Source organism: Podarcis melisellensis, assembly GCF_964234715.1.
Source record: "Podarcis melisellensis genome assembly, chromosome: 5".
Lineage (NCBI taxonomy): Eukaryota > Metazoa > Chordata > Lepidosauria > Squamata > Lacertidae > Podarcis > Podarcis melisellensis.
This window is the reverse complement of record NC_138537.1, coordinates 50,225,892-51,379,324: the sequence shown is the minus strand read 5'-3', so window position 1 is coordinate 51,379,324 and position 1,153,433 is coordinate 50,225,892. Positions and strand designations below refer to the sequence as shown.

The window sequence follows — 1,153,433 nt, the reverse complement described above, 5'->3', positions numbered from 1 at the left end:
TTGACTGATAAACCACACTGGAAATTGTAGCTCTGTGAGGGGAATAGAGGTCTCTTAACAACTTTTCCCAAGGTTCTTTTTGAGAAAGCCAGGACTGTAAAAGTGGTATAATAAATAGTGCTTTAAAAATCAATGGTGTGTGTTTCTCTAACTTCCATTGAACTCAATGGGGACTATTTCTGGGCAGACATACTCTGTACATTTTCCTCAGCAAATGTCTACTCAGAACTTGGTTAGCATTTTGAAAAGTCAAAGCAAGCACCCACCACCTTTCCCTCTGGTCCCATGTCTTTGTTTTTCCATCTATGATGAATCTGATAAGCTTTGACAGCAAAGCACCTTGGTGAGGCAGAAACTGACAGAGAAATTCTACTTTTGCCAGCTCAATCCTTTTGGCTCCATTGGATATGAAAGGATACAAACCTAGCCTGGAATCTGAAACCTTGCCTGCAGTGACCTTGTTTTAGCAAATTCTATTCTTATCTTCTAGTACTCCTTCTTGTCTGTGCTGCCATTCTTCGCTGTTTCTCAGCATGTATGAGTTCTACTTTTAGAAAGGCCTTTTCTACTTCTCTTCACTAGATGTTTGCATTTGATTTCTAAGGAATGGGATATGGCCATTGTTCACTCGTCTTCCCCATTAGCATGTATCATTACTACTCTTTTTATCCTACCTTCCTCAAAGGAATTCTGGGTATTCCTGTCTTTTATCCTGATAGCAATTACAGTGGTACCTCAGGTTACATACGCTTCAGGTTACAGACTCTGCTAACCCAGAAATATGGTAGTACCTTGGGTGAAGAACTTTGCTTCAGGATGAGAACAGAAATCGTGCAGCAGCGGCGGGGCAGCGGCAGGAGGCCCCATTAGCTAAAGTGGTGCTTCAGGTTAAGAACAGTTTCAGGTTAAGAACAGACCTCCAGAACGAATTAAGTACGTAACCAGAGGTACCACTGTATAGGATGTAGGAAAGACTGAGAGAGACAGCGTACCTAGAGTGCAAGGTCACCCCAATGCCAGATTTATGTATAGGCTAAGTAGGCTGAAGCCTTGGGCCTCTAAATCTAGGGGGCCTCACCAGCCTGCCCACTCCCCAGGGCTGCAGTCTCCCCTCTCCCAAAATTGTAAACCCAAGACTTCATGCAAGGTCAGGGCAACTCAGGCACAGCAACTATTAGACTCAGGGCTAGCCAGTGGGGCCCAATTTAAAGCAGTGGGGCACAATTTGATTTTTTTTTTTTTGTAGGGCTGCAGTTCACAGCCAAAGTCTGCAAAATCTTATAGATATAAATAAAATCCATCTAGATTGTCCTGGTGCAGGGGCCCCCTTAGGAGCAGCACGCGGAGCCCAATTTGGCCCAGTTGCCTTAAGGTCAGCCCTGATGAGACTGTGCAGGGGTTGGACTGACAAGCCCTGCAGCTTCTAGGTCCCTGGTGTCACCATTCAGAGTACAGACTCAAGGACTTGTTATGGAAATAAAGGGGATGGCACTTATTGGAAATCAGTTTTGCCATCTCTTCCCCCCAAACCCCGAGACAATGAGCCCAGCCAGCTTTTATTCACAATCGCATAAGCACTACACTACAGCATGACCATAAACTTGTATGTTCAACCTCTGAAATGTACACCCAATATATAGCAATAGAGATTTATGTTACTGCTTTATGAATGAACACTGTGTTTTATGAATGGACTCTGTATTTTGTGAATTACATAACAGTCACCAATAGGGAGCTCTAGAATCTGACAGCTAACCAATTGGGTACTACCAAACAGTGACCCCTGTTGTTGAAAGCAGGTAACCAGCAGGGAATGCTTCAGCTCAGCCTTTGCATTATTGACTGAACGCCCCCTGCTGTGCAGATAATGGAGAAAGCTCATAAATTGTATCCCTTCTGGCATCCTGGCCGACTCTATTATGCTGGTGTAAACCCTGGTGCACCAGAAGCCCAGAATAGCAGCAAATAAAATCTGCAAAATCCACAAAAATAAAATCCACTCACGTCTAGGAACAGTGAGGCATACAATGGGCACCACCAGTGAAAAGGCCCTGCTCCATGTAACTCCTGCCCTGCCATTTGATAGTGCCCACTTGCCCTCCTTCTTGACATGGGATGCTCTCTATTAGAGTCTCCAGGTCCAGTACAAAGACCATAAGAAGGGAGAGCAGGGATCTTGAAGTTCCCAACAACTGTTAAGCAAGCAAGCAAGCAAGCAAGCAAGCAAGCACACAGGTCACCTTTGTCACAGTCAGGACGCCTATGTCCTGGCCAGATGTGCACCCAAACTTGTTTTTGTACAATCTTGTTTGTCCTCTGTAACAAAAATTATATTAGCAACATATACAAGCAGAAAAGTTGTTTTCCTTCATTTGCAAGGAATCATATAAAACCAAGTGGCACTAATAAATAAATGTTCCAGGGTGGCAACAGAAAGCAAACTAAAAATGCTTTTGCAGTTCATCAAAACTATTCAGCAATATCAAGTTACAGTATAGGAAAACTTGTGCTATTAACAGTAATCCTTCTAGTTGGTTAATTGGTTCGGCAACTTCCATGCACATGACGTGTGATGCTAATTATTTCCCCCGAGAGTTAAATGATAACTATCAGAGGCAGGTACAGGAGAGCTATGAGATTCAGGTGACGGTCAGATGCCTTGTCAATCCCACCAGGTATATCAGAGGTCTGCGGCCTGCCCAGGGACTTCTCTGTGGCAGCCCCCAAGTTGTTGGATTCCCTCCCCACAGAAGTGTGCCCGGGTTATTCATTATGCAGCAAATGCTGAAGGTGCACCTCTTTCCCCAGACCTTTGACACATGGGATGTAAGTTTCCAGGACCCACCCTGTTCCTATGATCTTGAATTTTAAATTGTTGCATGCTTGGGATCACTTGGAAACATCCTCCAGAACATCTGGGGGCTGCCCCCTCACTCCGTATGTTCAAATCTCTCTTTGAAAATGTTCTTCTGAGGCCTTTGGGTCTGTTTAGCTACTCTTATTATACCCAATGCAATGGTTTGTGAATTTTAATTCTTTTAAAATAGCATTTTAAACTATTGGTTTTTATTGCATTGTTTATATTTGTTGTTTTAGACCGCATGGCTCTTTGGGGTAGAATTTCTTATTTTAAGTGTGCACAGAACCATGTACATTGATGATACTATACAAACAAACAACTAACATAATAACTGTAACCCACTCTGGGACCTGTTGGTGATGGGCAGGTCATACATTTAACTACAACACTGACAGCAGACTCCAAGCTTCGCAAAGAAAGCAGGCAGACAGCGCATTGTGGCAGTCACCGATGTAGATATCGCTGGGGGGGGGGGTGTAAAGGCAGCTGTGCCATGTGTGTGTGTGTGTGTGTGTGTGTGTGTGAGAGAGAGAGAGAGAGAGAGAGAGAGAGAGAGAGAATCCCCTGCCCACAACAGCAGAGGTGACATCAACCACTGGAAAAAGCAAAATGTGTGCAGACTTCCTACTTCCAGCTGGCTTAGTAGTTCCTGAGGCTTAAACTCGCAGCTTCCAGAGGCTGCTTTTAGGTTTAGCATTGGAGAAAAGTTACAAGAGGCTGTGGGCAACTTTGAATTGGTCTCCCAGTGTTCCAAACCAACTGCAATGGGTCTAAATGGTGGGCCATTAACCTTAATAAATATAGCAGTAATATTAAATTGGCTCTTCCTTCTTTTTAAAAATGTTTCTCACCCGCTGCTCTCCCCTCACTTTAAAACTGTGAAATATTATTACCAGTAGCAATCTATATGGTAGCCAGAAAAAAGTGACGTCCCTACTGAGATAAGGAGCAAACTGAAATAATGTCTTATAATCAGTATGGTCAAGGGTAATGCATGGTATATACCGTATTTTTTGCTCTATAAGACTCACTTTTCCCCTCCTAAAAAATAAGGGGAAATGTGTGTGCGTCTTATGGAGCGAATGCAGGCTGTGCAGCTATCCCAGAAGCCAGAACAGCAAGAGGGATTGCTGCTTTCACTGCACAGCGATCCCTCTTGCTGTTTTGGCTTCTGAAATTCAGAATATTTTTTTTCTTGTTTTCCTCCTCCAAAAACTAGGTGCGTCTTGTGGTCTGGTGCGTCTTATAGAGCGAAAAATATGGTAAATACTGGTTGCTAATAACTCTTTATTTCAGTTTACTTATGCTGTAGAAACAGGGATTTTTCTTGCCGGGAAGTAATCTGTTTTCTGTACATTCACCCTATCCAAATATTGATTCTCTCCCTCTCCTCTTGCATTCTGCAGACAATTTCAGGAAGCAAAGATTTATGCTCAAATCAGAAAACATCTATTTTGAAAACTATGGGAACCTTGGATCAGCAACAGTAGTCTGAGAAGCTCTGAGATGAGGCGCTGTGCTTTCAGGTTGTTTGGGTTTCCAAGTGTCCTTGCTGAGATCAGCAGCCACTGCAGGGTTATGAAGTCAATCTTGTCTTCTTTTTCAGCTCACTTCCTCCCTTAAAAACAAAACTAAACTCCCTGAATGGAGTCCCATTTCACATCAAAGCTAAAGGAAAGCATGTGAGTTGGTGAGCATGCTTCCAATGACTGAAAGCAATCTCATTGTCTACACTGAATGAAATGCCGTAACTTAATTCATGGTGATAAAAGTTGTGGTAAAGTAACATCTAGGGTAAAACAAGTGAAAGTAAATAGATAACAGATGAACTAGTTTGTAACTGTTACAACTAAATAATAATAATTTTATTATTTATACCCTGCCCATCTGGCTGAGTTCCCCCAAAGACGTTGAGATCAACAAGAGTCTCAATGGCTAATCCCAACTTCATCTGTAATAAGCGTATAGTGGAAAGTTGAGGGAAATCCACTCTTCTGCTCTTGCTTAAGCAATGCACTTAATCCACATTAAATGAACCTGAGAATGCATGCAGAAAGTACAGTACTTGTTACCTCTTATGATACCGTTTGCCTACCCCTATAGCTGAAATCCACCTCATTACATTTATACCCTTTCTCTGCTCCATGAGCTTCTTGTCTGAGTGGTGATTTGAGCCTTATTGGCTGTGAGTCCTGGAAGACCTGCTACCTGCCTTGAAGACCTTTTCCACCTTGACTGAGTCTGGGGCTGCTGAGCAGAATTTTGGGCATGAGTTTGACCAAACTGTGGGAGGCAGTGGAAGACAGGAGTGCCTGGCGTGCTCTGGTCCATGGGGTCATGAAGGGTCGGACACGACTAAACGACTAAACAACAACAACATTATTCAGGGGCTTTTATTTAGGGAGGTGTTGCTGCTGCTGTTGTTGCTGTTAACTTTTTGTATCTTTATTTTTTATCTTATGATTTATGTGGAAATTGTTCAATTTGGTTGTGTACTTTTGATGCTTTGTTTCTTGTTTATGACTATTTTTGTTATGTTTGTAGTTATGTAATTTTTTCATATGTTGTAAGCCATCTTGAGCATGGTTTTAACTTTGGAAAGGCAGCATACAAATAAAACGATTGATTGAAAATGAGTTTCCCCAGTTCAACAACCTTGTACTGACCTACTCCTGGATCATTAGGCAGAGGGAATATTTTTCAGCAATGCAAATTACAGGTCCATATCTTCTTCTACTTTGGCAATCACTCGTAGCTGAGTAAGATTGTCTTCCATAAACACTATGAGTCCGTAAGTGACTGTGGAGGCCAATTCTGGATCCACATGTCCTTCCACAATGGGGACATTAGTTTCCGGGCGGGAGTTAATCATGGTGTGGATTTGCCAAGCGTGCCTTCCTCTTAGCACGTTTCTCCCTTGCATCCTGAGTTTGAGTGTCTTCAAAGCCCATGAGACCTTTGGTTAAGGTTGTTCTCCAACTGAAGCACTCACAGGCCAGTGTTTCCCAGTTGTCAGTGTTTATACTACATTTTTAAAGATTTGCCTTGAGACAGTATTTAAACTCTTTTGTTGACCACCAGCATTACACTTTCCATTTTTAAGTTTGGAATAGAGTAATTGCTTTGGAAGATGATCATCAGGCATCTGCACAATATGACCAGTCCAACGAAGCTGATGTTGAAGAATCATTGCTTCAACACTGGAGATCTTTGCTTCTTCCAGTACACTGATATTAGTTCACCTGTCCTTCCAAGTGATGTGTAAAATTTTTCGGAGACACTGTTGCTGGAATCTTTCGAGGAGCTGGAGATGGCATTTATAAGTCGTCCATGTTTCACAAGCATACAGTAAAGTTGGTAGCACAATAGCTTTGTAAACAAACATTTTATACCCCAATCTGGATCAGGACCAGAGTGAGAGCAAAGCTTAAAGCCCCGCTGCCACCCACACTATGGTCCCAGTGCAGATCAGGCCTCCAGAAACTGCCATTTGCATTGCCAAATAAAGCTCCATTAAAGGAAGAAAACTTTTTTCTTTTATTTTTGTCAGCACATATTATATGATGTCAAAAGCTCATCTAGATATGAGGAGGGTGTGTGTTTGTGTGTTAAGTGTATGATTTTGTGCATGTCCAGCTCTGTCCACTTTGGGGTCTAGCCCCACCCACTGCTGAAATATGCAGCAGAAAACTTCCCACTGAGGTAATGCAGCCAAAAAGGCTTTCAGAGCAGCTTACAAGAATCATTACTAAGGCTCATAATCTTTTTAATTCACCTCTCCTTAAGCCCTGCTGAGTCCCACTGATAGCTCCTCCTTGTGCATGTCTGGTGCCATGTAGTCTACAGAAGAAGCCAAACTTGGAAAATTAGTATGCTGCTCATATGGTCTGGCGTGACCTGCAACAAAATGTTGCAGTCTACATTGTTCCAATTCACGGTTCCAGCCAGTCATGCTCTTTTCCAGACTGTTCCATTCAGTTTCATTCCCCCTTTCCAGTTTTCTGTACCACCTTCCCAATAATCAGCCAGCACTTTGTAGACATTAAGTCTGCTTGATTCTTCTTAAAACATTGGGGGGGGAGTTCCCCCCAGGTTCTCCCCCCCCCTAAAGTTTTTATGCACTTTTACCAGCCTTGGGATTTCCTCAAGACTGTAGAGATCTCCCTTTCATGTGTTGTTGGTGCCATTTTGACTACATAAGGATGCACACTCTGAAAATGAGTTCACTTTTGTCATACAAGATGATGTTGACATCCACACAAATCAGAAGACTTGAAATATGAGCTCTAACATTTAAATAAATCAGAAAATGATAATAAGAAACTCTTTGATATGAAGTACCCCTTGTTGAAACAGAAACAAATTGAGTAGATGTCTACTATCGATAATTTCTGCTACATGCAGGCACACATGCCCATATAAAGCCCTTTAAAAAAAAATCCATTCATATTTTATTTTATTTTTAAAAAATAAAACTTGTTTGTCAGGCCTCCCTGGTGTGATACACCTTGCTTGTTCCTTTCTGCCCTTGCACACACAATAATTTTAACAAGGGCTTTTGATGCTTCACTTCTATTTAGAAGCGCCTATATATTTAGAGAAGGAATACCTCTCTACTTCATTTTAAATTGGACCCTGATGGCCAGTGTACATTAGCCCACACTCCACCATGTGGAGGCTGCTTTAAACGGCTGTGTGTGGCAGCTGTCTTCCCCTAATGTATTGTTTCTGTGCCTGTCTTGACAAGCAGTTTGGTTGATTTTCCCCATTGAGCTGCATGATGAGCCAATGCACACCAGCAGTCAGCACATGGGGGGAAATGCCACGGGGAGCAATTTAATGCAGCCTGCATGCAGTGGTCACATCAGCATCCCTTGCATTCTTTTAATTTGCACACTGCCCTGAGTACTGCTGTGGGAGGGTGGCATTAAATGCTAGAAATCAGTGTAGTTTAAGAATGCTGAACTGAGGTGGTTTAGTTGCTATATGCCCTGTTCTGACCACAAGCTATGGGGCCTGATGGATACCTGAGGGAGGCTTATCAGCCAGATAGCATCAGGCTAGAATTGCAGGACCTTGGATAGCTCCAGGCAGAGCACCTGTTCAGATAATGTTTAGAGCTCAACTAAGCTCTAAATAGGGACGCGGGTGGCACTGTGGGTAAAACCTCAGCGCCTAGGACTTGCCGATCGCATGGTCGGCGGTTTGAATCCCCACGGCGGGGTGAGCTCCCGTCGTTCGGTCCCAGCTCCTGCCCACCTAGCAGTTCGAAAGCACCTTCGGGTGCAAGTAGATAAATAGGTACCGCTTTATAGCGGGAAGGTAAACGGTGTTTCCGTGTGCTGCTCTGGTGCCGGTTCGCCAGAGCAGCTTCGTCACGCTGGCCACGTGACCCGGAAGTGTCTGCGGACAGCGCTGGCTCCCGGCCTCTAGAGTGAGATGAGCGCACAACCCTAGAGTCTGTCAAGACTGGCCCGTACGGGCAGGGGTACCTTTACCTTAAGCTCTAAATGCAGGTGGGGCTGTGGTCTAAACCACAGAGCCTAGGGCTTGCTGATCAGAAGGTTGGTGGTTCGAATCCCTGCGATGGGGTGAGCTCCTGTTTGGTCCCAGCTCCTGCCAACCTAGCAGTTCGAAAGCACGTCAAAGTGCAAGTAGATAAATAGGTACCGCTCCAGCGGGAAGGTAAACGGTGTTTCCATGAGCTGCTATGGTTCACCAGAAGCAGCTTAGTCATGCTGGCCACATGACCCAGAAGCTGTACGCCAGCTCCCTTGGCCAGTAAAGCGAGATGAGTGCCGCAACCCCAGAGTTGTTTGCGACTGGACTTAATGGTCTGGGGTCCCTTTACCTTTACCTAAGCTCTTCTGGGCTTCTCATGGAACTGACTATCTCTCCTAGGCTCAGCTCCATCCCCAAGGAGTGGAGGACCTTAAAGCGGTAGGCCTCTGGCTTGGAGTCTATAATTCACACACTACTCCATTCATTCCCACATAGAGCTCTGGCTCTCAGATACTGCGACCAGCGATCCCAGGTCAGGGGTCTATGACTTGGGAGGCTCATCACTGGCAGACCTGGTCACAGTGTCCTGGCCTATGATTGGTGTCTCTGTACCTTCCAGAGCAGCAAAGCTCCTCTTCCTCTCTGTCCCCTGAGTCCTGGCTGTCTCTTAAAGTGAGGGTCACGCCTCTACAAATATCATAACTACCTGACAGGTTAAAACATGATGGGACAGGTGAAGCTGATAGATTTCCGGGGCTCAGATATCTATCTTCTTGTTTCTGGACACACCAGGACAAAACTGGTAGTACTCCAAGAAGGATTGCTTACAGGGACTGTGCTCAAAACACAGAGGTAGGTACAATATTGCTATACTACTATATATCTACAAAGTCAGCATAATGTGTTGTCTGAGAGCTTCTCTCAGTCCCTGAAAGGCTATGTCATTAAGCACTGGTGCCAGAGGAGAAAATTTCTGGAGCCAACGACTTGTCTGTATTTTCTCCAAAAAATTCAACTTAACTTCCTGAGTTTTATTTGATTGCCCTTTCCCCATATTTGCTAACTCAAACAAATCCAATCACTGTTAGTTTCATAAATACCTTCTTTAAAAAAGTAAGTTGCTAAGCTTCCAAGAAAAATGTTTTATTTCTGTACCCACTTGCGACACACATGCAACCATACTCTTGCCTTATTCACAACACCTACAATCAGGCTTGTAACTTAGGAAACCTGACTTGAAACAGATTAATGCTGTTGTGTGCTTGACATTCAGAAAGATGGCTCTATCCAACAAATTCCATTTTAATGTGGCTATTTGGGTTGTTTCAAGTGGGAGGAGGAGAGGGGGGGAAGGATGCCTGTCTCTGTGTTGTACTTCCTATTACATTTATTGTTGGTGTTCTCAAATATCTAATTTTAAAGCCAACAACGTAATATGTATCCAGGGGTCTGTTAATTTTTTATTTTTGCTGTTAGGAAACTCTAACATGAAATGAAAGTTGTCTGGTTTCCTGTTTCCTATGAGTTTGCCATCAGATTCTAAATATATAACTGTGGCAGGCTAAAGGCCAGATGTTATTCCCTGCTGTGTGGTATCGAAGGGGAGGAGAAGGGAACCCAGAGCTCCACAGCCTGCTGTCCTTATCTCCCTGGGAATTTCTTTCATAATGATGAATTGCAGGGTCTCCATTGCCAGAGCAGCTGATGCCTAATTTAAATGCTGAGGCTGAAATCCTTTATGACCACTGATGTTCAACACATAAATATTTCCAAAGCTTTATACACACACACACACACACACACACACACACACACACACACACAATCTATGCAGACATTTCACAATTCTGCCTCCTGTCCTATAAATTTGTCTCTTCAGCCTTTTGTGCTATGGTTGTTCCCAGGGCTTAAGTTGACCCAAGGCCATGTTTTCAGCGGCAGGGTTCACTGAAGGAGAGGGGGAGCTAGATGTTTTCTGGACTCAAACTCCCATCAGCCTCTGCCAGCATAACCAATTGTGAGGGGCGATGGGAGCTGTAATCTGGAGGACACAACACTGGCCTCAATGGATTAGACTCCCCAAGGTGCTATGCAACTTTCAGTTTAAACCTAGGGATGCTGTGATAATCTTCCGTTTTTGGAAATATAAAACCTAGCAGTTATATCTGAGGTTAACTCAGAGAGAATCTCTTTCTGAGCATTTGCAGATACCCCTCGTCAACAGCCGGCCCCCTTTTAAAATGCTGTTTTTTGTGGAGTTTGTGTGTGTTTTAAGGACAGAGCTTTCAGTTTTCCAACAATTTGGTGTGCTCCAAGCAAGCACTGTGAGCTTCTGTCCCACTGGTTGTCCCCTGATGCCGATTATGAAAAGGACAAGCAGATAAAACAAATGTATATTTCTTTTGTTATGTAAAGATCATATGCTAAGTTTCTACTAAAGCATTTTACGACCCTCTGAAAGATTTTTCATTGTCTAAAATAAAAATGCCAGTTTGGCACAGTTGGGACTCATTTTCCCGAATGCTGTTTTCAGCAAACATACAGATTCCCCCCCCCCCCCCGATGTAACCTCCTATCCATGAAACCATCTTTTCTGAATGCAAACATTTATGACAAATAAACAGCTTTGCTCACCAAGCATGTACTGGATCCTAATATCTTTCCCCCTCAGTGATTCCTTGTCTACTGTATTTGATCCTACAGTATACCTCTGTGAAAAGCAGTATTTTTTTATATAAAAACAACAACATGATCACAAGACATTGTAAGATGCAAGAACCCTGTCATTTGCCCCTTAACTGTGGGAAGCTCTCCTTCTAAGAGTTGTATTAAGCTGTTAGCAAGACACCTTTGCACAATAAAGATGCATTTTTCCATTGCAAGGATGTGCTGTATTGGCTTTTAACGCAATGTATTTTTTTAGCCTAGGAAATGATTCATTAGAGCACATCCATCGCTGTTCCACTATGTGGAATGCAAAGTCTTCAGGACATAACTCATAACCAGCAACGCTACACCCGAAACCAAGAGGGTCACCACTCTGTATCCATTTATGTTTTATTTGTTCTTAATTCTCTCAACCCTGCACACCCCTTCAGTGCGTATAACTGCATAGGAGTGCACATCCAGCCAGCTTCCATTTAATGAACGGCAGCAAGCAGATTTTTTGCTGCTTCTCCATCCACATGACAAGCCTGTATCTCATCCCTAGTGGGCCGATGGGACATCTCGCCATGGACACTGCGTCCCCTCTTATGTTAGTTTTCCGCAGTGGCTCCAAGACACTTTCTGATGCACCTTCCATGATCATGTGAGGAAGCCTGCAGACTGGAACCGGTTCACGTCTGGCAGATGCATGGAGATACCAATGTGTCTGAAAGATGCCCTAAGTGGTCAGATGCATTAGGTACAGGGATCCTAATTGTAGCTGCGATTTAAATAAATAAAAGCCCAAGGGACAACCTTTGGAATTAAGAAGTGTTACTTAGTTTTTATTCTTTTAAGGCATCGGCAGCATTCTGGTTTGGGCTCGTCCAAGCCTATTCCTTGGAGATCTCCTTTGTCACTTGCTGCCACGATTCCCTCCCGCGCCGGTGCGTGAGGTGGGGTGGCAAAGGGGAGGGGGGACAGGCCGCTCACTTCCAAGGGGAGGGGCTCTGCAGAAATCCGAGCAGCCAGAGCCTTGCAGCAGGGAAGAAAAGGCTGGTGAACACACACGCAGAGAAAGAGACATAGACACAGGGGTCAAACGCTAAGCCCGTCCCTTTGGCTGTCTACACAGCCAGCCGTGGGTGGGGAAGGAGGAGGAGGAGGAAGGAGAAGACGCGAGCAGAAAGAAGCCTTGGCGTCGCCGCTCGCCTGCAGAACCGAGAAGGAAGCGACTGCAGCACAGCCGCCTCGCCCGCGCTCCCAATGGCTCCGGCTGCCGAGTGAAGCCAGCGACGAGCTCGGTCCCTGGCGGCTCAACGCGCCTGGCGAGGCTGAAGGACGGAGCCGAGGGCGCAGTGAACGCCTCCAGCCATGGCGGGGACGGAAGGCGTCACGGCAGGTAATGGGGACTTGCGGGGAGGGTGGGCAGGCGGGGGCAGCGCGCCTCGCGTGGAGGGGGCTTGCCTTCGGGAAAAGCGCACCTCTCCAAAATGCGCGTCGTAGGCGATGCGGGGGAGGGGAGCCCCAGCTGGGAAGGCGCTGCGGGTCTGGGCTCGTGGGGTACGAGGGAGCGGGGCCGGAGGCAGGAGGGGGGCTGAGGGCCGCGATCGACCCCCGGCTACTTCGTGGGAGCCGGATGCCGGCGTCGCGGTTTCTCTCCGCCCCATCAAGGAAACTATCAATAGCGCTGGATCTTGGGTGGTTCTTGCAGGAGACCGTCTAGATTCAGAAATGAAGCCGAGTCTCTGGGTAATGGATGCGCAGTCCCTCCCAGAGGCAGGTATGGCTTGGACGCCGCTGTGTCAGCAGCCTGAGCTGCATATCTGGAGGGTATGTGCAGAAAACGCAATGCACCCACATGCATGCATGCATGAGTTTATGCACACGTGGGATGTGGCAACGTTTGGTATACGAGTCATATGGCGGCAGGAAGGAGCATACTACAGGGGTCGGCGTGTAAATGTTGCTTTAGGATTTGCTTTTGCGCAAAAGGCATCCTTAAGGCAGGACTTCCCCTCATTCGTGAACTGACCTTGCACAGTAATCAACACCTACCTATGAATTTGCAGCGCGGCGCACGTAGGGCAGAGGATGGTCGCAAGCAGCCTTTTATATTTGCGCGGCTGCTGCGCGTACGTCTGGAGACGCCTCGGTGTGCAAGTCCAGTTAACAGCCCATGACTTGACTCCACTATCCTAAGCCTCCGGGACCGTCTAGCCAGTAGGAAGTGGGTGGGGGCAAGATCCTTGAGGAGGTGATCTTGGGCGGGGGGGGGGATGCCCTGAGGCTAATAATGATTTTTTGGAGAGGTGCTTTTTCTCCCTACTCCCACGCTTAGTTCCCCCACCCAGCCCCACTTCTCTTCCTTGCAAGTTGCGCTCCCAGAAGAGAGCAGGAGTTACTATACTTGCAAAGTGCCTCCGCCCCGTTTCTGCAAAAGCCGGCCTGCCGTCACGTGGGGCTTCGGGGGGGAACCGACTGCGCCAGATGGGGAGGCGAAGCGGCCGGCTATAGGATCCAGGTGAAAAAACAATGCGGAGGAATCCGAGGCGGGCACGTCCCCCGCCTCCGCGACGTTTCTCTCTCTCTCTCTCCGGCCAGGCTGCAGGGAGGGGGTGCGCCCCATCTCTCCGCATGTGCTCTGCGGCTGGGCGGGGCACTGAGCCAGAGATCATCCAGGCTGGCAGTGCAGCGAAAATTTCCCAGAAGCTGCGATGGCCAGCTCCCTTCCTTGCTCCTCTGCCTCTTGCGGATCTTTTCCAGGGAAAAAAAAGCGGGAGGGGCTTCTAATTCTCAGGATTCAGGAAGGATATGTGAGGGAGCAGACAGAAGCGACTGAGATCATGGCGAACAGGGATTGGAAGCGGATGGGTGGGAAACCTCATTCTTCCAGCGGTTCCTTTTGCAGGCTTTTTTCCCTCTTTGGGAGTCGGACACTAGAGTCGCACCACCCAAATCGCCGACAGCCTCGCTTAGCTGCAGTGGCGGTTCTTTCTCCTTCACTGCCGGGCCCTGCTTTCCCCCTGTTCCTCACTTATTCCTTACTTATAAGAGGGCATGCCATTCAGCACAGTGACACTGCACTTTGCGCAGCCTCTGTGAGGTTACAAAGAGCTGGTCCGCAAGGGGACTCTTAGGATGGCTTCATTGGGTGCTCTGCCTTGCATTTCCACAGTCTGGGTGGCAGGAAGCTGTGACCCACCTGATGTTGTAGATAGCTCAGTGGGTAGAGCGTGAGACTCTTAATCTCAGGGTCATGTTGGGCAGTAGTTTCCTGCATTGCAGGGGGTTGAACTAGATGGCCACTGGGGTCCCTTCCAACTGTACAATTCCAAGATTGCAGCTCCCTTCAGCCCCAGCCTGCATGGCCAACGGCCTGCATCCCGAGGGCCACAGGTTTTCCCGATGTGAACCTAAACCAAGTAGAAAGTAGAGCATACACCCCCACTTAGTATTATTTCAGCTCCATTTTTTTTCAACACTGGTCCAAACGGCAATTCGGCTAGTATAATTTCTGGGTGAAAATGTCACTGCCCCCACTTTGCAACTTGCATATGGCTGGTGGTGTGCATTCCTTTCTAAGGGGTTATCCGTATTGCGCCCCCTTTCCCTTGCTCTATCTGCCAACCTGGCCCCTCATGTCCCTGCCCCATCACTGAAGGAGGCTCTGTTAATGGTCCCCCATGGCCCAGATGTGCAGCTTGTAACTGCTTGGAAGCAGGGCATTCAGTGTAGTGGTCCCCAGTTTGTGGAGCTCCCTTCAAACTGAGATTAGACAGACCTCTTCGTTGTCAAATTTCAGGTGCATGACTAAGACTTTCTTGTTCCAGCAGGCATTTTACAATAAAGGTTTATTGTTTTAATTGTCCCATTTCCCATGGGCTGTACACCACTGAGAAGTGCAAATAATTAAGTAGTATATGCATGTATATTATTTAATAGATCAAGGAGAAGAGACTAAAATGGGGGTGGTCATAATGGGCAATTGGACAACCCTAGGCCTGGCCCTGTTTTCTCAAGATTCTGTGGTGTAGGTGTGGCTGGTGAAGAATTGTGGGCTGCTTGAGGGTTTCTCAGAAGAAACCAGTGCTTCTTGATTTCTGATGTATCTGATGGGCTGGCTGGACTGATAAAACACAAGCAGGTAATAGTGACGCTTTAACCTGTGTAATTTGCTTCGTGGTTGTGAGTTTCATAGAAAATGGGAAATCCTTTGTCTTTGAGTCCTTACATTTGTGGTGACAGTGTAAAGAGAGACTTAAATCTCAAAGCCGCTTCATCAGTATGCAGCCTGCAAGGAAGTGGTGCATAATCAAGTTATTTAAATGCAGGGCACCTGAAGCAGGGAGGAAAGGACATCCTTTACGGAAAGTGGAATTGTGAAAAGTGGGGGGGGGGGCAATCTTTAAGATAGTTGGTTTTTATTTGCTGATAGTGAAGAGTGCTGGAAGCTAATAATATCTATTTACTTCCCGCAAATTTAAAAGAGTGTTGCTCTTTTAAATCTGTTTCCCAAATATCAATTTGGAAATTGCTCTTTTTTGGCTGAAAATGTTCATTAGAGAGAAATGGCACTGGAGAAATGAGAAAAGTGGAAAAGCTGGTTTACTCAGCTGTCATATGATGGATGTCACATATTTCCCCCCACATGATTGTTGAATCTGGTATAAACTGATGCTAAAAGAAAGCCAAGTAGGAAGGCTTCTATGGTATTCAAGAACTTGATTCAGTAGAGTACCTATTTGTCATATACGCAATGCTGACATCTGGTTTATTCACTGATATACGTAGCGAACAACAGTGTTGTTGTTTAAAAAAAATGTAAATAATGATGTTGCATTCTGAAACTGTTACATGGCAGAACTAATGGTGATGAAATTTGATTGTAGTAAAAACTTTGCTACAAAGACAAAACTGCCTAAATCAAACTCAAGCAGTAAAAGATTGCAGCAGGCATCTGCTATTAATTATTTTTATGGTTCCAGGTCCTACAGCACTGCGGTCTTGTGAGCATAAGCCTCAGACAGACAGCAGAGTTGATCCCCTGAAGCTTTAGATACCACCAACCCAAAGAAGTGCAATGCATTTGGTTTGAATGGTGTCTGTTTAGCAGATCTTTTAGCTGAAACATAGCACTTACAAATACAGAGGTCCAGACTGGAAAAAAAGACAAACAAGCAAAAGAAACCTAGGGAAAACCTGTTTGGTCTGCCCTCTCCAGAAACACTGGAAAGTGTTGTGCGATGCTTATTGGGTGGTCTTCTGTGGGAGTGAGATTCAAGGACATCAGCTGCAGTGGATCTCTGAAGTCGCAGCACAGAAAAGGAGTTTGCCTTGTACAAGTGAAAAAAGCAATTAGTAGCTTGCAGAAACTTTGAATTGTTTTTTTGTAAAGGCAGAGTGGGGGAACTTGTTGCCCAGCAGCTGTTGTTAGATTAAGGTGCTGCCCATCTTCCCTGATCGTTGTGTCTACTGGCAGGGGCTGATGGGAGTTGGAGCCTAACAACATTTGGAGGGCCACAGTTTCCCCTTTCCTGCTTCCAAGCACAGGAGCCCTGCTGGGTGATGGGAGAAGAAGCTCTCCTGCTGGAACAAAGTGGCAGAACTTCCTGTGAGAAGTAGCACCTCTGTTCCAATATACTGTCAGTTCCATTGATATTAACTGTGGTGTCAAAGACTGACGGGCAGGATCTCATCCACAGATAACGCTCCCTTCCCATTATTTCTCCAGAGTCTAAATAGAAGCTTGAATTACTGCTTGTGGGCCACTCTGGGGGCACCCCTTTCCACTGGGAACTAGGATAGAAGGCCCTGGTGAGATCCTATCAGAACTCACAGCAGGCCAGCAGGACTAAGAGCAATCTTTGGCCCTCCCGATGTTGCTGAACTACAACTCCCATCAGCCCCAGCAAGTATGGCCAATGGGCAGGGGTAATGGGAGCTGGAGTTCAGCAACAGATTAAGAGGTGGAAGTGGCATGATGAATTGGTATTATGAAACAGTAGTGGGTGGGTTGGTATTGACACCTGGTGGCATTGCTGTTGCTTACTGGCTGGGAGAGGGGAAAGGTTGGTGTCCAAACGCACCTGTGGATCCAATCTGGAGCTCCTGCCAGTGAATTTGCACTGTGTTCACCTTGCCCCCCCCCATGGTAAACAGCAGCTGTGACGGACCAGATGACGGTGATGGCCCAGTACAATGTCCACCACTGGAAGCAAGTGAGGCACCGCTGGAAGAGATGCTGTTCTAGCATTTGCCCTGGATATGTCAACAAAACATCCCTGAGCTAGAAAGTAGCATAGAGTTCCTCTATCCTAAGGCTGCAACAGAAGTATTCCAGTATTCAAGCACAGACCTTGTATTTGCGCATCAAGTCTCATAATGCATATCTGTATGTTCCAAATATGAAATTGACACTGTAGGAAGTGAATAATTGTTTATTACATTTAATTAAATGCTTTTACAAAGAAAGCTTTTAAAGGAACCGAAACCTTTTCATTTAAGACCCAGTAGAACTACAGTGCTTTATTAACAAAGCTTTATTTCTTATTTGGTCTGTGTACATCTAATCAATCCTATTCAAATCTCCAGGAGTTAAGTACTACATAATTTGGTGGGGCTTACTTTCAAGAGCAGGGACGCGGGTGGCGCTGTAGGTAAAACCTCAGTGCCTAGGGCTTGCCGATCGCATGGTTGGCGGTTCGAATCCCCGCGGCGGGGTGAGCTCCCGTCTTTCGGTCCCAGCTCCTGCCCACCTAGCAGTTCGAAAGCACCCTTAAGTGCAAGTAAATAAATAGGTACCGCATTATAGCGGGAAGGTAAACGGCGTTCCCGTGTGCTGCGCTGGTGCTGGCTTGCCAGAGCAGCTTCGTCACGCTGGCCACGTGACCTGGAAGTGTCTCCGGACAGCGCTGGCCCCCAGCCTCTTAAGTGAGATGGGCGCACAACCCTAGAGTCGGACACGACTGGCCCGTACGGGCAGGGGCACCTTTACCTTTACCTTTACTTTCAAGTGCATGCTAGATAATTATCCATAACTGGTAATAACAATTGATAATAACTGGTGCAATGGGCAGAAAGGAAATATGGGGCCACCACTGCTTAGGAGCATCTAAAGGGAGAAATGCCCATGTTCTTGCTGTGAGAGTGTTGCAAGGGAGGCAGAGGCAGCTGTGGCAGCATAGGTTGATGGCATCAATGCACCCCGTGCCTGCGATGGGTGCTTCTAGTGCAGGGGTGAGGAACTGGATCTGACTGGTGGGTTGGATCCAGACCCCTCCCAAGCCCAGCAGACCACTTTGACAGGTGGTTGAGTTCGCCCACTTCTCAATTACTGAATGGGAAAGACTCCCCGGACTAGGAACCTGATCCACCCACAGTACCTCCATCTTTTCAGGACATTATATGGCACTTGTAAAAGTGCAGGTCCTGCAGATTGAAGCGGTCAGGTTCTGAACTGGGGTAATCCAATTAAGAGAGTAGAGATGCCCATTCTTTAGGCAAGGAATCTCCCGAATCACTATGAAGACAGTCCAAAAAAGGCTGATTCAAGTTGCATTGGTATGGAAAGCACATTTCACCCCAGGGGCACCTAAATCTAGGGCGGCGGTTACAGCAATTACCATTAGGAAGCATTGTAACACTTTTGCAGGCTGAGCCTTTGCATGCTTACTCAGAAGGAACTCTCAATGTGTTCCGTGGGGCTTATTCCCAGGGAAGTATGCACAGAATTGCATCTTTAAAGCCGCCATCTCTTCTCTGAAGTTGTAATCCTGTATTGTATACACTTACTGGGAGAAAGCCTGATTGAACTCAGTGGGTCGTATTTCTCAGTAGACATATGTATACAGTGGTACCTCAGGTTACAAACACCTCAGGTTACAAACAGTTCGGATTACAGACTCCACTAACCCGGAAATACTACCTCGGGTTAAGAACTTTACCTCAGGATGAGAACAGAAATTGTGGCGGCGGCAGCAGGAGGCCCCATTAGCTAAAGTGGTACCTCAGGTTAAGAACGGTTTCAGGTTAAGAACGGACCTCCAGAACGAATTAAGTTCATAACCAGAGGTACCACTGTATAGGATTGTGCTGTAAAGTGTCTTTATTGACCTCTGTTTTCAAGTGTGACTATTTTTCTGAAGCTTTCATCAAATTGGAGTTTGTGGTTTTGAGCTATTTCTCTGGGTAAGATCTGTTCATGCAGTTTTCCTGACAAAGATGGTCTGCTCATAACATTTACTATTCCCAATAGTATGTAGAAGCATTTCCTCCTCTCATTTTGGAATGACACAAGCAAATGGTTCTGCCATTGTTCATGATGCAGCAGTTCTGATGATACAGGTAGTGCTATAAAAATTAAGAGGAAAGAGGGATTAAAGACCGAGAACAAACCCAATGCAAGTTGCCTTAGCAGCAATTTGTGACTTTTAAATCCCTAAAATGAAAGAGCACTGCCGGTGCCAGCAGCTGCAGAGGATCTCCAGCTTCTGAGCTTGCATCTGTAAGAAAGTAGGATGGATCATTCATGTCCTGGAGGGCAACATTGGTCTTCACTTCTTACAGGATGATGGAATAGCCACAAAGAGTGGGTAGTTCTTATAGCAGGGATGGGGTGCCAGTGGTCTTTCAGATTTTTCTGGATTATAGCTCCCATCATCCCAGAGCAGTGGCCCATGGTGGCTGGGGCTAATGTGAATTGGAGTTCAACAACACCAACATTCCCTGTTTTTGTCTTAGAAGATGGTGGAATATCTGAGGAGGCTTTCTACATGACATTCAGCCATGGGCTGAAGTGGTCCTTTCTGCTTTGTGTTCACATTGCTGTGCGCCATCATCTTTGCACAGAAGGAGCAGGAGATTTAACCATGTGAACCTATACAGGTTGATTCTAACCCCCACATTTATTCAGTGAGACTTGCTTTTTTCCAGCTGTGCATTGGATCTCCACCCTGGATGACAACGATCTTGAGACTGCTTCTAGGAAGCAAGTTTCAAAGCTCTGCAAATGAAGAATGCCATAAAAATAAGATGAAGAAATACGGTTTTGTTAAGATCAGCCTGATTGCATTGATGCACTGGAAGAAACTAAATGTTTTTTGACCATATATGAAAACTCCCAAATAAATAATGACCTTTAGATTTCACTGTCCAGGCTACTGAGGACTTGATGAGGCAAAAGCAGGGAAAGAGGAAATGCTGTCCTGGCAGCTTGTTTCTCGGATGCAAAAGCCTCTTATGGCAGTGCAAGCTTTAAGCAGTACCCCCCACTGTTTTGATTACAGGATGTGTGCTCCACTGTGGTGTCCATGGAAACCCCAGAGAAAAAAGGTGCAATATTAGCTAAATTAAGCTACACTGGAATACAAATCAACCTCTTCCTTCTTGAGAGGTGTTAAAAATAAAGTAGTAACAGGCACATGGCAAACATCATGTTTTTCACACAGGTTTCAATATCTGTGAAATTGTCATAGTCGGAGCATGAGTGCATCATAGTCCATGAATTGAGTCATGTGCAATCGCGTGTGGCTTTGCAATGTGTGATATGTGCCAAAAGAAATGCAGGATTGCCACATTGGGCAGTTTTTTTCTTTTAGAAATAGCAGCTGTGTCACTTCTCACAATCCATGTCATGCAGGGAGAGGGGACTGATGCTTTCCTCTCAAGCCATTCCCCCCTGCCCCATTCCCTCCCAGAATTACTGTTTCCCTGGAGATGCCATTGCAGGAAATAACATCTTTTCAGGGCAATTAGCAGCATGGCCAGCAGGTAAATGGACGCTCCCTATGCACTGCTATCAGCTGCCCCAGCTTGTATTTCTGAAAGTAAAAGAAACCTGGGATCTATAACCATGTGGCAAACATATCCATCTAATCCAATCATACGTTCCATGTTTAGATCCAAATATTAGGAGAGAAGTCTTGTAAGAAACCAATGCAATTCTTTTCAAAGAGGTAATAATGCATTAGACCCATGTTTCTACATGTCAAAGCAGAGTTAATTCCCGTCATCGTGTCCAGATCAAGTTTTCTGCCTTTAAGGTTCTTTGGTACCATGTTAAGCATGGATGTGTGAGTTTCCCTGTTACCTGTCAAGATGGGATTCCAAGCTTCAAAATGGTTCCTTAGATCTCTTCCTTGCAAGTTGGGATCCCTGAGTCATATCCAATATACTTCATTTAAAGTCAGGACTTTTTTTCAAGGTGAAACAATGTTGATTTTTGCCATTTGTTTGTCAGGGTTTGGGGAGAGAAAAAATTGAACTGCCATCTTGGTTACATGACATCATCACTCTCCAACCAGCGCAGTTCTTAAATTACCTACAAAAATATTATTATACAGTGGTACCTAGGGTTAAGAACTTAATTCGTTCTGGAGATCTGTTCTTAACCTGAAACTGTTCTTAACTTGAAGCACCACTTTAGTTAATGGGGCCTCCTGCTGCTGCCACGCTGCCAGAGCACGATTTCTGTTCTCATCCTGAAGCAAAGTTCTTCACCTGAGGTACTATTTCTGGGTTAGCGGAGTCTGTAACCTGAAGCGTCTGTAACCTGAAGCGTATGTAACCCGAGGTACCACTGTATCCTGAAGATGGTTCTTCACAGTTATAAAAGATCAGTCAGATAACCTGTGATCCAACTCCAATTTCTGTTCGGAGATATCGATCTTGCCTTAATCGATGGGGCCGCGACCGGGGACAGCTTTACGATCCGCATCAATCACCTACAGCGGTCTATAACGGGTCCGGCACACTTCCTCTCTAGCTGCGCAATAACTCCTGCTGTCTCTCGTTTCAGTCACGGTTTAGCAGAGTTGAACAGCGTGTAAAGCAGTCGTGCTTCTTGTAAGCACACATAGACAGCTCCGTCTATTTACAGCTCTTTATTAAAACATTACAGCAAACAAAGTCCAGGGCTTCTTTCAGCCATGTCTCCCTCACAGATACACAGAGGAACAAGTGAAAGTACAGGGAAAAACTCCTCCTTCTTAGCTTCTAAAAGCTTCTGTCTCCGCCCAGCTGTAAGCTGACGTTAGCAGGTGACACACACCAGGGGAATTTAACCAGATAAATTCTGAACCATCACACCCCCCCTTGTGTCCCTGCGTGATACCTGTGCAACATCTTCAGTAACACCTTGTGAGATCGATCCCTTCCCCAATGCCTTGTGCCTTCCCTTGGCAAACCTGTTTGGCATTTGTGGAACCACCTCACAGCTCTCAGAATCGCACTGTGCGAAACTTACCCACGCACCTGTGGCCTGATACCTCTCTGGTGGGATACCTTTCGTTGTGCGACTGGACCTCCTAGGCACAAACTCAGGTGTTCCCCCTGACTCACTTTGATCAGCAGGTGTATCCTCTGCATCATGGAACTCACCCTCTGACTTAAAGCGTCTTCGAATCCTCTCCATCACACTCACAGGAGAACTAGGCTGACTCTTGGGCAGTCTCATAACAGCTTGTGGAGATGCCACATCCTGCTCTTGACCCTGGTCAGTGACCTGGTCGTCATCAGCAGCCTCAGCCCCTTCTTCCTCTGCCTCATCAGAACTGTCTTCTGGGTCAGAGAGACAATCTGAGAGAACATCACGCCTGACAGGAGTCTTTGACTTTACCCCCTCCTCTAAGAACTCAGCGTGTTTACTGATCAGCACCTTACTCTGATCACCTGATGGGTAAGCAAACCGCCATGCACGGGCATCTGGCTCATACCCACAGAAGATCATTTTCTGGACTTTGGCTCCATCTGGCCCTTGCAAAGCCTTAGGCAAAGCGACAAGCGCAGGAGTCCCAAAAGTCCGCAGAAAGTGAACCTGGGGTTTGCGGCCATTTAACAAAGAAAACGGTGTGTCACCTACCAGTGAGTTGTAGACACGATTCCAGGTGAATGACACAGCCCTAGTAGCCTCCACCCAAAACTCAGGAGGCAACCTGGCTTCTTTTAGCATCACCTGTGCAGCCTTAACCAGAGCCTCACTCCTCAGCTCTGCCCCCCCCCCTTGCTGGGGTGAATTAACTGTGTGGCGTATCCCTCTCTTCTGCAAGAACTTCTGCAACGCAGAACCAGTGTACTCAGCATTTCTGTCACTGATGATCTCTTGAACCCTGGTGGAGAACCTCTGTTCCACCCCCTCAATCCAGCTCTTGATCAGCTGTGCTGCATCCTCCCTGGATTTGAGACCATGAGCCCAGGAACTCTGCGAGAAATTATCCAAAAAAGTTAGGAGAAATCTGGCCCCCCCTAGACTTGGTTCCTTGACAGGACCGGCCAAATCTATGTGTACCAACTCAAAAGGTTTAGTGGCCACACGTTCCACCTTTGGGTAACTGCACCCTCTCACCTTTGCCTGCTTGCAAGTGTCACAATCAATGGCACTTCCACAATTTTGAATCCTACACCCCGTGGCAACCTCGGGCAGAGTCTGCAAGTCCTCTACCGACCCATGAATTGTTCTCTGATGCCATACGCATGCACATGTAACATTATGAGCGGGAATTGTAGCACGTTGGTTGGGAACTGTAGCACGCAACGTTTGTGCTTTCTCAACCTTCCCCTCACCTCCAAGAGACGTTTTAAGAATGAAAAGATCATTCTGTCCCTTCCGCACTTTGGCCAGTAACCTCCCTTCTCTGGAGATTGTGCAAACATCATTTTCAAAACAAACTTTGAACCCCTTACTTAACAAATAAGGCACAGATAACAAACAGTGATGAATCTCTGGAACAATACAAAAATCCACCGTCTCCTGTAAAACAGAAAGAAAGACATTAGCACATTTGTGAACTCTAGTTTTCTGTCCATTCGCGAACTTAATAGTTTGTCCTTTCGGAACTGCTGTGCAATTCCACCTCTCGACTGCAGGGGTCTCTGGAACCATGTTGCGGTTAGCTGCAGAGTCGATTACAAGGCTGAGCTGGAAATTTTCCACTCGGCCGTCGTCAAACACTGCCATATTCGCAGAAACTTGATAAGACTCTTCTCCCTGCTGTTTACCACGACCACCTGGCTCAGCTCCACGCCTGCCTGTCTTCCCAGGCCTGTTGCCATGGAAACCTGCCTGATTCCCATGGGAAAAATCTGTGCAAACATCCTGCATCGGCTCTCTGCTCCGGTGGGGGCAACTGCCACGCCGACGTTGAACTCCAGTGGAAAAACACTGCCCGGGGCTCCTCCCAGCTGGCCTGGCCTTCCTCCTTCTGGAACGGCTCCTCCCACCAGCGTGGCCCCCCCTGAAGCTCCTCTCTGCTTCAGCACAAAGGGAAAATTGTTTAAACTTGCCTTTGGAACTCTTCGCCCCCCCGATCTGCTCACTAGCGCTCCTAGAGGCTAAGACATCGGGAACAGGGCCTGCCAGTCCAGCGTCTCCAGGACTCAGTCCATCACACAGACGTGTAGAAGCATTACAACAGCTCCCCAACACTGTCCCAGCCCCCATTGGGCTTTCTGGGCACCCTTCAGCCTCTCCTGGGCTCCGGCCTCTCGCTGATGCCTCACACAAGCCCTTCAGCAAATTCCAGGCAGCCCACGCTGTCGTTACGCCCTCCAAATGAGGCCTCAGTGATGCATCAACGCATGCTCTGAGCATCTCTAGCTCTTGCAGCCTCTGGCTATCTTCAGCCAACACAGCCCCACAGCTTGCATCTCCTGCTCCAGCTGCTGGCCGGCCAAGGGGTGATGATTTTGGCTCCCATTGACTTGCTTCCCAGAGCCCTTCGACCAAGAACCATCCCCTTATTTGTCTGGACCACGTTGCCCAACTCTTTAGAGTGAGCTTTTCCAGCGGTATATTCTGGCTTTCAGCCATCTTCTCCCGTTCTCCCAAGGTGCCCCAAGCTGTACTTACTCCATACCAGCTTCCTCCGGCCTTCCCTTCCGTGGAGAAACGATATTTCAGCTGCGTCTCAGCTCCCAGCTTTTAGCTGCTTTTTTAGCTCTTTGTGTATCAGATGCTCTCACTGTCTCTCAGAAGCAGGCAATTAATCATCTGCTCTCCGGCACCCAGTCAGCTCCCGTTGCGCTCCTCAGCCGCAGACCGCTGACTTCAAAGCATTCCTGAGGCTCACACCGACTGCTTTACGAGCGTTATCTGACACTCCATAACCTGTTCGGAGATATCGATCTTGCCTTAATCGATGGGGCCGCGACCGGGGACAGCTTTACGATCCGCATCAATCACCTACAGCGGTCTATAACGGGTCCGGCACACTTCCTCTCTAGCTGCGCAATAACTCCTGCTGTCTCTCGTTTCAGTCACGGTTTAGCAGAGTTGAACAGCGTGTAAAGCAGTCTTGCTTCTTGTAAGCACACATAGACAGCTCCGTCTATTTACAGCTCTTTATTAAAACATTACAGCAAACAAAGTCCAGGGCTTCTTTCAGCCATGTCTCCCTCACAGATACACAGAGGAACAAGTGAAAGTACAGGGAAAAACTCCTCCTTCTTAGCTTCTAAAAGCTTCTGTCTCCGCCCAGCTGTAAGCTGACGTTAGCAGGTGACACACACCAGGGGAATTTAACCAGATAAATTCTGAACCATCACAATTTCTCCACTTAACTCCCTCTGACCTGGAAAAGAGGGATGAGGCATGCAAGTCCTTTCCAAAATAGACAAGTGTCAGGTCAAGGTAAAGTCTGAGTCCAGGACTCTAACCACTACACCGCACTGGTGCAACATGCAACATTTGCACTAAGAAGGTTCCAGAAAGAGCTTCCATCTCTGCTGCCATTTGCATTACACTCTGTGAATCATTGGGCTTAGCTGCCTTTGAAGACCAGTCAAAATGAATTAGTTTCAGTTCATTTGTTATTAGAAGAATGTAATTTAACTGTCAAATTTAAATAATTATGTCATTAATAACAGAGGCAAGTAACATAGCACTGATGTCTTTATTTCTGTGACTGTTTTTGTCACATTTGACAAAGTTGGTGTCATGAACTAACATGCGTCTTTTTCACTTGTTTATCTGCTCTGAAGAACATTCAGCTGACTAAAAGGCTCCTTATATTTTTTTTCAGATGTCACTTCAACAAATGCCTATGCATCTCCAGCTAGAAGTCTGGGAGACCCAGGGATAACACCTCTGTCCCCATCCCACATTGCGGTGAGAAATGTAGCCTGTATATTACTGGTATTATTTTCTCCCCATCCATGGCTAAGAGTTTATTTTATTTCTTTTTTTAAAAAAATATCTATAAACCACACTTTCATATAAAAAAATCACAAGGTAGGTTACAGACTAAAATGATAGCATTATAGTAACTGGGTTACCTTGGGCCACTCAGTCTCTCAGTCTAGCCTCCCTTGCAGGGTTGTTGTAAGGTGAAAAATTGGGAGGGAAAGAATAGTGTAAATGTACAAAATATATAAATAAACAAAGGTTGAGTTTGCTGCAGGCAGAGGAGAACTTTTGGGATAGATCCTTTTTGCTACTGTCCTGAAGCTAAGGATGAAAATAGTTTGTGTCAGCAACACTGACCTTCAGTCTATCAAGGCCTGGAATAGCAGACCAATGTGGTAATGTACTAGACTGAGTGATTGCGTTGCATGACAAGGCCAAGAATGTTCTGAGCTTGCAAAATTTCACAAAGTCAGGCTTAATCTTCCACAGAGAGCCCTATTTTGAAATTTTGTGTGGCTTAGTTAACGATCATTTACAGTTTTTATTGTGATAGTGAGTGAGAAGAATGCTTCATGCTTTGTATATAACTTCACAATTATTTCAATGCCCTTTTTTCTCTATGAAAGTTCATTTCTCAAATGAAATTTCATTCCAGCTAGAGACTCCATAAGAACAGATGTCCATAAGAACAGCAAACCCCAGACTGAGCTTTTAGTAGAAGTCTTATATGCGAGACTAAATTCATCTTTCCTGGGAGGAGCCCTTTTTATTTAAATGGACCCAGCCTGCTTTAGTAGTTGGTGGCTCTGACAGAACAGGGGCACCTGAGGTGGAGACAGAGAAAGGCAGCACAGTCTCTGTAGGCCAGAGAAGTAAGGGCACATCTGGGACTGATCCTGAAGGCAATTCCTTCTCCCATTCAGAATCCAGATCACATCTCCTAAAGACTGATCCCAAGGTCCTTCTCCCTGAATAATGTCTATAGGCTCCTAGGAGGAGGTAAAGAAGATAAACATTTTCCCCACTCATGGCAGGTTCTGATTTGAAGTGAGTTACCTTATTTGACATGCTACCATTTAGGCTTAGGTGACGTATACATTAAAAGTACATTGATTTAATAAGTACGTGCCATTGGGAAGCTGGAGCTTGTTGTTGTGTTTTTCTCATCCTTTTCTGAAATCAGTGACTGACCCATTTAGCTTGCAGAACGTACAAAGAATTTTGAGTGCAGCCATCATTCTTCTGAGGCATCATCACAGTCACAAAAAATAAGTATTGGCCTAGTGATGTGCTAAATTCCTGTTCCAGCTAGCATCTGGGGCCTGCTGGTATTTGGGGATTGCCAATTTCGGTCACTCCAGAGGAGATTATTAGTATCGTGTTTGGCATTTAAATAGAGCTAGTAACGCTTGCAGCCCTTTCTTGAAATCACATAACAGCAAATACATTTCTGTTCTTTTGACAGAAGGACTCTGATGCAAATGATGCAGAGGAGCAGTCCTATCCTGTTGTTGTGGCTATAGATTTTGGCACGACATCCAGCGGCTATGCCTACAGCTTCACCAAGGAACCAGAATGCATTCATGTAATGAGGTAAATGTCACCAGTGCAGCCTTATATGCGTAGTGAGTGCAGGGCCTGTGATTATACACCAAGGGTGGGGAGCTATTTTCTGTGCAAGGGCTGCGTTCCTCCCAGGGACCTCTTTCCAGTGTGGGGCAGGGCCAGAAGGAACGGTATGCAGAGCAAGAGAGGCTACTCTTACCTTTTATGCAGGAGGCAGCATTCTAGCCAAAAGCAGAGGATTCTACACTGACACACACCTCTCCATCCTCCATTCAGATAAGCAAGAGGAGTTACCATAGTTTAAGGACACATTCTAGCCAGAAAACCACATTTGCCCAGGGCATAGGTGTGTGGTTTAGAAGGGTCCATAGCCTGTGGACCAGATAGAGAATCCTGCAGGGCAGCATTTGACCCTAAGGTCTAAGGTGCCCCGTCTGAGCAGTGTTTTCGCCACTTCACAATATTAGCTTAAGAAAACCCTGTGGGAAGGTCTTCAAATGGTTGGCAGTGGAACTGCTGGGAGGTTGGGGTGGTGAATGAAATATCCAGGCTAACTCAGGGATTGTGATGTGGGTGTCAGGTTAAAGAAAGAATTCCATTACTGGGCCTTGTAAATATGAAGTGTATTTCACTGAAGAAAGAGTTAGAATAGCTGGGTAGTTTGGGGCAATGGGCATTTTATTGTCTTGCACTACCATAGTGCCTTGCCTTCCAAATGCTGTACTGCAAACTGATAGTTGCAGGCTCAGGAAGTTAGTAAAATGCAATCTGTCCGATCCAGTCAGCAGATCTAGCGGCTTCTTCTCTTTCAGCTTTTTAACAAGAACATTTGGGGGAAACAATCTCATGAGCGTGTTAAACCTTCACATCTTTATCAAATGTGAAGCTTCACATTTAAACTGTAACATACAAGCTGCGTGGTGACTGGTAGTGTAGAGGGTATTTTAAAGACAATATTGACATTATTAGAATCATTAGCAATATAATATTTATGTACAGGACAGGAAGTAACATTTCTATCTGCAGTGCTCTGGAGAAATCTCAAAGTTATAGCCCTGCTCTTTTCAGTTTAAAAATGGGCTGCTTTTCCTCCTGGTGTATATCAATCCTTTTTCTGATATTTCCTTTCCAGATCTTTTTTTTTTAAATTAAAAATGCTTCCTTGTCTTTAGTTGTGAATACAGCAGCAGCATAAATCAATGAAGTGAATCACACAGACAGATAATCGAGTGTGAAGCTTACTGTGCACTGACAGTAGGCAAATGAGAAATCGCGAAGCCAACCAAAATCATGGAATCATAAAGCTGGAGGGAATTTCAAGGGTCAGTAATCCATTCCACTGCGCTAGCCCGATTTGTTAGACCTAAATAATTCCTGACAGATGCACATTCACTCTCCCGTTCCAAAAAAAAAGGGGGGGAATACACCTTCAGGGAAGAATTTATGACTTTCCCAGACAACTTGTTTCATTGCCCAGACATTCTGCCATAGCACCAATTGGCAATGCAAGGGCAAAGATTGGACAGCAGTGTCACACTCTGTTTCCACCAGGGTCAAAAAGTTTTCTCCTGTCCTCTGTAATCACCAGCTGCTTCTGGTCCTGCAGGTGGGGGTGGGCTAGGAGTGTGCTGCATTGTCGTACCAGATGTGCTGCCGTTCATGCAACCAGCAATTGTGGGAATGACTTTTTAAAAATAAATTGCAGGCATGGGACCTTGAGTCCAAATTAAGGCCCTGGCATGGGGAATTTTAACCCTTTGCCCTCCACCCCCGACTGCGACCACATTCTGGATTGGCGGGTTAAGAATGGTTTCAGGTTACGAATGGACCTCTGGAACGGATTAAGTTCGTAACCAGAGGTACCACTGTATGTGATAAGCTAGCTTGATAAAGAGAGGAACAATTCTACCGTCGGAGGCACCGTGGCCTAAAACATGCCCTTTAGGTTCTCCTTCCTTGCTATAATTAAGTCCAAAAGTTCTGCTAACTAATGTAAACAGGCATTGCTATGCTATTAATTTTCAACAGTGGAATCCTTTCTGGAAGAATTTTCTTCGCTTTTAACCTTTGCACGTCATCATATAATGAGATCTATATGGATGGCTCACTGCAGCTTTTGGTGAGCTCACAGATATGTATTCACTAGGGATCACAGACATTTAAAGCCCTATTTCCCAGAAGGGTATCTTCGTCTACATAAACATCACTATGAGTTAGAGGCTAGGTCTACTGGAACATGGCTTGGAAGGAAATATTCCTGTAATAACAAAACAGTAGCATTAGATACATTTTTTAAAAAATGAAACATGGCCCTAAAGGCACAAGACACCTTCAGTTGATAATCCTAGCCCAGGGCTTCTGTTCCATGCCAACAATAATATTCTGTAAGAAATGGGCATATTAAGAATATTTACGCACAATTTGTTCTTCTTTTCCTTATCATACTGTGGTGTAAAGGACTGAAGTCTAAACCCTGGTCTAACCCCCCCCCCCATCCTCCTCAGCCCCTTCCCTCTCCTCTTTAAGATGTCATGGTAAAGGTAAAGGTACCTCTGCCCGTACGGGCCAGTCTTGACAGACTCTAGGGTTGTGCGCTCATCTCACTCTAGAGGCCAGGAGCCAGCGCTGTCCGCAGACACTTCTGGGTCACGTGGCCAGCGTGACAAGCTGCATCTGGCCAGCCAGTGCAGCACACGGAGCGCCGTTTACCTTCCCGCTAGTAAGCGGTCCCTATTTATCTACTTGCACCCGAAGGTGCTTTCGAACTGCTAGGTTGGCAGGCGCTGGGACCGAGCGACGGGAGCGCACCCCGCCGCGGGGATTCGAACCGCCGACCTTTCGATCAGCAAGTCCTAGGCGCTGAGGCTTTAACCCACAGCGCCACCCGCGTCCCTTAAGATGTCATGAGGCATTGCATATTTTCACCCTCATCTATGTATCCTGCTATATTGTATAAAGGGGGGGGAGGAGATTATCTGGCAGCTGAATTGTATGTCTGTGTACTGGTTTGTATAGTGTCCAGTGCAATCACTGAATGCACACAGCCTTGCTGTAGCATCAGATTTTGGGCATCCAGTGTATACTACAAATTAAAGGAATTGTGTTTTCCAAAGACTAAATCTTTGCAAATATTAGCCATGATACCAGTGAGATTACTGATGCTGATGGAACTAAAGTTCAAAGATGCTCATCCCAGAAAGGGGTCTAATGTAGTTTCTATTTAGGAAGGAATAGATGGCTGTCACAGTTATTCAATTCGTAAGTGCACTTTCTATTAACATAACACTCCATGAATGAGTCAAAATTACAGTCATTAAGGACTCTCAATCAAAACAGTATATTTCTTCTTGCCCTGAATGTGCAGCTGGTGCGTAGGATTTAACAAGCAGCAGTTTTGGTTCAGTCTCTGAACAATCCAGTTTAGAATAGATGCCCTCTTACCTGGGTTCTTCCCTTCTCTCTCTCTCTCTCCCCCCATCCCCGAATATCAGAGGCTCATTAAAATCTAATTAAAGTGTTTGAAATTGGCCATCTTAAGGTAATGTCATTTACCTTTTGAGCAATAGGATTTTTGTACATTCTGGTGACTACAAACAAACTCACTCAATATATTTGTATCCCTAAAAAAGGAATTAAACATGGAATTGTTTCTAACATGGAATCAGCAGTTTATAGAAATGTCTATAACAATAACTTTATAGCATCAAAAAGAAGAAGAATGTAAGAGTTCTGAAAATCAGGAATTTTTGAAAATCAGATGGTACAAAATGAATTCCTCATGTAAGTGGGATCTACAACAGTTTAATTTTATGTATTTATATTATTTTTGTTAGCTGCCTTCACTATTTTTCCGAAAGATGAAATACAGATTGAACAAATGTCTAAATCACTGCAAGGCAGGTTCTTACATACATATAGCAAACAAGGGAGAAGTGAATAGGTTTTAGTAAAAAACCCCACAGAAATAAATAAATAATAATAATGAAATAAATAAAAATAGAGATGACATGGGCCACATTCTGTACTCATAGCATTCAAAATTGTATAAGCAGAATGCCCAGATGCTGTAGTTTATGACTCCCAGTTAGAGCAATTTTGAGATCCTCCAAAATATAGCCAGTGGACCTGGTCTGAGATCTGTTGCCCCAAATAACAGGAAGAGAAATCAGGAGCTTGCCTTCATAGAGATAGTTCTCAAGAATTGGATGTAATCATTCAGCAAAGCTGATCTTTGCAAGCATGGAGACTTCATTCCTTTGCACATTTGTAAAAGGGGAATTCAGAGGCTGGGGGCGGATGATACTGTATATACTCAGTGAACTTCTTGTACTTCTTGTGGTGCTGAGAGTGATGAAGCTCTGGTGTGTTAGAGTGCTTTTCCTATTAACAATTTCACTAACTAAACCAAATTTAAAGGCTGTGATATCTGGTGCTAGTGCATTAATGATGAGTGAAAAGTGACAGCAAAAGCAGCTGGAAGAAAATCTGTGCTGGATGTTGCAGAAGTGACTCTGTGCACACTGCCAGGATTTTCTTCAGGCCCCTTAACATCCACCCATCTCAATCTCATTCACTTTCTCTCTGAAGCTCATTAATAGTGTCACTGCTTGGTGTATTCATATGCTTCCAGCCAGATTCATGAGTGCTGAGGAAAAGTCAGGCTTCTGCAGCCTGCTTCATCCCCTACATGCTTCTCCAGCAAACCTGAATAGAAAAGCCCTGTCAATCATGCCAAAGGTCTTCTGGTCCAGCATCCCTTTTCTCCCACTGTGTCTAGAAAAACCAGATGACACTCCATTAATAAGGGGTGGGAAAGGGAGATGGAAAGCTCAAAGAGTGCACAAAAATAAATACTTCAATATCCCAGTGCATTTTAAAACGCATTTCTTCTTTCATGGCACCTCAAATAATAATAATTGTACAAAAATACAAATTATATAATACAATACTATTAAAACAAAGAATCACTGGTTATATTGTCTGTTGTATAATTGGTTTAATAGTAATATATTGCATCAAATACTCATTTGATGATGATACTCCAAATTAGAAATAAGCAACAATTTACCAGTGCTATCACGTTGATTTGTACTGAGTATAATATTCATTGTTCTTATTTGTTGTGCCCTTGAAGATTAATATTTTGAAATATGTTGGGCCAGTAACATGTAGATTTTTGTGCACCCTTGAGATTTCCTCTCCCCCCCTCCCCATTTTCTCTTCTCCAGCCTTGTTTGCATGGAATGCTAACCATGGTTTATGAACCATACTAAACCATGGTTTAATTGATCATCTGAGCAGCTTAACCATGGTTAAACCACACATGTCCATGAAGGTTTGTTAGTTTATAAATCTTGGCTATCATTACATATTGCATGCAAACCTGAATCTTATCCTTAACTATGGTTATAGAGCTATCAACTCCCTAGAGCTATGCTGTGAGTGATCATCTGTGACATGCTTTTCATAATTTTTCTGAATTCCTCCTTTTTACCTGTACCTGATTTTATAAAGCTGTTTTACTCATTTGATGAGCCTGTTTTATTGTTTTTATGTGATTTTTGTATACAACTTAGGGATGTACTGTATCACTTAGGGATTTTTATAAAAACTATTAAGTGATTTAGAAATGCTTTTAAATAAATGCATACACTCCAAACAGCTGTTGTATTCTTTGGGCTGCATGTTAAAATATGATAAAATTTCATTGATTTTAAGTGGTGTCTTTTGTATTTTAGGCGATGGGAAGGAGGAGATCCTGGTGTGTCGAATCAGAAAACACCAACCACAATCCTTTTAACTCCAGAAAGAAAATTCCACAGTTTTGGTTATGCAGCCAGGGATTTCTATCATGACCTAGATCCTAATGAATCAAAGCACTGGTTGTATTTTGAGAAATTTAAGATGAAGCTTCACACAACTGGTGTAAGTAGCAGATGAATTCTATACTTTCCCCTAGGGATAGGGGAGATGTTTGATTCAGCTCACATTTAAAGGCAAACCTACGTAATTTGCACCTTCCAAAACAATATGGCTGTTCTTCAAAGTTTTCATAAACATGGCTTATTGGGAGAGTGTCACAATAAAATGCTGAGGAATTTCCATGGGGGCTGCTTTGTGGGGGCAGAATACAAACCGGTATGGAAGTGTGGAGAAGTGAACTTAAGAGTAGGAAATGGAGAGAAACTGAAGCTGACAGATTTGCTCATTTCTGCTTCTGCATAAATATTTCTTTTTCCTGGTGCTGGGCAGATGTTATCATAATGCACGCAACATTCTAGCTAAGCTTTGTTTAATATGTGAAACTGGTAACTTAATACTTTTCTGCAGTATTTTTCTTTTCCCTCTATCTGAAAGGTTATTTAGCCTTTTAAAATTAATACCATTCATGTCACCACCAGTTAAATTCTGTTTCGCTTCACAAGCCATCAACACATCATGTCGTGCCTGGAGGTGGAATTTCCTTTAATACAGGCAGGTTGCAGGAATTCTCACTGATATATGTAGGGCTGGTTCAGACTTTCTGTGGCAGATGTGTCTCCCAGTGAACACCATCAAGTATGAAGGAGACATAATGTCTGGGCAGAAATACAGGGGCAGGTAGGGGCCATGGATGGCAGTTAGCTAGGTTTTACTCAGAGTAGACCCATTGAAATCAATGGACCCAACTTCATCATGTTCATTAATTTCAGTAGGTCTACTGTGACTAAAATTTAGTTCACTACATATCCTCGTCTACTACCACATTTAGGCACATCTTATATCTTGCAGCATTCACTATGTCAAACACTGGCATATGCAGAGCTAGTGTATCTGCTGTATGAATAATGCTTTTGCACTTAGTGGGCATTTATATAGGACACTTCAATCATGTTGATCCTGTGGGAATGTTAAGGATAGTAGGGAAGGATATAATGAATAAATATTATCCTTCCCTCCCTCATGCTAGTGAGTGGTGTAGCAGAGCAAATTCCCCTCAATATAGCTGGAAGCTATTTTGCAGATTTGTTTGAATCTCTTAGTTATTTCCTGGTGTCCCCTTTAATCCCTCTTAAAAGAATAAAGACACAAGAGTCTTTTTTGGTAAAGTAACAAAATGTTTACTCACATTTCAGTTCACGATATGATCCCTGAAAGGGAGGCTTTACTTAGTGGTTACACAACAAAGTGTGAGTTCATTTCCTATGGAGACTGAACTCATGTGCTGCTGGCTGAGAGCCTGCAGACAGCAAACATAAATTAATATAACAAAATGGCTGCAGGAGAACAGCATGGCAGCAAAAGATAAGCAAGCAAGACAAGACATAAGAAGACTGAGAAAAATGGTTGCGTGACTTGGCTCTTTTGCCCATCTCCCAGGTCACATGCAGGGGGAGGAAGCTCCAGACCAGTGGAACAGAAAGTTACACTGACTGGATGTCCCCCTTCCTGTGCCCACTCTAGGAAAATAAGGAATGTTGCACTTGACTGCACTAATGGATTACATCCCACCGATCCCAGTAATCACAGTGTGGCTGCATGTATAGGGATCACCCTAGAGTTATTAAAAAATGCAGATGTAATTTCACCCATAAGCAGAGTGAGAGTTAAGTTCACGGGTAGAAACTGGCCATTCAGGCACATAACATCTTTTAGCTTGGTTCACTGAGTTCCAGACACCTATTCCCTAATCTTTGGGGATAAAGTGACAACTGTTTGGAGCAGAGTAATGCAGAGATGGCTGGAAAATGGTAAAAGTAGACAAGGGGGGAATGTTACAGGCAGACTTCACAGTAAGCTTTGAACAAATGAGTCTTGGCTTTTCAAACCAAAGGAAGAAACATTGGGAGATTTCGGCGACTTCCTTTCCTGACAGTCATATTATTAGCTCTGAAGTTCTAATGTATAACAGAGCCTCTTTGACATGTTAATTCTACCCTCATCCAAAAGAACTCACACTGTGCTTTAAACAGATCCAGGCAGAGGAAAGCATTTTGATAAGGAAAGTAGCCAGAGTTGAGCCCTATGGCTTTTCTGACACTTCTCTTCCCAATACACTTTCCTGTGTTTTATAACTAAGGAAAGCCAAAAGATCTATAGGTTCTGGTTTCATAATATTGTGCATTCTGAGCCTAAGCCTTTGGCATAGTTGTTGGTTCTTGTGCTCACATTTTCGCCAGTTGCATGTCATCTCAGACACTTACAAGAGCACCTCACCCTACATGTGCCCACTTGACCTCTTCGATCGGTGGAATTAGCACCACCACAGGTGCCTCATAATACCTGTTCTGCCTTTGTAAGAACTTGATCATTTGGTGTGGCAGCCCCTTAACTTTGGAACTCTCTGCCTATTGAGATCAAGCAGGTGCCTTCCCTGAGCTCATTTGGGTGCCTGCTAAAAACATGCCTACCTAGATGCTTAGAAAGTTGAAATAATTCTACGCTGTTTTAGTACATTCATATGTTTTAAAGTAGGGTTGTATTCCCCCCCCCCTTAATTTTACTGGTTTATCTTTTGTAAAGTGCTTTGAGGGGTTTTTTTTGGGGGGGTTTACAATCAACCAGTGTATACATTTTAGGAATTAAAATAATATTTAATAGCTTCTGGGCACGCAGAAAGCAGCATAGGGGGTTAAATTTGGCCTACTTTGAAACCATAACCAACATGCAAAAAGCTTGATCCTTTATGAAAATCAGAGATAGCACAGCTAGACACCGCCAACCTGGTGGCCTTCAGATGTTTTTTGATGAAAATTCCCATGATTCTTGGCCATTGACCATTGGGGCTGAATAGCATTGTAGTTGAAAACATCTGGAGGGCACCAGGTTGGGAAAGGCTGAATGGTGAACTTCACTGTCAAAAGGAAAATGTGCGATGCTTGGAGTCACATTTTTACCTAAGTGATGGAGCTCAGCAATAGCAAATTCCATTCTCTCCACCTCAGAGGAATGGATTTTGACACTTACCACTTCCTTTTAAACATGTTCTAAACATTTCCTTCCCCCCTAGAATCTCAATCTGGAAACAGACCTGACAGCTGCAAATGGCAAGAAAGTCAAGGCACTTGAACTATTTTCTTACGCTCTGCAGTACTTCAAGGAACAAGCATTAAAGGTAAAGGAACACTTCCTGTCCCCAGCTCTTTGTATTTATAACTGCGACAAATGCTGGCCCAACAAATTTAACCTTGCCATACTTCAGCCTGCAGCAGTTCTTGATGTAAACAAAGTGGAGCAGCTGCAGGAGATGCAGAAGCGGTGATGGTGATGAGGTGTCCTAGATACTTAGATACAACCTTCTTCCTCACCAGCAAGACATTTCTGCAGAACTCCATAATTCATATGCTGTTGGTTGTACTCTAGCTCTGTAGGAATTAATGAAAGCCGTTTCCGATATAATTTTAAAGTAACCAGAATATTTTGGCTACCCCTCAAAGGTCCTCCTACCTGCTCCACTCTGGCTTTATCCTAGGAGCTCCTTCTAATAGTCATGGTTACTCAATGTTCGGAGCCAGTATACCACTGCGTACCAGCTGCCAGAGGTAAACTGCTGGTCTTGCTTGCAAGCTTTCTAGATGTATTTGACTGACTACTGCTGGAAAAACTTGAGTCCAGGACAGAGATGAGCTCAGTGCTCAAAACCGGGGGGGGGGGGGGGGGGAGGGGTGTCTTTGCAGCAATGAGCAGATAAACAAATTCAGGCAGCCTCACAATGCAATACATTTGTTCTTCCAAACGTACATATAAAGATAGCCTTAACAGTTCTGTATTTAAATACCTCTGAGTTTTAGATTATTCTGGGGATAAAACAGGGTAAGGCCATCATCTTCATGTCCTGTTTGTGAGCTTGCTGAAGGTGTATGAATGGCCGAAATTCCCCTTGTACCTTCCTAGATTCTCTTCAATTCATTGTTTCCTCTGCTGCCCCAGCCACCACCCATTTTCCTTGTCCACCTGGCAGGTCTGGCCTCACCACTGGGCAGCACAGGCTGACTACCTCAGGTGGCAGGTGGTTCAGGGAGAGGGTGCAGCGAGGTGTTGTCAGACAGAGCGGTCTGTGCCCTGTGGCATCTGCCTCCCAAGTTAGAATCATAGAATCACAGAATCATAGAGTTGGAAGAGACCACAAGGGCCATCGAGTCCAACCCCCTGCCAAGCAGGAAACACCGTCAGAGCACTCCTGACATATGGTTGTCAAGCCTCTGCTTAAAGACCTCCAAAGAAGGAGACTCCACCACACTCCACTGTCGAACAGCTCTTACTGTCAGTTCTTCCTAATGTTTAGGTGGAATCTTCTTTCTTGTAGTTTGGAACCATTGCTCCATGTCCGCTTCTCTGGAGCAGCAGAAAACAACCTTTCTCCCTCCTCTATGTGACATCCTTTTATATATTTGAACATGGCTATCATATCACCCCTTAACCTCCTCTTCTCCAGGCTAAACATGCCCAGCTCCCTTAGCCGTTCCTCATAAGGCATCGTTTCCAGGCCTTTGACCATTTTGGTTGCCCTCCTCTGGATACGTTCCAGTTTGTCAATGTCCTTCTTGAACTGTGGTGCCCAGAACTGGACACAGTACTCCAGGTGAGGTCTGACCAGAGCAGAATACAGTGGCACTATTACTTCCCTTGATCTAGATGCTATACTCCTATTGATGCAGCCCAGAATTGCATTGGCTTTTTTAGCTGCTGCGTCACACTGTTGGCTCATGTCAAGTTTGTGGTCAACCAAGACTCCTAGATCCTTTTCACATGTACTGCTCTCAAGCCAGGTGTCACCCATCTTGTATTTGTGCCTCTCATATATTTTTTTTTGCCCAAGTGCAATACTTTACATTTCTCCCTGTTAAAATTCATCTTGTTTGTTTTGGCCCAGTTCTCTAATCTGTCAAGGTTATTTTGAAGTGTGATCCTGTCCTCTGGGGTGTTAGCCTGTTGTTGATAAGCAGTGTCCAGTGCACAGCGGAATGATGAGAAGTATGAGCCAACATGCTCTATACTACTTTATTTACAGTTCAAAGCTGGTAAGTTACAGAAAAACATCTTCCCTCTGCCGGAGCAGAGAAAGCGTCATTTCTCCTCTAAGGCACGGAGAGAATCACAAACTGAAACTGCAAAGAGCAGTGAAAAACAGGAAACCAGTGTGCGTCACATCCAGTCTCCCGTTCCCGTGGGAAAACCTCCAACAGTACAGACTCTGTGGAATGTAAACAACCTGTCTCGTGACAAGCACTTCGCTGCACAGAGAAGAAAGCAGAAACCAACATCCTCCCCCTTTCTGTGAACATCTCTGGGCAGCGTGTTCGTACAATATCAGTACAAACCCAACTTCTGCACATAGGTACAGTGTTGATCCCTTGATACAATCTTGGACAATACATCAGCAGGAATTTCATTACCTGGCATATAGGACACCGTTACGAGTCCCTTCTGAATACGTTCCCTAGCATGTTGCAACTTCAATTGCAAGTGCTTCGTGCTTTGCTTACAACCTTCAGAATTTAGCAAAGCCAAACATGCTTTGTTGTCCTGGTAAACCTGGATTGGACATTTGACAGGAATTTTCATGTCTTTGCACAATTGTAACAACCATTCACAATCTTTAAGTGAATAAGACAGTGCATTCAGTTCAGCTTCACAAGTACTTAAGCTAACTGTTGTTTGCTTCTTGCATGACCAATCAAATAGACCCTGATTGTACTTATAGCAAACTCCAGACGTACTTTTCCTGTCTGTAGTGTCACTTCCAAAACTTGCATCTGCAAATATCTCAAGACCACCAGACCTCTGATTGTTAAATCTCAGTCTGTAATGCATAGTGCCTTTCAAATACCGCGCTATGCGTTTCAGAGCTTTCCAATCCTTAACAGTAGGATTGTTGACTTGTCTGCTTAGCAAATTACAGCTTACAGCAATGTCAGGTCTTGAACATCTGGCAATGAAGTTTAGCTTGCCTAGCACACTTCTGTAGTGTAGTGTCAGAAAATGCTTCTTCAGTGTCATCTACCTGATAACCTGTTATCATCGGTGTGTCCACAGGGTTAGCATCCATCAGGTTTAGTTTGCTTAACACATCAGCAATTTTCCGTGACTGGTGTACTAGAATGTTACCATCTTGATCTCTCTCTATTTCCAGAGATAGGTAGTTGTTTACCTCACCAAGATCTTTCATGTCAAAGTGCTCTTTCAGTTGAGCTAGGGCGTTATTGTACATTGTGACATCTTTCCAAAAGAATAAAAGATCATCAACATAAAACAAACAATACAGTTTCTTTTGCCCCTCCTCTTTGACAAATACACATGGATCAGCTTTCCCTTGCTTAAAACCTAGAGAAAACAATACTTCAGTGAGTTTTGTGTGCCAACACCGTGCACTTTGTTTGAGACCATAAATCGACTTTTTCAGAGCACAAACAAATCCCTGTTTTACCTGTACGCCATCAGGTGGAAGCATATAAAGTGATTCATTTAGAGATCCGTACAGAAAAGCTGTATTCACATCATGGTGACTAATGTGTAGATTCTCCTCTGCAGCTAGCTTGAGCATAAGCCTAATGCTCTCATACCTCACTGTGGGTGAGTAGGTCTCGTGATAGTCTTCACCTGGTACCTGTGCAAAACCTCTGGCTACCAATCTGGCTTTGTGTCTGACTATCTTGCCATTTTGATCAGTCTTGGCTTTGAAGACCCATTTGCTTCCAAGCAATTTCATTCCTGGAACTACTGGAACAAGTTCCCATGTTTTGTTCCTTTCCAAGGAATCAAGCTCAGCCTTCATGGCATTTAACCATGGCTCAGCTTCCTTTGAATCCAAATCCTGGATTTCTTGGAAACTTGAAGGTTCAAAAACCTTCTTGGGGCTTTTAACAGTTGTTACTGCTATCTTAGCAAACTCATCAGCAAATCTCTTTGGAGGTCTGCCTTTTGTGGCTCTCTGTGACCTTCGAATTAGCCTTAAGTCTTCAACACTCTCCTCTTCCTTCTTGGGAGAAAGGCGACCTATTGTGAACAATGGTTCCTCCAATTCTTGATCAGAGCTTTCAGAGGGTCGCATAGAGGCTTTCGCACTCTTGAAATCCTCTGAATCATCTGATTCAGTTTCAGACTCAGAATCAGAACCTTCATCAGTGGGTGTGGGTTGTTGCGGTTGCTTTTGACTATCCTCAGTCTCATCACTGTCATCAGGATAACATTGGAAAATTCCCACATTCTCCCCCCACTTGGCATTGTACTCAACACTTCTTGTGAGCTTAATTTCCTTAGAGTCAGTCATCATTATTCTGTAAGACCCTTTCTGATAACCTAGAAAGATACCATGCAATCCACGCTTGTCTAACTTGGAGTTTTGTGGAGAGTGAACCCACATGTCCGAACCAAAAATTTTCATGTGTTTGATGTATGGCTTCTTGCCAAACATCTTCTCATAGGGGGTACAACCAATCGCTGAAGATAACCTGCGATTATAACTGTAAGTGAAACATGAGAGAGCTTCGGCCCAATAACTCTCTGGAAGATTTGCATCATGCAGCAAGGTTTTTAACCCTTGAAGCAATGTTTGATTTGCTCGTTCCGCAAGTCCATTCTGCCATGGCGAGCGAGGACTAGACAAATCGTGTTGAATTCCTTTCTCAGCCAGAAAAGCTTCAAACTGCTGAGAAGTGAATTCTCCCCCCCGGTCGGTGAAAAGAGTCTTAATCTTCTTACCATGCACATTTTCCAACCAAGCACAGAATTCCTTGAACCTAGGAAAAGCCTCTGATTTCTGCTTGAGATTATACACAAAAATATACCTGGAAAATGCATCAATGAGAACCATGAAGTACCTATTTCCACCCAAAGAGGGCGCTAGTGGACCAACCAAATCAGCATGAATAATTTGGTATGGTTCTGTAGCTTGCCTACTAGACACCTTACCTTTCGCAGCCATTTTCACCTTGTTTGCTGCGCATGCCTTGCACTTCATGTGGTACCTGCAGGGTTTAATAGTCATACCTTCAACCAAGGCAGGCATTTTAGATACTGCCTCAAAATGCAAATGACCAAATTTTCGATGAAAATCGTGAATACATTCTGCATGCAAACTTTTGTTAGAACCTGCAATGCAACAAGTGTCATCCTGCACAACATCATCATAATACAAAAGAAACAAACGATCAACAAATTCAGCATACAATTGATAATCATTTTTCTTGGTGATGATGCATCTATTGTTCTTAAAGGAAACGTCTATTTTCCGCTCCATCAGCTGTCCAACGCTAAGCAGATTATGTTTCGCGTCTGGCACATAAAGCACGTCCTGTATCGATAAGTCCAAACTGTGAAGAACAACAGTTCCGTAGCCTTTACTGGGGATTGTGTGGTCATCCGCCTGGTGAATCGCACCTTCCTGCGGTGTAAAAGACACGAACAGTCGCTTATCGTTGCACATGTGATGCGTTGCCGCTGAATCAACAACGAAGAAAGATCTAGACGTCTTCTGGACCTCTGCAACCTCTGCAACCTTTGTAACCTTTGGAGCGTAGCGTGAGACCATTGCCTTGTGCTGCGTTGTCCTGGACACCGGACCTTTGCCTTTGCTCTGGCCTTTTCCACGCGATGAGCTTCCGCTGCGCTGCTCTGTCTTGGCCCTGGGATATTTGCATTCCCTCTTCATATGGCCTAGACGTCCACACGAGTAGCATTTCACTGCCTTCAAAGCTTTGGCGCCATCTGGTGGTTCCACTGCACTATGGGATGACGTCTGTGAAGACTCCCCCTTTCCCATGCAGCTATCACCCCGCCGATCTGCTACATTCTGAATCATGGCAGTATCACATGCTACTGTGAGTTGAGCATTTGGCTGATGAGTGGTATCAAATTCCCCACTTTGCCCATCCAGCCTTCTGCAGCTAGCCATCATGACTCTGGCAATTGCCTCCTGCGTCATCTATGCTGCTTTAAATCAGACTGCTTTAATCCAAAGGCAATTTCAAAACAGCCTCTGCCTTGCCTGTGCTGCTCTTCTGTTTATTTGCTTTGCTTATCTGCAGCTGCTTCAAACCTCATTCCCAAAGGCAAGTTCAATAGCGAAAGTCCCCAAGTGCTTTCTCTACTGCCCTAATTCTTGCTGCGTCACATCTGCAGCTGCTTGAAACTGCAGCATTTGTAAAAGTTACTTTCACTTTCCCAGCATAGCGTCCCTTTGAGCCAATTGCCTGTGCCGCGGCAAAACCGGCTATTAAAAGTTCAAAGTCCAGCCATAAAGCCATTAATTAGAAGCTGGCAGGCTGCCCGGAGCAGTAGCACATACCTTCATCAATCATTTTGACGCGCAGAGCAGATACCGTGCGTTCCGTCTCTCTGCCGCTGTTCCGATGCTTTGCCGGCACTTCGTCTCTGTGCTCCTTTGTTCCTCTGCCAGGAGCCCGACTTCTGAAGACCAATCTCAAAACACTGCATTTTTCTGGGCCCATAACCAAATGTTGTTGATAAGCAGTGTCCAGTGCACAGCGGAATGATGAGAAGTATGAGCCAACATGCTCTATACTACTTTATTTACAGTTCAAAGCTGGTAAGTTACAGAAAAACATCTTCCCTCTGCCGGAGCAGAGAAAGCGTCATTTCTCCTCTAAGGCACGGAGAGAATCACAAACTGAAACTGCAAAGAGCAGTGAAAAACAGGAAACCAGTGTGCGTCACATCCAGTCTCCCGTTCCCGTGGGAAAACCTCCAACAGTACAGACTCTGTGGAATGTAAACAACCTGTCTCGTGACAAGCACTTCGCTGCACAGAGAAGAAAGCAGAAACCCCTCCCAGTTTGGTGTCATCTGCAAATTTGATCAGGATGCCCTTGAGTCCATCATCCAAGTCATTGATAAAGATGTTGAATAAGACCAGGCCCAAGAAAGTGTTGGGGATAAGCAGTGTCCAGTGCACAGCGGAATGATGAGGAGTATATGCCAACATGCTCTATACTACTTTATTTACAGTTCAAAGCTGGTAAGTTACAGAAAAACATCTTCCCTCTGCCGGAGCAGAGAAAGCGTCATCTCTCCTCAAAAACACGGAGAGAATCACAAACAGAAACTGCAAAGAACAGTGAAAAACAGGAAACCAGTGTACGTCACATCCAGTCTCCCGTTCCCGTGGGAAAACCAACAGTACAGACTCTGTGGAATGTAAACAACCTGTCTCGTGACAAGCACTTCGCTGCACAGAGAAGGAAGCAGAAACCAACATCCTCCCCCTTTCTGTGAACATCTCTGGGCAGCGTGTTCGTACAAAATCAGTACAAACCCAACTTCTGCACATAGGTACAGTGTTGATCCCTTGATACAATCTTGGACAATACATCAGCAGGAATTTCATTACCTGGCATATAGGACACCGTTACGAGTCCCTTCTTAATACGTTCCCTAGCATGTTGCAACTTCAATTGCAAGTGCTTCGTGCTTTGCTTACAACCTTCAGAATTCAGCAAAGCCAAACATGCTTTGTTGTCCTGGTAAACCTGGATTGGACATTTGACAGGAATTTTCATGTCTTTGCACAATTGTAACAACCATTCACAATCTTTAAGTGAATAAGACAGTGCATTCAGTTCAGCTTCACAAGTACTTAAGCTAACTGTTGTTTGCTTCTTGCATGACCAATCAAATAGACCCTGATTGTACTTATAGCAAACTCCAGACGTACTTTTCCTGTCTGTAGTGTCACTTCCAAAACTTGCATCTGCAAATATCTCAAGACCACCAGACTTCTGATTGTTAAATCTCAGTCTGTAATGCATAGTGCCTTTCAAATACCGCGCTATGCGTTTCAGAGCTTTCCAATCCTTAACAGTAGGATTGTTGACTTGTCTGCTTAGCAAATTACAGCTAACAGCAATGTCTGGTCTTGAACATCTGGCAATGAAGTTTAGCTTGCCTAGAACACTTCTGTACAGTGTAGTGTCAGAAAATGCTTCTTCAGTGTCATCTACCTGATAACCTGTTATCATCGGTGTGTCCACAGGGTTAGCATCCATCAGGTTTAGTTTGCTTAACACATCAGCAATTTTCCGTGACTGGTGTACTAGAATGTTACCATCTTGATCTCTCTCTATTTCCAGAGATAGGTAGTTGTTTACCTCACCAAGATCTTTCATGTCAAAGTGCTCTTTCAGTTGAGCTAGGGCGTTATTGTACATTGTGACATCTTTCCAAAAGAATAAAAGATCATCAACATAAAACAAACAATACAGTTTCTTTTGCCCCTCCTCTTTGACAAATACACATGGATCAGATTTCCCTTGCTTAAAACCTAGAGAAAACAATACTTCAGTGAGTTTTGTGTGCCAACACCGTGCACTTTGTTTGAGACCATAAAGGGACTTTTTCAGAGCACAAACAAATCCCTGTTTTACCTGTACGCCATCAGGTGGAAGCATATAAAGTGATTCATTTAGAGATCCGTACAGAAAAGCTGTATTCACATCATGGTGACTAATGTGTAGATTTTCTTCTGCAGCTAGCTTGAGTATAAGCCTAATGCTCTCATACCTCACTGTGGGTGAGTAGGTCTCGTGATAGTCTTCACCTGGTACCTGAGCAAATCCTCTGGCTACCAATCTGGCTTTGTGTCTGACTATCTTGCCATTTTGATCAGTCTTCGCTTTGAAGACCCATTTGCTTCCAAGCAGTTTCATTCCTGGAACTACTGGAACTAGGTCCCATGTTTTGTTCCTTTCCAAGGAATCAAGCTCAGCCTTCATGGCATTTAACCATGGCTCAGCTTCCTTTGAATCCAAATCCTGGATTTCTTGGAAACTTGAAGGTTCAAAAACCTTCTTGGAGCTTTTAACAGCTGTTACTGCTATGTTAGCAAACTCATCAGCAAATCTCTTTGGAGGTCTGCCTTTTGTGGCTCTCTGTGACCTACGAATTAGCCTTAAGTCTTCAACACTCTCCTCTTCCTTCTTAGGAGAAAAGTGACCTATTGTGAACAATGGTTCCTCCAATTCTTGATCAGAGCTTTCAGAGGGTCGCATAGAGGCTTTCGCACTCTTGAAATCCTCTGAATCACCCGATTCAGTTTCAGTTTCAGACTCAGAATCAGAACCTTCATCAGTGGGTGTGGGTTGTTGCGGTTGCTTTTGACTATCCTCAGTCTCATCACTGTCATCAGGATAACATTGGAAAATTCCCACATTCTCCCCCCACTTGGCATTGTACTCAACACTTCTTGTGAGCTTAATTTCCTTAGAGTCAGTCATCATTATTCTGTAAGACCCTTTCTGATAACCTAGAAAGATACCATGCAATCCACGCTTGTCTAACTTGGAGTTTTGTGGTGAGTGAACCCACATGTCCGAACCAAAAATTTTCATGTGTTTGATGTATGGCTTCTTGCCAAACATCTTCTCATAGGGGGTACAACCAATCGCTGAAGATAACCTGCGATTATAACTGTAAGTGAAACATGAGAGAGCTTCGGCCCAATAACTCTCTGGAAGATTTGCATCATGCAGCAAGGTTTTTAACCCTTGAAGCAATGTTTGATTTGCTCGTTCCGCAAGTCCATTCTGCCATGGCGAGCGAGGACTAGACAAATCGTGTTGAATTCCTTTCTCAGCCAGAAAAGCTTCAAACTGCTGAGAAGTGAATTCCCCCCCCCCCCCGGTCAGTGAAAAGAATCTTTATCTTCTTACCATGCACATTTTCCAACCAAGCACAGAATTCCTTGAACCTAGGAAAAGCCTCTGATTTCTGCTTGAGATTGTACACAAAAATATACCTGGAAAATGCATCAACAAGAACCATGAAGTACCTATTTCCACCCAAAGAGGGCGCTAGTGGTCCAACCAAATCAGCATGAATAATTTGGTATGGTTCTGTAGCTTGCCTACTAGACACCTTACCTTTCGCAGCCATTTTCACCTTGTTTGCTGCGCATGCCTTGCACTTCATGTGGTACCTGCAGGGTTTAATAGTCATACCTTCAACCAAGGCAGGCATTTTAGATACTGCCTCAAAATGCAAATGACCAAATTTCCTGTGAAGATCGTGAATACATTCTGCATGCAAACTTTTGTTAGAACCTGCAATGCAACAAGTGTCATCCTGCACAACATAATCATAATACAAAACAAACAAACGACCAACAAATTCAGCATACAATTGATAATCATTTTTCTTAGTGATGATGCACCTATTGTTTTTAAAGGAAACGTCAATTTTCTTCTCAATCAGCTGTCCAACGCTGAGCAGATTATGTTTGGCATCTGGCACATAAAGCACATTCTGTATCGATAAGTCCAAACTGTGAAGAACAACAGTTCCGTAGCCTTTACTGGGGATTGTGCGGTCATCCGCCTGGTGAATCACACCTTCCTGCGGTGTAAAAGACACGAACAGTCTCTTATCGTTGCACATGTGGTGCGTTGCAGCTGAATCAACAACGAAGAAAGATCTAGACGTCTTCTGGACCTCTGCAACCTCTGCAACCTCTGCAGCGTAGCGTGAGACCATTGCCTTGTGCTGCGTTGTCCTGGACACCGGACCTTTGCCTTTGCACTGGCCTTTTCCACGCGATGAGCTTCCGCTGCGCTGCTCTGTCTTGGCCCTGGGATATTTGCATTCCCTCTTCATATGGCCTAGACGTCCACACGAGTAGCATTTCACTGCCTTCAAAGCTTTGGCGCCATCTGGTGGTTCCACTGCACTATGGGATGACGACTGTGAAGTCTCCCCCTTTCCCATGCAGCCAGCACCTCGGCGATCTGCTTCATTCTGAATCATGGCAGTATCACAGGCTACTGTGAGTTGAGCATTTGGCTGATCAGTGGTATCAAATCCCCCACTTGCTTCATCCAGCCTTCTGCAGCTAGCCATCATGAGTCTGGCATTTGCCTCTTGCGTCATCTATGCTGCTTTAAATCAAGCTGCTGTATACATGCTGCTTCTGTGTACAGCTGCTTCAATCCAAAAGCAAAATCAAAACAGCCTCTGCCTATGAGCCTGTGCCGCTCTTCTGTTTATTTGCTTTGCTTATCTGCAGCTGCTTCAAACTGCATTCCAAAAGCAAGTTCAAAAGCGAAAGTCCCCAAGTGCTTTCTCTATGTTGCCCTTTAAATCCTTGCTGCGTCACATCTGCAGCTGCTGTGAAACAACAGCACTTCTAAAAGTTACTTTCGATTTCCCCCAGCATAGGAAATCCTTTTCTTTTAGCCTTTTGCCTGTGCCACGGCAAAAACCGGCTATTAAAAGTTCAAAGTCCAGCCATAAAGCCATTAATTAGAAGCTGGCAGGCTTCCCGGAGCAGTAGCACATACCTTCATCAATCATTTTGACGCGCAGAGCAGATACCGTTCCGATCTGTCCCTCTGCCGCTGTTCCGATCCTCTGCCGGCACTTTGTTTCTTTGCCAGGAGCCCGACTTCTGGAGTCCATTCTCAAAACACTGCGTTTTTCTGGGCCCGGAACCAAATGTTGGGGATAAGCAGTGTCCAGTGCACAGCGGAATGATGAGGAGTATATGCCAACATGCTCTATACTACTTTATTTACAGTTCAAAGCTGGTAAGTTACAGAAAAACATCTTCCCTCTGCCGGAGCAGAGAAAGCGTCATCTCTCCTCAAAAACACGGAGAGAATCACAAACAGAAACTGCAAAGAACAGTGAAAAACAGGAAACCAGTGTACGTCACATCCAGTCTCCCGTTCCCGTGGGAAAACCAACAGTACAGACTCTGTGGAATGTAAACAACCTGTCTTGTGACAAGCACTTCGCTGCACAGAGAAGGAAGCAGAAACCAACAGAAAGAACCCTGTGGCACCCCGCTAATCACTCTTCTCCAGGATGAAGAGGAACCATTGATGAGCACCCTTTGGGTTCGGTCAGTCAGCCAGTTACAAATCCACTGAGTGGTAGCATAGTCAAGACCGCATTTTACCAGCTTCTTTACAAGAATATCATGGGGCATCTTGTCAAATGCCTTGCTGAAATCAAGGTAGGCTACATCCACTGCGTTCCCTTCATCTACCTGCTGTCCTCAGCTGGAGGATGTTAGCCTGCTGTCCTCAGCTGGAGGATGCTGTCCCCTCCACAGTGCTGAAGTTAGGTTCTGCCGCCAGCTTGGCTGTCTTCTATTTGTGTTAGGAGGGCATCATCTTGTCTTTCACACTAGGCAGCACAGTGTCTTTGGCTGGCCCATGTCTGCCCAGCACATGATTACTTAGCCCACAAAGCCCAAACACCATTTCCCCCATTAGTTAGAGAATCAGGTGCCAGGAGAAGTGCTCCCCTTCAGCCTTTTCCTGAAAAGGTAGTACAATACCTGCTAGCTCTGTTCTCTCTACTCTTACTCCCGATGGGAGAGCTAAGGTGTGCAGTTTAAATGGGCCGGCCATGGTTCCAACTCTTTGTCACAGAGCAGGCACTCATGTGGTGTTCAAGGCTAGTCTGCTGCAGAGCCAGATCTACATTATAGAATTGTAGAGTTGGAAGTGTTCCTGAGGGTCATCTAGTCCAACCCCCTGCAATGCACCAATCCTTCGCCCATTTTGGGGCTCCAACCCACAATCCTGATATTAAGAGTCTCATATTTGCCAAGCTTAAATAAGCAGATTGCTAGAAAATTAACCTACTCTGCTTTTGTGTGTGCTTTGTGTAGGCTTAATTTATTCTGTTACATCTTTCTCCCGCCCACAACTACAGCAAGAAAGATAGGAAAAAATATGCTACCCGATGTCAGGAATACCAAACTCGGGATATGATTTGCTTGGTACTTTCTCTGGTACTTTCTCTGGTACTTTCTTTTCCAATAAAATAATTTTCTTGTTTACACCAAAACAGCCAGCGCACCATACAATTACAAATACATATACAAATAGCGACAAGTATCCCGAATAGCACATAACCCAAATGAAAGTCATGATGCAAGGATTTCTACAAAGGATTGCCATAGCAACGTATCACATTCATTTTGACAGCACTATGATTCATTGGAATGATTGCCAGCATAAAGTGAGCCCACCCATGCTAGTTATTGGCTTGTGTTTCAGCAGAAACTGTGTTTTATAACAAGAAAGCTCTATTGGCAAGTACTATCAGGATGAGTGAGAAACACGAGGGAGCTTGTATAAAACCAAGAACAAAATAATATGTAACTGAGGAGGTTCACCGCTGCAACAGTTCCACAAATGCAGGGTCTTCCTAAGCATCAATGATACATGCAGGATATCTATAAACGCCATAGACATACTAAACTTCAGTATGTATGACAACACATTTTATTATTATAGCCGCAGACAAATAACCCAAACCGAAAACAAATAACCAAAACCATACAATTTCTAACATACATAGAATTAAAATGTATGGCACTTGCTTAAATGAAGGGCAGAAACAAACCAAGATACAGTAAAAGTGATGAAATCTCTTGACAGGTCTTGGCAGCAGATTGAAGAATCCGTTAATTGTTTCTGTTATTATTGGGACCATGGGGAGAGGGGAGGACTTTTCTCCCTGGACCCTTTCCTCACTTAAAAACACCATTTGGTGCCGCCTTTTACTCTAGAAACATTTTTAAACATGCTGGACCTAAGGCCATTTTTTAGTAGATTGGTTTGAAATGTGGCACATTCATAGACCTCATCAAGTAGATCATGGGTACCAAGTACTAAGTTACAAAAGCTAAGCAGATGCCATTTTTAATAAACTATAGAGGCTTATAGTGGCAGAGCCTTTTTCACGTGCATGATGTCTAAACTAAGGGAACACTCCCATGCCTCTTCAACACAGCAAATATTTCTCAGCCTGATTAATGCTTAGGAGCATCAATTTAGAGGAACCTACCGCTTTCACTACAAAGGCATAAGGTACGCTCTTGTATTTGCCTGATTTTGTTTGTGTAAGATGAAGAACTTGCCCTTCATCATGGTATGTTTTCCTATGGACCTCCTTGAAGGTGTAACTGAAACCCAGTTTTCAACATTCTATGCATTTTTGGCATGTCAGCCAGTTATTTAAACAGCCTGACATAGACATAGCAACAGAAACCATGAAAAGTGTCAAATTATTTTCACAGGAGCCACTGGGAAACAACATCACTTCTAGAAACAGCTGGTGTCAATTTTGCCTCTCACCACAAGTTTGCTTTCTTTTATTCCAGGAGCTGAGCGATCAGGACTCCGGGTTTGAAAACTCAGAAGTGCGCTGGGTCATCACAGTGCCAGCTATCTGGAAGCAGCCGGCAAAGCAGTTTATGAGACAAGCTGCGTACAAGGTAAGTATTGAAGGTGACCATCAGCCAAAATGGCAGGCAGAGGGAAGCTTTTATAGCCTCTGAACTGTGCATCCTCAGTCAGTTCCCTTGTTAAATGTTTCTTTCAAAAGTCATGAAAAGTAGGTTTATTGTTAGGGAGTTGTTTCATTTGGAATCCAAAGTGCAGAAGGAAACAAGATGTTTCCAAACAGCTCCCTACTTTGATGGGCACAAACTTGCTTAAGTTGCAGACTTTGGAGAATTAAAATCACGTTTCCAAGCCACACCCACAGACTTGGAAGCAGAAAACTTTAAAAGCAGAGTTGTTCTCTAGAATAAAACCAGACAGGAACTTTTACAGTAGTCTGGACCCAGAAAAAAAGGCCACCTGAATTTCATGACCATCAAAGTGCTGCCTGTATTCTATCTACCCCATTGGAACATGAACCAGTCACGGAAAAATATGATTACAAGAGGTAGGGCTTCTGAAAAGCCAATTGGGAGCTGGCTTAGAAAAATGACATCATGCATCATTGGCAGGACAACCTCTGCCTGCAAGCAAGGCGGATTAGCAATTAAATTGAGATTTAATGGTTCATGCAGACAGATAATACACAAAACACTTCCGGGAAGGACCTGATTGGGTGAAAGGTGTGTGACAGGCAGGAGAACACAAAGGGAATTAAACAGCCATGCATTCTAGTTAGGACTGGTTAGTTTGCATTATTTTCTGACTCCCCAAATTGGAGTGTTGTCCCTTTTAAAACGAAAGTTAGTTAAAGCGGGCTGATAAAAGCCTAGGTCATTATGAGTGTGATGGAGAAGGAAGAATACTTGGTCCTGTGCAGATTCCATTCATGTTGGTAGAGGGGAGTGTTCGAATGGTAGGAGCATTCATTAAAACCCCATAGAAAGTCTCAGATTCTTCATGATGCTTTTGATCAAGTAATCAAAGAAGAAGTGATGTAGCTCAGTGGCAAAGTGTTTGCAAGCATAAGGTCTCAGGTTTAATCCATGGCATCTCCAGGTAGGTCTGGGAATATTCCCTGATTGAAACCCCAGCTTATTGTCAATGTAGGGAATCGTTAGATGGGGCAATACTTGGGTGCAAAGCCTGTGTTCCTAATCAGTGTCTAGTGAGCAGAAAAGGTCTAAATTTCTACTCCACCCAGAATTTCTAGCTGCCCAAAGTGGTTGGGGAAACCCAACCAGATGGGCGGGGTATAAATAATAAACTATTATTACTCAGAAATGCCAAATTCTCAAACCAGAAAGAATAATTTTGTAGTCAAACCAAATTAGTCATGATTGCCTACTTTGACTTTCCTCTTTATTCCAGTGGGGAGGGAGGGTTGTGCAAAATTTGGTGTTATTGATGGGGATTCAGATAATAGACATTATTGGGTGGGGGACATTGAAGGTAACACAGTGGCTGAAAGAAATTGTGGTGTCTGAGGGAGCTGTTTAATTTGCAAAATTCCTGCTCACTGACAGTTGGGAATGCAACACCACAGGGATTATATTTTGGTTTCTGAAACCAAAATACAGAAGAGAATAGGAAGCTGTATCTGCATGCACAAGCACCTGTTTCATGGTCATATTTCATATGGTCTCATTACCCACCTGAATCTATCTCAGGGCCTTAGCTCAGTAGTGTTCTGCTACTTTGCATGTTCAATCCCTGGCATCCCCAGATAGGAATAGAAGAGATGCCTGTCTGAAACCAGCCAGCACTGAAAATAAACTGAGGTGGCTGGAATAATAGTTGACTCAGCATAAGGCAGCTTCTTATGCTGATAAGATGGCAGTAAATGGCAAAAGGTGTGATGTAGAATTGAGGGGAAAGAAAGGTGGTGCTCACTTTGTAGCTTAAAGAAGCACATGCCAACCCTCTTCACCTTTTGATCACTTCCTTATTCAATGTTTTGTAAATCCAGAGAGAGGAAATTGATGATCCTTTGTTGAGTCCAATCCTGTTTCAGTTAAGTGATTTTATTCAGACATAAATGTGCCCCTGTCCTTTATTTTAGACATGTTTGTCTTTGCCATATCTGCCTACCATTTTCCCACTTGGATTTCGCGTATTTGATTGTGTGCAGCTAGGAAGAATTACACAATCCACTGGCAGTAGGGTGGTCAGGTGTAAAAGAGGGCAGGATCCATGCATCCTTTGTGAAGGCAAAATTCCCTCCTCAGCACATGTATTGAAGAGGAAATTCCCTATTATATGGGGCAGAATCCGTGTCCTCTTTTTGCACTTGGCCACCCTAAGGGGCAGTACAACTATGCAATGCATGTTTTCTAAATGTTTGTTTGGGTATTTTGAGTAACCTCCTAAAATGCTGTTTAGACCCCCACAATCACTTTGAATATCTTGTACTTGTCTCTAATGTTGAGCAACATTTTTCTCAACAGTCTGTAGTGTGGGATTGCTAATGCTAGTGCCAGAAGCAAATCACTTAAAGGTTCTCATGGAAGGACACGGTTGTAGGTAAAGCTGAAACATTAGAGACTCGTGTATTATCTTTGTCTGTTGTCGCTTGCCTGTTGTTTGTGTGCATGTGTACCTGTGGAATGGTATCTCATAGCCGCAGGGAGAAAAATAGACTAATGTTCTTGCAGCATTTCCCATCTGTGGCGCAATGGAATGTTGTTGACTAATGTCCGCATCTGTGGTAATTTGTTTTTGTCTGTGACTTGTGTGTTTACAAAACAGATCAATAATTAGTGATGAAAGAGAGCTTAGGAAGAAATCACAGGGAGGTGACTCCACAAAAGCCGTATCAGTTTATATCTACAATTGTGTTGTGTATTGTTGTAAGCTACTTTCTGTAACTTTTGAGGATGAAAAGTAGAATAGAAATGGATGGGAAGGAGGAATTAAAATAAGAAATTCTGATATTGGGCAGATAGGACTAAAAGAAGGAAGGAGATGCTGTAGACTAGCAGTCAGCAGTACAGTGATTTATGATCCCAAAGGACAGATATAGGTCATACTGAGCACTCTGAAACGTATTTTTAAACTACTCCAGACTAATAGTATTCTACATTCAAATAAGCACATTTAAGAAAAACAAGTCATCTTATGTCTGAAAAATATATTTGGCAGAAGGTGCAGCTGGAAGAGAAGGGAGTATATTTTGCATGACGTCCATAGCAATGTATTAGTTATAGTGAGCCATAATGGCACTTGTCGGTTTGTGGAAGTTGTCCATGCATATACCCCACACTAAACAAAAAAGCCATCCTGTTTACTACTAATAAAATGGTGTTTTGCTAGCCAGGATGTGTTTGCCTCTAGGCAAATAGTCTACAATATGACAAAGTCCTATAGAAGTGGGCTACACAAGCAATTACATCCCCCATGTCCTTAAAGATAATGGCATCTTCCACAGATACTTTCCAGAGCAGTAATGCTGTGTAGCATCATGCTGTCTTTCATACTTGTGACTGCTGGCATACAAAGATATATCTTAGTGCATCTTTAAGAAAGGATGGACAATAAGATTATTATTCATGTGAAAAGGCTAATGAAAGGGATCATAATGGACACACATGCAAATTACATCTGCATATATTTGCTTAAGAAATTTTGGCAAGTTTACATTTTTTTCATTAGGCGCTAGCCAGAATATTCTTGTATCCTGTTGTGATTGCTTGCTTCATCTTTTCTCCCTGAAGAAGGGAGGCAAAAATGTAGTTCACCAGATATTGTTGGCCTATAACTCCCAGGAAGCATGGCCAACGGTCAGAGGTGATGGGAGTTTGATGGGATATTGTTGGCCTATAACTCCCATCATCCCTGACTGTTGGCCATGCTTCCTGGGGCTGATGGGAGCTGGAGTCTAGCAACAGCTGGAGGAACACAGGTTCCCCTTTCCTGCCCTACATTCAAAACCCTTCAGGAAACATTGTAATAAAAATCATTCAGCACCCCTAAGAATTGGTTGGCTTTTTGTTTATTTTGATCTCTTGCTCTGAAAGTTTTTTAAAAGGCTCCAGACTTCTTGTCAAATATCCACTATAAAATGATGGATGGTCTTTGAATTCTCTGGTGTTGCCTCTTCCTTGAACTGAGCTTCAGGTGCTTAACCTTGATTGTAGAAAAAGGGAATGAATGCTCTTGGTCAGAAGGGTTTTCCTTCAGCTTGACAATTTTATTCTTTTATTTTTGGAAGGGAGACATTCTTTCAGCTCCCATTTCACTACAAATACTTCAATCGCAGCATGTGCACTGCCTGGAATTTCTGTCACATGCCAGTAGAAATCACAATATTGCGGAAGGGGCTGTAATGTTTTTTTGAAGGGACGAAGTTCAACCCTGTTAATCAAGAAACAGCTAGAGGAGGTAAGAAATTTGATGAAAATTATCCTGTCCAGTAATTTCTGCAAGTCTCCTTTTGAGGAAATACTCTTGACAGGTATTGAGGGCTTACATATTTATCTGTTTTCCTGCCTTAACTGTATTATCTGGCTTTTACCATTCAGTCTATACAGTATGGGGGGGATGGACAATGAAGAAAGCTTGAAGAATGCTGTTTACTACACACTTAAGTTATAATTAGTAGGAACCCCTCAGAACAAAACAAACACAGATGATCCGACCCAAAAGGTCTATGTATAGGTCATTAGCAAGTTAAAGACCAAATTGGATTTCAGTTTTTGAATTTACCCAGCAGTCTTGTTTGTGCAAGAATACAATCCCTTCAGACCAATCCTGTAATCCCATTCTCCTCAGATTACAAACCCAATCCTGAAAAGTAGTGCACTGTCCCTTGTTTTCAACATGTCCTGTGTACCTGACCATATAGTTTCGACTAAGCGGCAACATTTTTCCTTTGCCTCCTGACAGTTTCCTCTCACAAATAAGAAGTTTTATATGCATGAGCAGAATGGCATCCTCAACTTGAGACGAAGGAAGGCATGGCGTTAAAGATAAACTTTTGGTTTGCGTTATTGCTGAAAGCAGATAGCTCAACACTCTGCCCATTAAAAAGTATCTCATTTCTTTTTAAATTTGTTTGTGTGTGTAATTTGAATGTTATTTAAAATTGGATATATTTAGCAACATACTAGCCACATACAGCATCAAACACCAGTGCTACCTGCACTAGATCTTTAAAGCAGGACAATGCCACTTTAAACAGTTGTGGCTTCCCCCACATAATCCCAGGGACTAGTTCCTTAAGGATGTAGAGAGTTGTTAGGAGATCCCTATTCCCTTCAAAAGAGCTGCAGTTTCCAGAGTTCCCTGGCTAGATTGTTAAACCGCTCTGGGATTTGTAACTCTTTGAGGGGAATAGGAGTCTCCTAACAACTCTCAGCACCCTGAACAAACTACAGACCCCGACTCCCATTGGACTCAGCCAGCAGGGCCAGTGGTTAGGGATGATGGGAGCTGTGGCCGAACAACATCTGGAGGGCCACAGGTTCTGCACCCCTGCCCAGGTACCACTGCTCCAGGAATCCCCCCCCCCCATTTCATGGCAAGATATGATGGAATTCTGAAGCTGTATCTATGTTTGCATTTCCTTTAGCTTGTATACATAAACATTTTTGTGATTGGTCTTTGCAGATGCAGCTTTCCTTTTTGAAGGAACTGGAATGTTTCAATGCAGGATTCCTAGGGTCTCGTCCCCCCCAAATATCTGATTTAGTGTTTTCTATTAGTAGAAACTAAAGAAGTATTTTGGAGGGTAGCTAATGTATTTGATATTTGCAACAGGCATATTATAGTTGTTATCAGTTCATTGCTAATTCCTGCATCTGGTGTAGAAAGGCAAAAAGATATTAGGGAACAAAGGCAAGTGATGATTTAAAGCTGCAAGCCCTCACTGCTGCCTTCATTTTCTGCCTGCAGAATATCAAAAGCAGTGCAAATTAGACACATTAGCAGTATTAGGGGAAATGGAGAAATCCACTTAATTGTCACTTGTTGGTAGAGACAGATTGTTGTCAGAGAATGGATTGGTGTTATTACTGCAAGTTCCTGTGGATGTGATTCTTCTGGTTGATACTTACAAATTATCTTTTCTGCATAAGCACTAATGTTTGTTATGAAGCTATAATATGCTATAAGATTGCAGCATTTTTGAAGCCATAATTAATTAAGGAAGCTTAATTGATCATGGTGTTAAAATGCATAGAGCAAGAAGCACGTGCTAACAAATTTCAATTTACATTTGCTAATTGCTGTGGTTAGGTTTGCACAAATATACGTTCCAGGCTAATGGAATACGCCCCCGGTCCTTCATTTTTACATGTAGCGCAGCAAACTGCTAATAGCTTAGGTACTCAAGCAGCGAAGGACCTGTAAATGACCAGAAACATTTTAGAGCATTCCTGCAAAAATATGACCTCTGAAACTGAAAGGCTTATACAGACTAAATGAGCTATCAAGTGTTAGCGCTATCTATAAAAGCTGTTTGACTGAGCCTCGGCGCTTCATGGAATAAAATAAAATGCATCACTGATTACGCCCTTAGTACTATGACTTCATCCATTGCACCAATGCATCTTGTCTGCGTTTCTGCAGCAGCTGTGGTTTGTGAGAAGTAAAAGCCACACTGCTGCAGTGGAACAGAGTTCTTGCTGGGTAGAGCAATGGCTCTTTCCAGCTTTGGAGGGGGACGGACCTGACAGGATCAGAATCTACTGATCTGGTCATTAAGAGGTTTTCCTTAAAGGATTTGTATACCTAAGGTCAAAACAAAATAGGACAAAGTGTTGTAAACAGTGATTTCTAGATCATCCTGGTACACAGGAAAAGCACAGGCTGCCTCATTTTTGGTCTGGGGTGCTTGGTATATCAGCTTGTCACATGCACAACAACCACCCCCAGAAGCATCATAAATCCCATAGGTGCAGTGGCAAAGCAATCTCAAGGCTTCTGTATTAGTGTAATAAGTGGTTGGCGTCCCACATTGGGCTAATAACACAGTGAACATGATTTGTTGATACTCCAGGTCAATTTTCATGCCCGTTTTTTCCATGTACTGATTTCCTCAAAGCCATTTCCTGTGGAAGCTCCCAGCCTGCTCAGATTTGACTACATTCTTCAACAACTCCCAAAACCAAAGCTTTAAAGCAGTTTTCTTTTTTGAGAAGAGTCTTATGTCCTAAGATACACCGGGGTTGGGGTTGGGGTTGGGGCAGGTATATGTTTTGATCGTCACGAGCAACATGGCATAGGAAGGAAGAGTTGTACACCTTAATGTAGTTTTTTTCCTATAGGCTTTGTCCCTTCACTCTGGTTCAGATATATGGGCTCCAGTCCTTTCGTACTGGGCCCCACCTGGAAGTGCATCCCCTTGCTGCAGTTTAGAGTTCCAGGTCTGAGCTCAGGACAAGCTGAAGACCACCAATTTAAATGGATCCAGGAGACTAAGTTCAGGCATGCTTCCCTCTCTTACACACATGAGCAGAAATAAATGTCAGAGAAAAACTGGTTCAACTGCCTTCACTGGTTGAATTTATTTTCAGCTTAGCCCTGATGAGCTGTCAAATCAATATTCATGTTGACATGAAAATAATTGGTAGCAGAAGGGCTAAATGCCACTGCTGCCATATATTAGGCATAATTCAGTGAGCATTATTTGATTTTCTGTTGAAATAGTTCATTCCAAAAGTATGATTGCTGCAAAATACCACAAATCCTGAAGACTTTGCTTCTTTATATCTCTGGTCCTACAAAATTTAACCTAAAAATATTATTCAACTCAGTGATCATTACAAAAGCACTCAAATAACTACAGAATTTTCAACAACAAGGTACCACCTCTCTTACTCTCTAGGATGCAATTTCTGTGAATCTCATCTGATACAGAAGACAAGAGTGAGGACTGCATTTGCTTTTGGCTTTCCAAAAATAAAAATTATCCCTCTGAGGCATCAGGAAAAGCAGGAGCTAGAGATGAAACAAATTTAGGAGGGATGTCACATGCATGTTTGGTATCTTCTGAGTGCATGTGCCACAGAAGCTTCAGTCAAGTGGTTAAGCTCAGCACACGCAGCAGTTGCTTAGCAGTTAACTTTTACTTTGCATGCAAAAACACATACTCCGACATAAACACACTCTGTAAAGTTGTTACAAGTAGGAATCTCTGATCCCGGAGAGGGTTCTTTGCTTCAGCGTTCTTGCTGTCCCCAGCAAGTCTGGAGTTCAGCTGCTTCCAAAGTTCTTCACAAAGTATTCAATTTTCTTCCGCGTTTCCAATCAGTCTCCATTGCTCAGATCTCGCCAACACTTAACACTATAACTTGAGCTGAGCTAATTTGATCGTCTTTCCTTTGCTGGTTATTGCTTCCTGTACTTCAGGACAGCAATGGGAAACCTGTGGCCCTTCACTTTTGTAGGACTCCTTCCATCAGCCTCAGTATTTCTAGTGGTCAAGGATGATGGGAGTTGTAGTCTAGCAACATCTGCAGGGCTGCAGGCTCCCCATCCCTGCTTCAGGGGTTAGCGCTAAAATGCTGAGAGTTCCCATGTTGAATATGTTGACTTGCCTCTTTGCTGTTGCCATAGATTCTCTCCACACACACCCTTAATACTGTGGTATGTTACGTAGCATACATACAGAACATAATACAACCTTCAAGCTGTTCCCCACAAAGACTGTGCGTGCGTGTTTACATGCACTCTGTCGTGATGCTTCTTTTTGTTTCTCTGTGCTTGTGACACATTGTGATGAAGGCTATTAGGTAGAGCCTCTGGTAAGTATTGCAACTGACAGCCATGACATGACAGTGCAATGCCCCCCAGCCTTGTGTGGGACTATGGCAGCAAGCAAATTTATACAACCATACACATCTTTTGATTTAAGCCATATTTTGCCTCTTCTGCTGAAAGAGAAAGAAGGAATCTTTAATGCTGCTCTGTTTCAAAATGTTTGCAAATAGTGTTTTATAAGATTATTCCGAGCACAAATACTATCTATGTGCCGGTAAATAATGTGTACGGTTATGCGCACTGTACAGTGCTTACAGAACAACCTTACTGGTAGATCAGAGGAGAACTAATACCCAAAGCACTCCTGGGGACATGGCCAGAGAGTGTCATGGTATTTTCCTATCTAGGGGATTCCTTTTTAGGTTTTATGATCACTCTCCATGGCTTCCAATGGAAATGCATACATCAGCTCCAGGGCTTGTGTATGTTTCTTACTGTTTCAGGGTGTGGGGGGGTCCAAGCCCTTCTCCAAGCCCACCTTGACCTCTACCGCTGGTGGTATGTGTATGTCAAGGGCTGCTGAGGGTTTCAGTGGTTGGAGGGGCCTTACGAGGTCAGATCATGGGTATCCATGGAAAGAGCAAGGGGCAGTTGGGTCTCCATCTCCCAGTGAACCATGATCTCCATATCCCCAGCTTTCTTTTAAAATTGTCAATTATCTGTAGAACCTGAGTTATGAAGCAAAATGTAGAGGCATGATTATTCTCATTTTCCCATGAAAAAATAGCCTGCTACTCCCCTCTCTAGGGTTAACTATTTCTGCCTGAATGGAGCATGGCAAGCAATGAGCACTGCAAAGAAGGAAAACCAAATCAGGAAAGCTGTGTGCATTGGTGTCATACAGCATTTCCTGATGCCATGCTATGAATATTTTGCACGCTCTTGAAAAAAGAATAGCAGTAGAAGTTGCAGTATTTCAGATGCTAAGTCTTCCTTCAGTTCCGTCCTGTATATCTGCATGGAAGTGAGCCTCATTGACTTCAGTAAGGCTTACTCCTAAGTAAGTGGGCATATGATTGCAACCCTAGATACATAGAATCTTCAGCATTCAAGGATTAGGTCTGTGAATTCAGTGTGCATAACTCTGGCAGGAAAGTGTCTAGCATTCACAGGTGCATGGTTATGTTTTTGAAAGTATTATTGGCTAGCACAAAATCTAGAAAATTAAGATATTCAGGAATATAGCAGGTATTTTAGACTACAATCCTATACCTGCTTATCTGGGAATAAGCCCTAATAAACTATACAATAAGAATCATATAGGATTGTTATGTTAGCAGCCCAGAACAGGCAACTAGGCAACCTGCAGAACAGATTAGGTTTACTTTACATGATTTGGCATTTTATATTCCTTACACATTAGGAAGAGTGTGAGAGCAATATACTGTAACTGTGTTTTAATGCTGATTAGGCAGAGAAGCCAAAGCTAGTTGTCCGTTTCTTTTGGGGAAACTTTTTCATGAAATTGAACTAGATGCTTGAAAAGGAGACAAATTTACTCTTTTTATTTATCTTTTATTTATCTTGCTATATCATATGCAGCTATGTCATTCTATTCAGTAGGGGAAATGCATGCATCTCTCCTAGCTATGAATCCTTGAAATGAACTAGATGTTCTCCCCCCCCCCAACCATAATATTTAGCATATGAAAATAAGAGAAGTGAAAAGAAAGAAGCATAGGTGAATGAATGAAAGCCTCAGGATTCACAAAGCTACTTCACTGTGAAGGCAGCTGATCATTTCCTCTCCCCTCCTTGTTTGATTCCTTTATTCACAGGCAGGAATGGCATCCCCAGAAAACCCTGAGCAGCTCATAATTGCCCTGGAGCCAGAGGCTGCATCCATCTACTGCAGGAAGCTCCGCCTTCATCAGATGATAGACTTAAGTAGCAAAGGGCCTGTCAATGGTTATAACCCAAGTGAGACCATTGCCACTGGCTTTACACCAGGTAAGGCTGATTTAATTGAGCTATGATTAGTGCTCAACCTAATTTTCTACTCACCCTTTCTTGCCAAAATCTTTCATAGCAAGATGTCTTCCAAATTTCCCAGCCAACTCTTGATTTTCACACTGGGAGAACCTGGATGGGTAATTGCCAGCCCTAACAATAGAAAATACAACTACCCAGTCAGGCTCATTAAAGTGTGAACTTTTCAGCTGTTTCACAGTTTTAAGTGTTTCTGAACTGTGTTATCAAATGTGAGCCTGTGCCAAAGGTGGAATTAAAATTCTGAGAACGTTTTCCAGATAGATAGGGGAATTCTATACCCATGCTGATTTTATGAATGGAAGAGGAATGGATAGGGGAATTCTATACCCATGCTGATTTTATGAATGGAAGAGAATGGAAACTTGCTTAGGTTAATTGATCTGTGTCAGGTTGGGTGGGGAGGAGCAGCCAACCCAACACCTGTATTGCTGTAGCTTACCTGGACAGGGGTGGGGCAGGTTGGCTGCCAGGTCCAGGCTGCTTGGACATACCAGCAGGAGCACCACACTGGCTCTACCTATGTGCCTGCATAGCCTCCCCCTTGCCATCATCTCACCCCAGCCCTGTTTAGGGTAAGCTGTAGTGACGCCAGTCTTGAACGGGTGGCTCTGCTCCAGCACATAGGCCACTTGCCTAAAAGGGATTCAAAGTGCAGCATAACAACTCTGTTGACGAGTGTGAGCATAAAATTAGAAAACTATTTCTTCCACATTACCTGGTCCAGGCACTGGGGAAACAAATGTTTTGAACATCCATTGAGACATTCTCATGGGAAAGTTCCATCTAAACAACCAGGAATTGTGCAAGACTGCAATTATGGGGACAGCTGTACATTAAGAAAGGGACTAGAGTAGATGACCTTCCGATTCTGTGGTTATATGCTACTCCTAGCATGATATTAAAAGAGTAACTTCCAACCTGTTGCTTTCCTTGATCTAAAGAAAACTATGATGCTGCATTCATTCATAGTACAAAGAGTGCTTGCAATTAAAACAGTTATTCTTTCTTTTTTTTAGTGATAGTAACAAACAATGTGCATATCTTGAGTCCCCAGTTCACAGATGGTTTGTTTAACGTATGCAACTCTCTTATGGGCCAGCAAAATAGAAGACGGGAGTTTGCCTTTATGCTACCATGACTCTTGAGTGTCTTAAAATCAGCAAGCAATTTTGCAGAGAACACAGTGTCCCTGGCGCTGTGTATATTTGCAAAATTGGTAACACACCTGTTCACCTCTAAATATATATATATTCATATCACAAGTACTATCCCTAATACAGATTTAATTTAGTCAGACTTCAAATTCTGTGTTGATGCGCCCTCTGCTGGCAGAATTGTGATTTATTCAGAACCAACGAAGATCCTAACAGAGATTGTGATTTGTTCAGTTAAAAGCCTTTAGCTGCTGCCACTGTCCTGTTTAGAACCAATTTGTTGTAAGAATTAAAGGGATGTCTGTGAATTGGGGTCATGGCTTTTATTCCCAAAACATTAGGACAAGTGCTTAGCAATATGATGACTAGCCAGCTTTCAGTGTTCTTCCATTTTGTGATCTGCAGGGTACACATCCAACTTGTTCGTGCTTTCTTACAATTAGTGTTTTGTCTCTGTCATCCTCTAGCTAAAGAACACATTCGGCGTAACCGTCAAAGCCGCACCTTTATGGTGGAAAATGTCATAGGAGAGATCTGGTCCGAGTTGGAAGAAGGTAGTGTCCTTTCCTGAGTCACCTTGGCCCTTGCTGCCTGTCAGCAGCAACATCTGTGCAAAAATGTAGTTATATCATTTGACTCTAATACATGGCTTGTGATTCCTCTTGTATTAACAGGCGACCGTTACATAGTTGTTGATAGTGGAGGAGGGACAGTTGATGTTACAGTCCACCAGATAAGGTTACCTGAAGGACACTTAAAGGAACTCTACAAGGCAACAGGTGAAGTTGCATTCTTCACTCCTACTCATTGTATAACATATGCATTTAACCAGTAGAGGGCAGCACGGCAGGGCAGTGCTGCTCACTTGTGCTCTGGTGGGTCACATAGCTGCTGCTTGCCAAACACACCAACAGGAGTGCCAGATTGGCTCTGCTGGTGTGTTTGCACTGTGTTGAACTCGCCACTGCCTCGCCTCTCTGCCTCCTGATAAGCAACCAACCTGAGGTTAGGTGAGTGGTGGTTCTGTATCATGCAGCCCACCACTGAATTTCATTGTTATTAAATGAAGTGATGACAATGTTCCCAGACATATGTATGCTCTGTACCAAGGGAACTCTGATTCTGTACCAAGAACAAGCAGATTACGTTGTTGTTGTTGTTGTTGTTGTTATCATTATCATCACCGCCACCCACCCTTTACCAGCAGATTCTGAAGCAGATTACAGTAATCTAAAAATCAATATTAAAAATAGTTAAAACAAATCACAGTCACAGGAATAGGGTGGTTCCTGAAAACACACATCTTAGGTGTCGAAAGCTAGCTGAAAACTGCATAGGGAAGGTGTCTGAGGGGAGGGATTTTCATAACTTAGGGGCTACCACAAAGAATGCCCTTTCCCAGACCTTACACACCAAACTTCTGAGGTTGGAAGAACAACCAAGAGGGCTTCCGCTGCTGATCGTAATACCAGAGAAGTGTTTTATGGAAGGAGCCAGTCTTTCAGGTGTTAAGTAAATTTACATTGGTTTCTTTTTATTTAACATGCTTCCCCCATCAGTTTTTCAGGAAAGGCAAAGAGGATGGGCAATCAAAGAGAGGAGGGAGCCTTTGAAGTTTTAGGAGAAGTTGAAGCCAGAAGACAAGAAATGGGAACTTCAGGAAAGGGGGAAGAGATTATAAATAGCACATTAAAATTGTGTGCCTGAACCAGACTACATAGTACATTAGTTACATATTCGTGTCTTTAAGTGCGCACTCCATAGGAAGCTTCTCCGCTTTGGAAGTTCATGGATTCCAAGCAAATACATAGGGTGTTTGAAATGATTGAACATGGCAGAGCTAGGTCTATTAATTTCAGCAGGTCTTCTCTGAGCAACAGTTAGTTGAATTCCACCCATGTATCTGAATTCTGCTTATGACATGCTCCTCCTGAGGTTGCTTACTCAATAATCACCTCCCTGAATTCAGAAGTTAATCCCTACTAAGTGTATTTAAGATTGCAGCTCCAAGTTTGCCTCAACTGTACACAGTATGTTTTTCTATGGCTTGATTTTCGAGTGCATATTGCAATGCCCATGCAATATTTAAAATATGTTGTTTGCATCATTCCTTAAGTGATATGTTTGATTAATAGTTCTAATTGTCTCTGATGCAGGTGGGCCGCATGGTTCCTTAGGGGTAGACTATGAATTTGAAAGACTCCTGTGTAAAATATTTGGAGAAGATTTTATTGAACAATTTAAGATCAAGCGGCCTGCTGCCTGGGTTGATCTGATGATAGCGTTTGAATCACGCAAAAGGGCGGCAGCACCAGATCGGACTAATCCACTCAACATCACCCTGCCTTTCTCGTTCATTGACTACTACAAGAAATTTCGAGGACACAGTGTGGAACACGCCTTAAGGAAAAGCAAGTAAGTACTTTTAAGTTAACAGAATCCAAAGAGATTTTTGTGTTCAATGCCACACAAAAGGAATAATCAGTCCAAGTAAGACTGAAGAAAATAAATTCATGGCAATATGTGAAGGAGATGGCATTCTGTTGTATGAAATATACAAACTGCTTCATGGCCTGAGGCATCAAAGATAAAAATACAAAACAAACAAACAAACCCCCAAACAAATTCTAAAACAAATTCTACAATATCTCAGGGGTCAACTTTCTTAAAACAAAAGCATCTTTGGTTGGCACCTGAACATCATGGTAGAAATAAAAAACTGACAGAAGGCAAACCAAAGCAGCCTTTTCTTCAGCATGGGTGGTCTCCCACTTGCTCTCCCTATTTATCATGGCCTTAGCTAATGTAAATAAAAAATCTCATTGGTTACATAGTGAGGATGTGACATTGGAATCCTTTCATTTCCAGCTTTTTGAAACATCTTGCGTTAGTAACATTATTTTTGCTAAGTGAGCAGCATTTCATTAAAAAGCATTTCTTTTAAAAGCAAACTTTCTTATCATGTCCTGTTTACAGTGTAGATTTTGTGAAGTGGTCATCACAAGGAATGCTGAGGATGAGTCCTGATGCAATGAATGCTCTCTTCAAGCCTACCATTGATGAAATCATACAACATCTCAGTAAGTATCAAGGGTGTATTTGAATGTCTTAAGGACTTTTAAAAGACCCACTAGACCCACTGACATGAACAGTCCTAACTTAGTCAATGGGGTTACTCTGAGGAGAACTAACATTGGTGGGAAAGAATGCCAAGTGAGTAGAACTTAGCTGGATACAACATTCTAGATCTGAAGAGCACCTAGCCTATTTTGATTCCTTCACAATGTCATTCTGTGAATCATACTGGATTCCTCTCACTCCATTTAGTGAGTTTTCCTGTCATTTGTCATTGTGTTCTCTTAATACCTGCAAAGGTATTACTGTTATTCTGACCATGTGGATTTTCCTCTCCACCAAGGTGATTTGTTTGAAAAGCCAGAAGTAACTAATGTGAAGTTCCTCTTCCTGGTGGGCGGATTTGCTGAAGCTCCGCTACTACAGCAAGCTATTCAGAATGCTTTCGGCTCCAAATGCCGAATTATTATTCCTCAGGATGTGGGGCTCACGATCCTCAAAGGAGCAGTCTTATTTGGTCTGGATCCTGCTGTCATTAAAGTGCGCCGCTCTCCCCTGACCTACGGGGTAGGAGTCCTGAATCGTTACGTGGAGGGCAAGCACCCTGCAGAAAAGCTGCTAGTTAAAGATGGCACCCGCTGGTGCACGGATGTCTTTGACAAATTCATTTCTGCTGACCAGTCGGTGGCTCTTGGGGAGACTGTGTCGCGCAGCTATACACCTGCCAAGCCTTCGCAGCTGGTCATTGTGATCAACATCTACAGCTCGGAACATGACCACGTCAGTTTCATTACTGAGCCAGGGGTGAAGAAGTGTGGCACTCTGCGCCTGGATCTCACAGGAACTGATACGTCCGCGCCAAGCAGGAGGGAGATCAAAACACTAATGCAATTTGGGGACACTGAGATCAAAGCCATGGCAATTGACGTTGCCACTTCTAAAAGTGTCAAAGCTGGTATTGATTTCCTAAACTACTAATGCTCCTCCCCTGCCCACTACCTGTTAGTCCAACACTCTGTTCTCTCATTTTTCATGCATCACCAAAATGGACTTGCATTTCAGCCAGACGGAAAAAGGAGAGAACCATTAGAAGGGAAACGTCAGGCATTTTTGTTGTTGTCATTCTCAAAATTATCTGTTCAGGAATCCGAAATTTACATGGTTATTAGGTGCTAAACATGAAATGGAATAATCCAAAATGGCTAAATGCATTGTGAGAATTAGTCGTTGAAATATCACTGCCCTCTTGATTGGGAAAACAAATAGTTTTACTGGAAGTATTCCACATGTGCTGTATTTGGGGCCCAAAATGTCAAAGCTCATATTCATGGTCCTACATTGAAGACCCTAATATAGCAAATGGCAAGCTGTCTCACTGACACCAACAAGTGCTTCGGACAGCAGGAGGTCATCACTGCAGCCCTAAATTAAAGTGGCCCTCTCAAGTGCTGCTGTTAATTGTCAGCAGAGATTTATAGGTCTTTAGCAGTTTTAAAACCAGACCTCTCTTATTTATATGCTTTAATACGAGTGCTAGAGGTGAAGTATCTAGCCTTTCTTTGTAAAAGACAAAAAAAAACCCAGCACTTACCACCCAGGCAAGGTACATTTACTTGTTGGGGATATATGATGACTGGTGGCTTTTGCTTCTGTTTTAACAAACTTCCAAGCCATAAAGCAGATTTGTTAAGGCTGCAGCCCATTTAAAGGAATCAATTAAATCTGCAAAACATTCACTAAGTATTACAAGGAGCATACATTTCAAATTAGCAGATATGATACACAATCTCATTTTAAGACAGGCACACCCTTTTTAAGTAAAGGATGATGTTTGCCACCTGCGGTTTGTATAAGTAGTTTGTGTAAATACACATTGTATTTAAAACAATGTGTTGGATCTAGACTTTGTGATATCTAGAGCAGACCCACTGAAATCAATGGCACAGGCTATTTGATCAAGTGCAGTGATTCCAGTGGATCTACCCGAAGTGTTAATCTAACCTGATTAATCTAGGAATAGGGGAACCTGTAGCCCTCCAGTCTCCACCAGTCCCAGTCAGATCACCAGTGGTCAGAGATGATGAGAGTTACAGTCCAACAACATCTGAACGGCTCTCCCTGGATTAGCCATTAACATTGCAGCCCAAGTATTTGAGTATTTCTTCTTCTTTGTTCATTGGAAAGAGAAGTTTTTTAAAGTCTCCCTTCTCAACAGTTTTTACAAATTTAAGAGCTCCCACCTCACATTTTACTTTGGGACTTTATGTGGTAGGTGGGGATTTTTATTTTTATTTTAAAAAAAACATACTTCCAGCTAGCTGTTGGGCAGACCTCATGCAAAAGAAATTAAGGGGTATGGTGGCAGTGGCTGCCCAGAAAGCACCTCTATTCTCAGGTTGGAGAAAGCAAGGAGCCATTTTCATTACCTCTCTCATACTTGTTAAGAAACAGGAAATATATACTGTGTTGGTCCTAGAAAGTGAGATCCAGTAAAAGAAAAGGGATACCTTTATACAGGGCCAACTTATTTCACCTGTTCATGAAAGAACTATATAAAATGCTTATTGTTATTTAGAATGATTCATCAGGAAAAAAGAAAACAGGTTGTTATATCCACAACTCTATAGAGAGTAGTTAGTTACTATACCTGTCATTCATTTGCGTCCAAAATACCATATTTTTTGCTCTATAAGACTCATTTTTCCCTCCTAAAAAGTAAGGGGAAATGTGTGTGCATCTTATGGAGCCAATGCAGGCTGCGCAGCTATCCCAGAAGCCAGATCACTGCGCAGTGATCCCTCTTGCTGTTCTGGCTTCTGAGATTCAGAATATATTTTTTTTCTTGTTTTCCTTGTCCAAAAACTAGGTGTGTCTTGTGGTCTGGTGCGTTTTATAGAGCGAAAAATACGGTACTTGCTTTCCCATTCTCTTCCATTGATGTAACTGTATACCCAGGCCTGAAAAACATAAGCCGTGAAGTGGGCCATTTCCAGCTTTCCTCCTCACCTGATTCTGTGATAAAGTACATCCGGAAGAAGCTTAAAATCTATTGGGGGGAGGGATTGCCAGGAGATACTGTACATACAGGCAGGACAGGAAGCTCAGGTGTATTGCATTTGGCCTGCAGAGGGAGCATGAACACTGTTTCTCCAAGAAATGAGAGACTCTCCTACCCCTGCTCCCACACAACCTAAGAAAGGAACAAGGCACATATCATGAGCACTGCCAGCTTCAAAACTCTCAAAAGCTTTAGGCAACAAACTAGATCCCTTCCCGGTGTGAATTACAGCAGCTGAACATAAGAAATCCCTCCAACACAGAAGTTGCTTTAAACTGTGGTGTGATGTGGCTGCGTCCACCTAACAGTTTCCTGGATTTGCACATGGCCTGCAGTTCTGCATTACTACATACCAAATGTGATTAGAGGTGGCTTGGGGAAAATATGTTTCTCTGTGCTGCAGGTCCTTCAAGACTGGCAATTTGCAGCGTGGAGGCAGCTTCCATGCCATGCAGTCTAAAGCCACAATGCAGGGCTTTTGATATGTGGCCATTTCCAGATAGACTGGATTTGCAGCCAGACACCCTCACCACCGATGGAGAAGTTCAGCCATGTTTCCCCACCCACAACATTTTGAAAACACATTGTGATCCACTGAACCCCAGTCATGCCTCCAACGCACCAGAACGTTACCGTAATTGTGTAGTTATACCCTTTTCCAGTTAGCTATGCATGAGTGAAAAGCCATAGACCCTTTTTACTTTTAAAAATGTAAGATTATTGATCAGGCACTTACATTTTAGGGGCCATTGTGCAAATGCTTAAAAATTCAGTGAAGAATTTTAAAGGGGCCCCATTTGCATTATACCCCTTATATAATTCCCTGATAGAATGTGAATAAGCTTTGCTGAATTAGCTATCACAGGGATGGACTGGATAATTCTAGTCACAGTATCTAGCTTGCTGTTCCTTAAATAATTATTCTACTGAATAATTAGAAAGTGTGCATGCTGGCTTTCCTTTGTTTTCATCCTGTCTGCTGTGTTTTAAAGGCAAACGATTTGTTTTTCTGTGTTTGTAAGTGTGTGTGGCCTTCCATGGTTTACAAATAAGCAACTCCTTCGGGTGAGCTATGAACAATATTACATGATGTATATACAATATTTAAATATTGTACAGATGCTTTCTTTCTAAAGTGCTATTTTCTTGTACAGAGTGCTCTTTACCTCTGTTGATTTGCATTCAGTGGTTAATTTTAAATAACATAGTTTCACAGTCTGCTTCAGTAATTATAGGCTTTTAAAGATGGTGAGATATGAAATGCACAATGATGATCTTGTAATAACAGGAGGGGAGCATGAAGAGTGTCAGACAATCCCACACTCTTCTTGCTATGCAAAGAATAGCATACAGAAACACCTTTGGGTTTTGAATTCTTTTTAACAGCCCCAGTTCCATTTGAAGTACCGTAATCCATAGGAATGACAATGGTTAAAGGCCTTTTGTACATCAGGTCTTCTTCTCCTACCTGAAAACTAGATGATCATTTGGGGCATTTATTACCCTAAATGATCTCCAGTTTCAAACCGTATGTTTTATTTCAATGATATCTCTTTATTCCTAGATTCAGGCTAAACACAGACCACCAGCCACATATGGAGAGTGCAGATTGCTGCCTGCCAGGTACTCTAAAAAAACAGATGGATTCTCAAGTACCAGAATGGCCACAAAACATGGCCGGTTCATTGCATTTGACTTGGTGATTTGCCAGCCGTGCAGGCCCCTACTAGACTAGAACAGAATGCATATGTCGTCATAAGTTAGAACACCAGGGGTGGCAAGTTAGAATGGCAAAAGATCGCTTGATATTAATTGTGTTGGACTCCTTTCGGTCCGCTACATCTTCTGATAGGCAATTGCTGCCTGGAAGATACAACACAAGATCATCTTGCATGACGGCTTCCTTGCTTTGTGACATGGCTCTTCCCAGAATCCCAGTTGTCTTGAAAAAGCATTGTTTCAAGTTGTAGCATCTTCATCATACATGCAGTCAAAGGAGCAGGGGCCTGGTATAACGGAGCACCTGCCAGGGCCAAGGATCCCACCACCAGTCTTCCTAGCCCTGCTGCACTGCTTCCTTTTGCAGCTTGTCCCTGTTCACTTGCCTTCTCTGAGTGAGCAATAAGCAAAAGAGCAGTAACCCAACACCTTATTGTCTCCAGCTGGGAGGTGCTGCACTGGGAAGAGATTTCATTCCGCAGGGACTCCTGCAAAATCCTTACCAAACACTATTAAGTCCCCACTGCTGGAAACTGCCAGGGTGGCAGGGAGGATCCAAAAAGGACATAGATAAATTGATCTCTAGTAGTGAGAATCTCCTAAGACACTATCCAGCCATTATTTCTGTAACTGTCAGTCATTTCTGATCCTTTACAGCAGCAGAATGCTATCTTTATATTCTTGCTCATTTTCTCCTTTCCATAACTGTGATAGTCTCATTTGCTTCTTTTCTCCCAGTCACAAAACATGATTAGATGGCCAGTCCTCAGATTACATTATATTTTCAAGTTGACAAATCAGCTCTTAAAATGTTAAACTCACTTTTCATCACACAGACAAATTTTAAATGTGGAATTCATCAGTTTTCTAGCATACGTTCAAGAAAATGTTCTCACTAAATTGTCTTTAGCCGTTGCATCTATATATTTTTTAATATGGGATGTTTCCCTAAGACATTGTTATTAGAAGCATGATTCCACTTTCTGTATGGAAGAACACTGCAAAGTGTACTATAAAACCTCTTACACTTTTTCTTCTGTGAACAAAAGTATGTAAAAAAATTATGTGTATTAGCATATCTGCATTAGTAGCACATTTGAATGTCTTATCAAAATAGCTGTCATTCCAGGTTAAAAGTGCTATAAACCTGCAATCCTGAGATTTCGGTTTATAAATTATCCACAAAATTATCATACCAAACTTTCTAAGTTTTCCATCCTGTTCCCTAAACTTTAAAAGGGATATTATTTCACTTGGATAGTATATATTGGATATATATATATATATATATATATATATATATATATATGCAGGTTTTGGTGTCCTCGGGTGTCTTCCCGTGTAAAAGTTGGGGTGTCTAGGCGACGTTTCGACGAGGTCTCACTCGTCATCTTCAGGCTGGTGCTTTCGGCTTCTTGTTACTGGAACAGAGCAGGATCTCAGTGTTTGAGTTCCTATAAATACTGTTGAGGGGGTGTGGTGTATAGCCTCCAATGTTCTGGGCAGAGAGGAAGTTCCCAGGCTAGTGTGCCTTTTCTTCTTTTGTTCCTTAATTACTTGAGGGATATCTTGAGTGATTTCTTGAGTGATATCCTGAGTACCACTTAGGTGGGTCATTAGGTGTGGATTGGTTGCTAAAGTCTTTGTGTCTTGACCTCTTGAACTTTGTGAAGAGTTTTTCTGAGAAGATGGCTGTACTGCACTTAGTTGTGCTCTGGCTTGGCTTCGTGTATAGGGGTGGCACCTCCGGATGCTGCACCCCCCTGCAATCCCTACACAGATCTGGCTGACACAGGCCACAAAACCACAGCTCGCCCCTATACACGAAGCCAAGCCAGAGCACAACTAAGTGCAGTACAGCCATCTTCTCAGAAAAACTCTTCACAAAGTTCAAGAGGTCAAGACACAAAGACTTTAGCAACTAATCCACACCTAATGACCCACCTAAGTGGTACTCAGGATATCACTCAAGAAATCACTCAAGATATCCCTCAAGTAATTAAGGAACAAAAGAAGAAAAGGCACACTAGCCTGGGAACTTCCTCTCTGCCCAGAACATTGGAGGCTATACACCACACCCCCTCAACAGTATTTATAGGAACTCAAACACTGAGATCCTGCTCTGTTCCAGTAACAAGAAGCCGAAAGCACCAGCCTGAAGATGACGAGTGAGACCTCGTCGAAACGTCGCCTAGACACCCCAACTTTTACACGGGAAGACACCCGAGGACACCAAAACCTGCATATATATATATATATATATATATATATATATATATATATATATATATAAAAAATATTATTGGATAGTATATATTAATCTAGGTGAGCTAAATTATTGGATAGTATATATTAATCTAGGTGAGCTAAATTTTGCATAGCAATACAGTGGTTTACAAGAAAGAACTTCTTTCGGATGGAGGTATGTGAGTTATCTGATTAATTCCCCTGATGTAATTTGCTCAGTGTGCTTGCAGCCAATGAAGGGAGATAACTCGTGGATGGCAGCAGCTCCTTAGAAATACATCATGCAGCAAACCAACCTCTTAAGGCTGAATTCTTGCCCATCTGAATCCCTCTGAAGTACATGAAACTAAGGCAACTGCAAATATGTTGGCTGGGCTACAGAACTAGCTGTTATGTGTACTGAATATTTAAATATAATCAGACTTCAGTAACTAATTTTTAAAACTCTGCTATAGCACTGTTGCTATTATTGTGAGATTTCTAATTTTTAAAAAAGCTTATTTCCCCCACCCCATCTTCATCAGCCCCCCAAAAGCAGTATAATTTTGCTGGGCATGCTCTCTGCCACTTAGAATCCATCCCTATTCTCCCAAATAATAGCAAATTAGGTTTGGTGTCTAAGGGAACCTTTTAGAAATAGAATGTGATGCTATACGTACAGGCTGTTGTATGAGCCCTATGCTAAATTTAAAGGAAGTGGCACATGAATTTTCACTTGTAAGTACCGTAGAAACTGGTAAAGTGATAGATGTTTGCCAGATGAGAGTAAGAAACACAATTTTCCATGTGTTTTCTGCTGCAGGGTTGGTTGATTGTTGTTTACAGATCTTGATCAATAGAAATTTAAGGGAAAGGTTCTGCTCTGTGCCATATTACAGAGACCCAAACTTTTACCCTGACAGCAAAACTTGCTTTGCTTTCTGTGGAAGTTTCCTTCTGAACCCAATCATGGAAAACCAAAGCAACTTACCATAAACCTGGAAATTAAAAATAATGGCAGAGTTTATAAAATACTGTGAGCTGGATGCGGATTAAGTTGAAATTAGTTCCCATTGAAATAAGCGACATGATTTAAGTCATGACAAATGTTTCATATTGATTTCAAAAGGAACTAAATTCAACTAAGTGCAATACTATACATGTTTACTCAGAAGTAGACCCTGTTGAGTTGCCAGGTAAATTGGTATAGGATTGTAGTCTTAAACTGGATCCATCCCAGTGCTATTAAAGAAACCTCAACCAATGCTGTAAGCACCTTGCAGTAATCCAAATAAACAAGCGTTGAAATATATTATTAAAATATGTAATTTTCTTGCAGTGATGTAACTGCAGTAGCAAAACTGCATTATTTACACACTTTAAAATCCACAGCACATTGTGTAAAGGTTGTTGGGCATAATGCTACAATATTCATCTCTGCTTTCATAATTCATCAAATATATTGTAAAAAAATAAATAAACACCCGATCATTGTAATCTCATTCAATTTCTTCCCTGTGCAAGACTACAAACCTCCCTTAAAGTCCTGGAGCAGATCACAGCTTTTCACTGTTGCATCTTCTGAGTACTGTGCTCTTCAAAAAGTGTCAAATAAAACACAGTAAACTGTGAGGGAAGATGTCTTCTGCTGATTATTTATGGCTCCTGTGTTAAAAGTTATTTCCAACATGATGCACCATCCAGCAGAAAGGAAGGCCTCTTGTACAGATGATCCTAGTCCTGTGCATTGCAGCTACGCTCCGGAAGCCTCTCTGTTCCCTGCACGTGTTGTAAAGGTCGTGTGGATGAGGTCACAATGCCATGGGAGGGACAGGGCACTGTAGCTTGAGCTCTCTTGTAAAGGGTCGCAAGGAAGCAGCCAGCTTGGGGGATGGTATTGCTCGCCGAGCTTGTCATGGTAAAAGGCCCAGTCCTGGCTTCCTGAGTGAATTGTTCGTTTGGGGGATCTCTCCTGTACAGGTCAGCCTTTCCAGGGCTGCTGCATTTTCTTCTCTTTCTTGTCAGTAGCTGACCATTGTTTGCTGCCTCTCTCGCTACACTCTTTGTCTTTAGCCCTCATGTGTCTATGGCGCTAGTAAGGTAACGCAAGGCTGCTGGATCCTTTCCACAGGATGTGTGCCTGTGGCAGCCAGGAACATAAATAGCTTTTTAAAGGATTACACAATTTCATTGCTATCGCTATCTACAGCATAGGAACAGCCTATCAAATCCCCAAATGAAACCTTCATGTTCAGAGGCACTGTATCCCTGAGCACCAAGTACTGGGGAGAAACCAGAAGGCAAGCTTGGGTCTAACTTGCAGCTTGTGAGCTTCCCAGAGGCTGGCTGCTGTTTGGAACAGAATAATAGGCCCTTGTTCTCATTTGGAGGGGTTTTGTTCCTCCATGAAATTTTCAGGCTTTCCTGACCAAGCAATGCAGCAATCTCAACAAGCCCCATTGAACTTTGTATTCTTACTGATTGGGCAAGTGCAGGATAGAGTTGCACTGGAAATGAAGTCTAAAGAGTTTTGAGTCTGCTTGGATGACTTGCTGGCCATAGTTTGTTTGTATGCAGAGGCGATGGGTCTTTCCTAATGTTTTAACACAGGGAAATGGATGACTGCTCATAGCAGGGGTGGCTCCCTTGTGGTCCTCTAGCTGCTGCCAAGTTATAGTTTCCATCAGCCCCAGGCAGCATGTCTGATGGGTAGGTCTGGGAACTGTACTTCTGCAACCTCTGACTTAAAGGTTCTGACAGCCTGAAACACCAATATGTTTTGATTGGGATAATTCTTGAACAGGCTTATTAATATTGGAGTCTAGATTCAGTTGAAAGTCTTAACTTTCTTTCATCAGAGTTTGAAAAAGCATGGAACCATTTCAGCGACAAGTAGATGAGTGCAACCCTTTGATACCAGGATATACAGGTAAAAAAAACAGAGAGTCTTGGCCTGAGCTTTGTTCCCATTTCTCATCTGATAAATTGGCAGAGAGCAAAATAACATGCTAAAAGGGGCAGCCAAATAATCACAGCTTTTCACATCGGCTCCCACTTTGTTTTGATGCACTTTGTACTCAATATAGCAGTAATAAACAGGATTATGATTTTAGTAGCCTGTTAAAGCTATCTATTTGCTATTGTATGCTATGAGGCAGGCAGAGGCAATGTCTGGCCCTCCAGATGTTTTGGACTACAATTCCCATCATGCCTGACCACTGGTCCTGTTAGCTAGGGATCATGGGAGTTGTAGGCCAAAACATCTGGAGGGCCAAACGTTGCCTATGCCTGCTGTGAGGATTGACCCAGCACCCTAGACTTGCCTGATGAATGAGGGAAAACACCTTTCAATCTCAGGCTCTCTCCCAAGGGGTGGGAAGCTTATGCGCCTCACGTCTACAAGTTGCTGGGCTACAACTCCCATCATCCGTGACCACTGACTGACATCACTAGCAGAGTGATAGGATGATCCCCAAATGCAGAACAACAGTATTACTGGTGAAGAGTAATACTGTACAGTACACAATACTATCTAAATAGGTCCCTTCACAAGGCTGCTAAGTCTAGAGTCTACAACTAACTAACTGCACCACATATTTCATGCTCCACTCCTTACACTGTACTGAGACACCAAAACACAAGCAGATACCTAGCTCTCTTTCTGAAGATCTGGGTAGCAATTTTATACTGGCAAATTAGGCTCTCTTCTGCACTCGGTATTTTTAGAGTGTGTTACCTGCAGGGTGTGGGTGTGTGGGTGTGTGGGTGTGTGGGTGTGTGGGTGTATATATACCATAAATACCTTAAATAAAAAAAAACAGAAAGCATAACTAAATAAAATAGGCAGCTGCAGTGGGCACACCTGCAAACTCTTGCTAATACATGCTCTATTCTAACATTTTTTATTAATTATCTACAAATGACACTGGCTGTTTTGGCAAACTAAATGTTGAGACTCAGACATCTGCTAAATTTCTAGTTGCTTGGGTATAAATCTCAGTGGTTGGTAGTGTGACAGTAGGCTTTAAAATGCTAGGAAGGTGACAGAAAGCTGATGTTCACTTTCTTGTGAAGAATTCCAACACTCATACCTACCCTCTGACTAGAAGCCTGGGAATCAACAGCACCCAGTTTTGCAGGCATCAGACACTAAATCAGTACACACGGCAGCTGCAAAACTTTGTGTCCAGAAACACCCAAATTTCATGTTGTGCAAATTAATCAAATGGCAACAAATGTCACAGTGACAAGTTGGTGGTGGGCAGGTAAAGATGATCACTCTGAAAAGGGCTGGAGCTGAAAGCCCATGTATATGACACGCCAGATCATCCTTTTGACGCATTTACTGTGAATGCAACAGAATGTTAAGTTGGCTCCCACCATGGACTGTACGAAGCCTGTATACACAAACAATGAGTAAACAGTGGGATTATCCTTATGATAGTTCCGGGGGCTGCAGACACACACAAGACGTTTTGTTGAAGGAAAGCCTAGACTAGTCCGCTGATGGCTTCCTCATGATGGTTGTGAACTTCTGTTGCCCTTTCCAGGCTACATCCCTTATAGATTCTACCGAATTGGAACTAGCTTCGGAAACGATTCTGTGTGGTGTGTGAATGCGTTTCGCGAGGCTACTCAGAGAAAATGTGACCAAATGGAAGAACTGAGGCTCACAGCGGCTACAGCACCCCAGCTGCCACCTCTTTGCTCGAATGAAGAAATAATAAACGTACTTGATGACTATAATAGCAAACACCATCCAAATGTGCTGGGTATAGTATGCCTCATTTCTAATTAATTTGGGCTTAGGATTCCTAAAATACCTTCTCCCCCTTCATATCCCCAGCTGATCTGTGTTCTCTGCAAGAGAGGGCATCCTGCAGGTATTGTCTTGCCAGGAGGCCTGTTCCACTATGATACAGTTATTGGAGATGCAGCTCATGATCCCAAGTTTCTGCAGAGTAGCAGAGTCCATGTTGTTTTCACATCCACCCCATACCTTTAAAGAACACCATGGCTTTCCCCCAAAAAATCCTCAAAACTGTAGTTGACCCGCTACAGCTACAATTCCCAGTGCCCTTAACAAACTACAGTTCCTAGGATTCTTTGAAGGGAAGCCATGCATTTGAATGTGCTGTAAGCATATGGTGTGGAGAGGAGGTGGGTCACAGAGAAGCTACCACTCTAGAAAACTCATTGCACGTAGCACCCTTAGAGTCACCGTCATATGTGGCAGGCTTGAATATTTAAGGTCAGGCTCAGGGGGGCAGGGGGTGGTTGCTGCAAGCTCGGTGGCTGGTTTGCTAGACTGAGTTAAAGTGTATGGTTCCCATTCAAGAGGAAGCCTCATATTTTCATGATGCTTGGCCTCTGAGGAGATACAGGGTTACAAAGGGAGCAGATGTCATGTTAGTAGTGAGCTAGCTTAGGGCATGCAACTGAATGGAAGAGAAAAAGGAAGAAAAAGAAGTTTGGCTTGGCTTGTTATGTACACATTGCTGATCTACAGGTGAAATTTAGCTCCAAATGAAACCTTCCACCCACCCTGATAAGCATATTTATCCACCGTGTTTGCCTGCTGCAACATTTTCACGAACAGGCTCTGTTCAAGGTGCTATACAAGGCGCTGTGCAGTTTGGGACCAGGGTTCCTAAAATACCATCTCCCCCTTCATATCCCCAGCTGATCTGTGTTCTCTGCAAGAGAGGGCATCCTGCAGGCATTGTCTTGCCAGGAGGCCTATGCCATACAAAGTTGGTCTGTTCCACACCTGCCTTTTGGAAGTCTCACTGGCTACATATGAGACAGGTGCCATCTCTTCCATCTTCTTGTTGCCTGTTGAAGACTTTCACCTTTAGCAAGCCTTCTAAGTCGAGATCTTTTTTATCTTAGTCTGTATCTGTATTGGATTTGAAATTGTATATATGTAACTTAAAAAAACCCCACAACAAAAGCCCCCTACACAGAGTCTTGTGAAATTGCTTCACAATGCTTCATAAGAAATGCTTTGTGACTGAAATTAATTAATTAATAACAACAGACCCAGGGCATCATCTTTAACCCTAACCTGAAACATGAGCACCACCTTTAATACTTTAGCGATTCCATCTCTGTCTCCTAAAAGAAACCCGCAAACTGGTGGTTGTGCCACTGATGTAACCTGACCTTAGATCAGGGCATGTTCCACTTGTGGCTATACCACTATACTGTTTTGTTCCTGTGCCTGACTAGCCCACATCCAGGTCTTGAAACAAACTTTCCTTCTTGACTCTGTTTCCTAACTCCCTCCAATGTGGTGTAACAGAGATAAGTCTGAGCTTTCAGCTTTCTGCCATAGGACAGATTTCCATCTTCATTCCTGTAACTTTGTAAGCAGTTTCAGTCGATTGAGCAGTGGAGTAAAAGTTCTGTTGGATGTGAGTCATTGCACACACAAAAAGCTGTCTGTGAATGTTTTCTCTTCTTTTCTTTTTAACAGAATGTGGAAACTTTTAGGCAGTTTTTCATTTTCTTTTAAAGCAAAACACTGACCTTTGTTCCTCTGCTGTCGTGCACAGATGGCAAATTCTAGTAGCAAAAGCATTTTTGCTTTGCCATAGGGGGAGCTCCCGGCAGTGATCCACATGTGGCCTGAATGTTGCATGAGAAGGCAGAGGAGATCTTAAGACTGTTTTGATGAATTGTGGTGGTTAAGGGGGTAATGACGGTTCCCTCTTTGAGAAAAGTACCAGTCACTTTCTCCAGGTCTTTTGAGAGAGAGAAACTCTATCTCTGCAACTAGCAGCACTAAACCATGACAAAGGGCTCTAATAGCTTTGTTATTACAGATGAAGAGCAACAGAAATTGCTTTCTGTCTTGAGTTTTTTATCTACAGCTACATGGACCTGCCCCATGACCTCTAAAGCTCAGCTGGAGAAATAGAAAGGAAGCAACGTGCATTCTGAGTTATTTCTTCCAAAAGGGAGGCTTCAGACTTGTAGAAACCTAATATGCAAGTACCATAAGACTTGCAACAAAATATTGCAGTGTGATTTACTCCCATTCAGGATGTTCCATTCCATTCACCTTCTCACCTGCTTTTCTGTCCCCCCACATCGACCACAGCAGTTGGTCAGCTGTCCATGGCCACTGAGCATGCTCAGTCTTCATTGGGCTGTTTGGGGTCCTCCCCAAATTATGTTTGTACTTTTGCAAAATTTGGTCCTTCAAAGCCTCCTGATACCTTCCTGTTGTACATGGGTCATGGTATTTTGGCTGTGCTTGAATAATTTAGATTGCTATTAGTATATATGATTATCTAGCAAATTTGCCATAACACAGACTGATACCCATGGTTTTACTTACTACCTGGCACAGTGGAATTTGCTTTAGGCTCTACTCTTGATGGAGTGCAGCCAGCCCTGGGTGCCTCTATATACTGTAAATGGAGAACTAACGGTGCTTGCAACCTCTAGCTTTGAACCTTCCTTAGGACTTCTTCAGTGGTCTTCTCTCAGGATATTCGGATTATTGATCCAACCCATGAGCTATATAGAACTGTTATTTCTCTTTCTCACTGATGGGAATTGTATTCAACTCTTTTCCACTTAGACCCTTTCTCTTGAAACTGGAATGTTTTAAAGAGCACCTGTCTTTCTTCCTGTAATAAATTCTTTGCAATGGTTGGCTGATGGTGGAGTAATACAGATTTCAGGCTTGTCAGATCTACTTCATGTTTTCGTAGAACCCCAAGATCTACCAACCAGATTCAGGCAGAAAATACATGGTGCAAGTTAAAGAAAATGGTGCTAATGCAATGGACCTCATTTGTGTTGTTCTCCTCACTCTATGTAGGGTTATTTTTAGCCTCAGTAAGCTTTCAATTAATGCCCTATTTCATCACTTTATATTTGGTCTTTGGTAAGTTCTACATAATTGCATACAGAGTTGTGTGAGCTTGTGCTTTTTTATTTATCTGTATTCCTTTGTGTTGTGTTATGCCCATTTCATCACTTTGCAGGGCCTGTGGAAACAAAAAGGAGTCTACTTGAGCCACCTATTCCAGGCTGGACTGGCTTTGTGCCCAGGTCTAAGGTTACAGAGTTTGGTCACGGAGCTCGCTACCATGTGATGGCAGAAAATTGCTATCGAGATTTTCAGAACTCCTTGGACAGAGCCAAACAAGATCCTGCTACCAAGGAATCCATGTATGTTGGCATAAAGATCTTTCACTGGGCTATGCTGCAGCCGAGAAATCATGTGGTTATAATATTACATAATTTTACTCATTCATCTATTCTCAATTATTGTGTTATTTTTATATCTTTTCCTCCTGTGATTTTATATTATTATTAAACACCTTGATCATTTTGCATGAGCAGCTGTTAGCATGATAAGACAAGATCTTTGTCGCTGTGAATCCTACAAGACCTGTCTCTCAGGATGATGAGAAAATATCAGGGTGGAAATTGTTTAGGGGCTTTTGTTGGAGATGCTTAATTTGTGGTTATATTTTTGTAATTAAGTATACCTTTTGATGCTGTGAGTCACAACCTAGGCCATGTGGTGAGTGGCAGGACTGGGGGCCCCAGGCACTCAGCAGGGGAGTCCTCCTAGGTAGCAGCAGCAACAGCAACAGCAGTTCTTATATGGCCAAAAGTGGGACATTCCAGGATCAAATCAGAAACCAGGATGGCTTCTCTAAATCAGAGACTCCCCTGGAAAATAAATGCCACTTGGAGGGTCTGGACTTGTCTTAGCCATATGAAAACCAGAGACATTCTGCCTTCCCAGAAGCATTTGATAAGACTATCACATGCACTGTTTCAGTCATATGCAAAGCTGCACATAATATATTGTTACAGTCAAGAAAGTTGGAGAATGGCAAGCACCAAAACATCATTTATTTTATTTATTTTGTAGGAAAGAGATCCCTGCAACCAAACTCAAAGAATCACGCCCATACCAGAGGTTCTACAGGCCGGAAGGGATGATGCCTAAGTATACTGGGCATATTCCACGTAAGGCTTTAGGATTGTATTATTTGAAACTGGCCACTTACTATGGGCCTGTTCACAAGACCACATTCACTTGTCTCAACTCTTGGACTGGAGAAGAAGAGAGTCAGTACCAAAAAAAAGCTGGTGCTTGGTGATGAGAGGGGTATTGCTAGATTTGTTTTGGTCCTCAAAGGAAAAGGGTCTTTATGTGCCTTGCTTGCGCATATGCGTTAAAATAACTCAGTCAAAGGTTATCATGCTTTCTACTATATCTTCATTGAGTTGATTGAGCAGGTGTTCTGAAGCAGGGCACACAAGAGCCCCTTTGCCTCCAAGGAAGACCTTGTTAGTCTTGTAGAAGTCAGTTGGCCCATATCCTGTTATACTGGGCCCACCATCTGTTGCTGATACTACACCACACTTTGACCACTATGATCAGCATGGTATGCACAGCTCCAGCAAAGCCATCTAGCAGAACATTGGTGTTTTCCTGTTTTCCAGCCTTTTGCAGAGCTCCTGGTTAAGAAAACTCCTTTCCCACACAGTTCAGTTCAAAGTATAAAGAGTTTATTGCTTCATGATCCCTGTGTGTGTGCACATGGGTTGTGCCCCCTCATTGTGCACCCACGCTTATGGGCCCTGCTGCCTCCCACATTATCTCCCTGCAAGTACTCACCCTACGGATGGGAGCCCACCAATCTGAGCCTCCCCATAAACTGCAATGAACATTTAGACCCCTTGACTGTACTTGTCACAAGGCTTTAAGCATTGAAATAGGCCTTTTTGTCTTGTAGATGAACGTTCTGGCATCGGAAAGACCTTTGGTAATGTGAGCAGAAGCTGTTCTGTCTGCAATCACCCTGAAGTGAGCTATGGCATTTATCTTGATAAGAAACGGAAGGCTGTAAAGTTTCAAGAACCGATCAAGGAAGAAAAGATCCCCTTAACTGCAGCAAACAATTAAAAATATACAGAAATACCTGAGATTATATGAGAATAATCCTATCATGTTGTTTGTTTAACCACTTGGTATGAAATAATATTATTTACATTTTAAAATATCAAGTTGTTAGACAGATTATTATGGTTTTGAAACTGATCCTAAAAAATGTATTTCTGCCTAGAGCACATCTGGATCACAGCTGCAGCACCAGTTACTGCTCTAGCTGTTGACTTCACACCCTATATCTTATATGTTTGAGCTGGCACAGAGATCTTGAGTCTGTGTGGAAGGTCATTCAGATGCTAAGATGCATAGTTTAAAAACTCTTTGAACTAAAGCATAGTAAGACTTTCAACTAGTTTCCTATCCTGGTATTGCTATGCAGCTGTCAGCTTCCCATAGTATGATAGCCTGTCCAGATGTGGGTGATGACTCAAGCCATGAGCTGCACATCTCCTGACTCAGTGCCACCATGGAGTTTGCCTGGTTTGACCTTTGCATCTGGAAGTGACATCAGTCACAGCTGTAGGTGGACTGCAGACTGAGCCAGAAAAGGAGTAGACAGTTTGCCTTACTGCCACCAACAAAAGCGACTGAAAGGATCATAAGGCAGAGGACTGAGGGAGTGACAGGATGCATCCTTCACAGGTTGACAGAAGTGGTAATTCAGGCCAGTTCAGTGGCCTGAACTTTACATACAAATATGTAGAGGGAGGGCTGTAGTTTATTTAGAGCATTTGTACCCCACTCTTCAGCCAAAAAGTCACCCAGAGTAACTAACATACAATCAGTTAGAAGAAAACAATCCCTGCCTGCAGATTTATAATCTCTCTCTATATAAAGAAAAGTGACACACAAGGAGAAAATAACAGGGAAAGAAGATGAAAAAATAAAACTCAGGCATCAATTCTTTTAATGACCAGCTGGCACAGTTCAGGTGTAGATGTGCCTGATACAGCTGGTGTGGTAGAACACTTGTTTTGAATGCAGGAGAGTTTCTGGTTCAGTCTCCAGTATCTCCAGCATCTCCAGATAAGGCTGACAAATGCTCCTGCCTGAAATTATGGAGAGCTGCTACCAGTCAGTGCTTGGGAAATGCTGCTTTCTAACAACAGAAGGGGCCGTTGGTGACATTTGGGTTCCCTGCAACAATGGTACAAAGAAACAGGCATCTGAAAGAGTTGTTCCAGTGGGTTTCTGAGGCACATTTAGAATACGTAGATTTGCTTTCAGTGCTTTTTTCAAAATTACCTTGGGGGAGTTTTTCAGATTTCCTATCACAACTGAGGTACATTTATTTTCACCTCCTTTTTCGCTAGAGTATTCCTTTGCTTAGGGACGCGGGTGGTGCTGTGGGTTAAACCACAGAGCCTAGGACTTGCCAATCAGAAGGTCGACGGTTCGAATCCCCGTGACGGGTTGAGCTCCCGTTGCTTGGTCCCTGCTCCTGCCAACGTAGCAGTTTGAAAGAACATCAAAGTGCAAGTAGATAAATAGGTACCGCTCCAGTGAGAAGGTAAACGGCGTTCCTATGCGCTGCCCTGGTTTGCCAGAAAGAGCTTAGTCATGCTGGCCACATGACCCGGAAGCTGTACGCCGGCTCCTTCGGCCAATAAAGCAAGATGAGCGCCGCAACCCCAGAGTTGGCCACGACTGGACCTAATGGTCAGGGGTCCCTTTACCTTTACTATTCCTTTGCTTGCATCTGTTTAGTTAATGGAGCAGCAACCCATTTATTTTATCTAAAATCTGAAGGAAACGTTTTGAGTTCAGCTCTCTTTAATCTGTCCCGTAATATCTGAAGGGTTTGTGTGTATCTGCAGTACTTGATTTTGTGGGAGGTGGGTTTTCTTTTTTTAAAGAAATGTGTTAATTTAATTACACTGATTGTTGGTGTAGCAGTGTGTGTGAGGGTGTTGTATAGTACCTTGTTGAGCATTTAAGTTCTAAATCTTTGACTTAATCTCTTAACCTTTAGACTTTGATTTTCTTCCTCAGCCTATAATTTGTACAGCCTGCCATCAGAAGAGGGAGGTAAATTAGACGGCATCTGCTATATTACAAATTATAATCATTAACATTACTTCCATTAGTAGCTAGCTCTTAAAATTCCTTCTTGGTGGAATAGTGCTACTCCAGTAAAGCCATGTATGGGGAAATGGTATAGGCCACCGAAGCAGCTGAACTAATAGGTAGAGATTATTCAGATAACACAGAAATAGCAATGGAATATCCCATCCTGGACTTTACCTCTTGAGGCTGAAAGCTTGGGGTTTTGAACATACGAACCTGCCCATTTGGTTGGGGTACTGGAGAGGGCCTCCCCAGTGGCTGCTCCCCAAACTTTGGAACTCCCTAGTGCGGCTCGATTGGCTCCCTCTTTGTTTTCCTTCCACTGGCAGGAAGTTTTATTCCGACAGGCCTTTGGGAACTGACTGCTTTTGAGGAAAGGGCTTTAAATGGTGCTGCTTTTAGTGCTTTTACTATCTGTAGTTTAATAGATTTGGTTGTTGTTGTTGTTTACATTGTTTTAATTCAATTATAGCTTAGTTACTTTTAAACTATTATCTTCTGTATTTCTTTTAGCCTTCTGTGATTGTTTTAATTTTTGTAAGCTGCCTTGAATCCTGGTTCTGGGGGAAAGGTGGAGTGTAAATAAATAAAATCATGATAATACTTCTGAATCTTTTTTTTTAAGAGAGAGAAATTGAAAGATTACAGATTTAGGGTTGCCTAGCTATCAGAAGGCTAATCCTAAAAGTATCTTCCATGTGCAGGATAATATCAGACATTAGCTTTTGTAGCTTTGGATAGAGAAGGGCTGTACCGCAGTGGTAGAGAAGAAAATAACCTTATACTGCAAACAGCCCATTCAGATTTAAGTCTTCTGTGTGTGCCTTCAGCGAAGTAGCTTCCACATTTTCCCATTCCCCCAGTCCTGATATTCATTGCTATTCCACCACTTCCCATCTGCACTGGTGAGCAGAGCTTGAGTGCAGGTATCTGAGCTGTGTTTGCCTCCCCAGTCACCCCTTCATTCGGCTCTCCACTATATTTTTTCATGCTGGGCATTTCTATACCTGTGCACCTACACCTTTTGAAAAAAAATGAAAACACCACCAGCCACCAAAATGTCTCCACAAATTGCCCACCCTCCCCGAAAAATACCTTATAATACAATGTAAATGAAATAAAATTTAGTTGCATAGGAATACTTACAACATACCAGATTATCAATCTATACTAGGATGTTATTACACTGTTCCTTCTGTAACCACAGTGGCAATGTTTTCAGATGTTAATAGTGAAAGCTACATTTTGAAGTCTGAACTGTACTAATAAGCCTCACCAGCTTTTGAAATGCCTCTTAATTGATAAGATGCTGATCAAATCTTGGAACATGTTCCCTTTTAACATTCAAATCAAAAACTTTGCTGTGAATAACACAATATTAAAGTGAAGAAAGACCAATCTGCCTGGTACATATTTTGAACATGTTTTGTTGCAAATAGCATTCTAACAGATAGGGCTGATTATATGGTAAAGAGCATAATTTATATATCACAAGCAGTGGGGGCTTTTGTCACTGACATAGCTAAGGAATTTGACACCTTTACAAGAGAACAATACATGTCAACCAAAATATATACCAATTAGTCCTCAATGAGACACTGAAATGAATGATGCAGGAACATGTTGTATTTACAAATAATATATGGTTAACAGCCACTTGCATTTTCAAACAACAAATCTTTTTGTGTTATTTTGGGGGGGTGGGAATAAGCATTTGGAAATGGTCACAAAAATATCTCCATTAGCACTGAAAGCTGTGGAAATGGACAGTAATTTGATGTTCATTTAACTTTGCATTTTATGTGATAGCTTTCCAAAGTGTTTGTTTAAACACTGCTCAACAAACTGAATGCTGTTGCACTTCATTATTAAAAGAGGACGTTTGGTAACCCATAGTTAACGGTGAATACGTTGGTGTTAGGAGCAATTGCACCAGAGGACTTAAATATGGGGCGGGAAGAGGAGGTTTTCTATGGAGGATCTGGAAATAGAGAGGAGAAGAGAACACACTTTCGACCCCACTCTGCTCCCAGTGCTACCCATGTCCAAGAAATGTTTGTAAAATTATACACTTTGCAAAAGTGGCTACACCAAAGGTGAGACTGACGCTTGAAATCCACATAATGTCACCAGGTGTGTTTTTCTTTTTCTCCCAGGTGCTCCTGTGTTAACAAGTTACAGTATAACCCTATACAGTGGTACCTCGGGTTAAGAACTTAATTTGTTCTGGAGGTCCGTTCTTAACCTGAAACTGTTCTTAACCTGAGGTACCACTTTAGCTAATGGGGCCTCTCGCTGCTGCCGCACCCCGCAGCGCGATTTCTGTTCTCATCCTGAAGCAAAGTTCTTAACCCGAGGTACTATTTCTGGGTTAGCGGAGTCTGTAACCTGAAGCGTCTGTAACCCGAGGCACCACTGTACAGTACATGTCTACTCACAAATCTGCAGGACATATTTCCAGGCAAATCTGTGGGATTGCAGCCTTAATGAGAAGCACAAATTTAGCTTTTTCCAGGCATGAAAATGAAAGATCACCTATCAAATTTCTTCTTACTACAAAGGTAAAATAAAGGCATAGGAGCCAAGTTCAGGAAAACTAGCAGCCCGATTAATGCTGGGTGTTTTCTAAATATGAAATCCATTTCACTGTTACAGTATAGGCAAATGTAACGCTTGCTTGAGTTTAAATGAATTAGCAAAGGCAAAAGATGTTTCAACTTCCTTAGGAGAAGTAAAAATGTATTCTAAGTACACGTAAACAATCTAATGTTTATGCACTGCAGCAAATATGCATTTGAAATCATAGGGAAAGGAGCACAAAACATGGCTCTTAGGGTTTTCTCTTGCATTATATTTCCTTGGTTACTTCCTATTGTGATGTGATATATGAGAACTTTGGTTCCCAATCCGTCTTTCTCTAATAGAGTCAGCAATCTTTGTAGACCAGAATGTGATGCAGATTTGCCAGAGGTGGAAATGTGGCTTAAATATTTTCTAAGGCTTGTTCACCCATTTCACTAACCGCCTCTACTACACATGTACATATATGTTTGTGTGCATATGTGTGTACACTTGATTTGTACAGCTCAACTATTATTCCTACTGTACACTGTGGTTTTTGTTTTCAAAGTGGATGTACTCTACAAGAGCACCATTTAGCTATCGCCTATGTATCACATTGCACCCACTTTCTTTGTTGTTCTTTGGGAGCATGTACTCTTGCAGCATAAAGGAAGTAATCTACGCAAAGTGAAACAGCCTGGAAGTGCCTGGGGAAGTCCCATAGGTAAATCTATAATTTGGCAGATCAGGTGGATTAACCTACTAAACCAGTTAACCACATGAAGAAGAGCATTTGTCATAGCACTGGTATATTAATTGAACCAGAGTGTACTTGCCTGAAGCACCAAAACTCCTCTCTGATGTAACAGTGGAATCCTATGTATTATTGAGACATTCAGATGTACTGCTGAACTCAGTGGGAGCTATTCCCAGTTAAGTGTGTGTAGAATTTGTAGCTTGCCTTGCTCTGCTTACAGGTGTGAATTAGCTACTTTTGCATTTTTTGACTGGTGTTATATTGTATATCTCAAAACCTTGTCTAAACCTATCATGAGTTCTTTGTTCTCACCAGACCCATTTTATACATCTTTGTTTCTATAAAACAACAATTGTCTGTATCAAACTCTGTGGGGAAGATGATTTTCTAAATTAAGTGGCTTTCTCCTGTGTGAATAATCGACGCTTCTTGGGATATTAAAAGTCCATTTTCAAGGCATACACAGATAATTACATCCCGATCAAAGGAGCTCTTGCTAACACTTTATGCTTAGCTGAGATGTGTGTGTGAGAGAGAAAACAATGAATAGTTTAACAGAGTCTTTCATGGGGTTTTTTGCATATTCATAATTGAACCACTATATTCTGCAACTAAATTGTTAAACACAACGAAATAGCTTCCTCACATACTCATGAACAGCTATTCTATAGCTCTCTAGGTACATAATGATGACTGGCCTGGAAAGCTAAAAGTGACAAGAAGCTAGCATTGGATGAAAACAATCACAAAATTCCCATAAACATTTTTGAGGGGGACAGAAAATTTGTTTTTTAAAAAATAGCCCTGAGGTTCTCTTCTTCTCAATCAATTTTTGGCTTTGTGACTGAATATCCCTCTTGGCTGTCTTAAAAGCTTTGCAGTCCAATCCAGTCCTTCCCCAATCCTTAGCTTGGGTGGAGGGAGAGTCCTGCATGCGAAGGGGAGATGGACAGCAAGAGACGGTTTTATGCCATTGATTTGGTGCCATCTGCAGCTTTGATTAACATACGTACTCTTTCATTCAAGCCATTTATAAAGATATTGAACAATGCGGTACCCAAGACCAAACCCCAAGGCACCCTCCTTGCTACTTGTCTCCAGGTTGACAAGTTGCTGTTGATGAACGCCCTTTAGCTACAGTCCATCAACCTGCTTGTCCATTTCCACTGCATTTCCTTCAATGGGATGTGTATTTGGATGCAAGTAAAAGGTAAAGGTAAAGGGACCCCTGACCATTAGGTCCAGTCGTGGCCGACTCTGGGGTTGCGGTGCTCATCTCGCTTTATTGGCTGAGGGAGCTGGCGTACAGCTTCCGGGTCATGTGGCCAGCATGACTAAGCCGCTTCTGGCGAAACCAGAGCAGTGCACGAAAACGCCGTTTACCTTACCGTCGGAGTGGTACCTATTTATCTACTTGCACTTTGAGGTGCTTTCGAACTGCTAGGTTGGCAGGAGCAGGGACCGAGCAACGGGAGCTCACCCCGTCATGGGGATTCGAACCGCCGACCTTCTGATCAGCAAGTCCTAGGCTCTGTGGTTAGTTAAGCTTAACCGGTGCTTTTCTTCTGGGTGTACTCAAGGGTACGCAGTACTGGCATCTTGATTTTCTAGAAGAAAAGCACTGGTTAAAAGTGTGACACTTACTGTAAAAACTTCATGGTGAGTACTGAAACCCTTTTTCCTTGAAGAAAAGCACTGAGCTTAACTATATACTGTAGTATGCTGGATTAAAGGCCGGTAACCAATGCATATACAGTTCCTCAACCTGCAAAGGATGCTCTATTCATATTGATAGGGATAACACACACATATTTGCATTTTATGCAAAGGGATCTGTGACATCCATTACAATTAATTTGGCACTTCATATATTCAAGAGTGCATGAGGCTGGAATGTGTCTCCTCTAGGCAAACATTCCCCTGCAGTTTTGCTGCTGTGGACTATTGCAGCTTAGTATGCCTATGTTTGGGTCTTTTAAATGGAAAAGGCAACATTTTCTTTTTTATAAATTAGTCATCTCTTTCACATTCTAGTACAGAAAAATTATCACATAAAATAATACAAAAGCAGTTAACAGTCAAATGTCCTAGAAAGTGGACTGCGGAGGATTATGACTTTTTATTAAGATTTGCATAAAAGCTTTTGCTATTTTTTCTTGTTATTCAGCACGGTGTAAGTGTTTGCAGAACATCTTCTCTCACTGTGTCACTACCACAGAAATTGTATCTGAGGATTAAAAAACACATATATATTCATTAGTTTAAAAAGTGTTAATGTTTCATTTTTATTGCAAGTCCATTTTAGTAGGATGATTTAATTTTGCATCATACACTCCCAGAAAATGTAATAAATACAGAGTGCGCATTTATTTAATTTTGTATCAGCATTTTTTATAATTGTGTTGATTTTATCTTCATCTATTGAATATCTCTAATGCTAGAAAAATGTTGTTTATTTAAAGAACATTCTAAAAGGTTACTTAAAGAATCTTTGGGGGGTGGGGATTTAAGGCCCAGGCTTTTTTGCAAAAGGAATATTATACATCACCACATTGTATCCCTTTCCAGAGCCTTCTTATGTCACTGGGACCAATGTTTCCTGCAAAGAACCTCCCATGTTCATTCATTCTTATACTTTGATCATATTTGCAACATCCATGCAAACATCTTACAAAATTCCCAGCAGTGCACTAAGGCAGGTGTTAGGAACCATTAGCCCTCCAGAGGTTGCTGAACCACAATGCTCATCATCAATAGTCATTAGCTGCTGGGGCTGATGGGAACTGTAGTTCAGCAACATCTGGAGAACCAAAGATTTCCCACATCTGCACTAAGGGAAGGTTTTAGGGGGCACACTCAGCAGAAATAATTGGAAGGTTCCCAAACACAGTAGGGCTGCTTGATTGCACTTTAAACTAAGTGAAATTAGACACCTTACAATCTAACCAAGGGAGGCCCATAAGACCACAAAGTCCAGAGGGAAGGGCCATAAGGCAATTCACTTCAGCGGCTAACATTGCCTAACTGAATGAATGATGATAACTGAAAAACTTACCGTACATTTAAATGTCCATTCCTAAAGATACTTATCTGGGAGCAACCTTTGCTAAACTTAATGGAGCTTATTTCTGAGTAGGGGGGGCGGGTCCTAAAGTCCTAAAGATACTTACCTGAGAATATATTTATGTGTCACATGGTTGCTGTTCATATAATTTATTGTTATAAAATAAAATTAATTAATTTTAAATGACACATTGGACACACAGGGGTTTCTGTGTAAGAATGTCTAAATCTGCCCTGCACAACTATCAGTTTTAAATGCAACACCCTAACAATAGCTAAATCATAACCATAAGAGTCAAATTATGTACAAAATACACACTCTTTCCAATACTCTTTTTAAACATGTAACGAACCAATGCCAAGGCTAAGAGAGATGTGAGACCATGACTGGCCCAAGGTCACCCAGTGAGCATGGTCGAGAGGGGATTTGAACCCTGGTTTCTCAGGTAGGTCCTAATCCGATGCTAAGCACTACACCACTGGTTGTGTAGCATGAATGGCTAGCCTGTGGCCTTCCAGACATTGCTGGACTCCAAATCCCATCATCCTTGACCATTTACTACGTGGGTCAGGATTGCTGGGAACTGCAGTCCAGCAACTTGTGGAAAGACCACAAGTTTAGTCACCCCTAAATTTGTCTTTAAAGTATTCAAAATATACTAAAAACAGGCTACTGATTAGCATCTTTCTCCTCAAAACTCTCCTGCAACAGTGTTGGGCCTCTGGTCTATTTTGAAGATAATTGTATATCTTTAATAAATATTTATGGGTTGGTGCTTTTTTGTATAAAACAGCAAATGGATACATACACTGTCCCATCTTCTCCATCCTGTACTGTAATCTTTGCTGCTCCCAGTTTGGGCAAAGTTGGGTTTATGATATTGTTGTTCCACAGAAATTTAACCTTAGTAACTGATCCAACATTAAGTTGTACATCAATTAGGTGGGTATAAGTTTCATCAGGTTGGAGTTTCCCCCTTGGAGAGAAAAAAGATGATACATATACACAAAGAGGTTCTTTTTTTTTAACACTTATACATACATATGTCCATCTTCTCCATCTTGCACCTGAATCTTTGAGGCTCCCAATTTGGGAAAAGTTGGGTTTATGATATCATTGTTCCAAAGGAATTTAACTTTAGCTACTGCTCCAATATTGACGTCTATGTCGGTGAAGTTGGTATGTATAGTCCCAGGCTTCAACATTCCCCTTGAAAAATAAAAGCAGGTAAGTGATTTCCTTCATTATTGACTGATCATGCTGTGTCAGGTTAATTGACACAAGAGGATGTGTTGGCCATTGGTCCAGCCACTGTGGTTTCTAAGATGTTGTGTTCACAAGTGCACCATGTACTATTCAGTACCTAACACTGTAAGAGGTAACACACATAATCAGATTTGAACATCTCATTGGTATTGTCACATCTGAAGATACCAACACATCGACCTAGCTTCTTTTCCATCAGCTCCTGAGAATTTCACTTGCAATGAAGAAAGGGTGAATTCAGACAACCACTAAGTGAGAAGAAGGAATGCAAGAGTTTACTGCAAGAGTGGTCTGCAGCTCTTGCCCACATGGTAACCCTAGGGTTCCCATCCTCCTTCGACTGTTTTGAAAAATTGGGATTACTCAAGTAGGATGATGAAGCTGGGTTTAGTGATTATGGACAACCACCTCTCAAGATAGCACAGTAAGGTGTCAAATAGGGCACAAGGCACACAATCGGGTATGTGCAAAAGATGCAAGGATTACTATTGCAATATGTACATAAGAATAGAATTCAATTTTAAACTTTCAAAAAATATGGAGAAATGTAATAAGATAACAAGTAGCCAGCAGGAATGCTGAGAACCAAAAATCATGTGACCAGCAACAATACCAAGACCCAGATGCATTTCAATACACTAGTGGTCTTGCTCAGCAATTATCGTTGTTGTTGTTGTAATATAAATTTATTTATTTATATGCCACCCTTCACCTGAAGATCACAGAGCAGTTTACCACAAAACACAAAAATTACCACAATAACAAACAAAAACAATACCTCACCCCCCCAGTTTAAAAGGCCATAGACTCATAAATTGGAAACTGCTTTATACAAAGTCAGATAGTCCATTTGGGTCACTATATACAACTCTCAATGTCGAATGTTACTTGAGGTGAATCATTTGACTGGTCTTTATAGCTATTGTGAGCTGACCTGTAAGGTATACAAGTCTGACTAAAAACCCTAGTCTGATGAAAAATTATTGACAGGAAAGTATCTTATCCATAGATTTTTGTGTGGTAAGTCTGGAGATCTATAGGTTGATATGTGTTGCTCTGAGGTGCATTCCAATGCCCCACATTGATTCTAGGCAAGTTTATTTCAAGAGGAGGCAACACCACCGCATCTCCACATGGTTAGAATCACCACATCCAACTAGCACCTTTAAAGTGTGTAAATTATACAAGATGGGGAGAAGAGAAGGGGATCAGGGGGGCAGCTCCTCCCCTGACCTGCTTTTGAAGATTGGAATGGAACAGTAAACACAAAGGCTCTTTGAAAAAAACAAAGATCCTAAAAACTATGACAGCTTTATCCATGTAGATCTCAAAAGGTCCCTCAACTCTATGCATCCATGGAAGACATGACATAGGCAGCATATATAGTTGGATAAGCATAGGCTCATTTAAGAAAGCCTACAGTCCTCAGGTGATTTGGAGTAGATTATTATACGGTATTGCCTGGAGAGGTGCGAAATCTGCCAAAGGAATGCTATAATCCCAGTAGATAATGTATTGTCTAGACCACGATGGAGAATGAGGGCCAAATGCATGAAAGGGATACCAAAAATGTGCACTATATATATGTGGGTTTGTTTACTACTGTGTGCCAGAGTTTCTTTCCCCTCCACCATCCTTATATTGCATGACAGACAGGTGATATTTGGCTTAGATTAAAATGATTTATTGTAGAAATCATTTAAAATGTCCCTGCTATTAAATCTACTTTTCAGCACTAAAACACGTTGCTGCTGGCTAAACTAAATAAATAGCAGGCTGGAAAGTGACATTTTTGAATAGCTATAATGTACCAGGGCTTTTAGCTCAGACAGTCACAGCAAACAAAAAGCGGAAGCTTAAAATCACATTTCGGAAAATACCAGAGGGGCGTTTTCTCCCTCTTAACACAGATGACATTTGAAAATAGAGTGACTAACGTGAAAAAGTGTGGGTGGTATGTGTTCTAAATAATTTATGAGACCAGGACAGTATTCGACAAACAAAATTCTTCAGCATTGGAAACTTTGAAACTCCTGCCTATTGACATAAATTAGGCACCGTTGTTTTATTTCCTTCAGCACCTGCTTAAAACATTTTTACTTGGATAAGCCTATCCAGACACATAAATGTTGGTGTGCTCTAATTTCTTTTTTAGTTTACTGCTGATTTTAATTGTTTTTAAAATGTTTCTAATTACTTGTCTTTAACTATTTATATAGATAATTGTAATATTTCTTGTAAATTGCTTAGAAACGAGATTCAATCAAGCAGTATATACATTTTGAAATTAAAATGCCCAGAAAAATCCATGTCAATAAACGTGATACCACAAAATTAGATATCACTTTAAATTAAAACCCTGACCCATTTCTAGTTTTGTTGCTAGGAATTTCTTTCTGTCTTTTCAACCATTTATAAATCACTTAGCACCATCATCTTTAAGAGCTGTGCAGTATGGTTAACATGATGCAATAAAGATAAAACGACTTAAAACTAACCATGGAATGAGAAAGCTGACTGAAAATGCCCGCTGAAATAAAATTTTAAAAGGGCCTCATTTGATTCTGGAATTTCAAATGGGAGGGGATCTTTCTGATATCAGTTGGGAGGGAGCTCCACAAAACTGAGCCATGGTTCAGTTTTTGCATCCAAAATTGTTGGTAGGTTCTCAGGGTCGGCCCTATCATTAGGAGGAGTGAAGCAATGGCCTCAGGGTGGCAGATGCTGCTCTCCCCCCTCCCCCTGTGTGTAGGGGGTAATATATTGCCTCCTCCTGGGCACCTTATAAAAACGAGCTGTGAGAAAATAAAACAGGAGTCAATTAAGGAAGGGCTTTTGGTTGAGGAGGGGAAACAGAAGAGTTGTGTGAAAGTTGAAGGGAGAGACCTAACAAAGAAGGGAATGAAGCTGGCAGTGAAGAAAAAAGAAAGGCAAACTCTGATAAACTGAAATATCAAAGAGAGAAACTACCACCTACATGGCAATGGTTAACCGACATTATTGATCAGTTTCTGCTAAAAAGAGTGAGGCAAGTGCCTCAGGTGGCAGACACTGGAGGGCTGGCTGTTCCTCCTGAAACCCTGGGTCATTCTCCTCCGTTGGAAGACAGAACTGGGTCTTCCACATGGCTTCTTCCAAATCCATTAAACTAGGCCGCTGCTCTTGGATACTGTGGGGGATGGCTGTCCCATTGCCAGAGCTGAGGTAAATTTCAACTGCCACACCAGTTGGCTTATGGACATGGGGAGGGTTCTTGTCATTTGCATCAGAGGCAAAATGTATTGGGCTGGGCCTATCATTGATGATCTTTTTCAAGAAATTTGAGTTGCCAACTAACCAGAACTGGTTTGAGGCTAGGCCATGGAGGGCCATTGTCAGGGTTGGGTCACTGTTGGCTGTTGCCAAGCAACCAACTGTGGCAGGGAGCTGGGTCATTTATTCCGCCTTTTCCTCAGTCACCTGAGGAACTGTATTTAAGTTTTATACTGATTATAAATAATTCCAAGTCAGGCACTCACAGGGAAATGTGCAACTTTGCCCATGATGTTAAACTGGGGGCAGAAAAGTGTAAAAGAGGGCAGGGTTCCTGCAACTTTACAGCTGAGCTGAAGAGGGAATTTCAGCAGGTGTAGCCTGCATGACTTCTACACAACTATTAAAAGAAGGTGCATAAGCCCCATGCTCTTATGGACCCACCCATCTTAAACAAAAACTGCAAATGTACTGTGAAAAACACCACAACAGGGTGACTGGGCAGCAAAATGGCCGAAAAGAGTTACTGTAATTCAAACTGATGTGGATTCGGATAAGAAACACCCTGATTTGATATACAGTGGTACCTCGGGTTACATACGCTTCAGGTTACATACGCTTCAGGATGCAGAATCCGCTAACCCAGAAATAGTGCTTCAGGTTAAGAACTTTGCTTCAGGATGAGAACAGAAATCGTGCTCCGGTAGCGCAGCAGCAGCAGGAGCCCCCATTAGCTAAAGTGGTGCTTCAGGTTAAGAACAGTTTCAGGTTAAGTACGGACCTCCAGAACGAATTAAGTACTTAACCCGAGGTACCACTGTATATGATCCCTAAAGTGTCAGTAATTAGTAAATTTTGTAACGTTTAGTGTGCAATCCGAATTCCTGGCACAAAGGTTGGAGGGCTAGTTTAGGCTTATCAGCTACTATACCTCGACTGAGTTAGGATCCAGTGGATCCTTGGCTAACCCAGCTCTGTCCCTTTCTGCCCCCACAAATGTCTTCTTTCAGGGGCTTTTGCTTGCATCTGCCTGCCCACATTTTGGCAGGTATAATAGGGCTTTTCATACTGGAAGGGTGCACCCCACTCTGGTAGAGCCTGGCAGAGCTGAGTAGAGCTGAGCAGAGCACACTTGAGAAGCAAACTGGGTTTTTGCTGCTCTGTTATTTGTGTTTATTTTTTCATTTGTATCTGTATTTTTTGTTAACTACCTTAGAGGCTTTATTGCAGAAAGGTGGGTCATAAATTCAATAAACAAGTAGGCTAACCAAACAGAAAAGAGCTCTTGAGGTTAATGTAGAAAACTCCAGTTGCTAGAAAATTGTTAGAAGATGAAATAGAATGTATTGTAATGCAATATGAATCTGTTGTTTAGCTTTATTTGCATTTCTGTTCACCCCATAGGAAAAGAAAAAATATCAAATCATCTTACAAGTTGAAAAAGAGAAACAGAAAAGCAAATGTCAAGTAGGAACACATATTTTAAAATCTAGTTTTCTACCCACCGTACTTACTTGAAAATCTGATATTGCTTTGTGTTCCCTCCACTTCCATATAGGGCAATATTTATGTATCCACGGACACTGCTTCTTCCAGACAGAGTGACTGATATTTTGTACCTCCAACCTGAACAACACAAATACCAAGATTTTGATTTTCATCAGGCAAGTTCCTATGATTTTTGACATTTAACTCTTCTTCGTCTTAATTTTGTGTGTTGATATCAGATATTTCTTTTATGTGAAGGATTCAGACCAGAGGAACTTTAGCCATCATTTGCAAAACCAAATGTATTATGCAATATCCTCTTTCACTTCAAGTTGTGGAATTAATTGAATACTTCTCTAGGCAAAGAGTATGGCTCCAGGGTATAGTTCCTGGCTAGGGCAACTGCTTTGCATGCGGAAGGTCCCAGTTTCAATCCCTGGAATCTCAGCTGGGAACAGCTGGAAAAAACTCTTGACTAAATCCCTGGAGAGCTGCTGACTGTGTAGACAATACTGAGCTAGATAGACCACTGTGAATCAGAACACAGGTGCTCTGAATTATGGCACATTTGGTGTACATCTGTTTCTGATCTCTGTGCACAAAAGCTTGCTTTGTGTGTGGCTCTTACATGCTGAAACACTACACCTGTCTAGGCACAATTTAGCAGCATCTGAAGTGTTGTCTTGGCTTTTGGGAAAGATGCTGCCTGTTATCTAGGATATTTTTTTGCTCCACATACAAGATGGAAATCCAGACCAATAGAGCAAACTGTAATCTTTGTAACAAACTATTGTTTCATACAGTTCTCTGAGCTGCCAATATAGGATGAAGGTCAGCCTTCAGAGTTTACTCCAAAAGTGAACTTACGGGCAAAATCCTTGGCATCTCCAGTGTTCAGATAAAGCTTTGTAAATGAAGAGGTGAATCTGCCTTTAGATTCAATTGCATAGTGACCCATTTTAGGGCATCCACCATTTGGACATGGGAAGCAGCCATCCTAGTGAAAACAGGAAAACTCATTTTATTCATATCGCAACAATTATTTCTCTCACTTGTTGCACTGTTGGGAAGCCATCCCTAATAACTGTTCAACACCTCTTTCATTGTCCTGCCCTGGACAATTGACTTCTTGTTGTGGCTCAAAGATCAACTTGGAGGTCACGTGCCTGGGTACTGCCAGGTACTTTAAGGGCCCAAGACACAGACCCATGACATAAATTTGCATATGCTACTTTTTATGTACAGATTCCCTTTGGCAAATTAAGCTCTGCACTATGGAGTGTGCCAAGTTGTCCTGCAGGCAAAGTGGTGCTTTTTAAAAGGTTTTGCAAAGGCAGGACACCCAGGGCTGGTGCAAAAGTCCTCCTGGCCCACTCACTAATGCCACACCTGACCCATGCCATATTCTCAAGACATTTCAGAAGCAAATTAGTACATAGAAGAGAATTAAGGCAGCCTGCTGTCCTTAAACCTACTATAAAAGTCAAAACGCATTATCATTATAGAGCCTTTGTTAACTAAGCCTTGATTCTACGATTCACCTAATCTGCAAGCATTAATTGTGTGTTGTTCTCGGTGGTCTACATTATAAGAATGTTTGCATGGTTGATAACCCTTTAAGTTTAAGATGACAGAAGTCATCCTTTAACCCTTTAAGTTTAAGATGACATCTTGTACATGTCTTTCCCTTTGCCGTGGGAAAATAGCACCCTAGAGTTTATTTTAGGACTTTTACATTTGAAGAAGTTGACAGTTTCTGTTCAGAAAACAATGACAATAGTAATATGAATCTAGATTCAGGTAGGTAGCCATGTTGGTCTGATGCAGTCGAAATAAATAAATAAAAATTAAAAATTGTCCAGTAGCACCTTGGAGACCAACTAGGTAGTTCTGGGTATAAGCTTTCGTGTGCATGCACTCTGAAGAAGTGTGCATGCACACAAAAGCTTATACCCAAAACTACTACTATTTATTTCAATAGTAATATGAAGTTAATGTTAATCAGTCTTCAATTCTCACTGTGACTGCCTTGCATCATTCTGCTGCTAGTCCAGTAACCTATTCCCAAGATTCCAATTATTCTTTTATGGACCTTGACCTGTTGTACTGGTACAACTGCCTTAGAGTGAGTTGGTTCCCATGGCTTGGCATTACATGGTTGAGTCTCCACTTCATGTGCTTCCTCCTCCTCTCATTCATTGTGCTTAATTGGTTACTTTCTGGTTTGTGACAAACTACAACTTACAGTTGCATCCCAGCTGGCAAACTATGGTTCGCACTTGCCCTCCAAACCAGGAATGGAACTCATGATTTGCAACTGATTTGCAGTCCCAGCATGGAGGGTAGTTGAAAACCAGTTTTCTTATTTGGATATACCGGTAATTGCAAACAATGATTTGAAGCAAATTAAATGGCATATGAGAGGGAAGAAGGAGGATGAGGAAGACTACGTGAGCACAGGTCTTGTTCCCGTTCTCCTAAGGCATGGTTTGGCATTACAAATGACCAGTCTTTTTCTTCACACATAACCTAGTGTCAAGGGATCTTAGCAAACTGGAAAACTGCATTCTACTGCATGTGGATGATGAAGCAATAACACGAGGTGTTGCTCCTGAGATACACAAATAACATACCGTTTCAAATAAGTTGTATGCTGCGCAGGGGTAACCCAAAAATCCATCTGGGAAGACAATGCTATCTGAATAATACTTGTAGCTTCTCAAGTGGTTACAGGCCACAAAGTCACGGGTTCCTGTGCAAAAGAAACTGCTGTTATGTGCTATAGTTTACTTTTTGATTCTTCTTTGTATCATGTGCTTTGACCAAGGCTATATGCACAGCTTCTGCTTTTATCCCCCTTTCTGGATTTAACTACATTCTCTCTAACTGTTCACAACCACATTTCAAGCAATGGTAGATTCCAAAATACCCCCTTGTAAGATTAAGAATACATCAGCATTGGTGGGATAAGGGAAGGCAAACGATTGGTTACACTGGGTTACTTTAGCTCATGTTTGTTTTGCTGCAAAACAGCAACAGTTAGTTGCCTCTAAGGTTTGTTCTCAGCTTGTTGCTTGTGGTTCGTTTGGGGAAGATAAACCATGAGCCGAAGTTCAGACATAATACTAAGCCTAACCATGGCTCAGGTTCCAGTAGCATGAAAACTATGGCAAAGCATCCATAGTTTTCAAAAACTGCACTAGCACACTTCTTCATTCATACTTAGCCATGGTTTGGCTTAGCATTATGTTTAAATCTTAAATCGGAGATTTGACTTCTAGTAGTATCCCAGGTTTCATATCCTGTATGTAAATAGTCAATACCTGTTGCTAATATAATCCTTGATTCTTTATTCTTTTTTAACTTTGATAGTCAGTGTATGTAACAAAATTGGTATTGAACAGTTCTTCAGTCTTTGACACTCATAGGAAAAGCCACTGGAAAGTATTCTAACCCTGCAATTGTTCCCTGTATCTTTCTGAGTGACCTGTGCTTCATTAATAGTGCACAAACAGCATTGGGTACTATGACCAAAATTAATGTTGAGGGGTGAAATCTCATTCTTAACATTCAAACTTCCCCTTGAGTGATGTGTGAAATCGGAAGCATGGAAAACTGATCTGCTTCATCCCTAGCTCATTGTATCTGTTAGTAGAATCCCTTGTTCCTTTTCAATTCCATTTTGAATAGAAAAAGACGTGATAGAATTTGATTATTTTCACTGCCAAAAGCAATAATCACAAATGCAGCAACATACCCAAATATCAAGGTCATTCCTCATATGCTAACACCATTGTCTAGCACTGCTGCCAAGAAACTAAGTAAGAGAGATTAATTATGTTCTGTCCTCAATCTTCAAATCATTGGAATAGTTTAAGCGGTATTTACTTCTTTCATAGGCAGCTTTTCTCAACTGAATTAATTCCTGTTTGTTTCTATTCTGTATGCTAATTAGGGAAAATATTGGATGCAACAGAACTATAATTAAGTAGGTGTCTTTTTTATATCTGCCATCATATTGACAGTTTTTATGCCTGTTGAATCAGTGTAATGGAACAAGTTTTTCATAAATGAATCAGATAGGAGGTTTGGGGACATATAAGGATGACAAGGTTTGGGATATTTTACTAAGGAAGATTCATTAACACTTGCTATGCTTCTATAATGCAATCTAGATTTGTAGGGTTGACAAGAAAACACACTGTTTTTATTGCTGTATGTCATGATTTCTAGCCCTGGACTATATTTCATTTTCTTAAATTATCAAAGATTGAAAAATAATAGTAAATTCAAAAAATTCAGCAATAATCACACATGTACTTATATACATATTTGCTAATTATCAAAATAGGTACATAACACAAAATATGTACACAAATTATCTTCCTATCTACTATATAATTTGGAAAGTTGCTTATCTCTTCAGTATGGGTTGTATCCAATGCTAGTCAGAATTGATCAACTAAGATTAATAGAAATGACTAACGTAGGTTCATTAATTTTAATAGGTCTGCTCTGAGTAAAAATCAGGTTGTGTATACATTACCATTAATTCTGGCTTCAGTGTACTCCCATAGAACATGTTTCCTGCATCAAGAGTTCATTGAAAAGTCTCCTTTCCTCTCCTTCTGCCTGCCCACCAAATCTGCTCCAAAGGGTCCCCTTAAACCTCAGGATCAGATTTCTAGGGGGCACAGTGGGCTGAGGGGTCCACCATACAAGTCAAAGTCTGATGCATGAGCATAACAGCAGTGTTGGAAGCAACCCATTCATCTATACAGATTTAAGCATACTAATTTCAGCAGAAGAGATTTGAGTATATATTTTATTCTCTCATGGAAGTCAGTGGGATTTAAAAGGCTAAATGAATCTACTGTTGTAAGTATTTTGGTGGCATAACATAAAAAACTAAAGAAGGTATTGAACTGTAACCTCCAGCAGACAGTCTTTGGTGCCAAACCTTCTGTAGCACCAGCGCTCTGGAGCTTAGTCAGCTAATCAGATAGAGGGCACCCCTATAGGCTGTAGTGCTGGTCTTAGTGCTGTCAGTTGACCCTACAGCAGTGTGTCAAAACATTTTTTGAAGAGGGCTAGATTTGATGAAGTGAAGGGCCGTGGGGGCCAACCAAAGTTGTTGACCTTTTTTAGGATTGAAGTTGTTGAGCTTCTTTAACGGTTGGAGTTGCTGAGCTTCTTTTAGGATTGAAGTTGTTGAGGGTATTTCGGTTTTTATGCCAGGAAATAAACTGCCATAGGGGCTGGATTAAACCGACCGACAGGCTGGATTAGGCCCCCGAAACAGACATTGGACATGCCTGCCCTACAGCCTAAAGCTGGTCAACTCACCATGCAAAGCAATCATAAGAAGAGCCCTGTAGGATTAAGCCAAAGGCAGCATCCTGTTCTCATGGAGGCCAACCAGATGCCAGTGGGAAGCCTGCAAACAGCACCTGGGTGCAATATTGCTCTCCCCACTTGTAATTCCCAGCAACTGGTATTCCTCTGACAATGGATGTATAGCACAGCCACCATGGCTAGTAACCATTGATAGCTTTATCCTCTATGAATTCTCTTTTAAAGACATTTTGCAGTTGCAATCAAGAGAAAACAGATATTATAAAGCTCTTCCTTATAGGCTGGTCTAGCAGTCATCAACTGATTGAAGTAACTATGCAATCCCTCCCCTGTCTTCTATCTTTAATCCAGCCTTTGGACTCCAGTCTATTCATGACCACACATCCCACCTCTGTCCCTCTGTCCCTGTTTCCCTGATCTGATACATACCTTCCCAGATTCCATCAATGTCAACTATTTGTGAAATAGGATTCTTCTTACATCCCGGCATATATTCTCCTCCATTTGGATAAAAATCAAGGTGTCCTATAGCTTGACTTATACCAAACCCTGGAAAGTTCATAGCAGATAAGTATATGTTAAAACTGAAAGATTACATACATATTGTCGCACATGTTGTATACTGCAGTCAACTTACCCATGTATGGAATGGTTGGGGCTGAATCAGTATGAATAATGTCAACAAAATCAGCATGACTTTTATCCAGTCTGACCTCAGTTGGCGTGCCTTGAAAATAGGGTTGAGCAGGATCCAGTCCTATAAACATTTAAATGTTTGTTTCAAGAGATGAAAATTTATGGAATATCTTGAACCACAGTTAACTGAAGTAACAACTAACAACATATTATTGGAAATGGGAGCGGAGCTGGGAAAATTCTGATTCCCATCGGAACAATTTTGCATTCAATTATTTGCCAGGAAATCCCCTCAGACAAATTATCTGAACCTGTGCAGGATTGTAAAACACCTGTAGCTGCACTGATCCTGAAATATGCCCTATTCTTGTATCTCCAAGGAAGTGTTATATTGCTGGGCTTTCAAATGCCATTCTACAGTAGACTAGGCTACACCCAACAGCAACACATGCCAAAGTACATTCACACTTTCCCATTCGTTAAACACTTTCCCCCCCAATATAATGAGCTACTATAATTACATAAGTACAACATGGCAGATAAGATTCAAAGTCCATATTGATTGTCTTGATACCAATTTGCATTGCACCAACCTACCAGTTATTCTTCCAATTCCTGGTACTCTTCTTCCCATCTCACCACCTGCATGTGCCCCAAGGCTGTGGCCAATGAAATGAACCATGGATGGAGAGTATCCATACTTTGACTAAAAAAATAGCAATTGTAAAGAAAACAGCATAGACACTGGTAGATGTGTGTTATGGTTCATTCAATTTGTAACTCAATCTACACAAACCTTTATCCTTACAAGCTGAATTCAGCTTGGAGTCACTCCATGTGTGAGAGAGAAAGGGGGAGGGGGGAGGGGGGAGGGGGGAGACTGACTTTATGGGTAGCTTAAAGGTGCTGAAGGACATTGCAAAACTACAGAGTTGAAGAAAGACATAGCATATTTTTGGATTTCATATCTTTCAAATAAGATGCCAGCTAGGTTAGATCAACTTTCCTCCATATGGTGCCCTCCAGCTGTTTTTGATCACAACTCTCATCAATCCTAGCCAGTACATTGACTGGGGATGATAGGAGTTGTAGTTCAAAACAGCAGGACACCACAACATTGGTGAAGGCAGCATCAGTTCTTAACTGGCGCTTGTTACTTAGCACAAATAATGTATATTGAGATGGTCTGTAGCTCAGTGGATATAATACCTTTTGGATTTTGACACAGGAGTTCTGAATTTTGTTCTTAGCTGTGGACTTCTGCTTGGTGGCGTTGGGAAAGTCACTATGGTTATTTTGTTTCATTTCTAAACCATTTGTATGTTATCTATGTATTTATTTTATATTAAGGGTTCTATTTTTGTCTAACTGCTTCGCATATTGCTGCATTAAATTTGAATCAAGTGCATAATTAATATATGACTTTGCAAATCTTGCGGTAGTCAAGAATGCATATTTAAAACTGAATACTAGGATTATACTTCCTTGCTAAAATTTCAATATTGGCTTAGCTACAAGTGACAACCTTTTCCTCTCCCCAACAAAACATCTTCCCAGAATATGGTAACTGAATTTTGACACTAAACTCACTCTGTCCACCAGATGATATAATAAATTGTTTCTTGTATAAAATAATGCTTGGAAAAGTATTTGGGTGGGGTTTTTTGCCCAGGTTTTATAAAATGATTTAATCTTTCTTGTCACGGATGCCTTCCAGTAACTGTAGGATTCATAACTATGGCATAGTGAATGGAACTGCTCTTACCTGAAGGACATTTACAAAGTAGGCCACTTCAGCTCCCACCACACGGATATTGTTCGATGCTTGGGTGTATGGACACCTGGAACCACTACTCCAGTCTATGCAGATGCAGTTCACATCTTCCACTTGAAACATCCTCTGATGCAAACAGAGTAAAAACAAACTTGAGGGACAGCGTTCTGGCTCCACAAATCCTGAATGTTCTCTTTGTGCTAAAGCACCACTTATCCTATTATTCACAGAATTGTGCTACTGTAGCCACCTTGGCTGGCAGCTGCCTTAGGGCATTTTACCTTTGTCATGTTTCATCGTTCATTTCCTTGTGTTATCTATTTTCACTATACTAGCAAAGTTTGGAGGCAAGTGCTACTCCTAAGTAGCCACAGTGGCATCACACACATACACACACACTAGGGAGAGGTATTAGCATACTTGTAGAAACCCCAAGGTTTCCAGCAATACAAAAAAGATGCAACATACAACCCTGATTTTCAAACCCTCCGAGTCCAATGATCACCGAATGATGAGTGTTGAGGAGGTGGAAACTGGAGAAGAGAGGGGAAATGGAATGGAGTATCGTAGAAAATGGCAGGGTTGGCTGGCTGGAACCCTGAACAAGAGCACTCCACACTGCAGCATTTCTAGGCCCCACATGGCCTAACTGTTTTGCAAGTGAGTCAAGTAAGAGGAAAATCACTTCATATTTTAAGTATCAGAGCCTCAGAAGCATTTGAGTACGACAGATCTGGCTTCATTTTAGGGTACTGGATGACATGATCTTTAAATCCCTCCAAGAAAATACTTTAGTTAATCCTGACAAATGAAAATCTGAACTCACAATTAAGTGCAAGTTCATAATTCTTATAGTTGTTGTTGTTGTTGTTGTTGTTGCATGTTCCCTGTGGCAAATTGCTAACAGGCAAAGAGCTATGATAATTGTGAGGGCTATATGTCTGGATATGAATGTATTTCAGAGCTATTTCATGAACATTACATTGTACTATACCTTGCACATGTCTGACAGCCAGTTTTCTTCACCTTGATCTACAAATCCATGGGTAATGAAGCGAGTTATCTTGCTGGCATTAAAATTTGAATAATCAATCGTTTCTGGATTAATTGCAGTGATTTCCTGTGAAAGGTATGAAAGAATATAAACTTTAACTGCTTCTCCCAACCCACCTAAAACTGAGTGAAAGTACCAAACACCATCCATAATGATTGAGATGTGTTTTAATTCACCCACACTGTCTGTGAATTTCTGTATGTTCACAGAGGTGTTCTCTGAGGCCACCTCCAGATGACCTGCTTTTTGAGCACTCATCCTGATTTGTTTGCAGTGAGATTAGATGGTGTTGGCCATTTAACAGGCATTCATTAAGATCTGAATGTAGGGATGTTAGACAACATTGTTCAACACTTTCCAGTTCATTTTTCTGCCACTTTCCTTATTGCAAAAAAATCTGATACTTTGGGAGAAGTGGGTCTGCAGGGCAAGACCTCCCAGTCAACTATAATTGTGCCACCTGAATTTGCCCATATGTGATTGAATCCTAGCTGAAAATAGCACGCCTGGAAGTGCCCTTAGAGTATTATCCCCTTTTATTCTGTGTATGGGGAAATCTTGAAATTTTACATGGTTGTGGGCCTTACTTGGAAGTTATTAGGGTTCTGCTTTGTGTAGAGAAGGAAGCGAGTGTTTATTCTTGTTGGGGACCAAGGTAACTTTGCGATTGGTCGTTGTACAGTTCCAGCCCATGGTATATCATCTGAAAAGCAGCCCAGTCGGTCATAGCAGACTTCTTTTCCTGTTATATGGGGAGCAAATAACCAAAGCGTGAGTGACCAAAGTACTAAAAGAATTCATAGTCTGTCCTTTTTTGATGTTCAGGCAAGCTCATGTGAAATAAGACAGTTATTTAAGACTGCTTCCAGCAATTGTCTCATGTTCAGAATAGTGGCACAATATAATGCAGAAGGACTTGTACGTGTTAACAGAGCAATTGGTTTGTGAATAAAATGTTTAGATAGGTTCATCTTTCCATTTTGGTTTCTTTCTGTTTTCATTTTATCAATCTTAAATTTCAATCTTTAAAATTAAAATTCATCAGCATTTAGCATAAATTTCTCCAAAAATACACACTTTTATGTAATTTGGCCAATGCAAACATTTTTGTAAAGCCATTTTCCTTAATATACTGCACTTTGATGTGTTAATTTCAATCACATTTACCTTTTATACTTTACCCTAGTATATGCATTTTTGTACACATCACTTAGCTGAACAACTGCATTTCAAAATTTGGAGACATGAATTTTGAAGGATGATTGTATTACAGTTTAATAATAATAATAATAATAATAATAGTAATATTTTTTATTTATACTCCGCCCTCCCCGGGACTCAGGGCAGCTAACATCAGGTATAAAAACAATTGATTAAAATGCAACTTAAAAACAGGATTAAAATACAACTTAAAATGCAGCCTCATTTCAGTGTTGAAAAGGCCCTGGCCCTGGTTGAGGCTAATCTGAATTCCTTAGGACCCGGAACCTCTAGAGTGTTGCTATTTATGGACCTTAAGGTCCTCTGCGGGGCATACCAGGAGAGGCGGTCCCATAGGTATGAGGGTCCTAGGCCACAAAAGGCTTTAAAGGTCAAAACCAGCACCTTAAACCTGACTCTGTCCTCCACCGGGAGCCAGTGCAGCTGGAAAATCACTGGGTGAATGTGGTCCCGCGTCAAGGACCCTGTGAGGAGCCTCACCGCGGCATTCTGCACCCGCTGGAGTTTCTGGGACAACTTCAAGGGCAGCCCCGTGTAGAGCGAGTTACAGTAGTCAAGCCTGGAGGTGACCGTCGCATGGATCACTGTGGCCAGATCAGGGCGGGAAAGGTAAGGGACCAACTGTTTGATATGGCGGAGATGGAAAAATACTGCCTTTGCAGTAGCTGCAACCTGCGCCTCCATGGAGAGGGAGGCGTCGAAAGTTTCACCCAAACTCTTGACAGAAGGCACTGGCACAAGTTGAGCCCCCGCAAGAGATGGGAGTTGTCCCCCCAACCCCATGCCGTCCCGACCCACCAGAGGTCCTCTGTCTTCAAAGGGTTTAACTTCAACCGGCTCCCACATAGCCATCCAGCCACATCTTCCAGACATCTGGTCAGTGTGTCCAGAGGCCGACTCAGGATGGCCATCCATCAACAGATAAAGCTGGGTGTCATCAGCATATTGATAACAACCCAGCCCAAAACTCTGGACAATCTGGGCAAGGGGGCACATAAAGATGTTAAAAAACATCGGGGAAAGGATTGCGCCCTGCAACACTCCACACACCAAGCGGTGCTGCGACAACATCTCCTTCCCTAGCACCACCCTCTGTCCCTGACCTGAGATAAAGGAACGCAGCCATTGTCGGACTGTGCCCTGAATCCCCACATCGGCAAGGCAGTGGTCCAAAAGTTCATGATCAACCATGCCGAAGGCCGTCCTGACCCGCCTCAGTTCAGTTGTCTACGGAGATCATCTGTTAGGGCGACCAGAGCCATCTCGGTACCATAACCAGGGCAAAAGCTGAAATGGAATGGATCCAAAGCCAATGTTTCCTCCAGAAACCTACCAAGCTGTTCAGCAACCGCTCTCTCAATTACCTTACCCAGGTATGAAAGATTCAAAACTGGGCAGTAATTGGATAGATCTAAAGGATCTAATGATGTTTTATTTAAGAACGGACACACCACTGCTTCCTTCAGCTCCCCTGGGAATGTCCTTGTGCCAAGGGACAAGTTGATGATCTCACCCAAGGGGAGACCTCGTCTGGGCACGCTCTAATCACACGTGCCCACCTCGTCTGGGCACGCTCTAATCAGCTAAGACGGGCACAGTTCGAGGAGGCAAATTCTGAAAAATTGTGCCGGGCGAGAGCTAGCAGATGAAATGGAAGCTGAGAAATAAGACTTCTTAACAGCATTCACAGCCATCTCATAGGCTCTCAGTTTGCGTATTGTTTCAGAAAATCCAGATTAGGGAGGTTCACCTTTAAATGTGAACTAAATCAAATTTCTCTCCCATTCCTAATAATACATAATTAGGATCTAAATCCCAACACCAACTTGCACCTTAATTTCCCTCTCACCATCTCTCCATCTGCAGTAAGGAAGAACTCAGTCTCTCTTACTACAGTATTACTTCACTTTGGCATCCTTCAGCAGACTTACTGGGATGTGTATCACACTGCTCAGCTCCCTTTCCCTGACGCACCGTATCTCAGAGGCACATTGCTGCAAACCAACATTAGTTTGGGGATCATGCAATGCCACATTCAAAATAACAATTGGATCTCACCTGCTGTTGCATCGAGCAGTAAAAGTGCCAAGCTCCAAAAGGCAAACATCTGAAATGGATTTTTAAAAGAGTAAAAAGATAGGGCCAAAGAAGGCATCAAACAGTATTAATTTTGTCAGAGTCTCAATGGCACATTGAAGACAAATATATGCACATATATATTGAGAAGACTGATACCAGTGATAATTACATAAAGGAAAAGGGTTACAGTGACAATTAATAATGCAAACAACCTGGTATTGCACTTAGTCTTCAAGTACAGACCAACAGGCCCTTTGCCTGTTTTTGCTGCTGCAGACTAGCACAGCTACCCCATGGAAATTGTTGATTTTGTTCCCACTGTTACAATAACCTTAGCATACAGTGAAAATGCATCAGTTGCAGCACTGACTTGATGAGATAAGATGTGACTTACCGCACCGTCTTTGGATGAATCCCTCCAGCCAAGTCTTCACTACCTACACATGGTCTTTTTATAAAGTGTCATATCCTTGGAGGCTATTATTGAAAGCAAAAAAGTGTACGAAGATAGAAACTGACGTGTATTTCTGATTAAGGTTATCATAAATACACAAAGCACGGCAAGCATATCACAGATAAAATGGGCTGAGTGACCAGGCAACATTACTGAATTACATATGAATGTAAGAGCAAAGATCCTGGTTTGCTAGGGAAAGTGATATTGTCCACTCACCTGGGGCTCTGGGGGGGGGGTGTTTGCTGCACGGTGTGGCTGAAGGTGGTCCGGGGAGGGCAACAGGTGGGTTCGCCTGACCCTCTATGCCAATTGGGGCAGGGGCATGCTGGCCCCAATATGCCCACCCCTGGCATATTTAAGAGAGCAGCTTCTATTTTTGTGTGTGATTTTCTTAAAAGGGAATTAAGTTCCTTTCATTGCACTCCCATGGTCAAAATATCAAGAATGTAAGTGGCAATCAGCAGGACTGCCTATGGGAAGGAGTTTCCAAGGTGTCATATATTGTGGGGGAAAATCAAGCCTTCACACTGTGATTAAAGGCCTGATTAAAACTGTATATAAAGACAAGGCAATGGCATTGGAGAAGACCACAATCAGTCAGAATCTCTTCTCAACTGATCAATGTGGTGTTCTGATTGTATAGTGAGCTAACAGCATTTTTATTGTGATCACAAATTTATCCCAACCCAGTTAATAAGAAAGCACAAGAAACCAGCTTTACAGGGAAAACATAGGAGAAGCAGCATTACTGAAGTCTAAACTTCCAGCATTCCATACTTCTTCATTCTTTCACGTTCTCTCTCACCTTCATGCCAACTCTATACATTCTGCTTCCACAATGTGTATGGAAGAAAGCAGAAAGTAACCTTTTAAAAACGTGGATTGCATGTTTTGCAGCAACTCCCTTAATAGGTGCTGAAATGTTCTACTGGAAAAAATACTTGACTGTTCTTCACAGCCTTCACTTCCGAAGCTTCTAAAACCTGGAGGGGTCAGTTTTCAGCCTGTGCTTGCAAACCATCAGTCTCACATCCTACCATAGTAATAGGGGACCTGCATTCATCTGAAAAAAACCTAACATGTACAGGATTTCTGAAGTATTTAAAGAGGACTTTCCCAGTTGCTTTATTTTAGAATTAAGGAAGAAGAAAGTTTTTTTTAAAAAATAACTGAAGCTGCAATTCTCTATACACTTACCTGGGAGTAATAATAGAACTTACATCCTGAGTAGCCATGTGTAGGATTGTGCTGTAAGAATACACTGCTATTGCATGTTTATCTAGACATCAATCCTATTAAGTTCAACTGAGTAAACATGGATAAGATCAGGCCGCACAGATGACAGAATTGTGATTTGATGACAACGAATTAATATCCTGTACAGAGGCACTACGCAGTAAACATGTATTCTCACACCCCACTGATATGCTTGGGATGAGGTGGTACATATACCCTTTCTCTTTTTCAGGCAATTCCATTTCACCTGTGGTCTTCTAGCCAGAAGCAGTATTCCTAGAATTGCATTTTATTGCAGGCTTTGGTAGCTCCAGTCACTAGATGTGTGAAGGAATAAAAGGACACCACCTGTGCACACAAATACGAAGCTGCCAAATTATATAAGAAAAGTTCCATTAAAACCAGCCGGCTGTTTTTGATTTGGATTCAGGGACTTATTCCACCTGTTGCTTAGCAAGTATGGAAGGACCTTCACCTTATTTTCTCAAAATATACTTTTGTTGTTGCTAAGATTATTGCAAATATTTTAAGACTGCTTTTCTGGTCAAACGTCCATCAAAAGCAACTTATGGTTCAAAACAATGACACATAAAAAGAACACAAATCTGAAAATCACAACTCAGCAACATTTGTGTGTGTGTGTGTGTGTGTGTGTGTGTGTGTAAAAACATAATTCAACCAGACTGCCACCTAATTAATAAACATAATACCTGGAAAGCCAACTGAAAAACCTAAGTATTCAGCATCTTCCAAAAACACTCCCACCTGGATGGCTTTAAAAGAGGATTGGACAAATTCATGGAGGATAAGGCTATCAATGGCTCTGTCTTCAAGGAGCAGAAAGACCGTATGTTCATAAATGTTGCTACAGCTTGTTTTGTTTTGTTTTTCCTGATGAGGAGCAAATCAAAATCTGTAAAGGTAATAGGGGACTTTGCATTTTGACAGACTGAGCTCACCCTCTGAAGCCCCCCATGATTTTTAGCATTGATTATTTGTAGCATATGCTCTGCCCACAGTGCTCTGCCCCATTTCTTACACAATGATACAATGTGATGGGGGCTAAATGGTTTGGAAGAACTGCAAGTCATTGATCTCTGGGCTTTTGTATGTGCTGAAGAGACAAAACTCACCTGCTGCAAAATATTTGAACTTATGTGCACAGGGTATCATTTAATATATATGAAATATATGTTCATTTGTCAGCTGTTGTCAGATGACGGAAGCAAGTAAACCACTAACGTGTATTGGACTTCTGCTATGTACAGAAGGAGCTTATCTGTTGCTCTCTCTTTTAAAAAACTCTGAAACCCTCACCCACCTGCTTGATTTGTAGGAGTTTTAGTTCAACAGTTCATACTGTAACCTGCAGAGTGAGCAGATAACTCTGAAGATGTGGCATGTTTCCAAGTTGCTACAGCTTGTTTTGTTTTGTTTTTCCTGATGAGGAGCAAATCAAAATCTGTAAAGGTAATAGGGGACTTTGCATTTTGACAGACTGAGCTCACCCTCTGAAGCCCCCCATGATTTTTAGCATTGATTATTTGTAGCATATGCTCTGCCCACAGTGCTCTGCCCCATTTCTTACACAATGATACAATGTGATGGGGGCTAAATGGTTTGGAAGAACTGCAAGTCATTGATCTCTGGGCTTTTGTATGTGCTGAAGAGACAAAACTCACCTGCTGCAAAATATTTGAACTTATGTGCACAGGGTATCATTTAATATATATGAAATATATGTTCATTTGTCAGCTGTTGTCAGATGACGGAAGCAAGTAAACCACTAACGTGTATTGGACTTCTGCTATGTACAGAAGGAGCTTATCTGTTGCTCTCTCTTTTAAAAAACTCTGAAACCCTCACCCACCTGCTTGATTTGTAGGAGTTTTAGTTCAACAGTTCATACTGTAACCTGCAGAGTGAGCAGATAACTCTGAAGATGTGGCATGTTTCCAAGTTGCTAAAGTACTAGAATAAAGAGGGTGAAATCAATGAACATATTTTAAGCTACAGTGCCCTCCAAGTTACTTAATCTTGAGGTCCCACTGGACCTTCAGTTTATGGAACTAGTCTTCAAAAAACCATGTTGGAAGGAAGGTAATGGACTATTGAAACTCAGGAGTTGAAACTCAAATATGGCAGGACTGTAGTTATTGTGTTGTGTTGTGAAGATTTTGTTGTTGGCATCCATCTGTCTCGAGAGATAATGAAGTGCACCTCTGGGGGTGAAGTCAAATGCTGCATCTGCAGCACCAAAGTGTTCTCCCCTGGGCACACGTGTGGGTAGTGTGTATGGAAATAATGCAATGCGATATGGATGCAATGCAATGCGACCGCGAGCAGCAGGTGGCTTGGAAGCAAAACATAATGGGAATGTTGGAACTGTTCCGTCGGAACAGAGGGAGGGTCTATTTTCAGTGCAAAGCACCGGAATTAGCTCTGAGTGTCTCATGACCTGTACAGGAAGTACAGGAGGTGGAGTTTCCTCTCTCTTCTGATGGACTTTGAGGAGAGCAGACGTGTTTTCTCTGTAATGCTGCAAAGACAGAAATAAAGGCATGTAAATACATTTCTGTCTCTCTCTTTCTCCCTACCTGGGAGGGGGGGGAAGAGCGGTGTGTTCTTCTCACGTTGAGGAGGATCGCCGATCGCAACCTAGCCTGCATCTGCCGGGGAATGCAGACAGGGAGGTCACCAGGAGATCATGCCGGGTGCCTGGAGAGTGGGCAGTTTCTCCTGATAAGGCAGATTTCCTAACATATGGTAGCAGACGCCGGTGGTTTTGGATCCATGGAAAACTGCAAGAGAGGTTGATGGATCGTACTTCATCCTCTGCACCAAGGGAAGGAAGCAACAGTCAACGTGCAGCTGGCAGCTACACAGACGGCTGGACACCGAGAGGAGGTGTTTGCTGAGCAACGGAGCCCCAAAGGTATGGAGTGTTTTTATGGCTGAAAGGGTGAACGCGTGAAGAAGAAAAATCTTCGGTTCACTGAGTGTCTGCGTTTGAGAGAAACCAGCACTGGGAGAGAAGCAGCCGCATACTTCGCATACCGAGATAAAGTTGGTATGCACAGTTGCCAAGCAACGTCACGTCAGTGAAGTAGAAACTTACTGACAGGGGCTGGGACTGTGAGCCTGGGAAAGCGAAGTTTGTTTTGACTATATTTCGCTGTTGTGCAAGCACTTTGAAACAGCTTGCGGTTTGCCTGCCTGAGGAGGCAGAAAACAACCAAGAGAGACTCTTGGATTTTACAGGCTTGAGAGTGAGAGCTGAGGCTTGGATTCAAAATGGATGCCAAGAAGGGGGGAGGTTTACCTTACCCACCTCCCCTGACAAATGACAATTATTCATCATGGTCTGTAAAGATGAAAGCCATGCTGCAGAATCAGAGGATTTTTGGGGTGATTGAGAACCCCATCCCTGCGGCACCAACGCCAGGTTGGAATTCACAGAATGTGAGAGCCAGGACGGCTATAATTCTGTGTGTCTCGGATCACCAATTGGTGCATATTCAGGATTTGCAATATGTGCGTGAGATTTGGCAGACGCTGCGTAGAATACATCAGAGAGATGCTGGTTCTTCAGCGTTGCTGCATTTTGAAAAGCTGACCAACCTGAGGCTTGCGCCTGATGGAGATGTGCAAGAGCATTTGACAGAGATGAAGTTCCTATGCCAGCAGATGGTGCAGTGCAATTTTCCTCTACAGGAAGAGATATTCTGCTTCATGTTTATAAACAGCCTGAATCGGACTTATAAGACGGTTGCAAGTCAGCTTGGTTCCCTACCTGCCGCCGATCTCACGGCAGAGAGAGTGTGCGCCGTCGTTCTGAATGAACGGGACCGACTTGCTGCTCTAGATGTCAAAGACAAGGGGAGAGAAGCTCGGAGTTCTGACTCCCCCACTGCTGTTGCTAGTGAAGAGCAGGCTGTTGCTCTGAACGTTGTCCGATGTTTCAATTGTGGACAAACTGGGCATCTTCAGCGGAACTGTAAGAAGCCACGCCAACCAAAAGGAGCTAAAGGGAGCTCTGCAAAGCCTGAGGCATCAGGCAAAAGTCGTACCAAGTCCCAGGTGAAACCTGCAAAGGCTTTGATGTCGAAAGGAACCACGCCAGATGTTGAGAACACGTTTGTAATTGACACGGGTTGCACACAACACATGACGTCGCACAGAAGTCTGTTTTTGACATTTAAGAAGCAAAGCTTCACTGTGAAACAGGCCAACGGTCAGGAGCTGGAAGCGACCGGGTTTGGAACTGTGTATCTTGAAAGTCTGAATTTGACTATAAACAATGTGTATTTGGTTCCTGATTTAAAGTTCAATCTGCTGAGTGTTTCGCAGATTGCAAAGAAAGGACTAAAGTTGTCCTATGATGCTGAAAGCTGCAAGTTCTTCAAAGATGGAGAGTTGTATCTTTCTGCCAGAGAGAAAGATGGACTGTATTTGTTGACTTTTGATCAAAGTGATTACATGAAATGTAATTCATCTGATTCTAACATGATTTCTCTCGCAGGTGTGACCAAGAAGGTCCAGAACACAACAAGGGTTGACAGGGCTTTTCAGCAGGTGTATGCTGATGTGATTGGTCCTCTAGCACCATCTAGAGGCAGTGCAAGATATTATCTTGTGTGTGTGGATCATTTCTCTAATTTTGTCTGGGTATATGTGTTAGAGAAACCACAAGAAGCCTTAGAAAGGTTTAAAGAGTTTTGTGACAAGGTTAAAAATATTCATGATGCTAACATTGATTGTCTTTTCACAGATGAAAAGCCAGTTTTTCTTTTACAGGATTTTCAGGATTTCCTGCATAAGAAAGGGATTAGGCACAGGGTTGCTGTTTCTGCAGAAGCATGGAACAGAGGTGTCTGTGTACAGGTGAACAAAGAGTTGCAAAATGGGATGAAGGCGCAATTGCTGAGTTCACATTTGCCACATGAATATTGGGCGGACTCGATAATGTGTTATTGTCACACGTGGTTGAGAAAAGATTCAAAAGGTTTGGGATGTTCTCCTTTTGAAAAGCTGTTCCACAGAAAACCTTCTGTTGCCCATTTCAAGGTTTTCGGGTCTCATGTGAGAACAGAAGCTCCAGGTGGAGTAAAGAATGCCAGAGGCATTTTTGTGGGTTATGAAAAGGGTCTCTACAGAGTAATTTTGTCTGAGTCTGGTCAGGTGATCCTCACAAAATTTCTAGAGAGTGCTCCTGAACAGGAGAGAGTAATTGTTCACACATTTCCCACAGAAGACAACTCAGATGATGATGATGATTTTACTGATTACAGTGGTACTGAGAGTGACAGTATTAGCTCAAGGAGCTCAGTTGACACAGTCATTGAGAGGAAATCTCACATAATAGCTAGACCTTCACAGGTGGAGGACAAACCACTGTTTACTATTGGAACTGGTTCTCCGAAGAGTCCGGAGTCTGAACCAGTGAGCAGAGAGGATCAGCACCTCATAGGTCTGAGAGAGTTACAAAGGGTGTACCACCCAAGAGGTATTCAAAAGAGTTTGCTAAATCAGCTGTAGCATGTGTTACTGTTGTTGACAACTCAAGACAGGTTGAAGCTGTGTCTAAGTCAGAGACAAAGACACAACAGGGAGTTGCCAAGTGTAACATTACATTCCCTAGCCAAGGAAGTGCAGATGCAATCATTCCTTGGAAGACAGACAACCAGAGAGGTACACTGGTGAAACCAGTGGCGGGGAGTTCCAAGGGTGGAACTGAAACAACAGGGGAGTGTTATGTGTATAACAACTGTTTGTTTTCTTCTCTGGAACACACGACGCTCGCAATGCACATTGATTCATATGGGGGAGGATGTTACGATATGGATGCAATGCGACCGCGAGCAGCAGGTGGCTTGGAAGCAAAACATAATGGATGGGAATGTTGGAACTGTTCCGTGGGAACAGAGGGAGGGTCTATTTTCAGTGCAAAGCACCGGAATTAGCTCTGAGTGTCTCATGACCTGTACAGGAAGTACAGGAGGTGGAGTTTCCTCTCTCTCCTAATGGACTTTGAGGAGAGCAGACGTGTTTTCTCTGTAATGCTGCAAAGACAGAAATAAAGGCATGTAAATACATTTCTGTCTCTCTCTTTTCCCCTACCTGGGAGGGGGGGAAGAGCGGTGTGTTCTTCTCTCGTTGAGGAGGATCGCCGATCGCGACCTAGCCTGCATCTGCCGGGGAATGCAGACAGGGAGGTCACCAGGAGATCATGCCGGGTGCCTGGAGAGTGGGCAGTTTCTCCTGATAAGGCAGATTTCCTAACAAAAAAGAATAACTGTCTCATGTGTTTTAGTCATGTGTAATCAGATATGTACACCAATTTCTTTCCTTATGAGGAATTAGTTTATAAATTTACTGGATAGATGATAGATAGATAGATAGATAGATGATAGATATAGATAGATAGATAGATAGATAGATAGATAGATAGATAGATGATAGATAGATAGATAGATAGATAGATAGATAGATAGATAGATGATAGATAGAGATAGATGATGATAGATAGATAGATAGATAGATAGATAGATAGATAGATAGATAGATGATAGATAGATAGATGATAGATAGATAGATGATAGATAGATAGATAGATAGATAGATAGATGATAGATGATAGATAGATGGCATTCTCTCACCATTTATAGACTTGTAGAGAGAGTTTGGGATTCTATCACGGGTACTAAAATAAGAAAGCAAGCAACATTTTTACTCATTTGTTGCAATTTCTTTATTGTGGTTTTTTTTTTGCAGCCATTCATTAATTAGTCTGACAATAAATGCATACATACCCCTGCTCTTCAGCTAAAAGGCACACAGCTATTGTAACAGAAAATAATATACCATCTCTACGAAGCACTAAATACAATATTTTGTATGAGTGTTCAATATAGTCTGGAGCAGCTATTGTTATGTACATATCATGCTTTGCTACTTGATGCTCAAAATGTGAGGTGGGATGTCTCTGTAGAAATGTGAGCAACAGATTCCTATTAAACATACACATATAAATACACACATGCGCACAAATTTCACCATTTGGACATATCAATTCAATCAATTCAGTTCTGGATGTGGAATGAACTCCCAGCATACATCAAAACATCCATTTTTTATGTCTACAGTACTTTCATGTATTTAGAAGCAGATAGAAATTATAATAATGACTTCTTGTTTTAAAAACAAACCATGATTTTGCACAGAGCAGACTAAGAAAGAAGTACAACTATGTTTCAAACATTCAAGCTCTTACAGTGGCCAAATGAAAAAAGCAGTTCTATGTTCTTGTAGTTTACATATACATAATCTGCTTCCTTTTAATGCTCAGCAAGGTGTAAGTATTTGAGGAACTCCATGTGTTGCTGTCCCATTGCCACAAAAGAAGGATCTGGGAGAGAAAAGGCAGAAACCACCATGTCAATAAATCTCTCACTTCCAATAAGTTTTTCTTGCCCCTCCTCAATATATTTCGCTGAATGTTGAAAAGAAGCAGAGATAGCCAAGTGTGAGCATAAGACTGGTAAGTTAAGGAATGTACATGATTTTCTCAACTGGAAAGTTGTGGTTTGTTCCAACAGAATTGTTAATCATTCAAGTAGTCTTTAAAGCAGGAATGGGGAGCTCTGGCCTTGACTACTGAAGAATCTCAGTGGATGCTGTGACTGCAGGGACTGGTAACTTGTAATTTCTGCCTCCTGCATTGTTTTTGCTGCATTCACAGCACCAAAGTGACCTCTCTAGGGCACAAGCCAGGGCAGTTTGCATGGAGGTCCTGGGCTGCCCAGATTACGACACCTCCTGGCCCTGATGGTATAAATCATGAAATCAAAACATTCAGAATAGCCATACTTACTCATGCCCATCCTTTCCACGGACTAGGCGCACTCTTTCAGCTCCCAGTTTAGCCCAGAATGAAGTGAAGATCTTCTTATGCCAAATAAATTCAACTCTTGAAGCTTTTACAGGATTAATTTCAACACTGATGAGCTTTGAGTAGGTTTGCCCTTGGTTAAGGCTGCCACTGAAAATGGGCAAGCAATGAAAGTCATTAGAGAGCATCAGTATAACAGTTGTGCTTTGCAATTGTCAATTTAATAGTCAGGTAATCTGCAGAATTATTGTTGCTCATTCACATTTCGTGTCACTCACGTACATATATTTCAAGATGGATGAGCAGGTGAGGCTGAAAGCCTGACTTGTTAAAGATCACCCAATAAATCCATGACATTGTTGCACATTATTATTACATACCAACTTCTAAAAGAGGGCATCAAGGTGTTATAAAATCTGCTCTGATCTTTTACAGTGCTGTCCGTTCTCCATTGTAAGGACTGATCGATCATTTAATTGTTTTAGTTGTTTGTGTTATTTAGGCGTCATATGATAAGTTTAAATTGAAACAGCTTCCTCTCTGATCTGACAACTTTCTGTTTTTGTTTAGGATTTCTTTTAAGAGAAGCAGGGGTGGCAAAAGACACATACAGAGAAAGAGAGAGGCACATTCAAAAGAGTAAAAGTAGGTTCCATATTTAAGGTTAAAAAATTGTTGGTGTCCATAGCAGCCCTATACTGTACATTCCTCAGAGCACCAGCAGGCTGTGGACTGTCATACCTGCAATTATTTAACTGTGACAGGCAGGGCCGTCTTACCCATAGGCAGTAGGGGTGTGGGGCACCTGAGCGCTGAGCTCTCAGGGGTGCCAAGCTGAGAGTCTGAGGCCCAAGAGTAGAATCTGGGGAAGAGCCCGTCTGTCGGTCAGAACACCGCGGCGGACTCTTCTGCTGCGGGCGGCTCTGCACCACGAGTTCAGGGGCAACTGAGCCAGTGAGATGCTGAGGCGGCCAGCCGGCTCTGCCCTCCTGCGCGCCTGGGACTGGGCAACCTGGGGAGGGGCACTGGGCGGATCTTTGCACCCCGGCGCCGCATATGCTTAAGATAGCCCTGATGACAGGCAACTGAAACTATGTGTACATTAACATCACAGCATATAAACAGAACAGCTGACTTGTGAAATATCTGCACACAACTTATCAACATGTTTAACGATTATTAATTGAATCATGTATGAGCAAAACTGCAAAACCTGCTATTTCACTATATCATAAAACATACCTCCCAATTTGGTATTCTTTTGTCTTTCCATCTTTCATTTGGAAAGCTATGTCCATTTCTCCCTTCACGCCTGACATTCCAGATAGCTTGACCGATATATTATATAGCCAGCCTACACAATAAATATATAATGAATCAAGATATGAAAGTAGGAAGAGCAAGAACTGCAAATAGAGAGGAAGAATTGTATGCATTTAGCATTCATGCCGGAGGCAAATGAAAAAGCAACCGTGGTTACTTTAATAGCCTTTAATTTAAGAAATTTGGGAAGAGGTGAATTAAACAAGACTTTCATTACTTGAAGTTTGGATCCAGGCCACTGTTGCTGTGTTGGTTCAAAGCTTAGATTATTAAAATAAATTTAAAGGTGTATGATTTTAAATCCACTGCAGTGTGGGAAGAGCTTAATTTCTTTAATTGTTAAGAAGCTGGTGCTATATTTGGCCCAGTTATCCCCCCCCCTTGAATTTTAAAACTAGCAAAAAGAAAGGGAAAAAAGAAAAATGTGCAGTGCCCAAATGTGTGAAGTATTTCATTGCCTTTCCCTATGTATTTTGCCCATGGAAAAACAGCATTTATTTGTACCTCGATCATCAACATTGCCCAATTAGACAATCCTAATTAGGAATGGGAATTTTATGTTTAAGAAATGAATCTCAATGAGGTCAGAGAGATATGCTTCCTGGTTATGCATAATTAGGATTGCAGCATGAAGGTGTGTGAATATTATCCATGCACATGTGATTGCTTCCTGTGCTTGTTGATATGTGATCTTTAATCATTTCACACATTGAAATGCTGTAGCTCAGTGACAGAACACGTGCTTTGCATGCAGGAGATTCCAGGTTATATCCATGGCATCTCCAGGTAGGATTTCTGTCTGAAACCCCAAAGAGCAACAGCTAGTTAGTGAAGACTGTACTGAGTTAGATGGACCAATGGTCTGACTCAGCATAAAGCAGCTTTCTATGTTTCTTATCAAAGGCTTCACACTTGGAGAGAGAGAGAAAATTGACCAGGAACTTTGTAATCTGTTCCTTGCAACTTCAAACACATTCTTGGGGCTTGTACAAGGTCACCTGGGATAAGAAAATCCACAACAATCCACCCTGCACTGTGTTGGCACTTGGAAATGATTCCAGTTGAAAACGTGTTCATTTCTCTGCATGGAAAACAATGGGGAAGTCACAGTTATGTGTCCTGTTTTGATTCCCAAAACTGTGATCACTGCATGGACTGCTGAAAAGAGTCTTGTATATCAACAGATTCCACGGCAATGACACCCATGTGTATCTGTACTGAACTGACTTTAATTTGTGCACTTACTGGTAAATGGCTTCTTAGGTGCTGTATCTAAAAAGTACTTTGGGTTGTTATTCCTCAGTTTATTATGGAACCGATCAGCATAGTGGCCCATCATTGGACAGCCTTCTCTGGGGCATGGAAAGCAATTTCCCTAGGAGAAAATAATGCATTGGTCAAGAGAGCATTTGCTTTTTTCCATTCAAACATTTGTTATGGTGTCAGTTCAAGTATCCTTTGTTGCTGTTCCGCCTCATTGTCTCAAACTATGAGGGGTATGAATTATTATTTTTGTATTGCAATTTCCCCCATACTAACCTGGAGTACTCAATACCTGCAATACCTGCAAAAATACTAACCCTGAGTATTCAAAAGCAAGTCTGGTTGAAGTCAATGGAACTTAATCCCTGGTAAACAAGGTTTGGAATGCAGCTGATTCATGGGATTGTAACCAACATACTTCTAACTTTCTTGTTCCATCAATACAAGGTTTTCTGCTTACACAATGGATCATTCTCCCCTCTCCTCCACCTGCACACTCCCTAAATCTGTTCTAGTGGTTCCCAGAACTCTCCAGGGCAGATCTGGGGAGGGCTTGGGGCATGCCTGAGGAAGGGGGAGGGGGAAGTCCTGTTGTGCAAGCAGAAATCCTTGCACTGATGGGATGCGGTAGTTGAATTGCCCTTAATTTCTACAGTGAGAGGTCTTGGTATTCATAGAATCATAGAATCATAGAGTTGGAAGAGACCACAAGGCCATCGAGTCCAACCCCCTGCCAAGCAGGAAATACCATCAGAGCACTCCTGACATATGGTTGTCAAGCCTCTGCTTAAAGACCTCCAAAGAAGGAGACTCCACCACACTCCTTGGCAGCAAATTCCACTGTCAAACAGCTCTTACTGTCAGGAAGTTCTTCCTAATGTTTAGGTGGAATCTTCTTTCTTGTAGTTTGGATCCATTGCTCCGTGTCCGCTTCTCTGGAGCAGCAGAAAACAACCTTTCTCCCTCCTCTATGTGACATCCTTTTATATTCAAGGCTGCCTGACACTCACATTCTGCTCTGAAAGTCTTTGTGCCTAACCCTTGATGTGTACGGAGTCTGTGCAAGTTTATGTTTAAAGGTAAAGGTAAAGGTACCCCTGCCCGTACGGGCCAGTCTTCCTCTATTACATAGTCTTCTTCTATTACATAAAATGTTGGATATTTTAAATGCATTGTATTCAAGTTACTGTAAAGAATGTTTAAACAAATGGCCAGTATTTTTCCATGGAACTGGTGTTTTTTCCACTCAAGGTGAGGCAGCTTGAGGTTGTGACTGAATCACAAGGTTTGGATACTATTACAAATGTTTATATATGCTAATGAAATTGCTTGTGTGTGCAAAAACTATGTGTAGTCTCTCTCTCTGGGCGTTGGCTCAGCATGTAGCAGGAAGGAGAAAGAGAGACAGAGCGTTTTGTATTCCTAACTGGAAAAGCTACATTTTAGTAAAATATGTTCTCAAGTCTCACATTGGGCTCAGCCTGTGAGAAAGAAGTTTTGTAAGATTAACATTTGAAACTTGAGTTCTGTTAGTAAAGCTTTGAAAATGCAATTCTTCTATGGAATAAAATTTAGATGCAGAATATTTATTGATTTCATAGATCTGTAGTATATGCTTGGCCCTGCCCTAGCTGCAGAGTGGGGGTGGAGGGCCCCTCATTGGCACTGTGCCAAGTCCTGTGTCCCTTGCCAAGTCTGGTATTGGCCCTGCTATTCTGATATAATCTAATCAAACTAGACCACCATGCTTACCTCTTGGAAAGATTCATATGATTCACATGGGTAAGCAACAAATCCTCCAGGAAAGAGAATGCTGTACCTATAGTACTCATGGCTTCTTGAGTGGTGACAGTTTCCAACACCCTGCATTTCTGCAAAAAAAAAAACAAAAAAAGCTGCAGTGAAGAGCTTTACAATCCCATCCAACATCACTCATGGTACAACAAACACCAACATACATCCATATTTGTCCTGAATTGCAGAACATTTAAGTGTGGTGGATGGTCTTTGTGCTCTATCTATCAAATCTTGTCTACTAAATTCAAGGCTCTATGTAAGAATAGCACCTGCATATTTTGCATGCTGCAGCACCATCCTAGAGCTCAGGATACAGAGTTGTTTCCTATAAACCACAGAGTATGGCAGATATAGCACAAGTAAAGTAAATTACAAATATAAATTAGAAGCCACACATGGAATGGAGCAAGTTGCCCCCTTTCTGGTTTCAGCTTGCTATATAAGCAGACTCTGCATGCATATGCTATAAACCAGGGCTCATGGTACCCACAAACACCTTCATTGGTTCCTTTGTCTTGGACTCTGACCTTTCTTTCTTTCTTTCTTTCTTTCTTTCTTTCTTTCTTTCTTTCTTTCTTTCTTTCTTTCTTTCTTTCTTTCTTATCTCTAGCCCTCCTAGAAAAAAGTTATGGTGCAAAATGTGCAAGTACTTTCTAAGCGATTTCTGTGAAATCAGAATGTGCGTGATGTGACCACCTTCCTGGTGTTGTTGTTACCTCTGTGTGTAATCATTATTATGTGATCTCCACAGTTAGAACCAGTAGGACATAGCTGACTTCCCAAGGTAAACATAAAGTTGTCAGGATGGTTGTCTCTCTAATTTTATGATATGGCACTCTCCCCATAGCAGCCATACTTGTAACTGGTGTCCCCAGCACACTTTCAAAACTTGAACTATGCCCACTGGTCCAAAAAGTTTGACAACCCCTGCTATAAACAATGCAGACAGGCTTACCTGTATCAAAGCCCTCAAAGTCAGTTTCAACTAGTGTTGTATTCTTATCATCACATCCCGGCATAACCCTTCCACCATTGGGGTAAAAGTCAAGATCACCAGTGGCATTGAACATACCAAATCCTGAAACAGATTCATAGTGCAATAAATGGTTTGGTCCATGCTTCAACTTTCAGCACAAAATTCATGTGTGTTTGGCAGTTACCTATCGGAAACTTTCCAGCATTGGTATGTATGACATCCACAAATTGAGCATCAGAAGGATCCAGCCTGACCATATCAGGGAAACCTTCAAAACCTATCCCAGCTGGATCCAAGCCTAAATAAACATAAAATAATCCAGTTAGGAATTAGAAAACCTGTTTTGTTTTTTTCTGGGTCCAAGAATACAACCCCCCAAATCCCTGACCATTAGTCCAACAACATTTGAGATCCCAAGCTTGGGAGACACTTCTGCATCCTGATTAGGAATGGTAATGAAGGAGATTTTTCTATCTCCCTTTTGTTAAAGCTCATATTTGCTGTGTGCCAAGACTTCGTGACCCACACTTCCCTAGTGCTTAATAAACACATGGACATAAGTATTTAGGTTTATGGGTTCAAATAGGCCACAACTTTATGGGTTACAGATGTGAGTGGTTAGGCTGAGGCATTGGGTATAGCCAGACTATATCTCCAATCCTGCCCATCTGCAGGGAATCCATCTAAGGGTAAACCACCAATAGGGGGAGCCCTATGACTTACATCAAATATGGGCACACTGAGGGGTCCCCATTGGGGTCATGGCATGGCCCTAGCCTACATCCAGGCATCGGAAAGAATCCACACCCCCGGATACCCTTAATGAGGAGGGGCAGATGGAGGCTACAACCTCCCCTCCATCCAAACAAAGGCTTACCCAATGCCTAAGCTCACAAAGTTGTAACAATTGCTACAAGGTAGGTGAAAACCAAATGGCTGGTGCCAATTTGCCAAGTGGAAAAAAATTCCTACCCAGTCCCAACAGTATTGCAGACGACATTTGTCCATAGCGAGGTTGTGTCATTGCAAAGCATAAAAAAGAGGGTGGGTGGGTAGGAGATTTGGCAAAGGGCGATAGAGAGGCCCCTGGCTGCACTGTGGTTTATGTTTCCCATGGCCACGCCCCCTATCAGTGCTGATTGGACAGCAGGGCCACCCCTGGGTGTGGTCCCACCCAGTGCCCATGACATGGTTGGGATGGCACAAGGGGGGTGTCAATCTCTGCCCCCCGCCAGATCACTGCAGCAGCCTGGATGCCTGGCTGCAACACCACCCACTGGAAAAGGTGAGCGGACATATTAGCAGTGCTCTTCAGCAATCCATATATGAACCCTCACCAACTCCTCCTAGAAGAAAAAAAAAACCAGATTGTTTTAAGTGGAGATTAAGAAAATTCTGTATTCGAATATGAAAGGATAGAAATTGAGAATACATGAAAGGAGACTAGCGCGGTGGAACAGTATCATTTAATTTTAAGTTAACATAGAGAAAGGATATATTAATAATAAATTATTAATAACAGTTCTTTGTAGAAAGGTAAGGAATAGTTTAATTAATCGAAAATTAATTAAATTAGTTCTTGAAGGATGGCAGTGTTTAATGACATATTATTATAATGAGAAGGTTGGGGTAGGTTAGCTAAGGATTTCTGATTGATTTCAAATGATGACTATGGATTGTAATTGCTATGGGAAAGTTGTTCTAATCCTTTGATTGGTTGTTTGTAATCACAGGCTAGCATAGAAGTGTATAAGAGTTCATGCTCCTGTATGTCACTTCATAGCCTCTTTATTTTTTGGGCTGTCCCTGTGAACATTTTTATTTCAATGAAGGCCTATATTTTTACATGCAGCCTGCACCCTTTTCTTTGGGTTTCTGGAAGTGCTACCTCCGGTCTAGGAACCCCTTTTAAATTTCTTCAACAGTAACATCTACACCAGGCCTTTATGCTGACACAGTAAATAAGGCTCAAAATGATGGTCTGCTATCACATGAAACTATAGAAACCTCCTTGCCCACCCAGTATCTTTTGTCCTAAAAATCAGGATAAAGCACATCTACTCCCCGTTGCAAGCTCCTTTCTTTTCACTCCCACCTTCTTTTGACAATCTTCTACATGGCTGGAATGTGGTGAGAAAGATGAAATGCAGAATGTATGACATCTTTTTCAGTCAGCTATACTGATATGATGTAAAGTTTTGCCTTGCAATTGTGTTACTGTGCATTTTTATCAATGGTCCTTATACTTTCAGCATTTCCTAGTGATGTTGCAGCTGAACGAGCTTGGTAAGCATCTGGTTTGCCTTTATCAATCAGATGAGATCCCACATTTTCCCACTGAATATCTTTCACCAATCAAGCTTTCTCATGTGGCATTCACACCATCCATTTAAAGCACATCTCTTGTCCCCCAAACAGAATCCTGGGATTTGTAGTTTGCTATGGGTGCTTGGAACTGTAGCTCTGTGAGATTAAAATACAGTTCCTAGGATTCTTTGGGGGAAATGTGCTTTAAATGTATGGTGCATACACAACGCAGATTAAAATGCAATTTCATAGGAATTCATACCAGTTATTCTGCCAATGCCTGAAAATTGTCTGACAAAGCCTCGAAGTCGTCTTCCTACTTCTCCAGCAGTGTGAGCACCAAGACTATGACCAATGAGGTGGATCTTGGATGGACAATAGTGATACACTTCCTAGTGATTCAAGAATGGGGGTGGGGAATATATAAGCTCAAATGATTAGTAAAGGAGACATCATTCTTACATTATGCAGCAGAGAGTTTTGCACAAGCACTGTAATGCAATTGACATGGACTCAGGGCTTATATTCACACTGGCTACATTGAGTGAACTGGATAAGTTAAGGATTCTTTGGCAGGGGCAGCAGAAGCAAGGTGGGGGTCACTTCCTGTTTTTCCTCAAGCAGTGAAACGAGACATACCGCCCTTGCTTCAAAAGATGAATAAAACTGTACAGCATGTGCAACTTGTTGGCAGAATGTGAAAAAATGAATGCAAAAATTACATAAAAGGGTATAAAGTGGGAACGGAATGAAATCTAGGACGCTACATACAAAGTTGGTATCCATTTATAGCATGCAGTAATACCTCATCTCAAGTACATTTGACTTGCACAATTTCGGCTATACACAGTTGAAGGTGGACTGGTAGGGTTGTTCTCTTGAGTCTCCATGCAACAATTCGACTTCCTGCAAGATCTTGCAAAAGTATCCCTAACACTTCTAGAGTCAGCACAGTGAGCAGGCCTTCCCCAAGAGACAAAGCCAAGAGCTTCAAAGCACTTTTCACAGTGGGTAACTCCAAGCGGTCCTTGTGTGAAAAGAGCTCTGAAGCTCTTAGCCTTGCTTGTGGGGCAATGCCCACTTAGCGCACTGGCTGTGGGAATGCTGAGGGTCCTCTCTTTCCCTCCCCCCTTATAGAAGGCAGGCTGACTAGTTGTGGGGTGGATCCAAGGGTTTGGCAAGATGCAATTTCCACATCTATGCATAATCCCTGGAACTGAACTCTTACGTAAGATGAGGTGCACCTGCATTTGACCTGGCTGAATTCATATTGGGGAAGTTGGTGCTACTATAACAAAATAGATTTGGCATTTTATTTGAATATACTTGGGTCTGCTATCTGCTTAGAATCTTCTTGCATGTATAATGTTTCTATTACATGCATATTTTTTTCTGTACCTATAGAGAAAAACATAAAATATATTTTTTAAAAAGAGCTGATTTGGTAGGATATGGTATCTGGCTCTGAAACGTAACATCATACTTACTGCTAAAGTGTTGATAAAATAAGCTGTTACAGCCCCTAAAACACGAATGTTGCTTGCGGCTGTGAAGTAGGTACATTTGGCACCATCTTCCCAATCTACTGTAATGCAGTTTATGTTCTCCACCTTCACCAGCAGCTGCATCACAGGTATGTTTCAGAAAAAGTAATATGTTAGAGGTTGCTAATGCAATCAGAAACACTGAAGGTTCTTTCAAATGTACTTGATCACCAGTTTCAAAGGATCCAAAAACTAGGTAGTCCAATCTCATACCCAGAAGCAGGGCTAGCCTTCTGCCCACCTTCCACAGCTTAGCCTACACCATTCAGGTCACAGTGCACAACAGGTAGACAGCAACTGTACAGTAAGGTGTGATTTTAGAGCAGGACACCAAAGACTCTTGCAAACCAATGCATCCCCCGAGTTTGAAGAAGGCAAAATGACCTCCTGATTCCCATTGTTATTATTGTGAGCCTGTGTGTTTGCATAATGTTCACCTGTTCCCCATGTCCTAGATTCTGTAACTGAAGAAGGAAACTAGTCAAGATAAATCTCATACCAAGCACATCTCCACAACCCAGCCATATTTTCCAGTACTGGTAAATCCATGGATAACAAAGCTAGTTTTCCTCAATGGAGAGAAATAAGAATTTTGAACAGTTGATTTTTCGGTGTATAACAGTTTCTGTTGGGAATTAAAAATATAAAATTAATTTATTTTAAGGATCTTCAAAGCAAAGAATGTTTTCTCACTTATTCTCAGGTACCAACATCCTCATAAAGTTCTACTGGCTAGAATTGTGCTTGATTTTTCAACTGTTGGCACTAATGTCTTGTGAAAAGATCCTAGAATCTGAGGTTTTCCAAATCCTCAAGTGACTCATATGCTCCTTGGCAATACAGATTTCAATGCTAGCTCATCTCTAGCCTGCTTTACAAGCGTATATATCTCAATTCCTATACAGTGGTACCTCGGGTTACAGACGCTTCAGGTTACATACGCTTCAGGTTACAGACTCCACTAACCCAGAAATAGTACCTCGGGTTAAGAACTTTGCTTCAGGATGAGAACAGAAATTCTGCGGCGGTGGTGCAGCACGAGTGGGAGGCCCCATTAGCTAAAGTGGTACCTCAGGTTAAGAACAGTTTCAGGTTAAAAACGGACCTCCAGAACGAATTAAGTTCTTAACCCAAGCTACCACTGTAATGAATTAGTTATCCATCAGGATGAGTGAATATGTCTGTATCAGTTTCTCTCAGTTTCTCATTTTCCCAATTTTCAGCTCTCCATATTTCCACATTTGCAAGCTATTTTTTTAATATAAAAAAGTTATCATGAAACTTCTTCAGCATTTTACTGCCAATTTCTCCCAATAGGCACATTTTTGTATGCAATTTGCCCAAAGTACACATTTTTCCAAAGCATTTTCTTCTGTTATGATGCATTTTCTATGTTATTTTCAGTAATATATGCAATTATGTGCACACTTTACATGAGTAGATGCACTTCTGTGCACATTCTTGGCTGGAGAACTGCATTGCAAAATTCAGAGGAGTGTGAATTTCAAAGCTCGGCTGCATTTCAGTTTGTGATTTGTTTTGGAAAGCGTGACAGGTGAGTTAGCTTTCAAATGAGAACTGAACTGACTTTCTCTCCCATCCCTCATTAGCAATTATATACCACAGGCATAGGCAAACTCAGCCCTCCAGATGTTTTGGGACTACAACTCCCATAATCCCTAGCTAACAGGAGCAGTGGTCAGTGATGATGGGAATTGTAGTCCCAAAACATCTGGAGGGCCGAGTTTGCCTATGCCTGAGATACCATTTTCAATGTGGAAAGAGCTTCATAGTTTCTGTCATTCACAGGCATGGCAACCCTGTCAGATGGTTGCTGTTATACAAATGGTGAGAAAAGGAGGCTGAGAACCTCTGTCTTAGCAAATGCCATTGTCTGATTAGACAGGATCAAGCCTAGCACATACAGGCATACACAGATATTGCCAACAGTTCTTAAATAAACAATTAAAAAAGGTTGTCTCACCTGTGAAAGATTCCCAGTCTCTCTAGTGAAAAGCAAAAAAGATATATTCATGCTTTCCGGAGATGCTGGTAAGCCAAACAACTTTCTCCCAGGTATTCCTGACCAAGGGGGCTTATCAGAAAAGCAACCTAGATCTTTATAGCAGACTTCATTGGCTAGAGAGCATGCAAGGCAAATTGTTAAGTACATGGCATTCACCAGACATAGCATCACCTATAGCATCACCTATTACAAATGTCTCATATTATTATAGTGAGTTTGATCTACACTTACAGGTAAATGTGGTTAGGACTACTGTCTAAATTTTAGTGGTATAAATTAGCCTCATATATCCAGCATGCTTAGCTCTAGTTAATGCAAGAAGGGGTTAAGGGATCAAGCTATTCTGCTAGACTTAACTAGGTCACGCACGCTTAATTTGGAACGAAGGAAGTCAAGTTTCTCTATTCACTCCCTTCCACCATGTGAATCTGACCAGAGAGATGTCTGGGCTAATCACTCCAAGCCCAGACCACATGTTTAGAACCATTTTACCACCAATTTTGAAGCTAAGCTTTACTGCCTCTCTTCTCTTGCTGCTGTATGGAAAAGCACATGAATCTGACCTTTGAAAGTGTTTGTAAGTAAAAAACATTTTTAAACTTTCCAATCTGCATGGTCTTTTCTGTGCTAAAAGGGAATACAGGGGGAACCTTGTAAGTAACTTAAAAAGGGATATTTTAAAAGTCTAGTTGCCTACATCCCCATGCTTTACTTTGCTGGAAGTTTTGTGATTTTAAATCTCTGCTGTAGCTCCCTTACCAGACAGGAATTTAGGAAATTCTTCTTTTATTAACCAAAGCCAATCATAATCAACAGTTTTATGCACTGAGTTTCTTGTGCGCCACTTAAAGACAATTGTAATTAAGCAATATAGAAACTGTTGAATTGAAATAAATTATAAAGAAGTTAACCATATCTTAATTCCCATTAAAATCAATGGGATAGGCTAGACATTACTTAAGTATAGTCTGCGTTTGACCCATTGCTCTTGTAAGAATGCATATGTTTAAATGTGTGTCCACAGATCATTTTAAGGATGTCTCTGGTTGGATGCTGTAAATGTGTACATGCATAGGTTCTATGCAGAAGCCTAATAAATGTGTAGAGGTTGACAATAAAAGCCTATTCTTCCTCCATATGTTTACTATCCTGGAATAAAGGTTGTCCACACAGAACTGTAACAAAAGAGCCTGGTTGTCACTAAATTTCAGTCAAACATCTCGGAGGTATTGCCTCCAGTCCATCTAGTTCACTACACTGACTGGCAGCGGCTCTCTAGGTTTTCAGGAAGGGACTCTTTTCCAGTCCTGCTTTAGCAATTTAGTGGATTGAATCTGGAAACTTCCACATGAAAAGCAGACGTTCTACCACTGAGCTGTGGCGCATCCCCTAAATGTCACATTGCCATGCCACAAATTGCAAAGTGAGTTTCTAGAAAGTTTCAGTCTTTGGTTCTCTGCCAGTCAAAAGGATGTTGATGCCATTTGGTGGCAAACTGGGAGAGGCTTTGGCTTAGTTTGTCTAATCATGAAATTGTTCTCTTGAAATACATAATGTGTAAAGTATTGCCTCACCTTCTGCTGTGCCAAGGAGGAGGAAAGCACCAATCCAAACTACAGGAATCTGCAATAAATTTAAACATACATGTTATGCAATGTTAAATATATATGTTATGCAATAGATGTTATGCATCTATGCAATGGCAGTTTTAGTATTCCAGAACCACTCATTTGCTGAAACAAGTTGCTTAACAGTGCAGCCAATATCAGCACAGTACAAGGTCCCCTTCCCCCATGACCTTATAGCCTTCCCAGCTAGACATGAAATACTGTGGGTGCTGTTTATTCTCTTCTCTGTAGCAAACATAACAGGGATGCATTGGGCCTTAGATATGTGACACACAAAAACAAAACTTGCCTCGATGGGAGACTCAAGCTTTTAAGGCGGAAACTGTAAGTCCCTAAGGTGGAGAGTGAGTTTTTAATAATACCAAGAATACTTAGCAGGACAAAAACACTGTTGGACTGTTTGCATCATGCGGCAATTACTGGACAAGATGGTGAATGAAAATGGACCAGAAAAGATGAGGTTAAAGAAGACACATATCCTTTGGAGAATAATATTGATAAAGGGCTGCCAGAAGAGGAGAGTGGAACACTAAAGCTAGAGGCAATAGATGGTGAAATGGAGAGGACCTTCACACAGGTGCCTAGAGGAGTGAACCAATCAAGGGGTGGAGTTACGATGTTAGAGGAGTGCAATGAAACCACGGATGGAGAGATTAAGAAATATTCTGAGCTGGTAGAGAAAGAGCTGAGAGAGAAAAGCTACCAAGCCTCTGGCAACATTCCTGAAAAAAGAATGAAAGAAGCAGAAATGGAAGGAGTTAAAAAAACAAAAACAGTCTAGCTGTGGATCACTGTTTTATCTATGGATCACTGTTTTAATAAAAGATCACAGCAGAGAGACTTCTGTGTGACTAAAGATGAAGGATATATTATTTTTCAACATGGAGGAATGGCTCTTGAAGTTTTTGGAGGTATAGTTGTTATGCTGGACTGGGGAAGCCTTTTTGACACTTATCAATAATAATAATTGGAGAAGCCCTTTAAGACTTTTTGTTTGAAAGGGGAAATGAACAAACTTGAGATGTCTGGATCTGGAGACTGGGAAAATATCACCTAGCAGAACGAGGAACAGCTGCATTTCATTCTGGAATGAATACTTTGAATAACCTTTATATGTATATAACTGGCAGAGAATTGGAAGCCCTTTTTATTTCTCCCTCTTTCCCTTTTTCTTCTTTAAGAAGAATCGTTCTGCCCGGACACTGAGGCCCAGCGCCGAGGGCCTTCTGGCAGTTCCTTCGCTGTGAGAACCCAAGTTACAGGGACCCAGGCAGAGGGCCTTCTCGGTAGTGGCATCCACCCTGTGGAACGTCCCCCCACCAGATGTTAAAGAGAGAAATAACTACCAAACTTTTAGAAGACATCTGAAGGCAGCCCTGTTAAGGGAAGCTTTTAATGTTTAATAGGTTATTGTATTTTAGTGTTTTGTTGGAAGCCACCCAGAGTGGCTGGGGAAACCCAGCCAGATGGGTGGGGTATAAAATTAATATTATTATTACTATCTTTTATTATTTTTATCTTCCTGCTTCTTTTTCTTCTTTTTTCCTTGTTTTGGTGTCCTCTACTCTGGGTCAATGAGGGGACTGTACACACATGAAGGCAAAGAACCATGTGTGAGAGGCAGGGAAGGGAAGATATCTCAGACTGGGAAGCTGGAAGAAGAAAGGGAAGCTCCCAGGTGAGAACTGGGAGAGTTCTGAGTGGGATAAGAGTTAAGATTCACCTGTGAGAAGGGAGGACTTTTTATTTTCTTTGCTCTTTACTGTTTTATAATTAATTTATTTTTTATTGTATTGTATGATGGAAAGGAACCCTCCTCTTGTGTTGCAAAAGTCTTTGGGCTTGTAAAATCCAGCAAAGCACTTGTAAACCAAGGCAGGCAGTAGTATCAAATACTGTACATGAAATACCTAATCCTCATTCCTGGCCTCCTACACTATGGCAGTGCTTCTTGGAATTGAACCAAGATAGCAATTAAGAAGCATAGTATGGGGTGGGTGTGAGAATCATACTGCAAAATATTTGCTATGAATCAGAAGGCACATGAATGTGGAGATGTCATTAGTTCACCACCACAGAGCCTTAGTCTTCCACATAGTCTTCCACATAACCTTCAAATGCTAGGAATTCTGGCATTTCCTTTTGGATCAGTTTACAGCAGTAAGCTGCTGTCATACCTCGTGTTGCGTTAGGTTCATGTTGCGTCTTTTCCGCTTGTGAACGCGGCAAACCTAGGAATGTATACTTCCAGATTTCACCATGTGTGCGCACTTAGAAGCGTTCTGCATGCTTTGCGCATATGCAGAAGTGTTCTATTGTGCCGCGCGCTTAGAAGCGCTGCTCTAGTTACGGACTTTTCAGGGTGCAAATGGCACCCCGGAACAGAATGAGTCCATAACTAGAGGTACCACTGTATTTATTAAAATATCATTGGTTGTCTTTCTATATTAAGACTGGATAATAAAACCTAGTTTCCCTGTTGCATTTCCATTCTTTTACAGAAAATAGTCTTTTCCACATAAAATAAGTTACCCTGAATATCAGTATGTATGACGATTCACTTACCATTCTAAAGCCTGAAGTTCAAAAATGCTGTGAAATCCCCTTTCAGATGGTTCTCTCCTGCTACTGTGCTATCTCTCCCTCCTGTGCACATAAGACTCACAGAGAGAGAGAACTGACAAATAATATTCTTCCGGAAATGATATGCCTGGAGAAGATCCAAGTTGGTAGGAGTGTATGTTCCCTCTATGGATGCTAATCATGCAGTTTTATATGCATGAAACAGCCAGGCAGCTTGTAATATTTGGGCTTCTGCTATTCCTTCCTGCTTGCTTCATCCTCCTGCCTCTGTCATCTTTGACTCATTGTTTGTGGACTGACTCCCTCTGAAGTTTCACCATTTACTTCAACAACAGACATAGGAGGAGCTAATATTTTGTATGTTACTTCCTGAAGTCACATGAGTATTTAAATTGATGAAAGAGACTGTGGGGACGAGAAATGTGGAGTTACCTAACTCTTCATCATCTATGAGTAAAGAGTTATCCAGTTAGGACCCAGGGCCTGTGCTAATGTTGTAACTTTAATGGGGAAGGGCTATAGCTCAGTGGTATGAGCATCTGCTTTGCATGCAGAAGAAACAGGTTCAATCCCCAGCCTCTCCAGATAAGGCCTGTCTGAAATCCTGGACAGCCACTGCTACGCAGTGTAGACCATCCTGGGTTGGGTGGGCCAACAGTTTGACAGTATAAGACTGTCCTGCTAGCACTCCAATTGGAGAACAGGCTTTACCAAATGTGTCATGGACTTTGAAGATTAACAAGCTCAGGGCGAAAAGGAGAAATGAGCTAATAGGAAGGCACATTTGGCAGACCCTCACAATGATCAACTCTGCCCAGAAACCTATGTCCTCACTGTGGAAGGACATGTAGATCCAAAACTGGCCTCCACAGTCACTTACTGACTCACTGTTAAGACTGTTTTCATGGAAGATAATCTTACTCGGCTAGAAGATAAGACAGCTTTCTATGTTTCCAGATGTGGTTGCATAATTTCCTAGTCCTTTAAAAATAATTTCGGCTGTGAATAGCCCTTGCAGAGAAAATAACTCACGGTGTAGCAATACTGAAGGGGGAAAAGAAACCAGATGCTTTCTCTGTGAGTTGGTGGCCATTTATTACATACTGTATGTTAATACTTCCAAAATGGAGAATATTGTGCCTGCTGCATCAGTACAGCTCTAGACTTCCTGATTGCTTTCTCTAAAATTTTGTTTGTTTGTTTGTTTGTGCCTTATTTCCTTTGGATTATGAAGACTCCTATGATATTGTTTCGGACGCGGGTGGCACTGTGGGTTAAACCACAGTGCCTAGGACTAGCCGATCAGAAGGTTGGCGGTTCGAATCCCCGTGACGGGGTGAGCTCCCGTTGCTCGGTCCCTGCTCCTGCCAACCTAGCAGTTTCGAAAGCACCTCAAAGTGCAAGTAGATAAATGGTACCACTCTGGCAGGAAGGTAAACGGTGTTTCCATGCACTGCTCTGGAAGCTGGCTCCCTCGGCCAATAAAGCGAGATGAGCGCCGCAACTCCAGAGTCGGTCACGACTGGACCTAATGGTCAGGGGTCCCTTTACCTTTATGATATTGTTATGGGTTTGCAGGGGGCAAGGATCACCACTAAAATTCCTGGGTGCCAGGTTCTCCCCATAATTTCTGAAATCAGTACAGTGGTTACAGACGCTTCAGGTTACCCATTTTCGGGTTGCACACCACACCGAACCCGGAAGTACCGGAATGGGTTACTTCCAGGTTTCGGCGCTCTCGCATGCACAGAAGCACTAAATCACACTTTGCGCATGTGCAGAAGCACCAAATCATGACCCGCGCATGTGCAGATGCAGCGCTGTGGGTTGTGAACACTGCGGGTTGCGAACGTGCCTCCCGCATGGATCACGTTCACAACCCAAGGTTCCACTGTAAATGTGGGGTTTGAAGTCAAGGCAGCTTCCTCAGGAGCTGGTTTAGAGAGATGCTATCTAAGAAAGCCTCTCCTTCTACCACAGGGGAGGAGTTGTGAGCGGGAGTCGGTCCCCGCGTTGGCAGGGGGGCGTATTCGGCCCCCTGCGTCAGTTTCCCGGCTGCCACACCGCGCCCATCAACCAGCCAATAGGGCTGGCTTGGGGGTGGGGTTTAGCCACATTCAAGTGGCTGCAGCAGCACCGTGCCCTCATGCTGCTGCCTGGAGTCGTCGGATCACCCGCCCACCCTCCCTTTAGGTCATATTTATGCTTTTGACCTTGCTATGGACTTTGGGTGGTTGCCCTGGTTGTCCAGGGGGCCTGGTAGGAACTTTTATCCATTTGGCAAACTGGCAACAGCCTCTTGGTTTTTCACCTACCTCGTAGCAAATCGTCACAACTTTTTGGGTATTGGCAGTTAGGCATTGGAATATGTGTCGTGTGTTGGAGGTTGTGGCCATCACCTACCCCTCCCTTTGTTGGGTATTCTGTTAAAGGAATCCGGCAGTCATGGATCCTGTCCGATGCCCTGCTGGTGGCTAAGGCCATGGCACGATCCCCGGTGACATCAGGGGTAGCTTCCAATTGTATCTGCAACAACAAGCACCTGGTTGTTAACCTTCGGATGACTCCCTGCTGAGTGGGGTGGAGTCCTAGATAGATTGTTTGATCCAGTGCCTAAGCCAATACCACTCACATGCTGTAACCAATAAAGTTGTGGCCTTCTTTAGCCCATTAACCTAGAATACATGTGCCCTTGTGTCCTCGACTCACAACAAAGGCAATCTGTATCTGAAGAAGTGTGCATGCACACGAAAGCTCATATCAAGAACTAACTTAGTTGGTCTTTAAGGTGCTACTGGAAGGAATTTTTTTGTTTTAACAAAGGCAAGTGATAGCAGAGCCATTACCCTGACAAAAGGTGAAACAAGAAAGGGGAGGCTACCAGGGGACATGATGTCTCCACAGGAAAAAGTGCCTTTTGTAGGAGTCTTTTGAAATGGAGGTCACAGAGAGATGGTGGGATGCTGGAAGCAGAACAGGATGAGTTGTTTTCTGCAAAGACTTCTTAGAATAAAGTAGGAGGAAGTAGGCAGAATTCCATGCAGTGCTGGCTGGAGATGGCTGCACTGAGAGACTGGGAGCCATGACTGCTTTGCACTTAGGTTTGCTGAAGCTATGAGAGGACCAATGAGAGACACTCTTGGGGTATAATGTATCGTAAGCATCTGGAATCCCTGGAATCTTATATAGTCACTCAGTGGAGATTCAGGTGGTGTGTAACAATATGATACAGAAGATTCCTGGTGAAGGAATGAGAAATTGGCTAAGTGGTCACTGCCCACCCTTACAAGGGTGGAGGTTGGCAGTGTCAGCTATCTCTTCCCTTGGCCGCACTGGAAGATGGCAGCCTCCCTGGACCCACTGCGGCGGCACCATGCAGCAACAGCCATCCACGCTGGAATTCCCAGTTAGCGGATAATAGTAAAGGAAGTTGAGTGAGGATGATACAATATAATATGAATAAGAATACTTACTTGACATCTGGCAAGTGGAAGCGGGAGATGATGTTCATATTTTTCTTTGTATGGAGGTTATTGTGTTTCATTTATGTGTAGTATTGCAATTTGGAATTACTGGTTTGCTTTGGGTTATATGACATCCATCCAGTCTAGGAGAGTGTGGGTGGCGGAGGTTACATCTCCTGTCTCACAGTTGGTAGATAGTAAACAACTGTATGAATGTCCTAAGTGCCATTTAAAATACCCAGGGCTGGGCTCACCATTAGACAAAGTGGATTGTCTTCCTCAGGCAGCAGACACTGGGCAGCAGTGAGTGATACTGAGATGTTGTGGTACAGGGCTATGTGTACTACATGTGGGCTGTCCTAAGTTTACCACACACCGCCCACAGATATGGTGGATAATGCTTTCGTCAGTCGTCTTGAAGGAAGATTCAGCTGCCAGTCTGACTGGCTTCTCTTCTGTATGTGGAACTGGGAGGGGATGCCATCTTGCCTTTCACCTTGGGTCAGCCCTAAAACATACAAACATCTGATGCATACGGTCTCCTAAGGTTTTGCAACTGTTCCCATGGTTAATGAGGCCTTTGCTTCTTTGTAATACTTTGTAAACCTCAGGATGTCATTCAGGCCCTTTGGATTGTCATGCTGATAGAAGCCCAATAACCTCACCCATGCAACACTGATATGACAACAGTCACGGTATGGGACTCCTTGTTAAACACATTATCTGCCTTGCTAGGAATACCTGTTTCGACCAACAGATAATTAAGTCTTATCATTTTCATCAAGGGAGAAATGAACCTGGGGGGTGAGAAACAGGTACAATGCACAAAATAATTACAAACAAGCACAACTCATCTGCCCCCAAAAGGTAAGGCTCCATCCATCTAGAGAAAGGTCACAGAAACCTACCATTTCTAAAATGGCGACAAACTCAAGACGAATGCATATTTCTCCTGAGTGTGTGGCTGCTGTTTTAATTCCTGTCCAGCCATTGTGCCTTTGGTGGAATGCTCAAATGACCATTCATAGTGTATATGAATGCCATTTCAACACATAACCCCACCCCTCAGATCACTCAACTTGTCACAGAGAGTTCAGGTAGCCAGGCATGTACAATGAGCTCAGACACAAAATAAGTCAGTCAGTGCTTATAAAACTTTATTTGCATTTTGAGTGTGGCAACTCTTTAATAAATGGCTGAGTTACCGCCTTAGGGTTCATTAGCCCCACAATTATCTTTCAGGCAGTTTCACCTGAAGTACTCTCTTCCTCAGTGTATTGTACATTTTGCCTTGTAAAGAGCTGAGTTCAAAACATGTAGAATGCTTACTGACTAAACACACACACACACTGTGGCTTTATTCTTCTGTGGCGTTCATTGCAGTAAAACATGTGCCACACTGAGTGACAGGCAGTTGAATTAACTCCCTGTGATTTGGCTTATATTTAAAGTTTAACAAAAGTGTTGCTAAAGTAAGAGTAGATCCCAGAACTGAAACAGGGGCATGTTGCAGACCCTGCTTTTGTTCCCTGGTCTCCGTGCTTGAATGAACTGTTTCCGATGGCAAGGAGCTGTTTCAGTATGTAAGCAAGTACAGCCTTTCCCCTTATGTCTGCTCTGAAGAGCTGTCATTTCTCAGGATTATCTTTAAGGTACTTAGGGCAATGAAGACTTTATGCAGCTGTGCAATTTCAAATAGTACACATATCTGTAAACTCCTGGTGGATGTATGGTGGGGGAGATGACAGGGATTTTTTCCCCAGCTGGAACTTGCCAGACAGTTCTGGGAACTCAGCTGGGTGACATTGCCATTATAAGAGAACAACGGAGGGGTTCATGGTGAGTTCTGGCACCTCTTTTTCTAGAAAAAATTGCACTGGGGAGGGGGAAAACATGACCTACTACAGCTCCATGATATCCTTTCTAGTATTTATAGTTATGCCCTTCCCTATCAAACATTATGAAGCATTCCTTCATCTAGTATGCAGAGATACACAATGGAGAAGCAGAAAAACAGGTGTCTATTGCCATACACATAGTCTAAACCAAGCCTCAGATACCACAAATGCATTGGCTAAAAAGTGGGGTCTTTTGGAACTGTTCTAATATTAATGGGCATGCAATCCGTATGAGAAATGGGCATGCAATCCGTATGAGAAATGGGCATACAATCTGTGTGAGGAGACAGCCTGAAATGATTACTTGTTGAAATGAAAAACTTGCATTTTACTAGTTTATAAATGAAATACTTGGAGAAGGGCCCCTCTAGTGGTGAAAGCGATGCATTTAATTCACAAGAATATTTTTGTAAAAACCTACAATAGCAAAACAACAAGAATCCCAGCGGTGTAGCTATCCGCTTGGGTGTCCAGTGTGGCGCATCTGCTGCGCAAAAGGGTGGAGGTGGGGTGAGACGCCCTTGGTGCGGGGCAAGGCAGGGCGCGCTGGAATCTCAGTGCCCCAGCTGCATTCTGCTCTGGCGCCCTCCCTGCAGGCCCGTGTTGCTTTTTCGAGCAGCGCGGAGACTGCAGGGAGTCCGCCCGCCCCCGCCCTCTGAGCTGTAGAGTGGCTGAGGGGGAGGCAGCAAGCAGACACAAGCCCCACATTGCTCAAAAAAGCAGTGAGCCCCACTCCCCCCCCAGCTACACCCAGTGCTTTTTCTTGGGGGACACAGGGGGGTGCATACTCCATAACATTTTGTGAATCCAAGTTTGGCCTCATTGAGGGGCAGTATTTGAATATGAGTAGGAAAATTAGAGTACCCTTAAACATTTTTTAAAAAAGAAAAAAAGCACTGGCTGCTGCTACGCCTCTGAAAAAACCTAAACCAAAAACCCTTTAAAAACCCCGCATGATTAGTAAGAATATTATGGTGGCATAAGGTTTTGTGGTTGTTAAGGCTGGACCTTTCTCAAGCAATGGGCCATCTAAGGCCCTCTTGTTCTGAAAGTTATAACTCTAGTGATGATGATAACAAAACATTTAAGGAAACCCATTTTTAAAAGAACTGACCAATGACACCTAAAAAGGAAAAATAGTTTATTCTGCATTCTCAGTTACAGCTGGCAAAATGTGTGTTTCATGCAAAGTGCTCATGTGTGTTTCAGCAAAGTGCAAGTTTTTGCTAAATTTCAGTGTAGTCAAAATACAAAATTCCAGCCTGATCGAAATACAAAATACAAGATCTAGAAATAAAAACAACAACCATTGAGTTGATATTTTTCAGGATAAATAAATGGTCCCCCCTTAAAAAAAAAATTGAAAGTATACTTCAATAATATGGAAAACTTGTCTTCTCCCTTTCATCAACTCATCTTAGACCTTCAGGTTAGAGAGAATGATAAACGCTGTACCCAAAATGCAAAATCATGCTTTTAGTCCTTGGGCTACAATCACAAAAGGCAATTTAACTTCAATCTTCACACAGATTAGTGGTTTAATGTTCTATTAAACGTAAAGAAGCTACACCATATGGAATTAGTTTCATGTATTTAAATATAATTGCCTGTAGGCAGATGATGTTAATCTCATAAGCACAGCACATTCTTTTTAAAGACTATATGCGTTTATGCAAAGACATTTAATCTATTGTGATTCCTGTGCAGTACAAAAAAATACTTGCCCACATCAGAGGTTAGGAAGCCTGCAGAGTCAAGATTTGCTGGGGTGCATTAAGATAATCCTAACTAATACAATCAATGCCTTAATACAGTATCACAAATCTGGTACCCCAAAGGTATTCCAAAATGTACACAGACTCCCCAGCAGACTGCATTCATTTGAAGAGCTTTATATGCACAGAGCTGCCCTATCCACTGAAAAGTATACAGCAGCTGCCTTGTACAGTGGTACCTTGGGTTAAGTACTTAATTCATTCTGGAGGTTTGTTCTTAAACTGAAACTGTTCTTAACCTGAAGCACCACTTTAGCTAATGGGGCCTCCCACTCCTGCACGATTTCTGTTCTCATCCTGAAGCAAAGTTATTAACCTGAGGTACTATTTCTGGGTTAGCAGAGTCTGTAACCTGAAGCATATGTAACCCGAGGTACCACTGTATAAGGCCTCTTTATGTCTATACACAGTACTGGTAAAACAATGGTTAGATTCAAATGCACAAAGATGAGCCACAGTGAGTCTTGCCTTAAGTTCACAGACCCTACTCTCTCCTCCTACAACAAGGCCATGAAGACCATTATCTTACTTCTTCCATTTTAGATAAACCTCACTGGGAGGAATTACCTAGGTGAGCTCTAAGAGGCAACGGGGTGGCAAGAGGTCTACATGACTATCAGACTTTGAAAAGCTGGAATCACTGGATGAAGTTCATCAGTTTCGTTGAGTTAATTAAACTAAATAGTTTTAATAGGATTTTGAAGGAATGTGCAATTAATTGTTACTGTTTTGAATTTGAATTTCTTATCTTCCTTAGTGGGTTGTGCAAACCACTATTCTGAATGATGCTTTTTATAGTGTAGGGGGGCACTGGGGCTGAGTGTATGGAACTGAGCAGGCAGTTTGTCAAAAGTTTGTTGCTGAGTTATGTATGTTGATATCCTGCAGAGCTGCTGCCAATCAGTGTCGACAATATTGAGTGAGATGGATCAATGGTCCGACTCAATATAAGGTAGTTGCTATGTTCCTGTCTGTGAGAAGAGAAATCTGCTTGCTTATTAGCACCAAATAAACTCAAGTACTCCTAAATTCCAAAGAAAACTTAACATTCTGGAACACAATTATATTCACACTTGCCACAACAATGGGCAACTGTTTTAATTAATAATTAAGACTGCAACCCAAACACAGATACCCAGGAATAAGTCCTACTGAGCGTAAGTCCTTCTGAGTAAAAATGCAGAGGCTAGTGCTACAAACATATTTGTACCCTGCCTAATGAGCAATGCTCCAAAAACAAACAGACTCAGTGCCATATACCTGTCACTGTTATCTATGCATAAGGCCTGCAGAGAGCAATCCCATGAAACAAAGGTTGTGCCAGTACCCACCATTCCCAAGCAGTCTGCCATTTTTGGTCTTGCCTTTAGTTATTAGGTTTGTCTCTGATCTCTCTCTCTCTCTCTCTCTCTCTCATGTGAGCACAAGGTTCCACACTTCCATCAAATCTCACTGATCTGTATTAATAAATTTTAAAGGATACACTCAACAGGTCCAGACCAGCTTCCACAAGACTCCACCCACATAAATAACTACACTGTTAATCATAATTATGACATTCAAAGCACACAGGTGTGCAAGTTGTTTTCCTTATTAATTATAATGCAGTCACTCCTCAAAATATAAATAGAATTTGTTCATCACAGCCCAATGTTTTCCACAGATTTCTCCAGCAATCATTTCCCTGCAGGATGAGGACCTAGTTTCAGACGAGCTGACTTACTCTGCAGAACAGGGATGAGGAACCTATAGCCCTACAACTGCTGTTGGACTCCGGCTATCATCATGCCTGACCATTGGCCATGATAGCTAGAGCTGAGTGGAGTTGTAGTCCAACAACATCTGGAAAACCACACTTCCCAACCTCTGCTCCAAAACAGTCTCCCCCAACCTCCTACTGTCCAGATGTTTTGTCCAGCCTTTCTCAATCTGCTACAGTTCCTATTGTCTCTTATTAGTCAGTGGCCATGTTAGCGGGGGTTGATGGAAGTCACAAGGCTAGTTTTCAAACAGCTGGGGGAGGGAGGGCCCTCAGTGTAATCAACAAGATCTATCCCAACCACCTCCTCCCACTTTTACCCTAATCTCTCTCCCTCTCCTCCGTCTTACCCCTTCTTTAAATATTTGTGAAGGGGAGAATTGTCTTAAAAAGTAATGTTTCCATTTCCCCCATTTCCCCCGGCTGCAAATTAAGGTTTCAAGACCCTGCATACCACTCACCCCACTGTAGAGCAAATATTACGACTCTATAAGCATCTCAGTAAGAGAAAGCTCCTTGAACTCCATGGGGCTTAGTTCTCCAAGTAGACATGTACGTGGACTGCACTGTAACTCAGGAAGCAGCACTACAAGGCACAGAAGGCAACTATACAAAAACAGAGGGAGTACTTGCCTATGGCAAGGGAGAGGCATATTTGACAACCAGATGCCTGCCTGTAATCAAGTTGTGATTTGTATCTTCAAAGTCGTTGATAAAGTGTACACAGAGAGCAACAACATGGGCACGGGGAAACTATAGCTAAGCAGCAGGATCTCCTTGCCCACAGTGCACCAAATCATCTGAATAGCAGATGCTGGGAATCGTGGGGGTGGGTGGGTGGGTCGGGCACTGTTGCACTTACATCCACCTTGCAGACTTCCTGTGAGCACCTGGGTCACCAGGGTTGAAATTGGGCTTTATTTCACCCAGGTCAAAGACTCAGTTTGGCAGCCCTCCCCCACATGTGTTTGTGTACACACACGGGGGGGGGGGACTGGGAGCCTCAATGACACCCCTCTAGAGGCATCACCTGGGGCAAAAAACTTGACTAGCCCCCCACCACCACTATGACTCTATGAGTAGCCACTCTGAGCTCAGGATGCTGGACTCAATGGGCCATTGGCCCATCCAGCCGGATCACCTTATGCTCTTATCTAAAAGAGGAGAGAGACTTACTATAAAAACTCAATATACATTGGTTTTATTCTATTGCCCTTAAGATGTCAGTTGCCAAAACTTCTGGACCCATTGCCCTACAGATGAGACTTCTGTACTGCATGGGCACTTACACAAGAGTTGGGGAGAGATTTGGATCAATTCCTCTTTCAATGGGGACATACCCTAATTTGCACCTCCTAAAAAAAGGGAAACTTGAACACAGTTATCCTGCACTGCAGGAAGTGGACTAGATGACCCTTGGGAATCCATTCCAGCCCTTACAATTCTATGAGCCTCCAAAAATTCATGTTTCACATTTCTCTGAATTTTTTGATGTAATGCACCAGGGAAATATGTGTACAAAAGGGGGGAAACGTCCATAAAAATAAATGAAAACAACATACAAATATGCAGGAATAGAGATGAGCTACACAAACTGCAGAATACGGAGTGGAGCTGAATGTTCAGTGAGAACATTTTTGCTACCCCCCCCCAAAAAAAGCCCCACAAATATTTAGGTAAGATGAGAACCCCTCTCCCTCTCCTCCCCTCTCCAAAAGCCTACTGTTTACATTCTGGTTCTCTGCTGTTGGCTTCTCCAATTGCCTGTAGATGTGGTTGTGCAACATCAGTGAAGGCCAATCAGGTTGTGAAGAGCTTATTCTGGAGATCCATCACTGCCTGGATGCCCTAGATTTAGGAAGTTATAGTGGAGGAGAACTAGGTTGGGCGAGGAGTGGTATCTGAATGTTCTTGATTGACTGAAGCACCCCCACCCTAAGCAACAAAAAGGAAATAATGTTTTGGGGAGGGTTGCCCAACATTTTTGTACCCCTTTGTGCCCATAAAACTTTTGAAATGGGGGGGACCATTTTTAGGCAGCTGTACCAAAATCAGAGACACCAGTTCAGAAACATAAGTTTGCTCAAAAGCTTTTCAACCAGATCTATGCCAATCACAATGTACAAAAAACAGACTGTGAACAGTTTATGGACTGTTGAACTTTCTACCTATTAGGTCTTCTCAGAGTTGAGCAATCTTCCCGGTCAGAATTTTGCAAAGCTCTTACAATTTGCTAATGCAGAAAATTCTCTCTAGATACATGTCTGTACTGCCACCTGGTGGGTCTTATGCCACACTGCAGATTATAGTATCTTCAGTAAAATGCTAACATTAAAAAATATTGGCAAATTATATCTGAAAAGTGGAGAATTATGGGAAGTCCAATTTAGGGACACACATACACACAGGTGTTTCAGCCAACATATGATGAGTCTTCAGAACTATACATAGATTCAATTATAACTTTAGGTCTTGCTTGTTTTTATTTTTGAAATGGCATTCAATTATGTTATTGGTTTTCTAATGGCAAAGTTTCTGAGTCATCTCGAGTTATTGTTTGACACTTGATGCATCACTTAAAAACAGGACAAAAGAGGAAACAGATTTGTAGAAAATGTGCATATGCTAATAGATGTGTATAGAAGCACATTTACTATAATTTAAATATTTACCTATTTATTACTTATAAGATTATTTCTAAACTGCCAACTCTTAAAAAAATTATGTTGGTGTACAATAAAAACAATACAAATAGAAATACATCTCACCACTTTGGTGACTTGTGTGCCTGCCTACTCAGTTTGCTGTCCAGGTGCTCACTGATGACGGGCAACTTCAGAGGCTCTCCCACTCTCCCTTTTTAGGGTTCTTCATCATTACGTTAGACAGGGACTGGACATATGGCCACCCATATCCCGTGAGTTTTGAAAAGATCCTCATTGTGTGAGGAAACCTTGCCTAATACCAGGAAGCATCAGGAGTCTGAGCTTCAGTAGTTGTGTTTATCCATGAGCAACATAAGCAACTCAGCACAGCAGCGAGGACTTGTTACACAGGCAAGATTCAGGTTCTAACAAGTTCTTTGGAGGGAACCACATGTAAGGAAGGGAGTTTGTATTGAACAGTCTGTAAAATGAGACCGGTCTCACTCACTACACTGCCCCCCACGACCTTTCACAGATCATAGATACTTTTACACATATATATTTGAAGGGCATCATGTTGTGGCCTCTTTTCATCAGTGGAATACACATCAACAGAAATACAGTTGCCACCTGCATCAGTGTGCCTTTCTCTCCTCAACAACCATTATCTAGGGGTGGAAGAAGTTTGAGATACTGCAGCATAATTTTAGTTCTACTGGTATAGATATATAGACTATAGATTGTAGATAATATAGATATATAGCCTGGAAAGGGCTTGGTCTTCCAGCCATGGTGCTTAGTTCCCTCTAGTTACCTATTGATTTTTAACCACGCATGATCTTCCGGAGAAAATGAGGGAAGTGGGACAACTGAAGAGCAGGTGGGTACTTTATGCTCTGGAGAAATCTTAGCAGTCTAACTGGCGGCGGGGGGGGGGGGGAGAGGGATTACAACCTTAGCTCTGATCTCCACTAATGCTCAACAGATTTTGCCACCCTTTCCATGCCTAGAGCCATCACCACCTGATTCCACTGCTGTGCTTCTTCTGCTTCTTGGTACTGTATTAGGAGATGTTTCCAATGCCTGTGGATAGGAGCCACAAAGCACCCTATGCTGTTGTGATCAATTGCTGGAAGGAACATGGCAGCAGGGTGGGATGGTACAGCTGGTTTGACAAGGCAAAGGCAGCTGAGACTGAGATTTGCACATGCAAATATCCACACAATAGGCTGTATATTGTCTCCCTGCTTATTTAACTTATATGCAGAATTCATCATGCGAAAGGCTGAGCTGGATGAATCCCTAGCCGGAATTAAGATTGCCGGAAGAAATATCAACAACCTCAGATATGCAGATGACACAACCTTGATGGCAGAAAGTTAGGAGGAATTAAAGAACCTTTTAATGAGGGTGAAAGAGGAGAGCGCAAAATACGGTCTGAAGCTCAACATCAAAAAAACGAAGATCATGGCCACTGGTCCCATTAAAGATAAAAAGGTAAAGGTACCCCTGCCCGTACAGGCCAGTCTTGACAGACTCTAGGGTTGTGCGCTCATCTCACTCTATAGGCCGGGAGCCAGCGCTGTCCGCAGACACTTCCGGGTCACGTGGCCAGCGTGACAAGCTGCATCTGGCGAGCCAGCGCAGCACATGGAACACTGTTTACCTTCCCGCTGGTAAGCGGTCCCTATTTATCTACTTGCACCCGGGGGTGCTTTCGAACTGCTAGGTTGGCAGGCGCTGGGACCGAACGACGGGAGCGCACCCCGCCGCGGGGATTCAAACCACCGACCATGCGATCGGCAAGTCCTAGGCGCTGAGGTTTTACCCACAGCGCCACCCGCGTCCATTACCTCCTGGCAAATAGAAGGGGAAGAAATGGAGGCAGTGAGAGATTTTACTTTCTTGGGCTCCATGATCACTGCAGATGGTGACAGCAGTCACGAAATTAAAAGACGCCTGCTTCTTGGGAGAAAAGCAATGACAAACCTAGACAGCATCTTAAAAAGTAGAGACATCACCTTGCCAACAAAGGTCCGTATAGTAAAAACTATGGTTTTCCCTGTAGTGATGTATGGAAGTGAAAGCTGGACCATGAAGAAGGCTGATCACTGAAGAATTGATGCTTTTGAATTATGGTGCTGGAGGAGACTCGTGAGAGTCCCATGGACTGCAAGAAGATCAAACCTCTCCATTCTGAAGGAAATCGGCCCTGAGTGTTCAATGGAAGAGACCCTGATGTTGGGAAAGATGGAGGGCACAAGGAGAAGCGGACAACAGAGGATGAGATGGTTGGACAGTGTTCTTGAAGCTACCAGCATGAGTTTGATCAAACTGCGGGAGGCAGTGGAGGACAGAAGTGCCTGGCGTGCTCTGGTCCATGGGGTCAAGAAGAGTTGGACACGACAAAACGACTAAACAACAACGACAACAATATCCACATAATGCACACACTGAATTACATTTTGCATCTGACTTTATATTCTACTTTTCCCCACTAGGTGGGCTCATGTCAGCTCACAGTATCTTTTGTGTGCATAGAAATATAAGTACCGTATTTTTCCGTGTGTAACACACCCCCGTGTATAAGATGACCCCTATTTTTGGGGACCCCAAATTTAGGAAATGGGAGGGGATTGCCCAGAGTTGTTAAGCTTTTTTTGGGAGGGGGATGAAGCCAACCTTGACACAGCCACCAATCACCCGCCCAACTGCCGTAGCAGCAGCCAATCACCAGCAGGCCCTGCCACAGCCACCAATCACCTGCCCAATCGCCGCATACAAACTCATGCTCGCAGCTAACCCCAATTGCCCGTCCCTCCTCTGCACTATCCGTGTATAAGATGATCCCCAATTGTTAACATTTTTTAATTTAAAAAAAAAAATCTTATACACGGAAAAATACAGTATATTAAAGAAAAAAGGGATCTCAGACAACCAGTATAAGAAAACCTATTTTTTCTACCTAATAAAATACTGAAACAATAAAGAAATAACAATAAGGTGGGGAATTCTAATAATAAGTAAGAACTAAGGTAAAGAGGTCCCATTCTAAGTTTCTATGTCTCTCAAGACCTTTGCAGCTAGGTGTTACTTGGCAAAGAGTTCTAATTTAGGGGATAGAAGATTAAATAAAATAATCCTTCTCATACCCTATTGGAGGGGGGGGAGTAATTAATTTACCTAAGGATAAAATGAATAAATCCTAAAAGCTTCTACTTTGTTATCCAAGGGTAAATTGCTGCAGAATAGTAAACAGTCCTATGTATTGAATGCATGTTGTAATGTATCAGAAAGGATTATCCACACGCCACACCCCTTGCCAGTGAAGCATTTAAAAATGACACTCTTCACTCAACAAGTTTGTATGTCTGCCAGAGATAAGAAAATTGGCAGCCTCCTGTAGGCATGAGTCAGTACTATTATGTTTCCAATTAAATAGTGTCATTTAGACTTTGATTGCTAAATATCACATTTAGTCTAGTGCATAACTTGCAGCAGGAGTTTGGTTTTCAGTTCTGTTTTCCTGTCCCTGAGTGGTGGATTTATGTAGAAAGTCCTTTGACAAATTACATTTTTAGCCTGTTCTGGTTGCACTTCCATTCTGTCAAAGCTTTGTCATATACAAGCCCTGGGATAGTTTAGTGTGCAAAATCTCACTTGTAAGTGTAATGCATGAAGTTTTGTATGAGTCCTGCTCACATATATTTAACTTCAGATCACACTGTCTCCTGGGGTTTATAGTCCCTAAGCTGCAAAAACCCTTTCTTGTTCTCTTACACGCATATTTTCCCCAAGGCAATGCAGGTTTTGATGACATGACAGCATATGACTTGGCATTAAAATAGTAATAATATCAGGAGAATTGCATTTGAGACATGTAAAAAATGTGGTGATATGTAATAGCAGTGAATGTAAATGCCGCATTTACATTAATTCTGGCCCTCTCATCCTTTTCTGTGTTGTTGGACATCAAGGTGTTGTTGGACAGTTACTGGAAGCAGCGGATGGTGGAGGGGGCATTCACCTGACCTCCGGTCACCTGCTTTGCTGCTGCTGCATAGCCCGGCGGAGAGGGAGAGGGGCAAGGCAGTGGTGAGGTCAGCATGGCGGAAATGCATTGGCAAGGCCGATTTGGTGCTCCTGCTGGTGCATTTGCACCATGCTGGCTGTGCTAGTGCTTCACCCCTCCCACTTTCCATCCTTGTACTGGAGATTTGGTGGTGGCTGCCACCCTACTCTGCCACTCACTTTTGACAATTGTATCAGCTAATGGGTTAGGTTACCTCTAATCATGTAAGTCGGGTATTCAGAACCTCAGGCCTAGAGGCCAAATGCAGCTATCCCTCTCTATCTGGCCCCCAAAGCTCTCTTCAGAACATACCCACTTGACAGCTACACACCCTCTCCCCACGTCACAACCCTCACTGGTTTTGTTCTCCAACCTCCTCAAGAGTTTTGCTGGGCTGGGCTATGGCCTTGAACTCTGATAATACTTGCCTGGATGTATTGCAGGCAAGGTATATACCTTGCAGAGAGGTATATGAGTGTGCAGAAACTATCCTACTGTAAGAAGGCGAGTGTTCCACCCAGTTTTGTCTCTGGCCCCACCCACTCCTGGCACACAGCCCCCAGAATGTTCCCCAGAATAGAATGCAGCCCTGAGGCTGAAGAAGGTTGCCTACTTCTGATGGTAAGCTTATGGACAAAGGGTTCAGCGATTTAAGTTGTGGGTATAACCTCCCTTTTATAAGAAGATTCTAGCCATGGCCCATAAGGGTGGAAGCATTAGAGCAGTGTTTCCCAAACTTGGGTCTCCAGCTGTTTTTGGACTACAACTCCAATCAACCCTAGCTAGCAGGACTAGTGGTCAGGGATCATGGAAACTGTAGTCCAAAAATAGTTTGGGAAACACTGTATTAGAGTTAGACTTCCCTTAAAGGTAAAGGGACCCCTGACCGTTAGGTCCAGTCGTGACCGACTCTGGGGTTGCGACGCTCATCTCGCTTTGTTTGCTGAGGGAGCCGGTGTACAGCTTCTGGGTCATGTGGCCAGCATTACTAAGCCGCTTCTGGCGAACCAGAGCAGCGCACTGAAATGCCGTTTACCTTCCCGCCGGAGCAGTACCTATTTATCTACTTGCACTTTGACGTGCTTTCGAACTGCTAGGTTGGCAGGAGCAGGAACCGAGCAACGGGAGCTCACCCGTTGCGGGGATTCAAACCGCCAACCTTCTGATCGGCAAGTCCTAGGCTCTTTGGTTTAACCCACAGTGCCACCCGTGTCCCTTATATAGTGGCAAACATTCTGAAGCAGAGTGTTGCACATCTCCAAGGAAATGTAAATGGTTTCCACGTCACCGCTCCTAATATATACTTAAGGTGAAATTGGGTGCCCTAGCCTGACACAGTTGTTGCTCCCTTCATAAAAGTTTGCAATGTATTAGTAGGAACTGACTGACAGCTGCTGAATAGGTTTAGCTAATAACAAGAACAAGCAGGGACAGATGCAACAGTCATGCCTTCTGTCAAAGAGCATTAATTTCAGCCTTAGTAGCAAAGACAAGTTGCTTGTCAATTTCCATCAGAGACCCCAGACAGCACACCTACATATACTTATTCTAAGTGTTCTCTGTCATTAAGGAAAGTGAGGCATTTCATTTGGGATGCAGAGAGTGCTGGAGCTGAGGTTCACTCAATATCTTGAATGCTATGATAAATTTATATCCCTTTAGATGGAGATTACGCTAACAGCATTGTGCTGCTGCTTATCTTGAAGTATATGTCATCCATCTTGACTGATTACATGGACAGTACATTGCTGACACTTAAAGATGGTAACGTTCTGCAAGCTGACAGCAAAACGTTATCTCTCAACTTCTCCACAGTACTCCTACCTCAGTTAGAGAGAGAAAAAAATCACACTGAATGCACTATGGGCGGAGTGATGCACCCTAAGGTCATTGATCTGGACAAACCTAAAGGAAGGAGGGAATGCGACTGCAGTAACTAGGGCTTCCCATTTCCTTTCCAAGCAATCTATCAGAAGCTCACTGCAATGGCTAAGACCTTTTGAATCTATTGGGGTTTACTAGCTGCAGTCCTATGTATACTTAGCTGGGAATAAGCCCCCATGAATTCAGTATGGTTTACTTTTGAGTGGACATATATAGGATTGCACTGTGAGCTGTGCATTATAACCAGTCTGGTTCAGATCTTGCCTCTGCTATGACTTGCTAGATGGCTTTAGGCCAGGCAGCCTCTCAGCCTCAGATCACAATATGGGGATGGTAATACCAAGCAGCTTTACCAGGTGTTGTGACGATTACAAGAGCCATACTGCAACACCAAAAACAACAGAGCTCTGGTTGGCGGCAACAAACAGACACAACTACATCTTTATAAGATAATGTGTATGAGCCCTTTGGACATGTTTGGGGAACTTTTTAAGCCTGAGGGGCTGCATTTCCAGGGATCACATCTAAGTGGTGAACAGGACCAGAGGTAAACATGAACAGAGCAACACATGGAAATTTTACCTTTGCACAGTGAAATGGTTTCTATACACCCTCACACATCCTATTCTGTCCATCATTCAGGCAAGAAAGAGGCATGATCAGAGTTCAGGGACACATCAAAATGCCTGAGGATGGTGCAAAGCATGACCAGTAAGAGGGGTATGGTTTGGGGACAGGGGATGTGGCTGGAAAGAGGAGTGTAATGTGGGGGTAGTCCCAAGGACCAGTTAGAGAAGCTTGGAAAACCACATTTGCTCACCAAGCATGAGGTTCCCCAACCCTGCTGTAAAATGTTGTATTAGTGCTGCATATTATTACCTTCATCTTACTTTTCCATTTTTGCTGTCAATGCCTGTTCAACCTTTACTCTAAATTGCTCAAACTAGACAAAGGCATATTTGAATTTAATATGCACGTACTGGGGGAGGGGGGAATGTAAATGTTTCTCCATGGGGTGGAGTGAGGGTTGATTATTGAGACTGCAACAGGTGAGGAGAAGTTTAACCCTTTCTTCCCCTGTGGCAATCTTGACCAAAATCACTCTTCTGAAGCTGCCATTTGCATCGCAGAGTAGTTCTCTGTTGGAGCTGATGCGAATTCCCCTCCCAAAGCAAGTAGCCATTTTGGTGAATCTATTTTGGGTGGCAGTAAGGGGCGCAATAGGGAATGAAAGAGTGAAACCCCTTCTCCACCAGCTGCAAGCAGGGCCATAGCTAGGGGGTGGTGAGTTGGGCCCCCGCCAGGGGTGCAGGTAGGGGGTTGCAAAACCTGCTAAAAATATGTCCATACAGTAAATATGTCTATAAATAAAAATATAGATTATTGCCTCATAAGAAAAGGTTTTAAATAGAGGGTGAATTGAAGGGGGGGTTGGAAGGAGAGGTGGAAAGCACAGCTAATTTGTCAGTGGCTATGGGGCTCAATCTGGACAGTTCTTCCAGGGGCACAAGATCACCTAGCTATGGCTCTCACTGCAAGTCCAGTAATTATCATTCTCCCTCCAGTGGTTGTTCTTGCATTTTTGCAAATAAGCATTACAAATGCAAATCTACATTTGCCCTTAGCCAAACTTGCATTGATGCAGGGATTTTGGGTAGTGGCTTGTGAGCTTCCCCGAGGTGATAGGATGATTCTGCTGAGAACTCCTACTTGCTGCTAGATTGCCTTTTGAGATTCATCCCCATCTAATGTATTTTCTTCTTTGTTCTGGAAACCTTCTGCACAATCCTATACATGTCTCCTTAGAAGTAAGTCCAACTGAGTTCAGTGTGGTTTACTCCCAGATAAGTGGGTATAGGATTGCAGCCTTAGAAAACATAAAACATATCAACTATTAGACATAAACCACAGAGTCATTTTATTTCATCAGCAAGACCGTCTTCAGTAAATGGTTCAATTATTTTTACTGAGTAGTGTTGCTCAGCGCAATCTTGAATAAAGCACTTGAATACAATTGCAACTTTTTGTTGTTGTATAGAATATAACTTCTGGTTTCAAATTCATCCTTTGCTTCTGTCAGTTTCCTAGGAGCTTTGGATGCCTGCCTTCTGTTTTATTGTTTCTTTGCCTGTTGCCTTTTACTACCGTAATGAGCTTTCATGGATAAGTGGATTCTTGAAGGGAGGGGGTTAAACAATGAAGCTTTGAATTGCTTCCATCTCTTTCAGGATAGTTTGCACCACAATTTAGTCTCAAAACTGTTGTTGGCCTACTTTTAAGAAAGCTTTTTTATATCTTAAGCCAGAGGAAGCTGCAGCATCTTTTCATGAACTTTATTTATTATCTTTCCTATAGCACAGGAGATGGGTGACATGCAGCCCATGGCCTCATTTCATCTGGGTGGCAAGAAGGGGTGAAGGGGGGTTGAGAGAAAAGGGGGTGGACCCACCCACTGCTTGTTTTTTGACTCCAACCCTACTCACTGCTGCTTTGCAGCCCTTGACAGATTAGCCCTAAGGAGATGCAGCCCCCAACATAAAATGTTTGCCAGCTCTGCTGTAGACGTAAAGACCAAATTGGGGAAGATATATGGGGGGGTGCTGTTTCACTCATGTCCTGGTTATGGGTTTCCCATGGTGCCACTGTGTATAAAGGATGCAAGATTAGATGGACCTTTGGCCTGATCCAGCAGGCTCTTAGGTTCTTATGTATAGCTGAATTATGATATTTTTTGTTGCGTTTCTTCTCCTACACAGAATACATGTAGCAGATTTAGGGAAGTGCGACTGGTTTGGTTGCAGTGGGCACGGAACCTTGAGGGAGCCACAACTATGATTTACAATGGAGTGTGAGAGGCAGAGGGGCATCTAATTTTGGTGTTGCACAGGATGCCACTGAAATTTGAGACCGCAAGATCTGCTACTGCAAGATCCACTACAGCCAATGTGGTGCCCTCCTGATGCTGTTGGACCCAATGGCCCAGCATCCCTGGCTATTGGCTGCACTGGCTGGGGCGGATTGTAGTTGGAGTCCGACAACCTCTGGGGTCCGCCATGTTGACTGCCCCTGGAATACTGAGTTCTATGGCTCTCTGCCAAAGACCCATGGTGGTGTGTGCATGTTTAATTTTGCTTGCCATTCTGGCCTTCTTTGAAAGGAAAGGTGGGATAAATATGGGCAAAGAAAGAAATTGTCCTTTGTGAAATTAGTTACTCGCAGTGGCCAGGAAGCAAATGTCTTCATCCTAAAGAAAGAGTATGATGAACACCAAAGGCCCATCCATTGCCCTCTTCAGAATCTCTTCTCCATCAGATGGAAATTAGCAAAGCATGAATATACATCAGCCAACATTTAAGATGAAGCTGTGGTGTTATATCTCTCAGAAAGGGGAATGGCACCTTGAGTCTACCTTTCTCTTCCTTTTCTTGCAAAATCTTAAACAGTCTGTCTTAAAATGATTTTAAAATAAAACATCATATAAAAGCGCAAACCTGCAAATATACTATTTTTTGTTGTCAACACATTATAGATCAGAGTTAGAATAATAGACTTGGAAGGGACCACGATGGTAATCTAGTTCAACCCCCTGTAATGCAGGAATCTTTTGCTCAACATGGGGCTCAAACCCATGATCCTGAGATTAAGAGTCTCATGCTCTACCAACTGAGCTATCCCAGTTGCACCTCCCCCCAACCCTTAAAGAACAGGACATAGCACGGGGTGGTTTTAGACCCAGATGCCCAAGTATCATCAGTAGCCTGAAGACCTTTTACCAGCAGAGACTAGTACATCAGCTACAGCCTTTCCTTAACAGAAATAACTTGGATATACCGTAATGATGATGGATATTCTACTAACATCTAAAATTGACTGGTGTAACATAGTGCTGCCTTTGAAGATGGTTTGCAAATATCAGTTGGTTCAGAATATGGCTGGTTCAGAGTATGCTGGTCTTGTTTCTCATGTACCAGATAGAGGATACTATATTTGGGATTTAGTGTTTACATAGCAGTTCAAGCCACTAGATGGTGTAGAAGGACTCCTTTCTCTTTAACAGAGAACCATGCTTGTTGAAATATTTCTGATTTCAGATGTTGCACTTAGCTAAATAAATGCAGTTGCTATCCCTGTGTTGTGCACTGTCCATATACCAACCCTCAAGGTTGTGCTTCTGTTGTGGGCATGCCGTATTTTCTCAGCATCGTTGTTGTTGTTTAGTTGTTTAGTCGAGTCCGACTCTTCATGACTCCATGGACCAGAGCACGCCAGGCACTCCTGTCTTCCATTGCCTCCCACAGTTTGGTCAAACTCATATTGGTAGCTTTGAGAACACTGTCCAACCATCTCGTCCTCTGTCGTCCCCTTCTCCTTTCCCAACATCAGGGTCTTTTCCAGGGAGTCTTCTCTTCTCATGAGGTGGCCAAAGTATTGGAGCCTCAGCTTCACGATCTGTCCTTCCAGTGAGCACTCAGGGCTGATTTCCTTCAGAATGGATAGGTTTGATCTTCTTGCAGTCCATGGGACTCTCAAGAGTCTCCTCCAGCACCATAATTCAAAAGCATCAATTCTTCGGCAATCAGCCTTCTTTATGGTCCAGCTCTCACTTCCATACATCACTACTGGGAAAACCGTAGCTTTAACTATACGGACCTTTGTTCGCAAGGTGATGTCTCTGCTTTTTAAGATGCTGTCTTGGTTTGGCATTGCTTTTCTCCCAAGAAGCAGGCGTCTTTTAATTTCGTGGCTGCTGTCACCATCTGCAGTGATCATGGAGCCCAAGAAAGTAAAATCTCTCACTGCCTCCATTTCTCAGCATTAAAGGTAAAGGTACCCCTGCCCATACGAGCCAGTCGTGACCGACTCTAGGGTTGCGCGCTTGTAGTTGTATTTTTAAGTGTGTCCAAAAAGTCTGTGGGGTTTTTTTTCTTAGAAAACACAGGATTGTCATTGGCACCTATTAGATATCACTTGTGATGTCAAGGGTGACAAGTGAAATAATCCAATAATGAAAAAGTGAACTGCCACAGTTGACAATGCCTCCCAAAACATTCCGAGAAGCTTGAACCACCTGTGACTTTAGTTCATCATCACAATCATCATCATTTTTCAGGGCTTGGTACTCCACCACTGTACCAGTCTTGCTGGGGAATAGTTAGCTTGTTGGGGTTTTTTAAAAGTGAATACCAGTAAAGCTACCCCTGCAAACTCTCAGGTGTCCTGACCCTACCAAGAGGATCCTCTTGGTAGTTCCACCGCCCTCAGAAGTTCAGGGTGGTGGTGGACTGAAAGAGGGCATTCTCTGTGGCAGCTACTAGGTTGTGGAATTTCCTCCCCACAGAAGTGCATCTGGCAGCTTCATTATATAGTTTGCATCATATGCTGAAAACATACCTCTTGTCCTTGGACATCTGACATTTAAGTTAGTTTTAAACTGTTTTTAATACTGAATTTCCAAATTGTTCTGACCTGAGCCCTGATGGTGAAAGGCACAAAATAAATTGAATAGCAATCATAATAATGTTGTTGTTGTTTTGCTTTTAATTAGTGCTCCGAAAGATGCACACTTTTCAGGCACAATAATGAGCACATAACATCAAATGTATGGCTATTCTGCCCCCATGCTTCCATTCTTTGAAATGGGATATTATGCATTTTTAAAATGAGGACTTGTTGTTAAAAGACTGTAACGGAATAGAGGAACACAATCATTGATGGTTTGGCTGATCCCTCACAAGAATCAGCCAAAATATGAAATACTAATCTATGATACTGTAGCTGCATTTTGTTCATTGCCTAAGCCAGTCTTCCCGAATGTGGGGCTCTCCCAGTATTTTGGACTATAACTCCCATAAGCTATGTTGAGTTGCAGCTGGGGGAAGGCTGATCTGAACTGATACTGAACTGAAACAGTATTACTTATCTCAAGATGGATGCACACTCAGACTTGTCTTTGAATCCTGTGTTTATGGAAGGCAATCAAAGCAGCAACATAACATATCTAGGTGGAATATGTTTGCTTCAGCCACGTTTCCCCTCTTTGAAGCTGAAGAATTACACAAAACGAACACAGGGATGACAGATGTGCATGCTTAGGACCTGTGTCACATGTTAGGGCACACATGTGGGAGGTCAGGTCCCAATGCCTTACCAGTTAGGATTCATGGTTATGAGTGTCTCTGTACTCCAACTCAGTCTAAGTCAAAGGATATTATTTAGACATTGACACAGAACAGATCTGGAAGCATATGAGGACAATCATAACTTTTTTGCCTTTCTTTGCTAGCCAAAGTAAACTTTTCCGACATTTTATTCATTTGCAAAGATTTGCTTAGATGATTGATGTTCTTAATCTTTTTTTGAAATCAAATCTACTGAGTTTCATTTATGAGCATTTTTCTTTGCTCAGAATATCCGGTGTATTGCTAATAATCCCATGTATCCTTAGCAATTTGGAAATGTTCTGTTCCCTAGCATTCTAATTAAAAATGACATAAGATCCATCTTTTCTTTCCTCATTATTTCAAGAATTACTCATCTTTGATTTAAGAATCATAGACGTTCATACACACACTTTGTGCAAGAATAGATTAAATGAGCCCCAGACTGTTCTATGCGTAAGACAATGGTGACTAATTTGAACATTTTCATATACAATATGTCACCATAAACTAAACTCACCCTGCATAAATGTTTCTTTTAACTGTAACTGCATTTTATTCCAGTGCTGCTGAGTGATTTGTTCAGACCATACTGATTTATATTGATCACAATTTTATCTGAGAAGGCTTTATTCCACTTTGTCGTTACACGGATTTTAAACCTTCTATTCATTTTTGTTGGTATAATGCCACTTGTTCTTTTAAACTGAAACACATGCAAAATGAACACACCAAAACTATAGGAGTTGTGAAAACCACATTTGGTTGGATAGCGTTTACTAGTAGAAAATGGGTAGTCTACTGCAAAGTCGCTATTGGAAGTCCATTGTTGAGAAAATGAACAATGAAATTCCCTAGCACACTTATTGCAGGCCCAGGCCCAGTAAGTACATGGTGAGGTCTGCAGGTGCCAAGTAAATACTGGGACACATGGGTTGGATTCAAATTGGAAACAACTCTATTGATTACAGACAAAAAGGTTCGGCTTATCCAATGATCAACCAGCCCACCTTCTGGTTGATGACTATAGATATAGGGGTTCCCCTGCAGTGTGAACTGCATCCGGTGAACCCAATTGGTCAGTGGGGAGGGGGCTATGGCCTACGAGCCCCCGAGTTTGGTGTCTGGACATGAAACACTGCCCTCCAAGATCCCATGTCCCTAAGGTTGTGATGATTGCTACGAGGAAGGCAAAACCTGCAGACCCAGCCTGAACATTTTGCAGGGAAAATTACTCTCTGGCCCTGAAAACAGCAACTGATCAATATACATAGCAAGGTCTGAAAATCAGGCTGTCACCCTTATGACAGCCATGAAACCATAGCAAAATAGGGAGGGTGGAACAGACAGCCACGTGGGAACTGCAGTGCCAAGTACAGCAGAGCCCACATGCTGTTCCCTTTGAGCTTACCTGGATGGGTGAAGTCTTCCCCAGGTCTGCTCCAGTGGCCCTGCCCACTAGGAACCCAGGTTGGTGCTGATTGGCCCCTAATGTCTTGCAGGATCTCCCTGACCCCAACGTGGCCACACAGGGTGGGAAACCAGTCTGCCAGTCAGGCCAAAGCTAGGAGCTGGCTCTCTCTCTCACACACACACACACGCACACATACAACACTGTTATAACACTGAGCCTACAATGCCACTTCTGGTAAGAAGGCAGGTGGGCAGGACAAATCAGCCCGAGTCATGTGGCTATGCTTCACATTGATTGCAAATTGCATGGAGAGGTACCCATCTGCAAAGTATGCTGCTAGGGTAACATCGGAAGTTCTTACATTCTTATCACACTGTATGACACTCATATCTTTCATCCTATAAAGTTACTGCCTTATGAAGCAGGGGTGATTATAGAGCTTAGAAATGAAATGATGAATCTGAGTTAGGAAGTATCTCAGAACTTGAAATTTCTAAATGTTACTGGGACTGGTATAATTTACTGTGGGTAGAATGGTGGACAGTGTTTAGTAGCGCTGGCCTGCTTTTTATACCCGGGGAGTGGACCTGAGTGGAGACTGTAACACTCAGGTCCTCTGCCTAAGCCCTGCCCCCCAGGCAGCCATGGATTGGTTGAATTTGAACTGAGGTCCTTGCAGTACCCAGAATACTCTGTGGTGGCCGCGAAGGAGCGGCAATGATTGTGAAAACATGACGAGGCTCAGTGCGCATGGGGTGGCACTGTGGCAGGCCACAACCACCACTCACCACTGAATTGGGTAAGCAGCCATTCCCCTTTTTATTTTAAACAGCACATGAAGTTCCATTCCATGGATCTGTGGTATCCCACTATCTGTAATCTGTTTATAAATGAATATAAACTCATTATTCCATATACAGTGGAACCTCGGATTACATACGCTTCACGTTACAGACTCCGCTAACCCAGAAATAGTACCTCGGGTTAATAATAATAATAATAATAATAATAATAATAATAATAATAATAGTAATAGTAATAAATTTTATTTATATCCCGCCCTCCCCAGCCAAAGCCGGGCTCAGGGCGGCTAACAAAAATAAAACAGTACAAGAGTACAGTACAAACAACACTCTAAAATCATTCATTGTAAAATTGATTCAAATCAAGCCACTGGCAACCATTGTGCCAGAGCTCCACGAAGATTGCCGAGGGAGGGAGTCAGGCTGTGCCCTGGCCAAAGGCCTGGTGGAACAGCTCTGTCTTGCAGGCCCTGCGGAAAGATGTCAAGTCCCGCAGGGCCCTAGTCTCTAGTGACAGAGCGTTCCACCAGATCGGAGCCACAGCCGAAAAAGCCCTGGCTCTAGTTGAGGCCAGCCTAACTTCTCTGTGGCCTGGGACCTTCAAGATGTTTTTATTTGAAGACCGTAAGTTTCTCTGTGGGGCATACCAGGAGAGGCGGTCCCGTAGGTACGAGGGTCCTAGGCCGTATAGGGCTTTAAAGGTTAAAACCAGCACCTTAAACCTGATCCTGTACTCCACCGGGAGCCAGTGCAGCTGGTATAGCACCGGGTGAATGTGGTCTCGCAGCGAAGACCCCGTAAGGAGTCTCGCTGCAGCATTCTGCACCCGCTGGAGTTTCTGGGTCAGTCTCAAGGGCAGCCCCACGTAGAGCGAGTTACAATAATCCAGTCTGGAGGTGACCGTCGCATGGATCACAGTGGCTAGGTCAGGGCGAGAGAGGTAAGGAGCCAACTGCTTAGCTTGGCGGAGATGAAAAAATGCCGCCTTTGTTATAGCTGCAATCTGCGCCTCCATGGAAAGGGAGGTGTCGAAGATTACACCCAAACTCTTAACGGATGGTGCTGGCACTAATTGCACCCCCGCAAGAGATGGGAGTTGCCCCCCCAGTCCCATATCGTCCCGTCCCAGCCACAGGACCTCTGTCTTCGAAGGATTTAGCTTCAACCAGCTCCCACGTAACCATCCAGCCACAGCTTCCAAACATCTGGTCAGTGTGTCTGGGGCCGAGTCAGGATGGCCATCCATCAACAGATAGAGTTGGGTGTCATCAGCATACTGATGGCAACCCAGCCCAAAACTCCGGACAAGCTGGGTGAGGGGGCGCATAAAGATGTTGAAAAGCATCGGGGAGAGTATCGCACCCTGAGGTACTCCACACACCAAGGAGTGGCGCGATGACAATTCCCCCCCAAGCGCCACCCTCTGTCCCCGACCAGAGAGAAATGAGCGCAGCCATTGAAGGACTGTGCCCTGAATCCCCACGTCGGCAAGGCGGTGGTCCAGGAGTTCGTGATCAACCATGTCGAAAGCTGCTGACAGATCTAGAAGAATCAGCAGCCCCGACCCGCCTCGATCCAGCTGTCTACGAAGATCATCTGTTAGGGCAACCAGAGCCGTCTCGGTCCCATGACCCGCGCGGAAGCCGGACTGGAATGGATCCAGAGCCGATGTTTCATCCAGAAACCTACCAAGCTGTTCGGCAACCGCTCTCTCAATCACCTTACCCAGGAACGGAAGATTCGAAACCGGGCGGTAATTGGATAGATCTAAAGGATCTAATGATGTTTTCTTTAAGAGCGGGCGCACCACTGCCTCCTTCAGTTCCACAGGGAATGTCCCCGTGCCAAGGGACAAATTGATGATATCCCCCAGGAGGGCCCGCACCTCGTCTGGACACGCTCTAATCAGCCAAGACGGGCACGGGTCGAGAGGACAGGTGGTGGGCTTTCCAGCTCGGAGGAGTCAAGAACTTTGCTTTAGGATGAGAACAGAAATCGTGCTCCGGCGGCACAGTGGCAGCAAGAGGCCCCATTAGCTAAAGTGGTGCTTCAGGCTAAGAACAGTTTCAGGTTAAGATTGGCCCCCTGAACAAATTAAGTACTTAACCCGAGGTACCACTGTATTGTAATATATATCTGGAATACAAAGCTTACTCTAAAATCAAGAGTTGTACTTGTATTCTTCCTATACTGAGGTGCTCTGCCAAAGAAGATTCAGACGTGTAGCTACAAAAGAAAATGTGTTCTGCATAACATCCCATATTGACCTTTTTGGCTCCTCTCAACATTTTGCAGTAACCCCCCCCCCCCAATGTTGATACCAGAGTTGGATCACTGGTATGTTTTTATATACAACTTGCTCTTCCCACTCATTTGCTCATAAACAAACTCAGCTCCAGGCCAAGTCTGCATCTGCCAGTCCTATCTGTATGCTACTGTTGTATATTCCCTCATGCTCCCTCAAACACATCACACTAGTGCCTCTGCAGAAAAATGAAATAATGATCCTTAGTTGTCTCTTCTATTCCCAGTGTGATTTGTGGCTGGTGAAGAAGGCAGAGAAGGTAGAATATAGTACAATGAAAACTAAACTGTAACCTAAACTGTTAGATGCCAGACTTCCCATTGTGACCTGAGCACTCCATTACGTAGCCCACAATTACCAGGGCAAATTCCTCCCTCCCCACATTTTAAAAACCATAATCATATGTCAACTCATGAAAATATGTCTAGAACATGAAAATCTAAACCGGTGAGAAAAACTGAGGTACCAATCACATGCACAGGTGAAGAACTTGTGTGAAATAATTTTTATATCAAAGAACAGTAGGCACTTAAGTGAAGCAATCTGTTTTAAAATAATGATTGTTAAGTCAGATTAATAGACAATATGACATGTTAGATCTAAAATGACCTTTAGAGAAAGTTAGACTAAGTTCTACCTGAGCAAGACAATAAGAAATAACAAGCATCCAAACCTCTGCTGAAACTTATTAAAAAGGGATCACAGGCTGAAATAAATCTACATTAAACACTAAAAGAGAATGTGGCTAAATATTCATAGAAAATCTCCTTCTGGTAGCACTGACTCAGAGGGAGCACCATTGTTTCCTTTTCCTGGTTTAAAAGGGGTCGGGGAAGCACACAAGGAACCTAACAGCACTGGGAAATTGCACAGACATGCACAGAATTGAGATAATAGTGACAAGGTCCACGTTATGTTGAATTGTGTGCTTCTGCCAGAGCTGGTGAAGATAGAATGCAGGCAGGCTTTTAATGTTGAATATGGGAATGGGAACACTGCCAAAAAAAATCTCTCAGCAAAAAGAAAATGATTTGTTTACAGTTGCTAGACACCCTTGCTAATGAACAGACGAAAGAAAAGATACAATATGTGTTGCGAAAAACAGGTTCCATGTTTTACTAGCAGGAAATGCAGAGGATGATAAATTTAACAACAAAGGCTTACAAAAGCAGCATTTACTCAAACGCTACAAAGACTTGTTTCTCTGACATTTGAATCAATCCACCATATGTTATTTATTTGACTGGAGATTTTTTTTGTATAACAGTTTCTGCAACAATAAAAAAAGAGACAGTGGTAAATAGCTAATTGTTCCGAGCATTATCTGTTCTTTACTGTAAAAGGTAAAATAACTAAAGATTTTTTAAACATTCTTTGGTATTTGCTCACACAAGTCTATATCCATGCAAAATCTGTGGAGAGGCAAAGTGAATTGTGAGACAGAGGAAGGCCCCCACTCCGCAACTACAGAGGATTATTTTGGGATGAAGGAGAGAACAAAAGAATAAGTTTTGGTTCTCTGTTTCTAGAAATGGGGAAGGATTAGGTTCACTCCACGATTTGGAAAGCTGCTCCCTAGTCTGCATCTGACGATCAGGCTCGGATCAGAACGTAGACATGTGGCTTAGATCACACATCTACAAACCTTTTGAACAGCATGGTTTGATTCAACATATATTTCTTTGTATGAGGTGATCTGAGGGGCTTCCTGGTTCATTCGTTCTTTTAAACGGCTTGCAGCTGCTTGCAGCTGCTAGAAAGCACAAGGATTGCTGCACTTGTTGAAAATGTTTTAAGTAAAAAGCCCCTGGAAGCAGCAGTACATTATGATGTTCCAACTGTTCCTTGGAGTGTATGGAGAAAAAGATCACTAACTCGAGGCACTTATAGGGACATTCTACATGGGGGCAGCCATTTTTCCTCCATTACCTAGGAAGCAGGATTTGTATGCAGCTACAAACAGTTTAAAAGAAAGAACCAGGGGAACCCTTGCCCCACATCGTAAGTACTGTACTTACAAAACAATTTCCATCAGTTGAAAGCATGGGATTATTTAAAAGGGTTTTCCCTAAAAACTTGCATAGATTTGGGACAAGTGGACTATTCAAACGCATAGACTGGATTGTGACTTTTTCATCTATCTCAATACAGACGCTTCAGGTTACAGACTCAGCTAACCCAGAAATAGTACCTTGGCTTAAGAACTTTGCTTCAGGATGAGAACAGAAATTGCATGGCGGCAGCGGAAGGCCCCATTAGCTCAAGTGGTACCTCAGCTTAAGAACAGTTTCAGGTTAAGAATGGACCTCCAGAACAAATTAAGTTCTTAACCCGAGATACCACTGTACTGCAAGACCCAGATCCCTCCCATTTTATATAACTACGGCCTCCTATTATCCCAACAGCTGCTGTTAGGTTTAGGTTCAGCAATAGCACATGAAGGCAAGTTCAGTTCTTTCTCTGTTTCAATTCCAGGGATCACCATGGATGAGAAGGCAGGACTCACCCAGAAGCAACTGTCAGCAAAGAAGGGAATTATGCATGTGACAGCAATGGTTGGAGCTGTTTTGCAGAGGAGGCAGCATTTTATCTCTAATCCCTAATACTTTCCACTAAGGTAGGGAATCATTATCTACCAGTTCTCCCAAGCAGTGCCTCTCTTGAAACAAATAAAGTCATGGAAGTCATGGGAAATAAAAGGAGTGGCATGGTTATAATGGGAACTAAATTTCTTCTTACTAGTAAATCACTATCTGAAAGGCAAAGAACTTCCACCTGTCTGCTAGTATATTGTTTATTCAGAAGTGTTGCATGTGCAGAAAAATAGAATCTCCCCAACTAAAATGATCAAACATGATAAATGTTAAGTTTAAAGGGCATACCATCTGCAGAAATTCAATTTCCGTTTGAAGAGCCTCACAGGCATTTTCCATTTCATCTTCTCTGTAACTCTCCAATTTCTTTTTAAGCCTGTGCCAACATTTAAAAACAAAACACCTGATATGGTGAGGCTGTCAGCTGAATCTTTCTCTTCTTCACAGCAGTCCTAGTTCTTAATTCAACCTTGATCATCCTAGCTGTCTCCCATTAAAAGTCCTGTAAGCTCCCCAACAATGTGTGGATCACATGTCACTATCCAGTTATAAATCAGAGAGACTAAAGTTTGCTAGATTGCTTGATGTGATTTAAACTGCATTACCCAAGACTGTATAAATCACTGCACAGTACTGGCAATTGTTTAGTGATGTGAAGAAATTAGACAATCTCCAGGAAGAATATATATCTCCAGAATAAGTGCTGTAAGACAAGCTTAAGTTAAAAGACTGTATTTTCCCCCTCTGTGGGTTTGTGTGCATATTATAACGAAATTATATTATGACGAAATTATATCCTAGTCATTCAAAAACTTTATGATTTTAATCTTTGATCCTTGCCTTTTATAAGTTCTTATGAATCTTGTTCCCAGAGTTGGTGATGTTCTCTGCCTATTGCTTACCTTTTCCAAGGGTTTCAATAATCTCTCTGCCACTGCCAAAAGATCAGGTCATTCTTTAACATTTTGTGGAGCATATTTTAAGTCAGGAGTAGCCAATATGGTGCCCTCCAGACACTGTTGTGTTACAAGTCCCATCAGCCTCAGCCAGCATGGCCAATAGCCAGGAATGATGGAAGCTGTAGTCTAAAACATCTGAACACCATAATGTTGGTCACCATGTGTTAAATAATGGATTGCTGGTGGTGCACCTCTCCTCCAATTTACTTTAATGACATCTACGACATACATTCGAGGTTCTCAACTGCTGAAAAGGGAAAAAGACATCTAGTGTCTAATATTATAGCTACATGGATCTTCTGTACAGTCTGGATCATGACACTATCAAATCTCATTGCTTCTCATAAATTACTCTGCATTTGTGTTATTTTACAGCATAAGTTTTTTAGAATCTCATGAAAAGATACTGTGTAGCAACATGCATTGCCTCATGACACAGAAAATGTATTCCAGATGCTCAAAGATTTCTTGCTGCAAATGTGTCAGCACCACAATGCACAAAGGTTATGTCCCACTGTTGTCCCATTTTCCAGAAAAGGGAGAAAAATGCAGGCAAAATATGAGGAGCTGACCAATATCTTCCATGCCAGGAGACAGACCAATGTCATTTTAATGTTGATTGCTGGAAGAAAATGCTTTTAAAAACAAACCCAGAAATATACAGGCATCCCTCCCACTTGCGCATGATCAACTTGCATCTGATCATGTATACGTGCAACACCCAGAAATAATTAGATGATTTAATTCATACCGGGAAATGGAGGGAAAGAGCTGGAGAGTCCCCGTGGCTTGCAAGGAGACCCTTCCTGAAGCCCAGAGGACTTCAGTGAGGGATGAGAAGAGACTGGAGCAGCAGCGGGGCTTTGTTTAGGCTGCTCAGCCTCCCCACTGAACAGCTGGTGTGTAGGGTACTGCAACAGCAGCCACTTTCCTGAACATCCTCCTGCCAGCCCTAGCTTCAATTTCAGTTGTGGATATTTTTGGTGTACAGTGTTTTTGATTTTTGGAGAGTAGTGTTTTGGAAAGAAAATGGCAAAAAGGGCATTTAAAGAGTGCTCCCTAGTTATGCAATGTTCAGTTATGCATGCAGGGCCCCGAAACATAACCCCTACATATGTGGGAAGTCGTCTGTAGTGTGGGAGAATAGGATGGGAGAATAGGATATAAGAGACAATCTCCTTTTCCAAAGGTGTTTACCCCAGTCCCTCTGCCAAGAAACCCCTCTACGTTGTAGAGAATGTTCAGGCATTTTCTAAGGTGCACACTCTCAGTTCATGTGGGACACACAAAATGTTTTACCTAGAACAGTGTTTTCCTACAACTGCATGTTAAAGTCGATTATTAGTAGTGGCAGGCAAGCGGACATTCATCAATCATCACCTTAAGAAGCCTTCCCCAATGTGGTGCCCTCCAGATGTTTGTGACTCCCATCATCGTTGTTTGTCATCAGGAGGGCATGAAGTTAGGGGAAGTTGTTCTTCAGGAATACCTGGTAAACTTCTGAAAACCTTAGGTTCCCTGGAACATAGCTTCCACATAATGTAGGAAATTGTGCCCTTTGAGACTACATTGCATTCTTACAGAAACATTAGTAAGAGCTTTCCTTGAAGAGAGGAATTATAGTTACAGGGAGCAGCAAAAGATTCACTTTCCTGTTATACACCAAAAATGTTTTGCAGAACAATAATCAATACTGCATGTTAGTCAGTTTTAGACTGAGTCTTCTTTAAAATGGAAGTTAAGTTTGAATTTGACAGTATGTTCCACATGGGGAATGTTGTGAGCATGGTATGAAGTATATGAAGTGTTCCACTAGCACAGAAACAGGTTCCTACTTTAACACCTGCATAACATTTCATCAATGGCAAAGAAAGAAATTAACACAGAAACTTCCAATAAATAGGCTATATTTTGGTGGCAGAAGACGAAATAAATCTACTGATGTTTGGGGATTATGGTCTTTTTATTCTGGCTTGTTCAGTGCAGCCTCAGGATTGAAGAACAGGCAGGCAGCTCATTGAGTGTCAGCAGCAATAACAAAGCAGAGCAGAAATGGCGACTAATATGGGAATGGAAGCTTCTTTATATGGGATGTCTTCTACTTGGGAATGGAAAAGCTCTGAAACTAAGGAGTCCATATACTGAGTACTACCCATTATATTTGCTTAAGTGGATACTTGCTGGACCAAGAAAAAGCTATTTCAGATCTTTTAATGGTCCACAGTATATGCAGCAATAAAGTTATACTGCAGTCCTTGTCATACCTGCCAGAAGATAGTAAAATGGAAGATAAGTATAAAGTTGTGTTAAACCCATTCATGATAATAGAGGAGCAATTTCTGGGGTCACAGTGGTTATTTTGGGATTGCTAAGTGAGCCCATATAGGGAAAGGATTATATTCTGGGGGTAGTAAATATATCACAGTGTGGGACCTCGACTGAGATTTTATATATATTGAATGTTAAGAAGATTCAGAAGCTTACCTTGTCTATAAACAACATTTCATTGTTTAAATATTACTTGGTAATATCTCTTCCACACAAAAGGGTTATGCTGAACATAATGGCAACATGTAACCTTGAATTAAAAGGAGTAAAAGGAGTACTAATCCAAAACCCAGCTCCATAGTTCCACTTTTTGTCTGCTTTTATTTGTATATGGTGGTCCCTATCACTTGCAAAATTGTCTTTTTCTTTCCTTCCTTCCTTCTTTCTTTCTTTCTTTCTTTCTTTCTTTCTTTCTTTCTTTCTTTCTTTCACATTTCTTTGTTAACTAGAACAGGTATATTTTCCCAAGTACAGCTGCAGTGTATGTGCCGATTTAAAGAAGAAAAAAGTCCTAAAATGAGCATGTACAATACCCTCAATCTTCCATCGCATCATGCATTTTTGCTTTTTAAAAAAGGCACAGACACAAAGCCTCTGAGCCTGATCCTATGGTTGTTTTTTGTTGTTTCTACTATGCACTGCACAGTAGCGTAGCGTGGGGGGTGCAGGGGGGGCCGGCCGCACCGGGCGCAACATCTAGGGGTTAGGATTAGGGGGCGCAAATCCACGGGTTAGGGGGCGCAAATCCACGGGTTAGGGGGTGCAAATTACTTGCCTTGCCCCGGGTGCTGACAACCCACGCTACGCCACTGGCACTGCAGACAATAAGATCTGTCAACAAATTTATTTACCTTATGGAAATATAGTTTGAAGGATGGCAATACTGTGTTTGTGTCCTGATTTAGCTTAAGCATTTGAGATGGCCACAATACAATTAATGTATCATACACGTCTATGATTTGGTGTACTTTTGCACCTGATCTATTGAGTCAGATAGCGCACAGCAGTATAGCATAAGACAGTCAAACAGCTGTGTAAGGCTGGTTCTTTGCTATGGCCAGGCCCAAGGGCCCACACACATCCTTACTAAGAACACAGGACCCCTCCTGGGTCAGAACCTGTTTACTAACAGCCATTCCCTCTTGTCTGTCCCTTGCGTCTGGTGCTCAGAGTCCAGGAATGCCGCAAATTTGAAGAGTCTGTTCCAGCTGTAGGGTAGCTCAGACGCATATGCAGGAACATGATTGATGTTGAAGAGGCCAGGAACCACCTTGGCTGTGAATCCTGGAACACCTGCTCCCTGCCTTGCAGGCCTTTTTCCACCCAAGTGGAGCCCTGACTGGCCCTGACTACAAAAGCTGAGGCTGCTGAACGGACTCTTTGGTGGTGTTGCTGCTGTTGTTGTTGTAGCAGGGTGTTGCTGCAGTTTTTTTTTGTATCTTTGTTTTAGATCTTCTTGTGATTTATGTGGAAATTGTGTATTTTTTTAATGTTTTACTGATTGTTTAGGACTACTTTTGTTATGTTGTATTTAAGTATTTTTTAAATGCTTTAAGTCACCTTGAGCATGGTTTGAACAGTGGAAAGGCGGCAAACAAATACAAATATGGATGTATGTATGTTGCTTTTGCTTCAGCTGTTAAGAGAAATGTCTAATTGCTACTTGGAAAGTGCTCTGAAGCTGTAAGGCACTAGATAAACAATTATGCATTTGGTAGAAACATTTGCTTTTCTCGCTGAGTTTTGCGAAAGGCAGTAAAAGACGTTTTTGTTCCTTCATGCTCCCATTCGGCTGCTTGATTTATATGGTTAATTCTTTGTTTTGTTTTGTTTTAAATAAAAAGCTAGGTAATTTCAATATACCCCAGACCCATCCCTTCAAGAAACAGGGAATGTATCTGAAGTTACAGGCTGCACAATCAATGTTGTGGAGACACTTAAGTAATGAATAAATAATGGAAATTTATCATTAAGTCTGGAGTGAATGAAAATATTTAAAGTTATACTTAACCAGAAATTTTTGAAAGTGTAACACTAAAGTAATAACAAGAATATTAACCATATATAAGGTTCACTATTTGATGCACTTTAAATGCAAACTTTAAATGGGATGAAAACATACTATGAACATTTAGCCACTTGTCTGGGCAGGACAAGATGCATTTCTAAGCAAAGTTATTAAATGCCAAAGACCTTACTGAGCTAATGTGTGCATACTGTGTTTCAACAGTTTGGTCAATTAGCAACATTATATTACATATATTTGTTTAATAGTTCCGTGGGTTTTAGGTCTGTTTTACCTAATTTTTTATTAAGTATACAACTTAGAGAGCTCTTTGACTCAGTGTTTTATAATTATTTCTAAATAAATTAAGTAAATAAACAAAATCAGCATGAAATAGCTGTACTTGAAACTAAGGATATTCAATCCAAATACCAGTTAAATGAATGTAGCCTGATACAATCTAAAGAGTATTGTATAACAATGTGAGAGAGTGACTTTTAAAGCAGTCCTTAACTCCTGGCAACATGGATGTTTCTGTTTCCTGTTGAATGGGAAGAAGAGCTTCTACTAGTTATCTTAATATAATAGCACTGTTCTTTCTATCCTTTTAAAGGAAGGAGTAAAGATTCATTTTAGATTCTTAAAGGGTATAGTTATATTTTAACTGCCTTTCTCCCACCTTGCTTTTCTCTCGGCCTGTTAGTCTCAGCAATCAGCCTAACCATTCAGTAAGACTGGTTTTATTTTTGATCTGAAAATCTATGCTTCAATAATTACTGTGAGATTTTGAAAGCTTGAAATGAGTTGATCCAATAAAAGATTATTTCCCATACTATATGCATCTCAACCAGCAGAACCATCACGTTTCTGAAAAGTCTCCACAGCAGGAGTGGAAGATATAGGTCTAGAGGAGGACTGTTCTGGCCTAACACGTTTTTTTAAAAAAAAGGTTACAAGCTAATTATCAGAAACCACTTGCCTTTTTAAAAGACCTGAAGCTTGTGCCTGCTGATCAAAGGGCTTGAAGGGCTGCAGGGGAAAACTCATGAGCAATTGGTATTCTAGTTTGCCATGGGTAGGCAAATTAAGGCCTGGGGGCCGGATCCAGCCCAATTGCCTTCTAAATCCGGCCCGCAGATGGTCCGGGAATTAGCGTGCTTTTACATGAGTAGAATGTGTGCTTTTATTTATAATGCATCTCTGGGTTATTTGTGGGGCATAGGAATTTGTTCATTATTATTATTTTCAAAATATAGTCCGGCCCCCCACAAGGTCTGAGAGACAGTGGACCGGCCCCCTGCTGAAAACATTTGCTGACCCCTGTGGACCAAAGCTAATGAAGTGACTATTCACATTCTGGTAGTTGTAACAAAGGTCACGAATTGGAAGTGCTCTTCCAGGCACCTTCATCACCGTCCAAATACTGCTTATGCAGCAGTATGAGGGAATTGTGCACTATTACATAAATATCAACACAACCCACTATAAATTAATATTCCTTAATCCAGCATATAGGCAGCAGGAAGAATGTCCAAAATATTATATTTGTGAGACATATAAACTGGAGTAATGTTTATAGATAACATTACCAAACTGGGCAATACAAGGGCATTCTCATGAAGTCAGAAGTTTGGGAACCTGAACCCTGCTGGTTCAGCCTCTTGTCAGAAGTACACTTTTTTGTAAGTAAGTAGTACTCTACCTAACAAGCCTGATATCACTCGTAGACAGAATGCTTTCTAATTGAAGAATTTTTTGTGAGGCAAAAAACATTAACCAAGTGACTAAAGATGCAAGTATCAAACTTCAAAGCTGGAGACAAATATCACTTGTGTTCATACCTACTAAAACTTACGTAAATTGACAGACGAACCGCTCTCCCAAACTATGTTTCCTGTGTATGCATTTGTGTAAGGAAAATTACTCCCGAGCAAATTTCCAATGACAGAATTTACCCTAGAGCACGTTTTTATTGTTGTAATATAAACCTTGAAATTGGGGTTCATAATAGAAACCCTGACACAATTCTAACTATAATAACCCCACTGGGCATTGGTATAAAAAGTTTTAAGAAATCAGTTAGCACATTGTCATTACAGAAACTCATTCTGCACCTCAGAGATTACTCCAGAGATGGGTATTTCTTGCTTATAAAATTTAACATAAAATTAAATTGAACATATTTGTTCAAAACCAACAGAATCATGGCCCTCGGCAATGCACTGTTAATATGAAGGATTTGTTCAGCTCTAGTGGACATATTTCCTGGATGATTTATGTGAATGCAGTGTCATTTGTTCTTTCATGGTTTCAGTAATGAGCTTTCTTAGGCTATAATAAGAAATGTAAGAAGCAATCCTAGTTCTTTCAGATTAGTCAAGTAAACAAACGCCTTAACTATTAAATAACACAAAGCAACTTCAAACTATTTCAATATTTCCAGGCTTCTGAAAAGAGTGCAGAAGTTCACACTCTAAAAAGAGAAAACCCTTCTCTAAAATTTCCCTCTGAAATGGACTAACAGAAGGAGAATGGGGAAAAGCAGAATGCCATTCAAACTTCTAAATGTAAATGAATCCAGTCGCCTCATTTTATCTATGAATGAAAATATGGCTTTAACCTGTTCCTATGGGGGGACGGGACATGAAAGGCAAATATAAACCAAGGTTCTGCTTTTTTAGTATTTGTGCTTTCCCACTAATCTACAATAAATTATTTTTGCATTTTCACTCCTCTTTTCACTCTGTTTTTTGTGACTTACAGTTAATAATAATTACTTTTTCGTTCACCTTAAATAGGTGGTATATACTGATAAGATAAAATGCATTCCCTCTTCTAGGCAATATACTCAAATGCTTTAAAAGATTGTATGTTAGCAGCTACAACACAGATATACAGATGTTGCACACAGTATGATCTACTACACAATAAGCTTTAAAGGAATGGGAAACTCCTGGTGTTGGTGAACCCTAAATCCCATCAACTGTAGCCATGATTAGGGATTATTCAGGGCAGCTGTAGTGAAGCAACATCTGGAGGATCACAGATTCCCCAATACTATGTTAAGCATTAACTCTCCCCACATGCAGTTAGCATCAGTGTGAGTAGAGGGTTTCCTGCAAGGTTTCTAAATTGGCCCTGATTCCAATATGTAAGAAGTAATCCTAGTTCTTTGAGATTTGTCAAGTAAACAAACCCCACAAGTGACATATAGGTTTATGCATGTGAAGGACCTCCAGTACCAGGACCATGTGTAGGAAATAATTTATGAACCAGAGAGTCCATGCCAACACCCAACAAAGAGGTCCCACAAATACAAATCAGAATTCTCTCCATTCTTTTTCAAGGAGGGAAACTGTGTGAGGTTTGGATGTCAGTGTGGATGCCTGGCCCATATGTTACTTCTGCATATGGGTGTGAAAATGGGGCTGCTTTGCATGGGATAGTTTTAAACATACTGTGGTGTTGTCTTCACAAATCATATGCCCACTGTAGGACAGACAAAGCAAATCAGATCATATTATAGGTGTCTCAAATTGACACCATACGTCATATGGCTGGAGAGTTAGGCCTGAGTGGTGCATTCTGAAATACCAATTTGCCCCAGAAAATAAATGTATCACAATAGTACTAAAAGCTTTAGGCAGTAGGTAACTCAAACTGATGATCAAAATAATCATCTTTATGCTAAACCTTTTACAGTCCCACAAATAAACTTTCTTCTAAAGAATGCACTGCTTTATGACATGTTTTCATTTGGCTTTTACACTTAACATCTTAAAGCTCTGTATGTTGTTAAAGCTGTTTTGAAGTTGGTGGCTAGCATGCTGAGAATACAGTGAGATTCTGCAATTGATTTTCATGGAAGGAAATGGCAGTATTTTGTCCTGACACATGATCATATAATCCAGTAGGATAATGGGCCTTCTTCAAAGCATGCTACATTCTAGTTTGATGGCTTGGTGGATCTTTGCTGTCAGTGGAGTGCATTTTGTTACTGTAATATTTCTTTCAAACTAGCAGGAAACTTCAAAGCATCTGAATCCTCTGCTGTGACACCTAACCTGCCACAACTGGTGTGAAAATGAAAGCATCTTTGTGAAAACGTCTTCTAATATTGAAACCCTTTTACTACTGTAGGCAATTTTCTGAACAAGGCTTTCTTTTTAAAAGGACCAATTCTTTTTTCATCATTAATAAAAAAAAGATGTCCGTCATGAATATAAATGAGGAAAGGGGAAAACAAAACGCAGGTTTTGCTCCAGAAAATTTGTGAAGAGCAAATTCAAGTTGGTGTGATCTTGCTTCTGGTTATACCCTGGTAACAATGATTTTAATGGAACTGTGGCACAGGATTGTAGCTTAACAGTCCACATGAAAAATGGCGAGCATTTTTCAGGCAGTCCTTCTGCTTCTAATGACTATGCCTGCCTCTAGGTCTAGCTTGCATCTTAGTTCTATTATACAGGAAAAGTAGTTGGAGTGCAAAGACCTCAGTCTGCACAGTCAGATCCTGGAAAGACTCTTGACAGCAAAGATGGCTGAGTCACTGTTAATTCAAAGGCTCCTCAAGCTGCCAGGTCTTCAATAAACATCATTCTCTCTCTTCAAGATGATACAACATTTTTGCTTTCTTTATTTAGTTACAAAATTAGTAAAAGAAGGGGTTTCAGCTCAGACGTAGATCACATGCACTGCATATGTTCAAGTCCTATTATTATCTTTGTCCTAGACCACTCTTACCTCACTTGACAACCTTTTATTGAATGCTTTGCAGACTAGATGGCTAGGAATAAGCATGGTACCTGACCTGCTTGTTTCTTATCTTTGTTACAGCTACCACCTACAGACTATGTATGCTGGTGAGCACTGGCTCTGATGCGCCAGAGAGGTTTGTCAGTAGAGGTGTCACAGCCTTCTCCTACCGGGACAGCTGCAGCAAGGTTTCTTCCCATCACCTAACATCGTATGATGCCATGCATGAGACAGGTAAACCCACATGTTAAACTGAAAAAGAACAACTGGGAGTACAATCTTAAGTCCAGCTGATGGTAGAATTTGGTGCTTTTTTCTGTTGCCTTCTCCCAGGATGGAGAAAGCTAAAACATCTCTACTGGTGACAAACATCACTGGTCTTGAGGCAACAGAAAAAGCTGCATAATTGAAAAAAGGGGTGAATTATAGATGAAAAGAATCAAAAGCATGCTTAAAACAGCTATCCCATTTTTTTTGTTGCAGCCCCAGCCTGAATTGGTATGATGTCCAAGAAACCTGTGAGAGGTGGGGAACTTCTGAATCTGGCCCACTGGCCAGATCAAGTTCCACAGCCCTTCTTCAGACAAAGCTAAGTTGTGGGCGCTGCTCTAAACAGTGGCTTGGCTGTGTTCAGCAGCCTGGCTGGCCCTCATTTTCCAAGGGCTTAGCAGACTGCCCAATGGAACAACACAAAATGGTAACATAATTCCCAGAGGAATTTCTATAGTTAAAAAAAGAAATAAACTACATCAAATTGGAAGTACTCCCACCTGAAAGGTGTGGTATTTGTCCACCCTCAAAGACTGTACAATCCTGTGAAATTACTAAATAATAATAATAATAATAATAATAATAATAATAATAATAATAATTCATCTGGTCTTGGCTGCACAGCAGTCATGTTAGTGAGGGAGTTTCATTAGCCACACTTTGAAACTAAACTAAGCTGTTCTATATTTAATTAGTTCTGTCTCCAACAAGATTCCAAAGTGTGTATTGTCCTCAAAAAAGAAACAATTAAAAAAAAATCGAACAATTTAATCAGTCAACCAACTCCTATGGAAGTGTGTTATTTTCCTGCTGAATTGTCTTCTTGTCAGGTCTATTGATGTTATGCCTCTTTCATTCAGTGTTAAGAGATACATAATGCAAAACAGCTTATCATTTTGAAAGACCAACCGAAATCCTTTTCCTTCTGGAAACTAACTCTATGCATCGAAAAGTAATCAAAGCTAACTAAAGTAATAGCAACTCTTGGTGCATGTTAGGAGGTATTATCTGTAAGATTACTTTCTTAATCTAGAGATGTTGCATGAAACACACCAGGTTCAGTTCTTCAACTAGTTGTTATACTTGCCTCCTGAATTAAAATTCAAGCCACAGAAGAATTACCAGCATAGCCCACTCCACAAGTGCCAGCAGGCCAACATCCATCCAGACTTCATCTTAGGTAAAGGTAAAGGGACCCCTGACCATTAGTTCCAGTCACAGATGACTCTGGGGGTTGCGGCGCTCATCTCGCTTTATTGGCTACAGGAGCCGGCTTTCGTCCACAGACAGCTTCTCGGTCATGTGGCCAGCATGACTAAGCCATTTCTAGTGAACCAGAGCAGCACATGGAAATGCCGTTTACCTTCCCGCCGGAGCAGTACCTATTTATCTACTTGCACTTTGACGTGCTTTCGACGTGGCAGGAGCAGGGGCCAAGCAACGGAAGCTCACCCCGTCGTGGGGATTTGAACCGCTGGTCTTCTGATCGGCAAGCCCTAGGCTCTGTGGTTTAGACCACAGCGCCACCCGTGCTTTTCCTTTAACCTCAATTTATCCAGTCAGGTCACTGGTAGCAAGAGTAGCATACCAGTCCCACAGCTACTGGAAAAAGAAAGATTTCTCCACCACCACCAACCTTGGCATGCAGTGTACAGGATAAAAGGCCTTCCTAGTATGTTTATTTTAGCAGGGATTTCAAGTAAACTCCCTTCCTAATTCAGGAAGGGGTCTGCATTAAACTGTGGCTAAAACAAAGTCATCGTCCACCCCAATCCCCCATTTCAGTTGGCAATTGGGGATTAAATCCTGCTGTATGGGCCAGTGCACAAATAAACCCTACCTCCTGTCCATTAAAGGATGTCACCAACTGATGTCAGCTGATTTGACAAGTGGGTGTGGTTTTGGGGAAATCATCTTGTGAACCACATTGGAACCTCTGGTGGGTCTACACTGGCTTGTGGGATGGAGGTAGCCTACCCCTGCACTATTCTATGCCCCTTGGGGATGCTTGAATGCTCTTCTTTCTCAAACTGAGTTTACAAGAAACCCGATGCTTTGCACAGCAGCCAGAGGATCAGAGCAGAACACAACACTCACTGGCTGACCCTTATGTCAATCATGCAGTCACACACACCTCCTTCTCTAAGCAGATTTTCAAGTGTCAAAAAATGCCTGGGATTTAAAATGCTTAACAATTCACTTTAAATCCAGGTAAGTATGTAAGGGGCTTTGTAAAAGACCCAAAGTGGACAGTTTTCCTGAAGCTCAGGGGAAGGTACAAAGAGGAAGAGGTAATCATTATTTGATTTCTAGTCTGTATGTGCAGTTTGAAAAGGCAGGAAGAAGCACAGTTCACTCCAGTATACGGCTCTTGCATGCAGGTCAGGAACATCACCATTGCCCAGAAAATAAGGTTTAATCCCTGAGCCCTTCATGGCGGTGAAAAGCGAATGTCAAAACATTCCTATTAGTAACGGGCTATCCCACAGTTACATGGATATCTTCCCACTGCTCTATGAACTGTTGACTAAGCATCTATCTTTTTGAGTTAAGGGTACTTCCTGTTTGAATACAGGAAAAGGCCTTTGCTGAAGAGGTATCAAGATTTAGGTAATACTGCCATAGAGGACCAATTTCAGTAAAGAATATGGGGAACCCAGAAATAATAAACTGGTATGGTGTTTATCATTGTTGCGATATGTTATCTACAATTATTAATGCTGTTCCTTTATTCAATCCCTACAAAATAAAATGTGAGCAGTCATAGTCTGAATTTTGTTGAGTTGGACAATCATTGCCTACTTGCCTTTATGCTCTTCAGTAGCAGGGCAGGAGCATTTTAATTGAAATCAATAGGGCTTAAATTAAACACCTTCACAGACCTTTGAAGGGCTTGGGTAAGGAGGTGCATACTGATGCTTCAATCTTAGATTAAGGAAATACAATATACATGTGTAAAATCTTGAATAATGGTGCACTCATCCAGTTCTGCCTCTGAAGTAAGCCCAAGGTGTAAAATGGCAGATTTCCCAAAAGTGCAATCTTTGACGTGGTAGTAGCACTTTGTCTTCTGGTGTTCATCATATGATTTGCAAAATAAGTAACTATATTTATCAATAAATCTTGACAATTCTTTATAATTGCTTTGCATCATATTCAGCAAATTGCAGAACTGCATTGCATTACTTTTCATATAAACATCAACACTTTTTTCAATTATTAAAAAACAAACATACCTTGCACTATTTGAATATCTTACTGATTCAAATAAGATTATAATTCTGCACCCACTTACTTTAGGAATACAGGAAGGTGTTTTAAGCTGAGTCAGACCATTGGTTCATCTAGCTGATTGGCTGAGGCTCTCCAGGATTTCAGTCAAGAGTTTCCCCCAGCTCTACCTGGATATGCTGGAACTGAACATGGGATCTCTTGCATGCAAGGCTCATGCTCTACCATTGAGTTACTGCCCTTCCCTAAAGGGAACTTCGAGTAGACAAGCAAAGGATTGTGCTGTAAGTCATTTGCAAGCCCATGGACACTAACTAACCTTGATCTTCAGCACGTTTATATTCATAGTAAACACCCCTTTCCTAATCATGCTGTATTGAATGTTAAATGACACTGCAATAGCAAGATACTCCAGGAGAAGTGTATTATTCAGAAGGAAGATGACAACCTCATACATCAGAAAAGCTAATGTACCATAATAGAATAAATAATGCAAAAGCAAGCTGTAGTGTGCTGTACCACATCAGCTTATGGATCTGCAACTAGTATTATCATTTAAAGTCCCCTTTTGATGTATGTTCTATACATACGGTTTTGCTCCTACACACAAATTCTGAAGCAAAACATTTCATTTAGAAGATTTTGTTCATGCTTCAACTACACTTGAAGAGAAGGAAAGGGGCTTGGCAGATCTCCTTTGCTTTACCCCTTTAAAATTCTTCATTCCCTATGGAAAAGGTGCCAGGTTTAGGGAATGACTGAGCCTCCTTTTGCTCTCCATGATGCTTCCTCCCATACAGTCACTTACATAAACACACACACACCATATCAACCAGATTCATGTTGTTATTTTGCTTCATTATGAACGCATGTTAGCTAAAACAAAATTCATCTCAGATCTATGCATTTTGGCAGGATACCTTTACCTTGCACATTCTGGATCGGTCTGCGGTTTTTCAGAAATTTTATTTTTTTCTGTTTCTAAACACTTTGTGGTGTTTTTAGCTTCTCTTATTTCTTCTTCAAGATCTGAAAAAGAAACAATACCTTTCTATTATGATTTTAGAATACAGTACTTTATTATATAATGGAAACCATAAGGAAGGGCTGTAGTTGAGTGTGTATGTAGCTGAGAACATACTGAAGGTCCTGCTTTCAGTCCTTGGTATCTCCAGCTAAGGATGGGAGAGAACCCTGTCTGAAACCCTGAGGAGGAACTGTCAGTCAACTCAGTCAATACTGAGCCAGATGGACCAATGGTCTGCCTTAGTCTAAGGCAACTTTCTATGTTTCTCAGTTGTTTTGCTGCACATTAAAAGAACCTATTATTAGAATGAAAAATTTGGATTATAGTTTTATGACATAAAAAACATTCAGCTGTATTTAAGTCATTCCCACTCTAACAAGAATATGTGATCATATATCAAAAGCCCGTGAATACTAAAGGCTAGAATACAAAAAATGATATGCAGGTGCATGGGAGAAATGCATGAAAGCCAAAGCTTCAATAGTAGGACTTTGTGTAGCAGGTGCTATTGAACAAGATACAGTATAGGATGTGGAATTATTCCTGCATTACAGGCAGTTGGACTAGATGACCCTTGGGGGTCCTTCCAATGCTACAATTCTATGACTGTATTATTTTTATTTTTTTTATTTTTATTTTTTTAAATATTTTTATTCATTTTCACCAACATAGACAATAACAAAAACATACAAAACAACAACAACAACAACAAAACAACACAAACTAACACTAATGTGACTTCCCCAAACCTCCCCTTCACTGCATCCTTAGTTTTAAAGTGTTAATTCTTAGCAAACCTTTGATCAATTTCAAAACTCTTTTTCCTTAAGTTTTCTCATGTTTCAAATTTAACCGCTATAATTCTGTATCTCATACCTTTTGACATTTTAACATTCCAAAATTTTACAACAATTCTTAAGATAGATTTTAAACTTCCTCCAGTCCTCTTCCACCGTCTCTCTCCTCTGGTCACGAATCCTGCCGGTCATCTCAGCCAGTCCCATAAATTCTGTCACCTTGATTTGCCATTCTTCCAGAGTAGGTAGTTCTTGGGTCTTCCAATACTTTGCCAGTAGAATTGTTGCCGCCGTGGTTGCGTACATGAAGAATGTTCTGTCTTCCCTTGGTACCGTTTGGCCGACCATGCCCAAGAGAAAAGCCTCCGGTTTTTTAACAAATGTCCACTTAAGGATTTTCTTAATTTCATTATAGATCATCTCCCAGTAGGCCTTAATCTTTGGGCAGGTCCACCAAAGGTGGTAAAAGGTTCCTTCACATTCATTACATTTCCAGCAATTATTATTGGGCAAATGATATATCTTTGCTAGCCTGGTTGGGGTCATGTACCACCTATAGATCATTTTCATTATGTTCTCTTTTAAGGCTCTACATGCCGTAAACTTAATGTCTGTGTTCCATAACCTTTCCCAGTCTGCAAACATAATCTCATGACCAATGTCTTGTGCCCATTTAATCATCGCTGATTTTACTGTTTCGTCCTGTGTGTTCCATTTCAGCAACAAATTATACATTCTAGACAGAATCTTAGTATTGGGCTCCAATAATTCTGTTTCTAACTTTGACCTCTCCTTCTGAAATCCTACTTTCCTGTCTTGTTTGAACGTCTCATTAATCTGCTGGTAATGTAACCAGTCTCGGACTTTAGGTTTCAATTTCTCCATACTCTGTAATTTAATCTTTTCACCATCATATTCTATGATTTCACCATATTTTGGCCAGTCTGGATCCATATTGAGTTTTTTTACCGCCTTGGCTTCCAGGGGTGACAACCACCTGGGGGTTTTGTTCTCCAACAAATCTTTATATCGGTTCCATACATTAAACAATGCTTTCCTGACAATGTGGTTTTTGAAACCTCTGTGCACCTTTACCTTGTCATACCATAAATATGCATGCCAGCCGAAATTATTATCATATCCTTCTAAATCTAAGATGTCTGTATTCTCAAGAAGTAGCCATTGTTTCAACCAGCAAAAAGCTGCTGCTTCATAATAAAGTCTTAAGTCCGGCAGGGCGAAGCCCCCTCTTTCCTTTGCATCTGTTAAAATTTTGAATTTTATTCTGGGTTTTTTGCCCTGCCAGACAAAATTAGATACATCTTTCTGCCACCTCTTGAAACAGTCCATCTTATCCAAAATTTGCAGTGTCTGGAATAAAAACAACAATCTCGGCAATACGTTCATCTTAATAACAGCAATTCAGCCTAACAAGGAAAGTTTCAACCTAGACCATATGTCAAAATCTTTCTTAACTTCCATCCAACATTTCTCATAGTTATCTTTAAATAGATTCGCATTTTTAGATGTTAGATTCACCCCCAGATATTTAACTTTTTTTGTTATTTCCAAACCGGTTTCCCTTTGAAAATTCTCTTTTCCCCCCAGCGTCAGATTTTTCCCCAACACCTTTGTCTTTTGCTTATTTAGTTTAAAACCTGCCACTTGACCAAATTCTTCAATGAGTTCTAGGATCCTTTTTGTGCTGGCTTCAGGTTGTTGCAAAGTCAGAACTAGATCATCTGCAAATGCCCTCAACTTATAATGCTTTGTTCCCAATCTTATTCCTTCTACCTGCTGGTCCCTTCTAATCATATTCAACAGTACCTCCAGGGCTGATATAAACAATAGAGGGGACAATGGGCATCCCTGTCATGTTCCTTTTTCTATTGGGATTTCGTCCATAACCATACCATTCACAATTAGTTTAGCTCTTTGTTCAGAATATATAGCACCTATACCGTTTTCAAAGTTTTCGCCTACCCCCATCCCTTGGAGATTCCTCTTCATGAAACTCCAACAAATGTTGTCAAAGGCTTTCTCCGCATCCACAAAGATCAAAACTGCTTTTCTATTAATGTCAGACTCCAACAGTTCCAAAATGTCTATAATATTCCTCACATTGTCTGACATATGTCTCCCAGGGAGAAAGCCTGTTTGGTCTTTATGAATCTCCTCTTGTAACACTTTTTTGAATCTTTTTGCTAAAATGTCTGCAAAGATTTTGTAATCCACATTTAAGAGTGATATAGGGCGGTAGTTCTTAACTTGATGTTTCTCAGTTTCTGTCTTCGGTATAAGTGAGATGAATGCTTCTTTCCACGATTCGGGAGCCTTTTTCCCCTCCAAAATTTGGTTACAAACTTCTTTCAGTGGTTGTATCAGCCATTCCTTCAGTGCCTTATAATATCTCGCAGTCAGCCCATCTGGTCCTGGTGATTTCCCCAATTGCATACTTTGGATGGCACCCTCTATTTCTTGGTCTGTGATTTTTTCATTTAAAATCCTCTTATTCTTTTCCGGAATCTTTGATAGTCCATACTTTTTAATGAAGTCTTCAATCTCTTGTTCTTTCTTTGGCCCTTGAGCATATAACTTCTTAAAAAAACTTTGAAAACAATTACTGATTTCATTTGGCTTATTAAGATGTTTACCTTCCACTTCGAGCGATGTCACCGTATTCAACTTTTGTCTTTTTTTCAATTGCCATGACAGGAGTTTCCCACATTTGTCTGCTGATTCAAAAGTTTTTTGCCTCATTTGTTTTATTTTCCATTCTATCTCCTCATTCACCAGTTCCATATATTGGGTCTGATAATACTTTATTTCCCTTAAAATCTCTTTGGAATTGGGTTTAGCCCTCAGTTTCTTTTCTCCTTCCTCCATTTGTTTCCAAATTTTTTCTTTCCTCGCATTCTGCTGTTTCCTCTTTATTGAATTTTGCTGGATCAGGAAACCTCGCATCACGGCCTTACTTGCGTCCCATATTATTCTTCTTTCGACATCTGATCTTAAATTTATCTCGAAGTAGTCTTTCAATGTCTTTTGGGCCTTTTTATAGATTGTTTCATCTTTAAACAGGGTGTCATTCATTCTCCATCTGAAGGTCCCAGCTGTTGTCAGTTTCATTTCCATCTTTACTGCATTGTGATCTGAACAGGTTTTTGGGCAAATTTCTATTTTCTTAACCCTCGGTGCCAGATTGCTAGAGATCCAAATTTGGTCAATCCTGGTCCAGGTCATGTTTGCTTCAGAGAAGAAGGTCCCCTCTCTTTCCAGAGGGTTCCTTGTTCTCCAAATATCAATCAAGTCCATGGTATCAGTCAGCTCAAAAAAAGTCTTTGGCAGTCTTCCATTCTTTGAAATTACTTGCCTTTGTGCTTTATCCATGTTCGTGGAGACTACTCCATTCAGGTCGCCCATCAATATTATTTTTAAGTCCAAAAAGTCCATTAAGGTCTCATGCAACTTCTTGAAGAACTCAGCCTTGCCCTCGTTGGGTGCATAAACTCCTACAATCAAAATTCTTTCTCCATGAATTTGAGTTTCCACTGCCAGGAATCTTCCTTGTTCGTCTTTAAAGATCAATTTAGGTTCCAATTTTTCTTTAACATAAATCACCACACCTCTTTTCTTAACTTTGTCCGAAGAAATAAATTCCAATCCTAATCTTTTATTTATCAGAAGTTTCCTGTTTATCCTGGCAATATGGGTTTCTTGCAAACATATTATATCCAAATTTTCTTTTTTCAAAATGTGGAACACCTGTCTCCTTTTTCGGGGGTGGTTCAAACCATTGCAGTTCCAGCTCACAAGTTGCAGAGACATTTTTGTTATTGGGCTGCTTTCCCACCGACTGCTCCCAGTTCTTGTTCCTCTTCTGTAGGTGTAGGGGTTAATCCAAATGAAAGGTTTGCTATGTCCGGTATTTCTCTCTCGCTTACAGTTCCTTTCTCAAAGTCCTCTAAATTTCTCTCCAAAAATTGCTCTTTGTCTTGAATTGTTTTGATCTTGATTTTCTTCCCTTTGAAGTCGAAAGACAATCCTTGTGGGTACTCCCACCTAAATGGGATATTGTGTTTTTTCAGCAAATCCGCTAAGGTCTTAAATTGGGACCTCACCTCTAAAAAGTACTTAGGGATATCTTTGAAGATCTGTATTCGGGAATTCTTGACGATCAAGGCCTTCTGGTAATGTAAATTCAATATTTTATCTCTTTCTTCCTTAGATCTTAGGCTGATTAAACAATCCCTTGGTTTTTTACCTTGTTTTCTGCCAATCCGGAAGGCTGAAGTAATTACAAATTCATCTTCTTCCCCTTCTAATTCATCAGTCCAAAATTCTTGAAACTTGTCTGTAAGAAATTCTCCCAGGTTGCCTTCTTCCTCCTCCGGTACTGATCTCAATTTCAGATTTTTATTTTTCCTCTCTAGTTCCATAAAGGCCAAAGCTGTGTCATGTTCATGAACTTTCTTTGCAATGGGTACAAATTTTCCCCTAGTGTCCTCGGCCGTGCACCTTGCGTTCTCAGCTATTTTTCTTGTTTCTGTGCTTTCTTGCACAAGACGATTTATAGAGTCTGTGTTACTTGCTATTGCTGTTGTGTTCAAATCTAATCTTGTTGTTAGCTCTGTCAACTTTTTAGAATTATCTGTCAATTTCTTAGAGTTCTCTGTAGACTGCTTGGTTAATGCTTCTAGGGATTTATTTATTCTAAGCAATGCTTGTGTCATAGATTCCATTGATGCTGTTGTTCCCCTTTCCTGTGCAGCTGCGGCTCCTGACATGGAGCCTCTTCTTTGAGTCTGTTTTTGAGCCTGTTTTGTTTTGCTTCTTGTTGCTATCTCCTCCAGTGGATTGCTCTTAACTCAAGGTCGTTCACACAGGAAGGTTTCCAGTGGAAAATCCCACTTCTTTGTCTCTGGCACAATGCAACTGTCTCTCTCTTTTAGTCCTCTAGAGGGAGAAACTGTATCCAGACAATGGCAACAGCAATAGCAACCAAATAACAGGGAAAAAGTAACCAATGCAAAGTTCCATAGACCAAAGTCCAGCCAAAAGCCCTGTTCGTTACAATTTGAATACTGTACGTTTCATCCACTTAAGTCCCTATATTTTGTATCCATTAGATTTAATCTTTATATCCAGCAACTTTTTGACAGTTCCCTTCAGGCGCTAGTCTCTCCGGCAGCCTGATCAGAGGTTTCGGCGGTGGAGAGCCTCACTTCTAATCCCTTTTTCCTCTGGCAGTAAAAGTTATTTTCTTCTCCTTCCCCCCCTTCTCCTGCCTGTCGGGGGGGGGGAAGTCTCTTGCAAATGTCAAAAGTTCGGAAAAGTTTTAAACAGAGATGTTTCCTTTAAAGATAGCTTGATTTTTCCCTTTGCTCAATCGGTCATGCAATTCTGGAGGGCTGACTTCCTTAATTTCTGCCTCTCCCGTTTTCAGCCTAATTTCTTAAAAAACTTTGAAAGTCCCGTTCTCTTAGTTTTGCAGATCTTACTCACGGGTATTGTTGCCAATTGGTTGTTTCAGGAAGGAATCGGCGCTCTCCGTCAATGGCGACGTGGCTTCACTCCGTAAGCTGGGTTGCGATCCTCAGCACCGCGCTCACACCCGATGCCGCTCCGTAGCCTTTAAAAAGGCTCCTTCACGGTACCGGGGAGCGCAAAGGTGCCCACCGAATCTCCTTGTTCACAGGCTTCCGCGCCTGTGATTTTAGGGGTCCCCCGCTCGCCGTAGCGGGTCAGACCCGAACTTACGGAGCAGTCCTGCCTCGGAGCTCAAGGCAAGGACCGCCATTAGACGCTGGCGCCGACCGGAAGTCCCCATGACTGTATTATTTTTAAACAAAGCCTTGGATCCAATGCAGTCTGAATTGCTAAAGCTGCAAAGAAGGGCAGAAGATGTTTTAAATCCATATTGTTTAAATTATTTGTTCATTAATGCCTTGATTAATATTAATTTAAAAACTATTAAGTCCATGATGTAGATATAAACATTCACCTGTTGTTGAATGCTTTTTGATCAGAATCATTTATCAAATGTACTCACACTATGTCTGAACATCAAATCAGGTGGTGATCAAGTGAACAATATACCTTTGAGTTTTCTCTGAAAAGTACACAAATCCTTCTTCAGTTCATTCTTCTGCAGCTGAAACATTTTTAACTGAGCATTTTCATGTTTCATTGACTCTATTTCTAAGAAAGTGATAATTTTAAAATTAGGTTAAAGATTTAAGTTTGACCACATAACCAAAAAACTCTGTTGCAACTCATCTCAAGATGTTTTGAAAAAATAATTACATATGTAACCATATATATAGGCTATACTGCATTTAATAATCCCATATGGAATTGCCTCTTATGTAGTGACTGGCATATATAAGTTTTAATTATTGTACAGAAATTTTGGTAATTCTGGATGACATCCATTGTCATGCAAGTGGAATTCTCCTCCTCCCTACTGTAGCCCTCTGCCCAGCAACAAAAAATTCTTCTCTAGAGAGCCCCCTAACTCTCTGGAGATTTTGGAAATATACTGGGTGGGGGCATGGTAGCTTCAGGGGGAAAAAGGGAAATTCATTCTGCCAATGGTGTTCATTCCAGTGGTGGACAGTTACCATTAGACTTCTGTTGGTATTGGTGTTGCCAGCAGGCTTGGGCTCTATTTGTGTGAAAAGGCAGAATATAATGTATAAATTTAATTTGGTCCTAAGTGTGAACATGTCTTTTTTAGTTTCTTAGAAACTTGGGTATTTATTATCAACAACAACAAAATTACTTAACATACTGTTTGTCAAAAGTAAGAGCTGCAAATGCAAGCAAAGCTAACAAAATTTATTTGTATGATGGCAACAGCTGTGCAGTATACAATCACTGTAGTTTACGTGTTTTGTTGGAGAGCTAACAGCTTTCTATTTGTTCAGGAGCTAATAGCACAGTTTGAACTCTGTTCAATGTTGTATTAACTACTGCTGGTTCTCATTCTTTCCTTCTAAAGCTTCTTGAATTCTTGAGTACCTTGTACTAAGAAGGCAAGATAAAATCATCAGGTGAACTGTTACCATAATCCAATAAACTGTCCATGAGAACCTGGCAAATTGTGATACATTGTTCTACACTGGCACAATCCAACAGGGGGGAAATGTTTTACTGTTGGAGAACAATGGCGAGTGATTCAACATTTTTTTTGTATAATAGCACAATGATCCTGTGAGTGTCTAAGCATCTTAAATAAAGATTATGACTCTGAATGGGTGAGAATTACAGTGTTTGTATTGTACCTAGTACTGTTGGGAACAGGTAGTTCTTTAGGAGCATCTATCCAATGCATTAATGGGCTGAACCAAAGTTCTTAAAAAATGCTACTTGCATTTTTTGTTAAATCATTACATTAAAAATACATTTTTTAAAAAGGCAAAGTTGGTAGCAGTGTCAAAACAGAAGCATAACAATTATTGTTATGTAGATTCTTTCCAATAATACGTATGGTTGAATATTTTCTTGAGTTCTGTTACACCAATACATAACAATGCTGCTCCAATTCTCAGTAAATAATTTATCAAGTTGTCTGCCTGCCCTCACTCTTACAACATTAGCTAATTTTATCAGATGAGTCAGTTCCCAAACTCTTACTAGCCAGTTTTCTAACACAGAGATAAGTGTCCTCCCACCCATTACAACATATCTATATGAGCAACTGTTAACAAATGTGTTACCAATTCCATATCCACGGGAAAAATTCATAGCCTTAACATATCCAGACAATACAACCAATGGGTCTACCATCAAACCATACCCTGCTATGAGTTTAATTTCCTCTATTATAGTCTTCCTGAATATCGCATTTCAGTTCACGAATATCACTAGGAAGCATAACAGTGTTTGATGCTCCACACCTTCAACATATATTAACTGCCCCACTGCATATACTGCTAGGTGTTGCAGGTGTTAAAACAGGGAAATGCTAATTTATATTTTTTTTAACCCATATCTTACAAATTTGTTCACATTTTTGTGAAATGTGTTGCCAAATCCTTTCCCATACTTCTGGAGTGTTTTGTCTTTGCTCTTAGTCTCAGTTAATTTTATATGTGTTTCTAATTATATCTAGTTATGTGTGACGTTGCAGCTTGTTAGTATAGGGGGGAAACATGTTGTGTTTGTCAGCTGAAATACAACTTTACTTGGTTTACAGCAAGTAAGTGGGGCTGGCATAGCAGTAGAATGTGGCGTTTTTTCCATCAGTCTTTGTTGTTGGAATGCTAGTTGCCATCAGTCAGTTGTGAAGCAACTAATAGGTGTTGGCCATCATTAGACCTTGATGTGGCACAAACCAGGTATCTGGGGGCCCCTGGGCAAATGAGGGGCGGGACTGATGCAAGGCCTGGCCCCTGCAAGCTAGGGATCTAATTGGGCCATAATGCAGTGTGTGCATGTTCCATATTTCATTGCCTTGAGCAATGTGACATGTAATATAATTTCCAAAGTATTATCTTACTGGCTGCATACTGTCACATACTCTTGCTTAAGAAAGCAATGGTCAGCTACAGGGGGCTAAGCAGTTACAGTGGCTTTTGAATTGCAGGAATAGATTTGGCAGCAGCTCCCAAAGCAACAACAGTGGCAAATTCTACTACTGTATTTTTGTGATTGTTTGCTGCCTTGTACTCGTATGTGAGGACAGGCAGAGTATTATAATGTAGAAGGAGAAGACGTAGTCTTGGGGGGGGCACAGTATTTTGTGCATTTGTTAGAAAAGATAAACTATAGAAGTTAAGCTTTTGATTTGCTAGCAACACATGTAATTACAGTTCATGGATGAAAAATGCAAAGGCGTTTTTAATTCAGTGTTATCTATGCTAGCTAAAGCTCAAACTGGCTTGCAATAAATATTTGCAATGTCTGATGTTTAGTAGTGAAAAACAGAAAACTGTATACAACAACTACCGTATTCTCTTCAATCTTTAGCAGTGACTCATGGATGGGATCGCGACTGGGGCAAGGACAGGTAAGAGTCTTATCTCTGACCCCCTGTCATGTTCAGCAATCTTAATATGTTAAAGTACCATGCAGTTAATGTTCCCTGCAACAAGGAACATGCTTGGTGCTCCAGTATAGCATGCTGTTCTTCACTCTAGGAAAATCATTACATTGCAATTTAATAGGACTTTTCAGCTTGGAAGAAAATTGTGAAATTGTAGTGTCATGGAACTGCAACATAGTCATTTATATTCTCAGATAGTCCAAGATAAAATAATTAAATTCAAGACATACCATTTCTCAAAACATTTTCTTTTTCCTCTAATTCACATATTTCAGCCTTGACTCTTTTTTTAATTAAAAGCTCCCTTTTGGATGTTAACCCATATTCACTGTTGAACTCTGTAATTTCCTTCAGAAATCTCTCATCTTCTATGGCAATTTTTTTCTTTGTACCCATCTAATGATGACATAAAATAAAGTAACGAACGAAAGAAAGAAAGAAAGAAAGAAAGAAAGAAAGAAAGAAAGAAAGAAGACATCGTTAAAATACAAAAGAAAACAATATATGAATACTATATATGAAAATTATATATGAATGTATGTTTAGAGACATGTAAAAGACTACCTGTTATTTATTCTAAGTATTTAGAATCAACCCAGGGTGCAAATATGCAAAATGTAAACCACATTAAACAATAAAATCAAAACAATATAAAATAAAGCACAGATTTCAATTACAAACAAAACCACCAACAGCAACAAAAATTCTAATGCCCAATGTATGTTTGATTAAAGACATATGTTTGATGTTTGATTTGACCACAGGAAATATAGGAACTTCTTCATTCACAAAGATTTTTTTTGTGAACATAGACGTTGTAAATATTCACTCTGAAAGTGCTATGGAAATGAATGAAAGATGCATTTTCCTAAGATCTACTATAACGTGTTCGCTTATGCAGGGCTCGAAGACTCTGAAGTCTCCCTCCAATAATGCCTTTATCTGAATGTTTCAGTGTCATGTTCCTGTCTGTGAACTTTTTCTATAATTAAGCATACTTAATGTAAGGTATTTGTCTTGCCTTCCACCAACATGGTCTGAAAAGCTCATTGTTATGATCTCAGCTGCTCCTGCCAATCAGGTGGTGTTATGAGGTGGTCACCATGTAAGATAACACATGGTGTTCAGGAGACTCTTGCAAGAAGCACACGACTAATCAAAACATGAATTTGTGGATTCCCTTCTTATTTTTTTTTTTTGGTAACATATATGGCATGAAGACAGTGCATTGATTTCTGTGCAGTGCTTGGGTGTGTTTTTTGACACAGCCATACTGGCCCTGAAAGTTGCCAGAGAGCAAAGAGCTGCTAGAAGCTTCATTTTACAGATTGCAAATGGAGGATTGGGCCTCTTATGATGAAGAAGGGCCGAAAAGGTGTAAAGCAAGGTGCTTTCTGATTAAAAAGAAATAGATGCTTAATGTTAAGAAGATATTTGAAATTTAACAGTGGGAACTTATACATATCTACTCACTGAGTAAGTCTCATTGGGCTGCATTGGGCTTAGTCCTGCTATGACCAAATCCTTAGTAAATATTAATAACTCTTGACAAATCTCAAGAAATTGAAAAAGGTGAGTTCTTGAAGTCATCTGCGTTCCTAGTATCACTTTGTGTGCATGGATCTCCTCATTCTGCCCATTGAAAAGGCTGTCAGGCAGGACTCCTACTAACAGTAGCCCTTTGGAAAGCCCCCATTCCAGAGGTATGGTAGAGCTGAGCCAGCCTGGGGTCTGCTAGATCTTGATCCAGCACCAGTGCTGTCAGTTGGCAGCACCAATGTGGGTCCAATCAGTAGGCTGACTCAGCTCAGAGAACATTTTTGCCTGCTGTTTGCCTTCTGCCCCAGAAGGCCTAAGGAATGAGGCTGAGAATGTATATGGTTGGGCCACTACAAAGGTTTGGATTGTTCAGCTAGTTATTGCCAAAACCCACTGAAAGCTATGGGAGAATTTTGTTACAATGAACTTGTTCCGCTGCTTTCAACAGGACATATTCCAAACAAACAAACCCTGAGCTGGACTGGGGACAAAGATCCTGGGCCTTTTGTGTTCAAATGTACAATTTAGCTAATGCTGGGTGTCAAAAGGTTGAAGATTTCTGGTCTAGAACAGTCTCACTGAGAACATACAAATGTTTCAAGCAGAATATTCTTCTGATTAAGAAGTTCAGCTTTCTGGCTTTCTAAGCCCTCTTCTCTTTTCTTCAAAAGCTCCAAGTCTAATAGCTTTCCAGATAGCAATTGAGCCTGTAAAAAAAACCAAATTTTAAAAAGAGTTGTTAAGAAAACCCTGAGTGCAGTTGTAGTTATACAAAGTTATTTTACATATGCAGGGCCCTTTGCATCAGAACTCTAGCAATGTGAGGTCTTCAGAAACTGTATTCTTTATACTGTTCTGTGATTTAATTAACCATACATAAGCAGTAGTGGCTGGTTTCAAAGAGCAGCACCATGGAGTCACTCTCACCAAAGACAGCATTGGGATAGGGCAGGGTGGCAAAGAGGTTAGGGTTGTGCAGACACACTTGTAGGCCCAGCAAGTTCTGTCTGGACAGCTATGGCCTAACCACTACATAGGTTTTGTTTCTAAAATTGTTTCTAAATTTAGAATTTGTTTCTAAATCAGGTTGTGGGTGCTCAGTTTTACCTGACCAAAGGGTTCCCTCACTACTGATACAAACTTGGCATTATTGCTGCCACCATCAGAAGCCAAAGCAATGGGGAACAACAGGGAATCTAAATTAAAAGTTTCCAATATTTTAACCTCTAGAAGAATACAGTGCCCCCAAATGTCCCTTAGGATATCCTCCTCATGTGACTGCAACCAAGAACTAAACTCTCAGAAGCACCTCCATCCTAAAAGAATTGCAACACAGGAGAGTTTTCTTCTCCCTTTCCTTCATTTATTCTTTACAGCAGCGTAGTAATTAGGCATGTTCAAATAGCAGAAAAAGAAAAAAAAAACACAAGCTGGGTCTTTAAAAAAAGGATTAAAGTTTACTGAGTACATGTTTATATAACTACAAATTAACAAATGAAAAGTTCACAAGTTAATGGCAAGCTCTCCTCTTTCCTGCATTTGACATTCCCCCTCCCCTTCCCACCAACCCCTCCATTCTTACAATGAGTCTGCTTATTTACCTTGGTAACTGAGAATTTACTTCCTCAGGCCACACTGAAGGGTTTGGGGGTTGGGCACCTTAGTTATTCCCAATATCTGAGTCCTCAGGAGGGTAACCCAGATCAGTGATGTCATGAGTATGACTAGGCAAACACTCCTGTTTGCATCTTATAGTTGCAAGTACAACCAATGCAGGCATGCACACATGAGCCTTGAATAGGCTTGTCCTTACTTACACCTCTCTCTTCTTCTACTAAGCACAGAATGGAGTATGTCACTCCTCCATATTGTGCAAAAGATAAAATTAACGCCACTGCCTGGGGAGAATGCTAGTAGTACCCTGGATAATGTAGCTACTCTTTTGCTGCTTTGCATGGGCATCCTCCACTCTCTACTGAGCAGCAGAAGTGAGTCCTCTTAAAACAATACAGGAGACCCTCTGCACCCAAGAAGAGTCATTGAAGGCACCTATCTACACAGCGATCTGTGCCTTCTAAGGCTCCTGCAATCAACTGTTCATGAAGTGGCTGCCCCTTTCTGCAGGAAAATTGGAAATAAAAGAGTAAGCTGGTGGAGAAGAGATGGTGATCTCTCCTTCAGCCATCACATCCCACTGCAATACTGGCTGCTGAGAAAGGGGTTTTCTGGCTGGCCAGCCAGACCATTCAGTGGATCTTCAGTATGGGACTGCTCCCTAAACTACCTATTCAATATAGTCTTTAGAACAGCATTTTTGAAAAGGAAGCATTGAACCTTGAAAGGCAAAATGCTATAATTCAAGTTCTAATTACATGCTACCTAGTTTTTCAGAACACACCAAAAATTTATATTTCCTGGGAGCATTTCCTTGACCACAAGCAGTCTCTGTGAAATAGATGTCAAAACATCTTTGAACTCTGAGGTTCAGCTACATGAGGTTTTTTTTTTTTTTTTTTTGCTGTGCCCCTATATTTACAGATATGAGACTGTGCAAATTCCTAGACATATAAAAATGTGGAGTAAAACTTATAGGAATTTGGAAAAGGAACTTATGTGAGCAGCATTGCTCAGTGCTTAATATATATTACACTAGAGATCTCCAGAGAGACTGGCATAAGGTTATGTTTCTGTACTCGGGGGCGGGGGGGAGATAAGTCATGCCAATTTTAATAGCGTTCAGTATTTATTTCATCCAGTGAAGGCAATGCATATTGGCTTTTCCTATACTTATAAGGTGTAGTCTTAAAAAAAACCTGATTCTAACTAAACATGCAAGTTAATAGGCATTGACCTTCATGTAATTAATTCTATGGGTTTAAAGCTTTAATTGCTTTAGGAACGCTTTTCCAGTTTTCCTCATTAGTAATTCACAGTAATTGTTCCCTCACTTTCACAACCCTCTGTATCTACCATGGAAACCATAACTGTAAATTAGAATGAGTCAATAGCAAATTAGTGACATGAAAATAGAATTATGATTGTCATAAATTAGTTTTACAAGCAGCAACACAATGACTGTCATTGTGTAATCTGGCAGAAAGGACAATGGGGCTCCTGTTTTGTGACCTGGGTTTACTGCTAAGGCAGAGGTCATGTAAAATACTCTATGTGATGTCAACCTAATACATACGGTACTTCTGCACAGCTCTGTAAATTCTGTCTTTCCATATTATATCTATTTGGCTTTTCCTACAGATTTGTGGTGTTCAGCAAAAAAGGCCTACTGAACAGGATTGAAACATTGTGGGCTTTTTTCAAGTGGGAACTCCGGACAGTCCTAGAAACCAGGCAGCTACTAGATTTGGTTTGAATTGCCCTCAAAATATTCTTCACTAAAATGACATAGTATTAATAAATAAATAAATAAACAAACAAACAAATAAATAAATAAATTTCAAAACCACCTTTCATCCGGGGATCACAGGACTGTTTACAATATAAACAAAACAAACAAAAACAATACCCAAAGTTTAAAAAACCATAGATGGCCAATTTTCTTTAATCTATCATTCTAATTGCTATCCTCTGTACCTCTGATTCCAACTTTCTTTTTTCTCCATCCAGTTGTTCTGTTAGTTGTTTAGCTCTTTCATTAGCTAGGGTTATTTCCTGTTTAACTGCAACACAAAATGAACTTTTAGACACAAAGAAGATATTTGTGCAAGCAGTATTATAAAATTTGCTGCAAAAGTAAAAAATAGGGCTGCAAAAGTTTCATTAGTGAGGGACATTTTACAGTGGCAAATTTACTATGAAGTTGAAGGTTGCATGTTTCTTTTATGTATTATGTATACCACCTGAGAGTTAATTTTATTGTGTACTATTGTATATTTTAATTGATTACTAAATATTTGATTATTGGATTCAAGTTGTTTATTTTAAAGTGATATTTTATTATGACTTATTTGTATGGGATCAGACTGTTATAAGGTGAGTAATGTTTGCTGTATAGTTTGTTGTTTCTTCAGCTTTTAATTGCCTTGTGCATATACAGAAAGGTGGTATACAAAGTAAAAGTGGAATGAAATAAGTCTGAAGTCAATGCCAAGAAGAATCACACAGCCTCATCTGAACTCAGTAAGCTGTTCTAGTTAGAAGTTATTTGTGGCTAGCCATAAAAAAGCTCATTTCCCAGAGTTTTGCTTCACTCAACTTCACTCAGTAAGAGTCTCACACAACTTCTCTAAAATCAAAAGAAGATAATCAGAGAAGGGGACACAATCCAAAGTTGTTTATACTTCCTCAGAAGTGGGCCCCATAGTGTTTTGCATACCATTTAAATTGCCTATTTTGCATTTTTACTGTAACTCATGAATGCCCCAGGATGGGGTGAGAGGACAGCCCCCCCCCAAAAAACCCCATAATTCCCTGGTTCTCAGTTTTCATTTAAAAAGCTCAAGTCTAGGATTCATAGAACTGGAGCTGTGAGACAAAAATGTCCAGGCGCTATTCCCGTTTTCTGGTGCTGTGAACTTTTATTACGCAGAGTAACCCAGGATTGAGGTAGGCATTTAAAACAAAACAAAAAAACACAAGCACATTAGGTGGGTCGAAGGGATTAACTTGGTTCATTTAACGTGTGCCCAGATGACAAGCGCTTGCTTCAAATTCCACAAGGATGGTGTGGCCACCAACCTTGATGCATGAGACGCTGCATGCCCTCTACTTTTTGCTCCGTCAGGAAGATATACTGGAACAAGGAGCCTAGGTTCATTTTAGCTGTGTCTCCTGGAAAGGGAAAACGAGAAATGCCCTTTTCAGCCAGAGCGCTGAGCTCAAATATGAGGGAGCTTGCTTGAAAGTGGTGCCTTGGCAACTACTTGTATTTTGTTCCTTTGCTCCTCGCCCACACAGAACCACCCAGCTGCCTCTTCCCTCTTCCTGTGAGGCGGCTCTGTCCATAACAAAGGCTGAGCTGGTAGAAATCTGGACAGAGCCACTTCACACTTCTGGCGGGGGTTACCTTTTATATTCCCTTCACCAAAAAAAAAAACACCCCCAAACAAATGCCTTGCATGACCTGAACTAGCACACGATGGAGATTAGTTCCTAACCTTGGTGTGATAATTTATTTACATCCAGGAATTATTTTTTATGACGGGGGAGTATTCAGAAACATGGCCTTACATCTGCTGCTTTGAAGTGGTACAGTCAGCAATTCTCCCTGCTCAATTTACATTCTTATTTGCGAGGTTAGGCGTGTACTGTGTTTACAAAGTGTCTTTTTTTAAAAAAAGATTTTTATTAAAGTTTCAAAAATTATATAAAAACAAAACAAAACAATAATACAAACAGACAAAAATAAAAACAAGTATAATTTCAATCCCTTGTTGTTGTTGTTTAGTCGTTTAGTCGTGTCCGACTCTTCGTGACCCCATGGACCAGAGCACGCCAGGCACTTCTGTCTTCTTATTTTCTTATAACTTACTTCCCCGACTTCCTCATACCTCCCCTTTCTGTATTCCAATTTCTAATTTATTAATTCAGGAAAGTGTTTACAAAGTGTCTTAACCTTTTTTTCTTTCTGATGCTTCCGCTCATCTCAAGGTGGCTTACTTAAATTTAAATCACAATAAAGCCTGTCGGTAAGATACAACAAAATGCCAGGTTGTACTTAAAAAAGTACTTTTTAAATAATTACTGATAGAAACGGTAGATGGCAAGCACTGTCGTGGAAGAGACATCATATCTTATGTACAGCATATATTATCTCAAAAAGTACAGTTTTAGTTTATTCTTTGCTTCCAATTGTCTGTTTTGCTCATATACAAATTAAACTGAGTAGTCGGCTGTTAAGACTGCAGCCCTACATCCACTTACCTGGAAACAGGCATACTGTATATGGGAGTGACCCTACCCACTTGCTCAGAGGTTAGCTCCATTGAGATCAATGGGATTTGCTTTTCAATGCACTTGTATAGAGTAAGGCAGCAATTCTTTACACATTTAATTCAAAGTGGATGGCATAGAACTAAATGGAACTTATTTGTGAATAGACATAGGTTTGTGCTGTATAAATTATATGATCAATTTTAATTGAGTGAAAACACTAGTTAGAATAGTGCTTCAATTTAAAGAAAAGTGAGAAAAGGAATATGAACATGGGATTAACTCATGGTGGAGAGTACTTTTATCTTTTTTTTTTCACCTGCTACCTACCTGCCTATCTTACTTGGAAGCAAAGCTTTCTCTGCTTTTTCTTTTTTAAATGTAGTAGAACAAGCAAGGTAAGGGAAAGGGTTTTGAAGGTGAACTCGTAAGAAACTATATTTTTTTAAAAAAAAAAACCAGCAGTGAAGCTTTTCACCCTTAAAGGTCAAATGAAGAATATAGGCAAAAATGGAGCTTTAGGATGTCTAGATATACTTGAAAAAGATTGGCGTAAAATTAGGAGAGAGCATAATGGTACGCCTGGCTCAAGATGGAGGAGACATTTTCCAACATTTTCAAGATGATATTGCTAAGGGATCAACTGGTGCCTTGATCAAGCTGTGAAAAAGTTGCTCCTGCTGGGCTTGGTAGACACAGAAACAGCTTGTCAGTAAAAGAAGGAAGTTAAATATCTTTGGACTGCTTTAGACATTATTTTCACAGCACGATTGCTGTCAGAATGAAGCACCACATGGATCCCTTGGGTGTTGGAAACAATGGTTTGTATTCAATGTACATCCTACTCAGAGTAGACCCATTCAAGTTAATAGACATAACTAAATGACATTATTTTCAGTGGGAATAATAATAATAATAATAATAATAATAATAATAATAATAATAATATGCCGCCCATCTGACTGGGCCACTCTGGGCCACTTCCAACAAATTAAAACATCAAACACAGTAAAACATCAAACATCAGAAACTTCCCTGTACTGTACAGGGCTGCCTTCAGATGTCTAATGAACCAATCAGCAGAAGCCCTGTACAAGGATTACCTCTTGTACTTTCCCTCTGCTCACTCCAAAAATGGCTCTGGGGAGGGGGTGGTCCAGAAAAAGCCTAGAATAGCATGCAGCGGGAAGAGAGGGAAGATTGTTCCATCTGACAAACTGAAATGCTTGTGCTTTGCGTAGTGCATCATTGAATTCCTCCCTCTACTTAGACCTTAGCTGAATAGAACCCCATATGTCCCCAGTACTGTGGTTCACACAGTTTCAACTACAGCAGCTAGTCACTCTATTTTCAGAGGAGGAAACTTTCTGGCATGCAAGAAACTGATTAAGCAAGGATCTGTCTCATGGATGGGGACCTATGCGCCTCCAAATATTGTTTGACTCCAATCCTCATCAACCCCAGACAGCATAGTCCAGTGTGATGGGACCTATAGTATAACAACATTTAAAAGTCCTATGTACTTCACTTCTTCAGTGGCTACCAAAACCACAAAATGAACTTTTAGACACAAAGAGGAAATATGTGCAAGCAGTGTTATAAAATGTGCTGCTTGTAGAAAGGTAGACTACATTTGAACCAGGGATCTCCTGATTCATGACTCCATATATATCTACAGTTTTATGTTATGTATATCTTTGTTTTTAGTTCAGCAGGAATATTTCTCTCTCTCTCTCTCTCTCTCTCTCTCTATATATATATATATAATGAAAAATATACGTAAAGGGTTGCAAATTAGTGGCAAAATAGTTTGGAAAACAGCATAGCGCAGGCTGTTAATGACAATTTTATTGTACATCTCAAAAATAAACAGTAAGATTTTTGTAAACATTTGCCTTGCCCAAAGAATGATTATCTTTTATCTTGTAGGTTGCAAAAGTACCTCCATGCTACCATCTACATCTGAATCTGAATCAAAGAGCTGTAATCAGGTCATGTTTTTTCCTAATGTACTTTAGAACTCATAATTTACTTTTGCAGTCAGCCAATGTAAGCTTATGTTGTGTAACATCCTGTTTTCAGATAAACAATTAAAGCAGGTCAATGTGTAGATTATTACTAGAATAGTAATGGATTATTTCAAAGACAATGTTTGATACTCATAGCACCAAGTTCTAATGCAAACAATCCCTTAAATTTTAATATTTGAGAAGATAATGCATATCTCTCAGAAATGCTAAGTATCGTAATATTATTACAGTAACTTTGCTTCCTTTCATATTCTTTCACATCACGTAGTCTTGCTTAGTCTTGTTATATAATTCTTGCAAATGTTATTACTTAAAACTTACGCACTGGGCCTTTTTACCAATCCAGTCTAATAAATAAATGCCATTTCCCCCTTTGTTCACTGGAGTAAATGCCTCTCTTCCCATATTTCTGTTTTGTGGAACTCCTACTCAGATCCAGTGTACCTGCCAAAACAGATTTCTAAACTGAAATGGATTCATAAATATTTGCAGAGTGTGTATATTGCTTTAGGACTAGGCTTATGTACTCAGTACTAGAATTGTATGAGTGATCCCTGTAGAGGATTTAGAATTATTGCATGCCCAGTGTCTGATAGTTCCAGCATTTATTGTATTTCATCTATGAGTTTGGCCTCATCATCACCCTAACAAAGATCAACATCCTGGGTCAGGATGTCGTTGGCACTCCACACACCAGCATTGGTGACCATGTGCTTGAGTTGGTAGACGATTTTGTCAACCTGGATTCCATCATAACCAGCAACCTCTCCATTGACATTGAGCTGGACAAACGTATTCGCAAGGTGGCTACGAAAATGGCTCACTTCACCAAAATGCTAACGTCTAATATAAAGATGAAGGTTTACCAGGCTTGTGTGTTGAGCATCCTGCTTTATGGAAGTGAGTCATGGGCAACTTACACATGACAGGAGTGATGCATCAGTGCCTTCCATATGTGCTGTGTCAGGAAGATTTTGGGCATCACATGGCAGGACAGAGTCTCAAACAAAGATGTGCTCTCCCAAGCCCATATTCCCAGCATGTTCGCACTTCTCTCTTAGAGATGTCCATGCTGGCTTAGAAGATGGCAGGATTCCCAAGGACATGCTTTATGGAGGCCTGGTCTCAGGCGCTAGGTCTGTTGGCAGACCAACTCTGTGTTACAAAGATGTCTGCAAACGTAACATGAAGGCTGGCAACATTAACTCTGCCATATAGGAATCTCTTGCAGACGACTGCAGTACCTGGAGACAGACTGTCAGGTTGTGTATCCACAGCAGTGACCAGAGGAGGAATGACTGCTGATAGGAGCACAGAGAGAAGAGATGCCATGGTGCACTTGTAGTAGTAGCAAAACTGGATGCTGTCATCTCCCCCACCTGCAATAAAGCCTGTCTGTCCCATATCAGTCTCTACAGCCACAACAGGTGTTGTAAATTTCCAATGGTTTGGCTTTATCCCCGAAGGGGCATTGTTCCATTGTCTCCCGAGACAGGCATGTGCCAAGAACAACAACAAGGGGGTCAGAGCTTCCATTCAGACATTATCAGCCATCCTTGAAAACTGCTCAGCCAACCATGGGTAGCTGCTCTGGAAATCTGCAGCTTGCCAATATGTAAGAACAGTAGCATCTGAACAACTGCCCACTGCTGCGTAGTGTTATCTTTAGAAGAAGGTACATGTGTGTTAAAGGTATCCTAAACACAGGGCACATTTGAAAAGTACACAGCCAAACACAGAAAGGACCAAAATATGGATAAATTTGAAAAAGGAAGGGAGTGGCTTTATCTACACATAATGCTAAATAAATCTATGGCTTTAGCCTTAGAGTGTATGAGAAAGTGAGAAATGAGTGGTGCATACAGAGAAAAATCAAAGGTGCATTGTTCCTCTCCCATTTTTGTCCTGCTACCTCAGATATGCAGATGACACAACATTGATGGCAGAAAGTGAGGAGGAATAAAAGAATCTTTTAATGAGGGTGAAAGATGAGAGTGCAAAATATGGTTTGAAGCTCAACAAAAACGAAGATCATGGCCACTGGTCCCATTGCCTCCTGGCAAATAGAAGGGGAAGAAATGGAGGCAGTGAGAGATTTTACTTTCTTGGGCTCCATGATCACTGCAGATGGTGACAGCAGCCACGAAATTAAAAGACGCCTGCTTCTTGGGAGAAAAGCAATGACAAACCTAGACAGCATCTTAAAAAGCAGAGACATCACCTTGCCAATAAAGGTCCGTATAGTTAAAGCTATGGTTTTCCCAGTAGTGATGTATGGAAGTGAGAGCTGGACCATCAAGAAGGCTGATCACCGAAGAACTGATGCTTTTGAATTATGGTGCTGGAGGAGACTCTTGAGAGTCCCATGGACTGCAAGAAGATCAAACCTCTCCATTCTGAAGGAAATCAGCCCTGAGTGCTCACTGGAAGGACAGATCGTGAAGCTGAGGCTCCAATACTTTGGCCACCTCATGAGAAGAGAAGACTTCCTGGAAAAGACCCTGATGTTGGGAAAGATGGAGGGCACAAGGAGAAGGGGACGACAGAGGACGAGATGGCCGGACAGTGTTCTCAAAGCTACCAACATGAGTTTGAGCAAACTGTGGGAGGCAGTGGAAGACAGGAGTGCCTGGCGTGCTCTGGTCCATGGGGTCACGAAGAGTCGGACACGACTAAACAACAACAACTGGAACTTAACTGTAGTTAGGCTTCAAGTTACTTTTGAACCTTTGCTTGTGGTTTGTCTTCCCCAAAGAACAAAACTTGAATGCCGGTCATGGTTTATTTGGATTAAGGCAAACAATGAAGCCAGCTTCAGTGTTCATTGTTCAGTGTTCAAATTAAACACTAAACCAAACCATGACTTAGCTCCTAGTAGCATGGCAGCAGGAATGGGGAAGAAGCAAAGTGGCTGTGCACTAGCATGCATTCTCATCCACACTAAGCCATAGTTTGGTTTAGCGTTACATGTGAACCAGGTCCCTGTCATCAGTGATGTCTGGATTAGATTGGACAGTTCTAAACTTGGTTTATTGGGAGTTTGTTATGGGCAATTTCAGAAACAGATTAATTCAATGTACTGCAATATCCTGCTACTCCCAGAATCAATGGTGCATTGCCAATGAATTTGATTGGCTGAAACCACAACTTAGTCCTTTGTTAGTAAATTTGTTTGTACTACAACATGCCACTGAATCAACTTGTTCCTTTGGACTGGAAATGAATTACTTTAAATTGCATTTTTTAGCTTCCCAGAAACTGCTGAACTCAGACAATTACAACTGAGCTATATACACTTTACTATAAGCTAGTGGGTTCCAATTCCTTTAAATCTAAGGGTGCTTCCCACAAGAAGTAAATCTTTTTTTAAAGTCACTAGTCTCCGTGTTAATAACATCCTCACTGATATTGCAAGTGTCCAAAAATTAAATCTTTTTTCATTTCTTAGTACAGAAGAGTCTCATTTCTTTATGACATGAACAAGGTAGTGATTGGCAACCAATAATTTTCGTCTTTAATTTAAATTATTGCTTTCTATTACTCTTCATTTCTGGAAAACTATCATTTGGATTTTTTAAAAAGCTTCCTATATTTCATGCTGTATTAACCATTTTTCATAAGTTTTTTTAAAAGGTATTAGCGATAAAAAGGCATGCTTACATCCCTATTTCTACTTTATTTACTTAAAAGTAAAGCAGAATAATTTCAATAGAAGGAAGATCTAGGTCAGGGTTAGCTAATGTGGTGTCCTCCAGATGTTTTGACTACTATCAGGTCCAGCCAGAATGGCTAATGGTAAGAGATTATGGGAGTCCAAATTATTTGGAAGACACCATCTTTGCTACCCCTGGTCTAGGTGAATGTGCTGAATCTCACAACTTCATGACAGAACAACATGCTCTGTCTCTACCTTATATCTTCTCTTTGCAAATGAGGCCAAGAAGGCAAATTTGTGAGGAAATTTGTGGGTGAGGGGAGAGCTTTTACCCCTTCCTTTTGGCCATCACTTCCTCCTTCAACTCCCCTTGCAGAAATGTCCCCCAGCCACACATGGAAGGGTTTTAGACCCATGCTTCGTTTACTTGTCACAGCACTCTCAGGTGTATTTAGGATCACTGCCTTTTTGGAATTAATCACCATGGAAATTACTGGTACTTATTTCTAAGTAAATTGAAGGGCTCACAGGTAATATTAAACCGTGCATAACATTATTAGGATGAGTCACAGTACTTGTGTATTTCCCCATTCCCTTACCTCCTCTGCTGTGGCCATGAAGAGAGATCAGAAACTTGCAATACCATTTTAGATTAACAACAGTTTAGCATTATGGCTGAGCTCTAAACTGTGGTAAAGCTTGTTTCAGCAAACCATGGTTATAAATGAGCACAGTTTGTCCAAATTCAGATGATATATAGAACTGTGTTTGATTTAAATAGAGATGAAAGCTTCTAAACTCCTAACGCCCATGCTTGGACAGCAGGCAGTGGAGTGTGTGATCTTAGGGCCCCCTCGCTTCATTCTTGTAGAATTAAATTATGCTTTGCCTAAACTATGGCTTAGCATTACATCTGAACTAGCCTAGTGTACTTACTATCAGAGCACCAGATTGTTTAAAATAGCACAACCAAACAAGGTACAAAATAATGTATTGTTGCAAGTGAATATTTTATTCAGCTTGGCTAAAATGGAAAATTGTATTTATACTTCTAGAAGCTGTGATATGGCTTTGTAATAATTGTGTCAGATTATATGGAAATTTATGTCCATTGCAATTCGAGTGATTGATGTGAAATGTCAGTGAAGAACTTGTCTCATTGTGCTTTTCCATATTAAGAGGCTGTTCAGTGTTTCAAGATTAAGGGAAATGGAATGACTTTGTTAAGTAGTAAACTGATATTTTTTGACATTTAAAAAAATCTATATGGTTTCAAAACATTTAACACTTGAATAACTTGATGAATGTCTCTGAAAATCACAGGGAAGTGCACCTACCATTTTAGTTTTGCTTCAGAATGAATTAGAGTCCTTAGCATTTCTCTAGGAGGTAAACAACTTTTCAGCAGATGTTTTTTGTTAAGGGAAGCAGCTCTTTGTATTGTGATATCTCAATTTCTGTCTTGCATCCAGGATTTTATATAATTCCATCTGTGGGAAAATACATTGGCTCTCTTCCTCTGTAAGTTATTATAAAAGTGAGGATTTTTGAAAACCCTTGAGTTTTCTGTCTATTGTGTTTGTTCGTAATCACACTAACACCTGTTTTATTACTGTTTGGCAACTGTGCTAAAAATGAATAGACACCCACGAATATAACCACAGTATGTTCACAATAAGCCCCTTGATATTTGACTCATTTTGCCCTGTTGATGCATTGAATAGCTGGGCTGTGCCATAATTGGCCAGGTTAAAAGGTGGCAACCCTACTGTGTATGTCTGTGTGAGAAACGAGCACTGTGTGTGCCTGAAATATTTTGCAGCTTCTCCTTTGTTTAAATTAACAATGTACCTTTCTAATATGTTGCCCTGTTTTGTTTACCACCTACTACTTCGGGTATCAGCCCTTTTCACACAGCTTGAAGTGAGTGCATGGAAAGGAGTGTTGGGATTGCACCTACCAGCCCCACCCTTAGGTGCAGGTAAAGGGACCCCTGACCATTAGGTCCAGTCGTGATCGACTCTGGTGTTGTGGTGCTCATTTTCCTTTATTGGCCGAGGGAGCTGGCGTACAGCTTCCGGGTCATGTGGCCAGCATGACTAAGCCGCTTCTGGTGAACCAGAGCAGCGCACGGAAACGCCGTTTACCTTCCCGCCGGAAGGTATACCTATTTATCTACTTGCACTTTGACGTGCTTTCAAACTGCTAGGTTGGCAGGAGCAGGGACTGAGCAACGGGAGCTCACCCTGTTGCGGGGATTCGAACTGCCGACCTTCTGATCAGCAAGTCCTAGGCTCTGTGGTTTAACCCACAGGGCCCCCTCGTCCCAGCCCCACCCTTAAGTACCATGTATTTTGTCTGTACAAGGGCGTACACCTGAAATCAGTAAGTTTTGTATGTGAGAGAACTCTACTTGTCATTTTTGCAGGGTGCAGATTTTACCCTGCAGTCTACACTCATTAGGATGAATATGCACAGCAGTGTTGGATCGGCGGGGAAGTGGTTGCAGGGGCAACAAAAGGGGGCACATGCCTTAGGCAGCAGGTTTACGTGGAGCAGCAAAATCAGAGGCTATTATTTGGATCTGTCCAATAGCCTTCCCTTTTGGGTGTACCTTTACGCCAAATTAACAACACTGCTACGGAGTCCTATTAAATGGGGTTTTGACTATGTATAAGACCATTCCAAGGGTGAGGAAAGAAAAGCAAGATGCCCGTTGTGTGGCCTGTTCTGAAATATGTCCCCTACTTTAAAACAATAAGGCTGGCCCTTAAAGCCTCCAGGTGGTACATTTGTTGTCCTGCTGTCTGTGAGGTGTGGTGGTTCCCTCAGACTGCCAGATCTGCTGGGGACTTGTGAATAAAGTCTCTGCAATCCCAAGGAGAGATAAGGAACCATTGTAGTCACCAGTGCTGTCTAGATGTCTGATCTCACAGAAACCAAACCAGGGCTATTTGAATTAGCCTTGGCAATATTTAGAACCAGATCCACCTGGGTGAGGATGGCCCAGGAATGTAAGACTGCCAACCAAAAATACTGTAGATCTCATACTCTCTTGCCCTTGTATTTTCTTCTTCCTTCATGTGAATCAACCTCTTAGAAAGCAGGAACAAGGTCATAACTTTTAAGCAGCTTAAAAACCCTCCACATATAATCCTGGTCCTATTTCAGATGAAAATGAGGGCACCACTAGATGCACCATTAGCAGGCAGAGGAATTTTCAATGAGACCAAAGTGCACAGGAGTAGAGGTTTAATTATTCCCTCCCCAGCTACAATTCCAACAAAAATCACAGCTCTTTTCTAGGGCTGATGACAAAGGAAGGGGGATCATCACTGGGAAATGGTTAAATTTCCCCAGCACACTGCAGACCAGATGAAATCAGCGCATTCTGTACCTGCAATCTAACAAAAAAGAAGAAAACACCTTGCTGTGCTTCCTGGTGATGCTTTTAGCATTTCATCTTGGTGGTTTCTGGACTAGCCATCAAACCAATTCAATTCATATTTAGAATCTGGGATATAGTTATCATAAGGCTTTGGTATGTACATATGGCGTCAACATGGCTTCGGCATTCTGTTGGTGGGACTGCCCCGAACATAACTTAAGAACAACATTTTAATGCCTCTTGGTTTCAATACTAATTTCTGTTTTATTTTGAACAAGAAACAAATATTCTGAGATAGCAATGAATGCAATGTGACACTTCTTTGGGGGTTTTTTGCTGAATATCCTGAAATATGTGTCTGACTATTGTAATTTCCTTTTGCTGAATTGAACTATTGATACTGGAAGCATGACCTCTTTTGTGACAGTAGATCTTGACTGAAGAATGCTCCATTACCTCATTTGCACAGCATGGAAAGAAGAAAAAATGGACTATTCATTGGCAGTCATGGTGAATGAGAACAGGAACTAAATACATCTGGGCATTGAATGTAGCTGAAATGTATGGTTTATGGGTTCAGACCAGGTCAACTCCCAAAAAGAGCAATATTTTCTCTGGAGAAGACAGGCATCCCAATCCACAAATGGTGTAAGCTTTCAATGCAAGGGGACTGTAGGGCAGGGAGCCAAGAGGAAAGTGAAGCCATTGAAGAGGACTGGGTGAGGAGCCATGGATGACAAAAGATGATTTAGTGCTACTGGATTCTGGCCTAACCAGTTTGTGAATTGCAATCTAATAGAGAGGTTTCCCTGAGCCAGGCTACAAAAAATATATATTGGGGGTTCATTAAAACCTGACTCAAAGGAGAGCTGATCTTTATAAGTCCCAGCTGGATCAAAACTTGAGCCGGAGAAGAATGGTTGACTTTCTCAGCCCATGAGTTTCCCCCTGTGGTACGTAATGGAGCAGTACTACTTTTCCAGCTCTTTAGCTACATGCAGGTAGAATGAGCCTCTTGCTACCTCTGAGAAAGGGGTCATTTTTTCAAGTCCTCAGTTTGACAAGGAGAAATCACCAGAGCTCTTCCATATCTTTTTCAGAAGAATTTGTGTAAATTCTGAATCAATGTAAGGAGAGCTTTGGAAAGCACACCCATCTTTAAAGTCTACTCCTTGTGCTTTAATTCAATTTGACATTTGAATCCCTCCTAGAAATGTGTCCAGAAGGCAAGCCTTTCAAATCTGTTCAGCACAAGGGTCTTAAAAAATCATTTGTAAGTTCATACATTAGTATAGCTCTTTTCAAACAGTAAAAAAGAGAAGGCTCATCACCATATCACATGTCTAATATCATGTTATTTAGAATTGTTATAAAATTAGATATTCAATTATAATATAGAGAAAAAAGCATAAGGTTCGATATGACCATGGTATATATATATTTTAATCCAAAATGAATGAACAGGATTATTTTTTAATGCATTTATCACTTTGTGGGCTATAATGACCTCCAGGTCCAACTAACTATTAGTGACTACCAGTGGCGGGGTAGTGGTGCTTTCCTGGCCTCCCATTGTTGGCATTGCTGCGGCTAATAACAGGACATCAATCTTTGATTCTTAAATACACGTGTGGGTGACTGTGTCTTCAAGTCTGAATTTCAGTGGTTTCTTTCAAATACAGGTCTCTGTTGGCACACATCATCACGCTCTATGCATAGATGAAGCATCAGTTTTGAGAAGAACATCACAGATAAAAACAAACAAGTATTATTTATCAGAATAAGCACTCTCACTATGGCCATTTGAGTCCATTTGATTGTCTGTTCTGCTTACTTATGTGAGACACATAGAAATAAATCTTGTTTTATCTCACTGGAAATACTTTGTTTTGGTAGGGAGGAGGAATAGGAAAAGGAAACAAAATTGTAATGAACAACAAATGCTGTTTTCTTGTCCAATCATAACACATTCTCATTCAGATTTCTGTACATAAAAATTACCTGTGTGTGACCTTCTCTTTAAATACAGTAATGTAGAAGATGGCACTATGTGATTAAAGTTTAAAATGTATATGTACCGGTATTTATATTGGCTTTTGCCATACATCTGTATGAATGATTTTCTTTATCTGATAATAGCTACATTACCTATCTAATTACATCTCCCTCTCCCTCTTGTTTTTGATAAAAGAAGGCAGTTCTTAGACATTTCCATAACTGGATATTTAAAATTGAGGTTAGTGTTGTTTTTCATTGATATTGTCAAGTCGTTCAGTGTATTACAAAGAATAAAAGGAATGGTGTCCTTTTATTAAAGAACAAAGGCACCTTCACGTAACACCCACAAACCTGATATTCACTATTATTCCACAGTGGCATATGTGAGCTGGCATTCCGTGGAAATTACTTCACCCTATAAAAGGAAAGCCATCTTGGATTTTGGGATGGTGATGAGACAAATAGTATGTTTGACAGTCAGTTCTTATGTAGTGGGAAATCTTGGTACAGAAGTCCTCCAGGCCACCAGCAGCGCCTACACATTGGAATGTGCGTAAGCAATGCCACCCTGCCTGCACACTTATGCTGGCTGCTACTGATTTACCATAATCCATAGGAAGTGCAGTGAGGGAAGAAGGGATTCCCAGGACCACTGAGTAGCACATTTACAGTAATCTCCATGGCTGCAGCTCAATAGAGATAACAAATTGTGTGCGCTTGTCCATCATTACAATTTCTTCTTCTTCACAGAACACCTTAGATTACTTTGCAAAGCAGGGGGACTGTGACGAAAATTGACTCTGTTTATTTGGATTCAGCTTTGATAGGAACTGTTGTTTATTATATGATGAATGCATCTCCTACTTGGCTGTTGGGGAATTATAGGTTTAATGTGCTATACCTGACCTACCCTCAGGCTCAGTTCAGAAGGCAGTAGAACTTCATGGTGGATATGAGAGATGGCACCTCTCTTGTCTGAGGGTGGTAAAATTAAAAGGCTCCTAGGCTTCCCGTCATCTGTAACCGCCAATTCTTTTCCTAGAATACTCTTTGAGAAATGCTGCTTTAGTTACTGATCCATAATGGAACCTTTACTCTTATCTGATAACTGCAAAGTTTATTCAGGAGTCTGTGGCGAGGGATTTTATCGAAAGCTTTTTGAAAGTCTAAGTACACAATGTAGACTGGATTAGAGCTATCATATGCTTGTTGATGCTCTGCAAAGAATTCTAAAAGGTTAGTGAGGTAGGACTTACCCTTGTAGAAGCCAAGCTGGTTCTGTTTTAGCAAGACTACTTTTTTCAAAAAAAGAAAATACAGCAGATATAAAGCCTTAAAGTAAATCAACGAATACTCCTAAACAATTCACAACTGGAAAAGTAAACAAACAGAAACTTTGGTAAAGTAGAATCCGAACATGCACTGAACTAACATATGAATGAATAAATGAAAGATCCATTTCATTTAAAGCACATGACATATCCCAAAGAATCCTGGGTATCAGACGTGCTGCCTTGCCCCAATGACAGTAGGTGCCCGGGGCTTCTGACATCACCATGGTGTGTGCGCATGCTGACATGACGTTGGCACACCCTGCAGTGTGCTGACATCACGCATGTGGCGGGAATGTGCGCATGCCGCCAAATAGAACCTTTGAGGTCCTGGCCCCTTCATAAAAAAATTGTGGGTGGCCAGGCACCCAGGGCCCTGCATAGTTGGCACCTTTGCCACAGACTCCTGAATAAACTCCTGACAGAGCTGCAGTCTCCAGCATCCTTCACAAACTATAGTCCCCAGGGTTCTTTGGGGGACATCATGTGCTTTAAATGTGATTTGGACATGCGTTAAATGTGTGGTGTAGACCTGCCGGTAATCATAATTAAAAATTGCATTAACCATAAATCTTACAGTAAAGCAGGCATGGGGAATCTCTGGCCCACAGACCCAATTAGGCTACACCCACCTTCTCCACACCTCACAGCATATAGTCTCTTGAATCCTTCATCCTGCTATTTCTTCCTATCTTTCAGAGTAATCAGGGCTTGTTCTTCATTATGCCTGACAATTCCATCTTTAACAATGCTTTCCACAAGTTTCCCAAGAACAGATGTTAACCTAACAACCATGTAATTTCCCAGATCCTCCCAGGGTCCCTTTTTGAGAAAAAGTGTGTTGCATTGGCCACATTCCTGTCCTCAGGAATGGTTGATTGAGTAGTTATTAGTAGCTCCACAGGACTTGAAATACTGGATAATATTGCGTGTGTGATCCCATTTCCTCAAACACATATGCAGCAGAAAGGAAACAGATGTCATCCGTTTACAAATGCCAAATTGTGCAACACCACATGTATCCATAATGCAAGAGGTTTTGAAATAGCATAAATACACTGCTAAAGCAAGCTGATCATATGAAAACCCAAATTTTAAACTCTATAATGGGATTGGCCAGCTTTTTTGCCTGACAGGGGGAATCTATATTGGTGCCTATATTGGCTGGAGCCAGAGCCTAAGTCAAACGTGTTCTGGATTGCACCTTTTGTGGTGGAATTACACTGAAAGGAGAGCACCATAATTTTGTTGTTGAGAAATGACAAAAATTGTGAGAGGGACAAAACTCTTGGACATAAAAAGCCCTGGAAAATGCTATAATACAAGAAAGCTTCTGCCTCCTCATGGACCATCTAGTCTAACGGATCACTGCAACTCATGAGGCTGCCTCCATGTAAGGCATCTTCACAAAGATTAAAGCAGCTCGCTGAGTCACTTGAGAATGCAAACGTTAAACTTACATTGTCCAGAAATGCTCATGTAAATTTAAAAATGTCCCCCACATTCTGTCAAACAATAACAATCGGATGATAACATAAATAACAAAATAAAAGCTTCATATATGAAACCATGTACAGTCCCACATCACCACTGGCAACTGTGGGATATTCCCTTCTACATAATGAGGACTTCCTCACTCGAGTAGGTAGATAAGTTGAATTTTTGTAGAAATTTTTTAAAAATAGTTTTTGTTTTTGATTCTTTTGGGTGGGCATATTTCAGTCAACCAGATGTCAGTGCAAAAGAGGTTCACTTTGAATTTAAAGAATCTGAGCCCAGAAATTTCTGTTTTAAGTACTAGAATGGAACTTCTGCATAACAATCCACTCCGGGTCGTCGTCCCCCCACTACTTTCTTCATATCAGCAGTATAATTTTGGGGTAGGGTGGGAGTGTTGTAATTGTTGGGATTGTTTAAAAAAACTGGGAGTTGGAAATCCTTGTTGATCTACTTCAAATCACCCCAAGATCTACCAGTAGATACTGATCTACCTTCTGGCCACCCTTGCATCAAGAGGGCAAATTATAACAATACCGAACACATTTCATTAGTAATATGTCATACCTCTAGCAGTCCCCGAAGCTGAGCTCCTTCCTGAAGTGCAAATTTATTGCTATGAGCTTCTTTAGGGCCTGGCCCAAGGAGTATTTTCCCACATACATTACATAGTAAAATAAATTATGAAAAACATACCGTTTATCGTTTCTTGAAATTTCATTCTGAAAAAGTAAATACCGTATTGACCCGAATATAAGCCACACTTTTTTCCAAATTCAGGCTGTGAAAAGTTAAAGTGTGGCTTATATTTGCAACCTTACCATGCCCGACCCCCAGGAGCACAGGGCAATGGTGTGCAGCCTGCCCAGCACTCCCAAGTCTCCCCCGGCGCCGGTTTGGGGAGGTAGTGCCTGGAGTGCCATAGTGCTGGGAGGCGGGCTGCACCCACAAATAAGCCTTGATTTTTAAAGACATGGCTTATTTGCAGGTGTGTCTTATATTTGGGGCAATACGGTAGATTCAGAAATTGTGTCAGATCTCACCTGTGGCTGATTTCTTTAGCACTGTCTTTATGCAGTAATATAAATGTTACATGAAGAGAACACAATCATTCATACAGGATATGTCATCTGTCTCCAAACTTGGCAACCCTCAAGTAAAAAATATGGAGTGTTATGGTAAGATTAACAATGACGATGATACAAATATTGTTCTTGCCCTATTATATGTCACTAGAGTTGTGCAGTTTTCAAAAGGCAGTTGTTGACAGTTGGCTTGCATATATAAATACAATTGTATGAAACTCTTGACTCTTATATAAATAGCAGAGATAATTGCACTGATCGGTGGAGAGACTAACAGAAGGGGAACTGGGATACTTTGTTAGCAAACTTGATTATTTACTCTGGTGTTATATCTACAGTTCCCCCTGGAAGGTCCAAAACTTCAACCAGGATAAACATTGTACACAGCACTTGCATGAATTTTAAGAGCTAAGTTTGGTTGCTTTACCCCTCCAGCCTCACTTTGTTCAAACGTCTGCTGTTATTTAATACTGCCACTTTCCTGTGCCCTCCATCCCCTCTCCCACCCGGACTTCATGCAAATCCAGGATTGTGATGCAGCAGCACAAATCCTCCAACAGCAGCTGTGCAAAGACAGCCTTATAATTTTATGAATATAGGGTGTGTGTGTGTGTGTGTGTGTGTGTGTGAGTGTGTGTGTGTATCCTAGATCCCTAAGTTACTTAGCACCAAACACAGCAATTATATCAGTAATGAATTTGTCCATCCATGTCAAATAATAAATACGTTTTAGTGATATAGGTATGTATGTATCAGGCTCAGAGTACCTATTTAGCATTCAACAGACTGACTTGCCTTCCAAGGTTTTGGCACGCTTTTCCCTTTCAAATTAATTTGTGTGTTAATCCCTTGCAAGAAATCAATTTGAGTCCAAAAGCTCATTAGTTTGAATATATATTTTTAATTAAAGTATGGTTAGCTTTGCTTTTTTAACTCCACCATTTTTTTCTCTCAAACTGAGCAAGCATCTGGGCAGTAGAATAACAATGGGTTTGTGTTTGTTGTTCTTTGCTGCCACTCCCTTTTCTTCCAGTTGCCTCTCTTGTTTCTCAGGGGCAGTCTGAGATTGTTAGTGTTATCTCTAAGTGGGTGTGCTTGAATAATCCACCTTCAGTTCCAGAATATGGCATGGATTCTAAGATGACTGTATAGAAGGAAATCACAGAAGGAAAGTGTCCCATTCTTCCCACTGCAATCACTGGCACTCCCGGAAAAGCCTCTCCAGAGGGCGATGGGACCCCCCTGAAAAATATGGAGTGGGAGAAAGAAGCTAATAGGGGAGGGGGAATCAATCAATATCAGGCAGAGATTCTCCTAATTTTGGCTGGTTCTCCTCTCCCACTGTACTCCCACCCCATTATTATTCAGAATGGCCACAATCCTCTGGAGAGGCTTTTTGGGGACTCAGGCAGGTGCCTTCAGTTCACTTATCTTAGAATCTGAGCCTATCAGAGCAATCTTGTGCAAACTTACATGTGAGTAAATTCCACTGGACACAGTGGGACATAAAAAGGTAAAGGTAAAGGACCCCTGACAGTTAAGTCCAGTCGCAAACGACTCTGGGGTTGTGGCGCTCATTTCGCTTTACTGCTGAGGGAGCTGACATTTGTCCGCAGACAGTTTTTCCAGGTCACATGGCCAGCATGACTAAGCCGCTTCTGTTGAAACCAGAGCAGTGCACAGAAATGCCGTTTATGTTCCCACTGGAGCGGTACAGTGGTTAAGAGCGGTAGATGCGTAATCTGGGGAACCGGGTTCGCGTCTCTGCTCCTCCACATGCAGTTGCTGGGTGACCTTGGGCTAGTCACGCTTCTCTGAAGTCTCTCAGCCCCACTCACCTCACAGAGTGTTTGTTGTGGAGGAGAAAGGGAAAGGAGAATGTTAGCCGCTTTGAGACTCCTTCGGGTAGTGATAAAGCGGGATATCAAATCCAAACTCTTCTTCTTCTTCTATTTATATACTTGCACTTTGACGTGCTTTCGAATTGCTAGGTTGGCAGGTGCTGGGACCGAGCAACAGGAGCTCACCCTGTCGCGGGGATTCAAACCGCTGACCTTCCAATCGGCAAGCCCAAGGCTCAGTGCTTTACACCACAGCGCCACCCGCGTCCCTATACAGTGGGACATACTTTTGAGTAAATATGCATAGGATGCTGCAGCATAGCAACCAGTTGTGCTTCAATGGAACCTGAACAATTCACATTTTTGGAAGAACCCAGTGAACTGCGGTAGGTGGAAACTTAGTTGAACAAACCTTGCAAGAGGATAGAAGTGGAGTAGGTTTCTTTGAAGACAAGGGACTCAAAGAGCAAATTGATGAGTGAAGCAACCCAGGATGTTTTAGTAAAACTGGGGAGACTTGCTTGCAAGCAGTAGCTTGGAAGGAACAGAAGGGAAGAACTGAATTCCTCCTATTAAGTTATTTCCAGTTATCCTTTCAAGTGTCTCTTGCTGTGAGTCATCCTCGATTTTGCAAAAGTCCTGGCTTCTTTTCATGTGTTGAGAATGAGATTGTCAAGGAGTTAAGAGGAGGACATGAGGCTTTGGAAAGAGAAACAGCTTTTTAAAAAACGAAAACAGTTTGAGATTTCTTGTAAAAGGATATTGAAAATGTGTGTGGCCAGCCCAAATGGTCTTTTTTTGCTACTCCTTCCCACTACATATAATGCCACATTGCCCAAAATGTTTTTCTTTTAAAACAGAAGCCGATTCAGGAAGTGGAGGAGCATCTGGCAAGTAGCATTTAACTATAAGAAAATTAAAAAGTTCAGCTGGATCCAAAGGCCGCCTGGTCCAACATTCTGTTCTCACAGTAGCCAACCAGATACCTATAGGAAGTCTAACAAAGGACCTTAGTTACCACAGCATTGTTCCCAGTTATGATTCTGAGAAACTGGAATTCAGAGGTATACAGTGGTACCTCTGGTTAAGAACTTAATACGTTCCGGAGGTCTGTTCTTAACCTGAGACTGTTCTTAACCTGAGGTAAAGTTCTTAACCCGAGGTACTATTTCTGGGTTAGCTGAGTCTGTAACCTGAAGCGCCTGTAACCCAAGGTACCATTGTATTGCCTCCTGCCGTAGAACATAGCCGTTGTAGCTGCTATTCACTGATAGCCTTCTCCTCCATGAATTTTTCTAAAGCCATCCAAACTGATGGCCCTCACTGCATCTTGTGGGAGCAAATTATGTAGTTTAACTATGTGCTCTGTGAAGAAGCACTTTCTTTTGTCTGTCTTGAACCTTCCAACATTCAGCTTCAGTTGATGGTTTGTTCTAGAGCAATGACTTTTTTTTAAAAAAGACATTGCTCTAGAACAATATTTTGTCAGTAATCGAGTCAGAATAATATGTCCATTATTTTAATACTTTGATCACAAGCCACAAAACAGAGATTTGGAATTATTGACTGTTTTGCTTACTTTGGTGTTTCAAAAACTATCTCTAAAGGAGGAGCAGGATTTAATTCTCTGCCAATTGGGTCATCAGCGTCTGCATTCAGATGGCTAACAGGTTTGTTTGGGGCTTTCATAGTATAAAAATGGATGTGCTGCATACTGAATTTTGATTATGAAAACATTTTGACAGATGTTTCCAGACAGACATGAAAGAATTAGACCCTTTTATCACCGCAAAAAAATAACAACAAAACCCTGAGGTGGTTTCAGGCTCAAGATTCTTTTATCAAATCTATTACGCATTTTCTTGCCTGGGTGTGCAAAATTTGCTTATGATGATTGCCAACTGAAATGAATTCTTAAGTATTAGTGTGTATAGTTGAGAATTTAAGTGGTGTATTGTCCAGTGGTTAGAGTTCTGAGAATAAAATGGTGTGATAGCTTGCTTCTTAAAAGGGCTTTTACAGTATATTATTACACAGTAAAGAAAGTATGGTATTTTCAGTCACAAACCTACAGTTCCAAGTGCTGCACACACTGTTTAAATCACATGGGAGTCAATGGGATTTTAGCCTCATAACTATGTTCAAGATTACTCCCTAGCATAATATATGCCTCATAAATTAGACTATTAGTACATACTCTTTCTTGGAAGTAAGTGCCACAGAGCTCAATGGGGCTTGCTCCCAGGTAGATAGCATAGAATTGCTGTCTTAATTAGCTTTCCTTTTTGACCCATAAAAAATCAGAATAAGGGTGATTTAAAAAGGACATTGACTTGTCAGGAGTCACCACATTTTCAACTTTTATTTAATAGATCTTGTCTACATTGAAGTGAGCTATTACAGCTGCCCGAAAAGAAAGCACTGTTTGATGTCTGTAAGCATAGTCAGCAATCAATAATTTGAAATTTGTGCCATTTGTACCTTTAAAAACTGGCACATCGTTTTTTATTCCATTTAATCTGCTTACTGTAGATGAAAGTGGGGGTTGAACTGATGCCACAAAGAACATTTACTCATGAAATGGTCTCGTTTAGCCAGCAGTAAGTATATCATTTTGACATTTATTTGCAATATTAATTGTACTTATTGATTAAATTTTTGCACATATTGTAAATTGATTCAAAATACCGCAGAAGGTGACATTATTCTGGTAGCTGTGTGCTGCTATGGTAAATAATCACAATAAAAAGCATATTGTCTGTTAAATAATATTTTTTAAAAGAAACTGTAAAACATAGAGCTAATAAATTAAAATCTTCTACATATTTCATTCCTGGCAAATTGGAAATGGAATGATGAAACATTAAATTAAGACCTCTAGAGGGGATCACATTGCAAAGCATGCTTATATTGACTCCATCTGCACTACACATTTAAAGCAGTATCATACCACTTTAAGCAGTCAGAGCTTCTCCCCCCCCCCAATTATGTGGAAGGTAGTTTGTTAAGGGTGCTGAGAGTTGTTAGGAGATCCCTATTCCCCCTCACAGAGCTACAGTTCCTAAAATTCCCTGAGAAGAGGGATTGAATGTTAAACCACTGTGGAAATTGTAGCTCTGTGTGGGGAGTAGGAGGTCTCCTAAAACCTCTCAGCACCTTTAAAGAACTACAGTCCCCAGGATTCTTTGGAGGAAGCCATGACTGTTAACAGTAGTATGATGCTGCTTTAGATACATAGTACAGATCTCTATCCCGCCCCACCCAGAGATCAGCCCATACAGCGATGGGACACATGCTTGGTGCTCCTTGTGTGACTCTGGTTTCCCACTCCAATCCAGCAATCAGATGATAGGCTCCATTGCTGGATCAAGGAGGCTGTCTGAAGACCACAACAAATCTTATGTTAACAGAAGCGGGTGATAGAATCCCATGAGGTACACTCACCATAGCAATATCAATTCTCAGTAGTTTTATGGTTTATGCATCCAAATATGACATCACCTGAATAAAATAAGGAGGTATTGGCTGACTCAGAGGAATTTCCAAGTTTGCTTGCAGAAATACTATGTTAAAATTTTTAGTAAAAAACTTAAAGCTGTGAGGGCTCTACCCCATTTCCTCCTCAATGTAATCCAGTTGAGACTGAGCATTCTTTGTGGCCATGGAATGCTAGCTGACTGTTGGGGAGGCAGGGGAAACTCAAAGTCAAGTGGGACAGGGAATATAATGGAGTGGAGTATCTAGAATCCTGAATGGGAAGCACTTCATGCTGCAGTATATTGTGACAGGACCAACCTTGTCTATTTACCCTAATGAGTCTTAGGACTTTAAACCCTTAAGGATCTAAGCCACAAGAATGATTAGTGTTGCTACAGGACAGCATTTAGTAACCATCCAGAGATTTGGGTGATTGCTGCTAATCATTAGCGGGCAGATGTCCCCCAATTCTCCCTTGACCTGCTTTCCTACTGGCTAACTCTTCTGCTCTGTGCCACACTCACGAATGCTCCAGGCCCAGTGGGGCTGGGGAGAGGAGATCACTGATAATATCTGCCAGTTTTATTCTGTGCTGCTAGCCTCAGTTGGTTGTATTTTTTTACTGCTAGCCTTTGTATCTTTATTCTGCCACTAGAGAAGAAGAAAGCAATGGAAAGTATGTGTCAAGTGATATGAGTTATAACATCTAACTATTACATTCTGCCACAGTCTGCCTGGAAATAAGAAATGGGCAGTCCACAGGTTAACTTAAACAATAAAACTTCTGGGAGAAGAATGGCATGAACTAGTCTTTGGGGCTACTCAGACATAACACGGAATTAAACCATGGTTTATCTGTTAAATGTTAGCATTATGACCATAATCAGGCTTGAGCCTTGGGTTCACACATTCCTTCCTAGTTCCCCTTTCTCCTTCCTTGGCGCGGAGATTAGAAACTTCCAGTCACAAGCAAGTAGCAACCTACGGTTTGCTATTTGGCCATACCCAATTAACTGTGATTGACACAAACCATTACTTGCTTGCAAATCAGGATTTCAAACCATAGTTTAATCCTAGTGTTGAGGCAAATAAAAGTTTCTCAGGTTTGGTTGGAATGACAAATTATGGTTTCCTTTGCTAAACCCGTAATGGAAGGTGAGGAGGAAGGGGAAAGGAAAAAGTGTACAAGCTTTGACTCATTTGTTTGTTCTCATACCATTAAATCATAATTTAGCCTTACGTCTGAATACAATTCTTATGCCCCAGATACAATATATGTATGCACACATAAATATACACATACATATATATTACCTGACATGTGAAAAGCCCACTTTCTGTAGACTAGTGAGAGCCACTGTGTGCTGCCTGGGAGCTCTATGCCTTGGAAATGAAATGTGACATTTTCCACTGAGTTATTATAGCCACTAAAATAAATGACACTAGATAGAGAACGCCATGTCAAAAATAAAATTAAACATACAGGAAATTAATCCGTGCAGAACCAATAGCAAAAATTATGGTTCTCTTTCAAAGATGGTGTGGTCTGCTACACTCACTCACAATTATGGCTATGATTGGCTTTGCAAAGCTTCATCTCCCCCCCCCCATGCCAATTCTCTCCCTCCAAGTGCAATTCTGGCTCAACCACTTAAACTGTGAATAAACAGCATTTTCTCCAGACACATCATCTTTCCTGCTGACTCCTCCTTTTCGTTTCGATTTTAATACAATGAAGAGTTGCTGGAACTCTCATCTTATGCCTTATGTAAGATTTTCTTCAGTGTAATTTCACTGAATGTCCAGATGGAGAATAAAAATAGTACTTTATTAAAAGGGCAGGGGGCTTTGATGGATAGGCATTGCCCACTCATCAGACTGCTCTGGTAGTTGTGGAAATTTAAAATGGTTCTCCCACTTGTACCCAGACCTGCGCTGAAAATTGTATTACAAAATATCTACTTGCTAGGCTGTTTTAGTCCATGCCACAAAAACTTCAGATATTGAGAACTTTGGGGATTACATAGGATATACTTATAAGAGCACGCACAAAATAAAGCTGATCACAGTCATTAGCTGAAAACTACATATTTCGTAGCTAATAATTCCCGCTCCCCAAAAATGTGCATTTGAAACAAAATGCTGATTTTATAAAAAGATTCCTGCAGATGACAAGCACCTAAAGAGACACCCTCTCTCCTTTCAGGCACAGGACTTCTATGATAGACGTGTGCATTGCCTAAAAAGAAATTGCATTGCCTAAAAACAAAGATAACATGTGTCTTGGTTCACAACCATTGTTTCCAGCCCTGTACAAATATTATTCAATAGACTGATTTAAAAAAACACCTAATATGAATAATTAGGTAAACGTGTCTTTAATCAAAGTCCTAACCGTTGTGGATTAGTGGTTTTCAATCTTCCTACACTCAGGGGTCCCCTTGACTTTTTTGCTGCTGGAGTCTGCTCTAGAATGCATGCTCAGTTCATACAGAATGCTCCCCACGCCACTGAGGCTTCATTGATGCCTCTTTGGTACTGAGAGAGCACCCTAAGCATACTCTGCATGATGCAGGGGAAGATGGCCAGTGATGGGGGTATTTCAGGGAAGCTTGTCCACCATGACTGATCTTCTTATTGAGGAATCTTGATATCCCTGTAAGGAACCAGGGGATTCCCTGCAACACTGCAGACAGCAAGGATCCTCTCAAAGTATCACTTGCATTATCCACTTGCATGTTTCCCGTCTTTATGCAAGCCATAGATTCTTTAAGCTACAGCTAGGGGGCTCTGCTTGTCCATCTTTCAGCTAACAAGGCCCTGCTGGGCAAAAGGGATAGGAACAAGTCACCTGAAAAGTAACTTCTTTCTCTAGGTCTTAAAGAAAGTCCTAAAGTCTTAAATAACAACCCAATCTCATTAATTACATCATTTTAATAAATGACTTGGTATTTCTCTATATATTTAATTCATGTGTGTGTTTTTATTTAATGAAAGATTTAGGAGTTCCTTCGTTATTAAGGTTATTCTGTATTAGAATCTTTAATGGAATTTAGAAACTAGCACTGTAATTCTATGCATATTTCATCAGAAGTAAATCCTAGGTGAATTTCCTCCCAAGTACACTGTAGGTATATATAGAATTGCAGTCTAAACCATATTTGGAAACAAATGTGTCAAGTGTAAGATAATCTGTTTTTAAATAACATATTACCGTATTTTTCCGTCTATAAGACACCCCCTTTTTGGGGGGACTTCAAGAAAATGGGGAAGATGTATCCGTGTATAAGACGCCCCCTAATTTTTGACATTATTTTTTAGGGGGGGAAATCTAGTCTTATACATGGAAAAATACGGTATTTAATTGTGTATAAAGCTTGGAATTTTAGAGAAACAAATATTTTTGCAAGTTATAAAACTGCATAGGTCTAACTACAATCCACTGGTGGAACATTACAAATGCAAACATTTGCTAGATAGTGGGATCAGCACATCACATAGAACAATGTCTAAATCATGCTACCATGCCTGCAAACAAACACACACACACACAACTTGTCATCTGGCTCCAGGCTTGCTAAAAAAAAAAAAGGGCTTCTCAAACCTCTTTCCAAAGGCATATAAGTTTATTACACTATTTATATCCTGTCATTTTTGAACTAGTGAGTCTGAAAGGTAGGTAACAGACTTGAATAGAACAAGAACAAAATACCCATTAAAACAATAATTTTAAAAATACAAAAAAAACCCCACAGAAAACCAGCCAGCAACTAATTAGGCAGCAGTAAACAAACATCAAAATCTCAGATGAAGAAAACAAAACAAAGCAGCAGAGTATCCAGAGAAAGCAGGATGTTTAAAACAATACAGTCTAAACCTCTTGATGCTAAAAAGCTAACAGAAGAGAACAAGCTTCACAAGGAAGAGATCTCCAAATCATCTGTTGTACTGCAACAACCCAGTGTCTTTCTCTAGTTGACCAATGGTAGAGGGATCTAGAGTAAGGCCGCTGTGGAAGAACTTAAAAATGTTAGTGGGTGTGTATGGGAGAAGCTGGTCCTTTCAGTATCCTGGAGCCAGATCATTTAGGATTGTGACGGGATGGTCCTTCAGATGTTGTTGGACTCCAGCTTCCACCAGCTCCATTCAACAAGGCAATGGTCAGGGATAATAGGAGTTGCCGTCTAATAAAAGCTGGAAAGTCAGGGGTTCTCCGTCCCTAATTTAGAACTTTAAAAGTCAACACCAGCACTTTGAGTTAGGCTTGAAATCTATCTGGGAGCTAATTAAGCTTTTTCAAGACTGGCCGTCTGTGTTCCCTGTGGCCTGCCCACCTAACCATCTAGTGACTGTATACATCATCTTTTATGGCATGGCTAGGTCACTTTTGCCTAGGAAAGGGTGCTACAATTGTGGTATCAGCCTAACCCAGTAAAAAGCACCCTTGCTGCCACTACCACATGGGTATCCAGGAACAACGCTGGATCCCAAACACCCCCAAAATGCAAACCTGAGTATACATGGAGACTGCAACACCATCTAAAGTGAATTCCATACCTACTCCAGAATCAACAATGTACTCCATACTTTTGTCTTGTCTGGATTAAACATCAGTTTATTCACTCTATCCAGTCCATCACTAATCCAACAAATGTATTACAACCTACACTGCCTCCTCTCTGGGGTCAGCTGGCAAAGAGGAGTAGAGCTGGGTGCCATCTACCTGCTAATGATTAGCAGAAATCACCCAAATCTCTGCATGATGTCACATGGCTTAATGTTGATGTGAAATAGTATGGGAGACAAGATAGGCCCTCTTGGTGTTCTGCAAGTCAACAGCTATAGGGTAGATTATCAGCCTCCTAGCATCACCACCCAGCCTAAAGCAAGGACTTTAAACACAGAAAACCAGTCTTCACCATCCCAGCAAGGAGACCCAAAGTGATACTATGATCAATGGTGTCAAAATCTGTTAAGAGAGCCATAAGATGCATCAGGCCATGGGAGCATCCAGCCAGTTTATCTTCCAGCAAAGTTCAATGACTACAGCAACCAAGGCATTTCTGTCCCAAACCCAGCTTGAAATGGATCTCGATAATGAGATTATCATAAACTCCAGACACCAAAGTTGAGGCAATAGCTAATGTCAGGGACTGGTTGAACACAGAGAAATGGTGGGAGGAACCAGCTGGAGAACCCCCAAGGGAAGAAGGATTGGAGCCAGGGGATTGATGGTGGGATAACGATGAGTGATCAAAGGGAGAAGTCTGGAAGGAGGAGGTATCAGAAGCTGAAGAGGAAACAGGGTTTAGTGAGCAAGAAGAGTCTGTGGCAGAGAGAAGTCCAGAATCAGAAGCTGAAGCAGGAGATGAGGGAGACCAAGAGGCAGAGAGGATTCCGTCTGGTGAAGAGGCACGGGTGTCTCCCCCTTCTGCTGCGAGGCATGAAGCAGGAGAAGCAAAGACATAGGTGCAGTCTCTGATTGCTTGGGGAAAGCCCTGGGGAGGAGGAGACTTTGACAGCTGTGGGAAGATGGGGATCTTCAGTTGCTACAACTCCTTCATAGGGGCAAGACCTACCAAAGAAGAGTTGCTATGCTCGTTAGACCTGACACTCCTGTGCAGATCCTGATTCTTCCAATCAAGAGTTAACTCTGCTTACTTTGTGTGATTTACTGCTGGCTCGCCTCTAACAGCTGTTGAGCATCTTATTGGTGAAAGAAGGAGAAAGCTGTCTTCTAACCTACTTCCTCATAGCTGCATTAATATGAAGTGCCTAAAACTTTTAATTGGAATTCTTTTGGGAGGAAGCAAGTGAAATGAGAGATGCTGTCAGCAAATGCAGTTGCATGGGCTGTGATATTTAGAGCAAGCAAAGCAAACAGGCATCAGTCTCTGGTGATTTTGATATCTTGGCTCTCTGTCACTAATGAAAGGAAAGCTTTCAACGGTGTCATTTTACATAGGCCTTGGACTGCCTGATATGATATTACATCAGTAGTTTAGCCTCGGCTTTAATTTGTGCTTAGGCTGAGCCCCAGAACATAAGGGAGTATGACAACAATAATGCATTTATTAGCAAACTCAGGCAGTGAGCGGTCACAGGATGGTAGCCCAAACAGGGCCACTGAGTTATAAGAGAGAGGTAACAGCATGTTCTTGGGATCCTGGGGTTTGTAGAAGTAACAAAAATAGCAACAAAAAATGTAAGCACCTAAGGAAGGCAGCCCCTGCCCAACAACAACAAAGGTCCAATGAAAACTGAGCATGTACCATGGAGTGTAGAGTCCCAATTGGAAAAGAAAAATGAAATGGGGATGGGTAATGGATTGTCCAGCTTGGAGATACTGGCTGACTGCAGCCCTGAACAGGAACACTCTTTTTAGGAAGTGGGATACACTGAAACATTTTACTTCAGATCCCACTTGTCTCCTGCTAAAGGACAGTCTTCAAGGCATTGCCAGCATCTGTCAAAGGGCAGGCCCTTCTCCAAGCAACTTGGCACCTTCAAGGCAGTCTTTTGCCCTCAATCTCGCTTCACTCACCTCTCTGCCCTCTCCTCAATATGTTCCTGCAGTTTCTGGCTTCTCTTGCTAAAAGGGAAATATTATCTGTGCCTTTTCGTTTATTTCACTGAGACTGAGTCTATGCAAAGAGTCCCAACAAGGTCTGGCAAGTATGTTCTCTGGATGTGGTCCAGCCACTGTAATAATTTAGCCTACCTGTCAATCTAACCTTACATTGACTTTCACAGTGTCCAGCAGGAAAAGACTTAAGTAGAAAAGAATCTACACATGGAGATGACTTGCAAAGCAAACCCTAACTGTGGATGAATATACTAATTATTGTGCATTGCCATTTTTTGTTTGTTCGTTCGTTTATGTATATATTCCTGGGATTTTTACCCTGCTTCCCCGCTAAATCTCCTATGACAATCTGTTTTATAAGCTTGTTACCTGGAAGTACAGATCCCCAGAAAGAAAAAAAAATCCAAATTGTTCCATCTTAATTATGGCTCCTTTATGAAAAAACTAAATGAGACTTACATAGTTGAACATAGAACAAGCTTAACTTTTCTATTTTAGGGGAAATAGCAAGGGTTCAAATGAAAATTATTGCATTATTGCACATTTTCTGTTTCCATTTCAGTCTCTCCCCTTCCTCTTCCGTCATTCCACTCTCAAGTGTTGGCAGCCATTAATAAATTCATTTTTCAGGGTAAAAGGTATTGCTTGGCATTAAAAGTCTTATACAACATATTTGGTGGAGGGGGACTGTTGAATGTTGCTTTATACTACAGGGCATTTCAGATCTGCCGAATGCCCCTTACACTATTGAAGTTAGATATGGTAGAACTGACAGGGTCTCATTTATCCTATATGTTCCCTACTGCCCCTATTACATTATCATCATTCTGTTCTGGATTCAACTTTAAGGAACATTCTCTCAGAATGGGAAATGAAAGGCTACTTTAGGAAGCATGATTTATTTGTTTCTAAAAGAAATTATAGACTTATTATTCAGAAGCAGCTTCCTCTGCCCATTGGTGACCTGTACATAGGACAGTTGCTTCTCCTTCAGCTAAATAATCTTTGGTCAGATTCACACATCCACACCCAGGACACCAGGCCTCTTAACAAAATCATAGGCTTGCAGAACTGCATAAAGAACTGGTATTTATTCTATGGGATAATTTGATGGACTAAAGTCTGCACAGGAAGGTGACAGTGGGAGTATTCTGGAACCTAAACAGTGGGATAAAATATGGATGGAGAAATCAGTGTAATCTATCTCAGCCCATATGAGGGAGACCACATTATATCAGCAAGAATATCTGACTCCAAATTGTTTAACAATAGAAACAACAACATCCTCTAAATTAGACTACTAAAATGAAGAAAGCTTGGGGGTAACCAGGAATGGATTTGTGTGTGTTGAAGAACTATGCTGTATACTTGATGGAGCCTCCAATGGTCTTGAAAATCAGAAAGAATTCTGTGCAGCTTCCAATTCTTTTGCAAAGTCACAGTTTATTAATATGCTGCATTTTTTTGCTTAAAGCAATTTATAAAAATTAAACATACAATGGTAGCACTACAGCTGTAACCATAATGCATAATAAGAATCACAATGTTGCTACAATGTAACAGTGGCAATTCAACAATTAACAATTCATTTAAAATATATCAAAATTAAGTAATCATACAGATTACAGTATTTCAAAGTAGTTCAAAAGGTGATAGTGTTGGTACATTGCAACCCCACCAGTGTTCATAAAGGTAAAGGGACCCCTGACCATTAGGTCCAGTCTTGGCCGACTCTGGGGTTGCGGTGCTCATCTCGCTTTATTGGCCGAGTGAGCTGGCGTACAGCTTCCGGGTCATGTGGCCAGCATGACTAAGCCGCTTCTGGCAAACCAGAGCAGTGCACGGAAACACCGTTTACCTTCCCACCGGAGCGGTACCTATTGATCTACTTGTACTTTGACGTGCTTTCGAACTGCTAGGTTGGCAGGAGCAGGGACTGAGCAACGGGAGCTCACCCCGTCGCGGGGATTCGAACCGCCAACCTTCTGATCAGCAAGTCCTAGGCTCTGTGGTTATACCTAGACTCAAAAGGTCAGAAGAGTTCTTCTGTCAGCAGCTCCTTTGTGAAGAAGACTCTCAGGTCAGGAGTGAGGAGCATCAGAGGTGGAAGAAACTACCTTGATATCCAGCATAATAGCCCCCACCTCTCTCTCTCTCCCGCATCCACTTCTATATGCACAGAGTGCTTCTCCCTTTCTCCTACTCCTGTTTTACTCTGTCCATATTCAAGATATTCCTTCCCCAGTTCTAAAGCAAACGTGAAATCATTTCCAAATTCTATCAATATTAGGAAGCAGAATGCTAGTTAAGCACATTGACCATTAAGTGAATCTATGTAAGTATATCCAGATTACATAATTGATCCCACTTTAAAAATTGGAGTTTTCCTTCCGGTTATCGGCCTTACCCCACCCTTCTACTAGTGTTTACACTTGATAATTGCTTAACAGTGATGTGGTCCTCTTAGGAATCAAAGCAAAAAATGTTTTAATGAAACTAGGCAATCTTCTGAGTATAGTTTTTTTTTTAAGGCATCTCTTTGACGGCTATCACTGCAAAAACTTTTTCTTTTAACAAACAATTGACCCGCCAATGTGCTGAGTTTTAAGATCTCTGGTATATTATTCTGAACCATGCTCATATGATTTTTTTGCATTTTAAAATAATTTTATATGTTTATATGTTGGTTGAATTTGTGATCTTGTCTTTTTATGTTGTAAATTGCCTTGAGCAATTTTAATGGCGACAAGTTAACAACATTTTTTAAAAAATAAATGAATACCAAAATGGTACTGGTATAAATTATTTCATTTCATTTTGATGTCTTAAGAATTGTTCAAAATGTAGCTCATGGATTCAGCGGCCTTTCCCAGTGTTTGCTCCATAGCTGTGTATTGGCAAATTGTCAGTAGCCAGATATGTGGTATAGACTTTTATTTCCTTCTGCTTATTTTAAACCTGTTCTATATAGTACAAAAAGGGACAATATAAGTTTGTAGGGAGTATATTTAAGGAATGACAGCACTGTATGAAAGGAAGTCTGCATACCTTGAGTGCACTTTGTGGCATGAGTCCAAAGTGAAAAAGGCTGTAAAAAAATATAATCATATTCTATAAATATACTATTGCACCTGTATTGTATATAAAAAAATGGGCATGCTGATCCTATAGTCCTTCTACATTAGCAGCTGCTATGTCAGGGCTAATGATGGTGTAAGTAGTCATTATGCTATATGCACACTCAGCAGCATAGTCAGAAGGAAACTGGAAAGCAGTCATAAACGTTTCCTGGAGAAGGCAGATCTGGCCACATGCCTGGTTGTACACACACATACCGCTGAAAAGACGCAAAACTGCAGTTAATGCAAAATGCTGCAGCCAGAGTGCTGCCAACAGCCATTGTTCAGAAAATGAGGCTTCATTATTGTTTGATCTGCACTGGCTCTTTGTAGTTTCAGGGCACAAATGTTGGCCATTCAATACCTTTAAAGTCCTAAATGGTTTGGGACCAGGATTTTTAAAGGACTATCTTTTTTCTCATGAATTTGCCTGCATGTGGAAGGAATCAATACAGGTCCTGCTCTGGTTACCACCACCCACAGAGGTGTGGTGGGTAAAGACATAACAGGGCCTTTTCAGTTGCTGCTCAAATACTCTGGAACTCCCTCCCCTTATGAGACCTATCTGGCTCCCTCTTTGTTGGCATTTGCACAATCAAGTCTGTCATACTATGTTTTGGAATAGCTTTGATTTTCTTTCTTACTTTGATATTTTGTTATTTTGTGCAGCTGGAGGTTTTTATTGCTGCTGAGGTTTCATGGCTTGTTACTATTTCTGTTAATGTTATTAAAAATGTGGGGGGAGGGGGCAGAAAAGTGGTGGGTCAATATCGGCAAACAGAAAGAGAGAGCTACAGAAACCAGTGCCAGAATAACAATGCTCACAGGCACTTATAACTTGTAAATTGCATGGTTAATTGGTGAAGACAACAAGGACACCAGACAAGGCATGGTGGTGGCCAAATGATCCAATGATATCATTTATCCCAGTATGCACCCCAATGCACTACCAGGTAATCAGAAAGAAGACACAGCATCTTTCTTCTACAGAACAAGCCACCATAGGACAAGAATAAACACAGTGCTCTAATCTCCAGGACTCTCTACATGCAGGAATATAGTCCCTTGTCAGCACTGATTCAGACAGCCTTCAAACTGCTACACTTTTACCAGGAAAAGCAACTAGATGCAAACAGGGAAGGGCTGTTCCAGTTGCATGCATAGTAAGTAGTGTTTGGTCCAATTCTGGTTTGAAGATAAAGAACCATAAGGGAACATAACAGGGGCATTGAAGTTGTCCATCAATAGTTAGCGCATAAACAGCAGACTGAGCAAGAACAAAGGTCGCCTGGTCATTGTCTTCCCCACTATGGTGAGATGTACTGTGTGTCTGCTTTAAAATGGCAGTAATTATAGCTAAATTTGCATCTACACACAAATTAGCCTATGCAAATTTTAGGTATATCTGTGTCCTCTTTCTTGCAATAAGTGGCCACCTTAATGCACAGAGAATCCTAGGGCACAGCGGAAGGAATCAATTCCTGCTGTCAGAATAATGGTCCCACATCGGCAATTATTAGAACACTGCCAACATCACCACCATATATTGTGTTTTTGTGAGGGGGCAAAGCACTTATATGTGAGAGAGCGCCACATGCACAAGGAAGAAGAACAGAAATAGGAAGCACCAGGAGTTGCCTGCTAGATCAGAGAGAAACAGCAGCATATGGAAAACAGGAGGTGGGGATTTTAGTCATGCCAGGAGGAGATGGTGGAGTGACCACTGCCAGGTAAAGTGTACCTCCTGGGTGTCCTGCTGCCAGCAACAAAGATTTGGGTGTAAGGAGGGGTGAGCAGTACAACTAACACTCAACCAGCCACACTATAGTCAGATTCCCAAGTCACACAGCTACAGGAGCAGATAGAAGGTAGACTCATCACTGGTCTTTCTAGTCTCCAGCTCATGGTGTGCCCCTTTCTTTCTCCTCATCCCATTCATGGCACCCAGGGAGAGCACCCATATAGATTAGAACAAAAGAGGGGCAGTGTGGGCCTGTAGACCAGCAGAAACAGTGCAGCCATGTGGTCCCATCTTAATCCTTGATCATGTTCTCACAGAGAAATGGGAAAAGCCATCCAGATACACTGAAGGGACTGCTATAATATAGGGGAGAAAGGAGGATGGTACAAGGATCAAATCAGGTACATATTTGGACTCTAGCAATGTCTTTCTTTTTCAGTCACACCTCCCCATGATCCCGTGTTGATTTCCAGTGCTCTGGCTATTTATCCCAGCTAACCTTACTGCCAATTCCCACATCACTTGCTTGCAGACCTCTGCACAGCTTAGCATGCCAGCAATAGTAATCAAGGTGGGTGCATTGCTCTGGCCAGTATGCAGATCACGGCTTCTGATGGAGTACCATGGCAGAGAACCCACTGTTAAAAGTTATAATTTCAATATACATAAAAGGCTTTGCTTGGATGCATTGTATTTTAAATGCTGTAATGGGAAGTTTACCTTAGGCAAAAAGGTTCCACTTTGGTAGAAGCGTCAGAGAAGGTTGGTCTTTTTACATTAGAGTGAGATAAGCTACCTGATGATTCATCTCTGAAATCAAGAGCTGCAGAGCTCTCACAGCAGGAAGCTGAAACTTGAGAAGCTTGTGTGTGTGTTTGTTGGAGATGGCTAATAGCAGCAGCAGCAATGGTTGTGCATAAGTTCTGCAGTGATGAACAAGCTTCTTATCTCCCTCTGGGACCAGAGAGAGGAAAGTTTGCTGAACTACATAAAGGACTGAACCTCATTGCTTGTTTGCAATGTGTTACTTTTTTATTTTGTATCAGTTACCTTATAGTCACTAGTATTTAAGACTGTTCTGCAGTAAAGCTTTGGAGAGCATTCTTGTGGTAGAGAGATTTGTTTCTATACAAGGTTCAGATCAGCAATTCCGCTGAACAACTCATAACACTCACTGCTTCCAACCCCAGTGTGTGCCCTATTAAAGGACAGCTGAGGTGAGTAACAAGTGAGAGTATCCTTTCTGCTCACCATCACAAAGAGCAGAGGCACAGCAGAAACCAGGTTTATTGAACAAGATCAGTGGTAGAATGCAAGCAATGCACAGAAGTCTTCTCAGTGGGGTGGATGAGAAGCAGTACATACAATAGGCCAATTCTGCTAATTTATTGATATGGTTTACAAAGATTCCATATTATAGCTGGTGAGTCATAATTCAGATGTGTTTTACCAAGGAAACACACACACACATTATCAAAAACAACAGTCAACAAAGCAGAAATAAGGATGAGGTGATCCCAGTTCCGGCACTGGCTTCTCAGTGCGTGTTCAGGTTTATGCATTTCTCACTGCAAATACTAGAGCTGCCTGTAAAGAGAGATTGATTCTTAAAACTACTACTACAGAAATTGTAGCTCTCTGAGGGGGACCCTTAACAAACTACAGTTCCCAAGATCCTTTGCAGAAAGCCACAACTGTTAACTGTTATTTGAAGTGCTTCAAATGTATAGTGCGGATGTGGCTGAAGTCTTGGACATGGAGGATAAGGCTATTAGGCTATATTCTGCTTCCACTGTCAGAGGCAATACACCTCTGAATACCAGTTACTGGGCACTGGAGGTTGGGAGAGTGGTATTGCAATCAGTTACTGCTTGTGGGCTCCCCTTGGGCATATGGTTGACCACTGTGAGAACAGTATGCTGGACTAGATGAGCCTTTAGCCTGATCCAGGTGGATCTTATGATTCCCTTCCACTGTATCTCAGCTCTGTTCATTTCTTGCCCTTTCTGCTGGATCTGCTCCTCTGATGAATGACTTTGAGCAGTGGTATCCTCCTGACAGTATAGCAGTATTACTATACACGTATATATGCTTCCTGCTCAAGTTATTGTGTTCCTCTGGTGTTGAGGTGTTCATGTTAAGAATGATCCTATATAACTTGAAGACTGGATTGTTCTACAAAGTTGATTGAAACATGAGGTGGAAAATACGTAGAAATATACAAAAACATCTTGAGACTTGAGTCAACAGACAAAATTCAAGTTATACACATCAACCTATATACTAAGGATAACACAAATTTCTTGATCTTTGCAGGAAACTGTTTAGATTTAATGTTCTGCTCATCTGTGAGTGTAGATTATATTAATTATATATGTAATGAAGCTTCTAATTCTTAGCCTGTGTCCTGACTTGGTTTTATTCCAAATAAAAATAAAACACACTGTTGGCTTGTTAGGTCTGTTTGGATATTAGTTGTTTATTTTGCCATTAATATGGAGCTGAGTATCAGTTTTCAAGCCTTCTTAGCATATGCTTTATATTGTTATGTTATTTAACATTTCTGTTGATGTTTTTGCAAATGGTAATTCCTCATACACAGCTGCCATACCTCAGAGGAGTTATTGCTGATTTATAGTAGTGATAGGAATGGCTATTTATACCGTGTCTATGAAACCTATTATATTATATTTTCAAAAAATAAGATAGCCGGATCACATCATCCATATTGTACTTGAAGACATTTGCAAGGTCAATTTGTGGCTATATTTAATTAGCATTTCAGAAGACATGATCACATTTATCTGCTTCGAAAACTACTTAAAATAGCTCAAGTTATGCAGCATGTAACACCCTTGTATTGATATTACAAGGAATTAAGTTCTATTTACATAATATATTTAAAATTGAAGTGCAAGTACCACTCTAGATTGTGGGCTTAACCACAAATGTTCCAAAGTCATTTAGTTTAATGGCAAAATAATTACTAGATGCCGCCCATGGTCACAATCCAGAGAAATGAAGGAATCCTATGCACCCTTACCTGGGATTACATTTCATTGAACTCAGTGGGTCTTACATCAGAGTAGACATGCATGGGATGGCTGTTAAGGTTGCACCCTAAGGCAGTGTAATATAATGGGCTGAGTGCTGGATTTGGAACAGGGAGTACAGCAATCTCTTATTAGCCATGAATCTCAGAAGCAGCTTTGATCAGATCACAAACCCTCACCTGACGTAAACTATGTCATGGGCTTTGTTGTGAGAACGATGAAATGGGATATCTCTATGATGGAAGAATGGGATGCAGTATGATCAGTAAATTGTTGTGCATACTTCTGGCTTCCCACAACACAGTGCCCTTCAGTGAACTCCAGCTCCCATCAGCCATAGCGAGTGTAGCCAATGGTCAAGGGTGATGGAAGCTGTAATCTAAAATATCCAAAGGACCCAGGCTTGGAGAGGCTCATCAGTTCCTGGAAGTATAATTAACTACTATAACAATTTGGCATTTGTATTAGCTCATCAGCTATTTTGAGCCACCAGCGTATGTATGTGTAACATCTCCTTGGTTTGGTTCTTTTGCTTATCAGAATGCTTAGCTATCCATAGGTTTCAATGTTCCAAAGTCATTTAGTTTAATAGGATTTTCTATATGGATTCTCATATAAACAGTTCTGTGGTTCATGATCTTTTTTCCTAGGGCAGATTCATGAGCTGACCAGTCATTTAGCATGTGGCAAAGCAGACCAGCAATCATTTCAGTTCACCTTCAAAGCCCTCCATAACACCTAATTACATTCCCTGCAGTGTGTGAATAGCATTGCATGCATTCTTCCTCGGAACATGATGCGCTTCCCACACTTAACATATTAACAACTTGTAAGAATGCTAGGTATGATCCATAAACCTGCTGTGCTGCTAAGGGTAAACATAAGAAAGTGGCTTACAGTTTCAGCTGGGTGTCTTTTTCAGCCTAACTTGGAGATGCCAGGGATCAAACATTCTACAATCAAAGCATGTGTTCTAACACTGAACATTGTCCTGCCCCCTGTGCTGTGCTGTGTCCTAAGCTACATTCACCCCCCCCAGGCCTTCCAGCCCAAGAAACTCCACAGAAATCTGGGGTCTTGATACCACATGACTCTACCACTTGCACAACAATCTCTAAGGCTATTAGGAACAGTCATAACAGCTGCTACCCCAAAGTTGCCCAGTTCCCAGCTGAGTCCTGTTGCAATAGCAAAGACCAGTCACAAGCTGCATCATAAACTGTGTATGGGCCATCTAGTACCCTCACAGCATATATGGGGTGGGGTGGCATTCAACTATCCACACCGCTGCTGGAAGAGGTTGCACCAGTACAGTCCAGCAATATTGTGATCCTATCCTTAGGCTGTAGGACAAAGTAAGGTTACTTTTTAAAGTTAGCTCCACTGAAGTCACTGTTAAGACTTCAGTTGACAACATGTGGCTAATGATATGGTCATCTTGTTCCATTCAAAAGTCTATTAAGAAATAATTTGTGGCCTGCATTTGTGAGTTTTTAAAAATAATGTCAAAGGTTCTCTCCTTTGCCATTTAGTCATAATTTACCTCTCCCACTGATCAGTTTAGGCTGCAGTCCCAGGCACAGTTTCCTGGGATTAAGCCCCATTGGATTGACTTACCGTAACTGATGAGTAAACCTATACAGTGGTACCTCAGGTTACATATGCTTCAGGTTACAGACTCCACTAACCCAGAAATAGTACCTCAGGTTAAGAACTTTGCTTCAGGATGAGAACAGAAATTGCGCAGCAGCTGCACGGCAGCAGCGGGAGGCCCCATTAGCTAAAGTGGTGCTTCAGGTTAAGAACCGACCTCCGGAACGAATTAAGTATGTAACCATAGGTACCACTGTACAGTTGGGATTGTGCTGTTACCTTTATGCATACGAATAGACACTATTCATCATGATATGAACTCCGTTGTTTAAGTAAATGAGAGACAGATTTTGTTCTACTGCCCAGGATCTTTGTGAAACTTTTGACTTTTCCTTCCTGCTTCTTTGCAAACGCCACAACATCTGTAAATATTAAGCTGACTTGAGTTTTGCTATAAGTGCAAAGGGGACAAAATCTGGAATTTTAGCCTAATTTGCATTTTTGTTAGACTTTTTGGGGATCTCTATATAAGTAGCAATTGTGTGAAAACAACGAACAGCTCTCTGCTTGAACCATCTGTCATGAAGTTGTGACATATGTTAGCTTTGTCTATTCAGCAGCCAAGTGAAAATTGATACACTGAACTAGTATTTGGCTCAAATTATTGCATATCTGAATATATATCATAACTGCATGCTTGCGCATACATCTCTAAGCCTCATGAAATTTGCAAGAGATCTGTCATTCATGGAAAATTCAGCATATTTTATGTGTAGTTCTGCATATAAGCCAAATGCACACAATAGCGTGCAGTACTGTTCTCTGGGCTCCTTGTACTCTTCAGGCCAGGCTGGCTATTGTGCAGCCTTTGATAGGTTGTGGACCACAACTTCTATCAGCCCCAACCAGCATGACCAATAGTCTAGGATGATGGGAGCTGTAGTGCAGCAACATCTGGAGTGCACCATGTTGGCTGACTTTGTCTTGATTTGACAGTCAAATCGTATGCATGTTCACTCAAAAAGAAGTTTCACTGCATTCATTGGGGCTCAGTCCCTAGGAATGGTGATTAGCAAGGGTGCCAACTTGAATAAATTATTGGGGGGGGGTAGGAAAGCCCTGCCCCACATAATCACAAGACACAGAGATGCACACCATTTGAATAGCAGTGCCCATCAACTGGGGTGGGGGGCTCAAATATTTTATGGTGGGGCACCTTACAGTGAATGTCTAGTAAGAGGTCCCATTGAATTCAGTGGGCCTACTCTCAGATAAGTGGATACAGAATTGCTGCCTTTGTAGGTAATAACAAAGCTCTTCTGAATAGTCACTTTTCCTCTAAAAGGGGTATGTGTGTTATCTAACACGCCCAGGGCCGAATTTAGATGAAGAGAGGTCCCAGGCTACTCCACTTGTGATGCCCCTCCTCAACCCCCACCCTCACAACTAGAAGAAAATGGAAGTGTTATAAACAAAATTGAGTGAAGCCAAGGTGATGACGGGTATTTAAAATTCTGCAATTCACAATTTCTCCTCTAAAGGACATAATATATTATTGTTAAATACCATGGTGATTTTAAAAAATGCATAAAATTAACACTGAAAAACTTTTGCAATAACTGAACTTTGGGCAGGCCGGGTCTTCCTATTATATACTTGCTGGGATTGACAAGGCATCTGACCCTCACCTGAATCTCATAGCTCTCCTGACGAGTGCTTTGGTCTGCAGCCACAGTGTGGAAATAAAGGATGAGATTGCCCACCAGATACCAGGCACTCTACTATTCAAATTAGGCCCCAGTGTTTTTGTTACAATCCCCTTCTCAATTAAGCAATCAATTTTAATTTAGAATTTAAATTCTAAAAACTTTCTTATTGTTAATTTGAGCAAGTAAACTATTGCTTTCACTTCATTACAAACAGTATTTCTATGTGTAACACACTTGCAATTAACCAGCTATAAGGATTACTGTTAATAGCAACAGTTTTCCTATAACTTGATATTATTGCTGGATAGTTTTAATGAAATGCAAAAGCATTTTTAGTTTGCTTTCTGTTGCCACCCTGGAACTTTTATTTATTAGTGCTACTTTGTTTGTACGATTCCTTGCAAATGAAGGAAAACAACTTTTCTGCTTGTATATGTTGATAATATAATTTTGGTTACTGAGTACAAACAAGATGATACAAAAACAAGATTGGGTGCAGGCTTGGCCAGGACATAGGCATCCCGACTGTGACAAAGGTGACCTGTGTGCTTGCTTGCTTAACAGCTGTTGGGAACTTCAAGGTCCCTGCTCTCCCTTCTTATGGTCTTTGTACTGGACCTGCAGACTCCAATAGAGAGCATTCCATGTCAAGAAGGAGGGCAAGTGGGCACCCTATCAAATGACAGGGCAGGAGCTACATGGAGCAAGGCCTTCTCAATGGTGGTGCTCATTGTATGCCTTGCTCTTCCAAGACCTGCTCTCTTTTGGCCTGTATTTTGGAGCTTTATAATTTAGGAAAACTTTGGAAGAACTGGTTGACAAGTCATCAGTCGCTGATGTATGAGCAGATTCTATTTGCTGCTATTCTGGGCTTCTGGTGCACCAGGGTTTACACCAGTGTAATATAGTTGGCCAGGATGCCAGAAGGGATACAATTTAGAGCTTTCTCCATTATCTGCACAGCAGGGGGTGTTCAGTCCACAGTGCAAAGGCTGAGCTGAAGCATTCCCTGATGGTTACCTGCTTTCAGCAATAGGGGTCGTTGTTTGGTAGTACCCAATTGGTTAGCTGTCAGATTCTAGAGCTCCCTATTCGTGGCTCTTAGGTAATTCACAAAATACAGAGTCCATTCATAAAACACAGTGTTCATTCATAAAGCAGTAACATAAATCTCCATTGCTACATATTGGGTGTTTATTTCAGTGGTTGAACGTACAGGTTTATGGCCATGCTGTAGTGTAGTGCTTATGCGACTGTGAATAAAGGCTGGCTGGGCTCATTGTCTCAGGGCTTGGGGAGGGGGGAAGAGGTGACAAAACTGATTTCCAATAAGTGCCCTCCCTTTATTTCAATAACAAGTCCTTGAGTTTGTACTCTGAATGGTGACACCAGGGGCCTAGAAGGTGCAGGGCTTGTCAGTCCAACCCCTGCACAGTCTCATCAGGGCTGACCTTAAGGCAGTTGGAGCAATTTGGCCAAATTGGGCCCCACGTGCTGCTCCTAAGGGGGCCCCTGCACCAGGGCAATCTAGGTGGATTTTATTTATATCTATAAGATTTTGCAGACTTTGGCTGTGAACTGGAGCCCTACAAAAAAAAAAATGAAGTTGCTCCTCCCTGCTTCAAATTGGGCCCCACGTCTCATAGTTGCTAGGCCTGAGTTTCCCTGCCCTTGCATGAAGCCTTGGGTTTACAATTTTGGGAGAGGGGAGACTGTGGCACTGGGGAGAGGGCAGGCTGGTGAGGTCCCTTAGATTTAGACGCTCCGAGTTGCCCTGCCTTTGCATGAAGTCTTGGGTTTGCAATTTTGGGAGAGGAGAGACTGCCCGCTGGGGAGCGGGTGGATGGACTGGTGAGCCCCCCTACGTTTTTAAGCAGACGTTGGATGGCCCACTGCCATGGGTGCTTAATAATGGGCTGTTCAGAAGACCCCACAGGCCATAAATTCACCTCTGACTCCACCTATCAGTTCCTCATTTTTCCACCCTTAATGCCAAATTCCTTCATTTCTTTGTGTGTTCCTTCCCTCTTCGTCTAGGTCAGCACCGGCGGCAAGACCCTGGAGAGGCATTCCAGTCTGGACGCGGAAATCGACTCCTTGACCAGCATCCTGGCTGACTTGGAGAACAGCTCGCCTTACAAGCCGCGGACACAACAGGTCAGAGTTGGGGAGAGATGGCAGGGGGACACAGGGCCCAGGGGCCACACTCAGCCTCTTCTCTCGGACGGGGGCTTGAGCTGGGGCCGTACATTGTCGCATGTAGCCTGTTGCATTCAAAACAGACTGTGGAAAAGTGGCAAGGTGTTTTCCCCCCCATAAATACCGCGTAGAGCAGCATGCTGGTTCCTACCACATCGGTGTTCCGTGCCTCTATTCTGTTAGCAAACTGTCTTGAGAATGATGCAAGCCACTAGTGAATCCCTCCCCTTTTAGCAGCGTGGAGTTGCAGGTGGAAGACAAGCTTTCCTTGGAGGTTTTTAAGCAGATGTTGGATGGCCCACTGCCATGGGTGCTTAATAATAATAATAATAATAATAATTTTTTATTTATACCCTGCCCTTCCCGGTTCAAAAACCGGGCTCAGGGCAGTTTACAACAAATTTAAGAGGCCCTAGGCTTCAGCCTACTTAGCCTATGCATAAATCCAGCACTGATCATGCCTTTATAAATGACATTTGCTTGCTTTCTATAATCGCTTGCACTGGGTGCTATAACTAGATTTTAAAAACCCCTAGTGGTTTTAATATGATAAAATCTTCGATAATAAAAAAACATGTTAGTGCTTTACTGTTTAACGGGTAGCTTTAACTGTGTGGCATTAAGCAAACATTTGGTATCAACAGCCGCAGTAAATTGAAGCTAGTGGGAGTTTTATCCTTGAAAGGAGGGAAAGGTAATGTTGCAAAACCTTCACTAGAGCATTTCTTTTTGGCGAATCCCCTGCGTGATTTCCTCATAGCCCAGGGCTGAGAGGAATTGCCACTTCTTTGAAGTCTTCCTATCAGTAACAATGATCGAGGCTTCTGAGGCGCGCGAGTTGAGAGACGCCCCTCCCTCATGCGGCGTCGATCCAGACCGCTGCTCCTTCCCCGGCGCGAACCGGAAAGGCGGCGTGTTTCTGTGCGCCTGAGCGCGTCCCCCCAAGCACGAGGACCCTCGAAAGGCGAGGCGGCCTAAAAGTTTCTGTCCGAGACAAGTTGGGGAAGGGAAGCGAAGAGGCAGGAGCCGCTGCTGGGCAGTACTTTGAAAACTGCAGGCCGCCCGGCGAAACTTAAGTCACCTTTCCAAAATGGACACCCACCACCTTGGTTTGTTACGAAAGATTCCTTCAGGTTTTGCTTGCGGAAGAGTTCCCGCTCATTCCGAGACGACATTGCTAAAGAGTTACCCTAGTTGGGTCGTTTTTTAAAAAAAATAAAAACCCCGCCCACTTCCACATGCGAAGAAAAGCGTACATTTTGGCGCTTTCCTTTGGCCATAAAGAGCGCCAAATGCGTCGTTGAACCCAGATTTGGGAGCTTGCTGTGAGGGCGAGAGAGAGGGGGGAAACTTTGGGGAAGGCAGGTTGGGTTCGAAAGAGTGGGACCCTATGGACATATATCCGTCTCCAGAGAAGCAAGTCCCATTGAGCTCATTGGGTTTCCACGCAGGTGAGCGACGCCAGGACTGCAGCGCTGCCTTAAGCTGGGCGAACGGCGACACCCGGGCGCGCGGCTGCACCTGCTGGAAGAGCCTCCTCCGCCGTCCCCTTCCGCGGGATCAATAGCTCCGTCTGCTCGCTGCGTGCGCCTCGTTCTCCAACAGAGGGGGCAACGTGAGCTCAGAAGAAAACCCCGGCAGCGATACAAAAGGCGTCTCGGAGGGTTTACCAGGCGCAGTCTCTCCCGCTCTTCTGTGTCTCCCCCTCCACGCCGCCGCTCAACGAGGTGATGGGCAAAGCTAACTAGAAACATTTCTAAAAGCGCCTGCGGACTCGAGGAGGTGTAAACTCCGTCAGGAAAGAGACGGGAAGGGGTGGTGGTGGAGGAGGAGGCGCAATCGGGCCAGCCCGGAGCCGCACAGACACCATGATGAGTTGGAGTCGCCTGTAAAGGAGAAGGAAAAGCGGATTTGGCGGAGTGATCGTGTGTGGCCGCGGGACTGGGGACAAGCGGCTGGATATTGATTCCTTTCTACCCCCTCTCTTCTGGTTTTTTTGTGTGTGCCTCTTTCTTGGAGCCCCTCCCCGGGGGCGAAAAAGTGCCTCCCCTCCCTAAGAGGCAGGCGAAAGCTGCTCTTGTGTGTCGCACTCGCGCGCTCCCCCGGCGTGAGTCCCCCTTTCTCCCCCTCCCTCCCTCCCTCTTGCTCTTTTCCCTCATTGAGAAAAACACACTCCTGTTTTCCAAGATGCTGGGATGTAAGATCTGAGAGGAGAGCCTTCGTCTTTTTCTTCTCCCTTTCCTCTTTTTCTTCTTGCAGAGCAGCCGCTCTTGCTGGTACTGGTGCTGTTGGACGGAGAGGACAGAGGCGGGCGGGGTGGGGGATTTTTCTCGGGAATTCCGTGGATATGAACTTGGGGGCTTTGGAACCGCGCTGGTTTGGAATATCGACGTGCTGATCGCCTCTTGGAGTGGCAGAAAACGAGCGCACTGGGGAGGACGACCGGCAAAAGAGCAAGATGTCTCTGGCCACCTTATACTTCGTTTTGCCCTTAATGGGTAAGTGTCTGGTGTTTTCAGGCTCGGGCGGGGAGGGGGGGGCTCTGTAAAGTCCAAGGCTTTGCTTTTGTGGAGATCTGAGATGTGTGTGGACCGCCGTCCGCCAGACTGCTCTTTAAAGAGGGATCCCTGAAGTTTTCTGTAGTTTTTAAATCACAGCTTTGGCAAACATCCTTTGACAGGGACAGAGTGCTCATCAAAAGATCAGAGGAGATCTCAACTATCTGTTAGCAAGTTGGAAGGGAAACTTTCAAACCATCTCAACCTTGGCAACTTGCTGAGAAGGGAAGTGGGGACGTTTATGTATGAGATGGATGGTTGCATCTTCTGTTGGGGAAAATGGTTTATGCTACAAATCTGCTCTGTTTTGACAATAGGCATGATGTACAAATGTGTGTGTGCATGCCTGTGTTTCCATAAGCGAGAAAAGAAATGCGGTAAGGAAGGAACTGGGGTGGCTACGGTCTGCTTTGACTGCTTCCGTGAAAAGTCCTGGATGGAGAGCAATACCAGAACAAAACCCTTGTCAATTTGTACCTTTCCTGTAGAAAGTATAGTAATCACAGCCTTTTAAAGAGATCTCTCTCGCCTAGCTGTTCACGACTGTCATTAAAATCACAGCAAACCCTTTGTGAAAACTGAGAGCAAGCACTTAACCCACTGTTGCTGCTCTCAGCAGCGCATGAAGGAGAAGAGCATTGAATTGAGAGAGGGAGTAGATCTTTTACTCCACAAGTGAACCCCTGTGGTTTGTCTTGTAAATTGAAGCAATCTGGGGATTCCTGGTCTGGCTGTAGTTAATCCAGTAAAATTAAATGAATACTTTTCTGGGAATAACGTAAGGTCCAGGATCCAGGTGTAGCAAAAATTCAGTTATGTTCCCAAACTCTTTTGATGCTAGAGAAACTGGCTGTGTAATAGGGAGGGAGAACCTCTCTGTATGTTCTATTGGGGCATTCATTTTGTAGGGATGCAGTTTTAAGTACTTGATTTGTAGGGTGGGGGGGGGTAGGGAAGGAAGCTGGATTTTCTGTTGGGAAGCTCTGTTTCCCTCCTCTAATATGCTTGATGGGGGAGGAAAGGGAGCTCGAGTAAAGCATTCACTCCCTTGCTTTCCCCAATTATTTATGTCCTTTTAGAGTCCCTCCTAAGTTGGCATCTCTGTCAACACACAGCCTCAAATGTGTTTTCTTCTCCTCCTTCTCTTTGAATGTAGAAGTCCTCTTGTCCGCAGAAGTGAGTGGGCTGCTTGGAGGGGAACGCCTGGATTGTGTGAAAGCCAGTGACCAGTGCCTCAGGGAGCAGAGCTGCAGCACGAAATACAGGACACTGAGGCAGTGCGTGGCAGGCAAAGAGAGCAACTTCAGTCGGGCGACAGGCCTGGAGGCAAAGGACGAGTGCAAGAGCGCCATGGAGGCTCTCAAGCAGAAATCTCTCTACAATTGCCGCTGCAAGAGAGGCATGAAGAAGGAGAAAAATTGCCTACGTATTTACTGGAGCATGTACCAAAGCTTACAGGGTACGTTACAAAACACTGAACCATTCCACACACTCCCCCCCCCCACTTTCTGATTAGCATGGGGGTTCCCCACCTCTGCTCCTCTGATCTACCATGAGCTGACCTTGTAATTCTCGTTGTGTTCTAAGGACCTTTTCCAGCCACCCAGGCAGAGCAGCTGTTGCTGCTGCAGTCGTCGCCTGTTGTTGGGAAATGCAGGATAAAAGATTTCCTCCAGGGGGACTCAGCTGACCTTTGTAAACTGAAGTCAAAAGATTAGGGCATTAGGTACTTTACTTCTCTACCCCAAAGGTTCCTCAGCACTTGTTAATGAGATCAAACTTCACAGGGTTGAGGGGTCACTCCTCACCCACTGTGTCAAGCTGTAATTAATTGTTTCCTAACTGACCCGAAAAGTTACACAGGGTCTTCATTTTAAAAGCGGCCTCCTTTCCGCTTGTGTACTTACGTAAGCATATGGCTTGTAGGATTGTAGATACTTTAGGGAAAAGGGTCCAGATGCAGAGAACCTACTAATTGTTCACTGTTTAGAGTATTGAACTTGACAAAATGTTCATTGATTCCTGATGCAGCAAGACAATACAGTATTGGAATCTGACTCTGTTGATTTGGGAATTTAAGACCCAGTTCTGTTGTCCTTGATATGTTTTATAATATCTCTTCTAAAGCTTCCACACCTGTGGCACCTAATTGAAATCAATATTTTAGTCAATGACAACACTGAATAATTTAATGACTTTGGATTTATTGGTTTTAGCTTTCACACTAAATTATACCTATTACTGGCTAGTCTCTACTGGATATTACATCCTCTCACTTTTAAAAGAGAGTGGCTGCTTTTACTGGGCACATCTGTACTGATGTAAGTCCCAGTGAGTTCAATGGGGCTTACTCCCAGGTAATTATGTGTAAGATTGTAGCATTTGATTCAGTTTCATTGGTTCCCCTTGCCTCAAGTAAGGGAAGATAATATCTAAATGCAAAGTAAGTCATAACTCTGGATATATGGGAATTTACTTAATAGTCTTATAACCACACCACACCACAAAACTTCCCTCCCCTTGTATCTCTTGAAATCAGGATGATTTCAGGTAACCACCTGTTCCATAATCATTCCATGTCATGGTGGAGGAGGAAGAGGAGCTATTGGCAAAATACTGCTCTCCTGAAGCTTCTGTAATGTAAAAGAAACCAGATTTTAACACTAGCTTCTTAAGAATAAGTGATATAGGATGGGAATGAAAAAAGACCTTCCCTCATTATTTTAGACTATATGCTGGGGTGATCCAGCATGATGCTATTTAACATTTGTCTTCAATACAGCCACAGGAGGGAGGCAATAGTTCTGCGGAAGCTATATTTCTATAGTAGAATCACTAACCCTACAGCAAAGGGTACAAGAAGATGGGGCAGGCCTAGGTTTTGGAGAAAGGGCCTGGGGAGGAAGTGGTGACCCAGTTGGGGCAAATAAGTAATGGCTGGTTGGATTTGTATGTTGAGCTTTATAGGCTGGAACTTCTGGTTGTATTGAGGTTTCAGAAGGTAATAAACATGGGAGAAAAACAAAGCATTTTTTTTCATTGTCCTTAGGGAATGACTTGCTTGAAGAGTCGCCTTATGAACCAGTTAACAGCAGATTATCAGACATATTCAGGCTAGCACCAATTGTATCAGGTAAATGGATTTATGTTTCTTTTTCTGAACTGTGGGCTACTAGCTAACTTTCAAAATTGCTTGTGAGGTTCTTTAATAATGTATTTCCTTCCATTTCAAAATGAGCACAACTGGTTCTGTAGTAAATGTAAGTTATAGTCTGGGTACCTATGGAAAAACCATATGGGCCTACTGTACCACAAATTCTACTTTCACACATGGTACAGTCCTACACAGGTTTCATTGGATGTTCAACTCGATTGTGTATAATGGGGGTTGATTGCTAGTAAGTGTATTTAGTATTATAGCCCAAGACTGCAATCCTAAATGCATTTAGTTGTGTGTGAGCCCCACTGAAAGCATTGGGACTTACGTCCGAGTAGAAATGTATAGGATTGCAAATGTAATGATGTAAGCTCAATCACTGTTTGTCCATTATAAATGCCTGACTCTTTAATAGACAGACTGGGCGAGATTGCATATACCTATCTCATCTCTGGATGACTGCAGCATCAAGTGATCACATCAGTTTGTGAAACAGTCATCCCAGACCAAATACCACATACAGAGCATTCAGATCATCTGACATCAACTCAAATACAGTCCATACATTAATTTGTGAATCACCAAGTACTAAGACATCCAGTGATGAACACGTATTGTGTGTGAATAAGATATGTGTCACTGGTATTTATTGGAAATTATGTTTTACTTTTTGTTCAGCATAAGTAGCTGTTGTTAGACTGCTGCATGCGGTGTATAAATGATCAATACTTCTTGTAACATTGCATTTTTACTTCTTATATTGTGTTATTGGGGGAAAGAAGTGTGTGGGGGGGAGGCTAAGTACACCTGCAGGTGGCAATCTAATTCTCTGCCTCCAGAATTTACAGTGCAACACCTGGTGGTTAACGTGGCCTGTCTAGATTACCTCGTTTGACACTTAAGCACTTAAGGCAAATGAAATAATACCCTATCACTTCTGGGAGAGGAAGAAATGAGTGTCTCCTTTATAATGATTTTTTAAAACTGCTTGCATAAATGATTCGTTTTCTCGTTGTTCTTTCAGCAGTTTTGCTTTCAAAAGTCTCTCCTTGTATGATAATCCTTAGCAAGTCAAGTACTTTCTCCTTTATGGAATGGGACTGGATGCATTTGTGCTTCCAAATTTAAATTACATTTCTTGTGGATAAGAAATATTTACTGACACCATATATTTTAGGCATTGCCACAATATTGCAGTCTGTTACATTCAACTGTAGAATTCACTTTATCCACAAAATAGGACATTTCTGTTGAAAACTGGTAATACAGTACCTGAGATACCAGCCAATATAACATTTGCATGTTTGCACTTAAACTCACTGCTCAGTTCCTTGGTGAAGACAGGAACTGTGTTGGCTAGACTGTGAAATGGTGGGGAGGGAGGAGAGACCTAAAATATTAGAGTAGCAGAGTGCCAGGATAAATGGTGTAGAGAGGAAATGGTTTCTTGAAGGCTTTCCAAATAAGTAATATATGACAATTTCATCTGAATAGGCCAATGCAAACTTTGCAAAGCGAGCTCTTAATGTTCCTTTAAATCAATTTAAGATCAATGTTTATCTTCCTTTTAAAATTAATTTGATCAGAACATAAGCTTCTTTTCTGCCTCAGTTCTGATTTCTTTTTCTTTTTTAGCAAAATGGGTAGGAGTGGGTTGGAGGTGTTTATTTAGGTGTTAGATTCCTGGAACTTGGTGCAACAGTGATTATAACTGATAAGTATGATCTACTTAGGCAAATTGGATCTGTTGAGTATTCCTCAGTCTGGTATTTCCACACATTCAGTAGAAGTTTGAGATGTGCAGGATTAGTTTTGGAAAGAATCACGAAGAAGTTTCATTAGCTTAAGCTTTTTGATGAATGTGGACAACAGTATGTATATGTGTGTGTCGTGTTTTGTGTGTGTGTGTGTGTGTGTGTGAGAGAGAGAGAGAGAGAGAGAGAGGTGTGTTCATTTTCTCAAAATCGAAGGCATAAATAATATTGCTTGAAGAATGTGGTTGATTTTTCCAGTAATAAATATGTATTTATCAGTTTGGAATAAAAAATTATTGTAAGCCTGCTTCCTTTCTTGTACACATATATAATTAGTTCATGCAGTGTATTTTCTACTTCACATAATTTTGTTATTGTTGACAACTTCCAGTATCTGGTGCACCATATCTTTGCTCTAGCCATGATATTTCATATTAACTCTTGGTTTGCCAAAGGCACAGTTTTTGTTGAAGGTCAATAAAAGCACCAAAGGAGCTAAATGAAGTTTAATATCTGTTATTTTTTCACTTTTTATAACAATAATTTTCCAGAATTTCTGTGCTAATTCATTTGACCGCAACATATGAAGATAAGTGTCTTTTTATACTTCTAACTATAACCTGGTTATAAAGCTATTCTAACAGATTGGTAGTATTGAACAGCAGTAGATACCTCTTAATTATACTTTACTGTGCAGCTAAGGTTAAATTATCAAACCCTTGCATGTACTGTACTCTTTCCACTTCACAGCCTATTTAACCAGGGTACCAGAATTTTTGTGCTGTATTCTCTGATTTTGATTTTTGCTGATCTGATTAGCAAACTTGCTTAAGGCAGGGCTTATATCTGCTCTTCTGCCAAACCTGGTCAGTGTTTACATATTAAGCATACTTCAGACAATGCTTTCTCTTGTTTGGGTTATATATAAGTATAACTGAGGTCAGATGTTGGCCCTTTTATAAGACAACAATTTTGTGTGCCTTCTGTGTAGCTTTTCCTTACTGTGCTCAGAACAAGCTTCTTAATAATTTATTTGATGCAATTTGGGAACTATCCATAACTGTCTTTTGGAACAATTGTGGAGTGAACAGTAGACTGATGAAAATGAATTGTTCACTCTTCTTACTTAGTGCATGCTTCTTTAATAAATGCAAGTTATGATTTTCCGGTGTCAGATATATGATGAGCTTAGCAGTTCTCAGACTTGTGTGTGTGTATTGTTTTTTACTGACTGCGTGGTTGCTTTAGCTGTAGTCGTAAGTGTATGCTGCTGCAGTTGAAAGGCACATTGTGCTAAGCAAATAGGGCACAGTTATACAGCTTTTGATTTTAGAAATTATTTACTTTCCCATGTGGAGGGATATAGTTGGTAAGAGTGAAGGAGGCTGGACTTTGCAGACTTCTCTTATATTAATGTGGAAGGGGACATCAGCATTTACACCAGCCCTCCCCAACCTAGTTCGCTCCAGATGTTTGGAACTACAACTCCCATAATCTCTGACCATGGATCCAAATCATCTAGGCTGTGGAAACATCTAGAATGGGGAAGGTTGTGTAAAGTAGGGGTGTTGAGACATTTGTGGACTACAGCTTCTGTCATCCTTGACCATTTGTTGTGCTGGCTAGGGCTGATGGGAATTCTAGCAAACAACATCTGGAGGGACTTTGAATTAGTTCTGAGACTTTAGAGTCAAGTCCTACAAATCTGTGGTAAAGTTGTTGTTTTTAAACCTGAGCAGTCTTTCAAATATAGAATTCTAGAATTTTGTGTTTGAATAGACATGTTGTGGAAGGAAGTGGGGTATAGCTAGGTGTTGTGGAGAAATGGCCAAAATTAATATGTCCTCTCTTAACTTTTATCCTGCATCTACCTGAAATACAAGGCCAATGCTTGAAACAAGACTTGTCTGGCATCCTTTCCATTATCCTGTCTCCGGACCACATGTCCTCTGAATTAAGGATTTTCAAGCTGTGCAGAACCTAGACCCCACCTTACTTAATTCTTGTCTTCAGAATTTGGATATGCAGCAGTAAAGTACCAGGAGCTATCTTCCAAGTATACTTCAAATTAGATAGAATATTTCTCCTTTTTACCAAGAAAAGCACACACTGAATGTCCTCCTTTATTATTACTTATTATTTATTGAATTTATATACTGCCCTATACACGGAGGTCTCAGGGCAGTTCTCAGTAGCTGCAGTAGGTCTGTTTCCTTTGGTGTGATCATGATACTTCTGTGAATGGAGAAGGCACATGAGTCTTGCAAATTATTATTATTATTATTATTATTTATTAAATTTCTATACCACTCTATACCAACAGGTCTCATGTGTTGGTCTTTCCCACCTTGTCACCACTGGGCCAGAAGGGGTAGCTGAGTGGGAAAAAGCCGTGTGATCTATCCTATTCATTTAAAGACTTTCTACACATACAATCCCCAGTGGCAAAAAATAGCGCCAAGTGGCTTCATTCTGCTGTGGATGTGAGAGGAGAGGGCTTTTAAATTCACCCCATTTTATTCTGATGCATTAATTTCAATACTTACTGCCAACAATCTGGCAGTCCTGCTGAAGACTTCTATTAATGAAAACAAACCAATAAGTAATGTCAGCAGGGGATATCCAGGTAGACTTCCACTTAGGTATGGGTATCTTAGATAGCTTGATCAGCTCAAACTGTACTTGCATGTAAATTTGGCAATGGCTGCTTGGTATCCTGACCAGTTTTGCTTGGACCCAGTTGACAGGCGTGGCAAAAACATAGACAGAAATGCACATGACTTGTGCCCGCTGGTCTACCAGAGCTTTTGCTGCATGAATGAACTGTCAGTCTGAACCTTTATAGCAGGATGTTGTAGGACTGCAACTCCCATCATCTGTTACCATTGGTCAAACCTGGACATCAAACTTCATCTCGAAGGCGACAGATTAGCGCCCGCAAGACAGCAACCCTGCTTTATTGGCAATAATTGCTTACTGTGGTGGTCCCTATTTAACTCTAGTGAGGAAAATAATGGCAATTAGGTATAAGTTTGGGTTTTTCTGTCCTACTGAATGTTGGACGGCAGCTGCAAGACTCATTTGGGAAGGAATTTTTATGCATAGCGACCAGAGTCTTTTGAGTATCGTTTGCAGTGGCTGATGCAGCATGAAATTGAACAGGCCCACTGAGTGGGTGCACACACCTGTACACATTTCTAGATCAGAGGCAGCGTCCAGTGGATCAACTTCTGATACAAGTGTGAAATGAAATAATCAGAAATACAGAGGTGGGTTGTAGATTGTGCTGTGAATTAAAAATGAAGATATATTCATCTACTTTCGTATTGCTTTTATACAATTGAGCTGGGATATTGTGTGATAACAGTTGGGGGTGGATGGTTTAGAATGCAGGAGTCAGAGCTGGAAGGGGGCTGTGCATATGTATTTTCATTGTCAAAAATTTATTATGGAAACTTGATATGGCACACAGGCAAAACATAGCTTTTAATAATAGCATTATTGTGCCATTATATGCCTTTCTAAAAATAAATACAACTCAAGATGTACAGAACATAAGAATTCTTACCAAAGTTTTCAGTAGCAAAGCATATAAAGTTTACATTTTTGATTATCATTACGAATGAGAAACCGGTTACTCGCTGGTGGTGGCAGATTTTGATACCTAACGTACAGTGGTACCTCGGGTTAAGTACTTAATTCGTTCCAGAGGTCTGTACTTAACCTGAAACTGTTCTTAACCTGAAGCACCACTTTAGCTAATGGGACCTCCCGCTGCTGCCACGCCGCCGGAGCACAATTTCTGTTCTCATCCTGAAGCAAAGTTCTTAACCTGAAGCACTATTTCTGACTTAGCGGAGTTTGTAACCTGAAGCATATGTAACCTGAAGCGTACGTAACCCAAGGTACCGCTGTATTAGGAAGCAACAGATAATTAAAGAAGTGTGAAATTCAAATACGTTAGATATGCGTACTAGAGAGTAAATTGATGTATAAATTTCACTTGCCTGAATATGGAAGGGTTAAAAGTCGGTAGAGTGGTGGAGCCATGCACACAAGCCCCACCCCAGTGTCCCCTTCACACACTGGCTCCTCTCATAATTTCATGTGTTGAGTGTGAAGGTGCTTAGAAGCCACTGTGCTGTCATGAATCGTGTTGAAGCAGGTTTCCCTGTCCCTAGAGGGCTCTGAAACACATTCAGCCAAACAAACATCGAAGCCTCCTGCAGACCTCCACCCCCAGTGTGCAAAAATCTGGGAGTAGTAACATATTGAACACATGCTAACATTCTCAAAAAGTGGACATTCTCAAAAAGTCCACTTTTTGAGAATGTTAGCATGTGTTCAATATGTTACTACTTTTCTGTAAAGTGTGTCTGTGCTAACCGTTATTTTTTTATGTTTATACCTTTTCAGAAGCATTTTCATATCGTGTTGGTACTTTTCAGCCAAAGCATTTGTATTTTTGACTTACCTTGAAGGATGAGAGTGGATATGAGCTATGTTGTGGCATTGAGGATGGGCAAACCTAGCAAGGAAAGACTTGGGGCGCTGGTCTCTTTTGGATCATCCTTCAACCACCAATATTGGGGTTATCATTTCAACCAGCCTTCCATCCTGTCTAGTGCTACCGTTGCCAGATACCAAACAAGCTCATCATAAAATAACTCACATCCGTAATTTGATGCTGAACACCTTACTATACCTTTCACCTTCATCTGGCTCTTGTCATATTTGTTTACCCTCCAGTTCTCCATCTCCAGTGATAAGTGTTGGTCTATGGCTGTTGGAGAAACGGGAGATTTGCAGGGGATTGATATTTAAGAAGGGAATTCTCATGGGATGACACGATTAGAACTCCTTATGCCTGGTGATTTATCACAGTTGCTTCAATCTCACTTGTCGCATACTTCAAATCTAAGGTAGGCAGAGTGAGTGGGGGAATCCTTTACCTGCAGAGCTTCCCTGGGAGCTCTTCATTATGGGGAAGTGGAAGGGGCTAATAGAGGACAAAACTAGAAGGTGTCTGTGATGAATCAGCTCAGTGGTGCAATTTTGAGAAAGGAGAAATCTTCGATAATAAATACGTTGTGGGCAATGGCTGAGAAGGGCAACAGCATAGGACATTTTTCTGTCTGGATCAGAAAAGGGGAAGTTTTATACTGCTTTCACTTTTTATATATTTATGAGTTGTTATAAAACTCATAACATTGAAAAAACAACAACTCCAAAGCAGTGCACAAGAATTTAAAAAATACAATGTAAACACCCAACAGGGATAGGATAAAAATACAGTTTTACAGGGCCACAATAAGTAAAATACAGGGCACATGTCCCTACTCTAGGAAGGCTTTTGTAAACAAAAGGGCATCGGTTCATGTCTTGTGTCAGCAGAGAAAATATTCCAGAGTGCGTTCCGCTATGCAAAAGGTCCTGCTCTGTGTAACTATACAGAATCGGGATGATGTGGGAAATGATTATTCCCCTCCCCCAGCTTATTGACTTCCGCTTCTTTTTACCAGAATATGGAACAGAATTTTTAACCAGAATATGGAACTTTTTACCAGAATATGTAGGGGTATTAAGTAGACTAGGACCTGGAAGACCAGGGTTAAAATCAGCAATGAAACTCACTGTTTGACCTTGGGCAAGTACTGTTTCTCAGCATAACCTACCTCAAAAGGTTGTTGTGAGGATAATGTGGGGGAAAGGAGACCCATGAATGCCACTTTGAGCTCCTTAGAGGAAAGGGGTCATGTAATACTGATAAATAAGATTTGGAATCCAGAAAAAAGCTCAGCCTAAAAAAGAATTTTGGATGCAACTAGGATATTCAGACTGTCAGGCTGATGGTGAAACAGGCTGCAATGAACATGGTCAGGGGCTGTAACAGCCCAGCCTGGCTCACCACAAACCCTGCCACTTTCTCTGCTCCCCTATGTGGGAGGGGGAACCTTCACAATGGGGGCTGAAAAGCGGTAAGTCCTAATACTGAAATGTCAGTCACATTGTTTTTCTGCTCTGTGACACATGGGAGGAGCATTTTTGCAATAGGTGTGTGTTTGGATTAGGATTGACAGAATGGTGCAGACACCTGATTGACTAGAGAGCAGGAGATTGACAGAAATGTCTCTGCAGGCCTCTGTAAATTCCCCGAGGTAAATAATGTGTGTGGGACAAGCAGGTGTGTGTGGCTTTGAGATTGGGGTGGGGTGTCTTGGCGTTCATATTGGGAGAGCTATGCTCTGGTAACCCTAATACAGAGCTGTCATAACTGTGTTGCGACATGTTATTGGGTCAGCTGTGGTGTGTAGGTGTGTTGCGTGAACGCTCCCAGTGCTCCTCCTGGGGCTGGAAAGGGGCTAGTTTAACCTATGGTTTGCTAGTAAAACTGAATTTACTGTGTCGCAAAATGATGCATGTCTAAAAAGTGTGGTCACTAACATGAAAAGTTTGGAAAGCTCTGCCCTAATAGAAGAGCTTCCAATGCTTCCCACACAGTGTTGATGGTGGGGCTGCTCAGTGTGACTGATCCCTTTTTATGTGTTTATCTTGCTTGTGCATAGCATGTATGAATAGGACTCTTGTGTCACTATTAATAGCAGAAGTTCTGCTGGTCTGAATGCAGCTATAATATTGGAAATGGTGTTGGTATCGTAGCTGCATTGTTTAGAACAGTCCTGTCTGTCTTGTAGTAACAACAACCAGAATATGCTTTTGACCTTGATGGCACCTTTTTGTCATACAAGTCAGGCGTCCATTTTCAAGTAGTTTTACATAAGAAGCTGATATGAATATGTGAAGTGTTTGTGCCCACTGACATTTCTGACTGTAGATTCTGGTAGCAGAGGCAGCCAACTTTGCTTCCAGGCAGACAGCAATTATCAGCGTTGTGCATGGATGCTAGTAGCTGATGCCTTTTTGTATGTGTGTATTTTGTGTGTGTGTGTGTGTGTGTGTGTGTGTGATCAGATTGATCCTTGCAGAGAAGGAAATCTTGTTGCTTGACTGCTTCAGCAACTTGCTGTTTGCATACTTTGGGTTTAGATAGCTTTCTTGGTTCTTATCTGAATATCTTATGTAATGTTGTGACTTTCTTGGCCTTTTTTTAAAAAATGCAGTTACTCATGGAACATTTCCAGTGTCCAGTCTTCCTTTTCTGCTAACGCAGTTGCCTCTCCCCCTGAGGAAAGGGATGCTGTTGTGTCAGTGACATGTCAAGCCTAAATTCCCCAGCTGAATGACCTCCAGATTATGAGTTGTGGAACACTTTTGGATGGGTTACCCCTGGCTGCTTGGTTGTGTATGCATTGAATTTTGCAGAACAGAATATTGCTTCGGAAAGAGAGTGGGTGAAGGAAGACAATGAGACAGTCCAGAACAAAGGTCACTTCTCTGTTGTTAAAACTTTGTAAATCATGACTTGTAGATTGCAGTGTGTTTACACTTTATAGATTTTAGCTTTTCCTGATACTCAAATATCTGGTTTTCCCCTGCCTTTTTTATTATACTATTTACAATTTACTGCCTGGAATTACTCTGGCATCAGTTGAAGAGTTTGCAGCATACATCAACTGTTGATGGTTTGTTAGGAACACAAACACAAAGTTTGTGTGTTTTAATAAAAACAAATAAGATTTCTTGTATTTTAAGAGGCAGTGTAAACAGGCTATTCTGGGATTAATCTTGCTTAAGCTTTGGGAAAGAATATTGTTCTAGTATATAAATTTTAGAAGCATGATTTCATGAACAGTTTTTGCTTTGCTGCAGAGCAGTTTTTCCACAGTAAACTTGACAATTGTTTGTGTGTGTGTGTTTTCATATTAGCATTTTGCTAACATTGTAAAATGAGCAACATGGCAGTTTTCTGTAGCTAAAACTCATGCAATTACTTGGAATCATTGCTATTGAAATAAGTCATTAACACAATTTCAGTTATTTACTTGCTCAGAAGCACTTAAATGGCAGAGTCGAGTGAATGAAAGGCAATTTTTGCAAATGTCAAGTTATTGTCCTATGTAGACTGCTCTCCCGCTACAAATGCAATGTAAGAGATATGCAGCACAGCACAAAAAAAGTAATGGCAGAAAAATAGCCCATTTTGGCTTTAGAAATGTGTAGAAGTGACAGGTTTTTTAAAAGAGCTGATGATATCAGACAATTTGAGCAGCAGAGATGCATCCTTGCCCTCAAAATCTACATGAATCCTATTACTCTCTAGTATCCAAAAATTACATTTTTCCATTAAAGTTTTGACACCAGCAACTGAGGTGCAGAAGATGTTTCTGATTACTTAAAAAAAACAACAACACCTTGTCTGTAATGCCTATGGGTTGGGCTTGGGTATGTCAGCATAGAATTCTCCATGCTTTCTTAATCAAGTGTCCATCTTCATTGCCCTAATGGATAATTCCATTGATTTCACTTGACATTATTTTCCCCCTTCTGCTGTTCATTCCTTACTCTTTTAAATCCAGGCTTAGTGAACTCCCATCAGTTCTTTGGGAAATATCTCTATCTAATTACTCCAGATCCATAGTTCCTTATGCCTTTGGTTATGTATTGTCATTGATTGTAGCTGCCACAGGTAGAGCTCTCCATTTTGGCCCTCTTCCATTTTGAGTTTGTCTGCTATCATCTCTTGGGCTTCCATTTCACCTGCAGAGGTTAACTGGCAAAGTCTAAGAAATGAGGCTAGAATGCCTTTGCAGTACTGACACTCTCTGTTGCAGCCTTTCCCTTCAGAGTTGGACTCACAGCTCTCCATCAGTTCCGGCCAGCAGGGCCAGTGGGCGAGGATGATGAGAGATGTAGTCCAAAACATCTAGAAGGTACTAGTTGGGGAAGGCTGTTTGACTGAAATAGAAAAGAGAGTGCCCTAGCCAATATACTGGCCTGGGAACTCTTTGAAGATGCATAAGTCAAATCTCCTCCATTTCCTATTCTAGTTAATGTAACACTCCGCCACTCATTAATTATATGAGCTATGGAACTCCTGGGCACAAGAGAAATGCTATGGCAAAGAATTTAGGAATTTCCAAAGATGGATTAAGATAGTTATAGAAACTGATGTCAGTATTTGCAGCTGATTGTGGCAAGCTCTACCTCCATCTGCCCACCATTTTATGACTAGTTTAGCCTTCACCACAATTTTGTGACTGGTGGGCCTCAGTAAAGAGTTTAAACTTGGGTAGTCTCTTGCTTGCTGTCTCTTGTATCAATGTTCAGAGCAAGATGATTTGCAGATCTGCATGGTTTACTTCGTGTTTAGATGTTACTAAATAAACATATTCCAACTAAAATTTCTGTTGTGCCCTAACAACATTAAAGCTATTCACATATCAATAATTTAAGTATGGATATTTTATGATAAAACACTGACCCTTTTTTTAGATCAGTAGGGAACTGATCTAATTTTGGGGATGAGAGAAGACATATGGAGTGTTGTTATGGGAGAAGTAATGCTTTTCAACGACAAAGCCACAAAAGGTGCTACCTGCCCATTGGCTATCAAAGTTAAAAATATTATTGCATAGATATATAGAGTTTAACAGAAATGAACACTTAGCAGATTTACATTAGTGATACCTAAAGTGGCAGATTAAAATTATCTCAAGCGTTCTGCAGAAATGCTAATCAAGCCCATTGATAATTATTAATAATTATGGATGCTGCTTGATTGAGCAGAAGAAAAGCTATTCAATTTCTCACCTTTTAAAGCTTTCGGAATGAAGTTCTGGTCAGGAAAGCAATCCTACGTGCTTATTTACATTGAATTGGTGTTCATGTGCATAACTGCACATGTGCATAACTGGATGTGGACCCATTTGGGTCTGTGGAATCCTTGTTAATTGTCATTGATGGGTGCACAAAAGATGGCGAGTTTGCAAACTCTCCATGAATGTACCACAGATGCTGTGCAAAATTGTGTGAAAGGGTGTGTTGGAGTAAAGAGAGAACCCTGAGGGCGGAATAGTTGTAGCTCAGTGGCAGAGCCCATGCTTTGCATGCAGAAATCAAACAGTTCTATCTTCTAGCAGGGCTGTTACAGACCCTGAAGGGCCACTGCCAGTCAGGGTAAACCTGACTGGGAATATTTTTTTTCCCTATAAAGGACTGTGTACCCACAGGAAAAATGAGCTGCCAGAGCCAAAATTTGGGTGCAGCCAGGAATGGGATCTAAGAAGCAGCTACGTAGAAGACAAATATAAAACGGTCTTCTGTTTTTGTGATTTATAACAACAACCTACTAGGAGTCCTAAATGTGCTCCTGCTTATGACAAGCTTCATTTAGAAAAAAGGACCTTTTTGCCTCTTTCCCTCTTACTGCAGCCTTTCTCTCTTCCCCCATCTCTCATGTGTGTGTGTGTGTGTGTGCGCGCGCACACACACAATTCTAAGCTTAGGTATGCAACCAGGGTGCACAGTGCAGAAGGTTTCTTGGGCATGCTAATGGGTGCAGTGCTGCACACAATGGAATCCATCGATCCCCTGGCCCAACCAAGAAGATATTGATACAGATGCTGATGCTATATTTATGCCCATCTCATTCTCCAGCAGGCAAGGCAAGGGAGACAGGCACTTTGAAAAGCCCAAGCACATTACCAATCTGAGAGCTCTGTCGCATGCACCTCTCCCTGGACAGATCCTTGCCATCTGCTGATTGCTCTCCCTTGTTTCCCCTCAATCAGAAAAATAAGAGAGAGTAGTGCAGATGCAGCCAAGAGGTACAGAAGAATCACTGCAGGAGCTAGATTTTGGAGGGGTGGGGCTGGCCTATCAAGTCTCTTGTGAAACCTCTTCATGTTGGGGATGAGGGACAGCAAGCACTGCAGCCACCTCATGGTGGAAGGAGGAAAACCTTCCGCCTTCTCCAGTGGAAGGAGGAGAACCACCAGAACAGGCTGTCTTGGGGTACTAGATGTCATTTCGCTGTGGGCCAGATTTGGCGCAGGAGCCGGGTGCTTCCCACCCCAGGCATAGATACCAATGGAACTGTGGTCTGACTTGGTATAAAGCCGTTTACTGTATCCCCAACTTATAATAAACCTTTCAATAAAGACTTACATCCCAACATTCTGTCATGTAGTCAAAGTGAGGGGTCAAAGCTGACATCTCTCCCCCTGCAAATTAATAAAAAGATTTTAAGGGACAGCAAAGGTATTTCCTCTTATAGAAAGTCATGAAAATGATGTGTGCTCTTATATTAATTGAAGGAGACAGAGAAAATGTGGCATTATTTTATTTGGCTGACAGCCATCTCACTTAATTTTAGTTTTCTTAAACGTGAAATGGAGACTGCAAAACATGAAATGTTCAGATAGCTGATGAAGTAAATGGCTTTGATGCTTGGAGAGGTCAAATTGTATGTGTTTCTAAGCAAGCATTCCCCAAGGCAGACGATGTGCAAGATGTCTCTTCCTGTTGTTAATGCCCCACCTTCACAGAAGAAAATTAAAGAGGATACTATGAGGAAGATGACTATGGCTTTAATCTTATCTGTAATTTTGGTGTTGAAATCGTTGGCAGTTTGGAGAAGTGGGCTTTATTTGACAGCTTTGTAGTGCCTACTGTCAGAGGGGCAGGGGGAAGACTTGAGCTGATCTATAGTTGTGCTCTAGGGGAGATGTGGGAAAGAAAGCAATGGTTTCATAATGTTTGCTGTGACTAAGTGGAAGTTTTATAGTTTTTATTTTAGTTCATGCAGTTTTAGGTTCCCTTTCAAGCAAAAATCATAACGTTTCCATTCCAACAGCTGCAAGCCTGAGTAAAACTATTTTTAAAAAGAGAAAAATTGAATAGAATAATTCATTACATTGGTTCTTCATTTAAGAAAAAGCCATTGAGCAACCTGGCTGCTGAATTCCACACCAGCTGAATTTTCTGAACTGTCTTCAGAGGCAGCCCCACGTATAACATGTTGCAGTAATCTAACTTAGATGATACCTTGATTGCAGAGTGAGTTCTTAATGGTGTATGGCACATCCTTCCAAGAAGAGGAAACTGTCTTATACTGGTGGCACTGGTATTTCATTATGTTTCCCTTCTGTCTTCTTGTATGGATATAGACCAGACACGGTCCAGTTTAAGATGTTTATTCCAAATGATCTTGACATCCCTTGAGCTTTCCTCAAGGGCAATAGTCACTTGGTAAGTTTTGCACAGACTATATATAAGGTCCATTTTAAAGTGCTGTTTCTTATCCTTTTTATTGATACCATACAATTTATATACCCCTTGAATGTAAAAAACCTCGGGCCTCCAAGGAAGGTGGAAGACTACCAGGCAGAGGAGATGCAGCTGGGTGGGAATAGATTCAGTCTTCTCAAACAAATTCATTTACTGTGAATTTGTTTTCATTGTTCCCCAATAAACTTATGTTAGCTTTGTATAATTATCAGTGAAATGCACATTTAAAGAGCCTGAACATCTTCTCCAATATGTACAGTACATCCACACAGTGTTGTTGGCACAATAAGACTGTGACAGAAACATTTACTCTGGAGCACACTGATGAAAATTGGAAGGTACTACATTGACTTTTGGGAGCTTTGGTGTTTCAGGACCACAGACAAAACCCTGCACAGCAGGGGGTTTTATTTGTTATTAGCCTTTTTAATAACACTATAATTATGCTTTCCAGAGTTAACTGGTGCATAATTTAAATATGCTTACATTTCTGCAAAATGTCAGGTTTCTTCTTTGGTTTTTTTTTAAAAATGATCAGTTAAGTTACACTGGTAATTGTGTGTGTTCCCTTTAAAGAGTTTTAATTAGGCATTTCAGAGTTAATTTATAGCAGGCCAGGAATGGTCACAGTTGGCTGGCTAACTTTGGTTTATGTCCTTCAGTGCCTCTGTCACAGCTTCACAGTATGTAGGTAACTTTCATTAATGCTAATGGAGCTTAAGCTTGTAAATTCTTCATGGTATCAATAGGAGAGTAGATTGCTTTTTATTTCATTTATAGAAAACTCTAAAAGTAATGGGCTGTGGAACTACTTTTATAAATCAATCCCCTTTCAAAGCCTACAAAACAGTAATACACTATTGTTCCATTTTGCCTTATTCCAAAATTAAGACTGCAGTCCCAAGCATATTTACTTACTTCCAAGTCCCACTGGCATCAAAGAGCCTTCCAATTAATATGCTTGGGATCAGGGTGCAAATCTGCAGAACCCCAGCACAAACAAGAGATTACTATTCATTGCTTTAAATGAGCAGGAGATTTAAATATGTGCATGTAATCCCATAGATGAAAGAAAACTAAACAAAAGGCATATCAAGAAGCTAATCAATAAGTAACTATACCCAGGACAGTGACTTGAGGCAAAAGAAATTGATTTGGTAAATAGCAATTTTTCCTCTCAAGCTAAACTCAGTGGGATTTTTAGAAAACAATTGCAAAAGACTGTAATGCAGGCTATAATCAGTGTCTTGGCCAAAGTACTGTAAACAGAAGGAAATTAAGATGCTGTCATTTAAAAGAAGGCTTTGATTTACAAGTTGCTGAAATTATTTTCCATAGACCAAAGAGGACAAATGTTTTCCCCCACTCCTTCAAACAGTAAAGTGCACTAATTTAATAGCTTAGGATTTTGTTGTGGGAATTAATATTGAAGTAAAGTGTTTCTAGGCACTTGATTTACTCTGAAATCAGAGTGACAACAGAATCCGGAATATAACTGCAGGACGGTTTGGTACTGTGTGAATTCATGGTGGCCAGAGAGGCCACAGCTCTGCTCCGGTATGCCACATTTCCATCTTACTGCGGACACGGGCACAGTGTTTCTCCCATGGATAAAAGATGGACGTATTGACAGGATAACAAATTGACACTACAACTTTATGGGATTAAAATTTGGCCAAAACTTTATTGATTACAGATGTCAGTAGGCTTTGAGTATGTATCCTGAATTTGCCTTAAGATTGAAAGCAGAGATTTTGGTCAAGGTCATGCCTGGGTTAAGGACCATCTCGAGTTGCAGGTCGACTAAGCTGACACTCCCCAAGCTGCAGTTGGAATTTCTATCTTCCCTCTGCTTGGCTTCAGGACAGAAACTTTTGTCCTTTACTATAGACCCTTTTACCGGGATACACTGGTTTAGCACCTGCATAGGGTTAGGGTGATGCACCAAATCACCCCCACATCCAATACTAGACTCCATCTAATGCCTTATCCACTGAAAGTTGTGATGATTGCTATGAGGAAGGCAAAACCCTCAAGTGGGCCCAGTTTGATTGGAGGCAAATTCCTTCCCAGCCCTGAATATGGTGGCCATTTAGAACAACAGCAAGGTCTTGGAACCAAAAGAGCAGTATATAGGGTGGCGGGAGGCTTGCCATTCTGCCAGCTGCACTGGTTTAAATGTTTCCACAGTGGACTGGAGTGAAGACTTCACTCTGATCTGCTGCTGAAGCTCCATCCCCCGCTCAGGCCATGATTGGCCAATTCAAATGAAGATTTTGGTGGGCAATCCCACAAGCCCTCACGGCCAGCCAAGGGGAATTCCAATAGCCAGCTGCAAGGGGAGAATATTTTCTTTGTGCCCTGGGAAAGCTGCGCCAGGCCCCAACTGTCGTCCACCCAGAATTGGGGTGAGCGTCCATTCTGTGATACGCAGGTGCTTTGCCACATGTAATGCTATGCCAAACTGAGTATGAATGAGTGTGAGAGTCCTCACAGTAAAAATCTTTGCCTATTCACTCCTCCCCAGGTTGTGCTGCTGCACTACACAGAGCTAATCCAGAGCATGGCTTAGTTTTATATCTGAACCCAGGCTTGTGGTGTTTCTCCCTCAGATATACCATGAACGATAAACTAGGAACAAACCTTGGTTACAGCTCATGGTTTGTCTGGATTCAGTTTTAATGCTGTATGAAACTATGGCTTTGGTTCTGGTTGTTGCGGCTGCAGGAAGATTGAGGAAGGAGCAAAATAGAAACATGCCTGTAGTTCATACTTCACCACGGTTTGGCTTAGTGTTACATGCAAACTGGCCCCTAAAGAACACGAGCCATGCTGGATTAGACCAAAGGCCCATGTAGTTCAGCATTTTGCTCTCCTAATAGCCATGGGATACCTATGGGAAGCCCACGACCAGGATATGTTTGAAATAGCTCTTTCCTGCTCACAATCCCCAGAGACTGGTATTCAGTGACATGCTGCCTCTGATACTGGAGGTAATATATCACTATCATGAGTAGGAGCCATTGATTAGTCCATGATGACCGTCCATGAATTTTACAGCTGCCGAAGTTGGCTATTATCGTCTTGTGACAGTGAATTCCAAGTTAAACTATGTGTTGCTTTTATCTCCTAAATCTCCCACTTGGTTGATCTCAGGTTTTAGTATTATAAGAGTGGGGGCAGGGGGAGGGAGGGACAGCCTCTCCTTATCCACTTTCTGCACACCATGCATAATTTTATATACCTTTATCCTATCCTCTCCCCAGCTCACCTTTTTTTTTATAAACTAAAAATCCCCAAAGCTTTTAATCTTTTCTCATTGGGGAGTTCTTCCAAATCGTTGATCACCTTTTTGCCCTTTTTCCAGTTCTATAATACCCTTTTTGATAGGTGGTGATCAGAACTGCACATGTATTCCAGTTATGATTGCACCATAAATTTGTATGAAGGCATTATGACATTGGCAGTATTATTTTCAATACCTTGCCTAATTACGCTTAGCATAGAAATTATTCCCCCCCCCCACAGCTGCCACACACTGATATTTTTATCAAGTTTTTGATCATGACTCCAATATTTGAGCCAGTCACCAGTTCAGACCCAATTACTAGAGTTGGGGGTTTTTGTTTTTTTTGTTCGAGTGCGTATCACTTTATGCTTTCATACATTTAATTGCATTTGATATTTTAATGCCTGTTCACATAATTTGGAGGGACCCTTTTGAAGCTGCTTACAGTCCCTGTTCGTTTTACCACCATGAACGAACGTTGCTGCTCATTCCTATTTATGAAGAAGTTTAAAAAAAGCACATAGTCTTGGAGAGCCCAACTTCTTATATCTCTATATTTTGAGAACTATGTTTATTCCTATTTTCTGCTCCCTGATCTGTAACCAATAACTGATTCATAAGAGGACTTATTCTGATTCAAGAGTCTCTGGTAAGGAACTTTTGCAAAAGCTTTTTGAAAGCTCACCATGAAATGGCTACTGGAGAATCTATTCACCTGTTTGGGTTCAAGACAATATTGTCTGTGGTTAGGATGCAAGCTTTTCAGGGCAATGCAAGCCTGAGTACAACTGATGGAGCATGCCTACTTCAATAATATTTAAGACAGAAAGGCCAGGGGCTTATTTTCAAAATGTAAATTTTGTAAACATATGCAGAGATGCAGAACAGGTGGTAAGCAAATCATTTTTTTGCACGCAGTTGAGCCATCTGCCTACAACCTGATCGTAATCACTTTTTTTTTAATGTGTATGTGACAAAATTGGGCATGGGCCCATGTTTGATTTTTAAAATGCAATTGTTAAATCACATTTAAGTTGTTCTAGGAACAAAGACCAAATAGAAACATAGAACAAATAAAGATTTGAGCTGTCAGCTTTGTATTGATCAATTATTGCTTGACCACATGGGGATGTAAGAGGCTTGACTGCAATTGGGATGCACATACCCTTTACAAAAACAGTATAGTATAATTTATAGTGCAGTCCCATGCATGTCTCCCCAGAAGTCCGTCTCATTGAACTTAATGAGATTTACTCTCAGACAAGTGCATAAAGGACTACAGCCTTAATTTGAAAATTTGGAGGGTTTAGACATTTGACTGTAACAAATTTGTCTGCATATACAGGATAATAAAATAGTACAGGGAAATAGTAGTGTACATGTTGACAAACAGGACTTCTGTGCACTGCTCCTGCATGAACTCGTTCCACCCCACTCATTCCCATGGAAAAGGAAGCCGCACCCCAACATCATTTAGGAAGAAAAAGTCATGCTCATAGTTTCTATCCAGAAACATTCAGCCATTCTTCATTTTTTGATTGTGTGCAACCTCTGCTTCCTAGCAGAAGCCTTGCTTGTCAAGTAGCAAGGGGCTGAAAAATTCAGCTGGAACAAGTTACTAGACAAGCTGTCAGGTAACAACTGTTGCGTGTTGAAGTCAAGTCAAAAGAGGTAGCTTCTAGTTCACCAGCATTCAGTGAAAGCTGCCAAGATAGCTCTGTCAATTGCATTTTTGACTTTATTGTTTGGAGCTATGATATTAGTGCTTTTAGATGTAATACTGTTGGCTGATGGTCAAGGCAAGCAGGATGCGACCGTTTCATGGGCGGGGAGAAAGTTGTAAATTCGTTTGCAACCTGACTTTTTTGTAAGGGCAAAGGTTTCTCATTTCAGAAAACACTTCCAGCAGTTTTTACCCAAATTTCAAATAGCGGAATAAAAGTTTTTCCCTCTGACCTGTTCTGTTCTTTTCTGCTGCTTGGTGTCTTTTGTCATCGTGAAGAAACTCATTGAGGCTAAATGTTTTATCTCCTCATTTCCAAAATAAATGTTGAAAGGGTAGAGGAAGGCCACCTCTATAAATAAAATATCCAGTCTATCAACAACATATAGAAGGATTTGATTTGGAGGAGGTGGTGGTGGTAAGGGTTTTGCTTTTCAAAAAAAGTGCCTGTGATTTAAGCATTCAGTGGGCTGCCTTCTAGCTGTGACTCCCAGGTGCGTGCTTATAAAACCGTAGCAGCATGTTAGAGGTGTCACTTTTTGTGCTTTTATGTTAGGCATGTTTTAGTTATAAAGCAATATTAGCTTGCGTTCAGCAAAGAGAGTATTCTGTTATGGGAATGTTCGCATTGGTGGACTGCACCTACTCTCTTGCTTTCACTTTGAAACCATTCTCCAAACAGGAAAGATGTGTGCCTTGGGGAAACCTTGCACTGACAGTATTCATGCACTGATGAGAACTCTGCTCCCTGCCCTGATACAATCATGTATAATTTTTATTTAATGCATTTTTATCAAGAGAGGTAATGTAGTGCCACTGCTAAGACAATAAGGACCCAACTGCACTCAACATTAAAAGCAGTACCAAAGGGGGGGGGCAAGCAGTACCAAATCAATTTAAATAGTTATGACTTCCCCTAAAGAACCCTGGGAACCATAGCTAGTTAGAGGTGCTAAGCATTGTTATGAGACTTCCAGGCCAGGCATGGTTGGGGTGTCATTGCTCACTTGGCTTCCTAAAGCTGTACATTGCCATTAGTTACAAAGTGGAGGAGGGGCAAGGTGGCAGGGAGCTGCATGGGGGGGGGGGAGCACACAGCTGGTTGGCTTTGCTGTTGCATTCACACTCCCCCTTTTGGTAACTTGAAATGACTCACTGTATTGAAAAGCCAGGTGATCAAGACCATTCTACCCTCGCTGTCCTAAGTGCTACTGATCCAGGCACAGAAATGTGAGGACTCTATGAAGCTAGCTCAGTTAACTATTTTGTGTTACATATTTCTGGATGACTGCTTGCAGTTTGGGAAAAGTTAAATGCTTTTGAACTTGAATGTTAGTAGTCAACACTTGGCTCCTCCATCAGAAGGTTAAGAAATTTCCCATGTAAGAGGAGCCCTGTTAGCCAGAGGTCCATCTGGGCAAGGATTCTTTTCTCACAGTGGCCAACCAGATGCCTTTGGAAAGGCCACAAGCAGAATATGTGTGTAGCAGCATTCTCCCCACTTGTTATTGCCAGCGACTGATATATGGAGGCACATTGCCTCCAATGGCAACGGTAGAATATAGCCATAGTTATCTTTTTGCTGTTTCATTGTACATTATATCTCAAAAAGATACGTGAGCCTGCTGGTGCTTTGTTCCATTGTCCTTTGGTGATGTCATATGTGTTCCTGGCTTTTGAAATGCTTATGGGAAGTAGATAGGATTCCTAGGCCAGGAGTGCTCTGTTTCATTCCTTTGGTGGCTGTTGATCAGGAAGCCCCAAGTATTCTAGAAAGTGTTACAAAGTCAGTTCAAGTCATCACTGAAATACTGGCATCATCATCACAGTCCACAGCAAACCACTCCTAATTATCAATTGCTCCAAAGAACATGGCTCAGCAGAATTCTGCCATTCAATGAACCAAAGTTATCTCCGTCAGCAACCTTTACTTAAATCTTCCAAGAGACATTTTATTCAAAGAGTACTATCTCTCATTGCAGTTCTGAAATGTATCCTAGGATGTCTGCCATGCTTCATTACATTTTATACTATAGTTAAAATTTAAACAAGCATATTTTCAGCATTTTTTCCTTGACTGGAGATTAGAAAATGTGGAGATCAATCCAAGTAAATATGAAAGGTGTCATTTTTATGTTTTGGATGGGTGGGTGACAGAATAGAAGAAGGTGACATTTTATAGTTTACATAAATAACTTTTTTTGATGCTGGGAAAGAAAAAGCTTTGCCCCGGTTGTTATTCCCTGCATCATATATTTTAAAAAAACCCCACAGCATTTAATACTGTGCTATACAGTTTGGCAAGATTTCTTTTCTATGAGAAGAAGGTGCAGCATTTGAGCCTTACTCTAAAGCAAGTGGGACATAGCTTTTCTCATAAATGTATTTTATTGTGGCTAAACTATTAATCAGTGATATATAACTGTTAAGTTTGTATAACTTTGCATTAAACTATTAATTATGTTTTCCAAATGATGAAAAAACAGAATTGATTCAGAGCTAAGTAAATGATTTCAATCTATTGATACATAGAGAATATGGAAGCTATTTCAGAGACAACGTACATGGGATTTGTGTGTTTCTTTTATATCTTGTATGTACAGTATTGCCGGAATGTTTTAAACCAAAATCCCCTTTGTGCAAGTAAAATTAACAACCGGCTTTTTTTTTTAAATGTGTCCTGCTCATCCATGTATGTTCATTACCTAAGCACTGCAGTATCCAGTGATATCTTGCATATGTTTCATGGGCAAACACCACAGGTAGAATTTTATTATTTCATCAAGCACAATGCTTTTTAGTGTAGGCATTTCACACGTTTAGTCACAAGCTATAGATTCTTTGTTCCCTTCGTGAGGTTGAGGCTGCTACTCTCTCTGGCTTGCTCTGCACATCACATTATCCAAACCAAAGCTTAGCGCAGAAACACAGACTCCGGGACGGGAGATTGCCGCCACTTATTTTATTTTGCCATGTTCATTTTGCTGCTGCGTGGCACTGAGGGAAGTGATAGTTTGCCTTAGATTGTGGCAGTACCTGAACTTGTGGTTTAAGTCTCCCAGACAGACAGCAAATAGGCACCCCTTAGAGCTGGTGCCTATGCTATCTCTCCTCTGAGGCTGAGCCTGTAGACTGACCAGTAAGAGAGCATAGACTCAAAACAGATGTCTCCCAAGCCACACCCATCAACCTCAGTCCTCTTGACACAGAAACAGACAGTGCTTGTACACCTGCTACACAATGAAAATACTGAGGATCTGTTTTGAATATTTCACAAAAGTCAGGTTTTCCCCCCTCCAGTACAAGAATAACAAGGATGCTGTGTTGGCAGCATGCCCAAAAAAGGGGGAAAAACAACAACTCTACTACTATAAATAGTAAGCACAGAAAGGCCCAAGGTAGCATTACTTTGCTAGCAGACATATCTCTTAGGTTTAAAAAATGCCCTAAACTATTAAAGGTTTGAATAGGACAATTTAGTGTTCTAGATTTTATACGTTTAATCATTGTTTAAATATAATTGTAGTAAAAATTGTTCATTTTCCAAATATTTGTTTTAAATTATTTAGTTCGGTATGCTTTCTGAACCAAGCTGATCTGGAAAAATGTGTGCCTTCTAAATACCCCGTGCAAGGCCATGTGTCATTTGGGAAAATTTGTGCAGAGAATTGGCATCCCTAACCACAGGAATTAATAAACGTAATACTGGAAACAAGGGACCTTTTGAACCTCTTTATTCAGAGCAGCATGAATTTTATAACTGCTGAGTGTACTTCTAAGATAATTAACATTTTAAGTCTATACAAGATAATTCTCCCTAGTAAAGAGGGAAATGAAAGAGATTCTAGTGGTTGACAGCCTTCTCTTTTGTTGTTTATCAACATAGAACTGAAATAAGACTAGGTAGCCATCTTTGACTCATAGGTAGAAAAGTTTATTCCAAATGATGTAGAATAAGCATTGCACGACAGTGAGGGTAACTTCCCTGTGCCACATCTTTAAGACATTTTGCCCATCATAGAGACATTAGAATTGATGCCATCTTTTCCACCTTGCAATTTAGTTAAGATTGCAATTCACAGGAATCAGAGAGTAGATATATTAGGGAATGGCAGTTAGGGAATGGCTTCGTAGCTCTGCTGTCAACCATCCTTTGTGCTATCGTAGCTACACATAGCTTCAGGATTGCGGTGATATTTCCCCCCCTGAGAATGATGATTATGATTTATTGAGGCTGATAGCAGCTAAGTTATCTAACAGAAAATTGCCTCAATTCAGACATGATAATAAACCATGGTTTGTACAAAAACATCATAGCAAATCACGGTTTAGAACTGCTTTCTTCTTATTATTTACATCTACTCAGCTCTCACTCAAAAGTTCATTTATACCTATGGAGCTGCAGCACCTGGAGGCATTGTGATGGCCGTAACTATGGTGTGTTAGTTCGGCCCTCGTGCCAAGCTAAATACTTAGCACAAATCATGGTTTGCAAAGCCACTTCCTACTATGTTTTCTGATTTTGACCTGCCAGTTGACCATGAACCTTGATTTGTCAATTTGGGCATCACAACAAAGCCTAGGGCAGGCTGGTGGTTAAGTTGAGACTGTGTGGATGTACCAGCGGGAGTGCCAGATTGGCTCCAGCAATGCACCTGTCCAGGCTTCACCTTACCACTGCTCTGCACCAGCACCATCCAGGTAAGCTGCTGTGCCACAGTGTTGGGATCGTAGCTCCATCATACCAGCTGCTATTTTGCATATAGAGCTGCCCCTCCATTGAAGTCAGTAGGAAATACTTTGTGGGAGTGCTTTGTTCAATTCAGAATGCATACAAAGAATTGCTGGTTTGGTGCAAATGTCTTGGTCTAGCTCTATAGAAGATTACAGTATACACCCCCATATTCAGAGATTGTAGTGTACAATACCTTCAGCACCTTTGCTGACAAAACACTGCGCTTGGTTAATTTTTGATATGTTGTTGCATTTTATTGTATTTTATTGACTTGTATGTTTGTATACTACTCAGAGGATTTGGTTGATGTGCAGTATAGAAATGCCACTGACAAACAGTCATTGGACTAACAAAGGATGGCTGTGTTTCTATTACTGTAGGATAAAACCCAAATTCCTGGAGGATGTTCTGTGTCTTATTTTGTATTCATGTACATGGAGTGCCTTCTGATTTGAGTCAGATTTTCAGTTTTCTCATTTAGTTCCCCCTTTTCTTTTATGTTCCCAAATATATGTTAGAGAAATGAAAATATTGACCCAGTTAGGAAATGATGAGCTGCTTTCTGTCTTTTTTCCTGTTTTTTGTGTGTGAGAGTATGAACTTCAAAAGTATTTTGTTTCTTTCATGGGAGTGGGGTTGTTCTTATAGCTTTTACTTGGGAAAGACCACACTTCCTCACCCCATTTTCAAATGGTTGACTTAATTTCTAGGTCAACCAATACATCATGTTTCTTACCCTTTGAAGTCATTAAATTAGACTAAAGGTAGTGTACAGAGCATTTTTAAAACCGTAGCTCCTTAACAGGTGACAATTGACTATACTGTATAACGTTCTCAAGAAAAATGAGTATTCAGTTGTGTAAATTGCAATGCTTGCATCAGGGAATTTTTTCTTCTGTATGGAGATCAGTTTCCTAAAATTAATTATAGAGGTGTGTATAATTGTGTGTATGTTAACTGTGTATATGTTGAGCTTAAATATCATTTGACAGAAGGAAATTCCCCTTGCAGAGTTCCTTGGGTAGAGTGATTGTCTGTTAAGCATGTCTGCGAGGGGAATAGCATTCTCCTAACAACTCTCAGAACCCATAACAAACTACAGTTTCCAGAATCATTTTGGGGGAGCCAGAACTGTTTAAGTGGTGTGATACTGCTTTAAGTCAGGCATAGGCAAACCGGGCCCTCCAGATGTTTTGGGACTACAACTCCCATCATCCCTAGCTAACAGGACCAGTGGTCAGGGATGATGGGAGTTGTAGTCCCAAAACATCTGGAGGGTCCAGTTTGCCTATGCCTGCTTTAAATGCATAGTGCAGGTGGGGTGCCAGGCTGTAAAAGCCCTGTTTTGAATGCTCCCCTACATAACAAATGCTCTAAAAGTAAAGCATGGGAACAGCTAGCAAAGGGCTTGGATATAATATTGTTCCCTCATGGGCTCAGTTTCCATTTGTAAGGATTTATTTATTTCTTTATTTTTAATGAGGAATGCCGTCAAAACTGGAAAACCCACCCATAAGCCAAAGCCAATCCTTGCATCCCTTTTAGCATGCTACCAATTCCTTTCCACCGCTTCTCTCATATGTGTAAAACTGTATTTTATGTATCTAATGCTGCACAAGAAGTGTTCCACACACACAACGGGACTTCCCTTCCTTTTTTTGTGTGCCCCAAAAGTCTGCTCCAGAGGGAAGATCCATTGCACAAGCAAATTGGTAGCATCAGATACAGTCTGAAGTGGTTCAGTCTACTCTTCCACCTCAGCATTTCACCACCTCATTCTACTGCATGTGTACACCCAGACTGAAGTGCAATGTGTTCATATGGATACACATTGGAAGGCTGTCAATTTGCTGCCCTGCTTTTGAGAGTCTGAGGTATCTAGCTGGCTGCCATTGGAAATACAATTGGGTTCACCCTTGGCCATCTCAAGGCAATTCTTAAATTATTTTGCTCTTTTCTCTTCTTGCATACTTATTTGGACCGTAACAGTTCACTCTGTGCCTCTTTATACTTGACATTGAGGTATATTTTTAAGGACCTACTATAGTTGTGACTGTTGTGACTTGTTTTAAAGAGTTTTTAATGTTGTATTTTATTTATTCTGACCTATGATGAAGGGTGGGTAATAATAATAATAATAATAATAATAATAATAATAATAATAATAATAATTATTATTATTATTATTATTATTATTTAGCAGGTAGTTTTGTTATTTTGTAGCTTAAAGTAATATCACTTGAGTTGCAGGACAACTGGAAAATGACTAATCTATTTGCCTACTTCTAATGGTTTTGAACGCCTGTTGACTGCAGATTCTTCTCACTTGAACTGCGGTTTGAATAAGGAAAGAACCAAAAAGCATTTCTTATCCTGATCTTATCTATTCTTCTGTGCAAGTCAGATCACACTCCGCCACTTTCCCAAACCCTCTCTGCTTTCTGACAGGCTTGAATGAGAGGCAGAGTTGTCTCATAAGTTACACAGTTGAGGTTTTTTAAAAAACAACAACAAAAACCAGAATAAATTGCTTCTTTTTCTTAGCTTCTCTGCACCACAACACAAATTAGAGAATTGGCTGTTCCAGAAGCCTTCTGCACATCCCAGAGGTGGGGATGGATTTGGTAGTGAGGATGGATAGAGTCTAGTCTTGTAAGCCAAACAGATAACTGTAGACTTACGGATGTTAATAGTTGTTACACATTAGGAGAGATGAGTCCTCTCACAATGTCTTCATGCAGCCCATCTTTAATTTTTCTGATAGTGACACTAGGTTGGCAGTTTTCCTATGAACCTGCCCACTTGCTGCATTCACCATCAGAAGCCTTCATCCAAGTGTTGCTACTGGAAAAACTGCATTTGACTGGGTGGCACAACAGGGCCTTTTTTGTTGTGGTACCCTGTCTCAGGAATTCTCTCCCTAGAGAAGTCTTGATTGGCTCACTCAGTGATTTTTTTTTGGGGGGGGGCTCTCAAATTTTTTCCCAATAAATAAATAGATAGATAGATAGATGATAGATAGATAGATAGATAGATAGATAGATAGATAGATAGATAGATAGATGATAGATCTTTTAACCTGCTAAATGGATATTTATTTCTTTTCTCTGTATAAATGTTATCTGTTCTGAGTAGCATGCTTTTAATGTTGCAAACTGCCTCAGGGCCCTTTTGAGGTCTGAGAGGCAGGATAAATATAATTTTTATACATAAATAAGTAAGTGCTTGCATTAATTCAGAGTTCCCTTTAAAAAAAGAAACAAAGGGGGAAAGTGGCAACAGAAAGAAACAGCAGACGTTTCTCTCACGTTCTATGTCCTTCCTGCCAGTCAGGCAAGGCATTCACTAACATTATTACGGCATCTTTCTCCAGGCAGCTAATCTTGATGCTCTGGCAAAAATCCAATTTTGTTTATTTACTCCTGTGCTTCAAAGGTTTTCTTTTTAATTTTAATAGCTTTGGGTATTCTTCGCTTCCTTTCCTAAACTTGTAATGTAACATCACTGCTTCATTCCTCCCACCTGAGTTGCTGCGGTTCACAGCAACAGGACTTGCACTTGAGTGAAGTGTAATTGTAAAATGGCAATAATAGATTGTTTTTGCTAAAGGATTTTGGGTGGAAGAAGTCACCTTGTATAAAGTGTATACTTGAAACCATAAATTGTGGTTCATCTTTTTTTTTAAATACAAGTTTTTAAGACACTTAGGAATTCTCAAAAGAATTTGTTAGGAATCAGTCCAGTCAGCAATATGGACCAAAAAAACCCTGTCTCAGAGCATAAGCTTTAATTACTGCAGACACGCAGAGGCTCTCTGGCTAGACAATGCTTTGGAACCAAGCTCTCTGTGTAATGGCTATTGACATCCCTTTATATATTATTTTAAAATTTGCAAGTTGAAATAAAAGCCTTACCGGAGAGTTATGTCTTATACAGTCAGGTTCAGCAGATGTTTGCATTTGAGTTTACTAGCTGTTAGCATTCAATAAGACCTGTCATATACCCTATGAGCTCTCCATAGGGAGTATGTATGTTTATGATTAAATTAGCCAGTGGACTCATAAATACAACTCAAAGAGCATTTATCTAGAGAAGTCTGAAAATATTGATTTGCAAAGTAGGAGACATGACTTTAAAAGCAGTTTGAGACACATTTGCTTATACAAAGGAGAGGAGGGAATGCTTCTATAAACTTAGGATAAAAATATATAGACTCGTTAATTATAACCTTAAAAAATGATAAAAAGAAAAGAAATTAACTGAGTGTGGCTTTGCTCCCATAACGTTGAAATAGGTCTTTGTTTTGATAGCAGTGCTCATGTACTTAAGGGATGCCCAGCATCCCAGTCCTGTGGTCTCCCTAATGACTTAGTAGCTCGCTAGAACTTGCTGTCTTGTGCAAAGGACCATGTGTATTATTAATAATAATAATATGAATAAATAAATAAATAAATAACTTTTATTTATATCCCGCCCTCCCCGGTCAAAGTCAGGCTCAGGGCGGCTAACATCAAATATGTAACAGTATAAAATCAAACAATAATGAAATTACCTCCTAAAAACCCTTTCTGGTACTCGTGGTTGGTCTGGTACTGTGACTGGGATGGGGAAAGGTATAGGACAACTTCTTATGGGCCCATAGAATATGCAGAGCCAAGCACAAAGCTGGGTTAACTGTAACTTGAGCCCAGTACTGGCTTGTGTTTTGGGGAAGAGCTGTGGAATTGCCTTCGCATTGCAGGCGGTACTGCAGCTTTACATGATGTAACTGGGGCAGAGCAGCAACGAGGTTGGGGCTGAAGGCTGCAACAGCAAGAACCCTGGATTGGCTCTGCCATCCTGCTCCAGCCCCACCTAGGTAAGTTGCAGCAACAATGCTTCTGCTTGAGCCCAGTTCAGGTTAACTTTCGTGATGTGGTCGCTGGCTGTGTTAGGCTCCTACATTGCAGACCTGAAGTTTCACATTATTTGTGTGATTTGAATTCCTCCGCATTCCTCCCCATCTAACATAAAAGGTATCTATGCCAGGATTCCATGATGATGGGCACTTTGGGGCATTACCCATCATATGGGGGAGCCAGCTATGCGAGAGTAGAAGCCTGGCTGCATAGCTAGTGTTGGAGTAAGGCAGTTGGGGGGCTTGGGGAAGTTAGAGGTATTCTAGGGAGATGAGTAGAGCCCGATAAAGAATTGTGTTGTTCTTGCAGCAGTTCCACTAATACTATGGGTGCAGGTGATCACAGGATTAGAGTGTTGGGCTACAATTTAGAACTGATCTGTTCCAGGTAACTGTGATAAGTGGCATTATTTAAGGATGTGCACTTTAAATACACATGGATGTACTGGAGTGCACTGTCTGCCTGATCAGCATACCCCTGAACTAGAGTACTTGGGTTTAAGCCAGTTGAGTCCCATAAATCCAAGGTTATGGATTGAACTCTTTAATAGTTAATACCTAATTGGTCAAGTTGCATAAGTCTCTCCTAATCTGACCTGTATCTGAAGAAGTGTGCATGCACACGAAAGCTCATACCAAGAACTAACTTAGTTGGTCTTTAAGGTGCTACTGGAAGGATTTTTTAAATTTTGTTTTGACTATGGCAGACCAACACGGCTACCTATCTGTAACTAATCTGACCTGGTGAAGGCCGGGGGACGGGACCATCTAGACTTATCCCTTCCATACAGATTTGCATCATTCATTTTGCATTTTTCTGTTGTGTTCATTTGTTGTTTTTCCAACATTTCTTTAAACTCAGCTGTTATGGGAACATTGCACTTCAGAAAGCACTTGAAGGAGAAAATCACTGATATTTAGTAGACTTGCTGTCCATTTTGCATCATTCCAAAAATGATGATTAAGGCTGACTATTTGAAATGGATAGATATGATGTGAAGAGAGCTGTAAAATCACTCGGAACAATAGTATCAGATTTGGGTGCAGGAAACATCTGCAATTTCATATCCTTCTCAAAGGCAGAAATAAATACTGGGGGAGAATGGCAAGTCAAGACTTGCCTAATACTAATAAAGGAAAGGAGGCCAACAACTAAAGAAATAGCAAAACAGTTCAAAACACATTTCACAAAGGGATTTTGAGCAGCAAAAGTGGAACAATACTGTCATAATTGATCTATAAGACTTGCAAAGAATAGACATGAGGATCTAAAAAAGCTGTTCTTTTCTGTCCACAGTCTTCAGTGTAACCAAGTTTCGGAAGGTTGTCTTCAGGAAAAAAATTACCTTGAAAAACATGGAACATTGGCATTGAGAAAAATGCTATAAAACAATTTGACTGGTTCACACATTTAGAAGTCAATTCTCATTCTTCTCTGTGTCTCTTTGTCCTTGTAGTTTCTTCCTCTCCTAGTGCAAGCCTGTATCTTCACTTCCTTTGCTCTTGTCTCTGTTCTTCCCCAGCACTTGACTGAAAGCTGAGGCAAAAGTTTCCAAATTTTGTTTTAAAAAGTTGTCAATTCTGCAACAAACCAAGGTTGTAAGTGAATTAAAATGTATAGCACTTACACAATTTATTCTAGGTAGTTTTAGAAAAAATATCGCAGAATTCTAACAGCTTCTTTTCTTACGTCTGTACCAATTGAGTTTGGATAGCATGCATGCATGACAATTAATTGTCCATTGTTCATATTCGAAGTCATTTTCCTCCCAATTAGCTTCAGGAACTCTCATTTAAGCAGGCTAGCTCCCATTTATGTTTGCAACAGAAATTAGTTTTCTTTGTTTCATATATTTTCAGGTTTTTATTTATGTATTCTTTATTAAATGTATTTCCCAGTTTTCAGTAGTTTTGGAAGTTACTGTCTACTGCAGTCTAGACCAGTTTTGTTAAAATGTAGCTCCTAGTAGCCGTTGGCAGGGCAGGATCACTCTATTTCCTGAATCCCATCACCGCTAATGCTGTGGCGTAACTGGAAGGGTGAGAAGGAGGCTTGAGGTGGCAGCAAGGTCAGTGCAGTGCAAACACACTTGCGGGAGGGCTAGCTAGGCTTTCCCAGTGCATAGTTATTTGGAAACAATCAGTTTTTATTTATGGCTTCTCCTGTCAGACATAGTGAAAACTGACCATTAATAAAACAGTAAATATTTCAGAGAACATTCAGAACAATCAGATTCTGTAAACTTGCCGTTTGCAAGAATTCCATCCATTGACAGCTTTTTCCTTCTTGTAGTGCCAGAACTCTTAAAACTTTTTAAGAATATGCACAGGTTGGTGGTATACAAGACCTGCCAAAAAGTAAAAAGCCACCATGAATCCACAGGTCCAAAGTGTAAACATTAGAAGGTTCACCTGTGTTTCAAAGGCCAGAGAAATCACTTTAGCACTTGGGGACGCCCTTTGTGACAAGTTATATGAGATTGACAATATTGTGACCAAGGTGGTGGTACCAGGAAATATTAAAACTGGCAGTCTTAATTGGGCCAAAGCTACATGAATCATATATGTATATAAAAGAGTCTTCAAAGTACGTTAATCAGTCCTCAATGAAGAAATCCCTTTGAAACAATTTCAAGGATCCTCCGACTGCCACAGAACCAATGTCAGCTTTAAGGAGAGAGTAATTGTCTGGTGGATTCATCACTGTAATGAGAAGTTGGCCATACGTTGACCTCAGACACACTTGTAAAGTGCAAGTCTAAAGCTATGCATCCCCTAGCCTAGAAGTAACTTGTGTAATCTACACATCAGAAGTTCAACACCTGACCACCTACCTCACAACTATATTAGTGGGTAAAAAAAAAACCACCTTAAAAAATGCCAAACCTATTTATTCTCTGCAAAATAACCTACCATTCAACAAGAAATCAATAGTTTAATTTTAGCATCTCATGTGCACAGGATTGCCTCTCAGCAACCACACAGGTTAACAAATGTTTACTTCATTTGATTCCTAGGTCAGAATGGGGGAAAATAGAAATCAACCCCATACACTTTCCTCTAAAGAATTAATGCAGCACATTCCTGCAGTAAAAGCAATTTCAGCATTCTGTGCACATGGGGCCAACGAATATGGACGAAACAGCCCCCACTACTGCAGTTATTCAGTAATCTAAAGTTTGCATACAGGCGAGTAACTGATCCAAGAATTTTCTGCTGACAGTTTGTTTTATAATCCATGTGTGATTAAAATAGAGCACTGCACAAGATGTAGGGTTGATTTCTAAACTAAAATAACTCATCTGGATCAATTATTTCAAAATTAACTGACTGAATTAAGCATAGCAGAATTATGTATCTGTTGTGGATTATAAAATAAATTTTAAATATGAATTGAACAATATTAATAAAGTGCTTATTTCATTTATTTAGCTTTTGGACGAGTTAGTAATTTCATTCCACATTTCCCACATCTTAATTTTGCATTGACACTTATGTTCAGAATCATTTAGAAAAAGGGTGTAGAAAGGTGAGCAATGTCTTGAAGTAATCAACATTTAAATATTTTTGGATCAAATTTGGAGTGAGATATAGTACCAAAGAGAGGATCATTGGCAGTAACAGTGAAGTGAACATTATTTGATCAAACTGCTCCAGAAGTGGATATGATTTTGCAACTGCCTGTTCTTATCCTAGAAATCACTCTTGAGATGGCAAGAAGTTGACAGGGGTAAAATATACTAGCAGTTGTTGCTCACATCTAAAAAACAGCATCTCCCCTTTTCCTTATTTCTTCTGAGAGCTTCCAGATACATAGATGGAAATTGGTGGCTTTCTTACTAGCAAGTGTTTCGAAGATTTGGAGTAGATGTCTAGCACATGGTTTTCTATTAGTTTTGAATGCTGGGTGGCAAGACAAGTAAGCAGAAGGGGCTACATACGCTTCAGGTTACACACTCCGCTAACCCAGAAATAGTGCTTCAGGTTAAGAACTTTGCTTCAGGATGAGAACAGAAATCACGTGGCGGCGGCACAGCAGCAGCAGGAGGCCCCATTAGCTAAAGTGGTGCTTCAGGTTAAGCACCATTTCAGGTTAAGTACGGACCTCCGGAACAGATTAAGTACTTAACCTGAGGTACCACTGTATTTGTCAGAGTATCAGACAAGAGGAATGTCTCTGTATATGGGCTTCGTGGGGTGGTGAATGCTTCCCTCCATGAGGGAGCCTTCCCAGACCCGCTGAAAGAGGCGGTTATTAAACCGCTTCTTAAAAAAAGCATCTTTAGATGCGGCCAATAATCGCCCAGTCTCAAATCTTCCATTCTTGGGCAAGGTGATTGAGCGAGTGGTTGCTGAACAACTCCAGGCACGCCTGGAAGAAGCAGACCATTTGGATTCCTTCCAGTCGGGATTCAGGCCTCATCACGGGACTGAAACTGCCTTGGTCGCACTGGTTGATGATCTCCGGCGGGCTAGGGACAAAGGTGACAGCTGTTTCCTAGTTCTGCTGGATCTCTCAGCGGCATTTGATACCATCGACCATAACATCCTTCTGGACCGTCTTGAGGGGCTGGAAACTGGGGGCACTGTCATACAGTGGTTCCGCTCCTTCCTCCTGGGCCGTGTTCAGAAAGTGGTGGTGGGGGATGAGTGTTCAGACCCCTGGGCTCTCACTTGTGGGGTGCCTCAGGGTTCTGTCCTCTCCCCCATGCTTTTCAACATCTACATGCAGCCGCTGGGAGAGATCATCAGGGGGTTTGGGCTGGGTGTTCATCAGTATGCGGATGATACCCAGCTCTACCTCTCCTTCAAATCAGAACCAGTGAAGGCATTGACGGTCCTGTGTGAGTGTCTGGAGGCGGTTGGAGGATGGATGGCGGCTAACAGATTGAGATTGAATCCTGACAAGACAGAAGTACTGTTTCTGGGGGACAGGAGGCGGGCAGGTGTGGAGGATTCCCTGGTCCTGAATGGGGTAACTGTGCCCCTGAAGGACCAGGTGCTCAGCCTGGGAGTCATTTGGGACTCACAGCTGTCCATGGAGGCACAGGTTAAATCCGTGTCCAGGGCAACTGTGTACCAGCTCCATCTGGTACGCAGGCTGAGACCCTATCTGCCTGCGGACTGCCTCGCCAGAGTGGTGCATGCTCTGGTTATCTCCCGCTTGGACTACTGCAATGCACTCTATGTGGGGCTACCTTTGAAGGTGACCCGGAAACTACAACTAATCCAGAACGCAGCAGCCAGACTGGTGACTGGGAGCGGCCGCCGAGACCATATAACACCGGTCTTGAAAGACCTACATTGGCTCCCAGTACGTTTCCGAGCACAATTCAAAGTGTTGGTGCTGACCTTTAAAGCCCTAAACGGCCTCGGTCCAGTATACCTGAAGGAGCGTCTCCACCCCCATCGTTCTACCCAGACACTGAGGTCCAGCACCGAGGGCCTTCTGGCGGTTCCCTCACTGCGAGAAGCCAAGTTACAGGGAACCAGGCAGAGGGCCTTCTCGGTAGTGGCGCCCTCCCTGTGGAACGCTCTCCCACCAGATGTCAAAGGAACAACAACTACCAGACTTTTAGAAGACATCTGAAGGCAGCCCTGTTTAGGGAAGCTTTTAATGTCTGACAGACTATTGTATTTTAATATTTTGTTGGAAGGCACCCAAAGTGGCTGGGGAAACCCAGCCAGATGGGCGGATATAAATAATAATAAATTATTATTATTATTATTATTATTATTATTATTATTATTATTACTCAGAAGGCCTATATCTACCTTTCACTCTGCTTAATGTTCTCTTTGAGGTTGCAAGTCTGTCATGGGCACTGACCTTTTGAACTTTCTTTCCTCAAACATGATGGCTAAACTTGTGAGCTCACAGGAGAAAGAAAAAATAGAAATTCTAAGGTCACAGGAAGGAGAACAAAAGGAGAGACCCGTCCACAGAGGAGGGTATAGTACTTGCATCAGTGAACTGTTGGTCTTCATATGCCCTGAGATACCTTTATTTTTATTTTGTTTTATTACATAAACTTTATATACTGCTTGGTTACAAAACAAAACAAAAATCCTCAAAGCATTGTACAAAAGTGGTGCTGACTAGGGGTGAATGAATATTTCAGTTGAGATTTCTCTCATTTTCTCATTTTTCCAATCTTCAGTTCTTCACATTTCCACATTAGTTTGCAATTCTTAAATTCTCTTGAACATTTGTCAGTATTTTAGTGTGAGTTTCTTCTAATATACACATTCTGCAGAGCATTTTTGTATGGTATTGCATCTATACACATCCTTTACCCTAATGTATGGATTTTGGTGCACATTACCTCGCTGAAGAACTGCTTTGCAAAATTTGGAGAAGTGTGAATTTGCAAGGATGGCTGTTTGGGTTTCTGGGACGCCCCCACCCATCAAAAAGAAAAAGTGAATTAAGTAGGTTTGCCTTTAAATGCAAGCAATCACATTTTTTTCCCATCCATAGTACTGCCTGTTAAGGAAAAAGAACAACAACCTTGACTGGTGAGTGTGTTTGATTGCATTATCATTCCAAAGACTGGATGCATTAAAAAAAAAAAAAAAGTACAGCAGATGTGATAAATGGGAACATATCTTATGCTGCCATTTTTAGACAATATCTCAGCCCTTCACCACATGGTAACTTTATTTTCCGAGATGCTGTGGAAGAGTCAAAAGTAGTTTAGACCTGTCATCAACCTCAATGCCACTTTCTCTAATGGTGCTGAATCTCTGCAAGTTATTTCCAAGAAGAGTTGACGGTGCCTAAGGGGCGCCTCAGTGATTGACAGCCATTGTCAGCAAAATGTCATTTGCCTGTGTCAATAGGATTGGGTTCCTGTTCTTTCTCATGGGGAACCAGTTAGAAATACCCCCCACTACACAGTGCTTGCTGAAATTATATAAAACACAGAATCCTGATTAATTTCTACCCCACTTGAGCAAAAGTGGAAACTCATTTTGATCCTAAAAACAAAATTGTGCCAGTTGAAATAATCTTGGCCAGTGCTGATGTAATGAATCTTAATTTACTACTTAAAAAGTCTTTATATGTTTTTGTGCTATTCAGCAGACAGTTCATTTTACAGCTGTGACTTCATAGTGACATGTAAAGCTTGTGTGTGTGTGTTAACATCGTAGCTTAACCTTTGCTAACTGACAAATGTGCACCCCACTGTCCCCATATCCAGTAAATATTTCTGGCAGCCTGTGGATGAACATGAAATCTAATTATACGCCTAGTAAAACTGACAAAATGTTAATATGGTAAATGAAAATGTGCCTCTTATGTGTGCAAAACTCTCTTTTTTCATGTAGCATCATCTGCATCTTGTGTATTACATGGGTTCTGTTTGCATTTTAACCGGAGACGAGACGTCACTTGAAAAAATTGCTTACTACTTCATGGGAGACCAGTATGAATACAAGAAATGTTATTCTGAACTAGAGTAATTTCCCTAAAATGTTCCTTAAACCCTTAGTGGGAGTTTTAAGTATGTCTTTATGTTGCTCCCTTAAAATTCATAGGACTTTCAAGTGCTTAGCTTTGGCTGGATGGTGTCCATAAGTTCTGCTCCCCTTTAAAACGTTAAGCTAGACAGGCATGTGTTATTCTTTGATTGTTGTAATTTCTCTCCCTTCCAATGCAAGAGGGAAAATGTTGATGTTCTATAACCATCAGCAGAAAATGGCATTTGCCAAGGTTTAAATCACCTGGCGAGGCTCCGCTCTCAACTGACAGACTTACACAAAGACTTTCTGTCTTGTTTGTGTGTGATCCATCAATGAGAAGATAATATGGCCAGCCAGCAGAGAAGAAATCAGAGCTTGAAGAAACTTTAAATGCAGAAAGAAAAGTAAACCAATATTTTTTAAAGCCTTCCTCCAGATTCTTCCATCATAGTGCCACATCTTTTTGTTCAGCCTCAGTCTGTTCTTCCAGTGACCATTTTGGATTTGGCATGGTGTTCAGTGCAGAAAATGCATCACACATCATTACTGTGTAATGAAGAACCCCCGCTCTCGCACACTCCCCGGTATCTGACATTGACATGCCCTCTGGTGCTTAAATTGGCTTTGACTATTTCAGCCACAGTATTGCAATGTGTTACTCTATATTCCTTCACAGAATTACCCCTACCACTGTATAGGACTTTACCTGTATCTACCCTTTCACTTCCAAGCCTCTAGTTGATGCTTTATATTGCTGAAGGGAATCAGCAATACTGAGAGCCAAATATGACCACCTACTCTAGATAAACCTACTGTTGACCCCAATAAGCTTCTGCTTATAAGGGAAAGCTGTGTCATAGCAACTGGAATTGCATTCACAAGATCAGGAGGAATGTCGTTTTATCACAAATAGATAACGTGTGTGTGTGTGTGTGTGTGTGTGTGTGTGTGTGTGTGGAATGAGTTAACTTGGAACACAAAAGGAGCACCGAGACCAGAACAGAGATGACTGATTCAACCTCAGTACTGTGATTCAAAGAGCAATCTGCTTTGAAAACACTTGCCTCCAGATATATGTGATTATGAAGCATGCATCTCATGTGTGCAAATTTTGCACATCATGTGTGGAAACATCTCATGGAGACCGGTATGAATACAATAAATTTTGGAGGGGTGGTCTTGTTACTCTCTTGCAGCAAAAATGGCCAAAAGTCATGTGGCAACTTGAAGGCAAAGAGATTTAATCAGTTCTTTAATCATTTTTATACAAGAAATGCCATTCTAATTCAGAATTTGCGTAATATATGATGAACAATTTTGAACCAATGTGTCCGATAAGCCACACAATAAAATTAGAAAATACAGTAAAGGGGCAAAGCAAAACAAATGTTGAGATGCATTGCTTAAGCTTCATGATCACTAAGAAATGACTGCAAGGGATTTGGAGGGGAGAATTAAATATATTGTATGTGCCAAGTTTATGCCGGGTGAAGAACATGTCATTGAGAAGGCTGCTTGGAACCAACATGGCCACTAATATTTCAAAATGGTGCATAAATTATGGCTTTGCGACTGCATGCCTCAACATTTTCTAATTGCCCTTGTCTCTGCGAGTCTAAATAACTATTTTGTGTGTTGGTGTTTTGTTTTGTCACTGGTGGTTAAATACTTTTTCCACACTAGCTTTGCTGTAGCTAGATTATTGGCTTCTGGGAACAAGATGCAATACTCCAGGAAACATTCAATGCTGTTTTTGATGGATTATTCTGCAGTGATTATTCTTGACGTTATGTAAGTGTGAGTGTGTTTATCTGTTTTGGCTGGGGAAAGCCTTCCTATGTGCTTTTTATTTCCTACACACCACCCCTTTCCCAGCTGCTGCTGCTGCCAGCACAGTTTTCACCTCCTGGCCAGTGTGTGTAATGTTCAGCTTCTGTAGCTGCTAGCAGTATCTGTCAGTTACTCAGCCAAGAGATAGGGCACACATACAGAGATGTTTGGCAGATTCACTTCTGTTCCCTGGTTACCAGGCACATGCCACCTGCTACCCATTGGCCCAAATTCTTCTATCTGATCTTTGGTGTGTGGCAGTGGGCTCAGGAAATTCCACTGGGCTGGATTTTATGGTGGCACAGCGGTATTGGCTTGAGTATTGGGTATCAGTTCGTTTAGAAAAGCACAACACCGTGCAATATTGTTTTGCCACTTCATGTAAAACTCCAAGTAGATTTTTGTGCTTATGTGCAAAGCCTGTGGTTTGATGGATTTTAAGCCTCCCCCCCCACCCCACCCCATGACAGGAGCAGCATTCATGCAGGGAGGTAGCACCACAGATTCCTTTGCTCTGTCCCCTTTCCAGAGAGTTGCACACGTCCTCTAGAATGTATGGGCTGTACTCCCAGCTTAGAAAAGGAAGCAGATGTATATCAAAGAGCCACAAACTTCTTGGAGCTTCTTTTGTAATTCATTAAGAGGCTGCCCAATTTGGTACAGGGGATGAGGGAGCATGTGCTTCTGTAGCGTAGTCATGCTTTTAAAAGAAGAGTGGATTTTGCATGAGACATCCTTTTCCATCAGATAGTACCAGTCAGATCATTTAATGTCTCTACCTCTCTATCCACTCAGATACAGTTAGTTAATAATGGAAATTTGATGTGAATTATTACTTTCTAGATTAGGGCCATAGAGTTTGAAGAAAACCTATATGTCATCTAGTCCAGAACTAGGCGCCCTTCTATAAGACATGGTACCATCAATCTGGATGCATCCCCAATAGTTGGTCTTTCAGACTTCCTTTGAATAATAAAGGACGGGTGTTATGTGGTCTCTGCAGCCGCTCCCAGTCACCAGTCTATCTGCCGCATTCTGGATTAGTTGTAGTTTCCGGGTCACCTCCAAAGGTAGCCCCACATAGAGCACATTGCAGTAGTCCAAGCGAGAGATAACTTTGAAAACTCTCGAAAGGAAATATTGCCATCTCTATAGGATGCCTGTTCCAGTACTGAATAGTCAGTGAGTCCTTCCTAATATTTAATTTCAGCCCTTAAAAAAACAAAAAAACTCCAGTGTATACAGTTAAAAATGGGTTTCCCTCTTCATTTTCTTCTATTATTCTATTACAGTGAGAGCTGACAGTCAGTATTTCCAAATGTAAATACCTCAATCTGAGTTCTAAAAGGGCACACATTTGCTCTCCGTTATATGTAAGCTTAAATCCTTTAATTGTACAAGCCGCAACAGTCAACAACATATAAAATGTATGTCACTCAAGAGATTGATTTTTCTGAGTCTATTTAATGTTCCCTCCAAACCAATAAAAGGGGGATGCATCTAGAGGTTTTATTGACAAGTATACTTTGTTTGACAGGGAATGTAAGCACTATTTCAGCTTTTGTACCATCACTGCTGCATCTCACATGCTGCCTTCCGCAGGGCTATGAATGCTTCTTTCTGAGGGAATTACTATGTGGTCCATAGGACCTCCCAGGAACTTTTACGTGCAATTACAATGCTTCTTGTTATCATGGCCTGTAATCCGACCCCTCCTGCAGCCACTAGTACCACCAATCTGCTCTGGAGGACTGGAGGGCTCTCCTGAGTGTGTGAGGTGACATGGAAGGCTAAAGTGGGATGGAGGAATGCCTCTCCAGGACCACAGCTCCTTCAGTCAGTGGAGGGTTTCCCACAGCCATCTGGTTGGCTATTGTGAGAACAGGAGGCTGGGCTAGATGGATCATTGGCCTGATCCAGGAGGCTCTTCTTATTTTTTCAAGGGCCTCTCTGGATCTAACCCTGAGCATTTAGAGCAGGGGTTGGTAACCTAAATCCCATGGGCCACAAGCAGCCCATGGGGGCCGTTTAACTGGCCCATGGACCCTCCCACCCGCTTGGGGACCCTCGCCACCCGCTCGATCGGCTCCCGTGCGCTGCGGAGCAGAGTGGGGACCGCCTTCCGTGATGCTGGCTGGCTTCCCAGTGTCCCAGTGGGACACTGCACACACCTCCATGCCAGAAGGAGCACCGGAAATGGCGTTTGTGCATGCGCTCGCACAATGCGCACTCCAGCCCACCGCGGCGTCTGTGGGACCGTGAACCGGCACAAGCCACAAAAACTTTGCCGGCCCCTGATTTAGAGCAAAGCACAAAGTGGGTGATGGATAATTTCACCATTTGAACAGTTTAGGGAACAATGCTCCTTTCATTTGAGTTTTTAGATGGGCCTCCATCCCGTTGTGAGAAGAAAAAATAAAATTGCTAGACTTTATTACCGCGCTATTATTACCACAGTTCCATTATTGACTTCATATAGAATTCCACCATGACCCGGTTTATCCTGCCATTCTTTGAAAACTAGGAAGACCCTGGGGGAGGGTGGTGAATATGAATAGATAGAAAGGTTAATTTTGCAAGAATTAAAATCTAGAAGTGCTGTTAAAACGAAAATAAATCCTGTTTCCTTTATATTTTGTATTACTTACTAGAACTCACCTGGATTGACCCTCTTAAATGGGCATTTGAGTTTTTAAAGACTTTTAAGATCAGATGATAAATAGGAGGATCACAAGGAGAGTGCAGAGTAGCACCATAGTGCTGTGTAATAATGACAATAGTTCAACTTTTCCTGCATCAGGTCATGATCCTTACGTTTTGTGGACATGTAGCAATAATGAAAAATATGTCAAGATGTTTGGAATAATGAGACATCCATTGGGCCTGCTTATTATAATAGAGCAAATCAATTGGTGTTGTTACACATCCCAAAGCCGGTTACCAGGAATTGAGCAAGTGACCTTCAGGACTTTGAATGGGTGTAACAAGGAAACATCCACAAAGGCTGGATCTAGACACATCAAAGAAGCGTTTCAGTTTAAGGCGTTGTAAATTTAAACAGGGAAAACAGGTAGAGAAAAACTGGACTCCACATCGCCATCTGGTAGCACAATGTTATACTGCATATACAATGCATATAAATTGCTTTTTCTTTACCAGTCTAGCTGAGTCCGAAGACAGCATTGAAAAATGAATGGTGGGTCCTTACCAATTGCTTCAAAATGTTTCCATTAATTTAAGGGACAGGTGTATGTATAATGCAGTTAAAATGCTGCAATTTAGCACTTGTAATGTATGTTGCCAATTTCCTACAGAGTTAAAGGGCATAGTTAGAACTGTGCCAGTTTAGTTGATGCTGCTGGATATATGAGGCCTCTCCTCATTCACATTGTAATGGCTGAAAACTTTATTACCTGTTGTCAACAAATGTCATTTAAATTTAATTTTTGAAACCAGAATTTAAATCTTAGGCGTGTACTTCCGTTATAATTATATGTACTCATTTGAGCAACATATGGTGAAAATGTATAAAGCTTATCAGAGTTAAGAATAAGAACAAGAAAATGAGGCTTTTATGATGATTGCACCTGTATGGGGGCTTTAGAAGCTTGTGATCTGAATCATTTATAGATGCACACTCAACACGGCTCGAACATAACTAGTACTGTGTGCTTTTATGCTGACTAAATGATAGGCAAAGCAGTTTTCAACAAATGTCTCCCAGTAGGCTGTCATCACAGAAGCCTTGTAATATTGCTTTTTAACCTTCGCGCTGGCAGCTATCCAGAAATTATTACATTGATACCAAAGCGCTTTGCACCAGCCTTGTGCCCTTTGGGCTGTATGGGAACAAATGAATTTTTAAGTTTATCTCTCCCTGCACCTCTTGTATTTTATGTGATAAGAACATCTTTCAACCTCTTTTTTTGCTCCATGCTTGCTAGAACGTAGGGAGCCAACATAATGCTCGTTCTAAGGGTGGTTCATATGAATTTAATTTCTTTGATAGGGTTTTGCTAACAAAGGATAAACTCTGCTTGATAATATTCAGCTTGAATGTTGTTCATTGTAATTGATTTAATTGGTTTAAAAGCCTTGGTTTAAATTGTAGTGTGGGTAATTCAAATAGCGCTGCAGTGACTTCTGTACTTGTAAACCTTTTTATTTGTTACTGTATGTTTATGAATATATTCAGTTAATATTCATTAAAGCATTATATCACTGGAGGGTATGGAACTTCTGAAGCTATTTAGTTGAAATGATACAAGGAGACAAGCTTTGGATCCAGTTTATGTATCTAAGCTATGTTTTAGGGTCAAGCTATCAGGAAGTGTGTACGGTCTATTTCTTAGGAAGCAGAAGTGTCCACTAGACAGCTTTCTAAATTGGGATTAAGACATTTTTAGGTTCTGTTCCAGCTCTGACACTCTCCTGTATAGTGACCTTGGGTAAAACAGTAGTGGACTTTCAAAGCCCATTTCGCCCCCAGCACCCTTTGCATTTTCTGGATGATTGATTCTAAAACAGCCTCTTTGAAAATCTAGTCTTCAAAGATTTGTTGGCTGTTTTCTCAATGTTTAAGAGAGCAGTGGAAGCGACCAGTGTGCCAAGTGGTCAGAATTTATGTCACAAATTTGCTTGGTCATATGCATGATTGCAAATGGGGTGAGATTTTTGTTTCCTTGCAATGCATTCCAGCACAGCAGTGGCTAATATGGTGCCCTCAATATTTTTTGTTAAACTCCACTTTCCCTAACCAGGGAAATTGTTGCTAGTAGCTAGGGATGATGGGAGTTGGAGTCCAAGAGTTGTCCTAATCTGGTTCTAAACAGTGGTAAAAGTTGGGGACCTTATCAGGTGATAAACTCCCTTATATATTAACCACTTGGCAATCTGTAGTCTGTATATTTAATCTGTGGCAGAGGCTATTAAGTGGGGAAAGGTATACCCCCAAAAGACCTACTGCTCTCCAGACTCCAAACTTCCATCATCCTCTGCCAGCATGACCAGTGATCAGGGTTGATGGGAGTTATAGTTCAATTTCTCTGGAGAGCACCATTTGGGGGAAGGTTGCAAGCTATAATGGCTAAAGTTGTATTTTAAAGAACAGCATGCCTTCCCTGTTTTTTCTCTTTAGTTTTCAAATCTTAAGATTGCTTTTCCAGCTGTCATTTATGTACGTTGAAAGACGGAAAGAGTTGCAGTATTTGCGAGGAATTGAAAATACTAACTTCTCATGTGTTTTGACAGAAACACCTTTTAATATATAAATAAAACACATTCTTGCAGCCTAAGAAAATTGTTTATTGTTGGAATACACGAGGCAGAAACGGAAAGAAACTTCACTTTCTTTCTGAAAGAAGCTTGAGTGCTACAGGTGGGATCTTGCTCTAGCCCAGAAAAGTAAAAGATCCTAAATGTAAATTTAAATTGTCAAATTACTGTAATGTGTTTAAAGGGGTGTCTTTCTTTTTAAAAAAAACTGTCTGAAATGTGCTTCCCTGAGTGCTGTGTGATGAGTGGACTGGGGTGTGTTGGGGTGTGTATGTGTGATTAATGTTATTTTTGTGTTTTCACAGTTTTAATAGAAGCACAATATTCAATTAGAAAGCCGGAGGCGGGGGGGGGGGGTCCTAAGAGAAAATTGTTGAAAGGGAGAGGAACATGTTTTATTGATTTCTGTTGTGGGAGGTGGTTTGCACCAGTTTGACTAAGCTTAGCCCTAACAATAAGCGTATAAGAGTAACCAGCATAAGGGAAAGAACAACATAAAAGCTACTGCAGCAATGCATGGAGGGATAGGTCTTCATTCCATAGCACAGTGATGGGAAACCAGGAATCTTCCAGATACATTTTTGGACGACAGATCCCATCATCAAAAATGGCTGGCAGAGAGGACACTGACATCACTGCAGCATTCTGGGGCAGAGCAGGGTAGCTATGAGGACGGGGCGCAGGAGTCCTGCCCCAGCACAGTCACAGGAAGTAACAGTGATGTTGGGAGGCCAGGTCTGTAATTATGAACCCTCCCTGCTGCCTACTCCTGTCCATCATCCTTGGTTATTTGCCATTCCTGCTGTGGTTGATTTAATGTCTGGAGCAGAGTTTCCTAAACTTGGGTCTCCAGCTATTTTTGGACTACAGTTCACATCACCCCTGACCACCGGTTCTGCTAGCTAGGGGTGATGGGAGTTGTAGTCCAAAAACAGCTATAGATCCATATCTGGGAAACCCTGGTTTGTAGGATAACAGACTCTTCATCCCTTCTTCTGTAGCAACAGAAGAAGTCAGCAATGTAGGGTGGAGCAGTAACAGCTGCAAAATGCTATAAAGCCAGCGGTGGTACTCTGTATTGCTGTACTTTGCCATTCTTTTGCCAGCTTTGGGCTTATTATTCTTCACAGGAAAACCTCAGTGCCTTCAACTTTCACTCTATGATGTTTATCTCAGGAAACACATAACCTTCTCCTGATTGGTCCCAGTTCGTATTGTATTTCCTCCTGTAAACAGGCTGCATAGGCTTGGATGTTCTCCTTGGAAATAGCCTCTCTTTTCCTCTATGGCTCAGCAGACAGTCATCTCTCCTCTTCACTGCCTCTTCTCAGTGCAGCTGTTCCCAGTTGGCTTCTCTCCTAAACTCCCTGGGAGCTTGGCTTGCAGAGGTCTTCAGTAAGGTTTCCTCACATGATAGTACTGATGTGCTTTCAGGCAAACTTGAGAAGCATTGCATAAGAGTGTAGCACTTATCTCCTGCAATAAGTGATAGTGCGTGCTTCCCCACCCACGAGCCCTTTCCATTAGTCAGTTACTGTGATGGGGAGGGGCAGTCCTATGGTCACACTGAGTCCTCTATGGAGTCATCGTGAGTCTGAAGATGGCAGTGTCATGTCCTCTGGCTGGGGTGGAGGGTGTGCCCGCTGGCCCTCCAGGATCATCAGGCATCAATGCTTTTGGAGAATGGTCTGCATGCCTTTCCTCTTCTGTTTTGGAGTCCTCTGCTTCATCTTCTGAAGAGGACTCAGTCTGCTGGTCCCTGACATTAGCTACCAAATGACGCTTTTGTCATTGATATGTAAAGCCCCAAACGATTGTGTACTCGTGAGGGTGGTAGATAGTTGGTGAATGACCCTGGGTGGGGCATGTCTGTTTTCCAGGGTGAGAGTCTGGGAGGAAAAAGGAAGGATCCCAGGTGAGAGATGGGAGGGGCTGCTACTTGCTGTGGGTGGTGGGGACTGAGAATTGCCATTAGGAGAGGGCTGCACATTTTACTGTTTCTGTTGTATTTTTGTAGCTGTTATCTTACTGTATTGTGAAAAACTTTAATTAAAAAATCTTACTTAAAAAATAATAATAAAGCCCCAAACAACTTTGGGACCAGGATAGCTAGTGGACTGCTTCCCTTGGTACTGACCAAGCCAATCTTTAAGATCTCTCAAGGAGACTCTGTTGGTCATTCTGTGACGGGTGAATTGCCATTTGGCGACAACACAGAACTGGGCCTTCTCAGTGATTGTCGTCCACCCTCTGAAATAGCTTGTGAGGTGGAGACAGCAGTGGACTTTATATGCCTTTGATATGTTTGCCCAAGTTTTCCTTGTATCTGACTCGATGATAGCACCAACCCTTTGGTAATTTGTGAGGCAAAGGCACTAACGACCTTCAAGTGCTGTTTAAGATCTAAATGCTTACTGAAGTTTTGACTATTAATTTATTTTTGTTTTCGTACATGGCTCAATTTTGATTGTGATATGCAGCTGTGTTTTGTTTTTATCTTGTTGATTTTTGTTGTGTTTGTTTTCATGTAAACAGCTTAGCTTTTTTATTTATTAAGCAGTATAAAATGTTTATAATAAATAAATAAATAAATATTGGTAATAATGGTACTTGCAAGATTCTAACCTATGAACGTGGGTGTGGGTGTCCCTGCTTTTCTTTCATGCTGTGGGATTCTTGTCCACCAGCCAGACATAATCCACAGTATAAAGATGTTAGCCAGATTCCATTAATATATTTATTGGAGTCTCACGAAGCCAAATGCTCCCAACCCTCTTTCACTTGCGGGAAGAACAATTGAGCTCATGAATAAGTAGACTGTCAGACCTGGAGGTTTATAGCCAATCTCCATTAAAAAAAAAAAGAAGCTACTTGAGCTGTTGCTGCGCTTTTACAGGTCATGAATACTTGTGCCATTTCAAGTCACTGAAGACGGGCCAAAACGCACCCTTTAATATAACAGATTTCAATCTTTCTGTCAGGTGCTGTGTCTCTGGGCCTTGACAGGAGCAGACTTCAGCAATTATAGAGGACTGAGGTAGATGGGGGCAAGCTGTTATGAAGGCTATGGTCAGGGGAGATATCAAAATGGTCCTATTAGAATGCAAGGCAAGGTAGGTCAAGGCAGAATAAGCCAGGCAGGTACACAGGCATAGATGCCAGCCAAGTCAGGGTGGGTGAAGATTGTCTGACAGGTGTAGAGGAGCTATGAAGTGCTATCTGGGGATGTGCAAACTATATTCATTTAGTTCCATGCAGTTTTCTGCGTTGCCTCCCCTTGCTCCCTGAGACTTCCAGAAAATTAACAGAACATTTCAGATACAGTGGTACCTCGGGTTACATACGTTTCAGATTACAGACTCCACTAACCCAGAAATAGTGCTTCAGGTTAAGAACTTTGCTTCAGGATGAGAACAGAAATCATGCTCCAGCAGCGCAGTAGCAGCAGGATGCCCCATTAGCTAAAGTGGTGCTTCAGGTTAAGAACAGTTTCAGGTTAAGTATGGACCTCTGGAACGAATTAAGTACTTAACCCGCTGTATGCTTGTTTTTCCTGTGGTTTCCAGGAGGTTCCCCCTGAAAATAGCACTTACACAAGTGGTAAGGTACATGTTTAGATTTAGCATTCACAAAATCATGCAAAATCTTGCTGACTGTGCCACAGTTTCCATTACACCTTGCTACTTTGCGCATGTGCGTGTGCACCAAGACAATCTGAGAAGAGCAAAGGAGTATATGCAGGCATGTGCATTCAGACCATACTAGAAAGTGCCACCTGCAGGGTCAAAAATGTTTTCTCCTATTTATGTTGTGCATTGGGTTTTGCCCATATTTCCCTAGCTGTCATCACATATGCTGAACTTAAATATGGAAATGCACATTTGGATGCTCATCCCAATGCATATTGAAATGTGTGCTCAGCTTCTCTCACTTTATATCCTGCCTCCCAGCCTTCCATGGCAGAAAGTAAATTGGATAGATTTGGCCATCAAGAAACTTCAGGATATTTGTCCACACTGATGGGAGGGGGGGAATATCTATGCCAGATTTTGAACTGGCAGGTTGCCATGACATTCTTGTGCTTTCCCTTGACCCCAGGTTGCTCAGGTAAGCATAACAGGCAGTCCTGGAGGTTATATACAGTCATACCTTGGTTCTCGTACATTTTGGCTTCCAAACACCACAAACCCGGAAGTAAGTGTTTCGGTTTGTGGACGTTTTTTGGAAGCTGAACATCCGATGCGGCTTCCAATTGAGTGCAGGAAGTTCCTGCAGCCAATCGAAAGCCATGCCTTGGTCTTTGAACGTTTTTGGACTCCCCATCCCAAAAAACTTGCTTGAGAGGCCTTTCTGTTTGCACCATCTTTCAGTCAGATAGAAGAGCAGTGGGCCATTGCAGGCAATAGGAGTCTGCATGCCATCCATATTCCCATGCAGGTGTCCTCTCAAGCAGATTTGTCAAACTCAAAAAACTTGGCCAGTTAGAAGGGGGAAGACATAATGGGGATTTCTCGTTCTCCATAATGGGTCTATTATGCTGCCTGTTCTTTTGCAAAGAGAGTTCAGGCATAATGCTCACACATGGTTTGTTTTAATGTCTGAACAAGAGTCTGAAACTGGTTTGTAGATCAGAGTTATTGCTAACAGTGGTTTGCAGTTATGTCGCATTTCATACAGCCAGGCTATTGGCAACCCACCCCAAGAAGGTGTTGAACCATAGACATGGGAGTTGATGTGCCTCAACAGCCTGCTTGCTGTATTGTGGGGATGGGAGTAAACCTATGAAGCTGAGCCCTGAGCAGATGGGAAACAAAAGAATACAAGTAGCACAATACTAGAATTTCCTTTTTTTTACACCTGGAAGTCTAAACCATGGTGTGGGTCAGCCCAAACTATGGCTTCATACCACATGTGAACACAGCTGGGGGGGGTTATGTTGTTTTTACATGGTTTTTATCGAGTAGGTTATTTCATTCTCTTGTATTTAAACTTTATTGTTACTTGTGTTTTAATGCTGTACTGTGTTCTGAATCCTTTAGTTAATAAGTGTATTTAATAAGTGCTAATAATTAATAAAGGCACAGCTTGAGGAACATCAGCTTAGAACTCAGTAATATAAGCAGAACCAAATTGTCTGAAGCTATGTTGCAGGTGCTTGTGGTACTGTGCTTATTTGATTTAGTTTGCAAGAAAACATGTTTCTTATATTGCTCTTCCTTTGTTAAAAACATGTTACTTCCTGTATGGTTTGTGTGGCACTGAAGTGCTAAGGGAGCTGTGCTTACAATTAATGATGATCATGATAGATAGCACCTTAATATGAGCATTCAGCATTTTTTCATTTGCATGGAGAATTCAAAAGATAATTGGAAGGGAAACAGTATGGCTTTTAATGCCACTATTTTTTTTTCTAAAGTGGCACATGCCCCCTCCCAGAGATAAAGAGACATCAGTCTCCTAGAATTATATAATATCATAACATACAAGTAAAGCTAATCAGATATGCCACATGCCCTCATTTTGTAAGTGCAATAACTCATTTGGCTGTTAGCAAAGCTTTGCTTAGTGATGCATCAATAATTAGAAACTGTCACAGTCTATATATGAAATAACACTTTTTCTCCCTTTGCTGTTTTGTCCCTTATTAATAAAACGTGTATATCACATTTTATCTATACAAACATATTTTCACATATTAATATAACTCTGGACTACTTTTAATTCTGTGGCATTTTTAGAAATGTAATTAAAAAAGTCAAGCTAATAAAATTTGTTATGAAGCAGGCAAAGAGGACAGGTTGTTTTCCTAATTTCCTGTGTGCATGCATGTGAGTATGTATGTAGCTTAATAGTTTGCAGTTTGTGGTGTGTAAGTAAAGCAGATATAAATGGACATTTACAAAGCCTCTTAAATACAGTATATTATAAGCACCTATATGCCTATACAGTCGTTCCTCCGTTTACCTAACCCCCTGGTTACATAAATTTTGGGATGCGCTTGTCGCAAACCTGGTAGTATTTTACCAGGTTTTGCCATGTGCGCATGCACAGAAGCGGTCCTCAGGTTGTGGAAACCTGGAACAGATCTCGTCTGCAACCGGAGGTACCACTGTACTGTTTGCCATTGTTTTTAGCAAGCCTTTCCTGATGGACAGACTTTTTCTATTGTTGATCTAGCAAAAAAAGACCCAGATAACTGTGATTGTGGTGCAAGGTCTCTATGCCAGTACCCTTTAGTGAGGATCTAGAAAGCTGTAATGTAGTCAAGTGATGGCACACCTGTGATGAGTATAACATGCAAATCAATCCCCACATCTGGCTCATATACACACGCTTGTCACATGAGCACTGCAGCATTAATTGGCGAATTACATGTTCAAATAAGCCATGACAGATTTAACTTTCACATTGGCTCACGTTGTTCTGTATTTCAAGGTTAAATTAATAGTTTGGCAGAAAATCCAGGTCTGATCAACCTAGTTACTGTCAAACTGCTGAAAAAATGGCATGGCAAGGGTGCAGTTTGGTGTATGGAAGTAACAGAAAGGGGGCAAGGTGCTTCACCTTCATGCTGCCCCTCCACAGTGGCAGTCTGGACAACGATTGAGCACCTTCTCCTCTGCCACAGTCACTATTCTCCTCCAAACCATACTGTCTTTTGGTATTTTTCAACTATTTAATGATGGTTCATTTTGAACTCTAGTGTGCTATTAAACTAGTTTAGTGCTATTAAATCTAGTTTGGTTCTCAACAGAAAAAGTTCACACTGACCCAGCTGAAGCAAAATGAAAAGCAAAACACATGCATAAGTGGCCTATGGTGAGCCTTGATCTCATGTGCCCCCTCCCCTCACTTTTGTTTTTTAAACAAACATAGTGTACCCTGTGACTCCTGAACTCATGGAACTATGGTTTGTTTAAATTACAGCTAGTAAGAACAAGGAGTACATGCCTAGGAAGCCCAACCTAGCTCAGTTGCATACTGGAAAAACATTGTTTCCTGTTACATTTGTGTCATCGCATGATGAGAAGAAATCATGTGAAGCTCTAATTCTGTGGAGTGCAGGGTGTTTGACCATATATTGTTTTATTGGTGGGCTGTTGGAGAGTTACAGTCCTTGCTGTGACTGTAGACACTGATATGGGAAAGACAATGTTATACTTCAGGTGGGGCAGATGAAGACGTCTGGTTGTGCTGCTACAGGTGCACCATGGCGTTTCTTCTCTTTGTATTCCTCCCAGACACTATCTGGGTTAAAATCAACTCATGTAGAGGACACAAGGACACACACATTGTCCCCACTCCAATGTCCCTGTCTGTTCCATTTCCAATCTTATGAAAGCCCAAAGGGGGCTTTCGAAACCTTCCCCACAATTGGGGACCCTGTTAATCCAAAGGTGGGAAGTGAAGGTGAGTGACAGGGATGTTTGGAGGCAGGTGACATGTGTACTGCCACATCACCCCTACTAAGGTTTACTTTAACACAGATAACCCCAGGCCTGAATAGGTGTATATGATATCACAAAATACAACTATACAAAGTATTCATTTAGTTTTGCTGTTTCATATCATTGAAAAGTCTGCTTTTTACAAAAAAAATTTGTAGAGATTCTGCTCTATCAGCTATGCTATCAATTTACCTGCATTTCACTACAATGATCTGATCTGTGGAATTCAGAAATGAAACACTGGGCTCAAGCCCAGTGCATCACTGGTTATAGAAGTGATAAAAGGCACATTAATTAATTTAATACCATGTTGAGACTACAAATTTATTCCATTGTTATTTTTTTAACAACAACAAAATCAAAACGTTCTCATTGTAACCTTAAAAAATATTGTACCAACCATTTTTTGCTGTTGTTTGGAGGTGCTGTTCCTGAAATAACCCGTTTTGTTGGAACCAAAAGTGAGCAGCTTTAAGTGACACCATCAACGGGGGAGGGGGGAGGATCACACTTCTGCCTGAAAATGTGTTACTAATGCTACTTCTAACACCTAAGATAACTATAATTGAAAGTGATCTAAGGCAAAACAATTTCTCTGCTTTATCCAGTTTTTTTGCTTTGTATGTGTTGAAGGCACTCAGTACACAGCCATTTCCACCATTTCCTGAGCCATTCAACCTTCACCAGACAATAAGTGGAAAACACGTATTCTTGCGGGAAAGGTAACATGATCATAAAACAACAACCAAATTTTATCCAGGGACAAGAGTAATACCTGTAAGTCTTGGTAGCCATATAAACTATCTTACAAGTGACTGGCTTTTTGACCAGGTTTTGGTCAGATAAGACTTTAGACAGCCATCTAATCGTAACACTCTCAATTATACAAGCTTGGCATGTGGGAAAGCAAAATGGGAGAGTTTTACACACTCCCTTCGGTGGCTTTCTATGGCTGGGTGCAGATCTAAAGTTTTTTGATCTCTTAAACCCCACACGTGTCTCTCTCGCTCCTTGGCAGTAAAAATGCAAGAATAATAAATGGTGTTACTAATCTTTCATGATACCCAAACCAGCTCCCTGAGGCACATGCTGCATTCTGACTAATGGTAAAGCAAACATTTATTTTTTGCACTGATGCCAGTTCTAACTGTGGTTAACTTTAAACCAGAGTCTGAAATCAGGGTTTCAATCTGGTTGCAAACTTAAGATGAAAGGAGAAGTGAAAGGGGAAGGGTAGGGGAAATTTACACAAGGAGGAGGAAACGGCTGAGAGATCAGGAAGATTCAACAGCTTGCACTGGGCCTCTGTGCATAGAAACAAAGAAGGAACTAAGGGCGCTCTTTGAGGATGTATGCCCTCCAGGTGAGCCATTTTCCTCCCTCCCTCCCTCCCTCCCTTCTCATGAAAATAATCATTTCATTACCATCTCATGTGTATGAGGTATTAAGGGAGGGGTAGTACCTCTGGTGGGGGACATAGGTGGCGCTGTGGGTTAAAGCCTCAGCGCCTAGGACTTGCCGATCGAAAGGTCGGCGGTTCGAATCCCTGCTGCGGGGTGCGCTCCCGCTGCTCGGTCCCAGTGCCTGCCAACCTAGCAGTTCGAAAGCACCTCCGGGTGCAAGTAGATAAATAGGGACCGCTTACCAGCGGGAAGGTAAACGGCGTTTCCATGTGCAGCTCTGGCTCGCCAGAGCAGCGATGTCACACTGGCCATGTGACCCGGAAGTGTCTCCGGACAGCGCTGGCCCCTGGCCTCTTAAGTGAGATGGGCGCACAACCCCAGAGTCTGTCAAGACTGGCCCGTACGGGCAGGGGTACCTTTACCTTTACCTAGTACCTCTGGTGGGGGACACGTCATTCTCTTTCTGGGGTAGTTTGTCCACTTTGGTCCCCACCCTGTATTCATCAGCTGTGGCTCCTAGAAGCTGTTAGCATGAAACAGTGGCCACAGCATGGAAAATGACTTTGGCTGGCTGGCTAAGCCAGGTGAGGGGAGCCAATGAGACTCAAACCCTCAGTGAGTTAGGAACTTCCCCTGCATGCAAAGACAGGCTCTGGTGAATTGAGCTGACAAGACCAAAAGTGGTTCCAACAGTCAAGAAGACGGTTTCTGCACATGCTGAAGAGAGAATGCTGGGAATGCAGCCCTTCTAGAAGAGGGAAGCTCTGATCTTAAACCTCCTCAGCCTTACAGGACATCTTTGGGAGAAGAAAAGGCTAAGGAGTAAACTCTACACAAATCTGGAGTGGAGTCCCTAAGGCAGTTGGATGGCACCTTGTACGCCTCCTTCCAGCAACTCCTGCAGCCAAGCTGGCGCCAAACGTATTGCTTTCCTTTCCTTTGGACCACATCAGTGAGGTCTGTGCAGCCCAGGACCTTCATAGACACTGCCCAGCCTTGCGCCTCAGGAAGGTCACTTTGGTGCTGCTAACACAGCAGTTTGACTTCACCCCTGGAGACGCACTCCATTGTCTCTCGAGACAGACGGATGCCAACAGCCATTTCATGTGACGTGACATTCGGTTAATTTTTTATTTTCAGGTGACATAGTGCTCTAGTATACATCATCAAAATCAAATATGTTCTCTTGCTTGTCTGGACAACATCAGAGCATGAATGCTAAATACGTTATTGGTATAGTTGGCAGAGGGGATTGCTGCTTACTGGAGAGATGTTACAGAGTCTATATAAATGCATCAAAATTCTTCATGGTGATTGAAAGACATGCAGGTAATTGAAAGAGGATTTTAAGAATCATGATTGTGTGGGGTCTTAAAAGGCAACAGTTGTCCAAAGCTTCAATTTGTTTCCTTTCCTGTAACAATGTGGCTGGAACTCTTTTGATGTGAATTGTTCTTACCAGTGTGGCTGTATTTTTGGCAGTCCATTTTTTACATAGGGTGATCCTTAAATGTAGTAGGAAAAGGTAGTGTAGCTGCCAGCTTGTTCAGGAAGTATATTATACCAATTCTCCAAGGGATTCATGGTTTGTCTGGCTCATTTCTTGTGCCGTTCAAGATGTTGCCATCATCCCACTATGGAAGTTTGCTTTCCACCTGGAGCATTACTGCTTGTCACATCTAGAATGAAATGCCTGGAGACTGTACAATTTGCAGACAGTTAGACATGAACACTAAAATATTTATTATATGTGTGCTTTATGTAAATTAACTTGCATATGAACTACCCACAATGCTGTTGCAGTAATATGGTGTCACAGACTAGGACAACCAGTTCAGCACAGTGGGAAACGTTGAAATGTTTAGAGCATGAATGGCTAGCCTCCAAGGGCCTGATCTGACCCTCAAGGAGGGAAAAGGCAGGCAGGCAGTTGGGTTCCAAAAGCCAGCAATAAAGGAAAACATAATCATAGAAACCCATAGATGGGCAGGGTACAAATAATACATTACAATTACATAGATTCCTCATGGGTGGCACCTTCTCCAGTGGAATGAATAATTCAGACTAAGGAGTAAGTTCTGAGGCTCGGACTTTAATAGAAGTTAGTGGACAGGGGTTGGCAATTGCAGGTAAGCTCGGTAAGTTCTCAACCAGGTGGCAGGGTTGGTACTGCAGTTTGAAGCACCGAGCTCGGTCTACCAGCATTGTGAACGATGCAGAGCACCATGTTGGTTCATGCAGGCCCTACGTTGAACCCCCACAGCATCTTATTCACGGTCAATCTGAAACATACTTTGTTGGGTCAGACAGGCAAGTGGTCTGACTCAGTTTAAAGCAATTCCGTCGGAGGTTTTTTAAAATAAAAATCCACCTTAGTGCAGGAATTGACTTTCCTATGAAATACAGCATCACAAAGAGCCTTCTATCCAGCCATTTCTCATCAGCTGCTTCTAACAGTATAAATCCTTTTCACTACTGCAAACCCTACATATAAAAATCTAAAACTCTGCATTCTGGCCATTATGTGTTTCTAAATATGCACTGATGTGGCCTAATAATTCAGAATGCACAGAGAGAATCTGCTGGCTCCATGGAACTAAGGGAAGAATGATACTAAAGGTCATGGTACATAACTAGCACAATCTATTCGTTGTGTGGTTTCTTTTTTCTTTTTTTAAAGGCTATTATTCTACTTCAGTGCTTAAAAGGAAGGGCTGTTGACTTGTAACAAAGTCTTTGGACCAAAACACTTAATACTGGAACTTCTGAGGTTGTACCTAGGAATACATGAATATCTTTTGGAGGTGGGGGGTGAATGCATACTATAGAAGGTCAGTAGAAATGGTATGAGCAGTATTTATTTCCTTGCCTTTTGTTTCACAAATTGCGTTCTTGTCATATGCACCAAATTTATGGTGAAATGTGTCTGATTACAAAAGAAGTAACATGAATGGTAAGCCTTTCCTTTAGTAAATGCTGTGGCCTTTCCTGAATTCTCACACCCCTCTCTCAGCTGGAAAGGCTTTGGGTCAGGATGCTGTTGTCTGACTAGATTAGATGTTTGATTAGAAAGAATTACCGAGTAGACAAAATGGATTACAATAAATGAGCATGCATTGCCTCCCATCCAACACAAGGAAGCTCTGAATGCACCATCATAACAACTAATAGTTTATAAGAAATTAAGTGGTCACCTTCTGCCCCATTTTCCCCTTAGGCATTTGGTGTCAGCAGTTGTGGAAATGCGATGGGGGAGAAAAAGTAAATTGTGGCTGGAGGATAACATTGGGACTAAATTTGTTCGTATTCAGTCATGGATGTGACATGTCCATCAGGAACACGAACTAGAAAACCTGCTATCATTAGCAGGAATCCAGAAATCCACTTGCTGAGCACAACTGTCCCTGAAAGGCACCCAGTAGCTCCCCACAGGCTCTCATTTGTGCTTTGGTCCGAAGAAAATGAGAAGCAGCAATTGTGTCTCCTCCTGTTCCTTATTGTATCAAACTTCAGTGCAGGTAAAATGAAATCCTGCCTTTCTCCTGGTCTTGTTGTTGTCTGGCAGAGGGATATTTTCAGTTGTGATGAAAATTGGAGGTGTGTAAAAAATGAAGAAGACAGGAGCTGATGATTGATTCCAAGATTTTCAAAATTGAAGCAAAACCGAGAGAAATGCTGCTACTTGTTTAAACCTTTAGCACATTCTAAAGGACTTTGTCAGTGGAAGCAGTTGGTGGCAAGGAGTTGGAAAAAGGAGTTTCCTCTCAGTTGTGCTGAGGTGTGGGGAAGATACAAAACAACAGGAGTCTTTCCCACTCTTTCCTTCTTTCTCCATACTCCAGTGCAAAAATGAGAAATTCCTGCATTTCCCCAGACCAACTGCATGTGTTAAGAAGACTGGCTGGGGCAGTGAGAGTTAGTGGCCAAGCCATGGCTTGTGGATCCCCGATCCTCAGTCTTAGTTTAGAAATGGAAGGAGAATGAGAGAAAAGGATACACCCATATAGGGAGATGTCTTATTAGTTGATCACACATTGAATTAAATTAAAAGCAACCATCAAATGCATTAAAATAATAAGTTTAGTGATATACATCAAAGTAGTTGACTGAGTGAACTACATCCTATGCTGGTCGTGTGTGACCTTCTGAATTACAAAGGGGGAAATATATAGGCTGTCCAATAAATTTTACGTATTCATTGAGTATGCAAGAATGATGGCTGATATTACATCTATAGTAATGATGCCAATACATTCATATATGCATTATTTTTGTTTGATTGACAGAATAATTAAATCTTAAGTCAATATGCCAATGATTAAGTTTTTTCCTGAATTCTAAAATCAACCTGCCTGGAGATTCTCAAAAAGTGAGATAAACTCACAACCCTTCCAATTCTTAACATTATTTTTGGTTTTAAATATTTGCAGATAAATCATTTTTTAAAGCTTATTAAAATGTAACATGAATATTTTTCAACTATAATTTATGTTATCACTGGTGCATAACCTTTCAAATGAATAATTTACAGCTCTGAGTAGTCAGTTTTGATAATCTATCATAGTATATTATGTTGGCATTCTACTGAGAGATCATTGGTCAAGTAATAGAAGTTGGGGTGGGGAATTGAATCCATTTGTTTGCCTATCCTCAGCCACAGACATTCCTTTCAATTAAAACCTATTAGTTCGATTTCTGAATGCTAAAACTAAATCTGTTTTGACTCATTTTGGAGTCTTTTAAAAGAAGAAAATGGAGCATAATATATTGCAGACCCAAGACACTGAAAAATGTTTCTCAAAAAATTAAAATGCATAGTATATTAAGCTGAAGAATGTTTGGAAAAGGTTGGTTGGATGATGCAAGGAATTAGTTTGCTCTTGCCTTTTAGTAAATTGCATATTGCATTTAGAAAAGCTGTGGAATTAACAGTGGTTCTGTTGAAAGGAACTGGGTTTAGCTTATCAAATGTGGAGGAAATCAAGAGTGTCCTATTTATTTGTTTTTATTTATTTTCAAATATTATGCGTCTGTTTTTTTGGGGGGTGAAGTCCATTCAAAGCTGCTTACAACAATAAAAAAGAGAAGTTATTACTAAAACCAAGAATAAAACAGATTCAAAAGATTAAAACACACTCAGAAGTACAGCAGCATAATAATACTCTAGCCTCCATCCAGCAATTTAGACACAAAAATTAGCCTTCTAAAAAACCTGAATGGTACTCACACACAGCAGTTCTGCTGGGAGGGAGGTCTAAAAGTGTGGCGCCATCATAGAAAAAGCCCTCTATTGTGGTCGCCTACATCCATAGAAGCCAAAGTCCCTTCAGGCCCTCCAATAAAATATTTGAGGGGACTGGCCCCCCTCAGTTGATGGGCATTGCCATTGAAGTGGTGTGTGTGTACCATGTCTTGTGATTGTTCATGTAGGGCAGGGCTTTTCAGGACCCCCAAATATTTTATTCAAGTTGGCACCCCGGCCTACATCACAGACCCAGGAGGTGGAGACACCAGAGGACCTCCAATTGAATGCTCAGTGTGCAGGCAGGATGGTATGAGAGTAGCTCTAGCCAAAACAGTTCAAGGCTTTAATGGTTAAAACCGGCACTTTAAATTGGGGCTGGAAATGTTTTGGCAACTGGTATGGCTGGTATAATACAGATATTGTTGAAGCTGACTGCTGCACACCACATGGAGTGCTTTACAATAGTCTAGTTTTGTAAAGATCACTGTGGCTGGGTCTGCCCCTCTCGAGAGGGGTGTGGTTGGTGTAGCAGCCAAAGTGAATAAAACCCTTGACTACCAATGTTATCTAGGCTTCTTAGTCGCTTCCAAACTTCAGGTTAGGTCTTTTAGGGGAGGTACTGCCCTATCTTATGCCAGTTGTAGTCCTCATTCCAGAACTGGCACTCTCCCTACCCACAGCACCTCCATCTCCCCTTGATTTAACCTCGCTGTTTGTCCTTGTCCAGTTCAGTGCCTCCAGCACTGTTTCCCAGATTTCCTATTTGATATCTGAAGATGGAAAAGAAAGGTAGAGCTGCATGCTATCAACTTGCTGCTGGTGTTTTAGCCCAAGCATCCACATGGCTTCATACAGAGGTTTCCGGTAGCATGAGGGCAGAAGTGACAGTCATAGCTGTCAACGTTTCCCTTTTTTAAAAGGGAAATTCCCTTATTCCAAATAGGATTCCTCGCAAGAAAAGGGGAAAGTTGACAGCTATGGTGACAGTACAACAAACTCCCCGTCAGTACTTGATCAATGCCAGCGCTCCCTTAAAGTTCTCAGGAACCACTCTTTTGTCCAGGAGACATAATACATCAAAATTTAGAGTCTAGCTAGGCTTACCAGTTATTCACTAGATACTGGCAATAATCTTTTTTATATCAATTTATCTGTCAATTACATGTTAGGTCGAATTTTGATATTATTCCCTTACTGTCCCTTATTGTCCACTTTCCATTTGGACTATGATGGCCGTAATAATCTTTCCCAAACTCTGTAGTCCAAATTGATAAAGCAAAACTTTATTATAAATCTTTCTTCAAAAATCATTTACTCCTCTCATTTCATTGATGTAAGCTGCTTTAGGATCCTCTCCAATCTTTGTAAACTATTAAAAACCAGTGGTTTGATGCTGAAGCACTATACTTCTATTCATTTCCTCCAGTATGCAGTACCCTTGATGTACAAGACTCTTTATAGAGCGAAGAGCCAGTGTTGCTCTAAAAGAGCGTACAGTCTAAATATCTGGTTTTATGGTTTGTTGAGCAAGCACACAGGTGGTTGTTGCTGGAAAATTACTTCCATACCATTGTAACATTGCAGCCTATGGTGCTGTCCTGATGAAACAAGCAGATTCAGAAAATTGTATCGGCACTTCCAATTACATTGCTGGAAGCAGTACTGTAGCCATGTTCAAAGCTGTTGCACAGCGCAAAGATAGGGTAGAGCAGGAGCACAGCTATACACATGATGCATAATAGGGCTAACCTATCCTCCTTTTCTCGCACAGAACTAACAGCTTTAAGTCCTCATCGCTTTTGGATTTATATTTAACAAAATTTATGTACCACTTCATTGTAGTAAAATGGCTAAGCCATTTACAAGAAATATTAAAATTATCAATACAAAACAGTTAATCTTAATTGTTTTTAATTGTTTTAAACAGTAGGATAGGTTAAAACGCATCAACATCCATGTGTCTGGATGGGCTTGACTAAACAAAAACATTTTAAGCAGGTGCTGAGAAGGGTATGGAGACGGCACGCGCCTGATGCGAATAGGCAGGGAGTTTCAAAATGCAGGTCCAACCACGCAAAAATATTGATTTCTTAAAAATGTGAAATGGGTATTATGTGGCACTTGTATCAGTGGCTGAGTGCGCATATATGACAATCCTGCAAGTAAGCTGGTCCCAAACAATTAAATGCCTCATAAACCAATAGTAACGTCTTGAACTTGTTCTAGTAACGAATGGGCAACTAGTACAGCTCTCTGGGACATCGGTGCTATATGCTGTCGCAACTGTGCTACAACTTTCTACGCTAACAGCAGTTTCCGGGTCAAGTGCAAGGGGTCTGAGATTTTTTGTGTTTAAAATTCAACCTTACTTGTGAGCTTAATTGCTTATCCATGTAAGTGCAGAAATGAACATAATAGGACGTAAATATGTACTTCATAGATATACGTTATGTTCACAGAAAGCCTTTCCACTAAAGTCAGGACACCTACCCTCTGTTCTGTGGTACAGAGTGGTAGCCTCAATTAGGTTCTGCCCCAGTTGCCAGGATAAAATGCTGCATTTGTTGCCTTGCTTTGGCAGTAGAAATGGTTTAGGGTCAGGCTGTTAAACTATGCCAAGTGCCTCACTTTGCAATAAATGTTCAATAATGGTTTTTGCAAAACAAAACAGCAATGCAAAACAATTCATGATACTCAATAAAATTGCAACCATTTGTCATCTGCTAATTTTTGCAAATCATTCAAAGCGTGAGCTGTGTGCCATTTCCCTTTAAGACAGCTAGATCTTTTAATTTAATTTCTGTAACATATTTAAGAAGAGAACAATGTTTTATTGTGCAAGTTATTACTTTAATAATAAGGAACCAAAGAAAAGCCAATATCTTGGATCAGGCTTGGCAGCTGCACAAATATTGAAACTATTGTTTGAGAAAGTGGAAGAAAAATAGTTACTTCAAGGTTTACAGCAAAAAGAGAAAAGGCGGGGGGGGGGGGAGAAGAAGCAAAAGATGTTTAAATTGTACCGTAAGTTAAGTTAAATTAAGATAATCATTGTTACTTCTCATTATGCTGTCTCTTTCCCCCAAGAGCTGTTATTTCTTCGTAAATATTGTTTGATCGAATGCTTAAGGTGCAACCTTTAACATATTCTTTGAAGAAATAAATTCAGCTGGGTGTTCCCCCCACAAAAAAGTAGGCTAATATGGCTGAATCAGAAATAAATGTATAATTAACCCCTTTTCATGAGAAATTAACATTCATTTTCTTGGGATTAGCAGGAAAGAGCATAATACAGGGCAGGTTTAGCATTCTCAGTAACCGTCTCAGGGGACCTTTAACACTCTTACAGGATTAGTGCCGCCAGTGATTCATCTGGTTACCATGCATACAGAAATAGTGCACAGCTTCTGACCATCAAAGAGGCTTTCCTAATTATCAGCTTTTACAAGTGAACATAGAAAGATTAGAATATAAATATTGTAGAAAGATGGCTTTAGGGTTCTTGAGGGAACAAGATAAAATGTGCTTTTCCCTCCAGGGAATAGTAAGATTGTTGAATGAAACTTTGCTGTATTGTTTGTGACATACCAGCATTTGGAAGATAAATCAGAAAGTGTGAGTCCCTTTCTACAAGGGCATTGCATACACATCTCCTCTAACTTGGATTCATATTTCCTCTAAGAAGGTGGTGCAGAAGAGGGCATTCTCTGGGGCAGCCCCAAAGCTGTGCATTTCCCTACTCGCAGAGGTGTGTATTTTATATACAGCTTTCAGCAAATGCTGAAGATGTACAGTGGTACCTCAGGTTAAGTACTTAATTCGTTTTGGAGGTCCGTACTTAACCTGAAACTGTTCTTAACCTGAAGCACCACTTTAGCTAATGGGACCTCCCGCTGCTACCGCGCCGCCAGAACACAATTTCTGTTCTTATCCTGAAGCAAAGTTCTTAACCTGAAGCACTGTCTCTGGGTTAGCAGAGTCTGTAACCTGAAGCGTATGTAACCTGAAGCATATGTAACCCGAGGTACCACTGTACTTCTTAACCCTGGCCTCTGACACCAAAAATGTGTGTTTTCAGGGCCCACCCTATTCTTGCACCTGCACTCTGTTTTAACTGTTTTTCATTCTGAATTCGAAATAGTTTTAACCCTGGTGAAAGGCGGATAGTTTAATGATGATGGCGGCGGCAGCAGCGATGGCTGTATAGCACAATGATGAGTTAATGGACACTCTAGGACTTCTAACTTTGGAAATTAAACATGGCAGGTGACTGACCTGGATTTTAACTCAGCAGGCATTTACATACTGAAAAGTGAGCCAGTCATTATCAAATTTCTTCAAACATTGTGGTGTCAGTTGCAACCCATTTGATCATTACAAGGAATTTGAGAGAATATGAGTGATGCATGAACATGGTGATAAATTGGTTAATGGCTTCAAATTGCCCCCCTCCTACCTCTTACTGAAATCATTTAATGCAGTGCTGCGGCCTGCTGTTTTTCATTTCTCTGCTCATGTTTCATCAATTAACTTCAGTGACTATATTTTGGTACAGTTAGTCTAAAAGCTGCCTCATATGCTACCTCTCTCTGCTCGTATTTCAAAATCAATGAACTGGACTGGCAAAATGGATCACAATGCACATCCTTGAAATGTGGGTCTAGTAAGAAAACAAAGTTTGCTAAATACCTCTTACAGAGAAGGTACACTAAAGTCCCACTGGGGAAAGTGAGTGAAATGGGGATTCTGTGCTAGGTTACATTTTAAGAATGAAGAGTAGGAACAAGTATGAATGGAAGCAGCTACAAATAGCCAAAGCACAACTGTGTCCTCAACGCAGATATTTAGAGGAATGTAATGTTCTTTTTGGCAAAAAGATGTTCAGACTGAAGCTTTCTCCATCATAGCACCTGCGGTCTCTCAAGTTGCTAGTTGCATCCTGGAGATGCTGTGTTTATCTTGGCAGTTCTTCTTCACGAGTTCCATTCAGTCCCACATATGGGGTCCTGTGTAAAATAAGTAAAATCAAGGGGTACAGATTCATCACTGAAGAGTGTAGTAGGCTTAAGATCATGCAAATGCATCTTCCTAGTAAATTCAATATTAGCCTTATGTTGTGAAAGGTTGGGCAATGGTGACCTAAAAATGTTGTAGACTTTAGTGAAGTGGGGCGCTCCAAATCCTGCCGTTAAAGAGACTCATCAGCTGTATGCTGTGAGAGGACAGTATCTGCAAAGTAGCATCATGCTTCAACTTTGGTCAGTTAGTCAATGGGACCGTGGAACTCAGGCAACCAGGGGAGAGTTGGAATTCTGGGATTTAGAAGATTCCAACACCATCAAGTCACAAGCCAAGGACTTATATATAGCAGGCAAGGATCTGGATTTTGAGGAATTTGAATTGGCTGATTTAGACATCACAAGTAACTAACAGAATCTCCTCATATTATTCCAGGAAGAACGAATCAAGTTGGTTCACTTAAAGATGCAGGTGGGACAAAGTCCTTGAGCATTGCTAGACAAGACCCATGGATTTATGACTTGGGGCTCTTATTTTCACAGTCACAACATTTCTTAGGAAGGGCTTTTTGCTGTACAGTAATGTGAACAAGAATGGAGGTGGCAAATACGAAGGATCTTTAAAAGAAGGGAAAATACTGAAAGAAAATAAAGTGAGACAACACATGACTCTCTAGGGGAAAAGGTCTGTTCACCTGGTGCTTTCTGTGTGGTCAGAAAGGAACTCTTTGGGAAGGCATTGGCTATCATGCCATGCGTGGAATGTTGCTGAACATGAGTGAGCATGAATAAACTTACATAGCTTTCTAGAGGGTCCAATTTGTGGTCCGCATATGTGCTTTCCTACAACAGTTATAGGAAAGGAGCTCTGTTTTCAGCTGTAATGAAAAAGGATGCACCATGACTTTTCCTTCCTGTAACCCGTCAGCCACCATCTGCTCCCACCTCTGAAGAAAGAAGGACTTCTATTTGATCCACAGAACTGGGGAAAGAAAGAGAGGGTGGGAGGTGAGGGAATAATGGATTCCCTTTGGTACCATTTAATGGTTTAGGAGTCTTTCAAGAAAAAGTTGGTAGCTGTACAGCACAGCTCTGTGCGTGTTTACTCAGAAGCATGGATGGAGGAGAATTTTGATTCAGTTATGGGTGAACTTACCAAATTTGTTCTTTCTGGAATGATACATGAGTTGAAACACAACCTTCTTTTGAAATTCACACGTCTCCAAATTTTGCAGTGCAGTTATTCAGTCAAGTAATGCATACAAAAATGCATGTACTAGGTTAAGCAGGCATGAAAATGACTATATTAGTTAAATAATACACAAAATGCATTATATTAGGGAGTATTGCTTTGCAAAAATATGTATAAGGCAAAACTGCATACAAAAATGTATATATTTGGAAGAATTCATAATAAAATCCTGAACATTTTCATGAGAACTTTTTAACAACAATTCACAAAGTGATGTGAAAATGTGGAGAACTGAACTTAAGAATGAAAAAATGAGAAGCTGAGGGTGACTAAAATGGACATATTCAGGGCCCCATCTCTACTTAGGTGTAAATCCTACTGTGTTCAATGGCTCTTCCTTCTTATGTTTAAGTTTCAGCCATACTGTTTTTATGAATATCAAGCTTCCATTTGTAAATACTGTGATTTTCCTGAATGCATTTGGTGATATACATGACATATCCTTAACCTTCCTTTTCTCACTATTGCAAAATGCAATATACACAACAGTGTAGGAAGCAGAGTAGCTCCAGTGAAAAGTGGCTCTACATTTGTCTTCAGTGAGTCTCTTTCCACAAATCTTTAAGATTGCAGCTCTGCAATGGAAGGGGCCATTCAAATAGCTCTATAAACATAAGTATGCCCCCATGGATTTTTTTTTTAATATTTCTAATTATTAAGTAATAACAATTTTATGTTGCATGGGAAAATATTAATTTCTGATAAGTAATAGTAGTCCACCACTCTAATGTGGCTTTGCATATGGGATGTGATCGTGGTTCCCCAGCAGAACAAAATGCAAAGGAACAAAATGCTTGATGCACACAAAACAGGATTTGGGGAATTGAAGTGAGAGATTAAGTAGCTCAATTTAATCACTGAGCGTGGAGAAATTAAATATTAAGCAATATGATGATTAGAAAAAGTTAAATTAGCTAATCTTACTATTTTCCTGAAGTGGTTCAGCTTTTGCTTTCCTGTGCTTTTAATACATTATGGCATATGCTCCCTCAGTGCCATTCTTCTATGTTAATATCCTCCAGTAGTGATTACATATTCTGATGCACTGGAGACAAGCATACATTTACCCAGCTGTGGCCCAAATGAGTCCTACAGAACCTATAAAATGTTTTAGTAGGCTGGTTATAACTTACTGGATTATTATTATTATTATTTTAGTAACTGTATGTGGAGCTGTACAGATCATCCAAGTGGGGAGTCAGATGGATGCCCCTGGTATCTCAATCTTATGGCATCTCTAGTCCCTGGAGCCACTAGGAGCACACCAAAATAAATATAATTCAGTAATAATTGACTTCCCCATTTATCTGTGCTCTTTTACATTAAAACAAAAAACAAAAAGAAACTCAGCCCTATATTCACTAGGTTTGATAGATGTTCATGACTGAGTTTTATGAGATTATATAAATGCATTTTATCATGTTTGTATGGCATTCAGAATTCTTTTAAAAACCAGATTATGCTTTAAAAAGAGATACTGGACCTGGCTCTAGATTTAGTAATGCTTAGAGGAGATCAGTTGAAATTAATGTGAATTAAGTTAGTTATTAGTAGCTTAACACTATTAATAGGTCTTACTCTAAACATGACTAAGCCTGGATCTTTGTACAATTAATATTTTTAAATGGATATATATTATTTTATCCATCTTTTTAGTGATGCTCATCTGGTGTCGACAGCCATGTTTGGTAGACACTTGATTCTTCACAGTTCTTGGCTCTTTTGGGGTTAGGGTCAAAGGGTCTATGTGGCAATATGAGGAAATCAATCTTAGTGACATATGAGAGAAATCTTCCGCTTTAGAAGGTCTCCTTTGTGCTCATTTCTGTTATATATGACATAACTAGCCAAGAAACAACTTCTTTTACCCTTCATGTCTGTTTTTCACTTCCTCTTATATCCCTCTCCTTTCTCTTTACACCTGAACTTCTGTAATTACCCACATCAAGCTCTAACACAAAGAAATATGTAGTTACTTGGAAGTAACAGCCAAAGCATAAGTCCATCTGTTCTATAGTGTTATAGCACAGGGACCATGTTCAGATATTAGCCTATGCATGGAATCTGTTGAAACATGCTGTGATAAGCCATAGCACAAATGATTTTAAAGGTTGTGACAGGAACCATGCCACCTGTGGCCTAAGTTACTCAGTTGGAAATAAACCTACAGGAACTTTAAGCCCTTGCGTGCCCATCCAAAGAAGAAGCAGGTGAGTAACACTGCTGCCACCTCCCTAGGCCTCTCAGATAGCCAAAAATTCATCTGAGAGGAAAATGGAATCTTGGAAGCAGTCTCATAAACATCACCAAGATTGGAGAGGATAAATAAATACCGATGCCGAAATAAATCCCCTCTGCAGTATTGCACTCCTGGGAAAGATTGCTTGAGAGTTTGTGCCAGACTGTCTTTGCTCTAGGGACAGCGTGCCACAACTGAAAAGGCCCTGTCTCCAGTCACAACACTCCTTCCTTCAGATGGCAGCTTGAACTGTGCCTGGAAATGGACCATCCAGAAATAGACAATCCGTCCTATGTAGATTAGCCCTTGAATATACAGTTTGGAAACTAGCTAGTGCAGAATGCTGTAGCTAGGTAGTACTTCTCTGTGCAGTTATACAGGCGGAGACAGTTGACCCATGACCTCTGACGCACGCATACTTTTGGACCTGGAAGAGGGCAGAAGGGGAGGTGGAAGGGGAACAGGATGGAATGAGAATATGCACACTCTGCTGGCATTTGCAGGGGCCAGGAACAGAATCCCTGCACAAAATGGTCGCTGCCTGTAGAACACCTACCTGATGAGATCTGCACTTGCTGCCTGTATGTTACAGGGCCCAATTTAAGGTGTTGCTGTTTAATATACAGAGCCCAGAATTACTGGGGACCTAGGTATTCCACCTGTCTCCACTCACACTAGCCAGCCCAGGTGCCAAGATCCGTGGAGGGGGCCTTTCTCATGGTTCCACTGGTGAGTGTTGCTTGCTGCTTAGGGATGCAAGAGGTTCTTGTTTATAGCTGCACCCTGACAATGGAGCTCCCTTGCCCTAGAAACATGGGTGGTTACTTCTTGGATGAGTTTCTGTTGCCTTCTTAAAACAAATTTGTTCCTCCAGGCTTATGCTGGATCTGGTTAAGCTTGCTCTGGATCACAGGATTTTTGCTATTGTCAAATCTTTGATATCTTACTTACAATGCAGTGTTTTAAATTTGTTACTTTATTAATTGTGTTGGGAATGGATTTGTCACGACACAGTCTGCCAATACTGGAAATTAATAAATAGCTGTCCAGGTGTGCAAGGGTTGAACTTTGGTAACGAAAACTTATCCATCGGCCACCTGTTTGCTTCATGGATATGTTCCAGTTTTACAAGTCCATATAAAATGTTTTTCCACTCTCCCCAGTCACTCAGAAGTTCTGTATATGAAATTAACTAGGGAAAAAGATAGATACCAGTAAGTTGAAATCTGCAGTAAATGCATATATTTTCCTGATTGCAGAAACTGGGGTTTTGGAGTACAAACTTTACAATATTTGGCATAACTGTAAGACAGGTGTTCAGAAAACTACAGTAGAATGATGCATTACTACTGGACAGATATAAACTAACATCAATAGCACTGAATATGATCAGAGAAGCGTGGGTCTGTTTGCGCATGAAAATTCAGTCTTGTGAAATTGTATTTTCCCTTTGAGTAGAAACTGTTCATGTTTACCACACGGATGGATCATTAGTGTTGTGCTAGATTGGCATCTCATTTTGGACATGATGTACCTGATTGTTTGAGCAAACCGCAGCAACGTGTATCAATGACTGTAATTATCGTATTTGTCACTGTTTTCTGCAACAAGTAAAGATACATAATTCAAGCTGACAAGTACAAAGATTTTATTGGAATGACCCTCGAAACCCTAACTCCTCATTAATATACAGACGAATGCACAATATCAATTAAGTGTAAGATATAGCCTCAGGGCTTCTTGCCATTAGAAGCAGTTAACAATTAATAGTGTGACTGCAAGTTGTTTTTGTTGCATGTTTCCTGTCACGACATTGATTAAAAAAGAAAAGAAAAACTTTTACATTTTAAAACTACGTTTAAAAATTAGCACGTGTATGTGTTCCATGTTTTGAATTATTATTTCCTTTTGTGGTTTTTTGACTCTACCTCGGAATGGAGTAAAAGTGAATAGCCTTTAAAATGAAGCTATTGTTTATTCACAAATCAAATAAGCTAGCGACAGCTGCCCTAGTGGCTTCCTCATTCAGTTAAATTAATGCCTTAGGCCTCAGGGTGAATAGTCTTCTGGGGAGAATGTGGGCATTTATTTTCGATTCCCATTCAGTGTAGGGTCTTTTAATGCCAAATCCTATTTAATGTGCTCATGTTGTGTTGAACTGCGTGCAAATATATACTGTGGGCCACTTGATAGAATTCATACTGTTAAAGTCACATACAATTTATGCTTGAAAAGTAAGGCCTTCTGTGTGGAACAAGCAGCACATGCTTTTGTTTTTACTTTAAGGCTCCAGAGAAGCTGGCGAACATTTTATGTGACAGATTACTATGCTCTTTTTTAAAAAAAGTTTATAAAACTTAACTAATTAATCAGGACTTCATGGGCAATTTACATATTTAGTTCTTACATTTCTGCCTCCAAGGAGCTCAGGCAGCATACATTGTTCCCCTCAGTCTTATCCTGACCGCAACCCAGTGAGGTAGGCTAGGCTAGGAGAGAGCAACTGCCGATAAATTTGCATTAAAATGCTGGCAACTGTTCATGAGGATTCTTTTTTAAAATTGTTGCAGAAATATGGAGAGCTCAAGTTTTAAGACTGGAAAAACGAGAAACTTAGGAGACTTGAAATGGACAGATTTGGCCATCCCTAGTGTGAAAGGTGCAAGTATGGCGGGGGGAGGCAGCAGCAGGGCTGTGTATTTAGCCCAACCCTCAAAGTTGTATGGCTCGTCCCACTTCCTAATAAGTTGGAACGATAATGTCTGAAGAAGGGAGACTGCTCTGCACAGTGTCTCTCTGTCTGATGTAGAACAGGGTTCAAAATTGCATGGAGAAGCTCCATGCAGCCAATGGCAGGAGGAGCTGCACAACTTTGGGGGTTCGGCTTAGATACATGGGCTTTCCGCCACAATTGCTCTCTTCCACGTGGTAATTTGCATTGGTTGTTAGATTCTCAAAACAGATAAAATGGGATAGACTGCAGAAATCAAGCTGCTCTCCCGTTATATTGATGAGCGTGCATGCCCTCTTCCCCAGCATATGATGTACCATTTGGTGCTCCATACCAATGCCTGATCGCTTGGAGGATCTTCTTCCTGTTTTGTTTTGTTTCTTGAGTGACAGAAATAATACTAGCCTAAACTGAGCTCAGTATACCTTGCCAGGATATATTCATGCTAAGCTGTCATGCTCTGGTCAAAATATGCACTGTGAAGTGAATTCCCCCCTTCCCACCAGGCCTATGTCCTCCATTGTAGCCCCATTGATTTCCTGGAGCTGGCTGCACTTTTTGCAGATAGCAGAAACCGTGCAAAAGCCCCATGTGAAATGGAATGAGACCCAGACTGTTCTCCTCTGGCACGTGCCAAGGACTCGGGGAGAGGGAAGGCTTGGTGGCGACCACAAATGCTAGTGAGAACTCCTTTTATCCTACATGTAGAGAATCATTTGCCCATTTTGGCAAAACCTGCTTGAATATACAAAAGCATGAGTATGATGCCTGCTATCTTTTTCTTTTTACATTGCTATTTACTTACCTATTTCTTTGCTTTGTCTTTCTTACCCACCTGTTCAAATATGACACTAGGAACTGCTTTCCTTTCACACACAAGTAAAAAACCCCAAAACCCTTTCATATTTTTAATTAACCCCCTCTAGCAGGCTAGAACAGAACTCTTCTTGCATATATTTTCACTAACTAGCTTTTTTGTCATTGTCAAAGATCTAAGCAATGCTATGCTTGGGCATAAATTCAATTAGCATTTCAATCTTTGCTTCACTTGAATAGTTCAGCCGTGTGCTTAAAGAAGGACAATTCTGCGACTATAGATAAATAGAGAATTTAATTTTTCTTTCTTTAAAAGAAATATGGCCTTACCATGTCAAGTGAAATTGAAATGGGAAGAGATTAGCCATAGCAGTTACATTTACATTTGTTTTTCCAGCAAGCCTTCGAGATCTCCTTCCGCTTCTTACAGGCTGGAAATTAGTAGCTTATATAAACTTGCTGTATACGCTGCCTAGGAATGGGCTAAATCCCATTTGCGTGTATTGTATTAAAAACATGCCATTCTGCATGCACATACAGAAGTATAATTTTTGCTGCCAGTTGAGGCAAATCACCTAAATGCTTGGATAGTTTCAGTCTTTCTGGGGGCGTGGGGGGGGGGAGCTCTAAGTCTTGGAGTTCTATGTTACAGTAAATAATTTACACATAAAGGCTGCCTTTTGCTGGCTAAATGTTTTTCACTCATCATATTATTTCTTTCTATTCACTCCCCTTTGGAGATGCATTCCAGGGGCAAGATTCACCACTCGCCACTACAGTAGGGCATGGTTAGCGAGAGAAGGAGACTGTGAAAGGAATACTTTGAAATGTTAACAAGCAACTCTTTGGCAATTGTTTTACTGACAGCTCTGGAACTGGGTACTGAATCTTTCATGTGCACTGCCTGATGTAAGGCGGCTTTGTTCTTGTGAACATCCCTTCTGTCTGAGGCAAGGGATCCTCCAAGCCATCCAATATGCAGTTTATCTGCATACCAGATTTTCTTTCAAAGATAAAAAAACCCCACTCTTCTACCTCTCTACTGTGTAAACAATCTTCTTGTGATTTCAGAGTACTTCAGTTTATATCCTCTCTTTGAAAACAAACCCCCTTAATGATATTTGAACATGAGTTCCAGATGTGACAGTTTCGGAGACTCTTCCCATGGGACTTTGCTAGTAGTTTCATTTGCCCAGGACGCTTTATTAGAACAGCCTTTTGCCTTCCCCATTAATTTATTTCTCTTTTCCCCTCTGTACATTGCTCATTCCTAGCAACCATTACCAGATCATATTCATAGCCTAATGAAGTAATGGGAAGAGCAACATTATACAGGCGACAAGCCCTTAAAGTGCCCTCTTTCTCTCTCTGTATATATGTGTGTGTGTGTGCGCGCGCACACACACACACGCACACACGTCACAGTTTTGCCTTTCTGTAGAAATATATTTTTAAAGGATCTGAGGATATTCACTGGCCCAAAACGTACAACTTTTCTCAAGTGAGAGAAATCAGGTTGGCATTGAGTACCAGCCAATATGATGTCTCCAAAAGTTAAATACAACACAGTGCAAAAAGATAGAATTGTTACAGAGTACATCACACCAAAGAACCCTGGGAACTTTAGTTTGTTAGGGGTGCTGAGAGTTATTAGGAGATCCCATTCTCCTCACAAAGCTACGATTGCCAGAGGGATTGGTTGTATAACAACTCTTAGTGTCCTTAACAAACTACAGTTCCCAGGATTCTTTGGAGGGAAACTGTGACTTTCTGAAGTGCTATGATACTGCTTTAAAAGTGCAGTGCAGATGGGACCAAAGAATTTGAGTGTGCTTAATAAAATGACACACACATATCACTGATCAGGAAACGATACTCAACTATAGCATCCTGCACAGTGTTCGCTTTGTGGCAAACCTCGATTTTCTGTTGTGCAATGTGCAAAACAACCTTAGCAAACAAGTATGAGCACACAAAAGGAAATGTTCTGTAAGTGAAGTGAACTTGGTTAAAAAAGAATCCACTGGATGTTCTTGGAAGAAAAGGCTCTTCCATTAATGAAAAGTTGTGTACCCTTTCTGACAGTTTGTTCAATATGAAATTGCTGATAGCCATTGATAGAATGAGATTTAGTGCTCTGTGCATTTGCATACATGCGCTACTACTTAGCATTTATAGATCACTTTCCTAAGTATTCACAGCACTTCACATATAAGCTAAATAATCTTTTAAAAATATGCCTGAATAGGCTAGTATTAGTATTCCTATATTGCAGCTGGGGAGCTGAAGCTGAGAAAATACATCTGGATATCTTTGAGGTAAGATTTGAACCAACTGTCAGCTCACCAGAGGGGGGTAACTCCAGAAATTCAGGCCCCTAAGCACTTTTTCTGTCCTGCAAGACACCACCACTACTTTTAAACCTCTATGCCAAACCCTGGGCCCTGATAGAGATGCAGATCGCCCACTTCCTGGTCATCAGATTTGATGAGTGAGGAGAAGTGATAACTGAGTCAGCTGAGGGGGCTGTGAACCAGTGCCCGTGTGTGTGTGTGTGTGTGTGTGTGCGTGCGTGTATGCAGGAGTATGCATTTGAGTGTAAGTGTCATACATCCTGGAGGTTGTGCAAAGGTGAATGTGGTCCTCAGATCAGAAAAGCTTAGCTACACTTGCCTTAGACCCTATCTGCATTATACGTTAAAGGTAGTGTCATACTATTTTAATCTGTGGCTTCCCCCTCTTGGGAGACTCTTGGGAGCTGTTGTTTGTTAAGGGTGCTGATAATTGTTAGGAAGCCCCTAGTCCCCTCACTGAACTACTATTCCAAGAGTTCCATGGAAAGAGGCTGATACAGGCGAGGCCTGTTTTGTTGCAGCTGGGCCAGACAAAGGGGTCCGGTTGTGCTGATACAGGTGTACCATGGCATTTCTTCTCTCTATGCTCCTCCTAGCTCCTCCTCTGGTCGCCGCTCTGGATACACAATCTGTCTGTCGTCAGGCACTGCATTGGTCTGTAAGGGATTCCCAAACGGGGTTGGTGTTGCCAGCCTTCATATCACATTTGCAGACATCTTTGTAATGCAGAGTTGGTCTGTCAATGGGCCTTGGGCCTGAAGCCAGCTCCCCATAGAGCACAGTTTGATTAATATACCAATCAATCTGGGTTTGAAGATAATAATGTTCCACCTTATAGGTCTGTTTCACAGAGAATGTATGTAATGTGGTTGAATTCACTGAAGTGCCGTTTGGACAGTATTATTGTAGGAAAGCAGCCACAAGAAGGGCTGAATGTATCTCCTGTTCCAAGTGCAGGTGTCAATTGGAAACAGCTTTCACAGGTGACAGCAAAAATGACTTGCTTTTCAAGTTGTGTTTGATAGGCTGCATAATGCAGTCAGTTTAAAACGGGAACAGAAATCCACCCCAGTGTAGCTGTTTAATATGAATGATCTAACCAACCCGGTGCACTCCAGATGCTACAACTCCCACCAGCCCCAGACAGTATAGCCAATGGTAAGGGATGGTGGGATTCCAGAGTTTTGGTGAGTACCAGATTGGAGAATGCTTCAGTAGGCCATACTTGTGGTAATAGTGGCTGATAATAGTTGTGTGGAGCAGCCACAATCCTATAGATGCTCAGCTTAACATTTGGACTCTCTTCTTATGGAAGTGCTTCTTCTAATGCTAGGGGGCAGTGTTTCTTACAAGTTTGATATATTGGCATTTGAACATACAAACCTGTGTGAAAGAAAAACATTTTTAAGTTTCGGTATTAAGAGTGGCTTTTGACATGATTCTGGTAAATCTTAGAATGGCTTAATTGCTACTCACACCAGTGAAACTTGCACTTGACCTTTGACATATGGGCCCCATATAAACAGGGAATTGCCCATATTTTAGAATATCTAGCTGAAACATCCAGTGCATTGACTGGTCAGATTCTTTGATGTCAGCTTTTGAGGCTTGATAATGTGGACAAGGTGCTTGGAATGGTGAGGCCAACTTCATGCCTTCTTGATCCCTGTTTGTCATGGTACAAAAATCTAGCCAGATGGGACAGACTGGGTGGGTCCAAGGACTAGTCAGTTCACCGCTGCATGAGGGGTGGCTTCCCACTCCCTTGAAGGAGACAGCGGTGTTCCTGCCTCTAAAAGGCCCTCCCTGGACCTGGACGATCTTAATCGCCCAGCTGCGAAAGTTCCGTTTTGGGATGGGGATTGAGCCCCATGTAGATTGGATTGCAGTAATCCAATCTGAAACTTAACAGAGCATGGAGTATAGTGGCCAAGCCATCTCTGTCCAAAGGGGTCATAACTGGTGAACCAGATCCTAGTCACTGAGGCCACCTGAGCCTCCAGTGACAGCGTTGAACCCAGGAGCTCCCCCAAACTGTGAACACGTTCCTTCCAGGGGAGTGCAGCCTCCTTGGTTAGCATAGTTAATGTGATGGTAATTTCATGGCTGGATCATTGCAATTCGCTCTATGTAGGACTGCCCTTGAACCTGTTTGGAAATACATAGTTAGTGCAAACTGCTGCAGCAAGACTGCGTCCAGCATCACCTTACCATCATTATATAACATTGGTGTTGAAATCTCTGCATTGGCTACCAGATTTAAAGTGTTTGTTTAGAGCCCTAGAATGCTCAGGACTGAGATAGCAGAAAGACTGCCTGCTCCCTTATACACCTGCCTGGACTTTGAGGGCATCAGAGGATGCCCTTCTCATACCACCACAGTGCTTTGAGATATGCTATGTGATGGCTCTTCAGAAGGTTTTCTCATTGGTGCCGCTCTGACTCTGGAATGTCTTCCCCTCTCAGGTGTAAGCAGCAGCAATGCTAATGAATTCTTTAACACAAGATAAAGAATGTGACTCTACATGTAAATATTTTACTGAAGTGCTGGCTTTCATTGTTAGTACAGGGGTAGCCAATGTGGTAACCTCTGGTATTGTCGGACTACAACTCCCATCATCCCCTCCATTGTTCACGCTGGCTTGGGCTGATGAGAGCTAGAGTCCAGCAATATCCAAAGGGCACTATGGGTGGCATTCAGTGTCAGTTCTGCTCAGAATAGACCCATCGAAATAAATGGGCATGGCTAACTCGGAATTTCAGTGGGTCTGTCCTGAGTAGGACTTGTACAATCCCATGTCAGACATCACTACCACCCCATATTGGTATATTGTATGTTTTAAGTTGCATTTAAATGAAATATTGTTTTATTGTCATTCATTTATTTCAAGTATTTATATACCTTTTTTTTTAAAAAAAGCACAAAGTGGTTCACAAAGCACTTTACAAAACTTAATGTTTCTCACTCTCATATTGTGTGAACAATGAAGAGCAGGCTATAAATGGTTTAAACAAACAAACAAACAAACAAACAAACAAACAAACAAGGATGCCCTTATCTGTCTCCTTCCATCCTTTCCTTTTCAAAATATGTGGAGAAAAGAATGCAGTGGAAATGGTCCTCATTCACATTCATTCTGCAGCACCTTCCATAAATGTGCCCAACTATTTATCTGTGCCATTTTGTGTTTTCTTTGTTCTTCCCAACCATTTTGTTCTGTTGCTTATTTTGTTTCATTCTGCTAGTCTTCCTGTTTGTCTTTTTCTGTGTCTGGAATAGCTGCCTTGGCTTCAGCCAGATGTCCTCTTTTCTTCCGGCTTTTCCTTAAAACCCAATTCCCCTACCCCGCCCCCCCAGCAAACCTTCCTTCCTTTGTCTTTGAATAATCCGTTCGGCTTTTCTAGTCTGAATTTGTAGTGACATGCCATGCATTTGTTTTTGTGTAACGATTTATTTGATGCATGGATTGCATATTCCTAATGTTGAGAAAACTTGAAGAGCTAAACAATTATTTCTGAATGATTATTATTATTATTATTATTATTATTATTAAAATGATGAAAGCAATAGCAATTACAGTTGCCTTTATACAAGTTCACATTTTCTTTCTTATCAGAGGTTTAAAGACTGACGGAACAGCCTTTGTTTATGTCAGCTAAAACATTATTCAACTCTGAAGCAAGAAGAATGCTTTGAATTGTAAAGTGAAAGATTAGGGAAAAATATGAAACAAAATAACTAATCCTTTAGAAAAGGAAGGAAATCATTCAAACCCATAACACAATTTGAATTTACTGTTAATGACTTGTAATTTACTTTTTTCTCTCCCTAAAATGTGCTTCTGTTGCATTAATCAATTTGGCATAGTCGTGATATATTACATTTATGTTACATTTAGCATTTTCATATCCAGACAATCCTTACCAGTGATGGTGCCTTATAGCTAACGCAGTTTAGTTAGGAGAAACCAAGAATAAGGCTTTAAATAGAATTTGCATCAACAACCAAATAGAATGTACACAAGAAAAATACAAGCTGTAACCTAATATGTCTTGTTTTATTGAACAGGAACTAGTTGAATCCATTTGCTTTCTTTTCTCATGATGGTTTTACAGCTGTAAAACTGGAAGGAGATGTGGGTGGAAATGGTGGATTTGTTTGTGTGGGCCAAATCATAACCGAAAGCCGATCTTTATGACCAATTGTTTTTACCAAGTCGATAAAGCTCGATAGATCTGGCCCAGAACACAACTGAACTGTGTTTCCAGATGATGATTATGTTGTTGCATGTTAGCAGTGCCATTTTATCAGGCAGCTAAGCTTTAAATATTTTACAAGGCATTAGAAGGAGTACTGCTGTATCCAAAGATTTAAATCACATATAGTCTGTGGATTTTGTTGTCTAAAAATGGTCCTGCATTTTTCATTTATGACCAAAGCAACATTCTTGTAGAAATCATTAGGGCACTATATCTGGGAGACTAGCCAGTTTCCTTGGGGTCGGGCTTAATGTTCATATTGTTTTTCGTTTTGATTCATGAAACGTGAATCCTATAGCTCACTGGATTACTGTTGTTAAATTATGCAAGTTCTTTTAACCTATTACAATGCTTCCATAGTATTTGTTTCAGCATTGTTACACTTGCTCTGGGCAGTGGATGCCTGGGGAATTTTGTCTGGTGCTAGGGGAACATCTTGCCTCTGCAGTGCCTGACCATGCTATCACATCAGTAGAATTGGCCCACTCACTGGCACAATTTGCAACATTAGTATGAGCACAGTGTGGCTCTCATCAGTGGTTCTCCTCCTGCTTATCAACTCAAAAAACACTGACTTCCACTGAGAACGGAAAGCAAAGGCTATCTATCTTGGATCTTCTTGTGTCCAAGGTTTAGGGGGGATATCGGTGCTTCTCTCATTCCTGCTAATATTTCCTCCAGTTGCAGCCATTCTCCTTTGATCATATGGTTCCTTTTTGCTCCTTTTCTTTCCACCTCTCTCTTCCACATCTGCATCAGTGCCTTGGTGACCATTTTGGAACAACTGTGATTTTCTGTAACTTTTGCTTGCTTGGTCCCAATCATTCCTGTCATGAACAACTTAGTGAAACATCTTTCATGTGCTGACGTTTCAAGAGACTTTTAGTCAAGCTTTGTGACCGGTGCAGATGAGCTGTGTTTGCATGTGACAGAAAAAAATTCTAAGGAAAAGCGGTTTAAGAAGAGGGTAAATGGTGTGGGGAGGTGATATTAGATCTTTTCCTATCATTTCTATCATTCAGGAGTTAGGAACCTGTGGCCCTCCAGATGTTGCTGGACTACAACTCCCATCATCCCTGGTCATTGGCCATGCTGGCTGGGTCTGACGGGATCTGGAATCCAGCAACATTGGGAAGGGCACAGGTTCCACATCCCTGCGCTAATTCAAGTCAACCCAACCCAACCCCCTCCAGCTGCTTTCAGCTGTGCATTTTTTCAACCAAATAAGTATTTTGAAACTCATGGGCGGTGGTGGGGGGTGGGAGCCATTTGGAAGGATCAATTTGGAGCAAGAAATAACAGGTGGGGAAACAAGCACCCCTTTCCTTTGTCATTTCTTCCCTCAAAATCGCCTTTTCCAAAACTGATTTCCTTTAGGAAAACTGAACTTTAGGTTACATCCTTACATAAATAACATATAATACTGTCAGCTGAGTAGATCTGTACTATGTTGTAAATACACCATAGAACAGTAGCACACTGCAATAGGCAACTGGCTGGAGGCGAATCAGTTTGGAAGAGAGAATATCTGTGGTGAAAGAGAAGTCCAGTGAGGCTCTTTTCCTTCAGTCAAGTGACTCTGACATTGCCTTGTGCCTCCAGGAACCAAGGGATGGAACTACAAACTCCATGATCCCTGGTGGTAAAAGATGCAGCTCACATCACTGACCTGAAGGAGATTCCTCATCTTTAGAACTCTTTGCCTACTGCTATCCTGGTTTCCTTCCCTGTGGACAGGGGGACAGGACTGTGGCCAGTGGAGATTTTGGGGGGTGTAATTGAAATAGAGGGTGGGAGGCTACTTGAGGTGGGCTAAGCTCAGCTGAATTACGCTTGCAGTAATTTGAGCAAAACTGATGAAAGTTGCCGTATCTCAGATTACATCACTGGGCCATCTAACTTACTGTTGGCTACACTGACTGGCAGCAGCTCTTAAGGATTTTGGTGAGGAATCTTTCCCATCCCTACATGAAGGTGTTGAGCCTGGGGCCCTTGGCGTACAAGGTGTGTACTGCAGCACTGAGCTATGGCCCCTCTCCCAAAGTTAAGCCTCCTTCTTTCTCACCCTGTAGAATGTGCTTTCTTGGTTCTGTGTTCAGTTTTTGGCATCCCAGGATAAAGGATCTCTGGTTGCATGAAGTTGAGATTCAGTCCATGTTGCTTTCATATGTTCAGTTCAAACTACGTGCCATCCAGATGTTTCTGAACTCTAGCTCTCATCAACATCATCCAGTATAGTTGATGGCCAGGGATGATGGGAGTTGTATCCAGCAGCATCTGGAGGGTTCTGGATTAGGAAAGACTAGGGTAGCTGCTTCAAGTGGCTATTATCTGTTTATGAAAACTTTTTTTAAGGCAGCCATCAGACCAATTCATGGAACTATACTCCAGGCAGTCTGCACATTGGTCCGGGAGGTGCAGATCAGGTGAGCCCGCTTGAAACCATCAAATTAATCAGGCACCTCTAAAAGCCTAGGAAAGAGTTCATAGTAAAACTCAGGAGAGCTGCTGTTAGTAAGAGACTTCGGCACTAAGTATTTGGAATGCCTGTACAAGTATTGAGAACATATTTCCATCATTAATGTTGTTATATACAGTGGCATTTCTAATAATACTAAATTAAACATTATTTTCTACTTCTGTTCTACCGAGAGAGAAGAGATTGAAATAGTTCTCACGTTACTGGAAAGTTTACTGTAGTTGTTAAATAGAAAAGCAAATATGTTTAATCAAGAAAAATGTGTGTGGGATGAGAAGATGAGCGTAGCTGATGTTGATAGATATCTTATTTGGGAAAATCATTCTTGAACAGCTCATCCGTGTGAAAATAAGATCCTTGTAAGACTGCCAAGGTCAGTGAGGCCTGCAGTGATCTGATGAGTAAGTGCTGGTTATGCCTGGAGGTAGAATTAGCTTCTGAACCCAATTCCTCACGATATTTTTAAAATATTTGTACAGAGAGAAATACTTGTCATTCTTACTCATTTGACTGCCTCCGCCTGCTCTGGTTTTCAGACTGTAAGGTGCTCCTACAATATAGAAGACTTATTACTGCTATTTTTGTTGTTGTTGTTTAGTCTTTTAGTCGTGTCCAACTCTTTGTGACCCCATGGAGCAGAGCACGCCAGGCACCCCTGTCTTCCACTGCCTCCCACAGCTTGGTCAGACTCATGTTTGTCGCTTCAAACATTTTACCATGCTATTTTACCTGGTATTTAATGCCAACAATGTGGTGGTTGATGGAGAGAGTGCAGAAGTGACATGGTGCCTGCCCAAGGAAATGGTAATCTAATTTAGATGGGAGGAATGAGGTGTGTGATGATGAAACATAGCTAGTGTAACTTGTAACAGAAAGTGTAGTGGCCTTTCATAAAGAAAAAAACAAATAAGAGGAGACCTTGTAGGACTTTGCAGGATTTCTCTCTTTGTGAATTGCCCGGGATGTATCTGTATGAAGTGTGGTATACAAATACCTTTTTCTTTTCTTTCTTTTTTTTGGAAAATAAAAATTGTCAGATGTGATGATGTGCAGTCACCCAAGGTTAACGTCTGTTACTTCCTTGCCAGAAACAAGCAGAGGCACTCAAGAATAGCTCCACAACACTTGCCATGTCCCAGTGTGAAGCCATCAACAAACACCTCATGGGCACTATTACAGAAGTTTATTAAAAGGTGCAGTATGACCTATAAGACATAATTCGCTTGTCAATCCACAGGCATAGTCCATCAAACATAGCCAGAACTGCAGTTTTAATAACATATGTAGGCGAGACTTTAAGCTGACAACTGTCCAGGGTAAAAGCTGTAAAGGCTAGGCAACTTCTGTATTCAGCAGCCTTCACTGTAAAGTGAAGGTTGGGTAGAAGACAGTAGCAGGCAAATTCAAAACATTAGCTTCTGAAGCAGAAGATGAGCAACCACAGAATCAAGGAGACTTTGTTTTATTTTACTTATTGTTTCATTTCCCCACTACCTTTCCTCTAAGAAGCTCAAGGTGGGACACATGTTTTCTCCCCTTCCCATCTCATGTGGTGCAATGTATAGGTTCTGATCGTATAAACACAAAACTGGAAACTTACGCTTGTCTCGTGGTTTTAGTGTATTTCTCTTCCCTCTTAGTTTTAATGCATCTCTGTGGGGATTATTGTATGACTGTGTTGTTGTTGTTGTAAGTTGCTTTGAGTTGCTCTGGCCAAGATAAAACAACTGACAAATATAATTAATTAATAAAAATAATATTAATGCACCAATTTTCCAGGTCAACAGATGGTACTAACACCACGCAGGAAAGAAGTACAGTGGTACCTCGGGTTACATACGCTTCAGGTTACATACGCTTCAGGTTACAGACTCCGCTAACCCAGAAATAGTACCTCAGGTTAAGAACTTTGCTTCAGAATAAGAACAGAAATCGTGCTCCGGCGGTGCAGCAGCAGCGGGAGGCCCCATTAGCTAAAGTGGTGGTTCAGGTTAAGAACAGTTTCAGGTTAAGAATGGACCTCTGGAACGAATTAAGTACTTAACCTGAGGTACCACTGTACATTGGAGTCTGTAATCTTTTGCGGCCTGTGTTCCATGCGGTGGGTGGAACTACCCAAAAGGCCTTCTGCCTGGTTCCCTGTTATTTCACTTCTTGCAGTGAGGGAACCACCAGAAGGCCCTCAGAGCTGGATTCAGTGTCCTGGCTGAATAATGGGATTGGAGACGCTCCTTCAGGTATACTGGGCCAAAGCTGTTTAGGGCTTTAAAGGTCAACACCAACGCTTTGAATTATGCTCAGAAAAGTATTGGGAGCCAATGTAGATATTCAAGGACCGGTGTGATGTGGTCCCAGCAGCTGTTCCCAGTCACCAGTCTAGCAGCTGCATTCTGAACGAATTTTAGTTTCCAAGTCACCTTCAAAGATAGCCCCACGTAGTGCCATTGCAGTAGTCTGATCAGAAGATAACCAGAGCATGTATCACTCTGGCAAGATGTGACTAGGAAGGTAGGATCTCAACTGGTGTACCAGATGGAGTAGGGAAACAGTTGCCCTGGGAACAAAGTTGACCTGTGTCCCCAGGGACAACTGTGAGTCCCAAATCACCCCCAGACTGCGCATCTGGTCATTTAGGGACAGAGTTATCCCATTCAGGATCAGGGAATCCTCCACACCCACCTGCCTCCTGTCCCCCAGAAATGGTACTTCTGTCTTGTTGGGATTCAGTTTCAATCCATCAACCAATATGCACCCTCCAACCGCCTCCAACACTTACACAGGACATGCACCACCATCACTGGTTCTGATTTAAACGAGAGAGAGAGAGAGAGAGAGAGAGAGAGAGAGAGAGAGAGAGAGAGCGCTGAGTACATGCTTATGAACACTCGGCTCAGACCCCCTGATGATCTCTCCCAACAGTTTCATATAGATTTTAAAAAGCATCCCCTCTTCACCCGTCAGTGTAAAAGTTTAGTTTTCAGTAAGCGTGGACAATGGTTACTATACTAGCAGTTCCAAATTAATCTTCAAAAGAAGATTAATATGTGTAACCCTTGAGCTGCTTCCCGGCCATTCTCCACATCTTTGGAGAGGGTTGTCCTTAATCACAGAGAACATGGGTGAAACTGTAAGTGCATATAAATTATGTCAATTCCTGTGCCAAATATACTGTTTGGAATAATTCAGCGTGTTATTGTCTTGCTTGTCTGCACAAATTACAGATGCAAACTAAAAGGGGTCAGGACAGCAGGGCTATTGCTGCTACATATATTTAATGTCAGGAATACATGTTGAATAGTACTGAGCATGAAAGTGGTGTAGCTCCTGTCCAAAGAGTTTACACTCCATGGTGGATGTACAAGTCAGAGATGAAGAGGTTTGGGACTGGTAATGAAAATCTCTGACTAAACTAACTCTATCTCTTCCTAAACAAACAGCTGCTCCTTACTAAACAAACTAACACACACAAACACACACACACACACACAATAATGTACATACAGTGGTACCTCGGGTTAAGTACTTAATTTGTTCCGGAGGTCTGTTCTTAACCTGAAGCACCACTTTAGCTAATGGGCCTCCCGCTGCTGCCGTGCAGCTGCCGCACAACTTCTGTTCTCATCCTGAAGCAAAGTTCTTAACCTGAGGTACTATTTCTGGGTTAGCGGAGTCTGTAACCTGAAGCGTATGTAACCTGAAGTGTATGTAACCCGAGGTACCACTGTATTTAACAAATGTTATCTTCAGGGAGAATTCAGCATTCTTTTAACCCTCCCGCAAGTGACCATTCTCACCAACAAATCTGATGCAACAGAGAGACTGGCTTTCCTGTTTCCTTGAGTTACACTTCCCTTACCCCGTGTCAGACAGGTTGAAACAACTACCACCAGCAGGAGAACTGTGAGTTAAAGCTCAGATTGACCCCACTTGCCTGTTCTAAGCTGAGGCTTGCATGGGTGCTGGCTAAGTTTGGCACTAGCCCAGGTTATGCACACAAGGTCAGGACCATGGTCAGCTCACCATGAAGTTGGCAGGAAAAGACATCCAAGACCAACACCAACAAGAATAGAAATGCATCTCCAGACAGCTTGGAGTCAACTGGGAGTTTTTGTGGAACGCCCTCCCATTAGATGTCAAGGAAGTAGACATTTATCAGACTTTCAGAAGACATCTGAAGGCAGCCTTGTATAGGGAAGTTTTTAATCTTTGTTGTTTTCCTGTGCTTTTATAAATTGTTGGAAGCCTCTCAAGAGTGGCTGGGGTGGCGTATAAATTATTATGATGATTACTATTTTATTTATTTATTTATTTATTTATTTATTTATTTATTTATTATACCCCGCCTATCTGGCTGGGTTTCCCCAGCCACATTGGGTGACTTACAGCAAATATAAAAAATATAGTATTGGTGTCTGGAGATCCCTCCATTCTTAGAAAGGCTTTTGGGACTTGAAGGGGTGGTGTCCTGTTCCTTGACTGTTGGCTTCAGCATTCCCGGGGAGCAGTTTTCAGCCAGGCATTCCCCATTGTACTTCCAAGAGTTCTGATGAGGAATCATCAGAATTAGAGAAAGGGGTTCAGAATGACGTCCCCATGCATAACAGATGAATGCAGCCCTGACTCGAGATTCTTCTTCCATGGGAATCTCTGGCAAACATTTGAGGCACTCTCAGGGGGCTGTTCCTGCCCCCTTGTCTTTCTCATCCTTTGTGTCATCCAACTCCTCTAATAGCAGCGAGCCCATGTCCTGGGCCAGGACTCCAATTTAGAGAGATGGTGGGAGGAAAAGAGTGGGGGGGGAGGTTGCTGAACTTTCTCCCGCCTTGTACCTCATCTCCTTGCCCACCATCTCCTGATGTTGTGATCCCCTCGGTTGGATTCTTAAACTGGAATTGAGCATGACTGAGAAAAAAGTACCGGGGGGGGGGGGGAAAGGCTGGTAGGAGGTTCATGGCAGGGCAGGGCGGGGTGGGGGGAGAGGTTCACGCTTCTCAACCACATACATACATACTTTCTGTGTGATTGGAGTGTGCTAATTTGAGCCTCGGTATCAACACATAAATAGCAAGCTCTCCAATAATGCCAGTCTTGTTTTAGTACAATTGCATGTCTCAATCCTTACTATGCCATGAAGTCTGAATTTGCAGCGCAGTGTTGCACCCCTTCAGCGTTCCAGTTCTTTGATCCCCTTGCTTATTAAAAAATGCAAATCTAAATTGTATCTTATTAATGTGTTTCTTTGTGTTAAAGCTATGGGGGGTTAAAATCCCAGCTCTCCCAGTGCATTTGGATTTTTAATGTGCAAAGTGCAACGAGAGCTAGACTTTCTGCAGGCTGTATTTACTAATCAAGTGTTATGAAAAGTTTTTATTATGCTTCTACTTCTTGCTTTCACAGAACACATGGATATTAAAAGAGAAATGAACCTCATTGTTATACAAAAGCTGCATCTTGCCATAAGTAAGATGGAGTAGTTTTCTGAAATGTGATTAATAAATTGATAATGGGACAAGTAGAACACACACTTCTCTCCACCATGTTAATATGATTTTTTTTAAAGGTGATGGTTGTGTGTGTGCTTTCCCATAAACTTAAGCTATGAGGAATATAAGTGCTGTGCAACAGCTTCGTCTTTGTCCAGCTCATATATAGCAGCTTTTAGTTGGAGTCGACTCCCTTTCTCTGTCTGGGGGAATCAGTGGGAGATTGAGCTTTTTAAATATACTGATGCAGTTAAGGCCATTAAGCTGCTCTTGACATTCTTGTATTACTCACCATGACTGCTGTAACTCTACCTACCTCTCTGGTCAGTAAAAGCTTTCTCTGCATGCTTAATGTTTCTTCCCTTATCTTTACAGATTATTTTCCAATCTTTTTTTGTTTTTGATAAAAACTGTGCATTCACTTAAGCCATTGAGACTTGATGTGGATCATCCTGACTTAGGGTTTTATGGAAAAGAATCACAGGGCTTGTAGAACAGTGTGGTAAGCCTAAGGTCTCTTGCCTTTAGTATTGATGCTTTTTTAGGGTGTACTCTGCACACACACATTTATTGCACCCCAAAGTGAGGTTTGGCTTCGAAGGAAACCTCCTTTCGACCTTTAATGAGTGCTGGGGTGTTGAGAAATGCTTTACACAAGAACTATACCTTGAATGATTAATTGTCAGGGCTTTTCTGCAAAAATGGGGAAGGATATATTCACATATGGTATCATTGCTGCCTTGATCCCAGAGAATAAGAGAAAAGTAGGGTAACAGGAAACCTTCTGAACAGAGTGTGATCCAATAACACACATCCTTATGCTTGCTTCATCTCTCATGGAATGACTAAAACCAAAATCTGTATTGCATTGGTATTTATATTTGGACTATTACAATGGGTCTTGATTGGCTTCAGTTCTGGGATGTACAGGCATCTGCTTCTGTAGTGAACAGCAGCTTACTTTCCAGAGCAAACATACATAAAGTAAATCTTGGTCCAATCTACTTTGAAGCCCCTTTGATTTCTGAAGGCATTGCTGTACTTGTTGTTTTTGTTTGGCAAACACACCTCTTGTGATTATAATGTGTGGGATACAATGCTGTATCTCCCTTGTTTATAACACCATTCCATGTTACATTCTCCCACAAAGTGCACTAAAAAGTGGGGAGGTCTTAAGTTGCATGTACTATATCTTCTTCCTTTGTCAGTAAACCCTGCAGCTAACATCTCTGAAATCAGCTTTACTTGAATGAGCAGTGAGTGGTGCTTAGAGGGGGCCCTGGTAGGGGATGGGCTTCCCCTCCCCCCCATCCGACAATGGCCACTTTCAACAATCCATCCTTGGTTGCTTAATGAGGACCAGGGTTCCCAGGGATAGGAAATACGGCACGGGGAGGAGGATGTGCAGTTTTGATTAGAATTGCATTAGGGGTGCAGTGTCTGACCCTGTCCTCTCTGTTGCATAACTAGGTCTGTTCCTACCACCCTCCTCATATGGTGACTTCTTAAGTGGGGAGCTTGTGATTCAGAACCCAGCTCAGTCAGGGCTCTAAATTGTGCGAGGAGTCAATGTGACTTCTGCATATGGAGGGCAGTGGGAATGGGCAGAATAATGTGATGGAGGGGCTGAGACCAACCAGCATGTTTCCACTTGTTAATAATATAGGAATATAGAAAACTGCCTTATCCTGAATCAGACCATTGATCCGCCTAGCTGAATATTGTCTACACTGACTGGCTGTGGCTTTCCAGAGTCTGGGGCAGGAGTCTCTCCCATTCCAACCTGGAGATGCCAGGGATTGAACTTGGGTCCTTCTGCATGCAAGGCAGATGCTCTAACAGAAGTACTGTTTCTGGGGGACAGGAGGCGGGCAGGTGTGGAGGATTCCCTGGTCCTGAATGGGGTAACTGTGCCCCTGAAGGACCAGGTGCGCAGCCTGGGAGTCATTTTGGACTCACAGCTGTCCATGGAGGCACAGGTTAAATCTGTGTCCAGGGCAGCTGTTTACCAGCTCCATCTGGTACGTAGGCTGAGACCCTATCTGCCTGCGGACTGTCTCGCCAGAGTGGTGCATGCTCTGGTTATCTCCCGCTTGGACTACTGCAATGCACTCTACGTGGGGCTACCTTTGAAGGTGACTCGGAAACTACAACTAATCCAGAATGCGGCAGCTAGACTGGTGACTGGGAGCGGCCGCCGAGACCATATAACACCGGTCTTGAAAGATCTACATTGGCTCCCAGTATGTTTCCGAGCACAATTCAAAGTGTTGGTGCTGACCTTTAAAGCCCTAAACGGCCTCGGTCCAGTATACCTGAAGGAGCGTCTCCACCCCCATCATTCTGCCCGGACGCTGAGGTCCAGCGCCGAGGGCCTTCTGGCGGTTCCCTCATTGCGAGAAGCAAAGCTACAGGGAACCAGGCAGAGGGCCTTCTCGGTAGTGGCGCCCACCCTGTGGAACGCCCTTCCAGCAGATGTCAAAGCGATAAACAACTACCTGACATTCAGAAAACATCTTAAGGCAGCCCTGTTCAGGGAAGTTTTTAACGTGTGATTTTACTGTATTTTTGGTTTTTATGGAAGCCGCCCAGAGTGGCTGGGGGGGCCCAGCCAGATGGGCGGGGTATAAATAATAAATTATTATTATTATTATTATTATTATTATTATTATTATTATTATTATTATTATTATTATTATTATAATAACACTGGGCTATAGCCCTTGAGGAAAACCTAATGCGTGGATATTACTCTTGTTCCATTCACTTCTTTTGCTCATTCTCCTACTCACCCTCCCTCTGATATCAATTGTTAGCCATCTCCTCCTCTTGACATTTTTTTTCTGCTTCTTCTACGTTTATATTCAAATGTCTTGTTACCCTTCACCTCAGATTTTCTTCTCATTTCATTTTCTTTTGTTGATAAATCTCTTTTTAACTCTCCATTTCTTCCATTCCCTCTCTTTACCTATCTTGTATTTTTGTATTTTAGAGCAAGCCACAGTTTTGTTTTCCCCATCAATTGTAATGTGCCTTGGTTGTGGATGTCATATATGTACATGGCCTTAGGATGAAGCGTGGGATGTAAACATTAAACAAACATACAAACAGTTACTTAAGCATCTCTGCTCCATTCATGGAAGGAAGCTCTCTCAGCTATTGTGGCTGGTCTCTATCCAGTTTACCACCTTTGTCCAGAGATGCATGGTGGACCACAGGCTACAGCCTTTCCTGACATCCCTTAGGTCATTAGTTCAAGACCAGCTGCTGATAACCTTTCGTGAGCTTTGTAAGTAATCATCTTCATTTGCACAAAACAAATGAAAATGGCTGAAGTCCTGTCTTTGCATCTGCTGGAATGAGAACTGCTGCACTGTGATCCTTATATGTTCCAATTCAGTATTCTGCTCAATAAAACCAGGAGCTGCATAGTCAGCCTGAGATGTGGAAATGTATTGCACTTCAATTTTAACTGATTCTTCCAAGCTGACTGCTCCCATGCTTTGAAGGTTATCTTCACACCTACAAAGTCTTGAAACGTCTTTCTCACACTTTTCCTTCTTACTAAAGGCAGATACTTTCAGAAACATGACAGGAAACCAAAAATGCCTCCAGGCCCATGTGCAGCCTTTGGGCTGCATGTGGCTTGTTCCAGAGGTATTTGAGTGGGAGAAGTGTGGCAACGCAGAGTGTCAGTACCATGACAATTCCCTGAATACTTCAGGAGAAATAGAGAAGGCTGCTTATTTACAGGCAGACCTCACTGTGTGGCAACAATAGTATTATTGTACTTCTGTACAGAAGGTGATGATTCGTGACCACTAAAAATGTCCATGTTTTAAAAGGCCACCCTGTTACCTTGATCTGAGTTCACGTCAAGGACATAAGGTGCAATGGGTCACCGGAGATAAGAATAAGACTTAGAAACCTGTGGTGCCCATTAAAGACCGATCTAGATTAATCACATGGCTCCAGCTGCCACGCACATTAACATTACAAAATAAAACCTAGTTTAACAGCCTAATTAATCTGGTCATTTTGGTAGCTATTCTTCACCAGGACAGCACTGAATGTCCATTCCTTCCAAACAAATAGTTCTCGCTGTGCCCTTTTGTAATGCCCTTTTATTTGAAAGCACCCAAAGGTTTGAGTATGGGCCTCCTAATATGGAAATAATGTTCTTTGCCACCACCTTCCCTGAGAGAAAAAGAAAATGGTCATTGTTCATTTGTATGTGCCGTGTGTGTATACAGATTTAAAATTGCCCTGGTCAGTGGGCAATTTTCAATGAACTACTTCTGCTAGTACAAAGATTTATGACGTAGCATGTGAAGCAAACCCTCTGAGGATCCAGCTACAGCCCCCCAGCTGTGATTTCTCTCATCTCCTAAAAATATACTGCCACAATTTAAGGAGCCACCACTGAGAAAGTTATTTGTATAGTTTTGGAGAGCTTAGCCCACATGTTGCCCTTTACCATGTGAATGTGTCATTAGGGACAGCCAGGGTGCATCATATGGAACATTTTCCCAAGTGTCTATAGAAGAATGCAGCTGTGCAGTGCTTTAGTGCACTTTTTTCACCTATGCAATAGATAGGAGACATAAAATCATTATATGTCACCTATTAAGACAGAATGTCTGGAAGGTCAAAGTGACCCAATCATAGCATTTCTGCGAGCCCCGTGTGATGTTTCATGAGTTAGCGGGGCAGAGAAATGTGACATGGAATTGCCCTTGGTTCCCCAGGTGACCTCCTGAGTTCAAGGACCTCACTACAGCCTATACATTCTTCCTCAGTAGGCAGTTATGTACAAACTGGCTCCCAGTGTGAAGCTTGCAGAGAGATACAGCGGGGAGAATGGAGGATTGTGTCAGGCCAGATCTGTCCATATTTCAGCATAATTCAACCCTGGTGCTCCCACGTTTAGGTCAGACATGGGCCTGCTCTGAACTTTTATTTGGTTTGCCTTCAGATCTGGTATGAAGGAAAGAGCAAATTGTTTGCATTAGCAGTGCTAGGGTCTAAAATTACTAAATCATTTATTTTCTTTGGATAGAGAACTTTCCAAAAAAAATTAAATAATAATACCATTCTCTAAAGCAAAGTGGAATGGTTCAGGTTTTGCTCCCTATCCAGATGGTGGTGCACTAGGGTATAGGAATGGGGAACACGTGGCCCTCCACATGCTGTTGGACTACAACTCCTGACTGGGGTAATAGGAGTTAGAATCCCACAGCATCTGAAGGTCCACAGGTTTCCCATTCCTGATACAGATAATTCACTATTCTTACTGTGAAATATGTTTCAGAAATTCACAGCAAGAGATCTTCTACCTTGTTTTTGAAAGCTACTTTGTGCCTTGGAGACTCTACTGCAGTTGTGTAGGAAAGGCTTACACAATCAGACCTTTAATGTTCATTTCATTACAACTTAGCTGTGAAAATGTGTGTTGATCATGGAGGAGATTGGTGGCAATGCTCTGGCTTCCAGTATTCATTAATTCTTGCACATCCAACACTTCTTTCCCATATTTAAGAGCAATTTTATTTCATTTTCATCAGCTTCTGCAGCCACTATGGCTCTAAAAAGATATGAAATGCTGTCATCAGGTAAAGCATTACAGTTATTAGCATGTCAAAAGTATAAGCAAGTCGGAGTGTATGTTTTATGTCATTTGTTCTTCGGCTCCACTAGGCAAGAAGACATGAATTGCAGCCAGTCATTTTATGCAATTGACAAATAAGTCCAAGTTTTGCTTTCATCTGCTTTACTATTAGTTGTCGTTCTCTTGTAAAGGGATGAATGGATGCACCCCATTTGGCTTAAAGCAGCAGATCTATATACAGTTAATTTGTGGATAAATATGGGTTTCTACTATTGATGTTTCTCAGTTCCCCACAAAGTGGTTATATTAATACGGAAACGTTATTAATCAATAAGTAGCTCTTTAAAAATACATCAGTAAGACTAGCCAATTGCCTTTAAGTACATATCAAAGGCCACAGAGCAATTTGATGTACACTCATGGTCCATTAGAGAATATCAGGCATTTTAATTATAATTTTTTTAAAAGCTGCAATGAGCCTAACAAAGCAATTTAAAATTCCTTCTTTGGGCATGAAGAATTTGCAAGCCTGGTTGCCTCTCAAACCAAGACCCGGTTCTGAAAACCATTTAGCCACATGATCACCCCTGTCTCATTTTCCTGAATAAAGGATATACACATTTAGATTATAGAGATAAAGGGCCAGACCCGAGCAATAAAGCTAGAATAGCTCCGCTGAAGCTTACAGAGATGCTTTGCTTTCATGGCCCTATAATTGACTCCCAATAGTTTCAGAAGAGTTATTCTATATTCACACCACTATAGCAAGACAGAATGTGGTCTATCTTGTATGTACAAAGGCTGCCTTAATTTTGACAGGTATTTGGCTGCAATCGACAAACCACTTATTTTGAAGCAATCTCGGTTACTTTAATAGCTTACTCTGGAGTAAGTGGTGTGTGGATTGCAGCTTTTAAGTTACAGAAGTTAAGAGTACATTTGGTTGTTATTTGGCAGGCCTCTATTCATATATGGTATTGATGGAAATGATATTGTGATTGTCCAGAAAGAGCAGGCGTTAGGAAGAAGCAGTGATTACTGGGCACCAAAGGGGAGAGTAATAGGTGGGCCTCTATATATAGAACGTAGTACGAGCAGAGCAGGTGACAAAACTACGGTTATTAGACATGCACTTTACAACCCAATCTTATATCCTATATCCCGGTTTTGTCTTTATACACCATTTACCTAGCCTTCCCCATAATAGCAATACACACGCACAGCCCAGTAGAAATACAATGCACAGGGTTGGCACAATACATTTCGCTGCCCAAGGGAAAAGACAAGATGCCATTTCCTCCTATTCCATATTCAGATGCTGACTGGACTGGTAGTTGAATATTTTTTCAACAGTTGGCAGTGGGGAAGCATTCCCCACTTCAACTGAGGGCAACAGGCTAAGTGGTTACACCTACATCTCTGATTCCCAACTTAGAGGATTGGCTTGGAGGAATAACTGACGGTGCTGCCAGTGCTGCCCCCCTCTGCCTGTATATGTGATAATTCAGTATACTCTGCCTAATAATATGGTTGACCCTGGCAATGCATTTAAATGGCAATGATGACTTTCCTGTTTTTGAAACCTAAAATGGCAAGTCTTGTGAGAAGGGCAGAAAAGCAACACACATCAGATTTGAAACCTTGGTCAAATTCATCCCTTAGAGGTCGCCAGCAGGCAATTTTCCCTTTCTGTTTTGAACACTTAAGGTATGCTAGGTTAAGACAAGATCCTCTTTTGAGAGCGAATAAAGTTAAAATACCACCAGCAGTGCAGTCCAGCATTTGGACATGTGTGGGAAAGCCAGCACCAAACAGCTGGAGAGAGACCAGGTCTCAGAGTAAGCTGAAACATCATCTTCAGGAGCAGAAAAGGCTCCAGAGTTGCTCCAACAATTGCCAAAGTCAATTTTCTATCCTAGTACAAATCCGGCTGTCTTCAAAGGCTCATCTGATTTATAATCTGGTTTTGGCTTCCCAGATACTGAATTCTAGGGTGTTAATTTTATTATTCCTTTATCAGGAAGGATCCACAAATGCAGTCACCATCCTGCTATGGGGTACACAATTCTCTTTGATGAAATTTCACTGTAACATGTAAGCTTGGAGAAGGGCAGGGGCTCCCCCTGATGCCATGCTTTGCTTTGGGGGGTTACTTGGAGAGCAGGAATAAGTCCTGGACAGCAGCAAGAGGTCTTGCAGTCTTTGAAGTCCCAAAACTAAGCATGATACCAGGGAGAACCTCTACTCTGAGAACCGCTACCCTTATCCAGACTAAAGTGAAGTGTGAGTTCAGGGCAGCCTCTGGGCGCACACTAGCATGCTGCTGATTACATTCACCAGCAATATGAGGACAATGCCTCCATAAGATTTAGAAGGATGGTCTCATACTCTTGCCCTGGCCACTCTTTGAATCTTGCACAGCAGGGACGGGAAAGCTTTTTGCAGCCCAAAGGCTGCATTCCATTATGGACAATCATCCGGGGTGTGTGTGTCACATGCCAGTGAAGGGCATGGCCAAGAGGCAAAAGAGGGCAAAGAAAAGAATTAAACTTTTGCCCTTGCAAGAGTAGGCTATATTTACACACATTCACACATCCTTCTCTCCCTTGCATCAAGGCAAGCAAGAAGCAAGATCAGAATTCAAGGTACAAACACGCAAGGGTGTGAAGCAAGTTTGATGAGGGGCGTGTCCTGGGAAGAAGGGTATGACTGGGGACAGCATATGGCTGGGGCAAAATCTAAGGGTCAGACGGTGAGGCCTGGAGGGCCATATTTGGCCCCCAAGCAAGACATTTCCCATTCCTGCTGTAAAGTCTCTAATGGAGCCATGGTAATTGTGTATATACATGTACATATGTATGAACACTGCCCTGGCTTGCACCCTGCAGAGGTCACTTTGGTGCTGCTAATGCAGCAGTTTGACTTTACTCTTGGAGAAGCTTCCCATTGTCTCTCGAGACAGGCAGATGCCAATCACACAAATACACCACAGCCACACCCCACACACTGCTTCCCCATCCTCTTTATCAGTGCTTTTCAACCTGTCAGCCTCATTGTTCTTGGTAGGCATTTATTCTTACAAAGGCTGATGTTTAGGTTTGGTCCTGCACGTCTTATTTTCACTGCTCATGTTGTTAATAAAATGTGGCCCTAGTAAAACCCATTTCATTTCATGTGTCTTGTGCCTTTATTTCTGTGTCCAGTCAGAAAAATAAATTTGGGCTGTTCTCTCTTTTGATTACGCTCTTAAGCTTCTTACAAAGCTCTTAAAGGTTGATGTAATCATACTTAGGATATCCATTGTGTGATACCTCATTTTTGTGTTATAATTTACAGTCAGGCTACGCGCGCTCTCTCTCTCTCTCTCTCTCTCTCTCTCTCTCTCTCTCTCTCTCCCCCCCCCACCCCACCCAATACATTCTCGAGTTCTATACTGTGCTCCGCTTGAGCTTCCGTGTTTAAATAGATTTTCCACCCTCTGTCTTCTGTCCACACAGTCCATTATCATATACAAGCAATCTGCTGAGAATAGTGCGAGGTGTAACTGATCGTTGTCCACTGCAAGTGAAATATTTAGGTGAACATTAGTCACTGTTTTAGACATGCTAGCTTGAAGTGGAAGCAGTCAATTATAGACTAGAGGCTTTATGGCTACATTATTACTATCATACTATTAGGTTTCAGTAGCAGTATTCTGTTTGATCGATCAGTTCCTGGGACATTGATGGATCACTTTGTTCTCCAAATGTCAAATATGTGGGACTTCTATGCTCTATATATTTACTGACCCACTAATCTACTCTGGATACCTTTTCTCTTCACTGTGTTTTGCTTTAGTAGGTAATCATTATTCATATTGTTTAAAGTCTCTGCTGCATTTAATAGTATTCTTAATCATTCCATGTCTTTGGAGGGCCTTTGTACAAATGGACTACAGGCAACTGCATCTTTGATACTGTATTTCTTTTGCACAAGATGGGTTTGCACAGAGGTTTTCATAGGCTTCAGATGCACATCCAGCCCCAACCAGTCTTCCCAATGGGTCTTCAGCGTGCAGTTGAGAGCCTCACCAGTATACACTACAGGCAGGAGTAACTCGGCAAGGGTGGTGGTGGTCCTATGCAGGTGGTGTGGTGTGTGACAACCTTGAGCATTTTAGGCTATTTTAGGGACATTGCGCATACATCTGGTTTAGCACTGCAGTGTCAAAGTGGGAAGAGGGGAATATTTTTTGAGCAACGTAGATTGCAGTATAATTGGAATCCCCCTGTGGAAAAGTGGTTTTTGTACTCTTTCCTTCCCAGCTGCAAATGCGAACAGAACATATGTTGCCAAAACCCTGTCCACTGTTGCATTCTGAGCAAACAAATACAAAGGCAGCCGAGTTTCAAAAGGCAATGTGTAGAGACTCTGACATGATGCATTTGAAAAACATCATTTTAACAATGGCCCTTTACTGTCAAAAGCATTCTGTTAATAGGAAAACGTACATCTCGTGTGCTATTAATCTTACTGCTAAAAAAAAAACAGGAAGAAATCTTTGGAGGGGAGAAATAACTGCTCACTTTCTTTTCCTCATATCCTGCTGGCCCTAGGTCAATGACATGTCAGTCTTCTATAGTATTAATATTGCTTATTAAAATGCTCCTGATATATTGTGTGAATGGAAAGGAGGAAAGGCAAATGCAGGCCTGATGTTCTAGCAGGCATGGTAGTTTCTGGTTATCTTTTCAAATCTGAGGGTTTGAATCCAGGCTCAGGGTGCTGTCCAAACCCCTGATCTGCTGTACTGTGAGGTGAGGATGGATGGGGTGGAGGTCTCTCTCTGCCCAGAACAACTCCAACAGCTTCCTACTCTGGCCATTAGTGGGCTTCCCGCCAGTGGTAACCCATGGAAGACTCCCAGACTAGACGTTGCAGGGATAGGGAACTGTTCAGTTAGCCTGAGATCGACTGGATCCTAAGACAGCCCCATTGTTGTCACTTGACAGTATCAGGCCTGATCTGGACCCGATCACTTGGGTATATCCTGGACAGAATTTTGCCTGTTCCCTGCCCCAGCTGGCATGAGCAAGGGGCTGCAGAAGTAGCAGTGGCTATACTGCATAGGAACATAGGAAGCTGCCATTTCCCCATTGTTCCATATAGCTCAGTCTTGTCTACACTGATTGGCAGCAGCTCACCAGAGTTTTGGCAGGGAGTCTCGCCCAGCCCTAGCAGGAGATGCCAGGGATTTACCATAGTGCCTTCTGCATGCAAAGCAGATGTTCTCCCTTAGAGCTACACCCCTCACACTTCACTATTGCTCAGCCTGTCATGCTTAGAATAGACAGATCCCAGCATCTCTGGTCTAAGCACAAACACTCCTGTCTTCTCAATCTATGACATGTTGTGCTGCAGTTTTATTGGTTCCCACAAACTGAGCACCTGTTGATAATTTAAGTGGCCTATCAAAAAAGCTTGTACATTTAAGGAAAGAACAATGGGAATGCTCATCATGTGCCAACTGTGCTTCTTGAATCAGTAAAGAAAAAATGTCATAACGGGAAAGGAGCACACACTTGTTTTGGCTATATAGTGTAGACAGGAATGCAACAAAAGAAAATGACTTCTGGCACTTCAATAATATATATTCTGCCTGAATGAAATATTACTACGGGGCAGTCTTAAGTTGAAAAATTGCCCCATGGTAAGAATGATGGCTTGGATTATAAGAGCTTTACTCACAGAAGTACACAGAAGAAAAACATTATCATTTCTTCATCTTTCCTGCCGCTCTTGGGATGGTTGTGGCCCCTCAACAATGTGGAATGGGGATTGGAAGGTTCCCAGCAAAGGGCACCCAAAATCTTGAATCTTATGACAAGGATGTTCACAGAAGGAAGCTTCTCATCTCTACGGCCCCCAGCAGTCCCATGTGACACATCCTATGTTTATTTACAGAACAATATAACATAAAACCATAAAATAAGAACCATATACAAATTTGATACCAGACATTAAGTGGAAAGATGTGTTCTTAATTGAAATGTTGTTCAGGAGCAGACTTGAAAAAGCTTTCTGTGGCTGCAGGAGGGAGAGAGGGTGAGAAACTTTACTTGCATGAACTTACCTTAGGATTCAAACAGCTGCTTTTTTAAAAGAATGTCTCCAGTGGTATTGTTGATGAACTTGCCAGATATTAAGGAAGCTGTTTTTTGTTTCTGTTTTTCATTATTTTTAAGATTGTGTTTCATTGGTACATGACTCAAGTGACTCATTTACAGAGCTGTGGCTACCTTCTTTTTAAATGATAATAGGTTTGCACCTATCCATGCCTCACTATTATTACTTTTTTTTAAAGGGGAGAAGTAATTTATGGAGTTAATGATTTTGATGGGGGAGAAAGTTGGTGTTGGATTGATTTTAGTTTATTTATATGCTGACTTCGGAAAATGAGCTGTGCCCAAAGCAGCTTATAGCAAATGTCTACCTTTTAACAAAATACAAAGCATTGGGTGGGGAACAGGGAGCTGAAGAGAAACCAATTTACAAAACACATTAATACATTCAAATAGGGCAAAAATAAGCATAAGCTGAGGAAGAGAAATGCATGGGAGGGCAATTCCAGCTGCTGATGCTGGTCTGAGTAGAGTGATCACACTACTTGCCTACTTATTTTCCCAGGCACTGAGTGCAGGGCTGGCAATGCTGCTTTCTGCAGGGATCAGCTGTGCAATTGAGATCTCCACAGGGAACATGGCTGTGCAGCTGATCTAGGAAGCATGCCTTCCTACTTCTGCAAGTATTGCCTGCACAACTAAGTTTCCTGTGGGGAACTCAGTCCCACAGTCACAGCTCTACCTGCCTCACACCTGACGTCACACATGACTTCAAGTGTGCGGCATGCAGGTGTGGTTTGGGGGAAATGGTCTCACGGGCCAGATTGGAGCCCATGCTGCGCCAGATTTTGGCCACAGGCTAGAGGTTTTCCACCCCTGATTTATACTTTCTTTCCAGTAGAAATGCTTGAAGTGGCTAAAGACATGCCACAATCAGCATCAAAAGTAAATTCCATTGTTAACACAATCAGATAAAATGGAATGTATCACTATGATTCTTACAACAAAAAGATATATAACACACATATTTGCATATGTTGCTTTAATAAGATGTAGTAGATTTGCAGTAGCGCACACCAGCTTGAGTACAGAACAGCCAGTTGCTGTTTGCAACTTATATTGCAGGAAATAAACTTCTCTCTGCCTACTCCCACCCCCCCAAAACAGTTTTTTCAGTTATCAGGAGGGAAATGAAGAATCTGGTTCCTTCAACAGCTGCTGTAGTACCTTCTGCTTTTTCTGTCCCATGCTTGTTTCACTTTGACAGCTCTAGTCTTGTCAGACATCACCCTACCTCTCTGCCTGTTGCCATCAGTGCAGCATCTGCCCCATCTATCTTGATGGTGCTTGGGACAGATCATTTTTAAATCTTATAGACTTTGTGTCACTGTGTTGACTAGGGGTGGCTCAATCTCCTTGTGCAGACACAGCAAGCAGGTAATTATTTGCTCAGGGCTTGACCCTCCTATGTAATATGCAGGAGTTGCTAGTCGCTGTAGACACCTTGGGGGATATGCTCAGGGGCTGCCAATGTTCTTCTTGGGGTCACTGTCAGGGATCAGCATTGCTGGGCATCTGCCAAGTCCCACTTCCCACTACATTGGAAAGGACCACTGCTAATTCCCCAAACCCCTCCTTACTCTGGATGCCAGCTCACTTTGACAAGCCAAGGAACAAGTAGGGTGAATTTTCATGAGATTCTCCCATCCCTGTGTCCAGGATAGAAAAATAAAAACAACACTAACCTTGAGGCAAAAATGAAGAAGTTTCCCTAGTGCCAGTGCTAATGGTGAGGCCCACCTCTGAGGAACTGTTTGAAGAATTTCTCCTCCCTCTTGAGAATTTGCTGAAATGGTCCCCTCAGCTTCTATCCCTTGATTAGGCTGAAGAATTCCAAGAAGCCATTTGTACATAGCTCTCTTGTCAACCTTTTCCTGTAGTGTTCTCTGTTTTTAGATTATCTTTGAAATGAATGCTTTTCTGAGTATGGCAAAGATTGCAGGAAAATCTCTATCAAATACCTAGATGCTGGTTCGCTTCTTCATACAACCCCTTTTCGGAATAACCCAAGTCAACTTTTTCTTGTAGTACTGCAGAGTATTACTGAATAATCACAGGTCGTAAAAGCAGAATCAAAATGCTTTACCTACTAAGCACATTATGTGGATGATGAAATGTTGTGGACCATGTTCAGTTTTTATGGAGTCATTTCAGTTTTTCCTGTCCTTATTCAGGTCAAGCTTGGCCCTCAGTATTTTCATCCTTGGCACTACTACCGTGTCCATGAAGCACTTGCAAGCTGAGAAGCTTTGGAATTTCCTGTCCTGCTGGGTAGATTCAAATGCTAGGTTAAATAATGCATGAACCTCAGATTTGTATAATTGATCATTGTATGATTTATATGGTGTAATTATAATTAGGTTGAGAGAGAAATTTTTGAAAAGCCAGCTTCCTGGTAGCCAGAGCCATTAACTAGCAGTAAGCTGCCAAAACAAAAATTAGGTGGGAACAAAGCCACAGAGTTCAAAATATGTGTCCTAGATCTGATTTATAACAGTACTTTCTTCAGAAACATGTACAATACCTTCTAATTTGTAAGTAGCAAGGGTTATTTTACAAATTGGAGGGATAATTTTTCATTTGATTGTTTTAACCTAATCAAATGCAAACAACTGCAAAACTGCAAAGAGCTAATGTATAACTAAAGTAGAAGGTGAAGGAGGTTGAAGAGGTTAATTAAAAATGTAATGATTGCATTTGCTGAGACAGCACTATTAATCACTTTACATCAGTGATCATATGACTTGCAAACCATTGATTATGTTCAAGCATTTCGTTTCTAATGGTGGAACATTTTGTATACTCAGGAACACTTGTTCACTTCAAGTATTAAAGGAAACAACCTGGACACATGTCCCATCTGAGTTTTGCAACAAAGAAGTCCAGTTTCTGCCAGTTTGGCATAGGAAGAATAAATTGCAACAGTCCCACAAATCATGCCACAGATGTTTATGATGAACGAGCCATTGGTCTACTGATCACTTGCAGCCTTTTGCACCATCAGATAGATCAGGCTTCCTCAACCTCGGCCCTCCAGATGTTTTGAGACTACAAGTCCCATCATCCCTGACCACTGGTCCTGCTAGCTAGGAATCATGGGAGTTGTAGGCCAAAAACATCTGGAGGGCCGAGGCTGAGGAAGCCTAAGATAGATTTTGTTGAAATGTTGCAGCCCTTTCCCTTCTGCCTCTCAGGACCTTAAGCTAAAGTGAACTATAAAAGCCCAGGAGCTGAATACACAACAGAGATTGTTTCTTACTGCTCTGGCTTTGCCAGTTTCTTTGGAGTATATTTTAAAACTCCCGGTGAATTCTGTGTAGGGTGTGGGCATTGCTGCAAGAACAGTTGTTGTGTTAGATACAGCTCCACTATCCTCCTGCAGGGATGGCCTAGCTCCAGAGGCAAACTGGATGTGGCTGGCAGAGGGAAGGGTCCTGATAGGGGCTATCCACTTTAAAACTCTGAGGGCACACCAAGCGCAGAGTCTTGGCAGTCACCCAGAATACGTTCGCTGAATGTGCACTCTGAGAAAGCGCAAAGAGAAAGTGCTTGTGAAGAGCTGGTCGTGAATAACTTAGTGAGGACGAATGTGAAATTAGAGGGCAGAGAAGTGGTATGTTCATCAGATTCATCAATTTCTACCACAGACTCATTCAGTTGTTGAACAGTGTACTGTTGAGGATTGATGCATGCTCCAAAACCAGGATGTGCAAAAGAAAACAACAAGATCTGGTATTTTCTAAACCTCTACTGGTTTTACTATCATAAGCTTAAGCAACTAACCTTTTTCACCTTACAAACTCACTCTGTCTTACTTCAGCTTACTAAGAATAACTATCGACTTCATCTAATCAACTGACCCAAGAATTAATCTTGAAAATAACATATCCAAGATCACAGGAAAAAGAGTCTTAGAAGACTCATCGTAGTAAAGGTGTGGTGACTAACACCTCCATTACTAACCTACTCAATCAGATGGGGGGGTGGAGGAAAATTTGAAGCTGAAACACCTTCTCCTTCCCCCCCCCCCCACGGGGCTAAAAAGGAAAACTAACATTAGCTAACTGTTTTGGTTTATATCACCCAGGGACTAATTGGGAAGTAACTAAGTAACTGTCTCCCAAGTTATTCTGTAGTGACCAACATAGCATTTGTAAACCTCTTTACATAATATTTTGTGTTTTAGCTAATATTTTATTAGCTTGTGTGGTAACTGGCTTGATCTTCCCTACAAATGTAGCCATGCCACATGTATTTTAAATGCATTCTCTTTATTGTGCTTGAAAAGATATGGAAAAAGTAACTGCTTTGCAACCTGAAAATTTACCTACCTGTAACTTGGATTATTGCTTTCTCTAAAAGTATGAATTTTAAAACTCATCTGTGACAATATATGTAACTAATTATTTTTATGGTAATGTTTATTGGATACTGAGGGTGTTCTGGCAAATGACCTGTGACCAATGTAACATGAGCAATGCAGTATGTGACAATTAATTGATAGAAACCCACAACCACATGCCCCCAAAGCAAACCCTTGTGCACTTGACACTTTGCTATGCATTCACAGCCTTGTAATAAACTCTGAGGCAGCTGAATATACACAAAAAGTAACGAGTTATTAAACACATACAAAAACATACCAAACAGAGTTCTCTGTTTTTGAAACAGAGAACATTTGAATGAGGGAATAAAGCAAGGAAACTATTGGTGTACTAAATAAGGCAGAATCAGCAAAACAGTCACGTCTTCCCAATAAAAAGAAACGTCGACAGGCCATGACAAATGAGGAAATTGTAGTGGAATTCTTAGAAAATTATTCCAACTTAAACAAACAAGACCCAGGAAAAGGGGACATAGAACAGTAGTTAGCAGATAAAACAGTGCCATGTTTAACAGAGGGGGAGAGCAATAGAACCTAGATAAACCAGTAACAGAAAGAGAGAGATTGGAAGTGATTGAAGAATTGGATTTACAGCATTGTATTATAAAATATTTGCACCACAAATAGAAATGTTCCCATAGGAGATAATGGAAATCATCAGCTCGTTATGCAAACATTCGCCTAATGATTTCCTGAGAACACATTGTGTTGGTAAGTGGGACCTGCACATACTACAGTATTTACTTCCTTCTGAAAGTCTGGTATAGGTTTTTAGCCAATGAAGTCATCCTGTGAGTGCAAGGACTTCCACTTGTGCATTGGATCTCTCTTCCTTCTCCTCCCTCCACATGTCCCCTCCCCATCCTGCCATGGTTTCTTCCTAAAATGGCTGCAGCCCACCAGCTAAAAAGAGGCAAGGGGGAAACTGTTTTCTCCAATCTCTCCCTTATCACCTTTTCCATGGTTTGTGCCTGAAAATGGCTGCTGTCCACCAGCAAAGCACAAACAAGTAAGGAAGCAGAAAAACTCCAGTTGTTAAGGTATCTCAATAAGCCATATATATAGTGAGGTTTGAATATAATTTTTGTGTTTGGATACATGAATTTTCACAAAGGAAGCAGTTGGATAGTGTGACCTGCATGTAATCCCAAAAGAAAGACAAGTTGTGTCAAACGTATCTTCTTATCTTTCCTAAATATAGGGAGGAATTCAATGTCTGCTTGGCCTCCCCTCTCCTTTCTTCACTTTGCTGTTTTGGGATTTCCTTACATTCACCCCTAGCAGATTAACTCTAGCAATCTAGGCAATGTTGTGTCAGAATCACATACTAGAAAGTCAGACAGCCTTAATGGGGGAAGAAGAAAAAAGGCGGGGAGAAGAAATGTCTCAGAGCTACTCATAAATATGACATGAGGGGAGAACTCTTGGCCAGTCCCAAACAGACAGTTCCTTATTCCTAAGCATAAAGTGGAAACTTCTGCCTCTATTCTCTTCAAAATAGAATGCTAATGTATTGTAAATGTTACACTGGCTTTTGATCTGTTATTGAGCACAATTCCAAATGGCACTGACCTAGAAAGTCCTAAATAGCTTGAGACTAGTGAGATTACATTTTCTACCATGAATCTGCCAGGCATTTAGTTCATTTGCTGTGGCCCTTCTTCCTTCTGAAGCAAGTTTGATAGTGACACTACCAAGAGTTTATTCAGTTATGGTGCCCTGCCTCTTGGTTTCAACTTTGTTTTATTTTCAGAAGCAGATGAAACCCTTCTTATTTGTCCAGACCTTTCAGATGCTTTGTTGTTGTTTGATTGTTGTTTTGTTGGTTGTTGTATTAATTAATTAATTTTCTATGCTGCACTTTATCCAAAGATCACAGGGCAGTTTACAAATAAAAACACAAAACACACAACAACAACAACAACAACAATAATAATAATAATAATACACCAGCCCAGCACATTTAAAAGGCCATAGATTGTCTAACAGCCAAAGGACTAGTTGAAGGGGAATGTTTTTGCCTGGCGCCTAAAAATATATAACAAAGGCACCAGTTGAGTCTCTCTGGAAGGGGGCACACAAAGGTGGTCCTCAGATGGTGATTTCAGGTTTGGGTCGGTCCATGTGAGAAGCAGTGATCCTTGAGGTATTGAGGTCCTGAGCCATTTAAAGCTTTATAGGTCAAAACCAGCACTTTGAATTGGAGCCCAAAACTAATTGGCAGCCAGCACAGTCAGGCCAGGATTGGCATTATGTGCTCAAACTGCCTTGTCCTGGTTAGTTAGCCAGGCCACTGGTGCTTTGATCTGTAGGTGTTGTTTAATACTGGTATTTTATTCTGCTCTGCTATGATACCCTTCTTTCTATGATTCTTTAAATTATACATTGTTGATTTGATTTTGTAAGCTGCTCTGAGAGCTTTTGCTGAAGAGTGGCTAAAAACAGCTTTAAATAAATCCACTCCACCCACCATTCTGATTCTTTAAAGTGAAGCAATGTTTCTCACCCACAGTAGGCTTCAGCAGAAGTAGCAGAATAAACCTGGAAAAGAGCCTTCCTAAACTCCACTTACCTGGGAGTAAGCCTCCTTGAGTTCAATGGGGCTTATGTCTGAGCAGACATGGTTAAGATTGCAGCTGAAACATATCATTCCCACCCTGCCTTCAAAAGGACTTCTTGTAAATGCTGTGCAGAAGGTCATTCCTGAATTTTGACCCTCTGATAGTCAAAGACTTACTTTGGATTTCCACCCTAAATTTATTCATGGCCAATTCATAGCTAAGTCATCCTTGCGCTCACAAAGTCACAGTCCAGGGGTCATGCCTCTGTGCTTAAGCACATCTTCTGCATGTAAAATATCTCAAGTTCAGTCCTGGCATCTCCAGTTAAAGTTCTCAAATAGGCTGAGCTGGAAAGAAACCTCAGCCTGAGATGTAAATTACATATTGCTTTGATCATATTGTGTGCCCTTGAGCGTAACAGTCTTCTTTCACAAAGAGCCACACAGGGAACCTAATAAGAGTCCCCCACTCCCTGCTCCAGTGCAGGCAGCAGTTGCAAGGGCCCAGTCTGGATTAGGACCACAGCAAGGGGCAAAAATATATATTGCAGTCAAGGGTAAATTGACTAGAACTTATCATGGGAGGAAGTCAATGTAGTGCTATGACAGTAGTTCTTCCAACACAAGCTTGCCAGAAGGAAAAAACTTCTTCCACCCCCTGCATGGTGTTTCAGGAATTCTCCCAATGCCCAAGAGCCAGTTTTGGAGTTAATGGGTGAAAGTGGAGGAAAGCCCCATTACCACAGCGGAAGTCCTTGTTCTGGCCTCTGCTAGAGGAATGAGTTAGCTGAATCCTGCCTCATGTAATTGACTAATGTGCAGGCTGGTTCTGAGTTTGTTGTTGTAGAACAGCCTTCTCCAACTGGGTGCCATCCAGATTATTTGAACTACAACTCCCATAATTTCTGACCATTTGCACTGATGTTTGTACTGTTTGTCCATACAGGATTCTTTCCCCTGTGTCTATATCACACTTTCTAAAGTACATACCATAACTGAGTGAGCATTTATAAACCTTATTTATCCTATTTATTTTGCTTTAGCAATTTATTTATTGTGTGCATTAAAAAAAGACGTAAGCAAGAATTTAGCCTAGGATCCAAAAGTGCCCACTTTGCCTTCAGCTGAAGTCTCCATGAAATGAATGGCAGCTTTGAGTATAGAGAATGGTTTTCACCGCTTAGTTATTATAAACTTAAAATGTTGCTCAAGGGGAGGCTTCCTTTCAGATTAATGCTTAATGTGGTTTTGGACACGGGGTGGGGGAACATCCAGGGAGTAGAAATTAATCAGTAAGTAATGCAATCTCTTTGAAACAGTCTACATGACACTTGAGAACTCAATTTGTTGATCAACAAGTGCATTTAAATGTAACATTTGCCAAGTGGCAGAGGGAGAGCAGCAACAGCAGGACCTCGAAGGATCAGTTACAAGAAGCACCCCCTTTATATTATCTGATTTTCTATAATATTCATGCAAGTTTTATTGGAAAAGAACATAAATTTGAAAAATAAGGATAATTAAGTGGGGCTGCAGTACTAAAGCAAGGAACTAGAAGCTTTTTCCTGCTTTATTTTGCAGTAGCAGCACTTTAGAGAGAGGCCATTTATAAGAAAGAGAACAGTAGTTATGTTAACATGGTAATTAATCAAGTTGGAAGGAAAGAGGAAACAAGTTGCGAATTGACTTCTGCAATAATAAAAAGGAATACTGAATGATACTCTGTAAATTGGCAAGGGGCTGGTAAACAGTCCCTCACTGTGTTTTGGGGATTTTGCATGCACTAAATCAGCTCTCACTTTGACACCCTAATCCAGCAAGAGAGTTCTGCAGGCAAAAGCCTGCTCTTGCATATGGATTCCCTTACCGCACCGGGGACCACACAAACAGGTCGGATACACAGATGTGTCTTTGCATCTCTTGGTATACATCCTCATGTACATCGTCAACTGAAATCACCAGCATCATGGGGGTGCTTGTTGCCATCTGTCTTGCTATACCAATATACCAATAGGAACTTGCTTCCTCAACTGCTGTGTTAGGCCATGGAACAGCCTGTTCACCAAAATCTGTGTATTAGGATCTGAATGTGTAGTCTCTCTCTCCCTCTCTCTCTCTCTCTCTCTCTCTCTCTCTGTGTGTGTGTGTGTGTGTCGACATGCCTTTGTCCTATCTTAACTCTATTCACATCAGCCCTCATCCCCCCCCTCGTTTTACTTGGAAGTAGGGATGTCAGCGAACTCTGACAAAAATGGAAGTGGAAATTGCTGGTGCTTGCTCATTTGTCACATATCAAGAACGAATATACCGGTAAATCCAGTGATTATGATTGGTATTTGCTGTTGTGGTTGCTTTCAGTCTGGAAACGATGTGTAGTTGTGCCCCTCCCACACCATTTGCATGGTGCTTCCTTTACATGGAAGTGAATTGGAAGGAATAACATAATGACAATGTAATTTATGTGATTATGTAGTATACGTAAGTTACACAATTGTGCCACAGTGGGCAGCAAGAGGAATAAGATAGGTTTGGGTGGAAGAAAAACTGCAGTGGAATAGAAACAGTTCTGGATGTGACTAATACACAGTGGTACAGAAGGCAATGTCTTTTTACAACCCTGCTTTGAAGCAAGATGTGACTTAAACAGCACACAGCTAAAGCGCTTACTGTTCTGTGCTTTCCCCTTTGTGTTTAAATGCACTTATTTGTATAGTCCCATTTGAGTGTTTTAGTCACCCATGGGATTATCACTGTGTGAGGGACAGTGGCATTAGCTCCATCCCCTCCATTGCCCTCCCAATTGCTTTCCATATGTTATAAGCAAATGTCTGCAGTCTGGAACCTTGCTCTACTTAGCTAGGTTCCTTGTATGATGTAGAACCTTGGAGAGCCCCCCTCCTCACTTCAGAAGTTAATCTTTCAGGTAGCTGAAGGTGACAGTGATAAAGGAGAGAGCTGCCATGCTCATACCTGCTCTCCCTTATAGCCTGGGGGAATGGATTGCCTAAATTGTGCTCATGTAATATTAGCATGCCCACAATCAATAGCCTTGAGTACTTGAGTACTCTGCACGTGTGCTAATGCAACCTTTGCCAACCAGGTGCCCTCTGGATGTTTTGGACACATCAGCCTTCAGCAAGCATGTGCTGGTTGTGGCTGATGGCGGTTATAGTCCAAAATGGCTGGAGAGCACGAGGTTGGTGAGGGCTGCACTGATGAACATTGCATGCTGATGATCCAGTGGCTGTAGTAAATGTAGTTATAAATGATGGGATGTGCATCATGTATGTAAAACAGAAACAGCCACAAGTTGCTCCCCTGCTTACCCCTCCCCTCCCACTGTCATTTCCTCTGTGTGTCAGATTTTAGATAGTAAGCTAATTCAGGTCAAGGACCTGTCGTTTTAGTACCCTGTAAAGCACCATGTACTCTGGGTGTGATATATAAATAAATAATAATGTTTTGAAAACAGATGAGGTGTTTGCTTATACACTGCATCCTCTGCAAATCAGGCCCCGAAGTCCCTGTGGCGACAGTGGCAATTATTCCTTCATAAATGTGCTTGGGGGAGAGACTTTAAGCATAGTAGTTGGCTTGGTTATGTGCTAAGTAAATGGTAGAACTGGGAGACGTTTGCCAGAACAAGTGGCCACACTGTATTTTCTAAATTAAATTAATTAATGAGGTTTAGTCAAAGTCTTGTTTTTCTTGCTAAATCACCCATAAATCCTCACCACTGCCTGGTTCCACATAGCTTGTGGATTGAGAGTGGATTTCTCTGCCGAATGCATAAAGAAAGTTATTCTGATACATAATTCCCTCTGGTTTAGTGTTGAAATCATATAGTGTGGTAACATAAGAGATAGCTGCCCAAGCCTGTATCAGTTGTCTTTGTGTGGTTTTGCTAAGCAGTTTTGCTATTACAGCTTTGCAACACCGCCTCTCCTGTGAGTTTCTTACACTTCCTTTCTGAGAAATGGAAAGGGAGTTCTCTAGTACATTTCCACAAGCAGAAGCATAACACCCTGTGGCTACATAGCAGGGAAAACAACAACTCATCAGCTCCTTTGTACTAGCTTGGACACTGGAGATAACTCCTCCCAGTGGGGCTGGAAAGGTGGACTTGTGTGCTCATCTTTCCTTCTGTGCGATCAGGATGTAGAATATGGGACGTGGGGGAGAAAGGAGTTTCATTTTTAAAAATGAAACTTGGATACAAGCCATAGTTGCAATCTCTGAAATATTCATAATGGTTTATTTTGGAGAATCTGAGAGGCTGCTTCAGGCTGCTTCACTTATTGGGATACCAGTATTATTAGGATACTTCCATATGATCTAGAAGGGCCTTCCCCAACAAGGTACCCTCTACAAGTTTCTACAAGCTCCCATCAACCTCAGCCAGCATGGCCAGTGGTTACGTATGATGGGAGTTGTAGTTGTAGCCTTTGGGGAAGGCTGATCTACAACAACAAGCAGTGATCTCTAGGATGTCAGAGTCAAACTACACATTACGTCATTTACATGGTTTGCCCCTATGATCATTTGTTCAAATGTACAATTTGTTCATGTGTACAAATGCAAGAAATCCTAAGCCTAGCTATAAAATAAATCTAAACATATAAATAGTTGGATATCCATAGTTAGGCTTTGTACTCCATCTTAATTCTGTGTTAAACATATCATTGTGATTTATAAAACAAGCTGATACATATTTCTGGGAAACAACTCCCACTGTGTTCAGAGGGATGATCCCATTCCCTAGTAAGTGTGTTTAGGATTGCAGACTTAACATTTATGACCCAAAATTACACAAACCACAATCCAGCAAGGGCGAAGTACTTTGAAGTCCCATTGATTTTTAGGGGAAGATGAAATAAATTTCTTCACATTCCCTTTGAAATTGATGAGATTTCAAAGTGCTTGACTTTGCCTGGATTGTACCCACTTAATTAGATGTAAGATGTTCTTGTCCTACCAATATTAAGATCAGCCAGATTCGAAGGAAATAGTTTTGTGCTGATCATAAATGTGCTAACTCTTTAACAAATTAACAGCCCTCTCTGCGAATCCTCATAAGGTTGTATCTGAAGTCAGAATAACAGGTGTAACTGGGGAAGATGCATAGATTTTCATAAACATTGAGCCTGAACATCTGCTTCTGTGAAAAATTCATCTCATTTATGAAGAAAATAGGATATAAATCACCTAATAACCGCCAAGAATGTCCTCAAAGTATTCTGCAGGCATGTTCCAAGTTGAAGTTAATGCGACTTGCATCTGCAAACTGCTTTGAAAATTAAGGGGTGTGACTGTTCTGAACGTTAAATACTTTCATGTTTTATATAATTCCAGTTGCTGCTAATCATAAATTTGCATGTCGGAAAACATAGGCACTCTAAAGGGATCTCAATACGTGCAGTAATGCTTTTCTAATCTGTGGTTTGTGGGTAGAATAAGGAGATATTTATATATTGTGGGTTGTATCCAGTATCCCATTCACACAACGAACTTCCCATTCCTCTGCTTGTGTGCTCCATGTCTCCCCTTAAATCTGCTCTGGAGGGTTGGGGTAACCCCAGAACTGTTTTGCCAGCATATTGGGGGGGGGGGGAGATGTAATCGTTGGTTGCAACTCATGTTTTTCAAAATACAATGTTATTTTTGCCTTGACAGAGGTTAGGGTTATAATCTGTTGCCCAGCAAGAGCTGGAGGGTCACAGGTTGGCTTCCCTGCTTTAGGATTTTTTTTAAAGCCCATGAAAAGTGTGAGATATTATTTGCACCCAGTAATCTCTCATTTTGTTTGTTGTTGTTATTTTTGAACTTTGCAGCTTTACGTAAATATATATTAAAAAGAAAGGGCAACATAAAACTTGACTCTGGGTTACACTAGCCAGGCTGTCTTTGTGGGACACGAGAGACTGGTGTGATGGGTAACAACAATGTGTATGTCTTTGTCTCCTCTACTCCTTTGGAGACGCTCAGGTCTCAGTGCCGTTGAGGAAGACGAGCAAGGTGATGAGTAACAGAGACCCAGTCTAGGCCTCCCCTCCCCTCTCTATTTCATTCTTTTCTACAGTCTACTATGGTGGGCCCTGAGCTGATGGTAGTTTAAGAATGTAATCTCTGTTTTGATATGTGACAGCTCAGAACCCATTATCCAGTAGATTCTTGGTAACTGCTTATTGAAGGCAGCCTAGTTTAAGGCATCCTGCATAGCATTTGCCTTCCAGAAACAAATAGGCATGTAATTACTCTGTAATCACATAGTAATTAGTGTCTACTATGCCTATATTGCATAATTATATGCCCTGCAAATTACATGGAAATTATACTTGGATTTAGTATGCATTTCTGCATACTGTGTTGTAGACAAAATAAACTTGAGGTTTAATATATAATTATAACTGCAGTAATGTTGAAATTCTGTAGAATGTTGTAGCTATATTTTGCCAGTTACAGGTTTTTACTATGGCATGGGGACTGCCATCCTCAAAGTCTCGTGGTCACACTGCCAGCAACTAGAAGTAGCAGTACATGGCCTAGTGGTGCAGGTGATCATGCATCTAGAACCTGAAATGTGAACCAGGACATATATGAGTAACCCACCCACATGGTCCATGTTCACAAAATCATCCCGCTCTCTCTCTTTTTTTTGGGGGGGGGGTGTGGAGCTGGAAGAATTGTTCAAGGGGATACACCTAAGTAGGGATTTATGTAGATTCTAGTTTTCATTGAAGTACATTGGGCTGCTGCATGTGAGCTTAGGGCTGCACATTGCTGCATATATAACCTACCCTCATCTCTATCTGTTAGCTCACCTTGGTGGCTTGAGGATCACAGCTATGAACTTGCATGTAACTCTGAAATCCTACCACCTAACTTTTATTTTATTTGTTTATGATCAGCTCTGGTGCCAGAAGTTTCTTGAGCTGACAAATGTCCTTGATATCTCAATAATACAAATGTTGAAGCAACTCTATAATCCTGTTTCTCTCTTCCCTCCCTTCTTTTTATATATGTATAGTGGAGCCTGCCATATCAAAGGGGAACAACTGTTTGGATGCAGCAAAAGCTTGTAACCTCAACGATACCTGCAAGAAATACCGATCAGCTTATATAACCCCCTGTACCAGCAGTGTGTCTAATGAAATCTGCAATAAGCGGAAGTGTCATAAGGCCCTGAGGCAATTTTTCGACAAAGTCCCCCCGAAGCACAGTTATGGGATGCTCTTCTGCTCCTGCCGAGACGTTGCATGTACAGAGAGGAGACGGCAGACTATTGTCCCTGCATGTTCATATGAGGACAGGGAGAAACCGAACTGCCTGAATTTACAAGATACTTGCAAGACGAATTACATCTGCAGGTAAGATAGCACATGGCAGTAGAGTGATTAATGAGGTAGCAGAAGGAACCTTTGGTGATGCTGAAATTGCAAAGGCTGGCAAGTAGTATTTTCGCCAGGGAACAGGACAATCAGGAAGGAAAACCTGACATCTTTAACAGAATAATAACGTCTCGTTAAGTCTACACATTTTAAAAATACCTGGTTTCCCTTGGAGAAACCTAGGAAATGTACGAACTTTTTCCAGGCAGAGTTCTGCAGGTAATATTTTCTTGGCAAATAATCATGAGTGAACCTTTAATTAAAACATATTTGAAAGGATGAAAGAATAATTTGGTAGAATTGTGAATAGTTTCTGGAACAATTTGCAGTTTCTTGTGGATTAACCCCTCCGTTTGGACTCTGACTTGCTCACAGCCCTGATAACAGGGCCAAGGAGGAAGGGTATTTAGCAGGTTGAAAGGGGAAAGAGATTCCTTTCAACGACATTATGGAAATGACTTACTAAGCATCAGTTTGAGCTATTTTACAACAGATGTGGGAAATCTGTATTGCTGAACTAAACCTCCCATCATCCGTGATGGGAAGCCATGCAGGCTGGGGCAAATGGGAGTTGAAATCTGTCTAGGACAGTGGTTTTCAACCAGTGTGTTGTGCACCCTGAGGTGCCTTGAATGATGGTCAGGGGTGTCATGGGCAACATTGGCATCTGTCACTCTTCCCTCCCTCCTCTGATATCCTCTTGTGTGTCTGCCTCCCAAAGGCTTCCACAGCTGTTTATTGCAGCAGCGCTGGCTATAAGCTCCATAGGTGAATGGTGCCTCTGGGAGACACCTCTCTTTAGGGCGGGGAGGGGGCAGCTCAGAGACCAGAGACAGCAGCAGCTGCTGCCTGGAGAGAGGAGTCTGAGGGAACACTCCACAAGGGAGGGTGTTCGAAAAAGGGTAAGAGGCTGCCAGCTCTGCAGGCAAATAGAAACATAACTGGGCTCCTGAGCCCCACAGGGGGTGCCGCACAAAGAATGTTTTTGGTTAAGGGAACCGTGGACTCAACAAAGTTGAAAACTGGTCTAGGAAATCATGTTGTTGCAGTAGATGAGCTCATGAGAAACCCCTAAGCTCCAAGATTCCTATTTCTATTACTACCAGCCTTTTCTTTCTGCAGTCTCTGTGCTATGCAACACCTCTCCACCCCTATGTTAAAGTATCTATACTCAAGTTGCAGTAGAGCCCTCATCTGTCTCATGCATTTATTACTAGCTCTGCTGGCAGGACTCATTAGTTGAATCTGCCCGGAGAGAACAGGCTAGTTTATGCTTGAAGTACAATGTTTTGCGAATTGCCTCCTGTGACCTTCCCAACAACTTTTTCCATAATCCGTCCTTAGCACTAGATAGCATTCCCTTGATATGTAGATCACATGAAAGGCCTACACTTCCCTATGTATATTTCTGCTAAATTGCACAGTCCTGGAATAAAATACAGCTTCAACTTATAGGCCTTCTGTTCCTTCTCTTTTGCTCCTTTTTCCTATCTGAATGGTAGCATTTTCACTCCGATATCTGTTGCATTGTTCCATGCTTGTGGGAAATTGGAAAGGGAATGGTTAACGAAAATTGTCCTCATGTTTGAATGTGCAGCATGAATATTTCCTTTAAGTGCCATCATTATTTCTTGCGCTGTCTTCATTCATTTCAGCGTCCAAGTTGCTTAATGCTATTTCATTTTCTCACTTTTCACTCATCTTTCCTGACTTTACGCCTTTCGTTCTCCATCATTGCACAACCCAGCTTCCTGGTCAGAAAAATGTTATTACTATTTTTGAAAGCGACAGGAGTATGAAAATGGATTTCTTCACAGATTACCGAATGCAGTTCTCTTTCCATTCAAAAATGCTGTTCAGTGGGTTTTACCTCTGAGAGCCTATCTATTTGGGGTAATTGTCTGAGAGCTAGTTCACACTGGCAATTCACCCACTTGATTGCTGTAGTGCTAAGTGATGACTTGCATGTGTGAATGAGCCATCTCAGGTTTAATACCACCAATGTAATTTTAGTATTGACCAATAGCGCCACATTTTTCTATGAGGCTAATTTAAGAATGGGCAGGTAGACTCACTCATAATGGCTTGGGAGTTTCTGATCTGAGAGAGCTGGTCTTCCATTTCCAGTGTTCTCCATCCCTAGTGCTAATTTTGATATTCTGCCTATCTCTTTAAAACAGAGGTGAGGCCCTTGGCATAATTTAAAGTTACCCTTAATATCATTTCATGGAAGATATCAGGGAGAGAAGCTACATCCACACCATACCTTTAAAACACTATTATACCACTAACATTTATGGCTTCCACCAAAGAATCCTGGAAACTGTGGTTTGTTAAGAGTGCAGAGGGTTCTTAGGGAACCTCTCACAGAGCTAAAATTTCTGGAGTGGTTTAATGATCAATCCCTTTCCCCCGGGAATTCTGGGAATTGTAGCTCTGTGAGCTGAAGAAGGGTTTCCCAATGGCCCTCAGCACTCATAACTATAGTTCCCAGAATTCCTTTGGGGAGAAGCCATGACTGTTAAAGTGGTATAATATGAATGGTGCTGATATGATCAGATAGAGAAAAGGTGGCTAAACCCACTTTTGACTCTAGTACCCATTTCTGGCTCTGATCTGCCCACTGCTAGTATGTGGCTCCTGCTGGTATATGGACCTCTGAGAGACAAAAGGATGCACAGCCCACCTTTAGGGGCTTGACACATGCTCCCACTGCTCCAGCAGAACCGTTTCTCATCTTTCTTTTCTGTTTTCTGCAACAGCCTAGAAATACTTGCAACTTACAGCACATGGGTAAATGTGCCACAGGAGCACCTGGGAGTCAAAAGTGCATAACTGTCCACAGGAGCACCTGGGAGTCAAAAGTGCATAACTGTATACTCTATTGTTTTTTCTGGCCCTGTCAGGGGAAGTTTCTTTTGGACAGCTGGAAAATCCTAGTTGCATAGCATGGAAAGGGACAAGATCCGCAGCACTAGAGGCCTTTTATGTAATGGCCTAGCCTAGGCCTTAACCTGCCAACCTAGCAGTTCGAAAGCCCGTCAAAGTGCAAGTAGATAAATAGGTACCGCTCCGGTGGGAAGGTAAACGGCATTTCCGTGCGCTGCTCTGGTTTGCCAGAAGCGGCTTAGTCATGCTGGCCACATGACCTGGAAGCTGTATGCCGGCTCTCTAGGCCAATAAAGCGAGATGAGCGCCACAACCCCAGAGTCGTTCGCAACTGGACCTAACGGTCAGGGGTCCCTTTACTGTTACCTTTTTACCACTAGTGCTCTTCTGCATGGATGTTCTTCATATCAATGCAACTTGCATGGAAGTGCATTTGATTTATTTACGCCAAAGAAGGCAGCATGCCTGAGTGTGAAACTAGATGTTGTACCCAACATGGAGCTGCTCTCTCTTAAATTTTAGGCACATTCACTTTACTTCCCCTGCCAGGAGTAAACAATGATTTGGGAGAAAGGGTATATATATTCTCTCTGACCTTCTAGTATTGCGATTTGCAATAACCTCCAAAACTCCTGAAGAGACCTGATGCTCTTGGCCAGCCTTGGCCAGCCTGGTGCCTTCCAGACATTTTGAACTGCACCTCCCATCACCCCCAGCCAATGCAGCTGATGATGAGACTCATAGTCCAAAATCTCTGGAGGGCACCAGGTTGGTTAAAAACTGCTCATAACTCTCCCTTACAACCTTCTTTTAACCAGCCCCTAATAATGTGCAGTGAGGACAGAGAAATGCCCAGTAAGTTTGCCTAAATGTTACAAGAAGATCAGAGTGGCCATGAACAAAAGGCTGGTGTTTTTGGAACATCAGTCCCACCCTCATCAGTAGGAATATGTTTTGATTAAAGAAGCCATTGGTCCTCTGAACATTCTTCTTTATCCCTTTTCATTGTGGTTCTCATAGCCATATCAGGTTTCATCAGATACATTTGCTGATGTTTCCCACTCTCTGCAAGAAAGCTGAAGTGAACCTTTCCATGTCCCCATGTCCCAGTATTGTCATACTGTTTGTTTAGCAGTTGCAGGCTAAACAAGCACAATTATATGCAGTGCCCTCTAGACACTTCTTTTGAACAGTGAGAGTTTTGTTTAATTTTGTTTTCAAATTGGAAGGAATAAATCAACTGAACAACACTTAAAAACATGTCTGGTAGCTACCAGGATCCCTGGTCTTTTGGGAAGATCATTATCCATTTACATCACACATATTAAAACAATAAACAGAGCAGTTTGCACCTGGGATATATAGAAGTCCATTTCTAAGGTCTTGGAGTACTTACTGAGGCTTTCCATGTACTCTCAGTGTCCATTAAGGCAAAATGGACTTGCAAATGCTGACATGCAGACTGTCTACTATCTTTCTCTTCCTTAGCTGTCGACTGACACTCCTTCCTTAGGTGTGTTTGTGTATAGATAGATAGACATTCCTAATGTATTTTACAAAGAGTGGTTATAAAGTGTAGTATTACTCAGAGTAGACTCATTTAAATTAATGAACATGACTAAGTTAGATCCATGAATACAGTAGGTTTAACCATGAGTAACACATAGTTAAATACCACCCAGTGGAAGTACTTTCAGTACTACAAGTACTATGGAAGCATAACTGGCTGTGTAGGGCATCTCACTTTCATTCATAAGTGTACTTTTATTATCTAAAAAAATAGAGATGTGGCTGAATCAGCTGCAATCCCAAGTTCCTGATGGGGAACCCAATCTTGCAGCTCATCTCTACAGAAAGCAGGCTTGAACTCACCACCCATCACCAGTTGTTGGATTGAAAGTATTGTGCAAGAGACTCTAACATGTGGACAACACAGTGCACCTGTCAAGCATCTGACTGTCATAATGATGCTAGTGATTGACAGGTGGGTTGTCCCACCCACCTGTCAAAGTTGGCCTGTTGAAGTGGGGAAAGATAGTGATCTGGCCGGCTGGGCCAAAAGGGTTCTCTACCCCTGTTTTACTTGGTGCACAATATCTGCAGTCTCTAAGCCAGGCAAGTACTCACGATGTCTGATCCAAACCCATCTCTCAGTAAGCATAATGACCAACTCTCTCACTACCAAAGCCCTTTCAAATATATATTGGATGCAAGAGTATATGGGTTTCTTCTAATAAACTATTGGCTCTTCATCAACACACAAAAATCTTCCTTCTCCAGGACAGCATGGAGAGCTGACAGCATAGGAGTGGAACTCCTCTACGATGTACATTTTGTGTACATACCTCTCTTAGCTTTCCAGGTTACCTACCTTGGACTCAATGGGAAATACATGTTCCCTAAGAGCCAGGAATTCATTATACTGCTAACACACAAACACACACACCTGCCTAGAACAGGCACATAGTGATACGTTCCTCTTCCTTCCACATTCCTGTTTCCTTTCATATCCTGTAGGTTGTGAGTCTTCGGACAGGTACAATCTTATATTTTAATCTCTATGCAGTGCTTAGGAAATGTTAGGTATTTTATAAGTGTTTAATAACAATAGTAATAATAATTCAAAGTGCATATTCACAGAATAACCCCCCTGACCCTGGTGGTTTCCTAGCCTCATTACCACTTTGTCTTTAATCCAAAAGCTGCATTCATTCTTTTAAAAAGTTATGAGATCAAGTGTAGTTTGTTTTTAAGTTTGCTGTATTGGGAGACAGGAGGAATGGTCTCCTTACCTGCCCTCTTGCTGTTGCTTAATCTGCCCTGCTGGGTCTCCTTTGTTCTCACATATCTCTGGCACCCTAGCAAAGTACCCTTAAACCTAGCCTTAGGGTTTCTAGGAATTAGTTATTGCACAGAATTCCAGCCAGCAAGCCTAGCACGTATTGGTTTTATCATATATCTTTATATTTTGATGAAGATGGAAATAAATGTGCCAAACTTATCTTCCAGTTGCAGCCCTTGGTGTCTTGAGGCTTGAGTTTGGATTCACTGGGGGGAAAGTTTTGCTACTTGCTTGCTTAGTTTCTATATATTAGTCTTACCTTATACACCCTCCTAAATTATTGATGTGTTTAAATAAAATTACAAATGGAATGTATACCTAATTGTTTTTAAAGAAGCCAGGCAAGGCTAGGGGGTTCAGTATTAATCCATTCATACAATGTAATAAAGATTTGGGGAGAATAGGGAATACAGCAGAGCAGAACAACTCAATATCTCTTAAAATAAAAATGTAATTAAAGCATATTCACATCTTGTCCTTTGCAGCTGCTATATAGATAATGGTCAAAGGAAACAGCTTGGCTGCTGTTGGGGTAGAAGTAGCCAAAAAAAGATATTTCTTTCTTGGCTTGCTTCAGAATCCAGATGTGTTTTTGTACTTAAATAAATAAAACATAGTTCTTAAATAGGAGTCTCTGCAGGTAGCACCATTAAGGACGTTTTATGTCACATATGCCAGCTCCACGCACCCCTACTGAATACCCACCAAAATTTAATACAACGAAGCAACTTTCAGAGCACAGAATTTAAATAGCATTTTAAAATATATATATATTCACTGTGTTTTGTGGAGCTATTTCAAGGATCTTATGCAAATTCTCTTTGTATATTCATTGGCGTGGGTCTCCTTTAGACACAAAGAGCAAACAGGTGCACAATCTGCATGTGAAAATCTTCTCTGAAAAGCACAAAGGAGAGCTATATCCGAAGTGAACAGGAGACAGTTTGCTCCCATATGTATGTGATATGAAATAGTAAACATTGATTTTAATACCAGTTCCTTCATGTTTTGAAAATGCACAAGCATTTCCAGTAGACAGCGGTCTGCAAAATATATCACGTAGCATCCTCTGTAACTATAGGATTGGCTAGCTATGCAAAGCGTATTATGTGTCCCAGTCAGGAGCCCTATGGATGTGATCTGTTCCCAGAGCTTCCATGCAAGGGAGTTTTTGGAGTGCTGTAGAGAACTCTGTACACAAAGAGATTCCTATCCATTATGCAAATGCATAAGCTTGTTTATGCACCGTGGTTCATATGCTTACAAGGCATTATCTAGCAAACCACACAGTATTGTCTCATAGTTGAAGGAAGACGAAACAAAAAACACCCCCCTCCCCCATGACTGAGATTCATTTCACGGCCAGTAACATTTAAAGTTCTGGTGTACTTGCAGTGGTCACCACACATTTGTGGGGCTACCCCCTAATATTGTTCAAGAAGCAACAATTAGTGTGGAATATAGCAGCTAGGTTTTTGAGATAGATCTATAACACTGTCATTAAAGGCATTGCACTAACTGCTGATATGACACCCGAGCAAGTTGAAGGGTTTAGTATAAGTCTCTAAACAACTTTGAACCAGGCTACCTTCTCCCTGCCTGGTCACCAAGATCACCAAGAAAGGCCCTCCTGGTTGTTCCACAGCCTTCATTCATCCATATGGAGATATCTAAGGAAAGGGCCTTCTCTGGGGCGCATACTCTTAGCTGAAATAAGGTAATACACCAATATTGGTGAATCTTCAGTGCATACTGAAAACATTTCTGTTCTTTCCATGCATAAAAGCATAACCTGCACTGTGCTTCTACAAGCAAAGGAACCTATTGGGAATCGCATAGGAATCACATATTGAGTCAGTCTGGCTGGTAGATCGAATGCTGGTTTGAAGTTGGGTTCACATCCAAGTCTCTCATTGATCTGATTTTAAGCTCTGTTCCTGATAACCAAAATGGGAATTATAGTGACCTACCACATAACATGCAAGGACAAGCAGTATAAAGACTTTAAAGCACTTTGAACATTATAACTGCTATATAAATGATTAATAGTATATATCAAAGAAGAGATTATTGAAGCATGATATGACTTACGCCAACTATAATGTTCATGTATATTTTGAAACATTTTAAAAACATACATTATTTATTCAGTACAGAGCCTATTACATTTTATGCCACAATTTATGAATAAATCTACAAATGTGTACTGCAGGTTCCTTATTGAAAGTGTGAGCTTTCATGTGTGAAACTCTTTCATTACCTATATTTCAGTTCCTCACATTTTCAAGTTATTGGAGCATTTACAGTGTGCAAAGAATGCAAGGCCAGGCCAAGAGGTTTTCCTGTAGAACATTCTCTTTTATGTTACCTGCATTTGATCTTAGTGATTTGTTATGTACACTGGTTTTTAATGCATAGGGTATAGGGGCAGACATTTAGTGACTGCTTATTTTATTCAACTGCTGAACAAACAGTAGAACTAAAAGTTAGGCTTGCAAGAGGAAATAGAGGAGGTTTTTAGTGAGCATTATATGGACAATGACAAGTTTTTGGAGGTGCCAAAAGAAAGTGATTTGACTGAAGCCACAAGGTTGTTCATGTGAGTAGTCAATCAAGGCTGCTCTCACACAGCCATTCAATGAGATTTGCACAGAAGTATCTCGTGGGTACAGTTCTAATTTAGGGGATAAAGTTAAAACAGTTTCCACAGCCAGAGGTCATTGGGTTATTGGTACAATTCATTTAAGCCTTGTTGCTATATTTCCAGAAAAGCAGCCTCCTTATTTTAGCTGCAACATTTCAGTGACCTGATATTATAGCAAAATATGAAAATGAACAAACAAAAAGTTTGCCAAGCTTGATAAATAACAAGCAAAGAATAAATACTTTGTGTACAGCATGTACAATTTCACAACTTTAGTGTCTGAGCTACCAGCTCTGAGCCTAGCCTACCTCACAGGGCAGTTGTGAAAAATGGGGGGAAGGGAAAGACAGTGTACACAGTCTTGAGCTCCTGGAGGAAAGCAAGAAAGAAAAATATATAACAAGCAACAAATATGTGCAGTTTCACAACTCCCAGCAAAATACATACAGAAAACATTTTGGCAACCTTGATTTAAAAATGTCCTTGTTTTTAAAATACAGCCTATAGGAATTTTAATATGTTGTAGCTTTAAGGCAAATAATTATCTTATGGTTGTATTTGCTTTGGTGTGTACACATACACACACACACACACACACACACACACACATACATATACACACACACACACACACACACTCTACTCCTACTCCTACTTTTATTGCCTAGCCTTCACCAGCAGGAGTTGCAACAATTCAAAATTTGGTGTTAAAAACAGGTAAAACAAATCACAGTTACAGGAGTAGGATGTCAAAGTCCAGGGTAAAGACGGTTACTGCACATTAATAAATAACAGGCCAGTGATGACTGGTAGTGGTCACATGGGAGACTAATAATAATAATAATAATAATATTTTTTTATTTATACCTCGCTCATCTGACTGAGTTTCCCCGACCACTCTGGGCAGCTCCCAATCAAGTGTTAAAAACAATACAGCATTAAATATTAAAAACTTCCCTGAACAGGGCTGCCTTCAGATGTCTTTTAAAAATAGGATAGCTGCTTATTTCCTTAACATCTGATGGGAGGGCGTTCCATAGGGCAGGCACCACTACCGAGAAGGTCCTCTTTCTGGTTCCGTGTAACCTCCAAAATGCCCTCGGCGCTGGACCTCAGTGTCTGGGGTGAACGATGGGAGTGGAGATGCTCCTGCAGGTATACAGGACCAAGGCCATTTAGGGCTTTAAAGGTCAGCACCAACACCTTGAATTGTGCTTGGGAGCCAATGCAGATCTCTCAGGACCGGTGTTATATGGTCCTGGGGGCCACTCCCAGTCACCAGTCTAGCTGCTGCATTCTAGATTAATTACAGTTTCTGGGTCACCTTTAAAGGCAGCCCCACGTAGAGCGCATTGCAGTGGTCCAAGCGTGAGATAACTAGAGCATGCACCACTCTGGCGAGACAGTCCACGGGCAGATAGGGTCTCAGCCTGCATACCAGATGGAGCTGGTAGACAGCCGCCCTGGACACAGAATTAACCTGCACCTCCATGGGCAGCTGTGAGTCCAAAATGACTCCCAGGCTACACACCTGCAGGGGCACAGTTACCCCATTCAGGACCAGGGAGTCCCCCACCCCCGCCCACCCCCTGTCCCTCAAAAACAGTACTTCTGTCTTGTCAGGATTCAACTTGTCAGGAATCTGTTAACCGCCATCTATCCTCCGATCGCCTCCAGGCACTCACACAAGACATTCACCGCCTTCACTGGTTCTGATTTATACATATTAAAAAGTTTGGGGGAGAACCTTGAGGCACCCCACAAGTGAGAGCCCAGGGGTCTGAACACTCATCCCCCCCACCACTTTCTGGACACGGCCCAGGAGAAAGGAGTGGAACCACTGTATAACAGTGCCCACAGCTCCCAGCCCCTCAAGACGGTCCAGAAGGATGTTATGGTCAATGTTGTCAAAGGCCGCAGAGAGATTGAAGATTAGAGGGTGGGACTGCAGTATCATATATATTTTCTCAGTAGGAAGGAAATCTCATTTATTTCAAGGGCATTACTTCTGAGTAAAACATACCAAAACCACCCAGTTGTGTTTCATCCTGTAATGGCAGAATACTTGGGGAGTGTTCTTCTTTTGATTGCTTATCAACAGTGATCAAGTGTCCTTAGCAATGGCGCTGCCTGTTGACTGCCAAAGCATTAGAGGTGCCTCTGTATTTGTGTTCTAACTTTGTTCAGAAATTTCTGATTGAATTCCTTTTTTAAAAAAAAGAAAAGAAAAAGAAAACCAAGATTCTGGGACCCTAGAATAATTGAATTGTAGAGTTGGAAGGAATGTAGGAATCTCAGCTAAAGCATCCAGGACAGATGACCATCCAACTTCTGCTTAAAAAAATCTTCAAGAAAGAAGAGTCCATACTACTGTCAAACAGCTCTTACTATCAGAAAGTTCTTCCTGATGTTTAGTCAGAATCATCTTTCTTGTAACTTGAAGCCATTGGTTCAAGTCCTACCCTGCAGAGCAGAAGAAAACAAGCTTGCTCCTTCTTTCATGTGGCAACCCTTCAGATATTTGAAGATGGCTATCGTATCTCCTCTCAGTCTCCTCTTATCCAGGCTAAACATATCCAGCTCCTTCAAGCACTCCTCACCCAACTCCCTCAACTAACTGTTCTTCATAAGGCTTGGTTTCCAGACCCTTGATCGTCTTGGTCACCCTCCTCTGCAGTGCGGTGGGTATTTTAAAGTGTGGCCAATCCAAACTAACAATTATCGTAATCATGCACAGTTATCTTCACTTTGCGTTGTTTTTAAAGGATGACCATTTATTAACAGACTCCACAGCTTTCATGAAAATTGGTTTTAAGAAAAAGCTTGCTGCTTTCATTCCCAGTGCCCACCCTTTAAAATGAATCCAGAAGTTCCTTATTTTTTGTTTATAATGACCCAAGCAGCAAGGATTCATATGAGAGCTGGGTCTAAGAAGGAAAAGAGAGATGCTTTGGAGTTTAAATGGAAAACAACATTTCACACTTCCTCCTTCACAGTTTGTGCAGTTGCTTAACTTTGCTAACGTTCCGCTGGGGAAGGTCATGAAGATGAAAAGCCTGGCAAGATGGGGGTGATGGAGCCTTTTCAAAAGAAAGGGAAATGGCAAGCAAGGGGGCCAAAAAATGTAATCACCAATAGTTGCACATTGCTCTTTTCCTTTTAATAGTTCCTCACACAGCTCAGCTTCAAGCTTTAGGAATCAGACAATAGGTCTTTTGTAAAGCAGTTCTGAAAATTGCACAGCAGTATTTTGCTCAGAAATATAGAAGCTTCTCAAAACCAAAATTATCCAAAATGAATGAATGCTGCTTTGTAAGCAAATGACTAAAAATGCAGTGTTCACATTAATATTTGGCCTTGTTAAGTTAGGTTCTGGCTTTTATTATAGAACTCCTTGATTTGCTATCCTCAACCAATCAAGTCATCTTTGACACCATCTGCACTATAAATTTAAAATACTATGATACCAGTTGAAACATTCATGGCTTCCCCCTCCCCACCCCCTAAGTGTAGTTTGCTAAGGGTGTTGAGAGTTGTTAGGAGATCCCTGTTCTCTTCATAGAGCTACAATTTGCAGAGTGCCCTAGGAAAATGAATTGATATTCAAATCACTCTGGAAATTGTAGCTCTGTGGGAGGAACATGGGTCTCCTAATGACAGCCTTAACAAATTACACTTCCCATAATTCTTTGGGGGAAGCCAAGACTGTTTAAAGCAGTATAAAAGTATTTTAAGTTTATGGTGCTGGTGAGTGAGGCCCATTAAGCCCTGTTGAAACCACTATGTGGGCAATGGCAATTTTGCTTTGGTTAAGTCAAATGGCTACTGAAATATTTTGCAGGAGAAACATTTGTACAAAAGCATTTGTTTAGTGGCATTCTTGGCTCACTGCCGTTTCCCCTTTTCTGAGAATTGTGAGGATCTAGAGAGCAATATCCTTCATGCCAGCGGTCACCATCAGGGGACTTATCTTGAGATCAACAGTTTAGCTAATTTCAGACTCTAATTTGTTTACATGATCAAGTGATTAAACCAAGGCCACAGAAGCAAGCTGAAAGCAAGATAAAGAGACCCTGGTTAATTAGACGCTTCTCTTCCATTGTAGAGTAAGTGTCCATATGAATAGTACTTTGATCATTATCACTAACAGAGCTGAGTGGAGTTCAGAATTTACTGCCAGCACAAAGTGACCTAGAGTTTTCTGAGATAGTAACTCAAGAGCAGCCTATGATATCGAGAGTAAAGGTGTCTGGCTTTATCTTACTGGGATTTCCATATCCATGTAAAGTAGGATAAAACTGGATGAACTCGTCCCTGCCCCCTTCCAGCACTGAAATTACTCTTGAAAGAAGCATCACCTGCAGCCAGTTGAATAGCTGCACTGTGACATGTTGCACTGTGCCCACAACAAATTATCCAGTTTGCAAATGTGCCCATGACCCCCCAAAGCATTTAGCTACCCCTGCTCTAGCACCATAGGCAGAGATTTTGCGCATTATCTCCTTTCTTAAACAAGAGATACCATTAATTGAACCTGGAACTCTCTGCAGGCAAACTTACTCTTCCACAGAACTACGTATGATCTCTTCCACTATATAACTGCCTCTTAATGCCAAATGACTTTTTTAAAAACAGTGATTGCACAGTGATTATCTAATCCTGTCTTTTGTTGTAGTTGGATAGGATAGCAACTCTGAATCATCTTCAGAAAGCAACTGCATAAATCCGTATTCAGGCAAACATGTTGTTGTTTACCACAGGAGGTGACCTGGAAAATAGTTATTGACTTGGAAGGCTGGTGCTCATTTCCATGCCCTTTCTATGCATAATCTGCGAGCAATTTGCATGAAATTAGATACAAAACTCTGTCTGGTAGACATGTTGCACACAAGATCTGTGGATGTTTAACTCTTTGATTTGTGTAGCTTTTCAACTTTTACAAAATGCTTAATTACATATTGCAAAGCACATCAGGCCCAATCTCAGCAGTTCCTCCTTGTCATAAGATAAGGTGACTCAATAGCTCTTCTGATTGTTAAACTCAGAAGGACAAAACCTTGAAATTGCTCCCCTAAAGTATGAAATAAAGGTTGGACCACTAAGATGTAAACCTATAATGCATCCTAAGACAGTTTAGCTTTAATTTCTTAGCTATTCAGACTTTGCTTCTGCAAGGTTTCTGCGTGCCCAAGTGCATGGTGGGCTACTGTTGTTTTTTTAAGATGGCAATTAAGATTCATTGGCTTTGATTTCTTGGTATTTTTAATTGGCAGCTCCTCAACTAAAATAATAAATATTGGATGCTTCCTTAAATGTTGGGTAAGTCATATGTTGATCACTCTGTTTTGCCTGACTTAACATTCATTTTAATAGAACATCTACTGCTACAACTGATAGTACTATTGCTACTGCTGCTTGCTGCTTCAAGTATAGGTTGCTGTGAAAGAGTAAACTGGTAAATTATTTGAATGGGGCATGGTGATGAGCGAATAATCCGGCACCATGTAAGGAGATCAGGAGCAAGTCAGCTACTGAGCATAAACTAACAGATAAGGAACCCCTGGGCCTCCAGATGTTATTGAACTTCAGTCATTCTTGACTGCTGGCGATAAAGGCTGGGACTCATGTGAGTCGAAGTGCAACAACATCTGGAGAGTGTCCCATTGCTGAAACAGGATCCAAAATAACATGTGAACTAGCCATTAGGAAATTTCTCCCCTTATGAAGAATTGCATACCCATTTGGTTGACTAAGTGTTCCAAACGTTCAATGCCACTGTACAGCAGGGTTAAAATTTTCAAGGAGTTAACTGCAGACGGTTTATACAACTCTAGGAAGACCTTGTTCCCCATTTCTGTAAGTTAATGGGGATACAAGTGAGCCTCTAGTGGAACTCACCCTGCAAACTTCCATAAATTGACATCAGGATAGATTTGGCTTCTTGTGTATTGTATTGCCCATCTGCAGGCAGTGTTAAGGGGGAAAAATGTCAGCTAATTCCACCATTACACTGTGCTGGGTTTTCTAAAGGTTATGTATATCAATGTGCATTAGAACATAGAATGAGAATATTTCTTTTGGCAGTTTATATATCATAACAGCTCAGTGAAAATCTAAGTGAAACTAAAAATAGAGTATGATGTTATGCTTCTCAGCAGTTTATGTGCTTGCATAAACAGGAATGTTAAATATCTTAATATTCATTTTGCATTCAGTTTTAAATGCTACCATATTTCTGTGCCAACTAAAAAAGGCAAGTTCACTCTCCCAGATTTGAAACAGAAGGTCAGTAATATGCATTGCAAAGCTAAGCTTTGAGTTCCCAAGACTTGGAAGTGAGTGACATAAAAAGTTTCATGGTGCATATTTAGTCTAGATTTCCTAAATTGGCTGGCTCTGACCATTAAGAGATGATCTTATGTTCAAATATATCTGTGTAGGCTATATTTATTCAAGTGCAGACTGTAAACCTTTCAGATTCACACATTCTTATAAATCACAAGAATTGCACATCTACTCAGTGATATCAGCTAGACATTATTCAATGTTTCTTCATGTTCAAGAGCTGTCTAGGATTCAACCTATCCCATTCATCATCCTACCATTTTTAATCACTCATAATGAAATGTCAGTCTCCATTTCAAAGTACAGATGACTAGAAACACTATGGCTATGACAGCTACAGTTCTGTGGTTGCCAGGCCCGCACACTGTATTGTCAGGTTGCCCTTAAAATTCTGAAACTGGCACAGATTTTTTCAGAGTTGGTCATTTGAAAATGTAGACAACTCAAAAGTATATATATTTATAATAGACTAGAAAACAGATGGCCTTCCATATTATGAGAATTTGTCAAGCCTTCCATAGCTATACATCAACACTCCCCCTTAAAAGTCTTCCTAAAATATTTCAAGGGTCTGGTGACACTGATGATGTTATGCATTAATGCAGTAAAAGCCGCCTTCGAGCTCTAAGCTGAAATCTTATCCTGATGACTAAAGTAAAATAGAATTTTTTCATTTATTTTAATGGAGATAGGATTTCATACACAGACTAAAGCTAAGGCTGGATTTACCAGTGAATGAGCTGAGATTCATGAATAGATTCATAGGGTTCCGACGGTGTGTTCTGGAAACCCTGTACACAGTATGGCAAAAGGCTAACATCAAGTTTCAGATATCAAAGCACCTGCATCCAGCTTGGATAGGCAGGTGCCCCAACTCTTTTCGTTGATGCACTGCTGCTGTAAAGTGCAAACAGGAATTTGCACAGGAAAGCTTTTCAAGCTCTGGATTCACATTCAAGTTCACCTTGGGACAGGAGCAGCAGGAGCACACTTATTTTCAAAGGAAGCTTAAGATACAAACAGCAGTAGATGCTGCAATGTCTGACGCCACTGGCTGAACAGAAAGGGGATGGACCCAAATAAGAATCCTAAAATATTCTGCGGTTGGTCCCCTGAGCACACTATTGTAGTGCTGTTATTATTGTGGAGATAGGCTAGGAATGTTAAAGCCACAACCATTACATGGAATTAGAATATAGGAGAACTTAATGAGGCCAGGTAAAACCAAAGCTTAGTTTGAGCAAAGATCTCCAGAGAATAGCCTAGAGGGTTTTTTTGTTTGGAAAAAAAGAGGAGATTAGGGGCGGGGACATGATAGAGGCATTTAAAATTATGCATTGTTTGGAGAAAGGGGAAAGAGGGAAGTTTTTCTGCCTCTAACAGAACCCTGGCTTGTCCAGTAAAACTGAGCATTGGATGATTCAGGACAGACAAAAGGATGTACTTATTGAGACAGCACATGAACTGTGGAATTCACTGCCACAGGATATAGTGATGGAGATTAACTTGGGTTTAGACAAATGCATGGAGGGTGAGGTGGCTGATGGCTACTCCTCACAATGGCATGATACCGTCAGTATCAAGTGGCATGCCTCTCAACACCGTGTGGAAACACAAGTGTGAAGAGTGTTTTGTGTGCTTGTCCTTCATTTGGATTTCCCATAGTCATTTGGTTGACCAGTGTGAGAACAGGATGCTGGGCCAGATGGAACCTTTGTTTGATTCAGCAGGGCTCTTACAAGCAATATTCTTATGTTAACTCATTTTTAAAAACCAAAGCTCAACCTGAGGACCATATGCAAAATAATAATAAAGTGTCCTTTTGGTTCTGACCAACAAGCATGACATAAAAAAACCCTTCAGTTTAAGGTGTGTAAATAAGTGTTCCAAGCCGGGGGGGGGGGATCAGTGTGGCACTAAATGGGGTGTGCACACAGAGAACAACAGGACTCACTCCCCCACCATATTTTTCTTCAACACGCACCCAAATCTATTTCAGGAAGTTCCCCCAACCCTCCAGAACAGATTTAGGGGGCATGTGGGGAGGGGAGAGGGGTGGGAAGTCCTGTTTCATGAGTGGGCATTGTTCTGCACATGTAACAATTTAGTTGAATCCCACCCAGGAACTATGTCTCAGAGGTTAAATGCATGTTTGGAACTTACAAGGCTCCATGTTCAATCCCTGGCCTCTTCATTTAAATGGCTCAGGTAGCAGGTGATGGGAAAGACCTCAGCTGGAGACCCTAGAGAGTTCCCTCTAGAAAGCTAGCCTGGTACAGTATAAGACAGCTTCCTATCTTTAAGAGAAGTTGAGTAAATATTCACAACCCTAGCAGTGTATTTTTATTCAGATACGTACCCCAAAGCCCATCTCATCTCTTAAATACCCAATCAATCACTACACTCTGCAGGTGAGGGCCTCCTGCAGGTAGTATCAGGAGGTTTGTTCCTTACCATGCAATGTAGGAATCACAACTTCAGTGATGTCACCTATTTCCTTCAGTTGAACATTAGTAGGAGCTTTCTCTTAAATTAGGGTATTTTGGCTATGCGTCTCTCTCTCTCTCTCTCTCTCTCTCTCTCTCTCTCTCTCTCTCTCTCTCTCCCTCCCTCCCTCCCTCTCCCTCCCTCCCCTCCATTTTTCAACAAGTCTTTTAAATTAACATCTTTTCCAGTTGGCATCTGTTTTGGAATTGTTTTTAGGATATTTTACCACCTGTTGTTTGCTGTCCATGGCTCCTTTAGGAGAAAGGGTGGGATAATTTAATAATAAATAATAACATAGAAAGCTGAGAAAGAGAGAGAGATTTTGTTAAATATCTGGCTACTCTATAGCTGTGCTCTGAGAGTAGAGCACATTACAAGATTAAAAATAAGACACCAATAAGAACAGAGCCTTCTTAGCCCATTGTTTTCATCTGGGAAGGCAGAATCACATTATAAATGTTTAAAGTCAATGAAAGGAAGCAAAACCTCACAAAACATGTTTAATATAGGATTATTTCCTGTGGAATGCCTTCCAGATGTTTTCTCACACCACCTTCTAGAAAATATAGTCTGAGGTCATTTTTTTAAAGGTGATAAATAAAAGTCCTGTTTTTTGTCACAGTGTCAGAAAATTGTCATTCTCACGCTTTATTAAATTACCCTGGGTTCATGATTTGCACCATATTTTTCAAAATTGTTTGTTTCACATTAAGGCCAATGTTATAAGAATATTTTTCTGTTGACTATAAATAATTTTCATTTGGACTTGCTTCCGAGGCCGACAATTTTCCCTTTGATCTCATTGCAGATCTCATTGCAGACCCAATCTTGTAGTACTAAGGATTTTAATGCTCAAATGTCATTGGATTACATCTGTGGCAGATTCTTTTGTCTAAATATGTCAGACAAATAACCATGTTATATGCAGAAAGTGGTGAAGAGAAAATATTCTTTGGCTGTTTTAACTTCTACACAACACTTTCTATCCAAGGGCAGCATCAACAGAGCAGCAGAGAAATGGGAGGGTACAGTTATTTATTTAGCATTTCTATCATGCCTTTCAATTCACAGTGGATTACATAACTACATAAACAAGATAAAGCACAATCAACTATATATTGCATCTGAGTTGCACGCAAGCTCTGGAATATATATATATATGCCACATTAGATCGGAACACATTGCTTTCTTCAGCTGAAAGGTGGCCCTTTATACAATTTATGCTCATTTGTCATTTGAGCACCTCTTTTTCCTTTGAGCATACAACCATGTGGTTGATATGGTTGTTTCTAGTAAGCATATTAAGGTAGGGGGAACCCTCTCTTCGTACTGTTAGTTTAAAGTAGATTGGCCTTCGCCAACTTGGTCTTGTCTCATTGTTTTGGAACATAGCTCCCATGAGACCCAGCCAGGATGGCTGATGGGAGTTGTAGTCCAAAACATTTGAGGGACAGCAAGTTGGAGAAGGCGGTTTAACTAAAGGGTGCCTCTTGTTTCTACACTGGATAGTCCTTTGGTCTGATCTAATAGGGCTTTTCTTGAAAGTTTCTGTGCTTTGGTTCTGTGCTTCCTCATATTTTCATGCTTCTTTTCAGATTGATTTTTCTGATTAAATGGCTTTTATGGATGCTCCTGTCTGAAATTGTCCTTCCTGAAAACTTCAGTGGTGCTTTATTGTAAATTTTGATGTAACATTCCCCTTACGTAAAGGGGGTATGCCTGCCAAATGGTGTCTAGACACTTGAGCAGAGTTGGCTAATTATTAGTCACCCCATGCCTTTGTCCTCAGGAATGGGAGAGAATAGCAAGTGCATCTCATAAATCCAAAATGGAAGCTTTAAGATCTTTTGTTTCGCTTTTTCTTACTTAGCTATCACAATCTGCCTTTTCTACTAGAAGATGTGTTCACAGTGGAAGTTAATCCATTACTGTCCCATCAACCACGGTATTCCCTCAGGCAGCTCCAACCTACATGCCTTCTAAGCAGTGCAGGGGTAGCACTGCCTGTCAGTTTCATCATTAGTCCATGTGTTGTCCTTGTAGAATTCAACAGGTAGGAGGATGGGTTCTAGCTCAACCTACTGTTTGGGCTCTTTGTCTTCTGCCCTTCCAGTCCCAACAGGCACCAGGCGCGACTGTGTGCTAGACAAACAGGATCCATAGTCACCAGTCTTTTGTTCTCCTCCTTGACTGCCCTCCACCTTCTGAAATCAACCTTGGATCCAGTCCTGGCTTAGTGGGTAGGATCAGCAGATCCTGTCTTCTGCCATCTTCAAAAGAGTACCAGATTCTGACCTTTTTTTTTTTTACATTGTACTATGTGCAAGTCATACACAGAGACAGATCCATCCACTCACTCAGATCCACTCACTTTGGTTAATGAGGTTCTTGATGTTCTTAAGTGAATTTTACCTCACTACACAAACTGTGTTGCAAGTGAGTTCAAAATCACTTCTGTTACTAATCACCAGTAGATCAGCCAAGGTCTAGGTCAATAAATAAGTATCAAAAGGAGAATACATTTATAGAAATTTGGCACAGTTTTCCGAACACAGAGGCCTCAGTTTTTTCCAAATGGATAATACACACTTTACAAATAGCATACACAGGGTTTGCCACAGTTCAGTTGAGCAACCATAAAAGGCCAAAGTGATAATTGCTTCAGACAATTTCCAAACATCAATGAGCTTTTCAAGAATTTGGAATAAAGAAAGGTTTTAAAGGTCTCAACTATTTTGATTACAATGTCATCACATTTCAATACATACTGAAATGTGTACGGAAATGTAATAAGTATAATTTTCTTTTGTGAGTTCATGGATTTTCCCGGGCCTTTCCGTTGTTATTCTGTGTTTTTGCTCTGCTCCACATACTGCTTTGCATTCCTTCCAGTCTAACATGGAGAAGTTCTAAAATTAATCCCAGTATTGTTAGTAGTGGATGCTGTGGTTGGACTCTATGACTCACCTAACCTCCCTCTGCCTGGGTCACTGCTGCATGCAGGGGCAGAGAAGACAAGGGACAAGGTTGTCACAGGGCAAACATGCCAGCAGAACCAATCTGGTGGCTCTGCTGGTGCATTTACATTGGGCCAACCTTGCCACCACCTCACCCTCTCCATCCCACTATGCAGCAACAACTCAGTCAGACAGAGGACATGTGAGCAGCACAGTCCCACCATGCTGCCCCCTACAAATAGGTGCATGTGCAATTTGACACAGTTTTCCATTTCTTCTACTTAACTGCATATTTTTTTTCTTTTTCCTTTCAAGTCACTGTTATGCACAAATGTGTCTGCACATTTATTCAGCACAGCACAAAACAGAAATATTGATGCAGTCACGGTCACCATCACATTAAGATTTGTTTTTGCACTGTGCACTGGTGCACGTTACAGATATGGTTGAGGAAGAATATGAACAAAAGGGAGTGGCAGCTTCAGCTTACTGCACCTAAATAATATCCAAAGCAGAGGAGTTATAGAATCCTCACACTCAGTAATAATTTGCAAACAAGGCCAGGGAATTGGACTTCTGGGGGTTATTTGCATGGGGACAATATTGTATGCATCCCTTCCTGACTCCAGTGATTCATATAAAAGCCATCAGAATAAAGTTCAAAAGTTATCCAAACAGTTTTATTATTCATCTCTGAATTAATCCTAGCCTGCTTCCTTCCTTGATGTTTTGCATCCTACAGTCTCAAGGTCAACACTAAATTATAAAAATTAATCAAGTATATATTGTTCTGTCTAGTTGGCCTGCTCTGCCCTTATATGAACTGTGAACACTGGAGATTTCTGGTTGAATAGGTTCCTACTCCTAGAAGAGTAGTATAACTCTATATGCATTTAAGATTAGAAAAGTCTTTGAACTTTTGCAAGCTTACCCATCCATCTCTACTTTCAATCCACTCAATAAAGCACATTAGCTCTCTTTACAAGAATAGATCAAATGATAATAGCAAACAAAATTAATTAGTCTCCAGAGACTTTTCCTTTTAAAAAGTTGCAAGGATTTACAGATTTGTTGTTGGTTTTTGCTTTCCAATGGTAAAATGTATACAAAGGATAACTGTGTAAAGTGACAGCTGACAACTGAAATATTCAGGTTCTCAGGAACCTTTACTTCTTTACAATCGCTTGTGCAGGTTTTTAAAATTTATTTTTTGTGGACAAGAAGTAGCAATAACCGCAGGCTTGCCCTTGAGTAATTAAGATAATAATAACAATAAAGGTCCAAGGTGGAAACAGAATGGTTCACAGTAGAGTAGCAAGTTCATGATTTTCCTACAACTTCAGAGAGTGTCAATATGAAAGAGATCATACTGTGTTTGAGGCTGATGTGGAGTTATTGATCAAATGGGTGTGGGGGAGCATAGCTGACTGGTAGAACGCATGCTATGTCTGTCTATAGTCCCTATAATCTCCTGTTAAAAACTTTCTCCACTGAGAAAATTCTCTTTCTCTGTCTGCCTGAGACACAGGAGAGCTGATGCCAGTCAAGGGAGTATTCAGGCATCTCTTGCTCAGAGACTGTGTAATAAGAAAACAGAATCACATCCACTGGCCCCATCCCTTTCATTCTTCCTCTGGCCACATCCCTTTGGGGTTGTATCGGTTCTGGGCGGTGCTTTTTTTCTAGAAAAATAGGTGCCGGTACTAACCATAAAGTTGTTACAGCAAGTGTCACACTTTTTAACAACAGCAAAAAGAGGTGTCAGTACCACGTACCCTTGAGTACCCCTTGAAAAGAAAAGCACTGGTTCTAGGTAAGAAAAGAATGAGTTTATGCTATCACTTCATGGTGTTGGGTGATGGCTGGATGGCCATCTGTCATGGATGCTTTACTTGACATTCCTGCATTGCAGGGGGTTGGACTAGATGACCCTTGGATCCCTTCCAATTCTACAATTCTGAAATTATTTTTTGCTAAGTCCTCTAAGCACACACAGCAATTGTTTGGTTTTTGTTTTACTTACTCGTCTTAAAATACTATGCAAAGTTCAGCAGGAATGGGTTTCTTATAAGGTGCAACTATAATCATTAAGCTGTGGTGACAGTCATGTGCCTTCATTGAGAGAGCTGCTTGTAGAACTTTGGTTTCTTAGTTTTATACATAGATAGGCTATCTCTGAGATGTACCTGTAGCCGGACTGGGGGTGGGGAAGCTCCTCTTTTCCTGAAAAACATTAAGCTTCTACAGTTCTGCCTAGCACAGCATTCATCTTCTGTTTATTACACTGTCAGCCATTTATTTCATTAATGGGCCTAATCATGTGAGCGCAGCATGTCATAGGATTGCGGGTAAGCACAGCTGTATTTGCTCTACCAATAACAAAACTAAATTCTGTGCTGAGGGGAACTGAATTCTCTGCCAAGAAAGTTTTGTTCTTTAATCTGCATGCTTTGTGCCAATCAGGCATCTTTGCCCCATTTTCTTTCTTTTAATTCTGTTTGCGCTAACCACAGGGAGGGAAGGAGTGAGTGAAAAAAGGTTCAGAAGCTTAGCCCACCCATCACTGGAACTCTTAGGTCACATCCGCACCATACATTAAAAGCACTCGTGTACTACTTTAATGGTTGTGGCCTAGTCCAAAGAATCCTAAGGACTGTAGTTTGTCACAGAGCTATACTTCCCAGCACCCTTAATAAACTACAGTTCACAGGATTCTTGGAAGGAAACAACAACTGTTTCAAGTGATATTAGTGTGCTTTAAATGCATAGTGCGGACGTGACCTTAGTCAACAAACTTCTTGATATTTCACTAGGTACTACTCACACACCTTTAAACTTATATTTGTGACCATAGAAAGGGTGGAAATATATTTATAAATTAAAATTAAATGTCATATCCCTGCAGCCTAGTGCTGCCTGCAGCGTGTACCCCACCAGCTGGAATGTGGTGAATGTCCAGAATGGGCAGGGCCTTTTCATTAATGTCACCAACTTCATTGAACTCCTTCTGCAGGGATTCCCTCCTGGCTCCAGCATTGTACCATTGTATGCCTGGTTTCAGCTTGCCAGGCATAACATTCTTCCTTCTTGCCTCCCAAAAACACATGCTTTTGGAATTTTTCTGACCCCCCCCCCGCCCCCGGCCAGTTGCAGGGGGCACGCAGGGAGAGTAGGGGGAAAGCCCCACTGCACAAGCGGAAATCCTTGCACAGGGCTTCTGCTGAAGGGGCTTGTTAGGTGAATCCCTGCCATGGTCTCCTTACGTATTTCAAATGCTGATGAAAGAATCTCACCAAGCGAACACTTCATTGATGGATTTAGCTGTTGTCTCTACTTAGCAGGAGTGTTCTGAGTGCTCTGTCATGTATAAAATGTGCATTTTCCAGAGCACTGGCTGTAGGATTTTATCTTATTTTTGCCCGTTTATACCTTAACACTTCTTTGCTATGCACCATTGAGATAAATGCTGTGTTTAAAGATGGTACTCTTAACAGTTTGAATGTGTACAGTGTATGTGTGTAAAGGAGAATTAAATATTGACAAAAAGAGAGAAGAGTGCAAAAGGTAAGACAGCCTGGAGGTTTGGTTTTTAAAGATATGTATTTTTCTTCTTCTTCTTACCACATTGCAGATCTCGCCTTGCAGATTTTTTCACAAACTGCCAGCCTGAGTCACGATCTATTAGTAGCTGTCTGAAGGAAAACTATGCTGACTGCCTCCTTGCTTACTCCGGGCTTATTGGTAAGGCTTTCCCCCCTCCCTTGGGTTTGCTTTTTTGCGGGGTGGGGATGGATAGGTGGGTGACAAGAGAGGCTTTTTTTGGTGTGTGGTATGAAAATGAAACAAAAGGCAAGGGGAACTCCAAGAAGATGTTGTTGTTGGCATCCATCTCTCTTGGGAGAACATGGAAGAATGTGCCTTTGGGGGTGAAGACAAACTGTTGGAAACTGTTGTGGCGCTAGAGACATGTTTTGTTGCAACTGGGGCAGATGAGCGCATCTGGTTTCGCTGGTGCAGATGCACCAGGGCATTTCTTTTCCCTGCGTTCCTCCCAGTGGTCATTTCTGCTCTGGTCACTGCTATGGATACACAATCTGACTGTCTGTTTCCAGACTGTGGTCATCTGCAAGGGATTCCCACATGGCAGGGTTGGTGTTGCCAGCCTTCATGTCATGGTTGCAGACACATGGTTGTAACACAGAGTTGGTCTGCCAACAGTCCTTGTGCCTGAAGCCAGCTCCCCATAGAGCATGTTCTTGGGGATCCTGCCCTCTTCCATTCTGTGGACATGACCACAGGAGTGCAAGCATGCTGGGAGTGTAGGCTTGGGAGAGCACATCTTTCTTTGAAACTCCGTCGTGCCAAACCCCAACAACATCTCAGGCATCTTGAAGATTTTCTTGAAAAGCAGAGATGAAAGAAATACTCATCAGCCATGTATAAGCACATACCAGGACACAATCCATGCATAGCTCAACTCTTAAAGTTCTTTTCTATTTACCTTTGAGTTAAAATTAATGAAATTCCCAAGGCAGTAAGCCTAAGCCTAAAGTTCATAGAAATGAAAGCAAATGGGCAAAAGGTTTGTGTACCAGCGAAGGAAGAATATTTTGAATGAAAGAGCCCACATGTGAAGTACTATTAAGGAACAGATTCTGAATTACCTCTAGTTGGGGACTACTACTAACATACTAGTAACCGGTAGCTTTGTTAGGGAATGTCCCTCAAACATCATATCCAGCCACTCAATGCAGCCATACCAGGTATATGCATGGAAAACTGCTTCCACAAATGGATCTCCTTTGCTGTATTAGATCACCTGACTGGTAAGATTTAGGACCCCCCAGAATAATCAAATATGCAGCTAATCACTATATTATTTGTCAGTCTCTGTGCCCCCACTCTGAATTCCTGGTGCCTACTTGTGGGTGTGGAATAATGTAATAAGATAATGGTGTGGACAAGCAGGTTTCGCTATTGAGACAGAGACTGTTTACCATAAGGAAGCTATAACATGTTCTGACTTTCTGTTGGCAGTTCACTTTCTTTTTCCCATATAGATTGGGGGGGGGGTCATTGCATGCACAGTTAGTCTTTATGTTTATCTGAACTATTGTTTAGAGCAAGCTTTTGAATATCCCACAAGTAACCTGGGTGAAATTTCCTTTGCTATGAAAACGACTTCTCCTTTCTAGGGAAAGGATAGTTTCCTTGATGAATGAAACCAATTATCTTCTAATTTGTTTCCAAGAAGTCTGTTTGTGAATGACCCCCTGTGTCCTTATTAAATGGTTTCTGAGGTACCTGTCATTCCCAGTGAAGGCAAAACTATCCCTTCAGATCGTTATTGTAATTAACATTTGGATTTATCATTGCTACTTCTGCTTGAGTGACTGTCAAGTACCACTGGCTTCACTTCAGAGCAAGACATTTGCCCACAGTGGACATCCCTGCATTATAAGAATGAACCGCAATGAGCTTTTGGCTCACATTATCCCACAGCAACCTCAAGGAGGAGTTGGGAAGTTTTCACTTCTGGTTTAGATTAACAAGAGCTAGTGGTGTCAGCTGAACCCAACGAAGTGTTGACTGTTTGAAAGACAGTAAGTAAGCATTAAATGATGGATCAGAAAGCTAGCTTAACAGACTGATATCTCTTGATTTGGAAAGATGGGTATTACTCAGGTGTAGTATTTGGGGTGGAATAATACACATAAGATGAATATCTTGCCATGGATAATTTTTGATGCTTTGTAGTATCCCTTTGTTTTTCCTGAAGTCATTTTCAAAAACATAATATGGCAATTCAGAAGTTTCTTTGCGGGACATTGCCTCCCTTTTTACTTTAAAAACTGCAGCTGTCAATATTGGAAGAAAGATTTAATTTTCCAGATCTTAGATTGTACCATAAGGCATATATATCTTTTAGCTCAAACAAATGATTGGCAAGCTTCCCCCACCCCCCTGCAAACAGCCCTGGACAGGTAATCATAAAGATGATATACTTGGCTCCCCTTTATGGATGGATGGAAATAGGGTCTATGTGTATAAAAAGGAAAGGACTATTTTCACCTGCAATTTCAGCAGCTAGAGTGGTGTGGCATATAATGTATCATCAATTACATTTTGACCCGTACGCTCATGCTAAATTAACTCTGTGGGGAAGGATTTGGACATAATGCTTAAGTATGCTTAAGTGAAATGAGAAGCAATTGTTCCATTCTGAACCTCACCCCAGAGGGACTCCCTGGATGGACTGTTGGGCCCGTGACTTGCTGTGATTTGTACTCACCATGTTAAACTGTTCTTTAGGAACATAAGAAAAGCCTACTGGATTAAGCCAATGGCCCATCTAGTTTAGCATTCGGTTCATACAGTGGCTAATCCGATGCCTGTGGGAAACCCACAAGCAGGACCTGTGTACACGCCCCACTCCTGCATGTTCCAGCATCTGGGATTGTCGAACATAATGACTCTGACAGTGGAGGCACACTGCATTTTGGTATTATGCTGGTTTCTTAGTGAAAGCACTCATCTTAAGGCAGTGAATGTCCAGAATGTAATAGTCAGATGGCAGACTAGATAAGGCTATGTACACCTTAGCAGCTTAAAATGTAGTGAGGGAATTTCCCCACCCCACCTCATTTCAAGTTGTATTTGCATGTTGCTGTACACACCACAGAGGGGTGTGGATATGTACACCTGATGAGCATTACATATTTGATTTCCCTGCACGTGCAACTCCCCCCCCCCACAAACTCCTATTCATGAAGCTGCCATCTGTGTGTGTTTTGAGACACACCTCAGCTTAACTGTAAAGTGAATGTGGCACACTTTTTCAAATCAAATGGAAATTGGTTTGAGAGGAAAGACATCAAACAGCGATATTTCTCAAGAAACTACAGGATAGATATGGATTGTGGCTAACATCATGTGTCTACGAGTTGAAACAACAACAATGGGAGTATGCTTGAGCTAGAGTGAATGGTAATATGTACATATGTAAGTATTTATATGTGAGTGAAACATGAGAAGGAAATGGCATGAAGACTTATATATTAGATTTGTTTCAAGCTCAGAGTCTACAGCTGTCATGAAACTTTTCTAGCTGTTTATGGTAGGTGTGAAAACCACAGCTCAACTCCTATAGCTGTTAAAAACATCATTTCTGATGAGATACCACCTGGGGGAAGCATGAGCAAAACAGAATGCTCTCACTCAGAAAGACTATGTGTTAAGATATATTACTAGGTTAGCTGTGTGTGTGTGTGTGTGTGTGTGTGTGTGTGTGTGTGTGTGAAATACTCAGTGCTCCAAATAGCTGTACACCATGAAATTTCAGGGATCTCTCTCTTTGTATGTAGATATGTACAAGTTAATTAGTAGCTTTCTGTTTTTCTGAAAAACAGTTCTGTTATTCAAATAACTGCATACATTTTCACTGACAAATAGTGATGAAGGAAATATAACTACCCTGTTTTATTTTCTTGGGCCAAAATGGCAACACTTCTCAATACTTATTGGCCAAGTTTGCTAATCATAAATAAGTATGATGACTGGGGAAGTATGGTAGCTTTCAAAAATCTTGGGAATTGCTTTTTTTATTGAAGCAAAGGCAAAAGGATGACTTAACTAGCTGCAGACAAAAGAAGCTGACTCCTGGACAAAGAACTCGTGTATCTTAGACATCAGATCCAATCAAGTGATGTATGGATGCTAGCTGCTGGCAAGAAATAACTTTGGTACTAATGGATAACTCAGAATAACAGCTGCTGGCAAGTAGTTCCCAGACACAGGGACTTTTGCTGAGGATTTTATTGGAGCCATTATGCAATTTAACCTTAAGGATAACCCAGTTCCAGCAGAGAGGTACTTTTCTGTTTCCATGGGCAAAGATACTGCACAAATGCTTGAAGAAAGACTGCAAAAACACTCTCTGGCATCAAGATCAAGGGAATGGGTCTCTAAGGAAGCAAAATCAAGTGGAGATCTGACTTTGGAGGGGAAATGCACATTCTTCTTCCTTGCTAGCAGCCCCAAGACACAGTCAAGAGGATGGAAACTGACTAGTGTAACAAGAGTTCATGCCTTGCTTACTGCTGTTACTTTGAAAAACTCACAGGCTTCCAAAACCAGCCTTTCATTTTCTTTGGGATACCTAGAGCTCTTGTCAGCCTAGTATTAATCTAGACTCCAAGGGCATATATGTGCATTCTGTGGTTGTATGGCTACCTGTCCAGGATTCCTTTCTCAACTCTTTTCCCATGTTTTTTCCTACCCATATTGAGAGCTAATTATATCCAATATGTGGAGGCTGTCCACACTACAAGAATAACCTTTCAAAACCACTTGCTATGTTCCCTAGCCCAGCTGCATGGAGATTCTGCATGCTGGCAGCATCTACCTCCACAAATTAGCACTGCTTATATGGATACTCTCCATGTAAATGTGCCAGTGTGCATAGCAAGTGGCTTTCAGGTGTTCTAGTCAAGATACAGTATGTGGGGTCCTGCCAGTTATCTCCATGTGGGAGCCATAATATTAAAGTCAAATTTGAGATTATAGACTGCAGATGTATAGTGAGCCTCAGAAGTGGTTTTTAAGTGATAGAAAACATTTACCTCTCAATTTTTAGATGATAAGGTGATTGCCGCAGAATGGTGACTTTTTAAGGGATTGTAAAAGTAACTTGAGGTATCTATCAAATAGGAATCCACTGCAAAAATGCCTTATGACATGGAAATGATGGATAGCAATCACTACAGCACACATTTGCCACATTAAAGTGGTCATGGAAATTAATATGATACTCTCTGATGCACAGGGAACTAATGCTATGTCCTAATTGGATGTGTTAATGGTGACCAGATAGATCAGTCATAATATATTACTTTTTTCTGTTGAAGAAAAATAGTGGTTTGGTTTTGTATTATGCTTTTAGGAACACTCTAATTTGCATTAATACAAATTGTAAACACTTAGTGGTATGTGATAGAAAACACCAGAGGGACAGAATGCTGCGTGGAGTGCTCCTGTTCAGAGAGCCAGCCAAACATGCTATCTTACAGAATACGCCATTTCATTCCCCCTCATCAATAGATAACAGATAGGTAGGTAGGTAGAGATATGAACGAACCTTGGGGTTTCTGTAAGCATGCCAGTTCCTCCCTGTTGCTCCTCAGTAGTTCCATTTTGGCTATATAGCCATCATCACTGTGTTACCTGAGATTAACATTAGTACACATGACCAGAGAGCATCTTCAAATAGGTTCATGTTGTCTACCACTTCTGAAAATAATGTAATTATCCGAGAGAGAGAGAGAGAGAGAGAGAGAGAGAGAGAGAGAGAGAGAGAGAGAGAGAAAGACAGTGAGGGAGGGGGCAGGGACTCAAGTCAAATATGTTGGCTAGAAGAACAAGTCAAAGGCAGGAGAAATAACCTATGTGCTTGATTTCACATCTGTCCTCAGGTTCATATTCCATATTTATGTTATTTTTTCCAATGTCTTTCTAATAGGGAGCACTAAATAAACATATACTTGCCTTTCCCATCCCTGGTGATACTAGCTGTGCCTTGGCAGCATTTCCATAATTGCATTTTATCATTTCAGACCCTAAATGGTTTGATGCATTTATTTCCTGTTCTGTTCTGGCCATCTTCGGTGCCATTCAGAAAGTATCCAGAGCTCTTAACCTGTTTTCACGTAGTTAGTTTCCCATTGCTACACTGAGGAGGATCTTTCTCGTTTGCCCCCTGCACTCTGCACCCCCCAAAGCATATCATAATCATCATTATCATCATATACACTCTACCACTCCACTTTAAATACTCAACCTTACAGTTATTAAACACGTATGGTGGAGTATCTGTGGCAACACTCCCATAGATTTTAATGAGACAAAATTACACCAACAATGTTTAACCCTATTACGTGCAAACAACTTTAATTTGAATTGTGTCTGATATTGATGGATTTATTATTGCAGACATAAATTCAGAGACAAATACTATAAAGGAGACCAGAATACAAATACAATCCTTCTTTGTATATTACCTTGTACAAAATATCCCCAGTTCTAAATCAATAAATAGATTTCTTGTATTGGATCAGCTGTGGGCATATTTAAGGATTTCAGGGATGTAAAAATAGTCATAGTCCTCCAAAATCATTTGGTGCTTTCTATAGCATTGTCATTCCTACTTCAGACTATCCAAACATAATGGTTGTTCCTCGGTATCACAAAATAAGTGTAGTTGCAATGTCATTCAAAATAAGTGGTGATCATTTTAATTTAAATTGTTGTCTTTAAAATGTTAATCTAACCTTTGGTTAATATTTGAGGAACCACCTGTTTGCAGGCTCAGGACAACATCATTACATCAGTGACAGTTTATGTGTTCTGCCTTCATACTCTTCCTCAGAATTCATCAGGCCATATTTACCCACTCCCACCCCCACCCCCCAAAATCTTCTCATCTCATATCTACTCCAAGCTTACTTGTGTATTTTAACATTTCAATCCTGTTCTCCTTCCCTCATTTACAAGATGATAGTCATTTCTTGATTGGGTTTCTGGGAGGATGGTGGGTTATTGAAAAATAAATAATCACATGTTTTGTTTTGTTCTTTCTTTTTGTTAATAGGCACAGTTATGACTCCAAATTATTTAAATTACAACAGTCTCAGCGTCGCTCCGTGGTGTGATTGCAGCAATAGCGGGAATGACCTAGAAGAATGTCTGAAATTTCTGAATTTCTTCCAGGATAACATTTGTCTTAGTGAGTACCATATTTATATTCTATAAAATATCTTCAGTGATGTGTTTATAGAATAATATATACAGCAACATACAGTGTAGGGGCTCGTTTACATAATTAAGAATTAACCGGGGTGGGGAGTCCTGTATAAATGAGCACAAATTCTGGGGTGTTTCTTCCACAACATGACCTCACTATCTATGCTAAGTGATTCATCAGTTGCTGTATTTCTCGATGGATGCTCTCAACTCCACCCATCAGCATGAACTAGCCTGGTACAGCTTAGATCTTTGTTTATGCTACCTCTGTACAGAAGGCTGCATTCTGGCCATGCAAAATCCAGAGGCTTTTACAACCATACTCACACGTACATTTCTCCATCCTCCATCCAGGCAAGCAACAGGCATTATCACAGCTTGAGGATACATTCCAGACAGGCAAAAACATAGAGCAGGGCTAGTGAGGGGTGTGGCCTAGGGAGGAGGCATGGTCTGGTGAAAGGCCAGATAGAGAGGCTTGGGAGGCCATATAGGGTGCCTGTGCCTGAGTTTTCCCATCTCGGGTTTAGGGAACAAGTAACTTAAAACCATGGTTTTGATCCTGGCTGTTTCTCTAAACTGTAGCTAAGACTAACCCCAGTACTAGGTTTGCACATAATGGCAAACTACAGAGAACTGAAAACAGTAGGGAAAGCGTCCAATCTCCTTGCAGTCACGCTAGAGGAGGAATTGGGAGGGGAGAGTGCTGAGCCTGAGGCTCGTACCTGTAGTGCTAAACCATAATTTAGTGTTCCATCTGAACCTAGCCATTATCTCCACATAGGAAAAATGTCGTATGGGAACTGGGAAATGGCCTTGTGTTGTGCAGCTTTAGATCTTGGTTAAATGTGAAGTGCTTAACTAGGCTGTCAGACCTGTTTTCCAAATTAGAAACGTGCTTCAGGAACAGTCCACATAAATTGAGTTTAAACTCAAGTTTCTTAAAAAGAAGTAACAATGCAGACGTCTGGATGCCTAGCTAGTTAAGCATCAACAGGTCACACTCAGCACTTATGTATAAACATACTTAATTGTTTGAATAATTTGCCAATTTGGAAATTGGAAGCATTGCTGCACCAATACATGCTCTGTTTTAAAAGAAACACCCCAGTTCCATTGTCCTCTCTCTTGCTGTCGGAATAAAAATGTTAATGAAGATAAAGCAATGACATTAGAGGACACTGTGAGGAAAAATTATACTCACCCTGGCAGAGAGACCTTTTCTTCATGAAGAAATTAAAGGTGTCCCTGTTTTAATAGCATTTCACAGAAGGGGGATAAATGTTCCATTATCCTTTTTTTGTTAATGGGCTGACTTTTGTAAACCTTTATTTTAAATAAAAAAATACTAACGATGCACAGTGTATTATTAAGTGCCGGGCTATTAATCTGCATGTGTTTTAAATATCTGTATAACAGACTGTCACATTCTGTTGGGACAGTAGCCCTTGCCTCTAATCTTTCACCCTTCTTGGCTACCACAGTGGCTCAAAGGATAGGGCTGTGTGTCATTGTTTTATTGCAATCATTAAAGGTTTCTCAGCCGGCTTAAATGCAAATTACTGGTGCAGGAAAATCATATGGTACAATCTTCCCATGAATATAGCACTTCAAAATGTAGGTGAGCGGACATCATGACTGAATGAAGAAAATACCCTGCCTATCAAAAGCTACTGACAAGAATGATTGTAGGTTAGCGCTCTCATTGACATGCACGGTAGCTTTCTATGTGCACATATACATGCTATTTTTCTGTGTGCAGGTAGTCTCATTTTATTCAGGGATTCATTAAAACCTGCATTTCCCCCTGTCTTTAGTCAGAAGAGTTACAGCCCCAAGAGGACTGTACCACTGGATCTTCTAAATGTGCACTAAATGGTTTGCACATAATAGTCTTTAGCTCAATGAATGTGGGTGATGGTGTTTTTAACAATGATATGTCGGTTTATTTCATTCAGGGTAACTATCTGTCAGTTCTCTGGGATCATTTTTTAGTTTTCTATAATGTGCTGCAAGGCATGAAAATCCATACAGATTTTCCTCACTTCTCGTCACATCAGCCTGCGCATTTCTGAAGTCTATAAATCATTTCCCACATTTATTAGAAGTTTTTTTTAAAGTTAGAATTAAATGCATCTTTCTAAGATAAGAAGTAAAAGTGAAATAATTTATAGTAAGTTGTGGATGCTATTGAAGGAATGTATTAATAACTCCTTGCTCACGTCCCCAGTGAAATGGTTTATTTCTTATACAATGTGTTTGAAATAAGAAATCCCTAAATCCATGCTGAGTCCCCAAAGACCTGATTAAAAACTGTTTTACTATTCATTTGTATGTTTGTTTGTTTTTTTAAAAAACCCAGCCAATTTACTCTTACCATAAACAGAGTATTTAATCCCATGAAAACCTACAATAAGCCTTTCAGCTTTTCCATTTTCAACTTCTAGTGTGAGTGTGCTTCTCCCACCTATTTATGTATATTTTGTTTGAAGACTAGAAAGGGGGAAAGAAAAGAAAAACCTTTAAAATACCTTGTATTTTTTGTTGTATAAAAAAACCATTATTATAAATAAACCAGTCAGTTCCTTGCTATTACCATTTGGCTTATCAAACATATTACATTGATAGTATATCCTGGAATGGTGAGCTCAATTATTTATAGACTACCTAAATGTGGGTTCTCTAGATTTTCCTTAGGCCTCATCTACCCTGTATATTTAAAGCAGCATCTTACCACTTTAAGCAGTCATGGCTTCCACCACAGAATTCTGGGAGCTGTATTTTGTTAAGAGTGCTGAGCCTTATATTTCCCTCACAGAACTACAATTCCTACAGTGGTTTAACAACCAGTGTTTCCTGGGAACTCTGAGGATTGTAGCATAAATTGGGTTTTCAGCTGCCTACAGATGTACAAATATTTTGTGTAAATTCCACACTCGGTGCCTTTGTGCCCTCAGCAATCCCACTGCTGATGTGGCTCTGTGCTGGCATGTTAAAAAGGCAGCCTGTAAATCTGAGTTTAAACCATTCTATTATTATTAAAAGCATTGCATTCCTTTGTCAGATGAAAATAAATCTGTGACCCACAAGCTTAACGTTGATGGGGTGTTTCCCTTCAGGAAGTTGTTGAGGTAGTGTTGTCCATTTTAAACTATTTCTTCATAAACAGAATTGGCTCTGTGATTTTTTTCTGCAGAAAATGCAATTCAGGCCTTTGGCAACGGTACAGATGTGAATGTGTGGCAGCCCTTACTACCTGTCCAGACAACCACAGCTTTAACTACAACATCTTACAGATCTAAGATAATGGGACCCGAGAACACCAACAATGAAATACCCACCAACAATGACTTACCAGCATGTGCCAATCTTAAGGTAAGGAACTCCTCAGGCAAAGAAGTCTTTGGGTGAAGTGCAAAGAAGGGAGAAAAATTGTGTGTCAAAGGAAGGATGCTTTGATGCACATGCAGAGTAATCAGACAGTCTTATCTGTCCCCTGCTACCTCCAAAATATTGTTGGTGTGATATCGGCACATATTGTATTAAACCAGTCACTCATAATTTCAAAAACCCTTGAATCAATCATAGGCTGAACTGATATAAAAACGGAGGATCAGAATGTGGTACTCTTCCTTGAACTGCAACAGGTTTGGATGGTTTTTTTTTTTATCAGTGCTCCTTGCCTGTATAAAAACCAGGTATGGGAAGAAAGTAGGTTGTCTTAATGGGTCATTGGTAAATGGCTGGTGAGTTCTGGTTGACCAGATTCTTGCTAAGAGAGGTGGGCCTTGACCTGGTCCAACTAGACGTTTTGTGTTTTTAAGCAAGTGTGCATGCTCAAGATTACTTGAAACAAATTAATTATTGGGGAGGGCCATAGCTCAAGTGGAAGTGCCACAGCTTGGTGGATGGGCATCTTCTTGAAATACAGAAAATCCATGGTTCGATCACTAGGTAGAGCTGGGAATGTTCCCTGCCTGAAACCTTGGAGAGCTGCTGCCAGTCAGTGTGGATACTACAGCTAGAGGGACCGAGGGTTTAACTGGGTATATGGCAACTTCTTCAGTGAACCATGACAAGTCTAGTAAAAAATAATAATAGGGAGAGTAGATTGTGCAGTACTGAAGTCAGACCGCCCCTAAATAAAATATTTAAAATTCTGTGGGCCTAACTACACACTATATGCAAACATTTAACATAAAAATCACTCCAGACTCATTACAAACCAAGCTCAAGCACTGAAGTTTTGCTTACTCTCATAATCTCACCAGCACAGTTGAAATACTCCACCACCACAGCTGCCCCTTCTTTCTAAACATGTGAAATTCTCTTAAATTCCTGTACTGACTTCCTGCTACTCTGGAATACAGCATCAGCTTTTTGTGCTTTAGCCTCCTAAGTCCACCTTGGCCTGGCCTCTCTTATCTCTCTGCTCTTATATCTCTCTGCATCCCTGTCCATGACCTTCAGCTCCTCCGCCACCTCTGGTGAAAGGTCTCCTGCTCTCTCAAACAACTCTGCCTATAATGTACAAATATATACCGTATTTTTCCATGTATAAGACGCCCGAATGTATAAGACGACCCCTATTTTTTTAACCCAAAATTAAGAAAACAAAACCCTAAAATAGAAGTGAAAATCTGGATGATTGGCGGCGGCAAATTGTTGATCTTTTTGGGGGCAATCACCCTCAAAGTTTCCAGCATGCAGTGCACTGTGGTGCAGAAGCAAAGGCAGCAACCGGGGCACCACACGCTCCCCCTCGGTGGCAGCTGCTGCTGTGGAGAAGCAGGCTCCCAAGCAGGATGCCAAGGAAGAGCCGGGCCGCTCTGCATCGGGCCATGCACTTGAGCAAACTGAGCTGAGGAAGGTGGTGAGCAGGCCGGGGGCAGGGTGGGAGTTTGAGAGGGGAAGAAGGGCAAGGAGAGGTAGCTGAGGCAGCTCTCAGCAGTGGAGGTGGCAGCTGCTCTCGATCTGGTGGTTGAGCCAGCGGGGGCTTCAGGAGGTGAGCCAGTCACCAGCATACAGCCCGGGGGCGGGTGGGGGAAAGGGGCGACGGCAGCAGGAGGGACTGCCTCAGCCCGACCAAGCCAAAATCTTGGACATATGCTTAAATATTTAAAACAATTTCCCCAGTTGTCCATGGTCCGTGTACAAGACGACCCCCAATTTTTTACCATTTTTTTAAAGAAAAAAACCTTGTCTTATACACTGAAAAATACAGTAAATAAAGATTTCCTCTGCCATGGATATATCTGGTCAGGCTGCCCTTGGAAGCACCAGTGTCAGCAAGTCTACCCTAGACCACAAACGATGGCAATGTAAAAGATGGTTAATTTTTATTACTATGAGGATTCATCCTGAATATGGATTGTTTGTGAGGAGGAGACTTCTGTAGGTGAAATGGGCCTGCTGCCATGTTAAAAAAAAAAGCCTTGCATTTTTAAGGGGAGAGCAGCAACAAGATTTCTGTAATGAGCAAGTGTCAGCCTGTTGACCGCATTATGTCAGATAATGCTGGAAATTTAGGGGATAAGTGTAAATCTTCTCTAGTAATAAGCATTTAGCCAATTTTCTAAATGTTTTAAACATCATTTATTATAAAATGGCAATCTCCGTTCTGCATTCATGGTGCATCTTTTCCTGCAAAGAGACAAACCCTTTCAGAATGGTAGCAACATCAGGAGGAACAGCAGCTTGCCTGCTCTGGCAGAGCCACAACAATAGCCTCCCAGCAGCAGCATCGCTAGGAAGTTGTGGGAGGAGCAACTTTGGGGCTGTGCAGATGCACTGGCAGCCAGTCTGCAGACCCACAGATGTGTCTGCGCATTCCCAATGTCACTACCTTGCCCTCCCCCTTTGGGGAAGAGCCAAAGCTCACTGGTGGAGAATCTTTGCATTCAGAATGTCCTGGGTTCAATCCCTGCCATATTCAGGTAGGGATGGAAATGTCCCGTCTGAAAACCCTGGAGAGCTGAGCTGGATGGACCAATTGTCTGGCCCAGTATAAGGCTGTGCCCCTTGCTCCCTCATAGTATATGGTAAGGACACTCTTTCCAGAGCCACTCTTGGTCAGGAATAAGCCATGAAAACAAAGGATTTTTCTGAGGAACTGGAAAACTTTGTTCCTCTTACAGCATAGGAGTACCGGGTACCAAAGTCCCCTTTAAACACCACCCTAGCTGTTCCAAAGCTACTTACTTGTGAGCATCTAGAGAACAAAAGCTCAAAAATAAATTATCAGTGATGTGGGTAGGGGCCTAAGGTTGCTCCTTTCCACAGAACCATCCTTTCCCTTTATGGCTGGATCATTTAAACATTACCCCAGCTTATCAGGAGGTGCCAATGAAAAAACAGCTTCCATGCAGGTAGGGTATTGTTTAAAAAGGCCTCAAATTTAGAAGGCTAAATTAAAAGAATACTGGTACACCATGAAGCAAGGGGAAACAGGGAAATAACCTTGATAGGGCCAGTAACTGATATTTGCCTGCCCTCAGAGGCCAAGACAGTATAGACATGGGGAGCCTGTGATCTGCACTCCAACTCCCCTCAGCCCCAGCCAGAATGGTTAGGAATGATGGGAGTCCACAGGTTATTCACCTGTGCTCTAGGGGCTTTTAAATGATTGTAATCCCTTACCTCTCCTCCCTATTTCTGGCCCACACACTATCAGCATTGAAGCCCTCACAGACAGTGACAGGGACCAGTTACAGGCAACTCTTTTCAGCTACTCTGTTCTCCCTTGATCTTAGCAAGTACAGCACCGCCAATGGATACAAATCACGCTGCTTTTTTTTGCAGCCTTTAGAAGATTTGTCCCCGTGTTCCCTCTTCAACAAAACACCTACGTCCCTTGCTGCGTTTCCTATTTATGTTCACCCACTAACCAATTACAAATCCATGAAGCTTCCACGCCTGCTGTGGCCTGAACCTCTGAGTGCCGCATTGAAGCTTTTAAGCCCAACTTCTGACTAAATCCTGCATGCAGCTTGCTAATAACAATACTAATAAACACTCAGCTTTAATATAGCTGCTTATGATCTCCAAACACTAGGCATGGTGCTGAACACCTGCAATTTTCACTGAGGCTCATGAAGGGAACCCAGAGCTAAGTGCTTCCCTGCATGCTGTGAGTGGTGCTTAAGCCCTTGTCTTGAGGACTAATCCTTCCCCTGCACTCCCCTTTTAGAGCCTGTTCTTCTAAGGAAGTAAAAGAAGATCCACACTTATTTGCACTCTGCACTGAACAGCCGTGCCAGGCCTGAGAGCGCATAGGTATTGTGCATACATTCGTTAATTGCAATATACAATTAATGCATTGTATGTTTCCCAGTAGCGTTCTGCACTATCATAGAACTGCAGTTAGAATACTCTCAGGCAAAGGTTTTATCCGTACAGATTTGTACCGTGTGTGCTGTGGTAGAGAAAAGGAGTCTATAGGAAGGATTCAGCTGCTGCGTCTCACACGGATTGTGACTGCAAAAACCCATGAATGCAACCTCAGCTGAACTTTCCCCTGCATTTCTCCTGCATGTTGTGGCTGCCAGAACACTTTCCAGGCAGACAAGGCCACTGAGCCTGAGGGCTCATCTAGACTTCTGCTTATCCTATTGCATTCCCTCAGGAAAACTCGTTCTTTAGCGCTGGATCGGAGCAAACGTCAATTGGGTTTTCTGCAGATGGATGTTTGCTCCGATTCGGTGCTAAAGAGCAGCTTTTCCTGGGGAAAGATGTGGAGCAAACATCACATCCCGAATCCATTCCTACAAAGCATGAGACAAGCAGAAAACTGCTTGGTCCCAGGACCGTGGGTGCCTGGGGCTGTGCACGCTGTGGGTGCTCGTGCGCCTGATGTCACATGCCCCACGACGTGCTGACATCACACACGCATGTCAACATGCATGCTGACATCACACTCACACACCCCCACAGCATGCATGGCCCCAGCACACATGGCCCCATTCCCTTCATGGGGAATGTTGTGTTTACACCCTCAAATCTATGGATGCAAGTCTGCTGGTTCCCTCAACCTTGGCGGCAGCAAGGTCTTATAATGGGAACTCTTGCAAGAGGCTTCCCTTTGATCCTGCAGCAGCATCTTAGGCATATGGATCAATGTGAAATGGATAGCAGAATCCATGAGAACTACATTTCCCATGGATTGTTGCAGCTTGGACAGTGCCAATGTAGCACTGAGGCGCTAATAAAGGCCCTACTGGAAGGTCTCTCTGTTGCTGACAGAGCCACAGCCTAAATAAGTTTATAAAGCTTCCAGTTCAATTCAACATTTCATTATTTCAAATTGCAAAGAGATTTTAAAAACATTATGAGAAGAGTAGAGTATTCCACTATGTAACAGAATACTACTATTAAATGAAATCTCATTTGGAAATGATATTAGTGAAGCAACAATCGATTTCAAGGCCTAACATTTCTAACAAGCACCTGAATAATGACTTCAAAGATACTGAATGTGCCATGTAAGCCCTATGAAGACCATGAGTTGTATCCAGAGAGTTAGTTGAATTGAGTTCCCATTGAAATCAATGGTATTTAAATTAAGTAATGACTACCTTGTCCCATTGATTTCAGTGGAACCTAAGTGCAACTAACTTAACCTGGATCCAGCCCACAACAATGGTTTCTTAAGTGTTACGTTAAATTTTCAAGTTTTGGTTAGTTAAGTATTAAATCTGCCCTGATAAAATCATAATGGGCGCAAGGTGATAAGCATTCCTTGCTGATTTCTCCTAGGTTAAACCATGGTTTTACTGTAGACTTGCTTGGGAGAGGGGGGTGATTCTTAACCAGGGTTAAGTAACAAACCTGTTAATCACTAACCATAGTTAAACATCCTGTCTGCAGAAGGCCACATTATGTTTAACTATCTGTAGCTTTTCCACATATAAGAGCAGGGATCATGGAAATTAGTGAAATCTTTTATTGCTCTGGGGCATTTTTAAGACCACTTACAATAAGCCTGAAAAAAGAATGCATCAACAGTGGCTTAGCCTGTATCATTCTTGCTGATAATATGATGTGCAATTAATTCTGACATGGCAGTTTGGCAGGCTACCTAATGCTCTGTACTTTACTACCTCAGGAGGTTAGTACTTGGCAATTTCTATGACATTTTATACAAATCAATCAAATACTTACCATCATTTTATTATAGAAGAATAATATATCTTCCAAGCACTTTTCTAAGGAATGATTTGTATGTGAAATGCATGCACATCAGAACACCTGCACACACATTGGATGGGTGCTGTGTTGTCTGGTCTTGTAATCCACTACAGTCATACCTCGGGTTGAATGCGCTTCGGGTTGAGCGTGTTCAAGTTGCGCTCTGCGGCAACCCGGAAGTAAGAGCACGTTACTTCTGGGTTTCACCGCTTGTGCAGATGCTCAAAATGACATCACGCACATGCTCAGAAGTGGTGAAAAGCGACGTGTGCGTGCACAGACGTGCCGTCGCTAGTTACGTTTGCTTCTGGATGCGAACAGGGCTCCGGAACAGATCCCGATCGTATCCAGAGGTACCACTGTACTCTGCTCTAGAGCATTTTAGAAAGGAGCTTAAAGGCACACTACTCTGGCACTGACACAATTCTGACCGGCAGCAGGACACCAGAGAAGAGAATAGTGTCATTTGTCTTGGCGAGAGATAATCAGGGTGTATTCAGAGATTTTGCCAGGGAGTCACAAAGAATGGTCAATATTTTCTACTATCCTGCAATCTCACTTTCAGACACGAATGGAAGTATTACCAGTACCACCCCACCCTGGTTTATTGTGGCACTATTTCTGGGGGTAGAAAATGGGTCTCATGATATATTGTAAATATGCATTTTTTGTATTTCTGTTATATGCAGATATTTGGCAAAATGTTCTGTATGAATTTGCTCTCTGTAAGCTGGTTACGTTCTACAGTTTTCTGGATCCTAGCAGTGGTCTGTCTCTTGATGAATGGGGCAAGTATCAAATGCAGGGGGAAAGAGTATATATATAGACACAGAGCAACAACAGAGGTTTCCATTCCCTGCTAAATAAATGGCTATCTGCTGTACACAGTTAAGTTTTTTACCTGAGTCCATATGCCTAAACTATCTTGCTTAACAGTTTCCACTTCGGCTAGAGCTGTCTGCTCCCCCTTTTCTGATTTTGGTTCCTCCTTCCCCCTCTTTTCCCCAGTAGGCTTCCAAAAGGCAGAAAGCACATTTATAATGAGCAACACTTATTGAACACTCTCAGGTACCTCCATTTTCTCCTTCTGTACAGCAGGCTCCCAGGAAGTGGGGGAACCAAACTGAAGCAGCTTTGCCAGCCAGCCCTTCTCCTCCTACACCTTCCTTCCCATGACAGGTTCCCCGGGAGTAGAAAAATCAATCAGCAGCCCCTCAGCTCTTTCACTGCTCTCCCATCTGGATGCCTGGCAGCTGGGCTTCTAGGTTACTTCCACATGGACTCTTACTTTGTTCTCCAAAGAGGCTTCTTACTGCTCACCCACTCTGTTTTGGTTGGTTTGTCTAATGAACAGCTGTCTCAGCGATTGGTGTGATCGCAGAAGCTGCTCCAGTCTTTGGTTGCTTCTCTGCCTGCTCCATTTGCTGCTTGTGGCGCTCCTCCATCAACTCTGCAGCATCTCTTGGAGTACATGGAGGGTTGTCACCCAGTGATCAAATGGAAGCAGTTCAGGTTCATTAAATTCAGAACCTAAACCTCTTTGTTTCAAACTATCCAGGAGATCCCAATTTCAGTCCCTGGAATCTCCATTTAAAGGGACCAGGGGGAGGGTGGTGAAATAACCTCTGCCTAAGGAAGCCAATGCCAGTCAAAGTAGGCAGTAATGAATTAGAATGCCAATAGTCTGGACTGGTAAAAGGCATTGACCTATGTTCCATATGTCAGTGATAGGGACTGAAACCATTGGTCTAGCCTGGAGGTTTTCAAATACACAACTGGAAGAATCAGTTTTCAGTGTGTACTAGTTGGGGAAATGAGAACGGAACTGATATACTGGGACTAGAATTTCTGTGTGCATGCATTATACTTTGTCAACCTATCCTATCCTATTCCAGAGAAGCCAAAAGTCCTTATAGTTCTCTTCTCTTTGACCCTGCAAAACATCCCTTAACTTCACCCTATTCAGCCAAAACTATATAGCCACTCCTTATTCCTTAGTCTAGTGCTTTTGAAACCTAGTTATATTAATTGTTACAGTTACAGCAGCTTTTTTGTGTGACACAGAGATCCCCAAACAATATGCCAGAGGGCAATTCTGTGAAAATCTAAACCAAGGCAACACATGGAATTTAATGGAACTTTCATCCCAAAGCATAAATTGTCTTTGAGTCATTCTTTTGAGCTACTTTTAGAAAAACCCATTATCATATGGACATCAGGGACAAATCTGGCTTTGTGAGGCCAACAAATTCATTACTAGTTTTTTAAAATATATACCTTATTTTATATATTGCTATTACTTCATTGGGTCTAAACCAAATGCACAATGGTAGCACACTCATCAGCAGTTTAGAATGCCTTATGGAGACATTTTCTATATTTTACTTTTACTATAAACCCAAGGAAACAATTATAATCTCAATGAATTGTAACTTAGCACTTCAGTCATAACATAAATCTAGTTCCCCTCTTTTGCATATATCAAGTATATATCTACATTTTGGATCTTTTGAGTGTCCTGTTCATTTGTCCAAATACAGTGTGTATATGTGTATTATTGGATTACAAAACAGTAGAATTATTTCATCAATAATAAAGATTTTACCATTCTTTAAAAAAGAAAGATTCTAGTAGCCTGAGCATCTTTCTTGTATTATAATACACCATTTTATAGTTAACTGTAAAACCTGAGATTACGCCTTTAAGAATCATGCCGTTTTGTTTTATAGTTTAATAATTGTTCATTTGAAAACGAATGTGAACTTCCTAGAAACTAATGTAATGACTTATAAAAATAGCATTTTGCCAAAAGCTACTGAGCACTTCTAAAGAGCATGGATATTTTACTGTTATAGTTGCTATTCTCAGGGAGTACTTTGCATATCATTCCTACACAAAGGAGAAGCAGGATTTGCCATTAAACCTCAGTTTGCCTTCACTATTTTACTACAAGATCTCCTCCTGTGGGAATAATGAAGAATAGCTAAGCATGGGAATAATATTATATGGCAACATTAGGTCATATTATTTCATACCAGGTTCTATACAGAGACAAGTGCCACAGCTTTATAAGGCCTTTTGTCAAGTTAAGAGTACTCTTAATGACACCCTCCTTTACTCCTTGCTTCTGGGTCCTACTACTACACATAAAACAGCTACTACATGGGAAGAGGAATGAATTTGTAGCTATGTGGCTGTTCCTTTCTGCAGAGCGGCAGCTATGCACATTATGTCACCATGCAGATTGGCTGCTGCCACACCTCTCCCCCCCCCTCTCCTCCCAGACACAAACCAGTGACAGGAATGTCATTCTGCCAGCACTGGAATGCATATCTGTCTCCCCTGGTAGTGGAGAAGCCTCTGCTCAGCACAGTGAGACACTGCATGTGAGAAAGGCTGGACCTGGATACCATTACCACAATAAACTTAGCCCATTCCTAAAACTAAGCATGCAAGTAAGCTCACGAAAAGCAGCCACAAGGTGGGAATACAGTGGGTCTGGAAGAAGGGAACCATAGGATTACCATCCAGTCCAATGTCAGAATTTAATTTTACGATATAACTGGGAGAAATAAAATTACTGCTCCTTATCATCTAAGATACTGTTAAGTCTTTCAAAAGACATGCAGTGAAGTTTTGAAAGTTATCTCCTCCCCCTCTTTAATCTTCCATTAGCGTACATCAGGAGCGAGTCCATTGGAATAAGGAAATATGACACATTAATTCAGATGGGAACATGCTTGTCTATATTTTAATGGGGACAAAACTGGATTCTTTCCTCTCTCTTCTTAATTGCAAGCCCTCTAGCATACTTTGAGCAATGTAAATAATGAGTATAATTTGCTACAGGAAACTGAGTTCATAAGAGTTCCTCACAAACATAAAGTACTTTTTTTTAAAAGAAAAAAAAACCAAGTGAAGGAAATGGCTCCAGGGAAATAAGTGCATGAAAAACATTCACATTTATAACAGTCCTGTTCAGACCAAATTTAATTTTACTAGAACCTTTTGGATTTTTGCAAATGAGATTTCTAGAGGATTTTAATAACCCATTTTCAAAGTCAAAAAAAGAAAAATATCCCGTTATCTGTTGAAACTTAAATTCTGCCAAGAATGTAGGGTCTAAGAAATTCCTCAACTGCCTCGCCAACAATTTCATTTCCCAGAAGGTAGAAGTAGTAACAAGGAGGTCATCTTTCTTGGACCTGGACCTCAGCAACAGGGAGGAACTGATAGTGGAATTACTGGATACCTTGGGAGGAAGTTATCATGACCTCTTGGGTTTCCTTATATGCAGGCAAGGGAAAGCTTAATGTAGGTGGACATCAGCTCTGGTTTTTGAAAAGCTGAAGGAATTAACTGAGTGAAACCCCATACTCAGAGAGAAGAGAGTCCAAGATGGATGGGAGTTTCTTAAAGGTGAAATATGCAGACTATTCCAACAAGAAAGAAAAGTGGGAGGCATCTAAAGACACCAGTGTGGCTGCATCAAGAGCTTACAGATGAATAAATAAATGCCTCTGCTGTAACATCATGTTTTGTGACATTGTGCTGATGCAAGGGTCACTACTCTGCAGTCTAGCATTTCTTAGTTTGTCACCACATCAGGTCTGATAATCATAGAATGGTTGAACTTGTCTCCAGATGAAAAAGACAAAGACTGAGCTGGCCAGGCTAACGTGCAAGGACATTGTTGACCATACTTCCCAAAGAGGCTAGATATGGCCTCTTGCTTACACAGACCTAAATGTACAGCTTCTCTGACATGTAACTCACAGTACCTCTACTTTTCCTAACTCTTAAATTCTATTCAAGATATTTCCCCCTTCATTTCAATTAGGGCTGTTTCCAAAATTCTCTTCAGCCAAATTTATCCATGGAGTTTGAAGTTCTGAAATACATGGCTTTGTTTCTAGGTAGTAAACCTTTTTTTTAAAAAAAATGATTTACAAGACAGAGTGAGCCCAGGGAACACTGAAAGGAAAAGAATAGGTGAAATCCACTCATCCTTAATTTCAGTAGCACTGACCTTCATATAATGTATTCAATGTAGAGGTACATGACATGGGCTATATGTAGCCAACTGATGAGATATTTGCATTGTTTTCTTCTCTGGATGAAATAGACCTAATGATTCTTTAAAACTGGTATTGAGAATATTATCAGGTTGAAATGTCTATCTTTGAGATATATGATGATAATTACTCCAGAACTGACAGAAGTGTCTTTCATAGAAAAATAAAATGTGAAACTTTTCTTAGAAATTATGTATTCCTTTCATATAAAGAATCAAACACTCATCCTCTGGTTTTCCTCTGTCATCCTGTTCCAATTAGGTCTTAAGTGTCCAAGTCTCATGCAACATTGGATATATGCCTTTACCCACCTAGATCTTGGTTCACTAAAATTGGCTTCCAGGAACTGGAGGTCATGAAGATTGCATAGAGCTGAGTTTGCAATAATACAAGGAAGGCCATAGTATGATGTACACAAAGGCACAGAGTTAGAAAGTCCACAGTATGTTCGCTTCCAATACCACTATTCCACTTTCAAAGTGCCTGTTATCCAGTTAGCCAAATTTATTGGCAGTACAGCCACACTGTATTGCCATACTTTATGCAATTTCCCTGCAGTGGGTTCTAACTCTTTTTGTTTAAATAATCATTACCTCATTGTTGCATTCTTTTCAATGAGGGGTAAATTTGGAGGAATGTATCGTGCCAGTACACATGGAGGTCATTCACAAATAACTTGCTGCACTTCATTATTATTATTATTATTTATTAAATTTGTTTACCACTCTTTATCCATAGATCTCAGGGTTGTTCTTTAATCCAGTCCTTGCAGTTGTTTCATTCTTTTCCTGTCTCTTAATTTTCTCTGTCCTCTTCCTTAGTGCTTACAAGCACCCTTCTTTCACCATTCTTAAAAGAAAAAATTTCCCTCATCTTTTTTACAGCTACGGTCCCATCTTCTTAGATTCCATTCATTCTGTGGACTTCTGTGAGAATGCCTTCTCCGATTACTCATTTGTGTGTCAAGGTTCCCAAGCCACCCCAATAAAACACAATTCACACAGACTTTTTGTTTAAGATTTTTGGTATAATTTTGGCCACAACTTTATTAAAATACAAAAAAATGTGAGTGGTTGCTTAGGCATTGGTTGCGACTATCTGACCCCGCATGGGGACAGACTGACATTCACACGCCCGTGAAAGTCAGAAAGGGAAAACATTTTGGGGAGAAAGATGGAGCTGGGTACCATGCCCTCACCTCTCCGCAAATGCTCCCAGGGGCTCTTGCGTGGCCCTAGCCCCTTGACAGGGGTTCGGAACAAAGCATGATGAGCCCCTGGATTCCTTTAACAGAATACCCTTGCAGCAGCATTGGAGGGGCAGACATAGCCAATGCATACCCCTCCACCAACCAATTCTTAAAACCAATGCCTAACCGCATTGTTGTGACGATTTGCTACGCAGTAGGCAAAAACCAAATGGCATCAGCCAAATGGACACAATTCCTACCAGGCCCCTGCCCCAACGGCAGACGACCCCCATGACAGGCATAGCAAGGTCAAGCGAACAACCCTAAATATAGGGAGGGTGGCCGGATGATCCAATGCATGCAGCGAAAAGAGGAAGCTAAACGCTGCGCGCAGGGAATATATGGCTGTCAGTCACAAAATGGCAACATCAAATTCTCCCCAATGACAAGAGGAGCCCAATCGCAATGGTGGCCAACTATCTTTACCCGCCCAGCAACAGTGGGATGTCTTGTTAGACCCCACCGCAACACGTGCTCTCCATGAAGGAGAACAGGCTTTGCCCAAACTTACTGAGGCTGAAATCCATAAGATATTTGTTATGCCAGAATGGAGATTTGGAATCCCATTGGTGCCCTTGTGCTCACAGAAGGACTTTTGATCCAGAGACCGCGTCTGCCCATGGAAGAAGACGGGAGGGGATTTTTACCAGTTCCTTCTCCTGCCTGCTGTAGCTGTCCCCCCCCCCAGGCCACATCCCCACCCCGCTGTTTCTGGACTGCAGGGGAAGAGCAAGTTTACAAAAATGACTTGTCTTCCTCTTCCATTAGAGGAAGTGTCTGCTGGATTAAAAGCTCTTCCATGAGCACAAGCACGCCAGTAGGATTCCACCCCCAGTCTCAAATGTGTGAAGTAAAACGTCACTGCCCTGGAACCCTTACATAATGTTTTCCCCTAAAACCAAACCACTCACATTGGATGACACAGCTTGTTAGACTGGTGCCATTTGCATATTTGTATTTAATGCAGCATCTGACTCATTACTGCTGCTAAGTAAACATCCGGCCATTGTGGTTGTCTACAGATGCTCCACCCTCATGGAGTGATTTGTTGCCAGGTAAAGTGTGGCAGCATGGGATACTTAACTGGTTTAAGTTTGCCATGTTCAAATATTTTCTGAGAGCAGGAATGAGTGATACAAGACATCATCACATTAATGTTGCAGTAAAAATGTAGTAAACTGATCAGAAATACTTCTGGGTTTCAGTATGTATAGACAGAACTACTGAGAGATTTGAGAGACACTTTGGATGTTCCAAGGAACTAGCAGTAAAGAATGCACAAGTTTCCCCTTTCTAGGTGCAGGTGTTCCCCCTTTTGTGTAATACCCAGCAGTGCTGTTTCCTCATATCATGTGAAATGGCCCTGATTTCCGCATGACACTTGGGAGCGTTATGTAAAAGACAGGAATGTCTCCTGTTAACTGCAGAGTTCCTATCCCTGAGAATACACAATTCAACCCAGAGAGAACATTCTCCACTAGCAAGACATCTGGTTCTCCAGCTCTTAAAACTTTCTTACGTTCTGGGAAAAGGCTTCCTTACTGAAGATTTTGCCTGCTTTCATTTTCTTCAACACTTGTCATGGGGAAAATTATACACAATAACTTGTGTGAATTTTGCTCTCCTCTCTACGAGAGATAATTTCTTAGCCCATTAATCTCTCCTTCTAGGGATACCTAAATCATGCCTCATTTAGACAGGCTGCACTTCTGCTTAACCACCAGTCTCTGTTCTAATCTCTTCGCCATTTTCCATATACATTTTTCTATTCCCTCCCCCTTATTTTTAACACTTCCCTTGGGAGCTTGATGTTGTTTCAATAAAAGGTGTGGTGTTTTACCTGCATGCAGCAATGAACAAAGTATATTTGTTTTTCAGTGTTTTTAACATAGGGGTTGTGTGTTCATCAGCCTTCTTAAATGCTGGGAGCAAAGGCTCCACTGCAATCCTGTGTACGCTTCCTTGGGAATAAGCACTTTTGAACTCAGTGGGACTTGCTTCCAAGTCTGCCTAGGATTTACTGTATTTTTCACTCTAGAAGACGCACCTAGTTTTTGGAGGAGGAAAATAAGAAAAAAAATATTCTGAATCTCAGAAGCCAGAACAACAAGAGGAATCGCTGTGCAGCGAAAGCAGCAATCCCTCTTGCTGTTCTGGCTTCTGGGATAGCTGCGCAGCCTGCATTCACTCCATAAGACACACACACATTTCCCCTTACTTTTTAGGAGGAAAAAAGTGAGTCTTATAGAGCAAAAAATATGGTAGCTGCATGATCTGAAGAGATATCTCCCCAAAAGTAAGATCAGGGGCAGAGAACTGCTTGGCTAATGAGGCAGAGCCAGGTAATAATCACATAAGCTAATAGTGAACTCAAGTTATCCATGTAGCAGTCTTTATGTAGCCAGAATGATATCATATATGCCCAAGAGAAAGATAGGAGACTTGAGGAAGTAAAAAAGAAGGCTTAAGGGTGGGGCAACTTCAAAGCAGCTCAACGAGGCCTGAGCATTGGCCACAGAACACTGGCTTACTGTTAGAGGGGACAGGTAAAAGAGGAGAATGGAATAGAAAGGCTAGAATCCTGAATGGCAGCACATCACACTGCAACATTTTGCTGCTGGCCCCACTTGTGTATACCAATTAATGGGAAACACTGTTCTCCAAAGGCCATTACTTATGCAGCCAAAATGGCACCACCCACAAACAAGCATGCTTGGGATAAGCCCAAGATTTACGTACAAAATTCCAAAAAGCCTTGGGATGGGGGGGAACCTAAATGGGCAAAACCTCCAAAGCAAGACAATGAGAACTGAGCATGTTCGGTGGTCTTGGACTGCTGACTGTTGGGAATGAGAGGTGAAATGGAAGAAGGCCTGGCTGATGGGATGGAATACTCAAGACTCCAGACTGCCAACATTTTTGGTGCAGGACCCACTGGTTATGGTCTACTTGCCAGACATGGAAAGCTTCTGTAATTCACAAAACTATAATGCAAAGTCCTCAGATCATCCTGGACTACAGAAGAGAGCCTCAAGAATAGTGATGAGTGTGTGGACAAAGTGCATTTATGGTAGCATATGGGTTATCAATGCTGCCCCAGTATTATGTCTAGTCCTCACACAATGTAACATCTAAAATAGAACACATGCACCTCCCTCTGTACCTCTGAGTCCCCCGTTGCAAGCAAGTAGAAATGAAGGAGACACTTTCATGCAGAACTTCATCACCTTGGATGAAGAACTGCTTTCCATTATACCAGGGCAGGGATAAGGAACAACTGGTGAGAATTGCTTGCATTTGTCTGCGCAATAAAGAAGCTTCTGTGAGGAAATTAAAAATTAAAAACCCACCCATATTCTTCCTGAATTTTTCTCCTTCATTCTCTGGAGTAGCACAATAGTGTTCCATACAACTGCTTTAAAATGAATGGTTTCTTCTTGCCTAGTTATCTCATGCTCCAGGACATGTGCATAAAAATAAAATTTTCCTTAGAATAATACCTTTGATATGTTTTGGTTTTTTTTAAGAAAATGTCAAAAGCCTTAAGTACTAGGTATGAAATTAAACATCTTTCATTATAAAAAGAAAAGAGGGGGAAGAAGAGTAACATGGGCATAGTTTTATTTCCACAATAATAAATGATAAAGATGTGAAGGAGCCTGTGAGTGTTTCAAATATAATAATGAAAAACTCAGAAGCATTCATTTCACACCATATGTTGGAATTACTTCATCACAACCTGCAAGGACAGCACATATAGAGGAGCTGTATCTTGCCACTTCCTCGACAATATGCCTGAACCTTTACAGCAGTCAAATCTTGTTCGTAAGAAAATAAGTCAAACGCAGCCATTTAACTGAAGTGTTTAACATATGCTCTTAATAAAAGGCATTAGCAGTGCTAAAGTTCTGAACATAAATATATTTTTATTCTGCTTTTAACCTGTCTTCTCACTTTGCCTATAATATTCAGCGTGCATTTATAATCAAAGACTGGAAATAAATCACATTTATTTCATTCCCCACTGACTTTTTATTCCTAGGTGTTCTAATCAGTTGCCTCACCTGAATAATAGATCTCTGCATTACCTTTAGACTGTTCTCCACACATCCCCTCCCCTCCCCTGCTTCCCAATCTATTATTTGGTTTCTGGAACACAATGAACTGTCACCCATTTTAGTATTTTGACTTTAAAATCAATGAGAACTTGGAATGCTGTTTATTCCTTCTTTACACAATGAGATTCTGTATATTTCAGCTGGTGCAGTAATAGCTGAATTGGCTCAAACCATCCCAGCCTCCTGGGGCTTTAGTGAGGACTGCAAATAGATTGGCCTTCACTCCTATCTTCACCAGTGCCTATTATTACACCATTTTGTACCAGGTTCTTAAATTGGGGTGTCTGAATGCAGTGCTGTGTTTCGGAGGCCGTCGTAATGTATAAATGATTAATACGATATTCCTATTACAGTTTTATTCCTTGCAGGTAATCTTCTTAGAGTGGTTGTGTGGTATCTAAAAGTGAGAGTTGGGTGGTAGAGTACATGCTTTGATCTTCCTTGGAGACCTGCCACTGGGTCTCCTTGTTATTTAAATTACAGTTGTGGGGAATGTTACCTGCGTAAAGGCCATCCCTTCAGTGGCAGTGAAGCTCTGGGACTTCCTCGTGGGGAGATACATTCCAACCCTTTATAGTTGCCTTCAGCATTTTGCAAAGGCTGTGTTCCTCAACATGGCATTTGGGGTCATCTGTGTTTGAGGCAACTTCTCCCCAAACTGATTTGTTGGGCTGTAATTGCCATACTAGGTATCAGGCTTGGAATGAAATTCTGAACATGCACAACCTTCATTCAGTTTAACTCTTCCTTCCTTGCCCATAATCCTGGCAAGAGAATCCTCCCATGATGGAGTTAGCCTTAGAAAAATAGAGCCACTGACACCAATGGGACACAAAGGGTAACTGTAGTATGACAACATCATAAGATCCCTGGTAGATTAAGCCAATTGGTCTTTAATATAACATTCTGTTCTCACAGTGAAGCCCACAAACAGATGAGTCCTACAGTGCTCTCCACACATGTGATTCCCAAGAACAGGTATTCAGTGGTATACTGCCTCTAATTGCAGTCATGGCTAGTAGCCATTGATATCCCTATCATTCATGAATTTGTCTAATCCTTTCAAAAGCCATCCAAGTTGGTGGCCGGCACTACATATTGTGGGAACATATCCCATAGTATAACAGGGGACCATGTTTGTTGGGATAGTGGCTGGCAAGCAAAGGCATAAATATTCCCTCCCTGCACTGTGCAGTCTCAGTGAAGATCACCTCCCCCAACATCTAGGATTTTTATTTCTTAAAAGTTATCCTGGTTGCTGCAAGATATGCAAGTAATGTACAGTAATGTATAGGTAGTGCCTTAGTATAAAAGTATTTGTATATAGTGATCTTTGTTGAATGTTACTCAGTTCTCTGGAATTTTGATGGGGACTGATGGGAGCTGGTGAAAACTGTACTAGAAATACACTGAGGGTTTCTTTCAAATACACACATAAGATTGCATTGTTAATGCTATTCCACAAAAACACAGCGAATGAAGCACAATATAGTTTTTTTTCTACACATTTTAACAGTTAAATCTTGTCTCATGAAATTATGACTGGACATACATGGTTTATGCTGAATATTCTCTTCTTGGCAGCTTTCTATAATTTCACTCATTTATGTAGCCAAAACATAACGCATTTATTTCCTGTGAACATAATTTTGCATAATCTGATAATTAGAATATAATCTGATAACTGGGGCTTCATACTTTTGTGAAATGTACTGCATAATTATCAGAGAGATGTTATAATTGGTTTTTTGTTAAGTGAGATTTCAATTGTGGGGGAAAATATGTTGCATTATAGTTTTTAATTCACCGGAAGATATTAGGAAGTTATACAAGGGAAATGGCAATACTTAGAGCCTAGTAATCAGATCTTCAGGCCCACTGACATTACTGGTGCTAATTTCTGAATAATTATGATCTCTTCGTAGAATTGCTTTTATACCCTGTTCTGTAACAATTCTGTCAATGTCCCAGCAACCTTGACTATAGAAGGAGAATTAAGTAAATTCAGAATTGCATACAGTGCTATCTCACATTAGCACGGTACTGGCTCAGTTATAAAAACTACTCTGTTCAGATGTGCTCACCCTGTTACAACTATTCTGCAGAATAATGGACTGAGAGTAACCTGTTTCTCAAACTGTAGCTAGATTGGGATCAACACACCCCTGGCTTGGAGACCTCCCTGCACTGTTTAAATCAATGCAGGACAGCAGCGAAGCCAAGGTTTGGATGAGTGTGTAATCTGAACACAGGATCATGGTTAAGGTCTCTCCACCTTAACCATATAAGAAAAACCTTGGCTACAGGTTGTAGTTAAGGAGGACAGACCTGCTCCTTAACCACAGATGATACTGTAAGTAGCTTAGATGTTGCGCTGACCTAAAAAGCATATGGAAGAGCAAAGCAGCTGCAGTCTCTTCCTCAGGAGCCAGGATGTTTGCACAAAACCATATCTGGCTTAGCATTGTGTGTGAACGCAACCATAGTAAGAAGTCAGTGGTAGGAGCTCTCTTAGGAAGCTACCTTTTACCATGTTAGATCATTGGTCCATATAGCTCAGTATTCTCTCCACTGACTGGCAGTGGGTCTCTAGGGGTCTCTTCCAGTCCTACCTGAATATGCCAAGGATTCAGCCCGAGACTTTGTGCATGCAAACGTTCTACCGCTAAGCTATGGCTATTCCCTTCACCTTCATCTCTGACTTCTTGGTATTCCCTTCAGTTATTCCTTGAGATAACTGAGACTTGAAACCAGAAGTGAAGCAAACAGAAGAGCTAGTGACTGACACTCCTAGTTGCACGTCTTAATGTGAGAATAGGCTTAACACAATTTAAGCATGTTGCTTAGAAGAATGGCTCTCAGCACCAACATATGTTCTGTGAAACCACCGGCTTTCTTCCAGACTCATGTCTTGGCCGTGAAACAGAACACATCTAATTATTCTCCAGTTGACATGCAAGAAATTGGATAAACGCCAACAGCAATGGACCCATCAAGTTGTATTGTACCATGCTGTTGTACCAAAAGGACAATTACTTCAGTGCTTTGATTTACAGAACACTTTTCATTTTTTTTATAAAAAGGTTTGAATATATATCATTGATACCATTTCAATGGTTGATATTCAGATTCATTAAATTAAAATTATAGAGCTCACTAAACATTACTTTATAGCTGTCCAAATTATGACACTGGGGGTGATAGCTTGACTGAATACTGGCAAGTTTTAATAATGTTATTATGGGTAGATTATAATTAGGGCTGTGTATAGTCAGTGCCAAAAAAAAATTCATGCTCGTCAGTAGGAAACCCACATTCTATATGCACATTGCAAGGAAAATTAAGTAAATTTATTCCAAGTACAAACTTGGGTGTTTCTGATTATAGAGCAGACCTTGACTTTTTGACAAGAACTGATGTGATAAGATTGAAAAGAGGCATAAGAAAATGGAGATTAGTGGACGACAATAATGAAAAACAAGTGAAAATGTGAAGGTGCTGTGAAGTTGGGAAAAGGCAGGAAAGTAGTGAGGGAATATAATTTTTAGAACTTTGAGGGCCAGGCTTGGAGAGACATGAAAAGTATATTTGCATTTAATGTACCCTTTTTTAAAAAAGCAACTGATGGGGGCTGATAATTAGCAAGATCGCAGCAGGAAGGGAGTGGGAATTTTATTGGTTTTAACGTGTGGTTTTCAGCAGGACCCAGTGCAAAGGAGAATTTGTATAATTATCATCCCACCGCCACCAGTGGTTGCTATCTGCAAATTTGAAAATGCATCTGTGTTGCATTTAACATCACACGTAGTTTGGCCTTAAGAACAGAGGTGGCAGGGGAATTACCTTAGATGGGAAGTACTACAAACTCTGGAAGTTATGCAGGAAGAATCTACTTTGGGGCATTGGTGGTAGTGCAGAGGGCTGTACTCATGCCTAGTTTGCATCTACATATCCAAAACTTTTGGTCCACAGGCAAATATAGCTCTGCAGAAATGCCCTACTCACAAACAACTCCAAGCCTGAAGGTGTTTCTAGTCATCGTCACACCTTGATGGTGGAAGGAGCCACAATACTAAAATCCAAAGCAACTGGCATTATTGCAAAGTGACTGTTCAGTTTTATATATGAAATAATAAAAAAAAACAGTCAGCCTAAGCTGCTGAGTTATTAAGCTAGCAAAAAGGGATTCCACAAATGCTTTTACTGTTCTGTTTTCTTCTTTGCCCTTCTTTATGCAGAAAAATAGTGCTAGCTGGAGGCAAATCAATTTTTTTAAGGTCACATTATGAGAATGGCATAATATCCACTAAAAATAGGAGGCATAAAGCTCTAAGAGTTTATTTGAATCAAACAAATGAGTGACTGAAAAAGGAAGCTCATCCTTAGCTGGTGAGTACATCACACTGAAAGGCTGTTACCAGGACACATATTTTAAATTGATAAATCAATATCTGATGAGTTCTGCTCTCCAATGTTAAGCTGCTGCCAGAGAGAGGAGAGCAGGTGGCATCTTAGCACTGACCACAAGATGTTGTAGATAGAACCATGAATGACATGGAATTCACACTTTGAATCAGTCTGCTGTATTTGGAAACATTCACAGCTACGCAAAGAGGAGAGAGGAATCAGCTTTGGCTGATTTGACGCACATACCCTATCCAAGGCTCTCTGACCCAAATATCTGCACCTTAGCAAAGGTTTAAGCATTGGAATTGATCAAAAGAATGGGTTTGTGTGTCTAGCTTGTCAGTTTTGAACTATGCCCTACTTTCGAAGGTGCTTTTAGAAAAGCAGAACTTGCCAGATAGAACAGAGTTTGCAAAAGACAGCGGAAAAGATTAATTACAATATGAAAGTCCATCAAATGAAAAAAGGACAACAGTAGTGTTTTGGGGTGAGAAGCAAATGGCAACCAAGACTAGAAGATTACAGAGCAGGAATTTGTTAGCCAGAGAAGTAGCACAGAAAATTTATGTGACATGGGGGGGAAGATAGTAGTTGTGGGAAAAGGCATGCCACGGTTAGAAAGTTATTTGCTGACCCTGCACAGAGGGAGAGAGTCAAGGTTGATTAGCAGGAATAGTATAAAAACCCCTATCTGCCTCACAGAGCTACAATTCCCAGAGTGGTCCCTCTTTCCAAGGGACTCTGGGAATTGTCATTCAGTGAAAGGAATAAGGGTGTCCTGACAACTCTCAGTTCCCAGGATTCTTTAGGGGAATCTATGGCTGTTGAAAGTGGTATGATGCTGCTTTGAATGTATAGTTCAGATGGGGCCCAAGTCTCTCTTGACAGCTGCTTCCACCTCATTTACCTCCTTGGCAGCTGTAGCACCAGACCAGGCCCTCTCATGTCATTCTCCATTTCTGTTTCCCTGACCTCCCCCGAGCATCTAATAGAGAGCTTTGGCCAGCACACAATGTAAGGGTGGGAGCAGGCTATGTCTGGGTGCTGTTGAAAGGCAGAATAGAAGATGGCACTTCTGACATCACTGAGCTTCCACCATGGGCTCTTTTGTACTCTGTTCTTCCTTTGCCTCTGCTTCAACAATAACTTCTACACAAGGAAAGGAAGGGTGAAAAAGGTTTGAATTCAGTAGGGTCAAGCATGTGTGTGGTATGAGCATGTGTGTGCCAAAGCATAGAGGGGGTGAGGCCTCCCCAGGAGTGCCCTTGCACAACAACTAGCAATGTTAGGGAAGGGAGTGGCATTTTGGAGTGGTAGCCAGAAGGATGGGTGTGATCACCGGGGCCAGCCCCTGCCTGGATGGTGTCCCCTTTTGCTCAGCTGAGAGGGGGCCCTTGCTTTGATCTCACCTTGATCCTGAAGCCACCAACACTGCCTGCCCCCAGCTTCTTCCCTGGCAGTTGCAGATCTCACCAGCTGCCCTACAAAGCACTTCCAGCCAGTAGGAATGATCGGCAGGGAAAGGCAGCAACTTGCTCTTTTATCTGGCAGTTTCCAGGCCTGATCAGAGTGGATTCCCCACCCCCATCACTGTTTCCCTTTGAATCCTAGAAACAGACCTCTCAGACCTTTTCCTTCCTGCCCAATCCAGGATCATGCCTGCTCATCTCAGCCCAGATGTCACAGGTGGTGTACAGTGTATATGGCTGATGGTGATACAAATGCCACCTCCCCAAATTTGCCACACACACCCCAGCAACTGCCCGGTTTGCCATTTAACAAATATATCACAGAGTGGCAGAAAAGGAGAGGGAGACTTGGGGGATTTTCCTACTATTGGCTCTGTCTCCAATTGAATTTTCCTGTGAGCTAGCCCTTCATAGAAAAAAGATTCACCATTCCTGCTGTCAAACCAGAAATTTAAGAATTGTTATTTTAAGAAATAAATTTTTAAAGGAAGTGTATTGCCTAATAATGTTGGTTTGAAACATTTCCCCTTCATATTGCAGTTTTTTATTTACTTTCCTGCCCGTGAGTCAGAGGGCACTTCTTTTACAGCCTCACTCTCAGGCTTATCACTGCAACCATAAGGACCCCAAATCCTCCCTCTCTTAAATAGAAATCTGAAGGTCTTACTATTTCAACATGAGTTAATGGATAAAAAAATAGTCGTATGGGCCATATGTTCTGTATCTCTTGGTTGGATACTCAGGGATTCTTGAAAATGTAGCTTTGAATGTATATCAGAAACTGCACTCATATTTTAATGGACTGGGGAAAAAAGTTAGAGGATTTCTTTATACAGCTGTACTAAGGTGCATGTCTAGCTAAAAGCAACAGCTCTACAATATCCAGAGTTTGTATGGGGAAGATTTTGTTATTTGTTTTATCTGTTTGTAGCAGCTTTTCCTTTTTCCAGCCACTTTTAATACAGAGAGAATATTCAGGACATTTTGTGTTTAAAAGGACACTCTTATAGGTAAAAATGTAAAGGTAAAACAGTTATTTTATTTTTCACTTTATTGTTAACAAGCAAACAAAAAACCATTCCGTTTTCCAGTATTTTGTCATACATCCTTTAAAAATGTAGTCTGCTTTTCTTTGATGTCCTGGAAACGAAAAGGAGGTGCATCAAAGCCCCAACAGGTTGACTGTTAAGCAAGTCTGGCGCCATGATGCTGCCAATTGAAATAATTTCATTAAGATAACTGAGAAAATATGATCTGAATTGGGCAGAATATTTTTCAGACTAGTATGTAATTATGAAGCAATCACATTGCCCAATCCTTACTTGAAAGCAAGTGCCACCTACCTAGTGCAAACAGGACTTACTCCCAAGAAAACCTGTAGATTATTACATTCTTAAGCAATTTGACCACAGATAATAGTCATGCTCTAACAGTGGATTTTCCTTACAGCTGATTCAGCACCCAAGTAAAGGTCAGGCTTCTTTGTAGTGCAAGAGTGCAAGGCTGATTGCCTCCACAGCTTAAATAGCACAGCACCTCAGTTTTGTGGACTAGAATTGTTTTATGCTGAATTGAATCCTTATTTTAGCAGGCTCTGCTTCTGATATGCACTTTGCTTGTTTTCCCAGTTGAAAGTAATTTATATTGCAGCGTATTGTTGGATCGCTGGGCTAATAAGAAAACACTATTGACAAGTCTGATAGATGCAGCTTGTGTTTAGGAAGAGCAAAAGAGTTAAACTGATTGCATTTTTACAGTCAAGTGCATTTTGCGCTTTATAGTTTGTGTCCTACTGTTAAGAAAACAGGTTGGATGAATAGTAAATCTCTGTAATCAAGAGAACAAAGGATTATGCAGTGGTGTTTTGCTATGAATATTTCAAGGAGATGGTTGGCTGGAGAATAGTTGGGGAAAGGAAAATACTTTCCTCCAGCCTTTTGTTGCAAGGCTTCCTAACAGGGTTGTCAACTTACTACTCAGCCACTGTAGCTGTGACTTTTAAGCACAGCTTGAGGTTCTTATCCCCATACTGCAAACATCTGCTGATTTCTGCACAGGAGGACACGGTCAAAGGCACAAAAGCCTACCATGCTGGACACACCCCCCCCGCCCCAGTCAACTGGAAGTCCTACTATCTAGGGACACTACCAAGAAGAATTTACCCCCTCCAATTAAAAATGGGGGCGTACAGATTGATGACCATTGTCTAAAACAGGATTGGACATCCTTCTGGAGGATGTCCAGTGGTGGACCAGGTAAAGAGGTAAAGTCGGTGGAGCAAGGGATGTAATTCTAACCCTTGCATGGGAGGCTGCATTTCATCCACACAGAAGTCAGAGGATTCTATGCACACCCATTTCTCTCCACCCACCATAAGACAAGCAAGAGGCATTGTCACAGTTCTTAAGATACTCAAAGAGAGTGTGTCCTGGGGAGAGGAAGCATGACTTGGGGGGCGGGGACTGTGGATTCCGCTCACAAAGTTACTATTTTGTTTCGAATGTATAAGAAGTAGGGTTTTAATCAAATTTAGTTTCAGTTGTTTGATGTTGTTTGATCATACTTGACAAATTATCAAAAAATTCAAAAGTCAGGTTTTGCTTTTTAATGTAAACACCCCCACAAAAAGACTTGGGGGGGGGGGGTTGTAAATGAATTCCACACTAGGAGATTCAATCAAAGCAATGGAGTCATTAGTTTTGTTGGAATCTGCATGTCACACTGTTAAGGGTTGTGGTGAAAAGTTCAGAAAGACAACTGGATATATAAAAAAAGTAATTACACATTCTCTCTCTGAATTCTGTAGTAATGTATGGCTTCAAGGCAAAGTAGTGGCGCACTGGAAATCCCTATCAGTTTCACCAGTGCTTATTCAATAATTACATTTCTGAATCTTTCATATTAACCATATTAATGTTATCATTGACATCTGTATTCCAATTGGAAGATACTTTGCAAAACGTTGCCCAAATTACATCCAATTTTGCTAAATTTCAAACTTGAACATCAAAATTAGAAATCAAAATATAAATGTAGAAGTTAAAAGTTCTGTTTTTAACTGGGAAGATATAGTAATTCACCCTATATACAGTTTCTTGCTCTTGAAATCCTGCTTTGAATTAATGCAACATTATCTCTTGATTTTCTCATCAGCACAGTACACTAGCTTAGTGTGCAAGCCATTATTAGAGACATTAATTTTTCTTGCACTAGAATTACACCAGTTTCTCTTTGTCCTGTAAGATTAGGGCAAAAAAAGAAAGGATTTGTCCCTCAGGATATAATTACTGGGTATCATGCGCTCTGCACAGAATTTTATATATATTCTTTCCATTGCCTGTGATTTAGTGATACACTGCTACTTTATAGTACAACAGTCTATGCCAGCTTTTCCATTATAACCCCTTTTTACAGGTTTATAACTCAGCAGTAAAATGTACTCTTCCAATTTGAAACTTGGCATGTTACATCTCAGTCTGGAAGCTAACTCCCCACCCCCCACCCCACCCTGAATTTTTTTGCTTTACAGAAGTAAAACAAGTGGGCATGTATCTTTATTTCCTCTAACTACAGAAGCTATACTTTACAGGAAAAAACAGTTTACTATTTTTTGCTGATGTTGTTATTATGATCCATTTTATCTCCTAAGCTGAAAAGTAACTGAAGACGGTTTTGCTGTGTAGCTTTGTTCCCGATGAAATTATCTGTTTTTGCTGTATACAGGTTGAACCTAATGTGCTTAGTTAAACGAAGGATGGCTGGTTTAATGACACCTTGATAGCTTTGCTAGAGTCTTTCCCCTTTTCATGGAGACCTAGGAAGGTAGCAGTGAAATGGTCCCATGTGCCAGGGTTGCAACAGATCTGATAGAAAGTTTGTTTGTGATTTGAAATAGTGTTGTAATTAGCAGTGTTCTTTGGAGCAAACTGGGACGTGGGTGGCGCTGTGGGTTAAACCACAGAGCCTAGGGCTTGCTGATCAGAAGGTCGGCGGTTCGAATCCCCGCAACAAGGTGAGCTCCCATTACTCGGTCCCTGCTCCTGCCAACCTAGCAGTTCGAAAGCACGAAGTGCAAGCAGATAAATAGGTACCGCTCCGGCGGGAAGGTAAACGGCATTTCCGTGCACTGCTCTGGTTCGCCAGAAGCTGCTTAGTCATGGTGGCCACATGACCCGGAAGCTGTATGCCGGCTTCCTCGGCCAATAACGCGAGATGAGCGCCACAACCCCAGAGTCATCCACGACTGGACCTAATGGTCAGGGGTCCCTTTAGCTTTACCTTTGGAGCAAACTACTATGCATTGCCGTTTGAACATACACAGCATGTACAGTCTTAAGAATCCTATGCTGCTACTAATGGTAGGTTACCGGTGTCAAAAGGTATTTATTGTAATGCCTTTAAATTGTAATGCATTTGCATTTATTTGGTTGGACAAGGGAAGATCTTGTTCTTAGACCAAAGACTTGCACAAAATTGCTTGTAAACTATAGGATTGGATAGATTGAAAAGGCTGAAAACATCATGAGTACCATCTTCCTTTCCCAATGAAGCATCTAGCACGCCCTTAGACCTCTAATTGCATACCAGCATGACCACTACAAGCATCAAACAATATAAAATATTACTTGGAATAGTTAGGTGCTTAGTGGTTCAGGTATGTTTTAGTACCTGCTTTGAAATCTATGGCAAAAAAATCTCTTAAAGTTGTATTCAGACATGAGTTACATTGTTCCCCCATATAGTAAGCCTGCAATTTATGCACATTTTATTTATGCACTTTCACTTTATGTGCTGGAAAAAATGGAAAAAATAAAAATGGAAAGAGAGTGGGTGTCCAAGAAAAAAAACTTTGGCAACCCCACCCACCATTGAACTCGATATGTTTTGACTCTACACAATTTTTGGTTTTAGGCACACTTTCCAGAATGTAACCCCAGTGTAAACTGCAGACTTAAAATTACAAGCAAATGCCAGTCATAGTATGAGAACTAATTATAGCTGCAGCCTCAGTCAACTTTGGTCAACGACAAAACTATCCACCATTTTATTTGATAAATTTATGCCCAATAGACAACTGGGTGACCATTTGGGCTATGTGAATAGACCATTTGCTCTTGAGTAATCCAGTTTTTATTATGAGAATAACTATTCCATTCAGGTTAGTGATTTGGGGGTACACTGCTTTTCATTCTCTTAGAATAATCAGCAATGCCACCTCCAATATTATTGACCAAGTATACTTATATAATCACCTCTTTGTCTTTCTACAGGTACCAAAGCAGAGTTTCAATGAATCTGTAGCTACGGAACTGTGTGTGACTGGGGTAAGATTTTTCACCTTGTTGTGGCAATTGCTACTAGCAAAAATATTCATTTGAATAAAGTTTTTGAAGCCTTTCTTCTAAGAACGCTAGAGGTTACACCCTACAGAGATTGAGGAGGCAAAACCTGCCCCATCCCATATTGTTGTAGTTAGTTCTGATAGCAATGACAGCCTTGAGTTCAGTCCCTCTTACTGATTAATCTGCAAGTCCTGCCAAAATAGACAATGCTGGGAAGCAGATGCAGCAGCAAAGTATAGCTTATAAGACCCCCAATTCCTCCTGACCTTAGTCGTCCAAAACAATTATTGCCTTTAATGAATTCATCAGAATTTTCAGTAATTGTATATTATTATACAATAGCATAGTATGCCCAGTTGGTGTTAACCCATGACATGGCCTGCTCAGTGGTGGTTCTCCCTTTGACAAATACCCTTCTTGGTGAGGTGTGTCTGTCTCCCTCATTACTGACATTTCAGAGGAATGTTTAAACATTCCTGTTTATCTAGGCATTTGATAGCTGAAAGCTACTAATCCTGGCAACACTGAAATCACTGGCTATGAGAATGTGATTTCTTTTAGAATGTTTTGATGATGTTGATGTGTTTGCCTCCCTGGGCTCATTTTGGAGGAAGGGTGGAATGTAGATGGAAATAGCAACAACAAACAGCATTATTATCTTCAACAACAACAACAACATTATTATTATTATTAGTAGTAGTAGTAGTAGTAGTAGTAGTAGTAGTATTGGTTAGGAGGCTCAGATCCATGTCCAGAATTGCCATTCACCTTCAGCCATGTAGCAGAAAGGTAATTGCATTTTTAATTCTTAGGAAGTATGTAATTTTCAGGTCACATGATAATTACCCTTTATCTATGAAACGTAATGAACTGATAATCTGCAGGAACATGGCTCTTAGCAAGACCCTTAAGCATAGTCGATCAGATTTTATGGCTGACAGAATACTGATCTTGAATAAATGAAATGACAGTTGCTTAAACCATGCCAGAAACAGGATTGGCCATTGCCTACCACTAATGCTCTCTCCTGTAACTTTTGGCCTTCACCCTTAGGTTATTCTACCACCCGACACTAGCTGAATGTACATACCCATCAAAACATGTGTCCCCATTTGGTGGGGGGAATTGATCTTTTAAGTGTTAGATCAATTCACTAATTCTTTGGAAACCACAATATAGCTATGAATGGGTCAGAGCTTTGCAGTATTAAAAGATATAGATATAACCCTAGGTGGTGAAGCACTCCTGTCAAGGCCACTTCAGTTTTGACAGGAGCTAGTTTACTTGAAAGTGCCGGATCACATACAGAAAACCAACAAACAACTGGGCTTTCCTTTACTGAAGCATAGCCTTTCCTGAATAAAAGCAGGAATGGGTAAGAGTCTGGCACCTCTATTTTATGGACATTAATACTGTGGGCATCACTGGGACATAAATTCCAGTCTCTGACTCTCTTACGACTATGCGCTAAATCAGGGGTGGTGAAACGCAGGCCCAGCCAGCTGTGCCTGTCAATATGCCCCACAGGAGTTTCCCCAGGCTACAATTGTCACTGGCTCCGCTTTGCAAGCTCTGTTCTGTGACCCTTTTTGCCTGGCTGAACTGTTTACTTAAGAACTGATAATACCTCTTGCTTGTCTGGATGGTGACTATAGAGAGGTGTGTGAGTGTGTGTAGACAATTAGCCTACTGTACAAAGATAAAGCTTACATTAGCTGCCCCACTCCTCACTGACATGAGCCCCCAAGGTTGTCCAGAAGGGAATCAGCCCCTGGGCTGAAAATGGTTCCTCTCCTCTATCCTGTATGGGTTATGTCATTCTCCTGCAAGGCGAGGTCTACCTTGACATTGAGTCTTTCTCGGTGGCCTTACCAATGTGGCCTCAGTATCCTACATCAGTACCTGCACAGCAAACTAATGAGTCTCTTTAAAATACAATCTTTTAAAAAAATTGTTTTTATGAAAAAGCTTTGCTTACCATCTCAAATCACACTTGGAAGTCTCAACCTCCTTTGTATAGAATAAGGGTTAAGATACAACCTTGATAGAAGGCTTTGTATTATTATTATTATTTTCTTCCTCCTCCTCTCCCTCTCCCCTTTGTTCTCTTTTTTAATCTTTTCTCTTTTATTTTTATTTAGATTAGTTTAGCTTTTATTGTATTCTGTGTTGAAAACTTGCAATAAAAAAGTTGATTATCGGATCACACTGAAGGTAACAAGAGTATTACTAGAAGTTTCCGCCTCACACCAAGACTTTCTGGATCACTTCATTCTAGTGAAGCTGCCTAAGTAGCTTGCAGGCGCAGCAAAGTAGGGATCATTGAAGAGCATTGAAAAGATGCAAAGATATGCAGGTGAAAATTTGGTGACCAAAGGAAATGATTCTGTTTTGCAGAATGCTCTTGGGAAAGGAAGCGTGGCAGGCGGCTCCACTAGTCACATGTCCTCTGACAATTCATCTCCTCTTCGTATAAGCATCCAGCCAAGCACACTTCTCATGCTGGTGGCAATTGCACTCTCATCTTGCTTGTGCCCACGTTCATCAGAAACCTCATATCTGCTTTAACAAAAGGACTTGTACAAAGAAAAGGAAATAAAATGAAGTTGATTTGTTCCCTGTCCTCCTCTGTTAATTGTTCTGATATAAAAGTTCTAGGAGCTAAGTTGAAGCACTTTGCTAAAAAAAAAAAAAAAGTTCTGGATTGTCATCCCCGTCTTCATTATATTATATCATATTATATTATAATTTCCTAATTTTTAAAGGACGCTTCTTGTGTTACTTAGGAGCCTTGTGAAATACTTGATGCAGTATTACATTCCAAACCCGGAAGGCTTTGGGACATGCAATGTTTTAAAAGAGATGGAATGTCAATTTGCATGTAAATCATCCAGATTTCATCCTTTCCTTTCTTTCTTGTTTTCCTTGTCCTCGCCTTTAAAAAAAAATAAAAATCTGCCCAATAAAAAAGAGGCCATGTCGCTTAGAATCCTGCTTCTCTCATTTGCAGCACAATTAGCCAGGAAGTTCTCCTGTGCAAGACCCATTGTAATAAAGGGGATCTCAGCCAGAGCACTTGAGTGCTTTTGTGCAGTTTCCAATTATTTCAGTGTAAGATGAGAGCAAAGACACACCTTAGCTGAAATCAGTTCCAAAGCCAAAGTCATGGCTTCCAATTGGAGTGGAGCTGCTTTCAAAGGGGATCCAGGATACCCTTGATTTTTCTGACAGGTTTTGGGCCCTTTCCATAAATATTTGCTATGTGGACCTCACAAAGACGTGGCTGCCTGGGAAGTCTCCTGCATACTGAGGAGGCAGCAGTCTTGTCACCTGCTCCCTTGGCAGGCCAGAGACCTCTAAGAAGACAAGGGAGGCCTTGCATAAAGAATTTCCTGGTGGATTTTGGCCTTGACTGTTTTTAATTGTTATTATTATTGTCAAATTAAACATATTTTGAAGTATATATATTAAAACTGGATCAGGCTGTTGACATATGATGAATGTCTTCCTGGAGTGTGAATTTTATGAAACTTCTTCGTGTTTATAGATGGCTACCAATGTTTTAATGTTTTAGCATTCTCTTCCATGTTTATATATGTAAGTGGTTTTGCAGTCCTCGCTGTGAAACCATTGTAAGTCATATACCAATGTAATACACGTTTTCTTCAAAATTTCTGAAGAAATAGAGAGCGATATTAAACTTTCTAACACTGCTTTTATTTTTCTGATTATGATCATTTAGCCATGACAAAAAGTAAAAAAGAAAAGAAAAACATATCCTATATTAACAAGAAACAACCATTGTGAATATTTCAGTAACCTAAAATTCTTTTATCTTTCTGAGGATATATTTTAAAAAAGACAGAAAAGTTCAGCTATACAACTGTTGGTCTTCTTTATTGTAATTATACAGTTTAGTTATTTTACTGTTGATTGAATAAAAATGACATGAATCTTAATTATTCTAAAGAAACACCATTATCTGCCTATATTTGCTTCTGGGGAAAGAGGTACAATATAAAACTTTGGCCATTTTCAGTTCCTTGCCCAAATACAGGAAACAACAAGCACAGCAGACGGCTAGAAGGTATTGCTCCATTTTCTTCCACACAAACAGAGCTGTGGGTGTTGCTTGACCTTCTACGTGCCGTGCTGGATTGCAGAATATGGAGCTTCCAAATAGCTGATTATTTCACATGCTCAGTATATCTGATGTAGTAACTAGTACAATCTTTGAGCTGAGGTATTCCTGCAGACATAATGGAGTTTCCAACCAGCTGATTGGATATACTAAGTGTGTTAATTTGGCACCCAGTGGTAATGTTCCATATGGACTATGTTAGGACATCTGAACTAGATCTAGTGTAGCTATGGGGAACCTGTGTCTCACCTGATATTGCTGGACTACAATTCCCCTCAACCCTGATCATTGACCATGATGGCTGGGACTGATGGGAGGGAGTGCAACATCTGAAGAGTAATCCATCTCTGTTCTACTGCAACGAGGGTAAATTGGTGTTCGTGTGGAGGCAGCACCCATTTTCTTCAAATGCACAGTGGAAAAACTATAACATGTTCCAGAAATCGGTAGAAAGGGGCCACAGTGAGTATGAATTAGTGACAGAACTGAGATGATTCATCTTACTACCATGTGGAGGACTCTCTGGTCCTGAATGGGGTAACTGTGCCCCTGAAGGACCAGGTGCGCAGCCTGGAAGTCATTCTGGACTCACAGCTGTCCATGGAGGCGGTCAATTCTGTGTCCAGGGCAACTGTTTACCAGCTCCATCTTGTACGCAGGCTGAGACCCTATCTGCCCGCGGACTGCCTCGCCAGAGTGGTGCATGCTCTGGTTATCTCTCGCTTGGACTACTGCAATGTGCTCTATGTGGGGCTACCTTTGAAGGTGACCCGGAAACTACAACCAATCCAGAATGCGGCAGCTAGACTGGTGATTGGCAGCGGCCGCCGAGACCATATAACACCGGTCTTGAAAGACCTACACTGGCTCCCAGTACGTTTCCAAGCACAATTCAAAGTGTTGATGCTGACCTTTAAAGTCCTAAACGGCCTCGGTGCAGTATACCTGAAGGAGTGTCTCCACCTCCATCATTCTGCCCGGACACTGAGGTCCAGCGCTGAGGGCCTTCTGGAGGTTCCTTCGCTGCGAGAAGTGAGGTTACACGGAACCAGACTGAGGGCTTTCTCGGTAGTGGCACCCGTCCTGTGGAACGCCTTCTCATCAGATGTCAAAGAGAAAAATAACTACCAAACTTTTAGAAGACATCTGATGGCAGCCCTGTTTAGGGAAGCTTTTAATGTTTAATAGGTTTATTATTATTTATTATTATTATTATTATTATTATTATTATTATTATTATTATTATTATTCTAAGTGGGATTCTGCTATGACAGAGACAACTATTTTAGTGCAACCCAGTGAGGCAGATATATATGTTAGCTATTTACAATGACCAATAATTGTCATGTGTAACTGATTGGCGGAGAGTTCTGCTTCTATTTGCCTGGCACAAAGTGACTAAGGCAGCAATCCTATATCTACTTACATAGGATTAATCCCCACTGAGCACAATGGGACTTACTTCTGCATAGATATGTATAGGATTACACTGTTAATCTGTGACAACAGAAGCCAATATGTGACATTGTCACATTAACACATTTAGGATTAAGATAATTTCAGTAGACCCAAGAGAGTTTACTGCAAAATGATACCATAGTTTGAATTGTAAAGCACTAAGAGTAGCAGGCAAAGTATCAAGTTTCTTTTCAAAAACAAAATCCCAACAGTAGTCATTTGCTTCCAGCTCATGGGACTGCTGCCATGAAAGGTTTGAAAGATCAGAGCCTTGCATGGTTTAAAGGATTTTATTTGCTATATTGCCCTTGTACATGATTCAAGTCATTTTGATTTTCATTCTTTGAGACTGACTCTCTATGAAAGATCAGGAGGATGTTGTTTAGTGTCTAAAAGGGATTCCTGAAGCCTTCAGATATCATCAGATAGGCAGCACTTGTCCTAAGGACTGTCTTTATTCCGAATCTGGTGGCTTGGTGGCACTTAAAGTAAAGGAGTAGTGGCTACATTATCAACAATGATTAGCTTTTGATGTTATTAAAAGTGGGAGACAGCTACATAAGACAAATGAATTCATTATTTTCCATTTAGTTTGTCATGTTTCCAAGAACTGCATGGCATATCAAGCTGTGCTTGAATTTCCAGATGTATTAAATATTTTTAAAAGACAATTCTATATCAGATGGGTGGGGAATAATAATAATAATAATAATAATCCTGTAAGTATTCTGGAATAATTTCAGACCCACTAAACATCATAGAACATACAACCATACTTCTTTTAAAGTGATGAGATACTACAAATGGCTTTTCAATAATGTTTAAAACTTAGCGTATTCTTCGGCCCATAGGGCACACCGGCCCATAGGGCGCACCTAGTTTTTTGGGGGGGAAATAAAGGGAAAAAATTATTTCCCCCCCAGGCACGGGGCTGGGGCGGGGAAAGCCCGAGCTTCCCCGACCCCAGCCCCCAGAATCGTGGGAGAGCTGCGCAACTTCGCACAGCCCTCCCACTGCTTGCGGAGAGCTGCGCGAAGCCCGAAGCCTGGGGGCGCTAAGCTCAGAAGTCGCGCAGCTCTCCCACGGCTTGCGGATAGCTTCCTGAAGCTTGGAGAGCGAGAGGGGTCGGTGCGCACCGACCCCTCTCGCTCTCCAGGCTTCAGTGAAAGCCTGCATTCGCCCCATAGGCACACATTTCCCCTTCGTTTTTGGAGGGGGGAAAGTGCGCCCTATAGGGCGAAAAATACGGTATTTTTGCAAAACAATAATTAGGGCTGTTGTACACATTGACATTACTTGTTTTCAGGGGCAGAAAATGTTAGCCCCAAGTGCATCAACAACAGTTTGAAGATAAATGTTTCACATGGGTACAATTGTTTGAAAGCCAGGATTGGCTGTGGCACCCTGTCAAGAGTATATTTGAAAAATCTGGCTTTGTGCTGTATAATGTGTGAATAACCCATGGAGGATACTATTACCAGTCAACTTTAGTGTATTTTTCCATGTAGAAACTAATCAAATGGTTTTAATGAGTTATTTATACACGTGACTTTTTTTACTTTAAGTAGCAAAAACTTGGCATTTCCCCTCCATGCATGCGGCAATACTGATCTACATGTGGAACAAGACTTGAACACAGAGAAGATTCAGGAGAATAGTCTACAGACACACAAGACTGCTGTGTCGGAAGCAACCACCACAAGTGGATAGGGGTATATGTTGACGGATGCTATTGTGTTCAGCAAAGAAGGTCTACCATTTGTGTGTGAATTCAGGCAGCCACTAGCCCCCCTTTCCACCAGACATGTTGTTGGTTTTATCAAAGATGACAGTGCTGATCATACTTTTGGCAAGGCAGATCCTTGAATAAAGGTAGGATATTTATAGCCTGTTCCTAGACTCTCCTGAATTCTGGATCAGGGCCAATATCCACACCAATTATTGTTAACTCCAATATAGTGAATTACTTATTCTAAATAAATGGCCTGGACATTGACTGAAATTTATTTCCGCACAACATCTCTGGATAAATGCAGAGATTTATTATTATTATTATTATTATTATTATTATTATTAGTTGACTAAGCATGGACAATGTCAATATAGCAAGGTGACCTTGTCAACATAGTCATTATCTACAGCACTGAAGTAAGCAAATTGTTCCTTTTTTATTTTTTGCCTGCTTCCATCTACTCTAATTGCACGTATTGAGTGCCCAGCAAACAAAATAACATTTGATTTTGTGTTCTTAAGTTCTCACTGTGCATGTTTGTTAGCTATAGAAAATGCATGCTGCACAAAGACAGGTAAGAATGCAAGCACCTTTGCATGGTAATGACGGCCTGTATTGGTCGAAGCTGATATTAAGGACAAGGAAGCCAAAACCATTTTTAATGTTTTGTTTTAACTTTCATTGTAAGAAAGTACTGTCATTTCAAACTGCATACACACTGTTCATTTAAAGCACATTTCCTCTTCTCCCAATGAATGATAGGAAGTGTAGTTTGTTAAGGGTCCTGGGAATTGTAGCTCTGTGAGGGGTAAATTACAGTTGCCGGGACTGGGGCTTTAAATGTATGGTATGTATGCAGCCTCAGTATCCCCATCGGCATTTCTGCATGATAGTTTCTCAGATTTGCAAATGCACCGCTTGCTCCAATAAGGCTAGGGACCCCTACCCACATCATTGAGCTCAACGGGACTTCTGAGTAGACAAAAGCAGGCAGGATTGCACTATAATTCATATATTTAGCTGCAAGAGGTGCTTCAGACATTCTATACAAGTAAGGGAAATAAGAAGTACAGATGCATAATTGGATAAAAACCATGCACTTTGTGATGCTTTCTGGGGGCTGCAGCTCCAAGCAGATATTTATAATTACATAAGTTCTGTAAAACATTAAAGTTTATGAGGGCCATCATTTTGGGAAACAAATTAACACTTTAAGGCATGCTCCATGAACCTGCTCCAAGATCGTGAAGTACAGTGGAACCTTGGGTTATAGATGCTTCAGGTTACGTGATTTCGGGTTGCGCACCACGCCGAACCCGGAAGTACCGGAACGGGTTACTTCCAGGTTTCGGGGCATGCGCAGAAGCGCTAAATCACACTTTGCACATGCGCTGAATTGCGACCCGTGTGTGTGCAGACCCGGTGCTGCAAGCTGCGAACGCTGTGGGTTGCAAACGTGCCTCCCGCATGGATCACGTTCGCAACCCGAGGTTCCACTGTATTAGAGAAATGTATAGAAAACTACTATAGCTGTGGGAAGAAAAGGAGAACCAGCATCCTTTTTACAAATGCATTCCATCTTGTGCCTTGCAAATTGTGATTTTCTTTCCCCTAATTAATGTTTTTCAAATGAGGCCAGGAGGATGCTTGGGAACAATTCGAATCCTATGAGAAGCTATTTTCCCAAACTGTTGAATATTGAATTCAACAACAGCAATTCAGGATAAGGATTTGAGAAAGGAAAGATGAATGGAACATAATAAAGAAAATTGATTTTGTAAGAAGTTGTTTATTGTTGGTGGGTGAGCGAAAAGTCAGAATAGCACCAGTGTCCATCCTCAACTAGTGTGTGGTGAGAGGTTTTGTGAGGGGAATAAGAGTCATAATGGAGGAGTATGAATAGCTTGCTTGGTTAGACGAGCAGGTGGGTCTGTACCCACCCCCACCCTGCACCCCAAAAAACATTGCTAACAAACCTGATACTCTGGGATACATTTCCTCTTAAAATTAATAGTCCAGAGTGAGTCAGTAAAACTCCCTCTTTGCACCAGTTTAAAGTACCAGGCATGCTTGTACATACATAGAGGGAGATCGCCAGTTATGTCAAAGGAGGCAATTGATCCATCTGTGCAAAGCGATGCACATGGGGATTGGCTCCCTCTGCTACAATGGATGTTGGAGCTCAGCATCAGATAGCTGGATCAGAGCACCTTACTAATTCCTACTTAAATGGCTCCAATATTATGGCTTGGCATTTCCCTCTAATTGCTGACTGAATGCAAACAGTTCAGGTTTGCTGGAAAATTCAACATGCTCATTTTTCTCCTAAAAATTGCTCTGTCTTTCCAGCTCTTACTTATTTACTTCTAAATGCTCTGAATAAAATATTATGGCAAACAACCTTTAACTAGCCAGCTCTTCATATACCTGGGGGCCAAGAGATCCCAGCAGTCATTATCTGCCCTCCTGCATTATGCATTCCTCAGATTCCAGACAATGTATGCTAACCCACCACTTTCCACAACATCACCTCAAATAGATTTGCTTGTGATGAACTTGGCAGAAAATTAATCCAGTTGACTGTGAAGGATTTCTCATCTTTTAAATATTTGCTTTCGCTTACCAGCTCACTTCCTCCTATGACATTTCAATTAGCGGCCATTCAGAGTCTCTCTGACTTTGGAAGGTCATTTTACTTTTGTTCCTTCTTGTTGCATTTTCCCTCTCAAAAGTTAGCTTGGCATTCCCTCTCCCTTTCTCCACATTTTATTCTTTTTATGGAACGGAAATTTGATCAAGTCCATCAACATCTTAATTTAAAGGCTCTCTGATCAAAAGCCTGTGAAAACATGGCTGCAAAGAGGGGGAGGCAGCTGGGTACACTTCCCATGGGCCTTGGAGGGCTAAGCTGGCCAGGGGGCCCTGCCAAGGGCCTACCAAACGTATGGTGTCATGCCAAGAATGCCCCGTGTCTCCCAGCCGACTGGGGCCTTAATGGGCAATATAGCCATGGGCAAGATAATCATGCCTGTCTGTATGCACTGCAAGGCTTCAACAGTAAAATCTGGACCTGAATTACTGTGTACTAGTATGTAACATCAGATTAGGTACCACCATGATGGCGCATCTCATGGACAAGACTCCTGCCCTGGGCCTCAGACAAGCTCTGTATGGGCTTGTGTACAAGTGATTTGCTTTGTTTGCCTAAAAATAAGACAGCTAGTCATTTTCAGCTTTCCTTTATCACTTACAATAGACTTTCATTCATATTTTATAGTAATGGTCTTCAAAACAATCTGAACTGGAACCTGCCCTTTCTGCCACTTTAGTAATTAGTAATGAGGGGTGGCCAACGTAGTGCCCTTCTGGCATTTTGGACTACAACTTCCATCATCCCCAGCTAGCATGGCCAGTGGTCAGGGATGGTGGTAATTGTCCACAACATCTGGAGGGCACCACATTGACTGTGAATTATATTCACCTCTGTTCATTAAATAATTAACCTGTACTTCTGAAGATGTTTGTATAGTATACTCCGTTCCTTTCCATTTTCCTCTCCACCACCAACACCAAAACCCTGTACTCATAGGTCTCCTATATATTTTCATTCATTGACCTATAATAGTATCTGTGTGTGTGTGTGTGTGTGTGTGTGTGTGTGTGTGTTGGCTTTTGATAGGAATCACACAAGGCTTACCTTGTCCTATACTTTGCTTCTAAGTTACTTAAATATGGGATGAGTAGCATGTGCATTGTTAACATATAAAAATAAGATAATGGGGTAAAGGCAGTAAATGTGGTAGGTCAAATGAGATCAAAATGGATGCTGGGTGGAGAGAGTGATCTTATAGCTTTCAAATATATTTTCTAAATCACATTAAGTCACATTAAGACATCATCTGCACAATCCACTCTCAGATATTTTCAGTGGTTGTCAACAATTGGATGAACAGAAGAGTCATCCGTTTGTGGGTCTTCACTGTGAATGAGTATTTTTAGGTAGAAAGGGACCTGATGCAGTAACTTAGAATTTTATGAATTGTATCAAATGCTACACCTATTCAGTGTAAACCTACCGAAGCTAATGGACATGATTAACTTAAGCCTATTATATTCAATGGGTCTACTCTAAGCAGGACTCAGATACAATCCTATACTTTTACAACTCACTTTTTTACTCTTTGGCTAGTTCATACTTTGGGACTTACAAGCAAAGGTGGCTTTTAGGCAATCCAATATTTAATTCATGCCCCTGCTTTATTAGTTAGGAATCTTGAGGCTTAGCAATAAATACAATCCGCATTTCTCCACTTTGTTTCATTTGTTTCTCTTGGGATAGGCCTTGAGCATCTGAACTTTATTAAAAGCCGCCCTTTTTATCCTTCTTATTCAGTTCTGCCTGTTCTAAGCACTGCTTCTGTTCCACCAAGGTTTTCCTCCCTAAAGGTTTCTCTGACCATTTGACCACAGCAGCTGCAACTTCTGTCTCTTTTCCTCCATCAGGTGCCAACAGCAGAATTTTGTCATGCAGCCACTAGGAGTTAATTACTGACTGGATATAGCAGCCAAGTTTGAGGCCACTCAGAATGAGATTTATTTATTTTTTACCCGTCTTGCCTTTCTTTAATACTTTCACATTCCTGCATATTTGCTCCCTCTATTGATGTGTCCTAATCTCATAGTTGGGATTTTCTATGACTTGGTGAGAATTGGTATTGTGTATTTAAGTATGATTGGATTTCTTATAATCACCAGAGTACCAGTCTAATCAACCTTCTTTATGATGGGCAAGATCTCCCTTATAATCATAATATCCTGAGTGTCTTCAGCACCTCCAAATACTGGTAGAAAAGCAGAGGAAACAAAACAGCCCGCATAGCCACATTTTATTTCGCCTTGAGGGGGGATGGACTTCCAGAACAGATAGCAGAGCTGATCTGGTAGATTCTGTTTGTTAGAAAAGCCATTTCCCTTCTAAGGTTGCATTTCCTTCCAAGTGCGAGAGCTACAATTTCCAGAGTGGTTTAACCACCAATCCTCCCAGGGAATTCTGGGAATTGTAGCTCTGTGAAGGGAATAGTGGTCTCCTAACAACTCTCAGTACCCTCAACAAACTACAGTTCCCAGGATTCTTTTGGCAAAGCCATGACTGTTTAAAGCATTATGATAGTCCAGTTTACTCCAAATCACCCCATTCTGTGGTCATGAAGCTGCAGGTTGTTACACCAATGGATTGTTTGAAATAGTGTTTTTCCCTACACCGCATCCCTAATTCATCCATGTGAACTACTGCAATATTTAAAAGCAGATTTATTCCCACCAATGAAGTAAAACTTCCAGATATGAAAATAAAAGAAAAATCATTGAGTTTCTATGCTTTTAATATTACGCTCATATCAAAGCTAATTGCAAAAATGTTGTACTTCCTCTAGAGTCATATACAGGCTAATAAAAGATAATGATGCCCCATTTCTCAGTCAACTAACTTTGTTGCTTTCCATTGAAGTTACTATTTTTTGGTGTTTGAGGGCTGGACAGAAGCTAGTATGCTACTTATTGTGATAAGAATTTCTAGGAATGTTACCATTTTTCTAAATGGCATGAAGCTCTAATCTGCCCCCTAAATTCCCTAAATCATTTCACACTGATGGGCAGAATTTCTGTGAAGCAAGGAACTTGAATGGGTTTTGGGAACTGGTGCTGGTACTTTAGTGACCTTTGTCCTATAAGGTCTTCTCTTTACCACACATACTGCATTGCTTTTAGGTAAGAAGAAAGCCTGTAAATCCAGTCACAAGGCCTACAGAGATTCACTTGAAGACTTGGGGGTGCCCTGGTTTTGCTTAAAGTGATTTCTATGAAGCTGTATCTCTCATTGTGCAGTATTGAAAATGATTAACTGTGATTAATCCTGCTCATGCTGGGAAAAGCTGTCTGAATGCCCCTGTCACCCATGAATTTGTTGGAGTTTGTGTTATTTTTGTATAACGTAAGTAGTTAAGAACTGCAGCAGACAGGAAATAGAATGCAAAGTTTGGATTAAATAATTTTATAGTCTATTAGAATATTAAAGGGATTATATTGGGGTAGGGGGAGATCGAATAAATTATAGCATTTGATAGCCAGAATATTAATATACACTGTGAGTGGGCTCTATAAAAAGAGATATTTCACTCAACTCTAATTTGAATGACAAATTGCCCACCTTAGTTTCTATTTGAAGGCTATCCTCGTAGCAAATATTCATTTTGCTAGCTTTTATAAATGATAAGTACGTTGTCCTAGAGATTTCTGTATCCTCCTCCTCTACCCTTCCTGAAGTGTACAGTGGGTCAGGCCTCCTCAATCATTCTGTCAGGTACATTGCTGTTAAGGAACAAACACTACTATCCATTGTTTCCCCTTGACGCTAATTTAGACTTGGAGTCCATTCTTTGAACTCGTGACTTTGGAAGCAGTTTTGTTTTTCTTTATCTGTTGGTATAATGCTCTCACACTATGTGCAAAAATATACATAGCTGAAAAGGAGAGTGGGGTGGAATACCAAATAAACTTTAGTTCTTTTTAAATTAAAAAGAAATAAGTAAATGTCATCTTTTTGTGGGGGGTCAACAATTCCATTACAGGATAATTACAAATGCTTTGACTGTCTGGAAAGAGGCTGAGAAGAGGCAGTTAAGGAACATTGCATCCAATTTCTGATTGTGGCCTGGCAGACCAAGCAATAGACGGGTGGCCCTTTAAAGCAGCACACATGGCAACTGGCACTGTGCAACTGGATAGGGCGTCCCTCATATAGAGAATGAGCAATGGCTGTCAGATGGAAATGGTTATGTGAACAGAATGGCACACTAGCCATCTGCTCATAGTTTCTTTCTTGCTATCAAAATCCACAGGACAGAAACAAGAGGTGATGCGATTTTTCAACACAAAGCTACGGAAACAGTGGGATATAGAAGGAGATGGCCCTTCGAGACTCCAAACTTTTAAGAAGTTCCAGCCTTTTATGCTGAAAAAAACAACAGGCACTCTAACACTGCTTTAAGGAGCTATCCAATGAAAGTTGGGACTAGCACAGCAATCCTATACACACTTTTACCTGGGAGTGAATCTCAATGGGATGCACTTTTGAGTAGACACAAGTAGGATTTTGCTGTATACTTACTGGGGAGTAAGCCCACTGAATGCAGTAAAAATGCATTGGAATTTTGCTAAACATCTCATTGGTTTCATTGGAGTTGTTTCACAACAATAAGGATTTTGCTTAATTTTTAATGAAGTTGCCTGCCCGTACCATTAAATTATAGCATCCTGCAGTGAACTGCATGACCCAGGAGCTCAGCAAAAACAGGAGCCACAATTTCTGTGAAATTGAAACTTGAATCAGCCTGGTACTATGCACACTTACTTCAGAGCAAGCCCTGTGGAACTCAGTGAACTGAATATTTGCTATGTATGGCAAAAGCCAAAGTTCTGTGAAATTTGCTCAATGAATAATTTACAACTGGATTCTTGGCCCTGATTGAGGAATCGGTAAATAAAATAATAGTGTGCACGCTTTTGTTGGAAAGCGGATCATAAACATCCATGATGCTTTTGAAAAGCACCTTTCTGAGAAAACATGGAGGAGTAGTAGGATGGTTCCAAGCTCACTATTAAGATGTAAGTTACTCTGCCCTTGACAGCACATGAGACATTGGTTCAGAGAGTACAGGACATTTGTTTGGTTATCATATCTAAGTCGTGTGATAGCCTACTTAGTACCTCCATCGGTACTACTAAGGGTGTTTAAAGTGTCTGGGAGAAAGATGTGGGTGTAGAGAATGACAATGCAGTGTGGAATAGAATCTACAATTGGAAACCTTTCAGGTCTGTCTCTGCACAAGTCAAAGAAAAATTCCTTAAATTATTGCAACAGTGCACCTGGTGGGCAAGGGTCTCATTGATGCTGAAGAGGGTGTCCAGCTAGAGGTACTACGTACATCTTTGGTGGGAATGTGTGAAAGTGAAGACTTTTGGGAAGAGAGTACTTTGAGAAATGGAGATCATCAAGAGAGAGAGAGAGAGGCCATGGGCTGTGCCTGTTATCTATAGTCATGGATGAGAATAAGAGAACTTTATGTAAGATACTGGTTTTGCTCATGATTGTGGCAACTAGGCCTGTTGCAACACAATGCTGGAAATATGAATGCTGCATGTCCATTGACTCTCTGCTCTGCCTCCGATGGAAAATCTTACACAGCATCAGCATGTTCTTTGAGGTCAATCACTTTGAAACAAGGCAAAGCACTATTTACTTCATGAACAGGACTGATACAAGAAGACATATCCCATCACAGTATGACCATATCTTAAAAGCTTGAACTGAACATTTGGACTCCTCTGACATGCAGGACAACCCATAAAACAGAGAGCAGAAGCTGTCTAGTACTGGTTGACAGACAATGTTTAAATTTTCAGTTTATAAGTTTTCAAAATAATAATTAACTGATAAAAGTTTAAATAAAAGAACAGATCCTCTAACAATGCTGTGAGATTCTTTGCTGTTTTCCCACAATAGTCTAACAAAGCACGACCACTTGAATTTGAACATTAAAATGAACTATTTATAGATTCAAATTTCACTTTATTTATTTATTTAGTGAGATTAGACATTATTACACTTTTGACTTAAAAAGGAGGGAAAGCAAATCCTATTCACAGTCTAGACTCTTAATATGATACTTTAATAGTTTGTATAGAATAAAGCTAGCAAAGGGATAAGTGGAATGTTGAAGCTGACACGAGCTAGCAATAAAGCCTAAATTCCTTATATCCTCCTTTACCAATTATGGTAACTCTTATGCTGCAGGATTCTTACATTCAGGGTCGGGGAAAGCACATACTACAGGTGAAGATTCCAACGTTGAATGCTTATTTCTAAAGGGAAGGAGGGGGAGCAACAACAGCTCTGTGACAGAACACCTGCTTTGCCTCCAGAAGATCCTATGTTCAAGGCCTGGCGTCTAGTTTAAAATGATTAGAGATAAGGTCACAGGAAAGATCTCTGCTTGAGACCCTGGACAGCGGCTGTTAGTTAGAGTAAACCTAAAGTGGGAAAAATTTTCCAGGCAAGGGCCACATTCCATTCTAGGCAACTTTCCTAGGGCCACATGCCCATTGGGGGGGGCAGAAGCAAAAGTGGGCAGAGCAACAAATGCAAATGCTACCTTTATACAGCAGGGTATTTTCTGCACACACATCCCTCTATCTTCCACCCAGGCAAGCAAGGGGCATTATCAGAGTTCAAGGACACAGTTCAGTCAGGCAAAATAACCTCATGTTGTAAAGCAGAACTGATGAAATAGAGAAGCCTGGGCTATATTTGAACCCTGGCCCTGAGGTTCCTCCTCTCTGAAGCAAATAATATGGAGTTGGATGGCCTTGTAGTATGGCCTGAAATAAAGCCGTTTCCTGCATTTACAAAAAGTTCTTGTCCAAACAATGGAAAAAGAGTTCTGGCCCAGTGCCACATGATATACCAGGTTTTATGTGTAAGCTCTTTTCTTTAAATGCAGGGTTAAATCTTCTGACTTTATCTTTGTCCTGAGTTTTAAATACCACCAGTTGGTACAGCCCCAATGCATTAGCCATATCCAGATGTTAAACTCTAAGTGATGCCCTTTGAGGTATGCACACAGCATCTGAAACAGTTGTCCTGTCAGTTCATGGAGCTGCTACTGTATGTGACATGGGACCAGGCTATGGAAAGGTTGCCTGCTCACTTGAATACTAGGACTATCCTCTATCAAAGGCAACTATCTCATCCCATAATGATCCACACACAGTGTTCCTCTCTAACAGTGCAGGGTGCACCAAGGTAGGACAGTCAACAGTGGATGTCGTGCAAGGGCTGTGTTCCACACTTGACCTCTATCCAGTTGCTTGCTGCAGCATATTAGGATGAAGAGGGGGGGGGCACAGCAGCAGTGAGGTCAGTGTGGTACAAACACGCCGGTAGAGGCAGCCAGCACATTAACACTGCGCTGACTTTGGTATGCCCTTCCCTCCTTCTGTCCCAGTATGCTGCAGTGACTCAGCCAGACTCAGCCCCACTGTCACATTCGCTGCTGGGCAGAGCACATGCTTTGTGTGCAGAAGGTCCCAGGTTCAATCCCTGGCATCTCCAAGCAAGGTGGAGAAAGGCTTCTTCCTGGAACCCTGGAGAGCTGCTGCCTGTCAGTGTAGGTAATATTGAGCTGGATGGCTCAGTAGTCTGATTTAGTAGAAGACAGCTTCTTTATGTCCCTAATAAGCCTCGCTCTGAAAATATTTCAAGAGTTTGAAGGTTTTCATACTAATATTGTAGCATTTTAATTATGTATTTCCCTGCCCCTCCCCTCTGATTAGCTATTGTGCTTGCACAAAACCTTCCAACTTGGTTTAGAAAAATGCTGGTAGTAAAAGATGCTGCCTAGTACACATGAAAAAAATCTGTCTGTGCAACCCAGTCCTTGTCTGTGTTTCTCAGTTGCCTCCACTCAGAGGCATTCTGCATGAGACATTAACCTTACATTCACTATCCAGAGCTATTAATTTCACTTGACTTCGTGTCTTAAGGTTAAAATCATTAATCAGAGTTTCTATCATCAGCTCACTTTCCTCTTCTATTAAGTGATTGTGATCACTTACTATTAATGAGTCATGAAGTTTTAATAAATTTTTCTTAGTGCGAGATTGCTAAACAGTAATTATGACACACAAGGTATGGATGGTTTCCTCCTCAATGTAAATTTTTGCCTTATGTCGATTAAAGAAAACCAGAAAACAACTTGTGGTTTTGAGGTGTCCATCTCTACCATTTTTATAGGCAATTTAAAAAAAATCTAACACATATCTATTCTTTCATTATTGGTAGATCTGTTGTATATATGGATCTTTATGAATAAGTGTTCTGGTTGTATGTGGTTTACATAAAATGATTCCAAGCCAAAGAGGCTGATTACAAAGCCCACAATTACAATATGTAATAGCAAAATCCCATGCATACGTACTTAGAAGTATGTCCCATTGTTTTCACTGGGGTTTATTTCCAGATATGTATAGAATCTGGTGTTTTATACATTTAGGACATTTATATACTGCTTAATCATTAGCATTTCTAAATAATGGACATAATAATAAACCATACAGAGAATAAAACACTAAAATGTCGTCATAAAGCCAAAATGCCTGCTGGAATAAGAAAATATTTGACCTATTCCCGAAGTTTTGCAAGAAGGCTGCCTGCCTAATTACAGCCTAACTTCTTGGACTTTTATTTTTTTTTGCAACTGTAGGTGGGCAACAAGATTAATCTTCACCTTTCCGTTCTAATACCAAAACAGCATAGCAGTAGTCATGCCATGAAAGTCATGTTTGCATATATGGCTTAGATTCCATCCCCCGCCCAAAAGAAAAATATCATGAGACAACCAACGCCACATGCATTGCTCTGTCTTGGCTGGTTCTTCTGTGTTTAATTGACTGTTTAACACACAACTGCCACCTTTGCACCCATTTAACCATAGGATATATAAATGTGATATAAAAAGAAGCTAACCTGGACCATGAAACAATGTGAAAGGTGCATTAGGAAAACCTAATTTGTGCTGTTTGTAGCTTTACTCCAGCTTATATTTATACCAATATTGGTACTGTGTCTCATTAGCAGTCCACATTTTATTAGGACCATTACGCAGGCATTTATTGATGCATAGGAGCCAAATGATCTGGACGGAACAAATGGTAGAAAGGGCTATAATTGTGTCCAGATGGATTCACTAGTATCTTTGAAGACATTATGAGTACTGTGACTGCTGGAGAATTTGCATTTTGACAGTCTGCTAGAACAGTCTGATAGAAGCTGTATTTCTAATGTCTGACCTCAAATTGTGTCTTTTGATTAACCCAAACTTAGCCTTTCTTATCTCTGGAAAGGTCTCACATCCACAGAATCACTACTTTGAAAACTTCTCTTTCAGAGTCAAATGTATAACTTGTCTCATATGATACTGGCCATTAGCAAGAATTATTTATACTATCAGTTGTCATAATCCCTTTCAGAGGACCAGTGAATATGTGGAGGGATTGAGGTCCTTGGGATCATGACCCACTCCTGGCTTTCATGCATTCATCTGCTCTTTCAGATGTGAAACATGTATGCATGAAGGCTCTTCTCCCCATGCAACTTGGTGCCCTGAAAATACAGAATACACACACACACACACACACAGAGAGAGAGAGAGAGAGAGAGAATATGAACCTACATGTGCACAAGTTGTATATACATGGGCTCTGTTCAGAGAACCAGGTGGGAAGCAGGAACCACTGACGTGAACCTGACCGCTGCCCTACACATTCACTGGTCCTCTGAAAAGTACTTTTGCTGTCTGGAATCTCAACTCAGCTTGTTTTCAAAGGTCTGAGGAACTGCTGGCTGTGATCTAAGCAAAGTAAAGCAAGTCACACTGAAGAAGGGGTTGCTGGTGATGCCTAATTAGTTGTAGAAGGGAAAATCATCTTTTGACCCAATTCATGTGACCGCAACCATGGGTTAAAATGCAATGTGGATGGAGCCCACTCCATATTTCATCAGGCAAAATGGGTTGGGTAATTTGGCCCTGGAAGTCAGGTGGTATTCACCTACTACACCATTGGCAGGTCCTTAAAACTTATTCCTCTATATAGTTCTGATACAGAGAGATGCTGCATAGAACTGAGAATCTGTATGCTGCCTGCATTCCTTCCTTTAAAGGATGCCAAGTGTCATAGTTCAGAGATTTTGGATGTGTTTCCTTTGTGCCTGGGATAGCAAAAGCCAAATACTGCTAGTCTTATTATCCCAGCTATATAGGCGATTCAGAAGCTCTTGGAAGAAGTAGGAAAAATCTATAAAGTTTATTATCATTCTACAGACTGTCTCATGTTGGCAGAGTTCAGTATGAAACAATATTAACACTTTCAGTCAAAAACTTCTTTGGCAACTAAGGAAGGACATACATTTAGCACATCCAATGCACATTTAAAGCAGATGACATCCCCCAAAGAATCCTGGGAATTTTAGTTCCCCCCTCAAAGAGCTCCACTTTCTCAGCATCCTTAACAAAACTTAGTTCCCAGGATTCTTTGAGCAAAGTTCTTTGCTCTAAGTATGTTTTGCGGATTTTCTCAAAGATTCAACATAACTGATTTCTGAGAGGGGATCAAAGGAGGTGAGGGGTCTGGAGGCCAATTCAGAAGAGGAAAGAATTGAGGAGTTTGGGTATGTTTAGCCAGGAGGCGAGAAGAGATGATATTGTCACATAATTGATGGAGCAAATTTGTTCCCTGTGCTCCCAGAGGTTAAGATTTGAACTAACAGGTGCAAATGGAGGATTTATAAGGAAGAACTTCCTGATGACACAAGCTGCACAATAGTAGATCGGGCTGCTTTAAGAGATGATGGATGCTTCTTAACTTTCCACCTATCTGACTGCCACCTATCTGGGATGCTATAGCAGTAGATTGCCTGCATCAACAGGGGTTGCTGACCTTTGGGATCCTTTCCATCTCTGTGATTAGAATACAGGCAGCATGCTTGCACACTGTCCCATGTCAAACTCCCTACCAATAGAAAAGAAGAAAGGTTCTAATGTAGTATTTTCTCTATGCCAGTTTAGTTTTCTGTATGCACCAAGCAAAATGGCACCAGGGCACAAGTAAGATAGGATTGGATCCAAGAACACCTGGCAGAAGGCAGGCAAATAGCAAGCTATATTACAGTATAGTACATCCCTCCACTTGGATGCACCAGTTATCATAAATGTCACTTCCATCCGAGTGTTGCCCACTGACATCCCCACATCTTCCAAAGTGATTACATGGGGATTTCCAAAAATATGAACCCGACTACATTTAAGCCTTTCAGTTTAATAGTACACAGTTATTTAAGCAATAGCTGAACATTAACAGTGGATAAGCAGGATGCCATTCTATCCAAAATAATCTTTATGCCAAAAAAGCATTAATAATGATCACTTTTATCACTTTGGGTAGGGATGATTAACTGATTAGGCCAATATTGTCCTGTGACTATTGATTGTTTCCAATTATCCTTTCTAGAAAAGCCTATGTCCCAGCTTCCACTACTTTGCTGTTAGCAATATTGTGAAATCATAAATTCATAATTCTTATCTTTACTGTGCTGAACAAGTGTCTTTGTGTGCTTTTTACAAGGCCCTGCAAGGCTGTGCGTTTTGCATTTCATCACTCTCTAGGTACACCTTGGCTTTTAAAAAAATAATGTGAGGTTTTAAGCAAAGAGAAACACCATTTTAATTTGAAACAATAATGCAATACCAAGGGAGTTATGGCTGAAAGTTCATAACCATGTGTCTATCAGAGGTAATTTCAGTTTAATTGCATCTAAAATTGATGACCAGCTAACAAATAGAGAATACTCATAATGGCTTTATTTAAATATCCAAGGTCAGTTTATGTTTATGAGCAGCTTCCAAAAAGTGAGAAATGTGGGCTGGTGGATTCACCCCAGCTTGAATACTAGCGCACTGCAGCAGCTTTCCATTCCAGGGATCCCCATCTACCTCCACCAGTGAATGCCAAATTACAATGGGCTTTTCCAGACAAGATAGCACCCTCTATAAAATCCTTCACAAGAGAAATCTCTTCTAGTTTGTATTCTGGGCCAGTTTCAGTTGCATCTATGCTTGCAAGCTATTCAGTGCTTAAGTGGTCCTCAAAGGTTACAATGTCCATATAAGTTATAAGACATGATATGGTAACCTAGGACACAACATGGCTTCCTGAATTAACTCCCTGTGTTAATGAGTGAAATGGCTGACCAAGCAAGAAAAGTGACTCCACAACACCATTGCAATAGCTACAACAGCTTCCCTTTTTATTTTATGAAGTGTTTTATGAAGGGCATATGAAGGGCATATTTTATGAAGGGCATATGAAGATTCCAACATCTTCATAAACCACTTGGATTAAGGAATTGAGGGGATGCCAATCAAATTTGCAGATTACACCAAACTGGGAGGGCTAGCTAATGCTGTAGAAGACAGAATCAGGATTCTTGAACTTTGATCCTTAGATACCAAATGGATTTCAGTTTTGGTAAGCTTCTGTCCTGTTCATCATTGAACCACCAGATTTTCAACACTATCCTAGTAAAGCCTGCTCCTGATGTTTTCCATTTCCACCACATTCACTAAAGTTGGCTTTTTGACTTCCCCATAATGGAGAAGGGCTGTTGTTACTCTGACTACAAGTGACAATCTAAGCTTGACAACCAGCTGATATGGAGCCTTGATGGGCCATGTTTGAGTGACCAGCTGTAATTATGTACATGTTGAAAACACCATCTGACAACATGCTGAAGTACACTAATGCATTGAAAACAATTGCCCTTAAGCAGAGCACTCTTCAAAATGAGGGACAAAATGAGGTATATAAAATCCCCTGGGACGACCTTAGCTGTGAATATGAATTTAAGTGCACCTGAAGAGAAAAAACAGAAACAGGCTTGAGAATGAAAAGTGACATGAGTCTCTCCTTGTGTTTATTTAAATCTCCCACTTATAAAACTAGTGACTATTTTACAATCTGCAAAGCCTCTTCACAAAATATCTCTGCCACCTTCTGTCAAACCTCTAGCAGAGGACAGAAACCTTTTGCACAAAGCCCTGTCCCTACAGAACGCCAGGCATTGCTGGGGTTTTTATAAGTGACAGAGGGTGTTTATTACATGGGAAATCACCGTCTTTTCATAGGAAATTGGTCCCCTCGTGATTTATGTGTGGATTATCTCCATGCCAAAGTAACAGAAGGCTGAATGCTCTGATGATTTAAACTGTGTATATGTTGAACATTTGTAAGCTCAATGTTTGTGGTCAAAATGCCCTAGGATGGTGATGTTACAAGAAACCAGAGGAACAGATCCATTTAAAAATATTTATTATGAGGCAAATATCACCTTTTTGCAGGAAACTAAGGAGGAAAACATTTAAGGAAGCCTTTTGATGTTCATTCCAACTATAGCAATCAAAGCTTCACTTGAACAGGCACAGTGAAATATGCCATAAATCAATAATCTGCATCATATGCTGACTGAAGGAGGCGGTGTTATGTAAATATGGCCTGGACACTGGCCATGTGGCAGAAGCAAGGAATTTGTTTGGGTGAAGGGGGTCCATCAAATTAGCAGATTAGAGAGTATAATTTATGGAGAGAGACTGAGGTAAAATACAGTTCTGCCTTTGTTATCAATCCCCTATTCACTAGTCTTGTAAAATACAGTTCTTCACAGAATCACATTCTCCAGGATGATAATGTAGCCATGAATTGATAATAAATAATCAAGCGGGAAAGGGGAAAAAACATAGGTTTTTTTTCAGGGGAATCAAACTTGTAGAAGATGTACAGTATAATATCTGAGGAGCTAATACAGGCTAAGTTCAAACCATACATTTAAAGCATATTTAAATGACAGTTCCCAAGAGTATGGGGGGGGGTTTCAATGTGTGGTGTAGATGCAACCCTAGGTCCTGCTCCTCAATATCTTTAGCAGCAAGCAGCCTAAATCACCTTCTTAAAGGTAAAAAATTAAATTCCAGTGTTTGTGTGGGGATTAGGGAGTGTAGAAGGAGAAAAAACCCATAGGATTTCATTTAGTTTAAGTATGAACAATTAGAGAGGATAAATTCTTGTTATTTCATTCCAAAATGCTCTATTTTCTGTTGATACTTCCCTAAATGAAAGAATGATCACACCAAACTATAAGCATACAAATGTAAAAGGGTGTTGGAAAGGAATAAAGGAGCAAAAAAACCAAAACAAAACAGGCATCAGAGTGACAGTCAAACAATGCTTCCTTGCAAAAGAAAAGTTCTCCAATTGTCCATGTAGAGCAGTTCATCTCCCTCTGTAATAAATTTCTAAATTTTCTATTAAAATGTAATGTAGCCATGAATTGATAATAAATAATCAAATGAGAGAGGGCAACATACATCACAGTGCTGTGTTTGAATGGGATAATTCTAGAAGATCTGTATGTGTGTTCTCCTTGCCTTACCCCATTTCACAAAGGATTGAGGCCTAGGGTTGCAAGGTCAGAAGATCAAAGACCCTGAAATTTCAAGGCCCAAACCTGATATTTAGGAGTAACCCTAGTGATGTCACAAGGAGGGCCCTGGTGGTATCATTAAGCATAAAACATTAACCCTGAAACTTAAGTTTGTGAATAGCTCTTATGAACAGCAGATGTTAATAATGAAATTGCCAGTTAGTACGTTAAGCATTTAATTTCCTTCTCACCTCACTATTTATCCACACACACCCTTCACCAATACTTTTATCATTATACAATTGACTACTCTTTAAGGTGCCCCACTACATTCTTGCTTGTTCAGAATAAAATAAAGCATATACATTGGAACATGTAACTTTAATAACAGCGCATGAGATCACCTGCAGTGCAGGTCTACCTTTCTGGCATATAAATCAATCTGGAAGTGGGGAGCAATCAGGGGGGCGTGGTGTCACTATCACAAAGGAAATTAACATTCTGAACCTCTTTCTGAAATCACAATTTATTTCCCAAGCCCTGTGTTTAAGGCACAGTATGTGACGGGTGTTCCAGTCCACTTAAGTAAAGATGTCAAAGATACTCTTCACCTTTCAAAACTTCTATTTCATGCACAGACACAATTTATTCCCCAAATTCTGGGTTTAAGACACAGTTGGAGGGGCCAAAAATACCACTGGGCTAGCAGAAGGCTCCTTTCAATCTACTGTAGATTTTATTTGAAATAGTCCCGGTGCTGGAAGGGAAAAAACCTTGCTGGACTGGGATTGGGAACTTCCCAATTCAGCTTTTTATTTTCTTCTGCCTCAAAGGCAACTCCCACATCAGTCATTTACCCCTGAAATGATTTTCTAGTCTCCACTTCACTCTAAATGAAGATAAATAAATAAAATACCTTTTCCAGGCTCTCCAGTCTCCACTCAGTCTCCCAGCACTCCTGTCTCCTTGGGTCAATGTTTATCCTTGCCTCCTCAGAGCTGGATCCAGAAGAAGTAGTCATCCAGTAATTGTGGAAGGGAGAAGAGACAACAGGTTTGGTTCCTGCTGCTGCTCTTCTTCATATACTTTGTTACCTTTTGTGCCCCCCCCCTCATGCCAGGCTCATATGTGCACTCATAACTGACTGAACTCCCCTAAATCTGCCTCTGCTCATAACCCTTCTCCTATTTAGCCCAGTCCATTTTTTTCTCTTCTTGTACCATGCCTCTCACCTCTGAACCCAGGAGGCAAGAGGTTAAATGGGAGGAGGAAGTCACCTGCCCTGAGAGGTTATCTTTCCTTTCGTTTTGTTTCCTTTTCTTTACTGTGTTCTGTTGTATCAGGAACCCCCTCATCACGGCCTTACTTGCGTCCCAGATAGTTCTTTTTTCCACTGTGGTGTTCATATTGATCTCAAAATAATCCTTTAGGGCTTTTTGGGCCTTCTTAGTGATCTCCTGATCTCTAAACAGGCCATCATTCATCTTCCATCTGAAGGAACCGGTTGGAATCAATGTCATGTCCATTCTCAGTGCGTTATGGTCGGAGCATGTCTTTGGGCAGATTTCCACCTTTCTGATCTTAGGTGCCAGACCTCTAGTTATCCATATCTGGTCGATTCTTGTCCAAGTCAGTTGGGCTTCAGAGAAAAATGTTCCTTCCCTTCCCAAGGGGTTTCTCACTCTCCAAATGTCAATCCAGTCCATATTGTCTGTCATTTCAAAGAAGGTCTTTGGTAGTCTCCCATCTTTAGAAATTTTTTGGCTCTGTGACTTATCCATATTGGTTGATACAACTCCATTCATATCTCCCATCATAATGATGTTGTTGTAGTCCAGATAGTCCAGCATGGTCTCATGCAACTTCTTATAGAATTCCGATTTTCCTTCATTTGGAGCATAAATTCCTAATATCAGTATTTTTTCCCCTTGATGTTGTATTTCTATCGCCAAAATTCTTCCATGCTCATCTTTAAACAGAAATTTAGGTGAAAGGCTCTCTTTTGCATAAATTACCACACCTCTCTTTTTAACTGTATCCGAAGATATAAATTCCTGACCAAGTCTTTTATTTATTAACACTTTTCTGTGGAGCCTGGTCACATGTGTTTCCTGTAAGCAAATAATGTCCAAATGTTCCTTTTTTAAAATGTGAAAGATTTTTCTCCTTTTTCCTGGAATGTTACAGCCATTTATGTTCCAGCTCAAAAGTTGCAGAGACATCCTGAATATATCTGGTTATTCTTGCTGTGGGGGTACCTTATTGTCAGATTTTTGGGGGTCCGAGGGTGCAGGAACCCCCGGAGGTTCAGGCCCTGGGGGTAATCCAAGTCCCTTATGAAGATCTTCTCCGTGTGCCACCAAAAACTTGTCTCTATCCTCCGGCGTTCTAATTTTAATCTTCCTCCCTCTGAAAGTAAACGACAACCCTTGGGGAAACTCCCACCTGAAGATGATTGAGTTGCTCCTTAGCAGTTTTACTAATTCCGAGTAGTCTGCTCGAAGATCCAACAGCTGTTTAGGAATATCCTTATAAATTTCAATTCTTTTGTCCAGAATATCCAGTGACTTTCCGTAGTGCAGGCCTAGAATCTTGTCCCTTTCCTCCTTTGATCTCAATATTATCAAACAGTCTCTGGGCTTCTCCTTCTTTATAAGTCTTCCAAGCCTAAAAGCAGATAGTATTTTAAAGTCTTTTTCTTCTAAGTTCCAAAACTTGGAAAATTCCTTGGTAAGGAACTCAGTTAAGTTACCTTCTTCCACTTCTGGAATTGAGCGTATCCTTAAATTGGCCTCCCTGTTCCGAAGTTCTGTCATGGAAAAATAGATCTGGTGTTCTCCTACTTGTTTGCTGAGTGGTCTGAGAGGTTATGCAATTATTTGCAACCAGCTCCTGCTGTTCTGAAGCTTGCAAACTCCATGCACAGTCTTGATCTTAATAGTAATAAAAATTTAAAGGTGCTCTTCCCTACCTGGAGATCCAAGCCCTGCTGCTTCCTCAAGTGTAGACTTTGAATCCTGAAATGTGGTGTGGAGGGAAGCTGGGGAGCTTGTCTCTTTGGCAGGAAATGGTGGGCACCATGGCACCTGCAGGCACCATGTTGGTAAGGCCAGATGTAGGTAATATTAAACTAGGTAGCCTAACAGCCTGATGGGGAGTCCTGCATTCATGGCACAAGGCTGCAAGTTTAATCCTCGGCATAGTACTGGCAACTGAAAAGATTCGTAAATATGTGGGGCAGGGAGAAAGGAGGGATACTGAAGACATACCTCCCCCTCCTCCAAAGCATTATATTGAGTTTGGGGGCAGAAGTGAAATTCAAACCCAGGTCTTTGTGGCTTATCATGGTTCACAAGTCGAGTGCCAGCACTGCACCAGGAGTCTTCTTGTAAAGACTTCTTGACCAGGCTCTCCCTGATCCATAAGATAGAACTGTTGTTTATGGCAAACACTTTTCTATTTTCTAAATTTCTATCTTAAATCTTTCTTTCTTCTTTCTTCTTTAACTCCTTTTTTCTTTCTTCGTTTATTCTTTCCCCCCTCCCCCTTTCTTTCTGAATATTGCTTTATAGATGTATAATTATGTTTATGTGTATATGTATGAAATTTGTTCTGTATTTCTTTTCTTATTTGATATTTTTTTTGTATTCAATAAAATTTATTAAAAATAAAGTAAAAAAAAATAGGACCTTGCTTTTATTTGAATTCCCTGAAATCCTGTTTTCATTGGTTTTCAACATGCATTTATACTACTGTTTTACAAATTTTGTGCTGTATTCTTGTTTAAGTTGTATTGCTTTTACAATGTGTGCTGTGTGTTGTTGTTTTTTAAAAAAAATATTAAGCAGTTTATAAATGATTTTAAATAAAATACATGATCACATTGATTGATCCTGAGGCAAGCACCTAACTAGGCCCGGCAGACATATTTCAACTAAAAGGGAACTACTCAAACCGTAGGGGATCCTAAGTTTATTTGGGATGGGGACCACACAGTGACAAAAGCAGTGTTCATTTGTTTTACAGGTATGACAGGTTCAAGAGCCCTCAAAGCACAAAAAGTTGGCAACTCAAGCTGAAAGGAAGGAGCCAAGCCTCCGCTGCCACAGCTTCCCCTCAGCCTGCTTCTCCTGGTCCCTCCCTCCTCCCCTCCTCCCACTAGTAACTGCCATTTTCCCCGCCATGTCCTTTTTGTGACATCATAGGCTGCCTGTAGCTAACGGCAACAGCTGAGGAGGCATCAGCACAACCTCCCTAGCTAGCTAGGCCTAACAATTGTGGCAGCACCTCAGCAAAGATTTGATCATTATTAAAAATATTCATAGCCCATACTAAACTCAGGCTTTTGACGGTAGGTTATCTGTCTTTGAAGAAAAAGATGGAATGGACATTTGTGAGGGAGAGGGATATTTATTTAGAAAGATAAGGTGGCTTGCACTTAGGCCCTGCAGCGCTCTTCATTGCTTTCACAAGAGAATGGGGGAGGGGGGCGTCTTAACAAAGCCTCACCAGCTTCTGGGCCTGTGGTCCTCTGCATTGCTTTCATGTGTGGTTTTAAGAAAGCTTCTCACTGGACTGGCTTCACACATCCACAGGAGAAAAGAGCACAGAGAAAATAAGCTCTTACCCACATTGCTCCACCAGCTTCTGCTTGGCAACCTCATCCGCTATCTTCAGTCTGCCACCTTGCATGGGTTCATCTATTCATGAATATCCACCAGTTTCCATTCACAGATCATCTTCACACACATACATAGGCATATTCAAAACCTCCCACCAGCCAGCTTTCAACTGCCTTCAAGCCATAATCCCTTTCAGGAAGTGAACTTGCCTTATTATCCTGCCACAGTATCCCCCAGCCAGATGATCACCTCCAGCCAACTACCAATTTGCCTCCAAACAACTGAGGGGAAAGACTGCTGAATGTCTCAGCTATGTTCTGCTGGGGAAGAGGAAATGGCTCACCTTTACATCCACTCAGCTGCCATGTACTTTGCTGTCCATAGTCAACGGGAACAGCTGGAGATGCATCAGCATAGTCTCCTCAGGCTTCAGAATGGTGAGTGCACCTCGGCAGCAATTCATTTGTTTGTTTGTTTGTTTGTTATTGTTGTTGTTTAGTCATTTAGTCATGTCCGACTCTTCATGACCCCATGGACCAACCTTAATCTGTACTGATACCAGGGAGGGGCATGCCATAAAACAGTTGTAGGGGACCTTTTTCTGCACCCGGGGTTGCATGCTAGTGGTGAATGGGGGTCTGAGGCAGAGGGGAGTGCCCCAGCCAATGTAACTCTTACAGTTGCACGGTAGGCTATATCCCAGCTATGAAAAACCCAGAGGTTTCTGTGCCCCCCGTCCCCACCTTTCAATCCACTTAAAGCAAGAAGCATTAACTAAGTTCAAGGAAACATTTCAACCAGGCAAAATCACTTCAGGGTGTGGCATACAGGTGGTGAGGAGTATGGGCTGCATTTGACTTGTGGGCAAGACCTTCCCCACCCCTATCATAAAGCCCAAGGGTTATATCTAACATGAGCTGCATTCAAAGTAGACCTGTTGAATCAATAGGCTTAGTAACATAAATCCATTGATTTCGATGGGTCTCCTCTGAGTATTATGATATCGCTTCAATTATTGAAAACACCAGCCCACAGACACTTAAAAAAGCTAAACAGAGCAAAAGGCTAAAACACTAGTTTACCATTAAAAAAACCCATAAAAACTTGAGAGCACTTAACCTAGTGACCAAAATTGTTTGTAATTGATTCCTTATTGTTAGAGTTAAGTCTACAAAGATGCTTGAATTTTCAGCTCCACCAACGATTGCCAGAAAATGTATTAGGCTCTTCCTGTGCCTGTACATTAGGCTCTGGCCTTTTTCCCCTCCCCCATTTGGCAACACTTCTATTGCATGAGACATCTAAGGATCCAAGCCATTCTAGAGGTGGAAATATTTTGGGCCAAGAACAATACGAAGTAAATATACTCCAGAGTTCCATATCTTAAAACCGTGAAAATAGCAGGTCAGATTATCTATTTTCAGTGGTACAAGGTATCAAGTTTTATTTATTGTCCTTCACCACAAAAGGCTGCAGGGTGGTGGACAAAAATAAGAGAATATAAAAGCATACTATGGAATTAACAGAAACAATAAAATAATCAACCTATAAAATAAGGATCCTTGGGGTGAGCTGCTGTTTCGTAGGGAGGTCATTCCACAGACATGGAGCTACCAACAAAAAGCTCTTCAAAGGAGTGGGGAAGAAGACATTGCTATGTACATTGCTATGTACACTAGCAACCAGAAGAGGGAAGTGGGATGTTTTCACTGTCCCCACCAATCACCTTGCACAAATGTAAAATATCTCAGGACACTAGGTCTGAACACAGGTCCTCATCATGGAGGTTTCATTCCACCCCCCACCCCCCAAAAATGGCTCCATATGATCCTGAGCGGCTAGGAGCTTGTCAGCCACCATTGGCGCCTGCCCCAGATGACCATATGAATCCACCATATGAGCTAGGACTGAACCAAATCCTATGCAGCAGTCTGGTTTTTATGAACATTGCTTCAATGTGATTCCAACCAGACCACATGCTTGCTGGCTGCAGAGGTGCTTTTATAAGCGATCTGGTAGACTCACCAAACATGTGAAGCAGGTCAGTTATGGCATTCACATAATGCATAAACACTTCCATCACTATTACAACTCAGAGTGCTTTATAACATATATCAATAAGATCCAAACAAGTAATTTTTGAATAGCTACATCAAAATCAGTGGGACCACTTCAAAACCCTGGAGTAACTTACTTGAAGATAGCCATGGTGTCAATGTGGATGGAGCATATGGAGTGATGACCAACTGCACTGACATAGTCATAGTCTAGCTATTTATTTACTTTTTCATACACTTTCACATCCCTAAGTAGCCCCAAAGCCGATTGTGTTGATACCTAGCAACATCCCCAACTCTGCTTTTATACCAAGACTCAGAGGTTCAGAACCTCCCACAGAATTCTTCTGTCAGTAGGCCCCTTAGAAGGCCCCTAAGGCAAGAGGATGGGGCATTACGGGTGGAAGAAGCCATTACTCAATAGCAAATGCAGTGTCCCCACACAATCCATAAATCAAAAATTGTATAGTAAATACAACACAGAAGTTGATTGTCCACAGTAATGAAGCTGTCTGATGAAGCAGCATTCATATTACCAAAGAGCTTTTCTGCAAAAAAAACAGGTGGGGGTGGGGGTGGGAGAGAGATTAGGTTACCAAAACCTATTACTGGTCATTCTGGCCTGACTCAACGACACATTGAGTTAGCTTGTATTAAGATTTCTTCCTAGCTTTTATCTTTCAGGATCTTAAACAGTCATTTTTCTCTAAGCATAACAGTTTTGTCTATTGACTGGTCATCTGAAACTTCTCCATGTAGCTTCTATGAGATCATGCCTTGGATGCCTTGATGGATGATTCCTTGGAATATTTTCTTGAATTTTATAAATGCTTGGTAGCAGTGAGGAGTGCCTTCTCTCTCTCTACTGCACTGATTCAATAGCTACTAGCTAGCTGTCTGCTACAACAAATGGATTCTTTTTTCCTATACAGCCATGCTCATGTTATGGACGCTTCAGGTTACATGTTTTCAGGTTGCAGACCGTGGAAAACCCGGAAGTACCGGAACGGGTTACTTCCGGGTTTCGCCGGGTTATGCCTACGCAGAAGCGCCAAGTTGTGCCTGCGCAGAGGATGCAAACGTTGTGGGTTGCAGACGTGCCTCCGTCACGGATTACATCCGCAACCCGAGGTTCCACTGTATACATAAAAATTTGATGTTGTTGCCACACTGCAGTTCACATGGCTTCAGCATGTAAATTTACACTAAGATTGCTTTCTTAGGCAGAGAAATAGTAGGGAGCATAGCATCAATAAAAGTTGTATATACTACTTATTATTATATAGCTGGCCATAAATATTATCTGAACAGTTTACAACAAAAAAATGCTACAAATACAGTCTATAATTTTAATAAACAAATAAACAAAAGAAGTAAAGGCAGTCAAACCTGCCCTACCCCACCCAAATCTCTAAACCTTCTTTACATAAAGCAATTTACCGCCAAGATTTAGAGAACAATTAATAACAGGTCCATTAATAAGGTGAATCATCAAAGGTTGTTCAAAGCACTACACTAAGCATGGAACTACTGTATGTCTGAAAAGCAAATTCCCTAACCCTAAATCTGCAACTGATTAAAAGATAAGCGATAGGAAGCAGTCATAATGGTCAATTTTTAAATGAAGAGAAATGAGAAGTGGGATGGCCTTTTATGTGGTGGAAATAATGGAAGGACAGCAACCTGATGCATAATATCCCAGTCATCAGTTAGTTCCTGCTGCTGGAGGTCATGTGGTTAATGATAAGTGTTCCCATGCTAGGACACTGCAGTACCAGGGCTTGTGCTGCTCCTGTGAAATGAAAACTCCAATGCTGGTGTTGCTGAAATAGCAACTTCCCTTCTGTTGAACCAATATAATGAGGGCCCATTCTCACTATTTCCTCAATGTGTGTTGGCTGTGGAAATAAGCAAGCCTATGTTATGTGTCAAGCAAGTAAACCCAGGGTGAGTGAGCAGTGCCAGTGTCGTATACTGAATGCAGGCTTGATCAACTTTAGACATTTCACCTCAAAATGTAGACACTAGGTAGGCACTTGCTGCAACTTAGGCTGAATGTAGCATGTAAATTTTGCAGGTCAACCACCTTGCCACAGGCTGATGCAATTAGAACTCCACACTGCTTGTTCCTGAGGTGGAAATGATACCTCAGAATATCTGCAAATATATTAACGGGCATCGAGTGTTACAAACATTTTGTCTCATCCTTTTCACTGGTACCCAGTCCTTCTCTGGACCTAATTCGAAGTGCTAGTTTTGACCTTTAAAGCCCTTTGCAGTTTGTGACTTCAGCGGTGTTATGGTGGGAGGGTTGCAGAGGAATATAGCTCCAAGACCTTTTTTCAGAGCAGTAGCAATGGCAAGTGATTTGCCTGAGAACCATGGTAACTGACAGACCCTCTTTGCTCCAGCAAGTGAATGAGTGAATTCAAATTTGGATGTGACCGATTAACATAGAAGAAATCAGAGGCTGGATGCTTCTTTCCTTTTCTTTTCTTGGGCTCCTACTTCAGGTTTGCATTTTAACTGCAACACCTATTTGCATGTTTTGCATTTCTGACTGAAAGCTTAAGGTTGCATTTCAGCTGGTTGAAGATCTTTTGTTGAAGCTCAGTGGCTTTCTCAAGCTGAACCTATTCAGTCAGTAGAAACGATATTGATTTCAATGATGTTTACTTCAAGCTGGGAAACATTTTTTAGGACTGCAGTCATGCAGATTCTAATAAATTGGATCTTGTATTATGTAATGCTACTCTTTGATGTGTATGTGTTTGAGTATAATAATGGATCAACATATTTGCCTTTAGTTTTGGACTCTTGAGGGTATAGCTATGGAGGCTGTCCTGATGAGTTCCTATACTTCAAAGTTTACCACAACACCATTGTACTTCACTATCAGAAGAATTCCCTGTTCTCACATTGCCTACTGTTCCTTATCTTTGTCTGACACTTCTTTCCAAGTACCCAAATGAAATATGGTGAATGATAGAGAAAGGTCCTTTTCAATAGTGGTCCCTGAGTTGGGGAATGCTGCCCCCAGAAGGGCCACTTGTTGCTTACTTTAAAACTTATATATCAGGCCAATATATGGTCTCAGGCCTTTTTAATCTTTATTATGCTGCGCCTTGCATTGTTTTAGCTTTGTGAAAATTTTCAGCTTTGCACCAGTTTTAAATATTTAGCGCTGCCATGTTTTATTCTCCTGTTCTCTGCTAAGTGGGTTGTCCTGATTTTAAACATGTAGTTCTGCTGTTTTAATTAATTCTAATTAATTATAAGGTGAATGTAGTGCAACAGAATATTCTATCCCCTCCTCTCTCTGTGCACCCGCTAAATCTGATTCTTCATAGGAACATTTTTACTGCACTGCTGATGTTGATGGGAGGGCCCAGGGTCGGGGCTATGAACAGTCCTCCTCACGTGGCTTACTTTTAGCTCCTCAGTGTTGCAGCTGTCCATGCAACTCTGCATGCAGTAGTCCAAGTCCTCTGGTGGCTTTAAGGTTATGATAAGGAGTGGGCTTTTTGTTTCTTTCTTTCTCCAAGGAATTGATGCAAAGCTAATATTAGAGTGATCAGAAAAGATTGCAGCCAGATGAACTAAAACCATATGCTAAATGAACTGAATCAGATGAGCAGGGTGACTTTAACTGATCAGTAGATCAGGGTCATTCAAAGCTTGTAAGTCGAAAGCAGGCTGCAAAGTGCTATATAAAGATAATTGAAACGAAGGGAGCAACTTAACAAAACCGCGAATGAAATTCAATGTGGATAAGTGCAAAGTGAGACACATTGGAGAACTAATCCCATGTAACGATAATGTTGGCTCCAAAAAGACAGTTGCCAAAGCCAACCTGGTGCCGTTTTTGTCTTTTCTATATTTAACAGCCCTGGAATGCCAACTTTTGAGGCTGTGCTTTTTCAGACACAGCAAATTAGGCCTTAATTCCAATAGAAAAATGCATGCCATTATCTGAACATTAGAGATCATTGTCAATGTGCGCTAAGCACCAAAAATTAAGAGATAGGGAGCCATCCATTATCCCCATGTTGTGTCTCCCTTTTCTGTTCCAAATGCCCCCTTTCCTTTGTCACTCTAAAGTGACATATGTCATCAAGGAAAATATGATTTATTGGAGGATGCACATCATTTTTCAGAATGTATGATGACTGCTCCCATAAAAAATAGTGAGCAAGATGATAGTTCCTTCCATGAGTTGTATAGAACACTATCTGTGAAGGTTAGGTCAGGTTTTTGCCAGCCCATGATAATAAACAGTTTTTAAACACCAAGACAATCTAATACCCTAATTATAGGTCTTGTCCAGTAAAACAGTTCCTGTCAATTTCGTTATCAGTTTCACACCACAAATGGTCCTTGCTAATGAAGTTCCCTGCTCGTGAATATGAACGGTTAGTGTTTTTCCTCAATATGCTATCTCATAGCTGCCATCTGGAGACACATTTTTCTTGTGATAGTGGTTTGATACAGAATGTCTAATATTTGAGAGCAGTTTGCCGCAGAGATCATACCAGCTCTGAGGAGAGTCTCCACACTAGCACTAGCACTGAAGTACTAGGAATCTGTGGCAATATTTCCATAAAGCAGATGTGAGGAACTTTTCCCCTCGCCCCCGATATTGTTGGACTACATCTCCCATCAATACAGACCCATTGGCAATTCTGGCTGATCCTGCTGGGTTCTGGAGTCAAACAACATTTGGAGGGCAACATCCCTGCCTAGAGCTTTCAGATATTATGCCTCCTCTATGGAGCCACTGCCATTCAGGAATACTTCTAGAGACTTTCACATGGTGGATATTACATAGGATCTAAATTTGAGGGTTCCTGTTCCGAAACAACTGAAACTTTTTTTGGGGGGTGGTGGCTAAAAGGAGTTCTCTATGATTAGCAAAACATTCTCATATTTATTTATTTAACATTTTTAATTACACCTTTCAGAAAACATTTCTCATCATATGGCAAATATATGAGTTAAGCCTGCAACAGTGTTTAAACACCACATAATTTAAAACTTGGAAAAACTGCCAAAGACATTATAAAATAGTCCTCACCCTTAAAACAATACAGCCCTGAACACAGTGTAATAAAAATAAAATAACTTTACAGGAGTAGCCCTTTTAAAACCTTTTTTTTAAGCTGCAGAGAATAAATATTGCAGGGATGAGACGTGCCTAATCTCCCTTGGAATATCAAAATCTGGAGAGAGGATGCTGCAATAAGAGGGGAAGAGTTCCCCCTCCTGCCCATTTGTATGAGTTCTGCACTATGCCAAGCTGTAACAAGAGGGTGCTGAAGGTAAGGGAAATAGATTCTTTATGGAAGTAACTATGGCAGGTGGCAGGGGTTGACTGAATATCCTACAGCTGTAAAGACTGACTGATAAAGAACGAGCTCTGTTAAAAAGGAAATGAGGGGAAAGACATGACACCATACAGTTCCTGCCACCCAGGGACTCATTCATGTATGCTTCCTGAAAGGGAACATGATAGCTTGAGTGGAAAGGTTCCATTTATTCAAAGGCCAAAGGGGAAAGATTGTTTAAAAAAATCAAAAAAACTTTTAATGGATTTGTGACAAAGGACACCAATGAAACAAAGTAACACCTGTTCTCTTGACCCAATCATTGGGGGAAATGCTCCTCTAATCAGGAATGTTTTCCAGACAGAAATCATAATGCCAATGGAAAAAAATGGAAGCATCCAAACAGTGTTGATGCTACCAATGGGGGGGTAAGTTGGGCTGGTAGGGATGTGGGGGAAATTTGATTAAGTTCAAATTTAAATGCAAACCTACCTAAGGCTTCCCACAGGCATCTGGTTGACCACTGTGAGAACAGGATGATGGAAAAGATGAGCCTCATCCAACAGGCTCTTCTTATGTCCCTGTGTTCACATCTTATGTTCTAATTCACACTTTCTGAAACAATGTGTTAATGGAAACCCAGCTACAGTTCGTACTCTTCTGAAGTGTGCAATGCAGTCCTCCAGCCAAGTAATATGTATAACAATGCCTATACTGGGCCAAATTGTGCATAAAAATGCATATACTCATGAAAATAACATAAAAATGCATATACTCATGAAAATAACATAAAAATGCATTATATTATAGGAAATCGCTTTGCAAACATTTGTATATTAAGAGAAATTCACATCAAGATGCTGATGAATTTTCATTAGGACCTTTTTTTAAAGTGGAAACTGATGTGAAAATGTTATAAGTTGGCTGGAGAAATGAGAAATAGAGAGGAGCCAAAATGGACAGATTTAACCATCCATGGGGACTGGTAAGAGGGAGTAAATAGTAGGAGCTGGTGATCAGGGATGGAAGAGAGGAAAGACAGTAATGTCAAATAATGAGGAGTTTGGAATTGCAATGGTGCTGTCATCTACATAAGAACTTTTTCTGTTAGAAGATTGGATATGCATAACACAGGAGTATTCACACTGAGAGACTCTACAAACACAAGGCATTTAGGAAACATGACCACACAGGATAGCTACTCCATGGAAGCCATGACAAGGAGGTATTCAGGTGATCATTACATTCCCCTGTGAAGATCTTTCCAGCTGAAAGTGGCCATCTGTGACCACCAGCAGTGTCTATTCAAATGCTGAATCCCACAAGGATATAATGTGCAAATCACAGGAGCCCTGTGTCCCTTGCCATAGACAGAGGGAAACAGTAGGGTGACAGGCCCAAGTGGAAACACAAGCACTCTGGTTTATCCAGACATTCTCTGTCCCCCTCCTGCCTTTTTTCCACCTCCCCTTGTGCCCTCTCAAACCCAGGATAGAAAAATCATCCCACTTTTTGGGAAGGAAAGTGCCAACCTGTCACTGAAAAAGATGTAAGCGGAAGAAACATTTAATACCAAGAAAATATCTCTGGGTGCTCTCACAAAAAGAAAAAGCAATGGGAAGGTGAGGCTGTATATGTGTATGCGAGAGAGAAGACAGTACTCACTGTACTGATAAACTTTAAAATGTGATTTACTCTGTGAAGGCAGCAGCCTCAGACATCAAAGCTTCAGATTCAATGCAGTGTCAAAAAACCATGAAGCTTTAAGACTCAACCAAGCATCGACACCAAGCTGAAGAAGAAGCTTTTACTCTCGACACCGCTGACTGAACGGATTAGGCTTTAAAACACACACACACACACAGAGAGAGAGAGAGAGAGAGAGAACCCTTCATAACCTTCTCTCTCTAAAAGCTGCTAGTGGGGAAAATAAATGACTAAATTTTGAGTGTTTGCCCAAGTGCCTCCTTATTTATCCACTGACTTCCTCCTAGTTCTCTGCAGATTTGTTAGGAGGCCAGTGCGAATGCACTAATGAATTAATTATAACCAAGATATCCAGTGCCCCTTGCAAGGAGCAAAGCAAATGGTTTGGAAAGGATGCCCTTCGTTCTGTCCTGAACTTTTAAATGGAGCAGTTATGCTGGAAGGGTGAGGCTTCAGGTTGCAGCCCCATTTATTTATGAGCTGAGTTCCTTTGCAAACAATAGCAGGCAATATTTAGCTTGGGGTTTGAAAGTGTATCTAATATTCAAAACCCACCTTGGAATTCCCTACCCTCTCTCCCCAGCAAGATTTCCCAGTGACTTCGTACAGCATATGACCTTCACATTTCAGCACTAAAGCCATTAGTCAAATGGCAGGTGCGTTCTGAGCGGTCAACCAAAAAGACTGGCATTGACTTTAATGAGCACTTTTTAAAAAACCACCTATTACTTTCAACCAAGATTGTGGTTCTACACAGGGAGTAAAAATGCTAATGCACAAATTAGTAAAATAAGATTAAAACTACCAATTTCTGAGCACCTTTACTTTAGAAATCTACAATTTCTTCCGTGGGCAATTTCTGCTGCAATATACAGCAGCGTAAATCAGAAATAATAACATTGATTCTTCTTTTTCTTCTTCATCATCATGCATTGATCTCTCTTCTCAAGCCTGATGCAGAAAGGACAATTTAGCAGAGAAAAAAAACAATGGCATGAAACATCCCTAGTAAAAAAAACCCTGGTTACCTCTAAAAGGCATCCCTCCTGGCTCTTATTAATGCTGAGATCATTTATGAAGCACTGCATTTTTATTTCTGGAGTCAGGGCAGTCAACCAAGTTTAGTGACATGGAACAAGTTGTCAATAGCTTTACAGACCTGCAGAGGATTTTAATTGGATAGGAGCATTTGGAACTCTCTCTCTCTCTCTCTCTCTGTGTGTGTGTGTGTGTGTGTGTGTGTGTGTGTGTGTACGCTTAGAGAGAGGGAGAGGGCATTAGCTCTTCTTAGGAGCAAAGGATGTGTCCATGCACTTCAATGCAAAAAGAAACGAATTCATTTTGTATCTTTCATGGCAAAAATTCACCAAGTCACAAATACTTTGCCTCTAGCACAACAAAGGAAGAAGAGATCTAAAAGTATTCTATGGCAGGCAGTTTCATACTCTGGTATTGCCTTTTTGAAAGATAGATCATTTCAGACATTATCATTAGCTTGGAAACATTTTTTGAAATAAATTTGTCTTTGTTGCTATTCTTTCTTCCTTTATCCCCCTAACGTGCCAAACCTATTTTAACCATCCTAGCTGTTCAAACACAGTCCAGATTGGAATGTTAATTCCATAGTAGATCCAAGCCACAGTGATATGAACTTTGCATATCCAGACGCCTCTGTTCCAGTGGTTTTCAATCATTGGCCTGTGTGGATAAGTGCCAAACCACAGACTTTCCCCTGCCAGTCCACAGCAAGGAAGTCTACTCAGTGGCGTAGCATGGGGGGTGCAGGGGGGGCCGGCCGCACTGGGTGCAACATTTTGGGGGGTGCGCACTCGCACTCGCAGCTCTCTGCCCCTACTAAAATCTACGGGTTAGGGGGCGCAAATTACTTGCCTTGCCCCGGGTGCTGACAATCCACGCTACGCCACTGAGTCTACTGCTATGGGTTGAGACCCCTTCATTTGCTTCTTTATTTGTCAGCAAACCACCATCTATCCCCATTCGCAAATGCTTAGTTGCTTACTTGATATCCCTCAGGAAGCTGCCTTTGCACAATCAGGCTGTTTGTCTATCTAGCCCACTACTGTCCACACTGGCTAGCAGCAGTTCTTCAGGTGTCAGACAAGAGATACTCTCAGTCCTTTCTGGAGATGCTGGGAGTTGAACCTGGGACCTTCTACATGCAAGACAGATGCTCTTCCACTGTGTTCCTTGTATAAGGCAGAAATTGAGCTCAGCTTTTTACAGCTATGTGCATGAAATCATTCACCATAGACTCCTGCCGACGATTTGTTGGCAGGCTAAGAGCAGGATAAGCAAACTCTCCACAGAAGCCCTCTCAGCTCATTAGACTAGATTACACTACAGCACCACCCACAGTGTGAATAAAACCTCAGTATACAGCATGCATAAGTATATAGTAGCAATATCCTTGATCAATTTCATATGTGAAGAATAATGGGTAAGGGAAACAAACAATAATTTTTAACAAAACAAACAAGAAGATTCAAAATGGAAACATTAACCCCATTAAAAGGTTTAACATGAATGCCCAGGGGGATCACTGACACTCACATCATTCACCATGTACTCAGAAAGGAGCCTTTTAAACGTGTTTATGTGTTGCTCATTACCAGTAATGTCACAGGAACAATCTACTAGGTGCTGTGACATGTAATGGAGACACATATATTGCTTACAGCAGTGCTAGTGGTACTGCAAGGAGCTGCTTTTGGCTCTTTCCCTGGAGTGCATGAAGTACAATGAAAATATCCAAGCAGGTGACATCAGAGATTCCATGGTAGGTCAGAGGGGGAAAGTGTTTATGCTAGGAGTAGTTTAAGTTGAGTGCATAACAAGCAGCCATTGTGCACATTCACCATGCCTCATGGAGTATGTACATAATGGCTGGTTGTTATGCACCCAGTTCAAACTACTCCTAGCATAAATGCAGGGAACAGTTGAGTAGTGAGCGGGAGGAGCCTGCGGCCACTAGAGTGAAAGGAGAATTTTAATCACTATTGCAGGGAGAGGGATGGGTTGCCCACCTCTGAACTAGTGATATTAACAAAGGGTATGCTACTTGGAAAGTGGGCATATTGTCCAGAGAATGTGTAACATTCAGCTGAGATAGGCTTATTCCCTCAAACTTGTTGGAAATTATGCATGATGTCTGGAGAGCATACAAAATGTCAAGTTATGTGCATTCTTCATGGCCTGTGGGAGAGTCTGTTTATTGAGAGTCTGTTTATTGACTGGGAAATGTACACAATTTCCTCATGGACAATGCATGTGTATGTTCTTCATTAGGATGAATGTGCACAGGGTGCAGTTGCTCTGCACATTAGTCCCTCAGTTCACATTATCCATATTTTATATCTATATGTATACCTATATGTGTATGCACATGCCATAGGAAATATCAGCTCTACAATACTGCCATCAATTATCCAGCTGTGTTTCCTTTGACTTCACAAAATGCCAAATCATCTCCTACATATTGGGTAATACGTTATCGTCTATGTTTTAAATAAAGTGTCCTGGACATGCAACAGTGGAGTTAAAATTGCATGCAACTGATCAGTGTTCATGGTTAAATGTAATCCAATGAGACATTTCTCCTCTGATTAATTTCAAGTGCATTGTCAAAGATGGTGTAGACAACATCAAATTTGCAGCATGAGGCGGCCCTGATGTCTCTCAACTTCCCTACGATCTGTTATGATTAGTGGGTAACAATCATCACCCCCCCCCCCTAGTTTTCAAGAGGGAGACGGATCAAATACCAAAATACAGAGGGATTCTTCATGCTTCGCCAACAGAGGACGGTCTTTTGTGTATTTGTCTGATTAACATATTCTCGGATGGCATTTCCCAGAGGGAAATATCTGTCTCAAGCTGTTTCTTTCAGGCTCTTGCACACTGTCTGAATGGATCGTTATGAAATTGCATCACTAATGCTTACAGCAGAGAAGCTGCTTGGTGCACAACCACAGCAAAATCATTCACATCCTAGCCACCGATGTGTACTTAACTAGTGTTCACACAGCCACACAACTTCCTCCTCAGTCACGAAGGGAGACCCACCACAGCCCACTAATAAAAGCAGCAGAGAGCTTTTAAATTTTTTGTAAGTCAAAGTCAATGAGAAAACACCAGAGGCATTAACATTACCAGCCATATGTGACAGAAAGCTCCCTATCCACAGCAGCTATTTATCTTGTCCAAGCATTTTACAAACTCCTATACCTCAATATTTTTGTTCTCAGGCAGGACCAGAATGTTGAACCAAATGGTGAGAAGAGTATAGCTCTGCTTGAGTATTCCTCCCCTGAACTGTATGAGCGGCAGGGCAGAGGTGCACCCAGTGACCCCAACCCACCTCTTGCTGCCATGCTGCCCCAAACCCTACCATCTATGCATAGGGCAGAGTACCTTTCCCAGCCACAGGGTTCACTCACTTATTGGTAATCTCCTGGGAACTGTGTGTCAGTGGTGGGCAGGATCAGAGGGGAAAGTGGGTAAGACCAGAGGCAAAAAGTAAGTAAAGCAATGGATTTTTCTCTTACCCTTGAACAATAGGCCACATTTCAGTCAGGCTTTGGCGGGGAGGGTGGGATATAACTAACTTTATTTATTTATTTATTTATTTATTTTATTTATAAATGTCAAAGGCATCTACACTCCACCATCTACGCAAGTAGGAAACATCACAGTTCAAGGACACATTCCAGACAGAAGCACTCAAGGAGTGCACAGAGAAAGTGCTATTTTTGTTCTACGGCAGTTTGGTTTCTGACAAATACTGCATTATTCCTCTTGCTGTCTGCTCTTTAACATAATTTACGTAATTTACACAAGTTATATAACTAGTTTATTAACCTGCGTACCTTACACACCTTTCAATATAACGGAAATGTCAAAACAATGTTTAACATACAGGTCCTGATTTCTGCCCGCTCATTTAATGAAAACTCGCTTATCCAAATGTAAAGAATTATGTCCATCCTCACTATGCACTCTGCAGATTCAGATATTCAAAGAGCTGGAATTTACCCACTTTCTTTTTTCCCTTGTCTCTCTTTTGCTGGTTGGCTACAGCCATTTCAGGAAGCAATAATAATAATAATAATACTTAAACCCCATCCATCTGACTGGGTTGCCCCAGTCATTGAAAAAGGGGGTGTGAAAAATCATAAAAATCCTAGATTAGAAATGTTCCCACAGGAATCAGCGGAACTTGTGGACTTGTTATGAAGTTGACATAATTAATAATGGAATTTATGTTGCTCCTCACCTTTGCCTTAGATTTCTACACCATTCATCATCAACTTCATTCTTCCAAAACACTTGACCAAGACCACAAAGTAGTAAGCTAAATTATGTAATCAGAGCAATATAACTACAGTGGTACCTTGGGTTAGGAACTTAATTTGTTCTGGAGGTCTGTTCTTACCCTGAAACTGTTCTTAACTTGAAGCACCACTTTAGCTAATGGGGCCGCCTCCTGCCGCTGCACCACCACCACACAATTTCTGTTCTCATCCTGAAGCAAAGTTCTTAACCCGAGGTACTATTTCTGGGTTAGCGGAGTCTGTAACCTGAAGCGTATGTAACCTGAAGCATATGTAACCCGAGGTTCCACTGTAATTGACATGATTTTCTTCATTTATGCACAGAGCTGTAGAGTTCACATGGCCCTACCGATGGCTTTGGAAAGCTGAACAAAGTAAAAGGAATATATTTTTCTCACACTCCCCAAAAATGTGTTGGGAGATGAACATGTGACATCTCCTGAATGCATCTCTAAGATGACATTATCATCTATGCTGTTATTGGGCCAGATGGAAATAACTGAACGCCATTTACAAACTCAAAAGCCAGAAAGGTCCTAATTTATATTGTTTACCAGATCCAGCTGCTCAAAGCAAATGCTTCTCTTCTACTCCCACTCCCCCTTCTTTCTCCCCTAAGGTAAGTTTGGGCTTAACATCCCCATCAATCAGAGACAATTCTTTTGTACCAATATGTTGACGTACAAAGTTACACTTCCCTTTGGAAAGCAACATGGCTCTTTTATTAAACTCATCAGTTTCAGTTGCCAAGGCTGAGAGTTCCTAAGTTGTCAGAAGTTGCTTCAATGCCTGATGGGAATGTGAAGGGGGTGGTAGTTGTGCCTACGATTTCTGGGAAGACATGTGTCCAGGAAGAACACTTGTCATGACTGATGTGTCAGCCTTCTGAGAGCAGTGATTAAAAATGAATATTATGAGATCTTAGGTCAAACTAATTTGCACTTTCTCCATCCTGCAGACATCAGCCAGGGTGAGTTTATAATGCAGATACACTACCCAACAGCAGTACAGGCAAGGGCAAGATTCTGATGAGCACACCCATGTGTTGAAGTTGTCACTTGTACAGACAATTAGATTTACTAACCAGCTGTACGAGTGAAAGTACTCAAACAAATTACTATCTGGCTTTTTCTGAGAGAAATGCTTAAAACATGTATATGGACAGGTTTATTTGATTGGTTGGATGAACTATAAGTTACTCTTAGATTCTGTAGAGTAGAGCATTCAAAATAGTAGCATGCACTACTGTTCACTTTGTTTACAGTTTTAAGAAATGAAAAAGAACAAAGCAAGAGTGACAGAGATGCACACAGAAGGCCCCATATTCAGTTCTGTGCACCTTTGTCTGAATGTGGAGCCCTCCAAACATTTTGGACTCCAACGCCCATCATTCCTAGCCAGCATTGGTCAGGGATGATGGGAGCTGATGTCCACAACATCTGAGGGTGCCATGATGGCTATCCCTGGTTTAAGGCAGTGCAGTGGTACCTCGGGTTAAGTACTTAATTCGTTCCGGAGGTCCGTTCTTAACCTGAAACTGTTCTTAACCTGAAGCACCACTTTAGCTAATGGGGCCTCCTGCTGCTGCTGTGCCGCCAGAGCACAATTTCTGTTCTCATCTTGAAGCAAAGTTCTTAACCCGAGGTACTATTTCTGGGTTAGCGGAGTCTGTAACCTGAAGCGTATGTAACACGAGGTACCACTGTATTGAGTCTGATGGACCAGTGGCCTGACCTTGGTATACTGCAGTTCTGACAATCATTGGAATAAATAAACATAAAAGTGAAAGTGGTGTACTTTAAATAGTATAAATGGACTGTATTTTGGGTAGGTCTCGAAGTCCACCTTTTACATCAGTTTCATTTGATAATAATAGTTCTGACACTGGTCATTCTTTTTTCTCTTTTAGTACAACTTTTATAAGATGAGAGCCTTGTTCCAGACTAGAGGCTTATGACCACGACCCAGGAAAGACAAAACATTGGTTGTATCCAACCAGAGCTGAAGCATGTAACACCAAAGCAGTTTTGTCAACGGGGTGGGGTGGGGTGGGGTGGGATAGAGCCTTGGCTATAGCTACTGTTCATCTGATGGTGTTTTACGCTCTCTCTCTCTCACACACACACACCTTGCCTACATTTATTCATTATTGTGTACAGCTCCTTCACAATTTGCATTACATTTTGCCTAATTATGCTATGGTTGAAAACCTGCCACTGGTTTTAGTTAACTAATTAAGGATTTACAGTTATATGAACTCAGTATGCATGCTAGCCAAGCTGCTGCCTATTTATTGCAGCACATACAGTGATACGTTTTAGATGAATTCCTTTTCAAGTTCCTTTACACATCTGTGATAAAAGGCTTTGGATGTGAGCCTAATCCATTCAGTCACTGGAAGTTTTGCCTTTGATTTCAATGGGATATAGACTGAATATTCCATTGCACAGAACATCCCATCATGTTGTCCAAAGGGAATGTACAAGTCGAGCAAAGGTGCAGAGATGCCATATGTTAGATGTCTTTCTATTGCCATTTGCATTTCCTTTGGCACACTAGATTGAGAACTAGTTTTAGCACAGGTTAAATACAGAGACATACACATAACTAATTCTTTTTCTGGACCTCTCTGCCCTTGTGATCCAACCCTTTGCACACTTTCAGGTTGTTAGTAATGGAGTCTCATCCCTTCCATATGCTATATGGATTCTATCACTTTTCCCATTTCTGTAAAGGACAGGTGTCTACCCTGCCTGACAGGTCTGAAAAATGAATGATTTTCATTGCGCCATGATAGATACACTCCCTAGACAAATCTGATCATGATCTACAGACAACTTCTTTAGAAGATTGACTCAAAGCTTGAAAAATGGTGTGCATATCCCCTTGAGAAGTACAGCTTCTCTCTGAAATAGGAAATAAATTATCAGTGCTCCGTGGCTATTCCATCATTTTATCCTCTGATGGAAAAGAAAAGCTATTTGCCTGTTTATCACAATGATCATCGAAACGAGGAAACCTTCCTGAGTTAGAATTGGAAGCATGAAGATCATCAGTTTTTATTTTTTTAAAAAACCTCTTTCGGGGTATATCTCAAGTACCTTGTTATTAGGACATTTTTTGTAATGTTCCAGAAATCCTCTGATAACATCTTGGTAGGACTTTGATCTTGCCTCCCTAAAATCTATTTAGATCTGCTTGTAAAGTTCATTCTTTATTAAACGCTTGATGGCAGAATCTTGTGGCCATTGTGTAATGCCATGGAGCTGATCTAGGTTGTATTTTTCACTGCATATTGGTAATTGTGAACCAATGTTATGAACACCCAGATATACAAATAATGAGTCACCTATCTCTTGGAAGAGAAGGATGGCGGAGGAGTGGCTCAAACCAGGAGCTGGTGAGTTGTGTCAAAGTATCTTACCACAGGGCTACGGAGATATTTTTGGGGCTATGGAGATCAGATCTGGAGCTGCGTCCCCAGCCCTTAGCCCTTCCAGCTCACTTATTCATACAGCCACCTGTTTTGTCAAACACATTACTTGTTCCCTCACAAAGTATTTCTTGTGAAATATAGAAAAGTACAAAATATTTAATTATTATAAACTACTCTAATGAAAGAATTGTTCTGCTTTTAAACACTCCAGAGGTGGTCTTTAACAGCATAAGCTGCTTGAAAGCGCAATTGCAAACTGCCCTGTGCTGCGCTGCACTTTGAGGTCCCATTAGTTGGGATTTCAAAGCACAATATCACCTGATGTCACTATGAAGTCAGGTGATTGACAGGTGGGCAGTTCATCCATCTGTCTAACTGAGCCTATCAGGGGTGAGGAGATAAGGTACTAGCCTCCTGGGTCAGAAAAAGTTTTCAACCCTTTATCTGCAGCCAAGCCCCTCTACCCCTCTACAAATTACTTCTTGAGTCTCTCAGGTTAAGGCATCCTGTACACACCTGGGAGTTAGCCTATAGAACTCAGGGGTGAGGCTAATTTTGAGTGGACATGCATAGGATTATATTGAAAGAGTCCAAGCCAATTTTTTAACTACTTGGTCCTGAAAGAAATATACTTTCCTTTACAGGGATGTGAAGTTCTTTCTTCTTACGGTACTGTAATTCCTTCTCAGCTATACCCTGTTATTGTCCATGATAAAAAGGATGCTTTCATCTAGTGGGGGAAATCCCCCCACCATCTTCTAAAAAGTTCAATTAATTTCTTATCTTTATTAAACTGGTCCTAATTTAATTCTTATGGCTTTCTACAAAACGGAGCACAGTTGACAGACTGTATAGCATTTTTAAATACTTTAATTGTTTCTCTGCCACTTGGAACAGAGATAACATATTTCTCTTCAGCTTTAAGATTCTCCTGCAGCCATAAACTTTGAATATAAATACGATACATGGAAACTGGGGCCTGTTCTTGCACCTGCACAAAAGTGGTTAAGATGACGCTGTCTTTTTGTGTCCGTCAGATTCTGTATGTATGTTCATTTGAAAAATGACTGGGAAAGAGCATGAAGCAATTACAGTAAGGGATTTAAGCACAAAGCCTGGCATTGCTGATTGCAGGCAGACTTCTAATCCAATTGAATCAGTGGCTGTTGCCCTGAAGTACTTAATATCAGCCTTCATGATGTCTGAAGCCTTCCATCTTTTCTGTTTTTCTTTTTGCTGTTATTCATCAGCATGTAAGTTAAAAAGGTAAAGGACCCCTGGACTGACCTTGGGGTTAGGCGCTCATCTCACTTAAGGCTAAGGGAGCTGGTGTTTGTCCTCAGACAACTTTCCAGGTCATGTGGCCAGCATGATTAAACTGCTTCTGGTGCATGGAACACCATAACAAGTGCCAGAGCGCATGGATATGCTGTTTATCTTCCCACCACAGTGGTACCTATTTATCTACTTGCACTGGTATGCTTTCGAACTGCTAGGTTGGCAGAAGCTGGGACAGAGCAACAGAAGCTCATCCTATCATGTAGATTTGAACCACCAACTTTCTTTCTTTCTTTCTTGTGTGTTTATCTACATAGTTCTTTTTGTCTGTATAATTCTAAGCACCATATCATGGGTTCCCTGGTGGTCTCCCATCTGGTCACCTCAGCAGACCCGCCAAGTGTCCCAATTTTCAAGGGACAGTTCCAGATTTACAGAAGCCATCCCAGTTTCTGATTTGACCCCGGAATGACCTGCTTTTCCTTAGGACATTCCTTTTTTTCATTGGGAAGGGAGGTTTTTTGGTAATGTTTAATGATGTTTTTGTATAAGTTGGAAATGGCCGAAAATCATCATCATCATCATGGAATAAGAAATTCCTATTTTCATGGGAGAAATGTTGGAGGGTATTAGACAGGTATAGGACATAGCTAGTGCTCAGTAGATGAAGGAACAACTGCAGCTGGAATCCAAAGGAATAGGAAAAAATTCGCATATTTATAAAAAGTGGAACATGGAAGAAAAGCCGTATGAGAAAATTTAGTAGCATCACTTAAGAGGAGCAGTGCTTGTGGCTTCTCATTTTCTCAGGGCCAAGGGTTGCTGGGTCATCGGGTTCATTGTGACACCTCCCTCTGCTGGCTTATTGGTTACCAGAGTGCTAAAAGGCCTAGTGATCTCCTATGGTGGGATCATTTTGTCTGTGTGAAAGAAAGGAGATGGACATGTAAGTAGGATTTCTCTCCGCATATGAATTCTGTGATGATAGAGAATTCATATTGAGCATAGAGGAGTTAGGGAATACTAACAGTGAGCCCCATTTCTCTTTCTTTTCTAGGCTTTCCAGACTGAGAAAAGTCTTTTCCCGTCTGGGGAGAAAAACTAAGATTTCTCCTCTCCCAGAGACCTCCCCCTCATCCACAACCTCACCCTCCACACCCCTCTTTGAGAAGACACAAAAGGTAAGCCCCTTCAGCACATAGATGTTGCTTTCAGAATAATATTAGTCCCTAAGGATTCTTAGGAAAAGTCTCTCTATAACTGTCTGAGGCCTATTTGAAGGTTCAGAAAATAAACATATCCCATGTGGTTCTTAGTTTCCCTGTAAGCTCTGCAGACCTCCTGCCATCCTGATCTGGAGGAAGATGGCAGGAGGGAGAAACACCAAGGAAAACATGAAGGTAATGTCGATTTCCAAGGATATGTTCAGGGTAAATAGGAAAGTCCCCATAAAACAGTTATACTTGCTAGCCTTCTCTTCTTTTCCATTCAGATGAAGACCTGGGGGGAGAGCAGGAGCCTTAAAGTTGTCCATCATCTGTGCAGCAGACCGAGAAGACAAACAGGTCACCTAGTCAATGTCATCCCTGCTAAGATGAGAAGCATCTCTGCTATCTCTTCCAATAAAAAATTCAGAAACAATCAACCAGAGCCAAAGAATGGCAGTAGGGATGATAATTTAGGTAAACCCAAGAAGTTGGGTTTAGACCACAGTGCCACCTGCTCCCTTGCAGCAGCATGCTCATCAGCATGTAATGGTAACATAACGGAAGATCTACATTAATTAACTAACTAACTAACTGCGCTATACCCAGGGGTCTCAGGGCGGTTCACACTACAAATATAACCCTCCTTTGAGAGCTGTTTATAGATTCACTGGTGTGACTTCCCCAGTGAATCTATAAAACAGATATTTGGGAAAGATGCTAAGAACTCATTTCATCACTGGCCCATGTGAGTTTTGTTTTGTTTTGCACCAATGATTCCAATATACTTGCCCAGCGAAAACTCTTCTGCTGTGCACCTGCTCTCTGCTCATAGTGCATTGTCACCTGGATGGCACAGAAAGCTCTGTGGAGGACTGGTGGGTAGGTGCTTCACCGTTATGCATTTCCTCCAGTGCTACTGATTTACAGCTTTTGTGTTAACTGTACAAAGCAAATCCATTCCTAGTAATTCCACCAGTTTGAATAACCAGGCAACCAGGACACACATGCAGGGCATTATGTAAGCCCCAAGACTCCATCTCTGTTTAAGTTCAGTGGGATGCTTTGCTAGCGCAGTGAATGTTGTATTTTTCTACAAGTGTTACAATTTTATGACGTGACTCTAAGAAATCTGTTTATGCTGATACACTCATAGGGCTTATATAATTGGTTGCATGCATATCAAATCCTAATGGAAACTATTGCCATCACTTCCCAATTTGGGTAATTAGAAATAATAGAATGGAGGGACTTGTTTTTCTGTGGCCTGTATATGACCTTTGAAAGCCATCTCCACCGTATGATGTGATTACAAACAACATGAATCTCTTTCTGCTTCACCTTATTAGCATTTATTAATACCTGTGGCTTCTTTCCCTTCAGTTTATTATCTTAAAACTGCAGCTATTGATATGGGGTGGAGAACACTGATTTAGCACCTATGGTGTAAAGCTTATCTTGATCTTAACATTTAATCTCCACTCTTAATTTGCCAAGTTTTCTTTCTCACCATTGCTTTTTAGATCTTGCCTTTCACCATACACAGGCCTATAACTATAGGGAACCAATTCTTGGAAAAGTTGGCAGCTATTCAAAGTGGAACAGAGTAAAGACACCACATTGGATGATTACATGTTGGATGATGGATTCTGGTGCAATCTAAAGGATGCAACAGCTGTCCAAAACTTCTCCTGTGTGTGCGTGTTCAGCTGAGAAGTGTCACCAGCTGTGGTGTCTTTGGGGGCAGGGGAAAAGATGGTCTACAAGGTGGTGCTATATTAGAGAACTGGCCCAGGATGCATGGCCACATTAAGTATTGATGCCAGAGAATGAAGCGCTCTCTCTCTCTCTCTCTCTCTCTCTCTCTCTCTGTGTGTGTGTGTGTGTGTGTGTGTGTAGAAAAGCATCAACTCCCAATCTACTTGGGTAGCTTAAAGCTAAAGCTAGCTCTCTTTCTCAGAATTAGAATGGCTGCTAGTTTCTTACCAGATTTCATTATCTATAACAATAACAATAAATAACAGAAATGAAGCAGAAGAATTGTCATTAAATTTTGCACTAAATCTCATAGTTCAGAAAAACAGATATCCTTGAGGATATAAAAGTATCACGGAGAAAGGAGGCTTCTAATAATGTAATTATGTCCTCGTTGCTATGGTCTTCGGCCTCTGCAGATTTATTAAAAATCCAGTCTTCTGTTTTCAGTTAGATAAGGAGGAGGGTAGCTGAAGAAAAAGGGGAGCAAATAATGGGAAGAAGTGGAATGGGAGGTAAATTTCTGTGTGTCAACTGAGCAGCAGGTCAGAGTAGCACAGCCTTTGCCAAGCTGGTGCTCTCCAGATGTTTTGAACTCCAACTTCCATCAGACCCAACCTGCATGGCCATTGTGGTCAAGGATGATGGGATTTGTAGTCTAAAAATACCTGGAGAGCACCAGATTAAGGAGAGCTGGAATAGCAAGCAAAAGATAAGGAAGATGACAACAACTGTTTGTACACAGGGAAGGAAAAATGGGGGATAAGTTGTTAAGTTCTTCTTTCTGCTGCCAATAAATAATCAAAGGAGAATGATTCACAGCAACTGAGAGGATGCATGTAGAGTTTTTAATTGTCTTCTGCTTCATTGCGACAAACCATCTAAGTCCAAAACTTTCTCCAGAATACAGCTATATTCCCCTGTGAACACATAAGCATAACCATCTCTTGTTTGATCTGTTATTCAGAAACTGATATAGACTCATCTTCCTTTATCGTTAATGACATACCAAAATCCATAATAATTATTCTTAATCTTTTAATACATAACTAGTTATTTCTCATTTTATAGCCCTTTTGTTATTTTTAGTATGTTTCTAGGTATTACATGTAATTGTGCCTTTTCCTCATTATGGGGCATTTTGTTTTGTGCAATTGTTGTGTAAAACAACTGCGCTGTTAAACAAATTTAAAGTTAAAATACTGCTTCTGAAACAGAGATGTTCCATTCTTAGTTATTGTTACAGAGTTTGGGGGTACAAGGGCACCCATAACTGCTAGAGTCAGTGAATGTTAGAAATTAATAAATGGTAGAATTTATATAATATTTGTAGTGTTGAAGGAAAGATGCCAGACATTAAATTAAAAATGCAGGCTAAACCAGGAAATCACTTGGGGAGAAGGGCCACAAAGGTGTAATTACAAGACAATGGACAGTCATTGACTCTCTTGTTTGAGCTCTGAGTAATTAACAGAGTTGGGAGGTTACAGGAGGCAGAGGCAGATATTGGATAGCATGACTGGTTCTCCCACACAGGGCACAGGAGCCAAGGGTGTGCTGTCCTGCCTGCTTCCCAAAGCCTAGTAAGTGCTTGCCCAGCTTTAGGAAGGAGTCAGGAGGGCTCTGGGATCCTGCTAGAGCCTCATACCAAAGCCTAGCACCTCCCTTACCCGACTTTGAGCTGGGGGGAAGTCATCAAATTTTGGCCTCACACAGGACGTCATATTGCCAAGATCTGCCACTGCAGGAGGCATGATGTCACACAGGAAAAATGTATTCGTTTGAAAATCAGAGGTCTGGGTTAAGCGGGGAGCAAGCAGACAGCTGGGGAGGAGTTGCTGGGAGCAGGGGTTCTTGGAGAAAAGAAAGGAAGTGGGCAGGACTCCATGAGCTGCTGTGACGGCCAAAACCACATTGGCAGGCTGGGGTGCAGAGGCCCAGAGATGACAGTCAGGATGCCTTGGTAATCCAGTGCTGCACTGCTGAGGGAAGAAGCTCCTCTTGAGATATAATATTGTGAACTCTCTCCAAAGTAGACCCAGATGTAAATATGTGTACAATGGACCATATTTCTTAAAGACAGTAGTCTCCACTGTGCCTTGATTTCCCAATGGAAACATAACCCTTGGTGATCTTCTAGAACCCCCTGGAATCTTGCTATCGCTCAGCAGAGACTGGGGGTAGCGTGCAACCTCTGTAACATTATGATAGCTGAAATCATTGATAGATTTATCCACTACAATTATGTCTAAATCTATTTAAAAACAAACTTACTCTAGTCACTAGTTTAAAGTATGTCTGGCATTTATTCTCTGATTCCTTGCTGAGTACAATGGATTTTCATCTCTAGGGTCCCTGTAATGGGAGTGCTTCTTCTATCATAACTACTAGAATCCACTAAGCTTGGAGCAATAATGAAAATCATCCTGAAAATTATGTTTCTGGTGGAGATTTGCCTCCATAGGTGTCATCATATGAGGCAAGCACTTTGGAAATCCTGGTTGCAGCTTGCAGTAGCTCATTTGGCCTTGTATAGGAGATTGTAAAAAATGATACAGCGAGGCTTTGGTATAATTAAACAGACTGAACTGAGAGCTAAAAGAGGGCAATATGTTGTTCTTGCTATTGGACCAAGATGGAAAGTCTGTGTATATGTTTTTTTCAATATTGCAATAGTGAAAAGTCTGAATTTGAGCTAGGAAGAACACAGGCAAACCTGCCTGGGGAGAAAATTCACCTTTCATTACAGCTGAGCAAACTTGCCAAGACTGCCAGGCTCAACATAAGCTTGATTAAGGCCAATGGGGAACTTAAAAATCAGAGAAAGAGCATAGCACAGAGAAAATAAAAAAAAATGCTAGATCAGTTATAACTAGCTAAAGGGAAATCTGGCAGATAAGGCAAGGTGGGAGTGGGGAGAGCTGAGGCTCGGTAGTATTGATTAAAGGATGGGCAATTGCCAAGAAAGACAATATAGCTTTATTTCAGCATCCTTGCAATGTGTAGGGCATCTGTACTTGTGCAACTGATGCCTTGCACTTGTGTTTCCCACCAAGGATGAATGACCGCCTAGCCCAGTGGTGCAAAAACACTAAGATACAAGGCATCTCAGTTTGCAGGGTGAGGTGGAAGCTATTTGATGAGCTTTCTGGGTTCAAATGGCAAAGGACTTTCAGGCAGTAGCTACACACATATGATGGGTACAATCCTAAGGGGCAGCATGAGGCATTTTGGCACCTGAGGCGAAATGCCCTGCTGCCACCCCTGTGAGGGCAGCACAAACTCCGTAAGGCCTCTCCCTTGCTGGGTGGGAAGAGCACACTTTCTGAATCTCCCTCACCCACCCACCAGTGGGGTTTTTCATTGGTTCTTTCCTTCTGGAAAAGCCAATTCAAAGCCCTGCTACAGTGCCAGGTGGCAGGGGGAAATGTCCCGTCCCCCCCTTCCAGCAGCAAAGCTGGGTGGCGAAATGGCTGTGCTGCCCTTTGGGTGTGCTGACTGAGGCAGCCACCTCACCCGGCCTCATGGGCTGGCCAGCTCTGCCCTTACTTTTCAGACTCAAATGCTCCACTTGCTACAGGTAGGGAGGAAAAACTTCTGAAAGAAAAGTTTTAGGTGAGCTTTCTTCTTGCTCTGCTTGTTTTCTACTTGCATGAGTTATTTTTAAACAGAGAAGCTGTGATTCCCTCACCTGCTGTCTGAAGTGGTACAGTCCATTCTACCACAGGTTCTGCAGCATGTGGATATCCAGCCTGTTTGACCCTCATATTTTCCACATCCATTAAAGCTGATATTTTGGATAGACTGAACAGATTGCATTGCCAGGCCTGTCACTAAGCTTGTTGTTTCTGTAAATTAGGAGTGGGGAAGCTGTGGCCTTTCAGATATGGCTGGACTCCAGTGCCCATCAGCTCCAACCAACACGGCCAGTGGTCAGGGACAATGGAAGTTGTAATCTAGCAAAATCTGGAGGGCCTTAGGTTCCTCATCCCTGTGTTAGGTCTTCCACAACATAGACTGATGTCTCTACTCTTGCTTATGTATTAAACTTTTTCTCCAGCACCATCTGTATTTCCCACCTCGTCCAAAAAAAGTCTTTGGCCACCCCAGACAGGTATCTCAGAATAAGGGTCAGCACAGCATGGAAAAAAATAGAAAAGACTCTGAAGTTTCCTGCCCCTAGAGGTTGACTTTTTTCACAGATCAAAAGCTTCATGATGGAGCTTCCTTGACTGAGCAAGACAACTTGTGTAGCTGGTGTTTTCCTTTCAAGGTCACAGAAGCTTTCAAGAGGGGAGGTTTAAATATGCAAATCTCAGTGGTCCTGGCATCTACCTCTACACTTACTGTTATGAGACTGAAAAGGCAGCCCAAGTAGTTGAAATGGAGCCTCTTGGAGCCTTCATCCATTTAGGAAATTGGAATCAGCATGATGGCCAAGAGCAAGGTTCACTGGAGCATACTGGATAAATGTGACATGGCTTTGTGCCATTGCAGTACCCCTGGCACTATAGGCTATTGCAGATTGGTGAATACATCTTGTTTGCTTATACTATGAAGAATTCCCTTTGGCAATAATGCTTAATAAGACAACTCCTGCTGGCTTGTCTCTCTTGTCCTTCTGAGGGAGGCACTAAGAACATGGCTATTAAATGAAGAGGTCTCCCTGGTGATTTGGGATATGATCTACTGGGAATTTTTCCTGCACAAATCTCATTGAATTGAATGAGAATGGCATGCAGATGGGACCTGGCACCTTTTGTATTAATTTCAAAGAGAATTGCACAGAATACCTTCTCCAACTGACTCAGTGCTTTATGCAGTATGAACAGGAGTATTGATATGTAGGGTAGTGGTGAGAAAAACTATTCAGCGTTCATGATATATTGCTCTGCAAACTACAGAAGCCTGTAAATGTGCTCTACTATGCAGTTCCAGAAAAGAACTGAAGACGTCTACTTACTAAGAAAGATATCAAGGCCTTGGAAAGATGGCATGACCAACACAAATGATGTAGTTTGCAGTCTAGTGTTAAACTACAGTACATCATTTGTGTCACGACAAGCAAAGTTTTTTAGGAGGCCACTGCCTCATAGTTACGTCTTGTGGAAGCAAACCTGGAGCACATTGAGGCATTCTGAGGAAAACAAAATGGCAGTTACCAAAATAAGCTCTACAGGCTCTCTCTGTGGTTCAAAATGATGAAACTCTTGGCTCAATATGTTTGACCAGTATCATTATTGTGTGCCGAACAAAGTCCACTCAGTTCTCATGTTGAATTGTACTAAACATCCTTGTACAAGCCTTTTTGCCTTATGCTTTTCTATTTTGGTTCTCTATTCTGTTTTTGCTGAAGCATTTGTCTTATAAGAGGTGTTCCAACACACTTCAATAAGCACACACAAATAGTTGAGCTGTGCACATGTGCAGTTTTTCACATGTAACATTCAATAGGTATACAGACTTTTGTACCTGTATTCAATAGCTGGGCTGTACCAATCAGTAAGTGTACATTCTTTTATACACATTTTTAGATGTGTAGAGTCAGTGTTCAGTGTAACATGTGAGAAGAAATGCTAAATAAATTCATTTGATGTGACCCTCAGAACATTCAGATCACAACATTGTTGGCATCCATCTGTCTTGGGAAACAATGGAGGAGTGAACCTTTGGGGGTAAAATCAAACCATTGGAGAGTTACAGCTTCTGTGGCTGTAGAGAGCAATACAGGAGAGACATATTTTGTTGCATGAGGGGCAGATGAAGGCATCCAGTTGTGCTGATGCAGGTGTTCTATGATGTTTCTTCTTTCTGTGCTCATCCCAGTGATCATTCCTCCTCTGGTCACTGCTGACTGATTTCCTCCAGATGCTGTGGTTGTCTGCAAGGGATTTCCACGTTTCCAGCTTTCATAATCACATTTGCTGACCTCTTTGTAATACAAAGTTGGTTTGCCAAATGGCTTGATGACTGCAGCCAGAGAGCACTTCCTTGGTAATCCTATCTTCCATTCTGTGTACATGACCAAGTCAGTGTAGATGTTGCTGAGAGAGAAGTACAAGCATGCTGGGAATGTGGACTTGCGAGAGCACATCTTTGTTTGAGACTTTGTCCTGCCATGTGATGCCTAAGATATTCCTGATGCAATACATATGGAAAGCATTGAGATGTTGCTCCTGGCAGGTATTAGTTATCCATGACTCACTTCCATAAAACAGCATGCTCAACATGCAAGTCTGGTAGACCTTCATCTTGGTATTGGTCATTAGCACCACATTCTCCTATATCTTTTTGAAGAAGTGAGCTATTGATGCAGCTGCCTTGACAATACACTTGTCCAGCTCAGCACTGATGGAAAGGTTGCTGGTTATGGTGCAGCCCAAGCAGAATAAAATTATCTACCACCTCAAGCATGTGATCACTAATGCTGGTGTGTGGAGTGCTGATGACATTCTGACCCAGGATGTTGGTTTTTGTCAAGCTGATGGTAAGGCTGAACTCCCTGTAGGCTTGTGCAAAATGGTTGGTGAGTCTCTGTAGAGCTTCCTCAGACGGCAGAGTCAAAGCTGTGTCATCTGCAAACAACATAATCTCAAAGTGATGTTTTGCTAACACTGTCTCCAAAAGGTCTGTTTCTGAAAGATACAGGTACAGTGGCACATAGTATTGGGGAAAGGGGGGAATGAAATCATGTCATACCATTATTTGTAGGTTCAGCTAACACAGTAAAGATAGTTTCAAGCAGACACAGTTTGTGATGCTATCAGGCTACCCATTTTCCATCTGTTTTCCCCCGATGTCTGGGTTGGTTGACCAATTTTTCTAGACACACTTTGGATTCCAATGGCTCAATTAAATGTGCTAATATGATCAGAAGAAAATGCCAAATGATTCATTTCCTTCCACTTCACCCACAGGGAACCTGTTCATCACTGTGCTTCTTTGCTCACCCACCCACCCATACCCCAGCTTGTTGCAGAGCAAAGGAAATAGCAAAGAATAAACCCGCCAAGCCCTGGTGTTTTGAGAGGCAAAAACAACAGGAGAACAGCTAGTGCTGACCCTTGTTAAGGGGGCTGCTCCTTTTCTTTGGAACTTGCAGGACTGGCAAAGCAGCTTTTTAATTTGCTCATGTTTTCTGCCAGCTGTCATCTTCGGATTTAGCACTTTGTGCTGGCTGCAGTATGTATTGACAGTATGCAGGATGGGTGATCCCTGACCCAGGAACCTTGCAATTAATACTGACAAGCCATACAGAACATCAGACAGAATGCAGCAGGTGACTAGATGGTACATTTAACACAGGCCAGCGTTGGATATATAGACTTTAATATAATGGCAGTGCTACTGACTTTGGCTGACTGCCACTCATAAGCTTCACAGGGAAAATATGCACTTTCAAAATCTTCCTTCAAACACAGCAAATGCCATCAGCATTGGCTTTTAATCCTTCCCTGGCTTTTAATTCAAAGACATTTTGAGTGTCAGGTCATCTGTGTTTGTAAAGGCACCCCATCATTGCAATTTGACAGCCTAGTCAATGTATGCCGCCCCCAGTGCTTCCAAGACCACAAAACAAGCAAATGTGCATTAGAAGAGTAGATTGAAAGCAACGCTGGGCTATTGTTGCCCTGTCCTGTCCAGATTTACCATGGTGTCTGAAGCAGAATTGTGGATCCTCTGAAAACAGCATGTAGGATACGTACCAGGAAGATGAATGGTAGCTCAGGTCTTTCTAGAATGCCACTTTGTACCGCCATCTTTGTAAAATGGAAAGATGAGATTAGGATTACTCCATGTACTTAGGCAGGATGGAGAGAGAGAGAGGGGGGGGGGAACTTTGGCTGATTATTATCCCATAGAGGTGAGGAACCTTTTTCAACCTAAGTGCTACATTTTCTTGTAGGCAATATTTGGGGTGGTGGGTGGGGTATGTGCCAGTGGTAGGTGAGCCCAGACGCAAAAGTGAGTGGAGCAATGAATGAGAATTTAAGCCTTTGTACAGCAGACTAGTACACACACACACACACACACACACACACACACACACTATGCTGAAAACCAGTTGCTGGAAGTCACAAGCGGGGAGCACTGTTGCACCCATGTCCTTCTCATGGGCTTTCCATAGGCATCTGGTTGGCCATTGGACAACTGAAAGCTGGACTGGATGGGTCTTTGGTGTGAACCAGCTGGGTTCTTCTTATGTTTTTATACCAGACATGATGGGTGTCCAACAACACCTGAAGTGCCACAGGTCCCCCTTCCTTGGATTAGATAACTGCTTTCCCCTTTGCAGTGGTGTTGCTTAATAGTTTCTATCAGTCTCCAAATTATTCCCTTTCCCTTTTTCTTTTTTTGTTACTGAAAAGAATCCATTTCTGAAGGAGAGATGAAGTCATCCTAAGAAGTTCAACCTGGCCAAGCAACTGGCTCTTCTTGCCAGCACTTAGAGTTACTAGTCTGTCATTTGTCATTTTTATTTCCATTGAAATTTGCAGAGTGCTTTTAATCTTTATGGTTAATCTTCACATCTGGCTCATGAGGAGACTACTTTTATGTTTTTTTTTACACAGGTGGGGAACTGAACCTAAGAAATAGTGACTTTCCCAAGGCCACAAGGGAAAATGGGGGAGGGCAGAACCTACCCACCACCTTCTCAGATAGGAGGAGCCTTTTCAACAGGTGTAAGGAAACAGTTATTGAAATTAGCCCAGTGCATATCAGGTATAAACCCTCTTTTCTCAGGGACAACTAATTTTATCAGGCACCACTTCTGAGAGAGTGGAATTGTGTAAGAAATGTGTGATGAGGCAAAACAGCACTTGATACAAAATATTTGCAGAATCACAAAGGCCTAGGGATACTGCTCAAGGCTCACATACACCTACCTCTTCTCTCCACAACTCTACTCAGGAAATTGCTAGTTTTCTCCAGGTTCATCCACCTGTGGTGCATGGAAGCTAAAATCTATCATAATTGCCTTCAGAAATCTTCTTTTCCCATTAGCAATTCCCTGATGGCAACATAAAGAAAATCGAAAGTCTTCCATTGCATCTTTAGCTATAACCTACTTATACATATTTAATAAGAGAACAAACTTACTGTACTACAAAAATATGGGAAACTGCAGGCCTTAGCATTTTCCACCTCAAAATTAATTTTATTTTTAAATTTAGTTCTCTGTTCTCTTCATTCTCAATCGCGGATTGGTTGCTGCATGTTAAGTTATTTGTCAAAGGCTGGAAGGATCTGCCCTAAATATATACATTCTTGTCTCCCATGATGCCTTTGGGAAATGTAGCAATGCAAATTCCCAATATCTCAGTCAACGTGCATCCCACAGACCCCCCAAAGTGTCCCTATTTTCCAGGGACATCCCTGATTTTAGTGAAGCTGTCCCAGTTTCTGATTTGATTCTGCAATGTCCCACTTTTCCTTAGAATGTCCCTATTTTCCTTGGAGAAATGTTGGAGGGCTTATAGTTACCTGATCCCCAACCCATCTGAAGGCAATCCTGTATAGAGATTTTTTTAAAAAATGTTTTATTATTTTTTATATGTTAGAAGCTGCCCAGAATGGCTAGGGCAACCCAGTAAGATGTGTGGGATATAAATAGTAAAATAATCATTATGTAATGGGATGTCCCTATTTTCCCTTTGCTGAAGGGTATGATCCCAGGATTATCTTAACTTATGGCCATGAGAATATGAGTAATAAACACAAATAGAACCCTGATCCATATATTCAGCAAAGTGTTTGTTGAAGGATCTCAACCATAACCGGTTGAGTATTGCAGAGCATACGCAGACTGTCCAGAAGCAGTCAGTTGCAAGTTGGCAGGATGAGGCAGGAACAAGACGCTGCTACTAGTAACTTGGTTACTTATAGGTTTATTATTTACCACACATTCACAAGTTACTATATACAGGATACAGACATGGATCTTAACTCTCTCTGAACAAACTCCACCTAACTCTCAGAACAACTACTGACCAACCAGCCAGCCAACCACAGGAAGGTCATGAGTCATCATGCCTATGTGGGTGACCTCGACCAATAGCAGAGTTGTATCCAAGGTCCCATATCTCTTCGGCTAACTCCTTAATTGCTTCTGTGGGAAGCTGCATCAGATAGCACATAGGCAAAAATCCCAACAGTGTTATATTAAAATATCATGGGGGCGGAGTGACACAAGTCGTCTTCCATGCATAGCCTCCAGTATGAACTGAATCCTCTAACCCACAAATTAAAAAAGTCCACACAAACCAGGCCTTCATGTGATTCATGCAAAAGGTTCACACAGAAGCAAACCACATGGAGGAGGAGCCTGGATCCTCAAAAGACTTTTTTTTTGGCTATATGGAATCTCTTTGCAATCTATGATAAAAACATGCTCCGGTGATCTAGTCTAATCTGAACCAAAATAATCTAAAATAATCACAGCCATGTTTTCCATTTGGAGTTCATTTCGAAATTCATTTAATGTGCCAGCTCAGTAAGAATTGTGAGTACTGTCAAAGTTATGCAAATATGTAAGAAATAAGCAGTGCTTTTTCTGGGGGGATGAAGGGGAATGCATACCCCTGAACATTTTTGTGAATCTTTGTACTTTTGTCCATTTACTGTATTTATTTTTCCGAATTTGAACTATAAATTTGAACTACAAAATGGTGATTTTCTTGAGTCAAAATGAGAGTACCCCTAAACATTTTTTAAGAAAAAAGCACTGAAAATAAGAAAAATAAGAAAAAATAAACAATGTTGCAAGAAATAAAAAATAAAAAACTGGAAAAAATGCATGTGAATGCAATTTGCCAAGGAATGCAAAGGGTCTTCTCGGCCAAGGCTTGGGTTGATGGGACTATGCCAAAATTGGGAAATGGATATTCTGGTAAACTCTTGAGTTGGGTATTGCCCTCTCTACTTTGACCCAATATGTTTGCTAATCAAGAATTACATACTGTTCCAACCATTAAAAATGTCTGTTATCCTGCAGTTTAGCTATTTGATGTCTCCATGTGACCATGCCTTTGTTACAGTTGAGGGGTTGTTTAATTAAAAGTACTATAACTTCTTTTTCTGTCTCAAAGCAGCTGGTGTGAATATTGTGAGAGGTTTTCTTCGGGGATCTCATTAGAGGGTGCTCTTAATTACCATTTAGCAATGCTATCTTGACATATACCAGGTAGTGTTCAGTCTAAAATTCTTAACAGGTGCCTTAAATTTCATTTCTCAAAGCACTTATGCCATAGGTGTCCTACTAATGTCATTACGTTAACTATAGAGCAAGAGGATTATAGTTCAAGGAAATGTCAGCTTTTGCCTGGCATTTTAAAACACAGAAGCAGCAGGAAACATGATCAAAAAGCCATACATACCATGAGCTATTGCATCACTGATGTGGAAGATGCCACCAGTGGTAGAAGAAAATTCAGCAAAACACTGAACAGATGACTCTGCTACTCTAATGGTTCTTACACTGCAGTGCTGCACCAAAGCATTTTCCCATATCATTGTGGTTTTGTGAGAAACATTGGGGCATGAAAGCAGCTCATGTTTTTTCCCCTCTTTGTCACACCATAACCCCCGTTTCCAGATCTGACAATGACCTAGGGAGGGACTGCAGTGTGGATCTCTCACACATGCAGAGGTTTAGCAGTCCAGGTTTAGCAGGGTTGAAGACTTGTTACTATTTTTGCAGCAGGGTCCAAGTCTCCAGAATCTTAGAACTGCTCAATCAGCCCAAAAGGGGGCTTTTAAGCCACTGAGGAGTTTCCTCACCCTTTGTGCTGATTAGACCCAATCAGAGTGAAAGAAGGTGAGCCTCTGAGGATAGGCTCCTGGGTCAACCTGGAGCACAAGAGGTCAATAGGTTTTTCTCCCACACAAGCAGGCAGAGGATTGCAGCCTTTGTTCCTTTTGCTTTCCTCTAGGGTTCTCTGTAAATAAATCGTACAGCACAGAGGACCAAAGAAGGCTCTTATCTTCCTTCATTACACCCCAGTTACTAAATTGTAGTGGCACAATAGCAAACAGTATTTTTTAAGAACTTGAGTAGGCCCAGCTCCAGATTTGGCAGGAGGTGGGACAGCTGTCTCATGTGGGTCTCAACACTGACCAGGGTCCCAGGGTCCCTGCAACCATTACCCTCTTGTGTTGGTCACATTCAGTTGTGGGATTACCTGACAACTATGGTTCTATAATGTTCTAGCCTTTCTTCTTGTGTTCAATCATTTACTGGCTACCCCAGTGGTGGTGACAGAACTGTTATAGGCCAGGAGCTGAGGAGTTCCTCAGCTCATAGTACATTATAGCACTGCAGCCACCAGCCCACAAAAGGAAGAAGGGGGAGACTGACAGCTCCAGCAGCACTACTGAGGGCCCTAAGGAAAGCATCCGCTCTGACATTAATCCTGGTGGGACTTGCCAGTGTAGGCCCCAGGAAATGCCTTGGTATGCTGGGTGCTAACATTTGGCTGGTATTCCAGCATAGGTTTGCTACCTGTCCTAGAAAAATGGGATTGTCCCTTTTTTTGGACAAAAGTTTTCCCTGTCCCATTTGGATTTCAAAAGGAACAGCTTTTCCCCCATGTTCAAGCTCATCTTTGTTCTCCTCCTCCTTAAAACTGTGCAGGCAGAGGATATGTCCAGTGGGGAGGGAGGAGAGAGAGAGAGAGAGAGAGAGAGAGAGAGAGAGAGAGAGAGAGAGAGAGAGAGAGAGAGAGAGTTTGCATGGGCAGGGCAGAGCGTGGGTGCAGTTCATTGGTTGGCATCGCCCACCCAACTCCCTTCCCTTACTCCCTGTCACTGTTGTTGCCACTACTGTATTATACACCCCAACCCCAGGAGCAGCACCTCCCTTCCTTGACACCGTTGGCTGTGAGAAGGAGGCAGCCAGCCCAAATGGTGGCTGTGTCACTGTTTGTGCAGCTGACAAGGAGCCTGGCCCAGTATGAGTGACAACAGAGAGAAGAGAGAAGGTGTGACCTTCTCTCCCTCCCTTGCACCCTCCTTCCTTTCCTCTTGCTAGCGCTCCTCCTCAGCTGCCGCTGCCAGTCTACCATGGTGCAGGTCTGCCGCCACTTGGCCCCCTCTGCCGCCCCAACCTGCCCTCTCCTCCTCCTTCCTCCTCTGCGCTTGAGCCTCTTCTGCCACCAGCATTGGTAAGAAGCTGGAGCTGTGATTGTGGGAGCTGGCCATCTACTCCTGGCCCCTGCCCACCTATGTGATTCAAGGGAAAGAGCAGGGCCAGGGTGGTGAGGGAGGCAAGAGGCAGAATGCGATGAACTCCCCTCCACAAAGTAAGCGAGGATTTGTTGTTATGAGAGAGTGTGCGCCCCAACCTCCCCCCCCGACCTGTCCTGTATTTTGCCTGACCAAAGGTAGTAATCCTACTCCAGCATCATAACACCCCCACCCCCACCTGTCGGTTCTCTGCATCAGTAATAAGCAACTGGGTTTCTTAGCTGTGCTTTTCTCATAATTGTTACCATTGCAGAGTTGGTAGCTGTAGTTTATTAGCAGCTTCTATGGCAGGCATAGGGGACGTGGGTGGTGCTGAGGGTTAAACCACAGAGCCTAGGACTTGCCGATCAGAAGGTTGGCAGTTCGAATCCCCGCAACGGCGTAAGCTCCTGTTGCTTGGTCCCTGCTCCTGCCAACCTAGCAGTTCGAAAGCACGTCAAAGTGCAAGTAGATAAATAGGTACCGCTCCGGCGGGAAGGTAAATGGCGTTTCCATGTGTTGCTCTGATTTGCCAGAAGCGGCTTAGTCATGCTGGCCACATGACCCTGAAGCTGTACGCCGGCTCCCTCAGCCAGTAAAGCGAGATGAGCGCCGCAACCCCAGAGTCGGCCACGACTGGACCTAATGGTCAGGGGTCCCTCTACCTTTACCTTTAACATATTTTGGAGGGAGTACCTTTATGGCAGGCATAGGCAAACTTGGCCCTCCAGATGTTTTGGGACTACAACTCCCATCATCCCTAGCTAACAAGACCATTGGTCAGGGATGATGGGAGTTGTAGTCCCAAAACATCTGGAGGGCCAAGTTTGCCTATGCTGTTCTACGGGCAAAACCTGATCTATGAACTGAAGCTCTTCTCTCTCCGCCCCCCTTCTAGCTGCTCTGTTCCTCAAGGCTTGGAAATATATATTTTTTGTGGAGTTTCTCCATTTAACCACACTCTCATCTACACACAGATAAGAGATTTTCATTCCATCATAAATCCCTCCCCTTTCTCTTTTCCCGTTGTTTGCTTGGAAGCAGGGTTTTCACATGACCACTTGAGGGAAGCAGCATCTCTAAACAAACAAACAAACAGCTGTCTCTACCAGACAAAGTATTCTGTCTTTGAACTCGTATCTTTCCTCTCCTATATCTCTGCAAGCTTTTACTGTGGCAGGGAGTAAGGTGTTGCCTTGTAAAAAAGAATAACCACTGCCTACAGACAGAAAATATTTCTTTTCTACTTCTTCCTCTTCTCTGCAGCTCCATTCCCCCTGCTGTCTGTGTGCTTGTACCACTGCCTTTTGTAAAACAGCTACCGACTAGATCACTAAATCTTATGTGAAGTTACCTTTTGTCTCCTGAACTGCTATTAATGACCATCTCTTATTCACCCACATGACATGTCTGCTCTCATCACTTTTACCCCTTTGACCCACCCCACCCCCTCCTCTTAGCGTCGTTACCATTTTACTATCGTCTTTGTGTTCCTCGAACAGGCAAAGCCATTAGTTTGCATGGCTTACTTAAGAGAGCATCTCTGGACAGAATCAAGCATTTTAATGCCTTACTAATTTTCCCCTTCAATTCTTCAACCTGACAGGTCTCACCATTACAGAGCAGGTTGCTCTGCTCTTTAGCAAAATGTCACTGTGTGACCACCCCCTTCCTTTTCACCATCTCTTGTTCTGAAGGCTGAACACTTTTCGCAAGCCAGAATTTGAGTAGCAGGAAAGAGTAACCAAGATGCAGAGGGCATAAGGCAAACCATACTGTAAATAAACATTCTTCTTCCCTGTCTTACCACTTAACATGCTTATTCTCTCTCCCCCACCCCCCTTGATTAAAACAGAAAAAGCAACACTTCCTTCTGTTCATATGTTCTGTTTGACACTTCATGCCAGTACAGCTTGTGAGGGCTTTTAAAAGTTCACTAATTCCACTCTTTCTAATATTCTGCTGCTGGGGGTGATGGGAATTGAGAGGACAGAGAAAGGTGGAATAAGCGGGTGGGGTGGACACTCCATTGCAGGGGTGCTATCTTGAATAAAATATTGAGGGGCCCAGGTAAGCCCCACCCTGCATAGTCAGTCAAAATACACAGTGCGCACAAACACCATTTTAATGGCAATGGCCATCAAGTGGCGGGGGTGGGGGGGCTCCTCAAATATTTTATTGAGAGGGCAAGACATCATGGCCTCTAGGAGTTGGCTCCTATGCTCCTTTGGCATCAATGGAAATTTCCATTCCCCAACAAATAGCAGGTTGTCAGGACCACGGTGGAAGCCCAAAGAGGTAACTCAGAACAAAATAAACAACAAAGAAATGGGTCCCTCTATTTGTCAATAGAGAAACAGCACTGAAATGGATGCATTTAGCTTTGCTTCTAGTTTGGTCACAAGTATGCTGGAAACATTCTCTTTGGTATGGAGCCAGATAAGTGTAGAGGAAGATTATAATGCCACCCTCTTGCTCCTTTTGTTTTATACTGTCAGTTGAGACTATACAATAACCGTCAACACAGAAAAGTCACAACATGGAGACTTTCCACAGCATTTACTTTCAATGTTTTAGATGAAAAAATGACTCAAGATTGATATGATTATACAAATATGTTTTCTAAAGCTCACCTTGTGGCAACATTTTTGTCAAAGGTCTGAGCACTGGACCAAGGGTAAGCCAACGTGGTGCCCTCCAGATGTGTGGCAATAAAATTCCCATAATTTCTGACTACTGGCACGCTGGCTGAAGTAGAGGGGGGTTGGAATCCTCCACCTTCTGGAATGCACCTCATTGGCTACCTGTGCACTAAGTTGATGGTGGGCCAAGGGCTCATGTCTAAAACAAGAGAGATGCTGGTGGTCTTGTAGGAATGCAGCTCTAGAGAACAGACTAGAGAAATGAAACCTTGTCAGGGGCATAGGCAATACTCTGTAAGGTACCTTGAAGTACCATCTGCTGGCTTTTACATGCCATCAGGTCTCCCCTTTGGTCTGCTTGCCTTCTGGAGAGACTGAGAAGGTAATTTTGAGCACGGTAGTGGAGTAGTGCCTTCTTCTGCAGAACATTGTCATAACCACTCTCCCCACACACCATCCATTGCATGGTTGATTCCTTTATAGCTTCCAATAGTCAGAAGCTGCTCTGCAGTAGCAGTCAGGAGCCGTCTCCTCTGAGGTGAACGTTTGAGTTAGATATTGGCATGATCCTGACAGTTTCCCTGTCCAAAATGGTTAAGTAACTTTACCATAAAACTCCGACATCCATTGCCTATCAGAAATTTGAATGTAGGTCTCCACAAGGAAACTTCATTTTTAATGCTTGCCACATGGTGTCAAGTTAGGAAAGCATCTTAAAGGACCCCGGATTCTCAAACTATTTTTTTGGCTGAGGTGGTAGATAAATCTATATTAACATAGATCCGTACCTGGAGGGTTGATTGATAGTAGCATTGGCCTTTCCATCCTATGATCTGTGGGAGGACTTCCCAAGGCCCAAAGGAAGCAACAGATCTCCCCCTCCAAGGGCAGAGAAAGAAGTCCAGCCTCAGAGAGGGATATCCCATGTTGGATTCCACCTCTCCAATGCTGTGGAAGTTCTGAACCCTTTGTCCTACTGATGATGGACCTTTGATGTCAGTAGGGATAAAAATGGACTTCGGGGTGAACCAGAGGAAGCCATGGATCTGAAGGACCCATCACCTTCTCAGCCTTCCACTACCTAGCCCTCCAAAACCAGGGAATAAACAATACCATTTCTAGCCCCAGAACTGATTCTCCCCGCACTTTAAAAATGAGAGTAATATACACAGTGAAAATGAAGGGGGAGCACAACCATGTTCCTCCAACTTCACTTTGGTCCAAGATGAGGAAGATGAACTGCTGGTTCTCACCTCCTGGCTCACCTTAGAATTGCCTCCTCTAGGAACAAGGAAGGCATGTCAGGATGAGAACTGTGTTGTCAACAACTGAGTATATATAACCCTTTGAAAAACCACCAGCTTTAAAATGTTATTCCAAGAGCCGAGTCATCCAAGATGCAGATTGTAATCCTGTACATGTCTAGTCGGTACAGGAGTAAGCCCCACTGTGTATAGGCTTGCAGGCTTAATAGCTTTAAATATCCAAGACAAATAATAAAAGGGAGCCCATCTGTTCATGGACAAGCCATACTTAATAGCTTTCAGCAGAAGTGGCTTTTTTCATATTCTCAGAAGCACCACTTCAAGCAGTAGGAGGTTCTGGTGGCATGAAAGGTGTGCTTGTCTTAGTTCCACATGGTTCTTTTACATGCACATTTATATGGCTGCAGCACAGTAACCCAATTCTGTCTTTTCTTTTTCTTAGTCAGCACAGTATACAATAATCTCTCATGAGCCTGAATCTTGCAAGTTCTGTAGAGGTTTGGCAGACCTGTCACTTTCCTTACAATACAATGCATTCTCAGCTTGCATTCATTATTAGAGAAATATTATTTGTCCGAAGATTAGTCAGTCCCAGTGCTAAGCTTTAAAGTTAATTTGTAGTGATTTATCTAGGACAGATATCAGGAGGTTACAAACAGCATAAGTATACACCCCCCCCCCACCTCTTGCAATCTGAGGCTTCCGGGAGAGAGTGGCAACATGCATAAGAAAATGAGCAACGCTTCCTCTCCAAAACCAGCCTTGCTTCTCCTAAGAGCAGTGGCTATCAAGGGAAAGAAAACCAGATCCTGTCTTACCATGAAATAACAGGAAGTAATTGTTCTGGGCATTATTATTATTAATTAGATTTGTATACAGCTCTACATCAGAAGATCACAGGGAGGTTCACAACATAAAAATAGAAAATGAGAATACAAAATACATAATAAAACAAAAACAAACCAATAAAATTTCTCATAAGCACATTTCAAAGGTCATAGAATGTTAATCAGCCCAAGCCCTGGTTACAGAAAAATGTTTTCATCTGCTGCCTAAATATACTCAACAGATGTGCCAGGTGAGCCTCTCTTGGGGTAGCATTCCACAAACGGGGAGCCACCACAGAAAAGGCCCATTCTTGTGGGAAAGTCCAGCAAGGCAGGGAGCAGGTCTTCCAGGAATCACAACCAATATGGCCTCCAACTTCTTCATCAGCCTCAGCTTTTGTAGCTGAAGTCAGTCAGCCCACCTCACCCACCCTGGCCAAGCAGAAAAGGCCTGCACTGCAAGGAGCAGATCTTCCAGGACTCACTGCCCATATGGGCATCCATTTTCTTTTTTTAATATATTTTTAATTAAAATTTTTCGCATTACAATAAATAACAGCTGCAAGGACTACAAACAAAACAAGTAGAATACAGAGTCCTCTCCCAGAGGCAATTCTTAGCCCCCACCATCTATAGGGTATCAATCCGATCCCCGCTCTCACCTGGGATCCCTCCTTTTTCCTCCCAGTCTCTCAACCTGGGAGAAGCACATTTCCCTGCCTCCCATCTCTAAGAACTATCACCTCCATGAATACTTAACCTCTGGAGCTTAACAAAGCCCCCAAACATAGGACTCCAAAGAAAAAAGGAACAAGAAGAAAAAAGGAAAGAGAAAGAGAACAAATAAGAAAAAACAAAAAAGGGCAAAGGGGGGAAAAACATTAGGGATAGAGAAAAGGGGCTTCTGATTTTCTGTCTGCCAGTTACATTTAAAAAAGATTATTTAAGACATTCAGTGCATGTTAATATCCATCTTCTCCATTTTCTATTACACAATATATCTTTTAAGTCAAGGTGTCTCAGAATCATTCATTTCTTTTTCCCATGAAAAGTCCAAGAGGGATTCCCAAGTTGTTGTTGATATTATTGGTGCTTAATTTTACCTCCATTAATTCCCAGCACCATTCCTCCATATTGGGTAATAATAAATTCTGTCCATATTATGGGCATCCACTTATAATGTTCCTGCTCCAATGCTATGTCAGAATGAGCGATCATCAGCTGGATTTCTTGCTTGGAAAAAGTCCAAGATCAGCACAGAAGGAAGACAATAACAAAGAGAAGGGGACATGGAGAGAAATAGGTTCTGAAGGGGCAAGCAGGTACTGCCAATACAGATGCCTTGAGTTCATGTTAACACAAGTGTGTGAATTGCTAACTTGTACAGGGAGAGCTGGATCACACCATTCAGCCTCATTCCCGGCATTTCACAGCTGCCAGCCCTGCCCTCAATATACATGCATTGAGCATGGACATCTGCAAAAGGGAAATCTGTGCACATAAGGGTGTATGAGCATATATGTCCACTTGATGGGAAAGCCATGCTATCGGAGTTACCAATTGCATAGAGACCTACATGTGTAGGTTTGCCCTTTGCAGACACCCAGTCTCAATAAATAGACAGTGGGACTGGCAAAACATGCAGCTTTGGGGGCAAGTTGTGCAAGAGGTTCAATCCCACTCCTTCTTCAGGCATAGGGTTAACACATGCATAGGACAAGCGCCATACATGCATCCTAGCCCCATATGGGCCCGAAAGTGCCAGATAAGAGTGTGGAGGGAGCCCGGTCTTTTGCCCCAATATTTGGTATGATGTCTAATACCAGTGTTCCCAAATTACATGGGATGGAATCCAAGGTCGTGCTCAGGTCAACATTCTGTCAATGCAATGATTTCTCCTTGTAAAATGGAAAGTTCTTCTCTTCTTTCTCTGCCCCCCCCCCCAAATCTGTTCTAAGGGTTCCCACACCCCACTAGAGCAGATTTGTGGATGGCACGTATGGGGAAGAGGAGGTCAGTCCCATTGTGTGAGTGTAAATTATTTAAATTTAATACCACCCAAAACAACCAGCTTTCTTGTCCAGAAGAGTTACCATTTCCATTCTTCTAGGTCACACAAAGGCTTATTCTCTGTGAAGTAAACATCATCCACAATCCTGTCCTTCTAAGACTTCTCCTTTGTAAGTAAGCAGTTTCGAAGGATTTATAAGTGTGCATATGAACTCCTGAATATCCTTTTCCATGCTGGAAAAGGGCAGAGCAGCTCATCCTAAAGAGTTGGTGAGGTTTAGATCATTATTTTAATAAGTGACAGCGATGAGAGTATGCTACTGTATTTCTAGCACTAGCTCTATTGTCTGTTGCAAGGAAGTACCAGTCAAGGAGGAAATTTTATTTAGTGCTACATTTGGTAGAACACTAATACCATACGGAAAACAGGTATTAAAATATGCTTATTCAAGAGTCCTTTTTATGCACCTTATAAATATTGCTGACATGAAGATAATTAAATGGAGAACAGAAATTCATGACTGGTTCTAGAAGAAAGAACAATGGATTTAATCGAGACCTTGGCTTCATGAATTAATAGGAACTTGCCACTGGTTGATGTGCAGGTAAGACAGTAGTTGCAAAAAAAAAAAAAAAACCAACCCCTCCCCCTCCGAAAATATGTAAAGTGGTTATATATTTTATTAGAACAACTTTCACTGGTGAAAGCTTTGCAGTCACCAAGAAGTCTTCCTCGGGGAGAACTGAAAGCGAATTCTCAGCACTATAAGGATTTGTTTCTTTTATTTTGAGAGGGCTTTTTAGAGCCAGTGTTGTGTAGTGGTTAGAGTGTTGGATTGGGATCTGGGAGACAAGGGTCACCCTCACTCAGCCTAGGGTTGTTGCGAGGATAAAATGGGGAGGGAAGGGGGAGAACCATGTATGCCACCCAGAGCTCCTTGGAATAAAGGTGAGATATAAATGTAATAAACAAAGGAAAAATAATAATAACATGCTCTTATTATTTAAACCAAACAGTGTGATTGTCTCTGCTATATCATTTTCTGTTTCCTGCTTTCCAGGGTTGTTCATACATGCAGTATTTCTGCAGCTCTTAAATGTGCTATTTGTCAAAGCGGGCTCTCTCCAGATGTTACGTGTTTTGCTGTGTGGGACTCCTTCCTCATCTGATATGTTCTCCCAGGAGAACAGAATAGTGGTGCAGTTGTTTGAAAGCCAGTGCTCAAAGATCAGGAAAAGACCTCTTTCTGAAGCACTAGTATGTGTATAGGTGATCACTCTGAACCCTTTTGACTTCATGCCTTTAGCTATAAAACTGATGGTTGAAATATCCAACTTAAAGGATTCTGCAAGAATTGGCACTTTTTGTAGTGATTGTCACTACAGCATAGTGCAGTTAGACAGCTCTGAAGAAGGGAGGCAGCATACTGTTCTACTTAAATACGCAAGCTGCCTACTGGAGTATTGAACTCATGTTCAATTTTACATTCCCCAGTTCTCAGAGTCAGGTGGCAAAAGAAGCACCTGTCCTATTTTTCAAGTGTTGGATCCTACTTTTACCATTAAACACAAACTGTTGTATGGGATTCCATGACTAAACCTAAATATTAAGATTTCAGTAAAGTTTTGGCAAATCTAAAATGTGCAGCAAATGTCCCACTCCTCCATTTGGAGAATTGTCTGTACAAAGCTCCATCTCATCACAGTTTCATGCAGAATTATAGACAGACCGCAGTTATTTAATTAATTTGCTGCCAACCTATTTTGAAAATTGATGGCACCAGTTCAAATGCTATAATTTAAATCCAGACTTGTTGCTTAACAACATCTACGCATATTTCCCCCCAAGATGTTTTCTCATTTGCTCAACATGTACTTTTCATCTACATGCAAATTTTTAATGACAGTTTTATGACAGCTGTAAATCAAGCCTAGTTTCAGCTTTAAGCTCAGGATCAGTTCTGACCTGAAGAAGAGTTGATGCAAGCTCTTATAAGAGAGCTATGAAAGGCTGGTGTACCTTTAACTGTGATGTGACAAGCAAAATATTTTGCAGGTGACCCATGTCCCCATTGCCTGCATCTCTTTGTCAAACAACAGTTAAAAGCATAAAAGCCCTGTAAAAAAAAAGTTGGCAGACTGGAAGCAGAACTCAGATGCCCTGCAGCTGTATATATTACAACTGTTTTGTATGCATAAATTAATAGGTGAGGTGTTTCACATGAAACTAAACATGATATTTTGCTAATTAATAGCCCATGGAGAGCCCTGCTAGATCAGAAAAAGGGCCCATCTTGTTTCCAATAGTATCTACCCAGACACCTTTGGAAATCCCATACACAAGAAATGATGACTAACTCTCTCTCCCCCCCCCCCCACCTTCTATGTCTTCAGGAACTGGTATTCAGAGGTATCTGGCCTAAGAAAGTGGAGGGTATCTTTCATAGCTTAATACATTGAAAGACATATCTACCATGAATCTGTCTAATCCCCTTTTAAGTCACCACACATTTTTTGTCTATGAAGTTCACAGATTAAATATGCTTTGTGTGAAGACATACTTTTTGATGTGGCATGTGTTGAATCTACTGCTTATTTTATGAGCAACTCAAATTTCCTGTATTATGAGAGAGGATGAAACATTTTTCTCTATCCATTTTCTCCACACTGTGCATACTGTTATAAACCTCAGCCATGTCTTCCTTTAAGTCATCTAAACTAAAAAGCCCCCACTGTAGTCTTTCATTGTATGGAAAGAGACCAAACCTCTTGATCATTTTGGTTCCCCCACCCGCTTTTTTACACCTCTTTTCCAGGTCTTTGATGTCCTTTTTTTGAGATGTGGAAACCAGAACTGTGCACAAGATTCCAAATTGCTGTAAATCAAGCTGGTGTTAAAGGCACAGCTGCTAAGGGCTGGCTGAAAAGTTGTCAGCTCCTAGTCAAGTCTCCAGATCTGCAGGAACTGACATTTTCCCTGGTGGAAATAGCTGAGGATACATGTCAGCTCATATTGCCCTCTGGAGTTAACATGTTAAAATATTGATTAAGGGAATGTGAGAAACTGTTTACAAATATTTACAGGAGGTAGAAAGAACATAATCTTTTTTGACAAAAAAATAAAAATAAAAGAAGAACAACTTTGGCTACAGAAGGGTCCAAACAAATGAAATTTATGAAAAGCAACCTACAATGCTGGTACTTATTCTGAGATGGCAGAGCAATAGGTCACACATCTAATTACACTAAGAGGCCAGGAGGTCATGCAGCATGATTAATAACTGGCAGGTATTAGCGCCTGTCAGAATTGTAAGATTTGAGGAGATGAGGCAGAACAGGTAAAAAAGTGAAGTACAAAAAGGAAACTGAAACCTTTCATTAGCCTTGCTTCTGTCACAAAGCATTGTCATGCATTTTGTGCCGGAGTAGCACAATACAGCATTCAGGAAAATGCAACAGCACATCAGAAAAATCACGATTAAAGGAAGTGTCTGGTCCTAATACTAGCTGTGATGTTCTCCTTTCTCTGAGACTGCAGCAAATAAAAACGTGCTGTTTTGTGCAATAATAAGACAGACAAAGAACAGAGTGGTTGGAATGTCTCCCACCCTCCCCAATTCTTAAATTGCTCTGAGCTGGATGGATAAGTGCCCTGTAAGATCAGAGCATATATTCCCCAAGGACAGAAAATGGTGACCCTTGAATGAATGACAAGTCATGTAGTGGTACAATTTTTCTCAACAAACAAAAAAATATTGCAGCATTTTAAAAATACAGATCTTTATAGAGAACCCTATGATGTTCTGGTGTTTGTATATAATATTATATATACATATATACTAAAGTAGTTAAGGTATACTATTATTATGGCAAGTATAATAGCAGAATTATGGTAATGTGAGATGGGGAGAGCATGAGAGGTAGGTAATGAATGGCTGAGAGTTTGAAGGTGAGTAGTGAGAGAGTTGAGGGTCAGCCTGAGTCAGGAGTTCAGAAGATAGAGTGGAGTGTGGAGAGTGGAGTGTGACAGTGGTGGAAGGGAAGCAGGGTTGATTAGTATTATAGGAACAGCCGTATGGTAGCCACTGTTATGACTGCAATAAGGTAATAAATAAGAAACCGGAACCTTTGAAACCATATGCTTATGTACAAGGTTATGTTGAAAACTGTGTTTATTTTTAATAAATCAGTTGTATTACACCACATACCTCATCCTTGGCTACTTTAGGGATGAAGTGTTCCAATAAGGGTTGTCTTTGGTGGCAGTGGAGATAAAGGGGGCATTGAGTGAAATTCCCAATACAGACCCAACACACAGCTTGAATAAAATGGAAAGGTAGTTCAGGGGAGTGTGGGAAGTGCTAGAGTACCTCAGGGTAAAAGGCATATAGAATCATAGAATTGTAGAGTTGGAAGGGACCCCAATGGCCATCTAATCCAACCCCCTGCAATGCAGGAATCTCAACTAAAGCTTCCACAGGCAGAAAGGGGTTAAGATTGATTCATATTATTTCCCACTTTTCACTCCTAGATTACCTTTAAGCAAAAAATTATCTTGTTTCCCTTCATGAGTTACAGTTGCTCTAAAAACTTCACGGACCTCTCCTATCCAATTGTGTCTTTCTAGGGCTTGCCATTTGTGTGGCAAAGTCACACAATTTAAATTTAAAGCGGTTCAACCTTTTTTACTTTCAGCAAGTAATTTCCACATCAATTTGTCTGCCATGGAAGCCTAGAGGTGATGTTCTAGGGCTTGTTTTAGAGCACAGGTGGGGAAACTTTGCATCTCCAGATATTACTGAACTACAACTCCCATCAACCCTAGCCAGCATGTCCAATTATTAAAGATGGGAATTGTAGTTGAACAGTATCTGGAAGGCCAAAGACTCTCCTGACCTTGTTCTATAGCTAACATAACACTAAAAAGATAATAATGGTGGTGTCATGCAACTGCTACTGAGGAGTGTGTTCTGTAAATTGGGTACCATGACAGAAAAGGCTCAGTCTCTGGTCTGCACTTGCGAAACACATGTAGTGTGTTGAACCTTAACAGTACCTCACCTTTCTCTTTTCTACATCCTACAGTGGAACGAAAGGATGAAACTGCTAAGAAATCAAACATGTAAACTTTAAGGATTAGGCTCTCCATTCTCTACACAGAATAGCATTCAGAGATGGCTCATAGAACTGAACTGGGATACACTGAAAAAGGAGGTTTCAAGAATGTGTATCATTTATTGAACTCCACTTCTGGTTTTTTATCATTCACACCTTCCACAAACTTTACCTCCAGTTGATAAAATGGCCTTTGAAGATTATTATCATGCTGTTTTATGGGATCTGAATAAAGAAACAAACAGGAAGCTTAATTTATGATGGATGTGTCCCTCAAACCTTTTAGAGCTTTTCTGCTTGATTAAAAATTCCTTGTTCCTCTTCACTGAATTGTTTAGAGGATTCCACCCCCCCCCCCGTTTCACAGTCTCTACCCTGATTAAAACAAATTATTATCAAAGATCCCCCCACTGAATGAGTAATCATTAATTGAGGAACATGCAATGTTCCTTAATTACCTTTAGAACAGTTGGAGAACAAATAATCTTGGGTTTCTAAGGGACAGGCGTGCATCATGCATTGTGGCCTCATTCTCAGTGTTTGCTGGAAGGAAACTCTATTTTCAAATACTTTGGGGGAATATCTCTACAAGCCTCAGTAAACACATTGTAAATTGTTGTTTTTTCTAAAGTGTGTGTGTATAGGGGGGATAGCATACTATTAGGTGAGTAGCTGTAATAGATGTCTCAGATAATTAATAGGGTTGCCATATTTCCTCTTTTTCCGGACATGTCCTCATTTTCCATAATGAGAGTCATCATAGAGATCCATAGTTAAAAGTAGAAGTCAGCAAATGTGTCCTCTTTTTTTGCTCTTCAAAATATAGCAACCCTAAATTAGAATGATAATAGCTGTTCATTTGTTTTACAAGGGCCAACATTAGTTAAGAAATCAAGTGTGTATTAGTGATCTTATTCTGGAAATAATATAGAAATGTCAGAAATATGGCAAATGTTAGCATTTACTGGTGAGATGTTAAGAGATACTAAGTCAGGACAGTATGACTAATCAGAAGGCAGAATTGAACAATAACCAAGAATACAGAACCTTGCCAGAGCTTGGGAAGACCTTGTTGCTAGAGCAAGCCTCAGCTGGAACATACCATACATCTTCCTGTCTAGAAGGACCCTAGAAGGACAGTCAGCCTGGGTGAGCAGAGTCAATCCAAAAGGTTCATATGTGAAAAGGCTGTTGGCTGAAGTACTGTGAATCACCCCAAGGGACAGTCACATACCAATCCAGCAGTTTCTTATAGACCCTTATGGAAATGTACACACCCCACTTCCTGACTGCACTCAACTTTATGGCCCACTTCAGTCTTCTAGAAACAGCAGGGAGTGGCAAAGAATAGAACAGGATGCACCATTCTCTGTAATTTGAGCACTACACCAGTCTCTCTTTCTACATGGCCAGCATGTTGTGATCCACATGTGCCAAGCTGGGTGAGGACAGAGAAAGCTAGCTTATTTAACTTTTAGAAGAGAAAAAGCTCACTGAACTCTTTCCTTAAATATAGGAGTGCCCATGAAAGAATGAGTCACAACCCAGTTTTCTGATATTTGTCATACTATATTGGCAAGATACACGCTACTATTGTAATTTTAAAACTTTAATAAAATCTAATATAATGTTCTATTTACATTAAATTTAGCTATAGAAGGAAGATGACAAAATGTTAGGGAGAGATCTGTGGAGAATAGGGTGATCAGATGCAAAATATAAGTCATAATAATAATAATAATAATAATAATAATAATAATAATAATAATTTATTATTTGTACCCTGCCCATCTGGCTGGGTTTCCCCAGCCACTCTGGGCAGCTTCCACAAAGACCAAAAATACACTAAAATGTCACACATTAAAAAGTTCCCTGAACAGGGCTGCCTTAAGATGTCTTCTGAATGTCAGATAGTTGTTTATCTCTTTGACATCTGATGAGAGAGCGTTCCACAGGGCGGGTGCCACTACCGAGAAGGCCCTCTGCCTGGTTCCCTGTAGCTTTGCTTCTCGCAATGAGGGAACCGCCAGAAGGCCCTCAGCGCTGGACCTCAGCGTTCGGGCAGAATGATGGGGGTGGGGAAGCTCCTTCAGGTATACTGGGCCGAGGCCATTTAGGGTTTTAAAGGTCAACACCAACACTTTGAATTGTGCTCGGAAACGTACTGGGAGCCAATGTAGGTCTTTCAAGACCGGTGTTATGTGGTCTTGGCGGCCGCCCCCAGTCACCAGTTTAGCTGCTGCATTCTGGATTAGTTGTAATTTCTGGGTCACCTTGAAAAGTAGCAACCATCTGAATTTGTGTTTGTCCACTTGGTACAAGAAGATAACTGCGCTTAACCCTCTATCATTTCACATTTCAGTAATTGCAGCTTCCAGATTCTGGTTGGCTTTGCAGAATATGGCAGATCATGCTCTTCCTGGCATGAGAACTTCACATTATCACAGCCCAATATGTTAGTTCTTTACATTATGTGTCCTCCTTGAATGTAAAATATAAATGACACTCTTCTCATAAAAGCAAAATTTCTAGGTATGGGATGGCAAAGCAATTTTCCTTCTGTTCATTTTGGAGATGTAAGTTTAATACCTTGATGGGCTCACATTGCCTTTACAGTAAAGCTGTTTGTTTCTGCTGAAATATAAATATTTTAAAGATAATGGGTGCCCGACTTCAACTTAAATAGCTGTTGATGGTAAATCGCTCAAGCAGGTCTCCCTAGAGGATGAGAATTGCTGATGTTTGCATATACCGTATACTCATGCAAACACATGCAAAATAAACATAATGAATGGGTGGAATTCAATGCCACTCATTATTATGAACTTGTTGTCTGTGCAAGCATCTCAGTCTTGCCAGATGGAACAATCCCCCCTCTTTCCCCACCATATGCTGTTTTGGGAGTTCTTCAGACCTGCCCAGAGCCAAATTCAGGGCTTGTAGAGGTGAGGGTGGGGGTTCCCCATAGCAAAAGGAGAAGTCCTTGTTCAAGGCTTCCGCTGAAGGGGATCCTTGGTGAGTCCTGTCCAATATTCTCCCCACAGCTCTAGTGGTGCTAACCAATCTTGAGCAAAATGCTTTGCCTGCATAAACCAGTAAGACCTCTGTATAACATGTTCACATTTCAAACAAACCCAAGATTACCTAAGATGAAAGAACGTTCAATTGCCTTTTTTATTAGATGCAAAAAACACTTACGAAAATGGGCTTGTACTTGCGTTGTTGATTCCTGCTCATTTACAGTATTGTGATTCATGTGATAATTGCCAAATGGAAAAGTAACCATAAGGTAATTTTGCAGTAACTTTGAGCCACAATTTTTGGACAACAGCAGCTTTTGAGTGAGCTACACACTTGATGAGACAAGCACTCAACCATGCCCCGGAAAATGATTTCCACTGTGTGTGAAAGCGCTCTTACCATGTGCGTATAAATTGTGCTTTGCGTCTTTTAGATTTCACAAACAAGGTGACCCAAAACTGCAGTGCCAAAAATGAGAGGCCCTTCTAAAAACACTCTGCTGAGTGACTAAAAAAAGAGTTTAAAAGTAACATTCAATTGCCTAATAAAATAGTGACATTATCAGAAGAGTATTTCCAGGGGATTTGCACAAAGAATTAATTTTGCCCATTTTCCGGAATGTGTGTGCTCCTTTGATAGGTCTGGCTAAGCTATAGTGAAAGGTCAATGGGTAGTCTAATAAATGAGGTCAAGACGGCTGCATGGCAGTCAGGATGCAGTAGTTTATTATTTCCCAGGAGATGGGGGTGGACCCTCATCTTCAATACAGTTGTCAGAATGGAGTATTTATTAGCCATTGTAGCTGAGGGAGACATGAACATTTATGTAAGTAGATTGATTGCTAGACTTGTAGCCAAGGCTCAGTGTAGATGGCAATTATTTTCTTCTCACTCATTCTACAACAGCCCAGCAAGGTAGATTGCTAACATTTCACTGTTGCACACAGAGAGCTCATGGACAGGGATATCAATAAGCATCAACTAAGACGGAATGGCAAATCTTGACCTCAGACTTCCAGCTCTCTCCCATCCCTTGAATTCTCACACACAACACATACCCTTTCTCAAGAGAAGTTTGATAAGATGGAGGCAGGTGGGAGGTATGGCCAATTCCATTTGGATTCCTCCTGCCATGCCTGAGGAGCAGCTGGATGGTACGTGTGCAGTCAGATGTGAAGAACAATCAAACAAGTGTCTGTTTTTTTGGAGAAAGAAATAGGGAGGGAGACAGAATGCAGCTGCTCTGTATTGACTAACTGGGCACAACAAAAAGAGCCAGACAAAAATGCAACAATCCAAGGATATTGTTGATTATAATTTCTTCTTTTTTCAAAGTATTCATAGCTATAGTTCCCCAACAAAATTTGGGTAACAACTCTTCCTCAAATAGCTTATATACCTCATTTTGTGTGTCCACAGACACTCACACCTCCTAGGAAGGTGGGTATATTTCCTGTATTCCTCACTATTTTGGACATAGCCCCTTGTGTGGCCACAGAACATAGAGAGCAGCAGTAAAGTGCCAGTGCCGTGTGTTGGTTGGTGGCCATGGGAACTAGTGAGGCAGAAGACCAATGAGCCCAAACAGTAGGTGAAGCCAGAGTCAATAAAGGCAGAGCCAACACATTCTAGTTTTGCCTCCATCCTCTTCCCTGCTAAGTTCTACAAGGGCAACACTCAGACTAAGGAGGATGAAGCTGACAGCCAGTGCCACCCTCTGGAATGGTTGTAAGTAGGAAGGTAGGCAGGTGGCAGCTGGCAGCTGGCTGAAGGTTGATTGAGGTTGGGGGGCAACACCCCATTTGTCCTAATGGACCAGCCTGAACAGGATTACACAAACTGTAAAGTATGCAACACCCTGACTGCCAGGAGCTCTCCACTCTCTCTCTCACACACACCAGTATCCCTGATTTTCTGGCTCTGGACCTGTTGCTAAGTGAATCTTCCAGGCTTGAATGCCATTTTTAGGGTGTTCAGTCACAATTAGGAGGAAGGAATGGGCAGGCCTATAGACTACAATAACAGAAAATGCTTAGAACACTACCTTCACAAATGCTGCCTATTGTAACGCAACATGTTTCATTAAATGAAACAACAAACGCATTCTTAGTTGCAAATGGAAAATCCATCAGACAATAACTTGAATTCTGGCCAGTAACTTACAGGCATAATACTTCCTCTTGTTCTGTTTGCAGCTGAATGGACAATAGCAATTGCCTGGCGATTTCAATTAGCTGAGCTGCTCAGCAGTTTTTATTAAAGATCACCTGAACGCCTCAGTGTACTCCGCTGTGCCATGGCCTTGCATGATATAACGTATGTGGTGGGTCTGCAGGCTGATGGATGTTCTGGATAAAACCAGAAGGAGACTGACATAAATCCCAGGCCCACCGGAGTCTAGCTTAATTGGACAGACTCAAGAATACTGAATAAAATATATCTGGTAATTTGAGAGTCGCTGGATTTAAAACAAACATTGCCATATTATGGGATAGAGAAGAGACCAATGCGACCTACACATCATCATATCATTTTACTTCACTGTAATGAATCTGGATAAAATTCCTACATCCTCATTAGTTACAATTACTAGAATGAATTAGAATCCCAAGAGCATGCACTGGAAGGATAGGAATCAATCCACCCTTTTACCTTGTTCAACCACCCCAATCTTGTAAAACAGGATGGTGAAATTGTTAACTAATCCACATTAAAAAATCCTGAATGTATGTCCCTATCCTGTGTAATTGGGGGGTTTTGCATACTTTTTTGTAGAGCAGTGTACAGCTTGCTGCTTGTATTCTCTCAAAGGAGAATTCAGGGATGCTGCATTTTCCTGGCATTCAAATCATAGTATATCACACTGATAAAATAAGCCTCAGTTGTGTTTGTTGTTAAGTGTTGAAAGCTATAGGCTTTTGTTTGCAATAGTGGTCGTTATAGTTAATGAGCCACAGATAGTGCAACTCAGCAGTAAATGCCACTGAGTGCAATGGGACATATGCTCAGGTATCTGTGCGTAGGATTGCAGAACTTGCCCCATGCTTTTGCAATTTTGTGCACTTTTATAAAGTTTTTAGTTAATTTTGCATTGTTTAATTTATATTATATTATATTATATTTAAATTATATTATGTCTACTGAACTCTAATGCCTCTTCATTCATAGGAACATGGGAAGCTGCCTTCTATCGAGTCAGACCATTGGTCCATTTAGCTCAGTATTGTCTCTACACCAGGAATGAGGGACCCATAACCCTCCAGATATTGTTGGTTTTCAACTCCCATTAGCCTGATGAGAGTTATAGTCCAACAACATCTGGAAGGTCACAGGTCACACCCTTTAGCTGCACTGACTGGCAGAGATTTTCCACTCCCCCTGCCTGAGTCTCCCCCCGTATCTCCCTGGAAATGGTAGAGACTGTGCCCCTTTCTGTAGATGATGTATTCATTCATTCATTCACTCACTTATTTTATAAAATTTGTACCCTACACAGTCCTTCCCTACTGCCGTCTTTCGAAGTAGAAAAGTGGCAAACACCAGCTCATCTCTTTCTACAATTGAATTTAGTCCTTCAAAAAATCCTGGAACTAAAAAATCTTAAAAGCCAGAAGAACAGGCCTTTTCTGCGGTGGCTCCCCATTTGTGGAATGCCCTTCTCAGGGAGGCTCACCTGGTGCTTTCATTACAAAGAAGCTGCCTTACCTGCCAGCTCTCAGGCAATATATGGTATCTCTGTCCCCCTTCATCAAATCACTCAGTGTGTCTTGGGAGTCATAGAATCATAGAATTGTAGTGTTGGAAGGGACCCCGAGTCATCTAGTCTAACCCCCTGCAATGCAGGAATATCAGCTAAAGCATCCATGACAGATGGCCATCCAATCTCTGCTTAGTAACCTCCAGTGATGGAGAGTCCATGACCACTGTTCCACTGTTGAACTGCTCTTACTATCAGAAAGTTCTTTCTGATGTTTAGTTGGAATCTCCGTTCTTGTAACCTGAAGCCATTGGTTTGAGTCCTACCCTTCATAGCAGGAGACAACCAGTCCATTTTCAGTCTCTTGAATGGCTTAGCTGGAAGTGGGCACCCTCATATGCATCTAATGAACAATCACTGTCTTGCTAGGTCCTGCCCCTGTGTCAGGAGGAGAATAATCACAGCCATACTTCAACAATTCCTTACCTCCCTAGTTTAAAAACTTTTTTGCAGTAGCAGAACCCTACACTTTAAACAAAGCTTTGCTGGCATCCTTGCAGCAAATTATTTTTAAACATTTTTTTTAAAGGGAGAGAGATTGATTATTGGTAGAGGAAGCAAGGGAGAGCCAGCCAGAGCAGCAACTTTTAAAAGCAGCAACTTTGAGACTTTGAAAAACTTTGCTGCTGATCTCCTGATCTCCTCTGACGGGAGAAGCCTTTGTTTGTCATCCTTAAGGCTTTGGCTCTTATCAGAGAGAGTTCTTATCTCTCCATCAGCATTAAAGGAGCAGCATATTTAACTCTTGCTGACAGGCTGCAGCTCAAAGGAAGGTGCTAAGGGGCAGAAGAGGGATTCCCATGACAAGTACTTAGCCCACTAGCAGTGCCGCGCGGGCAGGGTGCCGCTGCTTATCTTGCTTCACACGACTCACATCTCTACTAGTGACCGAGGAGGGGGATGGGCGAGGCAGCGAGGAGCTGCTGTGTCTGCATTGCACTAAGGTGCCCACTCCCGTGCCCTTTCCCGTCTTGGTAACCTGTAGCAACACGCGGTGTTGGGAAGCTAGGAAAGCAAAGGAGCGGGAGGGAGGCCCAGGACCGCCGCTTGAATACTGCATTTAATTCCCATGAGCGCAGCTCAATGGAAATCATATATTGTGCATGCTTGCCTACCATATACTATTACATTTCTTTCTTTCTTTCTTTGGGGAATGCCCCTTAGCAGAACTCTGAACAAAATTTGAGAAAAGCTACGTTTCGTCACAGAGAAATTCTACCTACTGTACCGTTTGGACTGAACATGTATCTAGATAGTATAACTGCACCCCATCAGCGTGTCTGGAGGTCTTCAGAACACAGCCGTGTAGCACACAGAAAGGGCCAGCCTCATCAGTGCCTCCAGCCAATTGAATTGCAGCATTTTCTAACAGGGCGATTCTAATTAACTCCCCCAACCAACCCAGCTGCAGTACTTTTCTTCGACTTTGTTAGGGTTAGAGCGGCCATTTTCTAGAGAGGAGGTTGCATGTCTCTGGGTGGGGAGCCGACTGCAAATATATGTATGTTATGGCCTTGCTGGCAGAATATTTGTTTGCATATGTGTGAGAAAAAATAGAAGGGACCTGGAGAAGCTGGAGTGAACTGGAGCCCAGCATCAGGGGAGAAAATCACCTCAGTGGGTAAGTTTTTTTTTATTTATTTTTCCTCAAACAAAGCTACAAAAGTGGAAAGGGAGCTAACTGTGGGGGGGGGGTGCTTAGCAGGATTAATATGTCCAGGCATTTAAAAAAAAAAAACACTTGCTTTCCCCTTGATAAGCCTTTATTGGCTGGTTACACAACAGCACCAAGAGGCATTATTTGAGTTCAAGGACACATTTTAGCCAGGCAGAAACACTTAGGAGGCAAAGGAGGGCCAGTGAGAAGTGTGGCCTGAGGGGAGCAGGTGGCCTGGGGAAATTTCTGAGGGCCAGATTAGAGTGGCCTTGGGGGCCACATCCCCCCCCAACTGAGGTTCCCACCACTGCACTTGACCAGCTGTCCCTCAGCATAATATTCTGAGTATACCCTTTGTCACTATTCACCAGTAACTTCTAGGAAGGCAATTGAGCTCTGTGCTGGTCTCGGTACACTGATCAGAACATTGTAAAAGGAATCATATAGAACTAGCTGCAGAATTTTCTTAATTTCTACACAACCTTCCAGGGAGGAAATAAAGTAGAACCTTTTTCATTTCCAGCGTGCTTCTGTTTGGGGACAAACTAACAGGAATCTCAGGATCACTTCTCAAGACTTAATTTTGTACTTGGGTATAATACATGTGCGTATAGGATTGGTAAGTTACAGTTAGGTGCTGTGTTGGTCTGCTGTAGTCTAAACAAAAGAAAAAAAAATCCTTCAAGTAGTAGCACCTTAGAGACCAACTAAGTTTGTTATTGGTATGAGCTTTCATGTGCATGCACACTTCTTCAGATACACTGAAACAGAAGTCACCAGACCCTTATATACGTATAGTGAGAAGGAGGGGTATTACTCAGAAGGGTGGTGGGAATGGGTGATTGGCTGATAGTTGTGGTAAACCTGTTGATGCCTGTTAGACTGTAATTGGTCTTACATGAAAAAGCAAGGGATGAGATGGCTAAAAATAGCTTTATCATGTATAATGATATAAGAATCCAATGTCTCTATTCAGACCAGGTCTCTCCATGGTTTTAAGTTCAATAATAAGTTGCAATTCAGCAACTTCTCTTTCCAGTTTATTTCTGAAATTCTTTTGTAATATGACAGCTACTCTGAGATCTTGTATAGAATGTCCTGGGAGATTGAAGTGTTCTCCTACTGGTTTCTCTGTCTTGTAATCCTGATGTCAGATTTATGCCCATTTATCCTTTGGCGTAGGGTTTGACCTGTTTGTCCAATATAGAGAGCTGAAGGGCACTGTTGGCATTTGATGGCATACACAATGTTAGAAGATGATCAATTAAATAGTCCTGAGATGGTATGTTTGATGTTGTTGGGGCCAGTAATGGTGTTGTCTGGGTGTTTTTGGCAGCAAAGTTGGCATCTGGGTTTATTGCAGGCTGGCACCAGTGTCCATGTTAAGTCTGGTTGCTGTATTATTGTGGGTGAGGAGTTGTTTAAGATTGGATGGCTGTCTGTAGGCAATGAAAGGTCTTCCTCCCAGAGCTTGAGAAAGAGAACTGTCATTGTCTAGGAGAGGTTGTACAGGTGAAACTTGAAAAATTAGAATATTGTGGAAAAGTTCATTTATTTCAGTAATTCAACTTAAAAGGTGAAACTAATATATGAGATAGACTCATGGCATGCAAAGCGAGATATGTCAAGCCTTTATTTCTTACAATTGTGATGTTTATGGTGTACAGCTGATGAAAACCCCAAATTAACAATCTCAGAAAATTAGAATATTAAATGAAATCAGCAGAACAAGGACTGCAAATAGAGCAATATTGGACCTCTGAGAAGTAGAAGCATGCACATGTACTCAGTACTTGGTTTGAGCCCCTTTTGCATCAGTTACTGCCTCAATGTGGCGTGGCATGGATGCTATCAGCTTGTGGCACTGCTGAGGTGTTATAGAAGACCAGGAAGCTTCAATAGCAGCCTTCAGCTCTTCTACATTGCTCGGTCTCGTGTCTCTCATCTTTCTCTTGGCAATGCCCCATAGATTATCTATGGGGTTCAGGTCAAGCAAGTTTGCTGGCCAATCAAGCACAGTAATCCCATGGGCATTGAACCAGGTTTTGGTACTTTTGGCACTGTGGGCAGGTGACAAAGTCCTGCTGGAAAATGAAATCAGCATCCCCATAAAGCTCGTCTGCGGAAGGAAGCATGAAGTGCTCCAAAATCTCTTGGTAGATGGCTGCGTTGACCCTGGACTTAATGAAGCACAGTGGACCAACACCAGCTGATGACATGGCTCCCCAAATCAACACAGACAGTGGAAACTTCACATTGGACTTCAAGCATCTGGCATTGTGTGCCTCCCCATTCTTCCTCCAGACTCTGGGTCCTTCGTTTCCAAGTGAGATGCAAAAGCTGCTCTCATGAGAAAAGAGATTTGGGGAGCCACAATATTCCACAATATTCTAATTTTCTGAGTTTCACCTGTAGATCTCTGATGATGCGTTGAACTGTTTTAACTTGGGAGCTGTATGTTGATTACTAGTGGTCTGTTATTTTCTTTTTTGGGTCTGTCTTGCAGCAAGTTCTCTCTGGGTACCAGTCTGGCTCTGTTGATCTGTTATTAAACTTCATCAGGTGGATATTTTAGTTCTAAAAAGTTTTGCAGTAGATCTCTTAGGTGAGAGTCTCTGTCTGAAGAGTTGGAACAGATGCGGGTGTAACGTAGGGCCTGGCTATATACAATGGATTATTTCGGATGTTTGGGATGGTAGCTAGAAGCATGTACTGTAGATATGTTTGTTGGTCAGTTGGTTCACAGAATAAGGTGGTGTCTATACGCCCATACACTATTTTTATAGTAGTGTCCGATTACGATATCTTTATTGTCATTGTCCCTTGCAGAACAATGAAATCGAAAATTTCCATGGATGCTACGGGCCTGATATGCAAAAAATAAAAATAAAAATAGCTGATGAGTGCTGCAGTGTTATGCTATAAGGAATAAAGCCCCTTTATCACAATGTCTCTCTCCCCCCCCCCCTTGATATAGTTACGCCATGAATAGTTTTGTGGGCATAATTCCTGCATTTTAGACTGCTGTTAAGGGCACAGGGGTGGGATCAGTAGGAAAAAAGTGGCTCTATCTACTTTCACAATGCCCTGCCTGCTGTCCCACTATGCCTGGGAGGGGCGGCGGCAGACCCGCTGCTACTGAGTAATTCCCTGCTGTTTTGTGAACAGATGTTAAAGTTTTACTTTACATGTCCACCCTTCTATGATTAAGAAACAAAAACAAAAATAGCAGTGATATGTAGCAAATCAACAAAGCCATTCTCCATCATCCCTTTTGTTGGACATCCTACTGCTGTTGCTGGGGTTTAGCACTAATGGGAGAAATAATGGTGGTTTAAGGTGCCATTTATAGTAATAATATAGTAGATCGCACAGAAATGTTAAAGAAAAATATTGAATAAAGATAAAATCGGGACTAAAGTAAAGAATAAATATTCACCTTATGAGGCACTAAATAAAAATGGGATAAATTGAAATTCTGCTTTGCAGATTATCTGGAAATCTGTAAATATTTAACTATAAATGTTTTTTATAACAACATAAATATCACAATCACTTAAGATTGCAAATGCTTTTCCCTTTAAAGAAGCTTTGTTGAGGCAAATGCAACAACGTGTGCTCATGACTCACACATAAATCCCACAATAGCTGCATAAAAATAAATTATACAGTCAATCATAAATTATACCGTAGTACCTCGACTTATGTTCACCTCTGGTTACGTATACGGGATACGTATGAGGCAAACCTGGAAGTATTTTTCCGGGTTTTGCCATGTGCACATGCGCAGAAGCGCTCTACCGCCATGCATGCATGCACAGAAGTGGTCCCTCTGTTTGTGGAAACCTCAGGATCCGACTGGAGCTCCGGAACAGATCCAGTCCACAACTGGAGCTACCACTGTATAATTCTTAGTATTTGTAAATGTGAAAGAAATATATCCACAGTAAATACCGTATTTTTCCATGTATAAGACTAGATTTCCCCCCTGAAAACTAATGTCAAAAATTAGGGGGTGTCTTATACACGGATATATCTCCCCCCATTTTCTTAAATCTGAATCCCCCAAAATAGGGGTTGTCTTATACATGGGGTCATCTTATAGACGGAAAAATACAGTATATTCACTCTGCAGTGGAGAGAGGGAAAGTGAAAGTGAAAGTGCTTCCTTTGTCCTGCATTGATGCTTTGGAACCTTACATTTTTTTAAAAAAGCCATTTCATGTGTGATTTTCTGGTGAAAACGAAAGGTAAAATATAAATGCAAGTCAAATAGTATGGGAATTCTTTTTAAAAAATCTGTTGTATGTTTCATGCTAATGTAATTTCACGAAAGTATAAATTTCAAATTTCAGTATAGGAGGGACTAGTGTATAGGAGTATTCATGTATCTTATCATTTTATTTCAGAATTAAAAATAGATTGACAGTTGTTTCCTTCCCCATTTCTTGTGCTAGCTTAGTCAATTTTGTACTAATGATGAAATTCTCTTCATCAAGTTTTTACCCTGTTCAGGCAAGTACATGACACTAATTCAATATGTCCTATAATAAATTATTCTACTGATCTGCCTGCAGAGGCAGCTGGTGAGGTGGTTCTCTTACAGGGTTCACCCTATAAGTCAGTGGTCATGTGTGTATGATCTTAACAGTGCTTAGTTTATATTTCCGTTGCTATTTTCTTAACGTTAATATGCTTCTATAGATTATAAATTCTGTATTGATTTGTTAATCGTATAATATGACTTGTTTTAATTTTGTTCTTTGGTTTATTTTTTTAGTTGTTGCTTTGTTAACAGTGTTTTATAGATTTTAACTCACTGATGATTTGTTATTCTGTATGATTAATTTTTTTATTTGTGATGTTCTATTATGTTCTATCATATCATTGTTATTTATTGTTTGTAAGCTTCTTTGGGATTCATTTGAATAACAAGTGGCATAGAAATATAATAAATCAAATTACTCGTAAGGATACTATAATTGAGTTTAGGGTTAAACAAACTTGGGGGGGTCCTATTCCAATCTCATGATTTGTATTGCTGTTAGTTGGGCTTCTCTAGAAAAGAGGACTGCTTAAACGATCAAGCCTTGGAGCAGCCACACTGGGCTGGCCGGTCCATCCTGAGATGTGCTTCTCCTTCTCCCACTCCCTCCCTTCGCCTCCATTGCAGGGCCAGGCAGTCCTGAGGGAGGAGCCAGGAAGCTTGTTCTGAGGTGCCCTGCTTCAACTGCCAGCCAGCCAGTGCTGCTTCCCCTTTTCTCTGGGGTGCGCTTAGAGCATCTGATGGCCATTGCCCCCACCCACTTCTTCACCCAGCTTGGCTCCCAATGGCTGGCCGTAGTGGGTCCCCCCCGGCTCCCCTGCGGCTGCTTTGGCAGCACTGTTGGTCCTTCCTCCTCTGGCTCTAGGACTCTTGCAGGGACCCGACCCTGCTGTGGACACCCAGTCTGTGTTCCCTTGGGACACCTCTGTTCCAGGTAAAGTTAGGTGGGAAGGTGCGTGGGTGGGGGCTTTTAAAGCTGGCAATTATTAAAAGTGCCATGGAGATTCAAAACACAGGAGTGTGAGGAAGAGCATTGAAGAGTATCAACATGTGGAGACAGCAGGGTTTCAAGACACGTGTCAAGCCTTGCCTGTGTGTGTGTGTGTGTGTGTGTGTGTGTGTGTGTGTGTGTAGGTGTAGGAGCATGGCGGGGATACATGTGAAGTAACTCCCTGGAAGGGATATATTGGCATTTCAGGAGTCAGATATCTGGGTTAAGGGGTGGGTTGGGAAGGATAAGGGAACATATGAATGGGTGGGCCTGATGGATGTTGGGAGTGATATTGGGGTGGTAAGTAGGTAAAGAGTGTACCTTAAACGCGTTTTGGCAGAAGAAAAAGTCGGAATGGACTTGGGGGTTAGGTGGCCTGTGATCTGTGCATGCGTCTACACGGAGAGGCAGACTGTATTTGGCAGTAACATCCCAGAGTTAGGATGACTGATGAGTAGAGAAGTTGAAGCAATATCAGATAGTGCCTGCTGAGAAGGAAAGCTACTTGGGGATTGTGGGAGGGAAGCAACTGTGAAACTTGCTTCTATGAGGAGTGGCCAAAATCTGGGCTTAGCATTCCAGAACACCCCCCCCCCTTCTAAACCCAACATGTTTTGGTTAAGTTCTAATTATCACAGTGGTGCTTAAAATCTAAACAAATTCTGGAGTGGAGTCATTGAGGGACATTGAAGTATTGGGTTGTGACTCTTAAAGTGGTTTTCTCTGAATGGAGGTGGGAAATGTTTGTGGGGCAAACTGAGGGTTTCTCAATGAAATCCTATGTGTGTCTTTGTTGGGTGCGATTTAGAATTTCAGCCTGTGAAAGTCTTGTGATTGTTCTGTGCTGCTGGGGGCTTGGATTGTGGAGATGTGGAAAGCCTAAATCCAAATGCTGGTTTTTGTTCTCTAAGCACCAGATAACACAAGTAGCTATGAAGGCAGTGCTTGCATCTGTTGATTACCAGAACTTTATGTAAAGAGCCACATGGGCTAAATAAGTGCCCCTCCAGCTTTTTTAAGCAGCAAAGCAGAAGCGCCTACTGGTATTTATTGTATTTACATTCACCTTATTCTCGAATGAGTACCTGGTTCACCCCTTCCTCAATTAATCCTATAATGACTCTGTGAGGTAAGTTAAGAGGCTTTGACTGGCCCAAGGTCACACAGTGAAATTCATGACTGAGTGGGAATTTGAACCCTGATCTCCCAGGTCCTAGTCAAACACTCTAACCACTATACCACACTGGCTTCCTAGAGTACTTCTGCTATGGGGAAGCTATATAATTTAAGTAGGTAAATAAATAAATACGGGGAAACATGTTATAATAATAATAATTTTAATAATAATTTTAATATTTATACCCCACCCATCTGTCTGGGTTTCCCCAGCTACTCTGGGCATCTCCCAACAGAATATTAAAAACACGATAAAATGTCAAACATTAAAAACCTCCCTAAACAGGACTGCCTTCAGATGTCTTCTAAAAGTCAGATAGTTCTTAATTTCCTTGACATCTGATGGGAGGGCGTTCCACAACGTGGGTGCCACTACCAAGAAGGCCCTCTGCCTGGTTCCCTATAACCTCACTTCTTGTAGTGAGGGAACCACCAAAAAGCCCTTGGAGCTGGACCTCGGTGTCTGGGCTGAACGATGGGGGTGGAGACGCTTTTTCTGGTATACTGTCACTTAAAAAAGGATCTGAAATACATCCCTTGAAGCTTGAATTTGCTTTATTTTGGATTGTTTTATTTGATGTTTTAATGTGTTGTAAACTGCTTTGAGATTTTTTATTTAAAATATAAAGCAGTATAGAAATGAAATGAAAATAATAATAATAATTTATTTAAAAAAAAACCTTGGGGTGGTGGTGGTGCCTAGACATTCTGTTGTGACGACCACAACCTAGGTTTAAGGTACCATTGGTGATTAGTTTATATATCTAAGTTTCTAACACTGCACCCCAATCTCCGTCCAGTGATGTGAGATTCCAGGGGTATCAGACAAGCTTCCAAGGGTCTGTGCTCCCTTTTGGGACAGTGAGGCACAGCAGAGACTGTGGTGTTTTTGTGATATATGGTTTATTTACACATATATACAACCTGAAGCTAGATGAAGGGATTGCAGAGTATTCACAGCCCGAACGGGTCTGGGCTTCTTCTTAGGCGCAGCATTGGATTCAAAGAACAGCAAAAAGCTGTGTTTCCTTTGTTCCAGCCTGCCACAGCCAGCCCACTTTGTATTCTACCCCCACTTTCTCTGCCACCTTTGGTCTCTGCCCACCAACACACAGCTGGAGGAGGGGCCCCTCCCTCCTGATCTTCGCTCTCTTGCTGGTTTCCTTGATGAGCTATTATTCTGCTTTGTTCCTAAATTACTTAACTCTCAGCTAGCCCTGTCAGATATGTCTGGCTTGTTAGCATAAGCTAAACCCAAGAATTTCTGTGTTTGACACAGTTTAAACAAATCTTGATTAATTCTAACTTTTACTAATTCTAGGATTTATGGATGTCTTGCACCCACAAAGCTCTGGCATCCCAGCACATAGCATTATGTTCAGCCTGTGTAAATAAACCTTATGTCATAGAAGCTTCATCATTCTCTGGTGACCGTAATTTCAAGGAAGTCAATTCCAAGGGATAGACAGGGACCCACTCCAAGATGGAGTTTGTGCATAAGAATATGCTTTTCCTTCTCCAGCACTGTGGTAGTTGAACAGTGGTGGGTGGCAAATGCTGGCATTCAACTGCCTTACTGGCCTTCACTGCATATCTGGCTGTTCAGTATTGCCAGGACAGTGTTAATATGTTGCGAAGATGTACTGGAATGTCTGCTGATAAATCACAACATAAGCTGGTATCAACCAGTACAAGAAGTCTTAAGATGGGGCTGTAACTCAAACTCAAATGAGTGGCACTAATGTTGCAAATATATGTTTAACGGGCTTGAGTCCTTTGTAGGAATAAAGTGTAGTATGTATTTTGAGATCAAACTAATGTCAATGCCAGTGGTCAGTATATTGATGCTGCTATAGAAAAGTCGGAGCCATTCCTCTCTCTGTCATAAATCCTAGCCAAAACCTTCATCAGATCTGATGCTGTGGCATATTTCTTGTTGACTTCAGTGGGTGAGATATGCATCATATAAACACAAAGGGATGGTTCATTTGATACAGAAAGCTAGCAAAGTTAGAACAGACTAAAATAGTCTCTCCCCCCCACCCCCATTTCAAAGAGCAGCTACTGTAAATAGGTGCTAGCATTTTACAGAAGGATAGTGTAGAATATAGGCCAGAAACTGACTGACTGATTAGCTGAGATGGATGAGAAGGCCATTCAGCATACTAATGAAAATAAACTAAATTTGGAGATTGCTGTAACACATTTGGATGGTGTCCTAAAACAAAGCAGTTTCTGTCAGCTATTAGAGAAGATGGGCTGATGCAGCAAGAAAGCCATTATATCAAAACTTTGATTTGCCATCAGCTATTTTTAATTAGCTGTGTAATGTGGAGACTGTCTGTCAATGAGAAACAAGTAAAGTTTGAAGTCCAACCCACATTTACTTATGCTTTGTAGCAAACACTTCACTGTCAGCATAAGAACATAAGAAAACCTGATGCATCAGACCAGTGGCTCATCTAGGAAGGCATTTTGTTCTCATAATGGCCAACCAGATGCCTATCCAACCTCTGCTTAAAAACCTTCAGTGATGGAGAGACCACCACCTCCTAAGGGAGTCTGTTCTGCTATCGAACAGCTCTTGCTGTCAGAAAGTTCTTCCTGATATTTAGTCAGAATCTCTTTTCTTATAACCTGAATCGATAGTTTCAAGTCCTACCCTCCAGAGCAGGAGAAAACAACCTTTCTTCATCTTCCATGGGACAGCCCTTCAGATATTTGAAGATGCCTATCATATCTCCTCTCAGTCTCCTCTTTTCCAGACTAAATATGCCCAACCCCCTCAACTGTTCCTAATAAGGCTTGGTTTCCAGACTCTTGATCAACTTGGTTGTCCTCCTCGGCGTATGTTCCATCTTGTCAATATCCTTCTTAGACTGTAGCTCCCAGAACTGGACACAGTACTCCAGGTGGGATCTGACTAAGGCAGAATAGAGCAGTACAATGTCTTCCCTTGATCTGGACACTATACTTCTGTTGATGCAGCCTAGAATGGCATTAGCTTTTTTTGCTGCTGCATCACACTGTTGACTCATGTTAAACTTGTGGTATTCTAAGACCCCTAGATTCTTTTCACGTGTACTACTGGCAATCCAGGTGTCTCTCCATCTTAATATTTGTGCAGTTGGTTCTTCCTGCCTAAGTGTAGAACCTTACATTTATCCCTATTCATTCATTCATTCATTAATTTTGTTTTGGTTGTCCAATCTGCTAAGGTCATCTTGAATTCTGATTCTGTCTTCTTCGGCACTAGCTACCCCACTAAGTTTGCTGTCATCTGCAAATTTTATGAGCAATCCCCTCAATTCTTTCATCCGCATCATTTATAAAAATGTCGAACAACAAAGGACCCAGGACACAACCCTGTGGAAGCTCACTTGTCACTTTCCCCCAGGATGACGAGGACCATTAATGAGTACTGGGTTGGGTTGGGTCAGTCGACCAACACCAAATCCACCTAACAGTTACCCAATCCAGACTACAATTTACCAGCTTCTCAACAAGAAAGAATATCATGGGGGGCTTTATCAAAAGCCTTACTGAATGAGTGAAGATCATACAATAGAATGTGAATAAGAATACTGATGTGAAAATGTGGCGAGCTTAAGGGTGGGAAAATGAGAAACTACAAGAAACCAAAGTTGACAGATATGCCCAGCCTTAAACCAAGGGTGGAGTACTTCTGGCCCTTTAGCTGGAAATAGTTCACAGCTGAATTTCACCTGGGCTTTTCAGTTCCCTTCCTGCTCAGCAGGCAGCAGCTGAGAGGAGAAAGTTATTTGGTGTTATGCAGTCTGTGTAGCTGCAATTCTTTTCTCTGCAAGATAATCCGCTGCAGGAAGATCAAAGTAGAGGGGGAAATACTCTGGATGAAATCCTTGCAAACATGGTTAGCGTGTTGGATTGGAGAAAACAGGTTAAAATCCTCACATAACCCAAACCCCATTGGCTTAATAGGTTGTTAGTCCTCCTAATCAATCTAGTGTATTGGTAGAAGAGAGCCTTTCATGAGTAATTCTGTCCACATTTTTTTTTAAAAAAAGTTCAGATGTAAATGCTTGTCAAACCAATTATGAGACCAACACAGGAAGTCCCACCATTTATTGCTGATTTTAATTGTCAGCTATATAAAAATTGCTTACTATCTTGAAGTGTTGATAGCAACACTATCATTCTTTTAAAATTAAACACGAGGCCCTGCTATCGTCTTTTATATTCTGCATTCATTGATGGGGCATTATACCTGATCCCACTTCCGATAGTGTTTCCACCTGCAACAGTTTTGGCACACATACTGTTTTATTTTATTTTTTGGACAGTGCGTGTCCAATAGCTGCTTGCTATCCAAACCTTTCCATTCCACAAATATTCTGGGTATGCTTTTTGTTCTGCTTTTTTGGTACTGTAGTACAATAGTGCCCCTATTATTGCCCTGGATAACAATAATGTGGTATTGTTTGGGAAGCACTGCAGAACTAATAAAGCTGAATGATGTGTGGATGGTCCAGTATACCGTAAATCCAGTGTGTGTCATGCACAATTACTGCTTCACTGCTATGTTGCAGAATATACTTTCAAAAAACGCTAGTTTGGTAGGGTTCATGCTTCGCCAGGGTAACTATTTCATAGAATACCTGTCCAATAAATGTAGGTAGACTCACAAAATACACGAACTTTTGGTAACTAAATCATGTTGGGGAAAATTAGGAAATTTATAGCCAAGTCTTTTATTTCTCTTTTGTCTTTCTTCAAATAATCATCTTACTCATCATACATGCCAATTCTAATGATTTGTTTTCTTTAAGCAAATCAACATTACAATGACAGAAGGGTTTTCTTTTTAAAGAAAAAAAACCCCAGACTCTTATTGGAGTTACAATATTTCTTTTTTTGATAATTTCTGACAGAAATCAATTTTGCCCTAATTCTGGAAAAAATTATATGTAAATAGGATCATATGAATAGAACATATTGGCATATAAGTGCTTGCAGAACTGGGTCCTTTGTTTAGAATAACAACAAAGTGAGGTAAGAACAGTCAACAAAAATCATCACACTGTGACAACATAACTTCAGCATAAGAATCAGGTCTCCTTTTGAAATGTGAAACTATTTCAACAATCATGCCAGCATAATTTATCAATGTGCAACTAATTAAAACAGCATAGCAGTCATGATAAAATGTAACCTAATGACCTCAGATGAGAGGGAACTACATACTGTACAACAGTTCCTTTTGATGTATTTAAATTCTTTTCTTTTTTTATACATTCAGTTCTCATCCAAATTAAGTAGTCAAATGATAATACAAAAGAAAAACACCTACCAACTCACAAACAGGGCGTTATTACTGCTACTGCACCATCTTGGCATGCAAGTAACTATGTAGTCAAAGTGTAAACAGTGAAATGTCTCCCCCTTCCAGAAATAAAATGATTTTTTAATTTAAAAAATGCAGGTATAATTATAAACATCAGTTATATTTGTATAGCTTTCATAATTAGCACAACTCCACTTTAAGTAAGAGTTTATACCTCTGCTGATAGATAACTCCCATACAGGCAGCTGTCAAACTAAGGACTGCTACTTTGCCCTTATGAGGAAGTTCTTGCAAGACGACTGGGTGGGGAACCTGCCGTGACCAGTTCAGAGTGCAGCTCAGCTCCAAAGAAAATAGTAGATTTAGTCTTCTTCATTTCAGTGATGCTTAAGTTGAAGAACTAAATACGCAAGTTTAATTGATCTTGAAGGCATTTAACGTTCCCTGAATTTGAGACATTAAGCCTAAATATAGACGTGATTCATCTGCCGCCACCTTCCGCAAACAACTTTTACATTAAATATTATGGTTGGACTCCAACATTAGTTATAACTGGAATAGACCTACTGAAACAAATGGATTTGATAATAATAATGATTTATAACAATAATTTATTATTTATACCCTGCCCATTGATTTTCAGTGGGTCTACTCTGAGTATGACTTAGTTGGGTACCACCTTATCATTCACCTATTGAGTGACATTCCACTTATGATCAGAGAGTTGGGGGAATTTCCAAAACAACATGGGAGGTGGTGTGGCAGCTGAAGGGAAAATGGCCAAAAATTGGTCCCCCTCCTCTGTGAGTAGTTACCTCTGCTGGATCATTGTTCCTTCTGTGAATGGAAGGGCTGAACTGCATAATGAAAATAAAACAAGGACACTGCTTGATCTTTTCTTTAAAATAGTCAAAAAATTTCCTTTAGCTTTTGTTGATAAGGTGATCTCACATACAGAAAAGTCATTCCAAGAGTTCCAAGTGACAAAATTTCCTACAAGCCGCTGGGGACTTTATTTTAGGGTACAGTGGAATTACTTAAATGCAATGAATACGAAGAGCTTGGATCTGTTGCTCTGAGAGGGAGGACTTTTAATAACTGTGATAAAGGGGTAAGTGTGGCCAGGGCAACATTATTCTGCAAATAAGCGGATATGGCATTAATTTTAACACTGGACATTGAGGCTACCATTTGCCACAAACTTGAGTATGCTTGAGACTATTGTAATCAATAGATGTCAGCATGCTTAAAGCTACATTTGACTTCAGCCTTCACAATTATGTTAGTTAAAAAAAGCATCAGATATTCTTCTGCAGAGAGTCTTACAATTTTTCTACTCCTGGGTCTTGCAATTTTGGAGATGGCTATTGGGGGAAAAGGGATCTTGGCTGCTGGACACGCTTTCCCAAACTCAGTCGGATCTGATAATGAGTTAGTTGGTTGGCATGGAAGACAAGCATGTACTCTTTGCTGTATTCACCATTCTGAATTCTTACATAGTAGAAAAGTCCAGTCTTCATCCTGCTTCAGACCTTAGACTGTGGCAGGGTCCTTTGGAAGGCAGAAATCTTTGATATGCATAAATCCTTTCAGAGTTTTTTTTGTTTTGTTACATCTGGCTCATTGAAATACATGGTTTTTGCTATATCTGCCTATCACAAAGTTCAAATTATGCCTTCATATCAGGGTAATGATAATATTATTTATATCCCTAATAATGTCATTTTCTGCTTTCTTAAGTGTGTGTATCTCAGCGCTAATCAAGCTGAGAAACTGGATAACTCAACACTTCTAGCTATATAACAAGTCCTTTAGACTTACTTTAATTTTCCATGATATATTTCCTTCCACATTATAAAACAATGTACTATCTTTTTCCAGACATTTTTATTTATTTCCTGATATGAATAACAAGAAGTGTGGAGAAGTATTTTTCATATCATTACTGATGTCAGAATCTTTTCATAAGGTCCTCCAGTATATTCACCTTTGTCATTCCAGATGCCCTGCTTTGGGGCACAGCAGAAAGAAGGTGCTAATCTATCTGAGCCTGGAGGTTCTTACCACCATTCTTACCACCATCCAGAGGTTGCCTCCATAAAACCTGAGGCTGTATTTTAGCTTACAATGGAAGCTCTTTAAAAAAGAAAAAAAGAAAGAAAAACATTACAGAATATACAAATGTGTTATTTTAATCTCAGACACAAGTTCCTTGACGTGTTGAAAGGTGGTGTTTTCGATTTCTGACTGCCGAACTCTTATCTTTACACTCTGAGGGCTTCTGTTGTGAAATGTCTATCAGTGCACTTGCAATTGCCAGTCCTGGAAGGAAAAGGAAAAGAGGAATTAACATTCTGCTATGGGAATACTTTTTCCTGCTTTCTCTTTCTACTTTCACAGAGAGGAGCTTCTAATTCCACTAGAAACTAGCTCATGAGCAATGGAATCAGACTTGCCATATGATTGCTTGAGCATTTCCTCCTGGTCTGGTACAAAAATTATGAGAGAAAACATACAAAACTGCAGTATTTTAAGCACAGAAATAGTTTTATTTATGTATTGCCTTTAGGAAAGCCTGGTGGAAAAAGAAAACCCCAAACTAATAATACCACTAACTAGCAGTGAAACTGATATAGTAGAATACCCCAGTTTTCATCTAAGGAATGTTGGAGGGTATGACAAAAGTAAATAAGACACTTGTCACACACTGTAGCTGTGTTTTCATATAAACAACAACAACAAAGCAATACCAGAAGCCAGTGAAAGCAAAGAGTTATAGTCCTCTGTCCCTGTGCCACAGTCCCAATCCCACTCCTTCCCTGCTGGCTCTTTATTTTTAAAAACAGATAGACGTCCAACTTGTTGCTTAGGGTGTATTACCGTATTTTTCGTTCTATAGGGCGCACCGGCCCATAGGACGCACCTCGTTTTTTGGGGGGCGAAATGAATAAAAAAAATTATTTCCCCCCCAGCCACGTCTGCCGCCCCAAGCCTTGCGCACACCTGCCCGAAGCACGGGGCACCCTCCGGAGGGCTCCGTGTGCTTCGGGCTGCAGGCTGCCGCCCCAAGCCTTGCGCACCCGGCGGGACCTCCCGCCGGGCGCGCAAGGCTTGCAGACACTCGCCCGAAGCACACAGAGCCCTCCGGAGGGCTCCGCATGCTTCGGGCGGCAGGCTGCCGCCCCAAGCCTTGTGCGCCCGGCGGGACCTCCCTCCGGAGGGCTCCCCATGCTTCGGGCGACAAGCTGCCGCCCCAAGCCTCGCGCGCTCGGCGGGACCTCCCGCCGAGCGCGCAAGGCTTGTGGACACTCGCCGGGGCTGCAGGCTGCTACCCGCAAGCCTTGTGAGCCCACGGGAACTCCCGCCGGGCGCACGAGGCTTGGGGATAGCTTCCTGAAGCCTGGAGAGCGAGAGGGGTCGGTGCACACCGATGCCTCTCGCTCTCCAGGCTTCAGCGAAAGCCTGCATTCGCCCCATAGGACGCACACACATTTCCCCTTCATTTTTGGAGGGGAAAAAGTGCGTCCTATGGGGTGAAAAATACGGTAATTAAGGCTTGGGAGACACAGATTTGAGCTATTTTATCTATATACTGCTTCCCATCAAGTGAATTGCGGTGGGTGGGTTAGGGTTAGGGGTCTGTATTTATGAGACAAGCAGCACAAAAACCCAAACAACAAAACCAGTACTATAAAATACTATCTACAAAAAAACCTGGGGTTTTTGGGTAAAAAAAAGAAGAGAGGTGCCGGATCATATCTTGATAAAAGTGCTGTGGGTACCAGCACAAAATGGCTGCCATGGGCTGCAAAAAAAAGACATTATAGTTCTTTGTGCCATTGAGCAGAATCACGAAAAGCACATTAAAATCCCCAACCATGTTACATACTTAAAACAAGATCTTAAAAGGCCTGGAAGAACATAAAAGACTTACGCTGGCACTGAGGACATCAGTATGTGTGCAAGGTCAGGGGAAAGGAGGCATCAGTGAATTGCCTTACTAACTGCAACTCTGCGTGTTTTGTCAATTAAGAACAGCCATGAGAATGCTGATACTTAAATATCATACAATATTTGAAGATTCTTGACTTTGATTTCTCATTGTGCCACCATACACTGTTCTTCAGTTCACTGAGTGGATATATAGCTTGTCAACATGTCAGTATGCAAAAATTAGATGTATCTGTAAAATATTCCCTCTCATACTTTTTACTGAATCAAAATCATTTCCATGTTGCAAAAGCACAGATACAAAGGGCAAAATCCAACATGTGCAAAGAATGTTTCATGGCTTGTCAGAAGACCCAACGGGGTTCAAAAGGGACAGTTACCGGTATTTCTCAGGGGGCAAAGTTAAAATGTAGAAGTAGCCTTTTGGATTCACTATATGCTTTTCCAGGTTCCACAAGAGTAGATCAACTTGTTGAAAAATTCTTCCCTGCTGTTCACAGAGAAGAAGCCTAGTTTATCTCTCCCCACATCATTCTGGATGCTGTCAGATGCTTCCCCATGATACTAATTATGGCAGCATCTCAGGGCAGGGCCATCTTTCTTCTCATGAGTCAGAGTATTCTTTTCACTTGCTTTGTTGTCCCACAGCCTGACTCTTGTTAAGCGGAGCTGTGAAGCTCCTACAAAGATGCTTCCTTTAATCTTCCTCCCTGCTCAGGATCACTTCCTCACATTGCACTAAACACATAGTTTGGTGATGCTTGTTTATTATGCTTCAGGTAGCATGGAGGGGGGATCAGATCACATGTGGTGCATGTGAAAAATACCTTTTGTAGTGGTCCCAAAGAAAACCCTCCTTGCCTGGAATGCCTGTTTACCACAGAAAGGAAGCTGGCACTACCACCATTGGGAACTTCTTTCCTATGACAAATAGTTGTGTGTGTGTGTGTGTGTGTGTGTGTGTGTGTGTGTGTGTGTCTGTGTCATCTGTATGTATGTATGTATGTGTATATGTATAGATGTTTATTGGAACTGCAGCATGAGAAACTGCACCACAGTCCTTATTCCTTTTGCACATGTGAATGATATTTAAATTACATAATCAAGCATGCCTTGCCACATTGTGTGATGTAGTTTGACCGTAATTCATGGATCCTTTAATGGATCCATACAAATTAACATACACAAGCATGCGGCCATGAAATCATTTCCCACATCATATTTGCCATTCTCTGACTCTGCATCATTCAGTAGCACTATGGCATTGGTGGCTGGAATAGCAGTGTTCAGCATGAAATTGTCCTTCGTAAGAAGAAGTGCTAGGGGTTGTAGCCAACGGTAGTTGGAGTAGACCCATTGAAGTTAATAGAAATGACTACCTTACATTCATTAATTTCAGTGGGCCCTTTCTGAAGAAAGCTTAGTTGGACAGAAAACCAGGACTTGCTTTGAGCCCTCGGGATGAAAGAAAGATCCAAATTAATTGGTGCCCACCAATCTTAAAAATATAACCTAGGTTGCAGTCCAAACACATTTACCTGAGAGTATGGTTAGAAAGAAACATGCACAGGATTGCATCATTAATGTAGTTTCAAGGTGCAAAAAGACATCAGACATCCACAGGACTCTAAACCCAATGTTCAGGCTACTGAAGAACTCTTGAATTTGTAAGTCAGTAAGAAATGTGTATCCTGGAGGTTGGTAGAGAGCTCAAGTCAGCTTACCATAGCTGTCCAAGGACCTTTTACATCTTTATTTCTCCTTTTAGGTCATGCTCTGATAAATACCAAATACGGTATGTTTTCATATGTTGTGTGTGTGTTTCTGTACTGCCCACTCCTGCTTGTAGTTGAGAAACCTCTTGTTTCTGTCTTTCTCTTTGCTCTGAGAACAATTTAAAAATTTCCATATGCATGGCTCTTGTCTTAGACTGGTTCCAGTTGATATTAGCCTCAAGTTTTCACTTTCATTGATGCTTTTCTAGCACATACGACTAGTGCTCTGGCTCCAGTGCAAGGCCAAGTCTGATGCCCTTGCACCAGACTATGACCTGTCCTCATTTCCAGTGCCAGTGCATCCACTTCTCTGGCACACTTAGGCATTGTTGTGCAGCATTTTTAAGTGTCATTCAGTCTCCACAGACCAGGTCATACTAGTGAATTGATTTAGTAGTAAGCAAACAAGCAAGCAAGCAAGCACCAGATTGATACTTGCTTGTCAGCAACTGTCTTTAGTTAAATCTTCAAATGTTACCGCTTTCCTGTTACAGTTAGTGAACTGATCTAGGATCAGGCTAGGGATAGAATGTGCTCCCCAATAAAACACATCAAGGCACTTTTTACCGGACACCCTGAACTCACAAAAGAGCTGAACCTAACATGCTTTTCCCAAGTTTTCATTTTCTTGAAATATGCTTTATTGGATGCTGTTCCTCTTACTCCACTATTCAGAAGGAACTGCTTCTTTTCAATCTAAAACTGCATACTGGGACATGCTTGCATGCTGTTAGAGTTCCATTAATATCAAGTCACTCCAGAAGATCATTTTTCAAAACGTCACACAAATCATCCAATGGAATTCACTTACCGTGTTCTCTAGGCCCAACACAGTTCCTTGTTATCAAAGCAGTACAATTAACTAGGGGAACAATTCATTACTTCAGACTGGCGGTCTAAAAGAATTTCATTTACCAAGTCAAAATGATGCACAGACGCTGCTGGCAAGTAGAATTTACATCAAAATGCAACCAAAGAGTCAATAAAAATGCTGGGGCTTAAATATTTATTATATGCTTTACCTTTATTTAATAGGGTTGTGTTTCCAAACAGTTAGAGTTAATATTATTGGCTGGAAATGTAAATCCTATGATATCTCCCATTTGTCACCCCTAGTTTCATGGCTTGTTATAATTTACTTCATGCATTACCCCTTTAAAAATACTCCCTCCTGAGCTGAGAGCCTCTGTTTCTTCAGTTCTGTAGCAGTAGTACTGTAGAATCAGCATGGTTCAGTATCAAATCACAGAAGCAGAATTAATGAGTCACATGTACAGGTCAGAAGCTTCTCTGTGATCTTGAGGTCAGGGAATTCCAAGTCCATCTTGGAATAGGATTTATCAAATCAGTTTTAGCTTTACAGAAATGGGGATGACTATTTTCATAACCTTTGGTTAGGAAACAATCTATAGTTTCCTTTAGTGAATGCTAGAGACACCATTAAAAGGAGCGGCCAATCCAATATGCCAGAGAAAATGACATTATTATTTTAAAAAGACAACACCAGAAACAAGAAAAAACAATATTATCTTGGTTGTGCATAGAACAACTATAGTCTTCCCTAATGGCAATTTAGTGGTAATAGTTGATCCTCAAGCACTAAATGCCTAACTATAAAATTACTGGTGTGCGGGTTTTTTATTTTTAACAATTATGCAGAACAATTAATAAGTACAGAAATAAAATGTACCACAATAAAGCAGATTGCCTTGCAAACTGTGGTGTGCAATTTAAGATGTAAGTGCAACACTTGAATTTTACATTTGAACAATAGGCTTTGAAAATGGATTCATTCTGAGATAGCTTTCCTTGCTCCCCACAACTTTTGCAAGAGCAGGCAATACTATACATTTTAATTTTCCAGCAAAACAGCTTCATTAGGCGTGAAAGGTTAATTGCAGGCTTAAGTGCAATTCAGGGAACCACACGTGAGGCTTTGGTGAATAGAGCCGCCTGCTACAGAAGGCAGTGAGCTATAAACTGTTTGCCCTGCTGAAATGTTTTACTACCTCATTTACTAACTGTCTTCTTTTACTGCTTGTATTTGTAGTTCTTTTAAACCTTTAATAGCTACAGTTTTATTTCACTGTAATCAGATTTAAATAGAAATACCCAGGGTGGGATGTTTGAATCTCTCCCCCCCCCCCATTTTGTTGTATACAGCTACATACTAACTGATGGAAGACCATATTACCTTCCAGAATAAGAAACCAACATTTTATACTTTAGTTTTATTTGCTGGCTGAGAAATGTAAGTTTCCCCATTCCTCTATTGTTCATTTTAATTAAAAATTTATCATGCTAACGCTTTCTCCTTTGTTAAAGTGAAGGGTGTTAAAGATGACCTGCTAGTTTTGGTTAGGCGGATAATTGGAATACACCCCCCTTTTAAATACATATTATTGTAAGATACCATTCTGGATAGATAACTTTATTAGATTAAATTACTGGCATTTCCACACTGTTATGCAGAATCTGAACATTCACAATACGGAACACACTATGATAATTACAGTAAAGACCCATCAGTGCAGAATCTTTAATACTCTAAATGAAAATTAAAGAAGTTAACCATAATGTCACAAAGAAATTTAGAACAACAACCAGATTAGGCAAGAGTTGTCATGCAGGCAAGTTAAAAACAGAAAAGATGGTGCTCTAATGCCGTTTGAAACCAAAAGCTTCACATTTCAGCATTGCTGCAATTTCCTTGGTTAGTTCCCCCCCCCCAAAAGCTCCTGTAAAAGCCCAGTAACTGAGGACTAAATGCAGCTGCATTAGTGCAATGAACTCATTACTTAGTATATTAATAATATCAGAGATCCCTGTACCTATGAAAGTTAATGCAAATGGCTCTAGTGAAATTTCAACCCTACTGAGAAAATAATGGGAATTAGAATGGCTAATCAGTGGTTAACATAGATCACCATGGAGCTCAACAAGTACATCTTCATTTTTATTTCATCAATACTGTTTATAATTACACACTGGGCATTTTTACTAGGTTCTGTCATTTATTATGATCGTTTCAGTGCACTAAAGCACTCTGCAAGCACATATGAAAATATCCTGGTTCATCAACTCTCATTTATAATGGTGTGAGCACTATCTTAATGTTATGCCAGGGTTTCTACTCTTGCTAGCCTTATTTATAAACATTAACTTCACTTGCACCCATTATTCAGAGAGAGAGAGTACATTTACTGAATGCATCATAAACCGAAGAAGAACTGAAAGGTACAAATCAGGTGCCCTTAGCCATCCTTTCCTCATCTCCCACCTCTGTGTTCAAAGATGCTGTGTTGGACTCAGCTCACAAAGCAAGGCTGCATTTCAGCCCCCATTCATTTCAACTGGGTTTATCTGTAGCCAAACCCTATTAAAATGAATCAAGGTGCTCTCATTTCCCATCTTCTTTTGTTTTGTTCCATCATGGAACGAAAGATGGCATACATGTAGTTCTGAGGCAGTCACCTTTCTTCCCCTATTCCTCTTTCTTCAGTCCCCAGTTTACCGTCTCTGTTCCCTTCCTCCAGGCTCCCCCTCTCTAAGACCCTGGTGTCCTTCATGTCACCTTTAGACTTCTGCTTCCCCTCTCCCTCATTTTTGGCTCACTTCTACCTCCTTACCTAAAGTACCCTCTTGTTTTTCACTGTCAATTTTTGGTTAGGATATGGAAAAGTATGTTCATTTAAGTAATGATATGAACTACAACTCCATTAAATCAAATATTTGTATTGTAGGCAGATCAGTGCTATTTTCTTTTATGGAACAAAATCCCATTCAGTAGTACTTTGTCTTGGACTCACCACATGGAAGCAGCTGTCACCACAACTGTCATCCCTAAATATGTAGCAAAATAAACATTCTCTGAGAGGCAATTATGTTGGCAGATTTATAAACTAAAGTGCCTTGAAATAACCTTTGGAAGCAAATTTTGGAAGCTAAAAAGATCTGTGTTCAAGCAGCTCCCTAACACTGCACCTAACTTCTTAAAAATCCAATTACACAGACTTCTTAGCATAGATATTTGATGCATGATAGATCCTTTCCACCCAAATAATCAGTTTCTACTTTTAAAGTGTGTCTGCTCATTAATAGTGAATCAGTTAATCATAAGAAGACGCACCTCTGCTCTCACAATGCTGTTTGTTCTTCTAATTTGATTTCAAGGAAATCCTTATTCACTGATTTGTGACTTCACAAGAATATAGTGTAGTATGTTAACCACACCTGAATCGTGTGTGATCGCCAAGGTAGAAGAGAAAACTCCACCTTACCTTATTGTAAACAGTGAAGACTCTGCAACATTAGTGACTTACAGTTTGTAGTTTGCATTTTTCAGCTGATTCTGTTTTCTGCTATTAAATCAGTGTCAAAGCAGATCAGCAAGAGCTAGGTGATTGGAACTTAAAGGATGGAAAGCTGTAACTAGGAAGTTAAAAAAATTTCCCACTCCAATTCTACAGTCAGTAACCTCAAATCTTATGACTGGAATAAATTATGCAAAATGATCAGTGCACATACATATGCATATGCATGTTCTAATTCATAATTCAAGCAGAACTGCTTGTTTCCATGTTTTGCTTCATTTTAGGGAAGTAAACTTTTTAAAAATGGGGTAAATGCAAATAGGAGACCCTGTAGTGTGATAAGGACCATCTAATTTTATACATCCCTTATGACCATGCTTTGGAACAGACTTTTTTCCTCCCAGAAATACAGAAAACTAAAGCATTTATCATCCATTTACAGTTACTAGTATAATCTCCTTTAATCCATGTATTTACCCTGGAAATCTCATTCTGCTGTTATCCCACATGCCAATCAGAATGAGCTGTTGACAGAGAAATGTCATACATATCAAAGAAATGATAGTCCTTGAAACACAAAATGTATGTCTTCATTTTACCCAGACTTTTTTGCTTATGTTTTCTATTTTACCTGTTCCAGTGAAAGCCCAAAGCCTTGCTAAAAATATAATCTGTTGAATAATAGTATTGGGTTTTGGAAATCCTGGCTTAAAATCTGTGGGGGAGAAATCTTTCTTAGCCTCAGTTCACCATCTGAAAAGTGGGTGTTGTGAGGATCTGTGAGATAAGGAAAAGCACACTATAAAGCACACTGCATACTTAAAGTAATATGGAAATGATCAATAATACTAAATTGGGAAAGCAACAGAATATTCAGTTTTATCGGAAATGTCAGTGGCTTGTAACAATTTCTTTCTTTTCATTCTTTTCTTCTTTTGTACTGAAATTAATGATAATATTCTACAAAACTGGTATTTGATGCTATCCCTTACAAAATCCTGCCATTTCCAAAGAGATTCACGGTGCTTCATTTTCACTTCAAATAGATGCCATATAATAGGGAAAACCTGCTTGATCTGAGTAATGATCAAAGCATCACTATCTTTGCTGTTGATATTGTGGTTAGGTTTGACAGTCTCCTGATAGGAGCTTAGCAAAGGAGAAAGAAAAACATTAGAAGCATAAAGTGTCCCATTTGCTTTTGTCTCAGATACTCATTTCTTCTTGGTTTCTTGTTAAAATCTATCCTTGTCAGACTACTTCAAAGCTTCCCCATACTCCACATTTTGCCACCTCCTCCATGGCAAATCCAACTCCTTAGTGGACATTAGCTGTGGCCCATGTGGAAAGCATGCTATTCTTCCAAGCCCCTATCACCAAGCAGTAGCCGAAGGAGAGAAAGCTATGTGCTTTAAAGTTTAATCAGTTTCGGATTTGTTTTATCTTCCCTATAAAACAAATGTACTGGTTGCCACTATCCAGTGATAAAGAAGGGTGAACAGGAAGAGGTGATTTTCATAGTGCAAGCCATACTTGTCATTTCAGATGTTTACTGCAACAATAGTTTTCCACTCCAAGACAACAAAATTTGGGTACCTAGTCGGGCAAGGTCTGGGCTGGAGCCCAGTGCAAAAGGAACAGCGCCCATAGGAAACTACCAGAGACATAAGTCTGTTATTACATTACATGTACATAGGAAGCTTCCATGCCGCAAGTCAAATCCATCTAGCTTAGTATTGTGAGCACTGACTAGGAGCACTCTCCAGGGTTTCATACAGGGAGTCTCCCCCAGTGTTTCCTGGCGACGCTGGGGATTGAATTTGGGACTATCTACATGCAAAACTGATGCTCTGCCACTGAGCTATAGCCCTCTTCCAAGTCTTCTACTGCCAAGCAACCCTTCTATAAATGATGCAGGCCAACACAGTTGATATGACATAGGCTACAAATGTCTCACATAGGAAGAACTAAAAGTGCAAAACTAATTTAAGACCATGTCTGTCACTCACATTATTATTAAGAAATTAAACACCAGGGAAATATTCTAAAAATGTGTATCCATTTTAAAGATGGGAAACACTGAAAGTATCTAGTTTGTAGACAGCTTATTCTATGAATCCATAGCAGAGAACCCAAAGTATATAGCTCAAACAAGTGGACCAAACTACTAGCTTCAAATCAAGCAAGCCCATAGAAAGAACTCAATCCACACAAAGCAGATTACTCAGTCTTAGGGCTTTTTGAGGGTTCCAGTCAATCAGTCTTAAGAGGCTCCTCAGTGTCCCCTTCTGATGCCTTATCCATACTTCTAGGCAAGAAACTCTTACCTAGGGGAAAGAGAAGGGGGAGGCAGTGAATCTTTCCCAATGGAGATTAGAATTCAGCTAAAACTCTTAGGTTTCCTGCTGGCAAAAAGATGCTCAGTGTTTCATTTCCCACTCACGGTATGGTTCCCGAATGAAGTCCTCAATCTCAATTTTGGGTAGAAATAGAGAGTCTACATCTGTGGGACTCACCTGCCCCAGTATGCATACTTGCACAAAGCATATATGTGCAAAATAAAAATAAAAATAAAAATACACAACTTTAAAATAATAATGGGAAATCAACATTTGTATCCTTTGACTGGCAATACGGGGCCCAGAAAGCCCCTAATTGGCCGAGTTGGTACCTTTCTATCAGTTTTGCAGCCCTAACATTAGCCCACTCTCATAGACAGACTTGGGAAATAGGATGTAATATACGGAAAGACGCCTGAAGGATAAATAAAGGTAAAATGCAGGAACAGAAAGACAGTGTGAGGCTGAGGGAAATGAATTTGGAGGGAGAATGGTCAGGGTTACAGTTATGAATCATTTATATTTGCCTTGCTTGTTTTCTGCCTTACAAGGAGAAATCCCTTGGCCTTTTGAAGAATGACTCTTTTGCATCTAAAAAGCCTGTGTTATCCAAGACCTCTGAGCAGGGGTAATTGTAATCTAATTGGGACAGTCAGTTCCAGCTTTTATGCAAAAGAGCAGCAGACAGAGCCTAGTTACCAATTGCCTGGGCATGTAACAGCATCTATTTTAGTTTTAGTTTTGTCCTCAACAGCAATGTCTGAAGAACAAGTTGCTTTTCTAAAATTTCCTTTCAAAACTGGAACAACTAGTTGACCCACTTCTATCTCGCTACTCATACTCTCAATATATTCATTTCTGGGGTGCCTCTAAACTCTGAATTAGATTTGTGTACCTAGATATCTTCAAAACAAAAAAAATTCCTTCCAAGTAGCACCTTAAAGACCAACTAAGTTAGTTCTTGGTATGAGCTTTCGTGTGCATGCAGACCAACATGGCTGCAGACCAACACGGCTACCTATCTGTAACTAGATATCTTCAGATGGACTGAACTTAGTGCTGCAGTTGGCAAAGATGTTACACGACAACAGAGGTTGAAGGTCTTGTACTGTATTTTGTATTGTAGAACTATATTTTCCTTCACAACTCACAAACTTTACTTGGTGATGAATATCTTCTTAGACAAATTATTATGGTGAACAAAAATTCTGGTACACCACTTTAATCAAAAGTAGGTACTATCTTCACCTATAATGTCTTTTATTCTATCTGCACCCATAATGTGTTCTCTCTTATACATTACATTCGGTAAGGCTGAGTAACTACCAGGATCAGAAGTGTTTGGGGGGGGGAGGCAGTTGCTAACATTCTGCTTTAATATATTGTCGACTTTTTCCTTTAAGCTTGGGGGGGTTTTATGAAAAAAATGTTTGTTAAGCAAAATTAAAATTTTCCAGTTATTCAGTATCCAGCTGAATTCTGCCATTAAATATTCAGTGCATCTCAGATTCCATTGCTAGCAGTCATAATGACAAATAAATAATCTTTGGTATTTAATTCAGGATTAAGTCAACCAGTTCTTAGAATTTGGAAAGCAGATTACTGTGTGAGACCTCCAGGCCTTCAAACATTTGTGATGCATGGCTAGTCAGATTATCTGCAGTACACCCATAAATATCAGACACATCAGGAAAAAAAAGAAAGCGAGAAAAGCAAAATAGTAAATATCCTCCTCTCAATTTTGGCTAGCTCCATTACCAAAGCTGGCCCAATCTCATTCAGCATATTGATTTAACTCAGTCCAGCAGAAATGACTAGGACTTTGCTCATAGGTTTGAGTCACAGGAATGTTTTTCATTGAGCAAGCTAATGTGGTGAAGGAACTGTTACAAAAAATGTTGCAGACTCATAAATAATGGAAAAAGTTGGAGCCATACATCAACAAATTATGAAGGCTGCTTTCCTTTTGACAAATGATGTGCATTTTTTTCAAAACTGAATTTTTCTTCTATATATATATAACTGGTGTCTAGTTTTATTTGTAACTTCAAGTTATAAAATACCTCTGGCCCATTTACATCAACCATACCTTCATGTCCAATTCCCCCCCTAAAGTTCTCTCCCTGCCCCCCATTAGTTGCATTACTATCTTGTTTGTATAAAGTTGTAAGTCTGAGCACAGATTAGTGCTTCTATAGCACAGAAGAACTTTCCCCTCTTATTTACCACTATGACATCTGCTTTGATCCAGCATGGATAATGCTATAACCCTTGTCAGGAAGCAAAAGGAATATTTTGTTGATTGGTGGAAATACCTGTTTGCTCCATTTCCCTTTTTACAGTAACTTCCCATAGCCCGACCACACATAGTGTTGACTACACTAGATCACTAGCAGGAAGGTGAAGGAGGGAGAGAATGACCTGATTCTGATCTGCGTACTGAGCTCAGGGCAAAAAGGGGATGGGGCAGTCATTTGTGCTGGCTTGCACATAATACAAAAGTACAGTTTAGCACAACATCAGGGCTGGCTATTTTTTAATTACTGTTTTTGCTGTTGGCTAACCCTCTGAAGACCACATGCCAGCAGTGGGCATCAGCAAATCAAGAGTGGGTATGGTCAGTGCATCATACATATAGAGGCAGGTATGCACATAGCGTGACTACATGGACAAGCCTGGCTTGTGCATCTCCTTCCTCTCTTCCTCCTGCAAGGCTAAGAGGAGGAGGACTGCTGATGAGTTAGTTGAATTTCAAGGGTTTGCAACTTAACACCATGTGAGAACCAGGGGTCCTGGTTTAGAACAACAATTAAACAATCTGGTTTCAGTATCCATAGTTGAAGATGCCCTGTTTAGCGACTAACCACTATTTGTTGTAAACAAGGATCCCTGATTCATACCTAGCCCTAAGCTAAGGTATCTTCGAAACTTAAAGTAATCATGGTAGAAGTCTTCCTCCCAGCAATGTGGTAAGGGGCGTGTGCAGTCCTGATGCTTTGCTCAGGCTTACTGAGGCTTATGTGTGAACCAGCCCACTGTGTGTGTAGCCACTTGCCTGTGGAGCATTCTTCATCATTGCTCAGAGCTTTTTGTGTCCCTTGGTGAATGCATGTGCACCACATTTCAAAGGCTGGGATAGGTTTATTGTTTTCTTAGTAAGAAGCAGCCCAAGTTTTAATTCTATCTCATTCCAGTTTGATTTTTAAAAAGATGAAACCAGCAAAAAATAAATTTAAAAAATGGATGCATTTGTCTGAGTAAATTGGTCCTCTTCTCTTTCCCCTCCCCTTCGTTCTTTCAGCTTGCCTTTCCCCTATGCATTATTTCAGCACAAAGATCTCAAGGCCACTTGTCTACAGAGATGCTAACACAGAGAGTTTTATTACTATAGCCATTCTTCTAGTCCAAAGGGAGACCATGACAACTGCTTGCTAATACTTCTCATTCCTGGCCTCATTCTTTATTTTGAAATTCAGTATTATTACAAGCAGATTTTAGGGCAACCTTGAATACCTGAAAAGGTTTAAATATTTATGTTATTTGTCAATTTTTCAATTTAATCACTGAGTAAGCTTTCCCCTTTCAGAAAAGAAAAGAAAAGAAAAGAAAAGAAAAAACAAAACCGCTTTCCTATGTAAACAACTTCTCACATTTGGGAGGGTTTCTCTGTTTTCTCCTGCATTTTCCTTCTTTCATTAATCTTAATCCAAACAAACTTTTATTTTAACACCTGGAGATGAACAACATTTCAAATTTGCAATCTGAAAAGTTTGCAGCTAATGATTGCAAACTGTAGCTTCCCTGTCACCCTTTTCCTTGACTTCACCATTCAGATTTCCTGCCACTGGCTGTGTCAGAGGGAGAAGAGGAAGCAGACTGGGAGGAGCAGGTGTTGGAAGCTGAAGAGGTAACAGGATTTAGCGAGAAAGAAGAGGCTGTGGCAGAGAGCAGTCCAAAATCAGAGGAGGAAGCAGAGGCTGACGAGAGGGGCCAAGAGGCACAGATGAGGCAGGCTGCTGAAGAAGCCAGCGCTAGGAAATCTGTAGCCCTCCAAATGTTGCCCTACTAACGGATCTATGGTGAGTGAAATGTTGAATCATTTGCAGGCGACAGATTCAGGGAGATGATTCTTATAACAGGTTGGATGTGGACTAAGTTTAATTGAAGTAACCTTCCTCTGAAATCAATGGGACAACTTAAATTATGTCATGACTAAGTCCCACCAATTTCTGTTGCTACTAAGTTCAACTCTGGATCCAACTCAGTGATTGTTAAAATAGCTAATGAAAGCTCTAACCTGCAAAGACCATTTCATTAATAAGGGACTTCCTGTTGCACAGCCTGGTTTTTTGTTACCATTACTTGGTAGTCCGATATCTAATGGATGATCTGTAGTACCTTTATATTGACCAGGAAGAACACTTATATAATCACTAGCAATGTGATTTAAGATAATACAGTATTTTTGGTCTTTCTAGCTCATGGGTTGGCAAACTAAGGTCCGGGGGCCGAATCCTGCCCAATTGACATCTCTGGGTTATTTGTGGGGCATAGGAATTTGTTCATTTTTTTCTTCAAAATATAGTCCATCCCCCCACGTCTGAGGGACAGTGGACTGCCCCCCAGCTGAAAAAGTTTGCTGACCCCTGCTCTAGCTGCTTTCCTCACATGTAAGAGTGACTTGCAAACGTGATGAACTAACAACTTCTGAGCCAATAGTTCATGGCTCCTTCTCTGCTACAACAATTTTCACAATCTTAAAGATTCATTTGCTAGAGTATTTGATCTTAGCTAATGAATTGATCGCTGGCAGTAGTGAGGAAAAAGATAGAAAGCATTTTATGAGCTGGTCCATTGCTTGAGATTGCAACACATTTTTTTTTCAAATGGTCCTCTATTCATACCCCTCACATTGTCCATTCTAGTCCATATGCTTTTCTAGGCAGCAATAAAGCATACAAATCTGAAAATAATTGGGTGTGAACAATTCAGTGTTTAAGAGCAGTTTGCATTGGTGATGGAATGTTTGCTTTAAGAATTATTTTCAGGAGATATTGATTTGACAATATATTACACAACCACATCTCTGTGCTCTTGGGAAGGCGAAAAATCATTCTCTGCTTAGCATTTCAAATAGTGTCCTAATTTAAATGAGATTTCAACTTTAATGCTTCTTTTTTTAGACTTCTCATTTGCACTACTGCAGTCTTTCAATCCCTGATTAGTCCAAGTATACAAAGGAGAGAAGATGTGCTTGATGGTGATGATAATAAATACAGTAGGTTAGCATATAACCTCACATATTCAAATGTTGAATGAAAATAAAACTGATTTATTTTCTCTTGTCCCAGCTCAAATATAGTGGTACTTGCTGGTCATTATGGTTAAAAAAAATAATGCTTAATTCACATGTTGTACCTGCATAAAATTTTATGAATCCTCAAGTGTAATCAAGTGGTGCTCATCCATTATGTGTATAATTAGTAAATAATACTTATTTCCCAATAATTTTAGGCTGAAGCCCTCTGCAAACACATAATGCTGTGCATAGATGAATGTATGGTGGTGGCCAGGAGTATGTTTGCTGGCCTAGCCCTGATGTCTGCATGTTCAGTGGCCCATCACCACAGACATCTACACTTATGCATCCAAACGTACGTATGCTTTGAATATGCAAACTGTATCTTGACAAAATGGGGCTGTATGCATTGAATTCAGAGAGTTTACATGAGTTGACAGTTTATAGGAAGAGACCAGCAGTCACAAACATAATCCCTTCCACACGTTTATCTGAACACAGATTGAAAATCAGGACAAATGTATTCATTTTAAATGTATGTACCTTTCATGCAATACTTGTAATGAAGAGTTTGTGTCCAAATACAAAATCTTAAGTGAAGATCAGCCCTTAAACAATTAGGTAAATAGGCCTAAAAACCAATCAGAGGCTATGTACAAAAGACATTTTTTTCTAGAATCAATGGAGACTACAAGTAGTCTCTACATGTTGCCAAGGGCTGCCAAAAAAGGCCTCGAGGGCCGCATATACTCCCTTGGGCCAGGTGTTTGACCACCCTGTCCTAGGAGCTGCCCATGTGACCTAGGTCACATGACCTAAGTGCCCCACTAGGTCTAAGTTTTCCCAGCCTCCATTGGAGTGTATCCACTCCTGCCCAATGATATTGTGGGTGGGTGTATGCTAAGATTGCAGTCAGCACTTCCTTCCTTCACCTGAGGCATATGCAGGAAGGAAAAGGCATGGATAACCTAATGAAGGGGAAGGTTTTCAAATTTATATCAAGTAACCATACCCACTCTTGTGGATGGTAGGATCTAGAATCAATCTAGATTGAAAGTAGCATGTTGAATATGAGCATGAATGATTCCATAATGAGAAAAACTACATGTATGGGCTACAGATGAGTTATTGTGTGCGCAGGCTGAGTATAATGAATGAGCTTTTTATTCTAACTATGAAAGTGTCTTGGAACTTGACATGAAAAGCTGAAATATTTATCATACTTGAATCACAGGGGACAAACCAAGGAAACTAAAGCAAGAAGTTTTTATTTGTGAATTGGTATTATGTTCTTGTCCCAGAATGATAAATGTATTTCTTTATTAGGGAGAGAAATGCTTTCAAGCTAACAGTTCCTTCTGTATATTCATGGCATGTTCTCTTACCAGTGATGTTTCTTTAAATCTATGTCATACACTGGGTCCATATATCAAATGCTTTTTATTCAAATTCTTTAACAATGTAATTGTTTGAGTATCTTAGTTCTAATTCTTAGTGGTTCTGGGGTTGAGAGGGTTGGGTATGCAATAATGTCCCCAAGGAGCCTATTTTAGTGCTGCAGAAGTTGCTGGGATCAAAGCCTCTGGATCCTGTATCATTACTATTATTATAACTTTTCTTGTACTGCAACCTTTCTCACCATCAGAACCCATGGCAGCTAGCAACATCCATAAAATACAACATTAAAAACAAAGTTAAAACCAGAATCTACAGCAGTGGTTCCCACACATCCCCCATCCCAACTAGCCCACTTGAAAATTGCTGAGGGCCTTGGCAGAACACTTAATAATTTTTTTGCCTATTACGTAGCAATTGTAATATAGCTGTATGGTTTTTAATGTTATTTTACAGACATGCTGCAGACTGCCTGAATGAAGCATGCAGAACACCGTTTGTGAACCTCAGCAGTACAGTAATCAATAGCATACAGCAATCAGTGGTGCTGATTTGTGGGGTCACTCCAGCTACGATTCAAAGGCCTGCATAACAAATAGATACGAAGCTATCACCTGAGTGTGTAAAACTGCAAAATCTGTACAGGGATGTCACTGCTGGGAGAGCCAAGGGGCTATAGTAGCAAGGCCTCCTCTACAGATCTCTGAACCCAGGTTGCCTCTTTCTCAAATACACACATATGATCCAAGATAGGCATCTACTGTGACACTGAAAGAATCCTGCAGTTCAGTTATCGAACTGCACATGGATTTGCTGGCATACCAACTATATTGGTGCTTCAAGCAACTGTGTGAGTTGCCTGTACACTTGAGTGAGCCCCTACAAGAGTGGTTTCATTGAGGAATTTGGTGCAAAAAAATGTAGGTAATGGTACCAGTCCCAGTACTGAAATAAGTCAGTACACATGTGAAATCAGTCAGTTTTATATGGATTTTAGTAGAGATGCCCACAATATTTTAAAAATAGCTTGCTCTTGTGACAAAATCCATTTGTTCCCTTTCACTATGTGTTAATTCTCCATTTCTTATCACCCTCTTAATTTCTGCTGAATGAATCCACAATTCCAGCACCAATGGTTGATACTTAAGTTGCCTGTTTTCACAAGTTAGCAAGAAGCATTCTGGTGTAAACATAACAGTTAACATATTCTCTATTGTGACTATTATATAAGGAACAGAAGAGCTCTTGATTCATCGCAACTCAGAGTAACTGGTTGAGTGTTGTGTGTCACAGTTTATTAACTATTTAGAATTATAACTAACCCTTCAAATATATCATCAGAGCAGCTTTATAAGGAAATCTGAAAAACACCACAAAATAGCTAGTGCATTAATAATTAGAAGTAAGAACAATTATAAATACAGCATCAAAATAAAACCTTTTTTTTTTTTTTAGAAAGCTAAAAAAGGACCAGCCCTGGGAAGAGTGGATTCCAAGTAAGCTCCTTCTGAAGCCAGGGCACCCCACTAAAAGCTGTCTCTCCAGTAATCACCACCTGCACCTTGGATGCTGTGGAGGCAGATAGAGAAAGGCTCTGTTGAGAAAGGATGGATGGAACAGCACGTGTGGAGGCACAATTGTGCAGAACGGGATTCAGTTCTGACAGCTTTATTAAGCTAATATGCAGAATTGCATGGTTGTTTTTAGCAACTGTTCTCTGCTGCTTTATCTATTTGTTGGTAATATGTTTCTTGCTTTTGTTACATTGTTATCAGCCACTTTAGAAGTTTTAAAATAAATGTGTTGCTGGAAGATTCCAGGTGAGGAAATAGTGTCATCTAGCTGGGATGGTTGGGTATTATCCTGGTAAGCTGCACTAAAAAGCCAGCTGTTGAAAAAAGCCATTCCTGTTGGATGCTAACCATCTGGCACTGTTGCCAAGCAATTGGCTAATGCCTCTGATTTTACACTAAACCCCAATTGCTGGCCTACAATCCATTTGGAGGGATACCCCAATGCTGAAGACGACGAGGGTTACAACAACAAGAAGTAGTAAGTACTTTCACTAAGTATACAAAGTGTTCTTCTAGGTAATTAGAAAATACTGTGAAATATCAGGAAGAGGTTTTTTTATTTCATTAGACTTCGGCCTACAGGTGTCTTAAGTTTACCCTGACACTGACAGTCAGCCTCCTTGAGAATGTAGATCCTATATCCAGAGATCTTTGGGTAAACCAATTTCTTCTTTCACCTCTGCCTCCAAAGGCTGGTCTCATAGGACTCCGTTTCAAGAACAGACCTGTCAAATCTCCCAATTGCCTTTCATTACTGAATAACTCCTGTATGTCCCAGAGGACAGCTGTGTTAAAATAACAACTTCTCATCTGATCATTTCTAAAAGCAAGAAAGCTACTTCAAGTTATTTCCCTTTTTAATCTATAACTCTTTATCAAATGGGGAAGAATTTCATTTCTGGCTCAGGTTCTGATCCTCTGCTATTTTTCAAAAGAGTGATATTGAAGAGTTTTTAAAAATGGGATCGGATCTGCTGAACATACACTTCCGCAGTTAGTATTGATGGGCATTACTCAATGCAAATCAAGAGAACAGTGAATGGCTCAAAGTTTTTAATTAGTGCTCAAAATCAGTGAGAATATGTTTTACGCTGTGAGGCACTAAGAAAGTGCCATAAAGTAGCTGAAATTTCTCCTTTCTTTTAGATGTGAATCTGTGTAGATTCCCGGCTCGGCCCCAGGTATTAAGGAGTGGGAAAACATAAAAGAATGTCATTGGATTTAGGATAGAATAATTTTTAGGTTGATAGTAAATATATGTATGTATGTATGTATGTATGTATATCATGAGATATACATTCTCTGAACTGGAACAGGGGGGATGAGAATCCTTGCTTGGATAAGGCAAACAATATATTGGAGGACAAGAAAGCAATTAACAATGAAATTCACTGATGCAAAGAAGAATAAGAAAGGAAGTTCTAGAAATAAAAAGCTTCCTGAAAAAGTCTCTGCCTTCTATTGTAGTTGTCACAGTTGAAAACTCTGCACAATCCATATAACTATGTGTGTTATAAAAAAAGAAGCCATTTACTTTTAAGTTATAGCACATTGCTTTGACTTTAAAACCTCACTATAGAGCAGTTGGACTGTTCCGAATTTGAAGGTTTCATTTGAAAACTTAACTCGTTTCAGAGAAGACATGCATAAGATTATGCTGTAAATGAAATATTAGTGGAATTAAAATACTGGAACTTATTTTTAATACAATAATGGCAATTGCCACACCACCACCAACCAACTTTCTACACCTACATGAGACGGAGAACAAAGAAACAAACAAGACAGAATACGTAATATGGCCAGAGGAAGCAGGAGGAGTGACATTAACTCTTCAAGAGTGCACTGTGAGAACAAGTTCTTGGAAGAGAGGAAAAGGGACCAAAAATAAAATAAGAATGGCCAGAAAAATGAGCCATAGATACTTTTTCAGAGAATATTGCATTTTCTAGTCAGCCCTGAAAAGGTAGGATAAAGTTCTCCCGTGAAGGTCCAAAGTATCAACTGATGTGAGACGTTGATGGAAGAGGGGATAAACTTTAATTAACTGCATGGCTGAAGCAGACTGAAAAAAGGGAAGTTGAAATGAGCCAAAGCATGAGCTGACCAATCTGGAGGTAAATGAAGGTTGGAGCACTGAGATTCAGAGAAGCAAAACTTAGGGCTCTTAAGACCTCAGTGGCAGCATTGGAACGGGGCTGTCCCATTCCACCCTATAGTAATAGCCATATATTTCTCCAGTTTCAGGCTTCAGTCCTGCTTTCCTGCACTAAAATGGTGGCATCAGGAAAAAAAATGGGCACAGAAGTCTATTTCTAGGTGGAGTTATGTCCCACATGCTAAGATCTCATAAAGAAAATACCAGTACATTTTAATGACAGATATCCAGCAATGGGGGTGTGCAAGTGAGGGACAAGCTCCTTGTTTAGGAGGAGGCATCTGCCCCCCTCCAGCACTGCTCCCCCTCTAATGCTGCCCACTAACTGTGTTAGTGTTTGGGACATACCTGTCTTGAGGGGGGGTGGAGGGAGAAGTTAAGAGGGGCTGAATGTGAAAATGAAAGGAAGATTTTCCATCATTCTCTGTGATGGTTGGAGCAGTTCAAAGGCTTGAGGATGTGAACAAGGTGCATGGGATTGGTCAGGGCGACCACTCTGCACCCTTTCTCTTCTTTGCTGATTAAATCTAGCAGGGAGAGGATAGCTGGCAGGGCCCAGGTGGTGATTAATGGTGGTCCCTCATAGAATTGTAGAGTAGGAAAGGGACCCATGGGTCATCTAGTCCAATCTCCTGCAATGCAGGAATCACAGCTCAAGAATCCCTGACAGGTGGCCGGCCAACCAACCTCTGTTGAAAAGCCTCCAGTGATGGAAAGCCCACTACTTTCCGAGAGAGTCCATTCCCGTCAAACCTCAAATAAAGCAAATTGGTTTATCGCTCTTAGTTTTGCTCTGTTGTATCTTCAGCCCAAGGCACTTTGATTGTCTAAACCAGAAAGTGCCATATAAATCAGCCTAGTGATGTCCGAGGATACATGGGATCTTACAACATGTGTGCAAAGTCCTCCAGTGATCTTTAGATAAAAAAGCATCTGTGCAGGAAGAAAGTGGAATGCTAAACAGAGAGAGAGAGAACACTGTAGACACCACACAACTGCATCACATAAATATCAATATGTACTAATCTGAGCACACAATTCCAAATACCCTGATCCCAAAAATATTTCCTCAGAACTGTTCCACTTCCAGGTAAAGCTGAATAAATCTAAAAAAACCCCTTATTTGTCTTAATTAAAACTAAAGCCAAATATAATTAAAGGCTTCTGTCTACCCTAGATGAGTACACTGTGCCCTCCCCAAGCATTCATTCATAATTAATGCTACTTTAAAGGTACATTGAATTGAGGATAAATTGTTACGCAGTTGTCTGACTATTCCAATTCTGTATTCAGTCGCTTGGGGTCTGAATGCAAAATAAGACATTTCAGCTAATGCATACTGTAGTTATAAATGTATTGGTTGGACATCTGTATAAATTCCCACCATACAGTCAGCTAAAATAATATTTTTGAACTATCTATTACTCTTTCAGTAACTGAATCTTTGAAACATCAATTGTATGTGTACTCTTGGCAAAGTGAAAGCTTCATATTCTTCAGTGTTTGAAATTTATGGCTGTGGAGGATTCTAAATATAATAGGTTTATTAGAATTAAGATTTTAGCACTCTTATATGGGGATCTCCTTACTGCATTTCAGTTTACGATATTTTCCATGTTCATACATTTGCTTTTGTATTTTATGCAGCTTTTCACTTGTGTGAAGTGAATGGATGATTTCTGTCTTGGGAGTAATGAACTTGAAGGCCATACCTAATCTGCATATGCCACTTTGATATATTTAGCATCATTTTAATTAATAGATTGGACACTAGACAACAACTGGAAGTGTTAACCCCAAGTGCATGAAATCCATGTATCTGACTATGAAAAATACACGGAAATGAACTTTCATCGTTCTTCTAACAGATGAAAAGAATCAATTGAGAAATCTAACATTTTCTTAGTTAATATCATTTGGGTATGGAAAGCCATAGTTTATTTTAAAGTTACTGATTAAGAAATGATATATAAATATTGTTACTGGGCCCTCTTTTTTTTTACAGGAGGACTAGAGAGATACTACAGTCAGTTGACTAGATGATACTCTTTCCTGGATTGCTCCCTCACGTGTGCAAGAGCACACCTCTCTCCCACCCACTTGACACACCTATCACAACTCTCATACTGCTGATTTCCTTGACATCTGATGGGAGAGTGTTCAACAGGGAGGGCACCACTACCGAGAAGGCCCTCTGCATTCTTTGGCTGGGAAGTGCTCTTGACACCATGTGCATTTACCTTTTTCACACGATGAGTGGCATTCAGCTAAGTTTTACTCCTAGTAGATCCATTGAAATTAATGAACCTCATTGTGTTCATTAATTTTATGTTCTACTTTAAAACTTAGTTGAATCCCATTCTGTCTCCATATGTGGATATCGAATGAGGGCAAGGAGAAAAGGTTTCATCTCGCTCCCCAGAACACACACCTGGATCAAAGCATCAGGCAGTCTAGCCTGTAAAACATTTTGGCATCCATTTTAAAGTCCTGCGAGAAGCATAGTGCTGTTTTCTCAAAATTATCTTGTAATTTCTCTGGAGATATTTGATTGTATAACAGTATTGAAGCTGGGAGGGGGGTGGATTATCTGTTTACCTAGTTCATTCCCCTGCCACTTCAGAACTGCTTATTCCTGTATATTCTCTAGTGCTTTGCTTACAGTCTGCTATTGTTTACTAAGGACATTTAATCCTATCATGCAAAGCTCTAATTGTTTAAAGCATAATTATAGATGTTAAATTGTTTTGCTTTTTATGATAAAATGTCCTTTGGAGAGAATCAAAACAGAAATTAAATGAATGTAAAATGGAATTATTTAAAAAGTCACTAATTGAATACTAGGCAATTAAAATTAGAAGCTTTTTGATGAAATAATTATTTTAATTATACAGCGCACTTAGGTTCACCATTTGTAAACACTTCAGCGTTTATCATTAAGATGGATTTTCATGTACACTTGTTCTGCTTGTTTTATTTTAGAAAAACAGGCACTCCAGAATGCCCACAAGGACCATCCACAAACTGGTTCAATCAAAATATGTTGACTCAAACTGATTTAAGTTCAATTGAAGCAAATAGAATTTAAGCTCAATTTACATGGTGCACTACACCAGCAACATGGCTGTTCCCATGACACCAAATTTCATGGATACCTATATATTTGTACAGCTGCCTGCTTTATGACCAGTTGCATCATTTTCAGGGGGGTTGCATGTGAAAGAGCAATATTTACATAACACTTCAATCAGAAAAAGTCTACAAGAGCTATTGTAGGGGATAGTCTGTAAGAATGCCAGTACAGTAAGGTTCACTTCCTATATTACAGCCTTGTGTTACAGAACTAGATGAATTAGCAAAGGTACTTCCTCTTGATTGCCACAAACTCCTGTGGGTCCTTGTAATGTTCCTAAGCATATTCATCCAGCCCAGGTTACCTTTTCAAATACAAGATTAACTTGCAGGGATACTCCTATGCAGTTAAAATATAATGGCCACAATCCAAAACCCCACAAGGCTTTCCGTGTACAGAGAGAGTTGCACATCAACAGGGGCCGCCCTATGTTCACAATGTACTTCCCATCATAGAAGATGGTAAGGCAAATCCAACAGACATCTATCTGTCTGCATCAGTGCCACTGCACTGGGGTCAATGTAAAGGACAGTTTTGCATGATAAGCAAACTACCACAATAATCCTCTAGTGTGGCCTTGAAATTAATTAACATTTTATAATTGTATCATTTATAATATATATCTTCCTTTTAATATGCTGCAGTTCTTATTTCACTGACCATCTCAAATTCACAAAGGAGGTCATTAATATTCCTACTTGACTGATGAATAAATGTTTATGAGTAAACGTTGAATGTTGCATGGTTTATTTGTATTGACTATATCCTAGGACATCACAGTGAATGGCAGGCTTTCAAATAAATAAATTTGGACCTGATCAGATTATATTTCCCCCTGGCCCAGCCCATCACATAGAAGGGAGCATAAATGTTCTTGTCTCCCCTGCCTACCAAGTGCTTGCAATCCCTGTTTTTGAAGCTTTTGAAAATGGCCTATGCACAGAAAACACAATGTGCGTTGGCCAACACTATGCAGCCATCCTCTGGGAAAAAAAATATAAAAATCAACCAAACTATTTCAGCCTGTGTATAATAGATTTTCTGATTGTATTTGCTGCTAGGGAAATGCCCCATAGTCTACAGAGATACTTTATGTAGACCTATGGGAAGCTTAACAGAGGAATCCTATACATATCTACTGAAAAGCAATTCTCACTGAATTTAATGAGACTTGCCCCCCAGGTAAGTATATATAGATAGGATTGCAACCTAGAAGTGCTTCATTCTGTCCTTATGGGTGGCCTTCAACTAAGTTTTATAGTAGACCCAATGAAATTCGTGAACATGAATAAATTAGGTTTATTCATTTAAATCGACTTACTTTAAGTGTAACTGTGACTATAACTTAGTTGAATTCCACCCAATATCTATAAAAGTGTATGAATGCCATTAGAATCAAAACAAGGATGTTGTTGGCAAATAAAAAGCTTTTTGAGTGAGAGGTTGAGAGAACTTCAACCATAATAGATTAATTCAAACAGATTACCTTAAAAAGAACAGGGAGTAAAGTCCCTTTCCATTCCTGTTTCAGATTAGTAGAAAGCTTGTTTTGGTCAGCTCATTATTTGGTTAAGGATAAGGATCATGAAAATTGACTATTTTTGTATACGCTTGGTTATCATTACAGCATAAATTTGGTATTTTGTGTCTCATATTTTAAGCTTGTATTTTTAAAGTTTAGTTGTTAATTAAAAAATAAGTTAAGTTTTATTCCTTTAGTTATTTGTGAATAAATATAATGTCCTTTATGAGTATGTGTATGTATTCAAGTGTTCACCTTTAAAAAATATTCCCTGGGTGCACATCTTGATGAAATGTGCTGTGCATGCCTTTGGAGATAAAGCCAGGGTGCTAAGAAGGCTGGGTATGCTTGCCCTCATCACCTCATCTACAGGTATTGTCTGCTCTAGCCCAGCAAAGCTAACGTGGTGCAAAATGAACTTTTCCTCCCAGGAATTAACATCATGGTTCCCAGGGCCAAGCCTAACTGGTTATTTGTCTAATATATGTTTTACATCAATGACAGCAACTAACTTTGACTGGAGACCAAAAGGATAAATAATGAACAAAACAGTGAAGCAAGCCAAAGCTCACTGCTAGCCCCAAGTGATTCTTAAAAACTAAACAACACTTTGTTACAACACTGTTCCACACAGCACATATAGCGGAGATATCCAGGGGCCGCGACAGCTGAGGAGGGTGTGCTAGACAACCGTCCCTCATTCTTGTATAACTAATGCAATGAAAAATGTTTTAAACCTCAACCTCTCAGGATTGTAAAACGCAGCAGTATAAAGAGATTGGTATAATGCCCTGCTTCTCATTTAAAAAATCCTAAAAACGATCTAGTAAGGGGTGAGGTTCTTTCTAACCTACCCCTTGCTCAATCTAAGAGTCCTCGGTTGCTTTGTATTCCAGGAGTTTCCAATCCAGCAAGCATGTTAATGAATAACCCCCTGTAAATAGTTGTTTTCTTTTCTATAAAGAGTTATGATTGATTACTTTGTCTATTATGTTTTTCTATTAACTATTATTTATTAAGATTTTTACTAATCTCAGTTGATTACTGGTGTGCAATATCTGGCATTGCTACTAATTCCGGAAGACTCAGCACTTTTTTTATCTACCATGTCCTCCACATAGATTAGTTACATGGACACCTGGTCCAATAGTACAGCTATTATGTATTTAATTTTTCTCAAGACAGCAGTGACTTATCTCTGATTTGCTTATCTGTTTGCTTCAAAATCCCCTGAACATGTGCAAGTGAAACTTTAAATAAGATGCCCTTGCATGGATTTAAATGTCTAGCTTTAGGCATCCAAAATTGAAAATTCTGACCTCATTCACCCAATTTCCCACACTATAAAATGGGACAAAGACTACTTAACTCAGCTCACCGGGTTGCTGAAAGGCCTAATTTAGGAATATGTTAGTGTAGTATGCAATTCTAGCGCTATAGACATTTAAAGCATTTCATAACCGTCCATTCTTTATCTACAGTTCCTACCCGCCCCCCTTTTAAATAGTTATCAAATCTTTTGACTAGATAAATGAAGCTGGTTCTTTCACATGCCACTCAGTAAAAAAGAAAAGGGGAAAAGCGTTAACTCAGTTGAGCACAAGATACCACAAAATAGTCCCCAGTGGAGCCAGCTGATGAGAGGGTCCACTGTCCCTTGTGCCACTGCCAGTTCAAGCCTTCCTTGAGGGAGGGGGAAAGAAAGCTATATCCATAATGGCTGTAACTCGGTGTTACAGCACATACTTTGCATAGAAAAGCACCCAGGTTCAATTCCTGAAATCTCCAGGTTGTGCTGAGCAAGATGTCTTGACTGAAATCCCAGAGGGTTGCTGCCAGTCAGTGTAAACCATACTGAACCAAATCGAACTAGACTGACCAATGGTCAGACTCTGTATAAGGCACCTTCCTACATTCACTGCCTTCCTTAGTTGTGATTCTATGATGGCATATCAAGTATGGAGAAGCCCTATCAACAACACTCTGCAACCTAATTCCTGAAGTACAAGCCTGTGTTAGGAGGGTCACTCAAACAAAGGGCTAGTTTACATGCTATCACAAGTGGTATGTTTTTTGCTGTCACCATGGCAGTCTACCATTTTGTGGGCAGATGATGTATACACATTCTAAGGAGCAATATGGAAGCAGCCAAAGAAGCCATTTGCTACCACATTGCTAAGCATAATTTAACTATTTGATTAGATGGTTGCAATCCTTCCACATACAGCCAAACATATCATTACATAACAATTCCCCCTCCAACTGAAGTTTTATGGGCTACATTTCAGAAACTGACAGTATCATTTGGGGAGGGTCCGATGCATTATTGAGCAAACTATCAAAAATGAATAAAATATAAAGAGCTTACCTCTTAGACAGATCATTTCCAAGCATATAAACTTTTATCATACTTTTGAAAAAGTGTCAAACCACTTGAAGGAGCACTTAAAAAATATGACTTATGAAAAACTGCTTTTACAGGTAATAGGAGCTCTGTAAAAGTCCTTCAGAAAATGGAGTTGCCTCCACTTTCAACAAAGAAAAAGGTATAAAATTTGTGACAAATGGGAGTAGCTAGGACAGAATCATGGCCTTGACATTCAATCAAAAGCTTCTGAGATTGGTAAATAGTTCTGACAACAGATCGCATGTTTATGTGATAATAATTGTTCCCATGTTCACCTGCTATGAATGATATAGTGCCTAGCAGAGTGATATGGGTGTGATAATAAATAAAAATTCAGAGGCAAAATAAAAACAGACAAGACAGTTTCTTTTCCAATCAAGATTGCCCTTAATGTTTTTTTTTTTAAACTGTTCCATTGTGAGACAAATCTTGGATTGTTTTGCTGTTTGAATACACAATTCTGTTATTGTTCACTCTCTGTGCCTCCTCTAAGGCTCCCTCCGTACACAGTGAGCCACATGGGAATTGCTTCCTATGAGATTATCCCAGGCATAGACAACATGCTGCCTCCAAATATTATTGGACTGCTTTTCCTATGGCCAATGGTCCAACCACACCTGGAGGGCACTATATTGGCTACCCTGTCTATCACATGTGTCTGAGGTATGTGTATTGGTGGGCAGGGCCAGCCACAATTATAGAATGCTGGTCTCATAAGACCAACCGAGGTTTGCAGACTACCCGAATGCAAGGACCAGAGCTCAGTGGTAAAGTATCTGCCTTGCATGCAGAAGGTCCCAAGTTCAATCCCTGGCATCTCCAGGTAGGGCACAGAATGCCCCCTGCCTGAAACCCTGGAAAGCTGCTGCCAGTCAGTGTAGACAAAACTTAGGTGGATGGACCAATAGTTTGTCTTCATATAAGGTAGCTTCATACGTTTCTATCTTGTAGCAAAAGCAGCAGAGTCATGTGCAACCATATAGAATTATTAAGTTGTAAGCTTTTGCTAGCTAGAATCCACTTCATTGGTGGCTCTCTAAGCCTATGCCACATTAAATGTATTATTCTTGGTTAGATTTGTTGCAGCAGACCAACACATCTACCCTTCTGGAAATTAGTACACGGTCTAGTACAGGCTTCCTTAACCTCAGCCCTGCAAATGTTTTTGGCCTACAACTCCCATGATCTCTAGCTAGCAGGACCAGTGGTCAGGGATGATGGGAACTGTAGTTTCAAAGCATCTGGAGGGTAGAGGTTGAGGAAGCCTGGTCTAGTCTCTGCGGAGTTACATAAGAACCTATCTAATCTATCATCCTGTTCTTGCAATGGCTACCAGATGCCTGTAGGAAGCTCATTTGCAGGACCTGAGTAAAACAGCTTGTGTTTCCTAGTAACTGGTATTCAGAGGCATACTGCCTTTGACAATGGAGGTTAATACAGCCATCATGGCTCGTGGTCATGTGATAACTCTGTGAGAAAGTGGCTCCCACCGTGCTTAGTATTTGTGTGAAAGAGGATTAAAATTCCACTCTACGACTGCCATATATTAAAGGGCACCTGCTTGTAGCAATGTGGGCACATTCCCAGCAACAATTGTGTTACAGTTTGCTGGCAACACCAAAACAAGCAGCCAACACCACCAAACTCCCAATTAGCCAGGAGTAAGTCCCATGAATTGGATTGGATTATCATCTGTGTATACAATATATATAATATTTCAGTCCAGTAGGACAGCATCTCATGCAGTTTTACATATTTAATATTCACAGCTTTGACAGCCATTTGAGCAACATTTAAGGTGATATTATATTAACATAATCAGAAAAAAATTTCCTGTGTGAATGACAAGAGGAGATGCCTCTCCCCTTCAGGGGCTACTTGAGGACCTTATATGTGTGTCCACAGTACTACAAAAGCTTGTACAAGTTCTTGCATTATCAAACAGGTTTGATAGCAATTACCGTGTTTCTGGTTCCTCAAGAAGTTGCACAAGCGGAAGAACATCTTCAGACTTAGATTCACTTTTCTCATGCTACTACGTGTGTCTATTGGAAGGTTTTAAACAGAATTTCCATGAGTTGCAAGACAGGTTATGCATGCAGAAGGGGACCTTTAGATTCCACCCAATTCAGATAGCTTCACTGTTCCAGATAATTTTGCTTCTCTATATAGTATTGTGCACGGGTGTCAAATAAATTGTATTCACTGTGTCACATCAGAAACCTTGGAAACTGCTACAGGATGAGTGGAGTGTACTCAACTCCTTTATCTCAGGAATGTTTAAGACTGCAAAAATTCCATGGAATTTTAATGTGAATATATAAACAAAAATATTAATCGGGTAAATACCTAGTAATTTCGCCTTTCTAAATCTTTAAGCCTCTTAAATGTAATTATCAAGTAATCCATAGAAGCATGTAATTAATGTGTGGATGCACGTTGCTGTACTGTGTAAGAAAATCCTATGTATTTACTATATGATTGTATTCAAATTTCAGCACGTACCAGGAAAACAAAAGTTTCTTCAAAGAAAAAAAGAGTATCAGCCTACAATAAGAATATATCCTATTACTTTGCTTTTAAGGAAATATCTCTGAAGAATGTCAAGCACAATAAAGACATATTCCCCTAACATGAAAGCTCACAGAATGCTTACAGTACAATCCTATATATGTCAACTAAAAATTAAGTCCACTGAGTTCACTGGAACTTAAGTCTCAGGTAAGTATGTACAGGAATAGACCCTTACAAGACCAAATGATGGCATTGTGGCCTCTTAGGAATGTTCATGTAGCATGCAGTTATGCCCTTACAAGCAGAGCTGGCAACCCTTGGTGGATTGCACACACAGAGGAAACTGCAAGTCAGCATGCTCTTGCTGCTCTGGGTTGACATTTAACAGAAAATACCAATAAACATACACACACACTAAAATCAGAAATACTATGCTTTGGGTTTGGAATATTTAAGAGCCCAAATTAATCCCAACACAAAAAATTCAAGAGAAAGTTCTCATTTGAATGAAAGAAGGGGCATTTCCTCCTCTTGCAACGTTTCCCCTCTGGATTGCACATAGTCCATCTGGAGTTTTAAGACAGTTTTAAGGAACCTATTTATTAAGTGTTAAGCCAATTTCCTCTATGCAGTCATTGCCTGTACCTCCAAGTTTGAGAAATCTGATATTTCAGACAACACAAGAATCAAAACTTGGTAATGGCAGTAGGGTGAGGGAGGCAGATCAGAAATAGAATATAGATTAAGAAGCAACGTCAGGGAATTCCCCCCCCCCCCTCATGGTGCATATTTCTCATGCAGCTGAATGTATATGATATCTGAGGAACAATTTCCTTAACAATATTTTTGCTGCTTCTCTCTACTATTTTTGCTCTTGCTGCTGTAGTACCTGTCATCAAAAACATATCTCCAACTTCACAACTTTTTGTCTCACAGATTTTTTTTTACTCTGTCACTCACCAACTACCTGCATAAAAACACACCTCAAGCTCCTGAAAATGCATTACTCTCACCAGCTTATTTCCATAGATTTAAGCTAAGGAGGATGCTTGATTAGCAAACATCTTTCACCAAAAGAATAATCATTGCTATGACATCGCTGCTCTGCTTTCACCAAGTGCCTCAGATTATACATCTGCCTTCCTAGGAAGTATCATTTGTCCCTGTAGCATGACTCTGAGGCTCTTGACAAGTGACTGTTCACCAAAAACAAAAATCTTTTGTGAAATATTTATATGCACATTGACTTTTATCCACCTATCCCTAGTACACATTCCAGAATAAGAAAAACCTGCTGTTTAACAGGATTATTGTGGCTGCAAATTGACTTTTATCCACCTATCCCTAGTACACATTCCAGAATAAGAAAAACCTGCTGTTTAACAGGATTATTGTGGCTGCAAATTCACTTACGAATATATATTCACCTATAACAGCTTCCACGTACACACAGTTTTCCATGGTTACTCAGTTGTGGCTTACTTCATCTACAGATTGTAAGCCATAGTGAAGCTCAGGACATTGTGGTGACACTGCCCATCTACTGCAAACACACTCCCTGCTTTACATATATGCTTTAATTTAATAGAGTGGCACATATTAAAAACGATAAGACTACTGGTGTGGGGAGGATAGCTGGAGAGGGGCATGTATAAGGAAGACATCCATTTTGGGCATGTGTCTATATCATTCTGCTGCGGCGGGGTGCGCTCCCGCTGCTCGGTCCCAGCGCCTGCCAACCTAGCAGTTCGAAAGCACCTCCGGGTGCAAGTAGATAAATAGGGACCGCTTACCAGCGGGAAGGTAAACGGCGTTTCCGTGTGCGGCTCTGGCTCGCCAGAGCAGCGATGTCACGCTGGCCACGTGACCCGGAAGTGTCTCCGGACAGCGCTGGCCCCTGGCCTCTTAAGTGAGATGGGCGCACAACCCCAGAGTCTGTCAAGACTGGCCCATACGGGCAGGGGTACCTTTACCTTTACCTATATCATTCTGAGACAACATGTAACAGCTCAATCCTAACCATGCCTACTAAGAAATAAATCCTGTGGAATTCAATAGATATGTGGAGCTAGGACTGCAGTCTAATGACAAACTTAGAAGAAAGTCTCACATTTATATGTAAACATGCCTAGGGGTTGGCACCTTTGTTAAAATAAATTTAATCATTAGATTTTACAGCCAGAGCAACACTAACACATCAGTGTCACTCCAGAAACCAGATGAGATCATTTGGAACCCCAGAATCATGGGGAAACTTTGGGTAGGGATAATTTCATTAGTATTGCTTTAGAAGCATGTGAATGATATCCAGTTATGCAGTGTGAGTCTTTTAAAAGAGGCCCCATGGAACGTGCACTCTGTATCCATGGGGCCTCTTTTAAAGGACTCACCCTGTATATTCCCTCCTCCCGAGGACTTTAAATAATTTCATAAAGTTCCCAATAGATGAACCAGAATCCCCCCATTTTGTAGGCTGTGTAACTGGGGCAGCCTTTGGTACTTTTGAGAGATAAGGATATGCAAATTTTAGGGAGTGTATTACTGGACCACTGAAGTTTGATTATCTAGATGAACTGTTTCCCAAACTTGGGTCTCCAAATGTTTTTGGACTACAGTTCCCATCATCCCTAGCCACTGGTCCTGCTAGTTAGGGATGATGGGACTTGTAGTCTAACAACAGCTAGAGACCCAAGTTTGGGAAACCCTGGTCTATAAGCTGCTATGTTCCTCCCCAGAATGTTCCATTCTGAAGGGATGGGGGGCAGAAGTGAACAGGAGCTGCCATTTTGTTCTCAGAATACCCTTTGGAATGAAGCATTTGGAGAAAGCATAGTGGCCTTCAGCAAATTGGAGCTTAGCTCCAGTAAGTCTCACCCTTCCAGATTCCTCCTGAAAATAAAAAAGGGAATCAGTTTTGCCCCTTCTTTCACCCTCACCCACCAAATTCAGGCTGAAGTTTGGAACTGCCAGAAGTTTGACCCAATAACATAGCAAAGATACTTCGCCATAACTGAATTGTCTAAAAAATTCCACCAGCTACTGGGAGACGTGAGGCGTTCCAATATACATTCAGCATGGATGCAAAATAATTATACTTCATGCAAACACAATCTATTTTTAATGATAATATTATGTTATACAAAAAATGGCTTGAGACATATGCTACTAGCAGTTGTGAAAGCATTATTTGCCTAATTCATTTTTTATTTGGAACATAAACCTCCCAATAAATCTACACTATATAGCCCTATACATAAGCAAGAAAATATATGCATTAAGAAAAAAATGCATATGGTAGTTTTACTCAAAGTATATTATCCTTAACAGTGAATTACATCTGCAGATTCCAGTACTTTCCTCTGAAAAGGGATAAAAAGTACATAAAGCTTTATAAAATATTAATTTTCTTATAGTAATGGAAATTTCTTGAGGCCTGGCTATTCCCAGAAAAACTAGCAATTTTCTGTTATTTCCCCCAGGAAATAGGCCATAATTTGCTGCATTTCTTGAATACAATTATTTAATATGTTGGAAGATAGAATTTGTTAATGATGTGAGTACTTTGCATTCCGGCACCGAATAATTATAGAAATTGTGTCACATGACTGCTATTGTGAAGTCTGAATTTCTTAAATGCTCTCTTTCTTCAAAGATAAATATTATTTGAGTCCTTTTCACAAGTTCTAAGTCTTAAGCATTTCAGCTGATACAATAAGATACTGAGGTGGGATTGTAAAGAATCCCACATACTTTTCTCAGAGACACATGCAGGAAAATAACGTTTGCAGTATTTTTCTTCATGGAGGCTACTTTAAGAATAAATGACCTTTCTGTTCAAAACTAATAGCAAACAAAATTGGTCCCAATTGTGTGCCGAACAAAAGAAACGAGAAGTAGTACAGTAGCTTCAATCAGATGCATTTTTCTCCATTTCAGCCTCACTGGTCTGTGAGCAGCAGGGAAGCATTAAAACATAATCAGGGTTTATAACAAAGGCACACAACTGTGGAGAAAATCACAAACCCACTCTTTAATTTGTAACAGGTCAGGTCAAGAATAAAGTGTGGCGTTCATATTTTGGATCACCAAAGCTAATGTGCTTTAAACTGGGATCCAGATACATGATCGGATGCTTTCTTTCTTTTTTAACAGTACAGAGATTCTGGCAGTATACCTAACAGGAAAATGTCTCTCTCCCCCCTTCCCCCTCTCAACATCTGACTGATCAGCTCTACAGTTAAAGCACAACAGGTGTATGCATTTGAAGTACCATCCAGATAGATTAGGATGCACTGTTAGCAAAGTCTATTGTAAAAGAAAATCTTCTAAGACTTTTTTTATTGGGGGTCTGATTACTTGATGATTCATTCGGCAACCCATGATTTTCTGGTTCTCAGGAATGGTTAGAAAAACCAGGTGGAATCGATGAGTCCCCTTTTCATTCCTGATCTTTAGAATGGGAAGTTTGATTGCAACTTGAAAATGGTACCTTCTTCAGGTATGGTAGGTAAAAGCAAAGTAAATGACTTTCTCATCATAGCTCTCCAGCTATAAAATGCCTTTCCAGTGGAGATTTGCCCAGCAAAATGTTTTTGTTCACCTAGGCATTTTAACTTGTGCACATTTTAATTACCGTATTTTTCGCTCTATAAGACGCACTTTCCCCCTCCTAAAAAGTAAGGGGAAATGTGTGTGCGTCTTATGGAGCGAATGCAGGCTCCATGGCTTCAGCGAAAGCAACGCAAAGCCTCCGAAGTGCAGCGAGAGCGCTCCCACTGTGCTCTGGAGGTTTTGGGCGGCTATCACTGAAGTCAGGCAAGCAAGAGGGGTCGGTGCGCACCGACCCCTCTTGCTCGCCTGGCTTCGCTGGAGAGGCACTGCGCAGTTTTCCCTCTCTGTGCAGCACCCCTTCAGCGAAGTGGGAGGAGAAATGGAAGGGGCTCCGTTTCTCCTGGTGCTTTGCTGAAGGGCACTGCGCAGAGAGGTAGAGAATATTTCTTGTTCTCTAAAACTAGGTGTGCTTATGGTCGGGTGCATCTTCTAGAGCAAAAAATATGGTACTAATGTTTTATCTGTAGTTTGTGTTTATGTAATGAACTGTGCAGTGACCTGAAATTCTAAACAGAATAAAGGATGGTATAAAAAGCTTATAAATGAACAAATAATACCCCACCCCTATAAGAGAAAGTAAATTGAATAAAATGGGACTGTAATAATTGTATCATCCGTGAAAGTACAATACAGTGGACATTACTATGGCATCTCTAGAAGATTTGGGTTTCCAAATCTTCCTTTGATTTTCTATAATTGGTTGAAAGCAGATGTTAAAATAGGAGTGCCAGATGATACCTAATATAGTGCTATATTATCCAGCAATGAAGTCCAAATGATCAAAGAACCCCTACAGTTTTAATTATATTATTTCTTATTGTTCCTTGGTTAGTACAGCAGTGCATCACTAATAAACTGTGGTTTAATTTTGCTTAACTAGTCATTTCCTGATCTTTAATTAGATTTCTATCATGATTTATTAATCTTTTTATTACAAAGTACGACTGTTTCACACTAAAAGAATGAAAGGAAGCCATTAATTAAATTAATTCTTGAGGGAGCAGGAATCGATCTATTATGGGGCAATTAATGGACAGTTCATTAGTTGTGCTGGATAGAAAACCAGGGTCAGAAGATACAAGTAAGAAACTTCTAATTAAAGGCACTGTAGCCCAGAAAAGACTTAACAATGCTTTGCCATTTTAGCAAACACATTGTGTGATAAAAGAATTGGACAGCAGAGGAAAAACTGGTATGCAATAGGTCAGAAATTGGTAAATTTTCTCTAAAAATAAATAGATGGAATTACCAAACTAAACTCAGTACAAAAGTAACCCTGATCTCTTTCTATTGTTGTATATGATCCACTTCAAAATGGAACTCCTGCCTGGCTCTAACCACCAGTATGAGAAGGAGCGGCTGTAGGGTGGTTATCCCACACCCTGCTGGAAAGACCACTCAGATCCAACAGCATTGGCTAAAGGGAACTGCACGCTGCCTCCATCCATCAACCGGAGGAGTAAGAGCTGTTTAATTGTCATGTGTATTGTTTTCTATTACTGCAATGTGTTAGAACAGTGACTTCAAAATGTGAAACAACAAATAAAATGGCTGCTTTGTTATGCATGCAAACTTTCTCTGATATAATTATGGAGTTTTGGAATATCTGTATTTTGAAAATCATCCACTACACAGTCTTGCAGTTGCCACAAGTACATGTAGAAGCTGATGAGCCGGGATGTCCAAGTCAATGACTAATCTTATGAAAGCCCTGCCCCCACCATTTTTCTCCCTCAAAAAGTACAACTGAGATTGGGATGTTGCAGGCCATACATTACTTCCTTTATGACGGAGATGATCCACTCGCGGAGATTTAAATATATGAAGCAGAGCTAATATTCAGTAAATTTCTAGTAGAATATCCAGTAGGAATTTCTAATAGAACACCAGTATGATCAAAATTCCACCCTGCACAGAAACTAAAGTGCTAAAAGTATTGAACCATCTAAATATCCAGATCTGTTAATCCAAATACAAAAATGCAGGGCCTAACAATGTGCATGCTTATGCTTGACAAGGTTTGCAGATTGTTCACTTGAACTGACAGAGCAGGGGGGATTTATGATTTAATGCAAGCTTTTATATAAAATTTGAAAATGGGAAAACGTAATGAGAATTTTCATTATTAGGAAACCATCCACCATCATGAAAAATTAATTATTTATGGTAAGAAGATGCATGATACTGTGTCTTTTATTGCAATTTCTTCACATATCACTAGGCCTTTCTCTCTTTTTCTTTTTTCTTGATCAGTGGAAAAATCAGAGATAACCAAATACTTCACTGAAGCATAACGTCAAGGAGATAGTATTTGAATAAAACTCTAGATTTTTAATAAATGCAGGGGGTGGGAAATTACAGAATTTCTTAGCTCAGTATTGATGGACCTAAGTTATCTGATTATATAGCTGTATCCTAGTTTCAAAGAACAGCATTTATCCCACAGGTACAGATTATCTGAATAATTTACAAACTCCCTTTAGCGAATGCATTCTACCATTTAATCCTCAAAAACAAAATACCTGTTGTATATCCCAGGGTGTTATGCACTGCTTACCCTCTTTGCTAACTTATAATGGTAAAAGTTATTTCCTCTGTATGACATTTTTTGAACAATTGATTTATTTTGCAATTTGATAGTGCCCTTGCATAGAACCAACTTATTAAAGAGGATCAGAGACACTGATGGACCATGTCCAACTCAATGCAATAGGCTAGAATCTGTTGACCCCATCCTGCTCATCAGCAGCTTTCATGATCAATGGGACTAAATACAAAGACCTGTGTAGAATGTTATACTAGGAAGTGATATAACAAAAATCTTTTGCCTTACATATAATTGCTACAAAAAGAAGCGTTTACATCTCTGTTCTCATCAAAAAGTTTCTCTGGGGATGGCCCTGCCCTAATTGTTTTAAATTCTTTAAATTGCTTTTTAACATGTGTTTTATAGTTTGGGTTTTTGTTTTAATTATTAGAGGTAAGATATGCCTGGGAAGAGAGGAGCAGGGGGGACCCCAATCACGGTGGTTCTGGATAAAGCTGGGTATGGTGTGGGGGTGAGGCAGGCTGGGAAAGGGGCACATAGCACAGTTGGTGCACCAGCCCCTGCTCCAACTTTGGGTATTGTGGCTATCCTGTCAGCCAGCCCTTGGGTCTGTTGAATGCCAGATTGGCTTTGAATACCACCTCCCACAACCATGGTCTGACTGTGAATGAGGAGATCCCTCTGCTCTGTATTTCTCTGAAATGTGGATGAAGTGAGCAAGGCAGAGTTGGTCTCACCCAGCTATGTCCACTGGGGACTCGGTCAGTACAGCATTAGAGCAGACTTGAGGCTGTAGAGATTCCATCTTTTTGGGCTCTATGTCAAGTTGAATGGGGGTCAGGAATGTTTGCTTCTGGCACTGGGTAATCAGGACAGATGATGGATTCTGCTGGTTTACTGCCCACCTCACTGCCTAGCAGTCTTCCTGCTTTGATAAAGGGCAGTGATTCTCTTGGATTCTGAGTAGCATTCACAACCATTGGCAATTGTATCCTATGAGGGCTGATTATTGGAAGCCATGCGCCATAAGAGTTCAGCTCGTTTTTAAAATATGTAAAAGTATTCAATCACTGAGTTTGAGCAGGTTTTAAAAGACTGTGGTCGATTTGTTTCTGAGTGGTTTTTAAAATGTTTTATGACTGCTGATTTCCCACCTCCACCCCTCTAAATGATTACCTTTTAATTTTGTTCTTCCATTCATAAGCTGCTGCTAAAACCAAGGCTGACATAGTATTGGGCATCAGTAATAAATGAATAAAAGTTTGAAAATAGATTTTAGTAACCTTTATTGTGGGCAAAAACTTGAGGATATTTGTCTAAATGTAGAATAAAGGATATGGCAAAAACAACCAACCTCTAAGAAGGAAGCAAATCCTGACAGGGTTTTGCCAAAGGCATATTTCAAATGGCTTCCATATATATATATATATATATATATATATATATATATATATATATATGAAAAAGAGCTCAATAACTAAACTTTATGCTGCTATTTCAAGGTGGCTTTAGCAATAGCACTTCAGTCACTGCCCCCCCATTAACATATCTAGGTGTCTCAAACAATATGCACCAGCTGTGCTTCGAATTATACATGCCACAAACTGCTAGCACTCTTTGCATCCCCATCTCAAGGTTGCTTCCACAGAACAGCCCTTTTTGTGTTGCTCTTTTGCAATCAGCTGGAAGTGGAATTAAATTCAAGGCTGAAATGAAGCACTCCCTCCAAAATATGGTAAAGGTAAAGGGACCCCTGACCATTAAGTCCAGTCGTGGCCGACTCTGGGGTTGCGGCGCTCATCTCGCTTTATTGGCCAAGGGAGCCAGCATACAGCTTCTGGGTCATGTGGCCAGCATGACTAAGCTGTTTCTGGCAAACCAGAGGAGAGCATGGAAACGCCGTTTACCTTCCCGCTGGAGCAGTACCTATTTATCTACGTGCACTTTGACGTGCTTTCAAACTGCTAGGTTGGCAGGAGCAGGGACCGAGCAACGGGAGCTCACCCCGTTGTGGGGATTCGAACTGCTGACCTTCTGATTGGTAAGTTTAACCCACAGCGCCACCCGTGTCCCATCCAAAATATGTTACCCTACCTGCAAACTCGCTCTTTGCACTTCCTGCTGCTTCCAGCTTCTATTTTCCCTGTAGGAAACTAAGTAACTTGAAGCATAGTAAGCAAAATACCCTGCAACAGGGCACTTAAAAAAAGAACCCAGCAGCATGAAGGCTAATTTCTGCCAGCGAGAGGAGGTGGCAATGTGAACCTCATATAGACAATGCTTAGTGCAGAAGTAAAGGGTGTTCACAGCATGTAAAGAGCAGAGCAAACTTTGTTTCCTTTGTTGGTCTTCTACCTTGGACTTGGAAGATCAGAAGGTTTGTCAACACACAGAATATTACTATGTCAACTGGCATTTCATAACAAGATGTATCATCAGCTGAAGTGCCCATTTAACGCCTTGTAGAGAGAAAGGTGTAGGAGAACATATGGGCAAAAACTGAGCATTGCAAACAGGAATGTATAAAAACCGGCAAGAGAGCATTTTTACCTCAGTTCATACTAGTCTAGCTTTCCAACTTAACAGAAAAATGTCAAAGGGCAATTGGGAGTGAGACGATGTACAGCCAGAATTTATTTAAAAATCTGATTGTATTCATGTGAGGTCACTATCCTAACAAAAATGATAAATTGTGAGGCATGTATATTGCATCCATGATATGCCTGAGCTCTGGCAATCCTGGTGTGCTTTGTTTTTCCATTACCTTTAAAGTATGTCTGCATTAGCTCCCATTCAGGTTGGTTTCTTTGGCTTTCATTTCAATTTGTCTCTCATTGTCTCCGATTAGCCTTGTTTCTGTGCTGAGCTTTAGGCACTTCCAGTACTGTATGTGTGTACCTCAAGCTCAGCAGAGGAACTCAAAGGACAAGATGCACCATGTAGAAGAAACAAATCATCTTGCTGATGTAGGAAGCTGGGACCTCCTGAAAGACAGGAGACATGAATCTCCTGCCAATCAGTTTCATAGGATGGAGCCCGAAGTCAAAAAATTTTATGAGGGAGAAAACTTTCCCCCTCTGGTTTCTCCACATCAGGCATTATATATATATATATATCAGTTATCTCTCCCCCCCCCCCAAACAGCTCTGTAATATCCTTTGCAAGGTGTGGCATTTCTTGCAGCACCTGCCCCATCACCATGAGAAACACCGAATGCATCAATTACAACATGCCTCTCCAAGGGCCACTCAGATGAAAATCACGCAGCCGCTACCGAGTCATCCCCAGGCATTCAATAACTGTGATCTTTCTTCTCACATGACACATTTACTTGCCTGAGTGCACACCTGGGAACAGCTGGGAACACTCACACAAATATAAAACTATTGTCTCAGCCAGCCTCCTTTTGTCTTCTTCTGGATATTGCAGTTCTAACAAACTGCATTAGGATTCTCTTCAAAGTCCCAGACACAATCTGTTATTCACACTTCTTTTTCATCATTTTCTCATATGACGACTAATCTGCACTTTCTTCATTGTAGGCAAAAAGATGAGGATATTTGATGGGAATCATTTGTCTAGAGAAAGGATAATGGATTTGCCTGCAGTTCTTTTAACAAAAACCAATCAGAGTATCTTGGACTTTGTGATATTGATCCAAAAATTCATCAACAATAAACAATAAAAAAGAATTATTTTCTTTCCCCCTCAACTCACACCTTTGTACCTAGGCTAGGCAGGCACCTGTATATGTAACAAAATAACATGGTGCACAAAGCTGTGTTACAGATGATTTTATCCTCTTTTTTTATTCCCACACAGCTTTAATATAATATTCCTAAATTATAAATGACTTGAGGTTTGTTTCACAGTCATTCCTATATGGATACTTTATTTCCATGTCCTCAATATCTGAATGAAGCACACAGAAATTTAAGTGGAAATTACACAAAATATGTGGCAGAATCGTAATGAGAGCCAAAATAAATGTTCTCAGGTGGACATTATTGGTGCAAGAAAGGGGTTTGTGGGGTGGGGTGGGGACATCTCAAAAACATTCCTTTTCCATCCCCGAATGTCTGCTACTCTGCTGTTAACTTGCTGCTCCAGGCAGCTCCATTAATGCCTTCTCCACCACCACCAGGGGGGCTTCTCCCATGCAGACCTATTACAGCCAGTTGTGAATGTGATGATTTCGCAATGTCAAATAGCAATTCAGAAGTGGCACTGTGACAATGTCACTGAGGGCAAATGTTGCCAGGTTAGAGGGAGGACAATATTTTCACATCACCTTACCATCACTCTGCAAGTAAGGATGGCGGGGAGAAAGAATGAGACCATGCCTGCCCTGGATGCATATCAAGTGTGCAAGAAAGGAGAATATGACTGCTGTAGTGGCAGCCACTCCCTGGAAAAGACCCTGATGTTGGGAAAGATGGAGGGCACAAGGAGAAGGGGATGACAGAGGATGAGATGGTTGGATGGTGTTCTCGAAGCTACTAGCATGAGTTTGACCAAACTGCGGGAGGCAGTGGAGGACAGAAGTGCCTGGCGTGCTCTGGTCCATGGGGTCACGAAGAGTTGGACATGACTAAACGACTAAACAACAACAACAGTGGGAGCCACTGTCACCAGGGTGGTTACCCACCTCCCCAGACAAAGCTGTAGGAAGACAAATGTAGCTGCTATTGTGACTACTTTGCTACATCCTCCTAGGTGGCTGCCAACACACCCACACACACCGCAAACAATGGAGACACTCCCCCAGCATCCTGCACTTGAATTACTATGGGTAAGATGGGAAATACTTCTCTGTTCACAGCCCTCCCCAAACATTGAAAGCAAGCCCTCTTTTTTTTCATTGACTGCCAAGAGACCTACAAAGTTAATCTGTTTCAGCTCAGCTCTGCTTAAAACACTGAAGAAGATCAATTATAGTACATTACACAAGGAGATGGCTCTTCCTCTAACTGTAAGGCGAGCATGCTGGAACAGAGACTGCGCTTTAGTCCTGAGTGAGAGCTAAGTCATTTAGCATCCCATAAAAGTGCTCAAGAGGTTTTAGAAGCAAATATATGCACTTCATGGCTTCAGTCTTGAAACTGCTCTGCCAGTACAAGTCTTGTTTACTTCAGTTAGAGAGCTGTAAGAATCCATTTGTCTTGAGTGAATTACTACAGTCAAGGCATAAATAACATTCTAGATTCTCTGTAATTATGACAGTGTGTGTATGTGTGCATGTGGGACTTTAACCATAGCATTCCCCAGCTTAGTTTCCTACAAATACATCATATCTCCATGAATCATTTTCAGTATTTCAGACAAATTTATTATAAATGACAGATTTAGGGTGCTGACAAGATTGCTAGCTTATTTCTCACCATTTTGATTTAGGAGGCAAAAATAGTCAAGTTTCACTTTAAATTCATCCAAGTTTGGATAATCAGGGTCTTTATAGCTTTGTGAATGAACTGAGAGCATTATGGAGGAAAAATATGATTTGTTACTGAAATGCTTCAGAATTGGCTATGGCTTTCAACTGCATTTCTTATAATCAAGGTCTATTTAGGGTGAAGTCTTCTGTCTCCTCCATGTCTTATCTTCTCACCACTTCAAACTCTCTGGGCTTATCATCTGCTTTTGTAAAAAAAACAACACAATGTCTTCATTCTCCTATAACCTAAATATCAGCCAATCTAGCCAGTGTTGCAGAAACTGTGGCTGTTATTAGCTTGTTTTTCAGACAGTGATTTTCTCAATTACATCCTTAAAACTAGCTCTGGCATTTTGTTTTTATTTTCCTGTAATAGCTTGCATTCTCTTTGGAGGCTTGCTGGCTTCATGTATTCAGCAATTAACTCCTGGCTTTTTGCTGTTATGACAGTACTTTGTCTTTAACATGTTTTGCGAATACATCCTTAGGAAAACTATCTTAATTGGATGCTATTAAACTCATTTTGTCTGGAATACAGAGGGCTTCTATTAAGATATCTCTGTGCAATCATTGATTTGGTTTTAATAACTATAGTGTGAAGGTTGAGGGAGGTTAAATAAGAATGCCTTCCATGCCCCAGAAAAGTCCTAAAACTGCCATTTGTCTTGACCTTTCTCTCTCCCCTACCTCAATACACCACACATATTAAGACTCCCATCATTTATGAGATTATGAAAATTTATAACTTATTTCTCAGAATGCATTGTGGGTCCAATACCATTAGTATGTTATTGGTAGAAGGTATTCTTAACTTGCTCATCAAACACTCACCTACTACTGGTTTGGTGAGTATCCAGATTGCCAATTCAATGAATACAATGCCCCTGTAGTATGTCAATTTAGTTCCTGTATGCATTTGAAGGGCACTGAATTCCAGCAAGGAATGGTGCCCAAGTACTAAATCATTTAATAGCAGAGATAACAAACTGTATATGCTAAGAGTTTTTCCATGATTACCAGTGATAAGGGAATACCAAAACCAACAGGACTTAATTAACAGTAATAATAGTAGAGCTAATGGTGATATTAGCTCCATAAGAAAGCTGCTGGATTCAAAGACATCAAGCTGTTTTCAAAACTCTGACGACTCTGTAGTTTTTCTGAAGCAACTACTGAGGTGCAAGTATTGCCTAAGAATTTTTCCATCCTACAGAAATAGTTTGCATATAAATATCAAAATAGCTTGTTTGCTTTTAAATATCAGAATGGTTTGCTTACAAATATCAAAATGCTAATTAAAGCACAAGACGGTGCTGGGGAATAATTGCCTACATGAAAGTCAACAGCAAAGAATGTCAAAATACAACATTTTAGCTATTTGGAACTAATGTGTGTGGAATTTCTAGAATGGAAATGGTAGATGGGACCCTCCTTGTGTGCTGTGACCTTCAGGCCTGTTCTAAAACTATACTTTACTCAACTATTCTGTTGTTATGAATGGTGTTATTTATCTGGTTAGGTCTATTCTTTCACATTTTCATTTTTAGCTCAACTACATTGTCTTATTATTTTAATATTAGTATTTCAGGAATTTATAAGACTTTCATTGATAAATTGCAATCGGAATTTATGCAATAAAACAGAAAGCCAAACATTCATAGCACATTGCTCCCAAAATTAGTATAATGGCTATTTATGGGTTTCTGGGTGCCAAAATTGGCCTAGGGAGGGTTGAGCCAATGTGCTGCCCTCCAGATGTTGTTGGACTACAATTCCCATCAAATCCAGTCAGGACATCAATGGCTGGAGTGGTGGGATCTGTAGTTCAGTAGCTTGAAGGCACCATGTTGACTACTCCTAATTTAGAGAAATAACAGGGTGGGGACGAAAGACCCCTTGAAACATACAACCAAGAAAGGAAAAGTTGTTAGGATGCACACACATACACCACTGGAGGATTTGGAATGCAAGCAATTGCAACTTAGGGGTTTACGCTGGAAAAGTGACAGTTGCTTTGACAAGTGTATAAATTTGAAAAACTGCAGCTAATCATTCATAACTTTGTGAGAGAAAGGACAGCTACAGATTGAACCACACCAATTTTTGAGACGGGTGGAGGCAGATTGATATAAGATAGACAAATAGTCCTTGAGACAGGATGAAAGACCATGCAAGCCAAGAAAGAGTATAGAAGGAAAATAAGAAAAGGGATAAAGAGGGGGAAATGTGTATCTCAGCAAAATAAAAAGGAAGAAAATAAGGCAATGGAAGTTATCACGAGCAAATTAGCATAGCCCATTAGTAACAGTTTGAAATAGGAAGAACTTAAGCAAGGAGAAGTGAAAGATATGAATGTAAATGATAAAGAAGAAATCCCTGTGAGAGAGAAAATATCTCTTGACAGCAGTGCTTAAGTTGAAGAAATGGAACTGGAAGGAATTTATAAAGTTAATAGAATTCACTATTTACTCTCAAAAAATGTAAGAGCATGCTCACATTACCTTTAACTAAAAGGCAGGAATATACAACGCAAAAGTAGTGAAAAGGGAGGGAAAAATTTCAATTTAATTTAACTCAAAAGACAAGAATAATAGTCCAAAACAGGTTCACATAACGTTATGTGGAAAAAGAAATAATGAATGTTTCTAAACAAGACAACTGTAATATTGAAAACTATATTGTCAAACAAAGAAAAAATATCAATAAAATTACAGAAGAGTCGTAAAATGCAGTGAAAGAAACATAAGGAAACAATGCATAAATGTAACGCACATACCCAAAAAGAGGGGAAAACTATATCCAGTCATCAAAGCTTGTTATTAACATACCTGTCCAAAAGGAGAAAGCATTGAGCAAGGAATGGTATTTGAATCACATAATAGTACACCAATGCTACTGGACCCAGACAATTTAACGCTGGAATTCTGAATGGATCATTTGGTTGTTTGAAAAATTATAAAGAGCTATTTTTAAAAATGCAAAGAGAAAGGTAAGTCTTTTGGCATAATATATTGAATGGAAAAACTATGGAAACAGCAGTATATTGATGCCTTTCCAATCTAGGCAGATGTTTGCATACATCTGTGCATTTGAGTATTGTTTGTGTGTTGAGGGTGGGAACAAAAAATGATATATATGAAGCTTTCATCCACTCACCCAAAAGTGTCTTGCATGACAGTTAAGATTCCAGATTTTTTAAAAAGTGACACCTTGGAAAATCATGGTTTAGCAAATGAGCCTGCAGCCAGCCCACAAAATCCGATTCAACTACCAGAAGCACAAATAGCACAAGAGGTGGAAATATACTTTTGGCTTTCTGTGCAAAGGCAGACTGTTTGAAATGGCTGAAGAAATTCTTTATACAGTTGATTGCAAGAATGGTAGTGCATAAACACATTTCTTGGATGCTCTAGGAAGTTGTGAGGAAACTATCAAACTTTGTTGCACGTAATGCATGACGAAGGATGAACTGCATTTCTGTGAGTTTGACTGGGATAGCTGAACTGGTTTTAGTGGGACTGAGTTAACAGCTATTTAAAAGGGAAGTGAGGGGCCAAGGCATGTGAAAGTAGCTGCCCTTTGCAGTCCTACCCCCAGCTGAGATTACCTGAGTTGCCCTATCAACTTGCCACGAAACCTTGCGGTTCTGCTGTTAATGCCAGGTTGATCCATAATGAAACACCTACGTATCCAGGACTCAATCCTGGATAAGGAGGTTTACCTGTCCTGAATCACCAAGTGCTGGCTGAGTAAATTGGAGAAGCAGATTTCACTCAGCTTTGTCCACCCAGTTTCTTGGGGCATCATCAGTGTGTGTTCCAAGGCTAGGCAGAGGTAGGATCATTGTGATCTGTAGAGATTTAATTCATCCAGCTTCGCTCGGTCAACCACATGATCTGCACATGCAACTAGGAAGTCTTGGGCAGATTGGGCGACTGGTCTTGTTAATGCACTCCAGCTCCCACAGGGTGTGTTCATAGTATGTGTGATTGACATGTTCTATAGCCTTTTTCACTAATAGCAACTTTTTTATCTGTCAAACTTTTACTATAAATGTTATCCTTTCCAGCATGTCTGTGAACCATTTTCTGGAGTCTGGATATGCCAAAGTGGTGTCTGAACTGGACAAGGAAAGTATAAAACTTGCAAAGCCAATCTGCTTACTTGAATCACAATAAATCTATTGTTTAGGCACTGCAGTTGTGCTTGAATCTGACATATTTATATTGTTCTTAGTACAAGGCTTCTGGGGCTTTGAGAAGTGGTTAGCTTGGCAAGATAACTGGATTCCCATCAATCAAGCTTGATATATTCCATTAGAGATACAAAATCTCAGTGGTCAATTTTATAGCCCTGATAATTATATTCTATGCAAAACTGAGTTACCAAGGATGCATTTATCAATCATAAAAATTAATTATTTTGTGATATATATCAGTTAGATATGTGAAGGATATATGTTGATGTGGACAAGCCAAAAGCACAGTCTATGTTTAACTAACAGAGATGTTTTGAACTTTCTCATACTTGCCTCCAAATTAATTGCTGCTTTATATATGTAGCATAATAAATAATGACAATGCTTAGAACTTGCACAATGACTGGTCATATTTCTGAAAATCCCACAAAGTACATACGGGAAGTGGGACACAGGGGAACAAAAGTTGCTGGCATAACTCCAATGAAGTTACTAGAGTTATTATTAATCAGCACTTTCATTTCATGAAACACAGATCACTCACTATGCCCACATTAAGATTTTTTGTGTTTGAGGGAAAGGGAATGAACTGAGTGAAAAGATGTTGGTAGGAACTGGGTGGAAACAGTGGAGACTTTGGGCTCTCAGATTTCAGTGGTGCCCTGTGTGATGCTAAAATTCACACACACACCCGCCTCTCACACTCTGTTCTACAGCATTGTTGTGGCACTCCCTGCAGCATGGCACACTGGCCATTCCACCCTAAAACTGCCTCTGGTGAGGTGTTGACTGCCATCTATAGTATACAAGTTAATTGTGGTGAATATTTCACTTTGAAGAACTGAAGGTTGCTGTGCTTTTCTTTTTTACGCTGTATACTACTATTACTCTAACTGTGAGAGTTCATCTCTTTCTTGTTTAGAGTGATGGGTTTTTTAAAATCTGAAGACTTATGAGATAGTGTGAGAGACAAATTAGGATGAAAAGGACAGAAAAATGTGAAATAAGCATACTGTAAATCAGAGAATGACATATCAGCCCTGTGGAGTATACTCTGTCTTTTGCTTTTTATTGGCATCCTGTGGTCCATCAACGAGAGTTAGGGGCAAAACTGTGGCTCAAGCAGGCAGACATATGCTAAGATTTAAGGAAGGGTGTGCCTCTGATCGCATGTGCAGCCAAAGAATTTGTGAGCAGTACCAGAACCAAGTTCACAAGTCCTTTCACTCCTTTCACCCCACTCCTGTTTTTTCTCCTGATTCCTCCCCCCCCCCCAGTGGTGGTGGTGGTGGTAGTGGAAGGATCTATCAGAAAATTTCTATCCATCTTCTTCCCACCCCTGCTATAAATCAACAGTACATAATTTGATGGAGCCCTATAGCAGAGTCCCACTAACTGTTCCTGCTAGACCCTGACATGTTCCTGCTTTCTTAGTTCTAGTCTAGCCCCCTCTCTCTGTGCCTGCTACATTGATGCATTATTCTATCCACCCCATCTCGCCTATTTGCATTGTTTCTTCTCCAGATATTTGCAACAAACTTGTCCATCCCTCCATGGTACTGGCAAGTCTTGTGTCATTGCTCTGCCTGTAGCTTAATGGGCTGGGATAGCAAGCTATACTTCACACTTCCTAGTTAGAAACAAAGGGAAACAACAGAACCAGGGAATACTGAGCCCCTCCTCTCTTTGTAGTAGAGAACCCCCTTTGTCCAATTATTATATTACAACCCAGCCAATTAATCCAAGTATACTGGGGTGGGGGGTGGGATAATTTTAAATAGACTGTTTGAACCTTGGGCTGTAAATAGATGGTGTTAAACACAAAGGCATTCATCAGCACTGAGCACCCTTTTATAAAGGATTTTACTGCTTATAAGGTGATTTTTTAAATCCACATATTCATTCACTAATGATGAACTAATTAATACTTTCCAGTCTGGTAATTAATTATCTTAAGTTAGTGCATTTCAACAATCTTCAGCAGGAAGTCCCAGAGAAGTTATCATTCTTATAGTATTAAAGTGATACCTCAATTGTATTGAATACCAGACACAATGATACAATGAAACATCCTGACTAGCCATTTTTCTAGCTCCCCCCAACTATCTGGCCAGATAAATGAAATGTTCAACATCCCTGAGAACTGTGATTTTTTGTTTGAATATATGAACTCTAGATTTACATATCATTTATGAGGTGCCTAAGTTTGAAACATCTGGTCTCTATAGCTGATGTCTTTATAACATACAACGATGAGGGAGGTTAGCTTCCTGTTCTGTTTCCATTTTAATTTCTGACTTGACAACTACAGCACATATTATAGTAATAATATCTCTGCAGTCACATATGAAACCATTTCTTCTTCCAGCACTGAAAGGTGTGAGATGAAAAGATTCTTGAAATTGGACAGCTGCAAAGTTTTAAGTGCTACTTTTAAGCCAGAACTGTCCCCATCATGCTTTCAGAAACACTAATAATATATAAAGCCTTGACATCCTTCCGACAACATTTTCCTGAATCTCAAATTGCTCATGCATTAGAAATTTTCTTAAAAGGCTCTGAAGTATATGGGGAGGGCCATTTCTCAATAGTAGATTACAATCTTTGAGCTGCACACAGTAGTTCCTGGTTCAGCACCAATTCTCCAGTTTAAAAGGAACTCAGGCTGGGGAAGATTTCTCCCTGGAACCTTAGAAACCTGCTAGCACCCATTTGAGGACCAGGGACACATTTTGAATTTTGAGCGTGTGCTGTGGGTGAAAGTCACAAAAATGGCTTGTGGTGGGCATGGCATAACACAAATTACAGGGAGTGCAGTCATTTCTGCTCCCCCCGCACAACCTAATGTTTACCATGGAAAGTCAGCTATATTCTGCTGGTCCCGATTGTAGAGCTACAGCTGTTTGCTCCAATTCTAATCTTAAATCAAAGCCTAAATTGCCATTAGGTACCCGCTTACTGGGAGTAAGCCCCGTCAAACACAAATACTTAATTCTGAATCAGATATGTATACCATTGTACTGTAAGTGATATTACATCAATCCATCTGTTCCACAGAACAGAATAGTTGTACAGCTAGGTCAAGAGAGTCCTTTTAATCATAATGTGTACTTTCTGCATATAACAACTCATATAGCGTTGTTACAGAACAAGACAAAACAAGTAGCTGATGTTAAGAGATGTACATAAGTTTTTCTATTATACAAGGGATTTCGAAACAGCGACCCTCAACAACAGTAGTTGTTGGACTACAAATCACCTCTGACCATCGGCTCCGCTGGCTTAGGAAGATGGAAATTGGTGTCTAACAACACTTGGAGAGCCCCAGGTTGCATATCCATGCATTATACAACAGGTAAAAGTATTTAAAAAATCAAGAGCTGAGGTCAAATTCTTCTCTTGGGGCAAGAAAAAGGTTTTGTTTGCTACTCTATTCTCGTCTCTCTCAAGAAACAGATGTGGTTAATAATAACCACAGTTGGTTTAACCAGCCAGCTTCAGAAACTATTGTTTGAAGGCGACTTGTTTTGAATACACCATATTTAATGTAGTACCTCTGGGGGAGAGCACTTCTTGCTCCTTCTGGGGTAATTTGTCTTCCTTTGGTCCCCACCATGCACTCAGCTTTCACCTATGACTCCTAGAAGCTGTCAGTATGCGATAGGGCACACCCTAGGGACAGCTTCAACTAGCTGACTAAATCAGGTGACAGTAGCAGATGGGATTTACCTTACATTTGAAGACAAGCTCTGGTGGATTGAGTGGATGAGATTAATAGTGGGTCCAATGGTCAATGTGGTGGTTACTGCATGTTCTGTAGAGGGAAGTGGGACAGATGGAGCTCATCAACCTGGGAAGGTAGCTCATCTAGCAGAAGGAAACTTTGATTCTATACCTCTGCTGCCTTGTGGAATACCTTTGGGAGAAGAAAAGGCTAAGGAGTAAACTACACAAATCTGGAGTGAAGCCCCTAAGAAGGCTGGATGGTGCCTTGTACTCCTCCTTTTGGCAACTCCTGCAGCCAAGCTGGTTCCAGAACTATTGCTCTGCTTTCCTTTTGATCACATCAGTAAGGTCAAGAGGGACATCTTGTTGTCTTGGCAGTTCACAACTTCCAAACTCACTTCCCAGACTTGTGCCCTGGGAGGTTGCTTCAGTGCTGCCAATGCAGCAGTTTGACTTCACCCCCTGGAGTGCACTCCATTGTCTCTTGAGACTGACAGATGCTGCCACCACCAACAGTTTATCAGTCTAGATTTCATTTGAAGCTTTAATAATGGAAATAAAAGTTTCTGAACTCCTTCTCCCAGCTATGCAGAAGAAAGGGAGGGGAGAGCTCAGGGGTTGTTCATATCTTGCTAAACCATATGTGACATCTGAATGTGGCCATTTTTAAGGTTATATGACATGAAAAACATCAGAACATGTCAACAATTAATAGTCTTCACTGGCTGCAGTTTTAGCATCTGTTTGGTAGCTGCATAAAATACTTTCTGGGTCTTTCAGTTAACAATCAAGCACACAGTATCTGTAAAATATAGGGGACTCCTGTGTATCATCACTATTCTGCATAGCCTGAAGCTGCACATCCTGGAAGCATACAATATATCAGCATTTTGACTTATGTGATGTAAATTGCTCATTACCAAAATCAGAAGCCACCTTTTCACCCTGCACCGCAAACAGTTTACTTCAAAAGTTTGCACAAAAATGACATGGTTCTGGAGTTCAGCCAGTTTTTCAAAGAAGTCCCTAAATGGTAACTTCATGTGTTTGTTATCTATCTTGAAAACTTTTTGCTTTTCCTTTGATGGCACTGGGATGTTCATACCAAAAGAAGTAAAAGCAAACCAAGAATTCATGGAACTAAAGAAAGCTTATCCCTGTAAATTGCTTAAGGGCCTGCCTGAGGAAACTGGTTCTACTTGAAACAACATTTTCCCCCATTCATGAATTGGTTTTCTTTACAATTTTGTATCAATTTCGTTTAAGATAGTGTTCTACCTCAGACCGGTGTAGACTAGACAAATATGTCACCTTGGTAGTTTGGGAAAAGTGTAGAGATATATAAATATTTTAAAGTACCCCCCAAAAAGTTTGATGTGTTTTGTATAATGCAAAAATCTTTTCTGAGGAACAGCAAGGTCCCAGTAAAAAAAACCAACAACACCCACATTTGAATGCATAAATAAATCTATACGTGCATCAAAATGGTCTCAAGTTTGTTTTTAAAAAGGGGGGGAATATATCAGACTTTGACTCATTTACTTATGGGTACAGTGATATGAGGTTATATAGACAAATACACACACATCTTATACAGATGATGTAGCATGTGATCACATGGAGGCTGGTATGGGGACTGCATTTGAAGACCCAAACCCTGAGCGCCACACATTCATTGGAACTTATGAATGGTGCCCTTGGGCATAAAGGTTGTATGGTCACAGGCTCCATTTCATAAAACTCATGGCTTGCATTTTTGCACAGTATTAATTATGTAGACAGAGTTTGAGGGGGCCCCTACATAAAGCGTGCTGCAGTGCGTCCTCTATTGCTGAGCCAGCTGTCAGCTGTTGCTTGAATTAGTACTGCCCACCATTGTTCCAACAAATTGGAGGAGAACACCCCTGAAGACTAGGCTCCCCCTCCACCTGTCATGTAGTCTGCACAGGGAGACAGTGACTAGTAAGTTTTGACAAAAAAACCCACAGTGCCATCATACTTCACACTCTATTTCAGTAGCTGAATGGCACAAAGAGAATGCACAACTCCTTCCTGCCCAGGTAGAAGCACACATAGTATGTTGTCTTCATATGCTTTAGCTTTTTGCTTATTCACACATGCAGAAAGGTTGGCTGTTTGAAATACTGCCAAGTGGGGTCTGCTTCACATAGCAAGTAGTTTGGGTAATGCCTCTTCTTTACAACTACTGTTTTTTAAGTGATATCTTAGACTCTTCTTGGCACAGACTTAAAGAATAAAACCACATGGATAAAAAGGCACATGCCAAAAGATTGGCACTTTAAAGGATGCTGCAAAAACACATCTAATCTTAGAAAAATCTATGAAATATTTCTTCTATTTATCTAACATGTTTGAAAAGACAAGAAAAGGGAAACAGTTCAGATGATAATGTGCCTCACTGTGTCTCCTATACATACAAATTGGGGAGGGAAGCAATATCTCACCTTCCAGGTCTTACAGACCTGTCCCACTAGACACTTACTAGTGAGCATAATGTTTGACTAGGCCTTATGCACATTGCATTATAGCTGAGCTGAAAACACCAAGAGATGTTTTTCAGCTCAAAACAGCTGAAAAATAGGCAGGGGTCAAGGAGTAAATTGGGAGAGATTAAAAGAAATTTAGGGGGACTTATCATTGGTGGGTGGCAGTAGGTGATTTTAAATTAATTATTTTTCTTCTGCCAAGCTTGTGAGAAGCAAAACTGCAGTTGGAGGCTGTTATTTTCTTTCCCCTATAGTCTTGTTCCTGGGCATTCTGGTGGGGGGGGGGATGGCTATTGCCAAAATAATTATGGTGGTTCCCCACTAGAGACCTCCAATAGCCAATTGCTAGACTGTTTTGTAATGATACTAAATACATATGTATTTAAACGGTGCTATTGCATGCCAAAGGTAACACTCTTCCCAAATATCTAAATAAATGTTGCCCTCTAGTAGCCCCCAAACTTCAGCACTCACAAATTTAGGTGCAAGCCTTTCATAACTGCCATATGCAGAGTAGCTTCTATGTGGGTAGGCCTGAACAGAGTGATGAATATACCAGGCAAAATTCATGCACATAAATGGGCAATATTGCCTTACACACCATCGATTGTACATATATGCACCCTAGTCAATCATTTTGTCCTAGCATAAATTACTGATTGCCCCAGAGGAGGCACTGGTGCACCAGAAGTCCAGGGACAGAAGCCACAGTTTTAGCTCTGCTAAATGTTTCCTAAATCTGTATGATATAGACCATTGCACTTGGATATGATCACCAAGGGTTATATCCAATGTGAAATAGACTTCTGCTTGTGCAATGGAGCTGACCCCCATGATTTGTGGGGCTAGTAGTGGGGAAAGAAGAAGTACCATTGTCTAAGTACAGGTCCACTTGTGTACACACACACACACACACACACACACACGACTCATTGGTCACTATTTACTACAATACAGGCATTAGGAAGTTAAATACCCAATAAATAAGGTGCAAAACACACTACAGAAGTATAGAAACTGAATTTTGTAATTAATTGTGAGATTCTCTCCTTGCTCCCCCTTTTGGCTTTAGTCTCAAACACATTTAACTTAATCCAACTCTAACTAAAGTTAAGGAAGGAGGAGAATCAGCCTTCATTATTTATTTGAAAGATCAGTAGACCATACCTCTAGTATTATTAAAACCATAATAACAACAGTCAGTCAATTGTGCTTTAACTATTAACATACAGTAACAGCCGCCCTTTGCCAGTTTTTGTTACCTCTACATAGCTTTGCAGGAAGCTAATCTACATTTCCTAGTTAAGTTCCTCCCTTCACATGAAAGTGCTTACACTTTGAGGCAAATGTATCAGGGGGAAAAAGAATGTAAAAGGAGAGAAGACATTTTGAAAAAGATTTATGTGATTGCCCCAAATCCACCTCAATAATAGGAAACAAAATCAATATATTTAAAGCTATTTTAACAATTATAGGGTGTGCAATCTATTCAAATATTTTATAACTTAGGTCGTGACATATTGGCATATCTTATAAAACAACCGTCTCCTACATCTGCCATTTACAAATGTGTGTCTTTTTTCAATATTGATTCCATAAACAAAGCCTCTTCTTCCTTTGCAGCTGAAAGGGAAAGCAAAATGATGCAGGCATAACAGGAATGGGAACAAACAGTGACATCCGGACCCAATGTTGCTTTTTATTTATTTTTGACTGATTGATTTTCTTAATTAATCCAAAGTAGTTAGCATTACAACATCAAGGAGTGGGAAAACAAAAAATATCACTAGGGTCTTTTGTCAGACATAACATTTATGTGCAGTGTTAAATCTCTACAGCAGCTTTCATTTTATATGCAGGTCAAAAGCAAGCAATAATTCCTGGTGCTTGCAGCTGTGTTGATTCATCCATTGGGTTCCATTGCTCTAATCTTCCTTTCATAACTGTACTGAATGGTGATTTTTGTTGACTGCTTTCATTGTGTGTGGCTATGCCTTGCATAATCAAAAACTGTTGCAGGTCCTTCTTGGCATACCTGCACTCCTGCTAATTCACTTATTTCCTGTCTCACAGCACTGCCTGCTGTTTCATCCCTAGGCTTCCTGTGGCCAGACTCCCAACTACTGTGCCAATTTCTCTGAAATTATGCAGGATCTTTGTGCTGCCAATATACATATACTATGTGGCAATCTCCCTTTCTTACCTGTCTTAGGCTAAAATACCAAGTCTTTGCTTGCAAGATCCTGTATTCAGAACAACTGCAATAAATAATAATAAGTACTGTTTGGGAGTTTAAGGGAGTATTTTTCATGAAGAAAACAGTGGCATAATTTTGGTTATTGCTGCACCAATATGCATGGTATTAAGTTAGCCAACCCCCTAAGTGTGATTTCAGATGCATTTAGATTGGCAGTATCCCACTTAAGGCATTGTGTCTGAAGAGGGAACTGCATGGGAAGGGGGTGCAGGAGTGCCCTCCTAGTGTCCCTCTTATTGCCCACTCCATCCCTGACTATAGTGTGTTAAGCACAAAGGGCTGAAGTATATTCAGTTGACGGGCAGGGGGAAGATGACAGGAGCTGAGCAGTGTCTGGTTTGGAACAAGTCATCTCTCAAAGATGAAGTGGTACTTCAGGAACTGAGGTACCTCAAAGTGGTACCTCAGTTCCTGAACACCTCTGTTGTTGAATGTTTCGGTTCTCAAACGCTGAAAACCCAGAAGTAAATGCTTCCATTTCTGAACATTTTTCAGAACTCGAACATGCGACACGGCTTCCGCTGAGCGCAAGAAGCTCTTGCAACCAATGGGAATCTGCGCCTCGATTTATTTTGACATATTATTTGATATTACCAGCTGAAGAAGGCGTTTACTCCGAAACAGGGCCCTGTCCTGGTCACCACTACTGAGTCGTACATCTGATTCATACTCCGGATACTCCTTTTTGGCTCTTTATTCTTTATTCTGAGTTTATATAATATGGACACTTTTTGACTACCATTGAGACTTGTATAAAACTATTGCTGTGTACTGGTATTTTATGTACCTTTATACTATATTATTGCACATTTGAAACTACATTATTTCGGCACTTAAACATTATATCTAAATTTATTATTATCTTAAAACTATTGTACTCACACGTTGCGTTTAAATTTACTATTAGCTCTAAACTGTCATTCTTTGCAGAATATATACGTTTTTTTCTTTTCAACTCTTGAGTAGTAGTTAATCCTTACATTGAAACTTGTGGCCAGAGTTCTTGGTTTATCCTTTTCAGCCTGCAAAATATGGGCAAGCAAAAGTAGCATTTAATCTTCATTAAGCTTTCCTTTAGAAACTTCAGATTTTTCTGTAAAATAACTATTGCTAGACTTTTCCACTGTGTCCTAAACGTGCCAAAATGTAATGATGTGGTAAGAAATGCCATATGTATGTGTTGCAGTGACCAGCATCACAGAGATATGAAATTCTTATAGCAGAACAGTCCTCTGCCTTGAAAGCTCTGACTCTGCATTTTTAGTAGCTTAAGCTCCTCATTGCACAAGTTTGCTGGGAGATTGAGTGGTAGACCAGCTTCTGTCTAAGAGCAGCTGTATCCAAGGTTCTAGGAAGGACTAAATTATAGCTCTCCAAGACTTTGGGCAGTAAACAAAATAAACCAGACAACAGGAATATAAAGGGCAATAAGGTAATGAATAAATTATCTGGAAAGAGCCAAGTGCCAATGGTGCCGCAGCAAGTGAAGGAAATAACGAACTCAAGGTCTGGCTATGTAGTTTGGATGAAATATTGAACCACATGGAGAGAACAATCTAGGAGCAAAATAAATTCTCAAGAATGAAGAGCTGAGAACGTGTCATTGCAAACAATAAAAAAAAACCCGGAAACCAAACTTTAGGGATAGGGGTAGATGCAAAGATTATAAATCTTGGTTTCAAATCTTTGTGGGCTAGTTCAGAGTAAGGAAAAATATGAAGAAAAATAAGAATCTTACAAAATATTTCACCCAGACATATAATTTAATGTATACTAAACAAAGATAGCAGTGAAGTAGACAAATTTATATCTGCTTCAGCCAAGTAAGCAATAACTAAATTTACACTTACTTGGAAATAAATCACACTGATATTAGTGAGGCTCACTTTGAATAAACATGCTTAGGATAGATTTGTAGAACTGTAGGGTTCAATGGAATTAAAAGGTCAGTTAGTCCAAGTTGGTACAGAGACTTCACATTCAGGCATCAGTCCCTGTTATATTAATTATGGTTTATCACAAATAGTGATCCTGAGGAGCAAACCATATCCTGCTAGGGGTGTTTAGTAGGTCATGAAAGAGGTTTACTAAAGCAAATCCAAAAAGGCAAAAGGTAACAAGACATGGAACATTCCACAGGACAAGGTGAAAACCTGATTCTGATCAGTCATTGCTTTCAAAGTGTGTTCTTCTTGTTTAATTTTCTTGTTGTATTTGCCTCAGAAAATGAATCTATTTTATTATTTATTTATTTATTTATTTATTTATTTATTTAATGTATTTACATCCCACCTGTCCCCCAAGTTGGGATTCAAGGCAGCTTACAACATTTTAAAAATGTTATTATAAAATCTAAAGTAATGAAAACAAATTAGTTAAAAACAATAAGTACAATAAAGAACATTGAGAACCAGCATCAAAATATCAATTGCCCTGACAGCAGCCCAATATCGTCTGCATCTAGTTTTCAAAGGCATCTCTGAATATGAAGGTCTTAGATTGCCAAGGAAAGATAACAAGAAGGGAGCCAATCTAACCTCTCTTGCGGGGGGGGGGGGTTCCTCAATATAGAGCAGCCACAATAAAGGCTCTCTCGTTTGCCAACACAAGAGCAGTAGCAGACTATGAACAGCGTGTGTTAAGCTAAGACCTGGTCCACAAAACCCAGAAGATTGTGTGATAAAAATATTCCTGGACTTCACTACTTCACTCATTTATTTATTTTTAGGTGGGTAGAATTGCAAGATCAATGCCCAAATGAGTACAACAACAATCCCCTCCACATTAAACACACACACACACACACATATCAGAGAGAAGAATGAGTATGAGATTTTGTGTAAGAAGGTTTTTCTTTGAGGGAGAGGTTCATAGGCAAAAAATATCAGTCATGAGATCCACGTGTGAAATATGGAATGGTATGGTACAGCAATAGTTTTACTGCTTGATCTAGTAAGTTGTGGAGTTCAAGGCAAAGGAAATACCCAGAGCTGCAAACCAATCTCAGTATTAAAAGCCCCATAGCAATATTGTAGAAGATCCAACAATATCAGATTGAGTAGTAGAAGAATAAGACAACACATTTTGAGGTGCTGTTTGCAAGATAAGAGAAAAGAAACCAGCCACATCCTCTAGGCTTGTGCCAGTCCTGTGAGAGAACAAATGCCAGACCTTCTGACTGATTCAGCAAAGATCAGCACGAATGGTGCTATAGAGAGGCAGGCTTGAGATGGTTTACTATTTACAGTAAAGCACTGTAGGTTAGTTTCTATATTTTCAGCTTGCATTTCTATTGACTTGTCCTGCTATTTGCAATTAAGCCCTAGCTATTAGCACTAAGGAACAGATAACTCATTGCTACTTTTAGTTAAGGCCTGAACGCAAGATATGTTAGTGAGTTCACTTAAGAAATTTCAGATCTAATTAGAAATTGATTTTTCTCTCTTTTTATTGTATTGTTTAAAACTTTCAAACCCAAGCCATAAAAACAGGTATTGAGAAAAAAGTTGTAACAATTTAAGTGGGTACACATTATTGTGTATCTTGTCATCTCAAAGCATTAGGAATATTACTCTTTTTCTAACAAAAAAATACTGTCCACCTACCTACCTTCTCTGACCCTGTCCTAATGCCTTGTGTAGGGTTTCCAAACTCTCGCCAGCCAGCTGTCAAGTGGGTGCTTGGGAACTGCAGCGCAAAGGGTGCTGCCAGTCCTATGCTCAGCACTTGGGGAAGGATTCATCAGAGGGCTGGCAAAGCACATATTTCTCCTCCTTCCTTTCTCCCCCTCCTACATTTCACAGGCTTTCTTTGGCTGTGTACACATGTTCCCTAGATGGGGTAATTGATTTTATTTTTTTAAAACTTTGTACACAAAGTTAATTTTTATCCAAGGTACCATCACAAGGTCCAAGTCTCATTCAACATAATAGTACCTAAGTTCCTTTCCCAATCCCCTTAGCAGAAAGTAGGTCTTATTTCTAATTTTATCATCATTTTATACAAGACCTTTTGAATTACTACTACAGATTAATAATTCAAATTTGTCTTATTCCTCAATAGACATTACCAGTATATATTAAAAAAGTTAAAGGACCCCTGACAGTTAAGTCCAGTTGCAAACGACTCTGGGGTTGCTGCACTCATCTCGCTCTACTGGCCGAGGGAGCCAGCGTTTATCCAGAGACAGCTTTCCCGGGTCATGTGGCCAGCATGGCTAAGCCACTTCTGGCAAAACCAGAGTAGCGCACGGAAATGCCGTTTACCTTCCCGCTGGAGCGGTTCCTATTTATCTACTTGCACTTTGACGTGCTTTCGAACTGCTAGGTAGGCAGGAGCTGGGACCGAGCAATGGGAGCTCACCCCATCGCAGGGATTCGAACCTTGACCTTCCGATCGGCAAGCCCTAGGCTCAGTGGTTTAGACCACAGCGCCAACTGGTATACATATTTTATGACAAATCTGGAAATACTGATACAAAAGTACTCTCCGACTTCCCATAAATTCCATATGTATAATGTTTAGAACCATTGTTCTGTACTAGGTTTCCTACCCAGACATATATTCCTCTCAAGCCTCAATATTTCCTAAGGTATCATTACCCTTGATTTCTTTATTTTCTTATACTGCTGTTAAATAAAATAAACTGAGGAAATTTACAGATTTTAAAAACTTGGCCCATACAGAGGACACTACCTTGCAGGACAACCTGAAGTGACAATAGGGGTGTGCATGAAGTGTGTGGGGGGTGTCCATGTGCACTGAAAAGTCCTACTGGCTTGTGCTGGCCAGGGAGGAAAAGGGAGGGCAGATGTTCTGAATTTTTTCCCACATGGATCTTTGCTTTTTTTAGTATTTCCTTATTGGCTCCAATGGAGGGAAATTAGTTACATCATATTGAGACTGGCAAAGGAAGGCTGATTCTGGGGCTTCTTCCATGAACGAAGGGCCCTTGGACCCACCAGAACCTAGGCCATCTCCATACTATCCCTCTTCCATGCAGAGCTTTCAGTGGGTATAATTGGGGCCTTTGGGGCATATGCATCTTCACCTCAGATGACTCCATTAGTTGATATTACAAATATAAATACATATAATTCAGTACTGGGTATATCAGGACTATAGTCATAGACACACCTCCATTAATGGGTAAATAGTAATGGATGAGGATTTGATCCCCCCCCCCCCCACTTTGAGGGAGATGAACCAACACTCCATTTTCTATCCATATAAATAGAAAAGTCTTAGTTTGAGATCTTAGGGGTTAGAAGGCAGGACATAACTACTTGGTACCCAAAGTTTGCTGTACTTTGTACTGTGCTTTCACTTTGGTTTTAATGGTGTACTTCTCATGAGAAGAAGCAGATGATGAAATAACAGCAACAATCTCTAGCCTATGTCCTATGTTAAATTGGGAATATTTATTCAAGTTTCAGAGTTTCCTTTGTGGCTATTTGAATTGCAGAATTTCCAGAGAATCTATATTTATATTGTGTGGCTACATAGTATTCCCCAGGCTGTTTATTGAAATGTTCCAAACTGCATTTCCATCACATATAATTATCCACTATAATTAGCCCCACTGTGGCATACTAGTCAATAATAGAGGGGCTGGGAAGTGGCAGCTCTCGAACAAATCTGACCCTCTGAAGGGCAAGGCTTCAGCTGCCAACAGCAAATTTAGGTTTGCTTCCCTTGCCTTCTTACCTGACACAAACATTTTAGGCACTGGGGAGAGGAAGAGCAAAAGTTGAGGGCAAAATAGGGAAGAAATAACAGCTGTACATTCGGTGATGAAGCAGAGCAAACACCCTCAGGAAACTCTCCAAGAAACATAGTAGTCAACAAGGAACATAGGAAGTTGCCATTGCCCATGTAGTTCGGTATTGTCTACACTGGCTGACAGCAGCTCTTCAGGATTTCAAATAACAGACATTCCCAGACTTGCTGAGGATTGAACCCAGGACCATCTACGTGCAAAGTTGTTGCCTAATAATTTTTCTATGGACCTTTCCTTCTGCTAGAGTAAATATGATGTACTAAATATTTTCAACTAAATCGCTAATGCCAAGCCAAAAGATCTCCTTCCAATTTTGCTGCCCCTTTGTGGGTTGCAAATCAGAGAGGGGAGATTTTAGCAATAGGGAGGAGGTAAGCCTTTGCTGAATAGTCAGTGCCAGCACTTCTTTGGGTGGCCATCCTGAAGTCCCTTCAGGATGATGCTATGTAACATCATTTAGAGAAATGGTTTAGAAGCAAAATGGGGTTATTTCCCCACGTCCCACTATGAGTAGGACGTTCACTGTAGCAGACTTCCATCTCAGAGAGACTCTAACAATTACAGTTGGCGTGCTGGTTTAAAACACATACTGTTATGTTTTAATCCTAATGCCCATCCTTTTTCTAAGCCCATCCTGGCAAACCTAAAACAATCCCTTTTTTATATTTTACTGGAGGCAGTCTTGAGTTCCCATATTAGGTGGAAAGGCAGGCAAAAACAAACTAGACAGGATCATCTGGGCACAGTACTTTGCAAACAGTTTCAAATGTGGCGTCTTTATAATGAATAGTTCCTTATAAAAATGTACATATGTATACACAGGTGTGGTACTAGTTTTTATTTGGCTGGTCTTCTGAGAAGTGTGAAGAAGCTGGAAAGGGGTTAACAGTTTGAACGGTAAACATAAAGGAAGCGCAACAAACCATGCCTGGTCAGCTTTGTTCTAATTTTCCTGGCACAAAGCAACAACTCAAAGGAAGTCAGCCTTTTCAGTGGCGGAGCAAAAAATGCTTATTAGCTCACTAGGCAAGGCAAAAAGGAAAGAAGGAAGGAAGGAAGGAAGGAAGGAAGGAAGGAAGGAAGGAAGGAAGGAAGGAAGGAAGGAAGGAAAGAAAGAAAGAAAGAAAGAAAGAAAGAAAGAAAGAAAGAAAGAAAGAAAGAAAGAAAGAAAGAACTAGACTTCAAAAGAAAACAGAAGTGATTGAATAATATACCATGTCGTTTTGTTTATTTATTAAATGTATATACTGCCAACAAATCATAGCTCTCTGGATAGTTCACAAACCCATTAAAAGTACAACAAACTAAATTCAAGCCATAAAAACCGCAAAACCATTTATAAATAATGTAAACATAGGGAGGGACCCAACACATCTAAAACCCAACAAAGGCATAGCATCTAGGAACTATTTTATATCAGAAAAACAAACAACCAACCAGAAGCAGAATAACATGGTACAGCTATCTAAAAGCACCAGATAACTATACCCATTAAAAGGCCTTGGACAACAAAATAAAGGTTTTAATTTGTCTATAAAAGACCATAGCGTGGGTGCCAGGCTATCCTCTTTGGGGAAAGCATTCCCATGAGTATGGCGCCACCAGCAAAAAAACCTCTCCCTAGTAACAACCCAATTCACTAGGTAGGGGGACCTGGTGAAGGGCCTCCAATGAGGAGCTCAATGAATGAATGGGCAGGTATATATGGGAGAAGGTAAGTTATAACAAGTTGACAAATTGTAACTGGTCCTTATTCTGAAAAGCAACTTGTATGGTTGGACAACTATAATGGAGGCTGATTCTTCTATAATTCTTTTTTTAATGTAAATATCCAATCAGTATACACTTAGGATAACAACAAATGAATCAGAGCCATAGCTGCTATTTAGGAGAATTCTTACCTGACTGACCAGGTGGTGGGACTCCTGATGAACCTCTTGGCAGGCATAAAAACACCGTAAGTACTGCTGCTTTGTTTCCTGAGCAAGGCTCAATGGCAATTGGCTTTGGAGAACCCTGAAAATGGAGAAGAAATTGTATTACGTGATCTGGGTTATTTTATACTGCTGCATATTGGATTCTTCACACAAAACATTTACAACTATCCACAATAAAATAGGAGCCTCAGTGTTTCCCTGTGAATAATCCTTGTTGATTGTTGTTTTAAATGAACCTTTCATTTCATTGACTTAAATACAGGTTTTCATGAATAACTTGCATTATTCAATTAAAGTGGCAAAAGAAAGAAAGAAATGACCTAAAAGATAATGTTTTTCATTTCAGCAAATTTAGTAACATCTCTTAATTACTGAAACATTCAGATCAGCAATATGTTTTAACACTACAGTTTCTCATAGGATTAGTATCACTCAACAACTTATACAGAAAGCACAGTGGGAAGAATACTGTGTTACATTTTCAAAAATACTGTGTTACGTTTTCAAAAACAGCTGTGCTTGCAGTAGTTCCCCCACTCCCACCACACACAGAGAGAAGGAAAAAGGAAATATATTGCTAAAGATAAAAGGTGACGATTTCTCCCCTTGCATTTTAAATTAAATCAAATATACATGAAGAACATATTTCTGTTAAAATCAAAATGATAACAAATTGGACTGATCTAATGTGGTATATGGGACGCGGGTGGCGCTGTGGGTTAAACCACAGAACCTAGGACTTGCCGATCAGAAGGTAAGCAGTTCAAATCCCCGCGACGGGGTGAGCTCCCATTGTTCAGTCCCTTCTCCTACCAACCTAGCAGTTCGAAAGCACGTCAAAGTGCAAGTAGATAAATAGGTACCGCTACGGCAGGAAGGTAAACGGCGTTTCCGTGCGCTGCTCTGGTTCGCCAGAAGCGGCTTAGTAATGCTGGCCACATGACCCAGAAGCTGTATGCCAGCTCCCTTGGCCAATAAAGTGAGATGAGCGCCGTAACCCCAGAGTTGGCTATGACTGGACCTAATGGTCAGGGGTCCCTTTACCTTTAATGTGATATACAATATATATTATCCTCCAGTAGGTAACCAGAAACATGCTGCTGCATTGTCAAAGAACACAGAAAGGGAGGGTGTTCTGAACCCAGATGGCCTGTGCGAGTGGTTTGATGCAGGGATACCAAAGAAACACCAGAATGGCCAGTTCTAGTGCTTTCTTACAGGGAGATGTAAACTTGCAACACAGTCTCTGAAGGTCCACTGCCATTGCAGATATGGTTCAGACATTGCGGCAGTGAGAGGCAATGATGACTTGTCCGCAAAACACGAATATGTTAAGCATAACTTATACAAAAGACAGCATACGTCCATAGGGCCAGAATCTCTCATCAACCCACCTGACCTATGAGGGCATAGGTGGCAACTATCAATTCCAAGACTCCCTTTCTAGGCCAAGAGGCCACCATCCCAGGGCCCACAAGTAAACACAGCATCAAAGCAAGGCAGTTAGCATATATCAAAGCAAGGGCATTTATAAGCATCCATGAGCTCATCCTTGCAACAACTGCCAACTAGTCCCAAGGTTATCTTGACTACCAATATAGTGTTTGCAGGCCTTCTGGAACAGTCTCGCCTTTGGTTCAACACAGAGAGGGAAAGCAAAGCTTTGCAACAGAGGACAGGTAGCAACCTGTCTTTGAAGCAAAGCTAAAAGAGGCAATGCAGAACATAGGGAAGAATAAGATCTGATAATTAAGAACAAAGGAAGCTGTCTTATTCTCAGCCAGACCATTGGTCTATCTATAGCTGTGTCCACTCTAGAGGTGTAATATGTGCTTGGGTCACTGTTTGTGTGTGGGTTTGTGCTGCTTTATCCCTATTTCTCCCTCAGCAACCTGTACAACTGTCTACCCCATTCAGAAGCATTCCCCAAAATTCAAAAAAGTGTTTTTAAGGAAATTTGAAAGCAGATTGGGGCAGGAAAGTCACTGTTAATCAGACCTCTTTAATTGTTTGTCTGGACTGGGGAAAAGTGGAAAGCAAGGAAAAGTAGAAGTGTTCTCTGCTCTTTACCACCTGGTAAGCATACAGAGACTAACCTGCACATTGGCAATGCTCAGAAACAGCATCTCGAACTCAGATCCAAGCTATCACCCCAATAGTTCTTCCCTGGCTGGAGATCACAGGAGGTTGGGTAAAGGGATTCCAATTCTGTTCCATTTCTAATGTCATCAAAAGTATGATTAGCTCCAAACTAGGCCCAGAATTAACCAAGCTATTCTGCAATTTTATTTTGAATAGACTTCAATTCTGAACTGAACATGTCCAAGTGTGTCTCCCCCTGCCCTCCACTCTGAACTGCAGTTGCTACTCTGGCAGACAGAACTCACCTTGGAATAGTTTAGTGCTTTTTTATCTTAAAATAATATTTGCATGTGGAATTTCAGTTCTGGCTACACTTGTGTGACCATTCTTTAGGGTGAAATCCAGTTCTGTTTGCATCAGAGGAAAGGGGCACAAAGAGCTATCCTCCACAAAAGACTTATTCCTATTCATTTTATTGAAGCAAATATAGATGCACATTTCCTTGTGCACACAGATCTATTCCCTTTCTTGCACTTTATGGGGCATCTCATGGATCTTTCACTTGGACTGAATACAGATTGATAACTATTTTCTTTTTAAGAGGACTCCCTGGCATTCATATATGAGCACGTCAATATAAGTCACAACAACACAAAATTTCTTGAGTGTCTAAGAATCAAGAAGTAGCAAATACACACAGTACAGAATGCAAATCCACAAAATTCTTAGCACTTGAAAATGATTTATAATTAGTCATGTTTCCATATTTTGCATTTGATAAATCATATGAATTTCTCATTTCAGAGCTTACATGTTTAATTATGTATTGAAGATATTTCTAAAACCTTTGCGGTCAAAAACAGTCATTTTACCCTCTTATGTGTAAATATTTAGAAAGCAATGCTGTCATGTTCTTAAGACAAAAAAGAAAAATATCCGAGGGGAAGCTCTGTCAATGGGTTTTGATTTGCAGTTCAAAGCCATTAAACTTTTCCATTTACATGCAAAATACAAAACTACATGTAAATGTCAACTGATTTAAGGATATAAAAACAAGTGACAGTTTAGCAATGTTAAATATGCTGACATGCAATTCTGCAGTAAGAGAAGAAAATAGTATTATTTTCTACTGCATAAACAATTAACAATTTCTATTTAATTAACAGAAAGTAACCTTTATTACTCTAGAACCGGGATACATTTAGTGAGCGAACATGCAGAAAAACTGAGATGAGATATATTATACTTATCAACATTTCCCTGCACAAGCAAGTGAGTAAACTCCCCAGAATTTATTTTAATGTAGAGTTCAGAACTTAAAGGTGTTTATAGCAATTTGTGCTAGAATTTCTTGTGATAAAGTTAAGGAGCAGAAAAAGGAGCAGCAAACGAGAAATTGTGGCAAACATATATACCGGCCATCAGAAATCATACCGTTGCTAAAACTGCATGCATTGGAACTTCCAGCCCGGCCAACCTACCTGGTCAGCTGATTTAAAGATTCTATAGCCAGTGGTATAGCTGATTACATACCTAGTCGTATAGAACCCTCACAACATGAAAATAAATTTGGGCACTGCAGACATTTGTATGAATCAGTCATGCCTTGTTTAGGAATCAAATTTTACCATTCAGCTATCCTAATATTTCCCCTACCTCAGCTTGGAGCAGCTTTGGGGAGGGGTATTATTTAAATCAGCGCTGCGTGGTTGAGATGTCGCCTTAATTCATTTAGTCTCTGTTGATTCCCGGATACAATTTACCCACTACCACCTGCTTACTGGCTGCGGAGGAAACTTACAAGTCCCTGTTTTGTAAAATACCAAAATTAAAAGACTTTATGAGATCTGATTATAGCTCTCATATGGCAGGGTAGTTTGGCCCTTATGATTATGGATCAGGAGCCACTGGTTTCCATTTTTGGCATATCCCCCGCCCGTAAGACAAAAGTGGATTGGTGTGATGCTGTTGTGTCAGTGTTCCGTTGCGCCAGAAGCAGCTTAGTCATGCTGGCCACATGACCTGGAAAAACTGCCTGCAGAGCAGACAAACACCGGCTCCCTCGGCCTGTAAAGCAAGATGAGCGCCGCAACCCCAGAGTCGTTTGCGACTGGACTTAACTGTCAGGGGTCATTTAAAAATGGCTATATAGATATGTGAGAGACAGCTCTTGATTTTTGAAATTCACATCAATAAAATATTTTCAACTGCTAAAACTTACAGAATCTTAAGAGACTTTTGCTATTTTAATTTTGTGTCAATAAAATTCAGATAACATATCCTGAATCAAATGGTATTACCATTAACAATTTTCAACTGAACTTCATCAGAATCAAGTACATCTAGCATTTTCTGGTTTTGCCTGAGAAAATGTTTTATAGCACGTTAAGGCTGGGAAAGGAGAAGTGCAATCTTAGTGTATATCATTTCAAGTTTGTAGGAAGAGACCCAGGCAGCATAGAGCAAATGATAATAATTCAGATACCCTTAGGTTTGTCAGTTGTTTAAAGATAAATACATAACCATAAATCAAAGTTATTTCAGTGGGACAAGACACATTCTTTGAAATGTACAGTTTATCATACACTTTCCACAGCTTTTGGGGGGAGAGATAAGGCACATGCTTGTTTACCCAAAGCACTTAAGAACTGTGATTTATTTGCTGGAATTGTCACATTTTGGATAGTAAGAAGAAGTAGCTGTTAATGGTGTGCCAAAAAAGAAAGGGGGGGTAGCCGAAGACAGTGAGACAGTTAATAAACCATTTGGAGTGGATAATATATGGAGGAAACAGATGTCTTCTTAAAAATAAACTGGGTGTGGGTGGGTGTCCTCCCTGTTTTCCTTTGTTGGCCTGAATAAATAAAGCTTATAAAAAGTTGGGGGTGGGGGGAGATAAATACATAAGATACAGTCCAGTAAAGGTTAAGCACACCTGAATGCCACTGATTTCAGTAAGTGACAGTTAAGCATATATCTAATTTTCTTGCACTGTCAATTATTTCTTAAATCATGGTGTCTGTGGCATTATGAAGATGAAAACATTTTCCATCCTTTAAAACTCATATAAGCCACAGAAAAAAATTTATGAACCCAACAGTTATCCTAGTTTGTATTTGATTTGAGTTTTCATTGTTGGTTTTAATATTGTATTTAATTTTTGTGTATTAGGGGTATCTGCAGTTTGCCAAATATGTAAATGCTGTATTTAAATCAAAATAACAACAGTCCCTAACCACTGGCCGTGCCAGCTGGGGCTGGAATGAGTTTAAGCCTAGAAACATCTGGAGGATCACAGTTTTCCCACTTTTGCCCTGGGGTTTGCAACCAGTCAGATTCCTAGGCGGGGGAAAGTGATACATGTTTTCTGCATGGTAACGCCTGGCAGAGACTTACTCTATTTGCAATCACCTTCTTGGAACTTAGTCCACAAGCAAAACCTTCTGGCTACAACATCAAACCATTTTTTTCCCCTACTTTTGTTTGTTTGTGTCCCCCCCCAATTCACCACACACACCTGATGATGAGTGCGGGAAAACTCAAAAGCTTGTCACATTTTTCTTGACTTTTCATTGGTCCTAAGGTATTACTAGAATGTGGACTTTAATAATATAAGATCATTTTTATTGAGTTCAAAAAAATTGTCCTGATCCAGCTAGGGGCAACATGCATGCCTCTCTAGGAGGAAAAGGAAGCATATGCTGAGATGGATGCTGTACTGTTCCTAGCAATGTAGAAACTTAGGTTGTGCTTGCATAGCTGTGCTCAAAAAATCAGTGATAGCGATCAGTTCTTTTGGGTAAGGCTAGGTTTCATTTAGACAAATGAATTTCTGCTCCTTTTTTGCAGCAGTATGCAACTAGATTCCGGTAAAGATGAAAAAGGATTAATAAAATCCTTTAAAAATATTCACTATCATCACAAAGTGAAATGAGCTAAATGTGTGAAATGTTCTCTACTCATTTATATTCCAAGAAAAAGAACACCCATTTTATTTAAGTACTTGGTCATCTATTTTCTGGGCAGTCATTTGAAAGCTAGGTGCATCTAATTTTTAAAAGTGCATTATTATGCCATAAAGACAAATAGATCACGAAAGACTAAATGGCTGCCATCTCTTGCCAAAAAAGCAATTAGAAAATTGGATAAAGGAATTAATGTGGGTATGTTACACCTGTCAGCAGTAATAAGTATTTTGACATGAGCAGAATAAAATTTGACACAGTGCACAAATACTGATCTGATCCACAAAGTACTTAGAATGCAAACAACTACGCATTAATCACTTCCGTGTCACCAGACGAAAACATCAGAAAGCTATTCTTATCACAATTTGTCTATAAATAAAAGTGAGTCCCTGAGCAGCCTGAATAAATTACCCCTTTGCAGATAATGATAATTTACACTAATGTAAAAATTAATTCTTAATCACATTATTAACACTGTATTTATCTGGTGAACACCAACTAGAGTAAACATGATTGCTTTGTACGTAAGCAATCAAGTGAGTTGATTTGATGCAATTAACATGGGCAAACTCAAATCCTCACAGCTACGTTCTATGGTTTGTGGCAACTCTAAGAGGTCTGTTCCCCACCCCCCGCCACCGCCACCAAAAGAATCAAACTTCACAGGAAAAGGGTAAACAGGAAAATAAGTGGTCCTAATACCTGCAATGCAAGAAATATTAACTGTGCAATTCTATTTTTCTTCTGCTGGTTTACCTGGCTTTTGCTCCCACTAAAACATGGGTGCAATGATGACACTACACTGGAGAGCTGTTGGAATGTTTCATCGAAGAAATTTAAAGCTCTTTTTGGAAGTTCAGGATCCTTCCAAGAGTTCGCCAAACCTGGGCTTGGAATCCTACCATACTGTGCTGTGTTTTCAAATTTCCAAGCAAGGATAAACAAAAGACTATTGATTTCTCATTGTTACTGTCTGTTAAGCAGTTTGGGGGAGCTGCAAGATAGCTAGACAACTGCAGTCCCCCCCCCCCCCGCCAGTGTCCACATTTCAGGGCTCTTTACAATTGGAATTCCTGCCCAAAATTATTAGCTTTACAGTAATTGTTAACTATTCAATACCATTTTTGTTGGCTCAATTATTTTACTGAAAGAAAAAAATACTCAATGAATAATTTAAGCATTAATGAAATTATTACACAAATGCTTTGACTGGAGGAAAATCTATGGTTCAGGGGGAATATTCTTCAGAAAGTATTGCAATTGCACATTTGTTCATAAACTGGATAAGGGATCTCTATTGGCTATCAGATTTATTTATTTTCACTTTGCTTTCTCACTAAATGTTCTTGCCTTTAAAGCCATTCCTAGTACACTAGAACATTTTATTTTCAGCTTACTCTCAAGAATGAACTTGAACATTGTCGATGTTTTTGCATTTCTTTACTGCAATGTTTACCAGCTGAGACTCTCTCAGTGATTTACAACTTTAATTAATTAAACTCCAACCCCCCTATGTGGTAGGTTAGCATTATTATCTATTCAGAAACAGTGATCTACTGAGAGGCCTCTCTCCCTCGGCTTCTTAAAATTCTGCCACCAAAGTGAAGGGAGAATTGAGCTAATTTCCCTTTCTCTGGCCAATTTCCCTTTTGCCACAGCTAACTCACTCTTGTCAAAGGCATATTTATCCTCAGGGTTCATACAATTATATCAAATAAGTACATTATGTTCTATTTCCAAAATTCACTGAAACATTAGGGAAAGCAACAACACAGAACCAGTGATAAAGGTAGTCTAGACATTTCCCTCTACAAACTACACTGCAGATACTAACCATAGAAAGATGACTTCTAATCGCTTACACAGGTCTCACTCCAGCAAGGTTATAAAAGTCATACTCTAGCACAAATAGATGGAATTTCCAGCTATCCAATTTATGACAAAGAAAATGAATATAATCGTTCAGCAGGCAACACAGATCTTGATCCCAAAGCTGTTGATCAAGAACAGCAGCTTTTTAAATCACTTTACTGTGAGGCCATAGTTGCAGATATTACTGTATTTTTTGCTCTATAAGACTCACCTTTTCCCTCCTAAAAAGTAAGGGGAAATGTATGTGTGTCTTATGGAGCGAATGCAGGCTCCGCAGCTATCCCAGAAGCCAGAACAGCAAGAGGGATTGCTGCTTTCACTGCGCAGCGATCCCTCTTGCTGTTCTGGCTTCTGAGATTCAGAATATTTTTTTCTTGTTTTCCTCCTCCAAAAACTAGGTGTGTCTTGTGGTCTGGTGCGTCTTATAGAGCGAAAAATACGGTAATTTGTTCCCAGTGCATTAGGAGATCTGGTCCTAAGAAATAGGGAAGAGGAGACTGCCGGAAGGGAGAACTAGGGATTTAGGGAGGACATTGGTTGTGGAAAGAAAGAGTGGGAAAGGGAGACTACATGAATAATGGGAATGGGCAAAGGAGAGAGGAGTCTGAATGGATGATTGCAATCAAATGTACCTGATGCTGAGGTGCATGCCTGGCAAGTACTAAGATCAACAAATACACACATATACCTATTAAAAAATGGACAACAAAGTGAATCACTCTCCTTAAAAAAAAATCAGTAAAGGACTATAAAATGCAAACTTGGCAATATGTTTTGGCAAGAGAAAAATTCAGCAGTGTAACAAATTACTCTGTGCTATAAATACTATACTCTTTGCAGGCAACTGAATGTTGGAAAAACATGTGCAAAAGTGATGGAGGCATAAATGAGATTTCATTTCTCCTGCTCTTCAACCATCCACAGGCAGACCCAAAGTTGATGTCTTATCCTTTATAACATTTTGTTCCTAAGAGTATCATTAGTATTGAGAGACCATACTCTTTATCCATAGTGGATTATAAGAAAAATACATTTGGGTATTATAGAAAAGCTATTACTATTCAACCGTAGTTGAGAGAAAGGAAATCAATGAGACATTTCTCTCATACAGAGGAGCAAAAGGTTGCCAATGTTATAGTAAAATTCCCATTATCTCTGAAGCCTAACTGCACAATGGTACCTCCTTGAAGAGAACCATGCAACTTCATCCTATCATATTACGTACGGGCAGAGCTCATCTTATGCTGACTTTACATACACAATCACTGCTTTATGAAGATTGCAGATTTGTTTGTTTTTTAAGGGACAGGATTGCAGGAACTGCCCCCCTCCCGAAGTGCTTTCTGAGATCTCATGGAAGCTCTTGCATGACCTACTGAGAGTCCAGTAAGCAAGGTGGGGTACTTAAAAAGCTCTCTGCATTGGATTGGGCAGGAGAAAGGCCCTCTCAGCACCAGCTTTGGACAGGTAGGGATGGTTACATGGGAACTTCAGAGAAACCATGCCCATACAAAATGACCTGCATTTCAGTCTCTGCCTATGGTTTTATGCCTGCCACACTGACAAATGTGGCAACAGGAAATATTGTACTAATTTGTTAAATAATGTGGCTTTATTTCCTATCTGATCCCTGTTCTCTTTTCACTTCACTTTTTGAGACCTGTGCTGCACATTTTATGCTGTTGTTATGTAAATCAGCTGAGTCCTATGCTCAAGCTAAGATGGCTGCCATTAGACCAAGAAGATGGTTGGTATCAGGGTTATCAAATAAATCAGTGTAATATTCTGCTTTCTGACACAATCTAAGCTTGGACAATTACCCAATTATATCTTCCCCCATCCTCCAAACAACCCAATCACTTACCTAACCATTGTTCATTGCAAGTAGAGGATAAATAGCAGGATCATGGCAGGCAAAGTTATTCTTTCATAGGAGTTCCACCTTACTTCAGTAGCAAACTACCTTCTCATTCTCTCTCTATCTCTATCTCTGGACTTTGGATAAAGCCTAGATCTGTGTTCCCTCATTGTTTGATGGAACATACAGGACAGAATCTGCTTGGCTATAGCATTGTATCCTGAATTCACACATCCAGGAAGCCTCTTTGGTCTTGTTGCAATCTGAATACTTTCTTGTTCCAGAAGACATTTTGGTTGGGTGTTCTCAGAACTAACCTGAAACTTGATGCTATTATTTGACCCTTTTTAACTCTTTCAACCGAGTGTCTAGCTGAAATTCTGCCACTATTTTAGTTATTTCTTGAACTTATTTTTAATGTGGTAAAAATGTTGTAGTGCGGAACAGGAGTGCCATCTCGCCCTCAGGATTGTGGGTGCCCACCACCGCAACATGTACATGCGATGTCACACACTATGCCTACACATAGTGTGTGTTCCAGCAAACCAGGTATGCCCCTTTTCCAGATATATTCAATTAGCCTTCCCTGTTGTTTTTCCATTCCTTACTGTTCCAAAGACGTTCAGCATTTTTGGGCCACTGAACAAAGTCCATATTTCGCGCCTTTTTAGTGACAAGGTGTGGGGTAAAGCGCCCCATTAGATTTCCTCACCTAAATATCCTGCAAACCTTGGGGTTCTGTAGAGCATGCTGATACCCCCTCTTGTTTCTCAGTGACTGTTTTGCTTACATTCTCACCAGCTGAGTTGGCTTTTAAAGGGGGTGATTTTTTTAAATCTGTATTTTACTTTTACCTTTGCTACCTGCCTTAATTTCCTGGCAAATCAGAAAAGCTTTTAAACAAATAAAGAAAGGTAAGGACAAGATAAGAAATGGCCTTTGGTATAATAATAGTTCATTGACTATGCAAAAGCCTTTGACTGTGTCGACCACGGCAAACTATGGCAAGTTCTTAAAGAAATGGGAGTGCCAGATCACCTCATCTGTCTCCTGAGAAATCTCTATGTGGGACAAGAAGCTACAGTTAGAACTGGATATGGAACAACTGATTGGTTCAAAATTGGGAAAGGAGTACGACAAGGCTGTATTTTGTCTCCCTGCTTATTTAACTTATATGCAGAATTCATCATGCGAAAGGCTGGGCTGGATGAATCCCTAGCCGGAATTAAGATTGCCGGAAGAAATATCAACAACCTCAGATATGCAGATGACACAACCTTGATGGCAGAAAGTGAGGAGGAATTAAAGAACCTTTTAATGAGGGTGAAAGAGGAGAGCGCAAAATATGGTCTGAAGCTCAACATCAAAAAAACGAAGATCATGGCCACTGGTCCCATCACCTCCTGGCAAATAGAAGGGGAAGAAATGGAGGTAGTGAGAGATTTTACTTTCTTGGGCTCAATGATCACTGCAGATGGTGACAGCAGCCACGAAATTAAAAGACGCCTGCTTCTTGGCAGAAGGGCAATGACAGGCCTAGACAGCATCTTGAGAAGTAGAGACATCACCTTGCCAACAAAGGTTCGTATAGTTAAAGCTATGGTTTTCCCAGTAGTGATGTATGGAAGTGAGAGCTGGACCATAAAGAAGGCTGATCGCCGAAGAATTGATGCTTTTGAATTATGGTGCTGGAGGAGACTCTTGAGAGTCCCATGGACTGCAAGAAGATCAAACCTCTCCATACTGAAGGAAATCAACCCTGAGTGCTCACTGGAAGGACAGATTGTGAAGCTGAGGCTCCAGTACTTTGGCCACCTCATGAGAAGAGAAGACTCCCTGGAGAAGACCCTGATGTTGGGAAAGATGGAGGGCACAAGGAGAAGGGGGCGACAGAGGACGAGATGGTTGGATAGTGTTTTCGAGGCTACCAGCATGAGTTTGACCAAACTGCGGGAGGCAGTAGAGGACAGAGGTGCCTGGCGTTCTCTGGTCCATGGGGTCACGAAGAGTCGGACACGACTAAACGACTAAACAACAACATAATAATAGTGTTTACATTCTTTTTTATAAACTCAATCCTTTGAGGGTTCCTTAATCTGCTGTACCTCATCCAATGAAGTGCTGAACAAGCATGAGATGTTAATAGTTATATATCACATTACGAAATTGTTTTGCAATTCATCTTATTAATGAATACTCCTGTAGATACTATAGGTGATAGCCAATTTGCACCTATCTTTTTCCCTTTAAAAATAAGATTCAGCTAGTTCTCTAATTAAGGAGCTGTAAACAGAATGGTTGCATAATATGGTTTCACCAGTGGCTTACTAATGGCAATATGTTGTTGTACTGTACTTCTGGGGATATACCACTTTCACTGCAATGCAGAAATTACTCTGAGAATGAAAGAATCCCACAGTCAAAATAGGAATTAATATCCTTTTTAATTAATTCAAAGGCATTTTTGTTAAGGGAGAACATCATGGTTCTAAAACATTTTGGCACTTCCTGATTCTAAGCACTTAACACAGACTGTGATGCATTCCATAACTATTATAAGTGATGATAGTAATGCATTTCAATAATGGAAAGTAATAAAATATGCTAGAAATGTTCCTTTTTCAAGGGAAACATACCTTAATTTTATTATGGTTTGTTGTAGGCAGTCATTTTAGAACCTGGTCAAAGGAGTCTCAAATAAAAGAATGCCCTTTTTATTAGATAAAAGAGCCTTGTTGTATGTTGTATTTCTTCAAGAACAGTGGAACAATACAAGTACAGTCCATGGCTTTCTATAAGTACTGCCAGTATTCCATGGATGATCTAAAATTGTAGAATGTATGTAAGAGACTTGTACCACTACTCCAGATGTATAGCCAGAAAATGGGGTCCGCTCTCTAAGAAATCTCATTCTCCTCTCCCTTTTTAAACTTTGGCCAAGTTCTTCCACTCTCTACCTTACCCCTGACTTAAATCTCTCTACCAGTCTTGTACCCAGCAGCTCTCTCAGCCAAATCCTAAAAGTGAAGCAGCACTACTGAAGGGAACTCTTACCCGTGGTTCCCAATTAGGGGTCTGCAGAACACACCCAAGGAGCCTGCAGCCCCATCCCTTGCCTCCCCCCAACTAAACTTTTGTAATTTTTGCAAGGCAATACTGTATCACAATTTTTACGGCCTGTTTTAGCGCTGTGCGATTTTTCAATATATTGGTCAAAATCGGTTCCGAAACCACACCACAATAACGATTTTGACCTGGCAATACCCAGCGATATATCACTCCTCGCGCAAGGGTGAGCAGGGCGGCCAATTTCAAGACACTGCCGATACCACATGATTATCTCAGCCGATAACGCTGCTGATCTGAGCTGTGCTCACGCTGAGGAAAAACAGCACAGCCAGCTGCGAGGTGCTGCTTTCCTCTCATGCTGACATAGAACAGGACAGCTGATTGTCCTCACTTCAAGGCACTGTGGCACTACCTTCCTCTGGCACTAAGGCGGAGCAGATTTTCTCAGTTAGCAGGAAAGCTGCAGCAGCCACAGTAGTTGTGCATCTTTACTGACGGCTGCCACCAACGGCTGCCCCACTGATGGAAGCATGATGCACCCCATCCCCTCCCATCCAAACCATGCAGTGGAGGTGAATCCACTTCCTCCTCCCCCCATCCTATCTCTGCAGCTGCTCCTTCCCTCATCCCCATGCCTGATCTGCACGCCCCCCACCCACGTGATCTCTGTGACTGCTTTTATTTTCAAAAATTAAGAGTTGCTCTAACTCCAGAATGGAGTCCTTGAGGATGACTTGCCTTTACTATGATTAGTACAGCCATTCATACTTTTAAATTTCTTTTCTGGGGGGTTGAAATGGCTTACTTATTGTGCTAATATAAATAAATTAATGGTGACTGTTAGCAACTTGCAACAAAGACAAGATATATATTATAGGGTCGCAATGTTGATAAGAATACCAACTTTGGTAAGCCTTCATACAAGCTAGTAAAACCCCTCCACCCCACTCAGTCTTGTTATACTGTACATCTGTCTATATAGGCATTTTTGTATGCAGCTACTCCCTTCAGATGTACCCAGTTTCAAAACAAGAACTATTTCTCAATAGTAGGTTCCCTTTGCCAGTAGTGACATCAGCTATTAAAATGTTACAGGATACTAAAGTCCAGCTGCCCTTTGTGAAAGAAGGGTGAGAGTATGCAAGTATCTCATATTTGTGGAATATGCTTTGTGTCCATGAAGAAAGAAGACCTGTGTAAACTTGGCAGGTATCACTGTATGTAAAGATATTAAAAGCTTAAATGGATGCACTACAGTGATTATAATGATGTAATTGCTACGCCAATTCCTGGCTAGCACCGTATTGCACCTAATTAGTCCCACATCATACCATAATTAAGGAGTAAGGTGCAAAGAATGCAGTCTTAGTCAACAAAGTCAGAAAGACAGCTATGAAAGGAAAACAAAGAACATTCTAAACCAAGCTAAAAGAGGAACAAATAAAATGCCTGCTACAATCTTGACAGATGTCTGTCTATTCAGCACAACCTGCTCATGATCATAGATTGAACAGTACAAGTCTGTTTTTGTTTCCTGACTTCTGCTAAAAAAACACAACACAATTGTAACCCAGCTGAAATTACTATAAAAATACCTGTATTTCTCATTTATCTAAGTAATAGAAGATTCACAGCTGTGAAATATTATATTTAGACGAAGACTGCAACGGCCCACTTCTTGTTCCTGATGGAAAGACATCTCTTTCTGCTTTCTACCAAGACACAACAGACAGGTTGTAGACACTCCCTGTTAATTAAATCTATTTGTCTTCTCTATGCCTTTCTCTGTCTATCTGATTTGAAGACCACTTTCCTGAGATCTAAACCTGTAATGTATATGGATCCTTTACCCAGAAGTCAATAGGTAATCTTAGGAAAATTCCTAGGGTTCCTTCCTTGGAGTAGACAGCCAAAAGCCTCTAAGGAAAGAGGAGTCAGGTACACAAGGTAGGCTCAATAGAGATTTATTAATCATTAAGGCACCTCTGAATGATCAGCCACAAGGCTATTGCCACAAGCATGGTCTGAGAACAGTACTTGCCCTTAGGGTCTTCTTATACACTCTTCACTACACTATCAGGTAAATACACGCAATCCTTGTGCCCGTATCATTTATGCAATATTATTAGCTAAAGCTATGCGTGAACAGCTTGTGGACTCTCTACCTGGCCTTCCAATTGTTTTCCACTTAGAAACTCCCATTATCTTATTAAGGTGTTATCCTCAATCATTCCTTTTCAGCAGGTTTTGGCTTGCATATTTTGTTACCTTTCCCTCACAAAATTGTCCTTGGCAATTCTCCTTGTTTGTGCCAACTCCTTATCATTACATTGCATGTTTTCTTCCTCTTATCTGAATAGCTATTAACCTCCTATTAAAAGAACATAGTTGTTGAGGTGTATAACACACACACACTTCTCTAACAGTGAGAATGCCACAACATCTCTTCCCATAAGATGCTGTGTTATCCCTTGATACATTAAAGCTTAGAGTCTAGACTGAGCAACAATTTGCTGTTTAACCTTCATATACTCTCCCATTTAAGGATGGCTAATGGCTATTTCAATATTTACTATCTGGAATCTTTCTTCTAGGTCTGGGATGGGGAACCTGTGGCTCTTCAGATATAGCTAGGCTTCAGCTTCCCTCATTTATGAGCATTTGGAGTTGGAGGCCAACAGCACTAGGAGAGCAGCACTGATTAGGAAGCCCAAATCAGAGTTAATGGTGCTTATCAACTTGTAAAAGGATGTTTTACACAATGCCTGGTTTTATTTACTATGATTCCAATGTGGACATTTGGGAAGATGCTTTACCTGAGATATCCTGTTACCTACAAGACATTGGAAACATGTTTGTGCCTGTCATCGGACATAGGCCACATGAAAAACTTCATGCAGAACCAGAAGGCCAAATGGATGGCCACATTAAATCTAGCAATGCTCCCAAAAAGTTATCCTTTAAGTTCACCCTTATTTTTTGGCTATCACTTGAGCAGCCCTGTCTGATTGAGCCATATGCCCAGCATATGCTTTCCCGTAATACCACAACCTTTATTATTTATATCTCTGATGGTCAATATAAGCTAAGATAAAAGAAGAAGAAACAATAGGTACGGACCAAGAAAATAGTGTGCATAAAATTTCAGGAGCTAAGGACCTTGTTTAATGAAAGGCAGCTTCAGGGGGGTTTCAGTTGGGATGTTTTCTGTTCCTTCTATTATCTCTCCTGAGAGCACTATGATTGGAAGGGAAAAGAGTCTTTGGACGGAAAAATTCTAGTTGTAAGCTAGAGCTCTCAAGTCAGAAAACTACACCCCTACTTGTCCATCTGCCCTCCAGTTATTTTCCTTATATGGAGAGCTTAGAGGGGGACTGTAATCTTTTTAAATAGTCTGACATTGCCTGGGTCTTCCAAACGAGACTTCAGGAGCAGCACTTTAAGCTACTTTCTTGAAACCCTGCTTCACCTCCATCAAAGCCTGAATCACTCTGAAGCAGCCTGCTGTGGTTCGGGATTCAGGTTTCATCCAAAGTGGGTACACACTCCTGCCTATCAAAGTAGTACAACTTACAAATAAGCATAGGATTGCTTTGCATAAAGAGGTTGCTATAATAAAACAGCCAACTCTTCCTCTTGCTAACCAATCCATGCAATCTAGGATCAGAACTCCTTGGGAGTGTCTTCAGATTTTTCTGTATGCCTTTTTTTCTGTGAAAGATAGCCAACATATAAAATTGATTTATTCATTCAGACAGGTTATTTGTCACATTACTCAACTCTGCTAATATATTGTCTGTTATTATAAAATCCTATAAGCTGCCTCTAGCAAAGGTTTCTTCAAACGATTTGCATTGAACAGCTTTTATGGGATTATTTCTAAAGATTTAAAAGCAATCTTAAAATCAAAAAGCTTGTGAGAAATTCAGCTGGTTCACATCTGACCGAATAATCAGATACCAAGCCTGAGAAAAGAAAAATGGCTAATTTTAACTTTAAAAGATGCTTACTGTGTCTACTACAATGAACTTGAGATCACTCAGCTATTTCATATTGCTCTGTGATATCCTAGCACATTATGAATTGACTTCATCTTTTCACCAACTTGTTATTTTGCTTTTTCCTCCCTTATGAAGTAAGGAATTTCTTAACTTTCTGTTCTTGATACCATAATCAGGTCCCTATTTTCTGCTTTTTTAAAGTTTGCTAAAAGAAAAAGAGAATGAACATGAATGGGAATAACAAAATAAATGAAAGGGAAATAAATAAGGAAACAAGTAGAATTTTTATGAATAGCAACAAATTAATATGGAAATCAATGGTGGGTGAACAAAGTGAAGAAACTAGCCATCCAGAAGTTGTCAGACTCCAACTTCCGTTAGCTCAAGCCAGCATGACCAATGGTTAGGGGTGATGTAGGGGTGATGTAAGTTGCAATTCAGCAACACCTGGAGGGACACAGCTTGCCTTAGAATGACTTTTAAAAATGTCTAAGTTGCAAAACTTATTTAAAATATGAAGTAAAGATAAGCATTTTATCCCATTTACAAATGCAATTTGTCACTATAACACTGCATGCTTCACTTATACATCACTACAACCCAAATGCAAAGTAGATAGTTCAACACGTCTATTGACAGCTGTGATAAATTACAAGAAACTGAATTAATAAAAAGGTACAATGTCTACCATCACAGAAACTGGGTGATTGTAAAACAACAAAAACCTTTAATTAACTCAGGAAATTAAAACGTGACTTTAATAAAGCAACCTTAATAACCAGACACACTCAGATGAACTCACTACCACATATTAATCAAGAACAAGAAGTAATTTCAGGTACATAAACAATTAGGTGCTTACATACTGCTAAAATTAAACAAAATACAAATACATTTTACATGGCTGCTCAGATAAATGATAAAACCCTGATATTAAGGTGCACATACACACAACCATAAATTACAAGACTCTAATTATCTTTTTTAAGGTAGTGTTGATTTAATCATGACCATTTATTATATAACAAGCAAGCTTAACTGGGAACCATGCAATTTTGGGGATGTGGATTTAGAAAGCTCAGCTGAAAAGTTTCCTGTTTCCAAGTCCTGCTGATTTTTATTGCTTCCTGTTGATGATGCCTTTATCATCAATTATGAGAAGCCTCTGAATTGCCCCTTGAATTACCCCGATATCTGTTTCTATGCAGTGCAGCTTTAATTATCACTTTCCTTGCATATTTTCCCTTTTTATCTGAATTACTGAAGTAACTATATTTTGATATGAAAGACAAAAAAAATAAATAGCAATGAGAATAAATCAGAATGATTCATTCCCACTTATGAAAACAAAGACAGGCAGACATTGGGTAAATTAACAGAGCTATTCAATACTACAGTGGTACCTCAGGTTAAGAACTTAATTCGTTCTGGAGGTCCGTTCTTAACCTGAAACTGTTCTAAACCTGAAGCACCACTTTAGCTAATGGAGCCTCCCACTGCCACCGCCCGATTTCTGTTTACATCCTGAAGCAAAGTTCTTAACCCGAGGTACTATTTCTGGGTTAGCGGAGTCTGTAACCTGAAATGTCTGTAACCTGAGGTACCACTGTATTCATAAGTTGTAATTAACAGAAGCAATGGGCAGACCCCAGGCTTTTTTAAAAAGGCCCAGAATCTCTGAAAATCCACAGTAGTGAAGATCTGGCTGACACAAAAATGTTTTTCCTTCATTCTTTTAGACTTTTCTTCTTCTTTTTTACCTAGTAGTTTGTCCTATAAAATGGGGTAGAACAGAGTGGCTTTTGGTTTTAAATCTTTTCACTTTTTAAAATGTACTTTATTGTTGTGACCTGCCCCGAGATTGTTGAATTATGAAGAGCAAATATAAGTTTCACATACAGTTTTCACTAGAAAAATGTGTGTGTGTGTGTGTGTGTGTGTGTGTGTGTGTGTTGGCATATTATGTCCCCAACCTTCCATAGTTACTAACACAGTATTATATAGTTTGGCTCCTGTGTTAAATAGTTTGGCACACCAACTGGCTGACACAAAACAACAACTTACAGCAAGTCACTACAATACAGCAAGTCACTACAACGTTATCACACATTTAAATATAGTTTGGAATTTAAACCATTTTTGTCTTTGGTCTCTTATTCCCTGAACCTTCATATTTGGATCATTTCCGTGTGTGTGTGTGTGTGTGTGTGTGTGTGTGAGAGAGAGAGAGAGAGAGAGAGAGAGAGAGAGAGAGAGAGAGAGAGAGAGAGATGCTATGAAATCCTGTAACCACTGTAACATCATAATGTGTGGTGTTGGGCTGGAACTGGTGTTTGTGTTGCTTATCTTTAGCACTTACATTTTGGAGCAACAAGAATCAGAGCAGGTAAACAATAAATTCTTCATACTCTCCCATTCCTCTACCATCATTTTAAAGAAAATCTTAGACAAGTGAGGATATCAGAGCTTAGACTCTATTTAGCCATGTTTCTCAGTTTATTTAAATGCATTTTGGCAATTTACAGTTGTACTGCATTTATTTGCAGCAACCATTCCTCTCAGTTTACTCATTTCCTAAAGGAAATTGCAAGTTAATAGAAAAAGCAGCACTGGAACTGCCTCACATCCTATAGTTATTAATTAAGCAAAGTCTGGTTCAGTAACTCTGGATACTAAAAAAAATAGAGTTAAACAAAGTGCAGTGCTTCTTGAAATGAAGTTTCAACTTCAATAGACATTTTATTTTATTTTTTAAAAAGGTATTGGAATGTATATTTTTTTAAAAAAAGGAAAGGAGCTTTTTAGAATAAAGATGCAAAATGTCCATTTCTAGATAAAGCGGGCACAATATACCAGAAACCTACAGGCATCAACTTGATGTTAAAAAAAATATCTCTAGAAATATATTATTCTGTTGAGCAAGGAATGTTGTTTTGTAATCAACAAAGCAAGAAATGAACTGTTCCATTAATCACATATAATAAGCTTAGGAAACTAACGAACAAAACTTTTGAATGTATCTGATAGCCATAAACTGTATAGGCTAATTGCACTTGGAGCTGGCATAAAATGTTAAAGAAGTGGATAACATGCTGAGGAATTGTATATAATCCCAGGTTCTGGCAGTTTTGTTTCTTTCTGTCTCACTCCCTCTCTCCTTCCCCCACCCCAAACCATTTTCCTGAAATGTAACAGGTTATCATTACACAGACTATTTGAATCAGCTTCAACAAAAGATACAGACAAATCGGTCAAATGTATCTGTACATTCTGAAGAACAGTGAAAAATGCAATTGTTAAAGCTTTGGGTCCTGAGAAGACAGAAGATGTTATGCATGTTAAGGAAATATCAACAAAGGTTGGCATCTTTAGATGCTGCTGATACAAGCTGCAGACAAATAGAACAACAAAAGCATTTGTCAGATGAGTACTCTGGAACAACACACATCTAGTTTAGATAAATTAAGAGATAGGAACAGCTGCCTGAAATGTGCTTCATTTTAAAAGCAAAACAGATGGGCTCTACATTTCACTAGGTTTCAAGAAAGGCAGAGAGAAAGCCACTTTTCACTAGCTGATCACCATTCATTCAGGTTTGCTTTAAGTAAGCCATTATTTCTATTAAGCTTTCTTTTGCAGTTCCAAACAGAATACATCTGTCACAGTAGGAACAGGGGGAGATAGATGCTGAAGGTCAGCGGGTTGGTAAATGAAACTTGCTATGGTGTGCTATCACAGGCTGACTTCATCTGACTATGTGGATTCTGCTTCAAGCAGTGTGGCCAATTAAACACTTACACACACGCACAGCAAAAGAAATGCATCTCCAAAAAAGACAAAAGAAGTTTGTAATAAATTTGCAAATGTTCATTCATATATAGAGATGCAAATTTAATAAACAACTGATATTATTTAAATAGAAATATAATGTGTCTCATCTCATGGTTGTGGGCAAAACTGACCAGGGTACCTCTGTGCCTGCTCAGTATGCAACTCAGGAGCCAACTGTTGAAAGGCAACTTCAGGACCTCTCCTGCTTTCCCTTCTTAGGCTTCTTTATCTTTAAACTGGAGTTGGGCCACACGGCACTGTAATGTAGGACTCATGGCCGCCAGGGAGCTTGCAAGAGGAGGAGGGGTGAATTAATGCAATGCTACCTAGAGCTGAGTTAACACTATTTACTTTTGAGTGTACTTTCACTGAAAATCACCACCCTTATTTTGGGTATTACTTTGAATCAAGCCTATTCATTTCATCATAAACACTGGAACGAACAGCTGAAAAGTTGCCAGAAACTGATTTTCAAGTTTTCTTGAAACTGCGAACCCCCTAAGCTAGCCCATTTCAGGAAACAGCACACTTCTTGGGCTCACAGAAGCACAGTGAGTTTATCAGAATCAGCTCAGGGAACATACCATCCCTGACAACACACCTTGTGTGTTGGCAAACTTTAACAGTCACAATAGACTTCTCCACTTTCCCTGGTGCATATGAAGGCACATCTTATACTCCCCCCAAACAGAAAAAAGATCACACTTTAATGTCAAATGTATGTCCAAGAATGACTACAACTGAAATCCTACACTCACTTTCAAGCAAATAGGATTGTATTGCTAAATTCTTAAAGAAGTTTTATGTAATAGGGGCCACATATAACCCCTTCTTTTATAATGAAATAGTTGTGTTTCTAAGCTGCAAAAGGTTAACACAACTGCTACTTCAACCTGCTAAGATGAAACCCTCTCCAATAGCTAGGGTTGCCATATCTTGAACAAAAAAGGGCGGGAGGGGGGAGAGGACAGCCCAAGTGACTGCCATCCTGAGTCAGGGAAAGATGGACATGGGTGCACAGGGTATAGAGCAGCCCAAGCCTCTGCCAGCCTCCTCCAAACCCAGACATTTCCTTTAAAGTGTAAAAGTCTGCCTGGATGGGCATGTTGGCCCACCCAAAAAAGGGAATGTCTGGGTTTCCCCCCGATGTATGGCAACCCTAATTAAAGCTGATAAATTAGAGTAAATTAATAGAGTTCATGTATCATCATGACAGAAAGTCTATTGTAACTTTGCTGACCCTATTTATTTTTAGTTTTGAAAAAGGAACAGACAATTGTATTCTTGTACTTGTGAAAGTGAAAATGATAGCTGATAGAAGTTGTTCTTTTCTTAAAGTCACTACCAAAATACTGATTGTTGTTCTTTTCTTAAAGTCACTACCAAAATACTGATTATTTATTTACAGTATCTGGATGCTACCTTTTATTAATATAACCAATGAGCAGGTTTTGGTGTGTTTTTACAATAATAAAAAAATTAAATCATTTAGGATTTATCCATAGCAGTTCATGGCAGCAGGTTATAGCTCAGAACAATAGGTGATTCTATCCAATAAATATCCTATATTTTACTTGGTTATTGGGCTACACTGGAGAGACTGGGATACAGTAGACATTTCCTCCTACTTAGCTGGGCTCTGTCAGCAGGGAATGTTCTCACTGCATCCACCAAAGTACAGTCAGGCCAAAATGTACCAGCAGATGCATTTGTACTACCAACTGGGACATTTTGAGGGCAGAGCTGAGCCAACCAAGGATCTGTTGGATCCCAAGTCAGTCCTACTACTGGCAATGCACACATCAGCCCCTAACAAGCATGGTCAATGGCCAGGGATGGCAGAAGTTGTAGTTCAGCAATGCCTAGAGCAGTGTTTCCCAACCGGTGTTCCGCGGCACACTAGTGTGCCGCCGGACGTTGCCTAGTGTGCCGTGGGAGGGAGGCGGGCGAGTCGGGCTAATCCTCCGACGAGCTCCACCTCCAGACCCATTGCTCAAATCCTTTAACCCAGGAGGGCGGGGAGGGGGGGGGAGAAAGAGAAAAAAGAAAGGGTGGGAAAAAAGAAGGGGAAGAGAAAATATTTTTTTAAAAAAAGGAAAGAGAGGGAAAAAAGCGAGGGATGGAGGAAGGGGAATAAACAGAAGGGGAGGACAATGAAGAGGGGCGGGGCTTGGCAGGCAGCAGATAACTGGGGAGGGGGGCGCGGCTGGCGGCGGCTCAAGGCAGGAAGGGAGGAGCTGCCTCGCGGAGAGTCTTGGGCTGCAGAGATTTCCCGTTCAGGAGCGCGGGAGGCCACGCCGTGGATGGGAATCTCCTCCTCCTCTTCCTCCTCCTCCTCCAGGAGAGAGGGTGGTCCGCCCCACCGAGTCGGGCGTGCTCAAGCGTGGGAGCCTATAGTTAGAGCTCAGCTCCTTTTCTTGCCTTCCCCGCCCTCCCACGGAGCACATTTTCCTCGCCCCCCCCCAACCCCCGCATGTAGAATAGAAGCCCTCCAGCCTCCACGGTGCACAAACTCTCCCCTCTGCAACGAAGCGCTTTGTTGCATATCTTTGGTGAGGTTTTTAGGCAGTCTTGGTGCACCTTAAATCAGCGCTAATTGCGCCTGGACGCAGTATTTACTTCCGAGTAGGCCCCCTGCCCCCCCCCGGTAGCACCTGACGTTGCTATTCGTATCATCAGGTTTGTTTGTTGATAATTTAATTGTTTTAAAAGCATCATGCTAAAGAGCTCTCTCCCACCCCCAGACCCTTGGGCAAAACAGAAACACACACATACACAAACACAGAGATTGAGCCCTGCAGGTTTTATGAAATGAATGGATTCTGAATGCCTGTTTCAGTGGCTTGTCCACCTTAGGCTGCTGGGCCAGACACCTGTTACACGGTGCAGTCCGTAAGCTGTGAGCACTGCTACCTGCCGCCGAGACCACGTAACGACAGTCTTGAAAGACCTACATTGGCTCCCAGTACCTTTCCGAGCACAATTCAAAGTGTTGGTGCTGACCTTTAAAGCCCTAAGCGGTTTCGGTCCAGTATACCTGAAGTAGCGTCTCCGCCACCATCGTTCAGCCCAGACACTGAGATCCAGTGCCAAGGGCCTTCTGGCAATTCCCTCACTGTGAAAAGTGAGGTTACAGGGAACCAGGCAGAGGGCCTTCTCAGTAGTGGCGCCCGCCCTGTGGAATGCCCTCCCATCAGACATCAAAGAGATAACCATTACCTTCTATGCTGTTACTATTTTTTAAATTTTTTTTACATAAGTAAAAAGTGACCTTTCCCCATCTGGCATGGTGGTGTGCCTCGAGATTTTTTTCATGAAACAAGTGTGCCTTTGCCCAAAAAAGGTTGGGAAACACTGGCCTAGAGAGCCAAAGGCTCTCCCCTTCCCCCCCCTCCCCTAATGCCAACCCTAAAACAAAGCCTAGGCTGCAATTCTTACCTGGGAGTTAGCACCATTAAACACAAAGAGGCTTGCTTCTGAGCAGATATGCATATCATATTTTAAGTTAACTATACAGAGAATTCTTAATGAGTGCCTGGACTTTACCTCTTGCACAGCAGGAAACATGCATACGCCTCTTTGCAAAGGTTTTACGCTTTGCATTTGTGTGTGTGTGTGTGTGTTTAGAAAATAACTTGTTTGGACTTAATCTCAGATGACCCCACCACAGGGAAGACGCATCCTAGTTGCTTGGAAAAAAGGAAGAGCAAACTGTGTAGATTTGAAGGACTAGAAAATTAGACAAAAGCAGGGAAAGTGCATGAAGGGGAGTGGGGAAAAAATGCTCTTTAGGACCCATGGGATTTCTAGCACCTGGTGTCCAAACAACTTACTCATCAATCACAGCTCTGACTTCACACAGCTAAAACAATGAAAGGCGGGAGAAGCCAGTCTCATTTTGCAGACTTTGCTTAGAAAGTGATCGGAGATATCTATCGATCTTCCCTTGATCGATGGGGCCGCGACCGGGGACAGCTTTACGATCCGCATCAATCACCTACAGCGGTTTATAACGGGTCCGGCACACTTCTTCACAGCTGCGCCACTGTTGCTCCCTTCAGGTCACGGCTTAGCAGAGTTGAACAGCGTGTAAAGCAGTCTTGCTTCTTGTAAGCACACATAGACAGCTCCGTCTATTTACAGCTCTTTATTCAAACATTACAGCATTAAAGTCCATCACTCTTGGCCGCCATTACTCTCTCTCAGATACACAGAGAGTACGTCTTTCTCCCCTCAGGATCACAGGGGAACTGAACAATACAGGGATTGTCCCGCCCAGCTTCTATCTCCGCCCAGCTGTAAGCTGACGTTAGCAGGTGACACACACCAGGGGAATTTAACCAGATAAATTCTGAACCATCACACCCCCCCTTGTGTCCCTGCGTGATACCTGTGCAACATCTTCAGTAACACCTTGTGAGATCAATTCCTTCCCCAATGCCTTGTGCCCTCTCTTGGCAAACCTGTTTGGCATTTGTGGAACCACCTCACAGCTCTCAGAATCGCACTGTGCGAAACTTACCCACGCACCTATGGCCTGATACCTCTCTGGTGGGATACCTTTCGTTGTGCGACTGGACCTCCTAGGCACAAACTCAGGTGTTCCCCCTGACTCATTTTGATCAGCAGGTGTATCCTCTGCATCATGGGATTCACTCTCTGACTTAAAGCGTCTTCGAATCCTCTCCATCACACTCACAGGAGAACTAGGCTGACTCTTGGGCAGTCTCATAACAGCTTGTGGAGATGCCACATCCTGCTCTTGACCCTGGTCAGTGACCTGGTCGTCATCAGCAGCCTCAGCCTCTTCTTCCGCCTCATCAGAACTGTCTTCTGGGTCAGAGAGACATTCTGAGAGAACATCACGCCTGACAGGAGTCTTTGACTTTACACCCTCCTCTAAGAACTCAGCGTGTTTACTGATCAGCACCTTACTCTGATCACCTGATGGGTAAGCAAAACGCCATGCACGGGCATCTGGCTCATACCCACAGAAGATCATTTTCTGGACTTTGGCTCCATCTGGCCCTTGCAAAGCCTTAGGCAAAGCGACAAGCGCAGGAGTCCCAAAAGTCCGCAGAAAGTGAACCCGGGGTTTGCGGCCATTTAACAAAGAGAACGGTGTGTCACCTACCAGTGAGTTGTAGACACGATTCCAGGTAAATGACACAGCCCTAGTAGCCTCCAACCAAAACTCAGGAGGTAACCTGGCTTCTTTCAGCATCACCTGTGCAGCCTTAACCAGAGCTCCACTCCTCAGCTCTGCCCCCCCCCTTGCTGGGGTGAATTAACTGTGTGGCGTATCCCTCTCTTCTGCAAGAACTTCTGCAACGCAGAACCAGTGTACTCAGCATTTCTGTCACTGATGATCTCTTGAACCCTGGTGGAGAACCTCTGTTCCACCCCCTCAATCCAGCTCTTGATCAGCTGTGCTGCATCCTCCCTGGATTTGAGACCATGAGCCCAGGAACTCTGCGAGAAATTATCCAAAAAAGTTAGGAGAAACCTGGCCCCCCCTAGACTTGGTTCCTTGACAGGACCGGCCAAATCTATGTGTACCAACTCAAAAGGTTTAGTGGCCACACGTTCCACCTTTGGGTAACTGCACCCTCTCACCTTTGCCTGCTTGCAAGTGTCACAATCAATGGCACTTCCACAATTTTGAATCCTACACCCCGTGGCAACCTCGGGCAGAGTCTGCAAGTCCTCTACCGACCCATGAATTGTTCTCTGATGCCATACGCATGCACATGTAACATTATGAGCGGGAATTGTAGCACGTTGGTTGGGAACTGTAGCACGCAACGCTTGTGCTTTCTCAACCTTCCCCTCACCTCCAAGAGACGTTTTAAGAATGAAAAGATCATTCTGTCCCTTCTGCACTTTGGCCAGTAACCTCCCCTCTCTGGAGATTGTGCAGACATCATTTTCAAAACAAACTTTGAACCCCTTATTCAACAAATAAGGCACAGATAACAAACAGTGATGAATCTCTGGAACAATACAAAAATCCACCGTCTCCTGTAAAACAGAAAGATAGACATTAGTGCATTTGCGAACTCTAGTTTTCTGTCCATTCGCGAACTTAATAGTTTGTCCCTTCGGAACTGCTGTGCAATTCCACCTCTCGACTGCAGGGGTCTCTGGAACCATGTTGCGGTTAGCTGCAGAGTCTATTACAAGGCTGAGCTGGAAATTTTCCACTCCGCCGTCTTCAAACACTGCCATATTCGCAGAAACCTGATAAGACTCTTCTCCCTGCTGTTTACCACGACCACCTGGCTCAGCTCCACGCCTGCCTGTCTTCCCAGGCCTGTTGCCATGGAAACCTGCCTGACTCCCATGGGAAAAATCTTTGCAAACATCCTGCATCGGCACTCTGCTCCGGTGGGGGCAATTGCCACGCCGACGTTGAACTCCAGTGGAAAAACACTGCCCGGGGCTCCTCCCAGCTGGTCTGGCCTTCCTCCTTCTGGAACGGCTTCTCCCACCAGCGTGCCCCCCCCTGAAGCTCCTCTCTGCTTCAGCACAAAGGGAAAGCTGTTTAAACTCGCCTTTGGAACTCTTCGCCCCCCCGATCTGCTCACTAGCGCTCCTAGAGGCTAAGACATCGGGAACAGGGCCTGCCAGTCCAGCCTCTCCAGGACTCAGTCCATCACACAGACGTGTAGAAGCATTACAACAGCTCCCCAACACTGTCTCAGCCCCCATTGGGCTTTCTGGGCATCCTTCAGCCCCCCCAGGGCTTCCTCCAGGGCTTTGGCCTTTCGCTGACGCCTCACACAAGCCCTTCAGCAAATTCCAGGCAGCCCACGCTGTCGTTACGCCCTCCAAATGAGGCCTCAGTGATGCATCAACGCATGCTTTGAGCATCTCTAGCTCTTGCAGCCTCTGGCTATCTTCAGCCAACACAGCCCCACAGCTTGCTTCACCTGCTCCAGCTGCTGGCCGGCCAAGGGGTGATTTTGGCTCCCATTGGCTTGCTGCCCAGAGCCCTTCGACCAAGAACCATCCCCTTATTTGTCTGGACCACGTTGCCCAACTCTTTAGAGTGAGCTTTTCCAGCGGTATATCCTGGCTTTCAGCCATCTTCTCCCGTTCTCCCAAGGTGCCCCAAGCTGTACTTACTCCGTACCAGCTTCCTCCGGCCTTCCCTTCCGTGGAGAAACGATATTTCAGCTGCGTCTCAGCTCCCAGCTTTTAGCTGCTTTTTCAGCTCCAGCTCTCTGTGTATCAGAGGCTCTCACTGTCTCTCGGAAGCAGGCAATGAATCATCTGCTCTCCGGCACCCACGCTGACTTCAAAGCGTTCCTGGAGCTCACACCGACTGCTTTACGAGCGTTTTCTGACCCCATAACCTAAGCGGAGATATCTATCGATCTTCCCTTGATCGATGGGGCCGCGACCGGGGACAGCTTTACGATCCGCATCAATCACCTACAGCGGTTTATAACGGGTCCGGCACACTTCTTCACAGCTGCGCCACTGTTGCTCCCTTCAGGTCACGGCTTAGCAGAGTTGAACAGCGTGTAAAGCAGTCTTGCTTCTTGTAAGCACACATAGACAGCTCCGTCTATTTACAGCTCTTTATTCAAACATTACAGCATTAAAGTCCATCACTCTTGGCCGCCATTACTCTCTCTCAGATACACAGAGAGTACGTCTTTCTCCCCTCAGGATCACAGGGGAACTGAACAATACAGGGATTGTCCCGCCCAGCTTATATCTCCGCCCAGCTGTAAGCTGACGTTAGCAGGTGACACACACCAGGGGAATTTAACCAGATAAATTCTGAACCATCACAGAAAGTACCTGCATATTTTGCCTCATAAATTTCTTTCTAGGGGGCTATTTTCATTTTAAACAATACTTAATTGTTTTAAGCAAAAGGTCAGAGTCTGGAGGCCCTGCTGGCTCTGGGCCCAGTCCATCAGTGTCCTCTGCACCCACTTCTCAGCAGCCTTGAGCATAAACTGTGGGCTATCCTACTGTGGGTTATGCTAGATGACTACAGTCCTTTAATGTTTTAATACTTTGATTATTTGGTTCATTTATACTACAGGCTTCAAACTAATGACTCTGCAATCTGTCCAAATAAAATCATACCAATTTAAAATTATTAACAGTCATTTCATAGTAAGAAGATTAAAACCAAAGCAGTACTATCTACATTTATTTAACTAAGCATACTAGATAAATCAAATATTTTACTTCTGGAAAGCAATTCAAATAATTTCAAGGAGTTCCAAAGCATTCATTTTGCAACACAATGATTTACCGTATATACTGGAATATAAACCAACTTTTCCAGCATATTTTTTATGCTGAAAAAGCCTTCCTTGGCTTATACTCGAGTGAGGTGGGTGGCGGCGGAGGAACGAGCAGTGAGAAAGGAGCCCTTTCTCGCCGCTTGTCCCTCCGCCACCGCCCGTCTCTCGCAAGGACAGGCACAGGAGCCGCGGCTGGGAGAGGTGCTGTATTGCACTGTGCCTCTCCCAACCGGGCTCCTATGCTTGCTCTTGCGAGCAGCAGAGGTGGCAGTGGAGGGACAAGCAGCCCAAAAGGAGCCCTTTTAGCCTGCTCCTTCGTCCTCCTCCACCTTTGCCCCTGTCGGCGGTGGCAGAGGAGGAGCGAGCAGCCCGAAAACAGCCCTTTCGGGCTGCTTGTTCTTCCTCCTCCGCTGCCACCACCACCAGGTTTGTGGTGTGGTGAACCGCCTTATACTCGAGTCAATAGGTTTTCCCAGTTTTCTGTCCTAAAATTAGGTGCCTCGGCTTATATTCGGGTCGGCTTATACTCAAGTATATACGGTAATACCAAGGCAACTAAATATAAAAGTGTTTGTTGTTGGCCACATGAACAATGAGTGTGATCAGACCTCTTTCCCAGTGGAGCTCTGCTCTGACCCTCTTTGGTCAGCCTCTAGATTTCTTTGGTTTATCTGCTCCGATGTCACAGGACCCGTGCTAGTGGGGGAATCAAACCCCTCAGCCTGGCATTGGACAGGTGTTCTGATATAAACTGTCTTGCATCTGCTTATATTGCAGATATTAATATTACACAGTTAGAAGTGACTGTGAAGTTAGAAATGGAGTGAAAACTGACTCCATTTGAAATGAAACATTGTCAAGGCCCGGTAATTTAAAACTTTACTTGCAGAACTTTCTTCAAAACAAAACAAAAACATCCAAATAGTTCCATAAGACATATGCCAGTCCAAGGCATAAACACAGCACCTTACAAAATATGAAATAATTCCAGCAGACCTAGAAGCAGATGTCTATGTCTTCCCACAACCTACATTCCAGCCTGCATTCTGCCTGAGCCTGTTTACACCAAGAGCTTCATTTACATCCTTATTCTCACAAAGCCTGGGAACAAAGAGCTCCAGCCACCACCCTTCCAAGATTTAAAATTCAATACCTCTCATGTGATCTAAGGTTAAGCATGTTAGCTAGCAGAAAACAACAATAGTTGATCAACTCAGTTAAAGCTCAGGCTCCCTTAGAATATTGCTGTGGAATTTTCCAGTTTTAAACTATTTCACCATTACTTATAGCCAGTGTGAATTAAACCAATTATACTTAATAGCTTAGGGAGCTGGATTGTTTGACATAATTTTAGAACTACAACATTAAACTTACATCTAAGTGTAAAATGGCTGAGTAGCTTTAAATATATTTTTGCTGATTTTGTCTCTGCTTTTGCTAGACTTATGTGGACTATAAATGATTTACGGTATTTTGTTTTGCCAGATTTTAGAATATCCTTACATAAAATTAATATAGGCAAATGGGGGAATTCATCTAACCATACAAATCATTTTAAGTTTTCCCCTAGATCTTTGTCTCTCTCTGTGTTAATAAGGTTCCAAAAAAGTTATGTTGGTTGGTACAGAGCTGTCAGTTAAATATGCTGGATGTTAGACCAGTAGGACACTATGAAATCCACAGAGTTCTTTGTGGGATTTCAAGACAGCTGTAAGATGCTTTGCAGAACCTGCAGTGCAAATTTCTCTCCCACATGTTTCTCTTTTCTTTTCCAGCTGACAGTCCTGACCATGAATTAATCAGTCAGCTTCCAGAAACATAGTTCATAACAATAAGAAGGAAACCAGGGAAGGAGAGAATGGGTTTACACCAGTAAGTCCACAGAACTGCTGTCCAAGCCTGTTGTGAATAATGATACAGCATTTGTCCTCTGTTTGCTTGATCTGAATTTTTTTAACAATAGGAGCTCTTTAGCCAGATTTGAAAGCCAAATAAAATAATAACAAATGATTAAATCATTATACCTTCGTTTAATATGGATAGGTTGGAATAAGTCTTAATTGCACACATCTATCCCTTTCCTATGATAGGTGTGGAAAGCAGATACTTCTTCAGTCTAAAAAGAATCAATGAGTATGCTTTCCTTCTAATACTTAGATCAAATATTAAATATCACCAGATCTTTGGTGTTGAGGATTGGTCTAATGCCTGACAAGGATCCTGAGGGGAAAAGAACACCGAAACTGACTTTTACTGTTTTAGGTCCTAACACACTCAAAATCCTTATTTTTTTTCCTGCCACTACCTCAAATACAAGGGGGAGAATTCAACATAGTGCCAATTTAAAGTCCCTTAACTAGTGGGATGACTTGTGCAAGAGAACATGCAGGAAGACATCAAGAAGCCTGGAGGGCTGCATTTGGCACCTGGGCCTGAGCTTTCCCACTCATGATATATATATTAATAAACAAAGCTTCCGCCCCAAATAATTGGGATCCTCATAATTTTCCATGGTGATTATTTATGCCTGCCTTCTTTCTTATTTTTCTTATTTTTCAGGTATTTGCTAACCCACCCACAAAATGATCATTTTGTTCACAGCTATTCAATATTTTTCAAGCATCTTTGTTAGTGCAAAGGACTCATCCAAGGCATTTGGAAATTCCAAGCAGACTATTAGCACATTTCTTAGTACTGCACGTCATGACAGTTGTCCATGTCCTGATGCCAGCACATAACCATCACGTGTACCACAGCACTAGTGCAGAGAGGCCTAACAGTTACTCTTGCCATAAGAACAACCTGCTGGATCAGGCTAAAGGCCCATCTAGTCCAATATCCTGTTCTCACAATAGCCAGTCAGATGCTGCTGGGAAACCTGCAAGTGGACCTGAGCACGAAAGCACCGCCTCTGCACTGCAGTTTCTAGCAACTGGTATTCAGAAGAATGCTGCTGCCATCCATGGAGGCCAAGCACAGTCATCATGGTTAGTAGCCATTGATACCCTACCTTCCAATAAATTGTCTAAACCTCTTTTAAAGCTATCCAAGTTGGTGGCCATCACTGTGTCCTGTCAGAGCAAGTTCCATAGTTTAACTGTGCACTGCTGAGTGAAAAACAGCAAATAATAGTGTTTCATCCCAACTGCAACATTTAAGTGACACACTTCAGCAGTTGTGTCACACTGATACAGGCCATTAACAGTTCTGCAACATCCTAGTAGCCCTCTGTTCTTTTTGACTAAGAAGAGTTGGCAAAATCCTATGCCTAGTCAGGCCTAAGGCACAGGCAGCTGAATCAGAAGCTAGAAACTAGGAGTCATGCAAGGAGTCAGTACTAAGGGTCATTAGGAGTTACAACTCACCAGATCAAGACATTTGCCACTCAAAGTCTTATCCTAAACAAGAAGTCATGTATAGCCCTCGTTAAAGAGCATCAGTACCTGGGAATCCTTTAATGTCAAGAAGATATTCTGAACTGTAGTCCTGTTGGCTGACCACGTGAAGAGCAGCTGAACCAAAATAGAGGCCTCCTGGTATTGGGGCGTGTGCAGAGTGCCCATTCAGCACACCATCAGAATGTGCCAATGGAACGTATTAATACCAGACAGTTTGGGTAGGGTCAGTACAATGCAGTTCCCCAGCTTAGCATAAAGTTGTAGTAGAGTCTTTCCCACAGCATACAGTTTCCTTATAGTATTCCCACACAAAGCAAACTTGCTTCAAACACAGGTGTATTTATACTTTAGATTGTGCTGAGTCACTATCACATGCTTGTTCACTCATGCTTAACTAGATGCAGGTGCAGGACAAGCACACCCAAAATTAACCAGCACACCTAACTTAACCCTTTCTTATCCTTTTTCTCTGCAATGAATAAACCCTTATACATTAACACCTGGTTCTAGCCCTGGTGGATCCCAATATGACATGCACGTCTTCTCTTAAGAGGAACCTAGCCATATAGCTCTGTTTGCCAAGGCTAAGAAAAATGCTATAGTAACTAAGGATGTGCACCCTATGCTTTGCCATTCCAACCAGATTAGATCACTTGTCTCCTGGATCACTTCTATGCATGTTCTTGTTGATATATCCACTAAATAGACCATTTACACAATATTTAGGAAACTGCCTTAAATTTGATGGATAGAGAACAGTAATTAGGGATGGCATAACTGAGAAAATGTCAGTAGAAAAGGACAATTTTAGAAAAACACATGTTTCCACCTCTAGGGTTTTTTATTTTCTTTCTTTGCAGAGCCATGGGAAAGCAGATTAGTTTTCAATGATGAAAGATTTGGCACTGTCAGTTAACAAACTAATGTGCCAAGTGCTGTGCTTTTTTGGCTGGTATTGGCTGACTTTTAAAGAGTTTTCATGTGAGAAGTCCTCTCCAGTTTTTGATGTAGCTCCATTACAAATGAATATAAACCCTTTTAGACACAAGACTTATTTTTCAACCCACTTCTAGTTAACCTGGCTATTATTTAGACATGTGCAATCTACTAAAGCGTGATGAAGAGAAATTTTCTGAAGTCATCCTGAGGGCTCTCCAGGGCACAAAGCCAAGACACAATGTCCTGCCTGGATACTGAAGATGTCAAAGCCAAAGCAACAGCAGAAGCCCAGTATCACATTTTAAGCTCTTTCCAATCTATTTCATTCAGCTAATGAGGTGAGTTAATGAGGCTTTCACCTGAACACACAAGGGTTTAAAATGGAGAAGGCACGTATGCAAACCTCATTCCCGACATCTCCACAATATGCAGGCACTTCTTCATGTGTTCAGCACAAAGGTCTGACAGGGCCTTATAGATGCATTCAGTTAAAAACACACAGAAGCCCTCCTACTATCAAGAACCCAAACACAGGGAAGCTTCTAAGTGAATCCAACTAAATGTGCTTAGAAACTGTATTCAGATATTCATTCTGAAGTTTGTGTGAAGGACTGAAAAGGATCCTCTCTGTGCGAATGTTAGGGGTGAGGTTTGCAAGCTACACTTGCAGTTTCTGGTATCAATCACCATTGAAATTTTTAGCCCCTAAACATTTATACGTGTTACATATATTTCCAGGACATCAATTAAAAAAGCAACCAGCCTTTTGTGCTGACTATACCTAAGCTGCTTGCCGTTAAGAGGTTTCTGATATTTCTCCACACAGCCACCTTACAGGTTTTCATTGAATGCTCATATATTACTACGCTACTGAAAACGTTTCTGATAGCTGCTTGGGGTATTGTGGCCATAGGCTGAAATAATTGCACCTGAGTGTACTGAATAACAAGCAAACAACCATTGACTTTTGTGTGCAAATCAGCTAGAATACAAATTCTGCATCTTGGCATAAGCCCAGAGTTGTTTGAATTGGTCTTTTGAGGACTTTTTTAAAAGAGACTTTTATTGTGTAGAAATATCCCAAATTATTTTCATTATAAGTTTTCATTTGACAGCCTTATGATTTCTTGTCTAATTAGTGAAGGCATTTTGTTTTAAATAAGTTGCTCATTGCCAGCATCCTTCCCAATTTTCATCAGAAATGCTAAGTTTGTGACAGCATAATTTTCATTCAGTTATTATAATTGCAACATTAAAATGAAATACAGAAATTAAAACTTGAGGGGGTGCAACTGAAATAAAATATAACAAAGATCTTTTACTCATACACATTTTGATGTCATTTACTCATTTATAGAGTTCTGCAACCTCTGGTAGGTGTTTGAGAATTTAAGAAGCCATCTAGGTGAGGCTACCAGAACTGTGAAGGCATCATCAGTTGATGCATGAGCAGCAGCAGGAGGACAATGGGAGAAAAATTGTAGTGAGCACATTCTTGATTTGATTCTGAAGAATGGGCTGGATCCAGACTTGTCTTCAGCAGAACTCCACTAACAGGTTGCTCCCACATACAGAATGAGGAAGAAGTGACATAGATGAAAGTTTAAGATATATGAATAGCTAGTGTGTGTGTTTTCGCTTACTATAGTAGAGACTGTAGTATGTGTTCTGATTCTAAAGCCAATGATGGCAGCATCTTAATTGGCAAGGCAAAGGCAAAGGCACAAACAATTTGTATGAAGAGTATGGGAAGATGACATCCAAAGTGATGCTAGTCTTGGCACCACAACTCCTGATAGTCTAATTTTGACTTTCTGCTTTAGTGGCTTCCTCAGCTAGTGACAGTAGTTTGAAATCAGCTAGTGATGATTATTGCCAGACAACTAATTTGGTCCTATGTTTGCGTCTAGAATTATTCTTCAACACATCAAACGCGGTGCCTACTACACTTCCTGAAAGATGGTTACACTACTTGGCCCTAGTATAAGACTGATATCTGACTACAGCATGAAGGGAGGGGCACTGGGCAAAAAGTATCATGGATTTAAAAAGGCAACAACTCCTAGGCTGCAGTCATCAGACTAGACAAGGGATAGGAACCTCCAGATGTTGTTGGACTCCAATTTCCATCAGTCCCAGCCAGCCTACCAATGGTTATGGATGATGGAAACTGTAGTTCAACAACTACTGGAAGATTACAGGTTTCCCATTCATGAACAAAACTCGTCCCATTAAATACTGCCATCTCACATCCAATTACACATGTTTAAGCCTGTTAACATCAATTGTGCTATATGAACATAATGAATCAAAGGATTCAGCTCAACAAAAGCAATACCTTGTAATATGTAGTAATATATAGAATTTGCTTTTGATTTTCAAAGTATATTTTGAAGTGAAAAAATTACAGGTTTTTCATCTTCCTAGTCTAAGTAAAGAACTGCCTTCTATTGTACATGTATGAATATTCTGTATTGTCCACATTTCAAGAGGCTAGAATTTTCTTAGGAATAAATTGCATAGCCTGTCAGACTTTGCCCTGATAATTAGCATCTGGTTTTCCTTTGTTTAATTGTATTATGCTTAGGGTCAGACTTCTTAGTATTGGCAAAGAGAAGAAGTAATGACTCCAGTTTTTTGGCACTACCATAGCTTTTTAATGACTTCTCAAAAATAAGTGCCCGTGGTAAATGAAGTTTGCTAACATCAAGTGTGTTCTCTGCTCTGTAACAAAGTCTCCTTAAATTGCCTAAAAAAAAAAAATCAAAAGCTATTTATTTACAAGTTGTAAAATATACAAATCTGCAAATATAAAGATGATAGCTAACTATAGATCCCATTAACATGTAAAATATGAAAAAACAATGTAAAAATTATTATTATTAATATATATATATATATATATGTATGTCTTTTAGTCGTGTCCAACTCTTTGGTCAAATATAGATAGATAGATAGATAGATAGATAGATAGATAGATAGATAGAGATATAGATATCACACAAGCATAATGCACACTTCTATGAAATCTTGAAATTATTTCATGTGACGTGATCCACCAATGTGAGTTGTCCAAAATTGATTTTAAACTAAAATCTTATACATAATGGAGCAGCCATTTTCCTTTTAATTTCTATTCTGCAAAAGGAGTCACTACATCCCAGACATCAAGTCTGAATATTAATTAAATTGCATCCTCTTTTCCGCCTGGTATCACCCCTCTCCTCTTCCTTTGTTCGTGTTCTACAGACACAAACTATTTAGAAAGCATCCACACATAAATATGGTGAGCTGGAGATCACAATGACTAGTACAAATGCTGTTAGAATTATTTTGCAGCTAGAGAAAAACAAAAGAAATCCAAGACCTCATGATATAAATCAGCTACACAATCCTACTACTTCATTTAACTTTTCCCACATAATGTTAATGGGTGTAATGTTTCTAAGAGTCTAAACAGTGTCTTTTCATGATGCAGGAAGCAGATGCTACACAGCTAATATGTATTGATGCTTTCCTGATTACTGGAACTCGGTTATCATTCAGAGACTGAAAAGTGATTATTGTAGACTTCTGAGTAAAAGATAACTTCACATAATTAACATCCTCAAAAGCTATGCATAACTTAATCTTTATTAATTCCTAAAACACCTAGGTTGGGTAAAAAAAAGCACAGCTTGAAGACAGATGCCTTCAGAAAATGGAATCATTTATTATGCAACAGCCCTTCCAAATATAATTACATACTACTCTACTATTTAGCTTAAGATCTGTCAAATAACCCAGAAGTTTTTATTGGTTTTTAAGAAATATTTCCCAAATAAAATAGAAGTTATGCTACAATAAAAAAAAGTTACACTACAATCTCTATGGTTTCTGGAAAATACAACTTTGTGGCTCACTTTCACATTCTGATCTAGAGCAATTTTGGGGAGGGTTGTTTGTTTTGTGGGGGACTGTCAGCCTTTCCCCCCCCTTTATGATTTGTTTAGGAGGGCTCTGAGTATTTTGGCTGGGTTTTTTTGTGGGGGAGGGATTTCTAAGCACCACCACTTTTTCTTCTGTGAAATGTGTGTTTTGTGGTGCCCATGACATTTCTTACATTTCTACTTGTACCCCAGGCCCAAAAGGTTTAGGGACCCCTGCTATTCAACATGATAAATTACACACACATACAAAGGGTTAATTTTTTTGAAAATCATAAATGTAGCTTTCTTTCTTTGACTAAATCTTTCATTATCCTTTGTTATACCTATTTTTATTTTATTTTATTAACAGACATGATCTTATAGAACTTTTAGGTTTTTTGAACACATTTGTATCTTATAAAGACAAAACAATTGAACCCCTTTAGTTGTAACTCTGGATGCTGAGAGAGGAACTCTCAAGTGCTATTATCTCTGGAGCAATCAAATACACTATAATTTGCGCTGTGTGTGGCAGTTTTGAAATATGTCAAGATGTGAAGTGATTCATGCTTTTTACTTTTATTGACAATGGATTTTAATACTTTCTGGTATTTATAGTGTCAACTTTTTGACAGCGAACATTGCATTTTATTTTCTCGTTATCCGAAAGCAAAATTATTTGACTTAGAACAAAATTAAGCCTCTCCGTTGACTACCACTTCTGCGCCTTCTTCTCATGGATACTTCTGCAGAGACAATACTACTTGTGATAAGGGAAAGAAAGAAAATGAAGGAGAAGAATGAGAAGAACAGCTTGCAAAGGAGAAGATGCAAATGGGTCTTCTCAAAGGAGTATCTCCAACATACAAGATAGTGAAAACATATCCCCTCTGTAAAAGCACTTGTATTTGTCCTTAATAGTAGTGCCAAACCTAGAAAGCACAACAGTCCGGTTTCGTGGAAAGCCCTTCTTGCTTGTGTGAGTGCACCCTTCATTATTCAATCAAGTGCAAATCTCCCCTGAGCTTTCCTGCACTCACAGAGTTCCCAGAAAAGCAAGGGGTTCCTTATCTATTTCAGTAAGACCTGGGAGTCTTTCTCAAGTCAAGGAAGTGTAATACAGTGGTACCTCAGGTTACATACGCTTCAGGTTACAGACTCCACTAACCCAGAAATAGTGCTTCAGGTTAGGAATTTGCTTCAGGATGAGAACATAAATCGTGCTCCGGCGGCGCAGCAGCAGCAGGAGGCCCCATTAGCTAAAGTGGTGCTTCAGGTTGGGAACAGTTTCATGTTAAGAACGGACCTCCAGAACGAATTAAGTACTTAACCCGAGGTACCACTGTATTTTTATTCCACTTTACACTCGGTTTATGGGTGATACCCAACTAAGTTATATGGCGTGCAGATCCACTGGAAAAAAACAGTGTTTAATGTTTTATTGTGTCTTTATATATGTTGGCAGTTGCCCAGAGTGGCTGGGATATAGTCAGATGGGTGGGGTATAAATAGCAAAATTATTTTTATTATTGAATAGGGTGTCTCTATTTTCATCAAGGAAATATTGGAGGGTGTGAAAAAGGAGGAGGAAAATGGTCTGTGTGGTCCCCTTACAGAAGGATCAGGAACTGCAGGTCCACAACCAGGAATGACTCAACATGCAGTTTTGCTCTTCGGCCCATGCAGCTATTAAACTTGGTGCAGGGGGAACCTCTTATTGATGCCAATGAGAGCTTTTTTCTAAATGCTGCATGGGAGTGTTTTTCTTGGGGAGGGGTGGAGAGTGACAGCAGAGGAAGAAAGAGAGAGACTAATGAAGTGGTGGAAAGAGGAGTGGACTGCCAGAAATAGAGAAAATGGAGGTGGACCCACCCCACTGCTGGCTCTGATCCTACTCAGTTTTTACTTGAGCCCAGCCTGCTGCCAACCATGGCCCAGCACACCCCTGAGGGACTGTCTGCAGCCCTTGGCATAACAAGGTTTTCCCCTCCCCAACACTATCATTTTACAATAACTTGGAAGAAAGGATTAGGATTGGGAGGATTAGTTCCATGCCCTTAAAAATCTTTCTCCTCCATGCTCTATAGGAAGGTTTCAAGAAGAAGGAAATGAAACAGGACATATTCAGTTGAGTCCCAACCCAAGTTTTTTCATGATATATAGCACAAAGGGAGAAAGCTTTAGGAGGGATGGGAAAGAGAAGAAAGGTGTTCTTTCCCCGCTACTCCCACTCCTGAAATCCCTTCCCGCTGCCGCACAGTTAGCCTCTAACAGTGCTACAAATCTCCTGAAAACGTGGTATTATATTTTTCAGGTGAGCAAGTTTTAACAATTGAAGTTGAGATATAAATAATGCTAGAGTTTAAGAATGGCAGTGCAATTAAATATATCTTAAGAAGTGGGATATAATTTTATACACAAGAACCAAGCAAGTTAAATGAGAAACACGGTTATAGAAAATTGGTTAGAGGGTTAATATTGACTGAGCAGTCATTCAGTATGTTAAAGCAACAAATCTATGTGAACACCCAAATATTCATATTGGCTGTCCATAACTTTAATATCAATTCACTGAGTCTGTTAATGAATTCTTGGCATTTTAAAGTTGGCTAAGTCATTAAATATGACCCAAAAAGCCCAGCTTGGAACTACTTGTTCTGCTAAAGAAAATGGTATGGCATTAAGCCAGTGAACCAGAAGCAATGCAGATTGTTTTGCATTTACCTGAGCAAAATTCTTATCTGTATCTAAAATACACAAAAGTAAATCCTAGATGTGGGAATGTCAATGCATAACCTTTCCACCGCTCCAAATTGAAAATATTTTCTAATACTGCCATTTCAAATTTTTACAATAGTGAAGGAAGAAATTCAAGATAATAAAAAGTCAGTATGACTTGGGCTGAAAGAAGCGGTGAAGAAAAAGAGCCCTGCACAGTGAAAAAGTATTCAGGCTGAGTTTTAGACATTCTGGTTCTGCACCCTTTAAAAGTTTGGCTGTGAACCTCCAGGTTTTTTTATCCGTTTCAGATTTGCAATTCAGAGGATAGGTAAAAGGGTTTTTTATGTGCATTATTCATTGTTCAAGGATAAACGACTGCCAATTTCTAAAAAGGCCTCAGGAGGTCTATTGCTTGGTTGTCATAGGCTAAATTTATTCTTTCTGGAGCACTGTTCCATCTTTTCTGCTGGACATTAAAGAGGAAGACAGCCTTTACTATGAGAAATGAACATCTGAACAGCTCAATTCTAGAAACAACGTACTGTATTTGAAAACTATAGAGTATCAAAGGTAAGAAACCATTCAAAAAGGTTTTCCCCACTCTATGAACACACCTTGTTCTCAGGTGCCGACAAAGGTTCTACTTTAAATCATAATCAAATGCTGGCCTGGCATGAATCATAGTTACTTGTTGTCACTGAAGAAATCTTGCAGGTGAGTTAGCAGACTAATACAACCCTAAACACCCCTTCTCAAAAGTAAAGTTCAGAGTTCAATGCAGCTTGCTTCCAAGTAAGTGGGTACAGGACTGCAGCCGAAGGTGCTCTGTGAAAATTGCTTACCTGAAACTTTCCTATAGTACTACAGGTTGTAGGGCCAGCCCAAAACATTGGGTGATATTCAACTGAGGTTTACTCAGAGTAGAGGCATTAATGGACTTAGGTTAGTCATGTTCATTAATTTCAATGGGTCTACTCTAAGTAAAACTTAATTGAACACAATTTACTGTGCTGCCTGAGGCAGAAAAGCAAATGGTTCCACTCAACAGTCTGGCTTCACCAAGTACCCATGTTTTCTGTGCATGTGGGATAGTAGGGACCATGCTCAGCATTACACAAAGAAGGACTGGCCTGTGCGGGAGGAACTGGTGCCTTGCAAAGAAAGGAACGTCATCAACGACCCTCTGGTGGACAGAGACAGAATACTCTTCCCACCGCTGCACATCAAGCTCGGCTTAATCAAGCAGTTCACCATGGCTCTGGACAAGGATGGTGACTGCTTCACTTACTTGTGCCAGGCTTTTCCGGGATTGACCATGGAGAAGTTGAAAGCTGGCATTTTTGACGGTCTTCAGATCCGTCAGCTCATCAGAGATCCAGAGTTCGGAAACTCAATGAACGAAGTGGAACTGGAAGCATGGAAGGCATTTGTTCTGGTAGTGAAGAACTTTCTTGGCAACAATAAGGCCAGAAACTATGCAGAACTTGTCAACAACATGCTGACTGCTTTCAGAAACCTGGGCTGCAACATGAGCGTCAAGATGCACTACCTATTTTCACATATGGACCGGTTTCCTGAGAACCTGGGTTCAATGAGTGACGAGCAGGGGGAGACAGAGTCATGATGGCTGACTACTGTTGGACTCTGAAGAGAGACCTCCCTGCCGCTGAGCATTCCAGGAGTTCCAAGAAACAGAAGTTCAAGGCCTGAAGTTTGAAAAATGGTGAAGCAACATGCAATTTACATGTACTTACCTTTATCAATGCCCACCATTCAGTTTACAGTAAACCTGACCTGATGGAGAGAAATGGATGCCATTTCCTGATTCAGCAGTGCAAAAATACCCTAAATCAGTTGTAGAAATCTAGATAACATTCAAAAAGTAAAAAATTGTTGCCCAGTGTTATTATTATTTTACATCAGTAAGTAAAGGTGAATATGGACCTGCAAATCCTGGAGAACTGATGTGGGGCCCAATATAAATATTTGTTATAAGGTAGAGTATATCTCACTCGTTTGTGAACAGGCTGGTGTCCGTGCACCACATCATGTGATCAATTATGCAGGGTGGGGCTTACCTGGCCCCTCTAATATTTTATTCAAGTTCGTACCCCTGGCTGCAGTCACCACTAACACTTCTCAGCATCAACTGCCTGAGGCAGCATCTTCATTTTGCCTAATAGTAGGACCAGCCCTGGAGGGTTCTAGCTTGAGCTAAGCTGCAAACAGTGTATGAGAAAATCACATAAAAATCCACTACAGTTTGAACCATATCCCTATCAGCCATGTGTAAGGGGAAAAAGACATATCATATTAGATAGGTATTCTGGTAATATGTTTCTATACGTGGACATCACAGAAACTTTCTGTTTTTCCTTTTACTGTTCTGTTTTTTGGAAAAGAAGGAAAGAAACTTCTATTTCAGAATCTATTGAATTGATAACACCTAATTTAAATTTAATGTTTAATTCTCTTCCCTCCCTTATACATTTAATAAAAGAGACTAACCATTTAGCACTATACAGGATTGCTGAAAAACCACACAAGATCAAAGGCAAAGTTCAATTGTACTAGCAACCATTTGAGCAAAATTGCAGCTATTTTCACAACCGACACTTGAAATAGTTCTCATATTTCCTGCTCTTGTAAATTAGAAGGTAATACCAAATGACCTAGAATAAACATTTGATTTATCAAGTGTTCTATTTTGCATTCTATCACATACTAACAATACTCACAAATAGCATATTTGAGAGAAGACATATTTAGCTTCTTTGGCAAAATTTACAAAATGGAAAAATGGATGTGAAGTGGTAGTTTTGTATTTGGGCATAATGCCTCCAGGATAAAACATAATCTCCAGATGCTGAGATTTCTTTTTAAAAAGTTTCTAGCATTTTTAGAACCTGAGATATGAGGGAACATGTACAGACATAATTCTTTTCCAAATATTTCCCATACCCCCATTATTTCACACTGGTTTTAGCCACAGTATATTAGGATTATATATATATATATATATATATATATATATATATATATATATATATATAATGCATGGTTTAAATCTATGCCCCAATCTTTGCCACCCCTTTGCTCTCTCAAAACCCCCTTTTCTGGAATTGTCCATACTAACTAGCTCCTGACACATGTGTTCCACTTCCACTAGCTTTCAAAAAAAAGGGATTAATAAAGCTATTAAGGTGTTTATGTGAGAGAAAGAGAAAATTTTCCTTAAATATCTTATGACACTGCTATACAAATTTCAGCCAGATTTTGTGGAGTATCTGAACATTTAAATTGTAGGTTTGGGCTAATATTTTTAATGGTGTTATTTGTACTGTATTTATGAACTTCAGTAAAAATAAAGAAGAACATGGATATGAACAAATACTACAGTTTAGCTACAAGATATATGTACACGGACAGCATTATGTGAGTACAAGGTACTGCAAGTAGTTGCAACCTGCAAGGAAGCAAACTAACGGCAGGGTTCTGTAGTTCCTGTTTATCTGCAATAGAGTCCCGATGTGCCCTTTGCACATTCTTCTTTGTAACTGTCTGTACTTTGTTAGTAATCAGTCCTTGTCTAAACAAAGATCACAAACTCCACCTCCAAGCAACAGTAATATGCACTACAGTTACTGTGAGATTCAGGAAGCTGCTCCCTATGTAGTAGTTGAGAATGCATTGTGAAATGCCACAGTTCAAATGACTTGAAATACTACCAAAAGCTGTTCTCCTGCTACGCTGTTCTCATTGCTAAAAGGTGACTGTGGGTCAAAATCAGTGCTTGGATAAACCAAAGCATTACAGCTGTTGAAATACTTAAGCCCTGTGAGATTTTAAAATGATGTCATAGCGATGCAGTTATTACTCGTCTGCCATCAGATCCGCTGATGGCAGTTGTGGTTTGTATTCAAGGGGCCCGAATAATTGAAACAATCCATCTGCTCTATGTTCTTCTCTGCCTCTCGTTCTCTCACTCTCTCCAGCTCGAGTGTGATTACTTGCTGCCTTGTGATATTTGCCAGTGATGCCATACTTAATCAAACAGCCGCTTACCCTCTGGATCTCTGGAGAGATGTGTTGTAGTTTTAACAACGAACTGTAGATAACTGAAGCTATCCACCTGTTCTGGGCATTTTTATTACCGCCAATATCTGATGAGACCCGATATTTGTCAGGGATTATCAGTCCTGCACAAGCAATTGACAGCCTTGTGCATATTTCATGAAAGCTGATGGTGTTCTAATTCACCATGGACCCCAAATCATTGAAGTAATTGACCCATTCCAGGGCTACTGCTTTAGTTTCTGTTAGAAAAGGACATTTGCCTATTGTCATGTTCACTTTAAAGGCTGCAGTGGGTATAAGCCTTAATTACTTTTTTCCACAAAACAGAGTAGACCGTAGAGGGAAAATTATATTATTTGCATAGCTCATTTTAGTGAACTCCCAGGCACTAATCTGCTCTCCCTGTTCATGCCTTTCAGTTTGGTTGCCATCTCAGCATAAATACTAGTAAATGAATACAAAGAAAAGAAAAATGAAAAAGAAATATGGTTTCCAATATCAAGCTACTTTCAGGAGCACTGCTAGGGGAGAAAAAGCCACAAAGATTACAGAGCCAAGCAATTTAACAGTGTCAGAGCTTGATTTTTCAAGTGCAGCTAAAGTATGGTGGTTCCTTCAAAGGAGCTGTCAAATATTTTACAGTTGGACCCTTACATTAAAATTACATGCACTATCTTGCCAAGGGCAAGAATGTTGACCAATATAAAGATTGTACATTAATCAAAACAGCAGGCTACCCATTAACAATTTTTATTATTTTCATTGCTATTGTGGCAATAACAGCACAGTTTATTATTTATTCATTTATACTCTGCCTTTCAAGATAAAGTGTTTCCAAGATTGCTTTTTAAAAAATTATTCACCATACTAAAAGCTAACACAATTAAACAAAATCAAATCACCAATGTTGTTGTTGTTGTTTAGTCGTGTCCGACTCTTCGTGACCCCATGGACCAGAGCACGCCAGGCACTTCTGTCCTCCACTGCCTCCCGCAGTTTGATCAAACTCATGCTGGTAGCTTCAAGAACACCATCCAACCATCTCATCCTCCGTCGTCCCCTTCTCCTTGTGCCCTCCATCTTTCCCAACATCAGGGTCTTTTCCAGGGAGTCTTCTCTTCTCATGAGGTGGCCAAAGTATTGGAGCCTCAGCTTCACGATCTGTCCTTCCAGTGAGCACTCAGGGCTGATTTCCTTCAGAATGGAGAGGTTTGTTCTTCTTGCAATCCATGGGACTCTCAAGAGTCTCCTCCAGCACCATAATTCAAAAGCATCAATTCTTCGGCGATCAGCCTTCTTTATGGTCCAGCTCTCACTTCCATACATCACTACTGGGAAAACCATAGCTTTTACTATACAGACCTTCGTTGGCAAGGTGATGTCCCTACTTTTTAAGATGCTGTCTAGGTTTGTCATTGCTTTTCTCCCAGGAAGCAGGCGTCTTTTAATTTCGTGACTGCTGTCACCATCTGCAGTGATCATGGAGCCCAAGAAAGTAAAATCTCTTACTGCCTCCATTTCTTCCCCTTCTATTTTCCAGGAGGTGATGGGACCAGTGGCCATGATCTTCGTTTTTTTGATGTTGAGCTTCAGACCATATTTTGCGCTCTCCTCTTTCACCCTCAATTAAAGGTTCTTTAATTCCTCCTCACTTTCTGACATCAAGGTTGTGTCATCTGCATATCTGAGGTTGTTGATATTTCTTCCGGCAATCTTAATTCCGGCTTCGGATTCATCCAGCCCAGCCTTTCGCATGATGAATTCTGCATATAAGTTAAATAAGCAGGGAGACAATATACAGCCTTGTCGTACTCCTTTCCCAATTTTGAACCAATCAGTTGTTCCATATCCAGTCCAGTTCTAACTGTAGCTTCTTGTCCCACATAGAGATTTCTCAGGAGACAGATGAGGTGATCAGGCACTCCCATTTCTTTAAGAACTTGCCATAGTTTGCTGTGGTCGACACAGTCAAAGGCTTTTGCATAGTCAATGAAGCAGAAGTAGATGTCTTTCTGGAACTCTCTTGCTTTCTCCATAATCCAGCGCATGTTTGCAATTTGGTCTCTGGTTCCTCTTCCTCTTCTAAATCCAGCTTGCATTTCTGGGAGTTCTCGGTCCACATACTGCTTGAGCCTTCATTGTAGAATTTTAAGCATAACCTTGCTAGCGTGTGAAATGAGTGCAATTGTGCGGTAGTTGGAGCATTCTTTGGCACTGCCCTTCTTTGGGATTGGGATGTAGACTGATCTTCTCCAATCCTCTGGCCACAGCTGAGTTTTCCAAACTTGCTGGCATATTGAGTGTAGCAGCACCATCTTTTAAAATTTTAAATAGTTCAGCTGGAATACCATCACTTCCACTGGCCTTGTTATTTGCAGTGCTTTCTAAGGCCCATTTGACTTCACTCTCCAGGATGTCTGGCTCAAGGTCAGCAACCACACTACATGGGGTGTATGAGACATCCATATCTTTCTGGTATAATTCCTCTGTGTATTCTTGCCACCTCTTCTTGATGTCTTCTGCTTCTGTTAGGTACCTACCACTTTTGTTCTTTATTATGGTAATCTTTGTACAAAATGTTCCTTTCATATTTCCGATTTTCTTGAACAGATCTCTGGTTCTTCCCATTGTGTTGTTTTCCTCTATTTCTTTGCATTGCTCATTTAAAAAGGCCTTCTTGTCTCTCCTTGCTATTCTTTGGAAATCTGCATTCAATTTCCTGTATCTTTCACTATCTCCTTCACATTTTGCTTGCCTTCTCTCCCCTGCTATTTGTAAGGCCTCGTTGGACAGCCACTTTGCTTTCTTGCAATTCTTTTTCATTGGGATGGTTTTAGTTGCTGCCTCCTGTATAATGTTACTAGCCTCCATCCATGGTTCTTCAGGCACTCTGTTCAGCAAATCTAAATCCTTAAACCTGTTCCTCACTTCCACCGTGTATTCATAAGGGATTTGATTTAGATTGTATCTTACTGGCCCAGTGGTTTTTCCTACTTTCTTCAGTTTAAGCTTGAATTTTGCTATAAGAAGCTGATGATCTGAGCCACAGTCGGCTCCAGGTCTTGTTTTTGCTGACTGTATAGAGCTTCTCCATCTTTGGCTGCAGAGAATATAATCAATCTGATTTCGATGTTGCCCATCTGGTGATGTCCATGTGTAGAGTCGTCTCTTGTGTTGTTGGAAAAGCGTGTTTGTGATGACCAGCTTGTTCTCTTGACAGAACTCTATTAGCCTTTGCCCTGCTTCGTTTTGATCTCCAAGGCCAAACTTGCCAGTTGTTCCTTTTATCTCTTGATTCCCTACTTTAGCATTCCAATCCCCTATAATGAGAAGAACATCCTTCTTTGGTGTCACTTCTATAAGGTCTTGTAAGTCTTCATAGAATTGGTCAATTTCAGTTTCTTCAGCACCAGTGGTTGGTGCATAAACTTGGATTACTGTGATGTTAAAAGGTCTGCCTTGGATTCGTATCGAGATCATTCTATCATTTTTGAGATTGCATCCCAGTACAGCTTTCGCCACTCTTTTGTTGACTATGAGGGCCACTCCATTTCTTTTGTGGGTTTCTTGCCCACAGTAGTAGATATGATAGTCATCCGAACTGAATTCGCCCATTCCCGTCCATTTTAGTTCACTGATGCCCAGGATGTCAATATTTATTCTTGCCATCTCATTTTTGACCACATCCAACTTACCCAGGTTCATGGTTCTTACATTCCAGGTTCCTATGCAATATTTTTCTTTACAGCATTGGACTTTCCTTTCGCTTCCATGCATATCCGCAACTGAGCGTCCTTTCGGCTTTGGCCCAGCCGCTTCATCAGCTCTGGATCTACTTGTACTTGTCCTCCGCTCTTCCCCAGTAGCATGTTGGACACCTTCCGACCTGAGAGGCTCATCTTCCAGCATCATAACTTTTATATGCCTGTTGTCTTTGTCCATGGAGTTTTCTTGGTAGGGATACTGGAGTGGCTTGCCGGTTCCTCCTCCAGGTGGATCACGTTTGGTCAGAACTCTCCACTATGACCTGTTCATGTTGGGTGCCCTGCTCGGCATAGTTCATAGCTTCTCTGAGTTATTCAAGCCCCTTCGCCACAGCAAGGCAGTGATCCATGAAGGGGCAAATCACCAATACAAACATTTTAAACCAGAATCTAAAAGTCAGGTGAGAAAAAAATAAAATGTGTTCAAATAAGTCTTGTGAAACAAAAAGGTATTGTTAAATTTGCCTGGTGAGGGATTTCCACAGTTGTGGTGCTACCAATAAAGAGGCCCTGTCTCAAGTATCCATCAAGCTGACCTTAAGCCAGAGAGCAGGGCAACTGAAGTTCATCTTGGTGTTTGGGCTGAGTTATATGGGCATAAAGGGACCTTCAAATAACTTGGTGCTAGACTGCTTAGGCTTCAAAGGTCAATACAAGATGTTTATACAGAGTTCAGAAACAGACCGGTAACCTGTTTAACTGATGTAAAGCTCTTGTAACATGAGACATATGCCTAGTTCCTCTCAATATCCTGGCAGATGAATTCTCGATTGTAGATTCCACACCGTAGGGACATAGGAAGCTGCCTTATACTGAGTAAGGCCATTGCTCCATCTAGCTTGGCATTATATACAATGTTTAGCAGCACCTCTAAAGGGTTTCAGACACGCTCTTTCCTAGTCCTACCTGGAGATACTGGGGATTGAGCATGAAACCTACCACTGTACTATGTTCCATTTTAAAAGTAGTTCTGTGTAGAGAATATTGCAGTAGCCGGACCTGGATTTAACCTGTGCACGAGTAACCGAAGCTAGGTCCACCTTTTCCAACTAAGGTCATTGTTGGCAAGCCACTTGAAATTGGAAAAGGCACTCCTGACCAATAATGGCAACCTGTGGATCCAAATATAGCAATGGGTGCAGGAAAGTTCCTGAACTGAGAACTTGGGTCCTTGGGGTGGGAAGGGGACTGAAACATCATTCAAAACACACAAACTACCTCTCAATTATAAGCATTCCCATCTTGTCTGAACTCAGTTTAAGCTTGTTCACCCTCACACAGTAAAAAAGCCTCTTGACAGCAGTTCTTGATTCAGTCAAATTTCATTGCTTTGTTTGATTTGAAATACATATAAATCCTGTATTCACTAGATTATGTCATCCAATTCCAGAACTGACTCTCTTCATCTTTAAGGTAGGAACTTGGTTGTGTTCACAACTTATATCTTGGTAGATTTCCAAGAAACCTGTAATGTGTAGATGATTGAAATTTAGCATACCTGCAATACTTACACCATGTAATATTTGCACCAATACCATCTAATGTTTCTGCAGTTGAGTTTTCACTACTATCTATGGAGTTCAAACAGCTTTGAACATATAACAAAATGTACTACTGCACATCTTCCCCTGCTTTGAAGGACTTCTTGTAACATCTGCTGTGTTTCTTAAGCTTATTCCACTAAACTTGTCTCACCTTTCTTTCCAGCTCTGTAACTTTGCACATATGAACAATTTGAGAGAGAAATGATGTCGAAAGCGTAAAGGAGACATTTAACAAAACTGCTCATCTAGGGAGGCTAATCTAACAACACCAAATGAGGCAGTTAGGCATTCCTTGTACTCAAGCTTTCTTTACAGATATAGGGCATACTGTTTCAAAAAGTCAAGACAATCTTATTGAAAAGGACACATTTTGCAACTAAATTATACCATGAAAATGAACACAATTTTGGTCAGATATTGTCTTCTGTTAAAATTACTTTGGAAAAAAGTACTGAGTTTTCTTTTTTAAAAAAGGTCCACAAACTGCCTTCTAGACATAGGATTGTTCAAAATCAACTTGCAAAACTATTTCAATTTTTACTAGTGCACTATATACATTTTCTAATTTTAAAAGTGATCCTAATATACAGACCTGGTAGAAAAACGATTTGCAAAATAAAATTTGACATATTAAAACAATAAAAAAGAACTCATTTTCTTGTATCTGGCATTCAATGGAATGATTTATGGTCTTCTCTGATGACTGACCAATATACAACGAGGGGTGGGGTAAAGAAATTACTGTTGCATCTTTGCAGGCTGTGATGTGTAGCAATGAGAGAAGGGCACCAGACAGGCAAAACAATGACTTTATTTATGTGTTGTACTGTGTACATGAAAATGAGTCGAAGAATTATAAAGTCAGAAGAGTGACTTTATTTTAGGATAATTGGTGCTGAATAATAACAGAACAATACACTGTCACATTTTGTCAGCAGTGGGATTTAATTACCCTCCATTAATTATATCTATGTGTCAACAAAAGGGCAGAAAACAGACCTTTAAAAGAAGACAAAGAAAGTCATTCTACAGACTGATGGGATTACGATGAATAAGAAAGGGAAGGGAATAATACAGTTTTGTGGCTCACAGAAAGGTATTTTTATATCCTAGACAAAGTAGGTGAAAATGTGAGACTGAATCATAAGTGAAAGGAAAGGGTGGACCTATGATGCAACACCCACCAACGATTATTCCAAAGCACAGACTCAGGGCTGTTTTCTTTGGTATAACAAAGCAAGATTAGAGTTCTAGGATCTCTTCAAAATGTTAGGTCAGGACTCACCAAATAAACTGAAGGATGCTTGTTAATCAGTAACAAAGACACCAGCCAAAGTGGGTGTTGAGGCATGATGGCAAAACAAGTGCCCTCTGGGAGGATTTTAAAAGATAAGTCCAAAGGAGAATAATGTTGATAATCACAAGTGTTTGTGTACCACAGGAAGAGAAACACTTTCCTGTTTCCCCTCTGCCTAAGCCTAAGTTTTATTTAAATATTAGCAAAATGCCCATCATGAATTGTCTAAGGATTGGGGGAATGCTTATGTATTTCACAAATAGTAGATCCAGATTCATGAAGTACGGTACATGAAGGAAGGCTTTCTAAAATGTACTGAGACTGCCAGTAGTGTGTGATGAGGACAACTTTTCACTGAGGTGGTAAACCTGTGCCTCAGCTTTCCCAGCTGCAACCCTATCCAGAGAAAGCAGAGTTGGCCTTAATTATACAAGCACTGGTTGTATTCAGACTAGAATTAAGACCAGGACACACTATCTAGGCTCTGAGTCCTAGAAAACCTGCTCCTTGCCTTGCAGGCCTTTTCCCACCTGGCCTGGGAGAGTAGGGCCCTGACTGACCAGCTACAAAAGTTGAAGCTGCTGAACAGATTCTTGGGCTGGGGTTGGTTTGGATTGGGGGGGGCAGGGTTGTTGCTGTTGGCTCTTTATTTTAGATTTTGTTGTGATTTATGTAGAAATTGTTAAGTTTGGTTTTGTATCTTTGTTTCAAATGTAGACACCTCCACTTAAATGCACAGTGACTGCAGCTTATGTTTTCAAATCAGATGGAAACTTGTTTGAGGGAAAATGCATCAAGCAGCAGTATTTCTCAAGAAATTACACTATGGATATGGATTGTGGCTAACATCTTGTGTACATGGCTTCAGACACAAGCTGTGGAAACACACTGGAGCCAGACAGGTTACTTACCTGTCACTGATTGCTGAGTAGAATATTGGCTTTGTTTGTGTTGAAGGGATTCACAAGAAAACAAAGCACACTAAGCTAAGTAGTGTCCCACAAGAGTCATTTTATACATATTACAAGCTGCAACAGAAGCACAAACTGTACCTAATGACTAAAATAGCTTCCCATGTGTAAAATTGACACTTAAGACACGTTCAGTTGCTCATTGCGTAAGCCTAAACCAGACTTCTGCTTAGTCATCTAGGACCACTCTTTCAGACAATGGCTAGCTAGCTTGTGTCATGGGTGGAGGATTATTAAGCTGCCCAAATCACTGTATTTATAAAAAAATTGCACTTGTTATGAACAATCTTGCAACAGAAGAAAAAGACTGAGGGTGAATAGACATTTCAGATAAAGCTTTTAGGTCACACTATTATAGTAAAATTGAGCATTCCAATAAAATACTGTATTGCAATGCGCTGATTTGTAGCATTCATGGTTTTGTGGGGAGGTTTCATATTCAGGAGAAGTTGGAAGAACTGTGCAGCAAGTGCTATTTTTATTATCATCTTGTTGCAGGCTCACTCCTTCTGATAGGCTGAGAAAGATTTGAAGGAAATGCTGAAGGCAGGGCCCGCTATGAAGTCCTACAGTCCTGGAGCAGAATTTCTTTGTGTCACCTGAATTCTTTATCCTTAGCTGCTAGCACAGAGGTATTAAAATAAAGTAGGTGCCTGAGCATTTTGACACGTACAGATTATGCCACTATAACACATAGGGTTGGTAGAGCCAACAATAAACCCTTTCACAGTACCATTTTCACAGCAGAGGCAGCTCCTGTAAAAATACTGTAACAGTAGTAACAAGACAAAGAAGGGGCAAGGTAGATCATGGCAGGAGAAGCTCTGTCTCCTATACTGAAATATTTTTAAACACAAAGAACTATTTAATTCTAATTATGAGCAGATGAGGAGGCATTTGCTTTGCTTTGTGCTCTCCCAGAGCCATCTATGTCTAAAGGGCATTAGGCAGCAGTCCACACCAAGATTCATTATGCAAGCCTGTGTTTTGTATGTGACTAATAAGGGATTTGCCAAGCAAACAAAAGTAGAGCATGCACCATTTCCCATGCTTATGACACTGAATTGCGCTTTAGTTGCAAAAGCACAAGTCACGGTTTGCATTGTTGCAGCTAAACAAAATCTATAAGAATGAGCAGCTGGCCTAAAAAAACACCACATCTCTGCTGTTTGCAGATCTCTAATGATGAAAATGAAACTTTAATAAAAAAATATTTTAAAATAGCTTATTCATTATCATGCTTTCCATTTCGCAGAGGCAACAAGCAGCAATATCCCAAGCATTCTAAATAATTCAGGACACAGATAAGGCCAGCAGCAATGATGAGTGCATAATAGTGATAATAGGGCCTACCTTCCTTTAAAAAATGCATTATACACCCATTATCATTTCAGGATACTCTCATTCAGCTCTAGGCTGGTTTGAGAGTGAAGGTTTGGGAGAGGTTGTTTGGTTCTTCTCTACTGTTAGCAAACTTGGGGGAGTTATTATTGATACTCAGATGAATACATGAGCAAGAAATTCTAGGTAATGTAGTTTTCCCAATGCCACTTACTGATGTCTGTAGTGCTTGGAAAACTACATAACACAATGTAATATTTGCATCTGGCACACAGCCACAGTCATGTACCAGCTTTCAGACTAGCAAAGATGGGAGGGAGGTCTTTGCTTTGCCATTGCTGTCAGTGTTTGAAGCAAAAACAAATATTAAGTGAAGGGGACAAATGGGAGATGGGTAAGGGGCTGCCAGTTACTGGTGAAGGATGAAGAGAATCAGATCCAGTCACACTCCCAATGACAAGGTCCAAATCAGACTTCAGGTTGGACTCAAAATATCTCAGCATTGTAACACTTTTAAGACATGAAGCCAAGTTAAGATTGATATGATGTTTGATTAGTTGGCATATACCTAGAGTTTCATCCATGTAGTCCCAACTTTATTCAACACAGATCTTTGTGATGGTTGTGGTAATACAGCACGAGAGTGCAGATTGGAAGGGAAGTGGAATCAAGAAGGCCAAAAGAAAACTATTTTGGTGCATTTCTACCTGTCAGCATGCACCCAAAAGAGATGTAAACTTGTTAATTCCAGGAACTATAGTTTAAAACAAGTTTATGCTCTCCATAAATCCTCCTCAAAATTATCTGCTGCAAATTCTGAGAATGGATATCCATTAAATACTTAATTTCTACATCTGTTTCAAAACAGACGTTTCATAGATTACGAACATCTTACAACTGTCACTGCTGGATATTTGACTTCTAATTATTGACAGACATTGACATTTTAATAATAATTAAATAATTCTATTTTTTTTAATTTATCTGACAGCAATTATTTAGCATGCAGTATTCAACAGGTTGCATTTGATAATCAGTGATATTGTTTAATTTTCTCTGTGACTCTACCACTGTCAGAAATTCTGTTAATATTTTATCATAGATTGCCTTTCCTATCACCACAGTCAGTGGGTGGAAAAGGTATATTTCTAAGTAAGCATTCTGACCTACTGTTTGACCCTTATTATGCATTTTACCCCTTAAGTGTTCACATCTTTTCTGCATGTATGCTGCTGCTCATAACATTTTTTGCAACAGAGGGACAAAAGAAAGACCATGGCAGACGATAAAAATTAATGATAGGGCCGATAGTTCACACATTCTTTAGCACGGTGTTGAGATATAGTGATTAAATATATCCACACTCACTCTAAAGCTGCACTGTTGACATTGCCTACTGCAACTATTGTGTGCTGGCCTCTTTTAGATATCAGATGAAACAGAGGAGGCAGTACCCTAGCAGTCATTCACAGTAAGCTATAGTTAGGCAGTTTCGATGCAACTGTCTTGGTTCTTAAGCTGTCATTTTTCTGATGTATTCCACACATCCCACCTTTTCTACTACGTTTTAAGTAGTTTTATACCGCCTGTGGCAATCCATCTCAAGATGATGGTCAAGTTAAAATGTAGAATAATAAAATGCAAATGATAACCCATACCCCGGTTGCCATGGGAAATTGGGGTGTGTGTCCTCTGGGATGCACTCCTGCAATATCACACCCAGCATCTTTCGGGGCTGTGCCTGCCAAAAAACCTGTGCCGCCATGCTCTTGAGAGCACATCCCCCCCCCCCGCACAATGGGATGTCCTGATTTAACTGGGGCAGTTGAGGGGTATGCTGATAACCCAAGGGCACCATTAATTATTCCTGACATGATGGATACCACCACCAACAAACACCAGAAAATGCTTGAGTGCAAAGGTATAGTGTGCAGGTTTAACAAGAGCTGAAACACCACCAATGTTGGCTGATGATAAAGAGTTGTATCCAAAGGCGTCCTTCTGTGGGTGGACGGCATATCCTAGTCACTGAAGGGTTATTTCATACCTCACACTAGAGTGTTGCTAAACTAAATTCCAAAAATATGTTCTGCATACACAAAAGCTCACACAACCCCAAAGAGAATTGCTATAGAACCTACTTATTAAAGCACTGTATGAACTCTTGTGGGTGCTTGTGTGCAAGCATTTATGGAAAAGCACTAGTGGTTAGTTTCTTCTCATTCAGTTATTTGGATCCAACGCATAATCCATTAGGGAAAATGGCATTTTTACATGAGCCAAGTTTGAAAGATATACAAAGCTATTTCAGGAAGGGAACACACAGTGTTTCCTTTTTCTGAGCCACAGTAAGATGGGAATAGCAAACCCATCCATTACCAGACAGGTTATAAAAGTAAGACTGAAAAACAATAATAGCTTTTAAAAAGTTATCATGCCTTATTGCTATTACTTAAGGTACTGAATAACAAGCTGGTTTGTTTAAAAATAATCAGCTACAAACTGCTAGTTGTCCCTGATATTTTGCAAAGTTTGGATTTCTCCAGGGTTCGTGGAATTTGTTAGCCTCAGGACTGCATTAAAACCCATCAACTGATCTAAAGAGAAGTTGAGTTAATTACTAAGAGCTCCTCAAAATAGTTAAAAGTTTAATTACTTCGAATAAACTTGGTTTAACAAACAGCAGCCTGCATCACAGTAATATTTATTGGATCACTACACACTCTGAGATCCAGTTTCAACTCTCTATTGTTATAATAAATTTATTTACTTACACACAGTCTTTCCCCCTGACAAGGACTGAAGGTGGCTTACGGATAAAAATAAGAACAGCTAAAATCTTAGGGGGAAATCATTAAAAAATGACTAAAGACACACAGAGAGATAACTACAATAAAAGAGCATGGCACCAGCCCTTTCGTTAAAAGCAATATTGTCTACACTGACTGGCAGCAACTCTTCAGTTTCACAGGGGTCTTTCCCAGCCATACCTGGAGATGCTGGGGGCCAACCTGGGACTCTGCATGCGAAGCAGATGCTCTACCACTTATCTGCAGCTGCTACCTGAACTCATTTACCCAAGTTCTGCTTCCCCCTTTGGTTGCAAATCTGCTCTGCTTAATGGGAAAAGGGGAAACATGAGGCAACAGAGAATCATGGATATGATAGTAACAGTAAATGTTTAAGAAAGAATAACAGGAATGGAGAGTTCCCCTCAAAATCTTAACTTGAGCCTTTAGGCAACCACTGCTTGCCCCCACCTCAGACGAATATGGATCTGTGAGTATTTTAAACATGTAGCCAGGCTATATCCATGCTCATGTTGTGGGTGAAGTAGTTTTTATATTTTTGCATAAGCAAATATATATTTCCATTCGAGCTGCCCTGAAAGCATGGGATTTGTTGTAAATTCCATAATTTAGCACGATTTAACATTCAGTTTTGCATACAATTCAGAAACTCTTAGAATTTATTTAATTACATCATACACAATAATTCAGTAATTCAAATGAAAACAAAAGTGGTAACAATATTAATAGTTAATTTTCTGCACAATATTGGAATGCAAAAATAAAAGTATAATTATATTGTGATTACTTTACAGATTAACTGGTCTCTATTGAGAAATTATGTGCAATGAAGGCATGTCAACAGAAATTGTTATCAAACAGCCACCTTAAAAGGTATCAAATACAGAGGGTTCGGGTGCACAGAGAAACTAAGTCGTGAATACTGATTTTCAGGGAAAGACTAATGTAAATGGCCTTTTAGCTAAATTGGAGCTGCTTCACACTATAGCAGGATAATCCCTTTGTTTCAGCAGATGGGGATATAGCCAGTCAAGTGGCAGAATAAGTTAGGATTGCCATATTTTAAGAGGTAAAAATCCGGACACAAAAGGTTGTTGAGCTTTTCTGGGGAATCGCCTGATAGCCCCTCCACCATTGCCAAGCCCAAGCTGTTCACCCCAGAGTCTGAACCAGACTGCACACACAATTATTATTGTTATTACTTTTTTTAAAAAAAGGCTTTAAAATGAAAAATTCCCCTCGTATGGGCATGTAGGACCCCCAAAAGAGGACATGTCTGGGAATTCCTGGATGTATGACAACCCTGGAATGTGCTAAGTCAACATGTAGGCTCAGTTCATGAGTTTCCCCGAACATCATTATTGACATATTACAGTAAAGTTTGAAATAACTCTGTGTGTGTGTGTGTGTGTGTGTGTGAGAGAGAGAGAGAGAGAGAGAGAGAGAGAGAGAGAGAGAGAGAGAGAGAGAGAAAGAATGGCAGGTGTAATTATTGGAATGTCATTACATGAGGGCTTCTGAGACCAAAGGTGGTAATGGACTAGAATGTTGACATTTCACATGGCCTGTCCCTTTCATTTCTCTACTTCATATTTTACTAGACATCCCAAGCCATATGTGGGTATCCTTGTCAATACAAAAGGGTGTCAATATGAAGTCCAATGCTTTTAAATTAACAAACTAAATAACATATCCTTTGTACAGTACAGGTTTTCCTTGACCCATAAGATTACTAAATTTCTGTTTTTATAATATTCTATTTTTATAATATTCTGTTATTGGTCTTTATGTTTCATCTCTGAACAATGTTTTTATAATACTATTTATCATTTTTAATTTGTATTTCTGTACACTACTTTGAGATTTTAAAATATTAAGTGGTTTATAAATTCTTATGATTAAATAAATAAAGTGTCTTGCATAAGTGGTAGGACTCTCTTTAGCTTGTAAACTCCCAAGCTCAAAAAATCAGCATACTAAGTCCCATCCTGACAGATATCCCTCCACTTATTCATTTGAAACCCCCTGACTTCTGAGGACACATTTTTTGAGGCTCATACTCTTTGGATTTGATATCCCGCCTTTCACTCCCCTTCAGGAGTCTCAAAGCAGCTAACAATCTCCTTTCCCTTCCTCCCCCACAACAAACACTCTGTGAGGTGAGTGGGGCTGAGAGACTTCAAAGAAGTGTGACTGGCCCAAGGTCACCCAGCAGCTGCATGTGGAGGAGCGGAGATGTGAACCCGGTTCCCCAGATTACGAGACTACTGCTTTTAACCACTACACCACACTGGCTCTCTTGATTCCCTACTTTGTTTCTTTGATCTATGTTGTTAGCCTCTTTCATGAATTGGAGGCAATTTCATCACATGCCATGCTGTACACAGATACATTTACCAAAATTATCAACATGACATTTCATTTCTGAAAACTTGGCCCTAAGATACAAGTAAAATCTACTCCAGTTCATCACAGAACCATGGTTAAATTCCTTACAGAGACATCGTGTCTACTAGTATTGGAGTTTAAGGAACGGCTTTGCAGGATTTGGAATAGATTGATTTTTAAAAAGCTTGAACTGCAAAGTCTTTGAAATACCACCTCAAAAATAGGTCAGCCTCTAACTGCTTAGGTGCTGCTACAGAGCCTGAAAGTCTGGATGTGTTTTCTCATGCCTTCTCTCCTTTTGGGAGTTCCCATGGATCATTTCTCTTTGCAAAAAAAGAAAGAAAGCATTGACTAAAAGTCTCCTCATCCACACAAACCGAGCTATCAGTGGGGAAGCATCAGCAAAGTTAGTTAAGATATTGAACAACAGTCCTAACAAACAGCAGTGTAAAATTATGCTGGTGGAATGTCATGGCTATTATTTAATTGTTGTATTCTTTTTATGAAAATTTCACTTACAATACAATCCTATACTATGTCTGCAAAAAAGTCCCATTCAGTTGAATATTCAGTAAGTAGGTATAGGGTTCCAGTCTCAATCTACTTTTAAAATAGACAATTTTATTGTAGACCTCCAAAGGATTTTATTTCATTCCTTTCCTTTCAACTTCCTGGAGTATAACCTGTCTGCTTTACGCATATTTTGATCCCATTTAAAATAATTACTACTCAATATCTTCTTGATCCTTATACTTACATTTAACAATCAAGCTAAACTGAGTACAAATTGCTAATCTTCATTTACTTGTTAATAGAATTCAACAGGATGTGTTGCTTAGATTTGTTGCAAAGCAATACAAGATCCACATTAATTGGAAAGCATGCAACAGCATTGTTTATCCACACAGTCTGACAAATAAATGGATAATTAGAATTCAGAGCTCTGTTTTCTGAGAAACAGCATATATGAATCAAACATATATTAGGAAAATAATTATCACTAACTATATATTAATAGACCTTTAGTATAAGGTCAATAAATAATGCAAGATAAACGCAAACTTAGTTATAAATTATTGTAAGTTGTGAGTCAAATGAACTGTAACTTGGATAATTTACCGCAACTGCTGAAGCTACATGAAGAGTACAGTGGTACCTTGGGTTACATACGCTTCAGGTTACATACGCTCCAGGTTACAGACCCAGAAATAGTACCTCGGGTTAAGAACTTTGCTTCAGGCTGAGAACAGAAATCGTGCTCCGGCGGCACAGCAGCAGTGGGAGGCCCCATTAGCTAAAGTGGTGCTTCAGGTTAAGAACAATTTCAGGTTCAGAACGGACCTCCGGAACGAATTAAGTTCTTAACCCCAGGTACCACTGTATACTGTATTAAGATAGTGCAATTTATAGTGCAAAGCAATGAAAGGTTATTCACAGGAAAGAACAAAATGCTTTAATGGTGCCTGTTTTGGATGAGGTTCCCTCCCTCCGAAAGAACAGGCTTGTAGCTTTGGGATATAGGATCTTTGGGATACTTGAAAATGGAGGCTTAAGTGCCTTCAGTGTCTGTTCCTGGACAGGGATAGCTTGGTGACAGTGGTCCACCCCTTGGTAATTTCTAGACTTGGTTACTGATATGCACCTTAGGTGGGGCTCTCCCTGAATTTGGTCCAGAAGTTGCAGCTAGCACAAAACGCTGCTGTACTGTAGTTGCTCACTGGGAAAACCTATAGACAACATGTGTGGCACATGGGTTGAAAGTGTTGCATTGGCTGTCAATATGCAAGCAAGCTTGACGCAATGTTTTACTACAGGTGAAGAAGCCCTATACAGTTCTTGGCCAGGGTATCTAAGAAGCTGCCTATCCCTCATACATCCCAAACGATCACTTAGATCTAAGGATGAATGCAACTCTCTCGCTCTCTCCTCATCCCGCACAGCCCCTAAATCTGTTTCTGGGTTCCCTCAATCCTCTGGAGTGAGTTTACAGGGCATGTGGGAAGAGGATAGGGTGGGGAAATTGAATTGCATGGCTTAAAGTCCTTGCACTAGTGGAACTCTTTAGTTGAAAACGGGGGGGGGGGGGAGAGTGTATATACTATCTTTATGTAAATACAGATTGGGGGAGAATCAATTTCCCCCTTGCATAGTTACTCTATTACTTGTTTTTGTATCATTAACAAAGTCATATCTTCAATGTGAGTTGACGAATCTCAGGAGGGGAAAACCCCCCCAATGATTTTATTATTTCTTTGCTTATTTAGGGAGCTTTAGTTTTATCACTGAATTTTAAAGTTTAAAATTATTTCTGAAGACAGTGTAGAATAAAGATAATAGTGTAGAAATTGCTTTCTGTATACATGAAAGATACTTAATATCAGATTACGCCTGTAGGGCAAATGTGACTTTGTCATGTCAACCATAGAGGCCCAGCTGTATTCTATAGACTATAGAGGAAGAAAATGTAAATAGTTGCTCTTTTAAACAAAATAAATTATTCTCTTGAGCTATCCAGGAGCTGTGTATTATGCAACAGATACAGAAAGTAACCTCAATTTCTGTACTCTCAATATCATGAAGACAGCATCTTAATTTAGCAAATATAATTACAGGAAAGATCAGACCCCTAAATCATTACTACCTTTTTCCTTGCCTCAGGGCAATTTGTAGCCTGAAAGACAGAAAATAATGCACATAGGGAGCATATTTTTCACCCTCAAATTCTGCTGTATTTTATCTTGACTCTAGATACAGTTTAAATATTTTAGTGCAACATTAGCAAGACATATTTTGCTCTTTTTTTTTTACTCTAATTCATGCTTATTTCTTTCTTCCGTTGACATTTTCCAGAATACCATTGCTCACACATCTTCATGTCAAGAGGTCAATTGATTTCATTTGTTCTATCTATATGAAATATATTTTAAGGCTACAATTCTATATGCAGTTCTACTTACTGGGAGTAAGCCCCAGTGACTTCAGTATTACTTCTTCTAAGTAGATATCTGTAGAATTGACTGTAGACAGCTTGAACTAATGTAGGCTTTTGAAATAATCAAGGATTTAGTTGAGATGCTTGCATTACAGGTGGTTGCACTAAATAATCATTGTGTTCCCTTCCATCTCTACAATACTATTATTCTATGTAACACAACGCACCATAGGCACCATGAATGTTCCAAAAAAGAAATCCAGCACATTATAGTTACAGCAATGTAACTATAAGCAATTCTGGATATTAAGTGGCATATAAATGTCAGAAATAGATAAATAATAGGTGGAATTTGAAATGATGACTAGTCTGAGGAAATAAATTTGAAAGTTTATTCCTTCAGCTGTTGCCAACATGGCACAATGGGAAATCAGCTCATATTACTCTTTTTGGTGTGTCTTCGTATCCATGTTAACTCTGATCTTTATCAAAGTACATGCTAACTCCTACTGCTCATTAAAGCTGTCAATTCCCCCCCTCAGCTTCATCTGGCTCATAATTGAAATTCTTATTTTAAGAGTGTCATTTTAACGTTATTGCTAGCTATGGAATGTCTTGTGAAGATTGCAACATTAGAGTTAATTTGGCTCCACATCTCTGTTAATGGATACTGTCTGAAATATAATAAACTGTGGGTACTCAGACCTCAGCCAAAATATGTCAAGGTTACTTTCCCAATTACTGCAGTTTGTTAGACAGCAGCGAACAATTGGGTATCATTCTTCATGTCTCTCAGGTTTCAAATTGCTTATAAGGTCTTTGTTATGTTAGCAAAAGTGAGTTTTCTAACAGCATATGTCATGATCTCTCCTTGTGACTATTAATTAACAATGTTTATGTACTTCACTGGTATGTATTTACTCTTGAGAAAAGTTGCATTAAACATAAACTTCTAACAATACACTAAATGACTCTATTTTTAAAATGTGCATTAGATGTGATTTCACCAATATTAACATTTTTTTCTATTGTAAAAAATTAAAAATATTTCTTTCTTTCTTTCACTGTTTGTGCAGTGTAGCTTATTTTAGAAAGTTGCATCTTCATGCTTCCAGTCGTAAACCAGACCAATCTTGATTTGGATAGGAATATGATGATTAATTAAATTAAACATGTTTATTTGGATGTAGTTTCAATGCATTTTTTTCTTACTTTACTAAGCAGCCTCTAAGGAGTGTTATGCACACAGCAGATACTCCAACAGAAAAGATATGTACAGTTGCAATAGCACAAAGGATGTCTTACATGGTCATACCTGCAGCAGCAATGCTCTACCCTAATGGATCAACTATCCTGTTGTGCGGAATTACTGATTTTTCTATCAGTTTGTAGTGCTGGGGAAAATGACTTTTGAACTGTTACTGGTACTCACTCCATTCATATGCCACACATTTTTCTGTTATGCTAGTATGCTACATTGGACAATGGTGGCTGCAGTTGGCACAGTTGCACCAACTCACACTCTTCCGTTGGAACAGCACTGGGTTGGTGTTGGATAGCATGCCAATACTATAGCCACTTTTCTCCGTCCAGCAAAGCTTTTTGCAAGCGTTGGCATTTATAGAATGAGGATATCAGTGTGTGTGCGCACTGTGCACTGTAGGTATCATGTGTGCACGGTGATGCCATTTTCGTAGTTATTTGGTGTGATTCTAAATGCTTTCCCTTTCCCCTCTTGTATGGAAAGAAGAGTGAGAAGGAGCTTTCTGTGTCTAATTCATAGTAGAATAAATTATAGTAAAAAAATATGCATATAAGTAGCTGAAGATCCAAAATTATACTCTCACTGTCAAGCATGTTTTATGCCAGAAATACATCAACACATTGTGACATTATTTTTCTGTTAAAGGCATTCCTTTTTCTGTTGTAGCAATTCACAGGAGAATTGTAATTCTTGATCTGATGGTCCTGTCTTCCTAGCTTAAGGAAAGCCACAAGGGAAAAAGAGGATTCAAGTTGGTTGTCTCTGGTATAAACAGTCTCTGCAGCAAGTGTGGAATAAATCACGGAAGATAAACATTGCTCTGGGGCAGAACAATTTCTTTCACACATCAGAGACACTGTAGATTTTCTGTAAATCAGTACCTTACACATTAACATTCAAAAATGGTGTTTGTGAAGACTCTTGAACTAAGATAATTTTGATGGTTGACACAGAAAACACAACAAAGGTAGTACAGGTACAGGAAAATGAAAGATACACTTGCCTTTATAAGGGGCATAAGAGAAAAATAAGCCACACAACAATATTATGTCTTATTATCTAGGCTGCTTTCATGTATTCATGTTTAACAAAAACTTGCATTGAGCTATAATTATCTCAGCAATGGATGTATGCCTGTACCTGTACCTTAGTTGAAATATGTCAAGGTTATTCACCTAATTACCCCCATAATTTTTAGTTATTCAAAGATTCTCTAGACTAATTTTTTTAAAAAATTGCTTAAATGTTGTTCTTTGGGAACTAATATTTAAAATGAAGTTACACTTCTGTTTGACCTTATTTTAACCTCACTTGGCATGTGAGCAAGTGCACAGTATTAAAACAAGTTAAGAGGTTATTGGCCCTAGTCACTAGATCTAGGGAATGCAAACCAATAATGTAAAGAGAAAATCCTAAAAATTAGATTTGAGCCTTGACAGAAGCACAGATATATGAAGACAAGGGGCTTTCTTCTAGATTTCTGAAGTTCATTTCTCAGTTTTAGCAACACAATAGAGCTAGGGTTTTGCATATGGCTTCTAATTAAAGGTAGGGAAAGTTATGAGGGATGGGGGTGGGGAAGATCACATTTTTTTACTATCAATTTTTCTAAACCAACCCCAAATATTATGATATTCAACACAATTCACAAAATACAATTAAGCCAAGGATGAAGAACTTATGGTGCTACGGGTGTTGCTGGACAAAAACTTCCATCATCCTTGACCGTTGACTATGCTGATCAGGAATGATGGTGGTTGGGAGTCCAACAATATTTGCAGGGTCACAAATTACCCATCCCTTGACTACTCTGTGTCTTGATCTGCCTTGCAGCTGGACGTGACTCTCCTTGGTTTGGTGCTTAAGCCATTCCATTAATCCCTGGAGTGCTGGCATGCAACGGATTCAAGAAGGCTGTCTGACATATGAACAAAGGCCTTGCATCCCATGATGGAAGAAAGTAGGGATATAAATGCAAGAAGAGTTTTAAAAATAACAGTATAGGTTGAGGCAAAATCTTCCCATCAAAATGCTACCGTTAAGTATGGTTAAACGTGCCCCCAGCTTCTCTCAGAATGCAGCTGGTAAGTCTCCAAATATTAGAGAATGCTCAGAAAATACTCTCCCCACCCCCAACGCCAAGAGAGATCTAAATTGGCTCCTAATTGCCAACTTGGGGTTTGATTTCTGTGCATTCTGATGGAAACTTGACATATTGATGTTTGAATTATGGAACATAAATAACCATATTAGGTGGACGCACCTTTCCTAATATCTCAATAGAGGTTTACAGGCATGGTTCCACAGAAACCAAAAAACATTTAAGATGCAATGCAGATACTCCCCTTCCCCAACCTATTTCCTGTCCAAGGTGGCAGCTCCCAGGACATCATTGTCAACCCATACTACTTCAGTATCACAATTGCCTAAGCCAACTGTGTTAAGCCCTGCCTTGGGTAATAATGATATGTTGATCTTTCCATTTGTGGAGTCCCTAAAATGGCTGGATGGCATCTTGTGCACCTCCTTCCGGCAATTCCAGCAGCCAAGCTGGTGACAAATGTATTATTTTGCTTTGCTTTGCATTACATCAGCAAGGCTGAGAGATGGGTCTTGTCATCTGAGCAGCCCATGGCTTCCATATACACTGCCCAAGCTTGCACCACAGAGAGGTCACTTTGGTGCTACTAATGCAGCAAAAGCAATGCAGGAGGTAGAAGTTGCAAGCTGTAAGCTCAACCTGATTGGTGTAATGTGAGAGCCTTACAGGTTCCCTTTGTCAGTGGGGGAGATCATTGTGTCTCACTGGTCAACTACCGCCCGCCTTAAGCTGGGCAGACCCCAGATAATCAGGTGCTGACCTGCCACTGTCCATCTGCTTCAAAGAGCGCTTGGAGCTCTGAGTACATATGTGCTGCATTAGGAATATTTTGGGCATCACATGGCATGACAGTGTCTCAAGGCACTTCTGTATCAGCGATGTCTATGCTGGCTAGGTCATGTCCATAGAATGGAAGACAGCCAGGATTCCCAAGGATGTGCTTTACGGGGAGCTGGCCTCGGTCATCAGGCCTGTTGGAAGACCAACTCTGTGTTATAAGGATGTCTGCAAATGTGACATGAAAACTGGCAATATTAACCCTGCCATGTGGGAATCCTTTGCAGAGGACCATAATGCCTGGTGACAGACAGACAGGTCATGAATCCACAGCAGTGGCCAGAGGAGAAATGACTGCTGGGAGGAGTGCAGAAAGAAGAAATGGCATGGTGTATTTGCGCCCGTGAAACTGGAGGCCTTCATCTGCTCCAGCTGTAATAAAGCATGTCTCCCCTATACTGGTCTCTACAGCCACAGTAGATGTTACAACTCTCCAACGGTTTGACTTTACCCTCAATAGCACACTCTTCTGTTGTTTCTCAAGACAGAGGGATGGCAACAACATGATCTTTTCATTTAGTTATTGTGCCCATTCCTAGACATTTATTTGACACTGTTGCTCACAGATTGGAAGCTATTAAGGAGGCTTAAAATGGCAATTTTATTACTTCATGGATCAAAATCATAACGTAACAAGGAGAAATATGAGAGTTGCTTCTTTTCATTGTAATCTCAGCATGCACACCTGCTGACAGGAAGAAGAGAAGCACAACAGTGGCCTGGGATTGGTGATGGACTCTGAAATAACAGCAGTAATTATACTACGCAATCATCAAACAACAACAGCAGCAGCAGCAGATGCCATCAAAAGTGATGGAGAAATGGACAATATATCATGATCCAAATTATTTGTTCTTTGCAGTTGGTAAAAAAATATAGTCCACTGTGACTCTTAATTGCTAATCAGTTGACATACTGAACACAAGAAAGCAGTTCATCTAATATATAATGGTATAAACCAGGCAACAATTTATTCATTTGGTCCCAAGATTAAAACTATCAATAGAGTTTGGTGTTTTGCTTGTTCATGCCCTAAAAGCTTTGGCCTTACCTCATCTGTCACACATTTTCTATTCTTCACCACTCAGCAATCCATCATAACCCCAAATTTAATGCAGATAACTGAATAGCCAGCAATTTTTTCCCCATTTGGTTATTTATTTATTTATTATTTATTGGGAATATCTCTGTATACAAATAGTTATTCATTCCTACAACTTAATTTGCTAAATTTTAAAAGATTCTCAGCAAGTCTTCCAATAAACATGGTTTACAGTACCATTTTTGAAGCAAAGGCCCTGAGAAAAAGGTAAAATATTTTGTTTTGCACTTACTAAAAATTTAGAACACAATAAAGTAGGGAATAAGCAACAATCCGTGTGTTCATTCCAGTGAATTGAGTCATCTACAGTGTCATTTTCTTGTAAACTTTGCATACACAGTACAGAAATTGTATTATGCTTGAAAACATCACACTTCTGTATTTTGATATTGTTAATCTCAGAAACGGCACACCTAAATATAATAATTAATAAATTATGCTATTACTATGTCAACATATGACAAAACACCTACACTTAATCAGTTAAACTTTATATTTTGTTCATGCTACTGGAGCATGAAATATTGTGCAGCTAGAAATCTTGTATTTCCATTCCAGTAACTTTTATAGCAATTGGATTAAGCAGAGTGTGCTTAAGGCATCATTTCTTAAATATAAAAAATATTAAATCAGATTTTTTTAATACCTTAAACTGAAAACATGGGCTGATATCTTGCTTTTTTGTTTTTTAAAGTGCTACCTCTACTGGTTTACTGACTGGTTTACTGACTTAGCGGTTTCCCCCATTAAATTTTCCCATTCAGATTCCCCACAGGGAGAAATGATGTGCATATTCACTGCGCGCCTCATCACGCAGAGTGCAACCTCCTAGGTTCAGGTCCTGTGTTTATATATTCAGAGGGGCTTCCTACCTTTACCTTCAAGGACAACATGGAAGGGCACAAATAAATCAGGATAAGCTCAAGGCCAACTCTCAGTCTCTTCCTAGAGAGAATCTGGGGTGGGAATGTGTGAGGGATTAATGTATGAATATGCTCTCAGCAAACTCTTTAAAATTGCTTCTAAGTAAATGGTTTCCAAAATGCTGGACAAACCATGTTTAAAAGATAAATATAGTTCTTAAGACTTTCTTTTTATTTACTCTGGATTTGGCTTTAAACCCCAATTATTTTGTCTTTGCTCTACAGTGGTACCTCGGGTTACAAACGCTTCAGGTTACATACGCTTCAGTTTACAGACTCCGCTAACCCAGAAATATTACCTTGGATTAAGAACTTTGCTTCAGGATAAGAACAGAAATCATGCTCCGGTGGCGCGGCAGCAGCAGGAGGCCCCATTAGCTAAAGTGGTGCTTCAGGTTAAGAACAGTTTCAGGTTAAGAACGGACCTCTGGAACGAATTAAGTACCTAACCCAAGGTACCACTGTATTTTATTTCATTCTTAGGGTGATACACAGTACAATGTTAATAGGATTTAAATAGACTTGAGTCAATGGGTCTACTCTGAGTATGATTAGTGTTGTATACTTAGTTAATACTGTGGAAAGAAAAATATTAATTTGAGCATTTCGAAAGTAAAACCATAGGCTTAGCATAATAGAAAAAAATGAAACGCTAAGAGACATATATGCCCAAGCCACAAGAATACATGAAAAACTACTCAACCTGGGTGAAAACAAAACAAAACAGCACTATCCTACGTGAGAAAGAGTTGTGGGTAGTCAAAGGTACTGTATTTTTTGCTCTGTAAGACGCACCCAACCATAAGATGCACCTAGTTTTAGAGGAGGAGAACAAGGAAAAAAAATATTCTCTCCCTCTCTGCGCAGTGGCTCTCCAGCAAAGCGTAAGGAGAAATGGAAGGGGCTCCGTTTCTCCTCCCACTTTGCTGAAGGGGCGGTGTGCAGCTTTCCCTCTCAAGAGGCTTTGCGTGGCTATCCCTGAAGCCAGGAGAGCTCCCCTGGCTTCAGAGATAGCTGCACAGCCTGCATTCGCTCCATAAGATGCACACACATTTCCCCTTACTTTTTAGGAGGGGGAAAGTGAGTGCTTCTTATAGAGCAAAAAATACGGTATGTATAAAGTCAACTCTTCCTAGACATGACAATTATTATTATTGTTGTTGTTAAATTTGTTGCTCAAGCAAACAAAAGCAAGTTATAACCAATAAACCAACCAACCCATTACATTAAAACCAATACAAAAAATATATACAATAAAAACATTCCACCCACTTTTATAAGGCCACAGACAATTAGGTGCTAAAGGCCTAGTTATAAAAGAAAGCATTTGCCTGGTGCATAAAAATATACAATGCTGGCATCAGGCGAGCTTCCCTGGGCAAAGATATGCTGTATGCTGAAGAAGCAAAAGCATGGTTGAGCTGAAATATTTCTGCCTTAACTCAATGCTAAGTCTTTTATTCTATTTACCTATTGGATAAAGAACAGAAAAGCTTTTAAAATATATATATACATATATGACAAATGTGTACTGTATCTAGACCATGTCCAAGTTCAGCATGTATGTGTGTATGTTTAGTTATATAATTGGGGGATTCGAGTCAAAATATAGATTTGTGTTTAATAGTTGCAGAATTAGAAATATTACAAGACCAATGAATCTGAAAATAAACAAGCAAACAAACAAGCAAGATTTATAGGATTTTCTTTCCTACAGAAGGAAGCACTATTGAGAGTAAACCAAAATTCTGTTTTCCTTTGAGGCAGGTATTGTGCCTTGATATAAAAACGACAGAATATCTTTTTCTGAAAATAACATCCTTCATCAAGGTATCACAAAATGTTTTTTTCAGAAAGAACCTGCCATTAGCTAAGGAAAAAAGAAAGGTCTTGAGGCAATATCTCAAATGAAGAGATTCAATAGCCTGAGAGACAAAACGTTTTCCAGATAAATGAGGCAGCCTGAGTGGAAGGGCAATTTCTAGCTACACAGAGTTCTGACAAGTTAGAAAAAAACATACTGGATGAAGAGATGGGGTGGGGTGGGGTGAGTAAGAGGTTGATATTGTATGTTTTGAGGTCAAAGTGTGGAGCAAATCAGTGGAGATGCAGAAAGGTAGAAAAGCAATTTGGAATTGGATTTGGAGAAAGAAGAAAGCTAGAAAAATGAAAGAAAATGGGCTGATACAATCTTCCATTTCCTCGGGCAAGAATGGCATGAGGCTACACATTTATGGTCACTCTAGTATAGACTGAGGAAGGAATAAATAGAACTCCAAGAAATAATCCAAGAATAGAAAGAATAGCATTCACTGGATAGACAATGAAGAGTAGATATAATGCTAGTATGGACGTTAGAAACTATGGTAGAGACAATGAAAGGAAGAGAGGATAAGGACAGGGAAAACTTAGTTGTGGGATGGAATCACCAAAATATTAGTTTCACCACAAAATTGGTATCACACCTATTGATGTCACACCACAGTGGAGAGACTAATGGATGGTGGTAGCATGAATGATCAAAGGATGGGCTTTGTTGGGGAAGCATTGTAAATCAACAACAAAACTGACACTTCACTAGAAGGTGACATTTTAAAAGCTGATCACACAAGTGGAGCCATGAGAATTCTGGGGGAAAAACCACCCTGTAAGGGGGCAGTGTGGAAAAAGAGAGAGAGAGAAAGAATCAGAAATGGAGTAATCAGAGCTCTTAGTCTTCCTGTCCCCCCAAAATGAGAGTGAAGATCAGTTGCTAGCAAAAGCTCCCAGTTTTTAGAATATAAGAACTGCTACGTGAAGTACCTCCCTTTGTTTGTCCAGAATCTCCCAGCTTTTAGCTTCTCTGATGACACTTAGTTCAAGTGTTAGAAATCCTTTCTATCCGCTTTCTCCACACCACTTATAATTTTCTGCAGTTCTGTCACGACCACTTTACTCACTCCAAATTAAAAAGCCCTAAATGGTGTAAATTGTCATTGTAGGGGAGTTGCTCCAACTATTAATTTGGTCCCTTTTTTCTGTACCTTTATCAGCTCTACAGTACCCTTTTGAGGTACAGTGACCAGAAATGTGCATGCTTCCAAGTTTATGTGGCATTATAATATTAAGATCATGTGACATGATTGTATCTTCACAGTAAAATATGCTATGCTTTTCTGTAAAGTCAATTTGGCAACAAATGTAGCCTTCTACACAGGAGAGAAATGGAAGTAAAAAGGGTCTGTGAAACAGATCAATGAGATGACCTGTGAGGAAGAGGTTGAAATAATGCACTTCCAGTTTCTGCAGAACTTTTGCTATCAGAGAGGGGTAAAAGAAGTGTACTGCTGATGAAGCACACATACCAGTTTCATTTTGTATAAAATAATCAAGTATGCTTGGGTTGCAGATTTTAAAATTGCTCATTAAATTATTTAAATTAAGCAGGAATATGAGCCCAGCAAAAAAATGATGTTGGTTTGCAAAGCAAGTTAAAAAATCCTCCCACTTTATTGGCAAGGGAAAACAGAAAACTCGCTTGTTAGTATAAACTTCAATTACCTGAACGCACAAAGCACGAGCACTGGATTGTATTGTACTTTAAATAAATCACCCTGAATTCTTAGCAGCCACCAATGGCACAATGGCAGCCAACAGAACTGAAGCTTGGGCTCAAGCTTCCTGACAATACAGACTTCTAAAAATTGTTATAACTGCTTTTATTAATGGGGGGTGGGGTGGTGGATTTATTTATACAGCTTTGCAGAATAACCTCAAATCTCACTGGGACCAGGACCATTCAAATAAGTGTATTTTAAATATATACAAGGAAATATACTACACAAGTAAGGTCTTGGAATGTGCTGAGTAGGAATGCACAGCTACTGAAAGTGGGAAAAATATAAATACTTCTATAGCACAACAAAAGCAGGCAAATATAATAGTACCAGCACCAGCTGGAGACATATAGTCGAATTGAGGGGCACACTGCCATTTTAACCCCAAAGCTGTCTGCACTGGCAGAGGAAGAGGAGTGCAGGGGGAGTGCACCGCCCCCGGCAGCGTGATCCCGGTGTGGTGCCATCGTGGCTGCCCCCCGCCCGCGCTGGGCACCACGCCTCCACAGGCGGCGCACCCCGCCCCAGGACGTGCACCCTGCCCCTATGGGTGGCACACCCTGCCCCGGGATGCATGCCAGCCCCGCCTCGCCTGTTCTCCACCCCCCGGTGCTGGAGCATGAAGCGCTGCCACTGGCTGTCTGAGGTCTGAGTTTCTGAAGGCTATTTAAGCCCACAGATTTCTGAACTGATCACAACTACATATATGCAAGGCTTCCCTGAAAAAAACAACCATATAGAATTGTAGAGTTGGAAGGGACCACAAATGTCATCAAGTCCAACACCCTGCAGTGCAGGAATCTTTAGCCCAATGTAGGGCTCAAACCCATGACTAAGAGTCTCATACTCAACCGACTGAGCTTTGACCTCATAATTAGCAAATGAAACGAGAGGCACGAGAGGCCAGTGATCATGTGCCTTGCTTTACAGAAGATGCTTCTCTGTTTGAAGCACTGTCCAGTGAAACCATCCTGTATTAGAAGGGCTGTCTGAACCAATTCTAGTTTAGATATAAAGAATCATGTGACTGTGGCAGTGCTGTCACTTGCTGGGACCAGGATGGTGGCAGTTGAAGACCTGCATCTGCTGCCCCTGACAGTTTGATGATGCCACTGCCCCGTCCTGGACCCAGCAAGCATCCGTTCCTCAACTCCATCTTATACATGATGGCTGATTGTTGATAAATATGCACCTATACATGTGTATTAGCAGGAATAGTACAAACGTTAAGCAAATATTTGACCTCTTTTTCAGTGATGCATTTCTTATTTTAGTTGGTGGGTTAAGTGGTCATGGTAAAATATACTGTTCAAAAATCAATCATTCAGTCAATCAGCTAGTCATCTGGTTGTCTCCCCAACCATGGCTCAGCCAGAGATATGCCAGTGGAAGTCCCTCATTCCACCTGAAGCTGGTTCAGCTGAGGCCAGCATAAGTCATGTTGAAAATGCTAAATCCTCACTCTGCTAAATCTTATGCAAAATCCTCACTCTGTTCACCTCAGTCATGAGTCCATGTAAACCAACAAGAACTTAAACTGGCAAAAAGAGTGGTGCAAGTCTAACTCTATTTAAAGGCTTCTTTTCTCACTGCCAGACTTGGGCAGAATCAGTTGGCAGTGGCCTTGCTCCTGAACACGGTTTGTGTCTTGAATACTTTATGCTGGTTTAATGTCAGGCAGTGTAAATTATGCCGGCTTCCTACTCTAAGGTAATATCCAAAAAGTGAACACTGAATGCATATCATTACACCAGAAATAGAGGAACAGTACCTGACAATCAGCATTAAATGCAAATAAAACATCCATCAGTGTGGAAACTGACAGCATTATGCATGTCAGGAGAAATATTAATGTGCAACATTTTCACCAACAAACCAAGTAGAAGACCTATAGTACTGTGGGTAATGGCTACTCTGACATTATGTTTTGTCTAAACAACCCACAGTCAATATAACATCACTGGAAGTGACAGAGTTATTACAATGTCAATAAAAAGTGGCACAACTTGATACCTGATCCAAATTATCCTTGAATCAAATTTGACAAAATAAGGTCGGAGAAAGAGGTTGAAGTGAACTTAACTTGCAACTGTACTAATGTTGTAAGTGGGAGGTTTTATTTCAACAATGCAAGGCCTACATGCAAATACTTCTACATTCTCTTGGGAAAGATAATCATATGAAAGTTCCACGTTGATTCAAAATATAGTCAACATTCGGAATACTATGTCAACTGATGCCACCTAACAAATACAAGATTGCAGTGGTTGTTAAAACAAACACAATTAGGATAATGCTATGACCTCCTCTTCCTTGCAAATCTCATTAAAGGGATGGAGTTAGATAGTTTCCAATAAATCATACTGTAACTGTAGTAAATCTAAAAATGGGATAGCATGGAAATAACCTACTTTCATCGTACCCTCTTCAGTAAAATAACTAGAATACAACTATAGGGCTAAGGAGAACTGTGACTATTTAATGTGATTTTTATTACAGTGGTACCTTGGGTTACTTACACTTCAGGTTACACACGCTTCAGGTTACAGACTCCGCTAACCCAGAAATAGTACCTCAGGTTAAGAACTCTGCTTCAGGATGAGAACAGAAATTGTGCTCTGGTGGCGTGGTGGCAGCGGGAGGCCCCATTAGCTAAAGTGGTGCTTCAGGTTAAGAACAGTTTCAGGTTAAGAACAGACCTCCGGAGAGAACTAAATACTTAACCCGAGGTACCACTGTACTTTCCTTTTGTAAGTTCAAAAAGACCTCATCCTTTGTATTGAACAAAAAGGCTCATCCTTTGTATTGAACTCTATGCAGCAGATACCACACGCCAATCAATACATTGCACCATATTACTTTAATATTCAGGGCAATGCACCTTTTTGCTGCAGATTGCAATCCTCTAGTGGGGAAAAACTGAATAGTATCCAGACTGTGTATATGTTAATAAGGCTATGCTGAACATATCCAAGGAGTGAGTACTAACATCAGAGTACAATTATAGGAGAAATAAAGGAGGAAGAAACCCTAATAAGAACTCAAAAATATAATTAAAATATTTCAGCTTCCACAGTTGTTTCTAAATAAAACATGTCATAGAAAATGGCAGCAATTAACTTTTGATGTTTACTTCTAAAGTTTAATTATATAAGCTGTAAGTAAACAATCCACAAGCCTGTGCTCCCACCACCCACCCTGTCCCTTCCCACCCAAATAGAGCATAACAATATTGCTTTCCAGATTAATTACATAAACTTTAGTTTTGTATGCAGCTGTTGAGTCATCATCCTGAATAGCTTGGAGCCTCCCTTTGTTTCTCTCCAAAAGGGAAATTCACCAGACAGCTGAAGATGGGGGTGTTGATGTTGACAGCTGCATTCCCTGGTCACAATCTAGCACAGCTTATTTGGCAAGACTGATTGTTTTAATGCACTCTGCTTTGAAAATACTCAAATTATGGCAGCAATAAATATTGTCATCAGTTTCTGTTTATTAGAAGGACTGAAAACTCAACAAGAGCTGGTCTTTGGGATTACAATGAGCCTGGTATACAGTAGCAGCATCTCAGCTAAGTACTTATAAAGGCATTTCCATGAAATCCTGTTATATTGCAATGAATATGCTGTTGGAAATACTGATTGCAGGAAATTATTTACAGAGGTATCACTCTATGTTGGACTGCACAGTTCTTCAGTACTGAAACAAAAAAACATTTGCAACCCCACTCCATTGCTAACACATCAGTTGCAATTGTACAGTTGTAATGGGTAATAATAATCCTATATTAGGATCAAATGGTACATTCAATGGAGGGTTAAATGGTACATTCAATGCATAAAAGGTAAAGGGACCCCTGACCTTAGGTCCAGTCGCGGACGACTCTGGGGTTGCGGCGCTCATCTCATTTTATTGGCCGAGGGAGCCAGCGTACAGCTTCCGGGTCATGTGGCCAGCATGACCAAGCCGCTTCTGGTGAACCAGAGCAGTGCACAGAATTGCAGTTTATCTTCCCACCAGAGCGGTACCTATTTATCTACTTGCACTTTGACGTGCTTTTGCACTGCTAGGTGGGCAGGAACTGGGACCAAACAATGGGAGCTCACCCCGTACTGGGGATTCAAACTGCTGACCTTCTGATCAGCAAGCCTTAGGCTCAGTGGTTTAGACCACAGCACCACCTGCGCCCCTACATTCAATGCATAGTATGCAGTTAAATCTCTTTTTTCTTAACTGCAGTCACAACATGCAACTGTTATTGGCAACACAGCACGTGGAAGGGGATATATATATTGCTTCCTTCTCCAGCTGAGATCCCCTCCCCAAAGAAAAACAAATCCCCCAAACAGCTATGAGGATTATTATTATTATTAAGCATTGTAATTGTGCAGAGACCAATATTGAGGACTTCAAGGGAGGGAAGGATAAACCTCCTCTCCCCATGAACTGCAGTCCTGATAACAAACACCTCCACAACCCATGCCTGCATCACTTTGTGACATTTATTTGTTTATTTAAAATAGAGACAGAACTAAACTATTTTTAATGAAAAAGAAAAGGGATATGAACAAATTTATCACCACTCCTTTATAGCTTATTGAGCTCTATGGCCATTTATCTGAGCATGGGATGGTACTCTGAGGTTTTTATAATTATCTGGGAGTGGGGACTTAGTTTCCTTTTTTCCCTCCTGGAAAGAGGGTACTGAGACAATCAAGACAAAACTTAGATTTAAGAAAAACTGGAAATAACGAAAGCTAATTGATAATTTGGGAGAATTCTAGAGCTATTTTTGTTCTAGAAAAGATACAGTTCATAAACAAAATACTGTAAATAAAGGTATAAAAATATATGAATATGACTGAATAAAAAGAGAGTCCTAATTAGATTAGTCATTATCATCCTCTATTTGTAGTTCTTTTTAATTTTTAGGTGACTCTTCCAGAATCTATTTCATGCATTATTACACTATTCCAATACAGCATCCCACTGCTTAGCATATTATAATTTCTCTTTCAGAAGTACTGCCTTTACAATAAAAATGCCGTAATGTAGCCATTAGTCACAAACGACAACATACTCTGTAGACAGTACTCTCCAAGCCTCTCAAATAAAAGTAGAATAATGAAATGTAACACAAAGCTCATTTTAAAGAGCAATCTCAGTTAATTAAGATAGATGTGAACCATTAACTAGGGGGCACTATGTACTCAGAGGACTACATTTGAGGCTTGTTTAATATGTGCATCTTAAACTCTTTCAGCTCTTATCCACCAAGAAAGGGCTGCCAGGTGAGCAGATTGTCACTCCAACCTCAGCTAATAGATTCTCCAGTGGCTTTTGTTACTGCTCATGTCATGCTACTGAAACGATGAGCCTCAAAAACGGCACAACATATGTAGCTACGACTTGTCAGCTCCGGGTAATCACACTCGTCTTGGTTTCAGAAGCAGATGCAGATGAGAGTAGCATTATCAGTATGCAAATTGAAATGGTCCCCCATGCCCACCATAGTTCTTACCTCTAATGGCCCTCGTAGAAAGTCTGTTTGCTCAGCTCCTACTTCAAGTGCTACGTCCACAGAAGCAAAGGGACGGCTGGCCATCTGCTGCCGCTCCCGCATAAGTTGCTGATGGAAGGAAAAAGAGGTTTCAATGAAATAACTTCAAAATATGATGTTCAGTAGCTGAATTCACTTAACATTTATCCAGTAATGGCAACTGACATTTCCAAACAATATATACCAGGGTTATCTTAAGTGGAGTTTCGTGGTCTCCAGACATGCGAAAAGGTCCCAGAGGCCCAGGGAAGTATGTTCTTACATGGTCACATGGCTGGACATGCAACATACCACAGCTTTTCCAGGGTCTAACTGGATTATGGTGCAAACAATCCCATTCCCACTAATTCCTTTACTTTGCAAAACTAAGGAATTTCCATGGCTATCCAAACCAGGTTTTAGTGAGTATTGTGAATGGTTGCTTGAATTCAGTTCATCCTCAGCCTTGATAAAGGATGCCACTTTCTTTCTTTAGCTATCTTTTGCTAAAACTGTATTATCAGCGTCTGCTTGTACTGAATCTTGAATCTTGAATACTGGTACAAGAAGGTCAGAGGACTTCAAAATTACTACCTCCTTGTTAATGTTTCAGAGTAAACCCCTATACCACTTGTGATGACTATTTGTATATTTTCACATAGGTTGGAACAAGGGTACTTAAATTATGCTTTCCCTTAGTACTCCAAGTAACTGTCAAGCCCAGCCCAGCTCCCCTCTTTGTTACACACATAGAGGATTTCTTTAAGGAACATGAAGAAATGGTGGCAATAAATTTTCATCTGAAGTCTGATCAAGAGACAAAACTCAATGAACCTGTGCCAAGAACAAACACTGTCAGCCTTTAGATTCCCCATGCACTTGTACTGAAACCAGATGGAGTTATTAGTGACAGTGTCTGCAGTTTATATGCTGTCCCTTCCCTTATTACTTAAACATGAAGAATAATGTCTGAGCATTAGAGACCTGGTGCCAATGTAACTGAGGAACCTGAAGACCTACATTATGCTCAGGTTGCTTAGAAAGCCCACGGACGTCATGCCAATGTTCAGTGAGCCACAGTCACATTCTCATAAGCTAATTTATATTTCCTCCTCAGTCTCTAACAATAATACTAATTAAACCTGAACAAATAAAAATGGTGAGCAGCACTAAATAATACAAATCTTTCTTCCCTGGATGTATGAAATGAATAAAAGCAACATTAAATATTTAAATCAAATTAATTATCAAGTAAGTTTCATTGCTTGCTTGCTTTTTTACATGAAAAAAAAATCTCATGGTCCCTAGAAGGAACAGAAGTCAAGAGCTGTGAAGACTAGAACCAGGAACCTCTGGGTAACTCAGTGTATTGAGCCACTGAGGCATAAACTTATATAGCTGCATGGACAGCAACAGGTTCCAAGCACTGGAATGACTGTTCACTGGCTCTCCTCAACAAGAAGAGCTATAAAGATTTGCTGGTTAGGCTGTTTCTGGGCAACAGTAGCCCTTCCCAGCTCTGACTCTTGCCTTGACCTCTCATTCCTGGTTCCCTGCTCCAACACAATAGCTACTTACAACTCGGCTCTTAACACAAAATCATGTAATACAATTTCTTTTAATATTGTTTTCACAGTAAGTTCCTTAGAATTTTTCATCAATGCTTCAGAAGGCCCCTTCAATGTAAATTCAGCTAGTACTTGAACATTCTCTACATAAAATTCCCTTTGAGATAATAAAGGGTATGCAAGCAAATTCCTCATGACACCTTATTACTTAAGGCTTTTGATTTAAGGGCTACGACAATGCAGCAAGTACATCTGGTAACGTTTTTCAATCATCTTACTTTCACATTTGTATTTCAAATGTGGGGTTTCCTTTGTGAATAAAAGAACACGGCTCCAAAATGAAAATATAAAAACCCATGCAATCATGATATAAGGGGAATGATACTCAAAACAAAACCCGATTTCTATAATCATAGATCACGTCGGCTAGTGCAATGTTTATTCACAGGCTTTGCCCATACATACAAGATATGCAGAGGTAGAATACCATTTGCTAGTTGCATTGGCAAAACAATGCTTTTATCCAAAAGTAAATCAGAAATTGGGCACATTAGACACTTAGATTCTCTGTGAGAAGCATATGCACTATACTCTGTTCAATACTCTGGTAGCTTCTTAGGAGTAATTTAAGGGCTGAAAGCAGGGTAGCCTAATCATCTTCTAAATCTGGCCCATGGACGGCCCGGGAATCAGTGTGTTTTTACATGAGTAGAATGTGTCCTTTTATTTAAAATGCATCTCTGAATTATTTGTGCGGCCTGCCGGGTGTTTTTACATGAGTAGAATGTGTGCTTCTATTTAAAATGCATCTATGGGTTATATAGTCTGCCCCTCCCCCACAAGGTCTGAGGGACAGTGGACCAGCCCCCTGCTGAAAATGTTTGCTGACCCCTGGTTTAAACCAATAAAGAATGCTAGATTGTGCCACTCAAAGGTAACTGCCAGCTGGTTATAAGAGCTAGATATATGCGGGTCACAATTCTACAAAAGCAACAGAGACTTCATGGTAAACTCTAAAAGCAAATTAGATTAGACAGCCTTTGTTAACCCAAGAAGAGGCTGACACTACCATTAAGCAGTGAGACAATTGCATCACATGGTAGGTTCTGGGAGCAGCAGCCCTCACCCCCAGCCATTCCTTCTGAGACCACCCTGACCATTACCAGTGCACCACTGGTATCTCACATACTCCCTAAACTAGCCCACTTCCTTCAGATGCACTGAATGATGTTATCCATCCTCATTGTAGAAACAAGATTCAGTGGCCAGTCCTATACATGGAATGAGGAAGCACAGAAGCATTGTGTCTTTTTCCACAGGTGGTATGATATATTGGGCCAGCCCTGCCTGAGACTTAAAACTGGTGTTACTTTGGACAGGTTGCAGGAGCCCTGTGAGAGCAATAATTGCACAGGATCAGTTGTATGCAATATTTTACACCTAAAGAAGCTTTAAAGTACATTTCCTCTAGAACAAGTACCCAGCAAATGGTAGCTAAATAATCTGGATGGAAAGCTTTGACGGTTCAAGTTTGGCCCCTAGAATTTTGTTATTTCCTCTAGACCAGCTAAAAAAATCCTGAGGTATTTTTTCCTGTGCTTCATAGGCCCATCATATATAGTTCATTGGTTTTGAATGTTCAGCTTCACTAATTTCACACACACAAAACATAAGTATGCTAGGAGATGAGTTCCAGGACTCTTCTGAATGTTTGTTTGGATTAAGAGTATAAATGATCAAGAAGGATACTGCCAAGATATATTTTTTTTAAGCCCACCCATTTCCAGGAAATTCTTAGGTCCTGTACCAAGAATTTTATTTTATTTTTAACTTAGGTGAGGTAGAAAGAACATTATTGTCTTCAAGGTTAGTGAATCAGGTACATAGTTCAATTTGTATTTCTTATCCTCGGTGGCCAACATTTACTTTCAGAGAAGTGAAGAATAAGAAAGCAAGTTATGAATTTACCATAATAAGGTAAGTTCTTGTCATACAACAATGACCCACTGCATTGCCAGAGGCACTCAAAGCAGTTGCATGAGCTCATTCAAAATGTCACTGAAATCAGAGATCATTCAAACTAAAGTTTTACTGGACATGTTTTACATTTATTCCCAAATATGATAATGGGCAGATGCACTCACAATGATTCAAATTAAATGACATGATTTCCTGAGAATTAGTCAGACTCTGCCTTCTCTGAATTATTAGCTCAAATAACCCACATTTAGAGATGGGTGCACAATTATACAGCTACATCTGATTATGTAATTCTTGCATACTTATACCCTGCCCAAGTATTCCTAGTGATTTTAGTAATTTGAAGACCGTGGCCTGTCACCCCAGAATTCAAAGCAATTATTCAATAAAATATTATTATTAGATGATTGAAACTTATTTTACTTCTTTCTTTAGCCTTACCTGAGTGTGTTTCCCCCCATGGAGTGGGGTAAGCTCTGAGCACTCTCAGATGGCTTTGATTATCTAGATTCATTTCTGTAGTTTTTTTTACTTAGAACAGAGAACGTCTTAGACAACCTTGCTCAGGTGAAGGATAGGGAAAGTAAAAGTGCTTTACTGGGGAACTTGCTTTTCATGAGAAAAGTAACAGGTCCAATCCCATGCATCTCCAGCTAGAGCTGGGGAAGACTCCTGTCTGAAAGATGAAATTCCTCCTGGAGAGGCATTACCAGTCAGTTTACAGTGTAGAAAGTACTGAGATAGATGGACCAATGGTTTGACATATATCAAGGCAACTTCCAGGACCAGTAGCTGTAGCATCATATCTTTCAGGAAGTGTTCTTGCTCTCCTCTTTGAGGAGTTGCTTTTGATGATGACTACTTAAAAATTTAAATTTGTGAAAAACACAGTGTCAGGACTGGTCGTTGTCCTCTTCAGATCACCACACAAACGCTTCTTGTTCTTTTATAAAACTTTTTATTGCGTATTAACAAAACATTCTTATAAACGGTTCTTAACTATTATTCCTCAGAGTCACTTATTTCAGATACCTTCTGAGCTCTGCTTCTCCGTGACCAGCCACTCTCAAAATGGCGAAGGCGCCCTTCCCTTCGCTTTTCCGCTCTTTTTTCTAACCTCCTGGCTAGAGCTGGCTTGTATCTCCCCTCCTCCGAATCTGAGCTAGAACTTAACCCTTGCCTTTCCTGTGAACAGCCAGTCCCTCCCTGTTGTTCCTCTTGCTCTCTTCTGTTAGATTCACTGCTCTCTTTCCCCCCTTGGCGAATGCTTTCTCCCTCTGAGAAACTGGAAACTTCTAACTCTTCCCTGACACACGGCATCTAGATTATTGACTGGCACTAGCGGTGTGGAAAAATTTGAGCTCCTATAAAAACATATTCACTGGCTTTCTGTGTGATTCCGGCCATAATTCAAAGTACTCCTTTCTGAACATTATATCTATTTATGGCTTGGGATTTGGGAATTTGAAGAACTCCCTACTCCTTGAACCAACTCAGTCATAAAGTTCCTCTGCAGATACTCTTCACTGGGTACTTCTGCATTCTGATTTGATTGAAATCATTTGTGTGTGTGTGTGTGTGTGTGTGTGTGTGTGTGTGTGTGTTGCCTAGTTATACAACTACGTCCTCAGAGATGTTGACCAGGCCCTACATTTTAGGTGCCAAATAGAAGCACATATCTTTGTTCATGGTTTCATGGAATTACAATATTTGTTCTTGCTGCTTTTTTGGAAGCATACTGCTCTGTTGTGTACTGCTACTGTTTACCGGTATTTCAGTCTAGTTGCAGACTGTTTATTCTGTTGTTCTATAAATTTGCTTTCTTTTTAACACATTTGATTTTAAAAATTTCAATTTATGTGTTTTGTTTTAACCTGAAACCTGTTTTGGGAATCTTCTTTTAAGATAGAAAGGTTGAATAGTATTATCTTAAATAAATAATAAATAGTTTCTGAACCCTTGCTTGGAAACTTGTCAAAAGTGTTTGCATACTAGTTACATGTCTCAAGGAGACAGTTTTAATTTCTGTACAACAGAACTCTTAACGATGATGGTGATAGTTATTGGAAATGTCTCTTTATTCTAAATGTATAGACATCTTGAATCTCTCAATGTAGATGGCTACATCTTTTCCAATGTTTTTCATTCTGTTTTTATTCCAAACCCACTTCAGCTTCAAGTTAATTATATGAGGAAGCACAGGAGCTGATTTTCCTTAAATATGAAGCAGTAAAATATGTGGCAAGTTGGAAACTAGATAATTTAAGAATGTGAATGATCACTCCAGATTTTTGAACATAACAGAAGAAAGATACCATGATATTCAATGTGTATAGCAAATAACTGCTAAGCTAAAATCTGTTAGCTTACAGTTACTTACTTATTATTATTATTGCTTATTATTTATAAACATATTTATATCCTGCCCAATCATAAAAACATCACAGCAGTTAACAATAATACAGCTATATAATAAAATGCATAAAAAATTAAATAAGAGATATCAACTATCATAATTTTCAAATTCGTATATGACTATTACTGTTTGGATTACATGTGAAATATAGTAGAAACAATTATTGGTCTCTCTCTCAAGTGGTTTTGTTTGTGCAAGCTTAAGGTATTTTAGCTACTTCTGTGTGGCCACTTTTAAATTCTAACAAGGTTTCCAAAGGGCTCATTATTATAAATTCCAATGGATGACATGCATTAAGTCTTACTTAAGAAGAAGTATTGAACACACTGAAATTCTGATCAGCTGTTCAGAAAATTCTATCACATTAAGTCTCTCATTTACACAGTTCTTTTGTACCTTGGATTCTCCATTACATTTAATAACTTTGTGCACTGACACAATGCACTACTTATAGCAGGTTTACAAAACTGAAACTCGATAAAAAAAAAAAGATTCAACCACCAGCAAACTCTCCACTGACCACACACTCAGAAGAAAAGCACTTGGTTCTTTTTGTCTGTTATTCAGAATTGTGCCTGGGGATAAAGGAGGGGAATTTAGAGCATAGAAAGAGAAAAAAAGACTTCAATGTTTTGTAATAAGCTTTGTATGAGAGGAAATGCTTAATAATTGAATGTAACGGTTTGTGGGATAAGGTACTGTATTTCAAAAGAAAACGCCAGTTGCTCAGGGTGTTTTAATGAATGGGCTTACAGCAAGTAATAAACAAAATAATAATTCAGGAATTTAGGAAAGGGCAAAGTTGAAAGTGAAAAACCAAGTTCAAACATTTTCTCATGGCACCCTATATAGGTGTCTATAAATCAATGAACCATAGAATGAGTGGGAGAACAAGCAGGAGAGACAAAATATTGAAGACACAAAATCAGCCCAAAATTTAAACTCACGGATTCAATTGAAATGCAGCGAGAGCAGGTACTCCTGGCAAATATGGGGCTATTGTGTGATGGGGTGTAGTTTATTACTTGAGAAAAGTTAGGAAGAAACACTTTCACAATCTGTCCCACTTTTCCATGATAGAAACAGTACCACTTGTCACAAAACCATCTCTAGGAACCCCGAAATAAATGTGAAAAGAGAGTGTAAGATGACCATCCAAAAATGCACAGATGTCTCACACATCTTATCAGATTGTGGAATACCACCATAAAAACAGCTGAAAACAGTTGCATTTCCTTCTCATCTCTTAGCTTCATTCTCCTATGCCAGTCCTGAATCTTTTCTTTAAAAGAAAGGGAAAGTACAGGAATGCACTCCTTTTTGTATGTACACACACAACAAGAAATGATAATATACAATACATCTTACTACAGTGGGTAAGACTCTCACCAGGTGACCTAGGTGCTAACTGTTGACAATTTCAAGGCCGCTACTCTCCCTTCCTCTGGTTCTTTATCTTTAAATAGTACTTAGATCAAGCCCTTCCCACAGGAGACTGTAACACAAAGTACATGGCTATCCCAGCTGAGAGTTCTGCCTCAACCAACTATGATGATCCGTTAAGCTGGGATCTTTGGTCAGTTCTTTCAGACTGTGTGATACAAGCTGCTTGGGTAGCAAAATGTATTGGGCCAACCCTGAATGTGCTTGTGAAAAATTATTCATACAACTAATTTGTCACAGCACAGAATTGCCTAAATCCATGCATGGGGAAAATCATCCAACCACAAGTGGAACAGTTATTTAGTTCAGTTCATATAGCCAGAAACTTAACATAGTCTTAAATGCTACCTTAAAAATACAGATGAGCTCTGATTTGGGTAAATAATGATGGGCTGTTATTTGCCTTTATAACAACTAATGACTAACACTCAGACCGAACCTTCACAGTAAATCCCAGTAAATCCCAGTGTAGTGGTAAGAATACTCAATTACAGATTTTACTTGTTTTGCAGAAACTACACCCTGTCTCTGCTGGATAGTAATTAACACACATTACTACAGTTATAGCACATCTCTGAAATTGTATAATTAAATATTGTCTGCTGTAAGGCATTTATGACAGCATCAGAAAAGTACTGTCAAGTTCTTACTAGTTCAGAAACTATGATATGTGAATTTGGAACACTTTCAAAAAACCATTTCTGAAATGATGAACACCTTACTCAATTACACACCAGTTTTATTTCCCATTTTACAGGTAGAAAGAGGTTATCTTAAACAACTGGTCTCCATTATATTACTAAAAAACACAAAATAACAGTTTCACAAAAATTTTTGAAATAGGTTCCAACCTCTTATCACTGAAAAAGGCAACTTGGAGAGTTTCTTATCTTAAGCTCCAGTGGGGTACTATTTATAAGTCAGCCTGATAATTTGCCTTGGTTGAACATCAACTGGTATTTTACAGAGATGACAACATTATGGGGTGCTGTAAAATATTTAGTAGTATCTGAAGAGACTAAGTTGCAATTTTGTGCACCTCTGAGGAACTAAGTAAGGGTTATAGTCAAAACCATCCTATTATTTATTTTGTTCAACATGGGATTTTGGAAATACTATTTCCATTAAAAAGGTAAAGGTGAAGGTACCCCTGCCCGTACGGGCCAGTCTTGACAGACTCTAGGGTTGTGCGCTCATCTCACTCTAGAGGCCGGGAGCCAGCGCTGTCCGCAGACACTTCCGGGTCACGTGGCCAGCGTGACGAAGCTGCTCCGGCGAACCGGCACCAGAGCAGCACACGGAACGCAGTTTACCTTCCCGCTATAAAGCGGTACCTATTTATCTATTTGCACTTAAGGGTGCTTTCAAACTGCTAGGTGGGCAGGAGCTGGGACCGAAAGACAGGAGCTCACCCCGCCGCGGGGATTCGAACCGCCGACCATGCGATCGGCAAGTCCTAGGCACTGAGGTTTTACCCACAGCGCCACCCGCGTCCCACTATTTCCATTAGATAACTATAATTTCAATGTTTTTAATGCCATAATTTAAATTTATTTTAATTAATGAAACACCATGACTCATTAATAAATTCAAATGGAGCTTATGCCCAAACCTTAGGTAAATGTCATTCTACTTTGTCCCACAGAACACTTAAATCAAGTTTTTATTCCCTCCACCCCAAAATAATGTTGCCTCCTTGAGGAAGGAATATGAAAGAAGAAGGTATTCGGAATGGGAAGTTGGAGCTATTTCCAAAGTTGGCTTATTTCAACTAGTTCAAGAGTGAAAATGGTTTGGTTGGGTTTGGACGACACAGAAAGCTGCAGTTAATCCAAACTGAAGTGAAAGTTCCCGAACTCCTCCTCACGTCTGCACCAATGGATGAGGAAGTATATTAGCTGAGGGCTTGCTGCAGTTTATTCTCATTACCACTATAGCCAAATGAAGTCTGAAGGTGAAGCTTCCAGAAGAATGACTTGGAAAAAAATCCCAGCACATACACAAAAATGATTTATCTCTGGTGAAAGTTTTAAAGCAAGGTAATTCTTTTACCAGTTTACTTGGAAAAGTACCATATAGTTGTTCAAAGTTTATATGAGACTATACCGACTGCAGAATGACCATTTCTCTATGCCTTTAAAAAATATCTGAGCACGGAGGTGGAGTGAAGCAAGCATTATCTGAGGAGTCTGCTACTGTTTGCCACAGGGGAGACACGTGAAGAGCTTCATGTACTTTGTGTTCTGACTTTAGACAAAAAGATATAAAGGATTATTTAAACAAGGCATAATCCAACAGGCAGCAGCTAAGATACACTTAAAATAAAGAGTAAACTTGTCCTTCACCCCCTTTTGTATTTCCACCCCAACCCACTCCAAATGGTACCAAAAGGTCAATTCGACCTGTATCCTTTTTGGAAGCCAAATACCAGGTGCTTGTAATTTCCCCAGAACAAATCAAAAAGAGAAAAAGGAAGATCACTGAAAAGGTCAATTTGTAGCTAGATCCAAGGAACATTTAGCGTACTGTATGTTGTTGCTCAAAGAACAAAATGTGAATCCGCCACTTGCTTAGTGCTAACAGAAGGCTACAGAATAAAATTGTGATTCTCCCTCCATTGCAAAAAGGCATCATTCCATTCATGGTGGAAACTATAGCTATATAGTTTCTTTCCCCAAATACACAAGTGTGTTCTATGTGCTTATAATGCAAAGCGAAAGTATGCTGAAGACACATACACGAGTGACCCAGAATTATAAAGTAAAACTAGAGATTACAGTATCTGAATGTACAAATTTTAAATTCTGCATCAGATATCTTACATCTGGTCTTCTTTTCTCTCTCTCTTAGCCTATCCCATGCACTTTTAAAACGGAGGGAGGAAGGCATGAGCACTACCATCTTGCATACCCTCCAACCTCTTTCTGATGAAAATAGAACATCCCATTCCATAATGATAATTTTACTATTCATTCCCCACACATCTTACTGGGTTGCCCCAGGTTCCAACATATATAAAAACATAATAAAACATTAAACATTTAAAAACTTCCCTATAAAGGATTGCTTTCAGACCGCTCAGGGGGTTGGGTAACTCCATACCCTCAAACATTTCTCCAATGAAAATAGAGGCACCCTAAGGAAAAGTGGGACATTCCGGGATCAAATGAGAAACTGGAACGGCTTCACTAAATCAGGGACGTCCCTGGAAAATAGGGACACTTGGAGGGTCTGCATCTTGGAATTCAGTTTTATCATGGAGGCCACCATCTGGCATATATTGCCTTATCTAAAATAGGCAGGCCAGTTTTGTGTTAACGAACACCACATGCATATCAACATTCCATGTAACACTCATGCTTCAGTCAGAACGAAGCTCAATCAGAAACGTACATATGCCATAGCTGCCAACAAGGAAACCAAGAGCATGATCAGTTTCAGAGGACGTTAGGAACCTCCTAAAAGTCTGCCAAATGTTTTCAGATTGATCCTGAAAATGAAAGCAATCTACATACGACAGAAGCCCTATTCGCATGTTCTGAACACAATGCATGGGGAGGGAAAAACAGGAACAAATACTAGCCCTGCCCCCACTTCCCTTTCCTCATTGCCTTCTGCATGTTGAATGGCAGCTCTCTTCAGCAAGGAAGCCTTCATGAAGGCTTTATTTTGGAGTCTTTATTTTCCACGGTTCTAAAATTCATGGGAGTCACAACAAGTGGAGGCAGTTCCCTTGTTGCAGAGAGTCATTCTTCAATATGTTGTGGGCAATGGGGGCAGGGGCGGGGCTAGAATGCTATCCCTTCCATTATGTTGGTTAGGCCCTATTCAGACTGTCTAAATTGGATTTTTGGATTTCCTGGTATTAAACCTCAAACAGAACTTGGTACCTGAAAAACAGCTGCAAGGGCACTGAAGTGGATCACAGAAGCAGAAGAGGGAAAGAAGATTAATGTTTCTTTGCAGTATTTTCTTATCTATAATCTAGACCACCACACCACACACTGCTGCTAGTCCTGTTGGATGAATGGGGTAGTACCTATATCAGGCATAGGCAAACTCGGCCCTCCAGCTGTTTTGCGACTACACCTCCCATCATCCCTAGCTAACAGGACCAGTGGTCAGGGATGATGGGAATTGTAGTCTCAAAAACATCTGGAGGGCCGAGTTTGCCTATGCCTGACCTACACTGTGTGTATATTTTAAACCTACAAGGTTAGCAGGAGCTTTGGACAGCAGGTGGGAGGAGAAAGAAATTTCTGATGGAGAAATGGTGTTGCCCTGATCCAGGGTCTTCCACTTCCAAAGCAGCTGTATATGATGAGATTGATCATGGCTGTCCTGAGGGACATGAGGTTAGCTTTTTAATGTGAAAGGTTATTCAGAAAGAAATGGCAGATATTTAGAACAAAAATAACATATCAACTCCTACTTGTGATATTATTTCACCTTAAGAATTCATCTCCTAAAGAAAGAAACAGGGATCAATATAAAGCTCTGGATTCAGTATGGTGCCATAGTGTTCTGGCTTCTTCTCACTTAAGTGTAGTGCTAAATGAGACCTAATCTGGTTATCTTTTTCACTTTAGCAGACTAGGAGTTCATGTTGAGCATTTATGTAGCCTTATGATAATCATGTTACAGGTTTCTCAAGAGGTACTTAAATCTTCCAGTAGCCCCACCTGACTCCTGCACTTATCTTTTCTTCTTAATCAAGGGCATTTAAAAAAAAATCTATTCAGCAAAATTTGATTATTTTGCTATTAGCTAGTGAAGCTATTTTCTGTATGGGATAGAAGGGCCGTAAAAAACACTTACACTGCAAAATTCTTATATATGTAGCGAAAAAGTGAGGCAGGGGGAAGGGAACACAACTCTAAATTATCCAGCCTAAACATATTGGCTGCACTGCATGTTCTAGTATTATAGTAAAAGGTAAAGGTACCCCTGCCCGTACGGGCCAGTCGTGTCCGACTCTAGGGTTGTGCGCCCATCTCACTTAAGAGGCCGGGGGCCAACGCTGTCCGGAGACACTTCCGGGTCACGTGGCCAGCGTGACGAAGCTGCTTTGGCAAGCCAGCACCAGCGCAGCACACGGAAACGCTGTTTACCTTCGCCGCTATAAAGCGGTACCTATTTATCTACTTGCACTTAAGGGTGCTTTCGAACTGCTAGGTGGGCAGGAGCTGGGACCAAGAGACGGGAGTTCACCCTGCCGCGGGGATTCGAACCACCGACCATGCGATCGGCAAGCCCTAGGCACTGAGGTTTACCCACAGCGCCACCCGTGTCCCTTCTAGTATTATACCCAGGTTCAATAATATACACAGGAAAATATTTAAATATTTGTTTGTATAATTTCAGAATGCAGCAGACTAATCTGAACTACTAACATCATATACAGAAATGCTTTTTAACAGTCCAAGTCTGGTGTCATACTCACACTGCCTGTGGTTTAGGACTGGTCTCAATACACCCTAAGCAGACCCTCTTAGGAGCTGCCCATGCCCTGCACACAGCAGACCTGTCTGTACAGGATGAATGCATGCTTGGGGGGGGGGGGGAATCAGGATAATGCGTGCAAGGTCCCACCTCAATGGTGCATAGGCTCTGACCATGTGAACCATACTCCACAAAAAAATTACATGGCACGTAGAAGCTCTGTCATGGAGCTCAGGGACAGGATCACCAGGCACAATCCTATTCCCACCACCATAATCATGCCATGTGCTTCCAAAGGTGTCCTGCAGTATGAAATTCAATCCAGGGAAGTAGAACTGGGTGTGGAAAGGAACCCTCTATCACTTCAGTGGCTAAGGTTTAAAAATTGCCCTTGCTTGTTCAAATATTGCTTCAATTGAGTTTAATGAGTTGGAAACAAAGAGCTATTCTTCTGGCTGCCACAGTATTTAATCTGCAAACACAGGCCACAGATGATAAAACACTTTTTATAAAAAAAATACAAATGCCTGTCTTCTCTTGGATGGCCACTATCATTGCGGCAGTGTAAATCAAACTGGCTTTTTGAGCTTCAGTCAGACTGTTTTAAGAGGGGAAAGTGGAACAATTTAGAGTTCATCAATTATATCACATCAAATTAGCCTCCATCATAGACTCAGCTCGACGGCTTTCATCTATTCTAATTTACAACAGAAAGGACAGCCAAGTACAAAATAGTAGCAATGACAGAGTCAAAGGGAAGCTCTTTGGCTTTACTTAGCAAGAGTGATGGTGCTTTTCAAGAGCAGCTTCCTTTTGGATCAAAATCTCCAGCCATAATTAGTTCCTTAAGTCCAGCTTCATCAGATAGCTTCTATCCTCATTTAAGGTACTGGAACGATAAACATCTTTTTATCAATCCTGTAGTTTCTGTCCTCCTACAAGTCATGTTTTATATGTAGTTTATATCAGACAGGGAACCTGTTGTTGCAGCTGAAGACCTTAAAGTGAAGCCCTTATCAGGCACAGCAGTTGTATGCCACAAGTGATCTATTCTGCTAGAAACCATCTCTTACGTTTACTTATCAATATATAATGAAATGCTATCAGTGTAACTCAATTGACTTTTATAATTTGGTATTCACTGTGAGCATTTCAGTACACTGCAACAGCAACTATTTAAATCATTGTGAAAGGGTACATCACATATTGAACCATGTGCAGATTTCATCATTATTCAATTGTCTAAATTGGCAAAATCCACTCCCTTGTGAAAGGTTATTTCAACAACCTCTACACAAAGTCCTGCGACTGAAACACAGCAAAAACCAAATTAATACTGAGTCTTTCTTTGTTTTGCTTGGTGGATTTAGAGGCTTTCACCATTCTACTTTGTATTTAAAACTAATGCCCAATCTGCACTATACATTTAAAGCAATACTGTACCACTTCAAACCATCATGGGTTTTGCCCAAAGAATCCTAGAAACTGTGATGTATTAAGGGTGCCAAGAGCTGTTAGGAGAACTCTATTCCTCTTATAGAGCTACAATTCCCAGAATTCACTGCGAAGAGGGATTCACTGTTAAACCACTCTGGAACTATAGTTCTGTGAGGGGAATGGGGATCTCCTAACAACTCTCAGCACCCTAAACAAACTACAGCTTCCAGGGCAACTGTTTAAAGTGGTAAGATACTGCTTTAAATGTATACACAGATGGGACCAAAGCAAGTTAGCAGATCTATTGACTTGACAAAGCATTTATGTTTGTTTGTTTTTTAAGTATTTTTAATGACTTTTGTCAGTGCAACAAAATAGCACTTCATGAGACAAAAGCAAAAACTAAACCAAACCAAACCAAGGCTGGCATGGGATGTTACATGTTTCTGATTACATAGTTTCAAAATTATTTCTATCAACTCAAGAACGTTAAATGACTGGCTCCATGGTTTGCCTAGGAGTGTCAGCGACCTTTTTTTCTTGTTGCTAAATAGTTGGTTTTTTCTGTGTAACTTTATGAACTACCTTGGATAACGTTAAAGGTAAAGGGTAAAGGGACTGACTCTGGGGGTTTCAGCGCTCAACTCGCTTTATTGGCCGAGGGAGCCGGCGTACTGCTTTCGGGTCATGTGGCCAGCATGACTAAGCCGCTTGTGGCGAACCAGAACAGTGCATGGAAACACCGTTTACCTTCCTGCTGGAGCGGTACCTATTTATCTACTTGCACTTTGACGTGCTTTCGAACTGCTAGGTTGGCAGGAGCAGGGACCGAGCAACGGGAGCTCACCCCGTCGCGGGGATTCAAACCGTCGACCTTCTGATCGGCAAGCCCTAGGCTCTGTGGTTTACACCACAGCAAAACACAATTAGAATAAACAAAGAGTTCCCACGATTCCCAGTAATCCAGGAAGCATATCTGGAATGTCCAGGAGATGAATTATAGTTCTCATTCTTCTATCAGGTAGAAAATTGCTGCCTCTTTAGACTCAGAGGGAGAAAAGAATTTAATTTGTTTCCTTGTAATGGCACAGAATCTGCCATGTGTTGATTTTATATGACTCTGTAAAACACTTTCACAGCTGGTAACTATTTTATTAATTAACATGTATTTATCAAGAAAAAAGACAGTGTTCTGTAAGGAAGTGGAGAAGGAAAATAGTGATATATGATCTGGGATACAGAGGAGCTATATGCTCAAATAGATTTCTTCCAGGAAAATTGCATTTATGAAAACAGTGGGAGACCCAAGGATAAATCTGTGATGCCCAATTGTTTGCTTAATGATTGCTTCCTACCTCTGAGGTTTCAAGTATCTTCAATGTCTCGTATTAAGGGATGAGCACATATTGAACATGGCACACATGTAGGGCTCAGTGTGAGTAACAGCAATAGTCTCTGTCACTCTTACCCACAAGGGCTCAGTCTTATCATGCAGAATACGCCACTCAAGCAATTTACAGCTTAGGTAGATGAAATGGCAGTAGTGCGTTCTTATGGGGTGAGGGGGAGAGAGAGAGAGAGAGAGAGAGAGAGAGAGAGAGAGAGAGAGAGAGAGAGAGAAGAAAGAGTGGGGGTGGGGAGAGAGATTCCAGCTCAAGGAAAATATCCAGGCAGCATTAATTAAGGAGAGACCTAACTGAAGAAAATGAGAGTATTGGAAAAAATCATGCTGTGGAATCAAGGTCAATGGATACAATCCAGGGGGAAAAGAGCTTGCTAGAAACCAGGCACTTCTCCAATAGCTGAGTATGCCAATATTCTGTTAAAATACAGTGAGCACAATGCTATTTGATGAAACGTACGGGTGACGGCTCCAACATTTAGCATATTTATATTCAAACTTCTTGAGTAAATTGTTCTTGGCAACAGAGCTAATTTGGAACTGGGCTGTAAATTAGTTGGAAGAAGAGGTACCAAACATATATCAGCTAGAAAGATACAGTGGTGCCTCGCAAGACGAAATTAATTTGTTCCGCAAGTTTTTTCTTCTTGCGAGTTTTTCGTCTTGCGAAGCACCGTTTCCCATAGGAATGCATTGAAAATCAATCGATGCGTTCCTATGGAAACCGCCTTCAGACCAGGTCCGGGGACAGTCTGTCCCCCGACCTCTTCTGAAGGCTGGGGGGGGGACAAGGGCTTTTCTTCCCACCCCCAGCATTTTAAAAAACCCCGGGACAGCGGAGGACTTCCCCGCTGTCCGGGGCGATCTTAAAATGCTGGCGGGCGGCAGCGAAGCATTCGCTGCTGCCCGCCAGCATTTAAAAAAACCCCGGGACCTCTTCTGAAGGCCGGCGGGGGGCAAAAGTCTTTGCTCCCCCCTGCCTGCCTTCCCGGGAGAGTGGAGAAACGCAGCGTGTTTCTCTGCTATCCCGGACGGCTTTTGAAGGCAGGCGAGGGGGAGCAAAGACTTTCGCCCCCCCCCCCCGCCGGCCTTCAGAAGAGGTCCTGGGGTTTTTTAAAATGCTGGCGGGACCTCTTCTGAAGGCTGGCGGGGGGCAAAAGTCTTTGTCCCCCCCCCCGCCTGCCTTCCCGGGGGCTTTTAAATCGCCCCGGGACAGCGGAGAAGTCCTCCGCTGTCCCGGGGTTTTTTAAAATGCTGGCGGGCGGCAGCGAAGGCTTCGCTGCCGCTCGCCAGCATTTTAAGATCGCCCCGGGACAGCGGAGAAGTCCTCCGCTGTCCCGGGGCGATTTAAAAGCCCCCGGGAAGGCAGGCAGGGGGGACAAAAACTTTTGCTCCCCCCCGCCTGCCTACAAAAGCCGTCCGGGATAGCGGAGAAACATGCTGCGTTTCTCCACTCTCCCGGGAAGGCAGGCAGGGGGGAGCAAAGACTTTCGCCCCCCGTCGGCCTTCAGAAGAGGTCCAGGATCTCTTCTGAAGGCTGGCGGGGGGCAAAAGTCTTTGCTCCCCCCGGCTGCCTTCAAAAGCCATCCAGGATAGCGGGAGGCGCTTCCCTTCTATCCCGGACTGCTTTTAAAATGCTGGCGGTGGGGAGCAAAGCCTTTCGGCCCCGCCGGCCTTCCTGGACCTCTTCTGAAGGCCGGGGGGGGGGGGGAAAGGCTTTGCTCCCCACCGCCAGCATTTAAAAGAGGTCCCCAGAGATTTCCCTATGGGCTTTCTTCTTGCGAAGCAAGCCCATAGGGAAATTCGTCTTGCGAAGCAACTCGCAAACGGAAAACCCTTTCGTCTTGCGGGTTTTCCGTCTTGCGAGGCATTCGTCTTCCGGGGCACCACTGTACCGGGCAAAGGGCTTGGATTGTCCTAAGGTAAAGGTAAAGGAACCCCTGACCATTAGGTCCAGTCGCGGATGACTCTGGGGTTGCAGCACTCATCTTGCTTTATTGGCCGAGGGAGCCAGCGTACAGCTTCCAGGTCATGTGGCCAGAATGACTAAGACACTTTTGGCGAACCAGAGCAGCGCATGGAAACACTGTTTACCTTCCCGCCAGAGTGGTACCTATTTATCTACTTGCACTTTGACGTACTTTCAAATTGCTAGGTTGGCAGTAGCTGGGACTGAGCAATGGGAGTTCACCCCGTTGCGAGGATTCGAAACGCTGACCTTCTGATCGGCAAGCCCATGTGAGTGTAGTATAATAGCAGAAGGAGAAGTTGGCCCAACTCTGTTATCCCTTACATGAGAAGTGATTGGATTTGTCCCATGGCAAGTCATTGCCCTCTGAAGTGTCAGAACAGAAAGTTGATCTTTAGACTTTCAGGGACTGATCCATGTCACTACAAAACCTTGTTAAATAAAACTGATCATGGTAGATTGCCTCTTTCAGAAACACCTTAGTACATAATTTCATTCTATGTCAGTAACTTCTTATAGAAAGAATGCAGATTTATTCCTACTGAGAGGTGTTCATGCTAGTCTGTTGCAGATAAACCAATAAAGTGCATTGTGACACATTCAGGGGTGCCAACTTGGACAAAATATTGGGAGAGCAAGTAAGCCCCACCCCACCCCACATAATCCATTACATGATGCATTTGAATCGCAATGCCCATCTACTTGGTGAAGATCAGCCCCCTCAAATATTTTATTGGGGGAGCTGAAGCCCCCATGGCCCCTAGAGGTTAGCTCCTATGGGCAGATTAAAGATTTTTTTTAAAAAAAAAACTTATTATGGCATAAAGTCTCTTAAGACTAGATTCCTCTGAGGGAATCATAAGGTTGTGTGTGTATATAAACACATGGGTCTGGTGTAAACAATGCAGCCAGAGGGAAAGTACAGGCCTAACTATAATATTTTAACTACCACCATATGAACTCTATATATTTTATTTCTCTCTGATCACACAGTGTCCTAACCTGAACTATACCTGTAAGTCAGAATAATATGGCTAATTATGTAGATTCCAGTCCATGAGGGTGATACCGTAATGACTATATTATTCGTCTTTAAGACAGCAGTGGGGAACCTTTGGTCATCCAGATGTTTGGCAATGCTCAATTCTTTAAGTATTATCTGTACAGATTACAAAAACTCATTCCTGAGTTACCGCATTTCTGAATTTATGATTACAAATTCAAAATGTATCACCACAAATATTCTGAAATGCTGTTTGGGCAAATGCTCCTGTGGGGAAATTCATATTGCTGGAAACATGAAAGCTGCAGACACAGCTGCTTGGAATTTGTGCAAAGACTCACACGTGCATCAGCATACAATCAGCCACATGGCTGGTACCTGGTTTTAAAACAATGCAATAAAAGCAAGGGGAAAAAGAAGCTAATTATTCCATAAACCGTGTTCTTCAAGCCACACAATTTATTATAATTTTGAATCATTCTCATTTCAGTTCTTGTGATTTAGTCAGCACAACTGTAATAGTTAGTTGCTGTTACGAAGCATATTTAAGTGATTTGTAAAAATAATAACATACAATCATCCTTATCTTGTGGACAACAATTTCTGATATTTTCCTTGGTTTAAAGGAACGCCAATTACATCTCAAAGTAACTTTTAAGAAACTGACATATGAGGGGAGTTTATCCCAGCAAAAAGAACCTGTTCCGAGTTATGGTACCTGCCCTCCATTGCAACATTCTATAGTTCCCCTACCCAGTGCGAGGTTAAAATATAATATTCTGTCATAATTGTTCCTCCCAGGACTTGAGAGTACAAAACTGAATAATATAATCTAAACATTCTAGAATATGTATACATACATTTGCACACAGCAGAGCTTTATTTATCAGGGTACAATGCATGGTTACAAAAGATGGGAAAATAATAGGGAATCTCTGTACATACTTTCCATTTGCTCTGCCGTGTTCCCAAACCCTGTGTCCCAACAGGCCAAAGCAGATTGAAGGAAGAGTATTTTGTTGTGTTGTTTTTTTCTACTACTATAGACATGCTTAGTTGTAATGGCACATGGAAAAACTTAAACTAAAGTAGCTGCAACAGGCTTGTGTGCAAAACAAGTGTTTTGTCTTGTGTGCAAGACAACAAGTGTCTGTTGTTTTCATTTACTTTTTGGATGCTCTTGGTGGCCCGGAGTGATATAGTTTTGACTGATCCTTCAATTTTATCCCCCCCCCCCCCGCAAATGTTTACATTCCTTGCATGTCACCTTGAAAAGGTATTCATATTTTTAAAAGCGGCATAGAAATACATTGAATAAAAACCTCTATAGCTCAGACAGTAGAGCATGAGACTCTTGATGTCAGGCTTGTGGCTTCAAGCCCCATGTTGGGCAAAAGATTACTGCATTGCCCTAGATGATCCTCATGGTATCTTCCAACTCTATAATTCTATGATTCTCTCTCTTTTTTCACCAGCTGCATCTGCCACTCATATCCAGATGTATGGTTCTGCTGCTGCAGGTAAAAGACCTGCCAGACAGTGCATATATAACCGCCAATACCCCATTGTATGTCATGTGAAACACTGGGAACACGGAAAGGTGTTTTATACTGAATCAGTCTACTTTTCCATCCAACTGGTATCATACACTGTGACTGGCATTGGCTCTGTAGAATCTTAGGCAGAAGACTTTCACATCACTGCCTCTACCACTGGGCTATGGACCCTTCCCAATGCCACCAGTGTTGCCCCCTCCATCTATTTCTGTGGCACATTATGGCTTTTGTGTCACATAAAAGCTGGTACCCAGTAGAAGGAATCCAATAACTGCTATAAGGGCAAGACAAATGCATGCTGGATAGGTCTATCAACCACTAAGAACTACCGGTAAATTATATGCAACCCTCATGATCCGAGCCAGCACAGGTCAGAGTACCAGAATGCTGGACTGCTATATTCTCAAGTTCCAAATTATTTCTTCACACATTCATTGCTGCCAGTGTTGATAGATTAGTTGCTAATTGAAAACCAGGAACTTTACCGTGTGCATGTTAAGTTGGATAGGAGATAAGTTATTGCGAAAAGACCCTAGATTAAAAAATAAGTTCAGTTCATAACTTTTTTCATTCCTCTGTAGCTTCAAATTTGCCTCTCAATGATGTAAGTATATCCAAGACTGGAAGTGTTATCTCAGGATAAGTGATTGTATAATTCCAGAGCATGACGTGCATAACTTGTACTCCACTGTGTTCCAAAATCTGAATGAATGGTACAGATAAGGAGTGGGTACTGTGGAAGTAGCAGCAAGTAAGCATGCTCATTGATCTACCTTGTAGAATCTATGTAGCTTTATCATTCTGATATAATATTTTTCATGCAAATTTCTCCTTATGTCAGAAAAGAACCATGGTTTCTGCAAACAGGGAAGCAAGCAGGGAGGAAAAGTCCTGAATATCTCTCAAAGCTTATCTGTGAAGGATACAGCATATATTACATAAAGCTTCATTTACTTATTTGAATTATTTCAATAATTAAGGTCCTGCAACAGATGTAATTAAAGATAATGATTTTAAAAACTTTTTAAAAAAGAATATAATCGCTCCCCTGCATTAAATCTTAACACAACTTGTGAGGTTACAGATATGATTTTATAATATTAGACAGCTTCTCCTGCAGCACAATGTAGTAAATATTCATGCAGTCCAGGGTTGCCCTGAAAAAATATTTATATTCGAGGGGAAAGGGAGGAGGGCAAGGGCCGAAAACAAGGCCAGGGCATTGCTTGCACATATTTGCTTCTGTTTAAATCTTATTTTTAAATGCACCTTATGATACTTTTCATGACTACTGTGTGGGCTAAGGCATTTTTAAAGCATAATCTTGTATATATGCTGCAGCTATACAGCTTAAAAAAGTTATTTCATGTGGATGTCAACTTCATCCAACATCCAACTATCTAGTCATGTGAATGTACAGGTCCAATTTCCTCCCAATATGACTATTATTTATTAATCTGAATGGCTATTCTGCCTTGTCTTGTATTGTCAGGAGAGCATCTGACCCAGACCCTGCAGAGAACTCCCTCTGAAGAAGTGTCATGGAACTTAGCTGAGAAACCCAGTACAACTCAGGACCTGGAAGAACCCACAAAACTCTCAATGTAAGCTAAATTGTCCCAGTTCACGGATATCTCACCTGAGCCCCTGATAACCCATCAAACCACAGTCTGATCCCAGATTCCACCCCTCCCCATCACCACCTAGGCCTCAAGAGCAAAGGCGGCAGCAGACCAGTGAACATAGGAAGTTGGCATAGAAATGCTCTTTTGACTGTCAGAAGACTCTATTGCCCCGGGATCTCCTTGGGAGCAAGGGTCGAATGAGGAGGAGGAGGAGGAGAAGGAGGAGGGGGAGGGAGAAGACTCAGCTGTGACCAATGATTCAGAAGACAACCCAAAATAGGAAGAGTTGGCAGTGTCAATATACGTCTCTCAGTCTCTTTTGGACCCTTTCTCAGTTAGCACCTCCCTACTGAGCTCATTGTCCAGCAAAAGGAGCCTCAGAACTCTCTGGCTCAGCTCTTGCTCTGACTCCAACTTCCACTCTAGGTGCTTGTCAAAGACATGTATATTCTGCCATCTCTTATCATCCTGGGAGTGGCTTACATTTCCTACACTAGAGTGCATAATTAAGGGGATGGAGGTGGCCTGAAAAATGATGAGCATGTATTTAGAAACTGGAACTTGGGTGCAGATAGAAGTGCACACACTTATCCCATATACTGGAATGGGAAACCTTTTTCAACTGGAGGGCCACATTCCCCATAGGTAACTTTCCGTGGATGGGATGCCAAGCACTTTCAAGTGCCTCTGAAGCTTCTCCTGAGGGTTTGAGATGCTTGAAGGTGCAGTACCACATATAGTAAAGGTAAAGGGACCCCTGACCATTAGGTCCAGTTGTGACCGACTCTGGGATTGCGGCGCTCATCTCGCTTTAATGGCTGAGGGAGCCGGCGTACAGCTTCCGGGTCATGTGGCCAGCATGACTAAGCCGCTTCTGGCGAACCAGAGCAGCGCACGGAAACGCCGTTTACCTTCCTGCCGGAGCGTTACCTATTTATCTACTTGCACTTTGACGTGCTTTCGAACTGCTAGGTTGGTAGGAGCAGGGACCGAGCAACGGGAGCTCACCCCGTCGCGGGGATTCAAACCGCTGACCCTCTGATCGTCAAGTCCTAGGCTCTGTGGTTTAACCCACAGTGCCACCCGCCACCCAACCACATATAGAGCTGTGCAAATTACACAGGGCAATGCAGACCCATGTCAATCACCACGGGGGTGGGGGTGGGGTGGCAAAGCAGGAAGATGTGGGGCAGGACTTCTGGATTCTGGTGGCTGAACAAAGAGGCTACAGGGGCCAGATTAGGCCCACAGACTGACAGTTCTGTTTTATCCTGCCTAAAAAGACTAGATGAACCTCCTGGATAAGCCCAAAAAGTCCATATAGCACCATTTCTAACACTGGCCATATTGATGTCTCTGTGAAGCCCTGCAGCCATGATTGAAAGGAACAATCTGCTGATATTTGTTCTTAAAAAAAAAAAAAAAATTTTCTTGGGCTACAGAAGTACATACATTGCCTCTATTTTCAGATCATAAAGTTCTTTTTATAGATCAGTTATATTCAATGTGAGACTTCAATGTTGTATACAGTATAAGATTGGGGGAGAAGAGAGGTGGGGAGAGAGTGGGAAGGGGAGAGAAGGGGGGGGGGGGTAAACTGCCTTTGAACCTCAGGTTCCATTTAACCATTGTAAACAATAGTCAGTTCTTGTTCTATTCTCTCTGAAATGGTTTAGTGCCTTTTAAAAGCAAGTGCTGTTGACAAACCTATCCCCTTGGCCTTTGTGTCTATTAATCTAATCCCCTTCTGAGACCATCTAAGCCAGTGGCCATTGTATCACACATTTCCTAGAAGTGAATCTCATGAAACATGCATTTTTTGTGAAGATGCATTATGTTGAAGACCTGTGCTGAATTACTGTTAACCAGTTTCACCAGAAGAGCCTGACTTCTATAAATGTGAGAGTGAAGGAATATATATAAATTTCTCCCGATGATAAACAATTTTATAAATCTTTCTTGATTCTCCCCCCCCCCCCAAATTAAAATGTTTCAAACACTGCTTTCTTTCTTCAAAGGGAAGATGCTACATCCCCTTGAAAGTTTTGGCTGCCCATCTCTATATCTTTTTCTAGTTTTACAATATCCTTTTTGACAGGTACCAAGCAACACTGATGTATAATTTGCCTTTTTATTTGCCACCATATACTGAGCTAAGATTTCAACTGAGTTTTTTACCGTGACCTCAGTGTATTTTTTCCTGATTAGGTACTATTACTTCAGACTTTAGTGTATGCATAAATGCAGGATATTTTGCCCCAATATACATGACTAGAACTTATTTACTGACACTGAGCTTCATTTGTCATTTTGTACCTCACTCACCCAGATTTAAGAAACTCTTTATAGTCTTTCATTGCATCTTGTAGTCTTGGGAACCTTGTACATGCATATGTGCACATCTGTTTGACACTGAACACATACTGCAGAATGAAAGCATGGAAAATGGTGTGATTCCATCAATTTATGGGTCTTTCCCACAGAATCAGGAATCTGGCCCCTAATATTTTGCATTTGGCAAAATCTTGCCAAATTGGTCATAGGTCAAAGCAACATCTTGAAGCCTTTCCATAATTTAAACACAATGATTGATAGATATCTTAATTTTAATGAATAAAATAAATATATGCAAACACTTATGCAAACACTTAAAGCCATGGTTTTCCCAGTAGTGATGTATGGAAGTGAGAGCTGGACCATAAAGAAGGCTGATCGCCGAAGAATTGATGCTTTTGAATTATGGTGCTGGAGGAGACTCTTGAGAGTCCCATGGACTGCAAGAAGATCAAACGTATCCATTCTTAAGGAAATCAGCCCTGAGTGCTCACTGGAAGAACAGATCGTGAAGCTGAGACTCCAATACTTTGGCCACCTCATGAGAAGAGAAGACTCCCTGGAAAAGTCCCTGATGCTGGGAAACATGGAGGGCACAAGGAGAAGGGGATGACAGAGGATGAGATGGATGGACGGTGTTTTCGAAGCTACAAACATGAGTCTGACCAAACTGCGGGAGGCAGTGGAAGACAGGAGTGCCTGGCGTGCTCTGGTCCATGGGGTCACGAAGAGTCGGACACGACTAAACGACTAAACAACAACAGCATGCAAACACTATATTTACTCTTCGGTACTCACATCACTTACACTCACAATTCATCTTCTCTTTGTTTGATGAAAGCTACAATAACTATATGAATGTTCAAGGAGATGCATTAAAATATATCTGAAAATTCACAAAAGCGTCCATTGAATGCAAAGTGCTCTCAACCATTTATCAATGCTCATCTTTTAATGCTACAAGCAGACAATTCAAGCAACTGGAAATGATGATACCTGCAGCACCTAGCATTGGAAACAAAACATACTGGTACCATTACAGCCTACACAGGCCAAATTTTAGTATTTAACCAGTCAAAGATAGGTAAAGATAACTTTTTGTTGTAGGGGAAATGAACGCAAACATTGTAATTTATATAATTTGTCATTTGCTGTTTAGAAATGTGCTTTTGTCATTAACAGCATTGACATGATGGCTTGGATTTTATAGCAACCATACTTCCCTAACACAAACATATGCATTCATTCATACAGAGAAAGCAAAAACTTGAGATATGTTTGTCCTGTGTTTACTTAGATGAAGCTAAAAGTGTGAGGTTTAGTAAAAAAAATATTGAGGAAGAGTTGTTAAACATCCTCTCTCTAAACAGAAAGGTTGGATAAACTGAAAGGCTGGATACAATCACATCAGCTCATTCAAGGTAAAACCAAAGGTGACAGAGGAAAGAGAAACTGGGGCCAAGTTTGAAGCATTGAGTCATCAAGAGATGCAATTCTACAGTTAATGACATGAAACATATGGCTGCTTCCTACAAAATATATACCAATCAAGCAGAATGTATTTTCCCTGGGGTTTCCCAGTAACAGATACAAATATAATGGCAATGCATTACAAAAAATAAATAAATCTGCCAGATATATCTATATTGACACATCATAAACAAAGTCATGCAACATGTTGATAATCCAGTTTTGATAGTACAATGGAACTTATTGGAGAAAATATGTGAAACATTAAAACACTTTGACTTTTGACTCCAATAGAAGTTTGTTAAAATTTTACTCTAATTTTTTCAGGTTCATGGCACCTGAGGCAAGTCAGCACAACACAGATGGAGCTGGCTCATTTTAGTCAGAAAGTGGCTATTCCATTGCTTGATTATTTCTATGCTCCTCGTTGATAATTCTGTATTCTCTTATCCCATGAGATTCTTAATAGGAAGAAATCCCATTGGATGAATCTACCTTTCCATAATAACCCACATTATTAACAAGGCTATGACTCCTACAAAAGTGGAAACCATCTTCTGAGGATTGTAAAAACATTAAAAAAAGAAAACCAAAGTACAAAGAAGAAACTTTTTCCTCCCCCACCAAAAAATATCATGGTCACAGTAATAGTTAATACCATGACAGACATGCCTCAAAACCATTCTTACTAGGAGCTCCCTCAAACAAAATGGATGCAGCTTCAGTCAGTATTTTAGAGGATTGATACACTGATAATTTCCAGAGAGATTTTTATGGGAACCAAGAAAGGATCTGGATGTAGGTTATGGCTAAGCTAGAAAACAATAGCAAGGGGAGGAACCATTCAATGCAGTATTTCTCACCTTGTTGTTGGGCTTCAACACCCATCATCCTTGACCACTACTCCTGTTAGCTAGGGATAATGGGAGTTGTAGTCCAATAACAGCTGGAGATCCAAGTTTGAGAAACACCGATGTGAGAATGTATTGTATTAGAAGTGTTGTAATCAGTGCTTTTTTCCTTTAAAAATGTTTAGGGGTACTCTTATTTTCCTACTCATATTAAAATACTGTCTTTCAATGAGGCCAAACTTAGATTCACAAAATGTTTAGGGGTATGCGTCCCCCCAGGAAAAAAAGCACAGGTTGTAATAGAAATACACAATGTGTTGTAACAGAAACACATGGAAGAGATTGCTGTAAACCTAGAGCCTCCTTGCCATGATCTTGGCAACTGCTCATCCACCTGTCTTGGTAGGTGGGTTTGAAAGTTAGAAAGTGGGGTGTAAAGGCAAGGAGATACCAGTAGCCCTGTCACTGACTGCCTTCAGGGGGAACAGCTGCCAGTGAAAAGAGCAGCAGATCCTGGGATTGGACTCAGCATGCCCAATCCCTATTGGCACTCAAAGAGAGAAGACAGGCAGACAAGAAGATGACAACTGCTGTTCCTTGCTGCTGCTGCTGCTGCTGCTGCTGCCCACCAACTCAGCAGAACAGTGACAATAAAGACCAGTGACTGTCATTAAGTGACCGTGAGGATGCTCTTTTTTGCTACTTACTGCTGCTTCAGTGGGTGACAAAACTGAGATAAACAGCAGCAGCAGCAGCCACCACCTGTCCTCTCCCTCTGGGACATTGCATGGCACTTGTAGAAGTGCAAGTTCTGAAGACTGAAGTGACTGAACTGGCATATGTGGGGTAAGGTGATCCCTTAATGTGCTATGCTTACAGACTCTCACTCATCAAGCTACCACATTTTTCATTAACTGTAGTTTCCGAACCATGCACATGTAGAGTCCATTGCAGTAGTCTAGTCTTGGTTACCAATGCCTGAACCACTATGGCCAAGCTGTCTGGTACAAGAACAGTTGCCTTACTGAAGTCTCTGTAAGATGCCCCTAGCCAATGAGGCTGCTTAGACCTCCAGTGACAAAGGTGAATCCAGGAGAACCACAAGGCTGCATACCTGTTCCTTCATAGGAAGTACAACTCATCCAGAGCAAAGAATTGAAAAATATATCAGACATGAGAACCACTCACCCATACAGCCTCTGTCCTGCCAGGATCCAGGCTCAGCTTGTTTACCCTCACCCAGTCTACTACTGCATCCAGGCACTGGTCCTGAACCTGCACCACCTCACCTGATTCAGATGTTATGAAGAAATAGAGCAGAGTGTCATCAGCATATTGATGGCACCTTGCTCCAAATCCCCCAAGACCACTCTGAACAGTTTCATGCAAATGTTAAACAGCACTGAGCACAGAATACAGCCCTGTGGCACCCCACAGCACAATTGTCAGGGGTCAGAAAAGTAATCTACCAACACATTTCTCTGGACTCTGCCACTTAGGTGGGATCAGAATCATTGTAACACAGTGCTCCCATGGAGCCAATCTTGGAGGATGCCATGATCAATGGTATCAAAAGTCACAAAAAAGTTTGAGAAGAAAGAGCAGTTGCACTGCTCTTCCCTTTGTCCTGCACTCAATACAGTGGTATTTCAGGTTAAGAACTTAATTCGTTCTGGAGGTCCGTTCTTAACCTGAAACTGTTCTTAACATGAGGTACCACTTTAGCTAATGGGGCCTCCCGCTGCCACTGCACTGCCACCACACAATTTCTGTTCTCATTCTGAAGCAAAGTTCTTAACCTGAGGTACTATTTCTGGGTTAGCGGAGCCTGTAACCTGAAGCGTCTGTAACCTGAGGTACCACTGTAAAGGTAATCTTTCAAGACAATTAAAATCATTAATTCAACACACCTCATGTAGGCAGTGCTGGTTTTGGCATAGACACAATGAAACAATCAATTAAAGGATTTCATTAAAATTTAGTAATTATAATCATTATTTCTTCTCATTAGCAATGGAACCATGGAACTTCTTAGGTGACATCAACAAGTCAATATCGGAAGTCATACCATGACCTTTAGAAACATTTATTCACCATTACATTATTATCTGTTTTCTGTAAATTGCATCTCCATATTAAAGACATTTAGAATACACTGGCATATCAATAATTTCCTGATTTCCTGGGAACATACTCTGCTAAAATCATGAAGCTCTATGTCATGACATTTCAACACTATTTTATCATCCAGAAATGTTGACAACATAATAGAGGCATTTGTTAAGTTTAAAACTTTAGGAACCAATATTGGTCACAGATCAATTATGTTTATTGCAATGGAATATCAAAGTTATGTGCTGGGGGGGGGGGACAAAAACATGAGTGTGGTTGAATTGTATTATATGGCATTCACAAACACAGACTGAAAGCACTGAGAAGTAGTACTACAAGGTATTTAATAACAGCAGTTCGTCATTGCTGATAAAGAAAGTTAAATCTTGTTAAAAGGTGTGGGGAACCTTTTTCAGCATGAGGGCTGCATTTCCTTACAGGCAGTGCTTTTTTTCTGGGGGGAGGCAGGGGTACGCATGCCCTAAACATTTTGTGAATCTAAGTTGGGCCTCACTGAGGAGCAGTATTTCAATGTGAGTAGGAAGATGAGAGTACCCCTAAACATCTTTTTAAGAAAAAAAGCACCACATAGGCAACCTTCCAGGTGCCACATACTGGTAATGAGTGGGGCAAGAGACAACTAGATAGGGCATTAGCATGTGACTGTTGCATTGTAAGAGAAGGTATACAAAAAGTAAGAGGTTTCTGTATGTGCACACAGCATCTATGCATGCCTCATCCTGGCATTATCAAAGTTCAAGGGCAAATTCTAATCAGGCAAAAATCCTTGAGGAGGCTGGAGAGGGGCAAGTCCTGGGGACTCCCAAAGGCCAGATTAAGAAATTTGGAGGGCCTGGAAATGTAAGGAAAATGAAGGAACATTCTTTCACCTCTGGTGGACCTGCCCTAGAGTGAAGGCCTTCTGGGAAATGATATACAATGAGCTAAAAAAGGTGTTTAAGTATACCTTTACTAAGAAACCAGAGGCCTTCCTTCTGGGCATTGTCGGCCAGAATGTGTTAAAGAAGGACAGAACATTTTTCATGTATGCAACAACGGCAGCAAGGATACTCATTGCTAAGAACTGGAAAACTCAAGATTTACCCACACTGGAAGAATGGCAGATGCAGCTGATGGACTATATGCAACTAGCCGAGATGACTGGCAGAATCCGAGACTTGGGAGAGGAGAGGGTTGAAGAAGACTGGAAGAAATTCAAGATTTATTTACAAAAGTACTGTAATTTGGCTGAATGCTAACAAAGATGTCAGAGTAGAAACAACTGTCTACCATCAAATTATATTTGAGTTTAACCTAAATGATTGGATCTAAGATTGTAAACAAAATGATAATTTGCTTGGAAATAATTTTTTTTAATGATGCAAGTGGAAGCAGGAGGCGTGAGGGAGTCCATAGTAGAATGAAAAGATGTTATAAAATTTATGTTGTTTGTTAAATATGTATTTGTATGAAAAAACCTTAATAAAAAATTATATAAAAAAAAGAAAGAAATTTGGAGGGCCATTTGGTCCTCAGCCTTGAGGTTCCCCACCCCCGCTCTACCCATTTCCTTCACTTTAACACAAGGAATTGGAACCTGTGACCCTCCATATGTTGTTGGATTCCAGCACCCATCAACTCCAATGACCAATGGAGCTTTAATCTATCAACATGGGATGGGCCCTTCCTAGGTTATGGCAAAAAACCCGAATAGTACAATAGTATATTTGTATACTATTTGTATATTTGTACAGTGGCGTAGCGTGGGTTGTCAGCACCCGGGGCAAGGCAAGTAATTTGCGCCCCCTAACCCGTGAATTTGCGCCCCCTAACCCTACCCCCCAGATGTTGCGCCCGGTGCGGCCGGGCCCCCCTGCACCCCCCACGCTACGCTACTGTATTTGTATATATTTGGGATGCAGACATAGTAAAGTGCCTTTTTTGCACTAAATACAGCTCACTAAATGAAGAGAGCATGCATCTTTTGGCAAAATTTATCCATTTGTGAAACCACGCAAACTTTTCGGAACATCTTATACTTAAATTAGGTTACTAGTGTGGTGCCCTCTAAATGTTGGACGATGGCTCCCATAAGGCAGGATGGGAGCTGAAGTGTGACAATATCTGGAGGGTATCCCCTTAACCATCCTCTGTGTAAATGAAGCAAAGCATTAAAAAAATACATATGAAGTTGTTTCCTTTAGAAGAATGAAGGAGAAGGTACATGCTGCCAGCACCAATGATTTACATTGGCAGGAAAACATGACAAAACAATTGGAGATGGCATCAAATTAGCATTTGGTGTTAACCACTGGGGGGGAAAGAGCAGTGCTTATTAGTCTCCAATTGAAAAACTCATCTTGGGGCCTGGATTGCATGATTTATTTGCTTAAGCCAAACAGGCCCTTCATCAGCTTCTGTCTTTCCTTATGTTCTCATTTCCCTGCAAATATATGGTAATCAAGGTCCTTTTAACAGATGTTCCTCCAGACTCATTAACTTCTGAGCTTCATTGTTTATGTTATCCAGCAAAAGCTAGTTTATAATAGAAGACAAGGAAAAAAATAATTAAAAGCACAAAGGGCTACTACTAACACAGAATTCTGCTGATATAAATTACACGGTGATGCAGGCAATCAGATTTCAATATGTTTGCATGCTCTCTTAGGTGAAAGGAGAAATTCCTAATATCTCCAAGAAGAAAGATGGTTTGTTCCTATGTGAGACTTCAGGCAAAAGAGTGTGAATTAGAGCACTGCAAGTGATCTAAATATTAACTCCTCTGATTATTTGCAATGACTCAAAAATGCACAAAGCACATTTGAATCACGGCTGCCAGGGGAAGAGCTCCTCAAATTAGGTGGGGGTTTTTTTTTGGGGGGGGGATACTGTACATGCAGCCATCTTTGGAAACAAACTCCTCAGAAAGACAAAGGGGAGAGCAATTTCACAAATAGTTCCCAGCAACCGAAAACATTTTTTCTTTCCTAATTCTAAAGATTATAAAAATACCAGGAATCCATCTAACTCAGTGACTAGGCAGACTCCACAAATCACCCCCTTGTTTATCCCCCAGCAACTGGCATTCAGAAATTCAGTGATTCTGTATATGGATGTGGGCTAACAATGGCTAGCCCTGACTCCTGGTACTATATTTGAGAGAAAGTTATCTTTTCAAGTTCTCCATGCCATACATCATTTTATAAATTTCCATTACATCCTTCTCCACTTACTCCTTAATCTCTTTATTTCTAAGCTAAAAAACAAAATGCTTTAGCCTCTCCTTACAGATGTAATTCACCCACTTGGTCATTTTGTGCACTTTTTTCTGTACCTTTTAGCAAGAACATAAATCAGAAGTAAGGCACATGTTTGGCATGTAGAAGGTCCCAGGTTAAGGTAGCATACAATATGGTGTGACATAGGGATGTGAGAATATGTCAATTTCAGTTTCTCTGTGTTTCTCATCCCCCCCCAATATTAAATTTAGTTTGCAGCTTTAAAAAGTCCTCATGAAAATGCATCACAAATTTCAGTGCAAATTTGTCCTTATACCATTTTCTGTATACAAATTTGCCTAATATACATATTAAAGCAAATTCCCCTATTATAATATATTTTTTCTCTGTTGTTTTCAAGAAATATAAGCCTTTATATATTCACTTTGTACTAGTATATACATCTTTGTAAACATTAGGTGATTGGAGAACAGCGTTGCAAAATTCAAATAATTACAAAGAAATGTTCTGTTTCAATTTATGTATTGCTCCAGAATTATGTAGATCCACCTGTAAATGTGACCTGAATCAAATTTCTCCCCCATCCCTAAGTAGAGTGGAGCAGAGTATCTGCACTGACCCTAACACTCAGTGCTTTTTTCCCCTAGAAAAATAGGTGCCGGTACTCACCATGAGGTTGCTACTGTAAGTCAGTCTCTCTCTCTCTCTCTCTCTCTCTCTCTCTCTCTCTCTCTCACACACACACACACACGTACCTTTGAGTACCCCCTAATAAAAAAATGCCCACTGCTAACACCACAGTTGATGCAAATCTTAAGTAAATATATCGTACACAGTTTAGTCACTTGGGCTGGGCCCAGTTTCACTTACTGCAGTCTTCTCATGAGACTTCCCCATCTTGGCTTATAAAAGCAGGTCTGAAAGAACAGACTGAGTGCATTGAGGGGGTTGTGAAGACTTCATTGAGGGGTGTGCAATGCCCACTGCCTTGAAAAAAATGGTGGTCCATCTATTCCTTAAGAAGATACGGATAGTAAGGATGTTTACAAAATTCTCTCCATACTCATATCTCCCTAGATTCTAGAGCTCAAAATTACCGGATCTTGTTTGGTAACATACTGATCTCATAATCAAATCACTCATTCTTCCATTTCTGATTTCCAGTCTTTGTTGAGCATAGGAAACTGCCTTATACGGAATCAAACCATTGGTCCCTTTAGCTCATTATTGTCTACACTGATTGGCAGTGGCTCTCAAGGGTTTCAGACAGGATTCTCTCCCAGCCCTACCTGCGAGATGTTGGGGAATGAATATGGGACCTTCTGCAAATAATAATAATAATAATAATAATAATAATAATAATAATAATAATAATGATAATAATAATGTTGTTTCTTCCCCGCCCACCTGGCTGGGTTTCCCAGCCACTCTGGGCGGCTTCCAACAAAAGATTAAAAATACATTAAAACATCAGTCATTAAAAACTTCCCTAAACAGGGCTGCCTTCAGATGTCTTCTAAATGTACCGTACTCTACCACTGTGCTACGGCCCTTCCTGTTACATACACAGTTACACATGTTCCAATTGATAACAAACTGGCAAACAGCATATGTACCTCTCATTCTGAATTCAACTCCAAGTGAAACAAAGGTTTTCCAAGTGAAACAAAAAGGTGAAGCAGAAAGTGGGTTAGAAGCAGACCGTGTAATGATAATAATAATGGAGGGGCGTGTGCATAGAATCCACTTATCCCTATACACACACACACACACACACACACACACAACAGGAAATAACTGTGAACAAAAAGAGTTCTCCATTCATCAATTAATCTGTACTTAAACGCAAATACACGTTACTCCAAGGAATACAAATGAGTTTATTAGAACTAAAATACTATTTTTAGTAGCTGTATCAGAGTAAAGGTTACTAAGAGCTATTATGTTAGCAACCCTATCCTTCACATTCCCAAATTAAATCATCATGCCTTGATATATATCCTGCTGACTAATAAATATCACCCACTATGGATTAAGAAATAAAGATATCATATTTTCATAAAAATTGATTATGAAGTAAAGGCTGCAGCTTTTGTGAGTTCCAAGAGACTATTCCATTCATCATTCTTAAACTGAGATAAGCACTCAAATAAAAGAAATAATTCCGCATGGAGTTTGATTTTATTGTTTTTTCTGTTATGAATCAAATTCAGCAGCAGGAAGTTGTCTGACTTTGATGATAAAAGAGAAAAACATATGATCAAATGATGTGTGGAGCATGCATCCAACCCCTTTTGGGCAAAGTGTCTTGCAACATAAGAAGACGTAGGATGGTAAGGTTCAGTTTCTAGGGGTATTCTCTTGCCTCCAGTACCATATCAGTTCTTATCATGGATACAATAACACCTACCTGTTAGATGGTTTGGGAGTAATGCTTCTGATCTTGTAAAAGATCAGATGTAGGCCATGGAATTAGGTGGCCCCTTCCCCAATACAGTGGTACCTCGGGTTAAGAACTTAATTAGTTCTGGAGGTCCGTTCTTAACCTGAAACTGTTCTTAACCTGAGGTACCACTTTAGCTAATGGGGCCTTCTGCTGCCACCGCACGATTTCTGTTCTCATCGTGAAGCAAAGTTCTTAACCCGAGGTACTATTTCTGGGTTAGCGGAGTCTGTAAACTGAAACGTCTGTAACCTGAAGCGTCTGTAACCTGAGGTACAATTCTTTCCCAGACACTGTGTCAGCAATTGGTCAGATTGGGAACAGGTTGAAGGCCACAGCTACTGAGAAGGAACCTCAACCAATCCAATCCAGCTGTGCTGCCACTCACAGACCCCACCTATATTTCATAGATATGCAATATATCAATATACATTGCATTTTGGGTAAATTAAGATGACAAGCAATCACTGAAGATGGGGGTCAAGCTGGGCTCCCATTCAAAAGTGGCACTGCCATCACCAAAATGCCCCCAGAGATCTGGTGGGGGGTGACAGTGAGTTGTAATGTGAAGGGAGGAACGGCTGGCCACTTTGAGGGACTGGGGTATGTGAGTTTGGGAACTCAGACTTACAAGGAAAGTTAAAAATAATAAGAATGTTTCTTTGGCTATGTCTGAAGCAAGAGGAAGAACAAGCAACCAGTGGATCCCTTGCATGGAGAAGATAGAGAAATGCTATTGGGTGACAGAGAAGGTGGAACTGCTCAACACCTACCATATTTTTCACTCTATAAGACGCACCAGACCACAAGACGCACCTAGTTTTTGGAGGAGGAAAACAAGAAAAAAATTAATCTGAATCTCAGAAGGCAGAACAGCAAGAGAGATCACTGCGCAGTGAAAGCAGCAATCCCTCTTGCTGTTCTGGCTTCTGGGATAGCTGCGCAGCCTGCATTCGCTCCATAAGACGCACACACATTTCCCCTTACTTTTTAGGAGAGAAAAAGTGAGTCTTATAGAGCAAAAAATACGGTACTTTCCCTCTGTGTTCATCCAGAATGAAAGCAGTGCCTAACCTGGGGATAACAGAAGAAACAATGCAAGGAGGGAGCTACAGCCCAAGATAGGAAAAGAGGTGGTAAGGGAACACCTAGCTACTTTAAATGAATTCAAATATCCAGGGCCTGATGAGAATCTGGTAATACGTGGACTGGACGAGGTAACTGTGAGGTGGATTTGTAGTTGGTTGATTGACAGAACCCAAACAGTTTTCACTAAATGTTCCTTGTCATCCTGGAAAAAAGTGACAAGTGGGGTGCACCAGGGGTCTGTCCTGGGCCTGTTGTTGCTTAACATCTTTATAAGTGACTTGGATGAAGGTATTGAGGGGATGCTCATCAAGCCAAATGTATTGTTTCACTTTCCTTTGGACCACATCAGCGAGCCCAGAAGTTCCCTATACACTGCCCAGGCTTGCGCCATGGAGAGGTCACTTTGGTGCTGCAAATGCAGCAAAAATAACACGTGGCTGGGGACACTGGGGATAATGCATTTACAGTGGAGCAACTAGTTAATAAAGATGCTTGCAAAAGTCCTCCTTGATTAATTTCTTCCTTGACTTTAGGTTGTGAAATTATCAGAACCTTTTACCAGACCAGTACTTATAATGTTGAATTCTGTAGTTCTTCCAAAATTGTATTTCCAAAACCATACTTCTACAATTTGTGCTGTACATAATGATGAATGGACTCTGGGAGGAAGGAAGACATTCTATTAAACTAAGTTAAGGGGTCATGCAGAAATAAAAAAGAGAAAAAGAAGTTTTAAAATCCTTATTTTAGAAATGCCACAATCTCTCCCCCCTCCACATACTTTACACTCTACAGGAATGCCACTGCAAAATAAAATACAAATACAGGAAGCACATTTATTTTCTTCACTAGAAGCAGTAGCTTAATTTTTAATTTTTAACTGGTGTACTCTTGAAGAAAATAAGAGTAAATTGTGTGTGTGTGTTCATTTTTCCATGCTGGAATGCTTGGGAAGAAAGTAAATATTTTTTAAAAAAGATAAAATGTGTGACATGCAAAACATACCCAAATGACTTTTTCATACCATGAAAACAACTGGCACAAAACTAAAGATTTAAGAATAAATGAGAAAATAATGAAAGGTATGAATCTTCTCATCCCTTTTATTTAGCTTTACTGTGACTTTCCCAATTCATTTGCTGGAAGTACCTGGATGTTTTAAAAATCCTAAACCTATTATTTCCATAATAGGTGCTTTCTTCTGAAAAAAAAGCACCTTCTTCAAAGCCTGCATTTTATTTCATGGGCTATGTATTAAAGATCAGCTTCTGACATCTTGTTATATCCAATATGTCCTCTAAAAAGCAAAAGCATTTTCAGATACTGGTTGATTACAAATGTCAATTGGAAAAGTTTGTTTAGTAAAGAAATAGAGGTGAAAGAATGCATACCCATAAGTCCTATTCTGCTTGTTGTTACTGCAGATAATCAACATTTCTCTTGTGTACCTTCTGTAATTCACCTATTTATGAACCCTTTCAAAGAACAAAATGTGATTGGCATACAAAAGAGCCCAAAGTGGGTGGTTGTTGGTTTTTTTGTAAAGTCAATTCATTAAGTCAAAGCACCAGAACATTATTTTTCCTTCCCAGCAGGTATGTTTTAAAATGTACTGATCTGAATGCTAGGAATTGCTTTGTTTAATAAAGTAACTTGGATTTTGAGTTATTCTTGCTGTTTGCGTAACTACCAAGAAGCCTGTAATCAGGTTTGCTATAGCAAGAGATAAATGATTTTGGGCTACAGCTATTTTATATATGCTAATATATTTATCTGTATCTCTTGAAGATCAAAAATCTTCCATCCTGCCTTTATTCGTTGCTTTGTAGCCTTCCAGACTCCTTTGGTCAATTGATAATTTAAAAATCTGTTGCTACTGAAAGTTCCTTCAGGCTGTTTATGGGGCTTAAATTGAGCCACACCAAGGGCAAAGAGCAGTGTGTTTATGAGTGGGGAGAGCAGTGCATTTTTACATCATAGAGTGGGAAGCAACCACAAAAATGATCTAATCCAGCTCATTACTGATGCAAGAAATCTACAGCATCAATGGTTGGTGGTAATCCAACCTCTGCTTTAAAGATACCTTCCGCTGCCTTCCAAGCTGATCCATTCTAGAACCGTTCAAACCATCATTTTCTTCCTAATGTTCAGTCTAAATCTTCTTTTTCAAAATTTATTTTTATTAGTTTTCAAATTATTGCAGAAACATGAAGACAAATGAACAATAGGAAAAATTCATAATATATCCAATGAAAGGCAGGGCATACAAAACCTAAACAAATTAAATAGCACTCTATTTAAAAAGAGCATAACATCCATGTTCCTCTAGATAGCATTGGGGAGAGATACCTGTAAATCTGAAACTAAACTACAGTGTATGAAATAGAAGCCCACCATACTGAGCAGAAATGACCATAATCTTACTGTCCCTTAGAAACCCGTAACTTATGTCTTATTTTTCTTCCGCAATAACTGACCTCCAGAGATTTTTGATATCATAAGCAAACAACAATTTCCATTTGTTGTGCTACAGAAATCCTGGCTGCTACCAGCACCCATGTCTTCATAGTACCTGTCTGCATATTCAGTAGGGTTAACTGAGGAGAAATTTGAATGATTTTTAATAGTTTGGATATCTCCTAATAAATTTCTTTCCAGAATAAGGCAATCTTCTTTTCTTGTAATTTAAACCCACCAGTTTGAGTCCTATACTATGGAGCAACAGAAAACAAATTTGCTACACCATATATGAAGCACGATGATGATGGCTATCATGAAAGCCTGTTAATCATCTTACCTCTGGTCTAAACATACCCAACACTTTGCCCTTTCCTTAATTAACTTACTGTCCAGTCCCCTGCCTCTGTTGCTCTTTTACAGTTGTTTGTTAGGAACACAAGAAGCTGCTTTATACAGAGTCAGACCACTGGGCCATCTAGCTCAGCATTGCCTACACTGATTGGCAGTCACTCTCCAGGGTTCCAGACAGGAGTCTTTCCAAACCCTAAGTGGAGATGCAAAGGACTGAAGCTGGGACTTTCAGCATACAGAGCATGTGCTCCAGCACCAAGTTCCCAACCTTTCCCAACACTCTCCTCCTCCACAGTTGCCAACTGAGTTTGCCAACATGTTGCCAGAGCGGGCTGGTGGGAGGCAGGAGACAGGAAGTCACAACACAAACAGCTTCCTCCCCCCCCCCCCCACAGCTATGTCTTGCACGCGGTGGTAGAGTAAATTTGCCATTAGACTATATTATCCAATGTTGTAAAATCTTCACCAGTCTGTTTCCATGTGCAATTCAAAGTGCTAACTAATTCACTCACATAACTCACATTTTAAAAAGCTGCAGATGTGGGCAGTCAGGGTAACTGAAGGACTTTGTGAACCTACTCATATAATGAGAAATTCAGTGGAGACCCATCAAAGGTGTTCCTACCTTCAGAGACAGGACCGGGGAGACCTGGGTTAGGGCTTTTTCTGTGGTGGTTATGCAATACTATTACTGGATATGTCTAGCTTGCACCATCTCTTCTCTCCCTTAGAGTACTTTTTTATTCTCTTGAGAATTTGATGATGTATTAGGAAATTGTTTGGCTGCTCTTTTAAAATTTCCTATAGTTTGGTTTATTGTTCTTTTATTAGTAGTATTTGTTTTGTTTTTTATCTTGTAAGCCTTCCTTCTTAGGGCATTTGAAATTGAAAAGTGGGGTATACCTTTTTCAAAAAATAAACAGGAAGCATGGCATTAATCTCCAGTTAACCCCAAACTCTGTTAGATTTGGAAAGAAGGACTACAGCTCAGTGGCAGAGCACATTCTTCATATGCTGAGGGGCCCAGTTTGAATTTGAATATCTACAGGCAGGATTGTAAAAGACTCCTGTCTGAAACCCTAGAAAGCCACCAGGAGTCAATGTGAGTGAGTTAGGTGAATCAGTGTTCTGACTTGATAACTGATGGGTTCCTACATTCCCATGTAATATTGTCCGTAGTATTTTATGCATTCTAAAACTTTGTTTGCATTTTGATAAGTTATACACTTCTCAAGATGTTGCATGTAAAAGATGTTTTCACTGCACTTTCAGAAACAATTGAAATGGCAATCAAATCATTCTATCTAAAACATTTAATAGGATCTGTCCTGTTCCAAACTCCATCTAAATGAAGTGGAGTTTGTGTATTATAATAGAAAGAGTAGCTCATATTTCAAGATTCCTTCAAGATTGAAGGAACTTTAGACACCAGGGAACAGACTCACACCAGAAGAGCCATATGTAAAACCTCCCTATTTTCTCTGCTTGCTGACAGGATGTGAAGACCAGAGAGGAAAAGTTTAAATCTCTCTACACTCAAAGCATATGGAACTTGTCAAGCCAGGGGCAATCAAGCCTAGCTACTTTATGCAGGAGAAAGGAAGAGGAAATCTGGGATTATAAAATCCAATGCACAGAGTGAGAAATCAGTCTGTCCATGAACCATGGAAAGGAACTCTTTAATTCTTTTCATTCAGTAAGAAAGCTGTGGCATGCTGAACTTCTGCATTCAGTTCATGCATGAATGCATGTCTTAAAATGTAACATAAAAGTAATATTTAAAATTTAATGCAACTGCAGTATAGCACTGGATCAATCTAAGGCGTAGGACTGATCTATAGCACAAAAAAACAAACTGGATAGCTTCCTGGTTCAGCACAGCAGGCGAGAACAGTGATGGCCCTTTAATAAAATGGAGTTGTTGCTTTTTTAAAAAATGCTGAAATGTTATGGGCTTTTAAATAAACAATGCTTGGTGTGTTTATATTGCTTTGTGTCTCCCTGATTGTATCCCATTCTGCAAACCACCTGTCCAACTTAAGTTTGATTGGCTATGTATTGTCTGCAAATAATTCAATAGGAAACAAACAGGTTACTGTTGTATTAAAAACAGAAGCGTTGTGGGACCTAATATTATTGGTCAGTGTAGGAATTTTCCAGGCATCTGGTTTTCAGTCCACATTGAATGCAGTGGATTATATCTCTGTAATTGAAGATGATGAATGATCTGACCCTTTGAAAATGCATAATGAGACCCAGCACAGAAAAAACACACACCCTAAAATTAGGCTAAATATAATTTGTGTGTGTGTGCGCGCACACACACATGTGCATAAAAGAGAAAGAAAGAAAGAAAGAAAGAAAGAAAGAAAGAAAGAAAGAAAGAAAGAAAGAAAGAAAGAAAGAAAGAAAGAAAGACAACTTGACAGTATCTAGAATCCCAGTAGGTGCTACTGGTTGGCTAGTAAGATGCAGAATGTGAGTAATATATCTTCCAATGTGAGAATTAACAACCTACCTACACTGATTTTGTAAGCCACGAAAGAGACGTATAATGTCGAAATAAGTTATAGGATTTGAAGAGTATGATTTTAAAAAGAACAACACTTAACCTTTGTTTGGAGATTCCCTGACTTCTATGACCAAAATTGGTAGAATTACTATAAAATGTTAGACTGGCTTTCTAGTTGAATCATGGAAGGAAACTAAATTACTCTGACATATATTAATGTCACCTTAGCAAGGGTAATATCCATGTTTGTACACAGCGACTCATTACCACAGTGACTTTACCAATATATCAGCTTGGAGGGCACGCTTAAGCCTAACTTAATCAGCCTGATAAATTAGCACTTCCACACTGGCATTTCACACTTGGATGCCATGCTGTGGCAAGAGCCTGTCTCCAGACCAATCTGCCACTCTTATAGGATATTCAAGTCAGAGGTCGGTTAATTTTCCTTATTGCCTTTCTCCTGTTTGCAGCTGGTCATCTGCTCTCTGCAATACATTGAAAGGGAGCAAATGCCAGATGGAGATTCTCTTGACAGATACTGCAAAAGGAATGAGGCTGTGATGGGCATGGCAGTGAGGGAGGGGTGAAAAGGAACAAGAGGGATTCTATGAGTCAACAACAGACATAGATGAGAGACTGAACAAAAGAGAATAATTGGTTGCCATGTTATTCTCCCTTTGCATCAGAAAAGCATGCTCACAATGAAGTAGGGTGAGGGGAAGCAGGGGTCTTTCAAAAGTATGCAGCCCCTGCTCCTAGCAATGTGCTTTAAAAAAATAACACAATAAGGAAAGGGGAATGGGATCATGTAGCAAGATGCATAACAAGTGAAAAGGCATCAAATTTGAAGCATATCTCTTTTTGTTCAGTGCCCCTAGCTGCTCTCATTCCCCATATAGCATTCAAGTCAGTGGCTCAATGATGCGAACAAGATGGAAATTTGGGATCAACATGGCCTATTGCCTGAATTGTTCTTTCTCCATAAGGATTTAAATATGAATGGAGAAATCTAGCAGCTGGTGTGAAGAACCAATTGTATAGGTCCCCACTTCTATTGTGCGCCCATTTTGCCAAAAGAAATTTAGATAATGGCTCTTGATTGTATTTTAATACAGAGTGATATAAAGACACACACACTGAATCACAACAGATTGAATTAATCAAGTATTAAGTGAAAAGTTCTCACTTGGCTCTAACTATAAAGATTATCACACAAGAGACACCATGAAATGTGATATATGCACCAGTGTTAATTTTATGGCATCATGCACATTTGTAGGGGAAAACTCCTATTAATGGCAAGTTCAAGTGGCAAAACATACACAAATCTTTGTTGCAATTGTGCACTGCACACTGTGTGGAAAGAAGTGTCATCCCTGGAGGACATTTTCTGCACTGTAAAGTAAACAAACCTAGATAGAATCTCTTCTGACAGTTTGCTTTAGAGGGAATATTTTTTAGCATCCTCCTTTTCTCTCTCTCTCTCTCTCTCTCTCTCTCTCTCTCTCTCTCTCTCTCTCACACACACACACACACACACACACGTACATTTCTTGATGGAAACCAAACTCAGCTAAGTAAATCAGATTTAAATTTGACAACCAAACCAAATTTAGTAAGAGAGTACATCAGCTAGAGTTTCACAATTTAAAAACAAAACAAAATTGTTGAAGAGAAATTGCATGTTGCCAACATCTTAGGATCCCACTATCAGATCCGTGATGGTCATGGGAAAGTCTATGCTGTAAAGCTGGTTTTCCAAAAACTGTACCAACTACCAAGGGAAAACATTTTCAGAACTTACCAAAGGTTGCTATTATAGACTCTCCAAGTGTCCCTATTTTCTAGGGATTTCCCTGATTTAGAGAAGAAGAAGAAGAAGAAGAAGAAGAAGAAGAAGAAGAAGAAGAAGAGGAGGAGGAGGAGGAGGAGGAGTTTGGATTTGATATCCCGCCTTTCACTCCCTTTCAGGAGTCTCAAAGCGACTAACATTCTCCTTTCCCTTCCTCCCCCACAACAAACACTCTGTGGGGTGAGTGGGGCTGAGAGACTTCAAAGAAGTGTGACTGGCCCAAGGTCACCCAGCAGCTGCATGTGGAGGAGCAGAGACACGAATCCGGTTCCCCAGATTACGAAACTATCGCTCTTAACCACTACACCACGCTGGCCGTCCTGATTTATGATTTGATCCTGGAATGTCCTACTTTTCCTTAGCAAGCCTCTATTTTCATTGGAGAAATGTTGGAGGGTATGATATTTGAGCAATATATATTATTGGAGAATGATGTTCATTTACTTAATGGCTCAATAAGTAAGACTGTTGACTTTGCTAAAACACTGGAGTCATGTTATTAACAGATGCCAGCAGGTCATCGGAAAAAATATCTAGGGGCCCTAGTAGACCACAAGCTTAACATGAGCAAAAAAAGCTGATGCTATTCTAGGCTGCATCTACAGAAGTACAGTGTCCCGTCATATTCTGCCTGATTTAGTGCTGGGTCTAGTTCTGTGCTTCACAATTTAAGGGTACTGACAAACTGGAACGTTTGGAGAGGAGGACAACTAGGATGATCAAGGGTCTGGAAGCCAAGCTTTATGTGGAATGGCATGCTTAGCTTGGTAAAGAGGAAATGAGAGGAGAGAAAAGATATGATAGCCGTAAACAATTAACCCTTTCAGATGACATAATTGGGTAGAACAAACATGTAGGATGGCAGGCCCTCCCCCAAACTAGAAACATTCAGGAAACTTTCTGAACATATTTATGTACAGAGTTGCTGTGCAGTGCTCTATGCACCCATTAAGTATACCTGGTTAGTCTGTGTCCAACCTTCTGCTTTCATTATCCAATTGTGTAATTTCTAAGAGTGACAAAGAATATAATTTTAAGCTAAATGAGGCAAATTAAATCATATAAAGAAGTGTTGTGGAGTTTATTTTGTGTTTTTTTTTTTACTGTCCCACTATAAAGAAATTCCTTCTCTGTTGCGATTTGCCACACTTTGGTGCAAAGCATCTTTCGGTAAATGAAAGGATAAAGGCAGGCAGGGGTAATCTGGATTCAGATCCCCCACCCCACCACTATTTGTGTATACTAACAACACTGAGCATGCTGAGCATTTCTTAGGACAGGCACACACCAACCTCATCCAGTAAGAATTATGGTTTTAAATTTTTGTGTACGTGTGTAAACTCTGATCATGGAATAACAACCAATGGACTATGACTTATGGGTATTTTTTCTTAGTGAGCCTGACAAGTGATATACTTTTATTTGTCTAGGGTAGCTATTACTAATATGTTTCTGAAAATCATGATCTGATTGGTGATTGTTGTTATAGTTAATTTGGTAAAGAAATGGGGGGGGGGGGAGAGGAAACAGACATTTAGTTTCAATTAAGTTTTAGGCGTCATGGCGTCTTTTGGTAGCAGGGGGTAACATTTACACACAGAATGTGAAGTTCAGTTAAATCTGTTTCCACATTATGATTAAGTACTAAAAATATATATGTAATAGTTTTCTTTTTCTTTTTTTTTAAAGGTTTTACTTATTACGCTTCTCAGATTTTTCTTTCTTGAAGACATGATAAGCATCTAGGTTATCTGCTTTCTTACTGTGAATTTCTCCTTCATGTTTCTGTGTATTACTGCAAATGTTGGATGAGGTGCCAAAGCACTTTGTTAACAAACTTATTTCCCAGATGTGGCTAAAGCAGGGACAGAAGGCTCAAATGTTCTAACATACCTAACAATTCAATTACAGTTATCTTATGGTGCCATCATGTATTTTTCTTCAACAATCAAACAGCCTCGGCTGGAAACTCTAAGCAATAACATAAATAAAGCACCATCTGGCAAGAATAATTAAGGAAGGCTGGAAATAAAACATTAATTAGCACAGTATTTCAAACGACCTTCAAAGGCCTGATTATGAAATTATCTCCAAAACAGGTAATCACTTATTTCATGTTGCAGTTAAATTTAACTAAGCATGAATAAATAATTTCACACTCTGAACCTACTACTGCATGTTATTGACACAAACCAATGATCAAATTGTTTTATTTTGGTATAACAACAGCCGTGAAATAGACAACAAATAAATTATATGTCAGAACCAGCTGCACTGTACTATTGTCTCAGGTAGTAGAGACAACAAATACATGATAGCTGTTGACCTTACAAGCTTCTATTTACAAAGGACTTCTAACATTTCATGCTGATTTCACTGTACTGTACTCCTTATTGAAGTAAAATATTAACTTTCCCTTTTAAAAGGTGTCTCATTATTAATGATACTATTTCTTAACCTCCCCTCTCCACACAGGATGCAGAAGCATGTGAGCCTTTGGTTTTCACACTCATTCAAGTTGCATTCAGACAGCGCTTTATTCCTTTTTTCTCAGTGTTTCCTTAACTTGATATTTTTGTGTTTCATGTGATCTTTCACACAACATAAAAGCCACTTCTCAAAACTTAGAAGCATTTAGTGGAGGTTCAGTGCTAATTTCTGTGTTCATTGCTTCCAGAAAAAAATCCGATTTCAGCCCTGCTAACCTGGAAAACCCAGAAAATAAAGGGATCAATTTTGGGGTGGTATCCCAGCATACAGTTGTTTCCCACAATTTTCATGGGGAAACAGAAGTGCTCACAATCGTAAAGGGTGTGGTGTGGTGACATGTCTGATGATTTCTGTTGTTGTGTCACACCACACCCACTAGTGTGAATGAAATGTAGTGCAACATGGTGGCATATCAATCAAAACACCACAGTTCCACAACACAACAGGTAAAGCATTGTAAAAGGAACATTAGAAACTGGGACAGATGTGATAGCACTATAACCAGAATAGCTAGTACAATAATGGCCACATCTGAATGTCCCCTTACTATTCCAATATTATGCAAGTAAAACATCCTTTGTCCTGTAGGTGGAGGCCTCATCCAACTGTCCTTAGGAAAAAGGGGGTCATTTCCCAGGTCTGAGTCTACTCAGCTTTTAAGATGCATGTTTTTCTAAATTCCAGGAAGCCAGCACTGATTGACTCCTGTACTTTTCAGGTCCTCAGCCTTTAGAAAACCTATACTGACTTTTTTTAAAGCCACCACTAGATGTAGATTCTCAGGACGCGGGTGGCGCTGTGGGTAAAACCTCAGCGCCTAGGACTTGCCGATCGCATGGTCAGCAGTTCGAATCCCCACGGTGGGGTGTGCTCCCGTCGTTTGGTCCCAGCGCCTGCCAACCTAGCAGTTCGAAAGCACCCCCGGGTGCAAGTAGATAAATAGGGACTGCTTACCAGCAGGAAGGTAAACGGCGTTCTGTGTGCTGCGCTGGCTCGCCAGATGCAGCTTGTCACGCTGGCCACGTGACCCAGAAGTGTCTGCAGACAGCGCTGGCTCCCGGCCTATAGAGTGAGATGAGCGCACAATCCTAGAGTCTGGCAAGACTGGCCCGTACGGGCAGGGGTACCTTTGCCTTTTTAGATGTAGATTGCTGAGCTGAATCAATACCATAACAATTCCTGACATTCTTACCATTCCAGTTGAGGTAAAACAGAATTGAGGTGATTCTACTGTCACTAGGTAGTTGGAAGTTCAGGAAAGCCTCACTAGATTTTAAAGGCCGTGGACTAGAGCCTGGAACAATGGATTAGGAATTCAGTTGTCACAGATTACTCATCTTGAGTTTGTGAATGAAATGGGGTAGGAAACAATGAGGGCAGACTCATTGTGTGCCTCAAGCAAGTCAGCAGCCATCAACTCCAATTCAGTATCTGGAAAATGGGAACGCTCATGGCCTCCTTTGAAGGGTTGTTAAGGGGAGGGGGAGGAAGCTATAAATAATGTATTTGTTAGATTAAAGGTGCCATGTAGACTATTAAGAGTAGCAGGCAGAGGAATAACCACTGGATGCAGTCCTGCTTCCCTTAGGCTTTGGGGGCTTGAGATCAATACCACTAGTCTTCAATTATTCAATATCTTAAAGAACAAGAAACAGACATGTAATTTGAAATACCTTACTCATTAACAAGTGCCTCCCACTTTAAAAGGCAAACAAATCCACTGGCACTTTGTTTAATTAGTGCAGATTTTAATGTCAGTGTCACCAAGGAATGCTGTAAATGTAAAGCCAACAGAGAAATTTGGATAATCAGTTTTACAGCCTTAACGTAACATGAGGTATGAAGAAAAATGGAGCAGACTGAACTATTAGATGGGATATCTGGCTAACATCCACTTATGTTACACTTAAGTACATGTGGGCAAGTCCCCGTAAGCTCCCAGAAATACAGATATGCACAGGTAGACATGTCTAAGGATTGTATGTTGAAACCACTGCAGATACTTTTATACCCCTTGTTTACACTTTACACCACAAATTTTATACGTTAGTCAGTCTAACATAGGTCCAATTAAAACTTATATTGTAGTATAGGAGCTACTGTGTGACATGATCCAGTCTTACACTGTCTTGCTAATGTTTGTAGAGTACCACTAGAGGGGCAAGAGGGATGGCTCCTTCCCAAACTAGTGCCACTACTTTACTTTTGTTGGGGTAATAGTATGGAAAGCAACCACACAGCTTCTGCACTGCAGAATTGTGTTTCAAAGATTACATTTCCTAGGTACTTAGTGCACAGTCAAAAGACACAGATGTATACAGAGTCATGTTTGTTATTTTTGACAATACAACTGCCCCAACAATCAATGAGACAATCAACTTAAAAATGAGCACTGCTATGTCTGCTTGGTAAGAGGAACTACTGCAGCACAAAACTTCAGCTGACTACAACATTCTCCAGTCCGAATGCTCTGGCTGTGCATAGCCCATCTCTGGAAAAAGCCTTAGGTTGTAATTGTACACCTACTAATCTAGGATTAAATCCCATTTAACCCAATGGGACTTACTTCTGCTAAGACGTGCTTATGCTTGTGCTGTTGAATTTAGGTTGAGGAATGCTTAACTAAGCGGAGAACTGAAGTAAAGTTTGTTACTGTTCTGGTCAATGACTAAGATGAAACAAGCATGCAGGGGTGGGTGGAAGAGATGAAGTACTCTTAATACCTATGCCTGTTATATAACTTTCAATGGATATTTCCCAACCCCACAACAAAAATTGTTGTGCAAAGTATATTCTAGGATCCATAGAAGTATTTCCTACATGTTGCATTTTAAATTACCTAAAATAAAATATATCTTATATTAATACATCATCAGTGGTTCTTGGCCACTTTCTGTTCTAGAAAGGTACGTATTTCACAAACTGGAGGAGCCTTCAATTCTCCTCTTCTGACAAATTTTCTATCCTTTTCATATTCACACTATTGTGTTTTTATAAAGGAGGATAATCTTCCACTAGAAAATAAAGTGGGCCAGGGAAGAAGATTATAAGCATTACCCCAGAACTAATTATCTTCCCCATGTTTTTGTTTTGTGTAAACTGTATGTTTTATTACACACACACACACAATTCCTTTTACAGCACTAAGAATATAATATTTCAAGGTGGAACTTCCATCCAAGGGCTAATTAACAAACTTTAATTACTGTATCTTGTTATAATATTTAATACTATGCAGACAATGAGCCATGGGTCTTCATTAAGTGACTGTCACCTTCTCCTTATCCCTAGGCTGTGGGATTTCAAATGACCTGGGCAAACTTCTTTTGGAATGAAGCCAAGAAAACATCCTTTATTCAATATCCAGACCATGATCAAACTCCTGAACATCCCAGACACCATCTGGAAAACCAGACACATGGGTCAAAAAGCTTCCTTGGGGAATCTGAAAGCCAGCCGCTCTGTATACAGATTCCCCTCTATCTGTAGAGATCTTCCAATTAGGGATAAAGGAGATTGTTGTGTTGAAGGCAGAAGGAAATTCAGAAGCTTTGGAGAATTTGGGCTGATGCAGCTGTGTCTCAACCCAGCAAGGTTTTTACAGGTATTACATGAAGAATCCTAAATGTGTCTTCTTCAAAGTACATCTCCCTGAGTTCAATGGGACTTGCTCCAAAGCAAATATCCACAGGATTGCAGTTATAATTGCAAACTTAGAACCTGGGAGCACAGAGATTTTTGCATTTACACCAGTTACTAACAACTTTCAAAATCCATCTACACGTGACAGGTGATATGCATAAACAGTCCCACTAAATACTGCATGCTTCCTGCCAGGTTTGTAATTATGGCTGTTGTTGTTATTTCTTTTTGTGGTTGAAGGCAATCTAGTACTAAAGCTCTCAAAAAATGGGTGAAGAAGAGTTTTGTCTTTGTAACAATCAGAGGTAACCCTGGCATAAGAGGGTGAAGGAAACTTTCCTCTAATCTGTGGCCCTCCATATGTTGTTAGACACCAACTGCAGTCAGCCCCAGCCAGCATGGCCAACGTTCAGGGAAAGTGGGAGCTGCAGTGCAGCAACATCTGGAGGGCAACAGGTTAGCCTCCCATGCTCTACATGCTCAAAAGCATTTAATCTACAATATTGCAACAATCTTTATGAAAACCCTGTACAGAAGACCTCTCTTAAAGATGCTGCTGGAAAATTTTGTTACTATTTATTGAATTCATGATTAGCCCGCACAAAAGGCTCTAGATAACATACAAGTTAAAACAAATAAACACACATACACAAACACAACTAGTATCTATTACTATTATTTTTGCAATAGCAAAAGAAATTCATTTTAGCAAGGTGCTAGCATAAGCATTTTATATTAGATATTCACTCTAATATGAATATGAGGTGAATATGAGTTACTAAAGCACTGGATGATAGCTAGATTTAAAATATGTTATGGCTAACGATTCCTGAGTATGTGGAAAGTGGCTCCATTAGGCTTAATAGACTCCTAAGTATATGGATTTTCTGCATATTATTTGCTTACTAACCAGTGCCCAATTAAACTCATTGTTCCAGTTTAATTTTAGCTGCCATAAAACTGAGTGTAGATTTCAGAATGGCACAAGTCCATCTCAGCCCAAACATAGGTATCGCAAATCTTCTGAACCATACTGTAAATAGGTCACTACTTAATATGGTTGATCAAATTCAAGTGTCATTAGAAGCACTAATGAATTGCTTTTTTGTGTAGCATGAAATGGAAAATCTGTCTAGCTGAAGTCAGTCAGAGAACAGCAAGCATAAATTGGCAAAGATAATAAAAGTGCATGATAATTATGATATACTGCATATCAGAAATATGGATTTATTTGATACGCCTTAATACATTAAATAATACAGAAGAAAAGAAGGTTGAGGTTTTATCAAAATATTTTTCTTCATGCCTCACCTCTTACATTTTTTTTAAAGGGGCATGCTTCAATGACATTATTATAGTTTCATTTATTTCAATAGAACTGCCATAGTGTAATGTCTCTTAATGACACCCACTCCACCATTCCTTTGATAGTGCCCTACTGATCAAAGGTTATCATGCACAGATGGTATTAAGACAGGCAGAGATTAGAGGAAGTAATCAATTTGCAGGAGAAAATAAGTCTACTCAATTCCAAATTTATCTATTGGTGCGCAGCACATTCTTGGTAAATCACTTCACGTGCCTGTGGCTGCCAAAGTGTGGTCTATGGGCTAGGAACATGCTACCTACCAGGACCGATGCGACTGTATAAACAGAAATGTTAACGCCTTTGTCTTTAATTTAAATACAGGCAGAGTTTGGCTGGGAGAGAGTTGCTACAATTCTTTGCCTGCCTCAATTGCAGCTGGTGAGGAATTTGGGCTGCTTTCTCTCTCCACATGTCATGGAAGACAACGGACTTAAAAAACAGAAGCCCACACTGAAACTTCGTTGTGCTATGGCTGGGTGGGGACTCAGTGACTCTCCCCCAGGTAGAACTGCCTCAGATGCAGACCATGGAAGCTTAGGAAGAAAAAAGAGCCACCCAATTGGCAATTAGAAAGAACAGTCTAACTCTAATGGTGGCTATCCTTCCTGGCCCAGCTCCCACCTTCTAGGAGAAATAGGAAGGGCACAAGGGAAAAAAAACTATGGAGGGGGACCAGTAACCAACCTCAAACATCAACCTCTTATCTCAGCACCTTCCTCCATCTTCTGGGGGAAAGTGGGAGAAAGTAGGAAGAATATAAAAAGGGGAAGAAGACTGAGGAAGTTCAGGTGGAACTAGGTAGATTTTTAAAAAAATAGACATGTATTTGATTTATTGAGAGAGGAGGAAGCAGACTTCTGACAATTTTCCTGAAAATGTAACCCTAAACTCAGCAAAGTTAGCCAGCGAAGAGCAAGTGCCGCTATAAATGCTTTACACAAGTGAGTTGAATTTGCCAATATAAGGTTTGTCCCGCCCATGATGTGGCATTGTTATGGGTGACCTGCCTGCTCCACCACAAGCAGAGAAGCAGCACTGGCAGCAGCTGGCACCAGTGGGGCGGGATGTCAGGTTCCATTTTGCCAGTCACAATCCCCCTGGACAATATCAATAACCTGATATTATTGTGCTACATTATTGGTATTTCCTTAGATTCCTCCATTGTTTCCTCAGCTCTGGAAAGGTTTGCAGGTGCATTGGTGGCTGGCCATAGAAGCCATAAGGCAGATGCTGCTACAGCATTTGTTTGGCTCAGACTGAGAGATTATATAGGAGCAAGAGATTCTGTCCCTTCTTGGCTCTCAGATAAGTCCCAGTCTAGGCAGATGTTTTTACATGCTTTCCTCTCCTCCTGGGTAGTCTTCCATGATGCAACTAGCCAGTCATCTTTCCCATGAGGCCCAGAAGTTCCTACCTGTTGCACTTTCTCGTCTGCTTCTGCTGCCCTGTGTGTGACAAGGGGAAGGGCTGGGCAAGACTGAACATTGACATCATCATGGAATATTCTCATGCTGAATTTGGCAAACAATATCAAGGAAAGGAAACAGAAGTTGCTCAATGCAATGTGATTATGACAGAAAAAAGCAAAGAAAGAAATGCCCTTGTAGTTTTAATAATAGAAGAGATCAATTTAAAATCTTCCATCAATGTATAACAACTCTTAGGATCATTGACTGTAGTTAAAAGGGTGTTGTTTCCAATATTATTATTAAGGATGTATGGACAAAAAAAATCAACAGACACAAGAGATTCTTAATGCTTCATGGGAGTCAGAAACAAAATGAGTTAATGGCAAACTGTAAAATCCTCTTGAATAGAAAATATCTGCATACAGTTTCAACCCTGGTGCAAAAATATAATAAAAAATAAATCTAATTTTTGAGTCAAAGGTAAAAAATATTATAGCATAGTACTGATTTTTATTTCTAAGTAGACTGGAAACATATTATGCCAAACACAAGACAGAACATATTGTACAACTAAGGAATTTAATTCAAGGACAGATGCCTAAATCATATACGGTCCAAATACAAAACTGTTTAGTCCAGAACCCTGTTAGCTGTAAGCATCCTAATTACTCAGACAGCTGATGTTTCAAATGAACTTAAGCCATCTTGGCTGGAGTACAAGTTAGACATGCTGCATTGTGCTGTTTTGTCCTTAGACTTCAAAATCATACCATGATGAAAAGGGATATATCAATTATCTACAAAGAAATGTTTCTGTAGAACAGCCTGCTGTATTCTGATGTTGAGTGCCTATTTTGCATGTGACTGGTGAAATATGCAATAGAAAAGATTTAAATGCTACCTGTTCCATGAAATGTCACATAGGAAAGGCTTTTGTAGCAACAGAAACATCCAAATCAGCCCTGAAATGTTAATCAATACCTACTAGGATACAAATTAAATGGACACTTGAAATCTCTCCTTTTCTTCTTCAAAAAATGAAAGGCCAAACAGATACAAAATGGAAAACTTCAACTAGAGATAAAAATTGCAAAATTTAAAGAAAGAAAAGAAAAGCAGCAAGCAAGCAAGAATTAAAGAAAGAAATATGTAGTGTTAAAAACATATGCATTGACTTCTGCATAATAAACAAATTAATGTATAACCTTGCTAACATGGCATGAGGAAAATGCCTCTTCCAATATTTAGATCATGGGATGGCTTGAGAAGAGGGTTCACCAGGTTCACTGGTTGAATGAACAATTCTAGTCTGATTAATTGGAGCAGGACCTGTGCCCATCTTCTCTCTATTCTTTTTCCTTCACCTGGTACACCTGGCATTTTAAATCATAGCTGCCCATTATGTCCAAAACAGGAAAGTGATTTCAGAACTTCTTACTATCCAAGATATCAAAAGAGTGTCCGATAAATTTGGTTGAATTAGCAGGAACAAAACTTTAGCCTCTGGCTCCACAAAGCAACATACTTGGAGAAAGAAACCTTGTTGGCTTTGCTTTTCTGATACTCTTATGGGATATGCAAAAGGATCAAGTTTCAGGTCCCAGGATATTTAGTTATAAGAGATTTCACACTTGGATGCAGAGGCGTACTTAGGGGTTAGAGTGTATGATGTATATGTGTGTGGTGATGCACCACTGCTCTTGTGGAAACATCAAACACAGTTTCCCTTCCTTCTTGCATCATGGCACAAAGGTGCGCTGTAAAGTGATGTTTTCAAGGGGAAGGGTGGAAGCTGGATGGACCAATGGTCTGAGCGTATATAAGGCAAATGCAAATATTCACCTTCCTAAACATCACAGGGCCAGAGAGTGCAGGCCCTCAGCTATGATATGTCCCCCTTTTCTTCAGAGATTCCAACCATATAGCCTTGTATGGAATGGGCCCTGCACGGAGCAGTAGCACAGTGGAAAACCACGAATCTACTATATAAGTGGTATAAGGTTCAGGAAAAGAATAGAAACATACACAGTTTAATATTAAATCACAGTGATTCATGCATGGACCACGGGTCTCTCTCAGGTAAATATGCAGCTTATCCATGTCATGAGATGCCTCATATTTGTCCAGACACCTTCAACCTATCAATTCTATCTCCCCCATTTTCATCCGGTTGACTGTCAGTATTGGCTAGTTATTTATCCAGCAGAGCTCATTATCCACCACTTGATGGTAGCAACAATGCTGAGTTTTTGGCACTTCCTGAAAGAGCCCAGCTGATGCCCCAGTAGCAGAAATCCAGCTGTCACTGACACTGGTTGTTTTCCAGTGCCAGCTAAAAACCTGTCCCTTTAGCCAGGCCTTTTGATGATCGGAGGTTTTTATGTATTAGGCCACTGAGGTTTGTAGAAATTTGTTGTTATACTGATTGATTTTATATTGTTTTAATGTTTCATTGAAATTATATCTAAGTGCGTGTGTATATATTTAGCTTATGAAAGGAATATTATCTTGTATATTTTACTTAGCAGTTTTTTGTTCTTGATATCTGCTAGCTGCCAGGTATTTGGTTCCTAATTCACCAGGATTGTTGCCATCCTTTATGTGACAGACAACATAACCCATGAAATGTCAGATGTCAAACTTCCATTATTACTTTAAATGTATGTCTTACATATTTGCCACAAAACAGTTTAGCATCAAAAATCTAATCAACACAGTTATGTAGAAACTTGTAGTCTTTTAAATTTATTTGACAGAGACCCTGGGGGCATGCCTTTTATTCTCATGCTTTACCTCTTCGCAAGATAATTATTTTTTATGCCAGCCTCAATTCACAATTCAGTGAAGGACTAAAAATGATATAAATATTTTATACAGCATTTCTGTGTCAGTTATTGCCTGCCCTCCCCCTGCAACAATATGACCGTGAGCTCCTACTGCAGTTCAAATGAGATGAAGCTAATCACAATTTAAATTATATCATACGGTTACTGTTCACGAAAGCGTTTGCATAAAGAGGGGGTGAGTTGAGGGAGGAAGTGTACTATATTTAATGAAATTGGCTTTGGTATCTGTTGCCTCAAAAACTAATGGCAATTTTCTCTCAGGAATTTCACACTTTTAAAATATGTACTAATTTAGGGATCAGCAAAAGAGACCTGCAGGATAAATATGACCCCCCTGACTTGATACCATTTCTCACTCCCCTTAGTAAGAAAGATGCAGAACTGAGCATATGAAAGAGAGGAGCCGCCTCTCTTCTCATATTAACTAATTCATTTTCCTTCCTGCATTCTCTACCAAGAAGTAAGACCAAGTCCCAGGGTGTGTGTGTGTGTGTGTGTGTGTGTGTGTGTGTGTGTTTTAGGAAGTGCACCAAGTGGTACAGTTTTGTTAATTGGTGAGAAGGGGGCATTCTTATAATTACTTTCATTGTAAAGATTGGGGGGGGGGGAAATGTAAAAATAAGAATATGCAAGGTGATTGAGCCCTGGGCTTAAGCCTGCTAAGGTGTCATGCTCTTTCTGTGCATTAGAAGTCTATCGGGACTAGCTGTGAGGTGATTACTAATTAGTGAGGGAAAAGCTTTTCTGCACATGGTCTAAGACAGTGGTTTTCAACAGTGTGCCATGACACCCTGGTGTGCCTTGAATGATGGTCAGGGGTGCTGCGAGCAACACTGGCCTCTGTCTCTCTTTCCTTCTCTCCCTCCTCTGATGCCCTCCTGTGTCTCTGTCTCCCAAAGGCTTGCACAGCTGTTTGTTGCAGCAGCCCTGGCTACAAGCTCCCCAGGCAAATGGTGCCTCTGGGGCTGGCCAGAGGTTGCTTTCCAGGCCCTGTGGGGCAATGGGAGGACGCACCTCTCTTTGGGGTGGGGTGGGGACAGCTCAGTGACTGCCCAGACGACTCCCAAGGAGAAGGCAGAAGAGAGGAGGCTGAGGGAACACTCCACAAGGGAGCGTGTTCAAAAAAGGGGACCAAAGGTTGAAGAACACTGGGTTACACCACTTTAAGACTGCAGGTGAAAGACAGTATAGCTTAATGTTTTATCATGTTCAGTAACTTATTGCCCTTGTAAAATGATAATGACAAGGAGAAGCCTAGTCTTCTTCCTGACATTAGTGCTTCTTTTTTAACTGAATGAAGCATTCAAACATCTTACAGCCTGAAGTGGTAAAGTCTCGGAACAGATGCATAAAATGGGGCTGCTGAGTGTCTGCTGGTAAGAAACAGTAGGCACAATCTTCATGGGCTATAATACAGAAATACCTCCGTGAACGTCTACCCCGGCGACTGTCCATTTCGGTGAATGTCTGCGGCAAACCCTGAAGTACCGGAACGGGTTACTTCTGGGTTTGCTGCTTGCCCATGCGCAGAAGCGCTAAATCATGCTTCACTCATGCACAGAAGCACAAACCGCTCTGCGTGCAGTGTGGCGCTTTGTTGAGCGTCCCTTCCGTCGAGTGTCCTGGGCTCCAGAACGGATCCCGGACTCAAAACAAGGTACTACTGTATATAGTAGCTATGTATTTGTTCATAGAGGTCTGCTCCATCTCACTTAAAAAAGCAAGGAAATACCATAGATTTTTCATGTCATTTCAAGCATCCTGATAAATTTCTCTCTTGTTTACTGTCTCAGTGATGATAATTGTTATCTACTGACAAACCAAATTCAACTGACTCAACAGCCTGGTTGTACAGGAGTTGCCGTGCAAGGCATTCACTCACTTGTGAATCAGTCAAGAAAGATTAAAGCTGAAAAGGCTGCAAGTAAAAAGGCTAAGGTAAAGGTTCATCAGGCTGAACAGATCATAAGAGACAAAGGCAGAGAAATTTCAGAAGAAAAGCCATGTCAGTAGGCCATATCATAGAGAGTTCTGTGGCAAGAGAGTTAAGAGGAGAGATAGAACATGGGTCTGCTGAACTGGAGAGAACTGACTTGTAGCTCTCAGTCTGAACATTGGCTCAGACATTATGAATATTTGTTTTAATTGTTTACAAACCGTAGCTGCGTGATTTTAAGATCTCTCTGAGAGGCCCTTTTTTGGTTCCCTCCACTCGCTGAAGCAATGTGGGCAGCATCCTCTGACAGGGCCTTTTCAGTCATGGTGCCACAACTCTGAAATACTTTCGCCAGGGAAACTCACCTGGTGCTGAGTATGCTGAATTTTTGGTGCAAGGTGAAAGCCATTTCTTTAAAAAATTCCTGGTTTTAAAGAGGGAAGAGGGAGGTATATGTGGTTTTATCTGGCCCTGGTTGTGTGCTGCTTCTGTTTTGTTATGTCTTATGTTGTTTTAGGCAATTCTTACGTTTGACTGTATTGTTCCTATTGTAACTGTGCTCTACCCCAGACTGCACATGTGCTGAATGTATGAGATATTAAATGATGTAGTAGAATAAACAAACAAACACAATATAAGTCAATTACCAGTTGGCTTGATTGGATAATTTTATCTACATCATGGGCTTATTAGCTCCAAGTGATGGAATTTTGTTGACTTTAGTCTGTTTTTTCATGTATGATATTATTTATACTACTTCTTGATTATCTGATATTTGATGGCATCTGTCTGTCTCGGGAGACAATGGAGGAGTACGCCTTTGGCGGTGAAGTCAAACTTTTAGAGAGTTACAGTGCCTGCTGTAGAGACCAATACAGGAGAGATGTGTTTTGTTGCTGTTGGGGCAGAAGAATTATCTTCTTCTAAAATATTCCCTTCCTCTAGAGTGTTCCTTGTGTGTTTATCTATCCAAGGCTGATTATTATATGAATCTTATGAACAGACCTGCTTCCTGTCAAACTTAATGTACAATAATACATTAGCCTTTAAGGTATTCACTGGTTTCATCACTGTTCTAGTCAAACATTACACTAGAAGATTTTCCATAAACTTCTGATTGGATTCAAACAGCTCCAGCAAAGAAGCTCAGTGGGGCTTGAAGACACCACAGATCATCCGATAAATAATGATTTCAAGTTCTGCTGGATTGAATCAGATGCACTCTGGCACCAAATTTAAATTGTGGCAATGAAAGCCCTGCTTCCAAAGAAAAATTAGGAATGCATTTTGATGATCCTGATTGCTCCTTTACAACCATGTGTTCATCTGCCCCATACCTGATGTCAGGTGTGGGGCAGGTGGGCACGGCTTAGGGAAAATGGGCTTGCAGGCTATGTTAGGACCCCTACCAAGCTTAATTAGGTTTGTGGGTATCATAAAGTAAGTCATCATTATAATCACCCACAGTGCAGATTAGGGTGAGAGAGACTGAGGGAGAGATAGTGTCTGAAGCTGAGGCTGAAGGAGTGAGTTGTGTCGCAATCTTTTTAATGTGAGCTATATACAAGTATTTACAAAAGCAGTTCATACCAAGTACCTTCGCCTTAGGGCAAACGAATACTCTCCACCACAGCACCACCACACCACAGCACAACCACACCACAACCACAATTACCGTTGAACAGGCATTCCTTTTAAAACAGGTGATAGCCAATCACATTCCTGCTGAGTCACTCTGACTCACTCACAGAGTACTCACTCACAGAGTACTCACTCACAGAGTATTGCATCAGCCTGTTGAAGCCTGCAGACTTACTCATCATCCTGCGAATCCCAACACTCCTCCTTAAGTCAAAGGCTTGAGACCTAATAATTCTCTTAAGTCTCGAAATTTAGGAGCATCCAAACATTTTGTATACAAATCCGCCACATTACGTTTTGTGTTACAGTGCTGTACCTTTAACACATTTCTTTCCAAAGCATTTTTCACATTTTCCGTATCTTATAGCAATATGTTTACTCTTGCTCTTAAAGTTCTGTTGGTTAGCAAGCTGTTGTACAGCCATGTTGTCACTTAGCACAGTGACTGGCATTTCAGAAGGTATTCCAAGTTCTTTTGTTCGACAGGCAAACCACTCTATTTGTCAAAACAAAAAAAAATCCTTCCAGTAGCACCTTAAAGACCAACTAAGTTAGTTCTTGGTATGAGCTTTCGTGTGCATGCACACTTCTTCAGATACCTGAAGAAGAAGTATCTGAAGAAGTGTGCATGCACACGAAAGCTCATACCAAGAACTGACTTAGTTGGTCTTTAAGGTGCTACTGGAAGGAATTTTTTTTTGTTTTGACTATGGCAGACCAACACGGCTACCTATCTGTAACACTCTATTTGTGACACACATTCACTTATGGCTGAGTACTCTGCTTCACAAGTACTTGTGGCAACAAATGTTTGTTTCTGGGATTTCCACTGAACCAGGGCATTTCCAATATATATGGCATAGCCAGTTGTAGACTTTCCATTTTCTCTGTCCCCCCAGCTGGCATCAGCGTATGCATACACCTGATGATCATATCCTGTATCCAGCATCAGTTTGTAATCTTTTGTGCCTTTCAGATACCTTAGGATTCTTTTAAGTGCTACCCAATCTCTCTGAGCCGGGTCTGCACTTCTTTGGCTTAACATATGTTGGTGGGTGGGAGGGACTGAGGCTGAGAGAGTGTGGCTAGCCTACTTCATGAATTTATGGCAGAAGCAAGATTTGACCTGGGAAGTCTCAGAGTCATAGCTCAGTCTCCTAGTCACGTTGCTAGTTCATAATGAAAACACAATGAATTTTTAGCAATGCAAGCCAGTGATTCTGAGTGTCTTCGCTAAGCAATATACACCAATTCCACAGTGACCTTATTGCTGGAAGAATTGGATGCAGCATTCCTGGATGAGAAAGCCAAGAGAAATCTAATTAGACAAATTCATGATGGTTCCAGGGTGGTGTGTGGGGAGTGCATGAAGACTTAACTGTATGAAAATAAGACATGCAAATTGTGCCTGAGAATCGCTAAAGATTAAATGAAGGAAGCCAGCTTTCAAGATTTGCTGCACATTCACAGCCAGAAAGATTTTCAGACTCACAGTTTATTATTAGCAGGCAGTTATAAAATGAAACACAAAGTATCCATTGATAAAAGGCTCTAACCATGCTATACTGACTTAACCCCCAGAGCTGTGTTAAATCTACACACCAGTAGAAATCTATTCCAGGCTTTACATAAGTTGCTTAACCACCACCAAAGGGATCTAGTCTTCTAGTCCTGCACATTGTGAGATGACTGTTACCTCTTGAATAGCATTTAATGAGAAGAACCTTTCTTTAATCACATACTGGATATAGTATTGTATATCTCTTCTCTTCAACATCATAATCTAAGTGTTCCATTAAGGTGAGATCATGAGGGGACAAGAGGAGTGTGTGGTCACAGATATGGCCAGTGCTACTCCAACAAGGTTAAACAGTCTCCAAGTCATGATAGGCAATGGCTCTACTGAGACAACTTTGGTAACATATTTATTTGATTGTCTGCTTTTGTTTAATTTGTTGTTGCTTTGTTCTTTTGTGTAAATCGTTTGGGCACCTCCCTGGTCAAGGCAGAAAAGCAAAATATATACATTTTTTGTATGAACAAACTTGTTTGCAGGGCACATACATAATTTAAAAATCCAGACTGGCCAAATACACCCTGACTAATTGAGTGTTTTATTTAGATATTGCACAATTTATACATTTTATTCTTTTGAAACTGACTATGAATTAAATGTACCAGGGAGAACCCTGAAATGCTGGTGTTGGTAAACAAGACTTACTGGGCTTTCTTCAAAATATAAATGAAACAGAAGCTTCCAAGCACATGGTAATTAAGAGCCAAACACTGGAAACCATTCCTTTCTCTCTTTTTTGCAGTCTCTTAGTACTTTGCTTTTTATGTTGCTCAGTTCATATCAGTCTGCTTTTTTAACAACTCAATCTCATGGACAATTAAACAATACCCACAGAGGTATACAAATGTCCGACCCAATCAGTTCCACTTTATTAAACCTCTTTCATTGTTTTGTTGCATCCGGTACAATACAATAGTAAAACAGTCCTGTGGTTTGTAGCTGCCTTTCTGAATATATCTGATGAAGTGAAACTACCAGAGTAGTAGGTTCCATTAAAAGCTGCAGTAAATAAATATGCAAGGTTATGACACTTATTTATTTATATTTAAATTCCAGCTCCATTATAGCTCAGGGCTAAAAAGAACTTACAAGCATGACAGAGTAGTTGTTTGTGCTGTTACTGTGAATGGTTTCAGGATTTATGAAGATATCAGAAAGGAAAATTGAAGCCACTTCCACAGGCATTTACAGTGGGAGGAAATTACTGTTCTTTAGTGATGATTCTAACTGGAGGTTTTGTCCCTCTCTCTGAATGCAGGCTAACATGATTGTTGGGCATGAGTTTTGTCTTAAAATGTCACTGGAGTTTCTGTTGTAAACAAACAGCAGGTTTTGTCAAGCACGAAGTAAAGTCAGTTTTACAACTGACTGGGATGAAACATCTTTAATCCCAAAGATGGCTACAACTAGAGTATACCTTATCTTTTGTATTTGTCTACATACATTTTTAATGTTATGTATTTTGCCCACATAGAATAAAATAAATTACTTAGTGCATATCTATACTTTAGGCTCACAGTGTTTTCATAAAAAATCATGCCTTTCCTGGTAATAACTATCACAAGAGCTCCCATCTTTACCATTTATTGTGACCCTGAGCTATTACATTTCTTAAATCTCAACTGCCATCAACTTTCTGTAAGTCCTGAATTTCTCCTTCAGGCCATTTTGTGACTTTATAGTTTTTAGTATATATTTACAAATGTAATAACTTCTGCATACCCAAGGTATACCCCAAGCATGCCGGAATCACTACTTCATTTTTATGTAGAGATATTTCACTTCCAAACTAATAGGCAGTCACCCACCTGAGTATGCTATTAGAGGGAATGATAAACAAATACGTTAGGTATGGTTATGAAAACTAGCCAAGAAATAGAATTAAATCATTTGATGCTAGGAAAAACAGTTGAGTATAAAACAGTACCAAAATAAGTAGTAATAGAAGCTCCTTCTCTGGATTTATTTAAAAGAAAATAGATGAGTTTCTATCACGTATTATTTAATTTCAGAAAATCCGGCTGCTGTTGCAGAAAGTTGACTCAGATGAGCCAAACAGTCCTTTCCATCTCTCTTCCCCCTTAATGATAGCAATTGTTAACTTGAATGTCACCTTCAGTGTTCACTATAACCTTAAAACATACTTTCAAGTTTGATCAAATTTATTATGATGCAAATCCCAGGAGCACTAAGGATTGTGCAATAACTGCTAGGAAAGAAGATGGATGGGATCCTTTAGCAGCAGTATTTCCCTCCCTCCAGCCTTACAACACTGCACCCAGAAGCACCAACCTGCACTGAAGACTGAGGGGGCAGCTGTCACACATGTGACGCCACACAATAAAACCCTGTGTGTGTATGTGTAACCAGCACTCACATACTGTGTTAAAGTATTTGTGGAAGAGAAAAGCTTATTAAGGGCTTGGAGAGAAGAAAGGGTGCACATTCACAGAGCATTACAAGAGCTGTGACTGCAAGTGAGAGCCAGCTGGCGCACACAGCTCCCTTCCCTCCTTGTCTCACTCCCAGTCTCCGCTCCCAAGCCTCAACAAAGCGCTGATGGGTCACAGAGGGAGGGGACCTGAATAGCGAGAGCCAGTGCCAGGTAGCAGCAGTGTTCCTGGGGCTTTCTGACAGAGGCAATGCCCATCAACTGCCCCTCTGCCCAAAAGTTTCTTTTAGGGGGGCAAAGACATCTCAGTCCCTATGAGTTAGTGCCCATGACTGTATCTGGGAGCATCCTGAGGGCACCCCATGACCTTTATAGATCTTGGTTGTCCTCCATACCCCTCTTTGTCCTGCTTTTTGCGCCTACCCAGTCTATTTTCTGTTACAGTACAGGAATTACAGTTGTTTGGGGCTGAATAGGATTTTTATGCCTACCTGCAAATTAGCTGGCCTGGGCAAGTATTTTTGGCTACTCTGTCTGGATGCTGGGGTGTGGCAGGAATATGGGGATGGTTGCAATGATATAGGTTAATTTGACTGCATGATGATGTTGGTCACATGGTTTGGCAGGAAGCTGCAGGAAAGGTTAATGTTCGATAAGGTAATAGGCGAGCACTCTAGGTACCTTTGAAGATGAAGGGCATTTAAGGAGGCCAGCTTGTATGGGTTGTAGGGTCCTGGAAGTGGGTGGGGCAGGAAAGCCTCTTTACACACCATGAGTTGGGGCCCAGGCTTTGAGGCTATGCCTTGTTGAAATTAAGGCTACCTTCCCGTACTTCTCATTTCCCCAAAGATGTTATTAATAAAACGTGACTGTAGTTCAACCCATCACTTGTATCTCACCTCTTGATACCTGGGTCTGGTCACAACTGGCACATAAAGGTTTTGCACAAAAGGTTGATGACCCCCAAAAGTCTCCAGGATAATTCCAGTGTTTTCAAATAGAATACATAGCTTTGACAGTGCAGTACAGACCTTTAAGTAATAGTAAATGAAACTATTATATACGAATCATTTCTTAAAGTGACTGCCAACATTAATGCATTGTTTCGGTAATAATCATGAATCGCCTATGACATATTGGGGCTATCTAAATGTACAGTAATAATAAACTTTTGTTCAATAACATTATAGTTTTTGCAGTCTTTGTTCTCTGACCAAGAGGGCCATGACTAGCAAAATTTTGACTTGGGAGTTCAGTCTCTTCTTAAACTTTCCCTAGAGACTGCAGTGTCAGTATATGTACTGACTTCAAGCTTTATCTGACAGTAACATTTAGATCTCCTGACTATTAATCTTTTCAGCAGGGAGGGCAGCTTTAAGGAAGGTCATTTTAATTGATGTCTATGAAACAATAATGCTTTAAGTGTTGATTATCTTTAAGAGATCTATTACAATTTGAGCTGCAATCTGAAAGTACTCAAAGGTCTAAGCTGCTACTAATGCTAAAAATAGGAAGCATATTTTAGTGACACATATCTCCCTTTAATTTTCACTGCATGGCAGGCTTTTATGGCAGACCACCAGCGAAACTGAAATAGTTAGACTCATATCCTAACAGCCACTGGTACAGTAAATGTATACAACCTGTCACTAATTTTTATATAACTTCTTCATTATCTGCAGATTATACAAATTTTCTACATCTAAAATCTGAGTAGTTTTCAAAGGACATAATAAGGGAGACCAAAGTGAATTAATGGCTACAATTGTGTCAAAAGTCATTAAAGCAAAAGCTCCTTTCATTAAACGGCAGCATGAAAAATAAATTGTTCCTGAGTAGTTAAAGTTGCAAGTTATTTCTAGATTATTAAGAAAAATCTATGATATAATTTTACTTACTAAATGGGGGAAAGGGGGAAATTTCTCAAAGTCAACTTCAGTTTGGAGAAATTAACGCCAGCTTCAAGAAATAGTAGAGAGCTAGTAAAACATGTGGATCATGACATTTCTTTATCTGCAATGCTCAAGGACAACATACCAATGTACAGTACAGCACAATACAAGATAGGGATGATACACCTGATTCTGAACTTTACCATTCAGATGGGAGCTCAGATGATATAATAATCTCTCTCTCTCTCTCTCTCTCTGACACACACACACACAGAGAGAGAGAGAGAGAGAGAGAGAGAGAGAGAGAGAGAGAGAGAGAGAGACTCTTGTACACGGAGAACTAGTCTTTAGACAGGGAAGACTACAATCCTTCTTCCCAATGTTTGGTTTTCCATATAGGGTAATATTCAATCATGTGAGCTTCCCATCCAGTCTGTCAAAATACATAGGGTTCTATCCAGTGCTGCAACAGACTTCATCTGTATAACAGAACTTCTCCCTCCTCTCCTGCAGTCCCCTGTGTACTCTCAAAACCTGTTCCAGAGGATTGGATGAGTGTCTGTAGCAGATTTGGGTCATACTTGGAGAGGAAGGGGAAGTTCTACTGTGTGAGCAGAGTGCTGGATATACCGTATTGGCCCAAATATAAGCTGCACTTTGCCCCCAAATTCTGACTGTGAAAAGTTAAAGTGTGGCTTATATTTGCAATCTTAAGGTACCGGTATGCAGCCAGGAGCGTGAGGCAAACAGCGACGGGAGCGTGGTTCCCCGTCCTCTCCCCCAAGGCTGGGAAGGCAGAGAACGAGGAAGGGGAAAGGCTGCTGGCAACGCAGCGTCCCCGCGCCCGTATGCAGCCAGGAGCAGCGAGGAAGGGAGCGGCTTATATTTGGGTATTTTTTCTTTTTCCCCCTCCAATTCTAAAGGCGCTGCTTATATTGGGGCTAATACGGTAACCTATAGAAAACTACTGAAGTTGGACTTTTAAGGAGCATTTTATTTGTGTATTTCTGAGGAAACAAGCAAACAGACTGACACAATATCCGTAAGCTTTGTTAGATATCTTATGACATTTTCATGACATGTGAATTTCATTGCAAAGTCCAATTTCAACATGTCCACAATGATTTTGGCATGTTAGCAGTTTCAAAAGAACAAGCTATAATGAACACCCAGAAGCATTATATGCCAATACCTGCATTTCAGCTCTTACTGGTATTGCCCTAAAAACAAACAATATCCCTGGGCGCTAAGATATCATTCGCTGTCCAGAAATTTGCTGGTGGTATGTGCCATTTGACAAACTCTAAGCATTGAAGAGCATTCACCCAATTGTTATGTGGGTCAATGGAGGTGAGAAGTGTGAGGTGGATGTTTGACAACTAAAATGTAGCTATTGCTAATGTCATTCACTAAAACAGATCCAGTTATAGCTATTGGAATAAGAAACCTTACAGAACAAAAACAAAGCAAAACAAAACAATATAGCCAGGAATGAGTTACAGTACCAAAGTACACCTGCCAGATCCAAATTCAAGACAGAAAGGTACCAGTTTGTACCTTCAGCTTCCAGCACATTTCCTTTGGCCTCTAAGTTTGTTATTGCAATGGAAGAAGAAATTTATCATAAATAATTTCCAACTTTCCCCGCTACATAATTTGTTTGTTTGCTTGCAATGTGTGGCTAGACCTGAGGTATCCTAAGCAGTTTGCTGTGTTAGGACCTTCATGAAGGGCAGCTGCTCTCAGACTTTTCCACCACACTGCAGTCTGGAGGGAACCAGGTGATCTCAAGTGGGTTTGCTATTGTCTATTTTAATTATGCACTGCTTTTGTAGTTTCAGGTCATATAGAAGCCATTTTGGCATATTGTTGTTGTTTAGTCATTTAGTCGTGTCTGACTCTTCGTGAACCCATGGACCAGAGCACGCCAGGCACTCCTGTTCCACTGCCTCCCGCAGTTTGGTCAAACTCATGCTGGTAGCTTCGAGAACACTATCCAACCATTAGCAGTATATAAATTTAATAATAATAATAATACTCTCTTCCCTGCCACTGGTTTCAAATCAAGGTGCTATACTAGTTGACCCTTTGGTTCCTCCAGATGTATTATGTCTGAATATTCATTCATTCATTCATTCACCCACCCAATACCCGGCGGTCTCAGGACAGTACACAGAATAAAATCAAAATATAAAACCACAAAGTACATTATAACAACAACCCAATAACCCCCCCCCAAAAAAAACCAGGCCTAAACCCCAATTGAAACAGATCCAGAAAATCAGTTTATTTCAAAAGCGCATGGATCTGGTCTGCAAGCACTCACTCCAAAAGCTTGCTCAGCAAAGGGAGATGAGCAACTGGCTAGTAGTTAGTTAGGTTTTCCAAATCTAGAGGAGGTTTCTTAAGGAGTTGCTTTACCACTGCCTCCTTCAAACAGGCAGGGACTGTCCCCTCTCGTAAAGCGGCACTGATCACCTCCCTGGCCCAGCCAGCTGTTCCCTCCCTGCTGGATTTTATCAACCAATAGAGACAAGGGTCCAGATTGCAAGTGGTCGCCCTGACTGATCCAAGCACCTTGTCCACATCTTTGAGCATTACCAACTGAAACTCATCCAACACAACAGGACTAGACTGTGCTCTGGACACCCCATGGAATTCATCTGCTATAACAGCAGAGTCAAGGTCTTGGTGGATGCAAGCAATTTTATCCTCAAAATGCTTTGCAAACAAGTCAAAGCGAGCTACCATTGGTTCTACCACCTCCTTTGGGTCAGCCTATAAAAGGCCCCGTAAAAGCTCTGCTGGACAACATAATGAGGGTGCAATGGAGGCAGCAAAGTATGCCTTCTTTACTGCCTTCAATGCCACTAGGCACTCCAATTGCATTCAAGCCGTCTCCCACCTTGTTTTAAATTTCAGTTGCTAAAAAACTAAAGCATGTATTGATCTTACCAGTTTAGATCAGAGCTTATTTGTTTCAAGTAAACACCAAAGACATGGTGTTATGGTAAATCACAGCATACATCCCTCCTTACCCCTATTTTAGAAGTTTAAATCAAAGTTTGGGAATGTCAATTAGCCAGTGAACTGGTAAGTACCACAGACCAAGTCTTTTATGCTGACCTTGAACAAGAAGCAATTGTGGAGTATCATTACTGCATTTATACTGTTAGTTGTATAAGAAGTCTGCGTGTCCCTCACACATCACCGTGCATCAGTGAACTGTAACAGATTCTGACAGGTATACTGTACATCTCCACACATTGTGACACTTTTCTTCTGACAGCTGGAAAGGAAAAGCTAGACACTATCACAATTCTCACATTTACTTGGAGAGGATGTTTTGCCCATGCCCCACATGTTGCTGAGAAAAGTGTAGTAGGAGAATGGCATGTATTTAAAACAACCAGTTAAACATATCAGTTCTTCATAATGTCACATCAAAAGAAACAGGTATTTGCTGCTCTTCAGAACTTGGACAATTTATCTGAAGGTTCTCTGTGTAACACTGCCATAGAAACCTGTGTGTTTCTATATAGTGTTGCCCTCCTGTATCTAGTAGCCTTGTTCTATTAAAAAAATAAATCACGACAAAAGCTATTTGCTGTAGCAATAATATTTGCATAGTAATTGCATGTGAGGACTGAAGCTTGGAACATCACAACAGCTCTCCAAGAGATTCTCACAAATCACATTTTCCCTCACTAAATGTCCATAAAAAATCTGAACATTATTATTTAAAAGAACTAAATGCTCTTTTAGAACATTTTAGAACTGTGCCATGGAAATGAGAAAGGGATAAGAGAATTAGTTAATGAACACTTTTGACAAAAGATTCAGGATATGGGTAAATTTTCTGAGACATGCTAATTAAAGTCACCGCCTCCTATTACTAGTTTTGGCAGCTATGCAATTAATTTAATGGAAATGGCAGCGCCTACTTACCCATATTTGATTCTAATATGCAGATTCTGTTTCACACACTTGATCTGCATTTTTTTCCTTAAAAAACATCTTAAACTGGCACAGCATCAGTCTACTACTGCCGGAACACTGTATAATAGTGTGTGTGTGTGTTTTACCACGATTTCCAACAGCAAATCACAATACTTATAGAAAGACTAATGAGAGACACTACTACGCTGACAGGGGTTGGAAAGAAAAGAACAAAGAGATAAACAAGGTGTAAGGACAAGAAAAAGAGAACCACAAAATGGGCATTTCCTGGGCAAGCTGCTGAAATCACTAGCCAATTGATGCTTAGTGATGCCTCTGGGGGAGACCTGTGGCCTTGGGCTTTTAGATTTCCATAGTGAGCTCTCCCTGCCCCCCTGTGAGGCTGACATTCAAGGTGATTGTTTTTCTTGGGGGATTGCAAAAAGGAGAGCCCCTTTGCAGATTGGATCACTTTGTCTACCATCTCCAGGCCTGGTGGAGGTGGTGGTGGAATTTGACACGCATGTGTCTGCTTGACATGATGTTTTTCTGGTACAGCAGTAGAGTCCATTGGAGAGGGTGGGTCCCTTGGCCTGAAAGTGAGATGAGCACCACAACCCCATAGTTGCCTTTGACTGGACTTAACTGTCCAGGGGTCCTTTACCTTTATTTTACTGGGCCTAGAAAATTCTGTCAGCACCCCTGCTATTCAGGAATATGTTGCTTGTACTTTGCGTTCTATCTTTGCTGATTTTGAACAGAGCATTGGGAGAAGTAAAGAATGAGTGATTAGTAGTTTAGTCAATAAGGTTGGTAGGATGACAAGAGAAGCTGCTTTCTAAGCTAAAACGGGGGAGGGGGTTTCAACTGGTCGTCAGAAGCTTCTAATAAAAAGCCACTATAAAAACTATTAAAGCAACATTATACACATTGAGCTTAATAAGCAAATAATAATAACCAGATCTGAATACATGTATTTATTATTGGAGAAATGTTTTACAATCATTGACCTGAACTGAGCGGTAAGTGAACTGAAGCAGACACAGGCTACAGAATGTATAGAATTGGTGAATACTGCAAAAGGGCTTTAAGTATATGCTTTGATATTTTCTGAGCTTTTCACATGACAGAAACAAAACTCAAGGACCAATATCAATGAAGTGCAGCAGCAACAACTGTGCCCCTGGGGATTGGGCTGAAGAATGTTATTATGATAGCCCAGTCAGTTTTTCTTTCACTGAATAAGCTTATTAATTCTATACACTTCACGGGTTTTATTGTGAATCAAGAACTCGTCCAGGGCAGACAAGTGTCACCCTCTCCAATCTACAAAGAGGGTAATTTAAGTTCAACAGGGACACTTATAGAGTGCTGGAAATAGTAGCCAGGTGTGCTTTTATCAAAGAAAAAATGTGTGCAGCTGCGCTACTAGAAACATGTAACTTGCACTACCGCATATTTTTGTATTCCTGCAACTAAAGGGCTATGGATTTGTATTGTTCCTTTGTGATGCTGCAAACATTTGTATCAATTGTAAGGAAAACACTACTTTTCTGTGTAGAAAGTATAAGAATGTGTGCCATCAGAAATGGATTTAAGCAAGCGCAACCAGTTTGGTCGCACTGGGCATGGCACCTCGGGGATATCACAGGGAATGTCACAACTATGATTCAGAATGGAGCGCAAGAGGCGGAGGGGTGCTGCATTTTGGCATTGCATAGGGCACCACTGAAATTTGAGACCCCAAGATCTGCCACTGGTGCCAGAGCAAATAACATTAGGGATTCTATCCATTTTGGTCAGATCCAAGCAGGTTTCCAATAAAAGGCATCAAATAGTTGCACTGAAAATTGGTGGGGCATTAGTGTGAAGCTAAACATTATTCAGTCATCAAATTACTTGTATATCACCCTTCTAAGCAGAACCCATAATCTAAATTCTATTCATTTTTATGAGATTTAGACCCCATGTTTCTCTAGATTATGACCCAGGATCTAAAGTAAGAAGACCCAGTTTCACCTCCTAAAATGAAACGCCCTATTGTGCTACTTTCACTAAAGTCTTTACTGAGCTTTCAATTTCTGTGTTTAGCATCCAAGGTAATTCTTCATTTATTCAGACAGCTCTAAGCAAACCAATGAGCTTTCTTATCTATCTTCAACGCATATTATATCGATTAGAAGATTACCAGTAGATTGTTTGATTAATATTTCTAAAAATGAATAAGTGCATTAAATAGGTAAATCATAAACAATACATTTCTTGGGCGGGGGGGGGGGACACTAAATCATGTTTTGATGGTTGTCTGGAAAGTTCCTGCTTGGCACTGGAATTTCATGACTCATTTTGCAGAAAGGAAAAAAATAACTTTGTTCTTTCAAGAACCTGACATATTTGGAAAAATCTTAAAATGCATCACTAGGTTGCTTTACAGCACAAAGAAATAAATATACATTCCAAAGTCACAAAGCTAGAAGTCATGATAAGTCATTGTCTCATTTTTCAATGAGCCTGTCCTTGCAACAGCAAGAGAACGAAATAGACACCAAAAGCTTAATAAGGCATAACAGGGCATAATAGCCTCAAACAAAGAAAAAAAAAAGATTGTTGTCCTAAGCCATTAGTCATATTACTACTCAAAGGAGAAGAGTAAATCAGGGATGGGGAGCCATCTATCTGTCCTCAGAAAGTTCCCCTCTGGAACCGGGGGAATCTTCTGTTTTTGGGTGGATGTTAAGGCTGCGATAAGGGTTTAATAAGGGTGCCTACGGCAAGAGCATGTCTTGTATATGCATGTGTGTGTGTGTGTTAAGAGTGTATGTGAATGAGTTTGTGCTTCAAGGGTCTGTAATTGTGTTCATGTCTGGCCCTACCCACTGCTGGAATGGGTTTACACCAAGGTAATTCAGCCCTTGGTGCAAAGGAACCAAAATTCCTTTCTCAAACTTGGTGCAAAGGAACCAAAATTATTTATCTGAATTATTCAATCTGATACAACTCCAACTCTATGCAAGTAGTACTTTTTATATATGATGATCATCGAATATCTCCTTTCCCTATCATTTCAATAACTGAGTACAAAGTGTCATCCTTAAAGAGACACAGAACTTAGAAGTGCCCCAGGAGAAACCCCAATAAAATATAAAAGTTATATCATCATAATGCTTGGAAAACTGTACCTCACAATCAAGAAACATTTTTTTTGTACATGGAGGAGTTTCATAAATATCTTCAATGCAGCAATGTAGAAAGAGACAAGGAAAAACAGAATATACTAATGAGATCATTCCTGGTGTGATATGGGGAGACAATGGGGGAGGGAAAGGTGCTCTCCACATGTTTAGAGGAGTCTCTTTTGCATGCAGAGAGCTTACAAGGTGTCTTGGGTGGGGTGGGAGTTGGTGAACTACATGAGCTAATCCCACCTGGGTCCAGGATGACAGCTTGGAATAGACTATTGTTTCATAGTCAGTCTCTCATTTGTTTAGGTAAGGGGTAGCCCATGTGCTCAATCCAGGATATTGTTGGACAACAACTCCCGACATTGGTCATGATGGCTGAGGCTGATGGAGTCCAATGGCATCTGGAGGGCAACTATCGTGGTTACCTCTGCCTTATATGTTGTTGTTGTTTAGTCGTTTAGTCGTGTCCGACTCTTCGTGACCCCATGGACCAGAGCACGCCAGGCACTGCCTTATATACTGTTGCGTTATTAACATTTGACTACTGCCTAACGGACAAGGTAGCTGTCGGACGCTACATTTGAAATACTGAGAACCAAATCCCTACACAGTCAGAAATCTCTCTGCCTAACCTACCTCACAGAGTTGTTATGAGTTTAAAATGGTGGCAGTAGTAGATGATTTATAGATGCCTCTCAGAGCTCAGTGTAAGAAGGGTATGATATAAATAAATAAATTTCCAGATACAATGGTACTCAGAAAAAGGAAACCACTGAAGTAATTGCTGAAATTTATGTTGGATATTATTATTATTATTATTATTATTATTAGTGACTGGGGAAACCCAGCCAGATGGATGGGGTATAAATATTATTATTGTTGTTGTTATTATTATTGTTATATCCAACATAAATCCCAGAAATAAATAAATAAATAATAATAACAATAATTAAAAGGATGGGGAAAAATAAAATCTGATAAACATAATACTAATTTACCTAAAATGCTGGCATGTTTTCTTTTCCCATTTCCATCCCCGAAGAATGCCTTTGTCCAGCTTCTGGATGAAATGCTACAGTATATTAAAATGAGTCCCCATCACCTAGACAATTTAATGGCTTCACATTATGTAGGACACTTTATAACATAAATAACAGACAAGAACATTTTAAAATAAACCTTCGAACTCTGTTGGTAATAGCATCATAATTATAATTTATGCACATCCTGGGCTTTTCCACTTCTTTCCACAACTCCTTTGTCATTTTTGTAGTTACTTATTGTGTCATGACATTATTGAGACTAAGAAAAATCTTCCGGCTAAGCATCATGCTGCAGAAAAGACTTTGTACTTTGACACTACAAAAGTTGCACAACTAAAATCACTGTTTTTCATTAAAACCCCTCCACTGTTGGTACGGTGTGAAGCCTGGAGAAAATGTGTGTGCAGTTAGGAGTTTTATGACATCCGAATCTCAAAAGGGAAACAGGAATGCAGCAGATAATGTCCCTTGGTTGCTTCTGACTTCTAGACTCAGCAACCTGATGTCTCATTCATTCCCTAGGGCTTTGTGTCTGACAGCCATTGGGGACAAGCAGTATGATGCCAAAAACACAGTAAAAACAGAAAGTGCCACAATAAATAGTGTCAGCTATGCATTTGACTATAAACAATATTTGTATTTTTAGTTCCCCATTTGACATTTTTCCCTTATGTTGCACAATTCTCTCTCTGCTATTTTCAAACTACTTTGCTCTCACCCATGAGCGAAAAGATCAGAGGACATTCAGGTTAGCCATCTTTGCTTTCATCTCACCCTTATTATTATTGCTCATCTGAGTAACAAGGTGGGGGGGGACCCTGAACTTAATACAAAGAAGGAATAATGTAAGGAGACATGGTAACAAATGATTTAAATATTGAAGAAGGTGAGTTTCATCTATAATATATAGCATTTCTGAAAAATACAACCAGTTGTAATCAGGTAAGATTAAGTAACTCTACATTATACTTAAGTTGTTGTGTGTGTGATATGGTGTTACTCTTCAAGTGAAATAACGTGCTTCCAAGAATAAAGTTCTTGGAAGTTTTGGAAAACATTTCCTCCACTTTTGTGACATTCATTATCTTTTTACTTCAGAGCCATTGTCTTCTACTGAATGTGAGATGGGAATGCTGGGATTCAAATTAGTGAACAGCCATATGCTGGGCATATTAGCACAGCCACCAGACTTGTTCAGATGAACCCTCAAAGAGTGGATCTAAGTCCTGCCCCATATATCTTCTTGAGCATCATGTTCCTCCCAGCCCTTCCCTGTGTTGTGCAGTCTAAATGGGGTTTCTGTTCACTAGGGCACCCTTGAACACTAGTAGACTGCTGTGCTCAACTGATGACCTTGTTTTAACAGGATTCCCAACTGGCAAAGGGTTCTATTCACACTTTTGTTGTGATGGTTCTCACTTGTACAAATTACCAGCACCTCTGTTTTACTGTCCATGGCAGCCATTTTTTGCTGGCAGTCACATCATTTAGGGCCTACATCTTGGTGACTACAGTATGCAGGATTGCAATAAACACATATTATACCCCCCAAAATCCTTATCCCCATCTTTGAAATGGAATTTAAGATGAAAATACCAAGTACATATAAATTTAATGGCCCTTGCTTCATTATTTTAAAAAGAAAAATCAACTAATAAGCTCCCATGCCACCAGCATTTAACCTGTAACAAGTGAGACCCATCAAAAAGTTGCAGTGTGGAATGCAAGTAGGCAAAAATTCAGTGAGGAATAAAGGGGCTAGATTTATTGCCCCACTCCTCACTCCTTCCTGGTGAATGCCTGATTGAGTGGGATCATCCACAGTCTTGGAGTACATTGTCAGCTCTACTTCTCCTTTTAATGCAGGTATGGCAGTGGATGTGCGGGACCAATGTCTTGCCTTAGTAATGGACTAGATGAGGACTGATAAATTGATGCCCAATCCAGACAAGACTGAGACAATAGTAGGTGGTTCCCTAGACCAGATGGGTGGGGGTGGCCCAATTTGCTTACCAATTAGTTTCCAGGCCCAATTCAAAGTGCTGGTTTTGACTTATAAAACACTATGGCTCACAAACCCATTACCTTAAGGATTGTCTCTCCCCATATGAACCAACCTAGACCCTGCAATTATCATCTGAGGTCCTTCTGCATGGGAGTTCTGGAAAGTGGCAACATGAAAATGGGCCTTTTCTGTGCTGACTCCTTGCTTGTAGAATGCTCTCCACAGGGATGCTCGTCTGGTGACATCATTGCATAGCTTTAGGCACTAGGCAAAAAGATTTCTCTTTTGCCGGACCTTTCACTTTTAATTATAAGTGTGCGCCTTTTAATCCTGCCTTTTAAGAATAAAAATCTGTTCTTCTGTTTTGTTTTATATGGGTTTTAATATATGTATTATTTATTTGTTGTTGTAAGTTGTTTTGAGTAACCCTTGTAAAAAGTAATGATAATGGTGATGGTTATTATGAAGACTGCATATTTCTGACAGGGCTATCTGCATGCACAGTTGGATCAGGGGCAGTAACTGCAACTAAGAAATGGCACTTAAACCACAAACAGGGTGTCTCTGCTGCAGGCTATATAATCAATGGGCAGTGTGTGCCATAGCCAAAGAAAGCTTTACATTCACACATTCATTTGGATCATAGCCACTGCCTAGATTTATGAACATTTCTGAAGACTCTACTAATCCTTCCAAAGCTTCTCTTGGTGCAACATCTATTAAAGTATTTGCCACCATCTAGTATGACAAAGGCCTTAGTTCTTATAATTCCTTTGTCACATTTGTTTATCCAAACAAACAAAAATACTATTATCTCAGAACAAAAGAAACTGTCAGAAGGATTTATTATTGTACCTATTTGTAATGGTTGTGAGGGGTTACTTGTGCGTAAATTGCCTTCGGTTTAGTTAGTTTGCTTGCCCAACCATGCTTAGGGTCAGAGCTCGCCTTCCGTGACCTGTTAGTCACTTGCAGAATCCGTCAGTAGGCATTTCTTGAACCTCTTCCAGCATAAAAGCTGTTTGACCCCGAGTCTCCTTCTATGTTCCCTGCGCGGAATGCATCTGCGCAAGTAAGGGGAAGGCAGGGGCGTGCCAGCGCTCTCTCCACTAGTTTCGGGTGAAGGGTCTTGGAGCCCTGTCACCAATTCCTCCATCTCCCTCTCTTCTCTATTGGTGTTACCCTGAATTCCTTCCCCCCTACTGGTCCCCTCTCCGGCATCACTCGGGAGCCCTGCCTCCGCTTCTCGCTCTGATGTCAGTTCCCTGACACTATTGAACAATCTAGTCATTTTCTGGTGTTCACTGTCAATAGAGTAGCTATTATAGGAGCCTTGATCTTTAATTTCAAGATTGATAAAGAATTCTTTGTTGAAAATTCTGAACAGAAATTCTTCTAAAGATTACACAAAATTGTTTGGTATGCAGCATATAGCGGTCAAATAGGAATGTAGTGTAAAAAGGTATCATTGAAATGTTGTAATATCAAAACATCCATTTTTTGTGAAATGAAAAGTAACTGTTGTGACGGTGGTATTAGCTGAAAAATAAAATGCTACATAAAATGACTTTGAACTTGACTTTAGTAGCTTACACATATATGGTGAGGGGGTAGGACCAAACAAGGAAAAACCTAGATAGGAAGTATACAACACCAGAAAACCAAAAACATAACCAATGGACAAAGTTAAGAGGTTTCTTTCTTTCTTTTTTTGAAGTGACCCAGAAAGAGAACAAACTGTATCCATGAGAACCAGATTAAGATCATGATAATCATACAATGATTCTGAGGATACAAGCTTGTTCAACAGGAAGAACAAAAGTGCAATTCACATGCCTGAATAAGCCAGCTAATCTTGTTAGGATATGCATTTATGTAAAATTAGTCTGTACATCTCTGTCAGAAAGCAGCACTTAGACCCTTTTAATTTTTATGGCCTATGGCAATAAACGATTGTAATCATTTAACAATCAGACTCTTTACCATTCAGATTGGTTTTCTAAGAGCTGCCACAGCCAATAGCTCTCCAATTTAACAATGGTGAAACTGAACTCATTTCTTTTGACTCGCCACATTCTGTGTTGTGCATTTTGCATTATTGAAATAAGTTTCTGGGCTAAAGCTTCCTGACCGAGTGCTAATACACCCACTGTGTCATCTAGAATTCCATCCATCTCATACCACCGGCTGATGAACAATGGCAACACAGAGGGCAGACTGCCTCGAGTCTCAGCATGATTGTGCTGTTATTGACCACGTTTCCCTGACCTTTCTTATTGGTGGTTCAAGGCCCTGTCTTTCATCAGGGATCATTTCAAATGAATCTGTTACAAGAGGCTTCCGTACAAATTACACATGTTAAATAAACACACTTTTTCAAATGCAGGGCATGTCAAAAGAGCTTAAAATACAACCATCTGTGGATTGTATATGTTAGCTATAGCAGCTCAGCTGCTGTGCTTTTGTAAATGCTTTGGCCCAAGAGATTCAAGGGAGGAAACTGTAAAAAAGAAGGAGAGGGAGAAGAAGCTGAGTAAGCAAACATCATTTGAAGAATTCAGGAAAGCTTAAAATAGCCACTGAGGAGCATAAGTATATTAATCTAGGTCACATTTGTAATCACTGCTAAGCAGCTAGAATTATTACATGACTATTCATTAAAACAGAAAATTTATTGAAGACAAATACTAAATTTGGATTTCTGTTAAAAGCCTATGTGACTCAAGTAACACCACTAAAAACAATTCCACCAGCCCATCAGTGCTGGCCTCAAGTATTTTCACACCTGAAATGAAAACACTGAATGACACCTCTAAACCATTCATTTCTCAAATGAGGAGAGAACATCATAAATCAAAAATTTATGCAAAGTTAATTACTATTGCCTTTAGCTATCCTTGGGGAGGGGGACTGTTAGCCTCACCCAAACTACAAGAATGTTTGGGTACCCAATTCCTCCAAACCACTTACAGAATTCCTCTTGGAAATGTATAGGTGACCTAACCTCCCTCAAATTTATGCTCAATTTAATGTCACAGGTACCAGAAACTTTTGCTTAGTTTAATGCTACTGGAATGTCCGTATCTTCAGCAGACCCACCCCCATGATTTCCTGCCACTTCTCTTTTAATATAAATGAGATTTCCAAATGTAGTTTGTGGATGATTGCTGAGTAGCTCATTAACACCTTGCCTATTGTAGCCATGAAGGCTTTGATCATCTTGTTCACTGTACTATTTCTGGTACATTTTCCCAAGCGCAACTTTCAATTGGTCCTATATTCATAAATGCTTAAAAAATGTTGACCTAGTGAGCAGCAGCTGTGAAAAAGCCAAATTCCCATGCTAGGGATCATTAGGAAAGGAATTGAAAATAAAACTGCCAATAGAATGCCATTATACAAATCTATGGTGCAACCAAGGGACGCAGGTGGTGCTGTGGGTTAAACCACAGAGCCTAGGACTTGCCAATCGGAAGGTCGGCAGTTCGAATCCCCGCGACGGGGTGAGCTCCCGTTGCTCTGACCCTGCTCTTTTCAACTTAGCAGTTCAAAAGCACATCAAAGTGCAAGTAGATAAATAGGTACCACTCCGGTGGGAAGGTAAACGGCATTTCCATGCACTGCTCTGGTTCTCCAGAAGCGGCTTAGTCATGCTGGCCACATGACCCGGAAGCTGTACACCGGCTCCTTTGGCCAATAAAGTGAGATGAGTGCTGCAACCCCAGAGTCGGTCACGATTGGACCTAATGGTCAGGGCTCCCTTTACCTTTTTATGGTGCAACCACATTTAGAATACTGATGGCATAAATTCAATTTATATAAGCAGAATTGGGGGGGGGGGAATCTACCTTGAGCAGGCTGCCCCTTGAATCTGCTAATTCACATCCCAATGATTTATACTGGCCAGTGAAGAGAGGAAGTTTGCTTTTACCGACTTATGTAAACGTAACAGTGCCACTGTGTTTGCTGAGGTTCTGGTGGATTGCTTGAGGAGACAGGATTCAATTTTCAAATAAGCAGCCTTCTACTCACACATCCCTATCCAACCCCCTTGTAAGTACAATTATCTGATATATTCTCTGGAGAAGCATCTAGTAGCATAAGCCCAAATTACCACAAAGTTATAATGCATATTAAAATGGATGGCAGTCTTGTTGATACAATAAGAGTCTATCCCTTGCAGTTACGAAATATAATATTGCAGGTATTTTAAAAATAAACAAGCCCCCCGCCCCATTTTATTGGAAACCAGAGGAGCTTAGTAAGCTGCTTGGTTTAAGCACCAGTGTTCCAAGGTGGAAACTATTCTGCAATAACCAAAATGAATTATAATTTTCTCTGGCTTGCAGTTGATTCAACTTCAGTCCAGTGAAACCTCCATCCATCTTGCTGATTTTCAGTTACTAGCATTCCAGGTTGTTGTCAGTTTCTGTAATTTTACAGTCATTCATCTGTAGAATGTGAATACTAATGTTGCCTAAAATATATGAGCATGAGCTTGTGGTTTACATTATGCATAGGACTGGTTCACACATGTATGGACATCACTATATTGGTCACCACCTGAACCCTCTTGAGAAGTACATTCTGGTACACTGAACATATATGGATGGGAAGTGGACTTGTGCCATCAGGCGCCCGTCACAACCTATAGAAGTTCATTATAATGGGTGATAGTTATACTCAAAACAGACCCATGGAAACAAATGGACTGAAGTCCATTATGTGGATATCATCAAATATGTATACATACATAGTCAGTGACCGATAAACATGCAGGTATGAACTGGCCTTAATTTGAAAGAGGACAAATGTGATATCGCTGGTCTACTGCTGAACAGCATGTACTTGCATACATTTAATCTTTGCCAAAATTTTGTACTTGGATGACATACCCACCCCAACCACCTCTAACGGTTTAACGAAAAGCATTAAGACACAAGTGTCTGTAAGATCAGCCCTAGGCATATAACAGAGGAATAATAATTAGCAAAGCAGAGGGAGCTGGATAAGAGCCAGCAGACAAAAGGAGATTGGCAGAGTTGCTCAAAAGCAAATACAATTTAAAACTACTTCCGAAAGCTTGGATGAAACCAGGATCTAGCATCATATGAAGAGGATATATTAATTGCTCCCTTGTCCTTGATATCCCCAACACCTCGTTTCTTGTCATATCTGGCCAATTACAAAAAATAAAAAAAGTATCTCAGAGCAAAACTGCAGCCTATACCACCCCTTTCACTGAATCATTAAATCAAGTGTTTACAAGTGTTTCTGCTGCAGAATTTTATCCTGTACTGTGCAGTAAATAGTTGTTGCTGAATGGGGATAATTTTCAAATTTGCTTGCAATCAATTATCCCCCTCTTATCCCCCTCCCTTAGATGTCCTGTGAAGCTGAAGATTTTAGACTGTACAATCAGAACCCTATTTATTACCCGGGTGTCAACCAGAGGTATCAACTACATCTGCCTACTTGACCTAAGCATCTTTGAGTTGCTCAAAACCTGTCCCCTTCCTTACCCCCAGCACAAAGATGTGCCTCCTCCAGAAGGCAGAGAACAGAGATTTTAAATGGAAGTATTTAAACAAAAATACTATTTTCATTGGGGACGCAGGTGGCGCTGTGGGTTAAAGCCTCAGCGCCTAGGGCTTGCCGATCGAAAGGTCGGCGGTTCGAATCCCTGCGGCGGGGTGCGCTCCCGCTGCTCGGTCCCAGCGCCTGCCAACCTAGCAGTTCGAAAGCACCTCCGGGTGCAAGTAGATAAATAGGGACCGCTTACCAGCGGGAAGGTAAACGGCGTTTCCGTGTGCGGCTCTGGCTCGCCAGAGCAGCGATGTCACGCTGGCCACGTGACCCGGAAGTGTCTCCGGACAGCGCTGGCCCCTGGCCTCTTAAGTGAGATGGGCGCACAACCCCAGAGTCTGTCAAGACTGGCCCGTACGGGCAGGGGTACCTTTACCTTTACCTTACTATTTTCATTATTCTGTAAAAATTACAATCCACTTTATAACAACTAGCTACATCGTCTGTAGCAGTGCACATTTTCGTTTTAATTGTCAAAATACTGACTGATTTCAGATAATGTATGAATATTGGCAAGCAGTTTATCATGTAGGAAATGTGGGGAAGTTTGTTCATTTCTTATACATATAATAAAGCAGTGCAATACAGACGTGTCACTAGTTTTGAAGTACTACATGGTTCCCAGCCTCCAGATACTAGCTTGTATGTTTTCTGTTGAATGAAATTATTTCTACCTATCTTTCCATATGTTAGTACAGCCTTTTGTCAACATTTCCTGTTTCTTTGTTTATTGAAATACTGTTTTGTGCTCACAAAATAGTTAATATGCACTGAGATAGTATGCAATATGATAAGCTGGTCATCTATAGTAGGTCCACCTACTTATACAAGACTCAATTTTGCTTCTGTATTAAAAACAGCAATACTGTATTACTAGTAACTTTAGAATCTTTAGAACTCTGGAAGATTAATTAATTAATTAAACACACACACACACACCACTTCATGTGGGTGAAATATAAGTAATTGGGGGAGAACTGGGTCCAAACGAACAAAATGAATTTCAATAGGGACAAATGTAAGGTTCTACACTCAGGTAGGAAGAACCAGTTGCACAAATATAAGATGGAGGACATTGTACCCAGTTTTGGGCACTCCAATTTAAGAAGAGAAGATGGAACATGTGTAGAAGGGGGTAACCAACAGTTTTCTGTTGACACTCCCTTTGTTCTATGCACACTTTGTGATAGGGAATTTCATTAGAGTAAGCAGTTTCTGAGTTCTGGGCACAATACTGCATCTAAGATTTTAGATTAGATCTGCAGAGTGGAAGGAAAGGACGACCTCTTTCTGCCTCCCCACTTCCAGCTATTCTCTGAAGACTGGAGAAATGACCCTCTTAAGAATATTAGGGGGGTGGACAGGGGAAGGACTAGACCATGTGAAAAATGAACATAATATTTAGCTGCAGTTATTTCATTTTCACCTTTGTATTCTTGTTATAAAAAGTATGCCTAGACATTCCGCTGTTGCGCCCATAACCTAGGTTTAAGGTGTCATTTAGCACCTAGTTTCATATCTCAGTTTTTTGCACTGGCAATCAAGATGATACAAGGGCCTGGAAACCAAGCTTTATGAGGAACAGTTGAGGGATATGGGTATGCTTACACTGAATAAGAGGTGACCGAGAGGAAATATGATAGCCATCTTCACATATCTAAAGGGCTGTCACACTGAAGATGGAGCAAGCTTGTTCTTTTCTGCTCCAGAGAGTAGGACCTGAACCAATGGCTTCAAGTTAGAACAATGGAGATTCAGACTAAACATCAGGAATAGCTTTCTGATGGTAAGAGCTGTTTGACCATTCAAAGTGTTGGTGCTGAGATCAATAAGGCCTTTAAGAACCATATTGTCAGAAAAGCAGTGTCTAATGTCTGGACAAAATATAAAGACTTACTGGAAAATAAAACTCCAAGGTGGCTCTCACCTTTGGAAGCTAAGGCCTGGAAAAGACCCAATATGGAAGCCTACTGGCCAAAATATTGGGAACTGTTAGAAAAAGACGGAGACAATTGGAAATTGCAGAGTATGGAGAAAATGAAGGACAAAGTGCAAGACTGGTTACATTACGCTCAGATTAAAGAAATTTTTAAAAGTGACAAGAAGCTAGGGTTCCAGGTGGAGAAATCGAAGTTGGAAACAGAATTGTTAGAACCAAAGACTAAGGTACTTTCAAGAATGTATAACTTGCTGTTGAAATGGAATACACAGGACGAAATGGTTAAGTCGGCTATGATAAAATGGGCGCAGGACATTGGGCATAACATTATGTTTGAGGACTGGGAAAGGTTGTGGACCACTGGGTTGAACTTTACTGCATGTAATGCTTTGAAAGAAAATGTAATGAAAATGATATACAGATGGTACATGACCCCAGTTAAACTTGCCAAAATATACCATTTGTCTGATAACAAATGTTGGAAATGTAAAGAAAATGAAGGAACATTCTTCCACCTCTGGTGGACTTGCCCTAAAGTGAAGGCCTTCTGGGAAATGATATATAATGAGTTGAAAAAGGTATTTAAGTATACCTTTACCAAGAAACCAGAGGCCTTCCTTTTGGGCATTGTCGACCAGAAGGTGCTAAAGAAAGACAGAACATTTTTTATGTATGCAACAACAGCAGCAAGGATATTACTCGCTAAGAACTGGAAAACTCAAGATCTACCCACACTGGAAGAATAGCAGATGCAACTGATGGACTATATGCAACTGGCGGAGATGACTGGCAGAATCCGAGACCTGGGAGAAGAAAGGATTGAAGAAGATTGGAAGAAATTCAAGACTTATTTACAGAAACATTGTGATTTAGTGGAATGTTAGGATGGATGCTTGGTTATAAATAATTGGCCATCACTAAAATAGACCAGAATTTGATGATAAGAGAGAGTAAGAGAAACAAATCGGTAGGAGAATTATTTTATTGTATTTAAATAAGTGGTTATAATTTGGAAATAAGATGATAATTTGCTTGACAAAAATTTATTAATGATGCAAGTGGGAGCGGGAGATGTGAGGAAGTTTAAGGATGGTATGAAATTTTGTTAAAACAAAGCAACACTGTTTATTATCATTGTATTCTTTTTTCTAAAAACTCCAATAAATATTTTTTTAAAAAAAAAAACAAAGTGTTGGTGCTGCCCTATACGACCTCGGCCCAGTATACCTGAAGGAGCATCTCCATTGCCATCATTCAGTCCCAACACTGAGGTCTAGTGCCAAGGGCCTTCTGCCGGTTCCCTCACTGTGAGAAGTGAGGTTAGGGGACCAGGCAGAGGGCCTTCTTGGTAGTGGCACCCAACCTGTGGAATGCCGTCCCATCAGATGTCAAGGAAATAAACAACTATCTGACTTTTAGAAGACATCTGAAGGCAGCCCTGTTTAGGGAAGTTTTTAATGTTTGAAGTTTTATTTTCTTTTTAATGTTCTCTTGAAAGCCGCCCATAGTGGCTGGTGAAACCCAGCCAGATGGGTGGGGTAGAAATAAATTTATTATTATTATTATTATTATTATTATTAACAGTGGAACAGACTCCCTCGAAAGGTGGTGGTGAACTGTCCATTGGAGTTTTTAAAGCAGAGATTGGATGGCCATCTGTCATGGAGGCTTTAGTTGAGATCCCTGCATTACAGGGGGTTGGACTAGATGATCCTCGTGATGATTCTATGACAAATTTGATTTGTATGCATGCATCAAATAGAAGAAAGAAAGAAAGAAAGAAGCCTGCTAGAATTGCACCAGTATCTTAAGTCATTGGAATTTACACCGTGAACTCATTTTGGTTCATCTTTTGAGGCAGTTTTATTTTGGCATGCAAGACTTTTTTTACTGCTCAAAAATACTGTGACAATATGCCATGTTAAGTCTGTCTGTCTCATAAACATCCACTTGAAGTGCACAACAAACAAATAAAACACTTTATTTTTATTGCAGCATTAATTAAAACATTTAAATGAGAACAGTGTTTATGCTCTTATGAAATCAAGGTTATATAGTGATGAAGTTTATGGGATTACATGCAACAACCATGAAAGATTCAATGCTAGCCAATCAGACAACACTTTGCCAATGTGGTGAAAAGAAGGAGTGTTAATATCCGTAAGAGATCTTCACTGCCAGTTCCTACAATCTGGTTAATGGAAAAATAAAACCACTTAAAACTTGGCTCATACAGTATTGGCATGGGGTGGGGGGTAGGTTTAATGGGCAAAGGCTCTTAACCATGCAAAAATTTGCATTGCAAATAGTTGCTTCTATGCTCAAGCTCTCTATTTTTCCACTGTTTGTGAGGAATTGAACAAAAGCACATTTAGTGAGGTAAAAACACGCTTGAGCAGAAATTCCAGCTCAACTAGCGCCAAGCAAGGTGTTTTTGTATAATGGAATAAACATGCATATCAAGTCTAAAAAGAGTCAAAGCAACATCCTTCCCAGATAATAACAGCCATTTTAGCCGAACAGATGGCCAGGTGGCGATATAATGCTTTGTTAACTTTGTAGCAAGGGCATAAAATGGATTTCTCTCCCCCCCCCTCACTTTATCATCATCGAAAATAAAAGGGGAAGTTGAAGAGAAAAGCATACCCTTAGAGCTGTTTATAATTCAGAGTTCATCTGCTGGGTAAGATTGTTCCTTTCGCACAAATCTTTCATAAACTTTAAAAACTTTATGAGAATCTACTTATAAGACTTCTTTTTTCATTAACCTCTTGTTGGAGGCATTAACAATTCTATATAACAGAAAATGGCAAGGCTGAAGTACAAATAAACATTTAGTTAATATTTCTAGTGTCATTCCCCCAAAATGGCATACAACACATTGTTTTATTGCAGTGTTTTCTTCCTGAGTTAAGGGTTTTTGTGTCAATATAATGGAGAGAATGGTGTTGGTCCAGTTAGAGAGTCTGAGTAACCTCTTCCTTTCAGACGTTACAGGAGTTTTCAATAGAGTTTGGATGAGAATCTATTTTTTTTCTGAGGGGAAGGACCTCTTCCATGGTGGTCCCCTTTTCCTCTACAGTACGTGTCTAGTGCCAACACTGTTTACCTTTTCATTTCAATTAAAAACACATTTCTTTGCCCAGGTTTATGGAGGGAATGAGGTCACTCCACAGACTAAAAATTCCTCATGGTGACTTAGCAAGCTTTTAAATAAAACTAAGCTTATTAATTTTGGGAAACCACTGAGAGCACCTCTCTATATCATGTGAATGTTGCATAGATGAAAGAACTACTTGGCTGCACTTGGTCCATCACAGGTATTGTGATGAGATATGGAGTTCCCCTAGGTATGCAAGTTTAAAGTAATTTAGTGCTTTATAGGTCAAATGCAGTACCTTGTATCATTCCCAGAAGCCTTGGCATTATGTGTGCATTGGCATTTAAGCACTGGCATAATGTGGTCTGACAAGCTGCCACTAACAAAACTCTCCAAAGAATCTTCAGATGCATCTATACTCTGATAGACCAACCTGGAGGGCCTATCATCAGATATGTTCCAGTGTTTTCTCTTGAGAAGTTCTCTACTCTACTCTACAAATAAACAAAAAATTATACTATCTACCAAGTAGCTTTCAAGTTTAAAATGACATAAGCCCCAAATTGCTTTTCGGCACGGGCTAATCCTGTGTTTCTTGTCATCAAATGAAAAGGGAAATGTCATTAACAACTGAAGGTACAGTGTTTTGTGTCACAAAATGTTTCAAACTAGTATATACATAAATGTCAAATGCACATAAATCCTACAGTTTATAAAAATCACCCTAATTCACTGCGAAATCCCTACAACATAGGTAACTTTTAATTTGTCCTCTTTCAAATTGCTGTGTAATGAGTTAAGATACAAAAGGTCTCTAGGGTTCACTAGACAACATATTTTAGAATATTTGCATCATACTGCATACTGTCAATCAGAAATAACATGGCACTAAATTAAGGAAGAGTACTGGGAATTCTTTGCCTTTTTAAAAAAGGCAATTTTGCATGCTTTTTAAAAACTTAACAAAAAAACTCTATGCTCTGCAGAACAGAATTTGATATGAGCAGTATGCTGCTTCAATTCATTACAATAAAAAAATGACAACAGACCTATGGTATTAACTATGCAATGGGTCTTGCAGATATTTCTTGTGATTTTGAGTTTATATTGTAAGCAATAGTATTATAGTTTTTAAAATGATTGCATTACCATGTTTTACACTGTATTTAGGAAACTACCAGTACATACGGGAGATCTAAGAATATGCTACAGGACTGCATAATAAATGCTCACAATTCCATCTTATTTCTCCAGCTTCTCTTCCACCACAATGCATTTCTATCCTTATTTCCCTCACCACTGTGTTTGCCAGAAAGAAAGAAAGAAAGAAAGAAAGAAAGAAAGAAAGAAAGAAAGAAAGAAAGAAAGAAAGAAAGAATCTACAAGAAGTAGCAGCAGAAAGCAATGCAAATGTAGAATTCAACAGAGCTTGAAACAAGAACTCTGTGAGTTATCAAAAGTCTTGTCCCTTGAATTACTGTACAGTATTCAATTAACATGATATAGGCAGTCCAATACAAAAGATCTCACATTTTGTTAACATTTTAAGCATTTTAAAATAGTGGCCATTGAGAGAATAATTTGAATTGAGACCAGGAAGCTAGCATAGGGGTAGGATCAACGTTTTCCTCTCAAACCTTTTGAAAGAGTCAATGTTTCAGAGGAAAGAATTTAGACAAACTGCAATGTTCCACATGAGCAGCATGACCAGATAAGGGCAAATAGCACCTGGGAGTCAATTTTAATTAGAATAGCTGTGCATAAAAAAGACCACCCCACTCCCCATGTAGTCATAGCCAATCTAAGTCCCCCAACCTCTCGCCAGCTGCTTTTAACTTTTCTGTTTGCATGCAAGATATGCTGTCATGTCTACTTTGACATGTACCATCCACATTTGTTCAGCCCACATCAAAAACAATGCAATAAAGCTGGGAAAAGGCCTCAAATGGTCAAGCAGTTTGAACAGCTTTTCCCTGTCAGATGCTAAAGAAAAAAGATGATTGAGGAGAGGTGTCATAAAGGTTTATAAGTTGAGCATTGTATGGAAAATCTGAAGAGAAAATTTTGCTCCTCCAAAATTCTCAAACTTCTAGCTGGATATGGGTTCAGGATAGCCAAACCAAAAGGAAGTTTTTTTCCACTCAACACATAATTCATTTATAAAATTCCCTGCCACAAGATGTGATGATGACTTTAAAGAGGGAATTGAAGAAATCTGACCAGGATAGGTCCATACCCTCCAATGAAAATAGGGACATCCTAAGGAAAAGTGGGAAATTCCAGGATCAAATCTGAAACCGGTATAGCCTCTCTAAATCAGGGACATGGAAAATAGGGACACTTTGAGGTCTGTAGGTCAGTCAGTGGCTATTGTCTAGGAAAGCTAAATAAATAAATTTCAGGTTCAAAGGTACTATCCCCCCCCTGAATACAGGCCGCTGGGGAGCTGCTGGCTGCTGGACCAGGTGGACCATTGGTCTGATCTTGCCAAACTCTTATTTTCTGATAGGTAGCTCTTGTGGGTAGGATGAGGAATACACAAGTACAGAGAAAGAATCCAGTAGTTACCCTCTTATCTTTATTATCATAACAAAAGTTTGAAGTAGATCTTTGGTGGCTACTCTTGATCATGAAGTATCATTTCTGAGAAAGGCCTTAAAAACGTCTAGCTCTGGAAAACCAGGTACAAAATTAACTCAAAAGTTCTGTTACTGTAATTCTAAGACTTGCAGGAGGATACCTATTTTAAAAATTAAACACCAAATTAAGAACCAAATGAGGTAATAATTTCTTTTTCGTGTTTCCCTTTTAATTGCGTACACTCAAAAATAATCAGGGGCCTTTGTTCTCTGGATCCTCAACAAAAGATTTGTCAATTATGTTAAGAGCAAAAGGACCAAACATGTATTTAAGAGAGGCTTAACTAGACACTCATTATTGTTTTCCTTAGCTCAAGTCACTGTAACAAAGTCTGTAAGGTTGGAATTGATAAATATGGGGCTTGAAAGGGAAAATGTGGGTGCTGGGCTGGGGAGAAGGGACATTTGCTCACCTTGTTCACCATTTAGTCTGACCTGACTCCAATCTTCCATTTTCAAAATAGGCTTGTTTTATATAAAGTCACTGGCTATACCCTTTAATAAATCAACAAATTCCCCCTTTTGGTTGTGAAAGTAATATCTGATTCACATTCACAACAATACTGTGAGGTTTTCCCCCCAAAGGATGGCTCAATGAATATAGTAGTAATCTTCACAGCTTAGATTTTTGAGGTCTAAGTCCAGCACTTGCTGATTTGATACATATGATGACTTACTTCACATCATTAAGGGACTATTTTTCTGTTGTTTCTCATCTGTTATTTAGTCCTTTATTCCACCTAGGAAAATCTGGAAGTAGTAAAATCTAATGCACTGCATCCAGACTCAAACATGCTTAGAATGGACCCATTGAAATTAATAGGACTTGCATTAGTGTCTAACTTAAATCTGATTCATTCCAATGAGTCTACTTTAAGCATGACTATGTCTGGAAATAATACAATATTTTTAATACCCAAAGTGTTTATATTTCAGTTATAAGAAACGGTTGAAAAAAAATGATCAGTTTACATCATCTGAGGCCCTTCTTCATGTGCCTCCTCCTCGAGATTTCCGGAGGATGGCAACATGAGAACGGGCCTTCTCTGCAGTGGCTCTCCTTCTGTGGAATGCTCTCCCCAGGGAAGTTTGCCTGGCACCTTCATTATACACATTTAGGCACCAGGAAAAAGTGTTCCTTTTTAACCAGGCCTTTGGTTGATCTGGTTTACATCCTATGCCCTTTTAAAATGTGGGGGGGGGGCGGGTTATTGGCTTGCTGTTTTTATTTTGATTATGTACTTTGTAGTTTGATTTTACTCTGTGAACTGCCCTGAAACCTCCGGGTACAGGGTGGTATATAAATTCAATAATAATAATAATTTGTATTTAGTCCTAAGGCTGAGTTAGCTAGTTTATTTCTTACTCCCCACAAAATGTCTCAGCTTGAAGGAAGAATACTTCAGCTTGCTGGCTTTGCTTGAAATTCTTATTAATCCATTACATTTGTTTTCTTTATTTAAGTCATATATTACAGAATGCCTTTTCTATTTCTGCACTGCTTCACCATTATGGCAACTATACCAATAATGACAGAAACAGCTTCTTAAATTAAAAACATTAATAAAAGCATGGCTTGTAGAAATTGTAAAATTAATGCTGTACATAAATAACAAACCCAAGATCTGATTAGCTATGCTTTTTTTTTGCTGTCCCTTAGTTCAGAATACTACTGCAGCAAACTAAATTGTCACAGAGAATTAAAAAAAAAAATGTGAGTGTGCAGACAAATGATAATGTTTCATGCTACTATCTGTCCTTCAGTTATGAATTTCTAGGTATAAATTGTAAAATGAAATCATGAGTCTATCAATATGTCAGATTTCTCACTAACCACTTTCTGTGGAATTGCCATGCTTTGTTCACTCTCACATATATGATGCTGTTAGTCCATTGCATTCCGATAAGCCTATGTTTTTTCAAGCCTGATTTCTAGGAATTTGGTTTACGTGTGATAAAACACAATTGCAACATCATGCTGTTGAGTGAGGACAGGCAAAGCACTCTTAAGGCTCCCTACTGTTGTCATCAGAGGAGCTTTGCATTGTGTCTACCATGAGAGTTGCAGTTGGCAGTAACATGGGACAGGACCCTTTCATTAACAATCACCAGATATTTTTAAGACTAGTTTCTTTTTTTCAGGCTTTCTGTTTTGATTACAGTATTGTTGCTGCATTGGATTTTTAGCTTTTACCTGTCGCTTTTAATTGCTCTTCTCGATTTTATTTGCTTTTATTCTGGGGCATAAGCCTCGGCAGTGTAATATAGAGGTCCTGGGCTGCCCAAAAAATGTATTGCAAGGCAACAGATAAATTATTCACAGGGTTTACTCGCAAGGCCTTTCTCATGAATGAGTGTAACCGCATGGCAGTGGAGGTTTCAGATCAGAGTTTTCTTTCTCCTACATGGGGTACCTTCCTCTGCCCCTCATCTCAGCATATGCAGAAACCACCTTCTTGACCATTGGATCCACTATTGGTCTTGTCCTCTCAATCCACTGGAGCCTGCCTTCCCTTGCAGGGGACAGACAAGTCCCTAACTCTCTGATGATTTAAGACTCATAATTTTGGTCCTCTTCTAATGCTCTCTTCCAGAAAGAATAGGCACCCCGAAACACAGCTAACCTTTGAAATTTACACTTCTCTGAATTCTGCAATGCTGTTCTACAGCCATATAAATTTGTACAAGAATGCTTATAATGAGTGTGTGAAGATAAGGTACAAAAATACATATGGGGAAAATTGCTTGCAAAAAATATGCTTATTACAATAAATGTGAAATGATGACAAATGTTTCTGAGCACTCTTTACAGTGTGGGGTGTTAAGGGAGGAGCAGTGCTCTTTCTGGGGTACTTTGTGTATTCGAAAGAGCTTACTATGTACTATTTAATATTTATAGGAAATAGAAAGACAAAGCCAGTGACACTCCTAACAGCATATTTACAGCCTTCTTTCACAGAAGAACTAAGCATTAACCTTGCCAAAGAAATCCTGAAGCATTTTTCTCATTTAAATTGGGATTTTCCCTAGCTTGCAATTCAGTATTACTGCAAATCTCTAAGTTGTATGAAAAACAACCAATTTCCTTATCTTACCATTAGTTCCACATAACTACAATCATATTATCTTCTCAGAAACTTGTATTAAATATGCAGGACACACACTACATATAACAATAAATTGCTGCCAGCCATGATTATGTGTACCCGCATTTATACAAGTTATTTTATTGTTATCATAAATGCCAGCCATTCAACATCAAAGGCACCTTCAGTTGAGATTTAACAAACATCTATCTTAGAAAAGAAAACTGCAATTGCAATAATGGAGCATATTAAATATGTTCAGCAGAGCAAATGGAAATGAGACTAAATGGAAAACCTGGGAAATGACCAGTGGTATCAAAAGAACAAATGGAAATGAGAGTAAATGGAAAACCTTGAGAAGTGACCAGTGGTATCAGAAGAGCAAAAGCGTGTATGGGAACTGCAATCTAAAATATCATAATTTCACACTCCCCCACCCCCTTGCATGTGGAGAAAACTGCTTTGCTACCCTTTGCCAGCTGGCTGAAGATCTTGAGAGAATGCAGCTTCCAACCATGCAAATTGTATTGGCAATTACCTTGTTTAATAAATAAACACAATATATGATATGATTTATGAGTGGTTCATTGTTTTGTTGATAAACTATTGAATACCTCTGTTCCAGCAAGTTAAGTTATTTATTAAATTCATGAGCCACCTACGCCAAAGCCTCTATGCAACTTAGAATAAAATAATTAAAGATATTCAATATAAACAAATACAACCTTTCAAATTAATATGGCATAGCCAGCCTTAACAAACAAACAAAAAAATTGCCTCCTCAAGGACAGACCAAAGAAACTCCATAAATGATGCTAAAGAATACTAATAAAAATGTAAAAATTGTTTAAGAATCTGAAAGAAAGAGGTGTTCCTTCAGGTACTGGTATCCGAAGTCATGCAAGGGTTAATTCAGCAACCTGAATTGTTGCCTTCCCAGGGTTCAAGCAGAAGACACTAAGAAATGCATCAGCAAATGCCCCATACCATTTTCCTCATAAATGGCACAATGTGAGTGAGAGAAACAGAGTGAAGTTGGATGTGTTTAAGACAACAAGGTAACAGAATATGGAGCTGAGATTCCATGAGCACTATCCTCAAGAGTCCCTTCTCTAGCTTCAACTTACTGCTTCACCCACCTATCTTCTGGTTTACAATGCATTAAAACAAACTCTTCAAGAGAATTCAGGGTTTCCAAAGATCTGAACTAGGGATGTAGCTGCGCAGTTCCAATTTGGAAATGTTTGGAATTATGCATTGAACCCAAACCATAACACAGTTTGTATTACAATTGTAGCTTCCCAGAGAACATAGGCCCTCCTTAGTAGCTACCTCCTTGTGAAAATCAAATCCCCATGAATTCTCCTGCCTGAAAAGCTGTTCCTCTATCAAGGGCACAATCAAGGCCACAGCAAGCATCTTTCTCCCTATTGTTGCTGTCTTAAAAACTGAGCCAATTATGAAGCTGGAAAGCCAGAAGGGTTTGAAAACTATGCAGTGCATCAATCAGAGTGTCACATGTAAAAGTATCAGCCTGTAGGGCAGACTTCGTTGGCCTGTGCTTTCTACAAGCCTGTTCTTTTTTGGCTCACACAGCTGAACTGGAGAAGCTATGTAGATGAGACCTTCAGGGACATGGTGCCCTGACCCCAGCCTGATAGATACTCCCCTCCTAGAAAAAGGGATTCATCACTCCAAGAAAGTGTAAAGTGATCATTTAGAAGGATCCCATTCCCTTCTAAAATGGATATTCATTTATATTCTGAGTACACTCTCCTAGGGGTTAGGAACAGAGATAGAGAAGGGATTGTGAGGGTGTCGTGCCCCCAGGGAAACAGACTCAAAACTTTTCTTGAGTCCAAGTCCAAGTTACAGCATTGTAGGGTCTCCTAACAGTACTCGGGCTAGGCTTAGGGCCAGGAGAAATTCTAGGGAAGGCTGATCTTGAGGGCTCCCTGGTAGGAAGCAGCCTGCAGATCCTGGAAGAGCCTTGCAGAGCCTATTGGTAGCTGTCACTCCTAGAGCACTTTTAGATGGCCTGGTTTATTCTAATTCTAATTTGTTTCCCCGTAACAAGAAGCCTGATCTTTTAGGGAAGTGGGTTTGTCACACAAGAGATCAAAATCGGCTTTAATAGTACAACCTGAATTTGCTGGTATGTGAATGAATCCCACTTGAAAACCAGGAACATCTGGAAGTGCCCTTACTCTTTTGAGAGAGATTCACCAGCCTTCTGGGAATGAGTTCTGTGGCTGGGATTTATGGGGCTTCTAGCTACTTCCTGCTCACCCCTGACAGTTTAGTATATTCGAATATAGTTCCTTTATGAGCTTCTGCTTTGCATTTCTTCGCTAGCTGGCTGTATCCAAACCAATCTCAACTCTTTCCTTCCTTACCTATGTCCTCACAGAACTGCTGCAGCTGTAAGTCATGGTACTCAGTTAAGTCTGCTGGCAGCAACTTGCATACATCCTATAGAGAGCTAGAGCAGTGCCCTCCTTGTTCTTCCTTAGTTATTCTCCACTTATGAGAAGAAGCCTCAATTCCCTTCTCTAAGTGCTGTGGGAATCCATCAGCCTTGCTACCCACAGCTGCCACCAATCAAGCTTTGAAGGCCTCTTTGACCATAGTAGGAAGAAAACTTGTGCTGGCCATAACCCACTGGGAAAGGGAGTAGAGCCTGCCAGCTTTATCTCATGTACAGGATGGAATTCATCACCAGCAACTGCAAATGAAGCATCTATATGACTTCCCATGTAATGTCAGATCAAATTAACAATTTATTCTAAGTATACATCCCCAAATAAAAGTATAGAAATGGTTTCATTGTGTTGATTACTTGTGTTTCAGCCGATTTACCTCTCTTGTTCACTATACTCAAACCAAAAGAACCAGCTCATTTTTCACAATTGACTGGTGCGTAAATTGAATAGCACAGATAAAAAAATAATGGTCTGTTCAAATATTCATGATATTCCCTATAGTATCGTTCAACAGTCCTAAAATAACACTGCATCCATTTTAATTAGATTTTGCATTTCAAAGCATTCTTTCCACATACAGGCTGATTTTATATGTCTTATATCAATACTTGAAGATAAAAGAAAAGCCAAAGGTTATATGTAAATTATTAATTATAAATAGGAAAAAAGTATGGTTAATTTATCTTGGCATCCATGTTAAGCAAATAAGTAGCTGCTCAGAATAATGGCATTATAATAAATTATGGTCTACAGTGAAAATTTTAGTTCATGACAAAGATAAATAACATTCTATAGGATGCTGTGGGCTCATCAACATTTGGGCATTTAGCTGTTAAGCCAGTAGCCCCCATTCAAATTGTCCCCCCCTTTCCCCCCTTTTTAAAAATCCCTGCTCAAGTATTGTGCAAAAGCACACAGGCAAATCTGAGTGATCAAAAGAAAAATGTATATAAAAAGCTAAGCTCCTGACATGCCCCTACTATCCCACTGCAAAAGAAATTAAAGCAACTGTAAATCCTCAGCACACACTTTTCAGATTGCTGTCCAATATATCTGGTGTAGATTTTTTTATGTAGTTTGGTTGTACAGTTTTCTGGTTTTGTGCAAATCTCAGAGAATCAAAAGAAAAATGTATTCTTCTGTTCAGGAGCACACCAGAAACCATTACAGTGGTACCTCGGATTACAGACGCTTCAGGTTACAGACACTTCAGGTTACAGACTCTGCTAACCCAGAAATAGTACCTTGGGTTAAGAACTTTGCTTCAGGATGAGTACAGAAATCATGCAGTGGTGGTGCAGCGGCAGCAGGAGGCCTCATTAGCTAAAGTGGTACCTCAGGTTAAGAACAGTTTCAGGTTAAGAACGGACCTCCAAAATGAATTAAGTTCTTAACCCAAGGTACCACTGTATAAGTACAGCTGAAAATGAAATGAAAGCAGTGAGGAAGTAGGACAAATGGAAAGGAAACTAGTAAAAAATGACATCTGATCCACCAACTGAAAAACACTGAAACAAATTGTATGTGAAGGCCAATTTGAGTAGTTTGAAATTTCCTCTAATTTACCAGATTTTCCCTGTATCATGTGAACCCAAATTTACACGTGAAAAGCACTGAGATTAGATTGTCATGTGGACTACACAAATTAAATGGGGCAGCTGCAAGCACACAGTTAAACATGGTGTTGGCAAACCCTATGTTTGTAATATTTACCAGACTTATAAGTCATTCTCTATACACTCAAATGTGTTTACTTCACAGATGGCTTGCATCAGCATTTCATGAGATCAGTGGGCTCAGTTTGCATCTCTTGCTGGATCACAGCACAGCTTGCCAGGAAGGAATCATCATACAGTAGGGGCAGCTCAGTGCTAAGTGGGTCCCTAGAGTCAATTGGCAGGGTAGCCTGGCCAGGACTTGGGGTCTCAGGGACAGCTCTGGTTGATTGCATATAGGCTGGGGGAGGGGGGCAAAGCTTGCTGTTGAGATGCTGCTTCCTACCAATGTATGTTCAGCATGTTAGCTATGATTACTTAATTAGACCTAATAAAATTACTCACAATTTGAATTCAAATAATGATTTTCAATTATTTGGAAACAACTTCGTGCTACTCAAATAATTAAAATACAAAAGAGTGGTTTTTGTATACAAGGAAGAGTGGTTATTTAAACAAACAAAAAAAGTGGTTATTTAAAAGGACAAAAAAGGTATTGACAGGGATCCAAAGAGTTAGTCTAGATGGGGCTTGGGTGAACCCAGTGTTTGCTTTCCCCTCTGCCTGTCTTTGATAAGTAAATGCTCACTAAGCCACCTCATAAAAAGGTCTTGGTGTAAAAATCAGTTCCTATGGAGCCACAAGCCCAAAGCCATCCTGGGTATAGAGAAGAGTCAGCAGTTATTTCGATCCCAGCTCCTGTCAGTGGAAATGTAAAAAGCTACTGAATGTGAAACCTGAATCTCCATTTTGACCTGTATTTGCTTCTTACTAATAACCACATGACTAAAAAAAGAACTCCAACTATAATATTCAATGTCAATAACATCAAAGCCTACACTTTTGCATAAGAGACCTATAAAGAAGAAAGCATTCACTTATAACACCACCACTTAAAAGTCTCTTCACTAAAAAGCTGCTGAACCTCTGGCTAATTACTTGCCTCAACTTTTGCAATGGATGTATAAATGCCCAATTCCAACAGAATGTAAAATTGTCATTAATGAGGAAGCACAGGGCCATTGCATTTCAAAGCAGTTCTGTTTCAAGTACTGATGAGGTGGATTAGTTAATGCAGACCCTTAACAAAAATAATTCATAAACTAGAGTTTATTCACCTTTGAAGGCAGACATAATTTTGGTGACCAACTCCCAATGTTACCTCTGGAGAGCAGAACACCAGGAACAATGCTATGTTCCGGAGAGCAGAACACCAGGAACAATGCTAGTATTAATTCCACAGACACTTCCCACATACAAAATATTTTGATCATAAAAATGGAAATAACATTTACTTGCGAAAAATATTTAATTATGTGAACAGGGTGAGGAACTTTAGGCTCACTATACAGCCCTCAAGACTCTTTCAAGACCACAGCTCTCACCAGTTTTGCTCCATTCCTTCCTCAAGTGATTTACAATGCCTTCTACACCATTCAGCCTAAGAACCTGCCCAGCACTGTAGAAAGACATGAAGGAAATGGGCTTGGAGCATATAGCAACCAGAAGCAGGATGTAGCAGCAATTACAGTGCTTTTGGGGCATTGTGCCTTAACATGAAATGCAAATGAGGGCCCCTGACTGTGAGAAGGCTTTCAAGCATGTCCAACTGTGAACATTCTGCTATTCACAGGCACCAATGATAAGCTTAATATAGCTTCTAGTTTGGCTCATGAGACCTTACATCTGCACACAGTGCCTGAGACAGGCACAGCCCATCCTTCAAATGAAGTTGCAAGAAAATAGACTGCCCTCTGGTCCACTCCTTGGGCATTAAAGGTGGGTCTTGCATGCTCACCCTACCTCAGTATTGGCAGACTTTCCCTCCCACTCACCCTCTATTGTAAATCTCTGACTCCTCTGCAGAAATGAGTCTGTTGACCAATGACGTTGCTATGGACTGTTGCTCATTTTAGGGCTGGGAGGAATTTTGCCTACATGCAAACTGGCTTTAATTATGGGGAGTTTCCACCTACCTCATAACAATCATCACAACTTATCTAGATGGGAGAGGCACTGGCTGGGTCCTTAGGAGGAAGAGGCACTCTACCCATCCCATATGTATGGGAATTCCCTTAAGTGACCCTGAAAGGTAGCATTCTCTGTCCAGAAGCCCAGCTTGGGGGCTGAAGGGCCAGAGCATTCCCTACCAGTGGCTGAATGGGGCCTACCAGAAATGGTTTGTACCATGAGGAACCCCAGCATCAGCCAACCCCTGTCTTTTATCAGCCAGTAAGTGGGCTGGTTGATTAATGGATATATGACCAATGCCTATACCAAATCTATTCTGCTGTAATCAATAAAGTTGTGGCCCAATTTCAATCCAACACCTGGCTATATGTTGTTATTTGCTGCATGCACCCCCACCTACAGCTTCACTAGACTTGGCCTACAAAGAAGTAAGCACCTCTGAACATAATGGAACTAACTTCCATGAACACGTGCATAGAAAAACATTATGTAAATTTGCTAAACTTAAGTCCATTTTAAAATCAGTGAAACTTGGGTGCCTTTGAATAGAATATGAACTGAATCCAACCATTCAGGATTAGTAAACACTTGGACACAATCATTATTCAAATCTCTGACATGTATTTAACCATAAATAGCAAGACAACATGATATTAACAATGTTTACAGGTACTTAAAAAAAATCCAATTTCTCTATTGGCAGAAAAACTGTTTAGATTGGAATAATTGACAGAGGTTGTGTTTTAGTTCTCTGTCATATTAATTCTAACCAAATATATTAAGTCATGCTTCATAAGTGATTTGTGTATAAGCATGGATAAAATTAATGGTTTGTTCAAATAATCAGAATATTCGCTCTGGTATTTTTTGCTGTGCCTTAAGGTTAAATTAGTTTTAATTAGCTTTTGCATTTCAAACCATTCTCCTCACACATAGTACAATATTATGTGACTTATGTTGTATGCAGTTACATGCAAAGAAGGTCCAGAGCAGGACACTTTATTATGAAGAGCCTCTACTCATGAGTAGGAGCTCCCATGTTGGACTTTCTCTGTATACAATTGTGTGCAATGCATAGATGTTGAAAGAAGGAAATGTGATGTCAAGGGAGGAGCAAAAGACGCAGTCCAGCTCTACACTCTTTCATGTGTTCCTCATGTGTAGAGCATATAGGCTACAATCTTCAGTTTGTAGATATAAAAGGATGCCCTTTTTACGTAAAAGGTTGACACATGCAAGTCTGTATCATTCTGCTCTGCATTTAAGCACAAAAGGAATGTGTACATGAAAGAGTTTTCAAAACATGTTTCATACCTAATATTTTCAGAGTGCATGAGTGCTATGTTTTGTGGAAAGTTTAACAAACAACAGTACAATGGAAGTCTCAACAGCTACATCATAGTTAAATCAATTTCTTTGCAATTAAATATTTTTCCTATGACTCTGGAATACTATTTATTTTCCCACCTCCCAATTAAAATAATATTATAAATTGACATAATTAAAGTAATTAAGATAATGGTCAGATGACATCATTATCGTTCTACAGTCAATAATGAGCTATTGGAGGATTTCAGGAAGATTACAAAATATATCAGGCTATTTTAAGAAGCTAGCTAGCTAAGCAATAAATTGGGGTACCTTGAAGTAACTATATAGACTCTGATAAGTAACTATTTGCACAATTTTATCCTAATGATAAACAGTTTTAAATCACCATCTAATTTATTCAGTACTATTATACCGTCGTGCAAATGCTCATTGAGTCTTAAAAGATCTGACCCAATTTAAGCTGTGGATGCAAACGATGATTTTTTTATTTTTTATTTTAATCAAGCTGTGACCACAAAGTGTCCTCTTTTGCAGCAGCAGCTTGAACTGAAGCTATGGCTGTAAGTGCAACGAAAGAATCAAGACTGCCATCTAAATGGACTTCAGATTATTATTTTCAAGCTCAATACAGCAGGCACCATAACAGAACTGAGCATCACTTCATGTATACTAAACCAGGAAGAGGGAGAGGTGGGGCAAATCCAAAGCTATGTTTGCTTTTTAAAGTTAGGTGCTCCTACCTGCCCTCCAAACAAGCCAAGAAAAAGGGGCAAAATATACAGGTGCACATGTAGAAAGAGCAGTTGTGGACAGAGTACACCAAATATATGAAAACAGGGCAAATATCGAACTAATCTGACCTTGGCGAACTTTGAAAAATTGCAGCTAACCCTTAACAGATATTTTTGATTTATTGCTTACAAAGGGGATGTAAAAAAGCAGCAGCACAGTTTTTTCACAGGTCAAACTTGTAGTAAACTAGCCACGTTTATCCAAGCAAAGAAAGTAGATTATCCTGTACTGCCTGAATATGGCAAGAAAAAAATGTTATGTGTGAAAAGATTTCGCTTAATTTCCCAAGTGTGACAAGCAGGTTGCATGTTCACCTGCAGCTCTGAGACAAAAAAAAACCATCATAGTAATTCCAGTGTTACTGATACCTCTCTTCGTCGAGAAGCCCAGCAGGTTTGTTTGATTTTCCAGACCACGGCAGCGACCAACAACAACGACAAGAAACAGCTGCAAAAGTAAAACATGAAAAATGAATGAGAGACTAGAGTGTTTTTGCACAACCCTTTCTGAAAAGCATTGACATTTGATGGCATGAAGGCAATAAGGCTGGAGAGCATATTCTAACAAAGGCGAACTAGCAACGAAACAAAAACATAGTCCACCAATCCCTAGTTCTCTTGGTGTCTGATAACAAATGCCACTTATCCAATATGCATATCCAGAAGCTGTAATTTGGTCAAATATTACGGTAGTCAACAGCACAGCAAAACTTGCATTTATTTACTGGCAGATTTTCTGCTTTGCTTTCCATCACTACAAATGACCAAAGAAGTTTACAACAATAATAAATCACAACCATTTTGTACTGAAACCAAAGTTGAGGGAAAGTGCCTTCTTACCATGCACCCCTGACAACTAATTTTTATCCCCACTGAAACTTTTGGGGAAATATTCAAGGACATTTTGTATTTATTTATGGCATTGCATAACCCTTTATAACTAAAAATCCTAAGGCAGTTTGCAACGTAAATAAAACAAAAGAAGTTTTTGAGAGAAAGCTAAATAAAGGGAAATTGCAATGGGGCAAATCAAGGGGAGGGACCTTTCCCACCACCAGCAAGTCAAGCCTGATTCTTAGAAAACTGCTGTTACAGAGAATCACAAAGTTCTCACAGAGAGAAAAGAGTTAGAGGTTCATATGCCATAGACTTTTAGGCTATTACTGTCTCACTTGGGGTTGATTATTGGATTCCCCAACACCAAAATACTTTTAAAAGTACAGTAGATAAATATCAACAGTGAAATTAAGTTTGCATTAATATAAAAAGTGGGTTTTGTTCTTAGGCTCCCAATGTTTTCATACTTTTGAGTTCCTGTAGTTTCACAGTATTCAGGGGTTTTAGATGGTCAAGATATTAATTTCTTAGATTGCTTGGGTTGGTAAATCAAGCAATACTAGTTTTTTCAGTGCACTGTGTGAAATGCTGTGGACAGCATTTAAAATAAAATTGTTCTGTTACACTTCTGTAGAGAACAGCACTTCAGCAAAACCAGTTTTCATAGAACTGCAATTACTGATAGGAGGAAAGGAAGTGTACAAGTTGAGATGCCTCAAAATTATTGGGGAGTTTTCCCCTTTTTTCAGTTATCTGTAATTTATATCCTGGGAAATGGGAGCAATTGGAGAAAGGTTTATGTTCATGGTACTTAGTGTCTTTCCTCTGATGTCTTCACTTGTGGGCTCCGGTTTGTGATAATAAGCATTCTCTGATGAAAACAGGGATGTCCTAATGAAAAGCGGGACATTCTGGGATCAAATCAGAAACTGGGACAGCATCTGTAAATCCGGGACTGGCCCTGGAAAATAGGGACACTTGGAGGGGCTCTGAATTACATTCACAAGTAATGTAATTTCCTTAAAATATGGATGCCAAAATTCTGCTAGAGAATATAAATCCCATGGCTCAAATTTTGGAATTGCACACCAACTTGCAATTAAAGCAGTATCCCTAATACTATTGTATGTGAGCACTTCTGGTCATGCATAGAGGTTCCAACACACCACAGGAATTTATTACTTAACTATAGGGTGTTAGATGGGACTGAAAAAAACTTTTCTTATTGTTGTTAAAATCATTCATTATAAAGCCAGCCTATAGCTGGTAGTCCACTAGGCTTTACTCAGAGTAGACCTATTGAATTAACAACTGTTTTGAGTTAATGAATGCTTTTGTTTGTTACTATGTTATGCATTTTTGCATTTTTATATTGCAAACCACCCTGTGATCCTTTGATGAAGGGCAGAACAGAAATTTAATAAATAAAAATAATAAATATGACCATGATCTATTAATTTCAATAGGGAAACTCAGAGTACAACTTATTTGAATGAACCTTTTATCTGTACCTGCATGCTGTGCTTTATTGTTAAAACCATATTTACAATAAATATTTTCTTTTTCTATAATCTATGTCTTACATACTTCTAGCCTGGGAGGATTCAGCTATGCACACTGGACAGTGCTTGGTTTGACTCCACCTAAGGATCATTTGGGGAGAGTGTGTTTTGGCAACCACGTGGGTGATGGTTTAACAGAGGGATTCCCAAATACACATGCCTATCATTCACCATCTTAACATTCATGCCATAGACTGTTGTGTTTCCCTTGCACCTTCTGACTGAGACTCTCTCCCTGCTGAAGTTCCAGCACTAGATGAAGACTTTCCTATTTCAGCAAACATTTTGAAGCCATCTTCTGTTTTATGATAAATTTTAACTGTTCATATTATCTGTATTTTTAAAATATTTTATGTACACAGCTTAGAAATCTTGGACATTAAGCAGTATACAAATGCCTTAAACAAATAAAATAAAGAAGTGATAGGATGCTTTATTTGCAAGCAACAGAAGTGATGAAGATAGTTTCAACCTATCATCCATTGAAACAAATGCTGAAACTCGCATTGATTATATTTTATGTTTCTCATTAGAATACATTCAGAATAGCACATGTATCATTCAATGCACAAAACTGCAGCAAACCATCAGAATACTTAATAATAAGCACATTAGTTAAAAATTTGGTGCTGGCATTTCCTGATCAAAAGCAAAAGTGTTCAATCATTGGTTTCCCTTTTTAGTTTACTATATGTGCTTTCAAAGCATTTCATAACTATCATGACAGCATATTCTGCTCTGGTATGCTAATGAGGGGTAAAAAAACAAGATATATGGTAGAACTCTATTCATTATCACTATATTTCCTAAGCAGACAACATACAGTATTGTTACTCAAGGCTGTAATGAATTCCAGCTGTTATAGATCATTTCCCCATTGTAACTGAATTAGTATTCATGTTTAATTATGCCAATTTAAAATATTTATGTGCCTGTACAGACACAGACACACTTCACAACAATTATTTGTATAAATATACTTGAGTAATGAACATTAGAAATTCAAGAAAGGTCAGATAAAATACTAACAGAAAATCAAATCCTAACACCTAGAAGCCTTTTTATTTGGAAAATATTTTTTATTCATAAATGGCTCCATATATTTCCATGCATAAAATATTTCACATACTTCCAAGGCTTTTTGTATTAGTTTGATCAATGTATAACTTTATTTTCAAAGAAAATTTTTATACATTCCATTCTATTTGATTTATATCGAAATATCAAAACAACTGCAACTTAGAGGACTAGCTTGGTGCTAGTATAAACTTCAGTAAAACTGAGTGACAGAGATACTACTTTCTCAGTTTATCTGTATACAAGCATTGCTGTAAAATGTATTAGAGATAATAAAGTTGTTAGATGATCTTGGATTTGTTACTCGTTCAGCCTCATTTTGACTTTGTTGTGAATGCTAACCTGGATCAGTATTATAAAAATACTTAATATATGAAAAGCTCTCTAACGTGATTAAATAATTATCATTAGCTTATCCTTGCTGTGAAAACAACAGCAGCAGCTGCAATCTGAACTTCCTAAACTGTTTGTAACTTGCATGCATGCAAAGGGATTCTATGTGAAAGGATAAGAAAGGATATTTCACCTCACAAACAATCTTAATTGATTCTCATTTATTTTATGCTTGGATTTTCTGGAGCTGGGAATGTGAAGAATCTTGGAGGGACTGGTTGATGACAGAAGCAGAGTGAGTGAATCACAGCTACTGGTAGTAGTTTGGAAGCAGATTATATCATGACTGATGTGTAAAGTACTGGAAGTCAAAATCCCAGGAACGTAACATCGTTATCTCACTGCTGGCTGAGAAAAGATGCTTCTGCTACAATAGCCAAGGGAATGAACTAATTCTTAAACAATTTTCAGCTGCTTAAAAGGTCTCCTCCTCTTATTGGTGGATCAGATTCCATGCACCTGCTTTCCAAAACTCAACATTTCATTCAAGTCTTAATGTGGAACCAGCATACAAACAGCTGGTCAATACCTCTCCTTTCAACATAGCTGAGCTGTTAAGGTACAGAAACACCTACTTCATAAAAATGCAGCTTAATTAAATTATAGCACCAACTCAAATCAGAATTATCAGCAACAAGATCTAATAGAATCTGCAACCACACTATAGATTACCTGAGCATGATATAGGAAGTACTCACAAGGTGATGGAGGATGGCAAGGGGATGGGGGCCAGTACACAGGAAACAGAACAGCAGGACCCATGGTGGGCTCTGAGGCATAGAGAGGAGCTGGAGGGATGTTCTAGGAGGCAGCCCAGCTCACTAGATGGGGGTATTGCAAGCTATGGAAGGTGGTGTGTGATTTCTCAGGTGGAGTAGGCTCAGAAGAGGTGTGGGTTGCATGCTTCAACTAGCCCAGATGTTGCAGTCAGCATGCAAAGTATAAAGTGGAAGCAGAACTAATGTCTGATTAACTTCCCAGGTGAGTTGGACCATGGCTTGGACGTTCTAGGGAGCTCTTTGAGACTATGCATGTGTGGGACTGACCTCCAGGTGCCCTGACCCCTGGATCAGCTGCAGAGATGAGAACCAGGCTTGATTGGACCATGGACTTTGTCCTGCCAGACTGTGCAGTAGTATCTACTGTGGGATTGTGCACTCCAGAGGGACTTGCTACCAGGTGGCTCAGGACAAGGACAAACAGAATGGTGATGTGAAGCACATATGTAGTTACTGTGACTTTGTTACTGTGTTAATCATGGAGACTACACCATCTCCCTTCCTTGAAGTCAGCAGGAGGAGGCCTTGCAATTTCTGAGACTGTCTCTCTTGACATCCAAATAAATCTGGCCATATGTCTAGACTCAACTCAGACCTAGGTCTACCAGGATTACATCTGCATCATTGTGGGTTGTTCAGCTTCCAAACAATAGAGGCTTTTAAATCTGGCAAAGCCAACATATTGGCAGCAGTGTCACACACAAAAATCACTGCTTGTCATTTAATCATATATATAAAAGTATAGTTGAGACCACGATTTGCCAAAAAAACAACAACACAAAGCTACAGCTCAGCAAGATTGAAATGGAGGAATCTGACACCATGGATATGTTGCTCTTCCTCGATGCATGTTGGAATTTCTCAAATTTGCTTTTCTGCTTAAAGAAAACAACATTTAATTTAATTCTGATCAAGGAATTGAATCATTTTTTAACATCTCATTCAATCTTGTGAATAAATTCTACAGAGATTTCAACAGTATGCATCTTGCACAGCACAAGAACAGGAAACAGGCCTGTCAATATTTTCAACTAGAAAATATGTAAGCTCTGCTGCAAATCAACAAATCAACCTGCAGAGGTTTTTTTCTGTGATGGAATGAAAAAGGTAAAGTGACAAACATTAACTATATCTTACAGTAGCAAATTCCAAAGTTTATGCATTGTGTGAATAACTACTTCTTATAGTCTGTCCTGAATTTTCCAACAGACAATGGCATTGGGAATAGCGAAAGGCAAATTCTCCGTTCTTCAATTTAGAATTGGCTTTTTATATATGAAAATTTCAGATGACTCTTGGGGTGAAAAATTAATGTTTGCTGAGAGTTCTCTCTAGCTTATGATGTTTGCACATGCATGTTGAGAGGCATTCTTATTTTGCCTCTCAGGAATGGTAGTTTGATTTCATTTCCCTGGCACCCATTTTACAGCACAAGCCATGATGGAAAGTTACTTAGAAAGAGATGAATTAAAGACAACAGCCCACTTTTACAAAGTTTACAAGAATCAATCAAAATAATTGATCAACCTAAATAAAGAAGATACTTGCCAAACAAAATGCTGCTTAACTAGTTTCTATGGTCACATATACTTCAAAACAGTAAACAAAGTGCTTCGTTTAGATTAAGAGGTTAATATTTTAAGTTTTTTTATGCACCTACCAAGCAGTTTGTTCAGCTTTAATGTTAATTATATATGTGCAGAATTTCATTTACTATTCCAGGTTGGAGATTATCTCCTTGAGGAAATGGCACTCAACTCATAATATATGTGAGCATTGTAGGCAGACAAATTCATATTCAAATCAAGTAATTACAGACTTCAGCAACATATTTAATTGGGGAAGCAAATCAGATATACATGTGAACAGGATTCCTGCACTTTGTGGAGCCAACAAGAATAATAAGATGTGATTGATATTTTGCTCATCAAGAATTATTTTAGTGGTTGATTTCCTATGAACTATGCCACATTCTTTCACTTATTTTGAAAATATGATTTGCAAGGCATGAGTATCACAGAACAGGATGTCAGTTGAAGCTGAGCAATCACCTCTTCACAACTTGTACGATTCAACAGTGTGAAGAAAAGAAGGTACAGTGACATGGCATCTGAAGTTGTTCATCTAAGCAGAGCTCAAGAGATGTCAGTGGATATCTATCTATAAACCTTCATGCCAAAGCAAGAAATCAAGAACTAACTGAAAAAAATGAATATGGCATGCTAGACAATTTGGCTGTTTTGGGCCATGACAGCACAATGTTATGTGGCTCCAGTTCTTCCTGGAGGACTGATTTCAGAAGGGGATACAGGGGGACTGGTTTGTAAGGCAGCTCAGTGCTCTATGCTATTTAGTATCTTCATGAAACTGCTACTATCTCATCATATTATTACTATGCTAATATAACCATACTCAGGTGGACTATGTATAATTAGCTCACTTGCAACTCCTTCCTCTTTACTGGCATTAAAACACCACTTTTTAGCCATAAATGTAAGCAAAGTTCAAACATGGGTTATATAAAATAAAATAAACTATTAAAATGCAAGTGCAATCAAAAGCCATTTAAATGATAATGTGTGGTTTTGCTTCTGAAGTGGAATTCTCAAATTAAGTAGCAGAACCCAAATTCATTTCAAACACACCATACAGAGAACAGTGCTGTTTTGCATAGAAGATATAAGTCTATTTATATCCATTACTTATACTTCTGTGAACAGTGCCACTTAGCCACTTTACTTCCTATAAATTGTGCCTAGGAATTATACTTGTTTGTATTCATTCCACCGTAACACAGTAAGAGCTGACAATGGACGGATGTCCACAGTTGACAAGATTAGTAATATCATTCAAAAACAGTTATTACAGGTAACTTCATCCTATAAACCAACTTGTTTCAACCCAACTAAATGCCACCCAAAACTTGACAAGGTGGGCAAATCTACCATTCTACCATAGAAAGCCTACTGGTCTTTAGTTTGAAGGCACAGATTGTGCTCCATATATTCAAACCTGGAGCCATTTTGGTACTTGGATGACCCATGAGACTACCTAAAACACATTCCCTCTACAGAGAATAACTGGTAGCCATGACCTTCTTGGTCAGTAGTTGTACCATAGAGAAAGATGACTGGAAGGACTAATCAGTGGGTTTTACTCTTTAGAAATTCAACTGGATTTGACAATATTTATGTTACCAAATTCTCTATCATGTCAAACACATGAAAATCATGCATAATCTGAATAGATTTTGGTACTTAATCCCATGTGAGGTAAAGGATGCATCATATGCCAGAAAAAGCTTAATTGACAGCATGTGCTTAACATACAGTGACAAAGCTCTCACAATTTAACAACATGCTGTCAAATGAAAGCAAATTTGAACTCTAGTAACTCCGCAGTACCTCCTTTCATCTATTTCAAAGAAGAAATAAAAAAGATTTATAGTCGGGATGGTTTAATTTTTAAAAAAACGGAAATAGATCTTTATAGGATAAATAAAACTTCTGACCCGTTAAGTGTGATTCTGTTTCTGTTACTCCTGGAAAAGACTTTCATATTTTACATTCTGTGCCTATGCTGAAGGATAAAATATTTTATATTTCTTCAAAGAAATGAAGTTGATTTAAAACATAATGTGTGATTGGATGCATGAATGTCTATTTTATTCCACATAAATGCTTCAGGAAGCTAGTGCATGCAATGTGTTCCTTCCCCAAAGGACAAGATATTAAACAGAAATGCACCCCTGTCCTTCAAATGATACATTTAGTATGCCTTCCACAATACATATGACTATTAATTTCCATATCAGAAGAAGTACATGCAATAATTTAGGCTTGGATAACCTACAAGAAGCTTAAAAGGGAGGGAAAGCTGTTCATCTTCTATTTTGACACCTGGCTATGCTAGTGCCCAAGCCTATGCCCCATACCCTGCTCATGGAGTCCACAGAATTGAGCTCCCAGGTTTCAACCATTCCACAGCTGGTTTCACTACCTTGGCTCTGGTGAGTATTTAAGGTTATCACCTCTAGATATCTCTGCTTCCAGGAACAGGGTGCAATAGTAGGCGCAACTGTCCAGTGTTATTCTGTATCAGCTATCATATTTTATATCAGCTACCAATTAAATCAGACTATTTGGTCACAGCTCACAGCCTACTTTATGCAGCAAATTTCCACTGTATTTCCACTGAAATCTATGAGGCTACATTATGTGACTGCACATGAGTAGACAGTATGTGGACTGCAGCCTTAGATTTCTTTCTGCATTTTGTTACCTGTTGTTCTTTCCAAACTGTCCTTTAGAGTCTGATTGTAGGTTGTTTTCACTTAAATTGATTTATGAATATAAAATGTAATCAGAAAGCTATGCAGTCGTGCCATTGTAAACTAGACCTCTATATGGACATTAAAGTCATGCCTGAGCTGCAGTATGAACATTAGAAGGCTGATCCTAAATTCAATCAAGAAACTCAAAAGCTACATACTAGCTCATGAAAAAAGACGAAGAAATTCCAAGATCCTGTAGCCTTTTCATTTCAGAAAATGCCCTGACACATTTTGAGCTTTACTGCTTTTCCTCTCTATGCTACTACATTCCTACATATTAACCAGCTCGTATTGCCATTTTATGCAAACCCTTTTATTATAAAATCAACATGTTCACACTGTGTAATGTATTTTTATTGGATGACATGAACAAATTGATTTTATAATAAAAGCACTTCAAAAACTTCCCCCATTGTCTATTTTATAGTAAAAGTACAAGCCCAGTTCCCATGATACTCATGGCTCAAATCTGCCACTTGCAGGCCAGCCTGTTCACAGCTTCTCTGCCTGTGATCCAAGCCACCTGATTTCCAGTAACTGCAGAGGAGTTGGAATTCAGGCTCCTCCCATCACCAGTCAAACACCTAACCTGCTACTACCTAAGGAGGAAAATCATAATAGGTTGGGCAGTAATGGCAACAGGCAGAAACTCAGCAGGTCTTCATGGCCCTATGGCCCTTTGTCAACTATCTTACTCTTCTCCTTTCTATGTAACTTCTCCTTTTTCCTCTGTCTGCAGCATGTCCACTTTCGCTGTGCATGTCTGAAGTAACCTCCTTCTCTTTTAACACCATCCCTCTATCTGCACCAAAAGCTGTGTGTGTGTGTGTGTGTGTGTGTGTGTGAGAGAGAGAGAGAGAGAGAGAGAGAGAGAGAGAGAGAGAGAGAGAGAGAGAGAGATTGCTCCTTGCTGCCATGTCTGGCGCTTTAAAGTGGACAATCATATGGATCATTATTCAAAGGATTAGTGCCAGATGTTATTCTTAATCCAGGATATGGAAACTGGTTGTAACTTGTCAGTGGTGAAAGCTACACTACACATGGTAAAAGGTTATTATTTCATATTTCCAGGACTAAGCCACAGTACGGAAATATGCTCTGATGGCCTGCTGTCAAATCATTCTTTTAGCTTTACAGAAATAATACTTTCGTTACTGAAAGTCTGTTAAAAAACAAACTGCATGCAACCATGAGTAACTGTTTCTCAACAAATTAAAAGCTTTAATGTATTTGTTTATTTGGTTGGTGCTGGTGATCACTGTGTTTGTTTCTTCAAAAACAGCATTTGAATTCAATATTTTATGCCATATGCTTCATTTCTGACTCAGAGGTGCTGGGGTGTGGCTTTGCCCAAAAGTCATGCTCATGATCTCCAACATACATTTAAAACATGTCTTGAGTTACATTTTAGTAGTCTGTCAGGATCCTGCTGAGGGTCGTCTAGAAGAAGCCATAGGAGAGTTGAGAGGGCAAAGGTTGATGCAGGACATGATGTTTTAAGGAACAAGCCTGTTGTTTAATGTAACCTTCTCAACTCCACACCCAGCTTACACTCTGTTGCACATCCAAGTCTTTGAGATTCATTGTCTTAGGCAGAAGAGCCACAATGGGGCCATCTATAACTGGGAACTTTAGCTTGTCCATTATCGCTTGGTTCAGGATGCAGTAATTGTTTGTGCATGTCACAGCTTTGCAATTTTATAGCCATTTGGCCTTGAACCCTTTCCTAAAAATGGGGTGGGCTGATATGGATTCTCACTTCATGTGTACTTCTCACACCACCAAAGCACTCCTTGAGGTAGGTAGCACAGAAATGTCTGATGGGTGATTTATTCTAGCACTGACATGACCTTGCACAGCAATGTTATGTCATGCTGCTGTTGGAATAGCCAGTGCAATGAGCATTCCTCTGCATCAGACTCTTCGCTTCATTCATTCTCGTTATCACTTATAGTCTGGGTGTGGTCTGTTGCCCCAGAAGAGGTATTACCTATAAGATTTGTACTATTGTTAGGTTGATGCACCTTCTGGTCTCTGCCCTAGAAACCATTTGCGCTTCAGCAGATGGATGGTTCTATTGCAGCTATGGCTGTTGAGGAGGTGCAGACTGCAGGGCTGGAATTACAGATGAAATCAAAGCTTGAATCTCCTTGGAGCATAGCTGTCAACTTTCCCCTTTTTAAAAGGAAAATTCCCTTATTCTGAATAGGATTCCTCGCAAGAAAAGGGAAAAGTTGACAGCTATGCCTTGGAGGTGGCCACCTGCAAAGCTTCCTTAAGGGTTAACAGTAGTTCTCTGGGCAGCTGCAATAGCCATGGCAAAGTTTGTGTCAGGAGCTGAACTCTCTGCTGTGATTAAATGTTATGATTATGGGTTCTGCACCAATATTGTTTTATTTGTTCTAATTTATTTATTTTGTTTCATTTAATTTTTTTTGCATAAAATTCAATTTATTTAATTAATCCTCTCTTTTAGAAATGGCCACTAGAAGTAAACAATACACTCAAAATGACAATCAGGTGTTGTATGTTTTAGGCTGCCACACTCAAATGGCTGCCAGATGTTGTCCCCTGTGTCTACTAATGGAGTCTGGAGTGGCATGATTCACAGGAACCTAATATGGCAATTGGAGAATTGGCAGGGGGAAAGGAGCCATTAAACTATCTTGCCACTGCCCCTACTCTGATCTGGACTATAGCCTGTGGTTGCAGTTTCTCAGGGGCTATCCACTGACATTAATGGAGGCAAGGAAAGGTCATTTAAATCCTGCCTCTGATCGTGGAGATAAGAAATAAAGGCTGGGGTCAACTGATTGTTGCACGGCAGGGGGAGTTAATCTATTAGCAAACCCAGGTTAATCAGGTAAGCAATCTAGGATTAAGTATTTATCATTCTACAATTAATTTTGTAATCCATCTACAATTAATTAATTATAAATCTACTATTAATTATTTAACTAATTAGAAAATGCACACACCATGAAATAAAATAAAATGACAAAAGTAATAACACAGGAAGGAAAAAAGTGGTAAATTCAGCTATGTGGCAAATTCAGCCAGTGTTTTAAAGCATCTGGGTCAGACCAGGACCACTAGATGTTTCCACCTCCATGGGGAAAGGGAACAGTAGTGAAGCCAATATAAGGCTACAGGCAGCACACAAGGCATGCAAGCACTTGGACCAATATAATTCAAAGCATTTCTATGAAGAAAGTAAAGTTCCTGTCTTGGATCCCTAGACAGTGCTAATGCCGCCCAGGTCCAAGATGATCAGTATGGGAGATAGGTGCATTACATTAAAAGCAACAAATAACTACAGTGAAGAGTCTGTACAGGGCTGGCCCAACCATTAGGCAGAGTGAGGTGGCTGCCCCAGGCAATAGTTGCTGGGATGTGAGGAGCAGAAGAGGTGTTGAAAAACAGAGCTGTGTGTGCGCGCACCATGGCCTGCACCATGGCCCCTAAGCAGTGTATTAGCAGAGTTGAAGTACATGGAATAAAGCGGGCTGGGCACAATCTCGTAACACTGGGCAGCCTTGGGCCTGTCCTAAGCAAAACGAAGAAGCAGCTTCAAATTCTATAACTTATTTAAACATTATTTCCTCAAAGCTGTAAGGAAGAACAAAGAAAATACACACAAGCCAATATAAGATCCCTGTTGCAAGTCATAAAAGAATACAATATATAAAAGGTGCTGGTAGGGAACCATTCCTACACAGCTGCCGAGAAAATGCACCTCTAAAGGAGCACCAGGGAATACCTGAGGGAGGCAATCTATCTTGGCATTCCAAGCAAAGAAATGTTAATTGCTCATTCCCAAGTAAGACTGCTATGATAAAATGGATGGCAAACAACAGGATTTCAGGGTGAGTATCAAGCCCCCACTCTCAAAAAAATGTATGAGAAAGCTAATATATACAAGTGTTTCTGTTTTGTTTTAAGGAAACAGCTTTATTAGTTACATTAAGCCAACTTATTAACTGTCAAAACACTTATTTTCATCAGACTCACAGATGCATTAATAATAAATTTCTGTCCCAGAGACTCACAAATGGTAGAATGTAAATCTGTTAAGCCATTGCCAAGAATCAAGCTAAAAAGAATTACAGAACCCTTTTTTTTGCTCCACCATTTCATTGATTGGGATAGGAGAGCAGTGAGTCAAAGGGGGATGGAGTGTTTAATGAAAGGGCTTTCCGTGTGGAATAAAATGTCAAGGACATTTGCACAACTGAGACTATAAATTCCACTTACTCTGGACAAGTGACATGTGTAATTGTTCGTAATGTAAAATCTAAAACATAAATGAACATTTAAACCAAGTTGAAATGCATTTTGGAGTTATTGTAGTATTTTCACTCTATTTGAAAATACATGATATGCAAAATAAAAAGTTATTAGTGAAAACTTAATGGCCAAGGGTTTATACTTGTCATACAGTCTTTGAAGCTAAATGGTGACATCCAATATTGCTCATACTCAGAATGGACACATTTAAATCAATAGACAAGTAATTTAAGTGTGTCGTAGTTGATTATTATCCATTATCTGCAATCCCTTCTTTGTTCCCAAAATGAACTGTGAAATAAGATTTACTCACACATATATTGGATGTAGGTGTGTGTGTGTATATATATATGTATATATGTGTGTGTGTGTATGTATATGTATACGTGTGTGTGTGTGTGTGTGTGTGTGTAAAACAAAACAGAACCAAAGCAGATTAAAAGGGCTCATTGGACTGGTGCAGATCACAATCTATGGTTAAGAGGTCTAGAGTAAGCTGCTGCACTAGGTGCTTACCTGCTCTCTCATACTAATTCCCCCCACATGACTTCATCATGGTTAAAATATGTTAGCACCAATCATAGTAATGGTTTATCATTACTCATTGGTTCATCAAAACAGAAAAAAGGGAAAAATGATTTGGGGCAGTGGAAGGAGGTTACAATTGCAGAGGGGGAAGAGGAAGAATGGGAGTAGCAGCAGTTCGAGTCCTCTTGCTGCTCTGCTGCAAAAGCTGCCAGCAAAGTCAGGGCTTTAATAGCTATTAAGAGAAGAAGAGAAAGACAAACCAAACAGCTCTCAGCCACAACTGTAAGCTCCCTCCCTCAAGTGGTTTGGCTCCCCAAAATGAAACTGAAAACAGCCAAAATTTACTATCTGCAAATAGGGTGAGAGATTGGAAGTGGCCGTTTGGGTCACCCCTAGTTTAAGTTCCTTTCCTGAAAGGAGGCTCACCATTCAGGGGAAAAAAGCTTGCAATCAAACCCAAGTAAGAGCACCACAAGCAAAGATAATCAAGAAGCAAGCCATGTAATTCATACTTGTTATGATTCCAGTTTCACATGTTAGAAAAAATACTTAACCTTAAATATGGGAAGAGAGCTGTCAGAATGTGTGACTATTCACAAGTCAAATCACCAAAAGGGGGTGGGGGAGCTGTGGTACTTCAGTACCTGCATAATGCAGACTGTGTGGTCTATGATGTTTTTCAGAATTATACAAAAGGGGTAAAATATCCAAGTTAGAACATCACATAACTTCACATATATCAATTGTAGAATTGTTGAGAGTGGAAAATTTACCTGAAGAAGGTTACAAAAAACTGTACCAGGTCCATGATGGTATTGTGTTGTGAAAATGCGATCTGAAAAGAGAAAGAAAGTGGGGGGGGGGGGAAACATGGTCATTTTTTACTGAGGCTGCTTTAGACAAAGGTGTTCTGTCTAGTTGGTTAAATGAAAGCAGAATGGCTGAAGTCAACCTGTTGTTGATAATATACATCATTTTCTAAGGCCTACATTACGTAAGCAAATTATGTTACCAATCCATCAAGTCTAACCATTTTGAGAGGTTTTTTTTTTTTTACCATCAAGTGGTGTATACATTTTAGCAAACAAACAAACTTGTCCTGCCTAATATCTTAACTCCAGATTAAGAGCTGGATGGACTGGAAACATGAATGTATTATATACGAACCTAAGCCCAGTTCAATATACAGTATTTGACTTGGGTAAGAACATAATTTTAACAGCTATATGTTATGATATTAAGGCTACAATCCTTTGCACACTTACTTAGGAATAATATGAGGGCTAGTCTTTTGTTTTTGCCTGAATTTGGAGGGATATTTGGGGAAATAATTCAGGGGTAGGGACTTATAATTATGGCAGGGAAAGAGGGAATATTGGTGACAAAACACAAAACGTATTTCATGCTGGTTAATTAAGATTGTTAAATTAGTACAAAGCAAATAAAATAATTCAGAAAAAACAAATATATTGTTACACACCACCCTAATTCTGCCAAGCAATAGCAAAATGCCAGGGGTCTTGGCACTTAACCAGGGTTTTTGTTCCTTTGGAATGAGACATACTGGAGACTAGTGTCTTTAAGAAATATGATTTATTTTACACATATTTACAACCTGGGTTTTGAGTTCAGAACATTCCATTCCAAGAGTGTTTCTTGTTGCTCATCTCATAACTTCAGCAAGCTTGGTTACCAAGCAGCAGCCAGTCATGTTCCCCTGTTTCTCAGTGTAGTCTCTCCCAGCCAGCACCGCATGAAGCCCCCACTTCCTCAAAACCTCTGATTTTGTGAAAGGACACTTTTTTTCTTCTGTGATATCACACACCCCATTACCCTGGCCATCTCCTCCCGTTCCAGCTTACATCATTGAACAATGAAATCTTGAACCTGACATTTGTCTTTGATCACTACATTTTTAAAAAATGGGATACAAGAAGCTTGTAAAATATTTCAATCCAACACATGAAAAGAGGCTTCTACATATAGCTTTCTTGCTAGATGAGGAACAAAAGGCATGCATGCAAATGGCAATACAGGCAAGTTCTGCTCCCAGGTTCATCTGCATGCACAGAGCCATTTTCAAAAAATAGTGCTCTACTCTTCTTGCTGCAGACTGGATTTAACAGACGGTTGGCAATCACAGATTTCCAAACCATGGTTGAATATAGGTCTCTTGGAAGGTTCAAAATAGCTTACACTAGTCTTCTCTTTGCAACACATCCTTAGTTGTTGGGTTTTTTTGTTTTTTTTAAAAAAACTACTTTCAATACATATTTAACATTTAAAAAAACAAAAATAAAACTGCACCAGCTAATGATATCCCTAGAGTCAACCTGGTTCAGTGTTTTGTAGTATATATGCAGAACTTTCAGTAATTCTGTTTTCAATTACTTTGCAAAAAAGTTGCTTACATGAGCATATTTCCACTTAAAGGTGATAGTCATGGAATAATTTACTTCCTTGGTTGCACCACAACCAAATATTCTAATCCTAATCTGTTCCTTTTCCTGCATTGCCACCATATTTCCTTGTGTACCTTCTTAGCATCAAATTTTGTGCACAGCAATTTTGGGGGGATTATTAAATACTGCATCAGCTTCTGCACCTCAACTTTTTCCTAATGAAAGTGGCTTGATTATTTAATTTATTTAACTTAATTGAAGCATTATTTCCCACTCTTCAGTAAAAAAAAAGGCTCCCAGTTTATTTTTTACACAGAGTAACAATAAAATAATACCTGTTCTCAGTTTTGCAGTCTGAATGACAAAACAGAAAAGAAGAATGGATGGGGGCGGGAGGGAGAGGGAAAGCGAGTGGATGGGGCTTTAAGTCTTTTCTCCTGTCTACCAACTCATGTGCCCTATAGAAAAAACCTCTGGAAATTATTGTTAATTCAAGTACGGAATACATATAATTCTTCATAATTTCACTTTCCACAGATAATAGTATCACAGGATGTTAGATGTTGCAACACAGTGTCAGACAGAGACTAATTTATCATGGATGAAATCATTAAGCCCAGGGGCTTACCTGGGACCAAGGGCACCAGCTCCTGGGGGCTGAGTCCTTTTGCCCTCCCCCATGCCCAAAAAACATGGAGGCAAAGCACGGAGCTGAGTGCGGCTCAGCTCCAGTGGCGGCTCCTTCTCTTCCTTCTCTTCCTCTTGCCGTGATTGAAAAGTGAGTGATTTGCTTGTGCGTGGTAAGCTATGGTTTATGGCTTACAGCACAACTTTCCAAACTTTTAATATTGGTGACACACATCGGTGACATGCATCATTTCGTGACACAGTAATTTAGTTTTACTAGCTAACTAGAGATTAAGCTAACTCCTTTCAAGCCCTGGAAGGAGTGTGGGGAACATTCCCGCAACACACCTACACACTGCAGCTGACACACTAACGAGTCACGACACAGAGTTTGGAAAGCTCTGGCTTACAGCTTCATGAAAACAGTCAAAGAAACGCACGTGAACTGCAGAAATAATTTTCCCCAGTTAAAAACCAGTATCAGGCAGCAGAACTAGAAAAGACCTCTGCCTAAGGCTTTGGAGATCTGTCATTAGACAGGAGGGACCATTTGGGGCTACATAAACCAATGATGTAAGACATATATTTCAGTCTGTAGGGTTTCTTCAGAGTACTAGTTTTAAATGGGAAGATAAAATACAGATAAAATATAAACAATTTCCAACAGAGTTCTATCATAGTTATATTATTAAAAAGCCATTTGTTGAAGGAGGTTTTACATTCTGCATGATGACAATAATTTTCACTTATGGTATCAGCATTCATTTGAACTGTTCATTACACACATACACAAATATATTATCAAGGAAAACTACTCCAATCAATAATCACAGTCCAGTTGATTACACCATGGTAGTCATATTAAAATATTTTAACCTCAGTTATTTCATAAGCAGGTAAGTATGTGAATTTTCATCATATCAAAAGGCAACCAAATACACTACTAATGAATAAATAATGTATAGATTGCTGAAGAAGTTTGTGGATGTAATCTCAGAGCCTCGGTCAATACCAAATCCCTCTTTTTTAATGTTTTGTAATCTCCTCTAGGAAGGCATCACCCAAATTTTCAGTCTGGCTTGGAAGTCTATAGCAGAAACACACAGTAAGGTCACTGTTGTTTCCCTCCCCTACAATTTTTACTCGTGTACTCTGAATCAGCCTTCCATGCCCCAGGCCATGGACCTCTTCACAAGTATAAATTTCCTTTACATATAGTGCTATAGATAGTCTCCTCAGTGTGGATGTTAAACTCAAATCAGAACCATTTCTCCCTCAGTCAAATCCTATCCTAATCCCTACCTCACTTTTCAAATCAAGTCCTATCTCTGTCCCTGTCAAACTCCAGCTCTTTCCTTCTCTATCCCTAATTTAAGAAACTCCCCCAGAAACTGCTTGTATTATTCTCTCTCCTGCCCCCTGCTCTGGCTCTGCTGTCTGCCACACCATCTCTTACCAGAAGTCCTTCCTCAAGGAAGTGGAGACCTTGTCAGTAAGAGACACTTAATCTCAAGATCGTGGGTTCAAGCCCCACATTGAGCAAAAGGGTGCCTGCATTTCAGGGGGTGGACTAAATGACCCTCGTGGTCCCTTTCAACTCTACAACTCTATGATTCTATGAAGCCAAACCTTTCATGACAACAACACCTGTGCGGCCAGTGATTTACTTCCAGTATTCTGCTCTCTCTTCCTGGTCCACAACCTTCAGCAGGAAGGAGTGATGAAGAAACCCACTTGTGCCCCAAAACCCTTCAGCTTCCTGCCCACAGTCTCACAGTCCTATACTGTGGTAATTCAGGCCATCATAAATATGAAGGACATGCTCACAGGCATGATCACAAATCAAGTTTAGGGAGGTTAAGCATGATAAGCCAGATTTCAAACTTCAGATTTACAATAAATGACTCCAATCCACAAAAAGTCTAAACCAGGCTTCCTCAACCTCAACCCTCCAGATGTTTTGAGACTACAATTCCCAGCATCCCTGTCCACTGGCCCTGCTAGCTAGGGATCATGGGAGTTGTAGGCCAAAAACATCTGGAGGGCCGAGGTTGAGGAAGCCTGCTCTAAACCTTCCAATACTTCTCGATGACTAGGTTTTAATTTTATTTCCTCCACACTAAAATACATGTTTCTGCCAGCACCAGTTATGACAGCAAAAAAAAAAAATCTTTTCACATTCATTAATTACATTCTTTCATTTTTCATTGTTAATAAATTAAGAAATTATAAATAGGAAAAACAAAAAAAGACAGTAAAGCTTTAGCAGAGGGGTTACTAATCACTGAGCCCTGATGACATATTTAATATGATACGGTCAGGCACAATGCAAAGTAAACTGCCTGGAGAGTGCTGATATGGATACTTAAACTCTATAAAATTATTACTTCTTACAGTATCATCAAAAATTGTAATTGAATTTCTTCCTGGATAAAATTATTATGCACTCCCACAGAGCCAAAATGCATGTTCTGTCGTAGAAGGAGTTGGTATTGACAAAGTCTTAAGATTAACGCATTTTAGTGTCAATTGTCTGCTATATTTTCCCAAGGAAAACAAGTAAGACCCCTTCTGACTAAGACAAACTTTCAACTTTAGAAGTACAAGAGACAACAATTAGATACAAGAGGCAAATGAAATAATGTTATGTGGCATTTTCATTTGGAGGAACAGGAAAAGAACAAATTACAATTTCCTGCCTCGTTTTACCTAAAATAAAATTCACTATATGTGAAATATCCAATTAATAAGAACTCATTTAAGAACACATGACACTAGTATGGGCTAGTATTAAAAATGCCTTGCCATGTTGCAGGTTGTGGAGCTTCTTCTTCCTCAGTGTTTGATTTCCAGCTGAAATATGTGTACGTGTATAGACACATCCACCAGCTCTGTATTAAATCTGAGACACGTGGTAAATGGGAGGGTGATCTCTGTGGTATCTGTTCTCAACAGAGTAGAGCAGAGTTCCCACCAGGTGCAACAGGGTGGATGGGGGACCACACAAAATACCTTGTGGTGCTCCATAAGCCAGTCATAAAAAAGTACTGTTTTAAGCTGTGCTACTGCCCTTGTGTCCCATTTTTTGAGGTTGAAATAAACCCCTTTTAGGCAAATGCCTTCCACAGGTATGGAGAATGTGTAGGAGGGGAAGTGAAACAGCATCTACTGACCCACCTCAACATGTTTGGAGCAACATCTGAAAAAGAGACAAATGCTCTCTACATTATCACAAATGCTGAACATTCCAAAATTCCCATCTGGGTGAAGAACCTATGGCAGGTTCTGTTTTCACACATCACATCCATCAGATAGATATTGGGGAACTCATGGATGACAGTCAATGTGGGATTAAAGGTAGAGGTAAAGGTAGATCGGCAGTTCGAATCTGCGTGAAGGAGTGAGTTCCCGTTGCTCTGTCCCAACTTTTGCCAACCTAGCAGTTTGAAAGCATACTAGTGCATGCAGATAAATAGGTACTGCTGTGACAGGAAGGTAAACAATGTTTTCGTGTCCTTTGGCGCTTGTTATGGTGTTCCATGTGCCAGAAGCAGTTTAAGTCATGCTCGCCACATGACCAGGAAAGCTGTCTGCGGACAAACGCTGGCTCCCTCAGCCTCAGTGAGATGAGTGCTGCCTTTGACTGCACTTAACCATACAGGGGTCCTTTACTTTTAAAGGTAGAGTCCCCTTCAATGTGTTTGCTGCACAAGAGGAGACAGTTAATTTGAAAAGGGCTCTAGTGACCAACTGAGTGGTCCCCTAGTGAGCATAACTATTATGAAAGGGTTTGAACCCTGATTTTCCCCATTTTAGTAGGACACTCTACATACCACATCAGATTTCTCAGTAGGACCAAAAGTAAGGTGCAAAGTGGGGCCCCCTCCAAGGCCTCTGTTTCATGATGCCAGAAGTGCTTAGGCCCTGGTGCTCTGAGTCTGACAGGAACATTAGCACACCAGGGCCTGATTGCAATCCCAGACTGGTGTCTGAATGCTTACAAACTGAAATCATTCTTCTTCATAGAAACAATTCAGTTATAAAACAGAACCCACAGACACAGTTCCCCATTATTATAGCCTACTACTGCATATAAAGTTTAAAGTAACTGATAGTTTTATATTTGTTTAAAAATATTCCATAACATACAGTGCTGGAAGACCCATACAAAGTTCAAAATGTTTACCCTGGCAGGCACTATATATAAATATGTGTGTTTGTGTGCACATGTATATATAATTTCTAGCTATCCTAGAGCAGCACACTTATTAAACAAATGGTTTGCTGCAGTGACCTAATAAAAGTGGTAACAATCACATGTGGGGGTTTTAATACACATATAACTCTCTCTTTTAAAAATCAAATTGTCAAAGCGTTCTTGCAGTTTGGAAAAGGTTGGTTGGGAAATGTAGAAAGTTAAAATGAGTTTTTTACCTGAATATTGAAATCATTCATAATTCTACACTAAGCCTGCAAATTACGGAGGTTACATTCCACAGATCACATCTAAAGTCAAAATTGTGTAAAGTCAAAACCTATTGGATTAAATGGGAGATGGGATTGCCAGTATCTTTCATCCCAGAACCCTGCCTGTTTTATTTTATTTTTTAAAAATGCTATGCACATAAGACTGAATACACACAAGTTAAATATTCGTAAATTGCAAGCTTAATGCATTTGGAAAATCTGCATGACATTGGTGAGATGCCAAGGAAAGGGTAAAGCAGTTTCCAAAATATAAAGACAGCAATTTTCAAATGTTATTTTTATGAATGAAGCTAGTGCTATAAAACTATGGAAGCTATGGAATAATAAAGACTGTGTTTTTGCAATAGTGCTTGTGCTTTACTTGATTTCACCAGATTAGCATATTTATGAGGTTACTTGCAGAGCCTCAAGGTTTAACCCACAAATCAGAAGGTTTTTATCAGCAGGAGTAATAGATTACATGGAAGTCTGTGGCCTATCATATCCCAAAGGTATCTGCCTTTCATAACATTTATGTTTCTAGTGCTACTCTGTAGTAATCCCATTTTGTGATCTTTGCGTGGCACCAATTTCATCCGTACTTTGTTGAACATCCAAACCAGGTTTCCCTCAGCAGATCATACAGGGTCATTCTTGTAGCACCTGCCTTTGTCTTGATCAGCCATTGATAATACCATCAAAAACTGAGATGCGCACAGTCTCTCTCGTTGGCATAGTCAGGATATTTCAATCAAATGAGAACCAAAAGTCTATTTTTATATAAACATTATGACCACCATACTCATCTTGTAAATCCAGTGAAACTATTTTGATAAGGAAACCTTATCAAGTTTTCATTAGTTTTCATTAGTACAGCTCAGTGCTGGCCTTATTATTAAGAAGAGTGAGGCAACTGCGCCTGGCGATTAATTTAAGGTGCCATGAAAGGGAAGCTTTTTATTATTATTAAAAATAATATTTGCAAATGAAACAACAAAGTAAAATACACCATTAAAATAGTCATAAAGGCAAGGAGAATAAAAGTACATGCTTTTTTAAAGTTAAAAAATAAAATAACATAAAATATATTCTATAGTGGGATACGTTTCATATTTAAACAAAATTTATCAAGTATTCATAAACCTCATCAGATAAAATAATATTGAGTAGCAATGTGACAACCATGAAATTGCTTGGTCATATAAATCACAAACAGCCCCCAAACAGATCCAATGTCTGAGGGGTCCATGCTGCCCCTGGCGACATGTATCTCATGGGTCAGTTATTCAGAGATAGCAATAAACAAAACTTTTTAAAATCCTAAGTCCAAAGAGTAACAAGTTGCATCCTTCATAGAATCATAGAATCATAGAGTTGGAAGAGTCCACAAGGGCCATCGAGTCCAACCCCCTGCCAAGCAGGAAACACCATCAGAGCACTCCTGACATATGGTTGTCAAGCCTCTGCTTAAAGACCTCCAAAGAAGGAGACTCCACCACACTCCTTGGCAGCAAATTCCACTGTCGAACAGCTCTTACTGTCAGGAAGTTCTTCCTAATGTTTAGGTGGAATCTTCTTTCTTGTAGTTTGGATCCATTGCTCCGTGTCTGCTTCTCTGGAGCAGCAGAAAACAACCTTTCTCCCTCCTCTATGTGACATCCTTTTATATATTTGAACATGGCTATCATATCACCCCTTAACCTCCTCTTCTCCAGGCTAAACATGCCAAGCTCCCTTAGCCGTTCCTCATAAGGCATCGTTTCCAGGCCTTTGACCATTTTGGTTGCCCTCCTCTGGACACGTTCCAGTTTGTCAGTGTCCTTCTTGAACTGTGGTGCCCAGAACTGGACACAGTACTCCAGGTGAGGTCTGACCAGAGCAGAATACAGTGGCACTATTACTTCCCTTGATCTAGATGCTATACTCCTATTGATGCAGCCCAGAATTGCATTGGTTTTTTTAGCTGCCGCGTCACACTGTTGGCTCATGTCAAGTTTGTGGTCAACCAAGACTCCTAGATCCTTTTCACATGTACTGCTTTCAAGCCAGGTGTCACCCATCTTGTATTTGTGCCTCTCATTTTTTTTGCCCAAGTGCAATACTTTACATTTCTCCCTGTTAAAATTCATCTTGTTTGTTTTGGCCCAGTTCTCTAATCTGTCAAGGTCATTTTGAAGTGTGATCCTGTCCTCTGGGGTGTTAGCCCCCCCCCCCCAGTTTGGTGTCATCTGCAAATTTGATCAGGATGCCCTTGAGTCCATCATCCAAGTCGATTTCTTCAATCCTTGAGAAATCACCAAATGAGTGGCGACCAGAAGATATAAAATTCCTGACAAATAATATTGACATTAGCACCATCAAAAATGAATAAAAGACGTAATTTTGGATCCAAAGTGACCTGTTTGCCAATAACAATACTAATTTCTGTTATAACATGGCAGGAGTTAAGAGTTCAACAACATCTGGAGGGCCATAGCTTCCTCATACCTGTCATACAGGATCTTGCACAGACCATTGCACCCAGCTGTCATCAAAAGCACCATACATTTGATAAACAATGAGTGTGGGGAAGCAGGTTATATTATCATGTCACCTGGAATTTTGTAAAGCAAGTCTTAATCTATGTGAGAGATTGGGACTTATTTTACAGAAGAAGGTGTGGCATACAGCTAGAGAACACGAGAGAAAACTCAAGAGAACAAAGGTAACCTTCTATTCCTCTGGCTGAAGTGAGGAATAGTAAAAAAAGCAACGTCCACAGCAGCATTTCCTTATGAGATGGGAAACGATAGGTCACTCAAAAGTTTGGGATGGTTACATGGGTTGCTAGCATCCTAGAGGAAAAGCCTAGGAGATGGTGAACAGCAATGGTTGCTGACTGTTCCTAAAATGCTATCTTCTTTTACTCCTTTCTCTCACTACTTTGAAATAGGCTTATAGGGAAAAACAGCCTGATAGCAGGATAGTGATCTGGCTGTGTACTCCAAACTAGTCCTTCCTTTAAAGGATCGCTGTGTGGATAGTTGAGAGCATTCTCCTCAGCTTGTTATCATACTCAAGAAAAGTCATTCACAATTTAATTCTAGTTTACTTGCCTGCATCTTTTCTTGCAAAGCATGGCAAACTGCTCCCTCTGCTAGTCTTATAATCCCATGCTAAACAAACACTGTACTTAAATAAGGGTGAACGCTAGAACAAGTACTTTAAAATTATTTATATGTATACCTGAATGTTACTGCCTTTTATTTGAGAACCCTGGTATTTTCTTATGTTCCTTAATTCATAAAGAGGTGGGAATATTTTATGTAGCCCCTTAGGGGAAATGTCAAATACATTAACTTGAGAGTCTGGTAACCTGAGATGCTCTTCTTAACATAACCTCTGATTGAAAGATGCCAGAACATCACCACAGCAATTCAAGGAATTGTAATATAGCACTTCATTGCGCTTCACACATATTCATAACAGTCCCATTGAAATTCCAGAAGTGTATTTTCAGTACTTCTACAAGATATGGAGTTCTCTCTTTGTAACTAAGGGGGATTTATATTCATGCTTAATAGTCCCTTCATGATATGATTATTTTTTTCACACATGGATTTATTCTGTTTGCAAGCTGCTGTTTTAATTAAGGAAACCCTTTGCTATTTTCACAGCAAAATCCTTGGCCTGAATGATGGGATCTTGGTTGAGGGAAAAGTATGTACTTCCAATGTCCAAGAACTGCAGGCTTACAAGTTGCAAAACCTCTCAGGAATGGGGAAACACGCTTTATTGATCTGTGACGGCAGACACTTGCTCCCAAGTATACCTGTGATTTATTTAGGGTCAACTGCCTGTACTATAAGAATATGGGGTGAAACAGTGAAACACAAAATGGGAAGGGTCATGACTTCCATTCCAAGAGCTATGAGGTCTGCTTCACAGGAAGGATGCAGCATGGATCATGATGTTTCATCATAGCACAAAGCCAAATGACTACCCATGCATTCAAGCCCAATTTGTGACATACATAACCAGAAAATATAGGGACAGGGTATTTTCAATTTTTGCATTTTCCCATAAACGTAATAAAATGCATTTTTCTTTCAATTCAAAAGTTTAACAGTTGTATGCAGTGAAGTCATCCCATTAGCACAAGGTCTTCTGCCTGCACAATGCGGCTTCCTTTTCCTCTCTTCTTCCTGTGCACCCTTTCAAACAAACACTCAAATCTATTTTGTGGGCACTCTCAACCTTCTGGAGTAGTTTGAGGGGGCATGTAAGAAGAACAGAGGAAGAGGAAGTCCCATTGCAAAGACAGAAGTCCTTGTGGTAACAGGACAAATTTGTTGGCTACAATTCTACATTTTAAATACAGGCAACCCCCCATTTACATGGGGGTTATGTTCTGAGGCAACATGAGCATCAGTGAAATCACATATATTTGAAACACCATTGAAAAGAACTGCAGACACACTGCTCCACCCTCACCATTTTGTGATTTTTTTTTGACATTTTTGGGTCACTTTCTGGTTTGGAGTGATGTGTGTATGTGTGGCCATGCACATACTGAACACATATAAATGGGGTGGGGGGTTTGCCTTATATTATTTATTGGTTGTACAGTCCGTTGAAAACCATTAGCATCAGCTTTTCAGTTCTTAGTGTCTGTACTCTCAGAAGAAAGATCTACATTTTGCCAAAGCATCTTGTTCGTTACAAGTATTCTCCCTGTGAGACCTATGTAATTTGAACCTTCCAGAACCCTATGATATATAAGCAGTAGTAACTTTCCTTCCTTGCCATATTAAAATCTCACAAACCAAAACACTTCTCTACAAGCCATGCACTTCCTTGAAAATCAATTATTTCTACCTACAGCCTTAATGGAAAATGCATCCTATGAAAAACAAACTATTTACATATCACAGTGCTACAAATCAACACACCAATTATTTCTGCACATTTGTTTACATTTCCCAAAGCATCAGAATCTTCTAAAGGAAAAACTATTTATTTTCACTTGTGCTTATGTTCAATAATTATTGATCATTTTTCTCATTTCACATTTTGCGTGTTGGGGGGCAGGGGAGCAAATACGCAAATGTCAAAAAAGAAAATGGAACCTCGGGTATGAATCATATTCATATATATTCAATTAAAAAAAACCTTAAATGCCCTTTCTTTTTATGACCTAAAAGACCCAGAGAAAAACTTCAGTGTTTTCCCCCTACAGTGTATTTCATATTCTTGCATCACTCATCCCCTATACATGGTTAGACAACTCTGCGAAGACTTTGTGCATTTTTTACTTTGAGCATTTTTTATACCCCAACTTGAATCAAAGACATCAGAACTCAGGTACATTTGCAGGTCAATCATTTGATTACAATATTATCAAATGCAGATTTCGCAAAATGAATATTATATAGTGGACTTAGAGAAGTTGTTCACATATTGCATATCTAGTAATACTAGAATACAGTGGTACCTCGGTTTATGAACTTAGTCCGTTCTGGAAGTCCGTTCCTAAACCGAAACCGTTCTTAAACCGAGGCATGCTTTCCCTAATAAGGCATCCCGCCGCCAGTGCCCTTCCACCATTTGGATTCCGTTCTTAGACAGAGATAAAATTTGCAAACCGGGACACTACTTCCGGTTTTGTGGAGTTCGTAAACCTAACCGTTCGTAAACAGGACTGTTCTTAAACCGAGGTACCACTGTATGTTGATGCATGTACTAGTTATCATTTGAATACAGTGGTACCTCGGGTTAAATACTTAATTCATTCCAGAGGTCCGTTCTTAACCTAAAACTGTTCTTAACCTGAAGCACCACTTTAGCTAATGGGGCCTCCCACTGCCACTGCACCGCCAGAGCACGATTTCTGTTCTCACCCTGAAGCAAAGTTCTTAACCCAAGATACTATTTCTGGGTTAGCGGAGTCTGTAACCTGAAGCCTATGTAACCTGAAGCGTATGTAACCTGAAGCCACTGTACATTAGTATCCATTACCATTTAGCAATACTTTCTTTCCACAACAAGGCATGTACTAAAAACAAAAGAGTTAATTCTAGTTAGATAAAGAATTGACACCAAAATAACGTACTTTGGACCCTTATATTGCACATCCTTCCTTACACTCAAACATCTGGTAAAATGATTAGCTATTGCTTGGGAAGAGGGAGGGGAGTGAATTCACTTCCCTTCTCTCCCTTCTGAATAGCCAAACAATGGAAGTGAAGCATTGTTTAAGGGCTAGATGTATATAGTCCTAATGGTGTATTTGATTCTCACAGTGAGAAAAATGCCCACAAAGTTTATTGGTATATGCATACAGCCTCTATCAGGATTGGGGTAAAGCTATTTAAAGGACCAAGACATTGGTTTTTTTTATGTACTGACATTTGACGTAATAGGAAAAGTTCTATAGCCTTAGCCCTAAAAATGAGTTCCTAGTGATATGAACTATATTTTACAGGTGAACCTATAGTACTAATATTATTCACACCAATTAAGATTTGAGAGCCCAAATTTCATTGAGTTGCATCAGGAGTGCACTCAGCAGACTTCTGTTCATACTTGAAGAAGGGGGCAGGGAAACAATCCTCACCTGAGCAGTATGAGAAGTGTAGTGGGGACTGCAGGTAGAAGGAGGAATCCGAAAACAGAGCCTGGCTCCTTCCTTCAGAGGGGAGCCTTCAGATGATCTCAGTGCTTTTGATGAGCAAATTGAGCCTTTCTGATCATGGAATAGTCAAATCGGCTCCAACCATTGTTCCCTACATTCTGATGCCATAAAACAACATCTTGCAGGAAAAGATTCACAAACAATTCTCATAGAAAAGTGCTGCTGTCATCTGAATTAACTTCTGCTGGCACATTGGTGTGGTTCACACATAATGCTAATCCATATAGGGGAGGGGGTTAAAAGTCATGGCTTGTTTAACTGGGTCTGGTATGATCAAACGAAACATGGTGAAGGAAGAATGCTGGGTTCACATACAACATCAGTCACAATTAAAAACAAATCAAGGTTCATAAGCAAACAACTAACCATAGCTTCAAATCATGGTTTAAGGACAGTAAGCAAACCACAGTTGAGTGGCTGAGCAGGGTTCATATGTTCACACAGACTGCTAAGCTATATTTTAATAAACTAGTTTAATGAACCATGGTTGAGTATTATGACTGAACCAGGCCATCAGCTGCTTACCCGGTCACTCTTACTCAATATTTTTAATTACAGTGGTGCCCCGCAAGACGAACGCCTCGCAAGACGAAAAACCCGCTAGACGAAAGGGTTTTCCGTTTTGGAGGCGCTTCGCAAAACGAATTTCCCTATGGGGTTGCTTCACAAGACGAAAAAATCTTGCGTCCCCCGGCGGTTTCCCCCCCCCGCCCTTTTCCTAAGCCGCTAAGCTGCTTATCAGCTGTTCCGCTGATAAGCCGCTTAACAGCTGATCGCTGGAAGCCGCTTGACAGCTCTAGCACTAATCCGCTAAGCTGTCAATGGGCTTGCTTCGCAAGACGAAAAAACCGCTAGACGAAGAGAATCGCGGAACGGATTCTTTTCGTCTAGCGAGGCACCACTGTAATGTCTTACGAATTCAAGACCTGCCAAGTAATACACACATTCACACTTATTAATTTTTAGAGATTATCTGTGGGGAGGGGATGATTAGCTTTAAGCCTGATCATCTTACTAAACACATCTCTCCTTTTCTAAGCCCAGAAATTGAATTTGTAAAGTGAATGATTCTGAGTATGATTCACATATATAAAGTAAATTTAAATTATGACATCAGTTGCCAATCAACTTAACAGTGAATTACCAAATCCAATTTACTTAGAACCATGTAATTTAGATTAAATTAAACTTAATTCAATTTAAACTGTGATGTATAAATGTTGATGAGTTCTGCTGCTGAAGAATGCAAAGTACTGTACCTTGGCGTGGTCGTTCAATTGCTGAAGTTAATAGTGCTTCAACTACTCAGAGTTAATGTGCTTTCTTTTGACATGCCACAATACGTACTAGTGTTTCATATTACAACAAAGGGTATATGAACACCAGTAGGAAAATCACGCTGCAGTTCAATTCCTTGGCAGCTGCAGTTCAATTCCTAGATGGCATCAGGCTGGGGAAGGCTAATCTATAGATCTGATCTGTATTTCATGCCTTGCACACTGCTTCCTATATCTAAGGAGGGGGCATATTTGCCTTCACCTCCCCTCTTAATAAAATGATGGAGGAGGAGTTAGTTGCTCCCGAAGAGAGGGGAGAAGGGTAGTCATGTGAGGCCCTCCAGCAGATAGGGAGGAGCTTGGTTTTATAAACCTGCTCATCCCCCAATTGTTCTTTGAAAATCTGAAGTGTCTTCCCTCCCATATAACAACAACAACTTAATATTTATACCCCATCGACCTGGCTGGGTTTCCCTAGCCACTCTAAGTGGCTTCCAGCAGAATATAAAAATACAATGATTCATCAAATATTAAAAGCTTCCCTAAACAGGGCTGCCTTCAGATGTCTTCTAAAAATCCGATAGTTGTTTACTTCTTTGACATCTGACATATGTTGGGCTTGGCCAGTTGTCTGTTGAAAGGGCTGAGCAGGAATTTTTGAGGGGGGGATTCCTTGATTGGTCTTAGGGTATCCCTGATTTTTGCCTACTTAACACTGCTAGGACTAATTTCCTTGGCACTCCGGGAGTGGTGTGGTTTGGAAGCCCTTGGTAGGCATTGAGGAAGTGCCTTAGTAGGCATTGAGGCAAGAAGGAAGTGTGTGAGGAAACAGTTGGGAAACTGAAACATAGTTGGGTAAAGCATACCCTTCAGGGTTCTGCCAGTGCTGATTGCCTAGGAGGGCTTGGAGGGGGTGCCTGGCATCCACATTTTAGGTGAACACTCAACAGTGGGGCCTAGGTGAGCGTGCTAACTTCATACTCAAGGTTTTCCTAGCAAGGTGGCAGTTATTTCCTCCCCATCTTTAGCAGGGGAGCCACAATCTGTGGCTGCATCACATACCCAGAGTTCTGAGTGGATGTGTCCCTACCATAATAAGTTCAATCCCCACTTCTTTTAATTTACTTAATGGGGTCAATGTTGGTTTGCAGCTCCTCCATCTTGTCATATTTTAATAAATAAAATATTATTCCAATGCTGCCTCGTGAGTCTTCTTTTGGGCATTTTGGGCTCTGCTGACAGAGCTACAAAGAAAGCTTCCAAAGGCTGTTTTTAAAAGTCTCCTGTATATGTAGTTTCTAAGCTACTAGTATCAAGCACAGTTCAAAGAAGCTCCTGAGCTTTGGTTGCAAAGGAGAAGTGCAATACAGTGGTACCTTGGTTTTTGAGCATCTCAGAAGCTGAAGATTTCAGTTTTCAAATGCTGAAAACCCAGAAGGAAATGCTTCTATTTTCGAACATGCCTCGAAAGTCAAACAGCTTCTGCTGAGTCCCCCCCCCCAATTTTCTCAATTGAAATTGCAGACTGCCCTTTGTGCCTTAGTTTTCAAATGTTTCAGAAGCCAAACAGTCTTCTGAAACGGATTATGTTCGAAAACCGTGGTACCATTGTATTTGACCTTATCTGACTATGCTTGGCAAAGCTCCCTGACCATAAAGCTTAGCTAGTAGAACCCTGTTATAGCCACACCTTACTACAATCACACTGGCTAAAAGAAGGGTCTATGGAGGAAATAGAGTGGCTGAACTAGAAGCGTCATACTCAGCAACAACTAGAAATCTCAAAAACTTCCATCCTACATACCACACAACTCTCCTCAATCCTTTTACACCAATAACTCCAAGAATGGCTGGTTAGGACCTTATTTGTCCTGCCCAGAAATGGAGTTCTCTACACAAAGGGATCAAAGTGAGAGGAGTGGTAGTGATGGAAGTACCTAATATTGGAATATATCTGTCTGGCTGAGGCAGAACTCTCACAGGAAGCGAACAATTTATCAAAGATAGGCTGAACTGAGAAGCATCTATTAATTTATGTATCTAACAGTACAAATATACATTCATAGGATGTAAAGAAATACAAGAGCTTCAAAAATTCTTAAGTGGGAATATAGTAACTCCAGAAGCTTCAAAATTAGCTTCTATGATGAATGATCCTTGCACCTAACGTAAAACATTTGTATCTAATTTCATTTGACAAATGTTGCAGAGCATGCACAAGGAGCCAGAGCTGAGGCAGGGAGTTAAGACACCTATACCAATTAAGTGTATGAGCGCTTGACAAGAAGGCTGCTTCCATTCTCTCAGGAAGCAATTTTTATCACTTCTTTGAACAACCAATCAGTCAACAGCCCTGGCCTGAAAACCCAGCACTAAAACTCCCACCAGCTGAACTCAAGCCCAGCAAGATCCAATTCAAGAAGTGCTCTGATGGTGTTTCCTTATTGGCAGGGGGTTGGACTCGATGGCCCTTGTGGTCTCTTCCAACTCTATGATTCTAAGATCCAAGTTTAAGATAAGCTGCATTACCTATTCAGGCATGCTGAAGTGCCTTCCAGGTGTTTTGGACTACAACTCCCCTTGGGCTCAACCAGCATGGCTAATGGTTAGGGATGGTGGGTTTTGTCATCCTAAAAATCTGTAGTGCACCAGATTGGAGAAGACTGCAGCGGGAACTGCACCGGTAAGGAACACTGTTTTCCCCTTCCTCTGTGGCATCAGTCACCACTCCAACCACCCCTCCCAAATTCAAATTTATTTGTATGCCTAGCAACTACCACAGCTAAGGAAAGAGACAGGCAAAGATTCCTAAGCTTGGGTAAACCACTGTTGTGAGAGTGGAATGGACAAGAGAGCAGTTCCATCCACTATTAAGCTCCAGTGGGACCCCCTGAGATTGTATGCCTAGCAACTACCACAGTTAAGGAAAGAGACAGGCAAAGATTCCTAAGCTTGGGTAAACCAGTGTTGTGAGAGTGGAATGGACAAGAGAGGAGTTCCATCCACTATTAAGCTCCAGTGGGACCCCCTGAGATTGTAAATGCCTAACCTTCCTATAGTTTTAATCTAATCAAAGCTTTACTGTCCCTTAGAAGTACTGTAACATTCACTATAACATAGACAGCTTCTCTGCCGCTCCCCCGTTAAACAGCAGCTCCTTGGGAGGACATATCTGGACTTACCTTGGAGGGGACAGAGATGGGGTTACAATGGTGAGTGCTTCCCCAGCACAGGCATGGGGAATCTGTAGCTTTTCAGATGTTGTTGAACTGCAATTACCATAACTCCTGTTCATTAGTGATGCTGATTTAGGTTAATGGCAGTTAGGAGTCCAACAACATCTGGAGGATTGCAGGTCATCCACCCCTACCCTAGCACATTTGGGCTAAATCTACCCCTTCCCACACCCTCCACACACCAAAAATAAAAAGAAAGAATAACTCATATTATAGAAAAGTTTGTGCCCTAGACATGGAGAAGTGGTTTGCAAATGTGTTCAGAGAAGTGTGACCTTAGCAAGCACGGTAAGACTGTTGCCCTGACGCTCAGTATGGACAGGCCCTTTGGGGGCTCTTCACAGTTTGTTCTGGCTTTACTCATTCTGACAAATTTGCTGTCTTCAGTAAGCCCTGTCTGCTTTACTGTACATGACTTTAGACAATTTAGAAATAAGTTGAACAGCATTGCTTCTAAAACAAAATTATTCTTAAACATATATTTGATTTTCATCTGGTACAGTAGAAACATTCAGATCATATAAAAAACGATACAATATATATGTTTAAATTAATTCTTTCATAGGTGAAACAAAGGAACAGTGTTTCCCTACTTAATGTTTTCTGTAGGTGGTATAGAAGTGCACTTAAAGCAATTTCTCCCAGGAGACTGGCAGTAACAAGACATTCTGGAGTCAAGAACGGTATTAGTAAACAAACACTGAAATATTTTTATGCTAGCAGGCTACCCACTGCTTTCATTCCAATACTGTTGAAATTAAAACTAAATACTAAGCTATGAATTTTAACATATGTCACTGTGTTTTCCATACAGAAAATCATGGAAGCAATGTCTATATGCACGATGCTGATGCACAGTGCATGTTAAAGCTTTCAATGAGTGATTTTAAAAGGATTTTTTTTAATTTTACAGTATTCATTAAATGTGAACAATTGCCTCAGCAAGCCTTAGATTACATTATGGGAAATGCTGCCTTTAGGTAACTCAAAGAACGTATAATACCTATAAACACAGAGTTTTATAATTTGCTATTTTTCTCAAATTTTACATTGTTTCAAATATAAGTATAAATGTTTCTTGCTTAAGGGATTCAATTTATTTAGATATTTTGTTCACTTTCTGGCAAAATGTTCTGCTTTGGGGTAATAAGACATTTGCTTATGCTGTATGTGTTGCACTTTACAATAATTACATATTTGTTTTAAAAGGGGGGGGGGGAGAGCTGCAGAACAGACATAACTACAAAACAATTTTTCTCTCTACAATGAGGAACCTTTTCAGTGTGCATCCAAAATATGTTAACAAATATAAGGGAAAGGCAGCAGAATTTGGTTTCTATTCATTAATCCATGGTTCAACAATAATTCCTTGTCTCTGTACCAAGCAAACAAGGAGCACAGACCTTGGTAATGGGCACCTAGGCACTATAAATAGGTTTTATGCAAAGATGCACATTGGTTTAGAGGATTTTGTGCCAAAGGATAAGATGAGAACATTAGAAAGGGAAAATGAAGCATATGTGGAAGGAAACCATTTGAAACACAAGTGTTTCATCCACCATAAATGTGGCAAAGTACATTCCATTTAAGATAACTGCACTTGCTTGCAATAGCAATTAATTCTGCCCTCTGGTATTTGAGTTGTGATTTTATTTTATTGACAGGAAACTATATAAAGGTAAAGCTTATCAGATTAATAACTGCATTTACCAAAAACTATCGCAGGTTCTTGAAACCTTTGTTGGAGAGACAGAAAAGAGATGGATGGAAAAAGTTGATTTGCCCCACTTATCTGTGGTCAGGGGTTAATAAAATATTATCTCTAGTAGCAGGGAAAGTTTTGCAGTTAACCCTCCAAAATAGCCTACAATCTGATAAAAATGGAAGCAAGGTCAGTCCAGCAATTCTAAAAGGCTAAAAATAAAAATAAAAATGAGAATGCTCTAGCTAATATATAATGTATAGTGAATCTTGCTAAAAGGTCACAAAAGTACTATACCACATTCCAATAAGAACTCACAAAATATAATAATTATATGCACTTTTGAGGTCCACTATGAAATAGTAACGTATGAATTATGTACGATTTAAATTGTTGCCATTTATGCCTACACATTTCATGAGCATGACTTTGACATGCTTTTGATTGTCAATATGATTGAATACTTAATAATATCTTGGGCTCAAGCATTAAAAGCATCTCTCTTTTAAACAAATGTATATTTCATTTCAGCATTTATATAAAGCATGTTTTAATTAAAAAGAACACTGTTTCTTTTCCTAGCGTTCATATAAAATAGTAAGAGGTAGAGCCAGAGAGAAATTACGAGAAACCCATTGTCTTCAGCGGGCTGAGAAAACAAGCATTTAAGACAAAGGATAATTAATGCAAAACAAAATTAATAGTTAGCTAGTTATTCTGGAATTCAAATCAGTGGAAGACAAGTGCAAGGTATTATTTAATACAATTGTGTGAATTTCTAATGTTTTAGTGCTAAAATTCCAGATAGCAAATCACTGTCTCATATTGGGGGGGGGGGGGAGAACGGGACCATTCTGGTTGTGTACATTAACTGAATGTGCTTGAGGTCATGGCCTAATGCACAATTTCATGCAGTTATTTATTCTCATTATTTATTAAATTTATATACCTCCTTCATATAAAGATCACAAGGTGATTTACGGTATAAAAACACAAAATGCAAAATACCCTCCCCCAACACATTTAAAAGACCATTGATTGTTTAAGCAGCCAAATGCCTGGGTGAAATGGAATGTTTGTTACCTGACACCTAAAGATATGTAGTGAAGGCACCAGGAAAGCCTCTCTGGGGAAGCTACTGCAGTAAAGGTCCATTCTTGTGTTGCCATCCTACCCTCCAGACCTCACATGGAAGGACCCTGATCGCAGGGTCTGGATCAGTTCATATGGAGAGAGGTGGTCCTTTTGGTATTATAGTTGCATAGTGTATCACATAGGCCTCTTATATTTATAAGTTTGGTTCATTTACAGCTATCAAGGCAGAAGGCAACTTGAGGCTTTTACCTAGCCTGTGTGTGTATTCCAGACTTAGCCATACTTGGTAGCTATGACTAAGTCCCATTAATTTCATCGAGCCTACTGTAAGCATGAGAAAGTCTATATGCAATCTATCTGTCTTGATATAGATATATTTGTGGAACTGCTTACTACCAAATTGTATGTTAGGAGGCGAATGAATGCATATGGTTCTGTTTCCAAGTAGAAGATTGATATCTTTTGATACTTGATTTAAGAGCCCAACAGGTTGCCAGCACCGGAGCATGCCATTTTACAAATCACAACAATTTCTCCAAACTAACACAACTCTTTCACATCCCTTTTACATTATATGTATGTGGCAAATCAGCCACAAGACTTTAAACTTTTTCTTCATCTGCAGATGGTTATTCAATCACTTTCATTAGTCAGCCTCCCATTTTGGAAGAGCTAGGAACTGCCAGAGGTCCTATGTTCTGTTTACTATGGCCACAATTATTATTTCTTTTTTTAAAAAAAATTAATTTACTACTCTCTTGGCTATGCAGACAGACTTCCATCATTTCAAAACAAAAACCTCTGTTCACTCTGAACACAGTATGATCATATTAAATAGGGCTGAGATTTCCAATGTCACCTAAGGAAATTTGAAGCACTGTTCCTATTAAAGTTAATGGACAGAGAATATCCAAATCCCTTTGAAAACTGCAGCCAATAGATATGTTACCAACTGTAAAACTTGACAGCTGATTAAGAGAAATCTATCTTTCATAATGATGCAGAGGATATAGTACAAGTGGAGCCTTATTAGAAACTTAACCAAATTATTCCAGAAATTCACGTTCTTCTCTGCATGATATAATAGGAGGGGAAACAAGCAAGAGCTATTTGATTTACTTCATGATATACTGATTTTGAAGCTTTAGCTCACTTCAGTGTGATAATAAATTGCATTAAGCCCCTGTGTGCTGTTCAATAGCTTGCTACAACAGTATTAATATGTACATAATGGAATTAGAAGGTCGTTCAATCTAATTATGTTTGTTTTCAGTTCAAATTAGAAAGATGTCCGTTAAATATTCAATTTACACAATATCTGTGCAATTTTATATCATTATGATTAAATCAGAATGAGAAAGTGAGACTCAAAATTGATTTAACCACTAAAACATTTTACAGGCAATCAACATACACAATAGGAGAGGTACATAAGCCCTTAAGGAAATGGGGAATGCATAAAAAATCCCCCACTCACATTAACTTGCCCATTCACTTAGCATACAGAACTTCTTTTTGCACTGGAGTAGAGAGGGAAAGTCAAGAACTTTTGGTGCACAACATAAGGACACACAGGGCTTTAAGATAATGCACTTACCTAGCACTGCACCCATAATGGATGCTCCTGTTCCAGGTTTCAACTAAGCCTCCTTCCTTAAACTATAAATTAAAATGTAAAGGGGGCTCAAACAGGCAAATAATTTTGCTCTCTCCTCTCCTTTTATTTTCCAACTGATACTTAACATATTGAGTTCCCTTTAGAATGTTTTTGGAAGGGATTCTGAGCTTTTAAAACATTTTGTAATTTTATATAGCTGGAGATTAATCCAAGCATGTAGATACCTCCCTCCTAATTCTCAATGGCCCTGTTTTGACTCCAATCCTGTTGACACTCAGCACTTGCCATTGTTATTAGATAGTGATGATAATCATAACAATTGCAGCAGCAATAGAAAGATCGTTTCAGATCACATTTAGATTTAACTGATTAATGGGGGTTTGAAATAAAGCCAGAAAAAGGCCAGTCAGTCTTAAAAAAATAAATTCTCTAAATAATAAATTCTTAAAACAGTAAATATTGGAGTAGTTTCTTAAATAGTGCAATTCTATAGATGCCTGCTTCTAAGGTTGTCCCACTGAGACCATGCTTGCTGGGGCTGACAGTAGTTGCTGGCTGTGTACAATCATCAGTTAAAGGTGGATTCAATGAATTTCATCTGTGCTTGTTTTTCCACACTGTATACAAAACACTGTCCTCATCCAAGTGGCAGCCCACACTCCCCATCCCCCACATTTTATTTGGATTTTTCTGCTCTGCTAATAATGAAGTAAGGAAATACATCCAACATAAAATTGTATGTTACTTAACTGTGGATGTACCGAAGCACATTGTAATGGGTGTCAGGGTGAGTTTAAATGTGGGCTGACATTTTGCTAGGTGCCATCAATCACCACACTCCCTACTTCCATTGGTGAGGTTCTTCTTGCTGGTTGGTTTGGTGCAACACACACATGATATTTTAAAGCTGTTTTGTGGAAGCCTGGTATGTCAGAAAACTTGTATCTCATGAAATTTTGCATGTATCTCATGCAAGAGTGCATGCCCACAATGGACCTCAGGTTTCCAAACCTAAGTGTGTCACACATTTTTTTATTATTATTATTTTATTTAACCCACTGTTTTGTGTATGTACTGTTTGAGCTACATCGGAAAAATTGTTATCTTTAAAAAAAAGCATCTGGTAAGCAGATATATACACTCATTCCCACAATGGCTCTCAATTTCTGAAACTCAGGAAGGGCGGGGAAGTACTAACTGAGGGGAGGGGACAACACACAATGTGAATACATCCCATCAAGCACTGCCCACTAGTGTAGATGGAAACATGACAGTTGAAAGTGCTTCTGTGTGGATGAAGAAAAAGCACACAAAATTGCACATGAAAAATTCTATCTGTGTTACCCATGTGCACATTAATACTTTGGTGTGTATATAGGTAAAGGTAAAGGTACCCCTGCCCGTACGGGCCAGTCTTGACAGACTCTGGGGTTGTGCGCCCATCTCACTTAAGAGGCCAGGGGCCAGCGCTGTCCGGAGACACTTCCGGGTCACATGGCCAGTGTGACATCGCTGCTCTGGCGAGCCAGAGCTGCACACGGAAACGCCGTTTACCTTCCCGCTGGTAAGCGGTCCCTATTTATCTACTTGCACCCGGAGGTGCTTTCGAACTGCTAGGTTGGCAGGCGCTGGGACCGAGCAGCGGGAGCGCACCCCGCAGCAGGGATTCGAACCACCGACATTTCGATCAGCAAGTCCTAGGCGCTGAGGCTTTAACCCACAGCACCACCTGTGTCCCTTTGGTGTGTATATATAGCCATAAGCAAACACCATCCTTTGCTATTCCTGGTGAACAGTATTGCAGCCTTAGTTGCTATTTTTAAACTCCTTAGTTTCTTACTGCCTGATTTGTATTTAGCAACATATGTATTATACAGGAGTATAATACAGGAGTGACAAATGCCCTTTAAACACTGTTCTCTGAGGGGGGGCCACCAGGGGGCGCATTGGAAGATGGCTGACAATAACATCTCCCCGACCCACACGAGGTAATTAAGAGGCTGATATGGGAGTATGCAGCCTCCCTTACCCCCCCCCCCCAAGGGAATGGGGGGGACTGCCTTGCCAGCGGTGTCCATAATTCACCCCCGGATTCGAAAGAAGGGAGTGTGGGCACTTGGCACGAAGCCCTCGAGTGAGGCCGGCTCTCCCGGACGCTGTCTCTAATTCGCGCACTGGTTCGCATTAGCTCGGAATATATAATTGGAAATATATAATTGGAAAGAAGCTAATGCACATACATCAAGTGAAGATCGGGAGTAAAGACTGCTGATTGATGGATCTCTGTGAGTGGAGTGACGGGCTAAACAATAAATCAAGTGAAGAATCATCATTAAAAGACTGGTACGTTGGAATGAAATGGAAAGGGGGGGAGGAAAAAACTTTTCTTTTTTTATCTTATGTGAGTACCAATAATGCTCCCCTCCAGAAAGAAGAATCGTTGCAAACTATTAATCACAGGCAGGAGATCGGGAACTGTGTGGAAATGATCAAAGAGAGGATCGGTAGAATGGAAAGTTTTATGACGCAGTTACAAATGGTGTTTCGCTAAGACAGGCTTGCCTATAGAAAGACGAGGGGGAGGAGGACCAGGGTCATTGGAATGTGAATACATGGTTATCGGGATGTGATCTTGACCTGGCAGAGCCCCCGGAGATATGTTTGGCAAGCCTGGGAAAATCAACAGACAGACGGAGAGAATGTCCTTTGCGGAGGTGTGGAAATGGCGTCTGTTCTTTATGTGATATGATTTTTGGAGAGTGTAAAACCCACACAGAGGATGTTTGTTTTCAACCCGCTTGTGAAGACTATCAGAGATCGCAAAGAAAGGAATATATGATAACAACAAGATGAGGAAAGTAACAAAGAGACTATCTGGACAGAACTGGATAGAACTGTTTAATTAAAGCAGCAACATGAGTGATATTTGGTCCTCTTTCGGAGCTTGATGTATGGGTACCCCCAACAAAAATTTAAAAATCTCGCTGTATAATTTGGAATTAATGTGATCTGGAATTAATGTGATTTGATTGGCCTGTTAATAAAAATTATATTTAAAATAAATAAATAAACACTGTTCTCTGATTGTGGTCTCTAGTGTCAGTTCTTCTATGCACTCTGGGGATCAAAGGCCCAATCAATTTGCCAATATGTTTAATTTTAAACTCGTCAGCAGGCCCAATCAATTTGCCAACATGTTTTAACTTTTAACTCGTCAGCAGCACAGCCTCATTGTCCCTGATTATTATGGTTTTCCCCTCCTGCTTCCAGTCCAGGGACATACCCTTCTATTTGTGCAAACAAGGACTATATTCTGCAATTTATCCTTGAGAGATAATATCATGGAGGAACACATATCTGTGTCTCTTTCAAAGAATGGGCCCCAGAGCTGTTAAGACCTCTTTCTCTTTCTTACATAACTTCAGAAATTTATGATTTCATCTATTTCATGCATGACATCTGAACTTCAGACTTGATTGGACTCAGTCTAGTCCAAGTATCTTCAAACTTTTCACACCCAGGGCCCTCTTTTAACCCAAACATGTATTTGGGGACCCATTTCTTAATATTTTACTATATATTTGCATGGTGGCAGTGCTCTTGCTGCAACCCACTAGCAGGCGCTGACCCACCATTTGATACAGCAATTGTATATAGAAGGATCACCATAATGTTTAATAAACCTTTGCTTTCTCTTTCCTGTGCATGGTCTGTGCATGCATGCATGCCCCAAATCATATCATTATAGGGAATGGGAAGCCTGTGCACCCATCTTCCATATTTCCATATAGTTGTTCCCCTCCACAATTCTCTCAAGTAATATGGGTTTGTAGCTAAGTGCAAATGCTCTCTACTGTGTCCTGCAACCACACATGGTTGGAGGACTCTTAGTGGACTGGATTACGCCCAATCTAATTTAGTACTATATGGTACCATCCATATAATGTGATTCTTACCCTTTGGAAATATATAGCAAAGTTAAATGAAAGTCACTTGAAGACTCAATGGAATTAACATTTGTGAAGCATTGCTTACAACCTTTTTATACTGCACTAGTTTCTAATTGCCTGATTTCTTCCCTTGTCTTGTAATCAATGTTAACTAGAAAAGTTAATACGTTTTGCAAAAGAAAATTCATTAGCATTTAATTTGGATCTCTTCTTCTGTCCCCTATATAGCAATCTTTACAAAGCTTTAAAAGTCTACAAGGTTAAAACAACAAAAAGTTTTGCAAAAGGTTAGACAGTGTTATAAAACATTCTCTCACAAACTCTTTCAGCAACATTCTGTAGCTCAATGCCCCCACCCCTGGACCAAGAGCTTTCTAGACTAGCATAAAAAAACCCAAAGTGACTATGCATTAAAAAAATATATATAAGAGCAAGGATATATAGCTATATTTTATACTTTCATTTACAGTTTTCCCCAAATATTGTGGCCTTTACTTAGAAAATTAGTTGTTCATATGTTCCACTGAAATAAACAGGATACTTTTCAATGCGACTTCAGTAAAACTAACTATCTCTGGGTTTGAGCATCTGTTTTATGTTACATAGTAAGCATTCATAATCTAGGCATTCTCATATCTATAAAGCTGCTCAATAGACAATATTATATATAGACAATTACCTGAATTTTTCAGGGTTATCACTTTAGTTCTCCAACATGCCTCTCCCTAGAAAATTAAGACCAATTGCAGTAACAGAGAGGGCCCACTCCCAACCTCAGATTAAGTATCTCGCCCACCTGAGCTGCGCACAAGCAGGTGGAGACTATGCCTGTGTGTAACCTGTTTCTGCTCCTCCTGCTTCAATCCTCTGCTGCTTCTGGGAGACAGTGGAGCAGGAGAGGTGGAGGCAGGTGGTGGTGGTGTGTAAGCTCTTGACTCTACATCAGCCTGACATATCTCTCCCTCCTTCTGCACCTGTTCTTCACTTGCCATTCCTGCAGCTTTTCCTGCCTCTGACTCTTGTCTCCTAGCTGTTACAGGCTCTCCCAGATCACTGATCCTTTCTTCCAAGTCAGATGCCAACCCCCTTCATCCGTATCTAGTCACTACTCCTCAGCGTCCAGTCAGTCCCTGACACTGCAGAGTGCCTTTTATCTGCCTTGGCTGGTGTCACAGCTGCACCCCTATCTGGACAGGGATAACCTAACTTCTAACATCCATTTTCTGGTAACCTTTAGGTTAGATTACTGCAAAACGTTATATGTGGGGCTGCCTCTGAAGACGGTTCAGAAACTGGCAATTAGTTTCCAGGTCCAATTCAAAGTGCTGGTTGTAACCTACAGAGCCTTCAATGGCCCAGGGCTGCAATACCTCAAGGATCACCCTCCCCATATGAACTGACCTGGACTCTATGATCATCATCTGATACACTTCTTCGTGTGCCCCCTCCATAAGATGTCCTGAAGGTGGAAACAGAAGTGTACCTTTTCTGTGGTGGCTCTCCACTTGTGGAATGCTCTGCCCAGGGAGGCTCACCTGGCACTTTCATTACATATCTTCAGGCACCAGGCAAAAACAATCCTCTTCTCCATGTTCTTCCTCTATGACTCCCAGGGCTTTGGCTTATTAAAAAATCTATGGCTTTTAAAAATGTGTGGGAGGGAGTTACTGTTTTTGTTCATTTTTATGGTATGTATTTTTGTGTTTTTATATTATAAACCACCCTGTGATCTTTAGATGGAGTGTGACATAGAACTTAAATTAATTGATTGATTGATTGATTAATAATTGTTGGGGGAAAGATGGGTGGCCCACTAACAAGTGAATTATAGTGAATAAAGTATTATAATGAAGCATTCTGGAGAACATGAAGTTAGCAAGGCTACTGTTGCTAGCAGCATTAGCCAAACAACTTTATAAAAGGGAGGCGGCACTGCGTGATGCAGTAACTCCCCACTTGTAAATTTTCTACCATCATCTCCTCTGGAAAAAAAAATAAAAAAAAATCTTTCCTTCCACATGCACTACATAGCTTATGTATGGAGTTGCACTACAATTTGAATTTACTTGAACAGAATTGTTGATGCAACCCAAGAAACAGTAAATAGAAAAGTCACTACTTCCTTATAATAATAAAAATGCACTTAAGGTCTACCTGTGAAACCCAAGTGAGCTTAGTTTTGAAAATAAAACATTGCTACCAGTTCTTAGAGCCAGTGGCACCACAGGAAACAATGTCTTTTCAACTTATTCTCTGCAAAATTTCTGAACATTAAAGCTGACAATGAAAGCAGTGAGTCTTCCCATGGCATCATACATTTATACTGCAATCCTACACATTTCTACTCAAAGTAAGCCACACTGGGCTCAACAGAGCAGACTCCCTGGTTAATGGGTTTATGTCTGCACCCCTGGTGAAAATACTAAGCTGGCAGCTGAACTGTTTACTGAGAGACTTGTCAGAGGAGCAGTTCAAAACAGGGATAAGCCAAATTTATACAAACATTTAAATATTGTTCTTGTAAACTTTATATACACCCTGAACAGTAATCAGAAGAAGAATATGTGGCTCATTCACTTAAAGAAAGAAAAGAGCAGTAATCATGGATCTCTCTTTCAACCCTTCAGGATACGCCTTCCACTTACAATAGAAGCAAATTGATTGCTTTGCAAGTAATACCACTGCAATTGATTCTCCCCCCCCCATACCACCTCACTGGCACAGACAAACACAATTTTTAAGAAGTATTTTCTAAACAAATGCAGGGTTTTTTATAGTGAATATACATGAATTTAAATTATTAGGTTAGAAAAATCAGTGTAATCATTTTACAAAAAGTGCTTAATCAGCTTACGGAGGTTATTACAGGCACAGTATGCATTAAGCAGCATTCCCCCCTTTTGTAATAGCTATGGGAAAAGTAAGAGCTAAGGGGAGAAATCTATTTCCATTGATGCACAAGAGATTAACCACTTGAATACTTCCTAATATATGGGTTGTATAAGGTCAGGCAGAGAAACAACCATCTAGAGCTATTCATGACTATTTTTACTCAAGAACCGCAGCTAACCATTCTTAGGGTGTTATTGAACATCACTAGCTTTGCAGTATGACTGCTGTGTTTTGAATAAGCAGTCAAAAATGATAATGTCACATTAACATCAATAGAAACTTTAGAGGAACCACTGGGAGAACAAACCCAAAATTTCATTCAAATCATTAAGTACACTATAACAAATTCTCCCATTTCTTATATGTCATCAATATGCACAATTTTGCTATTGTGGATCCTCCAGTAATATCCTAGAGGAATATGCTCTACCCTTATTCCTTCCTCTCCATCACTTTGAAATGAATGCTTATAAATATTTAGGATTGTGATATGAAAACAAACATTTCCTTGAGGAAATGCTTAATATCCTGTCTTATTCTCTTAACCAATGTAAGTATTATTTTAAAACAGCCAGGAGGATTTTAATGCACTGACACTGCCTTGAAGCAAATCCCTGGTGTCCTCTTCTGATAGCTGGAGTGACCATCTCCTGAAGTACTTGACAAGGCCAAGGGCTGAGAAGGGCTGATCACTGGACAGCCCAAACCATATATATAATTGCAAAAAGAATTATGAGCAAAAATTATCAAACATGACCTTCCTAGCTTTCCATGGCCCAGTACATCATGAGTATGAATTATTAATGCTTTAAGGTACAGCCAAGATCTCACAGTGCACCCTATGGCCTGAGTTACCAGCCACATCCTTTGTTTTGGAATGAAAGTAAAATCTATAATTGATTAGATTTGCTATTAAACATTAAATGTGATAGCTACATTTTACTCAATTGCATAAATGAAATAAACATTGCAGAAGCAAATCTCAGTATAAGCTTGTAAAATATCACAGCTATATCTTTCATATGAAATACAGTGTGTACATATATATATATATCCATTATGTTCTAGAAATCAGCAGTGGATCATGTCTTGGTCTGGGTGAGGGAGAACCCAAAGCAATCAGTACATTAGTTTGTAAAGATCTTATCTCAGGCATTCAAATGATATACAAATTAAAACAGTGTGTGATTAGAGACTAATTATTTCTCAATTAGGTGTTTTGTTTTTAAAACATCAACTGAACTATGAACAGTATTCCCACTCCCTGACAAACTGTTGTTTTAAATATGTTAATTTTTGTACAGTCACCCAAGAGATAGAGAATGATGCAGCTAAAAGCAGTGTTGAATGCCACCTAGTTAAACTCTTGGACTGTGAAAGAAAACTATAATGTCCCCCAAGCAAATTTATTCAGATGTATCAAACCTTTTAAGACCTCACAGTTTCCCAACCAAATTGCTCTATTTCCAAACAACTACCACCAGAATTTTCTCTTTATATCCAACTGCACTTATTTCCTATTTTCCAACTAATATTAGTTACAATTTATGTTATAGCAACATTTTGTACTATGTAATGGTGAATAATATCTTGAAACTATTTTAAGTTAAAATTTTACTTTAAACCTTTTCTGTTTAGAACTATCCAAAGCTAAAATGAGGGCAAAGTTAAATGCAGTGAAATATCCTGAATTTAAATTTTAAAAAACCCCAAAGTTCTCAATTTGATGCTTAAAGAATATAAATTTTGGTACTTTACAAAGCTATCGAAAAATAATATTCCATAAAATAATGTAAATGTATCCTAAATCCATTTGAGTTTATTTAAAATGACAGGATTTGAAGACTTCTGAACAGAGTCAACAACTATTGGCTTCAAGGCTGTCCCATACATCAAAGGAATGTTCAAGTCTTATGTGAAGTATCAAGCCCAAAGAACCATTCTGAGGGCTCTATGTCCTGTTTTTATTAGAATTCATTTTCTACCCTTATTTCACAACAGATTTTACATTTACTAAAATGAGATATTCAGAATAGTTTTTTTAAAAAAAATTAATGTGCCATGCCACAATGTTGTCAATGCCCAATCAATATTTCAAGATTTATAATATTCACATACAGCCATATTACTAACAGTCACCCTGGAAGCCATTAAGATGTTTAGAAAATTGAACCTTGAACAGTAAATCACTGTTATTACATTACTTACACTGCTGTGAATGGCTCTATTTGCAGCCTCTTGAGCATGTATGTGTGTATGCATGTATTCCTTCTATGTAAAAACAAGAAACAACCTTAAGCCTTAGCATATGAAATGGCTCATGTTCTTCTTCAGCAATTGACCTAATATCTGCTTGTGTTACATGAATGAATGAAAAAAGTTCAGTTCTTCAGAAGTTTTTTGGTTAGGCGTTTCCAAATCTACTGAAAATCTGTATTAATGGACAGTGAAATAAGTGTTGTAAGTATATTTGTTGTTAACCATTTAAAAAATATATTTGCAGAAATCAAGCCAATAGATCTGTAAGACAGTGTATCACAGAGTCACAGGGCTGGAGCAGACCACAGGTGATCAAGTTCAAGTTTCCATTCAGAGAGGGGATTAGTGGAGAAAATACACGTTGCAAAAAGTTTATAAGTTAAACTGTCTGATACAGGTTTTCGAAATAAGCTTAGCAAAAGCAGGTGGATGGGCATTGGGTCTGGCCCAACCCAAGTATTCCAAAGTCATCAGCATCAGCCTTCCACCACAAGGTTAGACCCTTCCATATACTAAGCCCCTTCCTTCAGCTCCTCAGATTAACATTCATAATCCAGTTTTAGGTATATCATAAGTAGTTAGCCAATAAATACACTTTCATTCACAGCTGTGCAAATAGATATTGATGAATCAAGCAACTGAGCAAAGCCACATTGACAGAGGTCTCAAAACATCACAAAAGAAAAGTTACCGATTCCAAATGCAGCGCACATTCATACCCAGAGCACAAATCATGAAGACCCAATTTAAACAATACTTATTACACACACACACACTTCTATATGTGCCAAGCCTGGTAGCAGGTTTTGGCCTCACATACCATTGTTGTGCCTCCCTCTCTCCAGGCAAATTATAAAAGGTAACACCCAAACCAGATCAGTGAAGACCTCTTGTTTAAATAAATGTGCCATATCAACTTTGCTTGTTTCAAATCCTACATCAGTTCCTGGATAGTGATAGTGACCACAGTAGTTCAAGCTCTCATAAGCTCCTAATTCAATTACTATAAAATGCTTCATGTGGAGGTGCCCTTCAACATGCCTTGGAAAACTGCAACTGGTATGAAACATGGCTGTTAGACTGTTATATGGTGCACTGAGTTAGAGTCATACAACAATGTTTCTGTTCTGAACTGAAGGTGCTATGAAGTTCTTAACAACTTGGAAAATTGATAACTGAAGAAACACCTCTCTCAATACTGTCCTATCCAAGCAATGGTCTTTTCAGGGGCACGCCATATTTGGATGTTACATATGATATGGTTACAGAGGAAAGGGCTTTTTCTGTACTGGCACCCCACTTGTAGAATTTCCTCCCCACTGAGAGCCACCTGGCAGCAATCTTGCCTTCATTTTGGCACCATGTTAAAACTCCCAATTTTACTTCTTAGATGTGTGGTTTGCATGGTCTACTTTGAAGACAGCAGATAAAAAACCTTTCACTGTCAAAGTTCTAAATAAAAATCCATTGCTATCTGGGCTTTGTATTTTAAACCTGTTACTTAATCATACTGTTTAAAGGAGGAGAAAAATAATGTTGTCCTATTGTACTATTTTCGACAAAAAAGTCACATATCATTATGACATAATTTCTGCATGATTTCTGCAGATGTTACACACTGTAAATATTATATTGAAACCTCAGGGTAAGCAAGAGAGGACACTACTGAACTGAAGAAGAAAAAACTTCATTGGAAAGTTCTTTTTGCTGAAGAAAGCATTCTGAAATAGCTCTGAACCACTAATGTTCGAAACAATCATTTTTATGTTGTGTGTTCAACAGTGCAGAAAGAATTAAGACCAATACATGTTGAATTTTATTGCAGTGTTGTATATTGTTACACATCTGAAGTACATTGCCTTTGAAACTCTGGGGGAGAAAACATATTTAACTTTTCTCTCCCATTTTAGTACATTTGTATTTTTAAAGTTTATACCAATGTCAAATTTTAACCTCGGTATTCATGTAAAGAGCTTTTGAGGAAGGCAGTATGCCTTCTGCATGTATTCATTCACCTAGATACATGTAATTATATAGAACATATTCTAAATATATATAATATATAAGCAAGAAATACCTTCCATGCATGATTCTGCCATTTAATGAACACAAATTCCAGCTGCTAACTGATTAAATGATTCATTGTTTGAGTAGATGACCTAACAAAAATCAGTTACTCTTTAGTGATCTTTTACCATCCTTGCACACATATATTTCCTGCAATCAAGTTCTTAGCCTTTGGATTGTTTGTTTTGAATTAACATAGCAATCACTCTCTGTCGCTGTCTTTCAGTCCATAGCAAGCTAATGCTATATGAAGACAGGTGATACAAAGATGATTCAAAAATAGCCTAACCTAGTAGCAATATTTATAAACCAGCTCATTATCTTATTCCTTGTGAATAGTTTATTTTTCCCACTGGAATGCCCCACTGCAGACATATCCCATATGACTGAAGGTGTCAAAAGTATCAAAAAGCGAAGACCAGTATAAGGGTATTTTATTCCAGTACTGTTTTTCATGTTCATAACGTTCACATATCCATGGATACTCAAGAATGAGAGCAGAGATCTCATGGAGATAAAGTTAAACAAATATTTCCAACAGTAGTTACGAAGGAGAAAGTAGCAAGATTAGGTCAAAACAGAAAAGGGAGTGAGAGGTTTAATTACCTGGATAAAATGCTACCTTTCTAAATGGGACAATATTTATACCATGCAGATAAGATATTAAGGTAACATAAGCAGATCAGAATGAATTAAAAGTACAGCTGACTTCATTTGGATTTTGGAGGTTAGACCATAGGAGACAGTGTGGTGCTAATGATGATGGCATTTGTAGTAATAAAATATCATATATTTCATTAGTTTTGCATACTTTTTGAATGCCCCATGTACACTGGAGGTCCAAATGTCCCAAGAGTTTGCAGAGCTATGCTATCAAATGGCCTACATTGGATGTAACACTGAAATATACTTTATGTGAACATGCAGAAGCAAGCCTTTGGGTTGACCATTTCCCCTTAGCATTGATTGGAAGGATGCTGGAAACATCCACTTCCTAATTTAAACTATTGTTGTGCTCAAACCTGCAGGAAAATATAATTAGTTTAAGACACCCTTCCCTAAGCTGGTGTCCCAGGTAGCACGTCAAATGCTCAGAGATTATGGGAGCTGTAGGCCAAAACATATTAAGGGCACCAGGTTGGGGAGGTCAAACAAGTTAAAATTAAACTGTGGTTTAATGTCATGGCTTGTTAACAAGCTATGGTTTTGCATTATATCTGAAACAGGGTTAATACCTGATGTCTCTGCCCATGGTCTCCACATACTAATTAGCTGTGCACACACAATGGGAACAGTGTTTTGTAAAAAAATAAAATTAAGAATTTTAATTTTGGATCCAGTCATAAATGCCTGACACATCAGTCTCGTGGAGTCTGTTGTACATTTCTAAGTATCCCTGAGCCCAAGAACAAAGCAATATTGACTTAAATACATATTTTAAGGATTGAACTTTTGGGCTTCAATCCTATACCACCTTACGTAGAAGTAAGCCCCATCACACTTACCTCTGTGTAGGCATATATATGTTTACACTGTCAGACGGCAAAAGAAGTATTAGATAAGAGACACTGAAGCTAAATTTAAACATTGTGTTCATCTTAAATCAAATACTTCCAACTTTGTTTTATTGTTATGGAATACTTGGGTCCATGTACTAAATAATTATATATTTTCATAATCTTTGTATATATCCCAACATGTATAAATAGGTAAGTGAAAGGTAAGGAGTTTTGTATCACAGCAGCAGCTAGGAACAATATGACTAAGAGGTTGAGTCTATGTTTCCATTCTGTAGAAGTATAAACTTTTTTCTTTCAGCAATCAGGTCTCATTAATTAACAAGGTTTTCAAAGAACTACTTGTTTTTTATAAATTGATAAAAAATAAACCATGCATTTAAAAAATATGAACCACACAGATTTAACACTAAAGGAAACACTACAAGGTATTCACAATGTCAGGGCCTTCCTCCATAGACAATACAGCCAGTTTTGCATTTCTGGTGGTCAGATCAGAGGAAAATGTTAATTTAATATAACAGAAGTATCATAGTTGTTATTTATACTAACCTGTATTTTGATTGGCCATGAAAAGTTGCTGACATATACATAGAAAGTGATGTTTGGGTTGCTCCGAAAGTTGAATTTTTCACAGGAAAAACTATCTCTGTATTCCTTTATATTAGCCCTTGAAACTACAGGAATCTCTTCTCCTGATATCGTTCCAGCTATGAGAGTACATAAAAATAATGAAAAGCAAGCCCATTAAAAAAAATAATTAGCTTGTAGTCCATTCCATCTCAAGGACACACATGGTGGGGCACAACAATAAAACTAACAGGTATCTAGATATCCATTACTATAACAAAACTGTAGACGGAAACAAATTTAAATTCCTCAAAGCTGCTTAATTCCACCCAGTCCAAGGAAGGAGAAACAGTTTCAGAAAATGCACATTCAGCCTTGGATGAATATTCAGGAGAAAAGAACACTGAATTGTGCTGGACAGAGTTCCTTTCTGCATACTTTGCTGCTTGAATCAAGCACACAGTTCATATGATCAAGACAGCACACTGGATTCATCTTTAAAATTATGATGGAATATTATGGGGAAAGATCTCTAAAGTATAACATCTCTATAAGTGACTTCTATACATTTTCAAAAATGGCATGAGGAATATAAAACAAACATTTAGACATATATCCTTTATATACTAGCAAAGATTATGAATAGTTGTTCAGATATTATGAATGATTAATAAAACATATAATGGATTTGAAAGTTATATCAACTTTATCCCATTTCACCACACAGCTAATACAGTTTCCTCAAGTTACACTAAAATTGAATAAGTTATTCAAGTGTGTAAAAAATGTATTTGTCTTGATTGTGAAATATTACTTTAGTATCTCAACTATTCTTAGGACATCTCATATTCAACTTATTCCATTTGTAAGACATGAGAATCTTCAGCAATTCTGTTTGATCTGTAAATTGCTGAGCTGGCAAAAAGAAACAAAAGATCCCCCCCCCAAAAAAGTAGGGGATTTCAAGCAACTATGATGTAAAAGTAAAAGAAACTACACCTCAAAGAAAGTACTATTAATTGGGAAACACACATTTGATAGCAAACAAGAGACTGCCTCTGATATGCAGAGTACAGTGTGGGGTGGAGGCTGCAGGAAGAACAGCAGGGGGGGGCATTTGTCATTTTGCTTCTGTAAGTATTCTCCAGACTCATGGAGGGAAAAGTACTGGGGAGAAAGAAGCTGGAACAAAGGATTTCAGTGGGAAATGGGTGAATGAATGTATTAAGCTCCCCTTCCCATGCTGCTTCTCCCTTCAAGTGACCACCCACACTCACTTTCATTGTTGGAAGTAATCATGAGAATGAAAATTCCATTTTTACCATGCATCTAGTTCCACACTAAACAGAACTAAGATTCAACAATGTAAACTTTTAAAATCTGGAGTGGGAGTCCCATATTCTGCTTCACCAGTAAATGTTTGCACAGTAAATCATCCCTCAGTTTACTTAACAGTGTGTAGAGGGATGTGAATATGTGCTGCAGCACAACTCTCAATGTCTCTATGTGCAGTGCAACCCCAAAACTGCACTTATTTAGTGCAAAGGTCTGAAAGGGTCTTGTAAGCATATTTGCAAGCCTCCTTACAGTTAGGAACAATGCCTGATTATGAGGAGGCTTCTTAAGTACATAAGGTAAATGTGCTTGAAAGCTGCTCTCGGACCTTCATGCTAAACATGCAGAAGTCAGGCTTGAGGGGGTATAACTAGTAACAGAGGTCGGACCTACAGCTGTGCCCCAGCCTTCTGCAAATTTTCACCCTTGCATTTGCAGGATGAATACCTGAAGAGGATTTGTGTCACTGTATTTTTTACATGTTTAAACAGACACACAAACACACACACACACGGACTAACTGAAGGACAGGTCTCTTAGTGCTAGTTTTATGCAGTAATGAAACTTTGTCTCATTTTACTGAAAATCATAAAATTTTCTTTAGGGAATAGTACAGTTTGACTGCCCATGGCACCATCCCTTGCCTCCCTATTAGCCCCTTGAACTATTAACATCAAGTTCTTCCTATTCAGGGGTTTGTGGTAGTGCACCTAGGTATGACACACAATCTGCAATGCTAGCCCAGATCTCAGAAGAACAGGGAGTGCAGGTCTGCAAAATACAGAGATATACAGTGGATACACAATGTGGAGCTACACCTGGCTGCAATTCATCAGTGTGTGTACACCATATGTTCACAAATGCGCATCTCCCTTTCAAATGTTGCAGTGTTCCACAGGTAAAACCATAATTGACACCTGGAGAAACAGATCTGTCACATAAAGTGTGAAGCGCCTCCTGTTCTTAACCATTCTGCATAATTAATTAAAAATGCAATCGATGGTGCTCTCCTTGGATATATTTTCAGAAAGTCAACAGAACCAATTCAAAGAAACTTTCTAAACAAAGCTTTTTATTAAAGCCAATGGAGAAATTGGGTTCAAAAGTTTGAAAAAAAAGATAAGCAGGTTCTTTTATCAGCACACACAGAAGGATTTTATTGTTTGATATCAACGTTAAGGTTAATAATTAAATTCCAGGCTTGAACACTGAAACAAAGAAATTAAAATCTCAGTCTCTGCAGTAGTTAAGAAAGTAATTTATCTTAATTAAAATCACTGCGTTCATAACAGTGCCATTCTAAAAATTTAAAGAGCATACAAGGTTTTGCTACCCAAGTAATTTTAATTGAATAGGGAAGAAAGTTAACATGTTAATGAACCTTTATTCAGATTGCAAATTATCTGAGTTTTAAGTAATATAATTAATAATGGCATAATGAGAATGGAAAAAGGATACATTTTATTAAGCTTTACTAATAAGAAACAAAAAGGCAATCATGTAAATATAGTTAGATGATAAGTACTTGAGGGAATATGGAAGTAGAAATACATTATGGGCTTTCTTACCTGTAGAGCCAATTGACCAAGTGATATTCAGGTTGAAGTTGTTTGATGCATTAATTGATATGTCCAAATTTTTGTTTGACTAAAAAATTTAAAAAGAAAATATGAAAATTACATAAGACTATTGCTTAAACAAGCAATGACCTTATTTCAACTACAGGTGTTCAAACATATGCCCTGATCTTAAACACACTGGGCATGCTCCACTGACGTAGTTTTTCACATGCTACAAGGCCTTCGTCCTCTACAGCTGATGACAGTGAAGGCCTCCATGAACTTGCCAAACTGCCATAGCTAATAACGGAAGCTCTTTGTGCATGTTACCGTATTTACTAGAGTCTAATGCACCATCAAATCTAATGCACACCTCAATTTTTCGGAACCTTGAAACAAAACAAAAAAATTATTTGCCGGTGAATGTAAATGTTCTATCAAATCTAATGTGCATCTTAATATTCATAACATAATTTGGCCAAAAAAATAGAGCATTAGATTTGAGTAAATATGGTAGTTTCTGGAGTGCAATCACTACTGATTTCAAGGGGCTTCCCACTGATTTGCTAATGGACAATTCCCCACAGCCACCAAAAAAGCTGTTCTTCTAGAGCAGGCTTCCTCAAACTCAGCCTTCCAGATGTTTTTGAGACTACAATTCCCAGCATCCCTGACCACTGGTCCTGCTAGCTAGGGATCAAGGGAGTTGTAGGCCAAAAACATATGGCGGGCCGAGTTTGAGGAAGCCTGTTCTAGAGAAAGTAGGCTGCTTATCATCAATAACAGAAGAAAGGAGTAGTAGTACCTTCCCTGCCCTTGCTAGTGAAGCTGTGGGGTTGTAGGAAATGGCTGATTACATCAGGATATTACCTAATAAACTCAGGAATGTTTAACTGAAAAGGAATATATCCAAGAGAATATAAGACTAACAATCTATCCATTTCACATGATAATATAAAATCCAACTTGAAATGTTTTCCTATATTTTTTAGCTATAGTAAAGTCCAAATTAGTTGTTTTCTCAAGCAAGATTTCAGAATCACACCGTAGAAGAAGGTTGCAATCCTATACACACTTACCTGGGAGTAAGTCCAACTGAAGTCAATGAGCTTACTTCTAAGCAGATATGCATAGGATTGCACAGTAATTTGGTTAATTCAGAATTAAGGTGTGGAGCACCTCTTCAAATTGCATGCTCCTGAGAAATAAAAGCTCAGCCATCAATGTCAATAGCTCTACAAAAAGGCATCTAAATTGCTACTATATTTGTAAAGTATGTGATAGTATTAGGAAAAATGCTACAAACTGTAGCGTTCCCATCTCACAGCCACACAAGATATGTTTCAAGTTAATGTGTTGCTGATGAGTGTTTTCAGAGCAGAATTATTGCACTTCTCAGATCTGCTAAAGCATAAGGAATAATTTTACATTAACTCTGCATAGAGTTAGTGTCATTGCATAATTAAAGGTTTTTAAATTTATCATGTAGTTATTAACAATATTTTTATACTGCCCATTAACAAACATTTATCTGCAGTACACAGAAAATAGTCAAAATAAGAATACAGCTTGAACATAAAAATGAGTATCAGAATATAATCAGGATAAAACCAACAACAGTAAAAACAGTAGTTTCCAAGGTCTAAAAAGCAAAAAACTTGTTTCTAAAACTGGGACATATAGTCTACACCAGCTTCCAAAAAGTCTACAGTGTAAGACCAGGTTAGCATTTCCATCAGTGAGAACCCCTCTCTCTAATGGCTACCACCTCACTTCACTGGTAGAGATACCTGGAGAAGGAACTCTGAAAATGAACTTCAGGTCTTGAGAAGTATATATGGGTGTCCTGGCTTTTAAAACAGCAACACTTTAAATATGGAATGAAAACACACACACAAACACACACACTTTATTTAACTTCTATAAACATCTGCTCTATCCACTGCCTTGTCCAAGAAAAAATAAATATGTTTCACACCTTACAGTACTATCCTAACTACGTCTACTAAGACATTAGTCCTACTGAATTCAATAAGGCTTACTCCCAAGTAGGTGGGGCAAGGACTGCAGCCTTAACAAGGGATTAATTGCAGTGACAAGCAGCTATTCATCCGCATACAAGTGAGGAGGCACTGTGATATGCTCCACTGCAGAAAGACTGAAGCTAGCCAGCAACCAGCATGAGAGCATTAAGAAACATTTGGGCATATGCAGGAGTGAGACAACTTAATTTACATATGTGTGGAATGGAAATTGATTTGAGTCCTAATGGATGAGGATATATATTTTACATCAAAATCTGAGTTCAGTTATTATTCAAAACCTGAAGAAACCACTTGTTTTCCCTGAACTGAAAGTTGTTTATATCATCCCTTCTTACTACCTTTTAGTTCCTACAAACAGATTTAGAAAACCACCAGATATAATGGATACCTAGTCTATGATCACTAAATAATCATATTAGAGGCAGTTACTTATATTAGCTCACCTGTTCAGGATTTGCAATGAAGTTTATGGCAGTATGATGGCGATCATCTTCTTGTAATAAGCTGAAGGTAAACTGATAGTCAATCAGTAAGCTGTCTGTGGACAAAACATTTAGAAATTAGCAGATGAGATTGTCTTATATTCAGATATATCTGAAGAAGTGTGAATGCACACGAAAGCTTATAACCAGAACAAACTTAGTTGGTTTCTAAGGTGCTACTGGACAATTTGTTTGTTTATTTAGTCATTAATATTGTACATGGTTCTTCACTTGATTTGTTTGTGCTTTTATAACAAAAATAATCCATTTTGACCAGAGACAGATGTTTCAACAGACTAACAAGTCCCTGGACTACAGCCCATGATTTTCATAATGTGGCACTGAACCAGTCTGCTAATTTCCCCCTAAAAGTTTATCAGTTAAAAGGGTCCTTTCCAGTAGTATTTGTAATGTTGCTGGAGGTTTTTTTTATATTGATGAGAGTGCTGGGGGGGGGGGTGTTGTTAAGTGTCCACTGAGACCTGTCCCCCTGCAATTTTTAAGTGGTTCAAGAAACCACAAAATTTGAGAAGCAGTGCTCAATTAATACTGTATGATTGGGAGATCATGGAATTGACCTACAAATCTTTTCACTTTTCTGTGGTATTGCATTGGTCTGCTCAGTCCTTCTATCTCAAGCCACAGCATGGAAAGAAGCAAGTGGAATGCAACAGTACTATGGGTCAGAGTAAAATATTGCCAGATGAATTCTATTTGAAAAATTTAAATATTCCTGTAAAGCTGTAGTATGCAATATATCTGAGTCACACAGCACAAAGGTCCATGAATTCTAATCATGGTCATATCTTTTCTAATATAGTTTTGCATTTCAACTGTTATCATTCTTGGATAACAGTCCTGGCATCTTTGATGTCATTATCCCCAAAACATGTTCTTGAACTTCTAGTACAGTGACAATTATCAGGAGAAAAAGACTTGCCACAAACCACTTGAGTAGCTATCATCCCATGTTGACAAAATGTTCTTTAGAGTAAACTATTGTAACTGTGAGAAGAAATCAGTCATTCCCCCATTACCCATGCATAGGAAGTACCGACCCACAGCAACAGCAGAAATATCAAGATAACACAGAACCTATCCCACATAAAATGCAAGAGCACATAGTGTCTCCCCAACCACAATTTCACAGCTCACTAGTCAGGAGGCATACATGTAGAAACCCTTGACAGAAAGGTTAAAGTACATCTGAATGTCAATGATTTGACAGAGAACACCCACAAATCACATTTCTATTGGTGCTTTAAACATACACCACTCTTCACCCCCCCATAACTAATGTTATGCTGATCTTGAGCATGGAATTGAGCCCTCAGTGAGCATATTCTTCTGACTAAACTGCACTCCTGTCATGCCCCAATTCCACTTAACACTGACTTAACATTATGTCATTAATGTCATTGCTACGCCATTATGTCATCAAAATACCTTTACTTCAATGGTGAAATTTGGAGATCCATCGACATAGGAAATTTAGTAGCAATCCTAACTTCTTCCACCAGCATCAGTCAGAGTATGTGTCACCAGTATTAGCAAAATTGATGCCTTAATTTAAGAAGAATGGGTGCCATTTTCTCTGTTAGATTTCCTTCAGCTATATCCAATTACTAATGTCAGCCACAGGAGTGCTACATTAATTTAACATAAATACCAAAGGAAAAGAGAGCAATACAGCTGGGAGTGAAATTTTAGATTTCCATACCCAGCCACAACATTTATGAGGTTATCTGCAGTTTTATCATTTTTGCTCCTAAGTTTCCGTTTGGGATAGCTTCCCCAAGAGGTTATGTTTCAATGATATTCCATATTACAGGTGTCTGTGATGTTTTAAAAAATTAAGATGTGGTAAAATATTGAACCTGAACAAGCAGCATATCACATTGCTATTTTTTTAATGCAAAATAAGCAAGATCCATGTAACAACACATGTTTACCTTGGTATGTTAACAGAAGGTTCAGTTTATTACCAAAATTTTTCTGTTAGCAAACATGCCTGCACAAAGACTTTTAATTCTATCACAAACATTTAATCAAAGGTACAGATTATATATCCATAACCTTTGCATTCAAAACACAGAATATTCAAGAGCCTGTTTGAGTTTACATAAGACGGATTCACAAAAACAAATTACTTTAATTAGGAAAGAAGTCTGTATTGATTGTGACCAAATTAAAGTGAGATGTTTAGCATTAGGAGAGCAGAAAGGCTGATGACTTTAAAGCAGCCAGACATTATGTTCCTATCATCTCAGTGGCATCCATGTTAAAACAGCTTAAGCAACAGTATCAAGGGTGCATCACTTGAGTAGGTAAAAGGGCCACAACACAGGGCAACTAATATAGGATTTGTTATCAGCAACCACTCAGTCTTTGTTAGTACAGTGGTACCTCTGGTTACGTACTTAATTCGTTCTGGAGGTCCGTTCTTAACCTGAAACTGTTCTTAACCTGAGGTACCACTTTAGCTAATGGGGCTTCCCGCTGCCGCCACGCAATTTCTGTTCTCATCCTGAAGCAAAGTTCTGAACCCGAGGTACTATTTCTGGGTTAGTGGAGTCTGTAACCTGAATCGTATGTAACCTGAAGCATATGTAACCCAAGGTACCACTGTATGCACAAGTGGAATTGTGGATGAGCCCTGAGCCACATTACCTGTGGTCAAGACAACAGAATTCCAGCAAAGAACAACATACAGCTAATTTTCTAGCATGCTTTGTGACTTAATTTATTTGTTCCCCAAGTGGTCAACCTAATTACATAAAGGGAATAAAAAAGAAAGCACAACCATGGCAACAGATAACATATATCAGCACTTTACCCCATTAATATAAAAGGGGTTCTTGTGAATAGAACAGCACATTAGTGGTGGAATGACATCTTGACTCAGGGAGGGAGGGGAGAAAGGGAGGGGAAGTACCAATGGTTTTATTGACAGGCGGATCTTGGGGTATTCAAGTGCTTGAAATGCAAACATTTCAGAGGTCCTCCCATATTTGAACAGCATATGGTTTATACAATGTAATCATATGTAAATGCAAAAAAAATCATAATGCCAATGTGCCAATGTGCATGGTGAAAAAATTGTAGATAAGACACTTCTCTTTTGGCTACAGATCTGTAAGTATTATATTGTTCTGCAGCTTGAAATATATACTTAATGTAGTACTTGAGTCAAATTATCCAGATTCATCTTTACTTTCACATCTTTTCGTTCTTATACATGTGTAATTCACAGTATGTTTTTCAATAGTAGTAATAAAAAAACAAAACAAAACCCCACAGTGTTAATTATAATGGATTTTCTTAGAGCTAGCTGTTAAATGTCTCACATTCAATACAGATTTCCATCTTAAGTATGAGACAAAGTTTAATGAGGAGCAGAAGTTGACGTATACATTGACTTTTATTGTATTAATATTTTAATTTTGAAAAAAATATTTTTTCTGAATTATTATGTTTATGTGTGCCCCTTATCTTCCTCTGATCACTCATTGTCATCCCACCATCAATCCCCTGACTCTGAGCCTTCTTCCCTTAGGAGTTCCCCAGTTAGTGCCTCCCACCACTCCTCTGCCTCCAGCCAGTCTACGACACCATTTGCGAAGCATGTGTGTGTATGCATATTTTCTTTTCTATCACATCTTGTATAGTCAATTACATGACTTCAAACTCAGTATAAATACTGCACTAAGTCAGAGCAGAATTTTTTTACACCCACTATGGACTCATTAAGGTCTACAAAAGGTCAGGACCATTCTCAAGCAAGCAGTGCATATAAATAATTTGAACATTTTGCTACAAATAGAAGAGACATTAGTGGTTATTTCTCTGAAGAAAAGTTAACACATGCACAGAAGTACTTCAAAACTGGAGCATTCATCTGGATAAGCAAGAGTTGTCCGAATCAGCTCCACATGTCTGCAATGAGCACTGTAAAACTATATCTCAAGAACTAAAGAAAAACCACTATTTAAGTAAGGAAATAAAAGTCTAAGAAAAACGTGTAAGCAACCATTTAATTTCAGTAAAGCTGCTCAATTAAGGAGCAATTCACTTTCTAGTGAGCGTAAATGACTCTAGTGCAGGTTAACGAGTATTTTGTTTTTGTATCCTGTAGGGAATACGGACATTGTTCTAGTCAAATCCATATAAGATATGCCTTAACATTTGGCCTCTTAAAATGTTTGGCTGTAGCCCATGAATGCTCAGGAAAACAACATACTGAGGGAAAACCTAAACCTCCAGAGAGGCAATGTTAATGCAGTAAACTATTAATCCAACTACTGCCAACACACGAAAGTCACTTTTTCGATTCAACAAGTGGAATTTGGTATATATGGCTCTTCTAATCAACTACAATAGCCTGATTGGAGCAGTATACTTGATGCGGGAGGCATTCAACTAGTGCATTTTTTTAAACCTCTTCAATGTCCTGCCTCTCATTCTGGATGAAGGACTCAGACTATATTCTCTGCTAAGAACTTTAATGCTCAAATCTGTATAGTACGGAAGCGAGGCAAGGATCAGTGACACAGCAAGTGCAAGGCATGACTACGCATGCTATGGTACTGATCCCACAAGTGACATGTCTCCTGGGCAACTATTATAAAGAAGAGAGAAAGGAATGACTTCAGCATGGCAAGTAAGATGTTTCTTTAGAATGGGCAAGCAAATGGGAACTCCTTTGGGTGAGCTGGGCTGAGCCTGAGCTGTCCATTTGCACCAGAGCTAGTATCTCCAAGTCCTGGGGAGTATGTTACCGTATTTTTCACTCTATAACACGCACCATACCATAATACGCACGTAGTTTTTAGAGGAGGAAAACAAACAAAAAATATTCTAAACGAAACAGTGGATGTATGATTTTTGTGGTTCATGCTGTGGCCACAGACATGTGATCTGAGTTTGGGGTAGCCTAATGCAAAAATCCTGAGGTTGTTTAAATGGCACATAAAGTCTTGATGCACGATATGGAGAGAAGGTCAACACATCCACACATTTAATAACTGTTTTGTGAAGAGCTTCCCTTTCCTTAACAAATTGCATTGTCATTAAAAATATTTATGAACAGTAACATACAGAATTAAAACTCAGAGTAGGGATAGAGAATCTGCAGCCCTCTCACATGCTCCTGGATGCCAACCTCCATCAGCCCCAAGGTCACAGAAGACAGGAGTGGTAATACAATTTTGAATTGTATAGATTGCATTCATCATCCAAAAGAAAGCTTCTAAAGGACCAGTATTACAAAATGTATTTGTGCTATTTTTGCTCACTTGTTTAATAAGAACAACATTGTAACATGTGTTTCATCCATTTTTAAAATTCTTTTTAGGAGACTTTCTAGTTTTAAACAATGCATGTCATTATCAAACTATTATATATATATATATATATATATATATATATATATATATATATGCAGGTTTTGGTGTCCTCGGGTGTCTTCCCGTGTAAAAGTTGGGGTGTCTAGGCGACGTTTCGACGAGGTCTCACTCGTCATCTTCAGGCTGGTGCTTTCGGCTTCTTGCACCAGCCTGAAGATGACGAGTGAGACCTCGTCGAAACGTCGCCTAGACACCCCAACTTTTACACGGGAAGACACCCGAGGACACCAAAACCTGCATTCCTGTACCCGTGAAAATCTACGAAAGCAAATATATATATATATATATTTGTAAAAGTTGGGGTGTCTAGGCGACGTTTCGACGAGGTCTCACTCGTCATCTTCAGGCTGGTGCTTTCGGCTTCTTGCACCAGCCTGAAGATGACGAGTGAGACCTCGTCGAAACGTCGCCTAGACACCCCAACTTTTACACGGGAAGACACCCGAGGACACCAAAACCTGCATATATATATATATATATATATATATTTGCTTTCGTAGATTTTCACGGGTACAGGAATGCAGGTTTTTGTGTCCTCGGGTGTCTTCCCGTGTAAAAGTTGGGGTGTCTAGGCGACGTTTCGACGAGGTCTCACTCGTCATCTTCAGGCTGGTGCTTTCGGCTTCTTGTTACTGGAACAGAGCAGGATCTCAGTGTTTGAGTTCCTATAAATACTGTTGAGGGGGTGTGGTGTATAGCCTCCAATGTTCTGGGCAGAGAGGAAGTTCCCAGGCTAGTGTGCCTTTTCTTCTTTTGTTCCTTAATTACTTGAGGGATATCTTGAGTGATTTCTTGAGTGATATCCTGAGTACCACTTAGGTGGGTCATTAGGTGTGGATTAGTTGCTAAAGTCTTTGTGTCTTGACCTCTTGAACTTTGTGAAGAGTTTTTCTGAGAAGATGGCTGTACTGCACTTAGTTGTGCTCTGGCTTGGCTTTGTGTATAGGGGCGAGCTGTGGTTTTGTGGCCTGTGTCAGCCAGATCTGTGTAGGGATTGCAGGGGGGTGCAGGAATACATCTTGGACCTGACCAACCACTGCCTAACCAACACGTACTTCATCCACAATGGACAAAGATACAAACAGATAGAAGGAGCACCTATGGGATCACCCCTCTCACCGGTCATCGCAAACCTGTACATGGAACACTTTGAAACCAATGCTTTAGACAAGTCAGAACACAAACCCAAACTTTGGCTCAGATATGTTGACGACACCTTTGTAATTTGGCCACACGGGAAGGAAAAACTGGATAGCTTCCTCACACATCTCAACAGCCTACACCCCAAAATACAATTCACTATGGAAATAGAAGCCAACAACCAACTTCCCTTCCTTGACGTCCTAATCTACAAAAAACCTGATGGCTCCCTAGGACACACTATCTACCGGAAAAAAACACACACCAACCGCTACTTACATGCACAATCACACCACCACCCTGCACAAATAAACTCCGTAGCCAAGACTCTCATCTCCAGAACCAAACGCCTGGCTGACAAAGACCACTTGACAACTGAGTTACAGAATCTCTCAAATGTGTTAATTGCCAATGGATACCAGCAAAACAGGGTTACGAAGCTAATCCAAAAAGAAACACCCCCCAAAAACCAAGACACAGAAGAAAACAATGGCATGGCCCTCCTTCCTTATATCAAGGGCACTACAGATAAAATTAGCAAAATCCTCCATATTATTTTAGAATATAAACTAATGTCCACAAAACATTGTGAATATAACAAGCTATTTAAGTATAGTAAGGCTGCCACCTAGTGCTGGATAACACTTTCTACTGTTCTTTACTAACTAATGTTTAAAGTAAAAAATTAAATACTTTTTTACATTCAAAAATGTGGCATTAAATACTTAGAAATTACATTTGTGTAAATGTATATTTGAAAGGAGCAGAATGCATTCTCTTAAGTATAAAAAGTATCTTTGTACAACAAGGTTTACTCATTTTAATACCTTTCACAGTGGAGGAAAACGAATTTAATTACTATATAGATATATACATACAAATAATCTAGTACCATAATTAGGAGTGCTGTTCTCCACAGCTTGGTTTGGGGGTCCCATGAATATTTCCACACTTGAATCAGAGTTCTCATTTGTTAATCCCAATCACTCTCCTCCACTGCCCTTTCATATAGGCAGTTACTGCAGTCACTATGTGATACCTTGTTGTTCATCTAGTGACTAGGAAATACCTCCAAGACATAACCAGCCTTCTACAGACACTAGATTTCTAGGGTGATGGCATATCATTGAACACAGAATCACTTGCCAAAAAACAAAAAGAAAAGAAAACCCAGTACAGTCATACCTCGGGTTACAGACGCTTCAGGTTGCGCTTTTTCGGGTTGTGGACCGCCGAAACCTGGAAGTACCGGAACGGGTTACTTCCGGGTTTCGGCAGTCGTGCATGTGCAGAAGTACTAAATCATGCTTTGCGCATGTGCAGACGCACCAAATCGCAACCCACGTGTGCGCAGACGCGCCGCTGCGGGTTGCGAATGTGCATCCCGCATGGATCACATTCGCAACCCGAGCGTCTACTGTACTATTTAGGAGAGCTGTTACATGAAGATGACTCTGTGACAAGATTCCTCTTAGCCATTGCTCCCAAGATGAAGAAGTAAACACTTGGCATTGTGGGGAAACAGAATAAAACAATTTCTTAGTGAACAGGAGTGATTAATTTTAAGGAGACCAAATACCAGTAGCTCCTCCAAAAGTGGTAAAACAAAGCAATAACAAGAGAATGAAAAGCAGTCATGAGGCCACACCACAAAACACAGACAGTTCAAGACCTTCTCCCCACAAGAATGAGTCATGCACACACTCAGAAATATCAGGAGGAGTTTTGTCACTCACAGTATTGGCAATTTTCCAACTTGACCAGATTTGGAATTACTGTCATAGTTTCAAGCACAGATACAAAAGGGGAGGAGCTCCAAAACTCTAGGGTTTGGTGGCCCTGACTCCAGGAACAGTTCTGACACCACCACAGGGTCTAGAGATGCAGAGCCCCTGAATGGAGCTCTTCCTCCAATCCAATTCACGTTCGGTGGTACCTCGTGGACCAGAATCACCTGTGAAGCCACTACCCTCATCTGCAAGGCCCTTCCAATCTTCACCTCCAACCTGGCACAAACAACACACCCAGCTAGTCAAGCTGAGCAGTTACTGAGTGCAAGATTTCAGGCATCAAGACAAGCCGTTTATAAACATTTTTATCCATCCCAGATGGGCAGAGTCAGGGGCAGTTCGTCAGTCGAGACCACATCAGGATATTGAAGGTTATCTAGGCTATAGGCTTTGTTAGGAACAAGTGGTCACATCAAAGCCATCTAAGGTCCTGCCACCTCTTTGCCCTTGTGGAGTTACAAGGCCATTATCAGTGAAACTAAGATACTGTCTGATAACAGCTATTCCTGAGAAATATTTAAATTTGTTCAGGGCCTATAAAAATATATGAAAGAATAGGAGGGGGTTTAATGGTATATATAAAGGGGTCATAATCTGAACTGAACGCAGGTCGACATTTGGACGAGGACTATATCTTCAAATCTAAAATGTCACTTCCTATGATAAAGCATCGTTCTTTGTAGCTCAACAGCTCTCACATTCAGGGAAGGCAAGAAATATATCTGAAGATAATGTTATCGACACTGCTTGGAAATTGCCATCTCTTAATTTGGTTATATATTCCATAGGTAAAGAGAAAGGTGTTCAGCCTCTTCACGAGTAAAGTTTACAAAATATTAGCCCATCTTTTCTGTTTCCCAAACACTAGTGGTCCAGTTTTTACTTAGCTCACTAAACAATTGTTAACTCAAACATATTTTTTTCTGAAAAATATAATTATTAATGATGTTGTGCTCTCACCACTTAGCTTAAATATGATTTGTTAAAACCACAATGGTGGCACCAGTTTTGCCTATCAGTTAAAAACCATCTGTTTCTACAACTTATTCACTTATACCCAGGAGCACAGATTCTGAAACCACATGCATTGCAGATGCTGATATATGAAGCACTAATCCAAAAATTTGGATGCTTCTTTTATGATCTAGGATCCATCAACATCTATAATTTTGGCAGTTACTAAAACAAAAGAAGAATAAATACACTGTGACAAAATACTGCATTTGCAGCTTGTCTTGGCTCATAAAACTATCATTTGCATCCAGTCAGAATTCACACATATGTGCCAAATCAATTTGTTCACTAGTCACTAAATATAATGTTGACCTAAATCAAAATGGCTTGGGATATGTAATATGAATGTATAAAACATTTTATGTATACAAATACCAGATATTTAGTGTGCACATATAGAGATCAAAGAGTAAACCAAAACATCCAGCAATTTGTACCATCTGTATTTTCTTACTACACATTTACCAGTATTTCGACCTTGCTTTATATAGAGTTGTTTAGTCCAATGAGTGCCTAGAATACAATCCTAACTTCCATTGTTGTTGTTGTTGTTTAGTCGTGTACGACTCTTTGTGACCCCATGGACCAGAGCACGCCAGGCACTCCTGTCTTCCACTGCCTCCCGCAGTTTGGTCAAACTCATGCTAGTAGCTTCGATAACACTGTCCAACCATCTCATCTTCTGTCGTCCCCTTCTCCTTGTGCCCTCAATCTTTCCCTACATCAGGGTCTTTTCCAGGGAGTCTTCTCTTCTCCTGAGGTGGCCAAAGTATTGGAGCCTCAGCTTCAGGATCTGTCCTTCCAGGGAGCACTCAGGGCTGATTTCCTTAAGAATGGATAGGTTTGATCTTCTTGCAGTCGAAGGGACTCTCAAGAGTCTCCTCCAACACCATAATTCAAAAGCATCAATTCTTCGGCAATCAGCCTTCTTTATGGTCCAGCTCTCACTTCCATATATCACTACTGGGAAAACCATAGCTTTAACTATACGGGCCTTTGTTGGCAAGGTGATGTCTCTGCTTTTTAGGATGCTGTCTAGGTTTGTCATTGCTTTTCTCCCAAGATAACTCACATTAGTTTAATTCAAACATCAATGGTGAAAAACCATGTTGTATTCCAAATCATTGTCACATCACTTATTTTTGTATTTTGTTTTTAATATTGGCAAACAATTAATTTCAGTAGACTAGAGTATATAAAAACCAGCGCACAACAAATGTCTACTTACTGTGATAAAAAGGGTCAATTAATTTTTCAGTTAAACACTATCAGTCATGATATGAATGATTTAAGCAAGCAAGATGCATTGAAACCAACTGCTCGACTGCTTTTTATATGCCGACCACTGCTTTACATTTCAGGTGCCCAGTTGAGGAATGAGAAATCATAATATTCTTAATAGTATTCTTGGTATCATGAAATGTGACACACTTGGTGGGGTAGTTGGACTATTATTGAGAGCTACACAAGTTTATCCTTCAAACATCTTCCAAAACTGATTTTTAAACGGTAGCTTCAGTTTTCATAGCTTGTCATTTTCCTTTCTTAATTGTGAAATCATGGCATGACAATGACATCATTTGGTAAAAGATTCCATAATTCTATATACTAATCGCAGATTCTTTCTGGAAGTTTCAGTTCTTATGCAACCAAAACAGCACCATCCATGCACATGAGTGTGGGATCAGTAGGTTTGAGGGAATCCCAAGGTTTGCAAAAGTAAACACTTTATGAAAACCACTCTAGACGAGGGTCCAAAAAATAGCCTAATGAGGAGTAATTGTGCTCAGTAGTCATATAAGTGTCTGAGGTGGGAGGAAAACCCAGAAAACTGGAGGCAATAAAACAAAATCTTCTGACTGATTAGCTGGAATTCTGAATAGAAGTACTTCACACTGTAACATTTTGTTGCAGTAATATATTAGTGATGATTACCATCACAGTAAGTGCCACATTTTTAACATGTGGGGGGAGGGGGAATGTGCTGGTACTCCCAGAAGGAAAGCATTGATTACATCAGTACCTGCTACTTATACACGCCAGGCTAATTATGGTGCTGGAGGAGACTCTTGAGAGCCCCTTCGACTGCAAGAAAATCAAACCTATCCATTCTTAAGGAAATCAGCCCTGAGTGCTCCCTGGAAGGACAGATCCTGAAGCTGAGGCTCCAATACTTTGGCCACCTCAGGAGAAGAGAAGACTCCCTGGAAAAGACCCTGATGTTGGGAAAGATTGAGGGCACAAGGAGAAGGGGACGACAGAGGACGAGATGGTTGGACAGTGTTCTCAAAGCTACTAGCATGAGTTTGACTAAACTGCGGGAGGCAGTGGAAGACAGGAGTGCCTGGCATGCTCTGGTTCATGGGGTCACAAAGAGTCAGACACGACTAAACAACAACAACAACAATTACTTACAGTTTTCTTCAATGCTGAATAATTTATTGCTTCTAATGTCTGCAGTATCTTACATTTTCACATAATAATTACTTATCCACCTATTCTATCTACACATTTGTGCATGTATAGATTTCTCTCTCTCCCTTTCATGTGTCATTAGGAGCAATCCAGTCTCTTTACTTAGAAAAAAAGACACTCAAGATCTTGGGAGATCAGTACAATAGAAAACTCCTCCAGAGTTGTATAGCTTTGCTATGGTATCAGTATTTACCAAATTCAAACAAACAAAAAATATTCCACAAACCATGAGTATTATGTGACGTTGTTAGAACAGTTGAGAATCAACTCTCAATAAATGCATTCCTATCCGTTCTTCCTTTAAATTATATAAGCACCTCAAACTGCATCCATTCCCATGAGGATTTGTAACCTGAATAATCTGGTACCTGTGCAAAATACCACAAAATAAACTCCTACTTTTTTATCATTGATCTGCTTTATTTTCTATAAAATTTATAACCCATATTTTGAAGAAGTTCCTCCAAAAAAAAAGCTTCTGCATGTTCACACATATGGAAGATCATGAAACTCTTGTCCTAGAAGCTACTGAGATATTTGGCAAAAGTTAAGCAAAATTGCTCAACATGATGTATACCACAAATTTCCATTGCTTTCTAATTATGCATTCAAGCAGGATGTACCTAAGATTTCACTTGAGTATTCACGCCTAAACACCTGATTGGTATTTGTAATTTAATTTAGAAGATTATTTAAGGGATGAAGATGTTTTTGTTTTTTCAAGGACCAACAGTTACTCATCAGTAAATCAAAATTCTGTTTTCATGAGTTTAAGACAGAATTGTAGCATGTGATCAGCATAAATCTTTGTGACATAGCAAAATATAATTTAAAGGAAACATTGAGTGACTTTTTTGAGAAAGGGTTGTTTCAATGTCTGGACAGTTCAGCTGAAGGAAACAGATGGAGGGGGACACAGTGTCTCCAACAGCATGCTATTATTGCTTTGTGCAGTTATACATTTTTGCAAATATCTGGATCCAGTCATGGCTAGTCAGTGATGCTGGCAAGGATGGATCATTGGTTCGACTTGTTCTGATTGCTTTTCCAGAAAGTACAGAACATTTGGCTGTACAAAGAAGCAATCCACGTGAACGTGAATAGGCAGAGACCATCCAATGAAATACAATTGACCTCCATGAAATTCATTGTAAAACTGCGGTTTAAAAACCTTTCACCGAAGCTCTGTTTCTTTCAACTTTTAAAAATCAATGTGAAAGTGAAAGGTGATTAAATTTAGGAATTTTACTAATCACATTTTAAAGCTGTCTGCATTTGCAGTCATCACCATTACTTGGCTGCAAAGAAATACTTCCTTTTGTTTCTCTAGAATATCTCACAAGAAGTTTTAGAAATGTATTGAATGCTTGATTAAATTAAAATGGGTGAAGACAGGGGGTAAAACCGCTCCCTTAACTCAAACCCTCATATAAATGCTTTTAGGGTTTCATTTGGTTTCAGAGGGTTTATAATACATGTTACTATTTCCCATTTTGTGTTAAATTGCAACATGAGTCACATGGGTGTGGGTGGGTGTCTTACTTCCAGCTGATGCTACTATAATTTCAATGAGCAGGCTAACATCATGTTCACTTTGCATTAAAGTGGATGTTAATAGCATACGATTTTATCGACATGTGGGAGGAGCTACAAGATGGCGCCGAGGTAAGACGCTCTTATCGGAGCTCAAAGAGATCTTTTAACTAAATGTTGCTGGCTCTCCTCCTTCCTTTGGATTTTATTTCCTTTCACTATTTCGCTGTGCTTTTGAACATCTTATCTTATCCTCCTCGGTGCCGGGACTTAATGAAGTTAATGAAGTTTTAACGAAGGCTCTCAGACATTCCCTCCCGGGCATTAAGGCACTCCCTCCTAGTTTCTCGTTGACTCCAAAGGAGTGCTATAATTGGACCCAGTTTTAAACTCCTCGCAGCAGCCCAGCCAGGACTGAATAAGAATCAAACGAGATTGCGACCTGAGAACTTTAGCGCTTTATCATTCTATTTAGAAGTCTGATCCCATTGATTTAAGAAGAATCTAGCAATGAGAAGAGCCAAAAGACTCAGGTGTCTCGATACAGAAACTGACACAGAGCCCTCTGGTTTCAAACAGAGTAATCTAGATAATTACCTGCTACCTCAAAAACAGCACGTATCTCCTCCTAAAACCTTCCTCAACTCTTTACATGGAAAGACAACTGAAGAGATATCCCTAGGAATAAATGAGGACAAGGCTACTACTCCCATAACCGAGGCACAAGCACTAATTGATAGAAAGGTGGAGCTGCTGGAGGAATGCTGCCTATTGACTGCTCAAACAGTTCAAAAAATCTTTGAACAATTACAAAACATCTCCAAGAAGCTGGATAACCCAGATGAAAGGAGGCAACTCACTCCCTTTTTGCCATCCTCAACAAGCCCTGGAGATAAACAGAACAAATACAAATTTATACCTCTAAACCAGCCAAAAACCAGAGGAAGCCCCCCTCACTCAATCAACCTGATACTGAGGCCATGTGAGATTGTTCTTCACATTTTTCCATATAGAGGGCCCCTACCTTACTGGGAGTCATCTTTCTGGGCCAGACATCATCTTAATCTGCTCCTAGGCCTTGAGGGTGGAAGCATTGACTTAAAAGCAGTCAAGAGGCTCACTAACGATGGATATTCCAAAAAAGTACTACTAAGATTTGGTAGTCATAGAATTCCAACCAAAATCTTAAGGGAAAAGGCTCATTTAGCCCAGAAAGGAATTATTCCGCGCCGACACTTTGAAGATATATCACCCAGACCATTGATTGCATCTAAAAGACAGAACAAGATGAACAAGGCCATTCCACCAGAAGCCGACATCTGCCCTACTCCCGTGGAAGAGCCCAGTAGATGGGAGAAACCGCAGCCAGCTATCCGGGAAATCACCCAAGAAAAATCCAAGCTCCCAAACCATGCGACTGTAGCATCAAATAACAACCTCGCCCTTGACACAATGGACTGGACAGTCCCAGAAGAAGAAGATCTGCTGAGTAACTTTACCAAGTTACCAGATAAAGAACAAATAAATATACTCAGTAAATTGACGAAGTTACAGGCCAGATTGACCGAAATTCACCAACAGGGTCAACAAAATGCAGTAGAAACAATACACAATCAAACTTTACACTTACCAGCCCTTTCCCCAAAATGCATAGTCAAAAAGAGAGCTACTAATGGAACTTTCAAATGTATAGATGCAGAGCTTCAAATCCAGCCGCCTTTAGAATACGAAATGGCAAGGAAAAACTCCAGTAATGAGACCACAAATTCCTGGCTGAGATATCAAATACTAGCTCCAAACGAAATAGGTACCCCTTATTTAAGTACTACAAAGGACTCTAACATTGCCGAACAAAAGATGACCTCCAATAGACCTGACACACTGAGTTCAACACCAAATGAGGCCAAAGAAATGGAAGTAGAGACTGAAAACAGCCCCACTGTCCATAATAGTCCACCAACCACAGAAATTTCTCAGGAACAAGGAACAGTTAAGGAAGAAAATCAAGAAAGGGAGGAAATTTTAATTCCCCGCACTTTAAAGAAGAATCTAAAAGATCCATCATTATGCTCCCCACCGAAAGCAGCGACAAATGGCTGTATCTGCACAAGACAAAATCCCTCGCTGGACTCAATGACAGAACTAGAATGACTAAATGCTGTCAACCAGCCACCAACTCAAAAACGGATCCTACGCTTGCTGTCCTGGAATATCGCAGGGTGGGGAAACAAAGACGGAGACCCAGACCTAATGAACTTCTTTAAAGACTTTGAATTAATACTTCTACAAGAAACATGGTCAACTAGAGATATTAAAATCAATGGATTCACCTCCTATACGAAACCCGCATTGAAAACAAACGCGAAGGGTCGGCCGAAAGCAGGGTTCTGTTGTATGATCAAAGACAACTTAGGGTTTGAAATCAAGCAACTAGAAAAATGCTTACCACTTGCACAAGCTCTACTTTTAACCCAAAAAAATGATACTTTGCTACTTGTAAATGTCTATATCCCCCCAACCAAAAACAACAGCAGCAGTGAAAATTGGTCACAACTAACCTTTTATATAGAAAATTTGACCGATAAATACCCAAATGCCTCACTGATAATAGCAGGTGATTTTAATGCCAGAGTGGGAACCAACAATGAACAACTATGTAGCAAACTAAATTGGAATACTGATAATGATATCGCACACGCCCTGAAAATAGGACGATTCTCCAGAGACAGGGTTGTAAACAACGAAGGCTTACGCCTACTTGAATTATGTAACAACTTTAATTTGCAGATTGTGAATGGTTCAACAAAAGGCGATAGAAGTGGGGAGTTTACATACTTCTCCCCCCGAGGATGCAGTGTCATCGACTATATTCTTGTCCCTTATAATATCATAAATTCGATCATGGACCTCAAAATTGGAACGCGCACTGAAAGCGACCATCAGCCATTATCGTTGTCTATAAACTTAAAGGACGAAACTAAAATAACTAAGCACAATATCATAGAACCTTCTCAATACAAACAAATGACCCAATTAAAATGGTCCCAGGAAATGAGTGCAGCAGTGGGGCAAAAACTTACAGCCAACCTGAGAAAACAAGTATTATCCAAATTAAAGACCACTAATTTCTACAGTGATATACCGAAAATTTATAATGAAATCTTCCAAATGTTCGTAGAGCTTAGTACTCCACCTAAAGTTTGGGTACTTAAACATAGCGCTAGCCCTTGGTTTGATGATGAATGTTTCCAGCTAAAAAGAAAACTGCGCCAAACATTTAAAAATAATCGCACTAAACTAGAGCCCTGTTATCTTGATGAAAAAAGAAAATATCATTACATTCTGGCCGAAAAGAAACAGAAATACGCAACCCAAAAATGGCTACAATTATTCGACTCAATTCAGAGTAAAAACAACAAAGCGTTCTGGAACTTAGTGTACGGAGGATTGAAAGCTGAAAATCAACTAACTCTGCCACCAATTGCAGAATCCAAATGGTCCCAATATTTTACATCTGTATTTAACAATCTACACAGTGAACTTAAAGGAAATGAAACCACTAAAAATAAAATTAATAAACTCCAGGAGTGGCCAAGGGTAAAGGAAGAGGAAATTAGAGAGATAGTTAAAAATTTCAAATCAGGGAAATCTCCTGGGCCAGACGGTCTACCAATAGAATTATTTAAGACCTATATAGATTGGTGGGCAGAACCCTTGGCTCAACTGTTTACTCTCATAGATAAATATGGGATCATACCTGAGATATGGTTAAGATCAATAATTATTCCAATCTTTAAAAATGGCGACCCAAAAGAACCAAGGAATTATAGACCGATAAGCCTATTATCAGTGATAGGGAAAATCTACGCCAAGCACCTCTTATCTAAACTCCTTACCTGGATGAAAAATCTAAATTTACCAGGGAAAGAACAAATAGGTTTCTCCAAAGGTTGCTCTACACTAGACCACTGTCTTATACTTATGCATTTGGTTGAAAAATACAGATCCCAAAGGCAATCTAAGATATATGCTGCTTTCGTAGATTTTCGTGGTGCATTCGACTCAATTGACCGCCCAAAGTTGTGGAGGAAACTCGCAGAATTAAAAATTGATCAGCGCTTATTGATTCTAATGCAAAACCTGCACTCTTCTAATACCTGTCAAGTCAAACTTAACACCAAAGGTCACCTTTCATCAGACATCCCAATCTCGAAAGGGGTAAAACAAGGGTGTATTCTTGCCCCCTTCCTATTTAATTTATTTTTATCAGACTTGCCAGATTACCTTCAAAAAATAGAATCACATGCCCCCAAACTTAATCAGAAACCAGTTCCTCTCTTATTATACGCAGACGATGCTGTCCTACTATCATTAACGAGCTTGGGTCTGAAACGTCTTATATCTTCACTGATCCTTTACTGCGAATGCAACAAACTCTCTATAAATTATGAGAAGACAAAAATTTTGGTCTTCTCGAATGGTTGGAAATTAGAGAAATGGAAAATAAGAGGGCAAGAAATCCAACAAGTGAAAATCTATAGGTATCTGGGAATTTTATTCCAGAGCAATTTAGGGTGGGCAACCCATCGCACAAATGCCATAAAACAGGCAAAGTGCACCTCATCAGCAGTTGCCCGTTTTTATTATCAGAAAGGTAATCAATTTATTCCTGCGGCCAATCAGATATTTCAAACAAAAGTGCAATCCCAGATATTCTATGGAATCCCGCTATGGGTCCAAGCATATAACAGTGATTTAAAAAAGATCCACTCCAGCTTTCTGAGACGTATTCTTGGACTCCCAGCTATGATCAAATATGAAACAATGTGTGCAGAAATAGGCATACACACAATGGAATATTGGGCATGGTCCACCTCAATAAAGTACTGGTTACGCTGCCATTTTCGCTGCCCTCCATCAAGTCTGCTCGCTGATTTGCTCAATGACTCCTATAAATCAAGATGGTATCAGCACCTCGAAAAAAAGATTGAATCTTTAGGCATCGAGCTGGAGCCCCTGTACAATTCTAATGAGCAATACATTTTCCATAATATCCTAACTAGACTAAAGGATGTCGAGAGACAAAATATTATGGCAGCTGTAAACAAAATTTGCTCCCCTATATTCTATGATTTAAATATCTTAGATAGCAGAGCCAATTACGTCACTAAATTAATAATCCCAGCCCAACGTAGGGCTTTTATGCTGGCCCGTTTGAATGTTTTTCCCTCAGCATTTGTCAGGGGAAGATATCAAAACATTCCTAGAAACAAGAGATTCTGCAGATGTTCTATGAATGTCCCGGACACTGTAGAGCATATTCTCTTTCATTGCCCATTGTACAGTACGCTCCGTCAACGCGTGCTGTCCCCTCTCTTGGGTGGTCTGGAACCCCAGCAAGGTGAATGTGTGGGACTCTACCTATCCGACGTTGACCAAAGGGTAACGGCGGGGGTAGCCGAGTTTTTGGCAGCAGTCCTCCAAGGAGCAGGTTAACAAAGAAAACCATTGATTCTATATGTATGTATATATATATGTATGTAGCCAACTGCTGCCCTTTTATATATATTTTAAGGCTTTTATATGTTATTTTCTCTTCTATGGTTTTATTCGCATAATGCCTAATAAAGGTTTGATAAGTTAATAGCATACTCTTCTTGATGCTAAGGAACTTTTATTGATTGCCATGCGCCATGGAACTTACACCAGTATCTACATGGATTAGGCACCAATTTTCAATTCCCTGCACCACCCATCAGAGCCATTGATCAGTAAAAGAGTTGAAGGCAATTCAAGATGAGTTAATAACACCAGAGACTAAAATCCCCCTGGTCCTAAGAATTAGCTGTTTCTAGAGAGTCATTTCTGAATCACAGCATATTATATAGAAAGGTATCCTGCATTTCCTCACTCCGGGCAACTGATGGTTGACAAACTAGACTCCTCGGTGGCTTCAGTGGGTCAGGGTGCTCAACCCCTGCTCTAGGTACTTGCTCTATCTCCAGCACTTGCCGCCTGAACTGTGGGTGTCTGTGCTCACTGAATGTACTGCAAAGACACATTAATGACCTCAGTACTAATCCATTAAGATCAAAGGGAGCATGTCCTTTTATTTCTATAGGACAGGGACTGCATCTCTACAAATGTGAACAGCTTCCCACAAAGTCTAGCATTAGGGAGCAACATGGAACAATTGGATAGAATATGTTTCCTCATGTAATAAAAATTGTGTGCACGCACATATATGACCATATGCACTTGATAAACTACATTATAATTATATATAAATTCATGGTTCCTCTTTTTTAAATGCTCCACTGCAGAAATTCTGGACCATTAAGTGAAAATTCTGGACCATTAACTGTGAATTGAAAAGTAACTCTTGATATAGAAACAAACAAACCAATTAGCCTGTCATCCTTAGGCACTTTAAAGCAGAGTGAAGAGCCCCCATTAAATCAATGAGGTCCCTCCTAAGGGTCCCACCATTAAGGTATCCCCCGCCCCCCAGTGAAACTCAACATGCCTTTTCTTGCTGCCAGAGTACTAACACCAAGAGTATAAAGGATCTGGTTAATGAAGTATCAAGAGGGCATATAAACTAATGCAAGAATTCGGAATTTATTCACACTATTGGGTTAAGGTTAACAACTGGCATACGGTATCAGTGCAACACTACCAAATCTTTACATTATTTAAAAACCTGATAGAAGACAAATAGCTCTGGTTATTTAGAGGTGAAAGGCTATCTGGATATGGCACAATTTTTCTCAAGCAAAGAAGATTTATGAAACAGCTACTAGAAAACAATAATGAATAAGACCGTCCTTGTAGGTGTCCAGAACCCACAGTTCTGTTGGTGTCACATCTTGTTCATCACTTAAATTTGTCTACATTTATTTTTAGAGGGCAAAATAAATCTGCAGAAAACCAGAATATATACAGAAAGAAAACAGATTCTGTGGCTATCACCGTTTAGACCTTATTGACATTCTCTAAACTATTTAACACTGCTTAATTTGCATACTTTACACAATAGCTGGCTGATGCCTTGGTTTTCTTTTTAAAACTTTGTGCAAGTTTTGAATTTTATCTAACAAGCTTAAATAAAATTAACAAAAGCTACATACATCTGGCACTATTGTCATTTAATATAGCAAGATACAGAACATCTAGAAATTTAAAGTTATCTCTTACTACCTTTATAAACTCCAGGTCAGCATTAGCCTCATTGGTAGATGTGAGCCAGTTATTATTTCCCACTTTTATTCTATTTACATAGAGAATTATACTAATTTCACACACAGGGCAATCACAATAACAAATCCATAGTTATCCATACTTACCTTTTGCCTTGCTCTTTCCAGGCATAGGTCCACACTTAAAAGCTCTACATTTGAGTGTGTGTGGTTTTTTGTTTTGTTTTTGCCCAAGAGCTTTCCCTGTGAAAACCTATTCTTTAGTGCTCAATCAGAGCAATCATCAATTTGGGTTTTCTACAGATTGCCATTTGAACTTTAAGGAGTGTGTTTTCATGGGGAAAGCTCCAGAGCGCCCCCCCCCTACAAGTGTTAAGACATGGAGCTTTAAAACACAGACAGTACCTGGAAAGAGTGGAGTAAGAGTAAGTATGGAAAAGCCCTAAGATAAAGATTCTGCTTTTCACAAGTGTCTCTTGCCCTTCCCTAGGAATTCAGAATAGCGTACATGAGATTATCCCTCAAAATCATCTTGCAGTATGATTAGGCTGAGGGAAATTCACTTGTCCAAGCCTCAGCTATACCCAAGACAGAATTAAACCCAGGTCTACTTAATTTCCAGATCCATTACTCCACTGTGCTGTTGACTAATATATTACTAGATGAAATACACATCACAAATGAAATGATAACTAATGGACCTCAGTCAGGAGTTAACATGCATATTATTTAATGTGCAACATCAAAGGGCAATGAATTATACTAATACTTACAGTAGCATGTTCCCCTGAGTGGATTACCAAGGTATCTGTTTTCAGAGTCACAACTGCAGAAGAGAAAAGAAATAATCTGAGCATTATCAAATAACATAGCTAATTAAACATTTTTTGTATGAATGCAATATTTTGGCAATTAAACATACATAAGAATTTATTTAATTTTCCCCAGAAAATAAAGTGTGTTTTTGTTATTATTTATTCCATCTATAGCGGCAGATGGGGCTCATCAACCTGACAAGGTAGTCCATCTAGCAGAAGAAAAACTCTTGAGAGATACCTTCAGAAGAAGAAAAGGCTAAAGAGTAAACCCTATACAAATCTAGAGTGGAATCCTTAAGATGATTGGATGGCGCCTTGTCTGCCTCCTTCCAGCAACTCCTGCAGACAAGGTGATGCCAAAAGTAGTGCTCTGCTTTCCTTTGGACCACATCAATAAGGCTGAGAGGGGGTCTTATTTTGTCATCTGGGCAGCTCCAGGACCTCCATACACACTGCCCAGGCTTGTGCCCTGGGGAGGTCACTTTGGTGCTGCTAATGCAGTAGTTTGACTTCACCCCTGTAGGTGCACTCCATTGTCTCTCGAGACAGATGGATGCTAACAATTCATTTATATTCTGTCTTTCCTCCAAGGAGTGGAGCTTAAGTCGACATCCTTGCTTCTCACCCCCCTCCCCTTGAGGACTCACTCACAGCAACCCTTCCCCAGTGAACAGGGCCCAAACAGAAACACTGGCCGGTGGGAAAGTCTGCCCACCAAAGTGGCCGGCTTGGGGAATCCCCCAACTGTTAGCCAACCGCCCAATGTTGCTCCCTGTGCCACACTGCAACCACTCCCCACCCCGTTACTGTATGGGGATTTGAACATGAGGACTCCTGCCACTAACTATTGCAGCACACTGGCTCTTGCAACATTCATCTAATAATGGTGATTTAAAAGCTATATAAGCAAATACAATAAAGAACTACAATAGTCATCCAGGCCGTATATAACAAAACCAGAAGCTAAAAGATCCCTCTCATGTAAGAAAGAATCTAGTAACTTGTACAGTGGTACCTCGGGTTACATACGCTAAAGGTTACATACGCTTCAGGTTACAGACTCCGCTAACCCAGAAATATTACCTAGGGTTAATAACTTTGCTTCAGGATGAGAACAGAAATTGTGCAGCAGCAGCGCAGCGGCAGCAGGAGGCCCCATTAGCTAAAGTGGTGCTTCAGGTTAAGAACAGTTTCAGGTTAAGAACAGACCTCAAGAACGAATTAAGTTCTTAACCCGAGGTACTACTGTATTTCCTAATACAAAGCTGACTTTCCAGTTTAATTCACCTTCAGTACTCAAATACTGTATTTTGACAAGAGGAGGTAAAAATGAAGAAAACATTTCATCTTAGCATCTGTCCTCGAAAAACTGATGGAAAGTATTGTTGAAGATAAAATAATTAAGCATACTGAAGAACAAGCCATGCTGAAGCAGAGCCACTGTAGATTTTGCAAGGGCCAGTCCTGCCTCACTATCCTATTAGAGTTCTTTGAAGCATATAGATACAGGTGATCCAGCTGACATAGCATACATGGACTTTAAAAAAGGCACCTCACTAAAGACTCCTGAGTCAGCTTAGCAGTCATGGAATGAGAGGAAAGGTCCTCTTGTGGATCAGGAATTGACAGCACAAAACAGAGAGTAAGAATATGGAAAGCAACTGAAAAAGTGTGGACGAGCCTTTAGTTACCACTGAAGCTGAAGCCCATCTGTTTGTGTCTTTGGGCAGGAAAGAGCTAAGCAAAAACAGGCTTGCCTTGCATATGCACAACCTCATGGCCGATGCAGGTATGGGTGCCTTGGCTTATCCCAAAGCTTTAGAAGCATCCCACATTTAGGTCTCCAAGAATATGGAAATGCATAGAGGTGGGAAGGTGAATTTATCTCCATTTTCATTATGTACCTCTGTGTTGTTCATCTTAATACTGTACATCCCAATCAAATACATAGTATACTCATTTTATTCTAAAAGTATGTGAAATATTAGCACAGAATGATTTTATGTAATAGCACAAAATAAATAATCAGTGACATTTTTAAAATACAACCTGAATCTTTATTCAGGGTTTTTGTTATATGTTTAACTATTTTGTCTTCTATGTGTTTCAAACAGCTCATTTGTTTATCTTCAAGGTTTGAAAAGGCAGCATAATAGTAAGTGAAGACTTCTATAGAATCAAGAAACCCCTAAATGAGCCCATTAGTGGGGCTATACTAGACTAAAGCCATTATACATCCTTCTTTACATTTCTTTACTTCGTAATGCCATCACTTATGATTAGAGTATACATATTTTATACAGCAAAATCAATTTGCTGGTAATAGCTCACTTTTCACTGCAACAATAAACTTAAGTTACACCAATTTTTTATTTTGCTATCTTCAGCTACAATACTTTAGCAACTGCAAATAATACATGATGTATTCCTTACATTTTGTTTGCAAAAATGAATGACAGATATTTGTTTTCATAGATGTTTTGATAGCAGAATCTACCACCATCTTTTAAACCCTTTTTTTTTTTTGCAGAGATAACCCTCCCTCACCTCTGTTAAAAGATGAATACAAGCACAAACTAGTAGTCTCTCTACTTTTGCTTGCTTATATTGTGGAACTTCCATGGTAGACAAGAATTGGTTTTGAAAATTTGTAGCTAGCAACAATATAGCGCACAGAATATATTCTCAATATCTCATTCATTCATTCATTCCCAAGTGAGCAGAAATACAACTCTTTCATTGTGTACATATGCTAGGCATATTCACCTGGTATCATCATCATTATCCTTAAAATGTCAAGTTGGTCCTGGTTTTTTTAGTTTTCAAAAGCAATTAACTGATCTATTTGTTCATTTCTACTCTTTTACACGTTGTCTTGTTTATTTAGGAAATCTGTAAAAGTCCTCAAAGAGGCTAACAAAATGCATATAAAATACAGTAAAATACTCTTATCAAAATACCGTCAATAAAAAGCTGCAAATACAAGACAAAACCTTGGATCTAAAGGTGTAGTTGCATGAACAGAAGTTATTTCCATTTGTGCAAAGAGGGTTCCCAATTTTCAGCAATTTCCCCTTTCTGCTGCAAAGCTCTTGCCACATGCTATGCTGTTCTAGAGGGTCCACCAGCCTCCAAGAGCAGATTTTCAGGTTATGCAGGTGACAGAAGAAAGGTGTGTGTGTGTGTGTGTGTGTGTGTAGCTAGCTCTTGAACAACACTTCACAGAACTCTACCACTGCCAGAATTACTTCCAAAGTCACATTTCTGGATTCAATTCAACATAAATTTGTAGCAGTAGCAGAATGAAAACTAATCAAATACCTCCGAAGATAGGAAGGCCCCCTTTCTGCTGAAGGCCCCTTCTGTTCAAATGGGTAGGAAATTGGCTCCAGAACGAAATAATTAAACTCTGCCAGACTTGCTGTATTGTTGAGGTTGGGGACTGGCTATGCAGCTTTACTCACCTCCTAAACCTTGGCCACTAACTTACATTGCTACAGCACTTAGATTTTGATCTCACTGTCCAGACCACAGAGCACCTAGCCCTGACACTCTGTTACAGAGTTGGAATAAAAGCTCTAAAAAATCCCAGCTGTGAAAGTGTACAGGTTCAGGGCTGCGGATATGCATGTGGATAGGAAATTTAAAGACCAATTTCCCACACTATGCTGTTGACCTGCAGCACTTTCTCTCCATCACCACTTCCCTGTCCAGTTAGCACTTTAAGGCATTATGGGGGCTGCCAGTTTCCTTGAGCTCACAACTTGAATGTGACTAGTTATAGGTAGAAAATTAAACTTATAGATCACTGATCATTTGTCCTAAATGGCACTAATGAAATACTACTACTGCTTTGGCATGATACCAAAAAGTACATTTCCAAGGACAAATGCAACAGCATTTTTAAAATATTAACAAAATCTCTAGTTTGTTCCAATAATACCCAGTCTGTCAAACTCATTACCCTTCTGTTGACTGGCTATTAATAGTTATTCCTTAATATCTCTCTGAGTCCTTCTTGGGAGGTCAATGTATAGGCCAGAAGAAAACAAATTGATCCATGCATACAAGGTGGTCACTATACCAACACCCTGTTTTATTTTCAACATATTTGCCATTTGGTTGGTTAAAGGACTGAGGCTTTTAACTACTCACTTGCATTTAGCATTGGAACATTATTTACTTGTAGTAACTAAGGTAAAACAAATAGTGAGATACTGTGAATTTAAACAGCGTAAATTGATGGGATTTGTCAAATAACAATGTTGTCATTTGACAAATAGGCAGAAGTTATGTCTTCTGTTGATGGGTGTCAACAGAATTTAGAATGGATATCTTTATATCTATGTTGCAGAGATTATTTTAAACATTCACACCCCATCTTTACAGAATGAATCTAAAGGTTAACATCATAACTTACCAATTTAAAAAACAATTTGATAATGTAACATGTAAGCATGAAAATAAGCTGGCTTTCAGAGGGACAATGTCAGTTTAAAAGTTATGCTTGAAAGTCTTATTTAAACATCCAGTATATATATAGTATTGAATATTTTATGAGTTCCTGAGAAAAAGGTATTGTTTTGTCCCTTAAGTGATTATTGAGAACCCCATGATTCCATATGCTCCCAACATACAGGAGATCCAAATCAGGATGCTTGTTTTTTTGATCCCGAGCTCTCACGACAGCCAGCTGACTTGCACCAGAGCATAGGAGCAAAAACCAGGAGATTCCTGGGTACAACCATAAGCCAAGAATGGCTTTTGTAATTCCGGGATGTCCTGCTTAAATCGGGACGGTTGAGCAGTATATGATCAGTTCAGGGGTTATTCAAACCAACTGCCATAAACTCCAGCTGAATGAAACAGCCAAAGAATCAAGCACAGCATCTGTATTTCTCAGGCACAAGTTGCAGGAATTTTAATATTATGCTAACTTATTTGTGATCCTGCAGTATCTATTCTCTTATCTATAATAGTTCATAGATCTATATAAAAAGAAATGTGCCCTAATGTGAAACCTGGATAGTTTCCAAGCTACTTTGTCACACTAATATCATCTACTCTAAATAATCAAGGTGCCCCTTGGCCTTTCAATTCCCTTAAGCATACAGTACTTAAAAAGTGTAAGGTATAAAGTTTAACAGTTTTAGCTGGGAATTTCTAATAAAGGAAGAAGGAAGGGCTATGAATTCTTTTCATATGGTATATGCAGCAGACAACAGCATCACACATAATTTTAATCAACAGTATGCAGATATAATCTCAGAGCCTTTGTCTATAATCTTTGAGATTTCTTGGAGAACAGGTGAGGTCCCTGCAAACTGGAGGTGGGCAAATGTTGTCCCCATCTTCCAAAAGGTGAAAAAAGTGAGCTTGATATGATACCAGGAAAGACCCTTAAACAGATAATTCAGCAGTTGGTCTCTGAGCACTTAGAAAAGGATGCTGTGATTACTAAGACATATCATAGGTTTCTCAATAACAAGTTATACGAGATGATTCTCATTTCTTTTTTTGATGGAGTTACAAGCTTGGTGGATCAGGGGAACGCTGTGGACATGGTGTCTCTTGATTTCAGTAAGGCTTTTGACAAAAGTCCTCCATACTATTCTTGCAAGGAATATCTTGTGAGGAATTTACCACTGGTAAAATGTGGGCTGAATGAGGTAACTGTTACATGGCTTTGTAGTTGGTTGATTGACTGACCGAACCCAAAGAATACTCATTAATGGTTCCTTGTCATCCTGGAAAAAATGGGACAAGTGGGGTGGCACAGGGTTCTGTCCTGGACCCATTGTTGTTCAACATCTTTACAAATTATTTCGATGAAGGAATTGAGGGGATGTTCATCAAATTTGTAGATGACACCAAACTGGGAGGGGTAGCTAATGCTGCAGACAGAATCGGGATTCAAAATGACCGTAACAGATTTGATGGCTGAGCCCAAACTAACAAAATAAATTTCAATATGGGCAAGTGTAAGATGATCTCCGTAGATAACTGGATCGAGGCGGGTCAGGGCTGCTGATTCTTTTAGATTTGTCAGCAGCCTGCAAGCAGGCTGCCTGCACGCAGCAAAAAAAGCTAATGCCATTATAGGCTGCATCAACAGAAGTACAGTGTTCAGATCAAGGTAAGTAATAGTACCATTTTTTTCTGCCTTGCTCATAACACACCTGGAATCCTGTGTCCAATTCTGGGCACCACAATTTAAGAAAGATGTTGACAAGCTAGAACATGCGCAGAGGAGGGCAACCAAGATGAACAAGGGTCTGAAAACCAAGCCTTATGAGGAACTGTTGAAGGGGCTGAGTATGTTTAGTCAAGAAAAGAGGAGACTGAGAGGTGATAATGATAATCCTCTTCAAATATCTGAAGGGCTGTCACATGGAAGAGGGAACAAACTTGTTTTCTCTTGCTCTGGAAGGTAGGACCTGAACCAATGGCTTCAAGTTACAAGAAAGAAGATTCCGATTAAACATTAGAAAGAACTTCTTGACAGTAAGAGCTGTTCAACAGTGGAATGGTTTCCCTCAGGAGGTTTGGACTCTCCTTCATTGGAGGTTTTTAACCAGAGGTTGGATGACCATCTGTCATGGCTGCTTTAGCTGAGATTTCTGCATTGCAGAGGCTCACTAGAGTATGCTTTGAGTCCCTTCCAACTCTACAATTCTTTGATTCTATGAATGAATGCATCAGATGTGAGGAACATGCTGTCCTACAGATGTTACTGGACCACAACTCTCATCATGCATGATCAGTGGCCAAGCTGGTTAGGGCTGACAGGAAACAGAAATCATCCGGAGGACCACAGGTTTCCCATCCCTTGCATAAACCAACAGCAAAACTTTCCTTGGTTTTCCACACGTGTAGACTTGTAAGAAAAGGTGATCTCTAGATAAGAAAGTATAGAATTCAACACTTCACTTAGCACAGTCGTTAGCTTTTCCCCAAGTCTATGTCTATCCTCACTGCTTCCTTCCTTCCTTTACCTTCCCCTTCTGTTTCTTACCCCAAGGAAGTGAATAAAAGATACGAATCAATGTCAAAAATCAAATTCAACCATTATGTTAAAGTATACAGCTGTCCAGTAGCAAAATCTGTATTTCTGGCTGAACAATCCATGTTCTCTAGTAAATAATTCAGTATTACAAAAGTCCTGGATTTTCACATCTCTCTGTTGGTGTAGTTCATACAAGATACCACAAGTCCAACAAATATTTGCTAATTTTGCCCCACAGATACACACAGAGATTGTTAAAATAAGAATTATTGTATGTTAATGTATTTCTAGAGGACAAAGGATCAATCATTGGATAAATCATTATGAAGAAAATGTTTTCAACCAAGTTTCTAAATGATATGATTAAAAATGTAACACAAAATGAGTCAGAGTATCTTTTTCCAGACACACTAAACCAAACAGCAAGCAAGACACAAAACACAGATTTGGAATGAAATATTTATAAGTGGTTTCAAAGAAGTAAACATAATAAATACGTTTAAAATGACATCCAACTATTATCCCAATTTATGTAAATTTTGACAATGCATTTTAAATAAGCATTTCAAAAACAAATCACCAGGAAACTTTCAAGTATTGCTCTAGAGCCAGTATCTTTTAGCATATTATTGTTCAAGATGGTCTTTCATTTGATTCTGTGCATCTTCCTCTCTGCCTACTTCATAATAGCTATGGCTCATGATGAGGCACTTTGGCATCACTATTATATAATGTTTCTCTTTGATGTTGAAATTTCCTCTTCACAGCAAATGAAAATTAGAGTATCTAAGTGCTGCAATATAAAGATTCCTAAACTGGCTGCTGGGGAAGCTAATTTGCAAGTGCTAAAAATCAATCTTTCAGATATTGATACATAACGTAAGCAGTAGCCTACAGAAAACAGTAGGCTCCATTTTGTGTTGTCTCACTGGCTTACCTCATTAGCAAGAAATATGAACATGGCTTATATTTAACAAGGATTCCCCAGAATTCCTCTAAGCTCAGTTTTGATAGTTCCCATTTTCACTGATACAGTATAGTCCTAGAAGATGCACAAGTTGCAGTGGATATTGTGGGGAGAGGGCCTTCTCAGCATTGGTGCCCATGAGTAGAACCTCATTTGAGGAGTGGCTAGGAAGACTCCCCTTGGTGCCTACCTTAATAGCATTTCAATACAGGCCAAAGATCATTTCATTTTCCTAGGCCTTTTAAATGTGAAAAATTAATTCTGTTTTTATGATGCTTTTTAAAAAATCTGCTACTTTTAGATTTTATTGTAATACTACATTCTTTTTACTTTTATTTACGTATGGGTTATGCAGGAATAAACTAACTAGGTCTCCAGGTTAGTGGGTACACTTCTCAATAGGTACGAATCTTGTCATCCATTGTTTTCATCCTCTGTTATTGTTGTTATAATCCTCTATGTCATATTATATTTACTTTAAACTAGACGGAAGAATAAAGAAGATGTGATGTCGCAGGACATTGCTTGGATCTCCCAACTTTTTGGATGGAGAAGCACAGGGAAGGTCCAATTTTGATTGGGAGAAGTGGAGTTTGATCTGTTCCTTCTTGAAAGTGGAATTTATCTACACATACTATAAAGGGCAGCATTCTTCTTTTTTGGCAAGTGATAGATTGGGGAAATGGTGTGAGGAGGAAGAGCTTAATTACCCATCTCCCACACTGCCAATGTTCTAATAAGGAGTGGAGCCTATTGCAGTTGTTATAAACTAAAAAGAAGGCAATTGTGGTTCTCCAGCATCACAACTGTTTGATCCCAGACAATCAATGGCAACACCGAGCTAAATCTTATCCATCAACAAAGACAATATTTCCAATTGATCATACAGCTGCAAGCATCTGGTGTGGGGCAACTCACTCACAGGCTTGTCATTGTGGGCCAAGTTTGTCTAAGGAAAAGGCCCCAGTAATACAGAAACATTTTGCAGACTTTGTTGCATTGGGCAGTAAACCGCACACAAATCCAGAGTGGCGTCCTTAAGGCAGGTGGATAGTGTCTTGTATTGCCTCCTTCTGGCAACTCCTGCAGTCAAGCTGGTGCTAAATGTATTTCTTTCTTTTCCTTTGGACCACATCAATAAGGCCAAGCCGGGGGAGGGGGTGTCGTCTGGGTGGCCCAGGACCTCCATATATACTGCCCTGGTGAGGTCACTTTGGTGCTGCAAACATAGCAAAATCAATGCAAGAGGCAGCAGTTATGAGTTATAAGCTCAACTTGAATGAAATACGGTACAAGTGCTATGTTGTCTTTGTTGGTGGGAGAAATCATTGTGTCTCACTGGTCAGGTTAATAAAAATAACAATAATAATAGTAATTTATTTATACCCTGCCCATCTGGCTGAGTTTCCCCAGCCACTCTGGGTGGCTTCCAAAAGAATATTAAAATACAATGATTCATCCAGTATTAAAAGCTTCCTTAAACAGGGCTGCCTTCAGATGTCTTTTAAAAGTCTGATAGTTGTTTATTTCTGTGACATCTGATGGGATGGCGTTCCACAGGGTAGGCACGACTACTGAGAAAGCCCTCTGCCTGGTTTCCTGCAACTCCACTTCTCGCAGTGAAACCACCAGAAGTCCCTCGGCACTGGACCTCAGTGTTCGGGCAGAAAGATGAGGGTGGAGGCGCTCCTTCAGGTATACTGGACCGAGGCCGTTTAGGGCTTTAAAGGTCAGCACCAACACTTTGAATTGTGCCCAGAAACATACTGGGCACAATCCGCCTTAAGCCTGGCAGCCGCCAGTCAATAAAGTGTTGACCCACCACTGTCCACCTGCTTCAGTGGGTGCTTGGAGCTCAGAGTATCACTTGACAAGAGGACTGAACTACTGCACCAGGAAAACAGAAAAGAAACCAATCCTCTTCCACCTATCTAGCTGGGTTATCAGGACCATGTGTCCTGGCTTGTCCACTAACCTGCGGCAGGTCAACCACTTTTCTGAACCGTAGGCCCAAAAGAGGGCTTGTGGGAGTGGTTAGGTGCAGGTATACAGAAGAATGATGCCTCGAACACCAGCGTGATCAATTCTAGTGCTTTATTAAAGAAGGGTATAAACTTACAGCCTGCCAGGTCTCCTAGGCATTACATGTGTAGAAGATGGCCATCCACTGGCCATGAGCTGAAAACGCTTAACATTGACATTGCCACTGTAGAGAGGACCAGAGTCACTTTGACTGGCAGCCTCTGAGAGAAGAACTACACCTTTTTCTGGCACAGAGGACATCCAGAAGAACCATGTATCCATGGCGTAGATTTCACAGTGAAGAACTCTCTTCTGTCTGCAATAGAAGCAACTGAGGGCTCAAAACATTTGCTTTTCCTCTGCCTCTCAACCACCTCCAGTCCAGTTAACATCTCAAGCTTCTACACACAACTCTGAACTGAGCTTGTGTCTGCCTCAATCAGTCTACCTAGTCCCTTTCTTTTTGCCTTCACTGTATGATTGTTGAAACACCTGAAACTTCTAAACACATCATAAATAACAGGCTCTAAGGACACTTAAATACTTTTATCTTTATTTGAATTAAATTAGTTCTGCATGCCAAAATCAAAACCAGTGCCATGTCATAATAATACAAGCTCTTCCTAAGCCAAACATATTAACATCTATTTTTAGTAGTTGTATTTAGACAATTTACTTTTTCTTTCCCCCTTTTTAAATAAAAAAAGTATAAAACTGTTAGCTCTGAAGTCACACAAGTACAGCAATGCTGTAAAACAGCTTTACTTGTTTTCAGCTCAGTTGCATTGCACTGGGCTTTTAAAAAGGACTTGCTTTATTCACAAGCACTTTTCTTTGCAAATGCAGCCCTTCACGTTCCACTCAATCCTGCTGTGGAAGCCCCCCCCCCAACTTTCAGGAGCAGATAAATGGGCAGTGAAAAGAACTGTAGTGGAACCCCCTACCCCCCACTTTACCCCCATAAAAGCCTTCTTGCATCTAAAAGCTTCCCGGTCCAGGATTTTAGCTTCAAAAACCACCTTCAAAACAAAGATATGCAATAATAATAATAATATTTGGAATGTAACAAAGTGCACTCTGAGTTAATGCCACCTCAAGCACTGTCTCCAGTGATGGATGAGGACTACTATATAGGAAAACAAATATTTTGTATAAAATCAGTAGTGAAATAGCTGAAGGGGAAATTGCTTCTGGGAAAGGAAAAGCTCTCTTGGCAAGTTCTGCATGAAAACATTCCAGAGAATCCACTCTATCATTATTTAATGTTTGCAAAATATTCTACAACCACACAACAAACTCTTCTTTGGTCTGGTTTACATAGCAAGTGTTTGAGCTTTTGTTTTAAGAGCTGTCAGATTAATGTGTTCATGTATATATTCTCAATATCATTCAGGGGCAAAATCATTTTCTTTCATCCTGCTAAAGGATGTAGCAGCTTTGAACACAAGTTAATTTTTAATGTAAGAACATGTTCTTCATGCTTACAATTTAATATTACTTGTTTCCAGGGGCAGTATGTTCCATTTTGCTGCCTGAGGCAAAATGTGAAGGTGTCACAATTCTGCCACCCCCACGAAGCCTCCTTTATCTAGGTTACGCAGCGGAAACCAGAAATCTCACAGGAAACTGCCACCACTGCTGATGCCACTTGTCAGGGGCTCAGGAGGAGAGGCACAGGGAAGAGAGGAGATGGAGAGCGAAGGGGAAGAATCTGAGGGGAGCGTAGGAGAATATGACAGTGGCCCAAGGGATTCCATGAGTCTCTCCAGCGAATCGGAAGAATCGGAAGATTTGCAGAAGGGGGCGCCAGTGGCCAGGGGTAGAGAGTTCCCAAGGGGAACGCCCCAGGAGCAAGGGGGGAGCAGGGACTCCCAGAGCAGCAGTTGGAAATCAGGACCAGCTTCCCCACCAGAGCATAGTGAGGGGGAAAAGTCCCAAGTATCAGGGCCAGTGGATTTCCCACCAGGGAGAGAAGACGAGGCAGGGCTGACCACGCCTTCATCGGAGAGTCGGACAATGGAGGGGAGGTCAGATCCGGCCAGTATTCCGGAAGAGGGAAGCAGTGACAGGAGTAGTGTAACGGTTAGGAGGAAGGTCACTGGATTGGCGCGAGAAGCAAGTTCAAATGTACAGGAGCGCGGGACCGCAGAGGATGAGGACTGGGAGCCGGGTCCCAAAGCTCGCCGGAGGCAGGGGGAGGAGCTAAGCGACTCAGTGTCAGAGGAGTCTAGAAAGGGGAATGCACCAACGGGCAGAAGGACCCAGAGAAAGAGAGAGCAGCAGAAAAGGTGGAGCAGGGCTAGGATATTAAACTGGTGTCAGAGGGGAGGAGACTCAGACGGGACTTCGCCGGTCTAGGGTTTAGGACGTAGAGCTGCGCGCTGCGGCTTTGAAATGGAAACTGAACTTCAATAAAGACCTTTGTACATAAACACAGCCTGGCGTTGGTCCTCTGTGAGCTGGGACCGAGGGGCAGCTCTGACACCACTTCTCCACAACTGCAGAGGCGGCGGGTTGGGTGGGGCACCTACAAGCGGCACTAACTTGTAGGCTTCTGCCACTTGAGGCGGTTGCCTCAGTCTGCCTCATGGGCTAACAGGCTCTGCTAGATAGCATGCCAGAATATGCACAGTTCTCCATGTTAAACAGTTTAAAGAAGAATATAAATACAAAACTATGCTACAAAAAAAAAGGTTTATGCACAGTTCCCTTCTCCAACTTTTTTTCTCACTCCCCCCCCCCAAAAAAAAAAACAAAAAGAAAAGACAACAGGGGAAGACAACGGGAGTTGGGGGGGCAGGGACTAATCTAATGGCTACACCAAAGAATGTACATAGGAACCTAGGTACCATTAGTCCATCTACTTCAGTATTGTCTGCACTGACTGATAGTGACTCCCCAGAGTTTCAAGTGAGGGTCCCTCTCAGTTCTACCTGAAGATGCCAGGAAGAGAAAAGAGGATGAAAACAGAGTCCTTGGTTGAATTTTACTCTAATTTGCATTCTCACAGTAAGCCCAACCCCTGCTTGAAGTGACAGAACAGACAAAATCATAAACTGAAGGCATAATGGAATATTTTGTGTTTGATCTACACATCATCCATTTTTAACATTTGTACTGCAGAGACTCTTTGAAAAAGGCATTTTAAAATGCATCAAAATTGGTGATGGGAAAACTTTCCTCTGGTCAGCTTGAAACTGGCTCTTTAAATTACAGTGTTATTCAGAGACCTCAGCGTGGGTGGTACACATATTTTTCCCCCAAGAGTTCTCTCCAGGCTCAAATGGTTGTCTTTAGATATTACTGCTCGCCCAAATAAAGGGAATTAAGCCCTTTAAGAGCTCCACTTGAATGCTCTAAGATCTCAGTTCCCATGACTGACTGCTATTGCATCCTATCCCAGGGAGTGGGAAGTTGACCTTCCTGTTCAGTACAAGGTAGAAAGTGGTGGCCCCTTGGAGCTCCAATTCTTTCCCTGCAGTTCTTAAGAATTTTAATAGGCTGTCAGCTCCCCTGCCTGAACTTTTATGAAATCCTAGCTCCTACATCTTATAATACTGCCTTACTGGTTTCAATTATCCCTCAAAATTCCATCTGCTTTTGCCAAAATCCCTGCATAATTATCACAGATTTGGTAGCCATCAGAGGGTTACCTGGGAGCAAAGCCAGTGAAATTGCTAGGCCCTGGAAATGTGCATTATCTCGTGTTGTCTGACCAAGCAGATGAAGCTTAGCCATTTGACTATGCTGAATCTTAGGCAGAACATCTTTTCCTGCTCTCTTTTCCTGCCCATCCCAAATCCCTAATTCCTTGACTTTTTTAGATTGTGGTGGTGAGGTCAAACACGTTGTTCCACAAAGGCTGTGTAAATTCAATTATTTAACTAAGTTGAATCAAGAATATTCCCTGTGGTTGGTTCCAGATAAGCTCTAGGGATTGCAGAGCTCTCATGTTGCAAGGGTTAGAAGCTTTCTTATGCTTGCCTATTGATCCCTGGAATCTTAAAAATAAACGTTTAGAAGCATGTATGATCAGCTCTGTACTAGCAATGATTAGTGTCCTTGACTTGGACAATAATTAAATTAAAATCATGTTCTGAGCATGTGCAAAAGCTCAATCTACATCCCAACCCACTGAAGTATTTATGAGGATAACAATGCACAAATAGGATGCTTCTGATTATTACAAGATGGCTAACTTGCAAATTAGAAACTTGGGGGGGGGGGTTCGTTTACATCAGAGGCACACACACCATGCATATATAAAATGAACTTAATCTGATTTATGCAAAAGTTTTAACACCTATTTCCATTCTATAAATACTGGTAATCAATTAGTTTCACTGAACACACATTGGAAAGGTTGAAGGGATCTTCTTATTATATCTACACAGGGGACTACAGATATTCTTCTAAGCAGAAAATAGTCCCTTCATTGTTTTTCGTATGACACAGGTGTAAGAGCTAAAGCTCTGAAGGCAGCATTCTGTTAATAGGGTCTTTCATCAGTAGGTTCACATACCCCTGAGATCTTTCCAAAGTGTCTCCTTGAAGACATGGTGGTTTCTAAGAAAATATTCCCCGTTGCATGCATGGAAATACTTTCAACATATGTACTGGGGGAAATCTTGGCCAAGAAAAGTCAGAATTTGTTCCAATATTTAGTCCTACTTTCTCTAAAAATGCAAATCTAAGGGCCAAGCTAGATGTGACATCAGGAAACTTGTGATAAGATTTCCTGTGTTCCCCCCACCCACAAAGGCCAGCGTAACCACAAGCTGCTCAAATTGTTTCCCTGATTCCTTAATTGCTGCCCAATCTGTTATTTTCCCCAAGGAAAAAAAATGTAGGTATAAAGCAGAATGAATAGCTATAAGGGCAGGTAATCCAGATCATGAAGCTGGGGAAAGGGCTAACTACTCGTTCCTGAACATTCCAACCCCAGTCTGACTTGTGGTGCTGGGCAGCTGCTTTTACCTTGTAGGAGAAAAGTAAATCTCCTAACCATAATAGCGCTATTAGCTATTTCCCCCTTTTAAAACCTATGAAATAATATGCATTAAAGAGGAAAGTTCTACTGTGATTAAACCAATTTCTTATATGAAGGACTAATTACCATGTGCTATAGGAGGGCAATGGTGAAGTTCAAATGATTGGATCCCTGTGGATAAAGATTTCACTCAGACTGTTATGATTGTGATTAGACTTAAGTCTTGGAGAAGCATTAGTCATGGGCTATATCAACAAGGTCATTAGGTCCCCTAGGGTATCATCTACATAATTCTGACAAGAAAATTAGTTTTATTAAGCATTCAGATTGCCTTATGGATCAATTTTCAAACTACATAAGCATGGAAATATAAATAAAACCAGAACCTGACCATTAAAGTATCCAAACTTTCAGTTTCCAGGTATTTTCTAGGTTATCTAGTTAAATAAAGTTATAGTTAGACATTTTAGACATATACAGATTTTTTTTAAAAAAAAAAATTAAAATGCACACACCCCACAACCTTTCCTTTTTCAGACACTCGCATAAATCATTCAACCTTCAATAAGGAAGATACAATCACCACAAAATTTACCTCTGCATAAAAACAAATAGCTAACACCCAAGATAATGTGGGCAATGAGTGTAGCCAAGAACACCATTTCATCAATAAAGCAAAACAAACATACTGGCAGCAGTACAATCAACCTCATCTCCTGCACACCCACACCAAACAGGATACTGCTGTTTATGTTTTCCCATTCTGAGAGCTGAAGAGCTTGGGAGAGTTTCTATCACATTCCCTGAGTTCTCAGGGGGGAAACCCAAATACACCATACTTTATATTGTGTATTTTATTGAATGTAGTCTCAGACACTGTTTCCTAGAAACAGAGGAACTAACACCAATTAATCTGTTTATTTCTATAGAATTGCTTTTGACATTGACATTTAACTTGTGGAAAACATCCTACGCATCGTAATAATAGGAAGCTACCTTATACTTGAGTCATACTACCAACTCTAGCTAGCTCAGTATTGTCTTCACTAACTGGAAGTGGGTATCCATTATTTTATACAGCAATCTTTCCCTGCCCCATCTAGACACAACAAGGATTGAACATAGAACAGCATGAAGACAAAGCATATGTGCTATCACTGCCTGAGTCCACCCTCTCAATGAACAGCTACAAGCATTTGTAGCTGTTTTCCCAACATGTAAATGGTATCATGATCTTGTCTGAGTTGGTAACACTGGTGCTATGCTGCTCACACAAGTAGACCAGTCACAGAATGTTCCTAATGATAATTCCCTCTTTCTAATTCAAGTCTTTGCTTGCTCTTAAACATGTAGCCAAAACCACACAACCCTTACACATAAGGGAGTTATCGGCACACTTGGGGTAGCTCGGAGGTTTGCAGGGGTTGAACACCCGCCCTCCAAGGTAATTCGTTTCAGGCTAAGAGGCTACTGCAACACAAAAAGTTGAATGCTAAGCAACTGGTGATAGAACAATAAATATTTCCCACAAGAATTGCCAGTCAGGGCGACTCGTCTGGAGTCCATTCCATACCTGAGTATCCCACATGCAGTATAGAAGTGGAACAACTTAATGTTAAAAGATGCATATGAATGTTGATAAGGTTACAGGTAAGACAATGCCAGCCAGAAGAAAGTTTTTGATTGTGGTTAGATGCTTGTGTTGGCAAAAAAGAAAATCAATCAGATTCATGCACCCAGAGTTCTTGTACCTCTCAGTCACAGGATATATTTTCTCTTTTCAGTGAGAAAACCCAGTGGAAATCCAAGTGTTTGTGCTTGCAAGTGACAGTTCCTCCTCCCACCTATATGCAAAGGAAATGGTGTCTGGGACAATGCCTGAACATAGAGGCTTGTAACTGAGAAGAGTTTCATTCCAATGGTATTTTATATATTTTTATATCAAACCTTGAGAATAACAACCATCAGAGCATAGTACTTAAAATGAAGTCATTTTATACCATTATTTTTTATTGTGTAGAGTTGAGTTCTATTCTCATATCTCTATAACCTTGCTTAATGATCCTGGGGTTAAAGTTCTGTCTTTTCTTTTTCTCTCATCTGAATAGTGGAAGTCCAATTTACACTATGCTAAGTTTATTAATGTCAGCCTAATCATTTTGATATATATGGAAGGAGTAGGCTGCAACTGGCATCTTTGTAGGCAATTAAAAAAGGCAGTAAGGTCAAAACAAATAGTATCTATGCCAGAATGAATGGATTCTAGTACCAATTAAGAATTTCTCAAATAAATATCAGCACACAAGTGCAAAACTAAAGGAAATCAGAAAAACATAACAAAGAAAGGTTTGCTTTTGCCCATTTTGTATTTGTCAAAAAGTGAAACCCGTTTCTTATCACTGCCTAATTACTACAGGCCCGTTATGTAATGGCTTTCTTATACATTTGAAGAGCACCAGAGCAAGTGGTATTAATGATAGCAGGCAACAAGATGGAAACGTAACATGAAAGGCTACTCTCTGTTTTCAAGCAGAAAGATGAACACTATAGCTAAAACATTCTTTATTCACACTTCACACTACTGCCTAAAAGAGAGGGGGAAAAGGGTAATGAAAATAGCAGTAGGTTGATGCACACTGCATCCATTAGAGGCCATAAAAAGAAAGCATTTCTTTGCTACTCCAAGAGCTTACTAATAAACACATCCTTTCACCAATACCAATCCAACTTAGTGTTTCTTTATTAGCTCCTTTTGTTCCACTTTCCAAATACGAATGTCAGGGACTGGAAGGACTCTGGCCAGTGTCTAACAGAGGCAAGAGGCCAGGGGATTGACCTAGGAGAGAAGGCCAATGATTTATATGGTTTGGTGCCACCCATAAGGCAGAAGCGGTGGGTGGGTGGGTGTGTAATGGTCACAGCCATCTGAGTCAGAGATGAGTGTGCAGGAAGTGTCAAGAGGAAAAGGCTGTACAGGTAAGGGACACACCAGTTGAATTCCTTCCCTTCCCTTCCCTTCCCTTCCCTTCCCTACCCCACTGAATCCTAGAACCAGGAGGGGTGATGGCTTCCATGTAGGAGAAGCCTCAGGCTGCACACGCACACCCTGTCAAATGATGGTACATAAGTTGGTTAGGAGGCAACTGCTCCTCAGGGCACAGACCTGAGGACAGCTGCCTAGAGGCTAGAAGTGCGTGTGCATATGTATCTGGGCCACCATGGGAGTTTGTTTGTTTGTCAATACAGAATTAAGCCCTTGGCTGGGGGTGCCTAGGAAAAATGATAGAACAGACTTGAGAGAAGGAATGCTTCCTCATCCCTTCCCAGCTGTCCTTCTGTTTGTGTGTGTGCATGTGCCAGAACATACAAGCAATTATTAAAATCACAGTTTTCCAAGCAAGTTTAAAATCACAAGCAAGACAATTTACCTGCTTCCCAAGAATTAGAGATCAACATGAAAGACATTCCTCTAGTTTTGTATTTTTTTAATATCTGACTTAGTATAGCTGCATTGTAAAATAAAAAGGATGGTATTCAACTAAACCTTACTCAGAGTAAACCCACAGAAATTAATGGATCAAACTTAGTTATGTTCCAAAGAAAGAAAGAAAGAAAGAAAGAAAGAAAGAAAGAAAGAAAGAAAGCTCAGAGTCTAGGGTGTCTGCCCAGAGCACCACTCCAGACTTCCTTATTCACATATATGGGTTCAAGGCCCTGTACTCTTGACCTGCTATTTCTGCCTTATACCAAGTTAGACCACTGGGCCCATCTTGCCTAATACTGTCTCTCCACAGTTTCAGGTACAGATTTGCATCAGACCCTTTACATTGCCTAAAGGTTAATGTAAAAGTCCCCTGACAGTTAAGTCCAGCTGCGAACGACTCTGGGGTTGCAGCATTCATCTCGCTTTACTGGCCGAGGGAGCAGATTTTGTCCGCAGACAGTTTTTCTGGGTCATGTGGCCAGCATGACTAAGCCGCTTCTGGTGAAACCAGAGCAGCACACAGAAACGCTGTTTACCTTCCCGTCGGAGCAGTACCTATTTATCTACTTGCACTTTGACATGCTTTCGAACTGCTAGGTTGGCAGGAGCTGGGATCGAGCAACGGGAACTCACCCCGTCGCGGGGATTCGAACTGCCAACCTTCCAATCGGCAAGCCCTAGGCTCAGTAGTTTAGACCACAGCGCCCCCGTACATTGCCTATTCATACCCAAACAAGTGGAAGCTTTGCTCTAGAATTTTATAATTTCCTTCTGGGACTATTAACCCAGGAGGTATATTTGCAGTTTATATAGGCCCTTGGCAGAGGTCTAACTTTTCATATCACCACTATAGATCCATTCAATCAAATTATGTTTTCAGTAATATTTCATTTTTTCTAACTACTTCCAATTGTTAGAAAAATAGTTTTCTAAGAAGACTGCCCCCCCTTAATTTAGAACAATCTGCCAGCTCAACAAATGGCTTTACTGAAAACCAATTTATACAACATATTGATTAACTATGAAATAACAGAGTAACTATAATGTCAGAAAAGTTTTAAATACAGTCCACAATTCACTGAATCACATTTTTACACAGGAACAGATAAAAACAACAAAACCAAGCCAAATGGCAGACTCTTTTTTAAAAAATAAGAGAGTATGTTTTCTGTCTTTATTTAAAGAGAAACAACTATTAGGAAATTTGTTGTTGAGCCAGTATTTCATTGGGAATCAAAAAAATAATAAATAAATTACATACCACTATGCACTGGAGCACACAAGCAGTGAAAACTTTATAACAGGCTTCATTTACCTCTGATCCTATCGATCTACATCATCCACATTCAGCATAGAAAAAGAAACCTACAGTTTTCCATGGCTAAGCCATGTCAGCACTTATACAAAATAGTCTGTGTTTTAAAGTATTTCTGATTGTTTATGGATTTTATAATACAATTTGCATGGAAGTCCCAATACTGTTGTTTTTGACGTTAGTTGAAAACTTTTCCTTTTTTCTAATTCATGGATTAGTTCTTTTTATTTTGTAGTTTTTAATTATTGTTGGTTTCATGTTTTTAGCATTGTTTTCTTATTTGTATTGCATTTTATGTTCTATTTTTGCACACCACTTTGGTATTGTTTTAATGTAGAACAGTTTATAAATTCTGAAATAAATAAAGTGCATATTGTTTTCTTCTTTTTTGTTGTAGTTATATTGAGCATCCTACAATGTATTTGATGCATAGATCAGTACAAACAAAACATAAACCCTCAGCTGACGTTCAGTCTGAAAATGGGGGAGGGAGACAGTGGGGAGAAGAATTCCAAAGTTAAGAACTACATTATTCATACTGAAGCATATTCAATTAAGTGTTTAACTGTTTCCTAATTTTTTTGGTTGTGATTTTAACGAAACTTTGCTAATCTTATGTTCTTATTCAAAGCTTATTGAAAGTTGGAGCAGGAAAATACTGTGGCTCTTCCCCAGCAATGTTTCCCAGTATGAGCTTACAAGCCGTAGCACTACAATAACTGAAAACATTGTAATGGAAACTGTTAATACATTCAGAATGAACAAGAGCTGAAAGTCAAGTGAAGTACATGGACATATGAATCATCCCTTAATGACTGACCTAAACAATAATCTGACAACTCTCTTGTGGAAAGACACAAACACCATGCTGCAGTAGCACTTCATGAATAGCACTCAAAAGAATTACAGCCCATTTAAGCAGTGAACAGTGAGGGTAGTCTACATGTTGCCCTCCAGATGTTGCTTGATGCCAACATCTATCAGCACCCACCAGCAAGGCCAATCATTAGGGATGATTAGATCTGTAATCCCAGAAACTTCTGGAGATTACCGTGCCAGCTACCCCGGAGTACACCCACAGGGACATAACTGTTACTGTTTTTCTGTTGCATGTTCCACTGACTAGGAAAGCACCATATCCCCCAACAATTACAAACTGGTTATGACACTAAACAAGCTTGATACAGATTGTTAGAATGCCAGTTAAAGCACACAGATACCACGATTTCTAGCCATTCCTTCAGAAAGTTCTTCCTCCACATTCTGATGTTGCCACGTGAGCTTTTTACAAGAGATGAATGTTTGTAATAAGTGGCATGGGGGACCCATGTTCATCAAGCAAAAGGGGCACTTTAAAGAAGTCTGGGACCTTTGCTCAGCTGAAAACATCTTAGAATTTGGAACTGTTAACAACATTTTTATAGTCTTGATGACCTATAATGACCCCTGTTTCTCTTCCAGTTTCATTCACTGTTCAGCAGCTTGGCTGGATGCATTCATTCATTCATTTATACTTTTATACATTTGTATCATGCACTTTCAACTCCCATGTGTCCTTATGGCACAACTTTTAGTGTCCTACATTTATGACACATACCCAGGGAGCAGAGATTATGTACAGAATGCAGATAAGAAAAATGCAAACAATCACATTGATTATTCAAAATTCCTTTGAAATAAACCCGAAAGTGTTTCTTGCTTGATAAATTGCCAAGTAAAGGGGATATGACAAGGCCTTGGCTGTTCATTTTAATTGTTTGAGATTTAACAGTGCCATTAACAAGAAAGACACACTTTTTTCAAGAAAGAAAAACTACTCCAGTTGAATTAAGTATCTCCTTATTGCTGCTGGACTTGACATGGCTTGGCTTAATTTCTAGAAGAACTTCCATGGTATTAAAGGGGTGTGCAAAGGCAGTGTATAAACTAATTTGGTGTTTCTGTATAATGAAAAAGAGATTTATTTATTTTTGCAATTGATAATATCTAGGAAAGTTAGAATCATTGTGAATTACCATTGTGCATTATCCTGGCTTAACAATGGCTATCCTTTGCTCTGTCACGCCAAATCTGGTTAATCAATGATAAACATTGGTTTTTGCCAGTCATCATCACAAAATGCACACATGCTCTTTCTAATATGAAAATTCAACTGAATGAGAAGTAAATCAGATTTTGTTATTTCATAAAAAAGTATAGCATTTTGTTATCCACTGTTCAAACTCTACAACAGAGACTGATGGGAGAATCAATTAGGTGCTGTTTAGCCACATATTCTGGGACAAGAAGGTGTGCACCCAAATATACAGTGCAGGCTTGTATATTTGTATATTTCTCTTTTTTTTCTTTTATAAGAAATTAATTAGAATTCAGGTTTCATTAGAAAATCCATCTATTCTATTTTTATATTATATTAATTCATGTTGAGACTGCATTTTAACGAACGTGTTCAGCAATACAAAAGATAAAGGAAACTAATTACAAAATGTACTTTTTGTTTAAAAAACACCTCTTCTATTTTAGATTAACTGCTGTTTATTTGTTTGTCTAAATCTGACAAACTGTGTTAAGTTTAGCTCTGCCTCTTTTGAAACAAGCAAACATGATGGCCTTCCTTTGCTGGGGCATCACTTCAACTGGTATTTTAAAGAGGGCCAGGTTCCTTTATTATGCATTTAGATATGATGTTTGCCGTCTGTGTAGAATCTGAAGATCATCCAAAGCAGCACACAAGAGGATTCAGGGGGATGGATGGATGTGCAAGCCCAAGCCTCACTGTATCTTGCTCCTGTCATGATAAACCATAGTCTATCATGATGTCCTGACCAGCTCATTATAACAAGCTGATGAGCATTTCCTAGTATTGTTGACATTAAGAAAAAAGAAATTTTAAGGACAAATGTTTGTCTATGAAATAATAAAGGTAATTGAAATGCACAAAATAGCTGAAAGGAAAATATGCACAAACATCAGTTATTTTTGGCTAGTCCTATTAGTGGAAAAGGGAGAAAAAGAAAAACAGATTTCTTGAAATGATCTTTAATGTCTATTAACACAATGGAGACAGAAAAAAAGCATGTCTTTGTTCTCAAAACTGTTGTTGTGCACAATGGTGAACAAATTATTATCCACGGTTTACTATATTATTTATCCAGTTTCTGCATCACTTCACTCCTTAAAGAATGGATTCACAACATGGCCTCTTTACTTTTGCCTGAATGACAGTAGAAAGCAATAAATTCAAAGAGGTGTGGCTGCACGTCTCTAGATCATGCATTGCTCTCTCTTTTCCTCATCTAACTGGAGTAAAAAATTTCCTAGCTGTGCATATAGGCCACATTTTTTAAGGCATCATTTGTCAGTTTCGGTTTTATCTTAGCCCATCTCTACAATCAAGCAATAGGAGAAGAACAATAAGTAAATTGTTAAGTAATTTGAGAACAGGAAATGGTTTTGTCCATTAACTCTGAGTCTTTAATAAAGCACTAACCCTCAAATAGCAGCTCACATTGTTTTGTGAGTGTCTTTTCAAAATGTCTGACATTATTGTCAGTATTGCATTTGGATAGGGCAGGCTTCCTCAAACTTGGCCCTTCAGATGTTCTGAGACTATAATTCCCATCATCCCTGACCACTGGTCCTGCTAGCTAGGCATTATGGGAGTTGTAGGCCAAAAACATATGGAGGGCCAAGGTTGAGGAAGCCTGGGATAGGATGAATGTTTTGATGTGATGAAGCAATGTATTATAGACACCCAGAAGCTTAAATCACAGATCTTGCAATAACTATATGGCAGGCCAGGCTATAGGATTCATGGGGTCAGACTGGGGGAGTGTGCAGTCCATGCAAAGGATGGACTCAGGAAATACTATACAGTACAGTCTAACCTCTTTTTGCCACTTCCTGTACTTTTGAGATTTGTGCTGAGCCATATAACTGTGAAGATGTACCATGAGAATGCATAAAAAACAATTTGATAAGGAAGTCACAGGACAATGTAGAATCAACATAAGAAATTCAACATAGCACTTTCTGGCACCTTAAGCTCTGAGTACTCTGTTGAGAAATGTGGAATATAGATAAAGATAAATAAATAAATATCCAATCTCTTCCTTCTGCATAAAATGCACTTCACATCTTCCCAGTTTCCTACTTACTTGGCTCCCCCTCTTTCCCACTGATCCTGTCATCTCTTGCACATCCATTGGGACTGCACATCCATTGGGAACATGGGACCACTCTGACTGAGCATGGTTTGCAAACACTCCCAAACCAAACCATTTTCAGCAATTTATTTGCAAAAATGTTGTGCTTTCTGCAGTGTGTGTGCAAAGGAACATTTCCCCTTTCTTAAAGCAACTGGGGATACCGTACTATAGTAAGCCACAATGAAACTGTAACAATCCTGGCTGACAGATGCTCTATAGCAAACAGCAATAACAAATGGGGCATAGGAGCAGAGAAAGACACTCAGAACCACCTTAAACAAAAATGATGTAAGCTTCTGGAGACATTTTGTGCCCTCAGATGTGCTACTTTTTGCACCAAATATCCACAGTAAAACATTTAGCTTGGTCCTACACCTCACTTGCTCTAATTGGCCTGCCTTTACCATTCTTCAACCCCTCTATATGCCACTTGCTTTTATTTCAAATCACTTTCCCATTTCTATCTCCCTTGCCTTTTTTTGCAGAATAACACTTACCCTACTATTAGGTCAAGTGAGGTGATAACTTCAGGCAGCAAATGCAGAAGAGCTGTGCTGGCAGCTTCTTTGCTGCTCCTTCTAGGTCCCCAGTATTCCGACATGTTTTGTTCATGTGTAAGCTGTACAAGTGAGCAGAATGCTTGAATAGGGCTAGGGACTTCACATGATCAACCCAAATCACGTTAAAATGTTCAGAAATGTTTTAACTCCCACATGGAGGTTGCGTTTTGCTTAAACATGATTTGTTTTAATGTCTAAACCTGAGCCTGTCCAAAGAAGATAATTGTTTCCGACAATGAGAACCAGGATCTGAAACCACAGTTCGACAGATCATTGACAGCCCACACACTGAGTGCTGTGGGGATAGGCATGAACTCATGAATGCTGAGCAGATGGGAAACAAAAGTAGACGAGACCTATAAATCAAGGTTTGCTTGTTGTATATCTCAGAGCTCAATCCACAGCACGGCTTCTTAGCTACGGTTAGCATAAGACACAGTTGGAGTGTCACAAGGCAGAAGCAGTGTTCAGCATCATTCATAGGGCGTTTGTCATGTTCAGGCAATTGTGTCATTGGTGTCAAAGGATACTGTGCACTAGCAGTTGAGCTCAGAAATCCAATAGGATTAAGCAATATGCCTTGTTAATTTAGAAAGCCCTTATATGACAAATCACAGTACAGTAATTAAAAACATTATTTAGCATTATTATTCTTAACTCTTAATTTTATTTCTTTTTTTTAAACTAGAAATGAAAAACCAGTCACTTCTGAAAGGAATGCATTCATGTCTTGAAAGGGATAAGCATATTTTTCTCCCTCCCTCCCTCTGCAGCCTCTTCCAGTTTAAAATAATTTGTTTTATACAGCCTCTCTGATTTTTAAAAAGTCTCTCTTCATAGGGCACAGTATTCACTGCACACTGTGAACAGTTATAAAGGGAGGGGTGGGAGGAGCAATGTTCTGCCCTGCAGCTATGACTTTGTAATCAATACAATTCTTGACAGGAATATAAATCTAAGTTACACATTGAACAGCTAAAGTTTGAAATTTTCATGGAAATCCTTACTTTAGTAATCACAGATTTATAGGCTTGCTGCTGAGATTGCACAATGTCCTGCCCAACAACTGGGAAACAATTTATATTCTTAGCTACAGTTTACCAGTATTTGAGCATGTATTGTATATAGTTCATGGTCCAAACAGCAGTAGTGCACAACATAACAAATATAACATTAACTAATATTGAAAATGACTGTTAGTGCCTTCATAATTTTGAACATCATTTTGTATGTGATGTGCCTTTAGAAAAACACACACACACACATTAATATTCTCATTTGAATTATCAACACATTACATACATAGTTTAATCTACTGATTACCATGCTTTAAACAAATTAAGGTTGCAATCATATGTGCACTTGCTTGTGTGAACAGCATTCTTGACTGTGATAGAACAGATGGATATTGGGGCAGTATGGGGGGAAGAGAGAGGAAGAGAGGAACAGCACAAAGAAAGGATCAAGCTCTGTAACAAACACTAAACCTTACCACCGTATTTCCTAAGTAGTGTTAATTAAAATTCTAATTTAAAAAAATGGTATTTTTAATAGCAGCCGGAGACTACAACTAAGTCAATTTTTCTGAAAAGAGAACAATAATGCAGTTCTCCTGATTCATTTTATACAAGTGTGTCTTGCACAGATGAAAAGTTCGTTTCTAACAGCTGTTTGCGACAAATTAAGTAGGCTGAGCTTTTCCAACTTGGACACGATGGCTATAGCTGCAGAACAGGACTGTTGAGACTTTAGCACTCAAGTTCAGAAGGGCTAAGCCCATTACAAGGTGAGCCAAACTCCCCTCTGTATTGGGCTTGAGCTGCAATCAGCTGTCCTCTGCCAAGCAGCTTCTTACTGATATGTCCACATTAGATATTTGGAACTTCCCTTGTAACATTCCTGGCACAAAAACCTACAGGAGATGTGTTTTGCATCAATCCTGATGACCTTACTAAAATGTTAGGATTCATAAAACTACTTCGTCTCTTGATGCTGCTGTACATCTAAGGAACACCTTTACCCAAGAGTAATTTAGTACTGGAAGTGTTCTATTAGCCAGCTGCATTAATGTGTAACCCCAAAATTTTTGATCCCCTCCAAAATGATGCCAAAGTTTGGTGCTCATTTTGTGCTGTGAACCCTGCATTTTGTACCACCACCACAAACTGAGTAATTAACACAGCAAGCCAGGGTTACAACTACCCTCATGTAGACTGGCTACATATGCATTCCGGTCATGACAAAGAGGTAACATTTCTAGATACCCCCAAAACATTTAATATTCTAATGAAGCCATTGCATTATGAGACATCACCACCACCAGACAATGAGCAACAGGGGAGTTCAGCTGGGTTGCTCTGTGCACATTTCCCACCAAACATCATGTCCTAGCTGTTGCAAGCAGTCTTAAGCATGTATAGGCTGCAAAACAACATTGATGAAGAAAAGGGGCTGAGAAAACCATAGGGTTCCCAATTACAAATCCCAATTGTAGCAACAGTTAGCTTCTCCTAAATTGTTAATAAATAGCAGATAGAACTTTTTTCTATTGATTAGGAACACAGGAATTGTTTCTTATTCAACCCTTATTGCCCGGTCTTATTCAACATCTTTATCAACAACTTGGATGATGGACTCAAGGGCATCCTGATCAAATTTGCAGTTGACACCAAACTGGGAGGGGTGGCTAACACCCCAGAGGACAGGATCACACTTCAAAACGACCTTGACAGATTAGAGAACTGGGCCAAAACAAACAAGATGAATTTTAACAGGGAGAAATGTAAAGTATTGCACTTGGGCCAAAAAAAATGAGAGGCACAAATACAAGATGGGTGACACCTGGCTTGAGAGCAGTAAATGTGAAAAGGATCTAGGAGTCTTGGTTGACCACAAACCTGACATGAGCCAACAGTGTGACGCGGCAGCTAAAAAAGCCAATGCAATTCTGAGCTGCATCAATAGGAGTATAGCATCTAGATCAAGGGAAGTAATAGTGCCACTGTATTCTGCTCTGGTCAGACCTCACCTGGAGTACTGTGTCCAGTTCTGGGCACCACAGTTCAAGAAGGACACTGACAAACTGGAACGTGTCCAGAGGAGGGCAACCAAAATGGTCAAAGGCCTGGAAACGATGCCTTATGAGGAACGGCTAAGGGAGCTGGACATGTTTAGCCTGGAGAAGAGGAGGTTAAGGGGTGATATGATAGCCATGTTCAAATATATAAAAGGATGTCACATAGAGGAGGGAGAAAGGTTGTTTTCTGCTGCTCCAGAGAAGCGGACACGGAGCAATGGTTCCAAACTACAAGAAAGAAGATTCTACCTAAACATTAGGAAGAACTTCCTGACAGTTAGAGCTGTTCGACAGTGGAATTTGCTGCCAAGGAGTGTGGTAGAGTCTCCTCCTTTGGAGGTCTTTAAGCAGAGGCTTGACAACCATATGTCAGGAGTGCTCTGATGGTGTTTCCTGCTTGGCAGGGGTTTGGACTCGATGGCCCTTGTGGTCTCTTCCAACTCTATGATTCTATGAATTATGTATTTAAATAAGTCTTTGAAGAAGTCCCAATGTAACACGGAAGTTTCAAAGACCATTAGTTACATCTCTCTTGCTTAATGAAGTAACAAAATTATGAGATTCAGTGCAAAGTGTTGTGCATTATTGGATTTATTTGAGCTTTTACACTATGGCATTAAGAATTAAAGCACTTCAGATATATGCACATTTACTGATTTCATTTACTGGCAAAAGACCAGCAAACTCATTTCAGCATCTTATTATTGGGGGGGTTCCTGAAGAATTACCAACCTGTTCCCAAAATAAAATATCAGAATGTTTTATAGAGAATAATTTATACAATGGAACGATTGATTTGGATTCCAAATACAAATAAAATGCAGTCTACAGCCAACTTTTCCTAGTGCATTATTTTACATATATCTAATACTTGAAATGGGGACACAGGTGGCGCTGTGGGTTAAAGCCTCAGCGCCTAGGACTTGCCGATCGAAAGGTCGGCGGTTCGAATCCCTGCTGCGGGGTGCGCTCCCGCTGCTCGGTCCCAGCGCCTGCCAACCTAGCAGTTCGAAAGCACCTCCGGGTGCAAGTAGATAAATAGGGACCGCTTACCAGCGGGAAGGTAAACGACGTTTCCGTGTGCAGCTCTGGCTCGCCAGAGCAGCGATGTCACACTGGCCATGTGACCCGGAAGTGTCTCCGGACAGCGCTGGCCCCTGGCCTCTTAAGTGAGATGGGCGCACAACCCCAGAGTCTGTCAAGACTGGCCCGTACGGGCAGGGGTACCTTTACCTTTACCTTTACCTAATACTTGAAATAGCTCATTACTATTTGCAATGTTCTTTTTAAAAAGGGAACATTATTTCTCTAAAAGAAAAACAGTTATCGGAAGGGCTGGAAAAAATAATGAAATCTGTTTATGGATCAACATCCCACCCAAAAATTGCTGACAAGTGGAGTTTAACTATACATTTAAATGACTGAGAGCTTGATTACTTGTACTCACAGTTGACATTGATCTCCTTTGATCCCTTTAGTTGTGCAGAAACATTTTCCTGTTTGCATGTGACAAATATTTGCATGTCCACTGCATGTGCAAGCTATAAAAAACAAAGAGGAAACTGCTAAAGTCTCTCATTCCAGTGTAGCTTTGTATACAGATTAACATACTTTGATAATTATTTATTAGCTAGAAGTAATGGTAAGACTAATTTTCTGACTAGTAATACATTTGATAAAATTAGAATAAATTCAGTAGCAGAAACTTAGCAAGGAATTCACAGAGATTTGGAACTGCTGTATTTGTCATCTTGCACTGTGCTTTGTGTCATGCTGTTTTAATATTTTCTTGTTGTCGGTGCTTATTGACCAATGGAATGAACTGTACACAGAATTATAGGCATTTAAAAAAACAAAAATTGATATCGGCTATTTTGGATTGTATCTGAGCCCCAGATATGGAAATATCCCCACATTGTAGAACTCTGAGTAACCCTCTAGCATTCTCCCCAAACATATAACATTATAAATCTTGTTAACAATCACCAAATTGAAAGAGGGAGCCAATGAAAATAGGTGTACTTTAGACAGATAGTACTCATACATTTCCCTCTTAAGATGCTCCAGAATACAGCTCCATTTTTTCTTTTTGTATGTGTACATAGTGGAGAGAGAATCTGTGTGATTTGGTAATTTCATAAAAAGTAAGCCACCAAATAATATCCTAGAACACATGTGGAATTTGAAGAAAACAATACATATCAAAGGTTCCCAAACAAATAATTTATTTTCAACACTTGCATCATTTCAAATATATATCACTAGAAACAAAGCCAAATCATGAAGAACCAATGGAGTCAAAGCACTAACCAAAGGATTGGTGTGGCACATATGCTAATGAGGAGGAAGGAAATGTCCTCAATTGATGTTGAGGACTAGTTTTTATCACTGTGAGCAATTATGGTTTCAGAACTTATCTAAATTTTGACTTCAATTAACTGTGTAACACCAATTATGAGGTACTTTCCACCATGCAAATTTATTAAGGAACTCAGGGCAATGATATTTGTGACCTATGTCAATGTTGAATATGTTGCTAAATCACTGGCAGAGCCTGCTTGTATGGAAGTGTGCAAGGTTTGACGAGAACAGGTAATGACAGAGAATATATCAGATGAAAAGAACCATCTCCTTGTAATGCAATATTAGTATTATTACTAGATACTAGTGCATTATGCATGATCTGAAAATCCATCAGCAGCATGAGCTTCTCTCTAATAAGGTATGCTTCCTCATATCTGTATATTGAGTTCAAATATCAATCATAAACTAAAAGAGATTTTTGATGAATGATGATGAGGCCATCTTTCAAAGCATGCACCGAATTTCTATATTAGATAGAGCAGAAACACATACTAAGCAAGACTGACCAAATAGAACTTTTTTTTTCCATTAGCCATGCATACCCTTCCAGAGTAGTATATCATATTACTCCTCGTACAGTTATGACTGCTGAGGCAGACCCTGCACCTTTCCCCCTGATTTGAGGTCAATACTGGGAAACCAAGCCTAAGAACTACACACACTTGTGGTAGGATGTGTAGTTCTTAGGTAAAGGTAAAGGTACCCCTGCCCGTACGGGCCAGTCTTGACAGACTCTGGGGTTGTGCGCCCATCTCACTCAAGAGGCCAGGGGCCAGCACTGTCCGGAGACACTTCCGGGTCACATGGCCAGTGTGACAAAGCTGCATCTGGCGAGCCAGAGCCGCACACGGAAACGCCGTTTACCTTCCCGCTAGTAAGCGGTCCCTATTTATCTACTTGCACCCGGAGGTGCTTTCGAACTGCTAGGTTGGCAGGCGCTGGGACCGAGCAGCGGGAGCGCACCCCGCCGCAGGGATTCGAACCGCCGACCTTTCGATCGGCAAGTCCTAGACGCTGAGGCTTTAACCCACAGCGCCACCTGCGTCCCTGTGTAGTTCTTAGGATTGGCTTAAAATATTGTCCCACCTTCCCAGAAATATTGTCTCTTGGCTATATAACTCAGCCCCAGAGCAGATGCAGTGAGCCTTTATTTAATACACTGGTACATCGGGTTAAGAACTTAATTTGTTCTGGAGGTCCGTTCTTAACCTGAAACTGTTCTTAACCTGAGGTTCCACTTTAGCTAATGGGGCCTCCTGCTGCTGCTGCTGCCGTGCCGCTGCTGCACGATTTCTGTTCTCATCCTGAGGTAAAGTTCTTAACCCGAGGTACTATTTCTGGGTTAGCAGAGTCTGTAACCTGAAGCGTATGTAATCCAAGGTACCACTGTACAGCCAACCCCCTTTTTTAAAAACTGGCACTTTGAAAAAGATTTATTTCACAACAAGAATTGTAAAAAGTGGTCTGTCAGGAGTTGAAAGTCTTTAAAGGATCAGTAAATGATATATACAATATATATTGAGGCTGGATAGCTCAGTCGGTAGAGCATGAGGGCCATAGGTACGAGCCCCATGTTGGGTGAAAGGTTCCTGCATTGCAGGGGGTTGGACTAATTGCCCTTGTGGTCCCCTCCAACTCTACCATTCTATGATTCTATTTTTCTATGAATTCAGTAGAAGTCACAGGCTTTTCAGTAAGATGGTAAAATGGTAAGTGTACAGCTTAGATTTACTTCAGTCATTTAAACTTAACAGAGGTGTCACAGTTTAGGTTTCAACAACTTGCGGATTCTGAAACAGGCCAGTACTTTCTGCCAGGCCACACTAGTACTAACCTGCCTATTGTTCTTGAGATTCCCAACCTTGAGGCTCCTCTATTAGATTCACGTAGTATACCACACCAGGGGACAAGCACACACTCCCTTTCTAACTGGTTTGGGATTATTCTTTCCCTGAAGATATTTTCCCTTCCTTCTGAAATGGGATTTAAGTAGAGTGTTCCCTCACAACTCCACTTCTCCTCTCCCAAAATTCAGCTTCCAGTTGTTGCATTACTCTTTAAAGACAATAACCACTGTCCTTTAAACTAACCCCCAGCTCAAAGACTGCCTTCTCTGGCTAAAATTTTCCCTCAGGGCAGATTTTACACAGCTCAGAGGTTATGCTGTTTATTGAGCTGAATTCCAGGAACTGATTTTTTCCTTTCCCTCTCAAAGTGCTGTCTCCACCCACTTCTGGCTACCTGTACCTACAGCCAATCAGAGTGAAGCTCTAGCTCAGCATACTGAGAGCTATATCTCTCTGGTTGTCAGGCAGCAGAGGAACCATCCCCCGCGGCTGGCAAGTTGCCAGGAATGGATAAGACAAGGATAAGTCTCTACCATCTGCTTTTTATTCAATATTGGCAGAGAGAGGCTTGGAAATGCAGCCTCTTCGAATGATGCTGTTGTCCCGAGTAAATCTCCACCCCCTTATCCCCCACTTCCTCATTCGTCAACAGCACCACCCCTTCTACGGTTGCTGCTTAGGGCCGTCTGTCTTCGAGCTCTTTGCTCTCCTACTTTTAAAGCTCACCTGGTTCTTGGAGATGGTGGGTCTGGAATGCTTTCTAGTGATAACGTGTCAGCCAGCAGCTCCAACTCTGTCTCTTCCTCCTCCTCTCCCATTATTTCCCAACTATTCCCCTCATCTTCCTCTGAGCTGTGACCTCCCTCATACCCCTGTTGTAATTCCAAACTACTTCTCTGGAATTGTCAGGCTGGGGAGGTGGTCTCCACCATTCCTCCTCTGCCGAGTCCCTGACACTGGTGAAATTTTGCCTATATTGCACCATCAAACTCTGCTTCCATCACAATTGTGCACACAATATTTGCTACTTAAATGTACTAGCCATGGGCATACAAAATTCTTACAAGGTCCAGGAAGTTAACTTGTTTAAAAACCAAATAACTGTTGTCTCTTTATTCAGGGCACCTTTAAGCTATAAAAACAACCTTTAATCAGATAACTTAGAAATATAATGATGCCTCCTGGATCAGACTAAATGTCTATCTAGACAAGTATCCTGTTTCTCGCAGTAGCCAACCAAATGCCTTCTAGTAGCCCACATACAAGACATGATGACAATAGCCCTCTAGACCTGTCGTTCCATTGTGACTGGTATTTACAGGTACAGTGCCTCTCAGAATCAGCTCTATCATGACACAAAATTAGGAATGGCAGAAGGCAGAAAATTTGCTCCCCTGGACTCTGCTCACTTATCTCTCTGCCCTCCACTCAGCTCTCCCGAACCACCCCCTACCCTCCTCTCCTGATGGTCATTAATTTATCTAATGATTTGTACTTCCACCTAAATGAATCTAAAAAGGCCAGTGAACAAAATGTTTCTTCAGCTGCAGCACACAAGCTGGCACTAAGGAGGGAGAGGCAGATGGTGAGGGAGGAGGAAAAGGGACATTTGCAGGGCTTGTAAAAACTGAGGAAATAATGACTGAAGTGAAAGAAGAGATACAGGCTTAATTCCAACGATCACAAATGAGTTGTAGGAAGCCTGAGGCTTGCAGGTTAGAAGCAGCTAGTTTTTAATTTGTGACAAAACCATAATTTGCCGATTTGTCACATAATTTGCAACTGAAACAGAACCTACCTGTGATCCTGGTTGACACATTTTATACCTAGCTGCATTAGGATGAAGCTGCTAACTATGACTTGTCACAACTTAGAAGTTCAGTATTGACTACACTGACTGGCAACAGCTCTCTAGGGTTTCAAATGGGGTACCATCCTAGTCCTACCTGGAGATGCCAAGGATTGAATCTGGGATCTTCTGCATACAAACCAGATGTTCTACCAATGGGCTATGGTCTTTATCAAGGAGAGGGGTGAAAGTCCCATTGCGCAAATGAAAATCCTTGCACTGATGGGACACGGTAGTTAAATGCCACCCTCTACATTGCAAAATAAATATTTGTTACAGCTCCAGCTGGCAGCTATATTGCTTCCAGTTATATAAACAAACTGATTCCAGAATAGTTTAAATTGCTAATAAAATGACACATATTTACAGGGTAAGTCTAACACTAAGTGTAAAATCCTCTTCAGATGCCATCAATATAAATATTCCTGTTAACGTAAAAATGCAGGAGCAGCAATGGCATGTTTTTATAGCACATTTAGTGAGAAACATACACTACACTTCATTATGTTTGCAAGAATGTGTTTCTTTTTTCCACTTGTCTGGCCTTGACAAATGCACAAGAAATTACAAGCTTTTAATATAAGCAATGTGTACTGTTTAATTTACCACAACCTAAAGCTTAAATGTTTGATTTTATAGTAAATGATTAAAAGACAGTCAGATAGTTAAAGAACCTCAAATTGTAGAATAGCTATTTGCAATTGCACTGAACTAGTAAACATACTGAATGATTTTCATTGTAAGGGTAGTGATTATTGTCTTCTATCCCTGCACTGAAAGCTGGGCAAAGTGGACTACCTACTTACATACAATTAAGTTTTTGGGGCACTATCATGGATTATAGCCATCAGTCAGGCACCACAAAGCTTCAGTACTCATCTTCTAACCTGGACTTTGCCGAGTCACATAACATTTGGCCAAGAATTTGGGAAGAAAGACCACCCAGCTTTAAGATTACGATAATCAATAACTGATGTGACTGATATGGCAGGTGGATCTTAGGTCTGCCATTACCAATTTCATAAAGCATACCAAGATGACCATTTCAAAATTATAATATTCCATGTAAGGCTCAAAACAGAGTGTCGTGTTAGATGAAAGGTTTCCATCAAAATTGCTCTTGAAAGTAAATCAGAGGATTGGAAGAAGATGTTGTACTTGAAAACCTTTATGAAATCTATGAAACACTGAAATAATTTATATATATGTTCAATCAACTATGTGTTATTAAGATGACAGTTATATCTGAACTGGCTCTGCATCACATTTGACCACTCTATTCCTCCTTCTGAACGTGCATCTGCTTAATATGTTATTACTAGCCCACTGTAAAAGTAACATTTGTGTATACACACAAATTTTCATCACAACAATAAAAAAATTCAGACAAATATTGGTCACTGCACAAAATAATCCTTTAAAAGCAGCAACTTAGGTACCAGCACATTCATTCATTCATTCATGAAAACAGTACAGAAACGTCTTTGAGGCAGCAAGAAATTTTAATGCTATTTAGTGCAAATAAATATGTGCATACTGTTGTATGCAATATGGAGATTGTAAGAAGAAAATAAAGGTTCCTTGAAGACAATATAATTTACTAAAGAAAATCCATGCAGTAAAATTACCACCCATATAAAATTTATTTAATAATAAGTCTGTGGTGTGATTGTTTCTTGCTTGCTGGCTCAGCATAAAAAATGTAGTTACTTATGCTGACAACAGAATAACCACAAACATTTTCATGAAGTACACATTTTAAGCAATTTAATTTAAAATGCAGTGGTTGCTTTCGCCATTATTTCAAGTACTGCTGAAAAGGAATTTCCGTTTCAAAATGAGTTCACTACACAGGTTATTTGTTTACCTTGGATTATTACACAAAAAAGAGGTGTACATGAATAATTTTTAAATGCATAGTTTCAATGTGTCTCTCTCAAGAAACATTAATAAAATGTATGCTATTTATATTAACTCAGCATATTACACTGATTTATTAACATTCAGGGCAATACTGAACTAAACTAATGCAGACTGGAACATTCTAATGTTCATGGGCACTACTGAAACATGATAAAAGGATGTCTGGAAAGGTTAAAGGTATAACAAGCTATTGCACATTGTAGATAGTCTTGTAATAAAGTGCAGCCATTTACCTCCAAAGTCAACAAATAGCACTTTATACGTAAAGTATATTGCAATCCTGATAATCACCCACTGTCATTAAGAAAATGACAGACTAAATCATCAAACTCTGTAAAGTGAGATTCTAGTGGAATTTGAACAAACCCCAGCTGAAATGAAACATCTATAGGAATTCTAATGAAAGTGTTAAAAATGCAGAGATCGCTTACATTACTCACAAGATCTTGCACATTACTCTGTTGATGTTCAATTTTGACTGAAGTGAAATTGGAGATGGATTTATAGGGTTTTGCCCAGGCAAACGTTTCTGTAACATTTATGAAAAAAGTTAGAAGCGTTTATGCTAGAATTAGTACAATTTTTGAGGTGTTACACCTCTAATAAAACACCCACGAGGGAGTTCACGAATACTTCCATTTTTTTTACAAATGGAAAATACTGAGTATTATGATGCCTAGGAAGTTTATTGGCCCCCAGGAAGTTTATTGTTATTTGTGCATACTCTCGCAGACAGCCCTAGGGCCATGCTAATGTTGCATGCACATTTGTCAGCTTTCAAGATCAGAAAACGGTATTAAAAACAGAGAAATAGAGAAGATTATTATCTTAAACAAACGGGGAATGTAACATTGAAAATTAATCTAAAAGCATATCAAAAGATAAATCTTTCTTAGGGTAAACTGAACTAAATGTCATTCAATGAAGAGATATACTGCTATGCATGACTGATCATACCATCTGAAAATTAATGAACTCTTGACACTATAAGTTCACAATTTTCATGGCTTATGCTTCATGCGTCAAAAATTACTGTACTCTCCCAGTACCATATGGTGAATATTAACACAGAGAAAATCAAATTAAACTTTTGGAAGAAGCTTAGTTCTTTCTAAAATCACATTCTTTGTTCAATCTATATTATTCAGTATGAAAAATGTGTTGTACACATAGAAAAATGGAATTTGAGGCTGAGGGGTGAGAAAACATTGTTCCAGGACATTTAATGCACAATTAATATGGGACACAGTCTTGGCTTATGAAAACCCCTAGTCAATACAATTTAATGAGTCTCCTTCACAGCATTCTATGAAAAGGAGTTTGATCTTGCACACTGCTAAACCCAATGAGAACTGGCAGTACAGAGCATATATTTGGCAGAAACTCCTTTGCTCAAATACGGTACTCATGCATTCCTTCTCCCTCTGTGAGCAAGTGTTCTGAATATTTATTGTGCCTAGTGAAGAGTTATTTTAATTCAAAAGCTAGCACTTTAAGACCACTGGTTAGTCTAATAAGAGATCACATTTTTATATCTATTTCTAAGTTACCAATAAAGCTACCAGCACGTAGATACCCTTTCCTTCGAGTTTTCTTAGAATACTGATTCCTCCAAACATCCCTAGAGCATTAGCTAAAGCAGGGCTCTGAGATGGGAGAATATGGGGGGGGGGTATTGCTGCACTCTGAACCATCATTTAAAAATAAAAATAAAACTTCCTACTATTGTAAAGGATTGGTTGTAGAAATAAGGTGAATAACATCTATTTTGCTTCTTGTCCTCTCTCTTGCATGTCAATAAGACCTTGTGCTTACCTATGGATTCAGCCAGAATGTCCTTAAGGAACTTCCTCCTGAAGAGCTTACCACTTGTAAAGAGCAATGGAGAGGTTGGCATGAGATGGGGAGTCTGCATACCAGTGTCTAAGTCATTGTGTGTGTCTAGCTACTACATTAGCCACAAGGGCACAAAATGCAGATTGAGTCATATCCATTATAGATCTGCAATGTAGGCAGCTGGGTGATGTAGCATAAGTAGTGTCTGACAGGTATGCTTGATCAAGTTTTCATAGTGTAATATATAATTTTTCTGTGCATTCTCAAAGGAATGGTAGGATCCTTGCTAAATGCCATGCCTTTGGCATCCCCATCAGAATTATTTGTGGGAGCATTTTAAAGCCATGTAATCAGAAGGTGAAATTGCATCATTATAATCATTATAATTCCTGCAAACCTAAGTTACCTAAGTGCTCATGCAAATAGAATTCCCACTCACTCCCCTACTTCAGTCAGCTATATCCACCCCACCCTCCAGAAACCCTTCCCTTGAGTAACAGCTACCTTGAATATGGGACAGAGGGCTGAAGTGGGAGAGAATTGGGGGAAATTGGTTAGATGGAGTTTGCACGAGTGAAATGTTTACTTGAAAAGCTGGATACAAAATGCTAAACAATCAATAACAAAAATTTACAATGTAAATATAAATAATAAGGAACATAGTTGGATCTAGAGATACATGAGTGAAATAAATTCTGCAGTGTTGCTGTTCCATTAATTAACCACTAGTGGAAACCACTGTGTGTGACCTTGGCAAGAGACTGTGTATATCTCTGAATTTCATTTCTCTTTGGTCATGCAATAATTTTGTGCTGTCAGCAAAATCCCTGCATGCAAAAAAGACTTCCACTCATAGAAGCATGCCTCTGACTGAAAAAGAACAAGTCAAGAAACCAACTCTAAAAAAAGTCTGCTATGCCAAGAAATTTTGTACCAGAGAGAAAAATAGATAAAGATAAACAGAAAATTCCAAGCAAACATAATATTTCATTGCCACAACCAAGAATACACAGTAGTTTGTAGGAAGGCTTGATCACTAACATCAAATGCAACCTGTTATAAGATTACCATTAATCCTTTGGAAACTATCAAATGAGCATGAAAAAGATAAAAGGATGATACATAAATCAAGCTGCTGGATCTCTTCTGTACCAATCGAAGTAATAAGTAGTCATCAATTACAGGGCCTCTGAGTTCACCGTGTTCTTGGGATAAGTTGCTGAGTTAGCACAAAATGCACACCACTTAAAGGAAGTTGAGCCAGAACTGTTTCAGATAGTGCAATATAAGTGTTAACAAGTCTTATTTTTTCCATGGAAGGAAGTCTTTGTTACAGAGAACCTCAAATAAACTTATTTTCAGAAATTGTTAACAAGGCATGCATCCACATTAGATGCTACAATTCTCTTAAAAATCAAAGTTGTTAGCAAGACGCTTTAGTTACAAGTTGCTAGTCAGAATTGTAATTAAGAAACAAAAGGGTTTAATTTGGTTTGGTCCTACATCACTGCAAGTGGGAACACCAGAATTAAAGAAAATGAAACTGATGGTGAATAAAATATTGGTGAAAACAGAAACCTTTCATTCTTGAGATTCCCTCATTTTGAAATTATTTCATTTAGATGGGTGTACAAAATACAGTATTCCCTAAAGAAGACGTTAAGGGAATAATGTCAAGTAAACCAATCAAACTCTCCCACATGTTGCTTTTCTTTCCATCCCACATCTCTTACTACGCTTTACTAGCTATGCATTGTCATGCTACTCTTTCATCTCCCTGTGCATGAAAATTCACACATTTAGCTCAAAAATAGTGTACATTCACATACATCTTAACCAAAATAAGAGCAGGAACTTCCTTGAAAATTACCTGAGTGTTGAAAACTTTTATTTGGAAGGTGGGTTAAAGGCAAGGAATAGTCTTATTATAACAGCAACTATTTTACTTCTCAGTCTTGCCGTAAATAAACTTCTGCATAATATCCAAACATACTGAGTCTCTTTTTAGACATTAAAACTGGGTACAATGAGCAAGTAAGGTAAGGTAAAAAGATAAAGTACCCATGGTCCAGTCAAAGGCAACTATAGGGTGTGGCACTCATCTTACTTTAGGCCGAGGGAGCCGGCATTTGTCCACAGACAGCTTTCCGGGTCATGTGGCCAACATGACTAAACCGCTTTTTGCACAATGGGACATCATGAAGCCAGAGCACACAGAAATGTTGTTTACCAATGAACAAGTAGAGTGGGTGTGGCACCATGAAAGCAGGCTCTATTTCAACCTACACATTATTTTTAAACTCATATTGATTCATTTACTTACTATGAGAGGGATCCCAATATTCAAACCTATATGCAGACATTATATTGAAACCCTGAAATTACTGTACAGGTGATAGATTAAGCTGTTATGTGAAAATTGGTGGGCAATATTAATAAATTATTCTTTTCCCATTTTAATTTTGTACTCTGGCCTATGTGTTTTAAATGGTTTTATGAATTTGGATTTAAAAATATTTTAAACTGCTTTGTGAAAGATCAATAAATCCCTGAAATAATATTGTATTTATTCTAGAAATATAAAATATGCAAGTGTCCAAAGCTATGTAATTTTTTTTAATAATGTAGCTATCATTTCTATTTCCAACCATAATTTCTAACTATATTAAGTAGCCAGCTCAGAATTCATGTGTCCTGGGAACTCTCAGCATGTAGCTAGAACTCCAGAAAGTAGTAGTAAAATTTATAATTTCATAGGGCTCATAAATTGATTTTAGTCATTTTTACATTAATCATTCACTAAAGGTGACAGTATGCTTATTTAGTTAGATAGCTAATGCTTCCCTGAAGAATAAAAGCTGCTTTAATATATCACTTTGCCATTCAGCAACTAGTGAGAGCAAAAGAACATTTTGTCAACTTCAGGAAATAAGAAAACTATTAAGAATTATTTAAAGCTTCATAAAACACCAAGAAAATGTGCAACTGTCAATAAGGGTAGCCATAAATCTTTCACTTGAATATTCTCACAATGTATTTAGCTTTAGCTTATCAAATGTGCACGTCCACATAACCAGTGTTACATTTTAAATTGCCAAAAGGCCAGGAAAGCCCATTAACAAATTAACACCTTCAGTGATTAAAGGGTCCTGTAAATTAACAGATCGACTTAACTGTCACATACGAAATATGTCAGTTAAAATTCTGTGCCTTTTCAATGGATTCAAGATCTATCCTTGCATGAGTATTTTGAACTTTCCATCATAAATGCAGAAGTGGGTGCGATTCCGCACTTCCTCTTACAATGGTCAGATGAGAAGACTGCATTCGTTTTCAAGGTTACACAAGAATGTTTCACTGTAATCTGAAACTGAGCAAGTGAAGAAGGAACACCCCTTGATAAGATCTAGTAACTGGCTCATCCCACTGAAAAGGACATCAGAATGGTACCTGGAATATACCTGAAGCTTGTGTATATCTTTACACCGTAATTCAGAGTTGACCATTAAACAAGCCAGTTTCATAACCCATGACTTGAAGTTGGTTTGTTTAGAAACTAACCTAGCTGCTAGGTCCTAGCCGCTAGGATTCCTGGTTCAGGCATAACATTAAGCTAAGATTCTTTGCAACTGAAAGTAAAATTAACAGAAGTCCTGCTCCCAGCCACAAAAGAAGAGAAGGGGAGCAATTAGCATGGGAGTTGAGCACTTTCCTCTGGCTTATAGAGGCTCATCCACACTGTGCTAAACATGTGCCCACTGCCTCTGGAGCTTGTGATTCTATTTATCATCAAATCTAAATATGCCTAAGAAATGTTCTCCATATTTTCATGCTAACTCACTCAGCCAACCTATCGACACAATAGTGCAATAGCTCCATCCCAAATAGTTCAGCAAACTGTAGCTCAGAGAGGGGAGGGAACTGGGGACATCTTTGCAATTCAAAAAAGCTTACACAGCAACAATCCAAAGGTTCTTTGTGAGAGAACATGACAGCTGATCAGAAGTAGAACCTCTGTCCCATCAAATGTCCTAGCCAATTAGCAGAGTTTGTTTTCACTTTGTACTAACTTCTGCAGTGCAACAAAATGGAAAATTCAGTACGAAAGTGGAGATATTTTATAATCTGGTATAAATGGAATTCATTAGTATAGCAGCTAAAGTAACACATTTATGGATTACTCCCTAAATGTCAAATTTAATGTTTAGTATTTTTTTTAAAAAGTAATCCATCAAACTATGAAATATTTTTCCTGATATTCAATTATGAAACAGTTTTAAAGGCACTTACCTGTACACTGCCCACCGTTTGTTGGATCTCCATAATATCCTGGCATACATGTTTCGCACTGTTTTCCTGTAGTTAGGTTTTTGCACTGATCACAAACATTACCATTAACACAGGTGCTATGTCCATTGCACTGGCAAGCTGCAATTAAAAAAAGACAGAACTAGTTTTTAGCAGAGAATGAAAAAGAAGAGCAAAATACTAATTCTATCAGGAGAGGGAATAAATGTGTCTCTGTTAATTCTCCTTGACCTCTCAGTGGCTTTTGCTACCATCAACTATGGTATCCTTCTGGAGCGGCTGTCCGAGTTATGGGTGGGTGGCACTGCTCTGTGGTAGTTCCGGTCCTACTTGGATGAATGTTTCCAGACAGTGCTGCTTGGGGAGTGTTCTTCAGCCCCATGCAGCCTTCAATATTGAGTTTCTCAGGGTTTGATTTTATATCCCATATTGTTTAGCATCTACATGAAACTGCTAAGTGCTGTTATCCAGCGGTTTGCAGTATGTTGTTGGCAATATGCTGATGACGCACAGATCTACTCCTTTACATCTACAGGTGAGGCAGTGGATGTGCTGGGCCATTGTCTTGCCTAGGTAATGGGCTAGATGAGAGCCAAGAAACTGAAGCTCACTCTAGATAAGACTGAGGCACTGCTAGTGGACGGTTCCCTAGATTGGATGGATGGGAGGTTGCTTGCTCTTGATAGAGTTACACTTCCTCCGAAAAAGTGGGTACACAAATTGAGGGTACTTCTGGATCCCTTGTTGTCACTTGCTGTCACTTGAGGCTCAGGTGGTCTCAGTGGTGTGGAATACCTTCCATCTGCTTTAGCCGGTGGCCCAGCTACATGGCTATCTGGACAAGGACAGAAAACTACTATGCTCTGAGATCTACAGATCAAGGACAGTATACAAATTAAACAAAATAATAATAATTCCTCACAAAAATGATAACAGAATGATAACAGAATATTGTGCTTAGTACTTTAGAAATAATGGAAGGTTTTAGTGAAATTAACAATTTGAAACTAGCTAGCAGAGGACTATAAATAAAATACTGCAAGTGATGTCATTGCTTGCAGTTCATTTATTGAATAAAATTACCAGTTAATGAATAAAAGAAGAAAGCAATTTTTCCTGCACCCCTCGGAAGAATGAAGCACAAGAGTCCAGGAGTTGGTCTAGTTTGATGTCAGAAAGCAAGGATAGAGTGTAGTCTTGGCTATTTATAATGTTATTAACACACTCCGCTGTATAGTTTTCAGTGCTACTGCCACCATCCCAAGTGACCACTGCTTCAGTTTTAGTCTTAATTTAACCCCTTTATCATGTCTAGGATCTTTATTCCATTTTACCATATACTGTAAAGCATTCTCTACAGCACCATTAATCAAGTGTCCAACTTCATACTGCTTAATCCAAGAGTGTCATGCTAGGAGAGAAAGCACGGCTCTGATCCTAGAACCTTCAATAATACACTTGAATATCATATACTTCATTTTTCCATTCAGTTATAGGAACCATATACTGAAGTACTAATGTACTCAGCTGCACAACTGTGATGAAAACTGTTTCTCCCTGCTGTTTTTACATTGGCTACACTAGACAGCAGCTATGTGTTAAATGAGTGAACAGAAAAAGTTTTCTTCCCACAATCCAATGCCTTAAGTGCCTTTTTCACTACACTGCATGTTTCACCTATTAAACAGATTATGCTTCAGTGCTTGTACAATAATCAGAGGTTAATAAGGGATTAGTCTCATTCGTTTTTTATGAGCAGATGTTACATTCTTTTCTTCACGGAGCACTGCTAAATTGTTTTGATTCGGCATCCATTGTTTCTCTGTTATTGAATTATTTCTTGTAACACTGATTAACTAAAGATTGTAACACTGATTAACTAATTTAATAAACCTGATGATGGTCTCAAATTTAGGAATAGTTAACGTCACTTATTAGCTTTGATATTTATCTGGTCTGTTACAAATGTCACAGTGCTAAATTAAACCAACTGATCAGCAATCAATTCATTATTTGGAATAGTATTACTAGGACTGTGCTGAATGTTCATGAGAGTGTACCTGGGCTAAAGAGAAAAAAGAAAAAGAGAGTCTTCATCAGGATGCCCAAGATCATCCCTAGACACCAACCACACAAGCATGCCTTTGTTTCTCTTTGCTGCTCCACTTGGCATTGGTGCTTTAGTGTCTTTCTTCCTATTCTTTTTTTAAAAAAACCCTACTTGCTGCCTATATCAAGCCCAATAGCCAAGATGACCATGCAACACCATTGAGTCTATTAGGTCTGGATACTTGAATTGTCTTGTGCTGTCAAGCTAATAGCAAGAAACATTGCATTGCCACTGTGTTCTGAATGGGTATCAGGGAAGAGCATGGCTGTTATTCTATGAGCACTATGGTTTGCAGATGGTTCCCTTAAAGTTACCTAACACTGGGGCCATTTTTCACAAAAGACAAAAATGTTCATGAAAAGTGCCTCCCCCATCTTAGCTCTGCCCTAATTGTCCCAACAGTTACTAATATAGTCTTTCTGCTTTGATAACTTAGTAAGAGAGCATGCAGAGAAGGGCAAACATGCAGCTTGAGATTCAGACGGTTGTGACCTGTAACTGTATTCAAGGGAAATTCTTAAACCCAACTTGTTCATATAAGCCTTTGAAAATTGATTATAAAAGTATAGTGGTTTTGATTTATTTTTATTGTGAGTTTTTGTGTTCTGCATATCTCACTGGATGCTTGAATAAGGAGTTAGATTTATAAAATTCTAAAAATAATAAAATACAATTAAAGATAGGGATAAAAGCCTATATTGAGTCCTCATTTCTTCCTTGCTGCAGAACAGCAAATCTCTTCAGGATTTTAACTGCACCGAAATTTGGTTTTTAAAACTTACTGGTGAAATGAGAAGAAATTGCAAACCCATGATGCTTAATCACTTGAGTCAGGAGTGGTGTTGACTGTAAATGCATCAAGATGTGAAGTTCCAGAACCTCTATTTATTCTGTAATGAAAAACTGCCTTTGTATCTAGCTGAGGTATCTATGATCTATTAATCATGGATTAGAACCAAATTAGAATAGCTGAATAAGTTCAAGGGTTCCACATAAATCTGCTCTAGAGTTCAACTACTTTTCCCTTCTGCCCTTGACTTTACTTCTTCCACCTACTTGCTTCTTTCCTCTGCTTCCATTTATTTTAATATTCAGAAACTGGCAGAAGGAGTGTGCATATATATCTCCTACCCAGCACAACAGTTCTTTAATTTAATTGCATCTAGGTAACAATAATAATTAGGAGATCCTACCTGGGCACTGGATAAAAGACCAATCATAATTTTTCTCTTTGGGACAAAGATTGTTGTCAAGAACCATCTCAGTAGAATGTATCCCATTCAACTTCATTGGCCCCCTTGAAGACCCTTCCACACAATGGCCTTTGCCTGTGTTGCTGGGATCGTTGCACCATCCACATCCTGGGTGTTCCAAACATTGTCCACAAGTTCTCAATCCAGAGCAGTTTTGAGCTATAATACACAGGTTATAATCAACAGTCTTTAAAAGCAGAGTATCTGTGAGAGGTCTCTAGTACAGTTAATGTTCTGAAAACGGCTGAAAGTAATTCAACTTTTCTGCAAGCCTTTTATACTGCTTTCATGCCAGTTATTCTGAAGAAAAGCATACATTACTATTGCTATAAAGGTGATAAAATACTGAAGATATAATATCACAAGCAAAAGTTGTTTCATCCCTCTGAAGCAGATGTCCACAACAAGGTATGCAATGTCCTGTTTAAGAGGTATATACCCCCACCTTTCTGCACATATATAATTAAGGCATTTAACAAACTAACGCCACATCTAAATTTACCTAAACTTCAAGTGCAGATCAACAGTTTTATAAGCAATAAAAACCAGCACATCCAAATTCAATAGTATTAAAAACATGGAAATATATAGTGGTTCCTAAGGATACAATCCTACAACCCATGGGGGTGATTTGGAAGACATAAGATAGTGTGAACTTGACTTTCTATAGCCTGTAGAGAGGAAGTCTTCTACCAAAGGTCCTCCTTGGACAGTGGTGCAGCTCTCCATTACCATGACTGTCCTACATGACCCAAAATGGAGTTGTTTGGGAACATACCAGAGTATGACAGGGTGTCGAAGAATCTTCAGGAACCTGGGCTCCCACACTCCTTTCTCCAGCCAACATATTTCCTGCCCCACAAGCAGAGCCAAAAGCTACTCAAATCAGTAGCTGTTGAGGTTCATCCCTTCCCCTTAAGAGTTTCGAAGAGTTTTGTTTCTTCTAAAGAATTTGTTTGGCTGATTATATATTTTCCCTAGTAGTTTGAGAGTGATTCCCAATTTAGTTCCAAATGGTGAGATATATCAGAGATAACACAATGTCTTTTTACTAGACCAAGTCCTCTCTCTCAAAGCACTTATGTGTGCCCATTGGGATCTTGTTAGAATCTTGAGCTCTCATTTTACAAAACAATACCAGAAACAACTGTGTGCTCAAAAGTTTCTACTTTCCAGAGTTCAAGTAATAAAAATAAGGTTGGTAATCTGTCAAGTCCCTTGTTTTTCAAACACACTTCACCATTTCAGGCTGCAACTCTAAACTCTACAGGATTTAATTCTGAGCAAACTTGCATAGGCTTGTTCTGTAAAGGAGTGACATCATTTTAAAGCTTGTACAGCAGAATCATAAACAAGTTTACTCCAAGTTCAGTCTTGCTGTGTTCATAGAATTACAGTCATCAAGAGATGAATTTTGAGAGAATATCCTGGATTGCACATATTGTTCAGTAAAATCTTTTTGCTATTGGTCTTTATGGGTTAAAGGTACAGTGGTACCTAGGTTTCGACCATCTTGGAAGTCGAATGTTTTGGTTTTCGAACACCAAAAACCCGGAAGTAAATGCTTCCGTTTTTGAACGTGCCTCGGACATCAAATGGCTTCCACTGAGGTTTTTTTTCAATTTTCTCTATTGAATTTGCAGGCCACCCTTTGCGCCTCAGTTTTGGAATGTTTCAGAAGTTGAACAGTCTTCCGGAACGGACTTCCGGAAAAGATTACTTTCAAAAACTAATGTACCACTGTAATGTGTTCACAATCCTTACAGATGACAACTCCTTTCTCCCTACTATACATAGGAAAAGGCTCAGGCAAGCTTTATTGTCTCCAGCTAGAATTCCTGACAAACAGAAAGCCAGCAATAACAGACCACACACAAATCTAATGAGCCATATCTGGAAACAGAGGATGCTCTTGATAAGCAGGGAACCACCTAAAATGGTGTGCCATGACATATCCAGGGGCTAGGGCAACAGTTTAGTCAGTGTATATGGGCTATTTGGCTTTGCAAGGCTTCTCTGACCTGCACAATGGGCACAGGCCTGATACTTAGTTGATAACATACAGTAATTTACGTCTCATACCTTTAGCATAAATTCATGTGCCCAGGGCAGCTAATAAAGTAATAAGATATAAAAAGTACAATACAAACACATTTTTTAAACAAAATAAAACAGAAATATGTTTTGCCTAGTGCCTAAATGAAATGGAGAAGAAAGTCCAAGCAGACTTCCTTGAGAATAGCATTCCAAACAGGCAGGGAGCGAGCACTCCACTAGTGACCAACAAGATGTTAAACTTAAACTGATTTTTTAAAAACAAAAAAATTGAGTAATTTTGAATAGTAGCTGTTTTGTGCACAGGGGACACTTTCTAGATCAATGTGCATGTTTCCGAGCCCCTCGGCGTCTGCCACAGAACACCAGTATGCTGCAAAGGATTCAGAAACATATTTTAGGACCCCTGGGGACTGGCCAAGCCTGTTGGCACTAGCCATCATACCACATTAGGACCCAATCACTTTTGGTACACTCATCAGGGGAAAAAACCAGTATACAATTTTTTGCCAAGAAGCATTCTATCAATGGGAAGGAAATAAATTACATCCTAAAGAGGGGAAATGTTCTCAGAACAAATTGGCATGTAAAAAATTAATCATCACTGCAACATGGAGCATGAATTAATAGCAGCTGACAATGCAATGAAACAACACCCCCCCAAAAAAAGAATCAAAATGCAATTAAAGCTTCTATGTTGTAGGTAATGTGCACCACACTAAAGGCTGATTAGGATGTTTATTTTCAGTACCAATTCTAAAAGATGCAGAGAAGGAAGAAAGAGAAGGAACCTGACCTATGCTTTTAGCGTCATTTGAAGGGTCACATAGATTTGAGCAAAAATATCCCACTGACCACTAGAAGATACTCAGCAGGTTACATGTGTGTCTGTGGACACTCCCCACACTTAAACTTTAACTGAACTAGGAGAAATATACCCATTAAGTTACACATATTTGTCTGTTGCAACATGATGATTTTCTTCTTTATTAATGTAAATCATTTTAATCAATGGAAGCCTATCCTTCCATGTCTAGCATGGGTTCCGTTAGTTGACACATGTATAACTTCAGTATTATGCTTCACACTTGGCAATAACATTTAGGTTCTCTGACGATCACCGTTAATGTTCTAAGTCAGTGGTGTCCAAACTTTTCAATGGGCCAGATTTGATGAAGTGAACATATTGAGCTTTTTTTAGGATTTTACCCCAAATTTGTTGAGCTTTCTTAAGGATTGAAGTCATCGTTGACAAACTTATTCCTTTTTTGGGGGGAATGTCCCTGTCAGGGAATTGCCATCAGAGCAAGAAACGGAGGCAGGGCTCCTGAGCGATGCCGGAGAGGGGACGGGCAGGGGGGAAGGATTTCAACGTAACACCCATAGAGCAGAGAGGGAGATGGAGGAACTGGTGACAGGGCTCCAAGACCCTTCCCCCGAATCTAGTGGAGAGAGCGCTGGGACGCCCCTGCCTTCCCCTTACTCTGCGTTCCGCGCAGAGAACATAGGCGGAGACTCGGGGTCAAACAGCTTCTATGCTGGAAGAGATTCAAGAGACGCCCACTCTCGGATTCTGCAAGTGACTAACAGGTCACGGAGGGCGAGCTCCGACCCTAAGCATGGTTGGCCAAGCAAAATAACTGAACTGAAGTAAGGTTACGCACAAGTAACCCCTCACATCCATTACAGTCCCCTGAAAGTTGTTGCTCACTGAGGGTTAAATAAGCAGGCAAGAAACCCGCAGGCAGGAGGGTGGGAGAGCGAGCCGCACGGGAGAGCGAGCTGCACACCAGGCACCCAGTGGCCACGATAGAGAGCCGCACGCAGGGCGCCTACACGAGCCGGCCAGCGGCCAGAAAATAGAACAGGGCGCATGTGCGAGCCAGCTGGTGGGAGGTTCCAAGGGTTGATGCTGGTGAGCTGCAGCTCTCCGGTGATGCATTGGCTCCTGGGCAGAACATGCCGAGCAGCAGGCGCTCGGGGGTGGCAACAGATTCATTTCTCAGAATTGCTTGGGGGTCCGGATTAAATCAACCGGGGTCCGGATTTGGCCCCCAGGCCGGACTTTGGACATGCCTGCTCTAAATCAATACTAGTAAGAAAGCAGGCTCAGACAGAATTTGCCTACAAAACAATCACCTGTGGAACATTAATTTCCAATTTATTAAAAGGCCGTATGAGCTTCCACATATCAGACTTTAGTTATAACTTTGATGAAGTGGGATATATAGAATTAAAACAAAAGCGAGTTAAAGAATCTTCTACTAATGGCAATGTAAAGGAGAAGAGCAACTGGAAGGCCTTGGTCACAAAGAACCTTTTGGAACTTAATGCAGACGGTTACCATTAATAATCCTGGCTGGTGCAGTTTATGCCAAAGCATAACCTGTTCAGAAATGATAGCATTATGTATTTTATCTCTAACACCATCATAAACCTTACGGTCTTGGAACTTTAGAGGATCATACACCCTTCAGAGCAGATAAGAGGATGTGGGGGTCTGAAAAAGGAAGAAAGGGAAGATGGCAGTCCCATTTGTGCAAATGGACATCCACTGTGCAAGCGGAATGCCCCAACTAGATAACACCCTGTTTTATACTTTTCATAAAATTGACCTGTTTGAAATAAATCTGGGCTATAGCCATCATGCCCTGTTGAGTTTCCCATGGGCATTTTACAAGAAGAGTTTCAAGACTAGATAGGTCTTCTGTCTCATCCAGCGGAGCTCCTTTAACGATCTTATGAATTCTTAATGAACTCAGTATTTTATATATTACCATTTTTAGATTATGTAAATGGTTTTTCAATGCATATTTTATACTATGAATAACATATGTAATTTTATATTAGGTAACATGGCTAGTATAACTGATATTATGGTTAATACAATTTGTATTACATATAATACATGCTATTCTTGTATTTAGACTGTTGTAACATAGTTTTTGATGCACTATGGGCACAATGGTTTTATGGAAAATGCAATACAATGTATATAAACAAACCAACTATTCTACATGTGGGCCAAAATGGTGGCATTTATATAAACCTCTGCTTCTACTTAAGTTTCTTACATTTATAATTAAAGGTTCTCTCTGGACTGCCTTCTATCAGTCTGTTATTTTTCAGATCAGAAATGATTTCATAATAATAGTACTAGCATACGAGCCATTTGCAGATACAGATTTAAGAAAGTTTCTTTGTTCTTATTATAGCACATTTTTAATAGAAAATATTTCTATTAAAACACATCACTCTTGTTGACCCTGGATTTATATTACCATTATTGACATTAAGAGAACACAATGCCCTCCAGAACAGCAGGGATGCTAAACCATAGTGCAGAAACAATAAACAGTAGAATGGTAACATCCTGTCCTGCTATTAAAGGAAAGCATTAACAAAAATTACTGGTGCTGTAGCAGCATTCACTCCTTTAGAAGGAAAACTTAAGGAGCTAACTACATATTTCTTGGCAGTCATCCACTGTTTTCCCCATAATACCACAGTGCTCTTTGGAATGCTAATATATCTGATGAAGTAGAAAATTCTTGTATTGAAGTCCTTGCATAATAAACTAGTGAGTCTAGTCTGTGGCAAACCTTTTTTTTTGTTCTTAGACAAAATTATACATTTGTGGGGAAAAGCCTATAACTACCCCACTTTTTAAAACATGAGATCAAAATGCAGAATGCGACAGATACACAGCCCCTTTGGGAGTTGAAGAATGAGCAATTTAGGGCAGGGATCTGCATGTGAAAAATATAAAGGAAAAATGGGATTGAAAGCTGGCTCTTTAAAATCCTCTTCTCTCTTCTCCCAATCCAAAGAACAGCAGAGGGTGACTTTAGCTTGCTGAACATACTACTTAATCACCACTCTAGTAAATGGTGCCATGCTACTATTGCACTTCTATACAGAACAAAAGGAGCAAACACAAGCCTTTCATACTTTGTATGCCAATGCTTTCCAACAGCATTCATGTGATACTGTAGAAAAAGGATGAAATAATAATATAAACTACAGATATAATATAAACTACATAGGCACCAAGCAAAAACATTTCTCTTTAACCAGGCCTTTGGCTGATTATCATTCCATGTCCTTTCGAAGGGAGGTTATTGATTTGTTTTTGTTCTTTTATTATGTATTTTGTGTTCTCATTTTGCATTTTGATGCTGTGAACTGTCCTGTGACAATAAACAATAATAATACAAAGCACAAAGAAAAGGTATGTGTTAAGTTGCTCAACTTTGGCTTACCATTACATGCATTACATACATACATACATTACAGGCTCCTATATTCCCTCCACACACACCTTCCTCTGGCACAGCTGTGTGGAGATTGAAAGCCTCGCTTCTTTCTTCAGTTCTAAACCAAAGTTTAGGGTTATACCTCAAACCTAAGTTAATCTTCACTATGTTGCTGTTTAGTCATTTAGTCATGTCCGACTCTTCGTGACCCCATGGACCAGAGCATGCCAGGCACTTCTGTCTTCCACTGCCTCCCACAGTTTGGTCAAACTCATGCTGGTAGCTTCGAGAACACCATCCAACCCTCTCATCCTCTGCCGTCCCCTTCTCCTTGTGCCCTCTATCTTTCCCAACATCAGGGTCTTTTCCAGGGAGTCTTCTCTTCTCATGAGATGGCCAAAGTATTGGAGCCTCAGCTTCACGATCTGTCCTTCCAGTGAGAACTCAGGGCTGATTTTCTTAAGAATGGATGCGTTTGATCTTCTTGCAGTCCATGGGACTCTCAAGAGTTTCCTCCAGCACCATAATTCAAAAGCATCAATTCTTCGGCGATCATCCTTCTTTATGGTCCAGCTTTCACTTCTATACATCACTACTGGGAAAACCATAGCTTTTACTATACGGACCTTCGTTGCAAAGGTGATGTCTCTACTTTTTAAGATGCTGTCTAGGTTTGTCATTGCTTTTCTCCCAAGAAGCAGGCGTCTTTTAATTTCATGGCTGCTGTCACCATCTGCAGTGATCATGGAGCCCAAGAAAGTAAAATCTCTCACTGCCTCCATTTCTTCCCCTTCTATTTGCCAGGAGGTGATGGGACCAGTGGCCATGATCTTCGGGTTTTTTTTTATGTTGAGCTTCAGACCATATTTTGCGCTCTCCTCTTTCACCCTCAATAACAGGTTCTTGAATTCCTCCTCACTTTCTGCCATCAAGGTTGTGTCATCTGCATATCTGAGGTTGTTGATATTTCTTCCGGCAATCTTAATTCCGGCTTCGGATTCATCCAGCCCAGTCTTTCGCATGATGAATTCTGCATATAAGTTAAATAAGCAGGGAGACAATATACAGCCTTGTCGTACTCCTTTCCCAATTTTGAACCAATCAGTTGTTCCATATCCAGTTCTAACTGTAGCTTCTTGTCCCACATAGAGATTTCTCAGGAGACAGATGAGGTGATCAGGCACTCCCATTTCTTTAAGAACTTGCCATAGTTTGCTGTGGTCGACACAGTCAAAGGCTTTTGCATAGTCAATGAAGCAGAAGTAGATGTCTTTCTGGAACTCTCTTGCTTTCTCCATAATCCAGCGCATGTTTGCAATTTGGTCTCTGGTTCCTCTGCCTCCTCTAAATCCACCTTGCACTTCTGGGAGTTCTCGATCCACATACTGCTTGAGCCTTCCTTGTACAATTTTAAGCATAACCTTGCTAGCGTGTGAAATGAGTGCAATTGTGCGGTAGTTGGAGCATTCTGTGGCACTGCCCTTCTTTGGGATTGGGGTGTAGATTGATCTTCTCTAATCTTCTGGCCACTGCTGAGTTTTCCAAACTTGCTGGCATATTGAGTGTAGCATCTTAACAGTATCATCTTTTAAAATTTTAAATAGTTCAGCTGGAATACCATCACTTCCACTGGCCTTGTTATTTGCAGTGCTTTCTAAGGCCCATTTGACTTCACTCTCTAGGATGTCTGGCTCAAGGTCATACTGCTTGAGCCTTCCTTGTAGAATTTTAAGCATAACCTTGCTAGCGTGTGAAATGAGTGCAATTGTGCGGTAGTTGGAGCATTCTGTGGCACTGCCCTTCTTTGGGATTGGGGTGTAGATTGATCTTCTCTAATCTTCTGGCCACTGCTGAGTTTTCCAAACTTGCTGGCATATTGAGTGTAGCATCTTAACAGTATCATCTTTTAAAATTTTAAATAGTTCAGCTGGAATACCATCACTTCCATTGGCCTTGTTATTTGCAGTGCTTTCTAAGGCCCATTTGACTTCACTCTCTAGGATGTCTGGCTCAAGGTCAGCAACCACACTACCTGGGGTGTATGAGCCATCCATATCCTTCTGGTATAATTCCTCTATGTATTCTTGCCACCTCTTCTTGATGTCTTCTGCTTCTGTTAGGTCCTTACCACTTTTATCCTTTATTATGGTAATCTTTGTACGAAATGTTCCTTTCATATCTCCAATTTTCTTGAACAGATCTCTGGTTCTTCCCATTCTGATGTTTTCCTCTATTTCTTTCCATTGCTCGTTTAAGAAGGCCGCCTTGTCTCTCCTTGCTACTTTTTGGAAATCTGCATTCAATTTCCTGTATCTTTCACTATCTCCCTCGCATTTTGCTTGCCTTCTCTCTCCCGCTATTTGTAAGGCCTCGTTACATAGCTACTTTGCTTTCTTGCATTTCCGTTTCATTGGGATGGTTTTAGTTGCTGCCTCCTGTATAATGTTGCAAGCCTCCATCCATAGTTCTTCAGGCACTCTGTCCAGCAAATCTAAATCCTTAAACCTGTTCCTCACTTCCACAGTGTATTCATAAGGGATTTGATTTAGATTGTATCTTACCGGCCCAGTGGTTTTTCCTACTTTCTTCAGTTTAAGCTTGAATTTTGCTATAAGAAGCTGATGATCTGAGCCACAGTCGGCTCCAGGTCTTGTTTTTGCTGACTGTATAGAGCTTCTCCATCTTTGGCTGCAGAGAATATAATCAATCTGATTTCGATGCTGCCCATCTGGTGATGTCCATGTGTAGAGTCGTCTCTTGTGTTGTTGGAAAAGCGTGTTTGTGATGACCAGCTTGTTCTCTTGACAGAACTCTATTAGCCTTTGCTCTGCTTCGTTTTGATCTCCAAGGCCAAACTTGCCAGTTGTTCCTTTTATCTCTTGATTCCCTACTTTAGCATTCCAATCCCCTAAAATGAGACCTTCTTTGGTGTCACTTCTATAAGGTGTTGTAAGTCTTCATAGAATTGGTCAATTTCAGTTTCTTCAGCACCAGTAGTTGGTGCATAAACTTGGATTACTGTGATGTTAAAAGGTCTGCCTTGGATTCGTGTCGAGATCATTCTATCATTTTTGAGATGCTTTCGCCACTCTTTTGTTGACTATGAGGGCCACTCCATTTCTTTTGTGGGTTTCTTGTCCACAGTAGTAGATATGATGGTCATCCAAATTGAATTCGCCCATTCCCGTCCATTTTAGTTCACTGATGCCCAGGGTGTCAATATTTATTCTTGCCATCTCATTTTTGACCACATCCAACTTACCCAGGTTCATGGTTCTTACATTCCAGATTCCTATGCAATATTTTTCTTTACAGCATTGGACTTTCCTTTCGCTTCCAGGCATATCCGCAGCTGAGCGTCCTTTCGGCTTTGGCCCAGCCGCTTCATCAGCTCTGGATCTACTTGTGAAGATTCTTCTCCCCTTCATGGATCACTGCCTTGCCGTGGCGAAGGGGCTTGAATAACTCAGAGAAGCTATGAACTATGCCAAGCAGGGCACCCAAAATGAACAGGTCATAGTGGAGAGTTTTAACCAAACGTGATCCACCTGGAGGAGGAACCGGCAAGCCACTCCAGTATCCCTGCCAAGAAAACTCCATGGACAAAGACAACAGGTATATAAAAGTTATGACGCTGGAAGATGAGCCCCTCAGGTCAGAAGGCATCCAACATGCTACTGAGGAAGAGCGGAGAACAAGTACAAGAATCTTCACTATAGTTTACTGAAATAAACCATGACTTGGAGACAGTTTGTTCCAGTAAACTACAGTTAAGAATAAACAGTTATATGTGATGCAATATTTGTTAAGAAGCTACATTATACTAACTCAGACCACTGGTCCATCTAGCTCAGTATTGACAAATTGACCAGCAGTGGCTCTCCAGGATTTCAGGTTGAAACCTCTCTGAGTCCTACCTGTAGGTGTCGGATATTGAACCTGGGAGCTTCTACATGCAAAGCAGGTACTCCACCAGCTATGGCCTTCCCTAGTACGTATGTGCTTATAAATTTGTGGAATAACAATATTGGAAGCAATGAAATTAACCGTTTCCCATGATGCATTTTGTTTTGGTTGTGCTTTTATATTAATCTATTTTATTTTCTTCTTAAAACAAAAGCAAAAGGAAACAACTGAACTACAGCAAGCATTCCAAAAGTAAAAACAAAAAACACCACGCATGGCAAAGTGTATCATGCACATGTCAGGTAGTCTGCTGTGTGTTCTAATAAAACTGTTTAACTGAAAGGAATATCACTAAAATTTTACCTGTGAAGCAGTCAGAATGAATGGACTGCTGCACCCTGTGGCAGATGCAACAAACATGCATCAAGTTTCCACTAATAAATCCTGCTTGATTAAACCTTTGTGTAGCATGTTTTGATTTGTGATTTTCTGCCAGGGCTATATTCCATATTCTACTAAGCCCAGTTGATATGAAAACACCTGAAGCTCACTTCCACTTTTTAGCATGTTCCTGTTCTGCAAGTGCTAATTAAAACACAATTAGTTGTGTTTTTTTTAATTCTCTGTGTTTTATAAAACAGTTAAGGCCAGGCAAGGCTATACAACTTTTTTTGGCAATGTTAGATAATATAATAACTTAAGGCAGCTAATAAGGGACAATGCCACCACATGTGGAAAAAGTGTGCCTCTCATTGCACCTCCTCCATCATAGGGACTTCATAATACTATTTATATAATGTATCCTAACTGGCATCATATGTAATCAATATATTACACACTGTGCCCCAATATACCATTAACAATAGCATAATTTTTAGCTATGGTTATAGCCACATATCTAGCTTTGAAAGAGCCCACCACCAGTATTTGAGTTCCAAAACAAAAATGGTTAAGGACTTTAGTGATGGAATTAGTAGTATTATCATTATTTTATACCACCCTTCATCTGAAGATCCCAGGATAGTTCACAACTGAAAAATGCAAAATGAGAAAACAAAACACATAATGAAGCAGAAACAAACCAATAACCCCTACACACACACACACACACACACACACACACACACACAAGCCATAGAATGTTTATCAGCCAAACGCCTGGTTGAAGTAAAAACATTTTCACGTGGTTTCTAAAGAAATGTAATGAAGGACCCCGGCAAGCCTCCCTTGGGAGAGAGTTCCACAAACAGCAGAAACACTTGTTCTTGTGTTGCCACCCTCCAGACCACTCATGGAAGAGGCACATGAAGAAGGGCCTCAGATGATGATTGCTGGATCTGAGTCAATTCATATGGAAGACTTGTGGTGATTTTCTTGCAGTAGTATACCAACGGGGATTTCCTGCTTTATTAGTCTCCACCCTTGCATGTTTCATAATACTGAGGAACCCTTTCCTGCATTTATAAGGCAGCCATAAGTATATTCCCCAGGAATAGATGTTCTCAAAGCTTCACATTTTTATTGTGACTTAATTGCCTTCAATAAGTAAATGTTTTATTTTCCTTCTTAGCTGTGAAAATGAATATGAAAATGTATTCAAAGCTATAAAAATATATAAATAGTCTCATTCACACAGTTTATGTGGAAAATTTGCTCTTATACACTGGCATTTATGGTGTTATCAAATACCTACTGCAGTCTTTAATCAAATATACTGCTATGAAAAATGACACAAAGTTCTCCCCACTCTTACTAGATAGACAGACATTTTCTGTGCAAATGAGCAAGACTTAAAAAAAATCATTTATGAAATGTTTGTTTCAGATGCAAGTCATAGGGAAAATGTGTTTTACAGTTTTGTTTTTGTTTTCTTTGCTCTCAAACTTTAAATAGCAAGGTTCTGATAAAATGTCTTATGGAAATTTAATTTTTTGTATTGGCTGGATAGAAAATACAATTTCAGAGAGAGCTTCTTACATATGATATTGAACTGACATGCAAGAAATCCCATTAGGTTTATTTAATATAAAATTGTATAGACCTGCCTCAAATGCCAACTAAATTAAACATAGTTTTTTGCTGTTCTTTTTGCATGCAAGAAAGCTGGATGGCCTTCAACTAAATACACAGAAAGGTCTTTTAAATATAGAGCTTAACACAGCATACACACATCCCAGAAAACTCCAAGACACAAAAACAAGGCTTATATGCCATGTGCAACTTGATTTCTACAAAGATATAAGTTTGTCAGGTAGCTCTGCAGAGTTTTGACAAACGTAGAAGCTGCGGTGGGATCTTCCTTACTCAACTCGATAAGAGTGAACTTGTGTAAGGTACAAGTCAGGCACGTGACCAAGCATACCAGAATACAGACCAAGAAAGAAGGGGCTCTTCTCTAGCTTAGGACTCCTAACTTTAATGGTTGAAGCTGAAAATTGGGTTGGTAAAGGAAGCAAAAGGTACCTTGTGAACCACGTAGTATAGGTCCAATGGCATCTAGGCCATATGACATTATTCATGTTACAAGCAGATGCCTCTGTATTTCCATTTAGGTCAAGCAAAACCAACCCACTTCTCCCACTCAGAAACTAGATGTATCATTAATTAAGGGTTGACCAGGCAAGGACAAAACTTCAGTTTCTTTGTAATTATATTAAGCCTATGCAATCCATGAACTCTGTACAGTCTGCCCATTGCCAAAGGCCAATGTGTTGCAGCTCTGTTTCCTTCCTCAGCTGATGTGAGGTATGACGCCTGAACACTTATACAGTCCACAGTAGCTCCCTAGCTTATACCATAGCTTATACCACAGTTCAGGCCACAGAATCGCCAACACATTTACTGAAGAATGTCAGATTGACGTGATTGGCCCCAGGAGTGGTCTAACTTTGCTTGGCAACAAAAGCTATCCCTGATTTACAGGTAGTTGGGATGGAGAAAAAAGAAGGACAAGATTACTGGAGCACAGACAGAGTAAAACTATGCATTTGCATTACTAGAACACTAAAAATGATTGATGAAACATTCCAGAGTGGCTAGTGGTTAGAAAATAAAGTTCCTATTGACCATTGGTCTGCCTAGACCACACTTTCTCAACCTTAGGTCCTCAGATGTTCTTGAACAACAGCTCCCATAATCCCTGACAACTGGCCATGCTGGCTAGGAATGATGGGAGTTGTAGTCCAACAACATCTAGGGACCCAAGGTTGAGAAAGGTTGACCTAGAGAGTATCGCCATCCTGACTGCTAGTGGTTCCCCAAGATCTCAAGCAGAGGTCATTCTAAGCCTGTTACCCTACTAAACAGAAATGTGGGAAATGAATTTTGGAGCTCCCACATACAAACTTATGAGTTTTCACCTAGGAGTATGGCTAAAAGAATGATCAGTTCAAATTTCAGCATAGTTACAGACTCAGAGCCGGTGTGGTGTAGTGGTTAAGAGCGGTGGACTCGTAATCTGGTGAACCGGGTTCGATTCCCTGCTCCTCCACATGCAGCTGCTGGGTGACCTTGGGCCAGTCACACTTCTCTGAAGTCTCTCAGCCCCACTCACCTCACAGAGTGTTTGTTGTGGGGGAGGAAGGGAAAGGAGAATGTTAGCCGCTTTGAGACTCCTTTGGGTAATGATAAAGCGGGATATCAGATCCAAACTCTTCTTCTCAGTAAGTAGCCAAAGGAAACTACAAACTCCATTGTTTTATGGGCAAAAGGGCATCACCCACAAACAAGAGGGAGGTATCAGCAGACATGGAAGAATTCCAAAGTTTGCAACTTTAGAGTGCGCACACAGTCCCATGTGGATTGAACATGCTTAGTCGGAACAGAATGCTTGCTAACCTGGGGGCAGGGGGCGGGGCGCAACATGAACATTGGTAAAGAGAATGAAAAGACTTAGCTAGAACCTGGAACAGGAGCAATCCATAATGCAACGTTTTCTAGCAGGTCCCGCTTGTTATATAAGTTTTGTACTTCAACTCATTACCATAATTAGCAATCTTCATTTCACAAAAATACTTACGAGAACAGGTGGTAGTCTGCCACTCTAGACACTGCCCATATGGAAAGGAGATTATGTAGGCATTTGAATCAACACATCGCTTTGTGCTGCTACACCACATGCACTCCATGCCACTGCTTGTGCAGTTTGAACACGTCGTCCTTAAGGAACACGGCTTTTTGCAGGGCCTTGCATTTTGATTTGGACTAACTGAAGGAGAAAGAAAGTGAAAGTAGAATTTCAGTATTTTTCCCAAACTCATGTTATATGAGTATATATGATACTACACAAATATTTTTCCTTTGCTTTATTCAGGAATGCTTTCACTTTGCTACATGTAGGGTCTTCTCTTTGTGTTTTGTTTAGGGGTTTTTTGGCTGCATTTATAATAATTCACACTGTTCCTTCTACAATCTGGGCTGCATTTTTTTCAAGGAAAAATATAATATAAAAGCCATTATCCTTTTCTTCAGTTATTAGTATATGTGACATAGTAAGCCATACACATATTGTAAACCTTTACTGTGTATACTTGAATAGGTACAGTGAGGCATGACCTTTTGGTTCTACTGCATTTGTTAAATAGTGCATAAGCAATAGCTATTTACTTCACTGGTGATACATTCTCCCTTAAACAGTGTGCATTTTGTCTAAAAGTATGATTTGTCAAGTGAACATCTGCCCCCTGCTGTATATATTTGCAGTTGCTAAAAATTCAAAAACAAGAGAAACATTTTTTTAAACATAAAAGAGAATATTTTTCAGCACAGGATGCATTCTGTCTCGCTTGGAATCATGCATTGCTCAGGAAACTGAATCAACTAGTTATATAAAACAGAGAGGTAGAAATGTACTATATATATATATATATATATGTTTTGCTGTCAAACAACTGAAGTATGAGAACAGAGTAATTCCCAATTACATACTGCCCACAGAAGCATACCTTTTATTATTAATGCACAGCAGTCTATATCCTTAACCACCTGATGAATTACCTAATGTTTTATACATGACAAACATTATTCCAGTTTTCTGGAAGGCAACATTCCAAAATAAAAAGAGAAAGGATCTTGCAAATTGTTCCACTGTTTTGAAATTTGAGTTTATTAGCAATTGCTTTATAATAAAACTAAGAAAGGCAGCAAAGATTATCAAAAGAGCATAAAATTTGCAACAGAAGAAAAATTGGCAACTGCAAAGAGTTCTATGCTTCAAAAAGCATCTAATATCCACACTTAAATTGTAGTTCCTGTCTTTTTATAGGAAAAAAACCAAGATCACAGCATCTATGCATCTATTGTTCCAAAATGCAGACAGTAATAGCCACAGAATCAATATCATGAAACAAAAAATGCAGTAACTTTGATAGCTTCATCATTTTCGGTAGTACAAATGTGTGCATAAGTAAGCAAACAATTTGTAGAATTCATGTTTTATTTATGATATTTAGTAGTTTCCATGACAAGCTCCTTCTTTATATGTGAGAGCATAGGAAAGAAAATTATGTAAATCATCCAATTGTGTTGTTTTAAACTTCAATTTTTTTATAGAACTAATTTAACAACAAACTATTCCTAATGGACTCACACAATCACCTGTAACCATGCTGAATTTAGGGTTTGATAGCATAAAATACATATGGCTGTTTACCATCATGGTTTTACATGTCAATTACATTCAAATCTAGTGTATAGAGAACATGTTCCTATGATGTTTCCCTTTATAGGATATATTTATGCCAAACAACTGTGGCTCCTCATTCCCAAAACAGAAGAGTTGATCTATTTCTGTTTGATCTTCTCTATTCTACAGCATCATACCTCCATCTAATGACAGTAGAGAGGCTCAGTCCTTTCTACCAAGCTTCAAAAAAAATCTTTACAATAGATTTATCCAAAAGCCACTTTTCAATATTGCAAAAGAAATCTAAATATAGCAACCCTAGTTATATGAAACTCTGTTCATATACTCATGGAGCTGGTGTAACAGCTGCAGTAAAATTAGCTGTTCTAAAAGTGTTCAAGAGATGAATTTTATCCCTCAAGAGAAAGAACATTCAATGTTTGCAGGTAGTGTAAGTGAAGTGATATGGAAAACTGCCTTATTTCTGCCATATCTATCCATTAAAAACATTTTTAGAGTTAACTAACAACTTACACTGCCAAGGTATCTCACTATAAGAGTTTCCACTGCATTTTTAAACATTTTTATTTATTTATTTATTGGTTAAAAGATGAAACATAATTCACTTAAACTTATTTGTGGTAAGGTTAATAAACTTAAAATGAATATTCTGCTATGGATAATATATGTGTTACAAGACATCTTTTATGTATTCCCCAACTATTTTCAAAAGATTAGTAGGTATTTTGGAAATTATTTGGGATAATCCTCCTCCTTACTTCTCACTTAATAAAATTCAGCTGCCAGTATTGGAAGGAGGATTAAATTTTCCAGACATTAATTTATTCCATAAAGCATACATTTTAGCGTGCACTAAAACTAAACTCATGACTGCTGTTTTTAAATGCTTATTGGAACTTTGAAAAGCACATGTTCAGAAACTCAGAAAGTATGGATTAGGGAATTAGAATGTGCTATGCAAACTTGTAATGGTTCTAGGGGTTGCTCGTGCGTAAATCGGCGCCACACCTGGCTGGGTTACCTGGCTGAACTCTTGCTGTCCGGCTGTCTCAATCGCTGGCAGAATCAGTCAGTGGGCGTTCTTGAACTTCTTCCAGCAAAGAAGCTCTGTGACGCCTAGTCTCCGCCTACTCTCCCTGCGCGGAAGCCTTCTGCGCAGGGAGGGTGTGGGCAGCGGAGGACCCGTGCTCTCCCTGCTGGTCTCCGGTGAGGAGTCATGGAGCCACCTCGCCGATTCCCCCATCTGCCCCCCTTCTCCACTGGTGCTACCCTGATTTCCTTCCCCAGAAGATGGGCTGCTTCTCTCCCTCCCAGGACGCTCTCCGGAATCCCTCTGGAGCCATCCCTCTCCCTCTGGCTCCGATGGCAGTTCCCTGACAAAACTGAACAATGGAAAAGTGCTTTCAAATCTATATGAAACATTTCTCTGGATTGAGTGACTCCCCATTCTCAGAGGAAGAAGCTATGGATTCAAAGACTATCTCAGACTAGGAGGAGACTGTTCTCTCTGAACCAACCTTTCTTCCAACATTCATTGTGCACATACTGTACTAAAGAAGCAAATTGTTCGAAAAAGAATATTTGCAATATGGTAAGCTCTCTTACCAACAGGTTTCTCACATACGAGGCCATCGGCCATAGCCGTACATGGATTTGCTTTCAGACCAGCAACCTCTGCCCTTTCAAGATAGGCACAGAATCCAGAGTCATTTGGTTCTCCAGGAAGCCACTGCAAAGTTGTGTTCGTAAAGGGAGACATATCATCCCATCCCCAGTAGGAGATGTTGATCTTCCGTAGCCCAACCCAGGGTGATATTTTCTGTGAAGGATGAAAAGGAGAATCACATGAATCAGTAGCATTGCTTTCTCTCCTCAGCCCTCTCATCAATTATTTTGCATTGTTTCAAATACATTCGTGGTGGTTTCTTCAACATTTGTGCATATGTGGAACATATTTAATCCTGTGTATTAGGTCTTCCTAAAAAATGCTGCAGTGTATAAAGCTTCTAGTCTCTTAAAGTGAACTCTGCTCTAAACCCAAGATTAAACTCTTCATTCCACTTTCACAAAGTCTCAGATATACAGTATATGTGCCTTCCATTTGTAAGATTACATAGAACAAGTACAAGGACAAAGCATTCCACTTAGATAAGCAAGGGAGGTACCACTAGGCAAGATGGAAGGCCAATGCCTAAACCTCACAGTCCCATGACATCTAGTTGCTAAAACAAATATGGCTACACAGAACACCAGGACATTAGTAGTCCAGATTGTACACACAAGAACATGGGGAACAAGTACTGCCTCCACATTGGTAAGAATGTTCCAAAGAGAAAGGAGAGCACAGGCCACCAGGCCTTCGATGTTGAACCATTTGTTCATTGGTGTTGTGTTCGCTAAATTATCTGCTCTGCTGTATCCTTCTTTGAAAGGGCATAATTGGAGGATAAGAATAAGATTAAAGAAGATGAACAAATATTGCAATGCAACACGATCCACTGTAAATAAGTGTCTCTTGATAAAATCCTATCTTCCGGTATACACTCTCTAGTAAAGAATGTAGGGTGACATGAATCACATAACCATATATTCAGAATGTGTACGAGAGGAGCTAGGTTGAGCCTTGTGAACTGTTCAGTCATGATCCTTGTCTTTAGGCTGAACTAGGTGTAGGAAACCCTTCGCCCTCCAGATGTTGCGGAACTAGAACTCATTATCATTCCTGGCCACTGGCCATGCCTGATAGCACTCAGGTAAGTTGTAGTTCAGCAACATCAGGAGGGCTGAAAGGTTCTCCACTTCTTGTTTAGGCAGCCCCTGAAAGTCTTTTCATTCCACAAGGCTTTTCATATATAACTTTTATATTGGCTTTTAATTCAACACTTTGTTGTAAAGGTAAAGGGTAAAGGGACCCCTGACCATTAGGTCCAGTCGTGACCGACTCTAGGGTTGCGGTGCTCATCACGCTTTATTGGCTGAGAGAGCTGGTGTACAGCTTCCGGGTCATGTGGCCAGCATGACTAAGCCGCTTCTGGTGAACCAGAGCAGCGCACAGAAACACCATTTACTTTCCAGACAGAGCGGTATCTTTTTATCTACTTGCACTTTGACGTGCTTTCGAACTGCTAGGTTGGCAGGAGCAGGGACCAAGCAATGGGAGCTCACCCCGTCGCGGGGATTCGAACCACTAACCTTCTGATTGGCAAGTCCTAGGCTCTGTGGTTTAACCCACAGTGCTACCCACGTCCCAACACTTTGTTGTATATACTATCTATTTAGCTGAAACTCATTCTGGAGATGAGATAATTACCTTGCTTCTCTACAGGTAGACATGCAGAACTCACAAAGGCAAGGCCAGTCCCTCAACTGGTATTTGCCATACAAACACTAGCACTCAATGGATAAGCAGCTGTAATGCACTGATGTTGCTTCAACCTACTCTGCCCCTAACAGTCTTCAGTCAAATCCTGGCATGGATCAGTTTCTCGATCTTTATTGTTGTTTTGAATCTAGGGAGTCCCTCTCCTTTAAATACGCATATGAAATTCATCCTTAAGGTAAAGGGACCCCTGACCATTAGGTCCCGTCGTGGCCGACTCAGGTTGCGGCGCTCATCTTGCTTTATTGGCCGAGGGAGCTGGTGTACAGCTTCCGGGTCATGTGGCCAGCATGACTAAGCCGCTTCTGGCGAATCAGAGCAGCGAACCTAGGCTCTGTGGTTTAACCCACAGCGCCACCTGCGTCCCTAGATCACAACTTTGGAAGGATGGAGAAAATGAGGGGTAGTCTGGAGTATGAGCATGATAACCTGAGTATGGTAACCTCCAAGGTTATCACATGCAGAAGAGGGAGGAAATGAAGTAAGTGGTGTCAGCCCTGTAGATCTGACATTACTACTTTGCTGAGAGGTGGTTTCCAATTCTATGGATGAGAGGCTGCTTGAGTGAATGACATTAGGGGTATGCAGAAGACACAGTACAGTTACATAAATTTTATAAATAATAATAATCCAAGCATTTATTCTTTCCTAAATAAAAACATCATTCACTCAGACATACATTTATATTCTTATTTTCAAATAGTTTATATTAATCAAAAAAACTTTTATTTTACAAAAATCATTGCTTTAAATGTGAAAAGGTTTTAAGACTCAAACAAGCACAAATATTTCAGATTAGCAGACATTTCTCAGCTGTTCTGCCTACATTTGTGAACCTTACTAAACTATCTGTAACAAAGAAGTCATCTGAAATGAAATCGTATGTCCTAAATCATTATGATTCGAGCCTGAAAGAGCAGGCATATGAAGGGAAATCAAGGGAAATCTCAGCAAGCTTCTCTGGCAACTGATAGCACATTCAAAATGACTTACACACAATAAATGGAATGGGACGGATAGAGAGATAGGAATGAAAGAGAAATTACTTTTTGGGAGGGGGTAGAACAGAAGCGAGATAAAGCATAAATCACTGTAACATTTCATTAGAAGTTTTTGATAAGTAAATAATCATTTGACCCAAAATACCTCCTTAAAGTGCATTGATTTGTCTACCTGTAGTGTATACTGCAAGTGACTTATCTCAAATTTATATAGCTTAGGTGTCTCAACACATAATTCATTTGAATAAAGGTATGTTTGGTACGGTGTCACCTTCAGAAATTTCAGAAAATGAAAACAACCATTTCTCCAGTTACCAAACTTGTCAAAACGACAGGCTGTCATCAGCGGTATTCTCAGATTCATGAGGCTTCTTTTACCATTTCATCTAGAGATGTGTGTCTGTATATATGTGTGTGAGCAAATGTGTGTGCAAACCTACATTAAGGCAGGTCAAAACAAAACTGTCCACAAATCTTGCCACTGCATTCTTAGGTGTTGGACTTTGGGAACTAGTCTGCTTGTTTTCAGAAGAAGATACAATGGATCAGAAGGAGAGTGCTAGGAGCTGCCAGATCTGTGTGAACCTCCCCCATGTGTTAAAACACTGGATCCTTCTGAGAAAAGGAAAGGTGCTTGTTTCCAATTCTAGCTAAGCCTTGCTCAAGCAACACGATCTGAGCTCTGGTGTCTTCCTAAATCATTGGTTATTCTATGGTCCTCACTTCTGAACTGCTTTGCAAACCTGTGTGCAGGTTAGCCCTTTGATCTGGTGTTTTCTTTGTTCCAGCTTGTTAACTGGTCCCATCAACAGGCTTTTCCTTAGAGTGGGCACTTGTGCATTGCCAATAAAGAGGGAATGCGTAACACAAAAAGCTCAAATGAAAGGAAAATATTTACATAAAATTTGGATATGCTCATTTATATGAAGAGATATACATTTAGAAATAATTACTATCCCAAGAGATCCTGTAGGCAGAATTACCACCGTGTGCACTACAGCAAATGCTTCTAAAATGTACTGTATTTTTCCGTGTATAAGACGAGGATTTTTTAACTTTAAAATTATGTAAAAAAAACTGGGGCCGTCTTATACATGGATAGTGCATAGGGTGGACTTGGGGGCATGTTATGCACGGAAAAATACAGTATATGGATTTCATCAATTTAATTAATAAAACCAATCATTAACCTACTTTTATTCATACATTCATTCATTCATTTCATTTATAGCTCCTTGATTGTAAAAAATAAATAAATTCTTAGAGCAGTTTACAAAAAAATTTGCATATTATGAATTAGACATTCGGGTTACCTGGAGGGTATATTTTTGTATTTCATCCAAAACGAACTCAACTTCTTTTGAGGTTGTTAATGAAGCAAGGATGCCATGTAAGCCATAGCAGTAAAGTCTCGCGTTGTCATAGTTTTCACGACTAGAGTTTATACGAAGGCAGGCATCTCCAACATGATTCCATCCTTCTCCACACAGATGAGCTAGTAAAGAGTTACACAAGCTTAAAGTAGTTGTGAAAGAAAAAAACATCACATTTAGAACTAGGCTTTAGAATTATCTTTTCAGAACACAGTTCACCTAAAAGGCACATCACCTACATATTCAGCTAGAACTGTGGTTCCCAATGTGGGGCACAAGCCCCACGGGGGGACAAATTGATTTTTAAGGGGGGCAATTCAAGAATGAGTTATTAACAGTTAATGGCCTTTTAGGCTTCCTCCATGTGAACAGGAGTTCACTTTTATAATAATAATAATAATAATAATAATAATAATAATAATAATAATAATAATAACAACAACAACAACAACAATAATAATATGTCACAAGGGGGGGGGATCGGGATTTTAGAGATGCTTGGTGGGGCATGACCAAAAAAAAGGTTGGGAACCACTGAGCTAGAACCAGGGTATGACTTCCATGGATGGAAAGGCTCCTTCTGTTCACAGAAGCAACCAAGATCCAGTAGAGGCTCCCTGCTCAAGGAGGAAGGTAGGAGATTTTTTACCATTATCCCTTCCTGCATCACTCCTCACGCTCCCCCAGGTGATACCCCCCAAAAACTTTCTTGAGCACAGGGATCTGTGGGAGGAAGATTCAACAAAAAGCAGCTCCTCCCCTATACACTTCCTCCAGAGTAAAACAGGTCATGGTAACAAATGCTTTACATTAGAATAGCCAACAGAACTAGCATTTTCAATTGGTGAAGTAAAAGTACAATAACAGGAGCACAGTGTGATATACAATGGGTTACTGCCAAATCTCAGGAAAATAAGGTTTGTGATTTGTGCAAGATTATTTGCAATACTACGCTTTGCATCAACATGAAGGTGGCATGTGGATACCATAGAAAACTATACAGAAATAACATATTAGTAGTCAAGGCTATAGTTCTCTGTGTTGAATTTTGAAGTCTGCATTCCTAACACGGATCTGAAATTTCTTCCCCTTTTACCCAATAATGCTTTAAAAATTATTTTCAAGCACATTATTTCCCCTTTACCTGGTAATGCTTGGCATTCTTGCTGTCGTTGGTCCCACTGGCAGTTGAGGTTTAGTGAACAACTTTTACAGCTTGTCAGCTTATTACAGATCTGTTCATTTCTTACATGACATTTGGTGTAGTTTTTCACAGACTAGAATATAAGCACACATACATACCATGTCAATTCTCAGAATGGAGAAAGCTTAAAAATTCTGAAGGAACTGACTGACCTAAATATACGAGTAATAGGAAGGTAAACGTTAATAGAGTTAAAGTCATGGCACTTACCCATTTTTTTAAAGAAAAGAAGGTAAATAATACATTGCAACCATTTTCTAAATTTTAAAATTAATCATTTAAAAATAATCCTGAAAAAATAATTAAACAATAAAGTCTAATATTAATGAAAACAAGCTTTTAAAAGACTGTTTTTAAGAATCTGGCAACTGTCATTCAGTTGTTTAGAAACAGCACAGACTAATAATTACTTCATAAATAAATGTTAGATGCCTGTTTCTTGGGCTAGTGAACTTGTTTTTTTCCGACGGTTAGGGTCATGTGGACAGAGTGCTCAATTAGCATTGGGAATGCCTGAGTTGAAGGACGCACATAGTCACAATTCATTTGGTGGTCTAAAGTATTACCATCAAACCAGCATAACTATGAACCATCCACTTCTGTTTTGGCTAATTAATGATCTGATTTCTACTGAAACTGCTTGGAAACACTTCAGAGGCATTGTCACCTGATGTCATTATGACATCAGGTGACTGACAGGTGGACAGCCCCCAAAGTTGGCTCATGCAGCTTGTGGAGACAAAGATAATGATATTGGTCCTGCTTTAGCACATAACACAACTGCTCTTTTCTTTCAATTTCTGCATAAAAATGTCAAGATCTACATGTGTATTTTCAGAAGTAGTAAACCCTATACAAAACTGGAGTGGAGTCACTAAGGCGGTCTGATGATGTCTTGTACGTCTCCTTCCAGGAACTCCTGCAGCCCAGCTGGTGCCAAATGTATTGCTTTCCTTTCCTTTGGACCACCTCACCAAGGGTAGGGGTGGGGCTTGCCATCTGGGCAGGCCCAGATGTAGGTGGCCGCAGTTACAAGTTAGAAGATCAGTCTGATTGATGTAAGGTCCAAGTGCTACAGGTTGCCTTCGGCAGTGGGAGAGATCATCGTGTCTCACTGGTCAGCTACTGACCATCTTAAGCCGGGCTGCATCCATAGCAGTGACCAGAGGAGGAATGACCATTGGGAAGGATGCAGAGAGAAGAAATGGCACAGTGCATCTGCACAACCAGACAACTTCACCTGCCCAGCTGCAAGAAAACATACCTCTCCCATATCGGTCTCTACTGCCACAGCAGGCATTGTAACCTTCCAACTATTTGACTTCACCCTGAAAGGCACATTCCTCCATTTTTCCTGAGACAGATGGATGACAACAACAACAACAATGGAGGCATATGGGGATTGTTGCTACATGTATTTTCAGAAAATGAAAAATAAAGTTATGGAATAGAAGAACAAAAAAAAAAGCATAGGCCTCCAGTTCCAAGTAATGTAATGGACACACATCAAATTTTACCTGGGTGCTCCCTTCACACTTAATTAGAGCTTAGTTTATTCTGTGCTCAGGCATCCATGCTAGAACATAAAATGTAAAGTGAGAGTTAGCCTTAAGAAGAAAGCAACAAAAAATGAGGAGAGTTTAGAATGTATGACATCTGGGGAAAAGCTGAAAGGAATGAAGCATGCTGCGTACAGAGAAAAACAGATTAAGGGGGGAACATGATAGGGGGTTTTGAAGGAAAAAACCCAGCTGCCGTAACATATGCACAACGGAAACAGTGATGTTTCCTTCTGTGGGGGAGAACAGATAAGTGTTTGTGGAGGAAGGAATGAAGTGTAGGAAATCTTGTCGTTGCAGTATTTTGAATTAAGTGACCTGTGCCATCTTTTTCTTTTGCCAATTAAAAGCACATCGATCATTAAATAAAATTATTTAATGGACAAAACAATTGTCTGTATAGCAGTAGTACAGTGTTGGTACTAATACTGAGAATTAGGAACACTGTCCTTTTTAAATACTACATTCATTTTTAAAAATGCCAGTTGTAGACAAGATCACATTGAACCATGTGGAATACACCATGAAACACAAATTATTTTTAAGGTATTGAAGAAAGGTATTACAAGGTGTTTAGATATAAACACAGAAACACAACCATGTTCTGTTATAAGAACTTTACAGAGCTATGTGCATAACCAATTAGCTAGAGTAAAATATGCAAAGCGACAGAAGGTAAGCCTGTAAAAAATGCACAGATGAATTTCAGAAGACCTTTTTATACCTATTTGCATTTAGTTTGGCTCAGCCATTATACATTATTGACAATGCTGCCTGTGAGGTACATTACAATGAATTTTAAATTGCAAGTAAGCACCATCTGCTCACTTAACACTGTCCTCACCTAATATTCCTTGTTAACATGTCATTATCACAATGTCAAAATCCTGAAAAGTTCAGGCTGCTTTCGAAAATGAACCCATATGGTAGTAAGTAGCATTGAGGGTAAAAAAGAAAAGCTTGGGGGGGGGGGAGAGTATTCTTACTGGTTTCATAGTATGGTTTTCTGACTATAGATAACCAAAGGCTATTTAACAATGTTTGACTTTAAAAAAAACTACTAATAACTACTGTCTGTATTCTCCGTAGTCACCTGCTTCCAAGCTTTATTTCCTTTAAATCCAATTTACACATTCCTTTCTGGACAAATCTCAGTAACCTAGTGTAAATGCAAATCCAATAGGTGGTTCTTGTTAACACTAAGGTCTTAGTCGGAGCTAACATCTGTTGCACAAGTTTTATTATAGGTGTAAGTGTAAAAATACATAAATAGAAGGGTATGAATAAACAAACTAATTTCCAACTGTCATATTTTCTTACACAGTGGGAGGATATATTCCAGGAAGTCCCACTATCTTCCTGAGTGGGATGTTGTTTCATGAATGGTAAATTTGCATGCGCACAAAGCAGAATCTACATAAGCATCTATGATACAGACCCACTACACCAGAGCTTTCCAAACTTTTCATGTTGGTGACACACTTTTTAGACATGCATCATTTTGCAACACAGTAATTCAATTTTCCTAGCAAACCAGAGGTTAAACTAACCCCTTTCCAGCCCTGAGAGGTTTGTGCAACAAACCTACAAACTGCAGCTGACACACTAACATGTCGCGACACACAGTTTGGAAAGTTCTGCACTATACTTTTGGGCATCTATTCCCAGGACTTTCTCTCCACACCTGAATAATTGGGGGTTAGCACCACAGTCCAAATCAGTCGTAAAGAAAGCTGCTGCCTGGACCCAATGTCACTTCAAAACCCAGTTAGACTCACATGACAGTAGTTGCTCTTATATTTTCATCCTGATAAAACTGAAACTGTTTGTTCCACCTCCTCCCACAAAAAAATCTTCTGATGCCTTCAATGTTTTACATGACTTATCAAAAATAATTGCTAGCAGCTCAGTATGTTCATTAGTTTATCCCCTTAAGATCTGAAGAAGCATCTACAGTTGCCCAACTTATTGAAATAGTTCAAGGTTTGGTTTGTTTATGCCAGTTTCTGGCTATTTTAAATACTCCCTTGTTCCTTATCAACACTACAAATGACAGTTCATTTTCTGCCTAAGTTTTTGTGAATGCTGGTGTTTTCTTATTAAAAGTTGCACAATGATTCTAAGACAACTAAACAGCAACATTTATCTACAGAAGGTCTAGAAAGACTTTCCCCTCATATTTGTTTTTCCATTCCATCCTTGAGTCTTGATTTGCTAGATCTCAAAACAAGAGTTATCTTTTATACAGCTATAGACTTTTTGTTTGGCTGATCATAAGATATACTGTCGTTGTCCCCACACACGCACACACAGCCCGTTGCTTCCTTCCTTTTCAGAGTGACATAATTATTAATGTTGATGTTTATATTTATTTAAAGGCATTTATAACCTACGCTTTAGCCAAAAAGTTTGGAAGAACCTTAGACCAACTTCAAAACCACTGTTTAAGGTACTGGCTTGTTCTAACCCAGGTAATCATAGTTTCCCAATCTGAATGAAATAGAAACAGGAATGTATGTTTAATTGAAGACTCGTGGGTTTAATATCAGTGGGCTGAGAGAAGTGGTTGTTTGGATGGACACAAGGCTTATTTTTGTCTCAGCTTTCAAAGCTAAGAAATGATTATCTAAACAAGTATGTGAATAAAGTTTAGTTCTGAGAGGAATTAAGCAAGCGTAGAGTACAACACCCAAAGTAAGTACTTTTGTGTTAAGGTAGAAGGGTGTGCTGGGAGTCATGGAATGGGATTCACCTAACTAGTCACATCAGTGGAAGCCCTGCACAATGACTTCTGCTAATGCAATAGCACTTTCCCTCCTTCTCTCCTACCCCACATGCGCCCCCCCCAAAAAAAAATTGGTTTGGGGGCTGGGATAACTTAAACAGAATGCGGGTGAGGATAGGGGGAATCATTACATCTGGCAAGCTGAAATGCTTGCACAGACAGAATCATTCGAAGAACACAACGCTGAATTTCACTCATGGAGCCAGACTTCTCATATTACAGGTGAAGAAAGGAATAGCATCTCAACTAAAGGTCCTTTTTTCATTAAGAAATTATGTGGCACTCAGGTAAATATTTCTGAGTCATCCCTATAAGCTTGCCTATGTTCATGTGAACACAAAAGGAAGTGTCATTGTTCAATGCAGGGAAAATCAAACCACGCCATTAGTTTGCTCAATTTATATGAACTGATTTGTATTTGGCCTCTCATTCATACCAAGTTACAATGTTACAGTCTTTGCCTAGAAAAGGTTTTCCATAGAGTGAACATGCATAATAAGCCTACTCAGCTAAAGTTCCTGAAACATTGCACTCAAAATTTGCAGTTAAAAACTGGGTGTAGGGAGTAAGTTGCAGGAGACGTATTAAATGTCTGTATCTTAAAATTTAGTATAGATTTAGCAATATGTGCCTAGTATATTAATATAATGTTGCCTTTTTATGTCTGAATAAATCCAAATAGTTTAGATTGCTCTGGCCTGCTAGAAACTATTTGCTAAATAGCAACAATTTCAATCACAATGTCAAGAATTATACTGAAGATATATGAGCTTTGTATATCCCAGAAGCAACCAGAATTTCCCTTTTTGGATACAAAGATATGGTTTAACGTTACCCCCCCAAAAAACCTAGCAAATTATCTGACGTTACAATAGCCAAGAAATCATTCACAAGCTTGGGAGGTAATCTAGTTTTATACCACATTTCTGTATATTGAACACAGCTACAAGCGGAAAGGAATCCCCTGTCACACACCCAGATTGGGAACACATATACCCCCCCCCCCAATCGTGTGCACACAGAGAGCTACACTGGCACTGTGTACCTACTGCCACGTGTAGGGTATAAAATGGACCAGGTCTGTTTTTTGAAGGTAAAACAGTGGGCTGCAGGCAACAGCAAATGATTAAGCAAGATGAGCTTTAACACACTTTACATTTCAACTATGTTTTCTGCGGTTTAGCATTCCTGACCTGTTTGGAATTTCAGCTTCATTGCTTTCTCAATAAAGATAATATATGATGTGGGGAAGTCTAAAGTATAATTTCTGTTCATTATCCAGCTGTCCTTGCCTAACAGGCCTTAAATGATATATACTTGTAATGTAATATTCTTGCTTTAGTCCTTCTCTTTTTTTCATTTCCTATCTAGATTTTTTTACCTTTGCATTTCTAAGCACCATGTATGAAATATCACATAACCAGAGATTTGGAACTTTCTTTTCAAAAATCATTACATGCAGTTTTTTCTAATATTTGTTTGCTTTTAAAAGAGAAATATTTATCATTGCTATAAATGTTTTTATCAACTCATGAAAAATACCCACAGCATTTTTATGTGCTTCAGAGGGTTTGCCTTATCGCAAGTAATTTTACTCTGCTGTCAAAAGCACTACTGTATGCCACCGATAACACATAAGTAAAGTCAATCACTTTTGATAATAATCTTCATGTTTCTTCTCAAGGGAACATGAACAGGGTGGTTAGGGGCAGGTGCAAAGGTGGAATCTTTTTTAAAATGCAAAAAAGTAAAGTAGTGGTAGATGTTTCCCCCTTCATTTTCTTACTAACAGTTTTATATACTATAGACAACACGTGAAGCCAGGAAAACATTTTTTAAAAACACAACTTAATAGTTATAAGAGGAAACATTAATGTATTCACATTGTTATGTTAAAGTTAACTGTGGGGAGATTATATATATATATATATATATATATATATATATATATATATATATATATATATATATATATATATTCTGTTTATAAATGTGGAGAATTGCAAATCCCTAAATGTGTCACTATTGCTGTATCTCACAAATTAAATGGTTAAATTAATATTCTCATTTACCATATATTGCCACGTGCATTCAAGGTAGCAGACCAAAAACACAGGACAATGTCCCTAAATTCACTAGGTGATCTGTGCTTAAATCCTAAACACATTTACCGGGAGTTAAGCTCCCATTGAACTCAATGGGAATTACAGCTGAGTAAGCAAGTATAGCATTAAACTGGAGGCCATGTATCTGTTTTAATCCCAGCTCAGGGTGGGCAACACTGAACTATCCCAGAGAGCTATTTTAACAGCAAGGACAGTGAAGATTGGCACACTTTAAAAACTGATATTAGTTCTTATTTAAGAACAATATTTTAGTTCAAGATACATAAACTTAATATAATATGTATATCTTCAGTGGTTCTATATTAAACTCATCCCGTAAATGTTATTTATTTATTCTGATCTCTTTATACCCTGGACTTCCTCCAATCCAGAGCACAGCACAGCTTCATATAAGAAATCATTAAACTACAATCTAAAATTTTAAAAAGCCATAAAATCATTACATTGCATGAAAGTACACAGAACATCAGTGTAAAACCTAAAGGGACCACACACACACACCCCAACAGAAAACCAATTATGAACCAAAAGCCTGGAAAAACAAAAATATTTTCAATTGATGTATAAATATAACCACCAGTTCAATAAATGGGAGACCACCACCAAGAACGCCCTGTCTTGCATCACAGCCCTCTATCTTTCATTAAGGAGGCATCCAAGAGCAGTCATGCTGCAAGTGCACTTGCACTTTAGGCCATACTTGTTTAACTTTTTGGATATATCCATAGTGAATAAAGTTTTAAGATTAGCTACAATAGTTAAGGATTTTTATTATATTCTTCTTTTGAGAAAGATCGAACAACTACTTAATATTCATAAACGTTGCTATGTCTGGAAATCCAGACAAGGCTTTTAAGATGAAGATGATGATGAATAAGAGGTAGCTCAGGTGTATTTTTTCCTAGATGATAACCCCCCAATTCCCAAATGGCCATGTAAGAATATTTCAGAGAACTCTAGATGATGTGGATTGTCAGCTAAGGCTTAAACTATGTGCTTGATTGGCCAAACGAATTTGTAAAGCAGGTGGTTCTATTACTTTCATTATTTCTCTTTCCAATTATATTATACGTCTTCGCAATTAATTTATGATGAAGTTTATTTCGTATGTATTTCAAGCATCTGATTATAATGTGACATTTACATTTTGAAGGCACCAAAAGAGCAAATAAATGGTTACAAAGCAGTGTCATTAATGAAACTGCCACATATAAATACTCACCACACTGCAGTTACTGTTTGCAGAAATGCATTTCTTGTCATCACACCATTGACAGCCATTTGTATTGGCAGTACAGCTGGCACAGTCTGCATATCTGTAACATCTGTCATCTGCCGCAGCTATAATACAAACGAAAGACATGGTGAAGCATCAAGATGAGAGACAAAGGGTGTTTCACTTTTTAATTCACACATTTTTTAACAGCTGCTGGAAACAATATCCAGCATTTATTCATTGTAAGTATGACCTTCAGTCTGAGAATAAAGTTTCTTAACATGAAGCTAAACATGTTAACTATATGTTATTTATACCCCATTATCTATCTGTAACACTTTTCTTGAAGGATTTCTGCCAATAAAAAAAAAAATCCTTCTTGAAACAAAATCCAAAGCATGAGATGTGCCCAAATACTGTATACAAATGTGCTAGAAACTATTTTTTGTGCTGTCTTCTTCATTTATTTAGCAAAATGGGGATGGCTATTTAATTTTACTTTATTGCACAATTCAAAACAAGCATTTAGCTGGACTGAGAAACTAACCAAAATGGATGCTTTCTGTGGCTGACTTGTGTATCACCAGAACCGAGCTAGCCCCTGAGATAGTGGTCGGCCACATCTTCTACTTATTTTGTAACCCTATGGTGAGCCAAAGACATATATCCAAATATGAAAAAAAGCTCAGAGTTGTGAACTTTGTGCCCCTTTGCCTCATTTTACACTCACAGCAACTCTATGAAAATGTTAAGCTGTGAAATCACAGCTGGGCCAAGGACACCAACTGTGCTTCATGGCCACAAAGGGATTTGAACCCAGATCTCCCCAGGCAAAGCTAAATGTTTATTTATATACAATATATATCACGTTTCAGGTGGACATCATGAAGCATATAACTGGCATGCAGACTATAGCCATTTAATTTGTAACACCTATGCTGGGCTTCAGTTATAGCTGCCATTGACATACATTTTATTTATCTATTATGATTTATTAAATTTGTATACTGCCCTATACTCACAGGTCCCAGGGTGGTTCACAACATAAAAAAAAATTACTACTACTACTACTGATGATGATGATGATGTATAATGCTAAAATAGGGAGAAAGGGAGAGGTAAAGAGATAAAAGTTTGCTGACAAACAATATATTTGGAGGGTGGGTTTTCTTCAGGAAATAAAGTCCTAGATAAACACAGAAGTCTTGGAAGAAATGGAGTAGCTACAAGTTAAGTGACTCCAAATGTAAGGTGGGTGAGGTCTAGGAATGTTGTGAATACTGGGAATGCAACTTGAATGCTGAACTGCAGTTTAGTGTGCTCTCAGAAGGTCGTTTTCTACCAGTACCTTGGCAGGTGAAATGCTATTAAGTAAACTTGTGGATCAGAAATCAGTGGCGTAGCGTGGGGGGTGCAGGGGGGGCCGGCCACACCGGGCACAACATCTGGGGGTTAGGGTTAGGGGGCGCAAATCCACGGGTTAGGGGGTGCAAATTACTTGCCTTGCCCCGGGTGCTGACAACCCACACTATGCCACTGTCAGAAATAACTTTGTCTCACTGGTTTTCAGCTACACTACAGGAATGGGCTTAACCATACAAAAGGCTAATAAAAAGAGGTTCTGTTAGAAAAGGACCTATTGAGAGATCAACGTGTAGGATTTAAATCAGTGTTCAAAAAGAGGCCTGCTTGACTCAAAATAAAATGAAATCTGTCTTAAAGTATTCATAGAAAAGTTTATTTTATCACAAGCGTTGTACAAGCTCAAAGAGGAGCAATCATTTTAATCATTTCACCAAGGAAAACCATGAGAGGCAGACCATGAAATACTATCAAGAGGTTACTTCAGGAAAAAAGCCACCTGCCTGAACCAAATTTACGTCAAAATTCAACTGCAGCCTCCTGCTTCAATCATGTCATCACACTCTCTCCTATATTTGAAATCCTTTATTACATTCTGATCCTTGACACATTCATTTCTAACTCTTCTCCTTATCACAAAGCCCATGATGGCCTTTCTTTATGCTTTTGAAGCATCTCATCCTTACTCTTTCACTTTTCAAAGACCTTTCATTTTACCTCACCTTTCAGTCCAGTATTCACGTCTCATCTCTTTACCTTTTATTTATGAGGTTCTCAATAACTAAAGAACTGTTTTGTCCTTATTCAAGAAGTATCTTCTTGTGCCCTGAAAAAGCCCTTACAATATATCATCCCCAATTCATACCACTTCTCAAATATTTTCCGGTTTTACATGCTTTGAGCTGTTTCCCTTGCAATATATATATATATATATTTACCTTTTCTGTTTTTTAAAAGAAATGAACTGTATCTTTATAATATTAATGCGCTACAGTAGAATTAATCCTTATTGATTCTAACCCCCCCCCTCCCCAACTTTGACTAATTACTACTTCCTGCTGCATCTCCACTACCCCCTCTCTCCTAGAGCAGCTCCCTCAAGAACAGTTGGTGGGGCAAGGCTACAGGAGCTATACAGTGGCAGAATGGGCCAGAAAGTCCTGCGCACAGGCCTTCGCTTGCATATTTATGGATAAAAGACTGTGAGGTTGTTATTTTTTCTTTCAATACTGGTATATTTCCTAATGAACTACTAAAATAATACTGAAGGAAATTGATGGTAATCTACAAACGTCAAGTACAGTAGTACCTCGGATTATGAACTTAATTCGTTCCAGAAGTCCGTTTTTAAACCGAAACCGTTCTTAAACCGAGGCGCGCTTTCCCTAATGAGGCTTCCCGCCGCCAGTGCCCTTCCACTGTTTGACTTTCATTCTTAGAGCGAGGTAAAGTTCACAAACCGGGACACTACTTCCGATTTTATGGAGTTTGTAAACCGAATAGTTTGTAAACAGGGCTGTTCTTAAACTGAGGTACCACTGTACTAATTTAATATGGACATTATTCAATTTGGTTGTGTATTTTTTGATGTGTTTTATTTATTGTTTGACTATTTCTTATTGTTATGTACTGAAGTTCTCACCCTGGGCCAGCAGGGGGATACTGTAGATAGTTTTCACTCAGGTCCACATATGCAAATAGGGGATTGGAAGTGATGTTCAGTGATTGGATAGTTACAGAAAATGGTTACAGTTGCGTTGTAGTGGAGCTCTATATAAGCAGGCTGGCTGAACCCTTCAGTTCAGTTCTGTTCTGGCCTGTGAATTAACAAGAGCTGTTTGAAGAATCGCTGTGTCGTCTGATATACTCACCCACAACTTAACACTTTTTATATTTGTAATTATGCAATTTCTTTCATGTTGTAAGTCTCCTTGAGCATGGTTTTAAGAATATAAAGGTGGCATACAAATAAAAGGATGTATGTATGTATATATGTATATCTTTATATGGCACTCAGCAGAGGTAAATCATATTCAGTTTACGAAAGGAATTATATATTTAGCTGTGCTTATTTTTATCTGTAAGATGCCCTGAATCCCTGTCAGAGAAAAAGGCAGGGTATAAATAAATATATTATTAAAATAATATATCTACATTGATTCTTTTTTTATCCGGGACTAAACACCTTTATAGATGCTAATAAACATTTCTAGGAATACCTTTCAAATTTATACAGAACCTGAATAGAAAGGGGGAAGTGGGATTATGGCTGCTGGCCCTGTCCCATACGTGCATTCATCAGAAATGCAAGAGAGCCCATGCATACCAATGCTACATGTACAGATTCTGCCTGCGCAATCATGGATCTTACCTATACAGTTGGTACACATGTACACATGTAGGAACTTTGACACCTCCTGATGAATATATTTACAGAGTTATGCAACAACAAAAATCCCCTGTGTTGCAAAACAGAACAATCTGATAAACATAAGGCAACACATAGGCTAATAATATACGAAGAATATTTATATAACACTATCAAACTGTTTCTAAATTCACAATCGGAATATATTTACAGAGCAGCACCAGCACATGCAGTCCCAATCCATCTATACTTGCATTTCGTTAAACTTGTAGAAAGTGCTATGATATCATAACACTGCTATCATTGCTATGATTACAGTAAAATAATAATTACCAAGGGACAATTCACTTACCTGTTTTTCTGGGACACTTTGCCCTAAGAATGTTGTTAGCATGACCAGATTCCCACGACACACAGCGGTTTTTGTTCCATAAGCATCTTAACCCTGGCCCAGCAGTTTTACAAAGCTCTTCATCTCTGAATGCTTCACAGTTGGGAGGTTTGTACACAAGGATGTCATTTAGCAGAATGCTTGAAAAACCTCCAAATATATACATGGACCTATAAAGTAATAGAAAGTAATATTGTGATTTTAGGACATGAATCATCCAAGGCCACGACTCTTGCCTCATTTGCCATCTCCATTTTATGTAAGAGAGTATTCACACTTACTAGTCCTAAGGAGTGTGTAGCTAACCTCCTTTCGGAAGATCCCACTGTTTTGGTTAGCATCAAAAAGAAATAAAATAAAATATATAGGGTGATGGCGGGGGCAGAGAAGCCTAGCCTGACACTCTGTAGCTCACATTCTCTGGTGAACCTAAAACAATCTCACACTTTTTCAATGAATGTAATCCCAGAATGCTATACGGAATAGGCTTACACAAAAAATTTCAAAAAAAATCATTTGATCCAGGTGAGGCAGGCACTTTCAAAAGCAGCTCTCTGAGTCTTGAAGAAAGTTGAAGCTGTCTGTTTGAGTGCCTGTCTGCCTCTGCCATGCATCAAGTTACAAAGAATATCTGAAAACTCTTTTGAAAGTATGTTCACATTTATTAGGAGTTTTGACATCATTTATAACAGGCTGTGTCCACTTGTGGGAGTGGTAGGCAGCCTGCACAACCAATCTTTTTCTTTCCCTCCTCCCCAAAGAGTCCCCTGTAGCACCCAATAAACTCTTCCAGAGCTTTGATAGCACTCTTGAACAGTAAGATCTGTAGGGTTGAACTGTCTAAAAATTGGCCAGCAGGATCATGGTAGTGATAAATAACTACAATTATTTTATTGTATGTATACCAATCCATGCTTGTTATCCAATAGATTATACAGTTCTTATAAAGGTGCTAAATGACGCATAGAACAAATTGTACTCTGGCATACTTTGAAATGAAACTCTTCCACTTCCTCTCACCTCTCCTGCCCCTCAAGCACTGATGAATATAGTATATCAATGGTATCGATTTCAAACAGCTTCCAATATTCTTGTGTATGCTAACTATATACCGGTACATTATCACTGCTTTAATCCCACCCCAGTGTAATAACAAGGTCAGGAAGCTAATTTTAATTGAACATACTTTTGTTCCAAGGTATACCAAGAAATATCAAACTCCAAATTTAATCATTATACTTTTAAACTTGATGTAGCATAAAGTTATTTTTGAAATTATTTTTTATTTATATTTTGTATTACTGTTATATTTTGGAAATTTGTATCATGTAAATCACAATGAGAGAGCTTTACATAGAAAGACTGTCCGTAACTATTTAAATGAAATAAATAACATAGCATAAGATTTGTAGATCCTATCCAAACAATTTCAGCTCTCTTTTCTCTATCTTCTCAATCAGGTGAACAAAATTGGCAGTCCCCCCCCCTCAAACCAAGGGAGTCAGTTCAATGAAACAGAGGTTCCCATGACTCTTTTGTCTTCACAGTGGTGTTGCGAGGCCATATTAGGCCAAAATAAAAGTAAATGGCTGAAAATACCCAGCAAACTTCATAGCTAAATGAGGATTTTATTTCAGGTCTTCCCAGTTCAAGTAGAGTACACAACTCTGGCTTTCATAAGCTCATCATTAATAAGATAACAAAGAACATCAGTTGTTCATTAAAAATGTATATTTAAGATAATCTGTTAGAATATGTTTATTTTCTTTTGACTCGTTTTTAGAAAAGTATATTTACCCATTGCTGACAACTGCAGAGTGACCAAATCTGTTCACATCACGATGAAGATTAGGTTTTGGAAGAATTTTCCATTCATCACAAGCTAGTAAGACAAGGTAAGATAATATGATTTCCTCTTACTAAGGTTCAAGAAGATATAGCTCAGTATTAGAAATAACTGACATTTTGAAATCAACAACCACTAGCATTTTCTTTCACTTGTCCCAAGTACTTCATATGCACCCTCCCCAAAATAAGGACATAAGGCACATACATGTATGATAGGTTAAAGGAAGCTTCCCATAGAAGCTTCTGTGTAACCAGAAAGGCCTCCAACATTTTCTCACTTTTAGTACTGAAAGGATACCCAGCCAAGAGGCGGGGATTCAGCAGTGACATAATGGCCAGGGCTGTCCAGCACCCAGCTACTTGGTTGGGGAGGATCCAGCTGAAGAAGGTGCTCATTCTTGTTCTAAATAAATTCATAAATAAAACAAAACTGGAAGTGTGAAGGAATAGCACTGTTCAATCATCCAATGTTGTGTGTCATATTCCTTGTTGTAAAAGGATTGGACTTGCCCTAAGGGATCTGAGTATAGTGGCATGTTTGAAGATGCCATCGATTTTTCAAATAGACACAAAGTGATGCCTTATTAAATACTGATAATAAAATAACCATACTGATGTGCTGCTAAGATGAAGGAGGCTTTCATTTTGAAGGGTTTTTTTTAGTTCACACACCACTACTAAATGTAGTTTTGTTTTTTAAATCCTTAACATGAAACAGCATTAAAATCTCAGAAGTATACTACCAGAGGTCCTAAACCAAAACTGGAGGACCATCATACTTAATCATTGGTCAGGTTGTCTGGGGCTGAGAGGAGCTGGAGTACTAACAACATATGAAGGACCACAAGTTCCCCATCCCCATCCTAAACCAAAGTCTGGTTGCTGTTGTGCTATCTCAGATGCATTGGTTCAATTCTCACTTCCTGAGAACACTTATTCTAAGCAAGCCATCAATATTTACACTACAACATAACTGCAACCAATCTACATTATCTCCATTTTTCCCCAAGATTCTCACTTTCGTGGTCTCATGCCCTTGCTAGTCCTTTCATTCAATGATTCCATATTAAATCAGGCAGTTATGGCCTCTGACCAGAAGCTATGCTATCCTTCAACATCAACACACACCCTTTCAGACCCTTTCTTGCTCGCAGAAAGCAAGTTATCGGTCTGCCTTATGGCTCAACACCTGTGCAAATAAAAAACTAGAATGTGTCAATTAAAAACCTTCACCTAGACTCCTCAGCAGACCATGAACCTGCCAAGATTACTGTAGTTCATAATGTCACTATCTTCCTATTAGTGGGACAGGCAGTAATAAGTAGCATCAGGAATGTCTGAGCATTAAAAGAATGTCACCACCAATAATAGCACAACAATGAATGGGTGCAGGACAAGGCTTGGGTGGTATTAAGAACGGGTTGTGTATTTCCCATATTCCAATGCATGAAACCCCTAGATGCACTTATACTATTTAGATTGCATGAGCCTTAGATAGTTATATTATTTATAGGAAAATAAAAGTGATGAACAATTATGAATTCTATTTCAGGAACATTTTTTCATGAGAACTATACAAGGCAGACATATTTTATCACAACAGCTTCTCAGCAAGATCCTTCAATTATGCTATAAATTCAAGTGTCTTCCAGTTCCTATATTTCAGTGGATGTTTCAGACAGCTTACTGGAGCACATAAGAAGATCTATGTGTATAGTGACCGGGGAGGGGGGGAAGCCTGCAAATAAAAGCCACACACACAATACATTTTCATTTGATCAGGCGGCGGCCCAGCTCAAGGGCTTTCTTTGCATTCTTTTTCTTAGGGGGTAAAAAGGTGGGATTTAGCACTGACCAAAAAAACCACACAAATATAATTATTAAAAGCCAAGTTTAAGATAAGGAAACCTTGCAGCCTCCAGATATAATAATTCCTTGCTTGCTCGTGTTATTTGTCAAACTGGCAGGTCTTTTCAATAGAGTATAGAAAGAAAAAGAAACATGATATAAATAGCCTTTCTTCTTATCTTCCCTAGCCTTCTCAATAACTGCTGAACATTGAACAGAGCTCTATGCTAGAAAAATAGTTTTGCTTAGCTTTAAAAATCCCGAGTATAGCTTTTCTATGAAGCACATATTCATTCACATCAAGTGCATTCATTTCAAAGCAGATATACACTTAACACAGGCTACAATATTATTTGTCTTCTGTGCAACCGGTTTCAACCAGTCCTTGCCTAAGGCAAACCATGTGAACGTTTAGACAGTGTAAAATGTATACAAGTCTGTTCGCTTTAGACATATATTCCAAATACATATATTTCCAAGGTAAATTTATTAGTATGTGTACACCTTCTCTGATCAAAGTGACCTCAGGGACCTCAGAAATTCAACTAATTATAAATGGTATTTTATAAAGCATTGCACTAGAATGGAATTATAGGAGGTGCACACATTACATTCAGATAATTGAGTTTCACTGAAAATAAAAAATTACTTCCAGCTTGTCTGTGCCGGGGACTACCAGGTAACATCAGTCATTGTGGACTTAAAATATCTGTTTGTTTGGCTTAGTGCTTCAGGACTCTGGATGGCAAGACAACAAATAAAATATCGTTGAAGTTTGGCACAAGTATAGGAAACTTCTTTTCCAGTTTACTTCATGTCAAATAAATCCCTGTCTTTATTCGTGTCATAAAAAAGGGCCCTTTCTCAGCAAAACACAAAGCCAGGCCTGTTTGAAATAGCATACAATAAATTTTAACTACAGGTATAACAGTCTACACTACAGCCTACATATAACAAAAGATTCTCCCCCAAACACCCTTAAAAAACAAAGAAGCTTGGTTTTCTCAACTAAATGAAGCAATTAGTGTCCTATATGGGTATGATGCTGCTTTTCTAATGCTGGAGCACTAAAGCCAATTTGCTGCTGCAGATTGCACCAGAGCTAAATTTATGACTTCTAAGTACTCACAAATACATAAAATGTAATTAATTGCAACTGCTACTTTACATTTTGGGAGAAAACAGGTCAACAATTCACTCAATTACAATCTTTTTGTACAAAGGTAGGTCGTCCCCCACTCCATTTTTTCTTATCAACATGTGTAAGGGTTTGTGGCAATATTGATATTAATTGTTGCTTTAAAAAGATATGGAGCACCTCTATTTCAGCTGTGAAAAATCTATTTTAATACCAAGAAAGGAAACAGTTAAACACAAACAAAAATAAAGTAATTCACAAAACACCAGTTTCAGTACAGAAACTTCCTTCCATATAGGAAAAACTATACAGTATTAGATTCATTTCAGTAAACCTAATGTAAGTTTATAAACCCATGGTTTATACATACACAAAAACCCCAACACCTTGCCACTTTATCATGCTCTTATGAACTAGCATAAAATTCTTTGGCATCTACTGGGATATAGTCTACTTGGAAACCCTTATGTATGCCACCCTGAGTTCCATCATGAGAGTGTAATAGAGAAATATTTTGGAGGGGGTCCAGGTTTCTGAGAAAAGCTTTTAGAATTTAGAAGGGCAGGCACAGTAGCTGCGGTTGGGAGAGGCACTGCGCTGCGCTGTGCCTCTCCCAACTGTGGCTCCTATGCCTGCTCTTGCAAGCGGCAGAGGCTGCGGCAGAGGAACGAGCGGCCCAAAAAGAGCCCTTTCGGGCTGCTCCTGCCTCCTCCTTTGCCACTGTCGGTGGCAGTTGCGGAAGAACGAGCAGCCCAAAAGCAGCCCTTTTGGGCTGCTTGTTCTTCTTCTACTGCCACCACCACCAGGTTTGTGGTGTGGTGAACCGGCTTATACTTGAGTCAATAAGTTTTCCCAGTTTTCTGTGCTAAAATTAGGAGCCTCGGCTTATATTTGGGTCGGCTTATACTCGAGTATATACGGTATTTAATAAAGCAAAATATGAAATTCTAAAAGCTTTTCTCAGAAACCTGGACCCCCTCCAAAATATTTCTCCATTACACTCTCATGATGGAACTCAGGGTGGCATACATAAGGGTTTTCAGGTAGACTACTGTATTTTTCGCTCCATAGGGCGCAGTGGACCATAGGGCGCACCTAGTTTTGGGAGGAGGAAAACAAGAAAAAATTATTCTGAATCCCAGAAGCCAGAACAGAAAGAGGGATCTGGCTTCTGGGATACCGTGTGGCTGTTCTGGCTTCTGGGATAACCGTGCCAAGCCTCTTCAGGGCAGCGGGATGAAGGCTCCCCCTGCCCGAAGAGGCTGCACAGGGCTAAGGTAGAAGGCAGGACAGGCCATAGGGCGCACCTAGTTTTGGGAGGAGGAAAACAAGAAAAAATTATTCTGAATCCCAGAAGCCAGAACAGAAAGAGGGATCTGGCTTCTGGGATACCGTGTGGCTGTTCTGGCTTCTGGGATAACCGTGCCAAGCCTCTTCAGGGCAGCGGGATGAAGGCTCCCCCTGCCCGAAGAGGCTGCACAGGGCTAAGGTAGAAGGCAGGACAGGCGCGTCGCTCAAGGGGCGCTGCACAGTTCTCTCTCTCTGCGCAACGCCTCTCCTTCACAAGAGAGGCGCTGCGCAGAGAGGGAGAAGGCGCAGTGCCCTTTAGCGAAGCTGGAGAAGGAACAGAAGGAGACCCTTTTGTTCCTCCTCGAGCTTCCAGGACAGGCGCGTCGCTCAAGGGGCGCTGCGCAGTTCTCTCTCTCTGTGCAGCGCCTCTCCTTCACAGGAGAGGCACTGCACAGAGAGGGAGAAGGTGCAGCGCCCCTTCAGCGAAGCTGGAGAAGGAACAGAAGGAGACCCTTATTTTCCTCCTCTGGCTTCCAGGACACTGCGAAGCCGGAGGAGGAACAGAAGGAGTCCCTTCTGTTCCTCCTCCAGCTTCCAGGTCAGGCACGTCGCAGCGAAGCCAAGGAGCCTGCATTCGCTCCATAGGAAGCACACACATTTCTTTCTTCTTCTTTTTTTAAATATTTATTGGAGTTTTTAATAAAAGAAATACAGAAATATTAAACAGCGTTACCTTGTTTTTACAAGATTTCATAACATCTTTGGGCTTCCTCGCATCTCCCGCTCCCACTTACATCATTAATGAATTTTTATCAAGCAAATTATCATCTTATTTTCAATTTTATAACCACATATTTAAATACAATATAATAGTTCTCCTACAAATTTTGTTTCTCTTAATCTCTCTTATCATCAAATTCTGATCCAATTTAATGATGGCCAATTATTTATAACCAAGCATCCTTCTTAATATTCCACTAAATCACAATATTTCTGTAGGTAAATCTTGAATTTCTTCCAATCTTCTTCAATCCTTTCTTCTCCCAGGTCTCGGATTCTGCCAGTCATCTCCGCCAATTGCATAAGGAAGCACACACATTTCCCCTTCATTTTTGGAGGGGGAAAAGTGCGTCCTATAGAGTGAAAAATACGGTATATCCCGGTAGATGCCTGCCTTTGCGAGAGGCGGGCGGCGGTGGCGGGACCAGCGGCAAGAAAGGGCTCCCTTTTGGGCCACTCGTCCCTCCGCCGCTTCCACCCGCCTCACTCAAGTATAAGCCATGGGGGGGCTTTTTCAGCATAAAAAATGTGCTGAAAAAGTCTGCTTATACTCGAGTATGTACGGTAAGTTTCTAGTATTTAGAGTCATAAAGCAACATGTTGGCAGCTTGGGTTTATTTTAAAACATTCTTACCATATCTCTCCAAATGTCAAAGCAACTTTCAGAAAATAAGCATTGCAAAAAAAAAAAAAAAAATCATCCATAGAAGCAACACTGTTTACTCACCAGCCAAAGGCTTACTAGAGGAGAAAGTCATAGAAGCAGAATAGCTCTGAACCTCATTGGGCAGGTCATTTCACAAATGTAACCAAATGTGGTAAAGGCCATGTTCTGTGTCACAGATTTCCTTAAGTCATACACTGTGAACACATGGAAAAGGACAGTTCCTTCGGTGTGTGGGCCCCAGGCTGAGTCAAGGTCACTCTGATGTTGAGCAACTTTGTCATCAAAATGTGAAGCCAGTCAGTCACAGCATGTCCTTCAAAGGTTCCAGGGGTCCTTTCCCTGTCATTGCAAGGATGCAATGCAGGCTGTGGAGTAAGCCCTCTTTGTTGCCCACACTGCCAGGTAGGCAGGATTATGAGCACTGACCTATGATTGATAGATTTTGTAGTGAGACTTGCACCATTTGTCTAGTCTTCATGCAGCTTGCTCCCAAGGAAACATTCAACTTTCGCAACCCAAACTTCACCAAACAATGGTCCAGTCATAACAAGGGAGAGCAATGCATGCTATACCTTCAGTCCATCTTTCTTATTATTTGGGGGAAAGACTACATCAAGGGCATGATATGTTGGAGAGAAGACTCTTTGAGGAAGCCTCCTGGTTGCCACTGAAGCCATTAAGTCTCAAGCTAGCCCAATAGAAGTCTATGTGTGGATTATCTCCCTTGAGTCATCCAACACCACACTGAAAACTGTTTCAACCAGCTCAATCAGGGAAGCCACCCCCTCAACCTTTCAGTCTGATCTCACACTATACCAAGTACCCAGGTGGCACAGCTGAGTTAGATCAGGCCCACCCAGCTCATCCATCCAAGTCCAAGTCAGCCCTTTCATCCACAATCAAATCATGGATGAGCATAGTCTTGATCTGGGCCAACCTGGCATTAAGTAATAGCACCACCTGACTCAATGGAAGGATACCATGAACTGCTGAATGAGTGTAGGGGCTGAGAAGGGGAACAAAGACAAAACATCTAGGCCTCCACCCAAAATGGTAATCAGCCCTCCACCCAAACTATATCTCTCCCTGCCCACAACCACTGAAACTGAGGTATCACTGTAACTCTCTGACACATATACAGACCCAGACACATCTTAGCACCAACATCCAATAACACTTTGTACAGGACAGGTGTTAGGGCCAAAGATGATAAGCTAAGGACTAATAATAACAAGCACATCCTACAGTACCAGGCAGAAGACTGTAATTAGATTAACTAAACTTGTCTGCCTGCCTCCTGCTCAAGGAAACTGCACCAGAATCAGACACCTGCTGCCTCTGGCTATGTAGCCTCTCACGCTGGGTCAGGGATAACAGCCCTGCTTGTCCTACAAGACCTGGCCTTGAATCCCTGTGGGGATGCTCCTGTGAATCCCTGAAGTGAGGATCCAAAGAAGAAAATCCCTTTGGCATTGCCTCTTTGGCATTGACCTCACTGTAAACAGCTCGGTCTGCTTTATAGTTCAGTAAAGGTTTTGGCCCACATACATATTAGCTGCACTTAGTAATCAGATAACAATCCTCAGCAATCAGCAAACACCTCACTCTAACCTTCAAGCACACAAAGCAAACAGGCAAACAGGCAAAAAATTACACTGATGTGGTCAAAAAACATCCAGACCAGGCAGGGGCAGGATGGTGCCAAGCAGCCCCTCTGTATCAGTATCTCTGAAGAATAAAGCAGTAGCTACATTAAATTAGTGTATTTAAACTACAATTGTCATAAATTTGAAGTAGAAACTAACATTTAAGCAGAGAAGTATGTGATCAATAGTTTCCAACCACTGTTGAGTCTTATGTACTGAATATGTACTGGTGCTGAATTCTACACTAGGTTGGTCTAGACTCCATTTAGGATTCTAGAGTGACTTCCCACCCCCAGAAGACTCAGTTGACTGCCCCAGGTACAACCTCTGGCTTCTCCAGGCAGGCCTGGGAAAGGCTTCTTTCCCAGAGAGCTGCTGCCAGTCAGTGTAGACAATGCTAAGCTAAGTGGACCAATGGCCGGGCTTACTATAAAGGCAACTTCCTATGTTTAAAATCTATACTAACCTGTGAGGCCCTGGGCAAAGGAAAGGGACTACAGGGCAATTATCAGCTTTAAAAATGCAATTTGGGTATCATCTGAACTAATACGGTTGTTTTTAATCAAACACATAATGGACTTGGGTGAAACTGCTTATCTCTGATGTACACATATTACTATTTTTAGAAGTGAGAATTTTCACTCACAAACATAGGAGTATGTTTTTAATCTGGCCAAGGGAATGGCGTGGAAGATTAAACTTGCATCTAATTAATCTTTACATGAATTTTAAAATAAGAAAGAAATTATATCTGTTCCATTTGTATTCTATCAGATTAATAATGCATGGAAAATGAGACTGGTAAAAATTATATATAATATATGTTAAGTGCTTTAATTATCTAGGAGCAGAAATAATGTAACATTACAGTCTTCAAAATAAAGCAGATTGTTAATTTTATGTAAAAAAAATAAAGATAAATTATGCAAAGTGTCTAGCATTACATTCATGACTGTCCCAGTACACACATAGTTGATTTCCATTTCTATATTATATGACAAGAAAATATAACCATTAGAGGTAATCAATTGAAGTGACTCATGGGGCCTACACATTTTAATTCAGTGTTACAAAGAAGAAACACAGCCTTTAAACAATTCAATACTTCTTCCCATAATAAATTAATACAGAACTCTCTGTATTAAAGTTGTAATCAAATTCAAACATATTTGAAATATCGATAATGCAGGCAGTTGAAAGAAACAAAATAGGATGTCATGAGTAAAGATGTGTGCTTAAGCAAAATTGGCTCAGGGGAACTGGTCTACATTGGTGTTCTTTTCACTTCAGAAACCAAGCCCTAAGACAACCCCAGCCTCTCTCACCACCAAAGGAACACAAGTGAACAGCAAAGAACCCGCACAAGCAACACTGACACCAAACTCTACATATAGTAAGTAAAATAGAAACACCCATCTTTCCCCCCCTCCACCTCTTTCCCCCTTTTCTTCCTAATGTCTCAACAAATGAAACAGATTTGTAAAAATGTTACATGGGGGGGGGGGGAATACGAGAGAGAGACATTGCACACACTTTTGTAAATCAACAAAATCAGAAAGAAAAGAAAGAAACCAAGTCTACAAACCAACACTGAAGTACATAGGAGAACTTTTAAGCAAACAGCAATTTAAGGAAAGGCTTTCTTCCTGTCATATTTCTTCAGCTCAGTCTAATAAAGTCCTGCTAACGAGGCTGTGACAAATGTAATAAACCTATTATATATATTTTTGTAAGTCACTGTGAGTTGCCTGTGGCAAAAAAGTACTAATAAGTTTAATAATATAATCTGAAACTTCATATCAGGACCCACTTTATGTGTTTTCAAAAACATCTGGGTATATGCTGATTTCAAATATCAAAGAACTATTAGAAAAGACTGGGTCACTAACAGTAGGCACATTTTCCTACTCCCCAATATAAACAATAACTTTTGCTAAGAAAATTCAATAGGATTGTGAGAATGTCAAACGTGGAGATTTTCCAGATCCTGCAGTGCTCTTTGTAAGAACATACAAAGAGCACTGCAGGATTAGGCCATAGGTCCGTCTAGTCCAGATGCCTATGGGAAGCTTACAAACAGAACATGAGGCTAACAGTGCTCTCCCAATAGTGGAGGTAGCATATAAATATTGTGGCTACTAGCATCATAAATTTAAAGCCATCCAAGTTGGTAGCCATCACTACATCTTGTGGGAGTAAATTCTACACTTTAACTATGTGCTCTGTGTGATGAATTACATTATTTAGTCTACTGTGAATCTTCCAGCATTCACGTTATTGGAAGACCCCAACTTCCAGTATTATTGGGGGGGGGATTTCTCTCTATCCACTTCTTTGACCCTTTGACTCTATCCACCCTTTCCACTCTACAACATGCATTCTGGAGACAACCAGAACTGCTTGTGGAGACTAGTGATCTGATATAGGTCTAGCAGCACTTAATGTGTTTAGGCACAATAATTTTTCCCAGAATATTGATAGCAATGTATATCTCACTGAAAGCAATGCATATCTGATAAGATGGCATTCACACTCAGATGCTCATTCCAGCATGAATTTTGAGGTGCATATCCAATTTGCACCTGTTGCCCCTGATCCAGCTGTTAACAGAAACACAGAAGCTTGCTTATATAGATGGATCTCTTTAGATTGGAGCACACATTTGCTATATTGTTCCTATTCCTTTCAACTTCTCAGCTGGTATTTTCTATAGCCTATATCGTTTCAGAAACCTCCCTTTCCTCCCATTTGTTACTAATCTCATCCATGTGGTTACATTCCCATATTCCTGAAATCCACCTCAATGGGGGGGGGGGCCTCAAAAATCTACTTTTAGCTATTTGTGTTTAAGATTACCACATATTATGACATCTTTCTTTGTGTCCAAGAAAAAACTACATAGCATATAAAGTACTATATTACTGAGAATTACTATATTACCGAGAAAACTCTAATGCTTTCATATAGTTAAACTGTATATTTTCAACATCATTATGATATTAAATTTTTATTTATTTATTTATTTTCATACATTTATATTCCACATGTCTTCTGTCATAGAACCTCAAGTAGCATTCATGTGGTTTCTAGGCAGTCACCAGAACTAGACCTGCTTAGCTTCAGCAAGGTGGTATGAGTTATAAGTCAGACCATACCTGGGACATGCATTCTAACATGCAGGTCAGTTACATCTGGGTATAACAGTAGTTAACGAGTATTTCATTCAGACTTCACGAACTATTTCTGGGAGAACCAATTACACAGAAAACTCTTTGTCTAATCAACTTCAGACACATTAGAATGATGAAGCATGCAAGAAAGACACACCCACTGGTCAATGCTAACAGAAATACCTTTATTTATGGAACTGGTAAGTGGTAAAGAAGGGATATATTTAAGGAAAAGACCTGCCAGGACTGGAACCCAAAGTGGAAATAACAGAATTTGGAGAAGGTGTGGACTTTATAATGTATTGAATTTTTGGTGTTATCCACAGGTTTTTGTGGATGGTGTATTTCCACTTTAACAGCACAATAGCAATAGTTCAAATAGCAGACATTACTAAACAGTTGTAAACAGTTGCATCCTATTTATATAACTGAATAAAGGAGAGACTTGAATTCCTGTTGTTATAAGCCCTGAAGCAACAACAAATTGGTTTTGCTTCCACAAACATTCCATATTTGTATCTATCTCAATGCTGTTGTGATAAAAATGTGGCCTGTCCTATTGTAGCAAAAATGTCTTAAAACTAATTTTAACATAGCATAACACATTTTTAAAATGAGATAATGTAAAATAATATTAACAATGCTTTACACATTAAGCCTAGAATTCTTACATTTCAAACACTGACTCCTACATATAATACTTACCTATGTCATAGGCGAGGAAATCAGCAGAAAAGCACTTTGCTCCATTACTTAATGAAGTATCATTATGGGTGTTTCCACCAAAAATTAACATAGCTCCACTGATCAAGACAGCTGAATGGAGATATCTTGCAAAACCACTCTCTTTCAGAATTGTCCTATTGTGCGGGTGGAGGAGAGAACATATATGTAAGGACGTATATATGGATTTAAGAAAAAAATTACAATGGTTTCATTTAGTCCATTTCCAGAGAAGGAACATGGCAGACTGAACCTCTTTTGTTGGAGGCTGCCAACAGAGATAATTATGTGGTTATTAATGATAGCCAGGCATAAATCTTGGCTAGCAAATTCACTCTGGAGATAAGAGTGAACAGAGGATTAACTTCTGATGCTCTGAAAAAGCTGTTTTCTACGTTGGGAGACTGAGAAGCTCTCAATTCCTAGGGGGTGAGCACAGGGCTTTTTTTCCTAGAAAAATAGGTGCCAGTAAGGGAAATTCTTACAATAAGTGCCCCAATTTTAAACAATAACAATAAAGGGGTAGTGGTACTGCGTACCCTTGAGTACCTCCTGAAGAAGAAAAAGCACTGGGTGAGCAACCTATGAGCAGAGGAATCAACACCTTGCCCAAAATCCATGTAAGAGCCCTGAGGGGCATGGTGTCCCTTACTCAATTTGGTTATAACAGGAATTATCCTTTGCTATTTCCTAACATGAAAAATCAAATAATGTTACATTCATTTTCAACTTGGAAAAAAGAATCATACCACGTCCTGCTGTTTACTTCGTATCTGTAAAGATCGTCAACCAATCCATATTTATTACCAGGCAGAGCTTTGTATCCACCATGAACATAAACTGACTTTGTTGTCTCATCATAGACACTGGTATGGCCATATCCACCTTGTACAATTGCACCTTTTGTTTCAGGAACAAGCCAAGAATTTGACCCTTGGAAAGAAAAATAATATAGCAAAAAAAAAAAGGGAAAGAAATCAAATACAATGTTACTCTCACACCATAGAGTTCTTTCATCAAGTAATTAATTTAGAATAATTATGAAACTTAATGCCAAACCCTGTCTGCATTACTTTATCCAAGTACTTCAGATATATAAAAATTCATCTTAATGCATTTAAAACATTAATTCATATTAACTATCAAATTTATTTAGCAATTAAAGCAGCATGTGCCCTCCTCAACATCTACCTTTACCAGATACTGTCTTCACCAGGTACTATGTGTAAGAAGAGAATTCTCTACATATGAAAGATGGACAAAACTTATTAGGTCCTTGGCATTAGTACTGTTTAGAATAAATAGCTAGAATGCAGAGGATTCTCCGTTAGGCTGCAATAACAGAAGAGGAATCACAAAATTGTAGAATTGAATTGTCCTTTGTAATTGTCCTTTGTAAACATGCATTGGCTTATATGGGCTTTGTACAGGTGAGTACTTACAGTGATATACAGTGGTACCTCAGGTTACATACGCTTCAGGTTACAGACTCCACTAACCCAGAAATAGTACCTCAGGTTAAGAACTTTGTTTCAGGATAAGAACAGAAATCATGCTCTGGCGGCACAGTGGCAGCAGGAGGCCCCATTAGCTAATATGGTGCTTCAGGTTAAGAACAGTTTCAGGTTAAGAACAGACCTCCGGAACGAATTAAGTTCTTAACCCGAGGTACCATTGTATCTTAGATTCTTTTTCTGTATGATATATTATATTAACTTAAACATTGACCAAATTGTCCTGTTATATAAAAGTAAAGAATTGGTCATTCTCTGCACTATTTTAAAGCAAATGTAAGTATATTCACAATTTTGTACTGATTTCCAGAAGCAGTGTTTTTGATGGCCCCATTATTTCCGTGGCCTTCCCAGCTTTACTGGAACAAGAGTTGCATTTAAAGAAAACAATGGTTCCATTTCAGTGTTAATATTTGCATCCCCACATTTTCCTCCAAAAGAAAGCTCGAAGTCATCTAGCAAAAACATACAAAACCTATACAGTACAGTGGTGCCTCGCAAGACAAAATTAATTTGTTCCGCAAGTTTTTTCTTCTTGCGAGTTTTTCGTCTTGCGAAGCACAGTTTCCCATAGGAATGCATTGAAAATCAATCAATGCGTTCCTATGGAGACCGTCCGGGGACAGAGGGGAAGCGTCCCCGGACCTGTTTTAAAGCAAGGGGCAGTGGGGAGAAGATTGCTTCTCCCCGTTGCCTGCCCCGCAATCTCCGGGGACAGAGGGGAAGGCGCGCACGCCTCCCCCTCTGTCCCCTCTTTTGAAGCAAGGGGCGGAGGGGAGAAGATCGCTTCTCCCCGTTGCCGCCCCTTGGTTAAAAAGGGGTCCGGGGACAGAGGGGGAGGCGCGCGCCTGCCTTCCCCTCTGTCCCCGGAGATTGCGGGGCTGGCAACGGGGAGAAGCGATCTTCTCCCCGCCGCCCCTTGCTTCAAAAGAGGTCTGGGGACAGCGGGGAAGACGCGCTGCGCTTCCCCGCTATCCCTGGAGCTTGCGGGGCAAGCTTCGTTTTGCGAAGCAAGCCCATAGGGAAATGCGTCTTGCGAAGCAGCTAAGAAAACGAAAAACTCCTTCGTCTAGCGAGTTTTTCATCTTCCGAGGTGTTTGTCTTGCGGGGTACCACTGTAATATAAAAAGTGCAATTCAACACATTTCACAATCCAACTAATACTGTGTCGCGAAAGCTGCAAAATTGATTATATGCCCTCACCTCGGAAACCGATTCTGGGCAAGAGGAACAAGGACAGCAGTTGCAGATCTCAGAATACACTGAGGTGGCTGTTGAAGGTACAGTGTACAGAACAATTCCTGCCACTCCCCAGAAGAGGAAGAGAAGTGTGGTGGCAGCAGGTGACTCTCTACTGAGGGGGCAGAGGCAATAGTATACAGAGGTAACATTGTCCTGGGAGGTGTGCTACCTTCCAGGTGCAACAAGGCTGGTTATGTTTTCCTTTTCTTTGATAGGGTTCCTTCTTCACACTAGCATTAGCATATCTTTGCATATTGTTTGCGTTTCTAATCAAAAGCTAAAATGTGCATATCAGCGGGCTGATAATCTTTTAATAGGGAGTTTTATAAGCTGCAGTGATGCTGTCAGAAGTAAACACTACTTATTCCAAGGTAACTATCAATACAGTTACAGTCATGAGATCCTAATAAAGTGAGTGTGATGGTGGGTGGGTGTAATAATAGATCAATACAGCTGCCTACATATTTGGACTCTCCTTGCAACATGGATAAGGATTTTCCTTGGGAGATGGCTATTGCAGCTGTCATCACGAGCTCCTGCACTTCAATTTTTATCAATACGCCAGTGGGAACACAGTATCATGAGTACGCATACAGCAACAATGCAAGTTGGAAGATAACACTCAGGAAAGAGAGCATTTGTTTTCTGAACACATGCCAAAAAAGCTCATAATTACCAAGCTGAGTCTGAATCAAGCCAAACGGAGTTTGCCTAGTTTGGATCTCTAGAGTAGAGACAAATATTTTCATATGACCAAGATGAATAAGCCTATATGCATATGAAGCATTGTACTGTTTTCCATTTTGCATTCTTTCACTTCGGCAACATGTAATATAGCTAGATTTATAAGGTTTATGTGTCTTTTTGCTAGTGAATTCTTCTTAAGTATAGCAGCAGGAGAAAAGATTATGGGTAAAATGAACTACATAGAGAAAAGAGCTATAAAAGAAACTTCTTAAGAAGTCTCTGTGTTTGTTGCCATTCCCATCAATATTGTTGAGCTATGTGAACTCTGGCACTGGAAATCATAGCTAAAAGCTAGCCTGGAAATGTGTTGTTGTGTTGTCTCTCATACTGTGAAGTAGCACCTTGAATATTAATTTACTCAGCAAAATTGTAAGATGTAAAGAGTATTTTCATTAAAATCTGAAAGCTGATTTAGCAACTTTACAGAATGACTTTAAAAAAGTATTCATAGATTATTTACATTTTATGCTGCAAGGCTTCAAAGTCTGTAGATTCTCAGTCTACTAGAAACAGGTGGATAGCTTGAGAGGCAGTGACTGTCTCAACAACTTCCAAATTTGTCTCCTTCGCCATCTATAAAGCAGCCTCATGTAATTAATTAATTGAATTTATAGCTAAACCTCTAGTCAAAAAAAGGCTAGCAGTACACAAAAACTAGACAGTTCCTGCTGTCAGGTTCATAGTCTAAAGCAGTGATGGCCAAACTTGTCCCTCCAGCTGTTTTGGGACTATAGTTCCCATCATCCCTGACCACTGGTCCTGTTAGCTAGGAATGATGGGAGTTGTAGTCCCAAAACAGCTGGAGGGCCAAGTTTGGCCATCACTGGTCTAAAGAGACATAAGTGGTATTAGAAACACTTACATTAACTACTTCTTAGGAAGAGGCCTAGAAATAATTCCCGATTGTTATTCTATGAACATGCTTGTTTTCTCTTTCAAAAAGGTACTTATAAGTGTTAAATACAGCTCGGATAAGAATGCACAAGAATCTAGTCTACACACTTCAGATTTCTTAACTACGGACTTGACATCGCCTCATATCCTAAGTGCTTTCCTCTTCTTTTAGACAAAACTCATATCCCTGCTATTTATACCACAGTGAGAAGCTTATCTCTCTCAGTAATTTTCATTTTGAGACATCACATAGTATTTTACTTGATCACATTAGTCACTGATGTCTCCACAGATAAACAAGCCAGAACACCTAACCAGCCCAAGAACCGCTCAGCATAGCTCTAACTCGGTCTCCTGTCTAAACCCGGAATACACACAATGAGATACATAGAAACAGACCAGTATTTTAAAAATGTTTTAAATTGTCTAGCCTTCAATGTGGGGTTTCTCAGGGCTCAATTTTATCCCCTATGCTGTTTAACATCATGAAACCACTAAGTAGGGTCATCCAGAGTTTTGGAGTACGTTGTCAGCAATATGCTGATGACATGCAGCTCTACTCCTCCTTTACATCTACAGGTTTGGCAGTGGATGAGCCAGACTGTGATATTGCCTCAGTAATGACTGGATGAGAGCCAATAAACTGAGGCTCATTCCAGATAAGACTGAGGCATTGTTAGTGGGCAGTTCCCTAGACTGGATGGATGGGAGGTTGCCTGCTCTTGGTGTGGTCACACTTCCTCTGAAGGAGCAGGTACACAGCTTAGAGGTACTTCTGGATCCCTTGATGTCACTTGAGGCTCAGGTGGCATCGCTGGTGTGGAGTGCCTTCCATGAGCTTCAACTGGTGACCCACCTACATCCCTATCTGGACCAGGAAAGCTTTACTTCTGTTGCCTATGCTTTGGTAATTACTGCAATGTAATTATATATGTGGCTGCCTCTGAAGACGGTTTGGAAACTTTATTTTATGGAAAAAATTCAGTGGATGAACAAAAACAAAAAGGTGGTTAAAACTGTAATACAATATAATGAATGTATATAAGTAATGTTATTATTCCATTGAATATATAATTATTAAGTCACAATAGTATCTATAAATGTATTCCAAATATCATGCACAATCTGCGTCTAAAAGCAATCTATTCATATGTTGCAAGAGTTGTCATATCTTCTATCCACTTATTCCAGTGAATCAATATCAGTATTTTTGCAGAAGTAAGGGCATGAAGTGTCCATCTACATTGACCAGCTGTCAAACTCCATAGAATTGGTATGTGGCTTAGGATAATATTATCATCTGACTTTTTTTAAAAAAAGCTCCCAATTATGTCTTTTGTGTTGTTGTTTTGTATTTTTATGTTGTGAACCACTCTGTGATGTTCAGATGAAGTATTTATTATAGATTTCTGAAGCAACGAAATTGGCATTTGTTTCCTTAATGCAGTATCCTAACATTTGAATCACAGAAAGGTAAGTTACAGTACTTGCCAACTAAATCTAATTTTAAGCATATTTGGTGGAACTGCCCTATAATAACTCTAGGAGAAAAATTTTATTTGCAGTGCTAATAACTGTCAGGAACGTCCTATATGCGAGTAGGAACCCAAGAGACACATGCCCGACTGGCATGTTCTCTCCCTCCTGGTCGTTCGTTCGGGAGCTTCAAAAGCTTTCTCTAGCCCAGACATCACAGCGACTGATACCAAGAGGCATCAGCACACTTTAGGATCCTGCAGAGTGTTGGCAGTTCGCGTGACAGACTCAGGAGCACAGCATTTTGGCTAAACTACTTTATTTACATATAATACACTCGGAGCATTCTGACTCAGCTCCTCCTTTCTCATCAGGCAGCAAAGAGAAAGAACAAAGGATAATAGTCCTACATCATGGAACACAGTAATATAAACATCCTGTCTCCATCACTTCGCACTATATGGAATGAAAGCATACACCATCATGTGATAAAACAATCCCATGACTGCAAGCATGGGGCAAGAATCCTAACAATATCATCACATTTCTCTACGTACATCCTATTGATTGGTTTTAAAGGAAAGCAGGTAGATTCTAGACCTAAAGAAATGGTTTAGAACAGGCATCCCCAACCTGCGGCCCTCCAGATGTTTTGGCCTACGACTCCCATGATCCCTAGCTAATAGGACCAGTGGTCAGGGATGATAGGAATTGTAGTCCAAAACATCTGGAGGGCCAAAGGTTGGAGATACCTGGTTTAGAATTTACTGACTGCAACGAGGATTTTGTTTGCTAGAAGTAGAAGGTACAATGTTGCACCCTTTCTGAAGGAATGGTTCATAAAGATAAGAGATAATGAAATACACTGAATATGTATGCTTAAGAGAAGAAAACTATGTATGTATGTATGTATGTATGTATGTATGTATCTTCAAATGTATGGGGCCCTTTACTAACCCTGAAGAGGGATGTAATTTGAACAGATAGAAATAAGAGCTTTTCCTTGTTACTCACTCTTTTCCAGATTTAAGTTTATGGTCAAAGTAGGTGGGCAAAACTATATATCTATTCCATTAGAAGCTCTCATATTCTTTATTTAAGAACACTATATTGCATGACTATAATGTTCTTTGGAGAAGAAATCTAATGATGTAGTGGTTTATGTTTCTTATATCGGAGGGGGGGGATATCCACTTGAATTTTATCTATACCATGATATGGTGCCTTTCAGTATGTACTTCATTTCTTAAAATATTTTAAAAGAAATTATACTGCACATTTAAAGGTTTGGACAGTTTTCCAAAAGTTATACAAAGCTGCAGGACTTTGTCGGGAAGTGCTTAACTAAAGCATTATTAAAACAAAAAAAATTCCTTCCAGTAGCACCTTAAAGACCAACTAAGTTAGTTCTTGGTATGAGCTTTCGTGTGCATGCACACTTCTTCAGATATCTGTAACTAAAGCATTATTGTTAAGATAATTGGGTTTGTCAAGTGCAAAAGAAAAGGTCATGTGCTGCCCCATTCCTAATCATCTCTGTCAAACAACATCAGGCATTACATATCCAGCATTTCCCCTGCCATTTCCATGAGGCTAAAACTGGTCTCAACTGTGGTTAAATGTTTACATTTATTAAAACTAACTCATAACCATTGTTTGGCTCATTTTGAGTTTTAGTCTAGTGTGACAAGAAAAGGAGCAAATGTTTTAGAAGTATAGTTCAGCAACATCAAAACTCTTGATAGAAAGTTTAGCCTGCTTAGAAAGTAGACCAGTTTAGGTCAAAGCCAAGTAATACCAAAGTCATATGCACATATTACCTATGGATAGCCAAGAAGAACTCCCAAAAGCCACCATAAGAACAGAAGCAACTAAACAGGCATGATCAGTAGACAAACACCAATGTAAGCATTAGTACTTATCAATCTGGATTCAGTAACCTGTTTATTTTTCCTTCCTGTCAGTTTCTCCCCCTTCCCAAGTCCTTATTTAAAAATATAATTTAAAAAGAGAATAATCAGAGTAAGGTTTCAGCTTTGTACCTAAATATTAGCAACAATGTGGCCTGACAGGTCTCACAAGTGAAGTGTTCCCAAAGTTGCAACACAACCACAGAGAAGCCTCTGATCTGGGAATGCCCTTCGTAACAGGAAAGAACTGATGCTAAGGCATTCCGAGTAGATCAATAAGCAGGGATAGGGAACTTGTGACCCTTCAGATGCCACTCATCTGCTCTATCCAGCATGGTCAGCGGTTAGAGATAATGTGGCTTTCGATTCACCATCCCCATCATAAAGGAGTATCATTCACAACTATATGTGTGCTTTAAACATTGTCTCAGAGTTCATGTAAATGATATTGGTGTCTGTATGAACACTTATTTCTTCCTTATTGTGTGGATCCTCTTCTCTACTGATGTACTTAGACTAACAAATAGCTATTGGAAGCATCTCAATTTCCTCCAAGTTGCATCTGCCCTCACCAGGTAAAAGCTAAAAAGCAATTATATTTGAAAGAGAAATTAAAAATTGAGAAGAGGTTGATAAACGTTTCAGCAGGAGTTTCTGCTACTTGGAAGTCTAGAATTGTGTTTATGTTTTTGAGGTGTTATCATCACCTCTGGGTCTGATACTAGAGCAAAGGAGCTTCCATTTGCCCTTTCATTCTGTTATGAGAATTATGGCTTTGGTGGGGAATCTATAAATCTCAGGAGGGGAATTGTGTGGATGGTTTTACTAACTTGAACCATAAAGCTTTTCTGGGCTAGTCCACAGGGAAATTTATTTTGCTTTAGGTTAGCAATACCTCATAAACTCTCTAAGAATCTCAATGTGAGTCTCAAGGAGAATATAATATTATTGCTTTGCTTTAGCTAAAGCAAGACAGTGCTTTTGTATCTTGGAAAATTTCTGAATAAAGCCTCTACTGGACTGACTTGTTTGAATTTGTAGCAGACTGGCGTCTGCATTCAGAGCCAATTGAAGCGTCTTTTTAAAAAACTATCCAAAAAAACCTAAGAGCATTTTTGGCTCTAAGCAGATACTCCTCACCACCCACCTCTTGCAGGAGAGCAATGTATGCTGCTTCTGCCCTCCCACTGAGATTTTGCCAAAATGCTCTAGGGGAAAATATCTAAGGGAAATGTAATGATAATTAGACTTTGAAGTTCATTTTGGCAACGTTCTCCTTCCGAACACTCTCCCCCAATGTATTTTACACAGTAGTGGAAAGAACAAGTCAAGGTGAAAATTCTATTATAAAACCCTCTTTTTGGATAGGCAATTTCAAAATGAAGGATCACCAGTATGTTTTTTAAGCTGTGAAGAACCATTGTGCAATCCTCACTACTGGAATCCATTTTCACATATGTGAGGTATGAGTAGATAGTAGCTACACACAGAATCAAGTCTAGCAATTATCAACAAATGGAGGTATATTTTATGTAAGAACTCTCTCAAGTGAACAAGATATAGTATGTATATGGACCAGGAAATGTGCACAATTCCCTCTTAATGGAAGAATTATGTGCATGTTCTCCAGGAGTCTGCAAATATGCACAGTAGCTGGTTGTTAGGCACATTAACTGCTTTGTGATGATACTCATTGGCACAGAGTGGCACCCACTTTTTCTTGCTGCCTTTGGAAGCCACTTTGTGCTGGCATCATGGCATCAATGGCACTTTTATCAAGCTATAAGCATCAGAACTTTTTTTTTTAACCCACTTCCTATGGACCTCAGCAGACATGTTCAGTGAACCTTTGCATTTTGCCTCTGTAGGATTTCTATCTGTGGGGAAGAACGGGTTTTGACCTCACCACATTGTGTGCGCTGCGTCTAGATTTGCCATAGGAACACAGTAAACCACCTTATTCAGAGTCAGACCAATGGTTCACCTAGCTCGCTATAGTCTACACTGACTGGTAGGAGTTATTAAGCATTTCAGGCTGAAAGGCTTTCCCAGGTCTGCCTGAAGATGCCAGGGAGTGAACCTGCTCTACAACTGAGCAACCATTCACTCCTACAGAAGAAGTAAAGAGGTACATCCAGTAATACCAAGGGATATGGGGCAGGATTGTCCCTGTCAGCTGTGCCCCAGATTCAATTTCCTGGACATAGGAATGTAACACAAATAAAGTAGGAGCAGAGATAAAAATGAACATATTTCCTTTCAAGGATTTATTTTTCTAAACAGGACCAAACTGTGCTTTTACAGTAACTATATCTATCAGAATTCAGATTTTCCTGATCTGTTTTCTGTGTTGCTGACTTCCAAAAAAAGCAGGTTGTATTGAGTTAAGAGTCACCATCTGGAATTTTATAGTTTAAAAATGATCCTACAGCTGCAACCCTGTAGATAAATGCTGCCTGGGAATTCACAAAAGTTTACTACAAAATGTATTCAGCTTTAGTGGAAATAAGGTTTGGAGGTGAAATGAAACAGGAGGATTATCAACTTCAGAAAATGAACTACATAGTATAGACCAGATCCTACAAACTAAAGCTTTATAAAATGAATCCATGCTTACATAAATACCCAGTGGCATTTGTAATAAAATAATTCCTGGCTACAATGCTTGTAACAGCAAAATGTGCCCTCCATTATAAATTTCTCATTAATATTTGATGTAGACAATCTATTATCATTATATAGAAACACAGAATGTTGAGATTAATCCTGAATCATAACAATAGCTAACAGTACAAAATGCATTTTGACACCACACAAAGCTTAAAGCCATGAACTAAAGTTTATTAAAATCTGCTCTGGAGTAGAATCTGTTTTACTAATCCTCTACTAATATATTTTTAACATTTTAAAGGAAGTCATAAAATGGAAACAAGTCCTAAACACCTTCCCCAGCAATAAAATATTCAATGAACAGTGAAATTTTCATTTTAGTTTCTAAGTGAAGCAGAAGCCCTCTCTGTAATTTAGCTAACCATATATCTTACATACATTGGAGTCTGGAATTCCTCCAAGTACTTAGTACTCAGAAATATAAATTTCCACAATGCTGACTATTAATGAGCAATGCAGTGTCACAATAAGAAGTTATTATGACATGTTTCTCATTATGCTTCATCATGTGTATTACAATGTCTACATAGTAAACTATACAAAGTATATTTTTGTTTCTGACTTTGTATAAGAGCTCAACTCCTGTCTGGCTTGTAGAGACCGTAGGGAATTGATGGCTCCAGTATTAGTTGTCAAGTCTTTCTTCAGGTGCAGAATTTCAGTAGAGATTAAAAGAAGCTAATGTTAGCTCTATGCTCATGAAAACAATATTTGATGTTAACAGCATGAGAAACTCTACAGCTATGTTCCAGCTCCATTTTAAACAAAGCCAGTGCAGCAGAGCTAAGAGGCTAGTATAAATCCAGATACTATTGGAGTGGTATTCAACTAACTTAATCAGAGTAGAACTATTGAAATTAATAGACCTAACTTAGTCATGTTCAGTAATTTCAATGGGTCTACTCTGAGAATATGAATATGAATAAGAGATTGTGTGTGATTTCTATATCTATTATCACTTCTGAACCCTTCCATCTACTCTGTATCTTTGGACTCCCTAGTCCTAGCTTAGGTAGACATAAATTTATTCTCCCTCCCCCCCCCCTATAACTCTGTAGCAGAAAGTCACCCAATGACATTAATGGTAAAATAGATTCAGGACAGAGAAAATAAAGCCCTTCTTCACAAAATGAATAACTAAATATTGTAATTCACTGCTGCAATGGCTGCATCCACACAATCAAATCCTAGCTGAATAAGCCAGGATCTGCAAAAGTTGCATATACCTATAGAAAACATTTGCTGCCACTTTATTTTTAACCTTTTACGTGAGCAGAAAAACAGGCCAGGAAGCCACGGCTTCCTCTTATATGTGTACCAGAAACTACAGTTTGTGGCTTCCACACAAGTCAGGATTTTTAAATCAATTTCTGAACTCTGGATTGTTTGGACATCATTAACCATGGTACCCAGGTCACATAAAATGGGAAGCTATAGTTAACTGCACATTTCTAGTTTATCATACCACTTCACAGAAGCAAAGCAGCAGCTAAGGGGTTGCATGCACATGCGCTGTAATATCTGCTTCTGAGGACCTACTTGCTGGTGAAAGCTATTAGCTAGCTGGCGGGCACAAGGGAGAGAGGGCCTTTTTGGCAGTTGGGATCTGACAACCTCCTGCAAGCTTTTAACTGGACATTAAAAGCCTACTATTTACTGATGCCTTCCCATCATGTTAATCGAACTGCTGTTATTGCATTATTCTATTTTGTTATTTTATGGGATGGGCTGCATTGTTTTAATACTTATTGCTGGCAGTTTTTATTTAGTTACCATATTATGGTTGTGGTTTTAACTTTATTGTTTTATATATTGTTATAAATTTGTTTTTCAAGCACCTTATAAGTTATCCTTAAAAGGTAGGGTACACATTCATTAAATAAATAAAACACCGTATTTTTCGCTCTATAAGACGCACCTGACCATAAGACACACCTAGTTTTTAGAGGAGGAAAGCAAGAAAAAATATATTCTGCGCAGAGCATGTAAGCGGCTCTCACTTTTCTTCCTTTAAACCCTTCCATCCCTCCTCCCGCTTCGATGAGAAGCCAGCAGAGCAAGCTGCGTAGCTCTCGCTGAAGCCAGCAGAGCAAGAGCGATAGCTGTGCAGCGCCTCTTCTTCTGCTGGCTTCCTAGCAAAGTGTGATGAGGGACGAAAGGGAGCCCTTACGGCTCTTGCTGGCTTTTCTGGGAGGTGGGGGAAGGGACAGAGAGCAGCCCGCCAGTCCCTTCTCCCTCCTCGGGGAAAAACCAGCAAGAGCAGCAGAGCCTCCCGCCTGCATTCGCATCTGGGTTGCATACAGGCTCTGCTCAGCCCTCCCTTTAAAGAGCCATGCAGAGCGTGTGTGCGGCTCTTGCTGGCTTTTACCCAGGAGGGAAAAGAGCAGCCTGTCAGTTCCTTCTCCCTCCTCGGGGAAAAGCCAGCAAGAGCCGCACACACACTCCGCGCAGCTCTTTAAATTGAGCACTGAGTAGAGCCTCACGCCTGCATTCGCTCCATAAGACGCACACACATTTCCCCTTACTTTTTAGGAGGGAAAAAGTGTGTTTTATGAAGCTAAAAATGTGGTAAATGTCCTGGTTTATTAAGCCAGAATTTGATTGTGTGATCTGGGCCACCTTTGAAGATCGGAACTATTGTAGCTTCTCTCCAGGAGTCGGGGATGTCTAGGGCGGAGGAGATAGCGGTGAATGCAGGAGTCAGCTGTTCGCTCCATCAAAGAGGATCAGTCAGGAAAAGGTCCAGCGGGACCATGTCTGGGCTGGGGGCCTTATTCCTTCGCATGGACATTATGATGTTGAAGATGCGAGTTGAGGTAAAGTTTACTGAGGAGGTGGGACTAAGAGAACAGGAACAGAGGTCCAACGGGGATTGAAGGTGATCTGTAAGATGATTTGGAGAAGCGAAACTAGCTGAATAATAGGCAATCCATTCATCAGCGGAAATCTGGGTAGCTGAACTGAATGGTGCCGAAGGCCTAACTAAGCGCCAGAAGGAGTGGGAGTCATGCCTCTCTACAGCCGAACGAAGAGTGGACCAAGCCTCAAGGATGTGCTGCTGTTTCTTGCAATGAATCATGTTTCTGTATGTCCTTTTAATATCTATAAGCTTTGCACGGGTTTGGGGGTCGTTGGAAAATTTGATGATTCTGACCATTTCCCTAATTCGCCTTCTTAGGGCTTTGCATTCCTTGTCAAACCAAGGTGATTCAGAGAAGAAGCGTTGGTGGGTAGGCGAGGTGGTGGTTATGTAAGTTATTGAGAAAGCATCAATTAATTTCCGGTATTGGTCAGTGGGCAGAATTGAGTCAGAGGGAACTGCAGGCATATCAAATGATTTTTGTATGTCCAGGGCAAGAGAGGAGCTGAGGCTTGTCCATTTCTTTGTTTTGTATACAGGGTAGCTTTGTGCCATGGAACTATAGTTTAAGGGGGCTGAAAATGGCTCTATTAGGTTTAACAATAGAGACAATGGAAGGTGGTCACCACCAAAATATTCAGCCACTTCCATTTTTGTAGAGATTGAGAATAGCTCCGGCGACAATAGAATGTAGTCGACAACACTGGTTCCCCGGGAAGTGATGCACGTTAACTGCTGCGAGGATAAGACGCACACACATTTCCCCTTACTTTTTAGGAGGGAAAAAGTGTGTTTTATGGAGCTAAAAATGCGGTAAATGTCCTGGTTTATTAAGCCAGAATTTGATTGTGTGATCTGGGCCAGTATGTCATGATGGACCCAGTTTAGGCATCTTTAAAGTAGGATTGGGCAAATTACCGGTAATTGATTGCTAAATTGAGCCAATATTACTTTGAAACATCACATAAATCAAATTACAATTGAAAATTTGATACTTCACAGTAATCTTGTATACTTAATGGACTAAAAAGTTTGTGATTGCCTGTTTCTGAGCCCAATTCCTTCTCCCTACCCATAGTCAAATGCCTGAGATGCTACAATGTTTATGAATGTTAGAAATACTATATAGTTACTTTTAAATATTACTACAGTCCTGACTTAGTTTAATGAACCACTTATGGCTCACTAGTATAAAGAATGCAACCAGCAATTAAAGATCATTAAAGAGCATAGTGTTTTTTTAAAAAAAGATTAATATATCTGAACGTTAAAAGGTATACTTCTTCACATCCTAGTTACTGTTTAGTGAATGTGACATCATTAATTAATTGCTATTTTTTCATGTTGCAACTACAAAACAATGCCCTTTAACACATTCAAAGTAGGAGAAAAAAATGTGCAAAATGATACTTTCAGCTGTTGAACATTATTTTTCTTTATACGGTACTCAATAGTGAAAAGGGTGGTGCAGGAGTGCATCCTGCTGGACTTTAGTAAAACTGCAGTTAAAAATTACAGATAAATTTTTATTTCTTTAAAGTAGTGCAGATAATAACCCCAAAGTCTAATATGCAAGAGCATTAAAATCAAACATGGTAAATCCTGAACTAAATTGTTTTCAGAAGACAAGTGAGGCAGGAACCAAGTCTTACCCTCTTATCAAACCTGATGTTTTCTGCAATGGATCTGGGAACTTCAATAACAGCACCTGACCCTTTAGTCAGCTGCCAAAATCCAATTTTAAGGTCTTTTAATGTTTGAGAGCAGGTTTTGCTTCAGGAGGAGAAGTAAATGTCAGATGTGCTGGGCACATGACTCAGAGAGAAGGTGTAAATTTGGGGTTATTAATGGTTGCTTTAATGGAATGAACTTTTAAGATAGGTGAGCTAATATTAGAAACTAGATCCCATTGGCCAGATACAATGGAGGGTAGCGTTCAAGAGGGGCTATTTCCTTCTAATGCTCCTTCTTTGGACATTTCCCAAGAAATGTAACTTTTTCCAGCTTTCACTATCTTTCCCCATTTCTTGGTGATCCACAAAACCTCTGTATGAGAATCTTCCTCACTTCAAATAAAAAATTACATCCTCTTCACAGTTTTTTTTTTTAAAAGATTTGTATCTCTATCAGCACATCAGATAAAACATACTTCTGATAAAGGGTCAGCTCATGCATATTTCAATAAGGATTCATGTAATTTTAAAATCTATCTCTCTCTGGGGGTTTTTTAAATAATATTTATTAAAAATCTATCTCTCTCTGTTGTCCACTATTTGCATCAGAATGCCTTGGATCTATTAATATGAACACACTGAAAAGGAAAAAAACTTACTGATATAGTACTCTTGCACGCTGCTCGTGTAACCATATATGACAGAGTAACCAAAAATCACGACCATGACAACATCCCTGCTATCCAGCTCCACTATGTGTGCAGAATGACCCTCGACTGCATATTGCTGGCCATGAACAAGTACTGCTGGAATTCTGGTACTCCACGTCTGACTGGGTATGTTGAAAATCCATAATTCATCAGTGACATTACCAGTATTTGTTTCAATTTTGCCTCCATACATGTAAATGTCATCCTGTTTGGAAGGGAGGGGGAGAGAGAGAAAACAAAATGAAATTAATACAAATGTCAAAAAGTACAAAGCAAAAACCAGCAAAACACTAAAATTGTGATAATGTTATGCTATGGAAATGACACTGGCTTCTAAATTACACTTGATTTATAATACATGTAATAATTTAATTGATAATGCATGTAAACCAGCTCTTACACGCAATGGACATAGTCCAGTGTTTACCCTTCAGAACCACAGGGTATCTACTGGTTTCTTGTTTCATTATTCATTTTATTATTATTCCAAGTTTAGGATAATATGCACTCATCTTATCCCTCTCTATTCTCTCTCAGTACATCAACAGATACACAGTGAGTAAACAGCCCCCCTAAAATAACATGATGCCTCAGAATAAAGCTTCAGCTGCAAACCCCACCATAAGGTAGGCCTTCATCTCTATACACATTGGCATTCCTCTGTTACCTTCTTGCCCTTTGAACTATTGTCTTTTCCCATACATTTTGTTGTTTGTTGGGAACAGTTCACAATACCCATGCCACAATCTATTCCCTATTCCCATATGCTTCCGTCCTTTATGAAGTATTGTTCCTAAACAATTCCCTCGAAATATATCTAAGTTAAAATGCTCCAAAGCTGAGATTAATCTTGTGGTTAAGTAATTTCCCAGTTAATAGCAACTGAATGTTGGAATGAGTTTTGCTTGCAGCAGTAGGTGAATCTGAGAAGCAGATTGTCCCCAACCAGTGTTGCCTGCATCAGCTGCTAGGGGAACTTGATTACATATCTCCTCATTAAGAGAAAAACATGGAGAATTCATTTATACTGCATTCCAATATAACACACATTTAAGTTGCAATCGTATAGCCATTTACTTGGGAATATGTCACACTGAACTCACTTCTTCCAAATTAAAAGTATTTACTATCTAATGGTATAATAATGTAATAATGTACACTTATGATATAACAGTTTAGGTAGAAAAGCAGTCTTCAAAACAAAGGAATATAGATCTGCTACAATCCTATGCCTGCTTACCTGGGAGTACACTCCACTGAACTCAGTGAAACTATTTCTGAGTAGACGTTTGAAAAAATATATAAAGGAATGTGAGGACACCTTGCTCTTTTAACTTAACTTCATAGAACTGTAGAGTTGGAAGGGACCCCAAGTGCCACCTAATCAAAACCCAACTTGCCCTACATCTTTGACAATACTGTTTGTTTATTTAGACCATTCTATGCTGCTTAAAGGGACGCAGGTGGCGCTGTGGGTTAAAGCCTCAGCGCCTAGGGCTTGCCGATTGAAAGGTCGGCGGTTCGAATCCCTGCGGCGGGGTGCGCTCCCGCTGCTCGGTCCCAGCGCCTGCCAACCTAGCAGTTCGAAAGCACCTCCGGGTGCAAGTAGATAAATAGGGACCGCTTACCAGCGGGAAGGTAAACGGCGTTTCCGTGTGCGGCTCTGGCTTGCCAGAGCAGCGATGTCACGCTGGCCACGTGACCCGGAAGTGTCTTCGGACAGCGCTGGCCCCTGGCCTCTTAAGTGAGATGGGCGCACAACCCCAGAGTCTGTCAAGACTGGCCCGTACGGGCAGGTGAGGCTCCAATACTTTGGCCACCTCATGAGAAGAGAAGACTCCCTGGAAAAGACCCTGATGCTGGGAAAGATTGAGGGCACAAGGAGAAGGGAACAACAGAGGACGAGATGGTTGGACAGTGTTCTCGAAGCTACCAGCATGAGTTTGACAAAACTGTGGGAGGCAGTGGAAGACTAGCGTGCTCTTGTCCATGGGGTCATGAAGAGTCGGACACAACTAAACGACTAAACAACAACATACAGTGGTACCTCGGGTTACATACGCTTCAGGTTACAGACGCTTCAGGTTACAGACTCCGCTAATGCAGAAATGGTACCTCGGGTTAAGAACTTTGTTTCAGGATGAGAGCAGAAATTGTGCTCCAGTGGCGTGGCGGCAGCTGGAGGCCCCATTAGCTAAAGTGGTGCTTCAGGTTAAGAACAGTTTCAGGTTAAGAACGGACCTCAGGAACGAATTAAGTACTTAACCCGAGGTACCACTGTACTGCTTAAAACATGAAAGTATCTCTAGGGGGTGTACAGAAAACTAAAACAATAATAAGTAACTTAAACAACATATTATTTAAAATGTACATTGTTACATATATGAGACCTGTGGGTATATGGCTGTATATAAATTCAATAAAAATTTAAAAAAGAACATTACATAGATACAAATTGCTAACAAATATAGACCAAGATCAATTCCTACTTATTCTGACACAGCTCCCCCTCTCAGCCTTCCAGTTCACCCAGAGCCCAAACAAACTCATAATACCTCCACAATATCTCACAACCAGGTTCCTAGAAGCTCCTGACAGCATCCTAGTCTCTCACTGTAGGCTTGTTTATATGAGCAGGCAGCAAGGTGGATGGAGTTTCCTTAGGCTGCTGCAAACTATGTCTCATTCGACAGTTAGCTATGCTACACACCCCAGTTCTAGTCTACAGCAAGTTTGGTTTCGCAAGTTTCCTGGAGGGTCCTAAGGATGGCAGATAGGACATCCCTCCACTCACAGATCTTCATCTGGCCTCTGAATATCACTCCTCCTCCAGCTGCTTACTAAGGAAAGATGAGTGAGTGTTACATTATTATCTGACTGTGGGGGCTGGTGGTGGGAGAAGTTGCTCAATATACTGAGAAGCCTTTCTACATGGCAAGCTAATGACTATGCTTGAAACAAAATGTATACAGCTGTACTGTCTCTGAAAGACTTGATTCATTCTCCTATCTTCATTGCTCTTTGATTCTTGTCAATCAGCAGGTGGGCAGGAGAGACTGAGCAGTGGGTGAGATGGGAAAGGACCTGGAGAAAGGCCAGTGTGCTTGGATGAGGAGGCCCTGTGGGCTGTATCTAACCTGTAACTGGATATTTCCCACCCCACCTCTTCCCTAGAAGTTTGCAAAACTATCAAAGTTTGCCTAGAAAAGCACTGTGGGGAGGAGATCCACTCTTGTATGGTGCTTGTGGCAGTGAAGCTTTGCCACAAACAGTCGGTGCAGGGAACATACACTCAAGAGAGAAAGTAGAAAGGAAAAAGACTGAGAGGATGGATAAGAAAGCCAGAGAGTAAGTTTGTATTAATGGTTAATAGAGATTGTGTTAATGGTGATTGGGGAGGGGATGAACATGGGGGAAGGGGATTTTCACACAGTCCATTGGAGGGGAGAGTTACTGTGCATGTAGGTGAGCTACTTATCAGTCCAAAATCATTTTTATTTCTAAGTCTCCAGAAAAAAATGCAGTGCCTTTTAAATGCTTGAAGTTGGCCTAATTTTGTTCAGTGTTTAATAAAAAATGTCCCAAACTTTCCATAGCAAAGACATAGGTATCTAATTAAATTGAAAGTTAACCAAGCCCAATCAGATGAATTGGTACAAAGTTGAGAAACAGGACTCTCCTGATTTTCATTGTGTAATACAAATGGTCACTTTAGAATTTGCTTGAGTCACTGTCTTATAAAATTCAATTCCATTTAATGTAACTGAATTACATTTTTTTTTAATTGGAGGTGACATTGGCTAAATCCAAGTCTTCACTTCCTCACAGTTCTCATCCTTACGACCTCTAGAAAAAGGCTTGGAAACACTCCATGTTTCTGAGTGCTACAAGAACCCATTGTGTAAACTCAAAAAAGACAAGCCAATTTCGAGGTGAACTTGCCCATTATTGATGGGCAGTGATGAATTAACCACATCACCTTGGGCCATTGCAGCAATTGTTATTAACTTTTAATTACTGCTATTCATATATCCAAATCTCAACATGACTTAATTGTTCCTTTAATTACCAAGAGAGGTCATAAGTGATTATCAATTGCTCTTTTACATTTCCTCCCAAAGCTACAAGCTGTAGAATGGTACTGTACTACAGAACAACAATGTCACATTTATGAGCTACGGATCTGAAAGAGCGAGGAAGAGACCTGCATGAAGTGACTCAGCCTAGGCTCTTCCTGTCAGTGTCTGAAATTAAACTTTTCTATCTCCACACAGTCATTCATGTCTACCAACCCTGAACACCATCAAAAATCTGTCTCTTCCTAATAGATGGATAGAATTGATAATTTAACCAGCTATGTTTCCCTTGTTGAAATGTTCAGGGAAGCTTTTAATATGTGACATTTTAGTGTATCTTTCATCTTTGTTGGAAGCCGCCCAGGGTGGCTGGGGACACCCAGCCAGATGGGCGGGGTACAAATAATAAATTATTATTATTATTATTATTATTATTATTATGGATTACAGTAAAAAGGCATGCCTTGAAGAATTTGCCTTTCACTGCAAATCAAAGATGTAGGCGATTCCAGTGATGAAGACTGTAAAAACCTATGAGCTTCCTGACTTACTGCCTACAGTATTTCATCATTCCTTGCCTGACCACTTCCTTCCTATAATCCATGTATATAGCCTCTACTGGCCACAGGCCCATATTCTGCTTTGCCACTCTCTTCTTTTAATTCATGGTACCTGCACCACCTGCTGTTTTCTCAGCTACCCTGTTTCTCAGCCTTCCTATTACTCTTGTCACATTGTTTAGCGATTCTGACTCTAAGCAGGCCTGAGTCTACTCCTGCCTCTCACTGAAGCCAAGCCCATTCAACTTCTTCTGTCCTGTAAAGTTTTCCATGACCATCCTGGCACCGTTTCATTAACCACTTCTTTTCTCACCTACGTTTCTATCAGGAGCCTGGCTTTTAAGTATGCTGCCTGCTTTGAGTGAAGGGCAGAACTCAGAGCAGAACATTTCCACTTCAGTTATAGACACAATAATCAGGTACAGATTTAAATAGTTTCATTTTATTATAGACACAACTGCCACATGAATATCATGTCTGGATTACAAGCACTTCAGAATACACACACACACACACACAGAGAGAGAGAGAGAGAGAGAGAGAGAGAGAGAGAGAGAGAGAGAGAGAGAGAGAAGTGACTGGCCTAAAACTCCAAAAATGATATTAAACCAGGAGCCATCTAATAAATATTCCTACCTCTGCATCTCTTGCTTTCCTTAAACAAAATGAAAGACAGGGAGTGGGGGTGGGGATGGGGAGATGAGTTTCGCAGACTCTCAGAATCATTGTGTGGAAACTGCACAGAGACATCAAATTAATACAGGGAGACAAACTTATCAATTAGATAATTTTCTCTTCCTTCCACTGTGCTCAATAGACCTTGTACTGATGAATAGCAAAGGAATGAAATTAATACCCTGAGTCTCAAAGCACCATACAGGCAAGTTTTATTGAAATAAATGTTGTTTTTGCTGTGACAGTAGTTTTAGGATCACAGTCTAAAACGTTTTTAAACGAACTGTCACTTAAGATGATCAGTTATTCCTGCATAACATTACAACCTAAACTACAGCAATGAAATTAAATACCTGCAGGATGGAACAATAATTTGAAAAGTGCTTTATAAATAATCATCTAATTTATCCTTCCACAGCCTTGTGATCATTCTTCCTATTTTCTGGAAGCTTTTGTTTGATATTCAAAAACAGGATGAAGTTCAGATCTGTACCTACCAAATAGATGCCCACTTTACAACCTTAACTACTACACAGCCAAGAAGAAAGCAGAAATGTTAGAAACTAGCTCTTCGGCTCAACCAGTGTAAATCACAAATGCAAAACATACAACTTTGAAGTCATAGTCCAAGTGGAGCTTCAAAACCAAATTGTTCTGTATTTCCATGCATGGCTAGTCACTGTTGGGAATGATCCCCTTACCCCAACTGATGTGCTGGAAACAGTACAATTGCAGCTATCTGAAATACAGTTTTATGTTCTCAATTAAAGGTCAGCAGACTGGGTTTGGGCTCAGCTCACAAGTTGAAGGCAGGCAGCAACAGTTTGGGACATAAAAGCTTAATTCATAACCTAAGGTTTGGTTTCGTCTGGTTTTTAAAATATGGTGATTTACTGCAAAACAGGATAAAATAATTCTTTACTCAGAATTCTGAAGTGTGTAGGAAACTACCAAAATGAATAGGACATTCAAAGAATGAACTCACAAGACCACATAGACCAAAAAGATTAATTGTCCGTAAAGAATGGAGTTTAAAGCATGGTTATGAAATAACTTCAATACAGGTGTTCAAAAGCTCAGAAATTTATAAAGTTAAATATTACCCTAGATGAGCCAAACCTGATATAAAGCAATAGTGTGTCCATATCTCTGAAGAGGTCCTTTCGATACCGGTACTACATTCCAGATGCTGCTTTCCAAATTATAACTAAAAAGGGTAAAAATAAATATAAATAAATAAATGTGTCAACCAAGGGAATTCTAAGTATATAAATTTTGGAAACAAAATTATTATTTTCAGTTTAGTCATCATAACTATATAATTTGGGAATTAATTGTTATAGTTGGGCTATTAGTGGGGTTATAGTTGAAAACTAATTTTAAAATATTAAAAATACAGATGTATTCTAATCATAAGATGGTATTTTGAATTCTATGAGCCACTTGATCAGCTATATTTCACTTCATTTAACTCTAAGAATATTACTAAGGTGAAATAATGAACTATAATTCAAGAGGACAATAACCAGAGGCTGGGGTTAATGGAACTTAATTCCCTTTGTATAAAACAGATAATACAATTAGTGAAAATGTTCTCACAGCAGTTTTCTTTTCAACAGACAATGTCTTCATCTCGATTCCTAGTCTATTTGAAAGTTATCAGTGTGAAAACCATAATATGTATGCTAGAACATACTCCCTCATTTTCCTGAGCAGCAAAATGTCCAGGAGTAATGCTACAAAGTTTAGAATCCTTCGGACAAGACAACCCTAAAGTTTAGGATGATTTACGCTGGTGTGGGTGGTGTATAGGGTAAATGCTATTTATTAAGTAACAATAAATTCACACAAAACAGTAATGAAAGGCCAAGGAAATTACTTACTTTAATATCATTTGGAATGTGCTGTAGTTAAATGCATATCCCCCAATCACCCACATAAACTTTCCATGTAGAACTGCTTTATGCGAAGCACGGCTTACAGATGGACTAAATGGCTTCACATTAGGTAGAATCCAGTATGACTCCGTTGAAGGAACATTCAAAGAACAATCAGGACCTGTGTATTTTAAAAAATAATAATGGGGAGAAATAGTTACACCTGAGCTGTACAGCCTCCTAGGCAAAAGTGTTAAAATTATGTGAAGGTTAGATGGAAAAACTATGCTGACAAAACCAATGTTCATTGTAGAAACTATTCTAGATTCACTGAAGAACCACCCATACAAAAGTAAAATATTGTAAAATAGTTTTAGTAGTTGGGTAGAGAGGGAAGAGAGATAAATAATGTAAAGAGATAAAGGTAAGTGGACAGTCATTGCAGAAAGCCGTATGATTTTTAAACAAAGGCTTACATAGGACCAGACTTTTAGGAATATAGTAGTGTGAAGTTTAAAGCTTTCTTTAAAAAAAGGTTAGGTATGATGGCAAGCAAAAATGAAACAGTCCCATTTATTTAGGGGGTTTTTTCCCCCAGCAAAATACTTCTTTTTCAATGTCTTTGGGCATATTAGTCTTTGTTCTAAAAGAAAATCTGAACGAACTTTAAAAGATTTGGCTATAAACTAAAATTCATTAGCTTGCTGAGAATTGAACAGAAACTTCAGTATAACTTGTGGCAACACATTTGAAATTACTTCAAATACACTTGCTACTCATTTAGGTTAATAATAATAGATAATAATATTTATAGATGAAATCTGACATCACACTATTAAAACGGTTCTGCCACCCAAACACTATCCTAAGACCATTACACGTTAATGGATTTGCCTTTGACATAGGTATGTAATCAATTCAGTTCATAATCTTAGATCATACCTATATTTCTACTTTAATAAAGGATAGTGAATAGATCAAATCTTCATCTCATCAGAACCCTAAACACAATCTTAGTTCTTCAATCAGATTTAAGACTACTATGAGTTATAGCTGTCACATTTCAGCAACAACAAGCATTTTATTTATTTAAAGAAGTTCTTGAGCTATACACACAACCAACAGTTACATGAATCAACATGTAAGCAATTATTCTTAACAGACTGATTACATTCTTTTGTTTAGAAATTATATCCTGGTTTTTAAAATTGCAAGTTGTCCCCTTACTTTTTTTAAATATGTTTAAAACCAAATGTGTATTAGTTTTAGCTTATGGAAGGCTTATTTTTGGAAAAATAGTGACACCAAGTGGTAAAATATATACAAAGCACTGAAACACACCAATTTTAAATAAACACATTTTTACTTTTTTGTGTAACAAATTTTTAATAAGCAAGTCATAAAAATATTCAAGACACACATAATGCCAGTTTCTGATACTTTGACATGGCATACAACATTTAGAGTAATTGTGAAAAATATTGAACTTTACTATTTATCTGAAAAAAACAAAATCATGTTTTGTTTGGGGAAAATTCACTGAAATATATGTGAATTAAAATATATCAAGTAGAGTAAAAGGTTGTGTACACAACAGGGTGTTAATATGTGCATGGGTTACATAGATCCAGTTTGTCCATGTGTGTTTTTGTTCGCTTTTATTCACACATGAGCTCTTTCAATTAAAATCTATCTCAGTATTTCCCATCCACAGATCCAAGCAGGCAGTGCTTAATGAGATGCATTTACACTGTGTGATGTAGTCCCATCTCTCAATTACTATTTCCATGACCTCTGGAAGTTCAGGAAACCTGAAGTCTGTTGTGGGTATGCAAACAGGATTTTGTTTACCTATGCATGCAAACACTTTTCTTTCTTTTTTTAAGGCCCATGGAATAGTAGACAAAAGGGCTGATTTAAAAATAAAAACAAAAACTGAAATACATGAAATTTACACACAGAGAGAAACATACACACACCATGCCTGACCACACCAGGTAGAGAGCCAGCAGGTCATTGAGAAATGCCTTGCTGAGGACAAAGAATGGTGAGGGAGGTAGAGGAACAACAGATCTCCTGACTCTTCCCCTGCCCAACGTAAAAAGTCATTGTGTTGGTTGGAGAATAACCATACTCATTGTGTTGGTTGGAGAATAACCATACATGGCCTAGGCACGGTGGGGAAGAGCAACTGCAAGTGGGATTATAGAAAGTGTTTTTTTCTTTTTCTTGCCCCTTTTCCTTTCCTGCCTACTATTAGCTGTGAGGACTAATCCTATTTTTATTTTAATGCAGCCATTTTCGACAAGAGCAGGTCTGCACAGCTATTTTAAGAATGTGAAAAATTGCCTCCAGCAACAACCAGTGGCACTGGACACACTATGTTCTTTCATTTGAGCGGAAGAAAACAGAATGGCTAGGCTGTGCTCAGGCACTGAGCAAGCAGAACTGGGAGTTGTGGTGACAGCACCCATCAAAACATTGCCATATACGTAACAAAACAAAACACAGTGTGATTTAATGCATCCACACTCCACCAATCAAGAAAAACAAATTTAAAGGGGGGAAAGTGTAGGCTACTAGAGGCCTTCTAGGTGGTGGTGCCTGCCCTGTGGAACACCCTCCCATCAGATGTCAAGGAAATAGGCAGCTCTGTTTAGGGAAGTTTTTAATGTTTGATGTTTTATTAAGTTTTTAATCTGTTGGGAGCCGCCCAGATGGTCAGGGTATAAATAATAAATTATTGTTGTATGGATGGATACATTATCGCTTTAATATTGATACTGGAACCTTTCTGTCACCTTGTGGCACTATTTTGAAACAGAACTATCTGGAAACCTCCTTTTTGAACTTGGGGATTATAAAAGTTGATAGGAACTTTGATGGCGGAAAAGAAACTTTCCTTCTCATGAAACACACCCCCCCCCCCGTGGATTTGCAGAGGTATAGAGGCCTGGGAACTGTATTATATCGAGATTTTTTGTGGTTTAATTGTTTACATTCTGGACTTGCCTTTCTCATGGATTGAAAGACTACTTGACCTTGAACAGAGGCAGCTGGGGAATGAGCGGCCCAGGGAAAACAAGAGCAGCCAAAGCTAAGGAAGCTAAGGAAGCTAAAGAAAAAGATAAGAGAGCTGGGCAGCTTGTTCGAACAACGTTAACACATCAACGTAGATCCTCTGTACCAACTGTGCTGACGGCACAGGAGGGAGAAGTTGAAACGCTTGCTACAGAAGAAATGGCAACTGGAGGAACTGATCCAGTCTTGAAACAAATCTTGGAACAATTGGCACTTTTGAATAAGAAGGTGGACGATCAGTCATCTAAAATTGATAGAGCTACATCTACTATCAGTAAGTTATCAGATCAGGTTTCCCAGCATACTCAGGCTATTGAGAAATTGCAAGGAGCTACGGCTGAGAACTATAAATTAGCTGCGGAAGCCAATCAAAAAGCTGAGCAAGCGTGCAAAAAGGTTGAGGAGATCAAAGGGGAAGTAAGACCTCTGAAAAGACAGGTAGGAGAACAGCAAGCCTACCTGTCAATGGTGGAACTGAAAAGTAAGGAATGCAATCTTAGGCTGAGGGCCGTCCCAGAACTGGAGCAGGGCAACCTAGAGGAATTTTTGACGCAGTTATTTTCTAAATTTTGGGGGGTTGAGGAAGACAAAGATTTCAAAATTGTGACGGCCTTCAGATTGGGAAGATCGGCTAAGAAAGACAAGTCCAGAGACTGTTTGGTTTGCTTGAGAACAAGAGAGGAAAGAGACAAGATACTAGGCCAACATTTTAAAAAATCTCTGGAAGTTGAAGGCAAAAGAGCAGAAATTTATAGAGACATTCCCAAATATCTGTTGGACCTTAGAGCCTCATATACAGACTTGGCCAAACTGTTAAGGTACAACGCAATTCCTTACAGGTGGGAATTCCCTCAAGGTTTATCATTCACCTATAAAGGAAAGAAGGTAAGAATTAAAACACTAGAGGACCAGCAGAAGTTCCTGTACGACAACGAGGAGGACCTCCAAAAGAGAGCCGCAGATTCTTGGCCTCCACCACCGGGATTACCACCAGGACACGTACCATCTGGAGGCGGACCGGCACCACATCCTTCGGGAACGGAGGATAACATAGATACCCAACTGTGATACTCAAGTACTAGACCAGGATGTCTCTACAGCTTCTTAGTTGGAACATAAATGGCGGGAACTCTCCAGAAAAAAGGAGAAAAGTATTTCATATTTTGAAAAAAGAACAATTGGACATTATTTGCTTGCAAGAAACACATGTGACAAGACTCCACAGAAAAGTGTTAATTAATAAAAGGTTAGGCCAAGAATTTATTTCATCGGACAAAGTCAAGAAAAGAGGAGTGGTGATATATGCAAAGGAGAACTTGTCACCAAAATTTGTATTTAAAGATGAACAGGGCAGAATTTTGGCGGTTGAAATTCAGACACAAGGAGAAAAGTTTTTAATTTTAGGAATTTACGCCCCAAATGAAGGGAAATCGGAATTTTTCAAGAGGCTGCATGAGACTATGCTGGACTATTTGGATTACAACAACATTATCATGTTGGGAGATATGAACGGAGTCGTCTCAGTGAATATGGATAAGTCGCAAAGTGCTAACATAACGAAAGACGGCAGACTACCAAAAACTTTTTTTGAAATGACTGACAATTTGGACTTGACTGATATATGGAGGATCAAGAACCCTCTAGGGAAAGAAGGAACTTTCTTTTCTGAGGCCCACATGACATGGACGCGAATCGACCAAATATGGATAACTAGAGGACTGGCACCTAAGACTAGAAAAGTGGAAATCTGCCCAAAAACCTGCTCCGACCACAATGCTTTGAGAATGGAACTGAGTTTAAACACAACCGGATCTTTCAGATGGAAAATGAATGACGCTTTGTTAAGAGATCAGGAGATTGTTAAGAAGGCCCAAAAAGTTTTAAAGGATTATTTTGAAATAAATTTAAAGACAACTGTGGAGAAAAGAACAATCTGGGACGCAAGTAAAGCAGTTATGAGAGGGTTTCTAATACAGCAGAACACGATCAAAAAAAGGCTCTGGAATGAAAAGAAGGAGAAGATTTTGGAGAAAATAAGAGAAGGAGAGAAAAAACTGAGATCCAGGCCTAAATCGAAGGAAGTGTTGAGAGAAGTGAAGTTTTTCCAGGCACAATATTCGAAATTGATAAATCAAGAGGTGGAATGGAAAATTAAACAAATGAAACAAAGATCCTTTGAATCAGCTAATAAGTGTGGGAAGCTGTTGGCTTGGCAGTTGAAAAAGAGACAAAAGCTTAATACAGTTACAAATCTAGAGATTGAAGGGAGAATGGTTCAGAAACCTGAGGAAATTAGAAAGTGTTTCCAGAGATATTTCAGAGAACTTTATTCACAAAGGCCACAAAAAGATTCGGAGGTGGATCAATTTCTTATAACTAATGGATTACAAAGAATACCTCAGGAAATGAGAGCAACCCTGAACTGTAACATTACGCTCCAAGAAATTGAATGCGCCATTCAGAATCTTCAACTAGGCAAGTCTCCAGGACCAGATGGACTCACTTCCAAATACTATAAGGTATTGAAGGACTCTTTGATACAACCACTGTTGGAAGTTTGCAACCAGATTATGGAGGGGAGGAAGGCACCGGAAACGTGGAAAGAAGCTTTCATCACGTTGATACCAAAATTAGAAACTGAAAAAACTCAACTTAAAAACTACCGTCCTATCTCACTCCTAAATGTGGATTACAAAATCTTTGCAGACATTTTGGCAAGTAGGTTTAAGAAAGTATTAAATGAAGTGATCCATAAGGACCAAGCAGGCTTTCTCCCTGGTAGGCATTTATTTGACAACACAAGAAACATCATTGATATTCTGGAATTTTTACAGACAAATTCAAATACAAGAGCGGTGTTGATCTTTATTGATGCGGAGAAAGCCTTTGACAACATTTCTTGGATGTTTATGAAGAAAAATTTGGAAAGGATGGGAGTAGGGCGGGGGTTTGAAAATGGAATAGAAGCAATCTATTCAGAACAAAAAGCTAAATTGATAGTGAACAACGTGGTGACAGAGGAGTTCAAAATTGAAAAAGGGACACGACAGGGGTGCCCTCTGTCTCCTCTGTTGTTTATCTCAGTCCTGGAGGTGCTATTGAACAAGATTAGAAATGACCGGTTGGCACAGGGAATTGTGGTCGGAGAGAAACAATATAAACTGAAAGCATTTGCAGATGACTTGGTATTAACACTACAGGAGCCAGCCTCTAGTACTAAAAGAGCGTTAGAATTAATTTCTGATTTTGGTCGGGTGGCGGGATTCAAGCTGAATAAACAAAAAACTAAAGTTCTAGCAAAAAATTTGACAACTATTGAAATAGAGGAGTTCAGAAAAGAAACGGAATTAAATGTGGTTAAAAAAGTAAAGTATTTGGGGGTGCACTTGACCTCCAAAAACTTGAATTTGTTTAAGGACAATTATGAGAAATGTTGGTCAGAGATCAAAAGAGATTTGGAAACATGGTCAAGACTGAAACTTTCCTTGTTGGGTAGAATAGCTGCTATAAAGATGAATGTATTGCCGAAAATGCTATTTTTGTTTCAGGCCCTCCAGATCGTGGACAAGGTGGAATGTTTTGGAAAATGGCAGAGGGATATTTCTAAATTTGTCTGGCAGGGCAAAAAGCCCCGAATTAAGTTTAAAATACTAACGGATGCGAAAGAAAGAGGGGGGTTTGCCCTGCCGGACTTGAGGTTATATTATGAATCTGCAGCCCTCTGCTGGTTGAAAGATTGGATTTTATTGGAGAACACCGATGTCCTCGACCTGGAAGGATTTGATAATGCTTTTGGGTGGCATGCATATTTGTGGTATGACAAGGTTAAAGTTCATAGATCATTCAAAAACCATATTGTCAGAAGGGCAATTTTTATGGTCTGGTCAAAATATAAAGACTTATTGGAGAGTAAAACTCCGAGGTGGCTCTCACCGATGGAGGCCAAAGCACGGAAAAGACTCAATATGGAGGCCCACTGGCCTAAATATTGGGAAATAATTGAAAAAATTGGAGATAATTGGAGGTTGCAGAGTATGGAAAAGTTAAAAAACAAGGTGCGAGATTGGTTACATTATGCTCAAATTCAGGAAGTTTTTAAAGCGGACAAAAAAGTGGGTTTCCAGGAGGAAAAGTCGAAATTAGAGACAGAGTTGCTTGAGCCAAAATCTAAGTTAATTTCGAGAATGTACAACTTGTTGCTTAAATGGAATACACAGGATGAGATTGTTAAATCCTCCATGATAAAGTGGGCGCAGGATTTGGGGCACAACATTATGTTTGAAGACTGGGAAAGGTTATGGAACACCGGAATGAAATTTACGGCATGTAGTGCCCTGAAGGAAAATATTATGAAAATGACATACTGGTGGTACATGACCCCAGTCAAGCTTGCAAAGATATATCACCTGTCTGACAACAAATGTTGGAAATGTAAAGAGGAGGAAGGGACATTCTTACACCTCTGGTGGACCTGCCCGAAGGTGAAGGCCTTCTGGGAGATGATACATAATGAACTAAAAAAGGTGCTTAGATTTACCTTACCCAAGAAACCGGAGGCCTTCCTCCTGGGCATGGTGGACCAGAGGGTGGTAAAGAAAGATAGAATTTTCTTTATGTACGCTACTACAGCAGCAAGGATCTTGATGGCAAAGCACTGGAAGACACAAAATCTACCCACATTGGAAGAATGGCAGACGCAGCTGATGAACTATATGGAACTGGCTGAAATGACTGGCAGAATCCGAGACTCGGGAGAAGAAGAAACGGAGGAAGTTTGGGAAAAGTTCAAGGATTATTTGAAAAAGCATTATAAGTTGTATGAATGTTAAAAAATGCTCCTTTTTAGGAAATTACAGCTTCAGCATCGGTTAATTTTTTGAATTGGAAAATAAGGAACAACAAGACAGAAGTGGTGTAATGAAATAATTTTATTGTGTTGAAACTAAAACAATGGAATTAGACTGAAATGTTTAGAGACCAGATATCACGATAAAATGGAAGATATATTATTATGTTTAAAATAAGTTAACAATTTGCTGAGGTTTTAAATTTACAGAGAATGCAGTGTTCGGAAGATGGGGGGAGTCCACTAGATTTATGGAAATAAGTGTTTGGAAGTTGGATTTTGTATACTATAAACTTAATAAAAATTATATTAAAAAAAATAATAATAAATTATTATAATATTATTATTATTATTACTTGAATGGAGATGACACAAAAAAGGAAAGCCCATGAACCCATGGAGTGCAATGAATCCACTTTAAACTGCTCCTGTGTGTGCATCCCAAGACTTAAATGGAAATAGATATTGTAATTGGTTAGAATGAGTGGCATTTTCTGTAAAAGAGTTGTTCATGGTGCACTAGGAATCTATTCACCACCAGTGCTGCAATATCTCTAATCCCTGTAGTGTCTGCAGCCTCACATAGTGGACAGCATAAAGGCGAAATGAGCAGACTGTCCAGATGCAAACTGTGCATCTTGTTGGCTCCACCATGTTTTTTACTAACACCAATGCATAGTTTGGCCCCAGATAATCAACTAACTCTTTAGCAATTGTTGTCCATTTTAAAAAATCATTTATGTGTTGTATTTTTAAGAACAATATATTTGGTACTGCCAGAAAACCCACTGGCTGTACAAGAGTAACAGTATTATTAAATAACATATGTGCCAGGCATTTATGAACAGCTTGGCTTTTCATTTCCTGGAGCCTGTACATCTGTGTGATGCAGCTGATTGCACCTTTACCTGCAATAGTTTTAATCTACATGTGCTTGTTGCTCTCTCTTGAGTTTTAGGGCATGCCTTCTACGTCCCGGAGGGTGATTAAGCAGCAGGTATTTATTGGTGGCTGGCATCATTAGGATAAAACACCAGAGATTTCTGCTGTGTGTCATGTGTTAGAAGGATAAACTCCTTAAAGGCTCTACCTTGCTGCTGATTGTTCTCATGCCGGAAAACACCTAGCTGGGATCAAAACAATCATACAGCTAGTTCTGTGTGCCCAAGAAAGTGCCTGGGTGCACCTAAATAATTTGCTTGGATCCTTGGTTTCTCTACATGTGTAGCTGGTGGTCCAAACTACAGAAATGAGCAGGCTTTTGTATTAAGTGAATTGTTACATTAGTTGGACACCTCATGGGAAATGCCTAGAAGCCATTCAAAAACCTACATCAACAAAAATGGCTAAAAGAGGCTACTAAAATTTATTTCAGGATTATTTTACCTGATGTTTTCCTAGCATCCTAGTTCTTGATGGAGCAATTTTGAGTGCTGCAAGCATAACTCTTGTTCAAATACGGGACAACAAATATAGTTTAGAGAGAACAATAGGGCAAATAAGAACTAAAGGATGAAAGGGAAAAGAGAAAAGATTATTTCCTTCCATTCTCCCACTAAATGTCACTTACCTTCAGAATGTGAGCACTTTGAACTGAATATGTCACCATGCCCACTTATAGCTGAAGGTGAAACAAACAACAGATCTGCTTTCTTTGAAATTCACCTACAGGTAAAGACTGACAAGTGGGAGCTGTAGGCAATCTGACTTTTACAAGCTGGCTTTTTGTTACTTCACACTTTCCTGTAGATGCTAGAAATGTGGTGTCTTATGAAGTTTTCCAGAAACGGATTTAGCCATTTGACCCCTAGTTCTACACTTCTTTGGGAGGAAAGTCTATGTGTTTGAGAAATCTTTCATTTGATATCTCAGCTATGCCTCTGCAGAAACAGAAAGCTATCCACATAAAATCTAAGCTCACTACTTTTATATATACTTTTGTAGCATATTTCAACAAACGGTGTAGTTCAACAAACTGTTCAACAAACTGCTATAGTTTTTACAGTTTTTTCTTCCATAGCAGGGGAAAAACCAGAGGAGTCGGTACTGATGTAGTGTGTTACAGCAGTGGTTCCCAATTAGCTAAGTAATATAAACCCCCTGTTTTTCAAACGCCACGACATGGACCTTCCAATTTTGAAAATTTTAATATCTCTTATGATAGATTTAGTTATGTGAATGATGCCACGGACCTCCTGGGTGCATTATGTGGACTCCTCAGGTCCCCGGGTCCCCGGTTGGGAACCACTGTGTTATCAAGCGTCAGACTAGGGCATGTCATACCAGGGTTTAAATCCCCACACAGCCCCACAAATCCCCACACAGCCATGAAACTCACTGTGTGACATTTGGCCAGTCACCATCTCTTAGCCTAATATACTACTTAACAGGGTTGTTGTGAGGCTAAAATGAGGATGAGAACCATGTATACCATCTTGGCTCCTTGAAATAAAGGTGGGTAGTGAGGAGAAGGATGTCAACGTCGTGATACTGGCAAAAATATATTTGAGATTTATACTACAGAATTGCTTTACACCAGAGATATCTATATAAGCAATGCATACATCTTGTAATAGATTTTCAAACACAAACTGAAACCATAGTAGTATTTTGCTAATATGAAGTTTGTAAATTAACTTCATTATACCAAATAAGAAAATATCAAAAACAGGAATAAATAATACTTTATTTTTATTGTAAACCTTGTCAACTACCAAAATAGCCACTGATCTGTTTAGTTCCAATGGCAAAATTATGAGAGAGCATGTTCACTACATGCTCTAATCCAGTCATGGCAACGGGGGGTGGGGGGTTGATGCTCTTGAGAATAACACTGCAGTAGGGCAAAACAGCCATAATAAACCTGACCCATATGCTAAGCTGAACCTATCATCTTTGACAATTTTTACTGTCTTGATTTTGTGGGGGTTTTTTCTGCTGTTCTGGTGTTGTTTAATAATTTTATTTTATTGATTCCATTGTTTTGTTTTGTTTTCTGTAAACTGCTGTGATAAATTATATCCTGCTTGTCCTTCTGATGTGTCATCTAAAATAAATAATTCCTAGAGACTTCAGCCTGACTCCTAAGTTACTCTTTCTATTCACATAGTAGGAAGTGTTTTCTGCCAACTTCCTTCTCCTTTGGGGACATAAGAAGCTGCCTTATACCAAACTAAAACACTGGTTCAACTACAGCATCAACTTTACTAACTCTTCCCATACAAGTCATAGTTCCTGCCTCACCCTCCCTCTCTACTTTCTAAAATTACTTTTTGAATCTGGGCACAGAGTACTACATTTAAAACAACCAGTGTCTGAAGTTAAAAATTAGTTACCATGGTGTCATACTTAACTTCAGAGACCATTAGAGCTAAGAATGCATATATCTATATAGGTGTGTGTCTGTGTTAAAAGTAATTTTCACGTTCCAGTACTTTGGACAGCTCCTTATCTTCACAGGCCAACTAAAGAATGGTGAGATGAATGTAAAAGGAGATCCCCTCAGCTGTGTCATGATTTCATGCCAGGGATGGGATATATTTTTCCTTCCAAGAACCAGAAAGAATGGCTCCATGGGCCACTTCAAAGCAGCATACTGTCAGCACAAATTAGTTGATAAATACAAATAGCAAACCTGGCTTTTGCTATTTGTAGGTGAGATTTGAATTCAAACTACACCTGCAAATGGACATTTTTCCTCTGCTGAATAGCAAAACTGTTTACAAAGGAAAAGTGTCCAATTGCAGAAGCAGTCAGAATCCCAACTATGCCTGAAAACGGACTGATTTAATGGAGGTAGTTAGTGCTGTGAGCAAGCCCTGCTTACCAAGGAAAAACCAGAAGAGTACTTTAAGGACCCCTGTGTTTACCAGCCCTAAAACTGAAATTATGTATGATATCAGCTGTAAGGCAGGTAGTTGTGCTTTGGTGAAAATGGCCTACTTTGGTCTGTGAGGCCAGAGGTTTCTGACCACTATTTTATTTTATGATAACACAGGGCCTGAAAAAGCAGAATTCTTAATACATGAAGATTTCTAGTCAATCACAGCATCATTTCCTATACAATCACAATCACAATCCAATAAAATTTGAATAGTCCAATGAAACATTAGCACTTGACCCTACAGCAGTTCTTGAACCTAGAGCCTAGGGAATAGCAGATGGAATCTGTACACCCATCACAAAACTCAGTACAAAAGAAGGGAACTACAAATGACACACCTAATAGCTTGTAGTCTTTGTAAATTGCCTAGCTCCAAAGTTGACATTATGGTTACTATGGGTGTAGTGGTGCTCTTAAGGACATTCCTGCTCAGACTTCCCATAGACATCCAGTTGACCACAGGAAGAAAAGGATTCTAGACTAGAATGGCCTAGACCAGCAAGCTTTTATAATGTCGCTCTGGTATCTGCAAAGCCTCTGAGCACCACTTCCCACCCCCCACCATCCACTACTCCCTTTGTCTTTAGGATGGTTACTTTTTTCCCCCTTGGAAAATATATAGATCTGAAGGGAGGAGTTGGAAGAATACCACTCTTGCCCACATCCTTTTTCAGCTCCGTGTGCTTTTCAAGGTTTAGATCAGCAGTTCAGATCTGAAATGTACATAAAAATTGACATGGGAGAAGCTGGAAGGAAGGGAAGCATACTCCCAGGATACCAAATGTACCCAAGGGTCAAAAAAAGGAAAGGAAAGGAAAGGAAAGGAGAAAAGATTGACAATATGTGGTATTAATTATGAAGTGGATATAATTTTATGTCTGAGTTGCTCCTATGGAATTCAGAGACAGTAGTAGGGAAAGCACTACAAATACTTGAGTGCAAGTATTTGGATTTCTTATCTGCAAGCTTTTTGCTGTTTTTTTGAGTACAGATAGGGGAAGACATGCAGAGGATGGCTGAAAAGCAAAAAGCTACATTTCTTTCTATTCTTTCTGTATATCCCATCTTTAGTATTGCTATTCTAATGCATGTTAGATATAGTAAGCTAGGGATTACTAAATACCTATACAAAAACCTTGAATGGACAATATTACAGTGAATACTGAGCTACCATATCAGAAATATTTTTTGCTTTTAAACGAACTTTTTAGAAGGTGCCTGAATACTAATTTTATTTTCTTTCATAATTCTGTTTCCTATACTAGATGCTCATTCCAAAGTATCCACCAGATGTCACAATTGCTCAGAAAAACACAGTATAGTACTAAATATTCTCTTTATACCCTGTACTAAAAGGTTTATTACCAAGCCCAGATAGCAGTTCAGCACCTTCACAGTTTCACCTGATACAGATGACAAGGAGACTAATGACACCCATCTCCAAATGCCCCAATAACCTCACCCAGCAACTTCATATTGATGTTAAGGATAAGATGGAAGGATAAGATGGAACTCTGCAGGAACTCTGCAGGAACTCTGCAGGAACTCAAAAACTCAAAGTCTACTGGCTGAAGCAGAAATCCCCCAACACTGCTTTTTGAAACCATCCCTACAGGTAACAAGTGCAACCACTGTATCACCATGGCTTCCAACCCAGACCTGCAAGTCAGGCCTAACAAGGTATCATGCTTGAGAACATCCAAAGTTATACATCAAGGTTTCCAAACACCAACCTAAACCCAGAATGAATTCAGTCTAGATAATCTATTTCATCCAAGCACACCTAGCTAGATAGCTGCCACTCTTGAGCACCGCACACAGAAGGAAATATTTGTGATTGTAACAACTAACATTCAATCTTCAAGATCAAGTGAAAGTGTCTTAAGAGATGGTTTCCCAACCACTACCTTCATATCATTTCAACATCAAAATATTAGCTCTTAACACTGGAGTTAAGTAGGTTCACCTGTCAAATGCAGCTACTGCTCCACAGCCTGGGAGCTTCTGCTTACCATGACATTTCCTGACTGTTCATAGTTACACATAAACTCAGGCTTCAAACAGTATCAAAGAGTCCATGAGATAATGGCTAAGGCATTATCCCTGTAAATAAAATATGGCTGAAGGACACCTGTCAATTAGGTGATACTCTATGGTAGGGAATTTGCATAAACATGCTCAATGAGTAAATGACCCTAATTATGTGGGGAGAGAGTGCATGTTAAAAGCCACTAGTGTGTTTATTAGTTTGAAGAAAAAACAGAAAACTGGTGTACTTAATATATTCCAAAGGTGCCATTAAAATAGTTGCATATAAAATAGGAGGTGTCCCAGGTTAAAGTAAGTTGGATTGCTCAAGCAACAAGCTGTAGGAAATCTATTTAAATGTTTAACCTGATCCATCTTGAGGCTAAGGGACAAGTCCTGAATCCAGACGCTCTTGCTTTATTTGAATGACAGAGGATGAATAAGATGTCATTCTGAGTTCTCGCCTAAGTGCAGGTAGCAATAATTTGAAAAAGAAATAAATAATAGACGCTCTGGACATTTCAAGTAGGGCAGCAGCTTTCAGGAAAGATTTTTCCAACTCACCTTGCCAGCTGTCATTGCACACACAGAGTTTCTCTCCAGTCAAATCACAGTAGCCATGATCCGGACTTCCACAATTAGCTTTACAGTAAGGAATATCACAGGATTCTCCCTTCCAGTATTTGTCACATTCACAATACACCTGGCTTGGAATGGAGCTACTAGTTGTACACTTTCCATGCCCTGAGCAATTATTGGGACATGAATTTATTCTGTAATAAAGAAGATCAGAAGAAAGGAAGGAAATGGAGAAATGACACGCTGATTTTCAAGCCTTTATTTATACTGTAATATACAATAATTGGGGAGGAAATCATTTCATGAAAAAGATAAGAAAATGGTTTCTAGCTGTAACCTTCAAACTTCTTACATCAGTGTTATCTCACGGAAGTCAAATGGAGCTATCTGATGAGCCATTCAAACGGCAAAATCAGAATTAGAAACAAATTATACTATGATAAGCAAAATATCAAGAGGTCATTCAAGAGGTTATGTTTTTATATTTCCAGTCTAGGATCTTATTATACAGTTATAAAGTTAGACCTAGAGGGGCAAATCTGAATAAGCAAGTGTCAAGCCAAGAAAACAATGGACGCAAAATACACTTTGCTTTCAGCTGAAAACGAACATGACATGGATTTCAGCTTCACTGCAAGTGAAACAATTATTTGCAGTATTTTTCTTTTGATGGTTTCCATACAGGAAATTTATAATATTCAATGAGTTCTTAATGTCATAACATTTTAATGCTAGCCTTACACTGTCCCTCAAAATATTATGATTATATTTATTGATCAAAGAATGAAAGGAATAAAATAATGTATGTGTTATGTGCAAAGAGCCAGAGTATTAATATCTTACTAATATGAGTAATCTTACTCCTCAGTTTGGTAAAAAGAACAAATCTATTCCAACACCAGGGCTGCATATAGACTTCAGGGACACTATCAAGCCTGAGCCTATATTAATAGACCTCAAAGGCCAATCCCAGCACAAAGTACCCTGTAAAGACCAGAGCTTGCTCCTCAGTCCCTCCAACCTGTCTCTAGGATGCAGGAATTTAGCTAGGTTTTACTTCTGTTTGTCTTTAATTATCTATCTGCTTCTTATTTATTTTATTTACTGAATTGGTACACTGCCCTTCATGTATAGATGTCAGGGTGGTTCACAAGATAAAAAATACATGAACAAAACAATAACTCTTCTCCCTCCATCCCCTCAGCAACGCATTTAGAAGGGTATAGGATGTTAATCAGCCAAAGGCCTGGTTAAAGATAAATGTTTTTGCCTCGTGCCTAAAGGCGCCTGATGAACTTCCCTGGGCAGAGCATTCCACAAACGGGAGGCCGCTGCAGAAAGGGCCTGTCCTCATGTTGCTACCCTCCAGACCTCTCAGGGAGGAGCCATATATAGGAGGGCCTCAGACGATGATTGCAAGGGTCCAGGTAGGTTCATATGGAGAGAGGCGGTCCTTAAGGTATTCTGATACTGAGCCGTTTAAGGCTTTATGATTTAAAACCAGCAGTTTGGCTGCCAATTATTTTCTGGGCCAAATTCAATGTAGTAGGCATATCCTCAAACTGTCTTAACCTGGTGAGTGACCTGTCATCAAATTTTGTAACAGCTGAAATTTCCAAACCATCTTCAGATGCAGCCCTACGTTGCTTCTGACCCTTCAGAACTTTGTTTGCCTTCTCTGAAATCCAATTTCTGGCTGTTTGGGATCATGCTTTTGTCTATGGACCACTTGGGATGACAGCCAACTCCCCTGGGTCCTAAAACTCCACTTATTAGAGCCTGGCCTCACTGATGTATTTTTACCAGGTGGTAACACTTGCTGACTGCAGGATACTACCAAGCACTTAATATTTTTACCACAGATGGATAATATTATCCTAAGAACCTGACAGGATGGTGCAGATAACTGGTTTACCAAGAATTTACCCACACACTATACTATAGTATAGTAGAATTTACCCCAGGCATAGGCAAACTCGGCCCTCCAGCTGTTTTGGGACTACAACTCGCATCATCCCTAGCTAACAAGACTAGTGGTCAGGGAGGATGGGAATTGTAGTCTCAAAACATCTGGAGGGCCAAGTTTGCCTATGCCTGATTTACCCCCTTGGTAAATAGCATCATCTAAGGTCAGTGTAGTAGTTCTAACCTGTGTTCCTATGAGATGCTTAGGGAGACTGGCATGGATAGGATGATACACCTGGCAATGTATTTCCCTTGCAGACAGATGTAAAGAGGTCACTCACATTAACCTCCTAGCACTAGGTGTAGCATACCTTCACAACCCTAGGCCAAGGGGCCCACTCCAAGAGCCATTCCAGCCAAGCTGTCTTATCTACTCAAGGTCTACAAACATTACTAATATACAATGTCTTGACCTGATTTGTTCACATCATATTAAAATCCTTTTGATCTACCTGATTTAATTTAAAACAAAAAAAATTCCTTCCAGTAGCACCTTAAAGACCAACTAAGTTAGTTCTTGGTATGAGTTTTCGTGTGCATGCACACTTCTTCAGATACCGTATCTGAAGAAGTGTGCATGCACACGAAAGCTCATACCAAGAACTAACTTAGTTGGTCTTTAAGGTGCTACTGGAAGGAATTTTTTTTGTTTTGACTATGGCAGACCAACACGGCTACCTATCTGTAACTGATTTAATTTGTTCCACAATAAATTATCACACAGCCTCATAAATCAACAACTCAGTCATGGAAGAACACAATATTTATACTAATTGTTGTTCCTGAAAGAACCTTTCTGATTGCATTTCTTCTCATGAGCATCTTTATATGAATTTGTATGAATTCTAACCCATTCTTTGCCAAACTCCCAATTTGCATAAGACGTCTTCAAATATTGTAAGCCCCAAAACTTATCTACTAAGAGAAATATATCTCTGCTGATTAATAAACAACAAAATGATACTTACGAGTAAAAAATATTAAATCCTGTTAGATTATAAGCAGCATCACTAAAAAAGTGTAGCAATGCATATCCTGATGTAGTAACAACTTCAGGTACAGTTTCATTTCCACGTACTTCAGGAACTATAAGACCACTGCAAAAGATTAAACATGAAAAGGTTAACGTAACAAGTAACATCGCAAATAAAAAAATAAGAATTTGAATAATTCAGTGGGTGCTCAGTACAATTTGGAAACATTCCAGAATTTCATTCCATTGCCCTGATTGAAGCAGAGTGTAAAAAATACAGAAATTCATGCATTCTTAATGGGACTGTGTCTTTTTTCTTAATTAAAAGAGCCTGTCTCAGATTTCTATGCACTGCAATTTAAATACTATATTAGGAAAATTCATATGAAAATAGCTATTGGTGTGAAAAGATTGCATGTAGAAAGCAATATTTACTCTTTCCTACATTAAGTGTGAAATGCTTGGAACCAAATTCATGTTGAAAGAATAGAAAAACAATGAAGGAACTTTTAGTTTCAATCTGTTTGTTTCAAAATGTACTGAGCTGACTTGAAACCAATAAAAATAACCATGTACATAATTATATTTAGGGTTGGAAGAACTGTGAAGGATGGGATGCAGAGAAAAGTCAAATGTAGTAAACTTTTAAGAACATGGGTTCATTCAAGGACTGATTAAAAACTGAACATGCCAATCCGTAGTGGAGAACCACTAGCCCCTGGGCTAATTGGGCCCAGCGGTGTTCCTCATTTGGCCTGCAAGGCCATTTTGGCCAAGCCACACCCACCTGTCCTACAGCAAATTTAAACTGTAATGCTAAATTTCCATTCACCAAAAGATTTTCATAAAATTGTAATAGAAGCTATTAAGCTAAAGTACTTACCTAAATACTGCTATTAAAGGTGCATATATTGAATCTCCATCGTAAACATACATATGGTCCCAACTACATTCTGTGGCAAAATGATTAAATCTTAGTCTTAAAACTGAATTAGGACTAGAAGAGAAGAAAAAAACAGCAAGAACGTTAGCAATAGCCTGTTCAGAAACAGCGTAGCTTATAATACAATGTAAATAAATATAAGGATGCAATAAAGTAGTATGAAAAAGGCAAGTATAATTTTCAAATGCAACTGTAAGCCTTCTTACTTATAATTGTGCGTGAAAGCAACAGTTTTGTATGTACAGTGTTACTGTTGTTATTATTTTTTTATTAAATTTGTATACTGTCCGTCATCCATAAATCTTAGGGTGACTCAGAACATAAAAATAAAAAATACATATAAACAAAAACAGATCAATAAACCTCAAATTATTATATTTACATACTGATTAACAGTAAACACCTATCTTACTTGTAAGTATATAGGAAAATGTTGTTAGTTCACTATCTTAAGTAAATCAGAGTTTATCAACCAGAGAACAAGCTATGCAGCTGTATGTCGTCCTCCCACAGGGGCACCATTGGGGGGGCCAGGGGACCAGCCCCCATATTATCAAGGAGGAGATCACCCACCACCCAATTCCACGGCACTACTCAAAAGAATGTGCCAGGGCAAAGCATCTTTGCACTGGCGCATCCCTTTGACAAGCCAGGGTGCCTCCCAGGAAAGTGCTCTGTCAATCTCCGCCAGGGACATACCAGCGTGAAATGTCTTCGCGCTGGCGTGTCCCTTTCAGGATTTCCAGGGCGCCTACCAGGAAAGTGTTCTGGTGATCTCCACCAGGGATGCACCAGTGCAAAGTGTCTTTGTACTAGCACGTCCCTTTCACGACTGCCTGGGGGAAGGTGCTTGGTGATCTTGACGGGCCTCAAGGAGGAGGAGGAGGGCTTGCTGAGGGCAACATTTGGAGGGCCACCAAATCCCCAGTCTTGGTTTGCAAGAAGACATTAATGCAAAATATATACTTACTATCCTTCAATTAACCATGTACATTTAGTTTTGTATTTATAATTAATTGGTCCATCTGTTAAATATCCAGAAGGTTCAGTTAACCTACAAAAGAATAAACCAGGAATAATTAGCCTTATAAGCCCATGTATTTTCCTCTCCTTAAGAACACACCTATATATAAATATATATTTAACTTGAGTAAAAATGTGTTTCAAAAACACAAACTTAATTGACATAAAAATATTTCCTACATTCCTCTTGTTAATATTTCTCAGCTGTTTGCCCTAAAGTGACTTGTAATGCAACAATAAAAATATAATAAAATAATATTAAAATAAAAGGTGAAAAATATCTGAACAGGTCTACTATACATCGAGTCCCCTTAAAAAGTGTGTATTGTGGAATAAACTAAGGTGGGTGGTTTGACCTATCTTCAATGGCCATTATCATGTGTCCTGCTAAAATATGGTTTAGTGTGATGTGCATGAGCAGGAACAACCACAGTGTGCCTTAGGCTCTGTTACAGAAACCCTCCTATATGGCTGGGAGACATTCAGAATCTCTCACTTCTTCTTTTGGTTAACCCCCTACTTGCCATGTTGTCCAGACTCAGAATTATGGTTTAGACTCAGAATTAATATTATCAATGGTTAGTTAAACAAGCCATCAGAAACCAAAGTTTGAAGACAGCTTGGTTTAAACTAACCACAGTTAAATTATAACTGTTGGTCCATGCAACAACAAAAACCATGAGTAACCAAACACAGAGACTTCCAAACCCTTGTCTCAGTCACATGCAAGGAGAAAGAGATAGGGAAGCGTGCCACTTATTCCTGCTTGTGCAAGCCATGTTAAAACCATGTTTAGTGTGGCATATAAATACAACCAGTGGTCATTTAGTGCACATCCCTTTCAAACAAATTGGTCCATAATTATATGGCCAAAGAGCATTTGGAATTGCATTAGGAACACTATGAAGAAGATGAGCATGGATAAGAAGAGATGGAAGGAAGACAGATGTGGTGGCAGCAGTGGCTGACAACTGATGAAGAGTGAAGGGGTCAACCTATAAGTAAACACATTATATTATAAATCATATTTAATACATTATTTGTCTTGAACTTTTAAGTATGAATCCTTCCTCTCTTTGTTCCATGCCAATACTTGATATGCTATGTGTAAAACGAATAAAGGTGTGAAATAAATGGTAGCAGAGGAACAATAAAGCTGTAAAGAATGATGGTGTTAAGATTCAAGATTTAGTCTGGTGGCAGCTGGTATAATTAAAAAAAAAAAACATTTTCTGATTAAGTGGAGGAGCTGAAGTGACAGTAAGCCCAAATATGCATTGGACCCAAACAATTTATAAATCAAAATCAACACTTTGCATAATATCTGAAATATGACAAGATACCATTGTAAAGCATTAAAGAATGCTGAAGTTCCATTTCCTCTCCTGAGACAGGTAGCAGTATTTTGAGGCATATGAAGCTTCTATATAATTTTCAAGAGCAATAGAGCATGTGGAAGTAATCAATCCAAAATAATTACCAATGCATAAATTAAAATACACCACCAGTGTATCATTTGTGACCCTATTTGAAATCTTAGTTATAGTAAATAAACTCATATATTGTCTGCATGCTGTCTCATTTCCCCACCACTCCCATATAAAAGAAATTGCTCCTATGGGTGAAATCAACAAGGCAGCACCCTTAGAAGAGACTCACCATATATAGCATTAGCATAGAATACTTTGAGAAGTGCACAGTATTACTTTTTATACTATACTGTACTGACAAAGGCCTGCAAATGGTAAATATTTGTTTTTGTGTGAGAAGAAAAATTCTTCAAAATATTTACTTTACAAGCTGGGGGGGGAATGGTCTGGTTGGTCAATCATAAATATTTCCATAGAGTAATATTTTGCTTTTTATTTGCCTGAGGATACTTTACCAGCCAAGGTAAATTTAAACAATTACATATAGGCAATAGAAGGATACTGTTCTCATGAAGCTGGTGCAAAGAAAAAAGATAAGTTGACTGTGAAATCAGTACTGCACTGAGACAGCTGCAGTTGCAAAGGATGAATAAAGACAGATAAGCAATTATTTTTGACAGAAGTTTAATACTGCCGGTGAACGACTAATGAAATAAAAAAGTCACTTAAACAGAAGACTATTGCAAAGTATCAAAACAGAATTACTCCTTTAAGAAAACTTGTAATGAATTTCCAACCTGCCTCTGAGGGCTCATTGTGGGTACCAACACACTAAAGCAGCTCAGCAAGCAAAATATAAAAATGGTTCTGGAAAATATGGAATACTATAGAAATTCATTACACTGTCCATGGTTAAACAGACAGGAATATATTAAAAGCCAGCTAGATCATTGGACGGGACAGGTGGGCAGGATATTTCTTTTTAGCAAGCCCTTCATTTGTCTGAAAGCACATCATTTAATCAAGATTTCAATGCAAACCTCATCATGAAAAAGGAATGAGTTTGCATCAGAATTCCCTGCTAAAAGGAACAATATTTGTTTTAGCAGGCATCTGCATAGAATTCTGCCAAACTGAGCAGAGTTTAACCCCTGCTTATCGGCTGATGCCGGGTGTGTGTGTGTGTTAAAACCTGTTGCCTTGGCTGTACAACCAATGCAGGATTTAACACTGTCCTACCACCCACCAGCTGGGGGAAATGGCCTTGGTTGTCAAACTGGGCAGCTTGGCAGGGTTAACCTGCTTTAAAGATTTAGAAGTTGTAACTCCACTGGACACTACTAAAGTTGTGGCATTCATTCAGTTTGGACCATGGCAAAGGATGTTAGGAGTTGGAACTTAACAATATCTGGAGGGACACAGGTTCCCCATCCCTGATTTACTAGGTAAGGTTAATTAGGGTTGCCATACGTCTGGACTTTCCCAGACATTACTGGTATTTCAAAGGCGGAATGTGGATCTTAAGCAAGTCAATCGAAAATCGCTCAACAACTATAGCAACCCTATAAATTAAAACATATTTTCTTTTTACTTCTCTTAAATAAAACAGCACTGTGTTTTTTATATTTAAACTTCTGGACAGTACAATTTTACAGATGGTGGGAACAGTTATTAATATAGTAGTGCTAGTTCTCTATTGGGACAAATACAATAGAAAGTTCTAATCAATAGCTATTGCCAGAGAGAGAGAGAGAGAGAGAGAGAGAGAGAGAGAGAGAGAGAGAACACAATCATGTTTTTCTTCACTTGCTACTCTGCCTCACTGGTTTCAAGCGCTTGGCTTAGTTCTTTCTGGAATATGCATGCCAATCTTCAAAGCCATCCCTGTACAAGCTGCAAATAATTGCCATTGATAAAATTACACATACCCTATTGGATGTGATAAAAAGGCTAGTTATTTGAAATAACCAAATACTTTTTCTAAAAAATTTTTATCTCGCCATTATGTACAAGGTTACTTTAAATTTTATGCAACAATAATTCTATCATCATGTGTAAATCAAATATTCTGGTTGCAAGACCATTATTATAATGGAAGGCCTGTAAGAGATTGACAAAAACATTTAACCCATTCCTGTATTATGTTAATATACAGAATGTGCATTTTCTTACATAAAATAGAAACAAGTTTATATAATCAATGAAACTTAGTACCAATTCACACACTAAGTATCTTCTGCATGCAAGCATTCCAGGCTCCTCCTTGGTCACACATGTGCCTTCGTGGAATACAAACTGGGCTGTAGGCTTTTCAGTGAATATGGCACCTGAAAACACTGTAGTCACAATATGCTTCAGCAAATGCTCTAGCCATCACCAAAGGGGAAATGCGCAGATGTATGACCCAGGTGACCAATGAACCTTGAGTGAAGAAGGCCAAACTAGCAAGCCTATTCCTGGCATCTAGGCATTTTCTGCTCCTAAGGAGGGGTGAATATAGGACACAGCTGCCTGAACAAACTCACAGCGCTTGCAGGCAGTGGCACTCAATCCTTCAGGAAAGGTCAGGCAAGGATCGCTTCCGCATCACTGTCTCAAGGTGCATAGAGCACTTTCTAGCAGCAGCACCCAACAGTGCATGTTTCCCCCTTTTCCTCGAGAAATATTGATAGGGTGCTGACAACTACAACTGATTGCATAACCAATATCTCTAGACAAAACCTGTGCACACTTGATTATAATGGAATGGCTACCAGCGGTTTCCAAGCCTGATTCACATTAATACTCCCCATCCACCACAGGGGTACTCAAATACAGTGGTATCTCTAGTTACAAACTTCATTCATTCCGGAGGTCCGTTTTTAACCTGAAACTGTTCTTAATTAGAGGCATGCTTTCGCTAATGGGGCCTCTTGCTGCTGCTGTGCCACCGGCACACAATTTCCGTTCTCATCCTGGGGCAAAGTTCTCAACTCGAGGTAACTCTTCCAGGTTAGCAGAGTTTGTAACCTGAAGCATTTGTAACCTGAGGGGTTTGTAGCTCGAGGTACCACTGTATAGGAGAATTTGACTGTATGAACTGTATGAACTCAGCTATATGGTTTTAGCTGAGGTTAGATATAGGTATAAATATATATAGGTATAGATAGACAGACATACATATAAAACAATTAATTTCAAAAAGCATAATGTGTATTATTAGATTCATATACAAATTACTTGCAATAGAAACATCTCCTTGAAGCAGTTGCAAGGTAGCAGGTGCACTACAACATGAGCTTTCAAAAACATGGAAAGGACAAAAATTCCAGTGTTCTCAGAATATAACCACTATAAACATTACCAAAAAAGCCCAGCACTGCACAAGTGAAGGTTCATATAACAAAATAGGTCAAGTTTCAGCACCTGATATATGGACTAAATGAAGTGCTGACAGTATCCAAGCACACTTCTCCATTCCTTAAATAATTTATCTCCAGCAGAAATCAATGAAAATCTAATAGTATTCTGCTGTATCTCAAACAAGCCAGTAGAAACTCAGCTCAAACTACAGTACTCCCAGCTTTGTATGTGTTGTAAGCGAACAATGTCCTATAAATGACAAATATGAAGGTATCTGATAGGATTCTCTCCTAAGACAACTTAAATTGATAAGCATGTTTCAAATATTCTTGGAACCAAGGAAACAATGGTCATAAAAAACTCTATTAGACAGCTATAGAAACATTACAGTTAGGGGGAATTAGATAAGCAGCTATCTCAGCCATCACTCTCAATTAAATAGAATTATAACCTTGCATAAAGTCTATGGAAATTGAGGACATACCAGTACATGAGCAAGTTTGCAAAGAAAACCAACACCACAAAAAATCCTTTAAATTTGGTAAGACAATGATCCTATATAGGTTGTGGGAAAGGCCATATGGGTGGTGACATACATGTGGAGGAAGTAACATTTGAACTATCCTTTGGCATATGTATGGGACGCGGGTGGCACTGTGGTCTAAACTACTGAGCCTTGGGCTTGCCAATCAAAAGGTCAGTGGTTTGAATCCCTGCGATGGGGTGAGCTCCCGTTGCTCGGTCCCAGCTCCTGCCAACCTAGCAGTTCGAAAGCACAGCAAAAGTAGATTAATAGGTACTGCTCTGTCGGGAAGGTAAATGGCGTTTCCGTACACTGCTCTGGTGTCAGTGTTCCGTTTCACCAGAAGTGGCTTAGCCATACTGGCCTCATGACCCAGAAAAACTGTCTGTGGAGCGGACAAACGCCAGCTCTCTTGGCCTGTAAAGCAAGATGAGCGCCACAACCCCAGAGTCGTTCGCGACTGGACTTAACTGTCAGGGGTCCCTTTACCTTTACCTTTGGCATATGTAAAAAGCTCCCAAAGTGCTGATGATGCAGAGGCCACAACAGTCTTCTAAATCACTCAAAGTGTGTGTTCTGTCACTAAAATGCTGATGCATGCCACGCATCATGAGTACACTGAAACATACTGTCCCTTTATATACTGGCATTCACCCAATGATCTGCAAGGTATCATCCTTTTAATTCCCAAATTCTTCTCTACCTGCTTGAATCTCAAGATCTGAACCTCAAAAGAATAGGTGATGCTGGGCACATAAAAGCTGCAGAGTACTTGCTATGAGGTCAACCTTTCTTTCTGAAGCAGCAGTTGCTGTAACACACACTCTCACCTAAATAGGCCTAATCAGGCTCAGTGAGCGTATCATGAAGTTCAAGGCCTGACTGACTTGTACTAACAGCAAACGCAAAAGCACATAATTTTCATTTTAAGCTATTTATTTTCACAATGAAAGTCTATCTCTCTGAACAGAGTGAAATTAGAGTGAGATGATGTCATATTGTATTGCGAAGGATGCATGAACAGAGATGAGCAGAATCCCTGACTGCTGCAGATTCAGTTACCTCTGATTATCGTGATCTTTCCCTGCATCAAGGGGATGCCAAGGGGACGCTGTGATTCTGGGGATGAAGGTACTAAAAGTGGAGGAAGCAGCTTTCCTGGGGGGCGGGGTATAGAAGCAGCGTACAGTACAGTGAGAACAAGAACTGGAAGAAATGCCCTAACAGGTCTCTAGCCTGGGGAAGGATGGATGGATGGATGGAAGGATGGATGGATGGAAGAACAGAAATCTAATAGTGCAGAAATATTTGATGATTTGATAAAACTTGAGAAATGGCAATCTAGCTCAAAATATATGAAGCATAACAAGGCACTTATTGTATTATCAAAGTAGCGGTTTTATTAATAATAGTGTGATTCTATTTAATAATTACATTTTTAAAAACTCAGAAGCTACTTTCAATCACTATGAAAAAAGGGAAATATCCATCTTCTAAATAAAGTAATAACTGCATCCCCATTATGAAGCCATATTGATTCTCTTTCTGGAAGATGGGAATTGAGAAGAAACAGCAAAAGCTAACATAAGCTGGTTGTCTTTCTAGGAATTTAGAAAACGCATCTTCCTACATTGATCAAGTAATCATTGTTACTGCTCTTTCAAGCAACTGCACTTTTCTAGCTAAAAGCAAGCAGAAAAGATTTGGCTGACATGAGGTTCAAAGGCAAATACAAACATTTTCCTGATTTCATAACTGAAAATAAGCCTGCACAGAGAAAATCTGCACAGAGAAAATCTTGCATATTTTATGTCACCCATACTACTTGGAAAGAGAGGCAGCATTCTTACACATCCAGCTGGTGCTCTGAAGCAAGGCAAACCTATATTATATTCAGGCTAATCAACAATCCCAGTAAGAAAAGATACAATAAAAATAGGACTTATGCCACAAATACAGATGCTCAAAAGAAAGTCTTTATCTGAGCACTTTATCTGTACACTGTACAGTACTGTACTAAGCACCATGTAAGCCTTATTCATCTCATATGCTGACTCTGTCTATTAAACAGCCACATGTTCATTTGAAACTCTATATGAAGCCTACACAGACAGCCTGCTTCTGTGTGTTCAGGACTCTGCATTCGGCAGAAGTACCTGATCACATATAAACAGAGCCTGTCCATACAGGGTGCTTGCATACACATAGGCTTGGTTAACAATTTCAAATAAACATGGCAAACGGGGCTTCTTCCTCCCGTATTCATGAATATGTTGAACAAACAGAGCTAGCCTATCATAATCTGTAAACAGAATAAAGAAGGGAAACACACTGGCAATTTATGGTCAGGTAGAACCACTTTAATACAGTGGTACCTCGGGTTACATACGCTTCAGGTTACATAGGTTCAGGTTACAGACTCTGCTAACCCAGAAATAGTACCTCGGGTTAAGAACTTTGCTTCAGGATAAGAACAGAAATTGTGCTCCGGTGGCACGGCAGCAGCAGGAGGCCCCATTAGCTAAAGTGGTGCTTCCGGTTAAGAACAGTTTCAGGTTAAGAACGGACCTCCGGAACAAATTAAATACTTAAACCAAGGTACCACTATATAGTGCATCAGTCTTTAAAGTCATTGTTACCTAAAACCTAGTTCAGAGTTTTAACTTAAGCCTTCTGATGTAGCCAGCTAAAGCTTTCTAATGCTGCATGTGTCTTCTAACTTCTCACTTTCTCATATATATATTTATGACAAGCTTCTAATCAACAATTACCCCCCAAGAGGACAAAGTATTTCTACCTACATTCTGAGCCACAAGATAGATGATTATCATGCAATGTGCTTTCTGGGGCACTGGTCTGCTTAGCAAAAATAATTGCATCCTGCTAAAAATAAATTAAGCTGCAACCTCTGACAGAAGAAGCAGAAGCAGTTTACTTGGCATTCTCACCCTTTTAGCAAACATTATATCAGGGCAAGTCATTAGCTGCATACTACTTTAAAGATGCTTTGGGGAAAGGAAAGCATACTGCTGAAAGTTTAAAAGTCATCCTCATGACAACTATGGAGGTAGTCCTCTGCACACCAGGGCTTCTTTTGAGCCTTGTCACACCAAGTCTCAGTATCAGAATTTGTTAAGAAATGCCAAGGCTCAATCTTTAAACACAGTATCATGTATTATTTATTTGCTTTATTTATTTATTTTGAAAATAGTTATCATCCTTTCTTAGAAGTCTGTAAAGGGGATTTAAATATATTGCATTTGTACAAGTTTTATAGCTAGTCCAACTATGAAGCCTATGGATTACAAATGTTTGGCAACTGAAGACGACAAACAGGGTTTGGCCAATTCATCTAAGGAGCACTTGCTTTTAATTGGCATTTGGCCTATAAGTAAATATAGGAGTGCATTCCTAATATTTGTCTGTAGTGTACATTTTATCTTATGGGATAGAGAAATACTTTCATGTTTGTGAACTCATAATTTAGTATTTCACCTTAAGTCTTGCTCTTTAGCAGAATAAGAGTATGGAACTTTTTTCTACTTCTATTTTAGCAAACAACATTAAGCATATCACCAACAGAGTCCATCAGTGGAAGAAGGCCCCCACCCCAGCTTGATTAGAAATTTGGCTCAATCAAAAGAGCTAAGAAGACAGAAAAAGATTTTTTACAAGCAATTTTTTTTTACTCCCATTGTACTTGTAATAATCATAGAACAAAAACACAGAATTGTAGTGTTCAAAGGGACCCAAAGGGTCATACAGTCCAACCTTCAACAATATAAGAATCACAGTTAAAGAATCCATGGCACATGTCCATCCAACTTCTGTTTAGAAACTTCCAGAGAAAAAGAATCCTCAAAACGCAGTATTGTCTTAATACCAACTGCTTCATGAGCCCCCACTACTCCACGATCTGGCCTAGATTCTGAAGTAGCCCCACTACCGTCACAGAGGTGGGGAAAGAATGATGCCACAAAGTTTGGCACTATTTCCCCCATGTTTAATACCAAGCTGACTATTTAAAAATGATCAGATCCTCAAGCAGGTCATAGATCAAAGAAATGTAGACTTGAAAGGAACAACAAGGGTCATCTGGTCCATCTCCCTGCAATGCAGGAATCTTTTGTCCAGCATACCCTGAGATTATTTTGCCCAACATGGGGCTCAAACCCACAAGTGAGGTTAAGAGTCTCATGGTCTACTGACTTAACTGTAAATTCTCCCCCGCTGCCATCCCATTCTCTGGGAATAATCTCCTTCCTTTGAGGGCTCCTCTCATCTCTTCACTTGACCCTGTTTCTGTAACTTAAAATTTCTGGACAATTTCTTTAGTTCGAGCCAAGGTTGTAGTGATTAGAGATGTTATAATTTATACATCCTAGTGTTTTAACTTAAATTATTCATGTGTGCTGTCAGCTTTAATTGCACTGCACCATAGCTTTTGACTTAGTGTAGAAAGTGTCTGAACCACTCCTATTTATGGATTGCATAAGATAAAAGGAAACTGTATTTCCCTTTCCCCATGTTTTACCTTGCAAGTGGGAGAGAAGAGAAAAGAGGAACATAAAACATTAAAATTACTGGATATCTGGTCAAAAAGCAAGTAGGAACAAACATAAAATGCATTTTTCTGTGGCCAAACTATAGGTTGCAATGCACACAACTATCATCTAACAGCCCATTTTAAATTTGCATTTTAAACCCTGTGGAGGCAATGCTGTAAATATTGAGCAGAGGTGAAGTCTTGTGCCCCCTTCTCTAATTGGTCCCACTGGAAGCTATTTTCCCTTATCTAAATGAACCATCACATTACAGGCCTTTGCATTAACAAGTAACTTGTGTCTTGTTCAGCCTTCTTAATTTTAAAAACAAATATGAACAAGAGATGATCAGTCTGCCATTTCTTCAGCCTGATTTATTCATCATGGTCAATCCTGTTATTATTATTTATTATTTATTATTTATTAAATTTATATAACACCCTATACCTAGAGGTCTCAGGGCAGTTCACAAGAAGAAGAAGAAGAGTTTGGATTTGATATCCCGCCTTTCACTCCCTTTAAGGAGTCTCAAAGCGGCTCACATTCTCCTTTCCCTTCCTCCCCCACAACAAACACTCTGTGAGGTGAGTGGGGCTGAGAGACTTCACAGAAGTGTGACTGGCCCAAGGTCACCCAGCAGCTGCATGTGGAGGAGCGGAGCCGCGAACCCGGTTCCCCAGATTAGAGACTACCGCTCTTAACCACTACACCACACTGGCTATCACAAGATAAAATCACAATATAAAAACATGAAATGCACAATCAAAATAAAAACAAAAGCAACCCAATAACCTCCCCTCAAACACATTTCAAAAGGGCATTAGATGTTAATCAGCCAAAGGCCTGGTTAAAGAGGAATGCCTTTGCCTGGTGCCCAAAGGTGTATAATGAATACACCAAGTGAACCTCCCTCGAGAGAGCATTCCACAAACGGGGAGCCACTGCAGAAAAGGTCCGTTTTCATGTTGCCACCCTCCAGACCTCTCATGGAGGGGGCAAACAAAAAAGGGCCTCAGAAGATGATCTCATGGTTTGGGTAGGTTCATATGGAAAGATGTGGTCCTTGAAGCATTGCAGTCCTGAGCCATTTAAGGCTTTATAGGTCTAAACTATGGTTACCAGACTTTTTTCAAGGAATCCGGGGACACTTTTTATTTTTATTTTAAATTTCATGCTTTATTATTTTAGGAAAGGGTTGCCCAGAGTTCTTGACCTGTTTTTTAGGGGGGACCCCAAAGTTGTCGGGTGCACACCTCGACACAAGGTAGGCGGAAAAGCCCATCTACAAACACACAAACACCCAAAAAAAGAGAGGTTGGGGTGGAGGGAGAGATTGAGTAAAGGCGCTCACTGGTCTTGGGAAAACACGCATTAAAACACACACACAAGGTACTGGCTTCCTATAACCGGGAGACCGCTGGAGGGCGAGTGTAGTCTTTATGGAGATTTAACTGGAGGTGGTGGTGTCTTGTTACCAGAGGTGGACAAACAGCAGACTCGCACACAGCCCTCCTCACACGAGGCTGCTGGTGCCGGAGGAGGCGAGGAGGGAGGCTCTGTCTCCTGAGAACGTTTCAACCCCCGCGCCCCACTCCTGGCAGGATGGCAGCGTGGCACTGCCAGGGACATGGGGCATCACAGCGCCTTCCTTGCTTCCTCCCATTAAACTCACCATCTCTGCAGTGGCCGTTGGAGAGAGAGAAGGGAGAGAAAGCAAAGAAGCCTGCCCGCCTACCCGCCTGCCTTCCTCCCCCGTTCCCCCTCAGCCTTCGCTTTTGCGCCTCTTTGTCCCTGTGAGAAGCCACCATCGCGCTCCATCTCTCTCTCGCAACGCGGCAACGCTCTTTTCTATGCTTCTCCTCTTCTTCACCACCTCAGTGCCTCACTCACCCCAACTTGGGCTCTTCTGCTGCGGGCGGCTCTGTGTGAGTTCAGGGTGAGCATTGATCGAGGAAGTGAGCCAGAAGGAAGCTCTCTGGCTCACACCTCGGTTTAAATAGCCACCCCACCCCCCGCCAGCGGATTGGTTGGCTGTTGCCTTGCCAGAAGTCCCCAGGCAGAAATCCGGGGACATTCCTGGGACAGATTTTGTCCAGGGACAGATTGGTGAATCCAGGGACTGTCCCCAGGAACCAGGGATGTCTGGTAACTCTAGTCTAAACCAGCACTTTGAATTGGGCCTGGAAACTAATTGGTACCAGTGCAGTTGGGTCTAGATAAGTGTAATATGCTCAAACTGTCTTGCCCCGACGAGCAACCTGGCTGCTGAAATCTGTACTAGATGAAGTTTCCGAACCGTCTTCAGAGGCAGCCCTATGTATAATGCATTGCAATAATCTAACCTTGAAGTTACCAGAGCATAGGCTAGTTGGGCTATCCTTGTCCAGATAAGGGCACAGCTAGGCCACCAGCTGAAGCTGATGGAATGCACTCTGTGCCACTGAGGCCACTTGAGCCGTGGCAGCAAAGGATCCAGGAGTACTAATAATAATAATAATAATAATAATAATAATAATAATAATAATTATTTATTATTTGTACCCCGCCCATCTGGCTGGGTTTCCCCAGCCACTCTGGGCGGCTTCCAACAGAAATGAAAAATACACTAAAATGTCACATATTAAAAACTTCCCTGAACAGGGCTCCCAAGCTATGAACCTGCTCCTTCAGAGGAACTGTAACCCCATCTAGAACAGGCAACCTCCCAGTCATCTGGTCAAATAAACCACCCACTAACAGTTTCTCAGTCTTATCTGGATTGAGTTTCAGTTTGTTTGCTCTCATTCAGTCCACTATCGAGACAAGATACCGTTCCTACAACTAGTAAACATGGAAATCCCTTAAAATAAGGGATTGTTATTCAGCCTCCACAGTGGGCACATGTCTTAGATACATACCTTCTAAGAGTCTCATGTAGGTAAATCTTTAGACACTGGTAATAGTACATCTTGGCAAATTCATCCAGTAACTTATACAGTAGTAATAGACTCACAGAAATGTAGCGTTGGAAGGGACCATGAGGGTCAACTAGTTCAACTCCCTGCAATGCAGGGATTTTTTGCCCAATGCGTTAGTGTACTATAATTGTCTATAGGCTTTCTTAATACATCCTGTACTGTAGCTGCTGTTGCCTGACTTTTCACTGGTATTCCAATTTAACAATCTATTGCCTTGCCACATATTGATATAGATTTAGTAAACAATTGATAAACTGATAAACAACAATAAGACCATGGGTTACACTTCTAAAACAAACACTATAGCTTGAGCAGCAAGCTCAAATTTATGGACAACAATGGTCTAAAGGGCTTTCACAAGGCTTTTTATATATATATAAATGCAGAGACATCCTAAGTCTGCAAGATAATTTGTGGAAGCACCATAACTTGCAACCGGAGAAGAAGCTGTAGACTACAAAGTACAGGTGATAAAATGAATACTGCATATATAATAAAACACTGTTGTCACAACTAGCAATGAAAAGTTACTCTGAGTAAAGGTTTTCATTAAATTCATTTTATTTTTTAAAATATGGCTATCATCCATATTGGTAATGGTATATCAAAGCTTGGCGTGTGGATCTCTATATTTGAATTCTTGTTTCTAGCTTGTTCAAATTTTACAGTAATATACTTCAGTGCTCCACTCATTTGAAATAATCATATATTTCTTTCTTCCCCAGCCACTAATAGGAACACAGATGGCCAGTGGAGAAATTGGTACATGCTTTTCCATGTGAAAAATTTAATTTCTGCAGAGAATTCAGAATGGGAGGCCCAAGGCAAACAGAAGAGACTGAACATTAAATAGAAGTAACCATTTGGCTGATCTTCTAAGTTGCAAAGGAAATATAAACTGGCAGTCAAATGGGAAAATGAAATAAAAACTGTTATGGCGTTAAAAAGAGCATGAAAGCATTTGTGGGCCATATACATATTCCGGAAACCACAGTGTAAAAAAAGAGCATAAGCCTATGCATGTTTACTTAGACATAAGCTCCAATGAACTCAATGGGACTTACTTCCAAGGAAACATGTGTAAGATTCCATTGCATATTTATTAATTTTACCTTTTTCTAGCATGTAAGAGCTTAATTTATCAGTTTTTTTGTAGAAAGATAAATGCAGGTGCATCAGTCACAGACCAATTCCTTGAAATAATTTATTCAATCCTGTGAAAACCAGTAAAGGTCTATTAAAGACCAGGGACTTCCCATCAATGCAAGAAGCAGTTTTCCTTTACTCTTGAGACAAACTGATGCTGGACGTTAAACATCTGGTGCACAGAAGCAACCCTCAAAAACTCAAAACTCTTGGAATAATCAGACACGTTTATTGTATGATTTTTTTTTAGTTTTCAAAAAGTTTGCTATATAAATGTTTTTAATCTATTACTAAGGAGAATTTCAAATCTTAAATTTCTCTCTTTCATATGTCCTCAATGACCTCTGTGCTGCATAATTTTATATGTTTCCCCCCCCCCTTTCAGCCAGACCTGCTACATTACACTAACAAGGCTGTTTTCAAACACAGTCATGTCTTGTCAACAAGAACCTTTCATCTCACTTATGTAGGACAAGCAATATGAACTGACCTACTGCAAAACCTAGTTTACTTGCAAGGCAGTGAGGGAATATAATCCTTGTACCATTTCAGAAACAGACTCAGACTAACTTCCAAACTCATTTTCTTATACAGCAGTGAACACTATTAGTCCTCTGCTTTCCATTACAGTGGTACCTCGGGTTAAGAACTTAATTCGTTCTGGAGGTCCGTTCTTAACCTGAAACTGTTCTTAAGCTGTGGTCCCAGTTTAGCTAATGGGGCCTCCCGCTGCCAATGTGCCGCCGCCCAATTTCTGTTCTCATCCTGAAGCAAAGTTCTTAACCTGAGGTACTATTTCTGGGTTAGCGGAGTCTGTAACCTGAAGCATTTGTAACCTGAGGTACCACTACATAAAGTTCAGAACCAGCTTTGATTCTCCTGGACCTACTTCTAGAAAAAGTTACTTTTTTTGCAGCATAGATTGACTCATACTAATTCATACTATTTTTTTATAATTGCACACTGAGTATGTTTATTGATCCTGGTACTTATTTTTGAATGCATTTTCTCACACTTGCCTCATAATCGGCTTCTGCTCCGTATGATCAATTTGTCTCAAATCAGTCACTGAAAAATATTTGTTATTCATTAACATTCTTTTCAAATCACTTCCAACCTCATATGAGTTAGATCACAGTACAATCAAATGATTTTAGTAGGTCACTAAAAAAATTGCAGATTCAATAAATATCAATCTAATCCCATCCAGATAATCACTGTATTTTAAATTAAACTGGAACATTATACAAAGAAGCTGTTCTATGATTCCCTGAATTAGTGGTGAGACAAAGTCTCTGGTTTGTATTTTTTCTATCTTTGCTGATGCAAACAGTTGTTTTTTTTCAGCCTCTGCACCACATCTACAATATTTTATATTGACATTTTTAAATGTCACCAATCAGCTAAAAAATAATAAAAATCCCAAGACAGTGCACAACGAGCAACAATAAATACAGGGCTCTTTTTCAGCTGGAACTTACCAGAGTTCCAGCATGTCTCAGGTGGGTGATATTGCCATTATAAGAGAACAAGGGAGGTGTTCATGGTGAGTTCCAGCAGCACTTTTTCTAGAAAAATAGCACTGAATAAATATATAAAATAATTCCACCGCCCAGTGGCACCAACTTGGCCCCCAGACCGTGGGCGCCCAGTGTGTGTCGCACCGCAACATCATGACGCCACATCAATGCAGGGTGCACACACATTCTGGAGACTGGGCCCGCACCTGCGCCTCTGCCATGGGGCCCACTGCAGCTGCGGAAGCACCCTAGACACATGTCCACAACCACAGCAGGCCTGAACACAGGCCCTGCAGTGGAGGCGCAGACCCCGGCCCAGTTGTCACCAGAGCACCAGAGGTACAGCAGTGGTGGGCAGAGGGTGCCAGAGGCCAGGCACCTGCAGCAGAACTTTTGTGGGTGCCCAGGGCATAGTCACTCCATCCTCCCACCAATAATGCTACAAGAGGAAACTGGCTCCAGTTAATGTATTCCCACTGAAGCCAAGAGAGAGTCCAAGGGACCCCCTTACCATCATGTTCACCTCTTTTTTCCCACCACATCAGAGAAGATGACTTATAAGAGCCCTGCAGCCAATCAGAGCACATCACCAGAAGCATACAAGATTTCATAGAATCATAGAACAATAGCGTTGGAAGGGTTCTCAGGGGTCATCAAGTCCAATTTCCCACCTTTTTTCCAACCATGGCCCCCTTCTGACCTTGTTTCCTTCCTGTGGACCCCTGATGGGTGTAGCCGGGGGGGCAGGGGGGCAACTGCCCACCCTAATAAGTAAAAATCAAATACAAATCAATACAAATCTGAGGTTCTGTCCCCCCTAACAAAGACCAGCAAAAATCCTGGCTATACCTTTAACCCCCCCCCCAGAAGAAAGATAGCTATTTAAATGTTTTGTTTACAAATTGAATATGTTTTATTTATAATTTTTATAATCTATACAAAATATAATTACACAAAATGATAGGAACATAATGAAATATTGTTGAAGCAGAAAAGCATATAATCATGGAGCTGGAAGGGACCCCAAGGGTCATCTTTCTAGCGCAACCGCCTACAACATAGGAAACTCAGCTAAAACATCTATGACAGATGGCCATCCAACCTCTAATTAGAAACCTCCAAGGAAGAAGAGTCCAGAACCTCTCGAAGGAGATCCATCTTTCATGTAGAGTGGTACCTCAGGTTACAGACACTTCAGGTTACAAATGCTTCAGATTACAGACTCCTCTAACCCAGAAATAGTTCCTCAGGTTAAGAACTTTGCTTCAGGATGAGAACAGAAATTGTGCTCTGGCGGCGCGGCGGCAGCGGGAGGCCCCCATTAGCTAAAATGGTGCTTCAGGTTAAGAACAGTTTCCGGTTAAGAACGGACCTCCAGAACGAATTAAGTTCTTAACCCGAGGTACCATTGTATTATAAAAAGTAAACAACACTTATTTGACCCAAGTTATTTGACACAGAGGGGGAAACATACAGATACAATCCAAAAGGCGCACAGGGAGTTCTGTATATATGGGTGAATTTTTAAAAGCAAGTGATCCTCACTGACCTGGTCAGAAAGATTTTGTCATCCGGTGGAGCCCTGGCTGCCCCTAGATAAAACACTATAGCCCTACACCCCCTTACCTGGGAGTAAGGCCGACTGAACTCAGTGTGGCTTTCTTCTCAGTAGACACTTAGTTATTTACTAGATGCTAGTCAGCAGCACCAGGCGACCCCGCTCGGCTAGGCACCAGGGTGGATTTCCCCTGTGCTTTGCAGAGCTGGGCCAATGCTGCCGACGGGCCCTGTGCCCTTTGGCTGGGAAACACTGATCTAGTCTAACCCCCTGAAATGCAGCTCATGATAAAATGCATGGCATGGGGCAATATCACTTAGCTCCCAGGTTTAAGGAACTAGAAACACACAAGCCTGGACCTTTAGTAACGGTTAAGATTGGTGAAAGAGTACTTGGCGCATGTATCACACACAGGATTCTTACTGTGCTTTGTGCTTACCTTGACTGTGTGCACCTATTCCTAGCATTGAGAAATGGGATGCTATCAAATGCAGCTAAGCAGAGAAAACTATAGCTGAGATGGCAACTTTAATTTTATTAACCTAGAAATGAACCTTTGAAGCCAGGCTGTGGAACAGTTGTAAAGCCTTTATCCTCTTTTAAAGTGTCAACAATAAGTGATTTTGCTACTTTTCAGTGCAAGACAGCAGATTATAAAAAGCAAAACCAATTACAAGCAAAGATTTGGAAGCAGAATTAATGCAGTAATATGCTGACGGCAGACTCCCTTATTTAAATACGAGGTGGTAGATTCCTCATCATGACAACTCCAGTTGTTGAAGGAATTGGGTAAGGAGACCGAGAGGATATATGATAGCCATATTCAAATATCAAATATCACATGGAGGATGGAGCAAGCTTTCTTTCTTCTGCGCTTGAGATTAGGACCCAAACCAATTGATCAAGTTACAGGAAAGAAGATTCCAACTAAATATCAGCAAGAACTTCTGACAGTAAGTGCTGTTCAACAGTGGAACAGACTCCCATGAGAGGTGGTGGACTTTCCTTGGAAGTTTTTAAGCAGAGGTTGGGTGGCCATATATGATCTAGATGAGATTCCTGTATTGCAGGGGGCTGGACTATATGACCCTCAGGTTCTCTTCCAACTCTACAAATCTATGATTCTATAGTCATTTACCACTTCGAAATTAAAACTATAGTTGTGTATTAGTCATCGGATGAATGTAATCAAGAAAAACAGGGAAATAATTTTGGTAGAACAGAGAAAATGTTCATGTAGTCCAACACAGTTTCCAAGGGCAGCCAGCAAATGCCCCTAAATGTTCACAGATGGGGTCTTTGAGATGCCAACTACCCTATACATTGATCCCAGCATAGAATAAATTGGCTGTATGGACTGTGCAGATTCTATTTTCAGTCATCCTCACTATCAGCCCCCCCCAACATATCCATCCACCATAAAATGTAACCTTATATAAAAATCCATCACCAAATTTTGTGACAATAAATACATTAAAATATGTGCTGTGCAAAAAAAAAAATCATACTTTATACATACTGCCAATACTTTATATATGCTGCCAAACAATTTCACAAGACTAATACACATTCCAGTGTGTGAAAGAATTACTCATTCCTTTAAAATATTTTAAAAGTTTGTGCATTTTCCCAATAATTTTTAAGACAAAGGAAAACTACTTTCATTTTTCCAATTACACAGACTTGGATCCTAAGTTAAAATAACTTTTGAATGTTTTCCTCTTCTCTCCACTACTACCAGTGATAATCAGAAAGCCTCCCTGGAGAAGTATTTTTTGAGTGGGGGCCTCCTGAACAATGTGGTATGATGCTGCTAGGAGGAGAAGAGATGAAATTCTCTTTCTGTGACCTGAACTGAAAGGTAAAAGGCAAGGTAAAGGACCCCTGAGCAGTTAAGTCCAGTCAAAGGTGTCTATGGGGTTGTGACGCTCATCTCGCTTTCCAGGCTGAGGGAGCTGGTGTTTGTCCACATTCAAAACACTACCAAACCCTCTGTCACGTAAATACAAAACTGATAACATCACAAACAATATAACAGGCTGTATGTAACTAAATAAATTCTTTTTAAATGTGATTCAACATATCATGTCAAAATATATTGTTCTATAAACCAACTTATCATATAAATGAATCATAATCTGAGAAATTAAAGTCCAGCAGATTGATCAGGAAATACAATCTATTCAGTTCTTATATTGGTAATATCCACGGTTTGGAATTCTTATTTCAATCTTGTAGTGTTCCATGTGAAGATAATTTTAAGAATTCTAGTGTTCCTTGTATGCAGGTATTAGACGAAAAATTTGGAAGAATGGCACATGCAGAAAATAAGACAAGGATTCCAGGATAATTCCTTGTAAAAGCATCTTCATGTGGAACACTATAAGATTGATATAAGAATTCCACACTGTGGATATTGTCCACAGACAGCTTTCCGAGCCCTGTGGCTAGCATGACTAAACTGCTTCTGGTGCAACGGAACACCATGATGGAAGCCAGAGCACACAGAAACACTGTTTACCTTCCCTCCGGAAGTACCTATTTATCTACTTGTACTGGTGTGCCTTCAAACTGCTAGGTTAGCAAAAGCTGGGACAGAGCAGTGGGAGCTCACCCTGTCGCATGGATTCAAACCGCCGACATTCTAATCGGCAAGCCCAAGAGGCTCGGCGGTTTAGGTCACAGCGCCACCCACGTCCCACCTGAACTGAAGGAGGAGGGGTGAGGAGGCTGAACTACAGCAGGAGAAAAGGGTTCTCAGAGTGCTCCAAAAGTTTATTATAGTTATATACACCAGTGGGCCTACTCTGATCAGCATAGGAGGCAATTCCTAGGAGCTGTGGAGGCTTCCGCCCCCACAACAAAATATTTGAGGGGCTGGTGGGGACCATAGTCCAATATTTGAGGGGCTGGTGCCCCTTAAAGTTGATGGGCATTCCGATTCAAATGATGTGTGTGCACTGCATTATGTGATCAATATTTTATTCAAGGTGGCACCCCTACTGAACAGTGAGCAGAATTTAGTTGGATTTTTTTGAAAGGGATGTTCAATCACATATACAGAATGGGTTGATCAAGCACATGAAGATAGAGAATAGAGCCAGAATAGAGATGAAAATATATATCTTCTTTTGAAGTGAAGTACATAGGGATGGCTTTTGGCTTGATCATTATTGTATTATTGTATTATCTCAGGGTATGCCAGCTGCCATTACAGAATACCATGCAGGAACAGACCACGTGTATCTGAACTGATGCTTGGCATCGGTAATTGACTAGATAAGAGCAAACAAATTGAAGCTTAATACTAGCACTGTGTCAAATAATTCGCTGTCTGTTTTTCAGCAGGTGGGGTGAAATGGCCACTGAAAAGGAAAAGAACTTCAACAAAAATTTCTATGGACAGGGTCTTAGTTTTATTCTACAGCATCTTAAAAATGGCCTCCACTCACAAAAGTACAGGGCTATTCATACACAGGCTCTCATGCCTGCAGCATTTCCTAGAATGCCTGTAGGACCTCACAACATCAATGTGCATTCTATATAGTGCTGCAGGCAAGAAGACCTGTATGTCAAGAGTCCCATATTTCGGGGGGGGGGGCTTTTGAATATGTAGCAGAACAAAAATAAAGACCCACACCTCTTGACAACCTCATACCATTAGAAAGGTAAGTGCAACTTCCTGCTCCCTCATTTCTCCACAATATACATTTCTTCTAAGCTGTACCTCTACCCTGGCAAAATAAGCAGGAAAAAATACTTTCTCTGAGACAGGTTTCAAAAAGTGTTTGGAAATTACACCTTTTCAATAGTAGTCCAACAAGATTAGACCATGTCACCTCACAATTATGGTGATTGCACTGGCTTCCAGTTACCAGTAGTTTTCATACCCAGTTTGAAGTACTGATTATGCCCTTAAAGGCCCTAAATGGCTTGGGTCCATTGGGGGAAGGGATTGTTTCTGCATCTCACTAATATCGAAAGTGTATTTGACAAGGATGGGATAGAGAGCTTTCCCAGTGGCTCTGCGCAAGCGTGAGAACTCCTTTCCTAGGGAGGAACATCAAGTTGTTTTTCTTATAGCCTTTGTCCAAGAGGAAAACACTTTGTTCGTTAGACAAGGTTTAGACCTGCTGTTGGCTTGTAGTTTTACTTTGGCAATTTTTTACCTGCTCTTTTAGCATATTCTGTGTGTGCACTTTACTCTATTGCATTCTTATATTTTATTGTTGTTGGGTGCACAGTTCAAAAAGAGTAAATATACACTCTCCTGCAGAAGTCAGTGTACAACAGGTTTTTAAGAAATGCCAGAACCAGAAACCATCAAACATCATAATATGAACCACAGTAACTGACTGTATACTAAAAGCTATCCAGAAACATCCACCAATACTACCTGCATCCACTTATTTTGTCTGGAAAAGAAATTCTTTGTGCTTTATTTTTGAACTGCATTGGTAAGAATTTGCTTTAGCCTACAAGAATAGTCTAGTTGCAAATTCACATAATTATACAGATTACTAAGTGAAGTATTAAAATGACTACATTTTACAACATTTTTTTCTATAGACATTTTGGTTGAAGGCTGCATGGCACTTAGCTATGACATTAAGTTTATATTGTGCTGTAAATGAACCATTAACATTCAAAAATTTAAAAATGGTGAATGTACTAATATACCACAGCTGCTAAAATATTCTGTTACACACACAGCAAGGTATTTTTTTTTCTATGGTGCTAGAGTTTAGTACCGAAGTGGCAACTCCTGGAAACATTTATTAAATACAGAGGCTGATAATGAAAGGATTTCTGCTACTGCCCTGAAGTACAAAATTCTACAGTACTGAATAACTTTAATGATATGCCAAACAGCAATTGCAAGTAATTTATTCACAAGGTTTTTATGAAAGTCATTACAGTTGCAGTATCATATCAGGTTATAATATTATTCATGGCTGTTGAGTAATCCATATGCTACTTTGTGACACATTTATTAACATAATTTTTTCTTGCACTGGAACTAACATTTTGTTCTTCTTAAAGCATGAGTGTAAAAGATGGTGTTCTCTGTATTTAAAGCAATATATTCAGGAACACCTTCATAAGCACAATGAAGAGCATCATTGTTCCTTGCCACTACATGGGCCTAGCAATGATTCAGGGATGTATCCAAATAAGTCATACTCATACTCACTAAAATCAGCGGGCTTAAGTTATTCATGACTAACTTGTCCATCAATTTCAATGGGTCTACTTCAAGTATAACTCTGGCCATATGCAATGCATGAATATTAAGGCTGTAATTTACAAAGACAACAGCACTAAAAACCTGAGTGTTAAGTGTTCATTTTGCTATAACAATCATCTCTATACATAAATGATGGTTATCTTCAAAGCCCCCAAAAGAGCAATAGTATTTGCATTCAGCAAAGATCCTATCAGGGTAAGTGTTTGGGAAATAAAGTTATAATGTTGTTCATATGGAGTCCATTAAGATCTTAGGATAAACGCTAGGCACAACTCAGGTTTTTTTCTGGAGTGTCATACTAGGATGCAAAGAATCATACAAATATTTTGCATACTTAAATAAATTTGGGCATAGGTTGCTCAAAATAGCCTCCCCAGCCTGCACTGCATGGCAAACATCTTTTGAAATAGGAAGTTTAAAAGCAATTTGTGATATGGCATGAGGTCTGGTGTTTGAACAAGTCCCATGGGGCACATACAACACTTGGGGCCTATTTAAAGTAGCTCTTTCAGTCATGTGTGTAGGGAACAGGAAAGGAAGAGGAATCTTTATTGCACACATGGAAGTCCCTTGCACCAGTGGAACTGCAGTGCTGGATATGACTCAGTGTATTAAAAAAGGTAATACAGACCTTTAAGATTATGCTGTCTGACCAAGGTAACATGCAGTACAGTTAAAACAGATTCATTCATGTCTGTTACACAAAGCTGAACACATTTTGTTCCCTCCCTTTTGCTCAAAGGGCAAAAATTAGTTTTGATGTAGTTTAGAACTGAAAATTTTCAGCAGTCAAAATGCTATCATGTATTCTTACTGTTCTCCTGTTTACAATTATTACTTTGATTGTCCTCCTTCTCACCCATTTGTCCCAAACTAACTTCCTTCTGTTTGTAATAAAATTGCAGCACAAAAAAAGCCCTAGGGAAATTCTAAGTCAGATAACTTTCTGTCATTCATAGGAGACAGCATCAGGAAAATCTTAAATTGTAATGGAAAGACAGGTGCTTCTGCATGCATAGTTGTTGGGCGAGGGACATTCTTTCTGTAAAGGTATGAGGAATAGCATGCCAAAGCAATAGAAAATAAGATGCACAACTCTTCATGTCTCCTTCAGGATACACTGATATGTGGCCAAGGAAACCTCTCTTGCAACTTACTAGGATAGGCTGAGGTTACATAAGACAAGGAAGATACTAAGAACATCAGTAATCACTAGAAGGCAACCAAGATGTGATTGATTATGTCAAACAAAAGCAGAGAGTAAAAAATTTAATCTTTCCCAAGAAATATTTTGACTTTGAAAAACTGGGCTGTGCCCTTTCCTCTAGTAAACAGAGAGCGTACTTCCTAATTAGATCAAAATGTTCCAAACTAGCCATGGGCCCCTGAGATTTCAAACGTGAAGTTCTTTAGTGAGATATTTAAGATGACCAAACAAACCACAAAATCTTGACTGCCATGGTTGTTAAAGCAAACTCTCTTCCAGCAACTACATTGTTTCAGGAACAATGGGTTGTAGTCAACTAATTTTTACTCAGAGTAGACCCACTGAAACTCATGGACCAAAGTTAGTCATGGCCATTGAAGTAAATTATAGTTGAATACAACCCAGTGTTAGCAGAATTTATGTGTTTTGCTGATTTTTAGGATACTTTGTATCAAACATCACTGTTCTGCTTCATCACAGATAATGCTTTGAATGGTGCTGATCTAACAACATAACAAAAATTGAGAATCCTCAAATGAAAAAATAAAATATTGGGCTTATTATAAAAGACAACTGAGAGCTATGCTGTCTGACTCAAAATACACTCACCAGGTTCAGTGAGTCTAAGGCAGGCATAGGCAAACTTGGCCCTCCAGATGTTTTCGGACTACAACTCTCATCCCTGACCACTGGTCCTGTTAGCTAGGGATTATGGGAGTTGTAGTCCCAAAACATCTGGAGTTTGCCTATCTCAGCCTTCCTCAACCTGGTGTTATCTTAATATTGTTGGACTGCAACTCCTTTTACCATTGGCTAGGTTGCCTGGGGCTGATGGAAGTTGCAACAACATCTGGACAGAGCCATGTTGAGAAAGGCTTTCATAGAACCATTATAATATAAAGGACCACACCATCTTTAAGACAATGCAAAGCAATTAATGCCAAATGTGCTAGAATCTAGTCTAGCGAAGTACTTTTTGATGAGAATTTGCCTCTTCCCCATAACCGTCAGTCACTCTTGAAGTGGGCTCGGAAATCCCCTAACAGTATATATAGGAAGCATTTCGAAACTGGAAACAAAATAGGTTGGGGCAATATGCATCCAGTGTTTTTTTAAAAAACACACACAAACCTCTTCTCCCTGCACTTTAAGAGAAATATAAGACACAATAAGAAAAGAGACCTTTTCCCTTTCTCACTCTTCAGATCCACCAGTCCCCCCTGGGTAGCAATAAAATTATACAGTATAGAGCTCACAAGCAGCCACAAACCCGAATCTTCTAGCACTATATGGTACAGCATGGGAAGGCTAGGGAGCGAGGAGACGTTCATTTCTCTTCCCTCCTCCTTAACTCCCCTTCTCCCCCTTAACTCCCCTTCTCCCAAGGTCTGAACTCCCCCAGGCTGCTGTTGCAGGCTGAATGGAGACCAGAATAGCAGCACTCATCTTAGAGAATGATGATAACAGCAGCATTTTGCTGCTGATGCCACTTGTAAACTTTCTAGAAGCAAACAATGATTTCTGTGCAAGGATTAAAAACTCAAATTCTCTCAAAGATCGTGAAGGTTAATACTTTCCATCTGTATGATATAACAATATATAACTTTGAGCTATAATTTTAAAATAAATAAGTGTGGCACGGCTGCTTCAGCATCTCTTGCAGAATGGTATCACAGAATATAAAGGCTTATTGTTAATTCTGCTTCAGTGTTTTAGAGAATGGTATGAAGCAACTATTTACAGAGGAATCTGAGGTGAATGCCAATGGCTTCTAGATGTAAGCAAACTTTATGTTTTAGGAATTTATATACAGCATAACCTACTCAATTGATCCCAGGGCAGTTTGCAAGATGTTAAAACACTAAGAAACAATAACATAAAAACAAAAAAAAGCAATAATATGAATTCTAGGAAATGCAACTGCTACCTCATAGTGAACTCACAGTACTTCCAATAATTGACTTTTAAAAATCAATTAAAATGTGCATCAGAAATTACTCAACTCAGTACTATCAGGATGCTTCTTAACTTGAAATTTATTACGAAAGAAAAATGTCAAAGATTTAAAAAGATTACTGGTTCTGTGGCATCTCTCATACACTACAGACTTCTTAAGAATACTATACTAATACAATCATAATGCAACAGAACACTAGGCACATTTTCAGGTGTAATGAGGTTTGTTCCTGAATGGTGATGGGCTATTAGGATAAGCTGCTGCAGTAGATATGGTAGGTTACATTGTGATACACCTGCTGAAGCATCACTTCAAGCTACCTGTTCAATGATATAATGAATATGTACATCACCTCCTAGATAAAAGTGTTAGAAATCGCTTTGCTTGCAGATTTTTCTTTAAAAGAAACATCTTTGTAACCATGGTTTTTACCTCTGTTTATTCCACCTTGCACAGTGCAATACCACTACAGCTCATTGCCAAATTATAATGGCTCAACTGGAGGAACTGAACCAGGGCCATAGCTGCAAAGGGCCCGTTTGCCCTGCTGGCAGAAGCAACACATGACTAGGTTGGTTGGGAACCAGCACTGACAGCATCATCAATGGCAACAATGATGTCAGAGCACACACACATACACACCCCACAGCTGCTTCTCATAATCATTAAGGACAAGGCAGCAGGCATGGGGCACACACACACATGCACACCACACAGTCAGAAAGATGTTGCAGAGTGGGCAGAAGCAAATACAGGAGGAAGTGGCTGCAGGCAGCAGCCATGCTCAAAAAGCATAGCGCACCAATGCTATGCTTTCGCTCTCACTGCTGCCTCAGTCTTGTGTACTGTTGTAGCTGCCTATCATTGTGGACTTCACTGCCATGCTGGTAACCAGCTGGCCACCTCCACCTGGCACGTGAAAGTGGATCTCCCAGAGCAGTAGCAAAAAGAGGAGCAACTTGCTGCTGCTAGCATAGAGCTGCCACTGAAGGCAGAGGAAAGTGTGTGGAAGACGCTGGTCCATGCACTGTATGTACAGTAGGATACGTTTGCTTAAATACTGCTAAGTGTGTGCATCTTTCGTCTGTGTCCACATTATTTCATTCACTCTGCAAGACTGCTGCCTCTAAAGTGCGCTGCTTTTGGTATGTTTTACTTGGAGTTAAACATTATTCATGAAATAAATTAGGCTTCCTGCTGGTGCTCACAAGGATATTATATATTATTTCATGGTAAACCATAAAACAAAACTATAGAATTCAAAATACAAAACCAACCAGCAAATACAAGCCATAAAATCATCAAACATCATACAGCAGCAGCATTAAAATTCCCACTGCTTGTACTTTAACTTGTTTTCTGCTGAGCTTGTTTGTGGAGCTGCACATGCTCTGAGTATTTCTTTGTAATCCACAAAAGCTTATTCCATAATAAATTTAATTCATTTCTAAGATACCACAATACTTATTTTGTGGTCTTATTTCATGCCTTTCTTAGGGGCATGGAGTCGCTTTTGGGGAACTACACTAGGGCTCCCAGCTGACTTAATACCCTAAACAACTATACTACAGAACACTTTTGCTAAAGAAATGGCATGAACACCCTATCCACAGTAAGTGCAAATGATCTTTCTCCCAATGTGGTAACAAGCATAAAATCCCCACAATTATAAAGTTCAATTGTAAATACCAGTAGACATTTATCAGTTAAAATCCAGATGTTAGAAGCATAAGACCTAGGCCACATTATGGAATACATCTTGAAGTACCAACCTTTGTACAATATATGCTAGTCTGAATGAATATATGCTAAACTACCACTCTGCTGAAGCTAAGCTGATCTGGGCCTGGTCAGTGCCAGGATGGGTGACCACCGTGTACGCTGCCTTGGCTTTCATGATGGAAGGAAGAGCGGATAGAAATGTAAGAAAATAAAGAATGTGGGAAAACTGAATCAAAGCATGGCTTAATTGGCATGGCTCCCATTGCCATTTTAATACCTTGTGTGGGTAATGTAACATTATTCTCCACTGAGGTGTGGTGTCTTGAATGATATATGATAAATTAATCACAATTTATGATTTCTCTTTTCTACAGCCAATATTGGGCTTGTCAATAATTTGGTTCCTATGTAAAGAATATATGGTATTTACTTCTTGAGTAGCACTGGTAGCTTATCAACAAGATGGAAGATAAAACATAAGCCTGCAAGTTGCTCCTTGTTCATATAAATGTCAGTACAGTCTGTATAAGAATAATCTATTTCTTTAACAAAAATACAAGAGACCTGAGAAAGTATCTGGACTTAATTTTCAAATACTTTGGAAATATCAGAGATTGGAATGCAACAAACTAATGGCCTCCAGATTCTTTTTTGGTAGTTCATAGACAAAAGGTTGAGGTGGAGATATGGAATGCTGTTAGGAGAAGGATACGAAGGAACTAAGGGAGGGAAATGTGTGAGAGAGATAATTTTAAATTTTTACATTTATGAAGTATTTCTGTAAACCATAACAATGCTTCAGTCTCTCTCTCTCTCTCTCTCTCTCTCTCTCTCTCTCTCTCTCTCTCTCTCACACACACACACACACACACACACACACACACACACACACACTCTCTCTGCTAGCACCAGCACAGGCAGCCACACCCCTGCAGATATACCCAACAAGTTGGTTACTGCATACCCAAATAATATATCTTACATGACCAGGCAAATGTTGTACAGTAGTTCCAGTATCCAGGGGACCACAATACTGCAAAGCTTATGACTGCTGCCCAGAAGTATTTGATAGTGCATGATTCACAAGAATACTATGTGTTAGGATGCCTAATTCTCACCAATTCCCATCCTTGAATGCAGCTCCATCTGACACATGCCATGCCATTCTGGAGGGTCCCTTGGCATTCTTGAGAGGATTTACAGGGAACCACAGTCTGGAAGGGGTGCTAAGAAAGGCCCACTGCTTTAGAAAAATTACATTCACAGAACTCTGTATCCAAACTTATATTTTTAATGATATACTCATTGATGCGAATTCAACTGACAGTTTAAAATAAATTAGCCCTGCACATGCATACACTCACCAAATAAGTTAAGTGGTGCAATAACCTTTGAAAACACTACTTATCTAGGTGGCCAGAGCTGTCAAAACTGAAAAAGTCAGTATTTTTAATTTTTTATTATTAAGCATTATTATTATTAGAATTAGAATTTATATACCACCCTATACCCACAGGTCTCAGGGCAGTTTACAGAATAATCAGGGCAATTTACAGAATAGCCCCTTCTTAAGCCATATCTAGGGACGCAGGTGGCACTGTGGGTAAAACCTCAGCGCCTAGGACTTGCCTATCATCAGGTCGGTGGTTCGAATCTCCGTGGCGGGGTGCGCTCCCGTTGCTCAGTCCCAGCGCCTGCCAACCTAGCAGTTCGAAAGCACCCCCGGGTGCAAGTAGATAAATAGGGACCGCTTACTAGCGGGAAGGTAAACGGCGTTTCCGTGTGTTGCGCTGGCTCGCCAGATGCAGCTTGTCATGCTGGCCACATGACCCGGAAGTGTCTCCGGACAGCGCTGGCCCCCGGCCTCTTAAGCGAGATGGGCACGCAACCACAGTCGGACACGACTGGCCCATACGGGCAGGGGTACCTTTACCTTTACCTTTTAAGCCATATTTGTGTGTGTTGATCCAATCCAACATAGATCACAGCCTGGGAACTGAATGAAGGCGTAGGGGCTGTTTTTGTTTTACTGAGTTCTTAGATCTGAATAATATAGTTCACCCTGAAAGTCAAAAACTATTCATTTGAACTAACTGCAAATTTAATCTTGCTATTTTAGCAAGAGGTACTTGCTCCATAAAAGTCAGGTTTTGATTTCTTTTGCTTAAGTAGGAAGTCAAGAATCTTGCAGAATCAAACGCTTTCATTGAGATACCACAAAATTATAGATCTATGTAAATTACAGCTATAAATTACCATACAAATAGTAACATTTAGACTTATTTCATTCAGATTCAATGTTAAATCGCTATTTGTAACTTCTACTGCTAAGTCTCATAATGGGGTAGCAAAACATCACATGATTCAATGCAAAAACGAATATATTTTCTTACTCTTTCTTTATAGAAATGGAAGCAGACCCATACAATTTCTAGGTGACATGTTAGAAACCAGAAATAGATAACACTGGCATTAGCCATGAACTCACTTTAGTTAGAATGGGCACAGTTTCAAAGTAATTTATCAAATTATTGCAGATTGCAACAGAAAGTACCATTTTGTCAATAAAAGAAAGTTGGAAGCAAACAACTGGAGCTCAGATTACAAGATGGAGACCAGAGGAGCCCCAGGCCCCTTACTTTTTGTGATGGCCCCCTTAGCAGTGTTTGTTTGTTTGTTTGTTTGTTTGTTTGTTTTTTACAGAAGGTACCAGGAGTAGAGCATAATCGATTAAAGGCAGAAGTCATAGGGCAAGATTCACAAATGACTCCCTACCTTTCTCCCCATAATTTGAATATTTCAGACCACTGAACAAAGACTTGGAAGCATATCTGGTCAACAATATGCACCTTCATCACTAAGCCACACATCATTCCAGCAATAGTGACAGCTACCCAAATAGGCTGTTACATGCTAAGGCAATGTTAACACCATATGTATGTAATATGTGTATACACAAAAGGGCAAATATCAAAAAGATTCCACACCCTAGGCTGCAAAGCCCACAGTCCAACCTAAAACACAGTGTGGGGCCTAACCAGCATTTTTTCTACATGAGTGGCGAAAACTGTGGAAAATAGGTAACATGAAAATGCTAAAACCAATAAATTATCTGATCAATAAATTATCTGATCTGTATAGAGAGAGAGATTATATATTGATTGAACAACAAATCAACTGTTAAAAACTGAAAGTGAACAGAATTCTTTTTTTCTATTGTTCTTTTCATTTTGGGTATTAGCTAACCAGAAAAGCTATTTAATTTTTGCTACTTCAGAATGTAATAGGAAGAGGAGCTAGATTTGTGAAAATCAGTGTTCTACTTGTAAAATAATGATTGGTTTCATAGCAACCGACACATGCAAAACCTAGGTTCATAACTTCATTATATATTCAAGCAACAAAGCTCTGTCAGAAAAAAAAACCCCTATTGTAGCATCATAAAAAAGCCAAAACAGCAATTCTTTATTTCCAAGATCTTGGATACTTTAAGGAAGCTTTCTAAAATAAAGTGTCTATGGGATGAAACAGATATGTCAACTGGTGAATGGTGACTACATTAAACTTCACTGAGAGGTGGCTCCCAGCTGCAGGGCAAATTCATTCATGTGGTATGGCTAGCTCAAGCAAAATTATACTCACTTTGCATGGCATTTCGATTCTAGTTTTAGATGGATTCCAATCTCAATAACCCACTTAGGGACATAAAGGGAACTGTACACGTCATAAGGCACATCAGATTATCCTGCCATAACATCAAATGGAAGGGAGGGAGGGAGGGAGGGAGGGAGGGATAGCCACAGAGCACTAATGCATGGGTAGGCAAACTAAGGCCCAGGGGCTGGATCCGGCCCAATTGCCTTCTAAATCCGGCCTGCGGGCGGTCCAGGAATCAGCATGTTTTTACATGAGTAGAATGTGTCCTTTCATTTAAAATGAATCTCTGGATTATTTGTGAGGCCTGCATGCCTGGTGTTTTTACATGAGTAGAATGTGTGCTTTTATTTAAAATGCATCTCTGGGTTATTTGTGGGGCATAGAAATTCATTCATTCCCCCCCCCCAAAAAAAAATATAGTCCAGCCCGCCACAAGGTCTGAGGGACAGTGAAGTGGTCCCCTGCTGAAAAAGTTTGCTGACCCCTGCTCTAATGGCTTTCGAGAACACAGATTAATCTCTCTTTTCTATTTGACCCGCATTCTTCATATGTTGCAAAAATATCAGTTGGAAATTAAGAACACCTGGGGCAAAGGCAATAAAAATCTATTTTCAAATAAACTCTTGAATACATATTACAATTTTGCATGTGAACATATGCTTACAGCACACAGAAGAGAGCCTTTCAGGAAAGCTTCATTTATTTATAAAAATATCTGTATACTGCAATTCATTTAAAAAAATCAAAGCGGATTGCAACCATTATAATGCAATAAAAGCCGCACAAAAATTAAAACAGATTACAAGATGACTATTATGGAAAATGTTTTTCTTAATAACAAAAACCTTGTGCTTACAATGTTCAAGCTACTGTAAAAGGTGCTAGCTTGCAGCATTCCAAATAAATCATATTTGCGATATGTTTTGTTACGGAAAAACCCTTAGCTAGATCTTTTGGACATGGTCTGCTAATTGGGATAAGCAATGCTGCACAGATTTGACCTAGTAAGAGGTTTAGAAACTGGTAAACATCTGCTTGTTTTCTTAACATTAGCATCTGCATGAACTGTACACAAGTATTTCTTATTCCCTGTGAGACATTCATAATACTACTTCTATCATGGTCCTCCAGCATACAACTTATTTTGGGACACACACACAGTCTAAGTCGTATAGTATCTCAAACAGTAGAAAAGGGAATTGCAAATATGTTTAAAAATGATACAAAACACACACCTAAGGTAGAGACCTTTTCAACCAGCTGGAAACACTTGTCACTTATGTTAATACATGTCATTTTATCATGCCTCTGGTTATGCTGTAAATGCAAGTCAGGAAGACAGAAACAGAAGGAGCTGAAAAGAGGATCTAATGTACCTAAGGTAAATTCATCTTTTTTTAAAAAAACACACACAAGGACCTTCATGGGGAGGGGAGAGGGGCACTATTACAAATTTATTATACTGGACGCTGATAAAGCCTGTCCTCAAGCCTTATTAGCTCCTGTATTTGCTCTCTTCTCTGTGGCTAGTCACTGTATTACCTTATCCTGGTTACATTTCTATTTCCTGCCAGCATACTTTGGGCTAATCTATACATGTACCTGGATAAGGAGGTACAATGTACTGTGGCATTTTAAAGGAGGTACAGTGTACTGTGCCTTTTTGCTCTTGCTGGCACTTTAAAAAACACCTCACTGCAAACAGGAATCTAGCAGAGCAGGCTGGTTTGGAACTCTCCCATGATACTCTCCCATCTGGTCCAACCCCCTGCAATGCAGGAATCTTTTGCCTAATATGGGGCTTAACCAATGATCTTGAGATGAAGAGTCTCATGTGGGATATTATGCATGGGATATGCTATGATTATAATGCTTATGCTACAAATGTAGCATAAGTAGACACACACACACAAACACACACATATATAGTACACAACCAAACTGAACAATTTCCATGTAAACCACAGTAACTAAAAATAAAGATATAATGATAATATTAACAACAACAACCCAACCCAACAATAACAGCCCAAGAGTCTGTTGACCAGCCTCAGCCCTGTCCCTTGGTCAGATGCCTCTATACCATCAGCTTATTGGATAAAACACACAATCATATAGGTACACATAAAGCCTCCTCAAAGATGGAGACCTTAAAGTGATACAAAGCAGAACACTCTCAGTGTCTGACAGCTACCTTTCTCATACACAAGTGATGGTTTTCCTTTAGCAATTTCTATTTTACTACATATATCCAGCCAGTTCCAAGAGTTTATTTTTATTTGACATGTTACCCTACTGCCTATCACAGCAGATTTATTCAATTTTTACAGAAGCTGTCTAGTACAGTGAATATAAACCTATCACAAAAAAATATAAATTATGAAGAAATACTGGAATTAAATGTATGTTTGAATTAAGGTTAAGAACTGTCTAAACAGCAACATTAGGAGCATTCATGTAGGTAAGTTATGACAGCTATCACTCCCTTTCAAAAAAGAATCAAGGGGGGGACTTCCGGAGGCGGCGCGAAACAGCAATGGCGGTCCTCTTCGCGCAGTGAAGAGGGGCTCCGCGGAAAAGGGTCGTCCGCTACGGCAAAGCGGAGACCCGCTAAGAAAAACCACAGGTAGAGTGAGCCTGTGGTCGTGGGACTCGGCGGGCACCAAGAGCGACCTCGGAAACGAAGAAGGGACCCCGTAAGGGGCTCCGGAACGTGGAGGGGGTAGCGGTGCTGTGAGTTCATCGCTCTTTCCGCGGAAGTGAAGCCGCGCGGCTGCTGCTGATGAGCGCTGACCTTTCTTCCTTGAACATTCGACTTGAAACAACATACTCGTGAGTAAGATCCTTGAGATTTGTGAATTTAAATTTCTGAAATTCGGCTGAAAGCGGGAGACGTTAAAAAGGAAGTCCGTCTTCCGGCTCTGTTTAAAATACCAAGCAAAGAGCTATAAAGCTGAAGCGCTGAGAGGGGCTTTAAAAGAAGTTGGAGTATACCTTGCAAATTCGGATTGAAGTATATAAAAGTCAATAATCTTTTCCTTATAAGTGGATATAGACTGCGACCTCTTTCCCTTTTTTATTGTGGATTACAAAGTTTCAAAACCCAGCTCCCGGACTGTCTGGATACAAAAGAATCACCAGATTGTGGTAACTGTGTATAAAGTTTTAATGCTACATTGGGGCTACTTTTGAGGCTACAAATAAGGAACTGTTGCATGCACCACTGTTAAGAACATTTATTCTCTGCAAGTTTAAAGTGAACTTTTGAAGGCTTTACCCCTTGGTTTTTGTTCCTCTTTAATTTTCAAATTTGGGAACTTAATGGTGGAATCTTTCTACTTTTTTCTTCCTAACTTTTGGGGAGCTCCCCCTACTGGATTGTGGAATACCTAGTCTCTGGGAACTGCTGATTGTTTTTGCAAGTCTTCTGCCTGGATGTTTATGTTTCGGTTTGTCTTTCCCATGGGATTTACAATTTGACCTTGATACATGGACAGCTGTGGAATGAGCGGTGCCGCAAAAACAAGAGCTGCCAAAAAAGCAAAACAAACTGAGCTATTGCAATCAACTTTGCCTGTGCAGCCTCGCAGATCATCTGTTCCAATTGTCACAGGTCTGCAAGAAGGAGAACCTAAACAGCCAGCTTTTAGGGACATGGCTGCAGGAGGGCTGGACCCAGTATCTAAAGAAATATTGGACCAGCTGGCTGCTTTAAATAAAAAAGCAGATGAACAGGCGTCTAAGTTTGACCAAGTGACAGCTACAATTAACAAATTGACTGACCAAGTTACTCAAAACATACAGGCAATCGTAAACTAGCTGAAGAAGCAAATTTAAAAACAGAACAAAATAAAGAGAATAGAGGAAGTAAGAGGAGAAGTAAGACCACTGAGCAGACAGATCAACGAACAGCAAGCCTATCTGTCCATGGCAGAATTGAAAAACCGGGAAAGCAACCTTAGGCTTAGGAATATACCAGAACTTGAGAAAGAAGATTTGATCGGCTACTTGACGGCAGAAATATCAAAGTTCTGGGGCATTGCAGAAGACAAGGACTTTAAAATCGTCACCGCTTTTAGGCTGGGAAGAGTGGCTAAGAAGGACAAACCAAGAGATTGCTTGGTCATTTTGAGATCCAAGCAAGAAAAAGATAACATACTTGGCCTTCATTTTAAAAATACATTGGTGATCCAGGGAAGGACAGCAGAAATCTTCAGAGACATACCGAAACAATTGTTGGATTTAAGAACCATATATAAAGACCTCGCAAGCCTATTGAGAAATAACACAATTCCTTATAGGTGGGAATTCCCTCAAGGACTATCCTTCAGTATCAAAGGGAAAAAAGTGAGAATCAGATCAGCAGAGGACCAAGAAAAGTTCCTGAACGATTACGGGAAGGACCTTCGGAAAGGAGTAGCAGGTGCCTGGCCACCACCTCCGCCTGGCTCAACACCGTTCCCACCTCCAGACATTGATGACAAGAAAGACACCCCTATTGGTTGACAAATTGATTCAAGATGTCTCTGCAGCTACTTAGTTGGAACATTCATGGTGCAAATTCCCCTGAGAAAAGAAAAAAAGATCTTTCATATATTGAGAAAGGAACAATTGGACATTATTTGTTTACAAGAAACACATGTGACTAGGCTCCATAGGAGAGTTTTAATTAATAAAAGACTAGGCCAAGAATTTGTCTCTTCAGACAAAGTTAAGAAAAGAGGAGTAGTGATCTATGCAAAGGAGAACCTAGCACCAAAGTTTATATTTAAAGATGAACAAGGAAGAATCTTGGCGATTGAAATACAAATACAAGGAGAAAAATTTTTGGTAGTAGGAATATATGCACCAAATGAGGGGAAATCGGAATTTTACAAAAAGCTGCATGAGATAATGCTGGATCATATAGACTATACTAACATCATTTTGATGGGAGATATGAATGGGATTGTCTCCACCCACATGGATAAGTCACAAAACCAAAATTTGTCTAAAGATGGTAGACTACCTAAAACCTTCTTTGAACTGACAGACAATATGGACTTGATTGACATCTGGAGGACAAAAAACCCACTAGGTAAAGAAGGGACATTTTTTTCTGAGGCCCACCTTTCATGGACAAGAATCGACCAAATCTGGATAACTAGAGGACTGGCACCTAAGACTAAAAAAATAGAGATCTGCCCTAAAACTTGCTCCGACCATAACGCCTTGAAAATGGATTTGAGACTCACGCCGGCTGGATCCTTCAGATGGAGAATGAATGACACTTTGTTTAGAGATCAGGAGATTGTGAAGAAGGCCCAAAAAACGTTGAAGGATTATTTTGAAATTAATTTGAATACTTCGGTGGATAAGAAAACAATCTGGGACGCGAGCAAAGCAGTTATGAGGGGGTTTCTGATTCAACAAAATTCTATTAAGAAAAAACTCTGGAATGGGAAAAAAGATAAGATATTAGAGAAGATAAGAGATGGTGAAAAGAAGCTTAGACTTAATCCAAAGTCAAAAGAAGTGTTAAGAGAAATTAAGTTTCACCAAGCACAATATGCAAAACTGATAAATCAAGAAGTTGAATGGAAAATTAAACAAATGAGACAAAGATCGTTTGAATCAGCAAATAAATGTGGAAAATTATTAGCATGGCAGTTGAAAAAGAGACATAAATTGAACTTTATTACCAATCTGGAGGTTGATGGAGAAAGCATTCAGAAACCAGAAGAAATTAGAAAGTGTTTCCAGAGATATTTTAAAAAATTGTTTACCCAAGGTCCACAGGTAGAGGCTGAGATAAATCAATTTATAAAAAGTAATGGACTGGAAAAATTATCTCAAGATAAACAAACAACCCTGAACTATAGAATAACACAACAGGAAATTGAAAGTGCCATTCAGAAGATGCAATTAGGCAAATCCCCAGGCCCAGATGGACTTACCTCCAAGTATTATAAGGTTTTAAAAGACTATTTGACCCAGCCATTAATGGAGGTATGTAATCAAATTATGGAGGGGAAGGGGGCGCCGGAATCGTGGAAAGAAGCATTCATCACCTTGATACCAAAATTGGAATCTGAAAAGACTCAACTTAATAATTATCGTCCCATCTCACTCCTGAATGTGGATTATAAAATTTTTGCTGATATCTTGGCAAGTAGATTTAAAAAAGTTTTAAATGAAGTAATTCATAAAGATCAAGCAGGCTTTCTCCCCGGTAGACATTTGTCTGACAACACCAGGAATATTATTGATGTTTTGGAATTATTGCAGACAAATATGAATACGAAAGCAGTGTTAATATTTATAGACGCAGAGAAGGCCTTTGACAATATATATTGGAAATTTATGAAGAGGAATTTGGAAGGGATGGGAGTGGGAAGGGCGTTTCAAAATGGTATAGAAGCAATCTATTCAGAGCAAAAGGCTAAATTAATAGTGAACAATGTGGTGACAGAAGAGTTTAGAATTGAAAAAGGAACACGACAGGGGTGCCCCTTATCACCTCTGCTATTTATTTCTGTCCTGGAGGTATTGCTGAATATGATCAGGAAGGATCAGCTGGTGGAAGGAATACAGGTCGGAGGAAAACAATACAAACTGAAAGCTTTTGCAGATGACCTAGTTTTAACATTACAGGAGCCAGAGTCTAGTACAAAAAGAGCTTTAGAATTAATCTATGAGTTTGGTCAGGTGGCGGGATTCAGGCTGAATAAACAAAAAACAAAGGTCTTGGCGAAAAACCTGACTTCTTTAGAAATAGATGGGTTCCAGAAGGAAACGGAGTTAATTGTGGCTAAAAAAGTGAAATACCTGGGGGTTAATTTGGCTGGGAAAAATTTGAACTTATTTAAAGACAACTATGAAAAATGTTGGACAGAAATTAAAAAGGATTTAGAAATCTGGTCAAGATTAAAACTTTCCTTGTTGGGAAGAATTGCAGCTGTAAAGATGAATGTACTGCCAAAGATGTTATTTTTGTTTCAAACCCTGCAGGTCGTGGACAGAGTGGAGTGTTTTGGAAAGTGGCAGAAGGACATTACGAAATTCGTCTGGCAGGGCAAAAAGCCCCGGATAAAACTCAAAATATTAACAGATGCAAAAGAAAGAGGGGGATTTGCCCTGCCGGACTTAAGGTTATATTATGAGGCAGCATCCTTCTGCTGGATGAAGGATTGGTTTTTGCTAGAAAACACTGATGTCCTAGATCTGGAAGGGTTTAACAACGCTTTTGGATGGCATGCATACTTGTGGTACGACAAGGTAAAGGTTCACAAACTGTTTAAGAACCATATTGTCAGGAAAGCTTTGTTTATTGTCTGGACTAAATATAAGGACTTACTTGAAAATAAGACGCCGAGGTGGCTATCACCAACGGAGGCTAAGGCCCCCAAACTACTTAATATGGAGAGTGGCTGGGCAAAATACTGGGAGATAATAGAAAAAGTTGGAGACAACTGGAGGTTGCAGAGTTTAGAAAAAATAAAAGATAAGGTGTGAGACTGGTTACATTATGCCCAAATTCAAGAGACTTTTAAAAAAGATAAAAAGATTGGTTTCCAGGTGGAAAAATCGAAATTAGAGACAGAACTACTTGAACCTAAGACGAAAGTGCTTTCAAGAATGTATAACTTGCTGCTTAAATGGAACACACAAGACGAGATAGTTAAATCAGCCATGATAAAATGGGCTCAAGATATTGGGTACAACATTATGTTTGAAGACTGGGAAAGGTTATGGAACACCGGTATGAAATTCACGGCATGTAATGCCTTGAAAGAAAACATTATGAAAATGATATACAGGTGGTACATGACCCCAGTCAAACTTGCAAAGATATATCATTTGTCTGATAATAAGTGTTGGAAGTGTAAGGAGGCCGAAGGAACATTCTTTCACCTCTGGTGGACATGCCCGAGGGTGAAGGCCTTCTGGGAAATGGTTTATAATGAGTTGAAAAAGGTATTTAAGTATACCTTTCACAAGAAACCAGAGACCTTCCTCCTGGGCATTGTGGGCCAGAGAGTGTTAAAGAAGGATAGAACTTTCTTTTTATATGCAACTACAGCAGCAAGAATTCTTTTAGCCAAATATTGGAAGGCACAGGAGCTACCCACGCTGGAAGAGTGGCATACGCAACTGATGGACTACATGGAATTGGCCGAAATGACTGGCAGAATCCGAGACCTGGGAGAAGAGGCAGTGGAAGAGGACTGGAAAAAATTTAAGGACTATTTACAAAAATATTATAAGTTATATGAATGTTGAGAATTTGCTAAATTTTGGGACAACAAGCTTCAGAAATCAAATTTTGATTATGGTGGAAACTAAGTTATGACTGGGAAATGACTAAAGTTTAGAGTAAAGTTTTTATTCTTAGGACCGTTGGAAAAGTGAGCTAATAACAAATACCCTAAATCTAAAACACAATTAGATGAAAGCACAAAAACGCATGAAACAAGGTATCAATTTGCTGTTATTTTTCTTTATTGTAAAGGATGCAGGGGGTGGAGGATGCGAGGAAGTCCAGTGGATCATGAAAAACTGTTTGTAAAATATGAATTTTTTTTCTTTTTATAATCTTTCTTTTCTTCCTTTCTGTAAAATTGCTTTTGCTGGATTATTGACGATGTATCTGACCTTGGAAAAAGCAATAAAAATATTAATAATAAAAAAAAGAATCAAGGGGAAATAGGGAGAGAAATATGGAATCGGGATTATAAGCAGAAGCACAGGAACTCTTAGAAGTTTCCCACACGTGCTGTGGTGGGACTTGACACTCCAGTACATACAGTTTCTTCATACAGCCCAGAAATCAGAGAAGTTTCCTCACCTCCCTTGAGATTCTAGCCTTCAATATTTCTGGTCCTAGGACGGTGATTCCTGCCATCATCTATCTACCGTATTTTTAGCTCCATAAGAGACACCTGACCATAAGACACACCTAGTTTTTAGAGGGGGAATGTAAGAAAAAAAATATTCTTTAAAGGGAGCGCTGAGCAGAGCCTGTATGCATCCAAGGCTCTGCTCAGCACTCTCTTTCACGAGCCACGCGGAGCAGGCTTTTCCCCAAGGAGGGAGAAGCCCCCAAGAGCTGCACACATGCTCCGCACGGCTCTTTAAAGAGAATGCGGCTCTTGTGGGCTTTTGCGGGAGGTGGGGGAAGCCCCTCTGTCCCTTCCCCCACCCCCCGCAAAAGCCAGAGATAGCCGTGCGAAGCCTCCTCAGGGCAGCTGCCCTGAGGAGGCTTCACACGGCTAAGTTAGAACAGCAAGAGGGAGTGCTGCGCAGTGATCCCTCTTGCTGTTCTGGGCTCTGGCTTAGCCAAGCAGCCTCCATTCACTCCATAAGACACACACAAATTTCCCCTTACTTTTTAGGAGGGGGAAAGTGCGTCTTATAGAGCGAAAAATAGGGTATTTTTAAACCAAGAAGGGAGACAATGGCTATGTACACACAATACATTTAAAGCACATTACTTTATGTGAAGAATCCTGGAAACTGTCCTTAATGGATTATTAATTTTAATTGTAAAGTGTGTTGGGAATATAATAATTGCAGCTTGGGAGTACAGTTCCCAGGATTCTTTCTGGAAGCAATGTGCTTTGATTGTACGTATATTGTATAAATACCAACAACCTGATATTTCAACAGGAGCAGTTCTCAGTCTGAATTGTCATTCTTAGGACTAGCCAATTGGATAGGCATCCTTCTCCTTAGCTGTACACTACTATTTTCCTACAGCAGCGCATAGCTACATCTTACAGTCTTCTTTTTAAAAACTACATAGGAGGAGCATGCGTCTCTCTGCAGTACATCCTGCAGTACACCCGACACTTCAACAATTTTTCTACATTTCATCTATGTGAGCAAGATAACAAAGTAGATAGTAGGCAACTGCAGACTTGAAACAATACCATGAAACAATACCATGAATAAAATCTGGTGGCAGCGTGCATTAGGCTCCAACCCCATCGTTCTACTTGGACACTGAGGTCCAGCACCGAGGGCCTTCTGGAGGTTCCCACACTGCGAAAAGCCAAGTTACAGGGAACCAGGCAGAGGGCCTTCTCGCCCTCCCACCAGATGTCAAAGAGAACAACAACTACCATCTGAAGGCAGCCCTGTTTAGGGAAGCTTTTAATGTTTGATGTATTACAGTATTTTAATTTTAATTTTTTTTGGAAGCCGCCCAGACTGGGGAAGCCCAGCCAGACTGGTGGGGTATTAATAATAATAATAATAATAATAATAATAATAATAATAATAATAATAATAAATCTAGAAAGCTGCATCCCACCACCACACCCCAAATATTTGCTGTTTCAGACTACCTTGCAAAAAAATAAAAGAATTTCTTCTGAACCAGATGTGTATACAACTTTGAATGCCCCTATGGAGAGAGAGAGTAGAACCATCCAGAAGAATGAAACATGAAACACAGTATTATTTGCTAATCACTTCTAAAACACACACACAAAAAATATATTTCACAGCTGCTGTTTCTTGCCTCACAAACTATACATTTGCAACAAATTTTGTCCAAGACAGATGTTTGCTTCCCAAATGGCTAATTCAGAGTGAGGGTCTATGATCAGCAATCAATTCTGACATTTGATTTTGTTCATGTGAAAGATGTTTTCCAGATCTAAACACATGTCACAACCACTCCCTTTGGCAACTAACTAACTCTGTAATCACTTTGGAGGCTTCCATTGCAGCACACGAATATTTTCAAGTATTATATCCCAGTGAATTGAAGAAGGGTGTGGGTGTGGGTGTATTCGAATATGGCACAGTGAACACTAAATACCTTTTCCTATCATGTTTTCAATGGACACAAAAGTTGCAGCAAACAGCCTGGCAACTGATGGTAAACAAAAAAAAAATTCTCGCTGCCTTCTATCCATACTATAATTGCAGTTAAATTATGAACATAAATCTTAAGAACTGTATACAATTGTCCATAAGAATACTGAGAAGCAGCCTTAGAAGCAGATAGTAATGTTACCCTTAAGGAATTGGTTTGTGTGTGTGTTTTAAGAATCGGGGTGGGGGAATTATAAAAGTTACTTTTTAGTATTGACACATATTAACTGAAACAACATCATTAAATGCATTCTCCAGATGCTGAGACAAATATATACCGAATTTTTCTGTGTATAAGATGCCCCCTATTTTGGGGGACTCAAAATAAAGAAAATGCACTTTGCACTATCCGCATATAAGACGACCCCTTATTTTAAACTTCAAAAATTTAGGGAGAAATAGTCTTATACACGGAAAAATACAGTAATTTATTGCAGCATTTTGGGGGCTAAATGTTAAGCAGTCCCAGATTCTGTACATATTTACAACAATATTTTAAATTAGAAATTATGGCATTGATAAGATTAAAATACTATGCATATCAATTTTATATACTCATTCTTAAAGTGATCAGACTAGTAAAATAAAGGATACTAAGATTAACTGCTATGCATGTAATATTTCAAGACAGAATAGGAAGTCTTATGTCTGTCGGCTTTGGTCTGCATAAGCAAGCCTAACAAATGTGTTTTATAAAGCATAGTGAGATTGGTCAATGCACACACACACACACACACACACACACACACACCCCACTTTAACAAGGAAAGTACTATAATAATAAACAAGTCTTTACTTTTTAATGCAAGCAGCCAATATTGTCAAATTGGCTTTGACTAATTTGATAATATTTATATTTGATAAGTTGCTAAAAACAGACAACTTATCCCAACACTGTCATTCAAACTGTTCTCCAGACTGTGCTTCAGGATAAAATGACATCAAATAAAAATTTCAATACTTTTTTTTTTAGTTATGCACCCTTTGGCTGTGTCTGTAGCCTGTAATCTAAGGTTTAGTAGTGTTTTGCATAAGCTGTCAGTCAGAAGCAGCAAGCAGAAAGTAAGAATGTAAGAATGCTCAGGAGCAGCACTCCGGACTGCAACATTTTGTTGCAGCTCCTTGTTTTATATAAAACTCCAGAGATACAAACCAACCAGTAAAAGCAGGTTCAGCATAAGGCTGTCCAAGAGCTTAATCCTTTTATTTATTTATGGGCAGCCCCATAAATCAAACAACAACAAACTTGTACAGCTGTCCTCCATTTAGACCTTGAAACTCCTGGAACAGGAGGAAGTAAAATTGAGATGTAGTCCCAATGCTCCTGGCTTGTAGGAAGAAGTGCTTCATTGACCAGCATTAAATTGTGCTCTTATATATTACATCTCACCACATCACTACACAGCTGTGTATTAGTTCCTGATGAATCATCCATGAAAATTGAACCGTACACCCCTCAAGATCTTAAGGGAGAGGTGGACTAGCTTCAGACAGTAAAGTTCCATCCTCAGTGGGCTTATCATTGTAGAAAAATAGGCTAGGCTAGGGTCTAAAGATTGGTTATATAAGGAAAATAATATGCTAAACGCGTAATGTGTCTGTAAACGTTGTTTCTGCCCTCTGTAAATCCTGCACTTGAAGCAATATGCTTATAGGCATACAAGCCACACAGGAGGAGACACAAAATAAATGAAAATGAGAACCACAAAGTTGGGAAGGGCCAGAAGGGAATATCCCATCCAGTCCCACACCTTGAACCACTCAGTTTGCCTCTCCATCATCACAGATCCACCACATACCCAGAATGAAATAAAGGGCTCCTGCAAGCCAGTTACTGCTTAATACTGCAGGCCTTCAAGTCATTGATTTTTCATCCGTCATTGGTATTTAGGACAAAAAAAGAAATTATACTACCATGAATGAAATATCACCTGATTTCTCCATTGGAAGAAACATGGCTAGGAACAAAGCATGACTGGAAATGCTACTTGAGGAATGTTAACTGACCTATTTTCCTCCCCTCAACTATTTCAGTTTGGCATCAGAGGCTAGGAATGCTGTATGCAGTTTTAGTTGAGTGTAAATAAGACACAAAGGAGCTCCAGAAGCTCCGGGCAAGCATCCAGTATGTATTTTCTTATCTCTGCTGAGGGCATAAGTCTCAACAAGAAAAGTGATGTTTGGGCTAATGACACCATAATGTTCAGTTCAGGATACAGTTCAATCTGTGAGCCTCAAATGATCCTTCATATTCTGCCTTTCTGAAACATATACATTCTGCAAGGGATGAGACAAATGCTTAGAATTTGAGTGCTCAGTAAATCATTCACTCTACCCATACACACAGATCCAAAAAACAGGTGTGTGGGTGTGTGCCCCCCCCACCGCAACAGGTGGAGGTTCTTCGTATTCTTCCAATATGCTGGGTGAATGCTAAGAGGTGTCTTTTCTTTTTATGCAAACTAAGGTTTTTTTGTTCTGTTTCTTTCAATATTCAATTGAACTAAGTAATCCAGGTCCTGTTTCTTGCCATTAGGAATGAGTGAGTCTTTCAATTTCAGGTGTCCCAATTTCTTATTTTTCCATTCTAAAATTCAGTTCTCCACACTTCTGTAGCAATTTGCCATTAAAAAAAAAATCCTTAAAATTTGTCAGCATTTTAGTGCCAACCTCTAATAAGCACATGTTTCTATGCAATTCTGACTAATGAACAAATTTCTACAAGCCCTTTCCTCTAAGGTAATGATTTTTTGTATGTTATTTAAATGAATACATTCATTTTTATGCACATTCCTCATACACACACACACACACACACACACATATTGGTTAGAAAACTGCATCACAAAATTTGGGTATGTATTTCAAAGTATAACTGAGTTTTGGCTCTGAAATTGTTTCAGAAAGTGTGAATTAGATAAGTTCATCCTCAAATGAGTACTGAATTTAATTCTCCCCCCCCCCCAATCACTACTTGCCATAGAATTGTACAGTTGGAAGGGACCATGAGGGTCATCTAGTCCAATGCCCTGCAATGCAGGAATCTTTTGTCCAATGTGTTGATGGTGTATTATAATTGTTTATAGGCTTTATTAATACATTGTGAACTATAACTGCTGTGGCCTGACTCTCACTGGTATTCTAATTTAATAATCCATTGCATTGCCACAGATTGATATAGATTTAATAAACAATTGATGAATTGATAAACAGCAATAAGGCCATGGGCTACACTGCTAAAACAAACTAAAAGCTTCAGGAAAGCAATGGTCTAAAATGCTTCCATTATTTATAAATTTATAAATGCAGGAGCATCCTATTAAGGCTGGGCAATATATCAATATATAATCCAAATCCAGTTTGAAGCCCATATCATGATACTGGGTTTATAATTTGTGTTTTCTGTTATGAAGGCTATATGTTCTTGACCCATGGAGAATTTATTTTTAAAATAGTATAACTTTTAAAATGTTAATGTTTCCTAAATTGCTTTTAGGTTTGTTTATCATGTCACATAGAATCAGCATATTGCAGAAGTGCACTAGATATATTCTTTACTTGTGTTTTCAGTAAGAGAAGAAGTAGGCCAGTGCATGCTCCCTCAGAATTAGGTCAAAATTTAAACAAGTCATTCACAAGCGATGCAGGTTTTAACATTCTCCCTGGTCTCCTCAGTATTCTATATTTTACTTGTAAAAGTAGAATTTATTGTATAAATCCCAAATAAATCTGCATTTAGAAATTTAACAGGCTATTAGCAAGTTAAACTGAAAGCTAAATAAATACTGCACACTGAGATAAAATTATTGAACAACTTAGCAAATAGTAAATACTATCATCCTTCATAAGCAGTACAAATCTTATTAAACCATTAAAATATAAATATTTCTGCAGTCCTTTTTGCAGGCAGGCAGGCAGGGATTTGGAGGAGAATGCAGAAATATTAATTTTCCATACTTTCCAGAGGAAAAAACCACTAACCAGATAGCAATATAAAGTGCAGTTAGTCTCATCTGCAAGGTGGGCTATTTCCTTTGCAGATATTTAACATAGTATGCATTTCTATTAAAACCACTTGCAACCAGTGCACACTGTAGATAGAAGGCATTGGATTGGTCAGCTAAAATACTTGTACTATACATGTATGAGCAATTGTGGTCTAACCAGGAGTGAGCCTGGTCAGCATAAGAAACCCGTGCTCAGAGATCTAACAGATCGCGTTACTCCACATGTGCCCACTCAACCACTTCGATCCAGCAGAATTGGCACTCCTACAGCTACCGCACAATACCAATTCTGCATTTTAAGAGTCCAATTGTTTAGTGTAGTAGCACCTACAGTTTGGAATTCCCTGCCTATTGATATCAAGCAGACACCTTCACTGTTCTCTTTTTGGCACCTGCAAAGAACATTTTTGTTTAGACAAGCCTACCCAGATGCTTAGAAAGTTGAGGTAATTTTAATTTGCTTTAATATTGATTTTATTGTTTTACCTTGTTCAAAATTGCTTTGAGATTTATTTGTTTTTTACAAGAAATGAATGAATAAGTGATTGAATGAATCTTCATTGTGCGTCGTATTAAGGACCAAGAAACTACAGAGCAGCACCTGAGGACAGCAAAAAGAGAGAATGGAAACTGTAGCTTCCAGTGGGTTGGGAAGGGTAATCACTATGTGAGGACAACTTGCAATATGTCTGCGCGAATACTAGGAAGCAACAGGAGTTAGGGAAACTTCAATAGATGTATTTATTTGTAAACAGCAGATCAACAACTCAACATGGCAGTTAGAACTTGCTATTTGGGTAAAACTAAAGTTTAAACTAGTTCCCACTAAACTTTGGATGGAATCACACCCAGGGAGAGGTGGGGAGTTTCTCTCACAGACACATATTGTAAAGAGACATGACAGACACACAAACAAACAAACAAACAAACAAACACACACACACACTATAGAAAGTTTCTAATAGTCCTCAAACTATTTGATGAATTACTTTAGCAAAACCGCTCCACTTCCCAGGGGGGCAGAGTTGCAGGCTGGCCACAAGCTCTCCCCATGTACATCAGGGGGGCGTGGCGATGCCTCCTGCATCATTGGGAGTCCGGGCCTCGTCACGCCCCACAGCCAACCAATCGGGTGACTGGGGGCGTGGCTTACCTGATTTAAACCCCGTGCGGCCAGGGCTCTGTCTCCTTTCTCCTACTGCGTTGGATCTCCCACCCTCCCACTCTATTTTCATGCGTTCGCCATCTTGGCCTTGCTATGGACTACGGTTGGTCACCTGTTGAGGGGGCCAGGTAGGAATTTTCCCACATGGCAAACTGGCACCAGTCATGTGGTTTTCGCCTGCCTTGTAGCAATCATCACAACTTTGTAAGGTTTGGCGGTTAGGCATTGGTAAACCTGTTTTATGGGAGGGGAGGTTGTGGCCTTCACCTTCCCCTCCTCTTTAAGGGTATTCCGTTAAAGGGATCCTGGGTGTGGATCCTGTCCAAAGCCAAGGTATGGGCTAGGGCCATGCTACGACCTCATTGGGGACCCTGGGGGAGCTCGCAGTTGATGTACATCAACAGGGCTTCCCCTACTGGTGGTTGACCATTGTGAGACTACCTGCATGACGGGCAGGAGTCAGATATAGTCGGTTCACTTCCGATGCCTAAGCCAGGGGTGGCCAACTCCAGAGGAACTGAGATTTACTTTCAGAATTAAAATCTGGCAGTGATCTACTCCCTTTTGGGGGGTTCAGGTCAAAGTTGTTGAGCTTTTTTAAGGGTGGGAACTACCCCGTTTTATGTCCATTTTGTGGGGGTACTTTTAAGGGGGAGGGGGTTAGTTGCCAAAAAAAACCACCAACCAGTGCTGTGGGAGCATTTTGCCACACAGCAAAAACTCTGTCTTCCGTTACAGAGATCAGGAGAAAATCCAGGCAGGAAAGAGGGGGGCGGGCCAGGTGCTCTTAGGCAAAAGCAAAGGAAAATGAGTCCGTGATCAACAGCAATCGACTGCAACCTCCCAGGGATCGACCAGTCGATCCCAATCGACCTGTTGAACATCCCTGGCCTAAGCCAATACCACTCACATCTGTCACCAATAAAGTTGTGGCCTTATTTATCCCATTAACCCAAAATATTGATGTCCATGTGTTTCATTATCTAAGAAAGGGGGTGTGGCTCAGGACCTTGCCATGAAATTCAAATTTGAGAGCCAATTTGTCAATTCAGGAGATAATGGATCTTACTCAGAACTGCAAGCATGGCTGTCAAATGCTAATAAATATTTGAAAATACTAATCACCACCTCTGTTTCATATTATACATCCAATTCAGCTGAATTCAATCCTAATAGCCACATGTGGAAATGGGCTTCTGCTTACTTGTTGAAGCTGGAAGTGAAGGTGTAAATCAAGATGCCTATACACATGCAGCTCATGGTTGCCCATGCATGCTGCATTACTTTCAATCACATGTGCATCTCAATGCACATCTGAATGTGCATTCCCATCATTGTGCAACTAGTCATGCATAATCACATGTGACTAGAACTGTACCTGGGCATTAATATTTTATCAATGTTAAGCTCACTTGAGCGTTATAGCCATTATAACACATGACAAGAATCTTCATATAAGCATGACAGATCAGTTGACTACAGTATTAGCTTCAGGGGGAAGGGCAGTCATTTTAAAGTAAAAGCACACTAAGATCTGGAAGATAATAGTATCTTCCTTAAAACCATCAGTAAAGCTTCTTCTACAAATATTTGGACATAGCTAAAAGAATATTTCTACATGGTTTCACTGAGGCATATGCCAGTTTCTAGTTTCAACTTCTTTAAAAGGTTTTTAAAGGCCAATAATTTTCAATGTTCTAATATGACCCCATAAATTATAGAGGAAATCACCATGTAATCAAATAAACGGCAAGGATAGATAACTATATAGGTTTTCAACTTCCTATGGCTCTGTGCTGGAGATGTACATTTGAAATCAAGCTGACTTCAGATGTATCTGGTGAAACTCAGGGATACTGGCAATACTGGGGAAATGTAGTAAACAGAATAAATCAAATTACTGGGATAAAGTACCAACAGGTTCTGTTCTTAGGTAAGCTTGACAGTGTGCACTCAGTTTAATGTTGCTAAACAGTATTATAACACATTTGCTGGCAGCTCAAAACTGGAGGAAGAGGGAAATAGGAATGGAAAAGTAATAAAGCTGGTGCTGGCTTTTGATACAGGAGTTTGCTATCTGCCTGCTCAATTGGGAGTGCAGAAGAAAAGACAGTGGTCCCTGCTTGGTGATTACCTTACTAGGTATTGAATTGGATTCCCTTCACCAGTACTGCCACCTGTCTTCCTGCTGGCAAAGCTTAGGCTTTGGGCCATTTCTGTGGGAAGGATACATCAGTTAATGCTTAAGAACCTGCAGAAATCAGTGGCTACCTTAACTCTGCCTGTCAAGCGATAGCTCTTGGTCAAGCCCTCTTGCATAGATTTTGTGATGCAATGGAGGACCTCAGTTAACCTCACAAGATAATCCACGGTTCCAGGGACATGAGGCTGGAATTGGCTGTCTGATAAAATAAAAAGGTATGAGCACAATAGTATTTCCTTTTGGAGACAAGATTTGTTGCTGGAAAAGGAACTCGATTGCAGTTGGGTCAGCTGGCTTTGAGGTTATTTCCCAGGACAAATGGTGTTCTGCTATATTGTCCTAGAACTGGGTTGATAAAGGCTCAAGCAGGGGTTTAACTTTTTGGAGTTTTCCCTTTTGTAGTGGCAATTTGGCAGTGGCCTCCTGATTTGGTTAACTCAGTTGCCCACTTTTGATGTGACAACCAGACCACAATCCATCAATAAGTCTCTTACATCTAAGCACTCTAGAGTCATGTCCATGGTTGGGACCTTTGTGCTCTATTGTCTCCTTTTCAGTTTGATCTTTCTTGCTCACCATGTTTCAGAACTCAGCATGGCACTGCCAATGGTGTTGTCACAGAACCAGATGACACATTTTCAGGAGTGTACCCTAATGACCTGGAAGGAACTGGAGTTTATGCCAGTAGAGCTATGAAATCTTGGAAGACTGAGGCAGACAGGGTCATAAAGTTGCCACTTGAACAAACTATTGCAGAACAGGTATGGAGTTCAGTGTTTTTCAGATCCTCAAAGGGTTCTTGCAGGAGTGGCCAGTTCCAGTGGAGCAGCTAATGGAATTCTGTGTGGCTCTCACACCATGAAAGGTAAGTGGGGCACCTTAGGGTTTGGTGCTAAGGTGTAAGGCACAGACATGGGCATAGCCAAATGGAGGTAGGGGGCAGCTGCCCCCATAAATCAATAAAAATACTTCAGTAAGGTTCTCCCTCCACCTACAAAAGCCTGCCCCTGCCCCAACAAAAATCCTGGCTATGCCCATGGGCGCAGGCATGCTTTTTAACTCTAAGCAGGTGTTGCATCCTTCACAGTTATCCAACTTGGGTGATAAAAATTGTGCTTGATTAATGGCAAGGCACTTATTTACAGGCCTGTATTGACTCTGGTATCATGGGGCGACAGTGGCCAGGGGTACTCACTGAGTCTAATAGCTTGCTTTAGTTTCTATTATACCTATGTGCATCCATGTTTCTATCACCTTTTCACTTGATGCTTTTAATACCGGTAAGTAGGCTGTTACCATTTTATTGCATTGGTTTTTATGTTGCTATAATGAGTATTCTTCAAGAATTTGTAATTTTAACTTGTCTCCCATTATTCTTGTATATTTCCTAGTACTTGGAACTGCAGTGGCCTCAGGGCAAGCTGATAATAGCAGGCAGAATGAGGTCCTTAGGCATTTTAGAGAAAACATGAACTAAAAATTGCTGCTGCCTGACACCAGATTTCAACATGCCAGATAGAAAATAGCTTATACTAAACCGATGGGAAAGGGAACCTTTTGCTTTCCATTTCTAAGCAAGTTTCACATGGAGAGATCATGGAGGAGATTCCACCCACCCTAAACACAGCTTATATTGTTCTGCTTTTCCTTGCTCCACACACGAAGAACCACTGATCTAAGCAACAACAGCAAAAGTAGGGAAAAACAATATTATTTAGTTAATATCAGAAAATCTTGATAGTTCACCAGACGCAGTAAAGACACCTGCATATAGTATATATAGTATGTTTGCTATGTCTATGTTCTTCAAAATCCCTTTAAATCCTTTCTTTTATCATGCAAACACCCACCCACACACCCACACACGTAGCTGTGTTAGTCCATAAGAGTAAACTTCATAATCCACAGATGGGCAATATCTTTATTGTAACCAGTCAAAATGCCACAAACTCCTTTTTTACGTTACATTTTGCCTAAGAAAGAGTTCTTGGGAATTCAAAAACTTGTACGTAATACTTTTGTGACATCTTGGTTTGTGCCAATAAAGGTACTGCCCAATGGAGGGTTCTCTCCCTGCAATTTGTGTGCTATGCTAATGCTAATTCTGTTTTGGAAAGGTTAATTTCGTTTGACCTTTGGCTGTGAAAAAACAAGAGGCTGGAAGCCTAATAGTTTAATAGAGATATGCTTATTTTTATGGTAAAAAATCAAGTTGACCCCTAGTTGTTTCTTCCTTGTCAGGGAACTGACATCTAAAGCGCCGCAGGTGCAAAGGCTCCCTGAGGTTGAGAGAGCAGTAGCAGCGGAAGAGGGAACCAGTAGAGGGCGAGCAAGAACTCCAAGGGAAAGTGAGTCGGAGGGATGGCTCAGAGACGCTTCAAGCGAAACCAGTGGGGAGGTCTCAGGACCTCCTATAGGGACACCCACACCTCGACGGAAACTGTCACGCCGAGAGGCCAGACGACGTGTTTCCGTTAAGGAGCTTTTATGTTGGAAACGTTTCCGAAAGCAGCCACTTTCGGATTCTACTAGTGATTGACGCAGCCATGCTGGAGGGGCTCCGTCACAGGCAGAGGTTTGAAAACCTGATCAAACTCTGAGGGACTTGCATTTTACGCACAAGCAGCTCATCGTCCCATCACAGCAATCCGAAAGTCACCGAAAGCCAGCTTGTGCAGAGAGAAGCATCATGAGCAACCCAGCCGGAACCGGGGGTGCAGGAGCAGCTGGAGGGGGTCCAAGCCTGGAAGAAAGGTACAGAGCGTTGGAGATCCAGTTGGCGCTGCAAACGGCGAGGCTTGAGGAGAGGAGGGCTCAGGATGCAGAAAAGGGAAAGGAGAAAACCACCCCGCTCGCCAGAAAGGTACCAGGATTGGTGCAGAAATTCGGGGGGGATCCCAGGAACTATCATGCCTTTAGAACAGAGATGCAATACGCTCTAAACTTGCAGTTTGATGACTTCCCCGACGAGGAATCGCGCGTGGCGTATGTGATTGGCCATCTCGAATCCGGGGCGAAAGATTGGGTTAGACCCCTGATGGCAGCGAATAATGAGATCTTAAAGGACACGAGGAAGTTTTTTCGTGCCATGGACCTGATGTTTTCCAGCGATATTGAGCAGGGGGTGGTGCGAAGGCAGTTAATGGCTTGCCAGCAAGGAAGCAGATCTGTCCGTGAGTACTGGACTGAATTTACTATGCTGATTCATAAATTGGGGTGGGACCTATCGGCGGAGCCCATCCAAATGCTTTTCGAAGAGGGGCTTTCTTCAACCGTCAAAGATGAGCTTTCCCGGGGGCCCAGGGCGGAGTCTATGGACCAATTAACCAAATCTGCGCTGGCCATAGGAGCGCGCCAGGAGGCGAGGGCTTTGGAAAGGCGGGAAGGGAAAGGAGACCGTTGGAGGGAGTTCCGCATTCCAGACATTCCAGAGCCATCTTTCCCGCCGGCAGAGCCGATGGAAGTTGGAACAGCGCGGGCGCGCGCAGTTTCAAATCCCAGTGAAGGGCGGAAGAAGGAGGGAAAGAGCGCCAAGAGATGTTATCTCTGCCAACAGCCAGGGCACTTTGCCAGAGTCTGCCCACAAAGAAAGGAATGGCAAGGGATGGCAGGAGCTGTTGGGGGAAAGGAAGAGGAAAGCAAGGAGCAAGTAAAAGCCAACGCCTGGCTGCCACCGTCGGGGCACAGCAGCCAGGCCAAAGAGCAATGAAAGTGCCCATGCCAGAACCTCCCAGGCCTGCTTTAGTGATAGAGGTGTTACTAGAACTGCCAAACGGACACCCACTAAAGGTCAAGGCGCTTTTGGATTCAGGCAGCTCCTGTAATTTCATGAGTAAGGAGTTTGCAGCTGAGCACCAGATACAGACCATCCCTTTAAGTAACCCCTTGCAGGTGACTACGATTGACGGCAGAGAGCTGTTGGGGGGAGAAGTTAGCCAACAGACTGTCCCGATGATAATGAGAGTGGCAAGGCACACCGAACAGATAGCGTTTAATGTGGCCATCCTGGGAGGAGCGCCCATCATTTTGGGGATGAGCTGGCTGGCGCTACACGATCCGCTAGTGGGCTGGCATCAGAGGGTGGTCTCCTTTGGGTCAGCGCATTGCCTAGAACACTGCAAGGAGGGGAAGGTCTCGGGAGGAGACAGAGTCACCCTAGCGGGGATGGAAGTGATGGGCAAAGGGAAGGTGCCCCCGCAATACGCAGATCTGAGCAACGTATTCAGCGAAAGGGAAGCAGACAAACTGCCACCGCATAGACCCTTTGACTGTCAAATCAACCTACTCCCAGGGGCCCAACTCCCAGTAGGCAAGCTGTACGCCATGTCAGACAGGGAGATGCAGGAGCTGAGGGAGTTCATTGACAAAAACTTGAAGCGAGGTTTCATCAGAGAGTCCCGAGCGGTGGGGGGCAGCCCAGTGTTTTTTGTGGACAAAAAGAACACAGACAAACCGAGACTGGTGTGTGACTTTAGGGGCCTCAATGCAGTGTCGGAGCCCCTGGCTTTCCCTATGCCCCGAATTGACGACATTTTGACCAGAGTAAGGAAGGGAAAGATTTTTACAAAACTGGACCTGCGGGGGGCGTACAATCTGATACGCATAAGGAAGGGAGATGAATGGAAGACCACCATGTTTACCCCTTTGGGAGCCTTTGAATACCTCGTTATGCCCTTCGGTCTACAAGGGGGCTCCGCCTGTTTTCAAGCTTTTATAAACCACGTTCTGGGACCTTTGCTCTACAAGAACTGTGTGGCCTTTTTAGATGACGTGTTGGTGTATTCGGAAGATGAGGAACAGCATGTGAGGGACGTTCGAGAAGTGTTGGGCAGGCTGCAAGCCAACCAGCTGTGGGTGAAACTGGAGAAGTGCCAGTTTCATACCAAGGAGGTGGAATTCCTGGGGTACCGCTTGTCAGACAAGGGATTGGCCATGGATCCAGGCAAGGTTCAAGCGGTACTGGAATGGAAGACACCGAAGACCAAGAAGGACGTGCAAAGATTCTTGGGGTTTGGGAACTTTTATCGGAAGTTCATCAAGAACTTTGCCCACTTGACGGCGCCCATCACCGACTGCCTCAGCAGCAAGAAGAAATTTGTTTGGACGGTGGAGGCGGATCGAGCCTTTGAAGAACTGAAAAGGGCTTTCGCCTCGGAAGAACAACTTCTGCATGTGGATTTACAAAAACCCATGAGAGTGGAAACAGATGCATCCGACCGGGCTATAGGGGCGGTCCTTCTTCAACCGGGGAGGAGTGCGTCGGAGTGGAGACCGTGTGCATTCTTCTCGCGGAAACTGAATAAGTCCGAGAGGAATTACACGGTGTATGACAGGGAACTACTTGCCATTCACGAAGCATTCCGGAGGTGGAGACATTTATTAATTGGGGCACAACACAAGGTGCAAGTGTGCACCGACCACAAAAATTTAGAGTATTGGAGAACAGCTCGAGTGCTCAACCAACGACAAGTGAGATGGGCACAGGAATTCTCCAAATTTAACTTTGAGATTTGTTATGTGCCAGGCCCAGAAAACGTCAGGGCGGATGCGCTCTCACGCAAACCAGAATATTGGGAAGGGGAGGAGGTGATCGAAGAGAGACATGTCATCCCGGAGGACCGCTGGGTGTGTGGGGCGGCGCTGGTGGGGCAACGGGAACTGGTGGAGGAAACGGAAAATGATGAATATGCCCAGGATAAGCTCAGAGGTCTCAGGGGGGAGGGCGAGAGCCCCGGAGGTTTTGAGGAAAGAAATGGGGCATTGTATTACAAAGGGGCACTGTATATACCCGAAGGTGAATTGAGGGGGAGAGTACTCAAGCAGTTGCATGATAGCCCCACGGCGGGACATTTTGGGCAACACAAAACCATGTGGTTGGTTACCAGGGAATTTTGGTGGCCTAAGGTGAGGGAAGATGTAAGGGAGTATGTAAGAGGGTGTGACCAATGTCAGCGAGCCAAAGGGGAAAGAAGGGCGCCGGCAGGGTTATTAGAACCTTTACCCACACCAGAACGGCCTTGGGAAGCGATATCAATAGATTTTATGACGGATCTGCCAAGGTCCAAGGGGAAAACAGCCATCATGGTAGTAGTAGACCTGTTAACTAAGATGTGCCATTTTGTAGCATGCTCACATGCAGTCACAGCGGAAGAAACGGCGAAGTTGTTTGTGGAACATATCTTTAGGTTGCACGGGGCTCCCTCGAGGGTGATCTCAGATCGAGGCAAACAATTTACTTCCAGGTTCTGGAGGAAGCTCATGAGCTTGCTACACGTGGAAGTTAATTTTTCAACTGCCCGGCACCCTGAAACCAACGGGCAGGCGGAAAGGGCAAATGGCATTCTTCAACAATATCTTAGGTGTTATGTCAATGACAGAGAGAACGATTGGGTCGAAAAGTTGGCGTTGGCAGAATTTGCCTACAATAATGCGGAGAATGTGTCCACAGGGATGAGTCCCTTTTTGGCTAATTACGGGTGTCACCCCAGGGCATTTCCAGGGGAAGGAGGGGAGAGATGGAGCGTTCCAGCGGCTGAACATTTTGTAGAAGAGATGGAAGCCATCCATCAGCAGCTCCAGCTCAACTTAGAAAGGGCCAAGGCACAATATAAGAAGCAGGCAGACAAGAACAGAAGGGAAGGTGAAACCATAAGGGTGGGGGATCAAGTGTGGTTGTCAACCCAAGGGTTGCCGTTCAAAGGGGGTTGTAAGAAACTGAGGCCCAGAAGATTGGGACCCTTTGAGGTGATTCAGCAGGTCAACCCGGTAGCTTTCAAACTCCGATTACCCAACCACATGAAATTGCACCCAGTGTTCCACAGGTCGTTACTGTCACCATACAGGGGGGGACGTGAAGGGGAGCACGTCAGGGGACCAGCCTTGGAAGAGAGGGAACGCCGCAACCATGTAGCGGAAATCCTCGATTCCAGGTGGAAGGGTAATCAGGTGGAGTATTTGGTGGCGTGGGAAGGGGAACCGGAGTCAGAAAACACCTGGGTAAGTGCAGAGGAAGTCAATGACGAGGTTTTAACAGGAACGTTCCACCAAAGGTTCCCGAGGAAACCTCAGCCTATAGCAAGGTTTAGGAGGGAGTATTTCGGCACCACCGATGAGGAAGAGGAAATGGAAGGGTTCACGGAGTCGGAGTTGGAAGATGGAGTGGACTCTGATGACGAAGAGTACCTAGAGAGTAGGAACAGCAACAAGTGGAAGGAAGTGTTCGCGACGTCGGAAGATGAGGGAGGTTCTTTCAGGGGTTTTACCTCCTCACCGCCAGTAGGAGAGGAGACGGGAGGGGGTGAAGGGGGCCCTGGAGGGGAGGTGGATGTCAGGGAACTGACATCTAAAGCGCCGCAGGTGCAAAGGCTCCCTGAGGTTGAGAGAGCAGTAGCAGCGGAAGAGGGAACCAGTAGAGGGCGAGCAAGAACTCCAAGGGAAAGTGAGTCGGAGGGATGGCTCAGAGACGCTTCAAGCGAAACCAGTGGGGAGGTCTCAGGACCTCCTATAGGGACACCCACACCTCGACGGAAACTGTCACGCCGAGAGGCCAGACGACGTGTTTCCGTTAAGGAGCTTTTATGTTGGAAACGTTTCCGAAAGCAGCCACTTTCGGATTCTACTAGTGATTGACGCAGCCATGCTGGAGGGGCTCCGTCACAGGCAGAGGTTTGAAAACCTGATCAAACTCTGAGGGACTTGCATTTTACGCACAAGCAGCTCATCGTCCCATCACATTCCTCATCCTTTATCCATCCCTGAACAGCATTTAAAGAATAATCTTACAATCTTAACGAATTCCCTATAGAGGAAATGCTATGTTACCATGGAATCAGTCAATTAACTTTGACACATGCTTACCAAGATTGATCAATCATTTCTGATGTCTGCCTGCTAAGTTATTGTTTTTCAGGAATGGAGAGGAAATCTCACATGAGATTAACACCCAAATTGCCTAAACTGATACTGCCCTGGTGTCAATACCAGCAGCATTTGCTAATGCCAATCACTCATTACACAATGAGTTAAGCTTGCTGCATATCCTCTGGGTTCACATTATATAAGATAGGAATCAAGAAAGAACAAGAGTCTTATTTTACTGAATTCTTTTACAGATCATACAAGAAACACAAACCTTTACAAATTAAATTTATATATTTTTAACATCATTGAAAATTAACACATTAACACTTCAAAACAATGTATTTAAGTTAGGGCTCTTTTATATAAATTATACGATTAAGCCTTTTAAACACACACAAACAAAGGATGTTTTAGAAAAAAAAACTGAATGCAATGCTAATATATTAAAAGCAAAAGCCTTAATTTATAGCAACTTATATCAAGCCATATGATCCAATCTGGGAAATACCTGAAGTACAAAAATTAAACCATGTTTCAAATTTGGCTTTTTCTCTGTCATATTTTGAATTAACCAACCCTGGCAATGGGAGCTGAGTTTAGGGCAGGGGTAAGCAAACTTTTTCAGCAGAGGTCCAGTCCACTGTCCCTCAGACCTTGTGGGAGCCGGACTATATTTGGGGGCGGAGGGAAATGATGCAAAAGCACCATGAGCCCTGGTGGCTGCTTACCTGTCTTGTAAGCGGCCGGGGCTGGTGATGGCGGGACGATGAGCAGTGCACAAAAGGGCTCCGGAGAGGGGCTGCTTAAAATGGCGGCTGCTCGAGCGCTGCTGCAGCTGGCCCCAACAAAGCCCTGCCCCCTTCCTCCTCTAGGCAGGGCAGGGAGAAGCCGGGAGGGAGGAGGCGCCGCCGCCACCATGTGAGGGAGGGAGAGGGAAAGAACGCATGCGCTGGCGATCCACGTGGCAATTCCCGGACTGTCCGCGGGACAGATCCAGAACGCAATTGGGCCTGATCTGGCCCACGGGCCTTAGTTTGCCTGCCCATGGTTTAGAGTGTAAGAACTGTGCCTTATATAGTTTATAATATATCTGTTTGGGATTCTTGTGTGCTACTGCGCCTGGTTTATACAGCCCTCAATGGATCAGGACCCAAATATACAGTATGTAAGACTGCCTTCTCCATTACCAGCCAACTAAGTTTAAGACTGGCAAGGGAGAGCTCTATCCACAGTCCCAGTAGTGGACCTACATTTTTGGGAGCCTGAAGCTTGAACTGTCATGGAGGCCTCTTCACAACCAGCAACAAGGTCTGTTATCTTCTTCACTGGGGTTGTTCCATGACAGATCACACACTTTTACAAACTACTGAGCTACTGACTCACAAACCTGGAATTGTTGAAATATATACATTTAAAAAAAATCAATCAATCATGTGATTTAAACTGGGTCTAACAGACACAACATTTTTAAGCAATGCAGACTAAAGTCGCTTCTGGGGTCCGCCTGGGATTAGGGGCCCTGAAGCTTAAGAATCATTAGTTTCATAGTAGATCTCCCCCCCCCCCCAATGCAAAGGAGACAATTTGCATTGAACTCTGGAATTGTCACTCTCACTCTGCAGACATCAACTGAAACATTTTTATTTTTGTAGAATAACCATTGAGTATTTAATCCTCAGCAACTACATTTGAAACAGTGCTTTAAGGCGTTGTAAATATCTATTTTTAAGATTATGGTTTTACTGTTTATGCAGTTATGCTTATATGTTTGTTGTACATTGCCCTGAGCCCCTTTAGAGCAAAGTCAATTGATAAACATTTTAAATAAATTGAACTTCAAGTCTTGTGAGATACTTTATCAGGTATGTGGTTTGTTCTGCTATGCTTCAGATACAGAAACAGATGTATCTTATATAAAAAAAACACTTCAATACAACAATAAAGGTGCATTATAACCCTTCTTTTTCAGATTAACTTTACAGCATTTACAGAAACCCAAACCTATTTTTCATTTATAGAACAATAATGACATCAATAACACTTTCAAAGTCATTCAACACAGAGATAAAACAAAAACTTGCAAGTTTATTTTTATACTTTACCAAAAGTCCTCAAGTTTTCCTCATTAAAATACTCTTCTGCTAATGGAGAATTATACCTTGAACATTCAGCTAAATATTCCCAACGCTAACTTGGAAAAAGCATTACAATATTCTACAAGCAAGCTTTAGGTAATGTTCCCTCTGTCAGTTTCACTTTCCTCATGCAAATATTGTGTGTGACAAAGAATAAATCCTTTAATACTGAACAACCAAGAAAATCCCCCTATTACTGGGGGTCATTACTGGAGGTACTGATTATTGTAGACATTAGCTAAGGGATACATTATCATCTGGAAATTTTACTTGTCTTAAATTATCAGAGACTTAGACTAAGGTATAAAATAGAATGCAGTTGACACTCAGATAAAATTAACTGTTTTGAAGGAATCACATTCTAATCCCTAAATGCAGACTTTCTGAGTGGAACTACATAGTAAGAAAAACTTATTTTGTGGATTGTTACAAGACAAACAAGAACTTGGTCATCAAAATATGAACTTGCTTAAGTAACCACTTTCACTCTTACAAATACTCCATTAAAGTTGATGCCCCCCCCCATTTTCTGCTGAATGTTTCTTTCTCAAGCAAGCAAGTAGCTCACCACGTACATCAATAAAAATGAGCATGAGCAAAAAACTGTACTCCTGTAAAATATGGATTCTAGCCAGCTCTCTTATCAGATGAGCTGTTTTAATGTCTGGTTTTCCCAGCTGCCCAGAAATTGTGTGTGTAAATACACACATGTTGCCTTATTTTAACACCTAGCTGTTAAAATTATCTTAAATTATAAATCTCAATTAAGTGCACAAAGGTAAATATTGATTCCCACTTTTACACACTGCACAAAAAGAAAGCATGCAGAAGCAAATGAACCTGCACAAGGTAACTTATTATTATAACTGCTCAGATCAGTAGCAGAAGTGGGATGAAATCCTTGCATTACTAACCTTTACGCCATAACTCTAGCCACAAAACTGCACAGGTTCCTCTTTTTAAGCATGTTTCATATAAATGAACAAGCTACTACAACTTATATCCACAGCACAAAGTCCTTAGTGTGCACCACACATCCAAACCACTATTTTCAATCCTCTTTTGCTGTCTATGACTCACTCATTCAGCTTTAACAGACGAGGTTTCTTAAATTACTGGGGATTACTATAACCTTCAGAGAAAGCTGGCTAGTTTGATAATGAGTGAAACGCATTTAAACAGGGTTAGGTGTAGATTAATATATTACACCTTTGTGAGAGAACTCGGATGAACAGTATTGGGGGAGAGGAAATAAAAACCTTTGCTTTGAAGGAAAGACCTTAAGAATTAACTTTTTCTCTCTTTTTTCAGGGAGATAGAATTATCGCTCTCATGATCATATCAAAGGGAAAGTCCCTATCAGATTCCTCCTTGTCTTCTCATTAAAAGCAAGCACACGATGATCTAGGGATTCTTGGAAGACGGCTTTCGTTTTTGTACTTCTGCAAAGACACTTTGTGTATAAAACATAACAGCAGGAAAAGGAAAAAGGGGGTGGGGGAAAAGAGTATGATCAGAAGATGGTGACACTTACTTGAACCTGCCTTGGCAGTGCTGGCACTGGTCTCCTACCCAGCCTTGGTCACAGATGCAGGTAGAATTCAGACATCGGCCCGAGAAGCAGGAGGTCCTCTCGCAAGGCTTGGACTGGGAGACTTGGGCATACAGCACCAGGTACAGTAATCCATAGAAAAGCAGCCAATTGTGCATATCCAGAAGGGTGGCGAAGCAGCAGGAGGAGCAAGAAAAAGGTCTCCAGGCACCAGAGATCACAGGAGGGCCTCCTATCCTGCGCAGGACTTTCCCCAAAGGATCCAGCATCTTTGCCACAGAGCACATCCGCAAGAGCCGGGACCCGGTGCGCGGAGGGGGGCGGGCGGGCCGGGAAGCGAGATTAACCCAGTTCCTTGTGCAGGTCTGACGAGGAGGAAAACAAGCCCCGCCGCTCCAGGAACATCACCCAGGTCAGGGAGAGAGCGAGTTGAACGCAGAGATGAGGAGGAGCAGAGACTGCGCGCCCCCTCCTCAAAAAAGAAGCAGCACAAAACAAGAGACCGATGGGGAAAATGTGTCCTGAAGAGAACTGGTTAATTCGGTCTATAGTGCGAAATAAGGGAGACCGCCAAGCCCTGCTTCCCCCTCCGTCTGTCCACAGGCTCCTCACAACACCTCCCGTTTATCCCTCAGGTGAAACGACGCCAGCAGCAGCAGCAGCAGCCTTCCCGCCTCTTCTTCCTCGTCGTCCTCAGGGCTCATTGCCTCCGTCTTCCATGGACTCCTTCCTGACCTTGTCGCTTCCCCTCACGACATGCCCCCGTTCAACCCACTCAGGGTAACGCTGCTGCTGCTGCTCCTCAACCGCCGCCCCCCCAATATATATATATCTCCCTCTCTCCGCACCCCCCCTTTCTCAGTCTCCTTTGTAGCTCGCCCTCTTTAAGCAGCAACAGCCGGGCAAGGACGGCGGTGGAAGGGATGCTTCTTCCTCCCACAGGCGGGCGTGCGGCTGAGAGAAGCGCCCTCAGGATCCCCTCAGAGCCTCCCGCCCCAAGTGGGCCCCGAGTTCCTCGCCCGCCCGCCCGCCCGTCCCCGCCGAGATGGTGCGAGGGGCGCGCGCTTGCTTAGTTAAAAGCCCTCTCCTCCTGTCCCAGCTGACAGTTTGGAAGCAGCCATTTTTAAAAGGCTAATTGGTAATCTGCTTTTTTCCGAGGCGGGCAGCTCGCTGGGGCTGAATCCCTCCTCTTCCTTCCGCCCCCTTTCCCGCTCCGCCGGGTCTGTGCAGAGCCGTCCCTCTCTCTCTGGACTTCCAGGCCCCTCCTCAGCCAGCGCGGGAGAAAGCAGGAATTCCCCGCGGCTCCGTCCCCGCCGCCTCAGGCCACTCGTTGCTGAAGCAACTGCGCCGAGAAAGGGTTTGGGGGGCTCCGAGCCCCGCTCCCAGCTGGAAGTGAAGGGAAAGAGGAGGCGCAGAGGCTTCTGCTGGCGGCAGGTTCCCTCCCTCTCCCCCCCCCCCCTCTCCGAAAGTTCCTGTCCCAGCCGCCCCAGAAGGAAGCCTCAGGAAGGGCAGGAGCGTCACCCCGCCGCCTTTTTGGAGGCAGCAGAAAGGATTGCAACGCCGTGTGTATCTGTTTCCCCTCCTGCTGCCGCTGCTGCTTCAGCCTCCCCTACAGCTTTGCAGGGGAGTCGTGCCGAGAAACTACCACACAAAGAAGAGCTGAGCATGTGCAGCAGCGAAGCCCCCTTAAAGGCGCAGCGCATTGCTCCATTGCATCACTTTGAAGCGTGACACGAGAGAGAGGGAGAGAGAAACCGCTACTTGGTCGGGAGGCGGGCGGGAGCCGCCGCCGCTTTTCCACATGGAAGATCGGAAGAGCGTGTCATCTTTTCCAACAAGGGAGAAAACAAGTTCCTGAACTTCTCATACGCAGGCACACAAAGGGGTGGGGGTGGGGAGAGGCAAGGCTGGGAGCTTTCTCAGAAATATTTTGCCAGCGCAGTGACTCAGGGTAATAAAATTAAAACAAAAACAGGATGAGAAACAGCAGCACAAGAATGATGATGATTATTATTAGTCTGGTTGACTTGAGTGTACTTTGCATTTACTCCCCCCCCCGGTACTGCTCCCAATGGGAGACTTCAACAGCTGCATTCAATGGGTGGAGTTTGCACACGTCATTGCTATATCTTCATGTCAGGGTAGGCTTCAACTTTTGAATGTCTACCTGCTGTGAAGATGCTACGTGAAGGCACAGTAGCCGCTCCACGAAAGGACAGTTCTAGGATCTCTTGTCATTCTTTTTCTGAAGAAAACCACCAGAGTACTTTCAAGAGCTACACACACTTTTAAAACTACACTCTCAGAAGTTACAAATATTTACTCTAAACAAAGGATGTAAGCATTTATATATACAGGTCAAGCATTTTGATATTTGTTGACTGAGCACTTTTTAAATACTGTTCTAAAATGTGTTATTTTCTACTGACTTCTTTTGACATTTCAACAATCTGCATATCAGCAAGCAGATTTTGCACAGATTTCCTGGTCAAATGTAATCCATATTAAATCTTGTGTATGCTTACCTGAGAATGGGACCTGAATCAGATAATGAATTCATTATAGGTGATTTTAAATTGCTAAAGAGTAACAAGTTTATAAGTTAATACTGGCTTGCGTTTCCCTGGGCTGTGATCATCTTTCATGAAATAACTGACAACTGTCCTCTTGGATTAAAAAAACCCCCAAGAATGCACCTTCTTAGCGCTGTACACATGCTAGGGTGCCCGCCCACCCTACACTGAGTAAGGAGAAGACCTTTTACAAGTGTGCTCAGAAAATGCAGAGGTAGCATGTAAATGAATGGAGACTGCAAACTCTGCTTCTTTTTCCAAGAGTGAACTGTCTTTATGTGAGAAGGGCAAATATCAATTTTAAGAGTGGTATTTCTGGTCAGGAGTAATCAGCCACTTGCACCAGAGTAGCCTGCATTCAGATTGTTGGTTTGAGAAAAAAATGGTTCAGATGGATGGGAGGGAGTGTGTATCTTTCTCATGCTATTAATCAGGAATCGTTGTAATGGCTGCAGAATGCCAATTCATTTTGAGTGAAAATGGGGCCACCAACAAACAAGAAGTTTCAGCAAACTGGGGAAACCCCAAGGTATGCAGAAGTATGTTACTTCAAAAATGACCTCAGAAAGAGGCAAGCCCCTGCCCATCAAACCCAGTTAGACTTACCTCTGAGTGGACTTGTATAGGGCTGGAAATGTTAATCTGAGGTAGCCATGGTGAAAATGAAGCAGAACTGTATTCTAGATTAGTTAATTGAGAACACTTGTGTCTGGCTCCACCAGCAACTTCTGGCCCTCAGCAGAATTATCTCTTGAGAGAATGCAGCCCTTGAAAGAAAGAAAATTGTACTGTATGCTATTGTTATAACACTATGCACCCTTGCCTGGGGGTAGATCTCATTGATTTCAGATTTACTTTTGAGTTGACATGCATAAGACTGCACTGCAAGATTGCAATCCTAAACACATTTACTAGAGTCAACCCAAGTTAATGCATGCAGACTTACATCTTGGTTAACTAATGCAAGATTGAGCTTTAAACCTTGGGTCTAATAGATTGACAGTGCAATCCTAAACACCAGTGAGACTTAACTTCCACATAATTGTGCCTCAGGCTGCAGTGGAATCTCCACTTACATGGGAGTAAGTTCCATTAACTCAGTGGGACTTCTCAGAAGATATGCTTTGGGTTGCACTGTAAATATTCCATTTTCATACAGTATACCTAAAAATGTCTCAGTACATAGCCATGGAGATTAATTCGACCTAGTAATAATTTTACACCTTTGAAAAATACTGTTATCATTTGACTTATGCTTTGGGGGCTGAGGAAAATTATTCAGTCCTGTACTGCTGTGCAGTTTGTTAATTGTTCTAAATAAAACCTGATTGAGTCCACTGAATAACTATCTGCTGTTAAAAAGTGATGTGAAACCAGTGACTCTGTTAATTTAAGATTATATATTGAGCTACAAATGAGCTCGACAAATGAGCTTTTCATTTCATACCACATTAAGCAATCTGTGCTCACGCCTACAAGCAAGTTTCAAACCATTTCTTAAAAATCTATTTTATGGAGAGGGTTAAAATCCATCTTTTTGTGGCTTTTTCTTCTTTTTTCTACTTAGAAAAAGGCAGCCAAACTTTTTAAACTACCAATCAAAGTAAAGGTAATTTGGAAAGATAAGTCCTCTATCAGTGGAGAGCTCTATTTAACATTGCAAAGGGCCAGTGCTGCAATGCTGTAGCAATCAATGTGTCTGTGCATCAGGTTCTTTGATGAAGGACCAAGTTATAGGACGGGGAGGGGGAGCCAGTGAAATGAGAAAAACAGAGGATTCAGAAGTGCTAAATAAGTGGGTGAGGACAAAGGATCACACCCTCTTACTTTTCAGAATCCTTATATACATATAAAAATCAAGCAAATGTATCCACCCCTTTTAATAAACTTCAGGGTCAATAAAGTTTTATTATTACATTTGTATCCCACCTTTCTTCCAAAGAGCTCAAGATGGCATACATGGTTCTTTGTTTATTCAGTCCAACAGTAACAGCTATCATAATAATTGTTAATAATTTTTACATTAATGTAGCAATGCAAAACTATGTATAGAACTAAGAAATAGTAATGAAAGAACCAAAATATCCAAGCAAGGAAAAGTGAAGGAAGAAAATGGTATTTTAAATCTACAGTGGTGCCCCGCTAGACGAATGCCTCGCAAGACGAAAAACCCGCAAGACGAAAGGGTTTTTCGGTTTTTGCGACGCTTCGCTAGACGATTTTCCCTATGGGCTTGCATCGCAAGACGAAAGCCCATAGGGAAATCTCGGGGACCTTTTTTTAAATGCTGGCGGTGGGGAGCAAAGCCTTCCCCCCCCTCCGGACTTCAGAAGAGGTCCAGGAAGGCCGGCGGGGGCGAAAGGCTTTGCTCCCCACCGCCAGCATTTTAAAAGCGGTCCGGGATAGCAGGGAAGCGCTTCCCGCTATCCCGGACGGCTTTTGAAGGCAGGCAGGGGGGGCAAAGACTTTTGCCCCCCCTGCCTGCCTAACCGGGGGCTTTTAAATCGCCCCGGGACTGTCCGGGGCGATTTAAAAGCCCCCGGACGGCTTTTGAAGCCTCCCCCCCGCCCGGCTTCGGGGCATCATCCCGATGCCGGGCGGTGGGGCAGGAACGCCTCCCCCAGCCGCCCGGCTTCGGGGCATCGTCCCGATGCCGGGCGGTGGGGCAGGAACGCCTCCCCCAGCCGCCCGGCATCGGGGCATCGTCCCGATGCCGGGCGGTGGGGCAGGAACGCCTCCCCCAGCCGCCCGGCTTCGGGGCATCGTCCCGATGCCGGGCGGTGGGGCAGGAAAGCCTCCCCCAGCCGCCCGGCATCGGAACGATGTCCCGAAGCCGGGCGGCCGGGCGGGAAAGCCTCCCCCCCCGCCCGGCTTCGGGGCATCGTCCCGATGCCGGGCGGTGGGGCAGGAACGCCTCCCCCAGCCGCCCGGCTTCGGGGCATCGTCCCGATGCCGGGCGGTGGGGCAGGAAAGCCTCCCCCAGCCGCCCGGCATCGGAACGATGTCCCGAAGCCGGGCGGCCGGGCGGGAAAGCCTTTGTCCCCCCTGCCTGCCTTCCCAGGGGCTTTTAAATCGCCCCGGACAGCGGAGAAGTCCTCCGCTGTCCCGGGCGATTTTAAAATGCCGCCCGCCAGAAGAGGTCGGGGGAAGGCTTTTTCCATAGGAACGCATTAATTGATTTTCAATGCATTCCTATGGAAAACCGTGCATCGCAAGACGAAAAACTCGCAAGACGAAGAGACTTGCGGAACGAATTAATTTCGTCTTGCGAGGCACCACTGTATTCTGAAACAGTTTATACGCCGTCCTGTGCATTTTTGCTTCAGTATTGAATGAAAAGGCTCTCAATAAATACATTGTTTTGCTGTTTCCCTTCTCTAATTCTCATATTAGGGTGTCATCCACCCCATTGATGGGACTTTATGGACCAGTGGGGCAACCACGGCATTCACAGCTGCTCACAAGTAGAAGATGGGGGGCCAGTAAGATGCTGCAGCAGCCTGAAGCCAATGTAGTTTTCAGACATGGATTAGGCCTCTTGTCAGCGCACAACAGCAGTGAAACCAGCTTGGGATCCAGTGGCTCTCACTGGCTCAGCCCAAGCCCCGCCACAATGCCCTGCTTTGAGGCTTTCTGCTGGCTGCCTCTGAGGAGGAGCCTGATAGTGACCTGGCTGCCTGTACATTTAACTCCTGGCAGGAAGCTAGCTTAGTCAGGACAGCTGAGCATCTCCACTCCACTCTTACCCAAATTTTAAGACACGAGTCATTTATGGAGAGCAGCATTACCTTTTTCCAGTTCTGAGTGATAGTCAGTTGGGCTGCTATTAAGAAATAAGTTACCATTTCCACATCTTCAGCTAGCACTGAGCCCAGGTCATTACCTAGATATTTTTTGTTTTTAATTTCCATCACAACAGATACCCAAAGCTGTTTAAGTTAGGGAAGTCCAAAAATACTATATAAATTTGCTCTGGCACAACAACCATTTTGTGTTATGTCACGCACATATAGCAGCCAATTTTTAAAAATTCAAAATGTGCCTCCTAGCTCAAAAAAATTGGTGGCAACTAACCCAAGCAATCAGCCAGCTTCATTTCTCCTCTAGTACACAATACAGGTACTTCTTTTCAGGGAACTCTAGGAATTGTTGCTCTGTGAGGGGACTAGGGGTATCCTAACAACTCTCAGAACACTTAAACTATTGTTCCCAAGATTCTTTGCAGGAAGCCACATAATTTTTGGTAGTGCTTTAAATGTATAACTTAGATGTGGCCTTAGTCTGTGGGAATTTCACAAACTGGGGAAGAGGATTTGTAGTGACACCTATTTAGAGAGAGATCAAATGCAGTAGAAGCATAAGCAGTAGGAGAACAAGAACATAAATCCTTCTAAATTTTTATTTTATCTTCCATATATTTTTCTTTCAGATCTCCTGCTTTTATATGAGCAAATGTACCAGTTTAAGTAGGTTTTTAATCATGATAAGGCGTTTCAATGAAAGCCGAATGAACTTCTATATAAACAGAGGATTTGTTGTTGTACAATCATGGAATGCTAATGCAAATGAAGGAACAGTAACTTCTGCTATTTATTCAATTTGCATCTTTGCATATAATATAACCACCATGCAATAAATGAAAAGAGCTGTAATTGTAATTATATTGAAATAACTGGTGTATTTTATTGAAATTCTAATTATCCTTATTAAATTCCATTTTTCATGCATATTGTTATGAGTTGGGGTGTTAAACTGTATGTCACACCCTTCTAATCCCTGGACCCAGCAAGTGTTAAAATCTAATCAAGGTTTCTAATTTTTGAAACAGCCAGACTAGCCTCCTGATGAGTCTGAAGGAAAACAAAGAAAGGGGCCCTGTGGGAGATGGCAAATAGGTGGGGCCCCTCCCTCAACTCACAGTGAGAAAGACAAAAGCCAGAGTTTAGAGTTGAAAGGAGTGAGGGATCTGACCTAGGAAGGAAAGCAGCACACTAAAGAGAGAGCAGTGTTTGATTTCTGCTTGACTCCAATGCTGCAACTATGTGGGAAGTAGGTCTGCGGTTCGAATTCCCGCGATGGGGTGAGCTCCCGTTGCTCGGTCCCTGCTCCTGTCAACCTAGCAGTTTAAAAGCACGTCAAAGTGCAAGTAGATAAATAGGTACCGCTCCAACGGGAAGGTAAACGTGTGCTGCTCTGGTTCGCATGACCTGGAAGCTGTACGCTGGCTCCTTCGGCCAACAAAGAGTCAGTCACGACTGGACCTAATGGTCAGGGGTCCCTTTACCTTTACCTTAAGGCTCTTTTGGGGGTGCCGTGAGCCCCTCTGTCATAGGCCCAGGTTGTATATGTAAATAAGCCATATGTGTAAACAAACCATTTATCATAAAGACACCACAGTCTCCACTCTGCCTCATTCCCACAAGGAAACATGAACTCTGAGTAAAGTGCCTGGAAACCCTGGAATCTCACATCACGTGAAGATTGGGGTCGTGTGCAACAATATGTGCACAGCAAGACTGAAATCCATGCAGTGCACACTGATGAATGCAAATGAAGCAACATGAAACTTTTTACTATTCTGTGTCACATAAAATCATTAGGGATGTCAGAATCCTAGGTTGTGTGGGATTTGTAAATGCCAATGTGGTTCAAGTATGCTAATTTAATGATGAACTTTACTGTCAGCTGAAGTTGTATGCCATGTCTGAATGAAGGCAAATCTGTCAGTCTGTTATCTTCACTTGTCGAACTCTTAAGTGATCCCCCTTCTCCTTGAATGTGGTATTTCACATCCTGAATGCTTTCTTTCTCAAGATATCAACACAACAACCATTTGCCTTTCTCAAAATGTCTTATATCGCTAATAGAATTCTCTACAGAAGCCAAACTAAGCATGAATGGCTTTATTCAGAGAGAAATGTTTTAAAGGATCCAGGACTGAGGAGAGACACGTTTTTCAAATTAGATAACATTGATATGTATTTTGGGGGGGTATTAGAAAAAATAAAATAAAAACCCTTTCAAGGCTGTGCTTCCAGTATAAGATGATATAGCTGCAGATCAGCTTTCAGAAGCACAAAGGTATAAAATATTCACTCAAGAAGAGCACATGCATTCCTTATTTGAAGATGAAAAAAGGTACGGATAGACCCAATTTAGGCTGCAAACATATAGACAAATAGGCTGCCATCCCAACCCTTATTACCTGGGGGTAAGCACAACAGAATTCAACAGGACTTCAGTATGGTTAGGATTGTGTTGTGACTTGGGAGTAAAACACATTGAACTCAATGGAGTAGATGTGACTAGGATTAAGCTGTTGCATAGCAATCCTAACTCCTCCCCCCCCAGGGCGGTGTTAATGGCTGGGGGTGGAGTTTAGGTTTCTCCCCCAAATCCTCCATCAGTGGGCAGGATCACTGCTACTGGGGTAGGGCATCTTGTTGCTTTTGGAGGCAAGCTAGGTAAAGTTGTCCAGGTCTTCCCTCGTCTTGCTCATAAGGTTGTAGAGCAGCAGTTCTCAATAGTTTCGATAGACCACTTAATGATCTTTCTGCCTGTTGTAGCAATTGTAGTGCACTGTGCTGGGTGATTTTTAATTGTATTTTTATTGCTTCTTATATTTCTTATGTTTTACTTTATTGTATTGCAATTTGCAGTTCACTGAATTTCAGATTTTAATACAATATAGAACTAACAGAAGCAATAAAAATACAATTAAAAACCAATATGAATATTTAATGTGGGGATGCTGCAGACCCCCTGAATGAAGCTTGCAGACCACTGGTGGTCCATGGATCACTGTTTGGGAATGCCTGTTGTGGTGTAAGCTGCTGCACAACAGCTGGAAGCAGCCAAATAATTAGGCTGGTAGCAGTAAAGAATGGACTGTCACCAAAGTTATCCAGAAAAATGAATATAAGATTTCCATGCAATCCATGTCATGGGTGGGCTTTCTTGCTTGTGGGTCTGAAGAACAGCAACATGAAATTCAACTCTTGCTACTGTTGTTGTTATATTCTTATTATGTGATGTAAGCAGTAAAGCAAAGGTGATAAAATGGGTCTGAAGCAAGATTGGCAGTACTGTGTCTAGCCACCTAGAAAGGTAGGTTAAAATCGAGAAATATCCTGCCTCAGCAGAGAAATGCCATGACATTAATTTTACCACATATTCACAGAAAACTCTGACATGCTTGAAGGTTTGCCTCAGAAATTGGAATGTTTCCAAGTGCAGGGTTTTGACGTGAGAGGAAAAGGGACATTTATAAAGTTCCCTCATCAATTTCCCCACACAAAATTGCAATGTGTTTGCTTTCACATAGAACTCTAAAGTATTGTGTTCTATTTATGTATATATTTCAATCCTCATCACAAGGGATCCCCAAGGCAAATCAAAACAATATTTTAAAAACCAATAAAATGCAAGTGAAACATATCAACAACACCTCCATCTATCATATCCATTCCCAAAGATTCAGAGAGCCTGTAAAAAAAAAGTGGAGGAAAAGGCGTCCGACTTCAGCTGGCTGACACTGGAAAACAGACCGGAGGCGCCAGCTGGGGAAAATGCCATTGTAGAGAAGGTCCTCTGATGGGTCCCAAATCACTTGATCTCAGCTCCTGTTGGAGAAGGGCTTCCCAAATGACCTCCAAATCCAGGTAGGGCAATATGAGGAGAAGTGCTCTTTCAGAGTTCTCTGCTATTGAGGGCTTTATATGTCAAAACTAACACCTCAGTTTGGACCTGGCAGCCACCGCAGATCTTTCAACACTGGTGTTATATGGTCCCATGCAGACATGCCAGTTAGCACTTTGGCTGCTGCTTTTTGCACCAGCTGCAGTCCCCAGATCAATGGCTTCAAGTTACAAGAAAGGAGATTCCAATTAAACATCAGGAAGAACTTTCTGACAGTTCAACAGGGGAACAGAGTCCCTTGGAAGGTGGTGAGCCCGGTCTTGGCTGGGGAGGGCGGGGTATAAATAAAAATTTTTTATTATTATTATTATTATTATTATTATTATTATTATTATTATTATTATTTCTTGGATGTTTTAAAGCAGAGGTTGGATGGTCATCTGTAATGAATATTATTCTTTCTTTTCTGCCAAACTGGCTGCAGGTATGTATTAGTTCGACTTTGAAAACGTCGATTCTAATATGCCAGCATAAGGATGCACAACATGTAAAGTTGTAATGTTTAAAATGGATGGGTGGTATTTACCTGAGTATTTATAGCTAGCTGATTGCATTAATCAGATTTGTATCATGCTCTTCTTCCCTGCATTGCAGAATGGCATATATAGGGCTTGGATAATCCTCACAACAGCCATGTGAGGTAGATTAAGCTAAGAGATTGACTGGCCCAAGATCACCCAGTACCTTTATTGCTGAACAGGGATTCAGAGACAGATCTTCATGATCACCGAATATCAACTATGAGTTTAGAGACAGGTTGTCTACCTGCAGTCATTTTCCTAACAAAAAGATGTAAATGTGGGAATCTTCTGCCTATCGCTATTATGTGTGTTCTTCCATGTATTTGTGAGCTTTAGGAACTCTTATCTACCAAGCAAAAGATGGGTATTTAAAATACATTAAGGCTTGATTGAGCATTGGATGGGAGCCAAACAAATCCTGGATTTGAAAGAATGTGCTGTCTCAGCTTCTTGAAGAGCATAATGGATAGGCAACCTCTCCGAGCCCTCATTAAGAGGGCTTCTGGTAAGTGATGTCTAGGAAAATTAGATGAGAAATAAATCACTAAATATGAGGCATATATTTGATAACATGGAATACTCTACTCTGTAGATCCCAGAGTTGAAGTGAAATGTATACATACCTCAAGGGTGTTGGGATGTTAGCTGCAGTAATTAGAGTGTCAATTTAGAATTGCATGTGTATATCCCTGAGTGATATGTATATTATTGGGGGATGTTCTAAAGCTACTAAGTGAAAATGCTTATGGAATAAATACACAGTAATGACTCTGGTGGGTCTTGGGCAGATTGAATAACTTTATGGCATTTTACAAAGTTAATGAGTATTATCATTTTTTGATTAAATTTATCACATATACATTTTTTCTTCCTATCAGATTTCCAGTAAATCCTAAATGGAATCTGTCAAAGGTAAACAAAAATCCAGATGGAAGGGACCCCGAAGGGTCATCTAGTCCAACCCGCTGCAACGCAGGAATTTCAACTAAAACATCAATTACAGATGGCCATCCAGCCTCTGCTTAAAAACATCTAAGAAAGGAGAGTCCACCACCTTCCAAGGGACTCTGTTCCACTGTTGAACAGTTCTTACTGTTAGAAAGTTCTTCCCGATGTTTAGTTGGAATCTCCTTTCTTGTAGCTATTATTTTTACACAGTGACTGCAAGTGAAATTCATTGCAAAGTTTCTGGAGAGCATACAAAAGAAAAACACCCAGTTAATCATTGTTTTCTAACATCAAACCCAAGTCTTTAATGAGAGAAATTGGCTACATTTGGCCATGGTGATAAACTATGGATTACCATAGGGGAGCCTCAGACAGGATAGTATTCTATCTGAAGGACTGTCTCGTTCAAATTTAAGATAAAAATAAATACCCATAAGAAGGAAAATTATCCATCAATAGCACCTGGCCAGCCAACTAAACAGACACTTAAGCCACTTGGTCATAGTATGCTGAAATGTATTGTATTTCTATTAAGATTATTATAATTATTTCAAAATGTGCATTTGTATATATAAGTCAGCATGCATATATCAAAGACATGTCCTTGTTTGACCTTCTTTTTGGTTGTGACTGTTTTCCTCTTTGTGGACAATGCCTAGGATGTTTTGAACACAGAACATAAGAATTATCACACCAAATAGATGAGTATTAATATATCTCCAAATATGTGAAATGTAAAAAATCTGTACTCTTTCAAAACGTTGCAAGAACTTAAAAATGCATTAGAAGTTCTTGTTCAGTATGACCAGATTGCTTCTGTGCATAGATTGCTTAAAGGCATGTGGTACAAATCATTTTGTTCTGTGTCTCTGATTCAGTCAATTCATTGTGCAATTGTCTGGTGCCAACAAATACTGGCAAAGTCTATGTGATCAGACATTTCATAAGAATATTCATAGAACTATTCTAATTTAGCTAATTTCTTGACTGGCAATATCCCCTCTGCTGTTTTCTTTGTGGTCTACTTTCTGAATAGAATCTCAGCATTGTGCCAAACATGTGCAAGAGGCCTTTCTTTTCTTTAAAGGTAAATTTGCTTCCTTTGAAGAATAATTCATTTGAAAGGAAAACAAGTGGAGGGGGAGGTATTTTAAAGCCTTCATGCAGTATCCAATTCAGACTGAAATAAAAGACTCACTTTTCCAGTAATCGTCTTTTTTGTTTGTTTGATAAAGCCAGCAGGCTTCTTGCAGACTCGCCTACTAATACTAATAATACTAATACCAATACCAATACCAATATCAAATCATACAGTTCTGAAGCAGTAAATGCCTTGAATAACAGAAAGGAATGGGGAAGTGGGTGTCGTCTTTTCATTTTATTTGAGAATGTAAGAATTGCCTTGAAGGCTTACAATGCTCTCCTGATACAGTTGATTTTTTACATACAGGCTGACACTTGTGTACAAGGTGTTTACCTTGCAATAAGTGAGAAGTATGCCCATGCAATATTTTTGTCTTAATACTCACACTGGTATGTTGATCTATATGCTCTATAAACACAGATGTATTGGGCTGAAAACAAACACTGCAGCTGGCATGGCAAACCCAATGCTTAAAAAGCACGTGTTTATCCTTACGCACACACATGGACCTGCCAATTCGAGTCTAAACCCTGACCCAGAAATAACTCTCCCCAACAGTCACACAACCGTACTTTCCTCAATACCCAGCACAAATATCCTAGCAATCAATTTTTAATATTGTTTACAGCCATTAATGAGTATTTCAGGCAGATCTCAAAGTTCACAACGTGGAATTTATAAAACCAACTGGTTTGAAGCACCTCAATAATCCTTTGCCCGAATGGTGCTCTCCAAATGTTTGGGAATGAAATTCCCATCAGCCCCAGCCGGCATGATTTGTGACTGTGGATGATAAGAGCTTTAGTCTAAATCATCTTAATGGCATCAGGTTAATGAAGGTTGTATTATTGCAATAAAACAATAATAACTTTGAAATGAAAACATTGTGCCCCATCATTCGGATTATGGTGTCATTCGGGTGGTTCTGAGTGTGATACAACAAGGAAGGGTTAAGTCTTAGGTGTATCATTTAAAATCTCTCACTTGTACAGTTTCCCACACATTCACATATCAGCAAGTGGCAGCATCCCTGATTCACAGGTACATCAGTACACAAATGTACTATAGATATACTGTCAGATCCCCAAGCAATTTCTGAGTTCACTAATTCAACAGCATATCCACCAATCACAGAGAGCAGCATCACTTTACACAGTGCTGTCAGAGCTACCCATCCTTATGCATTTCAATGATACCATTGTGGCCATTATATGAACTGCTTGCAAAATAAAACTACCACCCTGAACTTCCATTGCCAACACTTTAACTAAGCCATTCAGCTACTGTTAACCTTACTTCACCCTCATTAATTTCAAATTGAAAGTAATGGGCTTTGCACTGACCTAGAAATACATGCTTCAGTAATTGGGGGTGTAAAAAAACCAAAACAACCCACACCATTACATTACCTTCTCAAGAAGAACTCTGCCTGTTGGTCTACTAAGATTGGGCCACCATTCTAATTCATGAGCTCCCAGGGAAAGTTCCCACTGGCCTTGATGGATGCTGCAGCCATTTCCCCATTACCCGATATGTGTAGCAGGGAATGAAATTGTAACAGCAGCGTGCAGCAGCCCCCTGTGATATGCCTGCTCATTTGCCTGTCTGGAATGTGGCTACACACATACCATCATAGATTTATACACAAAGTCAAGGACTTGGCAAAAGGCACGGTACAAAAAGGCCTATGAACACATCAATGTCAGGGGACAAGATATATTGCAACAGTCCCAGTCCCCTCCTATACATGCAGGAATGTGAAAAGAGGTTGATATGCTAACAACTTGTGGGCTGTTAACTCTGCCTTGAGGGGGCAGGTCTGCATGTGACTGATGGAACAACAATTCATTCACTAGAACAGAGTCTATGTTTTGATCCAGACCAGCTTTTTAATAAGCAGGCATGGTGGTAGCTAAGAACCACATTCTTCACTGCAGAACAAATCAGGATTTCTTTGTCCAGATATGAGGCTTTCTTCTGCCTACTGTGATGACTTCTCTGTAGTTTTGGGACAAAATTACAGCTTGCTACATTAGAAGAAGAGGCACGGTTTGATCTATCAGGTGTTCTGGTCTTCTCCCATTTTAACACTCTGGCTTCAGTCTATCTCACTTGTTGATGGAGAGGTTGTGCTTGGCGGGCAACCACTTGTGAGCTGGACTTATGCCCATCCTGGCTAGTGAAAGGCAGCTGAGAAAATCTGAGCCCTTTGCTGGCTGAGGTTATTAATGGATCGTTAAGGAAGGCAGGAGGCCAGATGGCCCAAAAGATACAATTGTTTGGACTTTGTTCAAAGAAACAAACCTGGATACAGATTCCTCAGCCAGACATACCGCTTTCAACATTTCATTTAGTGAGCAGCCAATATCCAGCTTCAGAGGCGCATGGATACTATCAGCTTTCTAAACTTGACTTTGGCATTTAGTGTACTGAGACTGCATTCGTAGCTTTGGCCAACAATCTTCATCTCAGTATTGATGGGACAGAGGTACCGTCTATCGATCATGTGAGAGCAGGGCAAGGGAAGTTGTGGTCCTCCAGACATTATTTATTTAACTACAATGCAATATAAAAACCCATTGAAATACCAATTTCATAATGATGCTTAAAAACCAGCACAGAGACAGACAACAAAACTCAACCAGATCCAAGCACAGCAGCCACAATTTACATTAGCAATTAAAACCCACAAAGAGAAATGGGCACTAAAGGCTCATTTAAGGGACATAAGGGATGGAGTTTGCCTTATTTGAGAAGCTGCTGAGTTCCATAATTCCAGCACCACCACTGAGAAAACCCTGTTATAAGTGCTTGTCAGCCTGATTGTCTTTCCTGCTGGGCGTTCAAGCAGGCTCTCCGACATGTATCTCAAGGTAGAGTCAGGGTGGTATGTGTGCTAAAGCTATTGCCAACTTCCCAGTTGACTCTCAAACATTATAATACATGGTGTCATTTTTACTCAATGTAAGGCAGCTGTCCTCAACCTAGTACTATCCAAATGGCTTGTACCACAACTCTCATCAGCCCAGATCATTTGCCATTCTAGCCAGGGTGGTGGAATCTGTAGCCCACAATATCTGGAGAACACCAGGTTGGAGAAGCCTGATCTAAGGTATTGCTATGAGGCTGCATGCCACCCCCAATCTCTGCTGAGCGGTAGCAAGATTCCCTCTGGACTCTTGCACCACCAGCAAAAATATACCAACGGTTTACATGATGCTGACACAAAAGCTTTGCTCATACACTATGTAAAAGAATGACATTTTACTATCTCCCACTTCCCACCCCCACCCCTCTCTCTTCCCACTCCTTTTACCTCAACCCCCTATTGCCTATAACAGTCATGTCTCACTCAGACTATGATTGATTTGTTTGAATGATTCTATAACTTGAAAACTTGAAAATGGGAACACTGTATGTTCTATTTTTACCCAAGAAAATCTTTAATAATAAAACATAAAAATCTTAGCCCAGGCAGGCTAGTTTGTGTAGGCTAAACCCAGGAATCTTTGTGCTTGGCACAGTTCAGGAGAACTTCTGCAGCCTGTATTTTCCCTTCAATATCCCAAATGTTATCTAAATTCTACCATTTTACTATTTTTTTAACATTCTACCATTTCCCCAATTTGTAACATTCATTATTCTAGCAGTAACTCTTGCACCCTGAAACTCTGTTACTCCAAATCTGTAACAGTATACTGGCAGGACATCAATATGGAAAAGGGGTGGCGAAATCTGTTGTCATCCAGATGTTGCTGGACTACAATTTCAATCATCCCTGACAGGGGCTGCTGCCCAGAGCAGCTGGGAGTTGAAGTCAAACTAGACCAAAAGAACAACAACTAAGGAGAGCTTCCTGTTCTCATAGTGGCTAGCCGGATGCCTACGGGAGGCTCACAAGCAGGACCTGAGTGCTAGAGGTCCACAAATTATCCACCACTGTTTTAGATTAATCCTAAACTTGGAAAACCAAGATTTATAGGGAAAAGAGAAGTGTGTATGTGTGCATGTGTGTGTGTAAGTGAGAACATATCTGTGTTTGATATCGTCAGACCAGGGAATACACAGGTTCAAATCCCCACTCAGCCATGAAGCTCTGGATGATTTTGGACTAACCATTCTCTCTCAACCCTAAACTCTCCTTCAGGATTTTTGTGAGAATAGGATGGGTGGAGGAAGAACCATGCACGCTACTAGCTTCTTCAAAGAAGGACAAAAATAAAAATACATTGAACAAATAAAATACAAGGAACAAACATTAAATATGACATAGTGACTTAATTAAATTCTGGCTTAGAACTTCATAGGCAGATAATGACTTTTATTTCCATCGTTCCAAGGGAAGATCTCACTACAGTTAGAACAAAAAAAATTATCTCTCCAGTCAATGTTTTGTTTTGTTCCTGTAATGGCTGCAGGCACTAAGATGGCTTGAATCATAATAAATGTTACTCATTATAAGAGACTAAACAACAGTCCCATTTTCCCTAGGTGAACGTAGTTTCATATTAAGTATCTATGTATGTCGTTACACAACTGACCTTTGATGAGCTAATTTATTCATCCGGATCTCATCAGATATGTAGCCATGGTAATGGGAAGATGTGTGGTGGCTCCATGAACCTTTCAAAATGTCTTCAAGCTGCGGCACAGATTTTATATGCAAAATCAAGGATGCAAGGAGATTTATGTAAATGTACAACTGGTTTATATTTCTCCATGATTCTTAATTTAAATAGTTTCCACTACTGCCGCTTCTCATGTTTTCCCAGGGGCTTCAATGACAGCGATTCCACATAAAAGGACCTGAGAGGTATGAAAAAAAGGGTTCATTCCTCAGTCTTAGTTAAACATCTGTCCTGCTTGGTCTCCATCCAACTCCTAATAGGAAAGCGCATGTCATACTGTCATGCAATCTATGAAGCAAAGATTTATCTAGTTCATTGTCTCTTCAGGCTTTGTGTAACACTCGTTTCATATTCTCTTGTACTATTTTTGTTTCTTCCTAACACTTCTTTTATCAAGGGTTGAAAAGGTCAAGGCATTTTGAAACTACAGGTAAGAGACAGGCTTTTCCATTAGATAGTACACCAAGAATAAGGTGGTCCAAAGGCCACCTTCACTGATGGCCAACACTTCAAGGGCCCATGCCAAAGGGAAAGCAGGCATCATCCAGGATGCCCCTGTCTCTCACACCTGCCCACAGGTGCAGGCATGCGTCATACAAGCATCTACACAGTGAAACCACACATGCAGAAAGGAAAAAGGTAATGTCCTAGATGAAGACTCTCCGTTAAGAAATAGCTAGAAATAACTTTCTCGTGTCAATAGGATTGTATCTGGACAAGGAAAAAAGGAGCTCCTTTGAGGGAAATGAAGTTTTTGGCTCCTGAGCTTTGTAGCTCCTTTGCAGAGAAGATAATTTTGCTGTTATTTGAGGGCTCCAGTGGGTGGTGTTGTTTTTTTTACATCATGGTATTGTTTGCATATCATAGGATGTGCTCCCACAATGCAGCTATGCTGATAAAAGAAATATCAAATTCCTTAAGCATCCCTAGCCCAGAGAGAGGGAGGGGAAGTGAAGTGTGCCAGCCTCCCTCAATGAGTTGGAATGTATAGTGAGAAATGATTTTAATGGTGAACGGATCTTGTCTATATAGTATCAAACACATCACTAGAAATTCAGGATCTTTGTTTCCAAAATTCACAGAGAACTCACCAATGGGGCTCCCATTGTTTCATCTGTTGTATCAGATACATAAGAACATAAGAAGAGCTACTGGATGGCCCTTTGAGTTCAGCATCCTGTTCTTACAGTGGCCACCTAGATGCCTGTGGGACACCCGCAAACAGAACCTGAGCACAAGAGCCCTCTTCCTTTCGATGGCTTCCAGCAACTGATAAGCAGAAACATGGAGGCAGAGCACAGCCATCATGGCTAGGAGCATAGCCATAATACATCATTTCACATTTTGATGGTTGGCTTAATAGAAAATTTAGCAACAGCTAATTAATTTGTATTTTATATTTATAATTAGTAGTTATTTATAATTCAATATTGTTTATAATTATATACTTATTTATAATTCATTGTTACAGATAATTAATAGTCTGCTATTTATAAAACATGCCGCTGCAATTTACAAGAGATCAGAGAAGGAGAAGATGTCTTGACTGCTGACCTTCTAACATTTTGCAGTATTAAATTAATTCAAAACACTTGCCATTATGGCAAAACAGGCAAAATTCACCTTCATTTCTGCATTTAGGTGAGCTGTGCAGGTTTCTAAGAATACACAGACAACCCACCCCCCCAAACTAACAATTTCTTTGAGCAGACACAGTGGCGTAGCGTGGGGGGTGCAGGGGGGGCCGGCCGCACCGGGCGCAACATCTGGGGGTTAGGGAAATCCACGGGTTAGGGGGCGCAAATCCACGGGTTAGGGGGCGCAAATGCATGGGTTAGGGGGCGCAAATTACTTGCCTTGCCCCGGGTGCTGATAACCCACGCTACGCCACTGAGCAGACAGATACATTACTAAAGCTGACAAATCCATTTCATCAGCTGAGAAGGCTGCAAATAATGTACAACCAATTATTAAGTTATAAAAGCATGATCCAGGCTTTGGGGGGGGGGAAATAACTCTGTGCATCAGGCATTCACAGGATTATACTATCATTAAATATGAATATAGTCAATGTGTATGAAGTGGTGGGCAAGATCATACCCCTGGTCTCACCCCTTGGCTTTCAGAAGATGTTGAGAACAAGGCTACTAGGGAAGACTCTGTACAAATGATCAGCTACTCAGCTTGTTGTTGTGTGACCATAACCAACAAAGGTAAAGTTTTGTTTTCACGCAGGCTCTTTCTTAACTACGCTGAATTTACACAGGTATTGGAAAGGGACAAATAGAGGTGATCTCACCTTCCCCAAAACATGCATTGATACATGTAACACGGGTAAAGTCCTACAATGTTGTGCTGCCAAACTGATGACCAGCAGTCCAGCATTGTCAGTTCTGGCAGGCCTAACAATCTATTTAGAGGTAAGAACCAGCCTCATTTTACCTGGGTTATATTCGTCCCAGCCTTTCCCAATCCTGGCCTTTTAGATGTTGTTGGATTACAACTCCCATCATCCCTGATGGCAGCTGTAGTCTGGAAACACCTGGGGAACCAAGGTAGGCAAAGGCTTGTTCATATTGTTTGCAGCCTGGGTTGTTGTTATAAGATGTCCTCAGCAATGCTTGTTTGGAAAGGCAGTGTGAATGCATTGAAAAATAACAGTGGTTATATCTTTGTGGCTCTTTGTGGCTTGCTTGACGACCATATCAGCAGCACCAAGCCTTCCTTTTCCACTAAATATAAGAATTAGTTAATATATGTGTATGTTTTAACAGTTAAAAGGCCTGGTGAAGGTGAAGTAGCACTGCTATTTAAGAGCTGAGCCATTAAAGGAAAAGAAGAGAAGCATAGTTTTCTCTTGCTGCCGCCTGAATGTAGGATGCAAACTTCACTTGTACTCGGGTGATTTCCATTTCTCAGTAGGTTTGGCCAGGCCCCCTTTAGACAGGAAGGTTGATGATCCCCTTTTTTTCCAGCAGGTCTGTCACTATTAAAAGAGAAGTGTTTACTGTACAGCCAGCACTTCCTTAAAATAATTGGATATGTGCTCCTTCTAGAGGCACTAGAGACAGATTATCATCTGCAGCACTTTCCACCTGTGACAGCCTGGGTCCCACTTTCAAAGAAAAGCTCCAGGCAATGCCTGCTTCACTGTATAGGTGGAAATCACCTTGAATTTTCGCCACCAGAAATATAAAGCCATGGAACAGCACTCATTATAGAAAACAATGAATGTTGTATAACAATGCAGCTTAATTGTTACACTGCTCAATGAAAAGCTTTTATTTTACTTTAGCTGCTCCTGCAATTCTGCCCCCCCCCCACGCTCGCTTTGACTGGATATGGGCTTACATTTAGCTTCTCAAAGAAGTGCCTTACATTTAACTCTGAAAATTAATTGCTCTATGAACAGATTATGCACATTAACGTTTTCAGCAAAATGATTTTTGCAGCTTTAGTGAAATGAATTGTCTTTAACATAAAGCATATTACACATAGTCTTAGGATCTTCATCCTAAAGTATCTGAATAGAGTCTAAAGAATATTTATTGGAAACAAGTGCCATTTTCAATACGTATCGGGTGAAAATCACATCCCTTAATGTCAGTGGCAACCCTCTTAACTTTAGTGTATCAGAATCATATTTCTAAATGGTGAAATCACCATTCTGTATACAATTACATAACTACACTGTGTGGGGTCCCCTCCTTTTATTCCAAAAACTATTCATATTTTTTTTTATAGATTAAATCACAATATGGAGGCCTCTGACCTTTCGTCCACATGAGTCAGTTTGCTTCTGTGGGGCCAAGCGTGTTTTCCTGTGTTCATTAGCTTTCTGTAGGATACAGAAAACGCTTCACAGTCTAGGCCAGGAATCTTACAGCTGAGGTAGAAATATTGCAGACTGTCTATTGTACTTGTAGGAGACAAGTAAAAGCCTCTTCGTTACGAACACATGTCAGAAAGATGACATGTTTTCATCACTCCCGGAATTAGTTATAGGTCTCTGAATGCATTAGCTGACTGAAGGAAAGCTATCAAGCAGGCTTTGAATCACAGTGGCAATCATTGAGTGCAAGTGGCAATGTAATTTTAACAAGCACTCAACATAGAGCTCAACGTTTCATCATTAAAAACGCATATGACACTTTCTATGCCAGGAAGGAAAACCACCTAAAGAGCAGGGTCTATAAATAGGCTGACTATGGCACTGAATAGCATATATAGGCTAGAATATATAGTACTATAGATCTCCATCAAAGTCATGGGATCTCATCTTGCAAAATGTCATAGGTGCCATTTAGGAGGGCTGTGGGAAAGAAGCGAGCAAAGGTGTAAAAGTGGGGTTCTTATCCATTATGATATGGATACCAATGAGCTGGGAAGGAATCCCTAGAGCCCAAGCCCATAACAATACACTGTGTGTAGCATCAAATTTCATTGTTACATGCACTGATTTGAAACTCTAGTGCCTCACCACCACTACCTGTTCCCAGCATCCCCTGTTTAAGGCAGCAGTTCACATACAGTGAATGAGACTTCTATCTGTTGCAGTGTTGCAAAACAATGTGTTTGATAACCAACAAGGCATAGCAAATCCATGTTGTTGTTGTTCTGGAATAAGGTTCATTGTGATTAGGAAGTAGCTTGGCAATACCACGAGTTATGATTGCTTTACTGAATTGTATTAATTGTTTTGATAATTTTGTTGTATTTTTGCCTCATTTATATGCTATTGAATTTAATATTATAATATTGCAATGTATGTTTGTTTTAATGCTATTGTGATTATTGTGAGTCACTTTGAGCTCAACATCTGTTGAAAAATCATTATACAAATATTATATCAGATAAAATATCAAAATCAAGCTACACTTTTCCTACCGATAGGTCTGATCCCAAATGGCTGGATTCCCAATGGAAATGCTGCTCCTGGGTTGTGCTCTTAAACTTTAGCCGTAAATTTGCTCCACATCTTATTAATTCAGTGCTGTATACATATGGTTACACATGGTAACCATAACTGGGTATCACCTGGATGGTTGAACACATTCAAAAACAAGGTGCTCTCACATTTTCTGCGTTTGCCTATTAGACATGTTTTATCCCAGACAGTTATGGTAGGGTTGGCATTAGCCATGAGGCAGTATGCAAACAATCAAAGCCTATTTTGCAAACTTGCATCTGTGAATAATCAAGCCTTTCAGACGCAGAACTCTGGAGAATTCCTCTCAGTTTCTTCTTTTGAATCCATGCTCAACCCACGTTCTGTTTTAGTTTTTCATAGGCCACCCCTCTAAGCCTAGGGCTCTTTAATCCTCCAATAGCAAGCATAAGTATGTTTGTGTTCCTAGAATTGACAATGCTGACTAGGTTATGAACATGTGAATAAGGGAATGTAGGACAGCACTGGGCTAGTTTCAGACAGATGAAGGGCAAAGAGTGAAGAGCAAGGCTCCACCCACTAATACAGAGCCAAATGGACTGTTGTTCAGACAAAATGCCTGAGACCTGACCTAGAAACTTTATGTTGAGAAAGGGTCGCCAGCAATCAGTCTGTCAGAAGGAAACCCAAGACTTTTTGCTCCTTGAGGTGAAAAGCAAGGCAGAGGCACCCTCACCCTGCTGTAAATTCCACATGCAGAAGCCAGCTGGTCAGGCAGCTAAATCTTGATTCAACCTACTTCAATACACAGGTTCCTTGATAGCAACTGAGACCAACAGACTAGTGTGTCCTAGTATTAGTATGTTCAGGGCAGGCTGTGTGGTACAAACAGTTCTTTCCTCCAGGATCCAACCACCTCTCTCCAGTCCTTTGGTATCTGCCAGTCGAGATGCCCTGCTTATTATGCCTTATGGCAGGTCTGGCCCTGAGGAAACTGATCACATAACCTTCCACCACTCAAAAAAGGTAGAAAACAATCCCCCTACTCCTGCTTTATTTCCTTTGCTAAACAGCATTTACAGGAACAAATCAGGTCAGACATGGCATTTCCTACTCTGATTGACAGCATCTCTCTCTTCCTTGAGGTCTCAGAGAGAGATCTTTCACATCACCTGATAAGTGGAGTTGCTAGAGATGGAATATGGCATCTTTTGCAAACAAAACATGTGCTTTACTTCTAAGCTATGGTCCTTCTTTTCAGCATCCATACACTTGATGTTCCACCTCCCTTCTTTTTCCTATTGCAGAAAATTTACGAATACTTGTGGAAAATATTACTTTACCCAGTATTTTCTAAATATTTATTTCATCGTTTTCTTATTTTTGTTTGGAAGTGATTCCATAGATTCCTTTTTCGGGCTTGTTCCTTAAAATGGATCCAATGGTAAAAACGGGACCAAAATGGTTGAAAATAGGTAAGGCTGCTGCTCCAAGGATGCTCAATTGTCATGCTTTAGGATAGCATTTCGTTATAGTGCCAGACATTGAGCTGCAGTCTTTTTTCAGATGCAGACTAGATTCTGGGCTCTTGACCAAGAAGATTTTGAAAGTCACTGGAGAAATCTGGTGATTATTACTGCAGCGCCATCAGTGTCTACTGCAGTTAACAACCAAAGAGACATGAAGGCAGTCCCAAAGAGCACTTAACCCTTTCCTGTCTAACTCTAAATCCTGCAATGGTTAAGATGTTGCCATCCATGGGATCTAGATTGTAGATCTGTGTGATTCTACCACCATAAAGGCTGAGAATCTCTCTGCAGTAGTACAGTAGGTGTCAAATGGATGGACATGGGCTGAGAATGAAAGTATGTATCTCAAGAATCCAGGGCTGAACTCTGGCTTTGAAAATAATTTCTGGGGCTTAGCTGAAGATGTATGTAGCCTACAGATGGATTTGATCAGTTTAAGTGATAGTGAGAAGGCAAACGTTCAGTTACAGCAATGTCAGAGTCACTTCCCTTTGTGTGATCACATGCTATCCCATTCAACTAAATTGAAATTCTAAAGGCATGGATGCAATCACAGATTATGGCAACCGATTATGCCACTTTATAGGCCACTTTTCAACTTTGTACTTTGTAAAGCAGTGTTCGATCCAAACTGTAATTAAAGAATACTGCCAACTGAAAATATATCAACAACAGAGAGCATAAAATAAGTACAATTAAAAAAAAAACCCACCAGCAACACAATGGTGTTAAAGCTCAGGCGGAATAAAAAATGTTTTAGTGCTTGTCTGTGTGCATCTGATGTATTTTTGTTGAAAGTTCCATGAAATAGAAGCCACACCAAGAACGCACTGTTCCCAAGTGGAACAGTGCCTCCAGAATGAAATGAAACAAGAAAATCCACTTAATCCAGTACAGCCTGATGCTCCCTTGCTTCTCCAGAAAAGGGAGGTTTGATACTGGCCTATAATTTTTTAAAATCTAAAGGGCCAAGATAATTTTTTAACAACACCAACACCCTCTTTAAATGTCAACAGGCACTTTCTCCTTCATGGTCACCACTCTGACATGGAAAGTTGTCAAAAGCCAGGATGAATAACCAGCTAGGCAAGAAGGCACAGCACATAGCATTTGACTGAATCTGATCAAATCCAACACAAGAAACAATCACAGGTTATAAAATGTCACTAGCAAGAATAGGGCACAAATCAAGGCCCTACAAAACAACGACAACAATTTGAGCTGAACTTCCATTTGCAGACCTCATTTTCTAGATTGGGCCGCCTGTCTTGCAGACTCCGCTAACCCAGAAATAGTACCTATAGTCCCCTGTGTGAGTGCCTGAGGGCCCTGCTCTTGCCACTTACCATCTGGCCTGGGGCAGGGCCTGAAGCCTCAAAAGGACTGCTCTGCTGCCCAGGAGGACTCCCCTGTGTGAGTGTCTGAGGGCCCTGCTCCTTCCTGCCACTTACTATCTGGCCCAGGGTGGGGCCTCACAAGGACGGTTGTTGCCACTGATGCTGCTACTGCCCAGGAGGACCTGGAGGGGTGCAGAGTTCTTTTTAACATGTTTTTTAAAATTTCCTTTCCCTTTAGATTTTTTTATATATGGGGGTGGGATGGATGTTTGGGTGGGCTTGGGAATTTGTTAGATTTTGATGAATTTGTAATTTTTGCAGTTTTTATTTGTATTGTTTTATTGTTTTCTGGGTTGTTTTTGTTTTTTGTTTTTGTTGTTTTAAGGTTTTAATGTTTTAGGCTGCGAAAGAATAACATTAATTGCCATCAATGGAGGCTACTATGAGGCTTGGGATTGCTACCGTGGAGGGGCGAGGGAGGTATGGCGGTGGGGGCAGATGTTATAGGCGAAGGGGATTGAGATATGGATATGCTTGTACCCCTTCCAATCTGCGCCTCATTCTGAGGGACGAGGGTAGGGTGAGCAAGGATTACTCACCTCCGTCACTGGTGCTATGCAATGCCAGGTCTATAGGCAACAAAACCACCACCCTGCAAGATTTCTTTATCTCGCAGGGGGTCGACCTGGCTTGTGTGACGGAGACCTGGGTGCACGAAGGGGCAACAGTTACCTTACGAGAAATGGCGCCCCCGGGTTTCTCTGTCCTCCACCAGTTGCGGACTGTGGGCCGGGGGGGGAGGGGTGGCATTATTAATCCAGGAAGACTGTCCTTTCAGGGCTCTACCATCGCCATCGATCCCCGGCATTGAATGTGTTGGCCTAGTGTGGGGCTCCAAGGAGAGCTTGGCTGTCTGGCTGGTGTACCGGCCACCTAGTGCACCAGCAGCCACCCTGTCAGGCCTATTGGAGGCGGTGGCTGGCTGGGCCTTGAAGTTCCCTAACCTATTGGTATTGGGGGACTTCAACATCCATGCTGATGCCACTCCCTCCTCACAGGCTCTGGACCTGGTGTCTTCCATGGTGACACTAGGGCTCTCCCAGTTTGTTTCGGGCCCCACACATCAAGCAGGCCAAACGCTGGATTTGATCTTTGGCGTAGGTATAGATGTGATCATGTCTCCTTCGATGAAGGTGCCATGGTCTGATCACTACGCTCTGAAAGCCAGGATTGACTTTCCACCCCCACCCTGCTTAGGTGGAGAGCCGATTTGGGCTCACCTGCAGAGACTGATGGACCCTGATAGATTCCGCCAAGCCTTGCGGGACCTTGCTCCCCCTGGCGACTCATTGACTGAGCTTGTTGAGGGCTGGAATATCCAGCTCCTGGCAGCCATAGATGAGATCGCACCTAAGCACCCTCTGCGACCTCACAGAAACCGGGCTCCCTGGTTTACCGAGGAGCTCCGGAAAATGAAGCGGGACCTCAGACGGCTAGAGGTTTATGAAAACCTATGAGATGGCGGTGAAGGCTGCTAAGAAGTCTTACTTCTCGGCCCCCATTGCATCCGCTAGCTCTCGCCCAGCGCAATTATTTAGTATAATCAGGTCTTTAATGTCCCTTGAGGGACAGCCAAATTTAAATAACAATTTGACACACAGCTGTGAGGCATTTGCGAGCTTTTTTGCGGAGAAGGTCTTGTTGCTCCGCCATGACCTCCCTGCCAATTTGGATACAATAAACTGGAGGCCCCTCAACTGTCCTCGGGTCCAGTATTGGACCACTTCAACCGGATATCCCCAGCCAATGTGGACAGACTCCTCCGAGCTGGAAAGCCCACCACCTGTCCTCTCGACCCGTGCCTGTCTTGGCTGATTAGAGCGTGTGTAGACGAGGTGCGGGCCCCCCTGGGGGATATCATCAATTTGTCCCTTGGCACGGGGACATTCCCAGGGGAACTGAAGGAGGCAGCGGTGTGCCCGCTCTTAAAGAAAACATCATTAGATCCTTTAGATCTATCCAATTACCGCCCGGTTTCGAATCTTCCGTTCCTGGGTAAGGTGATCGAGAGAGCGGTTGCTGGACAGCTTGGTGGGTTTCTGGATGAAACATCGGCTCTGGATCCATTCCAGTCCGGCTTCCGCGCTGGTCATGGGACCGAGACGGCTCTGGTTGCCCTAACAGATGATCTTTGTAGACAGCTGGATCGAGGCGGGTCGGGGCTGCTGATTCCTCTAGATCTGTCAGCAGCTTTTGACATGGTCGATCACAAACTTCTGGACCACCGCCTTGCCGACGTGGGGATCCAGGGCACAGTCCTTCAATGGCTGCGCTCGTTTCTCTCTGGTTGGGGACAGAGGGTGGCGCTTGGGGGGGAATTGTCATTGCGCCACTCCTTGGTGTGTGGATGCTTTTCAACATCTTTATGAGCCCCCTCGCCCAGCTTGTCTGGAGTTTTGGGCTGGGTTGCCACCAGTATGCTGATGACACCCAACTCTATCTGTTGATGGATGGACATCCTGACTCGGCCCCAGACACACTGACCAGATGTTTGGAAGCTGTGGATGGATGGTTACGTGGGAGCTGGTTGAAGTTAAATCCTTCGAAGACAGAGGTCCTGTGGCTGGGACGGGACGATATGGGATTGGGGGGGCAACTCCCATCTCTTGCGGGGGTGCAATTAGTGCCAGCACCGTCCGTTAAGAGTTTGGGTGTAATCTTCGACACCTCCCTTTCCATGGAGGCACAGATTGCAGCTATAACAAAGGCGGCATTTTTCCATCTCCGCCAAGCTAAGCAGTTGGCTCCTTACCTCTCTCGCCCTGACCTAGCCACTGTGATCCACGCGACGGTCACCTCCAGACTGGATTATTGTCACTCGCTCTACGTGGGGCTGCCCTTGAGACCAGTGGCGTAGCGTGGGTTGTCAGCACCCGGGGCAAGGCAAGTAATTTGCGCCCCCTAACCCGTGGATTTTAGCACTTGAGTGCGAGCGCCCCCCCCAGATGTTGTGGCCGGTGCAGCCGGCCCCCCTGCACCCCCATGCTACGCCACTGCTTGAGACTGACCCAGAAACTCCAGCGGGTGCAGAATGCTGCAGCGAGACTCCTTACGGGGTCTTCGCTGCAAGATCACATTCATCCGGTGCTATACCAGCTGCACTGGCTCCCGGTGGAGTACAGGATCAGGTTTAAGGTGCTGGTTTTAACCTTTAAAGCCCTATATGGCCTAGGACCCTCGTACCTACGGGACCGCCTCTCCTGGTATGCCCCACAGAGAAACTTACAGTCCTCAAATAAAAACATCTTTAAGGTCCCAGGCCACAGAGAAGTTAGGCTGGCCTCAACTAGAGCCAGGGCTTTTTCGGCTGTGGCTCCGATGTGGTGGAACACTCTGTCACAAGAGACTAGGGCCCTGCGGGACTTGACATCTTTCCGCAGGGCCTGCAAGACAGAGCTGTTCCACCAGGCCTTTGGCCAGGGCACAGCCTGACTCCCTCCCTCGGCAATCTTCACGGAGCTCTGGCCCAATGGTTGCCAGTGACTTGAATTAATTAATTTTATAATGAATGATTTTAGAGTGTTGTTTGTGTTGTACTTTGTACTGTTTTATTGTTGTTAGCCGCCCTGAGCCCGGCTTCGGCTGGGGAGGGCGGGATATAAATAAAATTTTTATTATTCTTACCTCTGGTTAAGAACTTTGCTTCAGGATGAGAACAGAAATTGGGCGGTGGCGGCGTGGCGGCAGCGGGAGGCCTCATTAGCTAAGTTCTTAACCGGAGGTACCACTGTATCTGGATTTTGCCCATCGCCAACAGCCCTCACCTGTAATACTTTTGATTATCATAGCAAACACACACATGTATATGTAATTCATCCTTTAAATCCAACTATTATTTCCATCTCTGCCCTTCATTGCCAGTAATGACCCATAGATAACACAATAAACTTTGGGAGATGAATAAATCCAATTGAGAGTTTACTTTTTAATTATGAATTACAACCTTCTCACTTTCATTGTATCTCTCTGCATGTGTTACTGTCAGAAGCAATGCAGTATTTCGACAACCCCCCTGAACTATGCTCTGACTTTATAATAAAGTGTGAATGGTGGTGACTCAGAATTGCAAACCACTGTAAATTAAAACTAGAGTGAAAATGCACTTGTCATCAAATCTTCAAATATGAATGGAATCTGGGGGGATATTAGCAAGCCATTCCATTTTGTGCACTCACAAGTCATTTTTGTGTAAGTACAGCTCTGCAAATGCTCCGATGTCCTTTATATTTATTTAGTAGCACCTATGAAGAGCCTAACTTGGTGGAAGTAGGAGTGCTGAGTTTTTAGAAATCGTGGTGCTTCTTTTGTTAATTGCAGAGTGGAAATTTCATTTAGCCAAACGGTTTGGGTTATAGGCACCGCATACAGAAACAAAAAACATTTAGACAGCAGTGAGAAAAATCTGTTTCTATAGAGCTAACATGGAGTTCTACACATCACGAAGAGAGGATGTCAAGATAATGAGAATGCACTGCAGAGCATATAGGTTCAGCTGTGCTATTGTATTGCAAAGTCTAAGAAGAAAAATGTGTATGCCAGCAAATGTCCAAGCATCATGATGCATAGAGTGTCTGCAGGGTTATTATTAAGTAATTTCTTGCTCTCAATTTATTCATCTGCATGTATAACCTTGTTAGGGATAATTGCAATCAAAGCAGTCATTGGTGGCATGTTAGCGCACTGGCCTTCTTTCAATCCCTCTTTCTAGAGACAAAAGGCTGCCACAACAGTAGTTGACAGCTTGCTGAGATATTCAGATATATGTCTAGTGGATAGATTTTAATCATTTGTTTGCTCTTCCTTTTCTTCCATCTCAGGAGTAAATGCACAAACCAATTTTTCTGGGAACTGGACAAAACAAACTGTGCAGCCTATTTTCTCCTATGACTCCAGTCTAAACCAATAGACCAGTGTCTCCATGACTAACGCAGAAGAAGGCAAGACCAGTACAAGCAGGACAGTTTACATGGCAGACTTCATTGCAGTATAGTACTTTTCCCAGACTTTCCTGCACTTAAATGTTTTGTACCTGTTTCTTTGTGAAGCAGAGTGCAAAGCACCTTTTACGCACAGGCAGAGATCTGAAGACCTATTTCAGCTTCAACCTCTGGGGTAGGGAGGGAAAATCTTTTCAGTCCAGATGCTGCATTCCCTTAGGGCAATCTTCTCAGGGGCAGGGACTACTTTCCAATGGTGAGGGTGGCAAAAGTGAGGGTAGTAGTCAGACATCCACAAATCTCCATCTTCCATACAGGCAAACATTTTATCACAGTTCAAGGGCATGTCTCAGGCAGGTAAAATCACTAGAGAGGGGGACACAATTTAGGAGCAGTGAGAAGTATGGCCAGGGGGGAGGGCCAATGGGCAGAGTCCCGGGGGCAGATAGGATTTCAACTCCGCCCCCCCATTACAAAGTAATTGTGAAACTCCCATGGATTTCTACACCTGACATTCACAATTAATTCAAGAAACATTATGAAAGATTCACTGGGCATGCAGAACTACTTCAGATCCTGGCTGCAGCTATTAGGACAATATACACCCAGTACAGTACTATTATTAATGTCATTTGTCCGTCATGTGCAAATAGCAGGAAGGATAGGGATGCCTGTGTTGCTTTCCTTCAGTTGACTTTGCTTCCCACTCCTGTTTTTTAGTCATCCCCACAGAATTCCGCTTCTTCCTACTACAGCACTGAATAATGGGCTCTTTGTCCTCTGAAGGGTAAGAAAGCTGCATTGTTACAGAATACAGCGTCTGCATTGTGCAACTGCACAAGCAGCAGAAGGACACATGATTATGAAGAAGCAAATACAATAAAATGTACCATGGATAGTGGAAGAAAAATTAGCCGCTGCATGACCTAGAAAGGGAACTGGGTCAAACTGGTTATTTTAGGACATAATGGGCACGTGCACAATGTGGACCGACTCCAGTTCTAATACTTACACAGCATCTACCTAAAATCCTCCTGAAGAGATATGCTGCTTCTATTCTGGGTTCTGGGTTCCTCTGTTAAGTAATGGCTACCATAGCGTTTGTATTTAACTAGAACAGGCACTAGCAAGTGGGGGTAGATTTACTCCCACTTGCACAGCATCTTCCACTAAGACAAGGGTAGCTAACCTCTTTGGCCTGAGGGCTGCATTCCCAGATGGCAGGGGGGGGGGGAATAGCTCTCTCTGTTCTTCAGCAAAAAGCCCAGTTTTTCTCCTCATTACTGCAGTGAGAAGAAAAGCACTCTACAGGAGGTGTGAAACTATATGAGGCGTTAAGGACAATGGTGAGGGAGGCAAATTTTATTCCACCTGCAAGCTATGTTACACACCCTATGTTTCACCAAGGGGGCTGCTGGTGTTGTCAGCTGCCATTGTAAAGGACCCCTGACAGTTAAGTCCAGACACAAATGACTCTGGGGTTGCGGTGCTCATCTCTCTTTACTGGCCGAGGGAGCCAACGTTTGTCCACAGACAGTTTTTCCAGGTCATGTGGCCAGCATAACTAAGCCGCTTCTGGCAAAACCAGAGCTGCACACTGAGATGCCGTTTACCTTCCTGCGGGAGCGGTACCTATTTATCTACTTGCACTTTGATGTGCTTTCGAACTGCTAGGTTGGCAGGAGCAGGGACCGAGCAACGGGAGCTCTCCCCGTTGCGGGGATTCGAACCGCCGACCTTCTGATTGGCAAGCCCTAGGCTCTGTGGTTTAGACCACAGCGCCACCCGCTGTCATTGTACTATCCCCTTATTGTGGGAAAGGCAATGCCCAGATAAGGTGACATCCCACCTTATCTGAGCTAACAGTCCCAATCAATCACAGCATAGTGAGAGATATGCGTGCAAGCACACTACATTTGGCACCACCTTGGCTGTAGGAGTTGCTGGAAGGAGGCAGACAAGGCACAATCCCAAAGCTGGGCAAGCATGAGTTAGGCTTTGGGAGGGATGTGGGAAGGCGCCCCCTTGGCCCCTGCGCCCTGTTGCAGGGAAAGCAGTTGTGCTGAAATAAATCAACCTCTGTTCCCTGGCATATGTCCCCAAATGTTTTGACACCCTGCATCTACCACTCACATTTTCCATATTTCCGGGGAAAGAATTGTATATTTAATGCTACATATTACAGATTCTGTTTTCTTTCTTCAGTACGACCTTTAAGCCCCACTTTCATGGGTCCTTGTTTTTAAAATCCCATTTGGCCCCCCTTCCAGAAAATCATTCCAGCATCTTTCTGGTTCCATGGCAGAAGCAGCTACAATGAAATGCAAGACAACAAAGGACATTTTCTCTACTGATCCCATTTCCTTCTAGATGTTTTTAAAGAGATTGTTCAAAGAAAACATCTGAGAAAGAAGCACATGTAATTCTATTTTATCTCACTGTCTTCTAATCATCCTCCATTATTGATGGGTTTTTGTCAGAAGCCTTTTTGTGATGGGAATTTCCTCTTTATTCACTTAAAGGAAATCAATACTGTTTTAGGAAGTCCAATTTTTAATTCTCTATCTATAGTGGGAGGGGAAGTGGGCTTTTTCTTTTCTGTGTCAATGCAGATCACCATGTCATGGGTTTAAAATGTATTCCGTAGACACGATATTGATATTTCATTTGCATGGCTTTGACAGGTTGAAGCCAGAACTTTCACATTCTGTTAAAAAAGTGGATTTCTCAGAATAAAAAAAAGGCAAATTGCAAACTAGAATAATCAAATAGTGCATTAACCTTATTTAACCTTCCTGCTGTTGCACCATTTACATGAGCATAGCTTTTAGATGTTGGTGTCAGATGTATATTAAATTCTCATCTATTCAAGGCGCTACTTCTGCAGTAATACCAAATCAAAACACCTATGTAGCCCCAGGAAACAACAATAAATGTCTATATTAAACTCCATCAACATTTTCCTGCTTCAGAGTCATGCCCCAGGATTCTCACAGCAACAGCAGCATCATTCATGCTCTTAATGCAAGCTACCACCATCTCCCAGCTCACATATGCACTTTGTCAATATGACCAACATCAGATGTGCAAATCATCTCTTTTGCATATAATAGGCATCTCACAATGCAGGTGTTTAATCCTCACCCCCTAACCGCCTGACAAAAAGAGATGGATCACAAGTAATTCTGGAGAACAGTGGAATTATAGCTGTGATTGTGTTTAAAAGCAGACCACTGTTTAGCTTGTATGATCTGTCCATGGACTACCTTAGCGTTGTTATAAGTTTGGGGTGGGAGGAGACCCCTCCCCTTTGAGACCCAAGAAATTTAATGACTTTCAGAATGTAGCTAATATTTGAGATAGGAAGCAAAAATCTCATCCAGCCACTCTGCAAAGATTGGGATGGTGGGTAACAGTATATGTATGTGTTCCATGTGCACAAATGACTGGTGCATGGGGAGAAAATTCAGCATCTATTGTTGCTGCCAGGTGGGGCAAGGGATAATCAGTACAAAACATTTTATAAACAATGGATTGAAGTCTTGGCATTGTGCTGCCCTATAATGGAACTCACAACATCAGCTACCTGAGTGGGTGTCTCCTTGCCCCACCCAGTGATACAGATAAGTGAGTGGATATATGGGGTGCCAACTCTAAAGAGCACAGTCCAAACAGATGGTTTGCATGCTCAGCAGCAACCATTACCTGCTGAAGGTAGGCAAGAAGTAGATCTAGCCCTGCTTCCTTTATCTGGCCCTACAGACCACCAAGCAGATGGAGATTCCTGCACTGCAGGGTCATATGTGCACCTGGCCATGCTGTTGTGCCCAACGACCCATGGGTTGTTGTTGCAGTTGAAATGTTTACACCTCTTACACGCATAACAATTAATGCCTCCCCCTGCAAATAAAACCCCAACAACAGCAGCTAATTGAAACTTTGTTCAGGATACCGTTTCTTTCTTCTATCATATGGAGCATTTCTGCTGACTAAGGAAGGAACAAACAGATGGCACATTATGGCTACATTTTACAATGGAGGGGGGGGAACGCTTGGTCCTACCACTATTGAGAGTGCACATGCCATTTAAGATTTCCCTGCAGATCCCAGTGAATTATGCTGAGCCTGTTTACAGCCTTGAAGCAAATGAAGCATGTCCAACTCAGGAGTTTGCACCTGTTAAACTAAATAAATCTCAAAAGGGAATATCCTTTTTCTGACCCAAATATCAACATTGATGCCAGGAAAATGTGCAAAACAATGAGAGAATCACACGTGCGCCAGAAACATGCCAGAAAGGGATGTGTTTGAATTTGGAGAGTTTGACTAGTCAGGTGTCTCAGTTGTGCAGACCAAATCCCATTTTTTATAAGTCACTTTTGCTAATGTACTAATCTTGAGAATGCTTCAAAAGGGAAATTGTGCCATTCTTCAGTGTGCAGCTGTCCTGCAAACAATAAAACAAATCCATCCAATTAACTGCAGAAAGTGAGTTCTACTGGTTGTCCCTAACATTTTTTGTTTGTTTTATGTTTCTTTAGCTGCTGGGTGTGGAAATCAGATATATATGAGCTAATGCATAGCTTAGAAATTAGAATATATATTTGGCCTTCTGAAAATGTCTTAGCTCAAAGGAGCATCACTCCAGAGTAATCCAGTCGCTCAAAAAGTGAAGTTATAGTAGGACTGCTTCTTACATTTCAGTGCCAATTTATATTGGACATTATTATTCATGCACAATTGCAAGGACACACTCAATAAGCTGCACATCTGAATGAGAGGTTGCATATGGTTCTCATCTCTTTGTTCCATACTTGTCTTCTGATATCTCAAAGGACAACTTAACAGGCACTATCCTTAAATACTGGTAAGAAAGGAAATGAGATTTAGATTGTCATCAGGGCAATTAGTGGCTTTTACAAAAATTGGATCTACGGCCCTATGACAGGAGCCTGATGCCTAGTGAAGAGACAGAGCAGCTAACTATATTGCTTAACCCATAGTCCAGAGTAAAGATCACCTAGGAAGGTTTGTCCTGGGGACAAATGCCAATATCATGGAAACTAAGATGTTAACACCATTCAGGCTTGACCCGCAACCAATGCTGGATTTTTGAGTAACACCCATCCCTTCCAGCTGAAAAGCTACTATGTAAAATAGCTCTAAGCCTCAACGTATAACACAGGACGGGGTAACCTGTGGCCCTCCAGATGTTGTTGGACTCCAGCTCCCATCAGTGAGTCCCTGCCAGCATGGCCAATGCTCAGGGATGATGGGAGTGGTAGTCCAACAACATGGATCACCACAGGTTCCCCATCCCCGATTTAACAAGTGGTGGTATGTCTCACGCTGTAGATCTGAAATCTGGAGAGGAGATGACTAACAGAACTATTTAGGCAGCCTCCAGCTCCTGCATAATTTCCAAATAACTCGTTTTTGTTAGGTAGATTGGTTGAGGGCTCTTAATGGTTGAGGGATGCAGGTGGCGCTGTGGGTTAAAGCCTCAGCGCCTAGGACTTGCCGATCGAAAGGTCGGCGGTTCGAATCCCTGCGGCGGGGTGCGCTCCCGCTGCTCGGTCCCAGCGCCTGCCAACCTAGCAGTTCGAAAGCACCCCCAGGTGCAAGTAGATAAATAGGGACCGCTTTCTAGCGGGAAGGTAAACGGCGTTTCCGTGTGCGGCTCTGGCTCGCCAGAGCAGCGATGTCACGCTGGCCACGTGACCCGGAAGTGTCTTCGGACAGCGCTGGCCCCTGGCCTCTTAAGTGAGATGGGCGCACAACCCCAGAGTCTGGCAAGACTGGCCCGTACGGGCAGGGGTACCTTTACCTTTTACTTTTAATGGTTGGGCCTTCTCAGTCACTGAGAAATACCTTAATCAGGGAATATCTCTTGCCTCCCTCCCTGCCCACAATTCAGGAAGTAACAATTCAGGAACAGTGAGAATGATAAAAATAAGATTGCTCAGCAGACTGCAGAGTTTGGTCTCTGTACAGTATCTTAGGGTGCTGCCTCCGTCCCCAGAGATCTGATGTGGGAGCAGTAGACTTTGGCTGTCTATTGCAGTGTTTAAGCCAAGTATTGGGAAAATTTTATTAGGCTCCAGTTGCCACCATCCCCATCCAGTATGGCCCACGGTTGGGGACAAAGGAAGCATCTGGAGGTTCCCCACCCCAGTTATAGGAGTCCTGTGGCCCTCCAGATGCTGAAGAACTACAACTTCCATGATTCCTGGCCACTGGCCATGCTGGTAGAGGCTGATGGGAGTTTAAGCCCAGCAGTAACTGGGGACCCACAGGTTCCCTTCCCCTGGTTTGAGAAATACTACTACCTGCATATTTGCAAAGGAACACAAATATTACAGAATTCCAATATGCCTCCTGTGGTTTCCTTCCAAAGGAAATCAAACCTGGGTCAATGCTACACCCTCTGGAACTTCTCACTGCTTGGAAAAGTGGTGTGGTCGTCACAATGCAAACAAATCTGAGCACAAGGGAGAGAATTTTTTTCAAATCACTTCAAAAGGGAAAAAGGGGGGAGGGTGAGACGCCTAAACATTTTGCTGTTAATTTCAGTCCTTTCCTTGTGCAAGCTTTCAGTGTAATTGTACGAAAGTTAAATGTTTTGTAGAGATAAATGTGACAATGGACAATATTAGAACTCTTCATTCTTCCTGAAAAAAGAAGCCATTATCATATTCATTTCTCCAGGGCTAGAAAGTCATGAATACATCTGCAGCAATTTGACCTTTGAAATTTCTCCTTCAAGTTCCTTTAATGAAGGGGTGGGCCACATCACCAGCGGTCCTTACATTCCCACCTCCCGCCTTTGGGACATCTACATGTTAGCCTACAGGCTCTGGTTAGAATCCCCCAAGGCTCTTGAGCTTTAATTATTATTTTTTAGTTTTATGAAAGGAGTACATTTCAACTCTCATTGTGCTGCATATACTACAAACGTAATGGCAGTGGGTTCACCATTCTAAAAAAATGAGATAGCAGATGAGAACTCCGCAGGGACTATTTCCAGGTTCCATATAGGTTTATGAGGCCAACTCATCATTTTGAATATCTAAGCTCTGTGCCCACTGGTGGGGGGGGGAGGCCAATAAAATCAAGCCTGTTGTCTGTCCCTGTCACATATTGCTTAAGGTGCTTTATGTATGATATTAAAAATCTGTTTAAAGCATTTTTTTAGTGAGGGAAATGAAAGGAGAAAGGGGGAGTACGTTAAGGCTGGGATAGGGAACATTTTTCACCCAAGGATACTCAGTCTTGGAGCATATAGAAGTGTGGCATAGTTTAGTTGGAACTAAACTGCTTTGGTTGCCCTGAAGAGAGGGTGTGTATGACCCTGGTGATTCCCTTGCGGGGAATGTTCTGAGGGCTGCTTGCCAGCGATGGGTGAGGCAAGAGGCAAAAGCAAGTGAGACTCTGGGTGCGACAGATAGCTTTGAACAATAACCTGCATTCCAACCATGCAAAAACCATGCACACATATCCACACCTCTATCATACATCCCGACAAGCAAGATACAGGATTACAGTTCCAGAACACATTCCAGTGAGGAAAAAGGGCTAAGGGAGAGAACAGAGCAGGGTCCATCAGAGTGTTGCATGGAGAGCTCTGGAGGAACGCACTTGGTCCCTAGGCCTGAGGGTCCCCACTCCTTCATTTTGATCTCTGTCAGTAAGACTTTTTTTGAAAAGCAGATGGAACAATAAGCACTTCATATAAGTGAAGAGCTTGCACTGTTCATAAGCTACTGGGGCCAGTTCAAGGCTTTAGTGCTTATGTATGAAGGGCTGAATGACTCAAGACCCAGTCATCTGAAGGAGAGCCTCTCCTGTCTTGCCTGGGCTTTAAGATCTGCCACAAACGAAGAGAGAGAGACGGGCAAAGATAACATGGCACAAAGCTCAGAGAAAGTAATTGGAAGCAAACATAAGGTAGTTGGTGTCCTGCTTTTAGAAGGAGGCCACAGGTAAGGCTACTGCAGCACCAAGAAGAACCTTTAGTGGGCTGCAGCTAAGTTAATACATACTGAGCCTCTGCCCCCAGCCTAGCTCTCAAATGCTCCACCCCTTTTGTTAGAAAACACCTCTGGCCTGAAGATGGTTCTCCCCTTCCTTTCTTTAGCATCCTGCCTGGTGTTCTTCCTGCAAAGTGAACTCAGTTTCTTGGGCCCAGGGGAATGTTCTACAGACCCTGATGCTATAGCATTCATTTCAATAGGCTCCTGCCTACCAGGTTCAGGAAGGAGTTATAACTCAGTGGTAAAGCATTTGCTTTACAAGCAGAAGGTCCTAATTTCGATCTCCATAATCAGACCCCCGTCTGAAACCCTGCAGAGTCACTGTCCATCAATGTAAACAATATTGAGCTAGATGGACCAAGAATATAAGGCAATTTCCTTATGTTCCCTGATTATCAGCTACAGACTCAGCACTAGGAACCTGGTCCATCTCTTCAGCCGGGGGCACTGTAGCCTGGTTGCTGCTGGACTCTAATGAGAAGGCAGTTGGTGGCAAGTGAGTTTGCATCGACTGGGAAGAAGGAAGATCCAGTACCACACCACAGTGTTTGACGGACATTAAATATACAATTTCTGTATGCCCAGTTACTGTTGTTAATGTTTAAGGTGGCCATGTTACCCATTTGCAGCCCTATACGTAGCTTGGAAAAATATAAAGAGAAGTGGGTCATCTACAAAGATTCAGCAGACCATAACAGCTCCTGCATTTATAACCCAAAGGAAGAACACCTTTTGAAAGCCTTCATCTCATGGAAGAAAGATGCTGCGTTAATGGGGCTAAGAGGAAAGCTGGTATCCTTTTAAAACTGCAACATCATATAAATTTTTCAAGCAGCAATTAAAAGATGCCAAATGCAATCTGGTACATTTCAAAACTCAAAAGTTAGCTCTGCTAGCGTATGCAATGGCAATTTATCAATGTTTTGGTCCCAGCTGGAGAATCCCTGGCTCCAGGAACACAAACAATAAAAGCCTTAATGAGACAACAAATAGAGCTGCAGTTTCAGATTTACCCTGAATGTCCACACTTACCCAATTAGCTGTTGGCAGAGGCCTAAGCAGCTTTGCCGACTCTGCTCATCAGAAGAAAACGAAACGTTTAGCACAGAGGGGGGAAAACTACACATACAGGCTAGCATTCATTATCCTAAATCCTATCTGAACAATATACTTTATAATACATATCCCTCCCCCATGCACACACCAATACATTGGCAGTCTCCTTTTCCCTTTTCAGGATTAAGCAGCAGATGTTCAAGCAACAGCTCATCTTAAGGCTCCTACCACATACACACAATACATCACGGCACTCTTTTGTGTGCTTGCTGTACAGAACTGCAAATAACCTGACCCAGGCTTCAACTAATCAATGAGTGGAGCCAAGTGCATTTTGAAATCCATAATCTTTGAATTCTTGCCTGACATGGCTCACCTAGAAAGTTGTCTGTTTATACCATATGGTGCATGGCATGGATCTGAATCGATTCTCTCATCAACCAAAAGCAAACAGCCATGTATTGTACATGACCAAAAGAGACAAGCAGGTAAGCAATATCTGCACTTGGCTGACTACATACTTTCCAACCCAAGTAGCCTACATTGTAAAGCACACAGAATCACTTTAGAAGCCAAAGAGTTTTTACTTTTTGTTACATCCATTCCTGAACACACACACAGAAGTGCACCCCCTGGCCTGTGCCTGGCCTCAACCTCCCTAAATTCATCAGACTAGACAGCTCAATTGGTTAGAATGTAGTGCTGATAACAACAAGGCTGCAGGTTCAATCCCTGTATGGGACAACTGCATATTACATGATCCAGGACCCTTTTCCCAACTCTACATTAATATGATTCTATGATCCAAAAGGCACTGTGAAAATGCAACTGTAATGGTGCTTTTGGGGAGCAATAGTGCTCACTAGTACTGAGTACAGTCACCTCTTTTTTTGCTGCTCAAGGCAGCCATTTTGTGCTGGCATCCACAGCACTTTTATCAAGGTGAGAATGGGCACCTTATTATTATTATTATTTATTAATTAAATTTGTATATCGCCCTATACCCACGTAATAAAAAATTCCCCCCACACTTCATTTGTCACTCTCCGCAAGACTGACCTGTATGGCCTACCCCAACAATCGAGAAGACCACTTACACCAGGGCTTCTGATCGCACATGGAGCCCCATTCTCAGCTTCTGGTCAATGAGAGGGCAAAGGGAGGAAATCCTCCACACATTCAATAAATGTATGAAAGAGAAGGTGAGACAACGACTATTGACTGAATTCATGAATTGTTTCATATGGCTAGTAAAATGTTGGCTGTTGTAACAGGTAGGGGTGTGTATGAGTGGGAAGGTTTTGCTTCTATAATGTAGGGATTCTGGAAATGGGGAGAAATAAAATGACCTGTTGTCCCTGTATGAACCCATAGCTACGTAGTGCAGATTTGGTCCCATATTGTGTTAAACTTTTTTTAAAAAATATATGATTCTAAGTTTATTTAATTAACAAAAAATACAGCTTTTCCTGGCCAGTAACATTTCACATGATGGGAGGAAGAGAGTTGCATGTTAGAATAACATGCACACACACAAAAATACCCACGTACTTCAAATTATGCTGTCCTATAGTTCTATATTGCTGGAGCATTTCATGAAAAATGTGATATAGTGCAAGATAACCGTGGTTACTAGTGTAATTTTAGAATTCAATTTCCTTGGCAACAGATGCTGACATCTCTAACTCAAACAAAGTGCTGAGAAACACTGCACTCTCTCTAGAGTGGCCTAAAAAGGCAGAAAGAGAGGGAGAGAGATCCATTTCTGCTACAACACAGGAAGAGTGAGCCTTTCAGAATGCATCATTTATGGTTCTGTAGAACAGAAATGTTAATCCCAAACAGATTGACAGCCACAGGGCAGAATCCTGCCATAGCAAGGCAATGGTGGGAAGGAAGATAAGGAAGATGGGTTGAGGCTCTGCCTGTGTTGTAGGATAGCTGGGATGTTTTGTACTATGGCAGCCTACAGAAACGTGATTATTTAACCAGAGTGGTACTTCAAAATTGAAATCAGCCACTGAAAGAGCTTATGCAACCTTTTCCCAGGGATTTTTTTCATGAAAGAGAGTGGCCCTGTGTCCATAAAATATGCTGTGGATCAAGAAATGGGGAGGGTTGTGACCAAGGAAGAATTAGGCATTGGTCAAAAAGGGACAAATTGTGAAGCTGGCATAGGTGATTTAAAAAGCATTTGAATTTGTGACAAGATTTATGGATGGTCCCATTGCAAACCTTCCTGATCAGAAGAAACCAAGTGCCATCAATTAGGTTTAGGGACAGGTTTTACTCATTTTCCTTTGGATTCAGCATCCATCTACAGCTTCAATCCATTTGACCATAGCTCTACACTATGGTCCAATTTTTACTGCAAATTGACATTTCAGGGAACCAGGCAGAGAACCTTCTTAGTAGTGGCGCCCGCCCTGTGGAACGCCCTCCCATCAATGTCAAGGAAATAAACACCTGACTTTTAGAAGACATCTGAAGGCATCCCTGTATAGGAAAGTTTTTAATGTTTGATGTTTTATTGTGTTTTAATTTGCTGAAAGCTGCCCAGAGTGGCTGGGGAAACCCAGCAGATGGGCAGCATATAAATAAATTATTATTAGTATTTATTACTGTTGCTCTTACTAGATCCCACATTGGTTTTTGACACCACTGACCATGGAATTCTCCTGGACCATCTATAGGAGATGGGTATCAGGGACTGTGTTCTGCAGTAGCTCTGATCTAATCTCCAGGAACTATTTATGAATATAGCGTTGCACAATTGCTTCTAAGTCTCATGGCTCTTGAGCTACAAGTTGCCACAAGTCACTATATTGTCTGCAATGCTATTTAACATCTACATGAAGTCATTGGACATCCACATGAAGTCATTGGAAGACATCTGTATTTAACATTTACAGTTCTCTGCTATCTTATTTACAGTTCTCTGCTATCCCATGCCCCTAAGTGGAAAAAGATGATGTGATAATGAAAGTAGGAAAACAGTCCCCTCACCAAGAGCTTTGAAAATCACAAGAGGTTCCTTCCACAATTCTTCCCAATCACACTCATATTTCATAACAGCAAAACATCTTGGATTTTTGCCTTCTCTTTGCAAGTTTTTACCAAGCACAAGCTCACCTTCCGATAAACCCCTGAAACGTGGCTATAAAAACGTCACAGGCACCACTGACTAGTTCACAATTATCTGGATTGTATTTATAGCCAAAACGTAATTCCAGGCCAGTGATCTCAGCTCACTTGCTTAACAGCTTCTTTTCCCTGGAGTTGTTTTTTTTTTTACACCCAGAGTACGGAAGTACAATATTTTCTACCTGTCAGGATAACTCAACGCTCTGTAAGCATTTGCCAATATCAACCACCAACCCACCCCCTCTCCCCTCTTAAGCATGCCTCTGAATACCAGTTGCTGGGAATAGAGGTGGGAAGAATGCTGCTGTGCTCAGCTCCCGATTGTGTTCTTCCCACAGGCATCTGGTTGGCCACTGTGAGAACAAGATGCTAGACTAGATGGGCAGCCACTTCCCATGTCTTTAAGCAATGGATGCTAGAACTTTCCTACTATAATGTAACCTTCTACGCAACTCAATTTTTAAAAGTTGTTGGGCTAACACAGCTGCAAAACAGGGCTGGCTTAATGATCACAGCACTATACCCAGGAAAGGTCACAAGAGAAGTCCACGCACAAGGCCTCATTTCCTATAGCATGGCTCAAAAGATGCCAGGGGATTGAACATAGGATTTCTCCATGCAAAACAGGTACTTTTCTAAGCTATGTGCATGCCTACCTCATAAGAGAAACCATCAACAACTGGGTCAATCAACAGCTACTTGCCATAATAGCTACATAGACCATGCAGATGCAATTTGTCTTTAAATACCAGTTGGATGGTGGGCAACAGACATAGTCTAACACCATCATGCCATGTTTGCGGGCTTCCCAAAAGTTATCAGATTGGCTACTGTAGGAGACAGGATGCTGAATGAGAACCTTTGGTCTGATCCAGCAGGGCTCCTATTAAGTTAAAATGCAGGCACATTCAAGGCATCTATGAATTATAAAACAAGAAACTTTACTAACACCTCCTTTATTAACATCCCCCATGATAAAGTGCAAAATAAGGATGCTTGGATATCAGGCAAAGTTCAAGCAAGCACTCATCATGCATGCAGCATGCCAAGTGGTGCTTACTCAGCAAATACCATGCTAGCCCAAACCAGCCACAGCATTCCACTCCTCCGAAATGCGAAGTTTTTACTGTAGTCTTAACTACAAGTGAATAGAGAGCATAGTCAGGTCATTGGTTCACAAAGCAAATTGTCATCTGCTGCTATTGGCAGCGGCAGCTTTTCATGGCCTCTAGCAGAGGTCTTTTCTGCCACTGCTGTTTGAAATCTTTTAACAAGAGATGTCGTGGATCAACCTTATGCATGCAAAGAATGCAACATGCTGCTGAGCTATCACCCCAGACAGTCGAGTCTGATTTCCCAAATATAGCAAGGATGGAGAACCTGTGGCCCCCGAGAGGTCATTGGAATACCAACAGCCCTGTATAGCATAGCCAGTGCTCAGGGATGAAGGAAGCTGTAGTCCAACGATGACTGGAGGGCCACAGGTTAAGCACATCTGATGTTCACTGCAGCAGGAAAGCCGCTTTTCTTCCACAGGTTCACTTGCTACGATGCAAATGTGAAACACAACGTTCTCTTAAGAAATGCTCAGTTCTGAAGATTCCAGCTGTGTCTCAGCCAACCTATTCCACGGTCAGGGATGATGGGAGTTGTAGTAACACGACATCCAGAGAGCACGTCATTGGCTACACTTTCCTTAGTCTAACCTACTTCCCAGGGTTGTTGTGAGGATAAAAGGGGAAGAAACTATGAACTCTTTACAATAAGGGTGGGATAAAAATGGAAAGAACAAAACATTCTGAACACCCCTGAGCACTAAAGATATGTTCAGTCACGTAAGTAACTCCACTCAAACTAATGACATTGTGCTGGATTTACCATGACAGTAAGACAATGACAGCATTCCTCAACCCTACAGCACAACTCAAACTTTATTTAAGGCCATGTTTTCCTTCAGTTAGTCAAGGAAGCATAGCTCTGCTTGTCCCTGGTAAGCATGACATTGGCATAAAAGCTGGAGTTGTGGGCTTGTGCGGGCAAGTCCAGTACACACAGGTTCCAAATGCAGACGAGTCTAACCACCCTTTCAATGAACCAAAGCAAGAGCCCTTCCCATATTCCATATCCATCTTATGCACATTCACAGACGGGGAAACCAAGAGTTAAATGATACAGCATTTTGGGTACACCATCAAGAACATCATCTGGGAATAATTTGTGAACAGGGAACAAGCAAGCTTTTTAAATCAAGGAGGCAAGTGAGCTAATTGTGGAGCACCTGGCAAGGCCTTAGAACAGTTGCAGCTGAGGGCTAGTTCCTGTGTCCCCAAACAAAGACATTTCTGAAATTTTCTGCTTACCTGGAGTTCACTTACCTGTCACCAGTTCCCCATATCTGGGAGCAGGATGAGCTGGAGTTGCCTACAGGAATCCAATAAGGTGTTGCTTTTCCAGAAAAGACCCAGGAGGGACTGCAAGGTTTATTTCTTCTCAGGTGGCCACTCCTACTCATCTGCTGGGTTCTGCTGCACACCTGAGCCCTTCCTCTTTCCAATTAGAACACCCTCCCCACACTCACACTAGCAAAGTCCTCTGGCTGGCATACAAGCCCAAGACAGGATTTGGGATGGGGCTCCAGGTGTGTTACATGGGTTTGTCAGTGAGTCATGCAAGATATCTTTGGATACCATGACAGTATGCTTTTTTAGGAAGCCCAATGGATATCTTTTCAGAGTTGCAGAGCTCTTTCTTGGCTGAGGTCCAGAGCCTACTGTGGAGAAAGTTCCTGCTGATATTGCTACCTTCTCCACTTGCAGCTAAGTAAAGAGAAGAGTTGAGAACACTCCCACAGCTGATAGGAAGGCGTTCATTTCCAAAGATCGTTGGATTAGCTCAGAAAATAACTGGTTTGCATTTTACCTTTTAAAAAAACCTTTGCTTGTTTTGATTTTTAAAATCCTAAACAACTTGGGACCTGGGTATTTAAAGAACCACTTTTCTTCTATACTCTGTTCAACATCTGAGGCCTTACTGCAAGGTACAGGGCCTTTTTAGTAGTGGTGCCTACTCCGTGGAATGTCATCCTAGAGAGACTTCCCAGGTCCTGACATTTTATTGTTTTATTGTTGTCAAGCCAACACATGGCTATTAAAAAAGACGTTTGGTTTATTGCTGCAGTCCTGTGATTGATTTTTTAAATCTACTACTAATAGTTTTGATTTTTGTATTATAGTGGATGTGTTTTATGTACGGTATGAAATTTTTCATGTAAGCTACTTTCAGGTTTATTTCTATAGCATTAAAATGGATAGAGGTTGCTAAAATAATAACAATAATTATAAATAGATCAGCTCATTTCCACGGATGGTGTGGGTGAGTTCATAAATTACTATAAAAGATACATCCTCTATTAATAACAGGGCTGCATATGACTTCACCCAAACATTACTGTGTGTTGGTATTCTACATAACTCCCTAAAACCTTATTTGGACTTAATGTCTAGTACTTTCGGGGGGGGGGGGGAATTGCAGGATAAAAATCACCTACTCCCCGAACAGCTGATATAATTATACCACCTTCTTTTTATGGCTAAGCCTTCTTTTTCCCTGAGAAAAGAGTTCATGTTCTGTCAGATAATTAGCATTCATACTATGTGCCCTGGAGAATATTTCTTTGGAAAAATATACTTACTCTTTTCACTGCAGCACTCATTTTTATTCACGTCTCCAATTAAAGGTAATTGCAAGGATGGAAAAGGTACTTGAGGCCATTTCACCTGTTACAGCTGAAGTAGCTATATGCAAAAAGTTTAGTATCCATTTCCACCCTATAACAAAGTGAGGCAACTATTTATGCAAGTGCTTATTGATCATAATTACATTAACAGGAACATCATTTCTTTTTCATCATGTGTGCAGAGGCAAGGAGGTTGTACACACATGGTTTAAGAAGATACTCTTTCAATTGTACGGTTGGATCCAAAGAACCATGAGCTAGATAGAAAATATCTACAAGTTATGTCCCCCAGCAGCATGCAGAATACTTTGTGAATTGGTATGTAGGTACTATAGTAGTTTTTGTGCTTCTACCTATAAAAGAGGGGTGTTCTTATAAAAACATAAGAAGAGCCTGCTGGATCAGGCTAATAGACCATTCAGTACAGCATGCTGTTCTCACAGTGGTTGCCTTTTGGGAACAAGCAAGCAGGATTTGAGCACAAGAGCACTCTCCCCTCCTGAGTTTCCAGCAACTGGAATTCAGAAGCACTGCCTTTAGCAGTGAGAGCAGAGCAGAGTCATCATGGCTAGTAGCCTTCAGTAGTCCTTCCATAAATTGGTCTACTCCTCATGGAAAGCCATCTAGGTTGCTGACCATCACGGCCTCCTATAGGAGTGAGTTTCATAGGTTAACTATGTGCTGCATGTAGAAATGCACCTTCGGACCCAACCCGTAATTATGATCAGCAGAGTACGGTCATACCTTGTTTCACGACTGGGATCCGTTCCGGAGCCCCAGCCGCTAGCTGAAAAGGATGCAGGACAAGAGCCGCATCTGCACACGTGCACAGAGCGGTTTGTGCTTCTGCGCATGTGTGAAGCGCGATTTAGCACTTCTGTGCATGTGCGAGCGGCAAAACCGGAAGTAACCCATTCTGGTACTTCCGGGTTTGTCGCGGACATTTGCCAGAAAGGACGCTAGACGAGGCGGACGTTTGCGGAGGTATTACTGTAGCCAATACTTTCTGAAACAGCATGCAGGACTGGGACCCAAAACAGATATTTCAGAGACACGCAAAAAGAGGCTCCAGTGTAGAGATTAAAATTGTATCCCAATCTTCAACACACATGTACTTTCAAGGCAGCTCACAACAATACTATCGGTCTAAAATTTTATATGGCAATACCTCCAAGAGGTGAAAAATAACCGCTGATGAAACAGTGCAGTAATTAAGGTCTCCAATGTGACATCAAAGCCGAAACTGGGCTAACATTCCTTAGCAGAGCATTCCATAGACACAAAGATCCTCTCCACAGTTGCCACCTGTCTCACCCCCAAAAGGAGGTGGCATCTGGAGGAGAGCATACTGCTTGATCTGAGGAAGGTCCCTGGAGAGAATCACAGTCCTTGATGGATAAGGGATGAAGCATAAGTATGCTCCTAGATCCACTTTGTTGCTGCTGCTCAGGTATTAGCTATTGCCCAGACTCCTTTTTAGATTGTGTACAGACTGTGTATTTAAAACACATTTGAAGCACACACACAGCCCATCTAAAATTATGTGCACTGTAGTTTGTTAAGGGTTGCTGGGAATTGTCACTCTGTGCCCTGAATTTTTTTTGGGAGAAGTCATGTGTTTTAAACGGTTTGGTTAATCACCTTTCTTTGGAAATAATCACCTTTGTTTGGATAGGCCAACTTCACCTGCAGCCTAGATGTTGCCGCTGTCATCTGTGCCAAGAAATTCATGACACCAACAGCTTTAAAGAAATAGTCTACACACACAAAAGTACTGGGAAGGACAATAATGAATCAGAAAAAAGCAAGGCATTAATGCAGAGAATAGATAATGTATATAATAAGATTCTCTTGGAGCAATTATAGGTAAGATGTGCTGAGAAATGAAAAAAGAGAAAACTTAGCTATAGAACTAGCAGCAGTGTATCAGCATACATGTCAATTCTTCAAAAAGAAGAAACACACTGAAAAGCACAAGTATGGATCTTTAAATCCAGAGGTACATCTGCACAGTTTCCCTAATTACCAGTACTCAGTATGGTAATTTAGGGCCCTATTGGCTTTATATAACTACAGTCTTCTAGGCTGTTTTTAACTGTCTTGCTGCTATATTTATTTTTTATTATTTTAAACTGTATTTATACAAATTTAATATTGTAACTTGCTTTTTGAAGGGGCTTTGCTTTTAAAGGTGAGATGTAAGTACCCAAATAAACAAACAAATAAGGACATGGAAGCAAATTCAAATTTTAGAAGTGTCCTACAAGGTCTTTTACTGGGTGTAGTGATGAGTCTGCTTCCTTGACAAATAAGTTCACAACACAATACGGACATTATGAAAGGAAAGAAATGCTGGGCATCTTTGTGTATGTCTGTGTGCTTCAGCACGAACAGAAGAGATAGAAAGGTATCATTTTCATTGCATTGTAATTTGTCATCCTCTACGCACTGGACTGTAAATTTACAGGGGAAGACAAGACAATCCCAGAGCAATCTTAAAACATCTCAGTCATTCAGTCTTTTTCCTTGACCTGACTTATCACTTATCTTCAGAGTTCATGGCGCATTCTTCAGACAGCTCCATCTTTAATTTTTTACGAGGCGGTTCTTCCTGGAGGAGAGGCATGCAATACTCCAGAGACCGGGCAATTTCATCAATGGTCCATTTGTCTTCATAAAGAACATGCTCTTCTAGGGTAAACGGTCCCTGTTTGGTTCGGGTCAGTTCCAGCACAGTGGCACAGGAGGACAGCTCTGCAGCATCAAAAGGGAGAAAACAAAAGCCAAGCTTGCAAACAGCACACCAATATTTTACAGAACTTGAAACTAGCACCCCAGTGGGAAATATGAGATATATATTATAACTTCACCACTATGGTAGAATATAGAGTTGGATTGTGTACTGACTAAGGAACTGAGCTCCAAATCAGAAAGTCCCTGGTTTCAATCTCGCCTCAGCCATAAACTCACTAGGTGGCCTTAGGCAAGCCACTCTGTCTCAACCTCAGTTCCCCCTTCAGCAATAGAAGGGGATAATACTAATGTGCCTTACAGGGTTGTTGTAAGGGTAACAACTAGATAATGAACCTTGAAGCACTTTGAACATTTGACACATTATACAAATATTAACCATTAAACATTTCATTATCCAAATACGCTGCACATCTCATGGAAATGCAATTCGGGGGGGGGGGATACATTTCCCCACTACATTACTGCAACACATTATACATAGGGATGCACCTGAAGATGTTTGGAAACTTCAGCTGGTGCAGAATTCAGTGGCCAGATTGCTACCAGAGCAAGACGGTTTGAGCATATTACACTGATCCTGGCCCAAATGCACTGCCTGATAATTAGTTTTCGGGCCCAATTCAAAGTGATGGTTTTTAACCTATAATGTCTTAAATGGCTCAGGACTGCAATACCTCAAGGACCACTTCTCGTATGAACCAACCTAGACCCTGCATTCATAATCTAGGGCCCTTCCTTGTGTGTCCCCTCCATGAGAAGTCCAGAGGGTGGCAACATGAGAAAAAGCCTTTCCTGCACTGGCTCCCCACTTGTGGAATGCTCTTCTCAGGGAGGCCTGGCTGGCACCATCATTTTTCCTTAGGCACCATACAAAAACTTTCGTCTATAACCAGGCCTTTGACCTCTAATTATCAGTGGCCTTTTAGAAGTGGGTGGGATGTAATGTTGTTGTTGTTTTGCTCCCCCCCTGGTTTTAATGTATCAATGTTGCTTTGGGTTGCCTTGGGCAAGATAAAGTGACTAACAAATTTTAACAACAATAACAAACAACAACAAACACATTTTATGATAAGATTTTTGACACAAGGTCAAACTGCATGCCTTAATAAGCTGTTGACATGTAGTACCTTTCTAGACTCCTTTAAAAATGAAAAGCACCTGCAGGAGACTTCCCATGTGCAGAGCTGCCCCAAACAGAACTAGTGTTCATATTACAGAGTATTAATATTACACAGTTGCCATTCAAATCCTGTTACACACCGATGGCTGCTTACTGAATTCGGTCTCTGCCAAAGGAGGAAAGTTGAGCACCAATAATTCTTGGTGTACAGCCATTATGTTCTGTTCATGCTGAGCAGAATCTAAAAGAGCTTAGTGTTTAAAAATGGCTGAACTTATCCTCCTGTCAATGATTATGTTACTCCCTGGGTGAAGTATAGCCAAATAAAAATTCCTTTTGTGGGATCACATCTCAGGTCAGAGGAAAAGCTGATTAAGTCATCATAAACAACAGGGGCACACCCAGATGGGATGGTTATATCATGTTTGCAACTTTGCGCATTCTGATTTCAAAGCATTATTTATCATTGTAACCTTTAAAAACAGGAACTTTCTTACCTCTCCAACCCGCCCCCCCCCCATCTGTTTATCTTGCAGGAAAAGAGAGTTCTTACTCCTCTCTCATAAGTCCATGGCCAAACCGACCACTTTACTGCTGCCCTCGAAGGACCACTTTTGTAGTCAATTCACTCAGGTTCATTTTGTGCTACAGAGGTCCAAACCATGGCAAACAGTGCCGCAGCCCCAGTGCGCACATCTGGCAGCCAGAGATACTGACAGCTGATCTGGCCCTCTGTTAACAGGAACACTTGCTCCCCGAGCGATTGTGCTTTGTCTGTGCCTACCTTTGCCAATATCGTTGACCAAGCTTCTGACATAAAAGCCGCCGCCACATTCAACATCTGGAATGTTAACGGTGACATGGTAAATTGCCAGCATAGCACAAAAATCTACTTTACATAGAAATGTAAAAATGCACTAAGCAAACAATAGAGTGATTAAAATATTTATGGGTTATAATATAAATTATTCATCCTGTAACATATGTGAGGGTGAGATTGTGAAGCTGGCGAAGAGCGGAAAGCAAACAGGAATAAAATGCACCGGCTTAACAATCATTCACTTTACAGCACCAGCTTCAGGATTTCAGTACTTCGGAGCCTTCATTTGGAGGAGGAGGAGGAGGAGAAGGGAAAGAAGAAGAAGAAGAAGAAGAAGAAGAAGAAGAAGAAGAAGAAGAAGAAGAAGAAGAAGAAAGATACCATGTCAGGTCATATATTTATCCATTGTTGCTTGAGGGGTGGGGAGATTATTTGAAGTGCTAGCAAAAAGCATCTATGAATGTTTTAAAACACTGAGCAAACTTTTAAAAGTCTACGCACATCACACATATCCAGGAAGACCCAAGACAGTTTAAAATCTGCTCGCTATAAAGAGCTGCAAATCACCCAAGCAGTAAGTCGTAACCACTGAAATTACACAGTACATTGAAACACGGTTTGCATATTATGCAAAAGAGGAGAGCACTTAACCTGCAAGTCAAACATAGCCCCAAACTGTTAGCCTTACCGAGTGACACTTGCTTAACACTTTGAAAATGTGCAAAGTTGTTTACTTCCACTTTTGAACAATATTGCAACCACTCCCATAAGTTACCAAAATGTCCAAAGGCTGAGCAATCAGTGTTTTCCCCAGTTCATGCAGGGTGGGGTAGTGTTTGCAGCTGTGATCTCCTGGGTCTACATCCATCAGCTTAGCCTACACTGTCTTTTCATCACACTCGATAGAAAAGAGAACAGCATGTCATGGCTGACATCCCTGTCTGATTATTGGCAAAAGGGACTCAGCAGGAAGATCACTACTGTCCTTAATGGTCTTTCTCTGAAACACAGGGCCCAGAGATTCTCAGTCTGGACGCATCGATAGTCCATTGCTACGTATATAGTTGCACTGTAGATCCATAGGTCAAAACAATGTTGACATCAGCACATTAAGATAATGGCCATCCAAGTTACACAATTGTCTAAAGGTGGTCTATATTTCACTGATACAGGACTTAAAATAAAAGGCAACGGGATAATTCCTTAGTTTGGCCTAGGCCTCTTGATTCACATTTTTAAATTATCACCGCATTATCGGTATACAGAAATAGATGAAAATGAATATTGTAATTTAAACAGACACTGCAGAAAATAACAGGGGGGGACAACAAAGGGAGAGGAAAAGAAATTAATAAGACAAATGCAGTATTGTGGGAACAGCTGAAAATTAGGACAAGCAAAAAAAAAGAGGAGAAAGAAAGGGGGGATTGAAGAGGGCACTAATAAATAGTAATAATAAATAATAAATAAGGGTAAATATGTATATAGTGTGTGCGTGTAAAACTTATTTACAGGCTGCCTTCCTGGGCACAGTCCACACAAAGCATCGTACATACAATTAAAACACAATACAATTAAACCAAACCTAGACAATTTTAATATTTTGACTTAAGTACAACCAGACTCCATGCTTTGGATCCTTACCAAGCGTGAAGAAGGGCGGCTTGAAACTCTTAAGAGTGAGACTGTAGACCATAACTTGTCTGGCAGGCTTTGCTTCAACAACTTCTCCTTTCTTAACCAGAGTGGACAACCTCTGTCCATCTCTCTTCAGGGCACAATAGCTGATCAAAGAGTGAATACAACAGGGTATTTCTTATTTATTTCATTTTATTTCATATATTTATATACCACTCAATACAAGTAAATCTTTAAGATGTTTACAAAACAACAAATACAACAGATTCAATCCAGGGCAGTGCTAAGGAGAACCATCTGTCCAGGTGAATAAATAAATAATAAATCTCATATATATATATATATATATATATATATATATATATATATATATATATATGCATGCACACACTCATGTCAGATGCTGTTGCGGTTGCTCGAGAGTAACCAGGCAGGACTCCAACCTGTCTTTTACAGGCTTTATTTTGGTGCAAACTATTTACAGTGAAGAACATCATAAGTTCATGTCTGGCTCCATCACTAGCAGAATCCGGGAGTGGTCTGTTTTTGTACCTCCCCCAACATAAAAGTTTCGTCACCCCGAGCCTTTTCCAGCTCTCCCTGCGCCTCAAACCACTGTGCATGATTGGGGACGGCAGGCGTGTGCTTCCCTCCTCTCCGGCTTGCTCAGGCGTGGTGTTAAGGCTCTCTCTAGCATCCTCTGGTCCTTGCACCTCTTCTCCACTGGAGGTGCTTTCCTCCTCGCCGCAAGAGGAACTGCTTCACAAGATTTTTGGAGGCTCCCTGTAACACAACTCCCCCTCTATCCCTCGCCTCTGAGCCGATGGCAGTTCCCTGACAATATAGTTATATGTTTCATTGCCTGCTGTCATGCATTTAAAAAGTGCTCTGGGGTGGGCAGAAGGTCTACCAGTGGACCACTGTTCAATTTCTGGTATAACTGATGGTGGCTGAAGCTTGCTAAGTCCAGCACTAGGAGACCTTGATTTGATTTAGCAAGACCCTTCTCACATTCTCAGAACCAAGGTCTTCCTTTATGAATTTAATAGGCATAGTTGAACCATTAACATTCAAGAAAAAAGAGAAGATGCCTGCCAATCTGAAATCAGCTCATCTCTGATGAAGACACCTAATTCTACATCTTATCACCATCCTGTTCATACGTGACCCTTACATTCTGACACAGGGATCCATAAGGGAATGGGCATTTGCCAAGAACAAGTGGTACTTCCACAGTTTCTATGCCAAGCATTGCATTTGGTACTTCAAAGACTGCATGATCACTGTGTAAATTGGACTGGACTGCCTCAAGCTTCCCTCCAAGAAGCACTGTTACCTTCACTGAGAACACTTCCTATTATTGGTATACAAAAGTGTCCTAAAATGCAACACTGCCCATTAAGCAATACTATTTGATTTTGCTTTAAATATTCAAGGCAAGGGAAAGCTTTGCTTCAGTGATGACCAAAGGCCTCAAATTCAGTCATAACAGACAGCATCATGGGCTATTTGCATGTGCTGTTCAAGTCAATGTCACTCTTGGCTGTAATTCTGTCAAGTTAATAAATTCTTTCCAGACTGCCCTGTCTTGCCAGCTTTCTGCTCTACAGAGGTCACTTTCTACTGCCAGCAAAATGAGATTTTGCAGGCAGGCTTCCCAAAGATGACGTTCAACTATTTATCAAAGCACTTACATCGGGGGAACTTGCATGATGCTGCCTGTGAACTTCTGCAGGACATTCTCAAGATCCTCTTTTGTTATCCGATCTGCCAAAAGAGAAAACATGGGCATATGTACATTTCAGTATTCATTATTCGTGTAACAACTGACAAACTTTGAGCACTTCGGAGAATTGAGAAGCTGCTGATTTTTTGGATTTTATATTAAAGCCAGGACAATATATTGAGTACTTTACCAACTTCATCTGATGAACCAGCAATGATTCTATCTGAATAGATAGTCTTGCAACAATTGTCTATGCTCTATTAACACCCCAGATGGATTACTGCAATGCATTATACATGGTGTTGCCTTTGTCTGGAAACATCCGCTAGCCCAAAATAGCAAGATGATCGACAGTAGATATGATATCAGCATATCACACCAGTCCATCATCATTTGCATTGACTTCCAGTCCATTCCTGGACTGGTATTAAATAATTCCAAGTGCTGGTATTAAATAATAAAGCCCCAAATGGATTGCTTCCTGTTGTATATACTTGGCTGGACATTAACATCTAAATCAGAGGGCCCTTTTCAAATTACCCCACTTAGTGAGGACAGTGATGACTATTAGTGCCCCAGTGGTGGCACCCCAGTTATGGAATGTTCTCCCTAGAAGGGCTTGAGGATCTCTTTGGTACCAGGTGAAGCCCTTTTCATTTTCCTAGGCTTTGGAACATCTATAGTTTTACTGATTTTTAGTTCTTCCATTTATTTTGTTTCCCTCTGCTGGAGAGATTTTTAGTCGTGTCTTTATCGTTCTCATCTGCTTCAAGACGGCTGTATGCCCATGCCCATGTTCGTTTGTTTTTAATATTCACTACTTTATTTTTGTATTGTGTTGCTTCTAAATTTGTGAACTGCCCATTGTGAACTGGATATATAAATATCCTAAATAAATAAAATATAACTGACTAGCCGAATACCAACCTTGAACATTTTAAATGACATTAGGGCCAGTCATCATTTTTTGGTCCAAAAAAAGAGTCAGGCAATATTCCAGAAAGTTAAGTAAGGCTAAGTAGCAGAAGTATGTAATTTCTTCCCTTCCCCTTTTGTCTCATGCTCTACTAACAAAGCTATCCCAGCAGGAATGATGGGAACTGTAGTTCAACAAAAACTGGAGGGCACCAGGTTTGGAATAATGGCTTGACCTATGCCACAGAATAGTTGTGCAAGTAAATGAATAGGTTAAAGGATATGTGGGGTATCTAATTTGCATCACATTATCCTGAAAACAAGGATATGTGGACGAAAAGAGGGGTGAAATATTCATAAATCTACTTGATTTAAAAATCTCAAAAAACACACCAGCCTTTATATTACCAGAGGGAGAAAAAGAAATATAACCCCATAAATACAGAACTTTCTGCATACAGGATTTGGCTGTTTATTTGCTTCCACTCCAATCTGAACGCTCATTTTTCTGATAAGCTATGTAATGTTATGAAAATCTTCCTCTATCGAATTGTAATGTATGCTAATGCAAGTCGATCTAAGACTCTTCTTAATAACTAGGATGTGCAACAAGGTAGGGGAGAATGTAGTAGATACATTATGAAATACTCAGTGCACAAAACATTTTCTTCCTCACGAGAGATTAAAGAAAAATTTAGAATGGCCTAGCTATCTGGGTTCCGATTTCCAGCACATTAATAATTCTAGGGTATTATGATACTCACTTTTTACATAATCTAGTTATCATTATCCAATCCAGTACAGCCAGAATATAAATCTCGCCTTTGTAACATATGCACCTACACTCTCACATATACATTGCCAAGAGACGGCTCAAAAGAATCACAAGCACACTGAATACAACTCCCGTCAAAGACCGATTTCTGGAGAAACCAAAACATAGACTTCAGGAACATAATGCAAGAGAATACAGATATTTGGACTCTGACCAAAAGGTCAGATTTGGGACTGGTTATCCTTCCTGCAGTTATTAACTTGAACATCCCCTCTGCTCAGCCTCCCTTCCTCTGGTGAATCCCAATGGATTCCTGCCAAGGAATAAATAAATATCATGAATGGCTTTTTCTTCTTCTTCTTATGCTTTAATCCTTGCTCTTCTAGGCACTTGCAGCTCCCTTCCTGAACAGATGGCTCTCGTGATACAGATAAGAGGGTTATTCCTTGAAAAGAAAACATTTCATCTCTTATGCTGTATCGGAAGGAAACAACTTTACTATCTCACTTTATACAAAGAGAACATTTGGAACAGCGATGGCAGATGCTGCTACTGTGCCCAGCAGCAGTCTAAATGAAGTGTCATTAATGATAATGCTGCAGCAGTTCATAAATCAGTCAGGGCTGCAGGAGGGGAACAATATGTACGGGAATGAGGAGAGGGAGAGACAGGCTCCCTGGTGCTGCAGACACCCTGTTTGCTTCTAAGATCAAGCTCCTATGACTCATGGCATGTGGGTTCAGGTGTGTAAAAATCAATCGTTCAAATTTTTTTAATGATGTTTTGATTTACATCAGATTTTTTAAAAATTGTAAATATTAAGTTTCCCTTAAATAATAGCTAATATTAAGTAATCTGGATATAAGAATGTTAGCCTACAGGTTAATCTCTAAATTGAACCAATGGGCGGGATTTACCTAATGAGTCCCATTGGCGGAAGCCCTTTGAAGGTCTTCTGCTTGCACAATGGGGCTTCTCCTCTCTTCTCCCCCTGCAATTGATTCTGGGAGGATCAGGAGAACACACAGGGAGAAGAGAAGGGGGCATCATTCAGTCTGGCAAACTGAAATGGTTGCACTGACAAAACAGTCAATTTGGTGCAATGTTAAATACTTCCTATTGCCTCTACCAAATATGTAGACTTAAATAATGCTTTTCTGTATAAATGAATAACTAATCTGAACATTTCTCAAATGGGAATGTTTGCATTTTCTACCTACCAAACACAGGCATTTCATCTTCACCTGATGAAAAAAACTGTTCTAGTTTGCCCAGTAACTATTAGGCCTTCCTTTGACCAATATCAGTCATAGCATTTCATTTTTGTTTTACTACTTTTGACGGGTGGGGTGGGGTATCTCAGCCTAAGAGCAAAGTGAAACAACACTGGAAAACAGAAGACAATAAAAAACTACCTATATTCACATTATTAACATCATAAACTCTTATGGGTTCTAAGGCTGAACATATTTAGGCTATTTTTAAGACGTCGCTGCTACCAGTTATAAAGGAAAACATGCATGGGGTGGGGTGGGGAGAGGTAAGCATTGAAGCTCTTTCAACATTTCCTTTTGTTGTTGGTGCCTGCAAGACCTTATTTTCAAACAACCTTCGGACACCTTTGTAGGACTAAAATTTCAGTCTTTGTTTTTGATTTGAAAAATAGGAACCTTACCATAAAAAGAGGGTATAATCTGAGCCCAGCACTGTATTTGGGAAAAAAAATTTAATTTTAAGATACTGTTCAAATGATCCTGGACTTCTGTTTTTAAGACGCTTTAAATTTAATTACTATTCACAAACAAGCGAACAAATTGTACAAGTATGAAAAATCACAAATTGGTAGCCAATTTATACTCCTGCTAAGACAAACACCAGGGAAGAAGGGACAAAACATAGAACTAATAATATATAACACTAATAATTATAAATACAAGCCAAGATTAAAAACAACATCAAAATACTATGGTGGATGATCCTTTTTGCAGTTTGTGGCAAACGTTTGTAGAAAACTGCAGCAATTATTTTCAGCTGCTACTGCAAAGATGGCAGCCTTGTTTTTAATGATTTTATTGTGGTCTGCCAATATTTATTAATCTACAGCTTTTACTGTTGATCTGTTTTTGTACACCACATCAAGGATTTTTTAAAGAAATTCAGTCATGGCTTGAAGTTTTCTGTACCTGACATCATATATGTAATCAGGTAAGGGGGAAAAGTGGGTGTAATTTGCTCAAAATGGCCTGGTGGGCCAATCTTCCAGGCTTAATTAGGCTTGCGGGCCGGAGGTTCTTCAGCCCTGGTTTATAATATCTGAATTGGGCCTTTGGCTAGTTTGCTCATTCAGCATTAAAAATGAATCAAGCAACGGACATGAATTAAAATGAAGGTAGGTCTGTGAGGCAGTATAAGTTGTGAGGCAATATTATATTTTAAGAGGTGTGGGAAAAGTGAGAACGTACTGCATGCAAGAAAAAGGAGTAAAGAAAAAAAATCCACAGAGACCTCCTTTATCACCACAAGGCAACAGAAGATAATTTATCATGGTTACCTGTTACTGGGTATTATAAATACAGAGGGTTGCATAGCAGTTGCTAGGAGACCAGCTATCTATAGCTCTGTTCTCTTTAAGTTGTGAAGGAATTAATGAGAGTAGTAGCAAGTTTGCTCTGCAATTAGTGGCATGTTATTTCTCAGAAGCACAGGAGAGATGCATCTTTGCATATGACCAAAAGCAAGGCACGCAACAAAGCAGAAGCCTAGCAACCATTCCAGCTATTTAAAAGGCTCTTGTTCTCCTCCTTGGATGAATTTGTTGATTTAGCTGTTTGTCTGAAATGTAAAACAGCACTGAGAAGTGATAGAAAGATCTGAAGAGAAGGGTCTACTTTAAGGAAATAGTAAGAACTGGAAACTTCCCCCGTTGCATTATCAACCACAGAAGGATCATCTCCTAGGATGGGAGGAATGAAAGAAAACATTTACAATAGACAGTTAACTCATGGTCATCCCATTATGCTATGATTATGGCTATTGTTAGTGGAGCAAGAAGCCTTATGGGTATCACCTCACAAACAGGCATCACAAATACTTGTATACCCACAGCAGGAACTTTAAGTGATTACAACCCCAATTCCTCTACAACATACTACTTACATGCTTTTTCTTTCTTGCTTCATTAAAAGCACACATAGTAGTACTTTGATTGCAGAGCGTCAGTTCAGAAGAAAACATGACACCATACTCATACTCATACACACAGGCCCAAGCCAAGTTGAGACACACCAAGGATGTGCATGCACAAGCTTGGGAATATTCAGGCAGTGCACGCTATCCCAACACAGCTCAGGAGGGGATAGCTCAGTTGGTAGAACGCGAGGCTCTTAATCTCAGGGTTGTGAGTTTGAGCCCCATGTTGGGTGAAAGATTCCTGCATTGCAGGGGGTTGGACTAGATGATCCTCATGGTCACTTCCAACTCTACAAGTCTGTGCTTCTGTGATCTCGGAAAGTTTAGTCAAGGGAAACCTGCACACAACATACCACCTTTTAAAAGCACAAATGCCCATTACATCCCTACCACATGCATGCAGAGACAGAGGTAGGAAATATGGGAAGCTCACTTCTACTGAGTCAGAGCACTAAACCATCCAGATCACTCTTGTTCATGCTAACTGGAATTGGCTCTCCACAGCTTCAGACCCTAACTCAGATACCAGGGACTGAGCCTTTGCATGCACTCTATCAGTGAGCTAGGGTCCTTCCAACTCCTCATCTAAAAAAGAAGCAATAACAATCACAATCCACTGGTGGTTTCTGGGAACGGACCAAGCTGAAATGGAAACTAAGCAACTAAAGCCAGGAATGGGAAACTGGGGAGTTCAACATCTGGAGGGCCACATCTCCCATTAGACCTAGTAAGTATAGCCAACAGTAAGGCATATTGGGAGCTGGGGTCTAACATATGCAGAGAGTTACAGTTCCTAAATGCCTGCTGATTAATTACAGTGATGGGCTCAGTAACTAGGGGTCTGTGGATTTATATGACCTTCAAGTGTTGAGTTGAGTTTCTCAGAAGTCATCTTAAAAGCTGACAAAGAATCCCCATTTCCAAGATGTTGCAAACCATTTAATCTGTCAGCTAGACTAACAAAATTCCTTTAAAAATAAGCTACAAACCTGAGCCTGACACCATCTTTGCTGCAATCTAAGCAAAGCACTGCAGTCAAACAGTCAGAACAGAACACATTATGTGATTCTTTACCGTAAGGTTTTTCTTCTGTTACTTTGCCTGTAGAATCAAATGTGTCAGTTGCCTTTCCCAATTCCCCAACAGCTGTGTATTTCTGTAAGGGAAGAAAATAATTAGTGTGAAACACGGAGTGGAGGACAACAGAGGTTTAATGAAAAATATCACCAGCATCTTGAGTTTATACCATGCCACCAAGCTAGACAATTGAGAAAAAAGAAACAATTATGGAGATGAACAAATCTATTCCTGTACATGCACATTCCCATTCTGATTTAGAGTACTCATAAAAACAGAAGTATACTAATTGGATATTATAAAAAGTGTAAGTCACAGCCATGAAAGAATACTAAATGTTAGAATATTTTAGTGAAATCGAGGGTAGATATAACACAGGAATGCACTCAATCAGCTTTGGTGAGCCTGTCATCAAGAAGGATTGCACAATGCTATGAAATCAGATTATAAAAAAGAAAAAACTGAGAGAAAGAAGGAGATGGAGATGACTTCAGTTCCCTTTGTGAATGCCATCACCTCTGGAAAGAGAAAAGGAAACAGCACAGGCAGCAATACAGACAAGGAAAAGTGGAAGAATATTATCTCTAAATTGAAACTGAGGCACAGAGCTTTCAGTCAAACTGAGCACCGCTTGCCACATTTGCCTTTTTTTTTTTTTTTACAAAAGCTTACTACATATTTAGAATCAAGACACACAAAAAGATTTTGCATCACAATTTTAGTAAGTATATGCAGGCGTGTGTGTATATACCTGTGTGTGTTTGTGTGTGTGCACATTTATGTAGCCTAGGCATTCGGTTGGATACATGAAAACCAAAGCAGGTAGAGGGACGGAACTCGATGTGCTAGTTCTGCTGCTGGGCGTGCACATTCCACCCCAAACCCTTGCAAGTGTAGCATGAAGGTAGCCTCAAGCAGACGTAGTGCAAATAGAGCTTTTAAGTTCTCTTACTTTGCTTCCAGGCAAGGCCTGCTAAGTGCCAGCTCTAGCAGTGGTGAGGATACTCTCACGAGATCCCCCAGGAAGTCAGATTGTTCTGCAAGATCTTGCAAAAACATCCCTAACACTCCCAGAGCTGACGTGCTGAGCAGGCTCTGCCCAAGAGTCAAGGCCAAGAGCTTAAAACCTCTTTTTGCATTGGGTAAACCCAAGCAGAACTGGAATGAAAAGCTTTTAAGCTCTGTCTTCCCTGCTGAGCAAGGCCCACTGGGAGCACTGGGGATGCTCTTTCCCTTATTGGCTACCTTATAAAAGTCAGGCTGGCTAGTTCTGTGGGAGGCTCCAGGAGTTTGTTATATCTGCTTTCCATGTATACATATAACCCTTGGAACCAAACCCTCATGCAAGATGAGGTATGCTAAGATAGTCCTAGCTGCTGCTAAACATGCAGTTCCCATCATTAGGAAAACAGGGAAAGCCAGGACAAGCATATTTGAAGTAAATAAGATAGTAAATAAGATTTCCCAATAATGCATTGGTTAATGAATAGTCAAAATGCTGCTCTGATGCCTAAGCAAGAATATTTAAGACACAGAATTAAGAGGGGTGTTTAGATATAATTCATGTCTGAAGATGGAAAAGTTTATGCATACACACTTCCCATCTATCTGTCCCTTCCACAGAAGCTAGAATAGTAGATAGTATGCTGAACTTGAACTAGGGACCTGGATGCTAATCCTCAATCACTGGTGAAGCTCCCTAGGCAACCTTGGACCGATCACTATCTCACTGAACCTAATGTACCCCATGGAGTTGTTGTGAGGAAAAAAGCGGATAGCCTTCAGTTAGGAAGCCCTGAGCTTCTTTGAAGAAAACAGCAACCATCAGTGAATGGGGAAGACCTTGAAGACACAAGAACTCCATGTGCTCAGAGTTCCTGCCCCTGCAATGAATCACGGAATCAGAGCGCAGAAAGCGATTAGATTACCTAGCCATGGTTCAGAATTTCACATACTTCCACCATAATCTTACTCTGGCTTGCATTGAATATAATCAGGTGTGACCTTAGATTTTATGAACACAAGATCTCAGTCACTAGCAAGTAACAATTAAGTCACAGTTAATGAGAAAATTAACCACCTGCCCCCAACTGCTAAAGCAACCCAGACTGTTCCCTGGATCAGCATTATTTTTAGGGATGCTGGTGATTAAAAAAAGAGAGAGTAAGATCCAAGAGTTGCCTCTCAGCATTGCAAGGTATATTAGGGGGGCTTTCCTGGACTATGTAGTACAGCTGCTTAGAAAGTATCTCTGAGCAGCACCAATTAACCAAAGGGTTATTAAACTCGTGATGAACCAATGAGTTTGGGAATCCAGCATAGCTATAAATTCTCAGAAAAGGACAAGCTCACGTGTGGTGTTAGATTATCCTCCATCTACACTACATAAGCAAGTGATTATGGACAAAGTATATGATTTCAGGATGATTTATTTATCCCACAAAAATATAATTTACTCCTAAATAATAAGTGTGTTATATTATTATTCATTTGCTCTCTTATCCAAGATACTGTAACACAAACTCAAAGCCCCCTCTCTACATAAGATATGAAAAGGGAGACTACAAACACCATTCCATCTCAATAACACCATTAAAGTTTTTTTTTTTTTTTTTAAAAATGAAGATTAGATAATGAAAACAGAAGCATCCAGCAAGTCAAACCCAAAGAGTAAAACTTTAAAGCCAAGAGCAGGTTATAGACAATGGAGCAAATTTAAATTTAACGAATAGTCAACATGATGTCTTAATACCAAGAAACATTACAACTCTCTTCTAGAATAATTTTTCTCTGGAGAGAAAAAGCTGACTTTGTACTAACACTGCACTAAATTTATTTTACTGCAAGATGCTGTAATTGTTCTGTCACTGCTGAAGAACTACAAGTGTAGCTGGATCATTTGACCCTGTATATCCACCTCTACTTTGTGACTAGATTAACTCACAGGGTGACCTGACTTCCAGTGAGGCAGGCAAGAGTCCTTAATATTTAACAGGAAAATTTGCAGATAATTGCACTGGGTCCAAGATGTTCATATCCTTAGGACATTGGAAAGCTTTAGCACAGCAACTGTGTGAGAATAATATGAACCTGAACATTTTAATTTATACAATTAGTAAGGTTTTAATTATTATTTATGCTATTAAACAGATAAACTCTTACTAGATTTTTAGCACAATGACAGCATGCTAAAATTGCAACAGTGCGAGAACTAGACCTGGATCTATCCAATACACTTATTCCTTGGTTTATAATCCATGACAGTGGCAAATGGGGCTCATCAACCTGGTAAAGTATCCCATCTAGGAGAGGGAAAACTCTGGTCCTAAACTTCTGCTGCTTTGCAGGAAATCTCAGGAGAAGAAAAAGCTACGGAGTAAAGCCCTACACAGACTTGGAGTGGAGTCCCTAAGATGGTTGGATGGCATATTGTACATTTTCTTCTGGCAACTTCAGCAGCCAAGCTGATAGCAAACATATTGGTCTTCTTTCCATACCACATCAGAGAGGCCGAGAAGGGTGTCTTGTCCTCTGGGCAGCCCAGGACCTCCATACACACTGCCCAGGTTTGCACCTCAGCGGGGTCACTTCAGTGCTGCTAACGCAAGGGTTTGACTTCACTCCTGGAAGTGCACTCCATTGTCTCTCAAGACAGATGAATGCCAAGAATTCATTCTACCAAAACTACATTGAGATGCAACAAACCATGGTTTGCTACCCTAATGTGGAAATATTCTAATCTACTGTCTTCATGTACTCTCTTCACATACACAAACTCAAAGTTTGCTACCGTTTGTACGGGTAAGAGAAAACTATGGTTTGCTATTGCATCTGCATGGTGTCTTTCTTTCTCTGTGTTAACAGATCCTCTGTTAATCTGTTTAGTAAATTTGTATCTTGCCCTTCCAGTGAATGAAAATACGTTTAGTGAAGGATGTGCATTCCAAATCTCTCAACACTATTGACAGAGCAAAAAATGAATTGCTATAGGAAGGATGTTTTTTGGAGGTATTTCTGTGGCAATTATGTGTTCTATAGCTTTTGAAACCTTACATGTACGAAAGCTTCGTGACTCCAAAGCAGAGTCAAAATAGGTTGCGGTCCATGAATAGACCATTGGCCAACTTCTGGTGGACCACTTAGTGCCATGTATTTTGCAAAGGATGCTGGTCTACGTAGAATTTGATGTGATTCAGCAGAGCATGTCATACATTTTTAAGCAAGCATGAACATTCACTTAATGCATATTAGCTGCTCCTTGCTTTGAAAACATCAGTGGACCATGGGGGATCTTCACAGTTCTTGTATCACCCTACACCTGCTATACAAAATTCCAGGTTTTCCAGAACCAATCTTTCCAAACCCAGAAGCCTGTTCCCATTTGATGCCTGTGCCTACAATGAGCTGGCAACATGAAAGTGATTCCAGTTTGCTTTATCTTAGCAGCACCAATAAAAGTAGCTTGACAAGTAGCTATCCATGTTTATTCAGAATTATGTCTCAGTGTTTGTTTATGGTGCTTATTCCAAGGAAAATGTGTATGGGTTTGCAGCCTGAATGCTTTTTGTTTGTAAGTCATAGCATCAGTATTCCTCCTAGATAACCAATGGATAATGGTACTTTCATGATTTGTGCACATATGCATGTGTATTATTCCTTGAGGACTGCAACAGTGGACAATGACTTGTATGAACAAATTGAACCATCACCAAACTAACACTACAGAAACAACTCTCTGTCAGCTGCTGTCATTTGTAAAAGACTATCAGCAGGCAGCATGATCATAAATCTCACTCCTTATGGGAAGATTTAACCATCAGCTGAACAAGCCTGAAAATAGAGCACTGAGTGCAATAAGGAGGGGGAGAAAGGCTAATTCAGCTTTACATACCACAGAGCAGCTAGTCACCCAGATAAAGTATCCTTAAATCTTAATTTGTTTAGCAAAGCTATTCTGCAGACTTATTTAAATACATTCATGCAAACTCAGATCTAATTTGAAATTGTTTATCATCATTTACAATAATTACTTGCACACTACAGGTGCTTAATGGGTTCCAGGAAAGACTGCTTTGCCCAAGCATCAGTAAAACTGCCTCTTTCTAAAATATACATCTTTGCCATCAATTAGCATTTCCATTAGAACAAATAGCTGATTGTGTTAAGAATGGTTAGCAAAAGTGAACATCCCTGCATATGCACTGTGTCCAGAAGAATACCAAAAGCTAGCAATTACTGAAAGCAACATAATGTTTTTTTAGAGGAAGCCATCAAATGCATTAGTAACTCTTACCAGTTACTCCCATTCAATATACAACAGACATTATAGAAGTGTACCCTTCCATAGTAATCCTATTTCATAAGCATGGATCTATTTCCTGAAGGTCTTGTGGGAGACACACAAACCTGTCTACTGAGCTACAGGCTCCCATAGCTCTAGATCAGGAGTGAGGAACCTGTGCCTCTCCAGATGGTCATTAGTGGTGGCTGATAGCCCCTGCACCTGGTGGGGGCAGCCAAGGTTATGTAGGCAGGGCCAATAAGGTAACATGGGTGGGAACATGTTCTGGTTTTCTTCCCATTCTCCCCCCTGCAAAGGCATGGACACAAAAGAATTGCAATTGTATAAGAACTTAGTGCCTAACTCAGTGTTTTTCAATGCTGGGTCCCCAGCTATTGTACTGCAATTCCCATCATCCATAGGTAGCAGGACCAGCTGTCAGGGATGATGGGAGATGTAGTCTAACAGAAACTGGAGACCCAAGTTTGAGAAACATTGGCTAACTAAACTGAAACGTCTCTAACCTTGGTTTAGAAGGGCAATCTACACCCACAGAATCCACTGCCCGACTCAGGGCATTCTATGGGAGAGAGTTGTGAAGTCAGAGGCAGGACTTGCTGGTAGTAATTATTTTGACTGGCTAGACAGATGAGGTGGGCAGAAGCATCTAGGAAGCCTCTCAGTCAGTGGAAATATGTTAATAATGACTGTGGGTGACAGGAGAAAGCCTAGACAATAGATTTCGAGGTCTGGGGGGCTCAGAATCTTAGATGGGCTATACAGTATTCCACTTTGCTCCAAAGAGGAGCCTTCACTGTTGGCCATGCCATTTAGGACTTATGTGAGTTGAAGTTTAACAACATCTGAAGGACTGACCACTGGTTCCCCACCCCTGTTCCAGATACTAAATTCCCTAAATGGAATAGGAAACAAAAAGAAAATTTAAAAACATCAGACATTCATTACAGTGGTACCTTGGGATGCGAACGGGATCCGTTCCGGAGCCCCGTTCGCAACCCGAATGGAACGCAAGACGCGACAGCGCGTCTGCGCGGGTTGTGTTTCGCCGCTTCTGCGCATGCCGTCATTTTGAGCGTCTGCACATGCGCGAGCTGCGAAACCCGGAAGTAACGTGCTCCGTTACTTCCGGGTTGCCGCAGAGCGCAACTCAAACACGCTCAACTCGAAGCACATTCAACTTGAGGTATGACTGTATACTTTTTCTAAGCCATGCTTACAATGCTTGTCTTCCACACATCAATGATTATTTTCAGGAGTTTAACAAAGAGATTCCACAGACTTTCAGTATTGCTTCAGCTGTACAGTACACACCTGAGAATGAGTTAATACTTCACAAATATAATATGGGGGACACCTGGCTTGCCAGCAGTACAGTGGTACCTCTGGCTGTGAACAGGATCCGTTCTGGAGGCCCGTTTGCAACATGAAAGGAACGCAATCCGTGTCTGCACACGCGTGGGTTGCAATTCGCCGTGTCTGTGCATGCGCGTTACGCCATTTTGTGCGTCTGTGAATGCACGAGCGACGAAACCCGGAAGTAACCCTTTCTGGTACTTCTGGGTCGCCGCAGGACGCAACCTGAAAAAACATAAAATGAAGCAAACATAACAAGAGAATGACTGTATATGTGAAAAGGATCCAGGGGTCTTGGTGGACCATAAGCTACACATGAGTCAACAATGTGATGCAGCAAGCTTGCTTTCTCCTGCTCTGGAGGCTAGGACGCAAAGCAATGGATTCAAGTTACTATAAAGGAGATTCTGGCTAAACATCAGGAAGAACTTTATTATGGTAAGATCTGTTTGACAGTGGAATGGACTCCCTTGGAAGGTAGTGGACTCTCCTTCATTGGAGTTCTTTAAGCAGAGGTTGAATGGCAATCTGTGGTGGATCTTTAGCTGATATTCCTGCATTGCAGGAGCTGGACTAGATGACCCTCTGGACCCTTTCCAACTCTACAATTCTATGATTCTGTTTTTCATACCAAGTCAAGATTGCCAACCAGAAAGTTGCTCATCGTTTAAGTCTCTACTTCCATGCAGCATCCAAGCTGATTTTGCCACACCGGTTTAAATGTCTTGTGAAAAATAGCTCTTTGACCTTTGGATTAATTCTAATCTTTCTGTGTACCTGAGTACAAAATGCATGCACTACCTGTCAAGGGGTGTTAGGTGAATTCTGCTTTTAAAAAAGGCAAAGGGAAAAAAGCAACCAGGGAAGGACACCACAAGAAACCTATAAGCCAGCAATAGTCTCAGTCTAGAGGGAAATTAGCCATTATGTTCCTCAAGCCCCTCTGACAGCAAGCTTGTGTCAGAGTAAAACAGAACAGTTCCATTTCAGACAACTAATTAAAGCGGCTTCCATTACCCATTTGGGGATCCCTGGGAAATTCAACTGACTATTAAAAAATATCTGAGTTGTTCAAGACCATGGCAAGCTCAGTAAACCCCCTGTTCTGTTCATCTTTTTCCTCCCTAACCTCTGAGGCCACTGGAAGCCTGGATTTGATGTTATCCGGGTGACATTTTGATAACGGTTCTCTCTGGAGAGATGACAACCTTTGAGATCAAACGCTCATTCACCTATCGCTTAAACAAGAAGCTGCAATTAATGCAGGGGAGTCAATTCTAATCTTCTGCAAGTCAGTGAAGCTCCTGGGGATTCAGATAAAAAACAGCTAGCCTAGGAGAGCCCATTTTAAAAGAGCGGATTTTCAACTAGTTAGTGCATTGGAGATCACAGTACAGATTACTCACACTGAGCCTCTCATTCCCAGGGGAAAGTGAAATCACTCTCATCTGACCTACTTGAGGGAAGTAGAACTACTGTTAGATGGAAGAAGCCACAACTGGATAATGCACAATGCAATCAAATGAATCCACACAGATGGTATGAAGTAGCAGAAGTCTGCACCACTGTATCTAGTCATAGCTAACACTGACAACAGCTAGCTTTGCCAGATATGAGGTATCTCTGTTGTCAAAGAATATAGGGCCACACCAGAAAAATAGGTAAACAGGTGTGCTGGGATAATAAATTTGGGACATGGAAGCTAAGAGCGTTTCAAACTATTCAGCAGCAATTAAAGCACCTTAACAACTATTTGCACCTCCTCTCCAGAGCCAGAAAGCATATTTACTAGCCAGCTTCAACAAAGGTGAATTTTAATAAACAGATCACCTTTAGGGCTGAAACACCCAACATCATCCACTTACTTCCAAGCAGATCTGTGCAAGATGATAGTGTAGGAGTTCAAAGTTAAGCGGCTCTTTGCTTCACTTTTGAAGCTGAGCTGTTGCATTCAACACTGTCATTCAGCAAGCCCTGTGCTTGAACAGGTCCATTTCTCCATGCTGGGCAGATGAATCCAACACAGCAAAAGCACTGATGGAGCCATTGTGCAAGAGCTTGTGCGAGTTTGAAGTCTCATTAAACTACCTTTTTATGCTCCTATCCTCTCTATATACAAAGCTATCTGGTTGTGGAACCTCTTTCACAAGATGACCCTCTAGTGAAACAAGTTCAGTGCTAATTCTCTTTCACTTAGCAGTATGTGGGATACAACCTCCAATGATCATCAAGTTCTAATTTTATTTCTTGAGCCCTGGAGGACTAAGCTCTCTCTTTTGTCAGTACATATATTTTGCGGGTAAGTATTAAAACTCACCAGTGTGTATAAATTGAGATCTCAATTAACCAAGCATAATTTCCAAAACAACCAAGGAACTGCCATTTCTAATCTCACACCAGAAATTTCATATGCTGTATCAAAGAGGAAGTGTAACATGTCCTCCAGCTGCGTCCAGCGTGTTCATGCAGATTACATTATGTTATGCTTTTCCTCCCTTGACACATTATGCACATTAATTGCACTACTTCTGCACCCTGCAAGTTTATGGCTACTGCCAACAGTGAATACGAAGCTGAAAAGCCTCCATACCACAGATCATCAGCTACATACAGAATTCCACTCAAGAAGTGGTGCCTAGTGTCTACTGGGGTTGGCAGGGTGGAAGTCAGCAAGGTCAACAGGAGGCAGAGTCAGAACCAATGAAAGGCAGGGCCAACTCATTCCAGTTTTGCCCCATCCTCCTCCCTGCTCCGTTCTACAAGGGCAACACCGAGGCTAAGAAAGGAGAAGTCGATAAGACACTGCTCCCCCTGGACTGAATGCAAGTGAGAAATTAAGCTGGGGGGAGGCTGGCTAATGGCCGGTTGACGTTAGTGGGGCAGTGCCGCAATCCACCCTAGTGGAACAACCTCTGTTGCTGCCTTTTCTTATGGGCTTCCTATCAGATATTTTGACTTAAAATAAGTTAATGGAAGCAGTTTCATGTCTTCTCCTTTCCCTAAAAAACATCTCAGAAGGTTGGGGGAGCATCACAAACAGCATGGAATGGAGCATGGAGTGGTGCAGAAGGGAAGGAAGTGACAGGAGACTTTTCCACTGTGAACTTCCTTAAGTTATATTAGGATCCAAGCCAAGGAAGCCGATAAAGCATTAACCTTTAAAGAATTAACCTAGAATGTGCACAGCCAGGATTCCAATGTAGGTTAAGCCTCAAGGCCTCCCTTCTTTTAGACAGACTTGTTTTGTCAAAGCAATTTGAAGATCAGTGTGATTCCCAGTCTTTGCTATCTGAAAAGAGTGCCTGCCCTCAGTTCCCTATTCATAGTTAGTTCATTTACTGAAGGTGGAAAACATACAAAAAACATGAAGTACCCCATTTTTCCTTACCTTAGAACCTGCCAGCAAGCTGCTCAGCATTTTAGTTCCTTTTCCAATGCCAACCACTGTTAACAAAGAGAAACATTACTTCAACAACTGCCCCTGTCACCTCTGTATTCACTACTGCTGTCTGTAAAACATCATGCCAGTAACAAATATTATTTCACGCAATTCTGACACTTTCCATTAACAGGGTCAATTGATTGAAAACGATGACAGAAGAAATTTTAGGAGGGGAAAAAATATTCTGGTGCTTTTCATTTTTCCAGTATGTCAGGGTGGTTGGGGTATGGTGCGTCGAGAAGCAATGCACATAAGTGCAATGTATTACTAAAAGGACCATCAATCTACATTGGGGTCCTTCCGAGCTATATTAAAGGGTCTGCAGTGTTTATGACTGAGCAAGCAGTACTCATTTCTCCAACGTCAGTGGCTTAAAAAAGGAATGCCAGCAAAGACAAAATACGGTAATTCAGCTTATTTGCCCAGTTTACAATAACAGAAAAAGGACCTGCTTTATTTCTATTATTGTTGTTTTAAACTGTTTTTAATGTTGCATAATGTTGCAACCCACCTTGGGAACTTAAAAGCTGGCTTCACATGTAATGCTAGGCTTTAAAGTATGCTTTTGTACTGGGCACAAGCTGCAGGCTGGTGTACTCAGTCCAAGCACTTCTGCTTTGGAGTGAACAGGTAAACAAACCACAGCTGGACTAGCTTAGTATGATGGCAGAACCTCAGAAAATATAACATAAAAACCATAAAATCAATGGACATCATAAAATGGCAGTCCAGGAGCAGAGGAACCAGTTATTTAAACCAGCCATCTGCACAGGACTGAAGAAAAAGTACATCTACATTTCACATGGGAAAGCTGCTAATGTGGCAGACAAGTTATCTTCAATGGGAGAGAGTTCTCTAGGGACACTGCAAATAAATAAATGACTGCTAATATGCAGGTTACCTAGCACTCCTGCAGCACTGCTATCCAGAATCCCACCATGTCCAATCTTTAACATTTTATTCCTCTTCCTTCTACTAGGCTTTGGCATACCGGTTTCTGAAAAAATAAGATCCCAAAGGATAAAAAGCTTCATAGAACTTCATAAAAATAACAAACAAGGCACATAAATCTGCCGTTCACATTGAAAGGTACCAAAGTGGCACAACTAATTTAATGGAAACAGTTTAATCCCAAGGCGGGAGGAAAATTGTGAATCAGAATCCTAGGATTTGTCGTATCATAAAACAAATAGTATACCTAGAGCTTGTTCTCATATCTACCATCAGCTGGCATCAGATAATTAATAATTTTAATAGTTAACAGACAGGGTGCATTATTTTCCCCAACAACGTACAAGAAGCATCACATTTACTGATTTGTTACAGTAATAAAACCATAACTAGCAACAGTCACAGAATTTTTCCAATGTTGTCAACAGTGCACAGCAGTCTCTCAATATGTTTCCCACATTTAATTACATATAATGGCTTGGATCCAGCAGACTACATGCACAACCAAGTCCCTTGCTGGCTATGGAAAGAAACGATATGAAATTGCACGCTGTTCTGTAGATAACACTGTGAAAGCCCTGCCTGCACTTGCATTCCCAGCTACAAGGTTGCGAGCAGATGGCAATGTGGTGCTCAAGTCAGGGGATGCAGTAGCTAACCCAGTCTCCTCCAACCTGGTACCCTCCAGCTGTTTTAGATTACAGCTCCTATCGGCCACTGCCAGCATGGTACTGAAACTGTAGTTCCGAACACCAGGAGGGTACCAAGTTGGGAAAGGTGGATCTGGAGCGGATCTACAGGTGCAAAACCCAGGTACAAACCTTAACCAAGTGCCTGTGTGGGGTGTTTTTTAATTGCTGTGTGTTTAAAACCCTGCTCCAAATGCATTGGAAGAAAGGCAAAATACAGAGGCCACCTATACTGACATTCCACTGGCTCTTGAAGATGCATCTGTTTACAAAAGCATTTTCCTGATCCCGTGACCCGGATCTTCTTTTTTATGATACTGCTTTGTTGTGTATTTTAATCTTGTTTTTAAATTGGTATTTGTGTATTTGGCTTTTATAATTTGTAAGCCACTTAGTAGCCCGCTTGGCCATTAAGCAGTATAAAGGTAAAGGGACCCCTTACCATTAGGTCCAGTCGTGACTGACTCTGGGGTTGCGGCGCTCATCTTGCTTTATTGGCCGAGGGAGCCAGCGTACAGCTTCCGAGTCACGTGGCCGGCATGATTAAGCCACTTCTGGCGAACCAGAGCAGCACACAGAAATGCCGTTTACCTTCCTGCCAGAGCGGTACCTATTTATCTACTTGCACTCTGACGTGCTTTCGAACTGCTAGGTGGATTTCGAACTGGCAGGGGATTAAGCAGTATATTATCCAATAAAATAATCACAACAAAAACTGATGCATCTGAAATTGAATAAGTGAAATTGAATTTGTGCTTTGGTAATGAATACTTCATAGAAGCCAAAAGTAAACTGCTGTTAACTATTACCTGCTTTTGGTCCATTTTTTATTTCCTACAAACCGAGGGTGAGCACATGCTTACCATCCCCATTTAAATCAATGGGCCCAGTACATGCAAAGAAACTTAGTGCTCAGAAATGGTGGTAAATCTAGAAACGAAGCTAGATTGCAAATAATTCATAAATTTTGCCAAAATATGTTGGTACAGTAACTTTCTCTTTCCAGGAAGGCAACTAATATGACTAGTAGTGTGTTTATGTGACCATGTCCCTACAAAAACTGGCTTCTCATTGGAGAACACTTACACAGCATCCACTATTTGAATATTTTAGGACATATCTAAGCTCTTGCCTTTCCCTCAGCAGGAACATCCAAATAAAAGTTATCCACCTTACATACTCATGCAAAGATAAAAATGGTCCCAACTCTAGAACCCCCAAATTCAGCTCCAAATTAGGCATGTTGACAATATTTTAAAAAAACCTAGAAGCTACACAATCATTTGGTTAGAAAAGAAGATTTAGGATGCTTTTTTAAAGGCATGCCACAGAAACATAACTCCTTTCTGCATCTTGGGTTAAATGCAACAGGAACCATATCAGCACTCTTGACATAAATGTGAAGTGAGAAATGCTATCCATCAAGTCAGACTTCCATGGATTATGCTGGAAGATCAGATAAAGTGTGGAGACATTTGTTCTTTGCACCTGTTTGCAAAGGCAATGGAACCCGCAGAATTTGGGCCCAAGTTCAAGGCCCCACATTACTATGGACAACACGGGGTGGTGGGAAACAGGTAGGTCATCAATACAACACCCAGCATGGTCGTTTTTTCTAGTGCTCAATTCATCAGTCCCCTTGTTTGAGGCTGGTTACTGACTGCATCATGGGAGGAGCAAAGAGGTGGCAGGCCAAAGCCAACCAGAACTTGGACATGCTCAGCAAACACACTGCTATGCCAGGAGGATCAGACCAGCATTTGGTGTACTCCTCACTGTGTCCTGGTGTGTTTCCTCACCTCCAGTTTCACACCATCAAAGAACCCCTACAAAAAGTGTTTTTCATTTTTCCCCAGGACGTAGTGTTGAGAATGGCAGATAGACGGCAGGAGGGGAGACCAAATGTGATGGCTAGATCACTGCCCCCGCCAACAGCTGTGGGGTGGGAATCAAAGACTATTGTTCTTTTGAAAGTTATCAATGACAAAAAACAACAACAAACCACTAGGTTTTCCTTTGAAGGGATGCCATATTTACTCTGGAAAATCTGTATTACAGATGTGGCAGAAAAAGAAACGAAAAATCCACCATCGCAATCTGTTATCGTAAAAATGAAAATACATGCACAAACACCATTTAGAAGAGCTTAAGACAGAAGTGGATGAAAGAGATTAAGACAGGAAACTACACATTATCAGGGTCTTTCTTTGTAATTATCTGGGTTGCCAAGCTGTTGCTACTACTGCTATTATTATTATTATTATTATTATTATTATTATTATTATACCAGTGTAGGAATGAAGCAGTTGTAAAGAATGCAATTAGGTGGACGGAGGTGGGGAGCGGGCAAGAAATGAGCACTACCTGAAGGGAAGCAATACCCACTGTCCAATGCCTAAAATGACCAAAGTGCACCACTGTGTATAGAAAACAGTGCCAGATTTAGGTTTGATGAGGCCCTAAGCTACTAAAGGTAATGCGGCCCTTTACATGTCCAGCTGTCCTTTGTCAAAACAAATTGTCACTGTTTTTTGTGTTGAATATATGCTATATGGTAATTTATGGACCTAATAGGTATCTAAAACCATTTGCACATGTTGCCATGCAACCAGTCCATGCAGAATGTAGGCATCCTACATATAGAAATGAGCAAACCAGGGATATTTTAGAGAGCAAGCTAGCAGGCGGGGACCATTACTTACATCATAGGAGCCTATACAACACAAAACACTGTTGCTGTATGTAGGTTTTATTTATTTGTTCTTTATCTTATATTTTGGAAATGTACATCCAGGGGTTTTTTGTTCTTTAAATTTTTTGGGGGGCCCTAAGCTATATCTTGTTTAGCTTACACATAAATCCGGTGCTGAGGAAATAATGAAGAAAAGGGTTGTGCAGCATTCAGAGTCTCCGAGTCAACTAAACTCCACTACTTCCTCACACGCCTTAGGCAGGCATAGGCAAACTTGGCCCTCCAGATGTTCTGGGACTACAGGAGTACCTCTGGTTAAGAACTTAATTCGTTCTGGAGGTCTGTTCTTAACCTGAAACTGTTCTTAACCTGAGGTACCACTTTAGCTAATGGGGCCTCCCGCTGCTGCTGTGCAATTTCTGTTCTCATCCTGAAGCAAAGTTCTTAACCAGAGGTACTATTTCTGGGTTAGCGGACTCTGTAACTTGAAGCGTCTGTAACCCGAGGTACCACTGTACAACTCCCATCATCCCTAGCTGACAGGACCAGTGGTCAGGGATGATGGGAATTGTAGTCCCAAAACATCTGGAGGGCCGAGTTTGCCTATGCCTGCCTTAGGACCTGCCTAGATGAGGAACCTGAGGCCTTCCAGATGCTGCTGAGTTGAGAAGAGCCTGGTCGCCTCGGGAGGGCTCCCCACCTCTGGCCCAGACTCTCCCTCCTTCCCTGGACTTTCTGCTCTCCCCCTTCAGTGGTACCTGCCATCAGCTTCGCCCTAAGCCGGTTTAGGACAGCGGCTGAGGTGCATCCCTTGGCCTTATACACGGCGAAGAGCCCGCTAAAAGACAGCAGCTGAGCGGCAGCTGCTTTGCCCCGGACGGCCTCCACCACCGTCCCAGACATGGGCGAGAGCACAGTGGGGAAGCCCGGCCGCCTCGCTGCGTCCCGAGTCCCGGCGCCGTTTTCTGCCCACGTGGGTCGACGGGAGGAGGAGCGGCAGGCAAGCAAGCAACGGCCACCGCGGGGCAAAACGGCGAAGAGAAACGGCCACTTCCTCGCCCGCAAACTGTAAGGCCGAAGAGCACTCTGGGAGCTGCAGTCCTCGGGTTGGTTTTGCCGAGGGACTCTGGAGCAGGGGCTTGTGGGACTTGTAGTTTAACTACGTCTTCTCTCCCTCTGCTATTATAGCAGGGTTTAGAAAACAACCCACAGCCGGTATTGGTTGTTCTTCTTATTACCGACAACTGTACACACTGAAGGTAACGGTGTGGCTTGAAAGTAGAAGAGAGAAGTATGCTGAACTGTGTAAACTTCTGCTCTAACGTCTGCCCAGAAATAAGTTCCATTGTGTTCATTGTTGTGCGCGCGATGCTGGCTGGGACTGATGTGGGTGGTGGCCCAAAACATCTGGAGCGGGCATCAGGCTGGGGGAGGCTGGTCCAAGCTTTTGTAGATTAGTCTACATAAGGATATGCATTTATTAGGGCATAGCTCATCAGATACACGAAGGTTTATGCCCTGATAAATGCAGGGTGGGGTGCATCTGGTGAGTCTACTTTTGGTGCTTCTGTACAGTGGTGCCCTGCAAGACGAATGCCTTGCAAAACAAAAAACGCGCAAGACGAAAGGGTTTTTCAGTTTTTGCGTCGCTTTGCAAGACGAATTTCCCTATGGGCTTGCTTCGCAAGACGAAAACGTCTTGTGAGTTTGTTCGCATTTTTCCTAAAGCCGCTTGAAGAGGCACAGTTGCGACGGACCGTGCTTCGCAAGATGAAAAACATCGCAAGACGAAAAGACTCGCGGAACAAATTATTTTCGTCTTGCGAGGCACCACTGTACAGATAACAACTCAAACGCGTTGATTTCCAGGGTACACTTAATGCAGAGTCAGGAGAAGGCTGTTCTTCTAGTACATACCACTTTATTTCACCAAAGAGGGAGGGGGCAGAAACAGCTTGTACATGATATTACAGTTTCGAGTCATTTTTCACCTCCTGGTCAGCTTGTTTTCCCCAATATCACATTTGTGTGCCATATTTACACATGGCATTGCATCTCCCACTCAACCAAGACATGTACACAGTTCATACTCTATCACCCAAGAGAATTTCTTCAGAGACAATATATCGCTCTGAGCAAAAAGGTGCTGCTGCTTTCTGATAAATTGGCTTAGAAAGCTACTGCTTCTTTCTTTTTCTTACCCATCACTTGGACAGTCATTGCACCTTCCCAACATGACTTAAAAGAATTATATGACACTGACCAGTTGTTCAGTCCATTAATCTTAACTGCCTCTGTAGCATCCTATAAAGAATTCCTACTGCAGGCTCCCCCTCACTCTGGCCATAGTACAGTAATTTGTTTCCTTCAACTACTGTGCAAAACGCATCATACAGGATCCTATACTACTTTCAGGCGTCAGATTAAACCCCATGGATTTGAAAACTTGGTAATCATCATGGAATAAATGTGATACCTGTACAGAAAGACATCTGCTACAGCAATATTGTCATTATCAAAGATCTGGATCCTGAGAATGCCCTGCTTTTTATTAACTCAAGATCTTACTTTGGTGCTGTGAGAAAAAGGAAGGGAGAAGCAGCATTGTAGAAGCAGACATAGGCTGTGTACACACTCCTGTTTACTCTGTATCCAGTCTGCTCCCACCATCAGTTTGGGAAGTGGTATACACATGGCGTTAGCCACAATTTTATTTCTATCCAATGTTGTTTATGAGATACTACATTCTGATGTGTTTTTCCTTAGTTAAGATACGGACTGAAAGGAAAAAAAATGACCAGGCTGCATTTTAAGATGGTAATGTGGGCTACTCTCTCTTAGACGAATGTACCACACAGGTTGTTTGAGGGAGCCAAGGGTGCTGCTTTGAGCTCTGTAGAGCAGGGGTCAGCAATCTTTTTCAGCAGGCGGCCAGTCCACTGTCCCTCAGACCTTGTGGGGGGGGGGAGGACTATTTTTTTTGGGGGGGTGAACGAACTCCTATGCCCCACAAATAACCCAGAGATGCATTTTAAATAAAAGCACACATTCTACTCAGGTGAAAACACGCTGATTCCCAGACTCTCCACAGGCTGGATTTAGAAGGCAATTGGGCCGGCTCCGGCTCCCGGGCCTTAGCTTGCTTACTCATGCTGTAGAGGAACTGGTGGTACTGGAGAGGGGTATAGCCTGTGGAGAGTCCAAATAGAAAGACTTAGAGCAGGGGTACCCAAACTGTGGTCCACAGGTCATTTATCCACAACAGTGACCAGAGGAGAAATTACCACTGGGAGGAGCACAGAGAGAAAAAACACCATGGTAGACCTGTAGCAGCAAAACCGGATGCCCTCATCTGCCCCACCTGCAATAAAGCATGTCTGTCCTATATTGGTCTCTTCAGCCACAGCAGGCATTGTACCTCCCCAGTGGTTTGATTTCACTCCAACAGCACACTCTTCCATTGTGTCCCAAGACAGATGGATGCCAACAACCACCACTATGACCTGTATAAGTCAATGGCAATATTAACTTGTTATCTGCTAAGAAGGTGGCTGGTAAAGTAATCTGATAGCATAAGTCAGTGTTTTATGCTATTACTGATTTTTCTTCCACACAGAAGGGAACTCCATTATAAATTAAGTAAGCTAGCATTATTTATATCCCACTGACCTGTTCAGGTTGCTTGTAGTGCTGAATAGAGAATGTTATTTCTATGGAGGTGCCTTTCACTTTTTGCTACCTGTGGTTGGAATTTGGGTTCCTCTAAAGTGTTGCTAATGGGCCACAGCTGCAAAGGAAAATGACTCTGGATTGCAGTTTATTTACTAAAGACACGTTAATGGAAATCTGTGAGTGCACATTAATGTTAAATGACTCATTTGTATGGCTTCAGCTGTATTTTCCATTCTGGAATTGAATAATTCTAGCAAGAAAAGTTACATTTCCCCATCACAAGTAGAAAGGCAGTAGAAAAGATAATACCATGTAGAAATATTTTAATATTTCTGATTTTTATACGAGATAATGCACCAACAGGGCAAGTCTGTCAATATCACACTATATCTTCAATATCAGTTCCATTTTATAGATCGGAAAAAGAGAGAGCGACCTGGTAACTTGTTCCTTCTTTCTCTCGAATGACTACTGGTATATCTTTAAGGCTGTGGAGGTATTGCATCAAAGTTTTCCTTCTCCTAGATGGGCTACCTTCCCAGGCTGACGAGTTCATCTGCCCTTCACTTCCCTCTACAGCACGTGCAGTACCCACCTTCTTGACAGTTGGACCCACTATTGGTCTCATCTGCTCAATCTTCCAGAGCCTGTCTTTGCATGCAGGAGTGAGTTAGGGACATGCATGGTGAGTCCCTAACTCACCAAGTTTTTGAGAACTTAGAAATATGCAGGAGGACGACAACAATATTGTGTCTATATGTAAGCAAATTTCTCTTGTATTTTTTAATGATACTTCAAAACACTGTGTTTTGGGAGGTCATTAAGTTACTCTACTCCTGACGTCCCTCTGTTAGTCCTCACTCTAATGCAGCATGGTTTCTCTCTCTCTCAAGGCTTCTTAGTGAAACATTAATGAGAAACTCATGCACAGCCATACAATTTGTCTGATTAGGTCATTCATGTTTAATATGCTTGCTGCTCACAGTTCTTCCCAACACCAGGTATTGGATAGAGTTGTATTTCATCGTCAAAATACCCTTTATGCTGAGATCTAAATGATTAATTACTTTGACTAATGGTACTTTGGCACCAGACTTTCCTGACCACTTCTGAGTGTAATCTGCACACGTTACAATTTCTACTTACAAATAAGAAGCTCTGCCCATTTTGCTTGATGGCAGAAACGTGCAGCCTTTCAGTGAAACAGGATGCAAGCTCACAGAGGTTGCCACCACAGGCTTGGCACCAAAATGAGGAATTCAACATATGCATTCAAGCCTAGAGATGCAAGAACAGCGAAGCAAAGAGCTCACATCTGCTGCAATAGCCAAAAGTAGTCAAGCAAGGAGACGGTCTGTTCCAGTGGTTTCCAAGCATCTGGTTGATAATTGAATTGCACCTCGTGAGGAATCTTTATACTCAATGCAAGTGATGGAACCTGGGACCTTTTGCATGTTAAGCACATGCTCTACCACTGAGCCATCACCCTTCCCCAAAGGCTGACTGGTGCTATCAGTTCTTTTAACAAACTGGGACTACATACCCTCAGACCCAGCAGCTGGTTGAGGGAGGATTGAGCACATGATCCATCATACAGTCAGGGATACTCATGTGGAAGTTTGCTCTTGGCTTGTTCTTGGTTACAGCTCAGGGTGAGGGGAGAGCTTAATCACAGGTCCCGGTTTGGATGACATGCTGGACCAAACTTTGGCTTAACACAACATGGCAGCAAAATGGACCGGGCGGGAGCCAAGTGGCACCAAGCTTGCTGTCTCTCTAAGCCAAGGCTGGTTCTTTGGCCACCCGAGATGCTTATCAAGCTACAAAAACATGGAAAGCAAACTAAACTTTGAAGAAACAAGCCATAGTTTGTTTAAGCATCTGTATGACAACTCATGGTTAACTTGTAGTTTGTTAAACCGCAGCCTAAATAAATCATGGTTTAACGTTTCGTGTGACCCAGGGTACCGAGAATAACATTACTGCCTGCCTTCTTTAATATCTGTAAATTGCTTTCGTAATGGCTGTTATTAGTATCTGAACAAGCAAAACAGCAGTGGTGCTGCGTCTAATAAATACGCAAACCTTCATCTTCTGGAATAAAAACATGATATCTCCATTGAGGTTTTGGCACTATCCTTGCCCCCAATATCTTTTGAATTGCTTCAAGTCTTTATCTTCATTTCTGTTCTTCTTGAATGTGCTTCAGACAAATGCACGATCAGAAATGCATTTATTACTAAACTAACAGTCCAGTCTCTCATATGTCCTATCCCTGGAACACTTATAAGGACAGCTTGAACCCTGCAAAACTAATCCAGATAAAGGGACACTTTGGGAAAAGGACACCCAATCAAAATCTCCTAGATGAGAGCCAACTAACAGATGGTAAGAACTGAATGTCCTGGAAAAATACCTTCATGGACATAGTGGCGAGTGCATCAGGTTGATAGCCTGCCAAGCACAAGGCTCAGATGAACAAGCTGCAAGAAGCTTATGGTGAAACAGGATCCTGATATAAAAGAAATTGATATAATGGGAAAAGGTCAGACAGACGAAGTCCTACATATGGACAACAAATGACATAATCTTGTTTATCCCTGCATTAACAATTTGAACAATGGTCACACACACCCAAAATGATCAATGCATTTCATAATTAGTTTTGACTGTCTTTATTATTAAATGGGCCAAGTGCACTTGGCTCATGACCATTCAGAACATTCAGCAGCATGCAGTGAACAAGCTCAGGATCTAAGCACCATGTCAGGCTTCAGTATTGCTTAAAGTGATGTACAAGAGGTCCTACAAGTTCACCCTTTTTGTTTTCCGAAACAGGTATCATTGTTGTGTGGAACAGATAATCTGTTTCTTTCCAGGGATCTGTTCTCAACAATAATGTTAGTGTAGAAATAAAAATCAATTTGTTTACTGCAAATGTAGTTTACACTCAGCTAATAACAAAATCAAAAGATTGGTAAGTCTCCTTTTAAGATAAAATACATGCTAAGTGAAGGGACGCGGGTGGCGCTGTGGGTTAAACCACTGAGCCTAGGACTTGCCAATCAGAAGGTTGGTGGTTCGAATCCCCGCGACGGGGGTGAGCTCCCGTTGCTTGGTCCCTGTTCCTGCCAACCTAGCAGTTCGAAAGCACGTCAAAGTGCAAGTAGATAAATAGGTACCGCTCTGGCGGGAAGGTAAACGGCAATGCGCTGCACTGGTTCGCCAGAAGCGGCTTAGTCATGCTGGCAGATGACCGGGAAGCTGTACGCCGGCTCCCTTGGACAATAAAGCTAGATGAGTGCCGCAACCCCAGAGTTGGCCACGACTGGACCTAATGTTCAGGGGTCCCTTTACCTTTACCTTTACATGCTCAGTGGGTTGTTGTTTCTTCCTTCCTTCCTTTTCTCTTTTGGTAGAACACTGGATTTAACTGTCAGTTTTAAGGTAATATGGGAAATACTTGAACTGCTGAAAAATGTGCAGTAATTTCAAGTGTCTCTTTTTTTTTGCAGTATTTTATTTGCGTTGTGCAAACACATTTCTCTCAAGAGGAGTACTGCATCTAGCCCTGTGGAACTCCCTCCCATCAGATGTCAAGGAAATAAACAACTATCTGACTTTTAGAAGGCATCTGAAGGCAGCCCTGTTTAGAGAAGTTTTTGATATATGTTATCTTTTCTTTTTAATATTTTGTTGGAAGCCGCCCAGAGTGGCTGGGGAAACCCAGCCAGTAGGGTATAAACATATTAATTACTACTACTACTACTACTACTACTACTACTACTGGAGTGCCGGCATAAAGTTGTGGAAGGCAATCTGAACTTTTACCATTATAATTCTGTGAGATGTAAATATAACGGCCCAGAGTTTCCTGGCAGCTTGCCTGTCGTTCACGGTAAAGCCATAATAGATGGGCACATAAAATTACTACTTCTTAGATATAGGCCAGTTTAATGGCCCTTGTTCCATTTTGTCTTTGAGACGAAATATAGCACACACTAAACAGATAATAGCATGACCAGGATAATGGCCCATTGGGACTGCAAATATCTAACACAAGACAGAGGAACGTTTATATAACTGACAGGTCTGCATTGTAAGGGAGAAAAACTTTTATGTAACTGACCATCACTGATCATATAAAAGATCGCTTGTATGCCGATGATCACACCCTGTTATAATGGATTTACACACTATTAAGCACAGAAGTGGCTTTAAAGCAGGAGCTGACTGCTACATTCTGGAAATGTAAGGTGATGATTCTCATTATAGTAACATTAGGAGTGTGTACTATATAGGCAAATGATAAGCTATACGTTATTTGCAGGCATGAGAAGTGTAGTTTTTAGAGAGTCAGGCTAAGAGTAGAGGATGGCTAAGACTAGAGAGACCTGTATTTGAATCCATGTTCAGCCATAAAACTCAGCAACCTTGGATCAGTTGCTATATTTCAGCCTACCCTGCCTTACAGTTGTTGTGCAGATAAAATGGAGGGGAGAAATAGGTACGTCACCTTGAGCTCCTTGTAGGAAAGGTGGGCTATTAATGTAGTAAATGAACATACAGTGGTACCTCGGGTTAAGTACTTAATTCGTTCCAGAGGTCTGCTCTTAACCTGAAGCACCACTTTAGCTAATGGGACCTCCTGCTGCTGCTGCGCCGCCGGAGCACGATTTCTGTTCTCACCCTGAAGCATAGTTCTTAACCTGAGGTACTATTTCTGAGTTAGCAGAGTCCGTAACCTGAAGCGTATGTAACCCGAGGTACCACTGTATGTCCTATTATGGATCAGCTTGGAATCATACAGAGGACTTCCCAGTTTGGTACAACAATGGTAGAAAATTGGCTTGGCTTAGCCATATCTACGTGTCAGATGTTGTTAATAATGCAGGATTTGATAACTGAAATGATTGTTAAGGGTTTTTGGGGAGCCAGAGTTTGCAAGTGACCACCTTTTAACTCCTGGACACAGCAAATGTAAAAATATACGGCATGTTAGCAATTTCACTCCTCCGATGCTGCATTTGTGATTGGTGTAAATCACATGCCTGTCTGAGAAGAGTGTGGGAAACGGAAGACTGTCTTATCTCTTCCGCTGTATGTACTTTCACTTTTATTTGTGCCTGTTGCTCTCTCGGAGCTGGAGAGAATGGACACCATTATGCTTTTGTCTGTACATAGTGTGTAAATAAATACAGTCATACCTCGGGATAAATACGCTTCAGGTTGAGCGCTTCCAGGTTGTGCTCCGCAGCGACCCGGAAGTAACAGAGCACGTTACTTCTGGGTTCTGCCGCTCACGCATGTGCAGACGCTCAAAATGACATCACACGCATGCGCGGAAGCAGTGAAACGTGACCCGCTGTTGCGTCTTGCGTTCCATTCGGGATGTGAATGGGGCCCCAGAACGGTTCCCATTCACATCCCGAGGTACCACTGTAGTAGATTAGCTCTATGATGTCTTGCTGTGCTATGCCAGAAGTGTAGTGTGCATATACCATCTGGTATATGTGGCTGAGCACACTGGAAGAGAAGGGAGGTGCCTTTTCCAGAGCTGCGCATACCGGGGGACGTTCAGAGTTCTGGGAGCTTGCAGGCACCCCCAGCTTCCTGATGAAGCAAACTTAGGCTCTACGTCAAGTGTAGAGGACTAATTATAGGATACCATTCATTTTATTTCAATACAACCTCACTTCACCTTGAACCATTTCATAAATACCGTACCTTGAAACAGACCCCTGTGGCTGACTTGGTGCATGCTCAGGATCTTGTCTCACACACGTCTAAATAGCTTGGGCCCATGCCACATGTTTGTAAAGGAGAGGTGAATAGTAACAGCAAAACTGAGTCTGTCTAGTAGTGACTGGTGAGTCTCAGATGTGCCACTTTTCTACTCTCAGAAGTCCCATAGCTCTGCAGTGCCTCTGTCTTCAAGCCAGGAAGATCACGGAGGTGGTGGCAGGGTTGACTAAAGAGCTGCCTCTCCATCAGGTGTACCTGGGTTTCAGTCTCTAAGTGAATATAGTGGGGCTTACTTCTGAGTAAACATGTTGAAGACTGCATCGTAAAGCCCTAACCCCAAAGTTCTCTCACAGACTTTGGGGATATTACCATAGTGCATGATGTGGTCTGGGGACTGCAACTTATGTGGAGGCCATAAGATGCTATTTTGCAGAATCAGGTATCCAATATCTTTGTCATTACTCTAACCATTTCCTTCCTTAAATTTATTTAGCATTAGTTTTTCTTCCAGGAAGCCCAAAGTGGCTTACATTTGGTTTATTCATTCATGATAGGTCACCCTCTCAGGACAGCTTATAGAGAAAAATAAAAAACAAATTAAAATTCAATGGCAATAAAATAAGTAACAATAAAAATGGAATGCAGCATAAAAGGTCAAATAGCAGAGCTTCATAAGTAATACAAATACTTCTGTCCCCAAGGATTTCACAACTGAGACTGAAATCCCACAAGTTTACCTGGGAATCAGTCAATTGTGTTTTTCTGGGACTTACTTCTGAGTAGGCATATATATGCTTGCCCTGTAAATGGTTAGGAGGGATAATTGAAACTCCATGGAATAAAAGTGACATTTTGTAGACAGGAAATAAATTTAGATATATAAAAACTGCACATGCATTCCGTGCTGAACATTATGAACTATGCACTCATTATATGGGATTTATCCATGTTCACCAAGCTAGAAAGTTATAATTTGGCTACTTACTTTAAACCAAGCTTTTAAGCAAACAGAAAAAGTAAATTTCAATTAATAATGATATTCAATTTTACTTGTGTGGAGCACACACCATAAAGACTTGGAACAGAAAGGCCGTGATATTTCAGGCCTTTTGTCATTTAGAAACAGCACAGCACAATTCCCCTCACCTCCAAAGTGGCAGTTTTTATGTGTTTCTGTTCACAGAAAAGAAATAATAGTTAAAAATAGTTGTTAAAAGTTCACAGAAGAAATAATAGTTTTAAAATGGAGATAAACTGCAGCTTTCGGAAACCATTTAAGAGGAAAAACCCACATATTAGTGATTTTGTTCTTTAGCTCATCATGATGGTGCTTCTCTTTCTTTCTTTCTTTCTTTCTTTCTTTCTTTCTTTCTTTCTTTCTTAAAGGCTGCCTTCCACAGAACACTTTAGGGGAAAAACCCAGTTATAAATGCAACAGTGAACTGATAATCCCATAAAGAAAATTGCTTCAAAACTCCTTTTGTTTTTGAATTTGTTAAAACGTCCTTGCAATATATCCCACTTGACTGACTTTGTATTGTTCCCCCTAGGGACATTACTCTGTGTAACTAGATCCAGAGTCAGAGAATTCAGCAGTTGTCCAGGTGAGATAATCATTCACTTCAGCTGCCGAGTGCTTTGACTAAGTCACAGAGGCCGGAGGCCGGCATTCAGCGTTAACCTAAGCTGAGGAAATGCTAGTTAAATCACTGAAATCGAGGTTGAGGGCATCTGGTTTGATTGATAGCAGCACCATTGGTTTTGTGTTTTGTGAGCTAGTAAAATATTGCCTTCCTGCTCCTTTTCCTCCTTTAAACATGTTACTTCATCAAGGTACGGAATAATCACTGCCAAGTTTATGCCCCTCCAATTCAGCCAATTACAATGCAATTATGATTTTCTTAAGTTCGCAAATGGATGTTCTCATGTGTATCACCCATCACACATGGGCTAAACAAACTGCTTAAATAACTTGGCAAAATAGTGAGGCGGCTATTTTTCACATCATTCCGGGCAAACTCCAGTCTCCTGTAGTCAGCAGGTCCTGGTTTCCTGATGAATATAAGTTTGCCAACATGTGTTTGCCCCATTCACCCTTTACATTTTTGGCACACACTTCAGTTAGGTGCAGAATATATGAAAAGTTCCTCATAGGTTTATATTAGAAAGATCATAGTTCACATAGTAATATCTGAATGCAATCTCATTATTACAAGTGAAACCAAACCAGTCCCTATTAAGTTCAGAAAGCAAATGTACTGCCTTTGCTATCATTGCAGACAGCATCCTTACAAATCTGTTTGACTCCTCTTGTTGCAGAATATACATATTAACTGATATATAATTACATTTTCACTGATTTGGAACAGAGGATATCTACAGCTGAAAGCTTGTCAGTGGCTTATCGCTGGTTCTTTCTCTGTGCAGAGAATTTTTCTAGCAGATGGGAGAAGCAGGGAAGATGAACAGCAGTGAAAGATTTTCACAAATAAACAGCAACAGTTCCCTTTCCTCCCTTTGGACATGAAACCTAGATGATGCCTGCAGAGAAACAGGGTGACAGAATCCTGGGGTACCATACCCCTTCAAGGCTACAAAGGTATGTGACACACTGTATTATTTTAAAAGCCTTTTGCAAATTAAGTACCTCAGGGAGAGAGGTTTTGTCTCAGCTTGCTCCCTGCAGTGTTAGTTTCTCCTTGCAGAGAGCAGTAAAAAAATATGACCCACCTGCAATTTGAAGTGGTATAACCCATTCAGCTTGGGACCTTTCTACCTGCACTGTTCCTTGAAGCTGCTGCAATATCTTTTTCCTGTTGAAAGGGAGCCTTCAAAGGTCTGAACAGGGAGAGGTGGACTACATTTCACTTGGTAAGCACTGTGCTCTAGTGCAAACATGACCAACAACACTAATATGAGTTCTGGCTACTGCTAGCACAGCTAACCAATCTTGGCAACAGCTTGACTATAGCTGGCTTCTGGCAAGATTCCATGGTAATTATTACAGAGCAGCTGAAATCTGTGATAGATGACAAGTACTGTTTATAGAGTTCTGAAACCACAACATTTCAACTCTGCTTCCAGTGCCCTGAACATACGACAAAGCTATATCAAACTCACAAAGAGGCATGGAAAGAACCAGGGCATGCAGTCTTGAGCATTTTTAAAAACTTCAGCCTCTACAGAATATGACTGCAGCAAGCACTCTGATGCTTCAGAAGCCCATCCAAGTCCAATGGTTTGAGGATAGTATCATTAGAACACATTTCTGTTATGCTTCACAAAAGAAATATATCTGAGCATGCAAATACAGGTTCCAATGAAGTCTTTTAAATGAGGTAATAAGGTAGAAGAGGTATGCATGATGAAATGGTAGCTACTGCTACTGCCATAAAACACAACATGCTGGCTAATTTCCGCCCTCCTGCAAACACTTTAATGACAAAAAAGCTATAATGAGGTACACATTAAGGCTGATTTAATGGCAGCAAAAAGACTTTACAGTGGAGAGGTATTTTTGCGGTGGGCCTTGTTGGTTTACGCCTCAGCTGCATAAATGAAGAAAGTACTTCACCAACGCTCGTTTTACAAAGAGTCTTTGAATATGTGCTTGCAGCCACTAAAATTTCAGAACATTCCAGTGTGCAGCATTACATATGCCCCAAATGAGTGAGGCATTCTTGGACCGAAAAGCGCAAGTGGGTGGCTGACTTCATGCATGCCTGTTGGGGTAGGAACTAGAGTTATGAAAGAATGGGATAATAAGACTTAGTGAGCTCAAGAATCACTTAAGAGGAATGTGTTTGCCCTCAATAACTCTCAATTGGGAATGGAGAAGCAACGGGCCAAGGACCAAATGTGGTCCTCAAGGCCTCTTATCTGGACCATGGGCCTCTGCTGAAACTGTAAGCCCTCCACAACCACACCCCTTTGCCCTGAGCCACATTCCTTACCAGCTCTGCTTTGCATGTTTCTGCCCAGCTGGAATGTGTCTTTGAACTGGATGGACGATAGATGGGAGTACGTGAATGTATGTAGAAATGAGTCTATTGTACAAATCACATTTGTTGCTTTGCTAACTTTTGCCTCTGCCCCACTCCCCCAGAATTGACGCTCGGCCTGAAAAAGATTGTCCACCCATTAAAAAGATTACCAGCATGGGTTAAAACCTGAATTTTCTAGTTATCTATATTATTCCCATAAAAAGGCGAGGCAGAAGTAACATATAAGTAAAATGATGAAGCCCAATGTCCACTTACTAATGAAAGGAGTGATTTTAATTTAATGAAAGGAAATGGGGGGAGGGGGCCGATGCAATGCAGGTGAGGTGTGAAACCAATATTATGAGAAGGGTCAGTTGGGAGGGTGACAGGAAAAAAGCAGAATGTAAATGTAAAATCTGGTCATTATGTATTTAGACACGATATTCAAACTTAAAAATGCACAAACTTCAGCAAACATAAGGCATCACTCTGTTGAAATTATATTAATTTATTTTTAAGAATATCCCTTTTAATCCTTCATGCATGCTTTTTAACAAAAAACGCCTGAATTGTATCTGCTGACACAAGTTACCACTGTGAGCTCTCTAATGTGGCTGTTTCAACCATCCTTCATGGGTCTATTACACCTTGGCAAACATTGTCAGCGAATGAACTACACCAAGTTCAATAGGAAAGGTTTGCTGAACATCTTCTGTTTAATGTAAACAAGACAGGAGGGGAGAAAAATCCAGGAGTATATATTGATAGATAGAGACAGACCTTGTAACACTAGGCAACAGGGCACAGGCATTATTAATCATGGTTATACAGATGTGTTTGTTGAGAGATGCTAATCTTAATTTCTCACACAACTGAGAACAGTGGATGTGTAGCTTCCGCATTGTACTATCCTGTTTCTTGTGCCAAGTTAAGTAAGGATGTTATTTCACAACTGAAAGCTTTGCTGCATTCAGCAGCTCATGGTGAGCAGCTGCCATGCATTAATAAAGGAATGCCACGATTACTGTGCCCTGTAGAATGCAGTGTTACAATCTTTGCACCGGCAATACCGCAAGCAAGTGCTGGGTTTCAGTCCATTAGTATACAAATATACACACGTAAACAGATGATGTACAACCAGGCTGAAGCTGTGCCTTGTATCACAGCTTCAATATTGCACTGATGAATACATTATATCAGAATGCTACAGTTAAAAGATGACACTACTAGGCAGACAACTACAGTTATAACAAAAATAGCTTAAGAGGAAATGGCTATTCCAGTAGATGTCTCATGTTGTTGTTACAAAATTTTCAACATCAGAATCTAAATTAAATAGATACAATAGATGATATAAAGGTGCCTTTATTTACATAAATGTGCATCAGGGTAAAAACTGAAACTGGATCTGTATCCTGGAATCAAACAATTCAAGCTTTCCTCATCCACTCTCATATAGAAACACTGTTTGTTTTATCTGTAATGGGACCAAGAACCCAATAGTTAGCACAAACATCTTTATAACCAGTGGCTGCTCACTACTTCTGGAGAACAGGCCGTATGTTCTCCTGACGGATAATAAATAACCACACATGCATCTCCATGTGTGCACACATGCATGTACATAAACACACTCAGACACATCAGAACAGGGGTAGTTATAACATGCATAGATTCAACCAATTCAAACAAGGGCCCAATTAGCCTTTAAAATAAAAGTGCATGAAAACAAGTTATAAAAACGTTAAACAAGTTCCATTTGGGAAGGAAAATTCAATTGTTTTTACAAAAATAAAAAGGCTATCAATTTATGGGTTCAAGAGAACAATTATGATGCCAAGAGAAAGAGTTAAAGCGTTTCCTAAATTTGTGCCAGGTATTATGACAAAAAGGGAATGGGAAAATGTTGGTGTCTTCAAATGAAATCAGCAGCGTTACATCCTGAAAACAAGAGAGCTTCCTGAATATGCAGGCTATGTGCAATCAAGCTTGGATCTTGATGTTCCTAAAAGCAAACTGAACTTTAATGTTAGATATCCTGCTTGCACTAATAGATGTATCCTGTATCATTTTTATTTATTTGTTTTTATAATTCAATCCAGCATTGTGTGAATAACTTTGGCTATCATGAATAGCTAATTACACAGTTAGCTTAAGTAAACCTTTTCCCTTATACTTTTAAACACCAAAACTTAAGTCTGCCTCCCACTTACTTTGGGATATCATTAGAGAATCATCATCAACTTCTGTGGGACTCCAAAAGGATTTCTCTAAAATGCTACCTGCAATGCAAAAAATGTAAAAAGCTGTTCAGGCCCGCTTCCATGAATGTTTATTTTATAACTTCTTACCCAATATCTATCTCAAAATTTTCTTCTCGAGAAGGAAATTCTGAGCCTTATCTTACGTGTAGTTTAGTTAGTTGTATTTGTGAGTCAAATTCAGTAACTTTGGTGCAAAAACATTTAAAAAATCAATGTGCTCTTATTCAACTAGGGAGGCAAATATCTTGATCACAGAGTATGGATGAATATGCTCTGTCAGGCAGCTCCTTGGCCATATCTCATTTATAATAAAGGCAGCTCAAAATTTTGCTCCACAGTTTTTCCACCATAGAGGTCTGCCAATATAACTAAATTATCCCACTCTCCAACACTTGGCCTTCATGCTCAGCAAGTTTCTTGTGGTACAAACCAGAGTTTACATCACTGGAGCAAAATTCAACCACATTTACATCAACCCTGACAATATCTGAAGCAGGCAGCAATTGTGTTAAAAGGTTATGCGCCTGAAAAAAATTACACTGAATACCCAAGAATGAGATTAATGGAACAACTGTTTAGGAACCAAATTATGTGTTGTTAATACCATAGGATTATGTCAATTAACGGCAAATGGGTGAGGAAGGGCACTCCCACCCCATATCTGCCTCTCCTTGTTTTCTACTGAGAACAAATCCAGGGTAGACAACATGTTTGGAGTTTTCAGCCTATGAAGAACTGGCAGATATGAGTCAGAAGAAAGAAAGAAAGAAAGAAAGAAAGAAAGAAAGAAAGAAAGAAAGAGAGAGAGAGAGAGAGAGAGAGAGAGAGAGAGAGAGAGAGAGAGAGAGAGAAACTACTGGCAGAATGAGGTGGTTCAACTGCTCCTTCCTCTTACTCGTCTTCTAGCTCAGATTGTCTGGCAAGGGAATCTATTTTATGACTATGGCAAAATGAAGGGATCTTGTTTTCTCCTTGGCTTATAATGGATCCCTGTTGCAAACAGTAAGATCACAAACCTGAAGCTTAAGCATGCAGCAACCTGCAGAGAATTTCAGCCTATATGCATTATGACAATTGGTATCAGACTCAGCTGTCCCTTGGCTTGGACGCTTCAGTCATTCAAATTAGCCAAGTAATAACATATCTGAAAAGCACAAAACAATGATACTGCCAATCATCAAGGCACAGGATACTCTTCAGCCAACTAATCATAAAAAAGAATCTTAAAAGCCCTATAAAGTGACCTGTAATACTAGCATTTTTGTAAACTGGCATTTGGATCAAATAATCCAGGGCTCCAATACAAAACAGAAGGCAAATAAAGTTATGCGGCATAACAAAGGAGAATAAGCAAGGATTCAAGGAAAACCAATACTTGAGTATACTTGTGGTCACCTCTTTTTTTTTGTGTAACAAAATAATAATAATCAGTGATCAACTGGAACAACACAATGAACAGGACTCAACATGAAAGATACACAAAGAAAAATCATTTGTTTAGCTGTGTGTGCATTTACAACTTCTTATTTAAATACTTTACAATGCTTTAATCACTTACTGGTTTTCATTTAAATGGATAAAACACACCTCAGCTATGAAACAAATGTATTTTTTTAAAAGCCTAGGAACCCTAAAGTATATAAAAACTCCTACCTCCTAGAAGGTTATTAAAATAAGAAAACCTTTAAACTTAAGTCTTCATGTGTGCAGCTCTTTGAGCTTGTTGTGATTTGTGATATCCCATTGATTGCATTGTAGGTTGAACATCCATTTTCCTCTCCCATATGGTCACTACCAATGAATTTAGTATTTCAATTTGAAGGTGTCCCATATGAGTCCTCCAAATGAATGCCAAGGCTTTGCCTTCTGTTCTCCTGCCTGGGAAGTTAGCAGTCTTTTCTGCTTGAATCTTGTAGCCAGGATGCTCGGAGCAGCTTTTTACGGCGTGGACGAGGCATGGTATTTCACAAATGCAATTGCAGCCAGCTCTTTACAAAATTCTTCCAATACAATTACACCTTCTAGTAATGTCATGTGGTCAACACTGCGGAGATAGGATGAGGAATTATTAGAAAGTCACACATGGTGCCTCTTGGAATAGGCTGGTCATTAAGATACTTACATGGGCCCTTCAGGTTCTAAGCCAAGGAGACGCTTCCTGACCAGCAGCAATTTAGGTGTGAAGTCGGGTATGCGCTGGATCCTCACCATGAGATCCGCAACAACCTGCATGTCGTGCATATGAGAGCGTTGAACAAAATGAAGCAAAGAGCAAGTTAGTGCTGGAAGCTATTGGCGTTAGCCTCCAGGGCTGCCAGCTCAGTGTTTAGCAGTCTAAATTCTATCAGAAACAGAGATGTGGGGCAAAAAAAAAAAACTTTTCAAAAGGGAACACTTTCCATGTCTTCATTTTTCTGAAGAAAATATTCCATTTCTAAAAATTCAGTGTTTCAAAATAATAATAAATAACAATAAATGAATGGCAATACATAAGGCAAGCTTGTTTCAAAGCTGTCAGTGCATGTTTTACAGGTTACTTTCCCTAGTGTGTGCGAGAAAGTACATATATGTTTTATTACTCTGTAAGCAGGTAAGTAATATAAAACCACAAATACACATAACAATCAAGCAAAAACTGCAGCTACAAATATATCTAACTGGTTTGATCTGACCTGCACAGCCAAAGCTAAAATTCTTATTTCACCTGAGACTGTAAGTGTTTTCAGCTCTGTTTACAAAACAGAAGTCAAACAAACATGCTAAATAAGATCACACACTATTTACTTCATCAGAAAACTTCCCAGGAAATTTTAAAATTGAAAATTTCCTAGAAAACCTGCATCGTACACTGGTCAGGAACACATAATATGTTACATTCCCCCCCCCCCCACATAATCATATCTGTCGAAGTTTAAAGTATGATCTGTGCTTGATGTAATTACCCTACAACAACTGCTCACTCGTTGCAAGAAAAACTAATGGTTTGTCGTACAAGGTCAATAAAATGTTACTTTTTCTACTTGGAGATTGCAGCTGCTCCAAGGAAAACATACCATAAGCAGGCGTGGGCTGCAATTCTATAAGCACCTACATGGGGCTAAGTCCTATTGAACTCAGTGGTACCTACTTCTGAGTAGGGAGGTACAGAATTGGACTTTTTATTTGGATTTGGCTGGTCCCTAACTGAAAGATGAGGAGCTGCATTACAAAAATAGGTCAGTCATCTGAAAGGTGCCTTAGCATCATTTGTTAATCAGACACAGATACTTTGTGGCACTGTTTAAGTTGAATATTCTTCATTTACTTACCCTGACTATGACTGAAAAAAGAGAGCGGCATCCGGAGGCTAGGTTTACATAGGGATCCAAAAGGTATTCATGGATGTGTGGATGAGGAAACAAGGCAAGCTTGGACAACACAGACGTGACTTGTAAATTGACATCATATGGCTGTGTGAAAAAGCAAAAAAATAAAAAAAGGTTTTCCATATATTTATATTCTGTGCAGTATAGTTTAGGGGTTTACAAAATGCAAAACTTGCAGCATGTGATGGCCATCAGATTTGCAGCATGTGATGGCCAATGTGAGGCACATTGTTAGAAATATCTTGTGCAAGCAATATCAAAACTTCCTGCACAAGCCCCAAAACTCATTACATAACCCTAGGAAAGTCAACTGATGTGTTCTCTGTTTCTTTTGTTTAGAACAATTATCAATCTCATGTGTTCTCAAACTTCAAACATAAAGGGGAAGGCAGGTGTGCGATGGAACAGCTGTGACTACTGTTTTTATAGGCAGGGGCTATTTGTGTGTTGGGCATGCTAATTCAGTATACATGACACCTGCAAACCATACTGGTGATAGTGGTCATTTCAGTTCCTGCAATCTAAATGGCAGATTGGGACCAGCACAGAGAGATCAGTATGTCTTGGGACTGCTCCCCAACCTTATTCCTCTATTTGAAGCCATACAGATAAATGTGGAGAATTTTTTTATCTTGGGAAAACAGTGTTTAAAAACCTGGAAATAGAAACTGTTTTCCAAATGTACAACCCCTTTCATGAGCTGACCTTCAAGTTCTCTCCTACTTTCTTCTGCTTATTGTTTCTTCATGTTATTTCACAGCCTATTCTCCCTCTGAATACTAGCAAAAAAGCCCACCTCGCCCTCCATAATGTGTCAGAGCAATCTGATGCCAGAAACATGGAAAGAAGAATTCCCCAGACTGGGTGGTAGTGGACTGATTATTTACAGCCTACCGAACCGTATCACCAGCACGGTGAACTGAAACAAAGCAACTGGCAAAAGGCCATCAATATTAGCCATATTGAAACAAATACGCAAGAAGAAGTTGATTGTGAGCTGCCCGGCAGCCAAAAAGACATAATTGCTCCCGGAGGGTATGTACTTATAGTTACAATTACAGACTGACTGAGCCAAAACCACCAAGAATATGAAGCACCATCCTCTGGGTACAGCCTTACTGAGGGTAAAAGCAGCACTAGGCCTTGGCTGCTAGAGCAGCAAGTAGTATTTAGGGCCATCACCCAAGTAAATAGGTTTTTATTCATTAATCATAGGAGTTTGAATTCATGAATCAATTAAATGTATAAACATTTCAAAGAAAAAGGCATTGGCAGCATTCACACATCAAGGTGAAGCACAATTTAATGGTTTGCTGTGAGTGCACAAAAAGATCCTGTTTTGCTCCGGCCCTCTGGCCTGTGGGAGCAACAAGCCATGCTCTCTTGGCTTAGTGTCATGCACAAACCAGGAAACATAGCTTGTTTTGCTCTAGTCTAGACCATCCATAATGTCAAGCCAAGCATTGCTCTTTGCTGACCTATCATGGTTTATTGGGAGTGAAATGAACCACAATTCCCTATTTGGATGCAATGCTAAGATGGGGATTGTGGTTTGTTACTGCCACCGGGTAGACAGAGGGAGTGAAGCAGGAGTGATCTCCACGCTGCTCATGGTAAACAATTAAAGATGGGTTATTTATATTTATTTACGTAATTTTAAAATCACTTTATATCCAGAAATTTCTAAGCAATACACAAAATGACATTCAGACAACAACAGACAACAACAGTATAAAATACGTATAACCCAGAAATTGCCCCAAAGTATGATATGCCATTACATGTGACCTGGACCACGATTTCTTTGTCCAGCAATTATGCATGCATGTTTACTGCAAAGACAGCCCAAGAAGAGGCATTCTCTCCTGCTGTATGAGATTAAGAGGAAGAATACTTCTGCTTAAGATGATACTTTGAAGAGTGAAATTACATACAATATGGGAGATCCAGTTCATAGATCTCCTGTGATGATTTTTAAAAATTTTTTAAGGCCACTGCACAGTGTGTTTGGGGATGCTGCTCTGTGTTTTTAAAAATCCTTCCCCCCACCTGCTGTATTCCAATTTAAATCCTCCTCCCCATGGCAGGAAACAAAGACATACTCCAAAAACGTGTGTGTAAGATATTATGGCACAAAGCATTAAACAAATTCATATCATCCCGACTCCCCTGAATATGCTGTTCACAAGTCTACTCCATCACATCTAGTAAGGTTCTAACTGTATTTATATTCTCATTTTCTTTCATTCAGCAAAGTGAAATAGACATTTGCAGGCCATCCAGTGGCAGCCCATGGTACTGCAATATAGCTGTTATGCCAAGCCTTTTTCTGTTGTAATGTTTTTTATCGCTTTCTATAAATTGGATGGAACAATTTCTGGTCTGCCCAAATGGAAGATTTTTAAGGGAAAGGGAAAAAAAATCAGAGAACTCCAACAGGACCCAGACACTCTAGAATTAACTACTCTATTACTCTCACAGTAATCAAAACACTGGTATGAGAAAACATAGTGAATTTAAGTTGTTCAGTGATTTCAGTGGGTCTACTTTAAATATTACTTAGTTGGATCTCACCCCAAGGGCTGCAAGTGGCATTTAGCCAACTTAAAGGCAATGTCTTTTAATGGCACTATTGTGTAATTTGGGGGCTTCATTTGCAGTTAAGGGAACAGAAGCAGAAGAAACTTATTTTGTACAAACCAAGTCGCCTGTGCCATATAAACATGCCATGTAGCATTAAGAAAGCCTGCAGAAAAATCAGGATTCTATGCCAGATAAATTATATTCAATTGTATCAAGGTCCGTTATGTGGCATAATTGTTAAGCTAACTAATGGCATCAAGTTTTGCCATTTTTAATTTGAGTTGACTACATCAACAGTCTTCTATTCCTGGCTTACATTAGCATTTTCAAGCAATTTATCCCTACAGGAGGGAAAATCATTTTGGCTCAACATTTTTTTAGTAGGTGAGGGGTTTAGCAATTTCCCCATCCTACTGCATATTTTAATTCTCTGTGCATCAGCTATTGCCCTTGACACAGGAGAGAGAACAGCAGCATGCTTGACTGATCCGGAAATTTTGTCATTCTGACAGGTACTATATCAAATTGACACCCTACCACAATAACCCATAGCCTTTTTTCTTTGCAATACTACTAGATACTTGTTCCCCTGACAATCTTTAGGTAAGGACTTTTTCCCTTCTTTTCCTCTTTACTATTAGGGTCTCATCACCTAGATCAGATTTTCATATGTATGAAGATTAGTTTTCATAAAGCTGTTGAGACTCAGAATTTAAGCCTCAAATCCAATATTCATTTTTAATGAGGCATGTGTAGAATGGGTGTTTAATGGAAGCTACTTCAATGTTACATTTTCCTGGTGAAGATATGAAAGAATCAGACAGAAGCTGGCTTCAGGTTGAAATCTTTATGCCACAAGAGTGGTCTGGTGGAAGTCAGACTACGTGTCCTAGAGCAGACCCATTTCTTTAAGCACAGGACAACACAGGTACCCAAGAAACTGCCTTATGCCTGGTCAAACTATATGTCCCTCTAGTCCAGCGTTTACTCTGATTCAGAGCAGCAATCTTGCATTTCAAGCAGAGGTCTTCCCTGTCAACTACCACAACTTTTTTTTACTAAAGAAGCCAGACTGAGCTTGCAATCTTCTGTAGGCAACACATAGGCTCCACCCGTGTGCTCCCTGACCGTTTCTTAGACTTTGTTTTTGCTGGAAATGGTTTAGCTCTAGGAAGTGTTCCCACAACAGAGGCTGCATAGAAAGCACATGATCTAACACAAAGTTTATGTGACTGCTGCAAATGTGTAAAGCAGTAGCTGAAGTATGTGACTTCAGAAACAAAAGGTGTGTTCGAGCAGAGGGTGGTGGTCACCCTGCCTCCACCCCCACCCCCACCCCGATCCCACCCCTGCAAGCCATTTTCCATGCCAGCCATGTTCCAGTACTGGATGAACAGTAGCTGGAAGGGAATACATGGTCAGGTATGTAAAGAATGTATCTATTTTCTCATAGTCATGTATACCTAAAAGCCACTGCACATTGCTGTTTGTAAAAACATACATGAAATGTGTTCATGACACATGCAAAGCCACCTTCTTTACTGCTCATGGGCCTCTTGCTTATATTACAAAGAGTTTCTTCTGTGGCCAGTTTATAATCAGCAACAAAAAAATGGAACACCAGAAGCGGCTTTAGAAGTCAGATGGCGAAGGCATAAACATTTGCTCATTTTATTGTGATAAACAATGTTCAGAGGAGCACATCATATTCATTTGGTTATTTTTTTTTAGAAAGTGTTTTTAATTCTTTATTTTACTATTTAGAGTGCCCTTTAGAGTCTAGGATGAAAAGACAGAAGAGGTAGGCAGCTCGCTTCCTTCCCCAGGGTAGCCAACTTGGTGCTGCCCAGATGTTTTGGCTTATAACTCCCATCATCTCTGGCCAGCATGGCCCATTGTATGAGAATTTGGAAGGTACCGTGTTGGCTACCTCTGCAATAGGCTAACACGCAACCCAGAATACTGTTTACCTTCATACTGCCAGATTTCCATGATATGGACATCTCTGTGAAAACCATCCAGGTCCGAAACAAAAGGATCTAGAGCTGCAGACTTACCTGATCGAGAATTCTGCCCATTCTATCAAACAGAACCTTTAGGAAAAATCCTTCGAAGAATGGAGCTTCTAAATTGCACTTTTCCAAGGGCGTGGGAGAGCCCGGCCATTCCCATCGTAAGCATATGGCGCAATAATCTCGGAACTAGAGAAAGCAGAAAACAAATGGCTGACTCCTTTGTGAACTAAAGAAGAGGTCCAATTTTAATGGATATTTATTACAACATACACTGGCAAAGTTACATGCTTTTAAATGCTTTGCCTTTCACAGAGATTTGCAGTATCCCATTCCAAGTAGCATTTTATTCAGAAACATTTTTCATGTAGAAGTACTATGCTTCATTATAGAATTGTAGAGTTGGGAGCTCCAAAGTCCAACCCCCTGCAATGCAGAAATTTCAACTAAAACATCCATGGCAGATGGCCATCCAACCTCTGCTTCCACCACCTTCCAAGGGAGTCCATTCCACTGTCAAACTGCTTCCTGTCAAAGTTCTTCCCGATACATGTATTTAGTCAGAATCTATTTTCTTGTAACCACTGGTTCAGCTTGCTACATCTTCCATGTGACAGCCATTTAGATGGCCAGGGCAGGTGTGAAAATACTGGGACAACTGGCATCTGAGTCAATTCTGATGGTACTCAGTTTCTTCTTTCATTCAAATAGACACTACCAAAGAAGCAACATATACTTTTGTCCTCTCAAGTTTAGCATACTAAAGGCTCATGGCTCGTCCATCTTCCCTTATCTGCCTTATGTTTTTCCATCAGGTATTTGGAAAGATAAAAAAGTCAAATTCAGAATAAAAATGAAATACTTTATGTCTGACTGGGCACATATTACACTTGTTTCTGGGAGTATAACCTTCTGAATATTATGTGACTGCGTGTCTTTTTCAGCTCCCTTAACCATCCCATTACATTTACTCAGAGCACTTGCATGTTATTTACAAGGTTACAATTAAGCTCTGTTTGTCTTCAGACCAAGGAGACCTATACCTTTTGAAAGTGGAATGTGTTTGAGGTTTCTAAATAGGAACAGTAAAGTTCCTGTTTCTCAGCACTATAATCCACTACAAAACTGCATGCCTGAGGCTGCACATTACTTGCACTAAGCTTTTATCTCTAAAATCACGGCTGTGTTAACTCGTATAGCTATTCCATAGCAACTTGCCTCTGTCAAAGACCTTGCTACAACAGACTACAGATAAATATAAAGGCAATTTAGAGAAAAAGGTGTCCAATTTGTATGATTATCTTAACTGAAATAAAAATATTACTGCACCATGTACATCCCATTTGTACCACTGTAATAACTATGCAACACACAGTTATTTCCTGTGAATTATCCCACACACATTCCCCCTTTTAGCAGACATGGCTGAATGCACTGTCAGAAAGATTACAATCCTTCAAAATATCTCTATGTTTTTAGACAGTAGCAATATAAAAACGCAATGCCCTCCAAAATAATACACCACAACACATCACTTGGAAAGCAAAGTTAGGACTCTCATACATGGAACACAATATAGGCTTGATTACTATTATTTATAAAAAAGACATTTCTGTTCTGCCACTTGTTTCCGCATCCCAGTCCCCGCAAAACAGGTTGGTGTTATTATATAGTTCACAGTGCTGCATAGGTAAAGAAAGATCAACATAACCAACAGCGGGTGGCGCTGTGGGTTAAACCACAGAGCCTAGGGCAGGGGTCAACAACTTTTTCAGCAGGGAGCCGGTCCACTGTCCCTCAGACCATGTGGGGGGCCAGACTATATTTTTTTTTGGGGGGGGGGGTGAATTCCTATGCCCCACAAATAACCCAGATGCATTTTAAATAAAAGCACACATTCTACTCATATAAAAACATGCTGATTCCTGTAGCATCCACGGGCTGGATTTAGAAGGCAATTGGGCTGGCTCTGACTCCTGGGCCTTAGTTTGCTTACCCATGGCCAAGGGCTTGCCGATCAGAAGGTCGGTGTTTCAAATCCCCGCGACGGGGTGAGCTCCCGTTGCTCAGTCCCTGCTCTTGCCAACCTAGCAGTTTGAAAGCACATCAAAGTGCAAGTAGATAAATAGGTACCGCTCCAGTGGGAAGGTAAATGGCGTTTCCGTGTGCTGCTCTGGTTCGCAAGAAGCGGCTTAGTCAAGCTGGCCACATGACCCGGAAGCTGTACCCCGGCTCCCTCGGCCAATAAAGCGAGATGAGTTCCGCAACCCAAGTCGTCCGCGACTGGACCTAACGGTCAGGGGTCCCTTTACCTTTTACCTTTACTGGAGAATGATATATGGCCAATACTTGGTTTCCCATTTTAAATTTCAATGAACTTTCAGCAGACCAAAAGACTGTTGAAATGAGCCTGAATGTTTTAGAATATGATGGAGTGAAAGCATGATGAGAGACAGGATGTTCTGTTGCTAAGCACCTGAACACAACAGAGAAGCTGAGCTACATTTGTGTTCTCTTATACAGAGGCACTTGAGTGAGAGTATTATATTTCAGCAGATGGGTGATAACGTGTTATTATCATCTGTCTATCTGCAAAATGGCGTTGCCTCATCTGCAACTGCATCAGCCACCAAATAGCATTTTCCTTCTGTCACTTACTTGTCTATGGGCATCTCTGAGGTAGGTATCATACCCTGTGCCCTCCACATGGTAGGAAGATTTGGCTTCATCTGGTACAAGACAGAGAAAACTGAAAACAAAAACAAGTAAAGCAGGAAACAAAAAGCAAGTCAATATAAATTTGTTCCTTCATCATGGCAGCAATAGATATGTCAAACATTGTTAAGCCCTCGCTTGACATAAGTGGCTATGTGTACTTCTGTACAATGAAGACAGATGAAAAAATCAGTGGAGGCATTTCTGTCAATCTGGCTACTGAAATTTTTCACAGCAAGAGAACCCTGCCTTGTTAATGACTCCAGCATATTTCAGATAGCACAGTAGCAGGACACAGTATGGCAGGGGTCAACAAACTTTTTCAGGAGGGGGCTGGTCCACTGTCCCTCAGACCTTGTGGGGGGCCGGACCCACCCTCTCCTGAAAGCAACCCCCCCAAAAGGACCCACCCTGCCACCACTCACGCTGCAGCTGCCGCCAGCACCTCATCTTTGGCAGCATTGTCGTCCTCTGCTTTGGCCAGGGGTCCACGGGGCTCAGAGCCCATGCCGCTGGCCTGGGTGGCAGAGGCAGCCTCCCCACTGCTGCCGCTTCCTCCCACTCAGCTCTTTGCAATACGCAGCCGCCTCAGTGGGAAGGAAGGGGCATCGCCCAGAGGTGTCCGTGGCTTTGGATTGGCTGCAGGAGGTTCCTGTGGCCAAGCTGAAGCCACTCCAGCGTCACCCCCACCCAGAGGCGTTTGCGGCTTCGGATTGGCTGCAGGAGCTTCCTGCAGCCAATCCAAGGCCGCACCAGCATCGCAGAAGTCAGTCCCCACACGGTGAGGCCTCCACGCCATGCTGGTTTAGCGCGGGGACTGACTGAGCGGGTGGCAGGATCTGCAAGGTTTGCAGGCCGGATTAACGAGCCCAGTGGGCCACATCCAGCCCACGGATCTTAGTTTGCCAACCCCTGCAGTGTGGGGGAAAAACAATTCTCATTTTATCATAACTTTAGAAACAATGAGTAAAATATAGAGTGCTTATTGCATTTCTTGCTATTCCATCTAACAAGTGGAGTGCTACACTAAATATAGCTTATTTTCATTTTGTTTTCAGCCACACTCATCGTTTCTGTTCTTCAATCAAACAGGGAAAAGTTACAAGATACTAGTCCCCTTCATGTATTACTCGTGTGAAAGTGTGTAGAAAGGGTGGCAATGGCAGTCTAGTAGCCCCACCTCCAACAATGTGCAGCTCTTTCTGACCCTGCAACCCGCTTTGAGACCTTATGGAGAAGGGTGGATAAGAAATCCAAAAAATGATAATAAATATAAAGTCATTTTGGGGAAACATTTTAGGGCCCCAAAGTGCATATATAAAATAACAAATAAACAACAACAAAAAATTGTGCACCATTAATGACTGTAAATCATTCTTTAGCATTTCATCCACTCAACAATAGCTAATAGCCTAATTTTAACCCTTCTACTAAGTCACTGTAAAAATATTGCGTGATTTAAAATTCTTAACGTTTTTGCCTATTTTCACCTTTGTTTGAAAATTTCACTGTTTACTCTGGTTTACACAAGTTAATTACTAAGATATGTAGAAATCCTGCCTTAATATCTAATTTAGGTCTCCTATCTGAAAATTCTGCATAACATAATTAATAGTTGTTCCAATATTTGCGAAGTCTAATGAATACTGTGCCTGAGTAAACAGAGCAGGAATTTACCTGCCTGGAGAAGAGCAGGTCTTGATCGGGGATGGTGGGTGGGGCGGGGAGAGAAGCAGCAACTCTCTTAGTCTAACTTGCTTTTGGCTTTGCACATAACACAATAGTGTGATTTTTTTTGCAACAAAACCTATGTATATACACAACTCAAAAGAACCTTGAGATGATTTTCCTTACTGGACACTGTAGGAAAGGAACATCACCTAATGACATTTGTCTTCTCTTGAGTGTTTCTCTCCGAGCTCTTTAGTTTATAGTTTCACATGCACTACTGAGATATTTTCTTTGGCACCCATCTCACACATAGTTTTATAAAATTTCATGATGCAGTCGATGACAACTCAACAGTTATTTCTTCATTAAGCTAAGATACTGAGACTGAAGAACTATTTTTGAATGTATGAAATAAGGTTAGGAGCACAAGGTCAAACATTTCAGGTGGAACAGAATCATAACTTTCCATTTAGCCTGTTCATTTGCACTTGCTCTACCTTCACAAACTTCCTCACTTACTCACCCCCCCATTCTCTCTCTCCCTCTTTCACACACCACAATAGTGGCAGTGTCTCTGCCATACAAGACGTTGGTCTCAATCTTCATCAGAGAAGGATGGTGATCACTAATCTGCTCACCTTTTTACATTCCTGTTTGAACTGCTGGGAAACTAAAATGCTATATATCAACTAGCATAGTATAGTACAATCTCATCTTGCACACATTTAACTTTGGCAATTTCAAGCCAAGCAGTTTAATTAAAACCCTGGAAGGCAGAGAGCTTAAAAGTTCTATTTGCTTCATGGTTTTCTGGGCATGGAGAGTGCTTTTAAGCTCTCCACCTTGCTTACTGGGCTCTGGGATTCTCTTGTGAAACTTGGACAGCCCCACAAGATCTCACAAGAGCATCCTAGAGCACAGTAAACAAGTCAGAGAGTTGGCTCGGTGTTCTGCTCCAGAAAGCTAAAGATGCTCACGCGGGGATGGCTCCAAGGGGATAGTTCAAATATATGCATTTTTGCACATACATGCTATCCCTGAAATATAAGTCCCATGCCAGATGGGGTCAAAGTGTATTGTGAGGTCATTCCATCAACCTTACAACTCGGCTTGCTAAATGGGTGGTGTCACAGCATAACCAGTACAAAGATGAATTAATAGTAAAATTATACTGTAGTTATTACAAAAAATTATTAGGTTCAGCTTACCTATTTACAATTTTATGAACTTCCGTCTTCCCATCATTTTTTGGATGATCTGGGCTGGCAGGTGGAGAAGCAGTGAGCCACTCTTGGTTTGACAACATGGTATCAGGAGAAATATCTGTAAATAACGGATCTTCTTCTAGATCTCTGTGAATTTGCAGCAAAAAGGGGGAGAGAAACATTTTTTGTTTTACTCTCTAAAATTTAGTCACTTTCTGAATCTATGTCTAGGATCCAAAGAGCTGCTTTAGGCTTGCATGCATCAAAAAGGATTTTTGCCTTGTTTCCCTTTCAACTGATCTAATGTCAAATCACAAACTGTCTTTAAAGCATGTCTCAAAAAATAACTAGCAATATGGCTTAAGGACTGCTTTTTTACAAACTGAAACCCAAAGCCCCATGGGCATGCAGAACTGGTTTCACACTTCCTTGGATCGTGCCGTTTTTTAAAAAAAATTAAACAACTTTTATTTACTGAAATAATGGCGTGACATGGAACTAGAGAACATTAGAATGAACTAGTGTTCACTGAGAATGCATAGATAAATGAAACAAGGAAACATATATTCTAATTTTATGAAAGGGGCTTATGAATTTTTGTTGTATTGTTAAATAATACTGCAGCAGCCAAGGCAACATTCAAGTTCTGGGTGTTCTAAATCCACACAAGTGAATCAACAAATGCTTTGAATCTTACCCAAATTTCACAGACAAATGGGCTTACATATTCTTAAGCAAGACATCAAGCTGATCAGTCAAAAAGGGAGGATAGCCTAATTTGTGTTTAAGTCTTGTCTAAAGCTCTGGAGAGCCACTGTCATTTTCAGTGTAAATAATAGAGAGCTAGATGGACTTGATACAAAGCAGCTCCTTACACTCTTGTGTTGAACACATGCAAAAATGAAGGAATTACTCCATAGACCCCTTAAGCCAACTACCACAAGAGTTAAACTCCATTTGTTTACTCAGAAGCAGGTCCCACTGTATTCAATAGGGCTTGCACTCTAGAAAGTGTATTTAGGATTGCAACTTGAGATGCATGGATGGGTGAGAAGTGAAACAGCAGCAGACTGTTAACATGCTGGGTTATGTAACAGTTCTATACACAGTATAAAGCCTAACACCGTAACTTTATTTCTAGATTCAACATTATGTCAGTATACTAAAATACACACACCCTCCGGCCTAAAATGTAATCTTTGCTTTGATAACAACAGTTGAAAGACATTTCAGCTACTGCAGAACTCTCCAATGACACAGAGGAAGAAAAGTGGAGCACAGAAAAGAACATACACAGCTCCTGCTATTTGGCCATTCTCCACCACATCTTTATCTTCTTGACAGGGTGGTTTATATTCCGTATAGTTCCTCTCCTCTAAATTTCTAAGAACCAAGTTATAAAGAATGTGCTCATCAGGTTTTTGCAAAAGGTGCTCAAACATTCTGAGTGTCATTATGCTGATCTGCAATATATAAAAAAGACATAAAAACAGGTTCCCACAAAGCAGAGATTCTGAGTATGTTATTATAGTGTTGCACTTATTAAAAAGTATTCCATTTCTTTTATGAATAATAAATGTTTTCCCACACACATACTTTCTCAGTGCTATAAACTGCTGGTAACCAACGGAGTAACAGACAAAAGAATCAACCCAAACTATGTGTATGGCCCTTACCTATTGCAATTGCTCTGGTTTGTCAGAGAGCTGCTATTTACGGTTTGGGGCAGACAGAGGTTTCACATGAGGAGAAGTACTTTTCATTATTCAAATAGATGTGCTAATGAAATACTCTGAAGCCCTACACCCATGAAGTGTGCAAAGCACACAGTTTAAATAAAGCCCCTGCCCCCATAACATATTATTGCTATAGTACTTAACAATACATTCCTCCTCACAGCAACTGCATAAGATAATGAGAGACTGATTTGCTGTAAGGACTTATGGTTTTGGAGTCTTTCCAACTTTGTAATGTCCTCACTCTAGTTATGGAGACCAGGACCAAAGCATCTCCACACTGTGGAAACAGAAAGGAAGTGCTAGTTACAGCAAACCCATAACTATCCTTTCCTTGCCTGCCTCTAATCTTTCAACCAGTACAGGCCTCAGGTTGGTCTGCCTGCTCCTAGATGCAGCCTTCTGGAATTGCTGGCAGGCCATTCTTCCCCTTCCCAGTCAACTCATTTTTTAAGTCTCAACCTTGGCAGATGAGACAGGGACCATAACAAACTGTAGTGGCTCACCCAACTAAGTACTAGAATGGGAAAAGTACCTGGCCTCAAAGTGTCCTGAGCCATTCCCACCCCCAGTGCATTAGCCTCAAGAGCACATGTTGTCACCTGGACTCAGGTAAGTAGCAACTCCCTCCCCACATTACAAAGCTCCCCTTTCTTCCCAAGAGTTCATGGTTGAAGTAGACTCTGAACTCAGGACTTTCAGATATTTCAGCACTATTTCAGATTTTTCAGCACTATTTAGTGCATCTCAAAATGCATTTTCCAGTTCATTGGGAATGGAAGAACCTAGAGGAAGCAGCAGTGGAAGATGGACCCTGAAGTAGCTCCCAGTAGGTTTCAACACATTTTGTTCATTGATATCAGATCTCTGAAGATGAGCTACTCAAACAGCTTCAACCCCCTCCCTAACCACTGTCTAACACTTGAAAGATCCACTCATTAGTAAGTTGTTTACAAATGCAATGACATTGGTCATAGCATGTTGGCAGTCACCCCTGTACTTATGCGATATTATAATATCTTACCTCATCTGAAATGTGATCACAGTGTTCAATTAAGCGATGTCGCAATGGGTGCCTGTTGATGTCTGTCAGTTTTTCTGGCTCCCTTCGCTCCCCAAGGATAAAGCAGACCATTTCATGTACTAAAGCATCTGAAGTGACTTGGCGAACCATACGATGCAACAGGGCCGTTGACGTGAGAATCCCCATCTCTGAACTGAGCACAAGAAGGATTTTTAAAGGAAGTGACATAGGTTCCTCCTTTATGTACATATAAAAATAGGGGAGACCTCTCTCTCTTTCCAACAAATGCCTTACTCACGTTTGCATTAGTTGGGGTTCCATTACGCCAACAAAAAAACGTTCTCGCACCGAGCTTGCCATGGCAACAGCTGTTGTCTGAAATAAGAGGGCACAGTGATACTCCCTTTCCAATTTAGGAAAAATAATAATATATTCTAAACTTGTTTTGGATTGTACATAGAAAAGGGTTAAAGTAGGCATCTCAAACCTTGTGAGCTTCCTTAATGAGCTGATCACAGTAATCAAACCAGGATAGAAATGAAATCAGGGCTCTTTTTCCTGGAAAAGCAGATGCATCTTCTTTATGGCTGTAGGAATCCAAGCTGAAGTACAAGAAGGGGTAAGAAAAGCATATATATGCTCAGTATTTATTGGTTTTCATCACAGCATAACTAGAAGTTCCATGACTAACCTAAGCATTTAGATATCACTTGTAGTTTGGTGCTTTGAAGTTTTTACTTCTTTGGAGAGCCACCTCAAGCACAAGTTGTGCTATAAATGTATTTTTTAGAAATGCTTTTTTTAACATACACACGGCATAAACTGTAGCTCAAGGTCCATTAAGACAATATTCTTACCCCCAGTTAACTCCTTCCACTGTTTCAATATCTAAAGGATCCATCGACTGAGGGAGGGCTTTGTAGAGAGAGGCCAACCTGTCTGTCAACAGTTCACACAAGCATGTACTCTCTGCTAAGCATTTGGCGGCTGCTGGCTCCGGCAAACTCACTAGGAGCATGAGGCCTTCACAAGCTTTCACAGCTATCCGGCCATCCTGTCACATAAGAGAAGACAGAATACAGTAAGTTTCAAGTTCAAATAGGAGAGGAAGAATATTAGGGTTCACATGGCTATTACTACAGATATATAATAGTATACCCTAATGAATTGACAAAGTTGTTTTATCGCTGTAGTTTCCTTATCTCCACTAAGGCCCTTTTGAAAACAATATGTTTGCTTTATTTCAGTAGACACTATTTAGAACAAGACTAAGCAACTTTTGGCATGACCATGACCAAGTTATTAACAGCCTGTGAGCGACAGTTAAAAATAACTCTGCAAGCATTATAACAGTAAGGAGGAAAAGTGACAACAGTTCAGCGACCCAATGAAACAATCCCCAAATAAACCATGGTGACGAACATCAGTTTCTGTAGAAGATCAGCTCACAGGACTACAGGACATACAAAAGGTATACTAAATAAAAATAAAAGCTCACCTCACAATTTTGGTGATACTAATGTTTTTCTGAAAATTTGAAGCCTGCGGTACAAGGTTCTGTCCTCATCTTATCAGGTTGGGATGCTTAGCAGGGCAGGGGGGAGGGGGGAGCATTACATTTTACAACTGGCTGGGAAGTATTTTTCCAAAACCAGATGATTTCACACCAAGCAACATTTATTATGTATGTGCTAGAAGAGTAGAAAAACATACCCACCACATTTACCATAATGATATTTTAAGTATATTCACTGAATTAAAAATGTGTGTTTGGGGACACTGATGGTGTTTTTAGAGGCCTTCAGTGCCTCTCTCAGCTGATAATTCCTTCCATTCTTTCTGATTAATCAATAAAAAGCCTTCAGCCTCCCCCCCCCATATGCCCACTTGAAATCAAAAACAATTCTGCCAGTCACTCACCGGGCTTTTGGTGAGATTGAGTAGAGAATCCACCAAATTATAGTCTCCATGTGGATGGGAAGCCAAAGCCTCAGGGGACAAAGGGACGTTTAATTCATCTAGACTTGTGGACAGGTCATCTGCCTGCTGAGGAAGGTCATTTGCGCTCTCTGCTTGATCCGCTCCACTTGATGTCTCTTCAGGCTGAACAGACTGTCCTGTATCTGTCACCACGGAATCTTGGCCTTTTAGCATGTCTGCTGTAATTAAGCTTGCTGTGCCTTTTGAAGCCAGCCCCTTTAGCTTGCTCTGAAGAGGGTTACATCCAGAAAGAGAATTACAAAGATAAAAATGGCGCCTGCACTGAAGCTGAAAACACAGCAAAATACAAGGCTTCCAAATAAAGCAGGCACAAACACAAGGAGGGTTAAACAAAACAAACTAAAAACAAAATGGAAAAAGAAACAGATAGCTGGAGTGCTGTCTCATCAAAGAAACTGATTAGAGCAGCTCAACTTCTTTATCACTAAAACATGTATATGTGAAGATTGTCCCCAAGACTCTCAGTGTTTGAAAACGGAATTTGAATTTCTGAGAAGTCATTTACCTCAGCCAGCACTGGGAAGCTTCAAAATCTTAATGGTCATTGTAGATCTCATCTAGATGCTGAAGTTCTGCATTTAAACGGGCTTTTGACAAAGTTTAAGTAACCCTGTAAACTGCCATTATATATCTTGGGCTGAATTTCATCGGACATTATCTTTTGATTTATTACGTTCTATCTTTGAATTAATTTTTCCTTGCAAAAAACAACTATCCACCATGGCTTACTTCTTCTGTTTCTTGGTTTCTAGATAAAACACATCTCATTCATAATACTAGGACCATTGGCAGATGACATGTTTGCAGATGATATATTACTCTTAATGCTCAAGAGTTGGACAAGCACATGACTACTTTAACAACCATGCTGCACAAATCCTACATACCAGACTTTACAGAAATTATAAAAAAGGAACCTCAGTCAACCCACTAGCTGGAGCCATTATTTAACATTTGCCTTTTACACCAACTTCTGTATTAGTCAGTTCAATAAGTGTGCAAAAAATGGCCTTTCCTTATTCTATCAAGCCACTGAAGTAAGTGGATGCCATTTGATTTGTTCAATCTTCAGTACGAATGTCACATTTACTATATACAGGCAACCTTTTGACACAAATGCATTTAATGGAAAATGTGAATTTTCAGGTCAAGACCCCAATCCACCTTATCTCTGTGGTTCTGGAAACACAGTTTCAGATTCCAATCTAACCATGCTTCTGAGCTGCATATGTCTAAGAAAAACAAAAGCTGTTCTAAGAATCAGCATTTATTCTCAGGAAATCTGCACCTGCCATCTTAACAAGATCTTGACACCATTCCCTGGGGATCCATGTTCCTCACTTCACATTCTTCTTGAAATGGAAGAATTGCACCCCTGCCTATAAATCAGTTTCAGATGTTTAGAAAGACCTTCAGAGCATACGGATTCAAAGTATCAGTCTTTATAAGAGATGGGGGGGGGGGAGTATGAGCACACAGTTAATTATCCCTAAAGATGAAGAAAATGCATATCCTACAGTACTATAAGCAATAGAATGGCAATCCCTTATTAAAATAAGCGTGTATAGTTATCTATTATGTACACAACTATCCCTGAGCCTTAAGAAATATTTTATGGTCAGTCTTCACTTTTATTCCTGAAAAGTGCTGGAAGAACATGCAACATGCCATGCATCACAGAAAACAATCTTCCAGCTCTTGAATATAATTTATTTTATACTGTAATATAATATAATTGAATGATTCCCAATATAAAGATGGGGGGCAGAGGAGGAGGTGTGACAACTAATTATGCATAGAGAAGACCTGCAGCCTCTACACCTTCTCTACTAACCAGCCTAGTTTCCACATGGATTAAATTTGTTTCCTACCTGACAAGGCTATGTAAAAGTAGTGTTATCTATGAGGGGTTGCATACAGCTAGCAGGATGCTTAAATTGTGCTATTGTTTGTATGCTAGTTCCTATATATGCAGCGTTAGCACACCGGTGAAGCATGTGCCAGAGCTGTGGATTTCTAGGGTGCTAACATGATATCATGCAGCTCCACAGACCCAATTTAAACAAGATATTTAATTCACGTAAGCCTACAGGGCACATTTTCTCTCCATTTTGCAGGGTTAGTGAATTTCAAATAAAAGAGTTTTTGCATCTAGCTCAGCAAAACAGACAAAATCCACTGGTCTGTCCATGCAGTTCTGAAGCCCACCTGGTCACCTGCCTCCTGGAAATATGTAGGACAGGGTCTTGTATCACCTAATAGGAAAGTTTAATGAAATAAGCTCCATATTTTCAGAGTCAAGATCACCACCATCAAGGGACTTCACTCCCAGACCACTGGGGATAGCAAGAACAAGCAACCGTTTGCCAAATTTAACAGGAAGGGACTGTACACCTCTCTAAGTGGAAGAGGGGAAAATACAGAAAGCATCTCCTCTGATTAAGAAAAGAATTCCAGATAAATAAAATCTTCCAGAGATGGTAACAACAACAAAAAGCAAACCTCCACCAGAGAATGCTAACTGATAAAATAAGAAGTGTAAAGAAATATACTTGGCATAGGAATAATTACTTCGTTCATTAGATTAATAATAAGGAGAGGGGAAGAGAATAATTATAAATATAAAAATGCAGCACTGTTGTGTAAAATTAATAATAATAATAATAATAATAATAATAATAATAATAATAATAATTTATTTATACCCCGCCCAACTGGCTGGGTTTCCCCAGCCACTCTGGGTGGCTTCCAACAAAATATTAAAATACAATTTTTATGCTTCTGTAATATCACCACAGAAACACACAATCTGGCACAAGTCATAGAATCACAGAATTGTAGTTTTGGACGGGATCGTCTAAGTCCATCCCCCTGCAATGCAGGAATCTCAACTAAAGCATCCATGACAGGTGGTCATGCAACCTCTGCTTAAAAATCTGCAAGGAAGGTGGGTTCATTACTTCTTATGGAAGTCTGTTGAACAGCTCTTACTGTCAGAAAGTTCTTCCCGATAACTTCAACTCTCTTTTGAAAAGCAGTTTCTAGCCCCGGCAATCGCAAAAGAACTTGGAAACATACAAGCAACAGATGGGGAAGGCTCAGGAGCCAGTAGCAGGTTAGAAGTAACTTCCAGGGATCAAAAGGCTTTATTCCCTGCCCCTCTGATCCTGACAGAAACCTAATTCATTTCCCTTTTTGGTGGGAAAGAAACCCCAGTTAACAAGCAGTGTGATCTACCTACCTCAAGGAAGAAGTTAACCAAGTATGGATCTTGTTTCAGCTTTGCACACACTGTACAGAGAAACTGGATTTCTTCATTTTCTGTGGGTGTTGCCAGAACTTCCCCACAAAGTCTGATTAATTTCTGTTCAAGAGAATATTATTATTAATAGTACTACTAAAGAAAATAAAACCCCAATAAAAATGCCCACATCAGGATACATTGTTGAATTTTGCTTTCTAAGATCATAAAGCAACAAAACTGAAATATTACACCCAATAATCTGGGAGACATCATTAAAATGTGTTCCTTTAAAAAGAGTTTAGTACCTGCACAGGTCGGTGTACATTTATGTGTGGGAGAAGAGGCTGTTGTATTCTTCCCAGCAGCTTTGTATAAAAGGATAAAACCTGCTGTTTCATGCCTGGAGGACACTAGAAAAAGAGAGACAATAAACATGAAATATACATAATGTGGAAACTGGCAAACAAAACCAACAAGGTGTCTAGAAACATTAGTTTAGTAACAAACACATTAAATGCATCCAATATCTCATCCATTTTACAATACAGAGATTTGGTACAACACTTAGACCAATTATATCTTTATTCTATTTATTTTATTTCTATACCGTCTTATACTTGAAGGTCTTAAGAAGGTCTGACCTTTATAGTGCACATTATGCAGTTAAATTAGCATTTCAAACTAGCATAGACTAAGATCCTATGCACTTGTTTTATATCTGTAGCAAACATTTGCAGTTGTTTAGTTTGTGTTACACTTATTGTTCATACAATATACTGCAAGCAGCTTTAGGTTTTGTGGGAAACCAGCACACAAATAAACACAAAGATATACAAGTGTCCATTCTTTTATGTCTAGCAGTAGTCTCTCACACCCAAATGGGTGTGGTCTGGTGTGTGTGTTTTTGTGTCTTTCTCTCTCTCTCTCTGTTTGTGTGTGTGTAGATGGAGAGCCTTGAAAAGATCATGTGTGCATGCTTTCCACGGCAGTTTTAACCCTTGGAGTTGTTTTTTTTCAAGTGAAGAGGGATACAATGTATTTGGAAAATGTTCAGCTACTACTCAATCAAAATAGCTTTCATTCTGCCCAACTGCCAGGATCTTTCCATGACCCCATGTCCTTACGCCCTCTGCTTTCAACAGCAGCATTTCTTCACCGCTTGTAATACAACACTATTTTATTCTCAAAGATACTGCAAAAATATGACAAGTCAAAATTTCGTTTACTGAAACAGTACGCACAAACTAAGTACACATGATTATATCCAGTCACAGGACCTGAGCTTTCTGCAATGGAGCTATACTTACATCAGCCTTGCCCAAGGTGTACAAAGTCTCTAGGATCTTGTGATGTAGTAGATATTCCATACAAGGTCCTGTTTCCCCAGACTCCCTCTCATTTTCTTCCTGAACTAAAATATCCAACATCTGCTCCAGGTGAGAGGGAATGTTGGTATCAGTCACAGGAGCTTTGTCATCTAGAGAAAAAGGTTCCATTAAAATAAAGTCTCCTGTCTCAGTTGTTGCTACTATTATTACTACTACTGTTTATTAAATTGCTACACTGCCCTTCATCTGAGGATCTCAGGGCATTTACAATATAAAAACACAAAAATACATACCATAGCAACAAACGAAAACAATACCAACCCCCCAGTTTAAAAGGCCATAGATTGTTTAATTAGCCAAATGTCTGGAAGAAGAGGAATGTTTTTGCCTGGGACCGAAGGATATGTAAAGAAGGCACCAGGCAAGCTTCCCTGGGGAGAGCATTCCACAAGTGGGGAGCCACTGCATAAAAGTTAAATACTTTACAATGAAGATCATATACTCAAACACATTTTCATTAGACTTTTCCTATTGAATGAATGCAAAGAGGGCTTGTGAGGCTGTGTGGGCTACACCAGTTCTCTGCTCCCCCCCCCCCCAGCAATATGATGGAGCTCTATGCACATACATTAGTATGCATGTAGAGCTATTCCATATAAAGGGGAATCTGGCCCAATAACATGGAGATCCTCTTCACCAACAATACTCTCTTAGTAGCAGTGTGGCTTCTGTTTACCAAAATGGGTGAGGTCAGGGTTATGGATACATCAGCAGAGACAATCAGGCATTCCCTATCAGTGCCTGCACACAGCCTGACCTTATTGCTTCCTTAACCTGCTTGGTTAGTGGTAGCGATGCTGTGATGGGAGGTTAATGTTGTGGCTCCGCAGCACTATCGCTCCTGTTCTATACCCAGACTGATGTACATACACAGAGTCCCTTCTCACGCTGATCAAAGATTGGGGGGTGGGGAGGTAGCTATGGCACATTGTCAGAGAGTGGGTTGGCCGTGTGGCTGGCCCACATGGCCCCACCCACATTCTTCCAATTTATGGCTGTGCATTGTGTGAATTCTCTTGACTTCTCATGTAATAAAAGAAAGAGAAAAATCACAAACATATTTGTTACTTCAGTTAAGCTTTGAATGTATGGAGTTGAATGTGTGGAATTGCCTTTCTTGTTCAAATTAAGGGGGATGACTCTGCCTGAATTGAGTTTCTACTTGGTATTTTATATAACTATGCAGGACTATAACTTTACAAAAAGGACAGAAACAATGTAATTCTTGACACAAAATGCTTGAGGATAATCTGAAGCTACATACAGTATAGACTTCCAATGTGTTATTTGGGAGAGGAAGTTTTAATGTTGTGAAGAAACTTAATAGGTCTCTACTGCATTTATCAGCAAACCCATGTGTGAAGTAATTTTATATAATGAATCTGGAAATAATTTATACTACTATGTGGCAAGAGTATAAATAATCCAGTAGCAAGTTTGCTATTCCCTCTTATGCAACTGTCTACAAACAACTATCATTACAAAGCAAATAGGAATGAATTGCAACATCTAAAGACTTTGAATCTCTGTGTTGACAGCACTGAATACGTTCTGAAAGTTATTGTGAAGTGTTACATTCAGGTCCCACCAGCTATTTCCCTGCTTAATTTTATTATTTCCCAGATCATTACTTTTAAGTAACAAACAGTACTCCCATCTGCAGAATTGTGTGCTGAAGTTGCAAATAAATGCCTCTTACCTGATGTCTCTATGTAGTAATGGGTAATCGCCTTCCAGTGGAAAACAAAGTCTTCTTGCAATGGAAGGGATGGCGCAAGCTGCAGGAAAGAAATAAAAAGCAGACAAATGGCATTTCCTAAATGTTAGTCTTTAGGAAAACATAGTTGCAAAGATAATAATTTCAAACAGGGGCGGGGGGGGGACCATATTCTCTTCTGGGAGGTAGCAGGAGTGGAGAACCTCAGGCTGGAGGCTGAATGTGGCCCTCAGGACTCTTCCTAGGCCTTGCCCCTTTCTTGCGCCAAACCCTTCACTGGTCCCGCTCTGTGATAATGCCTGGATGGTGAATGGAGTTTGTGTATAGAAACCTCTTGCTTTTGTGTTGCAAAACTCCCCAAAGGTTCCCCAGTTCTGCATTCTTGCCTTACTGGTAAAGGTAAAGGTACCCCTGCCCGTACGGGCCAGTCTTGACAGCCTCTGGGTTGTGCGCCCATCTCACTTAAGAGGCCAGGGGCCAGCGCTGTCCGGAGACACTTCCGGGTCACGTGGCCAGCGTGACAAAGCTGCATCTGGTGAGCCAGCGCAGCACACGGAAACGCCGTTTACCTTCCCGCCAGTAAGCGGTCCCTATTTATCTACTTGCACCTGGGGGTGCTTTCGAACTGCTAGGTTGGCAGGCATTGGGACCGAGCAACGGGAGCGCACCCCGCCGCGGGGATTTGAACCACGGACCTTTCGATCGGCAAGCCCTAGGCGCTGAGGCTTTAACCCACAATGCCACCCGCGTCCCTTCTGCCTTACTGGTACAGAGCCCCAAATGAGCACCTTTGCCAATAAAGGGTAATTTGAAATTTTTAATCTTTATTATGCTATCACATTATCATTAACAAGAAGAATGTAAAAAGATAAGAACAAAGAAAGAGCTTGTTGGATCATGCCAATGGCCCATCTAGTCCAGCGAACTGTTCTCTCAGTGGCCAACCAGATGCCTGGCTACTTTCTCCCAGCTACCGTAGTAGCCAATGAGGTAATAAAGTGTGGCTCAAATTCAGTTAGGCCTCTGGGAATGAGGAATGAACAATGGGTGTTGATTAAATGGGGAGTGTACAGTGGACAATGTCTGGTGTGACAGCTCACCAGCTTTGTAAACTGCCTTGGGTTGCTGGTTTTTTTTTTTTATAGTCAAGTGGTCTATAAATTTTATGAAATGAATAATTAAACTGGCAGCTGACTCCTTGGGAAATTTGCCTGCCTTCCTTCCTTCCTTCCTTCCTTCCTTCCTTCCTTCCTTCCTTCCTGAGAGGGAGTACATACTCCTATTGATGATAATGGAAAAATGGGAATAAACTAACTAGCTTTTACTAGTTTTCTCTTATTTTTGAATAGTACAAATAATAGCACACCTATTTCTGATCACATATTCTACAATATTTTTGAAACAAAAATAATGGCAGCAGGATTTAACTTCTGATCTTGTAGCAGACTGGCTGCCATTTTTAATAAACTTGACATTTGCCTGATTTGATGTTCTGTGTCAACTTTTGGCTGGCAATTCTGAAAATGGAGAAGTGGCAACACTCCTAGGAGTGACTTGCAAAAAGAAATGAATTATGGAAAGAATAGGCTGTTGGATATTATATTGATATGCATATACATATTCAAAATGACAAAGGAGAAGCATTGGTATTGCAGTATTATTTAAAAGGAAGCCCAAACCAGTTATCATGGTCACTTTAAGCTAGTTAAAGTCAGACATTTCTGAAATCTGTAAAAAATTCATAATCTTGATCCTAAACACACTTCCATAGAACTAGAGATTGTAGCTTTTGAGGGGATGTATTTTCAATTAAGCGGATTTGGGATCGGAGGGTGATATTCAACTATGTCACACACACAAAGGAGACCCACCGAAATTAACAGATTTCATAAATAAATCAATTTATGTACATCGAATCAAGCCACTGACTTAAGCACACCTATACCCACTGAGTTAAATGCATATGATTTCCCCCCCAACATTTGAATCTTTGAAACTAACACCAACAGACAGAACTGTGACTACTTTCAGCACTCATCAGCTTCAGAATTAAGAAGAAAGACAACATGCAGTGCACCAGGCCAAATGTGCCTTTAAACAAATTCAATTTCTCGGAACATAACATCCAATATAGATCAACACTATACCAAAAGCTCTTCTGCAGACCTTGTGAGAAAACGCCAGCAATGAACACCAACAAAAACATACAAAACTCAACATGATACTATATTTCATTGACTTTAGCACTGTTTAAAAGGCCAGGGCCAAATTGCAGGCTTTGGCCTGCTTTGTATACACCACGAAATTTATTTTTTCCACTTGTTTAGCAGTGAGGCACTGCTGGGACCTGACTTGACTTAGAAGACTGCAGATAAAGCTACACAATGTTATCAGACTCAAAGATGTGCAAATCTTTCACAAACCCTATCATGCCCCTAGTACGGTAAACCAGCAGCTTGCACACATTTAACTTTATATTCAGCTTTACACGCATGGCATAAAATAGTTTTTTTATATATATAAAAAAGAGGGTGAAAAGGGGGCAGGGTTCCAGGGGGTAGAATTTGCCAATCCTAACCGCCATTGAACCCAATTGGCTTTGATTGTACACAATGTTGGCTTTAGGTGTAATCTCCGGAAAATAATCCTTGTGTAAATTAAGGGCCTACTGCATAACATTCAGGCTAATTTTTTAGGTATACATGTATCCAACCAAAACAATGAGTTGTATCCAACAGACCCACTAAAACTAATAGAGTTAACTCCATTGATCTCATGGGTTTATTTTGAGTACAGTGGTACCTCGGGTTAAGTACTTCATTGGTCCGGAGGTCCATTGTTAACCTGAAACTGTTCTTAACCTGAAGCACCACTTTAGCTAATGGGGCCTCCTGCTGCCGCCGCGCCACCAGAGCACAATCCTGAAGCAAAGTTCTTAACCTGAAGCACTATTTCTGGGTTAGCGGAATCTGTAACCTGAAGTGTATGTAACCTGAAGCATGTGTAACCTGAGGTACCACTGTATGTCTTAGTTGGATAAAAGTTCAAAAACTCCTGCAATGAAGTTTTGAGGCTTTACTAATATTTTACCTTGCACTATCTAGAATTTTACAAAAAAAAGGTTGTGGCCTCACTAGTGAAATCAGTGGAGTATATAATCCATTGTTTCAAACATTTAATTACTGGTAATTTGACTAAAATAATTTTTTCCAGGGCAATAACCAATTCTACATTCACAATGTAGCTGCAGCCAATTCTAGCAACTTGAGACGTGCACCAGCATAATATGCATGTTTGAAATATTTACTTTATTAAAAAGATGTACTTGCACTATATTTTCAGAAGGAGTCCATTGGAAAATTACATTAGGACAATAGAGATCTGATGCTGAGAGGCATGGTTGGAGGCAATACAAACTAGGTTTTTATAACTTTTATTGAATAAAATTATTCATTAATAAACATGTGGTTGGCATACACACGTGGTTGGCGGAACACAAATTGAGTGGAATGTTAAAATTCGCCAAGGAGCAAAGAAAGCACTAGAGGCATCATTTTCAAGTCGTCTCATAATGCTAACACAAGGAATCATTAAAGAAAATTAAAGGGCAATGCACCTGCTCAAAGACAAGTCCTACCTTGCACAAACGTATAATCAACCTTTGGAATTTTTTTGCCACAGGTCATAGAATCAGCTGGAATAACCTAGTTACTTGATGGAAGGTAGAACAGTAATTATACTGAACTTTTACCCCAAGAGTGGAATTGTGTCGGCATACGAAGTATCTTAAGTGGACTATTCCATTACTTAGGTGAGGGGTGGTTAACCCATTAACCTTTGGTCAAACCTCTGGGTGGTGCATGCTAATGGTGGGTGTAGCCATCCACCCTGTCCCCCCTCCACAGCTGATGAAGGGCATTATTGCCCTTTCTATACTCATCAAATGATCAATCTGATGAACAGTGATTTGCATTCTCATTAAGGCACTGTGGTGGGCAGAGGCATTTATTATTATTTTACTGTTGTTAGCCGCTCTGAGCCCGGCTTTGGCTGGGGAGGGTGGGATATAAATACATTATTATTATTATTATTATTATTAAAACCTATCTACCCATACCAGCAGCATGTAAACTTTTTTTAAAAAAAAATCCACTGCCAAAATTGATCAAGTCGGGGGGGGGGGGACCAGGGCTGCAGGCAGGAGTTTAGGTGCCCCAATTTAAGCCAAATGACACTGAATATAGTTTTTAATACTGCATGCTAGAAGGCTTAGATAGGCCTCTCGCTGCACAGCTGGCACAACTGCCATAATGCCTCATGGACAATGTCTACTCAACCCTGAAGAATCAAATATTAGGGATGCTAGGTGCAAATTGGGGGCAATTTGCAGGGATAACTGGTATTGGGGAGCGATTAGCACAGAGGTACTTTTGTTTATTACTTCAGATACTCCAGAATGCAATCAATCTCTCTCTCTCTCCCACTGGATATTCTATTCTAGGAAACTGGGGAAAATTTCTCAAAACACATTTAAAAAGCTGCAGGAGTGAACACAGGGAATACTTGACTGTTTGGAGCCTGTTTGCCAGTCCACTATGGAAGCAGAAGGAGGGAGCAGCTGTGAAGGAAATTTTAATACAAAAGCCCCAGTGAAATTATGCCTAAGGGGATAGAAGGTTAGGGGGGCATATTTTAGATGTGCCTATAAAACAGAAGGGAAGGACATTATCACTCCCTCTATTTCTGATGTTCAGGCTAGAGTGTCAATGTTTATGTAGCAAAGACAGCACTACCTCTGCACAAAAGGAAAACATCAGCAAACTCAACTGACATATAGGTTTGCAGGAGTACAAAAAATCTGGAGAAAATAACCAAAAGGACAAAAAAACCCAAGCCTAAAACACAACTACACATGAATACCGCTTGTATTTAACTCACCAGGTATGCTGTCACAAAAAATCCACTGGCAACAAAAAAAATTATACTGGAAATGTGCAGCTTCAAAGCTCTTGCTTCCCAGGCAGGAGGCAGCTGTATCAAGCTGTCAGCCTGCCGAATTAGCACCTTCAAGAACCCCCCCCCTTTGTTCTTGAAAACAGCCTTGGGATTTGGGGTCCCCCCCTGCCTTAATTTTATGTTGTTTACTTTGCATTAGAGCATATTTATTTACATCAGAGTTGCACCATGTGAGGAAACAGAGGAGATACCCCTGCCTCTTCTCCTGGAGCTTCCTACCCCAGCTGGTCAGCAGAAGAGATTGAAGGAGTTGACTTACTTCCTCCTCCCTACCAAACAGTTTTCCTTTTGTGTCCATATTTTTTAGATTGTACTAAGTTGGAGGCCAGGGACTGCCATGTATTTATACAGCCGATCTGGTGGTCTTTTTATGTCTGAAGAGCAGGGTGATAAAAATAGTTAAATAAATAAAGACTACTGTACTAAAGTTTCAGTGTATTTTATTACACCTTGTGTGCGCGCGTATTTGTAGTTGGCCACCCCGAGCACCCTTTGTTGGAAAGACGGCATACAAACTTAACTAGGCTCCTGGCTTTCGTTGCGGGGCCCCGACTCGTGATCGCCCAGAGGCTTCGACTGAGCCAGAAACAGGACAGAGCCACGTAACCCGCCCAACCCGGAGACTGGGAGGAAAAGAGCAAACCACTCGGGTCTCGCCAAGCTCCCGTCCCCTCGTCCTAAGGCAGAAATAAAACTATCCGGCGTTGGAGGGAGGGAAGGAGGGCATGGCAGTTAAAGGGACGAAGCCGGCAGCAGAGCAAAGCGAGGGGGATCGCGAGGAGGCCCCCAAAAGCGCGTCCCCCATCTTAGGCCCAACAGGATCCCCGGGCTTGCGTGGCGGGCGCCGCCGGTGGCCTTACCGCCTCCACGGCGTGCTGCAGGATGGAGGTGAACTTGGAGAACATCCTGTCCCTGGACTGGAGCAGCCTCTGCCGGGAGGATCGCGAGAGCTCCTCGATCCGCCGCCGCCGCCGCTCCAGGGTGAGGACTGCATGCGGGGGGCCTGGCCGCGGCGATCGGGTCGGCTACCGAAGCGAAGCGGGCCGGCTGCTTCTCTCCGCTTCTCTTCCCGCTCCCTCGCCTCAGGAGACACCGTGGCGCGGACGGAGAACGACACCCACCGGGGCCGCCCGGAAGCCGAGCGCCTGCCTCTGCTGGCGCCGCCGCCGCTACTCCCTCTCCTGCCGCCGCCGCTGCTCGGCCTACAGGGGCCGCTGCCTGAGGAGCTGCCTGCGCGTGTCCTTCGGTCTAGCAGTCAGTCAGTCAGGCCTCTGCCGCCGTGTCGGGGGAGGTAGGGGGCGGGGCGGGAAGCTTCCCTCCCCGGGGCCGGATAAAACAACGGAGAGCGGCCCGAAAGGATAGAGGCGGGCTGAGGAGAAGGGAAGCGAGAAAGAGGAGGGCGAAATTACGAAACTCGCTCTTTGGCCTTTGCCGTGACCAACCGAAAGGCCACGAAATAGTGAGCAAGTTTTCGAGTTCCTCAGAATTCCTCGTGACGCCGCCTGTCAGACGGGCAGAAGAGAGGAGGCGGCGCAGGTCAGGTTTCCTCAGGGTCGTGCCCGTGACACTTTGCTGCCTGCCAGCTCTGCCATGTAAGGCCCAGCCACGAAGCAGAGCCAGGGCCCACCCTGCCGCCTCTGGTATCTGGTGCTGAAGGGTGGTGTGAGGTGCTGCACAAGTTAAGCCAACCTCTGCTCTCCAGTGTAGTGGAGGAGGCTGCCTCCTCATCACCAGTACACTGAAGTAAGAATCAGCCGCCAGTTTGGCCGGCTTCTGTATGTGCGACAGGAACCTGTTCAGTGACAATTATTATGTTGGCTATGCAATAAACTTCATTTATTTAGAGTACTACTAGCTGACTTTATAGCCCCAAGAGAATCTCAACAATTATCACAAGAAGCACCGTGAGGGATTATGGAAACCGCAGTTCTGCAACTTCTGGAGTCCTGCAGGTTAGCCATCCTTGTTATAAAGAGTTGTAACCACTTGCATTGAACCCTGGTACTGGCATCAGAAATAGGTATGGTATCCTTATGATGCCAGGATTATTCAAGTGCCATTTCCTGCCCTTTTTCTTTGCCTTCTCTGATGTTGCCCTTTAGCCTCCACCTATGAGGGGCTGGGGCTGAGCAGTTGGAACTCAGTCATCACATGATGGAGGCAAACCTTCCTTTGCTTGATGGTGATGACTGTAGTTGTCACTTTAGAGACATGACAGTGTCAAGAAATGAGTGACTATGTATATGATTAGTTGTTTTTTTTATTAATTATTGTAATTATGTCCGGTCTGTCATTAAAGGAGGTGAAGGTGGTGTACATAGTTTTCTTCCCTCCATCTTATTTTCACAACAGCCCTATGAGGTAGGTTAGACTGAGAGTTAGTGACTGGTCAGCTTCATAGCTGAGTGGGAATTTGAACCCTGGTCTCCAAGGTCCTAATCCAACACTAACCACTACACCACATTGGCAGTATTACAATATAATTGAAATACTTGATTAATCTTTGCTCAGTTTTGCGCTTCCAGGTGGATAAGAAAGAATCAAAGCATGCTTAGTGAACTCCTTTCAAGAACCAGCTACCCACTGAATTCCTTTCAAGAAACAACTACCCACTCTGAATTTAAAAGGCAAAGTGCCAGAGAAACACTCAGCTTTCAGTTTTGCATTTGCTACACTGCAGTTTTCTAAGTGTATTAGTGTGATTGCTGTGTCAAAGAAGATTTATTTGCCATTCAAGCTTCCATAGCTCACAAAGTGTAGGTAATGGAAAAAATCTTCAACATGGAGGTTGTGTCCATAGGATGTCCCTGAGGAAGAATTACCGGTATCCTAGGATTTCCCAAGCTCTGTGGGAGACTCCAAAAGGGGAGTCTGCCCTTGAGGACTGGCAAACAAACCAGTCGGGGAAGGAAGTGAGCTGAATTTGCTTCCAGATGTTGCCTTAGTCAAAATTGTGACCAGGTGATGCTATCACATACCTCAGATTTGGATAGCCTGTGGCCCTCCTTATATTGTTGTCCTCCATTTCCCAGCAGCCCCAGCTTGCTTGGTCAAGGGACAAGGATTACTCCAACAACTATCTCTGAAGTAGGTGTTGCTGCATTGGTAATGTGGAGAGTAGGGAGGGCACACTTGGGAAGTTACAAAGATGGAGACTACCTCACATTCCATAGGGAAAATCCAGATCCTTCAGTCAATATGTACATTCCAGGGTTGAAAAAGGAGAGAAGTAAAAGGCCTGTCATGTCTGCATTACCTTAGCAAGAACACTGCCATTTTTCAAACATTACAGTACAGTGGTACCTCGGGTTACATACGCTTCAGGTTACAGACTCTGCTAACCCATAAATAGTGCTTCAGGTTAAGAACTTTGCTTCAGGATGAGAACAGAAATCATGCTCCGGCAGCGTGGCAGGAGCAGGAGGCCCCATTAGCTAAAGTGGTGCTTCAGGTTAAGAACAGTTTCAGGTTAAGTACGGACCTCCAGAACGAATTAAGTACTTAACCCGAGGTACCACTGTATTGATTTTGCTCCCCTTATTTTTAGTGTGAACATTTATTTGTGTTTATATTCCCAAGGTCTCAGGGGGACAAATTAGTGTTTTGTATTATATAAAAATGTTGTTAAATATCACACTAGAAACACACTGAAGACAGGGATATTCATTGGCCCATCGTTGTCACTAGAGGTACAGTTTGCCACTGTGTCTCAGAAACCTTCCAGCCTAGGTACACCAGTCCTTACTTGGGGAGCGATAGTCTTACTTAAGTGATCGGTGTCCTGATAGCCTCCCATTTAGATCACTGTAACACTTTTTTTATGTGGGTACCTTTGAAAATGGCCCAGAAACTTTGGTTGCTACAAAATATGACTGCAATATTGCTAACTTAGATGGGCTGTTGCACTATTTTCTTTGTTAATGGTTTTTGCTCTGTTTTGAGGTCCAGTTCAAAGTACAGTACTGGTGTTGACTTTTAAGGCCTTTTACAGCATTGGTCCTTTGTAACTGAATGATTGTCTTTCCCATATGTGACTTCTCAGATGCTGATATCTTGATCTAAAGTCCTTCTTTGAATGTCCATTCAAGTGAGGTACAATAGGTGATTATGTGACAGAAAAGGCCTCAGTAGTGTTGCTAACACCTTCCATAGAGAGATCGCAGCAATTCTGATATCTTACCTTCCATTGAAAACATTTTTGTTGTGCCAAGCATTTTTATAGAATTTGATTTATTTGGTCATTTTTGTCCTGTGTTTTATGATCTTATCATTTTAGGCTTTAATTATTTAACTGTATGGTGGTTTTAAAATATTATTTCCAAATAAGCAAACATGTTAGCTGGAAGGTCCCCCCCTTTTAAATGTTTTGATCCTATCTAGTGTTTAAATTCTGAGTTGTGTTTTCTTTTCCTTTTAAAAAAACCCCAGTTATTTAATCCTGTAATCCACCCAGACAACATTTTGTTAGCAGGTGGCATATGAAGCACAAATTCTATACCAGCCAACCAGCTAGTCAAAAGAATAATAATTTTCAATCCTGAAAACTTGATTGTGAAGGGGGATGAATGGCATGATGTGAGATAAACACTGGAGAAGCAGATGATCATTTGCTTCAGTCATTTGCTCTGAATGCCCCTTAGTGTGGCACACTTAATTCCCTCCTACTCTCTGCTTGTGATTTATTGTCATAGGGATTAGTTAATCTGTAGAGATCTGATATGTGGAGGGGGATACTGCCTTGGGATGTGGGGGTTGTATACAACTTTTTGTTCTTTCACTCTTAGGATTCAATTATTCCCTAAATGCTGGGAAGCAGAGACCCTGAGGCCAGTGTTCATTGTCACACTTCATCATTCTGTGGAGTGCACCTGCAACTCACTCTTGTGATGAAAAGCATCATATCCGCAGGACTCATTACCGGACTTGTCCAAGGATGTGGCTCAGCATGTCCATCTAATGAACAAGAAAGGCATAAATTCTTCCAATATTACACTTTTAATCATGGGAGTGACTTTTGGGTGCAATCCTCAGAATGAAAATGGTATTTTTAGAAGAAGCCTTGAATATGAAGGCTATATAGGGACCTGAACTGAACCATTGAGCACAATATTATTATTAAACTGTTGCTGCCACTCCTCCCAGTCCACTCTGTAAACTATAAAACAGAACACTGGAGTGCAGTACTAGTCATCAGGTACTCTTATCCGTGTAAAATACTTTTGCCAAAATTCTGGGTATAGCACCATCTACTAGTTTGCAGTAATATGCTATTACAGGGGACGCGGGTGGCGCAGGGGACGCGGGTGGCGCTGTGGGTAAAACCTCAGTGCCTAGGGCTTGCTGATCGCATGGTCGGTGGTTTGAATCCCTGCAGCGGGGTGAGCTCCTGTCTTTCGGTCCCAGCTCCTGCCCACCTAGCAGTTCGAAAGCACCCCTAAGTGCAAGTAGATAAATAGGTACCGCCTTATAGCGGGAAGGTAAACGGCGTTTCCGTGTGCTGCGCTGGTGCTGGCTCACTAGAGCAGCTTTGTCACGCTGGTCACGTGATCCGGAAGTGTCTCAGGACAGCGCTGGCCCCTGGCCTCTTAAGTGAGATGGGCGCACAACCCTAGAGTCGGACACGACTGGCCCGTACGGGCAGGGGTACCTTTACCTTTACCTTTACTATACTGCGGGACTTGACATCTTTCCGCAGGGCCTGCAAGACAGAGCTGTTCCGCCTGGCCTTGGTTTGGACACAGTGTGACCCTTATGTTTCCCTCCCCTTATGGTTTTGATTTATGGGCTACTATTAAAATGAGGCTGCATTTTAAATCGTATTTAAACCCGTATTTTAACCCGTATTTTAATTAACTGTCCCCCCCCATTATGTTTTACTGTAATTTTATTGGTATTAGCCGCCCTAAGCCCAGTTCTGGCTGGGGAGGGTGGGGTATAAATAAGAAGTTATTATTATTTTATTATACTGTATTGAAATTAGCTATAACCTGTTACATATAATCCACTTTTATAGAGGTGGATTCATAAGTGTCCTGTTTATGTCTCTTTATTCTTCTGCTCATATCCCATCTCCAAACAGACTGACACTTGGGTGTCTGAATACAAAACAAAATTGGATTTGTAAACTTTTTCGGCTTGGATAAAATTAGCATTCTTAGATTTTGTACTTGCTTCTGAAATGGAAAATGGAACTCTAGTCACCAGACTTCTGTGACATCACAGCAACTCAGGCAATGTGCAAGGAATACTTTCAGACCAACAGTCTGTTAGGATTTGTCCATTGTTATTGCTGTTCTTTGTTTAACTTTTCCAAAAATATTTTCTGCCAAATCTCAATTTGTGCAGTTCTCACATTCGTGTCTCTTCTATGATGGCAATTAAGGTGGCTAGCCGTAATCTGACAAAGAAAAGCAATAAATCAAAGGTAAAATTAAGGAAGACCTTTTAACCAAAGGTTAAGAACAGCAGCAAACTAATATTATTTATCATTTTTGTTTTCTGGTAACTTACCTTACAACAGCATCCACATTAAATGAGAATATTGGAAATAGTAGATGGATTTCCACCAGAAGAGGGCATCAAACCATAAGATACAGGAATAATTTTATGGTTAATTTCAAGGGCTTATTAAATTTGTAGTAGTGCCAGTTTGACATTTTTCTTTCTGTAAATTGCGTAGGTAGTCCCATAAAATGAAAACAAAGTACATGCCCAAAAGAACAACCAGAAATGAAGGAGAATACACTGCCAAAAATTAATGTACTGGTGTGGCTGACTAGTCTGTTAACAGGCCTCAAATTGCTCATCAGAGGCAAAAGTATAAAGGAGCTTATTTTGGTTCTCATGGAAACACATCCTTAAATTTTAGACGCCATAGTTAAGGCAGGAACAATGGATAACATATCAATACATTTAGAAACAAATTAGCATTGTATGTTAAATGCTCAGTTGGCTGCAAATGGCAATCTAGCTGACACTTGAGGTGTATATATTTAGGAACCACCTTATTTCTGTAAGTTTTTAATATTGTGTTTTAATGTTGTAGCCTGCCCAGAGTCCTTGGGGTGAGGGGTGGGTGAACAACAGCAGCAGCAGCAACAACAACAACAACAACAACACCACAAACACCACCACCACCACAATAGCAGCCGCAGCAGTTTTCCTCTAGTTGTGAGATTATAAAAGATGTGCACTTGTAGGCAGAAGAAACATCAATTCTTTGCAACGTGAAGAAATCTAATTAAGAGGAACCTCAATGACTTATGGGGGAAATCCTTTATGTGCCCAGCAGATGGCAGCATATTCACACTTTTTAAAGTGGGCTCCAACTAACTTCCCTAATTGGCTTAATACCTGTATATACCTGTCTTGAGACTGCAATAGAGGACATTTTGGAGGAAGTAATAGAGAATCTATTTAGGCTTATTGCTAAGTCACCATACAAGGTTTTGTAGGTCCAAACACACAACTAACAGACTACATAGAAAAAGGGAAGTAACCTCAATGACTCACTAAAGAACAGAGTCTTAGCTCCAACCCATAATAATGGGAGACAATATTTAACTGGCATTATCAGTTGCTACACTCATGATTGTGCAAATTGCCCACTGGACATGTTGTCCTAGTCAACCCCACATGTAACTTCTTTCCAACCCATAAAATACCTGGAGAAGTTAGCTATGTCTAATTCTTCTAATGATCAGCAGTTGCTATTTTTTAATCAATAAATGGCTAAAGCTGCAGGCAGAAGTGTCAACATGCCTTTCAAGAGGATTGCTGTACCTAAGGTAAAGGGGTAAAACTCCCACCTCCAATGCCACAATCACTTTGCTAGCAATTTAGTATAAAATAAATAAAAATCATCCACACAAGGACTAAAGACATGAATAATATTACATCTAGTTTGCCCCTTGGTCATTTATAAATAAAGGGTACTACATGCACAACAGAGTTCTACAGCTCCCAAGTCAAAACCTCCCTCCACCTTGATGAAGAGTCACTGATAAGCACTCTCCCAGTTTTGCAACATCTATGAGACAGTATTGACCTGCTGTTAACCAGCTTTCTACCCAAAATAATGTGGGGAATTTGGCCAAATGCAATTATTTGCAAACAAAAAACCCAACCCCATGTATTTTACTTATATCTCATTCTACTTTGGAAAGTTCAGAGGTGGTTATATAGGATTCTGAGCACACACTGATTAAGTACATTTCCAATTAACTTCTATAATGCTATAGTGTTAGCTGCTCCCAGCTATTCATTCACTGGTCCATGTCAGATACTGTAGCATAGATAGTATGCCTGGGCTAGTAGGGTTCTCATAGGATCAGGACTGTTGCATCAGAACCTTTAGAATGGGCAGGGAAGCTGTGGACCTTCAGATGCTATTGGACTAGAGTTGCCAGACACCTCAGGATGGACCTGAGGTCTCCAGGGTTTCCTGATAACTCCCATGTACAGTAGCAGGGGGAGGGCTTGAAGACAATTATGCATGCAGCTTGCAATCTTTGGTCTTGCAGGAGCCAGTTGCAAATTATTACAAATACTTGGGGGGGGGCATGGGGAGTCTGCCCTCATCTCCAAATTAACCCCCATTGCTCAGTGGTGGGAGGAAGTGCAGAGGAAGAAAAAGAGCTGGGCTTAAGAGGAGGAGCATTTATGAGTGCACATAGGCAACTGGAGGGAGGTGTGGGGCTGCAAAAGTGAGCGGAGTGAAGAGCAGCAGTAGGAGCCAATTTCTGCTGCTTCCACTCAGGGGAAATGACAGAGCCCAGAGAAAATGTTCCAAGTCTCATGCATAATTCTCTCTCACACACACACAAATATTAAAGGGGTTTATCCCAGTTATGCAATTGCCAGATGGCAACAAGCGAGAAGAGCTTGGGATTTGTCCCCTTTCAAAAATGCTGGCTATTTGCAAGGGAATGCTAAGCAACCTTTCCCCCTTTAAAACCCCCTCAATCCTCTATCCTTATTTGTTTTTCCTCCTGTCTGTAGCCTGTCGTTATTAGCAAACTT

The 1,153,433-nt window shown here is 40.8% G+C and overlaps 9 protein-coding genes and 6 long non-coding RNA genes across 24 annotated transcripts; 8 read left to right on the top strand and 7 right to left on the bottom strand.

Annotated features, from left to right (window-relative positions):
* Window positions 1–11,969: 11,969 nt before the first annotated feature.
* Window positions 11,970–68,572, top strand: HSPA12A (heat shock protein family A (Hsp70) member 12A). Of its 3 annotated transcripts, XR_014168552.1 has the most exons (13): window positions 11,971–12,410; window positions 26,026–26,111; window positions 27,595–27,722; window positions 33,434–33,620; window positions 36,685–36,789; window positions 50,803–50,916; window positions 61,402–61,573; window positions 63,237–63,323; window positions 63,444–63,548; window positions 64,926–65,184; window positions 65,746–65,849; window positions 66,188–68,058; window positions 68,221–68,572. XR_014168552.1 is itself a non-coding variant. In XM_081912164.1 (12 exons), the coding sequence occupies exons 1-12, from the start codon at window positions 12,383–12,385 to the stop codon at window positions 66,820–66,822; spliced, it is 2,007 nt and encodes a 668-aa protein (XP_081768290.1). In that variant the 5' UTR covers window positions 11,970–12,382; the 3' UTR covers window positions 66,823–68,135. The 3 variants fall into 3 exon arrangements, 2 of the variants coding, with proteins under 2 accessions (XP_081768290.1, XP_081768289.1); XM_081912164.1 differs by lacking the exon at window positions 68,221–68,572 and having other exon boundaries at window positions 11,970–12,410; window positions 27,598–27,722; window positions 66,188–68,135; XM_081912163.1 differs by lacking the exon at window positions 68,221–68,572 and having other exon boundaries at window positions 66,188–68,135.
* Window positions 54,839–74,618, bottom strand: LOC309370428. The gene is made up of 3 exons (XR_014168556.1): window positions 74,381–74,618; window positions 58,682–58,801; window positions 54,839–54,988 (listed from the first exon to the last, which is right to left on the bottom strand). It is a non-coding gene; the product is annotated as an uncharacterized lncRNA (long non-coding RNA).
* Window positions 74,619–74,675: 57 nt separating this feature from the next.
* Window positions 74,676–82,810, top strand: SPMIP5 (sperm microtubule inner protein 5). The gene is made up of 6 exons (XM_081912203.1): window positions 74,676–74,827; window positions 75,706–75,776; window positions 77,398–77,619; window positions 80,848–81,034; window positions 81,750–81,847; window positions 82,621–82,810. Exons 2-6 carry the CDS (start codon window positions 75,719–75,721, stop codon window positions 82,788–82,790), a joined length of 735 nt encoding a protein of 244 aa, XP_081768329.1. The 5' UTR covers window positions 74,676–74,827; window positions 75,706–75,718; the 3' UTR covers window positions 82,791–82,810.
* Window positions 82,811–90,232: 7,422 nt separating this feature from the next.
* On the bottom strand, window positions 90,233–108,462 carry LOC309370635 (pancreatic triacylglycerol lipase-like; the record flags this gene model as incomplete). The annotated part of the gene is made up of 12 exons (XM_081912548.1): window positions 90,233–90,388; window positions 92,034–92,201; window positions 97,258–97,369; window positions 98,099–98,228; window positions 99,865–99,983; window positions 103,016–103,135; window positions 103,224–103,343; window positions 103,820–103,928; window positions 104,988–105,122; window positions 105,991–106,116; window positions 106,638–106,792; window positions 108,375–108,462. The coding sequence occupies 12 exons, from the start codon at window positions 108,460–108,462 to the stop codon at window positions 90,325–90,327; spliced, it is 1,446 nt and encodes a 481-aa protein (XP_081768674.1). The 3' UTR covers window positions 90,233–90,324.
* A 9,307-nt stretch (window positions 108,463–117,769) lies between these two features.
* Window positions 117,770–134,753, bottom strand: LOC309370426 (pancreatic lipase-related protein 2-like). Its single transcript, XM_081912204.1, has 13 exons — window positions 134,364–134,753; window positions 131,745–131,793; window positions 130,129–130,283; window positions 128,644–128,769; window positions 128,088–128,222; window positions 126,863–126,992; window positions 124,478–124,591; window positions 124,273–124,395; window positions 123,273–123,391; window positions 121,503–121,632; window positions 120,177–120,288; window positions 118,917–119,084; window positions 117,770–118,451 (listed from the first exon to the last, which is right to left on the bottom strand). Exons 1-13 carry the CDS (start codon window positions 134,364–134,366, stop codon window positions 118,388–118,390), a joined length of 1,428 nt encoding a protein of 475 aa, XP_081768330.1. The 5' UTR covers window positions 134,367–134,753; the 3' UTR covers window positions 117,770–118,387.
* On the top strand, window positions 119,100–121,495 carry LOC309370434. The gene is made up of 3 exons (XR_014168561.1): window positions 119,100–119,436; window positions 119,505–119,579; window positions 121,161–121,495. It is a non-coding gene; the product is annotated as an uncharacterized lncRNA (long non-coding RNA).
* Window positions 134,754–163,094: 28,341 nt separating the features above from the next.
* CCDC172 (coiled-coil domain containing 172) lies at window positions 163,095–196,088 on the bottom strand. 2 transcript variants are annotated; one of them, XM_081912201.1, is made up of 8 exons: window positions 195,808–196,088; window positions 194,704–194,789; window positions 191,703–191,819; window positions 189,804–189,969; window positions 186,624–186,725; window positions 179,627–179,729; window positions 165,441–165,528; window positions 163,095–163,828 (listed from the first exon to the last, which is right to left on the bottom strand). In XM_081912201.1, the coding sequence occupies exons 1-8, from the start codon at window positions 195,884–195,886 to the stop codon at window positions 163,790–163,792; spliced, it is 780 nt and encodes a 259-aa protein (XP_081768327.1). In that variant the 5' UTR covers window positions 195,887–196,088; the 3' UTR covers window positions 163,095–163,789. The 2 variants fall into 2 exon arrangements, with proteins under 2 accessions (XP_081768327.1, XP_081768328.1); XM_081912202.1 differs by having other exon boundaries at window positions 163,095–163,553.
* LOC309370432 lies at window positions 171,563–211,566 on the top strand. The gene is made up of 4 exons (XR_014168559.1): window positions 171,563–175,433; window positions 195,141–195,249; window positions 198,931–198,992; window positions 211,126–211,566. It is a non-coding gene; the product is annotated as an uncharacterized lncRNA (long non-coding RNA).
* A 27,109-nt stretch (window positions 211,567–238,675) lies between these two features.
* On the top strand, window positions 238,676–418,526 carry GFRA1 (GDNF family receptor alpha 1). The gene is made up of 9 exons (XM_081912199.1): window positions 238,676–239,801; window positions 241,018–241,320; window positions 242,911–242,994; window positions 352,645–352,984; window positions 376,802–376,911; window positions 383,816–383,950; window positions 387,164–387,342; window positions 414,742–414,795; window positions 417,211–418,526. The coding sequence occupies exons 1-9, from the start codon at window positions 239,762–239,764 to the stop codon at window positions 417,379–417,381; spliced, it is 1,416 nt and encodes a 471-aa protein (XP_081768325.1). The 5' UTR covers window positions 238,676–239,761; the 3' UTR covers window positions 417,382–418,526.
* A 23,780-nt stretch (window positions 418,527–442,306) lies between these two features.
* On the top strand, window positions 442,307–550,075 carry LOC309370427. Of its 3 annotated transcripts, XR_014168553.1 has the most exons (9): window positions 442,307–442,333; window positions 443,257–444,289; window positions 451,069–451,227; window positions 464,063–464,186; window positions 527,730–527,975; window positions 531,047–532,642; window positions 543,883–544,105; window positions 548,296–548,396; window positions 549,854–550,075. It is a non-coding gene; the product is annotated as an uncharacterized lncRNA (long non-coding RNA). The 3 variants fall into 3 exon arrangements; XR_014168554.1 differs by lacking the exons at window positions 442,307–442,333; window positions 443,257–444,289; window positions 451,069–451,227 and adding an exon at window positions 463,911–463,951; XR_014168555.1 differs by lacking the exons at window positions 442,307–442,333; window positions 443,257–444,289; window positions 451,069–451,227; window positions 464,063–464,186 and adding an exon at window positions 499,004–499,446.
* ATRNL1 (attractin like 1) lies at window positions 511,046–1,026,148 on the bottom strand. Of its 3 annotated transcripts, none has more exons than XM_081912145.1 (30): window positions 1,024,379–1,026,148; window positions 963,808–963,891; window positions 962,778–962,891; window positions 961,890–962,018; window positions 958,942–959,150; window positions 944,546–944,720; window positions 943,782–943,869; window positions 937,301–937,556; window positions 922,405–922,588; window positions 921,638–921,792; window positions 910,343–910,427; window positions 908,507–908,715; window positions 904,431–904,549; window positions 896,679–896,811; window positions 895,475–895,656; window positions 891,387–891,600; window positions 888,156–888,344; window positions 873,861–874,079; window positions 870,540–870,677; window positions 857,878–857,971; window positions 828,758–828,810; window positions 807,390–807,484; window positions 804,911–804,989; window positions 801,990–802,147; window positions 766,429–766,490; window positions 752,229–752,307; window positions 653,281–653,388; window positions 576,860–576,974; window positions 518,056–518,106; window positions 511,046–513,840 (listed from the first exon to the last, which is right to left on the bottom strand). In XM_081912145.1, exons 1-30 carry the CDS (start codon window positions 1,024,681–1,024,683, stop codon window positions 513,716–513,718), a joined length of 4,206 nt encoding a protein of 1,401 aa, XP_081768271.1. In that variant the 5' UTR covers window positions 1,024,684–1,026,148; the 3' UTR covers window positions 511,046–513,715. The 3 variants fall into 3 exon arrangements, with proteins under 3 accessions (XP_081768271.1, XP_081768272.1, XP_081768273.1); XM_081912147.1 differs by lacking the exon at window positions 511,046–513,840 and adding an exon at window positions 516,875–516,924; XM_081912146.1 differs by lacking the exon at window positions 518,056–518,106 and having other exon boundaries at window positions 1,024,379–1,026,146.
* Window positions 1,026,149–1,072,869: 46,721 nt separating this feature from the next.
* TRUB1 (TruB pseudouridine synthase family member 1) lies at window positions 1,072,870–1,100,114 on the bottom strand. The gene is made up of 8 exons (XM_081912200.1): window positions 1,099,830–1,100,114; window positions 1,095,641–1,095,736; window positions 1,094,686–1,094,741; window positions 1,084,640–1,084,721; window positions 1,078,655–1,078,727; window positions 1,076,967–1,077,106; window positions 1,075,287–1,075,343; window positions 1,072,870–1,073,382 (listed from the first exon to the last, which is right to left on the bottom strand). The coding sequence occupies exons 1-8, from the start codon at window positions 1,099,972–1,099,974 to the stop codon at window positions 1,073,168–1,073,170; spliced, it is 864 nt and encodes a 287-aa protein (XP_081768326.1). The 5' UTR covers window positions 1,099,975–1,100,114; the 3' UTR covers window positions 1,072,870–1,073,167.
* A 12,845-nt stretch (window positions 1,100,115–1,112,959) lies between these two features.
* FHIP2A (FHF complex subunit HOOK interacting protein 2A) lies at window positions 1,112,960–1,145,664 on the bottom strand. 3 transcript variants are annotated; one of them, XR_014168551.1, is made up of 19 exons: window positions 1,145,273–1,145,549; window positions 1,139,379–1,139,457; window positions 1,137,599–1,137,768; window positions 1,136,597–1,136,701; window positions 1,136,289–1,136,411; window positions 1,135,264–1,135,302; window positions 1,132,967–1,133,254; window positions 1,131,904–1,132,100; window positions 1,131,534–1,131,648; window positions 1,131,345–1,131,421; window positions 1,131,047–1,131,239; window positions 1,129,580–1,129,749; window positions 1,128,290–1,128,433; window positions 1,125,354–1,125,444; window positions 1,122,741–1,122,884; window positions 1,118,044–1,118,184; window positions 1,116,858–1,116,961; window positions 1,116,389–1,116,779; window positions 1,112,960–1,114,753 (listed from the first exon to the last, which is right to left on the bottom strand). XR_014168551.1 is itself a non-coding variant. In XM_081912161.1 (18 exons), exons 1-18 carry the CDS (start codon window positions 1,145,315–1,145,317, stop codon window positions 1,116,674–1,116,676), a joined length of 2,331 nt encoding a protein of 776 aa, XP_081768287.1. In that variant the 5' UTR covers window positions 1,145,318–1,145,664; the 3' UTR covers window positions 1,116,538–1,116,673. The 3 variants fall into 3 exon arrangements, 2 of the variants coding, with proteins under 2 accessions (XP_081768287.1, XP_081768286.1); XM_081912161.1 differs by lacking the exon at window positions 1,112,960–1,114,753 and having other exon boundaries at window positions 1,116,538–1,116,779; window positions 1,145,273–1,145,664; XM_081912160.1 differs by lacking the exons at window positions 1,112,960–1,114,753; window positions 1,135,264–1,135,302 and having other exon boundaries at window positions 1,116,538–1,116,779.
* Window positions 1,115,425–1,116,144, top strand: LOC309370433. Its single transcript, XR_014168560.1, has 2 exons — window positions 1,115,425–1,115,483; window positions 1,115,520–1,116,144. It is a non-coding gene; the product is annotated as an uncharacterized lncRNA (long non-coding RNA).
* Window positions 1,122,891–1,126,767, top strand: LOC309370429. Its single transcript, XR_014168557.1, has 2 exons — window positions 1,122,891–1,125,374; window positions 1,126,469–1,126,767. It is a non-coding gene; the product is annotated as an uncharacterized lncRNA (long non-coding RNA).
* Window positions 1,145,665–1,153,433: the final 7,769 nt, after the last annotated feature.

Bases quoted from the DNA above. Each gene is read 5' to 3' on its own strand.
- HSPA12A (XM_081912163.1), top strand. From the start codon at position 12,383: ATGGCGGGGACGGAAGGCGTCACGGCAG. The intron at 12,411-26,025 runs GTAATGGGGACT...ATTTTTTTTCAG, and splicing joins GACGGAAGGCGTCACGGCAG to ATGTCACTTCAACAAATGCC. The intron at 65,850-66,187 runs GTAAGTATCAAG...CTCTCCACCAAG, and splicing joins TGAAATCATACAACATCTCA to GTGATTTGTTTGAAAAGCCA.
- SPMIP5 (XM_081912203.1), top strand. From the start codon at position 75,719: ATGGAACCATTTCAGCGACAAGTAGATGAGTGCAACCCTTTGATACCA. The intron at 77,620-80,847 runs GTATAGTATGCC...ATCACTTTGCAG, and splicing joins ACACCATCCAAATGTGCTGG to GGCCTGTGGAAACAAAAAGG. The intron at 81,848-82,620 runs GTAAGGCTTTAG...TTTGTCTTGTAG, and splicing joins GTATACTGGGCATATTCCAC to ATGAACGTTCTGGCATCGGA.
- LOC309370426 (XM_081912204.1), bottom strand. The intron at 119,085-120,176 runs GTATGTTTTATG...GCCCATTTTCAG, and splicing joins AAAGAATACCAAATTGGGAG to TGGCAGCCTTAACCAAGGGC. The intron at 118,452-118,916 runs GTAAGTATGGCT...TTTCTCTCCCAG, and splicing joins CGTGGAAAGGATGGGCATGA to ATCCTTCTTTTGTGGCAATG.
- CCDC172 (XM_081912201.1), bottom strand. From the start codon at position 195,886: ATGAACCTAGGCTCCTTGTTCCAGTATATCTTCCTGACGGAGCAAAAA. The intron at 191,820-194,703 runs GTACAGAGGATA...TTTTTTTTACAG, and splicing joins AAAGAAAGTTGGAATCAGAG to GCTCAATTGCTATCTGGAAA. The intron at 186,726-189,803 runs GTATGTCTTGAA...TCACTTTCTTAG, and splicing joins AGAAAATGTTTTGAGAAATG to AAATAGAGTCAATGAAACAT.
- GFRA1 (XM_081912199.1), top strand. From the start codon at position 239,762: ATGTCTCTGGCCACCTTATACTTCGTTTTGCCCTTAATGG. The intron at 239,802-241,017 runs GTAAGTGTCTGG...CTTTGAATGTAG, and splicing joins CTTCGTTTTGCCCTTAATGG to AAGTCCTCTTGTCCGCAGAA. The intron at 241,321-242,910 runs GTACGTTACAAA...CATTGTCCTTAG, and splicing joins CATGTACCAAAGCTTACAGG to GGAATGACTTGCTTGAAGAG.
- ATRNL1 (XM_081912145.1), bottom strand. From the start codon at position 1,024,683: ATGTGCTCTGTGGCAAAGATGCTGGATCCTTTGGGGAAAGTCCTGCGC. The intron at 943,870-944,545 runs GTAAGTAATTTC...TACCCTTTTTAG, and splicing joins ACATTCCAAATGATATTAAA to TTATAATTTGGAAAGCAGCA. The intron at 891,601-895,474 runs GTAACCCGAATG...CATCCTTCACAG, and splicing joins TACAAAAATATACCCTCCAG to AAAATATCACCCTGGGTTGG.
- TRUB1 (XM_081912200.1), bottom strand. From the start codon at position 1,099,974: ATGTCTGGGACGGTGGTGGAGGCCGTCCGGGGCAAAGCAGCTGCCGCT. The intron at 1,094,742-1,095,640 runs GTAACCTGCATA...CTTTGTTAACAG, and splicing joins CAGTGCTGCAGGAGTGCTAG to TGGTTGGCATTGGAAAAGGA. The intron at 1,078,728-1,084,639 runs GTAAAGAATCAC...CTCTTTTGGCAG, and splicing joins AACAGAAGAAAAACCTTACG to ATCGGATAACAAAAGAGGAT.
- FHIP2A (XM_081912161.1), bottom strand. From the start codon at position 1,145,317: ATGTTCTCCAAGTTCACCTCCATCCTGCAGCACGCCGTGGAGGCG. The intron at 1,135,303-1,136,288 runs GTAGGTAGATCA...CTTTCCTATTAG, and splicing joins TGGTTAACTTCTTCCTTGAG to GTGATACAAGACCCTGTCCT. The intron at 1,125,445-1,128,289 runs GTAAGCTGAACC...TTTTGTTTTCAG, and splicing joins GTTCATAAAATTGTAAATAG to TTTTCTCTGTCTTGTACCAG.